This window comes from Eumetopias jubatus, unplaced genomic scaffold (genome assembly GCF_037043125.1).
Source record: "Eumetopias jubatus isolate StellerSeaLion01/CBP00866 unplaced genomic scaffold, mEumJub1_p1.0 scaffold_6, whole genome shotgun sequence".
Lineage (NCBI taxonomy): Eukaryota > Metazoa > Chordata > Mammalia > Carnivora > Otariidae > Eumetopias > Eumetopias jubatus.
Window position 1 is genome coordinate 105,113,516 of NW_028274812.1, and position 1,153,012 is coordinate 106,266,527.

The window sequence follows — 1,153,012 nt, forward strand, 5'->3', positions numbered from 1 at the left end:
CAAAACTCTTTCCGGCTCCCTGAGACTGAGTGTGCTCCCGTGGTGTTCCTTTTTATGAGGGACAATGAATTCACACAAACCAAAATTGAGAAACAAAGATACAGAAACCCAGTCAAAAGCAGAGACCAATTTTGGAGTGTACTGGACTTGCAGGCCAAGCTGGGTGTGATCCCAGAGCCTGCCACCCAATGGGATTCCAGAGAAACATCTTGCCTCCCACATCTTGGCGCCGGGTCAAAACCTCTTTCTCAAAGGAGGCGCTGAAAAGGCGTCTGAGAATTAATTTGTCTGTTGTGAGAGGTTTTAGTGCTGCCATAAATCACTCCAGATCACAAACGGGGCTTCCGTGGAGGTGTCCCTAAGCTACTTGAACTTGGTAAGACCTGAAAAGAACAAACTTCCACCAAAGCCAGGAGGAGGGGGAGTCCGACTACAGCCCATCTTTAATTACCTGAGGAGGATAAGAGGCAGTTGTCCTGGTCCCACTGAATCACCCGACAAAAGGGAAGTTGGCACGTGTGGGGTCCTGGTGGTTGAGAGATTTTTAAGGAAACGTTTTTCTAAAGCAGGGTAGGTTGAGACACCCTGAGGCTGTGGTTCAAAGTTCAAGGGTCCAGGTCAGGAAAAGGCGATATTCAGTGGTCTGTGAGAGGCTTCCTTTTACCGATCCGGGTGAGAAAGGTCTAAAATTGAGAGGGCCAGTGTGAGTGGTGATCTGGCAGGTCATGGATGTGACTCCAAAGTAGTTTGAACTTGAACTTTGAAGTTGCTTCACCCATGTCTCCAACAATACTCAGCCTGTGATGACTTGGTACACTGAACCCAACCCAGGGTCCAAACTATAAGTAACCACAGATGAAGAGAACAAAGGCAAGGCTATTGCTCATTTTCTAAGTGACCATATTATTATGATGTGCCTCTCTCTAGTGTGCATAATCACCAGGGATTCCTAGGGTGGTCCAGGAATCTGGGATGTGAACAAGCCTCCTTTTCCACCAACTGATCCTGATTTGGGTGGTTGAAGGATCTGTTGTGACCAAGACCCTCTCCCAGAGCTCCAAGCCTGGCTCCATTCATGGGCCCCATACATAACACTTTTGGCCAAGGTTGAGCAACTCTAAGATAAGCTCTATGCTCCTAGGGTGAAAAGGCCATGGTTTCTTGGCCCTTCTTTTGGAATGAATCACTGAAGGAGGACTGTGTATTTGTTCTTTGTGCATACAAGCCAATGACTCAATTCTGGCAGTGATGTTCTTGTAAAATGGCCCTTGCTGGGCCCCATAAGCAAAAGACTTAGTCAAATGTGCTAATTCAGCTAGCCGACTATAGCTGACTCATCCTCAGAGTGTCCCTTACAGATTGCATGATTGTTCCCAAATATTCATTCTCTCCTCCCCACTTCACCAGAGCTTCAGCCAAGTAATATAAGCAAGTCATAGACTATAAAGTAATATAAGCAAGAAATACATGTTTATTGTTTTAAGCCAATCAACTATTGAGGGTGTTTCTTACTGTAGCAAAAGCTGGCTAACACAGCCTGTCCCTTGACAGGTACAGGAATCTAGGCCATTCTTCTACCCAGCGTAGTTCTTTTAAGCATACTACAGGCTAGGCATTAATCAAGGATACACATGCAAACCTTACAAATACAGAATCTGGCTACACCCTACCATTCAGCCTTATCCCCTTTTGCTACAGAAACAAATCATATCACTCTTCTACTTATAACCTTTCCATGGTGTTCCAGCTAACTCAGAATTAAAGTCCTTGGGGAGCCTGGGTGGCTCGGTCGGTTTCAGCTCAGGTCATGACCTCAGGGTCCTGGGATCCAACCCCTCGTTGGGCTCCACACTCAGTGGGGAGTTGGCTTAAGGATTCTCTCCCTCTGCCCCTCCCCCTGCTCTCTCTCAGTCTCTCTCTCTCTCTCAATATCTCTCTTTCTCTCTCAAATAAATAAATAAATAGATCTTTTAAGGAAAAAAAAAAACTCAAGTCCTTATGATGGCCTAGAGGACCCCACAGAGTCTGGCTCTTGTTTCCTCTTTGATCTCCTTTTCTACTACCCCTTGTCACCCACTCCTCAGCTACCCTGGCTTCCTTGCTGTTCCTTGAATGAGCCGAGTGTGCTTCTGCCTCAGAGCCTTTGCTCATGCTGTCCTTTCTTCCTTGACTCCTGTTGCCCAAGATACCCCAGACTCACTCCCTCCATTCCATAAGCCTTTGCCTAAATGCCACCTCCTCACTGAAGCCTGCCTTGACTACCCATTTTGAATTGCAACCCTCCCGTTACTCCCCCTGCACCCCTTCCCTGTTATAATTCTCTCCATTGTACTTCTCACCAGTCCATGTGGTAAATACTCAATACCAGCAGTTCTCAGAATATGGTGCACAAAACCCTGAGGGTCTCTGAGCCACAGCTAAACGATTTTCATAATAATACTAAGATGTAGTTGCCCTTCTTGCCATGTTGGTGTTCACACGGATTGTGGGTAAACTGCTGGCACATGAATCAAATCAGTGGCACCAAACCTCACCTCTGGTCACCGTGTCCCTCACCGCCACACACAATAAAAACGGTACTAGTTTCACTGAAGAAGGGCCCCGAGGAAACCGCATAAATGATTAATTTTATTAAATCTTGACCCCTAAGTGCCCATCTTTTTCACAGTCTGAGAACTCTGCATCAAGCCCTCTTGTCACCTACCAAAGTATGAGTTACCTCAAGGCAAAGTAGCTGTGTGATTGCTGGAGTTTCACGTGAACGAGCTGCTTTTCTTCTGGAATATATTTTTACTTGAAGGAATGACTGGCAGATAAAATGATGGTCAGTCAGACCTGGGTCTTTGACTGACATTTTCTGGAAGACAACTAACTGGTAGTATTTGCTGCCAAAAATAAAATACAGGCTTTCAAGCAAAGTTAAAATTTTTGCGAACTGCCACTTCCCAGCACTGGAAGAGTTGTCTAAGATTGGCGATGCTATTCATGAATGTGATTTTGGAAACAGATAATGAAATGTATTACTATTTGGAAGATCTGCATAATTTGGTGAACCCATTCTTTCCAAGTGACAAATCCATGATGCATGGGTAGGAAGGCCGTTCAAAGTTACATTCAAGACAAATTCAAAATAGACCAATGGATTTTAATGAAATGGATTATTGACATAGTTTCAGATTTGACATGGCAACTGATCTTTAACAAACTATGACTTGTTGAGTTCTGGTGTAGAATCAAAGAATAGCCACAATTAAAAGGCCATTAAAATACTCTCCTCTTTCCAACTATATACCCACGTGAGGCCAGATTTTCTTCATATGCTTCAGCCAAAATAACACATCAACACAGATTGAAGGCTGATATGAGAATCCAGCTGTCCTCTACTTTTGTCAGAAAATGCAAAAATGTAAAAAATACTACTCTCCTCTAAATTTTTTGGGGGGGAAAAACAGTAATTTTTCACTAAATAGATGTTATTCATACTAAAATGTCATGAGTAGATTGTTATTTTTAAATTTTCCTATATATTTTAAATTTCTCAGTTTTAATTTCTAGTACTGTCATTACCAGCAGCTATAACCTGCCTAAACAAAAGTTCTCTGAGGTCTTCAATAATTTTTGAGAACACATAGGGTTTTCTGAGACCAAACATTTGAGCACTACTGCTATATATAACTTATTAGTTATTTTTTGTCTTCCTCTTTTAGAATGCAAACTACATAAGATAGAGGTTGTTTTCTGTCTTGTTCACTGCTGAGTCCCCAGTTTAGAAAAGTGTCTAGCAATAGTAGGGACTCGGTAAAGATCCACTGAATGAATGAATAAATGAATGAATGAGCAAATGCCACCAACCACACCTTCCACTAGCCAGGGCGTTTCTGCTCACCTTCCTGAGAACGTCCCCGAGGCACAGACACGGAGGCCTAGCTAAGGCCCCGTATCCATCCACCTGCTCTAGGGCATTTGCCAGCATCCTGCCCTCTCCAAACCAGACCTTTCACTCATTCTGAACTCCCACTGCACTGACCCTTCTGAGTCACTCATCCCAGCCCTTAAGCCTACCACTTACCTTGTTTACCTGTATTTCCTTTTCTCCCTGCCAGACTATAAGACCTGGCCTACCATGTACATGATTCCTTAGTCTCTTCTTCAGCTCTAAACACAGGGCCTCGCACAGAATAAGTGCTTTTAAAATGAATACAGTAGTCCCTGCTCATTCATGGGGGATACTTTTCAAGACCCCAGTGGATGCCTGAAACCACGGATAGTGCCAAACCCTACATATATATTTTTCCTATACATATATAACTCTACTAAAGTTTAATTTATACATTAGGCACAGTAAAAGATTAACAACAATAACTAGTAACAAAACAAAACAATTATAACAAACTATAATAAAGGTTATGTGAATGGGGCCTCTCTCTTTCTCTCTCTCAAAATATCTTACAGTATCTCGCCTTTCTTCTTGTGATGATGTGAGATGATAAATGCCCACATGACAAGATGAGTGAGGGGAAGGACATGGACATCGTGACACACTGACCTTCTGACCATACAGCAGAAGGAGGTTCATCTGTTTTTGGACCTCTGGTGACCAAAACCATGGAGGGCGAAGCCATGGAGAAGGGGGACTATTTCACATGCTTTTAAAATAAGTGAATGATATACAAAATAAACATTTATTGGCATGAATAGCATATAAACAAACATTCGGAAGAATAGTTTCCAGCAACTGATTAAAACCTTTGTCCAAGAACAGCCTGAATCCCACGCATTTTTTTTTTTTTTTTTACCCATAGCTAAGCTTTTTACTCACTCCTGAAGGTTCTCTAGTTAAGCTTCACTGGCCAGTGCAGCTGACCTAGTATCCAGGTGTCTGCCTTGTGGCTGCAGGTCCAGCAACCGGGCCCCGCCACTGCCCCCTTGCAGGAGTCCTTGCCTTGGTGACAACAGTAGCATTTCTTGAGCGTCTACTATAGGTCAGTCGGCACGGTCGTTGATATATTTAATCCCTAGACCTTTCAGCAACCTCAGAAGGAAGAACCCTAAGAAATGAGAGGTCATGTGTAATTAATTTGTTGTGTCTCCAACCCCGGCACCGTGCTTGGCACATGGTATGCGCTCAGTCAATGCTTAGAGAAGAAATGGATAAATAAAAGAATTCCATAAGATGGGTGTTCCTATTCCATTTTATAGATGAGCGAACTGAGCCTCATAGAGGTCAGGCAGACCAACTATCATAGTACCACCCCCTGTGCATATTCAGGGCCACTGATGATACACACGGTTTTGCCTCCACAAGCCTTTCCACCCAGTTGGGGGAATAAAAAAAACAGTTTTCAGGTCACAGACCCTTCTGGTCTCAGTTCATCCTACTGTTCATTAAGCAATAATCTCTCAGTTGCAGCCACTGAGACAAATCACCTTGGCCCTTCCAACCTAGCCATCCTCTGCAGAATGGGCATGTGCATTTTCAAAGTATTAAACCTCTTGCATTAAACTTCTTCTCAGCTGGTTGGTCCAGACCCGGGACCAATACCACCAGGGCAAGCTAACCACCCAGAGAACAGTACCGCCAGGCCAAAGGAAGCCAACTTGCTTTCAGAGAGTGTGAGGCCAAGAGCATGTCTTTCAGTACTCCCAGCTTCTGTTTCTGGGGGAAGAAAAGCGAGGAAGGAAGTCAGGGAAAGGCAGGCCACCCTACAGTCTCAAATTGCACCCCACCTCCGCACCCTGTGGCTATAGTTTTTGCCGGAAGGGAATAGACTGATGGCCTGGGTGTCTACGGTGGCTAATGCCTTGCTTTAATGCTTCTAAGAGTTGCACTTAACCCGAGGAAGCAGCTGGGAAAGAGCTAGGAAGGCCCAGATTTGCTTTCTTCCCCACTGCCCAGGCCCTCGAGGCCTGGCCACAACCATCCGTTGCTAATTTATTGCCACTTATAGCACAAGGAGCGAGTGGCCTCTTATGCAGGCTAACCATGCAGCAGAGAAGGAGCACCAGGGCCCCAGGCAGGATGGGAAGGCCCCAGGGACAGGCCTTCTCAAGCTCTCTGCAACCTGTGGTGCTCAAGACAGAGTACCTGCTTGGCAATGGGAGGGGAGACCAGAGGGCCGGGCCCTCCCCTGTAGCCTCCGCACAAAACAGAGTGCCCCCCCAAAATTATTTTATTCCTTCAGGAAAGGGATACGTTTTAAAAGTAGAAAATGTGATGAACAATTGGAATAATTCAAAAAAAGAAAATTAAAATGATTCTTGTGGATATTTTGTACAAAGCCTCCAGTCTTTCTCCTGCACACGTCTTCGATCTGCAACATATTGATCTTGACCTCATAATGTTCATACTGTTTTATAAATGGGTTTTCCACCAAACACAACAAGGTAAACATCTCCTTCATCACAGTAAATAAGATAGTGATCATATTAAAAACATACACAGTATTCCGTCATCATCTGGAATTTATTTAAGCATTAATTTTTTTAACTACACCCTCTCATTGAACTTTTTCGCTCTTCTAAACAATGTGCTGAAGATCTTGAACATAAATTGGGCACTTCAATTATTTCCTTAGGAGGGTGACGAGAAATGGAATTATTGGGTCAAAGTGTTCACATATTTAAAAATTGTTTAAACAGCCTTATTAAGGTATAATTGACATACAATAAATTGCACATATTTAAAGTGCTCAATTTCGTAATTTTTGACATATGTACACACCCCTGAAACCGCTGCCACAATCAAGATAATGAATGTATCCATCACCCTTGTAACTTTCTCTGTGCCCCTTGTAATCTCTCTGTCCCTCCACTCTCCCTCCCTCTGCTCTGCTTTCTGTCACTATAGATTAGTTAGCATTTTCTAGGGTTTTATATAAATGGAATCATACAGTGTGTAGTCTTTTTCCCCCGGCTCCTTTACTTGGCATAATTACTTTGAGAGTCATTCACGTTATTGCATTTATCGATAGCTCATTCCTTCTTCCTACGGAGGAGTATTCCACTGAATGGATAGGAAGGTGCACACATTTTTAACACTCTTGGTGCACACTACCAAATTGTCTGTGGGGGCTTCTTGAGACTCTTTACCATAAAAGTGGGTGATTTGGAGTTGACCACCCCTGAAAGGTGAGGATTGAAATTCCATTTGTTCCAAGTGTATCATTCTACTTTCTGAATTACATAGTCTCCAACATGGATTACCAGGAAGAAATGAAGATTTCCAAGGAGAAAGGCAGGAGAAGGGGGTCAGTGAGGGCAGCATTGTGGTTAGGGGTACCTGGGGGTTCATGCATCAGCCCTCCAAGCCCAGAAGGGACCTGTTTCCTAGATGCTGTGCTGCGGCAAAGGAACCTGCACTAAGCCAGTTTCACTCACTGGTAGTAACGGGCGTTGATGAGCAAGGTAATTGGGATAGTACGGGTCCTCAGACCACACAGACAAGCGTGTGTGAGGCTCTGCTCCCCTAGAGCCATGCACGAACATTGCATTGATACAGACGAACATAACTGTAAATTAGGAAGAACAACAAAACAAAAAACACTGTATTTGCTTTGCTACCAGACTGTAAAACCACTTGAGGGTAGAATCTGGGGCTGACTCATCTTTCTACCTAGCCTCTCGCTCTGGTAAATTCTTGATACATTCTTCTTGAATGCTGTTGACTACATTTTCTTTGAAATGTAGCTCATTGCCTGCCCAGCACCAGGAAGACAGAAATCAGGTGACCTCAGGGAAGATGGGCTGGGGTCTGGGCCTGCTACAGTCAGGGAAGGATATGTCCTTCTGAGGAAGACAACCGTAAAAGTAGGTGGTGAGTTGATTTTTACATGTCACACACAAACATTTTTACAGGTCAACAAAATAAGGAGGAATTCTCATGATAATTACAGTCCTTGGTTCTGTTGCTGGTCACATAGTAATAGCTGGTATTTGTAACTACCTTCTTCCACTACTCATTCTGCATTTCCTTTGCCTTCAGCAAGCAGCTCAGCTGGTCAGGACACTTTACCTGGTGGGCTGACCTAAACCTTCATTCCTGAAGGGTTTGTCTGGGCCATTAGTCATCCTGCCTGGATTGGGTTCGTTGTAGTTTTCCACTGACTACCATCAGCCCATAGGTTAGGAGCAATGAGGGAGATGTGCAAGGGATACTGTGGGCCCACTAAGGACTGGTGCTTGTCACGGAGTGGTCAAGGAAGTAACAAAGGTTTCCTGAAGGGTTTGGGCCTTCAGATAAGCCTTGAAGAATGAAGAGGACTCATCCTGATGCAGGAGTTACAAAGGAGGCAGGAGCAAAGGCAGAGAAGCAGTGGGTGGGGGAAGAGATGTGCAGAAGGGAGAGTTAGCACACTCAGCCCCAGAGGATGAGAAGACCGCCAACACAACATGGCTGAAGAATCACTCTGGTGGTCAAGAGCCTCACAAAGGGGCGGAGCTGAAGAGGCGGGTACAAGCCAGGGCACCATGGACTTTGTACACTATGTTAGGTGAGCCAAAGGGAGCCATTTAAAAGTTTGATCAAGGGACTTAGACATATATTTTAGGCAAGGCTTTGTTGCTGCCACATGGAAGAGCAAATAAGGAGGATGAGACCAAATCAGACAGACTAGTTTTGAGGGAACCGCAGTGTCAACAAAAGGGTTGTGAAAGACCTAAAGTAGGGGAGTGTTGGCTGGAAAGCAGAAGTAGAGGTGAGTATGACGAATATTTCAAAGGCAGAATTGGGAAGAGTTGGTGTTTGATTGCAATGTGGTAGCTAAGGGGGAGGAAGCGTCAACAGCAACTCTCAGGTTTTCAAAGAGGCCCAACGTGGACAGCAGGTCACTAGGACAGACTGGGCTTCCCCCCCCCATCCTCAGAGATCAGCAGAGTTCCTAAGCTATAGCCAGTGCTTAATAATATTTCTGAATGAACGAATGAGTCAAAAATAGGGCCACAGTCTTGCTTGAATGCCCAGCTCTGTACCCACAGAGGATACAAAGTGAATGGTGCTCTGGAGTCAGGCAGCTGGAGGTCCTGCAGGGACACTTCAGTTTGAGGATGGGCCCCTGTCGCAGCAGCCTGAGTTCTGCAGGGGAGAGTGCTAAATGCACCCTCAGCCACAGTAAGGAACAGAGAATGCCAAAGGACCACAGGCAGAGGTGACTTGGATCCTTGCCACATTCAGGCTATCGAGAGCTTGTCAGGTCTCACAAGAGAAGAATCCCAGGAGTTTGACCTAGAAAGAGAAAGAAAGATTTGGAGACTTTGGTTAGCAAAAGAGACTGAACACGGACAAGGTCAGTGTTTACAGAGTCATGAAGTGAATACCAAAACAAAGAGATTCCAGTCCTCTTCTTAGTGTAAGAATGTTATCAGAGGTCAGCTAAATAGAAACTCTACTTCCTGGAGAAGAGATCACATTGAATTTGGATCCCTGTCTGTTGAGAGGAGGTAATATCAAAGACTATAACAAATGTTTAAGGTGTTAAATTGATTATGGCAAATAAAGTTCCTAGAAGTTACGTGGGTGTTTGTGGCACATCCCATGTATAGGACGGGATAATTGACTACTTTTCTCCTCCATCCCTCTCCTTTTTTGTTTTGGTTGAGAAGTTCTCCATGGGCTTTATAGATCCCTACTGGGATCCCTTCTTAGCTGAATGCCTTGAGCAAGTTTTTAGACTCTCATTCTTCAGATTTGTCCCCATAGAACAGGCAAAGTAGCCCTGAGGTCTGAGGGCCCATGGAAATAGGATGGAGAAGATCATAAATATGACCCTAATTCTTCATCCCTGCTGTATCCATGCCCCTTGCCATGTAACTTTGCATTGCCCTCCAAGGCTGTGTCTGGGCTTAGTCATGAACTTGTTTTGGCCAACAAGATAAAGTGGAATTGATGTGTATTGGTTCTGAACCCAGACCTCATGAGGTCTTGTATGTTTCTTCTTGCTCTCTTTTGCAGCTATCATCACCATGACCTTGGAGGGCTGCTGTAGGGCTGAATGAGATACTACACATAGTATGTGCTCAATAAAAGTCAGATTTTGTTCTCAGAGGCAGAACCCTGTCACTATCTTAGAACAAGTCAACCTTTTAGAGTTCCCAACAGAAAAAGCATGACCCCGTTTTGTGAGAATTAAGTGGGATAAAGAGGGTGAAGTGTTTTGCACACTGTGGAGAATTCTTTACAGAATAAAAGGATGATTGCTGTGTGAGGATGACAAAGGAGAATCAGACCGCTTATTCTCTGGAGATGCTGAGAATTTTCACCCAGTTTCACCCATTTTTCTTTAATTCAAGGCCTGTGGTTCAGATTGGGTATCTGTGCACCAGATTGCTCAAGAACAAGCCTTGGGGTTCCCCTCCAGGACCACCCAGGAGTCTGAGCAGCCACAGGATGCCCACAGCTTGTTGACTTAAGAATATGAGCCATTGGAATGTACTACACCTGTCTGTACTAGCTACCTAGGCTTGTAGTCCTTCAAGGTGTTTAATTTAATCTGCAGAACTCTATACAGTGGGACCCTCATTCCCTCTGAGCTTATTGCTTGCTTTTACAACATTGAGCTAGGAAACTGTAAAATTACACTGTGGGAAAAAGACCCAGAGCCTAATCTTGGTTTGACCACCTACCAACTATGTGGTCTTCAGCAAATCATTTCACTTCTCTAGGCCTCAGTTTCCTGGCCTATAAAATGGGGCTTATAACTCCTGCCTATCTCTCAAGGTTATGAGAATCAAGAAAAAATTTATATATGCAGTATAAACAATGATATAAAATAAGTATATAAAATTATCTGTATCATGTCTGCTATATTAGTTGAGTTAGGCTATACTCTGCTCCAAGAACACAACAAAGAATCATTTCTTATTCACATAAAGCCAAATGTGGATTGGGTGGTTCTTGAGGGCAATTCTCCTCCATACAGTGACTCAGGGATCCAGGCTCTCTCCCTTTTGAGATGTTGACATCTCAACATCTGAGTTGCCCTGGGTTGTGGACAAAGAAGAGAAGGAGAGCGATTCATCCAGGATGTGGTTAAAAGTCACACCTGGGGTGGTCATAGATCACTTCTGCCTACATCCCACTGGCAGAACCCAATCATGTGGCCCCAGCTTAACTGCAAGTGAGAGTGAGAAGTTTAGGGGAGCCCATGGACCATTTGGTGAATACCACTGTCTCTGCTATGCTTGCACTAATGACAAGGAATTCACGTGTTTTGGAAACTGCAGGATGAAGTAAAAAGACCTTAGAATCAGACAAGCCTAGGTTCGAATCCAAGCTTTGTTGTGTACTAGCTATATGACATTGAGCAGTACATAACTTTTCAGAGCCTCGGTTTCTTCATCTCTAAAATGGGACAGTTAATGGGGTTCCTGGGTGGCTCATTCAGTTAAGCATCTGACTCTTGGTTTTGCCTCAAGTCATGATCTCAGGGTCGTGGGATCAAGCTCCAAGTTGGGCTCTGTGCTCAGCAGGGAGTCTGCTTGAGATTCCCTCTCTCTCTTTCTGTCCCCCTGCTCCTCCTCACCCTCTCTCTAGAGTGAATAAATGAATCTTTAAAAAGAAAAAAAAATGGGAGTGTTAATAGAACCTACCTCACAGTTTTGCTGTAAGGACTATATGAGGTAATGGATGTAAAGTGCTTTTTATCTGACACATAATAAATGCTTCATAAATGGTGGATTTTTATTTTTATTCTAGCCTCTGAACCTTGAAACTGCTACTTCACTTCTGTGATTATGTATGACAACTTGAGAAAGAAAGATCTTAACACTGACCAACTCCCATCTTAGAAACACTTTATTGCTAGTAGAACATGATCAAAATGACCTTCAGAAAGAAGTAATCATCTGAGGGTTATTCATTTTTCAAATAAGCAGCTTGTACTGTGGTCCAGGTGCCAATGACCAGAGTATCTATGTGCAAATTAGAAAAAAGGACTTCTTGGTGTATCACAATCCCTGGGGCCCACTGCCTGCTGAATGTGGATTTTACTTACTCCTCAGCCAAGCACACTCGTGCAGTGACCTACCTGCACAATTGTAACCAGAAGCCCTGTCAGCAATATAAAAATAAAGAATATATAGTCCTACTCTTGAGGAGCTCACAGGGAAGCTCTGCGAAGATAGATCCACAACCAATCGGCTCCACTTCCCAGTGGAACAGAGAAGAGGGAGCAAATACTTTTGTGGATACAAAAGGCAAAAAGTTGCCCTTTCTTCCTTCTCTTTTTTCCTACAAACTAACCTGTCTCAGAGTGTACTGACTTTCAGTCTTGGATGGTCTCTGCAGAGTTAAAAATATTTGGTTGCCTTCGGTCTCCCTGATTGGGGCCAATCACAGCCCAAGATACAGAAGTTAAATCACTCTAGTTTGGTCTAGTTGAGAAGCGCATTAGATTCTTTCTCAGGAAGCCTGGGGAACCAGTCCCTCCCCAACTCTCTAACAGGTTGTTTACTTTGGAGAACTCATTTAAACTCCCATGCCTCAGTTTCCCCTACCATAGAATGAATATGGGATACTAACCACAAGTGTACTGAGGAGGACAAGTAAGAACATCGTGAGCTTTGAAAATTATTGACAAATATTATATATAAACACAAATGCATAGAGATTATTGTTATGTGTGTAATTGGTGAACCTCTACAGTAATTAGCAGTCATATTTTCTCTGAAATATCTTTACAAAGCAACTTTATTTATTTGTTCTAAGCACTTTCTCCAAAAGAGGACAAAGTGGCCCCTAGAATGCAATATTAAGAATTACAGTAAGCAACAAATAAGGGAAGCCTGGAAAATAGTAACATAAATGATTTAGAAGTTTTATTTTTTCTCATATAACAAGATGTCCATAAGGAAGGCCTTCTAGTACTAGTACAGTGCTAGCCCTGCTACCACACTATCTGAGACCCAAGCTCTTTATGTCTTTCCTCCCAGCCATTCTTAGCTTAGCTATGCTCAGGTCCAGTATTACATTCTCATTTCAGGCAGGAAAAAGGACGGGGACAAAAGGAGTCTCCATCCCCTTTTGGGAATTCTACTGGATACCTGTTTGCTTCTCATTGGCCAAAGAAGTGTCACATGACAACTCCTTGCTGCAAAGGAAGCTGGGAAATGTAGGTTTTTAGCTGGCTACATGGTTTTTTTTTTTTTTTAAGATTTGATTTATTTATTTGAGAGAGAGAGATCTTGAGCAGGGGGAGGGACAGAGGGAGAGAGAGAAAAGCAGGCTCCCTGCAGGGACTTCATCCCAGGACCCTGGAATCGTGACCTGAGCCGAAGGCAAATGTTTAACCAACTCAGCCACCCAGGTGCTCCTGGCTACATGGTTCTGATAGCAGTGAAGAAGAAAATTATGGATATTAGGTAGACACCTAATAGAGTAGACCAGATGATTTAGGTGACCATTTGATTGAAACAAGGAATTAAAATGTGGTAATAAAAGTATATAAAATAAATATACTTTATTTATATATATTTATATATAATAAATATAAATAATATATAATATAAATAAATATAAATATATACATATATTTATATAAATTTATATAAATAAATTTATATAAATATAAATAAAAGCCCATATCAATCATCTACTTCCACAATGATGCCTTACCATCGTGAAACCTCAGTGACACACAACAATAAACCTCAAGGGATAGCCGCGGGTCAGCTAAGTGGCTCTGCCAATCTTGACTGGGTTTATTCACATGTCTGGGGATTGGCTGGTTGTTGGTCAATCTAGACTGGCATTGGCTGGGACAACTGGTGTGACTTGGCTCTGAACCTCAATGTAACCCCTCTCCAACAGGCTAGCTCACACAAGTTGTCATGGTGATGATAGCTGCAAAAGAGAGCAAGAAGAAACATATAAGGCCTCATGAGGTCTGGGTTCAGAACCAATACACGTCAATTCCACTGTATCTTTTTGGCCAAAACAAGTTCATGACTAAACCCAGACACAGCCTTGGAGGGCAATGCAAAGTTACATGGCAAGGGGCATGGATACAGCAGGGATGAAGAATTAGGGACATATTTCTAATCTTCCCCATCCTCTTTGCATGGGCGCTCCAACCTCAGGGCTAAAAGAGGGATTAAGTGTCTAAAAAGGACTCTCCAGGCAGTAAGGTTCATCACATTCACACTACTCCCAGGTCTGCTGATAGAAGAGTTATGCCCAAGCAGTGTGATCACTTTATTTCTTACAACTCACTTTGGGAGTTGAATGTCTTCCCAGAAAGTAGAGAGATAATGTCGGGATTTTTAAACGGTGGAAGAGCCCAGACGACAAAGGGCCGCATCAGGGTTAGGAGGAGGAATACAAATCCTTCAGCTGCAGAAATGGCCCTTCACCTGAACTTGGCTCTTCACCTAAACTTGAAACTAACATAAAACTGAACCTGTTTCAAAGCCACCTTTTCTGCACAGTGCTGCTATTGTGCAGTGGGTGGTACGAATTTAGCTAACCCTACAAAATCCATTTCCCTGGACACGTCCTGCAAGGTTTCTCTGACTGCTGGTGGCAAAACACCTACATGGAGCTCATTCGTCAAATAGTGCTGCCATTCAGCCCCATTCCTCCTAGAGGCATACATTGGAGGGGAGAATTTCTCCTCTGGGGTCTTGGGCTTGTCTGTTCGTGGTCTTGTAAGTCCCAGCAAGGAGAGAGGAAAACGTGGGGGTAAATATAAGTGTCCAAAGGAAACAGCCAACTGTATAGAAATGGTGCCTGAAGACCAGTTTCAGGAGAACCTGACAAGAACCTTCTTTTTCTGCAGAGGAGAACAAGAATGCAGTCAGCGTAGGGCTTTGCACTAGGGTAAAGTGGAATGGGTTGTAAGAGGCCTGATTTTCAGATAAGTGAGAACCCCTCTCTAGGCCTCTGTTTCCCCAAACGAGCAGCAGGAACTGGATGAAACCGAGGCCCCTCCCAGCCCTTGGGAGTCTGTGTCTGGGAGAAACCAGGAGGCCAACAGCTCAAGGAATTTGTACAGGATCGTGTATGTGTCCCCCCCACCAAGGGGTAGAAGATGGCAGGCGAGCTTGGCATTGGGATGATCAGGAAGGAAGAGCTCCCAGCCCAGGGAAGCAGGTGCTTAATAATAAGCCCTTAGAAGGGGCGGGGAGGGGGTGTCTGCTGTTGCAAAGAGAGGGGGAAAGGACCCTGGGAGAAGCGGAATTCAGAAAACAAACTTTTCTTTGGAACTCCAGAGGAACTGGGACACAGAACGCTCTCTGATAAGTGTGGTCAGGGTTCTCAACAGACAACCTCATCTCCCAGATCCCAAAAGGGTGACTACGTCCAACAGGGACAGCCACACAGCATTTCTGAACCTGATGTGCAGTTCCAAGAGGAGAACAGATTATTATATTTAGGAATTCCATGTGGGGGTTCACAGCCCTTAAATTAATTGGATCTAAATATCCATTCATTGATCAAACAGGAATCAATCACTCACTGTGTGCCAGTGGGGTATTTGGTTCTCTTCCTGGCTCCATGATGTGGATGACAAATGCCATCACCTCTCAGCCGCAGGTGGAGCCCCCAGCCAGGGAGGCACAGCAGAGCCAAAGAGCAGTCCTGACGGGAAATGCAGCAGGTCAGCCTCCTATTTCCCCACCCTCACTTCTAGACCAAATTTCCTGCCCTGAAACACTGTCCACGGCCAGACCCAGGAGCGGGGGAAAAAAAAGGAAAGAAGAAGAAGAAAGAAGAAGAAGAAGAAGAAGAAGAAGAAGAAGAAAGAAGAAGAAGAAGGAAGAAGAAGAAGAAGAAGAAGAAGAAGAAGAAGAAGAAGAAGAAGAAGAAGAAGAAGAAGAAGAAGAAGAAGAAGAAGAAGGGCTTTTAAAATTAGTGTAGTAGGATATGGGGCTGGTGGGAGGAGGGATGAGAAGAAGGATCTTGGAAGTACTCCAGCTATTTTATTCCAGCATTTTCATTCCGGTTTGGAGGTCTGGGACACATTGATTCACAACTTTATAGCTCTCATTCAGTGTTGATTTATGGGTTGACCAATCTGGGCCTAATCAGTTGGAGAAGGATTGGTTTTTTGGTCCAATAATGTTATATTTATGAGCCCATGAAGTGCACCATGGCTGTGGCCCTGCCTGGAGTCAATAGAACAGAACTTCTAAGATCCCAGAGAGGGGAGTTCACAGACTATTTTCTGCTCCCAGATCAGGCTTAAAGCTCCTCTTTACATTAAAGGCTTCTTGTGTCATTTCGTATTTAAACTCCAAACTGCCTGACCGTAAATCTTTCACAACCGTGAACAGCTCTGACGGGTTTGAATGTTCCGGGTTCTGTCTGCCTGTCACTTTCCCCCCTCCCCCCCGTCTTTCTTTTGACTCTGGCAATAACGAGCCGGAGACCAGAGCCTCAGACGCTGCTGGGCGCTCGCTGGATACCCTACAGCTGCAGAGAGGCAGGCCGGCCGTCGGATGTGCTCGGGGAGAAGCCCAGCCAAGGCCACGCAGAGTTCAGCGGGTTATCGCGCGCTTCCGGCTCGATTTGTGGTTACTCTGGTTCAGTAACTCTAAAGAAATGAGCAGCCTGAATACACAGGAACTAGTTGAGAAGCCTGTCTTGGTGGGGAGGAAACAGAGGTAGTCAGATCGCAAGCATCTTTGTGTTTCTCTTTGAGGGGAAAGACATTTTCCTTGTCACTCTTGGGAGTCTGTTCTCTGGCCCCACCTCGGTCCGCCCGGGGCCACGCATTTGCAAGGCAACCTCCCCACAAGGGCAGCCCACGGTGGGTACCAACAGGAAATGCCTTGACCCCCTAAGTCACCTCTGGAAGTCTCCTGATAATAGGTTCTCCCCCATGGTTCATCCTGGGAAGCCACAGAAAGACCACTCAGAAAAATCACAAGCATCTGACAGGGAAAGGGAGAATGCTGCAAATTGTAAATTTCACAGTTGGAGCCCTGTAGAGATGACCAGATAGATGGACCTATAAAAGAGAAGTCTTCAGTCTCCTGGGCAGATTGTTTGCCATCACTGGGGGAAACATCAAATGCATTGTCCAGACCGGGGATCAGCAAACATTGTCTGCAAAGAGTTAGACAGTAAATACTTTCGGCTTTGCAGGACACATCCAGTCTCTGTCACCTATGCTGCTGTTACTGCTGCTTTTTCCACAATTTAAAAACCTAAAAATCACCCTTCGCTCCCAGACTGAATGAAAACAGGTTATGGGCCACAATTAGCCTGACCCCTGGTTTAAAAACACGAAGACAGTATTTTTTTCATTGAAAATTCTGGATACATCCTACGTGTGTGTACATGTGTGTGTTGAGTGTGTGTCCAGTCCCAGGGGCAAAGAACAGGACCGTTCCAGGCTGATCCATCCCACCACTGGGAAGAGTCCCTCCAGGGCAGCCAGGAAGTGCTATCTATGGCTGAAAGGACACAGGACTCAAGGGACGGTAGCTTCCAGCCCAGCCCAGCTCCTCATCGATGGGCAACCCCGAGCCAGTCCCCGACCTCTGTAACCCTTCCTAGAAGATGGCACAGTGAAGGGGGTCAGGCCGGATGCTGTCCAAGCGCCCCCCCGGAACGTGGTATTCCGTGGAGCCATCGCAAACGCTTTGGGGAACAAGGGGAGATGTAAGAGGAAGAAACGAATAAAATCGGTTAGATCTGTTCACTGCGGCTCAAAGCCCAGCCAAGTTTGCGATGACCACCGCCCTGCCCCCCGTCGGAAACCCCGCTCCGGGAGCAGTCGCCTGGCACGCGCCCTGCCCGGGGAGGCCAGCAGGAAGACGGGGCCCGGGAACGCTGGCCATCTCTGCCATGCTCACCACGGAAACAGCCTATGCGGCCCGCGTGCAGCGCCAAGAATCCGGGCAGCTGAATGAGCCATGCCATTGTGGGCAGACACCGAGGCTCCCAGAAAACAAGCAAAGGCGAGGCCTGGAAGCTGCAGCGGAGGCAGGTCGTCATGACCTTCCCTCCTGGGCCAGCACCAGACTGGCCACCGGACAGGTCTTCGTCTCTATCCAGGCAGCTCAGGCAGTGCTCAGGGAGCAAGATGTGGAGCCCCGAGCTGCCAGACTGGACCCCGGCGTCTGCTCTCCGCCCCCGCCCCCCGCCCCCAGCACCGGAGCCCTCCATCAACATTTACTGAGGAGCGGCTCCGGGTCTGAGTGGTGCTGGGCATAGCGGGGATGGGGCGGGGGGTGGGGAGCGGGATACAGTTTTGGCTCCAGAAGGGACGGCTGGGCCAGCGGAGTGCCCTCCGGAGAGTACGTGGGCAGTAGAAACAGCACCTGGGGCGTTCTGGAGGAAGACACTGGAGCCAAGAGCCTTAAAAGATGCTCCCGGTGGCCTCTCATTAGAGGCTTTGCACATTTGCTTTGTGGAAATGGTTTGAGCCCACTGGGTACTGGCCGGCCTCAGGCATGAGAGCCAAGGTTAGAGGCAGCCTGTGTGCTGCTTGCTAGGGTCCTGGCTTTATAGGAAGCTTCGAAAATGCCCCTGGGACTCGAGATGCTAATACTCGCACCTGAGAGACTTGCAGAAATCCTTCCATTTCCTCCAAGCAGAGTTGGTTGTTTAAGTCAGGTGGCCCAAGGGGGTAAGGAGTGAGGGAAACAAAATACAACTGAAGCTAAGTCACCTTGTACGTGAAATGTGGTTAATGACATTGACCTTAAATGTACTTCAGAGCCACCAAGTTGGCATAATCCTTCTGGCCTCTCTCCTCATCCATTCTTCCCTGTGCCTTGTCTAGTCCTCTAGCATCTCCTCTCCCTCCCAAGCCCAACATGTATGACACCATCAGTGCTGTGGGGTGCGGGGGGCGTCCCCTGCTTTCCGGTTTATTATTCCAGTGCTGGAATTTTCTCACTTTTTCAAAGACCTATAACTTCTAGAGAGCAACTCAGCTGTCGCTCTCGGGGAGATTCACCAGCCACAGGCAATTCAACAGCCCTGTAAACAGAGCACCCAGCCCAGAGCCGATGCCTGCTAGGAGCCCATCAGTGTTAGAGCCTATGTCCTTTAGATGAAGGAATATGTCCAAGGGCAAGTCCCAGGGCTGGCTTCCTGTCTCCCAGAGCAGCAACACACATCGGTAACCTACTATTATCCAAGACCCAGCGGCCCCCCACAAAGGCTCCAAAACCCAGCCTGTCTGCCCTCGGCCGCAGAGCCTTCTCTCGGGGACAGTCTCTCGTTGGCACCCTCTAGACTGTTGAGTGGTATCCGATGAGCGAGCCAGGGTGCATGTGTCCACCTGTGGCTGGGTCCTGAGGGTCAAGTAGGCCCTCCTCTGCCGGCACGGGCACTGCCCACGTGGGTCTCCATAGTGCCTGCTCCCTGGTGCTCCCACGGCTCACGGCGCTTACTGTCGTGCGGCAGCTGCTTTCTTTAGATAGACCACCGCTTTGACCCAAGTTACTGCTGGCACGGGTCATTGGCCTATCTGCCGTTCGCTGTGCTCTGTCCTGTGTCATCGGCGTGGAGGGCCCACAAACTGCATTTCCCAGACTCCCTCCAACGGGGGGCTTCCAGCTAGGTTCTGGGAGAGGGGGGCACCGGAGGAGAGCTGCAAGGTGAGAGGAGGGGAGGAGCAACTCTCTCCTTCCGTCCCACTGCTCTCTGGTGGGGGGGCGGTCTCAGGCAGAAGTGATAGCACGAGTGATATCCAAGGGGGATGGTGGCAGTGGCTGCGGGGACAAGGGCTGTGGCCTGGCGGTGTCGCTCCTGAGCTCCCTTTATTGCGGGGACTTCGGGATCACTGGGGTCCTGCACTCCCTTGGCCGCCCCAGCCCAGCGCTGGTGGTGCTTTCCTGCAGTTACTCATCTTGGGCAACCTGAGCTTCCCCTCCATGCTCCTCCAGCCCTTCCAACACCCTTGTTTCCAATCCCTGAATGAGAGCCACCCCTGTGTGCGAAACTTAGATGGCTTCTGTTTCCTGATCAGACCCAGACTCATGCACCATCTGAGGGACCATGTGAGATTCATCCCTCCCAGGTGGGCTTTGCACAACTCTGTTCTGGCCCACTGTGCTCCAATTTCAATCTACAGAAGGCAGTCTTGTTTTCATTTCCTCCTTTTTACAGGTTCTTGAATGGAACCACCCCAAGGCCCCCGAATTCCTCCTACCATTCACTCACTTCCCCTTTTTGAACCTCAAGGAAGCCACAACAGCAACCTAAAACAAGAAGTAGGAATGTGTGCCCTTTGACCCAGAAATCACGCCTCTAGGAACTTACCTTAACACACAGAAGAGCAAAAACAGGTCGCCCCAGATAGAGTCATTACAGCCCTGCTTATGATGAGAAAAATTAGAAACCCAGGCACAGGATTGGTTAAGTAAATGGAACTTCATATACAACATCTATTTTTTTAAGGGGAAAAATTTCCATCCATTATCAAGTTAAAAAAAAAAAAAAACAAGCCGCAGAACAGCAGGCCTAGGGTGATCACAGTTAAGTACAAGTACACACATGTGTATGCATTTTGTACAGGCACAGATGTTTCAAATAGTAGTTGCCAAAAAACTGACAGTAGTTATCTCTTGGGGGTAGATTTTGGGGTGGGTTTCACATTCTTCTTTGTTCTCCTCTGTATGGTCTGAATTATTACCATTGATGTGTCCCTTTTACAAAAACTTTTATTTTTTCAAAGGCAGTATGCTGAGATAACAGAGCAGACAAAAAAATCCTCCCCTCATGGAGCTAATATTCCAATGACAAAAAATAAAGTAAGCATATAGTGTGTGTGGTGGTGGTTTTTTCCAAGTAAAAAACAAAAAACAAACAAACAAAAAACAACCACACACACAAAAACAACAACAACAACAAAACAAGAAAGGAGAATAAGAAATGCATCTGGGGAGTGGAGGGTTAAGGTTAGGGAGGGGGGTTACAACTTTTCAAAGGGGGTTTGAGCAAAGACCTGAAGTTATGAGGGAGCAAGTCATGTGACCTATCTGGGGACGAGTGGTCCAGACTCAAGAAATAGCCAGTGCAAAGGCGGAGGTAGAACGTGCCTGGTGTATGGGAGAGGCAGCAAGGAGGCTGGTGGGACTAGAATGGAGGACAGTGATAAGAGATGAGAGCAGGCAGATAATGGGAGACCAAATTATGTAAAACTTTGGCTCTTACTCTGCGTGAGATGGAAACCACTGGAGTCTGTGCAGAGGAGTAACCTGGTTAGAAATGTTTTTAAGAGACCACTCTGCTTTACCTCAAAGATACAGATGCGGTGAAAAGAAGGGGCACCTGCACCCTGATGTTCATAGCAGCAATGTCCACAATGGCCAAACTGTGGAAAGAGCCAAGATGTCCATCAACAGATGAATGGATAAAGAAGATGCCGTTCATATATACAATGGAATATTACTCAGCCATCAGGAAAGATGAATACCTCCCATTTGCATCAACATGGATGAAACTGGAGGGGATTATGCTAAGTGAAATAAGTCAATCAGAGAAGGACAGTTATCAGATGGTTTCACTCGTATGGAACGTAAGGAATTGTGCAGAGGACAATTGGGGAAGGGAGGGAAAACTGAAGAGGAAGAAATCAGAGAAGGAGAAAAACCATATGAAACTCTTGGCTCTGGAAACAAACTGAGGGTTGCGGAAGAGGAGGGGCATGGGGGGATGGGGTAACTGGGTGATGGGCATTAAGGAGGGCACGGGATGTGATGAGCACAGGGTGTTATATGCAACTGATGAATCACTGAACATTAAAAAAAAAAAAAAAAAAAAGACCACTCTGGCTTCCCTGTGAGAATAGGGAGGGAGGCAGGGAGGACAGTTAGGAGGCTATTGTGGTAACTCCGGTGGGAGAGGACAGTGGCTTTGGTCAGCTGGTAGCAGTGAGAAGTGGTTGGATAATGGAACTCTTGAGAAGGTAGAGCCCACGTGACTGGACGTTGGATTGGGTATGGGCCTGAGAGAGGAGCCAAGGCTTACTTCAGTGCTAGAGTGACAGGGTCTTTAAATCACTGCTCCACCCAGTGTAGAACCCCCCGTTTGCTTCAGCATCAGTAGCTCCCCATCCGGTCTCTGCTGGAATGTCCTCCAAAACAGGCCCCTCGTTACCTCACAAAGAGGAGCTGCCGTAACTGCTGGTACGTGCCACCCTAGCTTAAGCCTGCTATCTCGGCCATAGGTCTCAGGCTGATTTTCAGCTTGCCACCTTGAACCATCACGTGCTTGTCTTATGTCGTGCCAACCCCAAGGACACCTAAGCCTTGGGGCGAAGAGGTATCAGGACAGTTTGGTGTCATTCAGAGGGAAATTCCAACCTGCAATCCACATGACGAGATTTCTTTTTTTCTGCCCAGCCCCTGCAGACTGATATTTTGTTGGAACTCAATTCCATGGCCTTGGCTGTACCTTCTGCAAAGTCATGCCCCTCCTATTCCCCTTCAGCCCCATCCCAGACCCAGTTTCTGAGGCCCTCCGCGCCCAGGACAGGCGCTCACACTTTTCTCCACTCTCCCTGGATCGACGGAGTGTTACAGTAGCCTCTTCTGATCTCCCCAACCTCAATCTCACAGATGCAGGCGGGCACTCTGACCAAAGGATCCAGTCGCTGTTATCTGAATTTAGGATTTATATGCCAGTCCCTTTGTCCTCGAAGGATTTAGTTTTTTGTTGCTTTTAATCTAATGCCAAAGAAGTCCCTCAAAATGAGAATAAAAGACTGTTTGAATGAGCATCTGAGCAAGAACCCAATACTGATGTTCCCGGCCCATGTGGTTGAACGCCATCTTAGCTGTTTCTTCAGCCGAAGAGCAGAACAAAGGATGGCGGTCACTTTGGGCCATGGATCCAAAAGGAAGGGGGAGGGCTTAGTCAGTCAGAGATGGAGGGGCAGCTCTGATGTGAGGGTGTGACTCCCCCATTCCAGGGTGCCTCTCGCCACAGGACCCAGGAGAGAGGAGGTAATGATACCCACTCGCCATACAAGGGTATCTGACAGCACTTTCTGGAATGTAAAGCCCCGGGAACATCCAAGTCAGCTTCTGTTGGGCCATGACGAAGCAGATGCCATCATCCCCATCTGACACAGATTAAGAGACTGAGGCCAGAGGCTAACCCTCCCAAAGCCAAAGCCAGAAGCCTGGCCTCAGTGATTGCCATTCTCACCACTCCCTGCTACTTCTCCCCACCCCCTCTTCAGGTTGTTTACTCGCGGGAACTGCTGATCCCTCTCCGTGTGGGACACTAGGCTGGGAGCCCCTGGAGGGCAGGGCCCTTACTCTATTCATCTTTGTGTCCCCCGGGCACCAACATCGTAGACGCCCAATAAATGTTGAATTGGTTTGAACTCCAGTGAAGCTTCTTTAGAAGTGGGTGGCTGGACCTAATACACTCTGGCTTTTACTTAAATTTTTTGAGGATTTTATTTATTAATTTGACAGAGAGAGAGAAGCAGGCTCCCCGCTGAGCAAGAGAGCCCAACGTGGGGCTCGATCCCAGGACCCCAGGATCATGACCTGAACTGAAGGCGCCCCACACCCTGGCTCAGTCGGTTAAGCATCTGCCTTCAGCGTAGGTCATGATCCCGGGGTCCCTGGATCTAGTCTGGCATCAGGCTTCCTGCTCAGCGGGGAGTCTCCTCCTCCCTCTCCCTCTGCCACTTCCCCAGCTTCGGCTCTCTCTCTCTCTCAATTAAATAAATAAAAAAAAATCTTTAAAAATAAAAAAAATAAAACAGAAAGTCCCCCATAGCTGCAGTGGAAGTTTTGGTAAGAGCTTGGGGGCATCTAGGCCACTGCAGGGTGCAAAGACAAGCAGCCCAAACCAGCAGGAATCCCAAAATGGAAACCCTTGCTACTCACTTACTACTCAGAATGTGTCTTGGGCCAGTAGCATCAACATCCCCCTGGAGCTCATTAGAAATGCAGAGTCTCGGGCCCCACCCCAGAACCACTAAAGCGGAATCAGCATCCTCACAAGCTCTCCAGGTGTGTCATGCCTGCCAAAGTCAGAGATGCTCTGGGTAGGCCAAGGACTGCCGAGCCCAGGCAGCCCCTGGCCTCAGCCCATCATCTGCATGCCCTGCAAATGCTCAAGGATGGGCCTTTTACTCTGTGCAATGTGGTCTCTGACTCTTGGTTTGTTTCCAGGAAAAGAGCAGTACATCTGCTTCTGACAAATGAATTCTAATTCAAATAGGAAAGTGGAAAGAGCCCTGCCTCCTTATGGGAAGTCAGATCCTGGAGGGCGTAGATTATTCCAGATTTCTGAAATTCCATCTAGGTCTCAAATCAGGGGACATTGGCAAAGTCTGGAGATATTTTCGGTTGTCACAATGGGGGAAGGTGGTGTCACTGGTACCTCATAAGTAGAGGCCAAAGGTGCTGGCTTCCTTCATGTTGTCCAGTGACTCTGTGACTCAGCATCTGCTCCAGTCCAGAGGAAAGGGGTGGATTTACCAAATTTAGGGAGATCTGGGAGTTTTAGAAAAGAATCACGAGAATTTTAGAAGCTTATTCTTCACAAGCATGAGAAACGTTGAAATAAGATCCAAAGGAGTACAGGGGGGCCGGAACAAGTAACCAGGAACAGGGGCCCGTGCAAAGGAAAAACATGGAGCTGAGTGAGGCCAATATCCCGAAAGTACATATAAAAATTTTGTTATGCACATACTTTCTTATTCATAAGACTTAAATACCCCCATCTCCAAATACATCAGATTTTTTCACGTCTCTATTTTCCAAACTTCTTGCAATGTGGTTATAATGAGAAAAAAAAATTTAATTATCCAAAAATATATTTTTTTTAAAAGAAATATGTAAACATCACCAGAGATCAGATACACCATCAACAAGTCCGAGAGGAAAGCTGGGGCTGGCTTGCCTTCCCTCCACACTACTCAGGAGTCACAGATGTGGGCCTTGCCCAAGGTCCCATCACCTTCTGGGGGCACTTTTCCTGCCGGGAGTTCAAGGCCTTTTCCAAAACAAGGAGAAGGACATCTGAAGGTCCAGGAGAGCCCACGGGCGTGGGGCAGCCGTTACTCCCGAGAAAGGGCCTGGCCCGAGGGTGTCAGAAGCACACATCATTTCAGACTGAGCGGCCAGGGAAGGTCCGTTCCGGCAGGCCGAGCAGAGGGCTCGTCTCTTCTGCTGGCTTTGCTGGGCCCGTGTGCGTGACAGGTGACAGGTGACAGGCGGGGATGCCCAGTGCCCTGGGGATCCCTCCGCTGAGCGCCGCGAAGGTGCCCAGCCAGGCGGCCGCTCCTGGGTTAGTTGGCATCCCGGGCCTCGGGCAGGGGCTGCGGCGGAGGCCCCAGGGACGAGGCCAGTTTGGTGAGGGCCCTCGCTATGATGTCCAGGTGGCCGTTCATGGTCCGCAGCTCCACCAGGATGTCCCCGACGCTGGCTTCCAGACTGGCAGGCCGGGCGCAGGGCGGCGGGGAGGCTCCCGGGGCCTCGGCTCCCTCCTCCCTGCCCGCTGCACCGGGGCGCGGGGCGGGAGCCGGCCGCTCGCGCTCATCCCCGCGGACGCCGGGAGGGGTGGCCGCGGGGCCTCCGGGCAGCCAGTCGCCGAGGCGCGGGGCCGCGTCCGGGGAGGAAGCGACCACGGAGTAGAGGCCAGTGCGTCCGGGGGCAACGGGGCCGGGAGGCGCGGCGGCGGCCGCGGCGGGGGGCGGCGGCAGCAGCGGGGGCAGCACCGAGGCCCCTGGGGAGAAGGCCTGGGGCTCGCAGGAGGAGGAAGGAGAGGGCGGCGCGGCGGTGGAGGGGCCCGGCTCCTCCGAAGACAGGAACAGGGTGGTCGAAGACTGGGAGTCCGAGGTACTGGGCTCTGAATCTGTGGAGGGAGGAAGGAAGGAGAAAAGGTCACCCGGGCGTGGATGGAGTGTCACTGTATGTCCAGGGCCGTGCCAGGCACTAAAGGAACTGAGAAGATGGACATGCATTTCCTACCCGCAGACTTGCAATCTAGGAACGAAGAGTGTGGGTTGTAGGAGCAGTTAATGTACCCAGAACAGAGTGGGAAGGGGGTGGGCCTGAGCATAGGAATTCTGAGGCAGGAAGATCACCGAGGCCAACAAGGCATCCAGGCGGGTCAGGCTGTCCCCCGCGGTCTAGAGAGGTGGCCCTCCCCCCGGAGACAGTGAGGGCATGGGGGCAGAGTCTGGTTCTCCTCTGAGGAGAACTCGCCAAGGACAGAGGGTGAAGATGGAAAGGAAGGCCCTTCCCCACTGTTCCAAGAAGCAGAAGTGTGTTAAACAAATGGCCTCCTTCACTGTCCCAGCAAAGCCAGGCTCTCACCAGGCAGTTGAAAGAGTCTGGGGCCAGGAGCCTGATGACCTTAGCGCTGATTGTCACTCTGCCAGAAAATGCCATGGAACTTTGGGCCAGTCCCATCCTCCCCACCCTCCTCCCTGGGGACTTGGTTTCATTTCCCCATCTGTACAAGAAGGTTGGGCCCAGTGACCCATCCCCCCCCCATTCCCCCCCCCCCCCCCCCCCCCGACCCTTCCAAGGCTGATCAGCCTGCTTTCAAAAATCTTCAACTTGAACCATTGATCCGGGTTCCCAGTGGGCTGCACTCAAGGCCCTGGAGGCACTTGACAAGCTACCTTTGTTAGTTCGCTCCTAAATCCCTTGCGCCTCCAGGTAGAAAGTGGGCGGCAGCTCTTTGTGATGGACTATGGTAACGAGGTTTACCAAGTTCACATCAAAGGATCCACATCAATGCAAAAGCCCTTAACTCAGCTGTCTCAGCCACCCTGTTTGCTGCCTTTGGGGGAGATGGTCTGTGCTCACCCTGGAAGCTGTTCTGAGTTTTACTGGAACCAAGTCTCTGAGGCCTCGCTCCCGGTTCCAGCTGGAGTGTGTCTTGCTCTTGGCTTTCTGCATTGTCTGTTTGAGGGCCCACCTTTATGCCCTGCCCTTCAGGGGTTCCAAGCCTTTCAGAGGCAGAACTTGCTCTATTCCCTCAGCTTGTTATCTTGGGAAGGAGGCTAGGATGAAAGAGCCCGTGAGTAAACCGATCTCCCCTGGAATGTGAAAGCGTGCACTCTCACCACGGGTCTCGGGTGAGCTGTCCCTTCACCTGCGCCTGGCTGGGACTCAGAGAAGCCTGGGGGGAGCTTGTTCCCTCCTGCATCCTGGCTCTGGCTCCCCACAGGGTTCTCACAGGGCTCTCCAGGCCCCAGACGTTCTGCTGGCCAGTTTGTGTGGTTGGGAATTCGTCTGAGGGGCCTAGAGGCACTTGCTCCTTGGGGGAACAGAATTTGGCTGAGAAGCCACCAGAATGCCTAAAAGCTTCTCTGGTGGAAATCTCCTGGGCACCTTCTGCTCTTAGTTTTCACGGAACTGCCTCCTCTCCACCAAAACTTCGTTTCCTCAGGTTTCCATGAGGATCTTCCTTTGGAATCCAAGAATCTACGGACACGTGTAAGCGCATTAACTCCTGTGAGCTGAAAATGATAAGAAGACCTCTACAAACTGAGCTGGTCTTGCTTGAGGAAGACGTTAATGAGCCCCACACATCCAAGGCTCATATATGTTCAGTCAAATACAAGTCTAATGTGTGAAATGCAATGGACACAAGCACACAAAATGTTCTAGCACAGTCTTTCCTAAATGCTAACGTGCGTGCCATTCCCTGGGACACTGAGAAAGGACAGGCTGCGACTTGGCAGGTCAGGGGTGGGGCCTGAGACTCTGCATTTCTAGCCAGCTCCCAGATGATGTGGATGCTGCTGGCCTGGGAACCATACCTTGCCTAGCAAAGCTGTAGACCAAATATATACCTTCGCAATGAAACATAGGATTCATGACCGTAGAAACTCGGGTAACCAGGGGTAGAGGAACCACCTGCAAGTCTGATATGGTCATGAATATAGTAAGAGTGGTGATGCTGATGATGGACCTCTCTTGGCTGGTAGGAGAATAAGACAGGGGGCCTCTTCAGCAGTGAGTCTGATGGTCCCCAGCCCAGCCTTGCACCTCAAAGCACTGGCTCCAGGAGGCATAAAGGGTTCTTTTTTTTTTTTTTTTTAAGATTTTATTTATTTGAGAGAGAGAGAGAGAGAGTGAGACAGGGCACAAACGGGGAGGAGAGGGAGAAGCAGGCTTCCCACAAGGGGCTTGATCCCAGAACCCTGGGATCAGGACTTAAGCAGAAGGCAGACCCTTAACCAACTGAGCCACCCAGATGCCCCGGCATGGAGACTTCTTAAGAGGAAAACCCTTCCTTGTTGTTCCAGCTAAAACTTCAAAAACACATCAAGTTGTCAGGACTCGATCCACCCTGACTGGCACACAGAAATTGAAAACAGAAACATCTTTTTAATATGTACATGACCTTCCTGAACTTTCTCCCAGCTGTCAGGGAACTTGGTTGCAGCCCCAGCTCAGCTAAAATCTGCTCCAAATGATTTATAGGTCTCTTCCATCCCTGCAACTGATCATTTTATCCCTGATTTGGACAGGTGCCTTTGAATCAATGACATCATTTTTATGCAGCTTCATTGATTGCTATAAAATAATGTCAGGGTCCTGTTGTTACAAACACAGCTCTTGGTGGGGGTGGGGGGCTCTCAGGTACAGAAGGTCAAGTTCATCAGACTGCTTGATTCCCTCCTTCACCCCCCTCACATGGTCTCTAACCTTTATCCTGCTTTATTAGTCTTCTGAGCTTTATGACCACCTGATATTTTATGGGTTTTTTTTTTTTTTTTTTGTCTACAGGGATGAAAGTCATATGAAAACAGAGACACAGCTTTATTTTATTCTCTGCTGTGTCACCAGGCTCAAACAATATCTGGCACCTAATAGATGCTCAATAAATACTTGTTGAATGAATGTAATAAACTGATCCAGCTAGATGTTGTTTAATCATTCAGTTCTTCAATTATTTTCAGAGTCATGTACTATCTGAGACATACTTATACTAAAAAAGGTATCCCCTTATCTGATATTCAGGTGTAACTGAGTGTCCCATATTTTATCTGGCAACCTTGTGGGAGGTCAATATTTTCATCTTGTTTCATAGATGAGGACACTTTTTAAAAAGAAAAGCAAAACAGCTTAGGTGTTTTCATAGAATTTCAGAGTTAGAAGGAATGTTTGCTATTGTTTGGATTAACTTCCGAAGGTATAGAAATGGAGGTCTGTTCGAGAGAGGGACTTGCTGTTTAGCGACCTAGCAGAGAACAGAGAACACAGAAGGACACAGTCTCCCGTCTCCTAACAACTATTCAGGCTTTCCATCATTCAGTCACAGAACAAATCCGTACCGAGGGAGGACCACATGCCAGGTGCCCTACTGGGCTCTGGAGACACAACCACATGAGACACAGTCCCTCCCCTGGGCCATTGGCTCCCAGTTTGCCTCTCAGGGGATATCAAAACCCATCAGGTGGATCAGACTGGGGAGGCAACCCAAAAAAGCTGCACAGCAAACATCCGCCATCTATTTAGTTAGCGCTGGTTTGCTCAGGAAGCTTGGAGCCTCCCGCTTCCAAAGGTGTACGGGAGGCTGGTGTGGGAACCAGGGTCCCCCAACCATTGAGTCCATGGCACTCCTTCCTCTCCCCATTGCTACCCCCATCTTCCTCACACATACAACCATTTGGGGGAGATGCTACTTCTGGAGGTGGGAAAGGTGACTTTTAACCAAATTTTGGCGACGCTGGTTTCTATTTACCATCCTAGAAATAACTTTGCAAAAGTCGGTTTTGGAAAAAATATGTATAACTAATAAGCATTTGAAAAGTTTTTGTTCTCTCTAGAAATGAAAGAAGTGCAAATTAAGATAATGAATTATGAATTGAAATATATAGATTGAAAAATATACATATTGAATATATATTATCAAAAACGTACATAACTAAGAAGCATTTGAGAAGTGTTCATTCTCTCTAGACATGAAAGAACCGCGAATTAAAATAATAGTGAGTTATGAACTGAAATAATTAGGAATTAGGAATAATAAATTGTTATTTTCAACTGGTAAAATTGGCAAAAACTGTGAGGAGAGAGGCAGTCTAACACATTGTAGTAGAGTAGATCAGTACACCCTCTCCGGAAAGCAGTTTAGAAACACGTGCTCTCCTGTTCAGTGAGAGAGGAAATTGTCAAATCATGTTTTGTGGATGAGTTCAACTGCTTATAGAAAAATGTGTCAAATAAAGATTGGGAGGAAGTGCATGAAGTTGGCAGGCATGTGATGGGATTATTGTTTTCCGCATTTGCAAAGATGTCGGCAGTGACCGTGCATGGAGCTGCCTTCCCTCTCGCTGGTCACTGACCTTTGGCCGAAAGTGACCGCTTCCTATCCAGGGTCAAGGTCCTCTGATCACTTTCTTTTCAATCTTATTGCTGAGTCAGACTGAATCATTTCTTCGCTGGCAACTAGCCACCTTCAACTAGCCACCTTTTTTAAATCTGTTTTACACCCATTTGGCATTCCCAGTCACCAGCACCACCACCACGTACACCCACCAACCTGCGGCTACCCTTGCTCTGGCGCCCCTGGCGGAGAGAGGAAGCCTGGGGCTGTCTGGGGGAACCTGCCATTCATTTGCAAATAAACCCTGCTCCTCTCACTGGCTTCCCCTTCCTCAGGGAAGTCCTCTCATTTAGGATTCTCCCCGGCCCTCCTGGTCACCCACCACCACTCCCACTCGCCTAGGAAAATCTTTTGCTGAGTCTTAGCCTCTTTTATTTTGTATGAGATAACAGTGAAATTTATTCATTAATTCATTCAACAAATATTTGTTGAGTACCTACAGTATGCCCCGCAGAATGCTCTATGCTGTGCAAAGCCAGACCTAAACTCTGACCTCATTGTGGGGGCAGAAAATAATCAAATGATTGCATAAAATAAATGTGTAATTGCAACGATGACACCATCGACATGCTAGAAGCATCTAAATAGGAGGGTTGACCTAACCAAGGAAGACTCCCTGAGGAAATGCTGCTTGAGCAGAGTTTTGGAGGATGAGAAGTCAAATCAGAAGAGGGGACAATGTTGAAGTCTGAGCAAGGGCCTGTGGCAGGAGGGAAGTGTTGCAAATATGTGGGACTCCTAGAGAAAGCCGGTTGTGACAGGAATGGAGATAGCTAGGGGAAGGAAGCATGAGGTGAGACGATGCTCAAGGAGAGTAGGTGTCAGGAGAAGATGGAGTGTATGATATATACTGCCAGTGTTGCCCAACATCCATTTTTCTCTTCCTCTTTTTTAGGTGCATGACCACTTGAAATAAAGATTACGTTTTCCAGCCTCTCTTCCAATTAGCTGCAGCTAGTAACTAAACTCTGGGCAGAAAGATGCCAGTAGAAGTGCTGTGTGCAATTCTTCCTTCCTCTGCCTGGCCTTTGGTTGCAATGGCTGCTGCCCAAGCAGCCCTCTTGGACCACGAGGTGGAAACCATCTGCTAAGGATGATAGAGCAGAGCACGGAGTCCTTGATAACTTTGGGGAATTGCTATGCCAATCCTAGCTGGTTCGACTGCAGACTTTTTGTATAAGAGAATAAAATCTTATCTATTCAAACCCCTTTAAAGTGGGTTTTCCATCACTCACAACCACACCAAATCCTGATACACATGGTCTTGCTGAACTTGTTAAGGAGTTTTGCCATTATCCTAAGAGCAATGGAAAAGTTTGGGAAAGTTTTAAGCATGAGTGTGTGTGTGTGTGTGTGTGTGTGTGTGTGTGTGATATAATTAGTTTTGTATTTTGGAAAGTTCACCTGGCTGTTTGCACAGGGAGTAGATAGAGTAGGAGCAGACGACCGGTTAGGAGTTTGCAGCAGCGGGTGAGAAATTACAAAATGACAGTGGCTCTTGCTAAAGCAGCAGCTCTAGAGATGCAGAGAGGTAGACAGTTTCTAGAGACAGCCGGAATGTGGAAATGTTAGGATTTACTATCTTCAGAGATACAGGAGGCATCTGAGAAATGGGTGCCCTGCCTGGTTGTTGCTTCAGTGTTAAGTTTCCAGAACTTCTCACTCCAGAAGGAGAACGTCCGCTTTCTTGCTCTCTGGAGTCCAGATGGCCCTTCCCAGCCCACACCCAGCCCTCCAGCATAGCTCAGTTCTGACACACCTCACCAGAGAGGCAGCCCTTGGGAACATTTTCCCAGGAACCTAGAGGGAGGAGAATCGGGGTAGCCCTGGGGAGCCAGAGAAGCAGAAGTCTGTGGGAAGAGGCTGAAACCTGTCTGCAGAAGAAACAACATCTCTCAGCACTGCAGCCGGGCCCTTTCCTTTGATGGCTCAGACTTGGCTGGCTTGCTGCTTGCTCCTTTCAGAGCGCCCAACACACAAAAGGGAGGGTGAGTGTCTGATGAACTCAACCCAATAATATTCACCTCTTTTATTTTCCAGGAACGTCATAAGACCCACAGGGCAGTCTTCTGGTTTTAAGACCTGGTGAGTCAAGTCTGCAAATACCTCTGACTCAGTCTGAGCCCAAGTTCTCACCAGGCATCTCCCAGGAACGTGGCTCAGCAGGAGAGCTGAAGCTGGACAGCCCGGCCAGGCAGGCAGGCGGGAGGGAGGAGGGTCAGCTGCTCTGGGGGGCGTGGGGAGGGCTGGCCCAGTGCAGATGACACTGTCATTCTCCCCACGTTCGCAAGAAGAGCCAGCCTTTACAGGGTGCTTCCTAGCATCAGGCCATGTGCTAAGTTACCTCTTCTGATGGTTGGTTGTGGAACACTGAGGCAGACTCTGTTCTGAACCCCATTTTACTGTTCGGGGGAAACTAAAGCTCTGATATGTTCAGTGTCCGGCTCACTGTCATAGGGCTGGGGTACGCATCAAGGCCGCTGATGCCAAGGCCATTCCGTGTGAAGGAGGGAACGTGTTTTATGGGGTTTTTGCCGGCATGATAGGAAGGCTGAGATGGAGGGCCCACATTCACAGAGAGTCTCCTACACCCGAGGCCAGTGATTTGCCATCTTGACTACATATTAAGGTCACCTGGGGAGCTTTGTAAACACTACTGATGCCCCCAACCAATTAAATTGGGATCCCTGGGGATGGCGCCCAGGCAGCCTACGTTTTTAAAAGCATCCCAGGTGAGGGGCGCCTGGGTGGTGCAGTTGGTGGAGTGTCCAATCCTTGGTTTTGGCTCAGGTCGTGATCTCAGGGTCGTGAGATCGAGCCCCGCAATGGGCTCCACACTCAGTGCAGAGTCTCTCTTGAGACTCTGCCTCTCCCCTCCTCACATGCTCTGCAGCTCCCTCTCTCTCAAATAAATAAATCTTTTAAAAAAGAGCATCCCAGGTGATTATAATGCTAATATGCAGATAGGTTATTCATATTCATTAATTTCTCATTTACTCCCAACAATGACGCTCTGCCCATTTGCCAATAGGAAAACTGAGGCTCGCAGAATTTGGATAGATTGGCCAAAGCCCACGGCTAACAAGACCCTCATCCCCACCTGTCTCTGGCTGACTCCCACGTGAGTGCTCATTCCTATTGATTCCATTCTCCCTCCTATCTGGGCCTCCTCTCTTTTGAAAGTGAACTTTTAAAATGTAAATTTATTTTGCAGTTTGCATCTTTTTGGTTCAAGATCAAGTGCTATTTAGGCCAGCTACCCAAGTAATAGTAACAGGTGCAGTCTATAGCCACTGAATGAATTGGGCTGGCTCAGGGCACCCTGAAACCACGGCCTTGTCTTCATCCAGGTTCTGCCACAGCCAACACACGAGGCCCTCCACAAACAGATGCCCAGTAAGCCCTGGCCAAGATGTGGCACGGACTCTCGCAGGAAAAACACTGCCCGTCTGCTCTAGTCTGCAGCCTCTGAGGGGCCGCCCTCTCAGGATCAGAAGACCCAGCCTCGGGGAAATCCTTGTCTCTGTTTCCTGCAGTGTTAGTAACTTCCTGGGGAGTGATATGAGAAAAGTCATCACCCTTTTACTTCTGTGTGAATTATTCAGCCTCTAATTTCCTAGTGGCTGAGGGTTGAGCTAAAGAGGCGTGTTCATCATCAATCAAGTTAATAAAGCAAAGTAGGTGACAAGGGAGAAGGGCAGCCATAGAGACTGATTCAGGCAGCCAAGATGTGTTCCTGTTCAAAAAAGTACCTTTAAAGAAGAGGAGAAAAAGCCGTGAAAGCAGGTATCTGTATGCCCATGTGCACAGCAGCATTATTCACCCAAAGGTCCATAAATGAATGCATAGGTAAACAACAGGCTGTGTGTGCGTGTGTGTATGTACATATATGTACATACATATATATTATATATGGATATTATTCAGCCTTAAAAAGGAAGGAAAGTTTGACGCATGCCGAGGGGATGAACCTTGAAGATGTTACATACGCTAAGGGAAATAAGCCAGCCGCAAAAGCCCATCCACAAAATCTTGTACGACTTCCCCTGTGTGAGAGGTCCCTGGGGTAGCCCAACTCACGGAGACAGAGGGGAGAATGGTGGACAGTTAGTGTTTAACCAGGCAGCCCTCTGGCTGGGGAGGGTGAAGCCGTTCTGGAGAGGGACGGTGGGGAAGACTAACCGACATCGTGAAGGTACTTAATGCCCCAGAACCGTACACTTCGCAACGGTTAAAATGGTATTTTGCCACAGTAAAAACAGGTGGGGGAAGGCGTGACACCTTAATTCACAGTTTTACCCAAATGCTTGAGAGAAGATCTACATATGACATCTCTGGGACTGTTTGTAAAGGAAGAATGGGGAAGGACTGATCAGATAAATTGCCGTTGGGACTAATGTAGGTCGGACGTGGGTTAAACACCCCACAGAGGGGCCTGAGGACAAGCATCACTTATTCAGGCCTGGACATAAGCAAGACTGCAGCATCGGAGACGGTGCCTTTTTCAATCACCAGTGTGAACGACTCTAAAATGGCTTTGTTGAGACTGTGTACACATAGGTTGGGAGAAAATAAAGTCCAGAGCCTGACATTTCTGTCTACTTTTAGATCCATAAACAAAGTGATTTCAACCCTCCCAGCACTTCCCAGCCAAGCCTCTGGCTTCTCAGGGCCACGCATTCTCACTAGGGCCATGGGCCGCTGGAAAAAAGGTGGGAATTGTTTCAGTTCAAGAGCCCCATGGGGGCACCTGGGTGGCTCAGTCAGTTAAGCACCTGACTTTCGGTTTCAACTCGGGTCGTGATCTTGGGGTCATGGGATCGAGCCCCGTGTCGGGTTTTGCGCTCAGTAGGAGTCCACTTGACATTCTCCCCTCTCCCTCTCCCTCTGCCCCTCCTGCTCATGCTCTCTCTCTCTCTCTCCAAAAGAAATAAATAAATCTTTGGGAAAAAAAAAAAAGATCCCCATGGTCCTCAGCCAGGCTACTAGCTGCCCCACGCCGTCCTCATTCACTCTGCCCCAACTATGCCTTGAAGGTACTAGGCACATTCCCACCTCAGGACCTTTGCACTTGCCGTTTGCTCTTGCACTTGCTGAATGCTCCTTCCTTGGGTATCTGCACGACTCACTCCCTCATCTCCTTCCACCTTTGTTCAGTCCCCTTCTCAAGAGGCCTTTTCCGAATACCTTAGCTGGAAGTGCTACCTGCATTCCCCCCACATCAGCCTTCTGTCCCCCCTTGCTCTGTGCGGCGGATGCTGTCACTGATCCACTCATGTCCCCAGGCACTCCCAGTGGAGGGAATGATGTGTGCAAATACATGAGGCCTGGAGATTACGGCCTGACAGTTTGAAATAGCCGGAGTGTAGGGTGCGCAGGGATGGGAGACTTTGAGTGACATGACTTAAAAGTTAACACGGACAGATGGCTGAGGAGCTTGTCTGCGAAGCTAAGGAATTTGAACTTTAGCAGGCAATGGGGAGCCACTGAAGGCTTTTAAGTAGAAGAGTGATAGATTTGATTTGCATTTTTAAAAGATTCCTCTGGCAGCCAGCCTTGTGGAGGCTGAACTGGAGGGGGAGAGGCTGGAGGCAAGAAGTCCAAATGCAAAAGACATTGTATTCTTGAACATGAAAGGAACTTAAATGATATCACAGCAGAAAGAAGCGCAAGAGTGAAGCCCAGCCAACCAGTATTAGAAGCATTTTTTTTTTCTAGGAATAGATTGAATTTCAGCAAAAAGAAACTTTGCTGCCACCCTTTATGGACAATACTATGAATGTTGGCTCCTGTCCTCGCTCAAGCTGGCCACCCTGGGTCTCTCATGCATCACCATTCAATAAAAGCAAGTGTGGGTTTTATGGGATTGTTTGTTAAGCCCCAAGCCAAGCTTTTCTACTCACTCGGGCCGGGCTGCTCTGCCAAATTCTAAATTGGCTGTTTCTTCACATACAGGGTATGAAGCATATCTCTATCTGTCTCTGCGAACATCCCCATTTGGAAGGAGACACATGTTGACTATACATAATCCCTATATGTGCTTTTTTGAAGGGACATTTACACAACCTATATATTCCCTGCCATGAATATTTTTGTGGCACGGAGAAAGGGAGAGACAAAATGAAAAAGTTATTCCCACACTATAACCAACTTAGAGTCGTGAAGAAAAATTCAAAATAGATTATGTTCCTTAGCAATGCCTCCAGGGTTGAACAGTTCCCAAATCAACCCATTTAATCTTTCCTCTTGGAGGGTCATTCACCTTTGAACTTCATTTTTTTTTTTTAACTGTCATTAAAGAATATAGCACAGACCAGACCCTGCTGAAGCCCAGGCTCCCTGCCCACGCCCACCAGCCCCCCATCCCCCCACCCCCCCGCCAGGAAGAGCTCACCAAAGGGGCCATCTCGCTTGTAAAAGAGCAAGTGCTTGATGAACTTGATGGAAAGAACCGGGTTGTAAAAGACGGCATTTTGCTTTTAACAAGGTCAGGAAGCCCGGAGCAGAGCCAGCTGGGTAGTCTGAATGAACCCAAGATTAGAGCCTGGGGTCACACAGAACTGGGACGCCACCAGGAATGCAGGGAGCAGAGACAGTCTGGCGAGGGGCTGCCAGCTTCCCCCATGTGAGTCCAAAAGGGGAGCTCGAGGTGGCCGGGACCTGGACCAGAGCAGTGCTGGGCCCATTACCTGGGCCCTTTGGGTCCTCTTCACACAGCAAGGCCCCAGGACCCCAGCACAGTGGGGACAGCACCTCAGAGAGGAAGCCTCCTTGGCTGGCTTCATGGTGCCCCCTTGACCCACACTGAGTAAGGAAGCAGTGGGCTCCCCAAGTGACGGTCCCATCTCCCCAGGCAATGAACAGCCAGGTTCTAGACAAAGGAGTTCCCTAAGTCAATGACTGAGCAAAGGGCTCAGGATCCCCCAGGACCCTCTATTGTGATATGGTCCAAAGTGACGGTGCCCAGCTCTGGACACACTTGGCAAACATCTATTAAGCAGATTACCCTGTTTCTCCAGTGTTCTCTGAAGCCCTGGGAGCAGTCCCTGGCTCTTAACAATGGATGCTTCTGGTGTCTGTCGCCACCTATTACGACAGTTCCCCCCGCATCTGCCTAGCTTAGAAGCAAATGATCCTAAGAGATGGCCGTATTAGCTTCTCTAACTGCCCCATCCGGGCGTTTTTAATGCTCTGTCCTTTCTCCTAAGGACTCCACCGAGATTAGCCCTTCCAGCCTTAGCACTGTGTCTCTCCTCAGAAGATCTTTTCTAATTTGGGTACCAGCTTTCCTTTTTTTTTTTTCATTTCATGCCATTCCTTCTAATGATAACCCTTTGTGCCAGTCTCAATTATATACAAAGCTCAAATGAGCAACCCCAACTCTAAATTTGGCTTTATCCATTGGAAGGGGAGGTCATGGGCATCTTGATTTGCCCAGAGGGAAAGATGCTGGTCCCCGGAGAGAAACAAAGCCAGGTGGTTTATTATTTATAATAAATAAAATTATTTATTTGCAAAAATAAAAGTCTAGAATGAAGGAACAGACCAGTGCTGGCTGCCCCCAGGTCACCGGGGCTCAAGGCTGACCCCGCATTTTCAGCCAGGCCGGGAAGGACTCTTCCCCACCACAGGCATGCAGAAGCAACAGAAGTGCTTTGATTTTTTCCTGTTTCAAGATGTCCTCCAGCCTCACCCTACTACCTATGCTCTCTCACTGCAGGGTCAGCAGAGGGTGAAATGAGAGCATTCTCTGGGAATTTCCTGACTTCTGTGACTTTTTCTCAAGATCTGGCCATGAGTCAATGTGATGCATCGTGACACATGGTATGACTTGTGGTGGAACACCATGAGAAGCATTCCCCTGCTGAGTAATGGAGGATGAAAACCCATAAGGCCCCTCGCCATCCCCAACTTTCCCTCCACGTTGTCTCCAGAATAGAGCAGATAAGTGAATTGTATTTATACCATGTTTCGTCGGGTTATTAATATTCTCCAGAAGGACAGAAAGATCTCCATTGAGGCCGTTCACCTCCGTTCAAAATGAAGCTCGCTTGTAGGATTTTTGCTGACCTTGGTATTTTGGGATTTAAAGACTGTGAGTGGGGATGAGAAGAGGAATGGAGAATTGAGAATTGCTCAGATCTACAATGCCCTGACAAGATCTGAGAACCTGGAACACTCCCTGAAAGGCCCAAGGACACTGGACTAGGGAGGGAGGGAGGAGGGAGAATTATTGGGTAATTTTATTGATGTTGATGACCAATCTGAAATAGTCAAACAAAGCAGACTAATACCAGTTTCATGTGTGAATTGTCAGACTCCCAGGACTGGGTACCACGTGTTCCTGGAGACCAGCCTGACCAGTCTCTTTTACAGATGGTTTATAATTACCTTAAGAGTCTGGGGGCAAGCACTCAGATCAATGACAGCCTTCAAGAGATCCCAGAATTAAAATGGGAGTGTTCAAATAAGACTGGTAACTTGTCTGTAGAGCCTGGCTTCCCCCGAGGTTTTGGGGAGCATATGCGGAAGCATTTTGCAAACTGCCAGACACAATGCAAACAGCAAGGAAGTGTTGATGTTACCATCATTAGGGTGCATGACACACCACTGTGGAACCAAAGATGAAAGCCGTTTATAAATACAGCACAGAGCATCTAATATGCTTGTGAGTTTCGGGGCAAATATCTTTATTCCTCGCTTTCAAACGCAGAAAATGAAGGGCAAGACACCAACTGAGTTGGGTGGGCATTGAGGAACCTGAGACACTTCTTGCCCTAAAGTCACAGCCGCTCTGGCCCCATTCGCCCCCTTCTAGCCCAGGTCCCCGAGGGAGAACGGAGTGTCCTCCATTGTAGGAAGCCTAAGCTGGGAAGGAAAATCCCAAATGCAAGTGAAAGCTCGCAATGCTCTTAAAACTTCCTGCCCTTCGGAGGTAAACTAAGATAAATATTTTCTGGGGCACTTTCAAACAAGATGAACAAGGTTCTCTACCCCCTTCTTCCCCTCCCCCAACCCTCCTCCCCTCCAGTCATCTTACCGCATTTCATCTAAACAGGCAACTCTTCAGTTTCCTTCTCCTTCTGGAAAAGAAAAACCTCTTTCTGAACCGCTGCCTTTTCACTGACTTGTGAAGGCAAAACAAGAGAATAAAATGAGGCCACTGGGTAAAAAGGAACCCAATCTTAGCAAAGTATGATTTTTTTTAATTTTTGTTCAAAAATTTTTATTACACATTATGTATTCTCCTATATATATTATTTTGAAATGATCTTTATTGTAACTTTTAAGTATAGACATATTTTTTAAACTAACAGGAAAGGAGGTGACAATTGGCCAACGGCTATTTGCTTGTTGAGGGGCGGGCCCCTGGGGCAGGCCTGCCAGGAGGGAGGGGGTCTCCTCGGGGCCCCGGGAAGTCTCTGAGCCCCGGGCAGGCCTCTCTCCCTGGCGGGTTCTGGACGCTCTCCATGCTGGAGTCCACCTATCTATAAAATGAGCAACACAACATTTTGCCCTCCTTCAGGTTTGATTATTGTAAATTTGTGAACTGTTTTAAGGTCCTCGGATTAAAGCGGTTACATGAGAAAATGCACATATGCTTGCAGTGTGGAAGTCCGCTGAATTGTCACGTTTCCTGTCACTGCCCTCCCCTGTTTGTTACATTACTTGGAACGAGGACCTTGAGCTATGAGGTCATCAGAAAGCCTTTAAGTAATCTCTTGGCCTATTTTTCTTTACCTAAAACAAAACAAAACAAACACACCTCTTCTTCTACTTCTGGTTTTTTGGGTTTTTTTCCTTCTTAATGCAGCCAAAAGCTTTTGCCTCCTAGTGTATAGTATCAGAATAGGAGCCAGTCGGTTGGAAATGGACAGACCCTTTCCATCTTGGTGTTTTCTCTTGGACTCTCATCTCTGCCTCCAGTTGTCTTTGCTCCCTACCTCCAGATTTTAGTAAGTCGTACGTTTTAATCTGAGCCCTTGGCTGTGAACTTGGCTTCTGCTTCTCAGACTGGCGGCCAAGATAGAGAACTGGATCCGCCCACTGGCACTGCCTCGGGGGTGTGGGTCACTGCCACGGGGACGGAGCGGAGCCCTGCGGCCCGAGGACGCTCTGGCCCACTCAGGGCTTGGCGACAGTGGCGTCACACGTGGAATGTGGGGCCACACCCAGGCAGCTGCCAGGACGGTCGTGAGGCAGGGGCCAGGAATGCCCCTCGCCCTGACCGCAGCTGGGTCCCTCAACCGGTGCTGCCTGGCGGCGGGTGCACCCACATCTGTCACATCCTCCTCCGGGCACAGAAACGCGTCCCAGATCGGGGTGTCATCGTGGGCTCTGTCCTACTCCCCCTGCCAGGCCCAAGGCCACAGAGATTTTTGAGCACAAGACAGTCCGCGGTGACCAAAAGCACCCAGAGTCAGGTTCCTCTGCCCTCCGCCCTCAGCATGTGGCTAACTGGACAAGTTAAAGCTGCCCTTCAAGTTAGAGGCAGGGAAGGAAGTTCCTCCAGAGAAAGCCACGGCTGACCTTTCCCTGACAGGCTCTGAGTTCGGTACCAGAGAGCTGCCGCCACCCCCACATGGCCCACCACCCCCCTCCAAATTCTGTCAAGGCCCAACTCCTCTGCTCTCCTCAGACTGGAAGAACCACATGAGGGAGAGCGAAAGCAGGCCTGAGCTTGGGACAGGACAGAACCGGACACCTTCCTTCCTGGCCCTCCTTCACCGGCTCCTCCCCAGCCCCACCAACATTCATTCCTTCCTCTTCTGCCCGGCACCATTTCCACTCCAGTCTGCCCTAGCTTCTCCCCTCAGGGATAGATAGTTATCTTGAATGTGTGTGTACATGCGTACGTGTGTTGCCTCCTCAACAATACGAGAGTAGGGACTGTGTCTTACACAGCTATACGGCAACCCCCAACAGTGTGTTACACATCTCTGCAGACGTGAAAACCAAATCAGAAAAACATCTCATGTTAAATTTTCTCTGTATCTATGTGTACAATCCAAAATCTCCTATCCCAGTCCTTTGTGCATTGGGAAGAAACTTACTGTGTCCTCCTTACCTATATTTTAGTTTATTTTACTGTGTTTTACTTTACTTTTCCCATGGGCTATGAAATGGAGCTCCATGAAAATTCGGTTCCATGAATTTCCAGGTAATGCCAACCCATTCTGAGCTGAACAAAGTTAACTGGTTTCCCCACTGTAGGACTTCTGTAGGACTTCTCAGGACCTTAACATAACATCCTTGAGAGGGATGTAGAATTCAGAATTTTCCAAATTTACTCCACCTCAAAGCCCCCTTTGTGGAGGAATATTCTGAGGTTCTGATACTCTTTGGTCAGTGCTGCAGCAGACATTGGTTTCTCTCTTGGATTATATATAGTGCCCAGCCCGGGATCGGGAAAACCTGACACTTCATACCAATACCTCTGCCTTGCTTCAAGCCAGAGAACAGAACGGGCCGCATCTTCCAGAACCTTGGGCTGTCTCAGGTGGAAGAAGCTGTTTGGCAAATGAGGGACTTGCTCAAATTTTTGCTCCGGGGCATGTTTCAGGATAATAAGGGGATATCCAAAGTTATTCTTTCCACAATAAGACCTTCGGAAAAAGCCACACCCCTCAGTTGTTCACCACCAGCAACATGCATCAGGACAACAAAAGCACTGCAGAGCCAAAAAAAAAGCACAGATCCAACACTGGGCTGTGATGACTCTTAATTACAACTCTTAACTCTCCTGCTGCTCGCCTTCTGGGACCTGGCCTAACTTCCTTTGAATCCCTCACTAATCAAATCTCCCCTCCTGGCCCTCCAGGGGCTTACTTTGGTAGTCCAGATGACAAGGATCTAGCCCTTGTTCTGGAAGCCTCTGACCTGCCCTATGGCCTGGACATACATCCAGGGGCCCAATTTTATTTTCTCAGATCAGGGGGAAGAGTGGAATGCTCTTTTAGCTTCCTGGAGATGTTGGTGATCTCAGTCTTAGAGACTGGGCACCGGGTGGGTAGGGGGCACGGTCAGGACCAAGCCAAGGACGGGACCAGGTGTGTGGAGAAGCCAGGCCAGTTTCCACAGTGGGCATGGAAACGTTGAAAACCAGAGCGCCCTTGGCAAAGGATCTTTACACCTCCTGCCATTCACAGCAGCATCACTCTTGTGAGAGTTGACTCCCATCATTTCCTCATTGCCCCCTGACATTATCCCTACGAAGAGGGCTGGGGATTATGGGAGAATCAGGCAGATGACATCCTCTGAACAACCATCAGGGCTTCTAAGACTCACAGCAAGCATCTTCAGGCCAATTCATGTTTCTTCCTCTTCCTCTCCACCGGCACGAGTACAGGGTAGGGCAGGGGTGAAAGCTGTGTGTTTATCGGTAATGTGAGCATGACGATTCCCTCCTGGCTTGTCTCATAGGGGCTTCTGAGACTCATGGCGGGGAGAGGGGGCACGGAGAGAACTAAGGGCGAGTCTCTCCTCCATTTTTCCACAGGTTACCATTCCTGCGACTCAGTGTCTCTTCCCCACGCAGATCAAATTCAGACTCCCTCTCTGACAATACATGAGGGCACAGGAGACCCAAAAATCCCACTTCATTAGATTCCAATTAAAGAATTACATGGTGAGAGTCCCCTGAGCTGCTTTACCTGGGACAAGCTGTATAATAGAAAAGACAGCCTCCAAACTCCCTTCCCTGACCACCTACCTTGCTCTAACTATGCCTGAGTGTCTCCTCACCTCTGCAAGGCCTTTCCTGGGAAGCTCTCAAAGATGGTGGCAGAGTAAGGATGACTTGGAGCCTGTCAAGACTTAACCCGAGGTAGCCATACCTCCATCTTCCGGACAGATCCATATGGTGGGGACAGGACCAGAGGGGAGGAGGCAGGAGAGAGAGGATGCGTTCATTTCTGCCTCCTCCCCACAAACCAGGCCAACTGCCAGGTCTGTGCTTCTAGTTACGGACACCCCAAAGCTGCTTCCCAGCATTTTGCCCAGCATGAGTCAAATGGAAGCCCAAGATTAGCAGATGGCTTTCCCCGGACGGAAGAGCCCTCAGAGCACCAACGTGTTGACAAAGCTCAACACGCTTCCTGTTGCTGTGCCTTGATCCTCTGACTGTAACTCGAAGCTTTCATCAGCCCAGTCTCAGACTTTAGGACTGATAGACAAGGCCCCAGCCCTTCGTGCACCCTCGCTGTCTGCAGGGACCTGACCATGGTCATTGCTGCTTGGCCTGCTGCTTCCCTGAAGCCCCCGCAAAACCATCAGAGCACAGAGCTTGAGGTGGCCCAGGAAAGACTCCAGGAGCGCCCCTGCCTGTAACGTGGGAGAATCAGGGCACACTATCCAAGGACAAGGGGGAAGGGGGCCATGGAAAAAGGAAGGAAAGAAGGGGAGAGGCTAGAGGGGGCGGAGAAGTGGAAAGGAGAAGAGAAAGGAAAGAACATCAGGCCAGGAAATCTTTACAAATGAACTTTCTCTTCCCAAACAGAGGGATGTGACCAGGGGAAGAAGTCCACAAAAGGGAACACATACACATAATTATAAATACAGTAATTTAGGACTTGGAGGAGAATTGATGCTGGTGGTCTCCCCCTTCTTCCTGGTGGGTCGGCGTTCATCCCAGGGAGGAAAACGGGGCCATCACAAGCCTGGCCCTGAGGCCCGACGAGGCGGCCAGCAGGGAACCGCAGAGGGCAGCCACACGGGCGGCAGCCCAGGGCCGCACCTCCGTGCGGTCGATCGGTCTGTGTGAGCAGCACTTTGATATCTGGCCACGAAAGGGCAAGTTCTCAAAGACCCCATTCATGGACCCTACAAACAGGAGCAGCAAACAGGAAAAAAAAACTGTTTCTCCGTCAGTCTAGAAAGGTGGGTTCCTGTTTATTAATCGAAGACCACATAAAGAATGCATGGTTACAAATGTTCTTTCTGAGGACCTCAGAAGGCGGGGGCTGGATGTAAAAAATAAATAAATAAATAAGAATTCCATCCGGTCATTACCTGGAACAAAAAGTTACTGCTGTGGCCCCCGCATTAGTTTTAAAAGGAAAATCCTACAAAAGTGCAGGGGTGGGGGCCTATTTTCAGTAGGCCGCCCCTCACTTAAGGGGACGTGGCTTTTCCATAGGCCCTGCTGAAAACAGGCCTGCTGCTAGGAGCTCTCAGGTAGTGGGGTCAGCAGCAGCTGGCCGCAAACTCTCCCTTCTTCCTGCTGGCACCCCCTCTCTCTTCCGTCTGGGTCTGTAGCAATGACAAACATTGGCAATTAGCTCCCTGTGGAAATTCATTCATCGGGGGAGGCCGTCCCAGACCATGAGGGTCGGGCCTCCATCGGAGAGCGCGGGCCAGACTTCTCATCCTCAGCAGGGACTGCGGAAGAGGAAGGAAGAAGCAAACTGGAGATAAGATGGAGGCTCGGGCTGTCCTTTGAAGCTTAATGAAAGCAAACTGATCAGCCGCACCTGGTGCATGCCGTAGACCTACCCCAATGGCAAAGATGATCGTGAACAGGGAGCCATGTTATTCCAGAGCAGGAGGTGAAGAGGCCGCTGGTTCAGGCTTCCAGTGCAGGGCAGAAAAATCTGGAGTGTAATAATTAAATGCAAATCGTGCCTGGGGGCCACAACAACAACAAGCAATCCTTGCTCTCTGCAGATGAGGAGGGAAGGGGGCAGCGGGAGGATCAGTGAGGTCAGGGCCATCTACATTATTTTATTTCTCTGGCAGATCCTAAGTGATTTCTAGGTGAAGGAAATCACACGGGCCTGTCCCCAAATCCCAAGGTCATCTCAAATACCTGCAGAGTGTGTTCCCCGTCCAGCTCCCAGACCACTAGCACATTTTATAATTTCTTTAGACTACAGATATTTGCCCATGCTGAAATTGCCCCATAAAACCACCTCGGGGCTTCGTCTGCAGTTCTGAGGTGTTCTCCAAGTGCCTGCTGTAGCTCAGCCCCAAATAACCACTGCTCATCTTATTCTAATGTCACAGGCACATACGCCTTCCTTCCCATGTCTGCCCACCACAGCTGTGAGCGAAGGGAAGGTCTCCATTTGGTTGAGGTGGCCACTGTTGTTTTCCGCACACCCAGACGCACATGCAGTCAGGATGAATTGCCCCTGGGTGACAGCTAGGTCCCGTGAGCAGGCTATAAGTCTGGTTCTGACCCTCGGTAGAAAAAGAAAGTCCAGGTCAGGCACTGGGACAGAGTCTATGCCTGCACTTTGGGCAGCCACAGGGTGGCCTAGTGGCCTGAGTCAGAAGACCAAGATGCAGAGACCTTCCCCTTGAGCCCTTCAGCCTCAGGCCCTCCACCCTCTTACCTAGAGAAGGGGACCAGGGCCGAGTTCAGACAGGAGAGCCACAGGCACAGGGGAAAGGCAGGTCTGAGACAGGGGTGGAAGCCAAGGCTCAAGGGGGTCTGCTTGAAAGAGGCACCATGCAGGGTGGACAAGGGAAGGGAAGGAAAGCAGGAGGCAGCCACCAACAGAACTCATCAGGGTACCCAGGGGCAGCAGGCAAGGATGCACCATCCTTGGTGAGCGCACTGTTTGCTTCTGGCCACAGACGATCCCACTCCATGTGAAGATATTGACATTTGTCTACATCACCTTTTTCTTTGAAGCCAGTTCTCAGAGAATACAATGTGGGTTCTACTCAAAGTCATCCTGTCCTTATTCAGAGAAGTCGGTATAATTTTTCCCTCTTTGCAAGTGAGAAAACAAGTATGGAGATAAAGAAGTGAACCTGGAGGAATATTCCAAGTAGGGTTTCTTAGGCCAGGCCTAAAACCCCACAGTCCAGCATTACCCAGAGTCTACAAAGAGGGCAAGACCTTTCAGGAGGCTGGAGGAATCTGTACTTGCTTGTTAAGCACCTGTCTCCAAAAGCCTCCATGTCGGGGGGTGAAGGACTTAACCCACGGACCTCGATGAGCAGTCTTTTCCACAAGCTTCTGAGGCCCGCACAATGCCATGGAGGATGAAGTCCCATACAGTAGCCAAAGCACGGTGCATTCCATCCTCACCCACCTAAGCCAGGCCTGTGGACAGAGCTGGCTCCATCAGACCCCCACCCCCGAGCACCCCTCTCCAGGAATGACAGCTAGCTCTGGACCCCAGGGAATGAGACCATGAAAACCAGCCCTGCACATCATCAAACGGAGACAGGCCCCGGGGCAAGGCCAACAAAAATCTGTGTTTCCCCCAAGGCTACGCCATGCTGTAAAGTGACTACCAACCCCCTCCCCATTTTTAGTGATCGCCTTGCCAGTGCCTTCCCCAGCTCTCCTTCTTTCCTCCTGCCTATCACTAAGATACCCAACTTCTAAATGGCCCCTACTTCATGTTGGCATGCAATCCAGAGTAGACCTCATTTTCCCAGGCCCCTCCTCATAATCATTCAGTATGAGTCCAAATCATAAAAAGGCCTTCCCCATTCCTTCCATCTGAGACGCCCACGTTTGGAATATGTTCTCCCTTGCTGCAGCAAGTTAATCAACCTGATTTCATTTGACCACATGTGCATTCTTGGTGGTGGTTATCTGTTGGAAAGAGGAATATGGGGGGAAGTAACTAAGGCTGAGCCTTGCTTCTGGAACCATAGAGGCCTCTGCAGCCTCTACAGGGATGTTACTGATGCTCTGCTGACATAATCACCTTGGAATCAACACCTGGTTTTCCAGAGAGCGATCTGAGGCCCCCACCATAAAGTACATGACCCGCATCCTGCATCTTCTTCCCATTTCTCCCAGCATTTCATGGGCCTTCATGGAGCCAGGGCTCCATGAAGAGAGAGGAGCAGAGGGACACCCTGAGCCCTGAAATGCATGCCTTTGTTGTTGTTATTGTCTTATTGTTGCTATTCTTTATTTTTACATTGAAAACAGTCTGCTTTCTGATTTAAAAATAATAGCGCAGAACATTCAAACTCTAGAAAAATATAAGCAACTAAAACTAACCTGAAATCCACTAGTCTGTTCATCACCATTCCTGTTTTGGTGACCCATCTCTTTATAGCTGTGTACACGAGCAGAGACATACTTTCTGCATCCCTGGGAGACTGCGCATACTGTGTTCTGCATGGTGCGTTCCTCCCTCTCTTTCACGGTCTTGGTTCTCATCTCCCATCTCCCCCTCCCCCATATTCCCCCTGCCAGGAAACCAATGCTACCTCATGGGCCCCCTTCCACACTGCTCTTCCCTCTTTGAGTTCCACATGCTGTGGAACATGAGAAGAGCCCTGCTGCCCCTGAGGAAAGCCCGGCGTTTGATAATGGACCCTGGGGACAGACAAAGAAGGAGATCCACTTATGCAATTAAGGAAGCTCTGATTAGAAGTCAGAAGTCTTCTGCCCCGTAGAGGCTGCATGTGATGTTATCATTTTCAGGACTGTTGGAGTCAGTTGCATAACCGAGTTCTACTCAAAATATACTGGCAGGACCAACAGACCAGCCTCAGTGTCGTCCTCTCGTCCTCCTTCCAAAACTAAGTTGCATAAGATAAAGGGGGTTCTATGTGGATTTCAACACCCCCAAAGCCCCTTTAGGCAGAACTTCCAGTTGGTCCTCTGTGTGTGGCCGTGATTTGTGCAGGATCATACCAACCAGGTTGTTGCTTTCTCGGTGGCTACGCTCCCCGCCCAACAAGCCTGTCCCCAGTTGGAAAGCACTCCTCAATCGTACTTGAACAGAATTCCTCTTTCCTTCCACAGAGCAGCTTCTTCCTTTCTCTCTTTCTCTCATCTGATTATTTCAGACCTTGGTTTTCCTGCCCTTCACTTGATTGGATTTGCCATATTCTGCATTGAGCTCTTCATGCCTGTTCATACATGGCACTTGTTTACCATCTTGCATGGCGTCTTCGAGACCCCACACATGACAAATGACCGCTTCATAAGGGGCTGCATTCTACAGCCCGTGCTAAGGATGGACGCCATTTTAATCAAACCTATCTTTTGAAAATTCAAATGTACTCTAAAGATGAATTGCACGGTAGCTATTTGTTTTAAAAACAGTTGGCTGTGTGGCCCCTGGGTGGCTCAGTCGGTTAAGCATCTGCCTTCCGCTCAGGTCATGATCTCAGAGTCCTGGGATCGAGCCCCACATCGGGCTCCTGGTTCAGTGGGGAGCCTGCTTCTCCCTCTCCCTCTGCCCCTCCCCCAGCTCATGCTCTCTCTCTCTCTCTCTCTTAAATAAATAAATAAAGTCTTTAAAAAAACAACTGGCTGCATAGGAAAGGAAAATGCTATTTGGGACTACAAAAATAAGTGACTTGTACCCAAAATTTCAGAAGCAGATTTATTGCATTAAAAGAGGGGGGCACATCCTGGTGCCTGTTTGTGGGTGGGTCTCTGCATCCTTAAGCCTGGGCCTCTGGTGTCTGGCTGTTTAAATCAGGACCAGGTTGCCTGGCACGTTCTGCTCCCCTTCCTGTCACTCACCAGAAGCAGCTTCTTGCAGGCCACAGCTCTGCTGTGCAAACAGGTGCTGCAGAGTTCACCCAAAAGATTAAAAAAAAAAAAAAAAAAACCCAAAAACAAAACTTTCCACTCAGGGCAGGCAAGGTTTACTTTTTTAAAGTAAGTGTTACTTAACAGAAGGCCTTGTAAAGCTCGTAAAACCCTGGAACATCTGGTAAACGGTGTCAGTTTTACACATTCTCCAGCACAGGGTACATGACTCTTGTTTCCACTGGCGGAACTCAAGGATGCTGGTGCGTCTCCGGGCACCCTGCCCACCCTGATTTTCATGGGACAATCCCAAGCCAATAGACCTGTTGGCTTCCACAGACCTCTACCTTCCACCAACCCAGCAACAGACAACAGACAACCTCACGGCCCCAGTCCAGGAAGCTAGGAAGGTGGTGGGGAGAGTGGAATGGGCCAAGGACATCTCTCCTGCTGTGACTGGCATGCACAGCATGCTGGGAGGCTGGGGGAGGGGTGTGGAGTAGGGCGGTCCATGTGACTAGCAGACCCATTTTTCGGGGTGTCTTTAAAATACCACGAGAATCTGTGGTTTTAATCTTCATTCATGTATCCTAGATGTTAAACACACCACTTTTTGCCAGGGTTAGGTGCCAGGGGTTGGGAAAGGTTACTCAAAAATATTTAAAAGCAACATTTCCAAAGTTGTCTGGAAATGAGGTCACAGGCCCATCCATGGATGCTATTCTCTATACCTGCTTTTATATCCTGGCGAGTCAGGACCCCAAAGGCTCCACTGCGAGATTCTGACTTTGCTATCAGAAGGCTTCTTTCTTCCCAGTTGGCCTGCCTTCCCACTGTGTGACTTTCAATCTTGGGGGTGGTCATAGGAAAACATTAGAGGGAAAATCTGAATTTGGGGCCCCCAAGCAAACACCTCAGAAAGCTAACCCTCACCCTTTTGCAAATTCTCACATGCCTGCATGTCTCTTTGGGAAGTGCTGCATTTAGGGCTCAGGATTATCCCACTCTCCAAAACCCAGTAGACACAGGGCAGTGCCAGGATCCAGGAAGGATCCAGGACCCCTGGCCAAAGGAGGCCTGACGATGAGTTCTTGAGCAAGCCCCTCATTTGAGCCCCAATGTCTTCATCTGAGAAACTGCTCCTTGTCATAAAATTGATGGGAGAATCAAACAACTTAATACACATGAATGTGGTCTGTACAACATGCCACAAATGTGACCTACAGTTATACATACATAATTGCTGACTGACTACTTTGTCTTTTCTATCATCTTCTCTAAAAACCCAGTCCTGGCTAATGACTTAGCAGAAAGTCTGCTGAAAGGTTTCTGGAAAAGAAATTTTGCTGCTGCTAAAATATACTTGTGTTAGAGAAAAGAGCTCTCTGGTATACCCCCTTCCCTGTGTTCCCATCTTTGGAAGTAGAGCCATGGCAACACTTCTGTCACCATGAGGCCACAAGCCCAAGAGTGAAAAGCTTATATGTCAAAGATGGCGGCGGGGAGGGAGGCGCTTGGAAGAGCCTGGATCTTTGATGACGTCACTGAATCAATGCTAGAAAATGCCTGCGTTTGAACTCCTTGTCACAGGGGAAGGAATAAGCTCAGTTTACATGAGCCACTGTCGACTGGGTTTTCTGTTACTTAGAGCTGAAGGCATTCTAGTGGATTTAGTCCCTCTGTTATGTTTTCATAAGACCTTATATTTTCCTCTGAAGAACTTATCACAGCTATAATGACTTAATAAATTATTTAATATTAGTGTAAGTATCTGTTTCATGTCTCTATCCCCACCTAGATTTGAAGTACTATGAGGGCAGGAACAACATCTGTCTGGCTCACCATTGAATCACCAGCTCCTAGCTCAGTGCCCAGCAGATAGTAGTGTTCAGTAAATATTGGCTGGTTAAATAAATAGTTCTGGTTCCAAATGGACACTGATCACTTTGCTTCTTGTTCCCAGTAGCACTAGTGTGGTGATCGCTCAAATTAGTGCTTAGGCGCTGGCCACACAGAGTGGCCTCCCTACCATTTCACTTCCAACACTAGCTTGAGTCAGATTTTCCATGCCAGTCAAGCCACCTCCCTTAATGGAGAACAACGCCCAACACCAACCCCTTAGAGGACCCTCAGTAAATACTTGTTGAACAGAATTTATAGCCTCCAAGAGTTGCTTCCAATAAGATACATGCATTCTGCTTTGTAATGGTAATTTGAATCCTTTCTTTGGAACTTTGAGGCTCGACCTCCACTCTGAAAGCAGGAGATCACCTCAATAAATACTATCCCCCATACGGTTTCCTGATTTTGCTTGCAGAAGAAGGAAGAACATTTTCTTAATGAAAAACGTGCTTCCTTTTCTTGCTTCTCCCCGGGCTGTGTATTACCACCTCTGGTCTCAGCTGGAACGAGCAACCCGAAAGCAGTCCCAGAAAAGAGAAGGAAAAAGAATTAAATCACACCACCCACAAGGGATCAGGAGTTTACAAAATAGTTTCCCCGAGGTTGGCTGTGAACACAGTGTGGAGGGTGGTCTTCCCTCCACCGCTTGTCCCTCGTCCTCCCTGTGAGAAAGGGGTGTATATTACCTTTCCCTCCTGTTAAATGCCAACACACAAACTGCTGGAAAGTGTCCATCAGCAATTCCAAGGCAGGCTCTCCCACATAAGGCAGGAGAATCCTGAGTTTCGGCTTCCTGTCTTCAGCCAATGTACCTTCCAAACGGAGGGAGACTGGTTCCCTTGGGGCCATAAAGCATCATGGTCAAGAACCAGGATTCCAGACCTGGGAACTCCGCCACTTCCCGGTTATATAATCCTGGCATTTTATCCAATCTCCATAAAGCTCACTCTGCATTGCTAAACTTGGGACATAAGGGCGATAACCCAGGTAGAGTGCAAGCTGGCCACACAGCACCGCTCTGAACCTCACTCTCTAAAGGAGCTACTCCAATTTGAGAGACGTCTCCTACTGCATTTAGACTGTAGGGCCCAGCAACGGGCTATCTCAACTATGACCTTAGCTACCCTGAACTCTGCTATCTGGTTCTCTGCCAGGCAAGCTGCTCCCCCACCCTCACCCCTGCTGATTTCCACCCTCTGAAAATCGGGGCGAATAATTGCTACTTTGCAGGACGGCTGAAATTTTAAATAATATTTGGAAAGTGCCAGACACATCTGGGCACTTAACGCTGTACTTCATACTGTTGTTATAAATAATGATAATACCACTATTATTATCATTATTCAAGATCCAAATTAGCATATGCCTAAGTTAACCAAAACAAACAAACACACCAGAAGCAAGGGCAAAAAAAAAAAAAAAACAAAAAACTTTTCTTAAAGCTGAGATGCAGCTTGGCAATCTGCTGGGGTCTGGAAAGGGAGCCGGCCAGCCACCCAACGTGCTAGCTGCCACTTCCCGGGAAGATCCTGCTTTATAGCCAAAGCCCAACTGGGCAGGATCCAGAGATGCCTGGCACATTACTGGCACCACCACACAAATAAAGAGGAACGTGTGGTCACAAATACATACATATATTTGGATTAAAAATAAAATCCCCAGATGGACCCACCAATCTTATATTTTAGAAGGATTGCTTTCTCTCGCTGTCCCTCCCTGTGTCTCTCTCTCTCTCTCTCTCTCTCTCTCTCTCTCTCTGGCAATATTCTGGACTCCTGAAAATAGAGGTTTATTATGGAAATGCTGACAGACCCTTAAATAGAGCACTGTATTTGCAACACTGTAATTATGCCTCCATTGAAAAGCTCCAAAGAAAACATGATTTCCTTGTGCAAATAAATCATGCGTGGCTTTAAAGGCCCGGATTTAAATCATTCAAACCATAAAGAACCGTCGTCTTCCATATATAAATGGATTATAAATAATAATGACCTAAAAAAATACAACTAGGCCCACACCAGGGAAATGTAGATGGACTTTTATGGTATTCATAATATTGGGCCCGTATCTCACTTCCATCCTCCTGTATAAGTAGGCACAAGACTAGCCTTATTACAGTGTTAATTTGATTGGCTAGAAATTGCCCCCAGAAAAATAAGAGATTCCTATCATCTCCCGTGCGCACCTAGCATAGGACTCAGATGTCTCTCTCTCGATCCTTCTCTTCTGCCAACACCCGCGCCCCCCCCACCCAGCCCCTCAATCCCAGCCCCACCTTTAACATATTGGTTCTGTGGCATCACTCAGCCAGATGGTCTAAGGTCAGGTCCCAAAAACAACTGTCTCAAGGTGATGCAGTAGCTCAGATGTGTCTAGTGACTACAGACATGCTCTCACTCCGCACGGAGCATGACTCGTGCACTTCTCCATGCTCTCAACACGCATCTCCTTGAAGACAGGAGGCCACCAATCCTTTAGAACTGCACCTTGACAAGCATCGTGTGTTTGACATAGTACATGTGTCTGCAGCCTCCGCAAAATTTGCTCCAGATTTCTCAGCCACTGCACGGAGCGCTGGATAAGGGGCCTTTCTGTGTAAGCTCCCAGCAGTAATCAGAGAAGCAGAACATGGTATTGGAGGACAGGCTTTTTTTTTTTTTTTTTTTCCCATCCAGATTGTGGTTTGCTTATTTTCAAACAGTTATTGATAGTTCCAAATGGCAGTCACTAAATGACAGGCTTTATTTAGATGATTGTCAAAATGAAACTAGCAGACTTGAAGCTATAATTCTTTTTCATAATAGCGAAAGAAAATCTGCATTGCAACTACAGAGACCTACATGTAGTTACAAATACTTATTTATAACTACCAAAGCTAAAAGTTTGATATGGCATTGGTTTGTTCAACAATATAACCATTTCTCAGCTTTCTTCACAGATGGTAATTGTCCTTGCTGAGGGTAAGTTCACTCTGACAAAGACTTTCAACTTAATGAGAGATTCAATTAGGTGCCTTCTAATTTTCTTACCAAGACTGTTTTATTACATTCTAGTTTCTTGAAAATTGGGTAACAGAGAGTTGCCTACGTCGATGTACAACCCTTATAAATCCGGGACGCCTGGGACCCAGGCTTGTCGCATGCTGTCTCAAAACCAATTCAAAAAGCAAGCGTGGTTTTGGACATGTTAATTTCAAATTGCTTATTAAACTTCCAAGGCTGAGGTGTAGCAGGAGACAGTAAATTATATAACTCTGAAAGACAGTAGAAGGCCTGAACTGAGTATATAAATTTGGGAGTTATCAATGTAGAAATGACATTTAAATCCATATGATCCAATGATTTCATCAAGGGAGATAAGAAAAAGTTTTGAGGTCTGTGCCTCATTTTCAACAAGTTAGCAAACAAAGAGGAACAGCTAAGGAGAAGGAGGAGGAGTCAGGGAACATTCACAGGGGTGTTTGGTCTAATCAGGGTTATATATAGAAAGAGAGAGATTTAATTGTATTATTATTTATTGCTTTCTTTATGGTTTTGAAAAATTAAAAACAATTGCAATGTCCAACAACAATAAATTCTGGTGGATCTGTTTCATGGAAAAAAAAAAAAACCAATTCAACAGAAAACATAAATATAATAGAAAGCAATTTAAAATTTTCTGTATTTTTTTTTTTTTTTTTTTTTTAGAAAACACCAATTTGGGGTTGCCGGGGGGTGGGGAGACATATATTTAATACAATAAAATAACCTTAAAACCCTTGTTATGTATGGAATGGTGTTCCCTGCCTCAAATTCACATGTTGAAGCTCTAACCCGCAATGTGACTATATTTAGAGGCAGGGCCTTTAAAGAGGTGATGAAGATGAAATGAGGTCATGAGGGTGGGCCCTGATCCAGTAAGGCTGGTGTCATTGTAAGAGAGGAATAGTCACCAGGGGTGCACGCGCACAGAGAACAGGCCACGTGAGGACACAGGGAGAAGGCAGCCATCCGCAGGCCAGGGAGACAGGCCTCGGGAAAACCTTACCTGCCTACACCTTGATCTTGGACTTCTAGCCTCCAGAACAGGGAGAAAATTGACTTCGGTTGTTTCAGTCACCCAGGCTGTGGCATTTGGTGGTGGCAGCCCCAACAAACACAGACAAGCCTCTTAGATCGCTTTCACCCTGATTCTCTCTCTTATACCTTTCAGTGGCTCCCCCAAAACACCTATTTACCCCCCCCTCTCTCAGATGCTCCCTAATGCCCCCATTCTGCCTGCTTCATTTTCTCTCTCGGCTTGGCTCTGGGCTCCACTCTTTATTACGTATATACCGACTGCACTCCCAGGCCACTTCAGCCTTTCCTCATCTCTGCAGGGCTTCCAGAAAATGAAAAGCCTTCCTCCGAGAACTGGATGGGGGGAAAGGCCATGAGCATGCTGATAACCTTTGTCCTCATGGCATACTTGAAGATTCTAATGGAGTAACTGAGACAAGAAAGGGATGAAGGTCAGAGAGGCAAACAGCAGCTCTGCCTTCATGATCTCAACAGTTTAGAAGAAAAGACCAATTATTTCTTGTCATGAGAAAAAAAAAAAAAAAGAGGAATCCACATGTCTGACGAATATGTTTGCCATGCTGACGAAATTGACTAAAACCTTTGACATCCTGTCCACCTGGTCAGAAATGAGTGTGAAGGCAAACTGGCTGAGATGGCACGTTGGGGTCTCATCACCGAGCTCTTCTCTAGGTGAAGGCAGAAGCGAGGTAGACCTCATTTGGCCATCTTTAACCAGAGAGAAATGAGAGAGAGAGAGAAAGTAACCAGAAATGCTCAAAGGAACAGGGACAATTTTTAAAGCACCAATAGCGAGTCTTTTGTTTCCAAATGGACTTGTTTATAATTGACAACCAAAATATTTAGAAATGTAATGGGGAGAAAAGGTCACCACAGACTCCAAGGAGTTCTACAATTAGTCAGCAAAGTGCCTGCGAGTTTGGATCCGGGCATGTAGGTGCCATTATGACAGCATTTATAATGCTGTCACCTTCACGCTTTCCCCGGCATTCATTAATGAACCTCAAAACACCCTTGTCAGGGAGATGTGATTGTATCTGTGCTGGAGAGAGGAATGGGATGGCCCGAAGAGGGCTCCACCTTTCCTCGGTCTGAGAGAGAGGCCTCTGGAGATACAACTCCTTGGCAGACTCTGGTCAGTCAGGGCTCCCCAAGCTCAACAACCACTTCCAACTTCCTGGTTTCTATCCCCTGGGTGCAAGAGCTCTCCAGACTGGAGGCCACCAGCTTATGGCTACCACTCCCCCGGAACTGAAAGACATAGTGTCTCTCTCTCTCTGCGGTGATAAAAGTTTATTTCTGTATCCAAACAAAGATCTCTTCTCCAATCATCTCTCTTCAGTATTCTTGCAACATGCATTGGCTTTGTCCAGTGTCCACTTGCCCAAGCTGTAACTGGGACTCTCAGGATCCCCTTCCCTCTGCGGTTCCAGGTGAAGCTTGGCCACAAGAGTGGGATCTAGGAGGTGGAAGTGAAGCAGCTTCCATTAGGCCGGGAAGGTGGTATCAGGGCTCCCAAAGCCTCTGGGGATAGTATCTGCTGCCAGCAGTCCACAAACCCACTTGTTGGAGGAGAGCAGAACTGGGCCTGAAGCTCTTACAGATCCTGCAGGATCTCCTTCAGCTTTTCTGAGTCTCAGGCCAGTCATGCATGTGGTTCCAAGGAGGAGGCCTTCTGCAGGTCATCCGTCTTGCTCAGATTAGAGGTGATGGGTGACTCACCCAGGCTCCAATTTACCTTCCTGGGCTTCTCAAATGTGTGTTCCAGTGTGTCTTTGGTTCTTCGCCACTTCACTTATCCAGGAGTTTCCTCCCAGTCGCCAGCGCTGACCTGCAGTGATTTTGGGCCCACCACCAGACACAGAGGCAACAGCCACTCATAGACTTCTTCACCAACAACTGTGAGAGGGATAATCCCTACAGAAAATCTCTGATTTACCATATTAGTCATAGTGGTTTGACTTCCTTGATCAAACCCTGACACAGAGCACCTGACCACTTACGGGATCGTAGAGCCTCCAAACAAAATGGGGCCCCATCCAAGAGTCTCATCCCCTGGAAACCTACAACGTATGTAGGATGACACCCACAGTCAGGATGGGCCTCCCGGTGTCCCCCGTTTCACTCTTGTAGGTCTGTTTGGCCTCCTTCCCTGGGAACCAGGACTCAGAAGACCTGTAAATGTGAATTCTAACCCAAGAGCACATTTCCAGTCCTCTCTCCTGCCTCCTACGCACTCCATTCCCTCTGGTAGGGTAAATGAAGAAACAAAGACCAGGCAACACAGTGCACTCAGCCTGTGTTCTTACAGGTCAAGTGCTTATATAATAAGGAAGCGTTGTCTCAAAGGTACTCCACCCACGTAAATCTCGGTTTCCAGTGCAAAGCTAGTTAGGGGAGTGCAGCAGCTTCACTAAAGTGTCTACATATTTTCCCAAAAAGGCTAAATATGGAAGAAAGAGAAATCGGTCGGTATAGCCCTCCCAAGGGGCCACCATTTATCTAAGATGAGCTCAGCCATATTCCCTCAAACACCAGGAAGAGTGTTGGGGGAGTCTATGGATGGATGGATGCTATACTGGTCATTGCCTGTTTTCCCTCAGATCCAGTCCCCACAATTTCCTTGCTCTTCTCTGTACTCAAAAGGGATGACCCCAGGAAACTACCAAGGCTCCCTTGCCCACTGCTTCCTGCTTGGTGTGGCCAGTGAGAAGCATAGGCAGGAGATTGGAGAATGGGTGAGAAAGAGAAGCTAAATGTTCACCTCCACTCCACCCCATACTTGGGGCTGAGTCTTCCCCATTCAGCACACTGCCAGTTGGGCATCCTCTAGAACCAGATTCCAACAGGTAACCCAGGTGCTTGGGCTCAGGTAACACCCCTGTTCTTCCAGCCCTAGGGGGAGCAATGGCTTTCTGCAATTGTTAATCTTGGGGTTGCCTTGCTTTTCATGGGTGTTCTTTTAACTCTTCTGAAAACCTTTGTAACTAATTTCCGCATTAAATTTCTTCTATTAAATTGATCCACATGGGTTTTGTTTTTTCTTGATAGACCCCGGCTGATACAGATGCTTTCAACCCTGGGGATTAGAATTTGCCAAAACTGACTTCCCGATTTCTAAACTTCCTGGCCTAGCATCATTTTTTTTAAAAAAATTACTTCTAGGCAACAAGACACCAAGTGTTGCAGAAAAGGAAAATTGAATGGTAACCTGCACCCAGCCTTTGGAGTGGAGGTGGGGGTGCAGAATTGATTCAAGTCTTCCTACTCATCCAGCAAGAGCAGACATGTACTAGAGGAGATTCTCAAGGGATGGCAGTGGGTTTCTCCTTATGGTAATGGATTTTTACACTTATCCAAATTTCACATCTTTCATATATTCATCCGCATGGGACATGCTAGGCATTGGAGATATATGATGGACAAAGATGCTGCTGACATCAAGGAAATTCAGGTCTAGTAGACAATTGTGTGGTCATGTGCAAGCCTGTTCTAGGATAACTTCTTGTCATTAGAACAAAGGGAAATTAACTGGCCCCACAGGACTAAGTCTGGGGTATTGTCTTAGAATGACCTGCTCTAATCAAACCAGCCAGATGAATGCACCATAGACTAAAATCTTTGAAGTCACTTGGGTAAAGGTATTCAAACCAAAGGAAGGACGCTTCAAGCTCATCCTCACAGCAATACCCACCACTGAGGTCATTCAGATCAGGACAACAGTGATATGCACTCCCAGGGAGGAAACCAAGTTCTTCCTCTCACAGTCCAGAGCCCAGTTTTTTCTGGGGTTGGACATTCTGGTCATTCGTTTCGTTACCCTGTGTGTTCTGACAATTATCAGCCTAACCTCCTAAGCCTTCAAGGGTTGTCTAACCCTATCTATTCAAAAGATCTCTTTAGCTTCCCTCTTCCTCCTTCTCCAAGACAGACACTGACCCTGACACTCTTCCAGTCCCTTCAGACCACACCTCCAGCTCTTCCTTCTTTAATCAGCTGTGTGTCTTTCCTCAGCACCAGGATTCTGACAAATTTAAGGCCTTGAATAAGTGTCTGCTGGTTGAATGAGTGATTGCATGGATGCACAGTTTAGTTTGGAGTGGGAAACAACTACCGATGTGTTAACTAGGAGTTATCTACAAAGCACTGATTGTCTACAAAGCACTGGTTAACTAGGAGTTGTCTACAAAGCACTGATTGTCTACAAAGCATTGGTTAACTACGAGTTGTCTACAAAGCATCTTGCTTTAAATGCAGTAACACATCCACCCTAGATCATCACTGGAGTTGTATGCCAGAAATAAGACTTACAAGGAATAAGGCTGAAACCCCATCCCCTAGGCACAGACCAGAACCAGGGTGTGCAGAGGCAGGCTGGCTGCTGTGACCAGACCTGCAAAATGAGTTTTGGCCTAAGATTCAGGCTGTTCTAGAAAATCAAAATTTCTAAGGAAATGTTTGAAACATTCATTTCGCAGAGTCCCCCATAAAGCTGGTTTGGTGTGGATCCAATATTTTAAAATCTTCCACTGGCATTTCCAGTTGCAGACAATGTAGATCACAGCGGGCCATGGGCAGAAGGCTCTGTTTTCCTCTACCAAAGTGGCCTGCACACCCAAACGCCCTCTGAATAGTGTAAATTAGAGACCACAGGAAGGTGTCTGTTAGTAGCTGTACAACTCTCCCTTTTCCCAGACCTCAAACCTTGGTCTCTAGCTCATTAAAAAAAGGTAGATTCCCCTGTGGCCCAGACTTGTACCCAGCCTACTAGAAATAATCAGGAAGCCAGAGGTGACTCAGCTCCTACTTTGGGCCCAGGATGACTTTTCTACCAGCCGGTGCTGTTTTTATGAAGTACCCGACCATCTGGGTTCCTGACCCTGCTTGCTTGACCTCCAAGACACGTTTGTCCTGTCCTGCCATGAATAATGCCCTGGCTGGGCCTCAGGCTTGCTCCTGACCTCTGAGAGCATTAAGCTCATCACTCTTAGCCTGCAGACCCCTCATCTCAATTCCTATTCCATCTCTGCATGTCCAGTCCTGACAGGAGCCACCCACACCAGAGCCTGAGAGTAGTTCTCCCCCAGGAGAAAAGCAAAACAAAGCATAAACCAATAAAAACCCGGGCTGAAGATTAGATAGGTTTGCAGGGACTTGGGCATCGTGCAGAATTAACACGGAATGCCTTGTGCCATAAGACGAAATCACAGCACCCAAAGATGAACCGAAGGATGGCCTCCAACCATCCCCCCACCTTGCTGAGACAGGGTGGCAAGGGTTTGCCCTTTCTCTGCCTTCTAGGCAGGAAGTCTTATATGGCTCTTACATTCCATCCAAAAGACAAAAGAGGGGGTGGATTTCTCTGAACCCTCGCCAGGTCACATTGAGGTGGGTGTTGGGTCTTTTGAAACCGTCAGAATGAGTATGCTTCTGATTATGGGGTTCCCAAGACTCTGAGCCAGCTTTTTTTTTTTTTTTTTTTTTTTTTGAGCACATACATTTTCTTTCTGGACGAGAGCCATGTTGCTCTGGCTATGCTAATCCTCCCGGTAGTCACAGTGCTTCCCAGGGCATCCAGGGAGTTGCTTGTTTTAGGGAAATCCTGTTAGTTTGAACTCTGTTCAAGAATGTGCCCAGTGTGTTTCAGCCCAGGAGCAAAGTGAATTTCTCCTGGAGAGTTAAAAGCACTTGGGTAGTTGGGGGTGGGGGGCAGAGAGGACGGTACAGGGATCTGAGGGGTCGGTTAGCTCAGCTCCGCAGCATTCTGACCTATTATCTTGGCGCTGAACTGGCTATTGGAAGATTCTCAGGATGACCCAACTAGTGAAAGCGTCAGTTAATATTGATGTAGTGTGGGCAACTGTGGAGTGGACTTACTTTGGCTCTTGTTCTAAGACCTTCCTCTCTCACGAGGTTCTCTGGGTCCTCTCTGCGTCTGAGAAGCCCAGGCATTCCCAAAGCATTATCTTTGCTGATAGGGAACTATGTTGCCCATTTCCAGAATTTTACCTCGTATTTTTCTGACCCATCAAAACGTGCACATTTTTCCGACCCATCGAAACTGATAATAGGAGATGATCATGAAACACCGTCAATGCGTTTTCCAGGGAAACCCTTAAAAATAACTGAAGTGAGCCACCTCCTGCACAATGGGGATTGAAAAACAGCAGTTGTTGGCCCCCCTCATCCAAAGAACTCTCCACCTCTGAGTCAAGGCCGCTTAGATGTTCGCCGTGATGTACATGAAACAGCAAATGGAAGAGGCAGTATAATATAGTGGAGAGGGCCATGCCACTGAGAATCAGGGGCTTCTATCTCCCTCTTGGCTCTGCCATTAGCTAGTTATGTGATCCTAGGCAGTTCCTTTACCCCTCTGGTCCCCTGTGGAGTCCATGAAGGCCCTGGGGAATAATGGCAATTTACTGATTCAGGAACATGACACAGCCCTGAGGACTGCCTGTAGGGGGTGCCCTCCAAATATTTGATGAACAGATGTGTTCCTGCCACCCACTAGCCTGCTGGTGAGTTAAGTTAAGACCTTATGATAGCTTATTCTTCTACATTCACCAGATTCTTTTCCAATATTGGGTTTTATTCACTGGGGGGGAGGGAGAGGGAGAAAATGAGAGAAAGGAGAGAGGGACATGGAGCAAATGAGCCCAAATATAAAACATGCCATCAAGAAAAGAGAAAAAAAGCAGAAAGGGAAAGGAAGGGTAGCAGTGCTGAGGAGAAAATGAGCCTCCTTCACAGTTTTGCTCAACTGGTCTTCCCTTTGTCTTAACCCAGTTAAGTATACCTCAGGGCATGTGGCCCAGTAGTTAATCGAGCAGAAAGAGAATGTTCTGAACTTGAATCTAGACTCGACCTCTCAGAAAAGTGATTTAGCTTTTCTATGCCTTGATTTCCTCCTCTATAAAAGGCTAACATTAGCACCCACCTCCGTGGGTTGTTTTGAGGACTAAAAGCAATAATGCATGTTGTTTCGAGGATTAAAAGCAAGGACTCACATTAATAACGCCTGTTAAACCTTCCTGACTAAATACTCATGGAGGTAGGCTCCTGTCCGTGTGAGGGAGGAATTCGACCTGAACCGGAGGCAGGCATCTAGAGGAGGAAGTGTTCTTTAAGTTGGACAAGTGCAGTAAGGCTTGCAAGGCCTCTGGAGTCACAGCATGTAAAATGGGAAAGCGAGTTCTGCTTAGTGAACGACATTAGGGACATGCATAGATTCTATTTATAAACCCCAAGTAACCCACAGGTGCCAAGTTACCAGTGCCCTGACTACATCCCCTGCCAAATGTCAGGTTGAGACTTATCATAGCATGAGACTCACCACTGCGTGTGAGATGTGATCCTTATGCTGCCTTCTGAAATTTGCTGGTTCTTGACCATTGTGTTATTTTTTTAGCTAAGAATAAACAGTTAGACCAAAGCTCTTCACAAGTTAAATCATCCCCGAGAGGACAGGTCAGCTAAAGCCTGGGGATCCCACCCTGCTCAGAGGGAATGGGGTAGAATGGGTGGGGTGTTTTCTTCTCAAGCTACAACTTGGGATTTTATGGGCAATGACAATGATGTGGGCTCAGCACGATAGCAACTTAGTGAGCTACTAGAGTGTAAAGACATTTGAGTATGAAAGAAAAATTACCTAACAAAATATTTTTTTTTTTTTTTTTTTTTTAATATTGTGTACAGTTCTTTTCTGAAGAACTAGTTAAATGAAATCTGAAGGCCTGGTCATGGCCTCAGTGTTCTACATGATCATGCCCCTTCTCTGACTTCCTCTTCCTCTTCCCCTGGTTCCTCCCCAGTCCCCACCAAGCCCAATCCCTAACTGGCTGTACCCTGGTTTTGGAAAATTCTCCTCAGATACCCACTTAGCTTGCTCCCTCACTTCATTTAGGTCACAGCTCAAAGGTAACCTTATCGGCAAACCCTCCCTGATCGTGCTATTGACAAGGCCACCCCCAGCCATATTTTCTCCTCACTCTGCTCTATTTCTCCTTCATTGCACTTAGCACCACCTTACATGTTGATACAAGAGAGGGAACTTTAAAAAAAATTGTTATGCTCATTGTAGGCACTCAGTAGGCACTCAATAACTATTCCCTGAATGAACATACAAATGAATTGGTTGAGTGGGTGAATGAATGAAGGAAGGAATGGACATACAGTAAGGTGGCAGGACCACTAAGTGACTCTCTTATGGAAAGCTGCATAATCATCATCCTACACATTTTTTTTTTAATCAAAGAGAGCATACAGTAAAAGATTTGGCCATAACCATAATCCATTTGTGTTCTTACTTAGTCTTAAAAACTTGAATTCCTCTTTCAACTCACTGTGTGTAAAAAAGCCCCTGGATTGGGCTGAGGAGGATGGGATTCGATCTTGATTCAGTCACTTCCAGGGACGTGATCTTGGACAAGACATGTGACTGCCTGGAATCTGAATGTCTTCATTTGTGAAGTGAAGCTGGAGCTCACATCTTCAGAGGGGGGTAGGTGGTGAGAATTAAGTGAGATGTTGTACACAGAAGTGCATGGATCTGTATGGTGTGATTCAGTGGGGGCTGTGGGTGCTGGTGTTATATTGTAAAACATAGAAAGTGGCCTCCTCTTGAGAATTTGCTATTCCATGAGCAGAAGGGAAGGAGGGACTTTAGTCAGGACTATCCCTAGAGCAGTGTTTTTTAAAACTACGGGTCTTCACTCATTGGTGGGCCATAAAATCAGTGTAATAGATTAGAACAAAATTGTGTATGCAATAGATGAGAAAAGAATAAAACATATCAAAATATTTTATAAAACTCTTCATTTTGTAGATGCGTTTGTGATGTCAGGATATAAAATAAATTTTTCGCTGTGGGTCACAGTTAAAAGGGTCAAAAATTACTGACTTAAAAGCATCTATTAAAGTCCTGATTTGAGGTGGTCAAGGCCTGAATTGAAGTGGGAGCTCTGAGAAAAAGAACGATAGCAACAATAACTATTATTTTCTTGTATAATTTTTGCAATGAGCCTATGGGGTAAGGTTTATTGCATTATCCTGAGGTTTCAGAGACTGAACAACAGATCTTAAAACTCGCGGCAAATAAGTGAAAGAACCTGGTTCCAACCCAGTTTGTGTTCTCGGTTTCTCTGCCAACTCCAGATCCCATGGTCCTATGACTAGGCTACCTGCTTCATCTGTACGGGGACTGAGGGAGGTGGAAAGCTCAGGAAATGAGTCAGTATTGACACAAAGGCCCCAGTCCTGAGAGGCTGAGAACACTGGTACAAATGTCCAAAATGGACACATCAGCAGAGTAGCTTGGTTTAGGCAAGGCAGTGGGGGAAACTCTGAATTTGAAGTGATGGAGGGACACCCAACTGTGTCTAATTTTCTTTTTTTTTTTAAGATTTTATTTATTTATTTGAGAGAGAGAGAGAGCGAGCATGCACAAGCAGGGGGAGTGGCAGAGAGAGAGAGAGGGAGAAGCAGGCTCCCTGCTGAGCAGGGAGTCGGATGTGGGGCTCGATCCCAGGACCCTGGGATCATGACCTGAGCCAAAGGCAGACTGACTGAGTCACCCAGGCGCCCCTAATTTTCAAGTCAAAAGAGAACTTCAAGCCCTTGGTAGAGATGCCTAGCATTCGGGTTCACACATCTCTGGGTCAGAGGCAGTACCTGTCCTCCCCGAGCAAAGGAGCGCTTCCTGTGCCCGAGCTGGGCTAGCTGCACCTATGAGCCTGAATGTGCCACATCATGGCACCCATGTTCTATTGACATGGGAGGATTGTGAGGGGTCATCAACCCTTCCTTGTGTGTATACCTCCACGCCCCGCCCCGATTGTAGTCCCCCATGCAGAGGTCACAGAATATGTGAAAAAGTCCTATCTGGTTCCACAGCTTCAGTCTCTGAAAACCTCTCAAAGCTCCTCTAGCTGCACCCCCTTCGGGTTGAGAAGCATTCGTCAGCCTCTCACTCACCCCTGTGGTCTGCTCTTCTGCACACCTTACCCACCTCTCTCGGCTTCAGGGTGAGCCTGGTGCTTTCTGAAGCTGTGGGCACCAGCAACCGGGCAGGTTGCACCCTTCTGAAAACACCCCGACTTTTGGGCAGCCATAGGTCAGGTATCAAAAACTGAAAGTCAACGTCATGCCAAGACTAAAACTGAAGGTTCGTATCAATTGCAGTGAAAAGAGGGGCTGAGAGAAATTTGACACACAGAAGAGGAGAAGGCACAGATCGGAGGGATGTGGTTAAAGCCAAGGAATGTTGGCAGCCACCAGAAGCTGGAAGTGGCGAGAAACAAGTCCTCCCCCTAGAGCCTCCACAGAGAGTGTGGCTCTGCTGACACCTTGACTTTGGCCGGGCTGAGGCTAATTTCAGACTTCTGCCCTCCAGAACCATGAAGGACTAAATTCCTACCGTTGAAGCCACTACGTTTGTGATCATTCGTGACAGCAGGCTGCTAACACAGTCTGGAACACCAAAGGATGTGAAAACGCCTACTGTAATAAATGGTACATAATAGACACTCAATGAATATTTGCTTCTTGCTTGCATGCCTTTCTCTGCCCCTTCCTGCCTTCCTTCATGTGCCTTCTATTTTTCTCACCCTCCTTTTAAAAAATGTCCAGTCTGAAAGGTATAGAGAAAGAGCACAGGCTTTGGAGCCTTAGCTGAAATTCCACAACCACTCATTAGCTGAACATGGGCTGGTCATGTCACCTCCCTCAGTTTTCACACCTGCAAAATGGGCTGTCACCACTTACTCTGCAGGGTTCTTGTGAAACGCAAAGGAGATAACACACATCAATCTTCATACAGTTTGTTTGCATCAGGTACCCATTTATCTTGCCAAGTCAACTTTCCATTTGTGGGGAAAAAAGAAAACGAGAGAAAGATGGTACTAGCAAAAAATAACTATTTAAGTCATGCGGGGAATTAAGTCTGATGTTTTTCTCCACAGTCATCTGCCACAGGGAGAGTAGGAGATGAAGGATATGAAGCTACTCTTTCCCCTGTGGTCTCCAGCCTCAGGTGCTTTGGGAAGTGCGTGTTCGGAGTGCAAGTCCAACTTTTAAAGACAATTTTTTTTAATAGAACATGGTCCCTAAACACAAGCCCACTTCTTCATCGGTGTCTCACCCAAAAACAGCAGTATGATCCAACATAAAGGGGAAGATCATCTGAATGCAGGCCAGTCTCCAACATGGTGCCTTTGGATGGGGTTTTCGCCAATAATTTTAAGCACGCATGGTGTGTACCTTAGAGCTGACTTCAGGACGCGGACCCAGGTAAGATGTGACTCCATGGTACTGACCGTCATTATCCTCTCACAAGGCTGCGCACTGGGCCTGCCACCCCTTTCCTTCCATTGCTCCACTGAACCAACCCCCCACTGAGCTCAAATACCTGCCGGAGGCTACTGGACTCCAGCAACACAACACTGTCATTCTGGAAGAGTTATCCTACTTGTATCTTACCCGTACTACATAATTTTCATGCAGAGTTGCAAAGAAGCCATCAAGAGGCATAAAGATTCTCAAAAATTGGGGAAATGTAGCAAGCACTAAAAATTCATGAGACTCGCCAAATACCAAGTTAGTGCTCCTTGTCCTCAGCCAGTCTCTCAGCAAAGACATACATATTTAGGGAAGGTTGGTCTTCCTACAGCATCTCCCACTTCCACAGTGATTCTTTAAATTGTGGCAGAATTCATTGCTAAACAACCACGTTTGCATTCAATAGTTTTGGGAGAGGTTATAACACAGATAAGCAGCTCTACTGGAGTCATAACAGCAAAAACCTAGTCACACCACTGTGGGGCGGGGGGAGGAAACCCTGAAATTTACCCTACCCACTTTAAAAAGGGAGTCTCTCAGGGAAAGGGAGGGGGGAAGAATGGTCTCTGGCTTCCTTAAATATCTCCCTGTATTTAATTTCCCTGAAAACCACGCTTCTGGCCCCACTGTGCCTGCAACCCTTCTCATTACCCCCAGCAATTTACATTGCATCTTTTTTGAACTCTGGATTCCCGGACAGAGTTGAGTGTGGTGGGGCAAATTAGTGAATCATAAAAATTAGAACTGGAAAAGGTCTCTGGGGTCACAGGGTTATCCTCTGCCAATTCTAGACGGTTCTCTGTGGTTTATTCCTGAGTGCTTTGTTCAAACTGCTTTTAAGTCCACAATATATCCCACAGGGAGGGGGGAGAAAGAACAACAGCAACAAAAATGTCTCTTGCCCATCCACTTCCCTCACCGGCCCAACCCAGGAGAGAGAAAAGCCTGGGGCCACTGGGAAAGGGGGGATGAATCATGGGATATGAGGGCTGGAAGGCCCTTCAGAGGGCATCTAGGCCAACATCAAATTGCACAAATAAGGAAAATGAAGTTCAGGGAGTTTAATGCGCAAGCCCACAAGGATTATGTGAGGGCCGTGACAAAAAATGCAGGGCCTGGCACATCAAAAGTACTCAACAAATATTGGTTCTATTTCTTTCTTCAGATCATCTTCCACCTTATATTAGAGTTTGTGGTGGACACACATTAAACTGTGCCTCGTGAACTCCTTGGGGGTGGGCCCTCCATTTTATTTATTTTTATATCCCCACAGTGCCTAGATCAGGGCCTCGTACACAGAGGATGGCTCGGTTAGTGCTGGTCATGTTGAATTAACTTACTATAGAAATGGTCTTTCTTCCTTATACAAATCTCACTAGCTTGTGCCTGTGTGTGTCCCTGCCCACACCTTCCAGACCTTGGAACAATGGGTGTACACTACAGGAAGGTGGGTTTAGGGTCCACGTGAGCAGAGCTCTCTATGGATTACACCGGAAATGGACAGGATTGCCACGGGAGGCTGTCGGGCCAAGTTAGAAACTGGGCAGAGACATAAATGAGGGGATGCGGGCATCCGATTTAGGTTTAGAGTGTTGACCTCTGAGGTCCCGCCCCACCTTCAAGCTTTTAGACTCTATGATATGAAAGAGCTTTATTTCCAAATGCACATAAGGTTTCAACTAGTTGAATCCCTTAAAAGTCAAAACTCTCTTAAGACAGATCCCCACAGTCTCTCACCCTTATAAATCAAAGACATCAAAATATGGCTCCAACCGTGGACACGAGGAAAGCGTTGTCCCCAAAGTTTTCTCCCAAATGCACCTCTTGATCTAGCTTAGAGACTTCAAAAGTTATCCCCTAATACACTTTTTAAAACCTCATTTAACATAGTCTAAAGTGGAATTAGTTCTGTGAGTTAGTTTGGCAGAGAGATGAAATCACATCAAATCCATATTCATTATAGACATCCCGTATGTCATCTACGAGGATGGATGGTGGCTCTGGTGTGGGAGAAAGGGTGCAGCAACAGAAAAACTCCAGGATTTACAGAGACCTGTCTGCTGCCTTCCTGTTTCACCTCCTTTTAATTGATTCATCCCCAAACGCTGGGCAGCCAGGGAGACTCATCCATTCCAGCTGAAACCCTTCCATGCTCAATTCCATCCTGCCCACTCTTTGCATGAGCCAGTTATGCCCAGATAGGCCTTTCAAAACATTTCACAATTCTTATGCGCTGCTTTGAAAATTAACTTATTTAAAACTGGGAATGACACTATAGAAAAATTATGAAATGTAGATAAGTAACAGAAAAACTCCTAGCTCCTGGAGAGAATTGCTATGACTCTCTAGCATGTAAGCTTTAAAGCCTTTTCTTCTCCCTCTTGGTCCTTCAGAGCAATGCGAAAGAGAGTAGTTAGAGAATAACTTTATTACCAAGACTCCACGGAGAGTCAGCTGTACCTTCTAGGTCTTAACCACAATCTTGAACACAGAAAAACCGAGAGTAGGGGTGTGTGGAAAAAACTTACAGAAATGATACATGCTGTTTCAAACAAAACATCCTCCCCTGTGCTGGGAGTGGGGGAAGGAAGAAGGGACAGGCACAGCCTTTTAACCTAAATTGTTCAGACTTCCAATCATGATCATCACAGCTACCATTTACTGAACACTTACAATGTGCCAGGCATCCTTCATCTCATTGAGTTGACGTCTTCTTTTTTGTTTTTTAAGATTTTATTTACTTATTTGTCAGAGCAGAGAGAGAGAACACAAGCAGGGGAGCAGCAGAGAGAGAGGGAGAAATGGGCTCCCCACTGAGCAGGGAGTCCTAGGTGGGGCTCAATCCCAGGAACCTGGGGTCATGACCTGACCCAAAGGCAGATGCTTAACTGACTGAGCCACCCAGGCATCCCAAGTTGACGTCTTCTAAAAGCCTTCTCGGGGACTGGCAAGTTTGAGGGTAAATCTCTGACTCGTAGTATCTGCCATTTTCTGTGGTATAAATACTATCAATTCAAGCTATGACTCAGAGCTGGAAAGAGGGGCTCAGGAGCACAGCATCATGTAATGTTTCTACCATTCAGATGTAATAGTCATAAGTTACCTCAAGAACACGGATGATAGTGAAATGCAGTGACATAATTAGGAGTTGGGAGCTTTGTGTACTTGTTACTTATGTTTTAAATATAAATATTCAATGGAAAGTTTGTGAGCTTAATTTTTATTCATGGTTGTGTTTAACAACTAGCTTGCAAAATTCCCGAAAAGTAATCGATGAGTTCTCGTGAGCCATTGTGGGCTAGCTCCCATACACCGCAGGACTTTCCTCACTCGCTCTTCCTCCTGTGTCATGTAAGTGGAACCTGATTCCTGAGCTTCTGTTCGACCTGGATTTGGGTTTTGTTTTTATATCTTCCACCTTGAAGACATTCTTCCACTCCTCCTCCTCTGATCTTGGCTTCCCAACAATAGGAGAGGCTGGGGTGGGGAATGGAAGCTAGCAATGTAAGGCAGGTTCAAAGGCCATGCTGTCCAACATGGTGGCTACTCACCACATGTGGCTGCTGAGCATTTGAACTGTGGGTAGTCTGAATTGAGATGTTCTAAAATTGTAAAATATACACAGGATTTTGAAGACATAGTTCAAAAAAATATGAAACATCTCATCAATAATTTCATCTTGATGACATGTTGGATGATTATATTTTGTTTATGTTGGGTTCAATAAAATATATTATACAATTAATTATACCTGTTCTTTTTCATTTTTTTTTAAATACACCTCCTAGAAAATCTGGTAGTACAGATGTGGCTTGGATTATCTCTCTATTGGATACCACTGCTCTGGAGAGTGACCCAGAATCAAGGAAAACCTTTGCTGGAGAAGGCATTTTGGAGGCATGGTCTCTGAAACCTACAGGCTGGAAAGGTTGTTTCCCTTAGAATGTTTCAGGAACTCAGGCTGACCCCGACTTACTTAGTGCTGACTGTAAGGGACAGCATGTGCTAGGACAAGGCCAACAGCACACTGCTGTGACTTCACACCATCCGAATTCCTATTGCATTACTGTTCCTCAGCCCAGCAACATTCAGCTAGGTCTAAGGAGAAAACTCGGAAGACAGCTGGACTCAAGTGATATCCCCAAGTAGTTATTAAACACTTGCCGTGTGCTGGCCCTGAGCTGGGTCTATGACAGACGGAGGTGCAGGAGTATAAAAGAAACACACCCACAGTTACATGGCGGTTGCTTTCTGATGTAGGTGCAAAGGCTTTCAGGGGAGAAAGGAAACTCTGCCCAACGATTGTAGCTAGAATAATTAGATAGTCATATGCCCAAAAAAGAAACTTTATCCCTACCTTCACACCACAAACAAAAATTAATTCAACATGGATCACAGACCTAAAACCTAAAACAACCAAACTTCTGAAGAAAACATGAGGGAATGTATTTGGAACCTTGGGTTAGGCAGAGATTTCTTATGTATGACACTAAAAGTACACCCACAAACAAACAAAAATTACAGATTGGACTTCATCAAAATTAAGAACTGCTGCACTTTCAAAGGCGTCATTCAAGAAACAGAAAAGACAGGCTCCAGACTGGGAGAAAATATTTGCAAATCATATATCTCAGTAAGGACTTGTATCTACAATATATAAAGCACTCTCCAAACTTAATAGTAATAAAGGAAACGACCCAATACAAAAATGGGCAAGTGATTTAAACAGATACTTCAGCAAAAAGGATAAATAGATGAAAAGGTGGCTCAACATCATTAGTTATTAGGAAAATGCTAATTAAAACCCTAATGAGATACCACTAACCACTGCAAACCTATTAGAATGTCTAAAATATAAGGACTGACCGTAGCAGGTGTTGTCAAGAATATGGAAGGACTGGGACTCTCATGCAATGCGGATGGGAAAGCAAAACGATACAACCACTTTGGAAAACAATTTGGCCCTCTCTCAAAAAGTTAAACATACACCTACTACATAATCCATCCCACTCGTAGGCATTTACCCAAGAAAAATGAAAGTATATGTCCGTACAAAGACTTATACATGAATGTTCCTTGCAGCTTTATTTGTAATAGCCAAAAACTAAAACAACCTAAATGATCATCAACTGACTAAGGCAACAGAGGTCTAATATCCATATGATGGAATACTACTACTTAGCAATAAAAAGGAATTAACTAAATATATATAACTATATGTATATAAAACTAGATAGGTAACTGTACACCCATACACATAACCGTGTGGTTGAATCCCTGAATAATTATACTAAATTAAAGAAGCCAGACAAGAAATCGAGTACATATTTTATGATTCCATTTATATAAAATTCTAGAAAATGCTAACTAATCTATAGTGACAGAAAGCAGATCAGTGCTTGCTTGGGAATGAGGGGGATGGGGAGGGCCATGAGAAAGGAATGATAAAAGGGCACAAGGAGACCTTTTGGGGTGGTGGATATATTCATTAGCTTGATTGTGGTGATGTTTCCATCAATGTATACATATGTCAAAATTTATCAAATCATACATTAAACATGCGGTTTATTGTCAATTATATCTAAAAACAAGAAGTGGGGGTGGAGAAGGGAAGGAGAAGGAGAAGAGGAAGAATAGAAGGAGGAAGGAGGTACAAGGAATGGTGTCTGCTCTTAGGGAGCTAGCAATAGAAACCGTATCATCAAGATTCACCGTGGCTTTCCCCGTAAACCAATGGACAGACAGTGGCTCCAGAGTTTCTATAGAACAGGAGCTGAAGGATGATACCAATGGATGAAAATGGTACAGTGTACTTCCAGACACTTATCTTGAAACCGAGTCTGTATAGAAAACTGTTAGGGTTTTTTGTTTGCTTGAATGTTTTGTGGGTGCTCATGGGGATTACGGGGAGTGTTTTGTGGGTACTCATGGGAGGGAGGCTAATGGCGCTCTGCTGGGGCTGTTAACTCTGCTAAGAATCCTAACGAGTAAACAAGATGGATTCCTTTTAGGATCTGGTCCCATACCGCCCAAACCCAGGGCCAGCCCTCGGCAGCCTTCCCACCTCCGTCTAACCTCCTCCTGCCCTGTCCTATCTTCACTCCCTCCTGGCTACCTTGTCTGAGTGCCCCGTGATGAGCTCTGTTCTCAGCTACTCTCACTGAGGAATTAGTGCCTGGAAAATGCATGACTTATTTCTCTCAACAGGACCTACATTTTTATAGATCTATAGAACAAAAAGACCCAAAAGGATTCATGTCTAGAGAGGAGAGTTCAGATTCTATTAGGGCTTGTGGGACATTTCTACCACATGGAGCAATCGCCTGCCATCACCTATCACCTTCTGCAATTACAAGTCAGGAGCCCTCTACCCTCTGGTTATCGGGCTGCTGGTAGAAGGAAGCCGAGCTAATCTCTGACCTCCCTTCAAATTAAACACTCAAGAAAGAGCAGATGGTGGGAATGCCCTGCAGCGTTGCTGCCTGTTGGAAACCCAGTCGTGCTGGCCACCACAAAGTTCCACCTGAGATGGTGAGTTCCAGGCTGAGAAGCGGGGAACACACCCAATGTCTTATGAAGGACACATTCCAGGCAGACCATGCCTGCCAATCTTCCCCGTAGGGAATAATGCTGGGAACATGTTAGCTCTACAGGGGGCTAGAAGATGAGCCAGGACCTCAACTCAGGGCTCCCTGCATTTTGAGATGGCACAGGTAAGCCCCTCAAGACAACCCCTCTGGAGTCTGACCCAGGGCTGGCTGAGTCCCAAGTCAGAACCCGGTCAGAGACACAAAACAACGTTGTTGTCTAGAGTGATTTTACCTGTTCTTTAATTCTTTGCAAAACTTAACACAGGATTGGGTAATCTCAGCTGGAGGAACACTAAAAGTATGCTCGCCCAACTACATCCCCAACACATCAGTCTCTGCTGCAACATCCCTGAGAGGCGACTGTCTGATCTTCACCTGAATGCTCCCAGTGACAGCTTTCTTTTCAAACAAGCTCTGATTGTTAGAAAGTCCTTCCTTGTATGTGCAGCTGTGAAAAAGAATGAGGAAATTCTCTTTGTACTGATGTGGAAAAATCTCCAAGATATACTATCAAGTAAAAACAAAAAAACATAAAAAAACAAAACAAAACAAAACTGGTGCTCAACCATGTGTACAATACACTAACTTGGAGATTTTTTTAAATGAGAAAAATAAGAATTGATATTTCTGTGTGCTTGTATGTGTACGAAGAAACTCTGAAAGAACACATAAGAAACTTGTTAAAATAATGTTGTTTATTGGGGGAAACGGGAGAATGAAGCAGAAGGTAATGAGAGCTAACACGTACGTGAAGTCACCACATACCGGGAACTATTCTATGTACTTTACATGGAGGAGCTCATTGAATCCTCACAACAACCCTACACCGTTATCCTCAGTTTTTCAGATGAAGAAACTGAGGCTCAGAGAGGGTAAAGAACTTGCCTGAGGTCACACAGCTAGTAAGCAGCAGGGCTGAGATCCAAACCCAAACCGAACAGTTTCAGAGATAATGTTCTTAAGGACCATGCCACACTATGCCTACCAGAGCACAGGAGTGGAAGGGAGGCTTTTTCCTGTATTCATATTTGTGTTTATACTTTTTATTTGGTTGTTTGTTTGCTTATTTATTTACTTATTTAGTTGGTTGGTTGGTTATTTAGTTAGTTAGTTGGTTATTTATTTATTTATTTAGTTGGTTGGTTGGTTGGTTGGCTGGTTTGTTTCTGAACCATGTAAATACATTACATAATAAACACAGGTTTGTCTGGTTACTGTGAGGAGACAATGTTTGAAGCAGTGGGGAAGAGGAGGCAGTTTGAGATAAAAAAGAAATGTAATTTCTTCCTGAAGCTGAGCAAAAACTCTGCTTCCCTGAAGCTTTTTTGCTTTTTGGTCCCAAGTCTCTGGGCAACTATCTATCAGGTCCTGCTAACTGGACCCTTTCCCAGAAATGGACAAAGACATTCCCCATTCTTTCTGTGGATCCCTGGCTGTCCTGGGCTTCCGTACCATTTGCCATGCTGGTCAGTCTTCCCCAAACATCTCCTAGGATATCACTGTCCTCTTCAGTGTGAGGTCCCGCACAGAACGCAGTTTTCCAGCTCTGGTCTGGCCGATATGATGATCACCTCCCTTGTTTTGAGAACTGTATTTCTACTCCTGCAGCCAATGTTTCCACTTGTCCTTTTGGAATCCTCATTTCTCCATTGCAATTAACTAAAATGTCCAACATTTATTTCTGCCTATTCAGCTCTTCCTGATTCCTGACCAGTATAGTTGTTTTCTGAGTCCATGTCTGGGATGGTAAGTCTCTTCCTATTAAACTTTGTTTTGTTTAGTTTGTTTGACCTATCAGTCCAGCCTGCCTCAATTGGATCCTGTCTCCGTTTCCCAACATAGTCAAGATCCCTCCCAGCCTCACACATAAGACAGGTTTCCATCTGGCAGATATGGAAACTCACTCCCAGAAAGGGATCTTCCTCCCTAGGTTCTCACAAACATTGGTGCCAGGAAGATGACTGAATTAAAGGCTCTTGACCTCCCCTCAGTGCCCATTCCAGGACGGTCTGGTGTCACAGCCCAGTGCCTTCCAGAACTCCATCCTACAGGCATTACCTAGGCCCCTGGCTGGGTGCTGCCTCCCCAGTGTCCAGCTCTAGCGCCTCCCACCGGAACAGGGAAAGAACACACTTAGATAGTACCACAATCGAGTGTTGTCCTTGAGAAGAGAAGGCCGTCATGTGCACGGCACATGTTCAAAGTTTGGCTGGTGATTATAGCAGCTTAAAACATCATGTTCTAGATTAGCTGCTTGGGGTTTTCTGAAGCTTGTGCCGAAATCAGAGATGCCGTGGGGATGACATCTTCCTTATCTGTGAAGTGATGTGATGTGAAGCTATTCAACAAGCAATCCCCAGAGACCACAAACCAAGGAAGCGATCCAGGAATTCCATTCTCGCCCGCCCGCTTGCCCGCCCGCCTGCCAGATGTGCAGGTTGAAGTGTGTTTCTCGACGCTCCACATGTTTTCTCTTCAAGAGACAAGAGCAGGCAGCTATTTCAAAGATGAGTCCAAAAGTGTGTGTGTGTGTTGGGGGTGGGGGGTGCCTACTTAATCCTTATGCTGGTAGCATGTCTGATTTGGCGAGGTGGGTGGAAAAAGTGAAAACAGGGAAATTCTCCAGGATACATTAATCTGTGGTCATGAAGACCTCAGAAAACACAGCAGAGAAGATAGAAACCACAACTGGGTGGATCCAAGTGCTCTAGGACCCCGGCCATGGGACAAGTCAGGACAGCACAAGCAGCACTGAGTGACACCTCAAGAACTAAAAATGCCTTTGCATTGGGGGGACACCAACCAGCCCTCTGTCAAGGTGGGTTTGTTTGATGTGTGGGACATCTAAGTCTTAGATGTCACCCGGAACCTGGACTTTACTGGATGCGGTAGAAGTTATAACAAAGCTCACTAATCTAGACCCCAGGATGGTGGCCTCCAACTCTGAGCAAGCCTTACTGGAGGGGCTTCTGAACATTATGTAGCCAATCTGTACCTCTGTTTCCCCATTTTGGTGGTGGCTCTCGGGGGGGCAGGAGGCAGCATAAAAGAGATGATCAATAATCTCCCCCCTGCCTGCCTGCCTGATGTCCTACAAATACAAAGATGATAACATCAGGACATTCTTCTGAATTACTTCAAGAAAGAGAATTAAGAGGAAACTTTGTTATTGCAATTATGATGAAATTTATAAAACTGCCTATGTTTTCTGAAATCCTGAAACAATATTTTTCCAACCATGTAACAGCCTTCACCTTGTCAAAACACTTAACAGAAAGTCCCCAGGAAATGTAGAGAGGCCTCTAAAATATGCCCTTCTGACCCCAAACCAGAAGCAGGTTAGTGCGGGAAGGTATCTCAGGGATGTTCAGTTGTGAACTGGGTGCAGCTGGCGTCTCTTCACGGATGACACTGGTTCCAAGAATGAGTCATACTGATTATACCCTTGGGACATCATTCCTAAATATCATCTGTCCCCAAAGACTTCCAAAACACAGGAGTCATGGCAAAACACACACACACATATACATGTAAGCAAGGTGTCTAACAATCAGGCCATTGTTCACAGCAGAAAAACCAGGCACACCCTCCATCTAAGATAAAAAGAAAATGCAAAAAGCAATCAAATGAAATCTATCTTGCCTAACCTGAAAAACAACAGTTGGATTAAAACATTGTCTATGATCCCTTTCCGGCAAGCCACCTTTCCGGGGAACATTTCAGCAAGCAGGACATCTCAGGCCAGCCATCCCTTAAGTGAGAAGAAAGTGCTCCCTGTTCTCTGACCCATGTCCCCTTTTGTGGCCATCCTCCCAGTCAGTCCCATCCTCACTCAAGGAGCCCAACACCTGGTTCATTAAACGTCCTTGTCTCCTATAAAACATATCCTCAGAAAAGTAGATCTCTTTTTTTTTTCTCCCAATAAGTAATAGAACTTCAGAAATGTTCATTTCAGCATTTGGGGCACGTGCAAGCCCACAGAGACTGGGTAAGGTAGGGCAAAGGGGACATGTATATTATTATCTCCAACTCCCCAGGCAAGAGACTGCAGTCCCCCCGTTCAAGGGATTCCCTCCCACTTCCCCCTCCATTTCAGCATGGAACAGAAAGTCTCTAAAGGCCTAGCCCCACACAATGGATACTTGGTCCCCCTGTGGCATCGTATCCCCCCAAAAAACTCCCCCAAGGATGCCTTTCTACAGAAAGACTTGAGAAGAGTCAGTAGGCCACACAATGTAAGGCCAGGTGCAGCATATATTAATCCTAAACTGAGCCTGCAGCATGGGGTAGAAGTTGAGAGGTTTCAGACTCGGGACTCAAACGCTTGGGGTCTTTGGTAGGCTCAGGAGCCATCTTGTGTGTGCCCTAGAGAGATGCACATAAAGCTCTGGCCCCACAGCCCCTCTGCACTCCTCCTCTCTCCACTGCATTTTAAGACCTAGGGACTAACTGGAGCCCGACCCCCTCCTATGAAAACCCACGTGTGGCCATGCCCCACGCCCTGCTAGAGCACCAATCCTAAGAGACAAATGATGCCCCCCACACTCACTCTTTAGAGGGCATTAGTCAAACAACTTCCCATTGGACACACATCTTCTAATTTGCCCACCCAGAGGTTGTCACCCCATATGACTTCTACCATTGATTCTTCATGTTCAAAACATTCTTGTAAAGAGAAAGATGGAGAAAGGGACGTGAAGAGAAAGGAGGGGAGGGGAGATGGAGGAAAAGAGGGACAGAGATAGAGGTGGAAGAAGAGGGGAAAGGAGAGAAGAAGGAAGGGAGGGCACCAGGGCTGGAAGTCACCTCCTAAAATGAGCCCGGCCAAGCCACTAATCTTTTTTTTTTTTTTTTTTAATTTCTTCAATGGTTATAGATCTGTTCTGTTTTGTATTTATTCTGAGTGAATTTTGGTAATATGACAGGAAATTGTCCATTTAAAATTTCAAATTTTTGCCATAAAGTTATTCAAGGTAGACCTATATTTATCGTTCTATCCCTTTTTTCCTGGTTTATTCGTGCCTTCTGTTCTTCTTGCTTAAATTTGCCACAGATTTGTCTTTCCAAAAGACCAGCTTTTGACTCTTAACAATCCCCTCTAGAATCTTTGTTTCTGTTTCTTGAATTCATGTGCATACTATTGTCTTCCTTCCGCTTTCTTAACATTTACTCTTGCATTACTCCCAACTTCCTAGGATGAACACTTCCTTCTCTGATGTAAAGATTTTTTTCTTTTCTAGTTGTAATGTCCACTCTCATCCAGATGATCACAGACCACATTAAGTCTCTCTTGGATCAGTTTCACTTACAAGCATATGGGGAAATACAACATGCCAGCAGGCCAGGATCAGACATGTGTCTCCTGTGTGGGTCCTCATGATAATTCAAGGCCTAGTCTTTCATTTTTTAAATGAGGGTATTTAGGCCAGAGAGAGAAGTAGTTTGATAAGGATCAACAGCAAGTCAGCAACAGTATCAGACCTAGACCCTAGGTCCTCTGTCTCCTTGCTATGCTGCCTTAAATAGAAAACCAAGTGGCAAGTGTTTAAGCATGAACTTTACCTCCATAGTATTATTTTATCTTTGACTCTACTTTAGTTTCTTCATCTATCAACTGGAAATAAAACCCTTCTTTTGATCATCCCAGATCCCAGTCATAAGAAGAAAAGAGCCATTCATATTTAAGTTGTCTGTGTGTGCATGTGTGTGTATGTGTGTGTGTGTGTGTGTGTGTGTGATATTGTTGGTGATCATCATTAAAGACTATCCTTGCTCATGATGGGGTCTGACTGAGGTCAAGATGTCTTGGTTAGCCCCATCTGTGATCTCAGCATTTATTACCCAAAATGAATCCAAAGATGAGTCTCTCACTGATGAGAGACTTCTAGATCTTCAAATCATGTCAGTGGATACAGCAGGTCTCCATAGAATTTAACGGAAGAAAGAAGAAATTTTGCTAGGTTTTGATACCTTGTTGTTGGAAGGGCCAAAGGGAATGGACTCACATTTATTTGGGGCCAACTCTATGTCAGATACTTCCATGGCCTTTTTTCATAGTATATATCTTTATGGGAAGATTTTTAGTTACCAGCTTAAATTTCTTTACTTGTTATGGATTTATTCAGATTTTCTATTTCTTCTTCAGTTGGTTTTGATATGTTTCTAAGAATTTATCTCTTTCATTGAAGTTGTCTAATTTGTTGGCAGAACAGTATTCATAGTATCCCCCTTAATTCTTCTAGTTTCTGTGTAGTCATTACTAATTTTGCTGATTTGTGTTTTCTCCCTTCATTCCTTGGTCAGTCTAGCTACAGGTTTGTCAATTTTATTGATCTTTTCAAAGAATCAACTTTTGTTTCATTGAATTTTTCTATTATTTTGCTGTTTTTTATTTTGTTCATTAATATTCAGTCTTTATTAGTTCTTTCCCTCTGCTTGTTTGGAGCTTAGTTTCCTCTTCATTTTCCAGTTTTTTAAAGTCTAAGCTAAGGTTAGTATTTGAGGTCTTTCTTCTTTTCAAATATAGATACTTAAAGCTATAAATTTCCCTCTGGCAGCACTATGGGTTGGTGGAGCAAGGACGTGTGAAAATCAGCTTCTCCGTAAAAGCAATAAGAACACTGGCAAAAATGCCAAAACAGATTTTTTTTTTTTTTGGAATTCGTTAACAATCCAAGAAATATTAATGACTTTTAGGATAAGCTTTCCCACACTTGCAAGAGAGGAAGTTAGAATTTTGATAGGGATTGCACTGAATCTGTAGATCAGATAAAGGAATATTACCATCTTAACAACATTAAGTTTTCTGATCCATGAACATAGGCTATCTTTCCATTTTTTGGATCTTCTTTAATTTCCTTCAACAATTTTTTTTTTTAGTTTTCAATATATAAGTCTTGTATTTCCTGTGTTAAATTTATTCCTAAGTACTTCCTTGTCTTTGATTCTATTATAAATGGAATTATTTTCTTAGTTTCATTTTGGATTGTTCATGGCTAGTATATAGAAATACAACTGATTTTTGTATATTGATACTGTATCCTGAAATCTTGATGGATTCGTTTATTAGGTTTAAAAAGTTTTCTGTGGATTCCTTAGGATTTTCTAAATACAACAGCATGTCATCTGAAAATAGAGAGAGTTCTATTTTTTTTTTCCCAGCTGGGTGACCTTTTTTTTTTCTTTTTTCTTTTTTCCCTTGCCTAATTGTCCTGGCTATAACCTCTGGTACAATATTGAATAGAAGTGGTGAGTACAGATAACCTTGTCTTGTTCCTTGACTTGAGGGATAAAGCTTTCAGTCTTTCACAATTAAGTTTTATTTTAACTCTGGGTTTTCCATAGATGCCCTTTATCACTGGTAAGGATGTAAAATGGTGAAGCTCCTTTGAAAACTGTTTGATAGTTCTTTAAAAAGTTAAACATAGAATTACTATATACCCCAGCAATTCCACTCTTAGGTATATACCCAAAATAATTGAAAACCTGTGCCCACACAAAAACCTGAATATTCATAGCAGCCTTACTCATAATAGCCAAAAAGTGGACACCAATTTGGACATCCCAAATGTCCATCAATTGATGAATGAATAAACAAAATGTGGTGTATCCATACAACACATTATTCAGCCACAAAAAGAAATGAAATACTAACACATGGAACAACATGGATGAATCTTGAAGACACGCAAAGTGAAAGAAGACAGACATGGAAGGCCACATGTCATATGATTGCATTTCATGTGAAATGTAAAAAGCAGGCAGTTCATAGAGATGGAAATTACATCAGTGTTGTCAAGAGAATGGGGAAAGGGGACAATATGGAATAGCTGGAAATGGGTATGAGATTTCTTTCTGGAATGATGAAATGTTCTAAAATTCGTGGTGGGGTTTGCACAACTATGATATATACTAAAAACCACTGAATTGTACACTTTGAAAGGGTAAATTTCATGGTATGTGAAGTATATCTCAATAAAGCTGTTATAAACAAATTTCCTTCTAAGTACTTCAGCTGCATCATATAAATTTTAATGATGTGTTTTCGTTTTCATTCAGTTAACAATATTTTCTAATTTCCCTTTTGATTTCTTGTTTGACCCATGGGTTATCTAGACATGCACTGTTTAATTTTCAAATATTTGGAGGTTACCCATACTTATTTATGTTGTTAATTTCTAATGTAACCCCATCATGTTCAGAGAAATACTTTATATTATTTAAATATTTTTTTATCTTATTGGCACTTTGCTTTATGACCTAGCATATGGTCTGTCCTGTAGAATGTTCCACGTATGCTTGAAAAGAATGTATATTCTTCTGATATTGAGGGGAATGTTCTATAAAATGCGCCAAGTTGGCTGGTAGTGTTATTCAAGCCTTCTGATATTCTTGCCAATTTCCTGTCTAGTTATCTATCAATTCTTGAGAGTGGGGTATTAACGCCTCCAACTATTTTTGTTAAATTTGTTTAATTATCCATTTCTCCCTTCAATTCTGTTCTGTTTGTTTTTTTCTACATATATTTGGGATGCTGTTTTTAGGTGTGCATAAGTTCATAACTTTTATATCTCCCTGATAAACTGATCCAACTATCAGTATGAAATATTCCTCCATGTCTCTAATTTTTTTTTTTTTTTGCTTTAAAGTCTATTTTGTTTTTGAGTATAGCTCTCCTATGGTTACTGTGTCTAAGTCATATATATTTTTCCATCCTTTTATTTTCAACTTATTTGTGTCTTTGACTCTAAAGTGCATCTCTTGTAGATAGCACATAGTTGGATCTTGTTTTGTATCCAACAATCTTAGCCTTTTGATTGGAGCTTTTAGCCCACTTACCTTCAGTGCAATTACTGACATGCTTAAATTTATGTCTGCCATGCTTTTTTCTATAGGTCTCGTGCTCCTTTTATCTTTTCCTCCATTACCCTATCCTTTTGTGTTGAATAGATATTTTCTAGTGTGCCATTTTAATTCATTTTTTTGGATATTTAAATTATATTTTAGTGGCTACTCTAGGGATTAGAGTTTAAATCTTAATTAGTCATGATCTACTTTGGATTAATACTAACTCAATTCCAGTACAATATTGAAAGTTTACTCCAACACAACTCCCTTAACATCCTTTCTCCTTTCTGCTATTCTTGTCATATATATATTTCATCTTTATATGCTGTATGACCCCAAAGTACAACTTTATGAGTGTTGTTTCATGCAATTGTTCTTTAGATCTGATATGAGAAAAGTAAGTAATACAGTCTTTTATATTTACCTACATAACTGCCTTTCCAGTGTTCTTTATTTCTTCATTTGAGTCCCTCTTTTCATTTTTTTTTTCAGCCCAAAGGATTTTCATTAATGTATCTTGTGAGGCAAATCTGCTAGCAATGAGCTCTTTCAGTATTGACCTGGGAAGGTGTTTAATTCACCTTCACTTTTGAAGGACAGTTTTGTTGAATATAGTATTCTTGGTTGACTTTTTTTTTCTTCCAGTGCTTTGAATATGTGATCTATTGCTGCCTAACTTTCAATGTTTCTGATGGAAATTTCAACTTTAATCATATTGTTGTTCCTTGTATGTGATATGCTGCTGTTTTCTCTTGCTGCTTTCAAGTTTTTCACTTTGTCTCTGTCTTTCAATAGTTGCACCATGATGTGTCTATGTAAAACTCCCTTTTTTCTTATACTGCTTGAGTTTGTTGAGCTTCTTAGGTGTTTAAATTAGTATTTTTAAAATAATTTTTTGAACTTTACAACCATTATTTCTTTAAATGATTTTTCTGCCTTTTTTCTCTTGCTTCATCTGGGACTCACATTACCCATATGTTGGTATGCTTAATGAGGTCCCACAGATCTCTGAGGCTCTGTTCATTTTTTGTCATGCTATTTTCTTTCCATCCTTCAGATTGGATTATTTCTGTTGATCTATCTTCAAGTTTGCTGATTCTTTCTACCATCATCTCACACCTGCTTTTGAGGGACTCTAGTAAATTTTCATCTCATGTTTTGTGCTTTTCGATTCTAGAATTTCAATTTGGTTCTTGTATATAATTTATCTCTTTATTGATATTCTCTATTTGATATGCCATCACCATAATTTTCTTTAATTCTTTAAACATGGTTGCTTTTGGTTCTTCTGAGTGTTTATAATATCTGTTTTGAAATCTTTGTCTGCCAAAATCTAGGTTTCCTCAAAGACAGCTTATTTTAGCTGTCTTTTTTTTTTTCTATGTAGGGGTCATACTTTCCTATTTCTTTTGCATCTCTTATAATTTTTTGTTGAAAACTGAACATTTCATTTAATATATTATAGCAGCTCTGAATTCTGATTTCCCCTCCCCAAGGGTTGTTGCTGCTGCATTGTTTGTTTGCTTGCTTGCTTGGTTAGTGATTTCCTCATACTAATTCTGTGAAGTCTATCTCCCTGTAGTATGTGGCCACTGATATATCTGCTCAGGTATTTGGGTTTTTTTTTTTTCTTCCTTTTATAAAGTCTGGTTCCCTACACCTTATGTTCAGCCAGAGTTGTATGGTTAGTTGGTCACTCCTGAGTATGTGCACAGCCTTGTATCTCTATGCAACCTTCCAGACCTCTAAGGATGTTTTCAATGCCCACCATGGCTATCTTACTCCTTGTATCTCCCTTGTTCATTTTTTGGGAAAACTGCCTGCCTATGGCTTGCCCCAGTCAGGATTGCAATCTCAGGACAGCTGCAATGTTGGCCTTCCCTACTCATTTGCCCACAAAGATGGTTACTGTTTCCATAAAGTTTGCCTGCACTCCACTCCAAAACAATTACGCCTGCTCCAGCAGCAAACCTTCTGGCTTTCGTGACACTTTTTGCCTGGAAGAGCTATTAGGCTGATGAAATTGATTGGGGAGTGGGGGATGGTAGCAGCCTCAGTCTAAAATGCCATAGGTCCCTTTGTTCTTAACCAGGGTTCAGTAGTTTGTATTGAATAAATACTTCTCAATTTGCTGTATGTTTTACTTTATTTTTCAGAGTCTTAAATGGTGTTAGTGATCATTTCCCCCCAGTTTTATCCTAGCATTTGGAGACAATGTTTGACAAGCTTCTCATTCCACCATTCCAAAAGTTCCATGAGTCTCCATATTATAGCTTATTTCAACTCCACAATATTATCAGGTAATGTTGTTATTATTTCCAGTTTATTGATGAGGAAACTGAGTTTCAGAAAAGTTAAATAACTTGCTGAAAGTCATGACTCATATTTCTCAAAGGTAGTGCAATGTTTAGAGGGCTCTCCACCTAGATCTAAATCTTCCCTGATTGTTTAAAGACACGAGATGCCAGCAGTTTGAAGAACCTCGTACATCTTGAAAAATAAGATTAGGAGTCAGCACTATCCTCTGGATAGCTCAGGTGACATTGTCTATTTTGGTCATGATAAAGATACAAATTGTATCTCTTATGTACAACCCATGTTCCAGGAGCTAAGAAATTTTCTACCACATTTCAAATTTAATCCTAGTAGCAAGTTGGGAAGGAGAGAAGCCTAGACATGCCCATTCTGAAGATGTGGAAATGAGGCTCAGAAACATTTCAGTTTTTAAGAGGTGGAGGTAGTATTCAAAGACAGACTTCAGACTCTTAGGCCCATATCAGACACAGTGCAATGTCCTCCTTCAATGGGGATGTCACCTAGCTAAAATAAAGTGGGGAATGTGGAAAGAACCCTGAGATAATTCATAAGAATAATGAAAGATTTAGAAATATAAATAGAGAGAACTTTAATATTTGGGATTTTTTGATGTAGAAAGGAGATAAAATAACAACATTTAATATATGAAGTGATATCAGTGATTGCTAGTAAGCACTAGACTATTATTATCACTGAAGGACAAAAGCAAAACAAAACAATAGGAAGAACATTTCTATTTCATCAGGAAAACCTTGCATCTTTCAAGGATTCATGAGATGTTAAAGTTTGTTGCCCAAAAGTTACATGATCTCATTCTGCAGTAACTAATTGTTTTTCAAGTCTCCCTTCAAGTCTAAGGGCAAGGGGTGACCTCCCAAGGCTCTTGCAGCCCTGCTTGCACCTCCCAAATTAGAAGGACAGACTCTCCATCCAACCACTCAGGTGCCTGGGTTCCATATGCTGCTTGCCTCTGGTGCTTCTACATCTCTCTCTGGTTCACGTAACTAGTTAAAGCAAGACTCTTGCATGCTACACTCTCCGGGCAGGGCCAGATCCCTATCTGGAAAAAATAGGCCACTATCATGCAAGTTCTAACACAGAAATGTGTAAAAGACACACTTGCTCCAGCGTATCTTTCTGACCACCTGACATGAAAATCCTCCACTTGATTTAATACACTGAAGGAAGGCATAAGCTCCAAAATGTGATGGATAGGACACATGCATCATCTTGGACACATCTACTTAAATGGATGTGCACATCCGATAGGACAATCATTCCTCTAAAAGAAGGGATGACTCTGAGACATACGAACTTAAATCAGGGAGAGCTCCATTTGTGGACAAAAGCGGGGAGAGGTTGAGATTTCTGTCTTGGTGGAGAAGTGAGTCAGTGGGTGCTGAGAAAGGAAAAGCCGGTGGGGAGGGAGGGCAAGTTCACATTCAGAAAACACCGGTACAGGCCAGTGGCATGAAACATTTGTCCTTCACATTTGTCCTTCAACCCAGCCTTGACTCAGACCATTCATAATTTATTCCTTGGGGCTGAGAGCCTGGAGTGAGGACCTCACCCCTGTGCAACCCTGCCTGCCCCTCCAGCAGCCAGCTGGAACCATAAGCATATGTTTTTACGTTCACTTTTATATTAACTTCATTTTGCTAGAAATTTCATTAAAACCCACTTCCAGTGTTGATACATGCAAACATAAAATCCTCCAGATGAATTGGTTCTGTAGATGGTGACAACAGTCTTGCCACACTCCATGGATCAAATTGCTCTTTATCCACTTGACTTGGCCGGAATGTAGAGGCAAACACTAAGCAAATGCTATGAAACCAAGTGCTACAGAGTGTTGGGTTTTTGTGTTTTTTTTTTTTTTTTCCTGTAGAGGCCCCAAAGGAGACTGACATGCAGATTAGACAAATCGCTTTTCATAATCCCAAGGACTGCTGCATGATGTATCCAGAGTATTAATCAAAGGCTAAGACTGGGTAAAATGTGAATTAAATTTCTTAATGGAGAGAGACATGAACTTTCTATCCTTAGATCTCTGGCTGTGGATGTCTCTAAGGCAATGAAAAATTCAGCTACCCAGTTTATAATATTCTGGGAGATATATCACCAAAGTGACACAATTTATCTTGGTTACATTTTCAGTTTAGAGAACTCAGCTTCCAATGTGGTTGAAAGCAGCTCGGCAAGCTGCTGGCAGACACTTGGACAGTAGCCCATGAAACCCAAAGTCCTGTAGGTTTGGGGTCAGTTAGAGGGTCCCTTCCACCAGTGTCTGGAGGCCTGTCCTCAGTCTCAACCAGACTCCAGGGCCTTAGCATTTTTTATTTAGTCCATGGCATTGCAATGAAGTGAAATTTTTGCTTCCTATGCCAGTAAAGCCAAGACGAGCCTAAAAAAAATTAGGTTGCAAGCAAAAGAGATTTAAGACTAAAATTCAAAATAAACCCGCACGGTGGTCTTTTTTCAAAAAATTCCAACTCACAACATCTGAAATCACTGCTATGACCCTGGTGAAGGGAGGAATAAAGGACATAAAAAATGAAAACAAAAAGGAAAAGTCAGTCAAAGTGTGAAACAGAGAGATTTTTTTCTTGGTCCCTACAAAGATATTTTGGGTGACATGGCAGTGCCCAGTCAACCCAACGCAACTGTCTTCCTCAGGAGGAATGGATGCAGTGGCAGCTGGGCTTTGACTCCTCCCCATCTGGGACACTCAGGTTCCTAGGGATGGATGAGGCAACAAACACACACGGAAGTTTAATAGGACCGAGTGTTTGTGTGTGGACAACTTTCCCCCGAGGGATAAAAAGCCTTTTTATGGGCCTTATCTGACTTATCTCCCCAACTTTCTGGTAGCTGGAGGGGAGTGAGGGGAAGCAGGCAAAACAGATTGGACAATCAGGCAGAAATCCACAATGCCTGTTTGAGGCTCAAGAGAGAGCAAGCTGGTGGAAAAAGAAATCAGAGGCATTCAGCTTCCCCAAAGAGTCAGGGCTATAGGATTGCATGCCTACACACACACACACACACACACACACACACACACACACACACACACACAATCTGAGCTTCCCTCTGACTGTTTGCTTCACTCTTAAAATAGGGATTACAGTGTATACCTCACAGGATTTTAATGAGGATTCAGGGACATGTCATAAAAAAAAAAGTCCATAATAAAAGGCAATTCCCTCCCAAACCCTTCCTTTTCCCCTCCTCACTGCCGTATCCATGCAGAAAATGGGCCAGCCACAGAAGGAGGTAGAAAGTCCAAGGCAGCTAGATCGGCAGTAGGAGGGGTGAAGCTGCTAACACCCCCTCCAACAAACTGATTACAAATACTGTGTATTCTGCGCTCTACATTGCCCGTGCACGTTAAAACCCCATACCGAAATGCATTTGGCATTTTGTCAGGCTGTTAGGAGTGCACTGAAACCCTAGCTGAACCTTCAGCTGCTTCTGCCATGCCCGTCTGCTTCTCTTGACCTCTAATGGTGTTCTCGGTAATTGGGAGGAAGCACATGCAACCCACACCCCTGCCCAGCTTAGAGACCCAATGGGACTATGGGCGTAGGTGCAGTAAATCTTGAAGATCTATCCCCACTCGAACACAGGGTGCTAGAGTACACCAGGTTACGAGATGCATAATTAGAGCTCATTCGGTTGACAGATTAATGGGGGTGTAGCAGAGGCCAGATAGCAGTAAATTAGGCAGCTAAACACAGCAATCTCTGGTGTAACGTCAGCACTAAATTTGCACATCCTTTGCAGTGCCTTGGCCACTTCTCATAGCTTTTTAAAAGTGTGTCTGTTTTATGAGGTGTTTTCTTTTTAAGGAACCTCGGCATAAATACTTTGGTGGAGAGTTTAGCCTCCTGGTATTCACCACTCCACGGGCCCAACTACTTCAGAATCACCTACTTAATTATATGTCATATATCGTCATGGTCTATTATTGGATGACCAGCCAGATACATCTGTAACAGCAACGACTTTTTAGTAGGATTTAGATATACTCTCGCTAGGGGCGCCAAGGTGGTTCAGTCAGTCAGGCATCTAACTCTAGGTTTCGGCTCAGGTCATGATCTCAGGGTCGTGGGATCGAGCCCTGCATTGGGCTCCGAGCTCAGCAGGGATTCTGCTTGAGAGTCTCTCTCTCCCTCTCCCTTTCCCCCTCCCCTCTTGTGCTCTCTCTCTCTTCAAAAAAAAAAAAATAATAATAATAAACTAATGATGTACTATATGTTGGATAATTGAAATTAAATTCAAAAAAATAATAAATACTTTTACTAACTAGCTAAAAACAAACAAAAAGCAAGCAAGCTCATGATATTTGTACATATGTTCTGATTCCCTGGTTCTCTTAAAGTAAAATTTGGTGGAAAAGAAGTGAAATTCCAGAGTGTTCTGATGGATAAGACAAATAAACCTGAGTGGTACGGGCATGTCTTTCTCTAGAAAAAAAACAGACAGCTCGCCAAGATCACACAAATGTCAGACAAATTCATCCCCAAGCCCACGCAGCTCTATCTTCTCTCTCACGGCCTCCTAATTCTTAATACCTCTCTTTCCACCACTTCTTAGATTTCTGCAATTTTGACAGCATTTTTCTAATCCCAGGCTCCTTGTTTCGACAGATTTAGGTTATTCCACTTAAGGGAAATGTCTGCCTTAAAACCTAAATGACAAAGCAGTTCTCATTGCCAGTCTCTAACTTCATTTTTCAATTTTAATAAGTGTGTTAATATGTGTCCCTGTGGCAACTAATTCATTTCTGAATTGTCATTCAAATAAATAGTGGGTGGATAGATAATTACGGCAGATACATACATAAGTACATGGACATTTGCCATGAGTTTGTCATGGGATGAAATAGCGCTCTGTCCCCTTCCAGTATTTCTCCCCAAAGCTCTCTTTCCTCTGTTCTCCTGGGACTCTTCTTTGGGCAAAATGCCTTCTCAAAGTATTTCATTACTCAGAGACCCAGAGGATATTTAGACATTGGGGCAATGCTCTACAGAGAGATTGGGGTGAGTGAGAGGATGCCTTTTATTTTAAAAGTGTTAGGGGGCAATTATAAAGGGATGAAGGGAAAGGAAAACCAGAGGTGTGTTCTCAGACTGGTGAGTTCTAGAAAAGAGGGCAGAGGAGGTCGAGAATCTGAAAATCAATGGTGTTAAAGCCATACACATCTGCATAGCCCCTCAAAAATCTCCAGGTACCCCCAGAAGGATGCAAACCACAGTGTGAAGGTGGCTGTTCATGATCGAGCACCCAAGATGGGGATCATTCTGGGGCAAGCAGAAACACCTATTGTACCACCATCTGCCCCTGCTACTCTAGCCATCACAAGCAAGAGGTACCACCTCTATACTTATTCATTTATTCATTCAACAAGCATCTTCTTTGTGTGAGACACAGTTCTTTGTATGTCCCCTTGGCACTGTGTCCCAGGGATCCTCTTGAATAATCATCATCAACGAAATACGGAGATCCTACCAGCCCACGACTGAGATAACTTTGTATCATAACAAAACCAGGCTGTGTGTCGAGAGCAACCAGTTCCTTGGTTAGAAAAATCTGTGCCTACGGTATTTCCAGACACTCGAGCCCACTAGGTTCCAGATCCCAAATAAAATAAAATAAAATAAAATAAAATAAAATAAAATAAAATAAAATAAAAAAGAGGTAGGGGGGGCGCCTGAGGGAAGAAGTCATATTCTAAACTCATTGTTAACTTTCTGGGAAGTGTGAGTGATGAAAATGGCCAGAAAATATGATCCTTCGGTGAATTGGGATCTCACTAATGTTTAATTGGGCCTCCTGTGAGACATTTAAATCTATGGCCAGCTATCAAGGGTGAGAATTCTACTCTAGTGGCCCCCAAATGATTTCACCTTCACTTTCATTTTAGTGGTGGAGGGAAGCCAGGACATTTGCCAAAATATTTGCACTGTGGGTGTGTGCGTTAGCCTGTATGTGTGTGGCAGTCACCACTGAAGAAACTCAGGGCTCCAAAATCTCTTTCAGCGTGTCGCCTACCAAACACAGGGTGGCCACTCTGGAGGTCCGGTTGCCTCGGACGGGGCCCTGGGTTGCTCAGTTTCCCCTAACAGAGTTTTGTTCAAGAAGTACGGCTTAAAAATGACCATATTCAAATGTTCACCAAATTTTTTCAAACCTCCTGAAGGTTGAAACCTAGGTGTCTCCAAATAAACAAAAACCGTTTGCAAAGCACTCCTTAGTTTCTTCACCCCAAACCCATTCAAAATAAACACAAAGGTGGGCACCTGGGTGGCTCAGATGGTTAAGCATCTGCCTTCGGCTCAGGTCATGATCCCAGGGTCCTGGGATTGGGCTCCCTGCTCCTTGGGAGCCTGCTTCTCCCTCTGCCTCTCTCTCTCTCTCTGTCTCTCGTGAATAAATAAATAAAATCTTTTAAAAAAATCAAAATAAACACAAAGGTGAAATGGGGTGCGCGCGCGCGTGCGCGCGTGCGTGCGTGCGTGTGTGTGTTTCCTTTTAAAATCCCACCTCGGCATCACAGGCATGGGGGTTGGACACAAGTGGGAAGACGTGGACCAAGGGGCAGGAGAGAGGAAGTTCCAGGCTCAGCTCTGCAGAGGGGCTCCGGGAGCCTGGGGGTCCCAGGCCCACCCTGCCTTGCCATGTGCTCTTGGCTCCCGACGGGAACTGCCCTCTGCCTTGGTTTCCTCCTCTGTAGAAGGAGGAGCCTCACGGTGGGGGGTGGGGGTCGAGGGTACAAGGAGATGGGCACAGGGTGTGTGTGGCCAAGTGCCCAGCACGGGACAGGAGATCAACCATGTTTGTAATTACTGTTGGTGGCACAGGGCAAGTCACGGAGTTTCTGTAGGGCCCCCTTGCTCTCTTCTTCTGCCAACATGGCAAAAATAAAGCACTTTTGATGGCTTTGTCTAAGGGTAAATTTTACTGAAAGGCAAATGCATCAAAGATGAAGTTCTCCCTCCATTCGACTGCAAATGTCTTGAAGTCTAGGAGCAGGGTCTTGTTTTTATATTCTACCCAAGCTCCCAAGCCCCCTCGATTGCCCAACACAACCTTATACATGGTAGGCATCAATAAATGTTTATTGAGTCGAATTATCTCGAAGTTTAACTTTATGATAAGGGAGTAAATGAGAGAAGCCGTTTTTGTGGGGGTGTTAAAGAGAGCCTGGGAGAGCCTGTCTGAGGGAGAGTAGGTGTGTTCATTAGTGATTTAGAGAGGGAAGGGGGACGACTATGCCTGAGTGGAAACACTTCTGTAATTACCGAGCCTGCTTTAACTGACCCAAAGACTTCACCGGAACATAAATCCCCATCTGGCAGTTAGAGACGCCGTTATTAAAACCTAAAAATAATAAAGAGGGGCATTTTAGCCCTCAAATGAATCAGACTTTGCCAATGATCTTCCAAAGATAAGTTTGTGTGGGGAGAAAATGAGTTGCATGTTTTCCATCTTTGCCCTTTCCTGCCTTTATCAAAAATATCACCTAGAAGAGGGCTTTTTCACTTCAGAAAACAATGAACATCAGCCCTCCCCCTCCGCCAGGGACTCCATCCATCTTCCCTGTAAATAATACCAAGTACAGAGGACGCCCTTTGAGACAAGCCTGGGTATCCAATACTCTACTTAAGAAACTTGAAATTAAAAATATATCTAAACAGTGGATATTAATTTATTTTTATTTTTAAATAAAGGAAGGGGGAAAAAAAAAACCACCCAGCATTTCATCACCTCATATGTGCATTTGTGATGACTCACTTCAAGAAAATTCTGGAGGGGGGAAAAAACCCACCTGACTTTTACCTCTAGGAAATTCCCTTTTCATGGGAATGAAAATCTTGGCTCCCACGCCCTCAGATCTGGGGACCTTGGCGTGGGGAAGTGGGTCTGTCTTTCTGCCCCGAAGCTACAAGCCCAGGGCAAGTCAGTGCTTTCTCTCGAACCAGATCATATTTTTTGATCTGAACGATTTTATGGTGGGGGCTTAAGCAACTTCCTACATTCCCATTGTTGCTCTTAATTTCTTCTACCGGGAGTGAAACCCCTACAGGGAAGCTCTAAGGAAAATAAAACAAAGAAAGGTGGAAGAAAATGTTCTTCTCTTAGGTCCCTAAACCCCCCTCATAAACATCCCACCCCATGTCACAAAATGTATGGCGAGCGTTAAGCTTTGGCAGTATTTTGACACGGAGTGCAGTCCCTTTCTCCTCCCCTATTCCTTTGAGGTTCATCTTGCAGCCCAGGGCTCTGTTCCCCTGCCAACTTGGTGGGAGTGTTTAGTGACTGGAAGGCTGTGGCCTGCTCTCCCCAGAACTTCACACTTCATTTTTCCATATCCCTGGGAGCAGCGGCAAATATCTCACCAGCCTGGTTTGCTGGCTACTGCCATAAATCAGACTTAGGCCTCAAAAAAATATCCAGGCCTGTCAAGGCATTAAGCTTTTATTTTCTGACTCGATCCAGTGGTAAATGAGAGCTTGTATTTTCCTTTAAAATTGTAAAGGGATTTTTAAGGATTGTTGCTGGATGGCTGCCAGCTCTGAAAGATACAATACAGAGGGGTAACTAGTTAGGAGAGATTTGGAAAAGTCTTAAGTATGAAAAATGGCTTTTCTTAAAGGTTTTTCAATGAAATGAGAAACGGAGCTTACATTTCATAAAGGTTTTTTTTTTTCTTTCTTTCTTTCTTTTTTTTTTTTTCGCCTGAAAGACCTGAACTATTCAGGAGAAAAGCATTAGGAAATGAAGAGTGGCTCTGCTAGAGAAATAGGCGTTCTATTTGTTGTGCATGCCCCCTGGCCTCCTCTCTCTTTCTCTATGTACACAGATACTTGGGCCGGTTCATTAGTCAGTTCCTGCCATCATTACTGACGATACGACAGCAAGAACAAACAGACTGGACAGTTTTATGTGCTGTATATTAACTGCTTCATCATTTAGGCCTGCAAACCAAGACAGTGAGGCAAGTCCATTCAAATAAAAAAGAAAGAAGAAAGAAAGAAAGAAAGAAAGGAAAGAAAGAAAGAAAGAAAGAAAGGAAGGAAGGAAGGAAGGAAGGAAGGAAGGAAGGAAGGAAGGAAGGAAGGAAGAAAGAAAGAAAGAAAGAAAGAAAGAAAGAAAGAAAGAAAGAAAGAAAGAAAGAAAGAAAGAAAGAAAGAAAACCCTGCTCAAAATTCTAAGCAAGTTTGCAAGGTGCAAATCTTGCCCATGAGATCACTTCTTAATGTCTGCCCTGGTTGAGCAACCACATCTCAAACTCCAAACGCTGAAAGCCTTCTTGCAGTTGGGAGGGCAACGAAGTGAGAGCACGCAGGTGTGGCCCCCAAACACCACGTCCAGGAAATCTGGAAAAAGGTGCAAGGAATCGGGCTGAGACTGGGCACTCCATAGGAAAACAATCTGCTTAGATTTTGTGATGTGTCATGTTTCATTGAGGTACACATTTAATTTCAGTGAAGTGTAATGAAATGAGAATAAACATCATCTTTTCTCTGCCTGGTGCAGGTCATTGTGTATGCTCACAGCCTGGGGTCACCAGGGGCTGTGGGAAGGCAGGGGAGAAATAACCAAGGGAGGAGGGAAGCTCCATTGAGGAGGGTTGCAAAGGAACACTTAAATCAGGATGAGACTGATCAAGAAGGGAACAAGGCCATACAGACAATGAGATCTGGCTTTATAATCAGGGAAGGTAGGAATGAGGTGGCTGGGGCGGATGGGAACCCAGGAGCGGTGGGCCTGGGATGTAGAAATGATAGGTGTGTGCCAGGGAGTGTCAGAATAAGAACAGTGAGGAAGATACACCCTGGGCTGATTTTGTAAGGATCCCACAGACCATCCGCCCTGCCTGTATAGTGATTTATGGACACCAACCCCAGGGTCGGCTAGTTGCATTAAATCTTGGGTGTTCCCAAGGTGGGGCATTGTCTTCTTGGGTGTTGCTTTTTTTCTTCTTGAGAGAGTGCAGAAAAACCTGGAAGCAGACTTTCTGGCCTCAGGCAGTTTGAGCACTGGGTCAAGTCTCCATGGGATCCCTGGATGGGTCCTCTGCTCAAGCTCTTTCCAGCCGATCTCCCTCCACTACTTCCAAGGCTTTGGGGGCACATGGAACCCAGCCGTCCGTGGCTGAAGCTTCTGCAGCCGCATCCCTCACCTCCACTCCTGCTTGGTGATCTCTAAGAACCTCTGTCAGTTCTCTGGATTTCCTGAGTTTTCTCTTTTCCCTCTGAATACTGAGGAAGTTGTACAAAATTCAGACTTCAGGGCCCATAAATAAAGTTTTACTGGGACCCAGCCACGTTCATTTGTGTACAGATTGTCTATGGCTGTTTTCACGGTATAACAGCACCAGTGAGTAGTTGGCAAAGAGATCATATGACCCACAAATAGTTGCCATCTGGGCCTTGACAGAGAAAGTTGGCTGATCTCTGCACTATTTGCCTCATCAGCCACACACACACCACGTTGGCCAGTCCCTCTTCTTCCTTCAGATCATTCTAAGGACTCATTGTTCCTTTCTTATTCACTCCGCGCTTCTCCTTGCAGAGCAAATATTTTGTACATTGAATTCATTTCTAAATGCTTTTTCATTCAAACTACAAAATGGCAAAACTATTAGATGTAAAAACTAAAAAGCCATCAGCAATCATAAAAAAAATACTCCAGTTGAAATCTGGAATAATATAACCACAATGTTCACGTTGGTTATCCCTAAGTCGTAGAACTATGGGTGAGCTTAAGATACATTTGATTATCTGCATTTTCTAAATTTTCAAAATATAGATTTTTCTAAATTTTCTCTATAATGCACACGTTCTAAATGTTCGACAATGTATAAATGTTATTTTTCATGGAAATTTTACAAAAATGTGTATATAGCGTCTTCTACACGAAAGGCCCTGCATTAAGCACCATGGAAGATATAAAGAAATACAAGAAATAATCCTTGCCCTCCAGAATATCTAAAATTGGTAGTTTAAAAATAAGGACATGCATAATGACGGTGACAATATGCACATTTGGCCTATTTTGGTAGTGTATTCAAGAGAGGAGCTATTCTTCGCTGATGAAATGTGTTGAAGTGTTGTTGGGTAATATACATGTGTCTATGTCTGTGACCTCCTAGCTCTCTCTCTATGGGCACCCACTTATTTGCTAATAGACCTTGAATATGTCTATGTGCTTTAAAAAAAATGGAGTATGTGTGTTTTAGTTCACATTAAAGATATTCTGGTATCATACCACTCTTTAATTTGTACTCTTTCAAAGAGTAATTAAAATTTCCCTAAAAAGGTTTTGGGCAATCCTCTGTTAGGTTAATTCCCAGATGTGCTGTGGGCTTAGCTGCCATGGTGAATAGGATCTCGTTTTCTATTACCTTGGTTGTTGCTGGTGGATGATGAATCTTAACTATGGCAACCTGGCTGGGGAAGGGGAAAGTAAGTGAAACAATAGAGGAACTTCTTGCAGGCCACTGAGCCACTGTGCCACCAAGCATGGAGTTCACGTCTGCACCTGAGGTTGAAAAGCCTGGGGCGGGGCGGGGTGGGGCGGGCGAGGGCGGGGGGTAGCCGTCTCTCATCTGTGCCACTGATCAGTGTGTTTCATGCTCTTCATCACCAAGACCCCTGCAGGCCTGCTTCCCATGCACCTGGCATTTCCTGACCCCATACCACAGCCACATTCATGACCCAATCTCGCCACACAATCATACCTGCCAAGGAAACATTTCTTTCCTTAAAACTCGCCTGCAGAGTCTTGCTGAGGCCCTAAGCCTATGATCTCTACTATAAATCCGTTGGAAGGAGCAGTGCGGGCAGCCTCCTCTCTCTCTGTGAGTGGCATGGGTGACCTCCAGGTTATCCTGGCAGGCTGAAGATGGCCTCCAGCATACGGCCGATCCAGCTGGGTGGGGCTCATTATTTTAGGGCATACCTACTGGTTCAGTCTGGAGGGATCTGGAATGATCTGAGCACTAGAGGTTTCAGATCTTGGCGGGTCCCACTTACCACCACCACCACCAGGACCTGAGCTAAATCACATCATTGATGTTATGATCCCTCGTTCTCCCAGAGGTTTGTGGAGAGGACCGTTTATTGGTTGGAGTCAAGTGAGCTGTTTGTCCACATCCATGAAATGTAGGGAATAAGCTTTTGAGAGGCGTGTCAAAAGTCTGTAGATAATCAAACCATCCTTAGCTAACGTTTATGCAGGAATCAGCAATACTACCTCTCAGGATGGCCAGGCCCAGCTCCTCCCCCGAGACTTGACTTCTCAAGTACAGTCGTCATCTGGTTCTTTCCATCACTAGACCAGTGGCTCTCAATTACAATCACCTGGGAGCTTTTAACAAATGCCAATCCTTGGGCCCCACCCCAGAGAAACTGAATCAGAACGTCCCCATCTGCTCTGCCAAGAATACCAGGTTGGGTCTCTGAGACCAAGGAGGGCACCTCTGTATGTGAGGGGGAGGGGAAGCAGTGGGGTGGAGAGCTCGTCCTCTGCCCCACCCCTCTCCAACCACATCTAAGTCAAAACCACAAAACCAAGTAAACAGGCGAGTGAGGGTTGGTGCAGTGATTGGAAGGAAGGGGGCGTGGTGGGGTAGGGGAGGATGGATGAGGAAGAGAGGCCATGTTTTACTGACAGAGTCTTCCTCCAGGGCAGACCTCTCAGGGCCATGATGGACGGGATCCTCCGGGGCCCAGGAGAAGGACGGGCCTGCCAGCAGCCCAGCTAGAAAAGGAGCCCCCGGCTCAGGCCAGGCCTCAGTCCCTCTTCCTCCCTGCAGCTCAAGCCCGCTCCTTCATGTGCCCGGCTCACACTCACTTCATCATCGCCGCTGCCCCCGCCCTGGGCTTCTTGGGTGTTCTCCCGGCTCTGGTTGCCCTGTGAGGGAATTAATTTACTAAAATGCCACCGCCTCAGCAGGCTGTTTCGGGACCGGGAGGCAGGGACGGCCACGTGGCTCAGGAGGATGTGTAGCCAACAGCTAGGGGTGCTGAAGATGCATTCTGGGGGCGCTCGGGCGGGACCATTTGCTCAGCAGGGCTGTTTGGAAGAAAAGGAGGAAACCAGCCCTTCGAAGCCTCCTCTAACACTCCCACCAAAGTCACAAAGAAACAGAAGTAACTTTGCTTCCATCTCTGTATTCCTCTTAAAATGACCTCTTTTTCCCAGCCCAGGCCCTCTTTGCTTCCTCTCTGTAGTAATAAATACATTTTACTCCATGCTAGCTAGTGCTAAGAGCACTGTGCTGAGTACTACCTTCTGCGGTATTCTGTTCAGAGAAGAAGAAATCGGGGCCCAGGGAAATTAGGTGGCTTGCCTCAAATCTCTTGGCCTGTAGTTGGCCGAAGACAATTTGGATGCAGGCCTGTCTGAGACCAAAGTCAGCGCCTCTGACCACCATACCACACTGAGAGCTTTATAGGCCAGGGTGGTCAGTAAAGTCAGAGTTGGTGCTCAAAGGCCTGGCTATCATCCACCAAATTCACCAGAACTCAGAGCCACTTGGACAGCTCCGGTGGGAGCAGTTTCCACTCGTGTTGGAAGTCCCCACAGGCTTTGGAATCAAACAATTACTTGACTATCCAAGCTTCAGTGTCCTCATCTGTAAAATAGGACAAGAGTATGTCCTTCATAGGGTTATGGAGCAAAATCAAATAATAGAAGGGAAACATTTACTATAGGGTCAGGCATAGCATAAGAGCTCCATAACATAGCCATTTTATCATGAATAGTATTAGTATCAGAAATATAAGCACCAGACATTTACTCACTCAGTGAATATTTAGAGTGCCCTGCACCAGTCACTGAGGTACATGGGTGAACCAAACCGAGAGCACTGCTATCAGTTGACTGGCTCATTCTTTTCCCAGGTAGAAGGTCTGCTGTGGAAAGCAAGTCACCATTGGAAGGCTGCCTGAAGTTATGGCATCATCAGAGAGTAATGGCAAGTGCCTTTAAGTTGTGACAGCTTAAAGTGGTCATTTCTCTTCAAGCAGCTTTGAACACTGGAACAGAGCTTGGGACTGCCTGTCCCATGGACAGGAGAAATGGGGGAGAGAAGGGAGCAGCTTACTGAGCTCTTTCTAGGTGTCAGGCACAATGCTCCTTGCTGTCAATGCAGGGCAATGTCTCCTCATGTATAAGGTGTCTCTAACTCACGATGCAGGAAACACTTTTAGACAGCACCTAAGATGTTCTTGGACATCATGAAGCCATAGCATTAAATAACACTGGCTCACCATGTCAGGGAAGAAATAGCCCTATGGTAAGAGACTCTAGTTTTAGAAACAAATCACTCTGGTTCCCATTGTGTCCATACACCCAACTAGCTGTGTGCTTTCAGCAAGTGATTTATTCTTTCTCAGCCCTAGTGCCTTTGGCTAGAAAAGGGATGTAAATAATAGGAGAACCCGTCTCATCTGATTGTGGAGGTGTTGGTGACAATACACAAAAAAGGGAACCCAATAAATTTCACCCATTACTGCTGTCCTTTGACAGTCTTCTTCATTACACCAAGAAGAAAGTCTTAGTAGGGTGTACTGGTAAATCTAATAATGGCTAGTCTGCCCTTTAGCAAAGAGAGAGAAACCTTGGGGCCAGAGAATTCCACAGGTAGTAGTACCTAGCTAGGACTTAACAACATTGTTTTGTTTTCACGGTGGGGTGTGCATGTGTGATTAACTTGTAATTGTGACACGTGATACTGGTTTTCCATTTCTGATAGTAGCAGAAAGCTTCCCTGTAAAACGAACACTTCAATAAAAAAGAAACTCAACTTCAGTGCAAATATGAGGAAATACTAAGACAGGAGGCAGGTGAATACAGCAACCATCCTGATGTGGCCTTCCAGTGACTGAAGTTTGGGAAATGATGACTGGGCAGCCCTATGTCATGGCTTCCAGGCTCCCGTGAGAGATGAGGCTCCCAAAGCCAAAGAGCAGTAGAGGCAAGTTCTGAACCTAGTTCTACCTCCCTCCAGTACCTCTGCTTTTTGCCAGTATGTGCTAGCCACACCCGTTCCAACCACCCATTTTTCAGACTTCCAAGACACCACTGTGCTTCAGCCACCCTCATTCTAGCAGGTCATGCACCACTGCTGTGGTGGTGACATCTAGGCTTAGGGAGAAGTCCCAGTCCCCTGGGCAGAATCAAGCTGTTGTTTGAGTCTTCTAAAAACACAGCTACAGACCGTCTCTAGGTGTGGTCTACTTTTGCACATGGCTAACCTCACTCACAGGGCATCCGTTCCAACTACTTCCTTCCTTAGATGGCAATTGTGGCACCTTGCTGTAGCTCCTCGTGTTCCAACCACACATCCGAAACAGATGAGCATCTCATGAAGTGGGAGAGGCCAAAGCCACATGAAGGATTCTGTTTCTTCTGTGGCTCTCATTTCTGTGTCTCACATCAGAGAAAGGGGGCTCCGGGCAGACATTGTCGGATAAGCAGTATTCTTTAGCACAGCCATGGTGGTGGGTCTAAGAAGTTGGTGAACTAAGGAGCCCAGGGGATATGGGTTGGGAAGAGATGAGAATCACAGAATTTGAGGTGTAGAAGCTCCCTAAAACTACACAGCCCCACTATTCTGCTTCACACACAAGGGGAATGGAGGCTAAGAGGTTGCTTGACCTGCCCAAGGTCACATGCATCCCTGTCAGAGCACTACTGTGTTTCCTTTGGGGCTTCTGAACCCAATTTGACCTTGGGCCTCATTAAAAATTCTTGCCATGTCTTCTTTCTTCAATGGATAATTTAAAATAGAAATAATAATAAATATAACACCTCGTTGTATATGTGTAGCACCTTTCTTCGAATAAATGGTGTTCTTTCAGCTTGCCCACCCATGCTGCACAGAGCGGAAGTGTTTCCACTGTGGACTCTGACACTGGTTATTGACTGGAGCCTAGCTTCTAGCCCACACACGTACCCCTATCAAAGGTATAGCTCAGGGGACAGGGCTCAAGTCCTACAGGGAGATCTGTTATTAGCTACTTCAGGGAAGTGTTAAAGAAAAAAAAAAAAGCCCTCACACGTAATATAAATGAGAAATATGTTTAGGAAGCTAAATTTCTCACTGTTTTGAAAATCAACTATTTTTCTTTCAACCATCTAATTCTTTGATTCTCCATGGAATAACAGGCCTTTTTGTGTTTTTAATAGTAATTGTTGTTGTACCACTAGTAGTAATAGAATAGTGGCAGTAACAGTAATGACTGTCATTTATTAAACTGCTGCATAGAATATAGGCAGTTATCTATTTAATCTTCACAAAAATCTTAATGATGGAGGTATTACTACTTCACTGATGAAACAAACTAAAACTCAGGGCCTCTTCTTTCTGACAATAGGACAGACTAGATTTTCAGAGAATTCCTAAGGGCACTAAGTAAAATATAAAAACATTTTTCTAATGTATAACAGATTTGGCTAGAAAGTAAAGTAATTCCTTGGGCCCCGGAAATGACCAGAAAGCCCAAATCCAGAGGAGTCATTAAGTGTTTGAATCAGCATTTCCCACACACAAGGGACAAAACCTGAAGCCCACAGTGAATGAAAGGTCTAAGCAGGGACCCATAAGTGAAGCCAAGAATAATGAAGGGCAACACTCTCAGTGAGTGAACTAAGAAACATCTATGCCACAGAACAAGAAGATGAGATACAAACCCAGCTTTGCCTTGGCTATGAGTGGAACAACAAAAGAAAAAGAAAAAATTACCTCCACTCCATTTCTAATTTCAGATCTGGACTTTCATGGGTTTGGAGCCTGAATATACACAACTGTTATGGCTGAAAGAAAACTCTGAAGATTTGGTTTAAATTGATTCTACTTGACAGTATCATCAGGCACCTGGCAGAAGCAAATTCCAGTCTTCTCTGGCAGAAGATATGTTTAAATGGGGACTCAAAATGAATTCTTACACATTAAGTTACAAGGAAACTTGAACTCTTTTTTTTTTAAATCACTAGACACACAAGGAAATTAGCCACCCTGAGTGAGAATCAACTGAAACAAGAAATTCTAGAATCAGATCTACAGAGACCACAGATACTAGGACTAATCAAACATAGAATATGAAATTAGTATAATTAATATGTTTTTAAAAATCAGACAAGGTTGAAAGTACATCAAAGAAGAAAAGAGACTATCATAACTGGCCAGATATGAGAAATGACTAACTAGAAACGAAAAACTACGATCAATGAAATTCGAATCTCAATGATAAGGCTAAAAGAGAAAACCGATGAACTGGGATACTGAAGCGATTACACAGACTTATAGTAGAGAAGTAAACAGCATGGAAAATGTGAAAATGCTTAAGAAACCCAAAAAATAGGATGAGAGAATTCTATAGGAAACAATAAAGAAAATGGAAGGTAGCAATATTAAAAGAAATAATGGCTGGGCATTCTCCAGAATTAAAGACACCAGTGCATGAATTAAAGAATGCCCAGGGAATCCCAAACGGAATGAGTAAAAAGGAAGCCACTCCTAAACATATCATAGTGAAACTGTAGAACAACAGAAACAAGAGGACATCTTAAAAGCAATCAGAGAGAATGAGCAGCAAGGAAAATCAAATGCATTAATATCAACCAACTACTATCAAATAACTAGCAATCTAGAATTCTAAACAAGGAAAGCTATCTTTCAAAAATGGGTGAAGGTGGTGGCAAAGTAGCAATCTCAAACCCTCACAGAGAATTTACTACTAGAACACTCTCATTGTAGGGACTCCTAAAAGGCATGTATTTTAGGAAAAAGAAAATGATTTCAGAAGGTAGGTCTGAAATGTAAGAGGATTAGTGCACAAATATTTAAAGTAAACATGATTAAATCGAAATAGAAATTGATAGTATAAATCAAAATCAAGAGAGTTTTGAAAAATCAGGATTCTTTGTGTTTTTAAAAATCAATAGAAGGGGCACTGGGTGACACAGTCGGTTGGGCATCCAACTCTTGGTTTCAGCTCAGGTGGTGATCTTGGGGTTATGAGATCAAGTCCTGTATCAGGCTCCACACTCAGCATGGAGTCTGCTTGAGATTCTCACTCTCCCTCTGCCACTCCCCCCACCCCTGCACGTGCTCTCTCTCTCACAAACAAATAAATAAATCTATTTAAAAAATCAAGAGAAGATTAAAACCTGGACAAATGCATATAAAATTTGGAAGTGAATAATCAAAATTCAAGTGTTCCTTGTTTTTTTAGTATTCAGAAAGAGCTTAAATATCTTGATGAACTTTTAATTCTATTATGTTAACTATGTATATAAAAATTTCCAGGATGACCCCTAAAAGAGCTGGAATGAGAGAAAATCCTGGAATTGGGGCTGGGGGAACAGAACCAATCAATTCAAAACAAGGAAGCAAAGAAGAAAAAAAGCAAAGAAAACAGAAAAATCAGGATGAATATTACTAGAAAGTGCAAGTTAAGACGGTAAAAAAATGAATCCAAATAGTTCAGTTATTACAAATAGTGTAAATGGGTAAAACTCTGCAGTTAAAAGGTAAACTATCAGAGTAGAGCCTGACCTGGAAGGAACAGTTGGTCTGAATTGAAGAGGAGTGGAAATAAGGTTTGGAAGGTAACCCCAGCAGCACCATGTCACATAGAACTTTGAAATCTTAGCTGAGGCATTTTAATGATTTGACAGGCTGTGCTAGTGAGAAGTGTGGGGCAGGAGTCTGCTATTTTTCAATGTAAGCGTTCTATTACGATTTGAATAAATTTTTGCTTAGCATATGCATGGATTATATTGAGAAACATTTTAAAGTTAAGAAGAAACAATTTCAAAATAAATATCAATCCTCTAGTTTGAAGATAAATAGAAAAATAAATAGATAGATGGTTATTTTCTTTTATACACTCCTGTATTGTTTGAATCTGGGACCATGGGTATAATTCTTGTGATTAAAAAACTCAAAAATAGGCAATGGGGTACTGCAGAATTTTGGATCAGAAGGGACTTGAGAATAGAATATTGTTTGGAGAGTAGACTGCAAGGTGAGTTGAGGGATCAGGAGACAAAGACTAGAATCAGAGAAGTAAGTTGGAACAACTAAAATGATTGTCTGAGCCAATGTAGTAAGTGTGGGATGGAAGGAAAGGATAAACCCAAAAGGAAAGAAGTGATAGAATTTGTTGACTGTTCTTATTCCTGCAGGTCCAGAGTAGTAAGAGCAATTGAGTGCTTAAAGATGAAGGAAGAGGCAAAAATTACTTAATGAATGGTGATGATAATGCCTGTTCTAGTCTGTTCCTGCAGGAGGATTCATTTTCAGCCTGAGTCAGCTTCAGAGAATCTCTGATTCAGAGAGAAAAAGACTCATTGGACATTCAGGAGGGTTATACAGAACAGTGACCCCTCCTTGATATCTTTCCTTGAAGTGAGTTGACACAAGATGAAATACCACTATGGTCTTCAGAGCCTCAAAAACAGAAGCCAATTTGCTTAGAATGCAAAAAATAAACAAAACCCCTCGTTTGCATGTTCTCTCAAGAGAATCCTCCCTAATCCCAGTCCACAACACTGGATGATCTGGAATGACTACAGCATTTCAAATATAATGTTGGAAGGGAGAGGGCAGTATATTGACCATACCACAGTCCCTTGCATGGGGCTGGCAGGTGCACCCTCTGTGCCCTGGACTAGGGTGCTTCAGGAGCCATGTTTCCAGTGCTTAGGGATGAGATCTGAAGCCCCAAAAGGCAAGGAACCAAGTTCCTGGAAATCGAGGCACCTTTCTCATCAATGGTGGTGCCTCCAGATGATTTCCAAGCTGGCCATTTCCCAGGCCTTCTAGAACTCCAGCTGTGTGACCTGGGCACATTAGCTCACGTCTCTGAGCCCTAGCTTCCTCATTTATAAACTGGTGATGCTAACAACAGACTTCTAAAGGGTTGTTATGAGGGCTGAATGAGATGATGATACAGAAAATTACTTGACACAGTGCTTGGCCCCATGTACGTACTTAATGCTTATTTTTTTTTAATTAATTTTTTTAAACAGAACATACAGGGAGGGAAGAAGGAAGGGAGGGAGGGAAGGAGAAAGGACAAACCATAATCATGCAAGGCAGGTGCCCTCTCCTGAGGCTGGGACAGCAGCACTGGTATGCGGAGGAGGGTGCCACTGTGACAATCCCTCACCAACATTTCAGATCCTGAGCCTTGTGCCCCTTTGCACGTTACCCCAAATCCTTTCTGAGTAGCTACCATTGCCCTTGAGCTTCATCCTCTGCTTCCTGTGAGCATTTCCTGAAGTCTGAGCCCTGGAAATGACCCAAGGGCTAGTGGTGTGCACAGAGAAACGTGGCCTTCATTGGCTTTGCTGGTCGTAGGTACAATGGCGCATCCTAGCCTGAAGCTTGGGTGTCAGCCCTCGCTTCGGCCACAAAGCCCTTCCGCTCCAGTGGTGTTAGCCTACTCACGCCCTGGCTCTCATCACTGGTAAGTAAAGTGGTTTTAGAGAACTTTGTACTTGGAGGCAAGACATGGAAGGAGTTATTTCCTTTCCCTGAAGACGGTTTGTTCTTTTGATAAACTACAGTTTTATTTTATTTTATTAATGCAATAGTGGTTTGTGTTTTCTCATGATGAAGCTTCTCCCCGCCACCCTCCCTCCCCCACCGTCCCCCACTTTAGACTTTGGCTATAAATAGGAGTTTCTTTGTTCTGTCTCCTTTGGGCAATAATTGGAAACATAAACTGGGAGACACCCTCATGTCTTTCCATGTCTCTTGGTTGTTTCTCCACAAGCAGACAGTTGCACAAACAAACCGTCTGCTTTGTTTGTGTTTTCTCTGCAGTCACAGTTTCTTCCACTAAATGTTTATGCATCCCAGCATCTCAAGAACTTCAGGACCAAGATTGATGGTATGTTAATATTCGTTTGAACATGTGCACTTAATGTGCTTGGTTAATTGGAGTAATTAGTAGTCTTTTCATTCCAAGGCCGTTGCTGAAATTAAAACAGGGCGGTTATTTCTTTTAATGGACTAACTGAAGAATTTTTATTTTGAAAGTGAATCAGGATGCACAGACATGAAATTCTGCTCTGCAACAGAGGAGGAAGGGACACACATTCTGAGGACCTGGGGGTCTTTTGGGGAGAGTTCCCAGTCCCATTTAGACCCTCCGTATTTCCATCTATCAGTAATTACAATGCCCAGGGTGATACAATTTCTGACCCAGACCATGGCACTTTCAAGAATGAAATGGGGTCCCATTACTGATGTCATCAGGACAACAGTCCTAAACAGGGACTGTCCCAGGCAAACCAGGAGTATGATTACCCAACCTCACCTATGTATAGCTCTTTACATGGGACATTCACTGTTTGATTCCATCTGCTCCTCACCCTCAACCACGAGGGAACGGATCATTCCCATTGAACAGATCAAGAGACTGAGGCTGAAAAGCTAAGTGACTTGCCCCAGGCCTGCCAGGCAGTGAATAAAGCCATGTTCAACCCCAGATCTTCTCCAGAGCCATATTATTCATCCACCACACTGACCCACATTCCTCTGGCCAGCCAGGAATGACCACAGGGGTAAGTGGTAGCAAGTGAGCATGCATGGCAGCACCAGAAGATGGATGGGAACAGAAGAGTGGCAGAGGAAAGAACTGCATGAAGGAGCAGGCGGGCTGTCCTGGCCAGGAAGGCTCCCAGGCAGTGGCTTGGGTTTCTGAAAGAGGCTGACCTTCTTGAGGAGCCTCAAAGAAGGCTGCTCTGACGTTCTGGCCCGGCTTCCTGCTCCTCAGGCATGGATGTGGCTCAAACGAGCTCCAGGGCTCCCGTGTGGCCAAGGGAGCTCTAATTATAAAGGCAACGGCTGTTGTGACAGTATTTTCCAGAAGATAACTTTTGACAAATTCCTGGACTGAAAAGTGCTGGCCATACGGCAGCGTGGTCTGTGGGCTGTCACGGTCACACTGTGTGTCACTCTCATCTGTGACTCCTCTACCAAGCAGCACTGATTCTCTCCTTCCTCCCTGCTGCTTCTCTCCCCCTCCCATCACTCCTTCACCCCTCCTCGTCCTTGCTCGGTGAAGGCAAACGTACCCTGCTCTGCTTAACTAATTCCTTCGGATATTGGCATTTCTATCTTTACAATTTGGCGTCCCTGTGAAGTTTCCCTTTGTACGCACAGTTCCCTGTTCCCGTGTTCCCAATATTCAGGTATCATCACTCAATAACCATTCGACAGCAGTAATGCTTTTCATATGGAAAGAATTGGTTTTTTATTGATGGCAAATGTTGTGATGAACTTTCATGCCCACTTGGAGCCAGAGGGGCTTTTTATTGGGTGAACCACACTAAGATGTGGTTCCAAGAAATGTCTTTGGAGTGTGGACTGAGATGTACTTTTGGGAACAGGTCTTGAGGACGGGGGTGGAGGAGGGAGGGCAGAGAGCTTTTCCCTTTATCAAAATCTCATCAATCAAAACGTATAATAGCAACATTATTAATAATCCTACAGTTGCTTCGCACTTGGTATTTTTCCAAGCACTTCCCTGGAACCCTAAAATGAAGGCAAGGCAGATATTATTATTTCCATGTTACGAGTTAAGCAACATTGTAACAGGACTGACTCACTGGTCCCATGAGCAAGGAGTCAGTTGATAAACAGCTAAGTGTCCCAGGAGAAGGATGCTTTTAGCAGGTGGGAAAGCTGTCCTTGAGCGTCATAGATGCTCTCAGAGGATCAGGAGTCCTCCCCAGGCTAAGTTCTTCTCAAAGTCCTCTTTGCCTAGTCCAAATGTAAGAGCGTGGCCACCACGTCCAGGTATGGTGCTCCTCATCTCAACGCCACCTGCAATGCAGTTAAGCATCTTGACATCTAACCCAGATGTAGTGGGGAACCATGGGTTATTTGCCGTTAGCATATGATGGGGCAGACAGAATGTGAGTGCCATGTATTGACCATCCCAGGCAAGAGCCAGTCCCCACTGGACCTACCAAGAGAAGGGCAAACCTTGGAATACGGACGGTGGTGGTGATGCTAGTAGATCTGGTCCACATTAGCCAGTTGGCTACTCTGGACCACAGCCTAACCCTGCACTCCTCAGAAGCCAGCCTTGGCACTGGCCTTGATAAAATAAGAGAATTAGAGGACTAGACAGGAACTTGGAAACCATCTGGGCCTACCGCCATCGCCATTTTATTAATATGGACGCTAAAGCCTCAAGACTGAAGGGACTTGCCCCTGTTAGCACAGTTAGCCAGGGCTGAGCAGCACTAAGAACCCAGGCCCTCAGAGAGAAGGTGGCTCTTCACTTGGCCTCCCACAGTGAACCAGGGGATTTTGTGGCTCACCTTGCCTGACTTTTCCTCTTCCTCCTTAACCTGTTGGCTCTCCCTTATTACTTGTCTGCAGCTGGTGCTCAGGGACCCACCAGTCTATCTGAGTTAAGAAGAGGACATTTTTATATACATTTGGTTTCTCCACGCCCCCTTCACCCTCATGTCCACATCCTTCACTCCGAGGGAGCAAAGCTCCCTGAGCAGCAGGTTGTGCAGGGAGCATTGGAGGGGGTGCGAACAGCAGCAGGATGCTGTAGCTCAGTGGGAAGGCACATGCTCAGGGTCCAGCCAGCACTCTTTGAGGGCTGTGCTATGAGATGTGTCCTGATAGCTCAGCTTCAAGTCTGTCCCTCTCCCAGACACACTAGATTCCCGAGGACTGCATTGGGAGGAACGGTGTTTTTCTGTCTTGAGGCCACCAGCTTCCATTATTCCTGGATGTCGCTCCCCAGGTCCACAGCCTCACTGCTTGTGTTACTCATTGGCTCATAGTGCAACATTTGGATTCTGGGGAGCTCCGATCTCTTGTCCTTTATGAGCTAATGCTCTCTGGCTCATGTTTCAAGGGATGTTTTCCTGCTCACCCTTTTGTCTTTCTCTACTTCTTCGTCTGCTCCTTCTCTGTTGCTTGGCTTATGAAATGTCATATTTCTAAGCCAAATGCAACTCCTCTATCAACTCAACTTCAGTCACAGAATATCAACGAGAGGGCCTAGACCATGATTAGTGTCTATAGACTCTAAGATTGTGGGAAATTTCAGCCAATGACTCTCCAGCAAATTACTCACACCATTGGCATCGTTCTTAATTCATATTTCACTTCACAAACAAAGCAACTTAGAGGGACTTTTCTTCCCCAACTTCCCCAGCAATACTGGGGAAATCAACCACCCAGCACTACCACTGTCACTTCCATGAGGAAGCCAGAGCCACCAGTGGCTAATAAGGCCCTGGTTTCATAGCTGTTAGGGTCTCAGCTGCTGGGCTGGAGGCACAGGTCCACCCATTCCTCTGTCCTTCCATCACCTGTCACATGGGTCTTCCCCAATCCACCTTTTCCAGTCTGGATCCTCCCTAGTCCCCTCATTTCAACACCTCTCCACTACGCTCCCACGTTTTCTCAGGGAAAAGATTTCTGCAAGTGGCCTGCACCAAGCACAAGAACTTTTACCATAAGCCAGGTTTTCTCCTTTACCACTGTATTAGCTCATTCTTTTTCATCATGCTGCTAAAGCTAACAATCAGGCCTCTCCCTTCAGGAACACAGACCTCATGACCATTTGCAATGGCAACCCAGCACACGCACTTCAATGAACAGAGATAGCGTGTGGTGGAATTATCAATCGTGAAACAACAAAGCCTCCAACTCCAGCAAAATAGCCCCAAAGCACCAGCTGTTCCCAGAAGTAGCCGAGAAAAAGCATTTGTGGTTTCTACTTGCACTCATAAGCATGAGGGGATCGGGATCTCCAGAGATTCCCTAAGAAAAGTGCCCAGGCACTTTGCAGAGGTGGAAAGAAAAAGTAAGCTGGAGACAGCCCACCCCAGCCCATGAGAGCCCACTGTGGGCGCCACGTCTCAACTCTGGCTTTAGTGATGTCATATCGTTAGCTCGAAGTTGGCCATGGCGGGAGTGTTTATACCCAAACTAAAACAGTATCCCCACCTACTCCATCACTTTCTATCCCCTTTCTTTGTTTTTTTTGTGTACACAAAACTCTTATCACACCTGGACTTAATGTTACCTATTTTATTTCAGGTTTGCTGGTCATCTGTCTTGGTTATTACCTCCAGCGTCTAGAATAGTGGATGGTACATATTTTAAATTCTATTTAAAAACGAGTGAAAAACGAATTGCTTTTCATATGTTAATTTGACACACATCATGCTTGACCAGGTATTGTTGGTTACCTTTTTCTTTCTTTAAAGATTTTATTTATTTTAGAGAGGGAGGGGGGCAGAGGGAAAGAATCTCAAGTGGACTCGCCACTGAGCACGGAGCCCAACAAGGGACTTGATCTCACAACCCTGAGATCATAACCTGAGCCAAAACCAAGAGTCAGATGCTCAACCGACTGAACTCCCCAGCACCCCCGTTGGTTACCTTCCTGTGTATATGTATCTTCCATTGCACCTAGTTCTGGAAAGTCACTTTTTCAAATTGATTCTCTTTTATTTACCACTTGTCTAAGTGACAGTAAACATAATCATTCTCATTATAAACTAATTTAAAAAGGTAATTTTCCAATTAATAAATATACACCAAGGTAAACTGTGTTCACAAGGTAAATTAATTATAGAAGCTGCCAACAACTCTGGAAAGAAAACAAAGGTATTTGTTAGTGGCAAGACCTAATGAAAAATCTGATGGTCTAAACAAGAAAAACTGACAAGCACAATTCTCCCCACAAGAACACTGGTAAATTACTTTTGACTTAATAATTTTGCCTAAGGATAATTTCAGGCGTCATACACACGAATTCTCCCTGTGGAAAGCACACAGTGAGAAAATCTGTGTTGAAATTTTGGCTCTACCATCTACTGTTTATAGAACCTTCGCCAAGTTGCTTGACCTTTCTGAACCTTTGTTACTTTACCTGTAACGTCATTATCTACCATGCTTCGCAAGGCTGCTGTGTTAAACGAGATGAAGGACAGGAACACAGTTTGTAAACTATAAAGTACTATAAAAACATGGCCTATTATTTTACCTCTGAGAAATATTCGGAAAAAATCAACACCTCGAGTACCACTGAAAGTATTAATAAAACTGGCGATGGTGTCAGGTATAAAAATGTGGTTCTTCCTCTACTTAGTCTCTAAAGCAGCACTGTGCAGAACTGTCCACAACAATACAAATATTCTACCCCTTTGCCATCTAATACAGAAGCCATTAGCCACCTGTGGCTGTTGAGCCTTTGAAATGTGGCTAGCGTGACCGGGGAACTGCATTTTACATTTATTTAATTGTATTAATTTTGTTTAGCTTTATTTAAACAATCATATGTGGCTGGAGGCTACTGTATTGGACAGCACAGTTCTAAAGCATTTCTTCGAATCCGTTTTGCAGAAAACTCCCTCTTGGCCCTAACCATGAAGGGATTCGGTTTTGCAAGCATTAAGGAGCCTGATGATGGAAATCTTGTGGTTTCAAGCAAAGGAGAAAGTGTGGAATGGAGTGAAGACTGGAGGACAGGGAGAGAAGAGGGTGGCCTCCTTGCCCCATGGTCATGCTGATTTTGAAAAAGCAAACAGACCCTGCCCTTTTGGGGATTCCAGTGTCCCTTCTTATTTGCTGTGTGACCTTAGAAAAGATATTTAACTTCTCTGAGCATCAGTCTTTTAACTGTAAAACCGGAACCATAATGCCTACTTCATAGGAGTACTGTGAGGCTGAAATGAAACAGGTTCATGATCCAAAGTGCCTAACACAGTGCCAACCCAGAGCAAAGCTCTGAACTCTCCGGAGCACAAGCAAATGGGGAGGGGAGGGGGAAGGTCAGCACGCTGATTCGCGTTCCTGGCCTCAGACCACACCACTGTTGGGCTGCCCAGCCATGAGTGGGGCATCACCGGAGCCGTGTTCAGCCTCAAGCAGCCCGGGGTTGGCGTACACCCAGCCTCCCTCCCTTCATTCAGCCCTCCTGAATGCCCGACCTCACCCGGCACTTTGCTCTGAAGATCTCTGAGGGCTTCAAAGACTCCTCTTTGGACTCAATACAAACGATGTTCCTTCTGGGTATGTACACAGGTGGGGGGAAGGCTGGAGGGTGAGGCCCAACCACCTCTCAAAGTAGGGCTACAACTCCCTCTGCTTGGCTCTGGGGGGAGATTTTCCCTGCACCCGCGTTTCCTCTGCTGTTGGTGGAAGAAAAAAAAAAAAAAAAACACCTAAGTCTAGTTCATCCCCACATGGGCCTCAGGGTGAAGGCCTCAGTGTCCGCTGGGGCAGTCCTACTCCAGCTAAAACGCAGGTGATGTGGTTCCACTTCTCCAGTGTGGCAAATGAAAAAGTTAAGCAAACTGCTTAAAAACATACTTTCCCCAGGATTAGCCAAAACAGTCCCATGTTTCATCAAGTCTCCCAGTCTCAAACTCTTAGACTGCCTCTCTCTTCTAGAAGTGGCATCAAAATCCTTTAGACGGCAGGCTGTCAGCCTTCAGAAGGCACCATCACTGGATGTGAGGGTTTAACAACATGGCTGCCGATTCTTTGACCTTCCTCCCCTGAGCAAAAGGCCCCCTCCTTGAATCTGGGTGGGCTCGTGACCTCTTTGACCAGTAGAATATGATGAAGGTGACACCATGTGACCTCTGAGGCTCTGTCACCAGAGGTCATGCAGCCTCCACCAGGTTGGCTGGGACACTTGTCCTCTGAGCCCAGCACCCATGCTAGAAGCCTAACTACCCCGAGGCCACCGCGCTAGAGACCCACACAGATGCCTCCCAGGAGACAGTCCCAGCGAAGACCATCCAGACACCCGACCTGTAAACTGAGGCACCCCCAGCCTTTCGAGTCTTCCCAGCCAAGGCCACACACCTTTGCAATGGAGACCAGCCATCCCTGCTGTGCCTGCCTCACACGATCTGTGAGCGTAATAAAATATCGCTCTCTTGCACCACTGAGTTTGGGGGTGATTTGTTGCTCAGTAACAGATGATGGGGCTCCAGTTCCATGTCTCACAGAACTCCGAGCCTCCTGATTCCCAGCTCCAGGAAACTGAACTCCACAGACTGCAATGTCCCGACTATGGGCGGACCTGTGCAGTTCTCACTGCTCCCATTGATGAGAAGGGAGGTGAAGTTGGACAGGCAAAGAAGTTGTCTGGAGTAGAACCAGTGGAGGAGGGGAGGCAGGCAGGGAGGAGAACATTTTATTTTTCACATTATTGTCATTCTGAACTCTGATCTTAACAATAACTTTTTTAAGTGGAAAAGAAATTGATAGAGGAGCAAGGACTTATTAATGTGATTTCAGGGGATGGCTTTAGTCAAAGAAATTTGCACTGAATTTGCGTGCAGTGGGTTGGTGTGTGTGTGTGTGTGTGTGTGTGTGTGTGTGTGTGTGTGTGTGTTTGGTCTTGTTTCGTTGTAATGTGCTGCTCGAATTTTCTTTTCTGATCACCCCCATGTTCTTCAAGGTCATGTGCACTTTACCCAAGAATAAAGGCAAACGGTGGCCATTTTTAGCTGCAATGTGGCTGTGAAGAAAAGTTCTCTATGGTCTTGCAGGGACTTAAACGTCAGTGGGACAGAAGGAAGAGCCCTGAGCCAAGAGGAGGACATAGGGACTCACAGACATGTTGCTTACACTTAGATAAATCACTTTAACATTTCCAGGCCTCAGTTGGGTCATGCACAAATGAGATTCTATGACGTCTAAGGTTGGTTTTCTAACATTTTAGAGAGAAAGAAGTTCATATTTGTTAAGTGCTTACCCTATGGCAAGCAGCATGCTAGGCCTTCTATTTATTTTTTTTAATCCTCAAAAAAATTTTTTTCCTGAGAACGAGCATCCCCATTTTGTACATGAGGAAACCATGTACATGGAGTTTTCAGGAGCTGGGATGTGGAGGGGTGCAATTCCAGAATCCACATGGCTCCCCCTCCAGAGAACGTTCACCCCCCTCTCTGCCCCCACATTGCTTCCCACACCTTGTGCCCAGAGGCTGTGAGTCTGGTTCTTCAGTCTCTAATCCTCCACAGTGAGGAGGGAGGGTCCTCACTGCATTCCTTTGTGCTGTCATCAGCTGCTTCAAGTGGCAGGAAACAATAGCGTCTTTCTCTGCTTTCCTGGAAGGGTGGCTCTTGGACCCTGCTGAGTCTCAGTGGCAACCACGGCAGCCCTCCGAGCCCAGCTGCCCCCAGGTGCCCTGGGCAAGTCTGGAGGAAACCTGCCACCCAGCTCTCTCGTGCAGATCTCGGAACTGTTGAGTGGTGTGAGCTTCTATTTTCCCCTTAACAAGAGTCCCTCAACTCCTGCGTATTTGACATACACTCGACCCATCCCAGGACTCAAGGAAGCCTATGCCAACCCCTTCTACAAAAGACTGGGGACTCATCTTTCCCTGCCAGACATGCACTTCTCCATCCCAGGATGCCTCTCACCGTTGTGTTTGGATGAAGAGGGGTCTGTCTGTATGCAGATGCCTCGTGCCCCCAGATCTCCTCTCACACACCTGTTACTGATGCCAAGGGTTGACTAAGGCCCACTGCAATGGGAACTTCAAGGGATCATCGAGAACTATGAAATCTAAGAGGAAGGACTGCAGAGCAGATAAGATCACAAGATTCAAAGCCAGACAGGTTGCGTGTCAACTACATGTGGTCATTTGAAAACAACTGTAAATCCTTTGCCGCTTCTCCTGTGAAGAGTTGGGGGTCTATTTCCACTCCCTTTGACTCTGGGCTGGCTCCTGTGACTGGCTTTGACCCACAGAACACAGTGGAAGCGACCCTGCCATCTCCTCTTCCAAGGTAGACCTTCAGCAACGTACAGTTTCCACTTGCGTGCCTCTTCTAAGAGCTTGGGGGAGGACTCTGACTACCCTGGGACTACCATGCTGTGAGGAAGCCCAAGCTACCCTGCAGAACTGCTCCGCTGAGCCCCACCTGCTTTCCTGACCCACAGGACCATGAGCAATAAAATAGCTGTTGTCTAAACCACCAAGCTGGGGTGTACTTCATTAGGCAGAGACAGACAGTTGAAAGAGTATGGGAGTTAGAGCACCAGCCTCATGGTGCACACAGCAGATGCCACCCCAGTGCAGCTGGGTCAGGATGATGGTAAAGAAGTCTAATAAGGGAGGGGGCCCTGGGGTTTGTTAGAGACTATGGAGTTGCATGAGTGAAAGGGCATGGTGTGGGCAGAGAAAATTCTACAAGATCCAGCTACTCCACAGGCCTCTGGAAAAATGCCCTGAATGCTGACAAGACTTCTCAATTATTCTCACTATAGTTACTTGACTACAGAGGGCAAACCCTAAATTTGGCCCAGAGTAACCTACTACAAGTAGATTTCTCTGAAGTCTTGTTTTATCTTTAGAACTCCTATGAATTTTGTATTGCATTCCATAATCTATCCATCTGCATTTTGATCTCAAAAAATGGCAGCGCCGTGTGGCTCAGTCAGTTAAATGTCTGCCTTCAGCTCAGGTCATGATCCCAGGGTGCTGGGATCGAGTCCAGCATCGGGCTCCCTGCTCAGCAGGGAGTCTGCTTCTCCCTCTCTCTCTGGCCCTCCCCCTGCTTGTGCTCTCTTTCCCTCTCTCTTTTTCTCTCTCTCTCAAATAAATAAATAAAATCTTTTAAAAAAGGTTGAAATTACCAGTTAAATGACTTCACTTCACCCTACCCCAAACTCTTCAAGAAAATGAGGCCTGAGATTCTGTGTAGCCCCAGAACACACAGGCACCCTGAGGGGATATCAGCCTCCCCCACCTGCTGAGGTTGAAGACTTGGGACTTTTTTTCAGGATCTAGTCACACATCTTCAGCAGGCAGATCTGGCCCCTGGGTTCCCCTCACCTATCCCTTTCTCTGCTGTGAGCTGCCTCTACGGTCCCAAGGGACCCAACTCAGGAGAGACCCCACAGACTCCTTCCAGATGCAGGCTGAAACCTTAAGTCACCTGACAATCTAGTTTTTCTGTCTCTGACCCACGCTCCGGGTTGGCCTCCCACAGTGTTTGGAAAGCCACCAGAGGCAATTCCCAGCCTTGCCCAACATCCTCAAATGCTCCCCAAACTTCCTTTTATTTCTTAGACAGACAATTCACATGCACACATACACACACACACATCTATACAGCCTGTGTAGATACGTTGACACTTGGAAGCAAAATAGAGGAAAGCTTTTATTATTGTTTGCCATTTGAAAATGATTATCCCGCAGGATGATGTGGATTGAAGGAGACAGCTTGCAGTTAGCATCCCGGCGAGAGCTCCCTTTCTAGACCTGGGTGAGCCTCCACCACCTCCCGGCTTCCCGAGTGGGGACTGCCTGGTGCCAGACTTGGATGCCTACCAACACAAATTAAAGGAAGAACATGCCTCCTAGACTGAGGCGGGCTGGGGGGAGTGAGAATGCTGAGAATTTTAAAGGGATCATCACCTCAGCAGGAGACCAACACTCAGCCTCAGAGAGAGCAGCTCCCCCACCAGATGCTCCAGTTCAGCAAGTCTCTAGTTCTGGGTGACCCCGTGCTCCCAGACGCCCCGTCTCTCCTGTTCCCTGCCCCTCCCCACCAGAAACGCTCTCTGTCCTCGCCTCTCCGCAAACACAGCCAAACCTTATTTAAAACCGTGAAGCCCTAAAATGACACTCTGTGGGAACCGAGCTAACCAGCTTGTACTCAAACATGAACCCGGAGGTGGGGATCGGGAGCAAGCGCTTAATGGGTACAAGGCTTCCATCTGGGGTGATGACATGTAGCATCGTACAACACTGAAAGTGTTGTACACAAAATGCCACTGGATGGTGCCCTTTCGAATGGTTAATTTTGTGTTACGTGAATTTCACCTCAATTCAAAGGAGAAAAAAAAAGGTTTCCCGAAAAAGAGGCAACCCTTCTAGAATCCTATCAACCAACCCATGTTTGACTCTGGACCTTGGTCCCCTCATTCGCTAGCGGGAGGCTGTGGGGGAAGAAGGGGTTCTGACATGGGATGACTGTTCTAGCTCGCAGCAGGACGAGGACCTCTGATGGTCCAAGGACGGAGAGAAAGTACGATCAGCAAGCTGCCTGGTAGGTTAAGATTAACTGACCTTCCATGATCTGGATTTGGCAAGTGACTGAACTTCTCTTATGTGCCTCCTCTGTGAGCTCAAACATTGTCTTATGAGACTCCTGAGCAGAGCCTATAAAAAGTGATTCTAATACTCAGGCCAAATCCGGGGAGCCATATATTTGAATCCTATAACTTCATTTCTTTCTCAGCCACCAGCTGGCAGTCTCCAGCAAGTCCCGACGTCAGGCAATGCAGGGTTTTCCTAATAAACGATTTTAATCTTCAACAGCCCTTGCCAATTCGAAATAAAGAGAAGAGAGCATTCTGGGAGCATGTGCCCTACAAATTTCAAAAGAAAATGAAAGTGATCCCATCTTGTACTTCAACAAGTTGATTCGATACTTAGAAAATGATCCTTTGGGCCAAAAAATATTTTTACTTTGTGTGTCTCTATAAATACCCCCCCCTTTTTTTTTAATAGAAAGCACATCGCTGGTGTCTAAAACCAAACGTGGTTTTGATTGAACCAGACTTACATTTCTATCTGAAGCTCATTTGCTCACAATGGAACTGGCTTTCCCATTTGCCAACATCAATGTTGACCTGTTTTCACCTAAATTTTATAGATGTCAGAAAAAGAAACTGTTTGCTGCTCAGTGGCCTACCCTGGCCTTTTTCAGCCACACTTGCTTGCATTTTTGCAGCTCCTTTAAATTCCCCTTGTCACAAAAACTAACAACAAGGTCAAGTATTTCAGTAAGAAATATTGAATTATTATCCAACTTTGTCAAACAGCCAAGAGCCTACGAAAGCTAACCACGAACTGGAGAAGAGAGAGGCTTAACCTCAGGCCTCCCGGCCCTGCCTCCATTGCACAGGGAAGGATTTTTGGCACTGGGGGGCACCAGGAGGGCTGGGGAGGAAGGGGGGAGGGCGGACGGGTGGATTGTGATCACGTCCAATCTCCCGTCCCTCAGGAGGGTCTCGTTGCGCTTGCTTGCTGCTGCAGAGAGCCAGCTTTGATTTTTCTTGGAGAGGGCTCCAGGCACCCTAACATCTCAGCCATGCCAACACCACGAGGCTGCTGACCTCTCCTGATCCCCTGGCCATATTCCTGTCCATCAAGGCTAATTTCTATGACAACATAAACTCCACTGTGTAGCCAATAAACTCAAACCCGATGGAAGCTGATGTGGCCAGGATGGAGAATGACAAACTGGCAAGATGTCAGGGCTGAAAATAGAACTCGTTTTGCCAGCCAGGGGCTTGGGAGGGGTAGAGGTGGATTTATGTGCGTGTGCATATGTTTTATGTGTCCTAATAACCCTAATAAAGCTTCCATTAATCAATAAACTGTCTCTTGCAGAGACAGAAATAAATGCAAGGCCCCTAAAGTGAGCTTCAGGTAGAACCAGAACACTTCATTTCACTCTAACCTGTGGTGGTTGAGGGCAGGAGGAACTCTCTGTTACCTCAAAGAATCTGTCTGGGCAAGGTACTTGGCCGAGAGAGAGAGAGAGAGAGAGATTGAGAAAAGGAGGATTGGCTTTTAGCTGGTCAATGAAGAGCAGCCTACAAGAAGGCAGCAGTGCCCCCCAGGATGGGATGTGAGGGATGCAGAAAAAGCTTCCCAAGGAAGGTTCCTGCCCTTGGAGCAGAGTATGTGGCTTTGGAAGTGAGGTTTTTTGGTTCCAGAAAACCTCCCTTGAAATGCAAATACACTGACTGCTCAAAGGTGAGGGTCAGGGCAAGTTCACTTATAAAAGGGGAGGTCTACAGTACAGGGTTAGTTGGTGTGGACTTGGCGGGAGAGGCAGAGCCCAGGGCCGGCCTCCGGAGGAGACGCCTGCAGGTGTGGGTGGAGAAGACCCCAAGATCCTGCTTTAAAGTTTTATGTGGGGTCAGTCACAGGCATAGCTCTCACTTGGTTCTTTGAGTATGTGACCATCCAGAGCATAAACTTCATCCCACCCGTTTATATTTGTCACCCTTCCCTATTGAATGCCAAAGGGTCCTATGTACCAAAGTCGCCCTCACTGTCTCATCCAGACTCCAGTGCACATGGTAGTAGGTGGTGAGCAAGCAATTAGATAAAATGTACCTACACTCTGAAAGTTTGATATTTTATGCTGTCACTTCTCAACATTTTTTTAAATTTTTTTTAGTGGGGGGCAGGCAAAAGGAGAGGGAGAGAGAAAATCCCAAGCAGGCTCCACGCCCAGCATGGAGCTGACGCGGGGCTTGATCTCACGACTTTGAGATCATGACCTGCGCCGAAACCAAGAGTCGGACGCTCAACCAACTGAGCCACCCAGGCTGCCCTCTCAACATTTTTTATGGCTCATACCCCACAGAGAGGCTCTGACACTGCTTACACTTCCCCCCCACCCCACTCTAACCTCTTTGAGAATCCCTCTTGCTCATCTTACCAGCGGAAGTGTGATTTGGCGTGCTAAGGAACACCCCAGAGCCCGGGGTCACTGTCTCACTATTTGTCTTTCTGAAGAGCTGTACATAGGATCTCCATGGTGGGGTGGTCTGCCTACTCCCAGGGCCTGCACTGCAGGGCGAATGTGGGGCTGACCCCAGCTCAGCTGCAGATCCAGAATGGCCAGAGATTACTCATTCTTCTAGATCAGCTCAAGTGTCATCTTCCTGCCTTGGCCAGGCATTGCTGCCTCCTTATGGGGGGCGGAGAGAAGGTGGGGAGCCAGCCCTCGGTTCACATCTCTGCAATGGCACCGCTCCACTATATCGTCACTTAAGAGTTTATCTTTCTGTCTGCCCGAGCAGATGGTGAGCTTCTTGAGGGTAAGGATATGTCTCATTCATTTTCATTTCCATCATTTCTAGTCATTATTGCCTGAATAAAAATGCAGCCCCTCCCTGAAGATCAGACAAGAGTTGCGGATGGTGAAGAGAGGCAACAATTCTCTCACACTACCTCCCCAACAAGGGGTAGGGTGAGGCCACCAATTCTCCCTCCTTCAGCCCTCCATCTCCTTCTGCCCTGTCCATGGCTTGTGTGATCATCACCCGGTACCATACGGTTACGTCTATCATGAGTCAGGGGTCGGATGATGAACCATGTTGTAAGTTTTGTCTGCTAACACGACACCGAGGCCTGTGTGTGCCATCATTGCCCCATTAGCATGGGGTCTCCTTCTGCAGCTTGCAAAGAGAAGACACACTGGTCGTAGGGAACTCAATAAGCAAATAAAAGGTAAAATTGAGATGAACAGTGTCTCTTTATTCAAGATTAGCTGCCACGTTTTCATTTGTTTAGGGGGCTCATATACCATGTTAAAGAAGTCAAGAGTGTGGCCTCATCCCTACAGCCGGACCATGAACAGCAAATAGAAAGACCTTGACCACAACAAGGCCATGACCTCCAGCCTTCACCGTGAGGGCAAGGGGGCCTCTTGTCCACCTAAAGGGACAGGTCATCTTTGTCCAGGAAGGAATGGCATGGATGCTCTTAGCCTAAATGTCCCACTCACTAAGTCAGGCCCCGTATACAACTTTATCGTTTTTTTTTTTTTTAATGAAGAAATATATAACAGGTCTTTTTCAATATGGTTAGCAGGAGCATGGTATGGAATCAGTATGCTGGAAGTTCATTTACATGAGTATACGAAGTTTTTAACAGAATCAGCTTGCCTGAGTTTCTATCAAATGAAAATCGGTTCATAAACACTAGAAAAGTAATGAAGCGTCAGTGCTTCATGAAGAGAATAGGGAAGATGCTACCATTATAAAGGAAAGAAGAGTCTTCCAGAGAATGAGGATGGGAGCTGCTTGGAAGTAGATGTCCAACCCTCGGCTTTCCCTCATCAATTTCAGGGTGACCCTGCATAAGTGATCTGACCTCTCTGGGATTCCGTCTCTTCACCCTCTACAAAATGGCCATTTTTGCCAATTCTGTGAGAAACAATGGACCACATTCTCTCTCTTAATGCTAGGCAGACTCTAGCTGCACCTCTTAAAACTGCTCATAATTTCTCCGTTCTCAAAACCACTACAAATCTACAGGTAAGAGTTACTACACGGTCCCTTAACATGCCATCTAGCAGGTAATATATTATTGTCCACTATTAAGGAGGAGGTCAAGAGAGGTTAAGTGGATTGTTCAAGGTCACACATTTAGTTAGTAGGGGTTAAGGATCTGGAACCTGGATCTTTTTGCCACTCTCTCCTTCCCCCTTTCAAAACACCCTTCAACCCCTCAATGCACGGTTAGATGCATGGCTGTTACCACAGGGAAGAGAAAATGGAAGAGCTGCCCCTTCCTCTTTGTATGAAAATTACCCACTCTTTAAAAGACACACCAAGCCTCCCATATATTGTGGTGGAAATGAAAGGCTTATACCACTAAATATAGATGCCAAGTACCTTATAAATACGTTGAGTATTTTCGGAAATGAGAAATGGCAAATGAAATTGGCTATAAGCAGAAATCAAAACTATCTAAATTCTCTCTAGAAACCCATTGCTTTTTGATCTCTGTTGCTGGCAATCTGAAGCTCTCATGAATTTGCTTAAATAAAGAACGCCCTGACAAACATCTCTTATTGGGAGGCATTAAATTAAACAGAGATGGAGAGCACCTGGGTGGCTCAGTCGGTTGGGCGTCTGCCTTCAGCTCAGGTCATGATCCCGGGGTCCTGGGATCGAGCCCCGCATCGGGCTCCCTGCTCAGCAGGAAGCCCGCTTCTCCCTCTCCCACTCCCCCTGCTTGTGTTCCCTCTCTCGCTGTCTCGCTCTGTCAAATAAATAAAATCCTTTAAAAAAATTAAAAATTAAATAAATTAAACAGAGATGTCTTCCAATATGCTTTTTAGTGGTGGTAAGCCTGCCAGCCTATTGCTCTGGCCATAGTAAGGGTTTGATAAATATTGGCAAAAAGGAGGCAGAGTGGGTGAAAGGGAGAGAATTCACTTCTGTTCTCTGGGATTTCAGTAAAATGGGATATTAATTCCATATCGGGTGGACTTAAGGAAATCGTCTGTAAAATGCTTTAAGAAAGTTGGAGAGAAGCCCTACCTGTTCAGTTAAAAAGATTTAAATAATCTAGGGCCGGGAACATGGATGCCCCCTTCCGAGGCTCCTCCAGGCTAGACGTGCATGTGCAAAGCTTGGCACACACCAGTGTCCCATCTCAGGCTGCAGCTAGGTTTCCTCAAGCCTTGGGCCTCCGATCAGCTGTCTCCTCTACACAGCATTGCCTCTTAGTGATGACAGTTCAGATATAGGGACCCTGGGTGCTGCCCCTTTGTCAGGTGGTAAGATGGACCCCAAAGCCACCCCTGGAAAGGTAAGAGTTGAAGTTGACAGAAATTTCTTCACTTGGGTCTTTCTCCCATTAGGTGAGGCCAGTGCTGCAGAATTAAGTTCAATAACACCTTTTATCAGTAGCAACATTCACCCGAAACTCAACACACCTAAATGGGAAATCTTGAAAGAGATTAGAGATTAAGGACTGAGGTGCCGGTAGGGTCAACATTTCTGTTCTGGATGTGTTGATGTATTTTATATTTATGGTTTATGTGATGTAATGTCTCTGAGTTCCTTCAGGGAAGGAGCCCATGGTAAGCCTACTGACAAACTTAGCCATGAAGTTCAGTAGAAAAAGTTTATAAAATATATATGAAAAATATTACTTTCAAAGAGTGACATTTTGGGGGTGGGGTGCCTGGGTGGCTCAGTCAGTTAAGTGTCCAACTCTTGATTTTGGCTCAGGTCATGACCTCTGGGTTGTGAGATCAAGCCCCATGTCAAGCTCCATGCTGAGTGTGGAGCCTGCTTAAGACTCTCTCTCTCTCCCCTTGCCTCCCCCACTCACACTCCCTTGTGCTCGCTCTCTCTCTTAAAAAAATTTACTCTCTCAAAGAGTGACATTTTTTTAAACTGTTAAAATAACAGTTCTTTTTAAAAGATTTTTATTTATTTATTTGAGAGAGAGAGAACATGAACCAGCAGGGGGCTGGGCAGAGGGAGAGGGAGAAGCAGACTCCCCTGCTGAGCATGGAGCCTGAGGTGGGGTCCGATCCCAGGACCCCGAGATTATGACCCAAGCCAAAGGCAGATGTGTAACCGACTGAGCCACCTAAAATAATCGTTTTTAAAAAGTTGTTCCACTTGGTGCTCTAGCTCTATTGTGATTCAAACTATTTGAAAATTTTACTTATGCTTTTTAAAATAATAGTCTTAATTATTATGAGTAATAATAATGGGTACCATCTATCTATTACGTGCTAGGCATTTTCTTATCTCATTAACTCATTTAGTTCTCATTATGTGGATGATAAAGGAGATTGCATCTAAAGTTTTAGCTTAGGAACATAGACTTTGGAATTGGGCAGATTGAGGCTTGAGTCTTAATAGTTGCATAACCTTGGGCAAGTCTGATCCTCAGTTTCCTCATCAGAAACATAGGGATAAAAACAGTACTACTTTCTTCACAGGCTGCTGGGAAGTCTGACATAAGGCATGTGAAGTATCAAGCAAAGCAGCAGGCTCGTAGTCAAGTGTGCAGCGAAAAGTAAATGTTAAGTCTTACTGTTATTACTTGATCCTGCCACCAGTACCAAATAGAACTTTTCCCCCAAAAGGAAATGAAAACGATGACCTTCAGTGCCATCCTAAGGGGGAAGGAAGTAAATCATCTTCCGCCTCCACTCCTTTCTCCCCAGGGTGTTCGTCTCAGGGAGACCCGGGCCGAGTGAACCTCGAGGACAGCTAGGGAAGAAGAAAATAGTGAGGAACGGGTGGCTAGCGTGCCCTCTGTGTATGGTAGGGGAGGGCCCAGGAGGATGATGTCAAGAGGAAAGGTGAGCAAAGTGACTTTCTGGAACTACAATGAGCCTCTCCACCTGCTCCCCACAGCCCTTCCTTCTCTCTCCCTCACTCTCCCGCGGGCCTGGGAGCAAAGTCCCAGGGAGAGACGGTCAGAGGGCTCTGTGTGGACCCCTCACACAGGGCACCCCTGCTCTCGGGGAAGCCACCTCGGGGCTGCATCCTGAGGTGGCCCGAGCAGCAGCAGAGTGCGGCCTGGTCGCTGTCTGCTTTGGTCAGCGGGCTCCCCCTGCCCCGGAGCCCCCACAGCGCCTCTGGCTCTGGCAGCTCCCTGGGAGAGAAGAAAGCAGCATCTTACATGTGTGGCATATTCTAAAACAAAATAATAACCGAGAGGTTTTATAGACTCTGACAGGGGGAAGAAGGGAGTGAAAAAGATGGAACAAAGATGCCATTTTAAAGTTATTGGCTCCTGTTCAGGATTTCCCTATTTTCTATGGCAAGGAGCAAGTAAAAAATTCCTCCTATTGATGAGTATTTTTCTACAGTCACTGAAAGCCAAAGGGCTCGGGGCTTCCGACTTCCCCTCTGGGGGAACCTGCAAGCCAGTCCTCTGGCTCACTCCGGCAAGGGCTGGCTGGCGAAGGCAGGAGGCGCGGAGGCCCCCAGCGAGCGCCCCGATGAGGACCGGGTGCAGGAGGACACACTGTTTTCAGCCCGGGCTTCTGTGATCTTTCTGCCAAACAGGGGTTTACAAAGCAAAAACCTCCAGAGACTTCTCATACTTTCTGGCTTATTCTCCTGGTGTTCATCTTAACAGGAATCAGCTGTTTGCCTTCTCACTTATACAGCACGTTGCCGGGGAGAATTTAGCATCTGGTCTGGCTATTATTAAAAACAAGAACATCCTGCTCTGCTGGGAGAACAGCACCACTGGCAATAAAAGGACAGAGATCATTTGCATCCAGGATTCCAGAGATGTATCGCAGCTCAATATCTGCTCTCCCTCCTCCCCCGACGGCCTGCGTTTCCAAACCACCCCCCCCCCCCTCCGCCGACGCATCCATCATTTGCATCGAGGTTCTCTCCTCTTTTCTGAACCGGAGACCCAGAGCGGACTTTTCCCCTTGCCTGGGAGGCAGGGAGCCCGGGAGTCGTTCAAACACCGATCCGCTCCTGCCATGTGATAAAATTGAACAACCAGAGGAATTTTTTTTTTTTTTTTACAACTGCGGAAATGAAAAAGTAAACAAGACTGGGACGGCCCTGGTATTCAGGCTCCAGCTTTTTGTTGTTGTTTTCGCCTTTTTCTTTTTTTAAGCATCGGGCTGGGAGCCTGAAGGAACCATATAATATGAAAAACCCTGGGAGGTTTTATTAGCCAATAAAAAAACTGAGTTCCTATTAACCACTTAACTCCTTGAGAAAGTTCCGCACTTGCCTCCCTCCCGGGTCCTTTTCTCTCTCGGTCTTGCGCCCACGAGGCGGGCAAGTGGGCCCAGCAGTCCTGCCCGGCGCAACCCGAGTGCACAGCGAAGGTTCCAGAAGCCATGGCGGAGGCTTACACTCAGTGATAATCTCTGCCCTTCTCATCTGTGAAACCACTAATAAGAAGATCTTGATAAGGAGTCAAACTTCCTATGCCCCCAAATCCGCAAACAAAAAGGCTCTTGAAGAACATGGCTGATGAGAAAGGTCACTGTGACTTCCAAGATTTAAATATGAAATGAGTGTTAGAGAAGACAGAATTGGGCTGAGGCGTTTCCCCAGCCCACCGCCCGGGAAGATGTAAGGATGCCACAGAAGGCTCCTCCGCTTGGGGCGGGGGGTCGGGAGGGGGTGCAGAAGAATTCAGAGAAACTCAGAAACAGAAAGTGAAACTCGCCTGAGCTGTTGCTCTGTCAGAAGGGTGGATGGAATTATAAAAAAAAAAATAAATAAAATAAAAATAAATGACCTCATTTAGGAAGGAAATGATGTCGAAGGAGATTTAAAACATAAAACCGTTGTATTAATTCTCCCACGATGATGCATGTCGCGCGGTTTTGTTGCCTGCTTTTTTGTTTCTTTTCAAGGAATAAATTCACACGTTTACATCAGTCCATCACCCAGCTGGGAGTTGCTGGTTACTCCTGCCTCTCAAAGCCACCAGGTCCTGTACCACCTCATTTCACGCAGCCTGCTGTGTCCTACTTCAGTTTTGCACGAGCCAGCTCGCTCTGGTACTTTGGGTTCTCCAGGAGAAACGTCTAAGGCCTACAGAGTACAGGCTGCCTGAGACCTGGTTACAATTTTGGGTTCTGGTCTCATTTAATGTTGTGCAGACAAAACTACTTCTTGCGGGGCTTGGGTGGAAGAATTTTTGCCTGCCCCCCATATTCCCACCTCGGTTTTTTTCCCCCCTTTTACCATTTTGCTGTATGGTCTTGATTTCTTTTTAAGAATGACAGGTATGGGCGGGGGAGAATTCTTCCCCTTCTATTGGCTACAGAGTGGCACAGAATGACCTTGGGTGAAGAAAAAAAGAGTCATCAAGCTGTGAGCTGCGTTGGCCATGCTAAAAACAGAAAGCAGGTTTTCCAGAAAACCCCACTAAGTGGCCAGACATCATTGCAACAAAATAAGAAAACAAAATAAAATAAGTTTTAGTAAAAGTTAAGTGGGTTTCCAGAAACTTGATCTTTCTGCTTTCCAGCTAGTTGTGCGTGTCTCAACAGCAAAGCCAGTTGAGTCACAAAAAGCTCTTAAATAAAAGCTTCACAAAAATAATAACCCCTTCTTAAATGTCAGCTTCACCGTGCTCCTGACATTTCAGGGGGCATCCAGTGTCCCTGGTCCCCTCTAAATAACCTTATGAAGAAGAAGAATTACTTCTTCACCACTGTGGAATGAAGGCAGTACTCTTTTGTAGGATTTGCAAGAAAAACAAACACCTGAGACAAATGCTGTGTCAAGGAGTGTGTGTGTGTGTGTGTGCGTGCGTGCGCACGCGTATGTGTGTGCCCGCGCATGTCTGTGTGCGCGCGCGTATGTGTGTGTGTGCATGCGCGCACGTGCGTGCTTCAATTTTCCCTGAATGGTTGCTCAGGCATCCCTTTCCATCCCTCTGCCTCCTCGCTCCATCCCTTTAGGCATGCACACACACACACATACAAACACACACACACACACCCCTCAGTGTGGTTCCCTTTGCCTCTGCAGTGGATCCTTTCCTTTGTTAAATTCATAACTAAATTCATAGCTTTTTAAAAACTTCACTTCCAAGGCCTCCCAATTGAATACCCGCTTCTGGGAAGTCACAGAGAAGCTTCTCAGGGTACACAGGAATGGAGACAAGGAAGGGAGAGATTCCCTTGCCTTGGCTCAGAGCTCAGAATTCAAATATAGAGCATCCGCTGTCCCTGTATTGGTTCCTACCTGGCCTTGCTTAACACGTTCTGCAGGCCTGAGGGGAGAGCCAAGGAAGGGAGCGTGGAGGTGGGTAGAGAAGGAATTGGAGTAACCAGTGTACCCAGCTGTCTCACCACCTGCACGTTCTCTGCACCAACACCCGACACCTCTGGCAAGAAGGCATCCTTCCTGGCCCCTGAGGAGTTTGCCTGCGATCCCACAGGCGAGCTGGCCCGGGCTCACTAAAACTGTGGCAGGCAGTTGAGTTGTCCCAGAAAAACGTAGAGACTATAACCTGATCATCTTCTCCTAAGCCTCCTAACCTTTGTAGACGCCCCCAAACCAGTGTTTCCTAGAACTGGTCTCTAAGATAATTTCCAAATAACTGGGGCCGGGAAGCCAGCTGACTGGATTGTCCTGATGCTCACGGTAGGGTTGTTTGCTTAAATCAGTCAAGCCAGTGCCTCCATTTGTGCTGTGGCTTTTGGCTGGGACATGATTGTTACCCACCCATTTCCAGAGGGAACGAGAAATCTGCCTATGAAGATCTGTAGGCCCTGCTCTCACTGATTGTGAACGAGGCCTTCCCCTACCTCCTCCCTTGCCTTTTCAGACTGTTTTCAAATCCCATAAATATAAACATGTGGCTCTTCAACCGCATCTGTAGATAATAACTTCAGGGGGCTTCCTGTTTACATGGCAATACCCATCTCCCAGCCAAATAAACTCTGCAACAGAGAGCTGAGGTGTTTATTGGGCCAGTGTCGGCCGGGACTGAGTTAACAGGAAACACCCACTCTCAAAGCAATGCCTGATGATGAGATATTTGGGGGGCAGGGGGCACAAGGGGTCAGACACACTGGAGAAACGTCTCTCTTCCTCCGCCTGTCATTTCCAGTGAGAACAGAAGCAGCCATGATACACATGGCCAAGCCGTCCAGGCCTCACAAAGCCCCACAGCTGTGCACATTCCCTGGGACATAAGGAGGAGGAGGAGGGGATGTGCAGACGGGAAAGCCAGGAGCCCGCCTCACAACACGTCCCAACCTCAGGGTGAAAGCAGGTGAAGGGATGGAAAAGGGTGATGCACGTCCGTCTCCCGGAAGGTCCGCAGTCTTCCGCCCAGCTCTCCTCTGTTTTAATGAGCAATGTATTCTCACAAGAAAGCCTGACCGAAGAATTTAGAGAGAGCCTCCAGCCCACTGGTGCTTGATCGGGGATGAGTTTTCCTCCCAGGGGACATTCTGGAGACATGTTTCGTTGTCATGAGTGGGACAGTGCTATTGGCATCTAGTGGGTAGAAGCCAGAGATGCTGCTAAACCTCCTACAATGTGTAGGACTGCACTCCCTACACACACACACACACACACACACACACACACACACACCAAAGAACTATCCAGACTGAAATGTCAACAGTGCCAAGGTACTGGCACTCCAATGCCTCTCCATTAAGCCAAAAAACTGAGACCCAGAGGAGTAAAGTCATTTGCCCCAAACCATGCTGCTGGACAAAGCTGGAGAGAGAGAAAAAGCCACTCTGCCCACCTCCCATGCAATGTCTTTGAAAGCCACACAGATGTCTAATATAAAAGGATAAATAAATATACATCTTCAAAGAGTTGCAAACAAGTTCACTGGCCTAGGTCTCACCCGTGTGCTTTCAGGATGTCTCCTAGTCTTAGAAATTAGCTGTCTCCAAGATTTCTCAGAACACAATGCCAAAGGGGTAAGAATGAGCAGATCTCAAAGGAGGCCTCTCCCTCTTAGCGTCATGTGGGCCACGGGCCGGCGCCTGAGCATCTCTGCTGCACGGTTTCTGCTCCTTCTTTTAGAACTGTGGTAAGCCAAGGCGGAGCGACAGCACAGGACATAAAGAGAGCAACCACTCTACCCCAGGCCCTCAACCTTATCGAAGGGGAGGGACTTACAAAAATACACAATGGCCCATTAAAAAAAAAAAAAAAAAAAAATCTCCAGACTAGAGTTCTGCTCCCTAGTGGAATTTTTCTGAGGCTACAGCTCTCCAGGCCAAGGTCCATTTTTACTTACCCTTGAGCTTTGATTGACTTTCTTTTTAAGAACCCAAAAGAGATGTGGGAAGGAAAAATGACTACCCCCTAGGGCAGGGTTGCCTGAGATCTTCTGACCCCAGCCAGGATTCACTTGCTGGCTCCGGCTCACGTGCCCAGAGATTAGAACCCTGGGACCGCAGAGCCTGCTATCTTTGTATCGGGGCTGGTGTCTTTATCAGAATAAAGGGGCTTTACTCAAGGATGGGGTGGGCACTCTTTCCTTCGGACACAGGCTGATAAGGAAGTGAGTTCACTGCTAGATCCTTCGCCCACGCCTCTGCAGAAGTAGGACGAACCAAGAAGGCAGCGCTCAGCGGAATGTTTTAACCTCTCTCCAGTAATAGAGACCCCCTCTCTCCTCTGGCCCTGGCAAGTCCTATAGCCAAGAAGGGCCCAGGTGTAGGCAGAAGTAGGCGTCAGACTAGAGAAGAAACCGCGGCTGAGAAAAGACCCAAAGTACACACGTAACAAAACCAAAAAAGCCATTTTATTGAAAATTAAATTCAAACTTCAAATTAATATTACAATCATGAGAAAAATGCCAAATAATTCCATTTACAGTTGCAACATACAATACAAATAGTCCCTTTGAAGTTGAAAGTCAACTCATCCACAATCATGGCCTGTGGCACGAAGCAGAATTTGTACAATATGTGCAGGGAAAGCAGATCTTGGGCAACAGCAATTGGAAAAAATAAAAATGAAAAGCTTGTATTTACACAAAATGCTACAAACATTTTTGTTCCACAGAAATCTAAGAATGGTAAAGCATATCCAAAAAAAATGGAATTTTATTCAGAATACCTAAGAAATTACTGTAACTTATGGTTTTGGCTGATATATTTCAAAGTACTGCATTAAAAAGCAAACAGTTATTTGTAAACATGAAGTAAACAAACATCTAAAAAATTCTCACACAGAAAATATTTTTAAAATGCATTCTCCTTTTAAGAACAACAAATTCAAGGTTTGGAAGAGTCGTCTTTATTTTATTTATTATTGTTCTTTCGAATGTCATAGAAGTCATTATTGTCTTCACTCATGCTTTGTGTTTCCATGTATTAACCTAGACTCTGAGTCAGTCCCTTTCCTGGGAATGGAAGGAACTTTAAGCCAGCACACGCATCTCCTCCCCTCTGTGTTTGCAATGGATGATCCCTATTGGTGTGGGTTTCTCTGCTCATTTTTTTAAAAGGCCCCCCTCCGGTGGGGGGTGCAGTGAGACTGTCTGCTCTGAAGAGCAAACCATAGCTCATCGGTTGAGTCTCTTGGTTCCAGACTGGAAGTCATTTCACTCATCTAAACCCAACGCTGTGGTACCTGTTCTGGAACCCTGACACCGGTCACACTTTGTGAGACAACTAAGACAGAAAGCGGCTCTGTGGGTCATGCTGTAAACTCCAGCAACGTCTATGCTACAAAAAGAACCGTGCTCTTTGAACCTGAAGGAAATACAGAGTGTTGGCTAGTACATGGTTCCATGGTAGTAGTAGTGAGGCTTTGCTTTGGTCTTGAAATCACAGATCATATACATGACCCAGTGCAAATTAAGGGTTCAGTTAAAAAAAAGCGCGGGGGGGGGGGAGAATATTTAACCCCCAGGCTGAAAAAGGGCAGAATTTAATCCAAGAAATGTGACTTACCCCTTTGGAGTGGTTGGAGTGAGGGTGGAAGGAAGAAGTGCTTGAATTTTTCCCAAGGAAAAAAAAAAAAAACTTTTAAAGTGTTTCTGGGTTGCTGCCTGCAGCCACTATAATAACCTTTCAACACAAAAGCATCCCTAAAGTCACTTAGTATGTGTACTGTAAACTTAAAAAAGCCCTTTTAACATTAAAAAATAATGTACAAATATAGTACCTTTTCTATTAAATAGGGTACAGCTGGCACTGGCAGTAACATTTCCATGTCAATTAATTAAAATTGAAATGTGTAACCAGACACTGGCTTTTTTAAGTGCTGCTGAAACAAACACACATATTTTACATTTAACAAATAAATGGACAGTGGCGTGCTTCAAGCTACCACACACAAACAATAAATAGTATCAGTTACTACTTCCATCTTAGTTAAGGAATAGGAAAGTGGCTTATTTATCTAAGCATACTTGGTATACAACCTTTAGAAGGCAAAGTGTTTTGTTTTGTTTTTTGTTTTGCCCTCGATTTTTGTTGGGAGGAGTCAGGGTGGTTGCAAGGGAGGCCCCCGGCCAGTAGCACAGCGCCAGGTGCCCCCACGCTGTCCCGCCAGGCTTGGTGGCCTATGAAGTGGGCCTGGGAATGACTACGGGGAAAGGGTCTCGAGGAGCTGGGGGCAAATCTCTACAAAGTACTGCTCAGCGGGGGCACAGAATTGAAGCGAAGGGGCCCCGGACCTGTGAGGGAGCAGGCAGGGATTTGCCCGGTGGTGTCATGGAGTGAGCCTGGCTTGGTTTAAGGATTCACGCTCAAGAATTTGCCATGTGGTCACCAGGAGTGTTCAAAGTGCATCCTACAGGAGGGCTTCTGCTCAAATTCGTACACAGTAGTAGACACCAAACTCCACATGGCCTTGCCTTCCCTTGACCCCACAGGGTTGGATATGGGCCCCCGCAGCCTGGATGTTCCCTCAGCTCAGCTATTTGCTGGAACTCGCCTGCTTCTTCAGATGACCCGGCGCCCATTAAGACAATGACTTCACCTGCTCCTTTAAATGCAGATTCCATGGAGAGACGCCATTAGGGCCTCGGGTAAGGCAGATCTGGGTTCTCCTGACTTACTGTTTGGTAAGGCGGGTTGGTTAAGAATCCCTGGTGCAACTTGGCGTTACTGTCCTACGCGTATCATGATCCATCCTTTAGCCACATGGGTGGCTTTAAGCTATGTCTACACTATAAAGCCTGGCGATTTAGAGTTTTGCTTTAACTAGGAAACCACAGAACATTTTTCTGCAGTTCAATGATTCACTTGTGCTTGTCTTTTTAATATGACAAGAGTCATCGTTACTCAAAAGAAATTGGGAAACCACATCACTCCAGCATTTCATGCTGATAAAGGGCAACATGAGTGATACGGGGCTAAGACTTGGTTTTTAAATCCCTAATTATTGCTTTAGAAGGCAAAGCTGTGTTAGAGGCAATCCAAGGTCTGAAAGAACGAAGCATAACATTTCCTTCATACATCACAAAAACAAGCTACATCTAAGATATTTGGAGATGGACGTATTTTTTGAAAATCACATTGTGCCTGGATGAACTGAAATTGCTTAGCAATATTTCAGATATGGCTCCAGCCCACTGAAGAATTTTGTTATTTAATAAAGAGCACTTTTAGAGACCGAAGTCAGCATATCAGTACACTAAGAAATGTTTCAAGGGTCCAAATGTCATTAAATAATTATAAATATATCTTTAAAGTTATATGACCATTCACGTTAGCAAGTTACCTCAGATTTTACACATATCATAATTTAAAAAAAAAAAAGAAAACAACACACAGCCAAACGCAAACACTATCTATACCATTATGGCTATAATAAGGTATTGCCATTTTGAGTTTTTCATAAAAGGAGAAAGGTGGGGAGGGTGACTGAGGGATGGGATTTCTTTTTGGTTAAATGGGAAAAGGAAACAAAAAAAGTATAAAAAAGTAAAATAAAGTCATCTATCCCGATCAGTATTTTTTGAAGTCACTTTCTTAAAGTAGGAAAGAAAAAAACAAAAACAAAAACTGAACCAAACAGTTCAAATGAGAACTTGCGGCAAGCCTGAAAGCAAAGTTTGGGACAGTTACTCGGAATGGATGGTACTGTAAAGGAAGCATCCATTCTCCCTCTTTGCCCTTTACATGCACCTCGACCGGCTTTGGAAGCTGGTCTGCAGAGTGCACTGGTCCAAACACAGCTGCTACCGCGAGGGTGTGTGGTTTCAAAGCACAGAGAGGAAGCGGCTCTGCTCTTCTTCCTCCTGAACCTGGAGTCCACCTCTCTGACTTGGCATAGGAACAGGTGATTTGTGATAACAGGCCAAACAACAACACAACAAAAAAATACCTTTTTCCTTGGTTTGTAAAAGTACATTTTAAGTAGAAAACAACCTGAAACCTAGATAGGATGGTCACTCTCGGGCCTTTTGCTTCTCAGTATCTCTACCCTCCTGTGGTTGCAAGATCATGAGTGAGTGAGTGAATGAAAAATCTTCTAAAAAATAGGCACTTTGTAGATAGCTAATTGATATACATATATATGCACTCTCTCTATATATGTATATATTGATACATTTGGGATGCGGCTCCCAGATACCGCTGGGCCACTGCTGAGGAATTTCAATATGGTCGCCAAACAGATTCATCCATTCTGCCACTAGAATTCAAAACAGTTGGGGAACTGCTGTGGCTTCCATCAGCGTCAACACCATCATTCTGGTTAGGCAAATTTGGATTTAATAGCGTGCTGCCATTCGAGGTGGTGGTGCACGGCGGAAGCATTCTGGAAGGAGACCGATCTCCCCCCGGCACCATGGGGAACTGATAGGATCCTGACGAAGTGCCATAGTAGAGATATGGCGTGCTGCTGGTCTGGAAGGGTCCACTCTGGCTTTGGGAAGAGCCGGGGTAGGGTGGTGGCAGGTAGGTGTGGTAGTGGGTGGTGGCGGACATACCGAGGGACATGCCTGAGGTGACTGGCGGGGTGTAAGTAAAGGTGGCTGGATAGTGCATTCGTGGGTTGGAGAAGCGGCTCTCAGTGAGGGATGAAATGCTTGGGAACTGCCTGGGGTCTGAAAAAGGGCCCAGTTCTGAAGCACCTAAAAATTATAACAGAAGATGGGGGGAAAAATCTGTAAATATCAATTAAAATAATGAGAGAATTTTTACATGAAAAAAAAAAAAAAAAACTTTAGCTTCCCAAAAAGGAATAGCAAGCCACAAATAGACCTTCAAACGCACCGGTCACTACCCAGTCTTTTTTTTTTTTTTTTTTTTTTTCCACTTTACAGTCCTGAAGTTCTTCACCCGCCCCCCAAGAGAATCCCAAAGGGCTTTAAAAACCCCAGCGTGTGCTAGGTCTTATGTGTAAACCAACCCAACACCGATCACATAGATTCACTCACCAGACTTTTAAGACTGAATCCTCATTGATTTTTTTTTTCTTTTTCTGTTTCTCGTAGCACCTCAGATATTTGAAAGTGATGTTTTTACTAAGCAGGACATGTTTCTTTTCCTCAACCCAACATAAAGAAATCCCATAGTGATCTGTTTTGTTTTTGGTACTCTTGGCAGGGTCCCTTCATCAATGAAAGAACTTCAAAAAGATACCCTTACATGTTCCTACCGCTTCTTTTCAACTCTTAAAATCATCTATAGTCTTGTTTTATTCTCCATCTTAGTAATGGATGTCAAAAAAATCCAACCAGATTTCAATGTGTTCTGGAACTATCTTACTTTTCTGGGGGCAGAGAGGGAGAGTCTAGCCCTTAGAAATTCTCCCAAGGGTCATAAACTAAATAAGTAGGTTTTAAAAGTGGGGGTGGGGGGAAGGCTTAGTACCTAGGAATTGTTGCATTTCGAGCCTCACTGGGTGACCTGGGACTCATTCAGGCCAGGTACCAACAGTAGTTTTTGTGAGAGGCTCCATGCCCGGGGGGAGACAAGTAAGAGGTCGCCTCAGCATCCATTCACCAGGCCCCTGTGCCACATCCTACAGATTTAGCTTCAGGCTAATTCCAAGTGGTACCTGGAGGCAAAGCTGGTTTTGCCCTGAAATGTAAAGGCCTCTAACTTCTAAAGCTAAGAGTATGCCTCCTTAACAGCTATTTTTGGTGCTTAAACTTATAAAACCATAGTCATAAACCACTCTACGTGGAAATCAGTTTTCTGAAATGCCTAAAAGCTTAAGAATGGTGATCTTTAAAGACTGGGTTATGATTTTCTAAAATTGACAGAATTAGGACAAGAACTTTTATGATCCCAGCATTCTTCAGATTTTGTCACATCTAAAACCTTCCAATTCTTTGCATCTCACATGTTTGCCTTTCCTACAGCTTTTATCTGTAAGGGAAAGCACTTAGTGCTTCTTCAGGCCTTAGTCAGGAGGTACTTCTTCAGCCCTGTTTTTATTTAACCCTTCTTCTTGGATGCTACAGGATTTATTAAAGGAATAATCCTAATACTTTTCCTTAAATACTCAGCTGACTGAGAGTTGTTGATTTTTGTTAAAACGCACATTCCTGGGATCTTCGTAAGGGCCATGACGTGCACGTGTCATCAAAAGCGACTCTTTAAAAGCGATACGTAGTTAACAAAAGTTTTTCTCAAAAATCGGACAGTACCAATCAGACAGCCCCGCCCCGCCCAGCCCAGCAATTGTTAAAAGTCTCACCTGCCTGGCTCTTCTTACTGAGAGGGGAAGGCCAGAGGCAGAAGTCAGAGGTGGCTGTGTCATCATCTGTAAAATGAGGGGGACGATCTCTAAGTTCCCTTCCAGCTCTAACCACTCTAGCACCTCCCTGAACTCTGAGACAGGAGGAGAAGCGACAACCTTAGGGGAAAGGGGAGGCAGAGAAGGTCCCACCCCTCACGAGCGCTTTCCCGGAATCCGCAGGCCCATAAGCCCATAAGCAGAGGGTAAAAAGCTTCGAGTACCAGAAGCAAACACTTTCAAGATGACAAACCAAAACTGACACACTCTGGGCAGTTACTCTCTGCTTTCTATAAAGTCTCCCATCTTCGACCGGCCTCTACCTCGCCCCTCCCGGCTACAAAATTCTAACCAGCTCGAATGTTCAAATGTGGAAGGAGTGATTAGGACAGATGGCAAACGGGAGCCGATGAGGCTTAAGGTCTCTCTTTGGCCTGTGCTTATTTATGCCCTCCGCCGAAGGAGCCGCACGCACGACACGCGGGCCCCACAGGTCCCTGGGCCGGCCTTTCCCTTGCAGAGCAGCTAGGTGAACTGGAGTTGGCAGAGCTAATAGCTGCAGGCAGGCCACTTCTGTACAGGTTAAGTTCAATGTGCAGATCAAGTGAGAGAAACCAGAATAATGTGAACAATTGCAAACAGAAAGAAGTCATACTAAAAACATCACCGTTTGCCGCCCCCCCCCCCAGAAGCACAGAGCTCACACAGATAGGTTTGTCAACGTAAAAAGAAAAAAAAAAAAGAAAGAAAGAAATGCTTCTCATGGGTATCTGTACTTAAAATATGCTGTAGTCATAATTAACATTCCATGTGGTTTCCCTTATTTTGATGCAGAAGCCTCATTAAAACCCTTGGTGTGGGGCCCTGCCAGTAAACTCCAATATGGTTTTGAATTTATTCCTCCACCCCCACACCTTCTCTTATTTTACCTGAGACATTTTGCTGATGTTTTTATTACCCATCCCATGCCAGGGTCACTGTACCTTTTTGGTTTATAGATGCCAGCTAATGGAAATTGACATTCATTTTTCAATTAATGAGCTCTGGCTGTGGTTTATAGAAAACAATGCAACGAATTTCTGCTAGGCTTACAGAATTTTGACCAATCGCTTCTAGTCATTTGAGACTGTAATGTCTTGAGGATTAACTCCTTCCGGGCAAAGAGAGCTAATGTGGACTTTAAAGGGATTATACAGTCATTTTTATAACCAACAAAAAATAGAATTTTCTAGAATTCCCTTAATCCTTTTGTGTTACCAAGAAATGTTTCTGAAACATACTGCAATGTGTTCTGTAAGGAGAAATATTAACAACTCGTTACAGTTTCACAGGAGATCCCTTATATAATAATCTAAGATGAGGAGATGGAACTCTCAACTTAAAAAGAAAAAAAAAAGTAAAGCCCTTCCTAATCTTCAGTTTATTTATAATAATTGTTGCAGAAGCAAATGATATAATTAAATTTTCTTTCACTGAATAAGGTTGCATCTATAGTTTTAATCTCTGTTTTGTACATGAACTCACGTATCTCTGTAGATGGCCTTCTTGGGTAATCTTGACATTGTATACTAACTATGCACACCTGCATAACTAGCCACATTACAACTACAAACTTAAAAAAAAAGACCTAGATATCATATCAACTACAGTAAAGAAAATGTATTATCTACTTAATAAAGGGTCAAGATAAAAGCCTGGAGAGTCCTAAAAGTACTATCACCTCAATCTAACTTTATAAATGTAAAAACAAAACTCAGTGACTGCCCCAGGGATGTGCCTTGTAGCACAGAGTTCCCCCGAGCCAGTTTCAAACTCCTGCCTACAACTTACTGATTAAATAAAGCCAGTACTACCAGGAGTTACTTGAAGCCCAAGATAAACATGGTGCACCTTCCCAATCGGCTGGTTTTACTCAACTTGGAGACAGGGTATATGGGACAGTAATATGATATATATGGGATAGAATACAACACTTGGGTGAATTTTTAGGTAAACAGACAAAAAGGGACTTGAACAAAATTTTGTACTTATAAAATTGTAGACTACGTCCCCCTTTAAGGCAAGAAATATATGTACCTGTGACTGTGTCCCCCAGATTCCCTATAGCACCCATTTTCCCTCCTCTGCTGGTTGGGGTATCTGGTGGAAAGGTCCAAATTCCTCATCTACTGCTTAATCAATGCTAATCTCACCCATTAACAAATAGGGAAGCTGAGATCCCGAGAAGGGGAGCCATGTACCCTACAAAATCCGGCAGCCTGAGAGATGCAGAGCCATGACCTCTTTGCAATCTTAGTTACCCTTAAGGAATCTGGTTGACACAGTCACAGGTACATATATTTCTTGCCTTAAAAACCTAACTTTATCTAAAAGTATTTAAGTAGGCTCTCTGGTACCTACATGTTGCCCCAGTGAGAGTTACTATCTTTGGGATATACTGACAACTCTTTGAGGTCTTGTTGGATCTAATCTGCTAAATCGTGGGCAATTAGTTCAGTTGCTCATGGCATAATGTGAATGATACCTAGGTCAAGGGTTTGATTCCCTTAGGACCTGCTGGCTTCCTACAGACGTGTTTCATTCCGGATTGCTATCTGCACCTCTGGCCACAGTCAGATAGCCTGCAAAGGAATGCAACTCTCATAAAGAGAGCTGCAAGAAACTTGCTCATTAACACAGCAGCAGCAAAACCTAATATACACGGGGAGACTATATTAATAAAATGCCCAGGAAGCCCAAATAGAAATAACATCAATATTAAAAGTAAAAAAAAAAAAATCTTGCCTTTCCCCCCACCCCCCAAGGCCTACAGGGAAAAAGGAAATAGCCTTTCTTTACCCACTGGGGAGAATATATTAATAAAATGCCCAGGAAGCTCAAATAGAAATAACATCAATATTAGAAGTAAAAAAAAAAAAAAATCTTGCCTCTTCTTCACCATCCGCCACCCCCCCCCCCCACAAACAAGGTCTACAGGCAGAAAGGAAATAGCCTCTCTTTACCCACTGGGGTTTCTTGGGTCTTCAGAGCAAGCAGAAAGTGTGGTGGAAGGAGTAAAACCAAAAAGAGAAGGGGGGATAAAAGAACCCCTGATCTTCGGGTCCGAGGCCTGCAATCCCCCATCAGCATCTTTCACACACCACTTTCTAGTGCTAGTGATCTTGGGTCATTCCTGACTCCTCACAGACCCACATGACATCTCTAGACATTTACCTAGCACTTTGACACACATCTCACTGAGTAGGCCCTCAGTAAATCGGGGTTGGCTGAGAATGGGCAAGGTGATCTCTAGAATGGAAAAAAAACAGGAGTCTGGGAACAGTAACAGACTGGCGACTTGCCATTTGGGGCTATCAGCTGGGAAACCCTGGGAGCGCATCGTGCCCTCCAAACAGCAGGATTTACACACCCCAGCTGAGGCAGCAGGTCGGGCACAGGAAAGGAAGAGGGGTCCCGAAGCCAGGTGGAACAGAGCTGGTACAGGCAGTGTCCCCTGTCCTGCTCTGTAATGCGAGGGTATACATGTACAGAATGAAAAGCCATCATACTTCCCCGCAATGAGGTGTTAACTTCAAAGCTTCATTGGGGCCTTTTAAAGGGTAGGAGTTACTGCTTTGACAAATCTCAAATAAAGCCCAAGAATTTTTTATTGACCCCTTCACAGCATTGTTCCTCTGGGAACATATAATACTCAAGGTTGCCACAGAGCTGCTTTTCTCGAAGAATCTTCTTCCCCTTCCACCACGTTTTTGGCTGCCGCACCCCAACTGCTCTATTCTATAATTTCTTATTTCCCTCCTGTGCCAATAGCATTTACTTTCCATCTCTCTCTTTTGGGCCCTTAAGAGTCACTACTTTACTGAGTTATTAGCTGTTTCTTAGCCTGTTTCCTCCCAACTATAAAGCTTTGGATGGTAAAGGTCATGATTTCTTTTCCTCTTACATCCCTTCTACACTCTAGGAGCTTAAGTTTTTTGGTTTTTGGTTTTTAGTGTACGTATATGGACGAATGGATAAAATGAATGAATACGTAGTCTAGGGGTCAGGAACTCTGTACAATAGTACAGATAGTACAATACAACTCTGTACATTTTTGACACATTAAAAAAGTAGAAATAATAAGCGTTAAAGCAATGCTGACATCAAACCTAGTATGCATTCCAATACCACTCCAAACTATATACATCCTTGCAAAACTCTTTAAAGGGTGTTCAAAGCTCTTCCCAAGCATCGTTACATCACTGGACCTCCCATTTCAGACAATCCAGCACGACTAGTGAACAGATACTTCTGTTTTGCCGCCGGTGTTCCCAGTATCCTTACAGCCAGGATGTGTGTACTAGTCCACGCCATGGGCCACGCAGAGAAGAGATGAGGGAGCAAGAGGGCCAGGCCACAAACGTGTGGCCTGAGGGAGGGGGAGTGAGCACACTCGTCTCCTGCGGGATCCCAGGGCAACCGCCGCCACTAAGGCGGAGTTATTTACTTAGAGTAGGTAGTAAAGGTAACAGAGGGTAAAACTCGCGCTCTGTCTGAATTTCTGGACCAGTAGAGAGAGCAAGTACATGAGAGTCATCAAGAATCAGAGATGACCTTTACAGAAGAAGAAATGGAAGCCTGGAGACAAGGTAGATCTGAGTGACATCATGCAATTAAAACGCGGGGCTTCTGGCTCCACTGCCAGTGGGAAAACGTGGAGGATCTGCCTTGAGTTGCCTTAAATCTGCATTCTGTAGAAACGCACAAGGACAGGGAGAAATCTCCCATTTACGCACCTTCTTAGGCCCACACGTGGCTGAGCCTGAAAACCAGGGGGTGCCGCGCCCCCCAAGGCACAGGTCAGCCACCTTCCACGAGGCATGACGGAGCACCTCCTCCAGGGAGGGGGGAAATGAGGAGGAGGCTACTGGCATATTTTCAGAGTCGTCTGTTCTACTTTTCCAAGGTCATGTCTCACTGCTCCTCAGTATGAGCCGTCCTCTTTGTGGCAGGACATACACTCAGGACCCTCACTGGAGCTTTGCTCATGTTCTCCCCAGACTCATGGCCCCCGCTCTTCTCTCTGCCAGATCGAGGCTGGGCAGGCACCATCTTTAAAGCTCACCCATACACAAGAACTTCCCAGATACAAAGTCTCATCATCTTTTCTTTATCATGTACCTCCTGAACATTTTTGTATGTAAATTTTGCTCCATGCATTTTAGAGAAGTATTTTCATTTTCCACCTAAGGGGAAAGCAAATTAAGGATAAGAACCATGTATCCTTTTAGATCCTACTGACATAGTACGATGCTAAGACGGGTACTTCCAAAAAATGTGCTACACAGATGAATGACTAGCATAGTCTCAAACAGGCAATAGGACAGAAGCAGAAATGCTATGTAAATATTACCCAAAAATCAATTTTAGACTACATGCAGACCAACAGTACTTTGCATTTTCCACATTGAGGTTTTAAGGGATTTTTACATCAATTTTCTTAATTTCCCTGAATTTGTCTCTTCACACTAAAATGACCAAGTACCTATCCCTAAATTAGTTTTACTTGTAATTACAATAATTGGAAATAATACAATAATAATTGGAAAAATATACCCTATGTGGAAGAAATGTAATGGCTCATACCAATGGAGAAGAAACCAGCAAAAAACAGAATGTGAAACCAAATTTTTTAAGATAATGAAAGGTCAGACTAGCAAACTCCATAGTTTTGCAAAAGAGAGGAAAAGTGCCTCAACTATCCAGGATAAATATTTATTTTCCGTGTTGTAATGAATTGTACTTTTCCACTGCATGCTCACAAATTCTGAAAGACCAGCTGATCCTAAGGCTAAGAAAGTATGCTATGCTGAAGGAAAGAGAGAGAGAAGAAAAAACAAAAAACAAAAAACAAAGGAACAACAACCTGACAGGTTCCAGAAACTTCAACCATTCCTTAAACCCACCCAAATTTTGAGGATATTGTTGGAATAATATATTTCCTCTTTTGAGGGGGTAGGAGGCCGGCGGTAGGAGATGTGGAAATGTGTGTCTATGCACATAGGGAGGGAGAGGAGGAGAGAAGGAAGGAATGGGGCTGGGGGTGGGGGGAAGACAGAGAAACGGAGGAAAAATGAGAGAGATTTTCTTGCTAGGCCTTGATTAAGAACTTTTTAAAGGCTAGGAAGGGTGGGTAGTCTTTGAAACCAGATCTGCTGCAGGAAGGAGGCCAGCACCCAGGACACCGTGTCTTTCAGAAGGGGCCACCCACGGTGCCGTGGCGGTCATATGACTGCTCTGTCACATCCTGAAGCCATTTCCAGCCCATGCACACGTCTGCGCTCCCATTTAGAGAGGATGGGATATATTGGGAACACACATATGGAAACACTTTCAGAGAATCAGTTTCCATGAAATTCATAATGAGCCAAGTGGCTTCAGATGTGGTTGCGTTCCTCCGATTAGCCAGAAAAAAAAAGGAAAAAAAAAAAGAGGAGAAAAAAAGGGACAAATCTACTCTTTCAAACCTTATTTCAGTTTCAGAGAAATTAAAAACCACTAATGACTTATGGCTACCAAAACATGGAGCCACAATTAAGAGAGGACACCCTAGGAAAAAGACGGAAAGAGGTTTAAAAGCAGTAGTCTTCCCCTCCTAAAAATAACAGCTTCAGTATCAGTAATCTTATCTCCAATCAGGGGGAGGCTTTCCTGTGATGGTAATCTGCCTCGAGTGGCAGGATTCGTTCTCAGCCGGGCAGAAGGCAGTGCGCGTGCGCACGTGGGGGCCCAGGAAGGAGGGGCGGAGATGCGGAGGGAGGCGGAGGCTCCAAGACCCGCTCTTATTTGATAACATATGTGGCCAATTAAGATTATTTTAAAAATTGCAACTAAATGATAAATTGTTACTAAGTAAATCTTTAAAAAAAAAAAAAAAGCCTGAATGCAGAGGGGACGGCCTGGTATTTTCCTGTGGCCTGTGCGAGTGGTAACTCAGACTATATTAAAAGCAGAAATTTATGAACTGGTTGACATGTTATATATTAGACACCAAAGCCTGGCTGATAGGACGGCATGAAATACAAGAAGGGAACAAATGGGGGAGGGTTTTTTAAAGAGGGATATATAACTGACATTAGTAGGTTAAAACATGATTTTTGTATTGATACAAAAAAGCAGGCATATTATGGAGTAAAAATCACATGAATTTTAAGATAAAACAAGAAACCTGGAAATGCTCTCCTTGCAGGAGCTGGGGTTGTTTGGGGTTATGTCAACAGATTGGGGAGAGAAGGAGCCGTGAAGGAGCCCTCAAGTTTCCTCTGCCCTTTGGGGTACTTCAGTGGAAAAATCTGAGGAGTGTTTCTCTTGAGTTGGTAGCAAGCCTGAACCCATTGTGTAGGAATGCTCTGACTCCAGGTTGCTTGATGACGGGCTGGGAATCAGCACCGGCTGTTGCTTCACAGAGCAGTCTTAGCTCTGCTCCAACCATAGGAATCCTATAAGTGATTTAATAGTCACGGTATCCCATGCTGCTGCCAGTTTTACTTAGAGGAAGGACTGGCTAACCAGACAACTGATGGGGGATGCCTCTGACTTGCAGAGGATGTTTCCTGAAGCACTTCTGCCTGTGTGATGGCACCAAATCCTCCCCACAGCCCTGTGAGGTAGACCGTGTCACTGACCCCACACTGTGGATGACCAGCTGAAGCTCAGAGAAGTGAAGTGATTTCCTCAAAGTTACTGACTGCTAATGGGTGGCCGGGACCTGGTCCCAGACCGGTGGGGCTCAGCTGCCCCAGTCTCCTCCACGTTGCAGGGAATCAGTGTCATTTTCATACCAATTCTAACTGTGTGGCCACGCCCACCTGAAGGGCAGTGGTGGCAAGGGGCCTGATCAAAGATCAAAGACAGCCCTGGGGATGGGGATGCGGATGGGGATGGGGATGGGGATAGAGATGGGGATGGGGATGGGGATAGAGATGGGGATGGGGATGGGGATGGGGATAGAGATAGGGATGGGGATGCGGATAGAGATGGGGATGGGGATGGGGATAGAGATGGGGATGGGGATGGGGATAGAGATGGGGATGGGGATGGGGATAGAGACAGGGATGGGGATGGGGATGGGGATGGGGATAGAGATGGGGATGGGGATAGAGATGGGGATGGGGATGGGGATATAGAGATGGGGATGGGGATGGGGATGGGGATATAGAGATAGAGATGGGGATGGGGATGGGGATAGAGATGGGGATAGAGATGGGGACAGAGATGGGGATGGGGATGGGGATGGGGATGGGGATAGAGATGGGGATGGGGATGGGGATAGAGACAGGGATGGGGATGGGGATGGGGATGGGGATAGAGATGGGGATGGGGATAGAGATGGGGATGGGGATGGGGATATAGAGATGGGGATAGAGATGGGGACAGAGATGGGGATGGGGATGGGGACGGGGATAGAGATAGAGATGGGGATGGGGATGGGGATAGAGATGGGGATGGGGATGGGGATAGAGATGGGGATGGGGATAGAGATGGGGATAGAGATGGGGATGGGGATAGAGATGGGGATGGGGATGGGGATGGGGATAGAGATGGGGATAGAGATGGGGATAGAGATGGGGATGGGGATGGGGATGGGGATGGGGATATAGAGATGGGGATGGGGATGGGGATGGGGATAGAGATGGGGATGGGGATAGAGATGGGGATGGGGATGGGGATAGAGATGGGGATGGGGATAGAGATGGGGATAGAGATGGGGATGGGGATAGAGATGGGGATGGGGATGGGGATGGGGATAGAGATGGGGATAGAGATGGGGATAGAGATGGGGATGGGGATGGGGACGGGGATAGAGATAGAGATGGGGATGGGGATGGGGATGGGGATAGAGATGGGGATGGGGATGGGGATAGAGATGGAGATAGGGATGGGGATGGGGATGGGGATAGAGATGGGGATAGAGATGGGGATGGGGATGGGGACGGGGATAGAGATAGAGATGGGGATGGGGATGGGGATAGAGATGGGGATGGGGATGGGGATAGAGATGGGGATGGGGATAGAGATGGGGATAGAGATGGGGATGGGGATAGAGATGGGGATGGGGATGGGGATAGAGATGGGGATAGAGATGGGGATAGAGATGGGGATGGGGATAGAGATGGGGATGGGGATAGAGATGGGGATGGGGATGGGGATAGAGATGGGGATAGAGATGGGGATAGAGATGGGGATGGGGATAGAGATGGGGATAGAGATGGGGATGGGGATGGGGATAGAGATGGGGATGGGGATGGGGATGGGGATGGGGATAGAGATGGGGATAGAGATGGGGATAGAGATGGGGATGGGGATGGGGATGCAATATGAAATGGGGAGGCTGATGCATGCCATCAATTTCCCACGCTTGACTCAGCCCTGATTCTCATGTCTTTGCCACTGATGTCCTAAGACATTTTGGGCAAATCATGTTTTCTATTCGTCAAGTTCTCTCATTGGGTAAGACCCTTGTAAGTGAAACCTGGCACAAGGACAGAGCAAGTAGCAAACATCTCCATCTCGAAAGGACATTCCTTCCTACCAGTACCACTTGAACTAGTGGAGCCAGAGAAAAAGAAAACGGAAAAGATTGGGTACAGACTAGAAAAGACATGAGTTGAGAATCATTATCCTGAAAGTCCCCATTTACCCCAACCTTAACATCCAGCTCCAGGCCTGACCAAACTCTTTTGTAAATAAAAGGACAGCAAATCACCACCACAGGGACCATTCCACCACCCCCTGAATGCACACATGGTGCTTTCAGCTTGCGCTTCAATTCTCCGCCTCTTAAAGTAGGAAGAGCTCCGCCCCCCTCGATCTACCCCGATCCAGCCTCAGACTCCGCCTCCGAGTCCAGGGCTGAGCCGAAGAGGCCCAGGGGAAGAGGAGTCAGCTCCAGGCAGAAGTACCACTCAAAACCCGAGAGGCTTGGAGCTCAGCTTTTACAAATATCATTCCTTTCTAAAGGCTTAGCACCCTGGTCTGTTCCAAGAGCCCCGAGGCCACCCTGGACCTTAAAGGCCCTGACTCAAACCACCCTATGTTTGCCATCTCTCCCTCGACAGTCAGGTGAACAGGCTGACCTGCTTCCCGGTGCAGGCCTGGGCTGCTCATGCCCTGGGATTGGTTCCTGCCCCAGGAGGAAAATACAAGGGGCTTCCTGGTCGGGACAGAAGGTTGCCTTAGAATCAAGACCCACTTTTGTGTGTGTGTCGGATCTTCTGCCCATGTGGCTGAACCACGTGGTTCCTGAATCCTTGTCTTGTCCAACTTAGTGGTTCCTCAGGATTTCCTTGCTCGTTGCTGCCTACCTGTTCTGTGACTTCACGTCATGCTTTTTACTCAAGTATGGGTACGTTTCTAGATCTCTTAGACACACGACAAACATCTGCTGCAATGACAGTCTTCTCCCAACGTACCTTTCCGGTCTTGTGTCTCACTCCACTTCTTCACCAACTCTACAATCCAGCCAAGCTGGACCCTCTTCCATTTACTGTACTCCCCACCCCCCGCTATCCCCCCCCTGCTCTGGTTTACATGGTTCCCCCAGGCCTCAGCTTCCCCATCCCCCACCCTATCTCAGTTCCTTGGAATTCTAAGCAGCCTTTAAAGTCCACCTCACAATCCCCGTCTGCCTCAAAGATTCTGCTCCTGCTCTTGCTTTAGCCCACGGGGACCTCTCCTTCTGCACTCACGTCTCCATTCGTATCTCTCATAAGGCACGCACAAGCAAGGGGGGCTACCATTGCCTTATCACTGCCATTAGCCCCTAAATTCCTTGAGAACAGGCTCTGTCCACCTTATCTTTACATGCACTGTGGCTCCTCTCAGAGTGATACATAGAAAGTGTTTAAGTGTGTGTGTGTGAGGAAAAAGACATGGTGACCAGTTCTCCAACTGTGGTCTGTGTCCGGGCCTTTCTGATTTCTGCCTGTCCATCTTCAGCCAACTGCTTTTCCCGACCTACTATCCCCGTGCCTACCAGGACCTCACGGGCTTAGGTTAGTTCCAGACCCACAACTCTGCTCTGACCACCAGTTTTGGGGCGCATCTCTTGTTCTATAATCTGCTCCCTGGTTTGCTCCCTTCTCCTAAAAACAAAAACTTTTTCTCGATTTCTTCGGCCCAAGCAAAGTATCTTATGCCACATCAACACTGACTCTCAAAAATAATAATAATAAACAACGTCTCAAATTCACACATTGCTTTTAAGTTGTCCCGCTTTTATGTACATCTGGTTTTACCTTCACAAAAAGGTCCTGTGAGGTAGGCATGACGGATACCAGCTGATAATGAAGCTCAGTCAAAGAACGTATCATCTCAAGGATGTGGCCAATTAGCGGCAGAACCAAAATGAAGTTGTTGGGCTTCCTAATTTGTGTCCCTTTTCCTGAGCTTGTCTCATTAACATTTCCCACTTTTCATCCTAATAGAAATCCTGATAGGGGAAAGGATGGCATTTCTTTAACAACAGGGGAACACTTCAACTGAATTTTTTTATAAAGTGATGACAGACACGCCTCCTCACATTAGATCCAGTAACATCAGAAAACAAACCACTAACTTTTATTTAACTTATCTGATTCACTTGACAAAGAATTTCTTTTGCTTTGTTTCTAGAGTTTAGCCTAAAACCACGTCTGAGAGTCTTCATGCTATCCTGAAACAATGCTCCTCATATAACTTCCGAATCCAAATTCAGTGTTATAGTAACTCATTCCTCTGACTGTCTCAGAATTTTTCCACTCAAGCCTTGCACACGGAATTAACTCAAAACTTCTGCAAGAAAAACGTCCCTTTTAGAGTTTGATTTGGCATCAGTTTCAAAGAGCTGTTTGTATATTTTAGAATATGTAGAATTTCCCTTTGATTGAAACCTCTCTTTTAACAATGGACAAGAGATGATTTCTCTTCTGAGTGATTTAAACAAAAACAAACACATCTTAGTTACATAGAGCCTTGTTCTCAAAGTGGTTTCTTTGAGAGAAATCAAACCCTACAGATTGTTAAGCATTTGGCAAAAGCCTTCAAACAGCCAATGCCAAATAGTGATCTTTTCCTTGTTGTAGGAGATAAACAAATACTAGAGCAAATCGGAAAAAAAATAATAAAAATAGGACCTCCTTTCACTTTCTCCTGTGCTTGATAACACTCCCCTCTCAATACACATACCCACCCCTTCAGAGGGGTTTCATCCTCAATGTTTACTTCTGGTGCTATAGCAATAAACTCACCACAAATGGACATTTCCAACATCTGTTTGTGGCTGGCTCCCAGATTCCCTGTATTGCTTTAGGACATGAAGCCCTCTGTCTCCCAAGTGTAAACAGACACACCTAATTATGTATTAAGGTGTCTGAGAAGAGCTACTTGTTTTGATGACCAAAAAAAAAAAAAAAAAATAGCGCACGCGAGCCTGGTCTGAGCGGTGTGCTGTGGGACAACCAGTCGTCCAGTGGGAGCTCCTCCTCAAACAGTGGAAGGTCTCTGCCTGCCACAGACAGAACCCCAGCCCTATTTTTCCCAGCCTGAGCATACAGTCTACTGAGTCTGGTCCAGATGTGGACCAAAGCAGCCGATGACTGGTCAAGAGAAGATGGTGCTGTCACAGATCCAGGGCAAAATCTATTCCGTTTCTTCATAAGGATTTAATTTTAGGGTAAAAGAGGAAAGAGCAAAGGAGGAGGAGGTAATTTGAGGGTAGCATTTTTCTTCTTCAGATAACAAGGGCCGTGTACAGCAATAACAGAAAAAACGTCAGAGCCCTATTGGAAATATAGCAGGAGAAAACAATTCTAGAGTGCTGGGCTAGCAGCCGGGGGAGTGGGTTCTGGTCACAGCGCTGTCCCTGCCACGCAGGGTCCCTTCCCCTCCCTGACCCACACGTTCCTCGTCAGTAAAATGACAGAATTTAACTTAGTTGTCCCCATGGGTTTCCAGCTCCAAAATTCTGATTGTTGCACGTGAGGCGAACTTGAGAATCCCAAAAACATCTTTAAAAATTCTATTGGAAATACTGTTCCTCTAAAAAAAGGTGCCCATTCATTAAAATATAGTATTACAGTTGTTTTTTTTTTTTTTTAATGAGGTAGATGCACTTGCGTGAAATACCCAGGTTTTCTCTCCAGATATGGTTGTCAATTAGAAAATCTAGAATATTTTTCCACAAACTAAAGAAAATGTAATTAACAGTTTGCAACAGAGGCCAAAAGAAAATGGGAACCCTATTACCTTGTACAAAAGCTTTTCATCATTAAATTGAGCAGTAAAGAGGGTTAAAATTAGCTTTAGGCTCACACTTTCGATAAGAAATATGATGTGAGCTATTTCTCTTTCCTCCTTGTTCTGGGTTCTTCAAGTAAATGGTATTGATCTGAACTAGCGGAAGATAAAATAAGTAATATTTTACACCAACCTTTCCAACTTTTGCAAGATAGGATGTATTGTTATGCATCATTCAAGTAGCCTCGGTTTCCCTGCCCCACATATAAAAATATGTACTTTGAGGTTTTAAGATTTCATTGATATGTACACTTGTAATCTCTAAAATAAAATTTCGATTTACAAAAGTAGGAGGTAGATTGTTTCCACTGTTATTTCTGGCAGGAACTTGGTGACTTTTACTTATTCTGGGTACTCTGACCTTTATAAAGCATGAGCATTGGCTATTTAGCAAGGATTGCTGGTGTTCCCTCCCCCACGTGTCGCCTGGAAAGACCAGTGTGATAAAACTCCCTCTGAGGATGATACCCAGCAGGCTCTGTAGCGAAGTCTGGTTCTGATACGGGGAGACTCCCATGACGAAAGCATAGTGAGGAAAGCACATGTGGAACCGAAGACTTGGGGTTGGGGGTTGACTCTCCTGCTCTTTCACTGTGTGACTTAGGTCAAGTCTCCGAATGTCTCCGAGCCCAAATTTCCTACTGGCAAAATAGAGGCTATCGGAATACCTATACTCCAATGAGCTGTCGCGGAGATTAAATGAGACAATGTCTGTGGAAGTGCTTTCTGTATACTTAACATTCTACCTAGTGGCACCGGGATGGCTCAGTGGCTTAAGCGTCCCACTCTTGATTTCAGCTCAGGTCATGGTCTCAGGCTTGTGGGACTGAGCCCCGCATCAGGCTCTGTGCTCAGTGGGGAGTCTGCTCGAGATTCTTTCTCTCCCTCTCCTCTGTCCCTCCCCCACTCACGCTCTCTCTCTAAAATAAATAAAACTGAAAGAAATACTACCTAAATATTATTATAATTATTAATGCTAAGTTCTTATTATCACCTCCGGACTTAGTTGCTATAATTCTCCCCATTTTCCTCAGCACCTACTTTGTCTTAGAACACAAAGTGTTATTTATCCGGAAGCTTTCATTTCTGCCATCAGAAAAGCCACTGTTATAGATGACCTAGATGTCCTGAGTCTTTTCAACTTCCTCGCTGTCTGGAGTTCCCAAATTAGAGCAGTAGAAGAATTCAAGCTTCCCCACGAGGAGGCCTCCTCCTTCCTGGTAGTGTCTTCAGTTTTCCTTCACATGCTCCGTGGCACCTGCCCGAGTCTCCACCTCTCCTGGCTGACCCAGCCTTCAGGCCAGCATCCTCTGAGACGGCAGCCTGACCTGCTGCTGGAGTCCACCTGTCCCCTAGCTGCACCGGGCCGTGGACCTCCTCACATCCAGTACGATGCTGCGGCGGGGAGGGGGGATCCACAGTCCTAACTCTCAGAGCCTATTTGTACAGATCTCTTTATTCATCCCATTTCCCTCCACACTATCCTGTTTGTTATCTGTGTTAGAGCTCACCTGCCACATCTGTGGGTCGCTGAAGAGTTTTACCTCAATGTGAAAGGCTCTGATAACCTTCTACATAACCTAAGTGGTACTGCTTACTGGATCTTTATGAACTTTTAGAAAGATCTGTTTTGAACATTTAACTACAAGTTCTACTATTTATAGTTTGAGATGTTACTTTTTTATTAAAATGTTGGCAGGCAGACCCTTGGGTGGGGTTCACTTTGGTGAAATAGTTTTTCTCTTTCAGGCACCAGGCAACATGGCAAAGGAGAGTGGGACAGACTCCGGGTTTCGAGTCCTAAGGTCCTAGTTTTATCCGGTTACCACTTCTGTGATGATTTTCAATATTATACTGCAGTGTGGGAGCGAAAAAGAACAGTACCCAAGGCTTAAGGATGAGCATGATCAAGACCACCCCTCATGTGAAGAGGAAGGAAATTAATTGCACACATTTGTATCACTGAGATTTGAAACTCCTAGCTCCTGGGGAGAAAATACCCCTCTTTCTAGTAGAGCACACTGTCCTTCAATTTTATTCCTTTCACAAGTGGCTTCCCCCCGCCCCCCCCGTGGCTTGTTACCTATTGTTCCTCAATCTAGTTTTGTCTCTTCCTTACATTGAATCTTTGACTTCTATTCTCCTTTACTGTTCTATTCTAAAGGACAAAGCCAGGGAGAAAGGTTAAAAACTAGGTTTGACAGCCAAAGAAACAGCCAACCCATTATCCAGAATTCTAATCTGTAAAGTTTTTAGAGCCCTTGGAATTATTCGAGAATTCCCATCCTAGGAGAGGATGATACTCTGAATTCTATCTTATTTTGCGTCCTTTGGGCTTCTAAAATTCAAAATAGATCCATCAAATAAATTTTAAGTAGATTAGGTCACTGCTCCCAAGGCCCTGATTTTACTGCTTTCCTTCTTTCCTTTAAAAATGGTTATACCAGTTTTCAGCAAGCATACCTCTGCACCTTGGGATGCCAGGAAGAAGAGGAAGCTTCTGCCCACGGAGAGTAGGACTTTTGTTACCTTTCAAACAGGAAATGTTAAGAACTGCTCATATCTTCACAAGATCTTCAAGCTAATTTCTAGAGCCACTAATTGAAGGTTGGGGGAGGGGGACAGTGGAGGGGTTCTCTTTTTAAGGGACAGGGTATGGAAAGAATCTGAGAAATGAGTGATAGCTGACTACACACTTATACTAATCATCTCAGCTGTTTAAAGCTTCCTCCTTGACCTTAGTTTGTGCTTATGACATTCAACTTAGAACAAGCTCCTCCTCCCTTATCCCTGTAAGTTCTTTCCAATTTCAGACATGCCCCCATTTCTCAGTCCTCTGAGAAGAAGCTGTTCTGGATGGTTCCTACATTCACACGGGGGACAAGCCTCATCTAGCTTTACTTTGTTCAAATGCAAAATATTAGCGTGCAAGCCTGAGGTAACTAACCACCAGCCCCTTGCTCAGGGGTCTCCTCACCTCAGGGCTGTTGCCACACGCTTCCCGGGATGAGCACCTGCAGAACCAGCCTGCTCACACCAGTGTGGCCATGTTCATGTCATTCTGTCTTAAAAGCAGTAAAGGGAATTGGTGTGTCTCAAGGCTACAAGAGATCTAAAAGTGTGCTACCTATACTTCAAGAGGGTGAGGAGAACATACAATGCAGGTCAGTCCCCCAAATTAATCTCATCATTGTGCTTCACTGCACTGAAATCTGTCTTGGCACAGTGCCAAGGAAGGGGAGCTCCTGGAAATAATCAGATTAATGGTGTCAATGAAAACAACCAAACCAAGCACTTCAGCTCTCAAAATGGATTTCTGGCCTGAATTTTCCAGGTTGGTGGTTCTGTATTCACCCAATAAATCAAGCGATTCCTGAATTACCACTTCACTCTGGGATGTATGAACAATGTCTAACAAGGTTAACTAACATTTTATAAAACGTAATATTATTCTTTTTGAAGTAGACTAACAATTGGGGGAAAGCACTGCTAAAACATTTTGATGATGGAGGCAAAAGCCGCGCTCCAGTACCGAGTGTCTCCATCCCCATCATCCCCACCGCTTCCAGGCAAGCAGGAGTCCCCATCCTCCCAGACACACTCTTGCTTCCTCCCTCATCCTCTTACACAATTCTCCCCCAAACAGCCAGAGTGTCCTTCAGAAACTAGAAGTCCATTTATATCATGACCCTGCCTAAAATCTGCCCGTGGCTTCCCACTACACGGACCAGCAAACCCAAACTTCTGGTCCTGACCGGCAGAGGCCCCGCAGGCTCCGGAGCAGCAATGTCTCTGCCTCCAGCTCATCTTCTCCACGCTCCAGCCACCGGGCATTCTTCTTCCCACCCCAGGGCCCTTGCACCCACCTTCCCTGATGCCTGCAATGAGCTTCACAGGGCCTCCTTCTTGTAAATTTAGATCTTGGCTTCCTCATAATATCACTCCATTTTACTTTCTTCACAGTACATTCCCCTGGATAATATTTTCTCATTTTCAATTAACTGCCCTTCCCCAGTAGTTGCTAACATTTATTACCAGGCATTATTCTAAGAGTTTTACATGCTTTATCCTTTCATCCTCATCACTACCTATTGAGGTTGGTGGTATTATTATTATTATTAGCCCATTTCACAGATGAAGAAATTGTGGTACAGACAAGTTCAGTAATATTCCCAAGATCACACAGCAAATGAGTCAAAAAGCCTGGATTTAAACCCAGAGAGTCTGGCTCCAAAGGCTGAGTGTTTAATCACTATATCATATGCTAGTAGAAAAAGCTTCCTGAGCTTTTCTGTCTTACTCATCTCTCCCATGACTAGAACAGTCTCAGTAAATGAAAAAATTTAATGTTGACAATAATTTGTATTAATGAAGATTTTTATCACGTGGTCATAAAATACTATGATAGCAAGGAACACCTGGGTGGCCCAGTCGTTAAGCGTCTGCCTTCGGCTCAGGTCATGACCCCAGGGTCCTGGGATCGAGCCCCACATCGGGCTCCCTGCGCCCTCTCCCTCTGCCCCTCCCCCTACTTGCGCACTCACTCACTCTCTCTCTGACAAATAAATAAATAAAATCTTTTAAAATAATACTATGATAGCAATGTTTCACACTAAAAGGAACTTTGTTATAATTCTAATAATATTTTCTCTAAATATATAATCTCTTTAATATAGAGAATCTGGTCCTCTCATCCCATTTATTCTTTTATTAATAGAATTCACCTGTTCTTTTGTTTTCATAAACTTTAGCTTATAACATTCTTAATTCTCCAGTAAGATAAATTATACTTCATTATAACCATTCTCAGGTACAGAGGGTCTAAAATAGATAAGTTACATAAAACCATGCAAGGGTATGTAAAATGTCAATAAAATAAAGTTCTTTAATTTTAATGAAGCCATGGTTTCAAATCCTGTCTGCAGCCTCGGACACACATGCCCATATACAAGGCTTCACCCTGAACAGAGTCAGCTGTGGTCAAGTGTCAAGGTCTGAATGTGTAGTTCCTTGGCAGTAATTAGCCTGATCCTAGATTGCTCCTCATCAGAATCAACTGAAGCACAAGACAAAGCTTTTCTTGCATCTATAGTAGTTCTTCCTACGAATTTAGTTCATAAGTCAAATACTATACTAGCTTTTATTTTTATTATGGGTGGCAGTATTTAGATTTCTGATGTGCTGATCGTTAAATGTTTTTGAGAGGAAACCTACCCTTGCAGCCCTTATTTTAGAATCCTAGACATTGAAAATGATGGACCTTGGGGAATAGCTAGCCCAACTAACTTATTTCACGCACAAGGAACCTAAGACCCATAGAAGTTAAGTGAGCTGCTCAAGAACGCAGAGGCTCATCTAAAAATAGATCTCAGGTTCCTCAATTCCCAGCCAAGTGCTGCTTCCACAAGCTGTCAATGAGGCTGAGTGTTTAATCACTGTGCTGCATGCCTTATTAGAAAAAAGGCACATTTTTCTAATAAACCAAACCAATACAATACAATTTTATTGAGCAACTGCTATTTTATCGGTGTTAGGTTCAATCCTCTTTGGTGGATGCATGTCCCAATTTAAATGCTTCAATCATTTGCTCGATTAAACGGTCATCTGAGATTTTAATAAGCTTTCAAAGGTCAATCCAACCATATTAGTTAATCCAACCATATCAATCATCACTTGAACATCAATGATCTAAATGCACCACTTAGGACAGAGACTGTTAGAATGGATCCAGAAACAAGACCCAACTGTATGTTATCTACAGGAAACCCACTTTAAATATAAATGCACACAGAGATCACATAAAGCAACAGGAACTCACATTCACTGCTGGTCGGAATGCAACATGGTACAGCCACTTTGGGAAACAGTTTGGCAGTTTCTCCCAAAAGTAAATATACTCTTACCACGTGATCCAGCAATTGCACTCCTTGGCATTTACCCAAAGAAGTTGAAAAGTTATGTCCACATAAAACGTACACACAGCTGTTCATAGGTTATAAGTTACTCACTATCCATGATGTGTTACGGTGTTATTGAAGGTAGACTTGGGAGTAGTGGTAAATATATATTGCAAACTTGGGGTCACCACTAAAAGAGGGTAGGTAGAAAGAGAAGCATAACTGATAGGCTAAGAAACAGGAGGGAAAATGGACTCATGTAAAACGCTCAGCGAAAACCATGAAAGGCAGAAAAAGAGTGGAAGACAAAAAAATAGGATCAAGAACATATAAAAAACAGTAACAAATATGGTAGATATTACTCCAACTAGATCGATAATCACTTTGAATATCAATGGTCTAAATGTACCAGCTGAAAGACAGAGATCGTCAGAGTGGACCAAAAACCAAGACCCTATGAATGCTTCAAAGGTATAGTACCTGTGACACCTACCAACTTCTAAGGTCAAAGAAAACCACGAAACCCTTAACTTTCTCTGTGAACCGTCCAGGGGGCCAGACTCTTTCCTTTTTGGGATCTTTTAGGTCAACGCACCACTGTACCTTTAAGCAACGCTGAGAATGGGGTTTTGTTCTCCTCAGGTGTAGTTGGTGAGCTTCCGGGTTTGTTTTGTTGTTGTTTTTTTTTTAATGATGAGTACACCACAACACTATTATCAGACTTTTTCCTCTTTTCCAAGCCTGTTTTTATTTCCTTGGTGGTTCTTATTTAGAAAGGGTTCTTCTTAATTAGGTACGGATTTATTGTGACCACATCAATGGGTTTATTATTGATTTATCATGAATCACTGCTCTCCTTGGCCCAGGGCGGAGTGTTTATAACCATCATTATATTTGTTATTATTATTCCATTAACTATAGCATTATTACTAATTACAACAGGGAGCTGGAAAGGTGGCCATTTTGATTAGTGAGAGAGCGGTGAACTTTGGATATAGGAACATCGGTCTTATTCCAGTCTACCATGCTGGACTACATTTCTAAGTTTATTACTTAAGGCCAAAGTCTCTCGGGAAAAGATGACACCTTCCTGCTTAAGAAATCCTCTGAGATATTTAGGGACACTGGTGCCTGAGCAGCATTTTATTTATTTATGAATTTGAGATTCGTGAATTTCTGGAGCGTCACACACAAAAAATTTAGAAGGTAGTGTAGTCAAATGGGATCCTAGATTTGCTTCAAACCAAGTCTCTTAAATTCTGACCCAATTTAATAATATAATGACTTTGAATGATTCAAATTAAAGTGCTGTCATTTGTATTTTATCGTATGGGATTTAGTTATATGGAAGCTTTTAACTTGTTTAGTTATCTCTTTCAATTATATCTTTCTGGTATTTCTACATATTAACAAATCTAAAAACAAACTTAAAATAATCATGCAGTGTCTCTTTCCCCTTTCTACCAGCAGTGATCAATTAATATTTCCTGAGAAATCAACACTCATCGAAGTAACAAAATAATACAAAGACTTGGAGGATTTCGATGGGTCCTGTTTTTCCTGAAAAAAGTTCAAGTAGTAGCTTGGCTGATATTTACTAACATCCCAAACAATAGACCTGTCGAGAATATTTTTATGTATACTCATTCTAAATGTAATGAACAGGCAAATACAAGCATATGTGCATATATATGTAATGGCATGAGCTAACAGTGTTGCTTGACTTTAAAAGAGATACTAAAAAATTCTATCGTATAAATACATGCTAGGAACGTATTTGTGCATATGAAATGTGAAATTAAGTAAATAGCAATTGTCATTAGTCTCTATACAGCCCCACTTCTAGATGTATTAGCAACTCCTAACAATGGTTACAGCATAAGGGACCGCAAAGCAGGCAGCATTATTGGATAGACCTTTCTGCAGTGAGCAAGTACTTCCAGGAGCATCTACACACAGAGCATAAAACTAGGACTCAGAAAGAGAGAGACCGCAAAGGGTTAGTAGGCCAGGTCCTTGGCCGAAGGGAACTTTCAGTCTAGTTGGGGAAAGACAAGATTTTCTATATGTTCTTGTCCTATCTTAAGAAACATTATGTACCACACATGCCAACAAGTGGAATTTTTTTTTCCAGCTGAAGTAACTCAGAGTAAAAGTATAATCTAGCAGAATGGCATTGATTTTTTTGATTTCCTAAGGAGAAGGTTTTAAGTTGCTTGGGCAGTGGGGCAAGAGATCACCTTTCACTAAAATCCTGAGCATTTGTTGCACATTCTGGCTTCTACATGAGCCGGCATCACAGTGTCATCTTTGCACATGTCATCTCCTAAATAAGACCGAAAGCTTCCTGAAGCCTCAGACGATGTCTTTGATTTTGTTTTTTGTTTGTTGCCTGCCTAAGCACTTTATAATTAGGTACCAAGTATTTGCTGAGCTGACTTGAAATGGCTGAAATAAACTGAAGAAAGATATCCCAGGTAGGAAGGAATGCAAGAAGCTACTACTGTATTGGATGAAGTGATAAAAATCCAAAAAGTTCTTGACAGGCAGGAACTATTGCCTGAATTGAATAAGATAAAAACCAAACAGGAATAACTGTAAATTATCCTACTTGGATCTGAAAAAAAACAACGGTAAAAGTAAAAAAAAAAAAAAAAAAATATGTGGGAGCAATCCGGTTTGCCAGAAAATGGCAAGCATGAGGGGACAGAGTATAGCATTGTCCCCAAAGCACTAAGGCCACCTTAGCCTATGCTAACAGAGGCCAAGAATAAGGGGGTTTGGTCTGGGTGCCAGGCATGAAGAGGGACACTGACAAAGCACGGTGTGCCCAGAGACCACAGACCTGGACAGTGAGTGACTCAGGAAACCCCATCATACAGCAAGGGGAGAACAGGAAAAGTACCGTCTGGAGAAGGTAAGACTTCGTCAAAAATGTTGTCCAAACCAGACCTTTGCTTTGTTTTAGGGGAGTCGTTTTGTTTCAATTAACAGCTTAGTGAATATAATTTCTATTATTTTCTCAAAAAAGACTTTGACACTTTATTACATGATGGCTATAATTAATGTCAGACTCTAAATTAGAAATCAAAAATTCTATTTGATCATTTGGTTTCAAGCTGGAACTAAAGTATGTTTTGGCATTATTACCAACTGTTAGCAGCAAGTTCTGGAAACAGATGCAGTCTTGCTATGTGTTCTAAATATGAAACACATTGCAGAAAGGCTTGGAGATAAAAATATATACTGCTTATGCACACTCATACTGTGCTATTTCCTGTCCTTATCAGCAATAAAAAGTTCCTCTTGTTTTGTCCTTTCTTTGTTGTTCCAGGTGAACAAAATCTTTCATTGTTTTTTCCCTTTCTTCTTCCCTTATTTCTTCTACATGCCTATCTTCCTGTATTTTTCTATCTTCTTTCCCACTAATATTTGTTTCCTTAAAGATTTACTGAGCACATACTATGTGCTCAAAACTGTGCTCAGTTATAAGGATTCAAGGCTTCATGCACAACAGTCCCCATGCTTGAGAAGCTCACCTCCTATAGAAGGCAGAAGGCATTTAAACAAATGATGTTACTAAAGGAAGGTATGTACCACGTTAGAGGTGTGTCCAAAGCACAGAGATGAGAAATGGATGGGTGCAGACAGAGGAATAAACTCTGAGGAAAGTGGTGGTCAGGGAAGGGATTCCTTTGGGGAAAGAGGTGGCTGAGAAGGATGAACAGAGCCCCGGCCAGCCCTGCGGAGGAAAGTGGGAAACTGGCGCAGCTTACTTAAGGAATGCCAGGCATTCTTAGAGAAAAGGAGCATCCTATACCTAGGAGAGCAGTGAAGTCATCAGAGAAATGGGTTGTTAGCTGGAGCTGTCCTGTACTTGAATTGATAAGAATCATCACCTCAATGCAAATGTTTAGTAAGCGGTCTGTGGACAGAGCTAAAGAAAAATATTAAGAAATGGACCAAAGGTATGGAAAACCATAATCTGGACCATTTGGGGACAACTGCTATGACAGAGGAAGTGTTTCCCCAGGAAGGAATGCATGAGATGCTTTCTAAAAAAGAAGCACCACTGATAAAGTCAGTGACAAAAGGAAATGGGGTGGGGGTATTCCCAGGAGCAGGGAGAGCAGCCTTGATGTTTTAAAAAACAGACTAACATCCCTACAATAGAATAGTATCCAGTGGTAAAGAGAAGTGAGCTATCAAGTCATGGGAAGATAGAGAGGGACCTTAAATGCACATGGCGAAGTAAGGGAAAGAAGCCAGGCTGTATGATTCCAATTATACAACATTCTGGAAAAGGCAAAACTATTGAGACAGGTAAAAGATCACAGCCAGGGGCTGTGGGGGCAGGTGGGGAGGGACAGACAGGTGGAGCCCAGGGCGTTTTTAGGGCAATGAAATCATTCTGAAGGACTCCCTCGTGGTGGATACATGGCATTATGTATTTGACAAAACCCAGAGACGTGCACAACACTGACAGTGAACTTCCTAACATCCACTATAGACTTCAGTTAAGAATAATGTATCAGGGGCGCCTGGGTGGCTCAGTTGGTTGGGCGACTGCCTTCGGCTCAGGTCATGATCCTGGAGTCCCTGGATGGAGTCCCGAATCGGGCTCCCTGCTCGGCAGGGAGTCTGCTTCTCCCTCTGACCCTCCCCCCTCTCATGTGCGCGCTCTCTCTCTCTCTCTCTCATTCTCTCTGTCTCAAATAAATAAATAAAATCTTTGAAAAAAAAAGAATAATGTATCAATATTGGTTCATCAATTGTAACAAATACGCCACACAAATGCAAGCTGTGAAGAATAAGACAAAATGGCAGGGGGGCAGGACGGGGGTAGGGGATAGATCCCAGCTCTACTTTATGCTCAATGTTTCTATAAATCTAAAACTGCTCTAAAAAATAAAGTATCAATTTAAAAACATACTATATATAGTATGTTTCTACCATTTTGAAGCTCACAACACAACTTAGTTTCTCCATTGGCATTTATTAGGTAAGGCAAGCTTTCTTTGCTAGAAGTCCTAAGAACAACAAATCCCTGGGCAGACATCATCTCACTCCTTGCACAAAATTCTTAGACATGTGGACGGGCAGTTCTGAGTAATTTGTTCACACGGGCCCACGGAGGCACCAGGAATTGATAGACATATCTGAGAACGGCAGAAAGAATCTTCAGTGACAATGAAACCAAAACTCAGGTTCCCTCAGTCACATTACCTCCATCCTGTTCTCGGATCCCAGGGAACCACAGAAACCACCGCGTCCCTAAAAAATTAACTTTAATACCTTTAGTGAAGCAAGGTTCAATCTCCCAAGTTTTGTCCTATGAAGAGAAAGGGACTGCAGTGAATCTTTCAGTAGAATCTGCAGCCATGTCTTTGCCATCCCTGCATACGCATGAGCCCCTTCATTACTACATCTTTTCTTCATGTGTGGGTAGTTTGCGCATGTACCAAAAACCAATCCTCATGAAAACAACTGACAAGTACCATGTGTGAAATCAGAGTCAGGCCACGTACACAGGTTTCATGCTGAGCTTCCGTACCTCCGTCTAACTCCAGTAATAGTAAATATCATACCACCGAGTTCCTTCAGTTCTGTGAGCCGGGCCAACTCTCCCCACTGATCTAGTCGGAATGGAAACCAGTTCTTGGGTCCTCAGCACCCCGTCACTCAGAACCCCTAGTAAACTCAGGTCTAGGGATGCCCTGAACCTGCTGCCCCCCGCCCCGCCCCACCCCCCTCCCCTGGCAATAAGATAAAAACTTCATCTGCTCGTGTCAGAAGAGAGCCTACCTTTAGAGAAAGCAAGATAATTTCAACTTCTAGAATGCAAAAAATTACCCACCCAATCGCCGTCGATAACCCAGAGAAGAATACTGAACAACATTCCACTGGTAACACAGGGCTTGCCTTTGTTTAGGGTCTATTAAATTTAATAACTTCCCCCTCTGTGGCTTTAAACAGAGAACTTCTTCAAAATAAGAGTGGCTCCTATTAAACTTAACTACTTGCCCGTGGCTGTTGTGGCAGAGGCGTGTCTACCAAACAGGTGGCTCTTAATAAAGGAATGGTTCTGTAGTAAAAAAGTAGACGTTCTAGTGTTTTATTATAGTTGCTTTAACTTTCTGGTTTATTAGTATTAATTGCTGGAGTTTTCCTTTTAACCTCTCTTAAGGCGTCACTCCCTCCTGTGAGTTAAGAGTGGCCCTGTGAAAATAAATGTCCACATATACTTGGCACATTACCGAAGCGGCTCATTTCAAAACTGGACTCAGGGGACTTGACAGAAACTCGGTTATAAGGGACATTTAAAACTGAACTGCATCAACCACCGCCCGGTTTGAAATCATATGAGACAACCCCTACCGATAGGCCTTGAATGATCAAATGGGGTTTTTCCACTGGCAATTTCTCGATTTTGTGGTAGTAATAAAATAATTTTTAGTAACTTTATTTATTAGACTAACGCCTATTCTGCTGACCTTTGGAAATACTATACTTTAGCGACTAAGAGTCATAAAACAGACATCCTGAATAGTCCTGGGCAGCTGATTAAGTGGAATGTTTTGATATTTAAATATTTTGAAAGAAGAAATTCAAGACCATTTGCTGAAACAAACAAAAAATATGTTAACCTTCAAAAAGATTGCAGTTCTTTACTGCCTCATGTAAAAAAAAAAAAAAAAATCCTACAACTGTAGAAAAAGATCGTCCACACAACCTGCATTGGCCTCTCCCCGAGTAATGGAGGTGGACATCACATATGACCCTACCCTTGTGTCTCTAATTCGCGTATCCTAACTCTCTAAGAGACCTCCCGAAAACAGAGAGGTCCATGGGCACAATGACCAAGACCACAGAAAAATGTCTGTATGAGTCCCTTCTACTTCACATATGCCGAAGAGTGGTAGACTTCGGTCAATCTGAGCTTTACTCAGCTCAGACTTACGTCCAGCTTTACTCGGACATGTGGGGCAGGGGACGCGTTATCTGCAGAGAATAAACTTACGGAGGGTCTCCTTCCTTCTGGAGACTGGCAATAGCTCACACTCTGACCCACAAGTCAAAGAAACAGTTGTGTTTCTTTTCGTATTGGGTAATTACATAAAATACATTTTCAAAGTCTGTAATTATTTACTTACATAGTATTTTGTAATGACCTGCAGAAAAGTAATTATCATCTTTGTGCCAAGCCTCACAAGTGCTTTGAACATCAAAGATGCACAGGTGATAACATTATGACAATGATAAAGACACACAGTGGTCGGGGTTGTTGTCAGGCTTACTTGTCCTCACCTTGCCACACCTTGCTCTTTGATAGAATCAGTGAGAAACAATTTTGGCTACCTCTGTATAGTGAATATTCTTTTAGGATCCTATAAAATGAAATGAGATAGGGACGCCTAGGTGGCTCAGTTGGTTAGGTGGCTGCTTTCAGCTCAGGTCATGATCCCAGGGTCCTGGGATCGAGCCCCGCATCGGCCTCCCTGCTCGGTGGGGGACCTGCTTCTCCCTCTGCCTGCCACTCCCCCTGCTTGTGCTCTCTCCCTCTCTCTCTCTCAAATCAGTAAATAAAATCTTAAAAAAAAAAATTCCTCCCTGAAAAAAAAAAAAGATGAAATGAGATAATGTATAAAATCCCTCAGGGGTGGAGGATGCTACTTAAACACAGACTGTTCGGTGATAAGGCCGTGCTTATCGTCGTGAGTATGGGAGGGGAGGGGAACCTACCCCGCCTCCTGCTCCCTCATGTCTCCAGACCGGTTTCTGGTAAGAAGCGTTTGATTTCTCTAATTCAGCTGAACATGAATTAAACTCATTACAGTAAGGGAAGCCCTACTGATCAATTACATGACAGAAATTTATTGTTTAGTCATAAACCTATGACTGCTGCTATTGTTTTTGTTACAATATTGAAGGCTATTCCAGGTTAAGGAAATATGTCCTGAGTGTTTGTTTTGCGCCGATGAACTCCAAGACATCTGGCTTTGCATCTTTTCTGGTGGTCAAGTAGGGACTGTGGGTAACATAGGTTTATCATCTTGTTCTATCTATACCTTGCTTCCATGAGGGCCACGGCGGGGACAACACAATACAGCATCCATCACTGTCATTATTGTAATTCATTAAGGTCTAACATTTGTAGCTACACTTGAAAAATTACTCAGGGGAAGGGCGCCTGGGTGGCAGAGTTGGTTGGGCGACTGCCTTCGGCTCAGGTCATGATCCTGGAGTCCCGGGATCGAGTCCCGCATCGGGCTCCCTGCTCAGCGGGGAGTCTGCTTCTCCCTCTGACCCTCCCCCCTCTCATGCTCTCTCTATCTCATTCCCTCTCTCAAATAAATAAATAAAATCTTTAAAAAAAAAAAAAAAGAAAAATTACTCAGGGGAGATACCCAGAAAGGAAGTTGTAAAATTGGATTCTCTGAAGATCTTTAAGTATATTAAGTGATGGCCTTTCTTCGGAATGGTCTTTCAGGATGAAATGGAATTTCTTTAGGAACGGTACTTTCTGAAAGATCTTTCTGGTTGCTGTTATTCCTATGATCCCTCAGAGAAGAACATGATCCTGCTATTTTTCCAACATTATAATGAAATAGTTATTTTCTCCTAGTGTGTCATTGACCTTTTGTGAATGGCTCCCAACTGCTTTTAGCTCTATACACATTCATTCTAAATCTATACAGTAATAATGATAGCGAACATTGAGCGCTTCTATGTGCTAGGTACTGTGTGCAGTGCTTTATGAATGCCATCTGGGTATTCATTCATTTAAATATTTAAATTTTGTTTGTTTGTTTTAACTATGCTCTGTGGTGGATCCATTTTACAAAGCAAATAATCCCCTTTAAGAGTTCAGATTTTTACCCACTTGACTCATTTAAGCTAGGACTTGCCTGCAAATTATATACAGGTAAGCAATTATTACAAAACAACTTTTGCTTCGTAATATCAGCTACAATCTGTTGAGCCCATAGTGCGTATGCAGTGTGCAGACAGCACTTTACATAAAGCATTTCACTGGATCCTCATGGTAACCCTAGCAGATTAATATTATATCTTTATTTTACAAATAAGAAAGCTAAGTTTCAGAGAAGTAAGGAACTTGCCTGCTATGTGCATGAGCTGGGTGGGACTCAAACCTGAGTCTGAACCTCCAGTCCTACCCTACAAGTAAGGACTTCTTTCTCACCCATGATCCTATGAGAGTATTTTTGTGTCCCCTTCATATAAGGAGATGAGAACTGAGTTCTCTACACAAAAGCATGAACTGCTCTGGAAAGCATCACAAAAAGGGAACACAGGACTGCCTAGAGATGGAGATGAAGTTTAGTATTTTAGCTTTCCATGTTATAGAGAGAAAGCATCCTAGACCTTAGGGACAGCTTTAGATATCGGGGGGCATAAGACAGAAACTCTGCAAGGTGACACCTTGGAACCCACGAGATGGGCTCCATTCTCGGGAGGTCCCTGGGACCAGCCCCCAGGGAGGCGAAAATGGCGCTCACGCCGACTGACGTGGTCCCCAAGCCCACCGGGCAGTACTGTGGGGTGCGGGCACAGCCCTGCACCCAAGAGCAAGGTCAGGTAAATCACGGTTCCTTCAGTTTCCTGACAGTCCCTATCTAGTTCTTTCTTCCTGTTTCCCAACATGCTGACAAGAGGGATTTTCTGTTCTCCTCCCTTTAATGTTTACACAGAACCTCCCACCCTGGCACCACGTTACTTGGCCAGGAACGACTCAGAAAGATGTTTGGGGCGGGAGGAAAAAACTGGACTAAACTCAGTTTGAAACTAGTTTAGAGCAGAGGTTTGTCCCTACCCTTGGCCTCAGATCAATATGCGGCTGGATAATTCACCCGTTTCTGCCCCTACTGCCTCTTCTGTGAAATGGGCAGAGTTGTGTGGTATGGGCCTATGGAAATGTTTTAAATAGGCATCAGTGGACTCAAAGTAATCTCGCTGTTCTATAGGACACATGTAAATGACGAACCACAGCAACTACGCATTTATGCGGCGTGTTTCCAGTGTTCTTTCCAATGGTTTTCCCACTGAATCTGATGCGAATGCACCTGGGTGAGAAAACGCTCTAGAGCAGTGTCTCTAAAGCTGCAATCGCTCCCTGAGGTTTTTTCCTCTAGGTACAGCCAGAGGACAAACAGCAAAATCTGCTTCAGCCACAGAGGGTTGGACAGATGGAGGCCCCAGAGGACCCGAAACAGAAGCAAGTTTGCACAAATCTGTCCTGGCCCAGCGTCATTTTGGCCCAACGTGAAACAAAACAGCCTCGGTAGAAAATACAGAAGGAATGACCAGAACTCATTCAACACCGTCCAGCCCTGTGCCTCTGATCCCACAGCGGCCCTTGTTCTCCCCTTACTGCACCTTACTCATCCCTTCTCGTGTCTTTAACTGGCGTTTGCCTAAAGGAGGTAGTCATTCCTGTCAAGGGAAATGATAACTAAAATTCTATACTCTGCACAATTCCCCCAAGATATACCACATGATTCATAAAAATAGTAACAGCAGTCATAATGAAAAGGGGTAACATGGTTTTCCAAAGACTCTCGTGGTTCTCCCTCCGCCCCTCTTCTTACCCTACTCACCCCTCCGGGAGTCCATCTGCTGTAGAAAATGTGCAGGCACTAGGACCAGAGAGCCCTTTCCTGCCATTCGCTCGAGAAACAAAGCCTTCCCTCCTCCCAAGTGGAAAGAAATAAAGGAGTCTGAACTAATCAAAACCTGCAAGCCTGCTGGTGGAGCTTCAGCTTGTCAGTGATGCAACTCAGCGGAGTGAGTAGCGGCTTCGAGCTTTGCAGAAAATGAGAGAGGGAGAGAAACAGAGACAGAAACACAAAGAGAAAGAAAGAGAGGCATTAACCTGGCCAGGAGTCAAACAGGTGCACGGAGCGCGAACGCTGAGCAGAGTGTCTGACGCATAGAGGATCCACCTGTGTGTGCCTCAGTGGGTCTACTCCTGTATTTGGGGGGGGGGCGTGCTCTAGTCCGCGTGTCAGGGCTGTACTGGGAGACTTTTTTTTTTCTTATTCACGGGACTCATACGGTTGGCCGAGAGCCGTTAACTTTTCTCTACTTGCCAGTGTGAAGGCTGTGTACACTTTCTGGCTCTCTAGGGTGAATTCTCTCCGTGATAGTGAGAGAAGAGGCCAGAATGCTCGCCTCATGCACTTCCGCCATGAGCCACACGTTTCTGCGGTGCCTCTGGAATAATGGATGTGTGAGCACCGGGCCGCCATGTCGAGAGCGACCGTGGCGTGCTAGACGGTTCGTGGAGAGGCTACCTCAGTCTGGACTTGGCCCTCAGAGGCCACACATGGCCTTTTAAGATTCTTCCAGGCCTCGCCACACTTCAAATGACTAGCTTCTGATAAGGATCTTAAGTTTGCAGGTGCTCGCTCTCAGAACGAGCCAGCTTGGACTTCTGGGGGTTAAGAGGCTCTAGAGATGGAAGGCTGTGCCACTGGTCTGTAATCTGGTTTACAGGCGGATGCTGAGAAGAGAAAGGAACGCAAGCAGAGGAAGGCCTGGCATAAGACCCTCAGGAGAAGGCCCCAGTTGAGACAGCGCCCACCAAAGGGGCCACAATTCAGCAGGACCAAAACTGGGCGGCATTCAAAGTCATCTTAAGAGAATGATGCCAGCTCTGGTGGGCTTTGAGTCTTTTAATTTAAAATGTTCAAGGACTTGATAACCCCGTCATTCAGAGGACCCGGTTTTACCAACTGTCGTACCCTTGCCCACACACCTCTAATAAAGAGTTCCTGGAGCTTCAGCCCATCCTACACCCCAGCCCCACCCCTGCACGGGAGTGGGCTTGTAGTTAAAGTGTGGTCTTTACCTGAAATGCGCCTGGGCACGTCGGTGATGGCGGGAAGCCCCGTGCCCCGCGTGGAAGACAGCGGGGTGGTGGAGTGAATGGACGGGGACGTCATCTGGCTCAGGTAGGAGGGGTAAGACTGGTCGTAGGACCACGGTGGGGAAGACTGTGCCTGCCTGGGGTCTGGGAAAAAGAAGAAAAGTCTTTAGTGCACCGGCCACTGTGGACTTCGAACAGGCACGCCCAAACTGAGAAAGGATAAAGCAAGAGAAAAATGAGACTCTATAAGGAGTGTTTATTTCCTATGACCCCACCCTTTCAGGCCCTGCATGGCACACAACTTTCTGGACTCCCAGGCTCGATGAGTGTGACAAAATGGGACCATGCCTCTTCTCTCTCACACATCAGTATTTCTATTTGGAAAGGCTAACGGCCATCTAAAAAACAATCTGCTTCAGTTATCTTTACAAAGTTGAATTCTACTTTATTTATTTTCTGTATCTTCTCATATTACTTCAAGGAAGACATATTATTCTTGTCTTTTTTTCTTAAGATAGAATTGCTTTGAACCACCAACTTGGTTAAAGAACAGGTAGACTGCTCCATTTCCGGCTATTATCTTTCAGATGTGCTCTTTGGTTTACAAAGTGTAGGATTCCACGATTTTCGCTTTCTTTCCAGGCAGGTCAATGAATGGCACTTTCTAGCTGGGGGTGGGGGAGCGTTAGGAGGTTGGGGGTAGAGAGGAGAACAGAGGGAGCAGCATGTGAGAAGAACACAAAGGAGGGCAGCCCGTTATAGGATTCTCATGCTAAAGCTACCCCAGAAAATAACCTTTAAGAAAGAGACAAACTTAATTTCAAAGTCAACTGCCATTAGAAACTGAAAAGCTTCAGGGGCACCTGGGTGGCTCAGATGGTTAAGCATCTGCCTTCGGCTCAGGTTATGATCCCAGGATGCTGGGATCGAGTCCCGCATCAGGCTCCCTGCTCCTTGGGGAGCCTGCTTCTCCCTCTGCCTCTGCCTCATTCTCTCTGTCTATCATGAATAAATAAATAAAATCCTTAAAAAAAAAAAAGAGCTGAAAAGCTTCAGGGCTCCTGGGTGGCTCAGTTGGTTAAGGGTCCGCCTCTTGATTTCAGCTCAGGTCATGATCTCAGGGTCCTGATCTCAGGGCGGTGAGATGGAGCCCTGTGTCAGGCTCTGTGCTGAGTGTGCAGTCTGCTTATGATTCTCCCTCTCCCTCTCCCTCTGCCCCTCCCCCACCCCCTCTCTCTTTAAAAAAAAACAAAACTGAAAAGCTTCAAGACCATCCAGTTTCAATGTTAAGCATAGGAGTTTCTGACAGTAAGAAAATGACCCAAAACAGAAGAGCAGAGACACGGCTTTCATCCTACTGGAATCTGTTTTAAAGATGCCACATGTTTGGAATATAGCCTAGTGTTACCTACAGTCACTGTAATAATAAAAATAATGGGCAGCCAACTTGTTAGGGTTAACTGCTGAGCATTAACAGTATCTTTTGATGTATCTCCATGGGGTTTCCGGGAGGCACAAGCTCAAGGCCAAGTACATTTATCAAAGGAGCTTCAGTCTACATAAGTAAAAAAGGTAAATTTGCTGTATATTTACAGTGTGTATTTCAAACTGTTTTGTTCTTACTGGAGGGCTAATCAAACAGATTCATAAGCAAACTTCTCTTTACTTTTTTTTTTGCTAATTTTAAAATGTTTTGCTAATTTTAAAAATTCTAATACACAAGGCTGTTCACAAGACAGCACTGTGTATTAGAATATTCAGGGACTTCGGAATGTGCAGAATTAGGTTCAAGTCTGAGACTTCTACTTTCTAGCTGTGTGATCTTCGGTTAATTACTCAGCAACTCTGAGCCTCGGTTCCCTTATCTATAAAAGAGGTTGGGGGGGTAAATTATGTCTGAATCACAGGGATATGAGAATTACATGAGAAAACCACGAAGAGATGACTAGCACAAAGAGGCACTCAGTAAGTATTGATTCTTGTCTTTTTTCAAAAAGGACTCTTGGTGACACAAGGATAGTCCCACCGTTAAAACAATGTGAATTGGCACTAATACATTTGGAACAGGTTTAAAATTATTCCCCTAACACCTATCAGCCTCTGAAAATGAAAAGCTTAATTTTTTTAAAACTATTAATATGTTTGAATAGTCAATGCAAACTTATCTCTAAAACTAAAAATGAGTATAACAAGACTTGGGTATTTCTGAAATGATCCCTCTTTTAAAGCCTCTCGGTTTTTCCATACAATCAAAGCCAGTTAGTTTCAGCCACTTCTTGTTTATTTGTTCAATTCAGAAACAATTTATTTAAAGCCTGTCTAAATAGGACATACTGAGTCAAAATAATTAAATACATCTGGATATTTATCTGATGTTTACTATATCAACAGATACACAGAAAAATTTCATCCAGCTCAATTTTAGGGAACATTTACTGGAGTTCGTAATTTGGATAAAAGTATAGTACTGTAAATGGTTAACATAAACTTTTCCTTCAGAAAGTGGACTTGGTCATTAAAGTAATGAACTTTCGTGCTTTAAAAAGTTCAAGGCTGAGATTGTATAGATTGGCAACATTTCAAATCAGAGTGAGTGGTCCTTGTTATGTATCTGATACTGACATGCTTCCTTGTTTTAACCATTAATGTAATTCATTACATTTCTGAGAAATGTAAATGACCTTCAGATGGAAAAGGATGCACTCCTTACAGCACCAGAAGGCAATCCCGTAAGAGCCAGGCCTTCTCTCAGGCCACAGTTTCAACAGACGAGAGGGACAAGAGTCATGGAGATAACCGGGCTGGGCGCAGAGGACTCCGGTTTGGGTTTGAGTTCTGACCTAACTTGGCCGGGTGACTTCCGGAGCAAGTAGTTTAACCTGCACGTGATGCCGTTAGCGGAAGTACAGGGCTCCCTGCCTAAAAATGGGGGAAAATACAAAGAAGTGTAAAGAATGACTAAAATGATTAACCTTTAAAACATATCACAGAGGAATCGGGGAACTTACTCTGGGCAGCCTTTCAGTTCTCCTTGCACAGAGGGGCAGCCCAGTCTATAGGGAGAACCAGTAGGCTTTCTGGCGAAAGGATAGGAGTTGGAAGCCCGACTCTGCTATTTATAAGCTGTGTGGCCTCAGCTGTGGTAGGGAATTCTCTGAATCTTAGTCTCCTCCTCTGGAAATAAGGGAGCACAACATGGTAAAGTGAATATAACAAAATGGTCCTGTGCCCTCACTGGGCAGACAAGCTCCCCACTGTGCTGGAGTGAGCCACTTAAACTTCGGGGGCCTCAACAGCTCATCTGTAAAATGGGAATAATGATGCTTCTTAGGGTTGCTGGGAGCATTCCATGAACTGGCCTTATCTGATGAGTTATCTGGCATTCCTGGTACATATGAAGTATGTCATAAATACAAGTTATTATTGTTATCTGTAAAATGAGTATCATAACAACGACTACCATATTTGTCACAAAAGTAAATGAGATAATTTAACTAAAAGCATTCGGTAACTGTCAAGTGCTATATTAAAATTATTACTATTCTCTTTAGGAGCTCACATGGTCAAGGCCCTGTTGTGTGACAAGAGTTATTATGTTTCTTAATGTTGCTGAGCTTTAATCACTTCACCTGTAAAATGGGTATGATAATACTATCTCAGAGTTGTTGTAAGGATTAAATAATATACAGGGAGTGGCAAATCATCGTTATCATTCAAAATAATTAAAAATCTGACTCTAAATGATCCAGGGGGGCTGGGTTGTCTAGTGTTATTCTTCAAGTTTTCTAAGATCAGACTCAACACAATTTGGTGTGATGCCTGGCACATAGTAAGTGCTCAATAAACAAACATTCAAGGAACCTCCCAGGGTGGCTTGAGTGAATAATGAAATTTTATAATGAAGTAGTAATTACTCATTCTCTAACTCCCCCTTAGGTAATAAAAGAAGTTGTATCAGTGAGGTTTTAGTTTCTGCATCAAGTCCCTGACTTCCAGATTATACACTAGAACAGTCTACCAAAGGATAGTTTTGGTTTTTAGTGGCGGTCCTTCCTGAAGATATCCAACATTAGGGAAAATAACTTCTCACTATCTTTAACAAGTGAGGTCTCTCTTTGGTTTTTTTGTCCCAGAGGACAGATTGCAGAACCCAGCCAATCTTTTTCAGGGTGACTATCCTAAGATTCTATGATAATGACCTACTTAAGGAGAGAGAGTTACTATAGAAAAATAAGACACAAGAACTGCCATATTGGGGTTCACTAGGTCACATAGAAATAATATAAAAAGGAGACAGTAATCTCTTAAAAAAAAGGTGGGGCGCCTGGGTGGCTCAGTCGTTAAGCGTCTGCCTTCAGCTCAGGTCATGATCCCGGGGTCCTGGGATGGAGCCCCGCATCGGGCTCCCTGCTCGGCCGGGAGCCTGCTTCTCCCTCTCTCACTCCCCCTGCTCGTGTTCCCTCTCTAGCTTTCTCTTTCTCTGTCAAATAAATAAATATTAAAAAAAAAAAAGGTAACAGTCTCCAACACCCCAAGGCCTTCTCTAATATGCTGTGAATGATATCATCAATCTCAGCTCCACCGTTTCTGGCCTGTGTGATCGTGGACAAATCATATAATCTATCCAATCTTCAAGCATCCTAGTCAGTATAATGGGGATAAATAAGAAGACCTTCCTCCTCAGGTTGTTATGAAGGTCAAACCAGATAAAGTAGTAAAGAGTGAGCTCATGGGAAGAACCCAACAAATGTTCACCATTGTTAAAACCTCTGCCTTTCCTGAACCTTCATTCTACATTTATGTTTCCAGCCCATAATCTCTTATCCTAGCAAAGGACAATTTTTAGAAAGCTTCCTGTAGTTTTGAAGTCCACTATTTGGGGACTATATCCATGTTGGTCACGTCAATACCCTAATTTATGATCATTAAACTTTAATGGTGTTCTTTCTTAGTCTTGGTTTCTCCCCGACCAAGAAATCCTAATCTGTCTAGCATATTTTTTAATATGTACACCTTAACTTTTTTCAAACCTGTAATGGAGGGCGCCTGGGTGGCTCAGTTGGTTAAGCGACTGCCTTCGGCTCAGGTCATGATTCTGGAGTCCCGGGATCGAGTCCCGCATTGAGCTCCCTGCTCAGCAGGGAGTCTGCTTCTCCCTCTGACCCTCACCCCTCTCATGTGCTCTCTCTCTCTCTCTCTCTCTCTCATTCTCTCTCTCAAATAAATAAACAAAATCTTTAAAAAAAAACCTGTAACGGAAAAAAGAGCTATAAAATATCTTGATTCCCTAAATGCCCCATCACCAAGAAAACATAATCCTATCATAAATACACAATTACAGCATATTTGCTTTGTTATGGACAATTATTAATGCTTACAATAGAGAAAAGTCACCTTAACCTGATCTCATAAACAGTTTTGGAACTCAACTTCCTGAAGAAACTTGAGACTTCTGGGATTCTCTGTGAACTTGGGTGAGTCAGAGCAGGTGACTGGTGGTTTTTAGGCATCACTGGTCAATTCTAAGGTTGCTACCAGGGAAAGGTGTAGGGCCTTGTTCTGAGACAAACCTACTAATTAGCCATTCACAAACAAGAAACTGTCTTCACCCTGATTTCAGGTCCCACGGGGCTGATAGAACCCACTCCTCCAGTCCACCCCACCCAGATGGTTTGTCTCTTTGACTGGAGGAACACAGAGGGAGGCACCGTGTCTTCCACTCCAACATAAATGAGAATATTCTTGATTTTCGTGTCTCAGAGGATAGAAGCAACTCTCTATAAGCAACTACTCCTAAGCACCCACAAGCTTTCAGAGGATAAGTGAACTTCCTTTCTCAGAAATTGTTCAAAAGAAATGAAAACTACTGTTGAGCTTTAAATATTTTATGGTGTTTTTAAAACTATCATTCACTATTTTTACATGACAATCCTCAGAAACAGTATCAATATTATTTTTATGACCATATTATAGAAATTCAAAGTATCGACATATGTTTTTATATAGATATGACAATTTAAAAACAAAACTTTTGGTGCTGCTTTTTTTTTTTTTTTATGTGCACATACTCCTTAGTGCTTGGGAAATCTGAAATCCTAAAGAGCACATGAGCATTTAAATAGGACTGTACCCTATTTCTCCCCCAAACTTCTCTGCTCTCACCTAAAATGGGGGTTTTAAAAAGGGAACTTGTGATCGAATTTGACCTGTAAGATAAACTTGAGAGAAAATCAGGTCTTCCCTCTATGAGGGGCCTGCCGTACTCACAGCCAGGAAGTGACAAGCAAGATGGTTAATGAGAGAGGGGAGAAAGCAGCAGAGGGCCTAGGGCAAGAGAGAGCTCCCAGAACCTGGTTGAAACCAGTGAGAAAATGGGCCCCAGATTGACCTGTGCAAATCTACCAAGAACCACCACCAGGCACATAAGGTCAGGCTACCCAGTAGACACCTCGGGTCTATAACTACACCCTTCCAGAAGAAATCGTGGTTTCCTCTGTGAGAACAGACCAAATCTAGCTACTTAGGGTTCAGGCTGAATAAAAAGGAACCAGTCATTTGACATAAAGAATCCTTCAGAACAGACAGAGGGGTAAACCATAAGAGACTCTTAAAGGTAGAGAACAAACTGAGGGCTGCTGGAGGGAGGGAGGTGGGGGATGGGCTACATGGGTGATGCACCTTAAGGAGGGCACTTGTTGTGATGAGCACTGGGTGTTGTATGTAGGTGATGAACCACTGAATTCTACTCTGGAAACCAATACTGCACTATATGTTAACTAACTGGAATTTAAATAAAAACTTGGGGAAAAAAAAAAAAGAATCCTTCAGCATTGGTTCTAACTGAGGCAGAGTTTGTCAGAGACACCACTACTACCAACACTGTGTGGTGACACTAGGAGCCCAGAGGTCTGCGAACACTTTACAGTCTCTCTCCCAACTCACTAAGTCAAGGGCAAGACTCACATTAGCCGTCCCTTTTCCATCTGCAAAGTACAAACGGTCGTTACTGCCACCTTAACAGGGATTTTGAGGGGCAGGGGGAAAGGAGTTTTTGCATGCTGTTCTGGTGAAGCAGCAAATTATCAATTCCTATTGTGATCAACAGCTTCTGTATGCCCATGTGGCAGTGGAATGGCCTAAGGGGCAGACAGGACACAAAAGACCTTTCCTGCCTTTAAAAAGCTTAGGCAAGCAGTTAGGGAAGTTAAAACAGACAGATATAAACAATTCAAAAATGGTCAAAGCATGTACTTGTGTCTTTAAAAACTGCTCTAAAGATAGAAATGAACCATGGAGCATCAATGTCAGAGGGGATTTCATAAGTTCTCTTTCTAGAGTGCTGTTCCTTCTGCTTGGGCTACATGGAGGTTGTGCCATAAACCCCCAAAACAAAAACTACAGAAGGCAACATACCCAGGAGATGCTCCCAGATGCTAGTTGGGGAAGAGTGGTTCCCATGTCTCAAGGTGTCTTAGCATCTGGCAAAAATGGAGACAACCATTTATTTAAACCTGTGGACGTAAGAAGAGCAAGCTCTCTTCTTTGAGTTGGACCATAGCTTCTGAAGTTCAGTCACCAGTATGGGGAAAAGGAAGGAGTGGCCATTCATCTCCTACAACGGTATAGAAAGGGTCACGGCTCTGAGAGGATCCATACTGTCAAGTGACTGGAAGGTAATTCCATGTCTGCATAATTGGACTCCAAACACTTGGGGGGTCAAAAAAAGAGAGGAAGGAGGCAGATCGTTAGGAAAAAGACACCCTAGGAAAATGAAGAGACTCTAGGAAAACAGGTAGAAATCTTTTCTTAAGTTTGAATAAGTTTGAGTGGGGGCGGGGAGAGAGCAGAGTGGGAGGGAGCTGTGTGAAAGCCCAGTGAGAGGTAAGCGAAACACAGTGGTTGTGCTTAGCGGGCCTCCTTTTGTAAACACTTTGGTTAAATGTGCGTGGGTGTGAAGAAGGGCCTGCTTGCCTAAGAATCACTCACAACAAGGCACACCATGCACATGGTGTTGAACTTCATGCAGAGACGGGAGCAAACAAGTTAACAGGGGCAAAGCCTGAACCAGCGCACAAAAGGCTCCTTCCTGCTTGTGGTGCCTGGAGGCTCCTGTGTAATGTGACCTGACGGGAGCCAATGGTTTCTGCCAAAGCTCCGTGTGTCTACCGGGAGCACCTGCTCTATTTGGGGAGCAGGGTACAATTAGAAAGCTCCACGTTCCCACCCCTTAGCCTCCACCCATTTTTTTTACCCTAATCAGTACTCACATCAGCCTGTGTAAACCTCAAATATTTCTTAAGAAAACTGGGGTATTTAAAATGAACTGTGTGGGGCGCCTGGGTGGCTCAGTCGTTATGCGTCTGCCTTCGGCTCAGGTCATGATCCCAGGGTCCTGGGATCGAACCCCACATCGGGCTCCCTGCTCCACGGGAAGCCTGCTTCTCCCTCTCCCACTCCCCCTGCTTGTGTTCCCTCTCTCGCTATCTCTCTCTCTCGGGGTCAAATAAATAAATAAAATCTTTAAAATAAATAAATAAAACAAAATGAACTGTGTATAGAGTCTACTAGTTTACGATTTATACCCTCCCAGCTGCTACCAGGGTCAAATAAAGCCAGTCATCTCAACAGAGAGGCAGGTTTACAATTTCCTATCCTAAACTATTCCTGTCATATTACTATCATTCACAATACAAATACCCTCACATCATATGTACATTAACTCCCATTTCAAAACAATTTACACTAAATGCTAAATGTTTAAATTCTGTCTTCTCTAATAACCTTGTTGGCTAGACTGGATTTTTAGAATGAGCTCTCCCACTCACTTCTGTGTCTCTTGACTAGTAGGAAACATGGTTCTTAAAACAAACAGGCCTCTCTCTCCCAGCACAGGAAAGCCCTGGACTGGAGGCTTTGGCACCAACGGTGCAGCCATGCACCACTGATTTACCTTCTCAGAGTCTCACTGTTTGCACCTGGAAGAGGAGATGAGAACGGATGAGTTATGGCTAAGATGTTTTTTCAACTAGGAAACACCACAATTCTAACTACTCAGGAAAGCGGGCTCCCTACCCTCAGTCCCTTCTGGAGACAGGAGTTGTCACTGAAATTACTGAAGGTGTGTTGAGCAGACTTGGGCTGGCTGTGAAAGGTGGCTGAGAGCCGGCCCTCACAGCACCCCCCATTACAGAGTAGAGAAGACCCCAAGAGCTGGGTGCTGACTCCCCCTCTTGGCCCAACCCGGGGCTTCCTCAAATGGACCAAGATGGCTACCAGATTCACTTGGCAGAAGACCAACCCAACTGATTCACAAAGCTATAGACTGAAATCTGAGGAGAACAGAGCAGCACACTGTTTGAATAAAACTGGATGCTACGTAGGAACACCGGGCATGATGAGTGGTGTCACAAGCAAACAAGGGGAGAAGAGGGACTTAGTCACTCGTAGGAGACAACAGCAGGGAAGAGAACAAGAACTGATATGTACAGTCTAAGAGGTCACATGCCACAACAAAAGGTTTAAAAAAAACAGAAGGAAGTTGAATTAAGACAAGGTAATGAGCAGTGCCTTCAAAGCATCACCAACTTTTGGATGAATGGGACTCGTAACTGTCTCATAAAAAATGAGGCGATTGTCTTATTTAGAAAAAAAAAAACTGAATAGAAGAAACAAGAGTCTCTACCACATGTCACACCTAATCTGGCCTCAGCATTGGCAGACCCTGGACCTCAATGGTAAAGCCAGAAGAAAGATGGGAATAAGCTACACACAGAACCAGAACTGGTTGAGATATAACTGGGATGTAGGGCTGGCCAGGGGAAGTGAACTTCTGTTCAAAGCCCCATACTGAATGAAGTGGGTGTAGTCAGTTCAGGTCAAATCAGGTGGATGTCAACATCCAGGGGGGTCAGCTATAGCAGCTAGGGCATTAGAGAGGGTCCCCAGACATGGTGATTCCTGCTGTCAGACGTGTGATGGTATCCGTGGGGCTAAGAATAATCTCCTGCTCATTCATTCGCCCTTCCAGCAATTCACTCATTCATTCGAAAAATATGAACTGAGTGGCCTCCTGTGGTATGGGGCTAGGCACTAGGGATATTAATGGTGAATAAAGACAGACCTAATCCCTACTCTCAAAGACTGACATGCATCAACTAATCATGTAACTGTGATAAGTACTAGAAAGGAGAGTCCTTGGCACCATGGCAACACACAGCGGGGGACCCCCCACCACACCTGGGGGGCCTATGATGTGATGTGATGCGATGTGATAATTAAGGCAAGAACTCAGTGGCAAGCAAGAGTCTGGTAGATCAGTAGGTCAGAGTAAGAGAGCTTTAGGCAAAGTGAACAGTGTGTATCAGGTTCCTGGGACGGAGGCAGTACGGTTTTTGGAGGAGGTGAGAAAGCCAGTGTGGGTGGATTACCAACAAAAGGTTCAAAATCGTATGAGAGGAGAACAGGGGAGGAGTCAGAGCAGGCAGAACCTGCTGGGCCACACTAGAGGTTTGGGGCTTTATCCTAAGTGCAATGGAAGGTCACCGAGGTGTTCTAAGTATGAGGTGACATAATCAGATATGCCTTTTTAAAATCTCCGTCTGACAGCATCATAATAGAAACAGGGCACAAGTCCAGTCTAGGACTGGGCAAACAGGGAAGGGCGTATAGGGCAAACAGCAGCTGAAATGGACAAGGGGCGGAGCCCGGGAATGCCAGCAAGCAGCCTGGGGCACTTAGCTGCTTCCACACACCATGGGCCACCACAGGGCTGAGGCTCCTGAGACGCCTGAGGCTGGATCAGATCAGCTCTGGCTGAGCAGGGGAGCCTGCGGTGACCGGCCTTGGGGCTGCCACTGTGATCTGGGCAGGCTCCGCCTCATACCTTCTGGTTCAGGGGTAAAGCCTGGGCACCTGCCCTTTTAACAAGCTCCCCAGGTGATGCCTAATATGCGCCAACGTTTGAAAACAATGGGCATAATTTTTATGCTGACAGTCAGAAAGGAAAATTACCCAATGCTATTCTGATTTAATCTTCCCTATCAAGAAGAATGATCTTCAAATAGAAGGAGCAAAACAAACATGCTTCAGAGGACACTGAGGCCCAGGGGAGGAAGAAGACAGAGGAGAGGAGAGAGACTTGTGCTTTAAACGAATTCCCAAGGTGCTGCTCCAAGATGAGTTATACTGCACAATATTGCAAGAGTTGTGGAGACTCGTAGGCAGAGGGCTTCTATTTGACAGAGCAGGGCTACAAAGTTTTATTAAGTAAAGTCTGTTTCCCCATAACTCCACTCACTACTAATCTTAGCTTTGCTCTCTGGCTTTCCTCTTCCATGGGAGAGTCATTATTTGAAGGTAATGCATCTGAAGGTAAATTATTTGAAGGTAATGCCTTTACTAGACAATCGCTAGACATTCGCTTACTCCATTCACCTTATTCTGAGAAAAGCACTACTGTTGGTCAGATCTAAATGTCAACTAGGTTTTTTGGAGCCTCTGTTGGTGATGACTTGCTTGCAGTCCACTGAAAACACTACGTCACCTTCAGCAGCCTGCAAACAACAAGCTTTTCACACCTGAGCTCCACAGTGATGACCAGAAGAAAGCAGAACAGGTTCACTAAAAACCTGTCTCCTAGGGTTACCACAGCCCTACATGAGAAGAGAGCTCACCTGTCCATTGCGCATCCTGACCTCAGCAAGATATATACCTTATCTCTAATGTGATTTATAGCCAGTTAAAAGGCCTACCAGAAAGTGGTTGTTGAGATGACTCATGGTCGGCTTTGAGAGAGATGCATAGTGGCAGGTTCAAGGGCATTATAATCCTAGTTATGTCCAGCACGTTCATGAAAGTCTTTAAAGAATTAGAAACGACCTTTCTAAGCCACAAGATGAGACAAAGTTGTGAGGAAGAGCCAACACACTGGGTGAAGCATCAGAACTACAAAATAACCCTCAAGGAGGGAAAAAAGAGGTACAAGGGTGCACAGCACTGCATTTGGTCAAGTCCAAGACAGGATGGAGGAAGGTTGCCCTAAGAGCAGAGCTTTCCTTGGACTACAAGCCACAGTGTGATGGGATGACAAAAGTTAACACAATCTTTGGATGCATGAACAGAGTACCAGAAGACCCCTACTGCCCTGGTCACACATAGCTAGAGGACTGTGTTTTATCAAGGCAGCATCAGATGGAACCTCTAGCCATCATGTGAGGAATGGTGGAAGGAGCAGCCAAGAGCTCCCATCTACCCTCAAGCTTTCCATGGGACACTCCTACCTCCTGCCTGACCTGAAACTTGGATTTCCCCAAATAACCTTTCCACTTGGCTCATTCTCCAAGGTCACAAGATGAGCCAACTCCTCTTCAGAAGTTCTTCCACGTTTACCATGACCTATGGACCTCCAGAACGTTCCTCCTTATTGGTAATTGGCTCAACATCTTGCTTCTTGAGATGACTCATGGTCGGCTTTGACTTGTACCGAGTCCTACCAAATCCTAGGAGAGACTGTCATTCTCACTGATGATCCACCACACCAGAGCCCACCCCTATTACCAAACCACAGCCAGTGCAGGGGAGAAGCACATAACTGTGCTGGTTGGCTCTTCCAATTATCTCCATCCTTAGCCGGCTCCTCAGCGATGCTCAGCCAAAGTCATTTTCCTTTCCCATCATTCACCTTGATGACTGTTCCAAACATTTACCATTCTTCTTAACCCTTTCCCCTCTCCCCTCACCTCCTCTCTACCTAAAACTACCTTGTCAGATTTCACCTTCCTGGGACACTGATTTTAGCTCTGAGAGTTTCTGAAATCTCCTGGTGCCTAAGTTTTCTTATTCATTAAACAGACTTCACAATATGGATTCTTCAGTGATATCCATCTTTTAAAGACTGCTACCACTAACTGTTTTGAAACAGTCAAAAAGCAAGTCTTTAGCCAAATAAACAAAGCCCTAGGAAAATATCTGATGGTCTTACATGAGAGGAGGGACATACAATTTTATTCCTGGAGTATTTCTGCACATATTAAAATGAGAAAATGGAATCAAAACACTTTCTAAACTGATAACATTTGTAATATACTGTTGTTACTTTTAATACTGCACAGTACAATATACGCCAACTCTCAGTTTGAAACCCTGGTGCCCATCAATGATTAAACATCAAAATGTACCACAAGAGCATCTGCTATATCAAATTGCATGCCTGATATGCCCCTCTCCTGGGCTGGCCTTGTAGGATGAATATTTCATTCAAAGCTAGATTCCTATTCTGGTTATTTTGCCTACAGTCCATTGCAAAGGGTAAAAAGGGCCAAGAAAGTCCCCCAGGCAACTAGTGAAGAGGAAAGACATGCATATGTCCGTGTACACATACACATATGTACGTGTCTCTGTAGGTCTGTATTACATGCGCACATATACGTGTGTATGTAAAGCTAAAACCAAACAGAGAAAGAAAATGCTCTAGAAATGAATGAAAGAAAGAAATCTAGACTTCTTCTGAGCAAATACCCAAAGACAGGCTAGAAACAGTCTTGGGGAAGGATAAAGCGAGGCATTATGTAGATGGATTCTTCTTATCACAATTAGGTATTAACTATGCATCTTCTAGTCCAGATAGGAGGAAATTACAAAGGCTAGTTTTTGGAACTCAAGAAATTAATTTTTCTTGGAACATTGCCCCTCTCCATTTTTCTAAAAGCATAATAAAGCTACAGCATCTTCAGTTAATAAGGGAATTCCTACTGACAGATGAAGCTGATCTAAGGACACTGCTAACAGGCTAAGAAACAGCATGACATACTGACCACCAGCTTTCCACAGAGTCTTCCTGAGCCTTATTCTTCAAAGCCAGCACAGGATGAACATGAATTCTGCTCTTCTTCATAAGGTGCCTTCCAGAGCTGAATGGATGGGCAATTACACATAATTTGTACTATTTTCTCACAAGGACGGTAACCAGTGACCTCCTCTAAAGAGATTTCCAGCTCACAGATGTGCACGGCAGCAGCAAATTTACTTGGCTATCCTGCTCAAACCATCTCAAAGGAAGAAGATGGGACAGGACTTTCTGGTAACGTCAGAAATTAAACAAGAGCACCACCAAAGTAAAAGAACGGTACTTTCAATCAGCCTTTCAACTGAATGTGGTGATTGCAGTTCTTTCAGATGCAAGATGCCTACAGGTGAGTAAGACCATGGTGGTCATAAAGCGTGAGACCTCGCTTACCTCCCCCACTCTCTGCACCCCACCACCCTCTCACACTGATGGCACCTGTGGTCACTCTTCCTGCTAACGGTCCCCGGGCCTTGCTCTCCCTCACACTCACAGCCACTGCCCACCACCTCCCAACCCCATGCCCATGTCACCTCCCACCTTGTTTCACATTAAAAGGAAAGTATTATCCCAGTCAATGTTTCAGTGTGAGCACAGTGGACTCAGGCCTAGGACAGCCAAACATACACGGCCCAAGCTCAGCTGGCCCAATTGGCTGAGATCCTCTTTGCATTTAAATGCGCATTGTTGGCCAAGGGAATAGGGAATCAGACCAAAGTTGACTTCATTCAATATAACTGCTGATAAGATTATTCTTCTACATGATGCCTGGCCAAGCTGCTTTTTGAGATATTTCTAAAAGTGTTACCCTGAATATATACTCACATAACTGTAATTTAATCATTAAAAACAATTTTATTGCACTTTAGAGCATAATTCAGATGCTCCTAACACATCCCTTTTATGAAAATATCATTCTCTGGGGATTCTAAATACTACCCAATGGGGAGAAAGGAAAGAAATTAGTCCCTTAGGACACATATCACTGAGATTGTCAGCAATATGGCCAACTTGATAGGGATGAGGGTAACTGCCTACTAAGAATGTGGAGCTCACATTCGACTATAATGGCTAAAGAAGCTTTCAGTGAGTCGTGTCTCAAAGAATCAACTTCTTCCACCTGTAAGATATGTCCTTTTCAGAATTGTTTTAAAGCTTTAATAAGAACTTCAACCAAAACTAGTTTGTTAGTGGGGAAGAACGACATAAATGAAAGTCGGCAGGTACAGAAATGGGAGGAAACACCCATGACAGAAGCATGCTTCAGCCTCCCAAGAGTGCACAGTGGTTAAGGAGCAGGGGACCCCGAAGCAATGCACATCTGGCTTCCATTCCTGTATTCATCACTTCCTAGCTGTACATGGGACCTTGGGCAAGGTATCTAAGGCGTCTGGCCTCTCAGAACCTCAGCTTTGCCTAATAATGCCGCCTACCTCACAGAGCTGTGGTAAGGAGCATATGAACTGACCTCATTACAGCAATGCCTGGCACACAATATGCATTCAGTAAAGGGTAGCTAATAATAGTTCAATCAAATAGGTACTAGGGCAAGGATAATAATGGGTCACACTTCCTGAAGAAGTCAATGACCCATTCATTCATTCATCACCAAACCAAACTCACAAAGCAATAGGCACTGAGCAAGACAATGGAGACACAGAGGTAAATAAAACATGGCCCTAAACTTTAAAAGCTCAAAGTCTGATGAAGGAGACAGATGTGTAAACAGATAATTGTCACCAAGGGGACCAGGAATATGGGAGCCTTAGGCTCAGCGTGGGTAGGCTGGAAGAAGCCTGACAGAGAGGCTGGCATTTGATCTGAGTCATGAAGAAATAAGAGAAATGCTATCATCCTTAACTCTCTCCCAGGCTATAGCAGTAGCTTCCCAAATGATGACCCTGTTTCTACCACTGCCCCTTACAATCCACTCTTCACACAGCAACCAAAGTGATTTTTAAAAAGCATGTAAATTAGATAATGTCATTCTCTTGCTTCACATCCTTTAAGAGCGCCCCACTGCAATCAGAACAAAACCCAAGCTCCTTACCAGGTCCTCAAAGACTCTCCGTAATCCATTCCCTGCCTGCCTTTCTGTATCATTTCCACCTACACGGACCTTCCTGCCCCCTGAGCCCACCACGGTCACTGCTTCCTGAGAGCCTTTGCATGACTTTTCCATGGCCCAAAATGCCGTTCCTCATGATCTTCCAAGTTCTTCAAAGAACACTATCCCAACTTTCTAATCAAAATTACCTTCTTCTTTCCCTAAGTTGCTCTCTAATGCATTACTCTATTTAATTTCTCAATGCATGGTGTTATCTGAAATTATCTTGTATGTACGCTTATTTATCCATTTATAGACTGTATCTAGCACAAAAATGTAAGTTCCTTGTCAGCAGAAATTGGGTCTCTCTTTTTCACCTGAATGCCTGACAGACAGTAAGCACCCGAATATTTTTTGAATGAATGAATAACAGAACAGCAGAATGCCCACCCCAAAGGTTAGATGAATGTTCCAATCCACCAAACCCTAGGGGCTAAGTCTGCTTTTTATCGTTTGTTTTAGGTGTAGCTCACCCACCCACAAAGTACTGAGTTTGAAATAGTGATTACCTCGAGTAATATCTCCTAACATAATATCCCTCCTCCACTGCTAACACCACATTCTGAATCCAAAGAAGTAGACATTTGTGAGACTAGGTGTTTCCTAGCACCCAGAGACAGGCACCAGATGTCTGAAAGATTAAAAAAAAAAAAATGTACAGAGGAAGGAAGCAACTTCCTCAGGAAGCCATAGGAGGCCCTGGGCCCTCAGATAGAACATCAGCCATTCATGACTATGACAGAATGACACCATGAGACCAGCACTGCGAAGAAGTAAGCCTACTGCATGGCTGGGGCCGTTAGCCCTGCAAGAGACAATGGAGAACACGAATATGAAACACTAAATGCCTATCACTTCCTCAGTTCATGACTTCTAACTTCACGTCACCCCTTTTCTGTTGGCAAGTGGGAGAACAGCGGCGACCGTACAACCATGATCATCATCTACAGTCTTGAGGGAAGAGCTTGAGATATCAAGGGGGCCAAGCCAATGAGAGGTGACAAACATCTTTATCCAAAGGATTCCATGAACTAAAATGCTGAGGTGACATCCTGCAAAGAAGTTACAAAATCCATTATAGGTAAGGCTCGTAAGTAGAATTTAAAATTAATAATGCAATTATGTAGATCCTACACTGGAATAAAACCAAATGGTTTAACTGCGTAAGTATTATACTGAAATGTGATTTCTGCGATTATTGTTCATCAGCAGGGAATAATGGCACCCTGGGACAGGAAATTAGAAACAGTTACTGCCAATAAGGCATGACATCCCAGCCCTTCTTGTACAGATTTCTTCTCACCTAAACTTTAATTTAGGGGCACCTGGGTGGCTCAGTCAGTTAAGCATCTGCCTTCGGCTCAGGTCATGATCCCAGGGTCCTGGGATCGAGTCCCTCATTGGGCTCCCTGCTCAGTGGGGAGTCCGCTTCCTTCTCTCCTTCTGCTCTTCCCCCCAACTCATGCTTTCTCTCTCATGCTCTCTCTCTTTCAAATAAATAAATAAAATCTTAAAAAAATATAAAAATAAAAAAATAAACTTTCATTCACTCAACATTTCATGAGATGCTACCACTGTGCTAGGCACAAACCAAAATAAATCCCCCTGATATATCCCTCAAAGAATTTTCAGTCTAGCAGGGTAGGAAAAAATGTGGAAGCTGTAAAATAAGGCAATATCAACTAAAGCTTAGAGGATGGCTAGGCAGCCTGTAGACAGAGGTGCCAAGACTCTTTCCTAAAGAAGCTTAACAGTGACCTTGAAGGATAGATGGCACCTTTCAGCAAACAGTAACCACCAGAGGATGAACAGCCTAAGTAAGGGGGTACAGAGAGAAGAACATGTCCTCAGAGAACAACTACCTTATCATCTGGGGAGAGGATGTGGCTGTGCAAGAGCTGGGAAGGATAGCTCTGTCTTCAATTAGACTTTAACCCAAGGACAGAGCACTTTGCTTCTCCCCCCATCCCATATTACCTAAGACCCAATTCTCTACATGTGGTAGGCTCTAATTCACACTTACTAAATAAATAAGACAATTAACCCAGAGAGAAAAAAAATGAAATTGACTCAACTCACTTGGAAGTTGCTGCTGCTATGGATGTTCTTGGTTCTCTTACTCATCTGAGTCATGGTAGAACCGTGCACACTCTTGGTTACAGGTAGAACCTTGTATTACGTCACTGACAATACAGGAGCATGGAGAGAAATTCCATATGGCTGGGAGTGGGTAGGCGTGGCGTGTGTGTGTGTGTGCGCGCACGCCAACGTGCAAATCGGGAAGGCTGGAGAAAGTTGTTGGGCCCAATACCTTGTGAATGTTAGAAAAACGAGAAGACCGATCTAGAAATCAATTATACTGGTGCTGTCATCCCAAATGCAGAGCTAATTCTCTCGTGGTTTAATTCCAGAAAGCTATTGGTACCCAGAAATACAACTGTTTTATATTTTCATTTTTAGAAATACATCCAGTGAATATATAAATATTATTTGTAATTGATGACGATGGTGTTGCAGCATGGTATTGTATAAAAAAAAACATACTGTATCAGGAGTCGAGAGACCTAATTCTGCTCTGTCACTAACTTGATGTAGAACTACAGACAAGAAGCTTGACTTTCCTGAGCCTCCCTACAGGGAGGAGGATGACGAGGAGCACTGAGCCCAGTCTACGGAGGCAGTCACGACCTGATCTGCCCAAGCCCTCTCCACGTGTCCTACACCTCCTCAGAGCCTTACTCTCTGCACTTATATCGGCTGCTAAACGGGAGATCCTCTTGGCCACTCTTACCAGCCCTTTGGTCAATTGGATCTAAGATACCTTCAGTTTCTAAAATGTCCTCTGGTTCTTTTTTTATGATGTCATCTTTAGGTCTGAGGGCAAAGCCTTGAGAAAAGCATCTTCTTAAATGGATCTAGCAACACCCGGTTTTCAAAGGTCATTTTGAAAGCATTCGTCATTCGCCAAATGTAATTGGCAGTTAAGGATGAGATTATAGGAATCAAACATTTAAAGAACCCAGGGATTGCCAAATCATAGAACATGTATTTTTCTCATATATATTTTATTAGCCACCATAAGTCCCTTACAAATCATATATAAACACTTTTATATATGTATCCAAATGTTTCCATACACACATATGGTCTAAAGATTACTATAAAAGGAGAGCTATTTATGGACCTCAGTCAAAGATCTAAAGCCCACTACTTTAAATGCAGTAGCACCTTAGCTGCAAGCTTCAAATTCACAAGTTAGTGTGAATTTCAGCCCTGCATTTTTATCAAGGACATATGTCTAGTAAAGGCACTAACCTTTTGATTCCTACATATCAACATTTAGAGACTTATTTAGACTAATACATGGCTATTCTTCACAGAGTTCTAATGTTCTTCTCTGATGCAGAACTCTGGTTCTCTTTAGTGTTTATTTTTATAATTCTGCATTATTTTTTAAATATATACTCAGGTATACCCTTATATTCAGACTAATATACATATACCTACAGAATCCTACTGTAAGTAAACATCCAAGAAGATACATACCTAATATGGGCAGGAGAGATAGAGAGGTAGGTCATTCCATTTATAAATGATTATGTTTATAAACCATTAAGGACACTCAATACCTAACCACTATTGACCAAAACCTAACCATTAGAACAGATCCACGTTGAGAGTTTACTGTGCATTTTGCTTTGAGTTGTTTTCCTTCCATTCTAGTCCACCCCTGCCAACAACAGAAACTAGATGACATGACTAGGTGACATCAGCTCTCACTACTTGTGATCGGCAAATTAAAGATCTATGATGATTGACACACTCTTCTGTCACCATTACCTAAAAGCCATCACACTAAAAGCAAGATCTGTTTTTGCACAAGTGGGGCAGAAAAGAGAGAGAGAGAGAGAGAGAGAGAGAGTTGGGAGTCTCACTGCACCAAATGTGAATGATTAGTTTGCAATGCAACACTGAAGTTAATTTTTAAGAAGAAAGGTAGTAAGCAGCTTACTAGAATGTAGTATCAAGAGAAATGCCGCATTGGGACCCAGAGCTAAATGTGAATCAGCAGCAAAATCTGTCTGCCTGATGAGCCGCTCATTGACCTGGCCTTATACCCACCCATCAAGGCTTCCTGTTAGCCCTGGGCAATCGTCAAGCACACTTAATGAAATGGTTATCTGTGTAAGACATTTAAGCCCAAATCTGAGACAGTAACACTAATTTCCTAATAGTGAGGGTGTGATGCTCTCCCCTGCACCACCTGGGGCACGGTCCAGAAACTTGTAACAAACATTCTCCCAGAGAGCATAGTCATTACCATCTGCCCATGTGCAGCACAACAGTGCTCCAGAGCGCAGCATCAGCAGCGACTTCCCCCAAAGTTCATCCCAAAGTTACTGCACACTGGAATTTGTTTTTTATTAAACAAAAAAAAAAAAAAAAAGAAGAAGGTCCATAAGATCCTTCACGTCTTGATTCCTTCATAATAATAAAGCCATTTCACAGCCCAGGAGTATTGCCGTGAGTCCGTCTCACGCGGCAGCCCCTCACCCCCAGCCTGCCGGAGCATGTGCAGGTGAAACCTAGGAGTCTGTCTTACCTGTAATCTGACTCTGTCCTTGTGGATTAAAAGGACTTGGTGCAGAGTTCAGGGAGGGCCGTGGGTTCTGAGGCGGGACACCTACTCTCATACTGGGATGAGGAATGCGCCCTAAATCACTGAGGCGGTCAGAGAACAAACTAGGTTTAGAGTCATCAAGCTTCTGTCTGTGCCCTGGAAACAGCAAATCATAAAATAAAAGCATATTAATTAGCTGAACAATCGACCATACTAAATAGATATGTGAACATACATACTGGGGGGTTTGAGCCAAGGAATCATCAATACTGATATTTATACTGAAATGTCTCTATAATGCCTTCCATTTCAAGCAGCTTTATAAGCATCATCTGGCGGCAAGCGTTCCTACCCCTCGTCTACAAATGGAGAGCTGAGGGTCCCAGAGGGTGACTCGGAGTCAAGCATCAGTAGCGAGGCCAGGACGCTGGAACTCTGGAGAGACTCTCTGGGTGCCTCCTCTCTCGGTGACAGTGGGAAAGGTGGTTGTGTGCTGGGGTGTGTTTGCTTGTTTCATGAAGGAGGAAACTTCCCCATAGTTCAGAGAGTCTGTGCATGTCACACTTATTATCCCAAAATTGGGGCAGAAACAGAGACAAACACATTTGTCAAAGGGAAATTTCCAAGATGACCACAAGTGACTTTTCTTTTTTTATGTTACAACTACACCTTACTGTGACTCTTTTCTGAAAAATTGAAACTCAAACCTAGAACCCCTTTAAGAGGAAAAAATAGAAATATAGTCAAGGAAACTCAAATTCTCCAGGGGAATCTGGATATTTTGTGAGACCCTGAAACCTAAAAGCATGTGATAAACTATGTTAAATCAGAGCGAATGTTTTTTGATTCTGTATAAGAAATTGAAAAATACCCTTTGGGTTACCATGTGAATGTGAGAATCCATTATTTAAAAACAAAACAAAACAAAAAACAACTTTGTCTCTCTTCTAGTTTATTCAAGCCTAAAATCTAAGGACATTCTAGATATTAAAGAAATATGCAAATTAAAATATAACTAAGGTCCTAAGGCTTTTTGAAAATCATGAAAGCATTCTCAGCAAGTCTTGGTGCAAGTATAACAGAAAAACCTTTGAATCTTGGTGCTACATAAGTTAAGTGCACATCTGTGGAGTGGCACAGCGGTGGGCAAACATGATAATGCCTCATACATGAATGGAAATATACTATGGATTCCTTCTTCCATATTCTGTACCAGAATGAGGCCCTAATATGTTACCCCAACATAACGTAACTGAAACTGAAGCTTATTCAAAGAAGAGCCATTAAGCGGCAACTGGGTGGCTCAGTCGGTTAACTTCCGACTCTTGACTTCATCTCAGGTCATGATCTCAGGGTCATGAGATCAAGCCCCACATCGGGCTCCGTGCAGGGAAGGGAACCTACTTGAGATTCTCTCCCTCTCCCTCTGCCCCTCCCCCCACACACATGCTCTCTCTCTCTCTAAAAAAAAAAAAAAGAAGAGCCATTAAGATGATGACTGGAATCAGAATTTGCCCTCTGAAGAAAAACTGAGGGAATCAGGATTATTATCCATAAAAGAAAAAAAAAAAAAAGCCCAGAAGGAGGATTGTTAAGAGCCTTTGAGAATAAAGAGGTATATTCTATGGGTAGTGAGAACACTTCATCTTCCTCTTGGTATAGAACAAGAGGAATCTATGAGGAGAGGGTTAAGGTGAACATTAGAATTTCCCAGCTATAAGCTGTCTTCATAAGACAAATTCCTTATTTTATTTGCCCCAAAATGTATTTTCCTGTCTCCTTTTTCATTGCCTACCCAGCCCAAAGAAAACAGACAGGAAGCCAAGTCTTGGTAATATGAGTGTAGCTGTCTCCGCAGCCAAACATGTTCCAAATAGGCCCATTAACTGAAATGCACCCACCACCCTATTTCCTGCCAGCATCAGTCCGGGGCATCTGCTGGAATGAGGGATGGGGAGACCAGGAGAAAAAGTGATCAGGGAAAGTCATTGTTTTTTATGCTGCTTTCCCTGTTGTTTAGGACTTCTTATCCGGATTACGAATAGATTTTAGAACTCAACAGGGCCTTTTTAGAGATGACTCCAACAGCCCCCAGACCCCCAGCAAGCAAGGTGCTCATAGACAAAGCAACTAAGTAAGGCCTGCGGAAGTCAAACAAGGAGACTGTGGTCTTCAGCCATTGGCCAGCTCAGCCTGGACGGCACACGGTTCCCGTCCTAGCTGACCAGCTTCCCACTCATCGTGTGGCACCACCAGAGCTGAGGTTCTCGCTCGATCTTCCCTCCCTCTCACGGCTGCCATGGAGGACTGAAAGTCTCCCAGTCGACACACAAAGACACCTAAGAGCTAAGCCCTGTGCGGTGCCAAGGCTGGTTTTCAACGCAAGCAGAAGCAGCTGTGAAGATTCGATTACAAAGTTAAAGCTCCCCCATTACCCCACACAAACTTCCATCAGCGCATCTTGCTGGGTCTAACTAGTTTCACAACTGGGGAATTATATAGCACTTGTCCTAGTCAGATCCATGGATTCTGTTCCTCACACGCATACAAAAAAAAAAAAAAAAAGTATTGGTGTGGTGTTGATATAGCTGTAAACATTAACAAGAGAGCTTATGGAATTGTCCCTGGAAGTTATTTTTTTTAATAGGCCATATTTTTGGAATGGCAGATTCCCTGAGGGCTAAGAAGAGGGCTACATGATTTTGCATGGCTCCTTTAAACACTGGGACTTTATGTGGGCTCTGGGTCAAAAGTAAACTTCATAAAGCCTTGCCTCTGCTTTCTACAGCCTTTTCCCTGGGTTTTCCTGGAGACCGTACGAGATGTGAGCTCAGCATATGGATGGGTGAGTACGCTTTTTATTTCCTCTTAGCCCAAGGCTTCAGGGAAGCCACAGGAGGTTGTAGGCGAGAATAAAGGACCTGAAGCACCACTGCTAAGTACGAAAAATGTAAGAGCAGGTGAAATTTTAAAAGCCTCAGTGATCTTCTGGAAATTACCTTCAAACACAAGCTACCAAGTATCTACAGACACCTAGCATAATTCAAGGAATATCCGTCTGTGGCTGCGTACATACAAACAAAAGTATGCATTTTTCCTTGTAGATGTCGGCCCCTTCATAGCCACCACCACAACCACAACAATATTCTTACAGCACAAGGAAGAACAAAAGCTGAACAGGTTCTTCATCTTTCAACCATGACAAACACCGGCTACCACTAAACCACATCAGGGTTAGCATGCGAATGATGGGCTGAAAGAAGGCGTTCTTTAGTCCTCCACACTCAAGAAGGAGTCGCTTCAGAAATCGAGAGCACAGAAGACAAGGGCACATTGAGTTAAATCAAAGATAGGGGACTCTGCCACGGTACAGGGAGAAATGAACGTCAGCCGAAGGGCCGAAGAGTGTGTCTTCCAAACAGGAGGAAGGTATAAAGAATCGGAAACTTTCTCCCTTGGGCAGTGGCTCTTCCACTCCAGCTGGATAAGAAAATCCTCTGGGGAGCTTTGAAAAATATAGATGTCCAGACCCCACATAAGCTCAATTAAATCAGAATCACTGGGAAGTGGGTCCTGGGGAGTTATTTTGTACAAGCTTCGAGCATGATCTGGCGTGTAGCCAAAGCAGGGGATCACTGCCCAAGATGACCTTACAGTCCCACCTACTCGATGTCACCTGTTTGCACCAGTGACACCCTCATTTCTGAAGTTCTGACCTCTGTCCTGAGTTCCAGGTCTGTAGGTCCCACGGCCTACTGGACTCTCCCCTGGGAAGTCTAAAAGATACCTTAAATGCACTATATTTAAGACACAATTCTTGACTCTTCCTGCCAAAGAACCCTATTCCTCTCTAGGACTACCCTCACCTCAGTAAGTGGCACCAGCCAAAAACTTAGACATGGAAGCCAAAACTTAGACATTTTCCTTGATTTCCCCTTATCCTTCACTCCTCACATTCAATCTATTACCAAGTCTTGTCATTTCCATCTTGAAAGTATATCTCAAAGCCATTTAGTGCTCTCACTTCTACTGGTACAACCCTAGTCCAGGACCCCATCATCTCTCTCTGGGCATCTGACATGGTCTACTTGCAGTTTCCCATCCCAGAACCTCTCCATACTCCCAAAATGCTCTACCTCCTATTTCTCTGTAGGGCCCCCTCCTTCTCACCCCTGGAACCTCACAGTGAACACCACTTCCTATGAGAGGTCTTGCCTGCCTACTATACCCAGAGCAGGCTTCCTCCGCCTTGAACACACCCTCCCTTTATATCCTTTATGGCTATTACCACAATCTGTATTTATCTTGTATATTTGTCTCCCCTGCAGGATAGAAGCCCCATGAGGATGAGTGCTCTGTCTTGTTTAAAGTTGTACCCTTACTTAGTGCCTGCCATATAGTAGATGATCAACAAATATTTATTCAATGAATGAACGTTCTCCTCTTCTAGATAAATGTCCTGGTGGAGAGAAAATTTTCTGGCCCAGGATATCATAGTATAATGCTATCTTTCCTCCCCCCCACAAAAAAAAACCCTTCTTTTATTTGGCTATCTAGTGAATCCAGTGGGCAAAGCCTTTCTTTAGAGACCAGAGCTTATTGGTGTTTGCTAAGAAATTTCCCTAAAGGACATTCATTTAAGTGAATGGTTAATTGCTTGCTTGCTTTCTGAAAAAGCCCTCACTTACAATTCTTCAGCACTGTTCAAGTCATTTGGAATCAGAGCACTGAAAGGGACAAAAGAAATCATTCTGACTCTACATTTCAGAGCACTGTACTTCTTTTATGAATAAAGACCCCGAATCCCTGAGCAGAGAAGTGACTTGCCCGAAATCACATAGTTAGTGGCAGGACTAGAACTCAGGGTTTCTGACTGCTGGTCCCAGGCTCTTTTCCCTCCCACTGTCAACCAGCTTATTTTAGAGTATAACACTACAGAACCAGGGGAAATCATGGTCAAAGTGGATTTAAAATGGGAAAAAAAAGTAATTTTCAGAAACAATTTCTTTCAAAAAGTTGAGTGTATTTGGCTGAATATGACTTTTGTTGCAATAAACTCAGGGGCAGGAGAAGAAAGCATGATCCAAAGGTCACAGCATTCACACATCCTTAGAGCAAAGACGCATGAGGAACAGTTAGGTCCCTAAGCAAAAGTGCAGCTGATTGTCCCATCCCTCCCCGCCCAGCTCTGGTAGCGCAAGGGGCCGGCACTCACAGAGGCCAGTTGGGAATGCTGCCATTAGGGTTTCTGCTTAAAAGATCATGCATCTGAAAGGGGTATGTGAAGACCTGGAAACTGTGCTGCGTAAACTGTGAAAACAAACTAGCCTCTCTGATTTTGCCCATTTTTATAAAAGTCTACTAAGAACTGCATAACAACAGTGGAAAGCAGTGTGGGCCCCTGGCCAGACTGTCATACTCTATGCCCTGTACTCACAGCGTGCAGTACATCAGGTATTTTTCCCCCAAAGGGAAAGACGGACTCCTGAAGGATGCCCAAAAGCCCCTTCAGAAGAGTGCACCTTCCAAAAACAAGGCAACTTCACCAAGAGGGCACCACCACGTCATGGCAGGCCTGCTCTCATGTGGCGCAGGAAGGTCATTTCGTGGATCACTAGGGCATGATGTATGGCAGCTCGCCTTTTTAACATCAATATTCTAAATCGATTTTAAGTGCTCCCTTCTCTTACTGGGTATCTACTTCCATCCTGGGTATCATGATAATACCATTTTCAAATAAAATAAATAAAGCAAAAAGGCAGATCTGCAAGGGACCCTCAATCAGGAACCAGTACGACGTCCACGTCCATATCGGTTAGTCCAGCTAGCGTGTGTGTGTGCAGGGCATCTGCCCACAGGCGAGTCTCCCCAGGCATAGCAAGGAGGAGGAGAGAGACATTCTTCAAGATAATGCCCTTGTCCTCCAGCTGTTCACAGTTTGAGAGGAAAGAAAGACGTGCCATTAAGTGTAACTGAAGAAGGCTGTGATGAGGGCAATGACTAAAATGCTTAGGTTTGGGGATCAATTGAGGAAATATGAATAGACTATTTTACAATATTAAGGAAGTGGTGCGTTTTGCGATTATGTAAGAATCTACCCTTATTGTTTAGAAGAGCCAACCAATATATTCGGGGATAAGTGTCATGATGTTTGGTATTTGCTTTAAAACCTTTCAGCAAAATATTAGATGAAGCAAATATGGCAAAATGTTATTAAATAAGGTGATGGGTATATGGGATTTTATTAAATATAACCTCTTTTCGTGTGTTTGAAGTTTTTCATAATAAAAGAAAAACTTAAAAAGAAAACCAATAAACTGCTCTGGGAAGAAAAGGAAAGCAACTGATATTTGACTGAAAGGAAAGAGGAAGTTCTCACTGATGAGATCATCATGTCCTAGAAGGTCGAGTAGGATTTTGATAAGCAGAGAAGAAAGGAGGAAAGCTAGCTGGAGGACAAATGACAGAAACATGATAAGAAGGGTCTTGTGAGACAAGATAAGTGTTGAGCACGTATGGGATGCGAATCTCAACACAGAAGCGCGCTATACTTCAAATCACTTGATGCCTCTAGTTTCTCAACCACACAGTAGTTCTTTTAAACTCTGAAATCAATATGGGAACCTGCCCTTTTAAGACAGATCTTTTGATCCCCTGACTAATGAAACGATCCTTTGGCAGCCCAGGAGCCTCCTCTGTCGGGCACTCAGGCTTCCCCGGAGGACGGGGTGATCTCCAGAGATAGTAGCTAATTTTGCTGTCAAGCAAGTATGCGAGAGGAGACCTGGTCCAGTACTTGAGGGCTCAAGACCCAGGATATTCAGAACATTCAGATGTTCTGACAATGATCCTTGGAGTAAAAAAGCAAGAGTTGCCATTTTTCAGAGTAAACTGGATATACAGCAACGAAGCTGCTACTCCACAGCAGGTCTGGAAAAACAACAAAAATGGAGCCTTGGTTCCAATCTCTCTACCCTGAAAGTGACACATGAAGGAGTGTTTGCAGGGAGGGGCCCAGGAACAGGCCGACGAATTTTAAAGTCCTAATTCTATTCCAAACGAAATTACTTAGAATTCTACTACTAAGGATGAGCCTTAGTTCATCTCAGAGAGTTCGGTTTAGATGGTTTGCAGCAAAAGCAACGTAACAGGGTCGAGATTACACAGACTCAAGGGAGTTCTTAGGGGAGCCACGCAAAGTTGGGACCCAAATACCTTGTAACTCTGAGGCTCCAGATGGAAAACCCTGATTTTCTGCATTCCTATGTACCGGTGAAAATGGAAATACTACTAAGAAAAGTGAAACTCCTGTCTACATTCAGATGACTACAATTCACTGGTGGTTTGTGAAAATCTAAAAAGCAAAGACCTATACTCTTGCAATGCTTGTAATGTTTAGTTAAGCCCTTTGCCTCCCCCGACACACCCACGCCCCCACTACAAACAGTCCCAACCAGCTTCTCCTCGAATTTCCTTATTTCCCTTAATATCACCATTTTCTAGTCTCCGAGGCTCAAAATCTGGCCCAGGTATACCTTTGCCACCTCCCTTTCCTGGACCCCAGCATCCAGGTAAGGCCATTCCTAATTTCTGCAGGGAGGGGCCCTGACTTTCCAGTCCCACCAGAATCACTCCTAACGGCTCACTTGTGTCTAATCCACCAGAGAAGCAGCCTGGAGGAAACGAAAGGACACCAGCGAGTTGTACGGCCAACCGCAGGAAGGGATTTAATGGAACTCTCTGGGCCTGCCGAAAATGAAGGGTTCATTTCTAAAGTCTTGTCAGTCCCTAAATCCTTACATGACTCACCTGCTCAAAACCTCTCAACTGTCTAACACCGTCTTTTGAATTAAACAGAGCTCCCTGAGCCCAGCAGGGAAAACAAAGACTTGGAAAGACCTGGAAAATAAGGTCTGACTGTACGCTGTCAACTCTCATTTTGAATGGCTACAACTGTACCGCTCCCCACCAATGCTCTACTCACACTGGACTATCCACGGTTCTTCACAGAGCCCCCGTGCCTTTGCACAAGCTGTCCTCCCCCACTTAGAGTACCCTTGCCCCATCATCTCCATTTGGCCATCACACCTTTCTGGTCTTTTCTGTCTCTAGAGCCTCCATGATCCCTCTGGTTTCCACCTCAGCAAGCTGAAAGCATCTACAACTGTTTTTTGTCTACTACATGTGGATATACTTAGGTGTAGTAGGCATTCAGTAAGCAGTAACTGACTCTGAATTGATATAAAATATTTACACAAAATTTCAAACCATATTATCTTAGATTCTCCTGGACTTGACTAGGAACCCCTTGAGGATGGGTGTCATGTCTCATGTCTAGCACCTGACTCGGAGCCTAGGTACAAAGGAGGCCCACAACAAATGTTTACTGAATTAAAAAATAAGAACACTGATAAATTTAGAATTATCTTTCCTTTTATCCAGCAAAAGAAAGGAGAAGAAAATGAAAAAAAAAAAAAAAAGAGCGCTAGTCATTGGGAAACATTTCCCACAGTAAAATTGATGAGTCTATAATCTTTGCTGGGAAAGGCTGCTGAGTCATCTTTTTTCCTGAGTATGCTGTCTGGTTCAGGTCAAAAACTATTTCTGGACTAGAACAGTAAAGTGGACTAAGAAATTGCCTGCATGCTTCAGAAACCTCTAGGCCCTCTGAGCCACTAGAAGTCAGCAGCCACGCAACAGGTCATGTGCACGGGGCCCCAGCGCTCACAAAAGATAGCTCATGAGAGGAGACAGCTCTAGAGCCATGTTAGTGTGTGGCTTCAGACAGAGGACCACAGATCATAAACAAATCTCCTTCCAGGAGATTCTTCTCTGATGGCATTTCAAAAATGAACTAACAGAGCTTCTCTCTAAGGGCCCTTCTTAATATATAAACCAATTTCTAAAGGAAAAAAAATCATAATCACTTCCACATAGCTTCAAGAGCCCCCTTTCAGCCCTTGAACAGAGTCAGGCATGTAGCATTCAAAGTTTATCAAGGAAGAAGAGAGGAAGAACAATTTCACCCAAGAGACGACTGAAGCCTTCCAGTCTCTTGGGTAAAAACATAATTATGGGAAGAAAAAACATAATCTACTCAAGAGACATAATTACATAGTTAAGCCATAGACTCCATAGAAATATTCTAGGAACTCCAGTTCATAGAAAAAAATGTTAAAAACTGAATTTGCTTTCTTTTAATAATGAAAGGCGCCAGTTTAGATCAGTGAGTAAAAAGTTCACTCTCCCAAACTCATTTTTTAAACGCAATTGGATGCATGAGAGAGATCACTGAAGGACAGCCTCTTCCAAAATCTAGGCTTCTAAAGACTCAAGAATTCAAGACCTTTCAATAAATATACTAATGAAAGAATTGTGAAATATTAACATACATGTATAGTAACTGCGAGTTCCTTTATAACTTTTGGATTTCAGGCTGTGGCAAATCACAACCATCAAAGACTTAAGGGGCGATCAGGCTATGCCAGTATCAGTCACACATCAGGGAATAGCTTCTAAAAAACATATGCTTAGAGTGTAATCCTTTTTCTTGAAATAATGGACTCAAAAACTTGAGACATCTAAAGAAAAAGAAACTCACGGGAGGCAAGAAGAAAATAAAAGGCTTAAAAAAAATTTAAAGAAAGACCAGATGAAAGTATAATGGAAACACACAAGGGGAGACGTAATACTTTTTGCAAGCAGGGGGAAAAAAGAGCTCCCAGAGAACCTGGCTGACTTCACCGTAGCCCTGCTCCCAGGTCCTAAAACATCCCTCATCTCCTCGGCCCCTTTACCTCCAGATTCTCTGGCCCTGAACAGCTCCAAATCTGCTATCTTTGACTTCTTCCCCCTGTCATTTCCAAGGGATGCTCTTTCCTCTTTCCTCCCATTTCAAAGCAAGATTACATGAATGAGAATTTTTCAGAGCTGGAAGAGAATAGGGATTTCCAGACCATGTTCCTCACTTTAGAAAAGTAACCGATGCCCCCCAAAAATCCTATGATTTGTTTGAAATCGTGGAGGTAGGCAGTGACACCGGAAGCCAGTCCCCTGACCTGCCTCAACCCTCCTTTTCATACAAGGAAAGAAAAGGGGAGGGGGGGAGGTGAAGGCTGAGAAAAAGATGCCCAGAAAGAACAGAATAAGAAAAAGCAGAGAAGGGGCATCTGGGTGGCTCAGTCGGTTAAACGTCTGCCTTTGGTTCCGGTCATGATCCCCGGGTCCTGGGGTCAAGCCCTGCATCAGGCTTCCCTGCTCAGCGGAGAGCCTGCTTCTCCCTCTCCCTCTGCCTGCCACTCCGGCTGCTTGTGTTCCCTCTCTCGTTCGCTCTCTCTGTCAAATAAATAAATAAAAATTTAAAAAAAGAAAGAAAGAAAAAGCAGAGAAGCTTACGTCTGAGAATTCCTTACATTATACCCGGTCTTCCCAACTCCGTTTTATCACCATAGCTCTTGTCCTCCGACTAATCACAACCCAACATCCACAACCATCCTGGGCCATCCGAAACTCCATCTCTCCCTTCAGTTTCTGGGAAATAAACAAAAGATCTCTTTCTCTATGTTTATACTTACCCCCCCAAAAAACTTAGTAAAACTTGAATGTTTTACTTCTGAAAATATTTCCTTTGCCTTCTTTTACTCTAAGATACTTCACACACCCCCGTTTTGTGCCACTACCATTTGTAGACCCCACTGAGAGATGTAAAGATTTTTTTTAATGGTAACGTTTTAAGCAATGGAAATGGTAGTTTCCATAGCCGAACAAAAAGCATCACTGTTTATTTGCCAATAATCCGGCTAAACATGGATGGCATTATTCTTCAAAGAGGCCAGTGACAACCAGCCCACAGACTGTCACGCAATTCCTGGATCCTGACGGACTGTCCTTAGCATGCGATCGTCCCTGTTTCTCTTTCATTATTATGGTTTGGGACATACGTTATGTAACCGTATGTGTGCCCGAAGCAGAGAAAGAAAACAGGACATAAAAGTAACGACAAAGTGTGAAGGGCTCCTCTCTTGACACACGCCGCGACCGAAGCAGAACATCATTTTCCATTTTCCCAGCTCCGGAACAGGAAGAAAACGTTAAAAAGTAATAACCAAGGAAAAATTCAGCCAGCTCCCGCAGCCCCATCTTGCTGTGTTGAATGGCAGTGAAGATCATAGAGGAAATAAAAAGAAAAAGACAGAAAAAGGAAAGGGCGGGGGGGAGAAATTTCTTGTTTCAACTGGACCTAGTCCAACTGGCAAGAAGAGGTGGTTTTCTTAACGCTTGCAAAACCTGATTACTTTTTTAAAGGAATGAAGGAGATGTAAACACAGCCATTAAACCAGATTTAAGGTACTTAGCTTTAATCTAGTCTAAGACTTCTCTGATCGTCTGCTGCCCTGCAGTTTTCGGCTCGCCAGACATTAATAGGGGCAAGTCAGGGTCTTCTGAGCAGCAATGGTTGGCAGCTGAGCTCTGTGGTTACCCTCTCAGGTCAGGCATGGAAGGAACAGTGGCTTAAGCAATAATGGATGGATGTCTGTTGTGTGCCGTGTCTGTCAGAAGTCTGTTTTACTACATTAAAGGGCTATTGTGTTTATATCTACACAACAGGTCTTAAACAGATTGTTTAAACATGATTAAACAGGAGATGTCTTTGAAATAAGCCCCCTAATAAAATTCAGATGGATAAGGAACTGAAAAATGCCATCGACAATATATATATTAAAAAAAAAAAGATCATTTCTCTCTAAGCTGCAAGGGTAACATGATATAAACTCCAAAATAAAACAGTTAACAAGTTAAACGCAAAGGACACCCCTCCTACCTCAGCACCATTTTCCACTGGAATAGCGCTCGTCCACCTGTCCACCCACCCCTCCTTAAAGCTCTTGCCCCATTTACTAGAGGCTTGATAGACAGATAATTGCTTTCCTCAGTCGCGTGAAATGAAAGGAGTCTATTGTGTTAATCCCAGTATTCTTATCTGCTGTGAACTCTGAATAAGGAACTGAGAACTCTACCTCTTCATTCCAAAACTCCTGGAGTTCACTCACACTCAGGTCTGCTAAAGTGTTCTTACATTCCAGGCTGTCACGGAAGGTGCCAAGTATTTTGAGTAGGATCAAGTTATTGTTATATAAAAGGGAATCGAAAGGACTGCTAAATGGAGTCTAGAGATAGCAAGTTTTAACCTTTTTTCTCAGGGACAGATGAGAAAAATGCATTCTTTTCAATCCAAAGGAAGTGGGTTGGTGCTCGTTTTCAGGCTTTCTCGGCACCCCTACTTCAAGGGAAGAACACTTTGGAGACGCTAGCTTAATAGTCCATTTTTTTTTTGAATATTCAAAAAAAAGGTGATGAAAATTAAAACTTCTGTTTTTCAAAAGCAAGTGCAGTGTTATGTTTGAAGGATCTCTGTCTCACAGCTTCAGGCTGAATTATTTAATCAATGACAGCTTGGTGAATGTTTTTGTCCACGTGAAATATATAAAGTGTTGGCTTTTCCACATATACATGCACACAGGTATCTCTAACATATATCTCTATCTATGTACAGAGAAGGAGAGGAGCACCAGTGGGGGGTAAGGATGACTGATACGACCGAGTTCCGGGTCGCTTTCAGGTAATTGGGGATGCCATCCTCCAGAAACCCAACATGCTTTACATTCTGTTTACACCATGACACCACAACCCCTCTGACTACGGAACACATCTTTCCTTGCAACGTGGTGTTCTTATGTATCAGCCTAATTAGATGCCTTTATTGTTGGCTGTCTGTTTTGTTTTTTCAAAATGGCACACGCTCAAGAATCTATATGACACTCACTGGAAAAGAAGTAATGCAATCTGAAAAGTGGTATAACCAATAAAAGCACATCATCTTTGCTCCTTTCTCATTTGGATCCTATCTCTTTAATGGGCCTTTCACTGAGAATATTCACAGAAAGTGAATATTCTCACAGAATATTTCTGCTCCCAGGATAGGCTCTTCCCAAGAGTTAACTGGCCTAATGGCTCAAAACATCCTACTGACAACCTGGGACACTGAACACCAAAACTCTGTCAAATAGAACTGATGATTGCCCAATAGGGACTAAGAAAAAATACCGCATGCCTGCGTCAGGAGATGTGGGTGCTGCCACTAATGGTTAAGCTGTGAACTTCTCAGGTACAGAATCTTCTTATCTGTAAAAGAACAGACTACCTAACTTCCAGTTCTAAGAATCAATGATGCCATGGATGCCTCACCTGTCACTATGGGCTACAAACACACACATACACACACACACACACACACACACAATTAGTGAACTTAATAAAAAAAAAGTTCACTAAAAGACCCAGCCACTGTGTGACTAAATAGGAGAATCCCGTTATCTAAATCTGGGCTTGACTACACAAGGAGCAGAAACCCTGCAGTCTGTTCCTAGCTTTGCTGCTAATTTGGTTGAGGAGCTGTGGGCAAATAATCTATCATCTCTGTGACTCAACTTCCTCCAATGACTCAACTTCTTCATCTGTCAAGTGAGGATCAAAGTATGTGCATCACAGGAATATCACCAGGATGACATGTAATTAATAGAGGTGAAAACATCCCATACAGGTAAAGCCACTGTGCAAATACGCTATCGATTTATCAATTAAAATTTCCTATGCACCACGAACTGGGCTAAACTAGGAGGCTCACAAGCTCACAACATCCTGGGAGAGGCATCGTATAAGCAAATCATTACAGCAACGGGATAAACACCATATTCAAAGTCTGAACAGGCAAAGGGGAACCAAAGAATAAATACTTAGCTTCCCAGGGTGGTCAGAAAGGGCTTATAGAAGAGATGGCATTTCAGGATAAGTAGAATTCAGTCAAGCAAATGCAGAAGAAAAAGACATTCCAAGCAGAAGGAACAGGAAGTGCAAAGACAAAAAGATTAAAAAAGTGTGGAGTGAAACAATTTGGCTCGGCTGGAGCTCAGCCATGGGGGCACGGGGCAGGGGAAGGCAGGTGGGCAGGTCAGATGCTGAAAGGGCTTGCCCACCAGCCCACACAATCTGAACGTCATCCTGTAAGTCACAGGGGACCCCGAGGTATTTGAAGCACGGATGTGCCATGAGCTGATTTCCAGTTTCAGAGGACCACTCTGCTTGCAGGGAAAACAGATCTAGAAGGGAGTGCAATTAGAGGCATGAAGCCGGTGAGGAAATGACGTTGCATTATAGGCCAGGAGATGACATGGAAAGCGGGAACCAAGCAAAAGCCGGAACCAAGCAAAAGCGGTGCTAACGGGTGTGAGCACACACCCTGTGTGTGTGTGTGCTCTGTGAGACACAGAGTGTGAGACACCCTGAGAGACACACGGCAGAGACACAGGGCAGTACAACAGAACAATCAGGCGGAGAGAGGATGAGTCTCAGGTCTCTGGCTTGGACACCTGGGTGAACTGTGGGGCCCTCAAAAGGGGTAAAACCCAAGGGGGTCCCTATTTGAGTAGAGAAGGTTGGTTGAAGTGGAGATGGGGAGCCCCAGGTATTGAGTGGGACATCAGTGTGAAGTGCCCCTGGGACGTACTGAGCCCTTTCTGGGCCAAGCCCCTAGTCAGACTGTGGCCCTGTACTTACCACTTGCAGAGGTCAGAGAATAAGCAAAATTTGTTGTGGTCTAAATATTACACTGGGGATGCCCAAATCGGAGCCAACCTCAAAGATGCAGGGGAGCAGAGGAAAACAATGGATCAAGAGCAAAACTCTCTACCATTAACGGTCTTTCCCAGCGTATCTTCTGGGAAAGACTCCTTCCTGATCCCCAGGGAGCAGCATATGCGAGCGCTTCTCATCGTGCCACTGGCACTCCGGAGAGGTAGGGAAACAAAATAAAATAAACGTAGTCCCTCACCTCCGCCCTCCCCCTTTCTGTGCTCACTGCCGTTGTCCATCAGAAAGTAACAAGCCCTGAAGAATCCATACAGGGATGGAAGAAAAGACTCCATCTGTTATGGATGGGGATACGGCAGGGATCCAATGCAAACAGCACGAGTGATACCATTTACAGAAGAGCAACCTGACTAATAAACACACATAAAAGGACTTTGGGGAAAAAAAAAGTCTGAGCCACCACGTTGGCCTGAAGATTTTTAGACCTTTTCCTTTACCCTCTATGAAAGGTGAACTGCAGAAGTTGCTAAAATCTAAAACAATTTAGAATTTCCCTTGAAGAAACACGGTTATCACCTCCACTGGTTTTGTAATGGGCTTCTTTTCTATTCATTCAAAAATTAGGCCCTTAGCTATTTTGTTCATTTTACGTACCAATTCACGGTATAAATTTTTATTCCTTGATCCTAATCTGAAAACAAGCTTCAATATGCATTTAAGAAGTTAATTCAATTAACCTAATCTACTTTGTTCGACTGAATTATATTCAACCGAGTATCTACCATGTGCAAAAATATTGTCACATTGGTACTAGCACAACTCCAGCAGAAGTCAACAACTACAGAACTAAAAAAACAAAATGACAGAATGGTTAGAGTACCGGAGAAAGCAGCATGGGAACTTGGCCCCTAATGCGGCATAGGCCCCAGATTAACAGAGAAGAGAGCAAACGACAGTTGAAGCTGAAGGGCCAGGCTGAAACTTCCATCAACAGACTAACAAAGGGAGCCAGGGTCAAGGTGGAGGGCTGGGAGGGTTTTTTTATGACAAAAATAAATGTAGTGTTAGTCTCCTGGAAGTGACCATCTGTCTGCCTAGAATTTAATATTCAAGAATTTCTGCCAATAAGTTGAATTACTGATACTCGAGATTCAGCTCAGGTACTTTCACTTCAATAAAATCTTCCTTCCGAACCCCCAGACAGAAGTAAAATTAGTTCTAAACTTCCATGTCACTTTGGCTCTGCCACCTTCTTATGCCCTCTCTCATTTTCTGTCACTTTCTGTCACACAGTCCCAGTCATCAATAACCACGCTTTACCCTCTTCCAAGACTGGGCCTCTCCCTGAGCCAGACACGTGACTAAGTCCTCTCTGAATTCTTACAGCCCCTTTTGAACATACATGTATGGTAGGTGCCCGGTAAGTGTTCGTGGATAAATAGATGAGTATTTCCAGAATGCGGGTCAGTGGCTGATTAACCAATACACGAGCAGCCTGTCCACCTGGTAAAAAACAGTTCTCATGATCAAAACACCTAAGGCAACCGAAAAGCCTTCTAAGCCTTCAGTCACAGCTCTCTTACTCTCTTCCTATAGAGACTGAAATGAAAAGCGAGACTGAATACCCGGGAAGTACTCGCTGGGAGTCTGGCACTCAAGGAGACATTTGAACTTCCTAGCTTTAGGCACAGCCAGAGGAAGCTTTACAGAGTCTGATAATTTTCCAGGCTTATTAAAGGATATGAACAAAATCAACTTTTGCTTGTAGTCTTTCTACAGCAAAGACTAAAACAGACCGCCCCCCCCAAAAAAGTGAAATATGTAATGTATCATTGCAATGTACACATTGTACTGTTTACTTAAGTCCTTAAACACATAGAAATACTTAAGTATATATGTAAATATACATATTATATATAAACACAAAACTATTGTGGGTGTTATTTAATATATTTACCTAGTTTAGCTCTTCCCAAGATGTTCCCCGGCGACTGGTATGCAAACTGCATCCCCTTACTTTACCTCTCACTCTGACACAGCTAACTCTGGGACACACGAGTACCATGACAAGTAGTTAGGAAAATTTTCTAGCCACTGAATCTGCATTAAGGGCCTGGGCAGACAGAATATAATTATCCTAACCTCAAGATGGGTTTTCAGTGTTGACAAATCACATGTTTCACTGAATTAAGAGTACTTTTTCTTTTAAGAACCAAATCCCTTGGCCCAGATAATAACTCACCACGTGTATACCGGAGGTGGCCAGCCTCTTCCCAAGCACCTTGTACCTGTTGACCACGGTGGCATCCGTGAAAAAGGCAAGAAAACATCTGACTTTCATAACGACACTGGAGGAAGAAAACTTGAAATTCATTCTCAAACATATGTGACTCCTTTCAAGAACTCCTGACTCAAAATTTCAGAGGGAAGTGGCCCTGTAATAACATCTCTTCTGAGAATAGTGCCATATGGTTTTAACAGAGGTTTATTTCCTGAACCCAACGAGGGCTGCTGATTCTCAATCCAACGAAAATAATTATGCAGACAATTTCACTCTATTACTTGCAGTGAAACCCATTCTGTGTGGTCCACACATGCCCACTGACACCTTCAAAGAGACATTAAGCCATTTTTATGTACCATACCCTTAATGGGTGGAATGCAAGGTAAATTTCCTTGAAGATTAGCACCTGTCGTCATGTATAAGGCACCCCCACTTTGACTACCACATGTTAATTCTCGGAGTGGGTCAAGAGGAGAGAGATGAACAGAACTTCCACGTTGAGTAATAACTAATTACCAGCCAGATATTAGGAAACACACACACACACACACACACACACACACATACACACACTAAGAACCAGAAATACTGCATCTCCCAAAGTCAACAGCACTGCTGGGAAATTATTTCAGACACAATTGGCAGGTAGAAGGACTGGGGGAGGGTAGAATTGGGGGAGGGTAATGGAGAACCACTCCCTTGTGTAAATTTTAGCAACATTCAACTGCTAACCTTAAAATAATCAAGAGAATAGGAAAATAAAATCCCTTCAGTGCAAAAGCTGAACAACACAAATGCTGTAAAAATAAAGATTTAAACCAAACAATACAACCATTAAATAGTGCTTTCAAAGAAGACCACCCTTTAAGCCTAAGAATATTCCCTAAGAACAGAATACACTGACCCACGCCAGGTTGCCCCTGAACCTGAATTTTATTACAGCAGTTGGCTATGAATTGAACTAACTCTCCTTTTTCAGACTATTAAAGATCACGGAGTTTGAAAATAAACCCACAAAAACTACTTTTTGTTTTGCCAGCGCACTTGGCGCATTGCAGAAAGATCCTTTCCCTCCCATAAGACCTGTGCCTTCCAATACCTACCCACTTCTCTTTAAATCAGTGAGAGAAACAACCCCCAAAAAGAGCCAAGCCTCTCTAGCTGTCCAAGGGAATGTCGCGAAATCGAAGTAAAATCACAAATATTCTTTAAGAGAGACAGACAGACAGACGTCAGGGAAAGCAGCATCCAGGCCTGCAAGGTCAGGGCAGGAACCAGATACACAGCGGCACAGCATTAACCACAAGGCAGGCCCAAAGGCTGTTCCAGGACTGTTTTCTTTAGACTGCCTCAAAGTCTTGCCAAGAAACAGACGGATGCTGCTGAAAGAATCTCTTCCACAGCTGGGCATCTGGGTTCTATGACAGACAGCCCAGCTCCTGTGTGTGTGGCCCGTAGAACATATCGAAAGCTTGGGAGGGAGTACTTGGCGGAACAGGAGAAAACCCAAGGATGGTCTTTTACTTGGGTGGGGGGGGGGGAATCTAATTCCAACATCATGCACATTTGATTAAAACTTTGCCTTTGTTGCTGATACCCTGGACCTAAATTCTGTCTCTCACTTTTCCTATCTGTTTCTGAATATGTACTTACTGATTGGGCAGAGAAATTTCTCTGCTCACTTTCATTTCCAGGAATACTTTTACATCTCATTTTTGCACAGCCAACACTAAGGCATTTTTGTTTCTAACAATCCGGGGAGAATGTTTGAATAAAAAACAAACTGGAAATCTTGAAATTTCTTAAAAACAGAAACAACTGGGAACTGCTTAGCCATGCATGAGAACTATGTTGCCAAGCAGGTTCTGGTTGAACTTTGCTTAATTAAAAAATAATTCTACTTCCCATCATTTATCAGATTTATCCTCTTAAAACATTATTAGCAAGTACCAAAGTTTTACTTCGATAGTGTACTACTAAAACAGTAAAACAGGAACAGAGCTCTATTAAAGAAAGAAAACCAGCCTCTACTGTGTGCCGTTCAAAGTAGAAAGTCAGAGCTCAACAGAGAAAAGGAGGGCTAACCTGAAAAATTAACTGTCAACAGATCTAGCTTCCGTTCTCGACAGAATAATAGGATACCGTCTTCTCAACTATTCTATTCAATTTAAAAAGCTTTGAAGATGCCTGCAGTGAGGGGTATGAGTATTGCTTGATTTCTGCAGAGAAAAAAAAAAAGGCACAAAACACAAACTCCACTTTTTAGGAATTTAAAAACAGAATAATTCCCTGATTTATATACCTAAACATCACCTGAACACTTAGCATTTTGTACCTAAGCCATCCATACCCCTTACGGTCAGGAATTCCTCTAGTGTGGACCTGCTTTTTGATGTTACAAACCTGGTGAAGCCCATGAGTGGGAATCACTCCACCAGATTTTTAGAAGTTGAGACATTTTTGCTCAAAAGAATGGGAAGACCTGGTAATCTCCTACCCCCAATCCCCACCCCACAGTGTCCCTGCATATTAACATGGCTCCTGGCTCGGTTTTCCATTATCCTTGGCTTCAACGGGCAAAACTAAATAGCTATACCATTTTAATTATCACAATACCATTATTATGGGGTGTTGGGTTAAATCTCATTTGCGGGACCTGAATTCACAAAGCCTATAAAAATTTCCCTAGGACAAGGTAGTGGAAGGAGTGAGTTAAAATGAATCTGTTTAATTTTTATGGAAACATTTTGCCTTCTCCAAAGCCGCAGTACCTGCCAGAGTCTCGGGCTAACAGAGCTGGGGTATGTCTTCAAAGAGGTATATTACAAAGGGAAACTGGCCTGGAAGTGAGACATTTTAATGCCCAGCCTCGGTGCTAGAGAAGGCACGGTTTCTGAGCCTCAAGGGAAACTCCCAGTGACCAAGAGAAGTATTCTGGGTACCAAAGAAGAAGAACAGGCTGATCAAAGGGCAATCTTGGACTGAGAAGGAGGGCCAGGGTCCATGATGATCTCATCCCCAAAACCTGCGGCCCTCTGTCAGTTATCACTCACCTGACACTTATCATATACTTCTCTGTAATCTCCTCTGGAAGGTATTTCTAACTCCCCAGCTCTAGGTAAAATCTCTGAAGGCAGAGCCCATCTTTGTACTCCATTACATGTCTCTCAGACTACAAGAAAAGCTGGTTTTTAATTGACTGATCTGTCCCAAAGTCTGGGCTTTTTTCTATCAAGTTGGGGTCTGGGCAAGGCTCAAATGCATCTGAAGAAAGAGATGGAAAGGGAATGAAAATTAATCATGTCATTTGGCCAGATCGCTTTCTTGGATCACTTTACACGATCTCCACATTCAAAGACAAATACTTCTACTTCAAAAAATACATAAACCCAGAGCTGCTAGGTGTCTCATCATCCTTAACAGTAACAATACCTTTGTTGATTAGCACCCATGGCTTGACTAATTATTGAATGCATTAAAACGTGACCATCAAAACTAGACATTGCCACCGTGCCGCAGTTGGATTGACAGAAAAAGTAATACCTACTTTTCCAGTGGCAATGGTGGTGTGCAGTAGCTTCAATGTGTTTTTCATTGTGGAAGGGGTCTGATTTCATTCATACGGATGTCGTTAGGAGGCTGAGGACTGGTGATGGAGTTAAGATGACAGAAAATGAAGCCATGGAAGAAAAGACTGCACAAATGCTTCATGCTACTCTAGTTAGAGATGAAAGTGGGTGGAGGTAGCACTGTGCTTTCCCAGCTCGTGTCACTGGGGAGAGATGCTCGCGAATGGAGTATAAAGAGTAAATGTAGCAAGTACTCAGTTCTTGGAAACCTTGCTCACTCTTTAGACTGTACGTGTTAGAAGCCAATCTTGAGGGAATTACCCATAGTGGTTTTGAGGTTTTTGAATAAAGGAGGAAAACAGGGAAATTGCACGGGCATCCTGATTGACTTCAAAAGTTGATTTTATCTCTACATTATAGAATGATAAAAAGGCACTTTAGCCACATTGATCCACATGTGCTCTACAATGTTTGAAGGCTAGCTTAATTTTGCTCCAAACTCCTGCTATGGATAGAGAATATACAGAATAAAGAGAGAGAGAAAGAGAGAGAGAGACCAAACCTAGAGACCCATAGACTTTTTATGTGCTTTTCTGATATGAATTTGTACTATTAGAAGTTTACAACTAGAAAATAAACTGTAAATGTCACTTTACAAGCTAAAATCAATCTTCCCTTTTGTTTTTCTCTATAAATATTCTTTAAGAGCTATCCATTTGTTCACAAATAAACATTCAGTGAGCACATACTATGTGCAAGGCACTTTGCGAGAAACACTGGGGAATGTAACCTCCCGTTATATATGGTCTATATCCTCGAGGATCTTACAAGCTGATAACTAACATAAAGCAGTATGTTTCAAGCATCGTCAAGTATTGCAGCCAGAGTGCTCCAAGATTTTAGACTGGCAGACATCCCTCCTGAAGGAAAGCGTCATGGAATAAGTACCATTTGAGCTAGAGAGGTGGGTAAGATTTCAAGAGATGGAAACAGAAGACACATTTTCCAAGCCAAAGCACAGCATGAAAAGATGTATGCAATTCGGGAAAGGCAAGGCACATTCAGGGAACAGTGAGAACAGTCTGGCCAGAGCAGTGGTTCTCAAGACAGATAGTACCAGCTGCTGGGGAGGTTTCAGAAATTCACAGAGGGGGTTTTAACTGTCACGTGACTGTAGGTACAGGACTGTCACTAGGTGGGCAGAGTTGGGGATGCTAGGTGCCCTGCAATGCATGGGACAGTTCCACACAATGAAAAGTTTCTCCACATCCCTCATGACTTCTAGAAAACCCATCAGACAGTCAAGTAGATGAAAAAAAATCTGGTTATAATTACCGGAGCCTAGAACGAAAGTTCTATCTAAATATAAACATAAAGGTTTTTCTCTACAGTTTTAAAATGTTGGATCTTCTAGGAATAAAACTACCTAGAAATCAAGAGAAGAGCCTACTTTGCTCTACTAAGAATTTTACCAAGAGCTTTTCAAGAGTTCTGAAAATTTTCACCAACCCTAATAATGTCACTTTTGGTATCTGAGCCACTAATACATACCTGCATCAAGCTCAATTTATCATCACCACATTCTACACGTATCCACACAGCTGGCTAGTTCATTATGTTTTCTAGCACATTCTTCTCTGAGTATTAAGACATTAAAATGTATCAGTACAATTTTATTTTCAATTAAGTTCTTTCATTTTCCTTTACGCTACTATCATGGCATTATATTGATCTTTTGGAAGTTAAGTGGACAGATATAGAAAACCAATTATTTCACTTCAGGGTAGTAAAGGGACAATTATTGAGTATTTGTTATAAAAAGGGGGAGGGTGTTGGCTCCAATACATCTGAGAACCACTGGACTACCATGTGTGTAGGGAAGTGGTAGGAGATGTAAAGATAACATGGGGCCAAGTGACTGTGGGCTTACAGAAGCCACCTGAGGAGCCTGTAACTGATTGGGTAGCATGCGGGGATGTGGTACCCTGCAATGTGATGCCCGCATATTAACATGATCAAAGCTGAGCCTCAGGGAGACTGAATAGCAGCATTGTGCAAAGAGAACTGTAAGGAGAAAGACACTGGTGGCTGGAAGAATAGTTAGTAATCCTGGCTCGTTGCTAGTTCCCTATACTAAGGTAAGAAAGGGATAGCTTTTACAGAGATACATTATTTAAAGATCAAAGATCGAAAGGGTTTTGTGATACCAGTTTTAGGGTTAAGGAAGATGGGGAAATTGAAGATGGTTGGGATGAAAGATAAAGACCTGGGAGCTGTTCATAAAATCAGGGTGATTGTTCATGTGATGGCGCCTTATGTAAGCAAGCAAGGAAACAGAGAGAGAGGAAATCCAAGTTCAGAACCTGCGGCGATGTCCACTTGTAGGAGCTAAGTGGGAGTTTAGAAGAAAAAGCAAAAGAGAAAGAGAAGCAGTCAGATAGACAGGAGGAGATTGGACTACGATATGGTGGAAGCCAAGGGTGGAGGGAGAGGAGGTCATCAACAGGTTACTTGCTGCAGAGGGGTCGAGTCCACCCAAGGGAGACGACAAGCAAACTTCAAGACAGCAGACTCGGTCCGGCTGGGGAGCGGAAGCCAGACTGCGAGGAGCTAGGAGTGAGTGGGTGTGAGGAAGTGGAGGCGACACATCTAAGTGACTCTTTAAAGAAGTTTGGTGGTTAGAAAGAAGAGAAATAAGATATCAGCTCAAAGGAGTAGTAAAGAAAAAAGAACGTCTTAGGACGGTAAGTCTGAAAAAACAACAAAATGTGCCAGGGACTGGTGGCCAGTTTTCTTATCTGTCTAACAAATGAACAGAGCCTCAGTGGCCTCTGGGACAACTTGAAGATTCTATGATGAGCCACTTGGACGTACAAATTATACTGGTTAGGAAATAAAGCACCCTAAGGAACATCTGTTTCATGAAAACAGGCTTTATCTCTCCAGGGGACTTAATGAGGGAAAAAAATAAACTGTCCAGTCCTACTAGGGCTCCTACTATAAACTACAAAGTTTCACTCGGGGAGTGGGGGAGCTCACCAAGCCCCTCTGTGAAGAGGTGCCAGAGCCAGACCGGCCACCCTGCCTGGGGACCTAGACAGCCATGCTGCACAACCACCTGGAAGATGCTACAGACTGGCAAGAGCTGGGGCTCCCACATCAATGCCTTTTTCCTTCACATTTAAATTGAGAGCATCCCAGCACCTACATCATAGGGCTGTCATGCATATTCTATAACGTGAGGTATTATTACTGATATTCTTGGTATCTCAAGATTAGAGTTACTGCTGCAACATCAGAGCTACGGAACTGAGGCGTGGAGAGATGACGTGCCTTTACTGCATTGCTACAGATACAGAAGAGAAGACAAATGTCACAGCTAACAATATTGTGACCACATCAACTAGGCCAGGCTGATTCGTTATTAACTAAGTAGTCTATACCAGCTCAGATCAAATTAGTACTGATGCTCATTATACAAGGTAAGTGTGGTTCTAAAATTGGAGTCCTTTAAGAGTAAGACTCTTGTGACCAGTACTATTTATCTGCTGCTGAATACATCATGCAAAACCTGAAATATATCATACAATTAACAACCAAAAACTAGTATTTCAGAAGAACGGATTAAACGTTGTCATGTTTCCACGCCACTGCCTCCTTCGGGTCCCTGAAGCCTTACCCACCTGACCCCCCAGACAGGCTCAGGGAGTGGGCAGAGAAGGGCATACTGGGTCTGGTGCCAGAGAGGAGCCTAACGGGCTGGCAGTGGGCCCACTGGAAGGTGTCGTGGACATTGTCCTCAGGGCTGGGGAACACTGCTGAACAGTATTTCTGAAAGATCCCCTGAGATCGTAATAGGACCTTGAAGTCTTCGGAGTATCTATGGAATGCCCACAAGAAATCGCTTGGCCAAGGCTTATACATATGTCGCAACACAGGTGACCACATCTCAGAAGCATGCTACTCTCCCCAGAGTCACTGGGTGAATTAATAGGAACTACAGTAGAGACAAAAGAAAGAGACACGAAATTCTAAAACACCGTGTCCAACGTATAAACATTTTATCTTGCGCGGCACAAAAAGATGGCAAATCTTGTATACTCAGTACCAATGCCCCTCCCCTCAGAGCTCTCCTGTGTGGAAGCAATGATGCAGCCGTGTTATACACAAAGGTCCCAGATACCGAAGAGGCTGCCACGGTCCCACTGAGCAATGAGACACACTGTGATTCACACCCAACAGAGGTTTTGTCCAGACAACTTAAAAAACCGTAAACCCAACTAAGACACAGTTAGGTGCCTACAGCTATCAAAATGATGTCTTCTGATGTAACCAATGATATAAGGCTATTCATTAGGGTCAAGTGAGAGACATTAGTGATCAGGCGAGCTATCTGCTCAATCATATCCAGATTCTGAAGGAGGAAACCCTGTAGGTATTGGATCATGCTCTGACACAGGTCTCGGCTATGTTTTTCCAGCTCTGTAAAGAACAAAGTAAAAGATGCAATGATCTGGTTTGAGGCAGCGGATGCCACCCAAGCCCCAGTGGAGATACAGCTTTACAATGCTGACACTTCTCAAAATGAAACAAAGGTTCATATTTCATTTCATATTATTCTCACATCACCATCCTAGACCATGAAAGGGGGAAAATTCTATTTAGGGCACTTCTTGGATTTAGCAATCACTTAGCAGTTCATGTACTCATTCTAAGACTTGACTGGTCACTAGTACCTGACAGGTAGTATGCTGGGAACTTGAACATGAGTGGGGAAAGACATCCCTGATGGAGAACCTAGGGATGTTCATCCAGGAGCCCAGCTATATCCATTGCTGCAAACATTTTTAAAATTTTGAACACAATCCACAATGAGTCCAACTCTTTGTCTAGTTGGTCTTGTCCCACAAATTAATAAAAATAGAAACATCCCCATAAAGTGAAGACCGGATGCAAATATTTCACTGTATTGTTTCACAGCAATATGATCTGGCTAAAGAAAACTAACAAATAAACTGAGCTACCCCATTCTTGCCAGGAGAAACTAAACTGAAGGAAAAAAGGAGCAAAACTAAGAAGAGGAAAAATTAATATTTTTTAAAAAGAGTATTACATAAACGTGAGCATCACTGTATGAATTTCTTTGGCTTACTACCATGACACTTAAGTGCTGAGGGAATCCATCAGTTTCAACTCTACTGACAAGATAAAAGGGAAAAAAATTTACCAAATGAAATAAAGAGTAATGTGGGAAAGATTTGTTTTCTCCCCAGCTAGAAAGGAAATCTCTCCACCCTTCTGGAAAAATAAGGGAATGAACAATGTCTTACTATCAGCCTATTTAGTGCACAGCCCATCCTACAGCCTTACTTTACTAGTTTATGTCTTTATCATCTCATTTTTTAATATACCTGAGGATGATATACATGCTTCCTTATACAGACTCTTCCTCTTGTTTCTCTGTGGAAAGATTTTATTTCTACTGGAAAGCAACAAAGCAACAAAACAAATTTATTTCCTCGAGAAACTATCAGCGCGCATTTTGCTTCCTGTGCTCCTAAGACTGGACAGAAAGACAACGAACCGACCCAGGAACCAAGCCATTTGGTGAAGACACCTTCGCTTTAGAAGTCACTGGTGGGTATTTGGTGAAAAGAGATTGGCTGTGGCAGGAGCCTGTTTCAGTTCAGACACAAGCTGCTGGCCCCCCTGCGAAGCTGCCTCTGCCAGTGCTGGCACCCTCATGCAGGTCCAAAAGCGGATGACTTCAGCCTCAGGTTCTGGCCAGCCAGTACACGTCTGGGCTTCAACAAGTAACGTGTTTCTTTCCTTCCATGAGCACAGAGAGACAATATACTACACGGTGGCTCTCGTGAAAAATATGCTAACTGGTGATGCTTTCCAGACATCTGCGTCAAAATTAACTTGGAGCTGGTGCCTACTTGCTGACGTTTCATTCGATTTCAAATTATCTGCTCTGCAAGGGAAATGTTTACTTTCGTACGCATCTTGGTTTCAACCTCCAAAACCATTGCTAGAAATTAATCCGAACCACGGAACATCTGCTTTAGAACTCAAACCCAAGTCCACCATTTTAATGCCATCAATTACAAATATGCTGTTTTTTACAATTCTGTTGTGACTAGTTGAATAGTCTCACTACACAAACCATTAAAACCAGAGTCCTAGTCCTGATGAATTACACAAAGCTATAGTTCAAAATTAGTTAGCACTCATGATCTCGGGCTTCAAGTTAGTTTTTAGCCAACTGGAGAGCTCATTTATCCATGCATTTGTCTACTCTCTTCACCTAAATGCCCAGCCGTGCAGTTCATTGATTCTAAACCCTTAATACACTAAACCAATTTCCTTAAGATAGTCAGAAATGAAGCCCTTTTCCCCTTTATTTTAAATCAATGTTTCTCTGTATGCTTTCTCTTATTTATCTTAGTATCTTCTATTTTGATTATTTATTTATATGAGTATCACATGAATGGCTGGGGGGAACTGATTTTGATGGTGTTCTTCTGCAGTTGGACAAGCCAAATCTGGTCATGAGTTCTAACCACAGCTGCCCTAAGAGCATTTTTAAGGCTTAATGTGTATCGACGAATCACATTTTTTTTTTTTAAAACTGCAGCAACAGATTAATGCTGCTAACTCAAAAAATATTACAAATTCACCTAGCAAACTATGCAATAGGCACAAGATGATACAGAAAATGCTTTAAGATGTAAGCTCTTACAAAACAAAAAGAAAAGAAAAAGAAATGTAAGCCTAGTTTTGTCACAGTTTGGCTTCCTCCCACACATTTCCTGCCATTAAGGGTGTTGTGGTCCACGCTTAGAACAGAGCTTGAAAGAGTGCCCAGAAGAAGGCCAAGAACAGCAATGGCACATAGTAGGTACGCAATATATTAATACCTGATGACTGACTGACCTAAGACTCCTTTCATCAATGTTTACCCTCTTGAGACACTCCTTCCTTTTGCACTTTCCTTCTCCAGGATGTTAATACTGACTTTCATGTCACATAACCCCCAAACAATAAAGTTCAATTCTGATTCTCACCACACGTGGGTTGGAGAAGTACCTTTCCGGTTGGCTTCCTTGCCTTCATATTTCTCCTTCCTGTTTCTTCTTGTCTTTTATTCCTCCTGCTTCCTCCACCAAACTAAAATATCCTAGTTCACTGAAACACTGAGATCTTCTACAGACAAAGGTAGAATTTGCTCTAATTCCTATAATTCCATGCTATATAGAAATGCAACACCTTCCACTTTCAACTATCCTGCTGGAGAACCCACAGCCCCCCCCCCCCCGCCGTCTGCCCCAGACCCCTCTGAATGGCCTCTACAGTCCTGCCTTCGCAGCCCAGTTCTCCCGATCCAACTTGATTTTCCTCTTCTCTCCAATATTCACCTTCTGTTCCAGTACAGCTTTTCTCTGTCCTTCCCCTACACATCCTATGGTCTTCCACTTCCCAGAGCTTTTAATAAAGGTCTTCAGTTCACCCAGGCATTCATATCTATTTTTTCTGGATTCAGCTTCCTCCGAGTGATCAGATGTTTCTTTGAGAATGTCTATTACACGCTAAAGAGGATGAGATTTTTACATTGATTTTGCCGCTTACAAATGAAAAACTATTATTATACATAATCTTCTAAAATCATCATAGGTAGGTTTCATTATCCCCATTTTTCTATTGAAGACACCAAGGTCCTGAGAGACAAAGTGATTTGTCAGGGATGCTCATTCACGAAGGGTCAGCACTGTGGCCTTCAGTTTTGTGACTCAAAGTCCCAATGGTCTCCCCACTCTGCCACATCCCCTTCCAGTTACTGATCCACTTCTCTAACGCCCTTTCAGAGAACACTCTAAAAGTGTGTTCACTTTCTAAATTCCTTTTCCCCACTTCCTAACCTCCATTTTCTCTTAAACTTTCACCAAATGATCTCTTGAACCTATCCTTCTACTGACGTTTCTTTTTGCCAAGATCATCGATGGCTTCTACCATGCCAAATCCAATGGCAGTTATCACAGTTGGCTCCCTAATAACCCAGTATTTCCTTCTGATTTGTCAATGTCACAACAGTGAAACGTGACCTCTAGGTAGTTTCATCAAGACTTTAGGATGCTTAACAAATACTCTGCATTGCTTTTAAGTTCACACTGTTGCCATTTTTAATTTCTTACCCAGAACGCACCATTGCATTTGTTTAGCTTCACATGATCAGAGCATTCCCATTCATCCCAGTCTATGCCAATATGCCTCCTGCCTTATTAACAGGGAAAAATGCACTTCAGAACCGCCTCGGCAAACCTGCCACAGAGCTTTTGACCTTGATAGCTGACTGAGCCTCTGATTTTTCCCCTCAGTCCCAGACCCTCCTTGGCCAAGTCACCACTGCCTTGGCTTAGTTCTTCCGCCTTGTTCTGTGGGGCAGACTCCTCCACAGAGATGCTGCTGCTTTTCTCTACTTCACTTAGCCCCTTGGACATTAGAAGTCAGACACTAGAAAAGCTGGTTTCATTTTCACAAGTTTTGAATAAAAAATAATAATATTCAAATTACATTTCCAGGTAGACTAAGTGGCTTAAAATAAAGTATCTGCCAAACAGGATGTTTCTGATCTTCCAGATATCCTTATGAATTGAGGATGTTTTACATTTAAGGATTTCCTAAGAATCTTGAATCTGTATTCTATTACCTTTCGTAATAGGTCTTTGCTAGACCTCCAGAAACTGGAAAAGCTTTTGTCTGGCATTGGATCTTCCTTCCACTTGCCCTTCACCAGACACCTTATCTCCTATAGATCAGGAGAGAATTACTCTACCCTTGATTCAGCTATCTCTGATCCACAGCCTTTTTCTGTTGGGAGAAGTGAAGCACTATTTTCCCCTTCCCTTCCCAGTAATCAGTGAGCAGCTATGTTGAAGACAATCTTTTTTTCCTACATACATTTCTTTTCTCCATTAATTGATTTAAATTGTTTTTTTTTTTCTTCACTTGTACTTGATCCCTACTTACTTTTGTTTCTCTCTCTCTCTCTCTCTCTCTCTTTTAAGTAAGCTCTACACCCAATGTGGAGCTTGAACTCAGGACTCTGAGATCAAGAGTCGCAAGCCCTACCGACTGAGTCAACCAGGTGCCCCCACTACTTACTTTTGCAAAACAAAAAACAAACAAACAAAAAAGCACATAAAAATCGGTAAGCTTCCAGTTACAGTAACCTGAAATAATTTTGGCTGCAGTAATATTTTCTGTACTTTCTTTAAATTCTCAGCTGGAACCTTTTCTCTTCTTGAATTTGGTTTGAGTCATACTAATCCATTTTTAATACATGAAATGTTTAATAGAGATGTGTGACCCCGGGCAAGTCCCTTAACTTCTCAAGGCTTCTTTCTCACTTGTAAAACAATCTCTTCTCTGCCCACTTCACATAGTTATTGTGAAGTCAAAAGAATAACATAAACTTTGTAAACTATACAAATATAGAATATTTTCTGAAAGGTCTGAGAATCCTAAGCAAAGGCACACAGTACCACTCCAAATGAGGGAATATGGAGATGGAACCTCAAGGAGGTGTGAGGAAGAGCCACAGGAGCCCCTCAAAGCCTGATTATGGCCCCCGGCACAGTATACACTTGACCATTTCACATGCCAGACATCACATGAGCACCTGTCAAACGGAATAAAAGGAAAGGAAAAAAGAGACAAGAAGAACAGCAAGGAGGAAGATGTACAATTACTGTAAGTTATATTGTGAGGTAGGCAACTATATCAGGAAGTAAATAAGCCCATGGGCTAGAATATTCTTAAAGGAACTAGAATAAGAAATTTCAGGGCGCCTGGGTGGCTCAGTTGGTTAAGCGATTGCCTTCGGCTCAGGTCATGATCCTGGAGTCCCGGGATCGACTCCCACATCGGGCTTCCTGCTCGGCGGGGAGTCTGCTTCTCCCTCTGACCCTCTTCCCTCTCATGCTTTCTATCTCTCATTCTCTCTCTCTCTCAAATAAATAAATAAAATCTTTAAAAAAGAAAAAAAGAAATTTCATACCAATTTTTATGAACTAATTTTCAAAATGTTTATCTTTACTTAACAGAAGATTTACCATCTAGAGATTTGCCCACTTCCTTCTAAAAATTAAAAAAAGGAGGGTGCATGGGTGGTTCAGTCTTGACTTCAGCTCAGGTCATGATCTCAGGGTTATGAGATCAAGCCCTCTGTTGGGCTCCATGCTGGGTGTGGAGTCTGCTTGAGATTCTCTCTCTCTGCCCCTCCCTCCCAAAAACAAATGAAATCAGCTTAGAAGATATAAGCAAAATTGTATAAAATAAAAAGGATGCGTTAATATTTATGCATACACACAAATATACACTCGAGAAAAACACTGGAAGGAAATGCATCAAAATACTAGCTAGGGTTATCTTTGGTGTTGAGTTTCAAGTGACTTTTACTTTCTTCTTTATTTATACTTTCTGAATTTTCTGAACTTTTTACAACCAATGTTTTTCTTATGTAGTAATTAAATGAAAACAAATGTTCTTGTGAATGGATAGACTGTGGTATATCTAAGCAACAGAATATTATTCAGTATTAAAAAGAAATGAGCTCGCTGTTGAATCACAATCCTGTACCTCTGAAACAAATAATACATTATATGTTAAAAAAGAAGAAGAAGAAGAAGAAGATAGCAGGGGGGAAAGAATGAAGAGGGGGAAATTGGAGGGGGGACAAACCATGAGAGACTACGGTCTCTGAGAAACAAACTGAGGGTTCTAGAGGGGAGGAAGGTGGGGGTTGGGTTAGCCTGGTGATGGGTATTAAGGAGGGCACGTTCTGCATGGAGCACTGGGTGTTATATGCAAACAATGAATCATGGAACGCTACATCAAAAACTAATGATGTATGGTGATTAACATAACATAATAATTAATTAATTAATTAATTAATTTTAAAAAGGTCAAAAAAAAAAGAAATGAGCTCTCAAACCATGAAAAGACATAGAGGAAACTTAAATGCATATTACTAAGTGAAAGAAGCCAATCTGGAAAGGCTGCATAATGATTCCAACTATACGACATTCTAGAAAAGGGAATACAATGGAGACGTGAAAAAGATCACAGGTTTTCGGGGGCTTTGTCCAGGGAGGGATAAACAGAGTTGGAATCTTTAGGGCAATGAAACTACTCCATACGATATATGTCATTATACATTTGTCCAAACCCATATTGCGTATAACAAGAGCGAACTCTAATGCAAAGTAAGGACTTGGGGTGATCATGATATGTTAATGTGCTTTCATTGGTTGTAACCAATGTACCACTGGTGGGAGCTGCTGATGAGGGGGAGGCTGTACTCATGTGGGGGCAAGGGACACGGGAGATGTCCATACCTTCCTCTCAATTATGCTGTAAACCTACAACTGCTCTAAAAAAATTACATCTTAAAAATAAATGTTACTCAAAATGTAAAAAGAAATAATGGGTAGCACTGAATGAACATCATATATGCTTTTGTTACTAGTCCCACACATGTTATATGTTCACCAACACAGTGTATTTTCCACATAATCTAAACTACCAAAAAAGAGAAGTATTACTACTTCTCGACAATGGTTGAGCACTTACACACAGTGGCATTAAAGGCTAACAGGAAAAAACAAATCCCATATAGTAGGTAAGAATTCCTTCCTTGTGACTGATAGTAATTTCAATTTCTCTAAGAAGAAAAGGTGACCTAGTAAAGATAAGCCAGAGCCAGAGGAGTCCAAAGCTGGATTGCTAATTATCACATGAGACCTTCTCTCTATGGGGCTTCCTCACCTTGTGCCCTAGTCCTTCCCACTTCCCATTGCACCAAGGACAGATAAAGAACTACAAATAGTATCTGAGACTTAACTTACTTTAGATTTGCCTTAACCTCTGAGATAAAATTCTGTAAAGTTTCTCCCCACAAATTACACGCATTCAAAGCCCCTGGCATCAAACGGCAGCAAAAGTAAGGACTTGAAGCCAAAAAACAAAGTTGGCTTTGCTATGGCAAAGGAACTGGGTTGGCAAACACAACTTCTTGAGGTCTCAGTGTCCTCATTTGTAAAAGAGGAGAAAATGGACGTAAAGCATCCAGCACAGAGCCCCACGAACCAACGGACCATTAATTTTCATGCTCCTCTCCTGCCGTGCACACACACTATTTACACTGGATGAGTTTTGTTACACTCTCCTTAGCTTTGGACACCCTTCTTCGAATCAAAAATGTACCCGGAAGCCCATTCTGTAAGGCAAAGAAGTGCCCCCCTACTCTGGGCAAAGGGAGTAGTGAGAGAGCAAGAGAGCTTGCAGGGTGCTGGTGAGGAGGGAGACCTGGTGACCGAAAGACAAAGAAGAGAAGAGAATGGTGTCATGATCATTGGAGATGAGGTGGGAGACCGTGGGACTGAATTCTCAGTAAGGGCTTAGAGCAGATGTGGCAGGGACAGGGGACGGAAAGCTGTCAGAAGATGTGGGTGTGGCCAGAGAGTGGACAACTGACAATAAAGTAGGACTGACTAGTCATAAACTTTCGTAAGTTATTAAAATAAAAGCGGAGACCCTGCCCATTTTCCCTACAAATTAAGCCCTCTGTGTCCTGATATGTTCAGCATAATACTGATTACTGAACTTGGCTTTATTCTCGATTTTGCTGTGTCTCTTCCAAGTTAGCTTCTCAAAGTTCTTTCATCAGTACCCAACATTCAGAGGCTCCGACAAAAAGCAGGCTTGCTAGAAGCGTTTGCCCAATTAATGAAGAAAGAGAGGACATAGATATCTTATTAAAACTGACTTTTCTTCCTGAGGTTAACTTACTTTAATGCGCAGAGTCACCCAGGACAAAAAGATCTAAGTATCAACATCAGAATTTTGTAGAATTGCTTACAGGTACTTTGTAAGTGTGTAAAGGTCTTGGGATTTAATATCCTAATGCATAAATAATAATCTTTTTAAAGCAATTATTTTAAATAATTTATAACCATGAGTCTTCCAACTGCCTGGCAATTGAGACCAATAGTAAGATAACAGATCAATGTGACCATATTTTCCTGATGTGAAAACTACCAAGAACTAGCCAAATAGCACCAGGGCTAGAACTAAGATTATAATTCAGCCATGGCTCAGTTTCAGGAGCTCTTTGCAGTAGCAAAAAAATAATAAAATGAAGTAAAATAATAAAAAAAATTTTTAATGGTTTTCTTCCAATAAACTTTTAGTGCAACTTATTCCAACTTTGAAAAGAATGAAAGGAGACATTTATAAATGAGCCAGAAAAGCCACCTATTCCTTCAACCACAAGGATCTTCCGTTCCCCGTGAAGTTTTTATTTACAGCGATATTTGACTCATCCTGTTCAGTTTCTAGCACAGGGGCACACAGCAAAAGCGGTAATAACCAGAGGCATCTATCTAGATCATCAGATTTCCTTCCTCTGGTCAGTTTGTGCCACAAATCTCATGCTGCAAAAGCTACATTTCATCTTTCCGTGTCAGATTTTTTCCAACTCCGTTGCAAACTTTCATTATATTTCAGTTCTCCTAACAAAAGAGGATGAAGTGGTCACTCTGCTCCCCTCAGGGCTTCTCCTGAGCTATGACTGATGATGGAAAGTCAACCTTCAGCAAAAATGGAGGACCGGTGCTATTATATCCCATCAAGTCCCTTCCTTATGAACTAACTTCTACTCCTATGCCACTGCTGGGCTAGTATTGTGACAAGTTAACTACAATCAAACCACATCCTTAGCACAGCTCCTAGACAGCCTGGATGAGAGCAAAGAAGAAAGACACCTCTCCTGCTTGGCTCTACCAAGGAAATGCTGCATCAGGTCTCACAGTATATGGAACCAATATAATAATATATTAAAGAGGGGCAAAAATATGCTCTGCAAATAATAAAATGGGCACGTAGCCTACATTTTGGTCTACCTATGATCTCCTAATGATGGAATCCAAAAACTCCTACAGCCCCAGCCCCAGCATGCTTCCTTGCGATGTCTGATCTGTGTCGCAAATGTAGACTTCTAAAAAAAACCCAGGGGAGTCCATGTGGGAATCCCCTGAGAAGGGATCAAGGCACAGGGCCTTCCACTGGCACACTATCCGAACCATCCACTCTTGCTCCCTCTGAACCTCAAGGCCTTTATGAAAACCTCTGTCCTTCTTGATTACCCTGTAGACATTCTCACAGCCACGTGTCCAACCTTCCCTAAAGCCCTTGCTGCTGGCTGCTCTCACTGGATCCCTATCACAGTTTCTCTAAAGGAAAGGCAGGTTGGTTTTTAAGTCTTAAGTAAAGCCCTCAAGGTTAAAAAAAAAAAAAAAAGGAGCTCAGGAAGAAGAGACAGCAAAACCATTTAGGGGGGTGGGGTACACTGATGGGTCTTGTGTTGCTTCAGAGAATACGCCGTCTGTTTCACAGCTAATTCCTTGGTTCACAGGACTTAGAAGGCAGACAGAAGATAAGGAATAAATACCCTTCCACTGTCCACACATGGGCCATGAAGAGACGTTTCCTGTAACGAAGGCTTCAGAAGAGAGCTCCTTTTTGTAGTGGGAGTAAACCACACCTCTTTTCACTTGCTTTTCCTTCCCACTCAATCTCCTGACCTCAAGAGCAAAAAAGAGGAGCCACCAATCTCCTTCAGGCCGACTTTTGCCACAGAAAAGGTAGCTGTCGTTTTTAAGAATCCTTCGAAGGGGGTCTTAAAAATAAATTATCGGTGGGTGGGGGAGACCCAAGCGTAGAAATCACGAAAATAATGTCCCAAAGTGCCAAGGCCACAAAGAAAATATGACAGACGAGGAAGAAAGGAGGCCAGTAAGAGGAAGCGGGTGTGACTTCTGAGCCAACGGTGGGCTGCAGGGGGCTCGCCAGCAGCGATGATGCTTTGGAAAGGTCAAGTGTAGTGGCTCCAGGGCCTACTAAGTGTGCTTAATGGACCAAAGAGCCCAAGTTATTGTGGAAGGAAAGAAAAAATGTTTTCTTAGTATTTTTCCTTTCCCCTCGCTTAGCACCACACCCGCTTAGCCTTCTTCCCAGTTGGGTCACCTGTTTTCAAAGTCTGCTTCTTTAGTCGCTTTGATTATTTTTTTTCCTTTAGGGAAAATTATACCCACTTAGCTCAAAACAAAGAACTCATCTGAGAACGCTACATATGTGTACTTTGTCTTTCATAGTCTCATCAGAGAGCTGTCATGAGTGCTCCGAGCAAACCATCTGCAGGCATGCTAATTTGTTATTACACAATTTGCTCAGACAGGTATTTAAGAAGCAAAAGAGTGGACTCAAGAATAAATCTAAAAATAAAAATAGACGTTTGGCTCCACTGAGCAAGGCGAACCCAGGAAACAAGGCTCTTGGCTTCCCTGCGCTCCAGCTGCAAAGTGGACGAGGGACGGCGCGTTCAGTAAGTCTTTCTCCGGTTCATTCTGCTCGGCTTTGCCACTGCTCTGCCAGCTCTTAAATGCATGAAGGTTTCTGTTTTCCAAAATAAATCCTGCCTATTTCCTCTCTCCTTCTTCCTCTGTGCCGATACATTCCTCGAGGGTGACCTGCGGATCGCATCTCTCAGGCTCCAGGTCACGTGAACCTTGCTGTCACCTGGAAGTGTGACATTTCTCCCAGGAGGAAGGGACCAGAGGGAAAATAAAAGGAGCCAACTTCATAAAACCCCACCTTCTGTATCTGGCATATTCAAGTCAAATACACCTGAGTTTTTCCGAAAATAAAACCTCACTCAGTCCCCACATTCTTGATAATGCTTCTGTTCTAATTATCAATAACAATTTTTGATCACGTGGCAGATCTAGTCCTCTTATTGGTCATATTTTTCTTAATTAAAGATTCTAATGGCCATTGAAGCAAGACAAATTACCCTCATCATTTGTGTCTACAAACCTCTGCAACTCTTGAGCTTCAGAATTATAATGGGAAACAGAAATCATGCCTTTGACTTTAAAATCAGAAAGGTGTCGCTTTGTTGCACATCATAAATAAATACACAGAAAATCAATAACATGGAAGGGATTCAAATGAAAAGCTGTCTGGTCCAACCCTCAGCCTTCCGTAACCTGTCCTCTGTCACAATTCTTATAGTCCAGAAGTTCTTCTTTAAATCTAACCTAAATCTAGCCTGCTTCAGTTAAAACTTGTTCTTTCTCTGACCGAGCCAGAAACAAAACAGCTGGTCACCATACACAACTTAATAACTCCTCATAATTTTGAAGTCTGTTATTAAGTCATTTTTCAGTCTCCTCTTCTTGAAGCTAAATAATCCCACGTCTTTCAACTTATCCTTGTAGGTTCAATTTTACAATCCTTTAATCATCATCAATGCTCTGCGCTAAACATTCTGAAGTTCTCCATGTTGCTCTTATGTTTTGAAACCCAGCTCACCTTTGGAATTGCTTCTCGCTGTCCATAAAAGCCCAAAGACTCTACTTGAATGGGTAACCTGCTGCTTGGTTTGGGTTATTTTGGGTACAAACCTGCTTCCTAGGGCTCCTTCTAGCAGAAAAACATGTTCTTCGGGACCCGTTGTTCTTACTGTGTGCCGGCCACAGAGGAGCCGTTCCCCTCCACTGACTCCCACTCAGTCTCCCTCACCAGACAGAACTCTTCCAGGTCTTTCTCAACTTACTCTCCCTAAATGGTCCTATTATAAAATGAGTATCTAGCTAATCTGATCTGATCCACTTATGTAAACCAAGTTATTAACCCAAAATGCCTTCAAATGTGTTCTCCATTGCAGATAACATCTCTGAAGGTCCTGTCCTCAAAGCCTTAACTCAAAGAAGAATCTCAGACACCTGGGCGAGAATCCCATGAGAGAGGTTCAGGTCCTGTGGGGGGAGGACACGGAGAATCCTTCTGCACTCCTCAAATTATGCTACAGAGGCCATGGGTAGAATCATAAAACAAGCAGCTCTGAGGTGTGTTGATGCTGAGCACCTCTTTTTGCAAACCCTTCCCCAACTACACAGCCATTCCCCTAGTGCTCTCTCTTCTATCAAAATTAGCCAGTAGATTTCTGACACTGATCATGTCCGAGGCCTGATGTGCCCTTTACCGTGAAGCCTCTTCCCCACCCCTCCCAGAGCTGGCTCATTCTCACCCTCAGGTTTCGGATCTAATGTTATCTCCTCCAAGAAGCCTTCCCTGCACACTCTAGAATAGGTTCCTATCCGTCCCCTGATACCCCATTACTCTTTATTGCTACATCAGTTCCCTTTACAGCACTTAGCACAATTTACAATTAGATGTGGTTATACATACATGTTCGTTTACTCATTTCTTATCCATCTCCCCCGCAGAATGCAGGCTCCTCAAAGGTGGGGATCGTGCCTGCTTTGCTTCGTGAGCCTGGCACCTGGCTGACAGTACCCACTCAAAAATAATTTTTGAATGAATGCATGCCCCCATGGCCAGAGATATTTACATTTTAAAGCATATCTCTAATTATCATTGAAAAGGGGCTCTGTTAGCTATTATACAGGGAGCAGGTGCTTCTAGTGGTGGGATGGGTAGTGGGAGGAAGGGGTAGGGGTCCTCCTCCTCGGACCCATCCGCTCTTACTCAGTCGGGCGAGGACCGCTCACCCCGTCATAGAGACAGCTGTTGCCTCTTCCAAGACCTTAACTAGAAACTTCTGTCCGTCCCGTTGTCTCACTCCTGCTCCTTCATGCAATGGATCTCCTTTCCAGTTACTCTCTCTCTGCTCAGCTTCGGCAAAGGCATGCCACTTAACAGCATCCCATCATTGTCCTGATGCTATTTCCTCGCAGCCGTCACCTCCACGAAAGGACGAGCATTACCACAGAAAAACATGCAGGCGATTACTATCAGAACACTAGCAGTGGCAATCTTTGGAGACGTGATTATGGACACGTTTTATTCTCTTCTTTTCACTAATTTTTCCTTTCTACTCTTTCTACCATGTACTTGCCTCCATTTTCTTCTCATGCAACTTTTTTAAAGGTTTACTTATTGGAGAGAAAGGGCATGTGCACGCGCAGGCACGCGTCGGGGGAGGGGCAGAGGGAGAGACTCCTCAGGCCGACTCCCTGCTGAGCACCGAGCCCCACGCGGGGCTCAAGGCCACGACCCATGAGAGCACGACCTGAGCTGAAACCAAGAGTCCCCTGCCTAACCGACTGAGCCACCCAGGCGCCCCTCATACAACTTTTTTAAAGTTAACTTTTTGGGGTCATGGGATTGAGCCCTGCATGGGGCTCCTCACTCAGCGTGGAGTGTGCTTGCCCCTCTCCCTCTGTTCCTCCCCTCCCTTCTCTCTCTCTAAAGAAAAAAAAAAAACTTAGTAATTAAATAAATAAAATCTTAAAGTTAACTTTTTGTTCAAGTGCTAACTCTATTTCACTGGTATTTGAAGTGAGATTCTATGGAGGGTTAACTCACACACCTTATTTTCATCTCACAAAATTCAGTGTTTCCAGCTCAGTTAAACTTTAATCTGAGTGAATTCGATTCATTCAACACATACACATACATATATGCCTTCTGTGTGTGAGGCCTTACACCTTGAGACTTATTTACTATAGAGCAATGCAAATACATCACCAGGCTTTCTTCTTCTTAAGTAACGCTACTTCATAACATCAACCCTAGGCCCGACACCAGGAGCTTCCACAACTTTAATGACAAAGCATCCAGGAGGCTTAGTCGTGAATAACTGAGCAGGATGGGACCAGGGTTCCATGCCCACCTCCACAAATCATCTGCTGACTTGCAGAGTGACATAGAGCAAATGAGTTTTCAAATGGCCATGCCTCAGTTTACCCACCTATAAAAGGTACAATACATCCCTCAAAGGGATGTAAAGAGAATCAAGTGAGGTAATGTCTAAGTGTTTGGAACTCCTTGGCAGAAAGGCGCTACATAATTACTATTTGGTATTTAAGTTGCCCTTCATGTGCGCCAAGTACTTTATGATCATTCCTTAGGAGTTACTCCCAACTACTCTGAAGTTGTCTTCACGCCTAGTTCTGCTTGCAGGATGAAGAAACTGAACTGGACAGAAGGTGAGTGATTTGCCGAGGGTCACTAACATGCCACTGAGGCCTCACCAGAGGAATTTCCAGGTCCTCTGCTTCTTTTAACCATAACTGAAGCCACATCTTAAATACAAACTGCCTGTACAAACTGCCGCCAACTCCCCATGAAGCTACTCTGAAATAGCCCTCACAGTATGGAAAACGTTGTAACTTGTTTTTGCAGGGTTGTGTGAAGGGTGAGAGGGTGAAACAGAAACCAAAGTTCTAGAATTAGTAACCTTGACTTCACAGTCACCCCCCCTTTTTACACATCCATGTTTCTCCTCATTTCCGGTAAGTACAACAGCCTACGTTCGGGTACCTTCCTCATCTCCTTGAAGGGCCTGTATTTTTCTACCAATAATTTCCAGGGCCCAACCTAAAGGGGCACAGAGCCCCGGTCAAATCTTCCTGAGCACTGCCCAGCCAAAACGCACGCTAGCACTTTTTACCTTTTTCATGAGTTGTAGCTCATGAAAATCAGTGTCAAGAAGGTGAAGAGGAAGAAGATGCATGTCATAAAGTGTGCGTATGTAGTCTGAGGGCTAACGGAAAGGCAGAAGGTATGAGCTTGCTTTGGTGTGAGCTGACCTCTTCCCCAGCAGCCCCTTCCTGCAGAACGCCAGTGAGAGGTGCATAGAGTGAACCCTGGAGTCACCCTGCCCACTGTGCCCAGAGAGTTCCACCCCAGGTTATGGTCTCCTGGCTCTCTTAAACCATGCGCCTCCATCCACACGCCTACTTTCCTGCCTCTGCTTCATTCAGCAATTCACTTACCGTAAAAAAGGAGCCTCTTTTGGTTTAGAGACCTGTACTCTCATAAAAGGACAGGAAATGCGTGGACAACAACATCTAAAAAATGCTGCTCTGGTTTTGCAATGAGCAACAGCCAAATGGCCTCTGAGGATCATATAGAACAGCAGAGCTCTTTAACATAAATTTGGGTCGAGAGTTCCAAAGCAACTTAGGCCCTGCCCAAGCCAAAACGGTGAAGTAAGGGATTTAATTTCCTCTCCCTATATGCCTCTTTCTTTAACTTCTCCCCCTCTGCCGGAACATTCCCTCCCACCTCTCCACCATTGGCCGGGACTCTTCAGAGCTCCCCATGGTGAAAGACACTTAGGTCCATTTCCCTTCATCCATCTTCCATGAAAATCTAGTTGTACTGTACTCTAGTCTCTGAAATCCTATTGTAACAAGCCTAGTAATAATGGCCTGAAAGTCTTAGCACAAAGCAAGACTAGTACAGCAGCCGCTTATCTACAGTTTCACTTTGTGCAGTTTCAGTTACCGGTGGTCAGCCATGGTCCAGAAGCAGATGATCCTCAGAAGGTCAAGACAGCAGCCGAACGCTACGTCACCACGCCTACCTCATTCCCCTCACTTTACCTCACCACGTGGGCCTGTGACCCACTCACATCATCACGAGGAGAAGACGGGTGAGTACAGAAGAGTAAGTTTGAGAAACAGAGAGAGGATGGGACCACAGTCACGTAAGTTTTATTAGGGCATACTGTTATAATTGCTTTATTTATTATTAATTGTTGTTAATCTCTTACTGTACCTAATTTATAAATTGAACTTTATCCTAGGTATACATGTATAGGAAAAAACATTAAAAAAGAAAAACACAGTATCTGTAGGGTTCAGTACTCTCCGTGGTTTCAGGCGTGGATACGTGGATATATATTCACGAATCCGCCATGCATAAGAGCAGACAGACTTTCAGCGGGGTGCCCTGCATATCACAACAGCCAGTGTACACAACCACGGCCATTTTCAGGAACAAAAACTGAGAGTTTACCACTGACAGGTTCTCTCGAAGGAACTACAAAGGGGTCTGTATCATGAAAAAGGAAACTGAATCCAGAAGGAAGAACTGAGGTGCAGGAAGGAATGGTGAGCAGTTTAAGGAAGAACTGAGGTGCAGGAGGGAATGGTGAGCAAATAAACTGATAAATGTACAGTTTAAACACTGATAATGACTCCTCTGGGGAGGATAAAATGAGGATAAAAAATATCAGACGACCGATGAGAAGAGAGGAAGTGACAGCAGTTTAAAGAATGCTAAAGTTCTTATATTATCCAAGAGGCAGACAGAGATCATGATTAATTTTATTAAGACAAATATATGGGTTAAAACGGTGAGGATAACTACTAAAAGAAAGAAAGAAATTAAATGCTAAATTTCAAACCAGTAGAGGAGGAAAGCCAGCACATATCTAGAACAAAACTGAATAAGAAATATTCTGTAAAAAGGAAATACTTGCAAAAGGAGGAAATACGGAAATATAAAAACCAAAAATGCACACCTTAAAATTATAAAATCCTGCACTTGTTAAGAGCAGGTCAGGGCGCCTGGGTGGCTCAGTTGGTTAAGCGACTGCCTTCGGCTCAAGTCATGATCCTGGAGTCCAGGGATCGAGTCCCGCATCGGGCTCCCTGCTCAGCAGGGAGTCTGCTTCTCCCTCTGACTTTCCTCTCTCTCATGCTGTCTACCATTCTCTCTCTCTCAATAAATAAATAAAAAAAAATCTTAAAAAAAAAAAAGAGCAGGTCAGACCTGAAAAGCATCGGAAATCCACACTGCAAGTGCTGACCTGCAGCAAGTTTGCAAGGGTTCAAGTTGGCAGTGACCACCTCTGAGGCTGGCAGAGACCCTGCCTGCACCCTTGAGTCACTGTTTACTTTCTGGTGCCCAGGATTTCATTAACCCACTCTCCCTTTATCTCCCAAAACCTGCTCCCAAAACAGGATTCCAGATCACTTCTGCTGACTTAATATGAACTTAAGTCGAAGTTACCGTTTCTGGACATATTTGGATTTAAGCCTTAGTCCTGAATTTGAATAAGTGCTCTTGTCTATTAGCAGATAGAGTTTAGCCACCAAGGCACAGCAGCAGAGATACTTGGAGAGGAACAGGGAGTCCTTCCTTTGCTACTAAAGTACCACACCCCAAATACAGTCTCCTACTTGAACTGTTGCATATGTCCTTGAATTAATTTAGACCTAAATGGCTTTTATGCCCTCTCAATTTCCCAAAGTTACTTGAAAAACATGAGCAATTATTTTCCAAATCTGCTTAGATTAAAACTTTTGAGATTTTACCTTTGGACTACAGATGTGCTTTCATGGACATCATCCATGCATCCTACAAATACACTACATAGGGATGAGTATGAATCTAAAGAGCAGCAACACAATCTTTTTCCTCTGTTATCTTTAAGTATACTATTCTCCTCTGGTCCAGTCCCCCTTGAAGAAAATGTTATAGCACAAACAAAATAAAAGTAAGGTAGTTCAGTGATCTATCAGGAATTTTCTTCCTTGGGAAGGAAAAAAAAATTTTATAAATTAATAATAAATTATTCAATATAACAAAAATTTTTTTCTCTCTCTCTCATACCCCTAACACTCTTTTAAGAATGAATGATTGCTGACTTGCACCAAAACACAAACTATGGATGCATGGGATCGAGTACAGGTGTGTTTTTAGGACACACATCACTTGGAAACCTGCCAGGCTATATTTAGTTAGTAGTAAATATATCAACTGGAACATATGCATGCGGAAAACGTGCTCTTATTGTGAGAGCCACAGCTCCTTGTTAGCCCAAGTCCAAGACGATGAGAAAGCACCGTCAGAGCTGGGCAGCTGGGGAAAAGTGCAGAAGAGGGACATGAGCACGTTTTAACGGCTGTGATAATTTGCCATGAAGGATGTGAAGGCCATAGCTCCCTGCTGCAGCATGCCATGTACCGCTGAAGTCAATTCCTAGCGAAGGAATGTGTAAACAGGCCATATATCCTTGCATCAGTTCCACAGAATGTTGCACAACACAAAATGCCTCTCGATGTGTCATTTCCTTCTTGGCCACCTTCCCAGCTCCTGACAGTCAGTCAACAAAAAAAAGTACTGAAAGGGATTTAAAACTGCTCTTCTCAAGAGCACATTCCACCAACCACCAGACATGACCTCTACCAGTGCTTCTGACCGCCCCCCTGCCCCATCCTTCTTCAAGGAAGGGAAAAAGGGAACAGTTTTTTTTTTTTTACCTGTTATTATTCCCTTCAGTCAAAGATTTTCAACAATGCTTTATATACTAGTGACTGAATGATTAATACTAATGACAATCGAACCCCGGCTTATATTTGCTAACTTGTAAATATCAAAACACGGCATTTGCCCATAATTTCCATTCCTTGGGCACTCAGAGACAATGAAGAACCAGGGAAAGTCTGCAAGGCAAGAAGTAACTGGCTTTTCTACTAATGCTTTACACTAAGGACTAAAATTCAGGCCTGTGGCCATCAGGAGTAGGGTACAAAACCTATCAAGATTTTCTCAAATTATCTGCACAGACAGAAAGATTATTAATGCAAGAACTGTGTCCAGAGATGTTGGATGGCCTTAAAAAAATTCTTCTGCTAGCTCTCCATCAAACACATTTTACATTTTTCCCACCTTTCACATATGGCCAAGCTCTACACAAGCATCCACCATCTATAAATGAGCAGAGGGCATGGGCCAACCACCATAAAAAAAAAAAAAAAAAAAAAAAAAAAACCTATTCTTTCACCCAACTGGGATGAAGAGTAGCAGAGGAGAAAGGCAAGCTGCCACTGACACCAATGGGAATGAGGAAGAGAAAAGGCCAAGCCCTCCGTTCTCTCCACCCTCCACAGGGCTGGCAAACAGGCCTAGGTAGAACAGAATTCGAGAAAAATTAGATGATGCTGTGCCCAGACCACCCTGTTCTGTTTAAGTCCGTTACCTTAAGTTCATAAGGTAAAATGTCTGCAGCCAGAAGTGACTTAAGAACATGGAATAATAAAACGATCTCTGAAGAATTATAAATTTGTGCTGCCCAGGTGAGAACGCGCAAGCAGGAAAAGAAACCAGTTTGGCTGAGGACCTCAGCCCAACAAGCTGAGTGAGCCAGGGTGCTGAGGCAGTCCTAGGAATACAAACATTACCTTGCACTTCCAGATAGATCTTCCTCACCTAAGTGCCAGCCCCTACTCAAGTCAAAACATAGCCAAGCAGGGGTGCACCTGGGTGGCTCAGTCAGTTAAGCATCTGACTCTTGATTTTGGCTCGAGTCATGATCTCAGGGTCGCGCAATCAAGCCCCAAGTCAGGCTCCATGCTCAGTGCAGAGTCTGCTTGGGTTTCTCTCCCTTTCCCTCTGCCCCTCCCCCCGCTGATGCGTGTACTCCTATACGAGAGTGTGCTCTCTCTCTCTCCCCCTCTCTGTCTCTCTCTCAATCTCTCAAATAAATAAATAACATCTTTTTTAAAAAAAATGCAGCCAAGCAGGGCAGTGTTGTAGGAAAGGAGTTCGGTCAACAGGAAAGAAGAGACCATGCTTCTTCCTTCTCCCACCAGGTCAGGACAGGTAGCTAGCTGGTGGACAGTGAACAGCAGCGTCCCAGCAGTAAGTACACAGACGGCAGTTTTGGCCTCTCCTTAAAAGAGTAGCTATGATTTACTTCCCTAGGGCACAGCACGCAAAAATTCTTAGACACTCATGTGTGTTGGGTTATCAGGTTCACAGATGTGCTGGCAAGTGAGAACTTCCAAAGCTGGGTGATAGAAACTATAAAACCTCCACACTCGTCCATTTGAGGGTTCATAAAATACTTCTGCTACAGACTTGCCATGTTGCCAGGAAAAGCTAATAACCTCTTTCTGTGCAAACAGCAAATGTTCTTCTTTCCTATAAGTATTGATCCAGCGCACCTTGATTTGGCCTGCTAATACCAAGCACCCCAAGGTAACACTCACCCTTAATTCATCTGATAATTACCAAATATCTTCAATTCAGAAGGAAGCTACTATAATTAAAACTTGGAGTCACCTTGCAGAATTTTTTTTTTTTAAGAAACTGGGGTGGGTGGGAAAGTAGGGTGACGCCTTTGTGATTTTGATGGTTGGGTTCTTGAATGGATTTTAGTGGGGAAGAAGGCCTCTGTGACTGTGACTTAATATAACTAGAGGGCATTGGTTGGAGACTCAGCTTTCTCCTTAAGACTCTGGTAAGAAGCTGCCAGGACTTGAACTACCTCCTCTCTTGATAATAAAGCATCACAGTACCACGGCCAAGCCTCACCCCTAGCCTCGTTTGTCCTGCCCTCTTTGAGTGTTGCACACATCCTATAAACTTTGGATAGAAAACCTTGCGGAATTTTAAATGTCCTCCAGATTAGAAAGTCGGGAGACCTTTCAGAAGAAGATACCTCAAAAATATCATTGTGTCTTGTGGCATCAATGACATTTGCCATCTAAGCACTTGTGGAAGTTGATGGTATTGGCGAGTCAATGAACCACTGTCCCCATCGCTCATGTCTTTATGGGTTTTTTCCCCTTCGATCTAGGCTGCAACTCTATCTTGCTTTAACCAGCAGTAGATGGAGGAATTTTAACCTTGCTTTAACCAGCAGTAGATGGCAGTTCTGAGCCTTAAGAAGACTTAAGAAGGCCTAAGAGCTCCCACTCTTGCACCTTTGGGAGCCCTGATGTACCATGTAAGAAGTCAGACTGTGCTGGAGAGACCGTGTGGAGAGGCCATGTGGAGGGGGAAAGGTTCTGGGACCACAGGGAGAGGGAGAAAGGCTGTCCCATCGTTCCAGCCAAGCCCAACCTTCTTGCCATCTCACCAAGGCAGCAGACATAAGAACACACCCATCATGGATGTTCCAGCACCAGCCACCAACTTCCTTGCGGCCACACGAAAGACCCCCATCCAGATGAACCCCAGGCAGCCCATCCAATCCTGAGGAATAATAAACTGGTTGTTGTTTGAAGCCATGATGTTTTGGCACAGCGTGTTATTTAGCAACAGATAACTGAAAAAAACAGCAAGAGAATTCAAAGGATCCTGACTGTGTCGGGTGATGTATTTTTTCCATCCTCTGCACGGCCAGTAATACCTTTTCCATCAGCCCTCTTCCCTAACTCAGAACCACGATTCCGACATTGCTAAGCAAGTTTTCCCCTTCCCGTAGAAATCCTTTAAATCAGATTGCAGCGGGAACCGAGGGCACACACGGAACAAAGGATCCTAATAGAAACTCATGTTGGAAAGAGCTGGGCATCCACATGCATTATTGTCGCTGCTGCTCCCCACCGACTTCTCCCGCTGGGGGGCACACGGCAATCGCTCGAGCTCACTTGCCAACAGGAGGTCAAAACGCCTTGCTTAAACACAAGACTTACAAATTTGGGATCTTAGGTATGATGTCATGTCTTAAAATGATAAGCTGGCAAAGAAAACAAATGGCATTTTGTAAAGATGTGCACCGTTTTCATGTTTACGCTACTTAAGATGAAGGTTCTAATAAGTCATCGGCTGTGTTCCTTTAAAGGGAAGTTTTATAACTGAGATGAATCACAACTGCAAAAGATCAAAGTGAAAAAACATCAATGATGCCATGGGGTACTTTTTAATCTTGTAATGAGTGATGATCATGTGCTCTTATGAAGTCCGTCCAACTGCCAACGCCAGATGTGTATATTAAGGAGAGAAGTTGTTTGTGCTGTGACAGCACCGGTTCGGCTGCCAGACAGAGAACACAGAAGGATGAAACCTCTCCGATTTTTGAGTGAAAAGCAAGTCTTGGCAGATGTGCTGATAAGCGGGGCCTCAGCATAGTGCCATAGCATCCTCTTTTGGACTCTCCTTCACTGCAAACAAATTATGTTTATCATCACCTCTGCACAGCTGTCCCCAGGCAGCATGACTACCTGCTCAAGGCACAGTTTATAACACTTACTGGTGTCACTTACTAATGAGCAGAAATTAGTAAAACCATCCGCAAGAAAAAAAAAAATAACAATACGCGAGGGAGCAGAGTCTAGATGGTATCTATTTCCTGGAAGCGTACTATAAGCAAAGTTCTACAGCAAACTCCTGACTCTGAAGGGAATTTATATGGTAATAGCTCACACTTAATGAGCACTTACTACATGACAGTCGCTGTGTTACATAGTTTATGTACATGACATCATTTAACAGCTTTGCAGCAACCGATGAAGAAGATACTGTTGTCACTCTCACTCTGGCAAAGGAAAGTCAGGTGACTGGCCTACCACCATACAGCTAGAACTAGTCAGTGGGGGAGCTGGGATTTCAATCCAGACAGTCTGACACCAAAGCCCACACCTTTATAATCACTATGTGAGGCTGAATGAAGACCCAACCAGTTAACCCAGAACTCGTCCTTGTCCAAATAGCCAATCTCCCAAAAGTAGCCTTTTCAATATATATTCTGATCTCTGAAGGAAGGAGTGAAATTTCATTAACGGGAATCAATGGTATAAAATCCTCAACTCCATCAAACCATTACAACGATAAACAAATGGATACTATTTCTATGACAACCAGTATTTGAAGATACATCATTTCGCTGGAGAAAAGGCTAAAAACAATTGCATTGTCTTTTTCTCTCCCGTCAGGAAAGCCTTTTTCTAAAGCCCTACTCTGTCAAGGGTTAATAACATAAGCCACTTTGAAATCTAGAGCAAGAGTTGACAAATTGCAACTTGTATGCCAGATCAGACCCACCACCTGTTCTTGTAAATAAAGATTTATTGAAACACAGCCACAACCATTCATTTATGTATTGGCTGAGGCTGCTTTCGAGCTCCATTGCCAGAGTAGAGTCCTTGTGACAGGAGAGATATGGCACACAAAGCAGAAATTATTTCCTACTTGGCACTTCATAGAAAAAGTTTGCCAACCCACATTCTGGAGGATTCTCCATTTAACATTATATATGCACCAATCAATCCAAATCCTATAATAGTTGAAGGAAATGGAAAATCCCGGGCATTTTTCATAACTGGGATGTGAAAATTTAAAGAACAATGCTGAGAAGAGTGCTATGCCCAGGATGGCCAAGAGCAGAGCTGAAGGAAATAATCCAGTATACAGACTCAACGTTATAGGATTAAAATGTTACTGACACCATACGCATCCTTGTATCCAGGCACTGAGTTTGGCACACCACCTCATGATGTCAGAGAAATGACATCACATTGTCACACACATTTCTGGTCCTTGAAAAATGTTACTCAGTGGTCTACGACTCAAGGTCTGCATCTGCTCCCCTCCCACACTCAGCACCCAGAGCCTGAACTCAGGTCATATATACACCATCTGCCCCTCTACCCTGAACCCTCCTTGCTTTCAGAGCACCTCTCTGCCTTTATAGGGCAGCAAGCCTATCCACTGATTAATTCTGCCAATAACCTCTTGGGAATGAGGTAATGGTATCCTCACCCGAGAGCAAAGCAACCTTCCCAAAGCTACTCCGTTTCCTCACCTTCTGTCACCCCTTTCAGGACTGGGCAGCACCCACCCACCCTTCCCTGTTTCCTCTCCCAACGATCAACTTTTGAACATCAACTCTTGAGTGTATGGACACATACACAAACAGAGGCACACACACACACACACACACACACACACACACAAATGGTTTTTCCAAGAAGTGAGAAAAGCTGCTGAGATCAGCAGGAAACATCTTTAAGAGATAAGTATTAGTAGTGCTAAATGTTAAAAGACTACTGTCCTGCTTTATGCATGACTGAAATGGACGTCCCTGCCTTTTCAGGAACTCAAGTGCTAATTAGATAACATGTGGCTTCCATCACAAGGCATCTTCCCCCATTCACAGCAGTCCAGGAACGTCAGCCAAAGCCCCAAACCAGACAAGACAGCCCTGTTCTGTTCTAGTCACCTGCACTGCATAACCACTGGCTCTTATGACCAGAGACTCGGGGCGACAGGAGACACTTGTGTGGCAACCGCCTAACAGAACATTCTCAACCTGAACGGAGCCAGCACTAACCCAACATTGTGAACCTAGAAGAAGCTATACACATGAAAGGAGGTGAAAAGAAAAACTTCAAAGACTGGCTTTTGAGGCAGGAAACCTCCCTAGTTCAGACAAGTAGTGCGCCTTGGCGAAAAGAGACAACGGCAAGAGGAGTTCCTACTGCTAAAAGACATGCTACTTGGGGAGGGAAAGACTTGATCAGTCCTTTTCTCTTAGTTTTAGGGGAAGATAGGTCACTCTCTCTGTCCAGGCAGGTGTATCATTATATAACAAGTACTTCAGCCAGCTGTACCTCCACCACAAACCAAATTAAACTCTAAACTCGCCGGCTGGGACTCCGACGCATTCACTCATCAAAGGCAGAGTTCAGTATGTTTCCACTGGCACGTCAGTTTTCATGTCATACATATCAAATAATCTTTAATTCCTAAATGCAGTTAAATGCTGCTGTACCCAGTTGGATCAAATCGGTTTTGGAGGTGGGGGGTGGGAAGAAAACCTGCCTCAATTTAGATTTAGGAGGAAAATGCATATTGGCCCAAATGGATTATGTGTACTTCCTTAAACGAAAGCCCAATCAACCTTCTGGATGTCCAGACAGACAAACACACCAAGGCGGATTTAGAGCTGGTTTGACTCTATCTGTTAAAAGAAACTATCTATAACAATTACCAGAACATGACCAAACAACCGTGTTGTAACAATCAAGCAAGTTATCATTTGCAAATAAATTCTTTGTAATTAAGCAGTGTGCTCTTTATAAAGGGAATTGAGTGGGCGAGCTAAAAAGTTAAAACACATTCTTAGACCATGGGAAACACACGCAAATGCTTTTTGACTAAGCTCAAGATTTTTCAGTCTGTTGTTTTCCTCCTCAGCTCTCATGGGTCTGTTCGGCCCTGTCTATTGTGTACAGCGGATGAGCAGAATGCTTTAGCACGTACTTACAGTGACTGAATGCTTATCCACTCATGTCCCCCAAGTTAGGTAAGCCTTAGCAATTTTGTGGCAAAGTTACAAGTGTAATTTGATCGTCTACTAACTGTGAAGTTCTGCTAACTGTCCCTCGTCAAAATACATGCAGATAGCAAACCTGGCAAAGAAACCGTTTATGTGAAAGTAGCCCTAACTGCTCTGGGACCCTTTCCTCATAGGGTCTCCACACACCCCCTGTTACCATTTCCAATAGGAAGGCAAGTACTTACTTCTGGGTTCCCGGGGTCCATCCACTGTAACTTTAATAGCTCTGTGATAGGTGGCTACTTGGGGAGGATTTGTGAAGACAGTTATGGTCAAGGTGAAACTCTTGCCTGCAGATGTAAAAGGGGAAAATCCACAGTGAATATAAAAAGACAGTCCCGGGGATAACAGAGCAATACAGCTGTCCAGATGGCTCCCGAGCATCTCTGAGGAGGTAATGAAACAAACACAAGAGACGGGACTCCTTGTTCTCAATAAGAGAGCCTCTGACGGCCACTTTACGGAGTGATTAAACTCGTTGAGCCCACAGATCATCTTCATTGCAGTGCTATACAAGAGGGCTCCAACTCCCAAAAAAAAGCCGCTGGGTAGCAACAGTGGTAATGAAAACAAAAACGCTGGTCCACTTGAGGAGGATTCTCTGCCTTCCAGTTCTCTCCAACATCAGGAACACATCCAAACACAGACAATTTTAGAAGTCTTTATTTAGGATTAGGTCGTGACCCCATGAGAGAACAATAGTAAATCACTGTTGATTGTGTTATTTACTTCACATGGCTTTAGCATTTCATTTGCTTAACTGCACTGCAATAAGAAGATGAAAGAGGAAGGTTCTTATGGGAATCATTTTAACAGGAGCCGGTGTCTCCCGTCCTGCCTTAATGTGCCCGAGGTATGATGATTTCATCATTGCTGGAACAAAGTTTTTCCCCTCCCTGCCCACCTCTGCCCTAGCATACATCCTTGCTGTCAAATCCTGAACCAACTCCCTGACAGTGACTTCTTTTTCGCTAAACGTACATGACGTCTCCCAACATAAATAGGAATTGGTGCTTTTAGCCAAGGTTGCGCTTCATTGAAATACGACATCTGATGTTTCAAATTAATGAGCTGAAGGTGATGAATAGAGGTGGGGGAAAGAAGACAGGGAGAAGTTTGGGAGCAGACACGGATGTTGGCCTTCTCCAGAAGAAGATCCCAGAGTCTGTTACACAGACTCACTGACAGTTGTAATCAGTTAGATTTGCAACGGTTAGTCATGTCAGATAGTCAAAACTGCAAACTGTTACAAGACAGGAAAAGGTGGGCGTGAAACAGTGACTCAATAAAACCTTCGTGGCAATCTCAGGCCAGAGCGTGCACTTGGCCTGCTCCTATACCAGACCTTGAAACAGCTCGTTTTGTTTTGCTTTGTTTTTTTGGTCAGAAACTGTTTTTTCCCTTTACTGAAAGCTTAAGGGTATTAAATCAAAACACAAATCTTAAACAATATGTAGCAATGCAGAGTTTAATGCAATCTTTTCAAAGCTTAATGTGGAACAGGTTCTACGCAAGGCTTAATGTAGAACAGGTCTTTGGCTGTCAAATCTAGTGAATGGGTTTTCTTTTCAACCCTGATCATGTAAGTTCCTAAAATATGTTTAAGACACACATCATTTGTTACTCAGTATATACAGTTTTAAGTCTCTTTGGCTATACTTTTCCATGGCCAATATTAAAAAAAAAGAGAAGAGGAGAGGAGAGGGGAGGAAAGGGACAAAACAGAAGTGGGGGAGGGGAGCAGACAGGGAAAGATGAATATTGATTAGAAAACTACTAACTGCCAGCCACTTCATACACATTATCTCATCTAATCCTCTCCAGTTAGGTTCATCACCTGCAGTTCACAAATGAAGAAACTGAAGCCCAGAGAGGCTTAGTAATTTAACCACACAACTAATAAGAGGAAAAAATCAGGGTCTGAATCCGGGTCTTCCAGGCCTTAAAATGAGTGCTCTTCTTTTAAACTTTGTCAGAGAACATTTAAAAAAAATTAATAGATAATTTATTTCCACACGTGTCCCCATCAGCTCTGTAAGACGAAGGAAGAGTAAATATATATCCACTAATGTAGTATCTCGGCCAGGATGATGAAAGCATCTATTCTTAAAGTGTCACTGATAGATCATATTTCATCCATTATAAACTGAATGTTACATGGGTTTAAAGAAATGCAATTGTCTGGTCAGGAACCAGAGGATTTATTATAAACATTAGGGCTAACTGGAAGAAAAAGGCAGCTGACAGTGTGAACGAGTTACAGAAAACTCCAAGTGTACAGAATTGGAGAATAGAAAGCTGCATAGGAAGCCACCGGATCCAGATCAAGACCTCAAAACAATGTAGAGATCTGGAGGAGTGAATAGGCTGAGCCCCGAGACTGAAGGTTAAGTGAGATTAAACCATACAAGATGCCGTTCTGGGTCAGATCAGTGGTCTGTGCGCCAGGACTGCATTTCTCCAAGGGTGGTTCTTGCAAGGCAGCTGTCATCCATGGCACAAACCTTAATAAAGCAAGGATGTGTATGTCTTACTTGTCCTAATGAGCCTAAATAACCTGCTAACGTTATCCTGACTCATGAACTTATCTAAACCGGTTCTGAGAATACTTTTATTTGAGATTTTCACATCTTTCTTCAGATATTAAAAGTCATCAATGCTTCTCCCAAATTCAAATTTTGTTTTATAAAAACAAAAGTCAGTATAAAATTTACCCTATAAGTATAAAGCACCTGAATGTTCAAAGCAGAACCGGTAAAAATTTCTTTTTAAAAGAGGTAGGTTTGGGGGAGAGGAAATTAGTACTTAAAGCATGACTACAGTCTTCTAAAATCAAATCCTGAGGATCAAGATGTACTTTGACAACTAAAATAAAAATTAAGGAGTTTCCCTCTACCTCTTACTGCCCCTTCAGAAGGAACATGAACATATGTTCAAGAAACTTCCAGAAACTACTACCCAACTAAGTAATTGGTTTTTCACCTCATAAATAATAATACATCTCCTAAGTCAAATGTTTCTGTGAGTACTCATGATTTACTTAAATTTTTTTAAAAAACTTTTTCTCAATTCCATTGTTTATTACTTTTCATAAGTGATAAAAATGCTGGCTCCTACTGAGGGAGCTAGCTAGCACTAATGACAACTAATTACACCATCCTTGACTTCATCTAGGAACTAGTTCCAAACTATGTCCTCAAGTCATATATTCTCCCAGATAAATATAGGAACTGTCATTGAAAGACAATCCTAACCTAGCTCGAGAGGCTATCAGGAACCGTCTAATAGGGTGAGACTGCAAGCAAGGATTGTATCTTAGATTGATACAGTACCATGCTCTGTACCCTGTAGGTGCTTAAAACTGCTTGTAGACCACAAGCAGCTTGTTTGATATAAAAAATAAAGAAGCACAGCAAGGAAACTTAAGGACCAAATATTTCTGCTGAAATAGCAAGGAAATACTGTTTAAAATATAAAGGAGAAAAAAGGAAAAAACTAAAAAACTAAAAAACGTAAGCCACTCCTAACTTGATGCAAGTTTCACAGATGCTCTACTTTTAACTCAAAGCACTTTCAAAAGTCATCAGATAACCCATAATGACCAAGTAGTGAAGTGACTCCTTTATACATCTAAAATTGTTTTTCAATTTCTGAGAATTTATCTTTCTACCCCTGAAAAGAAAAAGTGTTAACATTTGAGAAACTTGGTACTCTTTATTGTTTCATGCTTCTCAAAATAGAAAATTATAAATAGCTGGGGGAAAAAAAATACTATGGTAGCGACGTGATGATCCAGACTTCATAAGAGAAATGTAGAAGTGTAAAAATCAGAGAGGAAGCTGGAAGGAGTTTTTTTGTTTTTTTTGTTTTTTTTTTAGAAAACAGGTCAGGTACCCAGGCAGGTTAAAGGGTTTCCTGCCCCTGAAAACCTGACCTTTTTTTTTCCCCCCAAAGAACGGCATCTCTTATCAGTGTTCTCCGTCCCTTTGTCCTCTTCATTTCAGTTTGATATTAGTTTCCTTTCATATCACGTTAATGTCATGATATAAAAATCTATTATTAGTGATAAATCAATTTTTCTTTCTCTCTCCACCCACTCCCCCCCACCCCCAATCTGAGTCTCGAAGACAAGTCTGGACCAATTTCTCCATCCTGCCTCTGGCAGCCGACTAGCATTTCAGATCCTCCACCAAGTCCCGGCTGCTTCAAAGGAAAAATCCTACTTTCTTCAGTTAAGATCATAAGAAATATAGGGGGAGGGGGTCAGCTCTGTTTGGACATAATTACACTTCATCAAAAGAAGCTTTCTTCATCTTCCATGCGTGAAAAGTCTGCAAGCAGTTAAGTCTGTCTTTTTTTTTTTAAATATAAAAATTGCTATTTGGGAAACCAGCCAAAACTCAGAAAGCCAATATAGTAAAACAGTGCACACCCTTTGTTTCTCTTTGAAGTTTCTTAAATAAATATGTTGAGGGTTTACAAAGTACACTATCACTTTGCCATAGTTTCTACTCATATTGATCAGAGAAAAGTTATGCAGCATCTACATAATACAAAAGCAAGGTAAATGGAAACACTAGCTTGACTCTGGAAGGCATAGTGTCCAGTCTTCTAAACACTGAAATTCATTACTCCAATTAAAAACAAAATAACGTTACATAAGAAGAAAAGATGCAATTCAGAGCATGCAGGTAAATCATCATGTTCAAATGTTTCTTGATTCCTACTAGAAAAAAGAGAAACTTTAGTTGTACTGTGGATCTGCACCAGTAAGAGAAAAAAAAAAAAAAAGAATGCACACACTTCACACCTAATCAGTCAACAGTGAGATAGGATGTGTCTTTTTTCCTTTTAATGAAAGTAAACTAAATCTGATGCAGTGATAACCCCTTTAGTTTTGAGTCTACCAGAGGCTCTGAGCCTCATTTTATTTCAGCCTTTCAGTGACAGTATCTCATTAGCATGCATCATTTTTTTTTTTAAGTTAAAAAGTACAGCTTCTTGGCCCTGTTCCTAGAAAGTAAACTAAAACTACTCATCGGAAACAGCCTTGCTTGAATTTCCCTTATCAAGTTTTTACAATGGTAATAATATGACATCTGATCCAAACTAAAGAGCAATTATCGGACATAGTTTAAAAATTGATGCTTCTCATTTCCTAATTCGAACCTGGGTAGAAGTCGTTCCATAGGTCATTCTAACTTATTTCACCTCTGTCCTAAAGTGGTCTATTTTCTCTCTTCTTATCGAGACACTTAAACTGGAAATACTAGATTCAATAAATGCATAAATGAGAATACTTCTTGTGATGGACCATTAAAAGTCTCTCCACAGGAAGGTAAATAAAAGCCAAAATATTGGTTTCCTTAAAGACTATTTTTTTAAAACATTAATCCCCTTTATGAAACAGCTATGAAAACCCTAAAAGAAATTATTTTCTATTTTATGATCTTTTTAAGGACCCCCAATATGTGAATCTGGATGCAGACAGGGGAGACCCTCAAATAATGTGGAAATTATTTAGAGTCTTAATCACTCATCTGTCTAGACTACTCTAGATAGTCATTGTACATACGTAACACATCATTCACTGATTCAAATGAGAAGCCTTTTGTAAAAAACTATGACTTTTTAAAAATAGGTTCTTATTACAAAAGTAAGTTAATTCATACAGAAGTAACCTATGTGCTAAGTGAAGAACTTTGGGCTACGTATTCAGCCTTTAATCACACTGGCTGTCCTTGCTACAACTTAGAGCAAAATTGATATTATCAGGAAATTGATCCAATACATTCCTTTTTCTTTCTTCATTGTCACTCAATTTACTCCATTATTTGGCTCCTCATTATTCAGAACTTGAACCTCCAACTGTTCTCTCGACCTTATGTGCTCACACCCAGTGAAATTAGGGACTAGTTCTCCTGAAAACACTGTTTGAATTTTCAATATCATAAAACAAATGAAAAAAGCCTGAGCACTCAGAAAAACACTCAGCTTCATCTGGACATATTTAAATAAAACCTTCAGCAATTCTGTTCAGTGGAAGAAGGTGCTGATTTGTATACAGACTAGCCTACATTTCATCAGGAGATCCTGATGTGTTTATTCCACTACCAATATTAAAAACCAGAGACCTACCTCTTCCACTCCGGCCCACAAATCTCAGATCGTTGAACCTTGCTACTTGGTTTTTCATAACAGCAGAGGCATTTCGGAGCTCAGCAGAATAATTTTCATCGTTCCCCGCCATGACAGTAACCACAGTTCCATCTGGTACCTCTCCGAGGGCTACCACCTACATAAAACAGGAAACACAGCAGCAATAATGGCACATCAGAAAAGCTTAAAAACTGAGAATATATTCCCATTGCAAACGATGTGTCTTATCAGTATTTAGTGCTCTAGTCCAGTCATGGCAGATAGGAATGAAGCATCTGCATATGGGTCAGGATGCCACTTCAAACAGACCCATGTTTCAGGGTCCACCCATTGCAAAGGCAGGCAAAAGTTTCCTTCATTTGTTGTTGGACCCCTCACAGAATACATGTACATTTTTATTAAATCCCCATGTTAGGTTGTCCACAGGAATTATGCCACAGAAGGAAGGCTGATGCTCCATCTGCAGATTGCATCGTACATATTAAGGCACCGCCTGTCTGCAGCCTGGAGAGCCCCTGAGGTGTGGTCTCATCCAGATCCCAGGCTGAAAAAAAAAAAAAGTCTGGTCTGCTCTACGGGAGAAGACACTGAGGTGAAATCTTAGAGTTCCTGACTATATGGAAGCTTAAATATGGTGTGGTATCCAGCACTACATTTCATCCCCTTACTTTGGGCTACATATTCAGCCTTTAATCACACTGCAAATAATTACTGAAGGCCCACCGGCGGTGGGATAGAGACAAAGCCATCAAGAAACTTCAAGTCTAGGTGCAGAATCAAGGTATATAACGGGCTGAAAATGGTCACTGACGAATGAGTAGTAGAGATAAAAAGTACGCCCTTGGCCAAACTTTAGATTCTGTCTTGTCCCATCTGCCATTTTGAAATGACACAGTTTCCTCCTTCATCTTCAACAGCTAACCTGCAGCAGATTAACTCAGTCAAGTAAGGATCCGGATAATCAGTCTCTGAGGTCCACAAATATTTTCACTGCTCCAAGGCTAGGCGGTCACACTTTTAACCAAGGGCAGCTGACCTGCAAATGGGTGCCTCTTTTTAACAAGAAGGTTGGTAAGGAAATGTTGGTGCAGAGGCTGCACTGTCACACAGACACACTATTCTTGATCCATTACCAAAACTCTGCCCCTTGATCATAGCCTTTTTCTCCACTAACTTCCAGGATCCTATATTCAGATTATTTCCTTTTCTTCCTCATTCCGCTTCCAGATGCCCTTGAGGTGACAAAGCAATGGTTCCAGCTAGAGTAGCCCACTGCTCTCTGAGAATAACGCCCACGTGCACTTGCCCATCTGGCAAATATCTCACTGATCCTTCCTCTAGGCCTGGTGCTGTTCTCTCCTTTGTCGAGATTTCCACAAGGCAAACCTGATCACCCGATTCCAGGCTCCCAGTACAATTTGTACATAATTTCTCATTAAAGCAAGTTTTTTTAGTGTGATAAAACAGACACTATAACTGTGCTTCAGGGCTGAGTTTTCCTCACTCATGAACCCCACCCCTGCCCTCCTCTACAACATACCCTCTGTTCCATGCAGGCAGAACCACCAGCCACACAAAAAACTCATCGCTTGTGGTGGTTGTTGTTGTTGTTTTTGCCCTTGCTTTTCTCTTAGGCTGTTTCTCAATGCCACGCCCGCTTTAGCACTTTGTTACTCGGCTTAAAACCCTATAGCCTTCCTTATAGAACCCACTTCCCCAGCACCCCACTGTACTCAAATGATCCTCATTTCCATGTACATATTTTAGTGATCCATCTACTCCTTTTGATACACTAGTCCAAGGTCACGAGACTCACTCCTAGGAGACTAGATTATATTAGACTGGAAACTACATGAGGGAGGGGCCTTCACTGGTCTTGCTCAACACCATATGCCCAGTGCCCAAACAGTACCTAGCACATAGTAAGTGTTTGATAAATATTTTTTAAATAAATTGAGGCAAGAGCTCCATAAAGAGTGCCGCCTCCCACAGCCAGTAGTCTGTGAGTCTACAGCTAAAACTCCAAGAGAGAGAAACACTTAAAGGCTGAGTCAGCATCCCTCCGTAACAGCAACATGCTGTTGCACCAAACTAGTTTTCTGACAACTTTTTCAGTCGCAGAGAAGAGGGATTCGCCGACTATCCTACTGGTGACTCTATGCAATCTGAGAAGTCTCCCAGGCCAAGCGCAAATCCCTGGAGAACATGATTTCCTCCCTGCATGCTTGATTTGGTGCCTCGAGGGGCTACTGAATAGAGGTAATGTTGTACTCCTACTGGAGACAATATGCTTTTCAATTTTTTGAATTCACAAGGCTAAAAATGTGAACAATTGAAATAATTGACCGTGTTTGGCCAGTACACATCTGCAAGTCTGACATTTTTGTTTTTTACACTCAGCATACTGTGTTTTAGCACCTGGCGTGTGCCTTTTAATATCAAAGTAAAGATGGAACCAGTAAGCACATTAATGAAGGCAGAGAAGTTTGTACTGCTCAAAAGAAAATGAATGTACCAAAAATCAAGAGGCCCCTCTTTTTTCCCACCTTTCTTTTACATCTGCTATGTCACACAAGTAACTTCATCTCCAGAAACCAGGTTTCCAATATAAATTGGAAATATTTTTTGAAGTCTGTATAATGTAGAAGATACTGTACAAGTAGAGTGTAATTACAATGATGTACTTTTTGTTAGATGAGGAGGCTAGCTTCGGTTCTAAGGCTGCTGTGTGCTAAACATGGGCTTTAACTTATAAGCATCCTGAAAGGGTTCAGTTGAACATGTAATTCTTTACTTCATGTCTTGCGATGTTTTTTGGTGTTGTTGAGAGATAAAGGATGACTGCTGATGGGTTTCACTTCTGTTTGGCTAAATTAAAAAAAATAAAGAAATCTGCCCCAATATAAAGATTTTCAAGAGCTCTGGGACATTATTATTTTACTGCATATTTTTAACATAATGGATTTTTTTTTTAGTTAGAAGAAAAGGAAAATTGATTCAATATGGGAAAATATGAAAGAAAAGATCCCTAAGAGTGAAATACACAAATCCACTTTTCTTTGCTTGAGCAGCAGAATAATGACCATGTTAAATATTGGTATGCTTTATGTATTACACTTAATAACAAAACAAATAGGTAATCACAAATTGTGTGTGAGTCTTCTAGGAGGCTTAGAACTTGGCCTAAAAATGAAATGCTCACAGAATGTGGTAACAACTTTTCCTGTTATGGCTGAACTCTATTTTAATGGCTAAATATATTGGTTTTTTTCTACTATTCACGCTACCAAATCAAATGCCTAATGTTTTTCTGAGGAAAAGAAAAGAAGGAGGGAGTACTATATTTGACTTTATATCAATCAGAAGTATAATCATATGTCAGAGGGTTTTAAAAAAGTAGATCTCTGAAGCTAAAAAGTTTCCCTTGGAGATTCTCAACTGTGTTTATCTAAAAGAAAACCAAAAGAATCAAGAAATTTTTACACATTTCATCTGTACCAAACCCAAGCAATGGAAAACATTTTAAGGGGTAGAGAGCAGTCAAAAATCATTCTTTTAACTAGTTAGGAGTAAGTACGCATTAAAAGTTGTTTCCATACTACCCAACACGAAAGTTGCATTCTGCAAAGGATAGTTTGTGATGAAACCTTAACAATTACATTTCTAGGTGTTTTTAAAATACAAAGTCTACCAATTCAAGAAATTTCAGGGAGAAGAAGGAAGTAATTTTGTGTCCTAACATTTCAGAACAGAGAAAGAAGTTCCTTTATTTAGCACACCTCACTAGAACTAGCACCTAAATCACATGATACATAGCTTGTAACAGAATAAAGTAAAAGGATACTTAACCCTACAAACTACTCAAATTTTGTATGAGATTCCTTATGACCAAATCTATGAATTACTCTAAAAGAGCAGCAATACAGAATTAGCTCAGACCCTTAAAATTGTTTTTGTGGTCTTATTGTACAGAAATTAAAATTGCCTTTGACATTTCCATGGACAGAAGTCTAATTTTAACCCATCAATTACTCTTACAGACCAATATCACTTGGCACATTGTACTTGCAGCAAAATTGAAATATAATCTTTTTCAAGATAAAATCTGATCTTTCTTTGGAATAAAAAGATGTAAGGGAGCAATTGCAAAAAGGGAAAATTGTATTCCTATGGTAATTATTTAAATAACTTCAAATAAACTATTAAAAAGTTTAACAAATGCTACAGTTAATTTTTAGAATTTATCCTCGAATTTAGGAAAACCCAACTAAATTGTAGAGAAAAAAATAAATGCAATATAAAATACCATTTCACAATTTTAAAAATATATGTCAAAGAATAATTTGATGGAAATTATTTCAATACAAGCCAGGAATTTATGTACCATGTATCAAGCTGGTTTAGATCATCTAACAATGGATGTTCTGGAATTTTGAAAGGAGACAAACAGCAATGCCAAGTGGAAGAATATAATGAAAGATATCTTAACCATGTCTTTTTCCAAATATAAGTTTTTCTTAAAATTTTTAAATATTTATTTTCTACCTAAAATTGTGTTTCAATTACCTTTTATATATTCAGCCCTAAAATTTTTAACTTTAATTTTTATTGCATTTAACGACATAACAAAAATGTATCTGTCCTCACACAACCTGAAATCTATTGTGATTTACGTAATTTTGCTTAACAATTCATAGTACGCTTAATAAGGTTTTAATAGGTTTAATAATCTGTTTTCCTTTGTTTGGGTGTAATTACATTCAAAAAGACACAAACATAAAACCTGATCATTATATACATTAGGAAAAGACATCTCACTAATGTCAAATATTTATTAGTTGCATACTTGTTTTTGAAGAGGAAAATGGCCAGTGATGTTGAAAAAATTATTTTCAAATAGAAATTGCTCCATCATTTTGAAACCCTACTTATGACAAATACTGAAAGGTATCATCAAACATACAGAATTAACTATGAGTAATAGATCATATATCTAAAAATGTGTTTTCTTTCTTTAACATTGCCAGAAAAACATATGATACTGGTAAATATATAGTCCAGTGTTCCCTAACTTAAAACAGCACAATAGCCTTGCACCACTTTTAGTTTTAAAACATACATCTGGACTTAGAATTTCTGCATAGTGTTTCAGCTTGAAGCTATTTAAAGCAACTGAGTTATAAACCCTGAACACCAGGCTTCATGGTGGAAATACTGACAGACCCTAACTATAAGGGTGCTACTGGATGCAAGGTTGACATGTTCTCTCCCTATTTCTACCAGACCATTAACTAATGAACTGGATTTGCAAACTGCTTTTTGGGTTTGTTTGTTTTGTTTTGTTTTTTGTCATGAGAATTATCTAAGACAGAAAGGGCATGGGGAATCCTCTAATAGTATCCCTTAACTATTTTAAGCTTTCAGTGAGATACACCTGAAAGAAATGTTAAAAATATTTATTTCCATTTCCTTGACACCTGGAAGAACTGAACATTACAAAACTGTAGACCTTTGTTAAAAATATAATACTAATAAACAACTTTGCATATTTTAAAACATACTAGTTGTTTTTGCATTTTTACATGCCGAGTATAAACAAATTATAAGTATTCTTGAATAATCCCTGAACAAGAGCAGATGAACAACACTAATACGTTACTTATGTCTTAATATAACACATTGTCAATATCATCTTGAAGCATTATTTTAAAATAACACATCAAAACACCATATATTAAATTCAGTTCTGATGCTCTAGAGTGCTGAGTTCAGGGTCACAGACATAAAATATGGGCTCAATAAATACTGTATTGATTTGAATCCCAGATTTCTCAACAATTAAATTCTGTGTGTTTGTGTTTTTAAATACATTTACCTATTATCTACCCAACAACCCTATAACTTACTTTGTACATGGCTTTAAACATGATAGCCAAATTGTGGTCACCACTTCTAAAACTGAGACTTCTTCATATTATTTCTTCATTGCATATGTATTTGATTATGTTACAAGGGTGTAGAAAGTCTACTGATCTCAGGCTTTTATCTCAAAAGAAAGGTAAAGAGAGATTGTTTTTACTAACATTCAGATGAAAACAATAAAAAATGTTGTCAAAATCTGAATGTTCCAAATCTCTACACATCTTTTTCAGCAGAGACAAAATTTATACACTGAGTGGATCTCAGCAATCACCATCTGTCTGAATTTTCTTAAATACAGGTATGGGGGTAGAAGGACACAGCGAATCAAGTCTTAAATTAACTCAATTTATTTTTTGATTAATATGAATTAAAATACTTAATTTAATATGGCCATGTATAATCTATGGTTTTGTTTACTGGTTAAAAGTAAAATTGCTCTGTAATTGACAATAAAGGGTGATTAATAGCAAAGAAAACAATTTATTTTCAAAATAATTTTAAAACGGTGGTAATGAGAAAACCTAAAGATTACCAAAATATCTGAGAATAGCTCAAACGAAACTGCATTCTATCTTTACGACAAAAAGATCATTTCTATCCAAAATACCAAGGCTCAAAATCAATACACCACCATAAACGTAGGAGAATATTTCAAGACAGTTATACCTTAAACATGATTAGCAGAAGAAAAAGAATGTAGAATACCAAACATCCAAATGATATCTTTTAAAACGTAGGCAACTACTCTTTTATTTTCATATATCCTGACTTGGAATGCCTAACGTGGCATTTTTTAAACAAAATACCTTCGTATTTGTATTTGCTGTTTTCATCCAGGTTTTTTGTTTGGTTTTGAGGGGTTTTGGGTGGGGGGGAGGGAAACAAATTTCCACCCTTCGCTTAAGGCGAATTAGAATGTTCTGGGCCCAGGGACAATGACCATCGTAAAAGATATCTCGTGTGGAAATTCACATTTCTAGAATTCACATACATTCTGAGCTTTTCGTATTTCAAGGAGGAAAACCTTAACCTACAAAATCGGTGGTTTATAAAAGGAGAAATGGGACGGTTAAAACACACACACACACACACACACACACACACATATACACACACACACTTCTTGAACCTACTGCAAAATGAAACCTGCCCCAGAATGCAACATCCCCTTTCCTGAACAATTCATTCTGATTTCTGTTCTGATACAAGACCCAGCTAGATAACCAGCTCTAATTGACCTGGACTCCTCTTTCTTTCCACCCCACCCACACACGGAATCTGAATTGGTGTGTGGGGTGGAGGGTGATCCACAACTGGGAACTGCCAGTGGCCTGTAGGAGCTTGGCCCCAGGGTTCACAGTGGAGGAACTGGCACGATTCCTCCCTCCTCTCCCCACCTCGCCAGGCCTCGCTTACCCTGCTCTCCACAGATCCCAGAACCCAGAGGACCCAGGCCCACCTTCAGAAGTCCAGAGGCCAGACAGGGCCGGAAGCGTCTTCCCGGGAGTGCTCTTCTCCCTGTCTGGCTCACCGCCCCCTCCATCCCCGGGCGTCCAGTCCCGCGAGTAGGGACTGCCCGGGAGCCCGTTTCCCCATCAAGCCAGTGCCTGCCGGGCCCTGGGGGCTCCCCGTCTCCCCCTGGCGAGGGCCGCCCCGGGAAACCTAGACCGCTCTATGGAGACCCGCCGTGCTACTGCGAGAGGCTGCAGACCCTGCACTCTCAACCTGCCAAGCCGCTGCCTGCGGCTCCGGCTGCCGACACCCGCCCTCCAACTAACGGGCCGGCCGGGCGGGCGGGCGGAGGCCGCGGTGTGCGGGGAGCGCTCTCAGGCCTCGGGGGTCGCTCCTCCGCGCCCAGGCCACCGGCCGGAGCCTCCCACGACCTTTCAGAAGCAGGAGGCCCCTTAGTGACTCAAGTCCTTTAAAAGTACCAATAAGAGAAATCCGCAAACTTTCACCTCCTTTTTCAAAGCGAGCGAGCCAAAGACATTTCACAGGTTCCCCTTATCCCTCCCAGGTGGGGTGAGGCGGGGAGCTGGGTCCCGGCTCCCAGAGGCGTCCCGAGCCCCCGCCCCCTCCACTGGCCACCTCCCCGCACGCGAGGGTCCAGCGCCCGGGACTCCGGGGCTCCCCCGCCTCGGGGCGCGCGGCGACCCTGGCGGCCCCGCCTTCCTCGCGGTAACGGGAACTGGCGCGGGTCTGCGAGCCGAGCAGACGCCCCCGTCCTGTCTCCCCCTCACTAGCTCCCAGAGTCCCTAGGTTTGCCCGGGACCCTCTCGGACACCGGTTATGCGGCCCGCGCGCCGCAGCCGGCACCCGGCGCCCCGCCCCGGACGCTAACGCCCGGCGCCGGCACCCCACGAACACCGGCCCCCGAGCCCGGGAGGGGCCGGGACCGCCGAGGCTCAGGCGGGTTAGAGAAGGGGGCGCCAAGCCGGGCGGAGGGGCGTCCGCCTGGGAGGGGAGAGGGTAGTAGCGCGCGGGACCCCAGGGAGGGGCGGTGCCGGCAGCCCGCGCTGCAGGGCGGGTGCGTCTGCCCAGCCCGGAGAACGCGGGACTCCGGGGGGAGAAGGCCGGGGCTCCTCATCCTGGGGAAATGGGGGCAGGGTGGAATAAGCCCGGGTGGCGGCGCCCAGAGTGGGCACCGAGGGGCTCCTAGGGGGAGGGGAGACCGCTCAGAGGAGTGGGTGAGAACGCTGGCCGGGAGGCTTGAGGGGTAATGAAAGGATAAAGGGGTAAGGGGCTGAGGCGGAGGCTGCGGGCACAGGTGGGAGAGGGAAGGATCTGCGCGGGGTCACCGCGTCCCGAGCCCGCCGAGGGATCCGGAGGAAGAGGGCCAGTGGGGGGGGGGGGCACGGGGGATCCCTCGGGTCAGAGCCACCAAGGTAGGAGGCCTCAAAGGCCGTCGGGGCCCCGGCCCCCGCGGGCATGGAGACGCCGGCGGGCAGGTCCCGCGGCGCCCGGCCGGGGGCGGGGGGCGGCCGCAGCTTCTTACCTTGAAGGCCACGGGCAGGGTCTTGTTGCAGCGCCAGTGCGAGGGCAGCACAGAGCACAGGAAGTTGGGGCTGTCGGTGCGGACGAGCTCGGCCGGGTGGTCAGCGATGATCTCCACCATGGTGCGGTTGTCGTGCGGCGGCCGCAACCGGGGCACGGCGGCCGCCGCTGCCGCCGCCGCCGCCGCCGCCGCCGCCGCCGCCTCCTGCTGCTGCTGCTGCTGCTGCTGCTGTTGCTGCTGCTGTTGCTGCTGCTGTTGCTGCTGCTGTTGCGCAGCCACCACCGGGCTCACGTCGCTCATCTTGCCGGGCTGCAGGCTGCTGGAGGGAGGGCTGAAGCGCCGGCTGGTGCTCGGATCTACGGGAATACGCATCACAACAGCCACAAGTTAGCGAAGTGGCCGGGGGAGGGGGAGGAGGGTGGAAATGAGGGGCGAGGAGGAGGAAATTGGGGGGGTGGAGGCGAGACGGGGGGAAAGGGGATGGAGGTGATGGGGCCGAGGAGGTGAGAAATCAAGTTCGGTGAAGCCGACTGCCGGGAGGAGTCTGACGGGGGCCGGCGGTGACGATGCGGAGCGGTCGGGTTGGCGGGTTGGGAGACCCGGGAGGCACAGATCTGGCCGGAGCCTTTGGAACGCCCGCGGTGGCCGCTGAGAACCGGCGCGGGGATGTGTGTGGCCTGGGGAGGCAGGGGGCTTCAGTTTGCAGCTTGGAGTGGGGTCCCTTGGGGCACCGCGTCCTGGGTGCGCTGGCGCCCCCTCCCAGGTCGAGTCCAGCGATGGATCGGAGTGGGTTCAGCAGTCCAGCCCCGCGGCCAGCATAGCCGCGCGCTGCCCGCCACCACCGCGCCGCGCGCGCAGCTACCCAGCTGCCCGCGTCCGCGCCGCCGCCCGCCCTCCCGCGCTGCTGCCGCCGCCTCCTCCGCGGCGGCCTCCGCTCCCCCCGCGCCGGCGGCACGCTCAGATTGCTCCCGCGGCGGCTGCCAGCCCGGCTCCTCGGCTCCGCTCCTTCCTTTCCTTTCTCCTCTTCTGGCCTTCTCACGGCCACCACTTCGCATCCAGTCCCTCCTGCTATTTGCAAAGCTCCCCTGACCCTCGCGCGTCGAGGTGCCAGGAGGCAAGTCGCGGGCAGCGGATCTCGAGGCAACGGATCTCGAGCCTGCGAATCGCAGCCGCTGCCGCCGCCCGCCGGCCGAGAGCAGGAGACCCCGGACGCAGCGCGCAGCTTCCGAAGCCGGAGAGGCGGCTCGGGTCAAGGGGAATCTCGCCTGATCGCGTCCTCTCGCTTCTCCCCCCGACCCAGGACAAGGAACCCCGTCTTGGTCGCACGAGGTTGAAGCTGAGACGCTAGAGAGGCGCGGGCTGAACTGACTGTCGTTATTTTTCGTTGTAACTTCAGGAGAGGAGGAAGGAAAATTCTTGAGCGTCTGTGCTGACTTCTCGACACTCTTCACCCTTCCCCCACCCCACCCCCCCACCTCTGCCGGAGCGGCTCCCAGGGAAAAAATGACTTTGCAGGGTTTGGGTGCTTTTTTGTCTTAAGTGACACAAAAAAATGGGGTGGAGGGGACACTTGTCAAATAGTTTTTAGAAACTCAAGTGGGTGGCTGGACACTTTTTCCTTCTATATTCAAACTTGTTCCTAGAGAACAAGGATGAGCTTTTTTTTTTTTTAGAAACTGGAAAACTGTCAGTTGGATGATTAAAATAAGTTGCAAAAACCTTGCTGGGGAAAAACCCCAGCAGTTTTCCATGAATTTCAATCTTTTATTAAGTCTATTCTGCATCTAAAACTACGTCTAATGCCTTAACTTTCTTCCCCACCACTCCCGGGGGAAAAAAATAAAAATACAAAATAAAATAACCAAAATGCTTCATTGGCTATTTATTTATGTATTTATTTCCCAATGTGGGTTAAGAAAGCGACTTTGGATCCCCCAAAAAGTTGTGGTCGAGAGGATGAAGGAGCGCGGAAAAAAAGCGGCAGTTTTACCTAAAATGTGGTTTTTGGAGGCTGGGATTTCTAATGATTAGGTTTTTGTGGTTTATATAGACACGACTCTGGCTAAGGCGATCATTACGCTGATGAGAGTCAGAAGCACGTGGGTGTCTCTGACCAGCCTCAAACTCCGAACCTTCAAAACAAAACAATGTGCGGCGCCCGCAGAAGCCGGGAAATCCGCTTGAGGCCATTGCACCCCCAAAAGGGGGACACGGGGCCCTTTCCCCTCCTTGTTGGGTACTGCTACGTTCCTTGCTTACTGTCAAACTCCTTTAAATCTCTCAAAGCTTGAAAACGTGTTTGCAAAAACAATCAGTTGCCAAAGTCTCAAAGATTCGTAATAGGGTAGCTGACACTATAAGTGATTTTATAAAAATAAATGAAAAAATTATAACGCTTCGCCCTCGGAGTATTAAGGAATAAAGATGAGTCATCACTCATCCCCCCCCCATTTTATTTAAAACAATTCACGTGCCCGTTTATTGGCGTTTTTTACTGCTCACTCAGCGCAAATGCCTCTGTCACCCTGGTAGCGACCTGCCACGACCCTCCCCTGCCAGTTTTTAAAGCCTTGCTCCCAGTCGCTGAGTCTGCGCACGGGGTCTGCGCCTTTGAAGGAGCTTGGAAAGGCTTCGAGGGCGTGGGGGCGCGGAAGAGGGAACCTGGTACCAGTTACGGACTCCGGAGCCCATTTCCAGCGCACAGTGAACGTGGAGGGCTGTAGTATGTGACTGGGACAAGAGGATTGCCCTTTAAAGAGAGGCGCGGGCGACAGAGGGTCCTCCAACCGCAGGAGCGGACGTGGGGGGCCGAGGTGCTTAGGCGTGCGCCCTCGCGGGGGTCACCACGGGGCTCGGGGGGGGGGGGGGAAACACCGCTCTGTCCTTCCTCTTAGGGGCTTCATTTTTACCCTCTCTTTATCCATTCGCTACTCCCCGCCTCCCTCGTGCGTCTTACCCTTTCCCAGTTTTCGCTCCACGTTCCCGCCTCTCCCCAAAATCCCCCCACAGACGCACGCCGCCTTGCCGCGCCCCTCCCGCCTCCTCGGCCTCCGCACGGCCGCTGGCCACCCGGGGTGACCCATTCTGCAACCCCCGCGACGGTACCCGCTCCCCAGCCTACTCCTCGCCCCTGGCCTCCTGGCCTCTGGACCCGGGCGCCGAGGGTTTGCGAGAGAACCCACTTATCGCGACGAACTGGCGGCGCAGCGAGGAACTGAGCTGTCCCGTGCGCGTGCGATTTTTAATTATCTTTTCCGTCACAGGGGAGAGCTCTAACCCCGGGCACCGCCGCGCCGCCTGCGCGCACAGGGTCGAGTCTTCCCCAGCCGCAAGCGGCCGTAAGCCCTCCAAAAAAAAGAGCGAGACCACACTCCATCCATTACTCTACCTTACACACCCGCGCACACACACTCGGACACACACTCTCGCACAGCCACACGCTGACACTCAGGTACACCACACACACACACACACACACACACACACACACACACACACAGGCTTGCTTGCTTTATGTTGGTTTGGTTTGATTTGGTTTGGTTGTCTTTTCGCGGGGCGGTTCTATTTTGGGCATGTTGTACCACTGTCTAACAAAAATCTCTCACTTGTTTTGTTTGGGTTTTAAATGTGTAGGGGCTACAAAGGAGGGGAAAAGCGTCAGGAACTGGATCATTTCTGTGTTCAAAGGGAGAGAGGAGTTCAGTGACTACCATATAGTAGGTGATGTGCCACCTTCTCTGGGGCTGTCCTCCTCCTCCCAGGAAGTCCACCGAACAGGGAATTCCCAGAAAATTTGAAGACCCTAAGTCAATATTTCAAATATAGGCGACCAGATGGGCTTTCTCAAAGACGAAATTCTAGGGCACTTTGAATTTAAGTAATCATGTTGGGGAATTTTCCTTTCTTTCTCCATCTCTGTCCTGCCCTGTCTTTGTTTTCCCGGGAGGATAGTGAAATATGCAGTCCTCAGTGGTTGGGTGCCCTCACTGGGGATTTTAAGGACGGTTTAATCAATGGTGAATTCTTTATTTTAATTAATCATGTCCAGTGATTTAGCTTTTATAGACTTCCTTGGGTATCTTCCCTCCATTTTACATTTCAGTTGAACTAATATAAGCAGCTCTTGGAAGTTCCTGGTCTTGGATCCCTTAAAATATCCTACAGTTATTTATAATGTGGAAATGAAATTTTCCACTGAATACCCTAACATTGGTTCAGGTATCTGGCACAGCAGATTTTCAGTCTTTCAAAAATATCCTCTTGCTGAACATTCACACTTTCAGCTGGAACCCACTGAGCCTGGAACTGATGATGTCTTGGCTCAGAGCGTTTTACTTAAAGGAAGAAAACATTTTTACAGACCCCTAAACCAAACCTCTCCTGGTAATAGTAGGCACATAGGAAAACCATGAGATTTTTCATCTGTGTATTTTCTGCTATAGTTTGCATGATCTCACTCTTGGGTTTAGATTTTCTTCTACGCCAAAATGTTCAGAACAAATCATTCACTAGATTTCTATTCCTACTTAGAAGTATCCATCTTTTCTGTTGTATGTTATGGCATACAAAAGAACGTTCCTTTTTTTTCTGAAAACATGGCTACTCTGGAAGATACAGGCATATTTTCCCCTCCATCTCTTTTAATATTTAATATAACTGTTTAGTAACAACACCTGCCAATTTCGACTTTTCAGACAAAGAAAGTGAGATGTAAAACAGTCAAGTTATTTATCTAGTCAAAGAACGGAATCCCCCAAACCAGGAACATAACCGATACTTCTTTCATTCAGGTTTCATCTTATAACCTCTATATGTTATTTTATATATACTTTTTCGTGATGAAAAGTAAAAAATCATTGTAAAATCTTAAAATGGTTTTCAATGGACCATCTAATGAAGTGAGACAAACTTTCAGATGTGTATTAGAAAATCATGGACATATTGTTGATCCACAAATTTTTAACTGTCTTGTATGGGAAAACTTTATAAACAGAACCATCTTTAGAGAGTTTTCCTTTGGACTGTGATTGAGTGAACACTCCCCAGCCCTTGAAGAAGCAGCACTGCGCTGGACCAGGAATGGGCCTTACTACAGCCCATGGGCCAAATCTGGCCAGACGCCTATTTTTGTATAACCCACAAGTTATGAACAATTTTTGCATTTTTAAATAGTTGGAAAAAAATTAAAAGAATAACAAAGTTGTATTGGAACACAGCTATATTCATCTGATTTTGTCTTTATCTGTAGCTGCCCTCACTGAAAGTAACAGAATTATGTAGTTGTGATGAAGGTTATATGGCCTGCAAAGCCTAAAATATTTAATGTCTGGTTTTTTGCAGAAAAAGTTCACCAATCCTAAAATGAAAGGGATGCAGGACCCTGGTGGGATGAAACAGCAGAAGGGGGTAGATACTAAAATAAGGCAATGGGATGGAGCATGTATAAGGCCCAGATTGGTGGTGGTTTTTTTAAGTGAAAAATGTTTCATTTCATTTATTCTTTTCTGTATAAAATATTAATCAATTAGACTATTTTTTCTACTTAATAATTTTGCATGTACCAAAACAGAGAAAAGAATGAGGAGTTAGTGCTTTTCCATGAGCTCCTTAAGAAACATTGTCATGCACATGTCTATATACAAGAATCTTCCGTTGCTCTTCAGCGTGGAAGCCCATTAACTGAATAGATAAGAACAGAATAAAGGAACTTTCATGGAATGTGAACAGGAAAAATTAGTGAAGACTTTAATAGCTTTATGTCATCTGTTTTACAGATGATTACACAAGAAACATAAATGAGCTTACCAAGAATTTTCTGGTATATAATATTTTCACAAGTCCTATATATACTTTTAAGACAGTTAACTTAATAATTTAAGTGATCCCAAAGCTTTTGGACATATTTTTTCCATTTTAATTTTTTATAGTTAAATTCTATATGACCTCTCTTAAGCTCACTAAATTATTGCCTTTGTCAGTGGACCTCTAATAATTTGAATGGCTGTAACAACCGATGAAATGTTTGTAGTGGAGGGCTTAGCATCAGAAGCCTTTCCTGGTTGTTTTAGTTAGCCTTCCTAGAGGTCATTTTCATATATTGTCACAAAAAAATACTGGTACTTGCTACATGATCTTTCAGAAACACATTTATTGAGCATCTAATTGCTTTTCAGGAATGACACTGAGTAAAGGAGCATACATTGTGTTTGATTAAAATACCAACCTACTAAATTGCACCCTGTTTACTTGAAGAGACCAATGTAATTTCTAAAAAGTGTCTGATTTAGTACCTCAGAGTCAAGAAAAATAAGACTAATTTTCCCAAGTCGGCCCTTTGGTATTTTGGGGTTGGCGATTGTCCTGTGACAGTAGCAGAAGTAATGGAATATTATATGTGAAAGTTTACAGAGGTCTGTGATGAAACACCTAAGAACACCCTAAAATTAAAGGTTCCATAGTAATGGAGACATTCTTTTTTGGTGTGTGTGCATATTACCTTCAAGGCACCAAGAAAGTTGCTGTCTAATTTTATTCCCACTGCCCAGATGCCTAAAATTTCACTTTAGACTTTGGGTTAGTGGCCTGAACCATCTGTCCCCTCTCCATACCCTGCCATCAGGGTGAGAAATGCAAATCGTAATATTCACAGTCCATCTCACAAAGTAAAAAAATCATTTGTGCAGTGTGAGAAATTCAAATTAAAAACTAGAGAGGTACTGGGCCACATGGGTGGCTCAGTCCGTTAAGCGTCTGACTCGATTTCAGCTCAGGTCATGATCTCAGGGTCATGAGATCGAGCCCCTCATTGGGCTCTGTGCTGGGCGTGGAGCCTGCTTAAGATTCTCTCCCTCTCTCTCTCTACCTCTCCCCCCACCCCCCGCTCATGCTCTCTCCCCCTCTCTCTCTGTCTGTCTAGAAAACAAAAAACAAAAAGCAAAAAGGTAGGAAAAATAGAAGAGAAAAAAAAAAAAAGGGAAGAGTCCTGCTCGGTTCCATTAGCTGCAGTCCTTAGGTGGGACTGGGTTTAGGTTACCATCCCAAGTGAGTTGCTCCTCAGGATTTCATATTCAAAAAGTACTTTCTTCTTACCCTCTAGCCATGACCAAGTTCTATACACAATGATTCTTTTATCTTTTTTGACTTCAAATGATTCCCCTGAATTATCTTTTTAAGGGGGTGGGATCTGTTCTTCAATCACATTCCTGTACGTCACTATTTTTCTTAAGGATCATTTTTCTTCCCTAGATGTGCCATTATCAACTTATTGCCTCTCAGGTCCAAATTCATCCTTGTTTTACTCTCTCTGTGAAAATTGATCAGGACCTTTTAACTGTTTCTCCTTACCCCCTTCCAATTCCATTTTAGAGGAACTATCTCCAATTTTATTTAAATAAAATATGTTGCAAACTTAATGCACTTAGAGCCGTATTATCTTTTATTTCTGTAAGTATATGTCTGGTGTTAAGTTACTTAGATTCTTGTAATAAATTAAATGGATTCCATTATCAAATCTTTCCAGGAGTTTTATACTACAATCTCTATCTGTGCCACTATAAAAGTAAACTTATACCAAAGTAGAAAAAAAGTAAGACCTCCCCTCCAAAGAAAACCTTCTTTGGCCAGCATTCTTTCCTCTGTTGATACAGTTCTTTTTCTGTTAATTAACATCTTTTCCCAAAGAATATATTTATTTCTACACCCTAAGTAATACCTCTATAGTTTTTGATGACCAGGTGTGAGACTTAACCATGACATGTTGATTCTTAAGTGTTCTGAAATAGGGATTTTTCACATGCCTTAAAATCAAATGCCTTAGTTGACTCTTCCTAGCAAGTCTTAATTAGGATTTTGACCTCAACATTTAGTCCAGGTTTATATGTACATGGCTATTCAACAAATCTAAAATCCTATTGGGTGACACTATTTTCATTATCATCAAATAAGAAACTGATTAAATGTTCCAGACCTTCATCTGATTTGTTTAGTTTAAAGCTTAGTCTCCTCCAAGATTGCTGAACATGTGGGTTGCATCTAGTTGTTTCATTGAATATAGACTTTTCCCCATTTTTAACTTGCAGCAAAGCAAGTTTATCCTTATTGAAGGGTATTATTATGGTGTGCCCATAACTGCAGAAATGGAAACTACTTGAGGTGTTACAACTTATTATATATCATCATTCAAGATTTAATCATGGCTTCTTTAATGCTGGTAGTATTGGTTGGTTCATACAAAAATAAATGTCTTTTCACATGAAAAGATGCTCAACATCACTCATCAGGGAAATACAAATCAAAACCACAATGAGATACCACTTCACACCTGTAGAATGGCAAAAATTAACAACACAGCAAACAACAGATGTCGGCAAGGATGTGGAGAAAGGGGAACCCTCTTGCACTGTTGGTGGGAATGCAAACTGGTGCAGCCACTCTGGAAAACAGTATGGCGCTTCCTCAAAAAGTTAAAAATAGAACTACCTTATGACTCAGCAATTGCAAAACTATGTATTTACCCAAAAGATGCAAAAATAGTGATTTGAAGGGACACGTGCACCCCAATGTTTATAGCAGCATTATCAACAATAGCCAAATTATTGAAAGAGCCCAAATGTCCATCGACTGATGAATGGATAAAGAAGATGTGGTATATACATACAATAGAATATTACTCATCCATAAAAAAGAATGAAATCTTGCCATTTGGAACAATGTGGATGGAGCTAGAGTGTATTATACTAAGTAAAATAAGTCAGAGAAAGACAAATACCATATGATTACATTCATATGTGGAATTTAAGAAACAAAACAGGTGAACATAAGGGAAAGAAAGAGAGAGAGAGAGAGAGTGAGAGAGGCAAACCATAAAACAGACTCTTAACTACAGAGATTAAACTGAAGGTTGCTGGAGGGGTCGTGGGGGGGGATGGGCTAAATGGGTCATGGGTATTGTATGAGCACTGGGTTTCGTATGTAAGTGCTGAATCACTAAATTCTGCTCCTGAAACTAATATTACATTATATGTTCACTGACTGGAATTTAAATAAAAACTTTAAATAAATGAATAAATAAATGCCCTTGTTCAAAAGTATCTGTGATAAAGCTTGAACTATAGAAAATATAGTAATAAGGAGAGAATTACCAGAAATATGATACATAAGAAGCACAACTCATCTTACAGTTAATCTTGAATTTTGAAAGTCTTAAGTCTTTCGATTTTTAACTTTGTTTTGCAAGCATTTACAAACTCAATCATAACAATTCCTTCCAGGCAGAGATCTAGCAAAAACATTTCAGTTCAAAGCCAAACATTCTATAGAATATTTCTTACTGTCAGTGTTGAAAATTATAAAACTGGAAGAAAAATAGTTAGAAAGTAGCTTTGCACTTATAAAAGGGGGGAGGCATATATCTGAATAAATTAAAGTCTAAACAACTCATCAGTCATAGCCATTAGACATATATGAAAAGAAAAACTAGTTTTAATTCATTCACTTTATCCTTGAAATTGTTGTATTATGTGAAAAACCTACATGGTTCTGATTGTTGTAATCAGAGGTGCTCAATTTTCTGACAAACTTTTCAGTTGGAGAGTATGCAATTTGGAGCTACCAAAAGAAAAAACTTCCAGAAGGTTTATATTGGGTTGGAGATTGGTTTCTTCCCTTTGAACTCCCTTCCAGGAGCAGAGCAACAGGACCATATTTGAACTATATTTCTTCTGGGCACATCTTAGAAGAAAGGGTAGAGCTGCAAAATGGGAAGGGCATTGGGACATCTTTTTAACTAACTCCCTATAAAACTTTGAACAAGAGCTCCAGACCAACATGTCTTATGGCCTCACAGAAATTTCCACCTGAGGATTTATTCCATAAATCCCTCACGGTCAAAATGTCCAATATACTCAGCTCATTGTTTCAAGCAGAAAAGGAGACAAAGGACAACATTTATGTTCCCCAGGCCCACAGTCCACAGCACTTATTTTTTCTCTATCTTAGGTAATAGTATCACTATACACAGGATTGTGAGTTCCGTAAATGTAGGCACTATGCTTGTAGGGTTCATGATTAATGTGGAGCCATACTACTGAAGAAGTCCAGGAAACCCCATCCCTACTATATTCCATGTGTACACGATGTGAACAGAGTCTCCTGGAGTGGTATAGTATGGTAGCTCTAGATAGCCCCCACAGCTAGCATAAGGCCTAACATATGGTATGGGCTATATATATATATAATATATATATTATATATAATGTATATATAATATATATATCAGTTATATATATATATAATTATATATATAATATATATATCAGTTGATTGAATGAGTGGATATTCCCCCTTGAGCAGAAACTTGGGTATTATGATAAACTAATCTTCCCCATCATTTTCCACTCTTAGGCTATCACCTCATTCTATTAATGCTACTTCCTGAATATCATCCCTACCTATTTGCTCTCCATCTCCAACACCACTGCCTTGATTCAGACCTCTACCATCTTGAAGCTCAACTGCAATAGACTTCGAACTCCTCTCCTTGCCTCCATTCATGCTCATCCCAATCCTGGTCCATCAGAGCTCTTTCTTTAGAATACGACTTCAATCATGTCATCGCAATGCTTACAACACTTCAGTGGTTCGTATCACCTCTTATACAAGACAAACCCCTTCATGATCTGGCCTTCTCAAATTATCATCACTGAACCACAAGCACAAGGTTTAAAGGTGAAACCCAAATCTGAAAACAAACATATCTTATGAAAAAACCCAACCCACACATCTACTATCCATTGCCTCAAACTCAGCCACATTTTCCTCTTTCTCCCTCATGAGTATTATAGCAATTTTCTATAGCTATAAAACACAAAGAAAGAGATAATATTGTGTATGTTATACTGGAATAAAGAAATGAGAGACTTGTGCTTGGAGGCAAGGGAGAGTAGCTCTAGCCACCTGAACCTACACTGTGTCCTGAGTGCTCCAGGATCAAAATCTCAGTGCTTGTGCTTTAGCGGTGGTCTTCAAACCTGGTGTGATGTGGTCTGCTGTATTATTTAAGAATATTTATTCTGTTCTAGAAAATAAGAGAAACAAATAAGGATGATAAACAAAACTAAATATAGAAGCTAGTAACTTATGAGACATGTTAGACATAAAGAAGGAAAGCATGTCACAGTGCTTAACATCCATTGGAAGGAACAGAAGGATGAAGAGCATATTGGAGCATATTCATGATGCACTAAATATACATGAGGTTCTCAATATTCATTAAGTCTGAAACTGGTATCCCATAATAATGGGATTCTGGCCCATGCTTCCTCTGCCCAGTAAACTCTATGGCTGCTCTTCAATCGAATTGGCAAGCTACAACTGTAGCCAGATGTATCATAAAATGGATGGGTATTTGTTCTAGGCACCTTCCTTCTGCAGAGCACTCTTGCACAAACCTCAGCTATGGCTTATATCCACATCATCTCCAGGGCAAGTTTGATACATCAGAGAAAGAGACAAGACATATGAGCTTTGCATTATTCAGAATTTAAGTAGTATACTCCTTCAACCCTGTTTGCACTCTATCCTAAGTGTATTAATCTATACCATCTCTATTCCCTTGCTTCCTCTTCTGTTTTCAATTAATTCAATAAACTGCTTGATTCAAGAATCTCAATGTGGTCTGTAAACCTTTTGTTCAGTGGCAAATAGCTTGTCTTAGTGTTCTTACAGGCTACTATGGCATCAAGATAATTTCCCACATAATGCTGAGTTACATGTACCCCTACAGGATATGAAAACTTTCCAAGGGTACATACAGTTTTAAGAATTTCCAAACCCTCCAAGTCATATACACTCCTTCCTAAAAGTGACCTCCCTGGGATCCCACTTCCTTTCTTCACATTTCCCTTTTCCCCTTCGCAAAAAAAAAAAAAAAAAAAAAAAAAAAAAAGAATACCTCCTAGCCACTTCCCTTTCCTATTGTCCTTTGTCCCATGGCATAAAAAAATCTGGCTGCAACACAGAACCTCCATTATCAAGAAGCCAAAAGCACTACTTCACTCAATTCCTTAAGAGATATATTTCCCAAAAAAGTTTAACTTTCATGTTCAACAATTATTTATAAAAAATTATAATGTATTTATGTTGTTTTCAGCAAGTGTACACTATGGTGATAATATTACAATAAGTCAAACTAGAAGAAGTATTTTAACAGAAATTGTGGACCCAGAAAGCTTAACAACTTGCAATTTCAATTAATGCACCTATTTTTGCTTCTGAGAAATAGCCTAGCATGACTAATAGAAGAATTTAAAGCACAAAAATATATTACATTGAGACACTTTCTGTGGAGGGGGTGGAATAGAAGAGAAATGAATGGAGACAATGTAAAACTTTTGACTGATGAGGTCTTATTCATGTATTTTGTAATGGATGTAGGTGGTCTCAAATTATTATGGTTTTAGCTTCCACTAAATACATCAGGAAGAGTGATATATAGGTTTTATTTTTACATGCCAATAATTACAATATGCTGGAAATGGCATCTTTGGCAACTATTTAAAGATAGAATGAAAAATGTTAGACATTTATTAACCAAGTCCAATAAAAGAAAACAGAAACATTTCCAGGTATTGTTTTTTTAATAGGAGGAATTTAATAAAGGTATTTACAGATATGGAAGAGTTGAGAAGTCAACAGGGAATACTTAAGAGTCCAGAGGTTAGCAACAGGTGGAGTAGCGCTCAACCCAGGACTATGGAAATGAAAAGAGTGGGTTTTATTACCAGAACACAGAAAGCAGGACCGTTTAGGAGCCAGAAGCATGGTGGGACCACCCTGAAGATCTAGAAACCACAGAGGGAAGAGTCATTTGGTGTAATATGGAGGCACAGAGGCCATACAGCTACTGTTAAGAGTCTATGCCTGAGGCTGAAGGGGGAAAGAAATTCCATGGCTTCTCCCCTCCATCTGTCCTCTGATCCTCTACTAAGGTGTCTCCATCGACTGACCCTACCTGAGAGTCGATTGGTAAGGGAGCCTGGGAAAAACATTTCCCTGAAATATACAGCAGAATGGTGGCAGGGGAGGGGTAGAGGCAGGGAGGGAGATAGACACGTGACCACCATAAATGTGAACCTAAAATTGGGTGAGTGACATACAAAAGAATGACGTTAGATCCTTCCCTCACATTATATATAAAAAGTAACTCAAAATGGATCAAAGACCCAAATGTAAAACTAAAACTATAAATTTCTTAGAAGAAAACATAGATATAAATCTTTGTGACCTTTGTGATTACAGTGGTTTCTGAGGCAGTGGTTTCTTCAATATAACACCGAAAAGACAAGCAACAAAAGAAAAAATAGATAAATTGGACTTCACCAAAATGAAAAACTTGTGCTTTGAACAATACTATCAAGAAAATGGAAAGGTAACTCACAAAATGGAAGCAAATATTTGCAAATCCTATATCTGATAAGGGTCTAGAATTCAGAATGTATAAAGAATCCTTATAACTTAAAAAAGGGCAAACAACCCGATTTAAAAATGGGCAAAGATCTGCATAGCATTTCTCCAAAGAAGAAATGCAAATGGCCAAGAAACACATGAAAAGATGCTCAAAGTCATTAGTCATTAGAGAAATGCAAATCAAAACTATGATTTTCATACCCACTGGGATGAATGGCTATCATTTTTAAAAATGGACAATAACAAGTGTTGGTGATGAAATGGAGAGATTGGAACTTTCATACCTTACTGGTGGGAATGTAAAATGGCATAGTCACCATGGGAAACAATTTTGCAGTTTCTTCAAAAAGTTAAACATAATACCGTAGAGCATAGTAATGACACCCAAGGGAAGAGAAAACATATGTTCACATAAAAGCCTGTATACAGATATTCCTAGCAGCATCGTTCATAATAGCCAAAATGGGAAACCACTCAAGTATCTATTGACTGGCGAGTGGATAAATAAATGTGATATATCCATTCAATGAAATATCATTCAGCCATCAAAAGGAATGAAGTACTGATACATGCTACATTGAAATACTATGCGAAGTGAAAGAAGCCAGACACAAAAGACTGTATATTATATACTTCCATTTATATGAAAGTCCGGAATATAGACAGAAAGTAGGTTAGTGGTTGCCAGGGACTGGTTGGGGGGGGGAGTGACTGCTAATGAGTATGGGTTTTCTTTTCTTTTCTTTTCTTTGTTTTTAGCCAGTCAATGCTGTGTTTTTTTTTTTTTTTATGTTCAGTTAACCAAAATGATAGTACATCATTAGTTTTTGATTAGTTCAATGATTCATTAGTTGCGTATAACACCCAGTGCTCATCACAACACATGAAGGGTTTTCTTTACAGAATAATGCAAATGTTCTGAAATTAGGTAGTGGTGATCATTCCACAATCTTGAATTGTGCACGTCACAAAAAAACCCACGGAATTGTACACTTTCAAAGGGAAAATTATATGGTATGGGAATTATATCTCAATTTTTTACAATTAATTTTTTTAAATGGATGAATGAGCCCTTTTTCTTTTTTCGGGACTCTACTTGGGGGAAAGAAGCTACAGCACTTTAGTTAGGAAATTATTCCCTAGAAAAACCTGTGCATATGTACTCTGGGAGAATTTATGAATATTCACAGCTACACTGGAAACATCAAAAGTAAAAGATAAATTATGGAATATTTATGCAATGGCATACAATCAGCAGTGAAAATGAGTTAACAGCTACACATAATATCATGGAGAAATCTCAGAAACCTAATATTGAGCTGAAACAACAAATTTCTTGAATATAAAAAGACATGTAGAATGATCATAGCAGTGTTCTTAATAACTGAAAAATAAACCACACAACAAGCATCAAGAGTAGAAAGGATAAATTACAATATACTGACACAGTGGGATACTATGAGCAACAAGAATGAATGAAGCACATTTACGTGTAACAGTAAGAATGACTGGGACACCTGGGTGGCTCAGTTGGTTAAGCATCTGCCTTTGGCTCAGGACATGATCCCAGTGTCCTGGGATCAAGCCCAGCATCAGGCTCCTTGCTCAGCGGGGAGTTTGTTTCTCCCTCTCCTTCTCCCTCTGCCTCCCTCCCCTGCTCCTGTGCACGCAGGAGCACTCTTTCTCTCTTTCTTTCTCTCTGTCAAATAAATAAATAAAATCTTAAAAAAAAACCCAATAAGAATGACTGTCATAAAAATATTGACTGGAAAAGCCAGAAGTGAGAGACTCTTGTTGTCTGATTCTCTTTATATAAAATTCAAAACCAGGCAAAACTAATGTACAAGGTTAGCAGTCAGGATAGTAGTTACCCCAGGAAGGAGGGTAGTGATTGTAAGGTGGTCAACAGGGGGCTTCTAGGATGCAGGTAATGCTCTGTTTCTCTATCTTGCAGGTTAAATGGATATGTTTGTCAGGCAGCACACTTAGGAAGTGTACATTTTTCCGTGTGTATGTCATGTATCAAATATAAGTTCAAAAAGAAAAAACAACCAGTTGCTAAAGAGTTAGTGAAGTATGATATCATTTATGTGAAATTCAATAACATACAAAATTAAAGAATGTATTGAAGAACCTAATAATTGATAATATTATAAAGAATGATAAACCCCAAATTCAAGCTTGTGGTTACCTCTGAGGTGCATCAGAGATGGGATCAGGGCTTTATAAGTAACGATAAATCTTCTTTCACATATGGGGTAGTGAATATACAAGTATTTATTGTATTATAATTGTTATTCTTTGCACCCACCAATATTTTATGAATATTATTTTAATATTCAATATTTAGTAAAAGCAATGTTTAAAAACTCTATGGTTTTGATACTAAAATCTATAACCTAAAACACATATATTTCCCAGTGGTGGGTTGAGCTGGAGCTTGGTCTAGAAAATCTATGTCATTATTTTTAGTATCTTTAAATACCATTAATTATTCTAGGGGTGCCTGGGTGGCTCAGTTGTTAAGCGTCTGTCTTCAGCTCAGGTCATGATCTCAGGGTCCTGGGATAGAGCACCTCATCGGGCTCTCTGCTCAGCGGGCAGCCTGCTTCTCCCTCTTCCACTCCCCCTGCTTGTGTTCCCTCTCTCACTGTCTCTCTCTGTCAAATAAATAAATAAAATCTTTAAGAAAATAATTATTATTCTATTGGTTGAGTTAAATGTTAGGGAAACAAAAGTTTCTGGTTAAATCATTTGTGAACCAGTTAACAAAGAAAAATCCATCAATCTATTAATTTTGGAGTATAAATGATTAGCAATTCAGAATTGTTTTCCTAAATTTTGTTTGCAAAAGGATTTTTGGGGTTTGGAAATACTTTTTCCCACAAGGCAATATTATAAATTTTGGTCAAATTCCCATCTGGCCCAGGAAAGCATATTAAACTGTAATATAACTAAATATAATACTGAGAGTCTTATATTCTTACACTGATTCTGTGGAAAATGAGGCCCAACTTCTACATGAGAGGTCAGGATGCCAGCACATAGCAGCTATAACTTCAGCCCCAGCCTCTCAGTCAGCAATCCTGCTGTAGTGTCTAGAGAGATTTCCTCCCACAGTCAGGTTCCCTGATCATAGAGGCAAGTGATGAGGAATCCACTGAGGCTGCAAGGATGTGTACTCCTCTGTATAGCAAAGGAATTATGGGAAATAATGTTGTATACATCAAGCATGGTCATATTGTGGACTTCCGTGAAAGCCTCACAGAGCAGTTGAGATTATGAAATAAGTAGAGGGATAATTTAATAAAAATTGAATTCTCAATTATTGAATATTTACTACACACCAAGGATTTTTCTAAGTAGTTGACATGCATAAACATATCTACTCCCCACAATGCTTTTATGAGGTAGATAATTTAATATCCATGTCTTCAGGTGAAGAAACTGTGAGGCATAGTATGTCACCAAGTGTCACACAACTAGTAGATAGATGGTCAAGCCAGATATAAACCCAGGCTACTAATTTTTAGCTTCTGCCAATTTCTATGGTGTAAACATTCCCATCACAATTGACTTTAAGCTACCAACATGATGTCATCAAACACTGGGTTGGAAGAAAATATGCATGGTTGGCTCTAGCAAGCTGATAGGAGTCAACTCTAGTGCAAAACTGAACAAAGATTTATCTAGTGCTTCTTGTATACAAGAAGCACTATGCTAAAACAAAACAAAAAAATTGTCCAAGCTCCAGTTCTTGCCCTTATGATAGTGATAGTATGAGAGATAATATTTACAGTCATGAAATATTGAATAACACATATATGTAACTCTATAAGAGGAATGATAATTCACATTTAATTGCCAAGTAAATGTTATACATATTTGTTTAGAGGTGTAAAAAATAGCACTGGCCTCTATGGACAAGTAAGATTTTATGGAGAAGTAATAAGTTATGAAATCATTGAAGAATTTGCATAGGTAGAGAAGAAACAGGGGTAAGAACATGAACAAAAAGTGCTATTTACATGAGTTAACATTCTTTGAAATCAGTTCAGTTCACTAAATCAGACTACAAAGAGAAATTATAGAACCTTTCTCAATGGAAATTTTTTCAGCAACCTGGATCAGTTTCAACATTGATCTGCTAAGAGACAGGAGGGTGAAACAGATGACCTTTTAAAATCTTTTCCAAATTCTTAGTTCTTATAGTTATAACTCATAGCCTTTCTGATCTTATATCTCTATCACTGTCTTTCTAGAAATGCATTAATTGAAGAGAGCATTGAAATCTAATCTTTCAAAATGTGATGTTCAGGTTCTGGAATGCTTAGAATCTTCCTCTGGCTAGAATATGAATTTCATATCCTTTTTTTGTTAAACTGCGAGTAATCAATCAGCTGGGTCTGTTTTATTGATGTCTAATCTGTCATTGGCAGACATCCTGAGAATTGTAAATTCTGTTCAATTGCATGGATACTTTGAAGAATCAATGAATAAATGTCGATCGACCACAACACCATCAAGAAGAATCAATGAATAATTAGAGGGAGGGGAGCAGAAAGCAGTTTCCATGCAGCTTTTTCTCTAGGGAGAAGGTGGAGAAAACCACAAAGGGACATAGAGGAGGGGGTACTGGAGAGGCAGGGATTGAGGATGGAGACATCTTAGAGTGGGAGAGAGTTTCAAGAAGGTGAGTCCTTTGCACTTGCAATTTCTTGTGACTGGAACACTGTCCTCCTTCGTATCTACATGGTTCACCCCCTTATCCTTTCGTGTCACTTTCTTAGTGAGGCCTTCCCAGACTGTGTATGTGAAATAAAAACTCTTCCCCCACTGCTCCACCTGACTCCCTGATGCCCCTTACCCTGCTTTATTTTTCTCCGTTTTTCTAGCAGTTCATCATTTGGTATATATTTACTGGTTCATTTGCTTTAAGCTGTCTTTCCTCTTCCCCCAACTCACATGTATGTTAGAATGTCAGCTCCATGAGAGTTTGTCTATTTTGCTTGTGGGTAAACCCCCAGTGCCTAGAACAGTGCCTTATACACCATAGGAACTCGATAAATGCAGTTTGAATACAAAGAAATGAAGAAGAGGTGATCAAATGTAGCAGAGATGTTCTGCACCTTCAATAGACTACATCTCCAACACCGGCAGGCTACATTAAACATGCCTCTATTGATGGCAAGGAAAATCAAAATGATTACATAGGAAGAAAATAGCTTAAGCCACTGCTTAAGAAGAACAATATCCTTGCAAGTGTTTTACAGTCCTAAGAAGAAAAATGTCCCGTGAGTGTGGGTTACTTTTTAAAACTGCAAAGGTCTGCCAAAATGTTTTTCAGACATTGTGGTAAAAGTATTTTTAAAAAAATCATCTACATTCATGCCTTTCCCCAAAAGGACTATTAAATAAATATTTAAGTATTGATTGTTATGTCCAAGATTTTTAATACTTGCTTTAAATAACGGATTATTATCTTTTGGCATTTTATAAGAAGCTCTATAAAAGTTCCCAAAATATTCACTTGGAAATATATAAAATATTAATATGTATTTAATAAACTTCAGTGGAGCCATTTCAGGGCTCTTTAGAATCTTTTGTATTCTTCAGTTTAAATGTTGGCTTCAAAATATCAGGAAGACATCCTGACGTCGACTGATCTTTCATAATTCAGCTTGTGGTATATGATTTTTGCAACTCCAAGTGCAGTATGAGCCAACCTACAAAATTTGCCAGTTGCTAAGGGAACAATGACTGCTAAATTCCCGTTTATATTAGCTTCAGCTAAGGAAGTAGACAAGTTGAAAGAGGATAAGGAATACTTAAATGGTTTTCAAGAAAGTGAAGTGGTAAAGAAACTTTAAAATGGTTAAAGAAAATTTGTGGAGAAGAAGGTGAACATTCACAGTGAGGTACTATTATATGCCTTATGAGCGTAACTAACCAACACCTCTCCCCCCTTGCATTATCTAATTTATGCTTTCTCATAGTTAACAGAATGCTGAATGGGACATTTCTTGATGCTCAAGAAGTAACTACTGAACCCAAGGCACTAGGACTCAAAGCTGAAGACAAAGAGAAGTTGAGTACCCACAATACCATAGGTTTGTTTGGTGTCAAACGGGAGTTGCGGGAAGTCGCAGTAGAGGGACCGGCCTGACAGTGGCTTATTTAAGAGGGCTGCCACTAGGGTTGGAACAGGGAGTGGAAGGACAGAGACAATTGGAGGAGGGTGAGCTTCCACATTAGGAAAATGTACTGGCTTTCGAATGCCTGTTGCTCATTAGCCAGAAAGGCAGGGACCCCCAACAGTCAATCACATAAACAGGTTTTGCCCTCTTTTCATTATCCAATTGTTCAATTACTGGTTAGAGTTTTTAAAAGCCCACATTATCCAATTTAAAACTCATGACCATCCTGTGAGGTGGGCATTTTTAAAAATTATGCCTTTTTTTCAGATTAGGAAACTTGGAAATCAACTCTGAGAAGTCATTTAGCAAGTCCAAGGTCACACAGTTACTGGGAGAGCCGGGACTTAAATCAACTTTTTCAGTTCTGTATGCCCTTATACACATATATTATTATATATATGTAATTATATTATTAATTAACTATCATTAATTATACATATACTATATAATTATATACAGTATATATATAAATTGTCTCTCTTATGGACAAGACATTGTTAAATGCATTAAGGAACATAGACATATGTATAAGGTCGTTCTTGCTCTTGAATTCCTAGGAGGTCATTGGGAGAAGATCTTAAGCAGCTTGGGTGTGAAAACAACAAAGGTATAATCAGTAGGAGATAATGCAATGAAGAAAGCTAAACTGTGCTCATAAGAAACGAACAGAAGTTTTGTCAGGGTTTCCTCACAGTACAGACGATCCAGAATCTAGGAGAGAGTAGGACGGATGGCTGAATGACTTAGCAGAGGGACTGAAGGGATTTTTTTTTTGTTTTTCCCAATATTTTATTATGAAAAACTTGAAATAGCAGTTGAAATAATCTTTACAGTGAACACCCATTACCACCTAGATTCTACATGGTTATTTTATTACACTTGCTTTCTCACACATCTGTATATCTATCATCCCTCTATCTCTCCAGCAATTCATCTTTCTAAGAAATGAATTTCAAAGTAAATTGCAGGCATGAGTACCAGTGCCAGAATTTTAAAACAAGGATGTGTTGTATTCCATCTTAACTTGTTTCTGTTTGCACTGTAAATTTGCATTTCCCCTTACCTTCAGTAAACCTCACTATACATAAGGAAGCTTTGTGAGAATGGTGTTTTTAAATAATAAAAATCAAGCATGGTGGGGGTGCCTGGGTGGTTCCGTCAGTTAAGCTTCCAATTCTTGATTTGGGCTTAGGTCAAGATCTCAGGGTTGTGAGATTAAGCCCTGCATTGGACTCTGCCCTCAGCACAGAGTCTGCTTGTCCCTCCCCACTCCCAAATAAATAAATAAATAAAATTTTAAAAATAATAGAAATCAAGAAAAATGGCTGAGTTTCAAGTGTAAATAGATGGAGAAATTGAGATAAAAGAATGTATAAGACAGAGTGAAGAATCCAAACTTAATGGGATCGGGAAGTCAGAACTAGAGGTGACCACAAAACTATCAACTCCCTAGAATTTAGAGAAGTCTTGGGAAGAGCACTGGATTTCACACTAGGTGGGAGTAGGGATTTGAGCCTATCCTATCTAGATCATTTAAGGACCAGGCAAACACCAGTTGACCGGTAGATTACCACCTCTTTCTCAGTTTTCATTTATGGGAGCTAACGGTGTTCTACCCCTGGACGCAACACTTGTGGTGGGAAGGAGAGGCATACAAGAGAGGAAGGAAAACCATAAGACCCAGCCATTGCCAATGGTTCCCTCTTTTCTCCAACCCGCATGCCTCTATAATTCTTCTTTCTTCCATCTTCCCTCCCTCCTTTCCTCCTGCCCTCCTTCCCTCTCTCTCCCTTCCTTCCTTCCCTTCCTTCCTTCCTTTCTTCCTTCCTTCCTTCCTTCCTTCCTTCCTTCCTTCCTTCCTTCCTTCCTTCCCTCCTTCCTTCCTCCCTCCCTCCCTTCTTTCCTTCCTCCCTCCCTTCCTTCCTTCCTCCCTCCCTTCCTCCCTCCCTTCCTCCCTCCCTCCCTCTCTCTCCTTTCCTTCATTCTTTGGAGGGTGAAAGAAAGAGAAAAACAGGAGAAGACAGGAAGAAAAAAGGAGAGATGGAAAGACGACAAAGGGAAAAGGAGAAAAGGGAGTCATTTTGGGATCTGGGCACTTCTCTCTACCTCCAATGCTAATCTTGCTAAATAAAGATATAGACAAAGAGTGGAGGAAATAAACAGTGGTGGAGGGGGTGTTGGTAGAAAAATTGGATGAAGATTTAAGGTGAGTTAGAAAAAAATGATTTATACAAGCCTGGGGATGATGCTAGAATGTGGTAAAGTAATTCTTGTTAATATTTAAAAATAAGTAATAAAGATACCATATTTTATCTAGTTGCCAATCTCTTTAAACCTTTGCTCTCTAAATATCATCTTTTGAATATTTAAAATGTTATGTGTATTGCTTTCAAAAGAGAGTATATACATATAAACATATTTTGGGCAAAATTGAGGGAAAAAAGCAACTAACCTACCACTTTGTTAATCAAACCTATAGCTGAAGTCTGGCTTTTCAGACTTTAACAACCATAATAGCTAAGGGAGCTATGGAGCACTTAATAGTGACGCAGCAGAACAGATCAACGAAACTAGGAGCTGGTTCTTTGAAAGAATTAACAAGATTGATAAACCCCTGGCCAGACTGATCAAAAAGAAAAGAGAAATGACCCAAATCAACAAAATCATGAATGAAAGAGGAGAGATCACAACCAACACCAAAGAAATACAAACAATTATAAGAACATATTATGAGCAACTCTATGCCAGCAAATTAGATAACCTGGAAAAAATGGGTGCATTCCTAGAGATGTATCAACTACCAAAACTGAACCAGGAAGAAATAGAAAACCTGAACAGACCTATAACCACTAAGGAAATTGAAGCAGTCATCAAAAATCTCCCAAGAAACAAAAGCCCAGGGCCAGATGGCTTCCCAGGGGAATTCTATCAGACATTTAAAGAAGAATTAATACCTATTCTCCTGAAACTGTTCCAAAAAATAGAAATGGAAGGAAAACTTCCAAATTCATTTTATGAGGCCACCATTACCTTGATCCCAAAACCAGACAAAGATCCCATCAAAAAGGAGAATTACAGACCAATATCCTTGATGAACATGGATGCAAAAATTCTCACCAAAATACTAGCCAATAGGATCCAACAGTACATTAAAAGGATTATTCACCACGACCAAGTGGGATTTATCCCTGGGCTGCAAGGCTGGTTCAACATCCGCAAATCAGTCAACGTGATACAATACATTAACAAAAGAAAGAACAAGAATCATATGATCCTCTCAATAGATGCAGAAAAAGCATTTGACAAAGTACAGCATCCTTTCTTGATCAAAACTCTTCAGAGTATAGGGATAGAGGGTACATACCTCAATATCGTAAAAGCCATCTACGAAAAACCTACAGCGAATATCATTCTCGATGGGGAAAAGCTGAGAGCTTTCCCCCTAAGGTCAGGAACGCGGCAGGGATGTCCACTCTCACCACTGCTATTCAACATAGTATTAGAAGTCCTAGCCACAGCAATCAGACAACAAAAAGAAATCAAAGGCATCCAAATCGGCAAAGAGGAAGTCAAACTCTCACTCTTTGCAGATGATATGATACTTTATGTGGAAAACCCAAAAGACTCCACCCCAAAACTCCTAGAACTCATACAGGAATTCAGTCAAGTAGCAGGCTATAAAATCAATGCACAGAAATCAGTGGCATTCCTATACACCAACAACAAGACAGAAGAGAGACAAATCAAGGAGTCGATCCCATTCACAATTGCACCCAAAACCATAAGACACCTAGGAATAAATTTAACCAAAGAGGCAAAGGATCTGTACTCAGAAAACTATAAAATACTCAGGAAAGAAATTGAAGAAGACACAAAGAAATGGAAAAACGTTCCATGCTCATGGATTGGGAGAACCAACATTATGAAGATGTCAATGCTACCTAGAGCAATCTACACATTCAATGCAATCCCCATAAAAATACCAACCACTTTTTTCAAAGAAATGGAACAAATAATCCTAAAATTTGTATGGAACCAGAAGAGACCCCGAATAGCCAGAGGAATATTGAAAAAGAAAAGCAAAGCTGGCGGCATCACAATTCCGGACTTCCAGCTCTATTACAAAGCTGTCATCATCAAGACAGTATGGTACTGGCACAAAAACAGACCCATAGATCAATGGAACAGAATCGAGAGCCCAGAAATGGACCCTCAACTCTATGGTCAACTTATCTTTGACAAAGCAGGAAAGAATGTCCAATGGAAAAAAGACAGTCTCTTCAACAAATGGTGTTGGGAAAATTGGACAGCCACATGCAGAAGAATGAAACTGGACCATTTCCTTACACCACACACAAAAATAGACTCCAAATGGTTGAAAGATCTAAACGTGAGACAGGAGTCCATCAAAATCCTAACGGAGAACACAGGTAGCAACCTCTTCGACCTCAGCCGCAGCAACTTCTTCCTAGAAACATCACCAAAGGCACAGGAAGCCAGGGCAAAAATGAACTATTGGGATTTCATCAAGATAAAAAGCTTTTGCACAGCCAAAGAAACAGTCAACAAAACCAAAAGACAACCGACAGAATGGGAGAAAATATTTGCAAATGACATATCAGATAAAGGGCTAGTATCCAAAATCTATAAAGAACTTATCAAACTCAACACCCAAAGAACAAATAATCCAATCAAGGAATGGGCAGAAGACATGAACAGACATTTTTCCAAAGAAGACATCCAAATGGCCAACAGGCACATGAAAAAGTGCTCAACATCGCTCGGCATCAGGGAAATCCAAATCAAAACCTCAATGAGATACCACCTCACACCCATCAGAATGGCTAAAATTAACAAGTCAGGGAACGACAGATGTTGGCGGGGATGTGGAGAAAGGGGAACCCTCCTACACTGTTGGTGGGAATGCAAGCTGGTGCAACCCCTCTGGAAAACAGTATGGAGGTTCCTCAAACAGTTGAAATTAGAGCTACCATTCAATCCAGCAATTGCACTACTGGGTATTTACCGCAAAGATACAAATGTAGGGACCCGAAGGGGTACGTGCACCCCAATGTTTATAGCAGCAATGTCCACAATAGCCAAACTGTGGAAAGAACCAAGATGTCCATCGACAGATGAATGGATAAAGAAGAAGTGGTATATATACACAATGGAATATTATGCAGCCATCAAAAGGAATGAGATCTTGCCATTTGCAACGATGTGGATGGAACTGGAGGGTGTTATGCTGAGTGAAATAAGTCAATCAGAGAAAGACATGTATCATATGACCTCACTGATATGAGGAATTCTTAGTCTCAGGAACAAACTGAGGGTTGCTGGAGTGGTCGGGGGTGGGAGGGTGATGGACATTGGGGAAGATATGTGCTACAGTGAGCGCTGTGAATTGTGTAAGACTGTTGAATCACAGATCTGTACTTCTGAAACAAATAACGCAACATATTTTAAGAAAAAAAAAAAGAAGAAGATAGCAGGAGAGGAAGAATGAAGGGGAGTAAGTCAGAGGGGGAGACGAACCAGGAGAGATGATGGACTCTGAAAAACAAACTGAGGTTTCTGGAGGGGAGGAGGGTGGGGGGATGGTTTAGCCTGGTGATGGGTATTGAGGAGGGCACATTCTGCATGGAGCACTGGGTGTTATGAACAAACAATGAATCATGGAACACTACACCAAAACAAATTATGTAATATATGGTGATTAACATAACAATAAAAAATTAAAAAAAAATAGTGACGCAGCGCCGTGCTAAGAGATGTGCATGGATAGCCTTACCTGCTCTTCACTACAATTCTGTGCAGCAAGCATAGCTAACAGATGAGGAACCTAGGACCTTGTAAAAGAGGTTAAGTAACGTTCTCAGGTGCTCACAGTTAGAAAGCAGTGAGGCTAGGCAATCTGACTCCAGTTTGCACCCTTAGCTGCTACTGACGGTGCCCGACAGGATTTTTCGACTTTAGGATGGTATGGACTCAATATGCACTCAGTAGAAACCTTACCTCAAATCTTTCCCTGGGGCTAGCACTATGCTGCATGATACTCTCTTGTGATGCTGGGCAGGGGCAGCCAGCCACAGCTCCCAGTCAGCCAAGTGATCACAAGGGTAAACAGTTGATACACTTATGGCCATTCTGTCCCCATACAACCATTCTGTCCCCATACAACCATTTTGTTTTCCACTTTCAGTACAGCACTGCATTCAATAAATTACATGAGCGATTCAATAGTTTATTATAAAATAGGCTTTATGTTATAGTTTTGCCAATTGTAGGCTAATGTAAGGGTTGTTAGCATGATTAAGGTAGGCAAGGCTAAGCTAGATGTTCTGTAGGTTAAGGGTCTTAAATGCATTTTCGATTTACCATATTTTCAACTTACGATGGGTTTATTGGGATGTAACCCCATCCTAAGTAGAAGAAGACCTATACATCCATTATATGGCTGTGTGTCCCAGAGCCAAGGAGGAAGCTCAGTAGAACACCCAACAAAGTTCTAAGGAGAAAAATAACATCACACGGTATGGATTTCCAAAACTGACACCATTCGATAACAATCCATTGAATTCTCAAATGTTTTAGGCACAACATTAAATGGAGGGAATCAGGTTTCACCGTGAGATGCAGGGAATGCTAAGGTGAGATAGCATCCCTGCCTTTGAGGGCTTCAGTAGGTCAATACTGATATTCTTTTGCTTTCTTCTTATTTTTTTAAAAGATTTTATTTATTTGAAAGAGAGATATAGAATGAGCAGGGAAGAGGGGCAGAAGGAGAGGGAGAAGCAGACTCCCCACTGAGCAGGGAGCCCCAGGCGGGGCTCAGTCTCAGGACCTTGATATCATGACCTGAGCCAAAGGCAGACACTTAACTGACTGAGCACCCAGGTGTCCCTGCTTTCTTTTTATTTAATGTTGTAAGTTTAAAGATAACTAATTGTACTACACCTATATTTAATGTATATGTGCAATTTTTGAATAAAAAAATCAGGTGACTTTCTCTGCTTGACTTATTTCACTTAGCATAATCTCCTCTAGTTCTATCCATGTTGATGCAAAAAGTTGGGTATTCATCATTTCTGATGGCTGAGTAATATTCTATTGTATATATGGACTACATCTTCTTTATCCATTCATCTATTGAAGGGCATCTTGGCTCTTTCCAGAGTTTGGTTTTTGTGGAAATTGCTACTATGAACAATGGGGTGCATGTGGCCCTTTTTTTTCACTACATCTGTATCTTTGGGGTAAATGCCCCGTAGTGCAGTTGCTAGGTCATAGGATAGCTCTATTTTTAACTTTTTGAGGAATTTCCACACTGTTTTCCAAAGTGGCTGTATCAACTGTATGGTGACTAACATAACATAATAAAAAAAAAATCAGGTTGGGCGCCTGGGTGGCTCAGTTGGTTAAGCGACTGCCTTCGGCTCAGGTCATGATCCCAGAGTCCTGGGATCGAGTCCCACATCGGGCTCCTGGCTCAGCGGGGAGGCTGCTTCTCCCTCTGACCCTCTCCCCTCTCATGCTGTTTCTCTCTCTCTCTCTCAAATAAATAAATAAAATCTTTAAAAAAAAATCAGGTTGAACCTAATTGTATCTGTAATTCTTTAATTTTGATTTCTTAGACTATTATAGGACTAGCAAAATAATTGAATACACATTTCACCAAAAAAGGTATACAAATGGCTAATATGCTATTCCTGAAATGTTAACAAGTATCACAACTCTGGCATCATTAGTCATTGGGGAAATGCAAATTAAATCCACTATGAGATACCATTTCACACCTACTAGAATGGCTATAATCAGACAGACAATAACAAATGTTGGCAAGGATATGGACAAACCGGAAGCCTTAAATACTGCTGGTAGGAATTTTAAATGGTACAGCCACTTAGGAAAACAGTTTGATCATTTCTTAAAAAGTTAAATACAAATTTACTGTATGACCCAGAAATTCTACTCCTAGGTTTATCCCAGGAGAAACGAAAACATATATCTACACAAAAAAAGATGGTACACAGGTATGTGTAAGTATTATTCATAGCATCATTATTCATAATAGCCCAAAAGTGAAAATGACCCAAGTGACCATCAACTGGTGGGTGGATTAAAAAAAAATGTGATATATTCACTCAGTGGATACTGTTATTCAACAATAAAAAGGAATGAAATACTGCAACATGCTATAAGATAAATGAACCTCTGAAAACATGCTAAATGAAAAAAGTCAGATGCAAAGGCTATGTATATGATTCTATTTATATCAAATGTCCAGGATAAGCAAATCCAGAGACAGTAAATAAATTAGTGCTCATTTAGGGCTGGGAATGGAAGCAGGGATTAATAGCAAATATATATAAAGGATTTTACTGGGGTGAGAAAAATGTTCTAAAACTGGATTATGGTGATAGTTGTGCAACTCAGTAAACTTACTGAGTGATATGCAAATTATACCTCAATAAAGCTTTAAAAAAATCCTAGACAATCGTGTGACCAAAAATCCCAGATATTTTAGTTATTATTATTAATATGGAATCAATTTCTGTTCTATATAATATTTATTTTAACAAATGCACTCAGTAATATCTAATAGGGGAGTTTCTACAATAAAGCTTTATAATTACCTGTCACTAGATCATACCTACTCAGATTTAAACTGTCTTAATTTTAAAGCAATTACTCAATTGAGAAATATTTTCATAGAGCAAGGAATCTTTTTGTAATGAATATGGTGATTTAAAAATATTTTAGGTTAAATAATGCATACTCATTTGAAATGTTTACTTTCATACATCATAGTATAAGGTAAAGAACCATAGAAATTATCTCATTTTTCACTGAATTTTTGTGACACTTCTTGTCCAAGTGTTTTCTTATATATTCTTAATTTATCTCAGTAAGCCTATAATTTAGAGAGTATGGATATTACCCTCATTTTATGAATAAGTAAGCATAAGCTCAGATGGGTTGGGTGATTGAGCTAAAATAACCTAGCACCCAGGGGTTTTAACAACTAAATCTGAGCATAAAAGAGTATGTCATTCTATCATCGAACAGTAGAGTAGCCTCAACTGATAGATATTACGATTCTAATATTTATAGATTATTTTTCTATATGAAATTGAAATGGGCTTCCAGTTTTTCAGTAGGGCATGTAAAGAGCTAAAAAGTCATCACTTCCATCCTCACAAGAAAATAGCTGAATGAAATGAAAATCAACCATTCTTAAGATCTATCAGAGAATCAAGGTTACAGGGCAAACCACTGCCCCAACAGTGGAGAGACAGATGAATACAGATAATCACAGCTTACTAGGAGTGGAAGCCACTGTTGGAACCTGGTAGGAACACTTCAAAGGGAATTGATTAACTGCTGGAGACTAAGCTGGTGGGCTAGCTTGAGAGAGAAAAGTTCCTTGGGGCCCAGCCTTAAGAGGCCCCCCTACATCCCTGAGTTTTATCTCCAGGAGCTCCACTAAGTTCTTAGGATGAAGAGCAGAGGAGAATACCCTGGAACATCTCAGGAGGATGGGAAAAATAGTTATTTTGAATATGCCCAGAGTACTCTGTTCTGCTTAACTCTGTTCTGCCTTTGCCCTCAAGAAATTATTTTACCAGAGCCTAACTGACCTGGGGCAAGGTACATACCCAATCCCAACCTGCTCTAGCCTTCCACATGGGGGAAGAGAAATATCCAACTTTGGCACCCTCTAGCCTTCCAATCCAACCTAATAGAGGGTAGAGGGGAGTAGGTAGGAAAAGATGAGAAGCACTTGTGAAGGTCACAGGCCAGGGACACAGGCTCACTGAAAAGTGGAGACTTAATCATAGGATTCCCCTGGCCTATAGTTTACTACCACATCAATCAGGCAGCTGTATAATAACAATACAGCTGAAAGACCTGCAAGCCTCAGACTCCACTTAAGAAGGAATCTCAAGGGGAGACAAAAATAAGGACATCAGAGGAAATTTTCGCTTCTGGAACTATGGCTACAGCAACAGTAAACAGTCTAAACCTCTGGCCGGATACACCTAAAACCTCACACTGAAGGAAGGTTGTCTTCCTCAGTTACTTTCACCCAGTACATGATGTCCAACTTTCAACAAAAATTACAAGACACGTTAAATGGCAAAAAACACAATCCAAAGAGACAAAGCAAGCATCAGAACCAGACTTGTTAATATATGGCAGAGTTTGGGGAATGATCAGATTGGGAATTAAAATAACTGCAACTACTATGGTAAGGGTTCTAATGGAAAAAGTGGACTACAATGCAAGAAAGATGGATAATGTGAGCAGAGAGATGGAAATGCCAAGAGAGAATCCTAAAGAAATCTTAGAAATAAAAAACAGTGTAACAGAAATTAAAAATGCCTTTGAGGGGCTCATCAGTAGAAATGACACAGACAAACTTGAAAACACGTCAATAGAACCCTCAAAAGCCAAAATATAAAGAGAAAAGAAGAATGAAAGGATTAGGACAGAAAAACCAAGAACTGTGGGACAATTAGAAAAGGTGTAACACCAGGGTAATGGGAACACCAGCAGGAGGAGAAAGAGAAAGAGAGAGAGAGCGAGAGAAGGAATATTTGAAGTAATGATGGCAGAGACGTTTCCAAAATTAACAACAGAACCCAAACCACAGACCAGGAGGCTCAGAGAACACCAAACAGAATAAATACCACCAAAATCAACACCCTAAGCATATCATGGCATATCCAAAATCAGAAAATCAAGGAGCTACTGGAACATGCACCCAAAGTGTAAAGGGGTTTTTGTGTTTTGATTTTTTTTTCCCAAACTAATATTACAACTTCTTGGTCTTCCTTCTTTCTCTTCTGACTCTCCCTACCTAAAGTCTCTCCTGTCTGGGACTTAGTAGAATTGTTACAGGGGGTTGTACACCTAATTATTTCCCCTTTTAACAAGGAAAATATTATATTTTAAAGTATAAATAGCAAAAAATAAGATGTACTCTTAGCTTTATGTACCCAAATGGACTGCAAATTTCTTGAAGGCAGAGATTATATATAATATGATTCTGAATTCAGAATTCCGTCGAGTGTCTAGTACTGTTTATATTGTATAATCTAATGAAATGCAAGTTGTTTTAACTGATTGGGAGCAAGCGTAAAAAGCCTAAGTATACCAGAATTTGCAGGTTAAAACTAGTACCTGGTGAAGAGATAAGACATCAATCAAATGGATTAAACAGTTTTAAAGTATCATTTAAATACTTTAAAAAGTTAAATTAAAAAAACACAAAATAGATATTTAAAGAAGTAAAACTCATCCCCTCTATATCCCCATAGCATGTGGTACATATATAAGACCCACAATGATTTGTTTATAGGTCCATTTTTCCTGTCAGATGGTAAGCACCTCTAGGACACAGATCACATCTTCCTTCCTCTTTTAATTGTGAGAGGCACTTAATTTATATTTGGTAAATGAAAAGTTGAGGGATACCTGATCAGAGGAAGGAGAGTCTGAAGCCCTTCTGCAGTTAACAAAGCTATGCATTTGAGAGAAGGGCCTACATGTTGTATTTCAGAGTAGGTTTTGAAGGCGTTTTCCCCATAAGAAGAGATGAACTCCTTTGCCCCACAAACCCAATCTTCTTAGGGAGGATACTCACTCAAACCCCTTCTACCCAAGGACTTGCAGTGGAAGGATCCCCACTGGATCCCCTCTACCCAAGGAGGATCCCCCCACTCAACTCAAGCCCCTTCTAACAAGGACTATTCAGTGGGAGGATCCCCACTCAACCCCCTTCTACCCAAGGACTTTCTTATCTGTTTCCATTGTTTCCTTCTCTTTTTTCCCCCTAGTGTCCTTTTCCGGTGTGAGGGGGTACTCAACAACAAAACAACTGGACCTCTTTCCAGTTACCCAACTACCCCTTCTACCTTCTGCCTCTTTCCTTCCTTCCTTTAACTGCTAAGCTTTTCAAATGTGTGATTGTTCAATACGTTCACATTTACAGCCCTGCCACACCATCAAGATGAGTTACGTTAAAGAATTTCTGACTGAATTCAAAAATCATTTCTCAGTCTCTCATCCACTTTAAGCTCCCTGTGTTTTAAAATCTCTTCATAAAGAAATGATTCTTTTATGAAGTGAATAAGCACATGCTAATTGATCTGTTTCCTGTAGTTGTTCAGAAAAAAGGCAGGTTTCCAGGTTGGGGGGCTGCCAAGGAGAGCTGTCTAAGCCTCCTCAGAGTTGGAGTTGAAGTTAGGGGTTTGGCTTCCTGATCCTCAACAGGCAACATTATCACTGTTCCAGAGCTGACTCACTCTAACTCAGAAGAGACCCAGCATAAAAACCAAAATGCTGAGTTATTGATTGGCAATGAGGAAATATAATTGTTGGGTGGAATGAACCTCCTATCAGCCTGGTCATCGTATTATTTGGGAAGCTTCATGGAAGCCAAAATATGTAAAGATTGCCCATCACAACAGAATCAGGATAATGGGACTTAGCTACCTAACTTGAATCCTTGAATGATATTAGGACACTGATAGCTTGACCCATTTATCTTTTCCCTACTCATCAACACAGCATAGGAATATACTGAGCCAATTTGTTCTAATTTTGCTATTTCTATGCTTTGTGATTAACTAACCTCTCCTCTTATTTACATGGTATTTTAACCAGGCTATAATTAAGGTTTGTTGGCTTGGATCTATATCCCTCTGTGATTCATCATTTGCTTATTGCACAATTAACTTCCAGAGGTTAGTCTTATCTGTAAATAATTGGGGAGTGTTTCATATGTGCACTTATGGATTTGTCAATATGATTTCCACATATTATGTCATATTTCTTAAAGCAAGGCACACCTGGATAAATCAACCTGATCACCCACCCACCTATCTGGCTGAAAAATAAATCTTTAAGATCCTTCTAGACCATGACTGTTGGCTTTTCCATTGTTTAGGGTATTCAAAAGAATATCCTCCAGGTCCTGAAAATAGTTCCAAATTATTTGAGCAAAGGCAACATTGTTGGAACAATGGTAGTAGAAAATATCTGTATTATTGGTGTGTGATATAAAAATCAGTCATGAACATGTGTCCAATTACAGAGAAACTATTGAACTAACCATGTCTAGCTAACTTCAAGTTTCATTAATATTCATTGACTATTTGTTCACTTATTTTGTAATCTATTAGCTTTTGTTGCAAAATAAGCAGTTGTGAGGGCCAAAATTTCAGGAAAAATTTATTGGAGGATAACTTTTTTTTTAAGATTTTACTTATTTATTTGAGAGAGAGGGAGTGAGCAAGAGCTCAAGCTGCTGGAAGAGGCAGAGGGAGAGGGAGAAGCAGACCCCTGCTGAGCAGGGAGCCTGACACAGGGCTTGACCCCGGCACCCTGGGATCATGATCTGAGCTAACGGCAGATGCTTTCTTAGCCGACTGAGCCACCCAGGTGCTCCCTTATTGGAGAATAACTTAAAATGAAGAAGACTTAAGTCACTAACTTTCTTCATGTGAACTGAGAAATGACTACCATTATTTGTTTAGAATGGGATGATACTAGAGCAGGAGCATAATTTGAGAACTGCTGCTATATAGCTAGTTAGTGAATACTTTTGATGAAGTAAATTGCCATTTTATTATTTCTCTATTATAAATGTTTAAATTGAGTAGAACGGGAAAAAAGGTTTTATAGTATTTGCTTTGTAAAACTTGAAACAAAGGATTCTCTTTGTCAGACACCCATTTCCAAAGAGAAACCAGCAGAAATTTTAAATCCTTAAAGATTTTGTTCTGTATATATTTTACCGTAATACAGAAAATGACCAAAGATTACTAGAACGTGGTCAAATAGTGTAATTTTTGCCTTAATTGCTGGCTTACTAGGGGGAAGTCACAAGTTCTATAGAAGTTGTTTTCAAACATTAGAGAACCTTGAAATCACACCGGGAGGTGATTACCAGGAGGGCTTGTTAAAAAAGACTGATGTTGAACTCCACCTCCAGTTTCTGATTCTGCGGGTATGGAGTGGGACCCAAATTTGCATTTGTAACAAGAAGTAGGTACCGCAACCATGCTTTGAGGACCCTCCGCTCTGTACCTGGGGCTGTTTTCAACTTAGCAGGCCCTTGGCTGTTTCTCTCCTACTCCCCACAGCGGTTCAACAAAATTTCATCACCTCATATACCTATCTTATAGCATCATCCCCAATTTTCACCACCTCCATTTTCCTACATTACAGGGAAAATTCGGGTCATTGTGTATGAACTGCCTCAGGTTCTTATTCCTTTCTTCCATTCTATCCCTTTTCCATTTTCAGGTCTACTTCCTGGACTCTTGATCAAAAAGAAAAAGAAAAAACACCGTCCAGTCTTGTCCAGGATCGAATTTCATCTTTGCTTCCTAGAGATTTTGTAATTGGCCCTCTTCTATATCAAGTGTCCAACCTCTCCCTCTTTACCGGCTTCTTCTCCAAAGCTTGTAAACAAGCCCAAGTCCTTGATTTTTGAAAATCTATCCTGTGACCCTTAATATTTCTCTAGCCAATCTCTTTCTTCTTCATAGGACACATTCTTGGGAAGAATAACACACTTGATTTCTCAACTTCCTTATTTACTCTTCTCAAGTCACTACAACCAAGTTTCTAATCCTACCACCCTAGTGATGGTGCTTTGCCCAAGGTGACTTTGAACAGGCTAAGCACAGTTAACACCAATTCTCATTTTAGTGCCATTCATCTCCTTCTTCGAAGCTCCCTGCTCTCCTGGTTTCTGTGACACCACTACCTTCTCAGTGTCCTTTGTAGGTTCTTACTCTCCCTTTGCCATTGAATGTGGGTGTCTGGAATCCAATCTTTGACTCACTTCTCTCTTTCTATGCATGCTTTCTTGGGCATTTCATTGTCTTCCTTGGCTTCAGTTGTGCCCACGTAGATGTTTATGAAAATGTTCTTAGGCCAAATCTAGGAATAGGGCTAAATTCTACATCTGAGTGATGTGTCTGGAATGCTGTATGCTGTATGCTGCTGGTTCCCAAATCTAAAAGGCCATTTACTCTCTTGAGCTCCAGACTTTAGTCTAACTTCTATCTTTACCATTGTGTCTGAATAGTCTAGTTGACTGTTGATGGTAGCCACCTGTAACTTTATATGATCACTTTAAACTCAAAATGTTCAACCTGCCACTTAGTATGTTGAGAAAACTTGGAATCATCCTTGAGTTCCCTCTCTTTGCCTTCCTTCCATCCTCCTATGTTACCAGTCACTAAGTCCCGTAAATTCTACTCCTTTAGTATTTCTCCTACCTGTCATCTTCTATCCGCTGTCCCCACGCAAAGCTTTGTGAAAATGCTTTTGGGTGAAATCTAGGAAGAGGGCTAAGTTTTACATCTGAGTGGATGTTTGTGGAATAAGGACAGTTGGAAGCTCATCCATGGACTTCACTAATTTAGCATAAGTGGAAGTTTAGAGCAAGAGGGGATCATGAGAACATTAGCTCCCCAAAGACATGAAGAGACTCTGAGTTGGCTACTGGGCTTACAAATGAGGTGGAATCATTGCTCAATCCAGCTTTAACCTACAGCTTAAAAGTCAGGGAGATCTCAGCTAATATTTGTGTTACATATTATCACGGTGACTGTGCTCTTGTTTATACCACTTCGTCTCTCCAAAATTTATCAGTAAGAAGTCATTTTGAGGTCAGAAACTCTGTGTTATTTGTCACCATATCTCCAAGCAAGACCTAACAATGGCTGGTATACTTAAGGGTTCTCAATTAATGTTTGTTAAAAGAATAATTGTCATACTGACATATTTATTGAATTCAGAAAAAACAAAACACTAATACTTGAGATAGGATCTCCTGCTTAATTTATTCCCATGTCTAATACATCAAAAATATAAACATCACAAATATTACTCAATAGCTCATTAAAAACTGAAAAACAACAATAACTATAAATTAATGAATATTTTCAAAGTGTCAGCAACTTTTCATTTAAATCCTGATAACAACCTTACTGCATAGATATCCTTATTCCTATTTTATAGTGGAGGACACTCATTTTTTGGAAAGTTGAATAATTTGTCCAGGGCATCATGGCTTATAAGTGGCACCAAAGCCCATATATTTTGTACTACGCCTGACTGAGTTATTGAAGTTGTCTTAAATATATTCTGGAAAGAGAAAATATGGCCTAAGCTGCATCTATTAAAAAAACTAAAACTAAAACAACTTAATCAAATCTGCTGGCATAGTTTCTTGATCACTAAGAACTGTTCTGAGCATTCCTTAATCAAAATAAACTTATTGCATCCAGCTTTGGAGTGTGAACCAGGAATAGCAGTTTGCATTAGCCATACTGTGGTGTATTTCAGTCATGGCACTGATTAAGTTTTGGTACTGTTTCCATGCATAATAAAAAAAAAAAGAAAAAGAAATGCATATGTGTAATAGCAAATGGAGGCAGTTATCCAAATAATTCACTGAAATAGATCCATTTTAAATCTAAATATTTCAATGAAAATACTTTGGGGAACTGGATGTTCTGTATTTTTGTGTCAACTAAATTCCCCACCTTGCTGTCAGGTATTGATAGAACAACAGCAAAAGAAAGGGTTTTGTTTGTTTGTTTGTTGTTTTTGGTTTTTTTTAACAAGAGGATGTTGAGCTGGCTTCACATCTTAAAACAAAAGTCAGATATTCCTTGACTTATGTCATAGAGGTCTATATGGGCCTCTGTAATGTGAGCAGGATTAGAAATTAATTAAATAATTATTAAAGAAGTTTACAGGTACAATTTTTTTCATTTCCATAAGAATTTACTTATGATGGCAAAACAATAGATAATACAAACACTGTACTTAATTACTTATTTATGCTTAAAAGTGAATTCTTGATCTCTTACACCTACCCAACATATCCATCCCCACTTTTTCCTGTTTCAAGTATGGCAAATTCATTTTTCCAGTTTCCCAGAACACTTCAGTCATCCTTTACGCCTCTCTTTCTCTAGAACCCCCAATCCAATCTGTCAGGAAATCATATTGATTTCGAAATTATATCCAGAATTTAACCATGTCTTATGGAGTCTACCGTAATAACCCTAGTGCTAGCTCCCAGCACCTCTTGCCTGGGTTACTGCAATAAGACCTGTACTCCACAGACTATTTTTAACCTGGCAGCCAGAGTAATTATTTTAAAACCTAAGCTATATCATGTCAATCCTCTACTAACAGCCTCCCTGTCCTAGGCTTCTACCATCTGGACTCCTAGTCCCTCTGTGACCTCACATTATACTATTTCTTTTTTTTTCCTGGGTCATTTTTTTTTTTTTTTTCAGATAAAATGGCCTCTGGCCATTCCTACAACTTATTAGGTTTGTTCCCAACTCAGGGCCTTGGTGTGGGTTATTCTCACTCTCTGGAGATATCTGCAGATACCTCTTTCTTTAGATATTTGCAGCTACCTCCTTCACCTTCATCAAGTCATGATTCAAATGTCACTTTGTCAGTGAGGCCTACCCTGCTTGCCCAATTTAAAAATGAACAATTCTCCCATTCCTCCTATGTTTTTCTCATTCCTTATCCTTTCCCTGTTGTATAAATCCCCCCCCCCCCCCGGTTCTGTTACACCCATGGCTTTCTAACACATTATTTTATTTAGGTATACTTAATTTATTGCTCAACTACTCCTACTATGTTTGACAATGGCAGAGATTTTTGTCTGTTTTGTTCACTCCTATATCTGCAGCTCCTAGAATAATGTCAGGTACATGGTAGGCTTACAATAATTATTTGTTGAATGAGTGAACTAATAAGCACCCATCACTTATACTCAGTGAATAGACCTTATCTTCAAGGGGAGAAATGTAGAAGTTGCTTGTTTCCAGAACAAGAGAATTATATATCGGATTTCATGGGAATGAAAGCAGCTAAGTTTCCATGTGTCTAGAGAGTTTGGGGGCTTTATGAAACCCTGATGGTGTATGATTCCTTTCCCATTCTAAATCTCAAAACATGATCATTTTCTCAGTAGCCAAGGACTAATTTTAAAAGATCCTGGAGTGTTAAATCTGCAATGAGAGGTTCCTAAGAGAATGGATCATGATTACAGTTCTACAAACTGCTCAGAATTATTAACATTTCTTCTCTCATCACTGTAGTGCTCTTCTTAATTTGAAATCTATGAATGTAATTTGGAAGGCATGGGACGCTACTTTGATTACACCTTGAATAATTATGTGATACACCCCCCTCCTGTATTTCAATAGATTTGATTCATGTGTGTTTTTCATGTTGGTCTTCCTTTTTTAAGCACATAGTAGCAGTTGAATATCCATGTCAGCCTACAACGAGAGCCTTGAATATTCTGTACCTTTGGGTAGCACAAATACATCGAATGCTGAAATTATTTTGTACCACTTTAACCTCCATCCTTGGTCATTCCTATCTTATTGTATTTTTAATTTTTTAAGATTTTATTTATTTATTTGACAGAGGAGACACAGCGAGAGAGGGAACACAAGCAGGGGGAGTGGGAGAGGGAGAAGCAGGCTTCTCGCTAGGCAGGGAGCATGATGCGGGCTCCATCCCAGGACCCTGCCGGGATCACAACCTGAGCCAAAGGCAGATGCTTAACTACTGAGCCACCCAGGTGCCGGTCATTCCCATTTTAAAGGAGCATAGAATTTTAGGGCTACAAGGTTTTCGTTCATTTGGTTTGATCACCTTATTTTACAGAAAAGAAAATGGAGGCCCAACAATGCTAAGCAGCTTGCCCAGGTACCACAGAACTGAGTAATCTTTTTGGTCAGAACAACTTGTTCTAAATGTAAAGCAAGCTGGAATTGAAAAAAGCTCTTCCTATCAGAAAATTAATTGAATATAGCAACAATTGCAATCTGCAGTTCTAAACAATATGCCGTTCTACCCAGTTTACTTCCATGGTGACTTTATGAGCCACTACTTAGAAATCTAAGACAGAGAAAGCAAAGAACAAAATAATTGATAAATAAGAAAAGAAAGAGCTTCCTTCAGGCATCCTAATAAATAAGAGTCATGGATCACAAAAGAAAAAGAATTTGCAGCTCACCTGCAGTGAACTTATGAGTCCACATGAGAAGAGACCACTTCATCACAGAGATGTTTCCATATTAGGCATAGATTCTGCTATCTGGAGAATTAGGGTTTCTTTCATTATCTAACCTAATCATTTTTAGGATGCCAAGAGGCATGTTTACTTAGATGACTGCACTTTTTTTTTTTTGCACTAATGACTCTATAGGAAGGTTTTTATGCCAGAGGAATGTGAAAGTCTATGGTAACTATGCTTCATTTTCCTTTAACAGCTTTGTTTAAGGGACAGAGACATTTTTGTGGTGTGATGCATTCACTTGGTCTCCTGGCGTTTTCTCCACATGCTTTGGAAATCATGTATTTTTCTGAGAGATGGTAGTCGTGAATGTCTTAATTTCAGCAACAGCCTCATTGTTTTAACTTTGTTTTAATTAAGGTAACCTAGTAGCGTTGATAGTTTAGGATACTTGATAATAACCGAATGGAAGATATTTTGACCCTTTGTGTACAGCAGTGCTCTCAAACTACAAGCAAAATTATGGCTAAATCAAATTTTTAAAATGGATTTTAATAGATTCCAGGAGGTAGGAACGCTAGGATAACTCACGTGACTTCAAAGCTAAGATCTCTGCCAACAGCACAATTCGCAATTTCCTAAGAGTGAATTTTTGAGTTCCTTCTACCAGTGCCTGGTTTAATTCAGTTTCCGTTCTCCATGCCTCACTTTCATTAACTCCTGTTGCATGTGATTATATGTAGGTTAGACACCAGTAGCCTGAGAGTAAGAAGATCTGGGTTCTATTCTGAAAAGTTAGGTCAAATCTGGCCTCCACGTGATGCAGGTAAAACTCCCATGCAAATACTATGGCAACATTAACTGAATGTAATTTTAATTGAAACGATCTGCTTCGGGTTATATTTCCTTAGATGTAATATCAATTTTTGTCTTCATTTTCTCCTAATTATTTTCTTGGTAACATACTTGAAAGGGCTTTTCAACTACTGTATAAATTGGTTTTCTTTTGTAAGAAATGACAATTGTTACTTTCCCTTCCTTATTCTTTACACTTTGCCCAGCATTGCACTAAGCCCTGATTTACACATTATGATGAGATTTTTACATCCTAAATATATTTATTATTTTGGAACTTTTAAGTATTTGTCAAATTGTGAAGTGTTGGGGAGATTAAAGAGAACTAAACACAAAATTAACAGCAGACTCAACTATGACCCAGAGGAAATATTCAAATAAGTTGCTATTTTAAAAAACGGAAGCAATTAGGAAAAGATTTTGTCAGAACACAAATATTCATAGGCAAGAAAATAACTGAAGCTATAATGCTTTAAAAGACATGATGAAGGTTAGTAGTTGAATTTCTGTGAAATACTTTATAATATTGGACGTCACAGGAGTGGACGTAAGCATGGATGATAACTCAGTTTTCTTTCCTAAGCAGCTGAAAACAATGTTAAAAATATATATAACAAGACTTCATATACTGAAGTAATTGGCTATTGTATTAAAGAACTACATCTATAGCACTCAAATTGAGAGCACAGGACAGTCAGCTCAATAGTGGGGGTACAAGATTTAAAAATTAGGAACAGGACAAAATCCTAAGGAAAAATAAAAATAAGATCATCCAAAAACAACAACAAGCCACCCCTTGATATAGGAAAATATTTCAATTATAAAAACGCGGTCGTTAAATGCCTGAATTTGGTAAAATGAGTCTGGTGATGGGAGTGAGGGGTATTCATGGTGAACCATCATCATCTCACCGCCTCTCCAATGACTTTGCTGCAGAGGCAGGGTGGGGAGTGGTGGTGTTCGGGAGCCTGCAGAAGAGCTGGGAGTCTCACGGTCCCAGAAACACCCCCGTACTGCGGTCCCTTGGGGGAGCGGGTCTTTTTGGTCTCTCCGTTTCCCTTCCCCATCCTAAAAGCACAATCCGGTTAAGACTCCGATTCACCCCAGTTCCTAGACAGAAGCTCACACAGGACAATCTCTGCCCTGAAGCTGAAAACAAACTTCCAGTGTAGGTCACCCAACCGCTCGAAAACCCTAGCTCTGTCAGCTCCATTCTTAAAGAACGGCTTGGCCCTCGAACACCCTTCGATTCTCCGCTCAACTCCACTGCTCTCCCGGCAGGCCCCGCTTCGAGGCTAGCTGCCCGGATCAGGGTTTGCCGGCCGCAAGGAAAGAGACTGCGGGTGGCGCTCCACGACGCCCCGCCCCCGGCGAGCGTGGCGGAAGTGGCTTGCTCGGGAAAGGAGACCACGGCCACCTGGCCGAGCGCGCATGCGCCAGTGCCCGCGCAGCTAGTTGTGGGGGCATCTGCAGCGCTCCTTCCTCCGGCTCCGCAGCCTCCGCCCCACGGAGAGTCGGGCTCACGCCATTTTGTCCCCCCCCCCCCCCGCCCCGGCCGAGCCACCTTCTCCCTTTCTACACTCTCAGCCCTCCACCCGGCCCCTTTCCAAGCGTGTCCCGGGCCGCCGCAGCAGAAACCGCACCATCTCTCCCCACATTCTCCACGCGGGACGCGCCGCCGTGCCTACAAGTGTTCTTTAAATCAGAGGTTGTAGGGGGTGCGGGGGGCGGTGCGGGGCGGGCGGGGAGAGGTCTGCGATCCGGGAGGAACGGCGCGTGGCGAGCCCCGCGTCTCTGGGCCCCGGCCCCACCCTGGCCCCTGCCCGAGGGCGGCCGCGGGGGAGGAACGGGCGTTTGCGCTCAAGGGCTAAAGGGAGGACGGTCGTGTGAGGCGCTGGCCGGGCTCGGCACCCGGTCCTCCCGCCAAGCGTGGAGCTGGCTCTTGACTCCTCCCCGTCGGCGGGTGGGCGTGGGGCGAGGGGAGCTGGGCAGGCCAGCGGGAGCTGGCGTGGGGGTGTGTTAGGCACCTTTCGCGCGTCCTGTAGCTAGTGTTTTGCTGGGAAGAATCTTTACGGACGGAAATTGCTTTTTGGGCAGGGGGGAAGAAGCGTTAGGTAGCGTTAGGAAACGTGTAGCATCCAGGAAAACGAAAAGCCCCACTCTGTTCTCTGTGGGCTATGCCCACATCTGCGACCCCTGGGGAAATTATTTAGCCTGCTTTTGGCTGGGTGTTCCGTTCTGTAAATGGGGGTAGTAATAGCCTAGTTCAGCACCAGGCACTGATCAATTACATGTTAAGTGTAATTCATTTTAGTCTCTATGTTTTAAGAAATTCAGAATGACTGTGATCCTGTTTTCTAAATTAAAAATCAAGACGCTTGAAGGTCCTGTAAGCGAGAGTAGATTTATAGGAATAGTGGAATGTGATATCTGACACTCAGAGGCGACACTGACATGTGTTGTTAATGTACACGTGGATAAATTAGCATACCTTCCTGAGGCTGATACAAACTTTAAACTGTTTCGTTTGAAAGAAATTAGTATATATTTATCTGGGTGGAAAGGACTTAGGGTTTTAGCGTATGTTAGGAGTCAGAACTTTGGAAATGGAATTGAGCGAACCGTGCAGTGATTTACTTGAAGACCAAATTGAGGACGGAACTCCTGGAATTTCTGGTGGATGTTTCAGAGAGACAGGATTTGACGGACTATGAGAACAGTTTTTTGATGGTACTTTGCAAAAAGAGAATGCACTTCATTGCACTTCATTATGGCAAATTTCTTATCTCTGGGAATATTTAAGCAAACATCTAGAGCAGCCTAAGTCTAGAGCAGCAGTGTCCGATATTGTAGAACTTACTGCCATGATGGAAATAGTCTGTAATCTGTGCTGTACTAATATGGTATGCACTGGCCTCAGGTGGCTCTTGAGCACTTGAAATATGGCTAGTGCACTGAGGAATTTAATTTTAAATTTTGTTTTAATTAATTTAAATATAAGTAACCACAAGTGCCTGGTTGCTGCCTTATTGGACAGCCTAAGCTTGGAATTTAGACTTTGAGATCCCTTCCAATTCTTGATTTGGTTGAGTTCTAAGTCAAAGAAGACAACTCTTGGAACATTTATTGCCTTAGGGAATCATAATTATATTCAAATAATGCCTTTTGCTCAAATACTATAGTTCAAAGCATGGGTCTGTTAGTACTTATTTACAGCTTGACAAATTAAAGCAGATCATTCTTTTTACTCCTTAGGTTGTACAGCTAATGCCAGATTCATCTGGAGAGCCATAGCAATACTATCTGGCATTTCCTTTAATCATTTTTGTACCGTATGGTGGCCATGGATTTTCACTATCTTTTATCATTTTGGTTAGGTTTAGTGAAAACTTTTCAACTTTTTTATTCCTGAAGTTTTTTTTCCATTTGAAAGATGGTGTTTTTTTGTTTTATAACTTTTGTATAGTAAAGCAAATTGATAGTTTCTAGTAGTAACCTTTGAGCATTGGGCCATTTTATTTTATTTTTTAAAGATTTTACTTGAGAGAGAGCTCTAAGGGGATGGGGGAGGAGCAGAGGGACAGGGGAAGCAGTCTTCCCACTGAGCAGGGAGCCTGATGTGGGGCTTGATTCCAGGACCCTGAGATCACGACCTGAGTGGAAAGCCGACATTTAACTGAGCCTCCCAGGTGCCCCACATTGGGCCATTTTAGAAATAGTTTTGTGGTTATTGGTATTCAAAACTTTTGAAGAGATAGTCTGAAACTTGGTGATATTTGTAAGATTTCTTTCTTTGATATCTGTAGATTTTTTTTTTTAAGCAGATGTCTATAAAGTTAGGTTGGAGAATAAAACTTAAAAAAACCTTTTTTTATAGATAGCACCCTTAACTCTGGCCTGGTGTCTGTAAAATGGTGTCCTTGATCTCAAGGCTGAAGATACTCGGTAGATCTAGGCCAAAAATTTAAAGCTCATGGATTAAGCATATACAGAGAATAACCTATAACATACAAATCAAAATGGGTTGCTCTTATATAGGGTGATTGTATACCCCATCTTCTCTGCGACAGTCATTGTTTAGGGCCTGTTTGTCCTGGCATAATTATTAATAGAGCCCCTTTCTTATAAAAAATGTCCCAGTTGGTACCACATAAAAATATGATCACCCTACTTTTATTCTTGTTGAAATTTGTAATTTGTAATTTTAAGAGGATTAACCATATTGCAGTCGCACAAAAGTACGAAAGTATTGAGAGAATTATTGCTTGTGTGCTTAAATAATAGATAAGATATCTGGAATAAGGCCAGCAAGTGACATATCCATTTAAGCCACTCATAATTACAAATTTTTACTTCTCTCCGTATATTGAATGGAAATCTTGGGCAGGTTGATTTTTGTTTTTTTCTGCTTAAATGATCTTTTGGTATAGGAGGCTGCAAAGAAAGTCAGACCATGTCAATCAAATCAGAAGACTGAGTATTCTTGTTGAAAATAATACCCATTTTATTTTATGGTGAAGTTGAATAGTGAAGTCGGTCAGAAATCTGTTTATTATGCATTTAGAATGTTCAAGAAGGATTAGTTCACTTAAATAGTGAAGAAAAATACTTCAGCCAAATGCATTATTGTATTAATTTATACTGTGGTAGGTAAAATGTTTTATTGAGAGTCAAACACACTTGGTTTGAGTCCTTACTCTGCTGAGGATTAAAGGAGGTAATCCATGTAATGCATTGTGTACAGCAAAGCACATAAGTGAGTGCTCAATAAATATTAGCTGTTTTACCCTTAAGTTTATTAATTTTTTAAAAGATTTTGTTTATTTATTTGAGAAAGAGAGCACAAGCAGGGGGAGCGGCAGGCAGAGGGAGGGGGAGAAGCAGGCTCCCCGCTGAGCAGGGAGCCCGATGCGGGGCTCAATCCCAGGACCCTGGGATCACGACTTGAGCCGAAGGTAGTCGCTCAACAAATTGAGCCACCCAGGCACCCCTTAAGATTATTGGATAAAGGATCTGGAAGAGATATTGATGTTCTGAGATACATTGTGGATAGGTGCAAAGAAGTACTTAAAACTAATTCTGAAAACCTCAGGTTAGTCCTTCTCTGCCATATTCTCTCTTTGTTACTTCAGTTAAAGTATTTAACCTCTCTGAGCCTTAATTTCTTCTGTAAAATGGAATTAGTATCTCAACTCATCTTAGCCTTCTCACAGGATTGTTGAAGACTTCAGAAGAGAATTACACAAATTGTCTTGCTTTACAGACATTTTATTATTTAATTAGTTTTGTCTCAGCTTGTCAGCCTACTATCTCTAGTAAAGACTGACCTTAAATCTGCAAAAATTGTTGTGTATTTTTATTTGTAAAACACTATAGAGTATTATAGGCACTACCTAAGGTTGCTCTTTTTAACAGTACTGTAAATCATGGTATTAGTGCTTTACTGATCTGGTTGCAATATATTTTCTTTTTTTTTTTCCCCAAGATTTATTTATTTTAGGGGGGCGGGGGAGAGGGAGAGAGAATCCTAAGCAGGCTCCACAATGAGCATGTAACCTGACTCAGTCCCAGGACCCTGAGATCATGACCTGAGCTGAAACCAAGAGTGGATGCTTAACTGACTAAGCCACCCAAGTGCCTGTGATATATTTTCTGCACAAAACAACTACGTATTACTGCTAAGGGAGACCCAGCATTTTAATGGACATTTGATGTATTCCATCTACTGTGCAAAATGCTGTATCTCATTTGTTTATCCACATATGTGTCATTCCCACTTAATAGGTGATACCGATGAGGCTGTTACTTTCTGGAATGGTTATGTCAGTTTTTTGGCGTTATACTGCTGCCTCTGATAATATCTGGCTGATAGTGGATATTGAAGGTTAAATAAGGCAATGAATATGAAAATAGCATGCTATCTGGCATATGGTATGTAGTAGTTGCTGAAAAAAATCGTTGATCATTAAATTCATAGGGCAGTAAATTGAAAGAATTTATGTGAGTGTACTTTATAAATGCAAAATACTATACAAATATAAATTATTTTAAAATCTTGAAGTGTACTCTTGTTTTAAATGCTATGTCTTCAGTCTTATGACTGAAGATTGTATATTTCACTTCTTTCATATTATTTGCTTCTAGATCTTTAAAGGACTACTCCTATTCATAACATTCCTTCTTTGAGAATATAGATGTTTAATGATAATACTTTGTGATATGTTTTTAAGAAACTGTAATTTTGCTTGGATTCTTCTTTCTTTTTCTTCTTCTTCATCATCATCATGATAATAAACTGAGTGCTTTCTGTGTACCAGGCACTGTCCTGAGTGCTTTATATATATATATATATATATATAACTTCATGTAATCTACAAGAGGAGTATACTTTTAACCTGCATTTTAAAGATGAGGGAATTGAGGCAGGGAGGTGATGTGATTTGCCCAAGGTCACATGGTAAGTGTTTGAGCCTGTATTTGAACTCCAGAGCCCAGCTATTTACTGCTAAACTGTGAGTTGGCATAGGCAGATACTTCACAACAAAGTTCACTATGACAAACACATTGTGGAGGTCTTGTGAGTTAATTATGATCAACTTTTATTTGTATGTTTCTTGTGGGATAGTAGAAAGAACTCTGGACCAGAAGTCAGGGGACCTCAGTTTTAGTCCCAGCTGTATCACTAAATAGTGATGTGTCCTTGGGCAGTTCAAGAAACCCCTCTGGACTTCAGTTTCCTCACCTGAAAAACGAGGGATTTGGATGAAATTAGTTTTTTTTAAACTGTAGTTCTGAACCTCAGATGTCTTTGGTCCCCCTCCCGCCAATCTGTATAGTTATAGTTTTGTCTATTATAATTGTTTATCCATCTGCCTCAGATTTACTTTTAAGCAAAGACTTCCTGAACTTTTAAAGTCATCAGTCTCTAAGATAACTTAATGACAAGTCCCCTGACTACTTACTATGTGTACAACTTCTCAGTAATTTCACATTATTTTAGTGTGTTAAAGGAGATAGGCATTGTTTACAAATGAAAAAAACTAAGGCACTAAAATGGGAGATTTGTGAATTTTTGTAAAAATACATATGTACATGGGCAGAATATTTCAGGTTATCAGCTACCTGGGATCAAAGCCTGATTTTTGTTAGACTTGTGACCTTTAACCAGTTTTTACTCTCGCTTTCCTCATTGGTAGGGGCATCATAACATGCCTTGTAGGGTGAGTATGAGCAAATGTGAACTAATAATAGGTGAAAGTCCTTTATAAACTATGAAATGCTTATACAAATTTAGCGATTTTTTACATGGCAAAAGCAAATTTCTAATTCCTTTTTCTTTTTAATCACATGAACTGTGTTTTTAACCACATCAGATAGTTTATTGACTTGTTTATGTTTAAAAGAGACTACTCATAAGGTTAAATATTTCTAGAATGTGAATCTAGAGTGGTAGAGAATCTCGATGTTTAAGAGAGCTCCCTTTTTGACGTCTTTGTCAAATACGCATGCTATTAAAAATATAACTGGCTAAAAAATTTTGCATTTATTTTATCTGAAAAGTTAACCATTAAGTCACTTAATTGTATGATATTTTATGTAAAAACAGCAGTGTTTTAATATGAGAAAAGTAAGCTTGCCATTTTGTCAGGGTTCGAATGTGAGGTATTTGAGGATGATTGGTGCGCACATTTGCAGTGCTCCTCAAGACCTATTTTTGCAAAGAATAAATTTTTTTTTTGAAACTCAATATTTCCCTAAGAGAGTACTGGATATGAAAGCACTTGAAATAGAAACCTATATTAATCTGAGACTGAGGAAGAAAAACGTAATAATAAAACTGCACGGTTCTCTGAGCAGTCTGTTACTGGGCTCCTATGTCTGTAGGTTAAAAAGAGGTAGTTGCTCCTGTAGCCAACTAGGATATGTAAATGCACCATTTCTATCTGCCTATTGGGAATTTTCATAGTTTATAGATGTTTTGATATTCTTTTCAATTCAGATAGATTTTTTGGATGCCTGATATGTGGGAGCCACTGTTGTCTTTATAACACTTCTCTGAGAGAGGCAGAAATTATTCTTGACAGATGGGGAAACTGAACTTGAGAGACTAGTTGGGCCTTATTTTAAGATTCTACTGTATTGATTAATTATCCGTCTTAGCACAACCTTCAATTTTCTGCCTTACAACATCTGTCGTAAAACTCCTACAGGATTTCATATCCACTTGAATGTCTAATAGTTGTCTCAGACTCAGTAGGGCTCAAACTGAACTCCTGGTTTGTTTTTTCCTTTTCAGTTTTCCTGATCTCAGTAAATGGCACACCATCCAACCTGTTTGTTGCTCAGGCTCCAACTTCAGCGTCAACTTCAGTCATCCTTAACTGCTTTTGTTTCATACCGCCTGTCTAATCCATCAGCAATCAGCTCTGTCTTCAAAATATATTCCAGAAGACTCATCACTTCTCACCATCTCCACTTGTTCCACTAATTCAGGCCACTGTCCTCCCTTGTCTAAACAACTTCAGTAACTTTCTCACTGGTCTTGCTTGTACCTTTGCTTCTTCAGAGTATAATGTCACAGCAGTGAGAGTTAGCTTTTTAAAACCCAAAATATTTCAGGGGTGCCTGGATGGCTCAGTCAGTTGAGCCTCTGACTCTTGATTTTGGCTCAGGTCATGATCTCAGGGTATTGAGATGGAGCCCCGTGTTGGGCTCTGCACTCAGTCAAGAATCTGCTTGGGGTTCTGTCTCTGTCCCTGTGCCCCGCCCATCCCCTGTGCTTGTGCATGCACGCGCGCAAGCACTCTCGCTCTCTCTCTCGAAAATAAATAAATCTTAAAAGAAAACCTAAAATATTCCAAGTCTCTTCCTTTGTCACAATTCTGTAATAGTTTCACATTATAGTCAACTAAAATTTAATCTCCATGGCCTAGAGGGCTTTATATCATCTGCCTCTTGCTACCTACCAGACCTTATTTTCTACTGCTTATCCCCTTTGTTCTCTTCACTTGAGCCACGTTGGCCTCAGGTCTTGGTACTTTGCTATTCTTTTTGCCTGGAAGTTCTCCAGAGCTCCCTGCCGGGCTTCGTTCAGATCTTCTATTAAATGTCACCTCCTGGTTGAAAACAACTTGTTTAATTTGTTTTCAAAGTATTTGTCACTATCTGGTATTATATTTATATGCTCATCTCCAGCATTATATTTATATGCTTGTCTCCTGCATTATAACATCTTTTTGTCAACTCAGTCACGACCATATCCCAAGCTTTTACAACAGTGTTTGGCCTATAGTACATGCCCAGTAAATAGTTAGGAATGTATAAAGCCAATGAACAGGTGGTGCATTGGCTTTAAATAAGGAGGTGACTTGAATGTCCTAGGAGGGAATCAGGAGAAGGAACAGTGGCTTTGGAGAGCTGAGTGGAGAGAGTAAATAAAGGCTTTTCATTTCTTTGTGAAGGAGGAGGTACAGATGCAGTCATCTGCCAACAGTTGGGGAAGTTTATTTTATTAACAAACTAAAATAATGTGTGTGCACTGAAATATTTAATGTTAAACAAAAGGATTAGTAAATGAAAACATTAGATGAAAGGGAAAGGAGAATTCCTGATGATCACGAGTCTGGGAAGGCTTCTTGGAGATACTGAGCTTAGGTTGGGCTTTTCTAGGCAGCTAGGATTTGGAGAGGAAACGAAAGGTATTGTAAATAGGAAGAATTACAGGCTAAAGATTCAGAAGAACCTGGGATGGTTTGGGAGATAACTGGATATTTGCTTTGACTGCTATGGGAAAGGAGACTGCAGAGGTCCTGTGGGACTGATTTTAGACAAGTTTTGTCCTCCAGGTGAAAGAGAAATTTTGGATGCTTTGAGTAGAGGAGTAACAAATATTTAGAATGAGTACTCTGGAGATGGTGTGCAGAATTAATTAGAAAGGTGGGAGATGGGTTTAAGGTGAGATTGGAAAGGAAGAGATTGCATTAGAATTGCTTTATTAAAATAAATATGCCAGGAGCAGACTGCATGGATGTCGTCAGGAAAGGAGCTGGCGAATCAAAAATGCCTTGGATTTTTTTGGACTTCTGTGACTGAGGAGTAGTGTTGCTCTTAATAGAACTGGGAATGTTGGACAGGGAAGCAGGTTTGGTGGGGAAAATATACCAGGAAATAGTATAATATATTACAGAGAAGAGTTTTTCTGTCTATGAATATGAAGCCTTTGATAATTATATTAAAAAGGTGGTTCTCTATTTATAGTATAGCTAATAACTTGCCATTTTGATCATCGGGTGTTCCTTATGAAAATTTGTAGCTTCTTATCCATACTTACTAGAATCAAACTGATTTTGGTTAGGAGGTACTTATTCCTGTTCCAGTAGTTTTTAAGAAAAATAATTGCTCAATGAATGGTAAGGAAGAATGTTTACATTCCAATCTTACTGCTTTTTATGGTGCTTCATAATTTTCAACATACTTTCACTTCTGCACTTTGATTTTATAGTAATCCAGTGGCCTATGGATAGTTCAGATGTGCTATTCACTTATCTTTTTTGTTGTTGTTGTTTAATGCAGTTAAATATGCTTTATTTTCAGATTGTAACAAGTATTAAATCTCAGGACAGTTCCCATAATAATTGACTGGGTCTTAGCTGCTCCTCTTGTCTCGTAGTATCTTGGGCATTATCTCTAAACTCATTCCATTGAATATATCTGATCTGTTAACTTCAGTAGGCTATAAGCTACTAAATGGCATAAATATGTCTTATCTTTGTATTCCTTGTTACACCATACAGTAATTTGATCATTCACGCAACATTTACTGAGAATCGGCAGTGGTAGGCAGCATATTAGGTATTAAAGTTACAGAATAAACAGTGTCCTGTCATTAAGCAGTTAGCAGTTCGATGACAAAGAAATAGTTAACACTGTAGTGTGAGAAGTGCTATGATCGATGCATGTTAGTTTAGGTTCTGAACTCATTTAATATGGGGTAAGTGAATACAAATGATTTTTAGTTATGAAAATACAATTAGCAGTTTCAGAAAAATTGCTATTCATTTTGAAACAGTTATAAATTATGTGAGTATTCTGTTCTTGGGGTTGTTCATGGTATGTTGCTTCTTTTTTAGCAGGTAATTGTATGGACTCTTGAGCTTTATACCTTCTGAAGTCCACTTGAAATGGGGCATATATAAATATATTGGAATTATCATTGTGTCATCCCAAATATTTAACATTTTGTACACTTAATTTTTTTTATTTTTTACATTCTCAGTGATTGATCATTTGGCATTATTTTTCACAGCAGGAGAAATTTACATCATGATGTAACTTGAGTTTTTGTTTTTTTTTTAAACAACAGAACCAGAATGCAGTGTATAATAGTGTTGGCTTAACCATAATTGCTTCCTGCCTTTGGAGTTCTATGAAAATGAGAATGTCTGATTGTAACAGTTTTCTCTTAATTTATATGATGTAGGATGTTCAGCTTATGAGTGATTGGAATTGGAACTGTGTATGCTCAGAATCAGTACATAGGTCTGCTGAATTAATTTTCCTCAGCAGTGATGTAATAGAAGAAATGATAAAACTGGGTGCCTGGGTGGCTCAGTCGTTAAGCGTCTGCCTTTGGCTCAGGTCATGATCCCAGAGTCCTGGGATCGAGCGCCCCATCGGACTCCCTGCTCCGCAGGAAGCCTGCTTCTCCCTCTCCCACTCCCCCAGCTTGTGTTCCCTCTCTCGCTGTGTCTCTCTGTCAAGTAAATAAACAAACAAATAAATAAATAAGTGAAATGATAAAACATTCTGCTGTCTTAATAAATGGGTAGACTGATGGATTTCACAATCCAGATATTCATGTTTTGATGGTTCTATAACTAGTAATAAAGTTTTCAACTCTTTGAGCTATTTTAAGCCAAAGGTGTTTCATGGTATTTCTTCTTTGGTCATTTAGCACCAAAAATGTGAGCTATAATTAGAAACCCAGTAGCATGTTCATTAAATTTTTGTTTAATTCACATTTGTAACGTATAACTTTACTACAATTAAAAAAATTTTTTGTTATAGTATTTTCTGAGGGAAAGGGTATATCCTTAATGCCATCATTTTAAAATAAAAGATGTCACTTTTTCTACTCTGGAATAGGATTTTACAGGTGTGACATAGTATTGGACCTTGACTTAATAATCAGGTGTAAATGTAAGTATTAATCAGAGATGAACTTACTCTTTGGGTTCACATTTAAACTGTGGCATGTTGAAATCATCTAGGCCTCCATCTGCACATCTGAATTCATTTTGTAAAATATGGCAAACAGCTGCATTTCAATTGAAAGCTAAAACAACTGCAGGACATTAACCCATTGAGAAGATTACAGTAGGTTTTCAGTTCCATGTTAACTGTATTTATTAGAGAAAATTGACTTGAGTGCTTCTGCTTTTAACTGACTTTTTTTTTTTAATGTCTAGGAGAAAGGAAATAGAGCATTGGGTTGATAGGACTTTGATGTGTAAAGAAGTTATGTCTAAAGAAGTTAATTATCTAAATCAAACAAAATGCGGATATGGGAAATAATTATTTTAAAGATTCTAATGAGCTATCAGCTCATCATGTCAGAAAAATGTTATTCACCTGTTTGATTTAAAAATTAACTTGACTGTGAAAGGATGATCGTGGTTATAATAAACTAGGATTGGGACCTTTTACCTCTTACCAATAAATACTCTTGATACGAAACATTTGCAGTAGGGGGACAACTGAAGAGAGCTGTGGTTTTAATAAGAATTTACTTTTGGAAGTGTCTCCTCTTCAGAGCATTAAAACAGGGTAACTGGATTTGCAAAGTGAAAAAGGGACAGATTGCTCCAGCAGTGTCATGGAACATTAGGCCACAGGATCGTGCCATAGCCTGGCATGTCTTCCAGTCTGACGTGAGTCAACTTAAATCATAACTGTTTTTGGAGGCTGGGGTTAATACATAAACTTTGACTTTAACGTTTTCTCTGGGACATCATATCGTTGCCAGTGTTCTGGTGGGACAGGGAAACTGTTTCGAAGGTCCTTGAGAGAGCCAGGTTCCTTTTTTTATCACTGTCCTGATTCTGTAGGACTGTTCCTAGAAGTCACTGGGTTCCTGTCTGTCTTCCCCCAATCTTGGATTTGGTGATGTGATTTTTTTTTTTTTTTTTAACCTGAGTTCTAATGGTGATGTTTCTTTTCCTATATTATTTGTAGAAAAAAGTACTTATTTTAAAAGTCTGTGTAGAAGAAAACTGAGGCTTAAAAAAAGTCGATGGTCTTTCATAGCATTAGCTTCTTTATGTGTTTTAGAATTTTGGTTTTCAGGCTCAATTTGAGTAAAAGGTTTTTCCTTCTCTGCTCTTTCATTTGGCCTGGCCCTTAGGGACCTCATACTAGACCAGGGTTTATATTGGCAGATAGTTGGCCTTGCCACAGAAGGATATTGGGATATTCCAGATCTAGCCAGCCAGCTAGCATGCTGCTCATCTTAGACCTCTGTCTTGTTGCCTTCTCTCAAAAGCTTCGTATATTGCCTATCTCAGGCAGTGGTTTATAGTAGTGGTTTATAGTAGTTATAACAAATAAATAGTTTTGTTTTTTGTTTTTTCCAGTTGTCTTCATGGAGCCCAGTCCTTCCATCTCAGAGCTTGGTGAATAACCCTGGTTCAGGTTTCCTATATCAGTTTTAGCCTCCATTGCCCACAGGAGCTGTCAGGTTAGAGGATGTATTAAGAAGATAAATTTTGCAGCGAGGTGAAGAATGAACTGAGATGGAAAGAGAGAAGCTATAAGTAGTGCTTATAGAGAGGGCCATAACAGTAGAACAAGATGGGGAGGATGTAAGAACATAAAGTAGAATTTGTTTACAAATTATAGGATGCAGAAGAAGGAGTCAAAGATTTTGAGCTAGGATGACTGCTAGCAGTAGTGATGTCAGTACTAAAAAGTATTTTATAAGGAAACTAAGTATTTAATATTGAAGTGCGTTAAGGTCTTTTAGTGAAAATATTCAAGTTTCTTAGACTTGTGATTGTGAAAAAAGAGTAACCTAAATTTGTCATATAAAAAAGCTTTTAGCTGATCAATGGAGAATTCTTAAGGTCTGTGTACAATAATAAGATTAACATTGTATGCTTACTGTGTGCTAAGACCTGTTCTGAATGCTTTGTACATATTAGTTCATTGAATGTTCACAACAACCCTAAGAATGTGGGATTATCATTCCCATTTTAAAGATGAAGGAACTGAAGCACAAAGAAGTTAAGCCATTTGCCCAAAGTCCCGGTAAAGTAGCAGAACTGGGATTTGAACCTAGGCAGTCTGATTCCTGACTTCTCCTACTTTTCTACAGGATACCTAAAGTTTGCAGTACTGCTTTATTGTATCATATATTCAAATCTGCAGATCATTTTAAAGGAAAATTATATTGCAAAATTTATATGGACATAGGAAATAATAGCTAACATTTATTGAGTACTTACTGAGTAACAGTTGAGGCTTTTATCTGCTTTCATTATTTTAATGTTACTTTCACTAATTCTTGTTTATGGGACTGCCACATGCATTAAATAAAATAGCATATATTAGGATTGGCATCTACTTTTCCCCTTATGCATCAGCTTAATTGTATTGGGAAAAAAAGGTCACATTTTAAATTGATGATTTACTTAACCATGAGATTATAAAATATCACAGTGTTTACTTCTGATCTACTGATTGACTTTATTTTTATTATTTATATTTTAGGCTTTGGTTTGGTTAGATTATGCAGTGGTTTTCTAATTTTGTATCTTATAGCTGTGCAACTCTTTCTTTATATTAACTCTTACTTGGAACCCCAATACATGACGTAGAAAAATCAGAGTTGTTCTCTGATTCTGGATGGAACCGGGAGGGTATGCTTTGGGGCCACTGGGAGCTCCTCAATATATTGCCCGTGAACCTTAGGGCTCCCTGGAACACATTCTGAAAACCATGGAGTTCTAGTAAAGTATTTTAATGAGTCTTTTTCTTCTATTATTTATTAAAAATTTGTACTAAAATGTTTATCACTTAAGTGAGTACTTTTTTGATATCGTATTTGACTAAGCAGTTTTTTCCTCTTTACTGCTTCATTTTAAAGATTTATTTATTTGAGAGAGAGAGAGCGCATGTGAGTGTGGTGGGTGGGGGGAGGGGCAAAGGGAGAGGGAGAGAGAATCCCAAGTAGACCCCATGCTGAGAGCGGAGTCCTAGGCGGGGCTTGATCCCAGGACCCTGAGATCACGACTTAAGTGGAAACCAAGAGTTGGATGCTTAACTGCACCACCCAGGTGCCCCCTCTTTACTATTTCATTTTAATAAAGAACATTAAGTATGGACAAGTCAGATTTATGAACAAATTAGAAATTTAAAATTTTCTATACTTTTTGAAGTAATTTATAATTGCTTCCATTTTCCATGCATTTATTTATAGTTAAATACATTTTGTAAGCTTTATTTCTTTTTTATTTAGATGAATAATACTGCAGCCAGCCCAATGTCTACTGCTACTTCAAGTAGTGGAAGAAGTACAGGGAAGTCTATAAGCTTTGCAGCAGAGTTACAGAGTATGATGTAAGTATGTCTCTGCATTACATATTACTATTTTAGTTTATTCAGGTTGATAAAAGACAACAAAAATTATAAAATTTCTAAAACTTAACTTGGAAATGTGTAATCAAGTAAAAATGAAATAGTCTGATAATAGTTTAAATAGCCATATGCAAAAGGGGCAAAAAGGGGTTAAAAATGCTAGAATACAAAATGCAAAAGTTATTGTTGGCTACAGCTTTGTATTTGAAAAATAAATATTGGCTTATCTTTGTAAAAGAATGAACAATCACATGAATATTTTTGCTGTAGTTATTATCTGTTCAAATCTGTGTTACAGATTGTTTATTACTATTTTAGTTTTAGATTTAGAGAATTTTGAGATTGATTATATACTTAGTTCAGATGTTTTCACAGAGAGGTTCTCATTTTTTCACAAATATAATAATTCCATGAGCCTAATTTAAATTACTTTCTAGTTTTGATATAATTTGAAATCATTGTATTGCTGAACGTTGAGAAAAAATTTAGAACATTTAAAAAACACATTTATTAGCTTGATTTCTGGCTTCTTCCATTGAGTGACATGGCATATCTTGACTTGACAGGAGATAGCGCATTTATTAGAGATGTCTGCTGGCATATATTAGTTTTTCTTTATTATTGTTTCAGCAGACAGTTACCTGCATAAATGGGTCAACACATTAGAGCTCTTCTTTTCCTGTGGATACATTATTTATGACACACAGGGCAAGTTGAAAAGAATGTTTCTGTTGACGATTTAAGTATCTTCCTCTCGTGGGTGTATATTGATAGTCCTCATAGTGGATTAACTTTACTGTGTGATGATTATTTTTCAAATACATATGCTGTTCATACACGTGGTAAACATTAGATAACACTGAGAACATTTAGATCTTAGGTTCTCAAGCTTTTTGGTCTGAGGATCCTTTTACATTCTTAGTTGTTGAAGACCTTAAACAGCATTTATTTATGTAGGTTGTATCCATAAATACTTATTGCTTAAAGTTTAGAGCTGAGGAAAAAAACATTAATTTATTTGAAAAATAGTAAACCTATTATATGTTAACATAAATAACATGTGCCCTATAAAAATAATTATATTCTTAAACCAAAACTCAGTAACATTTTGTTAGATAAGATGAGAATAAATTTAATATATTAATTTAGGAGTTATATGAGGGGAGCCTGTGTTTTAAATTATGGAAAATGTTAAGGGTTCATGCTGGTATACACTTTTATGTAATAAGCTTTTTCATTTTAGTTTTGTTGCTTTACATTAAGAATTTTTTATGTTGCATAATGTTAATTATGTTTCAAAATAATAAATGTGCTTTAGAAGGTTTACAGTAAAGTGAAGAAATTTATTTTCCTGTAGAGCTGGTTCATTGATTTACTTTGCATTTTTAAAAGCTTTTAATTTCAAACTCAAGAAATTACAGAGAATAGGATAATGAACTCCATGCGTCCATCATCCAACCTTAACAATAATTGTGTTTTGCTAGTCTTATTTAACCTACTCTCCACTTTTCTTTTGTAAAATATTTTAAAGCAAATCCCAGACATCATATTTCAAAGTTGGTGGTATTTATTAAAACAATATATTTGTCATAGGTAAAAAAACAAGCTCTATAACATAGGTCAGCAAACTATGGTCATGGTCCCATGGACTGGCTGCCTGTTGTTGAAAATGAGGTTTTATCGGACTCCGCCCATACTCATTTATCTGTTACCTGTCACTGCTTTCATGCTACATGACAGAGCTGAGTATTTGTGACAGAGACCATATGGCCTGTAAAGCTGAAAATATTTACTATATGGCCCTTTACAGAAAAGGTTTACCTGATCTATGGAAACAGCTCTCTATAAGAAGAAAGCTTTATTTCCTTTGGTCATTTACACTTAGGAGAGGTTCTTCTTAGTGCATTTGATAGACTGCAGGCCACTTAAGAAAACAGAAAAAAAATAAAAGCTAAATTCAGCACTTTCTTATTAAATACTTTTGCAAACATCTTCTCAACTAATATGCTTAAGCTGGATTCAGAATGCAAAAGTTATTGTTGGCTACAGCTTTGGAAGAAATGTACATTTTCCTTCTATTTCAGACCTCTTAGAGAGGCCATTCCTAATAGTTACATTCATCATTTATGGTCTGAAGTTATTTTTTTCCCCTTATGGATTGTTTCATAGAACAGGAAAAAAGGGCCCAAATTGGGGGAATCCTTTTAAATTTACCAATATTTTCTATCAGTATAAGGTTTTCAGGCTTTTGATTATATAAGAAGCAATATACATTTATTCTTGCTTATTTCAAATGTGAAGTGCAGACTTAAATCTTCATGTTTATTTTGTGTTATAGAAATTCCATTCTGTATATCCCCCCACCCCCATTTCACAGTTCTATTAACCCTGTGTATATTGTATTACTATTTTTTAATCCTCTACTGTTACTGTCTTTCCCATCCATTCACCATTAATGAGCGCTTTTTCTCTTGGCTCCCTGCCCTCTAAATAAGTAACAATAGTGTAGTGCATTTCCAGGGAATAGTTTCACTGAAAGGTGTCTAGTTGTCAAGCACAAACAAAATTGTCATGATCTGCTGTTAAATATAGAGCTGGCAGCTGCTCTGTACTAGTGTATGGTCCATTCCATCAAGGAACGTCTTTTAAGTTTGGGTTGTAAGTAGTACAGTGAAGCATTCTTTAGAAGGTGTTTCTACACATTTTAAACTAAAGGATTAGCAGACAGACAGTTGCTGGTGCGTTGGGGATGATACAGCTTTTCCTTACCTAGTGCATATAACTCAGCACATTTGCTACATGCTTCTTATCACAGCTCTTTGAATAATGTGTGCTGGGAGAGTCCAGAGGCTTTTCATTTTTAAGTTATTGAACTCAAGTAGTCTGTAAATTACAAAGTGAAATCTCTTCAATCCACTTTGCAGGTATTTTAATAAACTTCTTAAGAATTTTGGTTAATTTAAATGCATATCAAGGAGTTCTTCATTGAGCTTTCTCTTCTTTATTTTACTGTACTTTTTCACGTTTTTGGCCAGGTGATGATTCCAGGTTTTACTGCTTGGTAGAATTTAGTAATTCTCATGTGACTAAATTAAAAAATAATTTTGTGTTTACATCTTATATTTTGTAAGAATTCTTCCAAATGAAAATTTCATCCTTATTTAAAATTCACAGATTGAAAAGAAATTGTTTTAATCAGGTTTTTTTTTAGTATACGATAAAATTCACTCTCTTAACTGTATAGTTCTGCAAGTTTTGCATTTTTAAAAATCAACATTTATTGACCCCTTATATGGCAGGACCTAGATGCCTTCAAAATAGTGTAGCGATAGAGAAGGTTTGTGGAGACACATAACTGTCATGTAGTAGGATGTGAAAAATTAATTTCATGGTAATATAAAGAGTGATGAACTTCTGAGAGTAAGCTTTGTGAGGTCTGTACTTCTGACTTCTTCCCGGAACACCTCTTAAGTATTCTGTGAGCACCTCAAACTTAGTATGTCCAAAACTGAAAATAATTTTTTCAGTGAGATTTGTTTCTTTCCTGGGAGCTTTTGGGGCACATAGCAACAACCATTCATTGCTGCATTAGATGAGGGCATAGATGTCTGTGAAATGGCATCATTTGGCTATTATTTAGCATTTTGAAGTTAGGAGCTGTGAAAGAATCATGTTCCCAGTTCTAGCCTCACGTTAATCTGACTTTAAAGAAATCTAATATGTAAACATATGTATTAGTAATCTTTATTCAACTGACACAGCGTTCCTTCAAATATTGTTTCCCTGGTGCATTTAAGTTTTTTAGGAAATTGGAGAAACATTCTTAAAAGGTAAATAGTGCAAACCACATATTACAACTTCAGAGATGCTTTAATAATGCTGATAATAGTGAATGCTTGTATAGAGCATAATGTGTACCAGGCACTACCTGAGTACTCCCATATACCATTTCATTTAACCTTCATACAACCTGGTAAGGTAGATCCCTGTTATTCCCCTTTTGTAGATTAGATGCGGAAATTGAAACACAAAAGTCAGTGACTCGCAAAAAATTGCCGTTAGAGTAAGCGGCAAAACCTATACTTAAGCCAGGAAGTCTAACTCCCTCAGAGTCCATGCTTTTGACATATTGTGCTAAATTACATTTCAGCCATTCAAACTTTGATTTTGATTTAGGAAATTTAGTTTACAAATCAATGTTTACTAATTTATGTGTGACTAGTGTACTGTAGTGAAGTAATGTGAAAGCTGAATAATTATTGTTAGTGTCATTAGCAATGAGGTCTAATTTTTATAAGTATTGGATGAAGTTGTTATTTTCATATTATCATAGCATTTATTTCCGTTTCCTATGCCTAATCACCAAATCTTTTTAAGCAAGGCCATGTCAATAACCAAGAGAAAGTATAATTTTTTGTTAAAATTGTATATTTGTTACTTATATGCTCCTTATTGGATGCTCATATTTGTGATATGTCACAATTTTGGATATAAACATAGCTACATTGTTGAATATTTAAATGTCTACTATATTTTATCACCATTAATATTTTCCTTTGATTCATGATAAATTTACACTAAGCTATGTGGATAAACTTACCCTTGTACTTTTTGTAGAATGCATGTATTTGGAATATTTTAAGATATACATTGGTTTATAAATATAACAATGATGAGGAAGATTTTCAAATTATTTAAAGTTGGTCACAGTCTTTCCTGAAAGTGAGAAAATGTGTGAAAGCTGATTGAGAATATAAAAAGTGCTATGTAACAACATTGGTTATACTTAGTTTCCTTTCAGAAATTAAATAAGGAAATGTTTAAGTTGCTAGATCCAACTGAGTTAAGTGCTTGCACTGAAAAAATCTGTCATCTTATAAATGGGACAAAATACAGTTTTGAATTTGTACTGAAATATCTCTATCAGTTATCTCATGAAAAGAAAGTAACAAGGCTTTTGAGTTTAGGGTAGTATGTCTGTAATTACCAGGGAGAAAAATATGTTGCTCAGTCTTAGAAATGAATCCCTCAAATTCAGGGGGATGGTCATTTTAGTAATTCTGTAATGAAAATCCTTAGTTATGTGGGGGAAAATAGGTAATAGTTCACAGATCCGTCATTCAAAAGTGCAATGTAGTTGCAAATTATTACACTGGAGAATGGGAATACCAGTTCTGAACTAGTTTGATGGCAGAACCAGGACATAGCTGATTCACAGGTACTTACAGAATTCACTTATCTTTAGTACATACATTCTACTGTGTTTCTGAGTGCTTGCCTAGACTCTGCCTATGGGTGTTATGTAGTGTGTGGTTTCTGTTCAGTATTAACTTTCCAAAACCTGACAACTTGTGAATTCTGAAATACGTTTCTCAGATAAGGGATTGTGGACCTGCATCTACCTTATAGGGTTTATATGAAGATGAAATGAGATACTGAGTCAAAGCACATAGTTACTGTTCCCGGCACATAGTAAGCACTGTCCTGTTAGTTGTTGGCATCATCTTTTAAAAAAGGTTATTGTCAACGTCTGATTAGGAGGCTTATAAAAATGTTTCAAGTGCAGGGGGAAATGTTTGCAGTTTTATGGGAAGAATTTTTATAAATACAGAGAAAAAAATGAATTGTCTACATTGTAGCCTGCAGTCCAGTAGAACTTTCTGCACTGATGGAAATTTCTATTTCTGTGTTTCCAGTATGATAGCCACTAACGATGTGTGCTTACTGAGTACATTTAAATGAGCTAGGCAACTGAGCAACTGAATTTTACATTTATTTTAATTAAATTTAAATAGCCACATGTAGCAAGTATTTGACAACACAGAAGAAATATGGAAAATATAAATTACACATGGGCTATTTCTTTTCTGGGTTGCTTATGTTTTTATTGAAATTGGAAAAATACATTTTACGTGTTATGTCATTTTTGAGATTTAATATTTACTTTTAAGTAAATAAATGCTGTCACCAGTTTACTTTTTGCTTCCTCTTTTCTTTTGGCTGCCATTGTCCCACAGTTCTTTAAAGATTTGGGGAATATTAATTTTGGTTACTTTGGCAGGTAAGATTTGATTGGGAGGTTTAATAGTACATTCATGTTCCATTTTTTGGAAAGCACAGATAATAGTGAAGTGTGTTAGTTTCTTAAAAATGTTCCTTTGTAAATTTACATAAAATATTTATGTTTAGTCTTACTCAAAGTCCCACGGCTATAGCTTTGAGTGTATTGTATTGTACTTGATTATTCTGCCAGTGTGCGTAATTGAATATGTAACAACATTGTGAGTTTTGGGTCCTCATTTTCATTTAGCTAGTTTTGTAGAATTTCTGGTAGCTACAGAGTTAGCAATATGTTATGCAGTATTTTGTTAATTGTTATTTTTAACATGCTGAGATTTTGAAAACTTGTTATTTTTAAATGTACCAAATTCAGAATTAATCTTTAAAAACGGTAGTGGATGGGGACACCTGGCTGGCTCAGTTGGTAGCGTGTGCGACCCTTGATCTCAGGGTTGTGGGGTTTGAGCCCCATGTTGGGTATAGAGATCACTTAAAAAAAAAATCTTAAAAACAGTAGTGGACAAAAATAGATTCTTCAGTACCAAAATACATCAGAAAGTGGTTAGTCATTTTGGATAGGAAATTAAAATTTGATCTCTACCATTATATATTGATTGCCTCCTTACAGTGAATGCTATTGATAGAGAATGTAAATGACTCTTCAAATTAAAACGATGTGTAATTTTATATAAAAGAATAGTGGGTTTATGTATGTATGTATTAAAAATAATCTCTACACCCAATATGGGGCTTGTACTCACAGCCTCGAGATCAAGAGTGCCATGCTAGCAGGAAGGGAAAAAGGAAGTGGGGGAAATCGGAGGGGGAGACGAACCATGAGAGACGATGGACTCTGAGAAAAAGCTGAGGGTTCTAGAGGGGAGGGGGTGGGGGATGGGTTAGCCTGGTGATGGGTATTAAGGAGGGCACGCACTGGGTGGAGCACTGGGTGTTATGCACAACGAATCATGGAACACTACACCAAAAACTAATGATGTACTATATGGTGATTAACATAACATAATAAAAAATAAATAAATATGTAAGTGGGGGAAAAAAAAAGAGTGCCATGCTTTACGGACTGAGCCAGCAGGGCACCCCAATAGTAGATTTTTAATATAGGGAATGAATCTTTTTTTTATTTTGACAGTTTGTGGGGTCCAAGCTTCATGACCATTTTTAAGTTTGCTGAAGAGAGTTCTGACTTCTGTAGGTGTGAGATTAATAGGCATTTTGTATTACATCCAAAGAAATGAGAATTGACTTACTCTGTGATGTATTTTAACATGTTAACATATATATTAATATGTGTAGATATGTTTTTAACATACTAAAATACATCACAAAAATATATATTGGTATGAGTGTGCTACCTTTTGCAAATGTATCTTTTTTGACATCTCTGCATAGATATTTTAAAAATCTTAAAATATCATATCCCTTTTAAAAAATACTGTAGTCATTAGGTTTTCTAACTGGCATAACATTTTTTCCTGGGACAGAATAAATAGAATTCACAAACCACTGTTCTAAGGAAGAGAAGATGAGAACTAATCCTTCATCTGTTATCTTTGACTGACTGCTTTCTTCCTCCCTTTTTTTCATGGATTTCTGTCTTGAAAGAACCATGTTTTTCCATGGCTGGTAGGGTGTTCCTAGCCTTTTGTGGCTTTCTCCCTTATTTCTATTTTATGTGGGTTGGTAATGTGTGTTTAATAGGGATAACAGTACACTGGTAATATATTTCTGCCAATTATGGGTTAAATTAAACTTTTTGGGCTGGCCTGACAATCAACTGATGATTATTTCTACAACAAAAATAACATTCTTTTTGTGTGGAATTACTCCCAAACAGTCAAACTTGGAGTACAACCCATTTTTGAGTCAAGTACTTTATTTTTTATTTTGCCTCTTCCAACCTAGAATTTGCGTTTAATAGTATCCTCTAATCCTTTGGAAGGATGTGAACAGAGATAATATTTGTTTTTAATATACAGTAAAACTTTAGTTCTCTGGAATTTATAATAAAATTAAATGTTTTAAAGGGTAAATTAATATAAAGGACAATAATGCCACATATGAATGATTTAGATAGCATGATACAGTGGAAAGGATTGTAGATTTGCAACCAGAAGATCTTGGTTCACTTCTGCATTGGTGAATTTTATATGTTAAGAACAAAATAACCTCCTCCCCCCCTAAGAAAACCCATAAAACCAAGGAAATGTTATGGGTAGGAGAACTGTTATATCAACATTTTATTTAAAATTAAATGTCTTTTATATTTCCTTATAGAAGCAGTTCATGTTATTTTCTGAAAAAAAAGTCAGGAGATGAAAGATCATAAAGAACACTTTAAACTCATTGACTTAAAGCAGTATTAATGCTTTGGTATTTATCTTTCTAGTTCCTTTCCAATGCAAATTAAAAAATAAATACTAAAAGCTCATATTATAACTATTGTAAAACTTGGGCTTTTACTTGTATAATACCATAAGCCCTTTTCATATTGATAAATATGGCATTATCTTTATAGCTGCGATAGTTTATATTCCATATCATGTCTTTAAGCAGTCTTGTTAAATACCCCCTGTTCTTTCTAATATTTCAGTGTTGCAGATAGGATCGTAATGAACTCCCTTTATATGTAGATCTGTTTCCTTCCTTCTTTCTTTTCTCTCCCCTCCCCCCTGCTTTCTCTCTGTCTCTACTGTGTGTGTGTGTATCTTTGAGCCTGTGACTGGATATTTCATTAGCACTAGTTCTTTTAAGATTTTTGTTGACCTTCCATAAAGGCTTTAGTGAACTGTAATCTCACCAATAGGGTGTGTGTGTATGTATACATATATACATTGAGTGTCAGTATTTGCCAGTATTGAGTAATGTGACATGTATTATTTATTTATAAATAAATTACATGTTTTCCTTTATTTATATGTAAATATGTAATTGAAGTAAATTGACAATGTTATATTAATTTCAGGTGTACAACAGAATGATTTAACAATTCTGTGTGTTACTCAGTGCTCACCAAAATAAGTGTAGATACCATCAGTCACCGTACAACATTATTACAGTATTATTAGCTATGATTCCTATGCTGTACTAATCATCTCCCTGACTGTTTTATAACTGGAAGTTTGTACCTCTCGATCCCCTTTATCTATTTGCTCATCCCCCAGCCCACCTCCCCTCTGGCCATCACTAGTTTGTTCTCTGTATTTAAAAGTCTATTTTTTGCTTGCTCATCTGTTTTGTTTTTTAGATTCCACATATAAGTGAAATTTTATGGTCTTTGATTTATTTCACTTATCAAAATACCTTTTAGGTCCAGCCATCTTGTTGCACATGGCAAGATCTCATTCTTTTTTTGACTGAGTACTCTTCCGTTGTATGTGTGTACTGTTTCTTTATCCATTCATCTGTTGGTGGACACTTGGGTTGCTTCCATTACCTTAGCCATTGTAAATAATGCTGCAGTAAACATAGGGGTGCATATATCTTTTCAAATTCGTGTTTCTGTTTTCTTTGGGTAAATACCCAGTAGTGGAATTACTGGACTGTATGATATTTCTATTTTTAAGTTTTTTGAGGAACCTCCATATTGTTTTTCACAGTGGGTGCATCAGTTTGAATTCCCACCAGCAACGCATGAGGGATCCTTTTTCTTCATATCCTAGTCAACACTTGTTTCTTGTCTTTTTGATACTAGCCATTCTGATGGGTGTGAGGTGATAGCTTGTGGTTTTGATTTGCATTTCCTTGATGCTTAGTGATGCTGAGCATCTTTTCATGTGTCTGTTGGCCATCTGTATAGATTCTTTGGAGAACCGTCTATTCAGGTCCTTTGCCCATTTTTTTAAATCAAATTTGTGTGTGTGTGTTGTAGATTATCTATCTGTCTCTGGGATATTAACCCCTTGTTGGGTATATTATTTGCAGATATCTTCTTCCATTCACTAGGTTGCCTTTTTGTTTTATTAATGGTTTCCTTTACTGTGCAAAAGTTCTTTATATCTTGTTATAGTCCTAATAGTTTATTTTTGCCTTTGTTTCCGTTGTGTGAGGAGACCTATCATAAATATGTTGCTGAGGGCAATGTCCAAGAAATGACTGCCTATGTTTTCTCACATTGAGGTTTTTAATTCATTTTGAATTTATTTTTGTATATGATGTAAGAAAGTGGTCCAATTTCATTCTTTTGCATGTAGCTGTCCACTTTTCCCTACACCATTTATTGAAAAGACTGTCTTTTTCCCATTGCATATTCTTGCCTCCTTTGTCATAGATTAATTGACCATATAGGTGTGGGTTTATTTCTGGGCTCTCTATCCTTTTGCATTGGTCTGTGTATCAGTTTTTTTTGACGGCACCATACTGTTTTGGTTACTATAGCTTTACAGTATAGCTGGAAATCTGGGACTGTGATACCTCCAGCTTTGTTCTTTCTCTATTGCTTTGGCTATTTGAGGACTTTTGTGGTTGTATTTATACATGCTCACATTTATGTATATTTTTATTCATATATATTTTAAATATATATTGTCATGAAAAAATTATTTCAGCTTAGTTTTTAATTGGTAATGCATTTACACATTTAAAGATAGTTCAGTTATTCAATGAAAAGTTCTCCTATCTCTTTTGCCTGTTTTTTTTCCCTTTGAGTGACAACTTTTATTTTTGTGTATTTCTTCCAGAGTTTAGCCACATGTAACACATGAATGTATTCTTATTTTTTCCTTTTTACACGTGGAGTACCATGTTATAGACATTCTTTTGCATTTGAGAAAAAATTTAAAAGATGCATCGGGAGATCTCTGCATAGCAACATAAATAGAAAAGAGAGAATGTGTCTAAAGTCTTTCTAGTATTCTGTATTTGAGTTACTGTTTGATGAACTCTTAATAAAAACAAGGGAGCCCCTTATTATTCAAGGAAACTGAGACAACTTCTAAATGACTTACTTAATTTGGAAGAGCCAATAAGATCTTCATACAGATAAGCAAAAAAATAAAAAATAAAAGCAATCTGTAATCCCTTACCAAGACAGAGTCTTACACTTTGTGGTGTGTGTTTTTGTGTCCGATATAATTAAGTTTTTAGTAATTTTTAGTTATTGCTGTTCTGTTTGGTACCCTTCCTTCCTCCCTGCCCCAACTTAATATATACGTAAACAGTTTTCTGTTATTAGACAATTGTTTTATTGTATGGATTTCTTTTATGCTATTATTCCCTTGTTATTGAACCATTAGTTATTTCCAGTTTTTCCACTATTATTAAAAATGATGTAATGAAATCTTAATATCTATTACCTTAAGTCTTAGAAGAATTTTTAATTAAAAGCTTTTTTGATAGCAACTTCCTCATTTTTCTTCGAGGAAAGTTGGACTGACTTATATTTCTTATATTTCCATTAGCAGTTATAAGAGTATCCCCCTCCATTTCTCTCTGGTATTTAATAGTTGTGCTGTTTTACAGCTTTTTTTTTTTTTTTTTTTTTTACTACTGAGTTTGAAAATATCTTGGTCATTTATATTTCTTTATTTGTGGGAATTTGTTCATATTCTTAGCACAATTTCACTAGGTTCTTGTTTTTCCCTATTGTTTACCATTAAAGCCGTTAACCCTTTGCTGATCATATATGGAAGTCTCCCACCCCACCTCCCATCTTTTGGTTTCCTTAAGGTTTGTTTATAGTGAATGATTTCATTATGCAAGTTTTCATTTTTAATGTGGTTAAATCAGTCTTTTTTTTTTTAAAGATTTTATTTATTTATTTGAGAGAGAATGAGAGCCAGAGAACACGAGAGGGAAGAGCGTCAGAGGGAGAAGCAGACTCCCTGCTGAGCAGGGAGCCCGATATGGGACTCGATCCCGGGACTCCAGGATCATGACCTGAGCCAAAGGCTGTTGCTTAACCAACTGAGCCACCCAGGCGCCCAGTCTTACACTTCTTTATTGCTTCTGCCTTTGACTGAAAGTCCTACCCTTGATTTTTGAATATATCATCTGGTATTTATATTTCAGGTTTTTAGTTTCTAATGTTTAATATTTAATCCATTATTTTGTTGTATAGTGTCAAGGAGGGTTCTAAGTTAGAACAGTTTTTAAATTGGTTTGCCAGTGGTCTAACCACCACAAATTATATAAGCCTTCCTTTTCCCTCAGAATTGAAATGCTACCTTTATCAGATAATAAATTATTATTTTTGAGTTTCCTGCTTTGTTCCATTGAATTGTCTTTTCCTTTGCCAGTACTGCATTACTTTAGTTATTATAGCTTCTTAATATGTTTTAAAATTTGGTATTATAGTTCAGGGTCATCCGCATAACTTTTCTTTTTAAAATATTTCTTGTCTCTTTTCCTATTTTCTTCCAGATGAATTTTTAGGAATCATTTTATCACGTTCCAAAACAAATTCTAAGTGCAAATTTTAAGCAGTTTCATTTTTCTTCTTTTTATGCTTTTTGCTGTATACTCAGATTTCAGACATTGGTCTTTGCAGTTCATTTTACTTTTAAAGATGACTAATGAAATAATTTTATAGTTAGAAAGTTTCTTTGAAACAACACTGGATGGAAACTAATGAATGAGTTGGTTAACTAGTGCATGATTAGAGACTCTGAAAAACTCTGTTTTCTTTAATATTTGTTTTTCTTGCTTGAATGTAGAATTGTGCTGTGCCTGCAGTATGTTAAAATCAGCCAAACTATCACCTCAGTTTTTAAATTATGCAGTTATTGTCTTATTTTTGAATGGTGAGCATGATTAGAAACAAAAGACTAGTTTAAGTTTTTATAGGTATGTAAATCTGTATTGTAATGGAATTATTTATATATAAGGGCTCTATGCAATATAAATTATAGAAAATAAAGGTATTTAATATATTCATCATATAAATATATGAGCTAATTTAAGCCATCAAATATATTTTATTTTGACCATTTTAATGAACATTTTATAGTATATCTATGCACATTTATTACTGTGTATAAACAGAATACCAGGTACAGTTTAATCTTTTTTACACTGAAATTTCATTGTTAATATCATGTGTTGCAATCCACTTGTACTGTAGTGATGCCCTAGGGCACCACAGAGGTACTTTGCTCCTATAATAAATGGTCCTACTTTGCTATGCTGTTTGATTTTATATATTTTTACAGAGTTTTATGCCCCCCCTCTTCCCCCCCCCCCCCCGCAGCTGCTCATTTTGCTGCCATCAGTGTGCCACACTCTGGCAGTGTTTCACTTCCCCCTTGTTTTGAATGCTGCTTCTGGTCTACGATAGACTAGTAGTCAAATTTATTAGATTTGTGTATAAAATAAGAGTTCATAAGCCAGGAAAGCCTGAGGCACTCTTTGGAGAAAAATCATATGACCATTGCTGCATAAACTTAATATCAATTTTGAGAGTTGAGTTTACTTACTTCTTAGTCCTGGTTTTGGCTGTATTTTTAATAGCTGAAATTGTCAGATGGCAGGTCAAAGTTTATTTGTAAGTCCTATGTTTGGGACTAAATCTGTTTTCTCAATGAAACTTTTTAGGAATTTTAGTTAGGTTGCTGGGTTAGTTCAGTACACACAACCTTTTTTATTTTTTTATCCATAAAAAATGTCTAAGGTAATCAGCTATGCCTAATTATCATTCATACCATTTTGAAGAAGTAGGCAAGGCCCCTGGCTGAGGTTGGCGAGGGCAGGAGGCAGGGAAGCTGGAGGGGAGGGGTAAAGGTTTGTAATGGTATCGGGAGTTAGGGAGTGAAAGCTAATTAGGAATATGCTTAGTCTTGCCTAAGTTGTCCCGGACTCAGCTGAGCTTAGTCAGCAATTATGGGGGCTCTAACAGTGAGGTTGTATAATTTCTGTAGCAGTGCTTAGCTGCTGGGCATAGGACTGGAAAAGAGGGATGATTGGACTGCTTTAGGGATTTGAAGGGCAGATGTAGCAGAATATTGAAATTTAAGATGTTGGAGGTTCTGATCCCTGAGCCTCAGCTGGTGGGGAGGATGGAATAGAAAGTATGAAGGAGTTGATCAATTTGTAGAAAAATGGGAGAAAAAGAGGGGGTTGGAGATTTCAGTGAAGTTTTAAAATAAGTAGATTAGAAGCAGTAGTTACGAGAGCTGAAGGTATAGAAAATGTAACAAAATAGAAGCATCCGCTTGGACATCTCATCCTCTAGGAAGACCTGCCTTGCCTGTTCGGTCTTGTTAATTGCCTTCCTGTGTGCTCTGGCCCCTCGTACTGTACTCTTAGAGAAGTCCTCATTATAGGGCAGGGATCTTGTCTGTTGCTGTTCCCCACTGTAAGCTTCATGACTACAAAGATTGCTTTAATTTGCCTGTTTTACAGTGCCCTGGGACCTATGAGGAGCTTAGTAGGTGTTAAATAGAATAAAGAGGAAGTCGTGTTCATAGTGGGTAGTTTAGGAAGACCGTCTTCACTGGGAGTTGCTAATGTTGAGAAGAGGTCAGAAGTCTTCAAAAATAGAACAGACAGGAAATAGGGGTATGAGTACTCTATCTTCATACTCTGTGTTCATATTAGAAATTCAAATTAGTGCTTTAGTTTGGTTGTCCCCTTATTTTTTTACGGTTTTGAACATTTGTATGTCATGCATCAGGTATTTATTTTGCTTCCTTACTAACTTTGGAATTGAAGTTTTACCATTCCCATTATTCTCTTAGTACATTAACTTTAGTTTCTTCTTCGTCTTTACCTCATGAAAAACATTTTTAGGTGTAACACTCTATATTTAGAAGATCTCTGATTTACTTGAAACCTCTGCTGTGTCCTTAGAAAATTGTAAGATCAATGTAGTGTTTGGTTTGTAGAAGGAAGTATGGTCTGGTGGCGTCATACAAATATGAGTGAATCCCTTTTAGTTTTCTTTTTTCTTTTTTTACATTGCTGTGAGATTTTTACTATTTATAAAATTTGCATGATAACATCCATCTCTCAGTTTTCTCCTATGAATTAGATCGTGTATGTAAGCCATTTACATAGGCGATTGATAGGCGTTCAATGCAAATCTCTCTATAAGTGTCTGCCTTTTAAATTAGTTTGACTTTATAGGATTATAGTTCGCATTGAACCTCAGCATATCTTTGTAGAACCACCTGTCTGCCTTCATTCAGAAACAAAGCAATCTGGTAGTATCAATTACTTAGACTGAAGGGAAAATTTGAGAGTCTTTAGAAATTGTTTAAGGCGGTCTTTTTATTTACTGATAAAGAAGCTGAAGGGCAGAGAGATGAGGTGATTTGCCCTAGGATGTGTAGTTGGTTAGTTTTGGGTTTCAGGATCTTCTACCATTAACGGCTCTGAAAGTATAAAGACTTCATTCATTTAGATACTACTGGGATGTCTAAATTTCCTGGTTAGAACCTGACTTTTAACTGACAAAAAGAGCTTATCCTTAACATTTTTTGTTGCTTTTATGTGTGTTATAAGCTTCCTTTAAAAGATGCAGTGAAGGGGTGGCTCAGTAGGTTAAACGTCTGCCTTCTGCTCAGGTCATGATCTAGGGGGTCCTGGGCTGCTCAACGGGGAGTCTGCTTCTTCCTCTCCCTCTGCCCCTCCCCACCACTCATACTGTCTCTCAAATAAATAAAAATCTTTAAAAAAAAATACAGTGACCTAATTATGACCACATTTCAGCAGCCGGATGTTATTTTTACAAATTATTCTTTGGTTTGAAGTTAATTTTGTTTTTTTTTTTCTCTATCAACTCCCAACATTTAGTTTAAAGCAGAGCTACCCAGTGTAGCCAGTATGTGAACTGTTTATCATTGGTCTTTTATGAGATAAGTAGCTTGAGCCAGATTATTACCAGTCCTCTGCTTCCTTCACTGAGATGGTTTTCCCGCGAGAAAAGCTGAGTTAAACGGTGTGCATAGGATGCAGTTGGTTCACATTTCTGGTGCAGACATTGTGGACTTGTAATAAGTCATTCTTAGACTATCACTAAAGTAAACATCTTTATTCATAAATTCCTTCAGTGATCATTTACTAAGTACCTATGGTATGCTATGCATTGTGCATACATTTGTATAAGTAAATAATTATAAATTGTGATAAGGACTGTGAAAGAAAATGTAAAAGGTACTAAGAAATAGTAGAATGTGTGAACTTAATTTAGGGAAAGCCTCTCTTAGGAAGTTCATTTAAGCTGAAACCTGAAGGATCGGTAGGCTTCACAGGAGTTATGGGAAGAGGAGATATACCACCATCACTACATAGGCATTGTGTGCTGACATCTTTCCATATATTATTACATTTAATAGCTCTGTTAGTTGGATAATATGATTCCCAAATTTTAGATGAAGAAAACTGAGGATTGAAGAAATTCAGTAACTTTTCTCAAGTTACCCAGGTGTTAAGTGGTGGCGCTGGGATTTCATCATGTCTTTCTGACTCCACAGCCAAGGCTTTAACCACCATGTTATACTAGGGAGATTTGAGAATATTTTCTTTCTTTCTTTTTTTTTTTTTTAAAGATTTATTTATTTATTTGACAGAGACAGCGAGAGCAGGAACACAAGCAGGGGGAGTGGGAGAGGGAGAAGCAGGCTTCCCACTGAGCAGGGAGCCCGATGTGGGACTCGATCCCAGGACCCTGGGATCATAACCTGAGCCGAAGGCAGCCGCTTAACAACTGAGCCACCCAGGGGCCCTTGAGAATATTTTCTTAATTATTAAATAACCTAAGTTATACCTTCCTATTTTACTTTTTCTCATTTTTACACCAGAGCCCTGTGTTCTGTTTCTATAATTAGAGTTAAGTAGGCCACGTAGGGGGATACACACATAAATATTAGATACACAAATGTGTACCCATGCATATGTACCTGTATATTTATGTTTATATAACTTTAGCTTTTTCTGATTTTAAAATTAACACATTTGAGAGATTTTGGAATCTCTAGAAGAACAAAAGAAGGAAATAATCTCATGATTCAGAGATAAGCACATTGACATTTTATTATGCTTCATTATTTCAGTATTTAGGCATTTATTATTTTTTAAATTGTAATCAAACTGTATATACAAAATTATTTACTGATAGACATGCAGCATTCAAATGAAATATACATCTATCTGTTTTTGGAATACTAGTAATTTTTCTAATAGTTTCATTTCTTAATATATTGATTTTGGCCTTCATATAGGTAGTGAGAAGAAAGAGGCTTCACAGTTTTTATGAAGTTAATTAAAAGACATTCTGTTACAGTCCTCTTTGGGAGTCAAATTTGGTAAATCATTCTTTAACCTTGTTGATCTGATGGAGTGATGTTTTTATAAGAGATATTTATAATCTAATTTCTGTTTTGTTTTTCTCATTTTTAAGGACTATATATAACTTCAAAGAATAAGACCTAATCTTGACTTGTAGTTTACCATTCAAGAGTATTGTGCTAATAGTGTCACTATTTTTTTTTATGCCATTACTTTTCATTAACTGATTTTCATCTAGCGCATGAAGTCAGTTTTGTGTGTACAGAAAAATAAGCCATTTGGATTTCAGCCTTCTATTTAAATGACAGTTCCACAGGATTATGTTTCTTTCATTTGAGTTTTTTAGTCTCTACCATGTGCATACTCCTTTGCTTTTGTAGACAGACCCCAAGGATGCCAGAAGAGTTTAAAAATATGTGGGATATAAGCCTTGCTGCATTTTATGTTTATCAACCAATTTTAAAAAATATTAAAGGTCAGATTTTGTTTTTATCAAACTTAACATCTTGCCTTAAATGATATATGCCTATTCCTTTTGGGTTCATTATGTGTCATAGTGATTTGTGTTGAGGTATTTCTTTTGTGCACATCTACCTCCAAAAGATTTTTAAATACAATTGCAGAACTTTACATTTGTAACTTGAGAAACAAGGAAACATGTTTTAAAAAGAAAATCAGAACGCCATTCCATAACAGTCATACATAAATCAGTGAAATAAAACTCATTTTAAAAAGCATGATAATCGTTCACTGTAGTTTAATTTACTATAACTCTTATTTCTAAGCTGGTGAATATAAATTGAGTTTAGATATTAGCCAGATATCATATTATTCACATGTAAGCCTTAAAATGGTGTGTGTAAATAATTCTTTCGTCTTAGCTTCTTTCTATGGTAGTAAATTTTTATTGAAAATGTCTCCAGTTTTTAAATATATAAAGTACAACCTTTTTTCCTTTTCCAGCCATAAAGGTTATTTTAAAGTATTTTTCCTTTTTTCTTTATGTAGTATTTCTTTAGCATGTCTCTTTTCTGTACCTGTTATCAAATCCCTTTTCTGTCCTTTTATTTTTTTGTTTAGATGATTGTTCACCTCTCAATCCAATCATTCATTAATTGGTTCAATAAATGTTTATTTAATTCCTATTATATATAGGCATTTGGCTAGATGATGTGGAAATAAAGGGGAGGAAAGAAGGAATGGGAATTCCTTTGTATCTATGCTAGCAACATTATGAAGTATGACTCTTATGTACCTTTTCTTGTGGGGTCATCACATGGAAATAGATTTTACCATTTCCATTTTACAAATGAAGATTTGGATTCAGAGAGATTTAAGGATTTGCATAGAGAACAAAGTTTATAAGTGACAGAACTATGATTTTGACTCCAAGAATATCTGATTTTGCGGTCTTGCTTGCCTTCCTACACGGGAGACAGGTAAATAAAGTATACTTCCTGGGGTGTATAGTTGAGTGTTCTCTGTGCTTTGTGAAGATGTGTACAGGGCTGCTCAGGAGAGGGTGTGAGGTTCAAGCTATCTTCTCAGTCCTCCCATGCAACCGGAGAGTCTCCTTTAAAAATCCATTTCACTTATTGGGCTTTCTCATAGCATTTCAAGTGAAAAATTGATTTTGCAGTTAAAAAGAAAAAAGCTTCAAAAGAAAAAAAGAAAAAAGTTTCAGATTCGCTGGTCTAGAATTTTTATACATTTACATATATGTGTGAGTAGAGAGATGGTCTCATACACAGAAACTGAGACAGAATGATAGGAGATGAATATGAGGGAATGATGAAGACAAATATGTGAAAAGAGTTATAAATATACTACTGTGGGAATACAGAGGTGGGTAAGAGGATTTTCAATTTGGAGGATGAAAGCTTGTGAAAATAATGCCATTTGAGTCAGGGCTAAGGTAATATTTGGCACTGTAGAAATTTGGGGGAGGGTAGCAGGGAGGATGGGTTGGGAACACTGCAGGTAAGGGGAACAGCATGTTCAAAGACCTAGAAGAAAAGATGAGGCATATGGGCAAATAGTTTAATGTATCTGGAGAGAAACTTGATTATAGGAAATACAGACAAAAACAGTTGATTGATATCAGAATATGGAAAGAGTTGAATGCCTGGCTAAGGAGTTTAGACTTTTCCATAGGTAGTGGCAAACCTTTAAAAGGTGTTTGGAAAGATAAAGGTATGAAATGTGTTGATACTGATTAAGAAGGATTGATTATAAGCAGCACATAAGATGGATTACCTATTGTAGCAGTCCAGGTAATGGCAGGGGAATGGAGACTAGGAACCAAGTATAAGTGGTAATGCGAAGTCTGGGTTGTTAGGTATTAGGGACTGATAGAATTAGTGAATTAGTTACCAAAGATGATTCCAAGGTTTCTGTCCTGGAAGAATGGGAAACTGATGGTGCCAACACTCAATTTTGAGTGTTGAGTTTTATCATTTGTATCTTAGGTGATTCCAAAAAGATATGAGGAGTTTATCATAAGTGTTTATAGTAGCATACAAAAGACAAATCAAGATGAAGCCTAAAAGGAGTAGGGATACAAAATTAATCCAGGAGGTAAAAATGCACAGTGATGCATATAATAAAGGTACTGTCTGGTTGCTGAGGTGGGGCAAAAGCGTAACTGTCAAGCTTCTTAGCAACTAGGAAAGCATAAGACTGTATACTGTCTCAGCAAAGCAGATTCACAGTTTGTGCATAGTTAGGAGTATAACATTTTTTGGTGATAAGGCCTGTGAGAATTTTCCTTCATAAAAGGCTGTTGGGCCACTTAATTATGTAGTCAGCAGTGTCTCTAGTAAATATAATATTGAGTATTCAGTTGAATCTTGCAAAATCTTTGACTTCAAGCTTAGGAAACAGCACTTTAGGTAAAAGCACATTTTATTTATTTATTTATTTATTTATTTGATTAATTTAATTAATTTATTATTTTTTAAAGAGACTAATGGAAAGTCTGATCTCAAGATCAGTAGTTTCAAATTGTGCTTTCTGGGGCCATAGAAGTTTCATCATGGAACTCCAGCTTCCTGTTCTCTCATTCCCATTTTAATCAGAGCAGCTCTACATTTATTTCTTTTATAGAGTGGATTTGCATTTTAAAACTTGGTGTTTGAACTGAGTTTGAACAGAGCTTTAAAAGAGTTTGAAACCATTAACTTATAGCAGTGGTCTCCAAAGTGGAGTTCAGGGAAAAATATAAAGACTTTTATTTATATATTTTTATGCCTTATAATTTCAACTTTCATGAATAATTTATAAGGCAAATAATATGTTAGAAAGGTAACAGATATATATAATTTATAAACAAATAACAGTTGTCATCAAATGTATATTTTACTGATGGGTTACATTAAAAAGTGAGCTGAGCTAGAGGAATGAAAAGACTAACTTTTGAGATAATTTTTAATGAATATTATTTCACAGAGTTTAGCCTTCAAAACTACTTGGTTTGCTGAAGATTTTAAAGTTTTATTCTCTGGTAAAAAACCTGGCTAGCTTCTATTTTGCGTTGCCATCTAAAGGCACCAAGCACATTCTTTTAGTCAAGTGAATGGAAGTTTAAACTTTGTTTTTGTAGTACTAAATTGTAATGATGTATATTGGATGTTCTTGAGATTTTTCTTAGTGTCTTGACATACTTTATCTCCTTTGAATCTCAAAACATCCTTGTGAGGCAGGGCAAGCAGGTGTGTAGTTTTTCTCTTATTTCACAGATGAGGAAAGCCATGCAGGAGAGTAAAAGGGCTCTAGAACAAAGTTCTTCCACTTTTCTGCCTTTTTCATTACCTTTTGTGCCTCTTATCACTGCCCTGTAAAAATGCCTTCTTAAAACATGGATCTAGGGCTGCAGATGCAAAGACCCGAAGTAAAAGATAGATGTCAAAGATTCAGTAGAAATAAGCATGGTTAGTTGAAAGTCAGGAAGAAGACATTGAATTTTGAATGGAAATGTTAAATACTCAGGCATCAGATGGTAAAAACTTTTCTTCTTGTTCACAAATTCCTGTTGGTTGTCAGTGGCTCCCTGAAGACCTGAACTGAGAAGAATTATGGTTATACAGAGTCTCAGTGGGAAAAAAATGCCTTCAAGTCTGCTCTGGGTGACCTTATGCTGACCAGGAAATACTATTGAAAGTAGTCTTCTACCCAGAATATAGTAAATATGGCAGAATCATAGTATTTGGAAAAGCCTTAGAGAGCATTATGTAGTTCAGTACTGGTAAGTGAAAGTCAGAAAAGTGTTTTGTCTTTTTATAACATGATAACTCTGCAAATGGATCTCAGTCTCTTGACTTGAAGCTCAGTCCTTTGAAAGTCCTTTAAAAGTCTAATATGGTGATACTCGAAAGAATTGGGGTGAGGTGGGAAGCTTGGAGAAAACCCAGCAAACTAAATGTGAAAAAATCCAGAGGAATAATTTATTAAGACTATGTTCTGTGACTAAAACTAATCTTTCTTTTTTTTCCCTCCTTCTTACCATGTAGGCAAGGATTTATTAAACAGGAAACAAACCATCAAACATCAGGAATTAAAAGGTTAACCTTAAAATTAAAAAATCCTGTTCATCAAATTTTTTTTTTAACACTCAAGAAAGAAGGTTTGATTTTTGTTTGATAAGGCAACACATCTCCCTCAGAATAATAATGTACTGAGGTCTCAATAAATGCACATTCATGTGGTACCCAGAGAACAAGGAGAAGATAAGACCGTATTCATCTTTAGGAATTGGAATAGTGATTTGGGGATTGAGCATTTTTCATAGGATTAGTCTTTCGTTTAGACTTTCTGATTTCCTGGCTATCATACTTTTTCTTTTTAATTTTGTTTCCTTCATAGAGCTACCTACTAAATACTTAGGTGCTCTGAGCAAGTAGACAGTGGTCATGAGGAATATTTTAATATTAATACAGCCCTTTTGTTCACATAAATCAGTTTGCTAGATTTTGATTTCCTTATGTGTAGTGGAGACATTCCTAAACTCATAAGAATGAAGCCTGCTTTGAAGAATAGTAGATGGCAGCTCTTAAACCACTCTTCTTATAAATAGTCCCTTATACTTAAGAGATTTAAAAATTCTGTAACTACCATTTGTTTTATTGTCTCCCTGTCCTAGTCCTGAGTCTTGGCTTATCATATTCTTTATTTTTTAAATGGCCTTCCTTTCTCCATCCACTAGGTATATTCCTCTTTTTGTCTTTAAGGCCAGTTCACCTTTCATATTCAGGTGTTTTTTTCTCCAGGTCTTTCTAGCTAAGAATAAAGTGCTGGTTCATACACAGCTTCCTTGCAGAAAAAAGTTGATATGCTTTTCTCTGTTCTTAATTTTCGATGGATTTAAAATTTGTGATAAGCTTATCTTTCTGTGGGCTCTTAATTATTATTGATGTGCCTATCATAAAGCAATTGCAGCTTAATTGATTATGTTACTGTTCTAGATGATGTTCAAATCTACAGCTGTGGGCTCTCCACTGGAAGTTTGGAATCTAAGGCAGTGCTCATATGGACACGAATGAAAAGATGGGAGTAGGGCCTGAGTGGGCAAGTAAGGGCATGTCCTTGGTATACACAGGTAAGAGGAAAGGAGGCTAAATAAATGAGGGACTTCTCAGCTGTGTAAGAACTAAGAGGAAGTTGAAAGTTCTGCAGTCTAAGAAATCCCTTCAGAGGAGATAAACTTAATTGGAGCTCTGATAATCAAACTCTTAGTATACTGTAGAATCCAGCAGATTTTTTTTCTTTGTCTTATCTACTTCATACCATCTTTTATTTCTCTAAATTAGGAAATTTGATTTATTGTTTGGTCTGACAGTTTTTCATATAGACAGTTGTCTTCTGTTTATTCAGTACAGTAATCATGGAATGGAAAAGAGACAGGACTAGGCATCTGTGATTATAAAGTACTTAGGAGTAAAAAAATTAGTGTAAAATGTCAAAGAGGGGAATTAGTTGGAAAATCAAAGTCTGAAAGTCCTGTCTGCTTGAGGCCTCTGCTGGCTAAGATTCTAGAATGGGTTATTAAAGGCATGATTTGTGAGCCATCTAGAAGGTGAGCACCAGAGGCCGATGGTTTTACTCAGTGGTAACCATGCCTCACAAACTCTGTGCTCTGTCAGGGCTCTACCAGATCTGCATCTCAAGAACATAGGACAAATACAGTGTTTTTAAATTTCAGGAAAGCATTTGACAAGTTTGTGGTGAGACACCATTGACAACATGGATAAACAGACTGGTACCTAGTTAATACAGTTGTGCAGCTTAATAATTTACAAAATGTCTCAAATTATTGAAGACATTGTTTTATAAGAGAGAGGCACCACAGGCCCCTGTTTCTTGTTCAGAGTGGATAGACTGAGGAGTGAACATGGGAGTTCTCTTTAGTTTTGAAAAGTTGTCTTTTGGAAGTGGTAGTAGATTAGACTTTGTGTCAGCCTCTTAAAAGTGTCTCGGAATTAGGAGTAAACTACCAGCTGCTCTTCACTCAGCATCAGAAGGAACTCTGGAACAGAGATGAAGTGGACAATTTCAGGGAGCTTGTCATATATGGACAAGCCGGACATCCCCTTAATTGAATGTTGTTTTGAACAAGGTGTGTCAAACTTTGTTGGGGACCTTGTGAAAACGCAGATTCTGATTCTGAAGGTGGGGCTGGGGCCTGAGGTTCTGAATTTCTGTGCAAGCTTTCAGGTGCTGCTGGTCTGTGGACCACACTATGAGTAGTCAAATTTAGACTCTTAAGAGGATTTCAGGACTGGAAAGTTGACAATATGTATGTAGTAACTGCAGTGATTTTTTCCTGATTGGGTTGTAGACACTTTACATGTGTTTATCTTAGTTTTCACAGAAAATTTTCAAGGTAGGTGGTACATATCTTTACAGATGAAGAAATTGAGACACAGGGAGCTTAAGTAGCTTGCTCAAGGTTTTAAAATTGATGTAACTGGGATTTATTTTTTAATTTTTTATATATTTTTCACCTTTTTATTTTAATTCCACTTAGTTAACAGTGTTATATTAGTTTCAGGTGTAGCATATAGTGATTCAGCACTTCCATATATCACCTGGCCTCTCACAACAAGAATTAATGGTGTAACTGGAATTTCAGCTTAACACTAAAACCCTTGCTAGGTCTATCATATTTACGAGATTCTATGATTTTTGTAAAATTGATTTTCCCCCATAAAAATCGTTTCTAATTGTAGGAATTTGCGCTATTCAACTTGAGCATGGGGATAAAACACCGACATCATTACCCAACCAAATTTGTTGTATGGGTTTGATTAAACATTAAAACATATTGTCCAATAAATTTTTAAAATTGTAATATATATATACACATATATATATTAGTTGAAAAATACTGGCAAGTATAAAAAAGTCCTTTATAATTCTACTGTTATCCAAACGTAATGATTATTACCGTTTTGAGTTTCTCTGATAACATGCTCACCCCTCTACAACTAAACAAAAAATTGACATTGTGTTGTTTATAATTAGGATCTTTTTTTCCTCCACTGAGCACAACTTTAATAATGACAGAGACAAAACTCTTCCTCCTTTACCCTCCCCTGATTTTCTCCTAACCACCAGCAACACTACCATCCTCTCCTAGGCTGCAATCTCCTTTTCCTGTTCCTTGCTTCTCCCAGCGACAGCTGCCAAATTCTGCGGCTGGTTTCTTCGTAACCTCTCTTCAGTTAAGTCGTGTTTTTTCATATTTGGGCCCAGCTTTTTCTTACTAAATTAATGACTAGTAAATCACTGTGTCATTCTTAAATTTATTCTCTCGGTTTCATTGGTTGATTGTTCTGGCTGCACATAAAACCTTTTGTCTTTCTCTTCTCACATCTTTTCAGTGATTTCTGATGAAATAAGCATGAACATTTGGGGAGTTTAAGCTAAAGCCAGTGAAGCATCTTCCCCTCTCAGCTTTTAACCAGATCTTTTTGTGTCTTCTTGTCCATTGCCAGATAGGGTACAAGTTTGCATACTTCCTTTTCTAAAATGTGGTATCTAGGATTTCATACCTGCATATGTACTTATTTCATTTTAATAAATGATTCTGTCTTACTCTACCTTATTAAAGTTGTTGGTGTGATCATTAAAACATTATGTACCGAATTAAAAATGATTGGAGAGGTTTGTTGACATTTGCAGATGTTTAAACAGCTTTCTCCTCTCCCCAGTTTTTTATTGAGTACATGTCTCATCTACCTACCATCATCACCTGTGGCTCCTAGCCGGGGCATCTTTTCTCGGTGGATGCATACAGACTGAGTAATATAATCTCACAACTTTATTCCTCTCCTCTGCCAGAAAAAAAGGAGCTAGAACTCTTTTGTGGCTTCTCTAAGAATTTTTGTTTTTATTAATAGTGGAGAAAATGGTTGTAGATGAAATTGAATAGTAGAGGAATAGTACATGTCAAAGAGTTACTTCCTAGAATTATGTACATCATCTCTGGTAGGCAAAAAACTACCTTTATCAGTGGATCTTTGGGAACATCAAAGATTTAAGTAAGAATTTGAGCAATTATAATTAGAAATTAAGATTTAGGAATTAAGGCTGCCTTGTTCACTTAGCATGAGTGTGGGTGTATAACCCTTTTTAGGTAGGACAATGAGACCATGGTAAAGGGAATGTTATAGATTATTACAGAAACTAGGATTTGACTCCAGATCTGACTGACAGAGGCCATGACTCAAATCATTTTTGTTTTAAAAATTTTACAAATAAGGAGGATTATAAATTCCTTGTGTTTAATGTAACAGTATAATTTTTAACTCCTAAAATGGTATTTTCATGTCACATGAAGTATATGTACTGTGTGGTGTGGACATTGAAGAAGATTATTGATTATGATGACTGGCTAAGAATTATTTAATTCCTTGGAACCTTCATTTTCTGACCAAACCTATCTAAATCTTATCCCTTGGTATACTCTTCAGTTTTATTTTTTCTTAATATCTTTGGTTCTCACTGACCAGTATTACTTAAAGCTATACTTTGGGAGAATTTGGAGTCTCAGAGATTCTCTCTCTTTTTGTATTTTGTCAGTTTAATAACTTTAAATTAATGATGTTTCTGAGAATTGATACCTTTATAAATGAAATTGGGGGGTGGGAAGTAACTTCATGAAGGTTGTATATGCCACTATATGGTGGTGATTGAGAGTGAGAAAGCTTGGGTTTGAATCTTTGCTCTTCAACTGTGTGACCTTGGGCAGGTTTTATTACCTCATTTTCAGTTTCCTCATCTGCAAATAATTATAACTCCCATTTCATATAAGGGAGTTCTGAGAATTAAAGGAAATAATGTGTATAAAGGGTTTAGCACAGTGCCTGGCACAATAAACAGTCAACAAAGAAAAGCTAACAGACAAAATACAGCTTCAGTTAAGGTGTACTCTAAAAATCTTGGGAGGTATGTTAGGCACGTATCTTTTCTTAAAATACATTAAAATGAGCTTAATTAAATATATTTAAAGTTTGAAGTATTAAGTTTTTAGAATAGATTGGTTATATACTTGAAATAGCTATTTGAACCTAAAAGAAAAATATTAATATTTTTGGCTGTATTCATCTTATTGAATTAACTATGCTTCTGACCTTCGTTTTCTTATTAGTATTGCTTGTTGGACACATCTTCATTGACTAACATCTCTACTAGAAGAAACGGAAGGAAAGAAACTGAAATTTTAGTGTTTTCTTTCTTGTGAATAGCTTTACAAATGTTTAGGGGAGAAACAATTTGGAAATGTACATATTTTGTATATACATCTTGTCTTTAGTTTATTTCTGGGTGTATTAAAAGTTGGTTCTCTATTGGCCCCCAAACTTGGCTAATTTACTTGTAGAGCTGTGTTTAAAAAAAAAAAAAGCAAACAAATTCCCAAGCCCCTCTTATCTCCCCTTCCTCCCCAAGACCTATTCCTCAGGTGATTCTGTTGATCAGTCTAATATGGATGTCCCTGGGCTGTAGCAAGTCATGTGTAGCCCTGTAAGCCCTTTAATGGAACATACTTGCTCAATCCTTTTTTTTTTTTTAAACATCATGGTCAAGTAAAATAAGACCACTGAGTTTACTTTGAAAGATATGTATGGCAAATAAAAGTCTCCTTTTAAGAAAATTTGTCAGCTATGCCATTTCTGAACTCAAATTTCTCATTATAATGTGATTGTTTTTTAAATGTTTATTTACATTTCAGTTCGAGTGGGTTCTTTTTTTAAGAAAAATATAAATCAGGGCTGTTAAACATATAAATATTCTTATTTTTAATTTTCTTCTTATATTGTCATATTTCTGTGTTTTATGATTCTTAGAATATGTCTCATGAAATAGTTGATACTAGTGTGCCTTCAGAGCAGGACCTGGGCCTAAGGTGAGGCAAGCAAAGTGTCTAGGGTACAACATTTAAGGAGGCGCTCATTTTCAGGGTTGTACACAAGTGAGTACCTCCTTAAGTGTTGTGCCTTAGACGCCTGCTTGGCCTCACTCTAGTCCCAGCCCTGCTCCAGAGAGTAGGCTGCATATAAATTATTTTAATTTTGGTTTAGCATAATCACATGCATGCTTGGATGTTTTATAAAAAATTAATGACAAAATGAAAATAATGTAGCCAAACCCAAATTTATGTTACCCAGAAGAAAAGTTAGCTATTTGAAAAAGATAACATTATCATTCTATTCTTGCATGTTCAGTAATTGTCAGCTTCAGAAATTTCAGTTCAGTAGAATCTTGTCTCACTCTGAAATGTGCTTGGTTGTTTTATCTCTTGGCAGCTACCTGAAATCTATCATAAGCTTCTTCATTTGATATATAGTACATTCAGCTCTTAAACTTACGGATATCATTGAAGTAATAAGTAGTGACTCGAGTTTTACTACATTTTTATTAATAATTTTAGAATTCTTTGAGAATTTGCCTATGATTTTTCTTTTTTTTTTGAGTGCTACATCTGGAAATGCTCAAAAGTTGTTTGCCTTTTTAAGAGAACAGTTTGCAGTGAAAGTATAACTTCTTTAGAGGTGAGGTTCAAGTTAACGAATGATGAACCATAATATGAGGAAGCATAATATTGTGAATTATTATTTGGCAAACATAACTAATGCAGGCATTAGCTGCTGAAGCCATTAATAAAGTACCATGTGTAGAAAGCTGGAGAGATAGGTAACAGAACTTTCTCTGTAAACTCTCACAATGTAAACTGGAGTACAACTTAGTTTATTCAATAAGGACGGAATTCTTTAAGTGTGATATGTTTGTAGGTTCCATGATTAATGTGTAACTAGAATATGAAAATGAGTATTTAGGGTCCGCTGAAATTTGTAGATGTGACATCATTGTCAAGTCAGGCATTTTATTTCTTAAAGTTAGAATTTATTTAAATGCACGTTTTTTTTTCCAAAATAAATTTTTATTTCTACTTAACAGTGGTGCCAAAGTAAGTTTTCCTACATAGAATTATTTAATATTTAGGTCTGTTGATACTGTTTAAAAAAAAAAACATAAACCCATAACAACCAAGGGTGGAGGAGTATCTAGATTTGTTTTTAGCTTTCTTTTTCATGGTTTCTCAGAAGTGTGTCATATTATAAATACGTTCAAAATGTTTTGCTCTGAGGATATGTAGCATTCCTATAAAGGTTAAATCAATAAAAATGATTTGGACACATTCCTAAGCATGGCTAGAACAGGTAGTCCGTTGTTTTAGGTACCCTTGAGTTCCTGGAGCAGATCATTATGGCGTAGCAAAAGAACTTACTAAAAGTTGCTTTCTATGTGTAGATGCATCAGCTTAAAAAAAGTAAGATTTTCTGACCTTCTAGAAATGAATATTTTTAAAGTAGCCCTGTGTATATTGATTTATCGATGTGTTTTAAACTCAGTTAAAGTTTTGAAGACTTTTTTTTTCTTCGAATGCTGAAGATACACCATAATTGATAAGGAAGAGGTACGTACAGGAAAAATGCAATGGGCAAGCCTTTCCAGCCAGTTAGAATAAATGGTACTCTTATGATTAAAGAAAGTGTCACACATTATAATTGCAAAATTAAGAATTAGACTTTTTTTTATTTTATTTTATTTTTTTTGGTTTTGCCAGTTTAGAAGAAAATTCTGTAGTCACTGGGATGTTATCTGTTCATTTGAGCAGTTCAAAAGACGAGCATGTATTTAAAAGCATTTAACTTAAGCATGTATTTAAAACATGTATTTCTGTTGTGATTAGGGTTGGCTTTTTAGTTTGGTACTGTTGCTAGGTGGAGTTTTATTTCATCCGTGTGTTCGTTCTTGTTCATTTAATATGTTTGAGTATGTAAGTGTATTTAGGTTTATATGTAAGTTTTCAGATCACGTTATTTTCACAGCTACTTTAAAAAAAATATCTGTCAGCTTATAATAGTAATATGATGATTTTTCTTAAAGTTTCCTTTAAAACAGCTTTGAGGGTATTGGATTTTTTTTGGATAATGGAAACGCAATGAATTGATCATGTATTTGGCTGATTAAGGTTTAAATCAAGGTGGCAAATTTGAGTTACATATATTAATGTAGTTTCATTATAGAAAATCTCTTCTTATCATTTTGTACATGTAATATATAATTACTTTGTAAATAAATACCTTATGAAAAATATTTTGTTACATTATTTGTTGGAGCACGTGATGATATTTCATAGCCAAGAAGATGGTTTGAACATGCCTTAGTAAAATTTTTTTACATATATAAATGTACAAATATAGAGTGGTTTAACCATTTAGTAATTAATTTGGCAATTTAAGCCAAATATTTCACTCTTATAAAAAAAAGTTATTTGTTTCTTGATATATTCTGATTTATCATTATATTTTTGAAAATAAGAATATTTATGAAAATAAAAATAAGCCTAATCTGCATATGGCTCAGTTTTTTTTCTGGATCCTGTGAATGGTAATTAAAAAAAAATCTCTCTATTTCTGTGTTCCTATTGGTGCACTAAAATATTCTGCAATATGCTTATGCATATTATAAAGGAAATGCATTGTTAAATTTTTATTACTAAATCAAGAATGGTGTTCTGACAATACCAGTTGTCACTATCTAGCTTAAATAATGACATTTTTAAAACAAGGTGGATACTAGTGGTAAAATGTTTTGAAAATGTTACAAGTTTTCCTTCTAAGATAAAGGGACTGAAAGAGACAGGGAGGGAGGAATGGGGGTGTGGAGAGAGGGAGAGCAAGAACATACTGTATGTGTTTAGTTTTAACAACTTGGGGAATGTAAAGAATTCTGTGTGAACACTCAAGTTTTAATAATATGAGAAAAAAGTTTCTCTTATGGAGAGGAGGTTGAATTAATGATCAAAAGTTTGGATTACATTAACTTTTATGTTTATATTGTTTTAGAAAGGTACTGTACTACCTTGTTTTCCTGAGTACTGTCTGCTTTATGGATTATCTTCTTAAATATTTTCATTTTTGTATTGAACTATTTGAAGGAGTGGTAGCAGTTTTTTCTGCATTTTGTCAAAAGCTGAATTACTTTAAAAGCTTTACAGATTTCATGAGAGGTTAATAAAAATTAATCTTACTAGATTATCTTTTATAACCAGTTATCTTGCCTAATGTTAGTATGTTATTGTCTTCGAGGAAGTTTTCTCAGCTATTTTCTTATATTGTCCTAATATTTCAAATTGAGAGATAAAGTCCTTAGTATGAAATGCTTATATACTTTTACAGTTATGCATGTTATGGAAAACATACTGATCGATAATAATGTAGGTTATTGAAGTTTTTCTATGCTATATATAATATAGTAATATAATATGTCTAATGTTGCAGATTTCTCTAATGTGGTAGAATTTTATGAAATTGAGATTCACTTTTCTTAAATAGGTTATCTTTGAGCTATATTTACAAAAATATCTTATAAAATTATTGATTAAAGGGAATCTGCGCCCTGTATCTATGTATGTAGATATATATGTCTATTTTCTAGGATCAAGTTACACCAATACAGTAAAACCAATGGATTAAAATATTAATTGTAAAACATAGCACTTTATTATCTTTTCAGCTTCACAGTTAATTCACTTTGCTTAGATTCACTTAAATAATTTTTAATCATTTGATAGAAATGATACCTTTTCACTTAAAGATTATCCTGGGAATTTGAAGTTTAAATTGAGAAGTTCAGTAGAGAAGTTTAAAAGTAGAATTAATTATAATGATCACTGCCAAAACAAAGTAAGTAAATTAAAAATCACAATGCCTAATTTAAATTATTATCCAGGTTATATTTTTAATGAGTAAACATAGAGAAAATACACCTGTTTACCTCCAAGCCAGACTTGTTCTTTGAGAGAATGTCTATAAATAGGTATCTGTTAACAGATTACATTCATATTTACTTTTGTGAACTAATAATTTGTTTAACTGATAATCAGTGTTTAATTATTTTAAGTTTATAACTGGTAAATAATGTCCTTAGGTCTTGCAAGCATAGTTTTTGATTATCTTTATCTTGAATTTCCCAATAGATTGGGATGTCTACTTGATGTCTGTTAATGGTTTTACAGTTTGACATTTCTTTGTTAGTATACATGCAAAAAGGAACTGGTTATCTCTCACAAAAGAACTATAAAGGATACCTCAGTTAAATAATTTACAATTGTTTTTTTCTTTGTTTACAATCTTTATCTTAAGTTCCGTAGTCACTTATGTATATGCATTTGTATGCACATGCAAATGCATAGACTATGTATTAAAATTTTGAGCGGGCTAATAGTTGAAAGAGATATAAGTTGTATTTATGTATTTTGTTTCTGTATAAAAATATGTCCATGTTCATACAAAGTTCTGTGGAATACCACAACATCATTATTCTCATTTTTCCAAAGAGACTGTGCGTATATAGGTTCTTAAAACCTTACTGATGATCGTTAATTGTGATTTGGCTAGCATTTTTCCTTTATTATTATTACTATTATTTTTTGCTTATACTAAACCACAAAATGGATTTAATTGTAAGACATCTGCCTATAAGGAATATGTAAACAATGGTTTGGCACACTCATGGTTCATTTAAATTTTAGAGGAACCTCTAAATGCATAAATTTTTGAGTTTTAAACTTAGTCATTTATGTAATTGTAGTTGATGGCATAATGATTTTAGTAGCTACTATAGATGTAAAAAAATAAAAAGCCAGTTTAAATGAAAAGTAAAAAATTTCATTTATTTGATTTTGTGGTAAAAATTACTTGCCTTGCACAGGATATTTAGCTGTACCTTGTTAAGAATGTCACTTCTCTACTGTTAACTCATGTTTTAAGGGACGGCAGTAGAAATATTGCAGATAACAGCGTTTAAGCTAATTGCTACAATAATCTTAAATACATGTCTGAGAATAATGTTAATTTGGCAAATTTTCTGTCATCAATATAATAATTTTAAAATACCTTAAATACTATTAAAAGTTGCATTCACTTACTATGTCTATATGGTGCAGAATTCCTTGTGGACACCTGATTTAAAAAATGAAAAGCACTTAATCAAGATGAACCAACACTTATCCTCTTTTTAATAGAACCCAAATCACATATGATATGATTTTTGGTCCTAGAATATATATTTGATGTTTGATTTATGAATATTAACAAGAATAAAGGGTACTTATAGGAGATGTATTAATAAATGAATTTTTTTCACTGCAATATTAAATGCTTATATAGCAATTGGTCTTTAAAGGACTCTTATTTCTACACCTAATTTTATTTGGGAATTGTTTTATATATCCTGGTAAATAATGGGGTTTTTATTTTCTAGTCAAAGCATATTTATGAAAAAAATGTTTTAAAGTTAACATCCTGTTCAATAATAACAACAAGCACCTGAAATGTTTGATACGGTGTTAATTACATCCATCTAATACTGTTCCAAGCCTTGACTGAAGTTCTTAAAAAGTAGTATAAAGGGGAGAAAATTCCTAAGAAGTCAACATAAGATTAAGATATTACATACATTGTAATAAAAGAAAATTTAATGTCAGTTTTTATACGGATCTTTTAAAGTTATGTGGGAATGTATAGCCTGTTTTATGTTTGCTGTTGAATGGACAAAAGCTTGTGGTCAACTGTGGTGACAATTATAAGGAAACTCCCTTTGAAATAAGGTATAGAATTTCCCCATTATTTTTTTGAATTGTAACACATTAATCAAAACACATATCCACTGAACTCATAATCTTTGAAATGGCAGTATATTGTATTAAGGTGTATATTTTCATTGTGTGAGACTTCCTTTTCTAAATATTTGTTTTAATACAGTAAACATTTTAGATTTCATGAGGAATTTCCTTATACTTGAGACAGCCTAGAATATTTTGCTCTTTAGAAAATACTGATTATTGAGGTTTATTGTTACCCTTATTATTGGAGTTCAGGGATAGATTTTTTTGGGGGGGTAGTTTTTTTCAGTGGAATTCATTGGCATAAGAGAAAAAATAATGCATTCAGATAACCTATTGGGATGTCTCTGCCTAAATTAGCATTGGTTTTACTAGCACCCCTCTAATAAGTCTTGAATAGTAAATGACTAGAAAAAACAGTCATGCTTTGTCACATTTACAATTTTATTATTTGCAGGAAGGATTTTTTCATATTGAAAGTATTTGTCTATTTGACCATATGTGTGATGTTTTTAAAGAGACACTGTAGAAGTAGGCTGTTCCAGTGTACCCTCTGTGTTAAAGTCTTGTTAGGTAATAGCAGTTGCGATCTTAATGCTTTTGAGGAGCTTTTGCATGACTTCACTATTGACTTAGAGTTGTCACATTTTAGTCTCTTGGAACAAGGGTTAGAACAGCATGGAAGGTTGATATTTGTGTGCTTTGGACAGGAATTTGAGATGTTACCCTGTTTTGCCATCAGTTTTCAAGTAGGTACGGGTGCATCATTAATCATAGGAAATGCAAAAATAAATAATCCAGTCCCATTGGATTTTTTTATATGAATACTTACCTTTTCCCTTTTTTGTATATACAGTTGAGGTATTTAGGTAACCCCTAACCTTCAGCTTCAACAAAGAAGTACAGTATAAAAATATTACCACAGTTTTCATGTGAGCAGCTCTAGAGAGGAAAAAAAATCCCTCTAGATGGATATTTGTTGAAAAAAAAGTTGTGATACAGAATGTCTTAACTCAGCCCCAATACAGTACTTGAAGACCACCAGTGTATAAAATTGAAAGCACATGAGTTTTGAAGCACTAGAAAAGGTTTGTAATTGATTAGCGCTGCTTGAAAGTATTGAAGTACAGTGAGTTTTGATTTGTGAATGGTTCTATTCAATAAAGATTAATTCTGTGTGTTTGATAAAATCTTAGTGCCTTCAATGAGTTAGTTTTTTCCTCCCTCTGCAGTTTATTTAACCATCAAATATTTCAGTGTTCTTTTAACAAACTGGAACATTTCTATCTTACTGAAGTTAACTTTAGCATGACTGATTTAAACAAGTCAAACTATCAGTGATTAGTTTGAAGGGTGTAATTGAATAGATTAATTTTTTGTTCTTTTAAAATAACTAAAATGTACCATAATGTTATCATGTATATTTCATGCCTTCCTTGTGACTTGGAGACTATTGGGAAGTTCATACAGACTAAGAAAATATTTTTCTGTGATTTCTTTTAAATCTTTTGCATTTTAAAATATTTTTAAAATTTAAAAGTGAAATCCTTAACAGTTATTCATGTAAAATTAGGATTACTTATTAGAATTTAAAATAATTTATATTGTGAGTCTTTGGGAATTACATTGACATTTTTAACTTTTAATATATGTTGGAGTGTCCTTCTGTTTATATTCTTGACTTTTTAAATCATCTCCCTGGATTTTGGAAGTTAGCTGTTAGAAGCAAGTTATAACACCTCAACATTATTAGATCTTGAAATTATAAAGTTACTGATATGGATCGCAGCTATTATTTTGGAAATCAGTGTTTACACATCATGTTCAGTTACTATGGTCAGTTACAAAGGCTTTATTTAGAAATTTAATCAGCTTGATATATTGTCATAATTAAGTTCTTAATTGTAAGATACTCCATGAGTCAGATCTGTCATTTTCAACAAACTTTATTTATCATAAACAATGGGTAGATTTTGAATAATGCAGATTGAAAAATTCTTGTTTAATTCAAGGTAAATGGTTTGCTGAGAGAGCAGAGACACTGAAAATCTTTCTGTCTCTGTCTCTTTGTCTCTCTCTCTCACACACACACTTTTCACTCATATTGAGGTGAGCCAATTGGTCAGTGTGTGTTTTGTCCTTCATCTAGGATAAACCTAAACTTCAAAAAAATTATTTTACAGTGTTGGTGCACATACCTTTGATTTTTCATTAGGTTGTTTTGATAATCGTTTATGAGAATTTAAGGCCTGAAGTGAGGTTTTAGACTTCAGGTAGATTATGGGCTGGGGAAACGTTTGCAGGGTGATGACAACCTATACATAATGTTCACTACGTACCTATAATTAGTTTGGTGTAGTGGGTTCATCTTAAATTGTCCTCCAGGTGCTAAAGTACTATTTGGGGGTGGGAGAGACTAAATCCCAGTTTTTAGGAGAGGAAGAATTAGTTAGGATGTCTAAAAATATATGACATGTGATAGATGATCTTTATCTCTTTAGCTCACTATTATGCCTTGTTTAGAAACTTGGTCAGGTTTTAGAAATTTTACTGTAGAAATAGTTATTAAGGTTGTCACAGAAATATAAGACCCCTCATAAGACAGGACAAAGAGCATTTTAACATATATTTTATATTACAAGACATTGTATTAATGTCTTTGCTTCTAATGCTGATCTGTCTTTGAAATTTGTGTTATTCTTCATCTGGTTAGAAAAATATATTGCTTTTCAAACAGTAATATTGTGAGAGAATAAGTTAACTGCTTGAGATGCCTGTTTCAAGTTATTCCTTCATATAACAATAGTTTTAACCATTTTTTTCCCTTATCTCTTATGTAGGAACTGCCAAATTACCATGTGTAAGCTGTAATTGTAATAAGGGCTCTAATGCAGCCTAGTTGTATATATGTTCAGCTTCTTTAATGCAGAAAATTTTAGAGTAATGTTTATTACCTACCATTACATTTCAAAAAAATAATCTGTGATTATTATATCATGTGTGTTGTAACTAAGGGGGCCCACTTCCAACTATGGAGGGAGTCACTACAGCAATTTTACATTTTTTTGATAAAATACAAACTGCATTTCCTTACCTTTTTAAGAGAAACCTTTTTTCTCCTTCAGGTTTAATTATTTCTCTTTGACCTAAACTAAGATTGATCCTCTGGTAGCCAGTTAAAATGTGTGAAGTAGGAGGAGTAAAGGAAACTCCAATCGTTAGTTGTAAGTTATAAAGCAAAGTTAATACAGGTATACTCAGCAAAAGGATTTATTTTAAAGGATAAAGGAAAATTTTATAAACTTGCCTTGTAGTTGGGACATGTTGGACATCATAAAGAAAATCTTGTAAGTGTTTAGATATTTTACTATGATATTGTGTCAGCTGATGAATATTGAAGTAGTTTACTTTTGTATATCAACACTAATTTGAAATTGAATATTAAGGGACTATATTATGCCTGTTTTCTTTCAAAGTTCAGCATGATTTAATAGGTATGGCTTTTTAAAATCATGCAGGGTATCCTTACGGAGTTTTATTTTTCATGAGACTAAACGGTATTCGTTTTGGTAGGTCCAAGAATATGATTAAAAGAATCCTAGACATGTCAGTGTTTGCCGTGTGTTTATAAAAAGTTTTCCATATGGATAATAGTGCGTACATGTAAAATTAAAATTACATAGAAAAATATAATTGCGTATAAGTTTTTAAAGACTTCTGTGAACTTTATAATATCCTGGATGTCCTGGGTAACTATAAAGATCTTTTTAAAAATGGCTCCTACATGCTTATAATTTTACATATGAATATATACTTCAATTATATAAAGTTGTTTAGAAACAAGCCTGTGTACTTATCTTATGATGCAGTTTAAACTTACAAATAGATTTCTTTTAGTTGAGCTGGGTAAAATGTTAACTGTACTGTAGGTTTATTTCTGCAGTAGAGCATAATGGTAGAGCATAATGTCGAGATAATTCTGTGGTCTGTTATTTTGTAAAATTGCTTCCTTTTTGAAGTTTGCTCAAATATTGGGAGCTGCCAGGGTGGATACTTCGTAATACTTTGATTAATTTAGTGTCTCATTTTATTGCAGTGAGGGTTAATGAGAATATTAAATTTTCTTTTACTGTTTTTAACTACCTCATTTCTACAGCTCTAGAAAACATTTTGACTAATGTGAGATAATGTAATTTTTTCTATTTCAAGTCATTACTCCGAGAAGTAGATAAGTTACAGATGCCAAATGCAAATATGTACAGCAATTTCATTTTTCAGTTTTTAGTGCAACAAAATAGCATTATCATCATCATATTTAGTATACTACAGCATTACCCGGAAAAGCTAGCAGTTTATCCAAGAAACATACCTTTTTGTTTAACAGGTTCATCTCTTATAGGATTTTTAAAATATGATAACACTTACCCCAGAAGAAGTTTTGCTGACATGGTGCCACTGTGCTGAAGAGGCTGTTTGATGCCATAGTCCCTCCTTTTTTTTTCAGATAGAACTTGTACCCTCTGTTGTAAATTCTGCTTGCAGCCTTAAACTGAAAATACAAACCATACCCAAACCTTGTTTTAGTTTTACAGTATGCCTGGAGTACATAGACTTTATATTTATTTTTTTCTGTCAAGAAATTATGTAGCTGGTAACATGTGAAAAGCAAGGAAACAAAACAAAAAGAGAATGAGCAAATATTTGAAGGACCTACTATTACTGCATAGACTGTGGTTAGAGAGCACTCACTGACTCTGTTGGTCTCGGTGGCTGGTAGTGACCTGCGGAGATTAACCATTTAAAAACCAGAGACTTCTTGCTGTCCTCCTGGAGAAAGTTTGCACCGCACTTGTGGTTCTGTGGTTGTTTGTGAGGCGAATGAAGCATTCACACAATCCAAAAAAGCAAAAGCTTTAAAACTCCTTTTTTTTGCAAGCACTATTACTGGAGAGACAGAATCATGTGGTTTGTGACCTCACAGTACTCAAAGTAAAGTGGGACTGCCTACCACTGTGGCTTTTCCCCCCTTGCTCTTGCTCTCTCTCTTTCACTGTCTCTCTCTCTCTCTCTCTCTGACAAAAGGCTTGTGGTAAGGCCCTTCCTGGCATCCAGAAGGATATAGCTTTTTAATTTTTGTGACTCATGAGGATTTGGATAGAATACAAATGCTGAAGGAGCCCAAACTCCTGTAAGGTTAAGCATTTGTAGAGCAGAACTCTGCAGTTAAGGTTTTCCTTTCTATTCCCTGACTCCCACTTTTTTTTTTTTTTGCCTCCTTTTATTTAGTTCATTATTGTGTCTGTGGAAAAGAACAAAATTGGCTCAAGAGGCTGTGTGAAATTCTGAACAACAGTGATGATTTACAATAATTTACATCTTTGGATTGTATCACATTCTGGGGTCTGCTTCATATTTGCTGGGTGATTGGAGTCCTTCTGTTTTTCTTTTTCTTGTCTTCTTAAACTTGTGAATCTGTAACTCATTGTAAAAAAAGTTTACCGTTCTTAAGGTCTGGTTGCAAACTGCTTGCTGGGCTTGACTGTAATTGGCTGTCATGAAAGTGTTAGTCTGGAGATTCCTTTACAAATACTAAATCATGTCTGTCTAGTTAATGTATGATCAATATTAGATTCCGGCTCCTACAATAAAGATTTAATGTAATTAGTATCTTTTGTATTATGCATACGTTTGCCTCATGACCATTTGAGGATCTTATAAAAGCGAATGGCAAGAATTTTGACATACTTTATTGATGAATCTTAGTTTTTTTTAATGCTTGTAATTTTTATTTTTCAAGGGAATGTATTCATTTTATATAATTCTTTAAATCATTTATTTGAATATTAACTTTAACAGCCTTTGATAGCAAATCTCATACATCTGTAAAGTAAAATTCTTATGTTGTAACTTAGATTGTTCGGTGTTACTGACTTTATAAGCTCAGAATGGAGTGGGTTAACAGAAGCTGTATTTTTTGTTTATAATGGAAGCTTTGAAATAAATTACAAAATGCTGTGTGTAGTAAGGAATAATGCACACAGACAGAGTATGTTAGTCGTCTCGATTTGCTAATTCTGATTCAGAAGAAAATTGGAAACATCTTTGGGAAACTATCTCCTTTTTTGCCCCTTTGGACATGTATGTATAGAACTCATTTTCTTATTAGGATGATTATATATCATAGGCAGAGAATTTCATATTTATGAATAGAGCTTCCTGTTTTCATCAGTTGGGAGCAATGGGGTATTTTTCAACAAAAATTATAAAGCTGAACAGACCAATTTTCTAGGCATTTTTTTTGCCATTTATCCACGCCACTCTGAATTTGCATGTTAGACTTCTTCCTAGTGTGATAGTAACTAGGAGTGGCGTGAAGTAAATCACTGGGAGGGTGGGTGGAGACAGTGAATTACAAAATATTATTTGGGGTGTATAACGGGTTTGGGGCTGGAAAACAATAAGAACGGTGTCACAGCCAAAGTATTCCTGCTTCTGATCTTCCTAGCAGAGTTCATTATCTGCTTTTGGTTTTTATTAGATAAAGATAAATGTACAAACACGTTCATAAGTGTCTTTACAAAAACTTCATGTGCCCAAAATATACTGGGAAGGCATGAGAATGGTTTCAATCCTTTATTATTCAAACACTCAGAACTTTTTCATAATAAACTCTTAGTGATAGAAAACCAAAAATACATTTTAGTGTTTTATTTTAAATATAGATTTATTATGCCTCATGGTGTGTGTAAACAGCTTTTACATTGGAAAGTAAAAACTTTCATTTAATGTGTAAGCTATTCAGTTATTCTCTGTCATAAATAAGGTGTACCAGTGTGATCTATATTTTGAATTAATTTCCAGAGTAAATTAAAGGAGGGATTTGTCTATATAATTTGTGGAATTTCCAGACATAGTGCCACATGCACGTACAATAGCAGAATCAGGTAATTGAAAAAATTTAGGTAGTTGTTGTAGTGTGTGTGGTAAGTAAATGCTTTTCTTCTTTTAGAACAAACTTTTAGTTTCTGCAGAAGGATTCTTTGACATCTTACAACCCCAGCTTTTTGCTAAAAATTTGCCCCTTAAATTTTTTTTTTTATTAAGCGTACTTTGGCCCTCCAAATTGACTTATACGTATTTGAATAATTTTTAACATCTGTGTGTCTTTTAACTGCTTGTTCTCTTTTTGCAGGTAACAGTCCTGTACATAATTTTTTGGTCAGGATGATTACTCTTATTACATAAGAGTTCAATAGATATTGTTGATTATGCCCTTTCTTTCCCTGTGAGGTCCATCAAATTCTGGCAGGGGAAAGGGAAGTCATGTGCTTTAAAGTTGGTATACTTATTATCCACACATTTTTCCCCTAAATTTAAAATATATCCTCTTTAGAGCAAATATTACTTTGTGGTAAAAATTTTAAAACAACAGGGATAACTGGTATAGATTTGATAACTGACAGTTTGTTTCATTAGAAATAATACTACATGTGATGAAGAGACTGACTCAGATAAGTTACTGCAAGTAAAGCTCTTGATTATGGATTTATACCATGCTTAAAATTAGAAATGGAAACTATAGATCCTCAAAACTCCCTCCTTTTGGGGGATATGTTAGTATTTGCTATGTTGAAGTAAGTAACAAGTTTAAGTTGGCTGTATAAATTATGTACGTTAATGCCATGGAAATGAAATATAGCTTTGAACTTGAAATCTCAGTTTCAGAAAGTAAAGCAGTTATCTTGCTTCCCCATTACCTTGTATTTAATAAATTTGTCAACATAAGTTGAACTTTTTATATTATATACTGTAAAATTGTTTTAAATGCTACGTATACCCTCATTGTTACTTTTTAATTATTTTTTATTTTCTGAACTAATTATCCTATTTGAATACATTAGTTTTATTAGTATCAATCTTGTGCTCATTTCTATGTGTGTGCAGTGTTTTGGGGGGAGGGATTGTTTTAAACTTCTATTTGCTACTCTTCTATTTTTCTTTTAATTGAAAACAATAGGAGCAAATGGTTTGATGTAGGAATTTTGTAAATTGTAGAAATCCTGATTTGGCTTAAAATGTTCTCACTGATTGTGTGGTTTTAGTAAGGAACTTTCTTAATCTCTTGTTTCAGCTTGGTTTGTGATCATTTTTTTTTTTGACAGTTTTTTTTGGATCTGATGTATAGCTGTTTAACTTTACATAACATTTATTGGGCCTTATGTTGATAATTTGAAAAATTTTTGTATTAGTAAGGTATGTATAATTTTACTAATGTTTTAAATTATGCTTATGAGAGATTAATTTCACTTCCTCATTTTAATGGGGTATGTGTTCGTGTATACAACTGCATGCACGTGTATGGTTTTGTGTGTTTGTACAGGGTGTTATTTTGTGGTACTTTTTGTAATAAGAGTATTTTTTCTGTTTTTTTTTTCTCCTCAGTTTGTTTTAATTAAATTATGTAAAAACCCAAAGCAGCACCATGTCCATAATTGTTTGAACAACTTCATTTGGTTAGTATTAGCAGCTATCTGTCTAAATGTGAAATTATGTGGAAATTGGATGCCAAAACAGAAAATACTAAACTCCCCCCCCCCCACCCCCGCTTCTTTCCCCTTTCTTTCCTTCCTTGCTCCTCCAGGCTTTTTTTTTTTTTTTTTTTTTTGGTTTCTCTTTCTCTGTTTTTACATTTCTATAAAGTCTCAAAGTAGATTCTTAAGGTTCTAGTAGGGGATACTAACATTAATCTTCACTAATGAAGACCTGGTGGCTTTGAAGCCTCTAGCATTCAAGGCAGATCATTATTCTATCCTGATATAGTACACCTCATTTGTTGGATGATATTGGCTTCTGATTAGAGATTTTCTTTCTTTTAATAGTTTTTAATTCCTTCCTCTGTGTTAATTTACTTGTGACACATTGTTTCACATGACTTTAACACTTTAATTATGAGTATTCCGTTTCCCCCCCCTTGTTCTTTGAAGTACAGAGTGATCCATACTACATTTAATGTAGTTGTATAAATAATTCATATTTCTTATAATTATTAGAACAATTCATCTTCTAATGCTGTCATTTTTCTAAGAAGAAAAAAAGGTGAGAACTTGCAGAAAATATGGGAAATATGCTCGTATGACAGCTGAGGATGTGGCTAGGCTAAAGCAGGAAACTACTACCCACAATGCAATGTTACATATACTACCACTTAATAAAATTTATATCAAACATGCTACTGACAAAACCAAAGAAAAATAATATCCCAACTATACTAGTTAATGTTCTAAATATATCTAGGGAAAAGTGAAACTAATCTCTTTGGAACCTTTGTACTTGGGGAATATAGTAAATGAAACCGTGGGACATCATATAATACATTGGAGCCCTGTGGTAACTTGGCCTTTGTGCAGTGAGACTTGGTTGTAGGTGAAACTGTCTTATAATGAGAACCTTTTGAGTATTAACTTCCCTGAAAAAGGCACAAAAGGACACCCGCTTTCTTTTTCAGTTGAGTTATTGCAGTATTAAAAAGGGTTAAAGGACATTATGATCTAGTAGGAAAAATAAGTTAATTATGAGATATATTTGTCATGATTATTTAAACTTTTTACCTCACCAGGTGTATTTCTTTACATTTTGTTTTAAGTTGTTTTTTATTGCCAGGTTTGAATTGGGGCTTAGGTTGGGACTTGGCCACTGAGGAATATTTCTTTTCAGAGTAGTTGTTTTTTCTTGCTGTTTCTTTTTATGTTTGTTAACCTACCTATAGATAGCTTACCTGACCAGTCCATATGCTATACTGTAGGGAGGTTAGTTTAAAGCAAAAATGTAAACTGCTTTTATAATGTGGTTGATAAAGATATTAGGATATCTTCTTAAAAAGTCAGGCTTCAATATACTTAAGGTTTCCGTTTATAAATCTTAATCTTCTCTGCTCTGAGCTGTCAGACTTTAACAATTTTGATGGATTTAGGACCTTAGTAATTTAGATGAATTTTGATGTTTTATAAGGGAGGTTTTGCAAGATTTAAATAAGGGAACGTAATAGAGGTTTTGAATTGATAATGTATAGAAATTTTATCATAGAGATAATAGAAGAGACTGTCAAGTTAATGTTACTTATGAAAGATCTCCTCTTAGTATTCCAGTGTATGAAATTGTCTCTGTTTCATACCGGGCATGGTATTTGTCATCTCATCATTTAAACATTAATCAATTGTCTGTCTGTTTGTATCTCTATTAAGGATGATTTGCTTAATTGTTTGAAGTATTTTCTCCTTTAGAGACTGCTTATCAATAACAGCTGTAGTACTGTGGCTTTTCTCCATGGATGCATGGTGGTCTTTGGAACAACGTTCTTCAACTTTGACAGGTGAGACAGAGGCTCTCCAGTGCCACTGCTTTTGGATGAATCTAGCTGCGGTTGGAGAAAGTGCATCTTGCCAAAATATATGGGTGAGACCACACACAGTCTTTAAAATACTTATTGTAGGCTTATTTTTAGGGATACATGTCTTGACAGTTCTTTTATTTGCATGCCAATTTCATTGCTATGTATAGATTTTTCATTGGTTTCAGTAAAGGCGATTGTAGATGTAGATCTATCTTTGTTAAGCCTTGTGTGTAATTTACACTGGAAAATACTCTGCGTTCAACCATAATTAACAGTATAGAAAATATATTGAAAATGGATCATTTAGAATACTGATTTTTTTGTTTTTATAAATTTGACAGTATTCCCATTGGAAATCTCAATTTCCCAGAAAGTTTGGTAATCAAAAATTGCCCTAGTTTGAATTTAAATAAATTCCAAAAGAAAGTTAAAATATTCATATACTTTAATTACATTAATAGTAAGAAAAAATTTATGGTTCTTGTTCAGAAGTACATATTTTTATAATATTGATATAATAAGGCATTGTTCAAAATGTGTTACACTTTAGTAAGAGCTTGAAAGCATTGAAACAAATTGCTAAGAAGTCAACTTCTAAATGTATAGGCATAATATGCAAGCTTCCTAGTCTTTATGGAATGATTAAAACTTTATTCATTTTAGTAAACTATATAAAATTGACTATACATTTACAAAAGAGTATGTTTAGTCTTCTGCAGCTGGCAACAAAGTGACCAGTAAAAGCACTCTTTTAGACTTTTATAAAATATTTCTTTTTATAAAATGGTGATTTGGATAATTATTCATAATTCTTATTATTAGGGACAATATTAAAATTCTTGAGTCCTGGCAGGTAATTGGTCATAAGACTTTTAATGATCACTGAATGTTGGTTAGGTATATATATTTAAAAATTGTAACCAACTAAGATAAGATTACAGTTTCTTTCTAGATATTTTCATAGGGAAAAACAGAATCTACCAAGATAATTGGAAATTCAATTTCCTCCCCACTATTATCGCTATACCCTTTCATTGCTGAATGGTTCTGCCAAGAAAGCACTGGGGAAATTGTGTTCCTACAGCTTTTCCAGAGAACAAGTTTATAGAACCAAGAGAGAACATAGTATACACAAAAAGATTGTTTAAAGAAAAATTTGGCCCTTTCCTCTCAGAAATTGGTTATGTATGTGGATCCTGATTGGTTGCTAGATTTTAAAAAAGAGCTTTATAAATCATTTGTAGGATATTTGGGGAAACTTGAATATGGCCTGGATATTGATGATACTATGGAATATTTATTAAGTTGTGATAATGCTATTGCACATATAAAGGAAAATACCCCTATTCTTAAAAGAGGTGCATGATGAGTTATTTTCATGAAGTGAAACACAAATAATTACATGGAACAAATGTGGCAAAACATTAACAATTGGTGAATCCAGGCAAAGGGTATACAGGCATTCATTTTACTATTTTTCACCTAAAATAGTGAGTTCTGAAAGGTGAAACATTTTGTGGAAAAGATGTATAGGGATTTGAAATAGCTGGGGAAATTTTATTTATTCGTATAGTCAGTTTTAAAAAATGAGTCCGTATGAATAGCCTGGGCTATACATAGCAATTTTAGATTTTAGCTTATAGTTTTATTTTTTACGTTTAAATGCTATTCACAGTAAAACAACTAATTTTCACAAGTTTATACATGGAAAACATGAATTGGAAATGGTATTTAGGAAAGTACCGACTTTTGAAATTTCATATTGTATTACAATAATGCAAGTCTAGACTAATAAGCTAGAGATTTTTAGAGGATTAAAACAAGCATCTGTTATTACTATGTCATTTGTTTATTCTTAACTGGATGCTTCTAAAATGTATTAAAGTACCTTAAAAAATTCATTCACATTAAAAAACTATTACTGAATTGTACCACTGCTATTAACTTTTTTATACTATTAAATTATACTTTGTCAAGAAGTATTTTAATGAGCAGAAGCCTATTATCTCTATATGCAAATTATTTATCCTGAATCTGTGTTATACTAGTTAATACCCTGTCAGGGGTCTGTATGTTTTTTTCTGTAGAGGGCCAGGTAGAATATATTTTTGGCTTTGTAGGCCATAGGGTTACTGTCTATTACTCAACTCTGCCTTGTAGTCTACAAGCAGACAATAAGTAAATTAGACAACAAGTAATGAATTGGCATGGCTGTGCTCCAGTGAAACTTTGTGTACGTCAACAGGCAGCTGGCCTGCCAAAATTTGCTCACTCCTGCCACCTCTACCTTAGGTACAGAAATCTGTGGCCAGTGGAGAGCCTCTTAGGAAACAGGCAAAACAAGAGTTTGAAATAATGATTAAACTTTTAATTTACATGTCATGATGGAATTCTTTCTTAAAGTATTTATAAAAATCTGCTTTTGTGTTCTGTTTTTAGTTTTTTATGTTAAAGCTCACATGTATGGCGCTTGGGAACTGTGTTGAATTGAACAGTGCATTTTCATCTTGGTAATGTAATCATTATATATTGTTAATAGTTTTATAAGGCACCCTGAGATCTTTTTAGGGATAAGGTTGGAATCCAAATAAATCTTGATTATAGACTATTCCCACGTTATCATCAATTTCAGTATTTAATTTATCTAGTTCATTACTAATAAGATGTGAAGAAATTTTATTAGTGATTGTGCAGTCAAATGCTCTACCACTGAGCTATACCCCCTTATTAGTGATTGTGATGCGCTATTTTCCATTTTCGATTTATACTCGAATTTAAATCTGAGTAGAAAAGGGAATTATTTTTGGTATTAAACTCCAGGACATTCATTGCATCCATCATTGGACATAATATCCAAAGTAAATGAGTTTTCTGAAGAATTCATCTACCTTAGGTAGACTGAGTATTATTTATTGGTTGCTGCTGCTGATTACAACTGAACAGGAAAAGGACTTTTTTTTAAAACCGATAAAGAACAAATGAATCCATATTCTGATCTGAATTTGAGACCTGTAGTGTATTAGTGTTTTAAGTTTTAAATAAATGAGCTATATAGAAATGAGATAGCTTTAAGCAAAAGTTTATGATTCAATTATTGAGCACCTTATTTTATCCATTAGCATTTTAAGCAATTCTAGTTATTACACACGTAGCTAAGGATCAGACAGTTGAAAAATTATTATTACATAAATCTCATATAATTTCATCACAAAGGAGCAACCTTCCACCCTTCTTTCTCCTTAAAAGCTCTGAATCTGTGTTATACTAGTTCATAAACAGGAATTCTGCCTCTTTGCCCCATTTATGATAAAGTTTTAACATGATTGCTTTTACACTTTTCCCCTTTCTCCAATAAAGAATACACACAAATCATTGTAAGTAATAAGAATAGCCTTTCTGGGAATGAAACATAAAAATCTAACATACAGAGACTCAAAAAGCATCATCCAGGGTCATTAATGTGAGTTGAGACTGTCCTATTTACCTTAATAGATTTTATTTATTTATTTATTTACTTATTTATTATTATTTTTTAATAAAGCTTACCTTAATAGATTTTAAAAGGTATCACTGTGTTATAGCAATTTAATAAACTAATAGACAGGAGGAACATTTTATTAAGTATACTTTATTTAAAAAGATAAATATTTAAAATTTACATAGGTGAGATTTTCATCTAAAATTAATAAAAAATAGTTTTGGCATTTAAAATTATAATATGCATTTATTAGGAAAATTAACCTTTGAAGAATAAAACCTGGCCTAAAGATTAGTGATTAAATAAAGAGTTACTCACTATATTTTGCTATCTTTTTGTACTATTTTAAATCTCTAGGACTCTTGTTTGTTTTTTAGCTATCCATTTTTTTTCCAATTAAGTATCCTAAAGATTGCATATTTCTGAAATAACTTCTAGATTATTCAGTATAACTGATGCATGTGGCAGCATTTCTGTGTAATCATTTACTGCATGAAATCTTTATGAAGTTTAATACTGAAAAATGTCAAAAAACTATTTTTAAAAAATTAATAGGTATTTTAGAGCAGTTTTAATTTCACAGAAAAATTGAGCAGTAAGCACAGAGTTTCCATTTACCTGGTCTTCCTCCCCCAAAGCCCCGTTTCCCCTATTATCAACATTTTGTGTTGGCATCCTGTGTTTGTTACAGTTAACTGATAATGGTACATTTTTGTTAAGTAAAGTCAGTAGTTTACATTAGGGGTTATTCTTTATGTTGTGCAGTTCTGTAGGTTTTATCAATCGCAGAATTTTATGTATATTACATTATACATATAGTATCCTACAGAATAGTTTTCCCTAAAAATCTCCATAAAATTTTGATAAAATACCCATAACATAAAATTTAGCATGGTAGCCATTTTAGATACTGGCCTTTTTACTATCTCTGTAGTATAGTCTTTTTCAAAATATTATATAGTTGGAATCATACGAAATATAGTCTTTTCAGACAGGATTCTTTCACTTAGCAATATTTATTTAAGGTGCCATGTCTTTTTTGTGGCTTCATTGCTAATTTCTTTTTGCTGCTGAATAATACTTCATTGTATGAATGTACCATGGTTTATCCATTGAACTATAGAAGGACATCTTGGTTGCTTCCAATTTCTGTGAATTATGTATGAAGCTGTTGTCAATGCGAGTACAGGTTTTTGGTTAGACATAAGTTTTCAGCTCATTTGGGTAAATACTTAGGAATGTGATTGCTGGATTGTTTGGTAAGACTTACCCAAACCAAAGGTTTAACTTTGTAAGAAATTGTCAAACTGTTGTCCAAAGTGGCTGTGTCATTTTGCATTCCTACCCGTAATGGGTGAGAGCTCCTGTTGTTCCACATTGTTGTCAGCATTTCCTATTCTCATTTTTTGGATTTTAGCCATTCTAATAAATGTATAATGCTACCTCCTTGTTGTTTTAATTTTGCAATTCCTCAATGACAAATGATGTTCAGCACCTTTTCATATACTTATTTGCATGTATATATCTTATTTGGAAGGTATCTGTTGAGATATTTGTTCTATTTTTAATTTATTATTTTGTGTTCTGTTCTTTAAGAGTTCTTTGTATATGCCACATTTTGTTTATATGGATATTTGTTGATGGACACTTGAGTTGTTAATTTCTGTTACATTTACTGGTTAGTTATTCCAGCAGTTGTTAAGCCTTTGACAAAGATCATTTGACTATATTTATGTGGGTCTTTTTCTAGGCTCTCTGTTCTGTTCCATTGACTTAGATGTCTGCTCTTTTGCCAGTACCACATGGCTTGAATAGTATAGCTTTATTATGTTACAGTGATAGAATATTGGTTCTCCATAAAGTAACTTGTTGGGATTTTCATTGGGATTCCATTGAATCTGTAGATCCAGCTGCAGAAAACTGACATCTTAACAATGTTTTCTTCTGGTTAGTGAAAACATTTATCTAGATCTTCTAGGTCTTCTTTGATTGCACTCATCAGTTTTGTGGTTTACCTCCTATGAATCTTTTATGTATTTTGTTAGATTAATACCTAAATATTCATTTTTTATGCCAATATAATTTTTTTTTTTAGTTTCAAATTCCAGTTATTGATTGCTGGTATTTAGCAAAGTAATTGGTTTTCATATATTGACCTTGTAGCCTAAACCCTACTATTAATTACCTATTATTTCTGGGAGAATTTTGTTGATTCTTTCTGATTTTCTGCATAGATGCTCATGTCATGTGTGAGCAGACTGTTTTATTTCTTTCTTTCCAATCTTCATTCCCTTTATTTTCTTTCCTTGGCTTATTGTATCAGCCAGAACTTCCAGTATGATGTTGAATAAGAATGGTCAAAGAGATATTCTTGCCTTGTTACTGATCTTACTAGGAAAGCATGTAGTTTGTCATCATTACATATGACATTAGCCATAGGTTTTTTGCCAGTGTTCTTTATCAAGTTGAGGAAGTTCCCCTCTATTTCTAGTTTGCTGATAATTTTTATCATGAATGTTGAATTTTGTCAGATGCTTTTTCCTTACCTATTGAAAGGAACATATGCTCTTTCTTCTTTAGCCTGTTGATGTTATGGATTATATTAGTTGATTTTCAAATGTTGAATGAGCCTTTCATACCTAGAATAAATCCTATTTCATCATGGCTTGTAATTCTTTTTTATACATTATTGGATTGGACTTGCTAATATTTTTCAGAGGATTGTTTTTGCATCCCTTTTCATGGAAGATACTATTTTATATTTTTCCTTACTTGTAATGTCTTTGTCTGCTTTTTGGTATTAGGGTGATGCTAGCTTCATAGAATGAGTTAGGAAGTGTTCTCTCTGGATGAGACTGTAGAGAATTATGGAGAATTGTTTGCTAGAATTTACCAGTGAAGCCGTCTTGGCCTGGTGCTTTCTGTTTTGGAAGGTTATTAGTTAATTGTTCAATTCTGAAAATAGATAATAGACTTAATCAGGTTGTCTGCTTCTCTTTGTTTAAGTTTTGGTAGCTGTGTCTTTCAAAGAATTGGTCTGTTTTATCTGCATTTTCAAATTTTGGGCATGGAGTTGTTACAGTGTTCCTTTGTTATCCTTTTAAATGTCCACGGGATAAGTAGTGATGTACCCTCTTTCATTTCCCATGTAATTTGTATCTTCTTTTGTTCTTAATCTGGCTAGAGGTTTATAAATTTATTTTTTTTCAAAAAACCAGGTTTTGGTTTCATCAGTTCTCTTGATTTCCCATTTTCAATTGCTTTAATTTTGGTTTGAAATTTTATTATTTCTTTTTCCAATTTTGAGTTTAATTTGTCCCTTACTTTCCTAAGGTGGAAGCTTAGATTATTGATTTTAGATCTTTCTTCATTTCTAATATATGTATACAATGCGATCAGTCTCTCTAAACACTTCTTTTTCTCCATCCACAAATTTTGATGGGTTTTATTTTCATCATTTTTAAACTGATTTTGAGACTTTGTCTTTGACCCATGTGTTTATTGATACAGTTGGATTAGTATTACCGTATTTATAGCTATTGTCTATTATTGCCCTCGTTTTTGTTTCTTTTGGGGGGAAGGGTTTCCCACTTTAAAATTTTTTTCCTGGTGTTAATTAAGCATTTTATATGATTACATTTTCTTTCCTCCCTTAACATATCAATTAAACTTTTCTTTCCTTTTTGTAAAAATTTTTTTTAGTGTTTACTGTAGAGTTTGGAATATGCACTTAAAACTATTCCAACTCCAATTTGAAATAACAATATATGGTTTTATACATAGTGCAAGTACCTTATAAAAGAGTATTTCCTCCTTTATAAAGCTTTGCTGTCATTCATTTCATTTATCTATAAGCTATAATCATTGAGTACATTGTTGCTGTTATTATTTTGACCAAGCTGTTACTTGTTAGATCAATTAATAATTAATAATTATTTATTCCTTGTCTGATACTGCCCCTTTCTTTATATAGATCTGTGTTTCTGACATATCATTTTCTTCCTCTTTGAAGAATTTCTTTTAACATTTTTTCAAGGCAGGTTTACTGGTAGTGAATTGCCGAGAGAGAGAGAGAGAGAGAGAGAGAGTGTGTGTGTGTGTGTGTGAGAGAGAGAGAGAGAGAGAGAGAAAGAGAGAGTTTTAGTTTGCCACTTTTGAAAAATAATTTTACTGGACACAGAATTCTAAGTTGGTTTTTTTTTTTCTTTCAGCACTTTAAATATTTAATTCATCTCTTTTCTTGCTTGCTTAGTTTCTGAAGAGAAGTACAGTGTGATTCTTACTTTGACCTATGGGTAAGGTTTTTGGGTTTTTTTTGGTGTTTGTGTTTATTTTTCTGGATTCTTTCAAGATTTTCTATTTGATTTCCTATAGTGTGAATATGATATGCCTAGGTGTCAGTATTTCAGTATTTATCCTGCTTCGTGTTGTCTGAACTTCCTGGATTTGTGGTTCGGTGTCTGTCCTTAATTTTGGAAAATTCGCAACCATTTTACTTCAGCAGTTTCTTTTTTCCATTTCCTCTTTCTTCTCCTTTTGGTAGTACCTTTAGATGTATGTTACTTTTTGGGTGATTTTCTCACAGTTCTTGAATGTTCTTTTCTGTCTTTTTTATTCTTTATGTTTTCACCTTTCAATTTTGGAAGTTTATTGACATATCTTCAAGCTCTGTGATTCTTCTACCATGTTCAATCTACTGGTGAGCCCATTCATTTTATTTTTTACAGTGGTGTGATTTGATTCTTTTAGCTTTCTTTTAAAATTATTTATTTATTTATTTATTTATTTAGTGTTTTCTTCTCTTTGCTTACATTACCCACATTCTCACTTGATGTCCACTTGTTCCATTATAGCCTTTAGCATACTAGTCATAATTAATGTACATTTTAGTATGATTTTTGAATTTCCACTACATCTGAGTCTAGTTCTGATTCTTGCTTTAACTCTTCAGATTGGTGTTTTGCCTAATTAGAATGTCTTGTAATCGTTTGTCAAAAGTCAGATGTGATATATTTAATAAAAGAAACAGGTAGGTAGGCCTTCAGTGTGAAGTTTCTGTGTTTATCTGGCTAGGAGTTAGGCTGTGTTTTCTGTTGCTGTAGCCATAATGTCAAAGACAAAAGTTTTCTTGAATGTCCCTGTTTTTGTTTCTCCTGTTGTTGTTGGGGTTCCCTTGAGACTCCTTCTTAAGTAGAGTCTGAGACTTTTGGGTCTTTCAGTTCTACTCTTACTGTGAAAGAAGCTGATTGATGTGGTAGTAGGGGTGGCAGAAGAGGAAGTGTAGTATAATCCTGTGCTTAGTTTTTAGTCTTTTTGGTGAGCCTGTGACTTTCATAAGTGCTTCTCTTGTTCTCCTCCCCTCTCTCCTCACCTCACGCTGGGTTAAATAGGAAGGCTAGAGGAGCAGGGGTTGAGTATTTTTGTTTCCCTATATGCAAGGGGTGCTGGAGTTGAGTGTTTTCCTTTCTCTAGGGTAGTCAGTTTTTGGTGTAATGCAAGTTGGTTAGATTTTGATAAATAGTTCCCTCTAAGGGCATTTGTTCAGCAGAACAAAGTACCCTGGAGCTTTTCAAAATGATTATTTTCCCCTTTCCCCTGCTGGAGGGGATTTTCCTTGATATTCACCATGGGAACATGGTGGGTCTCTGGAAGGTAAAACACAGGAGTGTTTACCCCCTTTCCTTCCCCCCACCCCCAACCACGGCTGGGCTACCTTGAGTTTCTGTCTTTCTTGCTAGTCCATGCTTAATCTTTAGCAGTTAATGAATACTTACCCTTTAAGTGTTCCTACCTGGTTCCAGTTATGGGTTCTGCTTCTGGGAAGCTATAACTCTTTGTATTCATTTGTCTGTCTGCTCCAGTGTTTACCACACTGGTTTGCCCTGTGACCTCAATTCTCTGATGGATTTAAGAAGAGTGGTTGATTTTCAGTTTGTTTCACTTTTTTCTTATCTTCGGGAAGGGAGTGACACCTTCCAACATGTTTCCATGTCAGACTGGAAACCAGAAGTCAGAACCTTTTATATAACAATTTTATATAGAGCATTATCTTAAAATGTGGAATTTAAAAGTTTAGTATCATTCACTCATTTGTTCATCCTATCAGCATTTATTAAACACTATGTATTAAACTCTGTGTTAGTGCTGGGACTACAGAGTTAAATAAGGCATAGTTTGTAAGTGAAATAAGTTTATATTGAAGGAACTATTTGGAGCACACAAGTCTATGAATGTAATACTGTGTGTTGAATACTATGACAACATAAACATGAAGTATAAACATGGTACTAGGTAGTGGTGGAAAAGTCATTTCAATCAGACTGAGAGATTCAGTGAAAGTTACTCAGAATCAGTGAAAATTAGCTGAATTTGAAGGACTGTTAGGAGTTGACTCAGCACCTGTAGGTAAGAAAGGCAGGAGGAGGGAAATACAGGAAGGAACGGTAAGGACCAACACCACATGGAACAACATGCAGCATTTTGTGAGTTGCACTCAATTTTAAGATGTTGGGGCAAAAGTTGGGTGAAAGATGGCTAAAGAAGAGTCCGGAAAGGTAGAGCAGAGGTTAATCAGGAAAGACCTTATTTGTTAAACTATTTAAGTTGATTGAACTTTATGTTCAAAATCAAGGGGGGGAACCATTATTAGATTTTCTTGAGAAAGGAAGTGACATTATATGGGTATACAATGATCTGATAGCAGTGTGTAGCATGTATTATTAGAGGATTAGTTGAAAGAGAGCCTGAATCAGTTAAAATGATAGGAGGAAATTGAACTCTTTGATGGAAGTTGATCGTTTATGTAGCATGCAGTTCTGTTCATAAACTAATTGACAGAGTAGACATTTTGTTAAGCATTGTGAAAATAGACTTAATCTAACTGAATTTAGGTGAATATATTTGTGAAAAGGTTTTTGTTACTCAATAAATTCAAAATATGACAAATCATATATATTTTCTGACTGTCATAGCACTAAATCATGAAGTGCAGTAAATAATGCATGGGAACATCAAATATTGCAGTTATATTGGAGCTGGTATGAAAAGACCATGATATTTTTGTTTTTTAAAAAAAGATTATTTATAAATGCAGGTGGTGAGATAAAATGAATTATGTTCCAGTAATGTGAATGCTTTTGGTTCTTATTTATAGCTAAAAGCTGGTATTTCTTACTTTAAATAATGGAGGTAGCCTTGAATCTTAGTTTGGAAATATCTATGATCCATGATTAGCCACATTACTTTCTAGGCTTTATACTTGAAGATAAATATTGCTTCCATAATTCTTGGACTTTTTCTTGAAAAGCAAACAAACAAGCAAACACAAAAACCTGAAGAAGAAGCCTCTCAGTAGTGATTTCTGTTGAAACGTGTTGAGAGTCGAAAGATCAGGCCATGAATTTAGTAGCAATGGAGTCCACACTGCCTTTGCTCTCAGTGTTTCAGTTGGATTTTTTTAAGTGTTTCTAGGAATAAGAATTTCAGCTTGTTGACTTCCTCTGTCATTTGTGTTCTTTTAGCGCTCAAGTACATTTTAATGGTAAGTATATTATAGACTGGTGACGGTTTTGTACCATTGGTTGCATTAAAAAAATAAGTAAAAGGAAAACTAGGTGTAGTGGCTTTGTTCATTCACTTTCTAAAATCTTTTTGACATTCTTACCCATTAAAATGATTTGGTTAGTAGACTCAACAACTGAAAACAAACATCTGGGAAGCTTTTCTCTTTATGTTTTTCTGCTTTCAGTTTGAATGTTGTTTCTTTTATTTTCTCACTCCTAATTGCCTTCCTCCTTGGCCTTTCTTGTTAGGAACTTTTTTTAAAAAACTTTTTGAGGTCTGTTGGTATAGCTTTGAAATAGCTCCTGCTAATTAATAGTCTTATTTAGTTTTGGGAAAATGATACTAGCCTTTTAGAGCAATGGATTACTTGCAATAGCAAATGGTATCATTAATGCCAAACATAATGATAAAATAGTGGAAAAATTGAATATAAGGTTAGTTTTTTTGGATTTAATTACATTGAAATGTTTTTCTTTTTCAGCATAATTATTGACTAATTATTGTGATAATTTATCTTTCCTTTAAATTATTTAAAATAAATAAAATTCCTCACAGTGCTAAATTGTTTTTCAAAATTAGAGCTCTTTAATTTGGATGAGTGGGTAGAGAGAAGTTACTTTTATCTGTAACATTTTCCTGTAGAAAGCAGTATTAAATGTCTTTTAATCTATTCTAAGTGAAATGTAATTATTAGATGTTGGCATTTATACATTTAAATGGATAAAAGTATGCATTATTTTTCCATTTACATAGCATCCAGTTCATGTGAGTGACTCTAGTCTGTCATTGATCCTGACCTGTGGTGTATGGGCGGTCAGTTGCCTTGTAGCAGGAGATTTATGCAACTCTTCTATGATAAATAATGAAATCCACTGACTAAAAGGCATTTAAAATACAAAGTTAAAGAAAACTGTCTATACTTTAGGTTCCTTTTTAGTTATATTAAAACAAAGTACAGGTGTATGGGGATACTGCGGGTTTGGTTCCAGACCACTGCAACAGAGTGAATATCACAATAAAGTGGATCAAGTGATTATTTTGGTTTCCCAGTCCTTATAAAAGTTGTGTTTACATTATACTGTAGTCCGTTAAGTGTGCAGTAGCATTATGTCTAAAAATACATACCTTGGGGTGCCTGGGTGGCTCAGTCGGTTAAGCGTCTGTCTTTGGCTCAGGTCCGTGTCATGCTCCCTGCTCAGTGGGGAGCCTGCTTCTCCTTCTCACTCTCCCTCTGTGTGTGCTCTCCCTCTCTTAAATAAATAAATAAATAACATCTTTAAAAAAACTAAAAATACAGGGTGCCTGGGTGGCTCAGATGGTTAAGCGTCTGCCTTCGGCTCAGGTCATGATCCCAGGGTCCTGGGATCGAGTTCCACATCGGGCTTCCTGCTCCTTGGGAGCCTGCTTCTCTCTCTCTCTCTCTCTCTCTCTCTGTCTCTCATGAATAAATAGATTAAAAAAATCTAAAAAAAAATAAAAATACATACCTTAATTAAAAAATACTTGATTGCTAAAAAATGCTAACCATCATCTGAGCTTTCAGTGAGTTGTAATCATGGATCACAAATCACCATAACAAATGTAATAATAATGAGAAAGTTTGAAATCTTACAAGAATTACCAAAGTATGACAGAGAAACACAAAGTGGGCAAATGCTTTTCTAAAAATGGCGCCGGCAGACTTGGTCAACACAGGGTTGCCACAAACATTCGAATTGTAAAGACTGTAGTGCCAAGTGCAATAAGGTGAAGCACAATAAAATGAGGTATGCCTGTAGAGTTTAATTGAACAAACTTTTATCAGCTTCTTAGCAGGTGCCATATGTCAGTAATATAAAGATGGGTAAACCCAGTTGATTCTTGCTGTCAGGCACAAGATAATTTAAAAAGGTCTTGCAAACATAATTCAGAATCTAGCTCTGAACAGGGTGTTGAGGGAGACCTATTAGGAGCAAGCACTTCTACCAGGTGCTGTGATGTGAATTAGGAGTTTGCTAGGTAGGGACCAGAGCTAACGCAAAGGCTGCTTCAGCAGAGCTTAAGGAACCATCTCCTCACCCTCTCTGAGCAAAACAAAGCAGAGCACAGTGTATCAATGAAACAAAAAACTCAAAATAAGAAGAAAAACGAAGGGATAAGCAACAGACAAAATGAATTCACCATTGTGTTTTAAAGGGTTGAAATTACACAAAGCTAGATTGGAAAAGAGCATGAATTACAAGATGAAGAGAGTCAGTTCCAAGCTGCAGTTATATTTGCCATGTGATCCTAGATAAGTCACTCAAGTTTCTTAGCCTCAGTTTTCCTTCTCATAGTAGGTGCTGTTGGTGCCATACCCAGATCCTTTTATCCATTTGGGGGTTTTTGCCTATCCCATACCTGTAGACTCTTAGCAGTAAATACCTCCACAGAATTCTTCAGAGCTGCCTTACCCAGAGATGCCTGGGACATTATGTTCCCCCACTTACCCAGGGCACGGGTAGGTGACCTGTAGCCAGTGACTGACACTTATGGGGTATGAGTGCATGGTCATTTAGATTCCATGGTTCACTGTGGGATCAGGATGAGGTTATGCTTCAACTGCACCCATGGCTTTCTTGCTTTATCTACCTTCTTGAACTTTTTTTTTTTTTAAGATTTTTATTTATTCATGAGAGACAGAGAGAGAGAGAGGCAGAGGCAGAGGGAGAAGCAGGCTCCCTGAAGAGCAGGGAGCCTGATGCGGGACTCAATCCCAGGGTCGAGCCAAGGCAGCCGAGCCAAAGGCAGATGCTTAACCGACTGAGCCACCCAGGCATCCTCCTTGAACTTTTTATTAAAAGCACTCCCTCAGGGAGTAAGTCAGAGGGGGAGACGAACCATGAGAGACGATGGATTCTGAAAAACAAACTGAGGGTTCTAGAGGGGAGGAGGGTGGGGGGATGGGTTAGCCTGGTGATGGGTATTCAAGGGGGCACGTTCTGCATGGAGCACTGGGTGTTATGCACAAACAATGAATCATGGAACACTACATCAAAAACTAATGATGTAATATATGGTGATTAACATAACAATAAAAAATTAAAAAAAACTAATGATGTAATATATGGTGATTAACATAACAATAAAAATTTTTTAAAAAAGCACTCCCTCAATCCCACTTCCAAAGAATTCTCATCTTAGCCTTTGCTTCTCAGGAACTCCACTGAAGATGCTTCTTCCCCCATTTGAAAGTATGGTCAAATACACATAAGTTTTGACATTTTAACTATTCTAAAGTGTACAATTCAGTGGCATTATGTACATTCACAGTGCTATGCAGCTGTCTAGTTACTAAAAGTTCCAAAACTTTTCCATCACCCTGAAGGGCAACCCCATACTCATTAAGCAGTTGCTTCCTACTCCTCACTGCATCACCCTCCTACCCCCACAAAAACCCCCAGTCATTGGCAATACCTAGGAGTGGAATTCCTGGCTCATACTGTAATTATGGGTTTAACTTATTGAGGAACCGCCATTTGTTTTCCATAGAGGCTGCCTCATTTTTCATTCCCACCAGCAGTGTACAAAGGGCCCAATTTCTCCACCTTCTCGTCAACACTTGTTCTTTTTTTTTTTTTTTTTTTTTATGTCCAGCCTAGTGGGTGTAGACGTTTATCTTTAAACTTGAGCTGACATTCATCCTAAGTTACTGTGAGGATCAAATAACTTGGTACACAAAATATTTAGCATATTACAAAGCACCATAGAGATGCCTTTACTTTTCGTATCATGACTTACAGTTTGAACTGAAATAGGATTTAAACGATAGACTTGCATAGAAAGAAAATCATAAAAAATTGTGAAATTACCCATCTGTTTTGCCAATAATAAGAGAAATAGAAGACAAGCCTAAGTCTAACATCTAGAATCTTTCTTATCTTGGGACATTATAATTTTCCAATTTGTTTGCTTGTTTCCTTTTATATCTATTTTATACTCCATCTTATTTTTATTGGAATTAGCAGTATTTTTTAAAATATGAAGTATTTCAAATACATAGCAGTGTGCAAAGAATTACATAACAGACACCCATGGCCTTATCACCTAGTTCTGTTGAAGCCCCCAGGTTGTAATATGTACTCTTAAAAAAAGGGAGTGCTTTCTGCTCAAAAAAAAAAAAAAAAAATTGTGAAAGACCATGGGGAAGGCTAATTTAAGTCTATAGAATGAAGCTTTTAGTTATCTCTTTTTATATTTAAAAGATGTTGTTCTTTATACAGTTTCACTGTAAGAAAAAATGGTTGGAGCTCTTTCATTTTTAGTGCCTGTTTATTAGCAAAAGAGCCAATTTCACTAAGACTTGTCATTGTTCTGCTTTGTTATAAACCCTATTTGTATGCTCAGTTAGAAAAATGACAAATGTTGGATGATGTGAAGAACATAAAACTACTTATATTTTTTCCCTAGAGATAAAAATTTTATTTTATTTTAAGATTTTATTTCTTTATTCAAGAGAGAGAGAAAGAGAGAGAGCACGAGAGGGAAGAGGGTCAGGGCGAGAAGCAGACTCCTTGCTAAGCAGGGAGCCCGATGTGGGACTCGATCCCAGGACTCTAGGATCATGACCTGAGCCAAAGGCAGTCGCTTAACCAACTGAGCCACCCAGGCGCCCTAGAGATAAAAATTTTAAATTAGTTTTTTTTTCTTTTTGTATGTATTTGAGATGTATCTATTTGTATATATGTACAGGATTTTATTTAATATTTTTATTTAACATAATGATTTGTTTCTAAATATATTAAAAATCTCTGTAAAATCATTTTTAGTGACTGTACAGTGTTCCTTTTTGTGGGTATTCTAGCCTTTTCATATGGTTGAACTTTTACTTCTCTATTTTTTGGGGGATGTATATACATTTAAAGTCTGTTTTGTATTTGGAATCTTCAGTGATTCTAAGATTTGTTTTGGAGGCTACTTATTTTAGAGCCTGTTACTGCTTTTGTTTTTGAATAGTCATCAGTTTAATATCATTGCTTCATGTATTCCTATAAAACATTTTTATTTATTTGTAAGCTTTTTAAACTTTGTCCTTCTGTGGTTTTTATGGCTTTCTGCCAGGGAAAATCAAAAGCCACAAGATCAAAATGACCCATATTTTTTAAGCATCAGTTTTAATCTCTGGTAAGTCATTTTTAATTACAAACATGGATATATTGAGATATTGAGGTAAAGTTAACAGGAAATTTAAAGATAAAACTAGAGATACCAAAATATTTGATAAATTCCAGTATTTGGTGCAGAGGTTTGATAAGTATTGGTTTAGTTTGCAATATGTGATATTTTCAAATTTTACCATCTGGTTCATAAAATAATGATGTTGGTAACCTTCAGTCATTTATTTTTCTCATTTGAGCAGACTTAGTAGGTGCATATGTTTTATAGTGTATTGTTATGGACTTTTGAGTTGTCATTAAGCATTAAATAACATTTTAATAAATAATCTTTACACGTGTTACACACGGAAGGCTCCTTTCTGATTTTTGTAAATGATTTTTTTAATATGTTACAGGTGGATCAAGGCACAGATGTCTGGGAATTAACTGTGAAACATCTCCACTTCTCTTGATTTCCTATTTTTCTTAATTTAAGTAACCAAAAATTAAAAAGAATTATTTTTTTTCTGATTATTAACTTGTCACACACATTGCTGAAATGTAGAAAACAAAATTTCTTAATGGCATCATCTTTCTTCCAATCATCATATTGGCAGTTCTTTTGTTTTATTCCTTTATTTTAGTTGATTCTTGTCGGTTCTTTGTTTCCCTATATCCTTTCTTTATTTTTCATTTCTCTATCATGATTTATGCCCTAAACTTCACTACTCCTTGATTTATGAATTATTCTGTGTCTCAAATTTATCCATTCTAGTACTTTTTTATTTTTGCTACTGCATTAATCAGTCCAAATCTCTTATGTACCTATATCCCTTCTCTTATGTTAAATGCTTGTTTTAGGTAAAGGATACTAAACAGCATTTCCCAAACTTGTTCCTTGCTGCCTGTCTTCTGTATTTTGTTTCTGTTCATTCCTTTGGGTTAATAGTGTCCTTATTTCCACTTTCTAAAACCTGGTCATCCTTCAAGGTATCACAAGTCCTACCTTTTCATAAAACTTTTTTGTGAACTTCAGAGTGGGAACATCATGAGGCTGTAGAAAAGTAACGACTTTTGAGTTTGTCATAATTGCATTCCAGCTCTGGCTCTGCAAATAATCAACTCTCTGTAACCCAAGCTGTTCAACCTTTATGATTGTTTTGTTTCTTCATTTCTAAAATGGGAATGATAGTCATTTTATGGATATTGTAAGCATTAAATTAGATAGTATTTGTAAAGTACCTATTAGGAGCAGGGGAACAATTTATGTTGAATCATTCATTCAGTAAATACATATTAGATGTCTATTCTGTGCTGGGTTTTCTCAGGTGATGAGCTGTATACAGAAGGAAATATTGATGTTTTATTTTACATACCATTAGTAATTTGAGGCGGGGAGGAAGTATGAAAGTGAGAGGAAGTAGGCTTGTCTTTTATATTTTTAATAAGAAGAGCAAAAGTCCCTATGCTTGAGTGGCAGGAGGGCCTAATCATAGGTATCATACTGTGACTTAAGAGACTATACACAAAATATGTATGAACACTTCTTTACATCTTTTGGACTCAGGGCAGCTTTAGGATGGTGTTATATGGGTAAACCTCACACTCAGTGTCTTTATCTTTGAGATAGGATTAAGAGTATACCCTCCACCCTGGACTTTTGTAAGAATCAGATTAGATAATATATGTAAACAACTAGCACAGTGCTATCTTCTGTTGCCAGTCCTTACAGTAATACTATGTAGTACATACTTTTATTTTTCCATTAAGAGATAAGGAAATGGAGGGGCACCTGGGTGGCTCAGGCAGTTAAGCGTCTGTCTTCAGCTCAGGTCATGATCCTAGGGTCCTAGGATTGAGCCCCGCGTCAGGCTCCCTGCTTGGCGGGAAGCCTGCTTCTCCCTCTGCCCCTGCCCCCACTCATGCACGCTCTCTCCCCCCCCTCAAATAAATAAGTAAAATCTTTAAAAAAAAAGAAAGAGATAAGGAAATGGAGGCACACAAAGCTTAAATGACTTGCAGTTATTAGTAATGGCAGTAAAAGCAGTTGCCACTGCCACCTACCCCTCTCACTACCTGCTGTGACTTTGTGGTTTCTGGTCTCATCAAAATTTTGACACTGTTGTTTTTAACACACATCTTTGTCACACATGGGAATAAGCAAGGGGTGAGAATACAATGGATTTTCCTTGGCTGTTATGGTGGAGAAGTTGTGTATCAGTGATATTTGTGGATGGCCTAGAGAATCTGGAGGAATGGTACAAGTCTAGAATTGCTGTTAGATTGCAGAAAGCTCATGTGAACTGATAATTTCATTGCAGTTCAGATTAACTTCTAAGAGAATAAGTACAATTTTTGAGAACTCTATACATTTGGTAATATCATTGGTGTAAGAGTAGGATGCATTATCTTTGAATTTCGAAGAACATAATTTAAATTTTTGTTCTATCACTTAGTAACTGTGACTTTGGGTAAACCATATAACCTTGAGAATCTCTCCTGAATCATTGAAAGTGATGATAACATATCTTGAAAGATTATTGTAAGGCTAAAATGAGGTAAATTTAATTCCCTCTATCATAATGCTTAGCTCAAAGTAGGTATGACATTCATGCATTATCTCACTTAGTCATCCACTGTTGAGGTTCTCTTTTATCTCCATTTTGCAAATGCAAAAACAGCTCAGAGAAGGGTTACTTGAATTGACTAACTTCACACAGCTAAGAAGTAGTGGACCTACGTTTTGAACCATTATCTGTCTGTCCCTCATTGCTAACTAGAATTCTGTATAGTAATGTCTTAGGTGGGGTGTAGACTGGAAAACGGTTGTTATATCACTGTTGGATGTTATCTTCTCAAGGCCAGACTTCTCACTTTCTCTGTTTTGCTTATAGTGTAATAGTTGAGTCAGACTTCGTGGGTTTGAAACTTGGCTTCACCGTTTATTTGCTGTGTGACTGGTGACAAAGTACTTTACTTTATGGCCTTCAGATTTCTCATTTGCAAAATGGAGGTAGCAAGGCAACTATCTCAACAGGACTTTGTGATGCAATACTGTGGGATGGTGTAGCCTATAGAGTAAGTCCTTGATTGGTGTTTGTTGCTGTTTTTGTATATTAGAAACAGTAGTGTGGAAAGAGTTTGGAATTGTATAGACCTGACATGTGGTCTAGGTCTTTGTACTTTTTAGCTTTGAGTGAGACTTTATTGAGCAGTTTTAACTTTCTAGAAGCTTAAGTTTTTTTTCTTATATTTAAAAAAGAGATCATAAGACCTACCTTACAGGATTTTTGTTGCTGTTTGAAGGAGAGCATATTTAAAACTGCGTGGAAGAGTGAATAGGAAATGAACGTTAGCTTTCTCTCCCATTCTATTCCCCACTCCTGCCTTTTACTTGAAATCTTCACTGTCCTCTTTTGTTTGAAGAGATTCATTTGGTCCTATGATAGTACAGTTCAGAACTCACTGCAGTGCTACAAATGTACAGCCTGTGCCTGGTAGACAATCCCAATCTCACTTCTTCCCAGGTACTTACATATTGTATTAGCTCAGTAGTTGTCTTCCTTTTGCCCACAAGTGAAAACAAGAGTTACTTCCCAAATAATTTGTAAGTTTAGATTGGATTTGCCCAAAGGAAGACAACTGTATTTTAATATTCACATAAGAAATTGTAGCTGTTAAAAAAAAATCATACTTTAGTCTTCTCTCTACTGGTGTTAACAGCTGACTGATATGATTTTTCTTTAAAATGTTTCATTCAGCAAGAATATTTAGTAACTATCTCACCCTTAGGTATGAGACTTACCACAAACGACATACTACAGGTATGACTGATGATTGATTCTTATATTTAGCTCTTTTAGGAACTGAGGAGAAGATAGGTGATTATGCCTAAGTGTTTTCCAAAAAGTCTGTTAAGTATTAGCTGACTTCTCAATAAATTACTGTTCTGCTGATACCCTTTAAATATAATACCACTGAGGATCATATAGTATTCATAGTTTACTTTCTTAAAATTTACATGATAGTTGTGAAAGCAAAATATTATACACCCCTCTTCTCCATTTTATGAGATCCTTGAGGCTCACCAAGACACCATGATTGACTTCAAGTCCCATTGTATATGTAATTCCCACATGCAGAACTGGATCTGAGATTTTGGTTGATATTTTCAGAGAAACACATTATTTATAACCTTCCTTATTCTGCAAAGAACTGAAAATAACTTAACTTAAAAGTGGAAACAGCGCTGCAAGATGTAATAAATTAAGAATGAGTAATAAAGGGCGCCTGGGTGACTCATTTGGTTAAACGACTGCCTTCGGCTCAGGTCATGATCCTGGAGTCCTGGGATCGAGTCCCGCATCGGGCTCCCTGCTCAGCAGGGAGTCTGCTTCTCCCTCTGACCCTCCCCCCTCTCATGCTCTCTCTTATCTCATTCTCTCTCTCAAATAAATAAATAACATCTTTAAAAAAAAAAAGAATGAGTAATAAAAGGAGGCAAATGGAATATAAAGTTAGGAAAACAGGATGGTGTTTAGGAGTCAGGTTTGTGTGTAAATGTACTGCAGTGTTTACTACTCTCAGTAAAGCTTGGATGCAAATTTGGGTTGTCAGTTTCTAAATCCCCACCCCACCCCACCCCACCCCAAAATAATTAATATACCTGAGAAGGTCTCACATAGGACAAGGAAACTGGGCCCAAAGAAATATGCCTAAAGCATTGCAGCATTGCTTATATAAAAAATGAAAAGCAATCCAAATATCAAAGAGGGCAGTGGATAGTAGAAACAAATACATAGAATTGTTGCTATTGGGCAGGTAAAATGAAGGAAGTCAGTGTTTATGAATATGGATGGGTAAAGCAGTGACATTACTGATGGCAGATTTTTAAAAACAAAACTATAATATTTTACTTTGCATAACAAAAGTATTCCAGAACACAAATGAGAAGGATACACACCAACTATGGAATAGTGGTTATTTCTGAGAAGGGAAAGACAGAGCATGAGGGAAGTTAGTGGAAAAGGGATTTCAGCTGTATCACATAACATATTTGAAAAAAAGAAAGTGATGGTGACTTTATATTACATTCTCAGTAATGGACCAGCTTAAAGTAATTCGTAATTAAAACTACATGAGAACTTTTAACAAAAAGCAAGTAGCAATATACTGCTAAAATTGAATACCATTTTTATTTTTACAGTTCTCTTATTTATAGTAAATGATTCTGATTTTTATTTATAATAGTAATTAAAAAGATTCCCTTTAAAATTTATTTAAGTAAAACAAGGGTTGATATTGAAGAGAATATTAAGTATATAGGAGTGTGATAGTATGTTGGTATGTAAAATTTTTGAAGATGGGATATGGAAAACAAATTAATTAGGAAGCACCAAGTTTTATTAACACATTATTTATTGAATTGACAAATTATATATGCTTAAGTCTCTTCTTAAAAAATACTGTCATTGTCTGGTCTCAGTGATAATTCTTGAAAGAGACATAGATTTCAGCTCTTCTTGGTTGCCAGTTAAGTAGTGACTTATGCTTTGAGGTTGAATTGGAATAGATTTTTTTTAAGATTTATTTATTTTAGAGAGCGAGCGAGCAGGGGGAAAGGCAGAGGGAGAAGAGAGAGATAAGCTCAAGCAGATTCCCTGATGAGTGTGGAGCCTCTCGTGGGGCTTGATCCCACAGCCCTGAGATCAAGACCTGAGCCAAAACCAAGAGTTGGACTCTTAACCAACTGAGCCACCCAGGTGCCCCTGAGTTGGAATAGATTTGACATCATATTGTGAAAGTTGAAAATCTGGAAGTGAGATGTACCAGATCGAGGAGATAAGCTCAGAAATTACCTGTATTCTCTTTAGAAAATACAAGATATTCAGTATTCTCTTTAGAAAATTTTATTAGGTAAATTCTAGTAGGAAAAGGGTATACGAGGCCCCATAATATTGTATAATAAAAGCATAGCTAGAGTCCTGTTAACCTGGAAACTTTTTAAAGCAGATGTAAATATTAGCTGTTCTCAGCCATGAAAAATGTTAAAATTTTAGGAAAGTAGTGGGCAGCATATATAACTGAATAATGTATTATTTTAGTATACAAAAGTAATGTTTAACATTTTTTAAAAAAGTTTACAAGATACACAATTAAGTGTGATAACTTGCCACAAGTAATTATTAGGAGAAATCATGTAAAGCTGCATTTGTTTCTGGAAATAAGAAAAAATTGATCTAAATTTGTTTATAAACAGAAAATTTGCCATTTTAACCATTTTTAAAGGTACGGTTCAGTGGTATAAGTACATTCACACTGTTGTCTACTAACCATCTCTACCATCCATCTTCAGAACTTCTTCATCTTCTCAAACTGAAACTTAGCAGCCATTAAATGATAACTTCCAATTCCTCCCTCTCCCTGGCCCCTGGAAACCACCATTCTGTTTCTCTCTCTCTCTCTCTCTCTCTCTCTCTCTCTCTCTCTCTCTCTCTCTCTCAGTTTGTTTTAGGTATGAGTACAATTACAAAATATTTGTCCTTTTGTGACTGGCTTATTTCACTTAGCATAATGTCTTCAGGGTCCATCCATCCATGTTGTAGTGTGTTTCCAAATTTTCCCTTCCTGTTTAAGGCTGAATTCCATTGTATGTATGTACTACCTTTTGTAGTATGTATATATTACATTTGATTCATCCTTTCTGGGGAGATTAATTAGAAAAAGACTCCCTCAGGGGCACCTGGGTGGTGCAGTCGGTTAAACTTCCAACTCTTGGTTTAGGCTCAGGTCATGATCTCAGGGTTGTGAGATCAAGCCCTGCATCATCAGGCCATGCGCTGAGTGCGGAGTTTGAGATTCTCTCTTTCCTCTCCCTCTGCTCCTAACCTCCGTTTGCATTCGTGCACGCACACACGCTCTCACTCTCTCTCTCTCAAATAAATCTTTAAAAAAAAAAAAAAAGACTCCCTCTTTGGGCTAGAACCCCTTAACTATACATGTGGTGAGAAGCTGGCACCTTTGGATTAAAAAAAGCAAAAACAGCCACTTCCTTTTTCTGGTGTACTTTGCCTTGTACCAAGATGCATCACTGGGTAGTTCAGTCTTTCCCTGCTTTCTCAGCCAGGTGCTTTTGTGCAGTGTATAAATCCCCTAACCATGCTTGATAGTCCTGCTTGTTTATATCCTGGGGTTAAAATCATGTGCCTTGGAATCACTGTATCCTGTATTTATTTTTTTCATTCATTCATGGTATTAGGTATTCTGGATATACTGTATGTGGTGGTAATTGTGCTTAGTGCTGGGGATATAGAACGGATAAAGAACATGAGAGCATATTTATTAAGTGGTAAGTGGATGAACAAAACATAAAGATGACAGAGGACATATACCTAACTTAATCTGAGGGAATAATAGTTGGGCTCGATATGTACTTAAGCTGAATCTTAAGATAGTAGTTACAGTTAACACTTAAAGTATATGTTGTATGGGTGATACACTTTTAGGGCTTTCCATACATTAGCTCATTTACATCTCAACAACCTTATATAATAACTATGATTACTATCACAGTTTATAGATAAAGAAGCTATGGCACAGAGAGATAGGGATTTTACAAAGATGATACAGAATTTAGTTCAGTTTGGAGTAATGATTGGAATTCAGTCAGTTTGGCCCCCAAATCTATGCTTTTAACCATTTGCTCCATTATATCTCAGGACTCATGGAGTCCCATGGTTGGGATAGGAAAGAAGGTTGTGGTACAGGTGGTGGTAGTTGTGGGGACACTAAAGGAGGTAAGTTTCGGAATTCCAAAGAGATGGGACATCTTATGTAACACTGTAGATGTGTGAGAGATCATAGCCCCCTGAGGGGACTGCAGGTTTTATACTTGGCACTTGGCTGGCATATGAGAAAGATTGGTGGGCAATGAGGCTAGAAAAGTAGATGGATTTAGAGAATCAAAGATCTTGTATACCATGCTTATATTATCCCGAAATCCTCCACTGCTTTGAGGGTGATAGTTTGTGTATCAGTTTTCTTCATCTGTGTTTAAGTCAGAATTACTCTCTACTCCGTCAACCTTTGTTTACATCTCTCTGAATGAACTGAGTTGCGGTGGGGCAGGGAATGTAGTAGAAGACGGAGTCAAAGACATAGTAGGTGCTCCATCACATAAGGCGTTTTAATCATGAAAGTGATAATAAACTGGAGAAACAGAATTCCAGAAGAATTTTAATAGTGACAGTTTTTCCATTGTACTTGGGATCTGAAAGTTTTAAATTTCATGAATTTTTTGAATATTTTTTCCAGAAAGATTATTCATATATTCATGTTTCTTTTGAAAGAAGCTAGTTATCAAAAATTTATATCCTACCTTCTCTATCAAATGATTTTTATATTGCTTAAAGGTCAAAGTAAGCACTTTATGTATTTATTGTCTTATTCATGAATGATGAACAGTTCTCCTAAGTATGTCTGCTTGTTGTTCAAGAATGCCACAATGAAGTGTTTTTTAAGTGTTCTGTCATTCTTTATAATCATCTTTACTGAACAAGTCACAGACTTATCATTGTGCTCTACTCAATGTAATTCTTGCTCATAAATTGTAGTACTTTGAAGAAATCATTCAGTTCTTTTGAAATGACATTTAAAATGAAATCAACTTTTAGTTGTTAGAAAAAGTAACAGCTGTGACTTTGTAAGCTACTGTTAGTGGCTTTGGAAGCTTGTTGGTTAGCTAGTTGTCATAATGAGGTCATTTTCCAAAAGAAGATGAAGTCATTTGCCATCTTGTTTTAGTCAGAGTGGGCTTTTTCTTTGGCCAAATATTTTCAAATTACACATTCTCACTCACTTATTTTCATAGTTGGTAATATTTTCATGGAATAAGATAATGATGGAACTTTTGAAAGGCAGCAGTTTATATTTAACATGGCCCATATGTGATTTGTTTTATATTATAGTTAGAAAAAGACCTCTATAGATTTGAAATATTAATTTATATTTTATAGTAAGGGAGCCAAGTAGTGTGTAGTATTTGGTGTGTAAATCTAGCATATACAGTATGGATCTTGCCGAGAGTTGTGTCTCCTGAGTCCCTGTAGGTGGGTGATGTAATCAGAGCCATCTGATCTGTACCTGCTTGAATTCTTGTTGTTTCATCATATATCACTCTGTTTCTTCTGGTGCCTGGCCCACCAGATCCACTTGTGATGGAAAATTTATGGGTAGTAGAGATAAGGAGTAATTATCCCAATCATTTTTGTCTATTTTTACTGGTACCTGAATTATATTTTCCTCTGGGTTGTAGCCCATATAAACCTGTTTGTTTCTCTTTGTTTATTTGAGCCTTGGGATTCCATATGTATTAGAAGACATTGAAATGATGATCTGATCTAAGTGTCTTTTTCTTTGTAAAGGAAAAATAATTAGTATCATGTTATACAGTAATATAGAAATAGTTATATATAATTTAGGAAGGAACTTCTGATAGTAAAAACTATTTCTATGAGGCATTAGAATTTATCTTTAAAATAATTAATTTGAGGGGCACCTGGGCAGCTCACTTGGTTAAGCGTCTGCCTTCGGCTCAGGTCATGATCCCACGGTACTGGGATTGAGCCCCGCACTGGGAGAGAGCTCATGCTCTCTCTTGCTATCTCTGTCTCTCACTCCCAAATAAATAAATAAAATCTTAAAAGAAAAAGGAGGGGGGCGCCTGGGTGGCTCAGATGGTTAAGCGTCTGCCTTCGGCTCAGGTCATGATCCCAGAGTCCTGGGATCGAGTCCCGCATCGGGCTCCCTGCTCAGTGGGGAGCCTGCTTCTCCCTCTGCCTCTCTCTCTCTCTCTCTCTCTCTCTCATGATTAAATAAATAAAATCTTTAAAAAAAATTCATTTGAGGTCAGTGGGTTAAAATGGGGAGCCCCAAATTAGATTCAGTTTCACATTAAGAATTTAATGTAAGGGGGTGCCTGGGTGGCTCAGATGGTGAAGCGTCTGCCTTTGGCTCAGATCATGATCCCAGAGTCCTGGGATCAAGTCCCTCATTGGGCTCCCTGCTCCTTGGGAGCCTGCTTCTCCCTCTGCTTCTCTCTCTCTCTGTCTTTCATGAATAAATAAATAAAATCTTTAAAAAAAAAGAATTTAAGAATCACAAAACAAACATAAGCAGTTGTTAAATAATTTCACATTGGATTGAAGAATTTAATATAAAGACAAAACCATAAGAAAATCTTATGGGAAACAGAAATGTGTTCTATCTTCAGAGGTATTGTAATTAAAATATAGTTTTCTGACACCCAAAGTACTGATGTTAAAGTAGTAAATAGTTAAGTATCTTGTATAAGTTATCTGTTGCCACAATGATGCTGTATCACAGACACCCCCCCAAATTTCTGTGGTATATGACAATAAATGTTTGTTGCTCATGTGTTTAGGATGGTTACTTAAGCAGCTCTGGTGCTCTAGGATGGCCTTGGCTCTCAGTGACTCTGTTTAATTTTATTATGTCGTTCAACGGGCTAGCCCTAGGTGTGTTCTCATGACGATGGCAGAAGTGTAATAAAGAGCAACAAGTGCAGTGCATTATGAAGCTGATATTGTTGTGGGTTTAGCATCACTGCCATTTTAATCTGTTGGCCAAAGGAATTCACAAGGGCAGCTAAGGGTCAAGAAATGGGAAATAGATGTGATCTCTTTAGGGGGAAGAACAGCAAAGTCACATGGGAAAGGGTTCAGATATGGGGAGGGGTGAACAATTGGGCCCTCATTGCAGTCTACTTCACATACCCTCAAACATCAAAAACTAAAACAAATGAACAATTGTTTCAGTGAACAGCTTTCTTCTCTCTATATTGGTTATATTATAGATGTTTTTATAGTTGTTTTTTTAACTCTATGAATTTATTTTCAGTTCTAGGAAATACATTTCTGTGTTATAATTTTGAAAAACTGCAGTTTTTTATTAGTGATCTTTGAATGTTAAATGATCCTTGCATTTCTGGAATAAACCCTCAGTTTTGCTATATCACCCTGTTTACATGTCTGGATAGTATTTTGATGTATGTTTATTCAAACTGGTTAAATTCAAGTTTTCAGCTGTTTTATATATGTAAGTTTGTTTGAATTTTTGCTATAGTGAACAGTGATGCAGCTAATGTCCACGTAGCAGAATCTTTCAGCCCAGTGTTTGCACAAATTCTGTAATGGAATTGCTATATAAAAAAGCTATTCCTGAGGAAAATAGTATGCATATTTATTCATGTATGTTTTTGATCGCATATGCATGAAAAATGTCTGAAAATAAACTGGGACTACACCAAAATGAAAAGCTTTTGCACAACAAAGCAAACCATCAATAAAATGAAAACAGTAAAATGAGTGGAAGAATATATTTGCAAATGATTAATATGATGAGTTTAATATTCAAAATATATGAAGAAGTTATATAACTCAACACCCAAAAATCCCATAAATAATCTGATTAAAAATGGGCAGAGGATCTGAACAGACATTTTTCCAAAGAAAACAGATGGCCAACAGACACCTACAAAGATACTCAGTCAGCATCACCAATCATCAGGGAAATGTAAATCAAAACTATAATGAGATACCACTAATCAGAATGGCTAGTATCAAAACGTCAAGAAATAACACGTGTTGGCGAAGATGTGAAGAAAAGGGAACCCCCACGTGCTGTTGGTGGGATTGTCAATTGATGAAACCATTGTGGGAAACAGTATGCAGGTTCCTCAAAAAATTAAAGATAGAAATAACCATATGGTCATAGTAATCCCACTTCTGGGTATTTACCCAAAGAAAACAAAAACACTAATTTGAAAAGATATATGCACCACTGTGTTTATTGCATCGTTATTTACAATAGCTAAGTTATGGAAGCAACCTAAGAGTCCACTGGTAGATGAATGGATAAAGGAGATTTGGTATGTATATACATACAGTAGAGCATTACTTGGTCTAAAAAAGAATGAGGTCTTGCCATTCGTGACAACAGGATGGACCTGGAGGGTATTCTGCTAAGTGAAAAAAGTCAGAGAGACAAATAGCATATGATTTCACGTATATCTGGAATCTAAACAAAAAGGAACAAAGAAAAAAACAAATGGACTTAAAAACACAGAGGACGAACTGATTGTTTCCAGAGTGGGGGATGGGAGAAATGGGCAAAATAGGTGAAGGGGTTAAGAGGTATACACTTTCAGTTATAAAATATGTCATGGGGATGTACAGTATAAGGAATATAGTCAACAATATAATAATGTATGGTGACAGATGGTAGCTACACATGTAGTGAGTATTGGATATGGAATTGTCAAGTCACTATGTTGTACACCTGAAATTAACATTATATGTCAACTGTACTTAATAAAAAAGAAAAAAACCTCTGGAAGGATGTACAAAATACAGAGGATGTTCATTGCTTCTTGGTTAGGAAACTAGATAGATGGTAGATGATAATAGGAGGGAGATTTTTCAGTTTGTATTCCTTTTTATTTTTAACTCATTGAATAAAACTTACATAAATGTATGTAGTCACAAAATAATTTTTTGGTAACTTTTTATTTTGAAATAGCCTATCAGAAAATTAGCAGATATAGTATGATGAGTCCATATATGCTCTTCACCCACTTAACCCTAATGTAACAACTTACCTATCCATAGTACAAAGATCAAACCAGGAAATGACAGTTTTGGTGAAACTATTAACTAAACTACAAACTTTATTTAAATCCTACCAGTTTTTCCCTAATGGCCTTTTTTACTTCAGTTATCAGTCTAGTATCTCACATTGCATTTACAGGTTCTGTCTTTATTATCCTAGTCTCTTCCAATCTGTGACAGTTCTCAACTTTCTGTGCCTTTTATGATCATGATGCCTTTGATGACTCCTGGCAGCTCTTTTTTAGAATGTCATAGATAATTTCTAAAAGGATTCTTGATAACAGCAAATTTAGAAATATGTCATAATGATTTTTTTTCCTTTCTTTAAAAAATGGGTTAAATGTATATAGAAAAGAACACAAATTTTAAGTGTATAGCTTAGTGAATTTTCACAAGCTGAACCCACCCATGAAGCCAGCATGCAGATCAGGAAACTGAAGATTGCTTCATCTCAGAAGCCTCTTCCTCAGGCTTCCTTACCACTCACTGATCTCTTCAGTAACCTACATCCCACTTCATTTTATGAAGCAAGTATTGTACTGATAACAAAGGCAAAAACCACAAGAAAACTACAGACTGTTATCTCTAATGAATAAAGGCACAAAAGTCCTCAACAAAATACTAGCTTGCCGAATCCAGCAACATACAGAAAAGATTACACACCAAGACCAAGAGGGATTTATCCCAGAAATGTAAGGTTGGTTCAACATCCAAAAATCAATTAATGTAATGCACTTTATCAATAAAGGACAAAAACTACATGGTCATCTTAAACAAAAAAACCATTTGACAAAATTCAACATCTTTTCAAAATAAAAACATAATAAAGTAGGAATAGAAGGGAACTTCCTCAGCCTAAGAGCATCTATAGCAAACTCACATCTATATCATACTTGCTGAAAGACTGAAAGGTTTCTCTTTAAGATCAGGAAAAAGAATAAGATGTCTTTTCTCACCATTTCTATTGATCATTGTACTAGAGGTTCTAGCCAGGATGATGAGGCCAAAAAAACCCCCAAAAAACAAAAAAAACATTCAGATATACAAGGCATCCAGATTAGAAAGAAGTAAAACTCTGTTTGCAGATAACATGACCTTGTATAAAGAACATTCTAAGGAGTCCACAGAACAACTATTAGGTCTATTAGACAACTGTTAGATGAATGAGTTCTGTAAGGTTTCAAGATATAAGAGTAATAGATAAAAAGAAATTGTATTTTTGTGCACTAGAATGAACAATCTGAAGATGAAATTAAGAAAATAATATCATTCACAATAACATCAGAAAGAATAAAATACCAAGAAATAAATTTAATGAAAGACTTGTATGTTAAAAAACCACAAAACAGTGGAAGAAGACCCAGATAAATGGAAAGACACCCTGTGCTCATAGATTGGAAGACTAGTTAAGGTAGTGTACTCTCCAACTTGATCTATAGATTCAATGCAATAGCTATCAAAATTTTGTCTGCTTTTTTATAGGAATGACAGGCTAATTTAAAAATTCTTCTATAAATGCAAGATTTTGGCATAGAAAAAATGGCCCATATTCTGGTTCATAAGGGGTCCTATTAATAGCCAAGACAGTCTCGACAAGAACAGAGTTGGGGGGCTCATCCTTACTGATTTCAGAACTTAGTGTAAAGCTATAGTAAGACAGGGTGTTAGTGGCATAAGGACAGACATTTAAGTCAGTGGAATAGAATTGAGAGTCCAAATAAAAGTCTTCACATTTATGATTGATTATTGACAAGAGTTCTGAAACAATGCCGAAAGAATATTTCAACAAACAATACTGGGACAGTATGCAAAGGGAAGAACTTAGATATCTTACTCTGACCATACACAAAAGTTATCTCAGAATGGACTATAGATATAGTAAGAGCTCAAACTGTAAAGTTCTTTGAAATCAATATAGGAGTAAATGTTCTTGACCTTGAGGCAGATGAAGCATTTGTAAACATACCAAAAGCACAAGAGACCCCCAAAATTGGATTTCATCAAAATTAAAGCATTTTGTGCTCTAACGGACCCCATCAAAAAATGGAAAGTACAACCTACAGAATGGGAGAAATTTTCTGCAAATCATATATCTGATAAAATACTTGTATCTAGAATATATAGACAACCCAACTTTGGCACTTCCTCAAAAGGTTAAACAGTCTTACCATATGATCCATCAATTTCATTCCTAGTGAAGAGAAAGGAAAATATTTGTTTACCCCATAATTTGTATATAGCATTGTTCATAATAGTAAAAAAAAGGGGGAGAATAGCCAAAGTGTCGATAAACTGATGATAGATAAATGTGGATTATTCGTATGATGGAATAGTATTTGTCAAAAAACAGTTATCCATATATGCTAAAACGTGGGTGATCCTTGAAAACATTAAAGCTAAGTGAAAGAAGCTAATCACAAAAGACCATATATTGTTTGATCCCAATTATGGCAAATGTCTAGAATAGGCAAATTAATAGAAACAATATCTTGGTGGTTGCCTAGGGCTGTGGACAAAGGGCAGATTGGGTTGGGTTGGAGGAATAGCTATGAATAAGTATAGGGTTTGTTTTTGGGGTAATGAAAATGTTCTAAATTGAGATTGTGATGATTGTACAACACTAATACTAAAAATCATTGAGTGGTATAAAATTCAGATGTGTGAATTGTGCGGCATGTGAAGTATCCCTCTATAAAATTGTTAAGAATGATCAATAACGCTTGCCTTTTAAACATCTGTGTTTTATGGGAAACAAATGTCTAAAGCAAACAGTTGTAACATGATGGGAGGAATAAAGTGCAGATATTGCCAAGCTTGAAGGTTGGGATTTTTTGAAAGACGGAATTGTCTTTGCTAAGCATACAGGTGTGAGAGGGGACAATGCTGTGAGGGGTTGATAAAGAGTTCTCCTTAAAGTAGAAATAAAGTATGTGCATTACTCAGGATTTAGTAGAGTCTCACTCAAACTGGCTGTCATAATTACAATGGGACTACCCTAATAACTTCAATGATTAAAATGGTATAGTCAGGGGAACTAGTTATTCCTGGATATTAGCATTTTCTGAAAGGTGGTCTGAGTCTGGCTTCAGATGCTTCTTGACAAAAAGGTGCTGAAGTTAAATAAGTTTGAGGAAAGTGGAATTTTTGGTTCTTAACAGCTAATGGGCTATATTAAAGGCTCAGGGTAGTCCCACAATAAAGAAACTGGTTTTGTGTAACCCTTGGTTTCTCAAAGCTAGTTGTCCAACGTTCTGTTGTCAGTACAGCTACTAACATGTTTTGCAGTTCATGTTCCCTGAAACACATATCTCTGCCGCTCCGATTACTGCATCTTTTTACCAGCTATTTTGATGATAGCACGATACACCCGGACTTTACTTATTTGGGTCCGTAGATGAGTGGCTTTGCAGAATGGTACCTTCAGTTACAGTGTTCACTTTTCTCTTTCAAAAAGCCCAGCAGGACACTGTCCTTTTGAAGATAGAAAAAAAGCTATATTTTCCTGACAAATTGTTGTGCCTCATTTTATGAAGACAATGAGAACCATATAACCAGTATATTGTTTTCTTTTAATTTTGGTTGACATGAGGTTCAAAACAGATCTGTGTTCAGTGAATCAACCCAGCCTAGGTTATTTGAAATAATTTTCTTTTTGAAACTGTCATAACTACCTTCTTAATTATTTAATAAACTTTTTAGTTTTGTTGGATAGTTTTGGATTTGTTTTTATCTGGGCCTTTCTTGTAGTTTAAGTCCTTTTTTGAAAGTAGGTGAACTATACATTTGTAGAATTGCTTAGAATGAGAAGAAAATTTGTGTATGTCAGTTGACTTATATAAGACTATGTTGTGGTTATGTTTGGGAGATTGTATTTAAATCACCTCCAGTTTACCTTAATCATTCACTTAAAGGTATACTAAGGATTTTCTCTTGTGCTTTTACATTGAATAAAGTGTTTTTTCTTTACTTTGGTAGGCAGATTACAAACCATGTATTTAAATGCTAAACAATGGAAAAAACATCATTTATTAAAATTTGATTGAATCTTTAATATTCTGAATGATTTACAATTATCCTCATGCTTCTCTGACTTTAATTTCTTACAGTGTACATTGAAGTTCTAAAATAGAAATTATTTGGGTCTCTGAGTCTGTCATTGGTCACAGTAGCAGGATTATGACTGCATGTAATTATGAGAAATAGAGGAAAAGTCTAATTTTTTAATGGTGTGCTTAATGGTTATATTCTTGTTTGGTTATAAGTTTGGAAATCATGGCATTTGACTATGTAAAGAGAATTATTTTTATATTGTTGATATTTCAGAATTGGTGCCAAGGAGAATAATCTACCTATAACTCATTTTGCAACTGTGACAGTGCTCCAAAACTCAGTGACAACAATTATTTATTGTTGCCTGTGGCTGGGTGGCTCTATTTCACTTGACTTTTCTCTTCATTTTATGGGACTACCTAGGGAATGTTCTTTTTTGGTGATGGCAGAGTCTTAAGAAAGACTCTTAAGGTTTTGGTTTGTAACTGTAACAGTTTACCATTTATTGTTGGCAAAAAAGCTTCCATGGCCAATTTGCAGTCAAGAGGCAGAGAAGTACAAACCACACACAGTGGGGCCATGGCAATGTCATGGATGAAGACATGGAGCCCATTATGTAACCTACCACTATTTGAGAGCTCAAAGAAGATAGATAACTACATACTTCACAGTTACATTAAATATACAGCTGATTAAATATTAAGTAAATTTCCAAATCATCATCCTCAAATATCTGTTTTTTTCAAAACTATTTTTTAATTGAAAAATATCAGTTAACTACCCTGGCATACAACAAATTAATGTTAGAATTGTTTTGAAGCTTGAAATAAAAACACTGCATTTGTATGCATGTACAAGAATGTGTGCATATATATATTTATGTATGAATGTGGTTGGAGAATTAAAAAAATACTATGTTTTCATTCTATGTACATAAAAGGAATAGATTGAAGAAATAAGGTATTAGAGATATCATTGTTTTTTAATAACCATGAATTTTAGGTCTTAAAATACATACTCTCTAGGGCTTTTATAAATTAGAATCTGAGATATGTGTGGCATAGTCGGCTTTTTCATTAATACTAAAGTATCAAATGTGTCAGCAGTTTTAGTAAAGAAGGTTTTCCGTAAAGCCGGCTTTGTTAATATTTTTCTCTCAAGCTTTTAAGTTGCTACGTATGCCTGAATACAGTGCCCCTGAATATAAAGCAAATTCCCAGGTACTGGATGAAGAGATTGAAAAGAATTTTTTACCTACATGAACATGAAAACTATGGGATATAAATGTCATAAAATGTCTATATGCACAATAGTTAACTAATTTCATACTTAAATCATTATATAAATAATATTTAGTAATCTGTTTTTCCCATTTAAATTTCATGAATCTTTCAAATTGTTCACATGAACCTTTAGTGTCTTCGTCATGTTAGAGCTGTTTTGAAGATAATCAGTTTTCTAGGGTATATGATCTTTATTCATTTTTGATTGTGTGAGTTACATCATAATTTAATAAAATAATTAGAAAACTACCTATTTGTTATTTATGATATCTACATGATAAGTAGTTCGACTTACTATGTTTACCTCTTACCTGCAGTTTTGCTCTCCATGGTTTTGCTTTCCATGTTTTCAGTTACCCTTGGTCAGCTTGGTCTGGAGGCAGACAACCCTCTTTCTGACCTATCAGAAGGTCTTAGTAACCAACGCTATGTCACAACGCCTATCTCATTCACCTACTTCATCTCCTGCAGGCATTTTGTCATCTCACATCCTCACAAGAAGAAGGGTGAATACAGTACAACAGATTTTTTGAGGGAGAGAGAGTACATTCATATGACTTTTATTACAGTATATTTTTATAATTGTTCTTTAAGATTTTATTTATTTGACAGAGCATGCGCACGAGCGCACAAGCAGGGGGAGTGGGAGAGGGAGAAGCAGACTCCCCACTGAGCAGGGAGCCTGACCTGGGCTCAATCCCAGGACCCTGGGAATTCATGAGCTGAGCTGAAGGCAGATGCTTAACCGACTGAGCCACCCAGGGACCCCTAATTGTTCTATTTTATTATTAGTTATTGTTGTAAATCTCTTACTGTGCCTAATTTATAAATTTATCATAGGTTTATAAACTTTATCATAGGTATGTACGTGTAGGAAAAAACATAATATTTATAGGATTCGGTACTGTCTGGTGTCAGGCATCCACTGGGAGTGTTGGAATGTATACCCCATAGATAAGGGGGTCCTAGTGTATTTCTTTTTTAACATTAAAATTTTTTCTTACAGTAACCTCTGGCATTTTGAATTGTAAAGTAATTCCCCCAGGAATAACTCCTAAGTCTGTATTGTATATATTGTGATCATTTAAAATAAACTGATAAAGTTAGGTGTTCTGTCACAAGCTCTTCTGTATTGTATGTATTTAATTTGCTTCAACAAATATTGCATTAATCAGAAGAAATGCAAATTCTCTTGGGGAAATGTTCTGGTCTTGAAGTATTACGTATATGCCAAGAGAAACTTTAATTATAGCTGATGTTCTTCTCAGTCAAACACTTCATAGGGGAAATTCAATTTAATCTAATTAATGAAGATCATTTTTTTCTTTCAATAGACAAATTTATCCTATTTACATTTATTGTTCTGATATGTTCGGTCTTCTCTCACAGTTGTTTCTCCTCCTCCTCTTCCCCCCATCCCCTCCCCATTCTTCTTTTTCTTCGTTCCTGTGTTACCTAAAGTTTTCCCTCTCTTTCTTTCCTTTTTTTAAATTTTGCCTGAAGAACATTTTTTGCAGGGTGGATCTGCTAGTGATGAATTTCCTTACTTTTTGTCTGAGAAAAGTCTTTCGTTTTTACTTTTGAAGGATAATTTCTCTGGATATAGAATCTGGTTGTGGATTTTTTTTCTTTCGACGCTTTAAATATTTCACTTTTTTCTTCTTGGTTTCTGATGAGAAAACTGTAATTCTTATCCTTGTACCTCTGTAGGTAAGGTATTTTTTCCCTCTTGCTGCTTTCATGATTTTACCTTTTTGTTTTTTGATTTTTTTTTTTTAAAGGTAGGTTTTTTTAGCCATTTCCTGGACACTGTGAGGCCATACACCTTTGTTTTTTTATTTTTGTTTTCTGGTTTCAGTGTGATATGTCTTTGTGTGTGTATGCGCACATGCACGTGTGCATGTGTGTTATTTTTCTTGATATTCTCTGAGCTTTCTGGATTTATGGCTGTTGCCTGCCATTCATTTTTGAACATTTTGACTATAATTCAGTGATTTTTCCCATTGTCTCTCCACCTCTGGTGTTCAGATCATGTACATGTTCTGCCTGTTGGTATTATTTTATATTTCTTGGATGTACTGTTCTGTTCTTGTTTTCATGCTTTTTTTCCTCTGAATATCAGTTTGGGAAGGTCCTATAGACCAATGTTCAAGTTCATGGTTTCTTTCTTTTTTTTTTTTTTTTTTTGGCTCTGCTGAATCTACTGCTGAGTCTCTCACAGGATTCTTCATTTCCTTAACAATGATTTCACTTTCCTTTTTTATCATTTCATTTAGATTCTTTCTTAGAATTTCCAGCTCTGCTTACATTACCCATATATTCTTGCAAGTTATCGTTTTCCATTAGAGTCCTTAATATCAGTCATAGTTATTTTAAATTCCCTGTCTGGTAATTCCAAAATCTGTCATATACAAGTTTGTTTCTGATGATTACTTTTTTTCTTCTGTATTCGTTTTTGTCTTCTGGCATGCCTTGTAATTTGTTGACAGCCAGACATGTCATATTTGGTAATGATTACTCAGATAAATAGATGTTTACTGTAAGGATTTGTATCAGTCTGGTTGAGAGCTGGCCTTTGTTTAATTTTGCTTTATCAGTTGGTGCCAGAGACTTCAAATTCTTCTACTCTTCTTATTTTTGTATTATTTTGAATTTGGGCTTCACCAACTACTACTCCTAAAGAGTAAGTCTGTTTCTTAGAGCTCCCTCCGCTCTAATCCACTGTTGTGATACTGGTTATAGATTTGAGATCTTTCTTCTTTTTTAATGTTAAGTATTTATAGCTGTAAATTTCTTTCTGAGTACGGCTTTTGCTCCATTCCGTAAGTTTTGGTATTGAGTGTTCATTTTTGTTCATCTCAAAGTATGTTTAGACATACTATAGTTTATTCCTTTACCTATGGAAGGATTCTTGGTTGCTTCCAAGTTTTGGCAGTTAGGAATAAAGCTGCTATAAACATCTCTGTACAGGTTTTTGCATGAACATAAATTTTTAACTTCTTTGGGTACATACCAAGGTAAACAATTGCTGGATCTTATGGTAAAAAATATATTTAGTTTTGTGAGGAGCCATCAAACTGCCTTCTGAATCGTCTCTACCATTTTGCATTCTTACCAGCAATGAATGTGAGTTTCTGTAGCTCCATATCCTTGTCAGCATTTGGTGGTGTCACTGTTCTGGATTTGGCCATTCTAATAGGCGTGTAGCAATATTTCATTGTTTTAATTTGCATTTCTCTGGTGACATGATGTGGAACATGTTTTCAAATACTTATTTGCCATCTGTATATCTTCTTTGGTGAGGTGTCTGTTTAGATCTTTTGCCCACTTTTAAATAAGATTGTTTACTTTCTTATTGTTGAGTTTTAAGAGTTCCTTGTGTATTTTGAATACTGGTCTTTTATCAGATGTGACTTGCAAATATTTTCTCCCAGTCTGTGGCTTGTTTTTTCATTCTATTGACATCGTTTTTCCCAGAGCAGAAAATTTTAATTTTAATGAAGTCTAGTTTTCAGTTATTTCCTTTATGGATAATGCCTTCAGTGTTTCTTTCTCAAAGGACATCACTATACCCAAGGTCATCTGGGCTTTTTCTTAAATTTTCTTAATTTTTACAGTTCTCCATTTAACATTTAGGTCTGTGATCCATTTTGAGTTCATTTTTGTGAAGGATATAAGGTCTGTGTTTAGAATCATTTTTTTTCCATGTGGATGTTCAGTTGTTCGAGTGCCATGTGTTCCATTGTATTGCTTTTGCTTTTTTATCAAAGATCAGTTGGGTATATTTATGTGGGTCTATTTCTGCATTCTTGTACTGAACCATTGATCTCTTTATCTATTATTTCACAGTGCCACACTGTCTTGATTAATGTAGATTTATACTTGTCTTTATTTTTTCATTTGGGTTCCAGTTACTGCCTTGTGTTTTTTCATTTCAGCATGAAGGATGCCCTTTAGTATTTCTTGGAGGGTAGATCTACTAGCAACAAAGGTTTTTGTTTTTCCTAGGAATATCTTGATTTCTCCTTCATTTTAGAGGATAATTTGCCAGATACAGAATTCTTAATTATATTTTTCTTTAAAAGCATTTTTATTGTTATCCCACTGCCTTTTCTTTCTGTGGTTTCTGATGAGAAAGCTCTTTGAAGATCTTTATACATGATGATTTGACTCTGTGTTGCTCTTCTCAAGATTCTTAGTCTTGTAATAGTCTGATTAGCGTATGTGCAGGTGTGGATCTTTTTAGGTTTATCTTTCTAGAAGTTTGTTGAACTTCTTGGATGTGTAATTTTTTTCATGAAATCTGTGACCATCCATTATTTCTTGAGATATTTTTTTCTGTCTCCTTTTCTTTCTCTTTTCCTTTTGGCATTTCCATTATGTTAATGTTGGTAGTGTGATGGTGCTTCGTATGTCTCTAAGGCTCTGTTTTCTTCATTTTCTTCTGTTACTCATGCTGGGTAATCTCAATTAACCTGTTTTCAAGTGTGCTGATTTTTTCTTCTTCCCGTTCAGATATCTTTTTGAGCCCTTCTGGTGAATTTTTCACTTTAGTTCTTAAACTTTCCAACTCCCGAATTTATATTTGTTTTATATATTTTCTTTCTCTTTATTAATATTTCCTAGTTGTTGAGATACAGTTCTCATAGTTCTGTCCTTTTATTCTTTAGGGTTTGTTTTTTTTTTTTAAGGCTTTTGAACATGTAAAGTCTTTGTCATGTAAGTCAATTATTTGGGCTTCTTCAGGGATAGTTTCTGTTCTTTGCTTTTTTTCTTTTGCGTGGGTCTTGTTTCTTTGAATTCCTCATTTTTTTTTGGATGTTTTGAAAAGTGTATATTTAAATATTATAATGTGGCAAGTATGGAAATCAGCTTATTTTTCCTTCCCTCCAGTTTACTGGTACTGTGTCTTAGTTGTTTGTTTTGTGACTTTCATGAGTTAAACAAAAGTCTCTATTTGTCATATGTGGTCACAGAATTCTCAGTTATAAGCTTAGTGATTGGACAGAGATTTTCTTAAATGCCCAGAACAAAAAAATCTCTAACGACCTTTTGCCAGAGTTGTCTGTGTGTGTTGTTATATGTATTCAACACTCAGCAAGGCAGGTTACAACTCAGCCTTAACCTTTACTTCCCACTCGTACAGACACTCAAGTTCAGCCAGAGGTGAGAGCTTTAGGCCGTAGGTTTTTCCTGAGCGTGTGCACAGCCCCTCACGTATGTATGAGTTTTTAGATTACCAGGAGTAATGGAGTTTTTTGAAGCCCCTATGGACAATCTCATTCCTCAAGTTTCCTTTCAGTCTTTTTGGTTAGTTTATGGTTTGCCCCAACTGTTACCATCTCAATAGGGGTGTTAAAACACTTGCTTGTAAAATATGTTTTCTACAAATACCTACTCTTCTGCTGGGAGAGGCTTTTGTTCTATATGAGTTTTGAGTCATTTGATGTAAACATAAGCCTTTCAAGTGAAGAAGGTCTTCTGGAATGCTACTAGATAGGTCAAATAGTTACTAGTCCTAGGATTGAGGTTGGAATGAATTTAAGCTTTATTCTGCATCTTTCATTACTGGGAATGCCTCCTTTCATTACTGGGAACATTTTCCAATGTTACCTTTGAGTTTGGGTGAGGGACATGGTACTAGCATAAGTTCAAACACTATAAAGATCCCAATTTTTACTGAGATACAGCCATTTTTCTTGCATATATGCTCCCCCATCGCTGCATTTAGTTAATCTCTAGAATTATGAAAAAATTGACTGTGACAGTTTTTACCAGTGTTTTCTTTCATTGCTTTTATGGAAGGTCAGAATTTTGAAGATACTGTCTTTACCTTTTTCACTGATGTCACTCCAGTTTGCTAATTTTTTTTTAAGGAATTCTTTTCAATAGGTATATGGGTTTTTAATTTTCATTTCTAATGATGTCGTTCTTTGGCATCAGAGTAATAAGTCTGACCTCAGATAATGAATTCTGAAAAATATTCTTTCATTCTCTATATTCTGAGTTTGTGAAATATTATTACTTTTATAAATGTATGTTAATCAAGTTGGTTAATTTTTGTTTTTCATTGTTTCACATATTTGTCATTTTGCTAAGTGTTATGTCCATTACTGAGAATTAATTGACTTAAAATCTGCTATTGCTGTCGAATTGTGTTTTTCTCCTTTTGATCCTGTCATTTTTTTTGCCTCATCTATTTTGTATATACACTTATACTTTTATTGTATATCCTATTATCAATATAAAATGTTGCTTTTTGTTTCTAATAACATTTCTTTTTCTTAAGTCTGTTTTGTTTGGTATTAATACAGGCACTCTAGCTCCCTTGTTTTTGTTTTTTTTTTTTAAGATTTTATTTATTTATTTGACAGAGAGAGACACAGCAAGAGAGGGAACACAAGCAGGGGGAGTACGAGAGGGAGAAGCAGACTTCCCACCGAACAGGGAGCCTGATGCGGGGCCCGATGCGGGGCTCGATCCCAGGACCCTGGGATCGTGACCTGAGCCGAAGGCAGCCACTTAACGACTGAGCCACCCAGGCGCCCCTCTAGCTCCCTTGTTACTTCTGTTTTTATATGGTATCGAATTCCGTCCTCTTACTTTCAGTGCATTTGTCTCTCAATCTGAGGTTTGTCTCTTGTTAGCAGAATATTCTTGGATCTTATTTATTTTTCTAGCTTGATGTTTCTGCATTTTGGATGGGTTGCTTATTGCATTTATATTTAATATTATTTTTAATAGTGGGTTGATTTACACATTTTTGTTTTCTATTTGTCTCATGTCTTTTTATGTCTTGTGTCTTTATGCTGTCTTTTGTGTTAACTATTTTTACTGTTCTATTTTGAATCTTCTGTTGATTTCTCTGTTACTCTGTTTTTAATAATTGTTTTCTTAGTGGTTGTTTTAGGGATTTCAGTACATTCTAACCCACCACAGTGTACTTTAAAATGATATTTACTCAGTTCTGATAAATAGAAACTTTCCATGACTTTACCTTTACTATCCTTTGTTCTATTATTGTTAGATATGTAACATCTATTTGTTAATAAGCCCAGCAATTTATTGTTGTAATTATTGCATATCCATTCTTATGTCTTTTACAGAGGTTAGGAATTTGGGATAAGAATTTTTATAGAATTTTGAATTTATCCATATTTTTACCATATCTAGCACTTTTTTTACCCTGTGTATTTGAGTTTTTGTCTGGTATCTACTCCATTTAGATAGAACTACTTCCTTTAGTATTTCTTTCAAGATTGATCTGCTAGCAAGGAATTTTCTGTATTTTAACTTCATTTTGAATGCATGGTTTTGTTGAATATAGAATTCTTGATCAACAGTTTTTTTTGTCTTGTTCTGTTTTTTGAGCATTTTGAATATGTTATCCCACTGCCTTCTGGCCTGTGTTGGTTTTATTAATAAGTTAGCTTTTAATCTAATTGATGTTCCCATGTAATGTGAAAATTCACTTTTCTCTTAGTGATTTTAAGAGTTCCTCTCTCTTTCTATGTCTTTTTTTTTTTTTTGGCCTCCAGCACCTTGGCTATGATGTAGCCTACCTATGTGTGTCTTTTGTACGTATCTTACTTTGCATTCATTGATATTCTTGGGTTTGTTTATTGTCTTAAGAAGTTTTAGCCATTCCTTCAAATCTATTCTTCCCTTTTTTCTCTTCACTCTTATCACCTGCACTTTGTACATTTGATTTTGTTCCACAGATCTCTGGGGCTGTGTTCAGTTTTCTTTTTTCTCTTCTTCAGAGTGAGTATTCCTCATTTCCACTATCTTCAACTTCAGTAATTCTTTATTTGCCATCTCAAATCTGCTTTTGATTGCCTCTAGTGAATTTTTCATTAGTCAGGTATTTCCATTTTCCCCTCTTGTATGATTTCTGTCTCTTTATTGAGATTCTGTTTTCATTGAATTATTGATATCATACCTTTCTATAACTTTAAATATGGTTTCCTTTACTTTTTTGAACATATTTATAATTGCTGCTTTGAAGTTATTTGCTGCTAAACTTAATATCTGACACTCTGAGAGATAATTTTCTATCAAATGCTTTTGTTTCCTTTTTTTTGTATTGTGAAGTCTGTTTCCTTCAAAATGTGAGAATGCTTCTATCTTTTCTCATCCTTTCTTCTTATTTTTATGTGATAGCCTAGGGGTCATCCCTTTATCTATATTGTTTATTGCTCAGTCATTGTTTTGTTAGAGGTCATGATGGGACATTTTAAGGACGTGAGGCTCATTGCTTTGGATATGTTTGTAGGCCGGCTCATTTAAAGTCTGCCCCCTTTTTACTTCTTGATTCATATCTAGTGTCTCTTCTCTGCATTTATGTAGACACTGTAAGTCATGGAGGTGTGGGTGACTTGGGTCTACTCCAGTCTCTTCTATGTATGTACACAGCCTTTGGCCAACTTGGCATATGTGAAGAGCCTGTCAGCCCCTGTTTGCCTGTCTCACCTTTAACTTTGTTATGTTCCTGGCAAGCCCCTGTGCCTATTGCTTGTTTTAAACACAGTCATAACTTGTGTGCTGAGCTTTTGGTCATCCTTGTTCTAGTGACACTTTGCCTGACAGTGCTCCCCATTAAGTGAACCCACTTTAGCAACAGCAGAAAAGCTGCTGGTTTTCACAGCCTCTTTTGCCCTGTTTGAGCTACTGTGTTCATAGGGCTTTGGTGAATGGAAGTATACCTGGGTAAAATACCACAGAATCATAATATTTCCCACCAAAGTTCTTTATTTTTCACAAATACATGCTTATCAGTTTGTTGTACCTTTCCTTTGATTTCCACAGTGCTGATATCGTTGTTTTTGACAGTTTTGTATAGTTTGTAAGAGGATTTTGTGACCTCCTCCCTCTCCTGCTGTTGTGAATTTCTGATCTCATTATCTCTTGCTTTGTTATTTTTTAAATAGATCTTCTAACTTTTCCCGCAGTTTTTATCTTTGCTGTCCCTGTGTTCTTGTACGCAAGCAGCAACCATGCCTTAAATGTTCTGAATGTTTAAATGTTTTAAAACATAGGTGAGGGCATGGAGTTTTGCTTAAAGCCCTCAGTGTCTTCATATTCTCACAGTAGAAGGTAAAAAGTGAGTGGTAGGCCTTCCATGATACTTCTCCTGTTACCTTTTCAAACTTTTCTCACCTCATGCAGCTGCTCTTATGATAGTTTCTTTGCAGTTCCTCTAAAATGCCAGGTATATTCCTATGCCAGATCCCTTGCATTTACTCTGCTTTTTCTAGAGGAATGCTTTTTCTAGAGGAATGCTTTTCCTTAGATTCTCATAGTTCACAGAAACGTTACCTTCTTAGTGAAGCTTTCCCTCACCATCTTGTAAAATCACAAATTTCCAACCAACATTTTCCTTCATGTACACCAAATGTCACTATGTAATTTTTCTCCATAGCACTTTACCATCTGTTATATGATAAATTGAGTCTCTTATTCATTGCCTGTCTACTCCACTATAATAGAAGCTTCAATAATGTAGAGATTTTGCTTATTTTGTTCTGTGTATTTCCAGGGTCAAAACTGTTTTCCACAAACACAGTTTAGGCAATCATTAAATATTTATTGAATGAATGGGCACAAGGTATCTGCATTTGAGCTTTTCATTCCAGGTAGAAAGATCTGAAAGATAATGTGTAAGACCTGGCCTTTTTGTAATTTACATACAGACTCAGTGAGAGATAACTATAATGTGGCAAGTACAGTATTTGAGGTACATGCCGAATGTTGTGTTTTCAAGATGGATTTGGCATAATTTTGCATGCAGAAATCTAGAAATGTTTCATTCACGAAGAGACCTTTGATCTAGGCAAAGGAAGAGGAGAAATCTGGTGAGGGGTTAAGGGAGATAAGGTAAGAATTGTGAAAGTGTCCGTGTCCAAGAAATGTTGATTTTATTGTGGGCGTCCTTGAGTGTGATGTAGGGGGCTATAAGAAGATCTAGATGGCTGAGTAGATTGAGGTCATGGAGTTCAGGATTGTGGGTATTGTATTGAAGACCTTAGGCTTAGGTGAGCCAGTATGGGTCTTAAGCAGGTGACTGACTTTTTTATGTTTTTGGAAGGAAACTGTTTGGGCAGATGGAGGTTAAACCAGACTAAGGATAGTTGCATGGCAATGCATTTTCGAAGGCTCTTGGAGTAGTTGAAATGAGAGATGATGTCATTTTGATCTTCCACCATTAGCAATGTGCATGAAAAAGAGAGAGAAAACATTGATGAAAAAGAGAAGAAGGATACATGTTATACATGCACGTGTGAAACTGAGATGGAACCAGTAGGATTTGGAAGTTAGAAGAGTGAGTGAAAGATTTAGTTATGCAACAAAACACATATGTTTTGGGTGCTAGGTATACACTAGGGAAGGAAACCGTCATCCCTGCCCTCTTGGACCTTGTATCCTAGGAGAGACAAACCAATTAAGATTTGTAAATAATTGTAGAATATGTTGTGTTTTATTAAGTATTGTGAAGAAAAACAGAATAATAGATAAAAATGTTTTGTGGAAGGCTTTGCTAGTTGTGATAGGCTGGCCATCCCCTGCAAGGCCTCACTGATAAGGAGACATTTGCACAGAGGCCTGAAGGAGGAATGGGAGTGGACCTTGTGGAGATTGAGATTTTATAATGACAGAGTAAGAAAACAAAGTAGAAAGAGAGCCAAATGAGATGATGGCTCTGTCATGGCAGAATAAAAATCTATTTGGGAAGATTCAACTGTTAAAGACATTTTCTATCCAGGAGCATCAAATGCTGGCCTTTGAAAGACAAAACGTTGGGAGTGTGCTTGAAGGTCTCAGAATTTCTGCCTTTGAAAATGGCATTAGTTATAGTGCCATTAACTGACAGGAAATCCTCAGGAAGATGCCTATTTGTGGGAAGAGAATCTTCTCAGTTATCTCATTCTTGGGTTAAAGCTTGTGTAAAGCTTGACATTGCTCACTTTTCCTTTATTTTTTTCCCCTTCACATTTTTCATAATGATGGTGACTTTATTTCTCTGTGATGTTAAACATCCAGCAGGGCTTCTTTACTGTTTCTGGCAGTTTTCAGTGCAGTGGTTGGTAATCCAAAAGTGTGATTCTGTGCCTTACTCACTCATGCAAAGTAGAAACTCCTGACAGGATTTTGTGTGTGTGTGTGTGTGTATGTGTGTGTGTGTGTGTGTGTGTGTGTGTGTGGAACATGAGTGAGGATAGTAAGATAGCTGGAGTCTGCCTTGATGTTGTGAAAGACTTTGAACTTTGTGCTCCCAGTGGAGCCCAGATTGTCACCTCTTTTGCCACACTGATATCGTTATTCATTTCACTAGGGAGAATAGGATTAGTTGACAGAGGGTAATAAGTTGGTTATTTTGTTTAATCTGGAGTGTGGAAGAGCAGGAACTCCACAGGTATCCTTCTGGAGAATTACAGTTTATAATTGCAAAGTCTGTTGCAGTTCATGAACTAAGTGTTAATGTGCATGTCTAACATGATTCTTCATTTGAACCTTATCAAAACCCCATGAGACTCACATTAGATGATAATAAATACATTTTATAAAATAAACAAAATTGAAGTTCAAAAGAGATTTAGTATTTTGTCCAGTGTGTTTCTGCTGTTATGTAAGAAACCCTGAATCCACACATAGGTCTTCTGATTCTCAAGTTTAGGGGAGAACAGTTATAGTGGTTTTAGATCCAATCTCAAAAGCAAGAATGGAAAGAACAAATAAGCGATAAGTATGCTGAAAAGTACGTTTCCTTCTGGTTACTTTTCAGTGAAAAGTATTACTGATAGGTTTTATTTTAAGAAATATCTTTTAATTAAAAATTGTGCTTCTTTGAGGACAGGAAAGGATCAGAGATACAAAGATAAATACTGCATGGATCACCTTACTACCAATTACACTTTTTAACTCACTGTCTAGTTCAGGAAGCAGATATATAGGTCTATCTTTGTAATATGGCATGAGTCATGATTTAGTTGAGATATAATAATACCTTATATCTGTATAAGATACTTTTTATGATAGCTTGCAAAGCATGTTCATATTTTTCTTCCCTCATGCCCCCTTTGGCTTTATCTTCTGCTACTCCTCAGTGTATTCTTTGGTCTGGCTATCAGAGTTATTTTGCTCTTTTAAGAATTCACCTCTTCTAGGGCACCTGGGTGGCTCAGTTGGTTAAGCGACTGCCTTCGGCTCAGGTCATGATCCTGGAGTCCCGGGATCGAGTCCCACATCGGGCTTCCTGCTCAGCGGGGAGTCTGCTTCTCCCTCTGACCCTCTTCCCTCTCGTGCTTTCTATCTCTCATTCTCTCTCTCTCTCAAATAAATAAATAAAATCTTTAAAAAAAAAAAAAAGAATTCACCTCTTCTTTACTTTCAGAACTTTAGTCAGTCATCATCTCTTTCCAGATGTCTTCCCCACCCTTAATTCTGGGGCTCTGTTGTTCTCCTTGTAATTCTATCCTTTGGTTACCGGTGTGGTTTCTGCTCTATTGTATTGTGACGATTCGAAGGTGTCTTTGTGATGTTTAGTCCTGAGTGCCTAGTTCAGTGCTTGGCAGTTGGTAGATCCTTAGTACGTTCACTGAGTGAATTGAATTATTTAACTGTTGCTTTACCATATTCCTCTGAGGTTATATCACTGTCCCTGTATTACAATAGGCAATAGCTCTGGTGTGGAGTTACTTATTCCAAGTCTCACGGTTGGTAAGAGTCCAGAGCTTGGATACCAAATGAATTTTGTGCTCTACCTGAGATGGTGGTCTCTAGAAGAGTATACAGTCAACTGGAGGTGATAGGGAGGACTTCCCCACCAGACTGTTCCAGTTTAGCCTTCCCTTTGAGTATGTTAGACTTACATAGGAGAGAAATGGAAAAAATAGAAATGTTTTGGTATCATTACAAGTTTGCAGCAGTTAGATTTAATTTTTTTCCATTTGAAATTTAGACATTTCCAGGCCCCTAATTTAGACTTAATAACATCTTAATAATTTGGGCTGCATAATAAAATTTTAGTTATTAAAAATAGCAGTACTGTAGTGGGAAAGTTTTCCAGTAAAAGGATCAGTGCAAGAATTTTGAAGGAACTGTTTAGCCCCACTTGTTACTCTTCTTTTATGATTTAATGAAATGGTAATTTATTTTTCTTTCCTCACCATATGCTTAATTTTCTTGGGAAAGCTAGCAAAGGAAAAGAAAAACGTTGGCTGGTGAACTTTTTCCTATTTTCCTTTATGACAACAATTGAAAAAAAGTATATAAGAAAACTTTTTATAGAGGCCGGCTATATAGTGATGCAGGTAATATTCTCATCTGTTGAGGTAGGGAATTTATTGCAAGGAACGGGACTAGGACCGTGACACAGCTGGATCAAGTCCTTGCCACTAATTCTCACCTTGACACTTCGATGTATGTAGCTCAGTTAAAGCTTTCATGTATTTCTTACTGCAAGACTAGGTATCTGAGTGTGGTATTTTATTTGGCTATCTAGTCACCTTGGTACAAAATTCCTCTATTGTTTAGATGATTTTTAAATAGGTAATCCTTGTAAGGATTTTCAGGAGTTCTTGTTTTTCATAAAGTAGTGAGGATTCTGTGAACATCTTTGAATCGCTTCTCCCCAAGAAATTGGCAAAAGCTATTAAATATTCTTGGGGCACCTGGTTGTATCCAACTCCTGATTTCAGTCCAGGTCATGATCAGAGGGTTGTGAGATGGAGCACCTTGTGGGGCTCCACGCTGGGCGTGTAGCCTGCTTGAGATTCTCTCTCTCCCTTCCTCTCTGCCTGTGCCCACTGTGTGCTCTCTCTCCTTTTCTCTCTCTCTCTCAAATAAATAAATATTTTTAAAAAGCTATTAAATATTCTTATGCATGTAATGTTAATTCATTGTTTCATCGGTTCATTTAAAATGTAGGCATAAATGATAATGATCTGCATTAGGAAAGACCTAAATATAAATAAAAATGTTGACTAATCATTAAATATACTTTTATGTTTTAAAGTGATATGTTATGATTGCCACTCAATCAGTAATGCTACTGGAAAGCTGTCACTTAGCTCACTTTGCTTGATTTTTTTTTTCTAAATCTGTTAAAAAAACTTTAAGGCACACTGATTTCTGATAGGAATAAATTGAACATGCAGTGACCGTAGCTGCTTTGGCCATGATTTTATAGGTAAACCACAACTAATTCATAAAGTGCTGCGGACCCTTTAATACCTACCCAAAATGGGCAGGCTGTCAATTTGGAAGATTCCATCTAAAACATATCCCTTCACTTAGCCCTTGAAAAACTCTACCACAGTACCCTGCATAGAAGTTAGTTTATTTACTGTGAAAAAGGAATGGTTGAGTCAACTCACAGGAGATCAGTCTGTGCTAGGTGTCATAGGGCTGATTTTTAAACCACATGCCATCTCTTTCTTTTAGTTTATTTAACTTGCTAATATGTAAATTTTATTAATGAAACCAGGAGGGCTCATTCAGAGATATTTTAGACTTGTGCTTTAATAGGAGTGCCAAATTAGTTTTGTCGTTGAATAAGCTCAGAGCTCTTAGAAAGTGAATACATTCTTTATTTAATCTGTATTAAGACATGAGGAAAGTAGCTATCCAATGTTAATTCATATTTTTAAAGATTAATTTAAATCCTCCAGTGTTACTTTTAATTGGATTAACTGATAGAAATGAACCTGTTATTTATAACATCGGTTTTTTGAACATTAACATATGCTGCCTTTGATGGAGGGGATCAGTGTATACAACATCCAAGTTTTAACCAAGGTCCAGGCTAGGCATTGGAGTTACTAGTTTTTACATGGTTTGATTAAAAAAGAGGAGGCTCCTATGCACTGAAATTTTCCTTCTAAAATGGGCACATTTCCCAGCATAAATATGATACTTCTATACTAATCAGGATGGAGTCTTATCCTGCAATGGGACTTACATTTTGGGCTTTCCACCACATCATTGCTGTTTTCTACATGGTCAAAAATAGATATAGAGTAAACCAACCCCAAAAGTCAATTATAGGGTTTATAGTGATGTACTGTGAAAAATTTGGCTGTGTTTTTCATTATACAGAGTGTTCTTTCCAAAGACATAAACAGAAAAGGCACATATGTTTGATTTTAAAAAATAACTCGCATAGCTCTTTAAAATGCTGGAGACATTTGGATGCTTTGAAATGATCAGCATTATAATTACATGATAAACCCTCTATCTAAAGTCAGGCCTGGTTTGTAATTATTTATTCAATTGCCCCCCACCTTAATATATATATATTATATATGTATATATATAATATATATTTTAAATTTAAAAAAATTTTTTATGAGAGACCAAAGTAGATACTTTGAAAGTATTTCAAATGCATGTTTGATTGATCTGGTAAACTCATCTTGTTTTCTAATCTCTTCCCAAGAAGCAAATGCTAATATGCATTATATCACTTTTGGAGCACACATGCTAATTTACAAGTAATATATTATAGAAAGTATGGAAAATTAGAACCATTTGTCCATTATGAATTATTGCTATGCTTAAAATATGGTTTGTGAAATCTAATTGCAAGTACACTTTCTAAAGTAGTATAAACTAGCACTTAGAGTGATTTTAAATTAAACTTTACATTCCTAAGGAGAGCTAGATAAGCTTAGATAAAGTCCCACAAAACTTGAAGTAGATAAAAAATTTTGTTATAATGATATTATATTGAATGGTATACTTTTAAGCCTTATATCATAACTTAAATGCTGTTTTTTTAATGATTTCTTGTCATTTTCCAGCTTTAAACTCCAGTTAATTTATAGTTTGGCTGTTTGAAAATATACAAATAAATGTTCCTTTTTAATGCTTTTCTCCTATAGTCAAGGCTTAATTTTCCATAGCCAGATTTCAGCCTAATGCAAGTCTTGGTTTCTTTGCTTTACTGAAATGATTGCTTTCTGTAAGTTTTTACTGACTGATTGACATTATAATTACTCATTTACTCATACGGACAGCACTAGCACAGTAGTACCTGGATGATAACTCTTTTTAAACCTAGTAACTTCTCTCATTTCTGAGATGGTAGAAGCAAGAAAATCAGAAGTTTTATTTTTTTTCAAAATACACCTGTAGCAAAAATTTTTGATGTGACCAATTACGAGCCAGCCATTCTTACTTACCTTCTTTCTTTCTGTAAGAGCCCTGAATGTGCGTTGAAATCCTGCATAATATTAGCCCATTCTGGTGACCCTATTCTTCCCAGTAATTGGCTTAGGAAGAGTCATGTGACCCAAATCTAGTCTGTGAGGTATGATAAGTCCGAATGGCTTCTGGGAAGTTTCCTCACTGATAAATCAAATTACTTGGAGAAGGCTGCCCCTCTTCTGGGTGAGATGCATGGAAGTGCTGCAGCATTATAATAGAAGCTTTTGGGCCAGGTTGCATATGTTAGACTCCCAGTGCTTCTCTGTGTTAGACTCCCAGTGCTTCCCTTCCTAGCTTTGTGACCATGGCAGTTTATTTAATCGCTCTGTACCTCAGTTTTTCTGACTGTACAAAAATGGGGCTAATATACACATGGAACAGTAGTCATTTGAGAAAATGTGATAAGTATAAATCAAAGCCACTAGGCTGACTAGAATCAAAAAGTCAGATAACAAATATTGGTGAAGATTTGGAGGAATCAGTATCCTCATACACTCCTGGTGGGAACGTAAAATGGTCCAGTTGCTTTGGGAAATAGTATAGCAGTTCCTCAAATGATTAAACATAGAGTTACCCATATGACCCAGCAATTCCACTCCTAGGTGTGTGTGTGTGTGAATATATATATATATCCAAGAGAACTGAAAACATACATCAGCACAAAGACTTGTACACAAATGTTTATATCTGCATTATTCATAATAGCCAAAAGATGGAAACAACTTGAATGTCCATCAGTGGATAAATAGATAAACAAAATATAATTAATCAGTATGAAGTATTATTTGGCCACAAAAAAGAATGAAGTGTACTGATACATGTCACAACATGGTGAACCTTGAAAACATCATGGTAGGTGAAAGAAGCCAGTCACAAAAGACAACATACACATATATTCTTCTACTCATATGAAGATCTAGAATAGGGAAATTTATAGACAGAAGATAGATTACTGGTTGCTTACAGTTGTGGCTGGTAGTTGCGAGGCGGATGGGGAGTGACAGCTAAAGGTTACTGTTTCTTTTTCATGTAACAAAAGTATTCTAAAATTGACTAATTATGCTCACACATATCTGTGACTATACTACAAACCATTGAATTGTGCACTTTGAATGAATTATGTGGTATGTGAGTTACATTCCAATAAAGCTGTTAAAAAATGGGGCTAATAGTATCTTCCTTATAGACTGTTGTAAGAAATTAATGAATGAGCATAAAGTTCTTAAAACAGTGCTTGGCTTAGAGCAAGCACTCAAATAATGATAAGTAGGCTAAAAATTAATTATAGCCTTGAGGGGAGCTAGTCAGGAAACAGTATACAGGAGAAGAAAGGTCCTCGCATGTGAAGGACTCCAATAGACTGCCTTGCTTTGGGACTACTGTGTGATTTGGGAGTTTGTTCCTTGCAGCTGAAGGCATCTTGCTGATAGGCACCTTTCTTCTGGGGTTTCATTTATTCTTTTTCAATGCATATAAGGTGTCCCCTTCTCCTAACTTTTGTATTCAGAGGCTCTATCACCTTTGTCCTTTGTATATATTAATGCCTATATGTTTTTTTTTAGTCTGTTATCACTGGATTAAAACTTTGAGGGCTTGGGCTATGTTTTAAATTTGAAGGCTCTTTATCTTGCTGAGCACAGAATTGTGCCTGCTAATCTTAGGTGGTTAATCATTTATTAATAAGAGGGAAAGGTTGTGACTTAGGTTTTGTTGGCAAAATTTGCTTGCTGTTTGATACTCATTTCTTCTGCGTCTGGTCTTGTTTTTCTCAATGTTTTATGATTGAAGTCTCTCTTTGCAAGTTTAATACAACCTGGGTTCCTATTTCAGTTTTGGTTGGAGTAGAAGAATGTTTAAAATGCTAGTAGCTACCTGCCTAGGCCTTCATCTCAGTTGCTGAAGAGTGGGACTCATTGTTTTTGCCTTTCTGATGATAAATGTAGTACATGCTCACTTAGAGAAAAAAAGCAGATGTCAAACATTTTTAAAAAGTACAAAATACCAGTAAACCCAACATTTCAAAAAAATTCCTGTTGTATATTGCTCTAATATTGACATAAGTATAGATATAAATGTATGTGTGTATATTTTTTGTTTTCAGTGCTTATACTTAGTTTTGATTGTGAGTTGGGGATGGCATGGGGGTAGATGGAGAAATAGATTAACTAAAATTTAAAAATTGTCCACTTATGTTGTTTTCTGGGAGTGCACTTCAAACTCCCAGTAGATCTTGATAATTAGGTCATCAGTAAATTATCTCTGAGCACAGAATATGTTGTGACTTCTAGAGCCTCACTCCTGCTTCACACAGACTAATTCTTGGTGAATTATCCATTATTTCTTACTCATTTTAAAAGATAGACATATTTGTATTTTCCTATTGAGTGATAAGAACTCTGTATATTAAGGCAAAGTCTTTAAACCTTTGTTTTTTGTATTGCGAGATTTTCTTAGTTTACTATTTGAAATAAATTTACGTATTTATCATATTATTTTCATCCAGAAGTTTTAAAATCAATATTGGCCACGTATAGCAGTCTTATTTGTGGTTTTCTAGCTTTGGTGTCATGTTTGGTAAATACTTTTGGTAGGAGTGGTATTAAATCACCCTGTCATAGCGGTAAGAAGAGCTCATTGAAGATGGCAGGCTCAGTGTTGCATTTTCGGTCTGCTTTAATGCTGAGTAGACCTTGAACCCAGTTCTCTCAGGAATAATCCATAGGATTGAGAATGTTTTCTTTTTTTGGATTGTTTCCTGTGTTCTAATTTTATTTTCTTTTTCACATCTCCAACCCCATCATGTCCATCTTCCTACTTACTACTAAGTAATATATATTATATATATATATACGAATGATAGAAAGGACTGTAGAAAATACTTTTGAATGAATAAACTTCATGAACCGGTGTAGGAGTCACCTATTCTGTTACACCTTTTGTGTGATAGTATCCCTTTCTTTTTTGCACGCTTATTTGTATTATACCTTAGAGCTCAGTCCTTTCTAATTTACGTGTTTGGGTGTTTAATCCACTGTTTTCTGGGTGTGAATTTTTTTTTTTAATTTATTTGACAGAGAGAGACACAGCGAGAGAGGGAACACAAACAGGGGGAGTGGGAGAGGGAGAAGCAGGCTTCCCGCGGAGCAGGGAGCCCGATGCGGGGCTCCATCCCAGGACCCTGGGACCATGACCTGAGCCGAAGGCAGATGCTTAATGACAGCCACCCAGGCTGCCTGGGTGTGAATTTCTATTGAAGAGAACTATGAGCACTGGAACAGTGCTTATCATATGGTAGGAAATGAGTAAATACTGAACAAACCTGATAAGCAGATTGAGCAAAAGGACAGTATAGAGGCAATTGGTAAATACTTTTTTCCTTGAATCTACTTTTTCATTATTTTGGTAGAAATTTTATGGGCTTCACATCATGAGAAATGTATATTCAAGTTAATGTATAAAATTTCTTTTTATGATTGTGTATAAATCAGTTTTGACTAGAACAGCATCAACTACAGAATTAAATCAGGAGCTTCCTCTCCCTATTAACTGTGATCTTGGGCAAATTACTTAACCTTTCTCAGCACAATTTCCTGTTTATAAAATGGAACTAATGCTTTTTATTGATGTTGATTGAAGGAAATGTCTGTAGTACAATATATGGTAAATAGTTGAGAATCAATAAATGTTTACATGTTTTCAGTCTCTTTTTAATTTGGGACATAGAGCTAGCTTTGAGCATGCTTTTTCATTTCCCAGTCAGCTGGGTTTCCTCCTTCTTTCCACTTCCTACCCTCCCCCCCTTTATAATCGTTTATTTAAACATAATTTATAAAATAGAATATTTGATATAGTGGCCCGATTATGGTTTTTCCTAGATTATCTTTATTATCTCGGGGCCCTTTTTTTTAATATAACTTTTTTTTAATTAAGTATTAAGATTTTAATTTCTGCATAGTTAACATACAGTGTTATGTAGGTTTCAGGTGTACAATATAGTGATTCAACAATTCTATACATTACTCATTGCTTATCAAGGTAAATGTACTCTTGGGGCCCTGTTCTTTTACCTGGAAGAATACTTACTGTCCAAACCTTTGGAGACTGTATAACCTAGTTGAAAAAACATGAAAGTTTATCATCAGGACAATTCATGCAATTAGCCTGGCTTTTGTCCATGGTAAAATGAAGCCAAAATTGGCTTCATTTTAGCAGTGAACTGGCTTCATCTTACCAGTATGTGAGGTATGACCTTTTTAGAGAAATAATTAAGTTTTACAAATATGAGATAGTGATATTTTATTGAAGCATGTCCTTCTTTGAAAATTCATCTTTTCTGTCACATCTGTCTTTTCATTTTCATTTCCCAATTTTAGTTTATTCTTTATTAAAAGAGGTTTTTTTAGGACTTTAAAATTCTGTCACTAGCTTGTTCTGATTGAAACTGACAGGCCTAAGTCTCTTTATAGTGCACTGTACATGGGGATTACCCACAGCAAATTTTTAATCTTACTCTGGCTTTCTGCTGGCATTGAACATTTCTCTAGGCAGCTTTTTTTTTTTCTTCACAGTCATTTAGTGAATGCACTTAAAGAAGAGATTATTTTCAGTGTTGGTTTTAGAAAAACATAATTTAAATTTTTATTTATTGTTGAAAGATAAACATGAATTCTAAACATAATGAATGGAATACATACACATACATTTCAGATAATTTGTATATAAATTTTTTATCATTTGACAATATATTTGTGTTGCAAATCATTTTCTCTTAACATCCTGAAGCCTTTCTCCTACCATTCTGTAGCTACCATTGTTGCTTTTGACAAGTCCTGTGCCATCTGATCAGTGAGCCTTTGTATGTGACCATTTTCCCTCCTTCCTCTTGACATTTTTAGCATCATTTATTTATCAGTTGTGTCCTCATATTTTATGATATCATGGTATGATACGGGTCTTTTTCATCTGCTGGGGACTTTTATCTTTTAGCTCTCAGCAATTTTCTTGAATTATTTCTTTGGTAATTTCTTTTCTGTCTGTCCCTCCCACTCCTATCTCCCTCTCTCTCTGTCTCTGTCTTCTTCCTTCCCTCTGTCCATTTCTATTTCTGTCTGTCCATCTCCCTTTCCCCCCTTTTCTCTTGAATTGATGTTACTCAGTTGTTATGTCTCTTGAACCGGTCCTACAACTTTCTTACCTTTTATATCCATTTCCCATTCTTTTATCCTTTCCGTCTTTTTCCTAGGAGATTATCCTTAACTTTCTCTTCCAAACTTTTCATTTTTTAGTTTCTCTAGTTGTGATTTTAATTTCCAAGAGCTTTTTTGTTGTTGTTGTTTTCTGAACGTTTCTTTTACTTATTTGTTTAAAAAAAAAAAAAAGCCCTCTTGTGTCTTTTTTGTGGATGTAATATCTCCACAAGAATATTTGTGATTATGTGAAGCTTTTTTTTTACTCCCTTTATGTTCTTTTTTTCATTTTATTTCCTTTTTATTCTCTTTGTTCTGGTTAACATCTTTTATGTTAGAGTCTTTTCTTATCATCTGGTGATTTTTGGCTGCCTAGTTATATTTAAGACCAAGGCACCAAAATGTATGTGAAGTAGAACTTTATTGTAGGGTAATTAGATGTTGGTCTGGCCATTTTGGTGGGACATCCCTCAAGAATACTATTTTTTTTCTTTAAAGATTTTATTTATTTGACAGAGAGAGACACAGCGAGAAAGGGAACACAAGCGGGGGGAGTGGGAGAGGGAGAAGCAGGCCTCCCGCGGAGCAGGGAGCCCGATGCGGGGCTCGATCCCAGGACACTGGGATCATGACCTGAGCCGAAGGCAGACGCTTAACGACTGAGCCACCCAGGCGCCCCCCTCAGAATACTATTATTAACTGTAGATTTCTATTCTCTTAGACTAAAAATTTCTCCAAGGAAGAACCTGTCAGTCCTTTGCCTAGGGTTTCTAAGCCTGGCTGTGAGGATTTTGGTAGCTCATCAGAAGAAGGAGCCTGGGGTGGGGTGGGGGTGTGTGTCTCTCATAATTGAGTATGTAGATTTTTCCTTAGTATTTCTTTTTTCAGAATGATGTATCAGACACTTCCCCCACCCTTCCTTCTTCCTCAACATGCTTGGTGTTCACAAGCACAGAATTTTTCTGGTATAATCTCCCCAAAGATGAAACTTTCATTCTTTGAAAGAGTGGTGACAGAATTGTGGCATGACTTGAATGAGGTTAGAAAAGAGATTTGGGGTTCTAATTGCTCCCTGTGGAAACTACAATACATTCTGGTTTTCAGTCCTACCGTGCATTCCTGTATTCAGTTCTCAAACTTCATCTTGGTTCTGGAGCACAAAACTGCTTGGGGCGCCTGGGTGGCTCAGATGGTAAAGCATCTGCCTTCGGCTCAGGTCATGATCCCGGGGTCCTGGGATCGAGTCCCGCATCGGGCTCCCTGCTCCTTGGGAGCCTGCTTCTTTCTCCCTCTGCTTCTCTCTCTCTCTCTCTCCCTCTGTCTCTCATGAATAAATAAATAAAATCTTAAAAAAATATATTAAAAAAAAAACTGCTTGATTTTTGCTGACTTATTCACCCTAGGCTTAGGATTCTGCTTCATTGTTTCCTTGGTAGCTTCCAAAGTGTTATTAACATTCTGGTCTGTTGTCATCTCCTTTCCCTTTTCCATTTTGTATTACGTCAGTAAAAATACTAAGGTAAAACTAGTATTTTTACCTCTTTTGTTTTGAGGATAGAGCAGAGGTAAATCATATTTAAATAGACATATCTGGGGCACCTGGGTTGCTCAGTTCTTAAGCGTCTGCCTTTGGCTCAGGTCATGATCCCAGGGTCCTGGGATCGAGCCCCGCATCGGGCTTCCTGCTCAGTGGGAAGCCTCCCTCTCCTCCCACTCCCCCTGCTTGTGTTCCCTCTCTTGCTGTGTCTCTCTCTTTCAAATAAATAAATAAAATCTTAAAAAAATTTTTTTTAAATAGACATACCACTTCCTTCTTATGATGGAGCATGTAATATTTATATAGTTTCATATACATGGTACAGAAAAATGAAATAGGAAGAAATTTAAAAGCAAAATGAAAGAATAATGAGTAAAGATAAATATCTCTAAAGATTGAGTTAATAAAATCAGAGAATGAGGAAAGAATATTTGAATGTTAGTCTATACACCAGTTATTTAAATAAAATATCCCTACACCTGGGAAAGAATAACTACTATTGCTCAATTACTTTCTTGTTGCCATAGGTTATTAGAAAGAATAGTGTATGAATTCTAAGTGGCAAATACCTAAGAGTAGAATTGCCAGATCATATGGTAAGTGTATGCTTAGTTTTATTACAAACTGCCAAGTTGTTTTCTAGAGTGGCTGTCTGCTATTTAAATTCCCATCAACAATGTATGAGAGTTCTAGTTCCTATGCACCCTTATTAGTACTTGGCATTGCCAGCTTTTTGTTTTGTTTTAATTTTGTCATTCTCATAGATGTGAAGTGGTATCTCATTGTGATTTTACTTTGCATTTCCCTAATGATTAGTGACGTTGAGCATCTTTTCATGTACTTATTTGCTATCCATAAAAGTTATGTCTCCTCAAACTTTTCCTCATTGTTTATTGTCTTCTTATTTTTGAGTTCTTTGGGTTAATTATATATTTTGGATACCAGTCCTTCAGAAGTCTTTTGTCTGATATGTGATTTGAAATTAATGTCTCCACATGTATAACTTGTCTTTTTATTCTTTCAACAACATCTTTTGTAGAGCAAAAATTTTTAATTTTGATGAAGTCCAATTTATCAAATTTTTTTCCTTTTGTGTATTATGCTTTTGATAATTAGCATATCTTAGTGTATCTAAGGACCCTTTGCCTATCTGAAGGTCACAAGGATTTTTTTTCTGTTCTAAGGGTTTGATAGTTTTCTTGTTTTACAGTTAAGTCTACTTTGAATTTTATGTAAGTTGCGAAGTATAGATTAAGATACACGTTTTTTCTGTATATGTATGTCCAGTTGTTCTAATGCTGTTTGTTGACAAGTCTGTCATTTCTCCATTGAATTGTCTTTGCATGTTTGTGAACAGTCAGTTGACTGTACTTATGTGGTTCTATTTCTGGACCCATTTTTCTGTTTCATTGGTCTTTGAGTCTGGTCTTTATTACCATATTGTCTTGATTACTGTGGCTTTATAATAAGTCTGAAAATCTCTTAAAATGAGTTAACTTTTTTTTTTTTACAAAATTGCTTTGGCTATTCTAGTTCTTATCTTTCTGTGTGCAATTTAGAATTGTCTTGTTTATAAGAAATCCTGCTGAGATTTTGCTTGAATTTGTCTTAAATCTGTAGATCAATTTGAGGAGAATTAACATCTTAACTATATTGAGTCTTCCAACCCATGAAAATGGTCTTTTCATTTTTTTAGGGTTTTTTTTTTTTTTGTCATCAGAATTTTGTAGTTCTCAGTGTCTTGATTGTTCACATACTTTGTTAGATTTATTCCTGTGTATTTTAGTTTTTGTGAACACATTACAGATAGTACTGTTTTAAAAATTTTAGTTTCCTATTGCTCAGTGCTACTATGTAGAAATCTGATTTATATTTGTATGGTGAACTGATCCTGTGACTTTGGTAAACTTAACATATTATTTCTAGGAGCTTTATTATAGATACTTTGGGATTTTCTTTATAGACAATTGTCTGCATATAGGAACAGTTTTAATTCTTCTTTTTCAATTGTATGCCCTTCCTCTCCCTCTCCTCCCCTCCCTTTTAGTCTTATAGCATTGGCCAGGATGTCTTGTACAGTGTTGAAAATGAGTAGTGAGAGGAAATATTTTGCCTTGTTCACGTATTATGTGGAAAGTGTTTTCTTTTGCCGTGAAATGTGATGGCAGCTATAGGTCTTTTGTAGATGTGCTTCATTGCATTGATGATTTTCCTCTTCATTTCTAGATTGCTGAGAGTTTTTATTATGAAATGGTGTTGAATTATGTTAAATTATTTTTCTCTATCAGTTGATGAAGACCATGTGATAATTGTCTTTGTAGTTAATATGCTGTATTATATCCTCTGATATATAAATATTGAACTAGCCTTGCATTCTTCGGATAAATTGTGCTTGGTTGTGATGTACTATCCTTTTTATATACTGCTGAGTTCAATTTGCTCATATTTTGTTGAGGATTTTTAATCTGTGTTTATGAGGGATATTGATTTGTGATTTTCATTTTTGTACTATCCTTTTCTGGTGTTAGTATCAGTGTAATGCTGGCCACATAAATGAATTTATTCTGTTACTTGGGATAAATTTTGTAGATTTGGTGTTATGTCTTACATGTTGGGTAGAATTGCCCAGTGAAGCCATTTGAATCCGGGAATTTTGTTTTTTTTTTTTTCAGAAAGATTTTGAAGTACATATGTAATTTCTTTAATTGCTGTGTATTCCAGGGTTTCAGTGACCATGTACACGTTCAGTGAATTGCTAGCACTCACAGCACTCATCATATTTGTACTCATAACTATGATTTATTGTAGATCAGCAAGGGAAAATGACTTAAGGAGAGTCTGGAGGCATCCAGACTGAACCTTTAAAGTTCTCCCTTCTGAGAGCACAGGGCATAAAGAACATACTCTTCCAGCAATGAATTGCAGTGACACATAGGCTGTGTTTCTGGCCAGGGAAGGCTTCTTAAGACTCAAAATCTAGGATTTTTATTGAGAACTGGTCATGTAGCCATGCCATGTGTGGTCGTGTAGCCACAGCTTCCCAATTTTCAGACTCCAAGAAAGAAAGCAGATATTTACTCTAACTCATGATATTTGGGCAAACAGTCAGTGCAAGCTGGTACAGCAGGGCTCAATGCTCCGAGCAGGCAAAACAGCCTTGCTATAGAGAGAATATCCCCAAACCAAAAGTTTGATATGCTAACCAAACAGCAGCTCTGCAATCAGGCCCTTCTCATGATAGCAGCATCAGGCCTGCTATGTTAACTCTTTTCTGCACAATATAGGACTATTCTGTTGTCTGTTTCTATTGAGTGAGTTTGTGTATTTTAAGGAAATGGTCCATTTCTTCTAATTTGTCAAAATTGTGTTCATAGATACGATTGTAGTATTCTCTCATTATCCTTTTATTATCTATGAGTTCTATTATGATAGTTCTTCCTGCATTTCTTGTTTAAACTGGCAAGGGCATTATCAATTTCATTGATCTTTCCAAAGAAATAGTTTTTGGTTTCATTGATTTTTCTCTGTTGCTGTTTTGTTTTCAATTTCATTGATTTCTGCTCTTTATTATATCTTTCATTTTGCTTGCTTTCAGTTTACTTCTCATCTCTTCTGATGGAATCCTTAGATTATTGATTTAAGACCTTCTTTTCAAATATATGCATTTAATGCTATACATTTCCTGCTTAGCACCGCTTTAGGTATATCCCACAAATTTTGGTTTGTTGTATTTACATTTTCATTTAGTTAAAAATATTTTTTAATTCCCTTAAGACATCCTCTTTGACTTGTGGATTGTTTAGAAATTTGTTTTATTTCTCATTATTTGAGAATATTTTCTAGTTATGTTTCTTTTATTTTCTACTTACAGAGAAAATATTTTGTAAGATTTCAATATTTTGTAAAATTTGTTTAATGACCTTGACTGTGGTTTGTATATGTGATTTTCCATTTGCTCTTGAAAAAATGTGTATTTTGTTGTTGAGTATATAATAAATGTGTTATAAATGTCTTTTAGGTCAAGTTGTTTCATGGTGGTGTTCAGGTCTTACATTGATCTTACAAGCTGATTTTCTATCAACTTGTTCTATTAATTACTTGATAAAAGTGTGTTAAATTGTCCATATTTAATTCTTTCTCCTATCAGTTCAATCAGTATTTGCTTTATGTGTTTTGATGCTCTGTTGTTAGGTGCATACACATTTAAGATTGTTACATCTTCATGATGAGGTAATGTTTTTCTTTATTCCTTGTGATTTTCCTTGTGTTGATACTCATTTACTCACTCCTTCTGATTAGTGTTTGAATGTTATATCTTTGTTTCATCTGTTTACTTTTAATCTATCTATATCACTTTAGTTAAAGTGGGTTGTCTTTCTTTTTGATGCCTTTACTTAAATAGACTAGGAAGAAACTTGTATTTTTGTATTCATAATTGAAGTAAAAAGAATGTTTGGGGATTAATCAGGAATTGAGGTTGTTACTGGATTTTTATTTTAAGGTGTGGTTGTAATTGTATTGTACCACTGGACCACAGTGCCCAGGAAAGTAATAAAAAGAATCAGAAAACTCTAAGAGAAATTACCAGGTTGTCTTTTCTGAGGCTTGGTTACAGACTTTGGGTAAAACTTCTTTTAGCACGCTCCATCCCTAGGGTTCCTAATCACAATAAGCATTGTCACTGCTCAGGTTCAGGACTGTTTTGATCACTGACAATTTGAATTGCAGGCAGAAGGCTAACAGCATTCATGGATACTATGTAGATATTTTGGGGGGTATGATTTTTTAGTAGTAAATAAAAGTCATGTGAAATCCACAACCTTTTCTTTTTCTGTTGGTGCTCTGTAACCTCTTTTATGTTACCATTAAAACAATCACATTAGGTCCAGCTCAGAGCCTGTGTCTGCCTTTATATCTTTTCTCTTTCATTTGTACTCCCATACATTCCTTACAGTTTTGCGGAACTAATTTTTCTGGCAACATGCACACAATCACAAATATTCATCTGTGTGTTTGTGGAAATGGAACTTTAGACTTTCAAATGCAAATCTCAGGCTTGTGCGCTAATTGTATAGGGAAATAATTATTCTGGTCTTTGTCTAGAATTTTTATCAAGGCTGTGTACAAAGTAAATTATCTGTAATCTTTCTTTAGATTATTTTGTCCTTTCAAATGGCTTTAAATACGATTGATACACTGAGGATAAATTTATATTTTTAGACCACACCTCTTTCCTGATTTCCAGGCTGTGATATGGGTTGGCTGCCTACTTGACATCTTCATTTGGATGTTTAGTAGTTTAAAATAACATCCATGATTCCATCTACTAAACATTCTTCTTTTCTACTTTTTTCATCTCAGTTTGTTGTCAAACTCCTTAGCATAATTCTTAATTGTTTTCTTTCCCTTATATTCTATATGTACTTTATCAGCAAGTCCTTTCACCCATATCTTCATAATATGCTTAAGTCACGGTACTGTTTTCTAACTTGAGAAGTTTCTATTTATAAATATTTACTTCTTGTAAGATTCAACAGAAGGTAGTGGTTAAGAGCATAGACAAAGTAGCCAGAGTACATGGGTTAAAATTCTAGTTTTGCAGTATTCTAATTGTGTGATCTTGGTCATGTTTTTTTAACCTCTGTGTGTCTCAGTTTCCTCACCTCAAAATAGGGATGCAATACTTATCTTAAACAGTTGCCATGAGAATTAAAGAATTAATATTTATAATATTCTTAGAAGAGTGCTACCTATTTGTTAGTTAAAAATATATTTATCCCCTTCAGTCTCTTTTCTGAGGAGTAACCCTGTTTTACTTTAAAAACATAAACTAATTTTTTTTTCATTCCTATACTCAAAAACATTTTAGTGGCTTCCTATTCTACAAGTAAAAATCAAACTTCTTACAATAGCCTTCATGAGCTGGTCCTATTTACTTCTCATATCTACCTCCTGCTTCTCATATCTACCTTGCCTGCTCTCATACCATTTTAGCCACACTGTCCTTTTTACTGTTTTTAAACACAGGAATCACATTCCTATCTCAGACCATTGAAAACATTCTCCCTCCCCCTCACAACTCTTTATTCTCATACACCTTTATTTTCCTTTACAGCAGTTATCATTATATGGAATGATATTTAGCAACATACGTTTTTTGTCCTCTGATTTATTTCCTATCTTCTCCACTAATGTGTAAGCTCCCTGAGAGCAGAGACTTTGTATATGTTTGTATGTAATTCCTAGTGCTTCAAAGAGTGCTTGGCATATGCTGAAAGTTCCTTGTTTATTGCATGAGGGAGTTAATGAGTGAATGAAATAAAATTATATTGTCTACATTCATTCCCTTGGATATCTGGAAGTTTTTGCTCAGTGTCTGTTTAAAATAATCATAGATGTTTAGAGTTGGGACATTTGAGATAATCACATTTCATTACTTTTTTAAAAATTAAAGACAATGAGTAGAGGCAGAGTTAGGAAAAATATCCATCTTATAACTGTTTGTCCTTTTTGCTATAACACATTTCCTTCCTAAACTATGTGGTGATAGTGGTGGTCCAGGCTGAGATCTAAATTCACTGTTGGGTTTCATAGCAAATAATAGCATCATATTTTCCTATTTTAAATCCACATTACTTTTGTGATGCCTGGGTGGCTCAGTTGGTTAAGTGTCTGTCTTTGGCTCTGGTCATGATCCCAGGGTCCTGGGATCTAGTCCCACATCTGGCTCCTTGGTTGGCGGGGAGCCTGCTTCTCCCTCTGTCTGCCACTCATCCTGTGCTCTTTCTCTCTCTCTCTCTCTCTCTTTGACAAATAAATAAATAAAATCTTGAAAAAAATAAATCCACGTTGTTTTTTATATACTGGTAGAAGTCAGTATGTTTTCTTTATTCTTAAGAGTAAATGCATTTCATAATTTGGAGAAAATTAACAGTGTAGCTGGTTAACTTAGTTGCAAGGTTACAGTCTGTTTCCTGTTCTGATCTTAGATATGTGTAAGAAAAAATATTTAGGTAATATTTTCATGTCAACTTATCAGTTTAACATATTTCCCTTTGGTGATGAAATAGTCTTTTTGAGAAAATTATTTGAAATTTGTCGAACAGAAAAGTTTACATTTTTGTTGAATGTTACATCTTGAATATCTATTTTACCCTTAGTTGTCATGCTTTATAATCAAAAGAAGTTGTGATGGGAGCACCACGCTTCCAGACCTTCCACATAGGAAGGTGATTTGGAGCCATTGTACTATATGGATTGATAGTTGATGAGCAGTGTAAATCTTGCTGTGATCTGTATTCTTGCCCAGAACTTTACTTATCTTTATTGTATTTGGAAAGGTTGGTATCTTTTTTCCAGCATGACCTCACAATGAAATACTTTATGTGATAGCAAAGTCCATTGTAATGGGGTCCCAGTTTAAATCACTTTATAGTTTAGATTAATATAATATTCGTTGGCTTGGAAGTTAATGATGCTTTCCTACTTGTGAATGATTATGTTTCAGAAGTTCACTTGTATTGATCGAAAACCTAAATGTAAGAGCTAAAATTATGTAACTCTTAGAAGAAAACATAGGAAAAAATGTTTATGACATTGAATTTGGCAGTGATTTCTTGCATATGACACCAAAAGCAGAGGAAACAAAAGAAAAAATAGATAAATTGGACTTTATCAAATTTTAAAACTTTTGCATGCCAAGGAACACTATCAAAAGAATGAGTGGAAGAAAATATTTGCAAGTCATATGATAAGGAGTTAATATCCAGACTGTATCAAGAATTCGTGCAACTCAACAACACAGAAGAAAGCAATCCATTTGAAAAATGGCCAAACGACTTGAATAGACCTTTCTCCCAAGAAGATGTACAAATGGACAATAAGACTATGAAAAGATGCTTAACATCATTAATCATCAGAGAAATGCAAGTCAAAACCACAATTAGGTACCACTTCGTACCCATTAGGATGGCTGTTATCCAAACAACAACAACAACAACAAAACAATGCCCCAAAACAGAAAATAAAAAGCCATGGCCAGGATGTGGAGAAATTGGAATGTTTGTGCATTGGTGGTAGGAATGTAAAATGGTGCAGTTGCTGTGGAAAATGGTGTGGTGGTTCCTCAAAAATTAAAAATGTATTACTGTTTCTAAGAAGTTACTCCTTTCCCCTAATAATATTTGGATTAGTATTTACAGACTTGTTTCTCAGTAATGCTACTTGAGCATTCAGGGTTTCATAAGAGAATTTATTTTGGTTTTTGGTACTTTTGGTGGAAAGGAAGACATATTTATAGAGAATGTAATACAGTTTGTTCTTTACCAATAATTTAAATTCTAAGATATTACAACTATTCATAAGTATTTTTAAACAGGAGTTTTTAGTTTTCAATTTAAGATATTGGCTCATTAAAATTCCTTTATTGACTGAGGAAAATCTGTTTCAGGCGTGTGTGTGTGTAATTTTATCCCTTTAACAGCAGTATAAAATATTTATTTGTAATTATATGTAAAGCATTTGATGATCTTCGTTACAGGCTTTTTTCCTTGTCTTAATTTTAATTTCTTTCCCTTCTCTCTTTTTTTTTAAAGATTTTATTTATTTATTTGAGAGAATGAGATGGAGAGAGAGAGCATGAGAGGGGGGAGGGTCCGAGGGAGAAGCAGATTCCCCGCTGAGCAGGGAGCCCGATGCGGGACTCGATCCCGGGACTCGATCCCGGGACTCCAGGAGCATGACCTGAGCCGAAGGCAGTCGCTTAACCAACTGAGCCACCCAGGCACCCTCCCTTCTCTCTTTCTAATCTAAGATAATTTCTGTGTCCTTTTTTTAAAATCTGAAAAAAATTCCAAAGAGAGTTATTTTGGGGCAGTTAGGGCAAATTTTGCATGATGTTTGGTTTATTTGGCTGTCTTATTTTATTAAGAAAGGGTTTGTATCATATTGAAGTATTTCTAGGGGTTTTAAGAGCATGAAACTATTTAGTTCTCTACCAACCTGTTGTACCTTAAAGGAGCCTCCAATCAACAGAGATCTCTTTGGAGTACTTACTTAACTGAAGAAAATTATAAATTGGATATAAAGGTGTAGTAACTTGATATCTAGCTATAATTTGTTTACACTTTCAAAGTCTTCAAGTATAATAATTTTAAGTTGTAATGCTGTAGGAATAGTGATTAAATTAGGTAAAGAAAGAAAACCTATTGCATTTCCACCAAAGACTTGAAAAAACTCAATAATTGTTTAACTTGAAAATAAGTATTCAACCTAATAAAACATTAGAAATTGAAGTCTTCTGCTTTTCTTCAACAACATTGATGTGGCTTACCAAAGGATTAAATAATTTTAAATAACTGAACAAGTAATCATTATTTACTCATGAATGTATTTTATCCAAGAGTTGAAGATACATAGGTAACAGTTTAAAAGAAGATATTTGGGGTTTTTATAGGTTTAAAAAGAGAATACTTGTTACACCATCATAGCTGATTTAGAACTGGGTATATATGTAGTGAATATCTTCCAAGGACTGGTCAACATTTTTTTTTTTTTAATAATAGACTGAGATTGAGTCCACTTACTTTATTTTTTTTAGGAATATGTCTGAGCCTGACACTTCAGGGAAGCTATTTTGAATGTAATTTATAGTTTTAGCCATACTATTCTAGAAGATGTACAGAAGGGTAAACCATTTTCCTGTAGGGTGGCTGTCGCTACAGTGCAGTGGGGCACGATGCGGGCTTACAGTCAGTCTGGGATTCGGTGGAGGGTAAGCCACTTACTGGTTGGGTGTTCTTGGAATAGTTGAGGCCTCAGGAACTCCGTTTTCTCATATTCAAAATGTGACTTACAATTCTCTCAATGATAAAGACTGTTTGGAAGGAGTAAATGACATAATACATGCAAAAGTATTTAGAATGCCATTTCTGGATCATAGTACTCAGTACGTGTCAAATAGTATTTTTGGTGTGCAGAATGCATGGCTCGTATCTTATTCTGTGTATCACATGCTAAGGTGGCAGTATTCCCTCTCAGAATGGAAACCCAGCTAAATCAGAAAACTGCTCTGTCAGTGTAAGCTGATTTATACTTCTCCTGGGAAAAAGAATGAGTTGAAAGGCTTTTAGCTGCTGCATTGATACACAGAATCCCAAGAAGTTCATTTAAAAAAAAAGTTGCTTCAGTGAAAATGATTACTGCAATAATAAATAAAAGTAATAAACTGAAAACAGTAATATTTAAAAAAGCTTTTTTCTTTTAAAAATTCACAATTTATATAACAGGAGGCCATGATTTTGATTTTACAGATCATTTTTTTAAATGTTAGTATTCATCCTAGCACATTTTAGAGGATTAATTCATTAATGTAAATGCATTTGTGCAGGATTATTCTCATCACAGTGTTACAATCTCAATGAACCTATTGGTAAATTGATTATAAAGAATCTATAAGAAGTAATAGGGGCGTGTGTGTGTGTTACACACACACACACATATGGGTGAAGAGATGTAAGGAATTGACTCGTGTGATTATGGAGGTTGGCAAGTAAGGCTGGAAGCTGCTGTAGAACCAGGAACAGCTGTTTCAGTTTGAAGGCTGTCAGGCAGGAAGGGCCTATAATCTAGTCAAAGCCTCTCAAGTGGGAGAATTCTGTATTCCTTGCAAGGTCAGCCTTTTGGGCCTTCACCTGATTGCCACTGTAGAGGGCAGTCTGCTTTTTTCAGTCTACCAATTTAAATGTTATCCAACAACACCTTCAGAGAAACATCCAGAATTATATTTAACTAAGTATTTGGGCATTCCCTGGCACAGTCAAGGTGACATGTAAAATTAACCATCACGGAAGGTGAGCAGAAAATAATGAAATCAAACTCTCTTCACTTACGCTTTCACTTGAATCCAGCTTTGAGATGATTTAATTGTAGAGGTTACTCCCTCATTCATATATGCTATTGCCATCTCATTGCTGTTACTGTGTGTTTTCAAATTGTCAAAAGTTTATTATGTACTTTGAGTGTATAGATATTTTGTTTTGCTTTAGTTTTATTTATTTTTTTTATTTTTTGGAATATTGTCCTCACTCCCACCAACTCCCACCATCCCATTTGAAAATGTTAGCTGTATTACCCTCAGTGCTTTATAACTTTTCTGTGTTTTCTTTCTTTGCTGGGCAGACAAAATGTTAGATTGAAGAATAGTTAGTGTTGAGTTGCTCAGTGAAATAGCCAGTAACCATGTTTTTGTCCTTTTAAAATTTCCTACCTTTGTCTCTCATTGTTCAGAGCATAAAGCCGCCAGGTGGCTCTGGGTATCCTATCTCTCTGGAAAACCAGTGTTTGGGAATGCAGTGGGTGTGTCCAGTTCATCTATATCTTAACATATAAGTTTCACATCTGAAACATAAAATGGGAAATGAAACTGAAGTATAAATTTTTTTTTTTGTGGATGGGGGTAAGCTTGAAACCTAAAACTAACAGGAAAAGCTAATTGACAGTGCATGAATTTTATTTTTTTATGAGCATTATCTTGTTATATTATAATCATGCATTTTTAAGGCTGGGATCTAGAATTGAAATAAATAAATTAAACACAGTCATGAAGGGATAAGCACACAAACTTCATAGGGTTAAGGAATTCATCAGATTAATTAATTTATTACAAATACTGAGTTTCTGAGAGTAGAGTTTTTTATATATGATATCTAATATAAATTTTTTTATAATTATTTTAATTCTAGAAATTCTTCTGCTATAAAGACATCATTGTTGTCCCCTTTAATTATTGAATACCTTTTTAATGTAATTACAGTATGAACCTATTTTTATGATGTACGAACTTTGGCTTCTGGGAGTAACTCTGTGAATAGAGAAAGTTGAACTGTCCTTGGTTCTCAGATTGCTGTATTTTTAATGGTAATTTTCTTTCACTGTTTCCTTTTCAGTTAACTGGATAGGTTTGAATAGTAGTGTAAGTGGAGAGTATTTGCAGTATTCTTTCATTTCATAAACTAAAAGTCATTAAAGAAGTTACAAATCTGAAAATTTAATAAGGCTGTTTTACTAATATATTCAGTCATTATGCAGACTTAAACTTAATTTTTTCCTGTATTTGAGTAAACAAGCTTATATATGTATAAATAATACAGATTCATAGTGTGTACCCAAAGGTGGCAGAAAACTATTTAAAACCATTTAGCTGTGTTAAAATAGAAATATTTTTCTGAAACAAAACTTACAGTTGTAGTACATTCAAAGATACCCTTATTTGCTTGGATATGTTATGTCTGTTGTAAAATTGTAGAAGTAATGTGTAGGATTATTGAGAGGATAAATTTAATTAATACATGGAAGGGGCATACTCAATAAATCTAGTACTTACTTTTACACATCTGAAGATCACCTTGGTATATTGAAGTCTTGTAGGGATGACAGTGTTTGGGTTGATTATTTTATCCGTAATGACTTTATGCCCCTTTCCCAATTGTCCTAAACAATTTGCTTCATGCTAGTCACCTGTTATGTAGACTAGAAACGGTTTGGTTGTGTATTTTAGTTTTACTGATAAACCACCATGAGCATAGGAAAAGAGGGAGGGGAAGGCTGTATGTCTGCGTGTCTTTTGCGAATGTGTCTGACATACGGGTATAGTGAACTTTTCGTACATATTCAAAAGTGTGATGAGAATGAAATTTACTGAAATTGAATTCCAATGCGATTTCTGTTAAAAAGAGGATTTTTATTATGCATTCTTAATGAAGGACTTGAGACAAACATTTTCAGGTTTGAAAAAAATTACAGTAGTTAACCAACTATTCAGTGATGAGGAAGAGGGAGATAGAAGAAAGAGAGCAGTAAATTCCAACCAGCTTATTTCTCCATATGTGAAATGGATAGAAACATTTCTAAGTCTGAATTGTAATCAGTGGTAAGAAATTTAGTATAGGTCACAGCTGGGGTCAATTCTGACAGTATGATGTAATAGCTATCTATATGCTTTGGTGTTGAACCTGAACCTTGAAAATAAAGGCATATAAGAAATTCCATAAAATGTAGATTAAATGGGATTGCTATTTTTGCCGGAATGTTATTTTGGCCTTGGTAAAGGCCATAAAAATCCCATTTCACAGTGTAGATTGGTAAAAAATGTTTAATAATAAACTAAATAGGTAGGAAGTTGTATATGTTCAAAAAGGTACGTAATTACAAGAATTCTTTTGCTGTTTCCTCATTTAAAATTTATTGTTAATGTTAATAATGATGTAATAAATTCTGTTGCCTCTATTAATGTATAAAATCTGTTTGGTACAGTTTTAAATTAACTGCTGCATCCCTCTGTGTCCTTTTATCAAAAGATGATAACATATAAGAAATAATTTTTTTGAGATTAATTGGTACTAAGATGATATATAGTGTCAAGTGCCAGGACTTTTTTTCTTTTATAAATAATAAACTCAGTGTGTGGGTGGTGGCAGAACCACACAGAGAGAAACATTCTTTTAGCATGTCATAGTTTGTTCTGCTCAAACCATGAAGTACTGTAGATCCTTTAATAATCCCATTGAGAGAATTTCATGCTACTTAGGAGGAGTACTTACATATGGGTAACGACATCTTTAAGTAGACTATACAATGGAGACAGGAAGCTTCAGAAACAGTGGATGGTAAGAATGTTGTTAATTTTAAGATGACATGTTTACATATTATGGGCATACCTCGGAGATACTGGTGGTTTTGTCCCATACCACCACAATAAAGCAAATATCGCAATAAAGCGAGGCAAATGAATTTTTTTGGTTTCCCAGTGCATATAAAAGTTATGTTTACATTATACTATAGCATATTAAAGGTGCAATAGCATTATCTCTAAAAAGTATGTACCTTAATGAAAAAACACTTTATTGCTATGAACCGTATTTATTACTTTATTGCTAAAATCAGTTGAGCTTTTAGCGAGTTGTTATCATTGATCACAGATCACCATAACAAATTTAATAATAATGAAAAAGTTTGAGATATTGTTAGAATTACCGAAATGTGACACAGAGACACAAAGTGAGCAAATGCTTTAAGAAAAATGGTGCCAATAGACTTCTTGATGCAGTCTTGCAACAAATCTTCAGTTTGTGGAAAATGTGGTTATCTGTGAAGTACAGTAAAGCTATGTGCAATAAAATGAGATATGCCGGTATATGGCAGTGCATTATGTTTGATTTTGGATTCTATAAATAAATTTCTAAGGGAAAAAATACCACCTTTGCTTCTTCATGGAATTGGATTCAGTAATTTGCTTTTGCTAGATTATCAGTTATAAAACCTAAATTTAAAATGTATATATATTTCAAAAATATATATATTTCATCTCAGATACTTAGGCATATTTTATTATGATTTATGTAATTTAATTTCAGTAAGTATGTATAGGATTATAACTTGTAATTTAACATCATTTAATTAATGTTATAGTCATGTTTTTGATTAAAAATTTAAAATAAACCTGAATTTTGAGCTTAATAGTAAGTTTTTAAATAGAATTCTAACTGTGATTACATTAATATATTTGTGCAATAATTCCAATAAATGCATCCTTAAAGTTACATTTAAAATATTTGTTAGACTCCACTTATTCAGAATTTGCTGGAATTTGAGATAGCCTACAACTTAGCTTTATTTATGTTGTAAGAGGGAAAGATAAATTGAAAAGATAAATTAAGAAAAAGTTGGATTGTTATAAGTAATTTATTTAATGTAAATTATAGATTTATATGGAACACCTGGGTGGCTCAGTCAGTTAAGGTCTGCCTTCGGCTTGGGTCATGATCCCAGGGTTCTGGGATCCAGTCCCAGGTGGTGCTCCTTGCTCAGCAGGGAGCCTGCTTCTCCCTCTGCCTGCCGCTCCCCCTGCTTGTGCGTACTCTCTCTCTTTCTGACAAATAAATAAAATCTTTAAAAAAAATTAGAGCTTTATAGGGGCATGATTTATCTAATTAAGAAAAAATTAAGTACTATAATATTCTAATTCTATGATTCTGATATTCTGATTGGAATTGTTATATATGAATTCAGTGAATCATTACTTTATTAGGCCTTTATAATACTATATTGTATCATTTCTGGTTTGTTCTTTAAAAGTAAACTTTTTATTTTGGTATAATTGCAGAGTCATGTGCAGTTATAAAAAATAGTACAGAGAGATGCTGTTTATACTTTTTCTAGTTTCCTTCGGTGGCTACATCTTACAAAACTGTAGTACACAAAGAAGTGTAGTACACAGTCATGATCAGGATATTGACATTGATAAAATCCATTGATCTTGTTTAGATTTCTACAGTTTTACTTGTACACACTTGTATGCTTGTGTGTTTGTATTTTTATCACATATAGTACACTTGTGTGTGCATTTATATTACATGTAGTTCCATACACCAATTATTATAGTCAAGATATAGAACGATTCCACTACCACATGATTCCTTGTATTGCTTTTTTGTAGCCTCCTCCCATGTTGGCCACCCCATCCTTATCTCCTGGCAACAACAAATCTCTTTTTTATTTCTATAATTCTTCCATTTTAAGGAAGTTAAGTGGATTTTTATAGTTTGTAATCTTTTTGGTATTGGTTTTTTATGCAGCATAATTCCATGGAGAGTCATTCAAGTTGTTGCATATATATTAATAATTCATTGCTCCCGGGACGCCTGGGTGGCTCAGTGGGTTAAGCATCTGCCTTTGGCTCAGGTCATGGTCCCTGGGTTCTGGGCTCAAGTCCCATGTCTGGCTCCTTGCTCAGCGGGGAGCCTGCTTCTCCCTCTGCCTGCCTCTCCCTCTGCCTGCCACTCCCCCTGCTTGTGCTCTCTGTCTCTCTCTTTCTCTCTCTCTCTCTGGCAAATACATAAATAAAATATTTTTAAAAATATTCATTGCTCCTTATAGCAGAATAGTATTCCATGGTGTGGCTGTACCACAGTTTAATATTCACTATCAAAAGACATCTGGTTTTTTTTAGTTCTTGGCTCTTTTGAATAAAGCCTCGGTGACTGTACACAGGATTTTATGTGCATTTTAGTTTTAATTTCTTTGAAATAAATGCCCAACAGCATAATTGCTAGGTCATATGGTAATTGCTTGTTAATTTTTAAAGAAATTTGTAAACATTTTCCAGAGTTATCTATACTGTTTTAAATTGTCACCAATAAATCATGAGTGACTTATTTTCTCTGTTTTCCAAGAATTACTTTAATATGTTTTTATCCACTCTGCCAAACTGTGCTATTTTGAATTCTAATGACATTAATTATTAATGTGCTATAGCTTGTCTCCCATTTTATTTTTTGTTTTCTGTTATTTTCCTCTCATTTCTCAGTTGTTGTTGTTGTTTTCTTGCCTTCCTGTGGGTACTGGAACTTTTTTTTAGGAATATATCTTACTTTTTTATGGTATTTTTCAGTGTATGTTATATAACTTTGTATAATTATCATAGTGATTACTCCGAGTATTACAACATACATATGTGAGCTGTCTTAAACTACTGGTATCAGTCTTTTTTCACTTCAAGTGACGTATAAAAGTCTTATTTCTATATAGGTCCCTTTACCTTTCTCTTTTTAAAATATCATTAACTTTAGTACCAGATGATGTTATAGATTTTATTCTAATTATGAAATATGATTCATAAAACTTGGGGGAGTGATAGTCTGTTGTATGTACCCATATTTCTGCTTTTTGTTTCTTATGCTTTTAAAAAAAGTTTTTTAGTTTTTCATTATCTTGTTTTATTTTTAGAGAGCATGGGAGTGGGGGGGAGGGGCAGAATGAGAGGGAGGGAAAATCTTAAGCGGGCGGAGCCCAACATGGGGCTCGATCTCACGGCCCTGAGATGATGACCTGAGCTGAAATCAAGAGCTGGACTCTTAACTGACTGAACCACCCAGGCACCCCTTCATTACATTTATTTTTGACAAAGTTTCTTTAGCCAGTTTTCAAGGACAAATTCATTTATTCATAAGATTAAGTTTCTAAAGTAAATGTAAATGTACTATATACTAAAGACATTATATATTTTAGTGGTATAAGGAACATTAAAACATTTTCTTATACAAATGAGATATTTTGTGCTTTGTGAGAATGAATAAAAATATTTTTGGACTATAAAAAAATGTTATAAGAACATACCTGATTAGACTGTCGGTGCTTTGAAATAATAACAGTTAAGTAGAGCTGTTTGCCATACATTCCTTTAACCTTAAGGGAATATCAAAGTGTTGTAATTAATCATCAGATTAGTATATTTATCTGTGCTGATATCCATATTAGTAATAGTATCTTAATAACAATACAGACATTTTTTACTTAATCTGTAACGTCCCCCACTGATTCATATCATAAAAGAAGGAAAGTGATAGTTTCAAGTTGAGATGTCAAAAAATTGTGCTTAGATTAACTGGAGCTCTGCTACTTTGACATTATACCTGTGTAAGTTATTGGCTGTTAACTTTGTAAATAGTTACATATGCATTTTGGTACCTTGAAATAAATTGGGAATATATAAGTTGTTGATACGCAACTTTTATGTGTAAGCATTTGACTTCTGTTCAGTTTTATAAACAGATACTATTGGCTACCACTCATGTTCTTACGAATGTGTTTTTCTGTATATTCGCAAATGTCTGGAATGGCATAACATTTAACCTTTATTTTGAAATAGTGCTTATGATCCAAATTTAAACGCTTATGCAATTTTAGTGTTTTAATAATAGAGTGAACTAATCATTAGACAGAACTTTCTGTAGTTCTTTCAGCTAATGCCGATTTCCTTTCACTAGCTTTTGCTATTGTTTCTTTGAACGCTGTCAATCAAATCACTTTTCCATATGGCACAACTTATACTTTCTCTTCATTTTTATATTATTTTTTTCTGTTACTCCGCTCCTCTGTAACTACAGGGATTGGGAATGTGTGTGGTCAGATATTTGAATTTGTTTCATAAGGTGTCGTAGAAAACCCATTTCTTCCTTCTGAGCTGCTATGTACTTGGGTGGCCACCGAATCATTTGATAGTGTAGCTCTGAGCTGTGCTTGTTCATTTATACATTGCTTTATTGTTTATAATCTCTTCCTGGAGTTAATTGCTTTCAGTCTATTGACCTTTTTTTTTCCTTTTTTTCTAGTTTTACAATCTTGAAAGGCTTTTGAATCCTATTGTATCGGCATAGTTGTGTACTAAATTGGTTTGAATTTTAACTTTGAGTAGTAAATTATGTAAATTTAAGTGAATTTTAGGACTTTGAAATAAATCCTCTTTAAATAGACTTTGAACTATACAGAACAAACCGATGGTTACCAGAGGGAAAGTGGGTAGGGGGATGAAAGACTGCACTTCTTATGAAGAGGGCTGGGCGTTCTGTGGAAGTGTTGAATCACTGTCTTGTACATCAGAAACTAATATTACACTGTATGTTAATTATCTGGAATTTAAATAAAAACTTAAAAAAATAATTTAGAGAATGATAATAAAATTAATATTTGAAAAAATAAAAACCAACTTGGAGCCAAACCAAACTAAAAAAAAAAAAAAAAAGAACCAACTTCAGTGTTCTCCATAGTATATTGATGACTGTATGAGCATTTAAAAGATCTTAGGTTACAATGATAGGGATTTTGTACTAAAGAGTATTATCTTAATTCTGAGTTTGGAGTAATTTTTGTATGATTTATAAAAGTCCTAGTGACCTGGGACGATGTTTTGCTAAAAGGATTCAGGATACTTTTTTTTTCGTTTTTAAGCTTTTCAGTATTATACACGTATTCAATATGAGTTCAGAATTCTTTTTGTAATAAGAAAGATGAATAAAACTATTTTTATTTTGAAAATAAAGGCATAAAACCTTTTTAAACCTTGTTATATGTTGTGGATATATTTCTGTGTCAATACATTTAAGTCTCTTTCTTTTTTTAAGAGAGTGTGCCTGCGTGATGGGGGGAGAGGCAGAGGGAGAGGGAGAGAGAATCCAAGGGGGCTCCATTCCCAGTGCAGAGCCCCGCACAGGGCTCAATCTCATGACCCCGAGATCATGACCTGAGCTGAAATCAAGTGTCATTCACTCAACCATCTGAGCCACCCAAGCATCCCTCCTTTGTTATTCTTATATCAGCATATTTCTTTTATTTATTATAAATAGTCTCTATTGGTAGACATTTGGATTGTTTTCAGCTTTTAAATATTTAGCCAGCTGTTAGTGTACATCTTTGTTCCTAATTTAATTTATTATCATAGGATGTATGCCTAAAAGGGAACCATTTTTTCAATGGGGTTGGTCATTTAAAGTTGTGAGTAATATTACTAAATCATTTTATGAATGTATTAGCTTATATTCTTATTAAAACAATGGGTATGAATATTTGTTTTCCAACAGTTTTACCAACACTTGTATTTGCCTGTTTGTTCATTACCAAGGTAGAATGATAGTTTATTTAATATTTACATTTATCTTAGTGAACTTAAACACTTTTTGAAAGGTTTTGGCCATTTATATTTATTGTTCTGTGAATTACAAACATTTCATTCTTTGGAGGCATTGATTTTTTTCATATTAAATTAAAAAAAATTTTTTTATTTATTCGACAGAGAGTATAAACAGGGGAAGCAGCAGGCAGAGGGAGTGGGAGAAGCAGGCTCCCTGCTGAGCAGAGAGCCGGACGCCGGGCTCCATCCAAGGATGCTGGGATCATGACCTGAGCCCAAGACTGAGCCACCCAGGCATCCCTTTCATACTAAATTTAAGTAACTTTTTATATGTTACAGATATTAACCCATTTTGTTATATATGTTGTATTCTTTATAGAGCAGTTTACTATAGATTCCAGTGAGTACCTGAATGCTTGTTTTTAGGGACCCTGTTTGAAAAATGATACTCAAAGTCTCAAATCATTAAGTGTGATGAGATTGCTCAAGCTAAATGAAACACAAGGGAACTGAGTCATACTGCAACAACAGTAGATTCATTTCTTTCTTCGGGGCATGTACTAACTGAGTTGTGTGGCAAGCAGGATTGTTTTCTCATTCTGACTCTTTGCAATACTGGGGAGAGAGTACTTGTATTAGCTAAACTGGCATACATTTGGATTGTTTTCAGCTTTTAAATAGAAAACACTGAGTGTTAACATATTTTAATCTTTTTCAGCTTTTAAATAGAAAACATTTTCAGCTTTTAAATAGAAAACATTGAGTGTAAAACCTATTTTAATCCCCCCCCTTTTTTTGCTTTGATAGAATCCACAAAGCATAAAATTCACCATCTTACTCATGTTTAAGTGTATAGTTTAGTGGTACTAAATGCATTCATAATGTACAGCTATCTTCATTGTCCATTTTCATATCTCTTTAAATCTTATGAACCTAAAATTCTATACCGGTTAAATGGTAATCCCCAATTCCCCTCTCCTCCCAGCATCTGGCAACCACCATTCTTTTTTCTGTGTCTGTGATTTTGACTCTTTTCTGTGACTTCACATAAGTGAGTCATAACACTATTTGTCTTTTTATGACTGGCTTATTTCATTTAGCATGATGGCTTCAAAGTTCATTCCTGTTATAGCCTATGTCAGAATTTCCTTCCTTTTTAAGGCTGAATAATATTCCAGTGTACGTATATTCCACATTTTGCGTATCTCTATCTTTAGATGGATACTTGAGTTGCTTCCTCATTTTAGCTGTTATGAATAATGCAGCTATGAACATCAGTGTACAGATATCTCTTTGAGACCCACTTTCAGTTATTTTCAGTATATGCTCACAAGTGGAATTGCTGGGTCAGATGATAATTTTTTGATGAACTGTCATATACTGTTTTCCACAGCACTGTTCCATAGGCAGCTTTAGAATCTGTAAAAGGCAACTTGACCTTCTTAGAAGACTGCAGCCCTCTTGACACCTTGATCTTAGCCCAGTGAAACCAATTTTAAACTTATGTTCCCTGGAGCTATAAGCTAATACAACTGTGTTGTTTTAAGCCTCTCAGTTTGTGGTAATTTGTTGTAGTAGCAATAGAAAACTAATATAGACATTAAAACCAATACCAGCAATTACCTACCTCTCATAGGAAGGCAAACCAACCAAAACTCTTACGTATTTAAGTTTCTCTTGTTGGGTCTCTGTTAATAAACAGCCATTTACAATTCTTACCAGATAAGAGTAATTTTCCCCTTAATTTCCACTCTAGAACCGTTGATATTAGATCAGGATCATCTGATTGTAGGTTGTATTATATAACGTAGCTGTATAATTGTGTGTGTGTGTGTAGAGGAATGAGAGGGTTTTTTTTAACAGCCATGGGTGTATTTACAGTTACTATTTCTTTTTGATTCATTTTATTAAGTTACAGTTTTTTAGGAAACTATCCAGTTCATCTTTCAAATTTCTTGCAGTAAAGGTATTTATGTAGTATTTTCTCTCTGTGGTTATGTTGTCCTTTTCATTCCCATTTTATATCTTTCTTTCTTGATTAATCTTGGGTAAACTCTTTAAAAAGAAGTAGTTTTTAGTTTTATGATACTTTTTTTTTTCAATGTTTTCTATTTGTTTTTTGGCCTCAGAAGCACGGTTTCTTTTCTTTGCCTCTCTCTGGACTCATTCTACCTCTGCAACATTAAACAGCAAACACGTTGATGTTTTGTCTTCTAAAGTATGCTTTTTTTTTTTTTTCTGCTATAGCTTTAGCTGTATCCCACGTGTCTTGGTATTCTGACAGCAATTCCGATGTTTGATTTTTTTTCCCCACACTACCAAATCATATACCACAGATTAAAGGCTCAGTCCTACAAGACTTGCACCCAGCATACACAGTTCACATGCCAATGGCAAATCTAGGTCATTAACCATGGTTCTAATGGTTCCCACAGCCCCCCACCTTGGGGTCAATTACTTTGCTAGAGTAGCTCACAGAATTCAGAGAATCCTTTTACTTACTAGATTACTAGTTTATTATAGAGTTTATAACTCAGGAACAGCCAGGCACATAGGGCAAAGTATGTGGGAGGGGTGCAAGCTTCCATGACCTTTGAGTGCACCGCTTGCCCTGAATCTCTCTTTACCAGACTAGAAGCTCTCTGAACCTGGTCCTTTGAATTTTTATGGAGTCTTCACTACATAGGTATGATTGATTAAATCATTAGCTATCGGTGATCGAACTCAATCTCTAGGCTCTCTTCCTTATCCAGAGGAGGTGGGGGAATTAAGGGAGTGGGAGTGAAAGTTCTAACCCTCTAATCCTGTGGTTAGTTCCCCTGGCAAAAGCCCCTATCTTTAGGTTACCTAGGGGCTTTCCAAATGTCATCTTATTAACATAACAAATGACTTCTTTATTGCTCTAATCACTTCAGATATTCTGTGAGTTTTAGGAGTTTCTTGTTGGGAACTGGGATGAAGATTGTGTGTGTGTGTGTGTGTGTGTGTGTGTGTGTGTGTGTGTGTGTGTGTGTGTTTTCAGTATCATCCAGTTCTAAATATTTTCTGATAACTCTTATGATTTCTTCTTTGAAACATTTATTTGGCATTGTATTTTTAAATTTCCCAAGATTTGAAAGTTTGGGTTTTTATTTCAAATTTAATTGCATTTTAATTGGAGAATGAGGTTGTTATGTTATCCACTTAGTCATATATGTGAACTTGTCAAATCACCTAACTTTCCTTTCCCCAGTCATAAAATAATAATTATTCCCTTTGTCTTTTAAAGTCTTGTGAGGTTATGGGGTACCTGGGTGGCTTAGTTGGTTAAGTGTCCACCTTGGGCTCAGGTCATGATCCCACGGTCCTGGGATCCAGCCCTGCGACAGGCTCCCTGCTCAGTGGGGAGTCTGCTTCTCCCTCTGTGTCTGCCCACTCCCTTCTGTTCTCACTTCCAATCATGAGGGGCCTTGCTTGCACAGATATGGATACTATAGTTTACATGTTCAAACTCCACCCACCCCTGTATTTCCTCTTGGGCTTCACTCAGATTAAAGGGTGCATGAACTGGCAGTATAGCCAGCACTCAGGAAGGAGGACCTGAGGAAGAAGTGAACATAGGTTCTCAACCTGGAGTTTGGACATTGGACCAGAGAATTCGAGGGTCCTGGGACCTGAACAAAGTCTTTCTAAAGAAAGGGGGATGCAGGCTTGGATCAAGCAAGTCCTCTTTGCTCCCATGGACTTCTTCCCCAGCAGGATGGGCCTGGCCAGAAGAGGGCCAGAGTGGGACTTTTACAAACACATGGTCCAGGCAGAATTCCTGGTTGCGTAGGTTTACAGGGCATTGTTAGAGGTGTGAAAATTTGGTTAGGAATTTGAGATTGCAAATGGATACTTCTTGGATCTAAACATCTAGTCCCTCACCTTACCTTAGCTACTGATTACTGATTACACTCTTACCTGACTATCATCAATACCAGCAACCATTTTATAATCTCAGTTTGAAGACTCCCACTCTTTTTGATCAGCACTGTTTCTCTTTACATCATACCTCTCTACTATCCCAACAGCAAATCCATTGACTTGGCCATTTTTTTATTCTCTTGGCATTCTTGAATTCTCACCTTCTTTTACCCACCTGTAGTCTAGAATTCGTCGGTATGATCGTCACAATGCAAATACACTAAACTCTAGCTTCTTTTTCTTTCTCCTTTCTGTTTCCTCAGTTCTTTTGCTTCTCTCTCCTTCCTTCCATGGATTAACTTTCTGCCTATGCTGTGTGGCAGAGGCACAAGTCAGTGTGTCTGAAGAAACACACAGTACTGATTTTTCTAATTTAATCCATGACCACGACCTTAAAATTTTACTTCTTTGCCAACTTTTATTCTTCTGGTCCATTCACTCATTATGTTGGACAGCCATTTCATACATTTTCCTTTCTTATTAAGCCTTCAGCACCTTCTCCCTTATCTTCACTCTCAGTTGCTGACTTTGCTCCCTATATCATTTAGAGGATATAACTAGTCAGTAGAAAATTTACAGAAGTTCCCGTCACCAGATACATACTTGCATCTGTCTGTGCCCACTTCTTGACTAATCCTATAGATAGATGTCTACACTCCTATCAAAGGCCAACCCATCCACACGTGCATTTGATTCCACTTCCTCTCACCTCCTCAAGGCCATTACCCCAGAATTTCTTTGTGTTTTCTATTTCTGCTGGATCAACAGCATACAGAGTTGCACAGATTTCTCCTATCATAAGCAACAAACAGCAGCAATAACCACAACTCTTGATCCCACATCACTCTCCACTTACCATTCATTACTCTGCTCCCTTTTTAGCAGAACTTCTCAAAAGAGTTGTCTGTTCTGTCTCCAGTTGTCTTTCCATTATCTCTTGAATTTACTTGATTTCAGATTTGTGCTTCCATCACTCACCCAAAGCTTTTTCTCAGGGTCACCAGTGACGTCTGTATTACTAAATCTAGTGGTCATCTTTCGGTGCTCATCTTCCTTGATCTATCAGTAGCATTCGACACAGTTGCTTACCTTCCTTCTTAAAACACTTTATTCACTTGCCTTTCCAAACCTCACTCTTCTCATTTTTCCTCTTTTCTCATCTCTTGGATATTGGTTGCTTCTCATCCCCTGGATCTCTATGAACAATGGGGTATACTCTGCCCTACAGTATCTTTCTCTAAAGACCTTATCACTTCCTAACAGTATAAGTATTTAACTTACTTATTCAATAATTTATTCATTCATATATTAGCAGTTTCCTCTCCTAATGTGTATTCTTCCCAGAGATGGATATTTTAGTCAGTTTTGTTCACTGCTATATTCCCGGCACATGGTAAGCACTCAATAAATATTTGTTAAATGAACGAGTCTTAGCATTTTGTGCAGCTGGAAAGACAAGTAGCTAAAAATTAATATTATGAAGAATCACAATTTTTTTTCAAGTACACACTGTGACCTTTAACTCTAGCAGTCCCGAGTCTAGTCCTTTCTCATGATTGTTAAAATATAAGAAGTTGGAATAGAGCTGGACTATCAGAAATAGAGGAGCTGAGCTCAACTCGTAGTCTAGTTCCTGGCCTACCATTAACTTAGCTGTGTGACCTTGAACAAGGCATTTCACTTCCTCATCTATAAAATGCAGGTTGTGGGCTATATTATCTAAGGTCTTTCATAACCTCAGTTATTTAATATTGTGTAATCGTGGGAGTTGATGCCAAGACTTAATGCACTGAAGAAGGACAGAGAGTGCAGCAGATATAAAGATGGTTCTCACAGTTTAAACTTGTCAAACTGGGAACACAGAGTTCTATTTTACCATATCTGATGTGCCTCAGTAGCTTAGGCCACTCAGCTTTGGCTTTGTGGTCTGGATAGACACAGAGGAGAGGTGTAGAGCATCCTGCTTGAATGATTATGATGTAGTTTGAAGAAAACTGATCAAAGAAGGAAGCCTAATAAGCTGAATAGGTGGTTTGGGCAGCTTGTAGAAAGAGGGTTTTAAAAGCCAGAGAGGGGCGGTTGGTTTTGTTATGATATTACACTGGAATCTGCCAAAGATTTTTATTAGAGATACAAGGAAGGCACTGTATGAGAAAGAGAAGTCCAACATGGGTGTTATTAAGGAAGGAGAGATTGGAGCTAAGTAAGCCACGGAAGAAGCTGCCGTAGTAATTCCAAGAACAAAAAGGATTTGAATCTGTTTGTGCCTGGCAGCAGAGGAAATGGAGAAAAGAGGACAGAAGTGAAAAGGGAAGAATACCAGGATCTGGCAACTGATTAGATGTGGAGGAGTCAAGGAATCAGAAAATTAAGATGATTTTGGGTGTAGCAGAGTTACTAGGGTGGTTTCTATCCATATGTTAGGATGCTAGCAGGAGGAAGGGATCTTACGGGAATGGATGGACTGCCAATCAGGATTTGAAAATTATTCAGCATAGAGCTTTTCAAACCTCTTTTCCTTTTTTCAGTGAACTGTCGTGTGAAGCCCCAGTATGTAAAAACACACCGAAAAATGAAGCTGATCTGGTTGGAGCAAGGGCAGAGGTGTGTAGTAGATGGGTCCAACATCTTGCTTTCCTGGTCTGTTCTCCAAGGGCCCTGATGAATATAGTCAGAAACCACTGAACTCACAGATCATCTGTGAGTGCTCTCCTAGATTGAATATTTGGTGACCTGAGAGTCTTTTATATCCTGTGACTCTTCTGGGTGGCACCGTATTCTTGTGTCTTCTTGCCTTAGCAGTTAGCCCATATTTATTATTTCAGACTCTTGTCTAGGTTCTGGGGAATGGTTCTGGAGAATGGAATACAAAAAAGATATAGTCCTTCCTCTGTGGAACGTACAGTTTATAATAGCCATCATTTAAAAGATAATAAAAGATTGTCAAATAATCATAAGTATATATAAAAGTGCTGCCATAGAGCAGTACCTGTTTGAGTTTCTAAGACCTAGTCTTGTGTGAGGGGGTTGAGGAGAGAGGGAGGGTCAAAGGAGGACTTCCTTGGGAAAGTTGTATTTGAGCTTGCCTGGAGATGAAGAGAGAGACACAGAGAGGAGGTTGTATCCGAGGAACAGAAAGAAGTTCTTCATGGGTAGGGCAGAAGGCTCCACATGAGGTTGAAGGAGTGCAAGGTGAAACTGGAACTAAAGGTAAGGACCAAATCAATAACGTCATGTTAAAGATTCTAGGCTTTATTTTGAGAACATTGGTGATCCACTGACAAGTTTTTTAATGAGGGGTAACCTGACCTGATTTACATTTCAAACAGACCAACCTGGCAGCGAATTGGTTTCACGTTAGGCTGAGATGGAGATGGGGACGAGGGGATTCAGGGAGACTACCTATGAGACCAGAAAAGGGGTTCAGGTGAGGGGTAGTGAATCTGAATTCTGGGGGTGTTACTGAGGGAGCTGGAGATGAAACTGACTCCAGATGTGGTTAGGAGGCAGAATTAAGAGGAATTGGTGATTCTTCAGCTACAGAGTATAAAGGAGAGAACATATATCAGAAATGACACCTCAGATTTTGATCTCAATAGTTGGTAAATGTAAATGCCACTTATCAACTTCATGGCCTGTGTCTCCTTTATTTCAGTTGTTTTTATGTTACCTTTACTTGTCATTTTCTGTTCTGCCCCCTCCGTGCCTGTGTTCATCACCATCTCTTCCATGACTTAAAATAACTATCTGTTTCTGTGTTTTAAATGAAACTGAAACCTTCCTCCAAAACCATGGTACAAAACCTCCTCCCTAGAGTCTGCCATCAGTAATCTCATATTTGATAAACGTTATCTTTTATAATTTATCAGTATTTGTGTATAATCTGTATCTTAACTGTCTCGTGTTTGATGTTGCTTTGTAATTGTTCTCTAGCTATTTTTATATGCAGGTACATACATGTATAGAATGGACCCAATTTATGTTGTAATACCCTTCTATGTTTTGAATGTTTGCACGTGAAAAATCAGAGTAAAAAGTACAAGTACCCCTTTGTTGTATTAATTCATTCTTCAGTACATTAAATGGAATATTATATTTGCAAATATTGCATTCTTTTGTTGAGAACCATTGATTGCCTGTTCTAGGTAAATACTCTAAATTGAATAGCAAAGATACTTTAAAATAGGGATTTTGATGGGAAGAGTGGCGATAGTATACAAGATTTTTTGAAGTTACCTGTTAAGAGAGGCATGTGGATAAAATTATTTAGGCAGTCTTCCTGAACTGGACATTTGACTACTTTATGCAAAAGATCATTGGGAGAAACCAATCTGATTAAGTTTTCATGAACTCTATAAGTGCTTCTGAATTTATTGTTAGATAACTACTAATCTTAAATATTTTCTGTTGTAGATTTTTGCATTTTTTAGTTCATTTTTTTTTAAAGATTTTATTTATTCATGAGAGACAGAGAGAGAGAGAGAGAAGAGAGGCAGAGGGAGAGGCAGAGGGAGAAGCAGGCTCCCAAGGAGCAGGGAGCCCGATGCAGGACCCGATCCCAGGACCCTGGGATCATGACCCGAGCCGAAGGCAGACGCCCAACCATCTGAGCCACCCAGGCGCCCTAGATTTTTGCATTTTAAATGTGTTTCATCAAGAGGTACATAAGGCCTTTACTAATTTACTTTCTTCTTTTTTTCCTCTCTTTATCATTTTGCTTATAATTATTTTTAATATACCCTAGATCTGAAATTTCTTTTAACTCATCTCATAATTATATGAAATCTTAAAATTTTATAAAAGCTTCAAGGAGTATCATCGTTAAGTCAGAGATTTTTATAATTTGTCATATTAATAATTCATTTTATTTTTAATTTATTGAGTAGGTCAAAAGTAAAGTGCAGTATTGAAAATTAATAGTATTTATTTTGATGTCTGATCTTGGAAACGTTGACTATTTTGGAAGATATATTCAAAGTGAAATTAAAAATTCACATTAAAAATATGAATTCACATTAATCTTAAAATGATGAAATATTTTCTTTATTCCATTTTAATGACTTGCATGAAGGTCAGTTAAAAGTAAGTGAAGTTTCAGAAACTTTGGAAATCACTGATGTAAAATATTGATTAGGTATGCATACTATACTGTTTTCTTTAACATGTTAGCATAATTTGAAAATTTAAATGATTTTATGAGCATAACTAGTTGTAAATTAAAGTAAAACAAAATAAAACTGCAATATTTTAAAAAGTAAGCATAAGAGTTTGGTAAAGTTTAAGAACATGAATGTTTTAGTTGGAACAGATGTGAAAGACATGTGATTTTAAAGGAAAATGAAGTCCACAGCTATCTGTTTGGAAATGTCTTTCAATTACAGTGGCGTCCATGAAGGTTGGATTTGAATGAAGATTTGGCTAGAACTGTTTTATATCCTATTCTGTATTTCCTTTTGAATAAGAAATAGCATGTGTGAAATACATTTACTCTAATCCATCCCATACTGCATAATAAAAATGCTGTGAAGAATGATTATGCACGGTATGAAATTATCCCGATTATATGTTCTGTTCACTTTAGGCTAGCTACTATTTTAAAGTTTATATAAATGTTATAGGGTGTGTTGGTATATTCATTTATTTTTCAAAATGGGAATATGGAATAACTTACTTTCATTATAGATAATTACATTCCATTGATGGTATAACTTTTCCTGTATTTAACCAAACATTATTCACTGGAAAAGAAATAGACTTACCTGGGTGAACAACCCAAGCAGTTAGAAGTGAGTTCTTACATTTTAAGTTGGAAAGTTGCTGAATGAGATTATTTACATTTATCAATTCTTACATTAAACTCTAGACTGGCCTTCGGTTTTTTATGTTATTTATTTATTTATTTTTTATGGAGGTGCAGTTGACATACAGTATTAGTTTCAGGTGTTCAACATAGTGATTTGGGGACTTTGGTTTTTTAAAATGAGGGTAACTAAAATTAAAGGTAACTTTTAGTTCACATTAAAAGTAAAATGAGTGACATGTTATTACTTATCTAAACTTAAATATTAAAATTTCAATAAATAAAATACAGTTTAATATGTGTTTGTTTTATTTTATAGGTTACTAATTATCAGAAAATATTTTTATGCTTCGTTTTAATATTAATTGTATTGAAATTCTCATACTGTTCCCTTAAGGAAGTAGTATTCGTGTGATTATGTGTCACTGTGCACATGTGACTGTTTAATTCACATCAAGAGTATTCAGACTTTAGGTAACCACTAATTTGATTAATTCCTTTGAATGTAGAAGATAACAAGGTAGAAACAGAACGATCATTTGTTGTAAGTACAAAAATTTTACATAAGGCTTAAGATATTTATGTATGCTCATATAATAATCTTTTACATATTTGATCCAGACATTATGTCTGTGAATGTCACATTTTTTTCAAATTTTAAAAAGTAATATTTTACTATGATGCTTATAAGGGTAGACAAGAGCGTGGACTTTAGAGCCAGATTGTTGACCACTTAATAACTGTGTGACTTTACATGAGTTACTTAACCCTCTGAGTGTCATTTTCATCATCTATAAAGTGAAAGGCATTTTGAGCATTAAGTAAGTTAAAAAAAAATAGAGTACTTACCAATAGTAGCTTTCGTGTAATAAGTGCTATTAGCATATTGTACATGTGAGATTTATTATACTTACTGCCCTTCAGTATGTGATTTTAGGATCTTGAAAGTTTGTTAAGTTAAAAAAAAACTTAAAAAATGAGTCAAAATGGGATCTGCTTTAACGATTTTACCAGACACTTTGATTGTGGGTTCATTTTTCATTAATGCATTAATTCATACTAATTTTTACATAACATTGGCAGTTTGTCATTTAATATTGGTAACTTTTAGAAATGGACAATAAAATATACATAGTAATTACACAGACAATATTTTGTACAATATGATTAGAGAACAAATTTCTAGATGCTTTTATGGAGGTTTGTGGCATCTGACTAAAATAGCACTCACTGTGTTCACATGTTGGGGTTTTATTAAATATTTGAATTGAATAGAAAACATTACATAAATGTACTGTTATATAAATGATAAATGTGTTGTTGCTTATTAATTTTTAAAATTACAAATGTTATATTTTCTCCCATCATTTTGCTTTTTGGTTTTGTCTTGTCCGTTGTGTAGAGAAATTATTCTTACAGTCTATGATTTGGTTGCTGGGGGATGTAACATTTGACTGAGTGCCTTCCCTTGCAGATGTCTATATGGATTGAAACTAGATTATGGTATTTAAGATACAAACTGACTGACTTTCCCTGGAACAGAAAAATTCTTGTTAGTTAAGCCACAGACTCACATAAATAAGGCTCTGGTCTTAAAGAAACATAATGTTTAACTGATCTTTGAAAAATCTTGAGTTCAAAGTCATGCATTGCAAAAAAGGAAAACATTTCTGAATTATGAATGCTTTTTGTACTGCAAACAGATAAAAGATATTCCTTTTAGGGTTAAAGATAGAAAAAATACCCATGGCGAAACAGAAAATGTGTTATAGGTTTAACAGTGGTTTCAAGTAATGTGAAAAATTGTGCCACTGTGAAACTACTGAAGAATCATCATCTAACTATTGAATTACCTACAAATGTCAATCTTCAGTATTTGGTGGGGTCTGTTGCCTGACCATAATGTAGAAAAAATAGTCTATTGGATTACCAAGTATTTTTGATATATACTGTGCTCCAAAACAAGGGACTTTTTTCACTGTAAGAAGCCCAGGAAATGAATTTCGTGTGGTAAAGGAATAAATGTGTAAAAAAATAATTTTTTTCATAAATTTATTTAAAATGCTGCTGGACTATGAAGATTCATGCTTTAATTCGTAACCGCTCAGATGACCAGAGTAGGTCTCAGGTTACATTATTTGTACATAACTTATGTTTGTAATGGTATGACAGAATAGTCTACAATTAAGCTGTTTTTGTTTTTAGTTTTCTGGCAAGGAAAAACAGACTTAACTCTGTATTAGAGGTATTCATGAACTGTGTACACAATTTAATCCAACATAACAGTAGCATTCAAAATAGTTCTTTTTTTAAACAGATACATCTTCTTATCTTTCGGTTAATAAATTTTAAAATATAAAATTGTATGTACTTCTAATTTTAAGGAACCTGTATCTCTGGAGATAACAGAGTAGAGATGTAATTATTTCTTTTCTTAAGAGTTTAAAATGTCATAAAATTACACAAATATTTGTAAAGGAAGTAACAGTACAGGAAATGAAGTGTTATAATCGGTCTGTTTGTAGCTATTTTCTTACATTTTTCAGTACCCTTAATCACATGATTTAGTCCCATGTTATTCAGAGCTTAAAATAGCAGATATGATTAGAAGTTAATGTGTCTACTACAAAGAATAGGTAACTGTTTCTATAACTGACATTAGTGTTCCAAATGTTACAATGTCAGGTAGTGTGACTTAACCCAGAGAAACTCAAGGACTGTGTATATAGAATTAAAAAGCTATATAGCTCTCTACATGGTCAAAAACCAGTCATGGCAGCTATTATAATTAACTTAGACTCAAACTAATTTTCTTTAAAAGTTATTTCATAACAAAATGGAAATTCTTTTAAGTATGTCAGTGTTACCGTAAATGACAATATTGATTCATTGTTGTGGCGATTCCCAAATTCTGAAACTTTGTTTTCACATGTGAAAATTTCAGCAAATTATTGTAATATATTTGAGATGAATATTTTTCTTCTCCATATTTTATAGTTAATTATTTTTTAAAAAGTGTTTGAACCAGAAGCTATTTAAATTATTAGGAGGAAATGTTCTAGTTTTAAATTGCGAGCTTTGTATGTTCCCAGAACTGCTAATGTTTAATTGTTCTTTCCATCTTAGAACTTATGATTCTAGAAGACAAGATAGACATTTATACCTCTATTCTCTATTTTCCTCCTCTTGCTCAATACAGAATGCCACTTAATTTTTGTAAAAGTGATCCAAATCAGAAAACTGCATCACTAGAATATATATTCCTCATTTTAAAAGCTGTTTTAAAAATGTTACTTTATTTCTAGCTTTCATATTGATTAGACTACCTCTTATTTTAGTAAAATATGATTCAGTATCATTTTTATAATGGGCAGTTCAAAGCAGCGGACCTTTCAAATGATACCTTGTTCAGCAAACAAGATAAAAGATGAGTTGAGAACTTTGAGAGATTTTTAGATAATTTCTAGAAATGCAGTAGTGCAGTGGTATCAAGTTTGTATTATTTAAACAGGATTCAAAGTAGGAAGAAATTAAATCTGAATGCTTTTATAAGTTCACATTCTGAATAGATGCTAACTGTAGATGAGAAAAATGTCTTTGTTTCTTAACATATGATTAAATTGGTGTTTTTTGAGATTTTGCTTAACAGGTTCGCTTTCTAGTTTGTAAATTCAAAGGAAAGCAATTATCTGGCAAAAATCAGGTGCCTGTTACAAGATATGGGAAAAGAGCACTGTTTATGTTACATAAATAGGGCCTTAAAAATACAAAGCATAATAGTTTGATAGTGTTGACTCTCTTATTCTTTTCAGTAAACTAAAAAATATAACATAGCTGGGAGCTCCTGGGTGGCTCAGATGGTTGAGCATCTGCCTTTGGCTCAGGTCGTGGTCCCGGGGTCCCGGGATTGAGTCCCACATCAGGCTGCTGACTCAGCAGGGAGCCTGCTTCTCCTTCTCCCTCTGCCTTCCCCCTGCTCATGCACTTCTCTCTGTCTCAAATAAATAAATAAAATCTTAAAAAAAAATAACATAGCCAGTTAATTTTTCTGCAGGTACCACAGAACTTTTGTCTGTTTCATTTAGTTTACCTTCATTTTGTTACATTGCGTATTTGAATCTGAATCCTTCCTTATGTTATTTTTATTACTTTATAAAAGCATATGTTATAAGATTCTTACAAACTTTTCATCCAATCCAATAAGTATATATTTAGTGAATCTCTGAAAATGCTTATTAGTTAAGCATGCTTGGTAAAAATGCATATAAAGAAGAACCACCACGAAAAGCAGGAGCCATGAAAAATTCCTCGGTAGTTTTATTCTCCTTTCAATTCATTTAAGTATTTAGGACATAATATGAATTAATAGTTCATCAATTTTTGAATCATCCAGTTAAAAAATGTCATTAAAAGCATCTGAAATGACCAAATGCCATTTTCTCCTCCATTTATCTAATCATTTATTCAGTGTTGATTCAAGAACGTTATTGATTGCACCAAAAGATTAACAAGTAATCTTTCAATCTTGCTAGCACTGGTACTTAAAAACCAGTTTAAATATATAGCAGTAGTAATTTTAATGCAGTCGTGAGAAACAGAGTGTTGAAGAATTATTCCTAATGGCAAAACTTGTTTCTCCATTGTTGAGTTTAACGGTAAAAATTATTTCAACCTCTGTGCCAGGATGTTTTTCTTTTCTTTCTCCTCCTCAGAAGCTGAGGATGTGTTATTTTAGAAAAACTGCATCAGGGAAGAGACACTAAATCCATGTTGTTCCTTTTTACATATTTTAAAAAACAGGGGTTTTTTTTCTCTCAATTTATAGCATCACAGTAAATCAGTCTTCTCTCTGTTTCCCTGAATCACTTTTCTATTCTCATCTTTTAGCAGTAGTTTTCACAATATTTTTATGGAACCAAATGCCTAATAATTGTAACACACACGTAACCTTTTGAGAAGTTATGAAAATACAATTCTTGTGCTTAATGATATCCAGAAAGCATAATATTCTGTAAAAAGAAATTCCCCTTAGTCAATTTAAAATTAAACACTCTAATGCAAAAGGATATCTAAGGTGAAAGATGTTTGTGTAATGCTAAACATAACCAAAGAAACTGTGGTTTTAGCAAAGGTACTATTGCTCTATTTTATCAAGTGCCAGAAGTTGCATAATGAAAGTCTTTCAGTTAGTGAAAATATAAGTAAAAAAACATAAAAATACCACCCAGCTGGTAGAGATCTTCCTAATTTTTACCTGATTGTATTTCTGAAGAAATATGGCAGGGCTGTCATAAATTTTCAACATGAACTGCATTTTTGTTGCCAATTTCCATATCCTTTAAAAAGTGCTGAAGCGTGCATTTGCTATTTATGTTTGCAGTAGACTGAGTACACTTTTACTATTTGTGGTTTAGAAATTGGAAACAACCAAACAGTGGTGCTATGGTCTAAAAAAATAAATTTTAAACAGCTGCGGGACAGTATTTTTAGAATGGTAGGAGTCCTCCTAAAGCAATATAACTATCCTCCACCCCCTTTAAAGATGGATTATGGTCACATATATAAAGTCAGGTTTCCAGTATCTTTTATCTAAGATGGATTAAATAAGTGAAATTAAAAGTATGCTTTTGTTAGACATGAGATATGCTTTTAGCCTCTTACAGTCAGCTCCCTTTGCTTATCTGCGCATGTTCCTATATACCAGGTACTGGGCTTAATCACTTTGTAGACCCTTCCATAGATCCTTATCTTACAAGTGAGGAAGTGGAGGCTTAAAGAGAAGGGAGGTAACTGACCCAGGGTCGCAAAATTTCTAAGGGGGAGACCTGAGCTTCAAGTGAATACTCTAACCCACTAATCTAGGTGTTTTTTCAGCGTTTTGCACACGTCCCATTAAAAGGGGGAAGGAATTCCTCGGAGACCCCATTTTAATGTAAAGCATTTTTTTTCAAGATTTTATTTATTTATTTGAGAGAGAGAGAATGAGAGAGAGCACAAGAGGGAAGAGGGTCAGAGGGAGAAGCAGACTCCCTGCCGAGCAGGGAGCCCGATGTGGGACTCGATCGCGGGACTCCAGGATCATGACCTGAGCCGAAGGCAGTTGCTTAACCAACTGAGCCACCCAGGTGCCCTAATGTAAAACATTTTTGTGCTAAGGTTACTGAATTATGTACAAACATAAAAATCTAGATAGCAACTTATTATTTAATCTGATGAATTTAAATCTAATGAAACTATGAAATCAAAACAGGTTTAGAAATGAAAAACAAATCCATAATACCAGTAACAATCGAATTAATGATCTTAATTTAATGTGACAGACTTTTCACTCCTGAAAATAAATGCCCTTCTTCAGTGTGACTGCTGCGGTACAAGAGTTTGTTATGTCTTTCCAGTGGTTTGCAGCCTTTTGTCACAATGGCACAAGTAAAAATGATCGTGTTCAGTAGGCCATGGGATATGAAAGCACAGGGTTGTTCCTGACAGGAGACAGCAGGCCAGGGAGATCCTGAATTCCCCCAACCATAGTCAGCCACTTCACAGGCTGAGGGGACTGAAATCTATTCACCTGTACCCACTTGGTGGCTTTTTTGACGGGACTTGGGCTGGAAAGCGCTCATCATAGCTAGTTTTTCCTTATGATAACTCAATTTCCTGTGACTTTCCTCTCTTCTAGTTATTATGAAATCTGTGTATGGCATAGTCTGGCATTATTCAGCCATTTATTTGTGTATTAAGTTAGCATCATTCCATGTTCCCTCTCCCTGACTTTCCATTATCTTGCCAACAATTAGAGAAGCTCTGGCTGCCGAGTCATTATTTTTTATTGACACAAAAATTTAAGGCAAGAAATATTACAGAAAACTTGCAAATTCCCAGGAACTAGGCCCACAGTCTTCAATTTAGAGAAACTACTCTGGTATTTACAGGTCTTTTTACAGTAGTTTAAACATTTTAATACTATATGTCTTTTATGACTTGGTATCCTGGAAACATACATTTGCTGAATGAGTAGTAAACCTCTTTTGGAGTAAAAATTGTTAAGCAGTGTGAGATTAGATGACTACTACTCAGGATGAGATTACGTTTATTTTTGGTTGATATAAGTCACTGTAGTAAAAAATCACAGCATATTCAATTTAATGAACTTTCTACTGCAACTGCATTCTTTTTGTTGCATACAACCATAGTATATTTTCTCTAGAACCAAATATGTGTTCATAATAGCTTTGATGCCAGTTTGGCGAACAGATTTTCATTGTGTATATATGTGTGTTTTTGCTCCATGTACTTAGAAAATAAACATTTCACTTTAATAATTTAGTTACACAATTATGAGTGACAATTTTACTCAGCTTTTTTTTTTTTTTTTTTTTTGGTGGAAAACAGTTATCACCAATACAGTAAATACTTGGGTAATTTTCTTTAAAGTTATGACTTTGGGATTTCATTTTAAATAAACAATTGGTTTATTAAAACAGGATATTTACATATAAAGGTGAATAAATAATAGAGGTGTTTTCTTCCCCCATACTGCTGACAGGACTTTGAAATACCATTTGGAGTGCCGATTTTTTTTTTCTAGTCAAATAAGGGCCGTAAAGCATGATTCTCCTGGAGAGAAGGGATATATGTGTAGTGTATACAGTGGAAAATATGGCTAATATCAGAATGTGGTTTACTTATTTGGAAGATGGAAAAATTGTGTTTATTATATTTGTAATAAAAGCTACCAAATGTAAACTTTGACAGAATCTTTTTGGTTGTCGGGTCATGTCAGTTGTGAAATAGCAACACAGGCTGTATAAAGACCTGCGAATAATCACCAGGGATTGGTTCTTCGTTCCTAATTCACGGGTGAACCGGTAAAAGGAAGGTGAAAATCCTGATGCATAACCTGGTGTTCTAAATTCCTAATGTGGAACTGTTATATGATCTTTTCAGTGTTTTTTAAACAAAGACATTTTACATATATAGATAAAATAATTAAAATTTCAAAAGCTATATGTTAGCTTAAGGAACTAAAAATTTTCTTTGATGTTTGTCCGGGTCTTTTAGTCTATCTGAGGGCTCGTGTCAAGAATTCTGTGTGATAATCCTGAATTGAAGTTCACGTACAGATTATGACCTCCTGTGACCTATTGATATAGCCTTTCTATGAAAGCTTAATAGGAATATACTGTCTTATTCAGTTTTGTTCAACAAGCAAGTATTTATTGAGCTCTTACTCTTTGCCAGGCCCTGGAAATATAAATTTGAATTTGATGCAGTGTCTTAATATTTAATCTGATATTTTAGGTCTTGTTTCTCATGACATAATCTTGAAGTATTAAGATATCTTTGATAAGAATACTAAAGGTTCTTAGTGAAAAAAATCCATCTTAAACTTTAGAACTGCATTTTAAAACATCTTTATTTAGTACTTAAGTTTTTCTGATCATGGCCTGTTTACAAACAATATATATTAAGGGCTAATGTGTGTGCGTCATGTGAATTCCAAGAATTATTTACTCAGTTAAAAAGTCTGATTTCTATTTGTTACAAAATGATGAGATTTTTATCTCTTTTGCAAATCTTATAAATTGTAATTTAGACATTAACTTCTTAATGTCATTCTTGGTAAATATACTGTGTGTGTGTGTGTGTGTGTGTGTGTGTGTGTGTGTTTAGAAAGAGGCAGAGACAGATGAGGGAGAAAAGAAAGAATCTAGCAACCATGCTGTCATAGTTCTCATACTTCATTTAGCATAATGCCTTCAAGGTCCATCCATGTCATTGCAAATGGCAAGATTTTATTCTTTATTATGACTGAATAATATTCCATTGAATATATATATAGCACAAATTCTTTATCCATTCATTTATTGGTAGCTACTTAGGTTTTTTTCCATATCTTGGCTATTGTAAATAGTGCTACACAGTGAGCATGGGGGTGTATATATATATATATATATTTTTTTTTTTTGGATGTAGTCTTTTCACTTTCTTCAGATAACTATCCAGAAATGGAATTGCTGGATCATATTTCTATTTTTTATTTTTTGAGGAACCTCCAAACTATCTTCCATAGTAGTTATACCAGTATACATTCCCATTAGCAGTGCACAAGGATTTTTCTCTTCTCTACATCCTTGCCATCATTTGTTATTTCTTATCTTTTTGATACTAGCCATTCTGATATCTTATTGTAGATATGATTTGCATTTACCTGATGATTAATGATGTTGAACATTTTTAATGTACTTGTTGACCATCTATCTGTATGTTTTTGAAAAAATGTCTATTCAGATGTGTTCTTTCTCTTGGGGAGTTTTGCTACTGAGAATATAAGTTCTTTATATATTTTGGATATTAACCCTTTAAGAGATATATGATTTGCAAATATTTTCTCCCTTTTGGAAGGTTACCTTTTCATTTTGTTGATGGTTTCCTTTGCTGTGCGGAAGATTTATAGTTTGATGTAACCCCACTTGTTTATTTTTGTTTTTGTTGTTTTTACTTTTGGTGTCCTATATAGCCTATGTCAAGGAATTTACTGCCTTTGTTTTTATCTAGGAGTTTTATAATTTCAGGTCTTACATTCAGTTCTTTAATCTATTTTAAGTTAATTTTTGTGTATGGTGTAAAATAGTGGTTGAATTTCATTCTTTTGCATATAACTGTCCAGTTTTCCTAACACCATTTATTGAAGAGACTGGAATTTCCTCATTGTATATTCTGGCTCCTTTGTTTTGAGTTCATTGACCATGTATACATGGGTTTCTTTCTGGGCTATTTTGTTCCACTGATCTATGTGTCTGTTTTTATGCCAATACCATACTGTGTTAATTATTTTAGCTTTATAATACAGTTAGAAATCAGGGAGCATGATGCTTCCAGCTCTGTTCTTCTTTTTCAAGATTGCTTTGGCTATTTGGAGTCTTTTTTTGGTTCCATACAAATTTCAAGATTGCTTGTTCTCTTTCTGTGAAAAATGCCATTGGAATTTTGATAGGGATTGCATTGAATCTGTAGATTGCTTTGGTAGTATGGACATTTTAACAATATTTTTCAGTCCCTGAGCATGGAATGTCTTTTCATTTATTTGTATTTTCTTCCATTTCCTTCCTTAATGTTTGCAGTTTTCAGTATATAGGTCTTTCATTTCCTTGGTTAAATTTATTTCTAGGTGTTTTTTTTTATTCAATTGTAAATGAGATTGTTTTTCTTAATTTCTCTTTCTAATAGTTTGTTATTCATAGAACAAATTTTTGTGTATTGATTTTGTATTCTACAACATTACTGAATTTGTTTATTCTAATAGTGTTTTGATGGAGTCATTTTAGGGTTTTTATATATAAATCATATGCATATAGAAGTTTTACTTCCTCCTTTCCAATTTGGATGCATTTTTTTTTCTTTATTTCTGCTTGGTCTGGCTAGAATTTCCAGTACTGTGTTGAATAAAGGTGGCAAGAATGGGCATCCTTGTCTTGTTCCTGATCTTAGAGGAAAAGCTTTGAGCTTTTCACAACTGAGTATGATGTTAGTTGTGGGCTTGGCCTATGTGGCCTTTATTATGTTCAGGTAATTTCCTCCATATAGCTTTGTTGAGAGTTTTTATCGTAAATCAGTGTTGAATTTTGTCAGATGCTTTTTGTGCATCTGTTAGGATGATCAGATGATTTTTATCCTTCATTTTATTAATGTGGTATATCACACTGATTTACTGATGTAGACCCATTCTTGTATCCCTGGAAAAAATCCCACTCAATCATGGTGTGTAATTCTTTTAATGTACTGTTGAATTAAGTTTGTTGTTGTTTGGTTGAGTTGTTTTTTGTTTTTTTTTTTCTTTTTTTGCATCCATGTTCATCAGGGATATTGACCTGTAATTTTCCTTTTTTGTCGTGTCCTTGTCTGGCTTTGGTACTGGTAATGCTGTTTTTGTATAATGACTTTGAAAGATTTCCTTCTGTTTTTTGGAAGACTTTGTGAAAGACTGGTATTAATTCTTCTTTGAATATTTGGTAGAATTCACCAGTGAAGCCATCTGGTGGAGAGCTTTTGTGTGTTTGGAGGTTTTTGATGACCGATTTGACCTCCTTACTAATTATTTGTTTGCTTAGATTTTCCATTTCTTCCTGATTTAGACTTGGTAAGATATATATTTCTACGAATTTATTCATTTCTCTGTATTGTCCAATTTGTTGTCATATAATTGTTCATAGCAGTCTCTTACGATCCTTTGTATTTCTGATCAGTTGTAACATCTCTTTCATTTTTTATTTTATTTATTTTAGTCCTCTTTTTTTACTTGGTGGGTCTAGCTAAAGTTTTCAATATTGTTTATCTTTTCAACGAACTATCTTTTAGTTGCGTTGATCTTTCGTATTGTCTTTTTAGACTTCTAATTTCTTTCTGCTCCGAAGTTTATTTCCTTCCTCCTACTAACTTTGGCTTTGTTTGTTTGTTCTTTTTTAGATCCTTGAGTTGTAGAGTTAGCTTGTTTTTGTTTTAAGATAGATTTATTTATTTATTTATTTATTTGCCAGAGAGAAACAGTGAGAGAGGGAAACAAGCAGGGGGAGTGGGAGAGGGAGAAGCAGGCTTCCCGCCGAGCAAGGAGCCCGATGCGGGGCTCGATCCCAGGACCGTGTGATCATGACCTGAGCCGAAGGCAGACGCTTAACGACTGAGCCACCCAGGCGCCCCGAGTTAGCTTGTTTATTTGAGACTTTCTTGTTTCTTGTAATAGGTACTTAGTGCTGTGAACTTCCTCCTTAGGACTGCTTTTGTTGAATTGCATAAATTTGATATGTTCCATTTCCATTTTCATGTCTCAAGATACTTTTTAAATTTCTCTCATAATTTCTTTTTGACCCACTGATTTTTAATCTCCACATATTTGTAAATTTTTTAGTTTTCTTCATGTAATTGATATCTAGTTTATACCATTGTGGCCAGGAATGATGTGATAATATTTCAGCCCTCTTAAATTTACTTAGCCTTGTTTTGTGTCCTAATGTATGATTTATCCTGGAGAATGTTCCATGTGCAATTAAGAATATGTATTATGTTGCTTTTGGATGGAATGTTCTGTATAAATCTGTTAAGCCCTTCTGGTCTTATGTGTCATTTAAGGTTGATGTTCCCTTATTGATTTTCTTTCTGGATGATCTATCCATTAATTATGTGGAGTATTAAAGTTCTCTACTATTATTATATTGCTATCAATTTCTCCCTTGAAGCTTGTTAATATTTGTTTTATATATTTAGGTGCATAATTACTTATAAATGGTATATCCTACTGTAGGATTGACTCCTTTATCATTATGTAGTGCCCTTCTTTGTTTCTAATTACAGTCTTTGTTTTTTTTTAATTTTTTATTGTTATGTTAATCACTATACATTACATCATTAGCTCTTGATGTAGGGTTCCATGATTCATTGTTTGTGCATAACACCCAGTGCTCCACGCAGAATGTGCCCTCTTTAATACCCATCACCAGGATAACCCATCCCCCCACCCCCCTCCCCTCTAGAACCCTCAGTTGGTTTTTCAGAGTCCATCGTCTCTCATGGTTTGTCTCCCCCTCCAACTTACTCTCCTTCATTCTTCCCCTATGCTATCTTCTTTTTTTTTTTCTTAACATATATTGCATTATTTGTTTCAGAGGTACAGAGCTGTGATTCAGCAGTCTTGCACAATTCACAGCGCTCACCATAGCACATACCCTCCCCAATGTCTATCACCCAGCCACCCCCTCCCTCCCAACCCCCACCACTCCAGCAGCCCTCAGTTTGTTTCCTGAGATTAAGAATTCCTCATATCATTGAGGTCATATGATACATGTCTTTCTCTGATTGACTTATTTCACTCAGCATAAGACCCTCCAGTTCCATCCATGTCGTTGCAAATGGCAAGATTTCATTCCTTTTATGGCTGCATAATATTTCATTCTGTATATATACCACATCTTCTTTATCCATTCATCTGTCGATGGACATCTTGACTCTTTCCACAGTTTGGTTATTGTGGACATTGCTGCTATAAACATTGGGGTGCACGTACCCCTTCGGATCCCTACATTTGTTATCTTTGTGGTAAATACCCAGTAGTGCAATTGCTGGATCGTATGGTAGCTCTATTTTCAACTGTTTGAGGAACCTCCATACTGTTTTCCAGAGTGGCTGCACCAGCTTGCATTCCCACCAACAGTGTAGGAGGGTTCCCCTGTCTCCGCATCCCTGCCACCATCTGTTCTTTCCTGACTTGTTAATTTTAGCCATTCTGACTGGTGTGAGGTGGTATCTCATGGAGGTTTTGATTTGGATTTCCCTGATGCCAAGCGGTGTTGAGCACTTTTTCATGTGTCTGTTGGCCATTTGGATGTCTTCTTTGGAAAAACGTCTGTTCATGTCTTCTGCCCATTTCTTGATTGGATTATTTGTTCTTTGGGTGTTGAGTTTGATAAGTTCTTTATAGATTTTGGATACTAGCCCTTTATCTGATATGTCATTTACAAATATTTTCTCCCATTCTGTCGGTTGTCTTTTGGTTTTGTTGACTGTTTCTTTTGCTGTGCAAAAGCTTTTTATTTTGATGAAATCCCAATAGTTCATTTTTGCCCTTGCTTCCCTTGCCTTTGGCGATGTTTCTAGGAAGAAGTTGCTGCGGCTGAGGTCGACGAGGTTGCTGCCTGTGTCCTCCTTTAGGATTCTGATGGACTCCTGTCTCACGTTTAGGTCTTTCAACCATTTGGAGGCTATTTTTGTGTGTGGTGTAAGGAAATGGTCCAGTTTCATTCTTCTCCATGTGGCTGTCCAATTTTCCCAACCCCATTTGTGGAAGAGACTGTCTTTTTTCCATTGGACGTTCTTTCCTGCTTTGTCAAAGATGAGTTGACCATAGAGTTGAGCGTCCCTTTCTGGGCTCTCGATTCTGTTCCGTTGATCTATGTGTCTGTTTTTGTGCCAGTACCATACTGTCTTGATGATGACAGCTTTGTAATAGAGCTGGAAGTCCGGAATTGTGATGCCGCCAGCTTTGCTTTTCTTTTTTAAGATTCCTCTGGCTATTCGGGGTCTCTTCTGGTTCCATACAAATTTTAGGATTATTTTTTCCATTTTTTTTTTTTAAATTGGATGGTATTTTGATGGGGATTGCATTGAATGTGTAGATTGCTCTAGGTACCATTGACATCTTCACAATGTTTGTTCTTCCAATCCATGAGCATGGAACGTTTTTCCATTTCTTTGTGTCTTCTTCAATTTCTTTCATGAGTATTTTATAGTTTTCTGAGTCCAGATCCTTTGCCTCTTTGGTTAAATTTATTCCTAGGTATCTTATGGTTTTGGGAGCAATTGTAAATGGGATCGACTCGTTAATTTCTTTCTTCTGTCTTGTTGGTGCATAAGAATGCCACTGATTTCTGTGCATTGATTTTATATCCTGCTACTTGACTGAATTCCTGTGTAAGTTCTAGCAGTTTTGGGGTGGAGTCTTTTGGGTTTTCCACATACAGTATCATATCATCTGCAAAGAGTGAGAGTTTGACTTCCTCTTTGCCGATTTGGATGCCTTTGATTTCTTTTTGTTGTCTGATTGCTGTGGGTAGGACTTCTAATACTATGTTGAATAGCAGTGGTGAGAGTGGACATCCCTGCCGTGTTCCTGACCTTAGGGGGAAAGCTCTCAGTTTTTCCCCATTGAGAATGATAATTCGCTGTAGGTTTTTCATAGATGGCTTTTATGATATTGAGGTATGTACCCTCTGTCCCTATACTCTGAAGAGCTTTGATAAAGAAAGGATGCTATACTTTGTCAAATGCTTTTTCTGCATCTATTGAGAGGATCATATGATTCTTGTTCTTTCTTTTGTTAATGTATTGTATTACGTTGATTGATTTGCGGATGTTGAACCAACCTTGCAGCCCAGGGATAAATCCCACTTGGTCGTGGTGAATAATCCTTTTAATGTACTGTTGGATCCTATTGGCTAGTATTTTGGTGAGAATTTTTGCATTCATGTTCATCAAGGATATTGGTCTGTAATTCTCCTTTTTGATGGGGTCTTTCGTTTTGGGATCAAGGTAATGGTGGCCTCATAAAATGAGTTTGGAAGTTTTTCTTCCATTTCTCTTTTTTGGAACAGTTTCAGGAGAATAGGTATTAATTCTTCTTTAAATGTTTGGTAGCATTCCCCGGGAAGCCATCTGGCCCTGGGCTTTTGTTTCTTGGGAGATTTTGGATGACTGCTTCAATTTCCTTAGTGGTTATAGGTCTGTTCAGGTTTTCTGTTTCTTCCTGGTTCAATTTTGGTAGTTGATACATTTCTAGGAATGCATCCATTTCTTCCAGGTTATCTAATTTGCTGGCATAGAGTTGCCCATAATATGTTCTTATAATTGTTTGTATTTCTTTGGTGTTGGTTCTGATCTCTCCTCTTTCATTCATAACTTTGTTGATTTGGGTCATTTCTCTTTTCTTTTTGATAAGTCTGGCCAGCGGTTTATCAATCTTGTTAATTCTTTCAAAGAACCAGCTCCTAGTTTCATTGATCTGTTCTACTGTTCTTGTGGTTTCTATTTCATTGATTTCTGCTCTGATCTTTATTATTTCTCTTCTCCTGCTGGGTTTAGGCTTTATTTGCTGTTCTTTCTCCAGCTCCTTTAGGTGTAGGGTTAGGTTGTGCATTTGAGACCTTTCTTGTTTCTTGAGAAAGGCTTGTATTGCTATATACTTTCCTCTCAGGACTGCCTTTGCTGTATCCCAAAGATTTTGAACAGTTGTGTTTTCATTTTCATTGGTTTCCATGAATTTTTTTAATTCTTCTTTTATTTCCTGGTTGACCCATTCATTCTTTAGTAGGATGCTCTTTAGCCTCCATGTATTTGAGTTCTTTCCAATTTTCCTCTTGTGATTGAGTTCTAGTTTCAAAACATTGTGGTCTGAAAATATGCAGGGAATGATCCCAATCTTTTGGTACCGGTTGAGACCTGATTTGTGACCTAGGATGTAATCACTTCTGGAGAATGTTCCATGGGCACTAGAGAAGAATGTGTATTCCGTTGCTTTGGGATGGAATGTTCTGAATATGTCTGTGAAGTCCATTTGGTCCAGTGTTTCATTTAAAGTCTTTATTTCCTTGTTGATCTTTTGCTTAGATGATCTGTCCATTTCAGTGAGGGAGGTGTTAAAGTCCCCCACTATTATTGTATTGTTGTCAATGTGTTTCTTTGCTTTTGTTATTAATTTCCTTATAAAATTGGCTGCTCCCATGTTAGGGGCATAGATATTTACAATTGTTAGATCTTCTTGTTGGATAGACCCTTTAAGTAGGATATAGTGTCCTTCTTCATCTCTTATTACAGTCTGTGTTTTAAAGTCTAATTTGTCTGATACAAGGATTGCCACCCCAGCTTTCTTTTGGTGTCCATTAGCATGGTAAATGGTTTTCCACCCCCTCACTTTCAATGTGGGGGTGTCTTTGGGTCTAAAATGAGTCTCTTGCAGACAGCATATTGATGGGTCTTGTTTTTTAATCCAATCTGATAGCCTGTGTCTTTTGTTTGGGGCATTTAGCCCATTTACACTCAGGGTAACTATTGAAAGATATGAATTTAGTGCCATTGTATTGCGTGTAAGGTGACTGTTACTGTGTATTGTCTGTTTTCCTTTCTGATCTATGCTGCTTTTAGGCTCTCTCTTTGCTTAGAGGACCCCTTTCAATATTTCTTGGAGGGCTGGTTTCGTGTTTGCAAATTCCTTTAGTTTTTGTTTGTCCTGGAAGCTTTTTATCTCTCCTTCTTTTCAATGACAGCCTAGCTGGATATAGTATTCTTGGCTCTATATTTTTCTCATTTAGTGCTCTGAAGATCTCATGCCAGTCCTTTCTGGCCTGCCAGGTCTCTGTGGATAGGTCTGTTGCCAATCTAAAGTTTCTACCATTATAGGTTACATATCTCTTCTCCCGAGCAGCTTTTAGGATTTTCTCTTTGTCTCTGAGACTCCTAAATTTTACTCTTAGATGTTGGGGTGTTGACCTATTTTTATTGATTTTGAGAGGGGTTCTCTGTGCCTCCTGGATTTTGATGCCTGTTTCCTTCCCCACATTAGGGAAGTTCTCTGCTATAATTTGCTCCAATATACCTTCTGCCCCTCTCTCTCTTTCTTCTTCTTCTTCTGGGATCCCAATTATTCTAATGTTGTTTCGTCTTATTGTATTGCTTATCTTTCAAATTCTGCCCTCGTGATCCTGTAGTTGTTTCTCTCTCTTTTTCTCAGCCTCTTTATTTTCCATCATTTGGTCTTCTATATTGCTGATTCTCTCTTCTGCCTCATTTATCCTAGCAGTTAGTGCCCCCATTTTTGATTGCACCTCATTAATAGCCTTTTTGATTTTGACTTGGTTAGATTTTAGTTCTTTTATTTCTCCAGGAAGGGTGTCTCTAATAACTTCCACGGTTTCTTCAAGCCCAGCTAGTATCTAAAGTCATGATTCTGAACTCTAGGTCCGACATCGTACTAATATCCGTATTGAGTAGGTCCCTGGCAGACGGTACTACCTCTTATTCTTTTTGCTGAGGTGATTTTTTTCGTCTTGTCAATTTGTCCAGAGGAGAATAGATGAATGAGAGAACAAAATGCTAACAGGTTGACAACGTCCCCAGGAAATATACTCTATACAAATCAGAAAAGACCTGAAACCAGGGGAAAAGAAGGGGAAAGAAAGAAAAAAGAGAGAGAGAAAAAAAAACCCAGAACAAAACAAAACAAAAAAAAAAACAGAATATGATCAAATATGATCAGGCTAGTGCATAGATCAGTGCCACACACTAAATTTTGGGTGTATTTTGGTCTGTTAGAAGAAAGTGCGTCCTAAAATTTTAAAGGAAGAGAGACTTATATATGTACAAAATAAGGGTTGATATAATGAACGGTTGGAAGATGACTGTAAAGATGAAAATTATAAACGAATTTATAGAAGGAATTGATAAGAAGTTTGAAAAAAGTAAGAAGAAGATTAAAAGAAAGAAAAAGGAGAGAATGTGATCAGGCAGGAGACTAGAACAAAGCCATACACTTGTGATTTAGGGTATATTTTGATCTGTTAGAAGAAACTGTATCTCAAAATTTTAAAGAGAGAACAATATATGTATATGCCATAAATAAGGGTAACTACTATGAAGGGATAAAATATGACCCTAGAAATAAAAAATAAAAAATGTTTTTTTTAAAAAAGGGATTGATAAGATGTTGGTTGAAAAAGGGAAAAAAAATTAAAAGAAAAAAGTTAAAAAATTAACTTTGAAAAACTAATGAATCATGGTCAAAAAGCCATGAATTCTCTGTGCCTTATTCCCCTAGCGCTGGAGTTCTCCTGTTCTCCTTGATCGGTAAACTTGGTCTTGTCTTGCTGGCTGTTCGTGCTGATCTTCTGGGGGAAGGGCCTGTTGCCCTGGTTCCCAAATGTCTTTGCTGGAGGTGGAATTGCCCCGCCCTTGTCAGTCCGGGCTAAACAAGCTGCTCGGGTTTGCTCTCAGGAACTTTTGTTCCCTGCAAGCTCTCGGTACAGCTTTGGAGGACCAGAGTGAAAATGGAGGCCTCCAAAACTCCACCTGGAGGAACCGAGAACTCGGGGCCCCGCTCCTCAGTGCGCCCCCAGAGAAACGCAGTCACTCCCATCTCCCGGTCTCCGGCCGCACTCCGTGCTCACCCGGCCTGTGACCGAGTGTTTCTCTCTCTGGCTCCCGACCCCGTGTGGAGTCTCCAAACCCAGCAGATCCTTGCAGTGCGCTCCCGCGCTGCTCCTCCTGGGGGAGGAAGGGGAGTCTCCCTGGATCTGCCACTTGTTGGGTCCCTGCTGGAGGAGCAGTGGCCCGACTGGGCCGCGGATCACAGTTTACGGCAACCCCGAGCTGAGAGCCCGCGCCTCAGCTCCGTCTCTGCAGCCGGCTTCCCCGCTCCGATACCTGGGAGCTCTGTTGCACTCAGGCACCCCCGGTCTTTCTTGACCCTGAGGGTCCTGAGACCACACTGTCCCACAAGGGTTCCACCCCCGCTTAGCCACTGGAGCAACGTCCCTCAGCCGAGCCGACTTCTAAAAGGTCCGATTTTGTGCTCCGCGGCTCTATCACTTGCCAGAAGCGGCCGACGGAGGCCCCCTCCCCCGCCATCTATCCTCCCGAATATCACCTCGGATTCACTTCTCCGCAGGTCCTACCTTCCAGTAAGTGGTCGCTTCTCTGTTCAGAGAGTTGTTGCTACTCTCTTCTTCCGTCTCCTGTTGAGTTCGTAGGTGTTCAGAATGGTTTGATCCCTATTCAGCTGAATTCCTGAGACCAGACGAAATCCAGGTCTCCTACTCCTCCGCCATCTTGCTCCGCCCCCTACAGTCTTTGTTTTTAAAGTCAATTTTGTCTGATAGAAGTATAGCTTTCTTTTGGTTTCCATTTGCATGGGACATTTTTTCCATCCCTTCACTTTCAGTCTCTATGTCTTTATATATCTAAAGTAGGTCTCTTGTCAGAAGCATATAGATGAGTCTTGTTATTTTATCCATTCTGCCATATTAGGGATCAATGTAAAATATGTTTATACATAAATGTATGTTTGTGATTTTGGGGGGTGTGTGTCTCTCAATTGGCATCAGAACTTTTAAAGAGCCATACTTGTTTCTAGCTACACGTAGATTTTGATATTTCATTTTTTAAAACTGATAATTATAGTCCCCTAGTGAATCATAATGTGCAGTGTTTGAAAACACCATCAGAGCAGGAATCCTTTCGGTATTATATTTGTCCTGGTTTCTTTCTGTAGTAAGTACTCTCATCAAATCGAGAATGTTTGAGCTGGTCACAACAAAACCTTTTTATATGGTTTAAAGAATGAAAGAGTGGGATACATTTTCCTAAATACTTGCATTGCTCATATCTGCCTTTATTCTAGGATACTAAAATTCTGAGGGTTTTTTTTTTTTTAAACCTTAAGCCTTACAGAATTTTATGTTTCTGACTTACCACATATGTTGTCACTAAATTTCTGCAGTAGAGATCCAACTTATGTGATGTGATGGGTCATAACAACTTATTAAGTTAATTATACCTTTCGTTCTCAGGGCTCACCATTTTGCTCTGATTAGAAATATTAGGTCACAAAAATAATGAATGAGTTTTGCTTTTTTGTATGATAAAAACTCATAAAATGTGCAAAATATTTCTTTCCTGAGACCTAAGATTAAGAATACTTATTTAAGGAGTTTTAGTTTATTAATAAACTAAATGAGAAACTAAAAATATTACCTAATTATTCACTATTGTTAGTTTGACTTATTTGAAATATAAATATACCCCTTTAAAAAACAAAATTAAATCTCAAATAAATTTAAAAATTATTCTTTAAGTAACCAAAGTTCATAGGAGCTCAAGTCTCCTTTCTCATTTCAAAGCACATAATTCTTATGTTTAGCCAGATTTTTGCTTTTCAGTTTTGTTTTAATGTTATATAAGTGGGAGATATTTTTATTATTTTATTTTCTATTAATTTGTTCTAAACCTTGATTTTTTTCCCACAAAGTTAGTATCAGAACCAGGATTTGTAATGCCAGAACGAGAATCTGGACTTCTCCTTTCATCAGAAGACTAATGGAATTTAAATTGGCTGAGAGTTCAAATGACTGCCTACAAACATCATTAGAAATATCTTGGGAATAGCAATTACTAAGAAATCTACAGGTATATAGAGACTGGGAGTACTGAAGTAAGAGATAAGGAATTTATTTTTGTGTCATAGCTTTCCTGTGAATTAATGCCACCCTCTTGGACACAGCAGTCTCTCCATCAGGTTATTTGGTAATAATTGAATATGAGGTAACTGCAGTAAAATATGTCAAACACATGTAGCAGGTGCCATAATATACTAGGTATATTAATATTTTTTGGTGCCATAATATACTAGGTATATTAATATTTTTTACTTTCATGACCTGAATTGTTTTCAGCCAGGGACACTTGGAAGTCCTGAGATAATAGCCCCTTCTTTTCTTCTAGAGTACATGACATAAATATTTTAATATTGGTCTCACTCTGGAATTTGTGATTCAGTAAAAACAATATATTCATAAAATTTGAATGTAGATAACTTTTCCTCTTAAGATACCTAATTTTTAAAAAGATTTTATTTATTTGAGAGAGAGAGCAAGCTTGAGCATGCACATGAGTGAGTGGAGGGGCAGAGAGTGAGGGTGGGGGTCAAACAGATTCCCTGCTGAACCTGGAGTCAGAGCCCCCCTCGGTGCTTTATCTCTGGACCCTGAGATCATGACCTGAACCAAAACCAAGAGTCAGATGCCTAACCAACTGAGCCACCCAGACGCCCCTTCCTAATTTTTAAATTAAATTCTCTTGTTTTAAAATGTATTGTGTTTAGGGGCACCTGGGTGGCACAGTGGTTAAGCATCCGACTCTTGATTTTGGCTCAGGTCATGATCTGGGGTCCTGGGATCGAGCCCTGCATCTGGCTCTGCACTCAGCGAGGAGTCTCCTTAGGCTTCTGTCTCTTCCTCTCCCTCTGCCCCTCCTGTTGCTTGCTCTATCTGTTTCTCTAAAATAAATAAATAGATTTTTTAAAAGCATAAAATTTATAATCTTTATTTTTTTAATTTAAATTCAGTTAGCCAACATATCATCATTAGTTTTTGATGTAATGTTCAATGATTTATTAGTTGTGTATAACAGTCTTTATTTTTAAGAGCAGTTTTAGGCTTAATGAAAAGTTGAGCTGAAAGTACAGAGGGTTCTTCTGTATGCCTTCTACCACCACTCCTCCACCTTCCCGTTTCAATTACAATTGATGAGTCAATATTGACACATTATTATTAACAGTATTGTACATTGGGGGTTCACTGTTGGTGTTGTAAATTGTTTGGGTTTGGAGAAATGTGTAATGACACGTACCTACCATTTTGGTATTACAGAGTAGTTTCACTGCCCTAAAAATCTGTGCTCCTCCTATTCATACCTTCTCTCCCCCTGATCCTCTGGCAATCACTGACCTTTTTACTATTTCTATGGTTTTATCTTTTCCAAAATGTCATATAGTTGGAATTTTCCAGTAGGTAGTCTTTTCAGATTGGCTTTTTTCACTTAATAATATGCATCAAAGGTTCTTCCATGTCTTTTTATGGCTTGATAGCTCATGTGGTTTTATTGTTGAATCATATTCCACTATGTGGATATACCACAGTTTGTTTAATCACTTCTTATTGAACCTCAGTTGCTTTCAAGTTTGGGCAGTTTTGAATAAAGCTTCTATAAAGATTTGTGTGCAGCTTTTTGTGTATGTATAAGTATTCAGCTCATTGTTTTAAATAACAAGAAATGTGATTGCTAGATCATATGGTAGGAGTATGTTTAGTTTTGTGAGAAAATGGTCAAATTGTCTTCCAGAATGGCTGTTTCATTTTGCATCCCCACCAACGATGATTAAGAATTGTCATAGCTCTACATCTGCACCAGCATTTGGCATTGTCAGGTATATTGGATTTTGGCCATTCTAATGGGTGTATAGTGGTATCCTATTCTTTTAATTTGCAGTTACTTGATGAGATACAATGTGGAGCATCTTCTCATATGCTTATTTGCCGTCTGAATGTCTTCTTTGGTGAGGTGTCTGTTCAGATTCTTTTGCCCGTTTTTTAATTGAGTTGTTTATTTCCTTATTGTTGAATTTTGGGAGTTCTTTGTATATTTTATTTTACTTAGCAATCCTTTATTAGGTATGTGTTTTGCAGAGATTTTCATCCAGTCTATGGCTTCTTTCTTCATTGTCTTAGAACATTCATTTTAAAAAAAAAATCTTCCCTCAAAAAAACAAAAAACAAAAACAAAAACCCTACCCTTATAGACTACAAATTTTTCAAATCTCTGTTTTCATTTTGACCTAAAGGATCTACTCTTAATATTGAGAATGACCCAAGAAAGTCTTCCACTACTTAGTAAAATGGTGGAGTATTTTTTCACAAAGTTTCAGCACAAAGAATTGGCCTGTTTAGGGAGTTTAAATATGTAAAAGCATTCATAAAAGTTTAATGTCAGGTTTGAAAGTACAGGGCTTTTGTTGTGTCTTGCTTTGCATTGAACCCATTGATTTCTGTGAGCTGATTAGATTCATTCATCCATCTTAGTTTGCACTTCTAATAGTATCTCTCAAACTTTATCCATGGAATCTGAATATTTTTCAAGATGTATATAGATTTTTATGCACTAAATTTTTATTTCTTAGTCACTTAGTCACAGTAATTTGGAAATATTTCATACTTTTTCCTCATCCCTTGGAGATTTGCAATGCATATTAAAGCTTTAAAAACAAATTTTTATCGTAAAGAAACTTACATTACTTGTTTAATACAGTGGTCCCAGAAATCTTTGACAATGGAACCTTTTCTTCTGGAACATCTATTACAGGTTTTACAGTGCCATGGTGTAGAACACTAGTGAAGATGATGCCCTAAAGCTGCACGCCCTGGGGAATTTCCTTGGCCTACTGCCACAGGGAAGATGCAAAGTTAAAATGTTTAATTTTCACTATGAATATAAAGGGATTTTTCTGTGATAACTTTTTTTAATTTAATTTAATTTTATTATGTTAGTCACCATAAAATACATCATTAGTTTTTGATGTAGTGGTTCACGATTCATTGTTTTCGTATAACACCCAGTGCTTTTTAAATGTGTTTCCACTTAAAAAGTGGCCAATTGTGTTACCTAGAGCTTGTGACATCAAGGAACAAGGTTATTACTTAATGGCTTTCCAATCAAAATAAAACTATTTTGCTCTTGTGTATAAAAGGGGTCTCAATCTTAAGGGTTTTGATTTCTTCTTCTGGAAGGAGTATTGCTTTCGTTGGTGGTGAGGACTTCCTCTTTGAGTTTTATAAGATTTGACCAGTGGAAATGTCTTTGGGTGGTCTCTTCGCCTGGGGGATTGATACAGAAATCTTGGTTTACCTTTTCTGATAAATAGCCACTGCAGTTCTCTTATTTAAATCTCATCCAGTGATTTCCTCTGTGATCTGACCAAATGAGTAGGATTGGCATATGAACTTTTCTGAGGCTTGCTTTTTTAAAAGGGAACCATGTTTCCTTGAAATCTTGGGTTATGAGAACCTTAACATTTTTTATTAGTTGAACTGAAATGAACCTGAAATATATTCACATAAAAAATTTTGATTTTAGAGACTGATATTTCAAAGATTTTGTTTCTGATTGAAGACCCTGAACCTTTAATTTCAAGTTATGATTTATGAAATGGCAAGAAATGAGTATCTTCCTTTGTCTTATTACTATTTCTTAAAATGTTTTGAGCTTTTGAAACTTTCAGATTAAATTTCTACCTAGTGTTCTTTGCATTCCCTTAGTATACTTATTCTCTTTCTTTGAATATTTTGTTTTTGGTGTGTAAAACACATATGTGTATACACACATATATATATATAGTCCTTCATTATTTTCAAATTATAGGAGATAGTTAAGGATGGTTTGTAACTGATGGCTTTTTAAAATTGTCATTTCTTAAAATTAAAGAAAGGAGGAAATGGAGGAAACTGTTTATTTCAACCTCTTTTATAACAAAGAATGGGTATTACTGTCTAAGAGCTTTCAGTGATAGAGTAATTATCTGGAGGATTTTATTTTCCATCTCACTGCATTTAACATAGAAAATTTGCTTTTGCCTAATATAATTTTACTTGTTTAGGAAATAAGACAAATGATCCCTGACATTTATTTTTTTAAAGTCCTCTCTAAGTGCCAATAATATTAGCCACCGTAAAGAGAGCTTCATATAAAGTGAACAGTTTTCCATCAATATAACAGAATAAAAAAAGACTGCTATAGAGTGAATTCAAAATATTTCTAAGAATGAACAACATGGTTTAATGGTGCTCAGCACTGAAGTGTATAGTGCGCTACAATGAAAAGGTGTCTGAACCAGAATGCAAGAAAGTTGGATTTTAGGTGCTCAAATACATCTAGCAAACTTCCCTAAAGGACCTTTGCACTTGCTGATTCCTTCTCCTGGAATTTTCTTCCTGTCCCACTCCTTCCAGTATTTGCCTCATTTTACTCAGGTATCTCTTATTCTGAGATTCTGAGATTACTATTATCCTGGCCCCACCTTATCAAAAGTAACACTCATCTCTCTTTCTTTGCTTCTTTGCTCTTTTTATTTTACTTCACTGCCCTTATTCCTGCCTGTAATTATATCATACATCTATTTGCTTTCCACTGTTTTTGTTTTGTTTTGTTTTGTTTTCTTTGTTAGAATGTGAGCTAAGAGTACAGAGCCACTGCTTTGTTCTTTGCTTTGTTGCTAAGGCCTTAGACAGTTGTCTAGCTCATAAATAGTTCTTGAATGATTGAACAGAGGAGTTTTGATAAATCTTAGGCTGAAGTTTTCTTCTCTCTAAAATATGTGATGTCGTTCTTTTGTTTGCTTCCGTTTCATATATGAAATCTTTTGTTCTTCTCTGTTCACTAATTTGAATTTGTTAATATTATGGTACTAAGCAGTATTTTATTTTATTGTGGTTATATTTGCATGTAGTTTGCTCTGACACACTGTAAGCTGCTCTAATGTGTCTTACTCATCTTATTGTTTTCTTTGGCATCCAGTATCCAACCTTGCATATTGTGTACACATTTTGTATCTTATGGATCTGGTAAGATAAAGAAATTAAATATTCTGGTTAATAAAGACTTATATATTGAATATCAAATATTCAAAGAACTGCAGTACAGTATTTTTTGCAGTACAGGACATTTTTTGTTAACCTTTAAACACACACACTTGTGCACAATATTTTTTTAAGAAAGCATTTTAGAAGGTTTGCTTTTCTTCATTATTTTGGTTTAGAATGTCAAAAGTGTTTTCTGGGTGGTTATTTCATGGATAAAGCAAGGACTTTGGTGTCAGATATACCTGGCTTAAATCTTGTTGTTTGTTGTATGACTGTGGACAAGTTGCTTTTTTCCCCTTAATCCTTAGTTTCCTCATCTATAAATTGGAGAAAATACTGAATTAAGCATGATCATTTTATTGACTTATTAATATTTCCATGTATGAAGATATATTCTAAGTACTTTATATTAATCCATTTAATTTTCATAATAATTTTATGAGGTATAGTGATATATTTCATTATGCAAATGAGAAAATTGACACATTAAGAGGGAAATGCTTTGTGCAAAGTCACATAATGCTCATAAATGATCGAACCAGATTGGTACTAAGATGTTTTAACATTTTCACTACAGGCTTTTTATATTGATATGAAGAAGAAGAAGAAATTTTTCAACTACTGAGTTTCATGATTTGCACATAATAGTATCTCAGAATATGTTGATGCCCTTTCTTCTCTTTCTTTTGTAGGGATTTTTGCTTGAATAACATTTATATGTTATCTTTTTCAGTCTAGAGGTTACCCTTTCCTTTTTGGTAGGGAATCACATGACGATGTAGCTTTCCTATTACCCAGTGCAAATTATCTAAAAATACATATGTTCAGTTATACTTCTATTTACAAAATATTTCTGTAAGTACTGTATATAGGTGGATCTGAAAATTATGGCAGTAGAGAATGGATTTTATGTTACATTTTCTTACCTTTTACTAGGGTGAAAAAGCTTGATGTAGCTGATAACACAGAAAAACAGTAGATCTGGGAATTTTTTTCTAGGTTTTTCATAATTGGGTGGTGACTTTGAAGTCTTCTGAAGTTTTTATTGCTTATTAAATAAATGGGTAGATGTACATAATTTCTAACATGATCTTATCCTGCTCCTTTTACTTTTATGTTTCATATTGTTACCTTTTCATTTATTATATGTAGGAGGCTTGCCAAAGGAAATCCATTAATTCAACTTTTTTAGAAAAATATGTTAAGTATTCTTTCTATTCTTTTCTTTTGAAGTGTATTTAATTGACAACTATAGTATAGTCTTACAGAGGGTTTTTTTCTCTTTGTTCATATATGAATTGCTGTCTATAAGTAAAAGCTATATGTCATATTAAATTAAAAAAACTCACCCTGGGAAGTAGCAAAGTTGCTGGCATTAGAATCCTGAGATTTTCCAAAAGTCTCTCATGCTCCAACAGCTGAGAGATGAGTGCCAGGTCATGCTAATGACACCTCTCCCATCATTCTACTGGGTCCTTTCTTCCCAGTTATGATTGAGAAGATAAGGAGATTTTGCAATGAGCAAATGTCTTTATATTTTTGCCTAGATATATGTGTGAATTTTTGTCAATTTTATATGGCCTACCATTTTAGGCTCATTCCATTTTATAACTTGTAATTCCCTATTTCTGAGACTGCTGTTACTACAGATTTAAATCTTTCACTTGAGAAGAAAAATTAGGACAGTGGCTACAAAAAATGGCAACACAGAAGGATACTGAAATACCTCCCTCCCACAGACTCACTGAATATACAGCTACACACAGAGCAATTACCTTTCTGAAAGAAATCCAGAAACTAGCTGCATAACTCCTACACTTTGGATGAATGAGAAAATACCCATGTTGAAATGGCACTCATCTAAAGCTGACTGTGATCATCCCCAGGGAACAAGATAGCCAGCAGAGACCTCCCCTGCCCTCTCCCTGTAGCCTTCTCTAAGTCACTGGCATGTTTCTGGAAGGATCTTGTAGACACATTTGACACTCAAGCTTTTACCAGTGATGCCAAAGGGATGTGCCTCCAGATTACCTGGATCTGATATCCAGTGGGGCATGCATTCAGGGGTCTTACAGGACTGTAGCAACAAATAATTTTTTTTAAAGATTTTATTTAGTTATTTGAGAACAAGAGAACATGAGCTGAAGGGAGGGGCAGAGGGAGAAGCAGACTCCCTGCTGCGGAAGGAGTCCAACGCAGGGCTCGATCTCAGGACCCTGTATTCATGACCTGAGCCGAAGGCAGCCAGTTAACTGAATGAGCCACCCAGGTGCCCCATAAGAAATAAATTCTTAAGAGGCTCAGGAATGCAAACTCCTCTCCTCCCCCAACAAATACACCCAATCTTGTGGCTATATACCTAGGCTCAGTACAGAGGTAAAATTGAAGACAGAGCAGTGGAAATCATCCAGTCAGAGGGGCAAAAAGGAAAAAAAGAATTGAAAGCAATAGAAATAGTTTAAGAGACTTATGGAATCCCCTGAAACAGCAGCAAATACATTATAGGGGTCCCAGGAGGAGAACAATGAGAGAAGGGGGTAGAAGTTTATTCTAAGAAATCATGGCTGAAAACCTAGCCTGCTCAAAGAAATAGACATCTAGATCCTGAAAGCATAAGGAGTACCAAAAAAGGTAAATATAAAGAGATTCACCCTGAGACATATAATTAACTTGTCAGAAGTTAAAGACAAAGAATCTTAAAACATCAAGGAAAAAACAAAAAAACTTACGTACAAAGGAATCCTCATATGATGAAGAGATTTTTTCATTAGAAAGTTTAAAGGCCCAAAGGAAGTGGTACAATATATTCCAAGTGCTAGAAGAAAAAACTGGCAACCAAGAATGATCTATCCAGCAAAGTTATCCTTCACAGTTGAAGGAGAGAGAGAGTTTTCCAGACTAGCAAAGGCTGAAGGGGTCCATCATTACTAAACTGACCTTACAAGAAATGTTATTTTTTTTTTTTTATTATGTTATGTTAGTCACTATACAGTACATCATTAGTTTTTGGTGTAGTTATCCATGATTCATTGTTTGCATATAACAAGAAATGTTAAAGGGAGGTCTTCTGTCTGGAATGAAAGAATGCTAATTAGTAATAGGAAAACCTCTGAAACTATAAAAGTACTAATAAAGGTAAATATATAGTTTAATTCAGAATATTTTAATGTTGTAATGGTGGTGATAAAGTTCTCTATCCCTAGCGTGAAGGTTAAGATAATATAAAAAATAACCATAACTACAACAATTTATTAATGAATACACCAAGTAAATTATGACATCAAAAACATAAATTGAGATGGGGAGAATATAAAAATATAGAGATTTTGTATGCATTTGAAATTAAGTAGTTATGAGCTTAAAATAATACTGTTAGAACTATGTTTTATGTAAACCTTGTGGCAACTAGAAGCAAAAACCTATAGTAGGTTCAGAAAAGATAGAGAAATGTATCATGCATACCACAAATGTCATAAAATTACAAACAGAAAACAGGAAAATGACATGAGTAAATCCGGCTCTCTCAATAAGTACTTTAAATGTAAATGGACTAAATTCTCCAATCAAAAGCCATGGACTGGCTGAATGAATTAAGAAAACAAGACCCAACTATATGTTACCTATAACAGACACACATCAAAGGTAAGGATGCATGTAGACCCAAAGTGAAAGGATGCAGAAAGATATTCCATGCAAATAGAAATGAAAAGAAAGCTGGGTAGTTACATTAGATAAAATAGGTAGAGAAACGAAGACTGTAACAAGAGACAAAGAAGTTCATTATATAATGATAAAAGGATCAATTTATGGAAAAGGTATAACATTTTTATTTATTTATGCATCTAACATAGGATCACCTAAATATATAAGGCAAATATTACAGATCTGACCAGAGAAATAAGCAGTACAGTATAGGGGACTTTAGTACCCCATTTCAAAAATTGAACATCCAGACAGAAAATCTATAAGGAAACTTTGGATATAAAATATACATTAGACCAGATGGAATTAAACACTTACAGCATATTCCACTCAACAGCTGAATATACATTCTTCTCTTTCTCAATGGAACATTCTCCTGGATAGATCATATGTTTGGCCACAAAACATGTCTTTATAAATTTGAGAAGATTGATATCCTATCAAGTATCTTTTGACCACAGTGGTATGAGACTAGAAATCACTTACAAGAAGAATATTGGAGAATTTAAAAATATGTGGACACTGTCATCCTCCTGACCAACCAATTGGTCCAAAAAGAAATCAAAGAGAAATAAGAAAATATCTTGAGACAAAGGAAGATGGAAACACAACATACCACAATTTATGGGATGCTGCAAAAGCAGTTCTAATAGAGAAGTTTATAGTAATAAACACCCACATTAAGAAACAGCAAAGATCTTTGAAAAAATGAAACAAAGATTTTAAATAAATAACCTATGTTTACACCTCAAGGAAGTAGAAAAAAACAAAGTAAGCCCAAAGAACAAAATTAGTAGAAGAGGGAAAATGGCAAAGATCAGAGCAGATAATATATATAAATATTGAATCACTATGATGTACACCTGAAAGTAATACAGATTTGTATTTTAGTTCTTCAAAAAATTTAGAGAAAAAAACAAATGATTAGAGACTAAAAAGATAATAGAAATGATCAGTGAAATTGAGAGCAATAGATAAACAAAATAGACATAAGAGACCTCTATGTAGACTATTCAAAAAAAAATAGAATTCAAATATTAATTTAAAAGAAAATCGTATTACAATTTGTGATATCACACAAATAGAAAGGATCATAAGAGGGGCTCCTGGGTGGCTTAGTTAAGCATCTGTCTTCCGCCCAGGTCATGATCCCAGGGGCCTGAAATTGAGGTCACATAGGGCCATGCTCAGCAGGGAGTCTGCTTCTTCCTCTGCCCCTCCCCCTGCTCATGCTCCCTCTCCCTCTGTCTCTCTCTCTCTCAAATAAATAAGTGAAATCTTAAAAAAAAAAAAAAAAACAGAAAGGTTCATAAGGGATTACCCTGACAGTTTTTTGGAGCCAGCTGCACAGACTAGAAGTGGATAAATTACTAGAAACATGCAATATCTCAAGACTGAATCAAGAAGAAATAGAATTCCTTAACCAATAACAAATAAGGTGATTTAGTCAATAATCAAAAACCTTTTATCAAATAAAAATCCAGTTCAGACAGCTTCATTGGTGAATTCTACCAAATATTGAAAGAAGGATTTATACCAGTACTTCCTAAACTCTTTCAAAAAATACTCTAGAGGGAAACTCTTCTTAAACTCATTTTATGGGGCTAGCAATACCCTGAAAAGAAAACTAGACAAGGACAGTATAAGAAAAGAAAATTACAGGCCAATATCTTTGATGCAAAGAAAAAAACACAACCAGGTACTAGCAGACTGAATTCAACAGTACATTAAAAGAATCATGCACTATGATCAAGTGGGATTTATTTCAGGTATGCAAAGATGGTTGAACACCTGCAAATCAGTCAGTATGATATGTCACATTAAATGAAGCCTAATTCATATGATCATCTCTCTAGATGTGGCAGAATTATTTGACCTAATTCTATGTCATCTCATGATGAAAACTCCAGGAAACTGTGTGTAGAGTAAACGTATGTCAGTATACTAATTTCCACATATGAAAAGCTCACAGCTAACATACTCAGTGGTGAAAAGCTGAATGCTTATTTTATAAGATTAGAAGAAGGTAAGGATGCCTACTCTTGCCACTTTTTTTAAAAAAGATTTATTTATTTGACAGAGAGAGACACAGCGAGAGAGGGAACACAAGCAGGGAGAGTGGGAGAGGGAGAAACAGGCTTCCCTGCTGAGCAGGGAGCCTAATGTGGGGCTTGATCCCAGGACCCTCGGACCATGACCTGAGGCAAAGGCAGACGCTTAACGACTGAGCCACCCAGGCACCCTACTCATACCACTTTTATACACAATACTGGAATTCCTAGCCAGAGCAGTTAAGCAAGAAAACAAAACAAAACAGAAATCTTCCCAACAAGAAAGGAAGAAGTAAAATTGTCTTTATTTTCGTATGATACAATATGGTATATAGAAAACCCTAAAGACTCCACCAGAAGTCTTTGAATTCAATGAATTCACTGAAGTTGCAGGATACAAAAATAATGTACAAAAATCAGTTGCAGTCTGTACACTAACAACAAACAGCAACAGGAATTAAGAAAACAGTCCCATTTAGAATAGCATCACAGAGAATTAAATACTTGGGAATAAAGTTAACCTGGGAGGTAGTAGATCTGTACACTGAAAACTATAGGAAAATATTGATGAAAAAAATTGTAAAAGATATAAATGGAAAGATATTCTGTTCTCATTGATTTGGAAGAATTGATTTAAAAATTTTCCTAGTACCCAAAGCCATCTACAGACTCAATGAAATCCCTATCAAACTTCCAGTAGCAGTTTTTACAGAAATAGAAAAGCTAAATCTTAAAATTTGAAGGAACTACAAAAGAGCCTGAATACCCAAAGCAATCTTGAGAAGGAAGAACAAAACTGGGGACATAACACTTCCTGAATTCAAATTATATTATAGAGGTATAGTAATCAAAACAGTATGATATTGGCATAAAAAACAGACACATAGATTAATGGAACAGAATAGAGACTAATTTATAAGTGGGACAAGACTATACAATGGAGAAATGCCAGTCTCTTCAGTAAATGGTGTTAGGAAAACTGGATAGTCACATGCAAAAGAATGAAACTAGACCCCTATCTTACACTGTACACAAAAAGTAACTCAAAATGGATTAAAAACATGAGATTTGAAACCATAAAACTCCTAGAAGAAAACAGGTGGTAAGCTCCTTTACATCATTCTTGGTCATGATTTTTCAGATTTGACACCAAAATTATAGGCAACAAAAGCCAAGTATAGAAGTGGAACTGCATAAAACCAAAAAGGCTGTGCACAGCAAAGGAAACAAACTGAAAAGGCAACCTGTGGAATGGGAGGAAATATTTGGCAGTGATATGTTTGATGATGGATTAATATCCAAGATATATAAAGAACTTAAGAACATAACAAATTCAATTAAAAATAGGCAGAGAAGTTGAATAGACAGCTTTTCACAGAAGACATCCTGTGGCCAGTATGAACATAAAAAGGTGCTTAGCATCAATCCCTTAAACCTGTTAAAATGGTTACCATCAAAAAGACAAGAGATAACCAGTGTTGGCAAGGATGTAGAGAAATGGGAACCCTAGTATACCATTTGTAGGAATGTGAATGGTGTAACCACAGTGAAAAACTATGGAAGTTCCTTAAATAATTAAAAATAGAACCACCATATGATCCACCATTTTTACTTCTGGGTGTATATCCAAAGGAAGTAAAAATGATCTTGAAGAGATCATTTGCACTTTCATGTTCATTGCGTTATTCACAGTAGCCTTGACACTGTGAAAACCTTGGTGTCTGTCAGTAAGTGAATGGATAAAAGTGTAGTGTGTGTATATATATATATATATATATATATATATATATATATATATTTGTACATATATTTATATATGTATATATAAATATGTACACTATTCTGTTGCTGCAGTGGAGTATTATACAGCCATGAGAAAAATGTTTATCCTGTTGTTTTTGACAAAATGGATTGACCTTGAGGGTATTATGCTATGTGAAATAAGTCAGACAGATAAAGATAAATACCATACATCACTTATATGTGGAATCTAAAATAGCTAAACTGAAACAGACAGAAATGGTGGTTTTCAGGGACTGGGGAGTAGGAGGATATGGGAGGTATTTGATACAGTATGTTTCCGTTTTAAGATGAATAAATTCTGGCAATGTAATATATAGCATGGTGATTATAATTAAAACTGTATTATATATTTGGAAGTTGCCATGAGAGTAAATAATAAGTGTTCTTATCACCAAAAAGAAGTGATAATTGTGTGACATGGAAGTTTTAGTTAATACAATGGTGGTAACAGTTTCGCACTTATATGTGTATCAAATCACATGTTATACAACTTAAATTTATGCAACATTTTATGTTAGTTATATTTCAATAAAGATTGGGGTAAAAATCTTTCATTTGAAGACAGTTAAAAAAAAAACAAAAACAAAAAACTTCAAGCCTGGGCTCAAGTGTGGACTTAAGCAGTCTGTTAAAAAAAACAAGAGAAAATACCTTAGGGCATTTATTATAACTTAGTCACTACAAATATATTCTGGAATGTACTTCAAGATCACATGTTCTACTGTTTTAAAAATATAACTTCAGAAGTATTTGTTTCATACAAAAATTTTTCCATTGGACTCTGGGTTATGATTTTTAATTTTTTCCTCTTTTTTGTTTTATTTTAACTTGAAGTATAGTTGACATATAATATTATATAGTTTCAGGTGTACAATATAGTAATTTGAAAATTACATAAATTATAAAATGCTTACCACAATAAGTATAGTTAGCATCTGTCACCATACAAAGCAATACGGTATTATTGACTATATTCCCTATGCTATAAGTACCATCTCCATGATATTTATTTTATAACTGGAAATTTGTACCTCAGAATCCCCTTCACCTGTTTTGTCCAGCCCTCTCCTCTCTGGCAACCATCAGTTTGCTCTCTGTATTTTTAAGTCTGCTTTTGTTTGTTTTGTTTTTTGATTCCATGTATAAGTAAAATCACACAATATTTATCTTTCTATGACTTATTTTACTTAGCCTAATACCCTTAGGTCTGTACATGTCACGAATGGCAAGATATCCTTTTATATTGCTGAGTAATATTTCATTGTGTATATATAACACATCGTTAAAATTTTTATTATTGAATTATTGTTGACATATAATATTAGTTTCAGATGTACAACATACTGATTCAACTATTCTATACATTACTCAATGCTTACATCAAAGTCAGTGTAGTCACCATCTATCACCATACAACATTATTAAAATGTTATTGACTATAATCCCCTATGGTATACTTTTCATCTCAGTGAGTTATTTATTTTATAACTAGAAGCTTGTGTCTCTTAATCCCCTTTATATACTTAGTTCACCCTCACCCCCACCTCTGCTTTGGTAACCATTAGATTGTTCTCTGTATTTAAAAGATTGTTTTGTTTTGTTTTTTATATTCCACATATAAGTGAAAACATATGGTATTTGTCTTTCTTTGACTTATTTCACTTAGCATAAAGCCCTCTAGGTCCGTTCAGTTTATTGAAGATGGCAAGATCCTTTTCTTTTCTATACCTGAGTAATATTCCACACATCTTTATCCATTCATATATTGATTTATATTTGGGTTACTGCGTATCTTGGCTCTTGTAAACAATGTTGCAAAAAACCTAAGTGTGCATATATCTTTTCAAATTAGTGTTTTCGTTTGTTTGTTTAAGATTTCATTTATTTGACACAGAGAGAGAGTACAAGCAGCGGGGGAGACAGAGGGAGAGGGAGAGGGAGAAGCAGGCTCCCGCTGAGCAGAGAGCCCAACATGGGGCTTGATCTGACCTGAGCCGAAGGCAGACGCTTAACCGACTGAGCCACCCAGGTGCCCGAGTGTTTTTGTTTTCTTTGGGTAAATACCCAGTAGTGGAATTACTGGATCATCTGGTATTTTTATGTTTAATTTTCCACCCATTTTCCACCATGGTTGCACCAATTTATGTTCCCACCAGCAGTCACAAGGGTTCTCTTTGGTGTACATCCTTGACAACACTGGATGTTTCTTGTATCTTTTATTTTAGCCATTCTGACTGGTATGACGTGTTATCTCATTGTGGTTTTGGTTTACATTTCCCTGATGAGTAGTGATGTTATGTGTCTTTTCATTTGTTAGCCATCTGTATGCCTTCTTTGTAAAATGTCTATTCAGGTTTTCTCATTTTTGATCAGATTATTTTTTGCTGTTGAGTTACATGAGTTCTTTTTGTATTTTGGAAATTAGCCCTTTATTGGACTTATCATTTGCAAATATCTTCTCTCATTCAGTAGGCTGCCCTTTCATTTTGTTGATGGTTTTCTTCTCTGTGCAAAGCTTTTTAGTTTGATACGGTTCCAGTCGTTTATTCTTGCTTTTCTAGTCCTTGCCTGAGCAGACAGATCCAGAAAAATATTGCTAAGATTAATATCCAAGAATTTACTGCCCATGTTTTCTTTTAGGAGTTCCATGGTTTCAGATTTTACGTTTAGGTTTTTAATCTATTTTGAGTTTATTTTTGTGTATGGTTTAAGAAAATTAGTTCAGTCTCATATTTTTGTATGTGGCTCTTCAGTTTTTCCAGCATTATTTATTGAAGAGACTGTCTTTCCCATTGTATATTCTTCCCTCCTCTGTCATAGATTAATTTGACCATATAAGTGTGGGTTTATTCCTGGACTCTATTCTCTTCTGTTGATCTGTTTGTCTATTTTGTGTGTGTGTGTGTCAGTGCCATATTGTTTTGATTACTATAGCTTTGTAGTATAATATGGAATCTAGGATTGTGATACATCCAGTTTGTTCTTTTTTTCTCGAGATTGCTTTGACTTTTCAGGATCTTTTCTGGTTGCATACAAATTTTAGGATTATTCTAGTTTTGTGAAAAATACTGCTTGTGTTTTCATAGGATCATATTGAGTCTGTAGGTTGCTTTTCATACTGTAAACATGTTAATGATATTTTTCTCCCCAGAATTCATAAGCATGGAGTATGTCTCCATTTATTTGTGTTGTCTTCAATTTCCTTGATCAGTATCTTAAAGTTTTCAGAGTACAGGCCTTTCACCTCCTTGGTTATATTTATTCCTAGTCATTTAATTAATTTATGTTGATGCATTTGTAAATAGGCTTGTTTCTTTAATTTCTTTTTCTGATAGTTGTGGTTCTACCACAACAGACTTATGCATATTGATTTTGTATCCAGCAATTTTACTGATTTAATTTATTAGTTCTAATAGTTTTTTGGTGGAGTTTTAGGGTTTTCTATATATAATATCATGCCATCTGTAAATAGTGATAGTTTTACTTCTTCCTTGCCAATTTGGATGCATTTTATTTCTCTTTCTTGACTGCTTGCTGTGACTAGGACTTCTAATGCTATGTTGAATAAATGTGGTAAGAGTGGGCATCCTTTTCTTGTTCCTGATCATAGAAGAATAAGTTCCAGCTTTTCATTATTGAGTATGATGTTAGTTATGGGTTTGTCATACATGACCTTTATGATGTTGAGATATCTTTACACCATTTGTTGATAGTTTTTATAATGAACGGTTGTTGAATTTGTCATATGCTTTTTCTGTATCTGTTGAGTTGATCATATGGTTTTATCTTTCATTTTGTTAACGTGACATATCACACTGAACCATCCTCATATCCCTTAAATCAGTCTCACTTGTTTGTGGTGAATAATCCTTTTAATGTAGTTTTGAATTTGGTTTGCTAATATTTTGTTGAGGATTTTTGCCTCTGTGTTGATTAGGGATATCAGAATTATCCTGATATCATGTTTTGATATCAGGATAATTCTGTCATCATAGAATGAATTTGGAAGCATTTGTTCCTCTCCAATTTTTTTGGAATAGTTTGAGAAAGATAGGTATTAACTTTCTTTTTAATTTTTTGTAGAATTTACCTTTGAAGCTATCTGGTCTTGGAGTTTTGTGGTTTGGGAGTGTTTGATTTCTGACTCCATTTCGTTACTATTAATTGATCTGTTTAGATTTTCTATTTCTTCCTCATTCAGTCTTAGAAGAATGTATGTTTATAAGAATTAATCCATTTCTTCTTGATTTTACAGTTTGTTGACATAATCTTTTTTAGTAATCTCTTATAGTCCTTTCTATTTTTGAGATGTCAGTGGTAATCTCTTCACTTTCATTTCTGATTTTGAGTCTTCTCCCTTTTTCTTGGTGAGTCTTGTTAAAGGTTTATCAGTGTTGTTTATCCTTTCAGAGAACCAGGTTTTAGTTTCACTAATCTTTTCTATTTTATTTTTTAGTTTGTATGTAATTTGCTTCTGCTCTACTCTTTATTTTTTCCTTCTACTAACTTTGGGCTTTGTTTGTTCTTCTTTTTCTAGTTCTTTTAAGGTTTGACTGTTTATTTGAGATTTTTTGTTTGTTTCTTAAAGTGGGCCTGTATTGCTATAAACAACTTTCTTAGACCTGCTTTTGTTGTTTTTCAAATATTTTGAACCATTGTGTTTTCATTTTCATATGTCTTTGGGTATTTTTTGATTTGCTCTTTCACTTTTTTCATTGTCCCATTGGTTTTTTAATAGCATGTTGATTAGTCTCACATGTTTGTGGGGTTTTTTTCAGTATTTTTCTTGAAATTGATGTCTAGAAATCAGAAAAGATATTTGATATGATTTCCATTTTTAAAAATTTATTAAGACTTGTTATCTAACGTGTAATTTATCCTAGAAAATGTTTCATATGCACTTGAAAGGAATGTGCATTCTACTTATTTTGGATGGAAAGTTTCAAATATATATTTATATTAATAATTATATATAAATATATAATTTTTCTGGTCTAATGTGTTGTTCAAAGCCACTTTTTTCCTTATCGCTTTTCCGTCTCGATGATCTATTTGTTGATGCTAAGTTCACTACTCTTATTGTGTTACTGTTAGTTTCTCCCTTTACGTCTATTAATATTTGCTTTACATATTTAGGTGCTCCTCTATAGGGCGGATAGTTACCATTCTTCTATCTTTTTGCTATACTGATCCCTTTGTCATTATATTATGTCCTACATTGTTTCTTTTTTTTTTTTAAAGATTTTTATTTATTTGACAGAGAGAGATACAGCGAGAGAGGGAACACAAGCAGGGGGAGTAGGAGAGGAAGAAGCAGGCTTCTTGTCGAGCAGGGAGCCCGATGTGGGACTCGATCCCAGGACCCCAGGATCATGACCTGAGCCGAAGGCAGACACTTAACGACTGAGCCACCCAGGCCCCCCTGTCTTGTTACCATCCTTTTTTAAAGTCTATTTTGTCTGATTATAAATATTGTTAACCCAGCTATTTTTTATTTCCATATTAATGGAATGTGGTTTTCCATTTCTTTTGGTCTGTATGTGTCTTTAGGTCTGAAGTGAGTCTTTTTTGGCAGCATATGGATAGCCCTTGTGTTTTTATCCATCCAGTCACTCTCTGTCTTTTGATTGGAGTATTTATTTTATTTATAGTTAAAGTAACTACTGGTAAGCATGTCATTATTGTCACTTTGTTAATTGTTTTCTAGTTGTTTTTGTACAACAAAACAAAGTTGTCTGTTTCTTCTTCTCTTGCTTTCTTCCCTTGTGATTTGATGACTTTATTTTATATCATTTTTTGATTAATTTCTTTTTGTTTTTTTGTGCATATATTCAAGGTTTTTGGTTTTGGGTTACAGTGAGGGTCATATATATCATCTAATATAGATAGCAGTTTATATTAAGTTGATGTTTGCTGAATTTCGAACATATTTGTAAAGTGCTCTATCATTACTCCCCCTTCACATTTTATGCATGTGATATATTTTACATCTTTTTATTTTATATTGTTCCTCGTATAATTATAGATATAATTTATTTTGCTCCTTTTGTTTTTTAATCCTTGTATTAGCTTTATAAGGAATGAATAAGATTTGTGGCTTTCCATACCCTGTCTTTGAAATTGCTGATCTGTTCTTCTACATCCTCTAATCTACTATTGATTTCCCCTAGCATATTTTTCCATTTGTTTATTGCATTCTTTTACACCGACTTTTTTTTTCTTCTGTCTTTTGTTGAAGTTCTCACTGGATTCATGCCTTGTTCTCTCAAGTCTCTTGAGTACCTTTATGATCATTAATTCGAACCCTATTAGGTAGGTTGTTTATCTGCTATCTTTCTGAGGTTTTGTCTTTCATTTGGAACTTATTCCTCTGTTTCACATTATGTCTGACTCTTTGTGTTTGTTACTGTGTAATAGGCTGGTCACCTATCTCCTGGTTTTGAAAGTAGTGGCTTTATGGAGAAGACATCTTGTGGTGGCCCGTTGCTCAGTCTTTCCTGGTCACCAGGACAGGTGCTCTAGGGGTGCTACCTGTATGGGCTATGTGCCACTTCCTATTTTGGCTGGACTGTTACTGCTGCCTGCATCCTGGTGGTCAGGGATGGCCATTAACCCAACAGTCTACAATGACTGGCCGTGACTGCTGTGGACATGCTGGTGGGCAAGGGTTGTCCCTCGTGTGCTGTCTGTGAGGTGGGGCTTCAGTTGCTGTGTACATGCTGGTAGGTGGGGCTGGCTGCTTTTTCTCCCCAGGGCAGAAATCAGTCTGGAGGGTACTGCTGCAGCTGCCCACTAGGTGTGGTGAAACTGGTGGTCACTCTGGAGGGACACTGGGTCCCACTGAGGATGCTTGCTCGGTGTGGTCATGCAGGAGGGCTGCTTTGGAGGGGCATCTGCTAGAGCAGGCATGTTGGGTGGGGCAGATCTGCAAGGGAACACTGGTGTGGTGAAAGCAGTGCTAGCAAGGCAGATGGAAGGTTTCAAAACTGGCTCCCCTAGAACTCTTGCTGACTAGGCTAAAGAGCGCAACAAAAGTGGTACCTGCTAGTACTTCCATTCCTGTAGAAAGTTTCTGAGGATCCTTGTCTCTCTGGCACATGCCCTAAAATTACTCATAAATCTCCTTTATGTATAACCCAGGTGTTTTCAAAATGAAGCTTCTGTGCTGCATTTCTGATCAAGTGACATAGTGAGCTGGCCCGTTAAGACCAGAGACTAAGTTTCCTATATCCCTCCATCCATCCTGGAGTTAAGCCTTGCTAATTTTCAAAGTTCCTGGAGTTAAGCCCCACTGATTGTCAAAGCCACACCTCACTGGGGCTGAGCTCCCCAGTGCAGATACCTAGGGCAGGGTGCCTGGTGTGGGGCTTGATCTTCTCTCTCCTCTGAGCCTGTGATATCCATCTTTCTTGTTGTTAACCGCGGTAGGGGTTTAATTTCCTACCATGTTTCTGCTCTTCCTACCCTTCTTGATGTGGTTTTCTCATTATGTCTTCAGCTGTGGAAGATTTGTTCTTCCAGTCTTCATGTTATTTTAGAGTTGCAATACATATATCTGTTGCCTTGGTATGTCTATGGGAGGAGATGAGCTCAGGACCCTCCTAATCCACTATCTTCCTCTGCTCCCTCTAATTGATTTTTGTTTGTTTTTGGGCAGATGGCTTAACCTATTGGAGACTTCAGTTTCAAATTTGGCTGGAGTAGAGAACAGCATAGTTTTTTTCAGTCCCATGATTGTAGCATTTTGTGAAATAGCAGATGTCCTTGATTCTAATATATGTGTTTTAGCCTTTCTGAAGGTAGGATGCCTCTTAAATTGATTAAGTATATTGAAAGTTATAGTCTCTTGTTTTTCTTGTGTGTGTGTTTTTTAAGATTTTATTTGCGAGTGAGTGAGAGAGAGAGCACAAGCAGGGGGAGCAGCAGGCAGAGGGAGAGGGGGAAGCAGACTCCCCTGCTGAGCAGGGAGCCCAACGCGGGGCTCAATCCCAGGAACTGGGATCATGACCCAACCAACTGAGCCACCCAGGAACCCCTTTCTTGTTTTTCTTAAGTAGCTTTTACTAATCTGATTTCTTGTAATCAGTAGTGTCTCAGATTAAAGGAGAAATGGCCATTATTGGGCGCCTGGGTTGCTCAGTAGGTTAAGCATCTGCCTTCGCCCTAAGTCCTGCATCAGGCTCCCTGCCCAGCGGGGAGCCTGCTTCTCCCTCTGCCTCTTCCCTCTGCTCATGCTCTCTCTCAAATAAATAATAAATAAAATCTTAAAACGAAAGGCTATTTTCTATTTCAGTGGCATGTATTAAAAGTAACAAGTCTCAGATTAAAATATAACTGGAGATTTTCACATTTTGCACACACCTAAATATTTTCTGTAATATTTATATCAAACACTTAAAAAAAAACACTTAACTATTAACAAAATATAAACTTGAAATGTGTATTTCATGGAACTGTATTGCACCTGAATTATGACTTACAAATTAATGTGGTAGAAAAAAATACTAGAAATAGACTTGCTTGTAAATGTTAAATCTGATTTTAGATTTACAACTAGCTTGTTATGTCAGCTAACTTGATTAGCTTTTCTGTTAATTATTTCTTTTTTAAGATTTTATTTATTTATTTGAGAGAGAGAGAGAATGAGAAATAGAAAGCACGAGAAGGAAGAGGGTCGGAGGGAGAAGCAGACTCCCCACTGAGCAGGGAGCCCGATGCGGGACTCGATCCCGGGACTCCAGGATCATGACCTGAGCCGAAGGCAGTCGCTCAACCAACTGAGCCACCCAGGCGCCCCTCTGTTAATTATTTCTATGAGAATTAAAATATTTGCCCTTGAATTTTAAGACCCAAATATTATTATAAAGCTCTTCACAGACCATGTGTTTCAAGGCCTTGGAAAAGTTTAAAGTCTTACACAAATGCATGATTTTGGTTCCCTTTGTGACTTTTTTTCCCCTTAAAAAATGTTTAAGTTTTTTGTGTTTTCTATTTTCTTAGTGAAAAAAGATAAAAAATAAGAATACTGCCATATCTGAAATGACACTGAGTTTCCTTTTTCATGAACATCTTTTAGGAAAGCTAAGGAAAGAAAATAATGAATTATTACATGTTATTGTCTTAATTATTTTCAAAGTTATATATATCAGATTTTTAAAATTAAACTTTTAATTTTGAGATAATAATAGCTTCATATCCAGTTTTAAGATATAGAGAGATCCTTTACCCATTTAGTCTTAATGGTAGTATATTGCAAAATTGTAGCTCAGTATCATAATCAGGATATTGACAAATACAATCACAGTCCAAAACATTTCTTTTACCACGAAGAACCTTCTAGCAACCGTTTTATAGGCACACGCATTGTCCCTCCTCCTCCCTCATACCCCTGGCAAATATTAGTATCTTCTCCATTTCTGTAATTTTACTAACTCAAGAATTTTATATAAATAGAAGTGTACAGTATGTGACCTTTATGATGATTCTTTTTCACTCATCATCATTTTCGGGAGCTGTTGCATGTGTCAGTTTTTTCCCTTTTTAGTTTACCTAAGTTAGTTTACCTAAGTTAATTTAATCATTAATCTGTTGAAAAATATCTGGGATGTTTCCAGTTTGGGGCTATTATATATAAGTTCCTATGAAATTTTTGTACAGAATTTTTTTGTGAACATAAGTTTTCATTTTCACTTCGATAAATACTCAAAAGTGTGAATGCTGGGTCACATGCTAATTGCATGATTAGTTTTTTTTTTTTGGTCTTTTTTTATTTAAAAACAATTTAACTTACTTTAATTATAGTTAATGTAGTGTTATATTAGTTTCAGGTATACAATATAGTGATTCAGTAATTCTACATATCACCCAGTGCTCATAATGACAAGTGCATTCCTTAATCCCCATCACCTGTTTAACCTATCCTCCCACCCACCTCCCCTCTGGTAACCACCAATTTGTTCTCTATATTTAAGAGTCTATTTTTTGGCTTGTCTCTTTTTTTTCTTTGTTCATTTGTTTTGTTTCTTAAATTCTGCATATGAGTAAAATCATGGTATTTGTTTTTCTCTGACCGACTTCTTTCACTCAGCATTATACTCTCTAGATCCATCCATGTTGTTGTAAATGGCAAGATTGCATTCTTTTTTATGGCTAATAATCCACCATATATATATATATATATACACACACACACACACTATACTAAACACTGTACACACCCACACACACATCTTCTTTATTCATTTATGTATCAATGGACACTTGGATTGCTTCTATAACTTGGCTATTATAAATAAAGTTGAAATAAGCATAGGGATGCATATATCCCTTTGAATTAGTGTTTTTATATTCTTTGGGCAAATAGTAGTTCAGTTGCTGGATTATATGGTAATTCTATTTTTAATTTTTGAGGAACCTCCACACTGCCTTCCACAGTGGCAGCAACAGTTGGAATTCCCTCCAACAGTTCACAAAAGTTCCTTTTTCTCCATATCCTTGCCAATACTTGTTTCTTATGTTTTTGATTTTAGCCATTTTGACAGTGTGAGGTGACAGGGTGGTTTTGTTTTGCATTTCCCTGATGATGAGTGATGTAGAGCATCTTTTCATGTGTCTGTTGGCCATCTATATGTCTTTTTTGGAGAAAGGTCAGTTCATGTCTTCTCCCCATTTTTTAACTGGATTACTTGTTTTTTAGGTATTGAGTTGTATCAGTTTTTTATATATTTTGGATACTAACCCTTTATTGGATATGTCATTTGCAGATATCTTCTTTTATTCAGTAGGTTGCCTTTTCACTTCATTGTTTCCTTTGCTGTCCAGAAGCTTTTTATTTTGATGTAATCCCAGTAGTTTATTTTTGCTTTCATTTCCCTTACCTCAGGAGACATATCTAGAAAAATGTTTCTATGGTCAATGCCAGAGAAATAACTGCCTTTGCTCTCTTCTAGGATTTTTCTGGTTTTGGATCTCACATTTATGTCCTTAATCCATTTTGAGTGTATTTTTGTGGGTGGTTTAAGAAAGTGGTTCATTTTCATTTTTTTGCATGTTGCTGTCCAGTTTTCCCAGCACCATTTTTTGAAGAGACTTTTTCCCAGTGTATATTCTTGCCTTTGTCAAAGATTAATTGGCAGTATAATTGTGGGTTTATATTTGGGATCTCTATTCAGTTGATCTACGTGTCTGTTTTTGTGCTATTATCACACTGTTTTTATTACTAGAACTTTGTAGTATATCTTGAAATATGGGATTAATTTGAAAATATTGAACCACTCTTATATCCTGAGGATAAATCACACTTGGTGGTGAATGATTTTTAATATATTGTTTGATTCTGTTTAAGTATTTTCTTGAAAATTTTTATACCTATGTTCATCAGATGGTTCTTTTTTTGTGGTGTCCTTATCTGGTTTTGGTATCAGGGTAATGCTGACCTCATAGAATGAATTTGGAAGCTTTCCTTCTTCTATTTTTTGGATTAGTTTGAAAAGAATATGTACTAACTTTTCCTTTAATGTTTGGTAGAATTCACCTGTGAAGCCATCTGATCCTGGGCTTTTGTTTGTAGAGTTTTAAAATTAGTGATTTGATTTAATTTCCAGTAATGCATCTGTTCACATTTTTATTTCTTCCTGGTTCAGTTTTGGGAGGTAATATTTTCTTAGGAATTTATCCATTTTTTTCGAGGTTGTCCAGTGTGTTGGTGTATAATTTTTAATAATATTCTATTGCAATTCTTTATATTTCTGTGGTGTCAGTTGTTACTTGTCCTCTTTCATTTCTCATATTGAGTCCTCTTCCGTCCCCCCCCTTTCTTTTGTTGAGTTGGACTAAAGTTTACCAATTTTGTTGATAATTTCAAAGAACCCATCTCCTGGCTTCATTTATCTCTTCTTTTTCCTTTTTTTTTAGTTACTGTTTTGTTTATTTCTGCTTTAATCTTTATTATTTTCTTCCTTCTACTGGATTTGGGTGTTTCTTGTTCTTTTTCTAGTTCCTTTAGATGTAAGGTCAGGTTGTTTATTTGAACTATTTCTTGCTTCTTGATGTAGGCCTGTATTGCTATAAACTTCCCTCTTTTTTTTTTTAAGATTTTATTTATTTGTTTGACAGACAGACAGAGAGAGAGAGAGAACACAGTAGGCAGAGTGGCAGGCAGAGGAAGAGGGAGAAGCAGGCTGCGCTCTGAGCAGAGAGCCTGACATGGGACTCGACTGGGATCATTCCTGAGCCGAAGGCAGATCCTTAACTGAGCCACCCAGGTGCCCCTATAAACTTCCCTCTTAGAACAGCTTTTGCTGCATTGTAAAGATTTTGGTCCATTGTGTTTTCATTTTCATTTGTTCCCATGTATTTTTTGATTTTGTCTGATTTCTTGGTGGAACCATTCATTGTTTAATATCCTGTTATTTAGCTTTCATGTTTTTGTGCTCTTTCCAGATTTTTTCTTGTTTTTGATATCTAGTTGCATAGCATTGTGGTTAGAAAAGAGCATGGTTTGACTTCAGTCGTTTTGAGTTTTTTGAGACTTTTTGAGTATGTAATATATTCTGGAGAATGTTCCATGTGCACCTGAAAAGATTGTGTATTCTGCCATTTTAGGATGGGATGTTCTGAATATATCTGTTAGATACATCTGCATCTGGTTAATATGTCATTCTAAGGCACTGTTTCCTTGTTGATTTTTTTGTTTGGACCTTCAATCTATCGATGTAAGCTGGGTGTTAAAGTCTCCTACTATCATTGTATTATTACCAGTTATTTCCTTTTTGTTTGTTGTTAGCTGGTTTATATATTCAGGTGCTCCCATGTTGGGTGCATAATTATTTACAATTGTCCTATCTTCTTGTTGGATTAGTCCCTTTATGATTATATAGTGTCCTCATGTTGTAGTCTGTGTTTTAAAGTTTGTTTTGTCTGATATAAGTATTGCTAGGCTGGCTTTCTTTTCACTTCCATTTGCATGATAAATGCTTTTCCATCTCTTCACTTTTTTCTTTTTTTTTTAAGCTTTTATTTTATTTATTTAACAGAAAGAAAAAGCACGAGCAGGGGACAGTGGCAGAAGGAGAGGGAGAGGCAGACTCCCTGCTGAGCAGGGAGCCCCACTTGTGACTCGATCCCAGGATGCTCAGATCATGACCTGAGGCGAAGGCAGACACTTAACCATCTGAGTCACACAGGCATCCCATTCCTTCACTTTCAATCTGCATGTGTCTTTAGGTCTGAAATGAGTCTCTTGTAGGCAGCATATAGATGGGTCTTGTTTTTTTATCTATTCTGTCACCTTATGTCTTGATTTGAATTACATTCAAAGTAATTATTGATAGGTGTGTACTTATTGTCATTTTTTAGCTTGTTTTATGGTTGTGTTTGTAGTTCTCTGTTCCTTTCTTCCCTTGCTGTCTCCTTTCATGGTTTGCTGGCTTCTTTCACGATATAGTTGAATTCCTTTCTCTTTATTTTTTGCATATCTGTTGCTGGTTTTAATTTGTGGTTACCAGTAGATTTGTATACAGTATCTTATGCATATAGCCATCTATATAAGTAGGTTGTTGCTTAAGTTTGAACTTATTCTTTACTCCTTTCCCCCATGTTTTAGGTATATGGTATCACATGTTAAATTCTTATATTTTGTGAATCCCTTGACTTCTTTTTATAGATATTCTTAATTTTACTGCTTTTGTGCCTCCTGCTTTTCTTAATCATGCTTATGGTCTGTCCTTTTCCCTGAAAGAGTCCCCTTTTCAACATTTTATGCTGTGCCGGTTTAGTGGTCATGAATTCCTTTAACTTTTGTTTTTCTGGGAAACTCTTTATCTCTCTATTCTGAATGACAGTCTTGCTGGGTAGAGTATTCTCAGCTGCAGTTCTCTTTCTTCTGGCAGTTTGAATATATCATGGCACTCCCTTCTGGCTTGTAAAATTTCTGCTGAAAAATCAGTTGATAGCGTTATGGGGTTTCCCTTGTATGTAACTGTTTTCTTTTCTCTTGGTGCTTTAACATTTTTCTCTTTCTCACTACTTCTATCATTTTAATTACTATTTGTCTTGTAGTGGACTTCCTTGAGTTGATTTTGTTGGAATATTGCTGTCCCCCCCCGGATCTGGATTTTTGTTTTCTTCTCCACATTTGGGAAGTTTTCAGCTGCTCTTCTTCAAAGAAATTTTTTGCCCCCTTTTTGCTCTCTTCTCTCTCTGGGACCCCTATAATGCAAATGCTATGCTTGATGGTGTTGCTGAGTTCTTCAATTCTATTTTAGTTTTTTATTATTTTTCACTCCTTTTCAGCTTGTTTGCTTTCCATTATTTTGTCCTGCTTGATTGCTTTCCATTACTTTGTGCTCTTGGCTGCTTATCTTGTCTCCTGCTTTTTCTAATCTATTTATCCTATCTTCTGTGTTTTTAATTACATTTATTGTGTTCTTCATCTCTGATTGGTTCTTTTTTTATGTTTTCCATGTCGTTTTTAAAGATCTCAATGCAGTCCTCCTCTCTTTTCTCAAGTCCAGTTAGTATCTTTTTGACCATTACTTTAAGTAGGCTCCGAACACAGTGTGGAGCCCAGTGAGAGGCTTGAACTCTTGACCCTTAGATCAAGACCTGATCTGTGATGAAGAGTCGGATGCTTAACTGACTGAGCCACCTAGGTGCCCCTTGACCATTACTTTAAATTCTCTATCAGGCATATTACTTACCTCCATGTGTTTGGTTTTCTTGCTAAACAGAGCTCTGATTTTGTCCTGTTCTTTCATTTAGGACAAATTCCTCTCTCTGTCTCCTCATTTTTTTTTTTTTAAACTCTGTATCTATTTCTGTGTTGGAAAAGCTAACTACATCTTCTACTCTTGAAAGGAGTCGCCTTATGAAGAAGTCCAGTAGTGTTCTGTAATGCAGTGTCCCCTGTTCACTAGAAGCTGGCACTTCACATGTGTCTCTTATGTGTGTTGGGTGTTCCTTGTGGCTGAGTCACTTTTGCCTTTAGTCTAATTGTTTGTAATGGCTGTCTTTGCCTGTTGTGGGCAAGGTTCACCCCCTGTATCATTAATGTGCCCATATGATGCTGCTTTGGGTTTGAGTTGAGGCAGACCAGGTGTTTGCCAGAGTTGCAATAGCAGCAAACTTCAGGGTGCTTTCTCTGTGCTGTCGCCTGAGAAGCTTTTGTTGTTGGGCAGGGCCTGCTATCAGACCAGATGTGTGCCCCCAGCCCACTGCTTTGGCTGCAGTGGGACTGATTTGTTTGGTTATTTTCGCCTCTCCTCAGGAGTCACTTTGGAGTAGAGCTGTTCCCTGCCAAGGCTGCTTTCATCCTGCTGGGCTTGTGGCACTGCTTTGGAGGGTCTCCAGCCAAGGGTTTATTGGAAGGGAAAGGTCCATAGGACAATAGGGTTGGGGAACACAGTTTTAGCAAGGATTTCCCTGATGTGCTGTGGAAAGGGACCTGGAGCCAGTCCTGGCTGAAGGAGATGTGTCCACAGGAGAATGCAGGCTGGGTGTGGCTGTTAATCAAAGTAGGTAGCGATTGCTGGTGCTGGGCTGGTTCCCTCACATATCCCTGTGTACAGGCTGGGGGTGGGGCAGGGAAATGGTGCCCACTGGCTCTTCTGTTCTTGGGGAAGTCTCACAGGGATCCCTGCTCCTCTGGCACATGATCTGAGAATAGTAAATTAATCTCCGTCCCTTATACCCCAGGGTTTTTCAGACTGCTGCTTCTATGCGATATCTTTGTGAAGCTGTTTGTGTGCTGTGTCTTTAAGGGCAAGGACTCAGTTTCCTCTCATCCTCCCTGCTCTCTCAGAGCAGAGGCCACTGATTTTTAAACTTCTAGGTGTTAAGCCCCAATGTTTGTAAGAACTTGCAAAATTATGTTCCTCTGGTTTTCAGAGCCAAATGTTTTGGGGATTTTTCTTATCTGTAAGGGTTACCTCTGCCTAGGGCACCTGTTGTGATGGTCTCTTTCTTTCCCTTCTTCACACCCGTGGTATCCCTCCCTTCCATGGACAGCCCCCAGGTCTGTTCAGCTCCTACCACATTCCCATCCTACTTACCATTTTTAATGTGACCTCACTCTATTTTTAGCTGTGGGAGAGTTTGTTCTTTCAGTGTTTGGGTTGTCTTCTACGTATTTACACTGGTGTGGGTGTTATCTAGGTGTATCCTTGGGAGGAGGTGAGATTAGGGTCCTCCTACTCTGCCATCTTTCCTGGAACTTAGATACATGAATAGTCTTATAAAATACTACCCAACTGTTTTCCAGAATGGCTGTACCTTTATACATTCCAATCAGCAACGTGCGAGTTATCCAGTTTCTTTGCATCCTTGCCTGCATTTGGTGCTGTCATTGTGGGCTTTTTTTCTTTTTTTGGGCATTTTGCTAGGTGTACAATGACTTTTATTTGCCTTTCACTAATGATGTAGGACATTTTTTCATGTTCTTCTTTCCCATGTATTTCCTCTTTTGTAAAATGCTTCTTCACATCTTTTGTCCATTTTGTAATCAGATTTATTGTTTTACTGTTCAGTTTTAAAGAGTTCTTTATGGAGGGCGCCTGGGTGGCTCAGTTGGTTAAGCGACTGCCTTCGGCTCAGGTCATGATCCTGGAGTCCTGGGATCGAGTCCCGCATCGGGCTCCCTGCTTGGTGAGGAGCCTGCTTCTCCCTCTGACCCTCTCCCCTCTCATGTACTCTCTCTCTCTCATTCTCGCTCTCTCAAATAAATAAATCTTAAAAAAAAAAAAAAAGAGTTCTTTATGGATACTTGTCCTTTGTTAGATATGTGATTCACAAATATTGTTGTCAGAGTTCTATAGAGTTTTTTCATCCTCTTAATAGGGTCATTTGCAGAGAAAAGTTACGAATTTTGAATAAGGTCCAGTTTATCAATTTTTACTTTTATGGATTAATTATGCTTTTGGTGTGAAGTTTACAAATTCTCTGACTAGCCCTAGTTTCTTTTATACCTATTTTTGTAAATGTTTAATATTTTTAGTTTGACATTAAGATCCATGACCCATTTTGAGTTCATTTTTGTATAGGTTTAAAGTTTAGTTTCAAGGTGGTTTATTTGTTTGTTTGTTTTGCCGGTGGATCCCCAATTGCTCTAGCATTATTTGTTGGAAAAGCTGCTCCTCCATTGGATTGTGCTTGCAAATATGTCAAAAATTTGTTAGGCATATTTTTGTGTGTATATTCCTGGGTTTGTATTCTGTTCTGTTGATTTATACATGTATTTCTTTGCCAATATACTATTGTTTTGATTAATATAGATCTTAAGATCAGTGAAATTGATTTTTTTCACTTTATTATTTTTTAATATTATTCTAGGCCTTATTCCTTTCTATATAAATTTGAGAATTAGTTTATATGTCTACAGATAACGTTGGTGGGAGTTAGTTAGAAATTGCATTGAATCTATAGATCAGTTGGGGAGAATTGAAATCTTTACTATGCTGAGTCTTATAATCTCTGAAAATGTGGTGTTTCTCCATTTCATTTGAGTAGTCTTCAATTTCTTTTATTAACATTTTCTAATTTTAAGCATGTAGATCCTGTACAAGTTTTGTTAACTTTATAATTAAATAGTTCATTTTCTTTGTGTGATTGTAAATATATTTTGTTTTAATTTCAGTTTCTTTATGTTCCTTGTTGGTATGTAGAAATATAATTATTGTGTCTTTGTTTTGTATTCTGTGACCTTGCTGAACTGACTGAATAGTTCTACGAGGTTTTTTTTTTAAATTTTTTGTTTTTTGGGTTTTTTTGTAGATTTGTTGGGATTTTCTATATAGAGAATCATTTATCTGCAAAAAAGGGATACTTTTATTTCTTCCTTTCTTGTTTGTGTTTCATTGCAGTGGCTAAAACTTTTAGTACCGTGTTAAGTAGGAGTGGTGAGAGTAGACCTCTTTGCCCTATTTATGATCTTAGGAGGAAAGAATTTCCTGAGAATTTTGTCATGAAATGATGTTGGATTATGTCAAATGCTTTGTCTACATCAAATTACATGATTGTATGATTTCTGTAGTTATTGATGTATTGGATTACATTTATAAATATTGAACGAGCCTTGTGTACATGGAATTAATTCTAGTGGTCATTGTGTATAATTCTGTATATTTCTGGATTTCATTTCCTAGTATCTTGTGGAAGAATTTTGCATTTAAATTTATGAGAGATATTGGTCTGTAGTTTCCCCTTTTTTTGTACTGTACTTTTGTTATACTTTGTTCTCCTTGTACTATTCTGTGTTTTGGTATCAGAGTAACACTAGTCATAAAATCATTTGGCAAGTTTTTCCTTCTCTTCAATATGCTGGAACAGATTGTATAAAATTGGTGCTCATTTGCAGTAAATGTTTGGTAGAAATCTCCTGTGAAACCATCTGGGCCAGACAATTTCCTCTATCATTTTCACTCTACCATTGAGTTCATCTAAGTGAGTTTATTTTGGTTATTATATTTTTCAGTTATATAATTTCTATTTGGTTGTTTTTAAACTTATTAATTTGTTTTTAAAAGAATCTTTAATAGCCTATGGAAGCATGTGTGATAGATGCTTTAAAATCCTTGTGAGACAATTCTAGCATCTGATTCATCTTGGATTTGATCTTTGGTGGTTGTTTTTTCTCATGTTCTGCTTTCTTGGTTCTTGGTATGGCAGCGTTTTTTTTTATTATTATATTCTGGGTATTACGAGACTCTAGATCCTATTAAAAATTTTTTAAAATCAACCAGCCCCCACCTATTGAAGTGTAACGTGAGGCCTGGGTGAGTATGCTTGCTCAAAAACCCACTAGGTCCCCTCCCCACGTCCAGTAATACTCCAGAACAATTACAGCAAAAGGAGGACACTCACTCCTACTGCTTTGATGCATATGGGAAGGTTGGATATTCACCATCCTTTCTTGGGGATTTGAGTCGTAGTTTCAATTTCCTGCTGAGCCTGGTGCCACCAGGGGAGTGATAATGGGAAGGGAGTGACATCTAGCTCTGTATCATACCACCTCTTTTGGCCTCATTAAGGCAGAGTAGGGTTGGTACTCTGCTTCCCCCCTGGGCCCTGCTGACACCAGGGATGTGGGGAATTGGGAGTGTTGATTAGCCCTGCTTGGCACTGCTGTGTAGGTATGGAGATTCAGGTCCCCGCTTGGCCTCAGTGATGCTAAAGGAAGGGGGATAGTGGAGTGGGGACTAGTTCCCACTTCTGTTATCTTGGTCAGTCTCATTGATTTTACGTGAGTGGTGACTAGCACTGTTTCAGACTATGTTTTTTTTTTTTAATTCAATTTAATTAACATATATTATTAGTTTCAGAGGTAGAATTTAGTGATTCATCAGTTGCGTATAACACCCAGTGCGCATTCCATCAAGTGCCCTCCTTAATGCCCATCACCCAGTTACCCCATCCCCCCACCCACCTCCCCTCCAGCAACCCTCAGTTTGTTTCCTAGAGTTAAGAGTCTATTACGGGTTGTCTCCCTGTCTGTTTTCATGTTATTTTTCGTTTCCTTACCCTATGTTCATCTGTTTTGTCTCTTAAATTCCACATATGAGTGAAATCATACGGTATTTGTCTTTCTCTGACTGACTTATTTCACTTAGCATTACCTTCTAGTTTCATCCATGTCATTGCAGTGGCAGGATTTCATTCTTTTTGATAACTGAGTAATATTCCATTGTATATATATACCACAAGGGGCACATGCACCCCAATGTTTATAGCAGCAATGTCCACAATAGCCAAACTACGGTAAGAGCCCAGATGTCCATCAACAGATGAACAGACTGCTTAAGATTCTTAGTAAATCTTATTACTGTTGAGTAGAGGTGGTGGCTCAACTTTTTGCTATATTCTGCAGATGCTGCTTTGTGGGGGAATTGTAGCAACAAAGGAGAATGAGCAACAGAGGGGAATGTAAAATGATCTCCTCCTTTTGCCCACTGACAATAATCCCATCAGAGGAATTCTGCTAGTTGTCCCTGGTGGGGAATGGAAGGTCAGCCTGCCAAACTGCCTGGTTTGCTACCTGTGGGGGAATTAGGTTGTCTTTTTATGTGTGTGCAGGGATAAAGTAGGGTAGGGATTTGGGGGGCAGAAATGTAACTCCTCATTTGGCCTGCTTGAAGGGGAGAATGAGATTTTTCCATGGATGATTGCCTGAGGTGGGGTGATTATTGCCAAAAATATTTTCTGTTTCACTCTTTTCCTTGCCCTTCATTAGAAGGGAACAAGGTTTTCTTGGAGCTTTTTCTACCTCTGAAACTAATAATATATGTTAATTAAATTGAATTTAAATTAAAGAAATAGTAGTCTGGGGGCACCTGGGTGGCTCAGTCGTTAAGCGTCTGCCTTCTGCTCAGGTCATGATCCCAGGGTCCTGGGATCGAGCCCCACATCAGGCTCCCTGCTCCGGGGGAAGCCTGCTTCTCCCTCTCCCTCTGCTGCTCCCCCTGCTTGTGTTCCCGCTCTCACTGTGTCTCCTCTGTCAAATAAATAAATAAGATCTTTAAAAAAAAAAAAAGTAGTCTGAAACAGTGCTAGTTACCACTCGTGCAAAATCAATGAGACTGCCCATTGGTGATTCCACAGAGAGTCTTCTGCAGTACCCTGGCTGGTGTCTATTTGGAGGCAGTAAGGAGGTCCTGGGCCCTCGCTGCCATGCTGTCCCTCAGGTTGTGTTTCCTAGGTATCCAGCCTTCTTTGTCCATCTTTCAGAAACTTCCTATGTTTCTTTGTTGTGTTATAGCTAGGGATTTTTAGTCTTGGGAGAAAAAGACCTGGGAGCTGCAGGGCTTTCTGTCTGCCAAAACCACATGTCTCTCAAGATACTGTTTTTGTTAACATGAAAGCACTTAGAAATAAAATTAAATGTTCTTGCTACAATGGAATATTATTTAGTGAAAACTTTTTCCATGAAGATTTTCATTGATTTCTACATTGGATTGATTCATTATCAGCCTCTTTTGTTTCTAGAATCACAGAATTATTTTCTTATAAAACAAGGAGCATCTACAACCCTTCTTATTGGAGCAAAATATATAGAAGATAAAATTTGCCATTTTAACCATTTTTAAGTATACAGTTGGGTGGTATTAATTATATTCACAGTGTTCTGTAACTATCATTTCCAAAACTTCTTTATTGTCATTGTGGGAAGTACAGAAAGTTCACATGTACCTCTTCCTTCTCTTTCTCCTTTTGTTGTCATTTTACATCACTGTGTTACGCTTGTTATATTGATGAGCCATATATACATTCTATGGGTTTTGACAAATAGACAACTTGAGTCCACCATTAGAGTGTTATTTGGAATAGTTCCACAGTCCTAAAAATCCCTGTGATCTACCTATTCATCTCATACTTCCTTCTTCCCTCTTTCAGAGTTCCTAGCAACCACTTACCTTTTTACTGTGCCTAATTCAGTATTTTAGAGCCTGATATTGTAAACTATTCATATGTTCTTCTTCTATTTCTCAAAGGTGCTGTTTTGATTTATAGCTCTTAAAAGTGAAAGCCAACTTAAGGAGTTATCATTTCTCACTGTGCTGGCAGTTGATGTCCATGCTTGCTCAGTTTTCTGCTTATTTGTCTCACTTTTATGTCAAGTGATTAATCTTAAAATGCTAATGGTCTATATCTTCTTCGATTTTGAGCATACATCATAGATTAGCAAGAAAGGGGTCAGACTTTTCGAGATAATATGCTTACATACCCATATTATATAGGATGAACTAAGTTCCAGAGATGTAAAAAGTTAATTTCTTATTCTATTTGTTTAGAGAAAAGCAAAACCTAACATATATTAAACTCTACTTTGTAACTATAATATGTCCTCATATATTTTGTGTATTGATAAATCTGTGGATAGAAAAATGGGTAATCTTGCCCACAGTCACTCAGGAAGTTCGTGGCAGAATCCAGATTAAAACTCTCAATCACTCTGCGGAGAAAGAGGAACCCTCCTACACTGTTGGTGGGAGTGCAAGCTGGTGGAGCCACTCTGGAAAACAGGATGGAGGTTCCTCAAAAAGTTGAAAATAAAGCTACCCTACAACCCAGCAATTGCACTACTGGGTATTTACCCCAAAGAGACAAATGTAGGGATCCTAAGGGGCACGTGCCCCCCAATGTTTATAGCAGCAATGTCCACAATAGCCAAAATATAGAAAAAGCCTAGATGTACATCAACAAATGAATGGATAAAGAAGATGTGGCATATATACAATGGAATATTATACAGCCATGAAAAAAATGAAATCTTGCCATTTGCAATGACGTGAATGAACTAGAGGGTATTATGCTAAGCGAAATAAGTCAGAGAAAGACAAGCATCATATGATCTCACTGATAAGAGGAATTTGAGAAACAAGACAGAGGATCATAGGGTAAGAGAGGAAAAAATGAAACAAGACGAAACCAGAGAGGGAGACAAACCATAAGAGACTCTTAATCTCAGGAAACAAACTGAGGGTTGCAGGAGTGGTGGGGGGTGGGAGGGATGGAGTGGCTGGGTGATGGACATTGGGTAGGGTATGTACTATGGTGAGCGCTGTGAATTGTGTAAGACTGATGAATCACAGACCTGTACCCCTGAAACAAATAATACATTAATATGTTAAATAAACAAAAAACTCAATCACTCTCCAGTACTCGAGCAAGGAAGGACTGCACCCTGAAGCTCTTCCAGACTTCTTCATTCACTTTTTGACACTGAAGCCAAGTTGCTGATCTAGAATGAAGGATCAGAATCTAATGGGCACAGTTTATCCCTTGATACAAGAATTATCCAGTCACATCCCCATTCTAACCTTTGCAGTCACAATATGTTAACATGTTCTATTATCCAGTAAATGGTACGGGTATTCGGGGCACAAAGATAAAAGAGTGGAAGGCAGCGGGAGAGGTAAAACGGTGAAACAGATAGTGGCAGGGCAGCATGATGAATGCTGTGATTGAAGTCATTTTGGGTATGTCTTCCCCCCAAAAAAAGAGTATGTCTTCCCCCCCAAAAAAGACAGCGAAGCTGAATTTTGCTCAGGGCTGTTAATGTTTCTGAAGCATCTATCTCTAGGACCTTTGAATCACATTTTTGGTCCTTTTGTGCTCTATACTGATAGAGGTTTTTCCAGCCTATTAAGATTCCAAGCCCAATTGAGGGAGTATGTTTTACGGTTGTTGGAAGCCTTAAAAAGAGTAAAAATTCTACGTGGACTATAGGTAAGAGATAGCCACGATAGTGACATTTAATGAAAAATAGGTTTTTTATGGTGGTAGGAGCTCAGCTCTGAAATCAGGTAGAACTGACTCGATTGAATCTGGATCCTACAGTTCTGTGGTTATGAATAAGAGATAACTTCTGTAAAACAGGGTACTGTACTATACTGTTTCATATATTAAATGATATTGTGCTTATAAAGATTTTAGCATAGTGCCTGGGGAAGTACTGAGTACTGCATTAGCTGTTTTATTAGTGAGTCTTACCTTAACTGTGTTTGTAATTGTAAAAATGTAATGTTAATACATCTGACTTTGTCGCTAAATTTGTGCTGAAAATAGTTGAAAAAATGTTTTATTTAAGTTTATGTAGACTTAAAATAATATTTCCCATAGTAACCATAAATTTAAACACATGTGAAAAAATAAGAATTAAGAACAGTCCTATTTTTGTAAATAGATATTAAACAATGTTTTTCCAAGAAAGCCACAAAGAATTTACCCATAGAAGTCTTCATTATGTGGCCTCAGGATGTTTTAGTATTTGTTTATGTTTACCGGAAATCTGTATGCTTTGTGTACATCTTTCTTTCATCACATCATTGGGCCAAGAAGTTTTTGATAAAGAAATTTCTTGTTTCATTAATAATTTTAGATTGCTTCTTCTATCTTTGTTGAACATTGCCAGTACATTTGCTTAACTGCTCAGTTTTTTTTATGCCTTCAGATTTTTTTTTTTTTTTTCTTTCTTGGACTATGTTGGATCCATTGTCAATCATAAGAAAGTTCTGATCCCGGGTTTCAAGAAGTTTAAAATATGAGATGAAGAAGAATGATACAAATATATACAGGGTAACTTAAAGATAATATTTTAAATACAACAAATAAGAAAATAAACCATTTCTATTAGAATCCCATCTCAACACTTTAAAAAGCAAGTGGAAGTTTTGTGAATGCCTTACACAGGAGGGGTTGATTTCAAAGAGTTGTCTACATTTTTAACAGCTAGGTATTGGTCGTACATCAGATTGTGATCTTACTTTTATCAGTCTTGAAGTGATTCACTGTTCAAGTTGGGGGCACTGGTTTGAAAGGTCCTCTTCAGTTATAAGCTGTAAAAATGCCATGGTGGTTTGGGGTTTTGATTAAAAATAGAGTGTGCTGATTTCTGTGTAGGCGTGCTTACCGTATTTGTTTACATTTATTCAATGTTGGTATTACTTTTATTTCTAGCAAATATTTCTTAAGTGTATTTTTGTCCTGTTTGTGTTATAAAACAGAAAAAGCAAAACTAAAGGTGTAAATTCATGCACATTTTATAACATGTTAAATAAGGTATTCATTTTAGCAAATAACATCAGAGAAGTTGTCTTTTTTCCTTTGCCTCTTTCTGTACCTTTCTCCTAATAAATTAGAGCCCTAAGATTAATTGAAATTTGTTAGTTTTCATTATCTTAAAGCTGATATTTAAAACTAATGTAGGTACAGAAAATGAATACTTTTTTAGAAATTTAAACAGTTATTATGTGCATAAACTGTTCTGCTGGAGATCACAGTAGTCAGGATTCATAATCAGTCCATTCACATGTGAGTGGAGTGGGCTTATTTGGGTACCTTTGAGATTTGAAGCAAATCTGTAAGAGCCTATTATTGATAGTCTTTATTGGCCAGAGACAGAGGCTTTTATAGATTTACCTCGAACCATAAGTTTAAAACACCAGCAGCTAATGTGTATACAGTATTTAACTATTTATAGAGCCATGTAGGTACAGGATGTCCTCTTGATCGTACCACCAACTTGCTGAAGGGCTGTTACTATGTTGGAGAACTTCATTGACTTCCCCAAGATCCTAGCACCTAGTAAGTCACACCACCAAGATGTAAGATTCTAGATTCCATATTCTTTTCTATATTCCCCAAAGACTCTAAAATTAATCTTAATGAATATTGGACTCATGAGATCTTAGGATTATTTTATATGATCTTCCATTGCATCTTGGGGAAGAAAATTTAGCAGAAGTTAAGGCAGCATTCTTATGTTACCAGTCAGAAATGACAACTGTGGAGATGCTGTGAATTGTTAGGCCCTATGAAAATGAAAGTAATTGTAGGACCCAAGTTAAGTAAAAGAAAATTATATTCACATTCTGAATGCAGAACCAAGTGAGAAGTCCAGATCAAGTTTTAAAGAAAAATAAAATAAAAACAAATGAAAACTTACCAAAACACCAGTTTTCCTTGTAGTGATGCTGTTTAAATATACCTTTTCAAGGTAGTGATGATGTATTAAAATCTATATTAAAGATTATGATAAACTGCACACATGCACTTTAGTTTCCTTATAGATAGTTTCCCTGAACTCATTTCGCCTACAAGGGATTTATGGACTTAGTCAACAGTCAGCGAACGTAAACATTTCATTTGGCTGGAAAGGGCAGAAAGGTTTTTCTGTAGAAAAGAGAAGGGAAATGCTCTACATATGGAGACTGAGGAAAATTTCATATGCTAAGATCTTGTTCTAATCCTGAAAAATTTAAGGAAACACAAAGTACTATCTAAAGTCCTCCATTGCCATTAATTCAACCAGGCTCACATTTGTACCCAGGGTAGGACTACTTCTAAAAAGTACTAGTTTCCTTCTTCCATCAATCCCAGGAACAATAATGATGTCTCTAGAGGTAACTAATACAAGTATTGCTGGTATGTCCTTTAAAAAAGTAAATTTCCTACCTAGAAGTCTACCAAGAGTTGTTTTCCAAACCATAGCCTTTCCTAAGTGAAAGTGAAGCAACTGTTAACTTCCCATGTTGAAAGATACGAGAGAGAAAGCAAGCTGCAGGGTTTGGCTTCCTATTCCCACCTCCTGGGGTTGTGCCCTATGGATCTATTTTGAGTGGCCAGACTCAAAGTCAGTAATTTCATTTTCACATCTTCTTTATATACTGGCTTGAAGTTTAACTTTGTAAATTAAAAACAAATTCCATTGCAAGCAGCTTATCCTTTTTAACTGATTTTTGTTGCTTTTCATGTACTGTGACTACAGTTCTTGATATACTGGTAAGAGTCTTCTTTCCTATAATAGGGGGAAAGAGATTTTAAATATATTCTTGTTCTGACTAGAAAATATTAAAACTACATTTCACAGAATGAGCTTGTTAGAAAGAACCTTAGACCACTGAGATCACTGATGAGGTAGCCATAGCAGAACAATCTGAAGAACTTGTCCATACATTTCCTCAGATCATTTGATTGGATGGTTTTGGGTTGGCTCCCATGCATGATGCAGTTCTAAAAAGTCGCTGATCAACATTCACAGTGAAGAACTACTGAAGCCCAACATCTTACTGTTTCAAGGAAGGTTTGCCCAGAGATTGCTGATGGTACAGCGCAGAACAGATTCTGGTCTCCCACCTCAAATTCTATGGGTTTTTCCCCCCACTTTATCTAAAGCACCGTCTAATTTGGATGTTTACACTACCAGTAGAAAACCCTCTTTTCTCATTTGTTTCAAACATGTGAGAGTGTGGTTGTGTGAAATGCTTAAAGTCTCTGGCTCCAATATTAAATTGTAAGTGATTTCAAGACAGGGACAGAACATAGTAATTTTTTTTAACCTCTGAGCCTTATTTGACATAGTTCTTTTAGTATAAGCACTCAGTAAGTGTTTATTTATTTTTAAAGATTATATTTATTTATTTGAGAGAGAGACAGCACAAGCTGGAGGAGGGGCAGAGGGACAACCCAACCCCACGCTGAACGTGGAGCCTGATGTGGGGCTCTATCCCAGGATCCTGAGATCATGACCTGTGCTGAAGTCAGACGCTTAACCAGCTGAGCCACCCAGGTGCCCCAATAAGTATTTAATGAGTAGTTCTGATTTGGAATAATGTAGCATTTAGTGCCACCTACATTTGGTTCATGGCCAATATTGTTGGTTCAACAATATTTATTGATTAAGTCAGTCTTCAGGGAATCTTTTTACAATTTTAAGTATAAATTCCATTTTCCACATAATTTCTGCATAATTTAGAATAAATTTTATAATTTAGAATGGTTTTTATTTTTCTCGATAATCATTTTGTTTGTTTTATGTATAACAGTAGTATAATAGTTGCTTCTGGCAATAGATCATGTTTGAATAATAAGGAGTAATGGACTTAATACCTCAAATCCTGTGGGTTTTTTCCCCTACTTTATCTAAAGTAATTGTGAATTGTTAGTGATTACATCACTATCTTGGCTTAATTTTCCTCCATCTATAAATGAATGAGTCAGTCTAGATTTCAGCTCTAAAATTATGTAACTATATCCTATTCACTCTGTCTCTTTAGATGCATATAAAGATATATCTTACTGTCTCTCTGGAGAACCCTAATGCAATCTCTATATATCTCTCTTTTAAAAATGTGTAATGTAAATGAAGGTAATACTAAAGCACTTTGAAGAAACAGGAGTTGGGGGCCTGGAGAATGGTGGAAAGTGCCATTTCAAATGGAGTAGGCAGAGAAGGGTTTTCTGATTAGATGACATTTAGAACAGAGTCCCAAAGAATGTTAAGCGAGTGAGACATAGCAGCAGAGGGAAGTGTGTGTTTAAAACAGCTTCATCACAGTAACTCAAACCTGAAAATAATCTGAATGTTCATCAACTGGTAAATGAATAAACAACTTATGGCACATGTATACAGTGGAATCCTAGCCAGTAATAAATAGCAACAAATTATTGATACACACAGCAACATGAATATATCTCAAACCATTATGCCACATGACAAAATTCAGCCGTAAAAGAATGCACAGTGTAGGATTCCATTGTTATGATGGTATTCTGGAAAAGGCAAAACTGGGAATAGAAAAAAATCAGTGGCTGGCAGAGTTGGGGGCAGGAGTGTCTGTAAAGGGCTTGAAGAGGGGCGCTTGGGTGGCTTAGTCGGTTAAGCGGCTGACTCAGGTTCGGCTCAGGTTATGATCTCAGGGTTGTGGGATTGAGCCCGTGTCAGGCTCTATGCTCAGTGGGGAGTCTGCTTGAGATTCTCTCTCATTCCCTCTGCCCCTCCCCTCTGCTTATGCTCTCTCTCTCTCAAATAAATCTTTTAAAAAGGGGGGCTCAAAGAAACTTTGGGAGTGATGGAGATGATCTCTATTTTGATTGTGGTTATGTTTACACATCTGTATTCATTTGTCAAACCTCAAAACAATACATTCAAAAAGGGTGGATTTTACTGTATGAGAATTATACCTCACTAAATCTGGCTTAAAACAATTCTTTGTAAGTAACATAATATGAAGTAAACCTGATACCCATTGAAAATATGCTACTTTTATCTTATGGCTTTCTGCCATTTTTGGGGATAGAAGTACCTCTGTTGCAGTTTGAGAAACATGGGGCTAAGAAAATTTTCAGATAGTTAATTATGCTAATTGTGGTTAATTTATTAGTAATTTCAGCTGTAAAGAATTGTTCCCAGGCATAAATTATAGAAGCTTTAGAAGGCAGTAGTTTCTTGAGGAACACAAAAAAGTATTCTAATTACACACTAAAATCAAAAGATGTTAATACTGTGATCACAGATGCGGTTTCATATGATGTGAGAAGTGAACTATAACTGCCAGTATCAGAGTCAAAACCTGAGTCAGGCTACTGCCATGTTTCATCAGAAGTTCAGTAAATATTTCTCTCAGTGTTTTCATCATCTTCTTAGTTTTCCTTATTCCAGCCAGAAAGGAAAAAAATCAGCCAAAATCACCAGTTTCTTCCTTCCTCGGATTTTTAATTGAATGCCAAAATCCCTCAAGTAATAAATGTTGAGTCTAACCAAAAGATGCAAATGGGATCAAGACTTTAAAAATATAAAGCAGCTAATTTAGCACATGAGCAAAGACAGAAAAGGTCAGAAAAAATAATCCACCAAGCCTCCCCTCCACCCCTTTTATTGGCCTCAATGCTGAAACTGACCCTTAAATAGTTTCTTAACATAACTGCATCCTAATCACTTCAACGAAGTTAAAGGATTCTAGCAGCTTCACAAGAAAGACAAATCTTTAGTTATCATTTAGTAAGCTCATTGAGACCAATAGAGTGAGAGGTAAAGTTCTAAGAGAAATTCTAAGAGAGTATCAGACTTTGGAATACCTGCAGCATACACTTTTTTGTTGTCATCCCTCCTTGTTCTTTCCATAACATTAGGTTCAGGTAAAAGGAAAGTAATGACTTTGGCTAGCTAGGTTTTATATTGCCTATAACTCCTAGCCATTCAAAGCTTTTAACCTTTTTGGAGAATCCTGTCCAGGAGTAATCTTAAACTACATGGTTGTATATTTTCAGGGATCCTAATGTGTTCCTGGCAATTCAAATTTAAGGCTATTTTTTAACCATTTGGTTACCTGATTGGGTAAATACCTAAGAGTGGAATTGCTTGGTCATATAGTGCACATAACTGTACAAGAAAAATTGCCCCAACATATTTTCCAAAGTGCTTATACAACTTTACTTCTCCACCAGCAATGAGTAAGTGTTCTGGTTACTCCACATCCTTGGCAGTGCTTATTATTGTGCCTTTTAAGTTTTAGCTATTCTAGTGGGTATATAACAGTACGTAAGTGTGGTTTTATTTTGTTTTTCCCTAGTCACGAATGAGGATGCACATCATTTCATGTGCTTTCAGCCATTTGATATATCCTTTGGTGAAGTATCTGTTCAAATCCTTCGCTCAGTTTTTATTACTTTTTGTTTTGGTTTTTGCTTTTTGGTCTTTTTAGCATTGAGTTATGAAATTCCTTTATATATTCAAATACAAGTCTTTAGTGGTATGTTACAAGTATTTTCCCTCAGTATGTGACTTATTTTTTCTTCTCCTTCTGGCATTCCAATTTTATATGTGTTAGGCCATATTTTTTAATTGAGGTAAAATTGGTATTTAACGTTACATTAATTTCAAGTATAAACATTATAATTATTGTATATATTATAGATATTTGTTTACACAACAAAATGATCACCTCAGTAAGTCTAGTTACCATCTGTCCAAGTGGCCCCTTTCACCTTTTTGCCCACTCCTCAATGACCTTCCCCTCTAATAACCACCAGTCTGTTCTCTGTATCTATAAGTTTTATTTTTTAGATTTCACATGTAAGTGAAATCACATGGTATTTGCCTTTCTCTGTCTGATTTATTTCACTTAGCATAATGCCCTCAAGGTCCATCCATGCTGACACAAATGGCAAGATTTCCTTTATTTTTATGGCTGAATAGTACTCTATCCATTCATCCATTGATGGACACTAAGTTGTTTCCATATCTTGGCTAGTGTAAATAATGCTACAGTTCACATAGGGGAGCATGTATCTTTTCAAATTAGTATTTTCATTTTCTTTGGATAAATATCCAGAAGTAGAATAGCTGGATCATATGGTAGATGTATTTTTAATTTTTTTTTGAAGAACCTCCATACTCTTTTCCATAGTGGCTACACCAATTTATATTCCCACCAACACTGTAATAGGGTCCACTTTCCTCCACATCCTCTCCAACACTTGTTACTTCTTGTCTTTTTGATAATAACCATTCTAACAGGTGTGAGCTGGTATGTCATTGTGATTCTGATTTGCATTTCCCTGATAATTCATGATGTTGCACATCTTTACATATACCTATTGGCCATCTTTAAGTCTTCTTCGGGAAAAATGTCTCTATTTTTTTAAAGATTTATTTATTTATTTTAGACTAAAGAGAGAGCACAAGCGGGAGAGGCAGAGAGAATCTCAAGCAGACTCTGTGCTGAGCGTGGAGCCTGATGTGGGACTTGATCTCACGACCCTGATCCCGACCTGAGTAGAAGCCAAGAGTCAGACACGTAACCAACTGCACCACCCAGGCACCCCAAAAAATACCTCTTTAGATCCTTTGCCCATATTTTAATTGGATTGCTTGGTTTTTTGCTCTTGAGTTGTTGGAGTTCTTTGTATGTTTTGGATATTAACCCCTTATCTAATATATGATTTGCAAATATTTTCTCAGTAGGTTTTTCATTAGGTTTCCTTTTTATTTTTTTGCTAGTTTCTTTTGCTATGCTGAAGCTTTTTAGTTTGATGTAGTCCCAGTTGTTTATGTTTGCTTTTGTTGTCTTTGTAACATCATAGTTGAGATTCAAACCACATACAGCTGGCCCTAGAGTAGGAACTTCTTGCACTGCATTGCTGTGCTCCCTACAGTCTTCATCTTCTGGTCACCTCTGTAGGAGAGCTGAATCAAGAAGGCAGACTGTCACCCTGTTACAGCTTAGCTGGGAATTCATGTATCTCCAACTCTTATTTTTTGCCCCTCTGCACGTGTTTATGAATAATCATGAAAATGGGGCGCCTTGATGGCTCAGTTGGTTAAGCGACTGCCTTCGGCTCAGGTCATGATCCTGGAGTCCCGGGATCGAGTTCCACATTGGGCTCCCTGCTCAGCAGGGAATCTGCTTCTCCCTCTGACCCTCTCCCTCTCGTGCTCTCTATCTCTCATTCTCTCTCAAATAAATAAATAAAATCTTTAAAAAAATCATGAAAATGCTGCAAATATTGATTTTGGGATTACAAATAAATTTTAGTAGATAAATTTAGAAATGTGAAATTCATGAATTATGAGGATCAACCGTATTTACTTTTCCAATCTCCCTAGTAGTTAGAGATGGGTAGGCAATTGCATTCTAGCTAATGAAAAGTAAGTGGAAGTCTGCTATATAAGGCTTTTGCTTTTCTTGGTAAGAGTGACAAAGTGACTGGTGCTGCAACACCCTTTTCTTTGATTTGAATTTTGGTTCAGATTCAGAAAATATGGCAATCGTCCCCTGACTGCTAGGTGATAAGCATGAGGATGAAAAGCAGCACCATGAAGGCGGAAAAATCATGTTCCTTGGTTGTGCCTGATGAGCAGCTAAACCCATCCTAACAGCCGCTTATCTATAGTCCTTTTAAGTGAGAACAATTACCCCCCACATATTTAAGCCACTGTTAGTTAAGCTTTCTGTTACTTGGAACCAAATGCATTCTTAATTGACATAGCCAATAATTCAGTTTTTATAGTTTTTATATTCAGTAGGTCTTTTTTTCTTTTTTGAAACATAGGAACTTAACATACTTCTTGGTGGTTGATTATGCTCATCACTTTATGTATATGATATTTATGTACTATATTAGATAAAAGTTTATTTTAAATGGCTCTATTCATGGCCAGGTTTAGGTAATGCATGCTAAGTCAGGTGTGGTATTTTAGTGAATGTTCTTTGATGATTACCAACAACAAAGCAATAAAGAGTGAAATGAATTATACCAACCTGAGCTTTGGCTTTGGTGACATTTTTACTTTGAATCATTAGTAATGCAGTACAGAGCTTATTGTTTTCACTTAATGTCTGTAGTTCACCCAGAAGGATTGGAAATACAGGGACTAGTGCTCAAGAGTTCTATGTTGATCACTATCTAAGATACATAATCACCTCATCTCTCCCACTTCTCCTCCAACATAATTCTGTAATTTCATAGGTCAGCAGAAGACCTTGAACATCACTTGCTCTATATTCCACTTTCAGGTAAGTATCAAAATAAGAGAGGAGTTGTCAGTTTACAACCTAAAGATCTTGAATGAAGATAGTCTTTTGAAAACACCCTACCCTTTTACTGCCTAGGTTGTCAAGTTAATCTGATGGTTAAGTGAAATCTCTTCTTCTACCCACAGTTTCCCCTTATTTGATCATTATAAGCAGATCATTATTCTTGTCATAAAAATAATTTACATATCATTTACTGCTATGAACAAGTCTCCTCATTCTCAGAGAATGAGCATCCAGGGACTGGGGTTGGGGTCGGTTGCTAGATTTGTGCTTTGAACTACTTGGGCAAGTCCTCAGATAGATCCTCATGTAGTTTGTGAACACCTTCTGGTTAGGAACTGTTTCTTACTCATCTTTATATCCATAGCCTGTAGCACAGGGCTTTATAATAGGTAGCTATATCCACTTACTTTATTGAATTGTCTTTTATTTAGATATAATAATTTCATTTTAAAAAATGGGTCTCATTAAATTATAGGCAAGTCACATAATATGGAGTTATTTTGGTGGATTACATGATCATTTATAAATCTGTAGAACAAAGATCCTGCCTGTTTTTGTGTTGTTCAGAAAATGAAAAGTATCCATCCCCTTTAAAAGCAAACTATAGCATTCCGTTTGTCAGTTTCATGGTTTTTTTAAAGCAAGTTCTGGAAGGTTACATGCAGTCTATATATTTTCATGGGATATTGTGGTTGTTATACTTGAAACTAATGTAATATTGTGTGTCAACTATACTCAAATAAAATAAATAAGTAAATAAATAAATCTTTATTTAGTACTTGCTGTGTTTAAGGGGCTATCTGACATAGAAAAAAAACAAAAGACATAATCCTTAACCTTCCTGGTCTTGTAGTCTTATTGAGTGATAAAGACATTTGAATTAAATTGTTCAGAAATAGTGCTGGAATAAAGTAGTATAAAATAAAGTGTCTACTTGTGTGATGCTGAAAAAAAAAAACCCAAGAGTTTGATACTATAGTAGGCCTTCATTAATTGCTTCTTGATTGCCAACTGTGATCAAGGTACCAAGATAGGCTTTGTGTGCACTGAGAGTTAGCAGCTTTGGGGTAGAGAGGGGAGCCAGCCACAACTCTTGCCTTCATGGAGCTCTGTCAATCAGGGATAGTGGCTTTTAGCAGAAATGGTACTTCCAAATGTGCTTTAAAAAATGTGGCTGGGGAGGATCCCACCCATAGTTCATTGTAGAGAAAGAAGGGAGAAAGTAATAAGAATTCAGACAATGGAGAGATTTCTCTGCTGTCTGTCCTTTTAGAGACTTTTGTTCTTGAAAAATACTGCCTTGCATAGCGGTCAGGTATCCTGAGGTAGGAAGAGTCAACCCAGAACTTAAAACGTGGCTGTGAATTAGAGTTCCTTTTTCTGTGGCCCAAGAGTCACTTTTATAGCCAGCCCCAGGTAATGCTTCCTTCTGGCCACTATCGTTTGTCAGTTAAACATTACCCTATTTCAGAGACAGGAAAATTTGTGGATTGGTTAAAAGATTTCATAGAAGGAGCTTCTATCAAGACCTAGAATAGAATTTCTGAGTATCCAGATTTTTCCCTGTATAACAGAAGTGTTATTCTCTTACAAATTATACTTCCTTTGCTTCTATGAGTAGTTTTACTGTATTCATTATTTTTTTCATTGTACTTTTATTTCTTATTCTACTCTTCTCATTTAAACATACAAATTTTACAGATTTTTTTTTGTTTCAATTCAGTATTCATTTCAGGCAGTTAGGAAACTCACCATAATTCACTTACATATAAAAAATGTTTTTACCAGCTAAAACAATATTTTTAGTTTCAGATTTTGCTATGCTTGCAGAATCTATATGTGTTGTGATTCATTTTTATGGAAAATCTTTACATCTCTAGACTGTAGACATAGTACTTATACTTTTGGTCATCTAAGTTTAGACTAATTTTCAAGAAAACATTTGGTCATGCATTTAAAATGTTTTCTCTTCTACTAAGCCCTACTGTTTTGCTACTCCTTTGAGTACTTGTCATAGACCTATCTTTTTGTAAAGCTCCTTTTAACATTCCGGAAACTTTTAACTGCTCTGTTTGGAGACTGTCTCATTCTAACAATTTTTCAAAATAAATAATATGATGCGTTTGTATCTTAATTGACAAGAACATAAATGAGTTATATCTCAGATATAAGTGATTGTTTAAGAAAAACACATTGTTGATGTGTTGATGATCTTGGTTTTAACCATTTGAGAAGTACATGCCATGCTTTATGATAGCCCTTATGATACTTGCATTTCAAATGATATTTTAAAGTTCTATTTCATTTTTCTGGTGACTATAACATAAGCTAATCATTTGGACCCAATGTAATTTTATAACCTCGAACTAATTTTTGAGATGTTGGACTAACCATCTTGGTGGTGGTCGTGCGTGTGTGTGTGTTTAAACTGTGGCTTCTAATTTCTACTTTCAAGAAAAAAGCTGAGACTAATAATTGTCTCCTGAAAATTGCTGACATAACTGAACTGACATGGCTTAATATTTTACTCTTACATTTCTGAAACAAACAAAACATGAAGTAATTCAAGACAAACCAACAAAAAATATAATAAAAACTAAGTAAATATAAATTTTACTGTTAATAGCTAAACAAATAAAAGAATTAAAATACTTTAAAATTATCAAAATTATCAAATTTTGGGGCACCTGGGTGGCTCAGTCAGTTGAGTGGTCTGACTCTTGATTTTGGCCCAGGTTGTGATCTCAGGGTCATGGGATCGGGCCCCACCTGGGCTCCATGCTCAGTGTAAAGTCTGCTTGGAATTCTCTCTCTCTAAAATAAATAAATAAAATCTTTAAAAAAATAATAAAAAATAAAAATTCTAAAATTTATGATGGAGTTGTGTAGAAACTAAAAATTTATAGTCTATTTAAAATGCAGAAGTGTTGACTTCAGAAACTATGTAGATAAATTGTGGGTTATGGATAAATCTGCATGTTTCTAGCTAGTCTCCATGATACTCCTTTCTGAAGAAAGTTTAGGTGAGGCTAATGATGCCAGCCAATTTAATAATGGTAACCTCTAGCACGGGGCTTTATGAGAGGTCTATTCCTTACCAGTTGGATTTGATCCCCTTTGGTCTCTCTTGTTTCTTTGATCTTGTAACCACTTTCCCAGTGAGAGAGCCCCACTCACTAGCAGGGACCATCTACCTGAGGGCATCCAGTAGTGGTAGGGTATCTGTTATTGTTTTCTCATTATCTACATATTCTTAATGCCAGGACCTGTACAATGTGTTTATATCAGGATAAGACCTGTCTCTGCGTCTTCATAATGTAAAACATGTAAGTCAGTACAATGGGAAATAGGAATATTTTTGGAAGCTATTCCTGTACCATGACAACTGGCAATAACCATATAAGGAAGTGACCGTTAACAACTAAATCTATCACATGAACCCCAAACTAAAAGTATCTCCAGCTCTTCCTCCCCTTAGCAGGATTCTGAAACAGAATGCTGGGCAGTCACTCCAAAGTTACCCAACAAGAGGGAACTGTGATGGAAGAAAGTCCATATGGAGGGAAGACAGCTTTCTTAACAGACTAATGAAAATACTTAATTTTTTTTATTTTTCTAGATTTTATTTATTCATTTGAGACACAGAGATACAGAGAGAGAGAGCATGAGCAGGGGGAGAGGCAGAGGTAGAGGGAGAAGAAGGCTCCCCGCTGAGCCAGGACCCCGATGTGGAGCTCGATTCCAGGACCCTGAGATCATGACCTGAGCCGAAGGCAGATGCTTAACCATCTGAGCCACCCAGGCACCCGAAAATATTTCTGTTGACTTTTTAAAATAGAACCATATGGCCATGTATCTTAGACCTCTCCAGGACCATGCCAAGATCTGATACAAGTGAGGAGACCTGAAGCTTAACTTCATTAACTTCATGGTAAATCCACTTGTGTGTTTGTTCAGTGTGTGTGTTGTTTAAAATAAACTTGGAAGTTATTACAGGATCAAGAAAACACAATATAAATAGACAAACAATATGAGTCTATCAATGTAGTATCGTAAAATAGTAAAAGCTGCTTCCCACTATAGATAGGCAGATAGATAGAGGATAGATAGATAGATAGATATAGTTTTCTGGATAAGCTATATGTAAAGCTCTAAATTAATTTTTAATTTAAATCAAATATTTTACATCTTATCTTTCCTCAGCCTTATGGGTTCTGTGGGGATTACAAATGTAATTCTTATCTTTAGGGAATTTATAAGTATTGGAATAATATACTCACATGGAATAAGAGTAATTTACAACATTATGATAATTATATCTAATAACTGTGTGCATTGTGTGTAAGAATCTTACTATCTTCACAACAACTCTGAGTTACCCAGAGAGAAGTCATTTTACAACTACAATCAGCAAGTAAATCTTGGAGCTAGGACCAGGATCCATGTCATTTGCCTCATTATCTTTTTTATCCTTAAGTTTTTAAAGATCATTTCCCTCTTTTATAAATAATGAAACACTTTTTATAGTTTCATGAAGTATAATTATACTGTATTAGTTTCATAGGGTTGCTGGCAACAAAGTACCACAAGCCCAAGAGCTTAAAACAAATATACTGTCTTGTCTCATATAGTTCTGGAGGCTAGAGGTTCTAAATCAGGGTGTCTACAGGCTTGGTTCATTCTGAGGGCGCCGAGGAAGAATCTCTTCCCTCTTTCCCTCCTAGCTTCTGGTGATTACTGGCAATCTTTGGGATTGGTGGGTTTAGATGGACCCTATCACTTCTGCTTCCATCTTTACATGGCATTCTCCCTATATCTTTGTGCCTCACATGGTCATCTTTTTATTAGGATACTGGTTACATTGGATTTGGGGTTCACCCTACTGCAGTGTGACCTTGTCTTAACTAATTACATCTACAAACCTTATTTCCAGATAAGATTACGTTCTGAGTTAGTGGGGTTTAGGACTTCATATCTTTTTGGGGAGACACATAGTTCAATCCATAACATATACTTAGGCAGATTATTATTGTTTGGTAAATCTCATTTTTCTCTTTGAAATTCTGTCAGTAGAGAGTTTAAAGGAAAACAGTTCCTAATTTGGCCACAGAAACCACATTACTTTAAGCGAGCCATTTAACCTCTTGCAATGAAGAAAAGATAATGCGGTCTTATCTATATCATAGTGTGCCTTTGAGAATCTAGTGAGGTGATACTCTAAAAATGCTACTGCTTGTTTTATTCCAGTGGAACATTAATTTCAGATAATTGCATTTTCATTGAAAATTATTGACATTGGCATTCCTTTTACTTATTAATGTTCTCTCATCAGATCAGTAGAGGTCAATATAAGTGGTGGATCTGTTAAATTTTCTACACATGTATCATGACTTTAACTAGATTATTAGAATCCCACATCCTTTTTCACTAGTACTATAAAAATTGTGGTATTAAAAAGCCCTAGAATTAACTCTTACGTTTTTTAACTAAAAATATTATAACTTATCCTTCAAGTTAGTTATTCCAAAAATCTTCATGATAAAAAGTGAAAAAAACAATATTTTATTATTCTAAAATACATGTATTTTAAGAGAAGGCCTATGTACTTTTTTATGTGACGGGTTTTTTTCTCATACTTGTTTGTAATTACTGTCATGGAATTGGAGCATTAAAAAAACTTGTTTCTTGTGCTCATAAAATTGTTCCTATTTTCTCTAGATTGACAGATGAATAGTGCAAAGCTGACATTGACTTAAACATTTTTAGAAGGAGAGATCCCAGAAACTTTTTTGAAATCATATTTAATCATGTGAGTAGCACAACAGAAAAGGGAAAGAAAAAGGAAGAAAGAATTTGAAATTTATGCCAGTCTGTGCCTTTAAATGTGGCAGCAAAAGTTATCTGAAGAAATGTTTGCACTGAACCTTTTGACCATTCTACAACTCAGGAAGGATGCAACAGTTTTGTTAGTTAAAAAACACTATACAAATGTTGAGGATGTCTGCATGATATTAGGGGATTGAAATCATTTTGTCATCCTGTGATAAGAACAAGGCCAGGTGGCTCCATTCTGTGGCTTAGGATGTGGGTTTCTTTGGTTTTGCTAGTCTCTGATGCTGAGGGAAACAAGGTATATATGCAAAATGAGCTAATTTTTTAAGGGGCATGTAGCATGATAGCATAATTATTGGCCACGGAATCTGTTCTATTGGGCATTTTGTGACATGCTGTTTTCTTTTTTGTTTGTTTTTATTTTTATTTTTTATTTATTTTTTTTACCCAGAGTTTTATGTGGGTCATGCTGAGCAATTACAAATACATTGTTTACTCTAAGATAGAAGTGTTTGGCGTTACTCTTATTGTATTTGATGGTCAGATGATTATTTGCTGTAGTATGTATTTCAGAAATGAAAATTGCCAATTTCTAGGCCGAATGGCCTATGATGCATATATAAAGGAACTTTTTTCTTCTTCAGCAGAATGCCTCATACTAGGGTCTAGCACCGTTGCCCTAACACATGGGGTTCATTTCCTTAACACAGTCACCCTGAAATCTCAGTCTTGCCCCTTAGTCTTTTGGTTTGTCCTTACTTTGCTTTTATTCATTATAAAACAGCTTTCTCATTCACTTGTTTATATATGAGAAAACTTACGGTTCAACCTACATACCATAGGAAGTTCCAACTTAGTCAAGATTCTTATCACCCCAGTAAGTTTAGTTTCCACTCGTTTCACACTTATTTTAGTGTGCTATCCTTCTCAGACCTGCCTGCCTTCTTTCTAAGATAGTCAGGGTTACACTCTCGAAACTGCAGGTCAGAAATTGCCTTCATATATTCAGCATCCTCATACAGGCATTTTGGCTTAAATTATCCTTAATCCCGATGACGGTTTTGTAAACTTTCTTTTTTATTTTTCCATTGTTTCGTCATTCCTTCAGAGGTCATCCTCCAATCTTTTTTCTTTTTTTTAATAATGGCTTCACACATACAGGAAGATGAGTTTGCACAATATAAGCTGTCAAGTAGTCACATACCTAAGATGAAATTTTGCTTGTGGTGAAAAGGTCGTCTTCACAGTTCTCATAACTTTGGAGGTCAGTTGTCACTCTGCAAATGGCAAGGTGGGAATGTGCCCAAATGCAGAAAAGAAGAACTTAAAAATCATTTTTACTGTGAGCTCATTATGATGATGTCCATGCAAGACATTGTTTCTAACAATTCCTGAATCATACCTATATATAATGGATGTAAGGTAAATCTTTGAATGAATGAATGATACAGATATCAAACTACCTGTCATTTGTAACCAAGAAGGCAACACACAAGGTGTTCACCTTGAGGATTCTTCTTCATCTGCAATTAGCTCAAAGTTAGGAAAGAAGCTGCTTCCTCAGGTTAGACTCCATCTCTCTCAGGATTTTGAGTAGGCTGTAATTCTGCTGCCGCTTGTGTCTTTACATGGCTTGCATCCCAGAAGGGACAGATTGTCAACAACATAATTATTCTGATGTAAATATACCTATTTCAGTGATGTAAGCATTGATGATTAAGAATTTTAAAACTAATTTAGGTCTTTTGCTTTTAGACATGCTATTGAATTACTAACCATAGATCTTTTGACACATTTTGAACCAAATTATGCTGAAAAACACAGCAGTTCCCTCAACTTTTAAGCCATTTAATGGTAAACTTCAGCTTAAAGCCTTTACTTTAAAAATAAATTGAGGTAAAGTTCCTAAGGCCAGATGTGCCCAAAAATGTTAAAAGAAAAGGTTTATCTTTTTGAAAATATTTTATTTGTTTATTTGAGATGGAGAGAGAGAGAGAGCACAGAAGCAGGGGGAGCAGCAGAGGGAGAGGGAGAAGCAGGCTTCCCGCTGAGCAGGGAGCCTGATGCGGGGCTCGATCCCAGGACCCTGGGATCATGACCTGAGCCGAAGGCAAGATGCTTAACTGACAGAGCCACCCAGGCGCCCCAAAGAAAAGGTTTAAGTGAAAACATTAGACATGTGTCTAAAAACAGATCTTGGCAAGAGCAAAATGATTTGCTTTACAGTGATCACATTTGTGATTATTTGAGACAACTTTTTTCTTTTAAAATCCTGTGTAGCTCAATTAAATTTAAGTGAGTTCTTGATAAAGCTAGTAAACATAATCTATAATCTTTTATGTATCCCTTTCCATTACTCATGTATTTATACATAACGTTTACCCTAATTTGATTTCTAAGTATGGTTTTGCACTTCTCTCTGTTTTGTGTTTGGGCAGAGAGGATATCACACAGAGATCTCTCATATAATACAATACGACTAGCAAACCTGGTTATGAGGTTAATTGACTTATGTTTATTTAAAACTAATTTCTTAGAACTAGAGGAGGGATGGATAACACATTAGGTATCATTTTCAAACATGTTACAGATAAAGTGATCATTTTTACAGAATGAATGCCAGGACATAATTGACAAGTACAAATGTACATAGAGAAAGAGGGATATCTTGCCACTAAAATGTATTACCATGGTGAATTTGTCTCCAGCAATGCGAAGTAAAACCTCACATTTAATTTTTCTGTAAATAAGTAACCAAAAATTACTTCTCATCCCAGAAAATGGTTTTGTTCAGGAAGTAGGATTTGTTTCACAAACTGCACACAATGCTTTCATCCAATTGACTATACTAAATTTCATCTTCACTATCAACTGAAGACCATCAGCTCCTACAGTCCTATTTGAACTTCCATTCTCTTGTCTACTGTAAAGTAGCACTTTGACTAGAAGGGAAATTTTCCTCTTTGGAGTTTCCTAGAGACAGTCATAGTAAAAGGGATGGGTATTGAAATCTTAGAGAAATAAACCGTCAAGGTTTCCAGATCCCTCCTTCTTTGCAGACCCACCATTTTTTTCTCCCCACCTCCATGCCTAAAATAAATCAATTTAAGTTTTACATAGTGGGCTTTCATGTAAGATTTTAAGGACAAAATTACAGCTGCTTAAACAAAGAAAAGAATACTAGTGTTAAATCACTGGGCTGGATAATCTTTAAAGTCTCTTTTTTCTCCCTTCTTCACTGTTTCTCAAAATAGAAAGTCTGCTTTCCTGAGATGCTTCTAAATATGAAGATGTGTAAGTGAATTTTTCTAGAAATTTAAATTATATGACAGATACACTTTTCCATATTTTGTCAACAAAGAACAAATAGATGAACTATATAAAGGATTTTTATGTTTATAAGTAATTGTATGAGTACATTTTGTATGGTGGAGGGTGATTCATGGAAATAATGGTTAGACAGGGTGGGGTTGTAGAAAAATCCCCATCTTACATTAGTAAGAAAAAACTAAACCTAATGGGGTGAGTGAACTTTTAAAATCTGTTTTAATTATGGAACTATTGACTTGGCAACTCAAACAATATAGTACTTTGTGAGTGTTGAGCAATAACTTTTGACCTGTCTTTAGTAACACAAATATGCACAGTCATTTTCCATTTAATATTTAATAATATATTATAGTTTCTCTGTAGGTTTAGTCACCGGTTTTTTTTTTCATTGTCTCATTATTCATTTTACTTTACTATTGAAAGTTATTTAATGAACATGAGAAATATAGCCTAATGTCTGATGTCCTTACTAAGTGACTAATTCCTATTTTTTCATTAATGTTTCTGTTAAGAGCTAACGGCTACTGGGGGTGCAGTAGTGAACAAGAGGAAATTTCTGTCTTCATGAAGCTTACATTCTAATGGCAGAGGCAGACAGGAAACAAGTACATACACGATGTCTGATAGTGGTAAGTCCTAGGATGAAAAGTAAAGTAGGTTTAGGGGACACAGTGTAATGGAAGCTGATATTTTCAATACGGTGGCCAAGGAAAGCCAATCCGACAGGTGATGCTTGAGCAGAGATTTGAGTCAAATTATGCCAGTATCTGGGAAAAGAATTTCCCATCTGAGAGAATAGTGAATGTTAAAACCTTTAGTTGGGAACATACTAGGTGTGTTCAAGGAAGAGTGCAAAGACTGTTTGTTAAGGATACGGTGAATATGGTAGTTAAGGTCAAAGAAGCCAGACCTTGCAGGCTGTGGTCAGAAGTTAGGATTTTATTTAAATATATGTATATATGTTAATTGGAGGACTTTGATAAAGAGAGGGACATGATTAGATTTAAAGGGCTTACTGTAGCTGCTGTATAGAGGAAGGACATTCCATGAGACAAAGGGTGTAAGATTTGAGCAGAAAGATCAGCATGGAGGCTACTGTAATAGCTTGCTAGGGATGATGGCAACTTGGATTAGGACAGTAGCAGTTGGAGATGTGCAAAGTGATCAAATTGTAGAAATATTTTGAAGGTAGTTGGCAAGATTTTCTAATAGACCAGATGTGGAACAAAAGAAAAAGAAAGGAATCAGAGTTGATTCTAAGGCCTTTGGGCTAAAGAATTGGGTGAATGAATATATATAGTCACACTAGTTCACGTAAAAGAGAACTGGAAGTTGAAGATGTTCAAAAAACACATTGTGTGCAAATAGTTGGGGATGAGTACATACATAAAGTTGGGAGACCCTATAACTTATTGGCTCTGAAATGAGCAAACTTGGATATCACTCCACAACTGAGCTCTGCTATTAATGAAAGCATTTGTTGCTCAAAAATAATCATGCTTTGCAAAAATACACAACGAAAACATAGGACTTATGGGAAAATGATATTCGGCATAATACTCAAAAACTTGTTAGTAACATATTTTTTTAAAAGATCATAAATGTTAAGTGGTTAACAAATACTGCAATATATTTGGTACTTTAGATTTCAAAATATATTATTCCCTGGTGGAAGTGGCTATGGAAAGCGTTGCAAGATTATGAGTTTCTGTGGAGTGATGCAAGGAGGCTTACTGAAATCTGAAGGAAAATTGTAACACCAGATGTGAATGGGTGTGAGTCACACCTCACACAGTGAACCGAGGTAGCTGGTAGATGTTTGTTTTGAAGTGTGTGCTTTTCATGTATTCCTAGTTCAGCTGGGTGCAGTTTTTTGCATTCACCTTGTTTCTTGTGGAGGAAATCTCTCATAAATGAGCAAATGTGAAATTTTAGTTATACCATTATTCCCTAATTTATCGATTGCACTGGAATAAATTTACATTTTCAAAAGAAGTTGTACAGCAGAACTAACATCTAGTGACTTTGGGCACATTACTTATCCTCTTGGAGCCTTGATTACCTCATATGTAAAATAGGGTTAATAGTATTCGCCTTCTAGGGCTTGAGGGAGGGTGAAGTGAATGTAGGCATGCTTGTTGGGAAGAGAATATTTGTTAAAAATTGAAGACTTTCCTATAACCTCTCTGCTCTGCGGGAAGCCCGCTTCTCCTCTCCCACTCCCCCTGCTTGTGTTCCTTCTCTTGCTGTGTCTCTCTTTGTCAAATAAATAAGTAAAATCTTTAAAAATAAATAAATAAATTGAATAAAGAAAATCTGGCCCAATTAAGGTGTCAGTCATTGATGCAAGTTAATCAAGGCTATTTTTAGTTCACCCAGTCTTGAAGCTCTCAAGGCAAACCCTCTTTTATACTGCTCATTAGGCACTGTATTATTGCTCCCCATCCTGTACATCCCAACTGTTCAGCCAGCTATTAGAGGTGAGTAAAGGAAACAGTCAACAAAACAAAGAGGCAACCCACAGAATGGGAGAAGATATTTGCAAATGACACTACAGACAAAGCACTGATTTCCAAGATCTATAAAGAACTTCTCAAACTCAACACCCAAAAAACAAATAAGTCAAAAAATGGGCAGAAGACATGAATAGACACTTCTCCAAAGAAGACATACAAATGGCTAACAGACGCATGAAAAAATGTTCATCATCATTAGCCATCAGGGAAATTCAAATCAACACCACACTGAGATACCACCTTACACCAGTTAGAATGGCAAAAATTGACAAGGCAAGAAACAGCAAATGTTGGAGAGGTTGTGGAAGGGGAACCCTCTTTGGAAAACAGTGTGGACGTGCCTCAAAAAATTAAAAATAGAGCTACCCTATGACCCAGCAATTGCACTACTGGGTATTTACCCCAAGGACACAGATGTAGTGAAAAGAAGGGCCATATGCACCCCAATGTTCATTGCAGCAATGTCCACAATAGCCAAACTGTGGAAAGAGCTGAGATGCCCTTCGACAAATGAATGGCTAAAGAAGATGTGGTCCATATGGTTCATATTGTATATTCCATATACAATGGAATATTAGCCGTCAGAAAGGATGAATACCCAACTTTTACATCAACATGGTTGGGACTGGAGGAGATTGTGCTAAGTGAAATAAGTCAAGCAGAGAAAGTCAATTATATGGTTTCACTTATTTGTGGAACATAAGGAACAGCATGGAGGACACTAGGAGAAGGAAGGGAAAAATGAAGTGGGGGGGAATCGGAGTGGGAGACATGAACCATGAGAGACTATGGACTCTGAGAAGCAAACTGAGGATTTTGGGGGTGGGATGGGGGGATGGGGGGATGGGTTAGCCCAGTGATGGGTATTAAGGAGGGCACGTACTGCATGGAGCACTGGGTGTTATACAAAAACAATGAATTGTGGATCACTACATCAAAAACTAATGATGTAGAGTCCAGGGTGGACCTGCGACGAGCAGAGGAAGCAGCTCAAAGGGGCTGTCCCAGACATTCGGGAGGACTAGGCTAAGAACTGGAGGTGTCGTGAAAACCACCGCTCAACCTAAACCAAAATGGGAAAGGAAAAGACTCATATCAACATCGTCATCATTGGACACATAGATTTGGGTAAGTCTACCACTACTGGTCATCTGATCTATAAATGTAGGGGGATTGACAAAAGAACTATCAAAAAATTTGAGAAGGAGGCTGCTGAGATGGGAAAGGGCTCCTTCAAGTATGCCTGGGTCTTGGATAAACTGAAAGCTGAACGTGAACGTAGTATCATCATATCTCCCTGTGGGAATTTGAGACCAGCAAGTATTATGTGACCATCATTGATGCAGGACGCAGAGACTTTATCAAAAACATGATTACAGGCACATCTCAGGCTGACTGTGCTGTCCTGATTGTTGCTGCTGGTGTTGGTGAATTTGAAGCCGGTTTCTCCAAGAATGGGCAGACCTGTGAGCATGCCCTTCTGGCTTACACACTGGGTGTAAAACAACTAATTGTTGGTGTTAACAAGATGGATTCCACTGAGCCACCCTACAGCCAGAAGAGATACAAGGAAATCATTAGAGAAATCAGCACCTACATTAAGAAAATCGGCTACAACCCTGACACAGTAGCATTTGTGCCAGTTTCTGGTTGGAATGGTGACAACATGCTGGAGCCAAGTGCTAACATGCCTTGGTTCAAGGGATGGAAAGTCACCCATAAAGATGGGAATGCCAGTGGAACCACACTGCTTGAAGCTCTGGATTGCATCCTGCCACCAACTTGTCCAACTGACAAGTCTTGCGTCTGCCTCTCCAGGACGTCTACAAAACTGATGGTATTGGTACTGTCTCTGTGGGCCAAGTGGAGACTGGTGTTCTTAAACCTGACATGGTGGTCACCTTTACTCCAGTCAGTGTTACAACTGAAGTAAAGTCTGTTGAAATGCACCATGAAGCTTTGAGTGAGGTCCTTCCTGGGGACAAGGTGGGCTTCAATGTCAAGAACATATCTGTCAAAGATATTCGTCGTGGCAGTGTGGCTGGTGACAGCAAAAATGACCCACCCATGGAAGCAGCTGGCCTCACGGCTCAGGTGATTATCCTGAACCATCCAGGCCAAATCAGTGCTGGATATGCACCTGTGCTGGATTGTCACACAGCTCACATTGCTTGCAAGTTTGTTGAACTGAAGGAGAAGATAGATCGTTGTTCTGGAAAAAAGCTGGAAAATGGTCCCAAGTTCTTGAAATCTGGTGATGCTGCCATTGTTGATATGGTTCCTTGGCAAGCCTGTGGGTGTTGAGAGCTTCTCTGACTCTCCTCCTCTGGGCCGTTTTGCTGTTCGTGACATGAGTCAGACGGTTGCTGTGGGCATCATCAAAGCAGTGGACAAGAAGGCCATTGGAGCTGGCAAGGTCACCTAGTCTGCCCAGAAAGCTCAGGGGGGCTAAATGAATATTATCCCCAATACCTGCCACCGCAGTCTTTTTTTTTTTTTTTTGACAGAGACAGCGAGAGAGGGAACACATGCAGGGGGAGTGGGAGAGGGAGAAGCCGGCCTCCAGCAGAGCGGGGAGCCCCATGCGGGGCTCGATCCCAGGACCCTGGGATCATGACCTGAGCCGAAGGCAGACGCTTAACGACTGAGCCACCCAGGCGCCCCCTTGGCACCACAGTCTTAATCAGTGGTGGAAGAACCGTCTCAGAACTGTTTGTGTCAATTGGCCATTTAAGTTTAATAGTAAAAGACTGGTTAATGATAACAATGCATCATAGAACCTTCAGAAGGAAAGGAGAATGTTTTGTGGACATTTGCTTTGTTGTGTGTGTGTGTGGCAGTTTTAAGTTACTAGTTTTTAAAATCAGTACTTTTTCATGGAAACAACTTGACCAAAAATCTGTCACAGAATTTTGAGACCCATTAAAACAAAAGTTTAATGAGAAAAAAAAAAAACAACTAATGATGTATTGTATGGTGACTAACATAACATAATAAAATAAAATAAAATAAAATAATAAAGTTGAGTAAGAAACAAGAAAAAAATACTTTTTAGACAGAATACGACTCCATATTGTTTCACCAAAATTCTTAATACACAATAATTGGTAAATGTAAAAGAAGTTACTTTATAAAGTTAGAAAAATTTTGATTTGTATTTTTATTGCTAATTACTTACATGTTATTTCCCCAAATAATGTTTTAAATCATTAAATTTTACCTTTGATCTTTAGTTTATAATAATAATTATATAATAAAAATAGGGGCCTTCATCTTGATTGGATATGGATTTAAAAACAATCTGGTCAAAAATGGGAAGACATTTAACCAGCATTGGGTTTAAATGCTGTAGGTAGTGAGTTTTTTTCTTCTAAAATTTCAGAAGATGGTAATGATGCCCAGATATATCAATCATTAGGTGGAGTGTTACTCTCTGACACTAGAGTTGAACTTAATGTTGCAGTAAAAATACACCTGACAATATTTTTTACTTAGTTGTTAATGCTGCTTTATTGAAGTATATTTTGCATAGTGTAAAAGTCACTATTTTAAGTGTTTAGTCCTTTTTTACATAAATTTATGGGTATATATATCCATCACTATAGTTCAGTTTTAGCCATTTCCCATCCCCCCCAAACTTATTTTATCTTGTTTGCAGCCTGATTCCCAGGATTATTGATCTCCTTTCTATCTCTGTAATTTTGCCTTTTCTTGATATTTCATGTAATTGAATCACATTCATGGAGTATTTTCCATGTGGCTGCTTTCATATAGCATGAATTTGAGGTTCATTCACATTGTAGCATGGATCAGTATTTCCTTCATTTTCATTACTAAAGAGTATTCCCCTGTATGGACATACCACATTTTTCCCCATTTACTAACTGATGCACATTTGGATTATGTTTACTTTTAAGAACAGTGCTGATATGAGCATATGCATACAGTTCTTTGAGTAGACATATGTCTTCTACTCTCCTGGATGGATTCCTTGGAGGGGAATGCTGGGTTGTATGGTAAGATCATGTTTAAATTCTTAAGAAAATGTCAAACTGTTTTTCTAAAGTGGTTGTATTGTTTTATATTCACACCAGCAATATATAAGGATTCCATTTTTTCCACATCCTTACCAACACTTGTCATTTGTCTGTCTTTTTGATTATGGCTATGCTAGTAGGTATAAAGTGATATCTCCTTTTGGGTTTGTTTTGGATTTCTTTAATGACTAACTATATTGAACATCATTTCATTATCTTATTGTCCATTAATATATCTTCTTTGGAGAAATGTCTATTCAGATCCTGTGCCCATTTATTAATTGGATTGTTCATCATCTTACTCAGTTTTAAGAATACATCTTTATGTATTCTGAACTCAAGTCCATCAGATATATATTTGTAGATATTTCCCATCTGTGAATTGTCTTTTCATTTCCTTAAAATTGTCTTTTGAAGTGCAAACATTTTCCATTTTAATCAAGTCTAATTTATCCATTTTGTCTTTTATTGCTGGTGTCCTGTGAGTTGAATGTTTAATATTCGCACACTTAATGTAAGTATAGTAGTTATCGTGGGATTTACACCTTCTATTTTGCAGTTTGTTCTCTGTCTCATGTCTTTATTTCTTGCTCCATGCCTCCTTACTGTCTCCCTTCTGTGAAATATTTTTTAGTTCACCATTTTAGCTTCTTTGTTCATTTTGTAGACTATTTTTTAAAAATACTTTTTGTGGTGGTTCCAGGAACTGCAATATGCATCTTTACTTATTACCATTTATTTCAGAAATACTACCTTAATTCTAGTAAAATATAGAAACTTTATTCTAATACACAGACATACCTCATTTTATTGCACTTTGTGCTTTATACATAATGCATTTTTAACAAATTGACGGTTTGTGGCCACAGGTCTATCAGGGCCATTTTTTCCAACGTTTGCTCCCTTCATATCTCTGTGTCACATTTTGGCAATTCTCACAATATTTCAAACTTTTTCATTATTATTATATTTGTTATGATGATCTGTGATCAGTGATGACTCATTGAAAGCTCAGATGGTTAGCGTTTTTTAGCAATAAAATATTTTTAAATTAAGGTACTGACATTTTTTAAGACATAATACTATTGCACACCTACTAGACTACAGTATGGTGTAAACATAACTTTTATATGTACTGGGAAGCTAAAATATTCATTTAACTAACTTTATTGCGATATTCACTTAATTACAGTGGGCTGAAACTGAACCCACAATATCTCTGAGGTAAGTTTGTGTATCCTTTTTTCTCCCCTCCTTTGTTCTCTTGTCATATAAATTATATTGCTATAAACTTAGTGCACAGTGTTATAATTATTACTTTTTCATAATCTTATGTCTTTTAAAGAAGAGAAGAAATGAGAGCTTGTATATTTGTAGGATCTTTTGTATTTACCCACATATTTGTCATTTTTAGCATTCTTTTGCTAGATTTGAGTTACTGTCTTATGTCACTTCCCATCTTTTTTCTTCCTGTTAAATAAAATTATATCATTAAATATATTACAGTCCTTATATGTTAATATAATTATATTCTTTATAATGTATAAGTTAAAATTAAATTAAAATATATTTTTATTGAGCTATAATTAACACATAACATTGTATATGCTTAAGGCATACAATGTGTTGGTTTAATACATTTGTATATTAGAATATGATTACCACTGCAGCATTAACTAATGGAATATGATTGCCACTGTAGCGTTAACTAATGCCTTTATCACTTCACACTATTACTATTTCTTTTTTGTGGTTAGAACAATTAAAATCTAGTTTCTTAGCAGCTTTGAAGTCTATGATACAGTATTGTTGCCTACAATCACTATGCTGTGCATTTAATCTCTAGGACGTACCTTATCTACTAGTGACAAGTTTGTATTATTAAACATCTCCCCAGTTCCCATTCCCCCAAGTCCCTGGTAACCACCATTCTGCTGTTTTCACAAGTTTGGCTTTTATAGATTCCACATATTAATAGTACCATCTAGTATTTGTCTTTATGTGTCTGACTTACCTCAGCATAATGCCTTGGAGGTTCATCCATGTTGTCGCAAATGACAGAATTTCCTTCCTTCCTTATTGCTGAATAATATTCCATTGTATATATGTACCACATCTTTTTTATTCATCCATTGATGGACACTTAGTTTTTGTCCGTATCTTTGGCTATTATGAATAATGTTGCAATAAACATGGGAGTGCAGACATCTCTTCGAGACCCTGTTTTCATTTCCTTTGGTTGTATGCCTAGAAGTGGAATGGCTGGTAGTTCTATTTTTAATTTTTTGAGGAATCTGTCCACTGTTTCCCATAGTGCTGCACCAGTTTACATTCCCACCAACAGTGTACTTATGGGTTTTCTATTCTTCACACCCTCACCAACACTTCTCTTGTGTTCTTGTTAATAGTCATTACAACAGGTGTGAGGTGATACCTCATTATGCTTCTGATTTGCATTTCCTTAAGGATTACTGATATTGAACATCTTTTTGTATGCCTGTTGGCCATTCAGATGTCCTCTTCTGAAAAATATCTATTTAGTTCCTTTGCCCATTTTTTTAATCAGATTGTTTTTATGTTATTGAGTTGTATGAGTTCTTTATATGTTTTGGATATTAACCCTTTATCTGTTTGCAAATATCTTCTCTCCTTCCATAGGTTGCCTTTTCATTGTGTTGATTGTTTCTTTTGTTGTGCAGAAGCTTTTGAATTTGACGTAGGCCCACTTGGTCATGTCACTTTCCTTTCAATCTGAAAGATTTGCTTTAGTATTTCTTATAAGGTAAGTCTGCTAGCAACATCTTCTCTCAATCTTTGTTTATCTGGGCATGTCTTTATGAAAAATGGTGTTGCTGGATATAGATTTCTTGATTGGCAATTTTTTTCCTTTAGCACTTTGAACATGGTATTCCATTGCTTCTTGCCTTTTTTTTTTTTTAATGTAAAGTTATCTTTTAGTGTTATTGTGATTCTCTATATGGCACCAGTCATTTTTCTTCTGGCAGTTTTATAATTTTCTCTTTTTGGGGGGCATATAACATGTCTAGGTATGAATGTCTTTGAGTTTATTCTACTTGGGGTTTGTAGAGATTGGATGTGTTGATTAATGTTGCTTTTTGTTTTTAAATCAAATTTGGTTTTCAGCCATAATTACTTTGAATATTGTCTTCTTCTTTCCCCTCATTTTTTCTGGGACTCTGTTTACACTTATATTGGTGTACTTGATATTATATGAGGTTCTGTTGATTTATTTTATTGTCATTGTTTTTCTTTTTTAGAATGGATAGTAGATTTAAGTTCAAATTTACTGATTCTGTATTTTGACAGGTCAGATTTGCTATTGAACCACTCTAGTGAATCATTCATTTCAGTTATTGTAGTTTTCAACTTCAGAATTTTGATTGTTTTTTAATAATATTTCTTTATGATATTCCATTCAGTAGATCATTGATGTCATGCTTGAATTCTCTGAACGTGGTGGAACATGTATATAATTAATTTATAATTGGTGCTTTGTAGTCTTTATCTGTTAAATCCCACATAAAAGGACATTCAGAAGTTGTTTCAATTGACCTCTCTTTTCCCGAGTCAGTAGGTTACACTTTTGTGTTTCTTTATGTCTCATAATTTCTTTATGTTGAACACTGGATGTTTTAGATAATATTTTATAGCAATTCTAGATTCTAATATTTTTTCCCCTGAGGGTTGTTGTTGTGGTTCTTTTTGTGTGGTTAGTAATTATTTAGACTAAACACCAAACTGTGTGGCCCCTGATGTCTCTGTTTAGTGTCTTCTGATTTGTTTCTTTAACCATCTTTATTTTTAAACCTCGCCTATTAGGTGTTTTCCTCTGTTTTCTGCTTAGCTTCATCTTTAATCAGTTATTGGTCAGAGATTATGCTCAAATAGTTGGAACCAGTATGGCTTCCTCTCTCTGGTTATAGATCTGTGCTGATTTAGGAAGGATATTCAGTGTTTAGGCTATTTTAAGTTTTTCCTGGCTCTTATTTTCCACTGTGCTCTGTTCTATCTCCTCTGTGTGTTAGCTCAGGTTCTGTTTTCTAAGAATGTATGAGTGGCTTGCACCATTCCAGTCTCTGCTACACATAAATCAACCTCAGTCAGTGCAGGATCTTTGGCGATCTCACCTGGCCCCGTGTGGCTGTCTCACCTCCCAGAATTACCTATTAAGTTTCTCACTTGCCTGCCAGGCTGTTGCTTGCCTGAAAAAGACCCAATACTTCAAACAGATGGAAACAGTGGCTTCCCCTTCTTCCATGTGCCACTAAGATCACCATTTTAACTGACAACACTTTAAATCAAGTGACCCCCTCTTTGACAGCAGCAGCTAAACTTGCAGTTATCACATTATGCCTTGCCCTAATTGAACTGCTGCACATGCAGAGCTGGGGTTCATGAGAAGCCCCAGGAAAAATCGTCACCAACTGATGCCGTTCTTACTCCAAGTTCAGTGGTTTTTATTAATAACCGTTTGTCATTTTGTTGTAAGCCTCGGGTTGATTTTCTGAGGGCTGAAATGGTTGTTTTTGACAGTTGTGTTAAGCTTTATGGTGTTTTGGGGAATGGGGAGGGACTTGTTGCCCTCCTATCATGCAGGAGTGAATCTGCATTTATGTTTAAGTATGTGGTGCTGTTTATTTTCCAAACTAAAATGGTTCAAATATGACAGATCATCAGTAATTCACGTTTTCATGGTTATCTTCTCTCCTTGTCTGAAATTCTGTATTTGAGGGGGAAAAAATCCCACTGTGGAAGAAAATGACTCCCTTAATTCATATTTCAAAACACTTTTTGAGGTTAGGACTGCAGGAGACTAAATATGTGGGTTGAATATCTGAACAAGTGGTATATAGGGTATTAGCAAGAAAAAAAGCACTTTGTGTCAAATCATTCATTGTTCAATTTCATAACTTTGATATTGCCTGCTCAAGATAAGCCTGTCCTAACCAGGCTGAGCATTTAAGTAGAATTGGGCTGAAAGTAAGCAGATGAAGATTAGAACTGTTAAGTATATGTGTTTATGTTCACTCTCAAGAGATTACTCTTCTCTCTCACTCCTTTATTATCCATGGGATGTGATGTTTGTACTGGTCAAGAGCCCCTCGGGATGTGGAGTTAGACAGACATAGATTCTAACACCACCTTTGTGTTCCTGTATAAGTTACATGACTAGTGTAAGTCTCAGTTTTCCTTTTGTAAAGAGATAAGAGTAGTATCATTTTTGTGTTTTGAACTATATCATTTCTATTATTGTTAGGGTTCTATTAATGTCTAGACCAACACTTCTCTAAGCAGGAGTGTTGAATCGTTTTTGCAAAGTAGATTTCTGTAAGAATAGAATCATGTGTCTGTTGGCCATTTGTATGTCTTCTTTGCAAAAATGTCTATTCAGGTCTTCTGCCTATTTTTTTTTTTTTTGGTGTTGAGTTGACAAGTTCTTTTTATATTTTGGATATTAACCCCTTATCAGATATACCATTCATTAATATCTGCTCTCATTCATAGGTTGCCTTTTTGTTTTGTTGATGATTTCCTTTGTTGTGCAAAATCTTTTTGTTTTGATGTAGTCCCACTAGTTTATTTTTGCTCTTGTTTCCGTTGCCACAAGAGATCTATCTAGAAAAATGTTCAGTATCAGAGAAATTACTGCCTGTGTTCTCTTTTAGGATTGTTACAGTTTTAGGTCTCATATTTCGGCCTTTAATCCATTTTGAGCTTATTTTTGTGTGTGGTGTTAGACAGTGATCCAGTTTCATTCTTTTGCATGTAGTGTTCCCAGCACCATTTATTGAAGAGGCAATCTTTTTCCCATTGTATATTTTTGCCTTCTTTGTCATAGGTTAATTGGCCATATAAGCATGTGTTTATTTCTGGGCTCTCTCTTCCGTCCTATTGATCTGTGTCTGTTTTTGCACTAGTACCATACTGTTTTGTTTACTACAGCTTTGTGGTATATCTTGAAATCTGGGATTGTGATACCTCCAGCTTTGTTTTACTTTCTCAACACACACATAAAAAGATGGCTCAACCTCAATAATCAGGGAAATGCAAATCAACACCTCAATGAGATATCACCTTACTCCTGTCAGAGTGGCTTGTATGAAAAAGACAAGAAATTACAAGTGTTTGCGAGGATATGGAGAAAGAGGAATCCTCATGAACTATTGGCAGGAGTGTAAATTGGTGCAACCACTATGGAACCCAGTATGGAGGTTTCTCAAAGAATTAAAAATAGAAATACCATATGATCCAGTAATTCTACCACTGGATATTTATCCAAAAAAAACTTTTGAGAAGCTATATTGCAGCCCTCTGTTTATTGCAACATTATTTACAGTAGCCAAGATATGGAAACAACCCAAGTGCCTATCAGTAGATATGAGTGGATAAGAAGATGTGATACATATGTATACACACACACATATACATACATATACCACATACATACTTACAAACATACATAAAGTGGAATATTACTCAGCCATAAAAAGAATGAGATCTTGCCATTTGCAATGTGGATGGACCTGGAGGGCAATATATTAAGTGAAGTAAGTCAGACTCGAAAAGACAAATACTGTATTTCACTTATATGTGGAATTAAAAAAAAACAAATGAATAAACAAAGAAATGCAGAATCACTTCCATAAATACAGAGAACAAACTGATGGTTGCCAGAGAGGAGGGAAATGAGGGGGTAGGCAAAATGGGTGAAGGGGAATGGGAAATCAGGTCTCCAATCATGGAATAAATAAGTCATGGAAATAAAAGGCACAGCATAAGGAATATAGTCAGTAATATTACAGTAGTGTTGTATGGTGACAGTTGGTAGCTCTGCTTGTGGTGAGCATAGCACATTGTTGAATCAGTGTTTTGTACACCTGAAACTAATGTAACATGGTGTGTCAACTCTACTCACATAAACCAAGTTTTAAAAAACTAATCAATGATCATTTAAATCAGCTTGCAGTAATATATAATAATAAAATAAGGCATGTAATCATTTGAAAAATAAAATTACTTCCTATATTTACTTTTATGAATCCGGGTGGACTCTTTTACATACCACCTGAAAATTTATTTTTATGAATTCAGAGGGGTCATTTTCCATTGGGTTGTTCTAAAGCATAGCATACTGGTGTTTTTGGATTTTTTCCCCCCATGAACAATCACTTAATAAAAAATAAATGCTGATCTGCTAAATCTTTTATAGAATTATTAGTAAAAATTGCAATCAAAACTTAACACACTGTATTTCAGATAATTTAATATGTAAGATGATTGGTTTCAGGAAAGGTCCAGTAGTCAAAGAGAAATATAAGAAATGAAAAAAGAGATCTCTTTTTCTATGCTATCCTGTCATTCATTTCCTTGGCTGGGTTTTGGACTAGACTATCAGGTATTATGTAAAACATATAAAGTAGGTGAAATCTGTGACATTGTTATGCTTTTGTTTCAGTGTAATAGATTCAGACATGGAGACATTTTGAAGTCTTATTTTGCAACAATCTTCAGTGGGAAAATGGAATTGAAAAAAGCTTTACTATTGTCTTTCAGTCTGTGTATCAAAGTTAATGAGAGGTTTGCAAACAATCTAAAGAGGCAAAACTTCCTACCTCTCAGTTTGGACTGCTTCCATAGAATATAGAGATCCAATTTTAGAGGATATTTGGAATTGCCAGTATCTGGGGTGGAAAATAAAGACAACATTGTTCCCACCATCCTAAAATGTCTGGTCACATAATTACAATGAAATAATACTTAACTAAAGCTATAATTTACTTGTTCTTCTCTATTTCACATTGGTTCTTGGGAATAATATTTATTCTGTATGTTTAGCTAGACTGAAGTAGTTGAAAAGTGAAGAGTTAAGAAGAATACTAGATTTTGTTCTTTTACCCATAATTTTACATTGACATTATCTTCCAACAATCTGAAGATATTTTTATATATGATGTAAGATTGGGGGCTAACATTTGTATCCCAAATTGCTCTTCAGTTTATTAGTATCAATAATGGAATAGTCCATTCTTTCCTCATTGATTTGAAAACACATGTATTATTTGTATATATAAATGATGATGTTGCTGTATTCTATTTCATTTGTTTGTTTATTCATTGAGCAAATTGGTCTTGAATACCTACTGTGTAGCTGGCATTATCTTACAAAGTAGGAATACCTTAGTAGTTGAAACGGCCACTAAATAAATGTTTTACATGTAAAATTGCTAGTATTATAAGTACCACAAAGGAGAGGTTTTTAATTCTGTGAAAACTTACTACAAAATATTTATCTTTTCTTGAATGTACTTTTTTGAGTATAGCGTAAGATAGTGCTCTCCTTGTTGTTCTATTGCAAAGTTTCTTAGCTAATTTCACACCTTTTCTTTTCCAGATTAGTTTAAACATTTTTATTAGTTCCTGTTGAATTTGTATTGAATTTTTGGGTTAACTTTCTGACAGTCAGCATCTTTGTAATAATAATACTTTGTATCAAAAAGTATATGTTTCTCATTTCTTATATTTTCTTCTATTCTTTAAAATATTTCTTCTATTCTTTAAAATTTTTATTGTGGGGCGCCTGGGTGGCTCAGTTGGTTAAGCGACTGCCTTCGGCTGAGGTCATGATCCTGGAGTCCTGGGATCGAGTCCCACATCGGGCTCCTGGCTCAGCGGGGAGCCTGCTTCTCCCTCTGACCTTCTCCCCTCTCATGCTGTTTCTCTCTCTCTCTCTCTCTCTCAATAAATAAATAAAATCTTTAAAAAATAATTTTATCGTGGCAAAATACATATAATGTAAAACCATCTTAACATTTTTAAGTGTACAGTTTGGTAGTATTAAATACATTCCCATTGTTGCACAACCACTTCCATCATCTATCCACCATAACTCTTCATTTTGTGAAAGTAAACTCTGTACCCGTTAACCAATAAGTTTTCATTTTCTCCTCCCCCAGCCCCTGGCAATCACTTTTACCTTTTCTGTCATTTTGATTTTGATGACTCTAGGTTCCTCATATCAGTAGAATCATACAATATTTGTCTTTTTATGACTGGCTAGTTTCATTAGCTTAATATCCTCAAGGTTCTTCCATGTTGTAGCATATATTGTAGAATTTCCCATCTTTTTAAAGCTGAATAATAATAATCCACTGTATGTATACAAGCACACCTCAGAGATAATGCAGGTTTGGTTCCAGACCACCATAATAAAGTGAATTTTGCAATAAAGTGAGTCAAATGAATTTTTTGGTTTCCCAGTGTATATAAAAGCTATGTTCACACCTTAATGTAGTCTGTTAAGTGTGAGTAGCATTATGTCTAAAAAACAATGTATAATATCTTAATTAAATACTTTATTGCTAAAAAATGCTAACTATCTCTGTGCTTTCAGTGAGTCAAATCACTTATCACAGATCACCATAAATATAATCATAATGAAAAAGTTTGAAATATTGTGAGAATTACCAAAATGTGATACAGAGACAGGAAGTAAGCAAATGCTGTTAGGAAACTGATAGACTTCTGGTTGACATAGAGTTGCCACAGACCTTAATTTCTTAAAAACTCAGTATCTGTGAAGCACAATGAAGCAAAGCGCAATAAAATAAAGTATGACTCTGTACCACATTTTGTTTATGCTTTCTTGCATAGATGGACACTTGGGTTCTTTCATGTTTTAGCCATTGTGAATAATGCTGTTGTAAATATGGGTGTACAAATATCTCTTTGAGACGCTCTTTCAGTTCTTTTGGGCTTATACTAAAAGTAGAGTTTGTGGATCACATAGCAATTCTCTTTTTAATTGTTGGGGAGCACAATACAATTTCCCATAGCAGCTGTATCTTTTAAAATCTTCAATAGTGCACATGGGTGCCAACTTTTTTATATCCTTTCCAACAGTTGTGTGCGTGTTTTGTTTACATTTTTTAATATTAGCTCTCCTAATGGCTGTAAGATGTAATGATTAATGATATTGAGCAGTTTTTCATGGCCATTCCATCTTCTTTGGAAAAATGTCTATTCAAGTCCTTCCCCATATCTGAATCAGCTTGTTTGCTTTTGTTTTTGAGTTTTAGGAGTTCTCTGTACATTCTGGATGTTAATCCCTTTTCAAATAAATGCTTTGCAAATATTTCATTTCATTCCGTAGGTGGCTTTAGTAAAAAAAAATATTGTCCTATTGATATTGTCCTCTGATGTGCAAAATTTTTGAATTTTCATGGAGTCCAATTTGTCTGTTTTTTGTTACTTGTGCTTTTCCTGGATATGTCCAAGAAATCATTGCCAAATTCAGTGTTGTGAATCTTTTGTCCCAAGTCTTCTTAAGAGTATAATTGTTAATTATGTCCTTGATCCATTTTGAGTTAATTTTTGTATAAGGATTATGGTTTGGGTCCAACTTCATGCTTTGCATGTAGATATCCCATTTTTCTAGCATCATTTGTTGAAAAGACTTTTCTTTCCCCACTGAATGGTCTTGGCATCCTTGTCAAATTAACCATATATGTGAGGATTTGTTTCCAGGCTTTCTTTAATTACTTTTAAGGAGGGATTTTTGTCATTGTGCTTTGCTTTCTAAATGTTTTACAGTTTGGGTAGGCCCTCATTTTGAGCATTATATCTCTTTTTTTTTTTTAAGATTTTATTTATTTTGAGAGAGAGAGAGACAGCGAGAGAGGGAACACAAGCTGGGCGGGGGGGGGGGGGGGAGTTGGGTGGGAGAGGGAGAATCAGGCTTCCTGCCAAGCAGGGAGCCCAATGCAGGGCTCGATCCCAGGACCCTGGGATTATGACCTGAGCCAAAGGCAGATGCCTAACAACTGAGCCACCCAGGTGCCCTGGGCATTATACATTCTTTTGTGTTTAGTAGATTTTTTTTTTGTAGTGAAATGTATAAATTTGTGTGTATGTTCTATAGCTATTTTCTTTGTGGTTACCCTGGGAAATGCATTTAAAATCCTAAAGTAAAAACATTTGTTATTGAATTTATACCACCTTAACTTCAGTAACACACAAAAACTCTGTTCCTTTACAGCTGCACCACACCCCTTTTGGTTGTTCATGTCTTCAAATTACATTTTTATACATTGTGTGCACAAAACCATAAACTAATAATTTTTAAAAATGCATTAGTCTCTTAAGTTATATAGAATAGAATATTTTGAGTTAAAAACTAAAGTTACAGTAGTATTGAGTTTACACTGATTGTTTCTTTTTCTTTAAATTAGTGTCTTAAATCATGTAGATAACAAAAATGGATAGCTACAATAATGCCAGTTTCATGATTTCCCATGTATTAACCCTTACTGGGATTTTTCATTCCTCCATATGGCTTTGAGTTACTGTCCATTGTCCTTTCATTTAAACTTGAAGGACTCCCTTGGGCATTTCTTGCAGAGCAAGTCTTTTGGTTATGAATTCCCTCAACCTTTGTTCATCTGGGAATATATTCATTTCTTCCTTACTTTTGCAGAGAGTTAAGCAGTATAATGGTTTCCTGGTTGACAGTTTTTTTTTTTTCTTTGAGCATTTTGAACATATTGACCTACTCTGATTTGGCCTCCAAAGTTTTTTTTTTCTTTTTTCTTTTTTTTAATGTTCAATTAGCCAGCATACAGTACATCATTAGTTTTTGATATAGTGTTCAACGATTCATTAGTTGTGTATAACATCCAGTGCTCAGTGCCAGTGCTCTAAAGTTTTTGATAAGAAATTTGCTGATAATCTTATTGAAGATCCCTTGTATATCATGATTTGCTTTGTTAAGATTCTCTTTTTGTCTTTGAAAGTTTTATTGTAATTGTGTGGGTCTCTGAAGTCATTTTACTTTGAGTTTGTTGAGCCTATTGGATGTTTATATTCATGTCAAATTTGGGAAGTTTTCAACCATTATTTCTTCAAAAGTTCCCTCTGCTCCTTTCTTTCACTGTTCTTCTCGGACTCTCTCAATATGTATATTATTGACTTTGTGATGTCCCTTTAGTTCCTTAGTTTCTGTTCATTTTTCTTCTTGTGTCTTTTCTAAAACTTTCCTTGGGCATTCATAGTCACTTTAAAATTTCCTCTACATATAGAATTGTTTTTGCATGTTCTAGTCCTTAAAGTTTGGCTCCTGAAAGGGAAAAAAAGAAAAAATGAAGGGTTGGGGAGAAGAAAAGGACCCCAGCTCTTTAAATCCCCTGGAAGTCACTTTAGCCAGAGGATGAGGTGCTTGCAACAATGGGGAAATAAGCTTTTTTTCCTTCTTTTTTTGTAAAATATTTATTCAGTATTGTTTATCCTCAAACAATGAATGCTTCATTATGAAGAAAGAAGTTTATGTTTGTAGAACCCATTGCAGGTTATGTAGCAGTTGGAACTTTATATGAGTTCTGTAGGATAGGCAGGATGGTGTTTGGTTTATTTTTTTAAAGGAGAAATCAGGGCTGAAGTAATATTTTTATTCATTTATTAATGGAATACACCTGAAAGTAGTCATTGAAAGACCAGTATTTTTGTTTCATCTCTCATGAGGCATATTATCTTGGCTAAGTCACTCCTTAGGACTTTGTGAAATTAACATTTGTTAAGTGGAGCACAGGATTCTAGATCATGAACCATGATTCAACAACACCACAAGAGAAACTGAAATAAAGACATTGATCACAGGTCTTGGAGGAAGTATCTGGTATACCTCAAGGTCCTACATGGGCAGGTAAAGGCAGAGTGCAGAACAAAGAGAGAGTTGGGACCTAGGACTCATGCTTTTATTAGGGTCCAAGAGTAGACTGTTTTGTGTTTCCTGGATTACGGCCAGATAGATCATTTCAAACCAAAAGAATGGGGTTTTGGCTACTCTCCTAGGGGTCTTACCTAAGGGGTGCATAAAGCATACAGGTGCTGGGAGGCAGGGGAGACTCTTGATCACAAGGATTGTTGGGGAATTTGTATCAGGAATTTATATTTGCTTGTGACTCTGCAGCTGCTGTGTGGGGCATGTGCTTGCATGAGGGGGCTAATGTTAGTTTAAGGTTTCTTCAGTATGCACAACATGGGTGCCTAGGCAGCAACATCATGAAGTAGCTTAGTTAAACTTTGAAATCATTTATACTTTTCTGAGATTTAATGACTTCATCTGAAAAATTAAAAGATAATATATAAGTTCTCCCTCATAAAAATTATTGAGGAAAACCACCTGCAGTCACAAACTGTTTTATAAGCTTAGTACTTTCTAAGAAATGAAATATATTATGAAAAAGTAAAATGTAAAGTTAATAGACAAAAGAAATAAATATTTAAGAAACCATGGAAATAATATCTGCTGGTTACCTAATGTAGGATCAGAATAAGCAGAAACGTGATCATACTTGGTGCTTAAGGAACAGCATTTTATATTTCAATGCAATTGAAATTTAGTATATTCATTAAGGAACTGCTTTATCTTAAATTTTTTGTGTTAAACTAATTCTTGTGACCAGTGTGTTGGTAATTTTATTACCCTATTCATTTTTTCTTGTTTTATGACTTGAATATCTAGATTGTTACTAGCTTTCAAGGATGACTTTTTGAAAAAACAAAAAGACTGAAACTTAATAGAACTATTTGTGGGTTTGGCTTATATGTATGTGGCTTATATGTATGTGTATGTATATGACTTTAATGGATTCCTTTATCAGAACTGATGTGTAGGATATTAATGTGTCTTTTTATTTTGACCATATCATTAAAAATCCACATGTATTTGAGGTGCAGTGGTTATGTATAAGCTTGAAAATGTATTAAGTTATGCTGATTTCTGGATAATAAGATATGTTATAAGAGAAAGAATAGATTCCTATTTTATTGTAGACTTTGTGCCATAAATCTGACAGAATATTGAGGGGAAAAAAACAAGTTTTTCTTTCTGTTACTTTAGTTCACTGTATCTGGAAGGATGAGACATTTAACTTTAAATCATAATACTTTAAAACATAATACAACTTTAATTATTAACTCAACAACTCTTATTCACAGATGAGGAAACTGAGATCCTTAGAGGGAGAGTGACTTAATCAGGATATGGAGCTGATAACAACAGATAGCGTTGCAAAGATAACTCAGATTCTTTGGACTCTTAGTCCACTGCTCTTTCTTGGTACTTAAACTTTTTTTTTTTTACCTTTCTTTGTCTCACATAATGTATATTCCCCTATTGAGTTTCTTTCAAGTTGAAAGGATATGGGGCTCCCTCAGATGACTTGAGTTTACAGTAAAAATTAAGAAGGAAGTACAGACACATAGACCCACTATCCCAGCAGCTACAGAGCAAGTCCTTTAAACTTGTACACAAACATTCATAACAACATTATTTATAATGGCCAAAATGTGGAGAAAAATGTCCATCAGGTGAGTTTTGTTATAGGTGAAATGATCCTGGGAAAATGGCAGCAGAGTAGAAGGACCCTAGGATCATTGTATTGTCCAATGAATATAACTAGATAACTTATCAAGTCATCCCAGATACCCCAGAAACTGACTTGAAGACTGTCAGAACAAACTCCACAACTAAAGGTAGAGAAGAGGACACATTGAAGAAGTTATGACATGCAGAGATGAGGTTTAGGAGTGAAACAGATTGTGGCCACTCTGGTGGAGAGGTATCTATTGTTGAAGAGAAGGGTGAGAGACAGACTAGCACACAGGGAAAACAAATCCCCATAGCATTTGGCTTGGAAAGTGAGAGGTCCCAAATTTTGTGAGTTCTTGAAATCAGCACGGCATAAAGCCTAGAGTTCTAAAAGTCAGCAGGCTTCACTTGGGGAGAGCCCAGAGGACATTGGGGCTGCTCTTGTAGAAAAGACAGGCAAACAGCTCATGGACATACAGCATGGAAAAGCGATCTGAAGAACACCTGGGGCACACAGTGTGGAGGCTAGTTGCTTCTCTTGGAATGCATCTCAGACTACATTAACAGAGAGAACTCTGGGAACAGAGGAATTGGCTGGTGCCATTTCCCTCCTCTGCCCTTCAGCATAAGCGCAGGCTGCCCACCAGAACCAGTGCAGTGCCAACATTCATTACCTAACTTGCTTACACCAACCCCACCCCCCACCCCCAGGAAGTTGGAACTACCCCTCCCATTCATGCTTCACTCAGTCCCAGCATGGTGGGCTCCCTCCCCCAAAGACTGCCCCAAACCCCTGCTCACACCCCATTCCCGATGTGGGAGTTTTGTGGAGCCTTGATTCTGGTGGTGGTGCCAACAGGTCTCATTTCACAAATAGACCAGAGCACACCTAGTTAAAATGTGCCCCTTTCAGGCCAGAGACCAAATACTGCCCACAACAGGCAAGGAGAGCTTCTGCAGATGGCTGGCCTTAAGGATAAATCGGCCAGGCTGAAATAGCAGAGCACATGCAGCACACCTTAGAGAAATTCCCAGAAGCACCAGGCCCTGGGGAACAGGGGACACTACACAGCAGGGCACTACAGGACTTCTTATTCATAAGTCTGCTACCCTCAAGAATAGGAGACACAACTGAATTTCCTTTTTTTTTTTTTTTAGAAGATTTATTTTATTTGAGAGAGAGAGAGAACCAAGTGGGAGGAAGGGCAGAGGGAGAGAGAGAGAATTCTTAAGCAGACTCCCTTCTGAGCATGGAGCCCAACATGGGGCTCGATCCCAGGACCCTGAGATCATCATCTGAGCCAAAATCAAGAGTGAGACTCTTAACTGACTGAGCCAACCAGGTGCCCCTGAATTTTCTAACATAGAAAAACAGGCAGAGAGACTTAGACAAAGTGAGAAGACTGAGAAATTTATCCCAAATGAAAGAATAGGACAAAGCCACAGCCAGAGATCTAAGCAAAACAGATAAAAGCAATATACCTGATAGAGAATTTAAAGTAATGGCCATAAGGATACCACTGGACTTGAGAAAAGAGTGGAAGACATGAGTGAGACATGTAACACAGAGATAAAGAATAATATAGCAGAGATATAAAGGGCTTAGTAAACAAAATGAAAAACATTCTTGATGGAATGAACAGCAGGCCAGAAGAAGCAGAGGAATGAATTAATGATATAGAAGACAGAGTAATGGAAAGTAATCAAGCTGTACAAATGAGAGAAAAAAGAATCATGCAAAAGAAGAAAAGATTCAGGGAAGTTCTTGACTCTATCAAAAGTAATAACATTCATTTTATAGGAGTCCAAGAAAAAGAGAGAGAAAAGGGGGCAGAAAATGTATTTGAAGAAATAATAGCTGAAAACTTCCATAATCTGAGGAGGGAAACAGGTATTCAGATCCAGAAGACACAGAAAATGCTCATCAAAGTGAACAAAAGCAGATCCACAGCAAGACGCTTTGTCATTAAATTGGCAAAATAGAGTGATAAAGAAAAAAATTTAAAAGCAACAAGACAAAAGAAGACAGTAACTTACAAGGGAAAACCCATAAGGCTAGAAGGGAATTTCTCAGCAGTAACTTTCCAAGCCAGAAGGAAGTGGCATGATATATTCAAAATGCTGAATGGGAAGAATCTGCAGCCAAGAATACACTATCCAGCAGGGCTGTCATTCAGAATAGGAGAGATGAAGAGTTACCCAGACAAACAAAAACCAAGAGAGTTCATGACTATTGAACCAGCCTTGCAAGAAATACTAAAGGGGACTCGTTGAGTGGAAAAGAGAGGCCAAAAGTGACAGTATAAAGGTAGTAAACACAAAAGCAGTAAAAGTGGATATTTCTGTAAAAAAAAAAAAAAAAAAAACCAGTCAAGGAACTAAAAAAATAAAAGGATATGAAATATGAGACCATAAATCTAAAATGTGGGAATAGAGGAGTAAAGAATTGGTTCAAACTTGTACAACCATCAACTTAATATAGAATGCTATATGTAGAGGAGGTTATATACAAACTCAATGGTAACCATATATCAAAAACCACTAATAAATATGCAAAGAATAAAGAGAAAGAAATCCAAATATATCACTAAAGAAAATTTAAAAAACCATGACAGAGAGAAAGACAATAAAGGATCAAAGGATATCTTCAGAAACAAACACAAAATGTCCAGAATAGGTAAATCTGTGGAGATAGAAGTTGATTAGTGGTAGCCTGGGGTAGAGTAAAGGTTAAGAGAGGAGACAGAAATGGAGAATGACTCTTAATAAATAAGGGAGGGGGTCTTTTTTAGGTGATGAAAATGTTTTAAAATTAGGTTGTGGTGATGGTTTCACAACTGTGAATATACTAAAAACCACTTAAATATACACTTTAATTAGGTGAATTTAATGGTGATGTTATTTGTATCTCAATACTGTTAAAAATAATTTTTGGAATAATCTGATGACTTAGTTGTCTTGTGATATGACACATTACTCATTACTCCAATCTTAACACTGTCAGTTTTGTGACTTAACTCCCTTCTGCTTGTTTCGCCTCATTTGTCTCCTACATTTCTCTCCATGTCTTCCTCACTTCCTCATTTAGAATTTCCCTGAAAGGGGTGATCAGACAGATTGTTTTGTTAATTGCCATCAAGAGTAGGCACCATTTCTTTCTGACATATGATATTGATTTTCCATGATGGAAATGTATTAAGTAGAAATATATATTAACTTAGAGAAAGTAATAAATGACAGCCTAACGAGAACAAAAAAACAACACAACTTGTGAAGGTGGTAGTTAAGTGGCTGACATTTGGTCCACACTGGTCAAGGACATAATAAGCTTTCAATAAGTTTTGTTTAATTTGTTTAATTTTTCCTTTAAAATAGGTATGTTTTGAAGATGAAATTAGTGCTTGAATATCTACACAGGGAAATGACGAATTTGAATTCTAGGGTCACATAAGTAGGATGTGCAGACAAGGACTTGATTCCAGATCTTCATTATCCTATACTAAGCCTTGTTTATTATTGAGTACCATTGTCCAGATGGCCAAACTAAAACTTCATTTTGCCCCAAAAAGCCTGTTTAGAACATATATCTGTAGCAAGTAATTCTGTTGTCTTTTACATAGCAGTTTTCATGACCACATGAGGAGATTGGATTTGAAGGGTTTTGCCTAGTAGAATACTAGATCACAGTGCTTGGGCAGAGGATTCCCCCATCCCAGTTTTGGGGATATACTTGACATACAGAACTGTGTTAAGTTTAAAGTGTACAGCATAATGATTTGATTTAAACTTACTGAGAAATGATGACCCTAAGAAAAGAAATTGCTGGATCATATGCTAGTTCAATGTTTAATTTTTTGAGGAACCTCCATAATGTTTGTTTTTTTTTAACTGTTCCAATTTGCAATCCCACCAACAGTGCACAATGTTCCTTCTTTCTGCATCCTCTCCAGCATTTTCATCTCTTGCCTTTTTGATGCTAGCCATCTCAGTGGGCTTGAGATGATATCTTATTATGGTTTTGATTTACATTTCCCTAATAGTTACTGGTGTTGAGCACCTTTTCATATATTTGTTGGCCATTCATATATCTTTGCCCATTTTTTAATTGGATTCTTTTTTTTTCTTTTTACTACTGAATTGTATAAGTTCTTAATATATTTTGGATATTAACCCCTTATCTAAATTATGGTTTGCAAATATTATTTCCTATCATACAGGTTGTCTTTTCATTTTGTTGATAATTTCTTTTGCTCTGCAGAAGCCTTTTAGTTTGATGTAGTCTCACTCATTTATTTTGTTGCTTGTATCCCTAAAATCCACATCCATAAAATCTGTCAAGCTTCCTTTTCTTCTAGCAGTTTTATGCTAGAAGATCTGTATGATCTTACATTTAAGCCTTTAATTTATTTCAACTTTATTTTTTTGAGTGTTGTAAGATGAAAGTCTAATTTCATTCTTCCACACGTGACTGTCCAATTTTTCCAGGACAATTTTTTTTGCCTTGGTTAGTCTAGCTAAAAATGTGTCAATTTTGTTCATCCTTTTAAAGATCCAATTCTTTGTTTTGTTCATCCTTCCAGTTGTTTTCCTGTTTTGTATTTCATTTATTTTAAGCAAAGTATAATTTAAGTTCTGCCTGTAAATATGTTTTGCTCTATAAAAGTTGATAATGCAACTTATACATGCATATATAAAAATTTTCTATCTTTTAAAAAATCTTTTGCTTACTAGGGAAGTCAGTGAAATGATAAATTGATAAGTTTGTTGTAAATCCATAGTGAAAAGTGGTGAAGAAACTTTTAATAGAAAACAATCATTAATTCTAGAGACTGGACTCATAATTTTCTAAGACTCTCATATTTTCTAAGACAGTTTATCATAGGTCACGAGATATTTTTATTTACTTATTCCTTAAGAAAGCTTATTTGATTTTCTTAAACATGGAAGGCCTAATCACAGTGATTAGTTAGGCAAGCTAATATGGCTATATAGTATCAGACAATGCAGATTTCATGATAAAAAACATGTCTAGTGATAAAAAAGGAGTATAATGATAAAAGTGTGAGTTTTTCAAGAAAAGAGAATAATCCTAAATATGTATGTACTAATAAGAAGGCTTCAAAATATACAAAACAAAACTGAAGAAACAGAAGGAATAAATAAAATTCACATAATGATAATAAACACAACATGTCAGGATTTATAAAACAGTGCCTCCAGGGAAATTTATAGCTCTAAATGGTTATATTAGAAAAGAAAAGAAGAAGATTGAACATCAATATTCTAAGCTTCCACCTTCAGGTAGAAAAAGAAGTGCACGTTGAACTGAAGTAAGTAGAAAAAGTTAATAATAAATATAAGTAGAAATCAGTAAAATAGAAAATAGACAATAGAGAAAAATCAATGAAAATAAAAGCCAGTTCTCTGCAAACATCAAGAAATTGATAAACCCCTAGCTAGGTCAAGAAAAAGAGAAACCAGAATTTACTAGCATCAGGAATGAAAGAGAAAACATCACTATAGATTCCACTATTATGAAAAGGACAGTAAAGGAATATTGATAACTTAGATGAAATGGACAAATTCCCTAAAAATACAAATTACCAAAATTTAGACAAGAAGAAATAGAAAAATCTCAGTAGTTCTATAATCAAAGACATTTAATTACTAATTAAAAATCTTTGTACCAAATAAATTCCAGTCTAGATAGCTTTATTAGACCACCATTATCCTGATACCCCAACCAAAATATTACAAGAAAACTGCAAATCACTATCTCATGAACATAAAATGCAAGAATATTTAGATAAATATCAGCAAATCTAACCCAGCAGTGTATATAAAGGATAATACATAAAGACTAAGAATTTATTTGGCAATGCATATGTGTTTTAGCATTTAAAAAAAAAAAACCATCAATATATTTCTCCACATTAACATATTAAAGTAAAATTCATAATCATCTGAGAGATACTATAAAAGCATGTGATGAAATTCAGTATCTGTTCATAATAAAAACTCTCAGAATACTATAAATGGAACTATGCCTAAACTGATTAGGATCACTTATGAAAACCTATATATAATATCATAATTAATGGAAAGACTGAACATTTTCCATATGAAGATCAAGAACAAGGTATGATGTTTGCTCTTACCATTTCTCTTCTGTATAGTACTTTAAGTCCTAAACAGTGCAGGAAGTCAAGCTATCACCTGGGTGGCTCAGCTGTTAAGCGTCTACCTTCGGCTCAGGTCATGATCCCCGAGTCCTGGGATCGAGCCCTGCGTCGGGCTCTCTGCTCAGCAGGAAGCCTACTTCTCCCTCTCCCACTCCCCCTGCTTGTGTTCCCTCTCTGACTGTGTCTCTCTCTGTCAAATAAATAAATAAAATCTTTAAAAATAAAATAAATTTTAAAAAAGTTAAGAAACATTCCAGTTGAAAAGGAAGAAGTAAAATTGTCTTTATTCGTAAATTACAAAATTTTGTATTGAGAAAATGCCTAAAGAATGATTATAATAATAATTTTAAAACTACCAGACCTAGTAAAAGAATTTATCAAGGTCATAGGATACAAAGTTAATAAACAAATTAATTTATTTCTATAAGTCAGCAGTGAAGAATTAGTAAATGAAATTTATTATTCACTATTACCAAGTCATGGAAGCAACTTTAAATGCCTATTTATGGGTGAATGGATAAAGAAAATGTGGTATATACATACAATGATATATTAAAGATTTTTTTATTTGTTTTAGAGAGAGAGAGAGCATGTGTGAACAAAGGGAGGGGAAGAGGGAGAGGGAGAGAAATCTCATGGAGACCGCACGGAGCCCAGCGCAGGGCTTGATCTCACGACCCTGAGATCATAACCTGAGCCGAAACCAAGAGTTGGATGCTTAACCAACTGTGCCACCCAGGTGTTAGCTTTAAAAATGAAAGAAATCCTGCCATTTGTGGCAACATGAATGAACCTGGAAGACATTATCCTAAGTGAGATAAACTAGACACAGAGGAAAAATACTACATGATACCACTTATATGAGAAATCTAAAACAGTCAAATTCCTAGAAGTAGAGAGTAGAATGGTGATTGTCAGGGTCTAAGTGGAAGGAAAAACAGGGAAGTATTAGTCAAAGGGTACAGAATTTCAGTTATCCAAAATAAATAATTTTATAGAACTACTGTACAGCATAATGCCTACAGTTAATTCTGTATTACATACTTCCGAGTTTGCTCAGAGGCTAGATCTTATGTTAAGTAATTTTATCACAAAAAATAATAAAGAGGGCCGGAGGAAATGTTTGGAGGTGATGGATATGTTTATGGCACAAATTGTGGTGATGGTTTCATGGATATGGATATGTACTTATTTCCAAATTCATCGAGTTGTATGCATTAAGTATGTATAGCTTTTTGTATATCAGTCATACATCATAAAAGTAGTTTAAAAAATGAAATTGAAAATAAAACCATTTCTAATAGAATTTAAAAGCATACAATAGGAGTAAATTGAAAATATAACAAGTTTGTACAGTGAAAATTAAAAAATACTACTGAGAGAAAAACATCAAAGTAAACCGAGATATATACTACTGTAATTTATTGTAAATTCTCTCCAAATTGATTTATAACAATGCAATCCCAATAAAAATCACAGCAGTGTCTTTTAAAAATAGAAATTGACATCCTTTTCTGAAATGTGTATGTGGACAGAAAATAGAACAGTTTTTCAAAAGAATAATGTTGGAGCCTTTTATACTATCTGAATTCAAGACTTAAAAAGTAAAATGCTACATTTTTCAAAATAGTGTGGTAGTGGCAGAAGGATAGACATACTTCAGTGGAACAGAATAGAGTCTACAAATAGACCCACAAAAATGGCCAATTTATTATCTACAAAAATGCCAGGTAATTCACTAATGAAAGGATATCCTTTTAACTATTTGTGCTGGATCTACTGAAAATTTATATTGAAGAAAATGGGTAAGCCACAGACAGAACATATTTGTTTTTTTTTTAAGATTTTATTTTATTTATTTATTTGAGAGAGAGAGAAGCAGAGGGAGAAGCAGGCTCCCAAGGAGCAGGGAGCCCGATGCGGGACTCAATCCTGGGACTCCAGGATCATGACCTGAGCCAAAGGCAGTCGCTTAACCAACTGAGCCACCCAGGCACCCCAGACAGAACATATTTGTAGTACCTATGTCTGACAAAGGAATTGTATCCAGAATATCTATATACCTATTATGCTTTAATTATATAAAGGTATGCTTCAATTATATAAAGTTTAGCAAACTAATAAAAAATTGGCAAAACCCTGGGCATTTTACAAAGGAAGGCATATGAAATGCCAATTAGCACATGAAGACTGCTGAACATCATTAGTCTTCAGGAAAATATAAATAACTATGAGATACAATTATACTCAGTAACAACTGCCTATTCTTGAGATTCTTATCTCTTCGATTCTCCCTGTATTTGCTGTGGCTTTATTCTGTTTTACTATATTCCCGTTTTCACTGTCCTTTTTTTCTGTCTTGCAGTTTTTGATTACTTGGGCTTCTGTTGCTCCATTGCTGGAGTTTATTGTTTGCCCTCTGTGTTTCTTTACTTCTGCCTGTCCTACTTCCTATTGACTTTGTCAGTTTTGTGAGAGAATAAAGATAATACTTTATTGTAGAGCAGAGCTATTATGTTGTTCCACCTCATTGTCTGCAGGCTTGTCCATAAATATACCTCTTTAGGTGAAGCACTGATCCCAATTACTTATGACCAGAGTCTTGAGATTGTCAGCATAAGGTAAAGTGCCTCTTTCGTTCATTGCTTTATGATCAGAGCCTAGACCAATACCTGTCACAATAAATGTGTTCAGTAAATATTTGTTGAATGAATGAGCTACCTCTGAGAATGAAGTTGAATGTGGCTGCTTCACTCGTAAGGGTGCTCATGTCGTGTTTAGCATAGGATCCTTACAACGATACTCTCAGGGAAACGTGATTTCTTCTTCTTTTTAAAGATCTAGATTAGACTAATACTTAAGAGCACTGACCCTGGAACCTGAATCTTGGCTTGAATCACAGTAGGCAGTTTTACTAAGTCTGTGACCTTGAGCACATTACTTCATCTCTTTAGTGTTTCATTTTCCTTACCTGTAAGTGGAAATAACATTACCAAACATATAGTATTGTTGTAGGGATTAAAAAATTTACTGATGCCAAGTTGCCAAAAGAGTAGTTGACACATAGTATGATGGGAGGGTTCATAGTTGTTACTGTTATGATTATTATTATTACTACTACTACTATTGTCTTTAGAGGGAAACAGCATTATTCATGTCAGGAACGCAATGGAAGTCAGAATCTTCAGAGCCCATAATGTCTTTAACAGTGTAATTGTTTTAGGCAAGCCTTTTCCCTCTTTTCTACCCCGTTATTTTTTTTACAGAAGAAACTAAATTACAGCAGTATTTAAACACTAGAAATCACTTTGGAATCTTACAAAAAGACTTTGAAGTCAGCAGAGAAAGAGATACACTATAAAGCTTTGCTCCATGTCTGTTTCATCCCAGTTTCCCTTTGTTGTAACCTCTGTGTATTTTTCGTTCTAAATTCTAGGCCCCTCCCTTAGAGGACAGGCCTGCTCAGTGCCCTTACCCCTCACATCTCTGATGCTGTCATTCATATCTTTTTTGGGGAACCTTTAATTATCAATCCCAGAACATCCTATAAATCTTCATTAGGAAATTCCTTCTGAACTTTTGCTGAAAAGTAGTTACTGTGCACTGTGTGTATAGCAGCTGTTTGCCTAAGTTAAAAAAAAGTTGACCGTTTTAATTTGCTTTAAAAATATCCACTGGCACTGGTTCTCATTACAGATGTGTGGTTGTAACATTTCATTTTTAAAATGTGTATCCATCTTTTTTCAGTTCTAAAGGAGTCCAAAGAAACCATCTAAAACCTTAAAAATAACCACTAAACCTACAGTGTTTTTGGTTTTTAAAAATTCTCAAGGGAGGACATTTTTTATCTTGGACTTAAGCTTCATACAGGGTGGCCCATTTAAAAGAGGCCCTGTACACAGCCACATTATTAAATGGGAACTGTTTTAAATGGGCCACCCTGTAAATCAGGGGTTTTTTTCCAATGGATATTTACTTCTTCGCACACTTGAGAGTTTAGTTCAAGTTTTCAGTTACTGTGCTTGATAAGCAGCCGTGAAATTTAAATTTGGGCACCCAGATGACATCGAAATGCACAAATCTGAGTTCAGAGACATTAAGAAACTTGTAGGTTCATATTTTGAGAGAGCATGTTTGGAACTCTTTGAAAATTGGGCCAACATTCTATGCGAATCTCGGTTTTCAAAACATTTTTTTAATGGATGAAATACAAATAAACTGAAAATGGAAACTTTAACATAAACAGTTGAATGCAACTTTGGACTTTCTTTTACTGGAAATCTTTAAAAACAGGAAAGATGTCCACTTTTTTTGGAGTAGGTTAGGGTCAATAGTTCTTAATATTTTTAATCCAAAAATTTCAATTGCATACTATTTTTTTCGATTACCAAAAAATAAATCTGTGCTAAAAATGAGAGAGAAATGATATGTTATTTGAATTATAATATGTCTGATTCAGGTTTTGTTCAAGCCCCACCCCCAAAATTTGTAAGGCAAAGAGCAAGAATTTAAATGATGACCCATGTACCATATGTCATCATAAATATCCCTGAAATCACACATCAGAAGAAGAGAAGCAAGGAAATGGATCTTTGGCACTATTTGAAAATGGTACTTTGTAATGCAGTAATCTTGTGCATTCATGCCGTCTGAGAGGAAGATTTGGGAACCTCAGCATTTCTACCACTTAATCCTTCCAACTCCCTAGAGCAGTGTGTATTTCCCATGTCAGTAGTAACATAACCCACAAACCTTCATGGCATTCTGATGCAGTAGCCTTTTGTTTTGAGAAATGTAGAGAATTCTCCCCCTAGGGCCTGAGTGGTGTTAAGTCACAAGAATGAAAGATTTGGGTTATGTGTCAGTGGTGAGTATTGATGTTGTTGTGTTTGTGACATTTAGGTTCTGAGTAGAGTTCTCTCTTACCACATCTTAAGGTAATATTGTTAAACCCAAGTATAAGTTTAATTGGTTGATTAGAGAAATCTCAACTTCTACTTTAAATATGAATAGGATCTGTGTCTCCAAATTTGTACCTAGTATGCCTCTACAATTTACTACCAAAGGGGTCTTTTAATACATTTCTCCAACTCTAAGTAATTTTTGCCCAAAGAAGTTTTTGTTATCTTAGGACATTATAGGTCATTATAATCTTGGGACTATGGTTAATGGCTTGAATTAGAACCTACCACCTTGTTTTAATTCTATACATTATAGAAAATAGTACATTGGGAAAAAAGATTAGAAAAGATTCCAGATAAAGTGTTTGTATAAATTGGAAGCCTGAGAAGGAAAAACAAAATAAGGAGTTGTAGCAGCTAAATATGGCCTAGATCAGTCAGTTTCCTCTAGGCAAATGTAAAGAAATTCAAATTAAGGGTAAGTTCTCTTTAACATTCTTACTAAACTCACATTTTCAGAGATGTTCTATTAAAACACAGAATGAAGATAACAAATATAATTTGAGGCTTTCTTTAATATCCTATATTATAGAAATTAAAATGAGTGATTGATGTATACTCAAAAAATGCAATCTAACAACTCTGTAGTAGTCTTAATGTTGATGACTTTATTTTTTCTGAGTGGCCTTCATCCAAGACAATGCCCCAGTTTTTCTTTTTTTTTTTTTTTTCCTCTAAAGAAGTGAGGCTGTGCTCACATTTTAAACCACTAATGGGCCATTTAATGAAAATGTTAGAGCATGACCTCTGTGAGAAAGAGCTCTTGGGTAAGGTACGTATGCCTTTATTTACTTTAAGAAAATATGGCTTCTTTTATTCTTTATAATTTGAAGCACCATCTTAAAAAAAAATTGACATGGAGGGCGCCTGGGTGGCTCAGTTGGTTAAGCGACTGCCTTTGGCTCAGGTCATGATCCTGGAGTTCCAGGATCGAGTCCCGCATCGGGCTCCCTGCTCAGCGGGGCGTCTGCTTCTCCCTCTGACCCTCTTTCCTCTTGTGCTCTCTGTTTCTCATTCTCTCTCTCTCAAATAAATAAATAAAGTCTTAAAAAAAAATTGACATGGATCCAAATGAATTTCCTGGATGCTTATGTTACCTCCGTTTGGAAAAAAGGTAGCCTTTAGTGATCTTTTCTTGGGTTACTCAGCAACACCTGAGGCTTAATGAGCAGAGATGTACCATATGATCGTTGAGGACACCAGGGCCCCTAATTGCAGCAAACTAATTATTAACCATCTGCTTCATTGAGGTAACTCACCTGACACCGAGAGACAGCAAGATAAATCAGTATGATTCTGTCTTTCCTTTTGCCTGTCAGCTGTCTTCCTTAGCCAAAGAACATGTACTTTGAGGTACTGAAGAAGAAAGACAAGGAATGACTTGCTTGGTAGCCATATCATGCAAAGAAAATCAATTTAATTTTAACATGACAGTTTTAGCACATGGTTTGTTTTATTTCAGACTTAATGTTTTAGTCTTAAATGATGTCATGTCATTTGCGTAATATAGCAACAGTCTTACAAAGTAAAAAAAAATTCTTAATCTTTGTTGTTTATGTATTAGTTTCTTAGGACTTTTGTAACAAAGTATCAAACAAACACTGGGTTGCTTAAAACCACAGAAACTTATTGTTCCACAGTTCTGGAGGCAAAAAGTCCAAAACCAGGATGTCGGCAGGGCCGTGCTCTCTCTCAGGTCTCTCTGGGAGAATCCTCCCTTGTCTCTTCTAGCTTCTGGTGTTTGCAGGCAATCCTTGACATTGCTTGGTTTCTAGATGCATCACTCCATTCACATTGCTATGTTTTTCCTTCATATGGTCTTCCTTCTGTGTGTGTCTGCGTCTGTGTCCAAATTTCTCCTTTCTATGTGAATACCAGTCATATTGAATTAGGCCCTACCCTGATGACCTTGTTTTAACTTTTTTTTTTTAAGATTTTATTTGTTTATTTGCTAGAGAGAGAGAGTGACAGTACAAGCAGGAGGAGTGGCAGGCAGAGGGAGAAGCAGGCTCCCCACTGAGCAAGGAGCCCGATGCGGGACTCGATCCTAGGACCCTGGGATCATGACCCGAGCCGAAGGCAGACACTTAATCAACTGAGCAACCGAGGCGTCCCTTGTTTTAACTTCTTTACCCCTCTAAAGACTCGATTTCCAAATACGGTCATATTCTGAGGTATGATGAGTTAGGACTTCCACTTGTCTTTTTCCATAACGCGTGACAGGTTTTTTTTTGTTATTTTAAATGTGAATATACAATATTTCAAAAATTAGTAAGCTGTACAGTACAGCTTAAACAACAGCATGATGTTTAATTGCTCATTGTTTGCTACATGTTTCAATAAAATAGAGTTTTCTTTTTTTTTTTTTCAGATTGTAGAATAATTTTCTTGCAAGTGCTAATTAGATAGTAGCTTCGTTGACTGAGTTCTCATCATCCTTGGATCAACTCAAGCCCTGGCTCAAGTACTTCTTATTCAAAGAAGTCTTTCTTGATTATTCTAACATATTCTCCCCTCTCCTCTCTGAATACCAATAGCAATCATGGGCGGTACATACTAGAGTCACTGTCAATCCGTGTATTATTTGGGACTGATGTTTGATTATACCAGGGGTTGGCCAACTATGGCCTGAGGGTCAAATCCTGATAGCCGACTGTTTCTATACATCATGTGTAACTAAGAATGGTTTTTACATTTTTTAATGATTGGAAAAAAAGCAAAAGAATATTTTGTGACATATAACAATTATGTGAATGCCAAATTTTAATGATCACTAATAAAGTTGTACTGTCCATATTCATTCATTTATGGATTGTCGGTTACTGCTTTGGGGTCTCCATAGCAGTTGCATAATTGCAACAGAGACCTAATGGCCCACAAGGATGAAAATATTAGTAAATATTCTGACCTTTTATAGGTTTTCTGACCCTGGGTTATACCAATAGTTTATTTCCAACCTGTTAGGATACCTCACATATATATATTTTTCCAGAGGTAGATAATATAACTTTGTGTTTGACTGATAGGGACAGTTATTTATTTGTATGCTCATCTACCACTATGCTATACATTATTTTTGGCATTCTCGAGGACTTGGTGATACTCATGTTTGTGTTTCTCAGCCTTTAATAGAGGCCTTCATTTTGGTTGATGTTAAATGAATATTATTAAGCTGAATTAAATTTGTATCTAAATTAAGAGGTGTGTGGGTGGGGTAGACATTAATAACCTCCACTTAGAATATTTAGCTGTTGTAGAGATTTACCCCAGGTCCTCCAACATATTAATGGTAAAGCTGAAAATAGAACATATATAGACTCTAAATTTTCACTTCTCATCTTCAATATACTGTACAGTCCAAAATAAAAAAAAATTAGCAATTTGCAAGTGATTATTATTCGTGTTAATTCGATCTGATTGTTTAGTATTCAATGTGATTTAAACTTAGAAAATACATGTGAGGAACTCCCCTTGTTTAATGTGAAAATATCTCCTGATGTGACTGACTCCTCTTCAACAATACTCCCAATTTGTTTCCTTTTCACAAAAATTAGAAACAGAACTATTTTCTGGGGGTAAGAGCAACCTTCTTTTGTGTCTTCACTGTTTTAATGATCTATGTGGCGATTTAGCCTTAAGGCTTAGCTTTGTTATGAAGACATTAGGATAAAAGTTAGTTACCAAATAAAAGTAATGATGGTCGATTTAGTACCCTTTCAAAGTCCATCGTTTTGTTTTCATAGCAAATAGATTAAAAAAACATTTTAAATATCAATATTTATAAATGTTTAAAATAAAAATATAATTTTTTTAGAAATATAAGTAAATATATTTTTCTTATTCCAAAGGTGCTGCCAAATTGTTCTTAAATTAAGTCTTTTGGAGAGAAAATCTGTAAGCACTTTAACCATAAAGGTGTGTGATTTTAAAATTGAGGTAGTCATACCGAATTGAACCAGGGTTTTTCTGTTATGTGTTACTGTTAAACCGACTACTAAAAGTGCTACAGACAGTCTTGTTAGTTTTCTACTCCCTCACCACTGCCTCATCCCACCCCACCCCACCCCATGTCTGGAATAGATTGTTGTAGACTCTTACATTATAACAGTATAAGAAAGATGACACCTAAGTGAAAATATAGTAAGGGTAAACAGAGTAATTTGGCATTTTCTTTTTTAAAGTCAAAGCTTATATATATAGAAAATAGTATTTCCTCACTCTGCCACTCTTTATGTTCCTTTTTCCTTTTTGAAAATGAAATCTCTTTCTCACTTAACTTTCTTCACTTAGGGTTTTTAAGAACACGTTCATAAGTAGAAACAAGCTCTCTGCATTTAATGAAGAATAGTACAATATGAACAATTTAATTTAAAATGTTAAATATTACTTCAAGTCATACAGCTGTGAAAGGTATATTTTAACAATCACTTAAGCATAATTTCATAGCTTTTTGAATTTTTGAAGTGAGGGGAGGGGGGGAGCTCCTTAAAGCTGAGACAAATCAGGTTGTGCATCTAACACATAGTACTTAACAATACTAAGAGAGACAAATTGTTTACACTTATTTGAATATTGTAAACCTCTGGATCCCAGGTATAGAGCATCCTGCTTTCCCTTTCCCCCTCAGAGTTGCCTAGGATTCTGTCTATAAAAGCTAAGTAGGAACCTAAAGTTACAGAAATTAGAGATCCTGGATTCCTGGAGTTATATGGGGAAGCCAGATTTTTTTGAGCTGAGATTTTTCTCTGTTTGTTAAACTCTCTGTGTATGTCATAGGAATGGTATTGGTATCTTTGAGCTGCAAAGAAAATTTCATACAATATAATAATTACATACCTAATTAATCAACCTATTCTCAAGTATCAATTTTAATCTCTTTATCATATCTGTATTATATGATGAAATTAACCCTACACTTATTGTTTTGGTATTTCTGCTAAAATGTTTTAGTACTTCTCTTAAATTAAAGCATATTTTTTTTTGCCAAGTTTTATCCTTGGTAATTTTAACGTTAATTAGTAGAGTGATTTTTGAACTTTGTTCCAGAACCCCAGTGATTTATGTATTTGCATATGTGATTTATGCATAAAGGTACCATGGATTTTCCCAGTTGTGCAGTTTTAATATTTACAATTAATTCTTGAGACTTAAAAGATGAATTTCTTGTGGTAAACTCAGCTATTTGAATGGCTGGAAAGGAAGCCATTTATTTCCATTTGACTTGGAAGATTATTTTCATTCATCTGGTAGAGTTTTTTTTTTTTTCTGGCTAGTGATATAAAAAGCATTTGATGTTCCAATTCTCCAGATTTTTCCTCTTAATTGTGTAAACTCAACTATTGTAACCTTTTTTATAGGCTTACTTTTCTTCATATTCTGCACTTAATTGTCAGGAAGTTTGTAATTTATCTAAGCATCATCTAGTACTCTACTACAATCACTCTAGTTGGATGTATGCTTGCTTATATGATCTGAAATTTTTTATTTTATTTTTTTAACTTAGTGGAAATTGAAATAAATTACATCTGAGGTCCCTTCAGCTTCTATGAAAGACAATATTATTGAATAGTCAGGGGATTGATTTTTAGAATTGGCAGTTAGATTGGTTGAGGATTGGAATTCCACTTCTGCCACTCTTTGAATATGAGCTCTTGGAAAATAGAAGTAATAGCAGCACCTACCTCATAGGGTTGTTTTGATATTTAAATCAGTTCAGTAGGATCTAGCAAATAGTCACCCTTTAGTATGCATTAAAAATATCATCCTCTGTCATTTTCCTCATAACTATTATTATACTGATTCTAAGTCTTAGGTCCTTTCAGATTCATTGATTTTTTTTCCTTTTTTACATGTCTGCTGCTGTTAAAAAAAAAAAAAAACATGTCATTCATCTGGTACCTTTTTTAATAATTTTACCCAAAAGCATACCAACTATAATAAAATTTTTGAGCATTTTTTTCCTTAAGCTTGTTTCATTCAGTAAAAATCTACTGAGCTCCCACTATGTGCTGTTTCATTTCATAAAGATGAAAAAGATCACGTCTTTACCATCCAGATACTGCCAATGCAGTATTCTTAAGCTCTAAATATGCATGTATTTCCAAGACTACGATCAGTTGTTCTTGGGATAGATTGGGATAGATACTAGAGATGATTTCATGGAAGGGGAAATATTTGATCAAGACCTTAAAAGATATAGTGGTATTAAACAGGTGATAGAAGCGGGTACAGACTGAGGGAGTACAGCAGAACCTTCTAGGTAGAGGCAAGGGTACAGAAGCAGTGAAGTATGGGAAATGTATATGGGATTATAACAGAAATGGGGCCCTTTTTCTTTTGCATCTTTGAGGTCTTGCCTATTCCTCTACATACTAAAATATTAAGATTTTTAGGAATACATCCTTCATTGTCTGCCCTGATATCTACTGCATAACCTAATGCCACTCAATGTTGTTGGCCAAAGTCTTGCAATTATTGGCTCTTTCTTGCTAATACTATATTGACAAGTCCCATGAATTGTTGGTATTTTTTCCCATTCAGCAGGCAGCTGCCTACATGCCTTGAGGTTTTAATCTGTGCTACCAGTATCCACTGTGTGTGCCCACTGAAATTGTACACCATGGGAGAGACTCCTTAGAATCTGAGATCCCAGGGGAATCAGATGGGAGGTGAATCCTATCCAAATATCAGTCCTTCTTCATCACCTGTATGTTTTTCCTTAACAGTGTTTTTCTTTTTAACATGATTCTCTTTTTGACCCTTGCCTGCCTCTCTCCCACCTTTTCTCCTTCTATCTTCCCTTCTTTTTGTCCTTCCCTCCTCCCCTCCTCCTGCCCCACACTCCTCCCTTCCCTTCTTTCTTTTTTCCAAAAACATGTATTTCATGCCCACATGCAACTGGCATTGTGTTAGGTGCTGAGAATACAAATTTTAATAAGACATGCTTTCTCCTCTAAAATCCAGGGAGAGGAGAAATAAGTGAGTCACTATAAAAGTATAATGTAACATATGTGATGGTAAGTGCTATGGAAGCATCTAGGAGGGTGGATATGTTATTTATTGCCACAATAACACTGCATAACAAAAAGCCATAAAACCTCAGTAGTAAAACCTCAGCATTTATGTGTATGTGTCTAGGATAGTAGATTAGGCAGCTCCACCAGTCTTGACTGGGTTTTGTCAACTGTCTGAGTATCAGCTGATTCAACTGATCTAGGAAGCCTCAACTGGGAGAACTGAGGTGACTCAGCTCTGCTCCCTCTGTCCTTAGTTTTCCAGCAGATTAGGCTGGGCTCATTTTCATGGCAATGGCAGAGTACAAGAGCACAAGTTGAAATGCTTCTATGTTCCTTAGCTTCTGCCTGCTAACATGTGCCAACAGCTATTGGCCAAAGCATATAACATAATTGATCTCGGTTATAGTGTGAAGGCACTCAAAATGACTTGGCAGTGGGAGTGGATATAGTGTGTGGTAAAGAGTATTAGGGCTATCAATGCAATATACCACAGAGACACATCTACATTAAACTGGGGATTAGGGAACAGTTGCTAAACATGTACCCTTTGAACTAAATTTTGAAGGAATTAGTTGAATGAAAGGAAAAACAAAAGCCATATTTGTCAGAGAGAACATCACATACAAAGGCCAGAAGATGGGAAACCTGTGTCGTCAGCTAGCTAGAGGTAGTTTGATATGTCAGGCAGGAACAAAGGATGCATGGCGGGAAATAAGGCTAGAATTTAAGCCAAAAGCCAGATTTCAACGACGTTTATGCAGTAAGCAAAGGAATTTGAACGCTGTAGGGGTCTGTGATGGTTTTAAGCTTAGGTGTTAACAACTATTTAATGTTAATTATTATTAATGTGTTTTATTTGCTACCACAGCTAGTCCTTATGAAGATGATAATATACGGGCTGATAGTTGGTAGGTACATAAATTATAGGCTTATTTAGTCAGTGTTTTTATTAATATTTTTGGTACACTTCGGAGGCTGCACATGTTATTCATTGTAAGTCACTAGAAATACAGACTAAGCTTTTCATAGTATAAAGATTAACATATGAGTTTCAGCGATAGTGTGGGTAAACATCTAGAAAAGATTCTTATTTATACATGCCAAAATTTTGAAGTTGTAGAGTATAATCTAAAGTAAAACCAAAAGATCATTCATTATATCCTATATGTTTATTCTCAGTAGAATTGTTATATATAATTAAGTCTTAACATCTTTCTCATGTTGTCACTTTTTTATCCATGTTCTTGAGAACAGACTTAAAATGCATTTCTTCTGGGCCTACTAAATTCCATTTTGATTTTAGGAACATTGTGGAGACTGGAGATAAACTTTTCAGAACAAAAGTGACTGATCATTGTCCAGTTTACATATTCTAGAAAGACAATTGTCTTGTACACTTCCTGATTGAAACTGAAGCCCTTTGTGAAAAAGCAAATGGAATGTATTATGTACTACAACTGGAATATATTATGTATTTTCCTGTTGGCAGTCACGAATATTTGCACAATTAATTTCCGAGTTGCTTAATTGGTAATATAACAACTTTGTACTGTTTTCCATATTTTTTAATTTATGGGCTTATTTAGTAGTATAGTATATGAGACTAAAACTATTGTTTGGGGTGACAAATTAAATTCTGGAAATACAAGTACATTAAGAGAGAGATTATTTATAACAGTGGTATTATTACCAGGTGGTTTTTCTAGAATGCTGTTTAAGGAAGCGTAATTAAGTTATAACTTTGGCATGAGTTTGCTTCATTTAAAAAATGATGGGGGAATGGAGATTCTAGTCATTATACCCTGGTGAACTTGACATCAATCTCAACAAAAATTCTGGGATCTGTAATTAGTAGGAACTTAAATGAATTCTCAGTTTATATCAGAGTAAAATAATTTCCCTTTCTGATAGGGTAGTGCCATGGAATAGAATACAAAATTGCAGCAAAATGTTCTTATGGATGAGATGGAGAATTGTAGTTCTGACAAAGGCAACATGATGGTTGGTTCACCCTTTCTGAGCCCACAAGTATTGATTAGTGGATCTGTTGTCTCAAGGATATCTCTTAGCTACAGGGCTTTGTATCTGGCATATGACTTGTTCAACACTTAGGTTAGAGGTTTTCATTCCTTTTTTTTTTTTTTTAATTTAAAAGTTTTAGAATCTTTCTCTTCAAATGAGATCTTGGGCAGGACTTCAATATCTAAACCAAATAAATGCTGAACTACTCTCATTCAAGTGAGGATTGAAAGTGGTGGTAATACTTGGAAAAGGTCTTTCCAGGGATATGCTGTTTAAGTAGAGACCTAAATGATAAGAAGTGGGGAATTTTTAACCTTGAAGAAGACTAGAGAGGGTACATGGTTTCTTCAGGTAGATTAATGGTCCCCCTGAGCTGGGGATAGGAATGGGCATGAAGCATCTTTTTGGAATAATGTAAATGTTCCAAAACTTGACTGTGGTAATGATGGTATAACTGTTTAAATTTACTAAAAATCATTGCATTGTACACCATAAACGTGAATTTTATGGAGTATAAATAATATCCCAGTAAAATTGTTTAAAAAGTTTTTAAGCAAGATTTCTTCATATTTTTGAAGACCTATCCTGTAAAAGGTAGATTTGATATTTCACCTAGGTCTAGGTGGCAAAACTAAGCCCAATGTGTGGGAGTTAACAGACAGAATTTCACTTACTTTAATGGAATAGCTCTCTAAGACGGGGAGGAACAGGTGTAGTAATACTGGGTTATGGGGTTTCTAAGAAGTTTAAATGATATAATTCATCTAAGTACACCAGACACATGTGAGACATTCAAAAAAATGTTTGCTGTTCAAAGAAAAATAGATACAGATAAACCTACAAGTATATATATATGTATGTGTTTATATGTATATAAATTGTGTGTGTGCACATGTATAATTTTGAGAGAATGCAAATGTGCCAAAATGTTAACAGGTGGTGATTCTAAGTGAAGGATATATAGGTGTCCCTTGTACTGTTAATTTCAGTATTTCTGTTGATTTTGAAATCTTTCAAAATAAAAAGTTAAGAGGAAAACAAGACAGGAGGAGGTTCGGGCTCACAGGCTTGTGAGAGCCAACTTCCTCAGATGCTGTGTGAAAGCATAGTGAGACCATCGTTTGGTGCCTGAAATAGAGAAAATTGTGTGTTGTTTCTTACCCTAAAGGAAAGGCATATGCTGGTCAAGCACAATCTCTCAGCGGGGGGACAGCTGATCTTATATAGACTTCTCAGGAAGCAGTGGTGTTCTGGAGCTTGCCATCATCTGTAGAAGAGAGGTTACTCAGATGGGACTGTTGTGGACTGGTTGGCAATCCGAGGCAAGTTTCTTGGAGTAAGTCTCTTCTTGATTTGGCTTTCACGAGTGAGGAGCTGCCACTGTTAGATGATCCCCTGACAAGCCTTAATACTTCTGGTGGCTGCTTACCATAGCTACAGAAAAATTCTTAATTTATGGGAACTTTAGAAATTCTCAGCTCGTGTAAAATTCAGTGCCTGACATGATATAGACCCACAGTAAATATTTGGTGAGTGAGTTGTTTAAAGCTGGAAAACTTGGATGTTCTAACACTTTAGGCTGCAGCTCATTTGGAATTCCATCACTAAAGTTCTTCAATCACACTGGAGATTTTTGTTTGTTTGTTTTGCTATGTCAGTGTTTCTTGAAATGATTTTCAGTGCTGTATAACTAAGTGGGCTTAGAAAAATGATTGCGTACACAGTAAATATATGGAAAACCAAATGTTTCTTTCCTGCAGAATTTCTCAGTATTTCATATAATGTGTTGCAAATCTAGAGAAGAATAAACTATCAGGCATTTCTTAAACGCCTGTAACTACAGAATACTTCTTTTTCTGGCCAACATCAATTCGGGAAGTGCTGATACACCCTTATCTGTTTTGCCAATTTGCTAAATATATGCATAGTGCAAATTCACCTATCTCTAAGTGACTGTCTCACATCACAGCATGTAATTCTGAAGCTTACTATTTGCTAATGCCATGGGCAAATCTCTTAACTTTCTTGAATCTCTGATTCCCAGTCCATGAAATATGCTTGAAAATTTGGGTGAAATTTGTGATTATAGTGTGTCTATATCCAATGTTATAGAATGTTAATTTTTGACTGTTAAATTTCAGCAATAATGAGATAAAGTCCTTGCATTATTAAATATTTTCAGGGCCAAAAGAACTTTCTTGAAGCTATGATGTATCTCTCTAAAAGCCTTAAAAATTATTTAGTTGTACAAAGTAATTGTACCAGGTTCCCTTTATAAAATTATTTTGTTAATCTTTGATAAATGGGCATTTAAAGTTAATTTGTCTAACTTGTTACAGTTTTTGCATGTTTAACAAGGTGTTGCATAAAAAGAGTTCTGGGTGGGCGCCTGGGTGGCTCAGTTGGTTGGGCGACTGCCTTCGGCTCAGGTCATGATCCTGGAGTCCCAGGATCGAGTCCCGCATCGGGCTCCCTGCTCGGCGGGGAGTCTGCTTCTCCTTCTGACCTTTCCCCCTCTCATGTATTCTCTCTCTCAAATAAATAAATAAAATCTTTAAAAAAAAAAAAAAGAGTTCTGGGTGAAATAAAAGGCCTACCTTTTGCCTGTAAGTGGATTTGTGACCCCGAGATGGTTATTTAACCTCTCTGACCTTTATTTTCCTTCTTTTTAAAACAAGATGAATGGATTAAATAATCTTTTAGGTCCTTCCCTGACCTAACCATTCAGTGATTGGTATACTTCTTATTTACTGTCTTCCCTGTTCCTCAAGTGAGGAGTGTTTATCATCATATGCTTTATGCTGCTATTCATTAGGGTTTGAACTTGAGATATTTCCTTCTCAAGAATATAAGATATATCAGTGGAAGATACAAGCTTCCAGTTATGGAATGAATAAGGCATGGGAATAAAAGATACAGCATGGGGAATATAGTCAATGGGATTGTAATGGTGTTATATGGTGACAGATGGTAGCTACATGTGTGGGGAGCATAGCATAATGTATATAGAGATATTGAATCACTGTGTTGTACTCCTGAAACTAAAGTAACATTGTGTGTCAGGTATAGTTAGATAAAAAAATTTTTAAAATATGTAAGATATATGAGAGAAATTGCTCTATGAATTGCTAGAAGAAATTTATAGGGATATTATGCTCTTTTTGTGAACTTCTCAGATGTACATTCCATGCCTTGTGCTCTGGTAATTCTTGATTAGTTTTCCTAGGTGAGTCTTTGATTTTTACAAAGTTTTCTAACTTATCTTTTCACTTTCCCATTTCTTAAGGCCATTTCTTTCAAGTCAAAAACTAAAAATTAATAAATGTCCATTTTACTATTTCACACTGCCTTCCTTCCCTTATCCTTCACTTCCCATTTCCCGATTCTGTGTTTTCTTTTTTCCTCTGTGGTCTTTTTAATATACAAATCTTTTATTTGGTAATTTCTTATTTACATTGTTTCCTGCATTCTTTCCTCATTGGAATACAAACCCCACTAATTTTTTTAATCTCTTTCATTCATTGATGTATTCTAAGCAACTAGAACAGTGCCTGACACATAATAGGTCCTTGGTAAAAAATTGTGGATTAATTAATTCATATAGATGATTTAAATGTTTGCTTTTTCTAAGTTTTAACTCTTGTTTTACTCTAAACAAAGATAGTTAACATTCCTGTATTTTTCACATTGGGATTGTAAATTTTACATCATAAGTAATTTTATAATCTTGCTTTTCTTATATCTCAGATATTTGTAGTTATTTCATTTAGTGTTATAAAGTTCTAACAATATTCTCAAGGTTCATTTAAATTATATATGAATATATACTGTAGTAAAGGGGATGGGGAAATTGATGATGGAAATTCAAGCAAGCAATGAGAAAAATCACTGCTAGAAAAACTGTCATGGTAGGTATTTATTTGATATTTTAATTTACTTATTAGTTTGGCTTTCTCAGAGCCATTGTTAAGTGAATTCATTTCTTTCTTTGAAAAACAGGTAGATAAAATTATAGAGTTAGGAAGGTTAGAGGTATTAAAAATTGAAGAGTAAGGATAATTTGCATGTATTTATGATTGTCTGATTGCCTTAAATGACTGCCCGTGGTCAAACATCTGCTCTCCCCCGCCCCCCGCCCTGCTTTGGACAGTGGGTAAATCAGTCTCAACAAATATTGGGTAAGAATGACCTAAACAGTATGATGTCTGTGTTTGCATGTGCTGTCTAGTGCCAGGTTAGCTGACTAGAGTGTATGTTAGGGTTGTAGCCTGCTATTCACTCTAATTCCAGTTAGGAGAAATTCCTGGGTATTATAGTAATACCTACCCTATAAAAGTATAATCAAATAAGTGGTTTGAAGGGAAAAAGGAAACTTTTTGGGGGGACAGAAAGTCACCCAGGGCCTTCTTACACCAAGCAGTAGTCACACAGTGTCCATTCCAAAGTAATGTCAATTACCTGAGTTAGAAAAACGTCCAAAAAACCAGAAGTAATAAAAAAAAAAAGTAACTAGCTCCCAAGACCACAGCAATTACTTAACCGCAGCATCCAGAATAATTTAACCACATTAGAGTTTGTAGCCAGTGGTAAGTACTGAAAGCAACTCAGCATCCAAGAAGACGCACACAGGGCAGTTAAGAAACGTCTCTTTGTCCTTTTCTTTTATGTTTGGTTCTGGATACTTTATGAGCTGATCTGCTTATGGGTCTCATGTTCTCCGGCCCTGGCCAGCGGGCTCTCTGTCACAGATTTTCACCAAAATTACCTCCTTGGTTTCTTTTTCACAATCTCTTCCCCACCACCCCACCCCCAGCTTTATTGAGGCATAATTGACAAGTAAGGTTGTAAGATATTTAAAGTGAACAGTGTGATGACTTGACATACATATATACATTGTGAAAGGATCTTTTTAATTAAACAATCCCTTTAATTAAAATTTAGTCAGTCCTGCCACTCTGTTCTTAATCGGGGCTTGAAAATTTGAAAATAAATATCTTAGACTCAAAAGCGGATCTTGTTAAGTATACTGAAAAAGAATAATATAAAATCTTGTGATAATATTCTTAAATACAAAGACTACTTAGGATTTTTGTCGTTGTTTTTCAATTTCTTTAGGAGGCATTGGAATGTTTCTTGGGAACTGTTACCATGTTTAGGAGCAGGAATAAGTTGTAGACTTATTGCCCTTCCTCCAGTTGGCTTCATTCTTTTAATTCATTCTATGCTACCCATTTAAAAAATGTATTTCTTCCTTCTTAATATCTAGATTTTTATCCAATTTATTCAATTTAGTAAGATTTCATTTTCTTATAAAAATTTTCTTATAAAAGTGATTTTCTTGAAACATTTTTTAATAATTCTTGAAGAAATAAGTTTGTGTGCTGTACGGGTTACAGCTGCTTTCATATACCAAAATCGAATATCTGAAAAGGCATCTTTATAATCAGTCTAATCCAGTCCCCTTCTTTCATTGTTGAGGAAGTGAGGCATCCAGAAAAGTTACTTGCCCAAGGTTATAGTACTCCTTAGTGGCAGAGTGTCAACTAGAACCAGGCCATCAGACTCCCAGGCTAATTTCTTTTCATCATAACTGACTTCCTCTTCTTTGTAGCTGATGGCCAGGACGTAGTGGGACTTCTGCAATTATTGTAATCTTCTTAGTTTGATAATGGACACATGAAGTGTGTTTTTCTGGGCTCACATCTCTGGCCCCTTACTCAGCAGACGCTGTTTCCTCTCTTGCATGTTGGCAGAGACTACAATGACATTCAGCTGGGTAGCTGTGCCTCATCCACTGTCATAAACTTTGTCCTTAACTTCATGAATGGAAAAGCATTATCTCCAAATGAAGGGATGTTTTGGGACCCGAGAACTGAAATAATTAGGGTAATTGAAAGTAAATATACAAGTTTTATTCATTATTCATTCATTCCCTTAAAAAAAGAAACTTCTGGCTTGTCCTTTTTTTTTTTTTTAATAAGAAACGTGTCATGACCTTTTAGTATTAATTAAGCTGATTTATTTGATAGAGAATAACTTGGAAAGCCCCTTAGTCCTAGGCAAATCAGAAGTGTTGGTAATGCTTATAATACATATATTTTAATCAAAGCAAAAAAGTTTTCCCTTGTCAATAAATAATATTTTTAAAATACCTTTTTTTAATTTTTACCTTCTTTGAATGTTTGTTTATACTAATGTATATATATATATATATATGTACTTGTATAACTTAAAAAGAGTATTTTATACTGTATGCTCACTCAAAAAGTTTGTTTTTCTCAGTTAAAACCCTTAAAAGAATTTGGTGTTGATTGCCTTTCACTGTTGGGGGTAAGTGGGTATATGGACCCTGGGTCTATGAGGACATCATCAAATATGTACATTTACATAGGATCTGGAGGTTAGCTAAAGATTTTAGTAAATGAATAATACTTTAGATTGTACAGAGACAGTGGAAGCATATACTTGGGAAGCTTCTTGGCATGAATTACTAACAAAAAATGTCAAGTAGAGGCTCAACCTAGAGTAAGATGGCAAATAACTGACATCTTTCTTCCCTCCTTTTGTTTTTATTTTTTATTCCTTTTTAAAACTGATGTCAAAAACTACTGACCTAGAGCATATTTTTTCCAAAACACATAGTGACTACAGTAATATTCAGTGTATAGTTTGAAAAAATGTATTTTCTGTGTTTTGGAAGTGTCTCTGCAACTAGTTCTTCTATTTTATCTTAGGTGCTTCTACTAATAGGATTTTTTTTTTTTTTACTTTAATAGATGTCTATTTAAAGGATAGCCCCCAATTGTAGACTGTGTTGGGCATACACATAACAAAAACACTGAAAGGCTGAGTGTTAAGCCCTGCTTCCTTTTGGAACAGTATCCCAAGGTTTTGTTCAGCACATACCCTCCTATATCTGAATATAAGTGTACATAATAAGGAATGTAACTTTACCTCATAAATAATCTTGCTTATTTCATACTTTCAATATGCACTTGACAAGGGAATTGCAGAGCTAGCTGCGCTAGTGGTCACTGAAGCATCTGATCCTGGAATTGAATCAAACCAATCTTGTTTGGGTGAAAAGGTAGGCGGTAAGTAACTCTGCCACTGTCATTATTAGGGGGAGTCCAGCAGGATTGCTCTGGACTTAAACTGCTTGCTGTGACCATAGTTTTCAAAGTTACAGTCCTTACTAAAATGGAGGCTCGCATGTTATAGCAGTGAAGTTACTGCATGGTGACTAGGGCAGGGACAGCCTTTTTAGGACCGTTTCCTGAAAGACGTTTAGTGGAGGCTGGGCCAGCAGTACTGGCGTTATTAGAGGCATCTAGGCAGTATATGAAGGAGTGGAGTATCAGGCTCTATTTGTTGGAACTAGACCCAGGAAAGTCAGTCAAGGCATCAGTAAATAGTAAGGTAGGTCTTGAATGGAAAAAAAATCTAAAGATTTTTATGTGTCACTTACTTGGATTTTGTCCTTAAGTGACTTAAAAATATTATATACATTACAGAGGAAAAAGGAAGTGACTGTGGCTAGATATAGCGGTTTTCATTTTGTTTTCCAAAACTCACTAGGACAGTGTCTAGCTTTCTGTGTGTGGGAAAAAAATTAGCAGAAGTAATGTGAGAAAAACTGTGGAATTAAAGCTGAGGTACTAACAATCTTGAAAATTAAAATAGTATACTCATCAAATCCCATCCTTGCTTTTAGATACTTGACAAGTTTTAGGTAGTTTACATGTTTATGCTAATGACGATTTTAAGTAGAAAAATTTTAACTTTTTTGAGGTAAAATTTGATAATTATTCGTATGTTTTTGTACAATAATACAAGAAGTATTTTTAAAGTGTTCTTTTTATTAGAGATGTGAATTGAATTTGTTTATCTTTGAGTCAATTATTTCACTTTGATAACTTTGTACTTTTTCTCTAGTGAGATTTAAATATTTTAAATAATGGAAGGGAAACTTTGTTCAGGCATTCCAAAGAATTTAATACTGAAGTGAACATAAGATTTTTGCCATTGTGGGGCTTACTCTCTAATGTGGGCTTTTTACTCCCTTTCTGTTTTGTTGGTTTGTTTGTCCTTGTACCAGTAACACACTATCTTAATTCTGTAGCTTTATAATTAGTCTGGTAGGACATATCCTTCCACTTTAAAAGTGTCTTGATTATTCTTGGCTCTTGGTGCTACTCTCACTGTTTGGGATGCGCCCTGCCTCTGTGACAACTTGTTGTAAACCAAATAAAAAGTTTAGAACTGATTTTTATTTCTTTTTAATTGCATTTTCTGCCTTTGCTTTTTTCTGTAGCTTTATTGAGATATAATTGACATACATTACTGTGTAAGTTTGAGGGACACAACGTGTTGATTTGATACACTAATTATTGCAAAATGATTACCACCATAGCTTTAGCTAACACCTCCATTACGTCACATAATTACCATTTCTTTTTTGTGGTGAGAACATTTAAAAATTACTCTTAGCAACTTTCAAGTGTAAAATACAATATCATTAACTATAATCACCATGGTGTACATTACATCCTTAGAACTTACTCATCTTATAACTAGAAGTTTGTACCCGTTAAGCAACATCTCCCCATTCCCCTCACTTTGACTCCTATAAACACCACTCTGCTGTCTGTTTTTATGAGTTCATTCTGCCTTTGTGTTGATGATGATATTTGTGGATTGATCTTATATTTGAAAAACATGCTAATAACTTCCTTTATTAACTCAAATAGTTTGTTTCCCAATTATTTTTGATTTTCTGTGTAGATACTCAGATTATATGTGAAGAAGAGTGGTGTTAGTTTATTCTTTTTCACTCTTTATGTAGTTTAAACCTTTTCTTGTCTTAATGTTCTGGCTACAATCTTAAGTGTTATAAGTACCCCCCTGCCATCCAAAAGTAGAGTGTTCCTCTGAAAACTTTCTAAGCCAAAGTGGCATAGAGTGAGACATAATTACCATTAATTTATATGGAAAACTTTTTAAGTGTTCCCAGACCCAAAAAATAACCTCACTTAGGCTTTTCTAATACCTTTGAACACATCTTACTAATGAATACACAAAATAAGTCAAAGTAAAGCACATATGCTCGTAGACACAGTTCTAAGCTATGGCAGCCTGATGCTGAGATGCTGAGTGTAGTTCCCAGGAAAGGAGCTTCATGGTGCTACTCTCACTGTTTGGGATGCGCCCTGCCTCTGTGACAACTTGTTGTAAACCAAATGCTGAACATGAGTTTTACTTTTGTCGTAAACTCAAATATCCTCTTTGGATTTCTCTAAATTAGCAAAAACAGATACTAATATAGATCTTTTGTACAAACAAAGTGGTGTAATGTGAAATTTGAAAAGCATGTGATACCTGTATGAAAGTGGGATAGTAGGAGTCCTTGTACTGGTGTGAATTTTGAAGAGTATGAATGTGTCTGAGTATATTGTTTCCTATATGGTTTTTGGCAGATTCTCTTAATCAGATGAAAGAAAATGCCTATAAGTCAAGTTCACTAAAATTTTCATCATGAGTGTTTGAGTGATTTTCCTATATCTGTTGAGATGATCATAAAATCTTTCTCTTTTCATATTTTAAGTAGTTAATTATTATCATTAATAGATATATGTTCCACTCTTGCTTTCCTGGGTATATTTTCCTGTTTCCAGAAAAATAGAACCAGTAGGGTAACTATGTGTGTTTACATATATGTGTATGAAAGTGATTTATTATAAGGAATTGGCGATACAATTATGGAAGCTGAGAAGTCCTAAGATCAGTCAACAAAGCTGGAGACTCAGGAATGCCAATGGTATATAGTTCCAGTCCAAGTCCAAATAGCTGAGGAGCAGGACAGCTGATGATATAAGTTACAGTCTGAGTCCAAAGGCATGAGATCCAGGAAAGCAAGTGGTATAAATTTTAGTTTCAGTAGAAAGCCTGAGAAGTACAAGATTCTAGTCCAGGGTGGTGGCATAGGAGCTTCCTGAACTTACCTCCTTCCATGAACACACCAAATCTGCAACTATACGCAGAAAAATTCCCTTTGAACAAAATCCAGAAGCTAGCTGAGCAACTCCTATATACCAAGCAAATGAGAAAAAAAAAAATCTATTTTAAACAGGCAGGAATGGGTGAGACATCCTTGCCATAAACCCCATCTTGGCACTGTGACATGCAATCAGGCAGGAACTCAGAACTAGCTTCTCCCTGAGGAGCACAGGATTTGGACCCAATATCCAGTGCCCCAACTTTTAATACTTCCACCTGAGGGATGGGCTCCCACAACTAACTCTGAAAGCCAGTGGGGTTTTGTCCACAAGATGATAGCAAAAAAGGAACAGTTCATAACTGGGTTGCCAGGACTCCCCAAGGACATGCCTTGGCTCTCCGTCCAGGGCTCAACTCAGCAGCAGAAGACAGAAATGACTGTCTCCCACCCTTTCCCTGAAAGGTGCCTATTTGTATTTTTTTACGGGGGGGGGGGGTCCTTTTATTAAAATTTAAATTCAATTAATTAACATATAGTGTATTATTAGTTTCAGAGGTAGTGTTCAGTGATTCATCAGTTGCTTATAACACCCAGTGCTCATTACATCACGTGCCCTCCTTAATGCCCATCACCCAGTTACCCCATCCCCCTACCCCCTACCCTCCAGCAACCCTGTTTGTTTCCTATGATTAAGAGTCTCTTATGGTTTTCTCCCTCTCTGATTTCGTCTTGTTTTATTTTTCCTGGGTTTGTTTCTTTTAGGAACCAGAATCATGCTGTATGTATTGTCCTTTGATGTGCTTGTTGGAGATGTTCTCAGCCTAGCACACTCCTTTTATCCATTATATATTCCACAGACTTGGTGTCACTGTTTGGGCTGCTTCATTCTGCTGTTACAATTATGCCCACTTTTGTGCACAAACTTGAGCACAGGGGCTGGAATTTGAGGGGAAGAGTGTCAGTTTGAGTCCTTGTCAATCTGAAGTGAAGGCGTGTTGACTTGGCATTGAGCAGGTGGCAGGCTGTGCATGCTGACTTGGGCAGCAGGGCGGGGTGGACTGTGAACTTGGGACCCATCTGCCGATGGCATCGTGTGTGACAGGGACATGGCTGGTTTTGTTTTTCTGGGAAACTCTATCTCTCCTTCTATTCTGAATGAAAGCCTTGCTGGATAGAATATTCTTGGCTGTAGATTTTTTCCTTTTAGCACTTTGATTTTATCATCCTGCTGTCTTCTGGCCTGCAAAGTTTCTGCTGAAAAACCCACTGATAGCCTTATAGGGTTTTCCTTGTATGTAACTGCTTTCCTTTCTCTTGCCACTTTTAAAATTCTCTCTTTCATCACTGCTTTTGGCCATCTTATTTACGTTGTGTCTTGGTGCAGACCTCTTTGGGTTGCTTTTGTTGGGGGCTCTCTGTGCCTTCTGGATCAGGATTTCTCTTTCCTTCCCCAGATTCAGGAGGTTTTCAGCTATTATTTCTTCAGAAAAATCTTCTGCCCCCTTTTCTCACTCTTCTCCTTCTGGGATCCCTATCATATGACTGGACTGTTATGTTTGACAGTGTCGCTGAGTTCCCTGGGTCTCTTCTCATTTGGGGTATTTTTTTCCACTCGCATCTGCTCAGCTTGATTACTTTACATTACTCTGTCCTCCAGGTTGCTGATCTATTCTTCTACTTCCTCTTGTTTGCTATTTATTCCATGTGGTCTATTTTTATTACCATTTAGTGGTCCAATATCTCTAATTGGTTCTTTTTTACGTCTCCTATCTCTTGGTGGAGGGTCTCATGGAGGTCCTGCACTCCTTTCTCAATTCTAGCAAGTATTTTTATGAGCATTACTTTAAATTCGCTATCAGACATATTACTTATCTCCATTTTGTTTAGGTCTCTTGCTCTGCTTTTGTTCCACTCTTTCATTTGGGACATATTCCTCTTTCTCCTCATTTTGTCTTTTGTTGTGTCTGTTTCTGAAAGTCAGCTACATCTCCCACACTTGAAAATAGTGGCTTTATGTAGAAGAGGTCCTGTAGTGCCCCGCAGTGCTGTGTCTCCTTTTCACCAGAAAATGGTGCTTCAGGGGTGTCTCCTATGTATGTTGCTACAGGGGTGTCCTTCCATTGTGGTAGAGCTGTGTTTGCCTTCAGTCCAGCCTGTGATGGCTCTCTGCCTGTTGTGGGCAGAGTCTGGTGCCTGTGGTGTTAGTGAGCCAGTCCAGGGCTGCCCTGGGCCTGAGTTGTGTCAGACCAGGTATTTACCAGAGATGAAGTAGTACCAAACTGTGGCACTTTCCCTGTGTTGTCCCCTGAGAAGCTTTTGTTGGTGGGTAGGGCCTGCAGTCAGACCAGCTGCCTGCCCCCAGCCCACTGCTGGGGTCACAGTCAGATTGGTGTGTGGTTATCTTCCCCTCTCCCTGGAGCAGGACTCACTTTGGAGTGGTGCTGACCCTTGTCTGGGTTGCACACACACTTCCAGGATTGTGGCACTACTTTGATGGGATCTTGCCAAAAGCAATTGGAGGGGGTGGATCTGCTTTTCTGTGGCGTCTTGTCTATGTTGGGCTGCGGAGAGTCTGTTCTGCTAGTTTTCGGGTTGCTTCCTGGGGTATTTATGCCAATGTAGGTGTTCTCTAGGTGGCCACACAGCAAGAGGTGAGCCCAGGGTCCTCCTACTCTGCCATCTTTCCAGCAGCCTCTCACCTATTTGCATTCTTAAAAGCTGTAGCCTGCAGCCAAGCATATATGGCCAACTACTATTTGACGAGGGAGCCAAGAATACTCAAAAAAAAGACAGTCTCCTCAATAAATTGTTCTGGGAAAATTGGATATACACATGTAAAACAATGAAACTTGACCCCTGTCTTACACCACTCACAAAAATTATGTCAAAATGGATTATGGACTTAAATGCAAGATCTGAAACTCCTAGAAGAAAACAGGAGAAGAGCTTTTTGACATGCATCTTGGTAATGATCTTTTGGAAATCACACCTAACCCAAAGACAGTTAAAGTAAAAAAATAAACAAATTGGACTATATCAAACTAAAAGGCCTCTGCACAGCAAAAGAAATGACAACCTGTGCAATGGGGAAAAATTTTTTTTTGCAAATCTTGTGTCTAATAAGGGGTTACTATCCAAAATATATAAAGAACTCATACAACTCAATATCCAGAAAACAAATATTACATTAAGTGGGCAAAGGATTTGAATAGACATTTATCTAAAGAAGATATACAGATGGCCCACAGGTGCATGAAAAGATGCTCCCAAGTCATCAGGGAAATGCAAATAAAAGCTATGAGATATCACCTCATGCCTGTTAGAATGGCTGTCATCAAAAAGACAGTGCTTGTGTGGATGTGGAGAAACATGAACCCTCATGCACTGTTGATGGGATTGCAAATTGTTACAGCCACTATGGAAAACAGTATGGATGTTCCTCAAAAAATTAAAAACAGAAATACTGTATGATTCAGCAGTTCCACTTATGGATATATATCCACAGGAAACAGAAACACTAACTTGAAAAAATATCTGCACCCCCATGTTCATAGCAGCATTATGTAAAATTGCTGAGATATGGAAACAACTGAACTGTCCATCAATGGGTGAATGAATAAAGATACACACACACACACACACACACACGTATGTATATGTATACACACAAACATAGGAATATTATTCAACCATAAAAAACAAGGAAGTCCTACCATTTCTGACAACATGAATGGACCTAGACTACATAATGCTAAGGGAAATAAGTCAGATAGAGAAAGACAAATATTATATGATCTCACTTATGTGGAATCTAAAGCAGAAACAAAAACAAACAAACAAAAAAACCCCACCAAACTCATAGAAACTCATAGAAAAAGGGTTCAGATTTATAGGTGCCAGAGGTTGGGGAGGGGGAATTGGAGGAAGACGGTCATATGGTACAGACTTCCGGTTATAAGATAAGTACTAGGGATGTAATGTACAACATGATGACTATAGTTAACACTGCTGTGTGTTACATAAGAAAGTTGTTAAGAGAGTAGATTCTAAAAGTTCTCACCACAAAGAAATTTTTATTTATTTTCTCTTTTGTATCTATATGAGATGATGGATGTTAACTTAAACCTACTGTGGTAATCATTTCACAATACATGTAAATCAAACCATCATGCTGTACAACCTTAAACTTACACAGTGATGTATGTCAGTTATTTCTCAATAAAAATGTGGGAACAAAACCTGCAGCCTGAAGGTCAGGCTTCTCATTTATCACATGTCTGCAGTATTCCCTCTGCCCCACTGTGGTTCATCAGTATCTTCATGAAAGGAGCTTATGCACAAATCTAGTGATCCAGCTTTTGTGACTGCCATCTAGAGGACACACTGGCTGTGGTGGCCAGTGGAGCTTTCATTTCTGTGTCCCCCAAAATAAAGTTTTATTTGAATTTTCTCCCAGGGCTCAGCACAGAGATAGCAGTTAGAAATGCCCATTTCCAGTCCTTCCTGGTAAGAGGCCTTATTTGCATATCATAAAAAACTACTGATTAAGCGTCAAGTTTCTAATTTGGCACATATCTAGGGACTGATTGTGAACCTCCCCACAGACCGGGGAGGCCTGTGCATTCTCCCTCTGACCAGATCTAATTCAAGAGTATCACCCTGAAAAGAGCTTTTGCACATGTTTGGTGACCTGGATTTTGTTGGCTGCCACCCAAGGGACACATCTCTTGATCTGGTAGTGGTGGCCAACAGATCTTGAGTTACAGATCCCATGGGAGTGTAGCAAGCAAAGAAACAGTTCTCAACCAACCATCACCCCAGGGCTCAGCACAGAGGGAACAGAGAGAAACACCCATCTACTAGTCATTCCCTCAGGGAAGCCTGTTTGAATATTTTAAAATATCCTGCCTTGGGGTCCAGCTTCCAATCAGCCTAAATCAGTGTGCTGACTGAGACCTTCTCCTTGTGGGACACTGATAGTTCTTGGCATACCTAAGTTACCTAGGAGTCTGTAAGAACAAAGAAGGTTAAATTTAGAGAGACAACCAAGAACTAGGGCTGAATGATAAGGTTCATCTCCTATATAAGACTATCAGTCCAGACTGAGGAGGTGGCCATTTTATGTAATGCACACAGGGAAATCAACACAGAGAATGAAGGGAAATGGGAAACGAGAAAGAGATGTTCTCACCAAAATTATAAGATAAAACTCAAGAAACTGAGGTAAGTGGTTTACCTGATAAATAATTCAAAGTAATGGTCATAAAGATGCTCACTGAAATCAAGAGAACAAAGCATTAATAAAGTGAGAATTTTAACAAAGAGATAGAAAATATTAAAAAATATGCCAAGCAGAGATCATAGAGTTGAAGAATATAATAACTGAACTGAAAATTTCAGTAGAGATGTTTAACAACAGACTAGATGAAGCCTAAGAAAGCATCAGTGAACTTGAAGACAGAACAGTGGAATTCATGCAATCAGAGGGGCAAAAAGAATAATAAAAAAAAAAGAGTAAAGATAGTTTAAATGAAGATACCATTAATCAGACCAATATTTGCATTATAAGGGTACCAGAGAAGAAGAAGAGAGAGAAAGGGGGTAGAAAGCTTATTTGAAGAAATAATGGCTGAAAATTTTCATAACCAATGGAAAGAAACAGATTCAGGATGCCCACAGAGTTCCAAATCAGATGAATCCAGACACCCACACTGAGACACATTATAATTAAATTGTCAAAGGTTAAAGACAAGGGAAGAATCTTAAAAGCCACAAATCAACTTGTTACATATGAAGGAACCCCCACAAGACTTGTTAGCAAATTTTTTCAGCAGAAACTTTGCAGGTCTAAAGAGAGTGGCATGATATAATCAAAGTGCTGAAAGGAAGCAATTGGCAACCAAGAATAGTCGACCTGGCAAAGTTGTCCTTAGCAATTGAAGGAGAATTAGAGTTTTTGAGACAAGTGAAGGAGTTCATAACCACTAGACTAGCCTTATAGGAAATGTTCAAGAGACTTCTTCAAACTGAAATGAAAGAATACTAATTAGTAACTAGAAAACATATAAAAGTACAAATTCCATCAGTTAAATTCATAGTACTCAAATGTTCAGTGGTGGTGAGTAAATCATTCATACATCTAGTATGAAGGCTAAAAGACAAAAGTAGTAAAATTACTGACAACTACAATAATTTGTTAATGATACACAAAGTAAAAAGATGTACATTGTGAAATTCAAAAACCAAAATGGAGACAGGGGAGTAAACAGTATGAAAACCTGAGAAGCAGTAGAGCTGATCGTGTAAGTCCCAGTCTGAGTTCAAAGACAGTGGAAGACTGATGTCCCAGTTTGAAGATAGGCAGAGGGAGTGTTTCTCCCTTACACTGCCTTTTGTTCTTTTCAGGCCTTCAAGAGGTTGGATGAAGCCCACACATGTTGGAGAGGGCAAGTTTGCCTCAGGCAATTAATCTCATTGAGAATTACTTTCACAGACATGTCCAGATTAATGTTTAACCAAATATTTGGGCACCCCTAGCCCAGTCAGGTTAAGACATAAGATTAACCACTACCCCATGTCACCTTGACACCCGTATACATCTCCTTAAACTATTCTTAATCTCCAAATAAAGACAATAACAGGGTCATATTTTGCCTAACTTGATACAATTATCCAGTGTACAACTGAAAATGTGTTAACACATTTCCCAGAAGATGAGGTTAATTCTTTGAGTGATGTTTACACTTCTTAATATCCCTAAGTTAAATACTATGATGTAAACATAATTAAATATTATGCTATTGATCCAATATATCTTATGTTACATGATAAGGGAATAAGGAAGGGAAGGAAACAATATTTGCCCAATAATCACACACACACAAACATATTTATAACAAAACAAGGAGGAAATATAATGATTACAGTCCTTGTTTTTCTTACTGGTAATGTGAATAGCTGGTATTAGTAACTACCTTTTTCTACTACACATTCTGTATTCCCTTTGCCTTCAGCAAGCACCTCAGCTGGTTGTGGCTTTTTGCCTGGTGGAATGACCCAAACCTTCATTCCTGAAGGATCTGGGTCATTAATAGCCTCTCCTGGTTTGGGTGGTTGTAATTTTCCATTGGTTTTAATAACAGGGCAGGGTAATACTAAGAGGTGGCCTCAGGGATCTCCTGTATTCCAGACATACTCTTCCTTACCTCCACTGTGGCGAACCAGTCCAGTCTCCACTTGGTAGTCAACATCACTCACCCCAGCTAGCACAGTAACTCCCTCTTTGCTTGTTGACTCAGAAGCATGAGGAATCCAAAGTGACTGAGCGGCAGTCTTAAAATTTCATTTCAATGGAATAATTGTTGTGTCAGTGGAGTAAATGTGAAAGCATTCCTCCCTCTGGAAAAGACTTCGAGGCCAGCAAATCATAAGGTCATGGGAACTGGAAGCAAAAATTTTGCTAGTGGGTCTTTAGAGGTAATAATGAGTGCTGCCACTACCATTCCACCCCTTGATTCCTGGATTTGTGAATCCTATTTGTGGGAGAAACAGCACCGTATACTGGATGTTAATTCACAGGTTGTGTAAGTGTTCTGGAAAACCTTGCCCCAGCTCTACAAGGTATTGCCACCTAGTTGGCATGTAACTGGATTTTCAAAAGCCATTCCCACCATTCTGTCAAATCAGCTACTTCATAATGTTGGGGAACATGTTAAGACTAGTGCTTGTGAATTCTTTGAGCATGGACCCAGTGCACCACTTCCTTTGCTATGAAGTGAGTTGTTTTTTTTTTTTTTTATCACAAACAATGCTGTATGGAGTACCATGACAACCGATAAGGCATTTTGTAAGTCCACAGATGTTAGTTTTGGCAGTGACATTGCATGTGGGGACAGCAAATGCATATCCAGAGTAAATATCTATTCTAGTAAGAACCATACCCTTTCATTTTCGTGATGGGAGTGGTCTAATGTAATCAACCTCTTGCAAGGAAGATGGCTGATCACCCTGGGGAATGGTGCCAGTTTAGAAACTCAGTGTTGATCTTTGCAGCTGACAGATGGGCACTCAGCAGGGGGCTGTAACAATGATGGCATTGATTAGTGGAATTCCATGTTACTGGGCCCTGCATATCCTCCATCCCTCTCACCATGACCACTTTGTTCATGAGCCCCATTGAATGATGACAGGATGATTGGATGAAAAAACCGTTAGTATCCACTTGATTATTAAAATTCTCCTTTGCTGAGGTTGCCCCTGAGTATTCACACGGGATCCAAATATCTTCACCTTTTTTTTTCTCGTTCAGAGAAATCTGTCCACCTACCTCTTCCCCAGATTTCCTTCTCATCAATTTTGTTCCTTACCACTTTTTCAGCCAACCATTGACCATAGCCCATGAATCAGTATGTAATTGCAAATCTGACCATTTGCCCTTTCGAATAAAATAAACAACTAGATGCACTGCTAAAAGTTCTTCCCATTGGGAGGATTTTCCTTCACCACTGACTTTGAGTGATGTTCCAGAAGGGGACTGCAGTGCTCCAGCCTGTTCACTTTTGGTTGGTGCCTGCATATCATGCCGGACCATATGTAAACCAGGGCCTGAGTCTTCTCTTTTTCTGTTAGTTGATCATAGGGAGCTCCCATGAGGTCATAGGAGAAGGGTAGGAAGGAAAGTAAATTCCCCCTCATTCTACCTTTTGTTTGATTCAAGCCTTTTAATTATGGTTTTTTTTTTCTGTTTATATACATGAGTAAAACTTATGTGTAATTTTACTTTCTTTCACTGTTTTTTTCTAGTTTTGAAACCCAGGTTATACTAGCCTAAATAAATGAGTTAGGGAGTATATATCTTTTTGTATTCTCTTTAAAAGTTGTATCAAATTAGAATAATCTATTCTTTGCATGTTTGATACAAAATTACAGATGAGAAACATTTGCTTGGGTTTTGTTTGGGCTTTGATTTTTTACTGCTGATTTAATTTCTTTAAAATTTATAAAACTTATTCAGGTTTTTTATTTCTTTTTGAGTCAGCTTTGGCCATTTGTTTTTTTGTTTTTTTAAGAAATTTATCCATTTCGCCACAGTACCAACATATTTGGCATAACATTGATCATGATATTTCGTTATTACCCATGATGTGTTATGGGTAATTTCCTCAGATCTGCTGTTCTGAACCCTAATTCCCTTTATAGCTGAATCTAGTCTGGTTAATTTTTTTTCATCCATATTGATTATTGTGGTATAACTTAAAATTTACCACTTACTTATTTTTAACTGTACAATTGCCTGGCATGAAATACATTCAAAATGCTGTGCTATCATCATCACTATTTATTTTAGAAGTTATTATCATCCCAGACAAACTCTCTACACATTAAGCAAAAACTTTCCAGTCCCCTTGTGTCCTTTTTTCTACTTCCTGTCTCTATGAATTTTCTTATTACGGATAACTCATAAGTGGCAACATACAATATTTGTCATTTTTGTCTGGCTTATTTTAGTTAGCATACTGTTTTTAAAATTCATTCATGTAGGGGCATGTATCAGAACTTCTTTCCTTTTTATTGCTGAATAATATTTAGTTATATGTATATAGTTTGTTTATTCATTCGTTAATGGAGATTTGGGTTGTTTTGACAATTCTTTTTGACAATTCTGAATGATGTAGCTATGATCATTGGTGTACACATACCTGTTTGAATCCCTGTTTTCAATTTTCATTTCTTTGGAGGTATATACCCTTGAGTGGAATTGCCAGGTCAAAAGCTCATTCTGTGTTTGACATTTTCCAGAACCACCCAACTGTTTTTCCACTGTGTCTGTACCATTTTGAATTTTCTCTAGCAATGTACAGTGTTTCCAGTTTCTCTGTATCCTAGCCAGCACTTTCCATTTGGTTGACAATAGCCATTCTTCTGGGTTTGAAGTAGCATCTCAGTGTGGTTTTGATTCGTATTTGTCTAATGACTGATGATATGAGGATCTTTTCATTTGCTGTTGGCTATTTGTATATTTTCATTGGAGACATATCTATTCAAGCCTATTGCCCATTTTAAAATTGTTTTTTTTCTTTATTGTTATAAGAGTTTATAAATATATTCTGGTGATTCATCTGATATATTATTTTCAAATATTTTCCTAGTAAGTGGGTTGTCTTTTCACTGTCTTGTCCTTTGATGTATAAAGGTTTGTAATTGTGATGAATTCCAATTTATTTATTTTTTCTTTTGTTGCCTGTTATTTTGGTGTCCTAGTTAAGAAACCCTTGCCAAATCCAAGGTCATGAAGATTTCCTGGTTTTATTTTAAGAGGTTTATAGTTTTAGCTTTTTAATTTAGGTCTTTGATCTATTTTGAGTTTATTTTTTTATATGGTACAAGGTAAGAATCCAACTTCATTCTTTTGCATGTGGATATCTTGTTTCCCTGCATCAGTTGTTGAAAAAACTGTCCCTTCCAAATTGGTTGTTCCTGGTACCCTTATTGAAAATCAGTCATACATAATGCAAAATTTTATTTCTGGGCTCTCTATTCTGTTCCATTTGTCCATCCTCATGCCAGCATTACATTTTTTGTTCTTTCACCCATAGCCTCCAGCAAGATAGCCAAAGTGCTTTCACACATACCAGATATCACTGACTTCATATTTGGTTCCTCAAACTGATCTCCTGCCTTGCTTGGGGTCCCAGCATTCTTTGCTACATCTTGAATACAATGCCAGATGAAATCCAGATTATTGGCTACTATGAATAATTAGATGCCTTCAGAATAAATTTTTGCTCCAGGGCTCTGTATCCAGTGGAACTGTATTTTCTCATCTTCTCAGCCTTCTGTTTTATCTCCTACACTGATGGTTAAAATAAACTTTAAATGTAATTTGTTAATATAGTATTGTGCATTTTCAAATGTCCTTTACCAGGAAGGGATTCTCTGCACATCTGGTCCACCATATGAAAGTTGAGAAAAGTACTTTTAAGTACTTTTAATAATCCATTCTTGACAATCTGTTGTATATAATTAGAAATGATAAATTATGGCATTTATGTAAATTTTTCTAAGCAACTTTTCATTTTAATTACATTACTTAATTACATTGCATGCTTTTATAATTTTCTAAATGGCTATTAGTATGTTACTTTATTAGTACTTTGGGTATGGTAACATGATTTTCTAGTGGCCAATATTATGAAGTAGTTGTTAATATTTTTCATTTGAAATGTAAATGCCCTTAAAAATGACTGCACAGATCAAGAAATAGCATAGCTAACACTGCATTTTCTTTGGAAGCTGTAGCTTGTGTGGGAGAGATGCAATTCTTTGTCCATAGAAAATTGTACATCCACTCTGGCTATTTGAGAGAACAATTTATACTTTATTAACAGATTATGATAATCAATAACTTTGACTCTTTGCCTTTGTTAGTTTTTAATATTGGTATGCTTAATTTTTTTTTTTTGGCAGGTTTTCTTTAGGTGATGCTAGGAGGCCTCTTCATGAAACAGCAGTTTTGGTAGAAGACGTGGTACACACACAGTTAATTAATCTGGTAAGAGCACATATAATCTTATTTGATGTTTCTCCATTCTGCTTGGGATTGTAACCCAATACTTGTTTTTAAAGATTGTATTTACATTTGAAATTCTTTATTTTGTCTGCTGGATTGAGGTGTAATTTACATAAAACAAAATTTTACCACTCAAAGTACATAATTCAGTGAGTTTTGACAACTGGATACTGTCCTGTGATTCTGAACACAATCACGGTATAGAACATTTTCATCATCCAAAAAAGTTCTCTTGTGCCTCCGGGCAGTTAGTACTTTCCCCCCTTCCCTGACCCCCTGGTAACCCTGAATTGTTTTCTATCACTATATAAGTACAATTTTTCTAAATTGCTTTTCAAAACTTTTCTGTATTTCATTTTAGACTTATAGAAGAACTGCACAAATAGTACGTAGAATTCTCAGATACCTTTCATCCTCCTCTGTTAATATCTTAAGTAACCACAGTACAATTATCAAAATCAGGAAATAACGTTGGTATAATATTTTTAATGAAATTACTGACCTTATTCAATTTCCATCAGTTTTCTTTTTAATGTTCCTTTCCTGTCCCAGTATCTAGTCTGGGGTAACAATTCATAATTAGCTATCTTGTCTTTGTAGTCGGCCCCTTTCTAGGATAATTCCTCCATCTTTCCTTGTTTCATGGCCTTGACACCTTTTTAAACATACTAGACAGTTGTTTTATAGGACGCTCTTCCTTTTTCAATCTGTCTGATGTTTTCTTATGATTAGAACGTGGCTGTGCATTTTTGCCAAGAATACCACAGAAGTAATGAGTCTTTCTCAGTGTGTTGCATCAACATGGTCATGTTCTTGATGTTTTATTTGTGATTTTAACCTTGATAAATTGATTAAGGTGGTATATACGCTGAATTTTTTCACTGTAATGAAGTTACAAGTTTCTTCATTTTGTAATAAATATCTTGGGGGAGGTATTTTGTGTCTCTGCAAATATTTTCCTTCTCTAAAAATTTGTGCCTATTTATTTTACCATTCATCAGTTGATCTTGTCTGAGACCATTATGACTGTTGGTATTTGCCTAATGGTGTTGTTCTGTTTCCTGCTTTCCTTTTATATTTTTTAATTGCAGTTATTCTTAAAGGAATATCTATCCTTTATCACCATTTATTCAATTTTTAATGTATATTTGTATGGACTAATGTATATTTAAATTTTATTCTTAAGATCACTATGCAGTAATATCATTATTTATTTTTATTGCTTACGTTGTTATAGTGTTGGCCATTAGGAACACTGTCATGTCCTTTTCCCATTTGTACATCAGGTTTTTGATCCTGTGTCCCATATATATTAGAGATATCAATCCTTTGTAGTATATGATACAAATACATTCTTTCAGTGTGTGAGTTATCTTTTGACTTTGATTTTATGACTTTTTTTAGACATACAAATATTTTAATTTCAACAGAGCCAAATATATCAACCTTTTATTGTCTTAGAATTTTGAAAGATAGTTAAGAAAGTCTTACCTTATGCTGAATTTGAAGAGGAATTCACCCATGTTGCCTTCTGAGACTTGTATGGTCTCCTTTTTAACATTTAGGTCCTTAATCCATTTGTAGCTTATTCTTGTTATCATGTGAGATGTGTATCTAATTTTATCTTTATCCAAATGACTACCCAGTTATGCCATCATCTTTTATTAAAAAGTGCACACTTTTCCTGATGATCTGAGATGCCTCCTTTATCATATATTAAATAAGCATATTTGGGATTTATTTATGATTTTATATTTATTGCCAGTGTCTTATTTTTCTATGCATGTGATAATACATTTTAAATTATATAGGTTTTATGGTGTATTTTAAAGATTATTACAACTAGACTCCTTGTAGTTTTTCTTTGTGTGTGTTCCTGGTTATTCTTGTATGTTTATTTTTTTATCTGAATGTTAGTATCAGATTTTCCTAGCTCCATAAAATAGCTTTTTGGTGTCTTTATTGAAATTTCATGAATCTATAAATCAGTTTAGAGAGAACTGCATCTTAAGAATGTTGACTCCCATCTAAGAATAGGGAATGTCTTTACCTTTTTTGAAAACCACTTTTGTGTCTTTCATGAGTGTTTTAGCATTTTTTTTCTATAGGCTTCACATATTTATTACATTTATTCCTATGTATTTGATCTTTGTTACTACTACAAATGGAACATCTGAAACTGAAATACATAAATCTACAGATTCAAGGAGCTGAGCCAACTCCAAGCAGGGTAAACCCAAAGAAATGCATGTTAAACTGCTGAATACAAAAGACATAAATCCTAAAAGCACCCAGATTCATTACCATAAGGAAACAATGACTTGAAAGACAGCAGAATTTTCATTAGAAAACATGGAGACTAGGTCTAAAATGAGCCTCTTGTAGTCAGCATATAGATGGATTGTGTTTTTTTATCCATTCTCATACCCTATATCTTTTGATTGGCGCATTTACATTCAGAGTGATTATTGAGAGATATGAATTTAGTGCCATTGTGTTACCTGTTGAGTTGGTATTTCTGGTTTTGTTTTCTGGCCCTTTCTAGTCTTTGTTGCTTTTGGTCATTTTTGTCTCCACTCACAGTCCCCATTAAAATTTCTTGCAGGGCTGGTTTAGTGGTCATGAACTCCTTTAGTTTATGTTTGGTAAACTCTTTATCTCTCTTTCTATTTTGAATGACAGCCTCGCTGAATAAAGAATTCTTGACTGCATATTTTTCCCATTCAGCACCTTGAATATTTCCTTCCACTCCTGTCTGGCTTGCCAAGTCTCTGTGGACAAATCTGCTGTGAACCTGTCTTCCCCTGTAAGTTAAGGACCTTTATTCCCTTGCTGCATTGGCAAGCGAAGTCAAACTTTCACTATTTGCAGATGACATGATACTGTATGTAGAAAACCTGAAAGACTCCACCAAAAAAATTGCTAGAACTCATACGTGAATTCAGCAAAGTCACAGGATATAAAATCAAGAAATCTGTTGCATTTCTATATAACAATAAACGAAGTATCAGAAGAAGAAATCAAGGAATTGATCTCATTTGCAGTTGCACCAAAACAATAAGATACCTAGGAATAAATCTAACTAAAGAAGTAAAAGATCTGTACTCTGAAAACTACGGAACACTTACGAAAGAAATTGAAGAGGACACAAAGAAATGGAAAAGCATTCCATGCTCAACGATTGGAAGAACAAACATTGGTAAAATGGGCTACCGAAAGCAATCTACATATTTACATCAAAATACCACCAGCATTTTTCACAGAGCTAGAACGAACAATCCTAAAATTTGTCTGGAACCACAAAAGACCCCAAATAGCCAAAGCAATTCTAAAAAAGAAAAACAAAACTGGAGGCATCACGATCCTGGATTTCAAGCTATACTACAAAGCTATAGTCATCAAGACAGTTATGGTACTGGCACAAAAACAGACACACAGATCAATAGACTAGACTACCAAGAAATGGACTCACAACTATATGGTCAACTAATCTTCGACAAAGCTGGAAAGAATATCCAATGGAAAAAAGACAGTCTCTTGAACAAATGGTGTTGGGAAAACTGTACAGCAACATGCAGGAAAATGAAACTGGATGACTTTCTTTCTTACACCATACACAAAAATAAACTCAAAATGGATTTAAGACCCAAATGTGAGACAGGAAACCATCAAAATCCTAGAGGAGAACACAGGCAGAAACCTCTTTGTACCTCATCCATAGGATCTTCTTATTAGGCATGTTACCCCAGGCAAGGGAAACAAAAGCAAAAATGAACTATTGGGACTTCATTAAGATAAAAAGCTTCTGCACACCAAAGGAAACAATCAACAAAACTAAAAGGCAGTCTACAGAATGGGAGAAGATATTTGCAAATGGCATAACTGATGAAGGGTTAGTATCCAAAATCTACCAAGAACTTATCAACTCAACACCCAAAAAAACCCAAATAACCCAGTTAAGAAATGGGCAGAAGACATGAATAGGCACTTTTCCAACAATGACATCCAGATGGCTAACAAACACATGAGATGGTGCTCAACATCACTCATCAGGGAAATACAAATCAAAACCATGATGAGATACCATCTTAACACTTGTCAGGATGGCTAAAATTAACACAAGAAACAACAGGTGTTGACAAGGATGCAGAGAAAGGGGAACACTCTTGCACTATTGTTGGGAATGCAAACTTGTCCAGCCACTCTGGAGAACAGCATGCAGGTTCCTCAAAATGTTAAAAATAGAACTACCCTATGATCCAGCAATTGCACTACTAGGTATTTACCCAAAGGATACAAAAAGACAGATTCAAAGCGATACATGCACTCTGATGTATTATCAGCATTATCAACAATAGCCTAACTATGGAGAGAGCCCAAATGTCCATTGACTGATGAATGGATAAAGAAGATGTGGTGTATATATATATACAATGAAATATTACTCAGCCATCAAAAATGGAAATTTTGCCTTTTGCAACGACGACATGAATGGAGCTACAATGTTTTACGCTAAGTGAAATAAGTCAGTCGAGAAAGACAAATACCATGGTAATATGATCTCTCACCCACATGTAAAATTTAAGAAAGAAAATAGATGAACATATGGGAAGGAGAAAAAGAAAAAAAGGAAAGCCATAAGAGACTCTGAACGATAGAGAAAAAACTGAGGGTAGATGGAGGCAGGTGGGTGGCAAATGGGCTAGATGGGTGATGGGTATTAAGGAGGGCACTTGTTATGAAGTGCACTGGGTGTTATATGTAAGTGAGGAATCACTGAATTCTACTTCAGAAACCAGTACTGTACTGTATGTTAACTACCTGAAATTTAAATTTAAAAAATAATTAAAAAAAAAAAAGAAAACATAGAGACTAGAAGGAAATACAAGTTTTAAATACTGGGTAAAGAATTTTCAGTTGGCAGTTATTTTTCTCTAACTCTATATTCACATGGCCTTCTCTCCTTTGTCCCTGTGTCTCTGTGTCCTTTTATCTTAAAAAAATGATCAGATATTTACTGTTTAGTGTATTAAATCTATACACGCTGTTATCTTCACATCACAGTGTTGTAGCTTTTCCTTTAAATGCAATTAAAATATAGTAGGAAGTATTATAATCTTTTACATTTACCCACATATTTACCATTTTCCATGCTCATCATTTGTTCTTATAGGTATAAATTGCCATTTAAATAATTTCCCTCAGCCTGCAAACACTAACATTTCTAATAGTACAGGTGTGCCAGTGATGAATTATCTTTAGTTTCTACATCTGAACGTATCTATTTTCACCTTTTTTCTTGAGGTGTATCTTTTCTATATGTGGAATTCTAGTTGCTAATCTTTTCATTTTAGCTATGCAAATGGGCCACTCCAGTGTTTCTCAGCATACATTAGTTTCTGATGACAGGTCAGCTCTTACTCATTTTTTTTTTAAAGATTTTATTTATTTATTTGAGAGAAAGAATGAGAGAGAGAGCACATGAGAGAGGGGAGGGTCAGAGGGAGAAGCAGACTCCGTGCCGAGCACGGAGCCCGATGCGGGACTCGATCCTGGGACTCTAGGATCATAACCTGAGCCGTAGGCAGTTGCTTAACCAACTGAGCCACCCAGGCGCCCCAGCTCTTACTCATTTGTTCCCATTTGTAACATGTCATTCTCTGGCTCATTTCAAGATTTTCTATTTATTGTTGGATCTTAGAAGTTTGATGTATGGAGGACTTTCTTCATGATTATCTTGCTTGCAAGTTTGCTGAACTTGTTGGATCTGGAAACTAATGTTTTCTGCCAATTTGCAGAAGTTTTTGGCCATTATTTTATGTTTATGTTTTTCATTCTTCGATTTCAATCACATGTGTGCTGAACCATTTGTTATTGTTTCACAAATCTCCGAGAGCCTCTGAATTAATTTTTTTTTCAAAAATTCTTCCTCTCTGTTTAGTTGTTACTTTGTTTGGCTTTGTAGTTTCTACTGATTTATCTTTTTTTTTTAATTTTTTTATTGTTATGTTAATCACCATATATTACATCATTAGTTCTTGATGTAGTGTTCCATGATTCATTGTTTGTGCATAATCTACTGATTTATCTTTAACTTCATGGATTCTTCTGTAATCTTTTTTTTGTGTGTGTGCCAAATCTCTAGCTGTATGGGGATTAAAAGCCCCTTTATTTGCCTTGAACCTAACAGTTTCCAAGGTACCCTCTTTTTTTTTATTTTTTTATTGTTATGTTAATCACCATACATTACACCATTAGTTCTTGATGTAGTGTTCCATGATTCATTGTTTGTGCATAACACCCAGTGCTCCACGCAGAACGTGCCCTCCTTAATACCCATCACCAGGCTAACCCATCCCCTCACCCCCCTCCCCTCTAGAACCCTCAGTTTGTTTTTCAGACTCCATCATCTCTCATGGTTCCTCTCCCCCTCCGACTTACTCCCCTTCATTCTTCCCCTCCTGCTATCTTCTTCTTTTTCTTTTTTCTTAACATATCTTGTATTATTTGTTTCAGAAGTACAGATCTGTGATTCAACAGTCTTGCACAATTCACAGCGCTCACCATAGCACATACCCTACCCAATGTCTATCACCCAGCCACCCCATCCCTCCCATGCCCCACCACTCACCAACACTCAGTTTGTTTCCTGAGATTAAGAATTCCTCATATCAGTGAGGTCATATGATACATATCTTTCTCTGATTGACTATTTTACTCAGCATAACACCCTCCAGTTCCATCCATGTCGTTGCAAATGGCAAGATTTCATTCTTTTGATGGCTGCATAATATTCCATTGTGTATATATACCACATCTTCTTTATCCATTCATCTGTCGATGGACATCTTGGCTCTTTCCACAGTTTGGTTATTGTGGACATTGCTGCTATAAACATTGGGGTGCACGTACCCCTTCGGACCCCTACATTTGTATCTTTGTGGTAAATACCCAGTAGTGCAATTACTGGATCGTATGGTAGCTCTATTTTCAACGTTTGAGGAACCTCCATACTGTTTTCCAGAGTGGCTGCACCAGCTTGCATTCCCACCAACAGTGTAGGAGGGTTCCCCTGTCTCCGCATCCCCACCAACATCTGTCGTTTCCTGACTTGTTAATTTTAGCCATTCTGACTGGTGTGAGGTGGTATCTCATGGAGGTTTTGATTTGGATTTCCCTGATGCCGAGCGATGTTGAGCACTTTTTCATGTGTCTGTTGGCCATTTGGATGTCTTCTTTGGAAAAATGTCTGTTCATGTCTTCTGCCCATTTCTTGATTGGAGTATTTGTTCTTTGGGTGTTGACTTTGATAAGTTCTTTATAGATTTTGGATAGCCCTTTATCTGATATGTCATTTGCAAATATTTTCTCCCATTCTGTCGGTTGTCTTTTGGTTTTGTGGACTGTTTCTTTTGCTGTGCAAAAGCTTTTTATCTTGATGAAATCCCAATAGTTCATTTTTGCCCTTGCTTCCCTTGCTTTTGGCAATGTTTCTAGGAAGAAGTTGCTGCGGCTGAGGTCGAAGAGGTTGCTGCCTGTGTTCTCCTTTAGGATTTTGATGGACTCCTGTCTCACGTTTAGGTCTTTCAACCATTTGGAGTCTATTTTTGTTTGTGCTGTAAGGAAATGGTCCAGTTTCATTCTTCTGCATGTGGCTGTCCAATTTTCCCAACACCATTTGTTGAAGAGACTGTCTTTTTTCCAGTGGACGTTCTTTCCTGCTTTGTCAAAGATGAGTTGACCATAGAGTTGAGGGTCCATTTCTGGGCTCTCGATTCTGTTCCATTGATCTATGTGTCTGTTTTTGTGCCAGTACCATACTGTCTTGATGATGACAGCTTTGTAATAGAGCTTAAAGTCCGGAATTGTGATGCCGCCCGCTTTGCTTTTCTTTTTCAATATTCCTCTGGCTATTCTAATCCTAATTTTAGGATTATTTGTTCCATTTTTTTGAAAAATTTGGATGGTATTTTGATGGGGATTGCATTGAATGTGTAGATTGCTCTAGGTAGCATTGACATCTTCACAATGTTGGTTCTCCCAATCCATGAGCATGGAACGTTTTTCCATTTCTTTGTGTCTTCTTCAATTTCTTTCATGAGTATTTTATAGTTTTCTGAGTATAGATCCTTTGCCTCTTTGGTTAAATTTATTCCTAGGTATCTTATGGTTTTGGGTCCAATTGTAAATGGGATCGACTCCTTAATTTGTCTCTCTTCTGTCTTGTTGTTGGTGTATAGGAATGGCACTGATTTATATTCATTGATTTTATATCCTGCTACTTGACTGAATTCCTGTATGAGTTCTAGGAGTTTTGGGGTGGAGTCTTTTGGGTTTTCCACATACAGTATCACATCATCTGCAAAGAGTGAGAGTTTGACTTCCTCTTTGCCGATTTGGATGCCTTTGATTTCTTTTTGTTGTCTGATTGCTGTGGGTAGGACTTCTAATACTATGTTGAATAGCAGTGGTGAGAGTGGACATCCCTGCCGTGTTCCTGACCTTAGGGGAAAAGCTCTCAGTTTTTCCCCATTGAGAATGATATTGGCTGTAGGTTTTTCATAGATGACTTTTATGATATTGAGGTATGTACCCTCTGTCCCTATACTCTGAAGAGTTTCGATCAAGAAAGGTTGCTGTACTTTGTCAAATGCTTTTTCGGCATCTATTGAGGGGATCATATGATTCTTGTTCTTTCTTTTGTTAATGTATTGTATCACATTGATTGATTTGTGGATGTTGAACCAGCCTTGCAGCCCAGGGATAAATCCCACTTGGTCATGGTGAATAATCCTTTTAATGTACTGTTGGACCCTATTGGCTAGTATTTTGGTGAGAATTTTTGCATCCATGTTCATCAAGGATCTTGGTCTGTAGTTCTCCTTTTTGATGGGGTCTTTGTCTGGTTTTGGGATCAAGGTAATGGTGGCCTCATAAAATGAGTTTGGAAGTTTTCCTTCCATTTCTATTTTTTGGAACAGTTTCAGGAGAATAGGTATTAATTCTTCTTTAAATGTCTGATAGAATTCCCCTGGGAAGCCATCTGGCCCTGGGCTTTTGTTGGGAGATTTTTGATGACTGCTTCAATTTCCTTAGTGGTTATAGGTCTGTTCAGGTTTTCTATTTCTTCCTGGTTCAATTTCGGTAGTTGATACATCTCTAGGAATGCACCCATTTCTTCCAGGTTATCTAATTTGCTGGCATAGAGTTGCTCATAATATGTTCTTATAATTGTATTCCTTTGGTGTTGGTTCTGATCTCTCCTCTTTCATTCATAATTTTGTTGATTTGGGTCATTTCTCTTTTCTTTTGGATAAGTCTGGCCAGGGGTTTATCAATCTTGTTAATTCTTTCAAAGAACCAGCTCCTAGTTTCGTTGATCTGTTCTACTGTTCTTGTGGTTTCTATTTCATTGATTTCTGCTCTGATCTTTATTATTTCTCTTCTCCTGCTGGGTTTAGGCTTTATTTGCTGTTCTTTCTCCAGCTCCTTTAGGTGTAGGGTTAGGTTGTGTATTTGAGACCTTTCTTGTTTCTTGAGAAAGGCTTGTATTGCTATATACTTTCCTCTCAGGACTGCCTTTGCTGTATCCCAAAGATTTTGAACAGTTGTGTTTTCATTTTCATTGGTTTCCATGAATTTTTTTAATTCTTCTTTAATTTCCTGGTTGACCCATTCATTCCTTAGTAGGATGCTCTTTAGCCTCCATGGATTTGAGTTCTTTCCGACTTTCCTCTTGTGATTGAGTTCTAGTTTCAAAGCATTGTGGTCTGAAAATATGCAGGGAATGATCCCAGTCTTTTGGTACCGGTTGAGACCTGATTTGTGACCTAGGATGTGATCAGTTCTGGAGAATGTTCCATGAGCACTAGAGAAGAATGTGTATTCTGTTGCTTTGGGATGGAATGTGAAGTCCATTTGGTCCAGTGTGTCATTTAAAGTCTTTATTTCCTTGTTGATATTTTGCTTAGATGATCTGTCCATTTCAGTCAGGGGGCTGTTAAAGTCCGCCAATATTATTGTATTGCTGTCAATGTGTTTCTTTGCTTTTGTTATTAATTGCCTTATATAATTGGCTGCTCCCATGTTCGGGGCATAGATATTTACAATTGTTAGATCTTCTTGTTGGATAGACCCTTTAAGTAGGATATAGTGTCCTTCCTCATCTCTTATTACAGTCTTTGGTTTAAAATGTAATTTGTCTGATATAAGGATTGCCACCCCAGCTTTCTTTTGGTGTCCATTAGCATGGTAAATGGTTTTCCAGCCCCTCACTTTCAATCTGGGGCTGTCTTTGGGTCTAAAATGAGTCTCTTGCAGACAGCATATCGATGGGTCTTGTTTTTTAATCCAGTCTGATAGCCTGTGTCTTTTGATTGGAGCATTTAGCCCATTTACAATAAGGGTAACTTTTGAAAGGTATGAATTTAGTGCCATTGTATTGCCTGTAAGGTGACTGTTACTGTATATTGTCTCTGTTCCTTTCTGATCTGCACTGCTTTTTGTCTCTCTCTTTGCTTAGAGGACCCGTTTCAATATTTCTTGGAGGGCTGGTTTTGTATTTGCAAATTCCTTTAGTTTTTGTTTGTCCTGGAAGCTTTTTATCTCTCCTTCTATTTTCAGTGAGAGTCTAGCTGGATATAGTATTCTTGGCTCTATATTTTTCTCGTTTAGTGCTCTGAAGATCTCATGCCAGTCCTTTCTGGCCTGCCAGGTCACTGTGGATAGGTCTGTTGCCAATCTAATATTTCTACCATTGTAGGTTACATATCTCTTCTCCTGAGCTGCTTTCAGGATTTTCTCTTTGTCTTTGAGACTCGTAAGTTTTACTATTAGATGTCGGGGTGTTGACCTATTTTTATTGATTTTGAGAGGGGTTCTGTGCCTCCTGGATTTTGATGCCTGTTTCCTTCCTCACATTAGGGAAGTTCTCTGCTATTATTTGCTCCAGTATACCTTCCGCCCCTCTCTCTCTTTCTTCTTCTTCTGGGATCCCAATTATTCTAATGTTGTTTCGTCTTATCGTATCGCTTATCTCTCGAATTCTGCCCTCGTGATCCTGTAGTTGTTTCTCTCTCTTTTTCTCAGCTTCTTTATTTTCCATCATTTGGTCTTCTATATCGCTGATTCTCTCTTCTGCCTCATTTATCCTAGCAGTTAGTGCCCCCATTTTTGATTGCACCTCATTAATAGCCTTTTTGATTTCAACTTGGTTAGATTTTAGTTTTTTTATTTCTCCAGAAAGGGTTTCTCTAATAACTTCCATGCTTTTTTCAAGCCCAGCTAGTATCTTTAAAGTCATGATTCTGAACTCTAGGTCTGACATCGTACTAATATCCGTATTGAGTAGGTCCCTGACTGACGGTACTATCTCTTGTTCTTTTTGCTGAGGTGATTTTTTTCGTCTTGTCATTTTGTCCAGAGGAGAATAGATGAATGAGAGAACAAAATGCTAACAGGTTAACAACGTCCCCAGCAAATATACTCTATACAAATCAGAAAAGGCCTTCCAGTAAGTGGTCGCTTCTCTGTTCAGAGAGTTGTTCTACTCTCCTTTTCGATCTCCTGTTGAGTTCATAGGTGTTCAGAATGGTTTGATCCCTATTCAACTGAATTCCTGAGACCAGACGAAATCCAGGTCTCCTACTCCTCCGCCATCTTGCCCCACTCTCGATTCTTCTGTAATCTTTAATCTATTTAGTCAATCTGATATATTTTTTTTTTAAGATTTTATTTATTTATTCATGAGAGACAGAGAGACAGAGAGAGAGAGGCAGAGGTAGAAGCAGGCTCCCAAGGAGCAGGGAGCCTGATGCGGGACTCGATCCCAGCACCCTGGGATCATGACCTGAGCCGAAGGCAGACACTTAACCACCTGAGCCACCCAGGCACCCAGTCTGATATATTTTTCATTGTAATAATAGTATTCTCTGTTATACTATGTGAAAATGTATCTTATTGGGCTATAATATCCCTTTTTGAATTATGGACACATTTTTTATATTGTTCTTTCATTTCAGATATAGAAGTTTCAAGTTTATAGAAGTTATTTGATGATGGTCATTGCAGTAGTATAAAGGAGAATTTGTTTGGGTCCTTCCTCATAATAAAGGAACTTCTTATTACGTATACATGTAATAATCCATGTATTATTTGGATAATAATTTTGATCTGTGTTTGTGAGGTTGACCCTGTCCAAATCTCAGTAATTGTAAAGTGGAATGAGATACCTCACTAGAGGAAGGTCTTGCTTTTTTCCCTTTGCCATATTAAGGCATGTATTAGAGTGAGTTCTTCAGATAAAAAGAATAATAGAGAAATGTTTTTAAAGTTAGTCCTTTCTTAGCATTGTATATTTGCAGGCATTACAAAATATATGTGTGTCTATGTGTGTATGTGTTTTATGCCCTGTCTTATAATTCTCTATACATTTAACTCTTAAGACTAGTTTTTTTCTTTAATTCTTTTATTTCCATGTTTTTTGAGATATAATTGACATGTAACATTGTGTAAGTTTAAGGTGTACAATAACATGATTTGCTATTTATATTGTGAAATAATTACCACATTAGGTTTAGTAAACACATTCATCACCTTACATATTTAACATTTTTTGCATGAGTGATGAAAATATTTAATATCTACACTCTTAGCAACTTTCATGTATACAATAAAGTATCATTAGCTATATTTATCATGCTGTGCATTAGGTCCTCAGAACTGATACATTGTATATTTGGAAATTTTACCCTTTGAACCACAGTGTTTCATTTCTTCCACCCCTAAGCCCCTGGCCCCCAATCTACTCTGTTTCTATGAATTTGGTGGTTTGTTTTTTTTTTTTAGATTCTGCGTATAATAAGATCATACAGTAGATGTCTTTTCTTTCTTACTTATTTCACTTAGCATAATGCTCTCAAGGTTTATTTTATGTTGCAAATGGGAGGAATTGCAGGGGTTTTTTTATGTAGCCAGATAATAGTCCATTACGTGTATACACGCACAGATGCATCATATTTTCTTTATCCATTCATCCATAATCCACATTTGGGTGGTTTCTGTGTCTTGGCTATTGTAAATAATGCTGCAATGTATATTGTGGTGCAGATCTTTTCAAAGATTTTATTTCTTTTGGATATACACCCAGAAGTAGGATTGGTGGGTCTTGTGTCAGGTTTTGGGGTTTTTTTGTTTTTGTTTTTGTTTTTGTCTTTTTTTGAGGAACTTTCATACTGTTTTCCATTGTGGCTATCTCAGTTTACTTTCCTGCCAACAATGTACAAGGAGTTGCTTTTCCCCACATCTTCAACAGCACCTGTAGTCTCATATCTTGTTGATAATAGTTCTTCTAGCATGGATAATATCTCGTTGTGGTTTTGATTTGCATTTCTCTGCAGACAAGTGATGTTGAACACTTTTTATATACCTTTTGGCCATTTGTTTATCTTCTTTGGAAAAATGTCTGTTCAGGTCCTTCCCCAATTTTAAATTTGCCAACATTTTCATGTTCATGTTTTATTTGATAATCATTAAATCTCAGAGGGAAAAACAGAGAGGATATTATATTTTCCAATTTGAATGTCCATGTATAGAGAAACAACTCATCCAAGACACAAGCTTATTAATTGCTGGTGTTGGAACCAGAATTGAGGCCTCCTGACCCTCATTCTGTGCAGTTTAAAAAAAAAAAAAATTCATTTTTTGCTATGGAGTTATATGATGTCCCTGAATATTTTGGATATTAACCTCTTACCAGATATATGGTTTGCAAATATATTCTCCCATTTCATAGGATGCTTTTTCATTTTATATTGATTGTGACTTACACTCTACAACAGCTTTTTTATTGATGTACTCTCAGTTGTTTATTTTTTGCTGTGCTTTTAGTGTCCTATCCAAAATATCATTGCCCAGACCAATATCAGGGAGCTTTTTATCAAAGTTTTCTTCTAAGAGTTTTATGGTTTCAGGTCTTACATTTAAGTATTTATTCCATTTTGAGTTAACTTTTGTGAGAGGTGTCTGATAGAGGTCCAGTTTCATTCTTTCACATGTAGTATCCAGTTTTCCAATACCATTTATTAAAGAGACTGTTTTCTCCACTGAATATTCTTAGCTCCCTTATGAAATATTAGTTCATCATGTGTGCATAGGTATATTTCTGGAATCTTAATTCTATATCATTCATCTTTGTATGCATTTTTATGCCAGTACCATGCTGTTTTCAATTATGATAGCTTTGTAGTATAGTCCAAAATCAGCCTGTGATGTTTTCTTCTTTTTTCTCAAGATTGCTTCAGTTATTCAGGGTCTTTTGTGGTACCATATAAATTTTAGCATTGTCTTTTCTATTTCTGTGAAAAATGCCATTGGAACTTTGGTAGGGATTGCATTGAGTCTGTAGATGGCTTTGAATAATATGGACATTTAAATAATATTGATTTTTCAATCCATGAGCACAAGATAGCTTTCCATTTTTTTGTGTGTGTTGTCTTTAATTGCTTTCATCAATATCATAATTTTTCAATGTAGTGACATTTCACCTTATTGGTGAACTTTAATTTTTTTTTTTTGACACTAGTGTAAATGTGATTCTTTTCTTTATTTCTCTTTCAGGTAGCTCATTGCTAGTGTATAGAAATGTAACTGATTTTTGCATATTGACTTTGTATTTTGCAACTTTACTGCATTTGTTGGTTTTAATGTTTTTTTTGTGGATTATTTATGTTTTCTACATGTAACATCATGTCATCTGCAAACAGTTTTATATCTTCCTTTCTAATTTGAATACTTTTTATTTATTTTTCTTGCCTAAATTTTCTGGGTAGGGCTTCCAATAGTATGTTGAATAAGAGTGGTGAGAAAGGACACCCTTGTCTTGTTCCTGATCTTAAAAGAAAAACTTTTAATCTTTCACTTGATACTAGCTGTTGGCTTGTCATATATGGCCTTTACCATATTGAGTTATATTCCTTCTTCATGTAATCTGTTGAGAATTGTTATCATAAAAGGTGTTGAATTTTTTGAAATTTTTTTCTGCATCTGTTACAAGGGTCATATGGTTTTTATCCTTCATTCTACTTCAGTAGCATATCACACTTATTGATTTGTATACATTGAACCAACCTTGGATCCCAGGGAGAAATTCCACTTGATTATAGTGTATGTTCTTTTTAATGTACTTTTGAATTTGGTTTGCTAGAATTTTATTGAGAATTTCGGAATCTGTATTCATCAGATATATTGGCCTGTAGTTTTCTTTTCTTGTAGTGTCCATATCTGACTTTGGTGTCAGTTTAATGCTGGCCTCACGAAATGAGTTTGGAAGTGTTCCCTCTTCTTCAGTTTTTTGGAAGAATTTGAGGATTGTCTTCTTTAAATATTTGGTAGAATTTACCAGTGAAACTGTCTGATCCTGGGCTTTTCTTTGTTGGGAGATTTTGATTACCATTTCGACTTCTTAGTCATTATTGGTCTTTTCAGATTTTCCATTTCTTTATGATTCAGTCTTGGTAGGCTGTATGTTTCTAGGGATTTATCCATTTCATCTAGGTTATACATTTTGTTTTCATTTAATTCCTCATAGCAGCCTTTTATGATATTCTGCATTTCTGGTGTACCAGTTATAATGTCTCCTACTTCTTTTATAATTTTACTTGAGTCTTCTTTTTCTTTCCTCATTAGTTTAGCTACAGATTTGTCAATCTGTTTATATTTTCAAAAAAACTCTTAGTTTCATTGATTTTTTTTTTCTATTGTGTCTCTAGTTTCTGTTTCATTTATTTTTGCTCTAATCTGTATTATTTCTTTCTGCTATCTTTGGGCTTAGTTTGCTCTTTTTTTTTTTTTTTAATCCTTGTGGCATAAAGTTGGGTTGTGTATTTGAGATCTTTCTTTATTCTTAATGTAGGCATTTATTGCTATAAACTTCCCTCTTAGAACTGGTTTTGCTGCATCCCAGAACAAAAAATTGTTCTGATTTTGTTTTTGTCTCAAGCTATTTTCTGTTTTCCCTTTTTATTTCTTCTTTGATCCAATGGTTATTCAGAAGAGTGCTATTTAATTTCTGCATATTTGAGAATTTTCCAGTTTTCCTCCTGTTATTGATTTCTAGTTCCATTGGGGTCAGAAAAAAAAATCCAATGGTTTGGATTTGAGAGATCAAATCCAAACAGAAAAGGAGAGTAGAACAACTCTCTGAACAGAAAAAAAAATCCAATGGAAGAGTGCTATTTAATTTCTGCATATTTGAGAATTTTCCAGTTTTCCTCCTGTTATTGATTTCTAGTTACCATTGGGGTCAGAAAAAAAAATCCTTGATTTGTGATTTTAGTCTGTGGACAGAAATGTTTCCTGCCTGGTTCTTGTGCCAGCAGGACTCCTTGAGACAGCAGCCAGGAGGGACTGGAGCCCACTTACAGGGCCCTTTCAGAATGTACAGAAAAGACCAAGTTTGTTGGGCTTACCTGCAGGGGCTTCTGGACAATGGCTAAGGGGGTTGGAATCAGTACACAGACCATTTCAAGTTCCGCAGCTGGGACTGAGCTTCTCTACTACCTGAGGCACAGGTGGGCATGACTCCTTCCAGGTCCTTCGGTATGTGGTGCAGGTGATGGTACAGTGGCCACACAGGGCTGTAGCCTGGGTCTGTAGCCAGTACTACGTTCAGTGAATCAGTTGCAAAACAGCTCTCGTCAGCCTCGGACTGCACTGGACTTTCACAGTCTCCTACCTGGGTTCTAAAGCACACACATGGCCCTTTTGTGCATGGGTGGTGGCCACATAATTGTTGCTGAGGGTGAATGTAAGCATGGGAGCTCTTAATTGGCCATTTTCCTGACATCGCTCCCCTCCTTTAATTCTTTGAATATATTTGTAATATATTCTTTAAAGTCTTTATGTTCTCAATTCAATATATGGATCACACTGGAATCCATTTCCATCAACACCTCTATTTACCGTTATCCTTTTGTTTCTTTGCACCCCTAGTAATTTTTGTTGGGAAAGTGGATATTGTAGACGATATACTCTCAGGACTCCTCTGAAAATTTTGGTTGTTTTTCTTTTAGCTGGCAGGTAACTTCCTGGACATAAAATGTAAACTCTGCCATGTTGTGAGCCAGTTCACATCTCTGCTAAATTCTTACAACTTCCTGCTACTACTTTTTGGCCTCATCTCTTTGGCATCTCCTGTGAGCTTGTGCATCTCAGCACATTTCAGCTCTTCAAAGAAAAGAAAACATAATGGGAAAAAAGTTGTTTAAATATTGATACTTCCTTAACCTAGAATACAGTGCAGCCACTACACATTGTAGTGTATTATGTTTTCTTCCTACTTTGATGTTTTGTATTTGAAGTGTATTGCTTGTATTACATATGACAAAATCCATGTTTTTTCTCTTGTTTTTTCAGCTCTATGTGTTTTGACAAATGCACAGTCTCATAACTACCACAACGGTCAAGATTCATAACTATTATGTCACTTCCCCCCAACTTCCCTTGTTTTACCCACTGATAGGGTATTCACACTCCTCTTCCTTGTCCCACCCTCCTGCCTCCTTGAGGTCTCCATTCACCTTTGTTGGAGCGGACTGATAGAGCTTCTCATAACTTTCTGTGTGTTCCTGGTAATCAGACCTAAATTTACATGGTTTTTGTGTCCAAGGTAGGAGTTATTAGTGCAAAATAAAACCCATGAAACTCACTGCCAGGTTTTTGTATTTCAGGTTCTCATTTCCTTCTCAGGTCTGCTTCCTACCATTTACTATTCAGAATTCTCAGATAGTTGTTGCATGCACTATATCCAGGACTTTTATTGTATTCATTGTGAGAAGCAGTGTGGAGTGTGCTTACTCCAACTTAACTGGCTGGATATTTGAATTTAATCATTTTTCTAAACATTGTTGTATTACCTGATTCAATGAATCTACTTTCTTTTTATTTAAAAACTATTTATTGAGGCATAATTGACCTATACTATTATATTAGTTTCAGATACATAACATAATGATTCAATATTTGTATATATTGCAAAATGATCACCACAATCATGAATTTCTCTAATTTTGTTTTTCTTTCTTCTCCTTTGCTCTCTTTGCATTAGAATCTTGGTACATTTTTATCATAGCACATTTGTTCCACAGGGTTACCTAAGAATTTCTATTTCTGATACTGAAGTAAGTAAAAGTACGTTGTTTCCAAATAGGGATTCATTTGCAATTAAGTGAAATAGTTTATCAATTTCAGATTTAAGCTTATCAATTAAAGAAGAGCTTCGTTGGTTAGTTATCTTTGATGGTAGTCTCCTGATATTCTTGAAGCTTATACATCTGTTTCTCTTAGTTTTAACCTGCATGTCAGAGACTTCTTTTGATAGTTTTTAAAACAATATTTATTTATTGTTTGAAAACTACCACATTATGTTTTGATGTCACTTGGTGATATCTGGAGGCAACCCAAACATGCATAGGGCTGTTATATATATAGATAAGTCTTTAGGAATTGCTATTCAGAAAGCTGTGGTGTTTTCAATGCTGCAGTGTCCTTTCAGATCCAATAGTCATAGTATCTTAAAATACTCTCTGTGTATTTACTGTTCAATATGCGGGAATCCCTATGGGACTAAATCTTTAGCCACACAATCTTAAATTATATATAAGTGGCTATCAGTTGTTCTTTGAACATGAGAGTTATATTTTTAACAATGTCCTAAAAACAAAAGTGTAAAGTAAGCCCCATTTTGTTTCTAGAGTGCTATATACTGTTTCAAACTGTTTCTTGCTTTAATAGATCATTAGGTATTCTCTATTTCATGTATTCATTTTATGTGTTCATTAATTCAGTAAACCCTTGAGTGACACTAATGTAGCTCTGATTCTACTGATACAAAGTGAACAAAAAATTGTCTTTGCCTTTGGGGAATTAATGGTTTTATAATGTATATGGACACATACAAATTAAATTTACAATCCAAAAGGAAGCGAATACACTTTTTCTCCAGTGCACATTCGACACTTTCCAGGACAGATAATATGTTAGGCCACAAAATAATTCTTACTAAATTCAAGAGGATTGAAATCCTATCAAGCATCTTTTCCAACCACAGTGGTATGAAACTAGGAATTAATTAGTTATGTGAAGAAAACTAGGAAAAATCACAAATATGTGAAGATTAAACAACATGCTATTGAACAACCAATTAATGCTAAATGCCTACCTGAAGAAATCAAAAAAGTCTCAAACAACCTAACTTTATACCTAATGGAACTAGAAAAAGAAGAACAGACAAAAACCAATGTTAATGAAAGGAAGAAAATAACAAAGATTAGAGCAGAAATAAATGAAACAGACTAAGAAGACAATAGAAAAGGTCAGTGAAACTAAGAGCTGGTTCTTTGAAAAGGTAAAATTGACAAACTTTAGACTCATAAAGAAGAAAAAGGAGGCCTCAAAATCAGAAATGAAAGAGATGTTACAACTGATACCACAGAAATATTAGGGATCATAAGAAACTACTATAAACAATTATATGCTAACAAATTGGACAACCTAGAGGAAATGGATAAATTCCTAGAAACACACAACCTTACCAAGACTGCGTCTGGGTGAAACAGAAAATCTGAACATTCCAATTACTGTTAAGGAGATTGAATCAGTAATCAAAAATCTCCCAATAAACAAAAGTCCAGGACCAGATAGCTCCACTGGTGAATTCTACCAAACATTCAAAGAAGGATTAATGGCAGTTCTTCTCTAAGTCTTCCAAAAAAAAAAAAAATAGAAGAGGAAGGAATTCTTCCAACTCATTTTACAAGGCCAGCATTACCCTGATACCAAACCCAGACAAGGAAGTCACAAGAAAATTCCAGGCCAATATCCCTGATTAATACAGGCACAAACATCCTCAACAAAACATTAGCAAACTAACTCAGCAATGCATAAAAGGGATCATGTACCATGATCAAGTGAGATTTATTCCAGGGATGCAAGGATGGTTCAACATGCACAAATCAATTAGTTTGATACACCACATTTACAGAAAGAAGGATAAAAATCATATGATTACCTCAATAGATGCAGGAAGGCATTTGACAAAATTCAACATCCGTTTGTGATAAAAACTCTCAACAAAGCACATACAGAGGGACTGTACTTCAATTAAGTAGTAAGGGCCATATATGACAAACCCAAGCTAACATCATACTCAACAGTGGAAAGGGGGAAGCTTTTCCTCTAAGATCAGGAAGAATACAAGAATGCCCACTTTCACCACTTTTATTCAACATAATATTGGAACTCTTAGAGTAATCAGGCAAGAAAAAGAAATAAAAAGCATCCAGATTGGAAATGAAAAAGTAAAATTTTTTGTAAAGGAAGAAGTAAAATTTCCACTATTTATATTACATATAAAAAAACCCTAAGATTCCATGAAAAAAGTGTTATGACTAATAAACAAATTCAGTAAAGTTGCAAGTCAGCAAATTCAATAAAGAATACAAAATCAAAAAACAAAAACCTGTTGTTTTTCTATACACTAATAATGAACTATCAAAAAGAGAAGTTAAGATAAAAACAATCTCATTTATAATTTGAATCAAAAAGAGTATAATTCCTAGGAATAAATTTAACCAAGGAGATGAAACACCTGTATAGTGAATACTACAGGACATTAAAGAAAAAAAATTGAAGATGATGCAAATAAATGGAAAGATATTCCATGCTTAGAGTTTGGAAGAAGTAATATTGTTAAAATGTCCTTAATATCCAAAGCAATCTACAGATTCAAGTCAATCCATATCAAAATTCCAATGTCATTTTAGTAGAAATAAAACAATCCTAAAATTTATATGGAACTACAAAAGACCTTGAATAGCCAAAGCAGCCTTAATAAAGAAATACAAAACTGGAGGTATCACACTCTCTCATTTCAAACTATATTAAAAAGGTATAATAAATAAAACAGTATGGTATTGGAATAAAAAGACACATAGATTAATAGAATGGAATTATTGGTATTAATAGAATGGAATTAATGGTATTATTATAAGAGATCCCAAAAATAAACCCATGCATATATAGTCAATTAATTTGCAACAAAGCAGGCATGAAATACAATGGGAAAAAAAGTCTGTTCAGAAATGGTGTTGGAACAGTTGGACAGGCACATACCAAAGAATGAGACTGGACCACTGTCTTATACCATACACAAAAATTAACTCAAAATGGATTTAAATACTTGAACATAACACCTGAAACCATGTAACTCCTAGAAGAAAACATAGGTAGTAATCTTCTTGACATAGGTTTTCATCATGATTTTTTGAATCTGATACTAAAAGCAAAAGCAAAATTGTTAACAAGTGTGGGACTATATCAAACTCTACAAAGCTTCTGCACAGCAAAGGAAACCATCAACAAACTGAAAAGACAATCTATTGAATGGGAGAAAATATTTGGAAATCATATATTTGCTAAGGCATTAATATCCCAAATACATTAAGAATTCACATAGTTCATAGGGAAAAAAAAAAACAGTTTGATTAAAAATAGGCAGGGGCGCCTGGGTGGCTCAGTCATTAAGCATCTGCCTTCGGCTCAGGTCATGATCCCAGGATCCTGGGATCGAGCCCCGCATCAGGCTCCCTGCTCCGCGGGAAGCCTGCTTCTCCCTCTCCCACTCCCCCTGCTTGTGTTCTCTCTCTCGCTGTGTCTCTCTCTGTCAAATAAATAAATAAAATCTTAAAAAAAAAAAAAGCCTGAAAATCTCAATAACGTTTTTCCAAAGAAGACATGCAGATGGCCAACAGGTATGCAAAAAGGTGTTCTACATCACTAATCATCAGGCAAATACAGATCAAAACCACAATGAGATATTAGTTCACACCTGTTAGAATGGCTGTTATCAAAAAGATGAGAACACATGTTGGCAAGGATGTGGAAAAGGGAACTCTTTTGCACTGTTAGCGGGATTACAAATCGGTACAGCCACTGTGGAAAACAGTGCGGAAATTTCTCACAAAAAAATTAAAATTAGAACTACCATATGATACAGCAATTCTACTTGGTATTATTATAAGAAAACAAAACACTAATTCAAAACGATGTATGTGCCTGTGTTCATTGCAGCACTATTTACAATAGCCAAGATATGGAAACAACAACCTGAGTGTCTGTCGATGGATGAATGGATAAACAAATTGTGCTATATATACACAATGTAATATGATTCAGCCGTAGAAAAGAATGAGATCTTGCCATTTGCAACTACATGGGTGGACCTAGAGGGTATTATGCTAGTTAAGTAACTCAGACAGAGAAAGACAAATACCATATGATCTTTCTTATGTATGGAATCTAAAAAATATAAAAGCCAGCTCATACATAGAGAGAACAGGATAGTGGTTGCCAGTAGTGTGGTGGCGGGGGGTGTACAGATGTGGAGAAACTGGTATGCTATTTTTTGTTTTTGTTTTTAGTTTAAGTAAATTGAGTAAAAAAAATAATTTTAAAACATGGTAGCTGGTAATGCTAATATGCATAAAAAGTGATGAGGGTTTTGACAAGTGGTATCCAACCTGGAGTTCTTCATGCATTTGTATATACATGTCTACATAAAAATATATGTTAAATCTTTTATAGGAAACAACATATATTTATTGTATTAAATTGAGGAAAGTAAGCATCAGAATAAACATTATAAACTGTTACCTATGCATAGATGTAGCACAGAAGCATGTTTTATTTCCCTTGGACTATATTCCTAAAGATGTGAAATTAATTGCCAACATTTAAAAATTGGACTTCTTTTACATAAAAACAGGATTTCTGGCTTCTCTTGAAACATTGAAATTGAAACCTTAAACAACATAGGCCTGAATTTAGCATGGAAATCTTTGCTCAGTGGCCGCTTCTACCTGTGGGCCGTAAACCAGCCCAGCTTCATTGACTTAACCAGGAAAGTATTCAGTGTTGATGCACTTATGCAGCATATTGTACCCATATTTTCCATATTTCTCCCCAGTTTCACTTTTCAAGAAACCGAATTTTGGAAGAAAATTTTGTCATTTTGAAAGAAATTTTACTTTTCCTCAAAAGCTGTGGGAACGGTTGTTATGTATGTCGCAGAAATTTACAGACAAAGATAATAAAGAAGGTTGTTTCCTATGCAACTTACTTTTTTCTTCACCCATGCAACTTGGCTCTGTTAATGGAAGAGTGATCTATCAGAGGTAATACAAAAATTATAGAAGCAACAGGAAGGATTTGGAGTCTTGCTACTGCCTATATAGAAGAGAGGAGAGGCATCCCATCATCACAACTTCTGTGGTGCTGAATCCTGTCAGAAAGCACCTTTACCCACTAGGACAGTGAGCTAGGACTTCAGCTAAATTGTTCTTCTTTCTGCAACTGAAAGCTAAAATTTAATAAAACTTATCTAAAACTTAAAGGGAAAGAGAAACGTAGACGTCCGATACTTTTGCCAGTATCCCTTGGCTTTTTAAAATCTCTCTTCTGAACTCTTACACATAAAAGAATAGGCATGCAGCTGATATTTATTCAGGCTACCTAGCAATTCTTCAGTTACACAAACATTCTAAGTTATGATAGGGGACTATAAAAATCCAGAGTCTCCTTAAGTACAGAATCAGTGTCAGTTGTCAAGTTGTCTAAAAATTATCCACAAAACATAAGTTCAGATTATTCATCCATACTCTCCAAAGGATTCTTTTTCAGGAGGGCTTGGGTGGGGCTGAAGAATTTGTATTTTTAATAAACACCCAAGATCTTTGTAATCCAAGTAGTCCAAGAACCAGACTTGAGAAACCAGTTTATAGGCTGGTGGTTTGTAACCAGATCTGGGCAACAAAATTGCAAGTGTTTTTTAAAAAAGTAAAAACATGATCTGAACTTTCAGACAGCTTTTAGGTGAACAAGATGAGGCTACTCCTTGAAATTGTTAAGAAACAATACAGAGTCTGACTGTAGCCTAATGAATTTGTTTTTGCTTTATACCTTAATACACCTAAATGTTTTTTTTCTCTTTCAAAACAGATCTTAAGATGCCATAAAATTGTTTCAGTAATGCTAGACATTACTCAAAGCATCATGTTTGTTTACCTAATTTTGGTAGATCTTGATTATTAAAGTCAATAAAACCATTCAAAAACAAGTCTAATGAATAAGGTAGTTGATTATATCATCTATCCCAAGGCATTTAGCAGTAGTTTTCAACTTGGAGTTCATATTAAAGCCATCTTCTTTAAAACAACAACAACAAAACCCCACAACTACCAGACCCTCTCCATATCTGCTCAATCAAAAATTGGGGGGGAAAAATTATTCTGGGGATGAGTGCCCCTAAAAAGAAAAAAAGCATATCCTATATGACTCTGTCGAGGAGCTCTGGGTATGAGGCACTGTATTTTAAAGTATTTGTGTATGAGTTGGCCTCTTTGATGGAGCTTCTTTTTTTTTTTTCCTGCTCTCTTCTTTTTTTTTTTTTTTTAATATATAGTGTATTATTTGTTTTAGAGGTACAGGTCTGTGATTCAACAGTCTTACACAATTCACAGTGTTCACCATAGCACATACCATCTCCAATGTCTATCACGCAGCACCCCATCCCTCCCACCCCCCCCACCACTCCAGCAACCCTCAGTTTGTTTCCTGAGATTAAGAATTCCTCGTATCAGTGAGGTCATATGATACCATGTATTTCTCTGATTGACTTATTTCGCTCAGCATAATACCCTCCAGTTCTGTCCACGTCATTGCAAATGGCAAGATTTCATTCCTTTTGATGGCTACATAATATTCCATTGTATATATATACCGCATCTTTATCCATTCATCTGTTGATGGACATCTTGGCTCTTTCCATAGTTAGGCTATTGTGGACATTGCTGCTATAAACATCGGGGTGCACGTACCCCTTCAGATCACTACATTTGTATCTTTGGGGTAAATACCCAGTAGTGCAATTGCTGGGTCATAGGGTAGCTCTATTTTCAGCTTTTTGAGGAACCTCCATACTGTTTTCCAGAGTGGCTGCACCAGCTTGCATTCCCACCAACAGTGTAAGAGGGTTCCCCTGTCTCCGCATCCCCGCCAACATCTGTCGTTTCCTGACTTGTTAATTTTAGCCATTCTGACTGGTGTGAGGTAGTATCTCATTGAGGTTTTGATTTGGATTTCTCTGATGCCAAGCGATGTTGAGCACTTTTTCATGTGTCTGTTGGCCATTTGGATGTCCTCTTAAAAATGTGTATTTGTAGGCATATGCCGCTTAGTGCTTAAAATGCTTGGTGACAATTAAATGGAATATAGACCTTGTATTAATAAAAGTGATTGGAATAGTTTAAATGAATAACACATGTATGTACACACATGGAATGCCATTTTCTTCATTTTAGAGACATAAGAGAAATAATAGAGGGCAATTATAGATATAAATACAATTTTAATCATCAAGTTTGTACTTAATATAAGAATATAAGCAAGAAATATTCATTTAATTCCATGTTTAATCTCTGTGAACCAAATATCTACCTCAAAATACCGACAGCTTCTTCCAATAGCCATTGCTTGTTTCAGTCAGGAATTTCTGAAATCCATCTTGGATCTGTTTGTATTTTCAGCATTTTACTCTGTGTAAAGTAATAAGATTGGCAAATCAGGAAGTTTTTCCTTAAATCTCTTCTTTTGTTGCCAGTTTCTTTGACCTGTTTTCTTAACTGAGGCCTTTACCCTCTCATCCTTTACCCCCAGTCCTACCCCTGATTTTTAGTCAGTAGTATTTCAGCCAGAAATACTACTTAGGCCCCACTTGACTATTTTTTACTGGAGTTCTGCAGGATTATAGGGTACGTTAAATAATGAAAGAAGAAAATACATAGTTTAAAATCTATATAAGGCTTTTGATGTTATTAAAGAACAAGTTATGATATTAAAATCATAGGATTTTAAAGTTGAATTACACTTCAGAAATTATTTTAAGTTATCTAGGTTTGAATCAAAATGAAATTGCCATTTTTATAGATCACGAATGATTGAATATTGGCAATTTTACATGATTCAGTCCAATACAAATTAGAAATTGTCACTAGAGAGAGAGGGTATTCAAAAGTCTTAATTTCCTTATTTTGTAAAATGACAATGCTAATAGTTACAGTGGTTATAGAGGGTCATAAAAATTAGGTAAAATGTATGTGAAGTACTTAGTGAATGAAGTTCCTGGGGCATAGCATCCTTTCTCCAAGTTATAGTAATGCTAGTACTAAGTGGTTATTGTTGTGATTAATCCTGATAAGATAACAGGACTATTTAATGGCATGATTTAGATTAGAAATGGATTGGAAAATGAATTGAAACGCTCTTTCACATCTACCAGAGAGATGCCAATGTTTTCATATCCTAAGCTTCCCTCTCCCTCAACTCCCCAGGTTGAGCTGCATCTCCTATTTGAGGGTAGGTAGAGATTTGTGCCAACTTGAAATTGTGTGACTAGTTGCTATTAAATGATGTTCTCAATAACAGTTCTCAATAATAATAATACTACCCTTTCAAGATTAAAACTATTATGACTTCTTCTGGTATATAGCTGCTTTCATTCTGTTCATTCAAGGTTAATGATCAGAAGAATCTCTTCATGCATAGAATATAATTATCATTCCCCTTCAAAATCATATTGGATTTTCACGGTATTAATCTACTAGGGAACTAGTAAGCTATTCAATCTCTTGTACTGCTTTCACATCAAAACCAGTTTACAGGGTTAGTCAAGTAATCTTTAATATGAAAATTGATTGGGGTTCCTGGGTGGCTCAGTCAGTTACACATCCGATTCTTGGTTTTGGCTCAGGTCACGATCTCATGGGTCATGAAATTGAGCCCATATCCAGCTCCACGCTCAGCAGGGAGTCTGCTTGAGATTCTCTCCCTCTGCCCCTCCCCCCCTAAAATAAATAAATCTTTAAAAAAATATATGCAAGTTGATAAGTTCATGTGTGTGAAGAGTGATTGCTTAACTCTCTCACATGGATTAGCATGCACTGAGTCGTCCGTCTCCTCCACACCCCTCCACCTGCCTTCTTACTTCTCATGCTTTTGAATTTGACTGTTAATCTCCCTGGTAGAAGGAGCTCACGTAAGGCATTGTTTGAGCCTCATTACCATTTCTGTGAGGCTGTCACTTATACCACCTCAGTAATGGTTTATGAGTATGTTTTTAAAGAGAGAGAGGCACACCAAGAAACAGACTCTTAACTATAGAGAACAAACTGGTGGTTACTGGAAGGGAGGCAGGTAGGGGGAGGAGTTAAATAGGAGATGGGGACTAAGGAGGGCACTTGTCGTGTTGAGCACTGGGTGATGTATGGAAGTGTTGAATCACTATATCGTACACCTGAAACTAATAGTACACTGTATGTTAACTAACTGGAATTTAAATAAAAACTTAAAATAGTAATAAAGTTTGCTGTGCAGAACTTCAATTGTAAGGGGTTATCAAAATAGGAAAAACTAATATAATTTGTGATTGCATAAAATAAAGGAAGTAGAGGTACCACGGGGACCTAATGAATCACAGAATGGAAACAGTCTTCTAGCTAACTAAACATTGAGACTTTGTACTAAGTCAAAGCATGTATATGTAACTCAGCAAACTGGAACACGCTCGGTGTTTACATCAGTGGGATAAAGGAGTTCACAAATACTATCTGGGAAAAAAATCTTGGCCTGTTTTGTCTGTTCCTACTGTGGAGTAAATCAAGTACTATTTATTACAAACAGCTTAAAAACACACCTGCTTTGTGGGAGACACAAGTGCACACATATACATACAGATCAAGATACAGAACATTGTATGTCCCACTCAAAAGCGATTACTTTTTTTGACTTTTACTTATAACTTTCTTATGCATGTGCTGTGGAAAATTTACTAGTTGTTTTGAACAGCACTTGTTTCTAATTGATCTTAATATTTTCTATTTAATTAGTCTTATTTTCTCTCAGATATTACCACCTCATGCCTCAAGAAATACTATTTTAATATCCTCTTTTTAAAAAATAGTAAGTTTGGGGGCGCCTGGGTGGCTCAGTCAGTTAAATGTATGCCTTCGGCTCAGGTCATGATCCCAGGGTCCTGGGATCGAGTCCCGCATCAGGCTCCTTGCTCAGCAGGGAGCCTGCTTCTCCCTCTGCCTGCCTCTCTCTCTCTCCCTCTCTTCCTGATAAATAAATAAATAAAATCTTTGAAAAAATAGTAAGTTTGTATTACAGTTGCCAGGTACTTAATTTTTAATCTGTGACAGAAAATGGGCATATCTAGGCAGAGTACCTCTTCAGCTGCATTTTCCCCACCAGTTGTCCTGGGTAGTTTGCTACCGCCATAACCTAAAGGGCCAACCAGGGAGGAATTTCCAGGCCTTTCCCCTCCCTTAACATGTCTTTTTTTTTTCCCTGCTGCACTACATCCCACTCAGTCAATTATTCAACTTTACAAGGTAAGACAGTCTCAGTATAAAGTGTTTACAGTTCTGGTAAGTTATAAGTAGTGTCTCGTGTTACTTGGTTTTCTTAGCATAGATGTAAAACAGCAACTCCCCACCTTTCCACGTGTGTCAAGGATTTTCCTTTAGGTTTCTTCACTTTCTTCCTGTTGGTCTGCTAGAATCCTGTCACTTGACTTAAGCTAAGCTCTACTAACAACTTGGTTCTTGTGCCAAGCTTGGATTTCTGACCTATGCTGAAAGTTTCAGTTCTGACTGAAACCTCTTAAAAATGCTTAATGCACTCTTTCCAGGAATTTCATATTTACCAAAGAGATGCAGACCTTCCATAAAATTCTCACTCTCCCGATTGAGTTGCATCACTTAATTAAAATAGGTAGAGATTTGTGTCAACTGGAAATTACATGGCTGAATTGATAATGCTGTCAATAGCCTTCTTTTGATAATATCCATTTTGAGTGAAGTTTAAAAACTATCATGATCTCTGATGCCTGTATAACTACTTTTATTTCTCTGTTCACTGAAACTTATCAAACACAACTTACCAAAACAATCTGTTTTATTATAGAATATAATTATCTATCATTCCTTTTGAAAATCATACTGGACTTTCACTATATGAATTCGTCAGGCAAGTAGAAAGCCAATCTTTTGCATTATGTTTTCATTATGTGCATGTATTTTCCGAATTATTCTAATAATCTCTAATTATGAAAATTAATAAAAAAATAAACACGCGGGGGTGCCTGGATGGCTCAGTTGGTTGGGCATCTGACTCTTGGTCTCAGCTCCGGTCTTGATCTCAGGGTTGAGTTTGGGCCCCATATTGGGCTCCACACTTGGCATGGAGCCTACATTAGAAAAATAAATAAATAAATAAATAAATAAATAAATAAATAAATAATAAACATATGTGTAAGGAGGGATTGCCCAGTCTCCTATCTGGATTAGCAGGTGTTGGGTTCTCCCTCCCTTTCTCTTTGTTCTTACCTTTAATGCCTTTTATGTGGCATATGTCTCCCAGGTTCTCATGCATCAGATTTCGTCTTCACTGTATTTGAACCAAGAGATTGTTTTCAAACTCCTATTCTCTAGTACCTTTTCTAAAATCTCTGGCACTCTTATATGTGCATAACTCAGCATCTTCTTGCCCCAATGTTGCTGTTACTCTTGATTCATGTGCAGATTATGCAGAAAAGAAGAAAATAAAAGTAAATGTCTGCTATATGCTAGTCTGCTAAAGATTTTACATATATTGTCTTATTGTACATATATAGACCATTTTCCAGGTTTAAAAAAATAACTGTTATTTCTATATAGCTTTTGAATGTATAAAAATTTAACCCAGTTTAACATTGCTTTGTTTGTTTTACATACATATAATATACTTATATATATTTTGTATATGCATTATATATATAGTTAGAAGCCTTTATTTCTCAGAGCTCAGCATATATTATTCTATATTCAAAGAATATAGAATAAGTCTTTTTAAAAATGTGTTTTAGCCTTTAGGTGTCTACTTCCATCCTGTTGTTTTATTAGGGGTATTATTTTACTAATTGTGATAGCATTTGTTATGCTGATGATCTCAAATACTTCTAGTCATTTTCCTGTCTTGAATTTACAGTCACATTCTTAGTTTACCAAGTATGTGTTAACTACCCTTAAATCCTTCTCTGGAATAAGTTATTTTGAAGTTCTAAGTGATGTATATAATCTGAAATTGAAAAGTTAATATTTATGTATTTGAAGCAATGATATAAAATTGACCTCAGATTTTTAAAGGGAAAGAGATAAAAGAACCCTTAAATAAATTTGTAAATTAGAAAAGGCTTAAAAAATATCTTAAGAATGTTTTGAGACTAATTTTTAAAATGTTTTATCAGTAAAATGTTACTGACTTTGCTCTTTCAATCCAGCTAAGAATCTGGCAGAAAGCAGTAAAAGGCAGTAGGTAGTAGAAAAATCATGCTCATTACCCAGAGTGTGTTTCATCTGAAAGTTTATTTATCTGTTTTTCTTTTTTGCAGTAGAGTAGAAGCAGCAGAACAGTGAGGAGCAAGGCAGTTAGTTACAAAGGCGGGTGCTGATAAGACGCAGCATGAAGTTGTAAGAGTGAAGGAACCAAGAGAAAATAATTGATTATAAAAACACAAACACAAAATTATAGGTATCTAGTTGGTCTAGGGGTAAAATTTATGAAGTATGTTCCAGAAAGTGTATATTGTAATATCTAAAGTCTGTTAATAAAATTCTTTGGTTGAAGAGACCGTCACACTTACATTAACAAAAAATGAGTGATATTCACAGTGAAGGTTTAAACCAATTAGAAAAGTTGTTACATTCACGGTACTCTTTTTTAAAGATTTTATTTATTTATTTGACAGAGAGAGACACAGCAAGAGAGGGAACACAAGCAGGGGGAGTGGGAGAGGGAGCAGCAGGCTTCCCGCGGAGCAGGGAGCCCGACGCAGGGCTCGATCCCAGGACCCTGGGACCATGACCTGAGCCGAAGGCAGACGCTTAACGACTGAGCCCCCCAGGCGCCCCCATTCAGGGTACTCTTTAGAAGATGAAGATAGTGTGTGATACACTTAGAAAAAAGTCTCAATAATAAACTTCAATCTTTTTTATCTAGAAATTTAGTTATGCTGTGTATACAGCATTGCATACTGTATATAAAAGACCAAAAACTTTATGTTTGGGCAGATGTGCTTAAGAAAATAAAAATATTTTATTTTTCAAACTTTGAATTTGTGGACAGTGACAGAATGAGTATCTCTAATAACAATCATTTTACTTAAATATTTATAATCTAGAGAGTTAGAAGATACTGTCATTTTATAGGTTTGAAAGCTGAAGAACATAAAGATTAAGCAAGTTGCCCAAAGTCACATACCTTATAAGTAGTAATTGTGGAATTTAAGTAATTTCTCCTCTAGAGAGTGTAGGGAATCTTTAGAATGAAAAATGATGATTCACTTATGGGTATGAATGGATACTTGTCTGGCTGAATTTACTCTGTATCTTTAAGGTTCCTTCTAATTTTGAGTGTTCTGAAGTTTTCTGAAGTGAAGAGTATTATTTTCAGAATAGGATTTATATTTTATAAAGGGTTTGTGAATAAAAAGAGATATTTGAAAAAGAGAAGCCCCAAGAAAATCTTCTTTTGGTATGGAACATACAATTTCAATATCAAGTCTCTAATAAGGGCTTCCTTCAACATGAGAAATTGTCTTAACAACCAGCAAAATATTTTAGGCACAATGGGTAATTTTATAAAATTAAAATAGGCATCATTTGATAGATCTCTGGACAAAGGTAAGTACATGTAAACGAAAGAAGAGATTTAAGCATACTTGAAATCAAGGTAGGTAAAGCATGAACTTTTCTAGGAAGTTACCTTCTTGCTGCTTGCATTGGTAATAGGCTTCAAGAAGAAAAGTTCTAGTGAAGACTTTGTCATTGAGACAAGTTGCTTCTTGAAGTTTCCCCTTGAAGTCTGATTTGTTAAGATCCCTAGACTTCAAATAAGATTTGATGATAATATGGAAATTAAAATACCTCACAGTATTCCTAACAAATTTCTTGTGGTCCACATGTAATAAAAAGAGTAATAATTTTATTCAGTCTCTTCTTGTATTGACTTTTACTCCCCTCATAGAAGCCTCAGCTTTATTCTGTGCAATCATATCGTCTATGGCAAGGTGAAAGAAATCAAATATTTTTCTTTTCCTAAATTGGCATGCATTTATTTTCATTGGTAAGAATAAGATTGCTATGGGTGCTTTAGGTTTACTAGGAACTCAATATTTTTATTTTTGTTTTTCCATTTAAAAGCAAAAGTATTAGCTCTTTTTTTTTTCAAAATAAGTTTTATATTTTCTAACATGTTGAGTATAAAATAAAGCCACTGCGTCTTCATATAAATCAGAGATCAGGTGGTGATATAGTTAATGTTTGCAAATGTCTCTCGTGGAACTAAAATACTGGAATTTAGAAGTTTTTTTTTTCTAACATATCTAATTTATTTGTTCTCTTTTTATGCTAGTCAGGAAATGAAAGTTTCTTGTAAGCAAGAAAAAAGTTATTTATCTCTGTCAGTACTAAAGACTGAATGGCTACTCTCCAAAAGAGGGAATGATAATTAATAAATTATCCTTTTATTTACACTTGAGTTCCAAAACCAATTGTTTCTGTTTTAACTAAGTCTTTATGCTTGGATAATAAGCCACTTAGTAACCATTAATAATGAAAACTATGTTTAGATTTTGGAATGGGTTTGAATGATGTTGTCAGGAGTAGAATTCCTATTTTTAAATGTCAGATAAATTACACAGAGTTTGCATTTTATGCCAAGAAACCAAATTTAGGCATTGGTTTATATGAAATCACCTCTGATCAAGACATGTGGATTTTCAATTGGAGTATAAACAACCCTTCCTAAATTTATATTACAGAAAGGGATGAAAAAGAAGCTTTGGACTGGATGTTCAAGGTCATTGAATTTCAAACTGAGGAATTTATTTGTTATTCTGTAGACTGCTGGGGTTTGGGGGGCAACTTCAGAAAGTGGTAACTCATGAAGGTGGATAGAATAACCTGGCTATTTTATATAGGATAGTGAAAGACTCAGGATGCCACTTCTATCCTTCTGTTAGAGGAAGGATACTGAAGTATTTAGGGCAAGAGATATTACCAGCTTTAAGTTAGATGGCAACAAGTTCTGAACTTTATTTGCTATGTGAATAATAGTCCATGATGGGTGTAAATTAAATCCTATATCAGCAAGAATAAATGAATTCAAAATGATATAACAATCATACCCACCATGTCAGCTTTCAGTGTTTATCTGATTGCAAAGCTGATGGAAGTACTAAGTTGTTATTAGGACATTTAGATATACCAACTTGGCATATTCTCACTTACTAATCATTGTTCAAACTGTGATGGTCCTGGTTACTTTTGCAAAACCCACAAGAGTTTTTTTAGGAAATGCCAGTACAGTAGAAGGTGTTTGCAGACAACATCCCCGGGTTTGAATCTCGGCATCATAACTTGCCAGTTAGGCAACGTGGAGCATATTTCTTCATCTCTCTGAGTCTTGGTTTACTCATCTGTAGGAATTTACCTATCTCATAGGCATTATATAAGAAAATGTATATAAATGACCTAGCTCTGATCCACACTATTTGCCAATGAAAATGTGATTTAATTAATAACAGCCAAAAATGTTAATCATTAATCTATACATTTGGAGTTACATAGTGTCAAGGGCAAAGACACTAAAGAGCCAGAAAGAAAGCTTGAAGAGACATATGCTGTATGTATTTCTGGAGCCCCTTTCCTGCCTTTGAATGTCAAATCATATATATAGTGCTATCTCAGTTTCTTTCATTTCTACTTCTCATTCCTGGTACACTAAGATATCTTAAAATTCACAGATATTAGTTTAAATAATGTATTGTATGTGAATTTCCCTGTTCATTCCTTGTCTGTTACCATCTGACTTTATGTGCCTGGGAAGAAACCTACACAAAGAGTGGTCTAAATTGCCTTTGTTAATTTGCTTCAATCCTCAAGCTTGGAAAGTTTTTCCATGAACTTCATACTTTCTCATTTTATGACTAGAATTTGAATAGAACTTAACTATCAGTGAAACAAGAGTGCAACATTAACTAAAAGCATTTATTTCTCTCCAGCAAATCCTTAAATATTTTTCTAAATGAATTTTGAATCAACATTTTGTATCTTAGTGATGAATAGCGTACTTAGTTTTGTTCCGTTTCTACAAATGAATGACTTCCAGAATATTGTATGAAAAGTTTCTCAACACGCTTGAAAAACATATGGAAAGATGAAATAAGTAAATAATGATGTGGAGTTTGAAAGCTGGAACATGGAAATGGCCAATTGGGTAGGTGGGAGAGTTCAGTAGACAGAACAGAGTTCAAGTCCCCAAAATGATGCTGTGCTAAAAAGAATACAGATTTATTAAGTTAGTATTATTGGACCTAAATTAGGTATTTCTTATGAATGCACTTTGTAAAATATGGGCACTATTTTGACGTTAACTTTTCCTTTTATTATTATTGCTAATAATTATCTTTTTAAAACTAAAGCCTGTTTTAAAAGTCTTTACTCTGAAGAGTCTATAAAGAAAGCTTTTTATCTGAAATATTGATACAGTTAGTAGATGCAATTCTTAGTATTAATTTTAGCATTCATAGTTTAAAAATTACCTCTAGGCACCAAAATTTGAGGGTAGAGTCAGTCATCCTTCCCAAGTTCGTGTGTTCTTTTGTGAATTGATCCTTTAAGCATTGTAATTTCTAATACCTTCAGGCTTCGTATTTCTGTTCAGGGCAAAACTGAACATTCAATATCCTTTATTAATCATCCAGCATTATTACTGTGAAAATAATTCTTTTCTACCAACTAAAAATATGCAACATAATACTTCCAGGCTTATACCTGTTTTTAACACCATCCTTCAAAACATCTATTCTTAAAAGTAAAATTAATTTGCTGCGTTTTATGTAGCTGAAGTTACAAAAGACTTGTAACTTCTAATAATCAGCTTAATCTGATTTTAAACTCTTGATGGTTTTGGAACAGGAATTTTTGTTTGAAAGAAAGATTGGCTTGTTAACTGAATTATGCAATTATAAGTAAATGTGGTCACAGCTGCTTTTGATTTCTTTGTTATACACCTGATTGGAAACAAATTTTTAAAAATATTTTTCCATTTCTTACACTGACACCTAGTGTTCACTATTCCTGATATCTTACATATTGAAATTTAGTTATTAATAGCTATGGAACTAGAATTTCATTGAACTTTTTTTTTTAGCGGTGTACCTGTTCACAGACCAGTTACTCCTCTTTTCAACAGCAAGTAAGCCACACTTTTTCTAGTTACATAATAACATTCACAATTCATTGTGAATCACTTGCTGAGGCTACTTTGAACACAGCAAAACTCAAAGAGGCATAGAGTTGTAGAGATGGAAGGAACTCGAGGGAGTTTTTAAAACCAAGAGTCTTAAAATCCCAGTGCCTTATTATGTATGTACATAGTTCCTTCAAGTCACAAGTCCAAGTGAATGTCTTGTTTGTGTGAGCTTGGTTCCTGGTGATAGAAGTAACAGGTCACATTTAGTCATGTAAGCATTGAAGATTTCCTATAACTAGTTGGTGGGGAATGAAGCAAGATTGAGTTCTCATTTTTTTGTTATTGAGGTATAATTGACATAAGACATTGTATTAGTTTCAGTGTATAACAGAGTGATTTGGTATTTGTATATATTGCAAAATGATCACCAGAGTAAGTCTAGTTAACATCCATCACCATATATAATTACAGATTTTTTTCATGTGATAAGGACTTTTAAGATCTACTCTCTTAACAAATTTCAAATATGCAATACAGTACTATTAACTATAGTCACCATGCTGAGAGTTCCTAATTTTTGAAAAGGGTGCCCTTATGATACTATGTTTCCTATTTCCTGTGAATTCTTAAGGATGATTTAAGTGCTCCAGTTTTTCTAGTAATAAAGTTTAAAGATCTAGATTAATAATCAGATTATCTACAATTAAGTGAAAATCTATATATAAATTGGAGAAAATTTATTTATGAAGTAAGCAGTTGTTAAACCAGAAATCCAGGTGGCCAATGCACAGAATGAAATTTAATCATTTCATTGTTTCTATCTTTCACTAAAGTGCGGAAAGATATTGTTAAGATGAAAATTTTTAACCAAGGTAGAACATTTGAGGATTTACAAAATCAATAACAAAGACTAATTTCCAAGTCTTCTCTAATAAAATTGCTGAAAACTTCAGAGTATTTGAATATCCAAATATATCTTTCAATGGAGTATGAGTTTTTTCAGACCTAAAAATCCAACATTTTAAATATAGGAGATAATCATTATTGAATTATATTTAATTTTAATAGTGGTAATGATGTTTTTAGTTAATCTGCAAACTTAGAAGGGGGAACTTTATCTCATAAGCTGTTGTTTCATAATTTATGTAATATCTTTTCCCAAGACAAGCAAAAATATTTGATCATCCTTCCTTTGACTCATTCATTATTTATTTATCATCTGTTATTTGATAAGCACTATTTTAGATGCAAAAGATAGATGTCTACTGAAGTCTTAATGCTGTTTTGGTTAACAGAAAAGATAAGACTAGAGAAATGTAGAAAAATAAGAGAATTTTGGGTTTTGTTTGTTTTTTTAAAGATTTTATTTATTTATTTGTCAGAGAGAGAGAGAGAGAGAGCACAAGCAGGGGGAGTGACAGGCAAGGGAGAAGCAGGCTCCTGGCTGAGCAAGGAGCCCGATGCGGGTCTTGATCCCAGGACCCTGAGATCATGACCTGAGCTGAAGACAGATGCTTAACTGACTGAGCCATCCAGGCATTCCTAGAGAATAATTTTGATTACCATTTCTTCATTTTTAATTTCTAGTATATTTCTCACATGATTCTTTTTTGGGTTGGATCTCAATATATTTCTGAATTAATGTTTTCAATATTATCAAGTTCACTCAAGAATCAACCAAGTTCTTAGAAGAGGGGTGCCCAATCTCTTTAGTTATACTCTAGCACATTTGACATAAAAGATCTGAAAAGAATTTATCAAAAATGAGTAATAAAGTAGGTAACAGTTATGGAGCACATAGTTTTTCTTTGGACTAAATGGGTTGAAACTTTTAATTTGGAACGTCAGCCAACATTTATATTCAGTAAAAATTGGAGCAGTAGTAAATGTACATAAATATTGTGATTCTGTGTGTATAGATGCTTCAGAATAATTAAATATTTAAGGCTTCCTATTACAAGACAGGACAGGAAAATTTCAGATTACATTGTTTTCTCATGCACTTAATGAAAATGCATAGATAATGCATTTTTTTATTTACAAGCTCATTTGTTTCCATTTTATTCAAATCCCTTATCTCATTTAAAGGCCCAAATAAAATTAAAGAAAAGCATCACACTTACATATAACTGAGTGAAAGTCTTCCTGTTTTATCTTTTTGTACTAGGTGTAAAAATTGGCCGAGGCAGGCAGTTACTTTAGAATAGTATCTGGTTTAATGTTTTATCAGGCCCAAGAGTGAAATATTCTACAACTATTGCAATTTTGTATTGTTACCCTTAAGGCAGAATCCTGCTAAAAATAGTATATAATTGTGTGAATTCTGATAAAAGTAAAATCCTGTGTCCTCAATTACACTGTATATACAAGAGGTAGAGTTAGGTCAGATGGGATCGTTAGCCACCCAGGGGTTCCCTCGTTCTGGTTCCATCCAGATTTACTTACACATGTGTCAAGAACTGTTTTAGGCATTGGGGATATAATGGTACATAAAGTGCCTGCCCTCGTGGAGCTTTTATTTTGGTAAATAAATGAATAATGCAAGATAAGGAAAGGGAAAGGTATAATTAGATTACTTCATAGGAGATGATATTTGAGCAAAATATTAAATAATGTGAATTGCCATTGCATAGCTCTTGGGGAAGAGCATTCCAGACTGAGGGAACAGGAAATATAAAGGCCCCCAGACTGGAATGAGCTTCAGAAACAGTGAAAAGTATCAGTGTTGGGAGTGGAATGAGTGAGGGGTCAAATGGTAGGAGATGAAGTATAAAAGTTACATGGGGCCTGGATTACGTGGGTATTGTATCTCTCTTTCTGTCACTTTCACTCTGTACAGGTAAGAAGCTTTTAAAAGGTTTGATTTACATTGACAGATAAATCATGTTAAGGAGTTGAATTTTGTTCTAAGTCTGATAGGAAATTACTAAAATATTTAATAGGGGACTGACTTGTGCTCTGATACAGGGTTTGTTTTAAATTTATCTTTTTTTACCATTCTAACTGGTGTAAGGTGGTATCTCAATGTGGTTTTGATTTGAATTTCCCTGATGGTTAATGATGATGAACATTTTTTCATGTGTCTGTTAGCCATTTGTATGTCTTCACTTTAAGATAACACCTTACACCAGTTAGAATGGCAAAAATTGACAAGGCAAGAATCAACAAATGTTGGAGAGGTCGTGGAGAAAGGGGAACTCTCTTACACTGTTGGTGGGAATGCAAGTTGGTACAGCCACTTTGGAAAACAGTGTGGAGTTTCCTCAAAAAATTAAAAATCGAGCTACCCTGTGACCCAGCAATTTCACTCCTGGGTATTTACCCCAAAGACACAGATACGGTGAAAAGAAGGGCCATATGCACCCCAATGTTCATAGCAACAATGTCCACAATAGCCAAACTATGGGAAGAGCCGAGATGCCCTTCAACAGACGAATGGATAAAGAAGATGTGGTCCATATATACAATGGAATATTACTCAGCCATCAGAAAGGGTGAATACCCAACTTTCACATCAAGACGGATGGGACTGGAGGAGATTGTGCTAAGTGAAATAAGTCAAACAGAGAAAGACAATGATCATATGGTTTCACTTATTTGTGGAACATAAGGAACAGCATGGAGGACATTAGGAGAAGGAAGGGAAAAATGAAGGGGGGGGAATCGGAGGGGGAGACGAACCATGAGAGACTATGGACTCTGAGAAACAAACTGAGGGTTTTAGAGGGGAGGGGGGTGGGGGGATGCATTAGCTCGGTGATGGGTATTGCATGGAGCACTGGGTGTTATACACAAACAATGAATCATGGAACACTACATCAAAAACTAATGATGTACTGTATGGTGACTAACATAACAATAAAAAAATAAAAATTAAAAAAATTTATCTTTTTAGAGTTTGACTTTGAGGCAAAGGCAAATGGGTTTCAGAAGTATATTTGTCCAAGCAAAGGAAAGGTACTAATTCTTTTTTTTTTAACCATTCCAACAATTTCTAAGTGTACAGTATCATGTTTTCAACTATATGCACATTACGTAACAGATCCCCAGAACCCCCTGTATGATTTAAAACTTTAAAAAAATTACTCTGGCTGCTTTGTGGTGATTAGACTGTAGGAGTTTCAGAATGTAAGCATGGAAACTAGCTAAGAGGCTTCTATCATGGTTTGTGGTAAGCTTGCACTGGTGTGGTAGTGCTGGTGGCCAGAAGCTCTGGCTTTATTTTGAAGGTGACACCAAACAGGACTTCTCATAGAGTTGATATTAGATGTGAAGGTGTGGAAGAAATCAAAGGTAACCTTTTAGAATTTTTATCTGAGCAACTTAGATGAATAGTAGTTTTATAGCAATAATAATAATAATAGCATTATTTGTGTTAAATTTGAGATGCCTGTGAGACATCTAAGTGGAGGAGTCAAGTCAGCAGTTAATATGTGACTTGAATCCATGAGAGAGGTTTGTGCTAAAGATAAAAATTTTGGAGTCATTGACATATAAATGGGATTTAAAGTCATAAGATAGTATGAGATCACTGAGGAAGAGAAAAGGAGAGTGGCCCCTGGAGGTATTCCAACGTTCACAAGTTGGAGAAAAGACACAGGCCCTTGCCATGGGTGATACTAGCAGAGTGTGGTATCCTGGTAGCCAGATAATGAATATGTTTCACATCCTGTTGGGAGGTTAAAATGGGGACAGAGAGTTGATTATTGCATTTGATAGTTTTGGCAAGAGTAGTTCCAATTCAGTGATGGGAGACAAAAATCTTTCTAGAATTAATCACAAAGAGAACTGGAGATGAGAAAGTGAAGGCAAAAATGATGTCAATCTATTAAGGAATTTTTGCTCTAAAAGTCCTGTGAACACATGTCCTAGCTTGCTCAAGAAGTCCTGGTTTATGGCCATTATCCCAGCGTAATTATTATCTGCATTTCTACAGTCAAAAATGTGAGAGAGGATGTGGCAGTAAGAGAGGATCTTACTGAACCTGATAAGTAGTGTTCTAATGAACGTAACAATATAGTTGTTATGCTTTAAATTCTGATAATATGAAGAATTCTAAAAGAACAAAGCAACTGTGCCCCAATTAAGTCACTTTTGTTGTGTATTTCCCATACCTGAACATGATTTACTCATTGTACTGTTTCAAGTGTTTATTTTTACTGTAACTTTCCTAGGAAATCTATAGGTTAATAAAGATTATACTTACTTATTCTTTAGTAAACTTCTGTAGTGTAACATGAACACAGAGACCTAGAGGAGTACATAAATCATAAGTATTTGCAGCTTGATGAGTTTTCACAGAGTGAGTGTACTCATTGAATGGCATACAGCATACAGTGCATGACCAGCACCCAGGGACCTCCATCATGACTCCTTCTAGATACTACTTCCCTTTCCAACGATAACCACTTTTATGACTTCTTTTTGTTGTTTACTTTTTAATTTGAAATAACTGTAGACACAAAATGTTGCAGAAATAATGCAGAGCTTCCCAGGAACCCTTCACCCAGCTGCTTTTTATGGTAACATATTAGCACAAAACTGGGAAATTGAGATTAGTACATTATCAACTAGGATTTCTCCAGTTTTTACATATATACATTCATGTGTGTATGTAGTTCTATGTTATTTTATCACATGTGAACATTTGTATAACCATCACCAAGGTCGAGATACACACTTGCTCCATCACCCCACAGAGACTCCCTCGTGCTGCTCCTTGATAATTGAGCAGCTGTTCCCCCAACCCTCTTCTTTCCTATACCCTGGCAACCAATAATCAGTTATCCGCCTGTGCAGTTTTTCAAGTTGAATCATACAGTGACTAATGTTTTGAGATTGCCTTTTAAAATCAGTTCAGCCTAAAGATTTTGAGATCATTCCAGATTTTTGCAGGAGTCAACAGTATGGTCTTTTTGTAGCTTCATAGTATTTCCTTTTCTGGATGTACCATGGTTTTTTTAATGTTTAATGGTTTTCCAGTTTTGAGCTATTACAAATAAAACTACTAACATTTGCATTCGAGTTTTTGTGTGGACATATAGTTTTCATTTCCCTAGGATAAATGCCATGGATTTGTGATTGCTGGGTTGTATGGGAAAGTTTTAGATTCAAGAGTTAAAATCATCCTGAAAAATTTTAAAAGAAACTGCCAAACTGTTCCCAGAGTAGCTCTGTCACTTTGCAATCCCATTAGCGGTGTATGAAAGATCGAGTTTTTCCTTATCCTCACCAGCATTTGATATTGCCAGTATTTCTTAGTCATTCTTATCAGTGTGTAGTAGTATCTCTTTGTGGTTTTCATCTGCACTTTCCAAGTAGCTAATGATGTTAAATATATTTTTGTCCTTTATTTACCATAAGTATATCCTGTTTGATGAAGTGTTCAAGTCTTTTACCCATTTTTAACTGAAGTGTTTGTTTTCTTACTGCTGAGTTTAGAGAGTTCCTTATTTGTTCTGGATACAAGTCCTTTGTTGGATTTGTCATCTGCAAATATTTTATCCCAGTCTGTGTCTGTTTTTTTTTTTTATTTCTTAACAGAATATTCTGACTTCTAACACCATAAATATAGTTTTGCTCACTTTGAACTTCATATAAATAAAATCTTACAGTGCATATTCTTAGTCTAGCTTCTTTGGTTCAATATCATATTTGCATGATTCATCATGTTGTTATGTGTAACAATAGTTTATCCTCATGCAAGGTAGCATTTCATTGTGTACATTCATAACAGTTGATCAGTTTTACTTTTATATACATTTGAATTATTCTGACTTAGAGCTATCATTTAATAATGCTTCCATGAATATATTCTCGAACAAGTATTTTGATTTTTGTTGGGTGTACTTAGGGGCAGAATTTCTGTGTTATGTAGTATGCAAAAGTTCAGCTTTAATAAATAATGACAAACAGTTTACCAGAGTGGTTATATCAGTTTATGCTCCTGCCAACAGTGTATGAGACTTTCAATTACTTCATATCCTTGCCATCACTTGGTACTGCCTTTCTTTATTTTAGTTGTTCTGGTGGGTATGTATATTGCAATATGTTTTTTTTTATTGTAGTAAAATACACGTAACACAAAATTTATCCTCTTAACTATTTTTCAATGTACAATTTAGTGTATCAATATTATTTAACTCCATTAACATTATTTAATATAGTGGGGTTTGTGTTTCTACTCTTTTAATGTGAGGTAGGTTAGTATTCTACAAAATGATTTTGAGATCATTAGGTGCCCCCTAATTCTGTTAAACAGTTGATTTCACTATAATTAAAATGTTTAAGATGCAAATGCAAAATTAAAGTTATGCCTTTTTACAATCCTATGCATATTGGAAATAATGGGTCTTCAGAGGCAGTTGGAGGTCTTACCATCTGCATGACACTCAGATCTGATCTCTCCTTTGCCAAAATAATGACTGTATTAAAATGGAAATCAATAGTTCATTTAGGTAATTGATAATTCGTTTAGAGAGAAGACTTGTTACATCAACTGTGAGGCTAAATGAAACAAAAATTCTCATGTCTTTCATGAGAATGCAGAACACTTTATGATTTTCTTTCTAAAGCCATATCTACTCCAGGACTACAATGAAGGGTGGATTTTAGAGATCCAGACTCACAGTTCTTGACATATCTGTTTAGACTCTTCAACTAGAGACTTTTTTTGGTAAACTTTGGAGGATTTAGACTTGGTATTACAATGTGGGAGGGCAATTTACCTTACAGCACATGTTATAAATAACTTCCCTGGCCTTATATTGAATAAAATCATGGATCTCTTCTACCTGTAAGGGTCTGTGACTTGGTTTCTTTTCTTCTGAGCTTAGATAAATGAAGCAGAAAACATCAATTTCTTCCCTTAGAGGTATTTTCTTTTCTTTTTCTTTTTTCTTTCCTTTTTGTGTTTAATGACCTGTATTTCCACTTCAAAAGTTTATGTCAAGGTAGATTTATCTTTTGTATAATCTTAATTGAAGTATAAAAGAGAGGGAGAAATGCCAGAAGTTGGCAGAACTTAGTATCTATCTGTCATGTGTAAAATATTCAATTTATGTTTTCACCTTTCTTTAGTATACAGTATTGTTTCTAAGAATATTTTTAAAGTAGCTGCTCAGTTTATTTTATAGCTGAAATTCAATAACAATTCTTGTTCTCCTAGAAATAGAACTAATCCAAAATGGCAGGCAACTCAAAAATCATTTGTCCTTAATTTTAGAATGCGGTTTTAGATATCTGTGACAATATGAATGCATCTGATGTTTTCTGCTATTTTTCTGAGAATAAAGTTATGAAAGCATAATAAAAAGGAGTGACCCAGGAAAAGCTAAAAATCTGTTTAGTTCTGTACCTCTAGACTATAACTTCATCTAGCCAAAGTCTTTTCTGCAAATTCATGAGCTAGAACTTAAAAAACAAATGTTATGGGACAATAGTCATTGTACTGAGAATCTGAAATCAAACCATTTGAATTTTATTTAATATATATTAGCCAATCAAGTTTCGAACTTAAATGTTCATTAATTTTTTCTCACTCACTTCTCTCGTTCAGTGATTTTTTTTTCTCACTCTCTGTCTTCTGAACTCCCCTGGCACCTATTCTTCATTTTGTTTTTTACACATGTTCACTGTAATATAAATATAAAACTGAGGGAGAAAGGAAAAATCAATTGAATTCGAATTGGTATCCATTCTGAGATAATTATTACCAACATTTTGATCACCATCCTATTGTACTTCTCTTTTTCTACATGTACACACATAAATATGTATAATTTAAAAGAAATATATGAACAGATTGTGACCACTTTTTCCTAAACTTTTTTTTTATCTCTTCCTATCAAGTGCCTACTGCAAACGACTTGGTGTATATAGCTTTCTACACTTTCTGCATAAATATTTAGAGAAAAGTTACAACTATAGTAGTGGTCTTTTGTCATTGTTTTACAAAACTGAGATCATATTACTTAAATTGCATTTAGGTTTCTGCTTGCTTTTCATACTTACCATGTTACTCCCTCATTCCCTTTCACTGTTTTATAATATTCTTAGAGAATGGGATTGCCCCATATTTTGTTCAGCTATTTGCATTATTGATGGACATTCACGTCTATTTTAATGTTTTGCTGCTTCAAACAAACTTTCCTTCATGTTATCCTTGTAATACGTCCTTTTGTGCCATCTTCCCCAGAGTGGAATTGCTGAACAAAACGTGTGTGTTAATAGGTATTACTAGATATCTCTTCAGAAATACTCTAACAATTTATATTTGCACCAGTATTATTTGCCCTTAGGAGTCGTGCCCATGGTGTAATGTTGCCTACCTGATGATTTACAGCCCTGCCCCACTGCTACATTTGATTTGCATTTTCCTTACTACTGATGCAGCAAAAGAACATTCCACTCATCTTCATCACTTTCATTTGTTGCTCTGTGCATAGTCTCTTTGTAGCCCTCATCCATTTTTCTATTAAATGTTTTTTGTATTTTTGTTACCCATTTGAATGATGATTCATTTGCAAATGCCTTTATCACATCTCTGTTTGGGATGGTGTTCACTATAGTTTTCATTAATCAGACTTTATTATATTAAGGTAGTTTGCTTTTATTTTGATATAACTTAGAGGTTTTATTAGCAAAGACGCCTAAATTTTTATCAATTTATATGATTCTTTTCCCCCTTTAATCTTGTTATGTTTCAGACTGATAAATTTTCTGAAATTTTCTTGAAATGTTTGAAGTTTTTAATTTTGAAAATTGAGATTTTCTTGCATTCCTGGAACTACTTGATCATAGCATATAATTCTTTTGGTATATTGTCAGATTCTGTTTGTTAATAGTTTATTTAGTGTTTTTATAATTTTTTCCTACTTACTATCTTTATCAGATATTAATTTTTAAGGTTTTTCTGATTTCACAAAATGAGCCATTATTCTTCAGTCTGTTCTTTTTAAAGTTTAGATCAAAATAAGGTGTAAGGTTTTTTGACACTGGGGTCATTTAAAGGTTGATCTTTATTAAAGTTCGCAGATTCTTCTCAGATAATTGGTCTGGTTATGATTTTTACTTCTGAGGTTAAATTTCTATTTTATGTCTTGCTAGGAAACTTTTATTTTTCTTGAGGTTTTCAAATTTTTACAGTGACAGCAATTAAAAGTAGCTTAAGCACACGTCCATTCTCATTTTCTTTCCTAGTAAGAACTCCTGTGTTTTTGGCACAGTGCTGTCCGAACAAAAGACTCCATCTGCTAGCCAGACTTCTGGCCCATATTATTGTGGGACAAGTCTTTGAGATTTGGGGAAAAGCTACTTAATTCAGAAGTGGTGGCTGGAGCTCTAGCAGCCACCTTCTTTTCAAAATGACTTGAACACAAATTCCATGCACCAGGATGGGGGAGCAGAATGTATGTTGTAGAAGACATTGCAGAGCCATCATAGCCGCCACACTAGCCTACCTTCTTCAGGACTTTTTTTTTTTTTTGCTTGATGGAAAATAATAAGCTTCCATTTTGGTGTGTGTGTGTGTTTTAAGATTTTATTTATTTGAGAGAGAGAGAGAAAATGGGCGAGAGCACGAGCAGGGAGGAGCGGAAGAAGCAGGCTCCCCAAGAGCAGGGAGCCTGATGCAGGGCTTGATCCCAAGACCCCGTGATCATGACCTGAGCCGAAGGCAGATGCTCAGCCAACTGAACCACCCAGGCACCCCCCATTTTGTTTAAAATGGTATTATTTTGGGGTGTTCTTTGATGTGCAGTTGAATCTAGTCCTGACTAATACAATAGCCACGGATTTGCATTTAGTACAAGAATATACCTTGATACCCAAATCTATTAGAAAGTTTATCCCAGTTGATTTTTTTTCTGCATTCAGATTATGAAGGTTTAAAGAAATAATTGCTTTCTTTCCGTACCTGTGGAATAGCCATTCCTTATATTGCCTGTTTATTCTTTTCCATTCCTTAATTAATCTCCAAGGGAGTTTATCAGTTTTAGCAGTTCTTCTGAAAGAATTAGCACTTAGATTGATTTGTTATGTCTACATTGTTTTTTCTATTTTCTTTTTGATTAATTTATTCTTTTATCTTTGTCCCTCTTTCTGGTTTATTATTTTTTTATTGTTCTTTGTTCCCTAATTTCTTAAAAGTTAGGACTAAGTTTACTAGTGTTTTATTTTTTTTTACCAATAACTAGATTTATGGCTATTAATTTTCTTGTAATTACAGTTTTAACTCTGACCCACAGCTTCCTGTTTTCATTTGCTATCCATGTAATTTTCAGTAAGAGGTTTGATTTATTCTTTGCTCCCTGGAGAGTGTGCCAGTTATTTGAGTACTTTAACAATCCTTTTTTATTTCTAATTTTGTTACAACATGACCAGAGAAAATATACTTTACGTTTTGTATATTTATGTTTTTTATATTTGTTCAAATTGTGTAGATATATAGCCAAATATGTGGCCATTTGTTATTTGTTTTGGGGACATAAAAAATTAAGGTTTTTTATTCAAGGGATGTAAGAACAGATGGAGGTGTGTGTGTGTGTGTACATGCACTTATATATATATATATATATATATATATATATATACATAAGATACACATACACACATGATTACAATATTCACTTCATCTATATCTGCTTTAGTAGATCTGGCCAAGTCTGAGAGAGATGTATTGAAAACTTAATAAAAAAAATTTTTTTCATTAAGTCTTGAATTTCTAGTATTTTATATTTTATGGTTAACTTCTATCTTATTTGAATATACAGTTTCATATATCTTTTATTTTCATAAATTGTGACATTGTTTTATAACTCTTGTATTTCCTATACTAATATTGTAACCTTTTTTAAAAAAGATTTTGTTTCTTTGTTTATTATTTAATTATTTAAGAGAGAGAGAGAGAGAGAGAAAGAGAGCACGAGCAGGGGGAGCGGCAGGCAGAGGGAGAAGGAGAAGCAGGCTTCCCGCTGAGCAGGGAGCCCGACGGGGGGCTCGATCCCAGGACCCTGGGATCCTGACCTGAGTGGAAGGCAGATGCTAAACCAACTGAGCCACCCAGGTGCCCTCTGCTATCTTTTTTATTCATGATTTCCTTATATTCCTTATTCATCCCTTAGTTTTCAGAATACTTGTTTTGGTTTTGGGGGGATTTTTTTTGTTTTTTTAATAGAATGTGTACACGAGCTGGAGGGGAGGGGCAGAGAGAGAAGGAGAGAGAGAATCTCAGGCATGCTCCACACTGAGCTAGATCTCATTACCCTGAGATCATGACCTGAGCCAAAATCAAGAGTCAGATGCTTAACGGACTGAACCACCCAGGTGCCCCAAGAATACTTGTTTTAAATAACATATACATTTATTTTTAAGGCAAATCTGATGATCTATTTTTTAACAAGAGGATTTACCTATTTCAAAATTTTAAGCTGTTTTTTCTAACATCTTATGATTATTGATTTTTCATGTTTTCTCTATGTTTCCTTATTTGTTAATTTTATCAGGTTACCATTTATCACTTTCTTTCTTCTTATTACTTTTTGGGTTTTTTTATTCTTTTACATGCCAGTAATAGTTACCTTTCCCCTCTTGTCACTCACCATTTCATTTCCTGCCATCACTTAAAAACAAAATACCCACAATTGCTCCCATTGAAATACTTTATTCCTCTACCTCTCTCCATAATCATTTTCTAAGAATGCTTTTATTTTTCTGTTCTAACTTGTCCCAAGTAACATTTAGAACACTTTTACTTCTCTATTTCTCTGAGTTCCTACATTTTACTGAAATAGTTAAGTATTTTTAATTCCACATTTTTACTGGCAGTGTGTTTCTTCCATTTCAAGAATCTATAATAGTATCTTTATCAATATCCGCTTAGCTTTAATCATATTTAATCAATTACAACAGTTCTTTTTTTAATTATTTTTTTCCTTTTTCAGTTTTATTAAGATCTAGTAAACGTACATCACTGTAGAAGTTAAAGGTGTACATATATTGTGAAATGCTTACTACAATAAGTTTAGTTAACCTCCATCATCTCATAAATACAAAAAAACAGAAAGAAAAAGAAGAAAAGTATTCATAAAATCTACTTTTGAATACTTTATTATTTAGAGCAGTTTTAGGTTCATAGCAAAATTGAGCAGAAAGGACAGCTTCCCGTATACCCCTTGCCCTCACACATTTATAGACTTTCCCATTATCATCACCACCCCTCAGAGTGGTACATTTGTTGCAACTAATGAACCTATATTGACACATCATTATCATCTGGATCCAGAATTTACTTTAGGGTTCATCCCTGGTATTGTACATTCCGTGGATTTGGACCAATGTATACTGACATGTATCTACCATTTATTTTCCCCCTTGTTGGGTTCATAAATATTTACAAAAGTTATATTTTCATGTTGGATTGATCCCTTATAATTTTATAATGATCTTTTTATGTCTCAGTACATTTTGGTTTAAAGTCTATTGTCTGACATAAGTATAGCTACCCTAGCTTTCTTTTGGTTTGCATTTGCATAGAATATCTTTTCCCATCCCTTCACTTTCATTCTGTGTATGTCCTTACTTCTGAACTGAGTCTCTTGTAGACAACAATATAGTTGGGTCTTGTTTTGTTTGTTCGTTTTGTTTTAAACCCATTCAGTCCCTCTCTGTCTTTTGATTGGAGAGTTTAGTCCATGTAAATTTAAAGTAATTATTGATTGATATGAATTTACAATTGTTATTTTGTTCATCGCTTTCTGGCTGTTTTTTTAGTTCGTTTGTTCCTTTGTTTTACTCTCTTCCTCTGTGATTTGATGCTTTTCTGTTGTAATATCCTTAGATTTTTTTCTGGTTATCTTTTATATATCCACTATAGGTTTTTGCTTTGTGGTTACCATGAGACTTAAATAAAATATAAAAGTTTATTGTAAGCTGATAACAACTTAAGTTCAAATGCATACTAAAGCACTACATTTCTACACTCCCCCACCAACATTTTCTATTTCTAATGTCCTAATTTACATTCTTTATTTGTATATCCATTAACAGGATAGTGTAGTAGTAGCTGTCATACTAGATTTACAAGTGATTTATCCACCACCATTAAAACATTTGAGAATTATGAATTTTTTTGAGAATTATGAATTTAACTGTATATTAACTTTGCTGGTAAAATTTATGCTTTCATGTGTTTTTGTTACTAATTAGTATCCTTTTGTTTCATCTCAAAGAAGCCCCTTGAACATTTCTTACAAGGCCACTCTAGTGGTTATAAACTCATCAGGCTTTCCTTGTCTGGAAAACTGTTTATCTCTCCTTCAATTCTGAAGGACAGCTTTGCCAGGTAGACTATTCTTGGATGCCTTTTTTTTTTTCTTTCAGCACTTTGAATACATCATGCCACTGTCTTCTGACCTGTAAAGTTTCTGCTGCAAAATCTGCTGACAGTCTTATGGGGGTTCATTTGTACATAAAAAGTTGATTTTCCCTTGTTGCTTTTAAGATTCTCTCCTCTCTTTAACCTTTGACAGTTTAATTATGTGTCCCAATGTGGGATTCATATTCTTTGAATTTGTGCATGTCCTGGATCTGGATGTCTGTTTCCCCAGGTTTTAGCCATTATTTCTACAAATAAGCTTCTGCTCCCTTTGCCTTTGTCTTCTGCTGAGACCCTTGTTATGCAAATATTGGTTCACTTGATGGCATCTCATAATGCCCCTTTTACTCTTTTTCATCCTTTTTTCTTTTTACCCCTTGTATTGAATGAATATTTCTACCTTGTCTTCAAGTTCATTAATCCTTTCTTCCATTTCATTTTGTCTGCTGGCAAATCCTTCTATTAAAACTTTCAGTTCAGTTATTGTATGCTTCAACTCTGATTTCTGGTCTTGTACTTTTTAATATTTTCTGTCTTTGTTAAAAGTCTCACTTTGTTCAAGCATTGTTCTCCAGACCTTGATGAACAGCTTTATGACTGTTAATGTGAACTCTTTATCAGGTTAATCATTTATCTGCATTTCTTTAAGATCTGTTTCTGGAGTTTTCTTCTTGTGTTCAAAACATTATCTTCTTTTTCTTTATTTTCCTTGACTCTGTTGACTTCTATGCTTTAGATAAAAGAGCCACTTCTCCTAGTCTTGATGGAATAGTCTTTTTTTTTAATTTTATTTATTTATTTGACAGAGAGAGAGACAGTGAGAGAGGGAACACAGGCAAGGGGAGTGGGAGAGGGAGAAGCAGGCTTCCCACTGAGCAGGGAGCCCGATGCGGGGCTCGATCCCAGGGCCCCGGGACCATGACACAAGCTGAAGGCAGATGCCCAATGACTGAGCCACCCAGGCGCCCCTTGATGGAATAGTCTTGTGTAAGAGATGAATTTTATCATTCAGCCTGGCCCTACATCTTGGTTGTGTCTCATACCTTTCTGATTTCCTAATCTGCCTTCTTTGTTCTTAGTGGCTCCTAGTAGTTGTGCCATTAACTTGTTTTGATAGATTTTATTTTTTTTTTAAGATTTTTTTATCTACTTATTTGACAGAGAGAGACACAGCGAGAGAGGGAACACAAGCAGGGGGAGTGGGAGAGGGAGAAGCAGGCTTCCCGCAGAGCAGGGAGCCCGATATGGGGCTCGATCCCAGGACCCTGGCATCATGACCTGAGCTGAAGGCAGATGCCCAAGGACTGAGCCTCCCAGGCGCCCCATGATATATTTTATTTTTCACCCAATGTGTAGGAGTCTCTCAGCTAGTCTCTAGATTTCCTTCAGAGAGTCTTCTTCCATGTGTAGCTATAGATTCTGTGTGTTCATAGGAGGAACTGAATTGAAGAGCCTCCTGTGTTGCTATTCTGGACTAGAACTCCCTGTATATCATCTTTGGTGAGGTATCTGTTAAGATCTTTGACCCATTTTTTTACTCAGGTTGTTTGTTCTCTTACTGTTGAGTTTTAAGAGTTCTTTGTATATTTCGTATGATAGTCCTTTATGAGTTGTGTCTTTTGCAACTGTTTTCTCCCAGTCTGTGGCTTGTCTTTTAATTTTAAGTGTCTTTCACAGGACAGAAATTTTTAATTTCAGTTAAGTACAGCTTATCAATTATTTCTTTAATGGATTGTGCCTTTGGTGTTACATCTAAAAAGTTATCTCCAAACCCAGTGTCCTCTAGATTTTCTCCTGTGTTATCTTAAATGAGTTTTATAATTTTACATTAATGTCTAAGATCCATTTTGAGTTAATTTGTGAAGAGTGTAAGATCTGTGTATAAATTCACATTGTAAAAATTTTCATTTTTGAGATTATCTTTGTTCCATTTTATTACCTTTCAGATAAGTATATTTTTTTTAAGATTTTATTTATTTATTTGAGAGAGAGAGAATGAGAGACAGAGAGCACGAGAGGGAAGAGGGTCAGAGGGAGAAGCACACTCCCCACTGAGCAGGGAGCCCAACGTGGGACTCGATCCTGGGACTCCAGGATCATGACCTGAGCCGAAGGCAGTTGCTTAACCAAATGAGCCACCCAGGCGCCCTCAGATGACTATATTTTGAGTCTATTTTTTGTTTCTCTATTCTCTTCTGTTGTTCTGTCTATTCTTTTGCCAGTACTACACTATCTTGATTACTGAAGCTTTATAGTAAGTCATGAAATCAGATAGTGTCAGCTCTCTGACATGCTTTCTCAATATTACATTGACATATTCTGGGTCTTTTTCCATATTAGCTTAGGAATCAGTTTGTTTGATAACCACAAAATAACTTTCTGAGATTTTGGTTGGAATCACATTGAGTTTATAAGTCAAGTTGAAAGAACTAAAATCTTGACAATAATGATAATTCTTCCTAATCATGAATGTGGAATATTTCTCCATTTGTTTGATTCTTACATGTTTTGTTCATCAGAATTTTCTGGGTTTTCTCATATAGAAATTGTACACACTTTGTAGCTTTAGACCTGAGTGTTTTAATTTTTGGGGTGATAATGTAAATAGTATTGTGTTTTTAATTTCAGATTCCACTTGTTCATTGTTGGTGTATAGAAAAGCATAAATTAACCTTGTATCTTAAATCTTCGCTGTAATTGCTTTTTAGTTTCAGGAGACTTTTTGTTGATTCTTTGGAATTTTCTACGTTATTTCATCTGTGAACAGTAATTGTTTTATTTCTTCCTTCCTGATATCTATCCCCTTTCTTTTTCTTGTCTTATTGCATTAGCAGGATTTCCAGTAGGATGTTGACAAGCAGTGGTGAGAGGTTACATTTGTGCCTTGCTCCTGGTCTTACTGAGAAAACTTCTAGTTTCTCACCATTAGGTGTGATGTTAGCTGCATGTATTTTGTAGATATTCTTTATCAGGTTGAGGACTCTCCTGTTTCTCATTTTTAAATCATGAATGGGTGTTAGATTTTGTCAAATCCTTTTTTTATCTATTTTTTTCTTTTTTTACATCTATTGAAATAATCATGATTTTTTTTACTTTATCTATGTGTGGATTACATTAATTGATTTTGTTTTTTTGTTTTCTGTGGGGATTTTTTTAGTGTAATTTTTTTTATTTCAAGTTTTTATTTAAGTTCTAGTTAGTTAACATACAGTGTAATATTAGTTTCAGGAGTAGAATTCAGTGATTCATTACTTACATACAACACTCAGTGCTCATCACAATAAGTGCCTTCCTTAGTACCCATCACCCATCTAAGCCATTCCCCTACCCCCCTCCTCCAGCAACCCTCAGTCTGTTCTCTATAGTTAAGAGTCTGTTTAAGGCTTGCCTCTCTCTTCCCCCTACCATGTTCATCTGCTTTGTTTCTTAAATTATAAATCAATCTTAATTTTTATATGAAATATATATCGCCTACCTTGACAAATATCTTTCTAACAACCTGGACTGCCAGGTTCAAATTTAGAAGTATCTGACTACATAGAGTTTCATACTGGAAAGTTGTGGCAGCCTGCAGTGTAACCCGCTTTCTTTTGAACCCTAGCTTCCTGATTCAGGGTCTCTCATACATGTGTATAAGTATCCCAGTGCTCATATCCAGCCACAGGCTTAGAGATGCACATATTCACAGAACTAGCTGACCTTAAGAAGACATACCCTGTGAAGAGCCCAGGCATATCTTGGAAGTAGTCGGTGTGAAACTGAATAGGAAATTGTAAGGTTCTAGGGTGTGGGACCTAGGGTGTGAGTATACCTGTCCGCCTAGGTTCTACTCTTCATGGAATGCATCTTAACCCAGCTAATGAAAATCCTCATTCTTTTTTTCTTGGTAAGTCTCTTGTTGCTCCTCCATTAATCACCCAGATTATTGTCTCAGGGTTCCCTCTTGCTTTTTTCTCTTGAGTTTGGAGTTTCCCAGGAATTGTTCCTACCTTCTGGAAAGTCCTCTCTTTCTTCTGTTTTAGATTTTGTTTGTTCTCAACCAATCTTCCATCTCATTCTGTTGAATTTTTATGTCTTGGGAATTTCTAAACGTTTTGGCCCACTAATGCCATTCTTTATTTTCCAGTGTTGTTTTTGGTGTATTCTTTTTCCCCCCACGATATACAGTTTTAAAATTTCATGAAATTGTAGGCAAAAAGAAAATTTGAAACATGCATATTTTTTATTATAATCTTTTTTTTAACATTTGTGTCCTTTGTGTTTTTGTGGTATTAGTACATTTGATGACATAAATGATTTTTTTAAGCATCTTCCATACCACCACTGTACTTGGCCCTGCAGAAATCCAGAGTTCATTTATTTATTCTCTGAACATTTCTTACATCCCAACCATAAGCAAAATCCTACACTAGGCATCATATAGGGTGATTTCTACCTTATGAGAAAGGTTATATTTTAATGGTATATATGATAAATTCTGAAATGAATACACTGCTAGTGAAGATATAATGCTATATGAGATATTATGGTGGTTCCTTAAGGGAAAAATTAGTTTTTCCTCAAAGAATCAAGGAAAGCACCATGAAGGAAATAATTTTTATCTGGACTAGGAAGTAGTGATGTCTGATCTCATAGAGATTGGAAATAATTTTGGAGTCAGATAGTAGAAGGTAAATATAGGAGAACAGTTTGAGAAAAACAGTTCATTTTGAGGGGAATATAGCATACATGAAGAGGAACAAAGGGTCATAAAAATTTAATAGCTACTAGACCACTTCTAATAGAAATTAAGAGTCTTGTAAAGTTTTAGGCTTATTTTGCACTTGCTGTTCTAGATAATAACCTAATATCAGTACAGTAATAGTTTGGGGCAGAGACAGTATTGCTGGGGGCCCTGCTAGGAAACTGGGCATTTTGACTCTCCCTGGGCTTACCAGTAGGTTGGATGGTTGTTGGACATAGAGTGGAAAGGGTGGCATATGTAATGGGGAGCAAACACTTTATTCTGAGCTGATTATGAACAAGAAGACATTACTATTACTCAGGATGCAGCTTAATCATTTTGATTAAAGGAGCTGATAATTTAAAATGTTGGTTTAAATTTTAAAAATGTTAGGCCATGTATGCTAAATATAACCATTTCAACTATTATGAAAGTGCAGAAGCATTTTGATGCTATAGAGTCTTTGACTTGGCTCACCCACATAAGTTGGGAAGAGTCTGTTTGTACCTCAGAAAACATCAGAATCACTGCCCAAGTTGTTTTTCTCTTCTTGCAGTATATTCTTCATGATATCAGACAGAATAACAGTAAGGACATCTCCATCTGGTAACCATTACCTGTAGCTTGTATGTGTCTTCTGGAAGTTAACTTTTAATGTTAAACAAAGGAAGCTGATCAAAACCAGCTGTAAAACCTTTGCATAGTTCATATTTTATACAGTCAGCATTAGGTTACCATTCATATAACTGCATGTCTGAAGTTTAAAAAAAAAATAAGGTAAATATTTTCCTTTTATTAAAATTAATGTAATCCTGATTTTATAGTTAACACAACTTCAAATGTTTCCCTGTTTGGCAGGAAAATTTAATGCAACTGGCATCACTATGTATGTATTTTACACACCTTGGAGAAATAATGGCTCATTTATTGACTATATGTGCCACAATTAATATATTTTGGATGCAGTCAAAATAAAAACAGTAGGTTGAAATATAATTTTCTAATTTAAAATTATGGGGTTAGTAAATGTAGAAACTTGCCAGCTAAACATGTAACAGGCCATTAAATATATTATATGAACTAATTCTATAGATATTGGAAATTACTCTAGTAATGCCCTCTTTGACACATGGCATTTGTTATAATCCTCAGTACATGCAAACATAGTAATTTTAGATAATTATTATTTATGATAAAAAATGACTCAATTTTAAATCAGGAAGACTTTTTTTTTTCTTTCCTTAACTGAATTGAGAAGAAGTATGGAATTTGGAAGAATCAGAACATTCTGGGCAGTGTTTTGCGTACTGTTGGTACATCGTGTATGTGAAATAATAATAGTTTCTTCTGCCTGGAACTTGCAGTTGTTATATAAATAGCAATTTTGAAGTCACAAAGAAGCACGTGAATTATAAGAGCACATACTTTTGAAAGATCTATAACAACAGCATTGAGGATTTGCTATCATGAGATGGAATTTCATAATGAGAAAATGCACCAGATAATGTAATGACTCAGGCATAACAATCTAGGCAGAAGACAGTCAGCATTTCTCTCCCAAAGAAATATTTTGAAATTCAGTGGTTGTTTTGCAAGTGATTAACACTGTTGTGTTGGAAATGTTCTAGACTAGAGAAGCCTGAGTGTTGCTCAGAAAGGCCATGTAGGCGGAAAAGCCAAGGACAGTTCTGACCATCCAAGTATAGCAAAACATCAACGTGACCATGTCTGGTATTAGTGCCCACTGTTATACAGGTACTTTTCTTAGGCTTAACTACAAGCTTTAGGAAGGTAGTCTAAAATATATAAGCACATAAATGGAAATTCGTTGATAACAAACATTAATAATTTTTCAAATACCATAATTTTAGTTTTTATTTCTGCAAACAGTGACATATTCTGTTTTTAAAAACTAAGCAATACTTTGTATGCCAAAAAGGCACTGAATTATATTATCATCAGAGAATTGACAAGTTACCATTCCTTAGGAGGGAGACTAAAGAGTGTGTTTTATTTTTATTTTTTAAAGATTTAATTTATTTATTTGACAGAGAGAGAGAAAGCACAAGTAGGCAGAGAGGGAGGCAGAGGGAGAGGGAGAAGCAGACTCCCCACTGAGCAGGGAGCCTGACATGGGGCTTGATCCCAGGACCCTGGGATCATGACCTGAGCCGAAGGCAGCCGCTTAACCGACTGAGCCACCCAGGCGCCCCAAGAGTGTGTTTTACTTTAATCACAATATTTGTATTGGAACATATAAGTCAATTTAAGATATGTTCACTTTTAACACAAAAACAAATAATTTAGAGCACCTAGCATATGCTAGGAACATAGTATATGTATGTTTATTAAATTACTCATTGTACAAAGAGAGCTTAATTAGATAAATTTTAATACTTCTTCTTCTACACCCAGTATGTATATGTAAGTATACATATTCATATATACAAAAGTAGCACAAGAAGTGCACAGATTTCAGTTGCTCAGTCCGGGGAGCTTTGACAATTCCACCCCAAACAAAGAATGACTTTTCTATTCCTTTAGAAAATTCCAGTCACAACCTCTCCCATGGCCCCCAAGTGATTTCTATCACCATAGATTATCTTGTCTCTTCTTGGTTTTCATATAAATGGAATCATATGGAGTGTATTCCTTTGTATCCAGCTTCCTTGGGTTTGTTAGTCTTTTTATTTTGTGCTCTTCTAGAACATACATAGTATTATCTCCCTGTATCTATGATAGCTTTTCAACAAGTTGGTATCATCATGCATTCTGGTTTTCTGTTCTCTTCTGTAGGTATGCTCACAGATGAATTACTTCTGTTTGTCAAAGTTGAGTGACCTTTGGTGAATTTGTATCTAACCTCTATCTTATACCCCTCCTCAGTATCTCACTTCATGTATTTTTCCTGGTCTTCCCAAAGCTAAAAGTAAAGACATGATCCCCAGTACTTCATAAAACAAGCCATAAGATGTTAAGTATTTTTAAAAACTATTTAGCTGGGTGTTTAGAACATGATGCCCCTACAGTGTTATAGGTGTGGTAGTGTAATGTAGTGGGTGAAGTCCAGTGGCTCTTCCACATAAGATTTCTTAGGGTTCTGTGTTCATCTTCATCTTTCTGTGTTCATATTTTAATTACCCAATCAGTGAAGTCATCCAAACATTAATTTGTAGTTTTTCAAATTAAATAATCTATTGAGTAGATAGACTTATAAACTTATAAACTGGAAAGGCCCATTTACTAATTTGTTTTTTGGATTATAAATTGACTTTTATTTTCATTATACTTCTTAATATTTTCCAAGCTTTCCATGGTAAACATGTATGCATTGCTTTTATAACCAGGAAAGAAAAAGTAGCCACTAATGATGTCCCAGAATAGAATACATTCTCTAAACTTTTGGCAAAGCCTAATTAATTAACAGGACAAATTTAGATATCAGGGCATTTTGGTTAAGGAATTTATGGGAAAATTGAGCTTCTAGAATGTTTTCAGTTGGTGTCTTTAATTAAATTGTTTGGGTTATATAGACCTGTATATTTAATACTGCTTGTGGACTAACCACACATCTTCTGCATAGATAATGAAGACTATCTGCCAAAATATCGGCCAAAATGTTGTATATGAGTATACGTACAGGACAAAAAACAGACTATATGGGAAAAAGTAATACCTTTCAAGTTTGTGTTTTGGACAAATAAACAGTAGAGAGCATCAAGAAATTTTAGAAATGACAGGGAAACAAATGCTACCCATTGTTTTATGGAATCAAACATGATTTTTTTTTTTAACTTTTTAACTTTCTGAAATTTGAATGTGTTGTGACACAGCTGTTATTGCCTGAGTCCTTCTGGTAATACAGAGAAAGGGTCAGTATCCAAGAGTTTGAAAGTGCTTATCCATGTCTCAGATTAAAACCCAGGAGCTGATTGTGGAGCAGCATTGCTAACATGGAGAAACAGGAATACTGATGAAGAAATTTAGAAGAGTCAAAATTCTAAGTCATTGTTTCTTAAACTATTTGAAGTAAAAGTCCAGTTTTGGGTTTTTGTTTTGTTGTATCTCCACCACTTTTATAAAATACAATTTAAAACAGCATTATCAAAATGTCATAAAAATTTCTAAACACTAATTTTCAGTTCTTATCTTGTTGACTGACAACAGTTTGTGGTCTGGCCCACACTTTGAGGACCACTGATAAGAAAGCATTGTGTCAGTTTAATTAGCAGGTATTGGGGGTTTTTTAGTGCTAAAATAATGGTGATCTTACAGAGTCACACTGCCAGTTAACTTTGGGGGCAAGTCCCATATCCTTTGTAATCCTCAGTCTCTTCTTTTTAAGGTGGAGATATATTAGTCTCTACCTCATAACATTGTTCTGATGACTGCAAAAATGCATGGAAATTGCTTGGTGTGACATAATAATAGGAATGTCATATATGTTAAAGCATATTGTCATTCTCACCCAGACTCTTTATCCTAGGAACTCAATGACAAGTCACTGTAGAGAGGTGATTAGCATGGCAGGTCTGGTTGTGGAAGGATTACCTCTCCTTATGGAGCTGGCTATCAAGGACCAATAAACTCAGGTTTAATTCAGGGAATACCTGTGTATTTCTTTTGGTAGGTCTGGGCATCAGGTATCTCTGTCAGATATAAGGAGCAATTCTGTATGGGTCGAGGTTGGTCTTTAATAAGCAACTGATAAAAAGTCAAGGTCTTCCTCCCCAGGGAAAAGGATCTAATAAAAGCTAAGTTGGGACATGAGGACTCAGTTTGAAAAGACTGATGTTTGACAGGACTCTAGCCCCCAAAGAAAACCGGGGCACAAGCTGATAACTGGGAGAGATGCCCAGGCAGAAGGTATGGCATACATGTCGGAATTCTGGGAAACCTCTGTCTTGGTTGACACGTAAACATGTAAGAACTTCCTGTGCACATTGGATATCAGACTAAAACTCCAGACTCTCTTTTGCCCTTTCTGGCTGCTGACTCATTCTTATTGGCTCCATGCCTAGGAAGAACTGAGTTTGCAGGTTAATCATCTTTCATGGATAAAGGGGCAAAGCAAAGACAGGAAAATAATGACGAGTGATTTGATTGGGTTGGTTCCTCACCTGTGACTTTTGCAGCTTTTTAAAAATGTTTCTGACAAATGATTTTAAAATGTAGATTTGATCTTCTTTATGTTGGCCTAGGAAATCCTTGGTTCACCATCCTATGGGATGAATAAAAATTTGGGTTTCCCAGATGTCTCTTAACCATGGCCTCATTGTTCCTATCTCTCAACAAACTTGAAACTCTTGCCAAACAGGAAATTGCCTGAAATTAAGATACATTTTTTTCTACTACTATATCCATTTTTCTTCATGTTACATTTTGCAAAGGGGGAGACAGAGACAAAATACTGAGAAACTTCTTTTTGGTTCTAGGGCTTATTATTCTTTATCATATTTATTTTCATTTAAGTAGAATGAAATATTGATTATGTTAGAACTAAATGGCAGAAGACTTACAAGGAATAGGAAATTTGTTTTGTGTCTCAGATGTTTGTCGCTTACACGTCTGCTTTATTTCCTGTGATTTCATTGGTGGTTTTAAACGCAGTGATATGGGCTACTTACTATATACTCATAGGAAGAGTTGCTTCCAGTTCAGCACTCCAATTCATAAAAAGAAATTCCTTCCACTTTCAGTTGAAGGGATTTCATTTTCCCAGCTGTTGTCCATGCATGCAGCCCTCCTTTTAGCAGAAACTTGTATCTCTGAACACTGAATAAGAATAGATTGAGTTCTATAATTTATAGACTGGCTTTTGGGTGATCTGAAAAAATTGGAAATCTACTTTTCTATCTGAAAGCTCTGTACCTTCTCATAAATGTCAGTGTGTTTTAATTCCAGTCTGATTAGAGAATGTTCTTTGGATAACATGGGTTTATTGGATAGCAGGGGTCTTTTTCCCATTAAATTTCCAGATTACATGAAGGTAATAAGGATATGATACTGGAGTCACAGCCAGTTAAAATGTCCAGATTTTCTTCTATGCATTGGGAAGCTTTTTTTTTGTTAGAAGCCCTTTTGGGGAACGACCGATCAATCGTGATATATTGACACGTGGCATTAATCTAATGGGTTTGCCACAGATGGCCACTTTGGTGCTGAAGTGAGCAGAGCCATTGTCCTCTCCCAGCACTTACAGATGCTACTGCCAGTGGTTCCTGGTTGTTTCCTCTCCAGGCTTAGTTACACCAGTGGAATGGAGTTAATGTGTTTTCCTTCGTGTCAGAGGAGTGACCTCAGAGCTGCAGAGGAGAAGGTACTCAAAATTACCATTCAAATATTTTTCAAAATATAAAACTTATTCAGTGACTTAAAAAAAAATAAGGGTTCCCTACAAAACATAATTTTGTTAAACGTGGATTTTTTGGTGGTTTCCTCCCACTCTGCTCATATATCTGAGATGCTTTCAGTAGTGTGCTGATGCAGTTAATCTTTAAAACTCTTAATAGGGACTTTCTAGGAAATACGGAGGCGTCTACGAATACCCTGTTTCCTTCCATTAGTTTACATATACTTCTATGAATCATACTTGCATTTTTTCCCTCCAGAACTCTCTAAACCAAGCCAAATGTGCTATGCCAATTTATAGGGGCCTATAAATCTGAGTAGCATTAAGACCACATATCCATCCTTTTTTCTCACTCTCTTTCTTTAACTATAACATTAATCCATGCGGTGATATCTGGATTTCAATACTAATTCCTCCTGTCTCCTCCCCTTCTAACACATACTGTTAATATCTAAAGACAACTTTTGTCATGTCACTCCCCTCCCCCCCAACGCCAGTTCAGAATCCTAGAATGCTGTTTAACACCTCTCTGCTTTGGTTCTTCTAATACCTCTTCTTTGAACTGTCATTATGCTATTCCTATTCGCTACCCTTGTTTTACTACCTTTATAATTTTTGTGGTGACAGGATCCATATTTCTCTTTATCCCCCATCTTCTAATTCAGTGTTTTATATTTACATATTCTACAAAGGTAGACCCTCTACTGTGCCGTAGGCACTCTAAAATACATGGAGGAATCACAGATGAAAGCAATAAAATACACTCCTAAGAAGCTTGAGCTGCTTTGATGCTCCATTTAATGTTTGCTGGTTATAATGTTGCCTTGTATCTCATATTATACTGCTGAGGAATTTGTCTAAGAATTATAATCTTATCATATTTACCATCATGCTCTGATTAATGCTTTTAAAAATAGGATTTATTGGGGCACCTGGGTGACTCAGTCGGTTAAACATCCAACTCTTGGTTTTAGCTCAGGTTGTGATCTTGGGGTCATGAGATTGAGCCCTGTGTCAGGGCTGCTTGAGATTCTCTGCCTCTCTCTCTCTCTCTTTCCCTCTGCCCATCCCCTCACTCGCAAGTGTTTTCTCTCTCTCTCTGTCTCTCCTAAATAAATATTTGATGAAATAGAATTTATTACAGTACAGAATCCATAATTTTATTTTAATATACAATGTTGTATTGTTACTTTACTTTGTATTTTGTAAGTTACTTTACAAGATATATACTTCAACTTTTCACAAACGTCTACAACCACTTTGAGTTTATCAGGAGTTGGATTGAATGATTAGCTTAAAAGAGACATTTGTATCCTTTACCCTATCAGATTCCAGTATAAATGGTAGGTAAGAGGCATATTCGTATAAAAAATTTCTTACTTTGTATTTGCAAGTGGATTGATTCTAGGTACTGTCCAAATTGTTTAAGAAAATTTGGATATGGGATAATATGTTAATTTTAACAGTGTGTGGATGGATGCCCATACAACACATTATTACCCAGTTGAATCCCCTTTAATTTAAATTTGGGTCCTTGCCAAAAAAACACCTCTTGGATAAAAAAGTTACTATACTACAATTGATGTTGGAACATAACTCTGAATTTAACAACTCAGAACATTGGTGCCTTTTTCAAAGATAGCATGGCTAAAATTCTTTTAAACATGAATACCATTTAAAATATTAGCCTGATGTTGATTTATATACTCATATATGATGAATTTTTTTAATTGCTATACACATAACATTGCAAAAGCTCAAAATAATAAAAATTATGGATCTACATTGTAATAAATTCTGGTTTTAAAAGTAGAAACAATCATTCATTTCTGAATAAGGTATGTTCCAATGTAGTATACCAAAAATTAATTCCATACTATGTAAAGAGCACTATGCTAAATGCTGAAGGGAAAGCAAAGCAAAGATGGGAAAACACAGATCCTACCCTCCTGATGTTTCCTGTCTTATATCTGTGACATGTCATCAATACAAGTAAGGTGTTTAGATGTTCAGCCAAGGGCAAAATAAGATCTACTTAAAAGATCAGAAATAGCTTTATAAAGCACTTGGAATTTTTGGGGTGAGTCTTGAAGGATAAACAGGATTTCAGGTGGGAAGATGGATAAGCACAGAGGACAGTCATTCAGGGCCAAAAGGAACAGATAACTGTGAACATGTGCATATGGGCAACTTTACAAACTAGTAAACAGTGAATAATGAATTTGGCTAGAGCTAAGAATGTTGGGGGAAAAAAGGTAATGAAACTGGAGAGGTAGCTGAAGTCATACTATAAAACAGTGTTTCTCAACGATAGTTATGCCTTCCTTTTAGTGGAAAAAAGAGAAAATAAAGGTGTATGTATGTGTGAGGTTTCAAAAAGTCCCACAGGTACTTCTAATATAGCCTTTCTAAAATGGAAAATCACACTGTAGAGTATAATACTTTATTGCAGACACTGTACTAAGTACATTATTCTAATCCTTACAAGTTTGTGTATAGCATATTAGCATAGAATACAGAAGAATTTCAGTAAATATTTATTGAGTGAATAAAGGAGTTTAAAAGGTGAGTGTGAATGGGGTGCCTGGGTGGTGCAGTTGGTTAAGTGTCCAACTCTTGATTTTGGCTCAGGTCATGATCTCGGGGTCCTGGGATCAAGCCCCACATCCAGCTCTGCTCCCAGCATGGAGTCTGACCGAGAGTCTCTCTCTCCTCCTCTCCCCCTCATGCTGTATGCGCTCTCTCTCTCTCTCTCTCTCTCTAATTTTAATTTAGATAACTAACTTAGATTACTTTCTAATTGGCATTATTTCACATAATAACTAAAATTAAGGACACATCAGGCTTTTCAGGCTATATTCAAGTGAAATATTTTTAAGAAGGAAATATCACAACGATACGTAAGTTCTATCTAGAACTGCCTCTACTATCAGTTAACTTAAACAATTTTTTCCTAGATTTTTTGTTTTCTTTGTTTTGTTTTTTTTTTATTCTGCTAATTAGCTAACTTCACATTTCTTTTTTCCACCTGGCTTTCCTAGCAGTTTGGGAGTCTTTCACAAATCAGGCTTTTAAAAGTGTTAACTGTATCTCTGTTCACAGATCTAATAATTAAACTTTGTATTCTAGGCATTGCTAGCTCTTTGATATCAGTTGTCTGAACATTCTTTTTTTTATTTCCAAATAAGAAATACATGACTATTGAAAAAACAAATGAGTTATACTGAGAAGGACAATACTGCCTCGCTCCCTCCCCTCACCTTCCCATCCCTCTCTTAACCATACCCATCTCTTCCTTCCTTCAATCCCTACTCCCTCAGGTAAAAGTTTAAAGCTTAAAGTTTTGGCATTTATTTTATTATCTTCCACTTTGGAAGGTTAGTTTTGTGGTATCACAAGACCTTTTATGATTCAATTTATTTTTTTTAAGAAAAAAATTTTGATTTTTCTAAATGAACATTCCTAAAAACTTAGCTGTATTTATTTTACTGGTTTTAAAATATGTCTAAAGAGTACATGGAAGACTAATATAAACATTGTCTTCAACTTACACAGTATGGTACAAATACCTGATCTCTAGGAGGAATTGGTCAAAGGTTGGGTCTGTAGTAAGAAGTATTTTACATGGAAAAAGCTTGTCAAAGGAAATGAATTAAACTTTGTTGTTTCTTCTCCTTATTTTCAATGCTAGGTAGCATTTTTTGGGCATTCCCATTTAATAATTTAAATAACAATATTTTGGGTGGCTCAATCGTTGGGTGTCTGCCTTTGGCTCGGGTCGTGATCCCAGGGTCCTGGGATTGAGCCCCACATTGGGCTCCCTGCTCCGAGGAGAGCCTGCTTCTCCCTCTCCTTCTGCCTGCTGCTCTGCCTACTTGTGTGTCTCTCTGTCAAATAAATAAATAAATCTTAATATAATAATATTAATATATTAATTAATTAATTATATATAATTAATTATATATAATTAATTAATTATATATAATTAATATATATAATCTTAATAAATAAATAAAATCTTAAATAAATAAAAAAACAAAAAAATAATAAATAACAATAGCCTTTTGAGGGCTAATTTCAGTGCTTCCCTAAGATGCCTCTTTTAAATCATTAATAAATTCTTTGGATTGTAGAGAGAGGAGAGTTCTTATTTTGGAGCTTTATAGAATACTTACAAATGCACCATTCAGTCTGTGTTATAATAGTTTATGTAAAGCTGTTTATCCTTGACTACTAAGTCCAACATCTGAGCCCCCTCAAGGACACTTTCTATTGACTGCTGTTTTTTTTTTTAACACACTGTAGTGTGACCACACTTCCTTCTTAATGGTCAGCCAGGGATTGGTCACTTTTCTTTAAAAGCTATGAATCATTGGGGTGCCTGGGTGGCTCAGTCATTAAGCGTCTGCCTTCAGCTCGGGTCATGATCCCAGGGTCCTGGAATCAAGCCCCACATCAGGCTCTCTGCTCCACAGGAAGCCTACTTCTCCCTCTTCCACTCCTCCTGCTTATGTTCCCTCTCCTGCTGTGTGTCTCTCTCCGTCAAATAAATAAATAAAATCTTTGGGGAAAAAAAAAAGCTATGAATCAGTATGGCTTCCACCTTTGCTGAGAGATTTGTGTGTAGTAATGTACACATTCTAAGGTTGGATGGTTTACAAGTCCGTCTTTTCTTTCCCTTCCTAATGGGTAGCTCCAGAGACACAGGGCCTCTTGGTGTACTATGGATAAGTAGATAACTGGAATCCTTCCTGGGCTTACTAAATGTGCATGTGTAAGCCTTCCAGATCCCCAGGAATGTACATGCTTTTCAAAACCCCCTGTGGCTGTCTTGTTCTACAGATCTCCATTTTAAATTTTTGGTTGATTTTTGCTTGCCACATTTGCAGCATTAGACAGCTCTGATGCTGGGATTCCTGATTATTTGCCACCAATTACTATTGTTTTTACTGTGCCCTGGGAGCAAAGCTTTTCCACAGAGCTCCAAGTCACGTGGAGCTTAACAGCCTGCTTAACCTGCCTTGGAACTGGTGGGAGTATGGAGAAGAGAGGGCGTTGATGGTTGCAACTCAGATTAGTGTGCCACATACCCCAGTGTTCTTACCACAATTCGGTCATCTTTCTTGGATAAATGCTTTTCAGCTTCTTATATATGTCTTTGGCTATTTTCCAGAGTTCAGAAGTGTTTGTTCTCAATGATTTTGCCAGTTTTTATTTTAGGGACAGTGTGTGTCATGATTCTCACTCCATCATTCCCCAAATCCCATGGGTTGTTTCTAATATTAGGAAATACTAAGGTTCCTTAGAATGACCTTGAAAAAAAGTGTTATGAAACTTTTTAGCCCCCTAGTTTCACTTTGTATTATAAAGGCTAAATTAAGAAAACATCTTGAGTAAAATAATAGCAAGGAAGTTAATTTGCAATACAAATTCTTACCAAATATTGCAATCAGAGATAGGTGTGGGAGAATGGCAGATTATTCTTTGTGAGTTTTTTTTTTAGTGAAGCTCTCATCAAGAATGTCATTATAATCTGAAGAATAACTAGGGACACCTGGGTGGTTCAGTCAGTTAAGCATCTGCCTTCAGCTCAGGTCATGATCCCAGGCTCCTGCGCGGTGGGGTGCCTGCTTCTCTCTGCCTTCCACTCCCCGCTGCTTGTGTGCACCCGCTTACTCTCTCTCTCTCTCTCTCTCTGACAAATAAAATCTCAAATAAAAAAGAGGATTAACTAATAGAATTGATTGTTGCATGCTGATTGCAGGAAGAATAGCATGAAGGACATTAGGAGAAAGAAGGGAAAAATGGAGGGGGGGAATCAGTGGGGGAGACGAACCATGAGAGACTCTAGACTCTGGGAAACAAACTGAGGGTTTCAGAGGGGAGGGGGCTGGAGGGTGGGGGGGGGATGGGTTAGCACGGTGATGGGTATTAAGGAGGGTACATATTGCATGGAGCACTGAGTGTAATACGCAAACAATAAATCAAGGAACTCTACATCAAAAACTAATGATGTACTGTATGGTGACTAACATAACATAATAAAATAAAAATATTTCTCAGTACTTTCTCAAGAAATGCATGAAGGGATAACAAACTACATCAGAAACTACCCTGTAGTCTGAATATATAATACATTTTCCCTCAAAGAATGAAATATATGATCTCTGAAATATTAAATAATGCACACCTAAATTTTTGAGATGCTAAGCTATGTACATATCTCTGGGTATCCAAGTGTAATATAAGAAAGGTTGCTTATTTTAATATCGATAGAGTAATTGCTATTCATTTATTTATTCACCTATCCATTCACCAAATATTTATTGAGAACCTACTATATGCCAAACACTGTTCCAGGGCTTGGGATATTTCACTGAAAACAAAACGAATAAAAATTCTCACCTTCATGGGATTTACATTCAGTGGAACAGCTAATGTTTTGAGTGCTTACTATGTGCCAGTGTTTTAGGCATTTTACATCTATTAATTCATTAATCCTCAGCATAATCCTCAGATAAATACTATCCCATTTTATAGGTGTAGAAACTGAAGGAAGGATATACCTAAATGCTTTGTTCAATGTCACACAGTTTGGGGAGTGGTAGAATTGAGATTTAAAGAACCCAGGCATGCACTGGCTTCAGCATCCATGTTTTTACTACTCTGTACATATTGTCACTCAAGGAAATTCAGATCATGAAGTAAACTCAGAAGCACATAGAATCCAGTCAGATAACTTAAATAAGTGTTGCAACAGGGGAGTGTAAAACACTGAATCGTAACGATTATGTCAAAAACTGCTATTCAGCAGCAGTGGTCTGTTGCCAGGTTAGATCTAGCATTATTTTTTGTTTTTTTAAAGAGAAGTTGGAAATATGGATCTTTATGTGCAATCTGATTTTTAAATAATTTAAAATTTCAACAACTCAAAACAGGTCAAATAAAACATATTCGGAGGCTGAGAATGCCATTTTGCATACCATGCTTGCATTTTTTTATACCATCTATATTATGGTGGGTCTGAGCCTGTCCACTTATTTTTGCCACTTATGGGCAGGCACTTCATATGTGTACATGAAACCAAACCCCTCAGCTTATCCCTCCAATTTTTGTTTTCCTGCAAATGTTTTATTTCTCATGTGGGGATACTGCCTTCTACTCAGTTAATAAAACTAAAAACCCATAAAGTCATCCTTGACTTCTTAATTTTTCTCCCACTCTCTCTCTCTCCTTCTCTTCTTCTCCCCACTCTGCCCCCACCTTACTCACTCACCCGTATACACACATACACCCTTTTCTTGCTTTCTGCCCTGCTTATGCTTTCTTCTGCCTGGAATGCTTTTTTTTCCTCTTTCATACTCTTCCCCCAACCCCTCCTTTCCTGGTCTGTCTTACCCATAAAATACAACCTTCCTAAGGGGGAGGACTTCATTTTAGTTATCTTTGCATTCCCAGCCTTTAGCGTAGTGCCCAGTACACTAGAGATCCTCTTGGGAATTTGGAGTAAGGTAAAGTCTATGAAATTTTTTTCTCCTGTCAGCAGGACTAAGGTAATGTCTGTTAGTAATAATGGGGCATTTTCTAAGAGTTGTATTTAGGTAGATGTTTTGTTTTGCTCTTGCTTTAAATTTGGTTAAATAAGAGCATCTGCACATCAAAGATGTTTAATTATACTGATAATGATGAGAAATGCAGTCTATACAAAATTCTACCATTTGTATAATTAGATTTTTTGCAAAGCTATTGAATGGCATTCATGCCATAATTTGGAAATTACATTCAGCACATTCCTAGAGAACCTTTCTAGTGAAACTTGATATGATTGTGTATCTGTTGAACGATCCTTCTTAGCTCTTATCACTTCTGATAAAGAAGTCTCATGCCCTTCTTTAATATTAACTTAAATTTCAGAATGAATTAAATATGACAACAAATTGTAACAGTCTTATTTTAAATATGCTTTTTCAAACTCATAACGCCCTCATGGCATAATTCTCCCACGCCATTAACTATACCATTTCAGGAAATATGATTTAAATCTTCTATCACTCACTCACCTCAAAAAAGCTTTTTGTTCACTTCCCTGTTATAACTAAAACTATCATTCCATCAGACAATGCCACCAAATACGTAGGTCATTCCCTTTGATTTCTCAAAAGATCTTACTGTTTTATTGTCTTTCTGGTCATCATACTCCTGCTATAATTCTTGGTCAATTCAATAGCTACATACATGATCCTTCCAATACCCTGGTCTTTCACTTTCTTCATTTTCTCTCTTCCAATGATACTGTCCTTTAGCTTGCTTCAGCCATTAATTCCCATGGTCACACCCAAGACCTCGTTGTGAACAATAACTGCACCCCTCTAGAACTTCAATTTAAAATAGTCAATACCTCCCCTAATTATAAATTTCACGGCCAATAACTATGATCATTTCCTTGCATATGTGTTTAATTCCCTTGGCCTTTTCCCCTTTGTCTAATTCACCTGGAAAACTCAGTGCTGGTTAAATTCTGACAAGCAGTCACCTGTATCTGCACAGCTATCAATGGAGAAAAAAATGTACTATTATGCTGATTGGTTTCACATTAAATACATAACCAGTAACTTCAAATAAGGTTTTTGCTGATGCCCTGTGAGATATTCATAATATATAATGTTATATGTATTTTTACATATATATCCTATATATGTTATATAGAAAATACGATACCTAATACATATTCCCCCATTATGTTGTCTCCCAGTCTCGTGGATGACATATTGTACCTTTATCTTTTTCTTTAAATCTCTGACAACTTCTTTCCCATCCTCATTCTCGACTTACAGCGTGCTTCTTACTTCTCTGAGAAAGTTGGAAAAAATAGATTAGGCCTTCCACATCTGCTCTTTTTCCTGCATGGCTGCCCACCTACATGCCTTCCATCCTGTTACTATGACTTGACTATCCATGCTCAGTCTAAAGCCAGCCTGACCACTTGTCCTGTAGATTCCATCCCTTCTCACTCACACAAAGACACCAGCATGTCTTTCTTCTCCATCATCACTTTGCCACTCTCTATTGGATTATTCTCTTTTTTTAAAGGTTTTATTTATTTATTTGGCAGAGAGAGGCACAGCGAGAGAGGAAACACAAGCAGGGAGAGTGGGAGAGGGAGAAGCAGGTTTCCCACGGAGCAGGGAGCCCAATGTGGGGCTCGATCCCAGGATCCTGGGATCATGACCTGAGCCGAAGGCAGATGCTTAACGACTGAGCCACCCAGGCACCCCTCTACTGGATTATTCTTATCAGCATAAAAATATGTTCTTATTTCTTTGGTCTGAACCCCCCCCCCTTTTCATTTGGACCTTCTTTCTCTAGCTGCTTTTCTTATCAGCAAAATTCCTCAAAAAAGTTGTTAATAGGGGCCATCTCTAGTTCCTGCTTCCCTGTTATCTTTTTCTAACAATCAAATTCTTGCTTTTTAGTCTCTATTTTATTTTCCTTTCTTTCATAAAAAAAAAACTGGCTTATCAACAGCCTCAATATATATACTTATTTGGTCGATCCTCTAATATATAAAATATGCATAGCAGAATTGCTATACCAGGATCTCTACCAAAACAAACCCACTTAGTGTAAAGCTCAAGACCAAATGCTTTTTCCTTAAGAATGAAGCCAAGGCAAGGATGCTCTTTGTATCACATATCTTGATCATGTTGTAGTGATGGATACCCTAACCATGCCATAAAATAAGATGAAAAACAAAAAGCATAACAAATGAAAAAAATGTAAAACTCAGGTTTCGAGAATTAATAACTGAATTTAGCAAGGTCAAGGACACAATGTCAATCCACAAAAATCAGTTGTATTTTTTTACTAGCTATGAAATTAGAATTTTAAAAACACCCTTTGAAATAGCATCAAAAACAAAGTACCTAGGGATAAATTGAAAGGTATGTGTGTAAGAACAATACACCCCAAACTACAAAACATTGCTTAGTTAAAAGACCTACAATATATTAAGAGAGATAATTCGTAGGTTGGAAAAATCAGTCCTGTTGGGTTTCCTTAACCTATAGATTTATTGCAACCCCAATTAAAAGTCCAGTAGGCTATTTTAGAGACATTGACAAGCTGATTATAAAATTTATATGGAAATGCACAGGATGTAGAATAGCCAAAACACTTCTGAGAAGGAACAAACGAGATGATTTATTTTGTCTCAAGGTTACAGTGATCAAAGCCAGTGGTATTGGCACAAGGATTAGACCTATAGATCAACAGAATAGAATAAGAAATGCAGATATAGAGCCACATATATGTTCCGTTGAATTTCAGTAAGTTGACAGGGTGAGTAATTTAAGGTGGAAAGAGTAGTATTTTTAACAGATAGTGCTGAAACAACTGGATATCCACAAACAATAATGAACTTGAACCTCTCGTTCATACCTGTATAAATATCATGAAAGCTAAAAGTGTAAAAATTATTAAAAAACCACCAGAAAAAAAAACCGTTGGAGAAAACCTTCATAACCTCAGGGTAGATAGAAACAATACATATGTCAGACAAAGGATTTTTATTTAGAATATATAAAGTACTGATCAATCCATAATAATGTGACAAACAACCCAATGAAAAGTGGACAAAAATTTGTAAAAACACTTCATTAAAGAACGTTTGTGAATGACCAGTAAACACATGCAAAGATGCTCAACGTCATTAGTCATTAGGGAAATGCAAAATAAAACCATGATGTGATATTTCTATATTTCCATTACAATGGCTAAAAATGAAAAGGTTGAAAGTATTGCTGGTGAGGATGAGGAGCTGATGGGAAGGTAAAATAGCACGAACACTTTGAAAATGAGTTTTGCATTTACTTAGGAGCATATTCTTACCATAGGGCCCTGCAGTTCTGTGTATTTACCTAAGAGAAATGAAGAATCAAGAGAAAGGAAAATGCCTGTACAATTACTTTTACGTGATGGTTTTAAACAGCTTTATTCATCATAGTCCCGAATTGGAAATAACTCAAGTATCTATCAAAAGTTCAATGGATAAATTGTGGAATAGTCATAAAATGAAATACTACTCAAGAATTTAAAAAAATGAACTAAAGATACCACAAATAACACAGATGACTCTCAACATTAGGCTGAATGGAAGACTCCAAACTAGACTATATGGTGTACGGTTCCGTTCATATGAAGCTCTAAAACAGAGAAATCTAATCCATAGTAACAGAAGACCTATCAGTGGTTGACTAGGGGCTTGGGGGTTATGGAAATGTCCTACACATCTTGGGGCATCTGGGTGGCTCAATTTGTTAAGCATCGGACTCTTGATTTTGGCTCAGATCATGACCTCAGGGTCCTGAGATCGAGCCCCATGTTGGGCTCTGAGCTGGGCATGGAGCCTGCTTAAGATTCTCTCTCTCTGTCTCCCTCTGTCCCCCCCACTCCTGTGCTCTCTCTCTCTCTCTCTCTTAAAAAAAAGAGAGAGAAAGAAACGTCCTACACATCTTGATTGTGGTGGTTAGTGCAGGAGTGTATACATTTGTCAATACTCATCAGATTTTACACTTTAAAATGGGGGTATTTTATTTATGTGTAAATTATATCTTGGTAAAGTTGATTCTTTTAAAATATATATGGGTATTTTTTCCTTCTGAATGTTGTGTTATCAATTAATATCTAGTTTGGTTCATTTCTGCCCCAACTACATACATTCTCTTTGATTCAGTGTGATTTCTTAAATGTATGAAACATTAAAATGATTCAGAAGTCAGCAATATATTAAAGATTTTCTCAGGAAAGTCCATTTCTTTTTTTTTTGTATTTATGTATATACATACATATATTCACAAACATGCATATGAATCTATATGTACATATATAATACCTATTATATAGAATGATATAGATATCTTCGCAAAGATAGTATTCTTTATATACTTTTGTATATAAAGTAAAATCCCCTTGATTTGGGGGATTTTTTTTTATCCTGGATAATAAAGTCAAGCTTTTGAATTTTTGTTGGTCTTATAGGTAAGAAGTGGTATCTCAGTGCAGTTTTGTTTTTCTCTGCTCTTGAGTAAGGTTGAAATCAATGTTTTGTATCTCTTTTCATGAGCTAGCAGTATATTTTATGTATTTTTTCATTACCTTTTTCCCCCTGATTTTTGATAGTTCTCCATAAATTAGGGATATTAGCCTCTTTTTTTGTATTGCATGTTTGCCAAGTATTTTTCCCAGTTTCCCATTTCTTTTGGATTTGCTAATAGTGATTTTTGCATGCAGAGGATTTTTGTTTTTATAGAGTCAAATATAGCCATCTTTTCCTCAATTGTAGCTGCATTTTAAAATCAGTTTGGAAACATTTTTCCATACACAGGTTGTATGAAAAGCACTCTTATTTTCTTGAAGTATTATATGGTTTTATATTTTTACACTTATATCTTGATCCATTTGGAATTTATCCTTTTATTTTAATTGAAAGGTTTATTCACAGAGTGGTTTCAATGAGGAAAGCATATAGCTATTCCCATATGTTTGTACCAATAGGTTTCCAAATACTTGTATCTTCTTTTTTTTTCAGTTTTTATTTAAATTCCAGTTAGTTAACATACAGTATAATACTAGCGTCAGGTGTGCAATATAGTGATTCAACACTTCATACGTCACCCAGTGCTCATCACCACGAGTCTCTTCAGCAGATGGTGTTGGGAAAACTGGACAGCCACCTGCAGAAGAATGAAACTGGACCACTTTCTTACACCATACACAAAAATAGATTTAAAATTGATTAAAGACCTATGTGTGAGATAGGAAACCATTAAAATCCTAGAGGAGAACACAGGCAGTAACCACTTTGACATCAGCCATAGAAAATTCTTACCAGATACGTCTCCTGAGGCAAGGGAAACAAAAGCAAAAATGAACTATTGGAATGTCATCAAAACAAAAAGCTTCTGCACAGCATAGGAGACAGTCACCAAAACTGAAAAGCAACCTACGGAATGGGAGAAGCTATTTGCAAATGACATATCTGATAAAGTATCAGTATTCAAAATCTATAAAGAATTTGTAAAATTCAACACCCAAAAATAAATCCAGTTATAAAAATTGAGTTTATTCTTAGTATGAGATGAAATATTGATCCAGTTTTATCATTTTTCAAAAATGGCTGTCTGTCCCAACTCCATCTATTAAATAGAGTTTAATAATTTCTACCTTTTCCCCGGTGGTTTAAAAAATGCCATTTGAAAAAAATAACATACTGAATTCCCATATATACTTGGATCCATTTCTGGACTTTGTTTTGTTTCACCAGTTCATCTGGCTGTTTGCATGTCATTACTACACTTTTTTAGTTATAGAGACTTTATATGATATTTTAATAATATTCTTTAATAATCTAGGTAGGACAGTTTTCCTTCATTGTTCTTCCCTTTCAAAGTTTTTTTTTTTTTTAATGTAGTGTTCCATGATTCATTGTTTGCGTATAACATCCAGTGCTCCATGCAGAACGTGCCCTCTTTAATACCCATCACCAGGCTAACCCATCCCCCCACCCCCCTCCCCTCTAGAACCCTCAGTTTGTCTTTCAGAGTCCATAGTCTTTCATGGTTTGTCTCCCCCTCCTATTTCCCCCCCTTCATTCTTCCCCTCCTGCTATCTTCTTCTTCTTCTTTTTTTTTAAACATATAACGTATTATTTGTTTCAGAGGTACAGGTCTGTGACTCAGCAGTCTTGCACAATTCACAGCACTCACCATAGCACATACCCTCCCCAATGTCTATCACCCGGCCAACCCATCCCTCCCACCCCCCCACCACTCCAGCAACCCTCAGTTTGTTTCCTGAGATTAAGAATTCCTCATATCAGTGAGGTCATATGATACATGTCTTTCTCTGACTGACTTATTTCGCTCAGCATAACACCCTCCAGTTCTATCCACGTCGTTGCAAATGGCAAGATTTCATTCCTTTTGATGGCTGCATAATATTCCATTGTGTATATATTACCATATCTTCTTTATCCATTCATCTGTCAATGGACATCTTGGCTCTTTCCACAGTTTGGCTATTGTGGACATTGCTGCTATAAACATCGGGGTGCACGTACCCCTTCAAGTCCCTACATTTGTATCTTTGGGGTAAATACCAGTAGTGCAATTGCTGGATCGTATGGTAGCTCTATTTTCAACGGTTTGAGGAACCTCCATACTGTTTTCCAGAGTGGCTGCAACAGCCTGCATTCCCACCAACAGTGTAGGAGGGTTCCCCTGTCTCCGCATCTCCGCCAACATCTGTCATTTCCTGACTTGTTAATTTTAGCCATTCTGACTGGTGTGAGGTGGTATCTCATTGAGGTTTTGATTTGGATTTCCCTGATGCTGAGCGATGTTGAGCACTTTTTCATGTGTCTGTTGGCCATTTGGATGTCTTCTTTGGAAAAATGTCTGTTCATGTCTTCTGCCCATTTCTTGATTGGATCATTTGTTCTTTGGGTGTTGAGTTTAAGAAGTTCTTTTTAGATTTTGGATACTAGCCCTTTATCTGATATGTCATTTGCAAATATTTTCTCCCATTCTGTTGTCTTTTGGTTTTGTTGACTGTTTCTTTGGCTGTGCAAAAGCTTTTTATCTTGATGAAATCCCAATAGTTCATTTTTGCCCTTGCTTCCCTTGCCTTTGGCGATGTTACTAGGAAGAAGTTGCTGCAGCTGAGGTCGAAGAGGTTGCTGCCTGTGTTCTCCTTTAGGATTTTGATGGACTCCTGTCTCATATTTAGGTCTTTCAACCATTTTGAGTCTATTTTTGTGCATGGTGTAAGGAAATAGTCCAGTTTCATTCTTCTGCATGTGGCTATCCAGTTTTCCCAACACCATTTGTTGAAGAGACTGTCTTTTTTCCATTGGACGTTCTTTCCTGCTTTGTCAAAGATGAGTTGACCATAGAGTTGAGGGTCCATTACTGGGCTCTCTATTCTGTTCCATTGATCTGTGTGTCTGTTTTTGTGCCAGTACCATACTGTCTTGATGATGACAGCTTTGTAATAGAGCTGGAAGTTCGGAATTGTGATGCCACCAGCTTTGCTTTTCTTTTTCAAAATTCCTCTGGCTATTCAGGGTCTTTTCTGGTTCCATACAAATTTTAGGATTATTTGTTCCATTTCTTTGAAAAAAGTGGATGGTATTTTGATGGGGAGTGCATTGAAGGTGTAGATTGCTCTAGGTAGCGTTGACATCTTCACGAAATTTGTTCTTCCGATCCATGAGCATGTAAGGTTTTTCCATTTCTTTGTGTCTTCCTCAATTTCTTTCATGACTATTTTATGGTTTTCTGAGTACAGATTCTTTGCCTCTTTGGTTAGATTCATTCCTAGGTATCTTATGGTTTTGGGAGCAATTGTAAATGGGATCGACTCCTTAATTTCTTTCTTCTGTCTTGTTGGTGTATAGGAATGCCACTGATTTCTGTGCATTGATTTTATATCCTACCACTTTACTGAATTCCTGTATGAGTTCTAGCAGTTTTGGGGTGGAATCTTTTGGGTTTTCCACATAAAGTATCATATCATCTGCGAACAGTGAGAGTTTGACTTCTTCTTTGCCGATTTGGATGCCTTTGATTCCTTTTTGTTGTCTGATTGCTGTGGCTAGGACTTCTAATACTATGTTGAATAGCAGTGGTGAGAGTGGACATCCTGCCGTGTTCCTGACCTTAGGGGGAAAGCTCTCAGTTTTTCCCCATTGAGAATGATAGTTGCTGTGGGTTTTTCATAGATGGCTTTTATGCTATTGAAGTATGTACCCTCTATGCCTATACTCTCAAGAGTTTTGATAAAGAAAGGATGCTGTACTTTGTCAAATGCTTTTTGTGCATCTATTGAGAGGATCATATGGTTCTTGTTCTTTCTTTTATTAATGTATTGTGTCACATAGATTGATTTGTGGATGTTGAACCAACCTTGCAGCACAGGGATAAATCCCACTTGGTCGTGGTGAATAATCCTTTTAATGTACTGTTGGACCCTATTGGCTAGTATTTTGGTGAGAATTTTTGCATCCGTGTTCATCAAGGATATTGGTCTGTAATTCTTTTTGATGGGGTCTTTGTCTGGTTTGGGGATCAAGGTAATGGTGGCCTCATAAAATGAGTTTGGAAGTTTTCCTTCCATTTCTATTTTTTGGAACAGTTTCAGGAGAATAGGTATTAATTCTTCTTTAAATGTTTGGTAGAATGCCCCTGGGAAGCCATCTGACCCTGGGCTTTTGTTTGTTGGGAGATTTTTGATTACTGATTCAATTTCCTTAGTGGTTATAGGTCTGTTCAGTTTTCTATTTCTTCCTGTTTCAGTTTTGGTAGTTGATACATCTCTAGTAATGCATCCATTTCTTCCAGATTATGTAATTTGCTGGCATATAGTTGCTCATAATATGTTCTTATAATTGTTTGTATTTCTTTGGTGTTGGTTGTGATCTCTCCTCTTTCATTCATGATTTTCTTGATTTGGGTCATTTCTCTTTTCTTTTGGATAAGGCTGGCCAGGGGTTTATCAATCTTGTTAATTCTTTCAAAGAACCAGCTCCTAGTTTCATTGATCTGTTCTACTGTTCTTGTGGTTTCTATTTCATTGATTTCTGCTCTGATCTTTATGATTTCTCTTCTCCTGCTGGGTTTAGGCTTTATTTTCTATTCTTTCTCCAGCTCCTTTAGGTGTAGGGTTAGGTTGTGTGTTTGAGACATTTCTTGTTTCTTGAGAAAGGCTTGTATTGCTATATACTTTTCTCTTAGGACTGCCTTTGCTGTATCCCAAAGATTTTGAACAGTTGTGTTTTTATTTTCATTGGTTTCCATGAATTTTTTTAATTCTTCTTTAATTTCCTGGTTGACCCATTCATTCTTTAGTAGGATGCTCTTTAGCCTCCATGTATTTGAGTTCTTTCCGACTCTCCTCTTGTGATTGTGTTCTAGTTTCAAAGCATTGTGGTCTGAAAATATGCAGGGAATGATCCCAATCTTTTGGTAACCGGTTGAGACCTGATTTGTGACCTAGGATGTGATCAATTCTGGAGAGTGTTCCATGGGCACTAGAGAAGAATGTGTATTCTGTTGCTTTGGGATGGAATGTTCTGAATATGTCTGTGAAGTCCATTTGGCCCAGTGTGTCATTTAAAGTCTTTATTTCCTTGTTGATCTTTTGCTTAGATGATCTGTCCATTTCAGTGAGGGGGTGTTAAAGTCCCCCACTATTATTGTATTGTTGTTGATGTGTTTCTTTGCTTTTGTTATTAATTGCCTTATATAACTGGCTGCTCCCATGTTCGGGGCATAGATATTTACCATTGTTAGATCTTCTTGTTGGATAGACCCTTTAAATAAGATATAGTGTCCTTCCTTATCTCTTATTACAATCTTTGGTTTAAAATCTAATTTGTCTGATACAAGGATTGCCACCCCAGCTTTCTTTTGGTGTCCATTAGCATGGTAAATGGTTTTCCACCCCTTCACTTTCAATCTGGGGGTGTCTTTGGGTCTAAAATGAATCTCTTGCAGACAGCATATCGATGGGTCTTGTTTTTTTATCCAATCTGATAGCCTGTCTTTTGATTGGGGCATTTAGCCTATTTATATTCAAGGTAACTATTGAAAGATGAATTTAGTGCCATTGTATTGCCTTAAGGTGATTGTTACTGTATATTGTCTCTGTTCCTTTCTGGGCTATGTTGCTTTTAGGCTCTCTCTTTAATTAGAGGACCCCTTTCAATATTTCTTGTAGGGCTGGTTTTGTGTTTGCAAATTCCTTTAGTTTTTTTTTTTTATCCTGGAAGCTTTTTATCTCTCCCTCTATTTTCAATGACAGCCTAGCTAGATATAGTATTCTTGGCTGCGTATTTTTCTCATTTAGTGCTCTGAAGATATCATGCCAGTCCTTTCTGGCCTGCCAGGTCTCTGTGGATAAGTCTGTTGCCAGTCTAATGTTTCTACCATTGTAGGTTACATATCTCTTCTCCCGAGCTGCTTTCAGGATTTTCTCTTTGTCTCTGAGACTCGTAAGTTTTACTATTAGATGGTAGGATGTTCACCTATTTTTACTGATTTTGAGAGGGGTTCTCTGTGCCTCCTGGATTTTGATGCCTGTTTCTTTCCCCAAATTAGGGAAGTTCTCTGCTATAATTTGCTCCAATATACCTTATGTCCCTCTCTCTCTTCTTTTTCTGGGATCCCAATTATTCTAATGTTGTTTCATCTTATGGTATCGTTTATCTCTCGAATTCTGCCCTCGTGATCCAGTAGTTGTTTATCTCTCTTTTTCTCAGCTTCTTTATTTTCCATCATTTGGTCTTCTATATCACTATTTTTTTCTTCTGCCTCATTTATCCTAGCAGTTAGAGCCTCCATTTTTTATTGCACCTCATTAATAGCCTTTTTGATTTTGACTTGGTTAGATTTTAATTCTTTTATTTCTCCAGAAAGAGTTTCTGTCATAACTTCCATGCTCAAAGCCCAGCTAGTATCTTTAAAATCATCATTCTGAACTCTAGTTCCAACATCGTACTAATGTCCATATTGATTAGGTCCCTGGCAGTTGGTACTACCTCTTATTCTTTTTGTTGAGGTGATTTTTTTCTGTCTTGTCACTTTGTCCAGAGGAGAATAGATGAATGAGAGAACAGAATGGTAACAGGGTAACAACATCCCCAGAAAATATACACTAAACAAATCAGAAAAGACCTGAAGCCGGGGGGAAAGAAAGGGAAAGAAAGAAAAAAGAAAAAGATAAAAACAAGCAAAAAAACAGAATATGATCAAATATGATCAGGCTGGTGCATAGATCAGTGCCACACACTAGATTTTGGGTGTATTTTGGTCTGTTAGAAGAAAGTGTCTCCCAAAATTTTAAAGAAAGAAAAACTTATATATGTACATAAATAAGGGTTAATACGATGAAGGGATGGAATGTGATTGTAAGGATGAAAATTATAAAAGATTTTATAAAAGGAAATGATAAGTTGGTTGAAAAAAGAAAGAAGAGGATTTAAAAAAAAGGGGAGAGAATGTGATCAGGCAGGAGACTTGAACAAAGCCATACACTAGAGATTTAGGGTATATTTTGATCTGTTAGAAGAAACTGTATCTCAAAATTTTAAAGAGAGAACAACTTACATATATATATTCCAAAAATAAGGGTAACTACTATGAAGGGATAGAATATATCTCTAAAAATGAAAAATAAAAAAGATTTTTTAAAAAAGGGACTGATACGTCGCTCCCGTAGCTGCAGCCACCACCGCCGCCGCCGCCACCAAATCCACAGTCATGCCGAAGCACGAGTTCTCCGTGGACATGACCTGTGAAGGCTGCTCAAATGCCGTCAGCCGGGTGCGAACAAACTGGGAGGAGTTGAGTTTGACATTGACCTGCCCAACAAGAAGGTTTGCATCAACTCTGAGCACAGCGTGGACATTCTGCTGGAGATCCTGGAGAAAACAGGAAAGGCTGTTTCCTACCTTGGCCCCAAGTAGCGAGGGCCCGGACCCCTGGGCCCAAGATGGACCAAAGGGAGCAGGACACTGATCTCCTGCCTTCCCGACAGACCAGGGGCCTGGCAGTCCTGCTCAGCGATGGTAGTGATCCTCACTTGCCCTGCTTCTCCCTAGCTTCCCTGCAATAAAGTTGAGCCGCTTTTGTTGGAAAAAAAAAAAAGGGGGGGGATTGATAAGATGTTGGTTGAAAAGGGAAAAAGAAAAATTAAAAAGAAAAAAAATTAACTTTGAAAGACTAAAGAATCATGGTAAAACCATGAATTCTATGTGCGGTATTCCCCTAGCGCTGGAGTTCTTCCGTTCTCATTGATCGGTCAACTTGTTCTTGTCTTGCTGATCTTCTGGGGGAGGGGACTGTTGCCCTGGTTCCCAAATGTCTTTGCCGGAGGCGGAAGTGCCCCACCCTTGCCAGGTCCAGGCCAAGTAATCTGCTTGGGTTTGCTCTCAGGAGCTTTTGTTCCCTGTAAGCTTTCCATACGGCTTTGGAGTACGAGAGTGAAAATGGCAGCCTCCCAGTCTCAGCCCTGGAGGAGCCAAGAACTTGGGCCCCGCTCCTCAGTGAGCCCCCAGAGAAAAGCAGTCAATCGCTCCCGTCTCCCCAGTCTCCGGCCGCACTCCGTGCTCACCCGGCCTGTGACTGAGCATTTCTATCTCTGGCACACGACCCCATCTGGAGTCTCCAAACCCAGATCCCTGCGGTGCGCTCCCGTACTGCTCCTCCCCGGGGAGGAAGGGGGGTCTCCCCAGATCTGCCACTTGTTGGGTCCCCGCTGGAGGAGCAGTGGCCCAACTGGGCCGCGGATAACGGTTTATGGCAACCCCAAGCTGAGAGCCCGCACCTTGGCTCGGTCTCTGCAGCTAGCTTCCCCGCTCCGATACCTGGGAGCTCTGCTGCACTCAGGCACCCCCGGTCTTTCTGTGACCCCGAAGGTCCTGAGCCACACTGTCTCAGCGAGGGTTCCACGCCCCGCTTAGCCACTGGAGCGATGTCACTCAGCAGAGCCTACTTCTAAAAGTTCCGATTTTGTGCTCCGCGGCTCTATCACTTGCCAGAAGCGGCTGATGGAGGCCCCCTCCCCCGCCGTCTATCCTCCCGTATATCACCTCAGATTCACTTCTCCGCACGTCCTACCTTCCAGAAAGTGGTCACTTTTCTGTTCAGAGAGTTGTTGCTATTCTTTCCTTCGATCTCTTGTTGAGTTCGTAGGTGTTCAGAATGGTTTGATCCCTATCCATCTGAATTCCTGGGACCAGACGAAATCCAGGTCTCCTACTCCTCCGCCATCTTACTCCTATTCCCCTTTCAAAGTTTTTAACTGCTACTTTTTGCATGCTATTTTTCTACCTGAGTTTTAGAATAAACTTGTCTGGCTCTAGAGAAGAATGTATTGGTGTTCTTAGAGGGATCTCCTTGACTTGATAAATTATGTAAAGTAAACTGACATCTATATGCTATTGAGTCTTCCTGTCTACAAATCAGTGATGTGTTTTTTCATATGTTCAAGTCTATAATGGTTTTCAGCAGTTTTTTTTGTTTTGTGTTGTTTTACAAATTTTCCTCATATAAGCTTTGCACATTTTTGTGATATTTATTCCTGAAGTGTTTTCCTTTTTTCACTGAAAGGGGATATTTTCTTCTAGTATCTTTTTCAGTTATTGTGTGTAGAGAAAAGATGTTGGTATTTTAATTTTATATATTTATGCTCTTATTAAATTATTGTTTGAGTCCAGTTTTCATTATACTCTTTCAGTCAGATCTCGCCCTCCCTGCTTCTCTGAAACTGCTCTTATTGAGGTACAAGAGACCTCCATGTTGCTGAGGCTGGTCGTGATTTTCAGTCTTCATCTTACTTGACTGCTCAGCAGTATTTGACAGTCACACATTCCCTCCTCTGTGAAATGTTTTCACTGGGCTTCTTGGGGCACTAAACTCTGTTATTGTCCTTTGCCTCACTTTCCTGAGCCTCCTTTGCTGGCTGTTCTTCTCAGTCTGGAGTTAATCAGACATCAGTCCCTGGCACTCTTTGGCTTTGTCTCTCCTCCTTCCTGGGATCTTTTCTAGGATCTGACTTCAAGTCCCAGATACATGCCAATAAGTCCCAAATTTATAGCTCTAACCCAGACCTCTTAACTGGCCTCCAGACCTGTATCTCCAATGTACAGTAGGCTCTCTGCTTTTGATGTGTCCTGATGTGACGAGTTTAATCTCAACAGAGCAGAATGATCATTTTAGGTGTAAGTCAGATAATGTCACTATTCTGCTCAAAACTCCTCACTGTCCTCTCATCTCACTCAGCGTCAAAGCCTGAATTTTCAGTCCCCTGCCAGACCATGCAAGATCTAGTCTTCCACCACATTTCCTCATCTGCATTTCTGCTTCATGGGCCTCCTTGCTGTGACTTGGCTCTGGGCCTTTGAGTTTGCCACTTCCTTTGCCTAGAACATTTTTTCCCTAGATACCTGCCTGTCTTGCTCCCCTACTTCCTACAGATCACCTTCTCTGACTACTCTATTAAAAGTATCGGTGTTTTTCTTCCTTCCCACTGACAGTTCTTATGATTACCTATCATACTTCTGTCCTCCTTTCCTTATTTTTGTCCTTCTCCTTAGTAGAGTATAAATTCTAAGGTGATAAAGATGATTTTAGACTGTTTTCCTTTCCTTTCTCTTCCACTGTTGTATCCTCAGCTCCTCAAATATTTCCTGGCACAAAGACAGAGACCAATAAGTGTGTTCTTACTGCAAAGTATGAAGACTGTTCTCTTTTGTGGTTCCTAAACTGATTGAGAAGGCAGCTGCAAACTACACCAGTGATGATAGCATTATAGACCAAGACTGTAACTAGACAGACTAGATCATGCTTGAAATGACACAGTGGTCTGGTTTAGTTTAGATACTAATATTAGGTATCTCTGATAATACTCATTCATTTAATGTAAAATCTTAAAGAAGAAAAACAGCAAGTTCTATTTTTCCAGAATGACTGGTGGTTCCACAGTTTAAAAAAAAGAAGAAATGAAAAAAACTAAATAAGAGCTGTGTTTATGTGTATATAGTCTATACATATATACTTACATATATGTAGAAGTTCACTGTCCACATGACTACATCCCATAAACAAGGTAGTTTGGGGTTATGACAGTGTTTTAGAAGAATTTAGAGGTCTTACTGCTTTGATTATTTTTGGCTTACAAGGGTAGTGTGTTCCCCTAGAAAAAAACAAAAACCATGAGTCCCTGAATTACTGAGGAGGAAGCCGTTTCATTTCTTATAGCAGTGGTTCTCAAAGTGTGGTCCCCACAGACCACTGATGGGCTCCTAGGAGTCTCTGGGTGGTCTGCCAGCTGGTTTCTTCTAAAGTTTATAATACGACAGCGTCTGTAGTCTGTTTTACGGTGTGGATTAATAATTTACTTAATGACATTTCTAAAGTATTTTCTCAGATGCCATTTTTCCCATGAGTAATGGTGAGGTTTCTTTTCAATGGCAACTGGGTATAGGTGGAGTTGGTGGTCCCCTCATTCTTTTTCCCTCTCATGAAATAATCCACCGTGTGAAACTGAGAACTGCTACCTTAGAGATATCTGTTCATATGGCTGCGAAAGCTTTGAGAAGTCCTTCAGTGGCAATTTGAAACACTAAATTTTTTAACTGAAATCCCAGTTTGCACACTTTAAAATGACTCTTCATTTGGCCAGAGGGTGGTAGCTCGATTTTCAATACTGGAAGAGATCACATCCAGGAATCTAAGACCTGGGAACCTAGGATAATATTTTGAGTTGACAGCATAGAGTTACCTGGGCCGCAACCCAACAGGCCTGGATTTATTTCTGACTCCATCACTTGGTAATTCTGAGACCTTGATCAAGTTATTTTCCACCTCTGAAGCTGTTCCTATTGCTAAAATATTAAAGTAGTTCTTATACCTATATAATTCTTATATAGAAATATAAATTCCTAGAATAGTACCCAACACATTCATTCATTTAATGGAATATATTTTCAGCATCTACTATAATGCTGGGTGCTCTGGATACATAATAAGGAAAGATGTGGTTTCTGACTTCAAATATGGTATATGGTATTTGGTATATGGTATATGGTAAAGATAGAAAAGGAAATCTGCCCTTCTGGTGCCAGGTATACCAGATGTACCAGATATATGCCAGCACTTATTCAGTAGTGCTCTGGGCACTTTGGGAACAGGGAATTAGGCCCGGTTTCCTAGAGGATATGAGGTTGAGCTGAGTTTTAAAAATTGACTAGGAGTTAGAAACAAGGGGCACCTGGGGGGCTCAGTTGGTTAAAGGTCCGGCTCTTAATTTCGGCTCAGGTCATGATCTCAGGATCATGAGATCAAGCTCCACGCTCAGCGTAGAGTCTGCTCGAGATGCTCTCTCTCTCCCTCTCCTTCTGCCCCTCCTCGTGCTCGCTTGCTCTCTCAAAATGAATAAATAAAATCTTAAAAAAATTGAGTAGGAATTAGATAGAATTTGGAAGATTATTGCAGCCTACTAGAACAATAGATTCAAACACAATACCAGTAGGACCTAGTGTGGAGAGCTTTTAGCTGGCAGCAGTGGGGGTGGGAGATGAAGATAGAGGTTTGATTTGGACGGGGGCTTAAGCATTTAATAAATGGATATTACTGCCGCTACTAGTACTGTTAGTATTAGAATTATCATTTTAGATGGCTAGGTGAATTGAGGGGAAACTGTAGTAGCTCTGCTTGAATAAAATAAGTTAGCACACTTGGTTGTAAATACAAGTGGAGTAAAACATGTCTTTCTTGACTCATAGACCTGATATGAAGAAATTCTGTTTCTAAGTTGCATATTTCTGAGTTTCTCATTTTTTAGAAAGGGAGTGAATAGTTCTTGAAAGCCTTTCCATTTGTTTGCAGCTTCAATACATTTAGTCGGTTTTCATGAGTCAAAGCTGAATTCCCATGTCCAGCATATCCCAACAATTACAAATTTGAAATAAGTGAAAGCTGAAGTGATGCAATTTTATCCAGTAGTAGTTATGCACAGCTTTAATCAGGTCATACTTATTTATGAATTTCCATATGTTTGTTTTCAGCCTTCGAGATACATGTATGGTCTCCCATATGGGGATAGGCTCCTTAAATGCTGGGTGGGACTTTCTTTTTTTTTTATTTTTTATTGTTATGTTAATCACCATACATTACATCATTCGTTCTTGGTGTAGTGTTCCATGATTCATTGTTTGTGCATAACACCCAGTGCTCCACGCAGAACGTGTCCTCTTTAATACCCATCACCAGGCTAACCCATCCCCCCACCCCCTCCCCTCTAGAACCCTCAGTTTGTTTTTCAGAGTCTGTCATCTCTCATGGTTCGTCTCCTCGTCCGACTTACTCTCCTTCATTCTTCCCCTCCTGCTATCTTCTTCTTTTTCTTTTTTCTTAACATATGTTGCGTTATTTGTTTCAGAAGTACAGATCCGTGATTCAACAGTCTTGCACAATTCACAGCGCTCACCATAGCACATACCCTCCCCAATGTCTATCACCCAGCCACCCCATCCCTCCCACCCCCCGACCACTCCAGCAACCCTCAGTTTGTTCCTGAGATTAAGAATTCCTCATATCAGTGAGGTCATATGATACATGTCTTTCTCTGATTGACTTATTTCACTCAGCATAACACCCTCCAGTTCCATCCACGTCGTTGCAAATGGCAAGATCTCATTCCTTTTGATGGCTGCATAATATTCCATTGTGTATATATACCACCTCTTCTTTATCCATTCATCTGTCGATGGGCATCTTGGCTCTTTCCACAGTTTGGCTATTGTGGACATTGCTGCTATAAACATTGGGGTGCACGTACCCCTTCGGATCGCTACATTTGTATCTTTGGGGTAAATACCCAGTAGTGCAATTGCTGGATCGAATGGTAGCTCTATTTTCAACTGTTTGAGGAACCTCCATACTGTTTTCCAGAGGGATTGCACCAGCTTGCATTCTGGGTGGGACTTTCTGCTCTCCATTTTTCTACTCTTCTATTCTTGTTTTATTTGCAACTCTAAACAGTACGTAATACAGTGTTCTGCACAGAGAACAGAGCAAATGTTGAGTTGTCAGAAAGGGTTTTTTAACTTACATTTAAGTCTGATTATTGTTCTGTGTGGGAATTTTGGTGAGGAGAAGGACTGGGGTAAGGAACTTACAGTATTTAAGCTCCTTATCTCTGTCTGTGTGTATGTATTGTTGCCTCTCTCCTTTATATGATTGGAGAATCAAAGCAAATTCAGTTGGAATTAATTGAGTTAAAATTTTTACATTCTCTTTGTAATCTTCCTTGCTTTTGTTTGTCTTTAGCTGTGAGGTTCCCAGAAGAGTGTGCGTTTTATGGGATAGTCCAAATCACCAATGAGACCGAAAAGATCCTTTTTACATGGGCTGAATGCCACACTGTTTTATTAAATATTTGGAAAAGGAGGACAAGTTCTTTTTTTGAACAAAATGTTGAGAAAGGGATGATTCTTTCATAAAAGTAATTATATGTATATAACTTAGTACCAGCCATTTCATAAGCACTAAAACTAGTTTTCCCTATGAATACCATATATAGAGTGTCTGCCCTGTTCCAGGTGTACAGTGAATAGCCTTACTGTGTCCTCAGTACTTGTGTACATTTACTCCTTTAAGGGTAGATTAGACTAAATGGATTTTTAAGTAAGTGTGACTTTTAAGAAATTTTTTTAAAAATGAAATTTAATTAAAATTTTGTATTCTATACCATAATGTATCTGTGTCTATTTCAATGTAAATACACTATTTTAATTACTATCTAATTCAGTCAATGCCTCTGGAAAATGTGCTGCATGTTTCTTCTTTAGCTTATCTTACCTTAATACACAGGTCTGCATACAGTGGTGTCTGTGTATCCTTGTAGAAGAGACCATATTCATCTTAACGCTAATCCTAAGAAATTCTGACTATCTCCCATTTTACATGAGGATAGTGGGGCCCAGAAAGACAAAATCACTGCATCCTGAGAATGTACAAATATATTTGTAATGTTCTGTTGGCACAAGACAATTTTACTGGGTTAGAGGACTTGTGACTAGTGAGGAAGAAACGATTTTTTATGAGGTGATGGATATGAATGAGGGCATGTTCTCTTTGTATGTTGTGTTCTCCTGGGGAATTTCCATTTCTTAAGCAATTTTCTAATTTGGCAAATTTGACATTAACCATTCGTTAATTTTGAAAATTTTTAAAGAAATGCATGCGAGCTGAACTTTTAGACTTGTAAAATAATGAAATATTTAAAATCTATTAAAACCTTATCTGTTATTGATTATATCGGTCTGTGTAAATTAAGGAACTCTATATATCCCAGATACCTGAGTTTAACTTTACATAAGGATACCACTTTTTTTTAAATAATTGAATAAAATCAACATTTACTAGCACTTTTCATAAATGTTCATTACTTTTGATGAGTACACAAAGGATTAGTTAAAACTGTTGAAGATGGTATGCACGTATTTATGAATTTTTTAAACTTTTTTTAACTTAATTTTTTTCTTGAGAGAGAGAGAAAGAGAAGTGGAGGATCAGAAGGAGAAGGAGAGAATCTTAAGCAGGCTCCATGCTGGGCATGACCTGAGCCAAAATCAAGAGTTGGACATTCAACCAAGTGAACCACCCAGGCGCCCGTTTATGGTTCTGTAGTAGTTTGTGGAGTCGATCTTCTTCTTCTTCTTTTTTTTTTTTTTTTATTTGAGTATAGTTGACACAGTGTTACATTAGTCTCAGGTCTACAGCTTAGTATCTTAAGTATTGTATAGTGAGTCAATATATCCCATACGTTACTTCATTATTAGTACTTTACTTGCCAATTTACCAATCTTATCCTTGAATAAACTTATGGATGGGTATCAAGGAGTTCTGTTGAGTCTACCTCCAAAGTATCTCAGTTCCATCTACTGCTTCCCATTACCAGTACCATCAAGCACTACTTTCTGTTTTAGAGAACCGCAATAGTAAACTCCCTGGTCTTCCTGCATCTGGTCTTGCCCTATTTCAGTCCATTCTCCTCACAACAGCAGAAGGTTCTCAGAATGCAGTTAGACCTTGCCACTCTTCTGTTTAGGTCTCCATTTACCCAGGACATTCTGGTTTAAGCCAGTTATCCAGGTGTAATTACTGATAATGCACTCTTTCACACTCACAGAGTCCTAATTTAGATAAATCATGTGGTCCACCAACTTAAAGCTCTTTAGTGGTTTTCAGTGCACTTAGAATAAATTCAGACTTCTTATGGTGGCCAACACTGCACTGTATGAACTGACTGCTGTCCTTTTCTCTGTCCTCATTTGTTCATTTTTATTTCTTTAACTCACTATTGTCATCTCTCAATATCTCATTCAAGCCAAGTTCTTTGCTGTCCAAGAGTCTTTGCACATGTTCTTCCTTCTACCTGGTATGCATCTCTCTACCCTTTTTCCCCACCAGTGAGTGGACTTTGAATGACTACAGCCCTATATTCCTTGAGGTCTTAAATCTCAGCTAAAATGCCACCAGTTTGAAAGGCCTCCCTTGACACCCTGACTAATGTAGATGCCTTTTCTATTATAGGTTATTTCAGCAACTTGGGCTTTTTTTTATATATCATTTATTATGACTTGTAAAACTTTCGTTCATTGATATATTTCTTTGCTGTCATAAGATCCTTGAAGGCAGAGATCATGGCTGTTTTTTCCAATATGGTACCCTAACTCGTAGCTTCGTGCCGAGTATTTATTCAGTAAATATTTGTTGAATACATGAATGAAGACAGATTAAAAGCCAAAACTTGCTTTAGTCTTGCTTCTATAAAACAATACAAAAAATAGTGACCTGTTCTCTGTTGAGATATCTTCGCTAAAATCAATACTAACTCACTTTTGAAATGGAAGAAATTAATTGCTTATCAAGAGTTTCAGGTCCAGTTGTTTTACCACACATATATAAAAGGGAAAAATCCCTTAAAAGAAGAGAGGGAGAGTAAGTGTAACAAGTTTAAAGTTTGGAGCTTATTAGGGGTTTGTATTCTAGATTTCCTTATCACTGTCAACATTTAATTAATTATACATCTTAAAGTTACGGGTCTTCTCTATCATTCAACAAAATTATCAGTAATCAGGATCATCTTGTTCACTATTTGAGAGTAAATGAGAACACAGTAGAAATACAATATTTAGTGTATTATTTAAAAGTATGAATTATTTGAAAAAGTTTAGTTTTGGTTTTTGTGAGGAGCCTGTAGCCTGGTTGTAAAGCATTAGGATAAAATAGGACTTTGCAAGGATATACTTTGCAAATAAATGTCAAAAGTTCTAAATGCTATTTTAACAAAGTAGTTTATAAGGTCAGATCAAAACCTTTGAACAGCTAATATAACTAATCCTATGTTTTTCCAGCTATTCTTTAGCTACAGGTATATAATGGCTACACATTTAAACTCAAGTTTATGTAGTTTTGAGTGCTGTTTTTTTGTTTGCTTATTTGTTTTACTTTATAGCATAGCATTTTCTTCTGATACAATATAGTTTTCATATTTTCTCTACAATACTTTAGACCAAGGACTAGCAAATAATGGCCCATGGGCCAAATCTGGCCCTTTGCCTATTTTTGTAAATAGAATTTTATTGGAACACAGCCATTCTCATTCTTTGATATATTGTGTATGGCTCTTTTCACGCTACGATGGTAGAGTTGAGTAGAGGTGACAAAGTGTATGGCCTGCAATGCTGAAAATATTTACTGTTTGGCCCTTTACACAAGTTTGTTGACTTCTGCTGCAAAGCATATGAAGGCAGTGACTGTCTGATCTAATCATCAGTGTTCATCCTCTTAGTGCCCTGCTGGAGTCTGACCAACTCCAGAATCCTACTGCAGGTTTAAAAAGCTGAAAACCTTTACTCTTATTTCTATAACCATTGTACTAAATTTGGAACATCTTGTAAATTTTATTCAAGCATGGCAAAGATAAATCCTACTTGTCTAATAAAATTTTCTTAGCTGTGCATGTCAAAATTGTATGTGTGTGTGTGATGTTTAGTAGACTGATAGAAACAGATTTCAGAGCAAAAACTAAATTTGATATTACAGAAATACCCATAAATTAGTCCTAACAAACATGTTTTTTATTCCTTCAATTTTGATACTTGCCATTTTATTGTTGATTTTTATTTGAAGGCTTTTACACCTTAGCAAAGTAGATTTGAAATGTTTAGACAATGCTCATCCACATATTAAAACACTTTTCTTCCAAGAGGAAGCATAATAATTTATTCTTTTATAGCTGTTGTGACTTAAGTGCATCTTTTTCTTCCTGTTTCTTGATCCAATGTAATTAAATAATAGATTTTATTTCATAATTTTTCAAAAAGAATAAATGGGAAATTATGTTTGGCCAACTTGTTTATATTTTTCCATGGCCTTCTAAAGCTTAAATGGGATCCTTTCTCTCTGCAGTAAAGGAAAATGAAATAGCCCTTTCAAATCAATGTTCTTGGGAAATGAATGTTAATTAAAAAATACACTTTAACAGAAACATTTTTCCCCAGAAAGATCTGATAGTTAAATCTAAGTTAGATGCTCCTTGAAAATAATGCTAAAATTTTTAATAACTATTCAATCATTTAAAAACCAGTGCCATAAAATATATATACATAGCAAAGTATAATTAAACTAGTTGCCAACTTAGTCCTTATTGAATAAGTTTTAGTTTTTATACGAAGAGAACCTTTTAAAAATCATACCTTCTCTTCAAATTATATTTGTATGTCTTATATGCTATATTCATTTATCTTGTTTATGTTGAGAAATAGTTTTCTTTTAGCATTATAAAAATAACGGCAGATTGGGAATAAAGAAGTCCTGGGTGCCTCAGACAAAATAACAACTAGAGGATTCTTTCATATTTGCATAGACTGTGATAGCTATTTTGTGTATATTTAAAGCCAAAAGTAAACTCAGGCACTTCTCACGCAGCGTCATTCAGTGTTTGTAAGTACAGTGGAGTAGAAATTATTAACTGGTTTGACTGTTTTTATCCTGGTGAAATATTCATTCCTGACTATTATGCAAAGTGACATAAAAACAAAAACAAAGCAGTTTTATAATATAAAGAGCTGCTCTAATCATTGGGCATTTCATTTTCTTTAATGGTTTCTATACCTGTCTATGTATGAGCTATTGGTGGGTATTACACATTCAGCTCTTTTCATTTTGGTTTTACAACCTGTCATACATGTTTTTTAATGCTACTAAAACCTGTATATACAAGAAAGTATTTAGATTAGTGTGTGCGGGGAGGGGAGGCGAGGAAAGGTGGGGGTGGGGTGGGGCTGGTTTGAAGAATTAGTTTGAACATCTGAACAAGCCAGCTAGCAGTGTCTCTGTTAGGCCCAGGAAGACAAATTTTAGACTGTTTACACTGTAAGTAAAACTCAAGTAGTTTTGGAAAGTAACTTTTGGATATTTTTATCAGGATTTTTATATATAAATTTTTAAAAATTTTATCTTTTAGTGGTTTGTCCTGGTTGTCTTTGGGAATCTGATGAAATTGTAGATTGCCTCCCATCTAAACATTTTATATGCAGTTTTAGAAAGTTCGTAAGCCCCAGGATAAATTTCCTCAGCCACAAAATATTTACCTGATTAAACAATCCCTTACCTTTTAAAGCTAAAGACACAATTTGAATTGTGTATCTCTTTAACTGTATCAGTTTAAAAGAGATAAAGTTAATTGTAGCAAATTTGAAAAATATTGAAATAGAAACTAAATAAAAATCACTTACAACTTTATTATCTAGATAAAACTACTCAGTGTCTTCATGTATTTTCTTATTATCTCTTTCTATTAATGAAATTTTACTTCAAAAAAATTTTTATCATTACTGTACTTCTGATTTGCATTCTTCTGTTTAAATTTAACATTTTATCATTAGACTCTCTCCTGCTGGTGAATATCCATAAAAACATTTCCTATGGCAGAGTAACATGCCATTGTGAGGAAGCTATTTCTTGTCAGTAGAAGTGTATGCCCTTTCCAGGATTTTGCTGTTTTAAATAATGTGCAAAATAACATCCATGTTCATAAATTCTTGTCAATATCTGATTATTTTCTAAGATAGATACCTAGATATAAAATTATAGGGTCAGAGGGTATTATCTTCGTTAGCACACAAGCTGAAACTGCCCTCCAGAAGATTCTGTCTCTCTAGCAGTGAATTAGCTTGTTTTCTGAATTCTGTCCTGCAAAGAGCATTAGCATTTTTAAAAATCTGCTAGTTTAAGAGGTGTGAAGTAATAATTTATAGTTTTTTTAATTTGTATTTATGATCGCATTAGCCACCTGTATTCTAATGTGACTTTTTTATTCATATCATTTGCTCATTTTTACTTTAGGGTTTGAATGTTTTCCATGAGCTTTTTATGTATTTAGGATAGTAACATTTTATGAACTCCTTTAGAAATCTTTTTCCCAGGGTGCCTGGGTGGCTCAGTCATTAGGCATCTGCCTTTGCTCGGGTCGTGGTCCCAGGGTCCTGGGATCAAGCCCCGCATCGGGCTCCCTGCTCAGCGGGAGGCCTGCTTCTCCCTCTCCCACTCCCCCTGCTTGTGTTCCCTCTCTAGCTGTGTCTCTCTCTGTCAAATAAAATCTTTAAAAAAAAGAAAAATATTTTTCCAGCATGTACCTTTTCATTAAGTCTTTTTTTTATGCCAGAAGTTTTCATTGTAGGTGTAATCCAGTTCACTGATTTTCCCCCCTTCAACAGTAACGCTTTTATGATTAGAAAGTTCTTGAGAACTGATTAATATTCCCATGCATTATCTTAAGCTACATTTATTTATTACATTTAAAATTGCACCGTTGTAATTTATTTGGATATACAGAATGAGACAAAGATTTAACTTTGTTATGTCTCAATATACAGGGATACATATAAATAATTGTAACTGAATGTGTCACTGTGTTCATATCATAAGTGCCTTTTTTAAGGGATTTTTTTTTCTATTTCGCTGGTATTTGTGCATCCCTAAATCCATGATGCCCATTTAGTTACCCTTTTTCTCCATGCCTTAATATTCGTGTATAGATATATGTGTATGTACATAGAAACATCAGCATGCATAGGGTTTTTTCACTTTGTTACTTATTTTATAAAAATGGGATTATATCATACGTACTTTTCTGCATCTTGTTTTTCTTGCTAAAAAATACATCATTGAATTTTCTTTAAGTCAATTAGTGAAACTCTGTTACGTTGTTTTTCAGAATTTCTTTTGGGGTTTTTGTTGTTTTCTTTTTTTTAGTTTTTGACAGTTTTTAGACCTAACATTTTATTTATTTTTATTTTTTAAAGTTTTTATTTAAATTCCAGTTAGTTAACTTACAGTTAATGTAAGTTTCAGGTGGGGGCACCTGGGTGGCTTAGTCGTTAAGCGTCTGCCTTCGGCTCAGGTCATGATCTCAGGGTCCTGGGATCGAGCCCCACATCAGGGAGCCTGCTTCTCTCTCTCCCACTCCCCCTGCTTGTGTTCCCTCTCTCGCTGTGTCTCTGTCAAATAAATAAATAAAATCTTAAAAAAATATATTAGTTTCAGGTGTACAATATGGTGATTCAGCACTTCCATACAACACCAGGTGCTCATCACAGCAGGTGCACTCCTTCATCCCTGTCACCTATTTCCCCTACCTCTCACCCACCTTCCTTCTGATAACCATCAGTTTGTTCTCTATAGTTAAGAGTTTGTTTCTTGGTTTGTCTTTCTCTTTTTTTTTCCTTACTTGTTTGTTTTGTTTCTTCAATTCCACATATGAGTGAAATCATACGGTATTTGTCTTTTTCTGACTTATTTCGCTTAGCATAATACTCTAGCTCCATCCACGTCATTGCAAATGGCAAGACTTCATTCTTTTAATGGCTGAGCAATATTCCATTTTACACACATATATATATATATATATATATACACACCACCTCTTCTTTATCCATTTATCAGTCGATGGACATTTGGTGGCTGCAGAATATAATTTACCTTTTCTCTATTGATAGCATTCTTTTTTCATCATATTTGATTAATCTTAATATATATTGTCAGATTCTTTTCCTCCTATTCCTGCTGGCAATAGAAGTTGTAGCTCCTTTCAACTTCAGTTCAGATACTGAATGTGAAGAAATATATCATTTTAATTTGCCGTCTGACTACTAGTGACTATGAGCATCTTTATGTTGGTTGACATTTGGATTTGCTCCTCTTGAATTGCCTGTTCATGCATTTTTTTAAAGATTTTTTTTAAGATATTTATTTATTTGACAGAGAGAGACAAAGCGAGAGAAGGAACACAAGCAGGGGAGTGGGAGAGGGAGAAGCCAGCCTCCAGCAGAGCAGGGAGCCCGATGCGGGGCTCCATCCCAGGACTCTGGGATCATGACCTGAGCGGAAGGCTTAATGACTGATTAAGCCTAATTATTGATTAAGCCGAAGCCACCCAGGTGCCCCTCTTCATACATTTTTCTAATGGATTTCTTTCTTATAAATTTCTAAAAACATTAAGTCATTACATCTCTTAAAATTGCATTGCAGAATTTTTTCAAATAATCCATGAAAATGTTTTAAAATTTTACATATTCATGTGTTTTTACTTTCCTTTTTGGACTTTCAGCTTTTAATAAGGATGTCTCTCCAATACTTTATTGTATATATTGTGTCCTAGACCATCTTATAAGATTTTTATTGTTTTGTTTCTTGCCGTTTAATAAACCACCTCAAAGCATAGTGGGTTTAAAAGCAAAAATCACTTGGGGCTCCTGGGTGATTCATTTGGTTGAGTGTTCAACTCTTGATTTCAGCTCAGGTCATGATCTCAGGATTGTAAGATCGAGCCTCACTTTGGGATCCACACTTGGTGTGGAGCCTCCTTGAGATTCTCTCTCTCCCTCTCCCTCTGCCCCTCCCTCCCTCTAAAAGGATCATTTTATTATTTCTTGTAGTCCGATGATTTGGCTCAACGAGGTATTCTTTTCATCTTGCTTGTAGCCTCTCACTTAGTTGCAGTCAGATGGTACCTGGAGCCATGTCATCCGGAGTCTTGACTAGTATGCTTAGGAAGGCTGGAGCTCCCTCCTTCCCTATGTAGACTCAGTGCCTCTCCTCTCCGTCTAGTCTCTTTATATGGTCTATCCAGTAGAGTCTACTTGATGGTACCATACTCTAAAAATGTCAAAAGTGGAAGCTGCAGCAGCTTTTTATTGTCAAGGCAGGAAAGTCCTGGAACATCACCTCCTCTATGACTATTGAGGAGAACAAGTCACAGCCCAGCCTAGGTTCACTGTGGGAGAGAACTTTCTAAGGGCATGAATACAGGAGCCATTCACGGGGGTCTTCTTTAGAAATTAGCTCCCACAAGGCCTAGGTTTTCTTCACAGACTACTAGCTGTGCATGAAAAGGTCTCCTGCACCCTTGGATGTAGGCCCTGGATCTTCTTTCATGATTTGTATCATTTTGTATTTTACATTTTAAGTTTTTAATTTACCTGGAATTTATTTTGACATATGGCATAAGATGAAATCTTTTTTCTCTTTAGTTAGCTGTTTGTCAAACCATTGATTCAATAATTCTGTTTTCCCACCGAAATAAACTGACCCTTTCCGTCGAATTTTCATCTATTTCTCATTCTATTCAATTCTATCCCATGTAATCTTTCTTCCTTTTTATTCCTTAATCCTTCCTTTTCTCCCTGCACCCACCACTCCCTTTCCAGTGCAGCCACTACTGCTCCAATGTCCTAATACAGTTATATCCTAATTTTCACTTAATTCGTTAGTCACTGTTTACCTTGTTTTGACTCTGAGATCACCTGAATCCATAACCAAGCTGTACAGTATCGTATTTGCATTTTATTGTAATTTTTGTTTTATTTTCCTTGCAGCAATTGTCTTACCCCTTTGCTTAGTTCTGTATTTATCTGCCAGTAATTCATACCCAGCTCTCAATCAAGTGTGAATCTCCTTTCATTATAAATAAGAAAAGGTATTTCCTGTGATTTCATCTTTCTCGGGAATACCTTTCCTAGACCCCCTCTGTCTGCTTATTCCAGTCTGGAGAGATTGCTCTTTACCATCCTGGGTATCTACTGTCATGTCTTGGGGATTTTATTTCATGCTCTGTAGCATATTTATGTCCTACACCACTTCCTACAAGGAAGTAAACCAAGGAAAATTCTTCCTTTTTCCTTATTCTGTTATTTTGCTGGAATATCTTGTCCATTAGCTTTCTGAGAAAGAGTTCATGATTGTGTGTCAGCCATACCCAGAAATAAATAAATAAGTCAAAAATAAGAAAAAGAAAGCATCTATGGAGGTAAATTTTTACATAATTTGCATGTCTTAAATTAGCTTACTCTACCTTTAGAGATTTTTGACAGTTTGCCTATATGCAAAAACTTTTAGGTTAGAAATTATTTTACCTCAGGATTTTGAAGCCATTTCTCCGTTACTTTCTGGTGTTAAAGGTTGTTGTGGAGATGAAATTCTAATTATTTAACCTTTACATGTGAACTGTTTTTTTCCTTTATTTCTGTAAGTTTCTAGTATCTACTATTTGTCCTCAGAATTCCAAAACTTCAGAGTAATATATCTAGAATGTTTTACATATCATGCACCCCACCCCACCTTGGCTGCCTTTCTGATCTTATCCATAACCACTCTTTTCTATAGCCAGATTAGCCTCCTTTCTTTTCCTCTCTCTTGTCCAAGAATGGTCTCGCCTCAGAGCCTTCATCCTTCCTATTCCCCCTGCGTGGAATGTTCTCCCAGATATCCAGGTGGCTCACCGCCTTCTTGCTGGTTTCTGCTCAGGTGTTACTTTAATGAGTACTTCCCTGATTACCCTTATAAAATAACAACCCACACGTATCTCTCCAGCACACCTAATCCTACTTACTCTTTTTTCCCCTTCTTAAATTTTTTTTTACTCTTTTTGTGGTAGCATAGGAATTAGTATGACATGTTAAATTGTTTATTATGTGTCACCTGACCCTTAAAATATAAGCTCCATGACAGTGTGGACTTTGTCTATTTTGTTTAATGTTCTATCCCTGCCATCAAGAGTAGTGCCTGATCCCAGAGTCCTGGGATCGAGCCCCGCGTCGGGCTCCCTGCTCAGCGGGAAGCCTGCTTCTCCCTCTCCCACTCCCCCTGCTTGTGTTCCTGCTCTCGCTGTGTCTCTCTCTATCAAATACATAAATAAAATCTTTAAAAAAAAAAAGAGTAGTGCCTGGTTCTCAATAAATATTTGTGAATGAATGAGTGTATGGTGACTTGGTAGGCCCTTTTTCATCCATTGTGTTGAACAATTAGTAGATACAGTCTGGAATCTTATGTTTTTCAGGGCTATGAATTTTCTTGAATTATTTCTTCAAATGTTCCTTTCCCTCCATAGTATTCTCTTCTAGAACTTCTGTTCGGGGATTTTAGACCTGGATTAATCATCCAACTTACTTTATTCTTTCTTATTTTTAATTTATTGTCTTAATTACTTGTACTACATACTAGGTTAGGTGCTTTAGAGAAGTAAAAATGCAAAGTGAGTTTTCTGCCTACAGTTATTTATGTATTTGTAGTACTTATTTACATATTCACCAATTGCCATTATCACAAAAGTAAATCATGTGGGAGAGTTTTTCCCTTCTAATCCATAGCTATGACTGTGATACTACATTACTAAATAGAGCACAGATATTGATGGGGATGGGATGACACCAGAATCTGTAAACATATGACACTTGAATAAAATTAGTTGGTGAAAATTCCCCTTCCCAAATCCACCCTTCCCTACAAGGAGGCAGAGAGGACTTCTCATCAGGCCCTGGGCTCCAACTTTTCACATGAACTCCGACACACATCCTTTGGGACAGAGAATGGTGAAGGTACAACAGGAATGAATATTTCTTGAGAATCTGTGCCAGACACTTTGCATGTATAATTTTTTTAAAGATTTTATTTATTTATTTGACAGAGAGAGACACAGCAAGAGAAGGAACACAAGCAGGGGGAGTGGGAGAGGGAAGCAGGCTTCTACTGAGCAAGGAACCCAATGTGGGGCTCGATCCCAGGACCCTGGGATCATGACCTAAGCCGAAGGCAGACGCTTAACAACTGAGCCACCCAGGCGCCCCTTGCATGTATAATTTAACATGGTCCTTGCACAATCCTGAAATGCAAGTGTCATGACATCCATATTAAAAATGGGGACTTGAAAATAAGACACATTAGTCATTTGGCACAAGATCATACACCCAGGGTTAGAGCGGAAACATTAGCTGCTAACTTTGAATTTAAAGTCTTTTTTTTTTTTTTTTAACATTTTATTTATTTATTTGAGAGAGGGAGAGAGAGCGTGCGCTTGCAAGTGCAGGAGCAGGGGGAAGAGGAAGAGGGAGAAGCAGTCTCCCCACTGAGCAGGGAGCCTGACTCAGGGCTCTGGGATCATGGACCCTGGGATCATGACCTGAACCTCAGGCAGACACTTAACCGACTGAGCCACCCAGGCACCCCTTAATTAAAGTCTTAATAGCACATTCAGACTTCTAAACTAATTGCTGTGTGTCTAAGAGTAGATCTGTTATGGACCGTATGAAAAAGATTTTTCTACTTCAAAAACCAAACTATGTTTACCCAAAAATATTTACAGAAATTTGTCAGAGACTTTTAAAACTCCATGAAAACTATATTAAGCTGTTAATTCTGTCTAAATTCTGTAAAGTACTCAATGTTGATTGGTCAAGTTACTGAATTTTACATATTTAAATATTAGTTTATATGAGGGAACTATTAAATATTAGTTTACATGAAGAAAATGGAAAAGTTAGCTATCTACTAGCTATGGGATACAATGGAAACAGGAAGTTATTGTCCAACAGACTTGTTCCAATCCCATCTTAGTCATATAAATGCTCTGAGCTGCTATTCCCTTATCTATAAAAAAACTATAAAATATTAATATCCCTTAATTCATAGGATTTTTGCAAAGATTTGAAAAACTAACAATTTTAAAAATATGTCAGATATGGCAAGCATCTTTTTTTTTTTTTTTTTTTTGACAGAGAGACACAGCAAGAGAGGGAACACAAGCAGGGGGAGTGGGAGAGGGAGAAGCAGGCCTCCCACGGAGCAGGGAGCCCGATGTGGGGCTCGATCCCAGGACCCTGGGATCATGACCTGAGCCGAAGGCAGATGCTTAACCGACTGAGCCACCCAGGCGCCCCCAGTTATGTCAAGCATCTTATAGTGTATTCGATAAATGCTAGTTTATGTTCTTGTTCTTCATATTATTGGTGCTACTCTTCCTTAAATTAAGTCTCAGAATCTAGAATTATAATTTCCATCACTGGATCACATTGTTTATTTGGAGGAGGACACTTCCCACCCATTTCTGTTTTTAAATTGTCTGAACAGAAGCATTTTTAAAAGGAAATGAAAATATTCTACTTCTGGTATTTAAGGAAGGAAGTAGCCTTAGTTAAGTCTGAAGACTCATGTGATAATGGGCATCTAATGTCCCTCCAGACTCACTTTTCACCCTTCTGCCTTTTCTGCACCCTGGGAGGCTCATCTCTTTAGATCTCTCTTGCCCTCTGACTTCTGGTTGAGTTTGGCCAGTGGGAGGCACCAGCAGGACTGCTGAGTGGGATGAATGAATGTAAGGCCGAAGGTGGCTATCTATGGCAGGGTGGACTTGTCCAGCTCCTGGGCTCAGGTGGTGGCTGCCTTCCCCTTACCCCTCTAAGCCTAGGGTTCATAATGGCCTCCTGTTGCTCAGAGAGCCAGGAGGGTGCCACACTACCCGTTGTGGTTTCCCTAAACCTTCCCCACATCTTCATAAATAGTTTCTGTTCAAACTGTCCTCCAAGTTCCGGGTTTAACTATGCCATCTTTTTTTTTTTTTTTCCGCCCAAGCCCCTGACTGATATATTCAAGTAAATATCAGTGATCCCACATGGGTCATCCCCAAAGATACCCCAGACACACATATATTAGCTGAGAGTCAGCCAGATAAATTATATAAATTGAAGTTTTCTACAAATCCTGATTAGAGTTGGAGGCACAACTTGATTTGCCTTTAGGCTGGAAATTCATCATGGCTAGTATCTAACTGAGCTAACTCCAGATGAGTCACAATATTTTCTTTAGACATTTCAGATAATCTGTAGCAATGTCTTTGAGACTCTTTTAAGATTAATAACCTCTGTGTGGTCTGTGGAGACTACATTAATGGAGTTTGCATTCTGGAAGGGAAGCCTTCTTCTTGTAAAGAGATCTTTACACAATAGGGCGATAAGTGGTAAGCTGGCTGAAGTCCTACAATGTCCCCAGAAACACAATGGAAAGGGGGTGATTAGGTCTATGCTTGAGTTAGAGGAGACCTCAGAGAGGCTGTGGCCCCTCGCTTGCAATTTTTGAAGGATGTGGGACTCTGTCTTCTCTATGTTGTCTGCTTTCTCAGAATGTGACCGAGGGAGTGTTGTTGGACGGTTGTATCATTTTAGCTTGATGTGAAGGAATCTCTTAATATCCTGGTTTGGGTTTAAGTAACAATCCTAAAACATTTTCTCTGCTTACCAAATTATCAGTAGACCTTTTTTTTTCCCCCCTTTTCTTATACAGATTACTTTTTTCATCTTCTAACCAAGAATGAGTCATTCCTAAGCAATATGTTATGCTCTTATGGTGCTTTTTAGTCCTCCAAATGCCTCTACCACATTATTTCATTTTATCTTCACAATGACCTGGTAGTGTAACAAGATCTGTACTATATCACCTTTTGAGCCCTTTTTAGTAACCTTTTTAATTCTTGAGTAGAGGATGGGACTGACATCTGAGCTCAGGAAACCTGACTTTTCGTTTAGTTTTACATATATGTCTTCTAATTTGATAAATACTGTATACAACATTGATTGGTTTTCCTATGCAAGCAGTGTTTGAATACAAAATTTGAATAAGGGCTACTTTCTCTGACAGACTGAGGGGGAAGTATATACAAATTATCTCTGTTCATCATATGATAAAAGCAGAGAGCAGATTAGAATCAGATACAGACCAGTCTTTCTTATGCATTAGTAATTGCATTGCTTTAATCCCATTTTGCAACTGACTTTGGCTTTCAAATGTATCTGGAACTACTGGGTAGGATACTGGAATAATTAACTCTATCACCTGCTGATTTGAGTACCATGGTGAACATTATTGTAAAATAAGTCATTAATGCTAGATGACGATCCAACCTCATACTTCCTTCCACACTTACACAATTCATTGGATTGGTTGCTATTTCTACTGGTTAAACTAAGTAGTTTTTTTGTTTGTTTGTTTGTTTGTTTGGGAAAACTGACTCCCTCCTGCACCTCACCTCTTTAAACTTTTCTTTTTTATTTCTTCTCTCATTGATGCAAGCATTTAATTATGAAGCCAAAAGTAAACTATACCTAAGGTTAAAAACTAGAACCAGAAGGTAAAAGCCAAAAGCATCTTTGGAGCTCATTTGTTGTTCACCTTTCTTTAGTTCCTGTTTGAAGAACCCGAGGACCAGAAAGAGCCACTCTTCTGTTTAAAACTATAGCTTCAAGAATGTATGTACATTAAGACATGCATTATATTTCATGTTGGGGTGATTCGACATGAGAAGGGATTATGGAAGCTGTTAGTTCCCTATCAAAAGAACTCTATATAGTTTTTTCCTTTAACTTTAGATGAGAGTTGTTTTTTAAAAACTTGTTAAGAAAGGGATTTTAGTGATAGATACACTGTATGCATAGAAATATGTATATATGTATATATATGGTATATATGTATTGTGTGTATATATGTATATGTATATATCCAAACAAATTATTTACATCCTAAATTTGTTTATGGTAAAATAAGTTGCTAGTGCTAAGCAGTAGTCCAATAATAGCCTTTAATCTTTGTGAATACTGGAAATGACAAACTGGCCCTGAAATTTAAATTTTCATTTCTGAATAAATGTAGATAGCAATTTTTCAAGGATTGCTATATGTTGCATGACAATGCCTCACGTAAACATCAAACCATAGGCATCTTTAAAAATTTTATGAAAGGGAAAACAATGGTTTTGGAAACTTTTTTAAAGTTAATGATTTTTTAAAGCTTCTTGATTAAACTGTGAATTCAGTTTATGTAGTAGTCCACATGGAGATAATCTGCTGAGTTAGACCATAAAAGGAGGTAATAATCTAATTGCTCTGGACCACTCTTCAAGATACACAGTACTGACACAGTAACCACACCTAAACTGAGTTTCATAGCAGACCCTTGCCCTCCTCATGCATCGAACGGGTTATAACACCCAGCATCAGAAGCTATAACTCTAAAATTATAAAGTTGGCACTTTCTCCATGTATTTTCTCAACAGAAGGACCAAATTATAAAATTGCTTTTGCTGAAACAAGGGTAATATTAATAGAGATAAAATTAGAAATCAGTTTTCCTTATTCCTCATGATTATTCTTTAGGATTACTTTATTCTTTCCATTTGGTAATTTTTCTAATCATTACATTGGTCTTTGTGTGGTCTGTTGTAATTCACTGCTTTTAATAACCCGATCTAACCATGAAGATTTAGTACGAGACCTGTGTTTATTCCTAAACATTCTGGGGTGAAATGAAATCAGGTTATCATGTGAAAAATTAGGCAAAGTTCCAAAGAAAAGTAATTAACTCAGTCTTTTACCTGTTAGATTTTTGTCCTTTGGAGAAATAACTAATGGCCACAACTCTTTGAGTGGACACCTTTATAGAAGACTGGGAACAGAAGGAAATATGGAAGGAAGCACAGAGATGCCATGAAAGAAGCAGAGAAAAAAAGAGTTATTTTTAATTGTAGACAAGAAAAGTACACATTTTGTAATCTACCAAAATGTTTATGCTTTTAAATTTTTAAATGCAAATAAAATGTACACCCTTAGATCTTTACACCATATCATTTTCAGTTATTGAGTAACTAAACGATAGCTATGTAGAATGTTGAGCAAAGTCAAGATCTACCATCTTTCTACAATTGTAATATATTTTAGTTTATTTTTGAAATTTTTATATTTAAATTCAAGTTAGTTAACATATAGTATATTATTAGTTTCAGGGATAGAATTTAGTGATTCATCAGTTGCATGTAACACCCAGTGCTCATTACATCAAGCCCTCCTTGATGCCCATCACCCAGTTACTGCATATCCCTACCCACCTCCCCTCCAGCAACCCTCAGTTTGTTCCCTATAGTTAAAAGGTTCATGGTTTGCCTCCTCTGTTTCTGTATACTGGTTGAGGCAGTTAAATAGTAGTCTAGTTTTAATGGTTAAATAGTAAATAATTAAATTTTAAATACTAACTATAGTTAGTTAATAGTATAGTATTTAAACTATAATCCAATTTAGTATGGTAGTTAAGGTATAATCCAGAATAGTATACTATTTAAACTATAACCTAGTTTATTACTTTAACTTCAACTTAAAAAAATTTCCAACATATCCTTTTGCTTACTTGCAAACCTTGATGTGTTTAGACTTTAAAGTTGCTTATGAATAACTTCTATGCAAAATAGTTTAAAAGAAAACTTTCAAATGGTTGTTCTCCTGATTTCATTTTTAAATAAGAGTAACCAAAGAACTAGTTCCTTGTCAAGTTTGCTGTTCTTATACAATAAATGCAGTCATTGTTTATTGGATATTTTTAAAACTTTGAGGCTTATATTGAGGGTGGCTTGGTAATTCTTTAATGATTAAAGAATTAAAGGTAATATTTTATGTATATAAATAAAAATGAATTCTTTGAGTTATGAGATACTGATAATTATAGCTTTATCATATTTTTTAAAACTTGACTTAACTGTGTTTGACTTACCATTCTTAAAAGAAGAGTTAAAATGAAACTCTAAAAAGTTAGGCACATCTTTTATCAATTTATATACTTGTTTATATTTCAGATGTCTAAGATAGTGGAAGACCAATCACCAACAAAGAATAAGGAGATCATATGATAGGAAAATACGAAGTCATATATCTTACATTTATAGTGTCCTGAATGTTAACTGTATTTAGTTACAAATCCATTTCCTTTCAAACATTTGCTTAGTCCTCAGTCCTTAAGCTGTGTCTGCATGAAGCAACTGGCTTGTATGTTTTGATCCAAACCATTTTTATTTTGGCAACCATTTCATTGCCAGCAATGAAAATGTTTTGAAAGGCAAATAAATGTTTTTGTGGGTAGACTTCTCTATGCAATGTAAGGCTTGATTTAATGATCAGAACTTCCTGTATTCTGAATAAGAAATTAAACTTGGAGAGAAAGATAAATGGCTTGATGTTAAGCATTTATTATTTAGTACCAGTTTTTTGTACTTGACTATCTCTCATAGGTTTTTTTATAAGGGTTAAATGAGATAATATATAGAAGACAAGAAGCATAGGATAGTACATTCAATAAATGTTAACATTAAAAAAAAGTTTAAAAAAATTAAAAATAAATAAATAATTAAAGAGTATTAGTTTCTTTGCTTAAACATGCATGATACATGTGCTTATCTCCAACCATTCTGAAACCACACTAAAGAACAGCAAAATAATTTAAAGAGGCATAAACCTGTAAAGACAAAATGGGTAAAGATTAAATAACAGCTGAGATATGTTAAAAAAAATTATGGAAGCTTAAAGGTGGATAGAAATGCCAAAAGTTTAAAAATTCTGAGAAAAATGAAACCTTAGAACCTTGAAAAAATCAGGATTGAAGGTACCTCTGAAGAAAGAAGGATTGGATGAAAACCAGAAAGATTTGTGGAAAGTATAAAGAAGCAATTTTATCGCAGTCCCTGTCAAAACCATATAGGCAGTCAACTATCCTTTATCCATTTGGCAGAATACCATAGGTTTACTCTCTGGAGAGGTTGAATAAAACAAACTCTGCTATTAGAGATTCTAGGCAGAGAGACCACCAACATTCAATTAATAGACATTCTAAAAAGAATCCAGAAAACCGAAAGAAAGAAATTTTCAGAGTGATGCAAGAATATTTACCAGACATGAAGGACAGAAATATATGGGTTACAGTATCCTTGTGAGTACCAAGAAAATATGTGAAGAAAGATGCTCACCAAGGCACAGCAGCATGAAATTTCAGAATTTCAGGTATGAAAAGAACAACACTAAAAGTTTTTCAGAGGAGGAAAAAAAGTCACATAAAGGCTTAAGAATAACAACAACTAACTTCTCAACAGCAACATTTTAAGCTGGAAGACAGTGGAGCAACGCCTTTAAAATTCTGAGGGAAATGGTTTTTAATCTCAAATTCCATACTCAGTTTACCAACTGAATATGAAGGTGGCTTAAATGAATTTTCAGAATAGATCTTTAAAATTTTATTTCCCATAAACCCCTTCTCAGGAAACTAGCAGGGGTATTTTTCAGCTACAGCCCCACCACTGGGGGAGGAAGAAAGGTGTTGCAGTTTGAGCTCATTTTAGTTTTCTAGTTTTCATTCTGCCTATTAAAAAAAAAAAAAATCAATATTCTTTAAAGGAACATAACAGAATCCAGAGTCCTTATAAGGCATCATTCACAATATCTCAGATAAAATTCCAGATTCCTTAAAATATGAAGTAACAGGCAACCATGACTTATACCCCAGAGAAAAAACAAAATGAAAGCTGACTGCAAGATGACCCAGTGTTGATATTAGCAGATAGGGGTTTTTAAAGCAGCTATTACATCTATACTCGAGAATAAAAAATCTACCAAAATAAGGACGTAAACTAAGAAAGAGCAAGAAATAGAATCAAGAAATTAAGAATCCAAAAGGAATAGTTGAAAAATTGGAGGACTCCAGATGAGATGTCTCTAAGGGAAAACAAAAACAATGAAACTGAAAGAAATCCTTACATGTTTCAAATCTCTCAAAGAGTTTGAGATCAGTGTTAGAGTCACAAAAAAACTAAATAAATAAATAAATAAGCAAAGAAACAACTCAAAGAAATTATTAACTACAAGAAAAATGTTTTTAAAAATTATAAAAAGAAATTTGTTCATAGTAGCCAAGCTGTAATAGTGTTTACACAGTCTAAAAATATAAACACTGGGTATTAATTTTTTTAAATTATATTTTATAGATAAGATCAAGAGGGGAGGAAGGAGGTGGTTAAATAAGAGGCATCTGAGAACACTAAGTCTTCTTTATCTTCCATAGTAAGAATTGACACTCTTTCAAGCTGAAGAATAAAGAAAACAAACATATTATAAGCATATTTCCAATATGGAGGTAAATAACAGCAGGACAAGCTGAACAAGTTGAAAGTAGTTGCCTCTTGAAGCAGAATCACTGAAAAGAAGTGTGGTAAGGTAGTCCTGTCTGTCATTATAAAACTTAAGAGTATTGCTTGACTTTTAATGTTATATACATTTTAACTTAAATTTTAAAACTGTTTAATTGAATTCTGTATAACACACAGTACAGTGCCTGGTACAAATTAGGTACTCAATAAATGGTAGCTATTGTTACTGCTAAGATTATTAACTCTCCTAATAGTCATTAAAATCATGGGGTACCCATTTCAAATGGAAAAACTATATTTATAAACTGACAAATCTAGGGAAGTTATTGATGTATCTGATTTCACAGTTATGTGAATATGTGAGTAGTAGAGCTAGACCTGGAATCCAGATTTCTGAACTCTTTCAGTCACAACATGGAGGCTCAGAGAGGATCGATGGCTGAGAAGTACAGTTGTAAGCAGAGCTGTCCTTTCATCGTCTGACCTAGAATCTGGCCTGGTAAATAGTGAGTGATGGCCCAATGGATAGAAAGACAGACAAATAAATCTTGGGCCAGGGGACAATCTAGCTTTTCATAACATAGCTTTTCATAACATAGCTTTCAACAACTCTTGCCTTTTACTATTTATTTATTTACTATGTATCCTCAAAAGGTAAGATCTAGGGATTTAGTCAAAACCCAAAGGAAAGAGGTGCAACAGAAGTGTGGTTAAAATGGAATATTTTCAGGATGTTAATAATTGTGAAATTAATTTGCTGTACTTTTAAGACCTTTTGGAACTTTAGAGGAATCTTTCTGCTGAATTTATGTGGGTCCCAGACAAATGCAGAGTTTATTGACTTCATCTAACCCAATTCATTTATATCAAAGATGAGGAAACTGACAACTGTCAATGGGAAATGGATTGCCAACATTTGACAAACATTTATAAATTGCCTGTCGGGGAATGGTGGTCTTGGACCAAGAGATATTATTCAAAATGTAGTTGGGAAGTGAGAGTATTAAGTAACTGGTTGAGGAAGATAAAGAAGAAACTCATTGATGAGTATAATTAACATGTTGTTACCTGAGCATATGAGTTTCATACCGAGGTTAGATAACAGACACTATTGTATGAAGATAATCATAGGTCTTTTTTCTTTGATAAAATTATTTTGAAACCTATATTTTAAAGGAGAAAGTGCTGCATCCCATAAAGAATCAAGAATTTCTCATAATTTGAGTATAGTTCTATATTAGGACTCTCCAGAAAAACAGAACCAATAAGGGATCTGGGGGAAGGGGTGTGTGGGGGGGTGTGGATGGATGGATGGATAGATAGAAAGATGGTAGGTAGGTAGGTAGGTAGGTAGGTAGGTAGGTAGGTAGGCAGGCAGGCTGAGGAGTCCCAAGTTCTGTAGTTGGCAAGCTGGAGACCCAGGAGAGGTGAAATGTAATTCCAGCCTGAGTCCAGCCTGAAAAACAGGAGCTGTTTTAGTCCAAGTGAGAAGGCTAGAAAAGACCAATGTTCCATTTCAAGGTAGACAGAAAGGGTCCCATTCCCTTTTATTTGGCCTTTATGGTTTTTTTAAGTTTTTATTTAAGTTCCAGTTAGTTAACATACAGTGTAATATTAGTTTCTGGTGTACAGTATAGTGATTCAACACTCCCATACAACACCCAGTGCTCATCACAAGTGCCCTCCTTAATCCCCATCTCCTATTTCACCCATCCCCCCACTCACCTCCCTTCTGGTAACCATCAGTTTTCTTCTCTGTAGTTAAGAGTCTATTTCCTGATTTGCCTCTCTCTCTTTTTTCCCTTTGCTTGTTTGTTTTCTTTATTAAGTTCAGCATATGAGTGAAATCATGTGGTATTTGTCTTTCTCTGACTGACTCATTTTGCTTAGCATAATACTCTCTAGCTCTATCCATGTCATTGCAAATGGCAAGATTTCATTCTTATTTATGGCTGAGTAATGTTCTATTTTATATATATACCTCATCTTCTTTATCCATCAGTCGATGGATACTTGGGCTGTTTCCATAATTTGGCTATTGTAGATAATGATGCTATAAACATCGGGGTGCAGGTATCCCTTTGAATTGGTATTTTTGTATTATTTGGTTAAATACGTAGTAGTGGAATTGCTGGATCATAGAGTAGTTCTATTTTTAACTTTTTGAAGAACCTCCTTACTGTTTTCCAGAGTAACCACACCAACTTGCATTCCCACCAACAGTGCAAGAGGATTCCCCTTTCTCTACACCCTGGCCAACACCTGTTGTTTCTTGTGTTGCTGATTTTAGCTCTTCTGATAGGTGTGAGGTAATAATGTTCTATTCAGTTCTTCAGTTGATAGGTTGAGGTCCACCCACATTAGGGAGGGCAGTCTGCTTATTTTACCTATTCACATGTTAATTTCATCCAGAAATACCCTCACAGTCACACCCAGAGTAACGTTTGACCAAGTGTCTGAGCACCTTGTGGCCCAATCAAGTTGACACACTAAATTAATCATTACAAATGCACGAAAGTGTGAAAATAGAATTGAAATTATTGGAGTTTAAATGTAGAATAGTATCAGAAAAAAACCAAGAAATATAATGAGAATGAGGATATAGTGAAAAATCTGTGAGCCACAGGCTTTAAAGACCACATTGAAGTTAGATAATAGTGACTTCTCATAGATCCTGGAACAAGAATTACGGGCATTGTATTTGAGCAAGATCGTTCTAGCACTTAAATCTAGATTGCATCACAATTTGGAGACACTGAAATTTTGAAACCAGTAAGCAAATAGCCCCACAAGCGTAGATTAGGATGAATTCTGTGGAAGTAGAAAGCAAATTCAACACCATGAGCCAAGTAAAACAAAACAAAATCAACAGAGGTTAGTGAAAAGGTAGTAGAGTGAGGAAAATAAAATGAGTTTGAATGTTAGTGTCATTGAGAGCAATGAGAAATTAAGAGGAGATTTATTTGCAGGATCAAAGATTAGGCATTTAAGATGACATGTAAAATTTAAAGGACGTTTATGCTCAAATTCCAAATAAAGTGTCATAAAATACTTCAAAATGCAGACATGATGGGTGTTAATATGCAAGGGGAACTTTTGTCTTTTAAACAGTTACAGGGGCGCCTGGGTGGCTCAGTCATTAAGTGTCTGCCTTCGGCTCAGGTCATGATCCCAGGGTCCTGGGATCGAGCCCTGCATTGGGTTCCCTGCTCAGCAGGAAGCTGCCTCCTCCCTCTCCCACTCCCCCTGCTTGTGTTCCTTCTCTGCTGTTCTTTTTTTTGTCAAATAAATAAATAAACAATCTTTAAACAGTTGTTACAAGTATATTATTTTTTGTTTACTTTGAAAAACAAATAATATTTATCAGAAAAAAACATGCTGTACCTGAGTTGCTATTGTGGTAAAATAATAATGTCTTGTAGCACGATATTGTACTAAGTTGCTGTTACCATACCTTTATCCATATAGTTAAGAAAATTAAGTTTGTATACTCATTCTACTAGTGATTGGTCTTAAGGTATTTTTGTGTTCCGTTCTTTCTTGCATATTTTATATCACAATTAAATATATACTACTTTCATTATAATAAAAAATTGTGAAATGCACCATTATTTCATGTTATTCTAATTACTACCAGAAATATTTAGCTTGCAACAGTGAGTAGTGAAGTAATTACAACTTCCATTTAGTTTCAAAGATTAAGAGATCGAGGGATTTCTTAGAATATAGAATCAATTTTTTTAACACTGAAGGTATTAGGAATATATTGTGATTTTGGTTTCCTGGCTCTAGAATTGCTTTCACGTTAAAGGCACCAATTCTGAGCTCAGCATTCTGTGGAACTGGACTGACAAGCTGCTAACCTGTTTTTTAAGCTTTTTAAGCTTTATATTGTTAAAGAGGTGTTTCTTTATTCTTTTCTGGTGGGCATGAACAAAAATTTCTAGAAGGAAGCCAATGTGTAATACACAGTTCTACTGTGTGATCACTGTAATTAGCTGATAAGATTGCTCACCTCACTTTATAGAGAAGAGGTCAGAGTTTGGGAGAGGTAATTTTGGAGCATGAGGCACATCAAGGCAGATAGGTTTGAAGTAGCACAGTGATCATGTTCAGTCCTGAGGAGTCACTTCTTGAAAGTCCGGGGCGTATTAGGAGAATTCTAGCAGCGCCCGTGCTAGTAAGGGCACAAAGTTAGGTGAAGGAAATTAGTGCATCGGATAGATGAAAACTAAAGTTAAATTTTCCTGCTAATTATGACCACATACCATGACATAAATTCCAGATCCCTATGGTAGTCATCTACTGGTTTTCAAAGGTGTTTTAAAATGTCCAAGTGTCCTATGCCTTTATTTTCCATTTTCTATTTTTTCCTGGTTAATGTGTTTGTAAACTGACATTTTGAAGAGGATTATAAATACAGATGATTTATTGATATGTAGTATGGATAAGTGATTAATTGGGGAAACTTTTGGGATATATATACTTCTCCTGATCCTTTCTTAACATAGGTGAAATTACTTCCGTCTGTATAGTACTTTGTCAAATCCTCACCATCCTTTGTGAAAGAAAACAAAAGTTACTTGACAGGGCTGCCTCCTGGTTCCCTGTACGTTCCCTATATACGTCCACACATTTAAATGGATACTGAGCCCATATTCTTCTCCACACTGATTGTGTGTATTTTATACTGTGATAGAAATGTTTTTATTTGAAAAAAAACATGTACACTTATTTCCCTGACACTCTGCCAGTTTTTAGAAAAATATGTTCAAATTTTTCCTGCTGAAAACTTTTGGTTTCTGAGTAGATACATCATCTTTTTAAAACCTTTCCCCCAAGATTTCTTTTTAAATGGCTCACAGTTAAATTTAAATTTCTATATTTAGGTAGAATTATGTTTATATACCAACCACCAGTATCCAGGAAATTCAGTGGTAAGGCTGACACATAGGGAGTTTATAGTCTATTTTGTAGTCTGTGTATTTAGACAAGGTTTGAAGCTTACTTAGCAAAATCGCTTAAACATTCGAGCAGAATTTCTCTAGTACAAATGCACTATTTGATTCCTTATTATTGTTAAGATAACAGTGTGTCACTTTTTAAAGATTAGTTCTCAGGAATATGTTAGATTTATTCCCTTCAAAGAAGAATGCATTTAGGAACAGCCTTTATATGTAAATATTTTTATAATATTGGATAGAGATGGTGTGGTGCAATCACCGTGGTTTGATCAAATTTGGAAGAAGTTACAGGCACATATTTGTAGTGTTTTCTCCAGCATCTTTATTTTTTTCATCTGGACATATTTTATGTTCCTTCCAACTAATCAAAATAAGAAACCGATTTTGCCTTTGCCAAAAAATAGAACTATCATTTTTCACATTCTTTTATTTTCCAGGTCATTTTCAAGTAAGATTGTGTTTCTAGGACTTCTGAACTCCAGAAAACTCTCAACTTTGTAGATATAAGGGCCCAGATGAACATTTCAGGGGGAATCTAACTTTTCATGCAGTATGTTTTGTGTTGTACATTCCAGATACAGTTAACTTTTTGTATGCATGTGATTAGTGTGGAAAGAAATTAATGCAGTCCAGTATTATGATTTATGGACTGAATCCTTTGCCCACTGAAGACTTGCCAAAACTAAAACTATTTTTTTTCCTTTGGATATTAGAAACAGCTACTGTTTTTGTTGATCTTTTAAAGTTCTGAATGGGCCTATTTCAAATCATACCAGCATGGGAGCTCAGATTAATAATATACTTATTCAACTAGTGATACTGAGTGAAACCATTGCTCACATGGATATGAGGATAAAATTTCATAAAATTATTTTCAGGTGCATTAATGCATTTCTGGAAGCTGCACATGATTTTTCTTTTGCATGAAAGAAATCAGGGATTTCTGTTTATTGTATCAGTTACAGGTGGGCTTATAAGTTAATTTAATGGCATTTTTTTACTTTAAAACATAAGACATTTCACTTTCAAAAGCAGTAATGTGATTGCCAGATTATTCCCAAAGGTTTTTAACTCTTAGAATATTTATCTCTCTTGAGACATCATGACTGTAGTATACTTAATTTAGATTATGGAGAGAAAAAAATCCTAAGTTCTCTTTGTTATTAGTTACAGCAAGCCGCTGAAGTTTCTCAGCTTCGGGGAGCAAGGGTAATCTCTGCTGAAGACCTTCTGTTTTTGATGCGCAAAGATAAGGTAATATAAAACAATTTCCTTGTATTAACATGCCATGTTTGGTGCTTAATTACACTTATATAAGGAACTGTATCATTCTTATACAGCTTTCAAATTGGAATACAACTATTAAACTGATGTTTTAGTCTTCATAGTTTGCACAAAATGGTTTATTGTAAGAGAATTGATTGTTCACCAAGGGCCAGGGCACTGATGTAGATCTAGGCTGCCAACTAATTCTCACTTATCCTTCCCTATCTCTTTCAACACTTTCATTGCTACATAATATTCACTATGTATCAATTATGTGCTTTGTTGGAATACGTGAGATAGAACTGAGTGGCATATTTATTTTTCTTCTAATTTTACACAAGATTACAGGCTTTCCCAGGGTTTGTTTCAAGGTTTATTCTGTGACACTGATTTATAGGAAAACAATCAATCAGTCAAGATGAGTCTTTCAGTGGCATCAATATAATAATGTCTAGAGTTTTTATGGTAAAGGTCTACCTTTCTTACTCTTTGAACTCTGGTAATTAAAATATTTAAGCTGGGCACCTGGGTGGCTCAGCTGGTTAAGCGACTGCCTTCAGCTCAGGTCATGATCCTGGAGTCCCGGGATCAAGTCCCACATCGGGCTCCCTGCTCAGCGGGGAGTCTGCTTCTCCCTGACCTTCTTCCCTCTTGCGCTCTCTATCTCTCACTCTCTCTCTCAAATAAATAAATAAAATCTTTAAAAAAATAAATAAAAAAAATAAAATAAAATATTTAAGCTGATATTTACCTGTCTAGTTTTGTCCTATCTCCCACGAGTAGCTAGTTGAAAATATTTTATAATGTTTTACATGTTTTTAATAACGGTGTCATCTAAAAGTTACATGTACAAAAACTAGTGGAGTAACTACCATGTGTTATGTATGGTAGCTGCTATCCCCAGTGAGCAGGCAGTGTTTTGTTTCTGATGGTCCATCTTTCACTTCTTCATTGTTTTTCCCTGGCCTTTTCATTACACGTACCCATTCCTCTTCCACCATTTTTGTATGCTCGTGGCTGTTTTGTTTTGGTTTTTTTTGTAGTTTTTTGTTTGTTTGTTTGTTTTTTATCAGAAGACATTCCATTAACATTTTGGAGAACCTTGTTAACACCCTTTCCAATATCCAGTTACTTTATATCTGTGAAATCTTTTAATTCTGTTTGACTGAAGGTTGACTAAACTTAGATCAAGTATTTTCTGTCTTCCTCATAGAGTAAGATTCAGAAACCTACAAACCACACCATGACTCGTCTACCATTAAATTGTATAAATTCTTATTAACAATTTGATCTTATGAGGAATATGAAGGAAGAGAAAAGAAATGTCTTCACTATCAAGAAGCTATAATCTGGTTTAGGAAATCTGTATGATTTAGTTAAAGAAGCAGGATTTCCAAAGTTGTGTGATTAGACGAGAGGCAGAAGGATTTGTTGAAGTGGAGGTGTCTGAGACTCATGCAGTTGTACATAGAATGGACCAAATGCAAAGGAACTAGCCAAGATGCTGGTTCAGTAATCAAGGCAAAATGTGGTGAGCATGATGGCTCTGGAAGTGGATAGGAAAGCAGATTTCAGGGAGACAGTAAAGAGTACAGGATTTGGTGACTTCATTATACTTAGAGGACCAAGAAGTAATAGACACTGGGCAGCAGTGCTGCTGTGTGGAAGGAGCTTGCCTTTGACAGAAATGAGGACCTGGAGCCAAGGTCCTTCATGAAGGCCCCTGGAGAACAGTGGAGTTAGTATTAGTACTTTACAGAATATGTCCAATCAACTTTTCTTTTTCATGACAGAGGTAAAGAGGCTAGCACAAAAAACAGTCCACATTGACACTTTCTCCTGCCTTTTGGGAAAATCAACATTTAAAATCATGGTGATACTATAGGAACATACACTAACTGACAGGGCCCCTCTAGTGCCCAGAAGGACTCTTAACCAGAATCCTTTCATCAACTGAGAACATAGCTGTAATATAGCTGCCAGAGTTCTCATCTTTCTTTTCAAAATAATAATTATATTTATCTGCTGACATGTTCCAAACAAAAGTAAAGTAGTTTACGTAGGTTTAACATAAGACAAAATAAAATCTAAAGTATTGAATACAATCAGAGCAAAGAGAAAAGAAGGGGAGCAGAAGAACTATTTATAGGTGTATGTTTTTTCTCTTCCTAATTCCATTTTATATTCAAGCAGTATTTATTTACTGTCTACTATCTTGCTCTAGGTACCTTCACTCATTCTTTCGTTTATTCATCCCAGTGGTCCTATATGGTAGGCACTTTACTTAAAATTGTAAATAAAGAAACTGAAGTCCAAAGCTTATGTTCTACTTCTGGCCCTACTAACCTCTAGTTGTAACCTGTTTCCCTGTATATAAAAAGGAGATGATTATATTTGTCTGTATTTCAAGGTTGATCAAATAAGATGCATGTAAAAGAACTTTGTGAAATGCACTATATTTCAGCCATAATTTGGAATCTTAAACCTGAAGGTCAGGAACCAAGCACATAACATATTACAAAGTATTATCAGTTAGTTACCTTTTAAGTTAAGCAGTATTATGGTCTTCTAATAAACTTAAAGAAAACCATCAAGACCCAACTATCATTCATCAGCTTTGAGTCTCATTAAAACATATTTCTCAGATTATAGAATGTTTTTCAGAAATATAAAACATAAACCAACTCTTCTAAATAAAAAAAAAAAATTTTTCCAGAGAATAAAAAACAATGAAAAGGAGAGTTGCTTGGCTTTTTAAAGCAGTTGTTACAAAATCCTTGTCTAGATGTTTATAAATCACTATAACTATCTTAGTATGGAGAGTGTGATAGAGTGTGATACTTGTGACAATCTTCAGGAAGAATTTAAGACTTTTTATAAGACCAAAAAAAAAGCAACGACTGTAATTCTGGAGCATTTTGGATACTTACAAATGAAAAGTGCTTTTTAAAATGCTTGTATTTTATCTTTTATGTTTAATATGATGACATCTTTTATTCCATAGTATTAAGCTAAGAATTGCTGTATTTTTCACAGTGATCCTAGAATACAATTTTATTAAATTTAGTTATCATAGTATTCTATAATCAGTAAAGTGAATGTAATGTATAAGATTTTTTATTTCATATTTTTAACAGAAAAAGCTTAGAAGACTGCTAAAGTACATGTTTTTCCGAGACTACAAATCCAAGATTGTCAAGGGCATAGATGAGGATGACCTTCTGGAAGGTAACCTAAAAAAAAACAAAACACTAAACTGAGAGCAATGTGACATGTGCGTGCTGGGTGACACACTGATACAATGTCATTGTGGACTTTCCCATCACAGAAGAATATGTGTGCTTCTGTTAAATAATGTAGCTTAGAAATTATCCAAATATCTATTTAGTTGGCAGTTAAATCTTATGATTTTCTATTTACATGGCTTCATAGTAATCTATGTCAGTTCTTTTAATCATATGGCCTGTTTTATATCAGAATGTCGTGAAACTGAGAAAATCATGTGGATTCAAAACATAATTAATCTTAGCAAGCATAATTTTTCTGTTGTGGGTGTAGGAAGCCAGAACTGTTATTATATATCTCTGAAATTGACATATGGGTTTTTCTTAATTTATTATAAAAAGTACCTGATATGCAGTGTTATGTAAAGTCACCTCATTTTGGTGTGTTATTACTGTGCTGTTTGAAATCTTACCAACAGCCCAACACAGAGTAGAAAATTTTCTTTATCTGATTTTCCAACTCAATTCCCCGTTTCAGAATATTTAGAAAAAAATATTAATGTTGCAGAATCAAGCAGTGCTAAGGTGAAAGCAGAAACATACTAAACAATACGTCAAAATAAATATGTGTGTTTTAGAATAACTCAAATATTTTGCATTGAATATAGTCACTGCATAGTGGGTATCCATTGCTAATAAAGACATTGATAAATAAACAAACTCTACTGGATTAAGAACTTCAGAAAACTGCTCAAAACCAACTGAAGAGTTAACAAATTTTAGAAGTAAATTTTGATTTACCTTCAGCAAATAAGCAAGTTTAATAACCATGCAAAAAAGAGAGAAAGAAAGAAAGAAAGAAAGAAGAAAGAAAGAAAGAAAGAAAGGATATTCATATCAAATGTTTAATCAGTGTTGCCTATTTAATATTCCTGCAATTCTCATAGAATTTAATTTCTGAAAAATAGTTCTCCAGATGAATTTAAATGCTTCCTTTTTTGAAGAGCATAAAGAATACAGACCTGGATTCCAGTCAGTCCCAATTGTCTGCTTTCTCTCTATGTGAACTTGAGGATCAGTTTTCTCATAAGTCAAAAATTATACCACTCATGGTGGAGTTCTTATGAGAGTTTAACATAATGTATGAAAATAACCTGATACATCACAGTTCTGTACTTCTGAAACAAATAACGCAACATATTTTAAGAAAAAAGAAAAAGAAGAAGATAACAGGAGAGGAAGAAAAGGGGAGTATGTCAGAGGGGGAGACGAACCATGAGAGATGATGGACTCTGAAAAACAAACTGAGGGTTCTAGAGGGGAGGGGGGTAGGGGGATGGGTTAGCCTGGTGATGGGTATTGAGGAGGGCACGTTCTGCATGGAGCACTGGGTGTTATGAACAAACAATGAATCATGGAACACTGCACCAAAAACTAATGATGTAATATATGGTGATCAACATAACAATAAAAAAAATTAAAAAAAAAAAAATAACCTGATACATCCCTGACATTGAATAAATGATAGCTTTTAATACCAAACTCAGAACACCAAGAAGCTCAGAGTGGTGAGATTAGCATTCACTTGTACAAACACTATCCTATCAGTCTGATACCTTCTCCTTATTTATTTCAGATCTCATCTCTTTATTTTCATTTAAACTATCTAGTTTTTTGTGTCATATAAAGTTTTAAAATAGTTGATATAACTTACACGATAAAGTAACCAGTAAAATATATCTAATACTGAGGTGGGACTTTGGAGAATGGCCATATGAGGATAGACTCTTTCCCTAGTGAAACACATTTTACTGGTGAAAACTTTAAAAAGTAATGGCTTAAAGTCTCTAGAAGTTCTCCTAAGCATATATAGCAAATGGAGAAGTACATATTTAAGAAAATCCAAATCTCATTAATAACAGTGAGAGTCTGTTTGATTTGAGCCATGACCTGCTCCCATTATCCTTCTTCTTCCCTCCTGGCACCTCAGCTCAGTATGGTAGAAGCTTTACTCTGGGCAAGTGTTTCCAAGAACATTGGACAGCTGATTCTTCAGCTACCAGTCCAGGGCAACAGTTTCCCCCCAGGAGGTTGGCATCTCTCATCTCCTCTGGCTCCATGTTGCAGAAGCTGTATTCCATGCAGGCACAGTTAAAAGGACTGGAGCTTCCACTCGTTCTCTGTTCACAGGAAAGCTCTACCCCAGACATGGTAGGCTAAGAATACTGGGCCCCTGATTGCCCCACCCTAGCTTGCTCATGGGGAATAAAGCTCCACACCAGAAGGGACAAGCCTAGAAGACAGTGGACTACCATCCCTGCCTGGCTATCCACTCACAGATCTAGGAGTCTTTCTAGGAAAAGCCAATTGCTATTTCTACCCCCAGCTCCAGTACAGTGATGCAGAGGTTTAGCCCAGAGGGAGAGGCAGACTTTGATAACAGAGAGTTCTGCAGCTTTCTCTGTGAGGACTGACTTTTTAGAACCGAGCATGTGGAAGTTCATACCTAAGGGTGGTATAGAAAACTGTGGAAATCCTAATGGTTAGTAATTAAGAGGAAGCTGGAAGCTATGTGATATGAGTAACAACAAACAAAATAGTGTGTCAGCTAAAGGTTTAACAGAGGAAACAAATGGAAGAGACAGCTAAGAAGAGTCTTTCTGGGGTCAGAGCAAAATGTAAAGGCCGGCAATATCTGGACTCTGCAAAGGGGCCTGACATTATTCAGACCAATCTGTGGAAAATGCCCAAGAGTATTATCAAAAACAGTAGAGCAATCAGCCAGAAGTCAGTGGAAGCTAAAAGCTGTATGTGATACCCATAGAATTAAACCAGCCAGAAACTTAGTAGAGATCAGGGAAAGTGACAGCCAAAGAGAACCTAACACCACAGTCATCCCTGGTGAATGAGGAGACCAGTTGCATGCTCACAGTTATGCTGTCTGGGGAACAACTTCTGAGGCCACATGCTGTGAGAAAAAAAGATTTTATTGAACCAGTCAAGCCAAATCACTAAACAGACAACCAAACAAGCAAACAATGACAACAGGCCCCAGGAAGAAGAGGGAATTATTATTTAGAGTTGCTATAAGATAAAATGTCCATTTTCAACAACAATAACCACTAAATACTAGACAAGCAAAAAAACAGGAATGTGTAATCCATAAAAAGGGAACAAAAAAGCAGACAACACAAACTGCCTTTGAGGGAGCCCAGATGTTGGACTTAGCACACAAAAACTTCAAAGTAGCTATCATAAATGTGTTCAAAGAACAAAGGAAACCATTTTTAAGGAACAAAAGGAAGGTGTGATTAAAGTGTCTCACAAAATAGAAAATATCAATTAAGAGAAATTAAGGCATACACTTGTCATGATGAGCACTGGGTGTTGTGTGGAAGTGTTGAATCACTATATTGTATACCTGAAACTAATATTATACTGAATGTTAACTAACTGAAATTTAAATAAAAATTTTAAAAATGATTAAAGATACAAATCATAAAAAAGAAACAAATGCAAATTCTGGAGTTGGAAAGCACAATGACTAAGATGAAAAATTCAGTAAAGAGGCTCAAAAGTAGCTTTAAAGTGAGAAGAAGGAATCAGTGAACTTGAAGACAGACTGTTAATGATTATGCAGTATGAAAAACAAAGAGAAAAAAGAATGAAGAAAAATTAACAGAGAAATTTGAGGCATCCTGATATGAGCCAACATGTACATAATGGGACTACCAGAAGGAAAGAAAAAGATAAAAAGGAGCAGAAAAAATCTTCAAACAGATCGTGATTGAAACTTCTCAACTTTGATGACAATCATTACATCCAAGCAGCTTAAGGGGTTCCAATTAGGATAATCACATAGAGATCCACATTCACACATATTCTTCTAGAAATGTAGGAAGACTAAGACAAAGAGAAACTCACAAAAGCTGCAAGGGAAAAGCACCTCATCACATACAATCGAACTCCACAAGTATTAACAGCTGATTTCTCATTAACACTATAGATCAAAAAAAAAAAAAGAAAAGAAAACCACCAATATAGGTCAGATAGCAGTGAAACAACATATTCAAATTGCTGAAAGAAAAAACTGTTAACCAAGAAACATACCCAGCAAAACTATCTTTTAAAAGTGAAGGCAAAATAAAATATATTCCCAGATAAACAAAAACTGGGTGAATTTCTTGGTAGCAAATCCACATAAAAAAATATGAAAGTAAGTTCTTCAGGCTCAAGCAAGTGGCACCAGACAATAATTTGATTACACACACACACACACACACACACACACACAAAAGTACCTGTAAAGGTAATTATGTAAGTAAAACATAAGAGACAATATAATTGCACATGTTTTCCTTTCTTCCTCTTAACTGATTTAAAAAAACGATGTATGAAACAATATATATAATTGTAATGTCAAGTCTATAACATGTAGATATATATATACATGTAGATATATATTACAATATATTTGACAGTAACAACATAAGTGAGGCGAGTGGTAACAAAGCTGTATTGGAGGAAGGAGTGACACAAGATGGCTGCTCAAATTACAGAAAGAAATGAAAAGAAGCAGAAATGGTAAATACAATGGTTAATATAACCAATTCTATAAATACCTACTTTATATCCTATGAAAACACAAGCTACTGAAACTGAATCTAGAAGAAACAGAAAATGTGAGTACACCTATGGCAAGTAAATTATTTGAATTAGTACTTTTAAGACTTCCCCAAGGAAAAACCCAGGCCTAATGACCTTATGATGAATTCTACCAAATGTTTAAAGAACAATTAAGACCAGTCCTTTCCCAGCTCATTCTACAAGGCCAGTATTATTCTGATATGAAAACCAGACAAAGATATCACACAAAATGAAAACTAAAGACTAATACATTGCTTTTCTCTATTCCCGATGCTGTACTTTCCATCTCCGTGACTTATTTGTTTTGTAACTGGAAGTTTCTACCTCTTAAACTCCTTTATTTATTTTACCCATTTCCTCACCCCATCTCCCCCTTGGCCACCACCTGTTTGTTCTCTGTATTTAAGAGTCTATTTTTTCATTTGTCTTTTTTTCTTTGTTTCTTAAATTCTACATATGAGTAAAATCATGAGATTGTCTTTCTCTTTCTGAAGTACTTCAGTTAGCATTATACCCTCTGGGTCTATACATTTTGTTACAAATTGCAAGATCTCATTTTTTGTGTGTATGGCTGAGTAATATTACAGTGTGTGTGTGTGTGTGTGTGTGTGTGTGTGTGTGTGGTGTGTGTGTTTACATCTTCTTTATCCAGTCATCTATTGATGGACACTTTGGTTGTTTCCATAGTTTAATTATTATAAATAATGCTGCAATAAACATACAGGTGTATTTATCTTTTTGAATTAGTGTTTTTATTTTCTTTGGGTAAATACCTAGTAGTAGAACTACTGGATCATATGGTAATTCTACTTTCAGTTTTTTGAAGAACCACCATACCATCTTCCCTAGTGGCTATATCAATTTACATTCCTACCAACAATGCATGAGGGTTATTTTTTTCTCCACATCTCACCAACACTGTTATTTCTTGCCCTTTTTTAATCTAGCCATTCTCACAGGTGTAACGTGATCTCTCATTGTGGTTTTGATTTGCATTTTCCTGATTTGTGATGTTGAGCATCTTTTCACATGTCTGTTGGCCACCTGTATATCTTCTTTGAAAAATATCTGTTCAGCTCCTTTGCCCATTTTTGATCAGATTATTTGGGGTTTTTTGTTATTGAATTGTATAAGTTCTTTGTATATTTTGGATATTAACCCCTTAGCAGATACATCATTTACAAATATCTTTTCCGATTCAGTAGGATGCTGTAATGTCTTTTTAAATATAGATGTGAAAATCCCTAACAGAATACTTAGCAAACCAAATCCAGCAACATTTAAAAAGGATTATACACCATGACCAAATGGGATTTATCCCAGGAATGGCAGATTGGTTTAAATTTAGAAAACAATTCATGTAATACATCATATGGTGGAATAAAGGTCATAAATCACATGATCATCTCAATAAATGTAGAAAAATCATTAGAAAAAAATTCAAAAGTCTTTCATGAGAGGAACACTCAAAAAACTGAGAAAGGAACTTTCTCAACTTGATTAAGTTCATTGCTATGAATGGAATGTTTGTGTCCCTCCAGAATTGATTGGTATGTTGCATTCCAATCCTCAATGTGATGGTATTTTGAGGTAGAGCCTTTGGAAAGCAATTAAGCCATGAGGGAGGGGCCTTCATGAATGGGATTAGTGCCCTTCTAAAGAAGAGACACAGAAGAGTTTGTTTTAGCTCTCGGCCATGTGAGGATAGGAGAAGACAGTCCATCTGCAAACCAGGAAGCAGTCATCAGGTACCAGGTCTGCCAGCACCTGATCTTGGACTTTCCAGCCTGTAGAACTGTGAGAAATAAATACTTGTTTTTAAGCCATCCAGTCTGTGATATATTTATATATTTATTATGGTCTGTGCTATAAACAGACCAAGACAGATATCTATGGAAAACCCACAGCTAACATCATACTTAATGGTGAAAGATTGGATGCTTTCACCCTAAGATATTTGGGTTTTCTTTCTTTGGTATCTGCCCATGTATTTTATCACTTTAAAAAATAATCTAGTTCTTGGGCACCTGGGTGGCTCAGTTGGTTAAGCAACGGCCATCGGCTAAGGTCATGATCCTGGAGTCCCAGGATCGAGTCCCTCACGGGCTCCCTGCTCAGCAGGAGTCTCCTTCTCCCTCTGACCCAACCCCCCTCATGCTCTCTCTCTCTCTCTCTCTCTCCTTCTTTCTCTCAAATAAATCATTAAAGAAAATAAAAAAATAAAAAATAATCTAGTTTTTTTCTCCCTAATCCACACTGATATTAATGCATTAAACTATTAATTACCTATTGCAATATTAAACACCTTCTTGACCTTTTGCAATAACTTTTTAAAAGTTATGTTTTGCTTTTAGATAAGCATGATAGTTTTACCTCTTAAGAGAAAAAGTGTGAGATCTTGTCCCTTTACTCTTCAGATATATTCTCTTCAAATATATTGCCACAATAAAATACATAATATTCTCTCCTTTTAATATCACATCTCAATCTTGATGCTATTTATTTATGTCTTTGTTTTTCTTTATTAGCCTTGCTATAGCAGGATTCTTTTTCTAAATCTGAAAGGACTCTTTTTTTTTTGTAAGGAATTTTAACAGTCCATTCAAACTTACTATGTTAATTGACAATTTGGTTTTTTATCCTCTCAACCTTACTCATGACATGAATAAATGATTTAATTCTGCATGGCTTATGCTTTTGTTTTGGATGCAAAGATTCTTCCTTTAAAGATTATTTCGAGAGAACTCCAATTCTGAATTTCATATGCAGTATTCAATACATGTAGTGATTGGTGTTGATGTAAACCTATTAAGCACATTTTTTTCTTTCCCTTATGTTCACAAAGACAAACTGAGTGGCAGCAATAATGCAAACAAAAGACAGAAAATCGCCCAAGACTTTCTCAACTCTATTGACCAAACAGGGGAACTCCTGGCAATGTTTGAAGATGATGAGATTGATGAAGTTAAACAAGAAAGAATGGAGGTACAGTACACTCTTCCCTTCTTACAGTAATAGAATACCCATTGCAGTGCTTATGCTATTGGGTTCTATTCTTATGTTCTTTAATTGTTACCCGATTTGCCCAGAACAGTGTGTTTGCATGTCTGAAAGTAGCGTGGTTCAGCGGAGTCTCCCTCTAAGGGTATTGGACTCTGCCTTCAGACAAGACTTTGGAAGACAACTTCAGTGCTCTGTTTCTCTCTTTCCTCCTCTAAATATGAGTAGATTTCCCTAAGCTTCTTGCTAGACCTAACTTTTACTGGTATTATTTTATTCCAAACTTATTTTTTGTTCCAAACCATCCAGTTATCTTTGTGGGCAAAGGCAATATTCCCACTTTCGTGTTGGCATATAGCATGAAGAGCTATCTTTCAGGCTATGAATAGACTCGCTAGCTAAGGTAGTATCCAGGGCAATTATGTGCTTATAGCCCCGTAACACAAAGTTAGTCCTGTGTGTTTGGGTTCCCTGGATATGTTTTCACAACACATATGAAAATTGTGCTCCTTCTATTTGCCTAAGCTATCTATTCATAAAATTATTGTTTCCTTAAATACTTATTCAAAAATAAAAATGACTGATTTTATTTGAGTGCCTTCCAAAATACAAAGCATTATTCCTATCACCCTTCTTCTTATACTTCTACATGTAAAAAAAAAAAAAAAAATCTCCATTTTTCCCCTTCTCTTTAAATTGGGCAAGAGAAGGAATTCCAAAACTCCAAAAGACCATGCTAATAATCTCTATGCATGCTAAAAATATAATTATTTCATGTTAAATTCTGGAGGAAGTCCAATAGACATACATGCTTAATAAGCTTTAACAACCTTCTTTAAAGAATTAGTATGCTTAGATCATGAACTGTGATCTGAAGGCAATGTTCTCTTTAGGTATCAATTACCTTAAAAATGTGTGGTTATCTTGGTTTGGGGCAACTGCAAATGGTTTTAGTTCAACTTCGCCGTGGGCCAAAATCATGCTCAGTTGTCCAAAGCAGATGATAAACATATATTTCTGATGTCATTTTGGCCTAAACAGGATATGATTGTTTAGTGGAATGGTTTCACTTACAATGCATTATACAGAGAGCAAATATTGTTTATGCTTTTTTAAAAAAACATTTTTATATTACACTAATGGGCATTAAGAAAGATTCACTAAGGAAGGACTCTGCGTGAAACATTAATAAAATAGAACAAGTAGCTTCTCAGTTTTGATGGGAAAATCTCTGTCAACCAAGCCCACTGCCTGGAAGGGCATTCCATAATCAAGGAGAAGAGAAGAAATGGAGCATGTTGTTAACACTAAGCTCATAATAGCAGGCTACTGTAGGCTTGAAAAAATGTTGAGTCAATAAGGTACAAGTTAAAGTCAATAAAGTAACAGGAAAGGCAGAAGAGGAAAAGCGTGGGAACTGACGTAGTTTATCTACCTCTTCCCTGTAGTTATCTATTACATAGTGGTAACCAGGATAATAAAATATCAATAGTTGGTGAAAATGGTTACAACGCAAGTCAGCTTCATCTATGTAATAAAAATCAGATTGGCAGATCTTTAAGCTTTCTATCATAACTAAAATCTTCTCTAACCAAGATAACAAAGAGCAGTTTTGAGATTCTACTCATCCAAATAACAGAGTTTAACTGAATAAAAAGTGCTGAACTTATAGACATAACTACAGAGAGTAGAAAGTGGAACCGTTAAGAGCATCGGCCTTGCCTGCTTCTAATTTGACAGGTTATAGTTTCAAGCATAAACCACAACTGCAGCAGTCCATATGAAACCACTTTGGACTCACAGACTGCAATCTCTGCTTTTCAAGTGCAGTGAAATAATCAGTCCTGGCATCACTCTGTGATTTCATTTTTCTCTAAGCATCACTTACTGTTGCAGAAATTTTGTTTGCTACCTTCTTCCCAAGAATGTATGAAAATAGTATAGACCTACCAACAAAGCTTATTATTGTTTTGCTTTTCTTTCCTTTTTTTTTCATTTAAACATACTTTAGAAGAGAAAAAAATTTTATAGACATAAAAACCCACCTGGGATCCTAGCTTTTACTCAAGACATTGAGCGAGTATACAAAAAAAAAAAAAAAATGAGTTCTTTCCTGTTGTTTTAGGTGATTTCTATGTGTGCCTGGCTTTGTGTTTCGGTCATAATTTACTTCAGCACTATTAAAGATTATATGACTTGAAATATAAAAACTCTGGATTTTTACTTCCATTTCTAATTGCTTGTCCTTCATCATGACAGTTATCTAACTCTTACCCTATTTTAGTTTTCCTCCAACACCAAGTTTTTAACACTTAGGTATATGTATAGTAGAGATCTATGATCCATTGTCTCTGAAGATCCTTACAAATTCTCAAATAAAGATTAAATAATGTTCAGAATTGCTTTCGAGGGGCTAGGAAACAGAAGCAGGGATTTGGTAAGCATAATAATACATTTGAATGCTCACAGCTCCTCTCAGCTCCTCCACTTAACCTCCACCCCAGAATGACACAGGTGTGTTTTACTGTTGATCCTGTTTCTTACGTTCTAATCTTTTGAGTGTTAATCAATTAAATGTGGTTGTGTCAACCAAAGGCCAAGAAGGTGGGCACAAAAAACTGCAAATAGCTTTGGGTTTTTTTGTTTTTTAAAGATTTTATTTATTTATTTGGTGGGGGGAGAGCATGAGCAGGGACAGAAGCAGAGGGAGAAGGAGAAGTAGACTCCCCAGTGAGCGCAGAGCCCAAAGCAGGGCTTGATCCCAGGACCCTGAGGCCATGACCCGAGCCGAAGTCAGACACTTAACCTACTGAGCCTCCCAGGCACCCCATCTTTGGGTTTTCTTAATGGAGTGATTGTGGTCACTCACAGAAGAGCCTTGCCTAAGACCCAGCTGCTCTACTGTGAAGGAACCTGAGAAGCTCAAGTTTATCATCAATCAAGTAAAATATCTGGTCTAATAAACTACTAGGTTTGGGAAAGGGATATAAACAATGAATCTTTAAAAAGTTGAGTGAACTCTACCTTCTGACTAATCTTCAAATTGATAAAAGTAAACAAGAAAGCAAAGATTAAAGCCCATCAGAGAGACCAGACTTTAATTAAGGTGCTAAAACCTCAGAGGCCTGACACTGGAATCCAGAAATAAAGCAGAGTAGAATACATAAAATTTAAGATCACTTAAAAATGTTTTTAATTGGCTTAAAATTGAATAACACTCCAGGTGGCCATCTGAATTTAACCTAAAGTGATTGGCCATAGATTTTAAAACACAAAATTTCTCATAAAATCTGAATGATCAGAGAAATCAGGTTCACCATTCAGTTATGCCCCAAGAATAATGAGGTTATGATCCCTGGGGAGGTTGAAATCCAGTGTTGTCCTTTGTGGAGCTAAGTATATTGGAAAACTCACTGAAGAAGCCAGAGAGGTGGGTTGCTATAGACGTTCTCCATCTTCTCCTGGTTTTGCAGTCTGTTCTTTCTACCATTCCCCTTCTCTATCTATTATTATTATTTTTTAATTACAATGGAAAGTGAAATAAAATGCCTATAAGACTAGGAGTTCAAAAATATCGTAGATAAGATTCATCATAAAAGAAAAAAGGCTAACCCTAGTAAGGTAAATGATATTTACAAATATGAAAAAAATTAAAAACATTAAGTTTCAAAATGAAACCCAGAAAAAAGTTTGAAATTTAAGTGTACATGAGATTAAGAAATACAGAATTGATATACTGGAAAGATATAGTTTATGTGCCTACGTAGAGATGATATATATAGGAACACATATACTTTTACATACATACTGTTATGCCTGCATGTGTGTATTCTATAAGAATAGAAATATAGTTTTAGTAGATTTTTTTAATGTAAAAGTAAAAGAACAATCAAAGGTATATCAGACAAACTCAGATGCTAATAGTAGCAATTATTAGTTCAGAGAAAAGATTCCAGGGGAAAAGCTTTAAAAGAGAACAATGTCAGTAATTTTATGTTACTAAGTGATGCTACCTGTGGTGAAGAGAGTAAATACAAAATGTTAATCATCAATCATCAAATTCCAGAGAATTGAAATATACAAAAGTACAAGCTTCCAGTAATTCAGGAAGAGGTCAGAGAAATGCATTTGTTAAGACTGAAACACACTATTTCAGTCGTTAACAGATTGACTGTGGGGAAAATTTTTAATAATAAAAATTTAACTTTATCTATAGATGCATATAAAACATTTTATAAATGAGCAGCGGTTTTAAAATCTTATCCAGGTAACTCCAAGGACTCCAAGCTGCTCTTTAGGGAAGGTAAGGAGAAGTTTGGTGGTTCTCTAGCCTCTCTCCTCTCCCCACACTTTCCTCAATCAGAAGAACTTCTTTGATTTTACATAAGGGATCTGTATATCATCAGTAAAGAAGGGGTTTCATTATCTTTTTCATGGAAAAATCATTTCAGAACATCACAGGAGTCTTTCTCTCACGGTCAACAGATTTCAAAAATGTACAAATTTATAGAGCACATTACCCTACCAGAGCGAAAAAAGAAAACCTGAAAATAGTAAGAGAAGTTAAACATATAAAACCCTAATCGAAAATTTAAAAAGAAGAAACCAACAACTAATAGGAGCAACTAGTGGACCCACAACAGATTAAAAATCACTACCATTGGCTAGTTGGGCAATAACAGCACTGAGAATAGTCCATGTAAAATTTACAAAATTTAGACAAAACTTTATTTAAAACACAGGCAACTTTTTAGCTTTTAAGCCTTTGTTAAATTGGGGAAAATTAAAATAAATGATTCAACTAAAATTAGAAATTTTACATCAAGGGGCACCTAGATGGCTCAGTAACTGACTGAGTTAACTTAACACTTAACTAAGTGTCCAACTGTTGATTTCAGCTCAAATCATGATATCAGGGTCATGAGATTGAGCCCCGCATGGGGCTCCATGATGAACGTAGAGTCTGCTAAAGATTTTCTCTCTTCCTCTGCCCTTCCCCCACCACTCCTGCACATATTCTCTCTCTCTAAAAAAAAAAAGAAATTTTACATTGAAAAGAGAAAACAGGAAAAATGAAAATATAAAAATAAACGCATAAACTTAGAAAACAAATAATTAAATTTACCAATTTAAGGAACTCTTTGCAAAAATAAGAACAAAATGGCGGAATGAATCTGTAACAAGTCTCAATAAGAAAAATGAAAAGAAAAGATAGCTGCTAAAATTATCAAGGAGTGTGGATCTAGCCATAGACTGGAGAAATCAGTTCACATATAATTCTGTTACTAACATTTGAAAAGCCTGAGGGAATGAGTATCTTCCTAAGAAAACATAAATGATTAGTTTTACTCAACGGGTCATAGAAAACTTGGATAGATCAGTAAACTTGGAAGAAATGCTAAACGTTTTTAAAGAATTATGTCCTCAAAAGCCTATGAATCCAAAATGATTTATGGAAAAGCTCTTTTAAATATTCATAAAACAGTTCATTACCATGCTATATAAGCTATCTCAGAGTAAAGAAAATAAGGAAAACGCATTAAATTTTACAAAGTATCATAATATAATCTCATTTATGAAAATGGATGCAGGAATCTTAAAATATTAGCAATTTTAATTTACCAGTATATATAATAAGAAATGTGCCATGACCGAATGAGATTATTTTCATGAATTCAAGCATGCTTAATATTAGAAAATACATTAGTGTTATATACCCAATAACTAGGTCAGAGGAAAACAATCATATGGATAAGGAGGTGATAAAAAAGACTGGACAAAATTCACTTCCTATTCCTTTTAGAAATTCTCAATGAACTAGAAATAGAAAAGTACCTCCATATCAATGTAAAGAATATCTCACTCTATTGAACAGACATCATTATAGTTTGAAAAATTTTAACAGAATTCCATTAAATTCTAGAATGCCCATATAATCATTTTTATTTGCCAGAGTTCAGGAAGCATTAACCAGTGCAATAAAGGCACAGCTATTGATAAGAGACAAAATTTATCATTATGTATAGATAATATAGTTTTTATTAGATAATCCTTGAGAATCAATCTAAAAACTATTAGAACCAATTAAAGTCTTCATTAAATCATATAGATACTTTAAAAATCAGTAGTTTCCTCCATATTTCAGTAAGAGTTAGTAAAAATGAGGAGAAAGACAATCTCAATCAAAATAAAAGGACAAAGTTTATTTGGAGGGGAACTTCATATTAACAAGAAATATAAGAGAAATATGAAAGTAATATTTTGTAATGTACTGAGATATGAGGAGTATGTAAGTGAAGAAATAATCTGGTCATGGATACAAAGATGGACTATTATAAATGTATCAGTTGTTCCCAAATTATTAGCTTAATGTAACTTTAACAAAAATCTCAGCAGAATTTTTTTTAAGACTCTCAAATGATATTAGAGGTTATTTTAAGTGATAAAAAAGATAAGCAAAGAAATTTTCATTAAAGAAGAGTAGAGGGCAGAGTTCAGTTTATCCTACCAGATACAACATTTCATAAAATTACTATCATCAAAATAGTGTGGTACTGGTGTAGAACCCAATAAGCATACCAACAAAAAGAATATTGCCAATGACATAAGTATAGAGAGCAATTCAATCACAATAAAGGTAGCTTTGGAAATCAATCGGAGAAAGATACCACACAGTTGAATAACATTTGGAAAGAAAAAAAAAGAGATAGTTCCCAACCTTATACTTGTATCAGAATAAATTCAGGTGGATTAAAGCACTAGGTATGAAAAGTAAAGCCATTAAAAAAAAGTGTAAATAAACACAGGTAACTATCAATTGGGGGATGTGGAAGGACTTTCCAGGCTTTTGTTTTCTAAACAAGCATTTAAAGAACTACTCAAGATGTTAACAGGTGCACTGTTGGGGGTGGGGACGGGGGCGTGGTCTATTTTCAAATAAATTTGTGAAAATCCTAAACTAAGAAATTGAGATTTCTTTTGGGACCTTTCAGAGGCTTTTATATGCAAATATATATTGTGAATTTTTCAATAGTGGAAACAGAATCTATATTAAAGTCTTCTGAAAAGAAAGCCCAGTTTGGAGACAAAAAAAACCACAAAGGAAATGACTGTTAAATTTGATGACATAAAAATTATATAACTTGTAGATATCAGAAAAAGAAAGACAAAATTGAAAAGCAAACTCATGTAAAAACGTGACAAAATAATCTTTTAGTCAATAAGAAAACATTCCAGTAGAAAAGTAATAGACAAATCACAGACAGAGAAATAAAAATAACTAATAAGCATGCAAAATATCTGGTTGCTTTTAATAAACCAATGCCATTTTCACTTATAAAATGGTCAGTAGTAAGGTGGAATTGGGTACACATTAACTGTTGGTGTAAATGAAGTTTAATAGAAATCAGAAACTATTAAATATCATTTAGAAGCATTCATCTACTTCAACCCAGTAAACCCACATTTGGTAATTTCTCTTTAAGATGTAATCAGAAATTTTGATCATATGCACATTCTTATACTCAAGGCTGTTCATCCACTACTTCTAATAGTGGAAGTGGGACAGGAGAACATTGTTAACCAATAAAAAGGGAATGTGTATATTCCCTCACACATTGAAATGAAGACTGGAAGGTTATATACCCACATGCTAACTAACAGTGGCTGTCATCGGGTGACGAGATTGTAAGTGAATTGCGTATGTAAATGTATGCTGTTTTGATTTTATATATTTATCATTTATGTGGTTTCTTTTAATCTCCAGTTGAGATTCTACAGTTTACCCTTTCATTTTTTTCACCCATCAGAAGTATTTAGTCTATACATGGTGCTGCCAGGATATGCTTTGTGAGCAAATTAAATAGGTTCATATTATGTAATTGAGGAGTAGGAGAATATAACCACACGGTGTGACACAGACTATATTCAGAGCTATAAAAATGATCTAAGAAGTTTAAAACAGTTAACATTTTCGCATGATTGCAATGAACAAAAAGACCATTTCAAATGAATTAAACAGGGAAATGGTTCAGGTAAACAACCTGAGGTAGATTTGGCTTCAAGCAAGGTTTGATATTGAGGTTCACAATATGTCACTGGATTTGTAGCTCCATTTCTCTGTAATTCTCTCTTTTCTGCCCTTTTCTGTTTTTGTTGGCCTAATCTTTTGGCTGACTGACCTCACAGGAGCACCAGTTCTCTAGGTTATGATAGAGAAAATGCCTTTGTCCAAGATTAACTCTGAAAATGCTTACATCACAAGATCTTCTGAAACCCCTAGCACCCACAGTAGCTAGTAGGATGACATGTTCTTATTGGCTTAGCCTAAGTCATGGGCTGCCATCCCTAAAGCTGAAGGTGTACTCGGCTCCTCACAAAGGCATGGATCCCTGGAGCCTTAGGAAGAAGGAATGAATTCAGAGAGGCAGCCACAACGGCGCATAAGTATAGAGTATCATACGTTATGACAGCAAGATTGATAGAGTGATGCATTACAACCTTGAGTCTCCTCGGATCTCTAGGAAGTTTTCCCTAAAAGACAGCATGTATAATGAGTAGAAATCATTTTCTTTGGATTCAAGCTGATCACCCATCCTTCCTTCCACTCTTGAACTCGTTTGGCATTTATTCTTTGAGACTCTTTTTAAGTCACTGTACTACCTACTCTGTGAGGTTATGTCTATAAAAAAGACAAATTATGGCTTCTGCCTTCACGGTCCTGTAGTAATAAGTGGCAAATCAAAAGATAACTGTATACCCTGTTAAGGGGAATACAGGCTCAATAAATGGTTGTTATTATCATTCTGTTATTTGATCTTGAATTTTGAACCTTCTTGGTGGATTATTGGTTGTGTGATGGAGCCATGTATTTTCTGTTTTGCTTGCTATTTTATTTGAAATTGAGTTTCTTCTGAGGTAAAGCACATTACTTCTTTAAGAAATTGTTATGGCTAGCCTCAGACAGGGCCATAGAATTAGCCTCAGTATGGTTTGTGAAGAGGGCACGAAACAGAACAGAACTAGGGTACATCTTAAAACATGAAACTAGAGTATGTCAGGGTTAGACTCTGACAGAGACTCATCAGGAGAACACACTCGTATGTCTGTTTGTTCTTTTGAAGGTAATTTTTGATCACATAATTGAAAAATACTCTATGAAATCATTCTGCAGGAAGTATTAATAAAAATACCTCCAAAAAAAACCTTTGGTAATTTCAACTACATGGAGCAGAATTAATGTAATTTAGTATGTGTTTTTCTGGCCTAGAAATGGCAGAACAGGGAATATTACATGACTTCAGGAGAACCCAAAGGTTGATACAATGCGTTGTTCTGAGACTGATTTCCATTCGTGTCTTTATAGACTCTATCAGATTGTTTTGTAGCCATAGCTAGAGCTATGTTCTGAGTATGTAATGGTAAAGATCTGTATATTCATTGCCATAAAAGCTTTGCTAAACCTGAGAAAGGCATCTTCTGGAGAAGAGATTTTTTAATTAATGACATGAAAAGTTACAGATCTTATAAAAATAGAACATTCCCTACCTTACCCAGGTCCTTATCATTCTGTGGCTTAATACAGCACATTTGACTGATGGTTCTTCAAGGATTCTTCTAGGCTTTCCTTAACCACTAGTGAACTATGGGCGTCTAGCTGAGGGTAGAGGCCGACTTCTGCTCGGATGAGAGCACTCCATGTATCGGGTGTGAAACTAGAAGTGGTTGGGTTTTGTTGTTTTAATTGTGCTCTGTCATTATAGGATGCTTCATCTCTTGGCTTATACTTTGCTATAGAAAAAATTCAGAGCAAGATTAGCCAAATGATTACCGTCTTTATGATAAAAATTTTAGTATCCTTCCCATTTTGTCAGACCTATTTAGAATTTTTAACTGTTAGTCTCTGGGTGAAATTTAAAAAGATTTCTCACTAATCTTTCCCTCGACTCCTGGGGGCTAACTACACAGTGACAGCATTGAAACAATCCTCATAGTAATCCTGCTTTCCCTAATCCAAACCAAGATTTCGGATTGGATGTCCACAAGTATCTTTTATGACAGGGATAGAATATTTTAAATCAGAACTTGGTAGTAAAATATAGGAACAATGATTACCATTCACTTCCACCTTCCCCACATCAAGGAGTTTCAATTTTAGTAAACTAGAGAACCATTTTTGAGGGTAACGATACACACCGGCCCTGCAAACTAAACATTTGTGCCTACCAGTGGCAATGCATGTGTGCAGGCCTCTCTGCACTGCTGTGTCTGGTCTTGCACAAATGGGATATTTGACTAACACATCTGATTATACTGTTCAGTTAGGTTTTTATGGAATCAATCAATATTTTCTTTCTCAAATAATTTGTTCTTTTTTTTAAAATGATATCCTTCGCTTTTAAAAGATACATTACAGGGGTTTTCTTAGAGATCAGTCCACCAACTTGTTTATAAAACACCTTGGCAGAGAAGAGTTTTAAAATATCATCGACTTTAAGAACACCACAAGATTTACCACTAATTTACATTTAATGTTTATAGTTCTCAAACTGTGGTTGTTGTAATAACCAAAATATTTTTGCCCTGAATATTTTGTGGATTATATTTCCCTATTCTTTCTCCTTCACCCACATTCCCCACAGTAGGTGGGCAGATTGTTGTTGCATAGTCTGGCTTTTATTTATCTGTATTGGTTTAATCTCAACAAGTTAGTAATTCTAAATATGAAAATAAATGTATTCTGTGGCAAGATTTTTGTCTTTTTAATGCTGTAGTTTATGTAGTGAAATTAACAGATCGTTGCTTGTTTGGTATAGATGATTTCCCTCTGTTCCTTTTTGCATCCATGCTGAGGAGCTGTCTTCAGTTCAGTTCTTACTGTTGCTGCCACTTCATGACATCATGCCAGTCAGGCTGTTTAATGCAGTTACTGTCCATCTGAGATCATTGCATTCCTCATTTAGACATAAATATAGCTAATTAGTGATCAATGTAATCTGCGGTGTTCGCATATCTTTGCAAACTGTGCTTTTCATAAAGGGCTGGTCGCAAAGGCAGATCGGATCTTGCCAGCCTTCTGCTTTTCATGACTCTCCATTTTCCCCAGAAGAGTCTTAACTTCTAAGCATAATATGAATACATTTTTTTTTAATCTGGCCTCAAATAGCCTTTTCATCTTCATCTCTCACCATTCCTCCACTTTTCCAATATTCCCTCCCAAAACATGCATGTGCACACACATAAAACACACACACACACACACACACACACACACACACACACACACGCTGCTTAAGGAACCCCGTTGAACTTGTAGTTCCCTAAACAGGCGTTTACTTTTCTTCCCTTTACTGAGCCTTCTCCATCCAGCAATTAAATGTTGCCTTAAATGGTTCGGGTATTTTAGAATGTGATTGATTATAACTCACTGTGTTTCCTTAGTTTAACTTATTTTTTTTTTAAGATTTTATTTTTTGACAGAGAGACAGCAAGAAAGGGAACACAAGCAGGGGGAGTGGGAAAAGGTGAAGCAGGCTTCCCACAGATGAGGGAGCCCCCTGCAGAGCTCGATCCCAGGACCCTGGGATCATGACCTGAGCCAAAGGCAGACATTTAACTGAGCCACGCAGGCACCCCCATGGTTTAGCTTATTAAATAATGTCCTTGAGAGCATGGACTTATTTTACTTTCAGATCCTTTGTACCTAGTACAGTGCTTTGTACATTACAAACTTTCAGTAAATATTTGTCCAAGTAAGGTAACTAAAATAGGTGTGTTCTTGTAGACAATATATGTGAATATTATTAATATCTCCTTTGGATGATCTGAATATTTTTTTGTTTTATTTAAATAATGCAGTTTCCAGGTACATAAAGCCAGTCATTTCTTCTGACTCACATAGGATTGCAAAAAGGATATTGCAGTTAGTTATGTACCTATATGAACTTTTCGTATGAGGAGTTGTCCAGTAAATCTTTTTCAGGTACTTTTCAGTTGCTAATAGTTTTCATTGCTCAGATAACTTCCTGTTCAAATTATAATAAAAGTGGCTTTTCCAGTTTTAATTATAGAATTTCTTCCAACCCTACTGCTTCAGCGTTGACTTTTACTGTGTCCCAAATGTGTCTACAGGCTGACACCGAGCATCAGTTACAGCTTCAGTCAGCAGATTTTGTTTCAAAAGGACCAATACCATCTGTGACTATTGGTCCATTCTACCTAGTTCGTCAATTCACATTTGGTAATACATATTACATGCCTTTTCTCATATATTTGCTATTATAAGGTTTTATAATTTATCATCTTCAAATAATAACATTACTCACTTCTCTGATCTATTAAATACCTCTTTTGAAAAATCTTTTAGTTATTGACTGATGTATAGTTAGAAATTAGTTTGAATGTGCAGCTGCCTTAAGTTACTGTTGAATTTTTTGTGGCATGAAAATTTTGCCTCTCCATTCATTGTACTTCATACAGTTGGAAAGTGTTTCACTCAGTCCTTCTAACGCCAAGGAACAGTTTACCAACAAATCACCAGATTCGCAAAAGTTACTTCTGAATTTATCTGCCCCATGTACTATATTGATAAACTATGGGATTTTTGATTTAATAATTCATTAATTATTACCACCACTACTCTGGCTCTTATAGTCAGGAAAGATAATGTTTAGCCATACCCCCACAATTAATATAGCCAGGTAGTAAACTGTTTTAGCATGATATTTAATTTTTAAAATAAGTAATAAATATTAACAGTTTGGACATTTTACCTTTTTCTTTTAAAGTGTTTATTAAATCTTTTAAAAGTTCTTGAAGAAAAGACATTTCGTTTTTGTAGTTATTCTGCACCTTAAATAGAAGACAGTCATTGATAATGGGTCTATTGATCTGCTCTGAAATAATGGAAAAGCTGTAAGTACAGAAGTGACCACCTTTGGGAAAGCACACTACAGAAAAATCTAAAATCGCTGAAGTCATTCTTTGTATTTTGAAAAAGTACCTTATTATATAGAAGCTCTAGCAGAGCTTTTTTTTTAAGTTTTATATATTTTTTATTCAACATTTGTATACAAATACTTAGACTACTGGTCTAGTGAATTTATTTATTTCAGCTAACTTCTTTTTTTTATTTTAATTCAATTAGCCAACATATAATACATCGTTAGTTTCATATTAGAGTTCGGTAATTCAACAGTTGCCTTGCTCTAGCCACGCTTTTAAATAATTTAAAATTAGACTCTATTTACCAGAATTTAGTACATACACAAATATCTCCAAAAAATACTGCTGCATTCCTTTGCTGTATCTGTGGAAATTATCCCAGTGAAGGAGAGACTGAAAGGGGGGGAGAGAGAGGGAGAGAGGTGGGGAGGGAGAGAGGTGGGGAGGGAGGGAAGAGGAAAGAGAGAAAGAGATGAGGGAAAAGGGAAAAAATGAGGAAAAACTTGCAATCTTTTTTCCTAGGGAGTAGCTCTGTGTGGAGTTCCTGTTATCCATCTGGGCTTAGTGGGGAGGATATTTGAGTCTTGGAAGGCTTGTTCCTTGTGGCCATACAATGAGTTCATTACGATGAATAGAATAAAATAAAATAGCCTAATAAGGCAGGTATCACTCTCTGTTAAAACAAAAATGCTTCAAGTGAAATTTGGGGGAATTTTTCTCACTGTTTTAAGCAGTTCTTATTGATAACCCACTATATGGTTTTGAAGTAGAAAACAGTACATTATTTGTATAATTAAACATTGCTTAAACTTTTCCTGTGAATCATAGAAACTCCTGGTGAAGGTTTTTTAATTTAATTTAATTTAATTTAATTTAATTTAATTTATTGTAACCAAAGAGTGATGTTGGTTGCCTGGATATTATTTCTTTGGGATATCAGTCATCTCAAACTCATAAATTCTTGCAAAAAATTCTCTTCTTGATATTCTTTTAAATCATTCCATCCATTTGTGTTGGACTTGGGTACTTTTAAATATGATGACTATAGGCCAGCTGGTTATATTGGGGAGTTATTCAAAGAATTGTTGATTCTCTGGGGCAAGAGACAGCTAAGAGAAAATTTATAAATCATTTGTAATACATTTTAATAATATTGAATCTCATCTCCACACCTCCCCCTACTTCCACTGCCCCCCAACCCCAAGAAAAAAAACCAAACCAAAGCTACGGGGGAAAAAAATCACATTTCATTTCAGCTCGAAAATGTATTTTGTTTAAGTTGTACCAAGAATTATTCAGTATTTACTTGGTTGTGGAGAATTGACTATCTCATATATTAATAGGAACATAAATTGATACAACTTTTTGGAGAAAAGCGTGGCACTGTCAAACTCATGAAAAGAAAAAACAAACCTTTATGTCCTTTGATCCAGAAATTGCATTTCTAGGTACTATCCTAAGGAAATAATTGAACAAAGACTTTTTTAAAAACTCAGATATGTTCATTGCTATTTTTATTAGCAAAACTTTTGTCTAAGAATGGAAATATTACATTTGTAATGTTTCTTAGCGTAGCTTTTGATATAGCCCATAGAGTTTAAAAATATCTATTACTTCTATTACTTAAATATTATTTGTAAATATTTTAATATTAACATTTATTAATAATATATTATTGTATATTTATATAATTAATACTTGATTTTGAACTTTCAAATCACTTTTTGGCCTAATTCATATAGGAGAATATTTAAAATATATATGTTCCAAGTGGCTGGGTATTTTGTTTGTGACCCTCTTAGGTGTTTTAGTTGCTTTATTGCATAGTAGTCAGATGTATTTAGATATATTATTTTAACATTTAGTTAGATATATTGTTTTAGTCTTAGGAATTTACTAGAATTTACTTGGTATTTTAATATGTGATGACTTTTTATAAATGATCCATGGACAGGGTAGGGAGATTTTTATGTGTCTGTTATATCATCATTATTAATAATATTCACTTCCTTTTTTTTTTTAAGTAACAAATGTGCTTTTAATAGATCTATGGATAAAAACTACTCAGCGCAGGTCTGTAACCATGGCAGGCCCTACTCTGTTGGAGCCATGTCCTGTGCGGTCTTCAGGACCTAGGTTAACAGGCTATTTGCATTATTTCATGTCATCCACAGTATTAGAAAAGCAAGGCATTAGATCAGTTTAGATGAAATGCAGTGTTGGCAGCCAAATCCAGTCTGTTATATTCCATATTTTTTCTTCAGTTCTTCTACTTTGTTGACATAAGCTTTCATGGCGTCTTCCTTGGAAGTCCCTTTCAGATGGTTCCAGGCATCCCACTTGGCCTTGCCTTTGAGATCCAACAGCCCAGGCCTTTCTGTCTTTATGTCACCCACAGTTGCTTGTTTGTAGTGGCTGTAGATGAACAACATCTCATCATCTGCTGGCTTGGTCTTGAGGTGCTTAACATCCTCAGCAGCTTTGTCAAACTCAGCCTGAGACATGCTGGCGGGCTTGCGAAGATCCAGAGAACCTATTCACTTCCTTTTTATCATTAGTTTGCAAACTCTTTTTGATCACAGAACCCTGGTCCGCAAAAATTTGAGATTTAGTTAGATATATTAATAGATTATTTTAGCTCTAGGAATTTATTCATACTTGGAGCTCACACTTACACATGCCCTTAGCAAAACCCCAATCCTGGTTAAATCCAATTCTTTGCTTATTTTATACCTACGTTATGCCTAAGTCCCAGCAGCAGAACATGAGTAGAGGGAAACCCAATCAATCTAACTAGTCTCCCTTCCAGTTTATAACTAAGAGCCTCAAATTGGCCTTAGTGCTGCCCAGCAATTTTAGAACATCCTATTCTCCCACTGCCCTTAATAACTGTTTAAACTTCTCTCTCATTGGACCTCTAGGGCTTGACTTGTCCTTGCTCAGCTGGTACCTTGCTTCCTGTTTCACTGAGAAAAGAGAATCAATGAGAGGAGTACTTCCAAAGTTCCTACCACAACACTGGTACACTTTATTAATTCTTATCTGCACAGAAAAGTGCTGTAATCTCCCTGCCTTCACACAAAAACACTTGCAGTCACTCTCTCTGCTCTCCTTTAGAGTAGGACTTCTCAAAAGAGTTTGCATTTGTTCTCCTTCCATTCTCTTTAGAACCCTCATGAATCCCATTTTCATCCCCACCATCCTATAGAAATTCTCTTGTTAAGGTCACAATAACCTCCACTGTTGCAGGGTACATTGGTCAGTTGTCCATCTTTCTCCAGATGTCCACTTTCAGTGGCTCTCAACTGGACAGACACATTGCCACTTGCAGACTTTGTCACGTACTCTTCTCCCACCCTCTTATTTCCCTCAGAACTCTGCTCAAACAGCACATCACCACAGAGACCTGCCCCAAAGCCCTCTAATGTGATGGTATTTGGAAATGGGGCCTTTGGGAAATAATTAGGTTTGTGAGGTCAGAGGCAAGACCCTTATGATGGGATTAGTGCACTTACCAGAAGAAGAATGGACACCAGAACTCTGTCTATCATGTGAGGACACAGGAGACAGTGGGCTGTCTGCAAGCCCGGAAGAGAGTCCTTACCAGAATGTGACCATGCTAGCATCTTGATCTAGGACTTAAAGCCTCCAGAACTGTGAGAAGTAAATTTCTGTTGTTTAAGCCACCATACATTTGTTAACACAGCCTGAGCAATTAAGACAAAAATAATGCTTCTCCTACCCAATCATTCTCTGTCCACTTTCCCCACTATATTTGGTTCATAGCACTTATCATCTTCAGTCTTTTATATGTTTGTTTATTGTCTTCCCCCACTAGAATATAAGCTCCAGAAGGTTAAGAGCTTTGTCTGATTTGTTCACTATAATATCTCCAGTGCCCACAATAGCATATAATGATAGTAGGTGCTCAATAAATGTATAAACAAAGAAATTAATAATAATGAAAATGTTTCCAAATATCTGTAAATCAGAGATATTCCATCATTTGGAACATCCAAATGAAAGCATTTATAGTATAACTACTCTTCCCTTTAAAGGGATATATAAGTTATGTTTATTTACTCTAAGTATCTATTGGTAGCATCCAATGGTCATCGGAAAAGTTCAGCAAATTTGTAACACTTGTATTCTTTTTTTTATTATTATTATTATGTTATGTTAATCACCATACATTACATCATTAGTTTTTGATGTAGTGTTCCATGATTCATTGTTTGCGTATAACACCCAGTGCTCCATGCAGTACGTGCCGTTTTTAATACCCATCACTAGGCTAACCCATTCCCCCTACCCTTCTCCCCTCTAGAACCCTCGGTTTGTTTCTCAGAGTCTGTATCCTTTCATGGTTCATCTCCCCCTCCGATTCCCCCCCCTTCATTCTTCCCTTCCTGCTATCTTCTTCTTTTTTTTTTTTAAACATATAATGTATTAATTGTTTCAGAGGTACAGGTCTGTGATTCAACAGTCTTACACAATTCACAGTGCTCACCATAGCACATACCCTTCCCAGTGTCTGTCACCCAGCCACCCCATCCCTCCCACCCCCCACCACAGCAGCAACCCTGTTTGTTTCCTGAGATTAAGAATTCCTCATATCAGTGAGGTCATATGATACATGTCTTTCTCTGATTGACTTATTACACTCAGCATAATACCCTCCAGTTCTATCCACATTGTTGCAAATGGCAAGATTTCATTCCTTTTGATGACTGCATAATATTCCGTGTGTGTGTGTGTGTGTGTGTGTGTGTGTGTGTGTGTGTGTGTGTGTGTGTATACCACATCTTCTTTATCCATTCATCTGTCGATGGACATCTTGGCTCTTTCCATAGTTTGGCTATTGTGGACATTGCTGCTATAAACATCGGGGTGCACGTACCCCTTCAGATCCCTACATTTGTATCTTTGGGGTAAATACTCAGTAGTGCAATTGCTGGGTCATACGGTAGCTCTATTTTCAATTTTTTGAGGAACCTCCATACTGTTTTCCAGAGTGGCTGCACCAGCTTGCATTCCCACCAACAGTGTAGGAGGGTTCCCCTGTCTCCGCATCCCCGCCAACATCTGTCGTTTCCTGACTTGTTAATTTTAGCCATTCTGACTGGTGTGAGGTGGTATCTCATGGAGGTTTCGATTTGGATTTCCCTGATGCCAAGCGATGTTGAGCACTTTTTCATGTGTCTGTTAGCCATTGGATGCCTTCTTTGGAAAAATGTCTATTCATGTCCTCTGCCCATTTCTTGATTGGATTATTTGTTCTTTGGGTGTTGAGTTTAAGAAGTTCTTCATAGATTTTGGATACTAGCCCTTTATCTGAAATGTCATTTGCAAATATCTTCTCCCATTCTGTCAGTTGTCTTTTGGTTTTGTGGACTGTTTCTTTTGCTGTGCAAAAGCTTTTTATCTTGATGAGGTCCCAATAGTTCATTTTTGCCCTTGCTTCCCTTGCCTTTGGCGATGTTTCTAGGAAGAAGTTGCTACGGCTGGGGTCGAAGAGGTTGCTGCCTGTGTTCTCCTTTAGGATTTTGATGGACTCCTGTCTCACATTTAGGTCTTCCAACCATTTTCAGTCTATTTTTGTGTGTGGTGTAAGGAAATGATCCAGTTTCATTCTTCTGCATGTGGCTATCCAATTTTCCCAACCATTTGTTGAGGAGACTTTTTTCCATTGGACATTCTTTCCTGCTTTGTCGAAGATGAGTTGACCATAGAGTTGAGGGTCCATTTCTGGGCTCTCGATTCTGTTCCATTGATCTATGTGTCTGTTTTTGTGCCAGTACCATACTGTCTTGATGATGACAGCTTTGTAATAGAGCTTAAAGTCCAGAATAGTGATGCCACCAGCTTTGCTTTTCTTTTTCAACATCCCTCTGGTTATTCGGGGTCTTTTCTGGTTCCATACAAATTTTAGGATTATTTGTTCCATTTCTTTGAAAAAAGTGGATGGTATTTGGATAGGGATTGCATTGAATGTGTAGATTGCTCTAGGTAGCACTGACATCTTCACAAAATTTGTTCTTCCAATCCATGAGCATGGAAGGTTTTTCCATTTCTTTGTGTCTTCCTCAATTTCTTTCATGAGTATTTTATGGTTTTCTGAGTACAGATTCTTTGCCTCTTTGGTTAGATTTATTCCTAGATATCTTATGGTTTTGGGTACAATTGTAAATGGGATCAACTCCTTAATTTCTCTTTTTCTGTCTCATTGTTGGTGTATAGGAATGCCACTGATTTCTGTGCATTGATTTTATATCCTACCACTTTACTGAATTCCAGTATGAGTTCTAGCAGTTTTGGGGTGGAGTCTTTTGGGTTTTCCACATAAAGTATCATATCATCTGAAAAGAGTGAGAGTTTGACTTCTTCTTTGCCGATTTGGATGCCTTTGATTTCTTTTTGTTGTCTGATTGCTGTGGCTAGGACTTCTAATACTGTGTTGAATAGCAGTGGTGATAGTGGACATCCCTGCCGTGTTCCTGACCTTAGGGGGAAAGCTCTCAGTTTTTCCCCATTGAGAATGATAGTCGCTATGGGTTTTTCATAGATGGCTTTTATGATATTGAGGTATGTACCCTCTATCCCTATACTCTGAAGAGTTTTGATCAAGAAAGGATGCTGTACTTTGTCAAATGCTTTTTCTGCATCTATTGAGAGGATCATATGGTTCTTGTTCTTTCTTTTATTAATGTATTGTATCACATTGATTGATTTGTGGTTGTTGAACCAGCCTTGCAGCCCAGGGATAAATCCCACTTGGTCGTGGTGAATAATCCTTTTAATGTACTATTGGATCCTATTGGCTAGTATTTTGGTGAGAATTTTTGCATCCGTGTTCATCAAGGATATTGGTCTGTAATTCTCCTTTTTGATGGGGTCTTTGTCTGGTTTGGGGATCAAGGTAATGGTGGCCTCATAAAATGAGTTTGGAAGTTTTCCTTCCATTTCTATTTTTTGGAATAGAATTTTTGGTATTTGGTATTTGGTATTAGGTATTTTGGTGAGAATTTTTGCATCCGTGTTCATCAGGGATATTGGTCTTGTATTCTAAACAGAAAAAAACATTCATTTGTCTTCAAGTTCTTTTTTTTATTTTATTATGTTATGTTAATCACCATACATTACATCATTAGTTTTTTGATGTAGTGTTCCATGATTCATTGTTTGCGTATAACACCCAATACTCCATTCAATACATGCCCTCTTTAATACCCATCACCAGGCTAACCCATCCCTTCACCCCCTCCCTTCTAAAACCCTCAATTTGTTTCTCTGAGTCCATAGTCTCTCACGGTTCATCTCCCCCTCCGATTTCCCCACCTTCAATTTTTCCCTTCCTACTATCATCTTCTTTTCTTTTTAACATATAATGTATTATTTGTTTCAGAGGTACAGGTCTGTGATTCAACAGTCTTACACAATTCACAGCACTCACCATAGCATATACCCTCCCCAATGTCCATCACCCTGCCGCCCCATACCTCCCACCCCCCACCACTCCAAATATCGCCAAAGGCAAGGGAAGCAAGGGCGAAAATGAACTACTGGGGCTTCATCAAGATAAAAAGCTTTTGCACAGCAAAAGAAACAGTCAACAAGACCAAAAGACAACTGACAGAATGGGAGAATATATTTGCAAATGACATATCAGATAAAGGGCTAGTATCCAAAATCTATAAAGAACTTGTTTTGAAGTTCTATAACACTTTTATTTACTTTGTTCGGAATTAACCTGTGAGACTTTGGGTGATATAAAAGATTTTTATATCCATTCTGCATCTCAATTCAAAATGTTGCAGAGATCCTACTGTTGGTGGTCATATTTTTTTTTAATTAACACAATGAAGACATCCACCTATGCCAAGTAAGGTGAAACAAATTGCACTATCCTCACACTGAACAGACTCATGAGTGTGCCACAGTTAGCCCGTCCAGGTGCAAGCACTACCTACCCTCTTTCAGGATGTTTTAACCACCACATGCAATTCTTGGGCCTATGGACTGACTGAGGGTAGCAATAGCAGTCCATGTAAAATGTGTTCAATTTTTTAAAATTACAAATAAATATAAATAGGTGTTTCACTGTTTGTTTCACATCCCAATTGGTCATTTTGGGCACCCCACATTTTTTCCCTACTTAATCAAATAGAAACCAAGAGGTATATTAAAAGTAAGTCTTTCAGTGCTGTGATAAATATGTCTTTTAACTTCCAGCTATTTTTGCTGTATACAATCCAGTTCTCCCATATTAGGACGGAGAAGTGCAAGCATTTTTCTTCACTGTCGATGGACCCTTCATCAGGAGAAACTGGCCCTCTTGTTTAGATTAATACCTATGGTTGTTATAGCTTTGCTGATCTTTACTTTCAATCTTTCTGAGCCAGTTGGTTTGGATGTAACTGTTACTAACAGCATATATAGTGGAATTTTGACTTTTGCCCCAAATCTTAAGATTTTTTTCTTTAATTTCTATCAATTAATGAGATTACTTAATTTTATTGACATAGCAGAGATGTTTTTATCTTATTTTATTATTCTTTTATGCTTCTCTGCCCATTTTCTTTAATTGTCTTTTATTTGTAATTTCAGAGTCTCCCTGCATTTAAGTCTTTTGGTGGTAATTTTTAAATTCTGAGGAAACTTAAACCTATATGTTGCAATTTATCAACATGAAAATAATAAACCTCTATGTTGCAATTCATCAACCTTAAAATAAATTACTATTTTTTTCATTTGATAAATATGCTTTGATTACCCACTTGGTGCCTACTACTGTACTTGATCCTTGGGATATAGAGTAGTATTCATAATATGGCTATTTCCTTGACAGAATGTTTACTATAGCAGAGAAATAAACGTAATAGTAATGACAGCAGACTTACTACTTGCCAGACACTGTTCTAAACCCTAACGTATGTATTAGCTCATATCACAGTCTACCCATGTGGTAGATTCTATTATTATCCCCACTCTGCAGACAAGAACCCTGAAGTACAGAGATTACACCTTGCCTAGGATCATAGTTAAAAAATGTAAGTGCTAGTGAGGAAAATGGGTGCGTGGACTGTCTGGAAAAGGAAAGTAGAAGAAAAGTAGTAATTTTTATCTGGAAGAAATTCCTTGAGTTTGATTGTGTGTAGTTGCAAGCCTCCCTAATTTCAAGGCTGATTAAAGATATTTTGCTTTATTTTTGCTTTTCTTTGGCCATTTCAGGTAATTTCTGAGCAGAATGACACATTTGAAAAGATAATGGATTTATCATATTTGTTTTTCAAATGTGAATCATTGTTATCTTAAATCCACAAATTTTCAAAATAGTTGATAAGAGATTACTGTATCTTCTTTCAAAATTTTTGAAAACATATGAAGGGCCAAGGACACTTGGTTATTTATATATTGATGTGAATCACATTGCTCATCTCAATCATTAGCTGAAAGGGACTTTCTCTAAACAGTTTTGGTCAGTAAGGAGGAAGGAGGTTTTGAACCTTAGGGAAATTTAAAGAGTAAAGAACATTAAGCGATATGTTACATTGTGTGCTTGTGGGAAAGAAAATTCAAGAGGGCGATGTTAGGAAGTTGAGATTTCAGAAATGTGAGAAGGTATCAAACACCAACTTCATGTCTTCAGAATTTTGCATAGTATTGGTCCATATGGAAAGGGGACAAAATTCTCTTAATTATGTCCCTTCAGATCCCTACATAAACTGAGTATAATCCAGCTTCATATGGATTAAAGAGTTTTTTTTTTTAGATTACATGGGAAATAACCATTTAAGACAGTATTTCTATGAGAAGATATATTATTAAAGCAAACTTTTTTAAAGGGACTTTTTAAATTTTTTTTAAATTTTATTTTATTATGTTAGTCACCATCATTAGTTTTTGATGTAGTGATCCACGATTCACTGTTTTCGTATATCACCCAGCGCTCCATGCAGAACGTGCCCTCCTTAATACCCATCACTGAGCTAACCCATCCCCCCACCCCCCTCCCCTCTAAAACCCTCAGTTTGTTTCTCAGAGTCCATAATTAACATATAGCATATTAGTTTCAGAGGTAGAATTTAGTGATTCATCAGTTGCATATAATACCCAGTGCTCATTCCATCAAGTGCCCTCCTTAGTGCCCATCACCCAGTTACCCATTTCCCCATCTACCTCCCATCCAGCAACCCTCAGTTTGTTTCCTAATAGTTAAGAGTCTCTTGGTTTCTCTCCTTCTCTGTTTTCATCTAAATTTATTTTTCTAAAGGGACTTCTTTTTTTTTAAAGTTTTAAGTTATATTTATGAGTTGGAGGATTCTGTAATTTAGTTTTAAATGTGAACCTTTACATGTTCACTAATTTTCAATGATGCAGAACTGCTTGTCATCTCTAGAAATTCTCTTATCAAGCTTGTTTTCTCTGGAAACAGAAAACTACTGGTTTTAGAAATCAGTATTGAATAGAAATTTGGTACCTCCACCTGCTTTCTTGTAACGTTATTTAGGAAGATATTTCTGCCCGAGTAAAGGACTTGATTGTGTTAAGGCCTTTATGTAATGTATGTCCAAGCTACTGGCAATGTCCTAATGGTGAATTAATGGGATGTAGATATAATACAGTGTGCTATTGAGTAAAAGAAGTGTTGGTTACAAATAGGAAAGAGGTCAGTTTTTTCAGGATGATGAAGCAAAGTTGTCATAGGGGTTATACTTCAGCTCTTCTTTCTGTGACTGTACGGACAGTACAAAGATCATGAATTCATGGGGCGCCTGGGGGGCTCAGTCAGTTAAGCGTCTGCCTTTGGCTCAGGTCATGATCCCAGGGTCCTGGGATCCAGCCCTGCGTCAGGCTCCCTGCTCAGCGGCGAACCTGCTTCTCCCTCTCCCCCCTGCTCCTGCTTGCTCGCTCTCTCTCTCTCTCTCAAGTAAATAAAATATTTTTTAAAAAAAGATCATGGATTCATGTAGAGACTAGGGAGGACAAATTTATAAAACACTGACTTGTAATTTGTTTGATATGTTGTTTAGAAAATTAGTGAATTCTACAAATAGACAAATTTCTCATGTTGTAAAGATGTGTCTCTTCTAAGCAGCCCAAGGGTAGACATACAGTTGGGTCTCAGGAACTACAACTCAGTCACCAATGAAGTCACTTTTTTCTTCTCTCTCACTCTATGTGGTAGGTGATATACTGCCAGCAGATGCTCCCAAATTAGCTTCATCACCTAGAGAGAGACAGACCCAGTTCTCTGGGTTACCAGTTTCAGGCATCAAGGAGGTGGCCTCTGATTGACCCAGCTTCTGTTGGGTGTCCAGGCCTGGACCTGGCAATGTGGCTGGAAGGCAGGGCCATGCGGCCCCACTCTCATGAGGAGGCTTGTAGGGTTAGCCTTGCAGCAATGGGGGCAGTGAGAGTAGGCAGACAGTGCCTGAGCTGCTTCCTGCACCAGACCATTCATCCATTCATTCCCTCATGTAGAGCATGCCCACAAACACGCTGGAGTTGATCTTGAGCCCTTCAGTATTTTACTTCAAAACTTATTTTCATAATCTAAATCTAGTTTCTTTTTAAAAGCTACAGGGGATATTATACAGTTATCTAAGACTTAAAGGAAAATGGCTCATGAAAGAGTAAATGTAGAAATCCCACTGAAGTTCACAGAATGACAAAGAGAGAAAGTAAAATGTGCTTCAGTCAAGCTTTTTCTCTCAAAAATATCCTCACTAAAACTGTAAAACATTTCAACAAAAACATGTCTTCGAATATGTTATTTTAAATACTGCGTTACTTAAGCAAATATTTAAATGCTATATTAGTTTCTCTGCATACTTGACTTGAATTTAATTCTACCTGTCTGCCAAATAGGTTGAAACTCCAAATCCATTTTCATTTGCCAGGTCAAATGTTTATTTTGTTTTCCCACATAATATGCTCTTTAAAGTGTCACAAGCATACCAAATCTGATTTCTTTTTCATAGGGACATGGTAGGGGTTTTTTTCCTCTCTTCAGTTAATGGCAAAGGATGTGCTTCTCTTGAGGAATATGCAAATTTATGTTCCCATTCCTGCCTACTGAAGGTACCCCCTACCTTTGTTATTGGAAAATAGACATTAACTTTCTTAAAGGAATTTTAATATGTGTCTCCTAAATTTACCTACATTTTTGAAGCCTCACTATTATTTCCTTATAATCAGAATACCAAAGACTTTTCTTGTACTGGAGAATGTTTTGTTTTACTTAATAAGTAGATCTGTGTGTGTAGGCCAGTACAATCGTCTACAGTAGACCAGTACAATGAAAACGTATTGGGCTATGATGATTTACAAATAACTAACCTTATTCGATTATAAGGTTTCTCTTTTCTTCCGTGCATCTGTGTTTATCTGACTCAGACAATCATTTGAAAATGTGCTCTTAATTTCAAAGAACATTTACATGCCTTTGAATATTAGTCTCTTAGATACTCTTCTCTAAAAAAAAAAAAAACTGTTTGCTAATAGCTTTCAGCATATTCCTTATTCTTAAAAGAGATATTCAGCTTCCACATGAGCTGCATAGTTGTTTGTACTTTTTGCAGAGTTCATTAGTGGGTCTTACTCGGTTTCTTCTATCAGACCTAATTCCCTCCCGAAAGGAGCATGTTGAGGGGGAGGTGTTGGAAGCCACAGTGATGGTGATTTTCTTGTCCTTTAACTTCCGAGGAAAAAAAAAGTACCTGGAATTCTTTGTTCTCTCTCCCTCTGTTATGAAAGTGCAGATTCTTATGAATGCTACAGTATCTCTTCTGTTCAGTATCCCAGGGCCTCCTAATTTTCTAAATCCAGTGCCCTTCTTTGTGAGCAGTGGGAGTCAATGGGAGTCATGAGGAAAGCTCATGCAGCGGATGACATGGCCGCATCATTGCTGTGGTTAAAATGGTTCACACACGTTTTTACGGTTTTGAAATATCTGGCTGTTTCCCAGAGGTTAGGAACCTGTTGGCTTCTCCCAGTGATATTTCTTCTAGATCAGAATCATTACAAACAAACTGAGACTGTTTTCCATCATTGACTTGGAACAGGTTGTCTCATCTCCTAAATCTTAGGACCCATGACTCTGAAGTATTTCTAAACATTTTAAGACCTCCCTAAGATACAGAATACACACAGAACATCAGAGCTGGATTCAAGAAGAGAGGAGTCAGCCACAGAGGAAGCAACCCAGCCTAATGGTTCCCTTCCTGTGTTAGAGGCAAAACCAAGACCTCAAGTGCAGGTCTTCCGAGTCCCAGGTCAGCATGCTCTTCGCTGGGCGCTCCAGCCTTCGTCTGATGATATAGAATGGCCCTCGGAATTATGTAAGAATATTTCACAGCTTTAGATTAGGATTAAAACTCCACTGTTACTGTTTAGCGATGTTTGAATATAGAGAGATTGAGGTGAAATTGTATTAATCCTATAATGTACCCTATCCATTCCTTTTCAGATATATCTTGAATGGCATCTCATTTGCTTTTTGCTTGTCTTTCTCACTAAAATAAAACAGTGCATCAATGTAGAACCTCTTGAAAAGCTTGCAATATTTGCACTTTTTGCAATTTTAGGTGTTTCATTAAAATATGAAAAAGTATTTTTCAGATATTGTGGCCTTCCTCTTTATTAAAATTCACCCTGCACTGATTTATATCCAGTGCTAAAGATATTCTGTTGCTTTCAAGTTCCTTGTTCTTGGGATTACTTCAGCCCTCCCCACTCCAGTCTGCTTCAATCATCTTTTCTTTCTTTGATGAAGTTTGAGATTGGTAGCTTTTCATTGGCTAGATCTAGGATTCCAGTAAAAGGTAAGAAGAGAACAGGTCAAGAGTAACATCCCCAAGCTGCCAGCCAGCATTGATGCAAAGTGCATAGACTAAAAATGGCAAGGCATTTAGCCCCCATTGGAGTGACTTATTTGTCAAGCCCCTATTCATATGACTCACCTTCACTGAGTAGTTGTGCTCACCCTGATGATGTGTGAAGAGATTAAATACAACTAAATCAATTTCTTCCTAGACTAGAGCATCTCAATCATTTTGGAATTGGCTTAATGTTATTGGTTATTTGTTTGACTTAGTGTTGTCCTCTCCTTATCTTCTGAGAACGCTCCATGACGTTAAAAAATATATATATAATGTACTTTTTTAAAATGTTGGTGACTGATGTGATGGGAGAGAATCCTTACTCTTAAGCCTCTGCACTTATGACTGGTAAAAATCAGGTCTGGAAATCAGTATGCTAGATCACATAAATGTAATGACTCCTACCTCAACCCTATGCCAACATGATAGAGGCAGCTACTTACCGCCCAGTAGCTGTTCTCTTCTTCCTTTGTGACAAAACTGATTTGTAGCTGGTGATATTGCCATCCAGACACAATGCCAGCTTCCTTTTCTTGCCTCGCAGCTAGGTTTGATCATACTCAGATACGGCCAGTAACGTGTAAGCATGAATATTTTATCTCACTACCCTGTTAGTTTTCATGAAACAGAAGTACGTTCACTTTTTCTTCTTACCTTCCTACATTTGATTGCTTTATGCAGATGTAATATCTGGAGCTTGAGAAGCCATTCTGAATCATGAAGACAAAGCCATAGCCTACACATTGTTAGATGTCAATTATATCTCAATAAAAGGAATAACTGACTTTTAAAATGGGAAAGAAAAAAAAGCCACAGCTTAGAAAAATGTCAGAGCAGATGCTTTAGGAGACTGAGGTCCTCGTGACTTCAGCAAGTGGTTACATCAAGCCTGAACTCCTCATCTCCAGAATTCATTTGCGTGAAGAAAAATAAACTTCTATCTTGCTTAAGTAACTGTAATTCTGAATCAGATTGCATGCAGCCAAAAATTTTTTTTAATTTTTTTTTAAGATTGTATTTATTTACTTGACAGAGAGTGAGACAGTGAGAGAGGGAACACAAGCAGGGGGAGCGGGAGAGGAAGAAACAGGCATCCCGCTGAGCAGGGAGCCCCGATGTGGGGCTCAATCCCAGGACCCTGGGATCATGACCTGAGCCGAAGGCAGACTCCCTATCAACTGAGCCACCCAGGCGCCCAGCCAAAAGTATTTTAACTAGGAAAACCTGGGAATGAGCCCCCCAGGTTGATAAAATTGAGAATAAACTTTGAGAAAGTCATTAGTGTCTTAGGATAGGCCTGGTCTGGTATAAAACTTGTTTTACTTACAAGTCATAAATGGAAATCATTTGACAGTTCCAATCCATTTGGCAGCGACTGGACTCTGTTTTGCCTGATGCTAGTAGAAATTCAGGTTCTCTCAGACAGGGCCTAGTTTGTGCCAGTGAAATGAACTCATAAATTGTGAAACAAAATTTCTTTGTGCCTCATCATGAGAGCAGATAATTCTCAGCTGTCCTGTGAACTCATCACTTTTGATGTGTCAAGGAAGCTGTAAAACGGTGGCTTGTCCTGGCCCCTCTCCCACAGGCTTCTGTATGGGCTCTCACTGTCCGCTCCAAAGCTCCACTTTGGACGAAGTTAAGGTCTTTTACATAGGACATTAATTTTTTTCCTTCTTGTTAATTCTTTCTCAGATTATTGACAAATTAAGTCTAATTTATTTGCATCAAAGGAATATTTTGTCATGTGCCTGTGATGGTCAAGGAACTATCCTACTTGCAGGACAAGTGTTAATGTCTTAATGAGTTTCAGCCTAAGTCTTGTATTATTTAAAGAGTTTTGTTTATCCAGGCTTCCCAACACTGAAAGATTGAAGAAATCATTCAGGATTTATTAGGAGATTTCTTGTCTCTTAAATTCCAGAGGAAAATAGGAAAACGGCTTTGATTTTAGGTTTTGTAGTTTTTGTTGATCAAAATACCCATCCTGGGACTTAAGAAATTAAAAATCTGTGTATAGAAAATAAGTCCCATCTGGGCTGTGTCTTTTTCTATCCTCTAAAGAGTATTACGCAAAGGAGGGTCTGCAAAGTACCAGGGCATGCTTCTTTTTACTGTACTTATGGGATACCTGATGTGGTACAGTAGGAGTCTCACTTAAAAGTTGTGTACAAATCAGGTTGTAGTTTATTTCATCATATCATAAATGCACCAGGAAAGCACCACTATTAAAGAATTCTAAGGGGATGGCTTTTGAGGGTGGCTTTTGCACTATGAAGAATTTTAATTTGTTATTTTAACAAGATCACATTTTCACTGTTCATTTCAGTGTTGCCTATGTGGTGTGGTGTTTTGTTTTGTTTTGTTTTGTTTTCAATTCACCTACATGCAGGCAATCTGATTATGAAACGTGTTGCTCCAGTGACCATCAGGGTTATTGGACGGCTCTGACCAGCTCTCTTCTCCCCATTCTCACCTCACCCAGCCCTCCCTCCTTATTTCTTACTCCTTCAAAGAGGGTGACCTTCCCAGACAGATGAGACCATGCTTATGTCACAGTAATGTGCTCCCTCCTAAAAGCTACAACCTGACAACACATATGTGCGTGCATGCACATGCACGCACGCGTACACACACACACACACACACACACACACACACACACACACACACCGCATTATACATATCCTCTCAGGTGTTGAGCCAATGTCTTTTTTCTCCTGGCATCATTTTCCTAATCAAAGATGGCAGTCATCACAAAAGATGATAAACCCTTTATTCTAGAATGACAGATTATTTTTATCTTTTACCAAACTATGGTATGCCTGTCTTCTTTATGATGTTCTCTTTAGATGGCATGGTGTTCTAACCAGAGCATTGGCTTTGGGGTCAGACAAATTTCAGTGTTCAAATCACAGTTCCATCCCTTATCTTGCACCAGGGTATCCTTGTTACCCTAGACAATTAATGTTTCCGAGTCTCAGATTCTTCCACAGGAACCGTTCCTCTTAGAACGGTTGAGAAGGGGGGGTGGCGCCTGGGTGGCTCAGTCATTAAGCGTCTGCCTTCGGCTCAGGTCATGATCCCAGGGTCTTAGGATAGAGCCCCGCATCAGGCTTCCTGCTCAGCCAGGAGCCTGCTTCTCCCTCTCCCACTCACCCTGCTTGTGTTCCCTCTCTAGCTGTCTCTCTCTCTCTCTCTGTCAAATAAATAAATAAAATCTTTAAAAAAAAAACTGTTGGGAAGGATTTGTGGTAACAAATGTAATGTACCTAGCTCAGTGCCAAGCACCCACAAGTAGTAGCTATCTTGGACAACATCTCTATAAAAATGTGCAATATGGCTAGATTTCCAGAGGCATACATACAAATGGAATTGAGTTTAGATACAACCTTCCTCTCATAATGACTACAACCAGAAGCAGTGAAGGAATTTATAGCATCTATGAAAGATCAAATTATTGTAGCTATCTACCTAACACTGATTGCTTTCCTCCAGTAAAATGACTGTGAAAACTTGGTGTGTTTCTTAAGTCACTATGTAAAGTAATTTTGTGACATTTGTCCACTTATATCTTATTAAATAATTTATTCATGTTAGAATGTATCTCTAGATCTTGTCAAACTGCACATAGTTCAAGTTGTAGGGTTTCAGTTCTGTAAAAACTAAACCAGTTTCTTACTAGAGCCACTAAAGAGCATTTCAGGTAGAATATTCTAGATCATTGCACACTTTGTAGGTGTGTAGAACTGTAACATACAGTAGTAATATACAGTTGTACCCTTTGGGTAATTTTACTCAGGTAAACCTTACTTGGACAATCCTGTCTATATTCAGAAAGAAAATTCCATATATTTAGATAAAGAGTTCCGTTATAGGAGTCAGTGATATAGTGAAAAGAGCACAGGTTTGGAGTAGGAATCTTAAATCTTTCTAGCAATATGTCCTGAAAAGCCACAGAAACTCTCATCCAAGTACTAAACACATAGCTCGGCTTGGCTTCTCAGATCAGAAGGGTTAAGGAGAGATTGGGGTGGTGAGGCTGGCTGAAGAGGACACAGAATTCTCTGTACTAAATTTTGCAAATTTTCTGTAAATTAAAATTATTTCAAAATAAGTTTTTTAAAAAACTCCACAGAGAGTCAGCAAGCTTTAGATTCTTTGTCTCTAAAATGGAGACGTCGCTAGCAGCTGATCTTCCTATGTCTCACAGTTGTTGAGAGGACCAGCAAGTGAGACAATATATGTGAAACTCAGAAATGCTGTTCTTCTGGGCTGTGATTCTTTCTTACTTGACTTCCCGCATTTTACCACCTCTGAGCTTCCCTTCTGCCAGCTGCCAAAGTTCCCCTTTGCTTCTTTCAGGTTTTTGTGGTTGCTTTAAGGTGAAACACTGCCTCACATCACCAAGTTACTAAAACAATTCTCCTTTCTTCATCTTTCCTCATAATCCATTCCACACCCTCTCTGTGGCATGCCTGCTGTAAGCCTTCTTACTTAAGAACTGGGCCTAATGGCCACTGACGTTTAATCAAATAACAGTTAGAATACATTTACTTATGAGTAAAGGCTGATTAAAATTTGGGCACTGACATCTGAGGATGGGAATTTCATCATCAAATATCTTAACAGAAACGATTTTGTTAAATAACCATAATTATAGGTTTTACATTTATGATTCCAGGGGATTTTGCTGTTCTGCATTCTTTGAAGCCCAAGAGGCTGTCATAGTGTTCAGGCTGCTGGAAATACCGAATCTAAGTACAACCCGGGCTTCTTCAGGAGATAAATCGCTCCAGTATTTTATCTTTCAAAGATCTTGAAAACACAATCATTTTAAAGATGATATCTGGTTTTGTTTATTTTCTAAATTCAGTAGGTAGACTTTTTAAAGCTAAGAATTGAAAATAGACATTAATTTTCTGAATGTGTAGACATTTCTGCTTTTTCCTGTTAAATATTTAGGAATTTTCATGTATTACATTGGAAACAAAAGCAGTTTCGATAGCTATGATTATTACTGTTGTATTCTCATAGCCATATTTGGTCAAGTCTATTGCTGGTTTTTTTCAGTGATTAAAACTTGGCATACTCTGGAAGTCATTTTCTTCCTTTGTTTTATGTTAACTCATGCTTTCGGCTACATCAGTCTCTGTGGCCGATTTCTATTGATGAACTTGTTCATTTCTGACTCACGAAAACAACTCAGCCAGTTATGAGAAAAGAAACTTCAGCTGTAAAATGATTAAGAGCATTCTCGGTAGGGAATAAACAATTTAATTTGGTTTGGTTTGTTGCTAATCTTAACTCAGATGGTACTCAGTTGTAAAAGCCTATTTTTTTTCCTCTATAATATGTTCCCTCGAGAATTTTCCATAGACTGGTGACTTCATTTCTTCACTGGGTCATAATGTAATAGACTTCTTTATTCATCTTTTCATCACTTCATCTTTCTTTATGAATTTTTAAAGCATGTGTGATTCAGAGTTACTGTTAAAATGTGTTTTTTTGATATCCCCGTTTATATCAAAGTTGGTCTACAGCAGCATTTTCCTTCAGTTGAAAATTCCTAAATGAATCATTTGGCCATCTTACTAAGCTCCTTTCTTAGATAGAACACTTCAGGTTTACTCTGGGAATAGCCAATTTTTTCGGTGTTGTATAAACCGAGAGGTTGCAACTATGAACATAAATTCTAGACAGTGGAGACTTTAAACTGACCATTCTGATCCGTCATCGAGCCCAGTAGTTAGGCTGCCGCTGAGCGTTTCTGGTAGCAGTAGTGTGGCTTGCGGATAGGGAGGAGGGTTCTGGTAGGACGGCGGGACAGGCTCTATTGCACTGACTCAGGAGGGTTAGAAGTAACAGCATGTGTTCCGGTCCTGATTTTAGGAGCCCTCTTTCGTATATATGCCCCACAGATAAACCTGTCATTCTGCAACAGACCATGATGTCAGAACCAAAGCGGGATTAGATTGAAGTGACACAACGTGATTACATTTTTAAAAGATCCCTCTGACTGATGCATGGAGGTTTGTTGGTCCTTCAATTTCGTGGTCATCTTGTGAATCTCATGTCTGAAATGGCCTCAGTTCTGAAACCACATATAGAAGCATAATGTTTGTTCCTTGAAGGGCAGGCAGCATAGGAGAGCACAGTGGTTTTCACATTTTGTCCTGCAAATTTTGGTGTTTCACTGACGAATACCTTTCAGAGGAAGAGGATAATTGGAGGACTCCAAGGCTGCTTCCCTCACCTCTATCAAAGGATCTCTGTTTTTAGTCATTTCATTTATGAGGGTTCGTAGTAAAAAAAAAAAAAAAAAAAAAGGAAAGAGCATAGACTTTGGATAAGACAGACTCAGTTTGAGATTGCAGCAGCCTTATTTGTTTAGCAGCCTTAGACAAGCTACCTAACATCTGAGCTATAGCTTCTTCATTTTAAAAAAATAAGAACCATATGTGCACATTGAGATTCTTAGAAGACTTAAAAGAGATAATGTAAAGGACCAACCATGGCACCTGACACATAGTAGTGAGTCAGCCAATGGTCGTACCCTTCCCCTGAGAGTAGTGGTTCTCAGTTGGGTATGATTTTGCCCTCTAGGGGACATTTGGCAATATTTGGAGACATTTCGGTAGTGGGCAGAAGCTGTTAGCATCTGGTAGGTAAAGGTCACGAATTCACTAAACATCCTACAGTGCACAGGACAGTCCCCACAACACAGATGTCGGTAGTGCCAAGGCTGAGAAACCCTGCCTTAGAGGTATTAGCTTTCCCACATACAGAATGTAGAATGAATATAAATATGAATATATATTTAATTCCACCAATGTTTCTGAAACACCTACTATGTGTCCAGCTCTTTGGGGATTTAGCAGTGAATAAAATAGACATGGTCTCTGCCATCAAGTAGCTTTGCATTCTAGTTGGGAAGAAATGGACAATAAACAAATACGTTATTGTGGCAGATGATAGCAAGAGCTATGAAGAAAAAGGAGGCAGAGTAATAGAGAATGACCAGCAAGAAGCTACTGTTCGTTTTTTTTTTTTTTTTAAGATTTTATTTATTTGTTTGACAGAGAGAAAATAAGCAGGAGGAGCAACAGAGGTATAGGGAGAAGCAGGCTCCCCATCCAAGCAGGGAGGCCTGTGCGGGGCTGGATCCCAGGACCCTGGGATCTTGACCTGAGCCGAAGGCACCCCAAGAAGCTGCTGTTTTATATAAAGTTGCTCATATACAGCTTCTCTGATAAGGTGACCTTTGAACAGAGACCTGAAGGAAGTGAGTGAGCCAGCCAGACAGTGACGGGGTGGGAAGATCGTCAGGACAGGGCTGTGCAAACGCAAAGGCTCTGGGATGGGAATGTGTTTGGCGTTTTCGAGAAACCTCAGGATAGGCCAGTGTGGCTGAAGTGGGGAGTAAGTGGGGACAGTACTAGGAAATGAGACCAAAGAGGTAACAGGGAACGAGACTATGTAGGGATTTATGGGCCATTCTGAGAATTTTTACTTTTATGCGTGATGTGACACCATTGGAAGTTTGGATCATAAATGGCATGACCCGGTTTTCATCTTTTAAAGGATCACTCTGGCTGTCGTGTGGCGAATGGACTGGCAGGGGTCGGGGAGGAAGAGTGGAAGCAGGAAGACCCATGAGGAGATTATTGCCATAATCTAGGGAGAGATGATCATGACGGCTTGAACCAGAGTAGTAGCAGCGAAGGTAGAAGGTGATGAAAAGTGGTTTATTCCAGATATATTTTAAAGGTAGGGCTGATGAACCTTAGAGGGAATTAACTGATGAAGTAATATAAGATAAAAATTTTATTTTTACATGCAAAAATAAAATCCTTATAGGAAAAACTTAGATGTAACACGTAGTAGCAACAAAGGGAGATTCCAAGCAGGCACTCTCTTGTTTTGTTAGAGAGTTCCATCGATCCTTGAAGAGGATAATGAGAGCCATGTTGCACTGACAAGCTTCCTCCTCCATAGGATTTTATTTTAAAGGTGCCAGACTTTCCCACTATGTAAGTGAAGCCAGCCTCCATTTGATATGTGTGTGAAACTGCTTGAGAATTTGATCTTGCTAAATGAAAATGGAAAGGTCTACAGCTCTAACTCAAGGTTGAAGAGAAAATATGGACTACATTTTGTGCAATAGTGGCTTTATATGCATATTTTCCAAGGCAGCTTTATAAAATTTTATCCCAAATAACTAAAATATTTAACTATATCCTTCTATATTTGCTAGACTCTAAAGCCATGTCGACTCATCTGGATATTACATAAACCAATAAGAATGTTTAGGAATGTTATTCGGAATATCTAAAGAGCTTACATGTATTAATTTAGTACGTTCACTTTTGGATATGCAGCCAAATAAAAGCCACAAAAAAGGGTTACAGCATCCTCAATCAGGAAAATAAAAAAGAGGTCAGTCTTCTTCTATTACTTTAAAGAACTGGTTTGGGCAGAAGCTCACATAGCTTTTTATATTATTTGCCAACTTAGTTATTACAGAGCATGTTTACAGTTTCAGGGAAATGTTAGTAAAAATTAGTGCTAACACTGTGCTAGGATTTACAACTAAACATGGAATTGTGTGGTTGTGTGGTACTAGATTACAAGGGAAAAAATTATACTTTTCTTAGAGAGCACACGTTTTATCCGAGGATAGGAAATAATTTATTGTGTGTAATTTTCCCCATTACTAGCTTAATAAATTCATAGTTGAAAATTTTTAATAGACATTGAACCAATTTTATTTTTCTTAAGATTTTATTTATTTATTTGACAGAGAGAGATAGTAAGAACAGGAACACAAGCAGGGGGAGCGGGAGAGGGAGAAGCAGGCTTCCCGCCAAGCAGGGGAGCCCGATGTGGGACTCGATCCCAGGACCCTGGGATCATGACCTGAGCCGAAGGCAGACGCTTAATGACTGAGCCACCCAGGCGCCCCGACATTGAACCAATTTTAAATGTACTATTTAAGTAACAACTATATTTTTCTTAGGTAACCAATTCATGCTCTTTCTTGATAGTTGAAATATAATAGAAAAACTCCTGTAGTCACATTAATTAACATATCTAGACCCATAGAGTATAGACCCCCAAAAATTCAATATTTTGAAACAACTCTATTATGAACTACTATCACAAATATCCTTTTGTGTATTTCTCAATCACTGTTGCTTTGTACTTGCTGGGAATTACTCACTTGTTTTTAGCACAAAATTCCCTTTAAATCCCTTGAATGTTCTCCTAGAGTCTGTAACTGCTTCTTTAGGGAACTTCCTATGATTACTGTAATATATTCTTAAAACCCTGGACACATAAAATTGATGTATTTTGAAAATCATGCGGTGGAGGGGGGGGAGAAAAATTAACATCAGTGGAAAGTTTTATTTTTTAGGCTGTGAAATAGAAAATATACTGTATTTTTATTCAGTTGTATGATTCAGAGACAGTGAGGATTGCATTGGCTCCCTAAATAATGCAGTAACATTCTCTTTCCTCCCTCTCTCGCCCGCACTCTCTCACTCTGTGAGAACATATATCCAAACTTGTGCTGTTTCTCTGTGATTTTCTGCCTCTTGAATAACAGCTTTGATTATTTTTGTGTGTGTAGACATTTATTTAATGACCTCCTGTAGGTCAAGCAAAGTTAACTCAAGAGGAATTTCTTTACTTTTAAATTCTCTTTTTTTTAATTAAGATTTTATGTATTTATTCGAGAGAGAGAACTCAAGGGGAGGAGCAGGGGGAGGAGCAGACTCCCCGCTGAGTGGGGAGCCAGACACGGCTCAGCTGGATCCCAGGACCCCGAGATCATGAGACCTGAGCCGAAGGCAGCCACTTAACCAACTGAGCCACCCAGGTGCCCCTTGGTTCTCTTTATTTTTAAAAATATTTTCTCTTAATTGTAATTCACCTAAGAACAAGTTAAAACATCACTGAAACGTGTAACTGAAAAACTAAAAGCTCCCTGGAATGCTAATCCCAGAGATAAATACTATTAAAATATACCCTATATGCTTCTAGACATTTGCACACAGACTCGCACACACACGTGTGTGTGTTCTAATCATAAATGAGATCAAGATACAAATATTCCAGCTCTCAACTTGCCTTTTTCAGTTAATAATACATTCTTGCAACTACAGCTTTTGAGGGGAAACAAAAGTAGAACACGTGGAAAAGTGCAGGGGTATAATCTATCAAGAAGAACAAATGTTCCAGAAGAGAAAACAGGGTGAACTGAGAGCTTCAGAGAAAACTTCCTAGAGGAGGTGGTACCTATGCTGAAGGGGAAGGAGTTCAATACGGTGTCGAAGAGGGGGAGATGGCCAGCACAGTCTTGGGGGAGGGACACGGGACAGGAACATAGCAGATGTGACAAAGGGTGTCCTGAGGAAAGCACAGGAGATGTTAGGTTTTAGTGAGAACAATGCTTACCTATAGAGAATGAGCCAGATTATGGCTGCATTTGGAAGCCAAGCATTTGAGCTTGAATTTGATGCAGTGATCGGCCGAGAGCCATTTGTTTAAGTTTATGAGGCAGAGGAATGAAAGTGGGGTGGGGATGGAGGAGACCCTGCTATGGGAAGGTCTTGCTATGTGCCACGGCCTTTTCTCTCTGTTTTTATTTAAAGTTGTTGTACCCAGATGGGTTGGGAGAGTTAAAATATTTGGAAGGAATCACCCAGGAACCAGTTGCAGGATTCCAGGCCCAAATTGATGAGCCTTACAGTTGGGTGTAAAGGCAAGGAAAATGTACCAGATGGTTTGAGGGAGACTCACTTGACTCTTGGGTAGGAGAATCCACTAAATTACAGACCAATCCGCAAGCAGAATGAGCACTCACCTGGGTACCGAGTTGACTCTGCAACAATCCAGGTAAACCCTTTAACCTTTCTGAACCTCAGCTTCTTTATCTGCAGTGAGTTGGGAATATGGTTTCTAAGTTTCTTGAGCATTCTATGGTGTTTACTGATCTATTGGTATCATTCTGCAGATGAACCACAACATACATGAACATGTATAAACATTCCAATAAGTTGCATGTTTTCACATTGCTGGACACCACTGCCAGGCACTCCATCTGAGGTTTTCAACTTAAGCAACCAATTCCTGTTTAACATGAGGTAGTTGGTAGGTTACTGTTGGCATTTTGCCTTTTCCATGCAGAAAGGACTTTGCATTTCAATCATAAGACTTCTAAGAGTAATCAAAGTAAGATTTTTTTAAAAATCCAAGGTGGAAGTGAGACAGATAAACTTTCATCTTGGTTTAAAAGTTATGTTCTGTGATTCGGTATTGCTGTAGAAAGATAAATGTCATGTGTCTTGAGAAGCCGCCAAGAGATATGCCAGCACATAGTTTCTCTAACCTTTACGTATGCTTCAGTGAAAGCATGTGGAGAATTTAAATGAAACTGTATGCTGCATAAGTAATCCAGCCTCATACCTCAAACTGGTAGAGACAGGGGCAAATGGTGATTGTCACTACTGAAAGTATTTTTCCAAGACACAAGCAGTTTCATGTTAATTGAAATGAAAACTTTGCACTGAACATTTAAATTAACAAATCTATACTAAGAGTCTCTTGTGTTCAAGGTACCGAACAAACAAATGAATTATACTAGGTACTGCATCTGTCGGGACATTTCCTTCCCTGTTTTCATTTAGGTAGGACCCAAAAAAATGAGTTCATCTGGCATGGAATTCTGCCTTCTGAGTTTGTTTTACAATAACCAGAGAAAGCTGTAACTTCTTGGTAATGAGATGAAGGACTATTAGCATAACTATTCTCCCTTACCTTTTTAACAAGCCATTCCAATGAAATTTTGAAATATTGTTAGGTGCTTGGAAAATCTTAGGAATAATTCTTCCAAAAGTGATTTTTCCATGTACGCCCCTATATGATAATACTTTGCTATATCATAATACTAGTACAGTTTAATTTTTTAAAAAGCCTCTGAGTATGGACCATATTTTTATGAGTTTTCAAGAGCAGTGTTAATACCTAAAGAAACCAAAGAGTGGGCAGAATCGACAGATTAAGCAGAAAACAAATTGGACTTGCAGATACAAAAGCATGACTAATCCAGAGATGACCTTTCATTCATGTGGCAGTCTGAGATCAGGAGAACATTGTGTAATTTGAGAATATCCAGTATGAATGAAGCTATGATTTAACCTGCCATGATTAATCAGTGATATACCTCAGAGTAGATCATTTAGGATCCAAGTTTTACTTATTAGTTTGGCCGCTTTATTAACTATATGTTTTTTAAAACATTTTTTTACTTCTTTTAAATCTCAGTGTCCTCAACTGTAAAATGGAGCTGTTAAAACTGTTTATGTTAAAGGTTATTGTGTTGCTCTCTGGAAAGAATAGATAAGCATTGTCACTCTGACCATGCTGCTCTGCGAGGCTTATGATTTTCCCCCTTGCATCTTGTCCAGAGATTTCCTACAGTACTGGGAATAGAAAAGGACTGTCAGTGCTCACTTCAGTGTGGATTGGAATGGGTGGTCTGAATCGAGGCAGAAGAGAAAGTGGAATCAGGACAACACAGAAAATAGGAACCAAGCTTATTTGATAGTTGGCCAATGTCTTGACTTCTTTTTAATGGGACTTTATCTTTAAAAAGCTGCCTACTGTCTCTGGAATTTGGACAACTTGATTACAAATATAACAGTTCCTGATTTTAGATAAGACAACAAGGATTTATATGCATTTCTTTTGCCCTCTGCCCATTCAGCTAGCCAGCAACGTTTACTGGGGCCCGGGTAAACCAAGCTAAGCATTGGCCAATGCTGAGATGAGAGAAGGAAAACACAGTTACTGTCTTTAAAGAACACATAGCCTGTAACGGTTAGATATTTCCTGCCTTTCCCATTTTAAGGTGATAGTGTACAGACTGGAGATAATATAATCAGATGCTGAGTGATTTGGATCCTTTCACAAGGCCACATTTGGCCCTTTCCTTTGGTTATTTGAAATAATTCATGGAGAAAAAAGAGAAGTAAACAGAAATTAGCATGATGAGCATATCTGTATCATCCTCAGCATCCTTGACTGCCGGTCAGTGTCTCTGATTTCATTTTGAGCGCACTTGACCCTGCTGTGAATAGCACGTATGTGCTGTGTCATGTAATATTAAGGACATTGGTATTAGTACAACTGCTTCCCAACCTCTTTCATGTCATGGCACATATAGAAAATGGTATTTTTATGCCACACTGAGGTAAATGGACAAGGCAACTTATAGCAAGATACCAGCCCTGGGATTCTGCTGCCCCAACCTTGTGCAGCATTGAAAAGGTCGGGTAGGGTGGGAGTGGTGGGGGTTCCGGGGGGGACAGTATGTTTGCACACCTGTGATGTGTTTGCAGCACACCTGTGCACTGTCAGGTACATTACAGTTGGAACACTCTGCACTTAATTATCCCCAGGTTGTGCCTTCTTTGCTGACCCCCAGGGCCTTACTTAATTTTGTTTGGTCATGAACACTTTGAGCACGTTAATTATGGTGGCCATGTGATACAGTTTAGTAAGGGAATGTAGAGACTTTAGAGGATTCCAAAGAAAAATATAAAACATTACTGTAGGTCGAAGACAGCTTCTCATAATGAAAATAGGCTGGCTTGGGAATTGAGAGTCCTGGCCTTCAGTGCTAACTTGATCACCTTTAGCAAATCACTTCTCTCTGAACCTCAATTTCCTTATCTTTAAAATAAGGGGGTTTGAACAAGATGAGCTTTAAGTCTCCCTCTAGTTGTGATAGGCTGTGGTTTTTATTTTTATTTTTTTATTTTTTTAGAGCGAGCATGCATATGCACACGCAGTGGGAGGGGCAGAGGGAGAGAGAGAGAGAATCTTAAGTAGGCTCCACACTCAGCACAGAGCCCGACGCAGGAATCGATCGATCTCACAACCCTGAGAGCCAGACGCTCAACTGATGGAGCCACCTGGGTGCCCCAACATGCCGTGGTTCTATAGATGCTTGTGCATCTTTGCTGTTACGTCAGCTGCTCTTCCCGGAGCATTTGCTGTATGGACACTTGGTCAGTGGCTTCCTGCACAGGTCCTAGGGCCAGCTTCATGAGACTCCACTGCTTCGATGCTAGAGGAATTGAAACCAGACTACGATGCTTGATGAAGAAAAGATGATAGACATTGAATTAGGTGTCTGAAAGGAATGAAGCTAGCTATAATAATTTAAAGTCCTTCCGTGTCTTTTAAATGTGGTTCAGGATTTCCCATCTAGCTAAACGCCTTGCTTGATTAAAACTGGCAACCCTGGCAGCCTGAATCTCCTAGGATAGGTTTTCCTAACTTTCATTTCCAGACATACTTATTCAGATACATCGACTATGTAAGCATGTATACAGAGACCAAATCTCGGTTGTCCAACATGGTGGAAGAAAAATTAGTGTTAAGGATCCCATTAGGAATTTTCGTTTTCCATATTTATCGAAGTCCTTTCTGTTTCGCGTGTGTTGGGTGGGGTGAGGCTGCCTGGCTGGAGAGCAGCAGAGAAGACTTATAGGAATGCATGGATAATCAAGGACTAGCCACATCATGGTGATGATGGTCATTTGCCATGATTGTAGACTAAAATGGTAGCATTTGTTCAATCCATGGAGGTTTCACTGTTCATGTTTCATGTGTCAGAAATTCTCTAGGAGCTAGAAAATAAATCTGAGAGATTCCTTTTATATAGTCAAAGACAGACATTAATGATACATTGTTAGCCTTAGAACTTTTTTTTAATAAACACATCAGTAACTGATTTGTTCAGAATTCTCCCTTACTTCCTACTGTCCATTAGCATATACTTACAGAGTCATGTATCAGATACACCAAAAAGAAGGACAAGACTAAATAATGCATTCACGTATCAAAAAATACTTCTAAGTAGGGGCGCCTGGGTGGTGCAGTCAGTTAAGCATCTGACTCTTGGTTTCGGCTCAGGTCATGATCTCAGGGTTCTGAGATGGAGCCCCACGTCAGGCTCCACGCTCAGCGGGGAGTCTGCTTGGGATTCTCTCTCCCTCTCCCTCTGCCCCTCCCCCCTAAAATAAATAAATAAATCTTTTTAAAAAAAATATTTCTAAGTATATAAATATTCACCCAATAATATACCCTTAAGGAAACCTAATGTTTCAGATATATGCACAAGAGGATCCTTATGCACACGTATGTATGTGTGTGTGTGTCTGTTATGTAATGTACATATGTAATACATGTTCAAAAAGGATTCTTGAACCTAGAGGGTGAATGAAGAAGTCTGGGTTTATGTCTGCACATATGCATGTTTGTATGTATGGGGTGAGGGGGAGATTAGGAAGGAAAGAAGGGAGGGATGGAGTAGAAGAAGAGAAGCAAGGGTAAAAATAGTCAGTGGTCTTAGAAGGAACCACAGGAGTTAGTATAACTCCCACCACCCCATCTATCTTTCCTGTATCGAGCAGCAGTTAGTATACCATTATTCATCCCATCAACAGATATATCATCAGAATTAAGTTGACTACTACCCAAATCAAACAAGATGAAGAAAGGATAATTTCAGTTTAAAAAAATATAAAAACATCCAGACGTTAGTGGTACTTGTGTACTCCAACTGTGATAAAGAAAACTTCCCAGAAGTCCTTCAAAGCAGAAAAAAAATTAACGTCTCAGGGAATTTTTTCCTTTACTGGCCAGAATCTCATTCCAAGAAGTACCATCCTGTCTCATTTCAAAATGCTTCCCTTGCCAAGGAAGCGGAAGTGGTCATATTCTTTCCCACTGAACTATGGGTGAATTATAATTATCCTACCTCTTGTGGGACAATGAAGCAGCAAACATCTGCTATACTGAATCAAAAACCCACGAATGAAACTATACCAAACTGTGAATCATACCTGGACTCAGATGAAAGGTTTTGTGTTGTGTTTACCTTTTTCTTTATTTTCTTTGCAATTTAAAATATGGATTTGTTAGCTCTGGCTCCATGTTCTAACGGAGGGAAAATATATGGGGTCCATTCATTGACTCCGATTTTAACATTGAAAATCCCCAGCTTTAGGGCAGTACATGGTCAATAACGATTAGCGTTTTTTTCTGTTTGATTTGTTATTACCCACTCACAGTTTTTCTTTAAAAGGATGGTACAATTAAGAAAATTTAGTACACAATCTAAGTAGTAAGATCCTTTAGCTTTGTCAGTATAGTGACAATAACAGAGGAGAAGAAAATGGCATTTTAAACTTCGCTTCCAAAAGACACAAGTTGCAAAACTACTGTTACTTATCATAATTTCAAGTTTCATGATATTTATGGTAGTACGAAACTGTTTACTTAAAGTCAGGGAAGGAAAATGGAATTTCAATTCTGCATTTTAGCCAAGAGGAAGACATAGATAATGGTCTCCTTGCTCTGAAACATTGTTTGTGTGTCTTTTTATCTGTCAGAGAGCAGAAAGACAAACTCGAATTATGGATTCAGCCCAATATGCAGAATTCTGTGAAAGTCGACAATTAAGTTTCTGTAAGTAAATGTTTAATTTTGCTTCATTATATGTTTAAGAGATCATGTGTTATAGATACACGAAAGTATGACACAATCTCCATTCCTTAGAAATGGGTGAATTTAACATATGCATAGTTATAACTTAGAAACAGCCCCTGCATTGTAGGGGACTCTATAAAAGATTTTACCCCACTCTACCGTTTTGTAATTAATAGTCTAAAGAGGTTTTAAAGGGTGCTAGTAAGACACAGAGAACCATGTTAATTATTCACATACTTTTAGTCCAAAAAATTCCATTTTCTTTAACATTCTCATTTTATTTTCCAGTTTCTTCATCCTACTAACACTAGTATTGCTGATTGTACTTGACCTGTAATGGACTCTTAGTAGCACAGTCATGACATTTAAAAGCCCCCAATATTAATAAATACCAAGCTTTCCATTTATTTATGCCTACTCATATTACCACAAGGAAACGTATCAATAGTCCCTTCCATTTTTGTCTGTAACCTCTTACTGTGACAAGCATTCAGTGTTAGCCGAATTCATCAGTCTGTGCTCTTGTAACACTAATAACCTAGTGATAAAATTAGTACCGTCCCATCATTGCACACAGGCTTACTAAAAGTACATAAAGGCTCATGATAAATAGTGGGCTCAATTGTGTAGCAAACATCCTTACCGCAACAGTTCAATGATGACTAAGCCTCTCAGGGGAAAGGTCAAAGAGTAAGTGTGATGAAAAGTCCAGTTAAAAATCTGACAAGAGAAGCACATGACCCTGGTCTGAGGGATTATAGACACAATGGTGTCTTTAAACGGAAAAACTGTTCTGTGGCCATAATAACAATGTATTTGATTTGAAAACAGAAAATGAGAGCTTCATTTATAGATCATAAAGTGCAAATAAATGACACATTTCACATAGTGCCCCATGTAAATGTCAGTAAAATATAGGAAAACATGTTTTGGAAGCTTTTTTTCCTAACTAAATATACTTTGCAGTCTGACTAACAATTTGGCATCGTACATCTGTGAAGCATTAAGTAAATGACACTTCAGATCATGGCAATTTCAGCAAATGAGAGGTTTTTGTATTGTAATTTTTAGGTTTAAAAATGGCATTCAAGTCTTTTATAAGTATAAATCTCCAGTTTATAAAGTAACATTTAGTGCTATTGAACTATTTTTTAAAATCATATTTTAAATTTAATTCACTTAAAGGAACAGAAGCGCTCTTTTCACGCTAAAATGTATAGCTACTGAAGGGTCCTAATACATCTTGTGTTTGAAAATCACATTTTTAACAACTCAGTTTTTTGTTTATAACTCAGTAATAAAGTATAGTAAATTACAAATTAATGCTTTCCCTTTCTATATAAAATAATTATAGTTTAAACAGTATATTATGCTTACTTTTTTTAAAAAGAAAAGGAATTTGGGCATTTAAAAATATTTCTTTGTATGATGCCCATAGGTGCTTCATTATGAAACCCTAGTGGAAGAATCTGTTTTATATGCCAAAACACTGTGGTTGGGAATGCTTAATCCAAGTGGGTCCGCAAATTCAGAACTAATACCCACAACTGGTCGGAATGTTAGGCTCTTTTCATTTCTCCCCTTCTGATAAATTACGAGGATATAGGAATTGCGATCCAGCTGTTTGTATCTTCTTAAATATTGGATCATAGCATTCACTGATTGGGACTACTGGTGCATTTTAAAAGTTACAAGTCTATGACTTTGTAGACTGAAGGTAAGTTGTAGAATTGGGATCAAATTCACCAGTCTTTTGTTTTTATATTTATGTAAGTTAGATAATCATTTCCCTGAAAGTCTTTTAAAATCTGATATTCATATTAAGTCACAAAGATTAAATTTAGTTATAAATTGGCAAATCATTTTCCAAGCCTTTTCTTTCAGCCTTTTGTTTTGTATGTGGATTTTGTAAACAAATATATAGATTTTCTTTTTAGTCAAATCTGAGAGTCTTTTTGTATTTTAATTGATAAATTTAGTTTGTGTGTGTTTAATTACTTATACATTGGGTTTATATGTGCTGTCTTTGTGTTTTAAATTTACTGTGCCTTTTTTATTTGCTTTTCCTCCTCCTTTTCATTGTTTTGTTGGATTAATTGGATTTTCCTCATTCCATTTTTTCTCAACCAGTTTGTATAGTGTATATTCTAGTTCTATTATTTTAGTTGCTATCCTTAATTTTTTACAATGCGTCCTTGACTTAAATTTTTTAAAGTTGGTAATTAGTAAACATGCCTTGTCAGCCTAATTTTGTTTTTCCCAAGGCTCTGTAAGTGCTTAAAGCACTCATTTTTGTCTTAAAAATGCTTTATTTTGCCCTCATACTTAAATGGTAGTTTAGTTGGGTAGGAAGTTGTGGGCTAGTAGTTATTTATTAAAACAGGATCCCATTTTTTTTTTTTTTAGCCTCTGTTGTTGGTAAGAAGTCTCTGTCCATTTGTCCTGTATTTTCCCTGTGGGAGAAACTAAGAGAATGAAGACGTGACCCCCCACCCCTCTGGTGTATGGGGAAATGAACAGGTTGGCAGTCAATGACTGATCAATAAATATGTACAGAAGGAAAGAAATAAGGAACCTCTACTATAAAAGACTCCAGGGAAAGCGTGCCCTCTGAGAAAGGCTATTTGCAATTAATCCAAATAGCAGTCATTTTGAAGAGACTGAAGTTGTGGAAGAATTTCTTCAGAGAGGAATGAGCATTACAGAAGGGCCCTAAGGAAAGGGGAATGGAAAGACTGGTGAGAGGGATGAGGTAGAAATAGTGAGATAGTATGCAGGGATGTGAGAATGGGATATTGAGAGAAACTTAGATTTTACTAGCGGTCAGTAATGAGAAAGAAAAAAAGACTTGTATGAGGATTAACTAACCTTAAATTTCCCATATGAAGTTATTATAAAAAGTTGTTTTAATTCCAGCACAAGCTAAAAAAAACCAGATAGTGTCAGAAGGCTGATAATCTTGGGAACTTCTGACCTTTGTTAAGGATTCTGTTTAAATTGTTGATCGATGTCCACAATTACCCTTTTCTCCTGATATATTGAGAAGAGCGGTAAAGGTGAAGGACTTAACAGTCACTCACCCCTCGCCAAATAGAAACAAACTGTCATGACTAGGAGTATCTGTGCCTCTTTTGCTGGAACCAGCAATACCATGGGAAGGTCTGTCTCTGAAGCAGTCCTTCTGCAGGGGACAAGGCATTATCTCAGGGAATGTTCACCTGTTGCTGGAATAGCTGTAACTCACAGTGGTTTTATGGGACCCTCTGTGCGCCTTTTCTGCTACAGAACAGAGACCCTACCCTTTTATTAAAGAAGTATCTTCCATTTGTCCATTCATTCATTTTTTTTTCTGGAAATATTTATTGTGAGACTGCTGATGCCAGGAAGTATTCTAGGTGCTGGGGATACAGTGGTGGACACAGGGTCCTCATCCCTGCATTCTTAGTACTTAACATCTAGTGAGAAAGCCACCAATTCTGTTGCTTAGGTGGACAGATCCTACGGAATACTAAGAACCATCTATCCTTTCCCTCTCTTTTAAAACAAATCGTTTAGAGCATAGTCACAAAATACCTTGTTTCTGCGTTCTTAACAGACTGTCAGAGGGAGAAGTGAACAAGGTACGTTTTATTGATCCTGCCAAATTGCCGCCTGTTAACTTTGACTTCAGAAGTATTCCACAGATGTTAAACAAGTGTTTGTGAGCTAATGCAGCTGACTAGTTAGATGGAATGTTGCATGTCAGAGAGTATGTGGAAGATTGGTTACTTTAGGGAGATAGCTTTAAGAGGATTATCATAATTCTGCCACAGTTGACAGCTTTGGACATGCACTTCCATAGCAAGACTTCAAGTCTTCTGTGATTTATTGGGGGGAAAAAAAAAAAACCTCTTCTGTACTTGGAATCCATGAAGACCACATCTATAAGGATAGAAACATCATGCTTTGAGTGACTGTTAAGTGTTTTAATAGACCCATGGGACCAGATTAACCAAAAGAATAATCAGTGGATTTTTTTACAAGATTGCTATGTTATAGATATGATAAAATCTTTACCATCAATCTCCTCCCTGTAGATTACTAGTTAGATTAGTAATATCTAATAAAGGCTCTACATCAGGTTAGACTCTGCTTAGCATTGTGGCATTTTGGAGATTTGAACCGGAAGTTTCCACGTGCGCTTGGCACTGTTAGGTATGCAGAGAGACATGATGCATGGTGTTTCTAATATGGTTTGAGAAATTATAAGCAGACATGAAAGGACATCTGATGATACAAGAGTTCAGGAAATGAGTAGTGTGGGGAACTACACAGTACAGGCGGGATTCATGTGAAGGAGGAAGAGAGGCGGGATGGCATTCCATGGAGGGAAAGGAGCAGGGTGAACAAAGAGAGGGCTAGACTCAAGGCCAGGTCGCATTTCAGGAGGCAATCATAGAAAGACAGGTTGAAATCAGTTTGGAGGGTTTTGAGAGTCAGGCTTAGGAATTCGGACGTCTTTGTAGTCAGAAAAACGTAACTGCAGGCCTAAGTTTTTTCTACTGTATTCTAAATATGTGACTTTGAACCTATTCTGGTAATAGACACATTTGGAAATGTATCGCAAATACAATTTCTGTATGTTCTTTCTCCATCCCGGGTTCTTTCTTGCAGGAATTTCTTTCCACAAGAATAGGTTAAAGTTGCATCAAGGAACCCCTCTGACTTTTGTTAAAACATAAGCTATGGCCAATGGTAACTTATTCTGACACTGTGAGAAATGCTGAATATTAAGTCATTTAGTATACCGTGTTATGTAGCACAGGTACAAAATCAAAGACCCAAATGCATAAGGCATTTCTTGGGGCTTGAAGATCTTGACACTAATAAAACTTCAAAAACATGGTGTTTTATATGCATTATTTTTCAAATGCAATTTTCAAGAGACATATTTTTCATTTTGTGATAGCAATATGCAAGTATTAAAACACTTCAAAAACTAAATTTTCCATATTTTTTTTTGATGCCTAGCCAAAAAGGCCTCCAAATTTCGAGACTGGTTGGACTGCAGCAGTATGGAGATAAAACCCAATGTTGTTGCAATGGAAATTTTAGCATATCTAGCATATGAAACAGTGGCACAGGTAAGAATGCTAATATCTGTCATAGCAGGCCTTACAGGATTGCTTTCTTCTTCTTTTTTTTTTTTTTAAGATTTTATTTATCAGAGAAGGGGAGAGGGAGCACAAGCCAGGGGAGTGGCAGGCAGAGGGAGAAGCAGGCTCCCCGCTGAGCAGGGAGCCCGATGAGGGACTCTATCCCAGGACCCTGGGATCATGACCTAAACCAAAGGCAGACGCTTTAACCCACTGAGCCAACCCAGGCATCCCTTTCTTCTTACCTCTGTCCATGACCAAAGTTCCTCCACCTGCTACTCTACCAGGAATGAGAACAGCCTTGAGTTTTATCCTATGACAATCTTATCATTTTCTGGAATTCAGTTCAATTATGTTTCTTTGTATCCTCAGCCCTGGCAGATGTTAGGGTAAAAGTGACTGTTGCTTGCAACTCAATCCTAACCAGAAATGGAATCCCTACATACTTTTTCTCAACATTGAATTCTCAGTACACATCTGCCCTGTTTAGAGATTATTTTCGAGCTTTGAAACATATCTTTCTGGCTATGTACAGTCTCCTGAGTGCTTGCCAAAACCTGAGTCTAGAATCACTGCTCTCTGACAGCTTCTCAAAGCATGGTCCTCTGACCACAAGCATCAGCTTCTCCTTGCTTCTTGTTGAAATGTAACCCAGAGCATACGAACCGAATTAGAATCTTGGTGTCCAGAGCACAGAAATCTGTATTTTAAAATACTTCCCTAGTGATTATTAAATAAAATTTGAGAAGTGCTCCCCTGGAAAGTCAGAATATATTGTTTATACTCATGGGTAGGTCTACTTCTCAATGAAAGCATCTGCTCACGTCCACAATACAGATTTTTAAGCAGACCGTGTTATCAATAACAGGTGGAATGTATTGCTTTTAGTTTTGCCACTTCGGTGACATTGGTGACTGATTATTTCCAGCTATGTGACTTTATTTTCATTACTCTGATCTTCTAGTTAGTGGACCTGGCTCTTCTTGTGAGGCAGGACATGGTAACCAAGGCGGGAGACCCCTTCAGCCATGCCATTTCTGCAACCTTCATTCAGTATCACAACTCTGCTGAGGTAAGTAGCAAAAAATCTGTCTTTGACACCTCTGTGGATTTTTCATGTGTCTGGTGTTTACATTACTAGTTCTTTGAAAAAGGTAATGTAGGAATGTATAGCCTTCAATCAGGAATCTTAACATATTCAACGTTCAAACAAACATTCACTGAGCACGGACTGTTGTAGGCCTTAATCATCCATTTAATACAATTGTCTTTTCACCTATTCCTGACCTTATTTAGCTTCCCTAGCCCTCCAGTGAAAGAGGAATAGTTGGAGAGCACACCTCATTTCCATGGGAGGTGAACAACTGATTTGGGCAAATGAACAATGTTGAGAATAGTTCTTTATTTCTTTGTGCCTCAAAGACAAGAGAATCATTATTATTCATGTCCTAATAACTCCTGACATTTATTAATCATTTTATTTCCCAATTATTGACCCATCTCTAAACATGATTTAAAGGAGCATGGCTCCGTTTATTCTCCGTGTCCACACTGGCCCTATCATGTGAGGATCACATCCTTTCTGATCGAGTTTATGTTGCCGGGACCTCCACCTAGGGGGGCGATGAAGTGGTCTTGCCAACTTTAAGGCATTGTGCAATAACTGTGTACCATGTTGTAGTATAAGAAAGACTCTCTGTGAGCGTCATGTGCTTACAAACTAGAAATGTAGTATCATCTATTGAATGCATTTGCTGATATTTGACCCTTTTTCCTGGCATATACAGCAATTTCATGTAATTCAATCTAATAACCAGAGAGAAGGCAGCAAGGAGGTTAGCTTAACATCTCCATGTGTAATTATGAAGTGAGCTTTGGACAAAGCTGGGTGAAATGTATAACCTGAAAATGTCTAAGCCCCTTCGAGAATCTGACAAAAACTATAATTTCTGTCTCCATAAGCACATTCACAAATTTTGCATACAATTTCAGGGTGTTCAGAGACCCTCTGAAATCATTCTATGGATCTAAGTGATCTGTGATGGACCCCAAGTTTAAGTACGTCTGCTCTAGGATACTTGGAAACTACATAAAGATATAAACCAATATATTTTATTTCAAGCCAAAAGTTTGACATCTTTTTGTGCCCCTTGGAGAATCAGATTGGCTTGGAATCCAAGTAGAAATTAAAATGTTTATGCCCGTTAAAAATCCATTTTTTTCTTAGAAAAGATCATACATCATTATCAGTCATCACACTTTAAAAGTCCCTAAAGCTTACCCAGTTGATTAAACACTTTGTTTTCTTTATGTTACAAACCCAAATTACGATGTCAAAGAACACCCTTTAAAGATATCTTTGGTACATGTTCACTTTATGAATATGTGTATAAGTATGCTTTTCATTAACATCAGACAAATTTGTTGTAACATTTCTAATTGAAGAAATTTACAGTGAACATAACAAGCCTAGTTTTCCCTTAACATTCAAGGGATTGCTTGCATGGCTAGGAAAACTCTTTATTTCCCTTCTCTCTTGGTTCTCCAGGGTGGCCAAGCTGCCCTGGGCAACTGCTCAGCAACCACAGCTGCTGCTCCCAGCTACCCAGCAGTTAAGAAAAATGGCCTGTGTGTGCTGGGTTTCCCGGGCTCTCTGGGAGGCGGGAGCAGGAGTGTCGGAAAGCATCCCGCCTAAATATGTTAGCAAAGCCTCAAGCGTTTCCCTGGCCTTCCAGACACCCCTCCTCCTGTAACTAGTGGTCAAAATGAACATTCAGAGAGACTGGAAATCTTCCTGCCCTTTATTACCTGACGAAACACAGAGAATGGCCACTCTAAAGTAGGAATCTTACTCATCAACGTTACAAACCAGCAACCAACGTCAAGGGCCTGCTTTGAGGGCTTTACCAAATTGGGTACAAAAGGGGGACTCCGAAGACTGGTATGATCTGTATTCAGGGTGATAGGACTTTCTGTAAAACAAACAAGGAAATAAAGAACAAACAAAAAAGACAATTCAAGATAGCATATATGCTAATTTCCAAATGAGTGGCGTAGACCGGAAGTGCAGAGGTAAAAAGAAGCCCCGAATGCAAAGAACTTGAGAGAGGACACTGGCATTGAGGGAAGATAGGACTTTGATGAGATAGTAAAAGTGGGGAGAATGCTCTAGGCCTCAGAGGCGGCATAGGCATAACTGTACAAGGGAGAAACAAAACTCTGATTAAAATATTCAAGCAAAGGATTCATTGAGGAGCAGAAGGAGGAATCAGGTTAGAAAACTGAGCCCTAGGCTCTTAGAGTTAAGGAAGAGTTGAAGGTTTCGTGGCTGCTAAAGGTAATGAGTTCAAATGGGTGTTTTGGAAGATCCAAAGGGAGGTGCTATGTACAATGGATTGAAATCAAGCTCTCAAGGCATGATGTTAATACACAATACATTCTCTTTTAATGACTATCATTTTTGAGTGTTAAACATATGAGGAACCAAGCTAGTTAAGCTTGGGTTCTCAGATTGGCAGGTGTAATATTAATTGAAGTTAATTTTTGTTAAAGATTTATTTATTTATTTGAGAGAGAGAGTGAGAGCACCGGGTGGGGGGGGGGGGGGGTGGAGGGAAAGGGAAAGAGAGAATCCCAAGCAGACTCCACACTAGGCATGGAGCCCAGTGCGGGGCTCGATCCCAGGTGTCTGAGCCAAAACCAAGAGTTGGATGCTTAACCGACTATGCCACCAAGGCACCCCAATTGAAGTTAATTTTTAAAATTTTTTTTCTAATATATGGTTTATGCACAGGAAGCAGTGATCTCTAGGAATTGTCTTGTTTTTTCTAAAAATAACTCATGCCAAATTAGGCTTATTCCTTCTTGTTTGATAAGGTTCCTAGGCAGGCAAATCAAAGAAATACTTTTTTTTTTCTTTAAAAATCTTTTTATTTTAGAATAATTTTTAGATTTACAGAGCCCATTGCAAAGATAATACGGAGTTCCAGTATATTCTTTACTAGCTTCCCTTTAAACTTGCTCATTTTTAACTTTAAATAAATAACACAGTTCTCAGAACAATAGACAGATATACTTTTGAAACCAATATGTGCATTTCAGCCAAACACTTTACAAAATTTAGCGTAGTTTTTTAAATACAAATACACTATAGAGAAGTGTAGGCCAGCAGGTAGTATGGTTTAGTATAGTTGGTAGGATAAGGAAGATGTAGATTAATAATACCATATATGAAAAAGACTTATAGAGTTTTATTGGCCTGTAAATTCCTTAGGAGCCAATATTGTGATGTCACTGATAAGAAAACTTTTTTTGTCTCGTTTAGTGTTGAGGCACCATCCTAGAGGATGGACCTTGACACAGTAGAGAATGTCTAAAGGAGAGTAGTGAGAGGGTGAAGGAACCTGAAAACCTGTCTCATAATAAATGGTTGAAGGAATTCGAGGCAGTTTGACCTATAAAAGGAAAGAAGCTGAGAAAGGTAATAGTCCTCAAATATTTGAAGTGCATCCACATGAAAGAAAACAGACTTGCAGTCGTAGCCGAAGAAACCAGGTCGAAATGAGGGATATTATGAAAGAAGGAAGGAACTAGAAATAAAAGGAGCCGGAAATATCCACAGTGACCCTCAGACACTGAGTTGGAGTCACTGGTAGAAGGCTGGACATACTGATAACAAATACTGTCTGTACCATCCAGTTTGGGGCGGGGGGGGGTGGATTCAGAGGTGCCTTTTGAGACATGTAAGTCTGACATGCTAACAAAACTTGCAAGTAGAGATCTCTGTATCTGGCAAAATCAGCAGAAATTTTGGAGGCTGCGTCTTGAGAAATCCTGATTTTATCTAAATGGCTAGACAGATTAAAAATTAACATATTTAGACCAACAGGGACAAATGAGGCATCATTTCTGTGAACTGGATAATAAATCGTGTTTTGATATTTGTAAGCTTCAAGAAGTATTGAATTCAGGAGATATTAAACACAAATGAATGTTAGAAGTCCTGGTCACTTGATTTCAAAGGCACATCTCTTTGGGCAGGGGTCTTGCATGAAGTCCTACCCAGAGTCCCCTGAGAACACACCTCCTCCTACACCCACTGCTCCATCATCTGGATCACAGCACTCAGGGAAAACCACATCAGGATCCCTAGGGAATGGGAGTGCTGGACAAGACTCAGCTAAAACCAAGCAAAGGAAAAGAAAAAAGGTCAGTGATAAGTTTTTTTGGTTTTTTTTTTTTCTTTTTTCCGGTGCAGAGGGGATAAAGTTGTTGAGTTTGCTTCAGAGATATGGAAAACGTGCTCTGTTTTTCTCATAATTCAAATTTTTAGAAACAGCCAATTTATGCTTAACCATACTTAATGACTTCTACTCAAACTTTTTTAATAGCTTTCTTCTGGATAAAGCAAGATATTGATTTTATTATAAAAATTTTCAAACATACAAAAATATTAAGAGAATTATAGACTTAACGCCATGCATCTGCCATCTGGATTCTACAATGAACATTATACTATGTTTGCTGTATTATCTACATACTTATGTATTTACATTTATTATATCAACGCATCTAATTATTCTTTTGTCCATCTGTCAGTCCATCTTTTTTTTTTTTTTTTTGCTGCACTGCAAAGTAAGCTACAGATATTAGTACACTTCTTGGCTTAATACTTCATTATGTATAATTTGTTTATGGTTCTTTTTTTTAAGCTAAAATTTATACACAGTAAACCATTCAGTTGTTAAATATACCATTTGATGTGTATTGACAGAGGTATAAACCTGATGTTTTCTAAACACTTCTCAAGATATAAAACATTATCATCAGTACAGAGTGTTGCTGCATGCCTCTTCCCAGTCATTTCCTGCCACCACAGAGAGGCAATCATTGTCCTGATTTTTTCATCATAGATTAGTTTTTTTCTGTCCTGGAAATGATATAAAGAAAATGTAGTACGTATGCTCTTTTGAGTGAAATTTCTTTCACTCAGGATGTTTTTGAAATTTGTTTTTCAGTATAAGTGTAATTTATTCCTCTTTACTGCTGAGTAATGTGCTGTTGTATGAATATATCAGTGTATTTATTCTCATTTTGTGGACACCCAGGCTGTTTCCAGTTTTTGAGGTATTATGAGTAAACCTGTTGTGAGCATTATTATACAAGTCTTCATGGGCAAATGCCTTTCATTTCTCTTAGGTAAATAGCTAGGAATGAAATTACTGAGTCACAGAATATATATGTGTTTAGTTTTTAAAGAAACTCCAAGACTTTTTTTCCCCCAAAAAAATGTTTGTATCATTTTATACTTCCACCTGCAGTATGTGAGAGTTCCAGTTGCTTCACATGTTCATCAGCTCTTGCTGTTATTGTTTTTATTTTTAACCATTCTAATGGATATTCAACAGTGACTCGTTATACTTTGAGTTTGCATTTCCTTGAAATTTATTGTATTTATTGACATGGTTAGATATAGTTCAACTATTTTGCTATTTGTTTTCTGCTTGTTCTGTTTTTGATTCTCAGTTTTTCTTGTCTTATTTTGGGTTGTGTACTCTTTAAGAAATTCATTTTAATTCATCTACTCATTTCTTAGTGATACCTCTTTGCATCATTTTTTCAGTGGCTATGCTAAGGATTACAACATATCCTTAAATTTTCAGCGTACTTGGAGTTATTGCACTACTTACATAAAATGTGAGACTCTTATAAGACTGGTGTACTTTACTCTTACCCTTCCTTTATGCTATAGTTGTTATACATCTTATATCTTCACATGTTATAAACCATAATACTACTTATGCCTTAAACAAGCAAATGTATCTCAATGAAAAAAAGAGAAAAAATAAACTAACATTTACCATCCCCACTGTTGTTCATTTCTCTCTCTCTCTCTCTCTTTCTCTTTCTGTGTCTCTCTCTTTTTTATGCTCAGACTTCCTTCTGGTATTACTTTCCTATTTTGCTCTACTAAATTTTGTTTTAGCGTTTGTTACAATGCATGTTGGCTGGTGATGGTTTCTCCTAGTTTTCATATTTCTGAAAATATCCTTTCTTTTATTTTTAGAAGATATGTTCACTGGATATAGAATTCTGAGTTAGTAGTTTTGTTTCAGTACTTTAATGATATCACTCCCCTGTTTTCTGGCATCCATTGTTTTAATCATATGTCAGGAGTTTGTATTACTGTTTCTGTGTTTGTAATGTGTTATTTTTCTCTGGGTGTTTTCAGGATTTTATCTTTATTTTTGGTTTTCAGCAGTTTGACCATGCTGTCCACAGACATGGCTTTCTTTGTATTTGTCCTGCTTAGGGTTCATTGAGGTTCTTAAATATTGGTTTATGTCTTTTGGGGGAAATTTTCAGCAATTACTTCCTCAGATATTTTTTCTGCTTCATTCACTGTCTCTCCTCCACTTCAAAGACTCCAAGGCATATTTGTTAGTTACTTTGATGTTGTTCCACAGGTACTTATTTAATTTCTCTTTCAGTCTTTTCTCTCTGTTCTTCAGGATGGATAAATTCTATTGATATTTCTTCATGTTCCAGACTCCTCTGTCAGTTCCAATCTGTTACACCCATCCAATAATTTTTTCTTTGTTATATTTTATTTTATAGTTTCATAATTTCCATTTGATTTCTTTTTAGTTTTTGTTTGTCTGGTTTTTTTATTTGTCACTTATTACAGGTTTATTTTCTTTGATCTTCTTGAGCATAGTTGTAATAGCTACTTTAAAAATCCTTCTTTGATCAGTTAATATCTGGATTATTTTAGTCTCCATTGAGTATAAGTCATGCTTTCTTTGAGACTTCGTTAGGCTCAGTGGAGACCAAAATAATGCCTCCTCTCTCAGTTAGTTCTTCCCAGTCAATTTTTTATATTGTTGCATGCCTAGTAATTTTGAATTATATCTTGGACATCATGGGTAATATATGGTAGAGATTGTGTGTTCTGTTATATTTCTGTGAAGAACTGTTGGTGTTAATAGTTGTTGGGATGTGGGCATGTGTGTTAAGCAGACAGTTTACTATTCTGCACTCAGCTCTAAACATCAAACCCAAACTCCTCTTCATTGACAGCAGCTTAGAATCTCTCCTCAGTTCATTTAGCTTTAACTGGGTTTCTTGGATTCAGTACCACAGAGAAATAGATTTGGGTAAAGTTTGTATGGTGAATTGGGGCTCTCCTTCTTTGATTTTGTCCTTTCTTGGTATTTCCTTCCTCACTTTATACCTACTGTGGGTGCCCTGAACTCTGGCCTATATTTCTTAGAGTCTCTAAGGTCATGTGCCCCCTATCCTGACTGGGGCCTGCCCGTCTGCTAAAAGAGTAAAAACAGGAAACTCAAGCCACTGCCATTCTCTTCTAAATATAGGCATTCCCCTTTCCAGTTTCTGCGTGGTTTTGATCAATCTCTATCACTTTCATGTTCTTGTTTTTTAATAATTTATCTAAAGTGATACTATTATCTAAAACTTAGTTGCTTCAATAAGAACCATTTGCCATGACAAGTAGCGGAGCCATGCCAAGGTATAATTTTATAATGATAGTAAGCAGATTTAAGTTTTAGCCTCATATCTGGTTTCCTCTTCCATTTACAAAACAACAGAGCTCAGTGTTTATTTATTAAGGGGAATTTTGAACTATAAGGAACTTCTGTACTGTAAAGTAGTTTTAAAGAATTTTAGCTATAGTGCTCCAGCTCACTCAGTAAGTAAAACTAGGGTAACAAAGTGTTACCTAAAAGACCTCTTCAGTGGACTTGCTTACTAAGTATGTAATTAACCTGATACAGTTATGCATACATACCTAAAAATTTCAAGGATTCTCAAAGACGTATAAAGAGTTATTTTTCCTCTTCAATATTTAAACATTTCTCTCCTAATCTTGTTGAACACTATTACATTAAAGTTGTTTTATAGCGAAGATTTCCTAAGTAAGTATTAGCTTAGTTCATATCTGAATTTTTGTAAATTCAAAATCAGTGACATCAGAATAACATCCCACTTTAAAGCTATTATTCCTTTATTTATTCATCCACATCTTTCTACAGACTCTTGCTGTGTTTTTATTTACTCCCTGGAAACTTCCACTATGGTGGTAACACAGTACAATTCATTCTACATAAAATAATAAAGCCTCTATATATCAACTATGTGTCCTAGAAGCCAAGAGATCTAATGTATAGCCATATTCCAATATTGTCACTGTAATCTTGGGCAAGTCCTTTGTCTTCATTTTCTCAGGGGATGGGGTTGGAACAGTTTAGAAATCTTGCATTCTTTCCAGATTTATTAATGTATGAATCCTTAAATTTAGTGATTCTCTTGTCTTCACCTGAAGTACTTTTTCTAGTTTTAATTTCCTTAAAGAAAAGAGTTACAGAGTTCTCTAGTTATATAGAACTACAGTTGTAACAACTAACATCTCAGTTAAACTTTGAAATGAGAAAATTAACTGCTAAAATTGACTATACTGTATAGTGTAACCTTTGGCCAAAGAATGGCCCACCTTCATCTGAAAAGACATTCTCCATAAAAAAGGAAACTCTGGGAAAGCAATGTGTACAGCAGTAAGTAGAAGGAAGACACTTGCCTTGCCAGCCAGATTATGTATCAGCCTTTGTGGTCAGTGAGTAATAGAAGTACTAGTAATAGTAGTACTAGCCCTTCATTTGCTCTAATCTGAGGTATGTGTTACTCTGTAAGAACGAATGTTTCGAGTTTAACAAAAGATCTAGTCCACCATTATGTGGAAAGAATAAGTGGCAATTATCCAATATTCCAGGTCCTTCTTAAATTTGGATTTCACTGGCAAGAGAAAGGCTGAGAAAGGATAGGACAATTTAACTTGCCAACAATTAAAAAAAAAAAAAAAAAAAAAGTCCGGACAGGTATGAACGTTTGTAAGAGATTCAGCAGCGACAGAAGTTTCAGTATAGCTTCCCCGGACCCCAGTTTTATTTACCATCTTTCCCATTCTGAGTGTGCCTGTACTTTAGGATACTCTTTATTTTTAAATTTTCAAAAATGAAACCTACATATTTGACAAAATACTGAGTGCTGTTGTCCAAAGAGTGCTGAAATCTCTGCCGAACTAGACTATTTCCGTGAGTGAAGTACAGGCTGCCTTGTAAAGTTCTTCCTCAGATGTTAGGTCCTTTGACACCAATCTGGTGTTCTTTGACGTTCTTATGTTCATCTTTACTTATGTCTCTTCATCCAAAAGCTGGCGCTGCGTTCTGGAAGGTGAAATATCTTATGGAATCCTCCATATTCCTAGATTTGAGCACCATGCCTCTGCTTATCCTTGCCGGCTTATACTGAATAAAATCTCTCAGCAGTTTGAACTCTCAGCTGTGGTCCAAGGAAGCTATATTGAAACTTCTGTTTAAAATGCTAGAGTCACTGCTAAATTAAAAATTCTCAACTTGGTATGAATTTTGAGTTTGAATGGCTTAAGAGTACCTTGGTGAAGGCCTGAATGTTGACAGAAGTGTGAAGAGATTGGTTGAGGTGGCAGCAACACTGGAAATACATCATTTCAGATTTAAGGGTTCCCTTCCAAAGAACTCAGTGGGCAAGTCAAGAAAGTATAGAAATGCATATGGTAACTGTATGCTGTTTGCAGTTGCTTAATTCTAGCACATAAACCTGAAGTTAGCAAAATAGAAAATCTAATAACATTTTTCACAAAATTGAGTATTTCCATATAAGTTAACTTCATCTTTTTGGCAAAGATCCCAATTCCACCATAAGTTTCTAGCTTATGCTTCCTTCAGTGTTCTGAAATCCTATTTGATTGCCATGCCAGAGGTTCTGAGAGATTTTGACCAAACGTTCTACGGTTTTGACAAAAAACAAATTTATCTGGGAAAGTAAGGAAGAGTAGAATCTTACATTGACCATGGAGGAAAGAAATGAAAAACAAACCCAAGTTGCAGAGAGAGAGGAAACGCCATAGAGGAACTTCCCACCCAATGTAATATGCAGGATATTGACCCTCTTGACGTCTCTCTTTTGTATTTCCACTTGAGTTTCCACTGGAAAACTTAACTCTAGATCCAGCTAAATATTTGTGTTCATTTCCACAAGTGGATAAAATGCTGCAACCATTAATGAGTCTCTATTAGTCATATTCATCTTTTGGGGCCAAATGGACTCAGAGAAGAGCCTTTACCCTTATCAGGTACCTGGTAATTCATTTCCAACTGACACAAAGTATTTGGAATAAGAACTGAGAAAGCACTCAAAAAAAAAAAAAAATCCTGTATACTTTCATATGAGTGCCAAGTGAAGGGTTAAGATAACAAGTTGTGTTGTTGTGGGCATAGCAGATCTGTTATTTAGGGTATTGTGGAATGAAATTGAGAAAGATACTCTAGAGTAACTTCCTATTTGGCTTATTTCATATCTTGTTAAAATAATAAAAATAATCAAGATCTGCTTTGTTTTATATTTTACATCTTATTTCAGGTTCAGCTTGGATAATTAACTGATGCTTTCATTTAATGGGAATTTTTAAAATTTTTTTTTACTAGTTATAGGAAAAGTATGCACAAGTATGCATGGAAAATACATTTGAACAGTACAAAAGGATATGCAGTGAAAAATGTCTCTTCTAATCCCAGTCCTTCAGACACCCACTTAGCCTCACAGAGATAAGGACTATTACTGATTTTTGGTATACCCTTGCAAAAAATAGTCTATGCTTGAATGAGTATATAATGTTCAGGCTTTTTAAAAAATAAATGGTAACATAGTACCACCCAGTTGGACACCTTGCGTTTTTTCACACAGTACATCTTAGAGATAGTTCCATAGGAGTATGTATGGAACTCCCTTGTTCTTTTTGGTGGTTGCTGTAGTTTCTGTTTCATTACATGGATGTATCAATTTATCTTAGTGTTCCCTCACTGATGAACATTTAGCTCATCAATCCTAATAGTTCTGCAGTGACTGTGTATATGTGTGTGTGTGTGTGTGCACACGCTTATGATAGATATAGATGTATAGGTATATAAAATTTTGTACCTGTTTCATATATCTGTAGGATAAATTCTTAGATATGAAATTGGGTTCAAAATGGTTGTGCATTTTCATCTAATAAGATTTTGCCAAATTACTCTTCATAGAGGTCATACTAGTTATATTCCTACAAGGAATTATGTAAGTGGTAATTATAGTAATTATCAGAAAAACAAATAATCCTTATGTGACTATGACTGACTTCTAGAATACAGTTATAGTAATACACAAACTACTGTTTCTTTCTCTTGATTCTTTAATGCTAATGACTGGCATCTGGTATCCACTGCAGTAGAAAGCAATTATAATTATTACCCCAATTTTACAGATAAGGAAACCAAAGTGCAGAGATATTACATAACTTGACAGGACTGGTAACTGATAGGATCTAGATCAGGTATTTGGGAAACCAGAGTCTGCAAATGAACCATGAGACTATCTTATTCCTATTGAACATTTTAATTTTTTTTTTAAATCATGTTACACACCTTTCTTAAGCTGGTATCCATACTCTCTTTACAAATAGTTTTTCTCTTTCTTGGGTCTTTTTGTACTTTCAAACCTGCCTTTTACACATGAGGCAGATTAAAATAGAAAGGTTTTGTTTTATTTTCTTTTTGCCCTGAGGACACCTAGAAAATTGGGAACCACGTTAAAATGATCGTCTGTGACAGCTCCGGCAGTATAAATAAATATATAGCAATTTTATATTTTTCATTTTAAAATTGATGACCCTCCAGTTATTTCAGAAATATGCTCAACAAGCTCCCAAGAAACATTTATAATAATAAATGTTTAAGTGTTTTTTTAAAAACAAATCTTCCTGTGGTTCTGTCTGCAATCCCCCACGACACTTCTCATCTGCACATGGGTGGCTGTATTCTCTTGTACCTTGACATACAGGCCTAGGTGAAATATTGTGGGCATGAAAATTGCATTTGGTAGGTCTGCTAGAAAGGGGTCACGGAAAAGTCATCTTTGATTTGTTAACGGAGTCTTTTTTTAAATGTCATGTAGGGCAGCAGGGACATGCATCCTAAAGGGGGGGAACATCCATTTTATAAAAGTTTATTTTCATATTTTATACACTGTAGTTCTGTTGTGTGTTTTTGATTTAGTAACAATTTATGTGTTTTTCTGTCGCAGAGCACTGCGGCCTGTGGTGTTGAGGCTCACAGCGATGCCATCCAGCCCTGCCACATCAGAGAGGCCGTTCGACGCTACGGCCACAAGATTGGCCCCCTTTCCCCATTCACAGTACGTAATAACAGAGTTATAAAAAGTTATATTTATAATCTGAAAGAATTTTGATTTTCAAGTGGTCAAATGAAGAAGCAGTGGAATTGTTGAAAGCAATTTGTGGTGACTGTAATTTTGTTGTATAAAAGTGGCATAATTCCCTTGGGAAATAAAAGTTAGTCATTTTTGTCTCTTTTTGGAAGGATGATTTTTTTTCTACAAAATATTATTTTCTTTCAATTACCAATGATGCGCTTTTTTTTTTTGCTGGGGCTTATATTTTCTATTTTTCAAAGCTTAGGTTTATAAAACTTTTTTGTCAAATTATATGTCTCCAAATATTGCTAGAAGCACTTTATATTTTAAAATTGGTTAGATTGGCAATACCACTTCTATCAGATGTCCTGCTCCTAAACATACTCTGAGTTGGAAGAAGAAGAAATGATTTCTTTACCGGCTTTGAAGTAGGCTGAAATGCAGATAGTCTTTCACATCTTCAAATGGTTTTAAAGCTTATAATCAGGGTTTGTTGTTGTTTTTTTTTTAATGGAGAATTAAAGACTTTATATTTCAACAGCCTAAAGAAAGTGTGTGTTTTAATTAAGTGCTCATCTTGTGGCCCTTTTTAAAAAATCTTCATTCATGTTAATAGAACTTTCTCCAAGTCTTTCTCTGTTTATGAGGCATTGGTTTGATTTTCAGAAAGTGAGGTTGGATTTAAGACTGAGGAACAGCAGAATTTACTGTTTAGTTTCTTCATATTCACTTGTGCTTTACTACACTAAAGCAGAGTAGATATGTATAACATCACACACATATATACATACATCAGTGCAAAAAGTTATGTGTTTTCTCCTGAGAGTGGATTTTACTGTGATCTCTTGATAGAAATCATGATTTTTCTTCTACATTAGATCATCTGTTTTTCTTTCCTGTTTTTTAGTTAAAGGGAATGCTTTCTTTCCATTCTTTATTTTCAGCAGTTAATTGTATGGATTCTCATTGTGACAGCAAGCGTGTATCAGGAGCTTTTTATATATGTCTCCAGAAGCTTTTTGTAATGATAACTATTATTCTCACTTTTGTTTAGTATTTAAAATCTGTCTTCTATATTGTGAGAACATGATTTCAATACTGCTGATGAAAACAATATATCCTTCTGCATAACTGTTTTTAGATTATTACAATTGAAAAGGCAGAATGAAATCAAGAATCTCTTGTTTTATTTTTTTCTGCATGATAGGCGAGACTACTTTTAGTGATGAGCCAAAAGAAAGATGAAATTTAGAAAAATAGGAGATGATTGGAAGAATTTAAAAACCGAAATTGAAAGAACCGTCTTCTAGCAAAGGATTAAATATATCAAGTCCATATTTAAGAGCCAACTAATGACTAAAAGGTTGAGGCAATGGAGTGGAGAGGGAAGGAAAAGGAGGCAGTGTTGATAATAATCTAGAAGTAATTAAAGAGTAGCAAGGGGAAGCTGGATTTTTGAGAAAGAACCTAAAATGGTAACTAAAATAATAGATAAAATTACATAAAGGAACATGTATCTAATTTAAGGGGAAAATCTCCCAATTATAAAGTCTTTGATATTTCCTCAAAAGGAGGTGGTGGCTCCTTCATATTTCCATGTTTTTTATACTTAACTACACTGGACAGATCACTTCACCATCTTGGTCGAGGACGTTGTTTATATGTGCGTGTTATGTGTATTCACACCCTCATATCTAACTGGTACTCTGCATTCATGTAAGCTTGCTTTGATAATCTAAGATTGTGGTATATGGTCAGAAAATGCACTTGAAACTAAAGTTCAGATACAATTTAAGCTAATTTTTATCTAATAAACATATAATCAATATGATTTTTTAAGATAATGATAAAATTTTTAAATGTTTAATTTAAATAGATCTGGAAAAATAGAACAAATAAACCATGACCCAGAATGTTCACTTAGCCACTACCAGAACACAGCCCATGGTAAAAAAATCATCAGAGAGGGGCACCCACATTTTTATCACTCCTCAGAAAGGACCCACCTTGACAGGTCTGCTTCATTACCTAGAGCTATACTAATTTGCCCAGCCTGCAGGACTGAATGTGCCTACTCTATTTTATATCATGATTAATATGATCAGGGAGATACAGTTTCATGGTATACATTACAATACATGAATCTGCCCCTTTTTTTTATTGAAGTATCATTGACACACATTAGTTTCAGGCATACAGCATAGTGATTCAACCTCCCTATATATCATGCTCTGCTCACCACAAGTGTAGCTCCCGTCTGTCACCGTACGACACCATGATAGTATCATTGACTATATTCCCTATGCTGTACCTTTCATAAATCTGCCTTTTAAATTAGTTAAAAATTCTTTTTAAAGTGGGAGAGATTTGCAGACTGTATATCTAACAATATGGCCACCCTTCCCTGGCTCCGATATACCTTCAACTTTCTCTAAGGAGGTGCTTCTGATGTTGGGGGATGCTGATGTCCAGTTCCCTGATACCCACTCTCGGAGATAATACTTCATGCTGCACTAGGGACTCTTTGCTACCTAGGCTTTGAGCTGCAACTTGTAAGAAGAGAGGAGGCATGTGGACTGCCTCATAGATTGAGACCTAAATTTTCATACAGAAAGGCTGAACTCAGTTACCTCCAGAATAACATTTCCTGTGTTAACTAAAATACTCATGAATGACTGGTTTATCTATATGAAGCAGAGATTGTCTATGTACCTTGTCATTCCAAATGTAGAGTGCTTGTCTGGTGTAGATATAGATGTGACATCTAATTTAGAATATCCAAACTTGATTTGTATGTAGCAATTCCCAGTAACTGGAAATTGATTTGGAGAATTAAAATAACGAGTAGGTTACACAATATTGTCTATATTACTTATCGACAATAAACCAGTAAAAATCGGCTTTTAGTGAGTCATCCTTTTGTCTTCTACCATATTATGACTTTTGGGATAATTTTATACAAAAGCACAACTTGATCAATTTCAGAACTGCAATTCATGGCATAAAGAATTGTGAGTTCTTCACCTTGGGAATTAGTTGAAATGATAGAAGAAAAGAATGACTGAAGCCTTGTTAGGTGGAGGTGAGAAGAAGAGCACAGGCTCTTTGCACAGAGTAGCTGGGGGTACAGAGAGGAAAGGGGTGGAGAGCTGAAACATCAGCTCACTGCCTGTGAGGACGAGCGTGTGGTGGAGACACTTGTAAACCACCATCTCCACTCAACCAGTTAGAGCAGGGCTATGTTTAGCATAATGCTTTTAGTTGGTGATTGCCTTCTTTTCTGTGTTCTCATTCATTCTCAGCCCTATGCAGAAGATCAGAGAAAGTATCATATCTAAAGGATTGAAGTAATTTTTCTGATGTTAAGCTATTAATTAGACTAAATGATGGAACCAAGGCTAAAACTCCCAGCTCCAGAATCTGCTCCCTAAAACACACTTTTGCAGTTGTCCCCAACCCTATATACCTGACTTTCTGTATACACATACTGAAAAACATTTTTAAAAACTAATCTTACTTTTTTGCCTATTGTTTATTTTTCCTATAATTCTGAAAATCACTTCAGAATCTGTGATTTGTAGTCATTATTGTAGAGTACATATGCATCCTCAGATGTCTTAAGTGACTTTGACACTCATCATCTTATGTTGTCCTTGCACTCAGAGTAGCTGGTATTTACAGAAGGTATATTGTGTGGTGATTGACTGTTGATCCTAGAGCTAAATGACCACGGTTTAGATCCCAACTCTGCCACCTACTAGCTAAGTAGCCTTAAGGAAGTTTCTTAACCTCTCTATGGTTCAGTTTCATCTGTAAAATGGGGGTAATAATAGAACATACCTTATGATAGAATTTAAGGTGTACTGTGAACTTGACATGTGATAAGCTCTTTTTGCTTATTTTTGTTTCAAATTTTTATTTAAAATCTAGTTAGTTAACATACTGTGTAATATTGGTTTCAGGAATAGAATTTAATGATTCATCACTTATGTATAACACCCAGTGCTCATCCCAACAAGTGCCCTCCTTAATTCCCATCACCCAGTTAACCCATTCCCCCAGCCACCACCCCTCCAGCAACCCTCAGTTTGTTCTCTATCGTTAACTCTGTTTCCTGGTTTGCCTCTCTCTTTTTTTTTTTTTTTTTTTTTTGGTCTGTTTTGTTTCTTAAATTCTACACATGAGTGAAATTATATGATATTTGGCTTTCTCTGACTGACTTGTTTCACTTAGCATAATACACTCTGGCGCTATCCACGTTGTTGCAAATGGCAAGATCTCATTCTTTTTGATGTCTGAGTAATATTCCATTGTGTATATAGACCACATCTTCTTTATCCATTCATCAGTCCATCAACATTTGGGCTCTTTCTATAATTTAACTGTTATTGATGATGCTGCTATAAACATCGCAGTGCATGTGTCCCTTGAGAATCAGTATTTTTTTATCTTTTGGGTAAATACCTAGTAGTGCAATTGCTGGATCATAGGGTAGTTCTATTTTTAACTCTCTGAGGAACCTCCATGATGTTTTCCAGAGTGGCTGCACCAGCTTGCATGCCCACCATCAGTCTAAGAAGGTTCCCCTTTCTCTGCAGCCTTGCCAGCATCTGTTTCCTGTGGTGCTGATTTTAGCCATTCTGACCTGGTATCTCATTGTGGTTTTGATTTGTATTTCCCTGACGATGAGTGATGTTGAGCATCTTTTCATGTGTCTGTTGGCCGTCTGGATATCTTCTTTGGAAAGATGCCTATTCGTGTCTTCTGCCCATTTCTTAACTGGATAATTTGTCTTTTTGGGTGACATGTGATAAGCACTTAATAAATTATACTAATAATATTGGAAGTAGTAGTAGCTGCAGTATATTTTCTAAAAGGTCTCAAATAGGAACACAAACAGACTGAAATAGAAGCCGCCGCCCACCACCCAGCCACACAGACACACACACAAAAACACAGAGGCTTTACTTCGTAATCCCAGAGGAAACTAAAACTTGAATAACAATGTGATTTCTTATCAGACTCATGGTTTTTACCATTAACATTTAAATATCATTTAAAGATGATTGTTCCTGAGAATAAATGTGTTCATTTTTACTTTGGGGATTGGTGATGGTTGAAGAACATTAATGGATTTTTATCACATTATCACCTTAAAAATAAGGTCTCAGTAACTGAATGTACGTAGTTGCCACTCCATTTTTGCATACGAGCTAGATTTTGCATACTAGCTCTTATGAAACAGAAATCTGAAGGGGAAAAAATGGCATGGTCTCAAATTTATAACGCCTCATCAAATTCAACTTATATAAGTTTATATGTTTGTGTAAGTTATTGAAAAAATCTCAGACTGATGAGTATATCAAAGTTGGTGATAATTTTTTAAATAAATTACTGCCTCAACTTACTTTTTTTCTTGCTCACATCCTTTGAAAAAATGCCTCTATCTTCATAAAGGAAGACCTTGGGCAAAAGTCGCTCTCTACCTAGACTTGTTTCTCAGAGTTGAGTATCTGGTGTTTTCCTTATGCATCCACACATACATTAGAAAACAGTTCTATCTTCATGAAGAAAGATGTTGTTTGATAGAAGCTTTCTTTTTTTAACATATTATTATGTTCAGTTAGCCAACATATAAGTGCATCATTAGTTTTTTGATGTAGTGTTCAGCAGTTCATTAGTTGCATATACCACCCGGTGCTCATCACAGTACGTGTCCTCCTTAATACCCATCACATGGTTACCCCATCCCCTCACCCCTCTCCCTTTTGTCACCGTCAGTTTGTTTCCCAGAGTCCAGAGTGTCTCATGGTTTGTTTCCCTCTCTGATTTCTTCCCATTCAGTTTTCCCTCCCTTCCTCTGTGGTCCTCCACGCTATTCCTTATGTTCCACATATGAGTGAAACCATATAATTGCTTTCTCTGCTTGATTTATTTCACTTAGCATAATCTCCTCCAATCCCATCCATGTTGATGTAAAAGTTGGGTATTCGTCCTTTCTGATGGCTGAGTAATATTCCATTGTATATATGGACCACATCTTCTTTATCCATTTCTCTGTTGAAGGGCATCTCGGCTCCTTCCACAGATATGGACATTGCTACTATTGTGGACATTGCTGCTATGAACATTGGGGTGAATGTGTCCCTTCTTTTCACTACATCTGTATCTTTGCGGTAAATACCTAGTAGTGCAGTTGCTGGGTCGTAGGATAGCTCTATTTTTAACATATTGAGGAACCTCCATACTGTTTTCCAGAATGGCTGCACCAGCTTGCATTCCCACCAACAGTGTAAGAGGGTTCCCCTGTCTCCACATCCTCACCAATACTTGTTTCCTGTCTCATTAATTTTTGCCATTCTAACTGGTGTAAGGTGGTATCTCATTGTGGTTTTGATTTGCATTTCCCTGATGGCTAGTGATGTTGAACATTTTTTCATGTGTCAGCCATTTGTATGTCTTCTTTGAGAAGTGTCTGTTCATGCCTCAATTTTTAAATTTTTTTTCATTTTACTGACTTCTTAATTTCTTTAGTAATTTTTTCATTTACTGAAAGTGGTGCTGGTATGTTAGAAAATTAAGAAAATATAGAATAGTGAAGGGTAAATAGAACTTAATTTAAGAAGGATATCAGGGCCCCTCAATAAAAGGTATAGCAAAAGATTTAAATGAATTGTCCTATCAGAAAATGAATTGGTATTTAATTGTTTGAAGAGTATTTTCTTCTCTCAGCCTAAAAATTGAAATGCCTTGGTAATGGTTTTTTAAAAAATATTCTTAGAATTTACTTGTGCATGTTTAGAAGGAAAAAGCATTTAAAATTTTTGTGAATGAAATGTTTTTTAGGGAAAATACTCCAAAGAGTAACCCAGTGTACTGATGGTTTATCATACAGAAGAAGGTCAGACATGTGTTTTATCTAGATCCTCACTATTTACAAGCAGTGGGTGGTGCCCATGGTTACTTACTCTGAAGCTCAATCCCAGCTTTCAATGGGAAGTGCTCCAGATGGCTGATATAAAATCAGGTGTATAATTTTGAAAGCCAGAAAAAGGAAACTGTTCACTGGGTGAGATGATATAATCCAGTGTGTAATGCCTAAATCTATTTTAGTTTCTCCTGAGTGATACTCACCTAGAAAACTGTGTTAACCCCTGTGAGCTTGCATGTTATCAGGTGATTTTCTATTGAACTAGAATAGTGAGACAATAAAGTTGCTTATTTAAACATGGTCATTAACCTATATAATACCTTCAGTGCATCCCTAGAAGCGAGTTGTGCTTCAGTATCCATTCAGCTACCTTAAATTGTCAGACAGAATCACAGTATTTTTTTTCTCTTAATACATTTTATTTTTTTTAATTTATTAATTTATTTATTTTTTGATGTAGTGTTCCATGATTCACTGTTTGCCTTTAACCAGTGCTCCATTCAGTATGTGCCCTCTTTAATACCCATCACCAGGCTAACCCATCCCCACTCACCCCTCCCCTCTAAACCCCTCAGTTTGTTTCTCAGAGTCCACAGTCTCTCATGGTTCATCTCTCCCTCCGATTTCCCCCACTTCATTTTGCCCTTCCTAATATCTTCTTCTTTTTTTTTTTAACATATAATGTATTATTTGTTTCAGAGGTACAGGTCTGTGATTCATCAGTCTTACACAGTATTTTAAAGCTGGCTAAGACTTGTGAAAGCCAGTGAGTCTCAGCCTCAGAGAAACTTTGCAGTCACCCAAAGGTACCTTGTGAGTGAGCAACAGGGCTGACCCTGGAATCTAACCTCTCCCTCTCAGTTGACTGCCCCTCCACTCTGGCCACTGACTTCGATGTGGGGAGATCTCTTGTGGGTGCTAGGGATGCTCTCATATCCTTGGTTCTTGAAGACTGTTGGAAACAGACACAGAGCTATGGAAAATGTGAACCTGCCTTTAGGAATTCCTCACATTAAGCTTTGAAAAAACAAAAGCGGCATAGCAGATTTCTTTGACTATTTTGATTGAGACGTTCGTGAATAATTCTTACATCATGATTATATTAGATTTGTCGGCATTTTATTTGTTCAAACTGGAAAATGAAATGTCACAAAATACTAGAATAATTTCCAAATGTAAATATCAAGGATAAATTGGGTAAGAAGTCTTAAATATTTGTGTTTTTGACTGGAAGCAAAAGTCTTCTCAATAAATTTTTTGGAAGTTAAATCTATCCTTGGAGCCACATACCTTTTTATAGTTGTGGGCTAGTGATTCGCAGAAATAAATTAACATATTTATCATATTTATCATATAAGAATAACCTAAAAGTCCATGTTCTCTAGAATACACTGTGAAACTTCTAATGTAGTGGTTTTTAATTTTGAAATAGGGCAGGGGGATTCCAGTGACGAAATTCATTATGTCAAATTATATGAAATTACAGTTTCTCTAGGTGAAAAACAGTTGACTATCAGAAATTTTGTATGATTCAACTAACACAATGTTCAGTTTAGGATTAGTTAGGGAGAGAATGTTTGAAATGTAAGAATAAAGTCGTTGGAAGAGTTTGGCAGAGAAAATCATTAGAATCTGAAACAAGTGTTGGTTGATCAGATAATAATTTATGTACTATTGTAGAAGAAACTTTTCACTTGCTTTTCACTTGCTCAAGACACAGCAAGATGAGTGTTAATTATCCCTGCTAGATAGGAAAACTGAGATTTAGAGAAAAGTGAAGTAGCTAGCTTAAAGTTACATAGTAAGTACTAGAACTCTATCTGTGGACAGGAATATTCTGTGGTTCCTTGGGACCATGACAATGGTCTTCAGTGAATTCTCACTAATCCTACTCATTAAACTTCCTCTTTGCGGAATGGTCTCTGTTCTTAACTCCTTAAGTGGTCTTATCCTGAAAACATGAGATCATATTTTCCAAACTACATTGTGTAGAAGACAAGTGTTCCAAGAGGTATTAAAAGATGTTCCAGTAGAAAAGGGCTTCTTCATAAGATATTTCAAAAAAATCTGTATATCTAGAAGATCCACTCTTAAAATCTCATTCATTAAGTGAAGGGTGTTTCAAAAACAAAGTTACAGGGCGCCTGGGTGGCTCAGTTGGTTAGGCGACTGCCTTCGGCTCAGGTCATGATCCTGGAGTCCCGGGATCGAGGCCCGCATCGGGCTCCCTGCTCAGCAAGGAGCCTGCTTCTCCCTCTAACCCTTCCCCCCCTTCTCATGTGCTCTCTCTCTCTCTCTCTCTCATTCTCACTCTCTCAAAATAAATAAATAAATCTTTAAAAAAAAAAAAAGTTACAGGTGACATTCTAATATTATATCCTAGCAATTTTTACTAATGTTCTACACAGGCCTGTAATAGTCTTGGCCCAAAAGAAAAATAGTTAGAATTTTTTGCTTAAAAGTTATTTCATTACATCAAAAACTAATGATGTATGGTGGCTAACATAACATAATAAAATAAAAAGTTATTTCATTAACAATACCTAACAAGTACTCACACTTTTAAATTGGTAATGTTTAAAGAAGATTAATATATGGATTTCTAAGCCAGGGTAATTCTTCACGGATTTCTGGAAAATATTTTTTAAGGTTTCTTAAAACATGATAAGCAACTCAATGTCATAAAGAAAATCTCGGTCACCTGACGACCCTTCTCTGACAAATATTTACTTGAAGTTTCAGGGTCACATTTATTTTGCTTTGCCCATTGAATCCGCATCTGGTGAACTTCATTAATGAAACTATTTCTGCTATTGTAAGCATAGCATCATAATTCTGTATTGCCAGATAGAGGTGGCACAGTCCCATTATATTGTAAAAGCTGTTCAGTTAATTTTTTTAATCATTAGGCAGAAAGGGAGGAGAAGTAAAACAAGATCTCTCATTTGAACCCCTCCATCTACAGCAATACCTTAAGTTGGGGCAGCCAGCGAATTTGTTTATAAGGACTTGTCCAGTTCCAATTTGAAAATTCTGCTGTCATTAACAACTAGTTTGTCTCTACAGTAAATAGTTATCATTCAAACACATTTTGCTTTTTTTCTGCCTTTATTTCTATGTCAGCAGTAAAGACCTTGAATTTGGTTCAGCATGCGGTATAGATTCTAAAGTGATGTACTCAAACTTGCACAGCTGTATATGGGATATTTATCTGATCTGCTTTAAATATCAAAAAATAAAACTAACAAGCCCAAATTCCAAGACATGACAAGCTAATCAACAAAGCATTTACAAGAAGTTCAAATATAAAACATGAGATGACAGAACTTTATTTTGAGTAGCACAGAAATCATAAATGGACGTTCAAATCAAACATTATGAGGCCCCTGGAAATCCTTCAAAGAATCCTACTAGAGTTTTCAGGAACACAGCTTGAAAAGGAGAAAACCAGTATTCTCTAACGGGGGGTAGCCAGGGGGTGGGGGGCATGTTCAAAGTAGAAATGAAAGGTGAGAGCCCTAACCAGCCCTGTGTATTTTCTCCAAGTTCGTGTCCTTCAAAGACTTTTAAAAATTGAAGTAGTTCAAGAAGTTAATTCATCTCTATTTATTGTAAAAGGCAGGCTGTATCTTGGATAATAGGGGAAGAATTCAAACATGAATGCAAGAAAAGAGGAATAATTGACAACAAAGAGAAACTCTTTGAGCAGAATATTCTAAAAGGACCAGATCTTGAGATTTGAATGTGTTATTGTAGTTTCTACGTTTTTGCAGTCTTCTGAGGGAGTGGAGAGAGAGTGGGAAAATATTTAGCGTGACTCCCAAAAGGAAATTATTCTTTCTTTTAAAAAAAAAAATCACAGGATTCTTTTAACTCATAAATTCATGAAAGCAGCAAAAGGATTAGTTGGGAGGAACTAACCTCAGCTCAGATATTTCTAAACTTAAAAAATTATACTCTAAAAATGGCAAGAATCTTCTTTTAAGTCTGTGAATACATAAGAAGATTCTATATATTGAGTTAGACATACAGCTTCAGTAAATTAAGTTGTTCCTGTTCACCTAGCAAAAATGCCATTTAAATTTTCAATTAATATTTTATATCTGACTGGGTGTGAATATTAGAAAAGAGCACATTGGTTTTATTAAAATACATTGCTTATTGACCATTGCCAGAAACGTCTAACATTCATACGTGTGTTTTGTTTAAGTGAAACATTTGTGTTCTGTTTTATTGATAGTGTGACAAAAATCCCCTACCACAGCCATGATGAGAGCCTGTTGAACTGGAGATGATTTACTTTTTGATGATTTCCTAAATAGTATTACAGACTTTAGTCTCACAAATATAATCATTGAACTGTCATTTAATTTACTGATGTAGTTGCAGTGTTAATCCCACAACATAATAAGTGGATTGTTTTAAGTGGAAAATTTACACCTTCCCAAAACGAAACTGATACCTAGCTTTTATTGTACCCAACATGTATTTAAGGTAATATCCAAGGTAGAAAAAATATGCAGGAAAAAAATAATTATGCCTTGTTTTCCTAACTGGTATTTTAATTATAATTTGATTTAAACCAAATCCCCTAGGCTATGTATGCACAGATCAAATATTCCACCCCCACACACTGCCTCTGCATGACCCCAAGCTGTGAGAAGAGAAAATTCACGGCCCATATGTCAGTCAGATGTTAATGCTTGCCCTGGCACCTGGATAGGCTCTCCCACCTGATTGGAGTGCACTTGCAGTTCTGGGCATATACCCAAAATGTGGAGTAGGCTCTCCAGATCTGGAAATATTTTGGCTGATTAGTTGGCAGAGGTCATGAGGGCAGAGCCCAGTGTCAGGCTCTGGATTTGCCCAGGTGCATTCAAGGTGACAGTTGGGCAGCTGTGCCCCTGATGGAAATACCAGGGAGGGAGCATTTTGAGTTGACTCTCTGGCTCCAGAAGCTCACAGCCTGGCCTACAGGTTCCTGTCAATTCCAATTCAAACACTTGTGCAGATTTTATAGTTTCCAGTAGAGAAGTTAGAAACTACATTTTTGGCTCTGATTTAATTATTCATTCCTGATCTAACCTAAAACACCTATTCCTGTATTCTAGACTAATTAGATAAGAGCCTAATAAGTAAGTTATAGCTGACAAGCACTTCTCATCCAAGCAAGCCTTTAGTGTTTTAAAGAGAGGGAGAGGAGAAGAGAAAAGCAGCCTAGGCTCTACTGTGCTTTTCTCTGAATCACTGTCTGAAGAAGACAGTATAATAGGGGTTGATCCTCATGTGGGTAAAATACCCTCAGTTTTCGATGGCAAGCAGTATCTTTCACTCACAACCAGCTCACAAATGGTTAAAGGTAAAAAAAAAAAAAGAATAAGGAGGTAAGGCAAGACTCTGTACTAGTACGAGTCCATCTGTCACCCACCACTGCTGGAAAACCAATTCAAAGCACGTACCTTCCTGCTAGGGTGACAGCATACTTCACATACAAAGGACAGCACTTGCCTTCTGAGTTTGGACAAAGTAAAAAGAGTCCGTTTGGCAAAATCCATATTTGTACAATTGAACTACTCACCATTGAGAAGGAGAAGAACCAGTGTTAACATGTCCTCAGACCCCTAAAGCTCTGATAGCTCCAATTATTAATTCAGTAAATACTTCCCAAGTTTTGTGTTAGAAATCTGTTGAAGTGGGGGTATGGAACATGGAGGTAACTGGGTGTTCCAACACCGCAAAGGAGATGTGCATGTGACTGGTGTTGCAACTGGAAGTTTGGAGAAAGTGCTTCAGGTACAGAGAAGGAGAGCACAATCTGCCTGAGGAAGTTAGGGAAGCTTTGTGGGGCCATTAACCTTTGAACCAAGCTTATGAAACAGAGCTAAGAGAAATTAGTAAGAATTTTGAAAAGATAATTCAGGCAGAAAAAAGAGCAGGGGGGCGCCTGGATGGCTCGGTCAGTTAAGTGTCTGCCTTCAGCTCAGGTCATGATCTCGGGGTCCTGGGATCGAGCCCCGCATTGGGCTCCCTGCTCAGTGGGAAGCCTGCTTCTCCCTCTCCCTTGGCCACCGCCCCCCCCCCCCGCTTGTGCTGTCTCTCAAATGAATAAATAAAACCTTTTTTTTTTTTTTTAAGCAGGAATTAAATAGGGTATGGGGGGAGGCTAGATGTATGAAAGCAGTCTGACTGTTCAGGCAGAATTGAGGAACCGAGTCTGGAATACCTTGAAGGGAGATGAAGCCTCAAAGATGGGGTGATGACAGTTTGAGGACTTCGAAATTCCAAGCCAGTTTAGCTAGACTTTATGATATAGGCCAACACTTACCTAACCGTGCTCTGCAGAAATCCCAGATTATTGTGCAGGCATTGTGCGAGGAAGAAGGCATTTTCTCTAAGTAATACAGGTGAATTTTTATCTCTGATATACATTGGGTTCTGAGGAAGATTTTGTTTGGAAAATTTCTTTTTAACAACTGATACAGTCACCAAGGGACTATTTGAGAGTTTGGGAGCAAGGGGTTGATATGACCAGATCCATATAGTAGAAAAATAACTCAGTAGAGGAGGGACTAGGGTTGGGGGGTAGAATAGGCACAGAGGCCAACTAGGTATTGTAAACAAGAAGCCCGAGAAGTCTCTGCTAAGGCAGAACATTAGCACCAGAGAAGATAGAATCTATTCAAGAGGTATTTGGCATCAAGAATAAATAGAACAAGACCCCAAATGAAAGAAGAATAAAAGATGGCACATTTATAACTTAGGTCAGTGCATAAAACAGACAAAAATATTCTCAGGAATAAGTGCTCAGTTGCTTACAAAGAATTTGCATTAAGTTTAAAGATTCAACAAAGAAACTAATTTCAAGGGGCTTTCTGGAGGGTGGGTGGGGCGCTCAATGCATAGATCACCTGAACTTAAAAAATAAAGTAAAATAAAAAAGACATTCTAGCTTTCTGTTTGAACTTCTGGGAGTGTTATAACCAGGAAGTCCCACACATTATTATGCCTTTTTTATGAACAAATTGACTTTCTAAGCCATTAATGAATTTGGTCATGCATTCCTGAAGGATGACTATAACCAGATTTCAAAAATGTTTTCATCATGAAAGCCATGCCTGCAATAGCTTTGTGCTAGTGTAAGTTGCAAAGCATCATTTTTCTAAACTTCGATTAGCGGTTTTCATCTCTGTGTGAACCCATCATCTCTACCACCACACACACCCCCCAAAAAAAGAAATTATAAGGAAGGAGAGCAACACTGACTCTGACACCAGATTTTTGAGGACTGATGGAGTGATACGCTGTTCGCGTGCTTTCCCTGGTTTCACAGAAATCGCGGGGCTGCTTCTCGGTGGAGGCCCGCTGTGTGCAGCCAAGCCTTGCCTACACAACTGCTCCACCTCAGCAAGCACTTCCAGGCTATAAGCAGCTCAGTCTCAATTTCAGACTTTCTGCCCTTCCACACTAAGAGCCCCTCCTCACTAAGAGCCCCTCCTTCAGATTTATGAAAGAAAACATTTCTTTCTGTGAAAGGTTTTTGTACACCGCATCTGGAAGTGTTTATTTCAGTGGCATGTAAGCTATCTGTGGATTTAGTTAGCACCAGACCCCCTTTTGTGTACTCCTGCCTTGAAAATGTTATAAATGATCTTATTGAATCTGTGCCAGTGTGCACATGGTTTGGCTGATGGCTGCATATATCCCTTACCTGCCAGTCACCTTTGATTTATGTTCCTTCTGCTAAGCTTTTACCTTCCAAAAATGGTGCCACTGCACTGTCCTCTAAATCATTCTATTGGTTAAATTACTCCAAGATGAGTTGGTATGTTTTTGGTTGCCTATGGACAGATGAATTTATATTTGTCTGCCCTTACCCACTTCGAGTAAAGCCACTTATAGAGGAGGACTGGACATGTTATGTCATCGATCTCTCTATTCCAAATGAATACCACCTGAAACACTATGCCAAGTCAAGACCAAAGTGACAAAGAAGTGTTCTTTGGCATCCACTTCTGTTATGAGGTTTTTTTTTTGTTTTTTTTTTTTTTTTTTGCAAATAAGTCTGTGCCTTGAACTGAATCTGTGGTGGGGACTTTTCATTTCTCAGAAAAGGAGAAATAGAGTCTCAAACAAAACAGTAAACCTCATCATAAAGATAGAGACTTCGTAGGCTTTACATAGTTTTACTAATTTGTGAGGCTTATGGTGTTTTCTGGAGAAAAGCAGGTGGCTTGGTGGCTATTTAAAATGTGGGTTATTTGTGGTAGTGGTTTTGAGGGGTTTCATATTTCTAAAGAGAGATCCTAAAGAGCTAAGTTTTAAGAGTGTGGGACAAAATGATGCGTCGTTTTGAACTCATTTTCTAGGAGTTCATTGGCCATGGAACAGGCTAGCAGCTATCACCACCGAGGGTAACCTTAATACTCAGAGTGAATTTGCTAATAAGGAAGTCAGTGTTGTGCTAAGAGAGCATGACATGATTGATACAGTTTTTAAAGAAGGTTTTAAACGCTCAAATTATCTCACTTAAGCAAGCTTTGCAAAGAACTGCTCTTCTTCTGTTCTATACAGTGGTAGAGGAGTATTTTTCGATTTCATGATTGTGCTTGCAATGATGTGGAAGCATTTAAAACAACTTACGATCATACAGATCTCAGTACCGTAGTTCACAAACTATGGTAAGCAAAGGAAAGAACTTCTAAGCTGCTTGGCCGTGGTCCTCCCAAGCCTGGAGGTATGTATTCCAACAGACTCGGGCGGCTTCATTTATACTCCTAAAAATTTATTTGGAACTCCTTGTGTTCCATCAAGGTGAAAGGTGTCTCAGGGGTGTGTCAGACATATTCGCATGATTTAGTCAGTCATGGTACTGACATGCTTTTCAGGGAAGCATTACAGGTGGGACTGCTGTTAGAAAGTCAGCACCAGAGATGTGGGTGCGGTATTTGCATTAAGTTCGCACTTTATTAAAAGGAGAAAAAATACACACACACACACACACATACAGTCTTTTAGATAGTTATAACTTATTTGTGTGTGTGCATGTATGTGCGTGTACATGCAAACACACATGTATATAGGGCCCCTTTTAAAGATTTCTAAGGGTTTTAAATGTGTATCATTACAACAACCTAGAAGGTGGTACCATTATTAGTATCCTAAATAAATAATATACAAAGATTGTCTTAAATGAACCAAAAATTTCACTGATACTCTTTGCATTATTTAACATTCTACTGTCTTTGATGGCTTCTCAAGAGTTTTGAGTCTGATGACTTGCCGGAGCCTACAGTTTAATCGCTTGTAAAAATTAGCAATTTTTAGTAAATATTTAGCAATAACACTTGAAAGCTCCTAGCACAGTGCTAAAATATAAAACATGCTCCAAAAAAAATGCAAAGAATGCTATCTTTTAAAATCATTATTATCCTAATAGAATTCAAAAGTAAAGAAGAAGGCCTGTTTACTAAGAATTGGAAAAGGGGTCTCAACCTGACCTCTGAGTATGGGATGGAGACCCAAACTCATTGATTGGCCGTCTTCGTAGCCTTTAGAGAATCCCCTAATGTCTCATGTATACATGTATAAAATGTGTAACTTTATAATTTCACAATATCTTGAGATCCATGAATGCTTGGCTCCTTTCCTGCCCCACATTTCTGCCCTTGTGTGGGCAAACAGGCCCACGCTGAGGACTGTCTTACTTCCGGTGGTGGTGGCATCACTGACCACATATGGGCAGTGAGGCTTAGATGCCGAAAGAGTATACAGTGAAAAGATGAAAAGCCACAGAAATTGTGGGTTGCAAAAGTGACTGCCAAAAGCTTTTCCAGGAACGGGAGTTTCGAGAAGTTTGAAGCTTTAGGTTGTAAGGAAAGAATGAAAGATGTAGTACATTGCAAATGGACTTTAATTATAAGTTTCCAGCTTGTGGGCCAGGGAAGGACCCTTCCCCACAGATGTTTCCTACTCCAACTTTTACTGATTCCTAAACTTCTGTTAGTGGACAGTCATTGTCCTCTTATTTTGTACGCATGAGACAATTTAATATTTCAACTACCTAGGTAAGAGGATTCATAATTCAACAAAATTGTTTGGTGATGATACTTTAAGGTAGTCAGTAGTATGATCTTTGGTCCATTCTCTTGGTCCATTTTAGCAGGATCTTTCTTAAGTTATTCAAGACAAATGAGAATTTATGGTTTCCAAAAATCTCCTAAGAATTTAACTTGACATCTCTATTCTCAGGTTATTCCAGCATCCCATAGTTACACATTTTTCTTCCAATCTAAATTGAATATTTTTCTTTATTTCTCCTTTCTTCCAACCTAAATTGAATATTTTTCTTTATTTCTCCTCAATGGAAAGAAAAATATAATGTCATATGAACAAACTTTCTGAGGTCCTTCCTAATTTTAGTAACAGTGTTTCTTACATACTTGCTTGGGAAAATTTTGTCACTGTCCCCACTTTAACCTTGAGACAGCTTTGGAGTGCCCATCCTCCTCTTAGAGGCAAAGTCTAGATGAAAAAATCCTTTCTCTAGAAAAGAAACAGGTAAATGTAGGCCCAGGGAGTTCCTGGTGATGCAGGGCACTCTGGGAGTCCAGATCCCATCTCTTTCTTATTTCCTTGACTTTTCTCAGAACTGTTTTCTCCTTTTGAGTCAAGTCCTAAACTTTGACCCACTTCCTCTAAGATACTTTGTATTTCCTGGTCTGATCCAAACCTAATGAGGACCTATCCTCAGGTAGACCAGTAACCCATGTTTTAACCATCTTAGCATCTCCCTTAGCGAAGTACAGTGTTTTTTGGCTTATTTGGAGTTCAACATAAAAGATGGAAGAATGGTTGATCAGATGGACAGAATGATGGTCTTAAGAGAGAACAAGTTTCCAGTGGACAAAGTTTCCAATTTTAATCTCCTTGATCAGCTTTAGGTCCCCTGAACTTGGTGTGCCCTGTATAAATGGACACTCCACTCCTATGATTAAACAGCTTATAGATCACTGCAGGTCAGCAAAAAAGAATGATGTGGTTGGTTCAATATTACCATCCAGCATTTATCATTGATTCCTCTATAATCTAAGGCAAAATAAGCTACGTCATGAGCAGTATCTGTTTTAAAATGGATATGTTCAGTGGGGAGTTATATACCAAACATACTGCTGAATCTTAGCATATTGAGAAATGAAGCTCAGCTCCTAGCATCATGCTGAAACCATAATTGGCGCTAACATGCACCTGTTGCCTTGATTGACCTTTGCTTACACTCAGCATTTCAGCACCGAGAACAAAGCTCCACATACTCAACCAGTAGAAGGAAATTTGCTATCGGTTGCAAGGCTCCAAAGCTGATCTCTTATCATCACTCTTCGATCATTTTGCAGAGTGGTATTTAGGAAATTAGATAATATTTATAAAACATTCAATTCACACAGTTTTATTTTATCACAGAAACCAATCTTGTTTTCATAATTCCTCTTGATAGCAAGTTATTTTTTTTGCATATGTTTTTGTTTTTGTTTTATCTGGGAGAGCAATAGCCAACTGTTGGGCTCTGGAAGTAACCTTGTAACAGAAAATTACTGTTTGTAATGGTACTTGACGAAGTCAGGTTTTAGTCAATGTGGCTATTTTATGAGCTATCAAACTGAAAACTTTAAATGAGGACTAAAGTTGATAGTTAATAGATGTTTTTAAATGACAACAGTTATAAATATGAAACCACACTATGGTAGAGGTGGCACTGAATCATCACTATCCATTCAGAAAGCTTTCATCTGAAAGACTTTAGGCACCAGAAATAACCACTTGGACAACAAGATTTGAGGAACCCAAGATAACAGAATTATTTGGATATTAAGACATGTCTATTTGTTTAGATGCTTATGTGTTCTCCAAGACACAAAGTAGTTTTTCTGCTAGAAGTATCTTTCTTAGTGATGTGCTCCTGTGTAGTTTCAGACACATTTTTATGCATGGCCTTCAGTGAGGAAGAGTCTAGACATCTTGTTTTCCAGTTTGGAAGAACTGTTTTCTCCTTAGGTAACAACTTCATGCACTGCCATGAAATACGTCACTTCCAGTACAGATGGTAGTTGTCTGCATTCTCAGTGAGGAGCTTTTCTCTCACGTCATTAAGAAATACATTTCCCAGCATAGAGTATTTTGTGCTATATGGCCAAGTAAAATCACTGGACAGCTGCAGTTTGAAGATAGCGCTTTACATGTTTTCTAGCTGTAGGAGAATTCAAGCAGACATCACAGAGAGGCTGATTCTGCTTTCCTTTGGAAAAACAGAAGAATTCTCAGGATGGTAACAAAGGGAAATTAGTGCCCAGACATGTGTCCTGATGTACACTGTCAGCTGGAAGGATGGTGGTGACTCTGCTCCACAGGCAGATGGAAATAAGGAAAGGGAAAGAAAAAGAGAAGAAAGCCCCTGCCCCATGTATCATCAGGAAACCAGATTCTCTGAGGCCTCTCTCTTGTTCCTGAGGGTTCACTTCTTCTCACTGGCCAACGAAGTCCATTCCCCTGATGGGCAAGGAAGAACGAAGGTCATGAGCATTTCACCTATTTTTTGGGAAGAAGTCGTTCTCCAACGAATTAATCAGCAGTTATTTTGAATTCCTGGTGTGTGGTTAGTGCCATGTGAGACACTGGAGAGAAGAGGAAGGAAAACCATGGCCCTTCCTGAGCCCCCCACCACCTGACCCAGTCACTGGCACCCTGAGAGCCGCTCCTTATTTCCTTCCCTGGAACCCCCAGCACAGACACCTGAAGACAGGAAGGGAGCTCGGAGTTTAATTGTGGGGAGGGCAACAGGAACTCACTGGAGATAAATGTTAAAGTTCACTGACTGCAGGTGCTTCAGGAATTCAGGGACAAAGGGAAACACAACAGCTGGAGTAATCGAGAATCTCCGGTGGCAGTACATTTCATGGGGCAGCACACTGTACAGGGAACGTCCCCTATAACAACCACCACTCAGACCCCACTTCTCCACACTGCGCCTTCAGCAAAAGTCAAGGGCTAATGAACTGATAAATAAATTGTGGTCTCTACATACAGCCATATAAAGGAATGAAGTTCTGCCCCCACGCTACAATATGGATGAACCTTGAAGACATTATGCTAAGTGATATGAGCCAGTCACAAAAGGACAAATACTGTATGGTTTCTCTTATGTGAAATATCTAGAACAGCCAAATTCATAGAGACAGCAAGTAAGAAGTTTCCAGGGGCAGGGGAGAGGGAGAATTATTGTTTAACAAGTATAGAGCATTTGTTTGAAAAGCTCAAAAATTATTTGGGAAGATAGTTGCACAATATTGTGGATGCAATTAATACCTCTGAATTATACATTTAAAAATGGTTAGAATTGCAAAATTTTGTATAAATTTTATATGTAAATTTCATATATATTCTACACTCCTCCCAACCCCCAAAGAAGGCACTTGCTGTTGAATGCTATAAAGGTCTGAGGATTATGCTGCCACCAGAGTCTTAGATGGACACTGCTTGAGTAGAAGAAAGGGGAGGGTTTGAGCTAGAGAAGCTCTTAAGTAAGACAAAGGGCAGAGTAACTCATCCAGCCCTTTTCTTCATGTACTAAGTGAAGGTTCTGGATATACTCACAAATTAATACAGTACCCACAATAGTTGCACATGGTAGCTGAAATACGAGTAGCCAACTCCTATGATTTGTCAAGTTGTATATGTATTTGTCAAGTGTAGGTCTAGATGGAAAGTGCACATCATTCTTTATATTGGCAACTAGATGGGCATTAGACATTAGAATAGTGAATATTTTTATAAAAATATTTAATAGGAGTATATTAAATTTTCAAAAAATTAAAATAAAAATTTTAGCCTTATTTAAATCATTTAAAAGTATCTCAACGGCAAAACCATCATCATAGTATTCACACAGTTGGCAAAGGAAAAGGTATACATGCTGGAATTTTGGCAAAAATTCCAGAGGTATTTTTTGTGCTTTGAGCAATGCATCATCTTTTGAGTTTGTTACCAGAAGTTGTGGTCACAACTCTGCCAATAGTGATGACATCCTTTGGAACAATTTGAAGGTTATTTATGATATTTTTCTGGATCCACCCAAAGAAAGACCATCTTGCTGAAATAGATAGCAAATTTGCCCTTGCAACCACTGTCACACACATGGTGGGAATGCTGGCTAGGCACAGTTAAAGTGATTAGATTTAATTTTGAGAAAATATAAGATGAACTAAAAAGAATAGGAACAACAGAAATTTCTCAAATAAAGAATAAACCAAGCTCATTGGAGGAAATGAAATCAATTTTAAATTGTCCTCCCTAGTTACTTGATATGAAGTATTGTTTGTTACCAATAATGTTAGCAAAAACTTACCCAAAAAATTATATCTAAGCTTGTTATTTCACCTGGGAAAGAAGTGAACACTTTTTTTTAAAATTTAAGAGAAGAAAATAGTTTTTCTAAATCATAGGAAGATTCAAACAAGAAATGAGAACTTTGCCTAATTGTGGAGAAGTTTCACAGTCTTAAAACTAATTTCTATAGAGTATATTTTCTGGTCATTCTAAATCAAGGTGTATTATTATTCTAAGAGAACTGTTTCCAAGAATCTCTTATTTTTGTTGTTGTTTCTGGAAAAGTTACTTAAATTCCATGGGATGAGTGAGGGGATATGATTTGTTTGAAAAAGTTTCCATTTTTAGCAGTATTTATTAATTTTGAAATGTAACCTAGAAGAAGGAATCCATGTCTCCCGCAGGGTATGTGGCAGAGAAGGTAGGAGAAGCTACCAGACTGAGAAGGGAGGAGTTGCATGTGGGGACTGGAAGCTGATGCAGAAGGCTGGGAAATGGGGGAGGGGGTGGGGGGGGCCTTCAGTGAGTCCTTGTCAGCCCAAGGTTCAGGGTCTAGTTGGGGGGGAGGGAGAAGGGAGGAGAAGGGAGGTGTGGACAGGCCCTCAGAAGACAGTGAGGAAATGGGCCCAGCCCAAGCAAAGGATGGACGTTCGTGAGTGGAAGGAAGCGAAGGTTTTCCAGAAATCCCAGTAGCAGTTTTCTTCTTCCTCTAAAGCACTTGAAGACCCTCAGTATGTGTTGCTCAAAATGCTTTCTAAAGGGGCTGTGCCAGTTTACCCCCCCTGCCACCCCCACCCGCCAGCAATTTGTGAGAGTTCAGATTTCACTGTATCCTTGCTGGTATTACTGTAAGTTTTGAAATTCATTAAAAGTATAATAATTTGATAGTTTGCCAGCATCCCTGAAATGTAGCATTGTGATAAAACGAAAACCATCTTTGTTTTTAAAATATTTCTTGGACACTCACAGTGCTCTCTGCCTTTGGTATGGTGGGGAGAGCCCTGAGCTGAGTGTCCGGGCCCTTCCCTCCTGGTCCCAGTCTCAAGGACACGTCCATAAGCCTCTCTCTCTCTCCATCTGAAATGTGAGAGCCCTGATAAATGTCCTGCTCAGTCCCGATGTGGTCAGGAATATTAAAGGACATGATAAAAGTGAACATTCATACATAGTAAAAATTCTAATAAATGTAAAGTTTAAGCTAATTGGTATATATTATATGAATATAGTATATGGGGAGACTGAACCTGAGTACCTACTGTGTGGGATTTGTGAAACTAAAACCAAGACACATCACTTCTGACTCCCAATTTTTTAAAAGTTGAAATTTGAGGTAGGGGTAAGGACTTAACTAGGCAATCTTTATGTTCATATAGAAAATCAAATATGTAAGAAGAGCCAGGAAAATTCTCAAAAAGTATAAACAGGGGGAGGGAGTATTAATTAGCCAGGCCAGATATTAAAACATACTACAGAGCTATAGTAATTCAAAGTTTGATGTTGGCACATAATTAGATTAATTGAACAATGTAGAAGGATCAGAATTATACCCAAATATAAATGGTGAATGTAATATATGATAAAGATGAAGTAATCTCCAAAATACATTGGTTACCAAAAGAAACAAACACTAAGAGAGAGAACAACAGAAAGTTATATTGTGTTATCATTTATATTAAGAGGGGTAATCGAGGAGACTATCAGTACCTGTATGTCTGTACACATATATGTGTATATGATTGCATGTGCTTGTATGTGCGTGGGATTATGTGGCAGGACCATAGGAGACTGGTAAAAGTCGTTGTCGATGAACTAGTTCAGCCATGAGAGGGAGGTTTACTAGTTAATATACTCTTTGCTATAGTTTGGAGTTTTTAAACCAATTTCAAGTACTTACTACCTATTTAAATATTTTTTAAAAAATATTAGCTCAGAGTAAGAGAGAACCAGGGGAAATTCAATTCACCAAATATCTGGGTGGTTGTTTTAACTTTTCACTCAGGTATGTTAGTGTCTTGGTCTCTAACATATCAGGAGTTATATAAATACACCTTTCTGCAATTCCTTGCACAGTCCTAGGCCCAGAGTTGGCTTGTCTTAAAAACTTTCTGGAGTGTGAGGTAACTTTCCTTTTCTGTAGAATGGGTCTAATTTAAGAAGCAGGATCGCATGGTTGGCAGTCCCCTTAAATACTTTCCCCCATAGTACCAGTGTGGGTAAATCAAACTTTTGGCAGCAGGCAAATTCCATGAATTCATGTGTAGCATTCCTTCTCTGTTTAGAATTGAGATCCAGTGCCCAGTGCCCTAGCTTTTAAAACTTATCTTTTTGAAAATCTTGCTACATTTTTGCACTGGTGGAAATGAAGCCTTTTGGGCCCTTGGGGAGTTGTTAAATAGCTTCCTTTGGAAAATCACTGCAGTGGATGTCAGTGGAGAGATTGGTCTCTTGCAGCTCTTTCAGATTCTCCTTATTCTTTGGGTCCTCCACAGTTCCTTTCTCCACCACAGTCAGAGCCACGTCAAAATGTGCCTTTCAAAAGTAAACCAAGTGCTCACCATAGCACCCAGCCACCCCATCCCTCCCACCCCCCACCACTCCGGCAACCCTCAACTTGTTTCCTGAGATTAAAAATTCCTCATATCAGTGAGATCATATGATACATGTCTTTCTCTGATTGACTTATTTCGCTCAGCATAATACCCTCCAGTTCCATCCACATCGTTGCAAATGGCAAGATCTCATTCCTTTTGATGGCTGCATAATATTCCATTGTGAAGGGGGGGAAATCAGAGGGGGAGGCGAACCATGAGAGACTATGGACTCTAAGAAACAAACTGAGGGTTCTAGAGGGGAGGGGGGTGGGGGGATGGGTTAGCCTGGTGATGGGTATTAAAGAGGGCACTTATTGAATGGAGCACTGGGTGTTATGCACAAACAATGAATCATGGAACACTACATCAAAAACTAATGATGTAATGTATGGTGATTAACATAACATAATAAAATTTTAAAAAAGTAAACTAAGCAAGTATTTTTTTAACTTAACATTGGAGAAATGTATTAAATATATGTTGCCAATAATTTCATCAAATCTGAAATTCTGCAAGTCCATAAAATCAGTATAATGAAATGGAGACAGCCTGGTTGTATTTATCATCAGCTTGGAAAAATCACCTCTCAGAACAACCAAGTGTAAGTCAGGATACAGTGATTTAACTGCTGGCCTTTGGGCCAACTGTGATCATTAGTAATAGTACATACTCTGTAGCAAGTGATGGAATGACGATGGTTTATGGATTATAAGAGAATCACAGTAAGCTGTTTCATGCTCTCAAGGTTGGCAGCAGTATTCTTGATCTACTGTATCATATCTGTAACAAATAACCCCAGAGCGTAGTGTCTTAAAACAACCGTAATCATTTATTATCTCAGGATTGCAGTGGGCCAGGAATTTGGGAGCAGCATGATTGAGCAGTTTGGGTTTATACTTTCCCATGAGGGTTGCAGTCACGTGTCAGCCAGGTGTTCGCTGAGCCTGAACGGTGCAGTTCTAAGGTGGTTTACTACCGTGGCTGGCAGATTAGTGCGAGCCATTGGCTGGAGACCCCAGTTCTCCATGGGACTGCAGATGTATTCTCATGGCACGGCAGCTGGCTTGTTCCAGAGCAAGCCATTCAAGAGAGCAAGGTGGGAACCACAGTGCCTTCTGTGCCCCAGCCCCATAGGTCATATACTGTCACTTTCACCAACCCCAATTCAGTGTGGGAGGGAGCTGCACAGGGCATGAGTACCAGGAGGCAAGAATTATCAAGGACCAGCTTAGAAACTGGCTACCACAGCAGCTCAAGCAGGATATTGTCTTTAGGAAAAGAGCGATTTGGGCTCAGTTAAAAAACATGGTGCAAAGTCAGGAGCTTCATCTATCCTCCATAAGTACAAACGCTGAAGATTAAGCCATATTACATTCAATAACTGATGATTTTGAAGGAGGAAATTTCTGTTGAGTAAAGGACCACAGCCAAGAACTGCTGAACATAGTTCAGTCTTTTCCCGCACTAAATCTTAAGCGAACATTTTTCTAACATTAGATTTCTGTAGGATGACTAATGGACTGTAGGGTAATTCAGCCATTGTTTTTAAAAATCCATTTTGGCAAATAAACCTGAGACTCTGCTGAAAGAGTTGAGGTTAACCCCCGCTCTCTCAGAAAATATTGAGGGGCCGGTGTGTGTCCTCTTGGTAGAGAGAAGGCCTCCGTTCTCGATGTCTAGCCCAACCCCACACTAACTAATCCGCCTGGCCTTCACATTATCCTTTTAGTAGGACCTTGGGCTGACTCAACACAACTGGGATTTGGAATCTTGACTCCAGAAAGTCTGTGTTTTTTAAACCTCAGACTCAGCCATTCTCGATTTTAAAACTAATAACATTTTAAGTTATATACTCAAAGGTAGAGTTAGCATTAAATGTGATAATGTGCATAAGAATCTTTTGCAAAGGAGCGTCTGGGTGGTTAAGCATCCAACTCTTGATTTCGGCTCAGGTCAGGATCTATGCGCCACACTCAGCGCGGAGTCTGCTTCAGATTCTCTCTCCCTCTGGCCCTCCCCCTGCTTGTGCATGCATGTGCACACACTCTCTCTCTTTGCTTTTCTCTCATAAATAAATAAATAAATAAAATCATGGGGGGGGGAGATGCTTTGACACTGTGCTCTAAAGAGGATCAGGATGGGATGAGATGGTTTTATAGCATTCCTAATCCTGCCATCATTACCGCTGTCCTGCAATTGACCTTGACTTTCTGTCCAGCTGTACTACATGCTGACTCTGAGGTATCCTGAGTTTTCTAACCTGTTTTTTAAAAAGTAGGAAAGACCATTCTTTCCCACTTTTCTACCCTACAGGAATTTTATACATATAAGTGAAAGAATATATGAAACTTAAAGAAAAGCAGAATAGGAAAGAGGTTCTTTTAAAAGACCCCTAGAATAAGATCTGAAGAGTTCACTGAACTCTTCAGTTAACCTGATCCTTCACAAACCCTGGATGCCTCATATTTGCAGTCAGAGTTTAAGACTAGATGATCTTAAAGATCCCTTCCATCACAAGTCATCCCATTGATTTTTGTATTTGATCTCACAACAACCCTGAGGAGTAAGCTTTATTGTTGGGCGAGTTACTTAACCTTTCTGGGATTCAGCTTCCTCGGGTAGAAAATGTGACTCATCATAGTGCCTTCTCATGGGCTTGTTAAGGATTAAATGAGTTCAAATACATAAAGCCCTTTGAACAGTGCCTGGAATATGGTAAGCACTCTGTAAGTGTTAGCAATGCGGATGATGACTTTGCAGATGAGGAGGCTGAGACTCATGAGAGCTGATCGTTTTCTGAGGTAGTAGAGCTGGAACTTGAATTCCTGTCTTCTATTAAACCACATTATTGGCACGTATACTTTTCAAACCTTGTCACTCACCTATTTTCGAAATACACAGTTGATTATCACAGCATCTAAACAGCTAGACCCCCAATCACACTCTGCCGAGGTTGTTTTACAGAAAAGGAAAGAAATGAGAAGATGGGATGTTACTTGTCCCCAGGATTCTGAAGGTCCATGGGACATATGGCAGTGCCTCCTTCAACACCAAGTCCCACCAGGGTATCACCACCTAGGAGGGTGGAAGAGAATTCTACTTAGTTCCCAAGCACTGTCATGGCTGCCGCAGTTCTGCTGGTAACCACTCATTTTACCCTGCTTTAGCCATGTCTCCATGCTTCTCTTATTTAGAGAAAGAGAACAAATTTCATTGTACCCGGCACAGCCTATTAAAGCAGTAAATAATGGTTTGGATTTAAAATAGATTCTCCGGGGACCCCTGGGTGGCTCCATCGGTTAAGTGTCCAACTCTTCATTTGGGCTCAGGTCATGATCTCAGGGTCCTGAGATTGAGCCCTGCATCTGCCTCCGTGCTCAGCAGGGAGTCTGCTTGAGATTCTCTCTCTCTCCCTCTGCACACATTCTCTCTCTTTCTCTCCCTCTCTCTCAAATAAATAAATCTTTAAAAAATAAATAAAATAAAATAAGATAGATTCTCTGTTCTCCAATTCTCCAGTCTTTTCCACTAATTGTGATTCCGCTTTGGGTGACCACCCAAGTACAATCTCATTGTCGCCAATGCAGTTATTACATTGGGATGCTCCATGGCCACAGACAGTGCAAACATCATTGGAGCCATTTTAAAAAGCGAGGTGAAACCAGAAATCTTGATTACTTTTACTGTTCTTATTGTTTGTTTTGTTTTCAAATATAACCAGACGTTATTTCTCAGAGGTTGTGTGTTTCAAAACAAAATGTCCTTGAATGTCTGTACAATTCCCAAACAGTGCTTTACTCAAAATATTTTTAAAATTCCTCTCGAGTAATTATCTTTAGAGCTTGCAACACATTCTGTCAAAAAGCCTCAGTTGTGACAAACTGATCACATTATTTTTACTAACACACCATATAGTTGTAGATTCAAACTACTACTGACAGAAAAAGAAAAATTATGGAATAGATTGTCTTGTGACTCCTCAGCGGCTATGTATAGTGAAACTAAATTGATGCAGAAAATTGAAGAAACGTTAAAGAAAACTGTCTTAAGTATTGACTGGTAATAATAGATTATTACCATTTCTGGATGTCACTGGCACATTTCCACTGTATCAACATCAGTAAGAATATTTACGTTCGTATACTCTAAGTTTACCTAGTGGAAAAGTTAAATAAAATGTTCTATAAGAACACTTTTTTAACAAAATAATGTTCAGTTATTACATTCAATTTTTATATTTTATATTATTTTTAAGTGTTATAAAAATGTATTATTTTATTGCCCTATAAAACACACAAGCTTATTAACCCGGTTTTCTTGGTCTATTTATGAGAATGTTTTATCAAAATGGATATTTTAAATGTTATAAAGATGTAATGCTGTGCTAAATTAGACTATAAATGATTAATTTGGAAAACAAATACATTTTTATTATTTTTCTAGAATGCCTTTATGTTATAATAGGCAACTATTAGGAAGAAAGATGCCTTCTGTGTGCATATATGCTATCTTTAGGCGTGCCACGCCGAAATGAATAATTGAGTTAACGCTTGTCCAAATTTAAGTGTAGGTTTTTGTGTTTATACTTACCCTTTTATATATTTACACACATTGTGTATTTGATCAGAAGACTCTGGTTTAGTTTTTATCCTGTATGGGTAAATTGATTTGTGATTTAAAAAAAAAAAAAAATGAGTAGAGAGAAAAGTACAGAGTCAGAAAACTGGAGCTGAATTCTTCAGAGATTTCAGTAAAGGGAAAGAAATTAGATTTTTGGCTGCTAACACTTAGCTCAAGGGGTTTGATTTAATGACGCTGCGTGGCGTGGCTTTGAAAAGAGCAGAAATCAAGAGGCTTGGGCTTAAAAGTCCTTGGACTTTGCCACTAATCTCTCTGAAGGACCTCAGACAAATCACTTGACCTCTGTGAGCTTCTGTTTGCTCATCTGTAAAGTGAGAGTTTTGACGACATGGTTGCTAAAACCCCTTCGAGCTATAACATTCCTCATCATTCTAACTCTGAATGTACTAATTCACATCTTCTTTTCCCTGTGTGTTATTTGCATGCAGACTACCCAAATACCCACAGATGTTTAACTTCCAGACTTTGTGTTAGTCAGCTTGGGCTGCCATCACGAAATACCATAGACTAGGGGGCTTAAACGACAGACATTTATTTTCTCACAGTTCTGGAGGCTGGGACGTCCAAGACCAAGGTGCTGGCCAGCTCGGTTCCTGGTGAGAGTGCTCTTCCTGGCTTGCAAATGGCCACTTTCTTGCTCTCTCCTCATGTGGTCTGTTCTCGGTGTGAGGGCATGGGGAGAGAGAGAGAGAGAGAGAGAGGTCTTTCTCTCCCTCTTAGAAAGTTACCAGTCCTATCACATTAGGACCTTATCCTTGTGATTTCATTTAAGCTTAATTCCCTCCTAAAAACTCTGTCTCCAAATACAGTCACATTGGGCATTGGGGCTTCAACAGATGAACTTTGGGAGAACAGAGCAGCTCTTCTAGATATTTCGCTCTAGAAATATCTAGATCCTCTCTTCATTCCAGGTGGTTTGTACTGACTTTCCTCCTTTTTAGGTTAAGAAGCAAAAACCTAAAGTTTCATGAGCTTCCAAAATCAGTCAGAGAAAATACACTATCAACAAATGTGTAAAAGGAATAGGGGTAGCTTGATGAAACTTTTAAGCAATATTTTATTATGGAAACTTTGTAACATAAAGCACACAGGCATATAGAAAAGTTGGTAGGAGTTTATAACGAATACCCATATATCCGCCAACTGTATCCACACTTAATATTTTATTCTTGTTTTCTTGCACAGCTGTCCATCCTCCATTCATCCATCAACTATCTTTTTTTTATGCCTTTCAAAGTAAATTGCAGACATCAACACTTAAGCATTGAGCTAAAGTTCAGTCTTCTTTTTTTTTTTAAAGATTTTATTTATTCATTTAACTGACAGGGAGAGAGAGAGACAGCGTGAGAGGGAACACAAGCAGGGGGAGTGGAAGAGGGAGAAGCAGGCCTCCGGCTGAGCAGGGAGCCCGGTGCAGGGCTCGATCCCAGGACCCCAGGATCATGACCCGAGCTGAAGGCAGTCGCCCAAGCACCTGAGCCACCCAGGCGCCCCCAGTCTTTCTTCTTTTAAGATAAAATTTTCATACAATGAAATGCCAAATCTTAAGTGTACCATTCTGATGAAATTCTTTTAGATCACCATTTTAAATCTTGCTGTGTTCTATATGCATAGTTAAGGAAAGAGTTATGAGAAAAGGACATAGTTCCATTAGTAGAAGCTATTTATAAGTTAATTCTAGTTGTTAAAATCACCATTATTTAAATCAGTAAAAAGGACAGAGCTGGGAAGTGGGAGGGAGAAATGAAGAGAAATACTGGAATCTTTAAAAAGAAGAAGAAGAAGAAGAAGGGACGCCTGAGTGGCTCAGTTGGTTGAGCATTTGATTCTTGATTTTGCCTCAGGTCATGATATGAGGTCCTGAGATCCAGCCCTACGTCAGGCTCCACACTGCTGAGCATGGAGCCTGCTTGAGTTTCTCTCTCTCCCTCTGCCCCCACCCCCCATGCTTGCTCACTCCTCTCTCTCAAAAACATAAATAAATAAAAAAATTTTTAAAAGGCAAATTTGGCAGATGATTAGGAAAAGACTTGTGATAGGCATTTGGGTACAATGTACCTACACACATGAATGATTTGCTTTCTACCTTTGCCTTGCAAGTTTGAGGGCAGGGAAATGGAAAAAAAAAAGATGTCGTTTCTGCTTTTTGCTGTCATCCCCAGAAATTCTTTCTCAGCTAACTGAAGAGAATTTTCACTTGGTTCCTGACACATGGTTTGTTACCTTGTTAAACATTCCTAGGTGAGTGAAAATGAATCACTATCCTTAGCAGTCAGAGGTCCTTTTCTAGGGACACCTTAAGTGGTGGTTATGAGATAATTATGCTAGATCTTCTAATGGGTCGTGTGCAGCTCTCTCTAAAGGAGGTAGAAGATTGCAGGCAGGTCAGAAAAGGGCTTTCTCATGCGTTGGTGTGCATAACTGGTTTAGATTTCTTTGTATATATAATATATAAAAATATCATTGTATAATACAGCTATATGTGTGTGTGTGTGTGTGTGTGTGTGTATTTGTATTTATTGTCTGAGTCTGTTAGGCACACTTGTCAATGTACCTCTTTTGCTAGTCCCTGAATTTGTTGTAGATTTCTCAGAACAGTTGCAATTTAAAGTCAGTCTGAATCCACTGGAGCCTTCGTTGCTCTTAGTGGTTTCCATCTCAGCCCTTTGCTCTCCGCTCAGAGTTTACCACTGTCTTCAGGAGTCCTGCCGGCATTCACAGCATCCATGGCTATTTTTCTCCAAAGTCACTTGAAGCGAACATCCAGGCATTGGAAGGTGTTGTTTGTGTAGGCAGCAGTTGGTAAAGAAGGGCTTTTTGGGTATTGCCATAGTCCTTGGGGTGTGATACGCTATCTGTCTTTCCAAGCAGGCACTCTGGGCGTCGGCGGGGGTGGGGGGCGGGGGGGGGGGGACAAAGCAGTGTATTCTCAGTGCTGAGAGTTGCTGACTTTTGGCGTTGGGACAAGAGCTGGTGCTGCTAGAGATGGCCTGCCTTTCTCAGCACCGTTCCTGCCGTCCACAAGGACACAGAGTCTCATCGGCACTCCCATCCTCCTGCTGACCACCTCGCACGGTGGCAGTGGGTCATCAAAATGTCAGGGAGATTGGCCCCTTTTCCTCAGAGCAATCCAGAGTGACAGAGGGCAGCCAGAATCAGCAGTGGGTCCATCATCTGGGCCACCATAGGTTCCCAAGAAATCATCATCACAGAAGCGCAACCTGAAGGAAGAAGCATGAGGGTCAAAGATTGCAGCCATTGGTGTGCAGCTGTGGACCCCCGCTGGAAAGCAGCACTGGGAATCTATGACTAGGTAACCAAGAGTCCATCTTCTCTGGAGGTTGGAGCAAACACCGGGATGTGCAGGAAGTGGTTACCGGGGCAAAGTGCCGCCCCACAGGCAGCACTAAGGAGCTCCAAAGAAGGGGAGACAGGCACAAGTCAGTCAGTGGGTGTGGGACCAGCGGCGGACAGAAATGACACCTGAAAGAATCCCAACAGTAGAGCCCTGGCGGGAATGGTGGGTGGCCCGGCAGCTGAACAGGATCTGTGGAATGACAGATGGACAGGGCAGGGGCCAAGCAGACAAAGAAAGCCTCCTCTCATGGATGATTTTCTTGTCACTCTGCAAGACAAAAGTACATGAGACGCAGCCTCATCCAGGCAGGGCGGGTGGGTGACATCATCCTTAAAGGGCTGAAGTGGATGGTTTCATGCTTAGAGTTTTTTTCTTTAAAAAGTATAATTGTGGGGGCAAGGAAAACTGTTTTAAACTTGGTTTTTAAGTTTTACTTTACATTTTCCTGGGGTTTAGTTCTATTTGCTTCCAGCACGGTCCAAATACCTACTTCAAAGCAAATATTCTAACAAGAACTTGTTAAAAGGCAGGGAAACCAGCTCCTGTGGCTTCTTGTACACCAGCTCTGGAGGCACTCACAGAACCCCGTTTGTGACTTGAGTGTAAATGAATCCGAAACCTACAAATTAGATTTCCCTTGAAATACACATGGGTTTAAAACCTTAACGGGAAAAGAACTTGGCAAATCAAATCTGACCATATTCAGTAAAACCTCACTAATTTGCACTAATGACCAAGAGACCCATTGAGAATTACTGAATTTTTGTGAATATGTTAGCATGGGAACAAATACCAAAACAGGGGTTAGGGGGTGAGGAGGTACGGAGAGAGAATGGGGGGGCTGGAATCAAAGTTCTAGCATCAAACAAACATACTTTCTGGTACAATGAAGAATGTATTTGAACGGTTACTGGAATGAAACTCTATAGCTTAATGAGTGCCTTGCTGTGGTATGCCTGACCACTGGGGAGGCAGCCATGTCATACAGCCCGCCTAAGCCAGCAGCTAATGTGCACTTAGGTAAAGAGGCCTTCGCTTTATTGAAAGCGGGGGGGGGGGGTGGTTTTTGCAGGGGTGTGAACCAATGAGATTCTACCATGTGTCATGCACGTTTGTTATGGGCTCACACATGCAGGCTGTGATTGTAAATCAGCATTTTGGGTGGGATTGCTTATTACTGCCTTAAAAAAAAAAAGGAGAACTTGCTGGAAGGGACAGCAAGGGAAGTTGGAATTCCAACTAGTTGATGAGACGTTAGCGAATCATACCTGTAGTAGAAGATCTTTAAATTATTCCGAATTGAAGACTGACGATTTAGTGGCCCTCTATTATGACATGAATTTCATTAATTAAGTTGCATCTTCCTGTATAAGCAACTATCTGAAAAGTTCTTTGAAGATTTAATGATCTATGACCCAAATTTCAGGAATTACAGTGCTTGTTTTTAGTTCATTTCATTGGAGAAATAGGATACTTTTTTCTAGTTGTTATTAATTTAACAACTGCAATTAAAGTACCGTGCTGATGCTTCCTTTCACTTTCCTCTCTGTAGTAGCTAAGAATATCTAGGGCTTGGGTATCCTTTATAATTCCAGAATGGCTCTTAACCAAATGTGCTGTTCCTCTGATTTAAGAACAGCCCCTAGTAATGATTTGTGTTTATACTGATTTTGGTCACTCCTTCTTGCTTGTCTCACTGCGAGCTACTATTTTACCAGCTGAAGAATAATTTAGAACTTCCACTCAAGCAGCCATTGAAGGCTGTGGGGAATAATAAATATGTGTAGCCAGAGCTTTCTCTAGGACATACATCGAGTGAATGGTTTCAGGTCTTAATGGTGCGGCCCCTGGACCAGAAAAGAAGTTGTCACCCTGGCTGATGCAGAAAAAGACTGAGGCTCATTTGAGTCATACGAGAGCCTTCTGCTTTCATCATTTTTAATCTCTTCATTCTTCCCAACTCCCCAGTTGAACAATAAAACACAATTCATGCAGACCTTTTTTGTCATCTCCCCTTCAAGCCAGGGAGTGGGGAAGTAAGACAGTTTGAGGGGTTTGTTCATTAGCATCCCCGTAGGAACTATAGCAAAACAGTTAACTCTTCCCGAGCCCCTAGTTACGCTCCGTGACTCTCAGCTAGACGGTCTGCTTTGCTTACAAAAAAAAAAAAAAAAAAAAAAAAATCCAAGGCCAATGTAGGCTTTCTGAATTCTTTTCTTCTCCACCTCAAAAATACCTCTTGTTTACTTCTCTCTTTCTGGGACCTGTTTCTGAAGAAGCCTTTGTGGCTTCATCAGGCAGATGTCTGCCCCCACTTCTCCCCCTGCTCTCCCCCTCCTCTCCGTATGTGAACAGATTCCAGTCTCCCCGACCCGGGTCCTGTCCTAGACAGCTCAGCTTACTGTTACTGTTACTGCCCTTTGACAGCAGAATTCCTCAGAAGGTTGGAGAACATACTACTTCGCATGGATGACGTACTCCAAGTCTTTACGTCTAATGTTCTGCTTGGTCTTGCCCCTGACAACGTCTCAGAACTCATCCCTCAGCCCCCACCCTCTTGCTCATTCTGCAGTAGCCAGGCTGGCCTTTCTCCTGTGCCTCAAATACTCCCTCAGGGCCTTTCCACTCTAAGGTCTCTCTACCTTGTTTGCTGTTTTGCATCTACCTGCATGGCCTACTTCCTCATTTCCTCGAGGTCTCTCTGGTCCTGTGGTGCCTCAGCAGACAGGCCCTCCCTGACAGCTTACTTGTGCCGCTAGTTCCACCCCCTCTCCACGGTCCCCACTGCCTTCTCCCAAAGCACTTGCCACCCCTACCACACTGTGTATTTATCTGTGTGTGTGCTGTGTATTTGTGTAAGATACCGCAAGAGGGCACGAACTTTGCCTCTTTTGCTCACAGATGCGTTCCCAGCACCTCTGAGAGTGGCTGGTAAGTAGTGGGCACTTGAGGAATAATTAGTGAACGGAAGAAAGATAGACTACAGATACATATAAATATACATATAAATATTCTGCAAGTGTGTACTGACCCTTTCTCTGGTTAACTTTGTTCTTTTGTTGCTTTCGGGTATTTCTTTTTTTTTTAATCAATGATTTTTCAGTTTTTTTCCTCTGCAGGAAAGTTTTAAAGCAGTGTTTAAATGGAGCATTGCTCTTTCTGGCTATACGTTCCTTCTGCTTCATAATAAACAGATATCAAATGATACAGGCAAATCCTTGTTGAGAAGAATCACTTCTTAATTCAGCTTAGAATTAAGATTTGCACGATAAGAGACTAAACTTCAAAGAAATAAGCTGTGCATCAAGGCCTTTTTCAGGATTTTTTTTAAAATCAATTTTTTAGGTCAAGTTTTGCTTTTTTTATTTATTGATTCCCTCTTTCAAGACATGTTTATTGAACTTTCGGGCACTAATATTTTAACAAATATGGAAGACAAAGGCACATTGCCCACAAGACACTTACCGCGCCATTGAAAGAGATAGTAGAAAACTCTATAATCTCGTTATACTGTTTAATTACTGTGGTAATCCTTCACAGGATGAAATGGGAGCAAGTGGAGGTTACTTCACCTATACTCCCGGGGTTCCTGAGGGCTTCACAGGAGAGGGACTGCCCAAGCAGAATTGTGAAGGATAAGAAGTTAGCCAAGCAGGGAAGGAAGAGATGCAGAGGGAACATGAGCAAAAGTAGAATTCCAAAGAGGAGCAGCATTGCCTGGTCAGGAGATTGCCAACAACTCGAGATTATTAAAGCATGAAGTACATGGTGCAGAATTCCTGGAGACACAAGGAAAAGGAAAGCTGGGGGCTAAGGCATGGAGAATGTCATGTTTAGGAGCTTATTCTTTGACAGGCTGTTGACTGAGGGCCTCTAAGCTGGCAAGTGAATATCAGATTTAGAAGGAATAATCCAGCACTTTCAACTTTTTGGTGGTTTTGAAACTTTACCACATAGCTTGTTCTTCACACAAAATCTTACAGGTTAGCCTGATGTCAAAGTCAAGTCAAAGCAGAGTTAAGGCTGGGGTAGAAACCCCAGTTAACCTGCCCAGTTAAGGTTGGGGTAGAAAATTCAGAACCTCCTAGCCTGGCCTCCCCCTGCTCTTCTCCTGGCCCCTTTTGTCAGCTCCTAGGACACCTTCACAGAACCTTTCAGGATACAGACTAGGAGACTAACTCAGAAAGCTCGAGCATCCCACTGAATTAATGGCAAAGCCCAGAACAGAACCAGGCTTCTTGATTCCCAGTTTAGTGCTTTTTTTCCCCTCAGGATAACATACTGTCATTGGAGAAAAATTTGGCTATTGCACACAACAGAAATTCTTCGTTCCTATGACACGGGTACAATATGAGATGAAGAAAGAAAATGCCCAAGTTAGAGTAAATTTTTTACATTTAGTACATGCTAAATCCTTATGCAATTTTTTTAACAGATTCATTAGAATTGGATCCTAGTTCATACAGTTCTGTTTGCCTTTTCATGCTGAGAGAGTACCAAGTTATCCCTCAACTCGAATTTTTAGGAATTAGATGCAGGGTGTTTTCTGTTAAGGCCCCCTACTAATGGAATCCCTCCCCATCAAGTCTTGATAGCGCCTGAGTTTACTGACCTTGTCTAAACAGCATATCATGGCTGAAGCCTGTTATAATGGCAAAAGCAGTGGAATAAGAGTCAGGAGACCCGGTTCTACTCCCAGGCCAGCCATTAAGTGGCTGAATAACATTTGGAAAAGTCACTCAAGCTCAACTGTACAAGGAGAAGTTTGAACTAAATTACGTCAAAGGCCCATTCCAGCTCCTACAATCTGTGATTCTAATTACAGCGCATGTGGTCTCTTATCACTGAGAGTGTTGATGTTTTATAGACTGCCATCAGTTCTCAGTTCTGGTGGTCCTGACTCAAGATAGTTGGTTATATGAAGCAGTTGTTTGTGAGCCTCTCCAAAGAGAAGTGGGCATTTGCTCGTTTACTCATCGGGCCAAAGGATGTATGCTAAGAAAATGTAGCATATGAATTAGCGTACGCTAGTGAAATTTATTTGCAGCTAAACCCCCAGTCTGGGAGTTTGAATGGATTCACTGAAATTCTGGTAGTACATTACCCGTGACCTTGTCAGTGGACAGTCCGGTCTTAGACAGCCTGATTCGGGAACAGGAGGATGTTTATGAGGAGTGCTGCTTAGCTTGGTGAAAATCATGGTATATGAACTCTTCCAGGACTCTCAGAACTGGAGAAGCCCTTCAGAGTCCTTTTCTGAACTCCCCGTTCTCTACTTGATTCTCCCTTCTCCTATTTCTGCAGAAGCCCTTCCTCACTGTGCTATTTAAAGTCCTTCACATCAAGCCCTATGACTTTAAGAATAAGTGTGATATAACAAACAATGACATTATTATATTGTAAGGACAAGAAATAGGGGGTGAGTTATAAAGCAGAACATTTGTATTTACACAGCAGTGTTTTAATAACCAGTAAAATTTTGGAAGAGAACTAGAAAAATAGTTAAAAGATAAATGGACTTATGTTTCAATGTTATGATTTTTCACATACACTAAAGTTCATTTTTACTTTTTTTTTTTTTTCGTAAATCCTTGAATTTCGGACAGGACCCTAGGAGAGTTGTTGGCATCCTTTGGTCAACACATTTGTCAGGGTATTTTCTTTTTTCAATGCCCTTCTATGGTTCTAGTAAGCTATAACCTCATTAGCAACACATTCTGAGGGGTATATTATGATAGCTTTACTACAAAGGGCTTCTGTATTTCAGTTGCCAGGATATAACACTCTTATGACAGGGGAGAAAAAGAAAACTTGCTGGGAAGGGGAAGCTTAGACATTATTTACTCTAAATATTGGAGCTTTCCATCTGAAAGTTTACAGAGGCTAAAGAATTGTTGAATTTGGAGATTTCAAAATAAAAATCTCCAGCGAATGCTAAAAATGTTTCCAGCCTGCAAACAAGTCCTGTTCCCTCCTGTGAGCATTTGCCTTCCGTAGCTCTGGATGAGCCTATAAGTTATTCTCATCACAAATACCTTTCACTAAGAGACACAGTATCACCCTCTTCTGGAATGAAACAAATAGAACATTCTGATGTGGGGCTAGGCAACCTGAGAACAGACTATCAGTTGTGTTGAGTTAGGTGGACTTTTTTTTTTTTTACCTCTTTATATCAAGTATGTTTTTTAGGCTACATCAGGTTAGAGCAGTGCAGACTTTGAAAGGCCCAATCCAAATTAACCTTGGCAATGTTCCAGAAGTGCTGGGAACTGGCAAATTTAAATCATTTTCAACTCCAAATTCTTTTTTCCTTTTACCTTTGGCTTTATGTCATCATATATGAGTTAAAACTATGGAAAAACATGTTATTACTGATTTTACCTCTTCTGGGGCCCTAGACGTGGTCTACATAGGCAGAACGCATTACAATCAATGTCATTGTTCACAAAAGTGTTATATATGGCAAAGAGATCATTAAGTCTTAGCCAACCATAGAAACAAGGCTCTGTTGACACAGTTTAAAAGAATTCTATGCATAAATGCTTTCTCTGGTCCCTATCCATGTACCTGTCACTCTTTAGCATGACAATATGTAGGAGTGTGGTATATTTTCCAGCTGTGGGCGAAGGGTAGGCAACAAGGATAAAGACTGAGCTATAGCTGAACTCAGTACACGAGGTCAAAATGGATGAAATTGCCGCATCTGTAAGTCAAGACCAATTGAATATCAGTAGTTTCATATGATTCAACCTAACAATTATTTGGATCTGTTACCAATTAGTAGTTATCCTTCAATTCACTTTAGTTCCCAGCATATAAACTAAGTTCGCCTAAATTGACAAGCCATTTTCAAAACGAAGCAACTCCAAAAAAGTACTGAAGGTTCTCTGTGCCTCAGTTTCTTTTTTTATTAAGTTTTAGTTTTATTAAGTTTATTCATTTTATTAAGTTCTTAATATATATAATTATCTTCTGTAACATGTTTTTACTTCTCAGTTCCTTCATCTATAAAATGGGGATGGTAATGGCACCTGCCTCATAGGGCTATTGTGAAGGGTAAATGCAAAGGCTTAAAACAGTGCTTGGCACACAAGCAGCACTCAGCAAATTTAGCCGTCATTAACATTGTCATCATTATCAACATCTTACTGATTTGTTCAACAGACAGTTGTGGGCCTGTGACTACATGGCAGGCTAAATGCCACGTGCTCTGACCAAATTTCTGAACAAGCTATGCTGTCGACCCAAAGGAGCTTACAAGCAAGTATATGGCAATTATAATGAAGTGTAGTCATTGCTGGTGTGAGGTCAACAGAGCTGTGGACACACATAGGTGAAGCCTAACTTTAGCCTAACGATAAAAGACAAGGCTTCTTGGAGGATGCATTATCTAAACTGAAACCTAAAGGGGGCACCTGGGTGGCTCAGTCGGTTAAGCATCTGCCTTTGGCGCAGGTCATGATCCCAGGGTCCTGGGATGGAGCCCCGCATCGGGCTCCCTGCTTAGCAGGGAGCTGCTTCTCCCTCTCCCTCTGTGTGCTCGCCAATCTCTCTCTCTCTCTCAAATAAATAAATAAATCTCTAAAAATAAAATAAAAAATAAATAGAAACCTAAAGGACTAGTGAAATCAGTCAAGCAGAAAGGTCCAGAAAGATCAGTCTCATCAGCATGAGTATGAAGTATAGGGGCCTGAGGAAGGGAGAGCGTGATGTGTTCCAAGACCTGCACGTAGTTAAATGTGATGGGAGTGGGGAACAAAATATGAAATCATTACTTCCCTCCTGCTCTGCACTTGTTACCCCGTAACGTTGGCAGGTTTCATCTGTTGCCACTAAAGCAGAAATGTATATGATTTCCACCAGTATGATCAAGAGAGTAATGCCAGTTGCTGATTCGGATAGCTTGACAGCTGCTGACCAAGGGGTTGTAACTATAATGTTTCTGTCCTGTACAGAAGTAGCTACTTTATAAAGGGATTTTTATATGACAGAGGTTCTAGGTAGGAAAAAATGGACTCAAAAAATCTGGACTCTGGAATAAAAAAAGGATATAAAGGAAATGTGTTCATAATGCCACACGCTGGTATCAATCGTAACATGGCTGTAGAAGCTGGATTCCCTGTATATCTGAATTTATCTTAAAAACAAAGTCAGTTAGTGCTGAGCTAACCATGAACACTAAAAATCAGTCTGATTGATGAGGATTGTTTTGGTCCAGAGCAGAGTAAACCAGGAAATGCAAAGGATTGCCGCACACACATTCCTTCCGGCGAGGCTGTTCCTGCAAATAGAACAACCCTTTCCTTCATCAAACCCCTGCACAGTCAGATGATATGCTTTTCTTTCTGCTTTTGTCCTCTTACCACAGTGGAATTTGTATGTCCTTTACAGTACTTTATGTTTGATAAGGGGGTTATAAGTCGTGTCTTACATTTCTATTGTATCTTCAGAATATCTGCCAAAAGAAAAACAAAAAACAGGGTAAAAGGGTAAACCTGTGAAAGAAGCAAAACATAGACAATAACCTGAAACAGAAATGAAAAAGATAATTTACCACTTACTATCCCATTCAGAATCTGCATATTTAATTAAAGGGTATATTTTCTTCGAATTTCTAAAAAGCCTGCTTACTCTTCAGCCTAAATGACTTGGGTTAGTTTATGACAGAGAAAATTGATTGGATTGAAATGTATATCTTTCTCCCATATAATAACATACCGAATTCTGTACTCATAAATGGTAAAGTCCCCACGATTTCTTTATTACAGATTTTATTCCCATTTATGAGTTCCATGTTAAACTGTTAAATCAACAGAATCATCACCTTAGCCTTAAATTAGCATAGCACATCATTAGAGAAAGCAGTACTATACATTTAATTGCTGTTTTTAAAAGTTATGTCATGTTGTCATGCCCTACCTTTGTGTTCATATGTTACCATGTTTAATTTATAAGGAGTTTGTTTAATTTACAACAAGCTTCTGGGCTGCTTCCTGTGGGTCATTCACTCCTGAAAGCCCAACTATTTGGGAATCACTGTGGCTACTGCTCTGCGAATATTTGGAATGTAGTAAAACTAAAGCGAGATCAGATAAGAGGACACATGTTAGAGAATTGGAAAGATAGAAAAACAGTGCAGCATGAAACATCAAACCACATTTTAGGGCACTTTTACTGTATTTCCATAAATACATGTGGGCATTATGTTGCAAATACTTGAAACTGTTTGTTTTCATTTTTTGGCCTGATTTTTTAGCATTGAAGAAACCATGTCTAATGATCTTGAGTCTTCTTAAAGAAAAAGAAATTATATTTTCCCTAATGGGTTGCATGTGTGAGTTCTCTCTGGCAGAAGCACTCTAATTAGTGCGTCGTGTCTCACAGAAGGAATGATCTGTCTTAAAGATGCAGGGGCCACATCTGACTGCCGGAGCTGAGTGCAGAACATTGTGATTTTTTTCAGAGATAAACACCATCTCTTTTCACTTATTCATTCCCTCTCCTTCCTGCTTCTTTGGCTCAAGCAGAAGCAGCAAAGGACAGCTGAGTACAGTTTTCTCCCTTCCTCATCCAGCAAACCATGGAGAAAGATCTTGGCTCCCTGACATTAATAACTTTGCTTCAGCTCTACTTGGAACTATTTGGATGGCTTTTCAAAAATGAGAAAGGTACAATAAAAGAGGCCCAAGCTTCCTGTTTTACTCATAAAGCAGCAGATTCAGCAAAGGCTCGCTCTCCTCTGGGAATGACCATATCCTTCCCTAGAGACCCGAGATTGTACGATATCATGTCCTTGCACAACTTTCATTGAAACTATTAAAAGATGATCAGCTTGAGTAGGCATAGTGGCAGACAATACGAAGCTTTTTGGTCTTGCTACTAAGTAAGAGTAATGGTAGTGTAAATGCTTGGCCGCCTCTGAGACAGAAATGTCCCTCTTCAGAGGAAGGGGGGAAAGCCTAACGGCTGTCCCTGAACCAAAATAGAAAAAAAAAAAAAAAATGTGAACACCTATCTACCAGGCGTGTATAATGCATGAGTGTATCTGTTACGTGTCTGCATTTCACACACATGCTCACAAAACCATGCACACGCCACCTCTTTCATAGTAGCCTTGGCAGTATATTAACTTTTGATTCCCTGCTGTATTCAAGAAACTGGAATTGACCAGGGGTCAAATACTGCGCATTTCATGTTGGTCCCTGTGACTGCACAGCAAGAGTAGTGTGGCAAGATAGAAACAGACCACTCTGTGAATGAAGATGACCGTTTCATTAGGAGAGCAAAATCAGAAAAACCGTGCCTTCTGATTCTGGTTTGCATTAGTTTTCATTTGTTTCTGGGTGCACTAGAGACAGGATGTCTGCTACCCCTTATCTGTTACAGTGCGGGCCAGAAAGCCAGGGAGATGAGAAACTGCTGCCTCAGTAGAAGCGTCTGCCAATCAAAGGTGGCCAGCCCGAGAGATGGATCTCACCTCCTCCTCCACGGCCGAGACCTGGGCGGAGGGGGGCAGAGTTAAGTGCGCAGTGCTCTGTGACCCTCTCTAGAAAGTGCAACGTGCTTACGTACAGTTCCGTGTGATGGAATTTCTTTCTCTCCGGAAGGATCTTGACAAGCTTTGAAATCAGAAAATGTGGTCTCCTCATTGGAGTCTGTCTGGTGTTGGAGAACCAAGAAACTGAAAATTGCAGAACTGAATGGAAAAGAATGAACTCTCCGGTGGCGTCCATTCTCACAGGGACCCCATCGAGAACATATATTGTGCTTCCTCCTTTTTGTTTTTATCTATTAGATAAGAAAATACTATGTTTTATCTCAAGGGGTTTTCTTGGAACTTCAGGCATAGAGCTAATCCTGTTTCATGAGATAGACCTTCGCGTATTTGAAGACAGCTATCGTGTTTCCAGATTCTGTTAGAAAATTTTTAGAAGGTAAAAGAATTATCTAAATGATAAGTTTCTGTTTATCTGTTATATGGATAATATTTTTATGAAGATTTTATTTATGCATCAGAGAGAGTGTCAAAGCAGGGGGATTGACCGGCAGAGGGAGGAACAGAGGGAGAAACAAGCAGGACTCGATCCCAGGACCCTGAGCTCATGACCTGAGCCAGAGGCAGACGCTTAACGACCGAGCCACCCAGGCGCCCCATGAATAATATTTTTAAATCACATTTTAGATATATTAAAAATGCTTGCATTTCTGCTTCAGTGCATTTTTGGTCACGAGCAGGGACTAGAACACAGCACCAAGAGAGTCCAGCAGAAGCTGATCAGAGCTGGGTCCACAGAGGCATAAGGAAAAGAAAGGACTATGGCTGGAGGAAGCAGCAAATGGGGACAGGGAGAGAGGAACCTCCACAGAGGGAGGCCATTCAGCAACGTTGACCCCACTAAGCTGTCCCACTCCAGAACTAAGTCCAACAGAGGAACAGACTGATTCACGGTGTCTACTGCTCAGTATTAGTTTTTCCTGATTCACTGATTGCTTCTTTTCGGAGTAGGTAAAGGATCATTCTGTCTACTGTGACAAGAATGTCTTACAAACCAGAATAGAAGTAAGACCAGTCAGGTGATTGCAAAAGTCCACAGAGAGATGATGGTGTGGTGTATTTTGCTTTGGGGAAAATTGAGTTCAGCCAGTTCTTTTTTGCCTGTTACCACCATCCCTGTATTCATTTTTATTCCACTCAGTACGGGGGGGGGGGGGGGCGGGGGGGGCACCTCTGTTTTACATTCGTAATTTGTTCCTTTTTTTTTAAGATTTATTTATTTACTTGGAGAGAGAGAGAACCCAAGTGGGGAGGGGGGGTGGGGGGGCAGAAAGAGAGGGAGAGAGAGAGAGAGAATCCCCAGCAGACTCTGCACTGAGCACAGAGCCTGATGCAGGGCTCGATCTCATGACCTGAGCCCAAATCAAGAGTTGGACATTCAACTAACTGAGCCACCCAGGCGCCCCACCTTTGTAATTTGTTCTATGTGCATTTCCAAGACCCAAACATAATGCAATTATTCATTTGTCTAAAATACTGCAAGCCATTATGGTGATGTCTGTGCCTTGTTCATATTTCTGTCTCCAGTGCACAGCCCAATGTTAGGTAGCATATATTTATTACATGCATACATTTATTGAGTGCATGTTTCCTATGATGATATTAGAGCTTCCCAAGGGGATCAGTGATTCCAAGGCCAGGATGATATACAGCTTGAGAACATGGGCTCTGGAGCAACCGCCTAAGTTCACATCACGACTGCACTGCTTAGTAGTTACATGACCCTGGGCAAATTACACAGCCTTTCTAATAGCACCCACTTCATAGATTGTTGTAAGAATCGAAAGTGTTAATACACATAAAGTGTTTAGAATAGTGCCCGGCACAGACTCAATACCGTATGTTAGCCTTTATAATTATCATAAAGAAACAAAACCTTATTTCTCTTAATCTCCAGAAGAACAAGGCAGTCATTAGGCAAAATGCTTTCTACAGCCACTAGGACATCATTTAGAAATGCATTGATTTGAAAGGTTCAGTTTATAATTGTTTTGAACCAGGTGGTAGAATGGAACCTCCTGAAGACAAAGCGTGAAAGCAAATTGTTGCATCGTCAGATACTGTTTTAATACATCTTCCTTCTGCCCTCGCTGGAAGGTTAGCTCACAAAGACAAATATGTAAGAAGTAGCATTCATTTTATGCAAATTCACTGCTGATTTTATGGGGAGAACAAGACTATTCGTGTGCTGATGGTCTTTTTGTTAAAAAAAAAAACACTAAAAGGTACAAAATACAGAGAATTTATGAAAATAGTCTGTTCTCCAAAGTGAAGAATGGGCAAATAGAGCATAAATTTTTTAGACGTTGTCACTGCCTTCTAATGCCTGTGACTACTCTTTCTTGGGGGGGGGTGCTGGAAGGGGAGTAGGGAAAGGAAGAAGAGGCATGGGAGCAGAGATAGCTCCTTCTCCACTCAGTTTTCCAAAGGATGAAATCCTTCAATGGCCCTACAATCAGAAGTTAACTAAAAATGTAAAACTGAAGACTTACTGAAATTTGCCCTTAACCATTTTTAGGTAGGTGCCACATTAAATGTTCACAGCTCCATGGCGGAGCTTTTCAGTATAGTTAATGAAATTTGGCAAGGTCTGAGCCTGTCACAGCCTTGCGCAGTGCATAATTAGGGGAAAAATAGAAAAGTGGAATTAGTTGAAAGGTAGAAGAAAGCAAAATGGAAAAGGTGACTAGAGTGGGGATTTTGTCTAGTGTCACCAATAATGACTTGTTCTTAGGTGCCCATTTTCCTAATTCTGGCATAAATATTTTTAAGTACTTGATTCTGAGCCTCTTCCTTCCTTACTAGAATATAATAAAAATTAGCAGCACAAGTCTTTTAAGTTTCCCAAAACTGGAAAATGGAAGATATGGTATCATTACCATGAATTGGTCTTCGAATGTCTGAGGATGCTGGATTTTCCATTTCCTTTGGCACCCAAATTGATAGGAAATACCTTTGGGGCCCCTCTTCTTTAAACAAGGAGTCAATCTTCATCCCTTTGGCAGGGTTAAGTTCCTGGGGAAGGCCTGACAAGTCAAAATGATGTGAGTCAGTTTTGGATTTTCCCATAGAAACTGTGTTAAGGAGTTTATATTTGTGACCAAGGGTTTGATGCCCCCCAGCTTTTTATAGACATAACTCCAGATACCAAGATCTCATCAATGAAATCAATAAAAGAAGGTACACTCGTGTTTCATAACTTAAGACACATTCATGTATTTTTACTGTAAGGCCATAGTTAACCCTATAGGATCGTCTTAAAAATTTTTTTCTATCACATTTTTATTTTAAGAAACTAGAAGGCAACAGTGTGTCTACATTAGTATGGAAATGTAAAAGGCTGTTTAGAGAACATTTTGACACATTTTTTCAAGGAGATGTAGGGCCACTCAGTGATGGCTCTTTGATAAAGAAACCACACTTTTTCTCGTTGCTAATTCCACTGTAGCCAACACAAGCTTTAGAGAATGAGTATTTTGGTGGATCAGTTTGAGGTTGGATTCCTTTCCTTGTAATTACCTTATAAGTCTATCTGTGCTGCCGGCCATAACTGCATTGGTCACCAACCCAAGCATGCTCATTGCTGTGGGTCACATCTGTGTCCTAACAAGACTATCTGTTTACCATTGAAAAAGAAATCTTTTGTATACCCACGTTCTGTTCATTCCACCAGTTTGGAAAACTCTTTTTATCCCTTCCATACTGGTGTGGCTTTATCCTACTCCTGTATTTAGGTAAATTTTGTATACTAATAGTTCAAGAAATATACCTAAAAAGCCTCATGGAAAGGTATTATTCAAAATTATTGAAACCATTCCAGTGAGGAAAGCTAAAAGCTATTCACTTTCTCCGGTCTCTACACATGAAAAGTTCCTCAAGTTCTTAATGCTTATATCTAGAATTCCATCCTATGGACTAAATTCAGTGTCCACGTACACCATCTCTCAGTGGTTACAGACTCATTACATCTTGAGCTCCCAGAAAAGAGAAGACTTAATCTATGAGTGTGATGCCTGCACTGGCAAATCTTGAACATAATCTAAATCTGTGCTTCTAGATGAATCAGGAGCTTCTCATAAATATAAATGTGACTATGCAGGAGGTGACTGCGAGCCATGATAAGTGGTGGTCTCAAAACATCTGTATGTGTTTTGTACATACACACAGATACACTTAGATATATACATACATATGTACATATCATATATAGAAACTATCACAAAGGAAGCCCAACTTCCCCAGACTCTGACTGACAAAGAGCCAAATAATTGAAAAAAAAAAAAAAGAGTTCAGCATTTCAGTCATAAATTTCCAAGACTCATTTCTGTTTGAGAGTGTTTTTGTCTTGCTAACCACAGAGAACAGTTGGAGCAAGTGGATCATTTTATTTTGATTGTTTCTCCGGCACTGGCCCTGAAGGACAGACTTGATGATCTAATAGGCCTTTTCCATCCTTAATATCTATAATTTTGGCTATTCTGTGGCAGCTTCTTATTGCTTTAAATAAGCCATCTTAATTCAAAAAACATACATCTGGATTTGACCTGCCTAATATATGTCAAGAAGTGTGTGTCCCTTCAAAGCCCCCCCAGGGAATCATTAAGAGACTCGAGAACCTGAAAGGAAGCAGGAAAAAAGAGTGTGGAGACTATGAGTCCATTTTTTGTTTATTTAAGTTTTTATTTTTCAATCATGAGATCATCCCTTAGGACTCTTTAAATCTTGTTTAGTTTTGTTTCATTAAAATCTCATCTGAACATTAGTACCTTCTTTCAGTTTTTGGAACTTGTTGATTCGGTTTCTTGGAAGTCATCTTACCATTAAGTAGCATTTTTGTCTCTCAGAATTTGGTCATCGTGTCTGACCAATTCTTGGCCTCAGGACCACTTTACAGCTACGCAGACTTGAATATCTAAAGAGGAAGTGGTGTCTATGCATTGCTCCGAATGTCAGCCAGTGGTGGTCCTCACCAGGTGTGTTGGGAGCATGATTACAAATATAGAGTAACTGGCTTCTTCCCAGCTAAATACATCACCAACACTATGAATTTGCTTTTCTAAATGTATAAATTTGTAGCCTCGACAGTTAGACTTCAGGTCATACATCTGGTTCATCTGCTGGAATTGCTGTCTTTTATTTTTCCTGCACAGTGATTTTCATCTAATATGTAGGTCTTAAAAGCTGTTGTCAGTTAATATTTTCTCCTGCACACATTTAGTGACTTCCTGAGATTATTCTTCCAGACAGGAAGAATCTAGGATTGTGTTTATGTTTATGCTTATTGTCCGTCTGCCTCTGTACTCTTCCAAGAATCATTCAGCCTCAATACTGAATTTCTATTTCTGACCCTTTTTCTGGGTCCTTACCATTATAAGCAGATCAAACCAGGATGGAAATTGGGGTTCATGTGGAGTGCTAATCTCTCCAGCTCTCCTCTGTAGAAGGGTCATATACGTTGCCACAAGAATATAGGATTTTGCATATTGATTCGTTCAACAAATAATTGTTGACCACATATTATCTTCCAGGAACGTCACTGAATTGCATTAATCTGGTTCCATATAGGGTACCTAGTGCTTTAGCTAGAGTTTAGCCTTTAATATCACATTTGAATTGAAAGCGTCACAAGGTAACAAGAAAACCATCTCTCACCTCTGTTCTTCAGAGGAGAGTTGGGTAGAAAGGAGTGGAAAGTGCACTGGGTGTTAGATGTTCTGGTTCCTCATCTGGCCTCTGTCACTGAATTCTGGGAGATGTCGACAAGTCATTTAACCTCCCTGCGCCACATTTTTCTCCTCTAAAATGGGCATAGTAATCCCACCTGCTTTCCAGAACTATGGTGAGGTTCACATGAGATAGTGCTTACAGAAGTACCTTGTCAACCATAAACCGCCACCGTGCAAACATGCACACAAAATACATTGTTACTGATGTCAACCAACTGAAGCTAAATGATGAAGATAAATCAAGGGAAATGTCTCACCAGCAAGCAGTTTGGACTTCTTTAATATCTACCAGTCTCTGATAGGAAAGGTTCACATATAAGCTGGCTGACCAGAAAGCCCTGAGTCCAGTTGCAGAGACCCACACAGCACATGTACACAGAACAGAACTGTAATATGTTTCCTATCACAGGGGTGAAGGCAGTGGGGTATTAAAACTCAGAATAAACCTGAAAAACAAATGTGGGCTTGATTTTTTTCCCCTACATCAGTGCTCCTCCATTCTGACCAAACATTGGGATAGAGATGCCTAGTCCCCACTTTCAGAAATTAATTACCTGAGGGTGCCATCTGGGTCTCAGGATTTTTTAAGATTCCCAGGTACTTCTAATGGACAGTCAGCTGTTGTTGGGAAAAATCACTGTGCTAGAAAGATCAAAAAAGGGGCACCTGGGTGGCTCAAGTCAGTTAAGCATCTACCTTCAGCTCAGGTCTTGATCTTGATCAAGCCCTGCATCGGGCTCCCTGCTCAGCGGGGAGTCTGCTTCTCCCCATGCCCCTTCCCCCTGCTCATGCTCTCTCTCACTCGCATGCTCTCTCTCTCAAATAAATAAAATCTTAAAAAAAAAAGACCTCCAAAAGTCTCTTTATAAAGATAGAATTTATGGACGCAAAGAGATAACTGGCAACAGTAGAAGAATGTATGTGTGTCATGAATGTAGAGAAAATTGGTGGCACCCATAGGCCTCCAGTAGTCTTACAGTAGCTTGGGCTGACATCTCACCAGGTGAAAAAGAAAAGCAGAAGAAAAGACAGAGGGAGTTACAAAAATCTTCTTATAACTGTTAAGAGTTTACATTTGAAAATGACTTTCCACCCAGTAATCTGATAGCTGTAGAGTGAGTCAAGTGGCAATGGGTATACATAAACATGAGCATTAAGTGTTATTTTCACAATTCTTGTTCCCTGTAGTAAATATTTATGTAACGGCTAATCTGAGTTGTTATAACTAATCATGGCTGGTTCCCTTTAATGTGCAGACACTTTGATTGTGACCAGACTTGTAGTCTCAGGTCATTTACAGAAATGCCCAAAAAAAATCTTTCCGCAAGAAAGACAGTGGCATTTTTATGCTTAGCAAAATAACTGTATCAGCAACTGGAAAAGTATATAGTACTTAGCACAGTCCCAAAATAAAATGCAAGAAACGAAGTATTAACCTTTCATTGTGGTGCTCAGGGTCCAGTTGCCAGAGCATTGTCCTGATTTATGCCCAAGGGTTCAATCCGATCCTTAATGTCAGTTACCAAGAAAAAGTCACATTTATGTGTTTTCAAGTTCTGTTTTTAAACACAGGAAAAAAAAAACTGTAATGCTAAAAACTCCATTCCTGATGTGGAAAGTTATTCTTTACTCTTTAAAAAGTATTTTCAATTGGGAGAAAGACAAAAATGTTCAGAAAGGTCAGGCCTCCCATGTTCTCTCCAAAGACTCTTCTCAGTTTCCCTGCAATATACACGTCTATCTCTGTCTTACCTCCTTTCCCCACATTTTCCCTTCTAAAAGCTCTCTTTGTTTCTTTGATCGTCTGCTCCACATGGTTTAGTGAAGGGCTCTGAAGTTCCTCCACAAGGCTTTCTGGTGTCTGTACTACTGTCAAGCTTCTTGTCGCTATCTCTGTGGCTAACTTGTTGGAATATCTAGAAGGCCAGCTCTTGAAGAGATGAGTGAACCCTGCCACTTCTGTCCTTAATGAGACCTTTGCATTAAGTTGAAAAGAAGTTCATGATTGTCAAATTTTCTAAAGTTATAGTGCAGAAGAGGAGCAACGTTGGAAAGCAAGTGATGAAAGGCACCAAGGGTCAGAGATGGTCCCAGAACAATTTTCAAAGCCTGCTACTGCATGCACTCTTATCAAAGGACAGGTCTCCAGAATTAGGTTGCAGGCATTGACAGGCAAATGCCACTTCCCATCTTTTTACTGATTGCTAGTCATTTGCAGTGATGGCATATGACAGGATGGCTTGCATCCACTACATCCTGAGTCCCTGGAGATGCTGTTGCATGCCTCAGGGATCTGTCTTCCTGTCTTCCTGTGGTTCCTCGTCCAATGCCTGGCACATAGTGGGCATTCAGTACATGTCTGACGAATTGATTTTATAGATATACACACTTTTAACTTTGGTTTTAACAGAATCTTCCTAGCCATATAGTTTTTCTATTCAACTGGGTCTTTCTAATAAAAACTAGTATGCTGCCATACTAGTTCCAAGTTAGTTTCTCAACTTGAAAACTAGGTGTTGTTTTCATTTCCTAGCGCTGTTCATGTCCAAATATTCTTCCTGTCTGTGATGTACAAATCCTGACCATCCCCAGAAAAGCATAATTATTTTTTGTTTTGTTTTACTGACGTATAATTTATATACGATAAAATTCACTCTTTTTAAGTGTGTAGTTTGATGTGTTTTGACGGATATAAAGAGTCCTATAACCACCATTACAATTTAGATATAGAGCATTTCCATTACTGCAAAAAAAAAAAAAGTCTTCATGCCCCTTTATAGTTTTCTTCCCTCAGCCGCAGGCCTGTCAACCACTGATCTGTTTTCTGACCTCATAGTTTTTCCTTTAGAATATCATATAACTGGAATCATACACATGTACCACTTAGAATCTGACTTCTTCTTTCAGCATAATGCATTTGAAATTCATCTGTGTTGTTACATGTATCAACAGTTCATTCTCTAGCTATGTTAATGGACATTTCGGGTTATTTCCAGTTTGGGGCAATTATGAATAAAGTTGAAGATATATAAACATTCACATATTAGTCTTTATGGGGCATGTCTTCATGAGTTTGTAACTTTGAAGAAGTCCAATTTGTCAGTTTTTTTCTTTGGGTATAAGTGTGTTAGCTCAGAAATCTTTGCTTATCATGAGGTTGCAAAGATTTTCTCCTGTTTGTTCTTATAGAAGTTTAATAGTTTCTAATGTTTCAGTCTGTGATTCATGTCTGCATGTTTGTATAAGGTGTGAGGTAAGGATCAAGGGGTTTTTCTTTTTGCATATGAATATTCAGTTGCTCCAGCTTCATCTCTTGAAAAGACTGTCTTTTCCTCCACTGAATTATCTTGGCACCTTTGCTGAAAATAAATGCACCACATACATGTGAGTCTCTTTTGGTGCTTTTGCATCTGTTCCATTGATCTCCATCTCTGTGTGTATGCTGTTACCACACTGACTTGATTACTTTAGCTTTATACTTAATTTTGAGGTCAGGTAGTATATGTCCTCCAACTTCATTCTTTTCCAAAAGTTTTTGGTTATTCAAGCCCTTTGCATTTTCATTTAGAATCTGCTTGTCTCTTTTCTATGGAAAAGCCTGGTGGGATTTAGAAAGGAATTGCAATGAATCTATAGACAAGTTTATGGAGAATATCTTAACAATATTTTCTTCTAATCCATTAACACAATATACCTGCCTATTCATTTAGGTCTTTTTAAATTTTTCTCAACATTTGGTAATCTTCATTGTACAGGTCTTGCATATATTTTGTTAAAATTGTCCCTAAGTATATCATGTTTTTTCATGTTTTTATAGTTTCTTCATTTCAGTTGCTACTTACTCATTACTAGAATATATAAATAAAATGGATTTTTATGTCATCCTCATATTCTGAAACCTTGATAAAGTCATTAGTTCTAGGAACTATTTTTAGATTTTTTTGTTGTTTTCTAGGTAGACAATTGCATTGTCTGAATTGAGGCAGCTTTATTTCAACATTTCTAATTTGTATGCCTTTTTTTTCTGTTTTCTTGACTGATTTCACTGGTATTAATGGTGAATAGAAATGGTGAGAGTGGATATCTTGCTTTATTTGTGATCATATGGGGAAAGTGTTGAGCCCTGCACAATTAAGAGTGATATTAGCTGTGGGTTTTTTATACATGTTCTTTATCAGATTGAGGAACACCATTGTTTTTAGCCTTTTTCTATGCATGTGTATGCCTCATTTTGGAATTTCTAATGCTTTCGCACGTATACCACTAGGTATACTTATAATAATTTCTGCCACCAAGAAGGTCTTTGGTTAGCACACCAAAGTATATCTGTCCTGAAACTAGACTTTTATTTCTTAAAATTTCTAAAATTTCTAGCAATATTGGAAACTTTCTTACCTAATATACCTTGTCATCTAGGTGGCCACTGTGCCCAGTAAAAATTCCCTTCCACATAACAATACATTTCTTTTCAAATGTCAGTGGACTTGAGTCTTTTTCATCGAGCAGTGTCTCTTAGTGCCCACCAAGAGCAAGTGACATCACTGAATGTTTGATATGATTCATTCTGATGTAAGTGTTTGTTCGTCACCTTGTGCTGCTGCTGTATGGTAAAGTGATAAATGGCCCCTCCTGCCTTACAGGAAACTGGCTAAATGGCCTGGCTGTCACTACATGGCAGTCATGCTCCCTTTTTGTCGAAGCGCAGACCATCAAACTGCCCTTTTCCCTGGCATTTAAAAAACTAATTTTTCTTATCCTTATATATCATCTAAGTGTTTGTTGATATGTATTTAAGAGTTCCATGAAAGCATGAAAAGCATTTGAATGATTTATGGCTGGTAATGTCTCTCCCTCTCTTTCCATTCATTCTCTTATATTGAAATAATCCCAAAGCAAGTGGGCAGCCCTGACCAGCCTCATGATCTCATGTCCTGATAGGTTTGTTATTAAACTGATACTGCTTTTTAGAGAAAGCAGAACTTTTACATTTATTTATTACTAAACCCAAGGGGCTTTAGATAGGACTTTATCCATGGCCTAGCATTCTCAGCAGCTACTAAAACCCCCAAGTGTCTCTTGAAAGAGTTGGTATTTGTGGCTGTCAATGAGTGAGCTCTCTATAGGACCTCAGAACTAAAGAAGGGGCAAGTTATGTATAATGTGTGATGTACTTTGAGATCCTCCTAAAAGTAGTGTTTGTATGCTGCAGTATTTAAGTTTGTATGCTGCTGTATTGCAAATACGTGCCCCAAATACACACCATCTCTTCCTCCCAGATGACTTCACAGTAGGGAAGGCTCAGTGCACTTTCTCCCTTTCGGCACACAGATGTTCACATGCTGTGGGGTGCTGGTTGCTTTAAAGGAAACGTGTCACTGAGATCTAACCTCTGAGGAAAGATATTTTAACTGCTTGAATTGAATTTAGAGATGAAAAAAGAAAAACGAAAAATTGATTAGGAGATGATTTGTGGGTTTTTTGCAAATATTTTAGTAAAGAGCTCACACTCTGCGCTTGCCAATGAGTGGTAGAACAGACTTCTGAAAATCAGCTAATTTTCCTTTTTTGATTTGAAACTATGGCTCTGTCACTCCCATAGGACTGAGCAGTGCTGTGACCCTCATTCTTGGAAAGGTTCTTTGATAGCTTTATGTGTGCGTGTGTGTATGTGCTCTCTCTCTCTCTCTCTCACACACACACACACACACACACACACACACACGAATACACATATACACGCAAGTAACTTCCTCCCTTTCCCTACCCCCCTGACCATTATGTAAGATTCCTAGTAACAAGAACCACAACTGTTTCACTGACTCCTCAGAGCACACTGTGTGCCTTTCACACAGGATATACAGAAGAAAATGTTGGAAGGAAGATAGGATGTTGTCAGTATTACGATGATCTTACCAGGGTTTTCCTTTAAGTGTGATTTCAGTTATGCCTCACACCCTGCTGTTAGGATTCATAGGCCGCCCACACTTAGGTGTTTGCATGGCTGTCTCCCTCACTTTATTCTGAATGTTACCTTGTCAAAGAGGCGGCACTCCCACCCCATCTCTCTTTGTCCCTTCACACAGCCTTATTAGTTTTTATACCACTTATCACCACTGTCATATTGTAGATTGTGTGTTTATTTAGTGACTGTCTCACCCCACTAGAAAGTCAGATTCAGTGTATCCATGATGCATCCCCAGCACTTAGAACAGTGCATGGCCCATAACAAGCATTCAATAAATACTTGTGAATGAATGAATATACAAATGCAGGCCAGGGGCCATTTTCAGACCTGCAAACCTGCGTTCCCCAAGAGCCTTAGAGTTAAATGGGACATCCCCAGACCCAACGGCACATTAAGCATTGTGTGTAGAGAGGATAACTGATACATCTTGGTATGTTTTCAACACTATGTAGATACTGTTATGATTGATAAAATTCGTTTAAACACATCACCGAAGGATTAGATCATTAACATTTTCTCAGTTGGCGGCTACCAGAAATACAACTCCCATGTGAGTGTCCTTAAATTTGTTTCATATTTCCCCATACACAAATTTTTTCACCCTACTATATTTTTAATATTCCCTTATACATTATAAAGATGGGAATTACTGATCCTAAGGTTTGCTAGGCCAAAAATAAAGTAACTTGATCTTAGTTACTTAGGTTAACCTTAAAGCAAGGGACTGTGGTGTGATGGCCATTAGCAACAACTTGGCTTTTAAAATATCTCAGATTTCTTCCTTTAGAGGCCAATCCTTAATATTCTTTTTTTCTTCTACTTTACACAGTGCTTAAGAGGAAAATGCCAGTCTTGAGAATATTACCCTAAGTTTCCCACCTCCTAGATTTATCATTTAGGAAAAAGCCTTGCTTAAAAGTATACTTGGGGCCAGTCTTTGTTTCAAGTGACTTTGGCTCCCCTGGACCTGCTATAAAACCCAGAAAGAAAAAATTTCCTGGGCAGGTAGAAGCAGAACTGATCTCATTTGACCCTCTTGGCCCAGAAAATGAGTGATTACAGAAGTAGCTATTTCTACTTCCTAGACTGCTTTTGGTTTGTAAGGACGTCATCAGCGGCCTTAGTTTCCAGACTGTCTGGTTAGAGCCTGGCTTCTTCCACGCCATACAGATCTAGAGGAGAAAATAATAAAAGGAGGTGGGTTGCCAACCTTACTAGTTTCCTAAGACTGCTATAACAAAGTCCCACAAATTGGGTGGCTTAAAACAACAGAAATGTATTATCTCACAGTACTAGAGGCTAGAAGTCTGAAATTAAGGTGTCAGCAGGGCTGGGTCCCTCCGAGGGCTCTGAGCTTCTGGTGATGACCAGTAATCCTTGATGTTCTCTGGTTTGTAGATGCGTCACTCCAGTCTCTTGCTTCTGTCTTCATGTGGTTTTCTCACTGTGTGTCTCTATCTCTTCTTCAAAGAACACCAGTCATATTGGATTGGGGCCCATCTTAATGACCTCATCTTAACCTGATTATATCTGCAGAAGCCCTATTTCCAAGTAAGGTCACAGTCACAGATTCCAGGAGTTAGGACTTCAGCTTATCTTTTTGGAGGACACAATTTAACCATTAACACTGTCTAGTTGCCATTATGTCAAGATAGTAATTGTAAATAAAATCAGCTCCAGCGTTAGACCCATAGAAATGGCCTTGCTAATTTTATTGTGATGAAACAAATGATCAAAGAAAGAAAGAGAGGAACAAAAGAAATTCACCATGGTACTTTAAGGGGTAAAAAAAAAAATTACCATCATTACCTTTCCATTATTAATAAATAAGGATTTTTAACATTTTTTAAAAATATAATTACAACCTAACTTTAGAACAACGAAGTGATAGAATACCTTCCCTCCACCTACTCATTTATAGTAGAGGTTGCTCTTTGATACCCTCCCATCTTAGCTTTCAGCACCCAGCACAGAGAGCTCTCAGGTAGCCTAGACTGAGACTCCAGACTGGAGATTTTTGTAGCTTATCACTCAGACTACTCAGTGGACCAACCCTCCCAAGTTACCTCTGCCTTTAATGCCAAGACCCTGCCATACTCTACCTGGATAGACCACCCATGCTCTGGAACAAGGCCAGTGATTCCCAGCTATTTTGAGGATGAGGACTCTATTTCATATAAATATATTTTATGGATACTCACCCCCTCCCCATGATAGTACTTCTGTAATCCTTTAAGAAAAGGTACTCTGCATTTTGTTTCCTTAGTTATAAATATATTTGAAAATAATATATGTTTGAGAAATAAAAATTATCAATTTGTGAAATAAGTTATTTTGCAAACGTAAGTATTCATCTGTATTGGTTTTCTTCCATGAGGACTAGCCAAAGTTGAATAGCCTTTGCTCATTTACCAAATATTTATTGAGCATATAATTGTAAGGCAAGGGAGCCCTAATAATGGCTGAAACAGAGTTTAAAAGGTAGAAGTTATTTATTAACTAATTAATATAATGAATTATACCAACATTTGTAAATAGAAATACGTGTTACTAGATAATTATAATCGAAGTGCTTCCAGAGTTGAGAATATGCATTTAAATGAACATACATTTGTTAATGTTAAAATTCTACAAGGATATGATTTGATTGTATATTGTTATAATTATAACTGAAGGAAACAAACTGAGGGTTGCTGGAGGAGACGTGGGTAGGGGGATGGGGTAACTGGATGACGGCCATTAAGGAGGGCACGTGATGTGATGCGCACTAGGTGTTACATGCAACTGATGGATTACTGAACTCCACATCTGAAACTAATGATGTACTGTATGTTGGCTAATTGAATTTAAATTTTAAAAAATACTGAATACAAATACAAACACCTTACCCTTATACATGGGTTTGCATTTTATTGAATACTTCTGTGTACATTATCAGAGCCAAAACTCAAAAATCGCTCTTCTCCAAAGTTAGACTATAACATCGTGTTTTAAGGTACTACAACCTTACTTGACTTTCTGTCATTAATGGTTTGACTCTTTAATATCACCATATAATTATATTTACATGAAGCATTGGAAAGAAGGCAGAGTCTCCATATGTTCATTTCAGCCTGGGTGGCTACATGGCTTATAAGAGTCAGTGCATGAAAATGGCCTAGATTGAATAAATTAGCAAAATCACAAAAGGAAACCACTGTAGGAAATAGTTTTACACATGTAATTGCTGAAATCCTCTAGTGAATGTGTCAATCTGTGCTAACTAAATAAATTTGTTTATAGACATGTTCTGTATTAGCTCCTACTCTTTCACAGCCCTTTGCCAAACAAAATCCCACTAGAAGTAGGATGTTCACACCCGAGTAGGAGTTTCTTGGATAAATATTTTTACTATATGGAGACCAAAACCACTTCTACAAATTTCAGACTTTGATTGAAATACTATATTTCTTTAGCTTTTTTTTCCCCTCCCATCTTTTCTCCTGGTAGCTACTCACGCATTACGTTACCTTCTCTCACCTCCCTTGGCTGTGGGAAGCAAGAGGCTGGCTACATGCACGGGGGGGCCAGTGGCCCCTGCGGGTGATGGGACCTGCCTGCTCAAATCACTACCACCACCACATGGACGACACAGGCAGAGAGAGGTTCATTTGCAAAATGGCTTTCCTTTCTTTCTCCTAAAGCCTCGTTGAAATGATTCATTGAATTAATTTCAGTGCAGAAATTATACATCCTGAAGCTATACTTTATAGATTGCCTTGCTTGCCTTTCATTTGAGTGTTACATGAATAGCATACATAAAGGTAGAATTCATTCAGCCCTTCCTCAAGAAGTCCTGGTAGGAGTTACTGAAATATAACTGCCACATTTTTTCATAAGGATGACTCTGATCTCAACTTTGGCCAACCAGTTTGACACAATAATGTTACCTAACTTCTTAGTTCTGTAGTCCAGAATTGGTGCTGAATTTTTCACAGGCCTTCAAAAGATCTGTTTTTTTTTAATTTGGCTGGTGACTAATAAAATATTTTTTCTAAATATTTTAATAGTAATGACTTCTGTTAAGCATGAAACTAAGAACTATTTTTTTTAATTTGAGTATAGTTGCCACACAATGTTACATTGGTTTGGGGTAATAACAGATTCAGCTACTCTATGTTACTCTATGTTACTACACTCGTGAGTGTAGCTCCCGTCTGTCACCATGCAACACTGTTACAATACCATTGACCATATTCCCCATGCTGTGCCTTTTATTCTTGTGAATTCTTTTTAATGTGCTAAATCTAAACCTTCTCACTGGTTTTGAGAGACAATATAACCAGTGAACGGTAGATTCGAACAATAGTGTGTGATACGGATGATCTGGGCCAGTGCGGTATCCTAATTACCATGACCCAAATAGCCTGTCTTTTAAGCTTGATTAGAATAATATGCAATAAAACGAACACTGTCACTGCTGTATCAATAATATATCTGACTTGGGATAGTCCCATACCTTTGGGAGTTTAGTCACTTAATATGATACCTGTATTCAAATTAATCTTTCACACTGGAGAACACACTTCGGTTATTCAGGATATTTTGGAGGTAAATTTTTGAAATGACTGAGGCAGATTGCAAATGTCTGTGGCAAATTCCATTAATACAATACTGGTAGAGAGATAGAGGTGTATAATATGTACAAGGTAAAAGAATATGTCCATAGCGCCTCAAGAACACCTAATTAGGGAAAGGCATGGAGGAGGCATGCCTGTCATTGTCAGTATATGGTAGTTCAGTTTTGAAATAAATGTCAAGAGAAAGTATCCCAATTTTTAAAAATACATTCTTTTTTTAGAACAGGTTCAGTTTCACAGCAAAATTGAGCAGAAGGTACACATATACCCCTGGCTCCACTCGTGCGTAAGCCTCCCCCTTGATCCACATCCCCCACTAGGATGGAGCATGGGTTACATTTCGTGAGCCTACGGTGATGCATCATTGTCACCCAAAGTCCACAGTTTGCGCTAGGGTTCACTCTAATGTTCTAGTAGGAAAGCTTCCGTTGAACATTCTAAGGGTTTGGACAAATGTATAATGACATACGTCTATCACTGTACTGTCTCGTACAGAACAGTTTCACTACCCTAAAAATCCTGTCTTCTGCTGATTCACCCCTGTCACCTGGCAGCCACTGATCTTTTACTGTCCTCATAGTTTTGCCTTTTCCTAGATGTCATATATTTGGAATCCTACAGCATGGAGCCTTTGCAGATTGTCTTATTTTACTCAGTAGTATGTATTTAAGCTTCCTCCGTGTCTTTTTGTGGCTTAATTTCTCATTTCTTTTTGTACTGATTAATAATCCATGGTCTGAAAGTACCACAGTTTATTTATCCATTCACCTGCTGAAGAACATCTTAGTTGCTTCCAAGTTTGGGCAAGTATGAATAAAGCTGCTGTAAATATCCATGTGCAGGTTTTGTGTAGATCTAAGTTTTCAACTCCTGTAGGTAAATGCCAGGTAGTGCAATTACTGGATCATATGGTAAGAGTACGTTTAGTTCTATAAGAAACTGCCAAACTGCCTTCCAAAATGGCTGTACCATTTTGCATTCCCACCAGCAATGAATGAGAGTTCCTGTTGCTCCACATCTTCACTAGCATGTATTGTTTTCAGGGTTTGGGATTATGGCCATTCTAATGGGTGTGTAGTGATATCTCATTGCTGTTTTAATTTACATTTCCCTGAGGACGTATAATGTGGCGCATCTTTTCAGAATCTTATTTGCCATCCATAGACCTTCTTTGGTGATCTGCCTCTTAAGGTCATTGGCCCCTTTTTTAGTCAGATTGTTTTCTTACTGCTGAATTTTAAGAGTTCTTTGTATATTTTGGATAATAGTCTTAATATTTTACAAATATTTTCTCCCAGTCTGTGGCTTGTCTTCTCATTCTCTTGACAGTATCTCTTGCAGAGCAGACATTTTTAATTTCAATGAAATCCAGCTTCCTAATTTTTTCTTTCATGGTTCATGACTTTGGTGTATCTAAAGAGTCATCACCAAACCCAAAGTTGTCGAGATTTTCTCCTGCTATCTTATTGGAGTTTTCGAGTTTGGCATTCTACATTTAGGTCTATGATCCATTTTCAGTTAGTTTTTGTGAATGGCTAAAGATCTGTAACTAGATTCATTTTTTGCATGTGTATGCCTCGTTATTCCAGCACCAAGTGTTGAAATACTCTTTGTTCCATTTTATTGACTTTGCTCCTTTGTCTAGAATCAGTTGATGACTGTATTTATGTGGATCTATTTCTGAGCTCTCTATTCCATTCCATTGATCTGTCTATTCTTTTGCCAGTACCACACTGTCTTGATTATTGTAACTTCGTAAGTCTTGGGGTTGGGTAGTGTCAGTGATCCAACTTTGTTTTTCTCCTTCTATATTATACTGGCTCTTCTGAGTCTCTTGCCTCTCCATATAAACTTTAGAATCAGCTTGTTGATATCCACAAAATAACTTCCTGGGATTTTTATTGAAATTGCTTTGAAACTGTAGATCAGGTTAGAAAGAACTGACACGTTGACAATATTGAGTCTTCCTATCCATGAATATGGATTATCTCTCCATTTATTTAGTTCTTGTTTGATTTCTTTCATCAGAGGTTTGTAGTTTTCCTCACATAGATCTTGTATGTGTTTTGTTAGCTTTATACCTAAGTGTTTTATTTTGGGGGGGTGCTAATGTAAATGATAGTGTGTTTTTAATAGTGTGTTTTTTATTTCAAATTCCATTTGTTCATCGCTGGCATTAAGAAAATGGTTTATGTCTATATATTAACTTTGCACCCTGCAACTCTGCTGTATTCACTGATTAGTTCCAGGAATATTTTTGTTGATTCTTTTCAAATTTTATTCATAGATGATCATGTCATCTGCAAACAAAAACAGTTTGATTTCTTCCTTCCTAATTTGTGTCACTTTTATCTCCTTTTCTTGTCTTATTGAATTAGTTAAGACTACCAGTACAATGTTGAAAAGCAGTGGTGAGAGGGAACGTTCTTGCCATGTTCCTGATCATGAGGGAAAGCTTCTAGTTTGATACTAGCTTAGGACTTCTGTAGATATTCTTGGCCAAGTTGAGGAAACTCCCCTCTATTTCTAGTTTACTGAGAGTTTTTATTATGAATCGTTTTGGGGTTTTGTCAAATGCTTTTTCTGCACCCATTGATATAATCATGTGACTTTTCTTCTTTAGCCTTTTGATGTGATAGATTACATTAATTGATTTCTAAATGTTGAACCAGCCTTGCATACCTGGTCTATATCCTACTTGATCATGGCATATAATTTTTTCTATACACTGCCAGATTCAACTTACTAATATTTTGTTGAGGATTTTTGCATCTGTGTTTTTGAGAGATATTAGCCCATAGTTTTCTTGTAATGTTTTTGTCTCTTTTTGGTATTAAGATAATGCTGACCTTATAGAATAAGTTAAGACATCACTCCCTCTGCCTGTATCTTCTGAAAGAGATTGTAGAGAACTGGTATAATTTCTTCCATAAGTGTTTGGCAGAATTCACCAGTGAACCCACCTGGACCTGGTGCTTTCTTTAGGTTTAGGTTTTTAGGTTATTAACTATTTTAAGTTAGGTTATTAACTATTAGTTCAACTTCTTTAATAGATACAGGTTTATTCAGATTTTCAATTTCTTCTTGTGTGAGTTTTTAGCAGATTGTGTCTTTCAAGGAATTGGTCCATTTCACCTAGGTTATCAGATTTCTGAGCTTAAGTTTTTCATAATATTCCTTTTTTTTTTCCTTTTAATGTCCATAGGATAGTGATTTCTACTCTTTCATTTCTGATATTGGTAATTTGAGTCCCCTCTGTTTTTTTCTTAGCCAGGTTAGAGGCTTACCAATCATACTGATCTTTTCAAAGAACTGGTTGTGGGGTTTTTTTTTCTAATGATTTTTCTGTTTTTAATTTCATTGATTTCTGCTCTAATTTTTATTATTTCTATTCGTCTGCTTACTTTCAACTTTAATTTGCTCTTATTTTCTAGTTTCCTCATGTGGAAGCTTAGATGAATGGTTTTGCATCTGTCTTATTTTCTAATATAGGCATTCACTGCTATGTATTTCCTTATAAATTGCTTTTGCCACATCCCACAAATTTTAATAAGTTGTGTTTTCATTCCTATTTAGTTCAAAATATTTTTTAATTTCTTTGAGATCTCTTCTTTATCCCATGTATTATTTAGAAATAGGCTGTTTTATTTACAAGTATTTTAGAGTTTTCCAACTATCTTTCCATTATCAATGTCAGTTTACCTTCCTTGCGGTCTGAGAGCAGACATTGTATAATTCCTATTCTTTCAAATTTGTTAGGATATGTTTTGTGGCCCCAAATGTGGTCTATTTTGGTGAGTGTTCCATGTGAGCATAAAAAGAATTTGTAATCTGTTGTTGGATGAAGTAATCTATAGATGCTCATTATGTCCAGTTGTTTGATGGTGTTATTGAGTTCCACCATGTGCATACTGATTTTCTGAGTGCTGAATCTGTGCATTTCTGATGGAGGGATGTTGAAGTCTCCAACTGTAATAGTGGATTCATCTCTTTCTTCTTGCAGTTCTGTAAGTTTCTGCCTCCTGTATTTTGATGCTCTGTTAGGTGTACTCCTGTTAAGGATTATTATAACTTTTCTTGCTCTAAAGTTTGCCATGTCTGAAATTGATACAGCTGCTCCTCTTTCTTTTGATTACTGTTAGCATGGTATATCTGTCTCCATCCAGTTACTTTTAGTCTATCTGTGTCTTTATATTTAAAGTGGGTTTCTTAGAGACAATGTATAGTTGGGTCTTGTTTTTTGATCCACCCTGATAATCTCTCACTTTTGATTGGTGCATTTAGACTATTGGCATTTAAAGTGACTATTGATATAGTTGGAGTAATATCTACTGTATTTGTTACTGTTTCTATTAGTTGCCCTCATTCTTTGTTCCTATTTTTGTCTTCTAATCTTTTTCTGCCTTTTGCAGTATTAACTGAGCATTTTATATGATTCCACCTTCTCTCTTTTCTTAGCGTATCAATTATATTCCTTTTTTTAAACTTGTTTTAGTTGTTGACCTAGAATTCACAATATACATTTACAGCTAATCAAAATCCACTTTCCAATAACACTACCACTTGATGGATAGTGTGAGTACCTTATAAGAACAAAATAACCTAAATTCCTCCCTCCTTTTATCATTGCTTCGTTTCATTTATACATAAGTATACATAAGCATATGTATATATACAACATAATCAATTATACTCTTGCTTTAATTTTGAACAAACTGTTAGCTATTAGATCAATTAAGCATAAAAGTAAAAGTTTTTATTTTACCTTCAGTTATTCCTTCTCCATTGTTCTTCCTTTCTTTATGTAGATCCAAGCTTCTGACCTGTATCATTTTCCTTCTCGCTAAAGAATTTTTTTGTTTCCTGCAAGGCAGAGCTACTGGCAAAAAAAAAAAAAAAAAAAAAACCCTCAATTTTTGTTATCTGAGAAAGTCTATATCTCCTTTACTTATAAGAGATTATATCTCACAGGGTATAGAATTCTAGCTTGGTGGTTTTATTCTCTCAACACTTTAAGTATTTCTCTCCACTCTTTTCTTGATTGCATGGCTTTTGAAGAGAAGTCAAATGTAGCTCTTATCTTTGCCCCTCTCTAGGTAAGGTGTTTTTCTCCTCTGGCATCTTTAAATATTTTTTGTTTTCTATAGTTTATATATGATATGCCTAGGCTTGGGTTTTGGGGTTTTTTTTGGGGGGGTGGGTTTTTTGGAGGCATAGGTATTATCCAGCTTGGTGTTCTCTGAGCTCCCTGGATCTGTGGTTTTGTGCCTGTCTTTAATTTGGGGCAATTCTTAGTCATTATTTTTTCAGGTATTTCTTCTATTCCTTTTCTTCTTCTGGTATTCCCATTATGCCTATGTTACACTATTTGTAGCTGTCCCACAGTTGGATATTCTTCTCTGTTTTTTATAGTTTTTTTAGTCATCGCTATTCAGTTTTAGAGGTTTCTAATAAGATATCCTCAAGCTCAGAGTTTCTTTAGCTGATCCTGTCTAGTAATAAGCCCATCAAAGGCATTCTTCATTTCTTTTATAGTGGTTTTTATCTCTAGCATTTCTTTTTTGATTCTTTCTTAGAATTTCCATCTCTTTGCTTACATTGCCGATCTGTTCTTACATGCTATCTACTTGTCCATTAAAGCCCTTAGCATATTAATCATTGTCACTTTAAATCCCTGGTCTCTTCATTCCAACATGTCTATCATAGATGGGTCTGGTTCTGATGCTTGTTCTGTCCCTTCATACTGTTTTTTGCCTTTCAGTATGCCTTGCCATTTTGTCTTAATAGCCAGGCATGATGTACTGGGTAAAAGGAACTATTATAAAAAGGCATTTACTAATGTGGTAGTAAGATGGGGCGCAGGGAAGCATTCTATACTAGTATGATTGGGTCTCAGTCTTTTAGCAAGTGTGTGCCTCTGGACTATGAACTTCACAAGTACGCCACAAGTACGAACTTCACAAGTACGCCTTAGTCTTCCCCTTTCCAACCACTGCCCTGTTAGGTGAACAGGATGGCCACAGTGGGCACAAGTTGGGTATTTCCCTTTTCCCAGGTCAGTTAGACTCTGATAAAATCTAAGCAGTTAGGCTGTGGTTAAATAGTTTCCCTCAGGGTAAGTCTTGTTGAGAAGAACAGAATGCTCTGGCATATTTCAAAATGTTTTTTCCTCTCTCCCTGCCCAAAACATGAGAAGATTTTTCAGTGATATCCACTGTGAGAACCTGGTAGGGCTCCAGGAGGTAAAACTCACAAAAGTGTGGGCCCTCTTCCCTGTTCCCCCATGACTGCGTCCCCCTAGAGTGTCATCTCCCAGACTTGTCCACGTGAGCTTCTAGCAATTTCTCCATTACATACGGTTCAGGTTTCTCTACTCTGGCACCAGTTCCCATGGAGGTTTGTGATTCAGTCTGTATTCTCAGTAAGTTGTGATTCTCTGTATTCTCCTGTCTGTCTTTCTGATCTTAGGAGAAGTGGTTTGCCCTATGACCGACCACACTTCTCTTTGGATCTAAGAAGAGTTGTTGATTTTCCAGTTCGTTCAGCTTTTAGTTATTGTAGGGACAGAGTGGCAGCTTCCAAGCTTCTTACTACATGCCAGACCAGAGCTAGAAGTCCTCAGATTATTCCAATTTAATATGGCAAGTTTGTATCAGGCCCTAAAGCAGAGATTCAAAAGAATTGGTTGAATACTTATGTAACATGAGCATTTCTTACCAGAAATTTGAGAAACCCTTCAGTAGTAGGTAGTGTGGGTTGGATTTAATATTTATTGTGACAAGCCTAGCTTATAGACTGGCACTGGGGATTAAGGTAAGTCAAGCTCTCTCTCCTCTGGGTCTTACCCACCTACTACCTAACCCCTCCCATCTCCAACTCAGGTCTCAGTTGAATATCTTTTCCTTCAAGAAGTCTCCTTCATCACCACCACCCACCCCTACCACCTTCTCATATGGTCCCATTACACCCTATTCTCATTCTGTAACTCCCATCGCTTCTTTCATTTCTCATTCAATATGTCTCGCCCCATTAAACTGTTCAACATGAAGGGGAGGAACCACATCTGTGATCACTGTTGTATCCACTGCACTTTGCACTCTGTATTGTTGAATAAATAAATAAATGATAGTAGATTCATACGGAAATATGCCTCCTCAGGTGGCTACCATATGTGGTTGATATTATTAACTACTGTATCCTGATTATTCTGTCATAATTTTATTACTCATTATCTTCAAAATATTCTTAAGAACCTTAATTATAATGTACTTACTATTCTAAATTGGTATCTTGATTATTGATAAATAGTTCTTGTCATCCTTGCTCTTACTCTTTGTGTTATATTTTTTGATGTGGCAAAGGCCATTGAGGCAGTATTTTCTTTTTATTTTTAGCTTGTATCATTGTTGAAGACTTGGAAAAAGCAATTAAGTAACATTGCCACACAACCAGGATTGTAAAGAAAAAATTATTTTATACTATCTACTATAAACTTGCTATTAATTGTAATTTTCAGTAACAGAATATTTGGACTTAAAATGTTTAGACACAGCAAAACAATTTAGCAATATTGTTTTAGATGACTTGGATTCTTTTTTTTCTGGCAAACAAGGCAGTTGGCTTCATCAGTGCAAAAGGTTTTACTCCTGGCAGATAACAATAATGAGAAGCCCAGAAATGCTCCCGTGGGTACTAAGAACTAATATCAGAATAACCATTTACTTTGCAGTATGCCTTATGGTTGAATTAGTGAGGTCACTAATTTCTTTTTTCTTAACAACTGCTGCTGATGGTTATCTTGTGAAATGATAAGTGTGTGGTTTAAGCCTAATATTTAGGAGCTGAGCATAGCCCAGCCCCTGCTCTGATGGTGAACACATGTTAACATTGCTCATTGTTGTCCAGAGGAAAGTAAGCTATTTGCTAGTCAAATGCATTCATTCAATAGATGATTCTTTATTGAGCACCTACTTATTGGCCATTCATTGGGTTATACCCTAGACATATAAAGATAAATAAAATAGCAAGTTCTCTGCCTTCCAGAGGCTATGAGTCAATCAAGAGAAATGAGAATTAAATGTTGTTAGATCTGAGAATCTGAGACCCCCCCCCCATAATGGAGATTTTGGTTACTAACTCCTGCCAATGTGACACTTTACACATATTCTTATGTGTGTTTGCAACTTGGAATAATTTCAGGCATCTGTGTTTTGATTGTTTGCAATATAAAGTAGGTGAAGAATAACTTATTATTGGCATTAAACTATTAACTATAGATGTATTTGAGTGCACACAGTATCATAGGAAGAATAATTTATATGTGGAAATGGTATGCTTTTAGTCTCATATAAAATTGCCAAAGATAACATTCACGAAAAACCTTTTCTCTGAAATACAATGTTGTATGTATCAGCCACTTAATTATTTTGCTCAACAACAACAAAAATTAACACATCACTCATATAATTTGATCGAGATGACTTAGACAGTTAGAAATTATAATTTTAATAACTAAATTTTAATTTAGAAATGTTTGTGTTCAGAATGGTGAGATAACTTGGTAATAAGAAGAATCTGACACACACGTAGAGAAAACCATGCATAAAATGACAAGTTCCTCAAGATTTATAGGCACCCAGTTACTTGGAATAGAATGAGAGTTAATGCTATGTCTTTTTTCCCATTCTGCCAGCCAGACAAGACCTCTTATTTAAAGGGCAGGGCTCCCTCCACTGTTCTTAAATCAAGGCTCTGCTGTCTGACAAACTGCCCTCCATGATATTCACAGGATATTTATAACATTGGGAAGTACACAAAAAAAGGAAGCTGTTTAATGAAGAGCTTTGCATGTTGTAGTGCTATACATCATGTGTTTCAATTTAGATTCTCTGAAATATCAGAGTTAGAATGAAATTATCAAAAGGGGAAAAGTCACATGGCATTGGTACAAACAAGATGTGCCTATTTGTATTTATGTTTGCTAATGAAATTCAGCCATGGTTACCACTTTGATTTTAAGAGTCTTAGACCACCATTCAGTTTTATTCATTGTAATTAAATCTCTTGCCCACACGCAGACACAAGGGCAGCAAGAAAAGGGGGCCTATTTTATCTTTTAAAAAACTACTACATAGCTTTGATATGAAGTTCCAGAGCTTCAAAGCTTTGTAGCATTAAAACAAAACAGCATGTCTCTCGGGGCACAGTCACCTCCTAAGGCGAAAGGAGGGGTTGGGAGAGGGCTTGGACTCTGAATCCAGAGACCCCACAGAGGGCAGGGCTGAACTGGGGCATCTGGGGGCAGTCGAATTTGAGACAACTTGATATAGTCCCCAGTGTTGCTGCCAGAAGAGTGGTAGCAAAAGGCCAGATAGAAGCACAACTGGTTTTTACTGGTAAAACTTGGGAGTCAGGTGGGGCAGAAGGGAGGGCTAACTTAGCAGTCTTGTGAGACAGCATTTATACAAGAAATTCGGACAAGTACCTACCTTCCCACCCCAGCTCAACTGGCTATTTTAATAAAGCAAACACTTGAGTTAACTTAGTAAGTAAGGACTAAAGAAAGCCTGTTGCTTCTCTTTTGCCCCACTCCCTCCCCACGTTTTCCCTCCAGCAAAGCCAAGCTAGTGGCTGTAGGACCCCTTCCCTCTGTGCTTCTTCCTCCCTGTAGGGTGCAGGAGAACACTTGGGAAACCACCAGGCCCCTGATAACCGGGGCAGCTCCTGGGGCCCACAAATCAACTAAAATGCAAAGAGTTTCCCGTACACTTTGTTAATTGGGAGTTCGGGGGAGCTTGGGAAAGGGAGAGTATATGCTCCAAATCCTTTTATTGTCCTTTTTACTACTCGGTGTAACTCAAATTGGCCAACTCCAAACAGATCCAGGCAGGCCACCTTATTTGCTCAGCCTTAGTAAAACTTCTGTGGGAACATGTGGTATGTCACCCCCTGAAGGTCCCAAAGATGCATACTTTTGCCATAGAACCTTTCAGCCACGTTTCTCTTACTAATTTTGATATTTCATCCATTTATCAAAATTATTCTTTTGGGCACTTAGGGAAATTAAGTGATTCTCCAAGGAAGAGCTAATCATATAGCAGAAGACTCAGAAGTAGAACAAAAAGCTCATAATGGCCTGCCTTGTTCTAACTACTCAGCTGTCCTGTTTCAGACATCATTAAGCCCCACCCCCCCCACACACATACTTCAGTCCCTTCACTTTTGTGCTGCTCCCAAGGGCTCTTAATCCGGAAAAACAATTTCTTTCCCTACATCTGTTTTCCCCATCAGGGTCAGAGAAGCTAAACACATAGCTTTGGGCAGAATGAGAACCATCCATAAAGAGCCCTAGACTGAGTCAGGAATCCTGGGCTGACCAGTGATGGGTCTCTCTCTTTCTCTCTCTTTCTCTCTCTCTCTCTCTATCTCTCTCTCTCGGCATTGGTTTTTTCATCTGTTAAATTAGGAATTGGAAGAGAGGAGTTCACAAGATACTTTCCCATCCCAGAATTCTATTGTTCTTTGATTCTAGATAGAAGCAAAGGGTTTTGTTCTGCTTGGTTTAGTCAGTTTTACAAACCGCATTTTCTTTATGGAATTAAACATGGTGTGGCAGTCTGAAGGACTGTGTTCCTCTACAACGGCAGCCCAGCATCAGGGAGGGTAAAACAATAATGACCCTCCAGTGAGAAACATGAGAGGTAGAGGTATCCCATCTGCCGTCTAGGTAAAAGGCATGACCAGAAAACCTTAATATCTATTTCTCCTATATTAAATTATATGCCAACATTAGGATTTCCATTAAGAAACATGATTTACTGTATAATCATGACAGATTCTGAAAAGGAGCCATTTATTGACAAAACCATTTTGGGGGTCTGTTAGTGGTGTATTCATCCTCTCTCCCTCCATTTTCAGCCCTCACCATGCATCCAAACCACCTGGATTGCTCAAACTCCACTCAGGCCAGTTGACTTGAAGGAGAGCTGGAGTATCTGTTATTTTTCTAAGTTCTCCAGTGATTTGGACATACGGTGGTTTTTTTGTTTGTTTGGTTTTTGTTTCTATTTTTGTTTTTTACTATATACTGTTCTCAAAATTGGTTTGGAAAATAAGGACCAGTTGCAAATGCCTCCAAACTGAAGATGATTTAGAGTCAAGCCCCATCTCTGTCCTCTGAAGTATTATACCAGTCTGCTCTACTTTAAATTAGAATTCAAATTTTAATTTACCCTTTAAGTGATGTTGAGCAAGAATTGAGTTTGTTAGGACTAGGAGAATATGTATGTCAATAGTAATCTGGGTAGAATAAATTATGTGAGATTTCAGGGATTTTGTTTTCTTTTGCTTAGTGTAAGACAGTGTGGTATAATGAAAAGCGTACAGACCCTGGGTTTGAAATCCTAAATCTACCACTCACTAGTCATGTCACTTTAAAAGCGGGAATAATAACTTTTTTTTTTTACTAGTTGTGGTAAGACTAAATTAGATATGGGCATGAAAGTGCTTCGTAAACTGTAAACCATGTATCTCAGCGTTTTTAAATCTTTGCCCCTCCCTGCTTTAAAAAAGCTACAAAACTCATGTCCTTTTAAATGTTATTTGAAATAAAATTGTGATAAAAAGCAAAAAATATAAACAAAAGGGATGTTTTGTTTTGTCCCTCCTTCCCACTCTTGAGAATGACCTCTTAGTGCATTTTACTTGATAGTTAAACCTTTAACATTAAATTAGAAGCTTGCTGAGAGCCAGGACTGTGTTACTTCTCTATGTATCCTTTGTACCACCAAGCACATAGTGGCTTACGTAAAGTAAGAACTCAATAAAGATTTGCTAAAATCAGATTATTCAAGTTTATAGGAATTCAAGCAATAGAACCAAAATTGTCTGTCTTTGGCCTTTAGAAATGAAGTATATGTGAGTGAATTTGGGACCCACTACAATGAAATTCTTTTTTTTTTCTTTTCTTCCTTTATTGAAGAATAATTGACAAATATAATCATCTATATTTAAAGTGTACAACATGGTAATTTGATATACATATACATAGTGGAGTGATTACCAAGGTCAAGATACAGTAATTAGCATACCTATCACCTCATGTAGTTAACTCTTGCTCGTGTGTGTGTAGTGACATTGCTTAAGATCTACTCTCAGCAGCTTTCAAGTACACAATACCATCTTACAGCTCTAGCCATACATTAGATCCTCAGAACGCATTCCTCTGTAACTGAAAGTCTGTACCTTTTGACCTACATCTCCCTATTTCCCTCTCCCCGCAGCCCCTGGCAACCGCCATTTTACTCATTCTGTTCTGTTTCTGTGAAATCAGCATTTAGTGATACCATACAGTATTTGTCTTTTTCTGGCTGGCTTATTTCACTTAGCGTAATGCCCTTCAGGTTCATCCATGTTGGCAGACATGGCAGGATTTCCTTCTATTTTATGACTGAATAATATTCGGTTGTGTGTGTGTGTATACATACACACACACACACACACACACACACATTCTTAAAAGAATATGTGATATATACATATAATATATATACATATTATATATATATATACATATATCCATCAGAGAACATTGAGGTTGTTTCCATAGCTTAGCTATTGTGAAGAATGCTGCAGTGAACACAGAGCTGCCGATATCTCTTTAAGATACTGATTTCATTTCCCTTAGGATATATACCAGGAAGTGGAATTGCTGAGTCATTATGGTAATTTTATTTTTAATATTTTGAACAAGCGCCATACTGTTCTGTGACTATAGCAGATTACATCCCCGCCAACAGTGTGTAAGGGTTCCCTTTTCTCCACATCCTTGCCATTGGTTATCCCTTATCTTTTTGTTAATAGCCATCCTAACAGGTGTCAGGGAATATCTCATTGTGGCTTTGATTTGCATTTTTCTGATGATTAGTGATGTTGGGCACCTTTTCATGTATTCCTTGGCCATTGGTATGTCTTCCTTGAGCAAATGTCTATTCAGGTCCTTTGCCCATTTTTAATTGGATTATTTGCCTTTTTGCCATTAAATAATGAGTTCTTTTTATATTTTGGGTATTAACTCCTAATAAGATATATATTTGCAAGTATTTTCTTCCATTCTGTAGTAGGTTGCCTTTACAATTTATTGTTTCCTTTACTATGCAAAAGCTTTTTCTTTTGATGTAGTCCACTTATTTTAGTTTTTGTTGCCTTTGCTTTTGGTGTCTGATTCAAGAAATCATTTCCAACACCAGTGTCAAGGAGCTTACTCCCTGTGTTTACTTCTAGAAGCTTTGCAGTTTCAGGTCTTACATTCAAATTTTTAATCCATGTTGAATTGATTTTTGTGTCTGATTTTGTGTATGGTGTAAAATATGGGTCTAGTTGTATTCTTTTGCATGTGGCTGTCCATTTATTTGAAAGACCGTCCTTTCCCCTAGTATATTCCTGGCTCCTTTGTCAAAAATTAATTGACCATATACATGTAGGTTTATTTCTGGGCTCTCTATTCTTTTCCATTTATCTGTGTCTGTTTTTATACCAGTACCATACTGTTCTGATTACTACAGCTTTGTAACATAGTTTGAAATCAGTAAATGTGATACATACAGTTTTGTTCTTCTGTCTCACGATTGCTTTGGCTATTCAAGGTCTTTTGTGGTTCCATATGAACCTTGGGTTTATATTTTTTATTTCTGTAAAAAAAAAAAATAACCATTGGAATTTTGACAGGATTGAATTGAATCTGTAGATTGCTTGGGGTAATATAGACATTTTAACAATATTAATTCTCCCAGCCCACAAATTCAGGTTATCTTTCCATTTCTTTGTGTCTTCTTCAATTTCTTTACCAGTGTTTTATAGTTTTAAGATCTTTCATCTCCTTGGTAATTTTTTCCCAATGACTTTATTGTGTTTGATCCTATTGTAAATGGGATTGCTTTCTTAATTTCCCTTTGAGATAGTTCATGGTTTGTGTACAGAAACACAACAGATTTTTGTATGTTGATTTTGTGTCCTGCATTAATGAATTAATTTATAGTTCTAAAACTTTTTTGCTGGCATCATTAGGGCTTTCTATGTATAAGATCATGTCATCTGCAAATAAAGATAATTTTACTTTTTCCTTTCTGAATTAGATGCCATTTATTTTTTTTTTTCTTGCCTAAATGCTATGGTTAGGACTTTCACTACTTCCACTACTGTCTTGTTCCTGATCTTAGAGGAAAGGCTTTTAACTTTTCACCATTAAGCATGATGTTAGCTTTGGGTTTGTCATATATGGCCTTTATTATGTTGAGGTACATTCTTAGTACACCTAATTTGTTGAGAGTTTTTATTACGAATGGATGTTGACTTTGGTCAAATGCTTTTTCCTGCATCTATTGAAATGATCATAAAGTTTTTACAGTTTGTTCTATTAATGTGGTGTATCATGTTTATTGCTTTGTGTATATTTCATCACCCTTGCATCCCAGAGATAATGTCACTTGATCATGGTGTATAATCCTTCTAGTGTGCTACTGAATTTGGTTTGCTAGGAGTTTGTTGAGGATTTTTGCATCTGTGTTTAGCAGGGATACGGCCTGTGTGATATTGTGATTTATAATAAGAAATATACATTTGAAATTCATCCCTATTTCCGGAACAGAGCTCCTAAAGCCTTTGGAATTTCTCATGGGCTATAAAGGTGTCTCTTGTTATGTCAGTGAGGTGACTTCTGGAATGCACCTAAGGATGGAGCCTGGTTGCCAGTGGAGCCAATCATGTGATTAGAGGGTTGGAACTTTCCATCCCACCCCCCAACCTCCAGGGAGGGAAGAGGGCCTGGAGATTGAGTTCAGTCACCAATGGCCATAGATTTAATCAATCTTGTTTATGTAACAAAGTCCATTAAAAAAAAAGATGGGATTCAGAGAGCTTTCATGTTGGTGAACACATGGAGATTCAGGTTGAATGGCATACTCAGAGAAGGCATGGAAGCTCCATGCCCTAACCTCATACCTTGCCCTATGCTTGTTCTTCATCTGACTGTTCCTGAATTATATACTTTTGTAATAAACCAGTAATCTTATAAGTAAAATGTTTTTCTGAGTTCTGTGAGCCACTCTGGCAAATTAATCAAACCCTCCAGTCTACAACTGGTCATTCAGAAGCACAGGTGGTAACCTGGACTTGTGATTGACATCTACAGTGCGGGGGGCTGGGGCGGGTGGCGGGGAGGCAGCAGTTTTATAGGACTGAGTCCTTAACCTGTGGGATATGATACTCTACAGGCAGATGTGTCAGAATTAAGTTGAATTGTAGGACACTGAACTGGTGTCCAAGAATTGCTTGTTGGTATGGAAAAAAAACCCACATCAGAATTGGTGACCAAAGTCTTAGACTGTAATTTTCTTTTCTTATAGTGTCCTTGTTTGGCTTTGGTATCAAGATAAGGCTTGCCTTGTAAAGTGAGTTTTAAAATGTTTCCTTCTCTTCAATTTTTGAGAGTTGAGAAGGATTGGTATTAATTCTTCTTTAAATGTTTGGTAGAATTCATCAGTGAAGCCTTCTGGTCCTGGGATTTTATTTGTTGGAAGATTTTATATTACTGATTCAGTCTCTTCGCTCATTATTGGTCTGTCCAGATTTTCTATTCATATTTTTTTGTATTTATTTACATTCAATTAATTAACATATAATGTATTATTAGTTTCAGAGGTAGAGGTCAGTGATTCATCAGTCTTATATAATACCCAGTGCTCATTAAATCATGTACCCTCCTTAATGTCCATCACCCAGTTACCCCATCCCCCCACCTCCCTCCCCTCCAGCAATCCTCAGTTTGTTTCCTATGCTTAAGAGTCTCTTATGGTTTGTCTCCCTCTCTGATTTTGTCTTGTTTTATTTTTTCCTCTCTTCCCCTTTGATCCTCTGTTTTGTTTCTTAAGTTCCACATCTGAGTGAGATCATATGATAATTGTCTCTGATTGACTTATTTTGCTTAGCATAATACCCTCTAGTTCCATCCACGTTGTTGCAAATGGCAAGATTTCATTTTTTGATGGCTAAGTAGTATTCCATTATATATACCATATCTTCTTTATCCATTCATCTGTCGATGGATATCTAGGCTCTTTCCATAGTTTGGCTATTGTGGACATTGCTTCTATTCAATCTTGGTAAGTAGCAGGTTTCTAAGAATTTATCCATGTCTTCTAAGTTATCTGATTTGTTTGCATATTCTTGTTCATATTGGTCTCTGATGAGCCTTTGAATTGTTGTGATATCACAATGTCTCTTCTTTTATCTATAATTTTATTTATTTGAATCATCTCTCTTTTTTTTAGTCTAGCTAAAGGTCTATCAATTTTCTTTATTTTTTCAGAAAACCATCTCTTAGTTGTTGATCTTAACTACTGTCTTCCTATGCATTTATTTCTGCTATCATTTTTATTATTTCCTTCCTTCTGCTATCTTTGGGCTTAGTTTGTTCTTCTTTCCCAGAAGTATAAGGTTAGATTGTTTATTTTAAATCTTTCTTTTTTTCTTAATGCAGACATTTATTGCTATGAACTTCTCTATCAGAACTGCATTTGCTACATCCCATAAGTTTTGGTATGTTATGTTTCCTTTTTGGTTTGTCTCAAGATACTTTCTTTATTTCCCTTTTGATTTCTTCTTTGACCCATTGACTATTCAGAAATGCATTGTTTAATTTCTACATATTTGTGAATTTTCCAGATTTCCTTTTGTTACTGATATCTGGTTTCATACCATTGTGCCCAGAAAAGATACTTGAAAAGAAGACCGAAGTCTTCTTAAGTTTTTTAAGCCTGGTTTTATAACATAACATATGGTCTATCCTGGAGAATGTTCTGTGTGCACTTGAGAATATTTTGTATTCTTCTGCTTTTGGATCGACTGTTCTATATATGTCTGTTAGATCCATTTGGTCTAAAGTGTAGGTCAAGTCCACTATTTCCTTAATGATATTAAGTCTGGATGATCTGCCCATTGTTGAAATGGGGTATTGAAGTCCATCCACTACTATTTTTGCATCGATATGTTTTTGCCTACAGATCTGTTAATCATTTAATATATTTAGGTGATATTGGGTGCATATATATTTATGATTATTACAGCCTTTTGATGAATTGACCCCTTTATCATTATATAATGATCTTTTTTATCTCTTGTTACAGCTTTTGACCTAAAGTTCATTTTTTTCTATTATAAAAATAGCTACCCCTATTGTCTTTTGCTTTCCATTTACATTTCTTTCATTTTCAGCCTATGAGTGTCTTTAAAGCTTAAGTGAGTCTCTTGTAGGCACCATATAGTTGGGTCTTTTCTTTTTTAATCCATTCAAGCACTCTGTGTCTTTTGATTGGAAAATTTAAACCATTTACATTTAAAGTAATTATTGGTAGGTAAGGACTTACTATTGCCATTTTGTTAAATGTTTTCTGATTGTTTTGTAGTTCTTTTGTTCCTTCCTTCCTCTCTCACTTTCTTTGAAAATTGATTATTTTTAAGGTGATATGCTTTGATTCTTTTCTCATCATTTGTATATTTTAATAGGGTTTTTTTTTGTGATTACCATGAGGCTTTCATAGTAAATTTTGTAACAGTCTGTTTTAAGTTGAAAACAACTCAGTATTTGAGCCCTGCAGGGTTCCTGCTGCTTCTTTGTTGTAGTCTCGAGCTTTCCCAGAGCTGTTTGGTCTGTTTATAGTTGTTTATTCATTGTTTTTGTGGGGAGACAACCTTTGGGACCTCCTAGCCAGCCATCTTGCCAATGTCAGTCCCTACAGTGAAATTTTTGTTGTATTTAATTTGAAGTTTTGAGAAAGTGGAAGAGAACCAGGAAAGCTAGTAGTGGAGAATAAGTATAAATCCAAACTGGTGGAAGGGGTAGTTTTGTCTGTAGGTAAAGCCTTACTAATCAAGTTAATGGTGCAAATAACATACATACAGTTGTTTTCGACTAGGAGCTACAGGTTATGTTTTGTAGCATATTTACCTTTTGTTTAAATATTAATCCTTTGCTTTTTAATATTAATTTATATTCCTTGAAATGTACAATTTATGATGGCCCATAAAAAAGAAGCAACAAACCCGTTTAAGATTTAAATTTTTGCTCTAGCTGGTCTATATGTAGATAAGAAAAAAATTGTACTTCAAAAGTGAAAACTTATGAGTTAATTTCTACCCATCAATGCCTAATGCAATAGGCAGAATATGTGTCAGCTCATCCAGTTAGATTGGGACTCTGGTAGTAGGCCGTAATTTGGAGCCAAATGAATATATGAATGTCAAAAATTGGGAGCTAACTTGATTCTCAATTTAAGAAAAATGAAGAGCCTATGAACTTAGGCAGTTGGTCTTCAAAAAAAAAAAAAAAAGAAGAAGTATCTTTGCTGGTAACTTGAGAGATGCTAGCATGTCTAAGGGTTTCAACAAATCCACATAGGAGCAACTAGTAGTTGAGAACAGAGCTTTATTAAATAAGAAAGTTTAAGTGGTATATAGCATGTAGAAGCTGGGTTGTTGGGTTGAAGTTGGCTGCATTATTGATTAATTTATACTTTTTTTTTTTTTTTAAAGATTTCATTTATTTATTTGAGAGAGAGAGAATGAGAGATAGAGAGCACGAGAGGGAAGAGGGTCAGAGGGAGAAGCAGATTCCCCGCCGAGCAGGGAGCCCGATGCGGGACTCGATCCCGGGACTCCGGGATCATGACCTGAGCCGAAGGCAGTCGCCTAACCAACTGAGCCACCCAGGCACCCTAATTTATACTTTTTAATAGTGGGAGACCCGATCAAGGCCTGGGTTTTACTGAGTAGGAGTATCTGTAAAGATATAGAAGCAGGGAGTCCTTCATAGGCTCTGACAGTAGAGAGTAAGTAGGAGACGAAGTAGTTCATGAGAATGTGGCTTCTGGAAGGCCCTCACACCAAGCAGTGTTTAAATTTAGTTTCAGCATGCACAACACAAACAGAGAGAAATTCATAGTTGACACAAAGATGAGTTGTCCTCATCCATCTTCCTTTAAAGTTGCTTTCTCTGGAAAGGATGCCAAATTTAGGATGTTCCCATAATCACCCTCCACAGACAACATACATCCTTTGTACATCAAAAGGGAAAAGCTGTGACTCAGGGTGGAGGACCCTAGGGGATCGGTTTGCTGAAATTGCTCTTCACTAATCACACATGCTTGTTTGTCCCTTCTCTATTTTAAAATTGGAGTAGGAAGAACTTATTCCAGCAATCTGGGACAGCTCTAAACTCTGGCTTTCTCATTAAATTCAGCTACTCAAAGTCTCTGCTACTGAATGTCTCTAGTCTTACAGTCATTTGCAAACAATAGTGATAAATCATCTGTGATTGTGAATTGATCTTTGAAAAGTAACCTTTTCAATACTAGACAGAACCATTTCATATTGCCCACCCTGGAAAGATGAAACTTGGTAATTTCTCAGGTGTGCTCAGCCAAGACTCCGTCTTCTCCTGAGCCAAAACTTCTTTTTCAAGCAAGACTCACTTCAACCATTTACCTTTATGAGGAATCCAGCTTTACTCCCAGGTCCATTTATCTCCATGTAAACCAGCCCCGTGCTTTAAATATTATGTTATGTTAAAGGTTGTCACTGTGGTTGTAAAATTTCAAACATCAAGGTCAAGAACCTGAAAGCATTACTTTGGCATAAGCCTCTCTAAGGCAACTGTGGTAGTAGGGGCTGTTTCAAGGCCTGAGGCTCCCCTGTCTGTGGTTGTGGGAAGACACTCTATCCATTCCTGCAAGTTATTTGCGGCTCTCTGAGGAACTCATTTAACACTATTTTCCAGGGCACGCTCTTAGGAGGTAAAGCTGGACTTTTCTAGTCCTTGTTAAAATGTTTGCTTCAATCCAAGCATCCAGTGGCACAAAAAGTCTGATGGTAAAGGGCAAGCTCCCAGAGAGAGCCCTGAGGAATGAAAGGTGGAATGTGCCACTGTTCTCTCATTCTTGAAATGCTGATCTGCAGAGCCACATAACCAATCTATGAAACTTCAGCCCGCGTCCCAAAGCCTGACAACCATACTAAATCCTGAATAAGCTGGATATTTGGAGGAGAGGTTTTGAAGTTAATTGAATTTTATGATGAACAGAAAGTTATGCAGAAAAGCTGTTTGGTTTCACCTCACGTAGGTGGAGGTCTTTCTGAAAAGCTTGGTTCCACTTTTCTCTCTTTGGGTGTAATTATAAATGTAATCTAACCATTTCTAGATGTAAACTCTTCGGCACCTCCATAGCGTTACCTTACTCATAAAAACTTACTGTATATTTCCTGTAACATGGCTGTTGAAGGTAAATGTATTGGATTGGAAGTATACAAACTCTAGCATCAAAGTTATTAGCCTAAAGGAAAAAAAAATCCTTGATATGAGATTTTGTCATTTTTCTGTTTTTCTGAAAACAGATTGTAGAAAAAATCCATCTAATTGAGGGTTATGGATTCTCTGAGTATGACTAGTCCTGGTTTAAATAATGAAAAATGTGGTGAAAAGGGTAATTTTCTTCCTAAGTCCTGGATTTTAGTTCTGTTTCATTCTGGGTTTCATTATGAGACTCAAGACAAGTCACAAGAGGCCCTGTATAGTCCAGCTCTTGCAGTTCTGAGCTGTAGAATATATCTTGCAGGAAGAAAACTCATGCAGTTTTACTTGACTTACTGGAATACATCATATTCTTGCCATTAGTATCTATTTTCCCATTTTCTTTTATGGAATATTTTATTCCACTATGAATATTCGTATGTACATCTATATGTACATGTGTATGTATGTAAAATTATGTAAGATTCGAGCTTTCTATAACATCAGTAATGTACAGAATTCCTTAGAGATCACTGTATTTTAGCAAGGAGAAAAGGCCTCTGCTAGTGTCTGTTTCCAAGCTTTTCACGGAGGCTATAAATTAGGCCTAGGAAGGCTATAACAAGTCAGTAATTTATAGACTATTAAGATAGTTAATTAGAAGTGATTCCTGAGCATATCCAATCGAGAACACATGTTTATAAAGGACAAACAGATTCAACACAACATGTCTGTGACCTAACCAAACCCAATTAACAAAATGGGATATCTTATTTTGCATATCTCCCACTCCCCCCAAAATAGAATCACTAACCACTTGTTAACCACACTGACTTTCTAGCAGACAGAGTGGTGGCCCCAGAAATGTTCAGATGGAGCACCCTATTAGAGTGTAGGCGGCAGAGTCTACAAGACGGGAAGAAAGCCCTGCTTGCTTTTTGCCTCCTTTCCTAGTTTGACTTGATGTGATAATTCATTGCAGATTTCTTTTTCTTTGACAGAGTGCCTACCGCAGGAATGGGATGGCTTTTCTGGCCTGCTGATGGGACTGTGACTGTAACAACAGGAAAGGCACTGTTATAGTAAGGTGATTTCTGTTCCCCTCTTTGGACAAAATAAAATACAAGTTTACCTTCTCTGTATCCTCAGGAGTGGGTTGGTTTGTTGTGACTATCAGCTGGCTGACTCCAGCTCTTTTTCCAGTCCCCTCAGTGCTTCGTCTTGTTTACTGGCTGGGCCGTTTAGCTAATTAATGGCAGGATGTTTGGGATAGTGTGTAGGTGGACAAGAATGCAGATCACACAATTTTGAAATTTTAATTTGGAATGGATTTACTGCCCTCAGCTCACATATCTTAAAAGCAGTGTCTTTTCTCCTTCCCCCCCCCCCCCCCCGCTGCCCCACAGTGTTTAGTCTATGTTTTATTTGATGCATTTTGTAATCCAGGTTTGGGACAAAGGAAACAAAATTAAAAGGACAGTCACTTCTCCCCTTGTGCTGTCCCACCAACTTCGCTGCAACATCTGCTGATTATGTATATCCTACACATCTTTTAGAGACACATACTCATTTTATAAACTCACACTAATCAGAGACCTAATTGATCTGATGAACTGGCTCTCCCCAGCTTCGCATCCCTTCCCCCCACTTACAGAGTCCATGTTATTTTTTCATGCCTTCTTCCCGAACTTCCTGCAGATCTGCCTGTCATGTGTGTTCTCCCTCTTATAGGCCCTCCTCCCCTGTCTTCATGTCTCTCTGTCCCCTGTCCCTCCTCTGGCCTGGGCCACCACACACACACACACACACACACACACACACACACACACACACACACACACACACACACACACACAGCCATTTTAGGAGCACAATAATCAGAATCAGTTGACAAAGGGGAGTTGAACGATTTGCTTTCTCCCTTCAAAGCGCGCCCACAGCTACACGGGAATTGTGGACTGGGTCATTTCTTGCTGGGAGCGGCTGAGCTACCCTTCTGGCATCTATACTTTCTCCATTAAATGAGGAACTCGAACTTTGGAGAACCAATCAAAATGTAGCAGATGTAATTGTACAGTTCCTGATTCAACTTGAATTACAAAAAAGGAAGTTATTTCTTTAATTCGGTAAGACTTCTGTGCAATTTTATTTTTATCATGGTTTTTGCACACACCGAAAGAGCCTTTGTAAAGCATTAATAAAAACAGAAATAAGAAGCATGAAAGATTTTCTGCCTGTGACCAAATCATCATGAGGCTCCGTTAATATGATTGTGCCATATTATTCACATTTGTTAACTATCATTTACCTGTTCTGTGTTAGTCCTTCCTTCTGGAAAAAATCTTCATGTCAAGAACAAAAAAACGCAGATATATAATATCAAAAAATTGCCAAGGGGTTTTGATGTTCCATCTGTGCTTGTTGAAATGTATGATTAAACTTTTCTTTTTATCATCATTCTTATTTTTCTTGGCATCCCTAATCATGGAAAATTATAAGCTTGCAGTAAACATCCTAACTTTTAAAACGACAGCATTTATTGTATTTGGTTTCGATCTGCCAGGCTTATAGATGTATAAAATTTTCAGGGCTAATTTTTCACATCAAAATTCCTTCTCTCCCACATTTTACATTTTAAACTATGCACAAGGCAAAAAATACAGGGTTTAGGTTTTTTCCCTTCATTTTATTCTACCTGATCTCCTTATAGTCCCAGAGAAGGAAGACTCAACGTACATTTCTCTCAGAAATATGACAGGTCTGTGTTTTTGTTGGTCTGGCGTATGTTTGTCTATCTTGAACAGTCTGACAGGTAATTATTTATAAAATCTGGTTTTGCCCAGTAAGTCCATATAATAACCTTTCACTTTTCATCATAAGCCAGTGAGCTGAATTTAGAATAAAACAAGGTCATTTATGTCTGTCCCAAACCAGCCTAGATGTCCCCATAATTGCTCAATATTAATATTTTTAATTCTTTTTTTTTCTTTTCTACACTTAGCTCCTTTCTCTGACTCTTTCAACAACATTGAATTTGAAGTGAAATAAAATTTTCTTAAGCAGCGGTTATAGAAAAAAAATTATAGAAGGAAAATCTCAGAAAATGCAACTTCAGTAAATTGCTCTCTCAAGATTAAAATGTTAGGTAAAATCATAAAATGTTAGAGCAGAGATGGTCTTCGAGATCACTGTAAACAACCATTCATTTTCCCAGTGCAAGTATGTAGCCTGGCGAGGGAAGTTAACTTTCCCAAGGTCACTCCGTAATGGCAGTGACAGACCAGAGACCAGATCCATGGCCCCTCATTCTCAGGCCACCATTTTGCTCCAGCATACTGGATTTGCGTAAAATACTACCAAGACACATTTGGGATTTTATGGCATGTTTATCCTAGACAATAACCTACATTTATTTTTTAAATGATACTAATCCTAAACATTCTAAAGCATACGTGTTACATTAAAATCTTCCTCAAAGGACCCATGGTATACTTAAGTAATCTGTATTATATGTCAGTTTACATCAGTCTTAAAAAAAGAGGTCTGCAAGCAGCGGGGAGGGGACTAACACACTTTGAGCACCGACTCTGTGTCAGGAACCTCACCTCTGGGATTTCATTGATCTTCACAATGACTTCATGAGGTAGAGGCTATCAAAAACAAAAACAGCCACATCAGGCTCATTTCTAAATCAAATGTGAATACACAAAATAATCTGTATTTTTGTAGCCTTGTGTTTTGGAGCTCAAATCTGAAAAAAATAAATAAAACCTACAAATCAATAAAAATAGCCTCTCTTATGGGAAATTGACACGGCCTCATAGATCTGAGGGTAAAGGAAATAGAAATATTTCTCCCTTCACCTAAGTTTGGAATGTGATGTTCCGAACATGCCGTCTTGAGGCTATGTCATTAACCTTCCTGCCTTCACATATTGCAATAGTTAAGATTCAAAAATAATGTTCCAATTTTAGAACCAAGGGTTTTTATTTAAATACCATCAGAAGCGCAAATATTTTTTAAATAGTGTATATAATTCCTGTACCTGGGGAAAATTCTTCATTTATTACTGTTTGTCCTTTGTTTCTTATAAAATAATAAACAATCCACATTTCATGCTTTTACCACGTAGAAGACAAATAAACATAAGTGGCGATTCTTGGTCTGAAAGAAAACAAGTTTACTTGTCTAGAAATTATAAAGTTTAATTTTATGAAAAAAATGTTATATAGTTCCCAAATCAGGTATTTCTTTCCAGTTCATATAACCCCTTGTGTAAAACTGAATCACTACAGAGAAAGTATTCCCTCCTCTACCCTCCTGGAATTTAGATAGAACCTTCCCAGGTTGCATTTAAAATTCTACCTTCAGCCATGTATACATCTCATAAACTATTTTACAGTTTCCAGTATGCTCTGGCTGAACATTTCATAGTACATAAACACTTCTGCAAATAATAGGAGGGCATCAAGTTGAATGAATATGTCAAGGCAGTGGCTCCCACAGAAAGCTGATTCTCCAGCAATGTATTTTTCTTATTTTTATCTCCTTATTTGAAATCCAAGATGAAACTTTCCATGCTCTTAGAGTAAAGGGAGAGGGTGGTGGTAGGCAGGGGACTCTAGCAGTTTTCATGGAGTTGTGTTCATTAAAGCAGAGGGTTTCTGCAGAGGGCATCAAGCCAAACTTAAACAACAAAACCATGCCTGCAGGGATTGGATATGAATATGATGGTCAAATAAGGGCCAGATGCCTTTAAAAACTCAAATATTAAAAAAGTCATATCTCTTAAAGTAAGTCTCCAGTGTTGGGAGTCATACTGTAGTGCTTAAAAAAAAAAAAAAAAAAGCCAACACGAGGAAAGAGACTTGACATTTGTTTTCTGGAACAAAATATCAGATATTCAGGCCATCATAAGTCATGGGAGTTTTGGCAATTGAAGCATATTTTAAAATAATCAATTCCTAGAAAGTCACATAAAACCTACATACAATATTTCATTGTTGGAAACCACTGTAATTCTGTATAGAGCATTATATTCACATTCCTCCTTCTGCTCATCACCACCCAATATTCCTTATTCCCATTTTTTTCCAAAGGAAAAAATAGAAAAAAAATATTGGGAAAAATCAAGAATCAAGAAGATTGCCTGTGTAATTTTACTTAAACCAGGTAACACTTTGCTTGCTTTCAAAAATGAGTCTATATTTTACCAGCATTTTAAGAATAAGTTTGACATAATAATTACAGCACTCCATGTGTCATCCTGTGTACCAAACAGTTCGTGCAAGTTGTCCCATTAGATACTCACAGCCCCTCTATGGAATGCGCCCCATTATTCCCTCCATCGCCCATACGTAGTAGAGAGGAGGCTGATGGAGCTAACTTGGTTACAAGAAAATTTCATTTTAACTGAATATTCCTTCTCTAAGGCCAAGTATTAAGTATATAATGGACTATCACATCATGTGTAATAGACTATAGTTACACATGAATGATGCCAAGTCCTCTATAATGTCTTAAACCTTAATATAAATACATATGATCAATGCACATACTCAGAGTCCCTATACAAATTGTGAGAAAAATTTCCTCAAAGATCCAAGATCCATGTTTATAAAGCCTCTCCTGTATGAAGATCACATTTCTCCAGAAGGCTCTAATTACTTACGCTATTTTATGCTTTCATACAAGGTATGTACATCCTGTTATAAAATAATCCCCGTCTTGTTTACATGTGTTTGCATTGGCAGATACACAGGTACCTATGACAATCCCTTGAAACTTTGTACAAATGCCCTTTTTTTTAATTTTATTATATTTTGTTATGTTAATCACCATACATTTCATCATTAGTTTCTGATGTAGTGTTCCATGATTCATTGTTTTTGTATAACACCCAGTGCTCCATGCAGTATGTGCCCTCTTTAATACCCATCACCGGGGGATGCCTGGGTGGCTCAGTCGGTTAAGCGTCTGCCTTCGGCTCAGGTCATGATCGAGGGTCCTGGGATCGAGTCCCACATCAGGCTCCTTGCTCAGTGGGGAGCCTGTTTCTCTGCCTGCCACTCTCCCTGCCTGTGCTCTCTCCCTCTCTCTCTCTCTCTGAAAAGTAAATAAACAAAATCTTAAAAAAAAAAAAAACTTAAAAAATACACATCACCGGGCTAACCCATCCCCCCACCCCCTCCCATCTAGAACCCTCAGTTTGTTTCTCCGAGTCCCATGAGAAACTATGGACTCCAAATGCCCTTTTTAGATGTTTGCTCCTTAATGATGACATAGTCATTGTTTCTCCTGGCCCAGGATTTCTGTGCATGTGCTTGGGGGGAATGGCAGACAAGGAGAGAAAATAAAGTGGAAAGAAAGTTGCTGAGCATGATATGAATCAGAAATGATGATTTTCCTCTCTCATCAGTAGTTAGCAGCTTCCCTAATTCAACCCTAGGTCTGCTCTGCCTCAGCTCAAGTCACTTGCTGACTTAGGTCCCTTAGGATTCCCAAATAGCAGCACACCAGCCTATGGCCCAGCATACCTGCAGTGTTGTTTTCTGAATCGCATGGATTGACTTCTTCCAACCACTTTACTTATAAGACGTTAGTTCACCTGCCAGTGCCTTGGCCACTTCTTGTCACTTAGCCAAGTCGTCCCTAAGCAGCAGTGAGTGTGCTGTGGGTGAGTTGGCTTGCCACACTTCCATAGATCTGTCCTGTGAAGAGACAGTGCGTCCAGATGGGCTTAGGCAGTTTGTTAGTTAATGCAGCAAAATAGGTGGGATCAGCATGGTGTCAACATCCTGTGTTCTGGGGCGGGGGGGCTGCGCCAGATGACAGCAGACATGAGGGGTGGGGTACTCCACCATGGAGATGCCAACCCTAAACTACAAGCAAGCAGTTCCTTAGCTTGCACTCATACCTGAAAGGAGGTGTTTCCCCTACGATATGTAGGACGTCCTGTGTTTCTGTTCCCAGCATGAAAAATAAATCTGCCTCCCCTTTCCTAGGTTTTCATGGTGGCCTCCTTCCCTAGCTCTTTCCCATAAAGGTTGCCTCAGTGCATGCTACCTTCTGCTTCCTCTGAGCTAATTATGCCCCTCTTGTTCTTTATACTTCCTATTTTGTGTTGCTAATTGTCTCTCTGTGTGCCTTGTAGCCTGCACCAGATTACGAATTTCTTGAGGGCAAGTCTTGGATGTATACCCTCTTGTAATCACCACATGCACATATTAGGTATTCAATAAACATGTTGGTTGGTTGGTGGAAAAGAAATTCTTCATTTAAACATAAGCACAGAATTTTTTTTTTTGGTTGTTTGGTTAAATCTGTTTAATCTTTTATTGATGCTTGTTTGGCTGCAAATCTCATGAACTGTAGAGGATCACAGCCTTTTTCTTAAAGACAAATGCAGTGTCTCAGAGAAACCAGAGCACTCTAAGCATCAGGCTTCTTGTAGCCTTTATGAGTAGATCACTGTAACTTCAGTCTTGCTTGAAGGGGTTAGTGACCTCAGTGTCCCACCTGCATCTGTACAAACCTGAAAAAGAATTATAGACATACTTGCTATTTCTATATATAGCACCATCTTTGAAAATGTGCCAGTTCTCCTACTGGTTTATTTAAAGAGAGTGAGCCATTTTAGGTTGAGATTTCCCTAAAGGTAATGCAGTAATATGTCCACTGAACATAAAGCAAATATGAAGATCTAGTTAGCTTGAAAATAATGAGGTTTTGTGAACTGGAAGCAACAGTTTATCACCCAAGAGTAGTTTACAATTAAAATGTCTGGGTTCTTTGTCTCTGTTATTCATTCATTCATTCACTCATTCATTCATTCATTCATGTAAAAAAGAGAATAGCACCCTTGGAAGCCAAGCAATCAACATGGAGTCTACAATTCCCAAACAGTGAGTCAGGGACCTGTGTGAGAGTGGAATTCGTGAAAGGGGCCCAGGAGGCCACCTACATTAAATTACCTGTAGATTAAATAAACATGTTTTGCCCATGTAGGTGCCACTCTAGTTTTAAATATATACATATGTGCCCATGTGATTTATAAAATTCAATTCATTTAAAAGTGATCCTGAAATCCTGGTAGTTTTTGACATTACATATGATTTTTCATTCAAGAGTTAACAAAAGTACAAGTTACAGAACGCATGGGTCCGGGTATTTCTTCATGTTAAAAAAAAAAAAAAAAAGATACCTCTTGCTTTCTGTGCTCTCACAGTAACTTTCATCAGGCTCTTCTGGCTTTTGTGGTGATAGATTGTGCCTTCTGAAGATTTTTGAGCTGCTATAACTTAGATTTAAGTGTATATTTTTCCTGTGACATAAAGTATCACCTGAACTTTTTTTTATATGTCTTATTTTGGGAAAAATTTATGATCTTTTTAACATTAGGAAGTTTTGCTTTTCCTGACATTTTATTGCTTTGCGTATTTGAAACATTTCAATCCCAGACAATAAATACTATGTGATTATTGTTTTCATATGGATAGGCTATTTCCTCCTGGTTTTTCCCAACCCCTTTTCCCAGCTAATAATACTCAGAAATTTATTAATACTAAACTGTGCCATTCAGCTTTTCCAGAATTGCGTATAATGAATGTTAAAAGAGGGACAGGTCTCAAAGAGGGGGAGTAGCGCTTAAAAAGAAATTGAGGTGTGCAGTTTTCTTTCAGTTGGATTTCAAATGTTTCCTGTTCAGGCAAAATGAAGATTATATGTATTCCATAAATCATTTTTATAAACTATCATAACCAGTGATTGCATTAAATGGCATCTTTTTATATCCTTACTATGGAAACGAAACAGATCTCGGCAAAGTAGGTGGATGTGAGTCGAGTAGGCCACGAACGCTCGGTGTTGGAAAGCACCCATTTTTAGAGCTCTCCTCACGCTCCCTCCCCCTTCTTCAGGTCTTTTTTCAAACATCACTTTCCCAAGAAGGCCTTCTCTGCACACCCTTTCAGATACTGAAACCCCAGCCTCTGCCCTAGCATCTCATACCGCCTTTCCCTGGCTTCGTCACCCTAACACCTGCCTCCCATTTGTTATACTCATGTGTTTTGTTCATTCCCTCCTCCCTCTAGAATGCAGACTGTCCACTGCCGTACCCCCAGCGCTTAGACCAGGGCCCGACACCTAGCACATGCTCAGTCAGTGCTTTACTAGATGGACGAGTCATTGATCGGTCTTTAGTTTTGCAAAGTCTTGCAACGCCATACCCACGGGGTTGCACTCCAGCCTTGCACCGTTCCTTCTCACTTCTGGCCTGGCTTGTCCTTTACTCCCCACCTTCGCCCTGATTTTCCAAAGTCCTCTGAACCTCCTCAGCTGTGTTCCTCAGCACAACTTTTTAAAAAGGTTTTTATGTTTTAGGACTTCCAAACCCCTGGGCATTTTCAACAGAATGAGAAGTTTGGCCACTACAAGCAAGAGTTGAATTACTACATAGTTAGGTTTTCATTTAATGTCTTGTAAAACTTTTTGATACATTTATTTCACTACTTATTCAAATTTTCTTTTTCCCACAACTCCAGGTTAGCAAATGTCTTGGCGTATTCATTTATTACCTCATAGAGTACAATAGTTTTTTTAGACAGGACACATAGAATATATTTCTTCTAAAAAAAATTAGTTGCGGTATTGTTTACGTACAGTAATAACTCCTTTTTAGATATACAGTACAATTCAGTGACTTTTAACAAATAAACACAGTCATGTAACCACCACCACAATCAAGATGCATTAATGCCAAAAAGTTTTCTCATGTTCCTTTGTAATCAATCCCCACCCATCATTCCTGGCAACCACTGATCTGATTTCTATTTTTTTTTAACTTTTCCAGAATAGCAAATAAAATGAAATAATTCTAAATGAGTTTGGATTTAAGGGTTTTTTGTGTCTGACTTCTTTCATTTCGCGTAATGCTTTTGGGATTCACCCATGTTGTCGTGTGGACCAGTAGTTCACTTCCTTTTTTGCTCGGTAATATTCCATTGTATGGATGCACCACAATTTGCTTATCTGTGTAACTGAGTGAACATTTTGATTATTTCCAAATTCCGGCTATTAAGAATAAATCTGCTATGAACATGGATGGACAGAGCTTTTTGTGGATTTACATGTTCATTTATATTGGATATAAATGGTGGATATATCCCACCTAGGAGTGGGATTACTGGATCATATGGTAAGTAAATATTTAATTTTCTAAGAAAGTGTTTTCCAAAGCAGCTGAACCAATGGGCCCTCCCACCAGAAATGTGAGATTTCTAGTTGCTCCATAATTTTGCCAGCATTTGTTATGATTCATTCCGTTGTTTGTTTGTTTGTTTTGTTTTAATTTTAGCCATTCTGATAGGTAGGTAATAATATTTCATTGCGCTTTTACTTTCTTTTCTCTGATGATTAATGATATTAAGCTTTTTTCATATGTTCATTTGCTATCTGTAGCTTTTCTTTATTAAAGTATTCAAATCTTTTGAACAATTGGTTGTTTTCTCTTATTAAAATGTAAGAGTTCTTTTTATAGCCTTTATACAGAAATATGTTTTCCACATATTTTCTCCTGAGTCTGGGGCTTGACTTTTCTTAAAGTATATTTGGAAGAGCTGAAATTTTTAATTTTGAAGTCCAATTTTTGGTTTTTATTCTTTTATGGCTCGTACTTTTTGTCTTATCTAATCTTGATCTAACCCAGGCATACAAAGGGTTTCTCCTATGTTTTCTTCTTCATATTTTAAATTTTAACTTTTACATTTAGTTCTTCGATTCATTTTGAGTTTGTTTTTGTATATGATGCAAAGTGAGGGTTGAAGTTCTTTTTTTTTTCTTTCTGCATATGGATGTCTGATTGTTCCAATGCTATTTTTTGAGATTTATCCTTTCTTCGTTGATTTATCTTGACATATTTATCTAAAACCATATATACATGGGTCTATTTTGGATTCTCTTTTGTTCCGTTGATCTGTATGCTTATCTTCAGGCCAGTACCTGACCGTCTTGATTACTAAGTCATGAAATCAGGTCTTATGAATCCTTGAGCTTTTTCTTTTTCGAACCTTTTTTTTTTTCATTGTAGGTTCTTTGCTTTTCAGTATTTCTACAAAACATGTGCTGGGATTTTTTTTAAGGGGGGAGGGGCAAAGAGAGAGGGAGAGAGCGAATCTTAAGCAGGCTCCATGCCCAGCATGCAAACCCTATGCAGGGCTCAATCTCATGACTATGAGATCATGACTTGAGCCAAAATCAAGAGTCAGACACTCAACTGAGCCACCCAGGTTCCCCTCGTGTGCTGAGATTTTGATTGGAACTGCTTTGAATCTGGAACTCAGTTTGGGAAAAATTGACAGTGGTGTTAAGCCTTCTAATCAGCAAATATGGTATAGCTCTTCATTTATGTAGGTCTTTCCTAGTTTCCCTCATCAGTGTTTTATAATTTTCAGAATATAAATCTAGTACATATTTTGCTAGACTTATCTATGGATTTTCATGTTTGATGCTCTAAGATTTTTTTTAAATTTTAATTTCTGGTTCATTGCTAATATATAGCAATAAAATCTATTTTTGTATATGAACTTTTTATCCTGCAATGTTGTTGATCTCATTTATTAACTAAAATAGGTTGTTTTGTATTGTATATTATTTGGAATTTTCTACATTGATAATCATGTTATTTACAAATAAAAAGTTTTATTTCTTTCTAATTTGTATGCTTTTTATTTCTTCTTGTCTTACTGCAGTGACTAGGATCTCAAGTACAGTGTTGTGTACAAGTGGTGAAAATAGACATCCTTGCCTTTTTCCTGATTTTATGGGGGAAACATTGAGTTTTTCACCATTAAATATGATGTTAACCTCTTTGGGGAAAACGTTGGCAGTTTCCTTTCCTTTTTCCTGATTTTATGGGTATTCGGTCTTTCACCATTAAAACATCTGTAAGATTTTCTTAGATGTTCTTTATCACATTGAGGGAAACTTCTTTCTATTCCTAGTTTGCTGAGAATAATGAATGGATGTTGAATTTTATATTATTTTTCTACATCTTTGGAGATCTTACAGTTTTTCTTTTTATGACGGTACATCATACATTACATGGATTGATTTTTGAAAGTTTCATTACTAGGATGAATGCCACTAGGTCATGATGTCTTAATCTCATTTCTTGCTGGACTTGATTTCGTAGTATTTTGTTATAAGTATTTTTCATCTGTGTTCGTGAAACATATTGATGTGGAATTTTCTTATAATGTCTTTTTTCTGGTTGTTAGATCAGATGATGCTGTCCTTATAAAATGAGTAGGGAATTACTTTCATTTTTTATTTTCTGGAAGAGTTTCTGTAGAATCAGTATCTTTTTTTCTTTTTTTTTTTTTTTAAGTTCAGAGGAACTCAACAGTGAGGCTATTGGGACTGAAGTTTTCTTTGTGGGAAAGTCTTTAGCTATGAGTAACCTTAGATGTAAAGCTATTGGGGTTATCCTTTTTTTTTTTTTTTTTGAGAAAATTTGGTAGTTTATGTCTTTCAAGGTTCTCTTTCATCTAACTTAACAAATTTATTGGCAGAAAGTTATTTATGAAATTCCCTTATTATTCTTAAATATGTATGGAATCTGTGGTGATGCTTCTCTTTTTAATTCCTGATATTGGCAATTTGTTTCTCCTTTCTTTTCTCAACTAGTCTGAGTAGAGTTATCCATTGTACTTATTTTTCAAAACAGCCTTTGGTTTCATTGATTTTTCCTCTTTTTTTTTTTCCTGTTTTCAGTATCAGTCTTCTTTTATCTTCACTATTTTCTTCCTTCTGCTGCTTTGAATTTAATTCACACTTTTTTTTTCATTTGAGATCTTTCTTTTCTATAAGCATTTTGATGCTATCTGCTTCCCCCTAAGCACTGCTTTAGCTATATCTCAAAAGCTTTGATGTGTTTTGTTTTCATTTTCATCCAACTCAGAATATTTCCTAATTTCCTTTCTGATTTTGTCTTTGACCCATGGCTTATTCAGAAATGTGTTCGTTAGTTTCCAAATATTTGAGAATATTTCAGGTATCTTCCTGTTTTTAAATTTTAGTTTAATTTTATAATGAAGAACATACTTTATATGATTATAGTTCTTTTAGTTTTGTGTTTATTTTATGGCCCAGAATATGGACATGTGCACTTGAAAACATGTATTCTGCTCTTGTTGGGTAATGTCAGTTAGGTCAAGTTGATTGATAGTGTTCAGTTTCTCTAGCTTTTTGCCTTTTAAAAAAATCAATTACTGAGAGAGGAATGTTAAGGTTGTCGACTAACATTGTGGCTTTGTCTATTTCTCTTTCAAGTCTTATTAGTTTTTGCTCTGTATATGTTGAAGTTCTGTTCTTAGTTGCATATACAGTTTGGAATGATATGTCCTGATTAATTGTTCCCTTTGGCATCATATAATGTCCTCTTTATCCCTAGCGATTTTTCATCTTCCAAAGTCTACTAGGTCTGATATTAGTAAATCTACTTCATTTTTGTTATTAGTGTTTATATGGTATATATTTTAACATCCTCTTACTTTTAATTTATCTATTTCTCTATATTTAAAATGTCTCTCTCATTGACAGTCTATAATTAGGTCTTGGTTTTTCACCCAGTTTTATAATCCTGGCCTTTTCATTGAGGTGTTTAGACTGTTTACATTTAATTATTGATATGCTTGCATTTAAATTTACAGTGTTATCCTCATCATAACTGTTGAGCTTACTAATTTGTGTTCCTTGATTTTAACTTATTTTTACCATTGGAACTCTTTAACGTGTTCTTTATAATTCTCTTTAATTACCTAAAAAATACACATTTTGCAAACAAAAACCTTAAAGACTCAGGAAAGCATAAAGAATACAATTAGAATTATCCACAGCCCTTTAACATTGAGATTAAACGTTGACATTTTAATATACCCACACACAAAATATGTTCATACAATAAATACTTCTTTGTAACCTATTATAACGCTTTCATATGCCATTTTTTTTTACTGCTGAATATTTCATACCATGGCTGATTTACTGTTAATTGATTGTATCTTGTTATTGGATATTCTGATTTTCCCAAAGTTTTGCCATTATAGAATGTACATTATTTTCTGTATATATCCTATTTCCTTTGTCTTTTGGCTTCTGTCATTTTGTTTGTCAGCATTATTGTTGCCCCCTGTGAAAGTAATGTGTCTACTTTTCTCTGGCTACTTTTGAGATTTTATTTTATTTTCCAGCCTTTGCAGTATGACATGCTTACATGTAGCCTTCTTTGTAAGTATCTTTTTTGGAGTTCGTATAATTTGTTGAATCTGTGGCTTGATATCTTTCATCAATTTTTTAACATTCTCGGCTACTTTTCTTCAGATATTTCTTTTTGTCTTCTAGGACTTTAATTACATGTATGTCAGACTTTTCACCATGTACAGTATGTCTTCTATGGCCTTTTTTTATTTCCCATGTCTCTTTTATCTCTGCTTCAATCTGGATGTTTACTGACCCATTTTATCTTTATTAATCTTCTCTTTTGCTGCATCTGAAATTCTGTTAAACAAACAAAGACTCTTAAATACAGGGAACAAACTGGTGGTTGCCAGAAAGGAAGTGGGTGGGGAAATGAGTAAAAGAGATAAAGGGGATTAATTAAAAAGTATAGACTTCTAGTTATAAAATAAGTAAGTCATGAAGATGATAAGCCCATGTATTAAATTTTTAACTTCAGTTCTTTTTTATTTTTCCATTATATAATCACCATTTGATTCTTGAAAAGAAAAGAAAAAGTTCAAATCCCTTTTTCATTACACCAGTGTGTGGGTTGTTTATGGATCTGCTTCTGTTGTCTGGATTTTTTTACTCTTGGTTTTCAGTCATTTGGTTCTGTATCCTAGGAGTTTTTTATTGAGTGGCAGACATTGTATGTGAAAAAATACAGAAGCTCTGGATGATGATTTCTTCCAGAGAGGATTTCATTTCTGATAGGTAGAAGGGAGTGTAGTCAAATCAAGGTTGATCTATTTCTGCTTTGCCCCTATTCATGGAAAGTATCCCTAGGGCCTCCGCTGAAGGTTTGTATTGTTTACCAGACCCCTTCAACCCTGGTAAGCTCTGAAATCCAGCTTCTGGCCCCAATTACCCACAGGATGGATGAAATTTCTGCTCACCTCCTTAGCCTCCCAGCTCCTGCTCTCAACCTACACATGTGCAACTTTGGGGTTAACATATATTTCAAGGAGAAACTGCATGCAGAATTATAGGTTTACTTCTCTGAGTTTCGTCCTCTCTGAGATCTCAGTCCCTTGGCTACTGGCAACCTCATGTTCCAACCTTTGGCTCAGTGAGACTATCACAGGCCCTAGACCTCTGCTTCCTGCATGGCTTTTCTTCCTCTCACATTTAAGTGGCAGATTCCCTGAGGGGGGAGAAAAGTGAATTTTCCTCTTCTTCAGTTTCACGTCCTTTCAAATCCTGACCAGTTTCATCTTTTTCTGTTGCCACAAATAAAGTGTGGCCTCTCAAAGATATCCAGACACAAATCCCCAGAACGTGTGAATGTGTTATTATTGAATAACAAAAGGGAATTAAAGTTGGAGATAGAATTAAGATTTCTAATCAACAGACTTTAACATAGGAAAATTATCATAGGTTATCCAGGTAGGCCCAACCTAATCACATGAGCTTTTAAAAACAGAAGAGAGGGGCACCTGGGTGGTGCAGTTGGTTGAGTGTCTGATGCTTGGTTTTGGCTCAGGTTGTGATCTCAGGGTCATGAGATCAAGCCCCAAGTAGGGCTCTACACTCAGCAGGGAGTCTGCTTGGGATTTCTCCCTCCCTCTCCCTCTGCCCCTCCCACTCATGCCCTCTCTCTCTCTGTCTCTCTCTAAAATAAATAAATCTTTTAAAAAATAAATAAATAAAAATAGAAACAGAAGATGGAGGCAAAAAAGTGGGTAAGAGAGATGCAACATGAGAAAGATGACATGCAACATGACAAAGAGAGATGCAACATGACAAAGAAGGTGGAGTAAGGGTGCAATGAGCCAAGGAATGTGGTAGCCTGGGAAACGCCCCTTTGTTTACAGCCAGCGGGAAAAGTGGCACCTCAGTCCTACAGCCAAGGAATTGAATACTCCAGTCAATCTGAATGAGCAGGAAACTGGTTCTCTCCTACAACGTCCAGGAAAGAGTGCAGCCTGCCAACATCTTGACTTTTTTTTTTTTAATTTATTTATTTTAGAGAGAGAGGGAGAGAGGGTGGGGTGGGGGAGGGGCAGAGAGAGTCTAAAGCAGACTCAGCTCTGAGCATGGAGCACAATGCACCGCCTGATCCCATTACCCTGAGATCATGACCTGAGCCAAAACCAAGAGTTGGTCGCCCAACCGACTGTACCACTCAGGCACCCCAACACCTTGATTTTAATCCATGAGGCCTATACCAGACTTCTGACTTAGAGAACTGTAAGATTATACATTTGTGTTCTTTAAGCCACTAGCTTTGTGGCAATTTGTAATGACAGCATATGAGACGATTACACAGTTTGTTTTCTATTTTCTTCCTAGCTTTTATAATTGTTCTCAGGTCAAGGATTAGTCACCCATAGCTTGATGTATCCATCAGAGTTTAGTCACAGAATCAGAACTTGTGTGCATTATGGGATAAAGATTTTGTTATAGGAATCAGATGTGACATAGTTGTGGAAGTAAAAGCCAGTAAAGCTGGGAAAGTAAAAGCCTAGGAAGGAAGTTGGAGGATCAGAGAAAAAGTCACCAACCCCTCAATTTGAGAAGCAAAGCACAACCACCTGCCAAAAATGGCTGCAGAGTGATGGCTTATGGGAAGGCCTGGAGGAAGCCAGGCTTCTGTGTAACTACCACCTCTGTGGGTTCACCACCAAGTGTCTGGTAGTGACATTGGAGCCACTGTTGGTAAACAGGGTCTTCCGTCAAGAAGAAGAGCTGCATCCCAAACAGAGGAAAGGGAGAACATGCTAGAGCTATCAGCACTTCTCTGTTTGTCTGTAACTACATCTAACCACAAGGAACTTCAAAGGTTAAAAACTGCTTCACTTCTATATTCCAAATCTCACATAAAAATTTTTTTTTGTCCAACTCTAACTCAGAATCATAGAGGGAAGGGGATTCTGGAAAAGGGGTTTCAGTTTCACCAAGTTGACACAGTACTGGTGACCACAGTCTACAACTTTGTCAATTTGGCACCCATACGTATCGCTTTTAACCATATTTTAAAATCCTCCAAATAAAAACAATAGCAAAATGCTTCCACTTAACATGCTGCAGGCTAACCTTTGTGGGCTTCCTCCCCAAAACCAAGTATCTCAATCTAATTATAAGAAAAGCATCAAATAAATCTCAGTTGAAGACATTCTACAAAATACCTGACCAGTACTCCTCAAAACTGTCAAGGCCATCAAAAACAAGGAAAGTCCAAGGAACTATCAGAGCCAAGAGGAACCTAAGGAGACACGACATATATGTAATCTCCTACATGCGATTCTGAAACAGAAAAGGACATTAAGTAAAAACAAAGGAAATTTGAATAAAGTATGGGCTTAGGTGAATGGTAATGTATCAAAACTGGTTCTTTCATTATGATCAATATGCCATGCCAGTGTAAAATATTAATAATAGGAGAAACTCAGTGTGGAGTACAGCATTCTCCAGAGATGGGTTGTGTTCCAGACCACTACAATAAAGTGATTTATCACAATTAAGCAGGTCAAATGAATTTTTTGGTTTCCCAGTGCATATAAAAGTTATGAGTATACTATTCTTTAGTCTATTAAATGTGCAATAACATTATATCTAAAAAGCAATATACATACGTTAATTTAAAAATACTTTATTACTAAAAAATTCAATTAGCAAGTAGTTATGTTTTTGCTGGTGGAGGGTCTTAACTCCATGTTGTTAGCCACTGACTGATCAGGGTGGTGGTGGCTGAGGGCTGGGGTGGCTGTGGCAGTTTCTTAAAAGAAGACAATGAAGTTTGCCGCATCAAGTGACTCTTCCTTTCACGAATGCTTTCTCTGCAGCAGGCGATGCTGTTTGATAGCATTTTACCCACAGTGGAACTTCTTTCAAAATTGGAGTCAGTCCCTCCAAAACCTGCCAGTGCTTTATCAACTAAGTTTATGGAATATTCTAAATCCTTTGTGTCATTTCAACCATCTTCACAGCATCTTCACCAGGAGTAGATTCTATCTCGAGGAACCACCTTCTTTGTTCCTCCATAAGAAGCAACTCTTCAGCCATTCAAGTTTGGTCATGAGATGGCAGCAATGCGGTCCCATCTTCAGGCACCATGTCTGATTCTAGTTCTCTTGCTGTTTCCACCCCATCTGCTGTTACTTCCTCCACTCAAGTCTTGATCCCCTCAAAGTCCTCCATGAGGGTTACAATCAACTTCTTCCAAACTCCTGTTCATGTTGATATTCTGACCTCTTACCCTGAATTGTGAATGTCCTTACTGGCACCTAGAAGGTTGAATTTTTTGAGAATTGTTTCCATTTACTTTGCCCAGATCCATCAGAGGAATCACTGTGTATGGCAGCTCTAGCTTTATGAAATGTGTTTCTTAAATAACAAGATTTGAAAGTCTTAATTACTCCTTGATCCATGAGCTGCAGAATGGTTGTTGTGTTAGCAGGCATGAGAACAAGGTGAATCTTGTACATCTCCATCAGAGCTCTTGGGTGCATTGGCAATGAGCAGTACTATTTTGAAAAAGAATCTTCTTCTCTGAGAAGTAGGTTGCAGCAGTGGGCTTAAAATATTCAGTAAACCAGGTTGTAAACAGATGTGCTGTCATCCAGGCTTTATTCCATTTACAGAACACAGGCAGAGTAGATTTAGCATAATTTTGAAGGGCCCTAGAATTTTCAGAATGGTAAATGAGCATTGGCTCCAGCTTAAGGTCACCAGCTGCATTAGCCCCTAACGAGAGAGTCAGCCTGTCCTTGGAAGTTTTGAAGCCAGGCACTGACTTCTCCTCTCTATCTGTGAAAGTCCTAGATGGCATCTTCTTCCAAAAGAAGGCTGTTTTGTTTACACAGAAAATCTGTTGTTTAGCATAGCCACCATCTTGGATAATTTTAGCTAGATCTTTTGGAGAACTCGTTGCAGCTTCTCCACCAGCACTGGCTACTTCCCCTTGCACTTTGATGTTATGGAGATGACTCCTCTCCCTAGACTTCACCTCTGCTAGCTTCAGACTTTTCTTCCCCAGCTTCCCCACATCTCTCAGCCTTCACGGAATTGAAGAGAATTGGGATCTTGCTCTGGATCAGGCTTTGGCTTAAGGGAATGTTGTGGCTGGTTTGATCTTCTATCCAGACCACTCAGACTTTCTCCATCTCAGCTGTTTCATTTTTTACCAGGCTTATGTTCACCGGAGCAGCACTTAATTTCCTTCACGAACTTTTCCTTTGCATTCACAGCTTGGCTAACTGGTTGGCACAAGAGGTGCAGCTTTCTGCCAATCTGAGCTTTCAACATGCCTTCCTCACTAAGTGTAATCATTTCTAACTTTTGACTTGAAGTTGACCATGCAACTCCTCCCTTTCACTTGAACACTTTGAAGCCATTGCAGGATTATTAATTGGCCTAATTTCAATATCACTGTGTCCCAGGGAACAGGAAGGCCCGAGGAAAAGGAGATAGATGGGGGAACGGGTGCTCGGTGAAGTAATCATAACATCAGAACACATGCAACATTTAAGGATTAAGTTTGTCATCTTATATGAATGGGGTTCATGATGTCCCAAAACAATTACAATAGTAACATCAAAGATCACTGATCACAGATCACCATCACCAATATAATAGTAATGAAAAAGTTTGAAATATTGCGAGAATTACCAAAATGTGACATGGAGACATGAAGTGAACAAATGCTGTTGGAAAAGTAGCACGGATAGACTTTCTCAATGAAAAGTTGCCACAGACCTGCAATTTGTAAAATCTGCAATATCTGCAAAGCACAATAAAACGAAATGCAATCAAATGAGGTATGCCCATGTGTGGGAACTTTGTATTATCTTTGCAATTTTTCTATAAATGTAAAACTATTCTAAAATAAAACTTTATTTTAAAAATAGAATATAAAGATCTATTCATTTGGGGGTGATGTTCTTTTCTCTAAATGATAATTCCCCTTTGATATCCTGTAACTTAAATACAAAGATCCATGGCTAACCACTATTAATACCTCTTATGTTAGCTAACAGTGGAAGGGGAAGGCAGGCAGGGGGTGGAGATGAAGAAAAAGAAGTCTTTAATACCTAAATAAATATGCTGTATCATACAAAAGATTTTTTTTATTTATTTTGAGAGGAAAGAGGGAAGGGCAGAGGCAGAGGGAGAAAATCTTTTTTTTTTTTAAGATTTTATTGTATGTATTTGTCAGAGAGAGAGAGCACAAGTAGGGGGAGCAGCAGAGGGAGAGGGAGAAGCAGGCTCCCCACTGAGCAGGGAGCCCGATGCAGGACTCAATTCCAGGACCCTGGGATTATGACCTGAGCTGAAGGCAGACATTCACTGACTAAGCCACCCAGGCGTCCCGGGAGAGAGAGAATCTTAAGCAGACTCCATGCCCAGTGCATGAGCCCGACGCAGGACTCCCATCTCATGACCCCGAGATCATGACCTGAGCTGAAATCAAGAGTCAGACGCTCAACTGACTGAGCCACCCAGGTGGCCCTGTTATTCATACTAAAGTGAGGAAGAAACACTCATAACTGTCCAGTGGTCATAGCTGGTATTTATGACTTCCTTCTTCCACAAGCCAGTCTCCATTCCTATTGCTCTCATCAGTAAACACTTCAGCTGGGATGTTTCACCTGAGGGGATGACCCTTCCTGTTTCTGTTTCAGTGCTCTTTTGCTGTGCAACGAACCACCCCAAAACCCAGTGGCTTAAAACAACAGTGATTTATTATTTCTGATGATTTGGGGGGGCCAAGGGTTCACACAGGTCTTCACTAGGTGGTCCTACTGCATGTGGCATCATCTAGCCATTACTCGGCCACATGCAGAGGGCCCCTGAGCTGCACCAGAAGGATCAAAAAGGCTTTGCTTGTAGATTTGGAGTTTTTTTTAATTTTATTTTATTATGTTATGTTAATCACTGTACATTACATCATTAGTTTTCGATGTAGTGTTCCATGATTCGTTGTTTGCATATAATACCCAGTGCTCCATTCAATACGTGCCCTCCTTGATACCCATCACCGGGCTAACCCATCCCCCAACCCCTCTCCCCTCTAGAACCCTCAGTTTGTTTCTCAGAGTCCCTAGTCTCTCATGGTTCATCTCCCCCTCCGATTCCCCCCCCTTCATTTTTCCCTTCCTGCTATCTTCTTCTTCTTTGTTTTTTAACATGTAATGTATTATTTGTTTCAGAGGTACAGGTCTGTGATTCAACAGTCTTACACAATTCACAGCGCTCACCATAGCACATAATTTGGAGATTTTGAGCCTCAGTGATCTCTCCTTTCGCTTGTGACGAGCTTTGGCTTCCTCACAGCATGGTAGTTTCAGGGTAGTTGAACTTAAAAGACAACTGGCATTTAAAAGAGATGAAACAGAAACCACCAAACCTCTTAAGGCATGGCTCAGAAGTCCCACAATGCCACTTCTGCTATATTTGGCGCTCAAAGCTAGTCACAAGGCCAGCCCAGATGAAAGGGGAAGGGAAGTACACTCTCCCTCTTGCTAAGAGGAACAGCAAAGAATGTGTGCCCATCTGCGATCCACTAAACTGGTCGTGGAAATTTCCTCTAAAGTAAATTCCCAGAATTGGCACTGTGACCTCAAGGGTGTTCATTTTAAAAAATTTGACACATGTCCAAATGGCCCTCCATTCAGTTTTACCAGTCTGCATTCTCATTAGTGGTGTTTTCCAATCAACTTCTCTGTGCCTTCACCAACACTGGGTGTCATTACCCTTTTGAGCCTTTACGAGTTTAAAGAAGGGTAAAGTCTGATTGTTGTAGGGTTTTGTGTTTTGTTTTTTTTCCACATGTGTGAATACCATTGATGCTGAACATTTTGCATGTGTTTATTGGCCATGTCTAGATGTTCTTTTTTTGAATTGCCTAATCTTGTACTTTGCCCATTCTTTTCTTCAGCTATTCTTGGTTTGAGTGTTGATGTTGGTCTGAAATCTGGGTTATTAAAGTTTAACCGACCTCAGTCAACCCTACTTGGTTTTTAAATATTATGAATTACTCTTGCCCAAAATAATCTATCTTCATTTCCATTCGTTTATTCATTTCCCTGGATCATCACCTTTTTCAGTCCTTTTCTTTTCTTAGATTCACATTAGAACTGCAGATCACCTCGGTTTTCAGTTGAGGCTATTGACACAAACAAAGAAAGGGTCTTGTCCAGAGATTCTGAATGTGGGTGGGGGGGGCCTCCTCAGTTTGGACCCATAGGACCAGCCTTTCAGCTTCTGGCCAAGATGACACCAACAATGCATTTAGCCCCTTTACCACAAGGTTTGTGTCCTTAGGTCTGGCACTAAGAAATTCAGTCTATCTATAACTTTTGCCTGGATCCTAAATTCTCCCTGCCTCTGACTGGCTCTACCTCTTGCTATGTGGCATTTGATAAATTAGGTTCACTTTGGGGCCTTGGATTCTCCAATTAAGCAAGAGCATTGAATTTTTCTTTTAAGTTTTTATTTATTTTGAGAGAAAGCACAAGCAGAGACAGCGGGAGAGGGAGAATCTCAAGCAGCCTCCACACCTAGCTCAGAGCCTGATGCGGGGCTCGATCTTATGACCCTGAGATCATGACCTGAGCTGAAACCAAGAGTTGGATGCTTAACCAACTGAGCCGCCCAGGCGCCCCAGGAGCATTGAACTTCTGCTAGATGACCTCAGACATACTTTTTCCATTGAAGTCTTATTTAAGAGGGGCATTTACAGAGTATGCATTAGGGGAAAGCAGCATAGATGGAAGGCAAACCCTTTAAGAAATTGGCTTCAGCCTAAGAGGTCTATTTTTGAAGGGAACTTAATCAAAACTTTTTTAAAATAGTTTTTAATTATAGGTTTGAAACTTTGTGTTATTTGTAATACCTTTTTAGAAACATGAAAATAGCATTGCTCTCTGTACCAACTTTGTGCTTTTCCATTTGGTAAACACTGATTTTATTTCTCTCCGTGCCTGTAGGAGTAAACCAAGCCAACTCAGCACTTCCTGTTTACCTCCTGGTTATACGTATCATAGACAGCGACAAACCTGATTCCTGAAATAAGCTCCCTTGGTTGACTTCTGCATTTTCTGGTGAGGCAACCAGCCTGTCAATACTTGAACAATGAGTTTGGCTATCAAAGGCCTGTTCTGACATTACCCCTCCAAACTGTGGGTGGAAAGGAGAATCACTTCATGTAATGGTAGGGATAACATAATAGTACGATTTACAGTTAAATGGGGGCATCACACAGTACCTTTCACTGGAGAATATCAAAACAGTTTCAACTTTTAAGCTTGGAACGTGTGACACGAGTGAACACAAAGATAGCAAATAAGCGGGTTTCCTCTGGAAAGTCTCAGTGCTCAAAATATCTATTTTTTAAGGAAGAAAATTGAGTTTTATGTGTATTGAGTGACTAAAGTGTAAGCTTAGAAATATTTTATGTTTCCATCACAGTTCATTCTGCTTCGCATAAATCAGCAGAGCCAACCATAATTTACCATTTACTAGGGCTTTCTCCGTTGTTCTACACTCATGTCAGACACACCTTCGTACAAGTCCCTCCGGGTCAATAGTCTAGAAATTCTGCCTCTTCCATCCCCTTCTCCTCTCAACACTTATGGAAATATATGCTAATTGGAACAGAAGCAGCCTACCCAGCTAATAGGGTTAGACCACTCTTAACACAAGATTAATGAGATAGAAGTTTAAGGGAAAAATAACATTTCTCAAGCAGTAAGGGTGTAGATGCCAAGTAAAAGCCAACACCCCTTCCAGATCAGTCAGACCCCAAGCTTTGTTTTCCCTTGACTTCACTTAAAGGAGTCGAAGAGGAAATCTTGTCCATCCGGCCCTGCCGTGCCCTCTGTTGCCACCCTCTGACTCAGCATAGCTGGCTCTCCCACCTTCCCTGAGGCCTCGGCTCGGCCAGTCACCATGGTGGAAGACAAGACCACAGACTCAAGATGTAGAGTGAGACCCCACACACTGCTTACTAGGCAGACACGCCAAAAGGAATGGGGAGGCACAAACACACTGCAGGCGGTCCCCTGTATTCGTGGCAGCTTTTGCAGGGGTGTGATCGACGTGCATAAAGGAGGGCATTCAGAGACAACGGGTATTTAAAATCACAGATACTGGCAAGAAGTTCAGTTTGTAAAATATTCTACATCCCCACTGTGTGACTGAACCATGGGTCAGCAGACATTGAAAGGTATCAGGGGCTTAGAGAACAGTATTTGCTAAGAGGAAGAAAAGCCCAAGTATCTTATCAATTTGCCAAGACTGTAATTGACATAGTGTGGGATGAATCTATGTTACTGGGGACGAGGGGCTGGTTTCCTCCAGATTTCCACCTCTTTCAGGGTCCAAAGGCAGCCTGTACCCGTGGCACATGCACAGCTCTTTCTACATGCCCTAAATTCTTCCACTACTTACCAATCACACTGGAAATAAATTTTGCACATTTAAAAAGTGATGTTCTTTCACTTTAGTTTCTAAATATTCTCCACCAGCATTCAGGCTCCTTGGAGAAATAGAGGATTCAGGACTGTGGCAGGGAAAGGTGCGTGGGACATCTCTCAGCCTGGAACATCCTAATTCGACAGAAAATGAGAAATTGCTCCTGAACTATGGGAACATGTCAGAAATGGGAGCTTGAAGAGGCTCTCACTTGCCAGATCTGGGACAATTTGTCCAAATAAATAATGATAGTAAGGGGTTATCACCCATAGAATAAAATAAATATCCTTGAGTCCATACAATATAAACAAGTAAAACAAAAAATACAGGAGAAAGCAAAAGCTCTTCTGCTATAGAATGCCAACTAATAAATATAGATGGAATCATCAACAAGGGAGAAAGACTGATAAGGGGTGGATATTGACATAGTCTCAAATTATCTCCCCACAAATTACTCATTACTTACAAATGAAAGCTAATAACAAGGAAAAACCCGATGTCCTTTCAATTATTCATTGCAGTTACTGGAGTTTTTTTAAAGATTTTATTTATTTATCTGACAGAGAGAGAGAGAGCACACGTGCACACACACAAGCAGGGGGAGTGGCAGAGGGAGAAGCAGGCTCCCTGGCCGAGCGGAGAGCCCGACGTGGGGCTCGATCCCAGGACCCCGGGATCATGACCTGAGCCGAAGGCAGCCACTTAACTATCTGAGCCACCCAGGTGCCCAATTGCAGATATCGTTAATTAAAATCTGTTTTTAGGGGCACCGGGGTGGCTCAGTCAGTTAAGGGGCTGCCTTTGGCTCAGGTCATGATCCCAGGGTCCTGGGATCGAGCCCCACGTCAGGCTCCCCACTCAGCCAGGGAGCCTGCTTCTTCTTCTGCCCCTTCCCCCTGCTCCTTCTCTCTCGCTCTCTCTCTCTCTCAAATAAATAATCTTTTAAAAAATATAATAAAATATGTTTCTATCGGGGCACCTGGATGGCTCAGCCGGTTGGGCATCCAACTCTTGATTTCCAATCAGGTCGTGATGTCAGGGTCCCAGGATTGAGCCCCATGTCAGGCTCCCTGCTAGGCACTGAGCCTGCTTGAAGATTCTCTCTCTCCCTCTCCCTTTGCCCCTCACCCTGCTCATGTGCGCTCTCTCGCTCTCTCTAAAATAAATGAATAAATCTTAAAAAAAAAAGGAAAAAATATGTATTGTTTTGGTTCACAAATGGTTAAGTGCTTCTTTTGCTTTAATTCTGTCATCAGGCCACGCCATTAAATAAGAAACACAGAAATTCATTTATAACAGTTGAAAGAATATGTCCAATGATGACAAATCCTTTGATAAAACATACTTTGGGTAAATGCCTAATTCAGCTCTTTTTGTTTAGACTCAACCTGGAAACCGTTCTCCCCTCCAAAAGCCAGAAGAGGCTAACTCTGTGGCACAGCAGAGACAGGAGCAGAACTCCGAGCCCTGGGGTCAGAGGGAGTAGAGGGAGACTGGGAGCTACAGGGCAGTGGGGCAGAGGGGTCTGTTCCCAGATGGCACCTGACTTCCATCTGGTCCCTTCCCTAGTGAGGAGTCTGGCCCTCTTTATTTCCCCTTTTGTGGTCGCTGGGAGACCAGCAACACTGTTTTCGGTTACAGTGTTGGTTAGGGATCAGCAGCAGGCGGGATGCTGGGGTCCAGAGAGGGCAGCCCGAGTAAGCAGGCCGCCTAGATAATGCTGGCTAAGCTGGGCTCCCAGCCACCTGGTTATGTGACGGACTGTACTCACATTCCAGGGGGACGCTACCGGCACCTCAGAGACTGCATTCAGACGTTAAAATACACACCCACAAAACAGCCATCCCAGACCCCTAATCTTACTTTATGACCAAACTGTAATTACATTACAGCAATTACTTGAATATTACATTTTTATTACTGTTATGTCATTATGTCTACTAGGAAAAAAATATGCCTACTTTAACCAATAAAATTCTTAATGACTCATTTAAGCTGTGTCTACATGAAACCCCTGACTTAAACATTTTGGTCAAAATAATTTTTCAGGCCTGGGGGAAGAAGAGGGTTAATCTTCACCTCCATGATTGACCAAAAAGCAGGAAGACTTCCATTTGTAGATGTACTTCTAGAGATGGAAAAGTCCTAGCCCAGGATAGTCAGAAAGTTACGATGGTTACGCTTAAGAGCTGTATTTATAAAGCCATCAATTCTTTATCATCTGTTGATCAGTTTTAACTACTGACAAAAAGTAGAGCTGAGATCTCAGGAAACATCCGCCTCTCCATCCTCAAATGCATGGAGGCACATTTGATATACTTCGAAAATGTCGAGTCGGTCCAACTGTGGAAGGATTCTTTACAGGCCGAGTAGGCCAGTTTTGCAGCCCTTTCTCTCTGGGAGCCAGTGATTTATTTAGAACTCACTCAGGACACTCCCCAAATAAAGTTACTCATGTGAGGTACATAGGTTTTTTAATCATTATAATTATATTTTACTTCATTACCTCTTTTTAGGTAGCGTCTCATTTTCTGAATGCCTTATCTTATCTTGCTTAAGATATCAGGCTGTCAAACTGAGTACATTTTCTCAGTGGGGGGGACCCTCTGACCCAAACCGCTTCCAGCTTAACCCAAACTGTGTCCTTTCCTAAGCAGTGCAGGCCTAGACAAGCATAACGTGCTGTTTTTCTCAGAAATAATTCTACACTTTGAGAGCCAGAATTTAGACCCTTGAATTTGGAGAATTGACCATATGAGCTGACTAAGTCAAAATATCCAGATTTAACTGCTTTTGAATTTTATCCACACGTATTTACCCCCAAATAGTCTACGTATTGAACAAACACCTTCCTTCGAGAAAATGAAGTTGGCTAACAGGTTTTGCTTCCCCTCGGTAAACCAAGCCCAAGGTTTGTTCTTTGCCTCATTTTTCTTAATCCTTTTGGCAAATATATGTCCTATATAATTCAGTGCCTAATTCTAAAGTTATGTGCATCTGCTGGACATATACACTGTTAAACATTCATGACTGCCTACAAATGTGAAAAGTATTACCAGGTCTATTTTTAACATTGTTTTGGCAAGGCTGTTGCTGTGGAGAAAAAAAAAATCCTATAGAATCTTAATGAGAAAACTGAATGAATCTTTGAAATGTGGTTGTGATTCTCTCACTTATTAAGTGGCGATGTCCCTGAAAAGCAAGAAACTGTAGCCTCCCTCATTTGCCGGCCTGCTCTAGGGCTACACCAGAAGGGAAATGAAACTGATCTTGAGTACGGTTTGTGCTGAACTGTGCCTTCTCCCACTGCTCTGGGGGCCACATACATCCCTGCACAGGACACGTCTCGCACACTTGGTCTCTCATCTCTGCAGGCATGCGTCAATGGAAGGGTGCACTGTCTGCATGTGTTTTTTTATGGAACATGATCTGCCCGCTGGCTCTTTCTCTGTTCATTACCCACATTCGTGTGAGAGAAAATAACCACCTTGTTGCAGCTGTTGGAGCAAGACAGGAGTTCCCTCCAGCTCACCTGAGTCCCCGGGGTCACTTTATTAGTGAGTGGCAAGAAGCCCAAAGAAGTCTGGCAGGAGGGGAGAATGTGAGCCTATGAAGGAGGCCTTTCCTCCTGTCCTCGCTCCCAACCCCCACCTCTCTCCAGACCTCCTTGCCACCCAACATTTGATTCCTACCTGTCCAGTCCCAAGGGGGGCATGAGACCTAGCAGAACAAGGTGTCAGGCTGTTTGGTTCTGGGCAGCAAGTGGGCTGGCTGGGGCACCAGGCCAGGGGGCCCACAGGGACACGCACTTCTGGCTCGGGCTTCACTTGCCAAGCCTTATGTCCCTGCACTGACTTGTGTCAGCCAAGAGCAAGGTCCCCTCAGAGGGAGCATCGTTTCTCGTTTCTCTACTTTGGGGAGGCACTTCTTGTCATCCTTCTGCCCTGACAGGACACGTTTTTCTGGTTTGTATCAACTTTCTGTGTGTGCTTACAGGAGCCCTGGGACTGGTCCTGCAGGAATGACGCCACAGCACACAGAGGGGGCAGAGTTCTGCTGCTTAAATGTTGGCTGGGTCAGCAGTCCATATTAATGGTGTCATTACTTCTAGGGGAAAAGTGCTACAGAAGAAGTTATTTTGTCCCAGACAAAATGGCTCATTGCTCCAAAGCCCCAGGATCACCCCTAGCTTCAGGAGGAGGCATTTTCATTGTTGTTCAGCCTAAAGCCTACAGAACCAGTCTCTACAGAGAGAACCATGTTCTGTTCAGATTCGAGACCAGTTTGGTTCTGGCATTAGGGGAAATGGAATGTAAGGGGTGGCCTACCTGTTCTCCATAAATCTGCCATAAAACCATGGCATCACTGGAGCTTAGAGCAGGAAGAAGCCTTGAGCCCTGTAAGGTTCAGTAGCCACTTTCCAAGATGGGCCCACAGACTTGAGGCACTGGCCCTCACTGGCCTCAGCCCCCAAGCCTGCTTCTCCCCCCACATCCATTCTTCTCCCATCCTGGTGCTCTAGCTCTTGGAGCGGGAGGAGAGGATTCTGATTCTTGGGCACGAACCCACTGGTGTTCCACTTCCTTCCGCAAGTCCTTTGGGAAAGGCTTCTCTGACATCAATAACCCAGTGATGTCTACCATTCACATAAAAGGATGTGATGGCTCAAATCCTCTCCACTGGCCATCCATGATTTCCAGAGGCTTCCAAAGGAACTAGTCCAGTCCTTGACCCAGTCCCAACCAAGCCAGCATGACACCCATTCTCACCAATGCTAGAGGACTCTGCATTTTTGCCTTGGCTTCCGGGGATCCTTTCCAGTCCACTGAGATGAGAGAAGAACTCATTCTATCAGTCCTCACCCCCCACCCCACCCCCAGGACACTCTTGTTTCCACCCCCTTCACCCTCTGACTGAGATCCAGCTTCAGCTTGGTGTAAGAAGTCCCCCGGAGCCAGCCTCCTGAATGTTTCCTCTTCAGAGAGACTCCTGCTAGGTCCCACCCAGCAGCTCAGACTTGTGCACAGATACCCCAGCCCAGAGCCCTGTCTGGACAGAGATCTGGACTAGTGCCCATCTTCTGTGGAGACAGCCCTACTCTCTTTTTAGTTTTGCTAACTCCGGCACCGTGCATTTATTTATTCCTTTCTTCTGCCCTTCACCCCCACTGAAGTCCCACATGCCTCGCAGCAAAAGCTACGCTAGAGACGACACATGGCATTTGAACCCACCCGTGGAAGTCTCTTTGTCTTTGCAAGAAGGGTATTAATTTGGCAGGTTAATTTGGTAAATCTATAAATCAAGCATGGGGATTCTGACTTCAAACTATTATATTTATGATGCTGCATATTAGTTTAACAGATTCCACAGAAAGAATTCATTTGTTACAATAATGTTTTTATAAACCTCAAATAAATATTGGCTTTCCTTTTGGAGACTGCCTCTGACACACTAATATATTATTCTTATATTACAAACTCACCTAAGATCTGAACAAGACACCATTTGATGTGACATTCCGTCCTCCCGCTCAAGAGTGTGGCTGGGGAAGAGCCCCTCAGGGCTGGCCACCATATTGTTCTTCTCGGTGACCAGTTGCATATGCTTCTGCCATTGACTGAGATATCGAGCTCAGCCTTGATGATTAGTTCTACCTGATTAATTTTTGGCTAAGTAATCTACAAGCTCTGTTATCTGTTAGCTACTGTCACATAACATACACTCCCAAACTCAGCTTAATCCAGTAAAGCTCTTTTTGTTGATGGGTCCAGAGTTTGTCTACTCTCAGCTGGCTTCATCATGCATCTGTGATCTGTTGTGGGTTGGTAAGCAGCTGTGTTCTTCTTGGCTGGACACTTGGGAGTCAGGTGACTGCGTCTGGCATAGGGCGGCCATGGCTGAGACAACTGGTCTCTTCTCCATGGCCTTACCCTCCAGCAGTTAGCAAGAATCCATGAGAGAGAGGAAGCTCACCAGGTCTCCTGAGTCCTAGGCTCAGAACTGGTATGGTGTCACTTCTGCCATTTTCTATTGACCAAAACAAACCAAAGACCTGCCCAGATTCAAGGGGTGGGGAAAAAAAGTTCTTCTTTAACTGCAAAGTGACCTTGCAAAGGGTGTGGACAGGGAAGAGTGACAAAGTGTGGATATTTTTTAAGTCAATCTACCAAAGCTTTGTTAATAGCTTTTATTTTCTTAAATCTAAATGTAGGTGATTGACTGAATGTCTTTATAGTGCTAAATCTCTTTCAGTTGTATTTTTTTACATAATGTGCCAGCTAAGGAAACTAGAGGCTCTTGCAGGTTAAATTGCTTGCCGGGAGCTAGTAAGTGGCAGCACAGGACTAGAATCCAGGTTTTCCAATGGCAAGTTCAGAGCCATTTCCAATATTCCACTCAGATGACCCCCTTTGGCCTGTGGCATGCATTTGTAAAAATAGTTTCTTGCCTGGGGCGGGGAGCAGTGTGTGGCCATGTGGTGAGGTGGGGGTGAGGCTCACTGCTCCAAATCAAGCCTGACCCCATGGTCCTGGTCTCTGTACCCCCTTAGCACAGTACTGGAACCCCCAAGCCAAATAATCCCGGAAAGATACTGTACTCTAACACACCACCCTTGGACACTACATCAAAGACTGATTCTGTGACTCTTGCTCACTTGAATTCTCTTATGTCTTGCTAAAGCCGGGTCTTCCAGCTATGCCCCGCCTTAGCACTTTTGTCTCTTTCTACTGTCACGCTTCAACTTCTGGCTGCATATCCCAAGCTCAGACCCGCTGCTTGCACCCTCAACCCCCTGCCCTCCTTTTCTGGAGGTCTTCTTGGCATCTAAGGGTTATTGATTTCTTTCCCAGGACCCTGGCCCTCGTCCAGTTTCTATGGGATCAGCTGGTGACCTCACATGCTGCTCAGGTGTGCTGGAAACCATTTAAATGCAACCACTGGCCTTGGAGTTTTAATAAGAAACTTGACCTGGAACTCCGGGCTCTGTAGCAACTTGGTGGCAGCTCAGTGCCGGCTGGTGTGTTGCTTCCCCCCTGGCCCAATCCTACGGAAGGACTGTAGAAGGTCGGGGTTCTGAGGGTTTGGGCACAGGCTGTGGCACAGCAGCTCCTGGGTCCGGAGGGGACAGCTTTGCTCAAGCCAGCCTCCCTTCTTTTCCTCCCTGGCAGGTGTTTGTTCTCCTGACATCTTCACTAGGGACCGTATGCTCGAGATGCAACAGGGGAGGCCAGGTCTGGGGCGAAGAGAAAAAGGTGCGAGGCACTTAGAGGTCGCGCCGGACACTGCCCTTCGCCTCACACAGACACCACCCGCCTGCCCGACGCTGCTCGCAAGACCAGAAGGGGTGGAGTGTCTGCTTGTAACAGCTGAGTGAAAGGGTGTCCCCTTATAGAAGGAAGAAAAAGACTCTTCAAGGTTTGCTCGAGAATGATTGAGATGTGGCAGGTCTGAAAGAATTCTTGGCCTCTCCCTCACCACTCCCAGATCTGATAGCGAAGTGGCGGTGTGCGCAAGACAAGGGGGTGAGAGAACTGCTTGCTTATTTGCAGTGTCCTTGGGGGAAAGGGGTGGATTCTCAAAAACAAACAAACAAAAACATACAAAAAAGCCTGACACTCAATAAATAGACCATTTCCAGTAACCGAAGACGACACGTTCCTGGGAGCTCCCGAGCCCCTTCTGTTTGTTGCTGTTCTCCAATTAGCCGAGAATGCCCACAGATTGTGCTAACGCAGCACTAAGCCCCCGTGCCAAACACCTTCTCAGGTTTTTTTCCCCTCTGCATTTTGCTAATCCCTGGATGAAACATAATCTCCGAGAAATGTTCAAGGTTGGATACAACGGGGAGGAACTCAGTGCTGGCTCCCACCCAGTGGAAATAATATGCCACTGGACTCGACAAGGCAGGAATAAGGATGTTGAACAAATATGCTCTCTGCAGCCCTCCTTAGCAACCACTGGTTGCTTTCCGCAGCAGCCCTAGATCCCCTCGAGTTGTGCCTTCTGCTCCCAGCTTGCAGCACCTGAGAGAGGTTTTAGAAGAGGTAAACAGGCAGGGAAGTCAACGAGCACAAAAGTCCAATCAGGAAAAGAATGGAAAGAGAACGAAGTCCTTTATTCCCCTCGAGAGCAAAATGGAAGTAATAAAAACATGTATATGTCATGAATACATCATTCTATTTAATAATTAAACTCCAGCAACATGCAGGCATAATTCTTGTTTGCTTTCTCTGGAACCAGAGGAAAACCTTTCTCCCTGTTGTGGTTTCGAGGTGGGATTTCTGAACGAGAAGTTCAGGTCTCGACTGATCCCTGTCATCTGTGTTCTGAGGATGGTAAGAGAAAGGAGATCGGAGAATGGGACAGAACTTTCTGCAGTGAAGAGAGAGGAAGAGAAAGTCATCTAAGAGTACTTACGATATTACACATACCATTATCTGACATATACACACATATGCAAATGTTTATCTCTCTTTCAATCCTTACAGCAAAACAAACCCTTCTTTTTTACAGATGAGAATCTGAGGTGCAGAGGGGTTTGAGGACACACAGATTGAACCAAGGGGAGAATTGGAGATCCTCATATGATTCTAGACAGAAAACGGAGCTCCGAGCGGTTAGAGAGGCAAAACTCGAGGTTAAAAACTAATCGTAGCAAATCTGTCTACTTTCAGATAGCCAAAAGACAAGTAAATCATAAAACCTGGCCAAGGTTCTAGACCTTTTCCTGAGGGCTTAGAAACACTCAGCTGAGATCTTGCGTCTCCATCAGTTATGGTGAAGAAAACCGAGGCCTTATGATATACGTTTGCCTTAAATTTGTGCCGAAACTAAACCTAGAACGGGTATCCCTACTCCTGTGGGTCCAGCTCTTGTGAAATCAGGGTGGATCTAAGTGGCCTCTAAGTGACTTGCTCTGGGCCTCTTCCCTTTCCTCTGAAACCATGAACTGCTCTCTGGCCCCCAGGCCACGAAGCCAAACATGGCCACTGGCCCCAGCCCCGGCTCGTAGGGCTGCTGTGAATGTGTGCAAACCTGGCAACCGCTCCGGCTTCCTGAGGACCATCCAAGACCCTCTGAAACAGCCTTTCTTCTTCCATCCATTGAGCCTTTGACGTGCCAAGCCCAGGACCACACAGCGGCACACAGAGGATGCAACTTCTACAGTGTTTCCTCAGTCAAGCCGAGTGAAGCTCAGCTCAGGGCAGATTTCCAGTTAACTGTGGGAGTCTCTCACCCCACCACCTCATACAGTTTGCCGAACTTTCCTGGACGTGGAGGCACTATGAATTAGTAAGAACCTCCTGGGCTTTTAGTTCTGGTTCTGGTCCTGGTCCGCTGTCTGCTCTGGGGCATGACATTGACCTCTTTGGGCTTCGGTCTCTCACCCACATAAAATGGAGGTGAGAATTCCTCCCCAGCAGGATTGGAGGCAATGCTGAGAGCACAGCCAGTGAGTGGGTCCCCTTCCGACAGCACCTTCCATTGTCATCAGCATTATCTCTAACTCTCTCATGGATTCGGAGGATTTCTTTTTCCTGCCACAGTAAGCAATCACCAAAAGCCAAATGTTCCATTCACTCCCTGTCTTTCGGTTCTTTTTTGTTTTTCCTCTGATGATTTCCTCCAGAGAAGTATTTTGCCTGTCTCCTGGGTGAGTGTATTCCTGGCCAAATTTTTTTTTTTTAAAACCTTTGGCAGAGGGGAGCACACTTCTGCTAAAATGCCATCAGAGAAGAGAATGGAAGGGAGAGACAATAAACCCCTTCTATCTAGGGAAACTTTTACAGACCACAGTGCTTCTGAATCCCACAGCAACCCTGAGAAGTGATCAGAGCCCAGACCGTCAGCCCATTTTGCAAATGAGAAAACTGAGGTTCACAGAGATTGTGTGGCTTTCCTGGGGCACATAGCCAAGACATGATGAAGCCAGATCTCTAAAATAGGTCTCTGATTGCACATCAAGGCTCCTTCCACCGTAGGGAACTTCTGGGAGAGGTCCTTTTTCTTTTTCTAAACCAAAGGAAGGGGAGGTTTTCGACTATGGCCTAAGGGTGTGGGAGTTGGGTCCTAGAGTGGCCCAGGCCTGCCTCGCACCCAGCATTTGGCAAACGGCTCTTGCTATAGCTTCCTTTCCCAGAACACAGGGAGTTAGGGCTCCTGCTTCTGAACTGGGCAGTAGGAGTACTCCAAATCTAGATTTGTTGAGTCCAGGATCTTATCCGCCAGCCCAACCTCACTCAAGTCTCCACTCGCTACTCCATGTGAAAGTGATTATCCTGCTTGGGCCTTAGTCTCCTCATCTGGTCCCTGGGAATAATAATGCCTACTTGTCACTGTTGCAGTGATGTATTCTCATATATCAGCAATGGCCACATTATGGGCATCCTGGGCAGGTATATTATATACCAGGGATTATTCTTGGTATTGTGGGTAAGCAGTGAACAAGACAGAAGGGAACCTTCCTCTTATGGAACTTAATTGCTAACGGGGGAAGATCAATAATAAAAGAACTGACAATGAACAAGGTACGTTCCCAGCAGTAATAACTGCATTAGGGATATATAATTGAACATATAAATTAAAATTTAAAAATTATTCAAACTGAAAGAAATAATTTTAATTTTACATAAATTTGGTTGATACAGCCACACAGAAAAAGAATTCCTACAAGGTTATTTTTAAAACACAGTATTTTGATTATATATTCCTAGTAAGATACATTTTCAGGACAATGAGAACCAGAAAGAAATCTTAAACACCATTTAGTAGCCTTAGTGGTTTTTAGTTCACATTGGAAAATTGAGGAGTTCATAATTCTTTTATTTTCTTAAAAAATGACATATTTCTAGTCCTAGCCATTGAAAAGGTTTGGTAGCAATAAGCTCCCAGTTTCACAGTCTCTAAATGTGATTTTATATCAGAAGGGACCAAAGATTTGTGAAGAAATGGTTGATTCTGTTTATACAAGATAAGCCTTGGATATCTTGTACCAGAAAGCAAGAAAACTATCAAAGACTAATTCTAATGAATCTACTCAATAGGACATAGGACTTAGGAGAGTCTAATTGAAGGGGCTCCTGTTGGCCTAAGGATAATTTGAACATCAAAAAAATTGAAACACACACACACACACATACACATATATATAAAAGCTTAAACAATTCTAAAAGAAAAATTCCCATGTCACCATTTTGTAGGTTACTGAGCCACCAACTCATTATTCCGAAAATTGCTTTTAAAAATTGGAAGGACTCAAGCATTTGGCCCATCTCTCTGTATGAACAGTATTTTGGAGTAACCAAATTGTTGTTAGGGAAAGTTTTTCTTTGAAGAAGAATTCCAGATAATAAATGCAAGAAAGAATTATAGAAGTATAAAAATCACTGTTTTGCAACTCCTAATGCAATAATGTATCTAGCAACAATAACCAAGGTTGCCAAAATCATTGAGTAAAAAGATTGATGGGGAGCTTCCCAGTGGAAGGGTGAGGATGGCACCACCTGCACTTCAATCTTAGCACCCCCGCAGGCTGGGGGGAGCTGAACATTGTATGTTTCATGGTGTGATGGACCCCAATGAACGGTCGCCAAACAAACTTGAATCTGATCCTACCTGAGCCTGTAGCTCTAACCATCAGGGAGCAAGAAATCCAGGGGACAGAGGAAGAAATCAAGCAATACCATGAGGAAGCAATCAACCAAATAAAAAATGTAGGATCTCCTCCAGGTCAAATACGTTGATTTCTCCACCAAATCAATGGCATTTAAAAGATATGGGGTGGTAGATGGGAGAGTTTTTATAAAGAGTAAGACTTGGGAAATATAACGACCAAATGCAATGTATAAACATGCTTGGATTTGAACAAACAAATGTAGCGAATCAGGACGACAAAATCAGAAAGCTTTGAGTAGGGACTGGCTATTGCTGATTTTAAAGAATTTTAAACTTTTAAGAGATGATAATGTCATGGAGATATGCTTTAATAGTTAGAGATGCATACTGAATTATTCTGGGTAAAATTACTTTTCATTTTAATTCCAATGTAGTTAACATAGAGTGTTTTATTAATTTCAGGTGTACAATATAGCAATTCAACATTTCCATATATGACCCAGTGCTCATCACGACAAGTGCCCTCCTTTATCCCCGTTACCTATTTCACCCAACCCCACCTACCTCCCCTCTGGTAACCATCCATTTGTTCTCTATAATTAAAAGTCTGTTTTTTGGTTTCTCTCTCTCTCTCTCTCTCTCTGTCTCCTTCCTTTTGCTTAATTGTTTTGTTTCTAAAATTCCACATGAGTGAATTTGGTAATTTATGTGGTAATTGTCTTTCTCTGACTGACTTATTTCACTTAACATTATACTCTCTAGCTCTATCCATGTCCTTGCAAATGGCAAGATTTCATTCTTTTTATGGCTGAATAATATTCCATTGCATTTATATATCACGTGTTCTTCATCCACTCATCTATCAGTGGACACTTGGGCTGCTTCTATAATTTGGCTATGGTAGATAGTGCTGCAATAAACATAGGGGTGCATGTATCCCTTTGAATAGTGTTTTTGTATTTTAGGGGTACCCAGTAGTGTTCATAGGGTAGTTATATTTTTAATTTTTTGAGGAACCTCCATACTGTTTTCCACAGTGGCTGCACCAGCTTGCTTTCCCACCAACAGTGCAAAAGGGTTCCTTTTTCTCCACATCCTTGACAACACTTGTTGTTTCTTGTGTTTTTGATTTTGGCCAGTCTGACGTGTGTGAGATGTTATCTCATTGTGGTTTTGATTTGTATTTCCCTGATGATGAGTAATGTTGAGCATCTTTTCGTGTGTCTATTGGCCATCTGGATGTCTTCTTTGGAGAAGTGTCTGTTCATGTTTTCTGCCCATTTTTAATCAGATTATTTGCTTTTTGGGTATTGAGTTTGATAAGTTCTTTATATATTTTGGATACTAACTCTACCAGATATGTCATTTGCAAATATCTTCTCCCATTCTGTAGGTTGCTTTTTAGTTTTGTTGATCATTTCCTTCAGTGTGCAGGTTTTTATTTTGATGTAATCCCCATAGTTTATTTTTGCTTTTGTTTCCCTTGCCTCAGGAGACATATCTAGCAAGAAGTTGCTATGGCTGATGTCAGACATATCACTGCCTGCGCTCTCTTCTAGGATTTTTATGGTTTCAGTTCTCCCATTTAGGTATTTAATCCATTTTGAGTTTATTTTTGTGTATGGTGTAAGAAAGTGGTCCAGTTTCATTCTTTTGCATGTAGCTGGCCGGTTTTCCCAACACCATTTGTTGAAGAGACTGTCTTTTTCCCATTGGATATTCCTCCCTGCTTTGTCAAAGGTGAATGGACCATATAACCATGGTTTTATTTCTGGGCTTTCTATTTCATTCCATTGATCTATGTCTATTTTTGTACAGGTACCATACTGTCTTGATAACTACAGCTTTGTAATATGACTTGAAGTCTGAAATTGTGATGCCTCCAGCTTTGCTTTTCTTTTTCAAGGTTGCCTTGGCTCTTTGGGGTCTTTTGTGGTTCCATATAAATTTTAGGATTATTTGTTTTAGTTCTGTGAAAAATGCTGTTGGTATTTTGATAGGGATTGCATGAAGTCTGTAGAGTGTTTTGGGTAGTATAGACATTTTAGCAATATTTGTCCTTTGAATCCATGAACATGAAATATCTTTCCATTTTTTTGTGTCATCTTCAATTTCTTACATCAATGTTTTATAGTTTTCAGAATACAAGTCTTTCACCTCTTTAGTTAGGTTTATTCCTAGGTATCTTATTATTTTTGGTGTAATTGTAAATGGGATTGATTTCTCTTTCTGTTGCTTCATTATTAGTGTATAGATGTGCAACAAATTTCTGCACATTGATTTTGTATCCTGTGACTTTACTGAATTCTTTATCAGTTCTAGTATCTTTTTTTTTTCTGGTGGTGGAGTCTTTAGGGTTTCCTATATGTAGTATCATGTCATCCAAAAATAGAAAGTTTTACTTTTTCCTTACCAATTTGGATCCCTTTTATTTCTTTTTGTTGTCTAATTGCCATGGCTAGGACTTCCAGTACTAGATTGAATAAAAGCGGTAAGAGTGGACATTCTTGTCTTCTTCCTGACCTTAGAGGGAAACCTCTGATTTTCTCCATTGAGGATGATGTTCACTGTGGGTTTTTCATAGATGGCCTTTATTACATGGAGGTGGATTCCCTCTAAAACTACTTTGTTGAGGGTATTGAGGGTGAAATTAAATAATATGCCTGTGTGATGGGCAAATGAGTGACACCCAAAGATGTCTACATTCTAATCCCTGGAAGCTGTGACTATGTTACTTTACATACAAAAAGGACCTTGCAGATGTGGTTAAGTTAGGATCCTCAGCTGGAGGGATAGCCTGGAATACCTGGGTGAGCCAATCTAATCACATAAGTGATAGAGGAAGGAGGCCAGACCCCAAAGAGTGTGGGCAGCCTCTTGAAGCTGGAAAAGGCAAGGAAACGGATTCTCCCCTAGAACCTCCAGAAAGGAGTCCAGCCCTGAAGACACCTAAAAAATAACCAATTTATGTTGCTTTAAGTCACTAGGTTTTGGTAATTTGTTACAACAAAAAACAGAAAACTAATACATATGGTATCTGTTTTAAAATGCTTCTGAAAAAAATGGTAGAGAATGGATGAAATATTGGGAAAATACCAGTAACTACCGAAATTGGGAGATGGGTACTTTGAGATTCATTACACTATTCTGTCAACTTTTATGTTTGAAATTTTCCACAATAAAAGCATCTTTAAAAACAACTGGGGGGAGGGTGGGGAGAAAGAGAGGGTTTGAAGGAAATGGGAGGGTGGTTTGTGTTACGGCATGACACTGGAGGTCTCAGACCAGAGACCAGCAAGAGTGACACATCACGTGGGCTAGTGAGGTGGCTCCTAGTCACCAATCAGATGCTGAATGATCTTTGTGGGGACTGAACCAGAAGTAAAGGACTCTCTCTAGAAAAACAAAACAAAAACAAAAACAAAAACAAAATCCACTTACTGAACATTTCTTGAGCATCTACTGTGGCATTGATCACTAGCCCTAGACCCATGCTCTAAAGGCTTGACATTTATGAAAGAAACAAAAACAAAAACCAGAAAGATGGCAGGACTCAAGGCCTAGTCACTGAAATTTCTGTGAAATCCCACTCATTTAGTGGCAGAAGTGACTGTAGGGTCTGACTTATCTCTGAGAGTGAGGATAATTTGTGTCCATCCAGCATTTGCCTCACCCCATCCCCATGAAAAGTATTTGTGTTGTCAACAGCTTCATTGAGCTCCCAGATGGGCTCCCTGGACCCTTCCCACTGCCTCAGGTGGGAAAATAATAAGTGTCCTCTCAAACTGGCTCAAGGAAAGGGGCTTTGGTATAAGGAGTCAGGGCAGTAAATGGGGCAGATCTAATAAGGGACAACAACTGGAAGCTAGCTAGCTAGAGGAAACACAGCCACTTCTCTCTCTGTTGCTTCCACTCACTAGCATTGTCTCCCTTATGCAGTGGGATAACATCTTGAACAATTTGCTTTCCTTGGGCCTGATCTTATTTGGTCAGTGGCATCCATTCTTTCAGGGAATATTGCGTTGTTAATCTGAAAGGAAGGGGAACAGACTGTTGGATTCAAAAAGCCAGATTATGGAAACCCAAAAGACAAAATCCTGAAGAGCTCTAACACCCTAATCCATCGATTGATGGCACTGATGATTGCGAGAAGAAAGACACCACCGGATCCCAGAGACTGGCTATTGCACAGTATGGGAAATGGATGGGACAAACAAAGGGGATGTGACAAAGGAAGATTGGCAAGATCCAGTGCAGCAAGAGAGAAGTAGGCTCACTATCTAGAGACTGCCAAATCAGCACCCTCAGACTCCTGGGTCACCATTCACAGCCCTACCCAGAAGCCCGGTACGGAGTCTCATGGCTAACCAACAAGTATCTCCCATTGGTAGCAGTCTGCACAGGGCCTGGTGATTGTTCTGGCATTAGTACTAAGACACTGCTCAGCCCCATCCTAAATGCATCTGTGGTAATGGCACAAAGCTCCCCAAACAGCAGTGACACACTGAAGGGGGTAGAGTACGGAGCACCTTCCTCTGTGTGGGACCGAATGGCCTAGGGTCTTTCCCTAAGCAAGGAGGCTGGTGACATCCTGCCCACTTATACTTAGCTCAAAAAAAAGCCATTCCAGACCCAGAGGCACTGGTCAATCAACGGGAGTCCCTGCATCTCGAGTCCCCAGTCCAGGGACAGACAATCTAATCAGCTCAGCTTGAGGAAAGAGTCTACTCTTGTGTCCCTCATCTGTGGCCAAGGAGCTGGAATTACATGGCTTGCAGCCTCCACCCCAAAGGTTATGAGGACATGTGCTCTGATTCCTCCCCACTCAAACCTGTTCTTCTCCAAGTCTCCCCCTTTCTGGCTGAGGCCATCAGTGTGACCCCACACTGCCAAATCTGGTCGTCACCTCTCTCCTTTCTTACTGAGCCTTTCAGCAGCACTTGGCACAGATAATAACTCTCCATTTTCATCCTCTTCTCTGGACATCAGTAACACCATCCTTGCCTGGTTTCCCCTCCCTCAGTTACCATTTCTTCCTGGCCTGCTTTGCTGGCTTTTCCTCCTCCGTGGAAGATCTCATCTAGTCTTAGGACTTTGAACACCATCTCTTCGCCAGGAACTCCCATATGAATATCCCTAGCCTTGACTCCTCCAATGAGCCTCAAACTGATAGATCCAGCTGTTTACAGGACATCTTCATTTGGATATCTAATTCAAGCTCCACAATACTTAATAAATGAATCCAGAAGCTTATATGTAGCTGGGGCCAGTCTTTCTGTTCCAAAAGAAAGTGTGGCTTAGAGGTAGAACACAAGAGTGGGTAGACCAGAGAAAATCCTTAGCCTAGGCTGGGTGTTTATGGAAGAAGAAGCAGACTTGAGGATCAGGGAGAGATGACAAAGTAACAGTGCCTTCCGTTCTATAGCACTGTCTAGGGCATTGTCTTATTTGGTCAACGCAAACACCCCTCCTTAGGGAGAACAAGAGTGATCCCTCATATTTCTCATTTTTTTCACCCATGAGGGCACCAGGAGTGGGGACATGATTTCCCAAGGTAACACAGCCAGTTAATGGGATTTGGGTCTCTGGAGTCTGGATATCCAGACTCCCAGTTCAGTGCTCCTTCATGACCACATACTATACGCTGTCCTACTCTTGGTCTTGGGAAAGTGGAGCAGTAAACCATCTGAATGGTGACACTTCTTCCTCCATACTTGGGTCGCAACCCAGTTTGAGGACTCGGGCAGGCTAAGAAGGTGCCACCCAGCCCCCTCCCACAGGAGACCCTGTGTACTGACTTTCCTTCCTTCGATCCCACTGGATCTCATTGCATAATTACTTCTCAACTTCCTATCAGACCTTTGAGCCATGAAAGAGACGTTAGAAGTGGTGAATTCGTGGCAGAGCTGGGGTATAACCAGGACCCCTGCAAACCGAAAAGCACAGTGAATAATATACTCACGCCCCAACACTGCTGAATTTTTACAGTTTGCAAAGATGGCCTAGTTTTCATTTCTAAATAAAACGTTATGACCAGCTGAAGGTCCCTCCCCCAATTCCATTCCCCTCTTCTTCTCCTCCCCAGAGGTTGTGCCCATCCTGACATTGGCATTCACCATTCCCACTGGTTGCTATACTTACACAGCAGATGTACATGTCTATAAACAGTACACAGGATCAGTCTGTATGTTTTTAAACTTGACATAAACAGCATTATATGGTACAAGCCTTTCTGCAACTTGCTATTATGTTCTTGAGCTTTAACCGTGATGGTAAATGCAAGGCTCGTTCATCCATTTTAGCTACTCAGATACTGTAATTTCTTTATTTATCATCATTTCTTTACATTCATCATGATGAATGTCTCGGCTCTGTCTGGGGGATGCAACTTTTCCACCATCCTGTTGAGAGACCCTTTTTGCCCGGTGTGTCACTGTCCCGGCCTGAGCTGCTGGATCTCCGAGACACGTGGCCCAGGGTTTCTCTAGGGACTTCCCTGGAGAGGGATCGCCAGGCCGCCGGACAGGCATGGCTTCAGCTTTACTAGATATTTGCCGATTTGTTCTCCAAAAGTGGTTGTACCAATTTACACCCCCACCCAGTTCAGTAATCTTTCCATTATGCCAAGCTGCTGCCTTATTCTGCTTTCAATTCCTTATAATTTATGAAAGGAAAATATAAAAGAGGTGCTATTACCTTATTAAAAAATCCAGCTTCCTTTCCCTGCAGAAAGGAGAGGAGAAAGAAGGGCAATTGCATATTGGATTAGGGCCTGGCATGCATTCATCAACTTTATAGTAGCGCCGGCTTGGAATTCAGGTCTCCTGAGGGGGGAGAGTGGGGCCACTGGAAACAAGAGACACTTTCACCACGGCCTTCTCCAGGAACGCAGATATAATTTACTCTAAGGTACAAAAACGTTTGCACTTACAGCCTCCCTGGTTCCAATCAGGACATGAAGGGAAAGTGCCAAGACACCAGAGAATAAGCCAGTTCTCATAAACTTTCCAGCCAAGCTCTGCAAACTCTAGAAGGAGGAATCAAGACTGGTAATGAACTTGAGCACTCAAGCCAGGTCAGCTCTGAGCTCTTTTGAACAGTGACTGGCAGCCCCCCTTCCCTACTCGTGGGGGGGAGCCTCACTGTCCCCCCCCTCCCCGCTCTGCCACCCTGACGCTCTGCCCAACCTCAAGGATCTGCACTGTGTGTCTACCCCAGGCCAGCACCCTCTTGCCCTCGGGCTTGCTTCAAGGGGAATACATTGCCCCCCAAAGGCCTGTGGGATTCCCAGCTTCTAGTCTCCTCTGAACCCTTCCCTCCCTAGTCAAGACTCCTCTCTCCCTCTCCTCAGCCTCCGTGACACTGTGCTTAGCACTGTCATGGTACTGGGTACTTAGTCTTGGTCTGCCTGCCTCGGTCCAGACTAGAGAGTGAATCTGTTGTCCCAAGCCTGCGGGCTCCAGAAAGCAGGGCTGAAGTCTTCTTTATCCCAGTACCCTGCCCGGTGTGCACCCCCTGGTTCGCTCTAGAAGGAGCCAAGAAAAAGAGAAACAAAGGACAATTGCTCCAGCCCTTCTTTGTGCCCCTCTGTTCCTTTCCACCATGTGCTGTCCCTCTTATCAGTGCATGTTGTGATTATCGGCCACAGTCCGTGTAGCAGAGGAGAAAAGCCGAGCGTGTGTTCTTGGCTATCTTCCCTCCGAGGCTGCGGGCTCCCTGCGAGCAGGGTCCGGGCCGTGGCCCAGTGTCCAGTGGGGAGTGAACCATACAAGGTAGGTGTGCGCTCAAGTCTAAGGCTCACTCCCCTGTTCGGCCCAGTGTCTCCTGTCTCATTAGCCACAGGTACCTCCTTAGACTTCGGGGCAGAATGCAGAAACAAGAGCCCCTCTGTGGCCCCGGCGCCGAAGGAAGCCAGAGACAAGAGAATGCCCGAGGGGAGGAAGAGAGAGACCATTTTAATTGGAAGGCTTTTTGTATTTTCCTTTTCTTCTTGTTTTTAAGTCCCAGTCTTGGATCCTAGAAATTACAGGCTCCTTCAGCATCGCCCCTGCGGTTGGAAAAAATGCTCATTTCACTTTTAAAACAAACAATGGAAAGTTCCTTTTAAAGGAAAAATCTTATTAGCCCAAGTCCAAGCAAATCTGCCCAGAGTTTCAGTCAGCTCTGCAGGCACTGCCCACAGGGCCGAGGTGGCCCCCCAGGAGGCAGCCCCGAGGGAGGCTCTGTCTGACCTCCCTACCCCAAAGGCTTCCCTTCTCAGGAGAAGCACCCACCCCTCCCTGTGGGGCCGAGGCGTGCAGAAGACCTCACAGTGAACACACACAGGAGGAAACCGCTCAGACATGAAAGGGAGGAGAATATCCTTTACCCAAATAAACAGCCAGAGGAAGATGCCGAAGGAAGCGAATCCCATCAGACAAAGCCACAAATTAAGATCACAAGAGACTGGGGTTGGGCGTCAGGCTCTGTCTTTAAAATGTCTTCCAGGAAGCTGCCCCTGGGGCCACCCTGTCCTCGTGGCGGTCCCCCTGCTCCCGCTGGGTCTCCAGCAGCCCCGCAGTGGGCACCTGGGCAAGAGCCGAGTCCTCGGTGACATGGCAGAGCAGGAGGGAGGCAGAAGGGGATGGGGGTGGGGCCGAGAGGGACCACGATTCAGGGTCACGGATGTGTAAGGGAGACCATGAGCCCTTCACAAAACCCTGGGTGGCACCCGGCGAGGGAGAAGTGGCTTCTTGCTGGGGCTGCCTCCCCGTCCCTGACAGAGCCCTCTCCACCCACAAGCAAGGCTTTAGGCCTTCCACAAAGAATCCCATGAGGCTACACCCCAGGATTCAAAGGTTGTAACCTGGCTCTGGTTCCAGCTGTTCCTCCCTTTTCCCATCGCGTGGCCTAGCCATCCAGACCGTCGTGCGGCCCCACCCAGGAGGAGGCCATTTCCTCTGAGACACAACGCAACTTGCGTTGTGACAGCTGCACGCAGCATTCCGATGCCACCTGAAGGCTCCCTTGGTCTTGCTTGAATGTGCCGGTGCTAGGATGTGAGGACACACGACCTGCTGGAGAGACACAAATGGGTACAGCCATCCGGGACAGCCACCTGGCAGCATTTAAGAAAACTAAGCATGTGTTTCCCCAAGTTCTAGCAATCGTTTAGTAAGGGGGTATGTACAAAAAGGTTCGTGTGGCATCACTTCAGTGCTGGAGAGGTGAGGGGAATCCTAAATGTTTATCCCTAGGGGAATGGACAAATAAAATGAGGTGGATGCCTCCGATGGACACCATGTAGATACTCTGTATCAGAAGTTGGGCGCTGTAGGCTCAGTCAGTCAAGCGTCCACTCTTCATTTAGGCTCAGGGCACGGTGTCAGAGTTGTGAGATGGAGCCCTGTGTCAGGCTCCGTGCTGGGCGTGGAGTGGCGTGGAGTCTGCTTAAGGTTCTCTCTCTCTCCCTCTCCCACTCTCTGTCTCCTTCTCTAAAAAAGAGAAGAAGAAGGAGAAGAAGTGGGGAGCTGCAGCCAAAGAGCAATTAGGACATTACAGCGTTCTATGTTTACATCAGAAAATAAGAAAGCATCAAAATGAGGGAGATAGCCACGCAACTTAAGAAATTAGGACAAGAACATAATAACCCAAAGGAAGTAGAAGGAAGGAAATAATAAAGCCTAAGGCGGAAATTTATGAAACAGAAAGTAATGAAATCAGCAAAGTCAAAAGTTGTTTCTTTGAAAAGACAACCCTCTTTCAAGATTAATTAAGAAAGAGGCACACGAAAGTGCACCATTTTAGGAACGAGAAAAGGAACATGTCTACACATAGTGTAGAGATGCCACAGAAAACAAGAGGACATTATGAAGTCTAGAATCTCATCATCTCAGTCAGATCTAGGGGCAAACGAGGCTCCTCAAGTATAGCCCCTTAGGTAAGCTCCTTGAATGCAGCACCTTTCTAATATAAGAACTTCAAACAAGACAGACGAGTTAGCCCCTGACATCCAATGTTGGGACATGGCTAACTGCTATAGTCATTCCTGTTCAAAAAGAGGGAAAATGCAAGACACAAAGGAGTCACTGGTCCATAAGATTTCTGAAATTCAGCAGGGAAAATGGTGGAAGTTCAGTGATAAGGGCTCAGTCCGATTTCTGCCAGGAAATAATTCTCCATGGCTCTTAAGGCTACCTTCTGGGCTCTTCATGCTCCCCTCTGCAGCTCTTGCTTTCATCTCCTGAGTCATCCTTTACGTTTTTTTTCCTCAGTCTGCTTCCTGCCAGTCGAGTTTTGGAGGTCCAAACGTCTATTTATCTTGTACTGTCTCTGTGCCTTTCAATACAGTCTGGAGATTGTGTGTGTGTGTGTGTGTGTGTGTGTAATTATCTTTAACATTTTTTGGTTTTCCTTTGAATTTTATTGGGGTTTTCTCCATGAGACATAGGCCACACACACACACATGCCCCTGAGATAAGCCTTTCTCCACCTTAGGATTCTACTGCAATGCCTATGAAAGCGCACCATTGACTTTAAGTTTCTCAGAAGCCCTACTGTTTATGAAGATCTGTGGGACACATCCTTAAGCACTTTATTTTATTTATTTATTTGTGAGTGAGTGAGCACATGAAGGGAGGGACAGAGGAGAGAGACAAGCAGACTCCCCACTGAGCAGGGAGCCCGATGCGGGGCTCGATCTTACCACCCTGAGCCAAAATCAAGAGTCGGGTGCTTAACCGACTGAGCCACCCACAGGCGCCCCCATCCTTCAGCACTATAGAGCACCTTTCATTTAGCCGAATGAAAGCCTGAGGCGCCCCTATATCTTTCTGACGCCTTTAAACAAAGAATTTTGACAGCCACCATCAGCTTTATTTGGGGATCATTCTTTCCTGGCAGTGCCCTTGATTTGAACTTCAGTTGAAAGATATTTCTTAATTTTATCATTTGGTATCTGAAGTGGCTGGGAAGCTTCTAAATCAGCAAAATCTTGTTTCCCTTTTGTTTGGCAGTCTCTTCTTTACCTTATCTCCCTCCTGTTGCATTTTAGTTCAAGCAGCAAGACTTTTAGCGCTCTGGCTGGAAACATCTTTAGCTAGCTCACCCCATTCGCTGGGGACATCGCCTATGTCCATTACCTATAGGTGATGCAATTGCTAAGCTGGTTGCCACTGCACACCAGGCATTCCCCTTCATCCAGTTTCTAACAACATGCTCCTGATTTCCCTTAAACCCATGCCAGCCACCTCCTCCACGTCCAGACTATTCAAAGCACTCCGGGCTTTCATTGACACTCTTGTCAATGTCCTTCGAGCTTCTGCTCACTTCCTGGTTCCAAAGACAGATTTGTACGTATGTGCTGTGGTCGCGCCCCTCTTCCAGATACCAAAATGTATACGAGTGCTTGAGCGTTGTGTCACAAATCGCTCCAAACATGTATGATTGCACAGAGCAGTTTAGATGAGAGGTTCTGGAGCAGGGCCTCTCATGTAATTATTGTCAGGACTTGGGCAGGGGTTGTCGTCGTTAGAAGGCTCTCCTGGGACCGGAGAACCTGTTTCCAAGGTGGTCCCTTCCCACAGGGGTGGGTGGGAGTTCTCTGTTCCTCACCACTGGCCGCTAAGTGTCGTCAGGACATGGCTGTTGAGAAAGCAATAGGAGAGGGAGTCCACCCATACGTTTTCACAAGGATTCTGGTTGCCATGTGGAGAACAGACTGCAGGAAGCCAAGGGTAGAAGTGGGAAACCTACTAAGAAGCTAATAAAATGATGCAAGCAAGAGATGACGTGGCTTGCACCAGCAAGGAAGCAGTGGAGATGGTGAGAGATGCTCAGATCCTGCATATATTTTGATATTTTGCAGGCAGAGCTAAGACTTGCTGAGAGGTTGGATGAGGAGTCTGAGAGAAGGATCAAGAAGACCATCAGAGTTTTAATCTAAGCAAACTAGAGGCGCGGAATTGTCACTCACTGAGATGACCAACTTCCATAAGATTCAGGAATCTTGATTATTCATATTTTGCAAGTGAGCAAAGTGGGGGGCAGGCTTAGTCAGTTAAGCGTCTGCCTTTGGCTTAGGTCATGGTCCCAGGGTCCTGGGATCGAGCCCCGCGTCGGGCTCCTTGCTCCGAGGGAAGCCTGCTTCTCCCTCTCCCACTCCCCTTGCTTGTGTTCCCTCTCTCACTGTGTCTCTTTCAAATAAATAAATAAAATCTTTTTTTAAAAAAAGTGAGCAAAGTGGGAATTTGAGTGTTTTAGTAACTTGAGGAGATTTCCCAACTAGTAAATGATGTAGCTGGTTCTTAACTACTGTACACTATTATCCACTGAGCCGGGAATATTACTGGATAGCATCACTCGTCAACTCACTGCACTAAAAGCAACTGTCAGATCCTGTGTTGCTTCAGACAGCTGGCTTAGTAGTGGGGCAGGTGCCTAGAGGGGGATTTACCCCGGCATTAACACACGTGAGGCCATGGAGCTCGCCGCCTGCGCCCCTGCTATCCTGGGACCCTGGCCAGGATCTAGTGCTGCATGTGAGTCATGCTGGTGTGGAAGCTTCCAACCACACACTGAACACTCCAGGGAGAAGGCAAAGGTCAGGGGGAAACCTGTCCCCCCAGTGCCACCAGGGCTCCTGCTTTCCAGCTGGAGGATATTAATGCCACTTTAGGAATTTGCCACCAGAGCCAGCTCTGGAATGCAAACCTGCCTCTGGTATCACCCTGGATGATGCCAAGGGCGGGAGCCTGAAACATCCGGCCAGTACCCAAGGGACGGTCATTTCTGTAGCTGTCCACATCTGGACTGCCAAAGGAGGCAGAGTTCAGCATTTCCTGTAGCCTGGAAACCTTTAGAGACAACTTGGCTCCATCTCCACCCTCACCTCCTAAGCTCTGTTTCACTTCCCACAGAAGAGGAAGAAAATTTTGAGTGGCTCTCCCAGGGACAAGGGGGACCGATTTCCAAACTGGTTCCCATGCATTCTGTCCTGGTTTGAGAGTCCCCTTAGAGTTTGGGGGAGCAGGAATGTTTTCCTCTTTCTTTTTTCTTTTCCTTCTTCTTTTCTGCAGGAGAGCGTGTAATGGATGCTTTCTATACCTGGTGAAACTTGGGGATAAGTTCCAAAAGAAACGGTAAATGTGTTTCATCTTGTATTAAAGGGGAAAAAAAATTCTCTAAGGTGAGAAAGAAAAAAAGGTTCAATAGTTTCATTTGGAGCCTAGTTGGAGAGAGTTTTCTTGGGGAGGTGTGGAGTTGGGGAGCCTTGGAGTCTCCTGCTGACCCGGGGAAGGGGTCTGGTGTCATCCCTTTTTCATTATAAATAGAAAATACAGAGATCCAAAGGGAGTTTCAAAGTGGGGGCCACAGGTCTATGGGACACTGAGGGACAAATCCAGCCTTACTCAGAATAGGAAAAAAAAATGCAAATTAAAACAAGTCCCCGCTTTTCATCTATCAGATCAGTGAGAATGTTTTGGAATGATAAATCCAGCATCAGTATGTAGTAAGACAGTTGTCCCTAAGGCAGGTGGGAAGATAAATCGTCACAAACTCTTGGTGAGCAGTTTGGCAGTTTGTATCGAAAGCAGTTAAAACACCCCCACCGTTCAAGCCTACAATTCGTAAACTAGAGGTGTACCATAAAGAGATAGTCCTGGATGGGCGCGAGGCTTTGGCTAAAAGAATGCTCATGGCAGCTTTGCTTATTTAAGAAAAAAAAAATTGGAAAACAGGTACAGGAAGTTAGTTAATAAATTCTGCATCAAAATGCTCACATTAAAACTGGTGTGGTAGAAGAATATTTACTGATCTAGGAAATCGGCCGTCTTGTATTGCCAAAGGAGAAGCTAAGTTATGACAAAGGGGGATATACAAGATGACAGCCTAGCAAACTGACTAAGAACTCAACCTCCATATTCATATAACCCGGACAACCTTACTCAGTTTCCCCACCAATGACATGGGGATAAAAGGCCCTTGCTCCCGCCGGGTGGTCAGAAGGGTGCCCTCCAGAAGGCTTCAGGCCAGCCCTGCCCCTAGCTCTAGCTCCGCTCAGCACTGAGCAGGGGGCGGGGGGGGGGTCATACCCCCTTCGTTCTTATTCTAATTCTGCAGCATCCAGGCCCAGCCCCTTCTACACAGCATTAATTCGGGCAGTGCAAGAATGCTTCCAGCCTGAGTTCCCGTGCGTAGGTGCCACGCCTGTCACTGCAGAGGTAGAGATGGGGAGTGCCCACCTGAGCCAGAAGGATCCCAACCGTGCCGGGACCACCACGTCCCTTTGTTCCGGTGGGCTCACCTGCCTGCAGTGCCGCTCTCCTTCGTTGCCTGCCCCACTGCCCTGACTCTTCTCAGCCTTCCAGGCCCCGCTCTAGCCTCGCCTCCTTCTTCAAGAGGTCTCCCTGGGCTGCCTTGGGCTCCACAGTTTCTGCCTCTGCTGTGTCCTGCAGAGCTGCCTAAGCGCAGCTGCACCCCTATCTTGAACCCTCTTCAAGGGCTCCACCTTCACCCCAATAAACAAACTGGGCTCCAGACTTACTACACTGTGCCCTGCAACAAGTGACCTGCTCTGTTTCTCCTCCGTAAAATGGGGATCGTCACCCTGAGTTGCCAGTTGTTGTAGGCATTAGAAAGAAAACCTGGCAAGTCGGTGCCACTCAAGGGTATGGTGCATGGCAGCTATCATGATTCAAAGCCAAATGCTTCACTCCCCCATCTATGGCAGAGGGGGCAGGCTGTGAATGGAGGCCGGGGAGGCTCAACCTGGTAAGGAAAGAGCAAGGTCTTCGGTACAGGGACCTTCTGGGACATTCGAGGATTTTCTGCTTCCTTCCTGGTTCTCAGCTGAGAGTAGCTGAGGGGTTTCCCAACTTGTTGCATGATTTAACCATTTTATGCAGGTTTCTGTTCCCCTTTGGAAAGTGCGTTTCACATCCAAGGCCGCATACCCTGAATCTGAGTAAAAACTCTCCAGTACTTTCCAGGTTTTAAAAAAAAACTGTCCTATGACAGAATTTCCCACTTTGCATGAGTCAGTTGAGGAAGTGGCATTGGCAAAGACCACCTGGATTTTGGGCACAAATAAGGATCTGGCATGGGTCTCCAGAAGGGCTCACCATGGAGACCACAGATGTGCAAACACCGTCCAAGCCACAGTCCAAGGTGGCCAGAGGTGGCTTCCAAGGTCAGGGCCTGAGTGACACAAGGAGTATAGGCTTGAGCTAAGAGAATGTGCTGTGAGGGTCCCTGAAGGCCCCATGATCTCCCAAGCTGGGTTTCGCCATGTCTGAAACTACCCCACACAAGCTTCATTCCACTGGGATCCCCGCCCCCAACATGAACATTCTCTGCGTAGGGGAATCATTCAGCTAAGTGTGCTTATTGGACTAAGATGTTACCAAGAAAGACCAACAGCTCAACTGAAAAATGGCCAAAGGGTATGAACAGTGAACTCACAGAAAGAACATATAAATGGCATCTACGCACATGCAGAAATGGTCAGTTGCACTCATAATAAAAGAAATGCACGTGAAAACTCCAGTGGGATGTCATTTCTCACCTCTCAGCATGGAAAAAATGCAAACATTTGACAACACATCTTGCGGTGTGCCAGTTATTAAGTAATTCATTCTGAGCTCCAAACTCACTCTTCTCCCTTCTGTGCTGTGCCCCTGGGGCTGGGACTCTCCTTTACCAGGGGCTCCCTTTGAGACTCTGCCATTAGGGGGCGCTACAAGGGGCCTGCAAGGTCGGAGGCATGAGAAGGAACTGACTCCTTCCTATTTTGCTGCCTATCTGCTTCCTGCCTGTTCCCTGTTCTTGAGAGGATCACCCTGGCCCTTGACTGATAAAATGGGTGAAGTTGGTAAAAGCCCCAAAATTATGGTTCTACCTTATGTAGAACAATTTAACAATATCTAACTAAATTGCAAATTCCATTACCATTGGGCCCAGTGATCAATCCCTCTTCATTCCAATTTGGCACATGTTCCAGATGGAGATCATCTATTGCAGCATTCTTTGAAATAGTAAAAAGTGTCCATTTTCTGTAGGGGACGAGCTAAAGAAACAGCATATCCACACAATGGAAATTGCAGCAGTAAAAAAAAAAAAAAAAAGTGAGAATCTTACGTTGTTAAATAAAAAAAGGGAAGTGCATAATGATGAACATAGTGCTTTGCGTTTGTGCAACTAATCGGTAAGTTTAGAAATTGTGTGTATATCTGCTTCCAGCTGTATGTAGAAAGTCTGAGAGGTTGCCTACGAAACCAGTAGGAGTAACTAGCTACCTGCATGGTTACAGCTGGGAGGCAATTTTCTGTGCAGAGGCCTGACCTTGTTTGCTGGAGATCATCCTTCCCAGGGTGTTTTATAGCAATACCCCTAGAAGATAGAGATAGTGCGTACTCCAGAGCAGAAAACAAACTTGTTTGTTATCTGGTAAAATAAAGATAAGTTCTCCCTTCAGGGCAGAGGTTGGTCAGGTTTGTTCTCAGCCCAGTAGAAAAGATTGCGGGTTGTTAAGTTCCTGGGTCCTCCGAGGTGAGGCAACCCACCCCGCTCTGTGCATGCTCGGCACCCGCCTGGGCCAGTCCATGGCCCCCATCCCCATGGAAATCAGGGACGTGGAAAACTCATGTGAGCATCAAGCTCACGCTGCTAGCAAGCAGCCATGAATAACAAAGTCCTTTGTCTCTGCTGACAGTATCCATGACAATGTGGCCGACTTACTCCTTAGCTTGCAGGTAGGGTAAGCTCTTACTTAGACCCTTCCCAGTTTCTAATGGGGAAGACGTACATGGAGATGGGATAGGATGAGACTTCTTGTTGTATATTTTTTCATAGTATTATGTTCTCAACCATAGGATTGTTTTACCTATTCAATCATACATAATATTTCATTTGAAATAAAAATGTTACTCCTGTATGTGTGTCACAGAACTTTAGCGCTCTGGACATGGCCAGGGCATGGGAGGGCACCAGTTGTGACCCTGGACTCTTACAGAGAAGACCAAGGCTGAGGGACGTGCGGTGACTTGCCCAGCTGGTTCCTGGTGGATCACGGATGAGCTCAGACATCCTGACCTCCAGTCTGGTGTTCTTTCCAGTACCCAGGCTGGGTCAGGGGAGACCACAAGACATAAATCAGATAAGGATGTCAAAAACAGAGATGAAGACCATGATTTTGACTTCACAATTTAGCCGAGAACCAGCCCTATCGGACATTATCCTACCAGGGTCCCAAGGAGCTCTCAACATTTGTTCTTGGTCTAACATCTACTGCAGAACATACTCTTTGAGTAAACAGCCTCAAATTATGCTCAGAAGCAAAAGAAACATTTAAAAATGCATGCTGACATGCTAGTCCAACCTGAAAGACTGACCCATCCTATTCTAAGCAACTATGGAGAGAAGACCGATTCAAGGCTTCCTGGAATTGCCCTGAATTTCTAATAAATCAGTCACAGCATGAAATGGAAAAGAGAAATATGGGTTACAGGGGTTTGGGTGGTGGGGGCTCTTCCAGGAAGATGTTCAGAAGCCAAAACTGAGGTCCATCTGTTCAAGAATTACATCTGGCCCTTTGAAAGCAGGGTGGCTATAGAATGTGCCTAATAAAGGTGCATCAAAAAGATGTAAGTATTGTTATCACTCAGGCAAATTTTTAGAATCAACAATATCAGGCTTGCTAATAACTGAGAGCCAGAGAAGGACCATACCATGTCCCTATTGTTGTGAGCTTCATATGGTGTGGAGAAAGGGTACAGGATGGGCCCTGGAGGGTGCCTCTTCAATCAGACCAGCTCCACTTGACCCCATCCATCCATTCATTCTTCTCTCCATGTATCCATCCATCCATCCATCACCCATCATCTATCTATCCATCCTCTCACCAACCCCTCAAACCAGGGGCTTTGAGCTTGGCTGGAGGGCAGACATGCAGAAACTACTAGAATAGAGTCAGAAAAGTGCCAAAGAATGCAGGTATGAGGTGGAAGGGTAAAGGAAAATGTTGTTTGACTCTTGCCCTGTCTCCTTTACCAAATGGTGAGTTCCTTAAAGGCAGTGACCTGAGCTTTATTAATTTCTGTATCCTTGGGGCTCAGGCTGGCACAAAGTAAACATTTGTTCAATAAACAAATGAGTGTGCATGTTAGAGAGTACGCGTCAGAATGAACTGGATTATGCTTTGATGACCAATAAAACCAAAACCTCAGGGCCCCAGAACAAAAAAAGTTGATTCCTTGCTCATGAAACATGTCCTTCAGTTGGCCCAGAGCTCTATATTGTCGTCACTCTGGACGCAGACTGATAGAGCAGCCAGCATCTGGAACAGTGCCTGACACAGATGGAGACTGGCAAATTGTGCACTGCCCAGAAGTACCCCACATCACCTCTATTCATGTTTCATGGACCAGAGCAAGTCAACAGGCGGCCCTATCACCTGAGAACACTCGCCCTATGTGCTCAGAAGGAGATCGGGAAATATTTGTTGTGGAATAGTGCTAATGTGCACCACAGCTATGAGCCCTGCCGCTCACAAAATATTTGCTTCCTGTCCTCATCCCTAGAAAGCTCAAGGCCCCTCCTCCCCAAGGGAGACAATCAGAAAGTCCTCTGGTGGAGGTCCAGCACCACTGGCTGATGCTCTGTTGTCCATCACCGGGTCTATTTGTGGTTTTTCCTGATCTGGGCTGCCCCCACACCCTCAAAGCACAAGGGGGCACAGGGGTAGAATTGTACTCCGACTCAGTTGGAACAAAGGGACACGTGAGCAGACACCAATGTCCCACCTGAGGGGACGTCTCCTCAGAAGGGACTGTTTCCTGTATAGGCCCTGATCTCACTGTCCATCATCTGTGGCTCTCTGTGACCTCTGGATCAGCCCTCGGGAATATTCTTTGTCTTTTGTTATCCTCTTTGACCAAGTCAGAAGTGAGCTATGGAGACTATGTGCCCCTTGGGTCTGAGTGGGTCTTTCTCCGAGCCTCCGCTCTCTGCTACAGTGGCCGTCAACATGGAGGCAGGAAAGCTCAGGCTTGGAAAAATCATGTGCCAGCTCTTAATGCTCCCAACCAGAAATGACACATGCCTCTTTGGCTCATGTTGTTTTGGCCAGAGCATGTCACATGGTCCTGCCTCGCTCCAAGGGGGCAGGAAAATGGAATCCTCTCACGTGCCTGGAAGGAGAATGGGAAATCCCAGTGAGTGACACTTGCGTCGAGTGAGTTTCATCTGGCTCCGGAGGCCTGGCCAGCCCTCCAAAATATGGCATTTGGTTCATTTAGAGAAGGTGCAGGAGAAGGGCAGCTTTGACTAGCAGGTTGTAGGAGAAGAGAAAAGGAAGCCTGAGCATGGGGCCTGTTCCTTCAGCCCACAAGACATAAAGCTGAGGTGAGGGAGTGTGAGCCAGGATGTGCACCCACCCCCTGCGAGTCTATTCCGAAAGGTTCTGCTGGGTAAGGCTGCAGGAAGTGTGGCCCGTGGTCTTCCAGCCGAGTTGCTCCTGGAAAACCCACGCCACTTTTTAGGTGACACCTTGGAGGCCCTTGAGTCAGGAACCCACAGATGCTCAGAAGTGTCCCCGACCTCTTGAGGGTAATGTCACCACGTCTCCCAGCCCTGTTCCCCCTCACCCTGCCCCGGGCACTGGAAATCAGGGGGCACCTGGAGGGATTGGGATGGCAATTCGGATGGGCCTACTGCGTACGAGCTAACTAGAACCGCGTACGAGCTAACTAGAGCCGCGTACGAGCTAACTAGAGCCGCGTACGAGCTAACTAGAATGGCGTACGAGCTAACTAGAGCCGCGTACGAGCTAACTAGAGCCGCGTACCAGCTAACTAGAGCCGCGTACCAGCTAACTAGAACTAAATGCAATGTATCAAAACTCTGGATTACATACTGTTCCTAAAGAAATCAAGCAATGTCTGAAGAAATACAGTTTATTCCTTCTGAGGACAGGGGATAACCTGACACAGGCTACTGGCCAGAAGAATGCTTTAGTGCTTCGGTTGGTGCAACAGTGAAGAATGGAGTGGAATTAGCACATCATTTGGTTACATGTAGTACTTAAAAGCGATTTGTTCTCTTAAGTGGCTAAAACACTCCCCTGTCCTTTATTCCCCCTACTTCTGTCTGCAGTGAGTGAAACAGGTGAGCTCCGGGCTGGCCGCAGGCCCGACTATGGCCACTGGCACCCCCCCACCCCCTCACCGCCTGTGGGTTCTCACCCTGCTAACAAGCATCACCATCTGTAGGCTGGCTTTTGCACCTTGTGCAGAACGGTCTTAAATCATGGACTCTTTCTGGTACCAGCAGCCAACACCGAAGTCTGAGGCTGCTGGTCTTGATTTTCAGAAAATTTAAAGTATCATGTCCCCTGAGAGGAAACTTCCCATCGGGAAAGATGTCAGGGAGTGGAAGGCTTTCTGGAGTGAGCAAGCACCGTTTGCAGGGGAAAATGCTGAGGGTGGAGGCTGGGGCCCCCTGGGGTTACATGTTTACAGCTTAAAGTGCTTGTCTAAGCCCTGGATTCCAGGAGCTGTGCTCCTGAAGGTCCCAGAAAAAGCCTTCTTGGGACAACACAGACTTGCCGTAACTCCCCGACCTGTGAGCCATGTGAAGTGATTTATACAGACTGGTGCGGGGAAAGTCACCAAGATATTAGCGTGTGCTGGGTTTGTCCCTCTGTTGCAGGTCGGAAGCTTCTGTGTTCTGGCACTTCGGTGGAGGCTCGTGGTGCAGGCTGCGAGTACAGGCTGCTCTGACCAATCCATCTTCCGGGCCTTTGCCTTCCCAAAGCTCGAGAAGCCAAAGGAGGTCATGCAGTGGGAGGGAGGGCCAAGACAGGGAGGCGGGACCCCATACAGAGGAGCCTGTGGGAGGGGACAGGACTTCCCAGGGAAATGGCCACCAAGGCACCTGAGTGATGGGAAGTGGGAAGCGTTACCGTAAGCCCCCATCCCAGTTTGCCCAGAACTGAAGGCGTTCCTGGGACAAAGGATTTTCAGTGCTTAGCTTAGGAAAGCCTTGGGCAAACTGGGACAAGCTGGTCACCGTAGGTGAGGCAGAGGTCCCAGCTGACCCCGGTGTGAGAGGCTCCTGCTCTGAGCCACCACCAAGAGGAGCTGAAGGTGAACCTCCCCCTGTTTTCTGCCCCATAAACTCCCTGGCTCTTGCGTTATCCCAGAAGTGGGGCCCCACAAGTGGCTATGAGAGCTCAGGGCCAGACTTAATTTGATTGAAAGCAAATAATGTGGTTTGATGTCTCTTCTATGCCAAGAGCGGTCTGCTTATCTCTTTCTGTCTCTGGGTCAAGACTTTCCTCTTTTCTCCCCTCTCCTGCGTCCGCCTCCCCCCTCCCCGCCCCCCCGCACTGGGTTAGATCACATAGGAGATCTCCTGGTGGCTCAGTGGCCACCAGGATGACCAAGGACAGGCCTGAGCATCTGGCTTTCCTCTTAGCCCCAGGCCTAGAACCTGGATTTTTGTGTTAAAGAGGTGCTGCACTCCAACCTTCCTACCTCAAGGTAGAGGGGGAGACCCACACAGGCGTTAGTGGGTGGGGTGACTCGACTCACTCTCCGAAGCTGGCTTTATTCCCCTCCCCCCCGCCAAGGACCCTGCCTCACAAACCCTTGGACAGGAGGGAATTCCTTGGCAGCTTTTGCTCACTCAGATAACTGGCCAGTCGGCAGAGCGTGCCAGCACTCAGAGCAGAAATGAGCAGAAATCGCTTCCGTGTGTGCTGTTTGTTTTCTGAGGCTTGCTCTGACAGTCACAGGCTGCAGCGGGGGCACGGGCCTGTCAGAGGCCATTAAGGCACCAGCCAGGCATCACCACACTCTGAGGAAGCTGCCCCTGCAGCTCTCCCTTGCAGAAATCACCAGAACCCCACAGTCTGGCCCAGGCCAGGTGAGGGAGACCACGATGGAGGGGTGCCTCTGCCCAGTCATAGCACCAGAAGGACCAGTCCTGGGAGGCCCAGGAAAACAGATGCACACTTAACAGGCTTGCACCCCCTCCCATGGCATGTCTAGCGCCCACCCCAAGACTTCTGGGAATTCTTGGAGATTCACATCCATTCTGGCCTCCTCTGGCCCTGCTTCTGGGCCAGATTAGCAGATAACTTCTGCTAAGTTATTCTCTTCTCTGGATTTTGTTGCTCTTTTTATGATGCCTCCCTCGCGCTGACCCAGAAGTGGGATGACCCTTTTCCCTGACTCCCCAAGCCTCTGCATACAATCAGGCATAGAAATTGGGTGTCGAGAATTCTCTGAAGACTCAGGGGCAATAGCAGGAAGCATCCATCTCACTCCACGCTGCTGAGACTGGGCTTTGAAGTTCTTAAGAGGTCCTTGGGCTGTTTCCTTCCCCTCAGCTTCGGGTCCACATTGCTCCAGCCCTCTCTCTGCTATAATCCCCCTGCCCTACGCCCACGGCCCACGGCCAACTCCCCGTCCCTTCTTATGCGGACTGGGATGGTTCTCTATTCCCCCTCTTCCTCCAGCCTCCCCCAAGGGCTCCCTCCCCCCTCCAAGTGTCCTTCCTGCATTTCCTAAACTAAGGTTCGTCCTTTCCTAAGTGAAACGGATAAGGTTGTGGTGATAATACCTTCCTTTCTCTGAAAGTACCCTTCTTTACGGATGAGAACATTTGAGCTCAGACAGGCTAAGTAACTTAGTCAAGGTCCCACAGCTAGAAGAAGCAGAGCTGAGATCCCACTCAGATCTGTCTTCAGAGCTCCATTTCCTCCTGGGTTGACTCCAGGCTTGGTTGAGACCTTGGCCTGCAGAAGGGGTCAGCCGCTGGAGGAACAGGTGGTTCTGGGAGAGGGTCTGCATGGGAGGGTATCTGGAAAGGGTGCCTCTGCCTAGTCATAGTTCTAGAAGCAACAGTGCTTGCAGTCCCAAGAAAACAGGCAATCTTGAGATCTCGAGAATTATGGTCAGTAGCTGGGCCAAGACCACCAGGCCAGGGTGTGGGGTGAGGGGCTGATACAGAAGGCAGGGCCGTGGCCCCCAAACAACAAGATGCAAGGTGGAGGGAGACAGGAGAGTGAAAAGGAGGCAGGCCTGGGAGTGTTGGGGAGACCCTAAAACAGAGCTACCAATCCTCAGGCACCGGGAGCTGTGCTAAAGCACTTATATATGTCATTCCTAATCCACACAGCAAGTCTGAGAGTAGTTATCCCCCGAACTCACAGATGGAGAAACCAAGATTCACCAAGGTAAAATGACTTGCTCAGTGCCCCAGGCAGCCGGGACTCAAATTGGGCATGGCTACCTCCAAGTTCTATGATTGTTCCTCTTCTCCACATTGCCTGAGCCAAACAAAGATGAGGGGCCCTGGGCTTCCCACCTGTCCTGGGCCCTTGGCTCCTTAGGTGGGTAAACCCAAGTTAGGTCTTGGTTACTAATTCCCAGCCTGAGGTAGGCATCTTTGGCTGACCAGTGTCCAGGGTCTGCCAAGGTGGCTCTGGGAAAATATTCAGCTGCTGGGGGTTGCTGTAAATTGGGTCTTCCATTCCCACCTGGGGACTCTGCCTTGCTCTGGAATACTCCCCCAGATTTCAACATGGCAGGCCCCATCTCATCTTTGGGATCCAGTTCAAGTGACTTTTCTACCTTGGAGAGGCTTCTCTGACCTCCCAATCCAAAGAAGCGCCCCCCCCACCCCGCCAACCCTCTCCACTGCCTCACCCTACCATATTTTCTTCTAGGCACTTCAACCATTTATTCACTTATTATTAATCTTCTGCCCCTCCCCCAGCACGAGAGGGTGGGCCATGTCTGTCCTGTTCTTCCCAAATCCCCAGCACCCACATCACTGCTCACACATAGCAGGTGCTCACCAAACATTTGGTGAAGGATCAAATGAAGGGAGCAGACTCTGAACACCAGCAAAGGCCATCTTTGTCCATCCCAACATCCCTCTCTCTCTATAGCCACAACCACCTCAATCCCATTTCCCTGTGAAAAAGTGTTGCAGGGGAGAAATCACATCTCAAAGGGATGTCGCCCAACCGACGTCGTAGACAGAGTGGGCAGCCCTACCTGGTGGGCCTCCGCGCAGGTGGACCAGGCTTGGGCCCCAGCCCTGTGAAGCCCCTCCTACTGAATCGGCCTGGAAATTCCTCCCAGCCCTGCCGCCTCCTCTTCTGTGCACCCACCTCGAGGCTTCAGGGAAACAAAAATAACTCTGCCCCATAACAACATCTTAGAAATGGTTCCACATGGCCAAACCCTGCCGTGAGACAGAAGGAAGTCATGGCCCAGCATCAGAGCCGCCCCGAGGGGTCCTGGTCCTGTGGGCAACACGCTTGCCACCGCTGGGCCACAGTTAAATTCATCTTCTATCAAACAGATCCAGCCACTCATTGCCTTGAACTGCCCGGCAGGGAAACCGGGGCAGCAATGAAATATGAAACCAGAAGCAGGCTGTGCTTCTCAGACAAGAAGCGTCACGGTCAGAGAGAGATTCTCGGCCATCTTGCTCACCCATTAAGGTCACATGGCTTTGTCTGGGAGATTTTTATGTGGGTGTGAGGTGTAGGGTTTGAAGAAAAAAACGGCTCGTTTCATAGAGCTATTATGGGATTTTCTCTGTAGAAGCAGACAGTCTCCGCACAGCCCTGAAATGTTTTGATAGCTCAGGAAAAATCCTCAGGAAAACCTGAGGCCAGGGCATGCCAAGGAGATGCTTATCACTCCCCACACCCCCACCGGTCGTCCTGGGAGCTTCCCGTGCTGGCTTCTCAGCAGGCCCAGCCACCACCCTGCCCGTGGGGACCAGCCACACATGGTCCAGTTATGAATCAAGCTTGTCCTCCTAGTTGATGCGGGAAAATGGGATGATGAATTCATTTCCATCACCACAATGCCCATAAGTCACGGCTTGAAGGGCCTTTTTTTTTTTTTTCCCCTTTTGGAGTTTCCAATGACAAAGATTTCATTATCCGAAGCAATAATTTTTACCCAGAGCAATGCAAGATTTCACTCTACCTGAATTAGGCCCATATGTGAGAGTGAAGCCCGGAGAACGTCAGTGTCTGGAGGGGGAGGGAGAGGGGGAGGCCTCCTTCTGGGTTCCCCCCCCATCGCCCCCCCAACCTTTTCCTTTTTCTCCCCATGTGGGTATTCACTTTTCTTTGTTCTCAGTCTCCCTCCTCTTGAGCCCACCCATCTCCTGTGCTCTGCACCCTCATGGTCTTCTCCCCCGCCCACCCCGATGCCTGACTGATAGCCGCCAGGCCTGGGCTGAGAGTCTCTGTCCCTTCTGCCTGCCTATTCTCCCCGCTCCTGCCGCAAACCCCCTTTGCCCCAACATTGGAGCCAAAGAGGGGCAGAGTTGCCTATCTTAACCCTTCTCCTGATGAGATGAATCCTCAACATTATTCAAATGAAAACAAAGACTTTCCTTCTAAATAGAGAAACCATTTCAAAACCACTGCAAGAGACAAGATACCCAGGGGATTGTTTTATTTGATTGGTCTGGATATGCCATCTTCTGCCAGGCCCCACATGCCTCCCTGCTTGTTTTCATGCTGGGGCCTTATTTCTGTAAACCCAAAGCCTTAAAGTCATGAGACAGATAAGTAAGAATCTGAAGAGAGAAACCAGGGGACCTGCCACAGCAGCTCAGGAGAAGCCAGGACAGGACCCTCTACCCTCAGCCCTCCTGGAAAACAGTATTTTTCTTCCAGGGTTTCTTTTGGGAGCAGGCCTGGCCTGGAAGACTGGGAGCCCTGCCCAGAAGGGCTTATCCCGGGCTAGGATTGGGGTGCCTCTGGCATCCCCCCACTGTCCACATCCCTCACCCCCAGAGCCTCCCTGCTCCACCTTCTTTGTCATCACAGCCCTGCAGGCAAATGCTTTCCTGCTGAAGACACTGCCTCCATCAGTCCCGGGGCAGGCCCAGGTCAGATCACCCATCTGACAAGCCCAAGGGGAAGCCATTGTGTTAGATTGGAGGGAGCTTTGCAACAATCTATATTCAAATGGCAACTGTTATTTATGAAATACTGACCAAGCACAAAAGATAAAATAAGTGCAGAGGATGCCATTAATTTTATCAAAGGGCAAAGGCAAAGTATGGCTGATACTGGAGTTTTGGAACTACCAAAACGGCTGTTCCATGGGATCGACCTGCATCCATCCCCAGGTACAGTGAATACAAAGTAAGAGGCCCAGACGGCTACTTCAGGAGTTTGGGGAGGGGGTGTCCCCGGAGGCCAGAGTCGTGGGGTGGTCTTCCAGGAAGATGTGGTGCTCCATAAAGGAGAGCAGAGGAAAGGACCCTGCTGGGGGGGGGGGGCCATAGGGTGTGGAGGTAAGAGTAGCTCTGGAGAGAGGGGGCGTCAAGAGTGACTCACAAAGGGCTGGAAGTGATGCTAGGGCGTTATGGGGCCAAGCCTCACAACAGTCCCCAGTGAGCCACAAAGGATTCTCAGCCGTCACTGTCACACATTGTGAATCCTCCCTTGGCCTGCAGTCACTTCATGCCTGGGGACCAGGAGAGAGAAGAGAGTCTGGAAGGTGAGGTGCCTGCCCTGGGTGGCCTCTAGTGCAGCCCCAGCTAAGAGCCGGTCCTTGTGGCCCCAGCCCCAGCCCCACAACAAGCCAATCCCAAATTTCCTGCCTTGACAACCTCACTAACCACCTCATGTCCTGAATCTGGAGTTCTGGGCGAGCAGTTGCAGGTATGAACACCTTATGTGTGTGCTAGGGCACTTGTGAGATTTGTAGGCAGTGGGGAAAAGATTTTATTAAAAAGTTTTTTATTTTAATTTTTAAATTTTGAATTTTTTAAATTAAAAAAAAGTTTAAAGGTATGATTCACATAACACAAACTTAACCATTTGGAAGTATACAGTTCAGTGTCATTTACTATGTTACTACGTTCACAGTGTTACGCATCTACAGCTCCTAGCCAGTTCCAAAACACTTCTATCACCCCAGAATGAAACCCTGTACTCATTAAGCAGGCCCCCCTCACTTCCCCTGCCCCCAGCAATCACTGATACACTTTCTGTCTCTATAGATTTACCTATTCTGGACATTTCATATAAATGTCATACATTTAGTGCCTGGCCTCCTTCACTTAGCACGTTTTCAAGGTTCACCCATGCGGTAGCATCTAGTGGTACTTCATTCATTTTTATGACTGAATAATATCCCAGTGTATGGTTATTTGTTTATCCATTCCTCTGTTGATGGACACTTTTCTCTGGCTATTGTAAATAACACTGCTATGAACATGTGTATATGAGTATTTGTTGAGTCCCTGCTTTCAATTCTTGTACACGTAGGAGTGGAATTACTGGGCCAGATAATAGTTATTTGTTTAACTTTTTGAAGACCCACAACTGTTTTCCACAGGGGCTGTGTCCTTTCCATTCCTGCCAGTTGAAAGGTTCTGGGAATCCTCAAACAGCAAGTGGTAGAGGATTCATCTGGGGGCTTTGTGTGATGTGCAGGAGGCCAAGAAGAGGGCTCCTACCTGGGGCTCCTGCCCAACCCCCAGCCCAGAACGGTGTGGTTTCAGACAAGACCCTAAGAGGCTGGGGTGTTGAGGAAGCGGGGAGGGAGGGAGGACTAGCAAGGGCTTCATGACAAAGGTTCTGGGATGCAGAGTTTGGAGATGTGACAGAACCACGGTGAAAATCAAGGCCAAGTGGCTGGGACTGGGCCGGCTTCCCCACTCGGGCCCCTCCTCCGGGCAGCCGTGTGGGGAGCCACCGCCTCTGCAGATCCCATTACTGGAGATTGGGCTGCAACATGAAAAGATGAGAATGTAACACAGGAGGGAACATGCTATAAATCACTTATTGGCAGCCACACACCTCCCCGCCACACCCAATCCAAGCACGGCAAAGCTGCAGCCACTGAGGCTTTCCCCGCAGCCTGGACCGGGCTTTCCCCTCAGGCGCCAAGATCCTGACCTGAGAACCGAAACCATGTGAGGAAAACACCTCAGGGCCTGACTCATCCTGTCCTCCAGCCGGGAGCCTCGCCGGGAGTCTCCTACTGGCTTGGCACCTGCAGCCCCAGGCCTTGAGAAACCCCCTCCCCCGAGAGCCTGCATTCCCGCTTTGTGCAATGATGACTCCTGGGCTGGGCTAGCCTTCCAGGCTCTCCTGCATATTCCAGATGTATCTCTGAGTCATAGAATTGCCCACAGTCTTGGCTCTCCTCACTTGGTCCCAGGGAGGAAATTGGGAAGCAAAGAAAGAAGTGACCTCCTTTTAGGCCAGGTGGGGGAACGGGACACCTTGGAATCCTTTCCAAGGACAGTTGTCGTTCCCTCTAGTGTGCAAGGCATGCTATGGCTCCCTGCAAGCAGCACCCAGAAAAAAATCACAAAAGACAGCAAAATGATGGGCTGTCTGCTTCCTAAAAGGACTCACTTCAGAACATCTTTCAAGGATTTGTTTTAAGCAGGATGGTCTCTCCACACATGTGCAATTTCATGTATATTGTCTGAAAGTGGAGGTTAATGTGTCTAGCTTTGCTTCAGCTGGGTAGACTTTCTCAGGCCCTGTTTGAAGCTGTCCCCTGCAGCCTAGCTCGGCTTGGCCACCAAAGCCAGATCTGGGTGGGGGTGGGATGGCACATGGGGAGCTGGGCAGGAAGAGGGAGCACACACGGGAGCTGGGTAGCTGAGCTCTGGTTAGCAGGAAGGCCAGTGATGGAGGAGTTAAAACATCCTGTGTGCCCTCCAGTGAGCCTTTCCCATTTCTGGGCCTCAGTTTCCTCCTGTCTACAGTGAGGACATTGGGTCAGGTGATGCCCGAGTCTCTCCAGCTCTGATGGTATAGGCTGTGGGTCTTTCTGCATGTCCCTGAAGCTCTGGGCAGGTCAGTCGCAGGCAGAGCTCAGAAGAAGCACAAACATATCCCCCCGGGCCCCCTAAAGAGCCATGATGGACCCATGGTCCACATACAAATGAGCATACCACTCAATTCCCCATCTCATCTCTCCTCTTTGTTCCCAGGGCCCATGCAAATGGTTCACGGAGAATCATTTGATCTGCCAACACAGGGATCCAGAGGAATCAAAAGACTATTTTATAATGAAGTAAAAGGTCAATGTAGCCCATCCCTGTTTACCAAATAGATCAGCTACAACAACTTCCCTGTTGGTGAACCAGTGGTGAAATCAGCTGTCCTTCCTCATCGTGCAGCAAGTTTAGCTGGGGATGCTTCTTCAGTCTTACTGCATCTAACAGTCTCATCTCCCCAGGTTCAGGATTCTTAATCAGAGTCCTTTCATTATTAGCCCCATAGTGCTGGGCACATAGTGGGTGCTCAATAAAGCTGTGTGGATTTGTTTCCAAGAGCCGTCCAGAACAGGAAGATCAGTATTTTAGTTATCTATGGCTGCAAAACAAACCACGCACAACTTAGTGGCTTAAAACAACAACTATGTATTCTTTCTCCTGAATCTGTGGGTTGAGTGGTCTCAGCTGGGAGGTTGGCTGGACTCACTCAACAGATGCATTCGCCTGGGAGCTTGGTTGGGGCTGGAATGTCCAAGATGGCCTCTTCCCCTCAGAGCCACGGCCTCATATTACTCAGTGATCTAGCCTGGACTTCCTTACAGCATGGTGGCTGGGCTCCAAGAGAGACATCCTGAGAAGATAAGCCTGATGTGCAAACAATTACGAAGCCTTTGCTTGCTTCACACTTGCTAATGTACTTTCGGCCAAAGCAGGCCACTCAGCTAACCCCAGAACCAATGTGGGAGGAACCCATGAAGTGTGAAATTCTGGGCGGTCCACTGGAGACCACCAAGGCAATAGCTGGTGAACCCCCATGGTGGGGACAGAGCCATGAAGCCCTAAGCCACCTTCCATTCTCCCAGGACGCTGGCAGACAGGGCAGGTTTCTCAGCAATCGGAGACATTTCCTAGACGAAGTGAGGAAGACAAGTTACCCACTCTCAGGCTGGGGCGGGACGGTTCCTCCAGTCCCGTCATGGTCATGCTCAAATCTAGCAAAAAGCATGTGAGGATTTATTTTCAGATCCTGGAGGATAGGTGGAGCCTGTCATTTGCATGTGTGCATTCATTCTTTATTTCATTCATTCATTCACTGAACACAGTGCCTGAGCGTTGCCATTACAGGGCACTTGACGACCCTTGCTACCAACAGCAGCACGTGCATGTCCTCCACATCCCTGTGGGCATTGGCGACCACCTCTGTCTCACGGGGGAGTGATAGTGTCAGGCAGTGGTTAAGAGCATGGACCCTGCTGCCTGATGGCTTGGCCTCAGGTCCCAGCTCTGCCACACACCAGCTCTGTGAGCCTGGGCAACTATTCTGGTCTTCCTGAACCACTGTTCCCTCACCTGAATCCTCCTGGGAGTTCAATTTTGTAATCCCTGCAAAGTACTCAGAACAGTGCCTGGCATGAAATAAGTACCAGGCAAGCTTTTGTTTATATTACTTTTTTCAAAAAGATTTTATTTATTTGAGAAAGAGTGAGCACGAGTGGGGAGGAGGGGCAGAGAGAGAAGCAGACTCCCTGCTGAGCAAGGAGCCCAACGTGGGGCTTGATCCCAGGACCCTGGGATCATGACCTGAGCTAAAGACGGATGCTTAACTGACTGAGCCACCACTCAGTGGCTTAGTCACTTAGGCCTAGGCTTAACCTAGGCACCCTGCTAATATTACTTATGATGAATCCTTACAGTAAGAACTTTTTTCAAAAATACAAAAAATATATATACTCCATGTAAACAGAAACAAAACAATCTTGCAATATCTGAGAAAGAGAGAACTCACCCCCACAATCTCCCCATCCAAAGAGAAGCCTACGAACTACAAGGCATGGGTGCTGAAATATGTATATGTGTCCATTCTTTATAAGAAATTGTCTTGAGCTAGTCATACTGTTCATAGCCTGACCACTTAAAATTTAACAATATGTCAAAATTGTTGGTTATAAATATTATTCGAAAATTTGATCTTATTGGCTACATGTATTTCATTGTCTTTGATCCCTTATGGTGAGACATTTATGATTTGTGATTTTTTTACAAATAAAAATAATGCCGTGATGCACATCCTCATGCATGTCCCTGATTATGTCCTCAGAATCAATTCCTAAAAGAGAAAGTGCTGGGCCCAAGAAGCATGCTCCATTTTAGGGTTATTTGATTCTGATACTGCTGGATTGGTCTAGAAAGAATGAGTCCCTCTAGAAGGCACAAAGGCAGAGGGACATGTGTGCGCCCTCCCATGTCCTTGTTGGTCATGGGGAAACCTTTTTCTCAATGGAGAACAATAGTGTCAACCTCAAGAGCCATGACCCTCTGAGCGGTGACAGCCCGCTCTGGTGTGGCCTCTGCTCAGCAGCAAGCGAGTCCAGACCCACTGTCAGTGCCCTGGGAGCTCCTGCCTGCCATAAACCACTACTGTGTTCCAGCTTTTCACCTGACCCTCCAGCACCCCTCTCTACACACCAGAGCTCCCTGGCTTTAATATCTACCCTCCAGGACATGACCCCCAAATCCACATGCCCCCCCACACACACGTATGCCCATCTCCTGCCTGACAGTCCCGTGGGGTCTTCACACTCACCTGACCTACACCTGTTCTTGCCTTTCCCATGACCTGCTGCTGCAAGCTGTTTGAGCAGGTGTACAACGTCGGGGGGCAGGGGCCCGGGGGTCAGGCAGCCTGGGTCTGACTCCCAGCTCTGCCATTTCCCAGCCAGGCAACTGTGGGAAAGTGGCTTGCAGTGTTCCTCAGCTGCAGAATAGAGATGGTAGTCCTGGCCTCTCAGAGCTAGAAGGATTCAGTGGGGTGACTTCAGATCCTGGCACAGAGTAAATGCTTAACAAATAGTAGCAAGAGCGATGCTTATTATTATTTTTATTGTTACTACCCAGTGCTCCAACTGGAAACCTTCTAGTCACTCACCCTCCTCCCAGAGTCTCTGCTCCTCAACAAACCCAGGAAGTAAACCTCAGAAATGGCCCTAAAAGCCCTCCCTGCCACCTGCTTCATGCAGCACGCACCGCGTAGGCTCCCTGCTCCGCCCCCCCCCCACTCCCCAGCCAGCACACGGCAGATGCCTGAGAGCCATTTGAGTGAAAGTACCCTGGTCCCCTGCTCTAATGAGCTGTGTGACCCGGCATCACTTCCTCCACTTTCTCTCTCTGGACCCTGCTTCCACATCTGGAAAGCGATCTCCAAGGGCCCTCCAGCAGCAGGGAAACGCCTACCCCAGAGAAACGCCTACCCCAGGGAACTCAGGAGGCTGGCCGCGTCACTCAGGTGGGCACATTCTGAGCAGCATGACAGCTGCAAAGGTAACTCCTCTTTTTATCTTCTAAACCATCAAAGCCTCCCCGAGATTTCTGGAAGACTGTCCCTTGGCTGGCTCAGAAATTTATTAGCTCTACCAATATTTTCTTTCGTCGTTCCGTAAAGCAAGCTCGAACTCTGTGAGCACTGCCTATGCAAAGACCTTAAACCACATGTTTATTTTCCTAAGCTATAAAAAGTTTATAGGGGGAGCCGGACTCCTTGTCCAACACCACGCTCAGGATTTGCTACTGCATTCCACGGGAAGACAGAGGGCTCTGTGTCAGCCCAGGGGGGCAGGCGGGAAGTAGGTGGAGTAAGGCTGTCCAGCCCCCAGTGGAAAGGGCACAGGGCATAAGATGGGACAAGGGAGTTGCAAGCTCATGAGGTAGAGAGGACAGCAGGGAGGAAGGATGGGGGTGAGGATGGAATGTGGTAGCAGCGTACAGCAAGCAACTGGGTCAAAATGCAGAAGGCGGGTTTTATCCCAGCGTTCTGTTCTTCCCGTCTCTCTTTGTCGAGGCAGCTTTGAGGACACTCAGCAGAAACACGGGCTGGCTCTGGCTAAAGCACACCTTCTGACAGTCCCTTTATCCTAGAACATGGAGCCATAGACCCTGGGCTCCTGAATAAACTACCAAGAGTAGGCATCTTCGCCCAGGTGCTCTCGAGTTTCATGCTGACCATGGCGCATCTCTTTATTGATTTCCAACTAGCCCCGTGCTTCATGACAATCAGATGCCCACAGTGTCATTCAGAACTCCAACGCCGGGACATGTTCTGAGAGGCAGTGTGTTTGTTTACTAGCTTGGTGGATCCTAGATTTCCGGGATCCCTGATACAGACTGATCCTTTGCGAGTAGAGTATTTCTACTTGGAATGCACTGTTTTCCCACTATTTTCCCACTGAGCTAGTGCCCAGAGCTTTAAGTGGACTTTTGAAGTGGCTCTTGGACCCCAGCATCTACAACGCCTCATGCCAAGACCCATAAGTCTCACTGAGTCTGGGTCCTTCATCCTCCAGGCCCATCTCCTGCTCTGCCCCACCCCGGGACTCTACAGGGGTCACACCACAGAAGGAAGAAAGCAGGCAGAGGTGTGTGAAGGCCCTGAGTCCTCACTCCAACTGCACGGATTTGAGCACTGGATGGAGGCAGGGGTGGGACTGGGTGACCTTCAAGGTCTCTTCAAACCCTGAAATACTATGATTCTTAGCAAAAGAAGGAAACTGCTATTTGCTCAGAGCAGGGATTCTCAACCTTCTCAAATGCAGCGCCTCCTCTCTATTTCAAATATTTCATCATGCTCCTTTACTATTCTGAAATGAAAGGAAAAGGTACTATGCATGTACACACAAAATTTTTTTAAAGGTCGACAACTTAACTCCAACAAAAAGGAAGTCATTGATGATCATTTAGTAGGTATTGTCATATGCAAATACCCAGGCGTGACTATCCTGAAAACCCTGATGAAGCAGAGCTGCACCTGTGAATGGACCCCTGTGCTAGTTACATCAGTAAGGAAGAGGGATGCAGGTGGGTGGTACTGGGATTCCAAAGCCACCCGCAGCATTTCTAGTGGGGACAAATTTTAACTAAATCATGAACCTTGTTGAAGTACCATCTTAATTTATGTATTGGTTGCATTCTTGGGAAAATTTAATGTACTATAAAACCATGCAAAAATAATTTTATTGGGTTCTAATAAAAGCAGGATTTTCACCTCCAGGAATGACTGTAGAAGCTGGACATTTGACAATTGTGCAGGCTGTGGGACAACTCATTTTATAAGACCATCTCCTACAATCTAATGCAGAATGTCAGGGTGCCAGGCACCCTTTGGCTCACTTACTAAGTGCCAGTTGTAGTCCTCCACACACCCCCACAGCACCCTGTTCAGAATGGCTGAATTGGAGTCTCCTCTCTGCCCAGGGCTCCGGGAGGCAGGAGGTGGGGGATATTGGGCATCACAGGGTCAAGGACACCACTGCAGAATTTGCTGGGACATCACTCAGGTTTGCTGAAGCAGACATAGTGGTACCTTTGTGGGGCCACGAAGGACTTCCTCTGACCATGCCCCTGACCCCCAGCCTCATCTCTCACAGGGTCCTTGGCCTCCATACCAGCCCCAACATTTCAGGTCTTGTTTAGCTTTAGACCCATTTATCAGCGATGCTTTTGGAAGAACCTGAACACCCTCACTTTTGAACCAGACACTGTCTATGGGTGATTTTCACAGCTGTTGTTCTTTTACAACCTACCCCCATCTAACCACAGAGGCTCTTATAATCAGGAGCCTGAACAGGAAAAAAGAAATCCGGTAACCTGGATAAGTAGCTTAACCTTTCCATGCCTCAGTTTCTACATCGGTAAATGGGAATAATACTATAGGGATAATACTAGCCCCATAAGGTTGCTGTGAGAAGTAATACTGATGAAAAGGCCTTTCAAACTTGAAAGCACAAATGCAGGGTGTTACACTCTTATTCTGCACTATTAATAACATGAGGTCACTGAGCCTGTCTGAGAAACATCCAACATGGGTTAACCACAGCCCATCCTTTGACCTCGGTGGAAGAGGAGCCTGAGCCTCCCACTTCATGGACTGGTGCGCTGTACGAGTTGCTCCCCACCTGTGGGGAACCTGGGGGGACTGCCAATCGAAGGTCCAAGGCAGTCAATGAAGCCACTGTGGGGAACTGGCTGTTCTGGCTCATGACAGGCTCCCCAGAAGGTGGCATGGTGGAAATGGCAACCAAACACCAAACAACAATGGCTTTTACACAGCTTTGCAGGGCACAAAGACCTGGATTCTATTCCCTCTTTCAATTCTCACTACCACAAGGCAGATATAAAATCAGACCCATTTTCCTGGGCAGGAAACTGTGGAGTTAAAGATCCATGACAGCCCAGGAAGGGGCAAAGCCAGGAGAGAACCAAGACCTGGACTCCCTGTCCAGGGCGCTCTCTCCCCTGAAGCACAATACTTTCCTAGAGGAATTCTAGACTGCTGCCATGGCTGAAGAAAGCAGCTGAGAGCAAAGTGGGAATCCCAGCGGGTGCTGCCGATGACCAGGCAGCTATTCCCAGTTGCCAAGGTCGCTTAGCCCTGTCCAGAGGGCAGGACCAGGCTCGGGGCATTCATTCCAGGGTACACCGGATGGGTCTGTCCCAATCCAAGGGAAAGGTCTACGGCTGAGAGTATGATGGAGGAACAGTGAGAAACGAGAAGACACGAGCTGGGACCATATAATGCAGGCCTTGAGAGGCGAGGAGACTAAGCTCTTCCATTTGCTCTACTGTCCTCCAGTGCTCCTACCCGGCCCAATTCCCCGGCCTGACCCAACCACTGCCCCAGGCACGCAGCTGCCTCAAGACCTGCTCAGGCTGCTGGTTTCCTTTCCACCATCCGAACCTTCCTCCTGAGACCTGTCAAAAATATCCCGGGGCCTCCCGCCTCTCCCGGGTCCCCGACCCCCCCATCTCCCGGGCAAGCCTCCTGGAAAGCCAGGAGTACGCAGGAGAGCCTACCCCATGCCTGTCCCCTGCGTGCCTGTGCCTAGCACCGGCGGGCCTCGCGTATGCACCGCATGTGTCCCCTGCGTGCCTGTGCGTACTCCCTGCGTCCCTCGGGCATGCGCCGTGCATGCCTCATGCGTGTCCCTGCCTGCCTGTGCGGCCCCTTGTGTGCCTTGCGCATGCGCTGTGTGTGCCTCATACGCGCCAGGCGGGAAACAGGCAGGACCACGCCTGCGCGCTTTTCTGGGCCTCTGTGGCAGCCTCCCCTTTGGCCTTGTGTCGCAGCCGGTTTAGGGTGCTGAGATCCCGGCGTGCTGGTGGAAGCCAGGGGATTGCTGGCCTCCCGAGGTGCCGATGGGGTGACCCAGGCCCAGCTCAGCAACCTTTGCACGGGCTCGCCGGCCTGTTGTCAGCCCGCTCAGATTTGTGGGCCAAGTGGAAGCATTTGAGGCAGCTAGAAAAGACTGAAGACGCCCAGGCACAGACTGAGAAAGAGGAGAAGGGCTGCTTCGCCTAAGCCTCTCTCCTAGATCCGTCCCTCCGGACAGGGCTGAGGTGCAGGAGGTAGGATGAAAATTGGGGCCTGGGGCCACGAAATCCCTAGGAGAGTGGGTCCACAGGCTGAAAAGAACTTGGATGCCCTTTTCTGAAACTCGATTGTATGGAGCCCCTTGTAGGGACCGGGTGTTTTATATACGTGGTGAGGTAGATACTGCTGTTTCGGTTTTACAGGTAGGGAAACGCAGACCCAGGGGCAGAGTATTGTGTCCTGAGTCACACAGCTAATGAGTGGCAGAGCTCAGATTTGAACCCAAGTTTACCTCCTGTGAAAAGTTTTATTCTTTCAACCACTCTGTGCATCTTCCCAAATTTAAAGGCACCTGAGCCAAAGAGGGACCTGAGGTATTCCTCCTCCACATTACTCAACTGGCATGTTCAGGCTATAGTGGGGCCAACTTCTGGCCAGCACCTCTCAAATTTTCAAAGGACATATCTGTCCCTAACACGGGGGAAGACACTGTCAATCCCGGAATTGCTGAAGTCCTATTCAAACAACCAGCCACATATACACAAAATGTATTCAACATTTCATGTTTTAGCCCAAAAATTCCTGGAAAGTTTGCTTTCTACTCCCTAACATATCCATATTTCGCTTTGTATAAAAATGTTTGAAAAGTGTGACCCTTGAGTCCTGATTCTGCAGGGGCCGTCCTTATTTATCTAGGAACTGGTGCTGTGTCCTCAAGCAAGTTTGTTGTTGTTGTGTTTTGGGGTTTGGTTTGGTTTGGTTTTTTGATAGGAGCCATCCTTATGTTTATGAGGTATGCTATGATATAGTTTTATATGTGCTTCTTTAAGACCTTAAATAACAAGTTTTAGTAGTAGGTATGACTGCCATAATACTGAACTAGTGATGCGCTTAAGTAATATTTTCTTATGTATGCAACTATAATATGAAAATATCTGATTTCCTGGGGGATCTGGGTGGCTCAGTAGGTAAAGCACTTGAAAAGTGCTTCGGTTCAGGTCATGATCCCAGGGTTCTGGGATCCAGCCCAGCGTCCAGCTCCCTGCTCAGCAGGGAGCCTGCTTCTCCCTCTCCCTCTGTTTGCGCCCCCCTCCCATGCTAACTCTCTCTCTCTCAAATAAATAATTTTTTTAAAAAGTATGTGATTTCTGCTGATGATAAAGCTTTTGTTTAAAGGGGAAGGAGGGGTGGGTGAAACAGGTGAAGGTGGTCAAAAGGTACAAACCTCCAGTTGTAAAATAAATAAGTCACAGGAATGTAATGTACAGCATGGTCACTATAGTTGTTAATATGCTGTATTGTTCACTGAAAGTTACTAAAAGAGTAGATCCTAAAAGTTCTTATCATTAGAGGGGCATCTGGGTGGCTCAGTCGGTTAAGCATCTGACTTGGTTTCGGCTCAGGTCATGATCTCAGGGTCATGGGACCAAGCCCCACATGGGGCTCTACGCTCAGCAGGGAGTCTGCTGGAGATTCTCTCTCCCTGTCCCTCTCCCTCTGCCCCTCCCCCCACCTCCTACCCTGCTTGTGCACGCTGTCTCTCTAAAATAACTAAGTAGACAAACCACGAGAGACGATGGACTCTGAAAAACAAACTGAGGGTTCTAGAGGGGAGGGGGGAGGGGGATGGGTTAGCCTGGTGATGGGTATTAAAGAGGGCACATTCTGCGTGGAGTACTGGGTGTTATGCACAAACAATGAATCATGGAACACTACATCAAAAACTAATGATGTAATGTATGGTGATTAACATAGCAATAAAAAAATTTTTTAAATGGAAAAAAATAAATAAAATAAAATAACTAAGTAAATCTTTAAATCAAAATTCTTATCATAAGAAAAAAGATTTTGTAAACTGTGGTAATGGATATTAGCTAGACTCATTGTGGCAATCATTTCACCATATGTACAAATAGGAAATTATGAGGCGCCTGGGTGGCTCAGTTGTTAAGTGTCTGCCTTCCGCTGGGGTCATGATCCCAGGGTCCTGGGATCGAGCCCCTCATTGGGCTCCCTGCTCAGCGGCGAGTCTGCTTCTCCCTCTCCCACTCCCCCTGCTTGTGTTCCCTCTCTCTGTGTGTCTCTCTCTGTCAAATAAATAAATCTCTAAAAAAAATAAGAAATTATGTTGTACACCTGAAACTGGTATGTTAAGTGCCAGTTATATCTCAATAAAAAACGAATGCTAGATTTCAATTTGAGGTGAATAAAAATAAAAATGTACCTTTTTTTCCTCACCCTAACTCATGGAGAGACTGAAATATCACTCTAGGTTAAGAAAACCCATGCTAGAGCAACATGCCTGATGGAAGAATCCTAGAAACCTGGCAAGTTGAAGCTAAAGGAAAAGGTCTGACAGATCTGCAGGCCTAGCTTCCAACCATCCCAGTGATGTGGCAGAGTGACCTGGTGGGTGAACTTTCTTCCCTTCACCCCAAGTCCAGCCTTGGTCATTGGATGAACTCAAGCCATGATGAGAGTCACTGAACAGGATTCGCAAAACTACCGTGTTCGCACACCCTGGCTTCTGCAGTCCCTTACTGCCCATCCCCACCTCTCTGAGCCTTGACCTCCAAATGCTCCAAAGAACATCACTCTCTGGGTCACATGGTCTCCTCTGGGAACCCCTTGTTGCAGAGGAGGTGAGGAGTCCCTCTGTCTGGAGCACTGACTGTTGGTACACTCCACCATGAGGCTGAGACCAGGAAGGGCCTTTCAAAGCCCAGAAGTCATCCACCCAGCCCTCCCAGCCACATCTTGAAGCATTTTTACTATCAAGAAGGATCTGCATGCAAATTTCAGAATCTGTCCACCGGCTCTCTTTGCAAAGAGTGTTGGAACCGTGGCATGAAAGGAAATCCAGAGAGACAGGGTAATGGGTGTGGACGACTGTTAATGGGACCCTCAAGTCCCTGGGCTGTCAGGCCTGTCTCCCTTAAGCACACGTTTGGAGTTCAAGTTCAGCGAGGTGGAGGTGTATTCCGATTTGTTGATTTTGGGGGGTGGGAACGGAAGAAACCCAAATCTCTCACCTTTTGGAGCCTTTGTTTAAAAAAAGAAATCAATATTTTAACCATTCATATATTCAATGAAGGCAAGAGCATATTTTCAAACACTAGGTTGTGGGAATGTTATGAACAATTTTCCTCTTATGCTAAAAATTACTTCTTGGTGTTCTCTACACACAATATGTATTTGGAAGGAAAGACTGACACTGAGTATGAATGGGAGGGTATTTCTTCTGTTAACTGTTTTTTTTTTCCCAACAATTTTTCCTCCTCAAAATTTCAAGATGGAAAATTAAGCAGGAAATTATAATAGTAATACACCTGGGGTGTCAGTCTTTACAGTTTGGGAGTCAAAATATAACCCCTCCCTCATTATTATCTCAGAGGATGATGCTTGAGGCCCCACCTTCCCTTCACCTCCCCTTCCCTAGGTGTCGAGGAAACTCCAGTATGTAAGTCTGGCTGTTCTCAGTGGAAACTAGCTATGTAGAGGATTAGAGTCTCTCTCTGCCTCTGGCTACTGTCTTAGTACAGGAAGCACTGTGGCCACTAATGAGTGTGCTGAGCTCTGATCACTGCCACTCTACCGGTTTTATTTCAGAAGGCTGTTGTACTCTCATGTTACTGGATTATAGTCTGGGCTTTAGATCCATTCTGACTAATGTCCACAACCTGAGATCTCTGGGAAGAGAGAATGAAGTTTTATTCTATTTTCTCCCTTAATTTAGTGGCTTAAAACAAGAACCATCTACTTGCTCATGATTCTACAGTCTGGAGGCTACACTGAGGCTGGATGGCCCTTCAGTTGCTCTTGCTGGAATAGCCCAGAGCCGATGGAACCTTCCTCTCTGGAGGAGCGTCTGACTTACGTGGGGTAGCTGATGAGTCTCAGGATAGCAGAAGCTGCAAGCTGTCTTAATGCCTGAGCTCAGAAGTTCTAGACTGTCACTTCCACAAAGTCCACCCCGATTCAAGGGGTGGAAGAATAGATTCTACCTTCAGTGCCTCTAAGGGGTGTGAAAAACTGTTACTGGTTGAATTTGCAGACAACCTACGCTGGTTAGAATAAATCTTGTCCCTGGAACTTTCCAGAAACGACAGTTGCACTCCAAGCTGGCAGGTTCAGATGGTGTGAGAGCGGGTGTCGAGGACTTGCTCCCAGGGGTTTATGAGGACAGGACCCAGGGGCAACTGTCGGACAAGGTGAAGGACAGGGGAGGATACCACTATTGCTCTGAAAGCAGGGTCCCTGGAGCCCTGTTAAGCCAGCTCAGGGATTGGCTTTAGAAAGCCTGAGCAAAACTAGAACTAAAAACAAGAAAAAACCCTCAAAGGCTGTGGAAACTGCTTCATGCAGTGTGAATTATTGTCAACATTATAAGTAGTTAATAGAAACGCGATTTTGGTTAGTAGGTAATTCAGCCTGATCAAAGGCAGGAGTGGGCCACAGGTCCTCCGACCCCTTCCAAATAAGGACTGCAGTGAAGTGGGAGACACCAGCAAGCAGGTTATGTGGCCAACTGATTTTTGGCAAATCAGTCTGTTATCTGCAGAGCGCTTATACTTTACAGTGTGCTTTCTCATTACTTATTTAACGTGGCTGATTTAACTCCATCTCATAAACTGATAAGTTCATGATATCTTCGTTTACCCACAGCCACTATTTATCTTAATCAAGACAAGCAGAGGAGGCCTCAGTTGGAATTTGCACTCCTTGGGGTGTGTTTGGGAAGCTTGTGGGCAGGGTCTCCAGAAACATATACAACCAGAGGGGCGAGGAACACCTGGAAGAACACAACTCCATAGACAAGGCAGCCCCATGGGACCAGCTTGGCCCAGTTTGGGGAGGGGGTACCCCATCGGGGTCAGAGGGAAGCCCTGGTTCTGAAGAGGGTTTGAGCTTGAAATCTGTGACTCTGATTTCAGGTGCCTCTGAAACCCACAAGGATTCATATGTGGGACCTAAGAAGAGAGAAGGCTGAAGGCAAACAGAAGATGGCTTGCTAACAAAATCTCGAAGCAGCACAGCAGTAAGAGGCTTTTATAGCTCCAACAAGAGGGAGCTCTTTCTCCACACTCCATGGGCTGTGTCTCTGGGGATGACCCCCACAAATCCTTGGGGGACCAAGATCCTCCCTGAACAAACAGAAGCAAGAGCCACCGAGTTGTGGGTTCTTACTGTTAATGGGCCTCCCTCTGTACTTAGAGCTTGTGGAAACTTGGATCCCAGGGGAAAATAATTATCCCTGAAGAGGCTATGTAAATAAAATCATAGCACATTCATTTACGAGTTGTTGTTCTGTGTTACAGACCTGAATCTCTGTTCAGTTCTTGAGATACCCAAAGGAAAATGAGAAAACACACTATTCACTTGAGTGATGGATTACTATGGACTTATCAGAGAACCAAAGGATCCCATTCAGATACATAGGCACCCTCTTAAAGATAAGGAAATTCTGGAGGCTAAAGCAGGACACCCGATGTCAGGAGTCTCGCTGGTATTTCTTGTGCCCTCATGTGCTGTCAGGTGACTTGGAAATTCACTTCATCTCTCTGGTTCAGGGTAGTTGGGAAAATAGATCTAAAAGAAATTTTTCAGTGGATGACTTCAACATTTTCTACAAATTCAGTGATGCTCGAATGGTGTGAGGCCGGAAGTTAGAATTCATTGGTGGACCTGAACTTTGAGCAAAATCTGCTGAACTTTCAGGTTGAGACCTGGTTCTGCTGCAGACCCTTCCAAGTGCCTGTGGGTTTTTTGGGTAAAGCTCTTACAGTGCTTATTAAACAGAAACAGAACTGTCTCTGTGAGGGTCCTGCAATGTGAGGTGCATGGTTCTAAGACCTCTAAAACTGTCACATTGCAAAATGCTTGTGAGCCACTCTTTTCAAGGAACTTTTTGATGCAGAGCTAAAGGCACAGCAGCTTGCAGGATGGGCAGACGTGCTGATCCTTAGGGCACTGCAGGTCTCCCTGGCGCAGGCCCCGGTGAGCAACAGAGAATCAGAATTCCAGGGGCAGCCTTTGAACTGAGCCAAACTGTGCACCCAAATCAGCCCAAGCTGCTCTCTCCAACTAAAAGCCAAACCAAACCCAAATGCTAGTTTTCAAAGTTTGTCACTAACCAAACCAGAGATTTTCCCAAAGAGCATCAAAAAAGCCCAAGTTTGAAAAAAATAATTGGACCTGTATGAGTTTTTTAAAATGAAAATAAAAACCCTGAAATGGAATAAAAATTAGGTCATAGTCTATGTTACACTGTCGAATTCAGCCAGAGAAACCCCTGCATCTTATAATAATAGTATCTTCCAGCATATGTGACTTAGGCTATAATCCATTCAGTCTTCCCAGTACCTCTGAGACAGGTTCCACTTTTGTCCCCATCTTACGGAGAAGGACTCGAAGGCCCAGGAAGGTGAGGAATTTGCCCTAGGCTGCAGACTATGGAGCTATGCAGGTGGGACCATCACAGAGCAAGAGGCTCCTTAGCAAGTACAGTGGCACGGAGGAAGTTTTCATCATACGTGGAATATGAAATGACATTTTTATGACCCAGTCATTGATGTGGGTTTGTTTTTTTTTTTTTTAATTAGGAAGCTCGGGAAATAGCTCCTTATAATTTTGTAGCACATATTTAAACAGATTTGGCCCTTAGGCCCCCATGGGCAGGGCCATAGTCCCTACTCTCGAGCTCCTGGACGTTCAAGATGTGCTGCTTCACCTCTGCGCCACCCTGCTCCCTCTGCCTGCTGTCTCTGGCTGTTGTTGCCTCTCCAAAAAGAGGCTTGAGGAGAACTGTCTTTTGGTTATCCTTGCATTTGCCTTAGGCAATGCCCTTCAGAACATCCTAGCTCCATCTAGCTGCCTCTGGGTTCTACCTGAGCCCAGGGAGCCCCTCCCAGAGGACAGCTCAGGTGAGGTGCCTCAACCATTTGGCCAGGTGGAGCCTTTGATAGTACCTAGCCCTGAGGAATTCAGAGCATGTCCCCAACTGTGAACTCTAAGGCCACACCCCTGGGGAGCCAATAACTATTACACTGTACTCACCTTGGAAAAGGAGAGAGGATTCCTTGGTGAGGCAGGTAGATAGCGGTGAGCAGAACTTTTCTGTGCACACATGAGCCCAGGACCTCCAGAAATACCTGGGTGAGGGGGATGAGGTCCTACACTCATACTATTAGGGACTTGGATATTAATATCGGTGGGGCTGTATTTGCACCCTGTATTTGTGGGTGTGGAGTAAACTGTTGTAACAAATAGACCCAATACAAGTTTATTTCTTACATAAATAATTCTGGGAAGCTGTTCAGAAAGGCAGGGTCTCTTCCATGTCATTTGGGGACCCAGATTTTTAAAATGAAAATAAAAACCCTGAAATGGAATAAAAATTAGGTCACCCATCTCATGGCTCTGTCATCCTCAAAAGCATGTTCACCCAGTTGCTGGAAGGACAAAACTATGGTGGATCATACATGGGAGACCATGACCTGGCCTGGAAGTAGGATGCCTCACTTCATCTCACATTCCAATGGCTAAAACTTAATCATGTGACACAGCTTCCCAACAAGGGAAACCGGGAAATGGATTCGGTTGTCTGCCTAGGAAGATGAGAGAAAAGATTTTGCTGAGCAGCTATCCCACTTACAGATTGGTGAGAACTCCTACAACCATTTGAAGTTGCTTTACAAAGAATCGGAGGGAAAACAAAAGGAGATCAAGAGAGAAAAATTTAAAAATTATTACTGACCACAATGAACTAAATTAAAGTTATAAGTTAAAGTAACTAGCCCATCTTAAAGAATCCATCTAAACCTGAGAAAGTTGTCCTAAATCTTTCATACAAAATTGTGAACTACTGCTTTGTGTGTAATAATTGACTATTACAGATAAATTCCCACTCATAGGGGAAAGACAAACTGAATCTTGGGTATATCCGTTCCTCTAATAACAATATTCTCAGTGAGTAGGTAATAACCTGAAAATGCTTAAATTAAATGGAAAAAGCAGGACAGAAAGTTATAAATACAGTATGATGACTACTGTGTAACAGTACACCGCCACCAACAACAAAAACCTGCGCAAAGAAAAGACCAGAATAAATGCATCAAAACAGCAGTAGTTTGGGCATCTGGGTGCTAAGTCAGTTGAGTGTCCAACTCTTGACTTCGGCCCAGGTCATAACCTCAGGGTCATGAGATCAAGCCCTGCCTCAGGCTCCGTGCTCAGTGGGGAGGCTGCTCGAGATTCTCTCTCTCCCTCTGCCCCTCCCCTGCTCATGTGCGTGCGCACTCTCTCTCTAAAATAAATAAATCTTTTTTAAAAAATAGCAATAGTTGTCTTTACATTAGGGAACTCTAGGAGATTTGTTCTTCCTAGATCTAAATTTTCTATAATGTTTAAAAGTTTCCAGGAGAGCAGGCATTGTTGTGTAATGGGGATAGCTTATGGAAGAGAGACTCAAATGCCTTAAGAGTCCCACTCCGCCCTCCTGTGTCCTAAATCAGACCTTCCTCTTCTTTTACTCCTCTTCATGCTCCAGAGGATCAGTCTGGATTAGATATCACTGTGCTGTCTGCCGGGTGCAATGGAATGTTCATGCTCACCAGTTTACTTACCACCAGCCCGGTAGGTGTCCCAGGATCCTCATCTTCCTGCCAAGAAAGAGGGGAGAGGCCCTTGCTCACAGGACCACCCTGGCAGGGTTTCCTGGGCTAGGAGGGTCCAGAGTTATAGTTGGTTTTTTCATTGTGAGGATTTGTGCATGAGCTCCAGCCTTGCTCCTATCAGCCCCTCTTCACCAGCAAAGTCCTTGCCAGGATCAGGTGTTAACTCGTGTTGTGTGTTAATGTATGTGTGTACACATAGTCTTTATCCTTGTGTTAACAAGGGTCAAAGACTGAACATCAGAGCTATGGCCAGAAAACTTTTCTATTTTCTGCGCTAATTGATGGCTGACTTACATTAAGCTCTTGGGGTTTTGGATCATTATCTATGAATCAAATAGGAGAAGACATTTAAGCTGCAAGATTCAAAGGCAGCAGGAGAAGGGACCAGTGGTGTGTGTCTGTGAAGGGCTTGAAATGGGTGCAGGTATCTGGGAGGAGGAGGAGGCGTAGCTGGACTCCAGGGAAGATGGAGTGGAGTGCAGAGGGGAAAATGAGAGGGAGCTGAGGGAAGCAAGAGTTGGCTTGTGCAGGGTCTTAAAGGTCACAGTGAGAAGTTGGGATTTAATTTTAATAACAGTGGGAAGCTACTAATTTTTATGCAGAGTAAAGTACATAAAATGCATCATGATCTGAATTCCATTTTGAGAATAAAAATGGTCCCTGGGGCAGCTGTGTGGAGGATGGATCGGTGGAAGCACCGGAAGAACAGTGGGTGGAAATCACCTCCATCTTGGAGGTGATTAAGGTTGTCCACACAGAAGATGCTGGTGGCCTGGAGGGGGACATTGACAGTATATGGATTCTACTTAAACTTCCAGGGCTTCCGTTGGACCAGATCCAAGGAATGAGCAAGAAGGAATGATCAAGGAGGAACCTGAGATTTCCAGCTTGAATAGATGCCATGCCCCTGGCCGAACTAAGGATATCAAGATGGAAACAAAAACAGAGTCTCATTTCAGAAGTGTTAAGCATGAACTAATAAGTTAATTAATGCTTTTGATTTTCTGGGAAGGACCATAGTTGGGTTCTGTGATCGAATTATCTAAAATTTTTGGTTGAACATTAAATTCAGGAGTCTGATCCCCAGTCACTTTTCATGTTGGTGTCATTTTTAGAACACCATGTCCTAAAACTGGAAAGCACGTTCCTCCTTTGAACGATGAAGATAGCTACGTGGCAGTGGTACTCACAGGCTCAGATCGGTTATGGAAAGACTAACAACCCCACAGGGCAGACTGGAGAACAAGGGACAGCAACTTCTCTTGAGAATCCTGCAAAGCCAGCCTGCAGATGTGCGACTAGCATGGCCATGTGTGTGGGAAGGGTGAGGACTGGCCCCGGGGGCAACTGCTGGGACCAGTAGTTGTCTCCAGCTCTGCTCCCATTTTTGAGCTCAGCAAAACCCCAAATGCATTTCGTCCCCAAATTGCATGGAAGTCCCAACATATTTTAGGGAAATCTGTAACTGATTTGTGAACAATCTGCTACCCTGGAGCAACTTTGTCACAAAATATAGTATTTTCGCATTCTTGTTGAAACCACCGATGTGTGCCCCTGCCCCACTCCCCCCACCGCCCCACTCAGCACACTCCCACCCCACCAATCAGGGCCTCTTTCCACACATGTAACTGTTGCAGAATGGATGCCAAACCCAGCAACTGGTTATCTCCAAAGTAATTTCCATCTTCCATGGGGCCATGTGCTCCAGGGGAGTAGTTAGGAGAAGGTATACTGTAAATTAGAACAGCTTATTTTCGGAAGCCACGTTTTAGAAACCTGATAGCAGCTCTGTGTTCTTGATAACCATGCTCCTTGGAGGGCTGCACACACGTCTCTGTTGATGGCTGGACTGGATGCTCCCAGATTAGCTAGTTGGATCAGTCAAATGGCTCAAGCCCCATTCCTTGTATTTTGGGATCATGGAAACCCCAAAGGCTACCCCCCCACCCCTTCCCTCTGGGTTGAAATTCTGTGTATTGCAGATAAATTTTATCCATCTGTTTCTAATTCATTTAACCTAACTCATCATGATATTTGTTTTGCAAGAGATACTCAGCAACGAAGTTATTTTCAAATTCTTCATAGAGAAAGGCTTATGTCTTCTCATGTACGAATAGAATGTCTGCTCTTGTAAAAAAAAAAAAAAAAAAAAATACCAGAGTCCCTCAAATATAGTCAGTAGAGAAGCCAAGGTGGTGAGAATAGAGGTTCAGAATCTAGCTACATGTCCCGCCCCCATTTTTGCTAAATTCTAGTTGTCGAATCAGGAGGGGACCCACTCATATGGCATTCTGGGTGGGGGAGGGGGAAGGCGAGGGAAGACGCTTCCCGAGCGATCACCCCGGAGTCACATGCTAAGGGAAGCAGAGAGGCAGAGGTGCTGAAGTGGCAGCGCGGGGTGAAGGGGCTCCTGCCGGCTGAGACAGCAATGCCAGCCGAGGGCGGTCCATGGAGACCCCATCCCCAACCCCACAGAAACAAAGATGCCACGAGTTGGTTGCTGTAACTGTGACAAACACCCTGCCTCATTTCAGAAAGGGTTGGAGACTGCTCACAAGAGCTGTTCCCCATGCCACAGTACTGGCGGGGCATCGGAAGGGCCAACTCTCCCACGGTAGGAGACACTCTCTGCCCAGCCGGGCCTTCTCCTCGGTGGCGGGACCTTAAGAGAAAGGACGCCCACCAGTCCCTCAGGCCGGACGCAGGCACCGGCTCTGGCGGCATGTCATTTCCACGGTGGCAACGAGGTTTCTGTGACCCTGACTTTCTATTGCCCGTCTGCATCTGGCTGCAGCCACAGCCGGGGGACAAGTGTCCAGCTCCCACTACCACCAGCACGTCTGGCAGGCCTGGACTGAGGCACGGGGAAACACTGAAGCCGGGGCAGAGGCAGGCGCCATCTGGGACCAATTAGAGGCCGACTTCTATCCTGAGGCCTCTATAAACCATCCATCAGGGAGGCAAAGAGAAAAAAGCACAACCTTCTTTCCCTTTTTATTTATTTATTCTCTGCTTTGTTTATAGTGACAGTGGTCAGTTTCCCTGAAAGGAAATCACTGAAAATTACAGGGTGTTTGGCTGGGCTTTTTAAAAATTAATTTCCTCTATTTTTGTATGAATTTGATTTGCTCTCATTCCCTTCCACTAACTCATGCTTAGTGAAAAATCTCTTTTGATTTGTTCTTAATGTGGAAAATGTTGGCAGTTCCACATGGCAATTGGAAACAATCCGAGGAGCACAAACCAGGTAGAGCTTTCCGCTGGCTTCCCAGAGTGAAGAGATAGTCTCTCAGAGGGGAGGCCATGGACAGAGCCCTTCACCCGGCCTTTGCCCCAGGGCCAGGAAGCCTCCTCTAGCTCCTCCTCAAGCCTCTCCAGCGCACCCCCCCCCCGCCCCACCCCACTACGCCAGTCAACACCTTGCCCAGAGGCTTGCTCTGGTTCTCCCCCTCGCAGCTCCCTTCTCTTTCTAGTAAAATTATCCTTTCTGAGGAATATCTCCCATTAACCCAATTCTCTTGCAAGGTGTCCTACTGTTGTCCCTCAACTGGAAATTCACTCTTCTGAAACTACGTCAAGATGCCGCCTCCTGAGCTGGGATGAGTTCTACAGGCTAAAGGTGAAAGGTCTTCAGGATTCCAAACAGGTCCTTGCATCTTACTTCCTCGCAAAAACTAAGCTCTCAGTCTGCGCTGGACATGAAAGGAGATAGGGGCTTCCAAGGCAGGTGGCAGCTGGGCAAGATCTCCTAAGGGAGATTCAGAAAACCTGGTTCAAGACCCAGTTCTGCCATTTACTGGCCGAGGGTGACCTTGGACAGGTTACTTTACCTCCCAAATCTTCAGTTTCCTTAAGGACCACGATCATCGTTGTTATTGTACCCTCTATGTACAGAGGCTGTCCTGTGCCAAGTTGGTGCTAAGCTCTTTACTCACCTTGCCTTACTTCATCCTCATAACAAGCTCAAGGGGGTAAGCATTTTTATCCCCATTCGACAGATGAGGAAACTGAGGCACTGGGAAATTAGTTTTTGTGTTTTTTTTTTTTTTTGAGAATTAAAAGCTGGGATTCAAATGCAGACTGCCTGACTCTAAATCAAGAGCTCATAACCACCATTGCTTTATTCTGCCCATCTCCCAATAATAAGAGCTGTTAGTTCTGGAGCATGTGCATGTTTTTATGTGTTTTATGGGGCTTATATCCTGTATCCCTCACAAAGCCCTTTGAGACAGTCTACCGGGGGCGGGGGGGGACCAGGATTTGAGTGTGGTCAGTGAGCCCAGAGTGCCAAGTGGTGAGGTGTGAATGAAAATGTTTCACTCAGAGTGTTACTTGTAAACCAAGGGTGGTCAACCCTGAGCAGCACCCAAGGAGCCCAGAGTTCAATTCTGGAGGCACCAGTGGCCCTTGTTGAAGGCTCTTCTGCAATGGGTACTTTAAACAAACCGTGTCTTTGGCGCCCATGCCTCAAAGCATGTCTGAGCAATGCCCTCATGTACCTTGCTCATTTGCTCATGCTGCTTTGGCAGTAGTTGAGTTCCTATGGAAATGAGGGGAGATCCACAGCTGTGCTTCCAGGCCCCGGGAGATGCTCAGGGTAGTGGTCACTACCCCCTCTCCAGGTGGGCAACCTGCTCCGGGACTCCAGCCAAACCGATGGTCTCATTGCTGGGCTGGCTGCTGCCGGTCACAGGGCACACCCCCTGCCCACTGAATTTTACATTCATCTGGACATCTCTCTCGTCCCGTTTCTCACACAGAGCATTCCAGTCTGGTATGAGCACTTCTGTCCAGTTTTTCTGCTGTTTCATTGCGGTGGCTCAGCCCACGCTTGTTCTCAAAGCCAAACATGGTCAGTTACCAGGGACATGATACAGATAACCCCAATAAAATCTGGGACCTGGAACAAGACCCCCTCCTAGGCTGGGGCAATGCTGGGGCAATGCCCCATTTGTGAGTGCTGGAGTCTGCTCTGGCCTCAGTGAGCATGATAACGTTTGGGCAGAGGGAACCAGAGGTACCGTGCCCGTCACTGCAGAGGAGGAGGGATGCACACAGGCCTTAGCCACTAAGAGTGCCAGGCCATATCCGCTCACTGTGTGGCCTTGGGCAAGGTACTGAGCCTCTTTAGGCCTTGGTTTCCTCACTTGTAACATGGGACTAATAAGAACTAACTCCTGTTGGGGCGCCTGGGTGGGTCAGACATTAAGCATCTGCCTTCAGCCCAGGTCATGATCCCAGGGTCCTGGGATCGAGCCCCGCATCAGGCTCCCTGCTTGGCGGGAAGCCTACTTCTCCCTCTCCCACTCCCCCTGCTTGTGTTCCCTCTCTCGCTGTCTCTCTCTCTGTCAAATAAATAAATAAATAAAATCTTTAAAAAAATAAAAAAGAAAGAACTAACTCTTGTTTAACCAACACTTAAGTTGTGCTTGCTTTGTGCGAGGCACCATTCTATGAGCTGTACATATAATAACTCATTTAGCCACATGTCAACACTAGAAGTTAGGTGCTATTGTTAGCCCCATTTACAGCTGAGAACATTAAGGTCCAAGAGGTTCAGTAACTTGCCCAAAGATGTCTAGCATGAGGATGATTCACAGATGCTCGGGAAGTGGTAGTTCTTGCCACGTGAAGATATGGTCTGGACACAGCCGGACACAGCAGGCAGCCTGTGGCAAGGCAGGGGTAGGTCTTGTTCCCAGAGCTGAGCAGGAGGCAGGGACAAGCTCAAAGTTCTGGGACTGGGAAAGGTCCCAGAAAGAGCAAGGCAGAGCCAGAGCTAGGATGCAGATGGGCGGGGCGATGAGAGCCACAGCCCCAGCTCAGGGAGCCAACAGAGGCTAGAGCTGAGTTGGCAGCCAGGGCCCAGAGGAGGAGGGCTGCGGAGGTGGGAGCAGCCAGGCAGAGGGCAGAGTTCAGGGCTCTACCTGCTCTGTGACTCTTTCCACCTGCTGAGTAACACCAAACAAAGGCTGGGTTAGCAAATCTCCAGCAAGGAAAACTGTCCATTTCCTCCTTGTTTCTCCCATAGACTTAGGCCTAAAAGAGAAAAGTATTTATTTTTAAATTGTACAACTTGGGCGCCTGGGTGGCTCAGTTGGTTAAGCAACTGCCTTCGGCTCAGGTCATGATCCTGGAGTCCCGGGATCGAGTCCCATGTTGGGCTCCCTGCTCAGCAGGGAGTCTGCTTCTCCCTCTGACCCTCTTCCCTCTCGTGCTCTCTATCTCTCATTCTCTCTCTCTCAAATAAATAAATAAAATCTTTAAAAAAAATAAAAATAAAATGTACAACTTGTCCTCCACACTGAAGTGAAGACTGCAGCAAGAACCCTTCTTCGTCCTCTCTCCCTTTCTTGGGGACAAGTGATGAGGAGTCCTTGGTTTTCCTGGTTATACATTTATTTCTGCCTTTTAAAAAGCTACCCTAACCTACAAACCACACATCCTGACCTAACCAAGTCTGAAGTTAATCAGTATCCCTTCCCTCCTTCCTAACAAAACAAGGGCCTTGAAAGGTTTTAACTCTGATTACCACCCCCATCTTCTTGGTTACTATTTTTTTAGCATGTTTTTTTTTTTAATTCCCCCTACTTCAAATCAGTTGTTATTATTGCTGTTTTAAAAATCAATCCTTATTTAGAATTAATCAATATTTACCAGTTTCCCTGTGTACCATTTTTTCTTGCATCTCCTCCTCTCCTTAATAGACTCAGTTTCCGGCTTCCTGGAGTCTGTCCTTTAGATCTTTGAGTGAGGGTCTGTGAGTTTTAAATGCTCTTAGTCTCTGCGTTCATGGAAAAATCTGTGTTTTACTTCCTTTAAAAAATGGTAATTTATGCATAGAGTTTTAGGTGTAGTTATTTCCCTTCAACACAGGATATTATTGCATCTTTTCTGGCCTTCATTGTTGCTCATGAGACGTCTACCATGAATCCGTTACTCCTTTAAAGGTGATTTACTTTTCCTTTCCAGTTGCTTTTGTTATATTAGCTTTGTCTTTGGTGTCCTGGAGAGTGGATTTATTTTTATCTAGCTAACTTGGACATGCATATCTTTAATATATTCTAGAAATAATTTGGCAATTCCCTCCAAATATTTTCCCCAATCCTCTGAGTTGACTTCTCTGCAGCTCCTATGTGTAGCATCTAGCTTCCATGACCCTTTACCTCTTTTTCATATTTTCCATCTCCATGTGTCTCTGGACTCCAATCTGAGTAATTTCTTCAACCTGTTTCCCAGTGCACCAATTCTTTCTTCAACTATATCTAATCTGCTGTTTAACCAGTCATTGAGGTTTTTGGATTTTTGGTTCTTTTTTTTTTTTTTAATGACTTTTTTATATCTAGAAGTTCCACTTGGATCAACACTGAGGATGACTTTTTCTTAGTTACTGTTTTATTTTATTTGATAAAGTCTATTTTATTTGATATGTTGCTAGCAGGTGATAATAGATGATGATGGTTATACAGGATTCAGGCAGGGAGTACATTCTTCAGTTAGTCAGAAGCTAGTTCATTGACTTTCTTACTTTTAGTGGCATGACCTTAGAGTTTCAAATAAAATTATGCCTGTGCTGGACTCACCCTCCATAACACAACTTTCTAGTGTGTGTCCCATACTACAAACTCTGGGAGACTAAAAACTACACTTCCGAGATTCCCTTTCAGGCAGAGTTTTAGATGACAGTTAAGCTCTGCCAATTGGGTACAGAAATGAGACAGAAGCCTCCGTCCAGATGCTTTTGGCTGTTTTCTGCTAGTAAGCAAGGTTATGAAGATACAGGGTCCAATTCCATTTACGTGGCTTTGGAAAATCAGTTGAAGAACTGTACCAGCTAAAGACAGCTTTCCAGTGTCCAATAACCAGATTCTTGGGTGTTTACAAGGAACATTGGTGATGATAACAGCTTCCTGGTCTGGTTTCCTGATTTCTGGTTCAGTTATTGAGGTGGTTTCTGATCTCCCGATTTACCTTTTCCCATCTTCCTGATTGGCAGGTCATTTCTACAGTGTTCTGGGAGTCCCTTCTGGTGGTCCAGCTGAGAGCCTGCCACTTCAACTCTTACAAAGATTTCCTAAGCAACAACTTCATGGTATTAAATCCGATTCCACTTAAAAATACAGAGTAGTTTCTGTTTTCCTGCACTGAACCCTGCATACCATACTATAATGTCAAAAGTAAGTCTCTTTACAAGCATAGTTAAGTACACATACTTTTTAGGATATAGCATTGGAAAGAGCTAGCCACGTCTGGGTTGAATCCTTCTCTATTTTCTGCCTTCATGGCTTAGGGAAAGTAACTGAACCTCTCTGTGCTTCAGGTTTTTTCTTCTGTAAAGTTGGACCCAAGCTGAAGGGTTGTTAGAGAATGAAATGAATTAGTGTATGGATCATTCCTTGTACAGAAAAGGAACTTAACAAGATGTAGAAAGAAATGTTGAGATAATATTTCTCCAGCGCAAAATTTTATGATCAGTAAAACTTTAACAATATAAATTTCCATCAGTCCTAACCTCATATCTCTCATTATTGTTCTTTTATCATTTTTTTCCTTTACAGCAGTCTTTCAAGTGAGGCCTTCTACTTCTTTCTCCAATTCACCTGTTTGGTGTTAACACCTCCCAAAATGACCAACGTTTGCTATAAATTTTATGCCTAACAAAGCACTGTTTTCCAACTACCAACTCTCAAACTACCTTAGGCCTCAGTTCTTTCTAAAACATAATGGAAACAGGCAAGATGCTGGAGACGTAGTTAATCATAGCCAGAATCTGTCAAATCTAATGTGCCAAATCCTACTAGACTCACTAACATCTCTTTGGGAGAATAAATCACTCCAAATTTTCATCTGTACAATGTCAAAATAGATGCCAAGCTTAGAACTTTCTTTTAAATGCAGTGAATTCTCTTACTCTTACACCTTTATATGGACCACAAATGCAGAGCATGATGCCTCACTCAAAGCACTCAGTCATTGGTCAGTCTGCAGTGTCTAGCCCTTGTTCCATGGATTCCCCACTTCTTGCCGCCATTCCTCTCTCTGCATTGGCAACCACTCTCATGTGTTTCATGTATATCCTTGAATTTGCATACATATTTCTAAGTACTCGTGTGATATTTAAGGATGCAAATATTTACTTTGTATGAATGATATGGTCCTATGAACCTCATTCTGTTTCTTATTCCACCCCCTCCCCCCACTAAACACCATGTTCTTAAGCTATATCCACATCACACCATGCTTCTCAGCTACACAGTACTCCGCAGTGAGCTTTTACCCCATTGTCTATACAGGGGTTTCCTCTACCTCCCACAAACAATGTGTGGTGAGCATGCTCCTACATACGCCCATATGGACCCAGAGGATGAATTCCTGGGCTATAGGTGGAGGAGGGGGACAGCTGAGACATAGGGCATAAACACACTTCATTGACTGAGTATTACCAAGTAGCTTTTGCGTGTGGGTGCACCTATCTGTACTTCCCCCAAATTTCCTATTTCCCCAGATCTATGCCACTTTGGCATTATCCAACTCTTCAATGTTAGCATCCCAGTGTGTGTGAAGTGATACATTACTGTTGATTTGATTTGAATTTCTCTGGTTTCTGTTGAATTTGAGCATCTTTCCACGTGGACAGATGGCTTCTTCAGCCGTTTGGGTCCCCTCTTCTGTAAATTGCCCATTCACATCCTTTGCCCATTTTTTTCTATCCGGGTTTCAAGTTTATTAATGTATATTAATGTTTGGTAAGACAGATCTCTCCTTTTTGCTCATGTTGTGTTGACATAATTATTTGTTGACCTCTATGTTTCCATAAAAATTTTTAAATAAATATATTGAGTTTCTCAAAATATGCAGTGGATTTTTATATTAGGATTGTATTGAATTCACAGATTATTTAGGGAAGATATTTCAATCTTATAATGTTACACAATCCCATCTAAATGTATGGACTATCTTTCCCAGTTATTTAGATTTTCTGTGGCATCTCTTAAAAGAACTTTAATTTTCTTCCATGGTGTATTCTTTATTTTTTTTTAATTTTTTAAAGATTTTATTTATTTGAGAGAGAGAGATTGAGAGAACGAGTGGGAGGAGGGGCAGAGGGAGAAGCAGACTCCCTGCTGAGCAGGGAGCCTGATTCCAAACTTGATCCCAGGACCCTGGGATCATGACCCAAGCTGAAGGCAAATGCTTAACCAACTGAGCCACCCAGGCACTGGCTTTTTTTTTTCTTTTTAAGATTTTATTTATTTATTTTGAGAGAGAAAGCACGCACGAGGAGGGGAAAGGGCAGAGACAATCCCAAGCAGACTCTGGTGCTGAGCATGGAGTCCTACTCGAGGCTCAATCTCACTACCCTGAGATCATGACCTGACCCAAAATCAAGAGTCAGAAGCTTAACTGACTGAGCCACCCAGGCACCTCTTTCATGGTGTATTTTTTAAATTAAATTCTGGATACTTCAGTTTTTCTGTTATTAACAATAATGTTTTTTCTTATATCCCTAGTTGCCTATTGCCAGCCTAGAAAGAATGCCATTAGTTGATATATTTATAAGTTAAACTTTGTATTTAGCCACCTTACTAAATTTCCTTATCAGTTCTATGAGTTTGCTGATTTGTTTTTCCTTATTTGCAGGTAAGGACAGCTATTTCTTCTCCGCTAATTTTCATGCCTTTTCTTATTGTTGTCTTGTTCCATTGTGGATTTTGGGGGGTGGGGGAAGGAGAGGGTACTTAGAGTTTTTGCCAGGACCAATACTTCACTAAGTAATAGCAACAATAATGAGATCCTTGTTTTGTTCCAGTATTAAAGGGGATCCCTAAAGTTTAAACATGATGTTTACTCTTGCTTTTTGATGTATTTGACCTTTATTGAGTGGAGGAAATACCCATCTAATTCTGGTTTGTAAAGAGGTTGTCTTAGTTCTTTTAGGCTGTTCTAACAAATGACCATTGACTGGGTGGCTTATAAACAACAAAAATTTCTTTCTTATAGTTTTGGAGAGTGGTAGTCCAAGATCAGGATGCCAGCGTGGTCAGGTTCTGGTGAAAGCCTTCTTCAGATTGCAGACTACCAACTTCTCACTTTCTCCTCTAGTGGTGAAAGAGGCAAGGAATGATTCTGAAGCCTTTCTATAAAGGCATTAATCCCATTAATGAGGATGGAGCCCTGTGGCCTAATCACCTCCCAAAGGCCCCGCCCCCTAATACCATCCCCTTGGGGGTTAGGATTTCAACATATGAATTTGGGGCTTGAGGGAGTGGACTCAATTCAGCCTATAGCATAGGTTTTATTTTCTGAACACATGTAAGTGTTGACATTTAGAAAGTGCTTCTTTTGCAACTAGGATGAGGTGATAATGTGATTCCTTTTGTCCTTTATCCATGAATATGAGGAATTATATTGATGGATTTTCTGGTTTTGAACCATCCTTTTCTTCATGAATAACTTCTACATAATTAGGATTATGTGATGTTATTTTTAAAGTAAGATGGTGATTTGGGTTGGCTGATATTTAGAATTTTAAAAATTTAACCTCTATGCTGAACATATTCTTTGAAAGAATCTATACCAGAAGTAGAGTTTCAAGTCACAGAACTGCACATCATGGTTCTTGTTCATCTTTAATAAATCATAGATGAGGATCTGGCAGAGAATTAAGACTAATAAAGGACATAAGCATTATAGTAAAATAAAGACGTTTGCTGTATTACCTGGACTTAATGTTCTCTTTGAAAGAGAAACCCTGCTGTGGTCTGAATGTTTATGGCCCCCCTCTACTCCAGATTCACACGTTGAAATCTTAATCGCCCGAGGGGATGGTATTAGAAGGTGGGGCCTTTGGGAGTGATTAGGTCATGAGGGTAGAGCCCTCATAAATGAGATTAGTGCTCTTATAAAAGAGGCCCAAGAGATATGAGGTTAGAGCAAAAAGATGACTATCTGTGACCCAGGAAGTAGGGCCTCACCAGACAACCAATCTGCTAGTGCCTTGGGCTTGGACTTCCCACCCTCCAGAACTCTGAGAAACAAATATTTGGTGTTTATAAGGCACCCAAACTATGGTATTTGTTATAGCAGACTGAATGGACTAAGACAAAGTTAATGAGAGAAAAAGAGAGAAAAATCTTTGAAGTCATCAAATTTTCTTTTTTCCAACTCTGACTCTAAATCAGTCTCATGATTTTCTGTCAGTTCTCATTTCTTTTCATGTGGTGCTTCATTTTTTTTAATCTTCCTCAAAGATCTCTGTGGCAAAATTGCCACAAAGTTCCAACTTTTCCCACGTATCCTAGAAGGCAGGTTTCTGCTTGGGCAAAGGGATAAACTCTTCATTCCCAACATCTCCAGGTCAGTGGAAAAGGATGGAGCAAGCAAGGGTTGAGCCTGTCCTTTCTTCTCTCACGAAAGCAACACGTTTCCCTGGAGGAAGGAAGAAAGACCTGGCTGGCCCTTGCTGGATGCTCGGTGCAGCATCTCCTCAGGGTGGGTGGTAGAGACACATGAACCACTTTTTTGTTGAGCACATTGTCTTGCACTATCACTCTATTCTAAAGAAAAGGGAGAACCATAATTTCAAGTTCTTCTTTTCACTGGACTATAAGACCTTTATAATCTCTTGATGGAAAAGAACAGATCTCTTTCTCCTGAATTTCTCTGATCCCCTTATGTCCCCAGCTTTCTCAGGACTGTGTCCCACTAACCCTGGGGAGACCACTTCTCAGAAATGCCAGGAAGCACTTAGGAAGCTGGAGGGGCTCACTGCATGAAAATCAGCTTCCAGTGCAGCTCCTCCCAGGTGGAGAATCTGCAGGATCTCCCTCAGTGAAAGGAGCCACGCGTTAATTAGGAACAGGTCCATCGAGCAGTGTCAAGGGGACACTTACAAAGTGCCGGGCACTGTGCTGAGACCGTTAAATAATGCTCTCATTTAATTAATTGACCGATCTGATAGGCTGGCCTTATGATCCCTACTTTACAGAGAGCGCAGCTGCAGCTCACCCCAGGTCATACTGCTATGTGTCAGAAAGTAGGGAAAGGGGAGCTGGATTGAAACCTGGCCTGAAGCCTGTTTTAGTGCCTCCTTTAAGCTTAAGCAACACGATGGAGTTGTACAGACATCTCAGAAGTCAGAGCACCAGGAAGGAAGTCTGGACACCCAGAGTCTCATCCCATCTCTGCCTCTCTGGCCAAGGGACTCTCTGAACTGCAGTTTCTTCATCTGTTCAGCAAGCAGGCCAACTAGATGACTTTTCAAGGCCCTTCTAGCCACGCTTTTAGGGCCAAGAAAACATCACATGCTTTTTCACACTAAATCCCACCAAATTTCTCACCCCTAGAACCAAGTGGCCTACATGGAAGAGCCTCCAATTAACAGCTTTGCAGGTCCGGGGTGTAGATGAGCCACTTCACAGGGCAAACAAGCCAAAACCATCCCCACAAGCAAAGCCCACCAACGTGCTCTCCAAACCTGTGTTCTGAGTGGCTGGCCCTGATGGAAATCTGCAATTAGCTGTTTTAATCCCTAAAATAGTTTTGCTACTGTTGTATACAGTCACATAGGAAAAGAAAAAACCAGGGGCCACCACAGTAAGGTCAGGGAGGAGTTGGAGACTCGGGGTTCCCAGTGCCAACCTTCTATTTGAGTTGTGTGTGGTTGCAGATAATGTTCTGATTTCCAGAGAGCTGACAGCTGGGATGAACGGCTGTTTAACGTGATTAGATATGCCCCAGCCACAGACTCTGGGGCCACAGACAACTGCTTATTTGAAATGCATGCCACTGGCACCCGACTGAAAGAATAAAGGCCAGCCTCAAACAGACAACACATTCTTGGATGCAAACCTTATGGTTTCTACACAGCAAGAAAAGGTTTATAACCGCCTGGGGTTCCTTTTCACAGAATATTCTTTGTTGAAGAGTGTTTAGAACAACTTGTAACTTTAGCACTTTACTGTAATTGCAGCTTGTCATTTAGAACCAAGTGGTATGTGAGGAACCTGGCGGGGGCGGGTGGTGGGGGGACCCCAGAGCTACTGAGTTCCTGTGTTCAATCCACTCTGTGCTCCCGAGATCCTGGGGGTAGCTCCCCACCGTTCCCATCAGGATCCCCACGTAGCCAAGAAGCCCTGCTGTCTTCCTGCTGGTTGTGAGGACTATACAGCCTCTATTTTACCACGGAAGGGAGTGTCCTCGCTCAGGCACGGGGCCCTCTGCTCTGCTGCAGTTTGAGCCGCAGTTCTCAGTAGCACAAGGCCTCATGAGGCATCTCTAGGAGCTGTGTCAGCACTGGAGCACGACCTGGCCCCTCGGGAGGATGGTAGGAGGGCTCAGAAGGACTTCTCTCAGTATTTTTATCGTGCATTTAAATGTCAGTACAAAATATTATGGTATGAGCACACACTATTGGCCTGGTATTGAGAACAACGCCTCTTTAGTGTTCCCTCCTAGAAGGACAAGCTTTTCCTCTCTGCCCATCTCTCAAAGGAAGCACTGTGGCCCATGGTCCATTTGTGAAATGGAGGTAGACGTCCAACTCATAGGAACAGCAGGGAATCCATTCTTTCACAAGCCACACATCAGAGCCGAGTACACTTACTGAGGCATAACAGTTACCCTTCTACACTATGAAATTTTTTTCAAAAATTAGAACCTACTCAAATACTAACCTATATACCATGAATCCTGAATCTTCCTGTTTGCTTCTGTCCAAATGATAGAATTTTGCAAATGTCTATTAAGAGACCTCCCTGCCTCCCCTGTCAGCATAGGGGTAAAGAGTGTGGATGGGAGACTCTAACTTGGATATATAGAATATGGTGTATCTAATTTGGATGTACGGAATACGGCAGAATCTAACGGGTTTGAACCCTGTTCAGTCTTAGCCTCCCTTCCCTTATCTCCTCACAGGATTGTTATGGGATTAAATGAGATTAAATGTGTGTAAAGCACCTAGCAGAGGACCTGACTCATACTCCAGACTGAGTGAATCTGAACCATCTTTATTATCAATAATCTATCCTCCACCCTTTCATCAGCTTTAACTTTGCTTGAACCTCTCTTTGATCACTTTACTGGTTTAAGTTTCCCCCGTGGAAGCATTATTCTGCCTTGTACTGTAATTGTTGGGGTACTTGTCTTATTCCCTTTATTAGAGTCATGGGTTCCTTGATGGCAGGAATTGGGTCTGACTCATCTGTGCATTCCATGCAGTGCCTCTCACATAGAATGTGCTAGTTATGTGTCACCTCCTGCTCAAAAACCATCCAGGATGCTCCAGAGCCCTCTGATTGAGGTCCAGGCTCCTATCTTGATGTCTGAGGGTCTTCACTTAGAGCCCGAACTGTGTCTTCAGTTCCTACCACCTCACACACTGCTCATGCTGTTGATGTTGCTTAGAACCCCCCACCTCTACCTCTTGAACTCTTATTCATCCCTCAAAGCTCAGCTTAAATCACAAGTTCTCAGTGACATCCCAGAAGATAACAGTCAGGTGAGCTCCTTCCTGCCTCTCATCTCCTATAAAATTTGACTTTAGTTCGGGAGTCAGTAAAATTTTTCTATAAAGGGTCGGATGGTAAACATCTTTGGCTTTGTAGGCCATATGATCTATGTCACAATTACACAATTCTGCAAAAGCAGAAATAAGTAATACATTAGTAAATGGCATGCTGTGTTTCAATAAAACTTTATAAAAACAGGTATTTGCCCAGATTTGGGCTGTGCGCTATAGCTTTCCAACCTCTGCTCTAGTCTTCTATGGTATTCATCACAGGCTGCCTTTATATATAGTTATGTGAGGTCAGATCTCGTCTCAACTTCTAGAATAAAAATGCCTTAAAGGCAGGGACAGCATTTTTCTGTTGCCATCATTTATAACAGGCACATAGAAATTACATATTAGATGTTTGGAGAAAGACTAAAAGAATGGGGTGGGTGAGAGGGCTTGGGGTGATGGTGGGAGGCAGATACCCAGACAGGGACTTGGGATGCACAGAGGAACCATGAATACAGAGGGTCAGAAAGACAAAGAGATACAGAGGTGGAAGCAAAGACAGACTGAGCTAAAAAAAAAAAAAAAAAAAAAAAAAAAAAAAAAAAAAAACAAGAGAATCTTCCCAGGGCAAAGGTAGAGAAAGCTTGAGAACAGTTTTATGGGCTAAACTGTGCCCGCACCCCCCCACCCAATCCTAGGTTGAAGTCCTACCTCCCAGTGCCTCAGAATGGGACTATATTTGGGGCCTTTAGAGAAGTAATTAAGTTAAAGTAGGGTGGGCGCCAGTCCAATCTGACCGGTGTCATTATGAGGAGAGGAGATTTGGGCACACAGAGGAATACCTGGGATGTGTACGCCCAGAAAGGCGACCATGTGTAGACACAGAAGGCGGCCATCCACAAGCCGAGGAGAGAGGCCTCGGGAGAAACGAGGCCTGCCAACACCTTGATCTTGGACTTCCAGCCTCCAGAATTGTGAGGAAATAAATTTCTGTTGTTTCAGCCACCCAGTCGGTCATATTTTGTTATGACAGCCCGAGCAAACTACACAGAGAAAAGCCAATTAGAAAAGCAGAAGGAAGGCCCCAGTAAATGTTAATGATTTCAAATATTTTGCCTGTTATTTCTCCACAACTATAGCTTTTAGAATTATTAAGGTTTTATTCTGTTGGGAAGTTAACATGGGGGGGGAGTTAAGTATGGATTCAGTTTCCAAGTCCCGGGTTTCAAGTTTGTAGCTCCAGGCTTGCATTTCTAATACTGTCAAATCCTGATGATTCTGACAAGTGCTGCCCCGGCCAGTTGCCCCACAGTGTTCCAGAAACATTTCTTGCATGTCCACTCAAAGTTAATCACCTAAATACCTGCCATTTCTCATGGACTTTTGAAGGGTTTTGTTTGCTTTGTAGAGTTTAAGGAAAGTATTTGATTTTTTTCCCCCCTTGTAAAAACTCCAGTTGGAAGAAATACTTTTATTTTCCCCTCTAGGTTTATTTTGTTTAGCAAAAGCCATTAGAACTAGCTTTAGTCTTACATTTTTCTTGTCTGCTCGCAAAGTGTGTTGACATGGTGCTTGGATTTCAATGGTTTGTTTTGAATGACTCCTGGTGTTTTTGTTCCCCATTCCTCAAATACTGGTTGTTATCTAGGTGACCAGGTGAATGAGTTTATTAATAGGTATTTTCACTAAGTTGAAGTATAATTTTGTGTACTGACGTTGAAAACCTGATGTTCCCACAGATACAAGACAGCTGTGTACCTAGAGACCCAGAGGCTCCCATTTCCTCTGTGCCACGGTTGACTCTGAGACCTCATGAGCCCAAGTCTTTGGGGTACATCTGTGGCCTCCATCCCTGGAGAACATGTCCTCTGCTAGGTGGTAACCAAAACCACCTGGAGGGATCTAACAGCAGAGTTGCACTTGCCTAGATCCCATCTTCTGGCAAACAGCACAGTGGGGAGTTTTCACATGACTAGTATAATTTGGAGGTGCTCATACAGATGTCTGGACTTCATTACATTTTCTTAACAATCCTCTGGAGTCAGGTGCTGTTTTTATCATCACTCCCGTTATTTATACAGATAAGAAACTGAGGCTCGAAGAGGTTGTCAAAAGCTGCCTCACGTCAAGTTCTTTTTTGTGCCTCCACCTTGCCAGTCAGGAGTTTGCTGGTAGAGTCACTGGGGGCAGGACCTGTGTTCTCTCACTTCTCGATGTTTCCTCTTGATACCTTGTCATATTGGAAACAACATTATGCATTGTGACTCTCAACAGTACTTGTAATTTAACAAGATGTTTACTAAAATTAGCAACTTCCTCAGCTGAGGGATTTCAGGGATCGGTGACAGAAAGGCAGTATGGGAGAAATGTTTTGACCTCAGACTTTCCCAAAAGCACTCCTAAAATCACACTGTGATGGTGGCAGCTAATCCTGCCCCTGCGCATAAACCCGTTCCTCTGTCAGGCAAACATGCCCTGAGGTGCCCTCACTTCCCCCATAAAACTCTGAGATGGAAGAGGAGGGAGAGCTCCCCAGGGGAGGCCCTCCTCCCCACAGAGAGACGCTCTCCATGACCAAATTGGGAAAGCCTGGCACGGTGGCACTGGTGGGGTCATGTGGCATGCTCCGGCTGCTGAGGAGGGCTGTGTCCTGCAGTTGGTGTGCAGGAAACAGCAGTTAGGATGGATCCCTAAGAGGAAGATCAGTTTTGAGGGACAAGAGTCAGGACCAGGAGAGGGACACATTCCCGAACCACCAGGAGATTCTCCCCCTTTTGCCAGTTTTGGGCTATCTGGAGCTTAATTTTGTTGAGGAAACCAAGCATTTATACACACACGTCAAATGAAGAGAACAGCCTCTGACTTCTTGCCATGAAAAGAGACTTCTGCCTTAAGCATTCATTCTGAATTGGCACTGTTCCCTTATCAACTTGGAAAGCTGCCCTATCCTGACAAGGTCCCTCAACCAACAGAGCTCCAGTCCTCTGGCCCAGATTATAGCCCCCACCCCCAGCGGCCTTCACACCTGCAGCTCCCTGATTAAATGAGGGCTGTCAGGGATTATCAAGTCATGAACTCGCTTGCATCCGCCAGACTCTCATGAATGGGGCATTTTGTTCAGCTACCTCTCACTTCGTGTTTCTTGGAGCCAACACAGAGGGAAAAGGCGGTAAGTGAGCAGCTATTTGGGGCCAGGGTCTAATATTCGAATACTGCATGATGAAATTGTAGGCCTATCAAGTCCATTGTTTTGTAACTTTCTTGTCTCTCCCTCTGCCCCGCCACCTCAGCTCACCTCCCCACCCCCACCCCCCAGCCTGGCCTTCTAAGCCCTGTGGTGCCCTAGCTGGTGGGCTTGTAACTGTGCAGCGGGTGACTCACAGCTCCAGAACTGAGACGGGAAATTGCTGGGGCTGCAAATCCCCTGACGGGCAGTCACCGGAAGCCGGACCTGTGAAGGAGGGGCAGGGGGCCAACATTTGAGCTCCCTGAGCCGGGCAGATTTAGAGGCCGACCCACACTGAATCCTTCTTGATCCAAGTTAATTTTCTGAGGGAAATCCAATGGGAAAAGGCTTATAATTTAGTGTTTTGAGGCCTAAAAAACTGGTCAGTAACAGAAGGAGAAAATGGTAGTTTGGACATTCAGTTGCTTTCAGCTGACAACATTTTGATCACAAGGAGTCAGAAAGTTTCATTGCGAAGTCCTCCTTCCAGGAGAAGGCTGAGAGGACCTTTCGCCTGCAGACAGGATTCTTTCCATTACAGCAATAATAATTGCCATTATTAACAAGAGTTATAAGACATTTTTCGTTGCCTATTTTCTAGCTGTCACCCCAGAGAAACCCAGAGCCCTTGGCTGCTGCTGGAGGAGAGAACACGGTGGTCATTTGTATTTCCCTTCAACAGCCTCCTCAGAGCCGACCTGAGCAAGCCTGCAGTGGGGCTTCACAGTTCACAGGCTTTGTCATGTGGATACTGGGCAGAAGAAAATCCTGTCTTGGTATAAAGTATTTCTCCAGCATTGACATTATTTATCTATCTACACCATGAGGAAGTATTTCCTTCTTCAAATACACCAGCATCCGAGCCCCTGAAAGAAGGCTGTAGACTGAAAGACACATGGAAGACAGCAAGCAAAAGATAATTCTGCCAGGAGGCTCATAGGTGAGGGGTTCAGAGGGGAAGGAGAGAGACCATGGTCAAGTTGGTGACCACTGAAACAGGGTCAGAGCAAGACGGCTCTCCACACGGTAGCTCTCTGTGGCTGTAAAGAACTATTCTGAACTAGGTCCACCACAAACCGCAGGAACATTCAACTTAGAGGCCCTTCAAAGGATTCAAACATGAACCCTGAACTTGGGTGCCCTCTTCCAATGGGCCAGAGGCTGTTGGCCGCGACGTGCATCACATCACATCTGATCCTTGGACAGCCAGAGGGAGCTGCCCCCTCGCCGTCCAGCGTAGGCCTTGGCATTTGACTCTGGAGTTGGGGCCCATGTGTCTGGGGTACGGATGAGTGTGGCCGTGCACAGCTGCGCATTGTGGCTTAGACTTCTTGTGATTGCTGTGGACGGAGCTGAGTTTACTGTGGTGTCCTGTAACCAGGATTGGTAGACAATTCCGGAAATCTGAGGGTAAAAATAGCTGCAGAGCCGCCAACCCCTGGCCGGTGCCACCACGGTGGAGAGGAATGGCGAGCTGGAAAGTGCTGAGTTTCATGATCTTTTCTTCCTTCCGGTGGTGGGAGGTTCTCAGAATAAGATCTGGGCTTTGGATTTCCCCCAAAGGGTTTCTCGGTGCTTCCCGGGCCTGCTGAGTCAGTGTAGTCGGACTTGGGTGAGTTTTCAAGGAGGGCTGTTGGTTTTTGAGAGAGGGGGCGTGTGATCGAGCCAACTTGGGCTCTGCAGCCAGGGGAGGTAACCACTGAGGGCGCCCACTGTTTGTTGTCGACCTCCCATGGCTCCGACGTCCTGCCAGGGAGGGTCACAGCCTCCCAAGCACCTTCCAGAGCAGACCGCTCAGGCCCAAAGCCTCCCGCTTCATTGTTCTTGCCTCTTGCCAGTTCTGCCTCTGAACGTTGCCATTTCTTAACTAACACCTTCCCCGCATTCTTCCTCTCCCGTCTCTCCAAGAAATCTGCTTAAATGCCAAGTCTGTGGTCCAGGTCCCATCCCCTTGGTACCATCCTATGTGCTTTCCATTTGCTCTTGGCCCTGAGTCCCACCCTGCCATATTCTCCACATTTTTCTGGAAAATGCTCATTGCAAAAACACTCTGAGGCCCCCTGAGAAATGGAAAACACAATCTGCTCACACACGGCCCACTGGACCAAGAAACTGGACTGAGAGGAACATGCATTTGAACTAAATGTACAACTAAATTACAGAATATCTCTAGAAGGGGAGAGATTTTATTATTTGAAAACTCATTCAGTAGTTTCAATTAGGCTAACCAAAGTTTGAGGTGGGATCAGCCCTTTGATATCCTGCTTTAACAACTTGATGGGAATAACTCTAATTACTAAATTAATCTTTCCAATTAAAGGTTATTTTTAAAGGGGAGAGAGTTTCCAAAATAGTTGATTAGGTCTTAAGCTTTCTTCGACCTTGCCAAACCCAATTCCTCCCTCTTTGTGCTCATGCAGAACCTTATTTTTTTTAGTTTTTAATTTTTAAATTTTATTGTTTGTTGTATAAGCACTTAGATGCTTCCTTCTAGGCTGGCCTATGAGCTCCCTTTGAAAAGGAAAGATTCATTCGGTTTTGTATCTTCAACACCCTTATGAAATGTTTATTGAATTAGACAGGATTACATGGATTGAAGAGTCTTCTGGGAAATCTTGTTTACATTATTAATTTGCTTGGTGAGTTCTTTCTTCCTAGATAGCAATGAGACACAATCATTGCCAGTTCTTGTTCTACCTCGGGGGGGCGCCTGGGGGCTCAGTCGGTTAAGCATCCGACTCCTGATTTCGGCTCAGGTCATGATCTCAGCGTCGTGAGATCAAGCCCCATGTTGGGCTCGTGCTCAGTGGGGAGTCTGCTTGGGATTCTCTCTCTCCCTCTCCCCCCCCACCGCCCTGCCACTCGCATGTGTGTGCACTCTATCAAATAAATAAATCTTTTAATTAAAATAAAATTCTGCCTCAGTGAGTTTCCATTATCTTTCTGTGAGTCTGTGGCTGGATATCTCCAATCAGAACTTTATTTCTTCCACAAGTTTTCCCTGGGAGGGGAGCTCCAGCCTGCAGTCTGGCTTCATTGGCTCGAGTGTGATGCCCATGTGGCCAGAATCAAGTGTTTGACCTACTGTGTACACTCAAACCCATAGCCGCCTTCCTGCTCACGTGGTCCAGGTCAGCCACATCAGAGGACAAGGTGAAGTTGGAAGGGCCCATCTGATACCCATGGCAGGGATAGTGTTTCGTGGGCTTTCGCACCAGACCCAACTGGTACAATACTGGCTCCAGCACTTTCTAAGTGTGTGACCTTGGTCAATTATTACTCTCCCAGAGACTCAGTCTTTTCTGTAAATGAAGAAAACCATGCCTTACCTGTAAGAATGCTGAAAGAATTGGGAATGAGTATGCAAAATGGGTATTGTGGTGCCTGGTAGCTGTTGGTTGGCGGAAAATCTTTTAAGGGTGTGCTTTTCTCACCATGGGTGAGTCAAACCGTCTTTACCCAGGTCAACCCTTTGTGCTTCAGAGTCTGAGGCCAAGGAGATACTGAAGAATTCAGAGGTCAAGTCTAGTTTGCAGCAGGGAGGTCCTGGCCCAAGAAGTCAGAAAATAATAGTAGTAGCAGTAAATATGAAATGCACACTCACTTTGAACCCAGCGCTATGCAAAGCATTTTACATGGAACATTTGATTTAGCCTTCACAGCTCCCTTTTTGGTTCAGGTTTATTGAGGTTTAATTGACAAATAACATTGTAAGATATTTATAATGTACATCATGGTACTTAATGTATGTATACTTTGTGAAAGGGTTCCTCCCATCTTGTTAATTAGCACATCCATCACCTTACATATTTGTGTGTGTGTGTGTGTGTGTGTGTATCTACACATATTTTGTGAGAATATTTAGGTTCTACTCTCTCAGCAGATTTCAAGTATACAGTGCAGCGTTATCAACTATCATCACCATGTTATTCATTAGATCCTCAGACCTTATTCATCTTACAGCTGGAAGTTTGTCCCTTTTTACCAACCTTTCTCTATCTCCCCCAGCCCTTGCCCATGGTGACCACTTATTTACTATTTCTGTGAGTTTGGCCTCTTCTTTTTTAATATTCTACATGTAAGTGAAACCATGTAGTATTTGTCTTTGTCTGGTTTATCTACCTAGCACCATGTCTGCCACAACTCCCATTTGACAGATTAAAAAACTAAAGCTCAGAGAAGCTCAGTAACATGTCCAAGTTCATCCAGCTAACTGAAGCCAGATCAGCTCCAGATAAGTGGACTTCTTTTCAGCTTCATGACCTCAGCAGGAACCTTGGCCTTTTGAGGTCTCCCCTTCCCCGGACCCCATGGCTGGGGCCCAGCACAAGGGATGGGCACACAGGTAAAGGGAAGAACAGGCTGACAGAGGTGGTGAGAGGTGCATGGAACCACACCTCCAGTGAGGAGACAGAGGCCTAGAGAGGTGAAAAGAAGCTTTGTCCCTTCATGTGACCTGTTAGGGCAGAGCTGGGGCCGACCCAGCCCTTCCGAGTGGGGATCCACTAAATTGGAGGGAACCAGCCACTTCCCTAGGTACTCAGCCTCCTCTTCCTGACTCATGCTTAACAAGCCTGCAGGGCAGGGAAAGGAGGAGGAAAACTGACAAAACCAGTGATAGAAAAAACCCAGATTGGAACATTTAGCTTCATTCAGGACCAACTATAAACCGCACCTCTGCCTGCCAAGCCCTAATCGTCATCCCATGGCGGAGTCCCTTCTTAGTCACTGTCTGCCCCTCCAGAGGGGCTTGTAAGACAATTACAAGAATTCAGCGATAATCTCTCCCTATTTACATCTTTCAGTTTTTATTTCCCGGGTTTTCCAGAATTTGCTCTCATTAAACATCCAACCCAAAGCCAGCCGAAAAGGCTTTGCAGCATAGGCTGTTGTCTCTCCCTCTGCCTGATTCTGTTACTCCGCTCAAAGTCCTATTGCAGTCCTGGGGTTTTGTGTCAGCTTCAGAGAGATCAAAAGAGACAAAGACAAGGCCCTTGGAAGTGAACAGCCATGAGCAACTGTGAGTGAGATGAGCTGCTAGCTCCATGGCATTTTCTGTAGTCAGAGATGGAAGGCCTAGGCCGAGAAGGGGCTGCTTGCTGGGCTGGGGGATCTGTACCCCACAGGGAATAAGCCAGCGATGGCTGTACCCTAGGGTCTAGGGAAAAGGCCAAGCCTGCCATGACAGTCACCATCCATCCCAGTTGGACACTTGGCACAACACACAGGATGGAAGTTAGAGCATGTTTTCCAGATGGGGGTCTTATTTAAATTCTCACTCCCAACCCTCTCTAGCCCTCACAGAACACATGCATGCACATGCGTGCGTGCGCGCGCACACACACACACACACACACACACACTCCACATAAAAAGGGGAAAGGTTAGAAGTTCTTGGTCAGACGGGAGGCCTGAGATGATGAGGACTAGGACTGCTTTTTTGAAAGGCTGCTCTTACCCTTCTGAAGTCAAAACTTGGTTTGGACTGAGGAGGAGTGGTCAGAGCTATGGGGTAGGGAAGATAGCCTTGGTGTCTTGCCTCAACATCTCTAAGAACCTCTCCCTTTTCTGCTGCTGTCTCACCACATTGGTCCCTTCTACACCTGTCCTTGAAAAGGTGAGAGGATTCTCATACATACAACATGCTGACCTTGGACCTTTTATAGTTTTAGCAAAATACACCCTCTGCAAAAAGTGATTATAATTGAGGAGTAAATCCCAGACTGGTGTAGTGGTTAGGATGTAGGCTGTATAAGCAGTGGAATGGAGACCCCAAGCAGGCTGACGGATATTTCTCTGTCCCGTGATAGCCTGGAGGTAAGTGTCCCCAAGCAACAGGGAAGTTCTCCACTCGGTCCCTTGGCACCTGGGATCCTTCCATCTTGTTTCTCTGTTGGCCCTCTAGAGAGTTGTCCTCTCTAGAGACCTGGGTCACTACCATATGAGCATCCCTACTCATAGGGAGCAAAGGTAGAGGAGAAATGGAGGGCAATCTATTTTCATGTATTGTTTGTAAGTGATGCAGAAGTTCCAGACTTTGGCTCTGCTTATGTTCCACCAGTGAGAACTTAATTACATAGCCAAACCCAGCTGCTATGGGCGCTGAGCAATGTGGTTATTAGCAAGGTGAATGTCTGCCACCACAGGAATTAAGTTTTTTTGTATGAAAATATAAATGTGGGGGGTTCCTGGGTGGCTCAGTTGGTTAGCTTAAGTGTCCCACTCTTGATCTTAGCTCAGGTCTTGATCTCAGGGTTGTGAGTTCAAGCCCATGTTGGGCTCCACGCTGGGCATGGACCCTATTTAAAAAAAAAAGATATAGAGAGAGAGATAAAGGTGTATAGGCTATCCACCCAGAGAACTGTACGATGAGATTTCATTCTTCATAAGATTACTCTGAGACATTCCTAGATCCCTATCTATCGATCTATCCATCCATCCATCCATCCATCCATCCATCCACCTTCACTGAGAATATGGTAGAGGGTTGGCAGGAAGACAGACTCAAGATTAAAACATTAAGTAAACTGACCATTTGTTCATTTATTCAACAAACATTTATCAAGTTCTTATTATGAGCTAAAGGTTGTGCTGGGCCCTGAGGTACACAGATGTGGAAGCCATGTTCCGTGACACTGACTAACCTTGTCTGTGGTTTCTAAACTTGCTAATGCACCCTAACTCCCAGAAAGAGAGAGGCAGGTGAGCTTGTTTTTAAACAGACCTCAAGTGATGTTTCTTAGCCATCTCTGTTTAATTAAAGTGTTTCCCAAAGATTGCAAGCTAATTAAAAAGGATTACCATTTGCAGCTATTTATCTTCTTAATGACCCACAATAACAAATGCAGAAATAAATTGCCGATGTTAATGTGATTATAACTGTCACCCCTAATTCTGAATTTTCAATTTTGAGGTCCATCTAAACGCATCACTGTGCACTATTATTGGCTCTATTGTAAGACAATGTTTTAAAACTGAACTTTAAAAAGCACCACTTTGGGTGATTTCATTTTCTCTTGACAAAACTACTCGAAAGATTTGAGGACAGTGGTAACAAATTTCTCTAGATTCTTCCAATACAGAGGCTCTGTGGCTCCCAAATTCTTCCCTTATCGGGTTGGAATATTATGTGGGACTACTGAGAGGAGAGGCAAAACAGCACAAAACAGTGGGGAGAGGTCTGAAAGATGTGCTCGGCTTGGCAGTGTGTCAAGAGCCCCGATCGAGGACTGCCGGGCCTGGGAGTGGGCGAATCCAAAGGTTGCCCTCTCTGCGTATGGGATAGAAGTACACTAGGTGGGAGTCAGAAGTCTGACGGGGCTTGGAAAACCCCAGGGTCAGGGATCCACACCTCCTACAGCTGCCCAATTTACTATTGAGGGAAAATTATTTTCCTCTCAAATATGTGCTCACAACCCCACAGCTGCCTTACACGTGGGCTGTGGCGATGGCCTGGGCCGCCCCGTACTGCTCCCCAGACACCCCCCAGGATGACCGCCAAGAGAGTCTGGCCTCAAGCAGCCAACTAGTGCATTGTCAACAGATGGTCACTCTCCAAAGCACGGAGAGCTGGAGGGGGGCTGCTACTTTTCAAAGTCATTAGTGTCTGTTCATAGTATTCAACCTTCAAATCCTGGAGGGATATAACAGATGACCTCACCCAGACTCTGGGTGTTCTGAGTGGGCAATGAGATGCTCAAGGTCACACAGCGAGTTAGTAGCTAAGTCCAAATTTAAAACCTAAATTCCAACAATCCCATCAACTGTTCTTTCCAACATGACAGTAATTTCACTTAACACAATTGTATATGTGGTTTAACGAGCAATAACAGTGATAGCCCCTATTGCCAAATTTCTGTTCATCCTCCATATCATTTTAATCATGCCTATCTGAGGCTCTAGTCCCTGCCAGCAACCTTACAGAGTAAATGGGGCAGGGATGAGCCACATGACTTTGGAGGAGGCAGGGTTGAACATTGAGAGTGTTAAAAGCCTTAGCACCAGCACACATGTGGTTCATGACATATCTGTGATTTGAACCAGATCTCTTGGCCCCATCCAGCATGCTCCCCCACTCCACTGCTCAGCTTTCCTATTGGCAAGGTGCCACCTCTCGCATCTTCATTCGTTCATTTGCTAACAAAAGAGAAAATAATAAAATGAAACGGTAGTGATAGTGTCTCCAAGACAACTACAGCCATAAGGCTTGTAACCAGAGCTGAAGGGCACAGCTGGATTGTCCAGTACAAGGCACATGGATGATTCTCCTGTCCCAGCTTACCCCCAGACAGCATGTGGAGTCTCTCACCCAATCTCTCCGGAGTGATCACTGTGTGCTAGGTGCTACTGGGCATTTGGGGAAGCACCAAGCAAGACTTCTACCTTCGAGGAAGGGAAGGAGAACTAAGAAGAGTTAAGGTACTTGCTACTGTGCTCAGCACCTTACATTTAATTCTGGCTATTGCAGTCCAAGGCATGTGGGATTGTCCCCCTTTTACAAGATCTGAGGCTCAGGAAGGTTAAGTGACACCTGAGGTCATACAACTAATAAGTGGCCAAACTGGAATCTGGACCTACCTCTTTCTGAATTCATGAGATTTCCAGGGTTAGCACTGGGTGTGGTATATAGTGGATGCTCATAAATGTGTTGAGTAAATAGAATGGGCAGAGTGAGATTGGACCAGGCAGTGGAGAAAAACATGAATTGGTGGCTCATGGTGCAGTGGGTGGAAATTGTGGTCATCACTAAGATGGCGGCTTATACTGTGGGAAAGGATACGATGGTCCTGGGGAGAACATACAGATGACTTATCACAGCCACCAAGAGGAAGGCCAGCCTTCCTGGCTGGGGAGGACACAGCTAGAGAAGGTGTTTCTATTTCTCTGCTCCGGGCTTGTCCTCTACACCCACTAGACAAGGCACCTGTGTTCATTTTCATGGCGTCCCTCAGAAGTGGAGGTGGCTGCCTGCCTTGTCCACCCCCCAACTCCCTTCCCCTGAGCAAGTGGAGGCCTGGTGGGGCCAGCAGAGTCACGCCCAGGAGCCTGCCCCATGCACCGCCCTGTTCGGCTGCCTGTGCCTGTCTCTCTTTCCAGAGATGGCGGCGTAAGGATTAGCAACCTGAGAAGAGCCTCCCAAGTGGCCCCGGTCCCACCTTCGAGGCGGTTTGATGCTCAGGGCTGGGTGCCGACAGCTGGCTTAGCTGAGACACATCTCCAAACCGCGGGCTTCAGCCGCCACGGTGTGAACTGTCTCTGAGCCTCCTCTTGGGGCAGCCGCAGCCTGACACTGTGGTTCCTAAATGGCTGACAGATTCTTCTGTGCACTTTGGAGAGTCACAGGAGGATTATAACTGTCTGCCCCATCCCATTACCCCCTCCAGCTGCCTCTGCCTCTGGAGAATCCCTTTCCAGTGTGTAAGGATGCCATCATCACAGCCACACTAAAAAAAAAAAATGTGTGACATTCTCAAAACTGGAGCGTGACTGGTGTGTGTGTGTGTGTGTGTGTGTGTGTGTGTGTGTGTGTGACCCTAAGCCAAGAATATATCAAATATATCCCTCCTGCCTCCCAGGATGGGTTTCCGGGGGAGAGGGAGAAAGGGTTGAAGCAATGAATGAAATCTCCTTGAGGGTCCTACCCACTTCTTGGGCCTGGCCCGGGTGCACTTTTTCTCTCTCGAAATCGCCTGTCCCTGGTCCCCCAGCATGAAAGGAATCCATAGTCCAAGAGAGACCATTAGAAAGGGCACATCTGGAGACCAGCCTCGCAGGCCCACCATGGCCTGAAGGCCAGCACAGCTGGGACAAGCTGGCAGGGCTGTGCCCACCTCCCCTCCTGTCCGGCAGGCCCCAGAATCCACTTTTCCTGCCCCGGTGTCTCTCCCCCGCCGCCCCCAGCGCACTCCTCCCAGGCGGGACATGTGTCAGAAGCCTCCACGTGTCAGAAGCCCTCTCTCGCTCAGGAACTGCCTTAGCCCCGGCAGGGCTAGCTGAGCCTCGTGAGCTCACCGCAGACTAGTGTGCACCGTCCCCAGGGAGGCTGGTGCAGACCCGCCTCCATGTTGGTCTCACTCCAGGCCGGCGGGGGGCCCCCCGCCCGTGAGTCTGGCGGGGCTGCCATCCAGAGCTCGGGAGCTGCAGAGAAATCGCTGTCTCAAGAGAGCCGGCCACCTCTCCACGGCTGGGTGCCGGCCTGCCCCCAACTGCGCACAGCCCCCATCCCTGGAGACAGAACCCCTCAGGAAGAGCCTGCACCCCCCGCCCCAAGACCAGCAGCCTGGGTCTCTCGGGAGCAGTGAGGTGGGGAAGCGGTTAATACTGACTGCGGAGCGGTTTTCTTTCCCAGAGGCCCGGGGAGCAGGCTGCAAGCGCCTTCCCCGGGTCCTCTCTCTCGGGGCCATCCAGTGACGCCTGCCGTCGTCACTAGGGCGCGCACAGCCCTCTGGGAGGGACGGCCGGGCCTGCCCCGTTCCCAGCCGAGGTGTGGGGCCCGTTTCTGTCTCCTCTCGCCTCTGCCCAGGGAAGCTGGCAAGAAACCACGGGTCCTATTCCTTTGACTGTTTTCTAAGTTTTATGAAAAACTGTGGTTATGATTCAACCTCTAACAATGACCAAAAGAAATCGCAGTATTGCTTTGTTAATAATAATAATAAAGTCTGGATTGTGTTATTTTAAGTTCTCCTTAGTTAAATTGGTTTCCACCATCTATTGTTCATTATTCACGTTAGTAGCGCCCTCTGTTATGCTAGATGTCACGGCCACCTTTAAAAATACACAACTATTCATTATTACAAATTAAAATACTGCCTTTTATATATCCCACATCTCCATTATTGAAGGAGTCATACAAAATCATTTATAGGAATGTCATATTTAATTAATTGGCCCGATTTTATTTTGTTTACCTTTAACCCAAATGTCGTTTAGTCACACTGAAGGACTCAATAGATTGAAAGAACATAAACATTTATTATATTTTTCATTTATGCGTTGTCAAACAATAAACATTTTTCTTCTTTTTTTTTTTTTTTTTTTTTAGCTAGTAGGGTTTTGTTTTTTTTCCCCCTTGGAGTAGATCCTATTTTTTGTTCTTTCAAATGGTATATGAATCAGTCAAGGTCTCAGCAGGAAACAGATGGACACTCAAACTGGGTAATTTGAGGAGAGGAAAGATGGCCAGGGACAGCGCAGCACCCAAGGGCTGGGAGCAGTAGGGAGTCCTCGCTCAGCCCAGGCTGAGAAGAAGCGAATTCTACCAAGTCTGCAGAGAGAACTGCGGGCAAGGCAGCCGGGCAGGCCCTGGGTCAGGACGCAGATGGAGGTGGGCAGCAACTCCCAGCAGGGAATTATAGCCTGGCTATAATCACCTTGACCTCAGAGTCCCTCCCTTCTGGGACCTCTTGCTGATGCTCCAAGTTGCCAAAACCACTTGGCAGACCAAGTACACGGGAGCACTGTGATGAGCCCACACAGGCCAGCCTCGACAGGACAGACAGCAGAACAGAGAAGAGGAGAGAGGGTCCACAGGGGCAAACAGAAGACGCAGCCTATTTCTTTGTCTCTATAACATCTCCTGCTTCTCTTCCATCGTTTCCCAGATCTAGTCTTATACGTCGCCCCCCAAATTAACTCCCATAGAATGTTTTTTCTTACAAGAAAAAAATTGATATTTTTGTTGGGACATCATTTATTAAAGCCGAATCTCTAAAAAAAGTTATTTTTCAAAATGTTCAACTATTACTATTCATCATTTCTGTTAAAACAAATATCCAAATCTTGACACAATTTCCAGCCTGCTTTTGTAGCTCTCTCACTGCAGGCTGCCTCCTGAGGTCTCAATATTCTTCCAGTTTTTATTATTTAAATTCTAATCTCTTCAACTTATTATTTAATCCCTAAGAGTGTTTTATTTGAAGAACGGTGGTAAATATAAAATTGATGGAAGAAAGATTTAAAGTGATTTTCTTTGTTTACATTTCCCATTGCATCTTTCAAAGACAACTGAACATAGTGACTTAGACTATATCAAATTAAAACAGCTGGAGGATTTTCTAAAATTTTGGTTGAAATCTCAGATATTGTCCATAGCATTATCCTGGTACTCTGTACAATGAGATTTTCATGTAAATGTTCCTCAGTGAAAAATTATTTGTCTTAGGCATTGATGATAAACTAAAATATATTACATCAAATGTTACTACTTCCACAAGGCAAACAGAAATCTATTAAACTATCTTCAAAGTCTTGAATTTTACATATAAGTAAATTATTAACAACACTTCAATGTGAAACAGTTGAAGCTTTGTTATTAATGGTTCACATTTTATTGCCCAGATGTATAAGTTTTCCAAAAAGCAGTTTTCACGTTGTAGTAAATAAATGTCTTATAACAAAATCTAGACTATAATAATATGCCCATATTGAAATTATTGTTTTTTTGAAGTTTATTAAGTATCTCATATCTGAAAATACTGTTATTTTTAACTAACCACTTGATATTGTTACAAAGTCTAATAGTACTTTCTGTTTTTTAATTTCTTGACTGACATTAATAAACTATATTTTCAGAAATTCCGATGATTTCAAATGCTGGTTTATATATAAAGTTAACTCATGGTCATCTTTTAGTCACTGATGATGGCAAACTTTCTTTCTTTGGACCATGTGCTTCACCAAAACAGGCTCGCCGTTTGGATAACGTATTTAAGTATTTAGCCTTTCAACTCTCAATGACAGAGTTTTTGAGCACTGTTGGCATCCCACACGTCCATTACTAGCAAAATAAGCTGGTCATGTTTTTGTTGAAATGGTCAATCTATAAATTGTTTCTCGTTCCAGAAATAGACATTTGGGGCTTTATTTTGTACCAATACTTCTACCGAATCATAAGACATTCTGTTTGGGTTTGTTGCATATGGTGTCGGAAGATGTTGCAGGCTACCGTTGATGATTAATATCATATCTCTTTGTTTTCCTGCAAAGTCAGAAGATTAACATTCATGATATTTTAAAAGGAACATTAAGAAACTGATCTCAACAACGATGTTCTTTTCATTCTGAGTGTTCAGGGCTTTGTTTTTAAGTGAGCACGTATCATTAGTGGAAGGAGCATCATGGTAAGACTGATTCAAAGAAACCTGGAATGAGCCAACTATACTGATTAAATAAATGGCAAACTATTTATAGGATTGTTAATTTAGATACAGAATCGGTTAATATCCCACAGAGCAAAAACACTGTAACCTTTGGAGTTATCTTTCCTACTAGACAAACGTAGTTGACCCTTGAACAACACGGGTTTCAATGGCACAGATCCACTTAGACGCGGACGTCTTTCAATAAATCCAGGAGAGTACTGTGAAAGTATTCTTTATGATTTTCTTACTATTTTCTTTTCTCTGGCCTACTTTATTGTAAGAATACAATATATAATACATATAACATGCAAAATATATATATATATATATATATATATACACACACACTGTTTATGTTATCAGTGAGGCTTCCCATCAACAGTGGGCTATTAGTAGTTAAGTTTTGGGGGAGTCACAAGTTATATGCAGATTTTCAACTATGTAGCGTGGGGGTGGGGAGGTCAGCACCCCAAACCCCCTTGTTCAAGGGTCAGCTGTAGTTATATCTCCTCTGAACAAAATGCATTTACATTGTTACTGGACAGAAGCCATTACTGTTTCCTACTAGTTATGCCTATCTTTATAGATCTATAAAATATCTTAAATTAATAATCTTTTTCCTGCTGTCTTGCTCTATACCCCTTTTCTGAGTATAAACCTTGGCTGCAATTACAACCTGCTTTAGGTTTTGTTGCAAACTCAAAGATGGTCTCGAGACCCCGGAAACAACTCTCTTACAGAACCTCAGCCTTTCTAAAAGTAAGAAAGTTTTGTAGTTTTCTATGTTAAAAAAGATGGCACAAAGCACAGAAAGACATTCTGAGGGGTGCCTGGGTGCCTCAGTCGTTAAGCATCTGCCTTCAGCTCAGGTCATGATCCCAGGGTCCTGGGATCGAGCCCCACATCGGGCTCCCTGCTCAGCGGGAAGCCTGCTTCTCCCTCTCCCAGCCCCCTGCTTGTGTTCCCTCTCTCGCTGTCTCTCTCTCTCTGTGTCAAATAAATAAATAAAATCTTTAAAAAAGAAAAAAGAAAGAAAGGAAGACATTCTGAAATATAGAATCTCTGCTATCTAGTAAAAAAAATCTTTTACTACCACTTGTTAAGAGCAGACTGAATAATTTGTCCCTTCGGTAGAGAGAAAACAAACTTCTGACTTTTGCATTAACATAGTATTTGGCAGTAAATGTTAAATAAGTTTCTTTTTTAAGAATCTTATTAATAAACCCATAAAACCTTAGCCAGGTTTGGCAAAATTTTACATTTGACATTCCACTGCCTTTTTTGAGACTCATTATTTATGAGTATTATAATTCAAGGCAAATAAATTTCTCTTTCCACAAAGCTTCTACTGCTTCCTATCTTCATAGAGGTTTTAGCCCTCACCATCTTCTTTCAAAATCTGAAACAATCAAACTCTTTATTTTAGGACAGAATCACTTTTTTTTCCCTTAATAAGCAAAAACACCACCCACTAACTTCGCATAAGCAGACGTCCTTCTCTGTCACTGTTACTCCTGGCATGGCCTCAGTCACTTACAACTTTTTCCAAAGTAGGCCAGTTGTGAGATCTGAGAGGTTCTTTTTTGTTTGTTTGTTTTTAAGAGGGAAGGTGGGGGGGTGCCTGGGTGGCTCAGATGGTTAAGTGTCTGCCTTAGGCTCAGGTCATGATCCCAGGGTCCTCGGATCAAGTCCCGCATCGGGGTCCCTGCTCCTTGGGGAGCCTGCTTCTCCCTCTGCCTCTTTCTCTCTGTCTCTTATGAATAAATAAATAAAGTCTTTCAAAAAAAAAAAAAAACAGAGGAGGGAGACTGTGTGAAGCTGTAACCCTCATTTACATATAACATTGTGATTGCTAGGGAGGCTTTATAGAGATGAGAGAGATAATTTATGTTTTAGAACTGAGTTTGTTTGATTAAGAGATTCTAGATAAATTCCATACATGCTTGAATGCTGGAAGGTTTGCCTAAGATGTTGAAATCTTGTGGATGCAGACATGCCTGGACAGGTTTGGGAGCTATTGAAGCAGCTGGAGTGGGCTATATTCTCATGAGAGGCCAAGGAGCCTCTGGAAGGAATCCTCCATGCAGAAGTCTACAACCAGTTTTCTATCTTAACGCACCTGAAGTAATGTGGCTCGGTACGACAGAGATCCCCAAAGAGGTGAGATAGATGGGCACCTATACTGAATTAGGTAGGACTGCTCTTGGCTAAAAATAACATAAATCATGTCCAAACAGTACTTAACACAAATTAAGGAGAATTTTTTTCCCTCATAAAGCAAGAAGTCCAGGAGAGGCAGTTCCTACTATTACTTCAGGGGTTTAAGAATTCCAAGGCCGAGATCTCTGCAATTTCCTTGGCCTTTCCCTCATGGTCACAATATGGCTGCTTCATTTCCATCCACTTAATTCCAAATTCCAGCCAGAAAGTAGAAGAGAGGAATAAAGAGCAAGGAAGAAGGGGCAATGCTGGTATCAGAAAAGCAAAACGTTTCCTCCAAGTCCCTGGTAGACGTTTGCTGTGGTTTATCAGTCACAGTGACAACATCTGGACATTTTAGCTGGGCCAATGGCCAGCTTACTGAAACCAAGATCCTCTTCATAAGGAAGAAAGAATGAAGGATATTCAACGTGTGTATCTGTCAGAAAAACAGAACCTGATTCATGTAGTTTCAGTAGGAAGGGGGTTGGAAGCGGAACTTGAGTCTTCACTTTAGTGCTGTAGGAAGCACTAAAAGAGGGAACGGAAGGGAAGGCTGGTGCTAGCTCTGAGAAACACTGCTAGATTTCAGGGCATCGGGAACTTACTACCGCAGGAAACCACCATTAATTCTAGAGCCCCTAGCTCCTAGTACTACCTAACTACCTATAGTGCTGAGGCAGGTTACTCACAGAGGAAAAACCAGAGGTGGCTGCGAAATCCCACATCTGCCAAAACCAACGTGTTTCCTCCATGGCTGGAGGAAAGATATGGCCTGTGGTTCTCTTCTTCCTCCCGGTTCTCACTGCAGAGTCTAAACCAGAGCCTGCTGGCAATGGATTCTGGGAAATGTAGTTGTGTGAAGTTGTAACCCTCATTTACATATAACATTGTGATTTACATATAACAATGTAGTTCCCGGGGTTTCAGCCCCTGCATTACAGAAGGGATGGGGGCCTCAATCGGGAGGAAGGGGGTAGCTACCATCAATATGGCACAGTGGGCAACCAGCACTGTTTACTACACCCATGCAGTGTGGAGGTGTCAGAATCTGTGTGTGTGTGTGTGTGTGTGTGTGTGTGTGTAGAGGGGTTGGAAACCCCCCAGGTGCTCCTACTACCTGACACCTTTGAGAGCCACTTCTTGAAGGAAAGAGAGGTTGCAAATGCATCTACTTGATATAAGGACAATGGGTTATCTCCAGAAGAGCAGGGGACTTCTCCAAATAACTTGAATGTGTGCAACACAGATCATCTTCTCCTTTTGCATTCTCCTTTAGCCAAAGCACTCTGACACAGGTTACCTGGGCCTGGGCTAGAGTTCCAAAGAAAGGAGACTGGGAGTGAAAGATGATTGTGTCACAGGATCAAGACTGATCACCTTGGGGCTGTCAAAAGGGGTTGGTAAGGATGTTCACTTGCTCTGGGCCATGAGCACTCAGAGACAGGGCTGAGAGTGTGCTGGAAACTGAGGCAATCTGGGAGTGACTGGCCAATGTCAGGAGGAGAAGCCTTAGTGAAAGAGCCACTGAGTCACCACTGTCTAGATCTGGAGCAGCAGCTTGGAGAGACCCACACGGCCAAGACCCCAGAAGATGTCGCAGCGTATCCGGGATGACTGTAATGCAGGAGCTAGGGGAGGGATCTAGGGCAGGGTTGTCCCAGTTCTGAGCTACAGGAATACTGTTTTGTTCCTATTCCGGTGGCCTTACCAGGCCCCTCCCCAAAGACAAGGATCAAACCTCAGTATCCAAGAACCCCATGGCGTGAAACTTATTACTTAAGGAGTGATGAGCTGCTCCTGGCTAAAAACCAGGTCCCGCTGCCAGGAGGGATGTAAGTGGCAGGGTGTGGGTTCTGCCTCTTTCCTCCTGACGTGGCCCGACAGCAGCCAAATGCCACCGTTGCTTTCTTATGTTTTGAAAATATGAACATGTTTAAAGGGGATTTGAGAAACACTCTGTCGGGGGCTGCAGGGATTTCTGCAGAAGGGCTCCAAGGAGCCAAAAGCATCACAGGCCCCTGTCCTTTCCCTCAGAACAGTGGGATGGTCATTACCCGAACCCCTGTCGATCTCAGCGGCTGGGGAGCTCTGCGGAGCATGAGTGGCTCCTCTTAGGTAGGACGGAGTAAGGAAGACCAGTGGCTTTGGAGCCAAACCCTAACGTGGATATGAACCTGTCAAAGGAGCCAAGGAGCGGTTTTTAGAACAAAGGTGATGTCAAACTGCCCTCAGCTACACAATCATCAGGTCCCCACTCTGAGGTATGGCTGGAGGACAGCCTTGAAGCCTAGGGGAACGAAGGAGCGAGGGAGGGCAGGAGAGAGAGGGGCAAGGAGCAACAAGCAAGCAAAGGAGGTGTAGGGAGTGACACACGGGAGCCTGGGTGGAGCCTGGGATTGGTGCCCTGGCTTCTCTCCCTGGGGCCAGCTGTGTCTGGGCTTAGAGGGGTAACAACTGTCCTGTGGAAAGGGAAGCCGAGATCCACAGTGAATCCTGCGGCTGGGGGTGGGAGGTCACTGGCTTCTGGCCAAGGAGCTCCTGGCAGGCATATCCTCAGGGCGGACAGAGCAGCACTCACCACCCAGGATGTTGCCACGGAGTTTGTGAGGAAGGGGTCCCCCTCTGCTGATGGCCCCCCTTTCCCTTCTGGGGAAACGAGGAGGTGTGGGGGACCTCAAATGGATCCAAGTCTACTGGCCCGCCCCAATCTGGATACCGGCTGATACACACCTGAGCTGAAGCAAAAAATAAAAGGAGAAGGGGGGTGCTTTTGACCCTACATGCCTATGAGTCTGTCTGAGGGCTGAGGGGGAGCCCCAGCTGGAGGAAGGAGCCAGAGCTCTGAGTGGGATCCACCGGCCACTGTCTTCATGAGCCCCCTCAGCTGATGGTGTTTGGATTCCACTTGAGAAAATGTGGAGTTGTCCAGGGTTGACCTTCAGCAACCACAGAGCTGGGGTTAAAGAGCAGGGTCAGAGGATTGGCATAGACTTAGAAGAGCCTGTAGCAGTGGGGGTTGCACAAGGAGTCAGTGGGGTTGGGGTCTCTCGGCTAGTGGGGAGACAGAGCAAACCGGCAGGAGCAGGATGGATGATGGGACCCAGCCGGATAGGCTACCGCAGGCAGAGGGAGGGAGTGGGGGAAGCTACAGGAAAACCTCCCCATACGTGTGAAAACAAACGCATCCCTGACAGTTGCTGTGGAAACACCACAACTGGTCTTTCTATTCAACAGACATTACGTGCAAACCCGTGCAGAGCCTGGTCTAGAGTCTGGGAAAATAACAATAAGCAAAACAGATGGAAGTCCAAGAATAAACAATATAGCATCCTACGGGTTCAAGGAAACAGACCCCTTCTGACCCATCTGTCAGGGCCAAAGTCACAGCCAGTTGGCCGCGCTGTGTGCCCCGCCATGTGCAGCTCCCGAGTGCTTTCTGATTTAACTGTCGCACCCCGCCCAGAGGTGGGTGTGTTGTCCTCGGTTTGGGGATGAAGAAAGCAAGACTCGGAGGGAGACCGGAATAATGCGCCCAAGGTCACACAGCTGTCACTGGAGGCGCTGGGAAGCCTGTGCTTGACCTCAGTTTAACAGCCCTGTCCCGAGTGTCCTGTCTCACTCTGGACTAGAAGGTAAAAAGCAGGCTTGCACCACCCATCATTGCACCTCCTTTTTAGAACTCACTGTTACATCTTTACAGTAATTGACCAGCAAGTTGGGCCATTTCTCCAAGTGCCCAGCCTCCTTTTAGCTTTTTTTAGGGTTACAAATAATAATAATAATAACAGTAACCCTGAGACTTACTCTCTGACCTTGAGGAGTTTATTCTCTATTGGCAAGGCTGATGGCACATCTGCGAATTAACCTGAAGCTGGTTACAAAGCAACCAACCCCACAGATGGAAAATGAAAGCGCAGCGGCTAAGGCACACCAAACAATAGGGCATCAAGATGGAGTTGGGGCAATCAAGGAAGGTTTCCTGGAGGAAGTGGTTTTTCAAGGGAATGTTAGAGGATGCAATATACCCAGTTATCAGAGACGTGAGAAGCCTATATTCTGAGAAGACGTGAACTAGTCACAAAAGGAGGAAGGACCCGGGGAGCAGGGGAACAGGAGTGGGGATGAGGGTCGAGTAGGGAAGGAATTGGGTTTGCTTTACTTTGAGCAGATGGTCTAAAGAAGAGAATGTCCTGGGATATGCTTGGAGAGACTGTGGTTGCATTCAGGTTAATTCACAGATGTGCCATCAGACTTGCCAATAGAGAATAAACTCCTCAAGGTCAGAGAGTAGGCCTCAGGGTTACTGTTATTATTATTTGTAACCCTAAAAAAGGCTAAAAAGAGGCTGGGCACTTGGAGAAATGGCCCAACCTGCTGGTCAATTACTGTAAAGATGTAACAGTGAGTTCTAGAAAGGAGGTGCAAGGGCGGGTGGTGCAAGCCTGCTTTTTACCTTCTCAATCACTAGGCCACTACACCCTGGGACTGCCTATCTGGGCTTCTTGTTCTGTAAGATAACTAAGTGTCTTTGTGGGTTAAGCTTTTTTAAATTCAGATTTACTATAATATATAGCCAAGATCATTCATAACCGACAGATCCCATTAAGCGGAATCAAATGACTCCATCACTTAAGAGAGCCTTCCCTTTGATGCCTGGTTTGCATCGAGGGCCACTCTGGATAGGCAGGGGCTGGAATTGGATGCTTCACCTCTGCTTAGGGGGATGGAGGCAAAAGGAGAAGCCTGGGGGAAGCTGGGCACAAGGCAGCTCCGCCAGCTCCCAGGACACTGCTGGCATCTGTCTTACCCCTTCTCTCTGAAACAGTGATTCATGTGTGGTGCAGAGCAGGGGTGGCTGGCCCAGTGAAGAAATGGACAGGAAAGAAGAGATGGGAGTGGAGATCTTGGTGATCTCTATCTCTTGCAGAAATAGATGGCATCCGGCCCCCACTTTGGAAGTGGAGACATGGCCAGGCACACAGGGGAGGAGGGGACAGCACAGCTCCCATGAGACGCCTGCCAGGGAAAGGTGCTTGTAAAGAGGGTTGCTGGAGCCCCGGACAGCCACCAGGAACAGGTGCACGCCACTGAGAGACCCTGCAGCAGTCCAGAGGGACTTGAGGGTGCTCCTCAGTTCTCTGGGCGGGGGGTGGAGGTGGGGGGCAAACACCTTCTTCGGACTCCTGCTCTGCTCCTCCTTGAGAGCTTCTGTCTGTGTCTCTGCCACATGTGGAGTCGGCCCCTCAGGAGCAAAGACATAGTCACAGTTACTGCATTGATGAAGGCATGCTCTTTTGTCACCATTCGGGGGACCATTACACCACTGGACTGCTGTTACTTGGGATGGTAACCGTGGCAACTATGCAGCTTGTGTTCTATTCCAAGAATAGTGCCACGTAGGCCCCTAGCGTACGCACGTGTCGAAGTGCACGTGTGTATAGATTTGTGCCTGAGCACATGTGTGCATATGTGTACAAAAATGTATGTGCATTTGCGTATTTGTGCATGCATGTGTGTATGTAGGATAGGGAATGATGCTATGATCAGTTACTACCTCTTCTCTATCCTTTATCTTTGGGGATCTTTTTTTAGCCAATGCATGGAATTCCAGCTGTCGGTCAACAAATACGATCAAAAAAACGAAAAAAAATAAAACTAAATGCTTGCCATTGGTTACATGAAAATACACTGATACTTTATATTTTCCAGTGGGGCAGTCATTTGTGTGAGCCTATGTGTGGGTAAACCAATATATTGGCCCTGCCACATATATTATTTGAGGTGGAAATGACAATGCATTTGAGCAACGTCAATTGACAAAAGGGAACCACGTGTTTACGGCACGTAACATCCCCAGTCTGGATTGGGACACTCGGCAGGGCAGGCCCCGGGGCCAGCTGTGAAGCAGGTCGGGCTTTATTTAGATGGAAGGCAGGGCGATTTGAAGCAGGAAAGACACTTGACCCACTTTCGCCGCTGGAAGGTGGAGGGGCACAGTGATGCAGAATGTGAGTGGCTTTAAGAAGCTGAGAGAGACTCCTTGGCTAACGTCCAGCAAGGAACTGGATTCTGCCAGTTCTGCCAATTCTGCCAATTCTGCCAACCTGAACGACCTTGGAGGGGAAACTTCCCCAGAGCGTCCTGATAAGAAACTAGACCGCTGGACACCTCAACTTCGGCCTTGTGAGGTCCAAGCTGAGCCACGCTGGGCCAAACTTCTGACCTCCAGAACTGGAGATAATGAACAGAGTTGTTTCAGGCCACAGAGTCAGCCGTGGTTTGTTACAGCAGCAACAGGAACTGATACATCCTCCCACCTCGCTTTGCAGGGCCCTGCGTGGCTGCCAGTGTCCTGGCTGGTTCCTTATCCTCTCCCCCTTAGGAAAAAAAATGCTATCTGATCTCCGTTCTATTCCCCTTGGTCCTTGGCTTGGGAACCTAGAAACTAATTCCTGCTCATCTGTGAGTGGCAGTGACGGGAATGTCTTCTAGCTGAGGTCCTGGAGAGGACTGAAGAGGAGACTCCAGACATTCACAGGATCTTGGGGTGACAGTGCAGGCCAGGCCAAGAGACCTGACTCCTGTCCCTTACTCTGCCTCCGCTTGCACCTTTCACACCTGACGTCACTTCTGAGGGACCCAGTCCCAGGAAACTGCCAGCAGGCTGAGCGAGGAACCCCTTTGGGCTGACTCAGCCAGGGCTTTATGGGATTTGAAACTAAGGCTCCAGGGTGTGTAGCACAGGGACAGGAGACCACAAACCAGCATCTCTACCCCATCCAGCCTGGGCCTCCCTGCCAGAAAGCCCTCCTTCTGCTAGGTTTTGATTGCTTTTGTTTCCTGGAAGTCGTCCCATCAGAGCCTCTAACCTCCTCCCCTCCTCCTCCTCTGGGGAGACCACCACCCTGAAAGACAGAGCTCCACTCGGCCAGCCCACCTCTGCCAGCTTGTAGACACAGCTGCTCACCATCCATCCGAGTCACCCACAAAAACGCTCAACAGGACGAGCTCGAGGGCAGCCTTGTCAGAACGTTTGATTCCAACATTCTGCGAATGTGGTTCTCTAGAAAGCACCCTCCTGGATAACACCCACCCAGCCCGTCAGTGCACCCCTGGGATACAGCTGTGCAACCAGCCACTCTCCCGCCCAACTGTGTCGGCACGTGGGCAGAGTCCTCAGTTTCCCCTGACTTTCCCTCATGTGCTCGTCCTGGAACCCAGTCAAGGCAACATGGACGGACCGACGTCCTTGCTCCTGGTGACTCAGGCTCCTCTCCAGGACGCGCTCTGTGAAAAGGTGTGTGGTGCGGGGGTAGGGCCCGGGCTCTGGAGCTGGGCCCTCAGGTACTGCTGGCCATGTGGCCTTCACTAGGCAAACTGCTTACCTGCTGCTCTCTGTCTCAATACCCTCATCTGTAGGGTAGAAATAATCATGGTGCCCATTTCGTGAGATGGTTATGATGACTGAAGGAACAAGTAAAGCTCAACTGCTGGCTCTTTTTATTACTACTTGCTTCTCCAGGTATTGGCAAAGCCCTCACCTTAAGAATCCTTCTAGAATCCTGGCCACGAGGGCTTGAGTTCATGGTTGTTATCTTCTTTGCCTGGTATCATGAGAATATCCATGTTCCCGCTGGGTGGCTGTCATCATACTCTGGGGCTGTACTGGTTATTTAAAACATAGAAATGCAACTTTCTCATGGGTGGGAACAGCGTTAGGCATATCCAGACAGCAGGCACACGTTCTCAGACCTTGAGCAGAGAGGAGCTGCTTGGTTCCAGCATACTAGAACATAAACTCCCTGTGGGTGGCTATCCTGCTCTCTTAGATACCCCCCACCCCCCCACCCCATCCAGTACACTGCCTGGCACATACTTGGTGCCCAGTTCACACTTTCTGAATGAATGCACTGCAAAACTACACACAATGAAAGACAAGTGCTCTGCAATCTTTCAATGGAAAGCTTACATCTTTACTGTCATTCTTTTTGAGAGCTCGAACTTTGTAAAACTTGGCTTTGACCTGTTGGAGCTGTTTTTGACTTGTTTTTCCAGATGATATTTCCTTTTAGAAATATCATCCTTTGGGTTATCTAACCCCCAGCGGGTACCCCACCACTGAGCACAACCTCTTAGCCCTGGGTCTGGGTCGTCATAATCAAGCTTTGGAAAGACAGGGTCTCTGAAGCCCGGCAGTCCTCCAGAAGAAGGTGGCCCATCCGCCTGGGTCCAGGGCAGTGGTCAGCGTCAAACCTTGTGGTGGAGAAGCAGAACCGTTGGGGCTGTGTGGGACCTTTGCCTGAGGAGGCACCAAGGAAACCCTGGTAATTTCTGCACAGCAGGACTACAGTTGGGAGCCAGGAGACATGGGTGACTAATGGCTCCAGTGGGAAGGGGGGGGAAGGAGATGTGCATACAGGTAGGGTGCACCTCTGTGGGTTGGATTAAGGCAGTTGAGAAGTCAAATAATAGGTGTTCCAACAGGTACACTTCTGAGGGCTGGTTCAATCTGTCCAGACTCCCGGTGCCTGGACTTGACTCATCTTTCCAGTGTCTCTGGCAGGTTTCCATAAATGCTCCTTCCTTTGGGGAATTCAGATGCTGGGTTCGCTCTCCCCTGCGGGTGAGGATCGCTGCTCTGTTTGAGGCTCCCAGCACAGCTCACGACAAAGGCATGGCTCTGATCTCACTGAGATCATAGCAGCTTTCTGAGCAGGACTGTTGAGCTGGGGTTCTGCGCCCGAACCTCTTTCTCCACCTCACCTTGTCTGCTTGCCCTTTAGAGCTCAACTCTTGCGCTGCTGCGGAAACTCTACAAGTCCAAATGCATGGAGATAGAAGGACCACCGTAAAGACCTTCACAGATTTCATTACGAAGTCTGAGCAAACATGAGCTTTCTCCCCTCAGAAAACTCACAAGTGGCCATTCTGACCTTCCTCTCTCCACTCCAGCACGTGTTAACTCTTGAATTTGTTCCTTCTTTGGTTTTTCCTGCCACCCTAGTCCAAGCCATGACCATTCCTTTCCCATAAAAGCCGCAAGGAGGATGCCCTGCTTCCACACTGGCCCTTGTAATCTATTCTCTACAGAGTAGCCAGAGGATATATTTTAAAAATGCAAATCTGATCGTGTTGCTCCCCTTTGAAAGTCCTCCAATGGTTTCGCATTGCTTCAAGAATAAAAACCCAAATCTTCAGCCCAGCCAATAAGGTCCTGTATGGTTTGGCTCTTGCCCCAGCCTCTCCTTTGATTAAAAAAAAAAAACAAAAACAAAAACTCACCATACTACTTTCTACATCACACAAATCCAAGTTTTCAATTATATAATGGTGGAATGGTTTGAGTGGAGAGCAGGTAGAGCACTTTGTGTGGTCATGCAGGATGTGTGCCATATAATTCCAGGGCAGGGGGGTCATTTTCATAGGTTAGGATGTTACAGGACACCTGGAATTGTGCAGTGCACAACCTATACAATCACACACCACAGCCCATTTGCAGCTCCTGGCACTTGGGAGGTGCTCAGTAAATATTGGTTGAATTATGTTGATGCAACTTTAACTAAAAGGATAACATGAGCATCCTATTAATCTTAGTGAACCCCTGGGGCACTCAAAAGATCCTAGAATATTAGAAATGAAATAAAAAGAGATTCTTCAAATACAAATGTTTTGTTGGCATTTGATCATAATAACAGTAACATTTGTTGATAAGCTTCTACTCCCTGACACAGTCTTAGGTGGAGTACACGCTTTATTATACAATAAACCCTTGAAGTCAGTCCCATTATCATTTTCTTATTACAAATGAGGAAATCATTCCTCAGAGGGGCAAACCGCACAGCTCCTAAGTGGGAGCACTCCGAACCAGAGCTGCCTGACTCCAAAGCCCATCTCATCCCCTGAAGCTCCACACCGATGTCCAGGGTCAAGACTGTTGTATTTCTTCCCAGAATCTTGCTTGGTACTCAGGAGGCAAATAAGAAGGTTTCAAAGCCTGGTGCCTGCCAGTCCTGAATATGTCATCCGGAACAATCTTTCCCAGGATGCCCTGGGGCAGTGGATGAAGTAATGAGCTGCATCTCCATGGACCCTGACTCACCTACTGCCAGAGAGTCTGGGAAGAGGCCCATCGGGTCATCTGAGACCTTTGTATTGGCCTCTGGCTCAGATGCAACACAAAGGGCTTCTCCCTCCCAGTAGGGGGCACTGGTGAGTGGGCGGGGGACAAACAGCCTGCTCCTGCGCTGGGGATTTAAAATTTCTCACATCATAGTTATTGCTGCCATCTATCAGTTGCCTGGGGTGTCCAGGCATCATGCAGACTCTTCTGCATATATTACTCCTCTGGAAGGCAGGTAGAATTATGCTCATTTTACAGCTGAGAAAACTAAGGCTCATTGAGGTTAAGTAATTTGTTCAAGCTTCCATAACTTGAGAGTGGCAGACCACGGGTCCAAATTGGGTCTGTCAGGACCTGAAGCCCATCCTCTTACTAGGATGCCCCATGGCTCAGACTGTATCCAAGACCAAAGACTAGCTCCCTGGGGAGGTGGACAACGTGGCAGCCTCCCAGGCCCCCTTCCAGTCCTGTCCCACAGTGGGGCACCAACGTTGGTTTAGGGAAATTAATCCCTCCCCCAGATCCACAAACCAATCAGCACAGTCTCATCCTCCTCACCGCCGTGATTTGCTCTGGGACGGGAAGGAACCTGGCCAGCCAATCAGTGAGCAACCTTCTCCTGGCCGTGGTGATTGGCTCAGGCTAGCCCAATCAGAGTGAAGTGGAGAGCTCCTGTAGAACACGGTGCCTGTGGCACTGGGTAGTGAGGCCGGAGAGCTCCCTCTCTTGCTCTCAGTGCTGTGGTATGTGGATGTGAGGCCCAAAACTGCTGCTGCTGTGTCTGGGAATTGGGGCTGCAATGAAGCTAAGCCACCAACCCAAACCGCCAGAGCTGAGAGCAGCACAAAGAACTGAAGACATAGCCCTGATCAAACCACTCCTGACGGTTGAAGCAGTCCTAGAATTTCAATTCCATGTCCTAATGTATTACTTCTTTACTGTCCAAGTCATTTTTGAGCTGGATTTTCTATGAGTGGCCCTAGAAATTATCACACCCGGAATCTCCCACGAAGTTGGCCTGGGTTTGTTTCCTCCAAACCCAGCTGCTTCTAATAGAAGATTGTAGCTGGAGTAAAGAAGTAGCTGTATGGGGGGGGGGGGGCAGGGGCAGGGTAGCATAGGGAGCAGGCTGTGAGCAGGTGAAGAGTGAGGGGTGAGGGGGGTGAGGGGGTGAAGTGTCCAAAGAATAAGGAGATGGGAGACATGAAGAGAGTAGGATGGGGGAGGGGCAGAGGACAAAAGAAGGGTAAAGCAATGAGGAAGGGGATGAGAGAGTGCAGGGTTAGGGAGGTGAAGGGGCAAGGGAGTGAAGGGGCTGAGGAACCGAAACAGGTAAGGAAGTGAGGGAGCTGAGGAATGAGGGAGGCGGCCTCCAAAGGGCTGTCCCAGACCAGCTGGCTGCCAGAAGCGCCCCTCTGGCTGCTGGCCAACCCTTGCCTGCTCTGGGGTGAGGGTCCCAGGGTGAGAACACTGCTCCTGTTGACGTAAATCTTTGCCTTCCATGTTTTCACTTCCTTGTCGGTTAATTAGAGGAAGCAAGCCCTGGGTTTTCTAGATCCTGGTTCCAGAAAACTACACCGAAGAATTCACCTGCTTCAAGGAAAGGGCAAGTTGGGGGATTAAAATGCTCCCACTCCTCTTGAATGAGGCTTTTGTCCAAAAGAGTGCGGGGAAGAGCTTGGGTGAGACTCCAGGGGAGGGACACGACCCCACCTTCCCTAGACTCCGTCTATAAAAATCTGGAATTCCCAACAGTGGGGGAACGGTGCAATTGCAAAAGGCATTCTCCTGTGACAAAAAGAAGCTCCAAACCAGGTGTCAGTTTACAGGACTCTGGTCCCCATTTTACAGAAGCCATCACTGCTGGAAAGCAAGGCACAGCAAGGACAGGGCACACTCAGGATTCCTCGGGAGAACGAACTGAATCAGCCTGTCTCCGGTGCCTCGCTCAGCGCCTCGGCATCGAATCCTTCTAAACTGCCACCATCAGAGCTCTGGCTGCCGGGGGTCAGCCCTCAGGAAAGGTGGCCAGGGCATGTGTTTAGTGAGCCAGCCAGCAGGGTCGGCATCCAGGTCCAGAGAAAGAGTATCGCCATTAGCTACAGCATCTGTCTCTGCCATACTCCTTCATCTGCTCCAAAGGCTGCCCAACCTACTCGTTCAGCTGGCCCTTCCCCTGTCTTCCAAACAGCCCAGTGACTGGCTTCTACCTCCTGAAATACTGTGGGACACAGGAGGACCCAGGTGCACAATGCCTTGACTTCAAGTCCCAACTCTGTTAAAGAATGACAGAGACACCATGATTTTCTCCCGGGCTTTAAAGTCTTCCTCTACAATCTGGTGGTCATCATCATGCCTGCCCTGTTGGGAGACTCCAAAGACAGAACAGGTGGGAGAAGCACTTGGGAGAGTGTAGGTTGTTCGTTATCATCGGTCCGAGCTTTCCTGTCCTTCAAGGCTCCGCTCAACACTGACCTCACCCACCAACGCTGCCTGGATCTCAAGTCTTTGTTATTGCTCCCAGAGCCTGCTCAGCATTCTTGGAAATGTTCTTCGAAGGTTGCTAGTTCTCATCATTTACGGGTTGATCTGATACGTAGAAGCATTTGAAAGCCATTTGAGGCCAACCCCAAGGAATTAGGTGAGTAATCAAACTGGGTAATCGGATTTTTCGGTCAATAACGAGGTGGGGTGGAGTGGTTTATTTTTTTTCCATGTGGCCCACACAAATGGACTCTGAAGGCAATTCCAAAAGAGTTGCCACAAGGTACTTGAGCAATGGCAGCTTCCCTGGAATAGGATGGAGCTTTCCAGTGGAATGTCTTTGGAGTCCTAGTCTGTTTGCTGAAAAAACACAGTCATTATTTTATAATCACATTTTTTGCATAAACATCAGCTTTTCTCTCCTGGCTCTGAAACTAGCATATATAAACAGTGTTCCCTCAATTTATTTTGAGCAAATGACCATACTCAACAAGCAAAAACCTATAAAAACAGAACATATGTATGTAGAATTTTAGCGTTGTAATTAAATCAAACTTACAGGGAAGTGAATCTGATACATATTTAATCATTTATATAGTTGTTGCCATGTGGCTTGGTAACAAGGCACGCGTGTTCCTCACCTAATTTTGGCACGACAACTTCAAACATGTTGGACATCGGCTAGGATAGGGAGAGAGGGAGGAATGGGTGAGGGTTTGGGGCCCCATTCCTCCCCCCTGACGTCCCTCCCCAACAGGTCTGGGCACAGGAGGCTGCCTGGCCGTAAGCTAAGATGCACTCCCAATGCCAAGCCGGGGATCTGAGGACAGTGGGCTGTGGATGCTGCCAGTTCCATCGTCTGGCAGGAGAAAAATGAGTCCGAGCTTGGAAAGATGCTTCTGAGGCCCCGGCAGGCAGGTGGCTCCTGCGTAGAGGCTGACGAGTCCAGGTGTGGACCCCGCCTGGGACCTTGGGCCGATTATTAACCTCTGCCAGTCTCAGCAGCCTCCGTGAGGCAGCCACAGGGTCTGTGGGGCAGAGAGATGTACCACTCCAGGCGCGCTGTAGGTGCTCCGTAAGACAAGTCTGTGGTCCCCCGGGAAGCTGAGAAGCCATCAAAGCCCATAAGCAAGGTCAGGGGCACCAGACAGGATGGCAGGTCCAGGCTGTCATTTCTCCACCGGAGAGCAGTAACTGCCCAGGGCTTTGGGGAAGCTCCACTGGAGTGTCCTCTATGGAGTAGTTCAAGTGCAGGCCCTCCTTCTCCTCCTTCCCGTCCTTCTGCTACCAGAGTAATTCCTAATAACAGCATTAAAGGAAGAGGTGTTTTTTCGGGGGTAGAAGAAAGAAAGTGTTCCCTCAAGAGATATTGTGGAATGTGGGCCACTTCTGAAATTCCTGGTGGCGAGGTGATGATGCCTGCGAGCCAGGAGTCAGGCTTGGAAAGGGGACTGGATGGTGAGTCCAGATGGGGTGGGTCATCAAATATTGGAGGGAAGGCACCAGAAGGAAAATGGGGGTCTTCTGTGCTTTCTAGAAGCTAAAGGATTATTCTTTAACCCTCTGCTGGTTGGGCTAGTTCTCCTCACCCCGAGGATGGGCCGTAGGCTGGGAGCTGACCCAAGGCAGACACTGCTGGGGTCTGCACCTGAGGCAAGAAGACAGAGCCCCGACAAGACCTGCTCCAGGCAGGTGTGGGGTCGGGCCGGCCTCCCAGGTCCAGTACCGCATGAAGGTCCGGGGCAACTGGCCTGCATATCCCCCTAATTGGGCTGGATTTTATTCAAGGTGGGCAGCCTCTGCCTTCTGGTGGGAGGAGGGAGGAAGGAGAAAGGGGACTCAAGCTGTGGTCCTTATTGATACGAAAGAGCCTTTCTCTGGAGACAGAAAGAGGAAGAGAAAAACAGCAACAAGTCTGAACAGTACAAAGAGCCAGAGAAAATGAGATTGTCAGATTCCCCAACCCTCCCTGACTCCCCTTCTGGAGCATTTTTACAGGCCTAAAGACGACCGTGACTCATTCATTAATGTGAAGAGAAAACAGGGGACGAAAACAACAGAATCGTCCAGACATGAGCATTCTTCTAATGCCTTCCATTCCCCAAACACATTTTCAACCAGATTCCTTTGGCTTCCCAGAATGTCTTAATTTTATGCTTTCATGAGTCATTAGAGAGGAGAATTCTGACCCCTATGGAAGGGGCAGCAGGTCAACACAGCTATTGATACTTGGGGGCCGAGACAAGAGGCCTGCCCGGGAGGATACCAGCAGGGCCCTGAGCTCCGACGGCCAGAGCCTTGAGTGAGGAGCCCTGCCCCACACTTGCCTTCCCCTTCCTCCTTTGTCTTCCCTTCCCCGCCCTCCCTCCCTACCCTCCCCTCCCATCTTTTCTTGTCACTTCTGCTCTCCCCCTGGGTGTCCCTTAAGGGACAGGTCACTTAGGGTCACCAGACACAGCCCCTTCGCTCACCCCACCAAGCTCTGTTCCCCAAAATCCAGCCTATGCCAAGAACGGCCTCTGCCCAGGCTCCTTTGCAATGCAGAACAGACTTACCTGGCTTGACGCACGGGTTTTTAACCAATTATTTGAAAATGAAACAGCCAACTTGGAACACCATGTGAAAGAACTTTTCTTACTGCTTCTGCTTTTGCCTTTTTTTTAACCAGCATCTTCTTCTCCCTCGCCCCTTCTGGACCTCTCCTCCCCGCCAAATGCTTGCTTTGGCTCGGGGGAGAGGTTTTCGATATCTGACACCTCTTGAAAGTGTAGTTTGGCACAGGAGAATTGAAATCCACTCCAGCAGGCCAGGCCCCGCACGAGGGGCTGCAGAAAAACACCTGGGTATCTCTCCATGCCGGACAAAAACCAGGCCTCCTGTCTACAAAAACAACACCCCGGTCTTTCTACCGTTCCCTGCCCTGCTCCCTGCTCCGCTGCCCCCTGATCCGTGGAAACTGAAATGAATTGAAAGTCCTGGTACTCAAAACAGGTGGTAGAAGCAGGCAGGAGCAGGCCTGGGCAGACTGCGGGCATCTTGCAACAGGGAGCTTTGCAGGTTGGGGCTCTGGGCCTTGTTCCCCACCCCTGTCTCTCCTCGCCCCCTCCCTCACCTCTGACAGGCTCCCCTGGACTCCGCCTGGATCGTCCTCAGAGCCCTGCAGATGTTCAATCTGATGTAAGATGTTCCTGGAAATGACGGGGGTGGGGGGGCCTGTCCGTAAAGGTGTCTTTAGCAGGCCTCACCGAGAGCCTCCTTTTTCCTCCAGCCGCAGGGAGAGCTGTTGCAGTTGGACCACCTTCCTCTCCCCGGGAACCGAAATTATTTTCCGAGGTCTAGACGTGGGCTGGTGTCCATTGCCCCGAATAGAACAGCAAACACCCTGTCTAAAGAAAGCAGTTGTGAGGTTCGGCAGAGCATTACGGCGATGAGAGCCCTGTGCGCATGTGCAAACCACGATGGGGCAGATGGAGCAACGCGCTCCCAGAGTGACTGTGGAACCAACAGAGCGGTTAGCACGTTGTGCTGCGCCGGAGAGGGACCCCTGCCCCAGAGCTGGTCCCCATCACACTCCCGTGTGCAAACACACGCGCATACACACACGAGCGCACACCCGCATGTGCACCCCCACACTGGCGACAAAGGAATTTTGCATCACGTAATCTGTACTTTGATTGCACACAGTATAGACCCCATATTTTAAAAGTGCTTTTTTCCCCCCTCAAGGTGTAAACTATTAGGGAAAAAGAGAAAATGAATTCCTTTTTCTCTTCTAAAACTGTATTCTCAGGGAAGAGTTCTGTGGCCGAAGATCCTTTCCTTCACCAGCCTGGTTATGAGGGCAGCGCTGGCCCTTTGGAGGGCCCTGTGCTGGGCCACAGTGCCTGGGTTCTGTCTTAGCTTCCCTGTAAGCCACCCTTAGCAAGTCCCTTCTCCCTGGGCCTCAGTTTCCCGCTCTGCTGTCAAGTGGACCTGTAAAGCCCTTTCAGTGTTGGCCAGTGGTTTAGAACCATAAAATGCAAGCTTCAGTTCTTTGGTCATTTCCACTTTTGCCCCCTTGTCCTCCCCAGCCCAGCCTCCTGCCTTTGCTTATGAGGCTTGAAGCAGTTGCATTTGGGCCAACTTGTGAACATTCCTCCAGAGAACGCCATCCTAGCTGCTTGGGGCAGGAGCAGGAGCAGGGTGGCTGCGCACACCCCAGGGGCTGCGGTCAGGCCTGGACACCTGGCAGAGCCCCTCGGTGTCCCCTGGCTCACTGGGCAGGCACAGACCCTAGATGGGCACGGTCCCAGCACCATACCGTCCATCTGGACAGCTTCAAAGCAGGACCATCTAGTCTGTACCTGGGATTTCTTATTTATCTAACTCAAGGATCTACACACACACAGGGCTAGGGGGAAAAGAATCTGTGAGCTCAGTCCCTCTCTGGCTAAGTGCTTAACTTTTCTTTGGCTCCAGATGCATGTTCCAAATACGAGGGTTTACATATAGACATATCTATTTGCAGATAATTTGTCTGAGCCCTTATTATCCTGTAATTGGGTTAAATACTGCTGGGTAGGCAGCAGCATACCAGAGCCATGGTCGAATCCTTGCAGGCCATCAGAACTGCATTCCCCCCGCCCCCTGCACCACCACCCCCCATTTCCTTCTGCAGGCTTATTGGAAGAAAAAGGTAGAAACATAAATTAAGGCAAGGAGAACATATTTCTTCCTTGGAATGAGCTATTTAAAGAACAAGCCAGATGGTACAAATAGACTTTTTTCCCCTTGCTCTTTACATTTTAAAAGATTGTGTGTGAGAGTGCAAGCAAGCAAAAGGGGGGGGGGGGGACTGAAATATTCCATTCTTCTCTTCCCCTGTAGACCATAGGTGGGTCTGATGTGAGTAGGTGCCCTTTGCCCAAGGGAACAGGTTCTGGGTCTGTGCTCTCCACAAAGGCCACCCACACTGTCCTCGATCAAAGTCTCTTCAACTTTCCATGAGTCTCTAAGTCAGCCATGGGCCTTGTGGGGGGCCAATCCACCGCCCTGGTGTCCCCCGGGAAGGAAGGGGCCTCTCTGGGAGCCCATGGTCCCAGTGGCTGACACTGGGCTTTTTACAGTCCCCACTTAGCATAGGAACACCGGCTTCTTGAGTTACTAGGTTGTCCCCAGACAATGCACTCTTCGATGTTATAACTGTTTTATGGAAATCCTTCCAAAACATACTGGGCTTTCCCGCCCTATTTCCTGCATATTGTGTTGAACATCATTTAACTGAAAGACAGAAACAGAAGGATGACGCTGGTGGCCTGGAACAGGCTCTGAGTTGGAAGTCAGAGCGGGGTTCAAATCCAGACGGCATTACTTACTATGACCTTGACAGTGCCAGGAGTCGGCCTCGTCACAAAGAGAGATGATTCTGACCTCCGGGGGTGCGGGGAGGATTAAATGAGGTAATCCTGTCCCCCCTTACTGTCTCCACTGCCTTCATGCACATGCTCCCTTGCTTGCCTGGGTTACTGCCAACCACTAGGGAAACCTGGTTTTGCCCCCTCTCTTTTCCTCTCCCTGACACTTTCGGCCAGAATAACCTTTCCAAAATGTCCATCACACTATGTCTCTCCCCGGCTTGCTCTGAGAACAATTGTGAACGCACAGAGCATGTCGGCCGGCCCTGCCTCCCCCGCGCACCCCTGATCTGCCCTGGGTTCCCTCATTCGTGGAATCCACCTCACCCCACCCGAACCCTGTCTGTGTGTCCCCGTGAACCTCTGGAGCTCCAGGTACCTTCTCCCTCTTGCTCCCCAGCACCCAGAGAAGCTGCCAATGAGCAGTCAGCCCCTCATCACAGAGGCTCCATCTTCCTTCCTTTCTTGATATTATGCCTTCGCGTCCTCAAGACTGAGGATGGCGGTGGTAATTACAACCCTAGGGCTACATGAGTAAAGCTATTTATCTCCACCCTAAATAGGCCCAGACCATTGGGGGTTCTTAATAGTCCTTCTGTTTGTTCTTCTGTTGTCAATTCTCACCTCTCGCTGTTGACTGCGCATCTCACTTTACGCACAATTATTGGGCAAGGGCTCGTCCGTCTTACAGATTAAATTGCAGAGCCCTGAGCTGTTTTCCTCACCACGCAGGAGTCCTGTTCCTTACCTTTGTCTGTGGCTTTGTCTTGAACCATGGGGGAGGCAGGAATCTGGCTTTCGGACAAGTGAGGGGGGACACTGCATGGGGTGTGTGTGAACTACCTCGTGCAGATTTGGGAATGTGGACGGACCACATACCAGCTGCTAGGAACCAGAGCTTCCGGATCCTTTCAAGGGCTAATTTAATTAAGAATAACTTTAATTCCTGGAACCTGCTTTGAAAGCTTGCATCTGTGTAAATGTCAAGTTTCTTCATGTCAACTTCAAAACCACAGAAAGATAGATGCTTTGCTTAAGCTGGAGGATGACTAGCCCTCTTGGGAGAAGGTGGCCCAGGGAGGCCAAATGGGGCCACCAGGAGAGTCCATGCCCTCCAGAAATGCCTCTTCTGTGACAGTAGGGCTCACGCTGCATTTCCTGCAGGCATGCACTGTCTATGGGGGAGGTCGACCAGCGAGCGACACAAGGACCTGGCTAAAGGCAGAGGGCGTGCCCACTGAGCAAAATGCCCGTGCGCGCGGGACGCCCAGGCACAGGAGAGACCTTGAGGAAATGTGGGCAGATGGAACCGCCAAATTGCAGGCAGTTCAGTACGCAGAGGGCCGCATTGAATGCACCATAAAGGTACAAAGAGCGCGGTCCAGAGCAGGGGACCTCTGTGGCGCCGTCGAAACTCTGGTTGCTTCAACATAGAACCTGCAAGAAAAACAGAGAGAGGTGGCACCTCTAGGTCTTGGTTTCTCAATGTCAATCTTCTTTTTTTTTTTTTATTTACTTTTGAGAGAGAGAGAGAGAATGACAGAGAGCATGAGAGAGGGGAGGGTCAGAGGGAGAAGCAGACTCCCCGCTGAGCAGGGAGCCCGATGCGGGACTCGATCCTGGGACTCCGGGATCATGACCTGAGCCGAAGGCAGTTGCTTAGCCAACTGAGCCACCCAGGCGCCCCTCAATGTCAATCTTCTTGATATTAAGGCTGGATTAGTCTTTGTCGTGGGGACAGTCCTGAGCACTGTGGGATGTTTAGCAGCATCCCTGGCCTCTGTCTGCTCCCTCGACACCAGCAGCACCCGCCCCCACATTGCAACAACCGCAAAAATGTCTCCAGACGTTGCCAAGTGCTCCTGGGAACAAGATTGTCCCTAGATAAGAACTACCACTATAAATTCAAAGAGGCTTCAGAAGCATAGTGACCAGGCACAATGCATGGACTTTATTTGGATACTGAATCAAACAAGTAAATTTTTAACTGTTCAAAAACAGAAAAGGAACATTCATGAGACAATCACAGAGCTGTATATTGGATGTTATTAAGGAGTTGTTCATTTTTAGATGTATAATGGCATTATGAGTATCTTTTGAAAAATTCCTTATCTTTGGGCTGAAAGATATTCATATGTTTCATTCATATGTTGAGACATATGAATGAAACGATACAATTCTGGGCTTCACTTCAAAATAATCCAGCATCAGGGACAGGGAGTAAACAAAGATGGAACAAGACGGGGCCTGAGTTAAAGATAATCGATGTGTGATGGGGTCACAGATTTCATTATGCCCTTCTGCCTCTGTTTGAAATTTTTCACATAAAAAAAATATGTAAAAGGAAAGATAAAGAATAAAAGAAGGGAGATAGTAGGTAAGATTCTGAAGCTGGAGATATTTTTATCTCCTCGGGGGACTGCTGTCAGCTTCTCCCCAGCTCTTCCAAGCCTGCCCTTTCATCAGACCCCTCTGGAACCCTGTGTCAGTGTGTTCACCACCCTAGAAGCCATCAAGCCACGCAAAGAAAAGTCACATTGGGATGGGTCCTTGTTCCATGAGTTTTAATAGTCAAGACTGCATGACCCGGCTTGCCTAAGCAGTTCCTTCCGTAATGAGTTCCGGAAAGACACATGGTTTTCATGTGTGGGCATACAAGAATGAATGAACTAGTGAGTGGGCAGAGTTCAAGGTAGTCTGCTAGGCTGGAGGGGGGTGGGGTGCATGGTGATATTAAGTCATTGTCCCTGCCCTTGAGAAGTTCACACTGTCTACGGGGGTTAGAGACATTAAACAACTGACAGGAAACTAATCCAGAATGAAGTCAATGCTAAGTCTACTCTAAGCAACGCGACAGGGCATGGCCAATTTCAAGGAATGAAGAGAGCAAAGTCCCAGCTGAAACCTTGGGGCTTGATCTCAGAAAAAGCAGCACAAATTCTTATGACATCCAGTTGCTTTTTCCAACTCTCTTAGTCGTGAAGTCATAAAAGCCACCATACTCTAACAGATTCACCAGGGGGGACTTGGCTGGCTACAGAGGGGAAAGTCTGTTTACATTAAAAGAAAAAAAAAATCAGTTCAACTACTGTAAGAAACCGAAAATCAGAAAAAGCTGTCGATGGCTTAATATGCTCTTTAGTGGCTTCAGAAGATCTGACTCATGCCTTTCCCTAATATGTCTTCCCGTGTCAAAATCCACCACCTCAAAGGAAGCGGAAGATGGTCTTATGGAGACCGTGTTCAAGACAACCGCATGCGAGCGGTGCCAATGCGTTAGCTCATCGCCTGGAGCGCAGAGTCCTTTTAGGAAATTGATTTTCCTTGGATAAAGTCACTTCCCCTCTCCGCACCTCAGTCTCCTCCACCGTAAGATGAAGCAGTTGGATGAGATCAGGCGTGGCAAATTTGTGGCACACTTGCTACTCCTTGCCTCTCTCTGCCCACAGCAGACATTGCTAATTGATCCGAGCACCCTTCCACACCGAGCCCAGCCGCCCTTGGTACACTCCACAGGGGATTCCGGGCACCCCCAGTCCATCAGAGGGAGCCGATGCTCGTCTCAGATCTGCTTATCATCTCTCACTTTCAATTTCCTGGAATTCTGAGTTAAAGCCCCAGAATACAACAGAATTCTGTTGAGAATACAACAGAGAAAAATGCCAGGTACACAAGCACTTCGTACCGCTGTTATTAGCATCCGAACATGCTGGAGATCCTGCCACTTGCCGAGTGCTGGTGGGAGGTGGGGTAGAGGCAGAAGGCGTGGGCCACACCACCCTCTCTTCCCACGGCGTAAGGGGCTGGTGGTTTGGGAGGGAGGAAGGACGGACCACAGTGCCACACCTGGGCCAGGTCGGTGTCAACAGACAGCTGGGCTGCAGGAGCTGGAGAAGGAGGAGACAGAGAGGGAGGGGGCAGGTCGGGACAGGTTTCCTCAGCAAGGGGAGGCTTGAGTTGAACCTTGAAGGATGAGCAGAGTAGACAAAGCAGCAAGAAGAGCCAAAGGCACCCAGAAATCAGGGCCCCGTTCTGGACTCTCTCTCTGCTCACAGAGGTGATAAGTGAGCCCCTTTCTCCCTCTCCATCGCTTTCTTTGCCAAGACCCGCCCCCCCCACCGCCATTCCTAAACCAGCTCCCCAGTGATGGAAGGTCCACAGGGAGGTTAGGCAATGAGGATTCTCACAGCATCCACGAGGGGAAAGGAAATGAAGCTGGAGAAATCTACATTCGATGTCATCTTTTCTCCCTGCACAGGGGATATCTGGAAGTTTCCTGGTGGGGGAGCGTTTCATCCATTTCCCCACACAGGTTGTACGTAACACAGAGGATGGAAACGAAAGCATCGGGAATGCCCTGAGCTTAACTGCATAAAAACAAAGAGTAAGATGGTAAGTAAGATCTGGATGTCTGCATGATTGCATTTCTTCTACGTGGATATTTTGTTTTCGAAGTAGCCGCCCCAGATTTTCATTTCGGAAATGTATGGGGCCAGCCAAGGCCGAATCTATGGATGACGAAGCCTGCTTCAGCTTTGTGGAGAGGGGTATAGACAGTGTAGCAGGAATTCAACATATGGAAAGGGAAATACATTTTAATGTGTTACTGATTTTTAAGAGGGGTAATTGGAGAATTTGCCTCAGCCAAACTGTAAAGCTGTGTATTGGAGGTTTCCTATGTCTTTCTCCTCCGTCTGGCCAAGGTCAATTGGACACCAGCCTCAAGGCATGTGGTCTCTCTGGAGTGGCCATGTTGTGGGGCAAGCTGGAGCTTACCAGGTTCCAGGACTCTGAGCCCTGGGTGAGCCTAGATTCCTAACGAACCGGCTGGGGCAGCCCCCAGGCAGCCGATTCTCCAGACAGAACTTCTCCCTTTGCACAACACAGATTATGGAGGAAGGGACAGTCAGGTTGGCCTTGAGGCATGTCCTTGTGGGCAGAGGAAGCAGCTGTCCATTTGGGGTCCAACACTGGGGACAAAGGACAGGTGACTCTGGATCTTAGAAACTGTCCAGGGCTTTTCTGAGTCCATGAACCTTTTCCCAGGAAGGTCCCCAGTTTATTCAGGAAGAGTATACTCAGAGATGCTTAGCTTTCCGTCTGCCCTGCCTTCCGTCACCGTGCCTCAAGTCATAGCACAGCAGTGTCTGAGCCATGAAAACCTCCAGGGCCATTCAGTCCAACCCCTTCACCCAATAGGAGCCATTTCTTCTATTTTCATACTTTTAATCTACTATTGTCTGAGAAATCCACAGAATACATTTGTTGGACTTGAGTGTCAATTAAAAATACATAGCTCAGAAGCTGGCAACTTTTCAAATGTCCCTCGACAGTCGAATGGACACATAAATTGTGGTAGTCACACAAGGGAATAGTACACAGCAGTGAAGATGGACAAACTACAACCACACACGACAGGATGAAAACAAGTAAAAGGAATCCACTACACAGAAGTCAGAAGAGTGGCTCTCTCTGAGCAGCAGGATTGGGAGGTAGCATGAGGGGCTTCTGGAAGCTAACCACGTTCTGTGGCTTGATTTGGGTGGTGGTTACTTGGGTGTGGTCTGTTTATGAAAACTTGTCAGGCCCTACAGTTCAAATCGGTACACTGTATGCATATGGATATCAATGAAAGGTTTTAAAGTCTCTGTCTTACATAAAGAGCTGCTTAGCATAGGACTCCATTTGTATGAAACACCAAGAATAGGTAAATCCAAAGAGACAGAAAGTGGACTGGAAATTGCCAGGAACTGGGGGCGGTGGGGCGGGGCTGGTGGAAGGCAGAGAGTGACCACTTAATGGGAAAGAAGTCTCCTTTCTGGGTGAGGAACAAGTTTCAGAACTAGACAGAGGTGGTGGTTGCCCAACATTGTGGATGTGCTAAATGCCTCTGAATCGTACACTTTAAAATGGTTAATGGAAAAAAAAATTTTTTTAATTAAAAAAAAATGGTTAATGGTTCGTTTTATGCTATGTGAACTTTACCTCGAAAAGAGCTCCTGAGAACTGAGGGTTTCAGAGAACTTGAGGCCAGTCAGCGGTTACAACGAAGGGGTTCACGGGACTTAAATGTCCACAGCACCTTGCGGGGGACCTCGCAGAGGGCCAGGCCCTGCCCCACTGCCTCGTCTGAGCCATTCCAGAGCTTGCCACTTCCCGGGCCTCTGGCTGCATCCGCGCCCTGGGCAGAGCTGGGTCTGGGGGAGACTCACATGCGGTGGTGTGTGAGCCGGGGCTGGAGACCCATGGCTGCTTGCTCTGCTATCCCTTTCTTAGCAATAATGTTTCGGTTCGGGAAAGAGTTCCAAGATATATACAATTCCTCATGCTGAGTCAGGGCCCCAGCCCTGACTCTGCCACTGCTCAGGCTACTGCTCTCTCCAGGAATGTTATTACACCAGCCGCTGGCCCGGCTCTGAGGATGGGGGTCTCTCAATGTCCTCATTATGTACTCCGTATTTTTCAGGTCATGTAATTCAGCTGTAAAAATTTGCCCCTGGCTGCACCTGGCACAAGAGTGGCACAGAGGGGTATGTTTATTTTTTTAAGGTGCTGTTAAAAATAAATTTAATAAGAGAAAGAGAGAGAGCAAGAGACTGAGACTGTGTTTAATTTGAACTATGGAGGAAACGACACGAACAGAAGGTCTGAGATCTTGGTGCTTTGGGTGTGTGTGTGTGTGCGTGCATGTGCGTGTGTCTGTGGGCATAGGCGAATGTACGTTTCTCCTGAGTAACTCAAAGCCAGCTTTGTTTATTACACCAAAATTTTCCAGATCGTTAGGTTGTGATGTGGCTTGGTTTATACTGCGCAACATCCCATTTTAAAACACAGCACAGGTACATAAGTGCAAACCAACTGAGCTACTTCAATTAGTGAGACTATGGGCAGCAATTAACTTTGAATGAACAATTTTTGTCAGCTTTTTCTTCCTTCCCTTCCCTTGGCATGTAATTAATGAATCGCTGAGTGAGCTCAGTCTCTATGAAACTAGCAGATTTTGGCTCTGGAACCAACACACAGACGGAGAGGAGTGCAAGGGTCTCCACGCTGGAAGCAGACTCCCTGCTGAGCAGGGAGCCCGAAGCAGGGCTCAATCTCAGGACCCTGGGATCATGACCTGAGTCGAAGGCAGATGCCTAACCGACTGAGCCACCCAGGTGCCCCAGAAGGGCCTCACTTCTGAGGGACAGCCACTGCATCAGAGAGTCTTCTCCTTCCCTCTCTCAACGGCGATTAGAAGCTTGGGGTTTGAGGAGGACTCCTCCGATGTAACTAGGGACTTCAGCTGGTGTCCACCCAGGGTACCCACGGAGGGCCTCCCAGAGCTGGGGAGGGGCTGGGGATGCCTCTTTAAAGGGACACTGGGAAGAGAACCTCTCAGATAAACAGAAGGAGTCCTCCCACCCACATCTTCCAAGTTCTGTCCCTCCAGCCTTCCTGGCGGGCCCTGCGGCCACAGCCTCTGCCCATCACTCTGCCTGGACCACAGCAGGAGCTCGGCCACGGTGGCTCACTACTGAGACGGGGCGTCCTCATATAGTCTCTCACCAGAATGCCACCCTACCAGAGCCGGAGCCGGGACACCTCTCTTTCTCTGGCAGTCCCCTTTACACACTCTATCTGACAGTTTGTGGACGCTGTTCCCCTCGGAAATGGGCCCAGCCCGACACTCCCCATTTGGCCTTACTCGGGCGCCACCTGGTGTCCGAGAGGGTCACTGCCGGTGGATTCTGGCCCAATGGAAAGAGCGCAAGTTTTCGCTTTTGACTTTGTTTTCCCTGCTCTTTTTTGGGCCCAGAAAGGCTCTGTGGTGAAAGGTGGGGTCTGTCTCCATTACAGCAGCTGAGCGGGCACAAGCGAACTTGGGACATTTCCTGGTCTGAAGGACATGCTGTGTTCTGGGCTGGTTTTCACATGTCACAAGGAGCACTCAGTTGGTATTTTGGTTTTAATACCTATATATAGATAGAGAAAGAGAGGAGATTTGGGGATAATGGATAGGTTAGGAGTCTTAGCTACTTACTAGCTGTGTGATCACGGGCAAGTTACTTTCATTTCTCTGAACCTCAGTTTCTTTATCTGTAAAAGAGAGAACAATACCCACCTCAGAGGGTGATGTGAGATTGGCAAAGAGAGACGTCCTGCCACCATCTTGACAACTCAAGGTGTTAAATACCTGTTAGTGCCTTGTTTTCTTAGCAGACTAGGGAGATGTAGATAATGATACGGGAAGTAATTAAGGTGTAATGACACAGTGAAAATGGCATTTGTTTTTCCTGGTGTGTGTAGGGATGGGCAGAGCAGCTGAGGGGGTGGAGGGACCTTCCTTGTTCTCACTTTCCTCCCAACCCCTCCAGAGTCTTTGCGTGACTGGGAGGAGGAGCCCGGGGGTGACCACTACTTTGTGCAGAGACCCTGATCACACCACCGTTGAAGAGACCAGTGGCACACTTCCATCCAAACTTTCCGTGAAACTGGTTCATAAGCAATAAGGAAAAGTCACTGTTGACTGAAGTTCGTTTGGAAGGTTCTCCAGAGCCCAGCGTGCCCCCAAACAGATCTGTTTACATGCTGTGATCTCTATCCCCGTTTACCGAGTACCTCTCCGAGGAGGTACAGCCAGGTAGGTGACAAATGTTGCTTCATGTACTCTTGAAACAACCCTTTGAGGTCAGTATTACTATCCCCATTGCATAGATGAGGAAATTGGGGTTCAGGGGGATCAAGTCACTTGCCTAAGGTCATGCATCTAGAAAGTGGTCAGGTCCACACAGTCCTAGATCCACTTTGTCTTCTTCCTGCTTCTCCCAACTGCCCCTCACAGCCTAGCTGGCCTCTTAGGGCTCGTGGGGAGCGACAGCCCATCCCCGAACCAATCAGAAGTGGTTTTCTCCGCCAGCCCCAGTCCCCGGCATAAATCAAGTCTCAGTTCCTGCCCATGGGTCATTGGTTGGGCTCCCAGCTGTCTTCCTCGTAGTTCCTGGCGTGTGGCTATATTAAGAATGTGAACCATAACATTAACACTTTAAAAAAAAAAAAATCCCAAAAAGAAAGGAAGAAAGAAAGAAATACCCCTAAAGAGTCTAAAGTCAGGTCCAGCCAAGGGTCATAAATCAACGTCGGTAAATTTATAAACAGTTCATAAATGTAAGTGCTTTTTACAGGGCTGTTTGTTATTGTGTCGGCTGAGATGGGGGCGGGGCGGGGGGCAGAGAGGAGCTCTGCATCCATCTGTCTTCTGTCGGGAGCTGCTCAGATGGCTCCAGCAGCCACAGCAACACAAGGAACAAGGAGAGGACATTTTAGTCAACACGGCCCCGGTACTGATATGCAGGTGGTCTGGCACGCTGGAACCTCGCGGGAGGGTAGGAGAACCAGGCTGGAAGACAAGTGAACCGAGCCCTGGACCTGCACTGAGGCTTGAGGACACTTAGAGCAGCAACATCACAAGGATGGATTTCTTTCCTGGTTCTCTACTTTGCTTTTCTCAGTGTTCTGCTCTTGGGGCCTCTTCTGTGCTGGGCTGAGGTCAGTGGCCAAAAGGGAATACTAGAAAGCCAAGAACCGAACTCTGCAAGCACAGCGCCCCTCACACACTCTACTGACACACCACCCCCTCAACTCGGCCCCTTCCAGGACCTCAAACCCCGAGGCTGAGGGTCAAGACAGGCTCTGCTGTACACATACCCTTTACAATGGCAGGAAGGTGACTCTGGCTAGAAGAAATGAAAGGGGAGAACGGCCGACCCTGCCCCTACCCTCCCTGTCCCTGTGTTGAAAAGCAGCAGTGCTTGGACCCTGGAAGCTCCCAGAACAGGTCTTGAACAGAGCTTCTCAGCTTCTCTCCATCAAGACGAAGAAACACACATCATCCCCTCCATTATCTTGTTTTTCTCTCCACTTGGATACCCCTTGACTTGTACACATGTCACTTTCCCCATCAGCCCCCAACCAAGAGACCTTATGCCAATGAACTCTTGCCAAAGGGTCCTTGGGGTGGGGGTAGGGGGTGGGGTTGCCTCGCTCTTCTCCCCAGAAGCTCCAGTTTCTGGAGCGCCAGGGCAGGCCCAGCCCAGATACCCTGTGGTGTGTCTGTCTTGGCAGCTGTTGGCCAGGCAGCCAGTTGGTAAGGGCAGAGTGTAGGTGGGTGTTGACATCTAGCCTCAGCTGCCCACTTCCCAGTCCCCTGAGCTAAGTCACTGATGGTCAGCTCAGAGCATTTGTGAGCACCTAAAGGATCAGTCAAAACTGGATCAACTTGTCACTCCACTATCACGCTTTACAAACTCAGAACCCATGAACCTCTCTGGAATGGCACACAATAAAGGTAGGTACATAGATATCGTGCCTTCTGGAAGCTTCTCTCACCCCAATTCTGAGGCATACATTCCTAAGTGTAAGTGTTTGTAATTCTGACATAAAGCAGCTCTTCTTTTAGAGAGACTTGTAAAAAACACATTTGCCTATTTCTTATAAATGTTGTTTCATTATTCGATTACTTTGTCCCCCAATTTCTGGGAGACTCGGGGCACTGCACACTCTTCAAGAGGCTGCTGGGTCTGACGGAACCACCTCGTACAGACAGAACTGCCCGTGAAAAATCCCTTAACCAGCTGCACCTTTCCCAGCCAGCACTAAACAGGGATTTCATTTATTTGAAAAGTAGGTATTAAATATGTCAGATATAGGAAGTTAAATGTAATGGGCCCGATTCCACACTCGGTTCCATATGCGTAAATCCCACTGATGGAGAACAGAGTGCAGCTAGAACAGCAAAAAGCGAGGTCCCGGTCTGTGGGAGGAAATTGCACTCTTGATGGGTCTTAGCTGACATTCTAATGGACGTTGAGTCTGGACTGTTAAAACTGGAAGAGGCCCTGAAGCTCCTGGTGGAGTTGCTTTGGGTTTGGGTTGGACTTTTGTTGTTGTTGTTGTTGCTGTTGTTGCTGTTGTTGCTGTTGTTGCTACTGTTGTTTTGTTGTTGCTGCTGCTGTTGTTTTGTTGCTGCTGCTGTTGTTTTGTTGTTGTTGCTGCTGCTGTTGTTACTGTTGTTGCTGTTGTTGCTGTTTTTGTTGTTGCTGTTGCTGCTGTTGTTGTGTGTTGTTGTTGCTGTTGCTGTTTTGTTGTTTTGTTGCTGTTGCTGTTGTTGTTACCGTTGCTGCTGTTGTTTTGTTGTTGTTGTTGTTGTTGTTGTAAGCTTTAGGAGTTGTCACAGTCCTGCTTTATTCCTTGGTTTTATTTTCTAACCCCCAATAAACATCTGCCATTTCTCTTCAGAGCTTTTGTTTCTGTTCAACTGGGCTTGAGGTGAGTTTTCCAAGAGGGTGACTGGGTGACTGGCCAAGGAACAAGCAAAGGTTTCAGAACCTAAGTTTGGGGGGCAGCCTGAAGACCCCTAGCTGCTGAAACTACATGCAAAGTCTCGCTACTCAAAGTGTGGTCCCTGGATTAGCGGCATCAGCATCCCCTGGGAACTAGAAATGCAGGGTCTTAGGCCCTACCCCAGACCTTCCAAATCCAAGGCGGCACTTAACACGATCCCAGGTGATTCATGTGCACAAAACAATTTGCAAAGCCCTGGATTAGAGAACAGAAACTTGATGAGACCCCTTCTTTGACACGAATTTATCACCAGGCGTTATCTCAAGAACTGCAAGAATCCGGGTCAGATGTTGGTGATAAGTCCGCAGTGGTCATTCACCAGCCCAGGAGCCCTCCCCCTAGGCTGTACATTAGAATCCCTGAGAAAACTTTTCAAAAATGCGGATGTGGAGGGGACCATCCCAAGACACTGTGATTCAGCTGGTATCGGGGAAGGGGCTGGACATTTGTATTGACTTAGAGCTCCCAGGTAATTCTACCTTGTCGTCGGGGCTGGGAGGCCGTGGGATGAAATATCACCTTGAAGAGTTAGACTTCTTTAGGAACGGGAGAGACATAACTGTCTGATTCTCCCTTCCACACAATGAGCACTGGGCCCCGTGGATGATACAGAAGTGGACCCCATCACTGCTCTGTCAGAGCTGGCAATTCTGTTGAGGAAAAAGTGAGGTGCCTCGCGAAAGCTGCCATGCAGAGTGGCTTTGAGAAGTGCCCACATTCTGTGAGGAGAGCTGAGAGGTGAGCCCATGCAGAAAGGGACAGTCCAGGCCCAAGCAGAGAGAGCTGGGAAGTGCTGGACCTGACAGTAGTCCCTCCATGGGAGCTAGGGGAGCTGTAGGATCTTCTGGTTTTGCCACAGAATATCATACAGCTGGGTTTTTCAACCTCAGCACCATTGATATTTGGGGCCAGATAGTTCTGGACCAGAAGAATAATAATTTTGGGCTGTCTTACATATTGCAGGATGTTTAACGGCATCCCTGGCCTCTACCCACCATCTGCCAGGAGCACCCACAGCCATTTGCAACAACTTAAAAATGTCAGCTGACTTTGCCAGATGCCCCCCAGGGGCAAAATTGCCCCCAGTTGAAAACCACCAGAGCAGAGCAATTAGGGAAGGTGGTGATGGGCCTGAAACTGACATGGAAGGCACACTGAAGCTGTTTAGGAAAAAAAGTAAGTTGCTGACAACATGGGTGTTAGTCCCAACAAGAGGGGTGCTTGTGTGTGTACGTACGCACATGTGCATACAAGGGTTGTGTGCACATAGTGGGAGTGGCGTCTCCCCTCTAAGTGGCTCCAGGGTGGATGCTGGCACTTGCTTCCCTGGCTCTAACCCCTCTCACCTACCCTGGCCCAACATCTTTCATCACCATGTGCCTCAGTTTCTCTGTCTTTCAAGCGGGACTAGCAGGGCCTACCTCAATGGATCATTATGAAGATTAAGTTCAATGGCTCGGTAAAGACAGAGCGTTGCGGGCAGGGCCTGGCCCCGGGTGAACAGTTCCCAGGTTTGAGCCCTCACTGACACCATGGGCTGAGAGCAGGTGATCGAAGGCAGCAATATGGACCAGAACGGAGGCTTTCAGGTTTTGTTCTGTAAGCTTCTGCCTGAAAGAATTCTGTATAATGAGATTGCATTTATATATTAATTGTGAATTAAAGCACAGATGTACAAAGAAAGAAGCCTCTAGTTTTGCCCACCTCATCTTTTTAAAGAAGCTTTTTATTTTGGAATAGTTTTAGATTTACCCAAAAAAGTTGAAAAACAGTAGAGTGTTTTCTTATACCTCCTGCCCAGTGCATTTTTCCTAATGTTATCATCTTACATTTCCATGGGACGATGGTCAAGACCAAGAAACACCAGTACCTTCGGATTAACTAAACTCCAGACTTCGCTGAGATTTCACCAGATTTTTTTTTCCTGATGTCCTTTTTTCCGTTCCAAGATCCCAGCCGAGATACCATAGCACATTTACTTAGTCGTTCTTTCTCCGTAGGCTCCTCCTGGCTGTGACAGTCCCTTAGCCTTTTGTCCTTCATGACCTTCACATTTGTGAAGGATGCTGGCCAGGTATTTTATAGAATGCCCCTTAATATGGGTCTGTCTGACGTTTTTCCATGACTAGACTGGGGCTCTGGGTTTGGAAGAAAACCACAGAGGTCAAGTCCTCCGTGCACCATGCCAGGGGCACTTGCTGCCACCACAACCCATTACTGGTGGCCGACCTCGATCACCTGGCCAAGGTTTCTCTGGGGTAAAGTGCTCCCCCCCTTCCACGCCCCACTCCCTGGAAGCAAGTCACTGTGCGCAGTCCCTACCCCCAGAGGGGAGAGATTGAGCTCCTCTTCCTGGAGGACGGAGTACCTACATATAATTTGGAGTCTTTTCTGTAGGAAGATTTGTCTCTTCTCCCTCATGGATTTATTTATTTCTTCAGTCATTTATTTATACAAGTATGGACTCCTGGATATTTATTTTAGAGTTTGGTTTATAATCCAATACCATGTTATTTATTTTGTTGCTCAAATACTCTGTTCATTTTCATCAGTGGAGACGCCCTGGAATGGGGAGTTGGGGGCTGCTAATTGTGGATCAGGGGCGCCAACAGGGAGATGGACCATGAGTTACACATCCAGCTTTGGGTCTTTGGTTTCGGTTGGTCTCTGCAAAGGCCATGGCCCATGGGAAGCAGAAAGAACAGAGGCTGTGTGATTGTGTCAGGGGCTGCTGCCTGTGTGGAAGCTGGGCATTGGGGGAGGACTTCTAGGGTGAAGGAGGCAGACAAGGAGACCTAGATGCATGTAAAATCTTAGGGAGACCAAAGCTGTGATGTGGTTGAGAAAGTGATGCTGTGGAGACCCAGGACTTTCTCAAGGGTCTTTGAACAAAGACTGTCAGGGCTGTAGATTTTGTGTAATTTGGGGGGAGAGGGACACAGGCATGTTGAAACCCCCCATGTAGGGGGTAGAGAATAAAATGTGGTATGAGAAAAATATACTCACAGGCTCTGACGTAAAGTAGGGGTGTATCAGCCTTGTTCCTGTTAGTCAGGCTTGAACAGGGAGTCCCAAAATGTACCCAAGTCTTGACTTCAAGGTTGAGCCTTATCTGCTTTCTCAGAAGTCCACTGGGCTGTGGAAGACCTTCTTTTCTCCGTCTGCAGCTTCCTGCTGCCTTTAGCCTTTAGCTCCCTCACCCAGGGTCCTGCCTCTTCCTTCTCTTGGCCTCCTCGCAGGGTCTCAGGTCCTCCTCTGCTCATTCGGGCCCCATGAGTCCCAGAACGGGAGAGGGGAAAGGAGGCTAGCAGGCTCAGAGCCTATGAGCCAACATCCTGGGACAGCTAGGTCTTTCACAGCCAAGCTGGCCTCTCCCAGCATAGCTCCTGGGAGCATAAGCTTCTGGGGCTCTTCTCTGCCTGGACTCACATCTCCCAGGGCCCTTTCCATTCCCCTGGCCTCCTTCTGCGTATTTCTCCAGGAAGCTGGGCCCAGGGTAGGGGGGGCACCTGTCCTTTCACCCATACTTGTTAGACATCCTATTGGAAGAATGAAAGATTCTCTATTGTTTTCACAAATTAAAAGACAGAAAGACCAGCTCTCCAAAATCTTGGCTAGTGGGCCTGTGCCTAGATAGACTTTATCTACAGAATTAAATGAAGCAATGTATGTAAAATAAGTATCATTCTTAAGTGAAGCCATTCAGAGTATCCTTTGATGGCAGAAGTCATGGGATTTCAATACTTATCAGAAGGCAAAATGGTTTACAAATCCAGTGTGGAAGCTGAGACCTGGTCCAACCCTCAGGTTTGGGCAGGTGAGGGGACAGGCCTGGTATGGAGGGAGTCTTGACCAAGGTCACATCCAAGTTCTCTTGAGGAGTCATTCCAGCCAAATGGAAGCTGTGGGCTTCTCCAGAACTTCTATCCATGTGGTCTGGCTGGTCAAGGCAAGAATAACTCACAATGGAAGAAGAGGTGAGTCAAAGAGAAACAGCCTCCAGGAAGAGGGAGTGCAGACAGCCTGACCACAGTCAGGCCCCCTGGATCAGCTTCCGACTCCCACATGCTATGGGAGAGCCTTCCTGGAAGCCAGAACCCTCCAGCCAGGAAAGTTCTTTTTTTTTAAATACCAAAATGAACCATATGTGGATCCTGGGACTCAGACCATCAAAGAGGAAGACGAAGAGGGATGAGCAAGGCCAAGAAGAGGCTGTGATACACGCTGTCCACACATCAGCTCCTGGAAACCACCAAGGTGGTGACATGTAAAGGGAAGATGCTCCTGAGCACAGGAGGGGCCTTAGCTTGACTCAGCCAGGCATGGCTCCCTCTCCTGAGCAGTGCACCTCAGGAGGGAACCCGACCTGGCCACCCCCAGCCAAAGGGGCTTCCTCTGCCCAGCAGCGTTATTGTGAGAAGGAGCAGAGGGAACCTTGGGCTTCTGTGAATGTGGGAGGGGCTGAACTCGTCCTCTCTTGGCAGGATGCCATGAGCAGGCTCATAGGAAACATCCGTGGCTGATTCTGTTTCCAACACGAGGTTGAGCCAGGGTTGCACAGGACACGGGAGACAGTCTCTGCCCTCAAGGAGCTGGCCATCTTTTTAAGAGACAAGTCTGGCCTGGGTAGAGCACAGTCGAGGGGTCCATCAATGTGGATTGGAGCCCCAACTAGTCTGTTAATGGGGTGTGTGTTAGCATCTGCATAGGGGTCGTCTTCCTCCTGTTACAGATTAAGCAACAGACCAAGGGACAGGCAAAAGATGTATCAGGAGGATAACTGAGGGTCTTAGAGATTGGAGGGACATGAGGGATGGAAAGAGGACAATGACAACCCCATGAATAACCTTCTCAATGGGCTTCCGAGGGCCAGCCCAAAACTGACACCAATCTAATTGTGATGGGAGAATCCTTCTGCAGACATTGCTCCCTTGGGACACACCCCACTAGTCCCTTCAGGCTCAGGGCAGGTGTCCTGGTGTTCACGCTCACCTCTACTTTTCAGGCTATCATCACCCTAAGGACACTTCCGGTCAGCGTCTGGGTGGGAGACCTGCTTGCCGGGGAAGCGGGCAGGCCCTGCCATTCCTCAGGAAGTTGCCCTACAGCTCAGTCTGTCAGCAGGCCTAGAGCAGGGGCTCTGCTGTGTCTCTTTCCTTCTGTCATGTCCCGGGGAAGAACAGGGAAGACCCTGTTCAGGGTCTGCAGCTCCTGCCCAGCTTCTCATGCATCCTCTCCTGACCCTGAGAAGCCTGGCTTGGAAGACCCAAGGTGACTCTGGGATGGGCCCACAGTCCCCAGACTCAGACCAGGGATTCCTGCAGTGTCTTTGAAACAGGAGCAATGCCAGAACCTTGGAGGCCCCAGGAGGAGCCAGAAGCAGCAGGTGTGGGCAGAAATGGCTGCACCAATACTTCCCAGTGGGGTTTGATTTGATGTTGCTGCACCAGTTCTGGAACCCACAAAGGCCCTCAAGACAGACACACAGGACAATCTATGACTGACACCTGAGGAGACCATATCCCATGTTTCTGCCCGATTCCATCCATCTTTTGCTCCTTCAGTCTTAATTTTTTGGCTCTGGGCCTGGTGGTGGTTTGGGTAGAATTCTCTAACAATGGTAACCACATCAATGATCATGGCTACTACTTATTAAGGAACTATATATAGTTCCTTAGGAACCTGCCTATAGGAACCGACTCCGGGTCTAAGTGCTTTGCAGGCATTATTTCTAATCCATATAAGAACCAGGAAAAGTAGGTAGTATTTCCACTTTACAGATGTGAAAAGTGAAGTCAAAAAGGCAAAATAACTTGTTGAAGCTCACACAGTAAGTCAGTGGCTGAGCAGGAATACGAACCTCAATTTATCTGACCCTGAATCCTTGATTTTTTTCACTAAATCACACTGCCAATTCCCACCAAATCCTATGGTACAGATATTCCACTTCAGGATCTCCCTCCCCCCTCCTTTCCCACATTATGGCAAACATGGGAAGTATCATGTTCCTATGGCCCAGGCAGCAGACAGATGAGGCTGCTTGTCAGGGTGGGAACATGCCTGGCGGCCTTGGCTGCCCCACACCTGGGCAGCAAGGAGGAATGAGTGGACCAAGACCCCTGCACTGTGTGACCCAGCCTCAGAACCCCTTTTTTGGAAATTCCATCTTAAATTATTCATTGAATCAGTAGTTTCCAACTTTGGCTAGTCATTAGAATCACCTGGGAGCTTTAAAAAAAAAAAAAAAGACAAACATGGGGCACCTGAGTGGCTCAGTCAGTTAAGTGTCTGCCTTCCACTCAGGTCATGGTCCCAGGGTCCTGGGATTGACTCCCACATTGGGCTCCGTGCTCTGCGGGAATCTGTTTCTCTCTTTCCCTCTGCCTGCTGCTCTCCCTGCTTGTGCTCTCTCTCTCTCTCTGTCAAATAAATAAATAAAGTAAAAAAAAAAAAAAAAAAAAAAAAAAAAAACCTCTGCCCAGGCCATCCATCCTGTCTGGGAGTGGGCCTGGGGGTAGAAAGCATTAGCTGCCTACCGTTCTTGCTGATGACTCATCCACAGTACGCTCCAGCCCACCGCCCACCAGCCCACATCCATCCTCATGTTCCCTCATGGGGGCATGAGCTGCGTGCCCTACAAATGGGAAGACCCTGCAAAGACCACTGGACGCTGTGCCTCGCAGAGGGTCTGGCATATAGGAACTGCATGATGGATTTTTTTTTAATAAATACTTGTTGAATATCTTGGAAAGATCTCAGGCAAGTCTTATACTTTCCTAATCAAATGGCAACTTTTTACATAGACAGTGATTCATGTCTCATAGACTGATATTTGTCGAATTAACTTTTCTTTGCATTTACAACTTGAAACATCAGTTGTACTTTAACACAGAGGTCTCCACACTATGTGTTATAATCATGTGAGTATCTAAATATACTATCCCAGACTGACTGTTTCCTACAGTTCAGAAAAATGAGCTTTCCTCTCCTCAGATTCATGAGAAAGTATTTCATTGAGACCCAAATAGAGTAGAGGGTGACAGTCATTGTGTTGTTCACTTCCTTAGGAGGAGAGGAAACAGGGAGAAACCACAGGGGCAGGGAATTGTAAAATACAGTGCACGAGGGGGAGAGGGAGAGCGAGAGGCCTGCCATACCGTTCAACCGGTCAGTTCTGAGTCTCCAATGGGATAGAGAGTAAAAAAAACCCAGGCTCCAATGGGCTCCCAGCTGTTGAGGAGGAGTCTGCTGTTTCCAATGGCAAGTGACTAACTTGGTTACATTGTGTTGAGGCTTTGAGGAGGAAGAAGTTCTGTCTGCTGAAGAGGCTGCGGAAATGGTAGGATTCAAACTGAGGTGTCTACCTCTAGCAATGTGGTAGATTAGATGTCCACACTCGCCAGCCTGCTTAAAACAACTAAAAGTGCAGGGAAAATATTTTTATTATCTTTAAATGTCTCCATGAGTTAGCAAGAAAGTAAGGAAAATACCAGCCAAAGAAATAAATGAAAGCAGAACTCTAGTGAGGAGAGCACTCAAGCCGGCATGTGAAGGAATTCCCTGAAGGAATTTTCGGGATCTTGTGCACCTGAGAATGGATGTGTTTGGAGCCTTATGAGGGTTTGTGGGCAGCAGACCAAACTCAGGTCTGCCCAAGGTGCACAGTCCCACAGGAGAGGTCCCATAAAATTAGAACCTCCAAGGGTCGCACCCTAAGTGTAAGGAAGGACTGAAAATAAAGCCAACCTCCTTCCCAGATTTGGGGAGCCAGTAACACTTGCAAGAAAAATTGCTTATTTTGAATCTTGGCACTGGGGAAGAGAGGGGAATATCTCTCCTGAGAACTATAAGCCAGACTTCTTGTGTGTTTATAGCCTAAATTCACTCTACGTGGGTCATCTGAAAAACCAGGCAGGAACCTTAAAGTGATCCCAGACTAGAGGACTAACAGGCACCCCAAGATGCAAACAGAAATCTTCTCTGAAGGAATTCACCTTTCCCAAGGCCTTGAAGAATTTCCAGCAATTTCTAAGAAAGATGAGAAGCTCACAGCTAAAAATCACCACAAATATAAGGAAACAAGTCACTAAGAGCAAGAGCCTGCCGAAATGACAGCAGAATCAACGAATGGAAGGGTATCTTTAAAATATGAGTAAAGGACAAGCAGATTTGTAAAAGAATAAAACAGAACCTCTAGAAAATAAGGAAATAAAATAGAAATTAAAAAACTCAATGGATACATTTGACAGAGACCATACACCACGCCAAGAGAGACTTTGGGAACTGAAGGAAAGAACTGGAGAAATTACCCGGGATGTAGCCCAGAGAGATAAAAAGGTAGAAAATACAAAAGAGATTAAAAGCCATACAGGATAGAGTGAAAGGGTCAAAGAGCTATCTAATCTGAGTTTCAAAAGCTGAGGAAAGAGGAAATGGGGCAGAAGTATCATAGCTGAGACTGTCCCAGAACTTGTGACTGACACCAAGCCACGGATTCAGAATTTGAGCTGAGTCGTGATCGCAGAAAGGATGGAATTTGCCTGCTCAGAGATGAGGCATATGAGAAGCACCGAGCTGTGCCCATCCTCCTGGTCAAGGTCAATGGGAACACATGGGATCGGAGGTCTTACTGTTGACCGAGGTCGGGGGGCCGGTATCTCTGGGTAACTGACACGGACACTCTGGTTCACTGGGGGTTTGGCGCATCAGCCTCAGCGATGGCTGGAGTCACTGGCATCACATCAGCCCTGATGAGCCTTTCAAAAGTAAAAGCAAACCACAAAAGGACAATGCTGTGCAACAGCCTCTCCTGGGCCTGAAGGCCTTCCCCTCGAGCACGGTCCTAATTACCCACGACCGTCTATACCTGATGACTTAGACCCCGCTGATGCAGTGTCGTGACAGCTGTGTGAGTGGCACGCACACGAGCAGATCCGGCCTAGCCGTGGTCGTCCCTGGGAGCTGCAAATGGGTCTGACACATAATGTTCCATGCGTGATGAGGAACAGTAGATAGAAGCTCCTTGGTGCCAAATTGGGGGTGTGTGTGTGTCCGGTTCTCAGGCCCTCCACCTCTGCCTTCTCCCCAGTCATTCCAAGATGAGTTCGTTTGGAGAGTGGAAGGCAGTGTCGGAAGTGGGTACGCGCTCCAGCTCATCTGAACTGCGATTCCAGGCCTGTGACGGACACAAGTTAATTAAAGTCTCTATGCCTCCGTTTTCTCGCCCGTACGATGGGCTCTGTGCCACCTCGTGGACTGCAAGGAGATGGCCTCTGTGTGGGTGCATTTATCAATAACTGGTGAATATTACTATCAGACTTATTTCTGGCATTCCCAGATTATGACTGAATTAAACAGCCAGAGGATTCTATTTGCCTGTAATTAGACATGGTTGCTTTCAGCTTAAGGCTTTGAAAAAAGACTTCGGAAATTGTAGAAATTTCAAATTCAAGTAGCAAGAATGTCGTAAGAAAGAGTAAAAATGCCTAAGGGGGAAAAGAAGGCGGGTTAGAGTTTCACTTTCTTTAGATTCCTATTTGCCAGGGATCCTCAGCTGGGGCACGCTAACCTTTTTCTGGGTCTCAAAGTTACTTTTCCTATTTTGCCACATCCTGGATTTTCTTGCTTCACTGTGCTAAATTTGACTCAGGAGGTTGCGCGCAGAGATGCTGGGACCCTGGCACAAAGAGGTGATGCTTGTATGTGTACATAATAGAGAATCAACAGTGTGGTTAGCCAGGCGGCTAGACCCACAGTGTGTCTGAATCTAAGGGATGGGACGCCGGTACCACAGCCGTGACTGCTGACAATTCAAAAATGTGTCATAGAGCAAATAATGATGGGAAATTCCAGTCCACACGTTTGAAGAGCAGGCACAGTGGGTGGTCCAAAGGGATCCAGCAAGAACATGACAGTAGGAAAACAAGGGAAGGAAAAATTAGATCCAATAAAAGGGGAAAAATTCCAAATGGTGAATTCGTTCTATTTGGCTGCAGTATCCCCCCTCCAGGGAACATGGTGGAACTTGAGTCATTTAAGCCTTGGCTGGGAAAAGTCGTGGAGGATGTACAATAGACAAAGCTGGAGTTTGGATTAGTCTGGTGGTGGGAGTAGGAGGCCCAATGGGCGATTTCAATCAGCATTGCTCTGATCCACCGGACATGCCCCCCGCTGTCCGAGCCTGCTGAGGGCCTGTGCTCGGACATAGTGAATGGCCGTGTGTGTGTGTGTGTGTGTGTGTGTGTGCGTGCGTGCGCGCGCATGTGCGTGTGCGTGTCTGTGTGTTGTGTGTGTGTGAAGGAAGGCGTCTTCCAAGTCATCGTTGCCTTGTTTCCTCGGACTGACTGGGATGTTTGGAAAGCGAGCGTGTTCCCTCTCATAATAAATTTCACATTGCTCGCAGAGAGCTTGTTTTATGGGAAAAAAAATAGAAGCAGGGGAAGGATATTCCATCTGAGTTTGCAGGAAATAATCTTTTTAATTAGAAGGCCGCCACACATTTCAGATTTTCCAATAGTGCTTAAGTTCTCTGCCGTCATATGTATGTGTGTGTGTTTTATAAAATGCACTACTATTAATTATTTGTTTTTCCTAGAAAGTACTGGTTAGGGCGTGATTTCTGTGAAATCAGACCGTTTTGTGTCATCTAGGTGATCGATATTTGATTAAATGGTAAGTTCTGTGCGGGTTTGGTTCATAAAGTTATTTGATGCCAGGGACCACCACCGTAAACTTGGTATACACCGAGATTTTACATTGAGTGTCATTGATACCTAGCACAATGCTGGGTAAACAGAGTCTTCAATAATTGCACGTTGACTGATTTGGTAAGCTGGGTATCTGCAAGGAGCACCCCAATGGGGAAATAAGCCCAGGCAACTTTTTCAAAACCCATTTGCTTTTCATTTCAGAAACACACAGGAACCCAAGGTGGGGGGAAAAAACAAACTAGATTTTACATTAAGAGACCTGGATGTGAATGGCAGCCTTCTCACGACTGATTAAAGGACTTAAGCAATATTCCACCCACGTGCCCGTCTTAGTTTCTGGGTCTGTGAGATTGGGGACTACCTCCAGCGCCTTCTGCACCTTTGCTAACCATGCAAAGCCTTGCCCTGCCCAGCAAAAGCCAGAGCCATGCTGCCCCTTTGTTAGCCTTCCCGCAGCAGTCCACGAGTCAATGATGGGTACCGTCCCTGCTATTCTGAGGAAAGGCGAAATGAAAATATTCTCATCAAGTAGTAGACAGGTTATCCAGGGAGTTCTGCCAATGCCACAGAGCAAAGAGAAAACAAGAACACCTGAGTTCTGCTTCTGCTTCTGCTTCTGCTTCTGCTTCTGATCTGACTTGTTATCTGACCTTCGACAAGTCATTCAATGTGGATCTGGACCAAGTGTTATGCAAACATAAGAGAGGCATTATGAATTGTTACTAGTAGTGATTCAGTAAGGGTGTGTTTGTCTGTCTGCTTGTTTGTTTGTTTAGCTACTCTCGGGTATTTTTTTCCCCAAAGGATTCACAGCAGCTTAAAAATGAGGTAGCACCCTGAAGAAAGCCTCCCAAATCAGACCGCCTAATCTGGCTCTTCCTCAATATTTGAACACTGGTCATTAAGAAGACAATGAGCTGCTAGATCTCTTCTTCCAATCCTGGTCCTTCTAACCCATTAGCCAGGTAAGTTGGGGTGGTTTTAAAATATGTGCACAAATTCTTTACACTCTTCCCATAAAGAGATGATGCCTAGTTCCCCTCCCTTTGAATACAGCCAGCTCAACAACCCACTTCTAACTCACTGAAACACAAAGTGTGGTGGAGGTGATGTTGCATGACTTCTGAGGCTAAGCCTGGTGCTCTCTCTTAGGACATGCATTTTGGGAGCCCCGAACCACCCTGAAGCCACCTTGCTGGAGAGACCACATAGAAACAGAGAGAGAGAGAGATGCCTGGGGGCCCCAGTCATTCCAGTTTCCCAGCCCAGTAGCAGACAGGTTAGTGAAGGAGCCTTCAGGAGGACCCTGGTCACAGACATCCCATGATTGCAACCTCATGAGGGGCACTGAGCTACAACTGCCCAGCTGAGCCACTCCCAAATTCCTGATGCACAGAAACTGTGAGAGGTAATAAATGACCGGTGTCACTTTAAGCCACTACAATTTGGGACAAAATGTTAAGAGCAATAGATACCTAATACAGGGACCTTCCAGCCCCTCCTCTCCAAGGAGCCCCTGAAGACTCAGCATCAGTCAGGGGGCAGCCCCAAATGCATTTTGGGAAGTGTTTCCATTACCGGAACCCACGTGCTATGGTTTTCCCGAAAACAGACTTCGGAATCCAAGAAGCTAGGGGCTCCTAATTTTGATACTGATCCTGGACAAATGACTTGATTTCCTTGGGACCTCGATTTTGCCTCCTTGGGACCTTGGTTTTACCTCCTGTAAATAGAATAGCCTTTCTCCTATCTGTGGACTTCTCAGGAGTATAAATTATACAAGCTGGAGGTTGGTGAAGCCTTTTGAACTCCTCAGAAGGCTCTGTTTAAATCCTACTGTCACAATGCATCTTCCACATAAACAAACCCACGTGGCGGGAGTGATGTGGTTCTGCACCTGCCCCCTCCGGTGCTTGGCCAATCACCTGACCGGTCATTGACATGAGGACCACCTTGTGCAGAAAATGGGTGGATTGGCCAACATGCTCCCAATCCTTTTCCAGCTATGGGATGCTGCAAGCAAGACAAAAAGAAGAAAAGGTAGGTTCACTGCTTGCAGATGTTTCCAACCCAGTGAGAAAGGAGACCCCACCACTGCCAAAGCTAGAGGACAACAGGCAATTCAGTGTTAAAGGGGTGGTGCACTTAAAGACAGGCACATCTACAGAATCTAAGGGCCGAGAGAGGATGGTAGAGAAGTCATTTCTTCAGCTGCTCTTGCAGGACAGTGCTATGGATGGAATGCTTGTGTCCACCCCACCCAAAGCCTTGTGTTGAAGCCTAATCCCCAGTGTGATGGTGTTAGGAGTTGGGGCCTCTGATTATGCCATGAAGATAGAACCATCATGAATGGGACTGGTGCCCTGGTAAGAAGAGAGATGATCTCTCTGTCCAACATGGGAGGATATATGAAGAAGATGGCCATCTGCAAACCGGGAGGAGGGTGCTTCCCAAGACTGGACGTGCCAGCACCCTGCTCTTGGACTGCAGCCTCCAGAACTGAGAAGTAAGGGCCTGTTGGTTAAGCCACCAGCTGATGGTATCCTCTTACAGCAGCCCCAGATGACTAAGACAGGTAGTGTGATAGTTGCAATTCTTTTTGTTTTTAATTTAAATTCAATTAGCCAACATACAGTGGTACATCATTAGTTTTTGATGTACTGTTCAATGATTCATCAGTTGCATATAACACCCAGTGCTCAGTGCTCATCACATCACGTGCCCTCCTTAATGCCCATCACTCAGTTGCAATTCTTAGTTGCAAACAACAGAACCCATTCTTGTTCACTTAAGAGGGGAGGGAGGGAGTTTAGTCAAGACTATTAGAGAGTACACAAATGTCCAGGACAGCCACATTCTGACGCCATTAGCCATAAAGGGCCCAACCACACAAAGGAGTTTCTTAGAGAAGACCCCACAGCCACTTGGCACATAAGACCCTCTGCACTGGAAACCAGAAGCTCAATCCCTTCTATAACCTCAGGAACCAAGTCTCTGTTACTCCCTTTTTGGTCCCCTGATGGGGGTGCTGCCTCCAACCAAGTCTCATGTGGACACCTCACATACAGAACAGGGCACAGGAGGCTAGAGATGCGAGTTTCCTAGCTTCTCCCTTCATGATGCAGAATTTTTAATTCGGGAGTTACCCTGGATGTGCGGAGATGTGCCCCGAGGTGACAATTGCCCCCCAAAGATGGGAAGAGTGTGAATAAGCAGAAGATGGAGGAGGGAGCAGTCTGAGGGAGGTTACTGAGGCCAGAAAGAATGTGGGCATGGGACGCATCCCCGCTGGTGCAGAAAAGCCGGCTGAGTGGCCCAGGGCACTGCTCGGGGGAGCCAGGCTGACGAGCCGTGAGCCCTGCCTCTCCAGATGCCTGTCGCCTGGCTGTCTGCGCCCCTTCCCCCTCGCTTGCTCCAGTCCTGCTCAGTTGTTTGGAAGCCGTGGTTCTTCCCCGAGCTGACGTTTCGCAGTTGGCAAGGAGCACCTGCTTTCTCTCAACGGCCGTCCGTCTTCTTGTCTTCCCCTTTCCAACAGGGTGAATACATTTCTCTTCTGCTGTGCGTGCCAACATACCTCGAATTTGCTGGCAGCAGGGGCTTCTCTTGTGTTGGTTTTGGCACCTTTCGCAGTTGTCCTATTTCTCTTCCATCTGGGCTAGAAACATGCCAACCAAGATTTCTCCAGATTTTTTTAACCCTGGGCTGTGACCCAAGGGAGTAGGTACCCAGATCCCCTGGGTCTCAAACCCCATCACCGCCTCATGCTTGCCTCCCCCCCAACACACACACACACACACACACCTCTCACTGGGCAGCACTGGTCCCTGAGGCGTAGTCCCAACTTGTAGTGACCCCTCAAACTTAGTGCTCAGAGGCCAGGTTATTACAAAAGGACGTTTGAGCTTCCACTGAAAAATTGGTAATATACATTCTTGGCAGCAGTAAGGACAGGCTGTGAAAATTCTTTCAGTTGGACTTCATTTAAGAAGTGTTCAGATTTAGCACACTCACAGATGACAGAAGTCGGGGGGCACTGTGAAATAGGAAAGCCAGGCTGGAGCTGGAGATGTGTGAGGGTGGCAGGTGGAACCCATAGCCATGCGTCCGGAGGACATCCTTGACCAGTGCCAGGTAGGTGCTCAGGGATTATCTGCTGCATAGGTGACTGGACAAAATGTAGGAGCAAGCAATACCTAGTACCATTCCACTTCACTCTCTTAGAGGGAGTCATCAGCAAGTGTGAATCCTGAGTCCCACTGAGTCTACCCCCCCCTTAGCCACCCCTTCCACCTGCCACAGCTGGAATTCCTGACCTCATCACCTCCCACCAGGCTCCCTCAGATCTCCTGGTCTCCAGACCCCGCCTCTCCAGTCCACTCTGCATACCACAGCCACAGTCTAGCTTTCTAAACACAAACCTGCTAAATGTGGGATCCCAGATAGAACCTGGGACACAGAAAGGACATGAGTAGAAAACCTGCAGAAATCCAAAGAGGCTGAAATCCAGTGAATGGTAATGTATCAATGTTAATCTCACAGTGTCGACAAATGTTACCATATGTATGTAAAATGTTCACAACAGGGGAAGCTGGGTGAGGGTTATACTGAACTCACTCCACTATCTTGGCAATTTTTCTCTGAATCTAAAAATATTCTTACAACAAAAAAGATACAAATATTTTTCAAAGCAAATCTGACCATATCACTCTCCTGCTCAAAATTAGAGTGACCAGTTATCCCAGTCTGCCCAGGATGGGAGCAGTTTCTGGAATGCAGGATTTCACTGTTGTGAGAAAGACCCCGGGCAGACTGGGACTGCTGGTCCCCCTGAACCCTCTAGTGGCTCCTCATTAGGTAAAGATAAACTCCACATCCCCTAGGCTGGCTAAACAAGGCCTTCCATGGCCTGCAGCCCACCTGCACCTTTAACCACAGAGTTCACTTTGACCCTGTACCCCGCCGGCCACCCTGCACTCCGCTGTGTGCGCTCCAAATGGGCGCCCAGCTGCCTCTCCAACTGTGCCTTGGCTCACACCATCTCCTTGGCCTGGAGGGCTTTCCCATCCCCCTCATCCCACCGGACCAACCCACAGTGCTCCTGTTTCAGGTGCAGTTGCCGATAAAACCTTTCTTTATCCAAAGGATTTGAACACTTACGTCCACATAAAAACCACGCAAAAAAAAAAAAAAAAAACTGTTTATAGCAGCTTTATTCTTAATTGCCAGGACTTGGAAGCAACCAAGATGTCCTCCAATATGTGAATGAATAAATAAATAGTGATACATCCAGACAGTGGAATATTACTCAGTACTTTATTTTTTTTTTAAGATTTTATTTATTTATTTGACAAAGAGAGACACAGCGAGAGAGGGAACACAAGCAGGGGGAGTGGGAGAGGGAGAAGCAGGCCTCCTGCTGAGCAGGAAGCCCGATGAGGGGCTCGATGCGGGGCTCGATGCGGGGCTCGATGCGGGGCTCAATGCGGGGCTCCATCCCAAGACCCTGGAATCATGACCCAAGCCGAAGGCAGACGCTTAACGACTGAGCCACCCAGGCACCCCTATTACTCAGTACTTTAAAAATGAACTATCAAGGGGTGCCTGGATGGCTCAGTGGGGTAAGTGTCTGCTTTTGGCTCAATTCATGATCCTAGGGTCCTGGGATTGAGCCCCGTGTCCTTCGGGCTCCCTGCTCAGTAGGGAGTCTGCTTCTCCTTCTCCCTCAGCCCCTTAACCCCACTAGTGCTCTCTCTCTCTCTCTTAAATAAATAAAATCTTTGGAAAAAAAAAACCGGATCTGCTCAGTCATCCCTAGAGCCCTGACAGAGGGTCCCAAAGCCAGCATGTGAATCCTGCATTGGGCTCCTTGCTCAGTGGGGAGTCTGCTTCTCCCTCTGCCTGCTCGTGCTCTCTCACTCTCGTTCTCTCAAATAAATACATAATCTTTAAAAAAAATAAAATAAATAAATTAAAAATGAGCTATCAAGCCATGAAAAGATTGGGAGGAAACTTAATTGCATGTTACCAAGTGAAAGAAACCAATCTGGAAAAGGCTACAGACTATAGGATTCCAACTATTATGACATTCTGGCAAAGGCAAAACTGTGGAGCCAGTAAAAAGATCAGTGGTTGTCAGGGATTGGAGGGAGGAGAGGGATGAATAGATGGAGCACAGAGGATTTTCAGGGCACTGAAGCTATTGTGTATGGCAAACTAAAGGCGGAAACGTGTCATTATACCTTTGTCAAAACCCATAGAATATACAACACCGAGAATGACCTCTCATGTGAACTTTGGACTTCGGGAGATACTGATGTATCAGTGTAGCTTCATCCATTGTAACCACTGTGCCCTTCTGTGCAGGAAGATAGAAGAGGCTGTGCATACGTAGGGCTGGTGATCTATGCAAAATCTCTGTATCTTCCCCTCAATTTTGCTGTGAAGTAAACCGGTCTAGAAAATAGCCTATTTAAAAAAAAAAAAAAAAAGAACAAAAACAACAAACCTTTCCCCACACATCTGTCCCACTTCCTCCCAGAGAACTGGCCCTGCCCTTGTCTGCTTCCCCTGCCCCTACACTCTTCTGTGGAGCCTCTGGTTCCTGTGTCCGGCTGCCCCCACTCCACGAGAAGCCCAGACACTGGGGATCACATCATATTCAATCCTACATTCCCAGAGCCCAGCACACTCTTTGGCTCCTGGTACCTTCATGTGTTTGTTGGATGAGTCAGTGTTATCGACGATCTCCCTCCTGGATATTTATATTCTCCAGCTCTGGTGCTTTGTTCCCTTCAGCCCATACACAAGTTAAAAGAGATCTCTTGCTCTGGTGTCCTACGTCGTTATTGCTGTATTTCCTTGCCATTACACAGGTGATGTTCTCACGGGGATGCCCCTATATTCGGTGTGCTTTCTCTCATGGCCCATTCATGAGTGTCTGCCTTCTGGCTTGTGTTCATCTGCAGCCCTGTTGGGCATGGCTTACACCGTCCTGCCTTGGTTCCCGGCCTCGGTCCTGACTTCCTAGTTTACTTCCCATCTCCTCGGCTTCGCTGGCTGAGCTGTCTTGCCACTTAGGGCCTCACCTTACCCTTGAACCTGGGCAAGAATTCCTTTTTTTTTTTTTTTAAGATTTTATTTATTTGACACAGAGAGACACAGCAAGAGAGGGAACACAAGCAGGGGGAGTGGGAGAGGGAGAAGCAGACCTCCCGCTGAGCAGGGAGCCCGATGCAGGGCTCGATCCCAGAACGCCGGGACCATGACCTGAGCCGAAGGTAGATGCTTAACGACTGAGCCACCCAGGCTGGGCAAGAATTCCTGATGCAGGTCTCTCCTTTTCTCCCTGATCACAGCACAGTCCTCCTCTGCCTTCCACTGCCCTGCAGTAAACACCCACCCACCCCCCTGGGAGGCTGACAGTTGGTGAGGCCTCGGACGCAGGCTCCCTGAGAGCGGCCCCGTGGCTTCTCCCACCAAGGACTCCTCAGATCCTACTTTAGCAAAGCAGGCCCATTTCCAGGCTTCTTACTCATCTCCACAGGATTAGACGCTGTGGTCGCTCTTCTGGCCTGGCTCTGTGATGAGGGAACCATGGAGCTGTATGTGAAAGGGACTTCTTGGAATGGTACTTAGGAGTCTCTGGGACACAGCAAAGACCACTTTCTTCTCACAAGGCAGCCCAGCTCTATGACAGAAAGCAGACTGAGAAAAAAGGCCCCAGCCTGCCCCAGAAATCCTCCCTCATTATTCATTTGCCTTCTCAGAACACATCAACATTCAAAGTGCTTATAGTCTTGAGCCCTTTCACCCAGCAATTCCAATTCTAGAATTCTACTCCCTAGAAATACTCATACACATGCCTCAAGATGTATATACAAGGATATTCTGTGATATAGGTAATATTATTATATTGGAAATAATCTACAAGTCCACCAATAAAGAAATAGTTTTATAAATTGAGGTAAATTCACGCAATAGAATACTGAGCGGCCATTAAAACAATGAGGTCGATCTACATGTATTAACAGGAAGAGCTCTCCAACATATAATCTATGTCAGGCTTTGGCAAACTGAATCCCGTAAGCCAAAAACAACCTCCTGCCTGTGTTTGTCATGCCCCCAAGCTAAGAATGGCTTTTACATTTTTAAATGGTTGAAATAAAAACAAAAGAAGAGTAATATTTTGGGATGCATGAAAATTATAGGAAATTTAAATTTCAGTGTTTATAAATAAAGTTTTATTGGAACACAGCCACACCCACTCATTTACATATTGCCCATGGCTTATTTCTTGATACAATGGTCACAGAGACCATATGGTTCACAGAGCCAAAACTATTATCTGGCCTTTGACAGACAAAGTTTGCTGACCCTGGGCAAGAGGAGCAGGACTAGAGAAGGGGGGATGGATAAAGAGAGATTATATGTTTTATTACATATATTCTTGTTATTTGCAGCAGTTTTGTTCTATAAAGTCTATAAAGTCACCACAAACACTGAATTAGTGACCACTGTACCATTGCTTCTAGGGGGAAACACAAGGTTAGGTTCCTGTGAGCCTTTGGTCACATTTTCATCAAGCCAGCAATACCTAGCCTCGGTTTATGCGTCTTTCTGTTTAAAGACATCTCATTTAATATGTATCGTTGATTTGTAACATTGGCCTCACAGCCAACAGCCCTACAACTCATACTGGAATGAAGCTCATGTAACACATGTACTTTCTCTGCAAGGCATAGCGCAGCCTCCTTTTGGCTTAGGAACACTACACATTTTTTCAGCACTACCCCTGGGGGACATTTTAAACAACAAAATCACCAACAACAACAACAAAAAAAGCAAAACACATGGTGCTAAATAGATTGGGATAAGGATATTTGTTTATAGTCCAAGAGCTGAAACAAGCATCACCTTGGTTGACCTCAGTAGGGAATGTGCCCATTGGGTGATCCCAAATTTTTGTCACTCTGCCCATGTCCACAAATGGCTGTGAAAGCACCAAGTGTGTTGATTTGCGGGTTACAAATAAATGTTCGTGAGTAGGCAAATTCACAAAGATGGAATTGGGGGGCGCCTGGGTGGCTCAGTCAGTTGGGCGTCTGCCTTCGGCTCAGGTCATCTAAGATCGAGCACCGCATCGGGCTCCCTACTCAGTGCTTCTCCCTTCCCTCTGCTCCTCCCCCCCGCTGCTCGTGCTCACGCACTCTCTCTCTCAAAAATAATTAATTAATTAATTAATTAATTAATTAAAAAAACAAATATGGAATTGGTGAATAATGAGGATCAAAGATATATACACAAATGTATTGTTTTTGTACTTAATAAAAAATATGTTTGCCCTTGATCACAGAGTTGCCCCCAAGGCTATCTTTCAGGCAGCAAGCAGAGGGTCTCGAATCATGCCTCTGATGGGTAGAGATGCTCATTTTTACATCAGTAAACCAAGCTTTCTCCAGGATCCCCAACTGAGCAGAGGCAGCACAAAACAGAGAATAAGTTTGCTGTTTCATAGCTATTTCCTTTTGCTGAAGGACTGACTCCTTAGGGATCCACAAACAGCTTTCTGGGGACCATTAGGCCATCTGTGAGGCTCAGGAACACTGGCAACACACAGAAAGGCTGCCAGAGGCCTGTGGTGAAGAGTTTGCCTCTTCTCACCTTGACTTCCATTTTGCCACTCACTCATTTATTTACCCCATTCATTAATTCACCCCATTCATGCATGCAGTCGACACATCCCTGCCCTCGCAGCATTCACTCCGTACACCTTTATCCAGGGCAGAGCTGAACAGCACAACTTCTTGTCCTGTTTTGTTCTTTCCTCCCTGGGCAACCCAGCCTTCCAGGGCTGAGTTGGGGTGTGAATAACCACTATTTGACCAGCATGCCAGGAATGAGTGCCTCCACAGACATCTCGGTTGGCCACCTCATGAGAGTCCCCTAGTAGTGAAGGGAGTATGATCAGGATCCTGGGTGGTGTGTTGTGAGCCCCCACTCTCCCATACCAGCCTCCCAACCTCCTCCCAGAGCCACCACCCCAGTGGGCCCACTGCAGCCAGACACAGCCCAATAGGAAGGAGCACTTAAGGAGTGCAGAGGCAAAAGGAAGCCTGGGGACACTACTGGAAAGAGGGTGCATGATTCAAACATTATGGCTTCCAGATGGAAGAGCCACTTGAAACTCCTCTCCTAGAATGAAAAATGTAAATTCAGCCCCACATATGGCACTAAATTACGCATATTTGCCTAGTGTCTAATGGGTTTTCAGTCTTTGACTAGTCTTCCCACTAGTCTTCTTAGAGTCCTGTGAGTAGAATTGAGTCCTGCCAGCCACACCGCCACAGAGCTTATAGAAGAGCTGAAAGGGACAGGGGATCAGAACGCGTCAAAGGATGCCGGCCAGAATGGAGTTCAAGGCCATAAAACAGGAAGGCTCACATTAAACGAACTCTCAGCCTGACCTGAAGATATCAAAGGAATACTCAAGACCATCCGGGTTAGAGATGAGAGGTCCAGTCCTCAGAGAATGCTGGACACCACCCCAACGCTGGGGCTGGCATAAAGCTCTGTTGCCATCTTGTGGTGAACAGAGGTGGACCTTGGAGGCCTCCCTGACATCTCCAGACTTTTCTCAACTTACAAGCTCCCGGGGGAGCTTACACATGTTTCTGGAAATGCAGTCCCTCTTTCGGGCTTCAGCTGCCCAACACGTCCTGCAGAGCACGGGCCCTGGACCAGGCTCCACTGGAGACCAGCAGTGTGGCTGGAGGAAGCTCCTCTCTGAGGCCCGAGATCCCCCTCTGTAAAACCTCGGAGTGTCCTGGATCACAAGCCCCTGTGATGCCACTTAGGCAGTCACTGTTTGTGCAAGGCACTGTGGGAAACCCGGAAAGCTGCAGGAGCGGCTTCTCCCCTCAAAGCACCTCCTGAGGGTTGCTGAAACTTCACCCCACATGGGCATGGGGTGGTCATGGCCTGCTGCTCTTCCTTTGAGACGTTCCCATAGGCAGTGTCTCTCGGTAAGGAAGGAAGAGGTCTTTCCTGTGATTGCCCTCCATGTCCAAAGATGGAACACAATCTCTTGATGTGTGGTGGCCAAAGGTACAGAACAGACAAGACCTGAGAGGACCTGGAGGGAGTGTGTGCATTCATGCATGCATGTCTGTGTGTGCATGCGTGCATATCTGTGCGTGTCTGTGTGCACATGCCTGCGTGTCTGTGCATGCCCGTGTGCGCATGCCTGCGTGTCTGTGCGTGTCTGCGCATGCATGCATGTCTGTGTGCGCATGCGTGCATATCTGTGCGTGTCTGTGTACGCATGCCTGCGTGTCTGTGCGTGTCTGTGTGCACATGTGTGCGTGTCTGCGCATGCATGCATGTCTGTGTTTGCATGCGTGTCTGCGTGCACATGCCTGCCTGTCTACGTATGCGTCTGATACATGTTTCAGTGTCTGTCCCCATGTGAGAAGACAAGACCTGGAGGAAGAGGGAGGGGCGCAGAGGAGCATCCCGATCTGCTGCCATCTGGGGCAAGAGAAATGCTGGCTTCTGTTCCATGAAAATCAAGGCTGGGCCGGCAGAGAGGATCAAATCCTACTTGCCAGGGGCTGCCCCAAGAGTAGAAGCCACAGCCTTCCCATCCATGACTTCAGCTCTGGGTGAGACTTGAACTGCCTATGACAACAGTGGCAGAGTGTCCTGCTCTGGGCGTGGAAGACCACCTGTGTCTTCGGGTGCCTCACAGCAGACCCCACTCCTCACTCCCACCCTGGAATAGCCCTCTTTGTTCCCTGTCGCCAGTGTGGCTGTGTGTGTGTGTGTGTGTGTGTGTGTGTGTGTGTGTGTGTGGGACCCAGCCAGCAGGTTCCATTCCCTGTCCCTGTCCACACCGACAGGCTCACAGCCAGGCTTAATCCCCGGGACTGGCTCTGACCAGCCATGCCTGGGTTCCTAGAAAGAGGTGGGCTCCCACTTGCGATCCAATACCATCATGCTTTCTATCCAGGAGGGCCAGCCCCCAATTGGGTAAGCAGGACAGTGACTGACAGTTCTGGGGAAATTTCTTTTTTATGCTTTCCAGACAGAATGTTGCCAAGACCAGCCAGGGCTGGGGTAACGGGGAGAGACTACCAGGGACTGGGTTGTCACCATTCCACTATGGGGGAAATCAAGCCCCAATCTGGGCCACCAAGCAGGTCTCTAAGAACACTGGAATTAATACTTGTAACTTCTGTACCCTTTGCAAAGGATGATAAGGCAGTATTACTGTATCCGTTTTATAGGAGAGAAAACTGAGCTAGAAGGTTGTTCATCTGTGAGGTAGCCATCTGTGGCTCGAGTAGGAATAGCACTCATATACATATGTTTTATACTTTACATTATAGTTATACTTTTTATATCTGTTTCATGATTTTACTTTCCCATTATCTTTCTTGATCCCCAAAGACTCTGTGAAGCAGAAAAGCCAGACTGACAGTCTCTCAGCCCACAGTAGAGCTCTGCCAAAACAGGGCTTCTGCGCTTCTGGCCGTGAACACTCTTGGTTGCTGAACTGCTTTCATATCTAACCCATTCTCATTCTCCCCCTGTCTCCCCCCTGCCTTCCTTGCAAAGTCTGCCCCCCACTCAGCAATACCTGTGTCTCAGGGGAACCTGATCGCAGGATTTAGGGTGACTCAAATCTCTTTGCTTGTGTTGAGTTCAGAAATCTGGGTCAGGACAATCAGCCCAGGATGTCAGCCTCGTGGGTCCTATTAATCCAGGTGGTGGCTTAAATTGACCAGTTCAGACGGAAGGGGGAAAGGTCCCCTCTCTTTCTCCCTGGACATGACCAAAGAAGCAAGTGCCAGAGCTGCTACTGGCAGCCATCTTTTAGCCACAAGGAAGTCAGCCTAAGGAAAAGAATTAGAAGAGGGCAGAGCAGGCAGGATTACAGGAAAACGGTTATCGCCCTGATCATACCCTACCTGAATCCCCTGACTCTGGGCTACTTGTTAGCTCATAAAGTAAACTCTTTATTGTTTTAGTCAGTTTGCATTGCCTTTTCTCTTCTTTATATCCAAAAGCATCCTCATGGGCATGTCTGGACAGACACACTTTCCCCCACTTTAGCCGTTAGATTTCTCCTTGCCTTCCTCTGGTCCCTGTCAGAGCCAAGTCAGCACACATTGAAAGGGCCAGGGCAGACTAAATGCATCTTCTGGACACCACAAATGTCTTTGTGGTATCTTAAGACTCTAAAAACTGTGCAGGGAGCTGTGGCCTAGCTCAGTCCTGCTTCCCATTAGGATAAACACATCCCTCAGTGTAGCAACTCATGCACAGCTCCAGAAATAGCCTGCCCACCAGAGAAAATGCACTTTATTTGACAGACTTCCACAGCCATATCATTATCACATAATCTCTTTTATCCACCCCTTTCCCCTGCCTGGAACTCAAATTGCATCTTTAAAATGTCTAAACAGCAGTTTGGTGATCTTCAGTGATGGCTATACTTGATACTGAGCTGGGAAAATCAATGTCAAAAGCCCAACTTCAGAGAAGTCTGGGTGAAGGGTGGGAGGGATGTTTTATATTCAATTATCTTCGTGTCGAAAAAGATGGATTTTTAAAAAATTGACAATAGACTAAAATTTCAATGTCTGGAAGTCCAGTTTTCTGCTTCCACATCAATGACATCAACCCCCACAGACCTCCCCTGAATACCTGTGTGTGACTCTCCCCCTCATTCCTGGGTGGTGACTCTTACTGCTGGCTTCCTTCTCACAGGGCTGGTACAACGGTGCATGGGTGTGGATGCTCCAGGGGCTCCAGGAGAACTCAGGCAAGGAGCAAAGACACCCCAGCAACAAACAATGACCCCGTCTAAAAAATGCCAACTGGTGGGGTGCCTGGGTGGCGCAGTTGGTTAAGCATCTGACTTTTGGTTTCAGCTCAGGCCATGATCTCAGGGTCGTAGGATCGAACCCCACGTCAGGCTCCATACTAAGTGCGGAGTCTGCTTGAGATTCTCTCTGCCCCCTGTGCTCTCTCTCGCTCTCTCTCTCTCTCAAAATAAATAAATAAGTCTTAAAAAAAAAAAAAAAGCCAACTGGTAAAGGACAGCATCAGAACTGTTCCCATGGGGGCTGCTCAGGGTGGTCAAAGATAGTCTCAGACTAAACCGGACAAATTCTTTCCAGAAGAATGTGAAGACATCTGGGCCAGCTGTTTTGGAGACAGGCAAGAGTTTGTCTCCCGTGCCAGGCCCGCCTCCTCCTGTCTCAATGCCCCGCCTGGATGGAGCTATCGCTCTTCCCTCTTCCCCTTCCTGAAAACCTTCTCCAGATCCTTCCAGGACCTGAGTGACGAGCTCCAGCTCCAAGTGCTGAGGGGAAAGCCAGGGAGGCAGCCAGGGTGTAGGAGAGTGGGGCAGCTTCCTAAAAGGGGGTACAGCCTTCCTTCCACCAAGTCCATTACAACAGCAGCCTGGAAGACTTGGTAGGAGAGGGGAGCATGGGCCTCTCAGCCTTGAGCACCTACTTCAGGCCAGCCACTGCTCTCACACGATCTCACAGCCTCACAAGAATTGCACATCATGGAGATCATTGGCCCCCATGTATAGATGTGGAAACTGAGGCTGAGAGAGGTCAAGGAATGGTCCCGGGATCACATTGCTCCTGAAGTGGCCAGTGGGATTTAAGTCTAGGTCTTCTTGCCACTCAAGGCCTGGTTGTTCCCTACCCTGCTCGGCTGTTTAGGTAAGGTGGGCTCTGAACTCCTTTACTGCTCTGAACTCTGAACTGACTCGGGAAAGCACAAAACCACTCCCTTTGTTGGAGCGCACACTCCACAGGCTTGGGCAGGGGCTGGTAGTTGCAGGACTAAACATCAATCTTTTCCCTTGTTGCACGTTGCTCCCAATCAATGCTGGACAGCATTGGCCATCCCAGGAGAAAGGGCAAGGTGGAACTTTCAGGAAGTCCACAAAGTGGTCAGTTCGCAGGCCATGCCAGATTTTCACATTTCCCTCGTGTCATTGCTCCTTCAAGTGCGGTAACCAGTAATTCCTCACGCCTTCTGTCAGACTCGCCATATTTCTCCTTGTCTCTGCAGAGCTCTTCCCACCCTCTTCTTCCCGGACCCCCACCCTCCCAAGACAGACATATGCACACACACACACACACACACACACACACACACACACACATACACACAACAACCCCTTCTCTCAAGATCAAAAAATATGAGCTTATATAATCATATTATCTTCTAGATTTCTGGAGTACTGAAAAAAAGTGGGGGCACCTGGGGGGCTCAGTCAGTTAAGTGTCCACTCTTGGTTTCAGCTCAGGTCATGATCTCAGGGCCATGAGATCGAGCCCCAGCCTCTGCGCCCAGCAGGGAGTCTGTTTGGGATTCTCTCTCTCTCTCTCTCCCTCTGCCACACCCCCCCCACTCTCTCTCTCTCAAATAAATAAATAATCTTTTTTTTTAAAAAAAAAAAAGGGTCATTATCCCTACACTTTTAGTTGAGAAAAATTTTAATTATCAAGATGAAGCAACAGAAAGAGGGCAGATCTGGTTTGGAGAAAGGCAGCTTTTGCACGGGCAAGTGTGTGTCAGGGTGGTTTCCGTCTCTGTGTGCGGTGGGCAGGCTGCAGTCCTGCTTGAGCGTGTGCCCTCATGCAGCTCTGTGTGCCTGAGCGTGTGTGCCAAGAGATCCAGAAGGACCGAGACCCTTGGCCGGTCAGATTCAGGCTGCAGAAAATCTGCATTTAATTGCAAATGTTGTAAAAATAATCACATAGAAGAGCAGGCCAGCATTGCAACGATGTGCCCTTGACTTAGTGCCTGAGTGTGGGACATCTTTCTACCAAAAGCTTATAAACTTGTAAACTAGAAATCAAAATGTCTTCAAGAACATGTCTTCTCTCGTTAAGATGATTTTTTGTTTCTGAGGGTGTTCCCAGGCTTTTCCGGGAAAAGGAGATGGTGGGGGTGAACATGGGGGATTTGTAGGGTGAAGGAGCCGGCCAGGGAGGCCAACTTAGATCTGCCTTAAAGATGTCTTTGTTTTTAATTATGCGTGTCTTGGGCTGCAGCGAAATCAACTTCTCTCCTTCTCTCTACCTCCCAGACGGTGGCCTTTCCTCATTTGAAGATTATTTATTGCTTCTCAACCACGTTTCATGCTGTTAAATGATTCTCCATGCTCCGTGAGGAAAACAGCCCAGCAGGATTTTATTTTATGTCCCTGAATGCCGACCTGTCCTCCTACCTCCTCCCAGAGAGCATTTTGGGCTGGATGTCTGCACTGCCCTCTCCTCTCCTGGGATGGCTCCATGTTCTCAGCCTGGCCAGGGACAGGCCCCCAAGTCCACTAGTCACAGGGCTGCCTCTGGGCCTACGCAGCTGTATTTTCAAAAGATGGAAGAAAGCAAACTGCTTCTAGAAGCTTGCTGAGAAGGAGCTCAGTCTGAAATGCTTCTCGTCCAACTCCTCCACCCCCCAGGATATCCAGTATATGGGCACCTCTCCTGGACTCTAAAACACAGATTTAGCCTAAGTGGGTTGATGCCAACCCCCCTGGCTCCCCACCTGGGTCCAAAATAAATTCACACCTCCTCATTTCTGTCCTATTAATCAGTCAGTCTGAGGGAAAACAAGCCAGCCAAACTCAGCCAGTTGGACAAGCCACAGAATACATGTTTTCAGATATTTTTAAATTAATTTTATTTCCTGCTCATATTTTTAATTTCACTTCCGTTACCAGAATGCAACTGTGTTGTAGCCCTTGTAAGGAAAACTGCAGACTCTATAGTTAGACTTTCCCCCCTCCCCCCAGACTCCAGGCTCTATCTGCAGACTCTGCACTGCCCTCCCTCCGGCGCTGTGACCCTGGGGAGGGCAAGACCCCAGTCCCTTTCCTCCTTTAGGTTCTAATTTTCAGCTCCTGACCCCTCCCTTGCTGGGCCCCTCGCACTTCCTGGCCCAGTTCGGGCAATGCCCTGGGGGCCCTGAGACCAGGGCCCACTCCCCAGCCTTAGAGGCAGAGGCACCCAGGTGTCAGCCTCTGCACCCTGCACCCCGGGTCTCCTCCTCCTTGCTCTTCCTCACTCCAGGCCTTGCCCTCCCATCTGCCTCCTCTTTCCACCCCTGAGCCTCTTTAAAAAACAAAAAGTCTCCCCGCTTAAGTGAAATCACATGGTATTTGTCTTTGTCGAACTCATTTCACTTAGCATAATACCCTCTAGGTCCATCCATGTTATGGCAAATGGCAAGAGCTCCTTCTTTTTTGTGGCTGTGTAATATTCCGTAGTGTATGTGTATCACATCTTCTTTATCCATTCATCACGAACAAACAAACAAAAACAGACTCTTACATATGTAGAGCAAACTGGTGGTCGCCAGAGGGGAGGTGGGGGAGGGGGGACGGATGAAACAGAAGAAAGGGACGAACTTCCGGTTATAAAGTAAATAAATCACAAAGATGGGAAGTGCAACATAAGGCATATAGTCGGTAATAGTGTGGTAACATTGTATGGTGGCAGGTGGTAACTACATCGTGATGAACACCGAGTAACGTGTAGAATCGTCAAATTAGTATGTTGTACTCCCGAAACTAATCTAACATTTTATGTTGTGCTTCAGTTGAAAAAAAAAAAGCCTAGGGCGCCTGGGTGGCTCAGTCGGTTAAGCGTCTGCCTTCGGCTCAGATCACGATCCCAGGGTCCTGGGATCGAGTCCCACATCGGGCTCCCTGCTCGTCGGGGAGTCTGCTTCTCCCTCTCCCACTGCCATTCCCCCGGCTTGGGCTCTCTGGCTTTCTCTATCTCTCTGTCAAATAGATAAATAAAAAATCTAAAAAAAAAAAAAAAAAAAAAAGCCTAAAGAGCAGTCAAAATGTTTGAGAAATTTTAAAATGCTCTGTACATACGTAGACCACGACAGCAAACACTCACTAGAGCTTACAAAATGCCAGCCGCTGTCCTGAGTCCCTTACATGGATTCACTCATTTACTGTTCGCAACAACCCCGTGAGGCGGGGACCATCGTCATCCCATTATGTGGGAGACTGAAGCACAGAGAGGCTGCCTGATGTTACCCAGCCAGGATGGGGGAGGGCTGGGATTTAGACACAGGCAGCTCCTAACAAGTACATTATTCTACCTCTTTAATATGAAATTGTCTCCAATGGGAGAAGAGTAGATTTTATCATTTCTACTAGTACATTAGTATTTCATTTATAAAAAGGTCAGGGGGCGCCTGGGTGGCTCAGTCAGTTAAGCGTCCAACTCTTGATTTTGGCTCAGGTCATGATCTCAGGGTCCTGGGATCAAGCCCAGCATCAGGCTCCAGGCTCAGCAAAGAGCCTACTTAAGATTCTCTCTCTCTCCCTCTCTTTCTGCCTCTCCCACCCACACACATGCACTCTCCCTCTCTCTCAAAAAAAAAAAATAATAATAATAATACTAATAATAATAAATAAAAATAGAAAGGTCAATTATTTGACAATCTCAACCATTGGGGCCTCAATCAAGAACTGAAAATGTAAGTAAAGGAAGTCTTTGAGAGACTAAAGAATATGTTACAAAATTCAAACCCAAAGGCTCCTGAGGAAAGCCCCTCAGGCCCTCCCATAAGATCACAAGACCAAGTAACTTCTACTTTCCTCACAGTTCTAACAGGCTTGGTGGGTGGTTTCCCAGCCACGGTGTATTAGGAACAATAAATTGGAAAGAAGGGAATATCAACCCTATAAGGAGCATCCCGTACAACCGTATTACCGCAGCCAGTGTAGATGAGGTTTGCGATGAATTTTAAATTAACATCGGGAAATGCTTGTTATAATTACAGCTAAAAATAAGCAAGGCGCAAAATTCTATCTACAGTATGACTTCCACATGTAAAACAAGCAAAGGAAACTCAAAACTATGAAAAAAGAGAGAGAGAGAGAGAGAAAGTAGGAATAGACCAAAACGCGGTTTTCTCTGATGCCAGGGGACATGTTCTTTCTTTCTACATTTGTGGTGTTTCTTGCTTTTTTCCAATTTTTCTCTAACGAGAGTGCAGTCCTTCTGAACTTTAAGAGAGAGAAACAAGGGAAGAGGAAGGGGGAGAGAAAGAAAAGGAAGGCTGGGGGGTGGGGAGAGAAGGCGCCCCCAGGCAGGTGCAAGCCCCTCAACTGGAAATGAGGGAGAGGAAGAGAAACGATTTCATTCACATCCAAGAATCCAAAGCGCCAGGACAGTTTAAGAGCCACTTCCTAGAGGGGCAAACTGCTCTACAGAAATCGCTTGCCTTGACTCTATCATCACCTAATCATTGGCCGCTAGAATAATAGTTACTGTGAACTAAAGCACTTACCTGTCTCCCGGCAAGCCCTTTACTTACAAATTCACTGGGCCTCACATGGGCGGTGGGAGGGAGGTATGTTTTGCTCAATGTCCTGTGAAAATCCACAGGAGGTCAATGGATATCCATTAGAATGAAGGTTTGACTGTGTTCGTGACACCCAGCTAGAAAGGCCAAAAAGCAAGAAACTAAAAGCAGACATATTGCCATGGAGTATCTAACACGAATGAGAGCCTTTGACTATTTAAAGGTGAGTTTCAGGTGTGGCAAAGGGTGACATGGACACCTTGTAACGCTGAGTGGTGGAGACATGAGGAACTCCGTGCTCAGTTTGCTAGGAGACCCATGAGCACCCCGAAGAGGTGCATTCCCGTCCACGTGGATGGTGCCCCGAATTACCCCAACACAGTGCTTGGTGCAAAGGAAGCACTCCACACCAGGTCTACCACAAGGCAAGAAGGGGCGAGGCGGAGAGGGAAGGCCTGTGACCTGTGGGCCCCCGGGACTGCTACACAGCCCCAGCTACCGAGGGAGCCTCACATGACGACATCCAAGGCCTCTGTGAACATGTAAATGGTGTCAGGAAGGCTGCTTAAGCTATTAGATGAGCTCTCCCACGAGCACAGCATTAAGGAAGTGGGACCTGGGAGGGTACACGGTGATGGAGGCAGAAGTGGGCGAGCCACAGAGGAAGGGACACGTCATGTCTTTTCCTTTGAGACAAAGTTAATTTAAAATAAAGGTGATGGATATTAAGGCGGGCACGCGTTGCATGGAGCACTGGGTGTTATACGCAAACAATGAATTACGGAACACTACGTCAAAAACTAATGATGTACTGTATGGTAACTAACATAATGTAATAAAACAAAAATAAAAATAAAATAAAATTAAGGTGTTTTTACAGCAGTGGTGTTTGTGGTGTTTCTTGCTTTTTTCTGTAACAAGAGTGCAGTCCTTCAATAATGAAATAACATTTCATTTGAGCTTTGAGAGGTACTTTAACCCTCATCTAGTTTCTAGTCCAACTTCCTTATTTTACCCATTAGGAGAGCGAGTCCCAGAGAGGGGAATGGACTGACCTGGGCTCACATTGCCAGTTCGTGCCCAAGCCCGAACAAGAAATCACTTTCCTAACTTCTTGCTACGGCAGATGCGTTCTGACGGCGGGAACTTAAAGCTTCTCTTCAAAGCCCACACGCAGAGGGCAACATGCTGTGTTCTCCTCAGAGCAGTTCGAGAACCCTCTCTGTGAAGTGGGTTCCAGGGCCACAGGCCCCAGCCCTCTCCAGCTGGGACAGCTTGAGTTAAGAGTCTCGCAAACGACCACCCCGCAAAACCCCAACCGGAGCGAGCCTCAGCACTGGCCCAGCCCTAACCTGCACCCAACCCAAATACCAGTCTTTTCACTGAACTTTAAAAGGAACTGAAGTCTTGCAGAAAAATTCCTAGTGAAGCATTATGAACCAGAACCAAATGGATACGCTTTCAAGGCAGCTGAAGCAGAACAGAACCTGGCATCTCAGAATGTTCTCTGACCTCAAGAAGCTTCAGCTCTTGGCCATCAGTGTGAAGTGGACAACGAAGAGAGGGAGTACGGGTAGAAAGAAATTCTCTCCTGGTAAAGAGAAAGTGGAAGTTAGCCACCAATTACCCCTGGATGTGCCCTTCCCTCTTGGAAGCCCCATCAGGCATCTGAGACCCATGTGTATGGGGCGGGACAGAAACCTGAGCCATGTCCTCCCCAGCCTCAACGACAGTGACCCCTTGAGGGCCAGAGACCCCGTGACAAAGGTGAAGATTGAAAACAGGCAGAATGTCCATGTCTTGTGTGTTTTGTACAAGTGGCAAAGTGGGCTTTGTGTTATGGAGGTGATAGTGAGTTAGGAAGACCATATCTGAAGAGCACAACATGAATTCTTATGTGGCTTCTTAACAGAGAGGCAGCATTTTAGGAATCAACCCACCGGCTCCATTCAGTGAAGGCAAACACCCACAGACTGACATCTCTGCACTTGTGTGGACTGACGGGGAGGGCCCCTTGACCAACCAACATATAACATGAAGCCAGATTTCCATTCATCTTTCATTTTCCAACTCCCATGTCCTGCCTTCCACTGAACCACTGGATTGTTCTGCACTCCCCCAGAGTGGAAACAATATCCCTCCTCTGAACTCTCACGTAAGTACTGCTGCATTTCTCCTATAAGATTGAGTCATTTCTGCTTCTGATTATGGTTCTCCATGCCTGTGAGCAACTTGGGGCAGGGTCTCCCATCTTACTTTCCCTTACTCCCTGGCCCCCTCTTGCAGGACCCAGAGTGTGGCAGCCACACAATCAGTGTCTATGAATGAACAGATGACTTTCTGAGGTTGCTCCCTCTTATGGGAAGATTCTCAGCCTCCTGATGGGCTGGAGAGGAGCCATATACCATCTGAAATCACAAGCAGATCTGTGCAGACAGTCCATGTACACGTGCTGTGTGGGGCAGAGAGTGCCCAGCTTTAATCAGAGTCTCAGAGGGATCCAGGTCCCAAAAGAGTTAAGAACCACAGTTCTAAGATTGTTGTGAGGACAAATCAGATGAGGGGGTGTCTGCTACAGGGCTTGGGAATCCACCTGGGGGAATGTCTTATGTTGAGCTCCTGGAAACTGGGGTCCATCCTTCTACTCTCTCTCCTCACAAAAGTAATAACGTTAATTGCCACCACCATTTTTCCAGGACCTACTGGACACCAGGCTCTGCTCCAGGGTTTGCTGCATAACAGATGAACCCAAGGCTCAAAGAGGAAGAGGTCACTGAGATCACAGAGCTGGTTCAGTACAGGGCTGGGCTCTGAACCTAGGCCTTACTCCTCTGAGGTAGCTCATAGGACACATGCAAATAGGACTCCAAGTATCACCCCTGGCATGGCAGGGACCTTCATTATAAAATCCCAAAGTCCCAGCTGTATAAAGTGTGTGTGTATGTGTGTGTGTGTGAACAATGGATGGACGGATCACTTTATGGAGACCGAGAGGAAGAAACCCATCCCTAGCTTCTTCCAGATGTTTATCATCCAAACTCATAAGTGTGGCACAGACTGAATCAAATTGGTAAACCCAGATTTCGAGAACAATCAATTCAAACAGGAAGAATATGTTCTCTGTTATGAGTTAAATTGTGTCCCCCGCCCCCCAACAACAAAAAATCATATGTGAAGTCCAAACCTCCAGTACCTCAGAATGCTGCCTTATTTGGAAATAGGGTTGCTGCAGATATGATAAGTGAAAACAAGGTCATCTATTCCTCAGAGCAGGTTGGGCCCTTAATCTAATGACTGGTGTCCTTATACAAAGGGGAAATTTGGACAAAGACACACATACGGGGAGAACACCATGTGAGGATGAAGGCAGAGCTGGTTAAGACAGGAAACACCAAAGACGACAGAGCACCAGAGGCTAGGAGAGAGGCCCGGGATGGTTTTCCCCTCACAGCCTTCAGAAGAACCAATACTGTCAACACCTTGATCAGACTGGCCTCCGGAACTGGGAGACAATACATTTCTGTGGTTGAAGCCACCCAGTTTGTGGTATTTTGTTGGCAGCCCTTGGAAACCAATAACGCCTCTTTCTGCAAAAAGAAGAGAGAAGGTGTGAAAAGATGCATGTGATCTGAACTCTCGTTCTGCCCCATGTGCCAAATTCTAACATTTTACTCCTTTACTCCCCCAACAAAATGGAGACAGACAAGTCTGGGAGTAGCCACATGGCAGGAGTGAGGGAAAGCTATTCGCAATGGATTGAATTTTGCCACGTAGCATGGCTTGGTTTTCACCAAACTTTTCTTTAATTGTGCAAACTTCTGAATTCAAACCACTATTCTCCAGAGGCATGCACTGCTTATTTACTTGTTCACTTTCAACGAATAATTAACCAAATCAGAAAGCCAAGGTTCTGGAAATCTGGTTGGAACTCACCTTCTCCCGGTTTCTATCTTTACGACTGAGCAGCCCTCAAGCCTCAAATGGGACTGGCGACAGGCTGGACCCTGTGCAAATTTCACTGAGGGGGAAGGAAAGAGGCCTGAGCACAGCCCCAGGCCACAAGGGGTCTACAATCTGACCAAGGAGACAAGACCACACCAAGATGTGCAGTACATGTCTGAGTCATGGTGACGGACAACAGTGCAGGAAAAGCCAGGGCCTGCAATGGCCAAAGGAAAGATATGACCGCCAGATGAGTTGGGAAAAGGGAGGAAGTTTGTGGAAGTCAACATGAGAACGGATGAATTCAAATGTGCAGTAGTTTGAAATTCAGGCTTTGGCCCAAGTCAAGGGGAACTTGAAACTCAAGTTTCCAGATCACATCTAAATTTAAAGCTGGAGTTTTCAGTGGGTTTGAAACCTGGCCAAATTGCCTATCTTTCAGGTTCAATTCTCTTGATGTATCTGAAGCCACAAACATGGCATTTCTAAACTGAGGAACCAAAATTCAAGGGAAGTCAGCTGGGTTGGGTCCCTTAATTATGGTTGGTGTCCCCAAGTCCCGAAGGAACAAGTCCTAGCCCTGTTATAAGTGCAAGACAGGCCTATTGTGCTTCACATGTTCTCACCGCCCTGGACTGGGGGTTTTGAGCACTTACTGTGTGCCTGGCACAATCAGGAGAGCTGCCTGCCAGGCCTGCGCTGGTAACCTGCCCCAGCCTCCGCACTGGTGACTTAGCCCAGGGACTCCATAATGCACAGGTGCAAAGTAAAGGAGCCCACCCAGCGGGGCAGAGCGACAGGTAGGTCACATGGATACAGCAACAGAAGGGGCCAAAGGCAACAATTTCCACACATTGTCTTCATTCCTGTCGACTTACCCCCAAAATGCTTAAAACTTCAGCAGTTAAAAGTGAAATCCCAGCAATGGAGGACATGCTCTTTGAAGGGTTCTCTACCTCTGACATTCTAATTCTCAGTCCTGGTGAGGTTGACGTGTCATCGAGGAACCCACAGGCACGCCAACTAAATTGCGGTGCTGGTGTGAGGAAGGGAGGAACATGATTACAGCCCTGGCTCTGGGGAGATCATTCAGACATTTCAGAGGGTGGCTGTGCCTGTGTGTGCTTGTGTGAGGTGGGTGAAGTCTTCCACCAGGCCCTCCCTGACCCACAGAAGGGATGTCTCTGCAATATGAGATCTGGGCGGGGTCCTCCAGAAAATCCACCTAGGTGGGCCTGGGTCTCAGCTTCTCTCACGCCAGCATCCTTATGGGAAGCACACCAAACATTCAAGGGAAATAAAACAGAGAAACTGGAAGATCAGACATAATGGAGCCAAACGGATTAAGGACCATGACCCGTTCCTCCTGGTGTGTTGCAAGCTACTTCCTGGGGAAACCCCAAGCTTAGCTTAGGGTGCAGGCTGGGTCACACCTCAATTTTGTGGGACACTCAGGGGCACACAGAACCTGGGGAATCAAGGCATAATCACTAACTTACAGGAGGGATAAAAGAGAATACCATGTGCCCTTTAGATGGCAGGGTAACTGGTATAGTCATCTCTTCCCAGGAGGAATGTTCACTCTAGAAATTAAACCCCCAATTCTCTGAGTGAGCAGAGGGTAAAGAAGAGTAAATGGATTGCCTCAACTCTCTGAATCCTGATTTCCTCATCTGTAAAGGGGTTGGATTTGATGGCTTCTAGAGTCTTTTCCATCCCCAAATTCCTATTCTAAGAAAACTAGTGCCTTTCTCTAGAACCAGGTACCTGTTCTTGGGTACCACAGCTGCCTTAACAGCTCCTCATCTTCTGTCAGGAAGGAGAGCCATATAAAATAAAGTAACAGACTTACAAAATGGGCCAACATTGTCAGGGTACCAACAGGCAAGGGCTCCATTCTTGTCACCACTATTGCCTTCAATCGCAGGCTCTTGGGTCTGACTTCTCCAAGACTGGATGACAGCTTTTCTTGTCCCCTTTAGCAAGTGTAACAGTCTCCTTTTCTTTTGGTTTCATTGAAGAATAATTGACATACAATATTGTATTCATTTCAGGTGAACAATATCATCAATTGCTATTTATATACATTATGAAATGGTCACCACAATGTTTAGTTACCATCTGTCACCATACAAAGTTGTTACGTGCTTGACCATATTCCCTACTTTATTTTACAGTCCCATGTCTTATTTATTTTACAATGGGAAGTTTGTGCCTCTTCATCCCCTTTACCTATTTTGTCCATCCCTCCACCCCCTCGGTCTCCTTTGAAAATGACTCAGTTGAAATTGTTAGGAAGTCCAGTGCAATCTAAATCAAAGTTTCAGTGTCTTGTTAGTTCAAACTTCCATTCCTCCCCTCTGCTTTAACGTCCCAGCAGAAACTCAGACAACAGGGACAGCACCATCTAGCACCCTCTTGCATGTAAAGAAAGCACAGTTGGTTTAAGATTATGTTTTGTCACTTTTCACTAAGTTATGTGTAGTTGAAACAACCCCAAATCTCAGTGGCTTAAAGCAACAAGTGTTACTTCTCTCACATTTTATGTACCTGCAGGTGTAGCTCTGCTCCACATGTCTTTATCCTGGGCCCAGACTGAAGGGGAACCCCCCATCCCGAACATGCCATTCTTGTGGCAGAAGGAAAGTCACAATGGCTTTTAAAGCTTCCAAGCAGATATGGTATACACTACTTCCTAACCACGTTCCATTGACCAAAGCAAGTCGCCTGGCCATGCCCAGCAGGAGCCAGGAAGTATATTCTTGGGGGCACTGTGAATCCCATGGCAAAAGGCAGGGATATATGGTCCTCTTTCAGGCAAGCAGCAGATAACAGAAAATGATAAGATCATCTATCACAAGTAATTTTTCATAATTTCCAAAAAAGTCATCATTTTATTTGAGCCTATTTAATATGAGATCAATTATAGTTTATCTTATAATAATCATATTTTAGATTGTGTTTTCCTTCACGATTTGAAGGTTGTCCCAATCCTCAGTTTACATCTATGGTAGGCTGTTCTCAAGATAGACAATTGCATACATTTTATTGTAGTTTCTATTTCCACCAAAAGATACATTTTCTCATGCATCAAAAGATACATTTCTCTACAGATCTCTCCAAATTCTTGGACCTCAACTCTGACCGACATTAGTTTAGGAAGGAAGAAGGGGTTAAAAGTCAGTGCTTTACTCATGCCTGGCACATAGCATGTTCTCAACTAGTTGTTGAGTGAGTGAATGAGCAAATGAATGGGCTATGGTGATTATTGACCCTGTCCTTGGAGGGTCTGATGATTTCGGCAGGAAGAAAGGGTGTTCAGTATTTGAACAAACTTCCTGGTTTGAAGGGGTTTAGGAGCTATGGCAGTGTCCTATGTGATTCTGGCTTCCTGGTGTTCATGTCCTTGTGTGAGCTGCAGTCCCTGAGCTTGAGACCTGCGACTTGTTTCTAACCAGTAGAATATGAAAAATGTGACAGAGAGTATGAAATTACATGTATGTGATAATATGATTTTATATGATCATAACACCTATCTTGGTGGAATATCTCACTTCCTTGCTGGGTTGGAAGAAGCAAGCTGCCATGTCATGGGCTGCCTTTGTTGGAAGGCCCATGTGGCAACGAACTGACAGTAGTCCCTAGGAGTCAATGATGGACTCCAGGAAGAAAGTGAAGCCTTCGGTCCTCCAGCTGCAAGGACCTGAATTCTGCTAACAAAAATGATCCTTCCTCAGACGAACCTCTCATGAGACTGAGCCCCAACTGACACCTTCCTTGTAACCTTGTGAGACCCTAAGCAGAGGACCCAGCTAAGACATACCCCAACTCCTGACCCACAGAAACGGAGATAAGGAAAAGATTTTTCTAAGCCACTGAGTGTGGGGTGATTTGTTATGCAGTAATAGAAAACTATTAAACTATTAAACTTTAGCTCTATGAGATCCTCCCCAGAGTTGTGAGGAAGATGCTGTCCACATTGTACACCAGAAAACTGGGCTCGTGAGGCAGAATGACTTGCCCAAACTTAAGACCACTGTAAGGAGTTCTTTCCCTGGGATGGTGTGGGTCCATTTCTTTGCTAAGGATTCTGGGATTTTCTGATCAAGGACGGGTCATCCCACAGGCAAAGAATCTTAGCTGTAGTGTTTAGTTGACCATGCTCTAGAAGAGAAGACTCCACCTAACTACCTCTGTCCAAAGCCCTGCTCCTCTCAGGCCCAGAAGAATAAGTGGAAAACTACTAACTAACCATTCCCCAGAGCACAGGCTAATTGCCTAGTAGCGCTTAATAGCCAGTACCAAGGAGCTTTGCTCTCCTACAATCTTCTTAATCACCCCAACAGGTAAACCACAAATCACTCTGGATGACACAATCACTTCATTCAAAGCTCCCTTCTAGAAAATTGTGAGTTGGTGTTCATATCAAAAGGGCTTATGGAAGCATCTGATAAAAGGCACATGCCACAGAGCAAAGTACCCAGGATAACCAGAACAACTTTTCTGAACAGCTACTGGCCATGGGGGGAGAGGTGAATTTACATGACTCCCTTTCAAGTAGGAGGGCCCCTTTTTAATGTAGAAGTTTTGATGGGAGTGATTTCTTCTACATCTGTGATAGAGAACATTCCTAAAGATAAAAATCTACTAAAAATTCAGTAACATTTTTCAACTGATTTGCATTCGTTGCCTTTACAACATGACCTACGTCTGTTGTGTGCATATGTACAATATCAATATTTTTCTCGAGCGCCTGGGTGGCTCAGTCGTTAAGCGTCTGCCTTCGGCTCAGGTCATGATCCCAGGGTCCTGGGATCAAGTCCCACTTCGGGCTCCCTGCTCCGCGGGAAGCCTGCTTCTCCCTCTCCCACTCCCCCTGCTTGTGTTCCTGCTCTCGCTATCTCTCTCTCTGTCAAATAAATAAAGTCTTTAAAAAAAAATCAATAGTTTTCTCACCTAGATCAAGACATTGGCTTGCTTACTACATGGACTCATTTGATGAGCTCGCAGGAACAGCTTTATAGCTTTTGTCACCTTGAAGTTTGGTTGAAACAACAAGTTTCTACTTTAAACCTGGTCATACATCCAGCTTATTTCAGAATTTAAATTTTGGTGCTATGATGTTCAAAACCAGGGCATCACTTTACAATGGGAAGCCCAGCAGAAGCTTGGAAATGCCCAAATGGTATAGAACAAGTGAGGTATCTCATTGCAGATAAAAGTCATAATTTCATTTCCAAAAACTAGAAAGGGAATTGTTTTCCTATCAGGCACAAATGAAGTACTAACAATAAAATATAACACCAAATCTGTTATTTATGCTTGTCAGTTGGAAAGCAGTAGTGGTTAAAAATTCAGATTTGGAGATAGACCTTAGTTTGATTACCAGCTCTGCCCCTTATTAGCTCTTTGACCTTGGCAGTTTTCTTACATTTTCTGAGGTTCAGTCTCTCACATTGAGATGTATTTGTTTTATTGCTGCCTAAACAAACACAGGTCTTAAACGAACCCAGTCATTGTCTCACGGTTTCTGTAGGTCAGACTCTAGGCAGGGTCTTCTGTTTAGGGATTCCCAAGGTGTCCGCCAGTCTGTCTTCTCATCTGGAGGCTCTGAGGAAGATTCTGCTTCCAAGCTCATTCAAGTGTTGGCAGAATTCAGCTCCTAGCAGCTGTATGACTGAGGTCCCCATTTTTTGCTGGCTGTTGGACAGGACTGCTCTTGGCTCCTAGAGGCTGCCCTTGGCTCCTTGCCATGTGGCCCCCTCCATTGGCAGTTCAACACATGGCAGCTGACTTCGTCAAGGCCAACAGGAGAATCTCTCTCCCTGTCTGCTACAATGAAGTCTTATATAACTTAATCATGTGATTAATGATTTCATAATCTTTGCCATATTATGTAACTTTATCATAGGAGTGACATTCATCATATTCACAGGTCCTGCCCACACTCATGAGGAGGGGATTATTTAGGATGTGCCTACCAGGGCCAGAACTCTTAGGAGCTATCTTAGAATTTTGCCACCAAAATTTAATACGGGGTTAAATAAGACACTGTCTATAAAGTACGAACTTTAGCGCCTGGCCCACAGGAAGCATCAATCAGTGGTAGTCAGAGTTCCCACCATCAATATGTGTGGTACACAGAATAATGGCTCCCTGAAGAAGTCTCTGGAATCTCTGAATATGTTATGGTACCTGGCAAAAAGAATGAAGACTGAAGGTGGAATCAAAGTTGTTAATCAGCTGACCTTATAACAGGGAAATTATCCTGGATTAGCTCCTTATGTAATCACGAGTGTCCTTCAAGGTGGAGGAGGAAGGCAGAAGAGTCAGAACCAGAAAGATGGCAGCATGAAAAGACTTGGCCCCACACTGTTGGCCTTTGAAGACGGAAGAAGAGGACCATGAGCCAAGGAATGTGGACAGCAAGGAATGTGGGCAAGCCGGAAGGGGCAAGGAATAGATTTACCCCCAGAGCCTCCAGAAGGGAACACAGCCCTGTGTCACCTTGCCTTTAGCCCATTGAGACCCATTCCAAACTTCAGACCTCCAGAACTTTAAGATAATAAATGTGTGTTCTTTTAAATTTGTGTTTGTAGCAATTTGTTACAGCATCCACAAAAAACTAATACAATAAATTGCATAATTCACTGGGGCTAAATAAAAAGATTAAAATGGCAGCATTCAGGGTGCATATTGATTCACTGGCCATTTATAAAAGCTGGCTGAGAAATTGTGGCGTGGAGAATCTAAAATGGAGTAGAAGACAGTCTTTCTGTATCCACCTGCTTGGCCTGAGCCTTTATGGTGTGAGGTGTTTTGGATGCAAACAGGACACTTTCAAAGGACACTGACATGTCCCACAGAGAACAGGGTAGAAACTAGAGCTGAAAAGGTAGTGGTGATGTGGAGATTGGATGGGGTTGGGGGAAATATTTGATGGACTGTCTTTTGGACGAGACCTCAGAAGTGTTGTGTACAGTCCCAAGGGCAGATCTACTTAGTGGAAGCTTGCTGGAACTCAGCTCAGTATGAGTAATTGCTTCCTGGAAGTTGGTGACTATATCAGTTAGGAATAACAGAGACCAAAACAGTGGCTTAAATAAGAGAGAAGTACCTGGCCTTTCTCAGATCACTTCTCAAACCTTTCATGGTCTGTCCAAAACTTTCCTTTCCCCTTTGATCACTTACAGGGAGTTTCTGTTGCTTGCAGCCTAGGACCCCTCACAGATACACCCTTCCCTGAGTCTTCCAGCAGAAGTTTGCAACATCTTGGCAGAACCAAAAGCAATAATATTATAGGGCAATACAAGCTTTGGTATTGCATCAGAGAGTCAGAAAGCAAAACATCCACTAAATTAAATGATTTACACAAAGATTTATACTACCATCGCTAAGACATTTGGGGATGAGCACTCCAGAGTTGGTACAGGACACACCAATCTCATTAAGCAGGGGTTGTCAAGCTTCTTCTGAAAAAGCCAGATCAAAAATAGTTTAGGCTTTGAGGGACACATAGTCTCTGTCACAACTACTCCATTCTTCCACTGTAGTATGAAAACAGCCACAGACAATACATAAAGGAATGGACATGATTGTGTTCCAATAAAACTTTATTGGCAAAAATAGATAGACTGCGTTTAACCTACGGTTCCTACTTTGCTGACTGTGCCATTAAGGACTTAATTCCTTCTCTCTCTTCCTGCTCTGCTCTATCCAGTGTGTGACTTTTGCCATCATACTTGCCCCATCACTGTCATGGGTGGCTACTCCACATCTAACATCATCTCCTTTTAAATAATCTGTTAGGTCCCACCAGTGACTCTCACCTACACCTCATTGGCTCAGATCATATCACATGACCACCTCTTATCAGCCAAAAGAAAAAATAATCGGGACACAGTATTTTTTAGAGGGACACTTTGCGATCCTGAATAAGTCAGGGTTCATCATGGAAGGAAGGGAGGGAGGGAGGGAAGGAAAGGAAACAGATTGGATGAAGAGCCGACAACGAGCAGTTCTACCCCAGGCTGGGCCTACAACTTGTTCACCCTGGTGTCCCCACATCTAGCACATTACCAGGCACATGAGGAGGAGTAGCAGGAGGATGGTGACCACCATTGAGCCACTGCTGGACTAATCAATTCCATTCGTTTGTTTGTTTCACTCTAAAAACAACCCTGTGGCATAGGTGCCATTATTCTTCCAGGTTTACAAACTAGAGATTGAAGTTAAGCTTCTTGCCCAAGGTCACAATGAGGAAGTGGCACAGCCAGGATTCAAACCTGCATCTATCTGACTTTGAGCCAACACTCAACACTGCCAGGCCATGTTTAGGGAAAGACTGAGGCTGAACCAGACAACCTTGACGCTGAGGGCCCCTCCACCCTGATAGGCTATGATAGCTACTGTTGCTTAAGCAAACTGAAATGGAGCCTCTCTGTGGTTTCCACCTCATGCCCAGGACCAGGCTCCAATTACTGTTCTTTCCAATGTCTCTCTCCCCACTTATGCTGACCATATTTTCTGAAACAAAAATCAGGACACATTCATCTGGCATTGGCCTGACATGTGGTCTCCTAACATGGCAGGCTAATGGAAATCAAGACTTTCTTAGAAATTCTGGGACACAGAACCCCAGGGTCTCTTTGAATTGGGAGCACAGGCCTCATCCAACTGAGATACAAGGACCAGGGTCGCAGCCTCTGACTCTCATGTCCACTCAAGACTGGGAAGATAGAGGGTGGCTGTGGACATTTTGGAAAGTGTGGAACCTATAGATTTTTCTGCCTCAGAGCAGAGGATTGGCAATCAGAAATCTGGAAAATTTGGGTCTGTGAACCACAATTCTAGAGTATGGGACTGACCCTGCTTCACTAAGGCAAAGATTCTCAGAGAATCGGAAGGTAAGAGCGTCACCATGACTACACAGGTCCTCACTGGAGAGCCAGGTAGGAAACCCACAGAGAGAAGTTCAAACAGAAGCTGAGTGGGATGAACTGGCTGGTTTGGATTCACTCAGTGTGTTGACCCAGGAACAGAAGTGAGGAGGGCACTGTGACCACCCCATTTTCTCTGTCAGTGTTCTACTCCTCCCCTCAGAAACAAACCTTCTTCTGCCCCGGCGTGTCTCCGGGAGCCTCCGTGTTGCCCCAAGGAAGCCCAGCCTCCTCCCTCCCAAGAAGCCTCTTCCCATGACCTCAGCTGCCCTTCTCACCAAGCAGAGGGACATCCACCCTTGCACCTACACCTATTTGATAGCCGAGGACACAGCATCACTTGAGGTTGAGAGATCCCACTGTAGGCCACAGGAGGGGCTGGAAAACAAGGCCTAGGGTCCCCCATCACCACTCATGGGACTGCTGGTCTCCCCGAGCCTTCTCTCAATGCAGACCCAGAGGTAAATGGGAAGGCTTTGTAATCAGGGCAGATGCGTGAGGTACGACTGGGTAGGTGGTGTGAGGACTAATGGGTCACTACAGCCCTCCAGGCTCAGGCTGAGCAAAGAGCACAGTTCGGGCCTTGTCTCCCCACTGATCCGCCTCTTACCATGCACCAGCCACGTAGACATGTGCCGACTCCCCAAAGGGCCATGGTGCCTCAGCACTCACCCTGCTCCCTTACCTGGAATATTCAGCCTGGAAAACAGGACCCTTGAGGAAGGGAGAGCCATGTTGGTTGAGCCAAGGAGCACCATTTCCCATCTATAAATTGGGAGTTTCATAGAGCTTCCAGAGGATTTGATGAGAAGATGTAATCAGAGTGCCTCAAACCATACCAGCCACACAAAAGCCTAGTGGTGGAAACATGGGAAAGTTGAAGGGCTCTGAGTACCTGGGCCATCACAAAAGGGAAGGGACAGTCCAGGGAGAGAGGACAGGGACTCCATGCGAACTGTGTCAATGTCACAAGTTTTACTGGGGCAAGGAAGGATAGGGTTTCTCTCTGGGCTTGATATGGACCAAGGCAGTAGAACAAGCCTGAACTCTGAAACCTGCCTGCCTGGGTTCAAATCCCAGCTCTACCACACTAGCCAGAGATCAAACCTCTGTGTGCCCTGGTGGGTATGTCATTTCTTCACCTAGGAAGTAGGCTGAAGGGATGCATGGGCTGTGGTGTGCAAACTGCTTAGTGGGACTCTTGACACTCAGTGGTACTGGGTAAGAACTTACTTCCATTACGCACGCAGACCAGCACTAACAGCCATCATTTCTTTTCTTTTCTTTTTTTTTTTTTTTTAATAGCCATCATTTCTTGAGCACAAATGACGTGGCTGGCACAGAGCCCCATACATACGTCATTTTCGATCTTCACACTGCTCATCATGCTGAGAAGAACAAGGCTCGGGGAAGTGGGGCCATCCAGGTAAAAAGTGACTGGACTGGGACTGGACTGTTGATTATCTGGCTCAAGAGCAGAAGCCAGGCCACAAGACTTTAGGGCCACTTTTGGGGAGCAGGTTTCAGGGAACTGAAATCCCTCTATCCAAGTTCATCTGTTTTCACACTCTGTTTCTTGCCTCCCCATCTGAGAAACGATACAGTGCAAATAGAAACAACTCCCAGGGTGCTTTGAGAGCAATCCATTTTTTAAAAGTTGATTGAAACTTCAGAACTGGTTCTCAGATTCTCCCTCTTGCCCCGCCACATCATGCCTCCCTGGGGCTCCCCGAGAGCTGTGTGCACACGGCCGGCTGGGGAGAACTCTGGTGTTCTGGACACATCTCTGCCATCAGCAGGAGTCTGGGCCTGCCACCAGGCACCTTTGTGCTGTCCCCTGCCTGCTCTCTGCCCTGCTCCATCCCTATCTGGTGAACCCTGACACCTTGGGCAGAAGGCTGGGGACGAAGAAGCCACTTTATCAAATTCCACTTGTCCTTATATGAGGAACCTCCCTTTATTCATGTCCCCAAGACCTTTCATGGGATTAGATATGCTTATCTTTATCTCCCCTTCTTTCTTCTTTTACTATCCCTGCCCCAGCTAACTAATCAGTGACCCCTGCCAGTCATGAAGTTAACCTTCTGCAACCAAGCCTCAGAAGGCCAGGTAGGAGGCCATGTCTGGGGACCTACACTCCCTGACCTCTTCCCTCCGGGCTGCCCTTGGCCCTGCTGGAGAGGTCCACGGTGGGGACATTTTAAATAGGTGATGGTGGCCTTCAGTGACCATTACAGCCATTCCCTGCCCCCTTCCTGCTCCCAGCCACCCCTTCTCCTGATCAGAGACCAGACCCCTCTCCTCTCATCAACAGCTTCCAGAATTGTAACCTGCCCCCAGCAGAAGGCCCTTAGCCCTGGATTTATTCTCTATACCAGAGTCAGCACCTCTGATGGGAACCCAGCAAATGGGCATCATAAAACCACAGGCTGTGAGAGTCACCCAATGTGGAACTGGCCTTTTAGGAGATTCTGCCCTCCAATCACCACACAGACTCAAGATCCAAGAGAGGAGAGTCCAGAAATTCTAATCCCAACCCCACAACAGAACCCCACACATATCAGGCCCCACCACCAAGATGTCAATGCCATACCCTTGTGAAGGGCTCAGGCGCATGAGTCATCTTAGTGCTGAAGATCACTGTGTCAGACCATCTTCATGAGGGTCTTTGAGGAGCTTTTGTTAGGGGTTGATGGCTAAAGCTAACTCTGTTCAGCCCACATGTTCGGAGAACCGCTCTGTTGCACATATTTGTACCAAGGCATGTGAAGATGAACAAAGCCTGACCATTGCTCTTAGGGTGCTGGCAGGCTTCCAGACAAGAGTGAATAACTGGAATAAGACAATAATCCCTCAGCCCTTTCCAAACCCAAGACCCACGGAGCTGTGACACACAACTGTAAGGGGAACCCTTCACATTGTAGACCTTAGGGATGTCTCCAGAATGTGCTACCGACATGGGATGGGTGCATTGATGCCCCACAGCCATGCCACCTGGAGCTACTACAAGAACCGAAGTAGCAAATGGAAGTGAACTGTGGGGCTCACTTTTGACTATGCATGGACTCCCATAAGCTGCTCCAGCCTTATCTCATGCCACTCATTCCAAAAACGTGAGCTGCTTAATTTTTCTAACTCAATTGGGAGCTCCCTGGGAGCATTTTTATACTGAAGATAAATACAGAATGTATTGTCCAAAGTAGGACCCTCCTGAGATTAAAAAGGGAGCTGATAAGAATTACATCAGAACGAGCCAGGACTGCCCCAGGAAACAGGAAGTGTGGTCCCCCAAGTTACATTCCTGCTGTCTCCCCCTCAGTAGCTAGCACAGAACTTGGCACATCAGAAATATTAAGAACATTAAATATTTTATTTGTTTGATGGATTTACTTCCCTCTTATTAGAGCTGAACTAAGTACAGAAACAAGCCTCATTTTTAGAGTGTCCTACTTTATAGCACCTAAATTTCTTTGGGCTCTTTGCATTGAGTTCATTTTCCTGGTAGACAGAGCAAAACCAGGTTGCAAGTTCCTTCATCAACCACAGAGCATAACAAAATGGCATGCATCTGACTCACCCCCACCCCTTAAGGGGCATTCAAGTAGCAAAGCCACGGCCCTGCCCTCCAACTTGGAGGCTCCTAGAAGATTGTTAGGGCTTTCCCTGATGTTTGGGTTGAATTGGGGTAGGTAGGAGTAGGGTCTTCACTTCCCTTGTAAAACATAGTAGAATAAGAGGCGAGCACTGGCAGATTCATAAATGAACTGTTAGTTCCATGAACTTTTGGACCCAGTGCATGGCCCTGAATCGGCCAAGTCGGCCAAGACAGTGAAGTCAGTAAAATCAGAGCTGATGGCCTCTGTTTTTCTCACAATAATTTCCCTAGATGCCAGGTCCCCAAGCTGCTCTGCTCCTTCCACTAGAGACTTCCTCCCCTGGCAACAGATATTTTCTGGCACCTGCCTCCCTATCAAAAGTGCCTATCCTATGTTACATGCCCTTTACCATGGACCCTCCCTCTCCAAAAAAAACAGAAGCCTGCTCTAGTATTGATGCATGCTAATGGGTAAAGCAGGCTGCCCCTCTCGGATTAACTATTTCTTTTTTGACAGGAGCCTTTTTGACCTGAAGGCACGCTCCTAGGAGGAGCATTTCTATTTCAGGCCAAAGGGTAGTTGGGCATCTTGGAGCTCTTAAAATTACATCCTATGTAAGTGGACACTTCTCGACTTACCCACAGAAACAGGGAGGACAGAGGCCAAACCCATCAGGAACTGAAAAGTGGTGCTCTGGGGCGATGGGTTGTGTTCTTTGGTTTTGTCTGTGACTTGCTCACAGCCCAGTCTCTTGAAAATAGACCCTCTGGCATCCCTGTGGCTCATATCTGTGTGACTGGTCCTGCCACAGAGCCCAACTGAAATGACAGACACCCATGCAGAGACACAGGGCCAGCCCTAATCAGGAAACTGGGCAGTTTCTTTGCGGGTCAGGGTATCGAAGCATACGCCCGTTGGCAGATATCATGTTCCCTGTAAAGTCTAAAAGAGAAGGCGGAGAGGAAAAGCAATTGAAATGGCCAAGTGTGTCCCAAAGCTGGAGAGCTGAAAGGCAAGGATGAGGGCTCTTGTCTTTTTCATTGGCTTTCTTCACAGCTGTTTTTATTTTGCCAAATGTACTGGAATTAAAATGCTGATTAGAATTAGAGTCTCAGTTTGAGGCTTCAAGCAGGACTCTCTCTCTCTAATTATGGGACTGCATCTCATCAGCTGCTCAGCAAGGAACACATGGTTTCCACTTGCAGGGACAGAGGTGCCCCTCATCCACTACAAATGTACCCAGGGCTTCCACCTCTCCGTCCAAAGGGGATGCTTCCAGGGACCAGGCAATAACCCAACAGCCCTAACTCCCTGACATTGGAGATCACCCTGCCGCTCCTGGCACAAGACATCCTTAGCCCCTCTTTCAGCACCATATGCCCACTTCAGTGCCCTTCCTTCACATGCCAAGGACCCTCCTGGACACTGTCCCCTGGACATTGCCCTCTCCCTCAGAACTTTAAGGGGAAGGAGCAGTGGTTGAGCATCCAGATGTCCCAGGTACTGCACTAAGTACCTGGCATCGCCATTCCATTTCCTCTCCGTGGCCCAAAGGCAACAAGACACGTAACTTTCTGGTCACCCGGATGTTCCTGGTCAGAGCACAAATTGGAAATTTTCTCATAGCTCCAAAGCCCATGCTCATCTTAAGTCCCTTCTTTCCTACTCTGCCCAACTCAAAACTTAGCTGTCAGCCTTTCCAAACCTTTTGAGTCTACCTCTCAAATAACTAAAAAGCCTATAAACTAATAAGTGCTCAGTTGTCCATATTGCTAACAGTTTTAAATGGTTTAAATGCCCACCCCTTTCTATCTTTGTCCAAGACTGCTGACTTTCAGTTCTGGATATCCAGATGGTGGTATACCCAGCTCCAGCGTCTCCTCCCTTGTCTCTCTTTCTATCTGTTGGTGGCAGATCCTCCCCTCTCCCCCCAAACCCCAACCCGAACACCAGGGCAAGGGCAGGGTGAGTGAGCTTTGGCCCAGAGGGAGATGTATGGAGACCAAGCTGTCTCCGTAGCTGTCTTCGTTGTTGCTGTCATTATTCAAACACTTTCCATCTGTAAACAGGAGTCTAACCTGTGGGCTACAGGCCCTGGTGTCCTCAGAGCTATTGCAAACAGTTTGTGAATCCATATGTGTGTCAGGCAATGTTAGGATAGTGCATAGATGGATATAGATAGCATCACATACTGTTTCTCAAATGTATATAGATTAATAAAGTACAAATTCATTTTCAAGGACAAATTCAAAACACTTCATACTTTCCAAGTCTAGCAATCATCATATACGTCTTCATGAAATGTTTTGAGCTTAAAAGAGGACTTCTCACTGAAAAAGTCTGGGAATCCTAGATTAAAATATTATATAGCCCCCCACCCCCATCTTAACATCCTGGGGTTATAGACATTCGGTTCATTCAACAGTTGTGTGCTGGGTGCCCACTGTATGCCAGACACTTTTCTAGGCAGTGGGGTTGTATTCCTGAATATAACAGACAAAAACCTCTGCCCTCCTGGAGCATACATCCTGGTAGAAGGAGACAGAAAATAATAAAAAGTGTATTATAGGGGCGGCTGGGTGGCTCAGTGGGTTAAGTGGCTGCCTTCAGCCCAGGTCATAATCCTGGGGTCCTGTGATCGAGCCCCACATCGGGCTCCCTGCTCAGCAGAGAGCCTGCTTCTCCCTCTCCCTCCCTCTCTGCCTACTTGTGCTCTCTATCTCTCTGTCAAATGAATAAATAAAATCTTTAAAAAAAAGTGTATTATATGTTAGGTCAAAAGTGCCATAAAAATAAAATACTGCCGGATAAGGGGAACTGGAAGGTTCTGGAGGTGGGAATGTGATTTTAAAGATGGTGGTCAAACAGAACAGAGAACCCAGAAATGGACCCACAACTATATGGTCAACTCATCTTCAACAAAGCAGGAAAGAATATCCAATGGAGAAAAGACAGTCTCTTCAACAAATGGTGTTGGCAAAACTGGAAGCAAATTGTAGAATAATGAAACTGGACCACTTTCTTACATCATACACAAAAATAAATTCAAAATGGATGAAAGACCTAAATGTGTGACAGGAATCCATCAAAATCCTAGAGGAGAATAGAGGCAGCAACCTCTTTGAACTTGGCTGTAGCAGCTTCTTACTAGACACATTGCCAAAGGCAAGGGAAACAAAAGCAAAAATTAACTATTGGGACTTCATCAAGATAAAAACTTCTGCACAGCAAAGGAAACAATCAGCAAAACTAAAAGGCACCCTACGGAATGGGAGAAGATATTTGCAAATGGCTTAACTGATAAAGGGTTAATATCTAAAATCTGCAAAGAACTTATCAAATTCAACACCCAAAAAACAAATAATCCAGTTAAGAAATGGACAGAAGACATGAATAGACACTTTTCCAAAAAAGACATCCAGATGGATAACAGACACATGAAAAGATGCTCAACATCACTCATCGTCAGGGAAATACAAATCAAAACCACAATAAGATACCCCCTCACACCTGTTGGAATGCCTAAAATTAACAACACAGGAAATGACAGATGTTGGCGAGGATGTAGAGAAAGGGGAACCCTCCTACACTGTTGGTGGGAATGCAAACTGGTGCAGCCACTCTGGAAAACAGTATGGAAGTTCCTCAAAAAGTTAAAAACAGAGCTACCCTACAACCCAGCAATCGCACTACTAGGTATTTGCCCCAAGGATACAAAAATACAGATTTGAAGGGGTACATGCACCCCGATGTTTATAGCAGCATTATCGACAATAGCCAAACTATAGAGAGAGCCCTGATGTCCATTGACTGATTGAATGGATAAAGAAGATGTGGTATATATAAACAATGGAATATTACTGAGCCATCAAAGAGAATGAATGATACTTTGCCATCTGCTCCGATGTGGATGGAGCTAGAGTCAGCCAGAGAAAGACATATACCATTTGATTTCACTCATATGTGGAATTTAAGAAAGGAAACAGATGGGGGGGCGGTAAGGAGAGAGGGAATAAACGATAAGACAGTCTTAACAACAGAGAACAAACAGTGTTGATGGAGGGAAGTGAGTGGGGGGAATGGGCTAGATGAGCATTAAGGAGGGCACTTGTGATGAACACTTGTATTATATGTAAATGATGAATCACTGAATTCTACTCCAGAAACCAATATTGCACTGTATGTTAACTAACTAGAATTTAAATTAAAAAATGAATGAATAAATAAATAAATAAATAAAGTTGGTCAAGATGGACCTCACTGAGGTATGCTTTGAACATGGGAATGATCTGTTATGGGCTTTCCAGCAACATTCTCAAGCCAAAGACTTCCCTTTGGGTAGGCATTTCCAGATCTTAAAAGGGCAAGGGGGACATGTTAGGGGGCTTCGGGGGTCCCACAAAGATTCCTCATAGGCCCTCTCTGCCCATGGTGCCTCGCCTTATGGAAACGTGAAGGAACTGAATGACTTTGATCCTTCCCTTTCCTAAAAATATACAACAGAGTTGCTTCCTAAATGCCCATGTGTGGAGAGCATAGGCCCCTGTCTTGTCCTTCCAGGTCTCTTTAGGCCAAGAGGCCAGATCCCTCAGCATGGAGCCAGCCACACACAAGCAGACGGCCCACCCCAAGCACACACTTATTCCAGAACTATCTGCCCTGCCCCACTTCACACGCAGCATCCTCAGTCATCTGTCTGTGTTACAGTGACCTTTGATCTGGCCTGACACACTTCCAAGTTCATTCTCCCCTGTGACAGAAACTAAGGTGGGCCATGCCCTTTTTGCTCCTGACTAGTCCCAGATAACCTTGACTTTTAAGAGTTGCCCAAATACTCCAACTCCAAAAAGCAAAAGTGTCTTTATAGGCCCAAGACATTAAGAATCCTGAGTTTTCTGGGGCACCTGGGTGGCTCAGTCGTTAGGCATCTGCCTTCAGCTCAGGTCATGATCCCAGGGTCCTGGGATCAAGCCCCACGTCGGGCTCCGTGCTCCACGGGAAACCTGCTTCTCCCTCTGCCGCTCCCCCTGCTTGTTTTCCCTCTCTCACTGTGTCTCTCTCTGTCAAATAAATAAATAAAATCTTAAAAAAAAAAAAAGAATCCTGAGTTTTCTGAATCTATTTTTCCACTCTAAGAAAATCACCTTTTATTTATTTTTTTTAAAGATTTTATTTATTTATTTGAGAGAGAGAGAGAATGAGAGATAGAGAGCACGAGAGGGAAGAGGGTCAGAGAGAGAAGCAGACTCCCTACTGAGCAAGGAGCCCGATGTGGGACTCGATCCCGGGACTCCAGGATCATGACCTGAGCCGAAGGCAGTCGCTTAACCAACTGAGCCACCCAGGCGCCCAGAAAATCATCTTTTAGATCACCAGGAACTTTTTCTTGTGAAGGTCTCTTGGCACCAAGAAACAAAGTCCTGAGATGCACCCTTGATGGGTGAAGGGGGTGCTGGCTGCTCATGTGACACATGTCCCCATGACTCAGGTCTCAGCAACTTGCCTGATTACCTCTCAAGGATGAATCAAACCTCAAAACTACAGTTGCTAGATCCACAAACACCAAGGGCCGGCCACATGGAGGCGTCTTGCCCATGCCCTTCTTGGTAGACAATTTGCAGAAAGCCCTACTCACGGTGTTCTCCTCAGAAATGAGGTGGACTGTCTGGGCCCACGGCACCACCTATTGGCCCAGGGTGGGACCCATGTATGGGGAGCAATCAGACTTCTTCCTTTGAGGAAGGAAGCTAGGCATGGGAAGCAGGAACTGAAAAATGTTTTGGTATAGAAAGAAGGGTTCTCTTGGGCCTTGGACAAGAGGAGAAAGTACCCTGAGAAAGCAAGGTGGGGGGTGGGGAGAAGAAGCCAAGAGAAGCATGGAAGAGGGAGACCAGTAGCCCACAGAGAGTTCAAGAAATCAACATTCTTCATTTCCCCAATGGAGTCTTTGGACAAGCTGGCCTCAGTGCTGGGAAGTGCCCAAGCTCCCCCCTGCTTACTTGGGCTAGTTGAAGTCAGGTTCTGCTCCTTAAAACCAAGAAAATCTTGGGGCTCAGTCAGATAAGCATACAATTCTTGATTTTGGCTCAGGTCATGGTCTCAGGGTGGTGGGATCGAGCTCTGCGTCTGGCTCAGTGCAGAGTCAGCTTGAGATTCTCTCTCTCCCTCTCTCTCTCTGCCCCTCCCCTCCACTCTCTCTCTCAAATAAATAAGTAAATAAATAAATTTTTTTAAAGTAAAATAACCTTGCACTATACCACTCCCCAGGCCCTGAATGTATGTGCACTTAGCCGCTGCCCCAGCTATTGGGCCAGCCGGAGCAGCATGCTTTGAGCCAGGCAGCCAGGGGGCCATGCAGATGCCGAGGGTCCACATCCCCATGGAGTAGTGGCCTTGCTCCCAAACCTCTGCTCCAGGGCTGCACCTTCATCTCAGTTTCCTGATTTGTTCTTTAGGTTTCTCTCCTTAGCCTGGGTTCCAATCTCCTTTCTAGAGCATTTCAGCCCTGGTCTTGAATTTGTCAACATTTTTTTCTTTATTATAATAACCATTGTCTTCTGATCATAAACTATCAGGATGATAGTTAGGTCTAGGAGGCACATGATGGGGAGCTTCTGGAGTGCTGATAACCATTCTGTTTCTTGACATGGTGGTGGCTAAAAGGGAGTTGACTTCATAGCCATTCAGTAAGCTGGGAACATATGTTTTATACACTTTTATATGTAAGTTATTTATTACATATTTAAAAAGATGTTGACACTGAAGACATTGTCCCAGCCCTTGAAGAGGTTGCAATCTCTTTAGAGCCTCACTGGAACTGGGCTCCACCCAGATGCCTCCCCCGCCCCCCGCCCTCCTGCCCTCACCTCCTCTTCCCTTCCTCCCACTCCTCCTTCTCCTCCCCCTCCTCCTCCCCCACCCTTTGTTCTTGCCCACCCTCTGGTTTCTCTTCCTCCCCACCTTCCTGCAGACCTACCGGTAACCCGCAGTCCTCCACCCCTGCCCTTTCTATCTTTGTCCAAGATTGCTGACTTTCAGTTCTGGATACCCAGATGGTGTCTCCCCCCCCCCACCCAGTTCCAACGCCCCCTCTCTTGTCTTTCTTTCTATCTGTTGGTGGCAGATCCTCCCTTCTTTCCCCAAATCCCAACCCAAACAGCAGGGTGAGGGCAGGGCGAGTGAGCTTTGGCCCAGAAGGAGATGCAAGGAGACCAAGCAGGGCCCTAAGTTGTTGATGTATTATGGACAGCTAATGCTTGTGGATTTGGAAGTGTTTGCATCTCCCCAAGGTCTTCCATCTGGAAAAAGGACTAGAACTGATGGAGAGGCAAAAAGACTCAAACAAATGAAAGTTGCACCACAGTCTTGGATAAGAAGACTCAATGTCCAAGGAGACCGTCAATCATTCTTCAGTTACTGTTTTGATTCAATGAAATTCCAGTAAAAATACTAACATGTATTTTTTAACCAGATTATATTATTTTAAATTTCATATGGAAAAGACAACCAACCAAACAAAAAATAGCCCAGATAACTCTGAAAAAGAAGAGAAATGAGAAGGTCATATCCTACCCGATATAAAACATGTTGAATATTTTTAAAAATGGTAACGTTGGCACATACATAGACAAACCAATGGAACATAATAGAAAGACCAGAAATGAGTCTAAATAATATAGGATTTTGTTATGATAAAAGTATCATTTCACATCATTGGTGAAAAAATTGATTGTTGAATAAGCAGTATTGGAGTATCTTGCTAATAAGATAGATAAAAGTAAACTTGGACTCAACTAGAAAATTCAAAATTGGAGCACCTGGGTGGCTCAGTCGGTTAAGCTTCTGAGTCTTGATTTCAGCTCACATCATGATCTCAGGGTCGTGAGATCGAGCCCCCCTTCAGTCTCCACACTGGGTGTAGAGCCTGCTTAAGATTCTTTCTCTCTCCCTCTCCCTCTGCTTCCCCATCACCTCACTGCCCCTCCCCCGACACACACTCACGCGTGCACTCTCTCTCTCTTTAAAAAAAAAAAAAAAGAAAACTCAAAATTGATCAAAGACTTAGACAAGAGGTAAATAAAACTATAAAAGTGCTAGAAAAATACTTGGAAGAATTCCCTAAAGACCTGCGGTAGAGAAGGGTTGCCTAACTATAACAGATTATCCATATTATATAAGCAGAGGCTGATTTGATTACATGAAAATCAAAAACTTCTGCATGGTGGAACAGAAAAAACAACAAACACCCTAAGCAAAAAAAAAAAAAAAAAAAAATTTAGAAGTCAAACTAGGAAGAAACATTTGCAACCTATTCTCAGTAAGAAAGGGTTGATCTCTACAATAAATGAAGAACTCCTACAAATTAATACAAAAAAGATCAACAACACAGCACAGAAATAGGCCAGGGATAGGAACAGATAATTTCTAAAAAAAGAGCTACAAATATCTCTTAAGCACTTGAAAATACATACAACCTCACTCATGATAATATAATACAAAACTATTCCTCTTTTCTCATCAAAATGATAAAATTCTGAAAGTTTGAACACACATTCTGCTAGTGAAATTGTTCAGAAAATGGCACTCTCATACCTTGCTGAGAGGAATAAAAATTGGCACGACCAACCCCCACAGAGGGCAGTTTGGCATCTATCAAAATGCAAAATACACCTTAACCTTTGACCCAGCAGTTCCACTTCTAGGAACTCATCCTTCAGGTAAACTGGGATATATGCAAAATGACATACGTGAAGGATGTTGTTGCATTATTGTTTGTAATAGCAATGGGGGAACTGGTCAAATCATTCACAGTACCTCCTGTAATGGAATACTACATATGTATTGAAAAGACAGAGGATTCTTTATGCTCTTTATTATGGTATGGAAATACTTCCAGGATGTATTAAGTGAGAAAAGCAAAATGCACTAAAATGTGACACCATTCATGAGAAAAGCAAGGATCAAAATAATACAATTATTGGGGCACCTGGGTGGCTCAAAGGGTCAAGCATCTGCCTTCGGCTCAGGTCATGATCCCAGGGTCTTGGGATCGAGCCCCACATCGGGCTCCCTGCTCAACGGGGAGTCTGCTTCTCCCTCTCCCACTGCCCCTCCCCCTCCTCTCTCTCTCCTCTCTGTCTCAAATAAATAAATAAAATCTTTCTTAAAAATTAAAAAAATACAATTATCTTGCAAATTTACAAAACAAAATCTGAATGGAATAATGAGCCAGCAACAGTGTCTACCCGTCAGATGGGCTAGGAACTGAGGATAGAGAGGACAAACGTGGGTGTGCATCTTTTTACTCTAGGCCTTTAAACGTTGCTAAGTATTGGAACCCTGTATACGTTATCTATTCAAAAAATAAATTTAAAATGATCCAGAAAGAGAAAAACAGAACCAGCACTTCAGTGGCTTAGTTATAAAGGATGTGGCTAGCAAACAGGCACACCCCAAAGAGGGGCCCCAAAGCACATTGAGCAATGACAGCCCGGTCAGAGCGAGGGGTGGCTTTGAGGCAGAGCGCTCATTGGACATCTCCGTCCCGCTCGTTTCGTTCTTGCCAAGTCTCTGTGGTCTCATTGCCGCTGGTGCTCCCATCCAGAGCACACCTGCATCCAGGCACTGGAGTCCCCAGAGACACATTTTCACGGTTCTGCCTCCCTGGTGCTGGGGGCCTCACACAGGGCACCCCCTTGCCTGCAACTGCGCCAGCCATGAGGCTAAGGGGGTGCATTCTCCTGGAAGCTTTCCCTTTTTCCTTCCTTCTACCCTCTTCTCGGCCTGGCCTCCTACCTGGCTCTGTAAACCAAGAAAGGGGTAGCCTCTTCCTTTCACTCTGACTGCCCCCTCTGTGCTTTGCTTCACTCCCAACTGTCCCATCGGCTTCTTTTCTAGCTGCGTGACCTTGGGCAAGTCAGTGCTCCAGTTTGCTCATAAGGCGAGACACTGTTTCCTAGGGAAAGCTTGTGATATATGACTGAAGGGGCTATGTTGATGTAAGGGGTTGTATTCATCAAAGTAATTAATGCGAGCAGTCCCACAGTCAGCCCCCAAAATGCAGTGGCTTAGCACACTAGAAGCTTATTTCCCACTCCGGAAGATTCCAGGGCAGGTTGGGCAGCTTTGCTCCATCCAACAGTTGAGGCCTCGGGACCACGTGGTCTCCAGGGTTGCTGCAACAAGGGAAGCGGGTGGTAGAAGAGGTACACCAGCTTTAGCCGCCTCGGCCTAGAAGTGACCCCCATCATTCTGCGCATCGTCCCCTGGCCAGAAAGAGTCCCCGGACTCCACCTCAGCCGCACAAGAGGTTGGGAGGCATGCACAGGAGCACCTGGAATATTTGGGGAGCATGTGTCTGCCCTACGTTTTCACCACCACCTCATCGCCTCACCCCGCCCCCCGCCCCCCAGGCCTTGTGCTTTGCCACCTTTTCTGTCCTGAGCCCCAGGCGGCAGTCATGAGAAAATGCAATGCTAATAATGGAGAAATCCAAAGAAATCTCCTATTTGCCCCGTTCGCAAACCCTTCACACATGAACTCCTCGCCTCCAGCCAGGGCAGCCTTGCTGAGGTAGGGGCGCAAGGGGCAGCAGCAGAGACTCACACCTTAGTGTGGGGCCCGGACGAGCCCCTTAATTTGGCCCAGTTGGGGGAAGGTCCCGCCAGGGAGGAACACTGTGTGGAGGTGCGTGGCACCAAGAACCAGCTCCGCAGGGACAACACCGTGGGGACCAGAGTGAGAAGAGGCAGCTGGGTCTCTCTGACCTTTGACTTCTGATTACCTCAGCCCCAGCCCACGCTAGCTGGCTGGGTGCCTGCCCCGTGCGTCCAGCTGTTGGAGGTGCCTCGACACTTGGCATTTGTACAGGACCATGTGTTCCGCAAGGGGCTCATACATCTCGCCTCATTTTCTCTTCCCCACAAAATTCCAAGGGACTCTCATGAGGGACGGCCTCTTGCAGCCTTCGGTGAGCACCCAGCCAGAAGAGCCAGGAGAGGTTTGGGAGGAGGCATTTCTTTGCCCCGGGGGGGGGGGGGTGGTGGTCCCTGCCCTGCTCTGTGAAGGTCACTTTTCCATGTTGAGGCTACCATGGCAGTGAGGGTGAAAAACAGGAAAACAGCAAGTCAGAGAGCTGCAGAAGAGAAAACCAAGGCAAATTCTGCCCTCCCGACTCCAGTCCTCACGTCCCTTCCCTCCCAGAATAGCACAGGGGAGGAAGAAAGATGGGTGGAGAAAGGCATCCTCCTGTCCTCCCTGGGGCTCCCTGCAGCTGCTCCCCGCCCTCAGCATGGCCAGCTGTGAGGGACTGCTTCCTCTCCTGTGGGCACATCTTCCCCATGCTTCCCAGGGCGGGGGGTGCCTTCTGTTAGCCATGGGGGCAGACAGGCCCTCCCTCCATGTCCCGGGGACCCTCTCCAGCCTCCTGGAGTGCACACCACCCCCGGGCCTCCTCTAACAGCCAAGTGAAGTGGTTCCAGACTCATCCCCCACAAACGTGGGGAAGTAGCTTTGACCCCAAGATCCAGAGACTCCTGGGACATGTCTATCCTCTAGGTCTCTGCTCCTGTGGCTGTTGTCCTCTTTCCCCACTCCTATGTGACCCCATGGCTCCTCCTCCCTTCCCCAAGCTTCCATGAATCCACACCTGCTATGTGTGGTAGATGAAGGGAAGACAACCTAACCCAGGAACCCACACAACATCTCACTGCTCCAGAGGACCTTGGCACCCATCCAGCCACCACACACACACACACACACACACACACACACACACACACACACACAAAGAGTCTTGTGGGCTGTCTTCCTTCTATCTGACTACATCTGTTCTCCTACTTGTCAGAGCCCTGTCTCATTGGCCACACCTTATCTTCTCCTTTTAAACATCGTTTACCCACCTTCCCCCTTCCTGCCACGGAAGGGTTCCAAATTCCTGGTGTCTTGAGCTGTGAGGGTGATGTCTCTCTCAAATATCACAAAGAGGCAGAATAACATGACAGGAATACACACAGCCCTGAGCCAGACCGCTGGGGTTCATATCCCAGCTCTGCCACTTACTGGCCTTGACTTTGAGCAAGCTACTCAACCTCTCTGAGCCTCAGTTTCTTCATCTATAAAGCCAGGGTAATGATATTGCCTACCTCACAGGGTAACCACTCTTTGAGAATGAAATGACATAAAGCATGGTTTGAATGCTGGCCCCCAAAAAGATATGTCCATGCACTAATCTCCAGAATCTGTGAACATGAGTTTATTTGGAAAATGGGTCTTTGCAGATGAAATTAAGTGAAGGGTCTCCAGATGAGATCATCCTGGACTACCTGAGTGGACCGTAAATTTAATGACAGTTGTCTTTATAAGAGACACGCAGAGGAGAAGCCCAGGGGAAGATAGAGGCAGAGACTGGAATGAGGTAGCCATAGTCCAAGGAACACCTGGAGCCATAGAACCTGGAAGAAGCAGAAGAGGATTCTCCCCTAAAGCCGTAGGAGGAAGTGGGGCCCTGCAAACACCTCGAGTTTGGATTTCTAGCCTCCAGAACTATGACAGAATAAATTTCTCTTGTTTTAAGCCACTCACTTGGTGGTACTTGCTACGGTAGACCTAGGAAATTAACACAACTACTCAAACAGTGCCTGGCACATGGAAAATGTTCTATAAATATTAGCAACCAATATTATTGGATCTAACTATCATTGGACATAATTATTATTGAACCTAATCATTAAAAGTAATGATTATAGGGGAAAACCCACCCACCTGTTTTGCTAAACCAGATGGATGTCTTCCCAGTTTTCACCCTTAGCAGAGAGATGCCTTCTAAAGCTCTGATCTGGGTTCCCGTCCCACACCCACAAGGGATTGAGTGGAATCTTCTTCCCGTCACACTCCAGAACCTTCCAGTACATTCTCTTGGTGGTCTAGAGGCTGGACTCTTGGTCTGGGCACTTTCTGATCAATTCTATTTTCCCCAATCCTTTGCTCCTGCCAAATGAGAAGACTTACTATCTCTCCTGCATTAGCCATGACTTCCCATCTCCCTGCCTATACCCAAATGGTGTTACTGGAGCCTGATATTGCCCTCTGCTATTTCCATGTTCCCCAGTCTTACCCACCTGTCCAGACTCAACACGGACATTGCCATTCTGTGAGCCCTCTCTGACAGGGAGAATATGAAGTCTCTCGCCTCCTTGTGCCTCTCTTTGGGCACTTATCCATAATGTCAGGCTTCCATGTCCGACCCCATTTCTACATTCTGTGCTGATACCAGTGACTCTGGTCAAAGAGTCACTGGTATCACAGGCAAAGTGACTCTGCCTGCAAAACAGGGCTAATCAGACCCTCTGGTTTTGAGAAGGGCATGAGAAAAAGCCAATGCATGCCTAGATCGTACTTGTAAAGGGACATCAGCAACTTCCACACAGTTATAAACTAATAAAGTTCTCATAATTGCAACACAGTTTAACATTATTTCTGAAAGTTTTCTTATATCCACAATCTCATCTGGATACTCAGTGACCCTATGAAGAAGGCAGGCAGAGATTACTATCCCTCTTTTACTGATAAGAAAACTAAATCTTAGAGGGATTCCAATTTAGCTAATATTTTATTATTGAGCACATTCTATGTGACAAACATTGAATTTGGTACACAAAAAAAAATTTGGTACACAATCACATTATATTTGCTCAGAAATCTTTTGAAGTGGGTACTATTTCCCCCTATTTTATAAATGAGTACAGTAAGTGGCTTAGAGGAAAGAAAGTAGCTTGCCCAAGGTCACTCAGCTAGCTAGCACCAACCGCAGGACTTGAACCCAGTCGCCTGACTCTCAAAGCAAGGATCTTTTCATGAACTATGTTTCTACGAGGAGAGTCACGTGGCATAATATGTGGGTGATTTAGAGTGACAAGCGAGCAACTCTACTTCTGGGTCAAGTTTTCTGTGACTCCATTTCTCCATCTGTGAAGTGAGAGAGCTTGTAGAAATACCCAGGGAATACCAGCTTCCATGGTGATGAGCAACATCCTGGTTAATTGCCACGGTTGGCACTGGGGTTTCTGGACCAAATAAGGCAGAGGATATGAAAGTACTTTGTAGAATGGAGAGAGTTCAGTGACTGAAAGCTCTAGTTTCACTGCTAAATAACAGTTGACCCTTGAACAATACAGGGGTTAGGGGCGCCAACCCCCTGCACAGTTGAAAATTCACATATAACTTGTGATTCCCCCCCAAATTTAGCTAATACCTACTGTTGACTGGAAGCCTTACTGATAACATCAAAGTGGATTAACACATATATTGGATGTTATATGTATTATATGCTGTATTCTTACAATAAAGTAAGCTAGAGAATAAGAAATGTTATTAAGAAACTCATAAGGAAGAGGGTACCATACAGTAAAAAATCCACATGTAAGTAGACCCACACTGTTCAAACACATGTGGTTCAAGGGTCAACTGTAATTCCTCTAGTTAAGAGAAACACCAAATATAGATTTCCACTTTTTAAAAGAATCAGAATCCATAACACTAAATCCATTTTGAGTGTGGAACAAAATTCACAAAACCCAGGTTTGAAAATGCACCCCTGTGTGTAGGTTCACGGGTAAGTGGGTCTTAGTGTTCTCACTGATGAAAGAGAAGCTGGCTTCTGTAACAGGTATTTTTTTTTTTTAACTGCTGGCAAGCCCCTGGGGTCCTGGGATCCTGGGATCATTTCTGATGTGTGGTGGTGCTGTCACTAGCCCAGCCCCGCACAGTCCTGGGAGAATAATGGAAGCCTGAGCTGTCATTCCATATCAGCCATTTAAAAGCCCCATGACTTGGAGCAAGTCTCAGTTTTCTCATTTATAAGATGGGAATTTGGTCTCTCCTATTCATCTCACAGAGCACTGGGTGGTTGAGAAGAAATGACCCATGTCTGTAACAATGACTTATTAAGAAGAAGGAGGAGGAGGAGGAAGAAGAAGAAGATGACAAGGGACATCCACTGTAGTGACATCCCTCTATCTTGCTGCCACAAGAGTGTCCAAGGATGAAGTTGCTTCTTACAAAGGTTTCAAGATTCCAGGGTCCCCGGGTCCCAGAGAGGGCAGGAACCGGCATGCAGAGCTGGAGGGAGGTCACAGGGTGGAGTGTGAGGCTCACATGTGGCTTTGATTTCCAGCGGTTTGCAACAGAGAAGAGGATCCTTGCAAAGCAGTGGCCTCTCCAAAGCCTTGTGGGGCAGGATGCTGGAATGCGATGGGATTCAGCATTCTTGAAGTTCTGAAGCCTGACACTTTTTACGTTTTAAATCCTCTCCCTTATTTCCTGTTACCGTCTCCTTCCTGGCTGTAATCTTACCTATTAACTCGGGAGCAACGTGATTTAAAGGGGACACAGGGTTTCAAATAGGTTCAAGATGCTCAGAGTTTTAAATAAACCACTCAATTCCCTCTTTAAATTATTTTTTATTTTGCAGTCCAGAAAAAAATCTGGGTTTTTTTTTTTCCTTTCAGCACTTTCTCATTGAAGTCAGATCGGTAAAGTTTTTTTTTAATAATCTTTTAAAAGACAGAATAATATAGTTTAACTTCATTTTTCCAAAACTAATACATAGATTTTTTCTGTTTCCTGTCTAATGGTCATAGCCATCATTTAACATTGTTTTGCAGACAATAACTACGCCAACATTTGGAAAGCACTTTCACATTCATTATCTCAAATTTTTTTACCACATCATTCCCATCTTATAGGTAAATAAACTAAGGCTCAGAGTGTAGGGCCACACAGCCAGTGGAGGCAGATTTCAAACTCTAAATTGCTGTTTAGAAGTAGCACTCATTCCCAGATATTTTCAAGGTCTGCCCCTGAAACTGTATTTCTAGACTGTGGGTAACTGACAAACAGGGATGGCATGAAAAGACCAGATAGAGAAGAAAGACAAATGAGTTCCAATGATGCAGGTGAGTCCCCTGGGCTGAAGGAGGTAAAAGGTACTATCCAAGGAAGTCAGCTGAGGCCAGTGGAACAAAGCACTACACCCTGCAAGGGCTTATAGAGGAAGAATGGGTGTGCCCTGGTCCAGGGCACTCATCAGGCTCCTAAGAGGTCATATGTGTAATCTTCAGGGTAGGATGTAGTTTGGGAGCATGAAATAATGGGCCTGTATGATGAAATATTTATTGAGCACTTACTACGTCAGGCACTGAGCCAAGTGTCATGGGACTACAAGTAGCACATGAAACAGGTGCACTCTCCTCAAGGGGCTTCCAGTCTAGTTAGGGAGACAGAACTAAAACAAGGAATGGCAGAAGAAACAATGTCTGCATTCAATGTCATAGCATAAACTAGAGGTATAGGAGTGTAGAGCAGAGGAAGACCAATGGGGACCAGAGGCATTTAGAGATGTGGAAGATAGAATGAGAAGCGCTAACATTTCTAATCAGACTTCCGGAAGGAAAGAGAAAAGGAGATGGAGAAGAGGCAATTCTCAAAGAAAAAGTGGCTTCTCTTTCTTAGAACTGGTGAAAAATCAGGTAGAAGCACAAAATGTATCAGAAGTATTTAAACACACACACACACACATATACACCTGGATATATGATAGTAAACTAAAGGACACCAACAATAAAGGAAAGATATTAAAGCAGCCTGAGAAAAGACCAACCATCAAAAAAAGGGCATAAAAATTAAAAAACATAATTCTCAAGGGCAAATACGGAAATCATCTTCAAATGCTTGGAGCAAATCTTTGTCTACCTACATTTGTGTACCTGGAAAAATTTATCTTTTAGAACTTGGGTGAAATAAAGACATTTTCTAAAATAAAAATAAAGAGCATCCAAACAAGCCAGTAGTAAAAAAATAATAATAATGATAACTTCAAGAGAACGTACTTGAAGAAGAAAAATGATCCCAGATAGAAGGTCTAAGATGCAAATGGATTGATGATTTTTTATTGTTATGTTAATCACCATATATTACATCATTTGTTTTGGTGTACTGTTCCATGATTCATTGTTTGTTCATAACACCCAGTGCTCCGTGCAGAATGTGCCCTCTTTAATACCCATCACCAGGCTAACCCATCCCCCTACCCTCCTCCCCTCCAGAACCCTCAGTTTGTTTTTCAGAGTCCATCATCTCTCCTGGTTCGTCTCCCCCTCTGACTTACTCCCCTTCATTCTTCCTCTCCTGCTATCTTCTTCTTTTTCTTTTTTCTTAAAATATGTTGCGTTATTTGTTTCAGAAGTACAGATCTGTGATTCAACAGTCTTGCACAATTCACAGCGCTCACCGTAGCACATACCCTCCCCAATGTCTATCACCCAGCCACCCCATCCCTCCCACCCCCAACCACTCCAGTAACACTCAGTTTGTTCCTGAGATTAAGAATTCTTCATATCAGTGAGGTCATATGCAAATGGATTGATGAATAAAGAGATTAGTAAGTATTTATGTAAATCTAACCAAACATTTTATATACATAAATTATGATAATATCTATTTTGGGGTTAAAAAAAGATAAAACTGAAAACCAAACATAAAAACATATTAGTCTAGAAGGTGTGCACATAAAGTTAATGTCTTGCAAGTTTCTTGTATTATCTGGGAAGAAGGTTAAAATATTAATTTAGAATTGTTTAATTCCATATAAATTTTAGGATTGTTTGTTCCAGCACTTTGAAAAATGTCATTAGAATTTTGATTGGGATGGCATTGAAGATATAGATTGCTCTGGGTAGCATAGACATTTTAACAATGTTTATTCTTCTGATCCATGAGCATGGAATATTTTTCCATCTTTTTGTGTCTTCTTCAATTTCTTTCCTGAGTGTTCTGCAGTTCCTAGAGTATAGGTCCTTTACCTCTTTGGTTAGGTTTATGCCGAGGTATCTTATGGTTTTTGGTGCTATTGTAAATGGAATCGTTTTTCTAATTTCTCTTTCTACAGTTGCGTTGTTAGTGTATAAGAAAGCAACTGATTTCTGTGCATTGATTTTGTATCCTGCCACATTACTGAATTGCTGTATGAGTTCTAGTAATTGGCGGGTGGAGTCTTTTGGGTTTTCCACATAAAGTATCATGTCGTCTGTGAAAAGAGAGAGTTTGACTTCTTCTTTGCCAATTTGAATACATTTTATTTCTTTTTATTGTCTGATTGCTGTTGCTAGGACTTCTAGTACTATGTTGAACAAGAGTTGCAAGAGTGGGCATCCTTGACATGTTCCTGATCTTAAGGGAAAGGCTCTCAACTTTTCCCCATTGAGGATGATAATCGCTGTGGGTTTTTCATAGACGGATTTTATGAACTTGAGGAATGTTCTCTCTATCCCTATACTCTGAAGAGTTTTAATCAGGAAAGGATGTTGTATTTTGTCAAATGCTTTTTCTGCATCAATTGAGAGGACCATATGGTTCTTCTCCCTCCTCACATTAATGTGTTCTATCACATTGATTGATTTGCAAATGTTGAACCACTCTTGCATCCCAGGGATAAATCCCACTTGGTCGTGGTAGATGATCCTTTTAATGTATTGTTGGATCCTATTAGCTAGGATTTTGTTGAGGATTTTGGAATCCATATTCATCAGGGATATTGGTCTGAAATTCTCCTTTTTGATGGGGTCTTTGCCTGGTTTGGGGATTAAGGTAATGCTGGCCTCATAGAATGAGTTTGGAAGTTTTCTTTCTGTTTCTATTTTTTTAAACAGCTTCAGTAGAATAGGTATTATTTCTTCTTTGAATGTTTGGTAGAATTCCCCAGGGAATCCATCAGGTCCTGGACTCTTGTTTTTTGGGAGGTTTTTGATCACTGCTTCAATCTCGTTACTGGTTATTGGCCTATTCAGGTTGTCAATTTCTTCCTGTTTCAGTCTTGGCAGCTTATAGGTTTCCAGGAAGGCATCCATTTCATCCAGATTGCTCAGTTTATTGGCATATAGTTATTGATAATAATTTCTAATAATTGTTTCTATTTCCTTGGTGTTAGTCGTGATCTCTCCCCTTTCATTCAATAAATGATGCTGGGAAAATTGGACAGCCACATGCAGAAGAATGAAACTCGACCATTCTCTAACACCATACACAAAGATAAATTCAAAATGGATGAAAGACCTCAATGTGAGACAGGAATCCATCAAAATCCTAGAGGAGAACATAGGCAGTAACCTCTTTGACATCGGCCACAGCAACTTCGTTCAAGATACATCTCCAAAAGCTAGTGAAACAAAAGCAAAAATGAACTTTTGGGGCTTCATCAAGATAAAAACCTTCTGCACAGCAAAGGAAACAGTCAATAAAACAAAGAGGCCACCCACAGAATGGGAGAAGATATTTGCAAATGACACTACAGATAAAGGGCTGGTATCCAAGATCTATAAAGAACTTCTCAAACTCAACACCCAAAACACAAATAATCAAGTCAAAAAAATGGGCAGAAGATGTGAAAAGACACTTCTCTGAAGAAGACATACAAATGGCTAACAGACACATGAAAAAATGTCCATCATCATTAGTCATCAGGGAAATTCAAATCAAAACCACATTGAGATACCACCTTACACCAGTTAGAATGGCAAAAATGGACAGGGAAAGAAACAACAAATGTTGGAGAGGTTGTGGAGAAAGAGAAACCCTCTTACACTGTTGGTGGGAATGCAAGTTGGTACAGCCACTTTGGAAAATAGTGTGGAGATTCCTCAAAAATTTAAAAATAGAGTTACCCTATGACCCAGCAATTGCACTCCTGGGTATTTACCCCAAAGACACAGAGGTAGTGAAATGAAGGGCCATATGCACCCCAATGTTCATAGCAGCAATGTCTTCAATAACCAAACTGTGGAAAGAGCCGAGATGCCCTTCAACAGATGAATGGATAAAGAAGATGTGGTCCATATAGACAATGGAATCAGAAAGGAATGGAATCTCAGCCATCAGAAAGGATGAATACCCAACTTTTACATCAACATGGATGGGACTGGAGGAGATTGTGCTAAGTGAAATAAGTCAAGCAGTGAAAGTCAATTATATGGTTTCACTTATTTGTGGAACATGAGGAACAGCATGGAGGACATCAGGAGAAGGAAGGGAAAAATGAAGGGGGTGGAAATCGGAGGGGGAGACGGACCATGAGAGACTATGGACTCAGAAACAAACCGGGTTTTAGAGGGGAGGGGGGAGTGGGGATTGGTTAGCCTGGTGATGGGTATTAAGGAGGGCACGTACTGCATGGAGCACTGGGTGTTATACAAAAACAATGGATCGTGGATCACCACATCAAAAACTAATGATGTATTGTATGGTGACTAACATAACATAATAAAAAAATTTTTAATTAAAAAAAGAATTTGTTTAATATGCATCATGAAATTTTAATGAAAGAATAGACGGCATGTATCACATACAAATTAGTGAGAAGATGGGGAGAATAAAATAAGAAAACAAACTTAATCCAAAAAGGAAGAGTAAGAAAGGAGAAAAAAGAAAAAGCAAGACAAACAGAAGGACAGAGTAAAATGACAGAAATAAGCCCAAATATGTCTGCAATCACAATAAGTGTAAAAAAACTAAACTCATCATTTAAAAAACAGGGATATCAGATAAGAATTTTTAAAATGTCAACTATAGGCTGCTTATAAAAGATACATCTAAAATATGAGGGCACAGAAAGGTTGAAAGTAAAAAAAGGGTAGAAAAAAACTACATCAGTCAAATACTAACCGGAAGAATCTGGAAGTGCAAACAGTATCAGACAAAATAGACATAAGGAGCTGAGAAGTCCCGGAAAGCTCCATAGTGGAGCCTTACTATTATTTATGTTCTGCTTAGTATTCAGATGAACAGAGAGGAGGTCAGTCTGGATGGGAAGAACTCAACAGGTCTGTGTAGTGGGAAGACATCTGGAAGGGGGGTGGCTCATTAGATGTCCTCCAGCTATATATGACCATGCAAGGTGGCCCTCTCCTCCCAAAACAGCACAGCAAATTAATGTACCATGTTCCACAAAACACATGGAGCTGAGCTTGCACACATGAGGCCATCTCCCCTCTGCCTGGTGGAGAAATGAAAGCCTAGCTTTGTTTATGTCTGGTCCTGGGGCAACAAGCTCCCCCTGATTCGTGACAGTGCTGTAACTAGGGCCTAGATGGCCTTGAGTGAGATGTGAGGACCACTCTCTATTTGATTTTTCTAAAGGAAGTTCTTTTCAGTGGGTATTTGGGCTTCAGATGGACAGTGTAGTATATTCAGCTGGCATATTGCAAAATGCAACATCCCCCAAGGCAACCAAGAGTAGGCTGTCAGCAGAGGGCCATGCCCAAGGAGTCTGAGATTGTCAAGCCATCTCTACTGCTGGTCTTAGTCATGTCTATACCAGCTTGTGCCTATGCATCTAGCTCTACAACAACCCACTCCAAATTCTCTCCTCCCCTACCCATTCCAACACTTCAATATAGCAAAACCACAGGAACTCGAGATCATACAATGTCCACACTCTCAGAGAGAAATCTGCACTTTCTTTAAAAGCTCAGCTTCCAGAATAAACCCTAGGATCAGCTTGCATTCAGCCCAGATTCAACAATTCCTTTAAGTGATTATTTATGTTCATAATTCTATCTCTGAGTAACTCTTATTAAACAAAGAATTGATTGTGCTCACTATCAGAGGCCACACCTTCTGCAAAGTGAACAAGGCAAGTGGGTGAGCGGAGCCTCCCCCACCCCCCAAAACTCCGACCTCCGTAAACCCAGTCCCAGGTCTCCCAGAATGGGGACGGGGACCACCCAGCCATCACACCCAGCATCTTCCACATCATTCACAAAGGGTGGTTTGCATGGACCACACCGTGTAGATATCCTTCACATTTTTGTCTTCTCTCAAGGAGATATGTTGTGTTTGGGGGAAAGTCCAAGCGCAGAATCTATTGAACCAGATATTTTTTTGGCTATTTGAGGAGAAAAATGAAAAACTTCTCTATACTCTGGAAAAGATCAACTAAACACAACTCTGCTTCCCCTCTGGAGCCGTTGCCCCACAATGCACCGTCTTGAATGTGTGAAGACGACTGTCTGACATGACATCGGGTCACCGCCAGATTTCAGCAAATCGGGATTCAGCTGAGTCCTGCCCTTGGCTCTTCACACGCAGGGACAGTTGCTCCTCTGTTAGACAGCCATGGAAACAGATCTAGAACAAAGCTAGAGCCACAGCAGGTGCAGCATTTTAGAAGCAGCGTAGAGCCACCGAGAGAGAGAGAACTCCTCATGGCTAGTCACTCATATGGTAATAAAGTTCTACCTTCTACAAAAAAGTCAAGAAGTCGTAGAGAAGATGACAGAGGCAGAGTTGGATCAGATTATAAAGAAAATAGACAAAAGATGAATTTCAGAGTGAGCCAATGGCTTTATACTTGACTTCTGACTTGCTGCTTCCGGAGCTGCCTCCCTTCATAGGGACAAGGGCTGATATCTTCTAGCGGGATTTTCATCCCTAAAAATTTCAAATAAAAATGTTGCCTTGTAAGTCAGTGAGCTATTCAGAAGATTCAATCAAACAAAGCCCTTTCCTTAAACCTGAAAGGTACTCAGTGATTAGGTCTACAGGAATGCAGCAAAATCACTTCGGGGCCCTGCCCCTATGTGTTCATTAGCAAGCTTTAAATAACAACAATAATAATAACAACAAGACTTTTGGGCCAAGGTCTGATGCTCACAGTCTAGACAACAATGCTATTGTTTCCTTAAAGAGGCTGTCATCAAATCAGAATGTATGATTTAATGAGTTTGAGCTTCAAGGACCAGAAAGTGGATTTGGGTTTTGGTATTGCTGGCAGGAGAAAATGCAGTCTTGTGGCCCACTGCTCTGCCTTGTCCAAAGACTACCACTCCAACTTCTTATCCCACCATAAAAATGACCAGTCCTGTGTCTCATTCCCTCAGAATCCTGCTTTCACAGGTGACAAGTATGAATGGGCTTGTATCCATTGGACCACTGGGCGTTAACATGTTCTTCTTCCTAGGAAACATGTATAAGGGAATCTCTCTTCAAGCAAATTCTGTTTGTTCCACTTTAAGCCTGTTTTCCTTCCATAGTACCACACAGAGGGATGAGAAGAGCAAATGTGGAGAGAGAGAGTAGAGGCCACACAAATCATGGTGCTGGATGGCCCACAGTGACCTTCTATGGTCATGCCTGTGCACCCCATCAGCTTCTTCAGAGGACCTGCATTTCCTTTCTCTCCCTTCATATCTGTGGGACTCCATGACCCTGGACATGGTTGTTTGTCAAACTCAGTCAATCAACTGTCAATCACAGTTGGCTGGATTCTATGATTGGTCCAAAGGTGGATCACATGACCAAAGACCTTTCCTGAGATTTTATAAGCTAGGGCTTAAGAGAGAAGCCCTTTCCTTTTCAGTGATAAATCTGGGAAATGTGAGTCAAGAGCAGCCAGCAGCCATGGCCCCACTGTGTGGAGAAATCCCATCTGAGGTAGGAGAAAGTAGAGAAAAGCCACAGAGAGACTGTGCCTGACTCCAAGTCCCAACCCACCATTGCATTTCCAGAGTACATGAACAATTAAAGTTCCTTTTGGCCAAGGTTGGTTTCAGTTGAGTTTCTGTCACTTACAGCCTGAAGTCCTGACTAAAACAGGAAGTGCACGGTCAAGGGTTCTCACCTTGTGTTAGTGGTTGGGCCAAAATAAGAATCCAAAGGCCCTGATTTTACTTCCTCAGGTCACAAGGGGCTTCGGCTGGATCTCAGATGAGCCACAGCCCCACTCTGGGCTATATATGGGGTTGGACTCCACGATCTCAAAGGTTTCTCAAAAAATAAGTGTGATTTTGTTTGGTTTTAAAGCAATGAAGAAGAAGACAGAAAAACAAAGAGTGAGAAATAGAAGACCCGGGGGGAGGCAGGGGGAGAGAGAGGCTGCTTGGAAAGAAAAAAAAAAAGAAAGCCCAAATGGCACAATTAATCCTTGTTCCCTACTAGAGGCTAGAAAAAGTAAGAAGGTTATTAGGAGTTCTGAGACAGACTGACATCAATCAGTTGTACAGAAAAATAGATTTTTTTTTTTTTTGGTCAGAGAATGCGCCACCCCAAACTAAGCTTGTGTAGAATCAGATGACCCAGCATGAAAACAGAAAACAGTGTAGCTCAAGTTTGTGTGGCTAGAAACAGCAGGGGGTCTCTAGGCCTTTCTTGCTCAGTGAGCAGAATAAATGGGTCACCAAGCAAGTACCAGAAACTCCAGTGGCTCAGGGATTTCCATTCTTCCCGGTATGAGTCATGGCAGATGTGGAGTGATTCCAGGTCATCTGTGAGGGAAGCAGCTTCCAGACAGGGTTAGTTCTGCAGCATGGTCAGGGAGTGTTCTTGGAACCTCAGTCCTGAGTGTGTTTCTGCAACTCTTCCAACAAGTCTGGGAGTTCATCACTATATCTTAATACAATCCTTTTCTGCTTCAACTAGCCAGAGTAGATTCTGTTGCTTGCAACTGAGAACCATAGTATGTAGGTGTCCTTATGGTAGAATGGAGCGTGGTAAAGGGAGTAGCTACCATGTGCCAGGACCTGTAAATAGTGCAAGCATAACATTATGTATTATTTCCTGTGAAGCCTGTGAGATAGGTACTGCTGCCTTCATTGAGAGAAACCCAAGTCAGACAAGTTAGATAGCCTGCCCCCGGTCACCCAGCAATCATCAGAGCCCAGATTCAAATTCAAGTCTGAATCTAAAGGCTACACTCTGTTCTCTGCTCCAGATATTTCTCATGTATGCTCAATAATTCACTTCATGAAAAAGCTAATTTTCATTGTGTTTAAAAATAACTTAAGAATTCAATCTGATAGATTTGAGAAATGTCATGGGTTACCCCAAATCTACATGGCCTCCTTCAACCATGTCTCTCTGTGTGCTGCTTCTCTCAAGACTATGGATGAACAAATTGACCTCTCAAGTCATCTAGACCCTGCACGACTGGATCCCTGCCTACCTTTCCTGTCTTGTCCTACGTCATTCTCCCCCCTCACTTACCTTGCTCCTTGCCGTGACTTGAATGTTGGTGTCCCCCCAAATTCATATGTTGAAGTCCTAATGCCCAAAGTGATGGTATTTGGACATGGGGCCTTTGGAGGTGCTTGGGTCATCATGAGGGTGAGCCCTCAGGAATGGGATTTAGTGCTCTTACCAAAGAGACCCCACAGAGCTCCCTAGCTTTTCCACCATGTGAGGATACAACAAGAAGTCTGTGACCCAAAAGAGGGCCCTGATCCAATCATGCTGACACCCTGATCTTGGACTTCAGCCTCTACAATTCTCAGAAATAAATGTTGTCTATAAGCCACCCAGTCTGTGGTATTTCATTATAGCAGCCTGAATGAGTGGACCAAATCCCTCCTCACACTGGCCTTCTTTCATCTCCTAGAACATTCTAAGCTCTTTCCTCTCTGTTGGTTCAGCACTGTATCTCCAGAGCTAGTGCCAAAACTGACCCTTAGTAAGTGCTCAATAAATATTTGTTGAATGAATGCATACATGATTCTTCAAGGGGTTTGCTGTGTTGAGTCTTATAATATGGCAGGAAATCCTTGGAATAATTCAAGTTCTACTCTGGGCCATTTCTCCTTGGGAATGGGGGGAAGCAAAGATCATCTGGGACTTTTCTAAAGGATCTCAATGCTGCCTTTCCCATCTCCAGTGATCTCACACTGGGAGCATATTTGGAGAATTTGGAATGGATGGGGAAGGGATCCCAAGACATCTGCACTGGAGTTCATTAGAATACCACTCAACTCCACCCAACAATTACTTACACACATGTGTACATGTGCATATATGTAAGTGTATATGTTGAGTAGTTGATTCACAAACCTCATGAATAGAGGACAAATCTTCAGAAAAGGGGGGAAAGATGAACAGGTGAAGAACTTAACTGCTAGAAAGATGAGTAAAAGCTGCATAGCATTTCCCATGGGGGACTCTGATGGAGTCTTGTCCTCAACCAGCAAACATTTATGTCTAGTCGCAGCAACATAGTTTGGGTTCCAGGGATGGCCTCTCTGGATCCAGCTTCATGCCTTTTCCCCTCCTGTGCTCTCTGGTGGTAGTGATGTAAGTCAAGCATCATTATAACTGTATAACCTATCATGGTTCTTTTGTGGTTGTTTCACCTAAAAATCACAAATTCTTTGGAGATTAGTGAATGATGTATCTGCATTCTTCTCAAGTAATAGAACAAATCAGTCTAAAATTCACAAAATACCTCAGAGACCACCAACTGTGGTCCCTCCTTATTCTAAAGGGTGGGGAAATTGTATCCCGGAGAAAGGAAAGAGCTTGCCCTGAGTCACACTGCAGGCAGAAACAAGCCCCAAGCCCCCGGTCTCCCAACACCCAAGATCCAACACCAGGCTAGGTCTCTTGTCACAGCACCACATATCCAGCCACCCAGCACCACAGGCTTGATTTACATCACAACACGTGGGCTCTTGCAGCCTCCAGCCGGGGCTCCCCACCATGCCGTGGGGCTCTGGATGTGCCCCTTACCTCACACGTTGACTTCAGCAACGCCACCCGATTGGTTGCTCTGCCATGGAGCCAAGTCTCCCATTGTTAATCATCTTTTAAAAGAGTTTAACATCTGCTGCAGGGAAATTTACTGGCCTCAGGTTACCAGCTATAATTTTGGTCATTTGGGGGAAATAATGATGCTATAGTCGTCACTTTCCAAATGTTGCAGGAACCTGACCCAAATCAAGAAACCTCTCAATAAATCAGCCTCAAAAACGGCATCAATTTCTAGCCTTACCATTTAGAATGTTGCAGCTCTGAATCAGTGTCTGGGCTAGAGAAAGCATCCAACTCAAAGTCTCTAGATTTTAATAATAGCTGCCATTGTTCAAAGAGGGATTCATAACTCTCAATGGACTCAGGCCAAAAATCTTGAGCCAGACTCTATATTTATGTATGTTTGGATGTACGAAGTGCTCTGCAAGTTTTGTGAGTGGTTCTTTCAATGTGGGAGCTACCCAGTTCTCCAAGCCATGGTCCTGCTTGTGGACATCACCCCAGACCCTCCCTGCTGAGAAGCCTTCTTTGGTCCTTGATTTAGGTATAGATGGCTGAATCATTGTACATAATGACATAGGTCACCAATAATTTTTTTTTAAAGGTAACTCTTATGGAGTCCTTGCTCTGTGCCAGAAGCCATTCCTAATTCATGTAATCCTCACACCATGAGACTACAATTATCTTCATTTTACACATGGGGAAACTGAGGCACAGAGTGGGTAAATGACTAGCCTAAGATCATACATGTAACCAGAAGAGCTGGGGTTTGAACTCAGTCTGGATCCAGAGACTGACCTCCTTCTATTTTTTAAACAGCTTTATTGAGGGACACCTGGGTGGCTCAGATGGTTGAGCATCTGCCTTCGGCTCCAGTCATGATCCCAGGGTCCTGGGATCGAGCCCAACATCAGGCTCCTGTCTCAGGAGGGAGCCTACTTCTCCTTCTCCCTCTGCTTCTCCCCCTGCTCATGCTCTCTCTCCCTCTCTGTATCTCTGTGTCTCAAATAAATAAAATCCTTTTCAAAAATTAAAAAAAATAAATTAATTTTAAAAAATAAAATAAAATAAACAGCTTTATTGAAATATAATTCTCATACCATACAACTAACTCTCTTAAAGCATATAGTTCAATGAGTTTTTAGTGTATTCACTAAAAGTTGTGCAATTATCATCACTAATTCCAAAACATTTTAATCACCTCAAAAAGAAGCCCTATAGGGAAGCCCGGGTGGGAGATGAATGCCTCTGTGTGTGTGTTATAAAAAGCAGCTGAAGCTAACCGAAGCAGTGACCCACAATGCCAGCCCCTGGTGAACTTAAGTCATCAGGTGTCTGAAGGTCTAAAGAGTAACAATGATGAAATAAGACCAAGGCCAGAATATCTACCTGATCTCCAAAGGCTGAAAAACCATTGGAAAGGAGATGGAATCTTAATAAAGGTTGAGAAACAAAAGTCTCCCAAGGAAGAAGGAAGGAAGAAAACTCCATGAGGAGAAAATGCTGCCTAAACTAGCAGACATTCTCTGGTCACCTCTTAGATGAGATCTAGTGTTCTCTGCCCAAGACACATCTGGATGAACGTATAGAGTCAGATGGAGTCAGCTGATGTCGAGATTGAAGTTTCAGATCTGTGATGATTTCTATCAGTCCTTCCTCTGAAATCTTAGGGTTATTCCTTTCTTTGCACAACTGTTAATACAATAGCTTCTTCCCATTATTTGGGCCAGATTCTGCCCCATTGGTGACTCAGGGTCCCCATCTTCTTGCTGCTCCTAGAGTGGAGAGGCCATGATTTTATTGCCTGCCCTTTGCACAAACATCTCTTCAACCTCAAAAGGAGCTCTGGCACTACCCAATTAGTGATTCATTACCTCTTCTCCAAAAACAGCACCCCACACACAAGGGGTACTCAGGTAACTCGGATAGCCACAACTTTCAGAAATAATTCCTTTGGGTTAGAGGTGATACCACGTTGAGTAAGGCATCATACTACATGGAACTTACTTAGAAGTGATCAAGTTCCAATTATTTTGCCTTAATTTCTTCAGGGTTTGCTTTCCTTTCCTCTACTTTCATCATGAGCCACTTCCTCACTCTCCAAAGGGTTTGTATAAGCCAGGGCAAATAACACTAGTTGCTATATCAACCCCCTAAATTAAAACAGTTTAATTCAATAAAAATTCATTACTGTCTCCCACAAAGTCCAACACACATGTTCCAATCCAGTGGGCAGACTCCCATGTGGTCTTTCAGTGCCCTAGGGTTTTTCCATCTTGTGTGTCTGCCATACTCTTAACACTCTAAGTCCTCTGCTGGACCCTATCCATCCAGCCTCAAGATGGGAGAGAAAGGATATGGAATCACTCAGTGTTTGTTAATGGGCTAGGCCTGAGTGATATATTTAGCTACATTCCATTGGCCAGAACTCAGTCACATGGACACATCTTACTCAGAAGAGGGGACAAAAGCCTCCTGTGGCTAGGAGACAAAGGAAATGTTTTTGGTGAACAACTTGGCAGTCTCTTCAGCAACTATGAAGATGCAGAATTCAGGTTCCATGACAAAATCTTTATGATGCTTCCAAGCTGTCCTGTTGTCATCCTTCCTCCGAGCTCAGAAAGGTCTTCCTGGCCATTTATTACAACTATATCTGTATGAAAAGGGCCCATGGGCAGATGTGAAAGCCAAGCAGTGAGATGAGTCTGAGTAGGAACCTTCCTTTCCATAACAGCTCAAGGTGGTCACACAAGAATTCTGCAAATACCCATATTTGGTAAAAAATCAAGAAGATGTTCTGAGAGCCTGAGCTGGGTACAGGAGACTGAGGCTGATGTGTAGGCTGAAAGGATAGGACCCAGGGAAATCAGAAAAACAGTCATGTCTCTCCAGAGATCGGACCACAGAGGCAAAGCAAGATGCAAGGCATTGAAGCAGAGACTGGAGATATCAGAACAAAACATGGATTAATTAATCAATCTAGGCATTGGGGATCAACAGCTACTAACATCACAAAAGAAGAGACAATCAGACCTTATGTTGCTCCTGATGAATCAGCACACTACTACCTATCACCTAGGGAGAAAAATCAAACCTGAATGTGATCAAGCCTCAAGGTCTAACTATTAATTTATTAAAAATGCACAGGGTGGAAGAACATGCTAAACAACACCATGAGGATGCAATCAGCAAGATCCAGTCTGTGTGAAGCCATATAGGTCAAATGACCCTGGTTCTTCAACAAATACATGGCAAGGAACAAAAAGGGGATGGGAAAGGAAAGTTTATATAAAAAGAGACTTAAAAAGATATGTCAAAGATGTGGGCAACACTAAAGTGCAGTGCTTAGGAATGCATGCTTATAAACTATAAAAAAAAAAATGTCTGCCACAAAAGTCAGCCATCTTCACATAGGAGGACAGCCCTGGTGTCCCAGGTAGCTAACGAAATGACATGAACTCAAGAGAGTTGGGTTCAGTTTCCTGTCCTGTTTCTGGTTTTCAAAATGAATTTAGGCAAGCTTCTGCCTCTCTCTGGACCTCACCTCTTCAGTGGCAAAAATAAGGGCAACTATACCAATTCTGCCAAACTTCTAGGATTCTCCTGGGAATCACATGAGCTTGTGCCTATGCCACCCACCTTACTCCTTGTCCCCCTGATGAGCTCATCACCTTCTGTATTGAACCTCACCTGATCCAAGAGATGCAAACCCTCCCTTCCTGCTTACCCCACAGTCATGAACACAACACTATGATGTTCCAGCTAGTTTCTTATGACACTTTCTCAAGCTGCAGTGTTGCCAGTACCCAGTAAGGAATGTGGGCACAATAGGTAAAGTCTGTTGTAGACATTCAATAAAGTCTACTGAATGAATAATATGTAGAAAAATCTATAATGATTAAGATGTGCTCATGAGTGTAAATTATTATAATTATTTGTTATCTTCACTGAGCTATAGGATTAGGACACTGGGGGAAAATGTCATCTTTATTAAGACTGGATGATTTGACAATCTGTTGCCTTTCGGGTAGAGGGGACATTTTGATCAAAGAAGGGGAAACAAAGTCCATAATCTGGTCCATTGCTTTGTCTTGGTAGGGTAGGCAGATGGTAGCACCAGAGAAGGCAGCCAGAGGAAGTGGTAAAAAGAGGAGAATGGAGGGGATGTCTAAAGCCAAACCTATATACAACTTTAATTTTGCTAGGGTCTGAGTGGATGGTAGAAACACTCCTCCACCTGAAAACAGCTTGGAGCAGAGGCTTAACTGTCCAGACTCCAGGGCTCTGCTGCTGGCCCTAATAGTGAGCCCAAACTATCCTGTGCTCTCCTCAAAGTCCAGGGGGCCTCACTGGGAGGCCATGTGGGCATGAATGAAAATGTCACAGGGCCCTGGACTGAATGATTTCTAGAAGCTTATCCTCCAGACCTGTGTTTCCCAGTAGACTATATGTGCCAGGCTTCATATACCAGGGAATGGTTTTCAGGAAAGGCTGCTCTGAACAGATGCTAGAGGGGAGACTGGAAATGTCACTGAGCCTTAACTATGGTCTTGGAGGGATAAACTACATGCAATTATAAAACTGATATTCACATGAGCTACCGGCTTTTTTCTCTGAGGCTGGTGTCCATTCACCCTCACTTCCCTGACCAGTGCCTTGGATAGGAGAGGCTGGAGAATCTGCACTCTCAGTTCTGGCTTTACCTCCAGGTGCCAGAGGAAGGCTCTTTAAAGGACAGGTTTCAGGACATCAGTTATTGCCTCTTCCTAAATAAGGAACAGGAGTATACACATAACTCAGAGACTCCCAAACAGCCACTCAGTGTAGTTAGGCCTGCCTACTCCAAGGCCAGAACTCAGGGGTATCTCAGACCAGCTTGGTGCAAAGGTTTATCATCCCATACACATGGCAGAAGTCACAGTTCAGGAGTTCTGAGAACAGTTTTGTATAATTTCTCAACAAGCCAATGTCCTGTCTTTCCAAAAACCAGAAGGCACAAATAACATTAGTAACATGTCAAATGCATCCCAAGCAGCAATGTCTCTTGTCTGTGATGTAGGCTGTCTACAGAAGGGTCTACAAGATGGTATCACAATTTTCTACCTGAGAATTCTCTGCTATGTCCCTATGGCTTAAGAATAACATCCTGGCCCTCTTTCTGTGACAAGCTTTGGAAAAACTGAACTGAGACTGGGCTGGAAGAAGGTCCATGAGCCACGTCCCAAGTCCAGGTCTGTGAGGAAGTGAGAGAGAGAACAGCCAGTACCAGCTTTTCTTCCTCCTGCTGCTGCTGCTGGGCTCCTGTTTTCTCAGCCACCTCCATCAGCTCCTCCTTTCGGCGGCAGCTCAGATGAGAACTATGGAATTGCTATTATTACCCCAGCCCAGTGTCCAGGGCTTGATGGCTGCTACCCTGGCAGCTCCTGCCTATGGGGGAGCCAACTACAGTGACAATAAAACAAAGTCCTTGGCAGCTGAAGGCTTCTCCTCTGTGTGCTGGGGCTGACGAACGGGATGTGAAGCCAGCCCTGACTCCAGCTCCTTGGGAAGTCTTGGAGCTGGCCCATTGCCTCCCTGGCATCTGATTCCAAAGGCATTTTTCAGCCCAGCTGGGAAGGCCGTGTCAGTCTCAACAAGGCTCATTCTATCAACCTCAAGAAATGAGAGTCTCCAAGCCTGGGCTATCTGTCCAGGGCCTCTTCTAGAAGAGAAGGAGATTGGTTTGCCCTAATGTGGTTGGCCTTCTCAAGCAACCAAACAAACAAATAGCACTTAGAGAGCACCACTGCCTACAAGGGCATTACTCAAGATTCATGCATCTAACACATCTTTCTGTAGCACCTACTTTGTGTCAGGCATTGTGTTAGGTGCTGAGGATATATCCATGGACGGGGCAGGCAGGGGGAGGGGGTGGGAAGCCCTGTTCTTCTAGAAGCCATATTCTATTGTCAGGAGAATGATGAGAAAAAAGAATAAATAAGTAATTTAGTGAATTAGAAAGTAATAGATGCTATGGGGGGATTTGAGCAGTCAGAGAGATTGGGTGTGGAGGAAGCAAGAATGAGGTTTCAATGGGTGGTCAGGGAAGGCCTCACTAAGAACGTGATATCTGAACAAGACTTGAAGGAGATAAAGGGTCAAAACCTAAACCCCACACTGATCGCCTTCCAGGAGTTTGCCAGGCCTGTTTACAGACGTCTGTGACAGCAGATGTCTCATGAAGTGCCAGACTGGAGGGTGGTGGGGATTCAGAAGAGGAAGCCAGTGCAGCCCACTGTGGCCCAGCAGGAGAGCACGCCATCTTGGAACTGTTCCCAGAGAGCGCTTTATTACCTGAAACTTGGGCAAGACACCGAAGGCAGGTCAGGTTTCAGCTGAGGTGTGACCAGAAATATGAGGAAATGGTGTGACTGGGGCTCAGGGGAGCAGTGTAGGGACCATGCAGGGAATAAGGCAGAGCCAAAGGCCCATTCCGAGGTGGGGGCAGTCCAGGGAATAGAAATACCTGTGGAGTTCTCACAGGCTGAGCTAATGGGAAATCCCCCTTCTTCCGAGTTGGATACTTCCAGATCTGAGTGTTCTCCTAAGACCAAGCCCACTAGACCAGAGGGGCTCAAACCTGGGCCAATCAGTGTCACTTGGTTTTTAATAATACAGCTTCCTGGGTCCTGTTTGGGACGCATAAATCAGAGTCTGTGTTTTTTAAAAGCTCTCTAGATGGTTCCACAGATCCATCAGGTTTGGGGTCCACTGTTCTGGCCTTACATTGTCACATTTTTACTACCTCAATCATTTTAGAGGCAGCTCATGTGGTAGGAAATTCATATTAGGGTCTCTGTTAAATGTCAGTCCATGATGAGCCTGTGAGCCCCTTGAGGACAGGAACTATATCTTACTTTTCCATATGAAAACTTGGGCATTTTCTTTTTTTTTTTTTAAAGATTTTATTTATTTGAGAGAGAGAGAATACACGAGAGGGGTAGGGTCAGAGGGCGAAGCAGACTCCCTGCTGAGCAGGGAGCCTGATGCGGGACTCGATCCAGGGACTCCAGGATCATGACCTGAGCCGAAGGCAGTCGCTTAACCAACTGAGCCACCCAGGCGCCAAAACTTGGGCATTTTCTGTATGAAACATAACAGGCATTGATAAATATGTTCTGAACTGAACCAAACCAGGGACTAGCCATCCAGCTGTGGTCATGATACTTAGCATCCCTAAGCCTCAGTCTGCCTCTATAAAATGGGTACAATAATTGCCGCCCTTCTTGTCTCACGAGATTTGTGAGAGGCCCAAAGTGAGGTCACTCAGATACTTGCAGGAACAGTTGAATAGGTTTTTTTAGGAATTCCCAATGGAGAGGAAGCTAGACACAAATGATCCAAAACAGATCATCTTACAGATCTTTTAACCTTGGAATCCATCCTGTGAGTAAGCCTACCTTCCTGAATTTTTTCTTTTGCTTTAACTAAAAAATCACTCATTCATACTGAACAAAGAGTTAAGTATCTACTATGTGCTATATACCATATTTGGCAATAAGAACCCAAAAATGAATAAGACACAGTCCTGTCCCAGAGCATAGATATGAACATGGACTACAATAGCTGGCATAAGCAAGTTGTGGGGAGGGATTATGGCCAAAGGTGTTACTTCTGGGGCTGAAATAATGAGAAGGAAAAAAATCTCTAAAAGTTCAAGGCAAAAAGTGCACAGTGGCCAAAGGCAATGACACAGAAAACGGAGAAAAACAGATTATCTCTTTCAGGACCAGCAAGTCGGGTGACATGATCAGAGTGAGGGGTGGGTACAGAAGAAGCAGGAAAGGGGCTAGGAGTAGTAAGCAACCTTGAACATGGCAGCCAAAGATCCCTGCCTCCTGGCATTCCTGCCTTTGTATAAATCCCTCCCTTTAAGTGTGGACTGGACCTAGCAACCCACTTCTAACAAGGAGAGTACGGCAAAGTGATGAGATGTCACTTCCAAAATCAGTTACAAGAAAGACTACAGCTGGGATGCCTGGGTGGCTCAGTCAGTTAAGCATCTGCCTTCAGCTCAGGTCATGATCCCAGTGTCATGAGATCAAGTCCCACACTGGACTCCCTGCTCAGCAGGGAGCCTGATTCTCCCTCTGCCTGCCACTCCCCTGCTTATGCTGTCTCTCTCTCTCTCTCTCTCTCTCTCTCTGACCAATAAATAAATAAAATCTGGAAAGGAAGGAAGGAAGGAAGGGAGAAAGAAAGAAAGAAAGAAAGAAAGAAAGAAAGAAAGAAAGAAAGAAAGAAAGAAAGAAAGAAAGAAAGAAAGAAAGAAAGAAAGAAAGGAGGGAGGGAGGGAGGGAGGAAGGAAGGAAGGAAGGAAGGAAGGAAGGAAGGAAGGAAGGAAGGAAGGAAGGAAGGAAGGAAAGAAAGAAAGAAAGAAAGAAAGAAAGAAAGAAAGAAAGAAAGAAAGAAAGAAAGAAAGAAAGAAAGAAAGGAAGGAAGGAAAGAAAGAGACTACAGCTTCCTTCTTGGATTCCCTCTCTTGCTCTCTCACTGGCTCTCTCTGAGGAAGCCAGTGCCATGTTGGGAGCTGCCCTGGGGAGAGATCCATATGTCAAGAAATTGATGTCTCTGGCCAACAGCCAGCAAGGAGCTGACATACTCAATCCAGCTGCCTATGAGGAACAGAATCCTGCCAACAGGCACATGAGTGAGCTCAGAAGTGTGTCCTCCTCCAGCTGAACCTTCAGATGAGACCACAGCCTGGCTGCTATCTTGACTGGCTTGTTGTGACCCTAAGGAGGACCCAGTTAAGATGCACCCAGATTCCTGCGAGACAATAAATGTTGTTTGAAGCTGCCAGGCAACTTGTTACATAGTAACAGATCCAGGTGGCCCTCAGAGTTTTCAGGCATGAAAGTGAAATAATTAAACCTGATCAACAATTGTGTTGATTGGCAGTGAGGGGCCTCTGTAGGAAGCCCTGTGAGGAGTGATGGGAGTTTGAATGAGGCAGCAGGAGAGGGAACAGAAAGGAATGAACAAGAGATCCTGCAAGGTACAGTGGGTGGGACGTGGCTTCCAAGAGGCCAGACTGCCCATTCTTCTGGTTACTCAGACCAACAGCCTTGAAGTTGTCATTGATTGCTCCTTTACTCACACCCACACTCAGTCCACCAGTAAATTCCATCTTCACCTTTCTCTCCCTCCCAGATCATGCCACTTCCCTGCTCAAAACCCACCAATGACTTCTAACTGCCCTTACAACTAAATCCCAAGTCCTCCCTATGGTCTGCAAGATCCGATGCACCCTGGCCTCTGGCCATTCTCTGAGCTGTCTCCCTGCCTGCCCTGCTCACGTAATCCAGCCAAACTCCCTTACTAGCCCCTCTGTCTGGAATTCTCTTCCTGCGGAGGCTGTTTGCTCCACTTGACCCTTTAGTCTTTTCAGAAAAGGATTCTGATTCAGAAAAGGATGAGGAAGCATTTAAGCTGAGGTCCTGAAGAAAACCCACGGAACTCGCCGTCTTGGATGGCTTAGGGAAAATGGCCTCATTCGTTCACACTCACATCACCTGCAGCATGATCAGTAGTATTAGGTGGGGTGATTCCCAGATGATGCCAGGAATGTGGGGTCTGGGACCCAATGACCAGAGAGAATGGGGGACATTCTTCTTCGGGGTTATTGCACATGACAGCCCCTCCCACCTGTCACGGCCACTGTACCTGTCCCCTCCGCCAGTGGGCTTGATCCCCCAGTGAGGCAACAGATGCTGTTTTCACCACTGCCTGTGCAGTCCAATGACAGAGGCACAGGGAGGTGGAGAGATTTGTCCCAGGCTTTCTTGTTCCCAGTTCAAATGCACCTCATCATCCTTGGGTCTTCAAAACAATGAGCACTGGACAAGAAAAACTAAATAAATCCTAATAAGAAAATAAGTGACATGTAAAAGGTCCTTTGTCTATTGTGTAACTATTTTAGCTTAATGTGGTGTGGGTGTGAAGCAGTCAGTCATTAAGTTGACCTTAACTGGCTACCTACCAGCCATGCAGTCAGGCGCCATACTAAGCAGCAGCTGCTCACTCTTTGTGCCCTGTACATGCCAGGATGGGGCATGGAGCTCAGTCTGCAGGGCCAGGTGTAGTGGGCCAGGGGAAGGAGGGCTGGGGAGAGCCACAGCCCCCAGGGGGCTCTCTGTCATCTGCCTGATGAAGGGTCTTCACAGCCCTTGGCCAAGTGGCTATCCCCCTTCCACTCACTCGGGGCTCCCGGGAGGCCTCCCAGTGGCCCTGGCAGCAAGCCCACCACAAGCATGGTGATGGTCTCTTGGCAGTGAGCAGGGCCATGATGGTGTGAATTGGCTCCATGGGGTGACCGGTGAGTCAACAGTGCACTCCTCCCCCCAGCCCTCTACCTCATCGTCCCCCTTATAGACCACCCACAATGTCCTAGAAATGCCAGCTCTCCTATTTTCACTTTTTCCTTAAAGACAGAAGAAAAAAAGACAAGGAGTCGAAAAAGAAAGGGGCCAGGTAGTGAGCAGGGAGGTGCCTTTGAGAGGAGTCAGACAAGGTGGGAGCAGAGAGTTTCAAGGACAGGGGACCTTCAGTTTGTGAGGGCAATGGGCCCCACTCCAGTGGTGGCAGGAGTCCCTGGGACCCTGGAAAGACCCGGAAGGGGCTCTAAACACCGTCTCACTCAACCTTGGTTTCAAGTCAACTGATGTTCAAAGAGGTTAGATGCATTGCCCGAGTTCGTAAGTAAGCCAGATTTGTTCTGGCCTTAGAGAATGGAAGAGAATGTTGGAAAAATAGTTACCTTGGACAGAAAGACTGCGTTTTAAGGTGCTCAACCACATAATGACACCTAATCATTTACCTACAATGGGTCTCTGCCTGGTTTCCTCTAAGCTAGCCTAAGCTCCTCAAGGGCGGGTGTTTCTGAGAGTCTCTTGTGTCATGGACACCCAGGAAGTTCTGGCTGAAATTGACACACAGGAAAAAACAACAGCAGGTGAGACCGAAGTAATGAACGGAATAAATGATGAGCAAAGAGATAACCTCTAAGTTGCCCACAGCTCACTCCTGCGGAGAAGTTGAAGCCAAAATTCAAAGGCAGCGCGGTCCAGCGGACAAGTACAGCATCATAAATAATTATAGGCACATTATTGATGATAGCAAGAATGTACGGTGCATGGCACTCTATTTTGTCACAGAGCCTTGTCACCGTGGTCAAGGACTGCTGGCTGGGGCAGGTCAAGGCCACACTTACAGTACCCAATCCTGAAAACCTCACAGTGAGAGGAGTTGCGAAGAGAGGAGTGTTCTTTCTTACCTCAAACCCGGGCAGTGCCCGATAAATTCAATTTCCACACCTGCCTGGAATGAAAAATGGCATATTTCAGTGCCTGCCTCGTGTTTATCAGACTCTCCAGGGGTCCTGAGAAGTTTGGGAAAAAAGCATGCTCTAAAACTATCATTGATTTTTCTAAAGTCACTATTTCATTTATTTTGAAATTTCAAAAAGCATCAAGAGAGGGCACGAGATTTTTTTAATGCTCATCAGAAGGCGGTCCAGGTTTGAAAGACTGAGAAACCCCAGATGTGTCTGCCTCTGCCGGGGGCACCCTCCCCACTCCCATGTGTCCTCACAAAGACCACAGAGGGGGGTGAGTCGGGCTCTCCCGGGTCCTCACCATTCTCCTTCTGACGGAGACAAATAGCCCTCCAGCTGTGTGCGGGAATCACTTTCATCCTCCCCAGTTTATCTAACTGGGCTAGGGTGTAACATCTCTGTGAGCCGGGCAGGAGCCTAACTCAATGCAACAAATACTCATTGAAGCCTGCAGCGAGCGAGGCCCAGTGCTCCACGGTCGAGGACACTGGCCCTTCAGGCTTCAACGACCCCTAACCGAGGGCCTGGAAGCGGAGCTAGAGAGGCCCAGAGAGGAAAAGGAGTTGCTCTCTGTCGCCCCAGTCAATGTTAGAGTCAGGACTCGAACCTAGGCCCGCCAAATCTTCACAATCCAGTGTTCCATCACCACAGCACATAGCCCCTTCGGTTGTCCCCTGCCCTAGAGAAGGAGAGACAAGGGATGGTACTGACACAGATCGGGCACATGGGTCTGCCCACAGCGTGCTAGGCCACTTAGTGGGGACGGTTTATAACCGTGGTCTTCAGCACTTCTTTACTTGGCGCAGCACTTCCCTGTCTGTGTCATTTCACACCCACCGTCCAAGCACTGTGAGTCTCCGAGGCCCTCAGTGTCTGGCTCGTTCATCTGTAAACGGCCATAAGCACACGAACTGCCCAGGGGTGCGGTGAGGATCGGGGACAGCGGGGTCGTACCACGCCCACCTCCCCATATACATTGCAGTATGGCTCCCTGCCCTTATTTTGCATCCAAATCAGAGAGATGTGATGAACCACTGCTGGCCTGTGACATCCACTCCCAACTGATGGCCCTTCCCCAGTCCTGCTATGGAACCAGCCTGCAATGTTTTTTTGAGAGTGAATTGGAATGTTTGATTTTCTGAGTGACACTGGGGGCTGTGAATGACATTCAGCCTATTCTGAGCTCTGCTTAAAGTATAACCCGTCCTCCATGGCAATTGTGGGTCAGAACTTAAAGGGACATTCACAGTAATCCCCCGGTTACAAACGAGGTAGCTGAAGCAAACACCACCACCAACAACAACAGGGACCGAGAGACAACCCAGGGCGGTGAAAGACTGCAGTTCACACCCAGATCTACTTTTCCCCAAATCCATCGCGTCCAAATTCAGATTTTATCCATGAGGTTTGCTTAACCATGAGGTCTGTCTCAGGCACTAGGCGATTGCCTTTAGGGTTGGGAGTTCCAACGGGGTCACCAGAATCATCTCATGATTGAGTCTCTGATGGACACGGCCGTTTAGGCTCTGACGCCAAGCTGACCGCTCTCAGGCCATTTCTCCCCTGTGCACCAGCGTCTGCCTGTTCCGGACGCTCACACAGGGTGTCCTATTCCAGGCAATCATGCCACAGCTGCAAGTCTCCGTGGGAAAATTGGTAAACTCTATATGGGAAGTTTCTACACATGGGAAATGTCTAGTCACTAAAATGTCCATCTTTAACTTTCAAAACTCATTCACCACCCCACTGATATCAGAACATTCCCCAGCCTGTGGGTTTGGAGTTCCTATCCTTTCCTTAACCAACCTTCCTCATGATTCCTTCCAGGTCTGTTGGGTGGGTCTTCAGCATAGTTCACTGCAAACAGGAAGTTTCCAGACATCAGAAAAGTGTTCTCACTTCACTGTCTTCTCAGAATATGCACGAGGGAGATCAGATGGCCAAAGGCCTGCTGGCAGGACAGTGGCAAGAGCTCTGGCCACGGGGTCCAGCCGTAAGGCTCTAGTCCCAGCCTTGCCACCTTGCTGTGTGACCTTGGGTAAGTTACTTCTCCTTTCTGGGCCTCAGGGTCCTAGTTTGTAGAATAACCTGCTTCTTGGGGATGAAGTCTAGGGGGCCTGCCTGCTTGGCGCTCATGATTCCAGGGGTCCCTGAGAGCCTGGACTCAGGAACCAGAAAGATCTTGGGCAAGCCACTCAACCCTAAGGAACACAGAAGTGGTAATAATAAAATGCATACGTGTTTTGGTTTTGTGAGGAGTAAATGAACTGATACATACATGTAAAGGGCTTGGAACAGTGCCTGGTACACCGTAAGCACTCACTAAGTACTAGCTCCGACTTCTGTTACCTCCACAAGGGTTGTATCTATCCATCTTTGTGTCCCCGGCCACCACCACTACCCCCCTCCCCACCTCCCCACCATGTGGGACCTGGCAGGCTCTGGCTGAACGGAAGATTGAATTAAAATAATGAGTGAAGAAATATCTAAACCGAATGTATGAGAGGGAAGGGGAGGCTCAAGGGGGTAGGGACAAATATTTCTTCTGTCCTAGCCCTTTGAAGTGTCTGTGTTGCCACGGGGTGGGGGTGGGATGTGAATACCTTCAGCCCCTCCCAGCCCCCCTCACCCCTCCCCCGCCCCATTTCTGGAGCCGGAGGAAACCCTGCCCCCCCATTCCTGGTCTGTGATGACCCTGCACAACCCCACCCCCAACTCATCCCATCTCAATTGCCCCTCCGTCTTCTTTCATCCCATAGTTCATCTTCCAACTCAAGGGAAACAGTAGTCAAAAAAGAAACAGCCCTCTGCCGCCCCTCAGCCCCTGGCCAGTAATCTGAGCTGCAGAAGGAAAGGGGCAATTATGGTTTGGGGTTTCTCCTCCTCCTTTTCCAGCTCCTTGACTCACTTTTCATCTTTCTCCTGCCTTTTGAGAGCTCGGCATTCTAGAGGTGGCTGGAGGTGGGGGGCGCAGCCAAGCCCCCCATTTCCTTCGGAGCAAGATTGGGGCGAATAGCAGCCCTTGGGGGGGCCCTGGTGCCCCTCTGCTAATCCACAGCCCGATGACTGCCAAGTGCCTAGCAGGCTCACCCCTCTCCCAGAAGGAAATTTATTAGCAGAGGCTTCGGGGAGGGCTGGGGTTACTGAGACTTCATTACTCTTACAAAATACACTATGGGACGTTTACTAGTGTCCCGTGAAGTGTGGCCATAAATCAGGGGCTCTGCAGCGCTTGTCAGAAGAAATGAGGAAAGTGCGTTTGCTCGCACCCACTGTGGCCTTGCTATTGACCCCAACCCCAAAGCAAGGCCACGGGGCTTGATAAAGCTGCACCACTAGCGGCCCTTGGGGCACCCTCCCCGCCCCACGGCTGGGCACAGGTTTGTCCCAGCTTGCACGGTCAGAACGAAAATGCCGTCCAGTTTCAAATCTACACATATCACGCCTTGAATCTCTCCTGGAAATAATATTTCCTCTGCCAATTTTATTCTCCTGGCCCCAGGGACCTACAAAACTTCTGTGCAGCATGATCCTGTTTCTAATATATATATACATATATATATGTATATATATGAAGGAAATACATTCAAAAGTTAACAATGATTCTCTCTGGGCACAACAATTATGGGTGATTTTTATTAACTTCTTCATACTTTCCCAGATTTTCCACACTTTAAAAAAAATAAATATGGATGATGTTTATAATCAGAAAAATGTTAACTTTAAAAAAAAAAAGAAATTCAAGACTCGGTCCCAGGGGAAATATGCCGATGTTCCTGTTATTTATAAAAATGTAAAACTATAAACAACCTCAATATATAATAATTATTCCACATTCCAGGACAGAATATCACACAGCCACTTAAAATACTGGCTTTGAAGAGGTGGGGGGAAATGCTTATGATTTAATGCTTAGAGGGAAAAAAGGGGGGGGTAAAAAACCCAGGTCATTTTATATGCATATGCTGACTTGTAGTATATAAAAAATTATACATACCAAAAATGCCTAGAAGAAATATTATTATTGTATTAAGTTGTGGGCTTCTGGAATATTTTCTTTTGCTCTTCTCTGTTTTCCAAATCTTGGGTAATGCGGTTATAGTTCTTTTGTAAGTTTTAAGTGTTTGAAAGGAGAAAAAAATGCAAGCCGGGCTGGGGGTTCCAGCTCCCTCCCCTCCCCGCCGTGACCCAGTACCACACACGTGTTCTCGCCCCACATTAAAACATGAAGCCTGGGGTGCTGTGGTGGGTTCAGTTCCGTTGGGACAATCTGGAACAATCAGCTCCACCAATGAACTTTTTATGGAGTTTCTGACTTTGAAGTGAAGTAATGAGACTTGGCCCCTGACCAGGCCTTGAAATGTTCAAAGTAGCCCCCCCGCCCCACAACCCATCAATTAGCTAATCCAAGGCATCCGAAGTAGGTAGACGGGCAGGCGGGCATCGAGGCCCTGGTTTCTAGAAGAGAGCAGGAGAGGTAGGTGCCCCTGTCTGAGGCCAGCTGGGAGTGTGAGGGACCCCTCTAGCCTCCGGCCAGACCCAGGGGGTGGGGATCCTTCTGGAGAAACACCCTCCCCCAGCTCAGCAGCCTGAGCGCACAGGTCCCTTCCTTCTTTACATTGAGGGGCACTCCAGAAAGAGAGATTGGGTGGAGGGCTCTAAGCTGATCTCTGTGGGGCAGAGGAATGCTTCATCTGGAAATGAGAGGTCTGTTTGAATTAAACAGGCTGGTCTCGAGCACCCCCTGGCTGACCAGGATGTCCACTGCTACAAACCACCACCCCACACCTCAGCACAGGCAAGAAGTACCGCTGGTCTCTCTTCAACAAAAAGTCCCTGGGAATTTTCTAGATGCTGGGTAAAAAGGTACGATCCCTCACTCCCTCTGTCCCTCCATTTATTTATTTTAAAAATAAATCCCAATCAAGGGACCCCTCAATCCCAGGAGAGGGGTGTGTCTTGCGAGGTTTGGCTTGGGTTGGGGGTTGGGGGGGCAGTTGGCAGGCTCCCTGCCCTGCCTTTATTTTTGATAAGAAGTCACTCTCTCCTGATGTGGTGGGGTGGGGGCAGGCGAACCTCTGGCCTACCTCGGATCATCACCCATCACTCCACATTTTGAATGGGTCTCACAGCATTTGGAATTTCAGTGGCCTTTGGTTTTGATTTTTAAAAAGGGTTGGGGGGGGGCAGGACCTTTGCCTTAAAGCAGTGAGTTCTCTTGGCAGCTCTAGGGAGCCTGGCAATGTTGAGACCTTTCCTGGCAGGGCTAAGAAGATGAGCTGGTTGGTTGTGGTGTGTTTAGAAGTTTAAAACAGCAAAAAGAGAGATGGTTTGTGGGAGGGGGACTTGGGCCTGGAAAGTGAAGGGGGCGGGGGGGGACAAGACCTCCAGATCTGCTCTCCTCTCTACTGTAAATTACAAGCCTGCTTTTTTAAATTTCCTTTCCCAGAACAATGTTATTCATTCAATTCCAAAGTAAACATTGGGCTTAGATACTCAACAGTTTGGGAGAACAAACTGTCCTCGTTGTTAGGGTCTTTACCTGTCAGGGGCCTGATTAAACCCATATATCTTCATGGCAGCCATCAGCAGCCATAGTGGGCTGTGAGGAAGAACCAGGTACCAGCCCCCCTGTCCCCACACAGGTTAGGGCAACCCCCCCACCCCGGTGCCAGCCCTGGGCTTGGGGCTTTCCCCTCTCTCCCCGGGTTGGTTATCCTAGGGTGTCTGATCGGGACTCCAGCCTGACCCCAAGACCCCAGACCTTTACTCTGAGGCAAGAGGGCAGAGGAGAGGAAATGCTGAGGCCTGGAGGGTACCAGGGAAGGGGGAGGGGAAGGTGACGCTTGAACCGCCTTCAAAGTGATAGATGTTTGTAGTACAGAGGAGTTGATTTGGGGAGAAGCACAAGCCGTGGGTAGTAAATCATGCAATCTGATGTTGGTGCTAAGAATATGGAAGCCCATTTCCTTTCTCCTAGGGGAAGGCCGCTTAATTAAGAGATCTCTGGGTACTCAACTTTCCTCATAAATTTTAGAGAGCTATAAAACTCAGCGTGTGTGTGTGTGTGTGTGTGTGTGTGTGTGTGTCTACGTGCACCCGCAGGGTGGGCAAAGAAGAGCACATTCGGAGCTCTGTTCAGAGCGGCACTCACACTTCAGCTCTTTTGTTCTTTGGGCTCCTGCTCAATCTTTTGTGCCTCAGTTTCCCCACATAGGGAATGGCAGTAACAGGTTGCTGCTCGTATCCCCGCTTAAAGTGAACATCAAGAAACTGAAATTGGAAAGCACGAGATGCAATGTTGAGTGAGCAGAGGGGGGCCGGGGTTCCCACAGGGGGAGGTGGGAAGAGGGGTTGGGGCCCGTCGCCTGTGTTGGGTGGGGGTGGACGCCAAGCCCAGCCCCCGGCCCCAGATGACAGTTGCAGATGTGGGGAGCAACGCTTCTCAGCCCTCACCCCGGGGATGGCGCAGTCGTTCTGCTGAGCCGTCCTCAGAAACCCGTGGCTGGAATCTTAAGTTTCCGGTGCTCCTCTAAGGAATATTTAATTTCCAAAGTGCAGTCTGTTTCTCTTCCCGAAGAACTCGTTTCCCCTCCTGGCTTATCTGATTGTGGGTATCTCAGGGAGCAACCTGTCACCTATCATTTTCCGCAAAGTGAACATTAGCAGTTGGGGGGCCGCGATGGGGGCCCCTGAGGAGCCAGAGATGCTGGACCGGGGCAGGAAGAAACACAAGCAAGATACAGAAGGCCAAGGACGGAGAGAAAAAGCCATCTACCCTAGAATGGCCCGAGCTAAGTCAAATTTTCACTGTGAGATTGTGAGGTTGTGAGGCTGTGAGGAAGAACCAGGCACCAGCCCCCCTGTCCCCACACAGGTTAGGGCAGCCCCCTCACCCTGGTGCCAGCCCTGGGCTTGGGGCTTTCCCCTCTCTCCCAGGGCTGGTTATCCTAGGGTGTCTGATCGGGACTCCAGCCTGACCCTAAGACCCCAGACCCTTACTCTGAGGTAAGGGGGCAGAGGAGAGGAAATGCTGAGGCCTGGAGGGTACCAGAGAAGGAAAGAAAATGCTCTCGCATGCTGTTCTCCCTCCATAGCTCACTTCATCTCTCATTACCTTGGGTCGCACTGTGTCCCAGAGAACGGACAGGTAAGGCCAGGGGCCTGCCCCGAGTTGCTGAAGGAGAGCTCAGCTGAGGAGAGGAAAAGTGGCCCGTGGTAGGTCACACTGCCGGAAATGGGTAAATCCAGTTCCCCAACCCACTTCTGCCAGGCTTTCATCACATGCTGGGTCAGCTGGTGTTGGTACAGCACGTAGAGTTAAGCTTACAAGGTTTAGGTGATGAGGTTTTTTGTTGCTGTTGTTTGTTTTTTGTTTTTCATTTCAGGGCTGCTTGTTAATGGTACTACAAGACAGCAGGGGACAAATGTATGGAACTTGCTCTGAGCCCTGTGGCTCGATGCCCTTGACGTAGGACAGATCCAAGGTGGTGTCTGGGATGGCTTGGGCACACTCCCGACTCACAGCCAACCTGCTTGAGTTCTTTTACGCCCCCGATTCCATTGGGTGGGCAGTGCTGGTGAGGACCGAATCAGGCGATGACCCGTGAGCATGCCAGCCATGAAGGGGTCTCCCATGACACATTAGTTACACTCTTCCAGAAAACAGGAACATGCGTTTGAGCTAAAGAGCTGGCATTTGGCAACCCTACACTGAGCTGTGCTTGAGGAAACAAGATTAAATGCTGGGAACTGGTTTGTTCATGGGGCTCCCTCCTTCAAAGATGATGATGCCAAGGACCAGGGAATGGGGATCAGAACACAGAAGTGAGGTCTGATGCTACAGGAAGAGAGCTGAGAGCTCCAGAACATTCCAGCTCTGCTTAGCTCCATGGTTCCATGACATCCTTGTTGAAATGTTCTCTCTCTCTCTCTTTTTTTTTTTGCTTATTTTTTCTACAGCAAATATTCATCACTTGTATAATGCATGAAATAATAAAATGTTTTTAAAAGAAGATCCACATATAGGACACATAAGACACCTATTTCTCTTCCTTTCCTTGCTGTCAGGTACATTATAAGGTAGGTTGAAGTTATGAACATGTCATTAAGACAATCCTTTTGGAAGCGTCGCTGTCACATGGTTCAGCTAACAAACATGTGGCGTGCTGACCAGCTCGAAGGTGTCAGGCACCACGCCATCTCGTGGTGACAGAGATGATGAAATCACTCTCTCCGACCAACACCACACAGCTGAAAACAGAGCCACATATATTCTCACACCCTCTACCTGTAGAATGTGTGGAAGACCCGGAGACCCACCAAGCCACAGACTCGAGGCCTCCGGGCCAGACAGGACATGAAGCAAGTCCCTGGCCCTAGCCATGTAGGGTGGGGCAAGAAGGCCCAGAGACCCAGGCAAGTCCAGGGCATCCTTCCTAAAGGGAGCCGCCTCTACTCAGCTCCAGACAGTCGTTCCGCCTGGGAATGTGGACATAAGGTTGGCATGGCTTCCGCTTGTTTGTGAAAAGCTGAATATCTGTCTTTTTTATGTGAAATCCCCAGATTTTCGAAAACAGCATTTCAATTTGAAACTCTTGGTAGAGAGGGACCCGAAAATAACTCAGTAACTAAATATCCACTCACACAATCTTGCAAAATGCATAATATGGCTACCCCAATTCTATGCTGCGGAAATTGAGGCTCAGAAAGAGTAAATAATGGGCCTAAGGCGACAGAGTTAGAAGTGGGTCGGGGGGGAGGGAGCCTGGCACAGGAGGACTAAAGGGAGGGACTATAGGCCCCTGTGTTGAATCAAAGGAGACAGGGCCCATTTTTCTACCATAACAGTAAATTGGCCCCAAATTAAGCCAATACCCAGTTCTTATTGCTTCTGCAAGGAATTAATAAACCATGACATCTTCTGAAAGGGGGGAAGGTCAGCTGCTCAGAGAGATGTCAGAAAGCCCTTTACAGGGCTGGAGTGGTTCTGCCTTAGTGAGTAAAATGATTATGCCACAAACACACAGAGAGGGAAAAGCAGCAGGGATTGCCAATGCCCGTGCCCGCTCCTGGCTCGGCTCCGATGTGTGCCCACCACTGGGAGACAAGGCCCTGCAGTAGCCGGCTCTCAGGCAGCAATGGCTGTGGCCTCTCAGAGAACACTCTGGAATATTTTAGGTTTATATTTTGCAGATGGCATGCCAAGTCATTCCCTCTTTCTGCCTATTAGATGGTTAGTTTCCTTTTCCTAGTTAAAGGATTAACTAGAATTATCAGTAATCATGAGCTCCCCCCAAGGACAGGTCAAAGGAAATTAATGGAAACTGCAGCAACAGGGACATGGGTTAGCTCCGCAAGAGGAATTCCTGACTGGGAGAATTACCCTGGCGTGGGTAACTAGAGAGTGGAATTAGAACCCATCATGGAATCCAGGCAAAGCTGGAAATCCCTTCAGGCTCTGGCTCAGAGAGGAGGTTACAGGCAAACAAGAAGGAGAGGGAAGGCTGGTTAAATACTTTACCGTGGAAAGTTCTAGAAACTCAAAGCTGAAGGGGGACCTTTGAAAGATTCCGGCCTGACCCTTTAATTTACAGAGGAGAAAACTGGTCCAGAGTTGGACAGGGACTTGGTAAGGATCACACAGAGCTAAGTAACAGCAAAGCTGGAGCTCAAGGCCCCAGTCTGGCCACCACTTCCCCCCTTTGAGCTCATGAGGTTCACTAGAGATGAGACCGCAGACTTCTCAGGTTCTCAGTTTGTCACTCTCTAAAATGGAGCATTATACTTAGCATGTCATCATGCAATATCTGTGTACATGTCTATGCCCTCTCTAGACTCTGGGTGAATGCCTCAAGGCTGGGGACCATGACTTCCTCATCTAAAAAGATGAGGTCACTGTGTGCCCTCCACATGGCCTTACACAGGGTGGGCCCTCAGTAACTGGGGCGGAACTGGGTGAACAGTCAACTTGGAGGGTCCTGAGGCTTAATTCCTGTGTGTGCAATCTCTGTGAAGTACTGGACAAGATGTCCTTGTGCAAGACTGTGTCATTATTGCAATTGGAGCAGATAAGAGACCTGGCTTCCTGGGAACTACATCAAATATGGTAAATGCTATTCATTAAATCTAGGTGATGTGCATAGAGGCATTCATTACACTATTCATTATGTTCAAAAGTATTCATTACACTGTTCTGATAGTTGGACCATTTTCATAAAAAAAAACAGTCAAAAAAATTTAATAGCAATCAAAAGCTTATTCCTTGAAGATACGTGCTCATGAAGCTCGATTCTAGAAAACAGTCATGCCGTTCATTCAGCAGATGTCTATTGTTGCTAATGGAATATTCCAGATTCTTTGATGGCACAGAAGTCAAATAGACCTAGCTCCTGTCCTCAAGGAACCTGAGGGGAAATGAGACTTGGGTGACAGTGCCACAAAACAAGGTGGATGTGACGGCAGGAGAGACGTGTAGAGAGCTAGCTCAGCCAACGTACAGCCGTTGAGCCCACCTCCTGACCAGCAGAGCCAACATTAACCCACTGCATACCCACAGTCACACCCCAGGCACAGCTGGAGGCAACCAAAGGCTGGCTAATGACCAAGGCCCCCCCTGAGGAGAGCTTGGGACACCTCACCTCCAGCCCTCCTCATTTCCTGCTATGGAATATTTGCATACAGGACCCATGAGGTTTAATTGAAACAGAGAGGAAAATGGGGCCCTGAAAGGGCAGCCTGGGGCATGTCTGCACGAAAGGGAGAGTTCAGGGTCACTGCTGTGGGGGCTTGTTTTGGAATGGGGAGGGGGCAGTGTTTATGGGCTGAGAATATGGTTAAGAATGCCACTGCGAGCAGCAAGGCATCCCAAGTCCAGGGTCATGGCTGATGGGCATAGTTGTAAGCTCTAGGCTACAGCATGAGAGCTTGGGAAAGGACCATATTTAGAGTCAGATAGCACTGGATTCAAATGTGAGTACCACTTAGTGACAGTGTCCAGCAAGTTGCTTGGCCTCACTTTTCCCATCTGTAAAATGGGATCAAATGAGTATCTACCTCACAGGGCTCGGGCATACGGCAGCCTAACACAGCCTGGCATACAGTGGGTGCTCAGTAAACGCTTCTTTACCACCCACTCCCGCCCCCTTGCAAGACAAGGTCATCTACACAAAGGAGTGTGGGCATATGCCCAGTTTCTTATGGCTCAGAGTAGATACACAAATCATCTTCTATAGGTTTTCACTTTGAGTCCTGTGTGTTAACAACCATTTCTCCTGTGGAGGCACAGTCTTGGGCAAACACTCAGGGAGGCCGGTGGGTGATGATAACTCCTGAGTTATTTTGGGTTCCTTAAGAGGCCGACCCAGAGCAAGGTTCAAGTGTGAAGAGTTTATTTGGAAGGTGATCCCAGTAAACACTGGTAAGGGAGTGAGGAAGAGAGACAGAAGGGAATAAAGCCAATGAAGAGAGTGTGAATGTACATGTTACTACAGGGGGCAACTGGTAACAACTTTCAATCCCACAAGGAAATTTGAGGAGGCTGTAGAACACACCTCGATCACCCACCTTAGGAGGGAGCGAGCTGGGGTATCTATCCTATCATTGGCTAAGGGATGTTCCTGGGCATGTGACCTCCTAGGAATTTCCCATCTGCTGTGCAGGCAGGCTAAGAAAAAGCCTTCAGGCCCTCAGGAGCTGATGCTTGTAGAAGAAAGTGGTAGCATATTCTTGGTGCTGATTGAAGTGACAACCAAAGGGTATGAATGGGGTACTGCTAGCACAGTATATCCCCTCACATGGGATTCTTTCTCATCACAGTATAGCGTGGGTTTCTGGTGGCTTTGGGCCTCTATTTACATGAAGTTCCTACCTACATTTCCTCGTAGCCTTCTAAAATCTTCCAGCTTCCAATAAGTATGTAGTATAACCTACTGAGACATGCATAATATATATTTAGATGGCAAAATCTCTTAGGGCAGTCATTATATTTACTTATATTTCTTTTACTGTGACTTCTAGCTAGTGATGTGCCCTCTCTGGCCTTGGCTTCTTTATCTATAATATCAAGAGGGTTGTTACGACAGCCTCCGAGTTCCCTACTCGGATTTTTATGCTGTCCACTACCATCCCAAGCCCCTGGAGCCATGTAGAGCACATGGCAGGCATTTCCAAAAGTTGGTGTACCAAACAGACACAAGCTGCTCCGAGTCAGAGGCTCCATCCACTCCTCCAACCGGTGGAGTAAGAGACTCAGCCCTCCTGCCGAGAGCTGGCGAGGACCAGCGGGCAAGAGGGCAGCCAGCAGAAGCTGAACAGAGGAGAACTGAATTCTGGGAAAGGAAGCTGACAGCAGAAATGGCAAAGTCCAATCTGTGTGAACAGAACCCCCAGAGGTCACAAAATCTACCCCACTTAAGACTGCAGATGACGACACAGGCTACTTTGAAAGAACCGGGCAACCCCCGGCCCTCCCACAATAAACCACGAACCATGCTGTCCTGAAAAGTCAGAGACAGAGACACAGGGAAAGCAAGTAATTGTTCTATAGTTTCAAGCCCAAATATCCAAGCCCCAATAGCTGGGCACTCAGGTGACACAGGGAATAAATAGGTTTCGGCCCCGACCCTCCAGGAACTAACTTCTGCCCTCCCTGCGCTGGGCCAGAAGTTGCCCAGAGCCCCAACCACTCAGTCTCCTTCTTCTGGCTCCAGGCTCACTGGACATGGTGAACAGCTGTTTGCTATTCTGAGTGGAAGAGCCTTTTATATACTTGATGACATATTAAATCATATCTTAATGATGACGGGGAAAGACTTCTTGTTACAGCTACCGCATGGATAAAAAGTGATGGACCATACGGTACTGGTGTTAATTTCATCTGGGTTATGGCCGGGCAGGCGCACAGAAGAAACTGGACGAGTAGAATAGTTGTAGTTTAACACTTCGCCTTCAGGCGGAAAGACCGTTAAAAAGTACATTGCTTTAAAAGAGTAAAACACTAGCAGCAGTCTAGTTCTCGGTGGTGGGAAGATGTGTGGGTTTTATGTCTACGTATTTTCTAGATTATCTACCAGGAACATGAATAACTTTTATAACCAGGAAAAAAAATAAAGGAGGTATGTTTCAAACATATGTGGGGTTTTTTTTAAGCATGTTGTAAGTGTGTACCCTCGGAGACTTTAATTCAGGGCTGTTTTTGAGATGGTGGTGGGGCAGAAGTAGCAGAGGCTAAGAGAGAGAAGGTAACAGATTTCCCCAGCCAGTGCCTAACACATAGTAGGCAGGCAACAATGAATTGGGGGAAATGCTATTACTAGTCCAGTGTGTCTTAATCTCAAAGAGCTTCCCTTTACCTCGAGAAAAGAGCAGTTGGCAGATAGGCACAGCATCTCCTAAGGAAACTTTAGACAAAGTAGTGTGTGTTTGAGCTCTAATTATTCTTACCACTGAGTTAAAGACTATCTTTGGCTTTTGGAGTGTGATTGGGGTCTAAAAGGGATACCCGCATTTGCATGGGATAGAAGGAACTCCCCAAACATGCATGTACTCACCAAAACACACGAATTCTGGAGAAATGTCGATAATAAACTATTAAATGAAAAAGCAAGCTATAAAATACTATATACACTACAACCACATCTATGAAAACACTATGCATAGATATAAGAGCTGGAAAAAAATCAAAATAGTTGTGTTGGGGTAGCTTTTTACAAAGTTCTTAATGTAACTGTTGACCATTCAGAGTTTTTAGCCAACATTTTATTATGAAAATTTTCGAACAGTACAGCAAATTGAGAGAATTTCAGGGTAACCCCCTATTTACTCGCTACACTGATTCTGCCTTTAATGCTGCTGAGTTTCTAAACTATTTTAGAGTGTTTTAAACTTTTCTATTATGTCATATTTTGCATCTGCATTAACATGTATAAATTATAAAGTTTAATTATAAAATGCACACCGGTGAACCCCTCACCCAACTTACACACTAGAACATCACTTTCACATGTGCATCTCCCTGTGTGCTCTATCCCGTTCCCAACCCATTCGCTCCCTCCAGAAGCAGCCACATCCTGAACTGTGTGTTGATCATTATCCCCCTCACCTGTCACACGGCTTTCATGTGCGTCTGCACGCGCCAGGGCCGGCTAAGTCACACTGCAGTAACAAAGCAGCCTAAAATCTCAGCTGCTTAGCACGTCATCGGAGGTTTGCTTCCTGCTCAGGCAAAACCTACTGCAGGTCCCACTGGCTCTCCAGGACACCTGTCCTGCGTGTGGCAACTCCAGTCCAAGATGCTTTGACTTTTGGGGGTAGCACCATCGAGGTATGAGGTCTCCCCCAAATCACCTCCCCAGCAATGAAATGCTTCAGCCCAAGAGTGGCACACACCCATTTCAGTCCTCTGCAGCCTGCTTTCTTCATTCACTGCCATGTCTCTACGATTTCTCCACACTGTTACAGGCAACTGGGTTTTCATTCGTTTTTCACGATTGTGTAATCCTCCATCATGTGAATGGTATAGCTCAATGTTTTGTCCATTTTCCTCCTGAGCGACACTGGCATTTCCAGTCTTGTGATTACTAACAGTACCACCAGGTACGGGCTTCCCAGGCCACATGCTCAGGAGTTACTCTGGAGCACAGGTTGTTGCGGGGGCGGGGGAGGTTCTTACAGCTAAATTTTTTAAGAAGAGGGAAAAGAAAAAAAAGGAGCAGAAGGTAGAAGGTGTTAGGTTGGCATTTTTCCATTTTGCAAAGGAAGGTTGGGGACACAGGATTTTTTCTAAGATTATTTATTTATGGGGGGAAGAGCAGAGGAAGAGGGACAAGCAGACTCCCCACTGAGTGCAGAGCCTGATGCGGGGCTCCATCTCAGGACCCTGAGATCATAATCTGAGCCAAAACCAAAAATCAGACGCTTAACCGACTGAGCCACCCAGGCACCCTGGGGACACAGGATTAAAAAAAAAAAAAAAAAGGAAAGCAAGCAGATGGCAGGGCGGCAGAAAGATCACAGCTTTTTATGCTCATCTTCAGTAAGACACAGGTTGGACTGAGGAAGAAAAAGAGATTAAATGAACGTTTTGCACAAAACTGCAAATTTATGAAGAAGAAACAAATGATGAACCTAAGCAGCTGTTTCTCTCACATAATTTGGAGTTTCTAAAGTGGTGCTTCTCAATGTCAAGATGTCATCCTTTCAAGAGACAACCTGACATCTCAGGAGATTCCAGTGCAAAGTTAATTTTCATTTGCTTCCTTTTTAAAAATAAATGACACACTGTGATCTTTTTTCCTTTTTTGCTGGAGGGACGCATGCCTTGGAATCAAAGAAATAATGACAAGGTATTTCAACTCCCCAAAGATTGGTAATCACCAGCACATGGCCCTGGAAGGAAATAAATGGAACAGGGGAAGCAAGGCTATTCATGACAGATTTTGACATGAGCTAACCAGGAATAACGGTAATCACATAACTTACCCTACTGGCTTCCTAGGAGGGCCTATCATGTTAGCTTTGACCATAAGCAAGGAACTATGGCTTTGATGAAATTCATTTATTTTACGTTCAATTTGGGGGGATAATAGAGGGAATCTGGTAACCCACGTCTTGATAGATCAAGAAAGAAATTGAGAGGTAGACCTAAACAGCTTTGGAGTAGATGGCACATGAGCAAAAATGGATAAAGCCATGGGAGAAGTCTGAGACCTGTCCCCCTTGGTTTTGTTGATAAGAAGAACGAGCTGGATCTTAGCTCTGACCTTAGAGGACCAGGACACATTGTTAGCCTCTGACCAACGGCAGAGGAAGAGCATTGAGGGAACAGGGCTCCTTTCCATGGGAAGGTACAGATGACCATCTGCCCATGAATTAATAGGAGCCACAGCTTGTAATTCAGTGATTAAAGGATGGGGCTCTATCAAGTTGAAACAAAAGTAGATGCACTGTTTATTCTTGCTGTCACTAACAAGGCATTTCCAAGTGCCATCTACTATGTCTTGTCTCCTTATTTCTCAGCAAGCCAGTAAGATGGGTAGAGTTATCACTCAGGCTTCTAGGTGGCCAGTGACAGAAACAAACTAGGGCGATTTCATCAGAAAAAGAGTTTACCAAGAGGATATTGGGCATCTCGGAGAATTATAGGGAATGTTCAGAAAACGGGCAAGAGCCAAGGGAAGCCAGGACCTGAGTTCAATCACGACCAGCTAATGTCATCACGGAATGGACTACCGCAGCTATATCTGCTAAATCAACCTCCACCATCCCTTATCTCTGTGTCTCTGCATCACGTGTCCCAGATTCAAACTCCTGGAGGGACAGGTGAGTTTAGTTGAGCCTGAGCCAGCGTGTGCCAGTGTCCTGGGCCAGCAGGTGGAGGTGGAGATTGGCAGCCCAACAAGGAGAGGCAAGAGTCTGTCCTAATTTAGGCTTTCTTACTTTGAAACAGCCCTACTTCCCACCAAGACCCATATGGGACAAAATTCCCCAGTTGTAGGAAGGACTTTCAGAGGCTGGTCAAAGGCAAAAAAAAAACTGGCGGGTGTCCCCTAAAGCAGGAGTTACTATGGTCCCCATCTACGGATGAAGTGTTCTGATACGTCTTGTCCTGGTGCATCATGACTGGTGGTGACTCCTCACTATCCATACCTGTATTAGGCAGACTCTAACAAAGAAAGCGCTAAGATTCCCCGCAATTAAAATGAGGCATTGTGCACAATGTAACAGCTAACATTTTATGGTGCTTTACAAAGTGCATTGACCCATTTGTTTCACTTAATCTTTACCCAGAAACTTACACCGGCCCTGACAGGTGCAGAGGGCAGGAGGGTATTCTCGTCATCCCATCTGGCACATCGAAACTGAGGCCAGGTCAATTCAATGGCTTCTCTGTGAGCAGAGGTTAAAAGGAGATATTCTGGCCACAGTCTTCGTGCTGTATCATGTGACTATTTAAGTATTTGGTTGATTTTTGTTTGGTATAATGGGTCATTTAATGTTTTTAAGGGTTATTAAAGCAGGACTTTTTGAATGCTAATGGGCACAGGAATCACCTGGGGATCTTTTTAAAATGCAGATTCTAAGGGGCGACTGGGTGGCTCAGTCAGTTGGGCAACAGACTCTTGATTTCATGATCTCAGGATCCTGGGATGGAGCCCTGTGTCAGGCTCCATGATCAGTGGAGAGTCTGTTTCGAGATTCCCTCGTTCTCTCCCTCCCTCTGCCCCTCCCCCCACTCACATGTTCTCTCTCTCTCAAATAAATAAATTTTTTAAAAAAAAATCAAATTCTGGTTCAGTAAGTCTGGAGCGTGAGGCTGGAATCCTCACTTCTAACCAGCTCCCAGGAGATGCTGATGCGGCTGGTCCAGGAACCACATTGTGAAAGCAAAGATTTAGAGGGTTAGTAATCAATCAGTTTTAAGAGCAATACATGTTTTTAATCTGTATTACACAACTGCAATATTTTAATCACTTGGTGAAAAATTGTTTGTGACACAATTGAGAATTTTTATTGCTTCCATGTTCTGATCATTTGTAGTATCCCTTTATTAAGTTCAAAGGAAGAGTTTTGGGGGCACCTGGCTGGCTTAGTTGGTAGAACATGTGACTCTTGATCTCAGAGTTGTGGGTTTGAGCCCCACATTAGGCATAGAGATTACTTAAAAATAAAAAAAAAAAATCTTAAAAAAAAAGGAGGAGGTTTGAGGGAGTAATGTGTTGCACAGATGAAGTAGTTGTTGAATTTGCTTTCTGCTCCAGAAGGTGACCCAACAGGGCAAGGAGGGAGAGAAAATGCAGCCCTACTGCTCATGGGAGCAGGCCTTTCAAGACAGTCTTATCTCAGCCTGCGGCCCCAGAAATTCAGAAGCAACCCTCTCATTTCAAAAGTAAGCTCTCCTGAGAAGTTTATATCCTGCATGGAGAAACACAAATAGAAAAGAGGAAAAACAACACAAAAGAAATGAAAAACCTCCCCCTTTGAGAAATGGCAGCCACATATCTCTGAGGGCCTGAGTCAAGCTTGAAGCAGCAGCTGGCCCTGTTGGGAGCAGGTCATGGAGAGCCCAGCGGAATGAAGGTAAGCGAGAGGCAGAGGACAGCTGAAGCAGAACAAAAAACAATTGTGGGGGGGCGGGCAGGAAGGGGGTCATAAAAACTACCATCTCCTCCTAAAAGCAAACAAAGACAAAGGGGGAGAAAGAAGCAAAGAGAAACCAGATGCAAGGCTGGCCTGAAAGCCCAGCATCAGAGGCAGAGCCGGGGCGGCGTGGGGATGGTGGAGCAGATGAGGGGTTCAGAGGAGCAGAGTTGGGGAGCAAACACAGCACCTGTAGGGAAGGGTGGTCAGCGGGGCAGGTGGGCAGGAGCCAGCGCCAGAGTGGTCATTAGCAAGTGAAGGGGAGCGGGCGCCAACCAGCCCTCAACGGTGTTTAGGAACAATGATTAGAAAGAAGGTTATTTGGGGGTTTCCTTGGTCTCCCTGAACCACCAGCTGAAGCTGCGCACATGCTCATCTGTTCTGGAACCTGAGACAGCAATACTGGTTTCACCAAAACCCTTGCTTGGGCTTTGAAAAATAAGGAAAGAAAAGGGGTACCTGCCTGGCTCAGTCGGTAGAGCATCCAACTCTTGATTCCAGGGTCCCATGTTGGGTGTGGGACTTACTTTAAAAATAAAAATAAAGAAGAAAAGAAAACACCCTTTGAAAGCTTCTACAAGTTGTTGCAGTTCTTTTTCAAAGTCCATATTTCTTTTCAAAAGGATGTTACTCAGCAGTTTGGTTTATGTTTTTCCTCTCTCCAACTAGATCACTTCGTGTTCACACATCAAAGTGAGAAAACATTGGTGGGAGTATTTTTAAGTCTCTAAATTGTAGCCTTGGAGGGTGGGGAGCATGTGGGCTCTCCCTGGCCCCTACATTTCAGAAAGGTTCTCCTTCCCCTGCAAACTCCAGCCTCCTCCCCTAACCCCTTCCCTCCCCGTGAGCTACCTGCTCCCTGTACCCCCTGGAGTGTGGACCAGGCTCTCTGGATGGCCTAGAACTCAGTCCTAAAGAATCACCACCCTCCCTCTCTCCCTGGGCCTCTCTTCCTTTCTGCTCCCTATGCCCATACCGGTCACCACTCATACCCATGCTCGGGGTCACCCTTAGTAGGCAGTGCTCTCGGCCCACCATCATGGCCCAGGTTCTCCAAGAAACTGCCCACCACCCCCCACGTAGGTGAGTCCCAGGAGCCTCTGACTTTGGGACAGTCCAGATTTCACTTCACATGAGTCACATGAGACTCACAAGTGTACCTGGACCCTGTGGTCTCAACGCTCTGCTTTGAAGAGTCTCACATCTATACTACTTGAATTGTTTTCTATAAGCTTCTATGTGCCTAGACCTACCATGGGCTCTCCAGGTAGGAGGCAGACCTGGGTGGGGCATCTTTCTATGTGTGGCCCTCTGATATTTGGGCTTTTCATGACTGATCACTGAGGACTGGGGAGTGGGCACTGCAGAATTGGTTTAATCTACAAGGATACTGTCAGGTGTGCCCTTGATACGCATTCTAACTTTCCCTTTCCACAATCACATCAGACAATAGAAGGGCATGGTCTTTAAAGGTGCACACGCAGAAATGTGGCTGACTCATGTCCTCTCTATCTATCCAGCACCCACATCCTCCAGGAATCCTCTCATGACCCCGGTCCCTACGGATGTCTCCTTTCTATAAACCTCCAGAGCAGTGGCCAGGAAACTAAAGCTCATAGACCAAACCTGGACTGCCATCTGTTCTTTTAAATAAAGTTTTATTGTAACACAGCCATGCTCATTCATATACTTCCTGTTTATGATGCTTTTATGCTACAATGGTGGACTTGAGTAGCCACAGTAGAGACCATCTGGTCTGCAAAGACCACGGCGTGTTCTATCTGGCCCCTTACGGGAAGGATTGCCCAAATCCTGCCATAGAGTATCTTTCTTTAAAATTTTACACTTCTTTCTTTGTGCTTTTCCTCTCTTCAATCAACATTTGAGAACTCTGAGGAACAGGAACTGTGGACAAATGCTTTCCCTTTCAGGTAACAGAAATTCTCTCCCAGCTTTGCTTGAACAATCATGGCTTCTATTGTTTCACAGAACAGGAAGTCCAGAGGTAGGGCAGGGCTCAGCCACAGAACCCATGTTCTGCACTTTTCTGCTCTGTCAGCAGCTGTGCTGGCTTCATCCTAATACCATTCCCCCACCGCCCATGGTCTTACAATGGCTGCCAACAGCACTCGGAGCCACATCCTGCCTTGTTCACAGCCAGAAAGGTGGGAGGAGAACTAGCTGCTCTTTCCCAAAAGCTCTGAGCAGGGCCCCCCCCCCACCTTGAATCTCATTGGCCCAAATTGGCTCACACCTGCTGGGGGCTGAGCCAATCCCTGGCAAGTGGCATGGGAATAGCATGACTAACTTCTGCTGCTTAACCATCTGGGGTGTAATGGGTGCTGGGGAGTCAACCACAGCATCCCTACAACCAAAACTTTAAAAAATAATTTTGTCACAGGGCACCTGGGTGGCTTAGTCGGTTGAGCGTCCAACTCTTGATTTTTGACTCAGGTCATGATCTTGGGTTTATGGGATCGAGCCCTGCGTCCTTGCTCAGCTGAGAGTCTGCTTGTCCCTCTTCCCTCCTCCCACTCGCTTTCTCTCTCTCTCTCATAAATAAATAAAATCTTAAAAAACAATCATCTTGTCATATCTTCACTTCTCAGCCTACTATGCTTTGAAATATTTCAAAGCAAAAGCCAAATTGGAATTCAATCCCTCAGAATGGTAGTGTATTTTGTGAGTCACCTGTTCCTCATGGCATCATTGAAACCATAGTGAGCATCCCTTTAGTGCTGCAATCCCAAATATACACAAGCTCTGCCCTCCAAAAGTACACCCAAAATGACCCAAAAATATATTCTCCGTATATATTTATATTCCAAACCAAAAATATCTAATTCCAACGTGTTCTAGAACTTTTAATTACTAAACCACAGACATTCCCCCCACCCAAAGACCTTCATTTCTAGAATGCCGAAACAGGAGCCTTCGTCACCAACCCCCATGCCCCAGCTAATTGGAATTCCAACCATTTAAGAGCATAGGAAAATACCTGATATCTCTACAAATGAGATGTTCAGTCTGCTTTAACACTCTGCTAACCAGCTCAGATTTCTTTTCCCAGAGGTTGCTGAAATGCTATTTCGTTCCTAGAGGAAAAAAAGAAAAGAAACAAAAATAAATAAATAAAATAAAATAAAACCAAAAATTCCTTCCAGAAAAGAGCCAAAAGGGCAACCCCACTGTCACTTTGCCCATTGTATAATGACGTGAAGAAACAAGGGGAAATGGCTTTCATTGAACAGGTGCCAGGACTTGGACACATGCCAGGAAAATTGTGGACAGCTATGAGAACTCTGCCCACCCAAAGGTGGGCAAGGCCTTGACCAAGTGCTCCCCTCCAGGAACAGCAAGGACCCACAGATAGCAAGCCTGAGGTAAATCAATGGGCAGCCCTTGCCAGAATGTGTTACATGGGTGCAAAACATCTACCTCCAGGCAGCCATGACCCATCTCATCACCTTTAAGGTGGGGGCCACCCTGACACAGGCCCAGGCAGAGCCGTATTTCCTCCTTAAAATCAGGGGGAATGGGCATGTGGAGGAAGAGGGGAGCAGATGTGCTCTCATTACATAGAGTAACACCATGTCAGTGGCCGGGCTGGGTAAGTTATAGGCTGGGGACCCGACAGTGGTCTTCTCACAGGGAAAGGGCATGGGCCTGCCTCTGAGTCATTCCCCCTTCTCCCAGGGAAGCTATATGTCTACCATCCTCAGTGAGGCCCCACTCCAGTGAGGGAGAAGTGTGCTATTAAATGTCACTTTGATATAAGGGCCTCTGTCTAGAAATTCAGTGTTGAATCATGGTGTGCTTGGCTTGAACAATATTGAGGGGGGCCGCCTGTGTCCCCTGGGCAGGTCAGCCCAGGTCTAGACCCCGATGCAATGATGACATTGCTGCTGACGTGAATCATAAGTGTGATTTATTTGTTCAAGCTCCATATTCCAGGCAGGAGTGGTTTGTGGGGCTGACAACTGCAAATTGCAAAGCGGAAAGTTTACGAGGCTGATTTATGGACAAAGTGAAGGGCCACTTCTCTACACAGAAGACAACCAAATGCCTCCTGAAGCAAGGTCTTATTCTCATCAGGCTGGGTGGCATCTCACAAAGTCTGACCTGCCCATAAAGAAAGGAGGCAAGAGGACACAGAGTCACTTAGACTCTTACTGGTGCACAGTGCTACCATGATTCCCCCAACGCTCACCATTACCACAGCTCAGAGTGTCCTCATCACTGCCTCCATAGCCTACTGTAGCCCTACCGTCATGGCCTCTGTCATGCCCATTACCATTCTCATCACCACCAGGATGGTCCTCACCTTCACCATGACCTCACCACCACATTATCATTCTTACCGTCAGCCCACCATTGTCAATAACCCCACTGCCATGGTCAAAAACTCCTGTAGCCACTTCACAGCTGCCTTCATGATTCCCTCGGCTCTCCTGGGGGGTCATAAGTCATCTTGTAGTCTCCAGTAAGACTGAGCTACAAATGGGCCATTCCAAAGAGACAAAGCCTACAAGGAGCAAACACACTTTTTTCAGCATCATCACTTAGTGGGGTCATAAACCTTCACAGGTTTCCCCACCACTCACCATGCTAAGAATCCTGTGGTCACACAAATCATATTCTTTTTATTTCATTCATGTCAACAGAGGTTCCAGGAAACAAAGGTGTACACCCTCAGTGGGCTTCCCATGTTGCTAAGTGCTTTATTAGCTCTGGGCCCTTTGACTCTCCCTGGGTTACACATTCCTGGTCTTCTGGGGGCACCATCTCCTTGCTACTAGCCTGGATCATTAACTCCGTAAAGCCTAATAGTGTCATCAATACATAGAAAGTCTGAGTTGGGAGTTCCTTCTCCATAGGGGATTACTAAAGTTACACCAAGTTACCTGCGTTCATTACCAACATTCTTAACATAAATGTCACCACCAGAACCATGACCACTAACCTCATCTTTACCATTGTCAGCATCGTTGACATCACCTGACCACTAGCATCAGGAGGCCAGGTTAAGTATGAAGTTGTGCAACACATTCTGCTAGCTACTGAATAGAGAAATTCAGAATCCTAGTTTCTAGAAGAACAGTCCCCAAGGAGTACTCTTCAGAAAATAGTCTCAGGGAATACACCGTGTATAAGAGGAAGAACGTTCCACTGCCAGTTGAAATTGGGAAATGCTGCATGCTAACAATGCCCAATGTCCTTTAGCATATTGAAGGCCCTGAGATGACCTGCAGGAGAGCAATCTGTGTAAGGTTGTGGGACCCAATGTTTCTCAGGAATATTTTACCACTAAATCATTGTCCCCCCCCCAACCTCTATTAACATCACAATGAACCCAAGTTCCATAGAACACACTCTGAGAAGCACAGCTCTAAAAGCTTAAAATTGCAAAGGCAACAATGACATCAACAGAGATGCACTGGTGGGCCACCAGTTTGAATGCTTCTCAGGCGCACACACTTTAGCACCCAATCACAAAGACAAAATGGTAACCTTCCCTGGGCCCTGGAAGACAGGGTGGACATTGTCTCAGCCTGTACAATATTCACTGTGTCCTCTGAGTATCCTATGAAGACAAGCATTATTCATGCTGTCCTCAGTACCTCCAGTTTCCCCCTCCCAGGTCTGGGGACATCCCATAGCTTTGGATGTGCATTTTCCAAGCCATTAAGTAACTAAGGAACATTTTACGGACACCTGAGCCTCCAGACAGCCATCCCTAAGGGCAGATCACCCAGCCTCAGAGGCAGGAGGGACCAACCCCCAAGGACACGGAGGCCGGAGGAGGGGAGGGGGACCCCCCGAGGCCACAGTGGCTGCCAGCCTGACCCATTTCCTCCACACAGCAGAAGCCCACAAGCATCAGTCCAGGATGGGAGCTAGTCTAAGTCCTAACACTGGTCCAAGATGAAGGGAAAGAACTATATCCTCAGAGTAGATTTTGCATAAAGCTAAATGCATTCAACTCAGAGGGTATCCTGAAATTGTCAGTTCTGCTCTGGGAGTTAGAATATCCTAAACATGGGTGATATTAGATGGTGGGTGTGTTTGTTTCCTGGGGTGGCCATAACGAAGGACCACAGACTGTGTGGCTTAAAACCACAGAAATTGACCGTCTCACAGTTCTGGAGGCTCAGGGTCTAAAATCAAGGCACCCGCAGGGCTCCACTCCCTCTGAGACTCTGCATAGAATACTTCCTCGCCTCTTCCCAGCTTCCGGTGGGGGCTGGCAATCCTTGGCCTTCCTTGGCTTAAAGCTGCCTCTCTGCCCCTGCCTTCACATGTCCTTCCCCCCATGTCTTTGCCTTCACCTTTCCTCTGGGTCCAAATTTCATCTTTTTATAAGAGCACCAGTCATATTGGATTAGGGGCCGATTCTACTCTGGGCCGACCTCATCTTAACCAATTCAATCTGCAACAACCCTATTTCCAAATAAGGTCATATTCACAAGTACCAGCGAATAAGACTTCAACATATTTTTTCAGGAGACACAGTTCAATTCCTAACACTGGTTTTTCTCCTGGTGTCCTCACTGGGCAACAGACAAAGCTGGCAACCCTTAAGTTGAATCAAGACGTTGTTTGTTTTTTGTCTATTTGGGGGGTTTTTTGTTGTTGTTTTACAGGTGAGCAAAATCCCACCAACCTGGAAGCCATAGGTAAGGGCATTTCCCACAGTACCCACAGTACCCACTCTCCCACCTCCTGACCCCACCTTGGCCGGCCCCCTCCCCACCAGGCCTCACCCTGAGGGCACCTTGCAGGAGGGAGGGCTGGTTTCAGCCTCACCGTTGTCCTCCTGGGGGACCTGAAGGGCATTAGTGGCCCCTCAACCTCCCCAGGCAGGTAAAGAGTGTAGAGCAGGCCTCCTCCCTCATCTCCTGCCAGGACCCCTCACCCGAAGGAGAATGCTCGGCGGCCTGGCCCAACCCCAGGGCAAGGGGGTACCCTCGAGCAGGGCTGACCTCCTCATCCTTCCTGCAATGGGCCCGCAGTCAGGACACGTCCACTGCTGGCTTGGCCTCCTGGCTCCAGTTGCAAAACACAGAAGACAGGCTGATGCTTGAGGCCTTGTCAGCCAGGCAAGGGGGAGGGCCCTCTTGTTCACTCTGAGCATGTCTGGCCTGACAGTTGCTTTGGCATATCATCGGTACTCAAGAGAAGCCTGTGGAATGGAAGAGAATCAGCTGAATTTCATATTCTCCATTTCCATTTCATTTACTTGGCTCCTTCTGTTCCCCTCAAACCCAGCCAATTGGCTCACTTTCCCTATACAGGCCCTGTCAATTCCGACTTCCATCTCCTATATCCCACTATACCTGCTCCCTAGAGTACCTTTCCCTCTCCTCTATTTAGACAAATTTCAAGCACGTTTCAAAGATCAGCAGAGTCCCTACTCCTCCGTGACCATGCCAGCCTCCAGAATCACGAACCTCTGTGCCAGGCATTTGGGGTCCAGACATTGTCTAGTGCTGCATGTTATCTGCTTATCAAAAACACATTTTCTCTCCCTAGTTGCATAGGAAATACGTCAATGAGCCACTCTAGCAACAAATGTTATACATCACTATACTCTCCTAACTCGCAGCTCAACATCTTCCTACACACATCCTGCCTCCTCCCCATCCCCCTTCCCAAGGTATTCACCCCTAATAAACATCTTGTGCCCCAAACTCCATCTCAGCATCTGCTCCTGACAAACCAACCCGTTACAGAGATGGTGACAATTTTAACTTATGATCTAAAAGAACTCGGCATCATGCATGACACATAGTAGGCACTCAGGGACATCGCTTCCATCCCTGCTCCCCAGTGAGGCATAAATGGAAGGCAGTGTGCAGGCAGGTGTGAGTTAAATCCCTCCAAGCGGGTAGGAGAGCCTCAAAAACACCACACGCCAAGTTCCTGGAAAGGCCAGGCAGGAGGGCCCAAAGACTCACAGCGACCTGTGATTAAAGAGACAGAAGTGGATTCAGATGGCCAGGAAATATCGAGACTCAGCACGGCAAGCAGTAGCGAGGGATGGGTGGAAATCTATATGCAGAGGTAATGTTTTCCAGCTCCTCGGGCACCGCTGCCCTGCAGACTTCTGCTGTCTGCCCAGGAGTGGAGGCTGCTCAGCTTTGAGTTTTTCCTATAAAAAGAGCCCCCTGGCTATTATTCTTTGCAGTGTGAAGTGGAAAATTACCTGGATGAGGTTTCACATGAAGCAGCAAGTTGTTGGAAACGGCTGGAGGGACTTCTGAGCTGAGAACAAGCTATGAAACTAGTTCTGGGGGGGCGGTGACAGACTAATGGGAAGAGGAAAGGGAAGGGAAGGGAAGGGAAGGGAAGGAAAGGGGAGAGGGGTCTGTCCTCAGGGGCCTGGTGCCCAAGTACCTTGGCGTGAGAAACTGAGGTTTGATCAGTAACAAGACCCTCTGCCTACCTTTTAATACCCCTTCAATCTTCCTCACACCAACTCCCCAACCTCAGCAACCTGGAGGGCACTTTCTGCTAAGTCTTTAGAACCAGGCAGCTCCAACTCGGCCTCAGCTCTGCCACTTTGCAGCTGTGTGACTTTAGGCAAGTTATGTAGCCTCTCTGGGCCTCATTTAGCTATTGTCTCTATGATCATGCTCTTCTTGCCATCAAGAGTTACAGTCGTTGGAGGAACAGAAGAACACGCCTTGAAACAAAAGCAAATTGTGTGTTCCTCCTTGCTGGAGTTCCCCAGAACCAGTACCAGCAGGGCTTGAGCTTCTAGGTGGACTTCATGCATTTGAGAGGGGCCTTGAAGGACAGACTTTGGATGGGCCTGGGAAAGAGAGAGGAACAGGGAGCATAAAATATTGAGATGAAACCGCGAAGGCAGGAATGGGCATGGGGTGCTTGTGGGACAGAGAGGAGCCTAGGGCACCCCATGGATGCAGCATCTGCTTGCTGGTGCTGAGGATAACAAGGTGAGGGACACACAGTCTGGAGGGGGCAAGAGAAGTGAACATTCCAGGTAAATCAGGGTCTGGTCAGGGAAAGAGAGACCCACAGAGGATAGTAAGGCATCCCAGTTAGCAACAGCCAGGAACCCGACCCAGCCCGTGGGGGCTGAGGCCATGGAGGCACGGTGGACCCTGCCAAAGTCTCCATCAGAAGAAGCTAAGAAATACCCCCTCTGCTCCCACCCTCCTGCCATTGCTTCCCGGTGATGGGACTTAACCGGAAGCCATTACTGGCAAAGAACCTGGGAAACATGGTTTATAGCCGTCAGCACCCATTCCTACCCCGCAGGAGGAGGCAGAGCAGACAAAGGCTCACAGTTAGCAGTGACCGTGACAGAAACACTCACAGATGCCACAAGAGGCCTTGGCAGGATGACTACCTGGGGCTGGGGGTCAGTGAGGGCTTCCCCAGAGGAGCCGACACCTGAGCTGAAGCCGGAGGAGGGGTTACCAAGGAGAAGGGAGGAAGGCTCTGTGCTGAGCCAGGGAGCAGCAAGCGGAGATCCTGGAGGTGAGGGGGCACGGTGCCATTGCACCCAACAGGACAGGCGGGTGTAGCCCACAGGAGGCACGGAGCGCGTGGAGGCCAGAGGGCAGAGAATCTTCCCGTGGCATCTGGGCCCAACCCTGAAACCGCCTGGGAGCCCTGGAAGGTCTTGAAGCGAGAGTGGCCCAGCGGTACCTGTGTGAGCATCCCACTCTGGCCGCATGGAGAGTTCTGGATTTGAAGGGGGCAGACTGAAGTCTGGGGGCCCGGGGCTGCCCGTAGCTGCTGCAGTGGGAATGGAAAGGGAGTTTGCAGAGACAGTGCCAAGGTGGGGGTAACAGCGTTTGGGGAGCTGTAGTGGGAGGGGGGAGGAGGGAGCCCAGGGGCCACCCAGGGTGACAGCCAGGTTTCTGACTTGAGCATCCAGAAGCTGTGCCTCTTCAAACAGCATCTCATTTGGCCTTCACATAAGTCTGAGTTGGTCAGTGCAGCCATCCCCACATTACGGGTGAGAAAACAAGGCTCTGAAAGGTGACTTATACCTGTTCAGTCCCCAGCCAGTAACAAGCGCACGAGGGACTAGGCAGAGGCTCGTAAGCTGGGCTCAGCGTGTGGCCAGAAGCACGCTTCCTCCTCCCCCACCTCTGCCTGAAGTCTAGCATTTCTTTCCATTGCGAATGTGGGCCCCCAGCACTGCGGCCAGCCCCCCGGGACTCTGTGTGCTGCAGCAAAATTTCCACGGGAGCCTTCTGAACTGTTCCCTCAAAATACTGTCCACACTCCTCACGTCTGCCAAATGGCATCACCAGGACCGGCTGCTCAATCTCCCGGCCTAATGAGTGAGGAACGGCACACACATACTGCTCCAGCACGGTGTTTATAACTAAGTCAGTGTCATTGGTTTACTTGGTAATCCTTGGGTTGTTTTTTTTTTTATCTTAGGCTTTTGAAAACATTGTTCTGAAAAGGGTCCGTAGGCTCCAGCTCGCCCAGAAAAATCAAAGATCTAAGAAAGAATTCTCCTCCCCCAGCCCCCACGCCACAGTTCTTAGCTCACTTGGCCCATCCATGTCCCTGGGGGGCTTAATGAACTGGGGGTTGGGGGGGAAGGCGTCCTAATGCCTGGAAGACTCTCAGGAAAGAATGGAGGACTTCATGTTTTTCCTCAATTAACACCACATGGATACGTCAGCTTCAGCCCCTGATTTTTCAGCATGGCTCCTAATTAAATCGTATTTGTCTCTGTCAGGCCGTGGGTCCCAGACTGGGGCTCAGACACCACAGCTACAGAACACAGGAACTCCTCGAGTGCATGACTAACCCTTGCACAGCCAGGTGGGCAGGGAAGGCGGAGGAAACGGAAGGCTGGAGAGGCTCTGAGGTTTGGGCCGGGGACTCCCACCCCACCCAGGGCTTAGCTGGGATGTGAGGAGCACTCAGTCTGGGCTCCTTTGACCTGGGGCACGCCTGGCACCACCCAGTGCTTCCACAGCTTCCCCCACAAGGACCAGTGTCTCTCTGGACGCCGGCCCTGAGAGACCCGCACTGCCATGGCTCTTGCTGTGCCTTCTCAGGACTAAATGCATTCCACATGGTCTCCAGCCCCAGCTCTCCCCTGGAGGAGGCCAAGGGACCCTCTGCCTTGCATCTGACCCCCTGCCAACCCCAGCCAAAACCATACATCTTTGTCTGCAGCATATTCCCTGCAGAGGGAAACTCTGATGAAGGCCAAGCCTCCCACCCCCTCACTACCAGTCCAGCCCCCTGTCATCTGGGGCCAACCAGCCCGAGTGCACGTAGCAACCCCTCCATCCCCTTCTTAATATCATCCCTGGAACCCAGGAGGGGTTCCCTGGGATCCAAGACCCAGCAGAAGAGCTCAGAAAGGATGATAACCTTGAAATTGCAGGGTTCGTGGCTAAAACAAAGGCAGGCAAAATGTGAGTGCCCCAAGGGCTGAGTGGGGAGTGGCCCACCTGGCACTGGGCAGGCCTGGGGAAGGAGCTGGGCTCGTGGATAGAAGGATGCAGCTCAGGGGCTTCAGGAGGGCAGGTGCTCTGCACACACTGCAGGGCTGAAGGCACCTGGATAAACCATGCATGCACCTATTGACCCTCTTCTGGGCTGGGTGAAGAAGATACTCCTATCACCGTGTCCTCACGCTCTCTGTCCTAGTGATGGCTGGTGGGCCCAACACCCCATGCGGTAGATGCTTTAATTCAAGCATATACAGAGTATGGAGGAACAGAGGAGAGATAGTTCATGCCCCTGGGGGTGCTGGGGTCCCTCTGTGGGTGGACACTGTCAGGCACCATCCCGATCCCCCTTCAAGGAAGGACTTGCTTCTGCAGCTGCTAGGGCTGCAGCAGTTAGCTGTTAGCCCCTCATGCTTCGGCTGCAGAGGGCTGCCTTGCTCAGGGTCTGTCGTCTCCCAGCCACCCACCTCCAGGACCAATCTATCAGTCTCGGGTACTGGGAAGACCGACCTCAGCCCATGCCAGGTGGATTCTGACTAGGCCACACTTGCTGCAGAGCCTCCCGTAGGGTCCTCCAAGGCTGTCATGGGGCCTGCATGGCAGCTTGCCCTCTCCCTCTGCCCACGCCTGCTCCCTCACCCCCCCCAACCCCCGGGGCCCTCCCCACTAAACATCCTGTGCACAAACCCCTTCTCGGAGTCTGCTCTCCAGGGAGCCCAAGCTGCAACCACGTCCCTCAAAGGAAGTGGCAGCATTTTCCAGGGTCCGAGGCAGAAAGCACACGCCGTGGCGGCTGAACCAGACATAGTCTCGCTTCCACAGAGCTGTGTCTGGTGGGCGGGCAGTGTATACCAGGCAGCCACAGATCTGCTCTGGGGGGCCCCAGGGGAGGTCTTTGCCTGAAGGAGTGAGGGGTGGCTTCCACAGGAGCTGATGTGGTGCTCGGCGTTGAAGGAGAAGAAAGAGTCCACAGGCAGAGGAGAGAGAGGTATGGGGTGGGGGCCCTCACCCCGGTATCTGCATCCTCACAGATGCACGGAGAAAGGAGGCCTGTTGGAAGCCTGTAGAGGGGATCATGAGGTGACTGGGGAGACGTTTCCAGGAAGGCAGGCAGGGGGCCAGACCACGAGGGCCTTCTCTGGACTTCAGTTCTCGAACAATAGAGAGGCTTTAAGGGATTTTCAGCAGAGGAACATCCACATGGGGGTGTTTTCTGGGGAAGTAACTCAGGTGGCAGAGAAAGATGAGGGGGAGTGGAGTGGGCATAGGGGCTGCCACTGCCTATCACCAAGTCCGGGAGTCAAGGAATTCGAGGGATCCAGGATGAGAAAGAACAGGGGGACATTAGAGGCAAAATGTGAAGTTAATAAAAATACTTTATTCAATCAAACCCTGAAAGCAGCTGCACCCCTGCAATGGCGGCCCAAGCTGGCTTTCTGATTTTTCACTTTGGTTAATTATCTAATGGCTTGCAGGGCTCCCTGCTGCTTGATGACTTGCACATTTTTCGGTTTCTTCTCTCACCCACCCTGCCTTCCCGCGCAACTCTGGTCTTCCTTCTCTGGAGTCTGCCTCCCCTCGAAATCAGCTTCACCCCGTTTCCTCTTTGTCAAGAGGGCGCTGAGTCACAGACAGGAATTTTCTGGACCTTCATCTGCCCTGATTGAGCAGGTGCTTCCAGGAAGCACAAAGAATTAGGGATCTGGACCCCTGTCTCTCAAAAATTGATGGTCAAGGCAAGGCAAATATTTTTGCATTCACACACCCGGTACAGGGTGAGTGGGGGCCAGGACTAATTATCAGGCTGGAGGCCAGAGCAAAACGATTTTTAGCCAGTTTGCCCTTTTGCAAAAGGACCCAAACTCTCAGGCTGGAATTGAGATGTGGTAGGCAAAGGATTTGGGTTTTGATCCTATAGGCAATGAGAAAAAGATATTCCTTGGGCTGGATTCTCCTACAAACAGAGCCTGAGACAAGGATTTTGTCCAAGTGGTTTACTTGGGAGGTGATCCCAGGAAGCATCGGCAAGAGAATAGGGAAGGGAGACAGGGAAGAGAAGGGGGCCCATCTGGGGTGTAGTAATGAGCAGGTTACCACGAGGGTATCTGGGGCTAAATGCCCCTGGGACCTCTGAGAGTCTGAGTAGGATATGCCTCAAAGTTGTCCCACCAGAGGAGCAAGGGAGCTGGGGAATTTATACCCCACTGGCATCAATGGAGGATTGCTCCTTGGAGTGTAAATGCCCCAGTGTTTCTAGCCAAACTGTCAGGCACAAGCCACAGGGCCTGCATCAGGTCACCACCAGTATATAAGAATGGTCAGTGCCAGGGGCTGTGGGCAAGACATCAGCCAAATCCCCTACAGGTGCGACCAAATGGAAATTCCGCTCTCCTTACTTCCTCAGAGACCCATGGGTCCGGTGAGCACTGAGGTGAGAGGGGCAGGGGTGGGGGGGTGGGAATCTGAGCTGATTAGAGAAATGTGTAGAATTCGGAGATGCAGGACAAAAAATAGGAAATTCTAGACAAGAGTGAAAGCCATTTCAAAAAAGGACCTGGACCAGTGGGGGAAGGTGCAAGATTGTCATGGAAAAGACCATCATCCATACTCCATTCAAGGAGCCTGGTAAGAGCACAATGAGAGTAGAGGTGGGTGAGCAGGATGCGGCTAAGATGCGCTCAGGCTCTGCCCTGTAGACCGAGAGCCAGGCTCAGACCCCAAGACTCTCTCTTTCATGGAGAGCCCAGCCCTGCCCACTCTGGGTTGCCTTCAGAACCAACAGCCCGGGGATAAGGGGCTTTCTCTCTCCCACCCTGCCAGGCCCTTCAGTGAGGCCTGTACTCGATATAATGCCTATACAAGCCTTAAATTAAGATGGTCCAGGGGTGCCTGGGTGGCTCAATCGTTGGGTGTCTGCCTTCGGCTCAGGTCATGATCTCAGGGTCCTGGGATCGAGTCCCACATCGGGCTCCCTGCTCAGCAGGGATTCTGCTTCTCCCTCTCCCTCTGAGCTTTCCCCCTGCTTGTGCTCTCTCTCTCTCAAATAAATAAATAAAATCTTTAAAAAAAAAAATTAAGATGGTCCAAGGAACAAAATCTGACCATAGTTGCTTAAATTATAGGATTCGTAATCTCTGCTAACAAAAAGTCTAGAGGTGGGTGGCTCCTGTCTGGGTTCTTTCAGCCCCCCAGTGATGTCAAGGCTTTTCTATGTAAGTCCCTTGGCTCTTCTCGGTGGTCACAGATGGTCATCACGATCCAAACATTACACCTTCACATGATGACGTGTGAGGCAGGTGGAGGGAGGAAGGAATTTTCTCCTCTCTTATCAGGGAGAAATGGGGTGTGAGCCCAGCCAGAGCTATCTTACACACCCACACGCATTCTTGAGTAAATTGGGGTTCTGTAGTAGGAAGGGAAGATGGCTGCTGGGTGTGACCAACAGAGTCTGCCAATCTCTGACTTCAGAATCCCCTCCCCCTGTGGTTTGAGTGTGTGGACCCAGTCAAGGCCAGTTAGGGGTACGAGGAAAGCTCTCCAAATACCTGTCTTCCTGGGCTGCCCAGTTTCCCCACATTGTCCGCATATTGTCCTGAGGGCGCGCGCGTGCACACACACACACACACACACACACACACACACACACACACACTTCCCCTATCAAAACCTTCTCTTGAAGGTACCTGGGTGGCTCAATCATTTGAGTGTCAGACTCTTGATTTCAGCTCAGGTCCTGAGCTCAGGGTCGTTAGGTCAAGCCGCATGTCGGACTCCGTGTTCAGTGGGGAGTCTGCTTGAGATTCTCTCCTTCTGCCCCTCCCCCTGCTCTCTCTCTCTCTCTCTCTCTCTCTCAAAATAAATAAATAAATCTTTAAACACACACACACACACACACACACACACACACACACGCAAAACCTGCTCTTGGTAAGACCCAAGAAACCCATTCACTAAGGTGCAGGTAAGAACCGTTACTCCAACCAGGGGATTTGCATTGTAACGGAAAACAAGGAACTTTACACCAGACATTTCCAAGTGAGCTTTCAGGAAGGCAATGAGGGGGCCCTTCATTTCATTATTTCTGGAACCCTGAAGACAGCCCGTGTTTTTCTGTGATGAAGTCAGGGAAACTGAAAGCGTGGAGCTCCCCTCCCCTAGCTGTGAGTGTATCCCAGCGGCTCGGGTCAGCTCGTCCGGTCAGAAGCTCTAAGGGGCAGCTACGTGGGCCTCAGAATGATAAAGATCGGAAAATAAATTAGTGAATAAATGCAGTTCGTTTGGCAGATAAAATATTCCCAAACCTACAGTCTATGGAGGAGAAAATTTAATAATGACACTTTCTGTCATGGCCATGACACGTGGCCATGGGAACTGTTGCTTACATACTCTAGTGATGGGACACACAGTGGAAAAACAGAACCACAGTGTGGGGGGGCCAAGAGACCCCTCAGAGTTCCCCGAAACTTCATCGTATACTTGGTCTCTTTCTCCCACCACTCCAAGGCCAGACCTGCTGTTCCCCTTCCCATTTCCTCTCAGTGGATAAATTCAGATTCCCCCTTCTATGCACCAGGCGTCATGGGGAGGACAGAGATGCTGGTCCTGCCCTCCAGGATGCAGACTAGGAGAGGAGACAGGAGGAGCTGCAAGCAGGGCAGGCACCAAGAAGCTTCCGGCAGTGTGGCCTTAGCTCCTTCTTGGCTGGGAGGGTGGCCGCTCAGACAGCGGGAGCAGTGGGAAGGACAGCCTGGGGCGAGGGTGCGGCCACACTCAGGGGTCTGCGGGGTGGGAAGGGGGGGTAATGGAGGCGGGAGGAAGCTGACAAAGTAGATTGGGACCAGATTGCAAAGGGTCTGGAATTCGAAACTGAGAGGTGTGCGTTTAATTCATCAGAAAACAGGGAGATGGTGAGGGCCTATTTCTGGGGGTTTTCTTTAAATAGAGGAGAAACAGGCTCTGAGCCATGGATCTGTGCTGTTGTTGTGAAAGACACCTTAGAGTTCAAGATCTCAAATGGCTTCACCTCCAACTCATTAATCCGTGTGAGTTAGGACGCATGAGGCACTCCGTGACCCTGTCGTTTCATTTCCCGCAGAAGCTGGGCCAGGGCAGGGAAGGAAGGGTCGAGCCAAGCTGCAGATGGCCACACTCTGGGGCTACAGGCCGGGGTGGGGGGGTGTCAGCCCATGGGGGAAGGTGGGAGAGGACACAGTGGTGCCAATGGAGATGGGGGTGGCATCCGGGGGGAGAGCTCATCATGCCCACGGAGTAAGGAAGTCAAAGCGTGCAAGACCCAGCCAGGGTCGCCAGACTCGGGGGGAAGGATGGATCAAACCATCTGTGAGAGATGAGTGAGTGGCACCCGCCCCCCATCTCTGGAGGGAACCATTTCTCCAGATACAGCCAAGAGCCCAAGTAACAGCCCCTTGCAGCCTCTCCCCACCATGCATCTCTGGGCAGAGCCTGTCCCAGGGGCCCTGGCTGGGCCAACAGCCAGGCTCCAACCAACACATCAAAAACCCACCAGAGATGATTAGAATCTCGATTTCAGATGACATTCCTCCCCTTTTACTCCTTCAGGTAACCCTAAACCTTATGATGTCTAAATTATTATGCTGAAAGCGAAATCGAGTCTTTTCTAGCAGCAGGCGGAGGCTTCCCAGAGAGCGCGTAACCCCGCGAGCCGAGGTAATGGTTACCAGATGCAGATACAAACCCCGGGCCTGCGCAGGTCGGGGCATCCGGGGTCTTTGGGCTCTGATGTCCACCTGCACTCACACGGGGGCTCTGAACTCCCACGAGGACAGCGGGGGCCTGAGGAGCACCCCAATTAAGACATGGTGAAGTCGTGTAGTTCTTGCCACTGTCCTCGAGGCCCCGACATGGTCAGAGAATCCACAAATGTGAGCGCTGGAAGAACTTTGAAGTATATAGTCTCCTCCACTGGTTTAAAGAAACTTGTTTTTTAAAAAAGGAAAGAAAAAGAAAGAAATGTTATTTGCAGACCCCGGGGTATCCGACAGAAGGGAAAGCCTGTGGAAGAGGGGTAAGGGAGGGCCCCAGGCCCACTCAGCAGGTGGGTGGCCGCACCAGGAAGAGGGCGAAGCTGCTCTTGCACAGGCCGGGGGGGGGGGGGGGGGGGAGCGGGGGGGGGGGCGGTGCAAGGAGCTGTCTGTGTCCGCACAGCCGGCTACCAGCGCCTCCGGAGCACGGACCCAGGACTCAGCTCTCCTACGGCCAGATTCCGCTGGTCCCACCACCCAGCCCCCAGACACCAGGCTGCTGAAAAGTCAAAGGCATTTGGTTTTGTTCCTTGGGATCTGCAGGGACGACAGAGCATCTGGAGAGAACTGGCCGTGGATGTAGATGATGTGACAAATGGCACGTGCGAGAAGGAGACGCACACCATGCCTCCAAAGTCAGAAGTGATGATCATTTCTTAACCATGCCGGTAACTGATATTTTGTTTTGATAGTTTGTTTTTTTCTTTCTCTCTTCCCTTTTAACAGTAGGAAAATTCATTAATCCTCCTCAGTCTTTCACGGAAACAACCTTATCTCAAAGCTGACGTTACCCCACTAACTCTCACTTTCTTTCACCTCTTGTATCCAGTTGGCCACCAAGTCCAGACAGATCTTTAAAAGAACTCTCATCCTCCCCACCCCCACCCCCCGTGGCTACCCCAGTTCAGCTCCTCATCTTCCCTAGGGACTAGCTCCTGCCTCCTCCCTGGCTCCCCACCCCACCTGCCCTGTACCCAAGCTCAGTGGCTGTCCCTTGAGGCCTAAGGCAGCATCGAAGTACCAAGGGGAATTGAATGTATATACTTCCCTCCCTCCTGCTGTGGGCAGGACTCCTAAGAACCCACTGTGCTCTCTAGGAGAGCTAAGGATTCCATCCGCTGAGGGAAGGAGTGTCTCCTCCAGGATGTTAAAGCTCAAAAGGTGGGGGCGCCTGGGTGGCTCAGTCGTTAAGCGTCTGCCTTCAGCTTGGGTTGTTATCCCAGGGTCCTGGGATCGAGCCCCTCATCGGGCTCCCTGCTTGGCGGGGAGCCTACTTCTCCCTCTCCCTCTACTGTTCCCCCTGTTTGTGCAGTCTCGCTCTCTCTGTCAGATAAATAAATAAAACCTTTAAAAAAAAAAAAAGGCTCAAAAGTCGTGCCTGCCCCAGCTCTCCTGTTCATGGTTACCTCAGCCAAGCCTTCTTGGAACTATCTCTGCTTCCAGCCTAAACCTCTTGTCAAGGTAGTAAATTCTCAACACTGGCCTTCACACCCGTGTTTCAGTGGTTCCAAACCCACCTCCTCTGAGGTTTAGACAATGCAGGGTTTGGATGGGGCTGGAGGGCCTTACCTCCAGTGAACAAGCACATAGCCCAGATCCATTCCCTTCACCATTGTTTCCTCATCTGTAAAATGGAGATAAACAGGAGCCACCATGGGGCTAAAGGAGATTATGTGTTCTAGGGACCAGGGATATTGTCTGGCTCAGAGTAAGGGCTCCATAAACATTAGCTTTAAAAAAATAGTACCCTACCTGCCTGTAAGGCCAAAAAGGAAAGAAAAGAATATTTCTTGAGCTCCCCTACTGGCAAGGCCTGGTGCCAGGTGTTCTCCTAAATTCTGTCAGTTAATCCGCGTGGCTAGCCCTGCAGCTATACTATATATTTTATCCCAGTTTTTACCATTTTCTAATTCAGGAAGCTGAGGAATTGTGATGTCACTTGCCCAGGATTCCTAAATGAGTCATCCCTCTTTTGGTTGCAAATGATTAAAGCCAACTTGGCCAATCTTACCAAGAAGAGACTCCGGGGTTCCCAAGATGCAGCAGTGTTTAAGAAGTATGCGTGGGAAAGGCGAGAAGCAGCCAGGCCTCAGAGGAACCAGCGGCCGGGGCTCGGATCCCACCAGATCTCTCGTCCCACCTCCACTGGCACTAAGGACTGACCACGGGGACGTCATCCACAGCCTTCCCCCAGCAGAGAAGGACCGTCGCCATTCCTCAGTTCCAGTTTCAGAAATCCCAGGGAAAGACTCTGATTGGCTCAGCTTGGGCTAGACACCCACCCCTTAGCCAATCAACTGTGGGCAGGGGTCGGGATCGTGTGAGTTATGCCACTTCCCACAGAACCACGTGGAGAGAGCAGGGATATGGGCAGAAAGTGAGTGTGCATCTCCCAAAAGACAGGGCTGTGGGCGGGCCACAAAATAGTAGCACACTCTAGTTTCATCGCCAGTAAGTGGAAGAAGCTGGATTGGTGCCCGGGGCTGTTGGGCTCTAAAGCCCACATTCATGCTCTGAAGCATACTGCCTCTCTGAGGCTCTAAGTGTCTACTCCTGCATTCGGAAATCAGTTGGTCAGTCAGCCTCTCCAGAAAGTTCAAACAAATTGACTGCCTTAGGCAACATAATACCCATGGATACTTCTGGCGTCCAAAGCCAGATGAAACACATCACTGGCTGGAGGCCACATCTTTCATCTTCTATTCCATGGTCATTGTCATCACTGCCTCTATCACTCCCTGCCTTTTTTTCATCTTTTTTTTTTTTTTTTTTTTTACCAAACTCTGTCCCCAGCCTGGCTGGAAAGTAGGGTTTTCTGGCGAATTGAAAATTTCTTTAAGTGTGATATTATTAGGGTTCCCAATTTTCTCAGTATGGAGATCATAGATTGTTAGAGCTACAAAGGGATCTCCAAACTATTAAATAGCTCCTTCTTTCTCATTTTGCAGATGAGGAAATGCTGAGCAGGGAGGGAAAGCAATGTTCCCATGGGACCATCCACGGCTCCCCATTCCTGGTCCAGTGGCCCTCCCCCACTGAGTCTTTTCTGGATCACACTGCAACACAATGTCGTATTGCATTATGATATACCACACATAATTCTGGTACAAAATTTTTTTCAAAAAAAATTTTTTAATGATGCAATAAGCACTTCTGTTTTCACTGGGTAGGAAGAAATGCTGTAAATTCCTGACTTCCTCAAAGAAGTTCATAACATCCTTCACCTCCTAGCCTTAGCTATAATCCTGCCAGCCACTGAGAACTCTTCTTTGGAATCCTCTTAAGTAAAAACCATTCATCCTCACACCCAGTGGATCTGGAGCTTAAAAGTGTTGACAGTTCTCCAAGGGTCTTTCACATTTCAGTATATGTTGCCAGCAGATGCATTGACTACTTTCATTCTGGACTTTCCTTTCAAAGTATTTGTAGAGTGACCAGGCTTGGACAATAGAGATGGTGTCTCTCTCCAGAGCAGAGGGCAGGCCACCTTACTGTCCATTATAAAAGATTCAGAGTCTCTAAACTCAGGGTTCCTGTCTTGAAACATAACCTACCTCATGTACATATATCACTGGAACCTCTTTGCATCACTCTGGAGGAATTGAGGCTCAAAGAATCCACGCAAGTGATGTGAGTAATAAACTGTCCCTTGTCTCTGACTCAGGACTTTCTTCTGGCAGCATGCATGAGACTATGTCAGGCTGACTTATTAGAAATTACCAGACCCTGCACGGTTCTTTTTTTTTTTTAAGATTTTATTAATTTGTGACAGAGAGAGAGAGAGCGAGAGAGGGAACACAAGCAGGGGGAGTGGGAGAGGAAGAAGCAGGCTCCCCGCTGAGCAGAAAGCCCAATGCAGGGCTCCATCCCAGGATGCTGGGATCATGACCTGAGAAGAAGGCAGATGCTTAACGACTGAGCCACCCAGGCGCCCCCCTGCACAGTTCTTGAAAGAGAGGTGAACTCCATCTCTGCAGTCCTCAGTGCCACTTCCAGATCACTTCTTCTAACTCCTGTTAGAATCCCTTGTGCCATGATGCTTTGATCTCATCTGGCAAGACCACTCTAACTCTCTTCATCTCTGTCATCTACTAACCTTCTTCTTATCCAGTAATACCTTTGACACTTAGCCTCCCCCACCCCAAGTCCTGCCATAATTTTGGATGACTTTGCAGGTCACATGAATGACCCACCCAACCCCCTCCTTCTCAGGTCCTCCATCATGTCAACTCCTCTGAAGAACTCCTCCCCTCTCCTCAGCCACAGGCTCCTCATGGCCAGACTCTAGACAATGTCAACACAAGTAATTGCTCTACCTCAGAAGGTAGAACATTCTCTATTTTGATTATTATATTTTTCAGTTTTAGGAATTCTGTTTGATTTTCCAACCTCTGTCATTGTTTATAGTTTCCTATTCCCTGCAGATATTTTTAAGCTAATTTGTATTTCTTTGAACAGAATAAACATAATGTTTTCATAATCTGTATCTGATAATAAAAGTATCTGAAGTCAATGGGTCTGTTACACCTACAAGTTACTCATGTTCTCTTATTTCCGTGCTATAGTTATCTTTGACACTGTACTAGTCATCATACTTGAAAAATTATTGTCTGGTAACCTTAGTCTAGAACCCACCTTTAATCCAAAATTGAGGTTTGAGTTTTCCTGAATCACCCAGATGGTACAAATCAGCTATAAGACCATGTAACAGTTGGTTTAATTTAGCTCATCCTGGGGCACCTGGGTGATTGGTTAAGCGTCTGACTTCAGCTCAGGTCATGATCCCAGGGTTCTGGGATCAAGCCCCACATCAGGGAGCCTGCTTCTCCCTCTCCCTCTGCCTGCCACTCCCCCTGCTTGTGCTCTCTCTGTGTGTCAAATAAATAAATAAAATCTTTAAAAAATAAAATAATTTAGCTCATCTTGCTTTAAGGCTTCTTAGGAAGCCCAACTTATAGTGAGGAAAGCTTCCTATTAGACATTACACTTTGTGCTGGTCTTTGACTTCGATTTTGGTAGACAAAAGTTCAAATTCACTAAAATGTGAAATTCCCTCAAAACAAAAACAGATCCTGTGCTCACCTACCTCTCTGACTTCTTTTTTCCCTTAAATGCTGGCCTAATAATTCCTTACAATCTTGTCAGTTCTTGTCAATTTTAAGATTTTTTTTGGTATTTTATCCAGAATTTTTGGTTGTTTTCAGCATGCAGGATAGCCTAATTAACCTAACTCACCATTACCTGGAAGCAAAGTTCTCATAGTCCATTCTCTATCAACAATCACCTGTATCTTCCAACATTTTTCCTCCACTAATCTCACAACATCCAGTTTTAAACTTTTGAGACCCCCCCCCCAGACCTTTGGCTTCTTCATTTCTCACAATGTATTAACCCCTTCTGTCTCCACTCCCTTCTTTATGCCCCATGATCAATTATTTCAGCCTGTCTTACAAAAATTCTTAATCCTTTTGCCCTATTTTCCTTCCCCTCGATCTACCTGGGGAAAAAGAAAAAAAAAAAAAGAAACTAATCCTAGACTGGGCCCTGCCTTCTCTGCTCCTATATTCATAATGCTGAGTACTTCTGGGGAAATTTACCCAACCACTCATTTTGGTACTAATCTTCCCCCATGGTCCTTGACAACTGCTGGGCCCCCACCACCACCCATTAGACATCCTCTATAACACAGTAGGCCACGATGCTGTTCTGCCAAGCAGCTTTGTTAAACTTCCCCCTCTCATGAAGCCCTTTACCTTCCCACCAACCCCCACGTACTCATAAGATGCTTATACCTCCTGGTTCAGCCAAAGCAGCTGCATCTTCCTATTTCCCCACCGCTAGTCTCTTGTCTGCTCACCTACATCTGTGTCCACCCTTGTCTCTTCCTCATCTGCTTCACAAGGAGGATTCTCCTTCCTCCTAAGGCTCATCCTCCCGCCTGGCTCCATCCCCTTCCACCTTCTTAGGAACCTCGGGCCAATAACTGAGCTCAATCCTTTCTCTTTCTAGTGGCTCCTTCTCATCATCTTGTAAACACACTCAAGTTCTTTGTATTTTACAAAGGAGCTCTTTCCTTCAACTCTCCAGTCCATCCAAGGAAGTGTTCCTGGCTCTGTTCCCTCAATACAGAGTAGTTACTCCTTCTACAAGTTCCCATTGCACCCCAAGATTATAGTCTGTTTCCTTGTACTGCAATTCCTCCCAAAAAAACAACGAGTTTCTTGAGGGCTGAAACTTTGTCTTAATCACTATTGAATCCCCAACATCTAGCATAGAATTTGCAAGAGGAATGAAAGAGTAAGGCCTGGGGTCATTGTTAGGCTCAGCAGCCCCCATTAATCTCTGTGTACTGGTTACCAAGGAATTCTGCTTTGATGGGAGGCCAATTGGCAGAGTGCTAACTTTACAGTATTACTGATGCTATGCAATTCTTTTCAGTCTATGGAAATTCTGGCTCTATTTAGTTAGTATCTAATTTGCGGGTTAATAAGTCTTTGTCTGAAGGTCTTGGTGCACAGTGCAGGGCTAGGATCACCTTTCTCAGACTCCCCTGGGGCTTGGGGTGGGGAGATGAGTGTGTTTTGAGCCACTGGCTCTTTGTACAGCTTACAGGATCTCAGACTGGGCGTATTACTCATTAGGGTTTATTTACCTTTTGTGGTGGCCAAGAAAAAGCCAAGCTTAATGAAGTGGTTACCAAAAGTCTTTAACATCATATTTTCCACAGAGTTCATAAAAATGTTGACCGTGGACGTTACTGCCACATTGCATCTTTCAAGGAGATGAACAAAAATGATATTAAGTATATTGATTTGGTTTTTTATAAAGCCTTCCCAGCAAGAAGCCCGATGTGTTCTCATTCTCCATGGTAACAATAGGACCTTCCAATGGTTAATGAGTAAGTTGACCACATGGCCTTGGGCATGCCAATATCCTTCCCTGGGTCTTGGTTTCAACACCATAAAACAAGAAGCTTGGATGAAATGAGCTTTAAGGTTGTGTCTGTTTCTGAATAGAATGATGCTATTCTTTCTAAATTCACTCCCAGGACAATCCACTGCCTTTGCTTTAAAGGAAAGAACAAGGAATATTATTTTTCTCCCAAAGACGTGATAGAAACCTGGGGGTGATAATAATAACATTGATCTCATAAAGCAGTGGTAAAAATTAACTGAGATATGGGCACAAATGACACACAGCAAGTATGCAATATGCATTCTCAGGTCACCCAAGCAGGTGCTAAGGGCCTGTGTTAGGGCAGAAAGATGCCGTCCCTACCATGTCCCACTCACCCCATGTATATATACTGTCTGTCGGTGAAGTCTGAAATCCCAGGACGGCACATGCAGCAGGGCCAGAAGGGAAGGAAGAAGAACATGCTGGGCTCCTTTTCTACCACCAGCCATGGTCCCCTGCCTGGCCCCTGGACCCCCTCTCATGTATACACACACACCCACAAACACATGCACACATCTCTGGAATAACACTGGACTAGCTTGGGGATTAATATTCAAAGGAAATTGGGGTCCTTGAATGCCACCCAAGGGTCAAGCCCTGCCTCATGGGTTTCTGATCCTGAACACCTTTCTCATTTCCCTCGATAAAGCATACATGCTGGACTAGGCCTGGTGGGGTCTACCCACCATCCATCCCCCACTTCTTCCAGCTAACAGAACCAATTTTATTCTGGTGGCAGCATATTTAGTCCTCAGAGATGAAAACTGGTTCAACTGAAACCAGCCATTCATGGCCACCCCATTTCCCTTTGCCAGGGTTGGTGTGGGGATGCCATGAGACCCTGCTCTGGTTAATGAGATGCAAAAGGAACTCTCCAGGTGCTTCTGGAAGAGACTTTCCTCCCTGGTAACAGGTGAGGGTAGCACGAGAGAAAGTACTTGTGTCCCCTGGCCCCAGCCTCCTGCTCTAGAAGCTGTTGTATAATGGAGAAAAGCACAGAGCTATAGTAACCACGACAGGACACCCAAGGGAATCACAGAGACACTGACTCAGCACGCTGATGTCCCTGAGCTCCTGCATAATACAGACTGCTACCTCAAGACCTGCCAGGACAAAGCAGCAGAAAAATGTCAACCCCGGGGCCACACCAACTGAGAAACAGCTGGTATATATACAGAAACAGAGTCCTAGCTCTATCACTCACTTGAACTTGGGCAAGGTGGCTCGGTTTTCTCACATGTGGCATTTCCCTCCTAGGAAAGATATTAGGACTAAGTATATGAAGAAAGCACATGGAACAAAGGCTGACAGTCATAAGGGTTCGCTATGATGATGTGAGATCATTAAGTATCTTTATTATTTAAACCACCAAAAGTTAAGACTTCTATTACTTGCAGCTAAATGTATCCTAATCAATCTACATATCTAACAGCTATGACTTTTTACTGCATTTCCTAGTGGTTAGCTGGGCAGAAGCAGATGATTCTTGCTTGGAAACAGAGTTCTTTTAATTAATCAATCAATAACTCTTTATTAAGATGACAGCAGAGGCAGGAGACTTGGAGGGGCATAAAGCCATATCAAACCTGGTCACTGCCTCCAAGGACCTCAGGGATCAGTTCAGGTGATTGCTCCTGTAAAAGGAGCAATCTCAGATGAGTGGCCCCAAGAAAGCTGACCAAGCAGGCAGGATTTCACTCATTGATCAACCAGCTCTGACCCAGAGCCCATGGAGCTCTGCCCTGCAGATACCATGGTGAATATGCTGGTAAGATCCTGCCCTTGGTCAAGTATACCCAGAAATAGGCACAATAATGGCAAACTGTGTTGAGTGCTATGGAAGACTCAAACAGGATGGTGTGGTATGTACTTAAAGGAGGGGTCTCATTTGGAAAAGTTAAGGTGGTCACTGTGAAGAAGTCACATATAAACCAAGACGTGGAAGGTAAAAAGGAATTGTCCAATGACCAAGTGGGGAGCATGTTCCAGGCACAAGGGACAGCATGTGTGAAGGTTCTGAAGCAGAAAAAAAGATTTACTTATTTAAGGAATCCAAAGAAAGCCAGTGTGCCTGGAATAAAGGGAGGAAGGGAGAAGGCTGAGGGCAGAGCTGGCTGGGCCCTGTGAGCCATGGTGAGAAGTTTAGCTTTTATCCCAAGAGAAGCAGGGATCTACTAATGGGCTTATGCGGTGGTGATAGTCCCCTGGGTAGAAAGGAGAAGAAGTAGCCTTTCAGGAGAAGTCAAAGATGTCATGGAAGAAAATAAAGGCTGAAAGCTAACCAAAGAATTATCCATAAAGTGCTTAAACCTTCCAAAGTGCACAGAAACAATAACGATGGGCTATTTTAAAGTTTTCTCTCTCTCTGTTCTGAAAAATCCTTGAGAATTTTAAGCACTAATTTTTTAAAAAGGATGCGGAGGAATTTTAGGAGATTTTAAACAGCTTGCACAATTAAAAACCACCCTCAGATCCAACACCCACAGGCCTCCTGATAAATGTCAGCTGGAAAGCATTTCACATTGAAGCCATACAGGGTAGGAATGGGAAGGGTCAGTTTAGCTTGGGATGGCCATCCACAGACATCTCAACATGGCAAGTGACAGGGGCTGGCCGCCTGGAGAGTATTCCAGGAAGGCAAATGCCTGTCCCCATCAAACAAGAACACAAAATCCTCCACCCCATTGCACATGAAAAGTTCAGTGAGAGTTTGAAGATATTAGGCCAGGATTTCTGGAAGCCGAGTAAAAACGACCTTGAAAATAAACCACATACTGCTGCTAATTAATCTTAGTTCCTAGTTCTTTCCAATCAGACCCCGAACTATAATCCATCTTCATTACACTTCTTTTAAAGCGAAAATGGTGCATTTCCGCAAGTCTAATTAAGGAAGGAACATTATAAGGCCTTGGGTCATAACTCTCTTTCTGTCACATACATGTGCATAAGTCTGCTACACACACACACACACACACACACACACACACACACAGAAACAAATTATTTTTAAAACCGTCCATGGCCTATTTACTTGTAACTACAGGTGGGTCACTCAAGAGCCCAAATATAGATGAGATGGCCAAGCTGGGTGCCATCAGAGTTATGTCAGACAGTGGTTCTCCTCACTCCAGTGTCCCCACCTCACACACATCTACCCACTACATTGCTGTACACACACCTAGTAGGCAGCCATGGGCTCAGAGAAGGGCTGCCCCCCGCAACCCCCAGCCCCAGGGGATGAATCAGGATTAGTCTGAACAGGTAGTGGCAATTGAATGGCTCTTTGACAGTGATTGAATTTAGGGTGACATTTGACCCACTTCTTCTGACCAATTAGACAAAAGGAAAATTCTGCTGGGGACTTCTGGGAAAGATTCTCTTCCATGATAAAAGCGATGAGCCTTGAATGTGATTGGGTGTGTGAGAGTGAGATGCTTGTCTCCTCAGCAGCCAACTTTTTCCACAGTGGAAAAACTAGTGACCCCAGAGAGGAAAATTACCTACCAGTGTGGACTTGCCAAAGACGTGACTTTGGGAGTTTGGGAGAACTTGGGAAGAAAGTATTGGGATCAAGCTGTGTTATCTCTGAGGGCTTGTCTGGTCATAATTGTCTAACTCCAAGATTTTGACTTGGGGTCCCAAGAAAAGGTTGGAATGGTTCAGGACCCATCTTTGAGTCGGACTTCATGTTGTGGGTGGAGACCAAGTTGGGGTTTGAGGGGTCTGGTGATAGGTGTTCCCCAGCTGTGGATGGATCCTTTCCATTGGCACATTCCTCGCTCCCATTTCCATCACCACCCCCACAACCCTGGATGAACCATAAAGTTGATTTGAGTTTTCCCAATTGTTGAAGATTGGAGGGTTCCTACAGGCTTGTCAAAGATTATTCATCAAAGTTCAAGAACCTATTAACCCTTAAGTGACCTCTGAGACTTACTGAAGTCTCTCTCTCTCTCTACCCACAGCCTCTACCCCAAACCCACTTACCTCTTCCCATCCCCCACTGATTGTTGCACTTTCTATCAGTCAAGCCCTGGATGAACTTCCAATTCCAGTTCTAGCCTAAATTATACCAACAATTACAGATTGTAAAGAGAGATACATGAGCCCTTAAATTTCTTGCTTGGAAAATTTAACAATCCATCCAGGTGATTCCCCCTTGTCACATGATCATTTCAACCCAGAGCTGATCCATTCTCATTAAGAGACTATACACCAGTGTAGTTTAGAAAGTACGTAAGTACAAAGGTGTGGGTGATACCCTGTTAGAGACCGAATTCACACACATAGATTTGTACATAATCACATGTGCACTGTGAACCCCAACCAGAGAATCTCCAACAGCAGGGCAGAAGAAGAGGGGTGCTGAGTGGTATAGCCAACAGGTTGTATTAGAACTTGAAGGGACAAACCCCTCACTATACAGATGAAAAGCTAAATCCCAAGAAGGAAAGGGTATTGGCCTAAGTCCCAAAGCTCCAAGCTTAAAATAAGTGAAAACAAGTGAGTTAATAGTGCTATTAAGGATGCTGGTTTCCTGCATAGTAAAATGGTAGGAATGACTTTGTACACTATTCAAGGTCAAGCCCTGCTAGCATGGCAGAATTTCACAGAATACCATAGACACCTCTTACGTAGGCCCCCTGGAACTCCCCCTTCAGTGGTGGACAGAGCCAGGTATTTCAAGGTGGGCCCCAAAGGCCATGTCTATGCTACCTGATCCTGGCCACTGGCCACAGCTGACTGATCAAGGACGCATGACACAAAGGGGGTCAGAGACGTTCTGCTTCCCAGGATTTTGACGTCCATATCAGCACACATGGACTGGAAATCTTTGGGGCTGGATTGTGTCAATGGGAAACAATGGAGAAGAGGATCTGGGCTATAAGCCATCAGGGGCTGCCCCATTTTGTTCCAAATCTTAGTTGTTTGGGGCTTCCTTTGATTTGTGAGGCACCCCATAGTCTCTCTAACAAATTAACTTTTTTCTTTGCCTGAGCTAGTCAGTGAGGTTTCTGTTGCATGCAACTAAAAAACAAAACAAACAAAAAAGCTTAAGAGAACCACAAGTCTGGTGTTCACGGGTGCCCCAGTTTGCTGTTTCATGGACAGCATGTCTCAGAGATCCATGAAGCTAACTAAATAAAACTGTATGGCTTTAAATTCCCTAACACTGTTCACTGGGGCAAAACAAATTAAATGAAGAAGGCTATACAAAGCATCAGCAACCCAATGTTTTAAAGGGCATGTTGAGTTTTATTGAGAATATTTGACACTGTCCATAAACATTGTCCCAAACGGATGACATTTTTGTTTAGACAATGACCAAGCTCAGGGGGCAGAGTCTGGACAAGGGATCACCCATGCAGAGACCTTGGGCCAGATGTCTGGACTCCAAATGTAAGGTTCCTTCACTGTCCCAAGCAGTGCAGATCCAGGAGTTAAGAGCTTGGGTCTTTCATCTTTATCTAGCTGCAAATTCACCCTCTAGCCTGAAACAGGCCATTTTGCCTCTCTGGAAATAATTTCCTCCTCTGTAAAATGGGAGTATAGAAATACATCACTTCTAAGTTCCCTCTTAACTACAAAATCCCCGAATCCTAGTCAGCTAGTCATCAGAAATCTTTCTGTTTATTCATATTTAGGCACTGATTCCAAAACTGGTCCTTCTAAGGCTCATTGAAAGGGTTATGTCTCAAAGAGATCACTGTAAAGAACTTAGCTTAAGCCTCTGTGGTCACCAGCCTCCAGGATGGCCCACAGTGGTCTTTGCCTCCTACTCTGCACCCCATTCTGTAATCCCCCTTCACTGAATCAGGGTGATTCATGTGAGTACAGCATACCATGGAGGGGATGGTGTGTGCCTTCTGAAGCTAGGTTATAAAAGGCATCGTGGTTTTCTCTTTGTCCTCTTGGGCGACTCACTCTGAAGAAAGCCAGCTGCCACCTTATGAAGGTGCTTAAGTAGCTCTAGGGAAAGGCTTGTGTGCAGAATTAAGACCTACTGCCAACAACCAGCACCGGCTTGTCAACTACGTGAGTCGGCCATCTAGAAGCAGATTTTTCATTTGACCGTAGCCCTCATTGCATCCTAAGAGCATCCTCATGAGAGACTCCAAATCAGAGCCACCCAGCCCAGCCACTCCTGGGTTCCTGACCCACAGAAAGTCTGAGAGATAATAAATGTTTATGGTCAATTTAAGCCACTTAGCTTTGAGGTAACTTGTGGCACAGTAAAAATAGGTAATTCCACCTTTAAAATTTTATAGCTGATTCATTTGATATAAAAATTAAAAATTCTGATAAAGGTAACAATAATGATTGGATCATTATGGTATTTTTTTTCTTCCAAAGGTCCAAAATGCTTCCAAATATCTGTCAGAATTTTCCCTGAGAGACTGTGTGAGGTAAGTAGGGAACTGTGAGGGACTTACCCCTCTTCTTGATGCCTGAGAAATTTGTATACTGTTTTTAAATTATAGTAGGTTTGGCCAAACGTTGATAAGCTAATGGGTCCCTGGAGGTCCATTAAGCGATTCTCCTTACTTTTGTGTACACTGGAAGAATGCTATGCTCAAAAAGATTGTAATTTTTAAAGCTTCACTAAAGCGAGCAGGTGAGGGAGAATACCTTGGCAGTAGGCCTTGCCTGCGTCTCCATCTTTATCGGCTACCCTCTCTCCTCCCATCTCACTACTTTAGCCACACGGCCTTCCTTGCTGTTCCCCGAATACACCAAACTCACTCCCTGATCTGAGCCTTTGCACTTGCTGCTTCCCCTGCCTCTGGCAGAGACCACTGGCCATCCCTCAAAATCCATCTTCTCCTGGTTCCTGAGCACATGACTGGACTACATTTCCCAGGCTTCTTTGCAATGGAGATGACTACGTGACCAGCTTTGCTTTTGTGGTAATGAGCCTAAGTAATGTTGGTCCCATTCAGACTGACCCTAGAAAACTCCCATCACACTTCCCTAAGCTCTTTGACCTTCTATCCAAGTGGGATGGTGATGCCAGGAAGACCTTGGAAGTCAAAATTTGAAGACAATAGAGCAGTCATTAGCCTTAGTCCCCAGATGACTGTATAAAGGAACACCATCCCATCAGCCTGAACACCAACACTGAAGGATTATGTGAAAAACAAAGAAATGTCTTACTCTTTAAATTGTTTGATTTTGAAAGTCTATTTGCTATGCCAGCTCAGCTTATAACTAACATTATATAATTATAAATATACAGTTACAATTATAACATTATATAACTAACTTTATAACTGTCCATATTGCTTACCCCCTCATATCATTCAGACCTGCTCAAACGGCGCTTGCTCAGAGAAGCCTTCCCTCTCAGCCAATCTAGATCAGCTTGTCCCCACCCTCTACCATATTACCCTGTTTTCTTCGGCTTCATAGCAGGTACTCCTACCTGAAATTATACGTGAATGTGTTTAGCTGTTCTTTGTCTGTCTCCCATACTAGAAGGTGAGCTCCATGATAGTGCCCAGCATATAATAGGAACGTGCTCAGTAAATACTTGTTGAATAAATATAGCGGGCCAGGCCATGTTGGGAACCCAGGCTAGGAGGTCCTGAAGCATACATAAACTTAACCAATCAGTGTCCAAATCTTGGGACCATGTCACCTTGGGGAGCTTATTAAATGCACAGTTTCTGGATCTCAGGCCCAGAAATTCTAACCTGTCAGGTTTCGGCATGGGATAGGAACCAAACCTCTGTGTGTTCATGCATGACCAGGTTTGAGAGTCACTGCTCTGACTCTGCTCAGGATCTGGACATGCCCCTCAGATACAAACTCAGAGTGTCCACACAGTGAAAAGGAGGAAGCCTTCATTTAACCTCCAAAGGCTTGGGGAGATTGAAGAAGACTGGCTCCCAGGGAAAGACAGTGCTCCTCGTGGGCAAGTGGACCTATTACTTAGGATAGAGACTTGGCTGCAATGGACAGAGACCTCACCTAGCAGTGGCCTAAACATCAAGGTAGATGTCTGTTTCTCTCTGAAGTAGAAGATTGAGCTGGGATGGCAGCTGTGCTCACCAGGGCCCAGCCCCTCCCATCCACTGTTTTGCCATCTATAGAGTGTGGCCACCAATCATATGGTCAAGAAGGCTCCCCATCATTTCCATGATGCAGCCAGCAAGGAGGAGGAGGGCATGCCCTCCATTCCCTCTAAGGGAATGATACTAATGAGCCCACAGGGCATACAAATCCCTACCAATTGCCACGGAGTGCCAGCTCCAGCACTTTCCAGAAAGACCTCCTGCTTGCTCCAGGGTGGGCAAGGGCGCAGCCCCCTGAATGACTCATAACCACCCTGTTGCACTCCATTACCAAGTTTTATGGCAAGCCAGGGAACAGGCCTTCCACGTGTATGCTCTCCCCTCTGAGTAATAAAAAACGCCCAAACATAAGAGTCAGATGTGCTGTATGTTAGGAGTTTTCTGTCCTCCCTCGGCTTCTGAGTGTCTGCCAAGTCCCATAAATTAGGCAAACGTCTCCGGGCTCTGGAGCCGCAGGAGAATGACCAGCAGCCAGAGCAGCAAATCCAGAGAACAGGAAGAATAGATCAACAGGGGGAGGGAAGTGGCTCATCCCTGACTTTCCCAAGCAGCCCTCAAGAGAGTTTTGTGCCACTTTGCAATTCCCTAGGGTGGTGATTCTCAAAGTGTGGTCCCTGGACCAGCAGCCTCAGTGTCACCTGGGAACTTGCTAGAAATGCACATTCTGGGGCCTCACTACAGACCTCCTGCATCAGTAATTCTGGGGCTCAGACTGGCAAAAAAGCCCCTTTAACCAACCTTCCGGGTGGCTTGAGTGCTCACTGAAGTTTGAGCACTCCTGCATTAGAGGCTTCTTGTCTACCCCAGACCAGCCACACATCAGCTGGACAGATCAGGAGGAGGGGGAGGCCAGAGGGACACAACGTGTAAGGAGGTGCTCCTTTTTCAGGCTGTGTCCTTGCATGACCCTGAGAGTGAGCACCTCATAGTCCCAGCCCTGTGTGGCAATGATATATGAATGGTGAAGTGTTGTAGGGGGTGGTAGCTGGAGCCAAGGTGGGGCGTTTGGGGCCTGGGAGAAGTGGTGATCTACAGGAACCAAATTCCACGGAGGCCGCCCTGGGGGAGGGCAGGGACCGGACAGGGTCTGGACTTGTCACTGGTGAGTGCCCACGGTGGATTATGCCTGGGCCAGGTACTTTGTGCCCACTCTCCCACCTGATACCCTGGACCAGTGGGGAGGAAGGTACCATGGCCCCATTTAGCCAAGAAGGAATCTGAGGCCCTCAGAGCCCATCATTTACTCAAACTCATCTGGCAAGTGAGTGGTGGTGGTGGCTTGGGGAAGGGAAGTGGGGACAATGCCCGTGCAGGGCAAAAAGGAGGTGAAGGAAGGAAAGAGAGAGCTTCTCTACTTGTCATTCAGGACTTCCCCTTGAGAATTTTCAAGAACCTTTCCTTCTCTCCTCAAAGTTCTGCCAGCAAATCTCTAGTTATGGCTTTTACAACTATTATTTTTGGAAGTCAGCAGCCTGAACAACAAATATTTCCTTCCCTTTGTTCAATCAGTCTTCATCCCCATGAGGCAACATGGACCCCCTGACACACAAAGGGATGGTCCAGAGCCAGTCAGCGGGAGGAAGCACAGACCAAGATGTCAGGAAATCCACTCGCTAGATCTGTTCTAAAACACAGAATTTTAGAGCTGGAATGAACCTCAGAGATGATCCTGTCTGACCCCATCATTTTATACACAAGGCACAGAGAGGGAAAGTGGCACTCTCAGGGTCACCGAGCAGATTGGTGGTTGAGCTAGGACTATAGTCCAGACTGAGCGCTGTCCAGCTATGAGAAACACATCTGACCTAGCCTTGCTGCCCAGGGCTACTCTGTGGACTGGGTGGGGTCCATCACTCCTGCCTCCACGTTTTCATTATTCTGTCATCCCATAATTCTATCACATTACTAGAAACGTCTTTCTCTCTTCTTCTAAAACATGAGCTATGTATCAGTTGATGTGGCTTATTCTGTGGTACCAAGCAGCCCCACAATCTAAGCCTTAACACATACAAGGTTGTTCCTCCCTTCTACGTCCCTCCTCACTGGGAAGTGAGTCTTCCATGAGGAGATGAACTGGCTATATTTGGTACTAGCAATGTTGCCATAATCAGTGACTGAGCCTGCGTGTGACACATAGCAATCACCCACTAGCTCCTAGAAAGTGTGAATGGATGAACAAATGAGACAAAACAAGGAAGGAACAGAGAGGACAAGGGAAAGATGGGCCTGGCTGTCCTCTGCCTATCTGATGGCATTCAATCCCCAGGCAACAGGGGAAAGTAGAAAGAGCCACAGACAAGGGGTCAGGAGGGCTGCAGCAAAGTCCTAACTCTGCCACCAGTCTGGCTGTGTGGCTTTGCACAGGTGTGCAATCGTAGCAAAAATATAACTGGTCTCTCCCCCCAGTTCCTGGCACAGAGCTCCTAAAACCCTTGTGATTCCCCGAGTGATAGGACCATCTTTTGTTCTTGGTAGGCTCCTGGGTAGGGGGCTGGTCACAAGAAAGACCAAACCATGATCCAAAGGCTGAAACTTCCAGACCTGCTCCTCATTCTCTGGGGTGCAGAGAGGGTCTAGAAACGGAGTCAATTATCCATCATGCCTGTGTGATGAAACCTCCATAAACATCCCAAAAGAACAGGGTTCAAAATGCTTCCGGGTTGCTGTACGCATGGAGGTCCTGGGAGGGTGGCACACCCAGAGAGGGCACAGGAGCTCTGCACCCCCTCGCCAGAGCTCACACTTTGTGTCTCTTCATCTGGCTGTTCCTCTGGATCCTTTATCACATCCTTTATTACATAATAAACTGACAAACAGAAGTGTTTCCCTGAGTTCCATGAGCTGTTGTGGCAAATTACTGAACCCAAGGAGGGGGTCATGGGATCCCTGATTTACAGCTGGTCTACCAGAAGCACAGCTGACAGCCTGGGACTCGTGATAGGCGTCTGCAGCGGGGTCAGTTTGTGGGACGGAGCCCTTGTGGGACCTGATGCTGACACCAGGTAAACAGCATCAGAACTGACTAGAATCGTCGCACACCCAAGCGGGTGTCCGAGAATCGATGGGTGTGGGGAAACATCCACACATGGGGTGACCGGCAGTGTGAGTGTGGTAAGTAGTTTTTCCTGACAGCAGGTCACTTCCTTGCTCTGGGCTCTGGTTTTCTTACAAGGAGAATGACACCATTGGGCTATCAGGAAATCAGCTCTAAGGTCTCTGTTGGCAACAATATTCTGTCAGCCTACAACTGCACATGACCGGGACAGCACCACAGAAGGGGTCCTGAGGCATGCGTGTGTAGCTGGAGTTTAGTGGGCCAAGTATAAGGATATGCTTAGGGAAAAAATGACCCAAACTCTATGCATTGTAGACTGAATTAATCATCAGTTATGACTCAGGAATTCCTAAAGATAACGGCAAATGTGTTCTTTGCCCCAAAGGGTGGATGTTATCTGAAGGAGTACTAGAGATTGTATCTCTCCTGGGCAGGCCCCTGGACAGCCAGGCCCACAACAGTGAGTACAAGGAAGGACTTGGACTTGGAGACAGCTGGAGAAAGAACAGAGGGAAGTGCCTGGGCCTTCCTTTATTGCAACCCATCCATCCTCCACCCTTCTCTCTGCTCTAGGCCCCAGGGAACCAAACATGGGCTACATCAGTGATCTACTTGTCCTCTGGATTCAAACAATGAGGAGCCTGGCAGGAGCCAGAGGAGAGGAGAGAGTGAGGCTTGGGTGCCCATGCACCTCTTTCCCTCCCTGCGTCTCCACCTCGGGCTGGTTGCATCCCTCTGCTTCTCTAGATGGCTCTCCTTCCAGGTACCAGTAACCACCCCACCTGGCTCCCTTGGGCCTAAGAGTGGTAACAGCTCGGCCTATACCAGCCCCGGGCAAGGCACAATCCCTTATGGCTCCCCTACACCCACACCTTTGCCCATAAACCCTCCTTTAAATGCCCCGCCGTTAGTGAGTCACCAGTCTCCAGGAGGAATGTAGGGAAAGGCCTCTAATGGGAAAGGCAGACCAAAGAGATGAACTTCCCAGACTGGAGGGAGAAGGCGGAAGGAGACAGGACGTGGCCTACAAAAGGCAGATCTTGGGGGACACAGACTTGCTCCCAGACCTTAGAATATGAGATCAGGGGACATGCCCCCATCAGCAGGACCCAGGCCTGTGACAATTATAGGAAAGTAGGGTGTAGATGACACATCGTAAGGTATCTGCCCCACCCAAGCCCTCTTCTCTGGGTACTGCCCCCGCCCATAACATTTGCTGAAGGTGGGCCTAAGTGGGACCAGCTGTGCGTGTAACCCTGCTTTCCCACCCCTCGCTGCCCCTGATTGGACCAGGCTCAGACAACTGACACAAGCTGGACCAATCATATTTGCTCTACCCAGAACCGCAAACAAGAGACCCAGCCACTGAGTCAATGACTGACAGATCCCAGAGAACACAATCTATCACATAGTTACTAACTTATAGAAGGGATCACTCTAGAAGGTGGTAAAGACTAAAAACATAATACAAGACGAAACAAGCTAAATATATCCACGGACCATTTACTATAAATAGATTTGGATTTTCCCCATACCTTTTTATATATATAATATAGATCTTAAATATATTTTAGTATATTAATATTTTACAAATTAATATATTTTTATTAATGTATACAAGTTTACACACATGTAATTTCTTCCCAGCCTTTCTAGAATAGAATCTTAAAGCAGCTGGTTATTGGGAGTAAGTAGGAATGTGGGAAAAAGGACCTGAGGTTTACTGAGCACTGTTCTGCACCAGGCTCAATGCCATGCACCACTGTGCTTAAACCTCACTTGTCCTCAATACCCTTTAAAGCGCCTGTAATTTTCCTCATTTTGGAGTTAAGCTCAGGCTCAGAAAAGTTTGGCTCATGCATTGGGCAAATGGTTTTCAAGCTCCTACGATGTGCCCAGCAGGGTTCTAGGCTCTAAGGAATGTCTGTGAACAAAACAGACCAAAGATCTGCCCCCATGGGGTAACGTCTCACATCCCATGGAGAAGAGAGACAAGAACTGAACAGCTTGGGGGCACCTGGGTGGCTCAGTAGGTTAAGCAACTGCCTTCGGCTCAGGTCATGATCCTGGAGTCCCGGGATCGAGTCCCACATCGGGCTCCCTGCTCAGCGGGGTGTCTGCTTCTCCCTCTGACCCTCTTCCCTCTCGTGCTCTCTGTCTCTCATTCTCTCTCTCTCAAATAAATAAATAAAATCTTTTAAAAAAAAAAGAACTGAACAGCTGGAGTGTGCAGCCATCAGTTGACAAATGTCATAGAGAAAAGAGCAGCAGGGAAGGGGCAGCGGAGGGTATATGGAGGGATAGGGGGACAGAGAAGGGGATCCCTAAGTGCCAGCTGGTGTGGAATTTTATAGAGGTGGCAGCATGAGCCACACAGCCATCTGGACTAGAGTATTCCAGTAAAAAAGAGCAGCAAATGCAGGCTTGAGGCTAGACAGAGGGGCAACAAGGAGGCCAGTGCTTCTGGAACAGAGTGAGCAATGGGGAGGGAAATAGGAAATGTTGGTAGAGAGGTAGCCAGAGGGAGCAGGGCCCAAGTGCAGTGGGAGGCTTTGAGGGATCCTGAGCAGAGGAGGGACATGGTCTAAGTTCAGCTTCACGGGCTCCTTCCAGGCTGCGGTGCAGAGAGGAGACTGAAGAGGGGTGACAGGAGGCTGCTGTAATCATCCGGGGGGAAACGAGGTGACAGCTTGGCCTGGAGACACAGCAAAGGAGTCATGAAAAGTGGTCAGATTCTGGGTATAGACTGAAGATAAATCCCACAGAATTTGCATCCAGGTGGGATGTGTGTCTGAGAGAGAGAGAGAGGTCAAGAATGGCTCTGGGAAGTTTTGGGTCTGGTGACTGGGAAGATGGTGTTTCAGCTACCCACTGCTGTGGAACAAACCTCCCCAGAACTTAGTGGTTTGAAGAAACCATCTGTTTTGCCCATGTTTTTGTGGGTCAAAACTTAGGAAAACCTGGCTGGGGAGTTTGTTTCTGTTCCATGTGGTAGCAGTTGGGGAGACCAGGGTAGCAGGTCTACCCCCAAGGTGGCGGCTGCAGCTACTTCTCTTCGTCTTTTTCTTCTTCTTTTTCTTCTTTCTTCTTTCTTCTTTCTTCTTTCTTCTTTCTTCTTTCTTCTTTCTTCTTTCTTCTTTCTTCTTTCTTCTTTCTTCTTCTTCTTCTTCTTCTTCTTCTTCTTCTTCTTCTTCTTCTTCTTCTTCTTCTCTCTCTCTCTCTCTCTCTCTCTCTCTCTCTCTCTCTCTCTCTCTCCTTCTCTTCTCACAGCATGGTGGTCCCTGGGCAGCTGCACCTCTTACATGATGGCAGGAGGCAGGAAGAAGAAGCTGCCAGACTACTTAAGGGCTATGCCCCAAACTGGGGCAGCGTCACTTCTACCATATTCTATTAGTCAAAACAGCTGCAGAACCTCACCTATTTCAAGGGGGTGGAAAATGAACTTTACCTCTCAATGAAGGAGCAGCAATGTCTTATCACAGAAAAGCATGGCAGGGGCATCAGGTACATTTTCAAAGCCATCTTTGGCAAATGCAATCTGGCCCAGAGGAAGGGAGCATTTTCGAAGATGGGGAGGACAGCATGGGTTGGGGGGAGATCAGAACTCGGTTTCAGGTATGTTAAGTTTGAGCTACCCATTGATCATCTAGGCAGAGACGGAGGATAAGACCCCAAATCTGCCTTCATCCATCCATCCACCCACCTATCCATCTGCCTGGCCTTTATGGAATAAGCAGGACCTCTGTGGTTGGCCTTTTAGTGTCTGAAGCGTTTCAGAGACCTTTTATAGCTTTCTGCTGGGGAGGACAGGAGAGTGGAGATAAGATGAAAGCTCAACACAGCCTCTTCCCAGGCAATGTCAGGCCATTTGTAGTTATAATAAACCCTTCTGCTGGCTCCATCCAAGGCCCCAGCACTAAGGTGTTGTAAAAAAGGCTGTGAGTCAATGAGAGGCAGCTGGTTGAAGCATTTCCCAGTTTTTCATATGACTCATAAATTTGTTACACGGTGAGGAAATTCCCTGAAAGCTTTTTGGCAGTCTCATCCAGTCTGACCAGTAGCTAAGAAACACATAACCTTCCAGTTAAGAAAAGGAAAGAAAACACACAAGGCTTTGACTCCAGGCTTAAATGGAGGGTCACTTTGAAAGCTTTCCTTACATGAAGTTCACAACAGCTTTCCAGGGGAAATCAGACATTTATCAGGAAGGTTTGCAGTTGAAAGCGGACTTCACGCTATAGATAGATCACCAGGAAATGTGTGTGTGTGTGTGTGTGTGTGTGTGTGTGTGTGACCCCATGCACATGCCTAAAAGACAAGCCCCTGGATGTGATAGAGAAAAAGTGAGTTGCTCCCCTGACAGGCCCTTCTCGGATTGCTAGAAATGCATGGCCTTCTCCCTAGACACACAGATGCCTGCACCTCCACCCAGCAAAGTCAGGGCCAGGACAGAGCAGAACTGTGGGTCAGGCCTAGCCCTCCTATCACTGCCCCTGTGGGAATGTTGTGCACTTCAGGGGCTCATGTTATGGGTAGTAGAAAGACACTGGTCCCTTCACTCAGGGAGTAACCAGGCAAACAGCTTCACCTGTGCATTAGAAGCCACATGATGGCTATCTTTGGGAAGGAGAGCAGGGTTCGAGGAAGGGGGAGCATTTCTGGGGCACTGGTGGTGTTCTATGTCTTGTTCTGGGTGGTGGTCAATGGATGTGTTCACTTTGTGCTAAGCTGTCAAGGTGTTCAATCACCAGACCTAATTATTCTTTTTTTTTTTTTTGGCAAGTTACCTGCTACTTGACATCTTGGAGGCATATGATTCTTCAACAAATCTCTTCTCTCATGACAGCTTTCTCTGTAGAAGATGTGTGTACTCCTCCATATGTATATTTCCATAAAAAAGTTTATTTTCCAAAATTACTTTGTCAGATCATTATGCTGTACCCCTTAAGTTTATGCTGTACGTCAATTACATCTCAGTAAAACGGTGGGGAATTACCTTTCCTGGCTGAACCTTAACTTCTTCATCTGTAACATGGTGATAGTAAGCAACACCTCACACCTCCAGGGGGTGTGGTAAGGATTAGTGATATTGACTCGAAGTGCTCAGCAAGACACCATCACAAGGTAAATGTTAGACACCTGCTGAAGCTACACGTGACAAAATGTTTTTACATGTGGATATCCTGTGATATGACATGATTCTCATGATAGGCCATGGCTTCTATTTCCCATCCTTCTCATCTACTCCCAGCCATCCACCTCAAGGTGTCTGTTGGTTGTTTGGCACTGGTATTATTTCCATGGGTTAGATTTTCAGAATTAAAATACTAGGCCAAAGGATAAAGAAAAAAATTAAGAGTTGGAATATATTGGTAACCTCACTTATATTTAAAAACAGGACCCTTTGAAGACCTAAGAGATGTTGCTAATGCTGAATAAAAACCACTAAGGGCATGCTAGTGGAAGGAATTTCTTGAGAAAGGCTTGGAGGTATGGAGGTAAGGAAGGGCCTGGAATGCACCCAGATAATAGGAGGACGTTAGTAAGAGCAGAAGGTAGATAATGGACATGAGAGCAGACAGGGAACCTTCCATTTCCTAGTGCAGATTTGGATTTTATCCTGAAGGCAGAAGGGGAGACGCTGGGTTTTAAAGTAAGTGTCAGGGCTGGAGCCACATCTCAGGAAGAAAGCAGCATGGAAAGTAGGGATTGAGAAGAGGGGCAGACCAGAAGATGCTTAAATCACTTTTTTAAATTATGGTAAAATATATACATATAAAGTTTACCATCTTAACCATTTTCAAGTGTACAGTTCAGTAGAATTAAGCATATTCACATAGTTTCATAAGCCATCTCCAGAACTTTTTCATCTTGCAAAACTAAAACGCTGTACTCATTGAACAACTCCCACCCCCCACTCAGATCACTTTTATAGGGCTTATTGACCTATTGGATGTGGAGTTGAGGAAGATGGAGGTGACAGGATGACCCCCAGGTTTTGAGGCTAGAAGGCTGGTTAGGTGGCAGTGCCACTAACCAATCTGGGCGATATGGGATACTACACTTATCTATTGCTCATAACACACCCCAAAACTTAGGAACTTAAAACAACAAAGATTTATGGTTGCTTGTGGTTTGGGGGTTAGCTGGACGCCTCCTCTGCCAGCTTTGTCTGAGCTCACTCATTCAGCGGTACTGAGCTGGAAGATGTGCTAGGTTGGAAAGTCCAAGCTGGCCTCACTCCTGAGCCTGGCGGTTGGCACTGGCTGTCAGCTGGGGCACTTTGATTCTCCCCCACCTCTCACCCTCCATCAGGCTAGACTGGCTTCCTCACATGGCAGCTGGCTTTTCCCAGGCCTAGGCTTCAGACTCTCACAGAGTCACAGGGCCAGCCCAGATTCAAGGGGAGGAGAAGTAGATTTCACTTCTTGATAGGAGGGGCTACAAAGAAGGTGCGGCCATATTTGATCTGCCACAGAAGAGGAGGACCAAGTTTAGCAGGGAAAACGAGTTTATGGCCACAGAGATAGAAGAGGAAGTTGACATCAACTCAAAGGAAGAGACTTCCCAACCCAAAGGGAACATAACACTATGAGGAATATAAAAGATAGGGGAAGAGATGGGCCCAGAGAGACCGAGATGAGGTGGCCAGAGGCATAGGAAGAACCAGGAGAAAACTCATCGAGAAGCTGAGAGGAGAGTGGTTGACAGAAGCATATGTTGCCAGCACACAATTTCTCTAAAAAAGAGAAAAAAGAATCGCTATGTGTGATAATGATCATGGTGAGGGAATTTTGGTAGAATGCTAAGAATGGACGTGAAACTACTCCAGATAAGTCTGAGGGTGCTGAATTTTTCCCGGTATACCCAGGACACATCACCCCCATAAATGGAGGTGCTTGTGGTAGCCCTCCCTCCTGAGAGGAAGTCTTCCTCCCCACTCCCCTGACTTCAGGCTTGGTCACATGACCTGCTTTGGCCAATAGGAGGCAAACAGAAGTCACGTATGCCATATCTGAGCATAAGTATTAAGAGCCACCCAAGTTTGCTCTCTTTTTCCCTCTTGGTGCTGCTCCTTCAGCCTGGATCCCAGAATGAACCACTGAGAAGTTGGGGTTATTGGTTGACACAGAATAATCTAGCAAAAGCTGACTCATCTGGTACTCAGTAAACATTCATGTAGTTCCATCAACTAAAGACAAAATGGTAAGAGCCCAGAATTGGAAGAGCTCAATTGTGACTGAGGTGACAGTCAGAGAGGGACCCCAGAGAAGGGAACATTTGTGCTAGACCTTGAAATCTGGCCAGGACTTAAAGAGGAAGCAACGGGAGAAGTGGTACATTGGTGTCCCAATAACCAAGACCACGTATGCTCTTGGGAGATTTTTTATGTTATAAATTCTGTAGAAAAACTTTCTAGTTCCTATGAATTACTCATTTAAGAGTATGCTTTGGTTCTCTTTTGAAATATGCTTCAAAAACCTGTAACAGCAAACAGGGGCTGCATATTAATGGCTTGGCCCAGCTTATGCATAGGAAGGAGGTCCAAATAAAATTGGAGCTGCAGAGTAGAGAAAATAAAGAAGGATCTGAAAAGAGCCCCAGATTCTTGCCTGGAAAAAAATTACTCTCCTTTTAAGAGACAGACATCTGACACCCAGGAGAAGCTCACCCAGAGAAACCGAGCCCCTTTCAGAATGTGGGCAGTTGGGGCCTTGCTGTAATGATATGGCCCCACTAATTCTCCCCTCTCCCTCCTCGGAGCCTCGCTGTCTTCAAACTGTAGCAGGAGAAGGCAAGCTGTGAACAGGTTGGGAGTGGGAAGCCTCTGGAATTCAGAGGCTGTACCTACCCTGTTCCAAGGCTCTGGGTGAGCATCTCTAACTGGGGAGACTCTGTGAGTGTGTGTATGTGTGTGTGTGAGCATGTGTGTGTGCACTTGTGCACGTTCAATTTAGCAGAGGAAGTCAAGGCAAATAGTTTAATCACAACCATCCCTCGAGGCAATCTGGAATAATTTTCTCATTAGAGAATGTAACGTGCAGCATGACTAATGTTCAATCAGACAGTAGCTTGCAGTCCCCGTGCTCACCGCCATTACACGGGCCTCAGCTCTGATTAATGGGGGAGGGCGTCTGTCCTACCTTTCTGGGCCTGGGATGGTGGCTGGAGTCTGGTGATGGGGAGGAGAAAGGCAGGGGAGGGAAAATCTCTTTTCAAATATAAACATGAGAAATAAAATAATGGGACCCCTCAGTGCTTCGAGCTGCTGTGATTAGATCTGAAGGCGGTGTCACCCCCCAGGGGACCAGGAGGTTGGGGCAGCACACTCCACCACTGAAGGAGGCAGAACTGGGACCCTCCACTTCTCCCCATGCCCCCCGCCATTTCCCTCCGCTCTCCATCTGTGCTCTCGGAAGCTGTCCTCCTTCCCTGTGTCTCCCTGTCTCTGTCTTTGCCCGAGTCTCTCCTCCTCTGTTCTTACTATGCTCTGCATCCCTCGCCTTGTCTGCTCCCGGCCACATGGTGTCCACTGCCCAGTTTTCCATCCTTTCTGCCTTTGTCTCTCTGCTCCTGTGATGTGTGTGTGTGACGTCTGGGTCCAGTGCTGTGTGCTTGAGAAACCTCTGAAATGGGACGACCCCAGCTCTGCTTGCCCACTTCAAAACCGTAGTTCGGGATATTCACGTGGAAAGGACTCTTGGGGCGCCCGGGTGGCTCAGTAGGTTAAGAATCAAGCATCTGACTCTTGATTTTGGTTCAGGTCATGATCTCGGTGTCATGAGATAGAGCCCCAAGTCAGGCCTGCTTGAGATTTTCCTCTCCCTCTGCCCCTCGCTGCCTAAAAAAAAAAAAAGAAGAAGAAGAAGAAGAAGAAGAAAGAAAGAAAGGACTCTTGGCGACTTTCTAGAGCTTTGTCATTCCAAGCATAGCCTGTGGAGCAGCAGGATCAGCTTCACTTGGCACTGGTTAGAAATGCTCTCAAGGGGCGCCTGGGTGGCTCAGTTGGTTGAGCGACTGCCTTCGGCTCAGGTCATGATCCTGGAGTTCCAGGATCAAGTCCCGCATCGGGCTCCCTGCTCAGCAGGGAGTCTGCTTCTCCCTCTGACCCTCCCTCCTCTCATGTGCTCTCTCTCTCTCATTCTCTCTCTCAAACAAATAAATAAAATCTTTAAAAAAAAAAAAAAAGAAATGCTCTCAAGCCCCTCAGATCTACTGAACCAGAGCCTGCATTTCCTCAAGATCCCCAGGGAATTGATGTGCACAGTAAAATCTGGGAAGTGCGGGCTTCCTTGCCTCACTTCCGAGGACATGCTGGCCCCGAGGCCCAGAGTGACACAACTCACCCTGAGTTACAGATTGTCGCAGCCCCAAACCCAGGACCCCTGCCTCACCATAGTCCATACCCCGCCTGTAATGATAAGAAGCGCTGTTATTGTCAAGCTGCCTCTCATTTTAGGATGTCCAGTTGTCAAGTGTTTCCTTCAGAGATCACTGTACAGAAGGTTTAGCCCCAAATACAAAAACGATCCCTCTCTTTGCAGGGGAACCATCCCCATCCCTTTTCTCCTAGTGCATTAAGTTATGGGCATTCAGGAAACCTAATAACACACACATGTTTTAGACGCACATCTGGGGTACAGCAAATGCACCCATTGTCAGGCCATGATAAGGAGCTATAGAAAACTCAGAGCTCAGTTCTTGCCTCCAAGAAACCTTCATTCCCAAGGATTCCCACCTGCCCCAAGATACATCAATAGCTCAAGTCCTCAGGTGCCATACACACTTGTATACTAATTATGCCCATGTCAACACACACACGCACATGCACATACGGGTTAAATAAATCAAATAACTGAGCCAGCACAGAATGACTGAGGCCAGATACACAGTTATCAGGCAACACTACTCCCCTGAAGCTAGAACTTCTTGCAACCCTCCTGAAAGTAGCTTTGGGGCAAACCACCTCCTCCCACACCCCAGTTTTCCCTGTGTGAAAAAGCAACAGCACCAGGGCAACAGGAGGGAGTCACCCATGGTTAATATCCTCTTTTCTCCTTCTCAGGAGTCCAAGGTTCAGTGAAGCCAGAAACGGAGAGACAGGAGCGGATGCAGAACCAGAGGACCCCAACTCCACATTTCCTTCCCCCATCCCCGGCCTAGGGACAATGAGCATCGGGCAACAGAATCTCAACATACACCAAACAGGAAGCTGCCACGGCCAGGCATGTCACAGTGAGCACATTCCCCCATGATCTAGCCTAAATGCTAGAAATCTGACCGACATGGAAGAAGCATCAGCTGCAAGTCAGGCAGACCTTCGCAATCCCCAGCTGCCTCTTGCAGTCGTGTGGCCCACCCATGGCCCTCAGCCTCCCTCAGCCTTGCCTTCCTCGTTGTGAAACAGGAGTATCCAATGAGGGGCGATACGTGAGGGCCTTAGAACGTGGCTTGTGAGCAGATGGCAGAAGGTGCTCCCAGGGGTGCTGGCAAAGTGTAAATATTGAAGAGACCCTCGGCAACTCCAGACCCCTAAGGCACAAGGACAGAGGCCTGGGGCAAACACTGGGATCTGCTGAGTGTTGGTTTTCATTACAGGGCCCATGAGAACTCAAAGGTCTGCCAGGCCTCCCCTGACCCCGAGCCCCACTTAGCAGCTCACGGAGTCGGGGGCACAGGAGCACAGCTGGAACCCATCAGCACCACAGGTGGGGACCCCTCTCAGCACCACCCCCAGCTTCCAGAGGCTGGAGTGGGAGGTGGGGTGTCAACACCAACGAAACCACTTCTCCCCCGACCACCTCCCACTGAAACCACTGGACAAGCCCCCACCTGCAAGCCTGAATGCAGAGGAGGTGCGGAGTGCCTATGAGGAGAGCAGGACTTGCTCTGGGGGCCCCCCATTCTCTCCACCTCACCCACATCTTTGAGGCAGGCACCAGCCACTGCCAACACCTCACACCCACCATTTAAGCAGCTGCCCTCCCCTCAGCATGCCCAGCCAGCATCTTCACACCCCCAGTTGCCCAGACATCCATGTGAACCTTAATGGGGCATTCAGTAGCCCACCCCCAAAACCCTCGGTTACTTTACTGGAGTAGCCACTTAGTGAGGGGCTGATCTTTAACCTGACTCATTCAAGGTTATTAACCCAAAGTCATGACGTTAAAAAAGCAATTTAACTCTAAATTGAGAGGAGGAGGTGCAGAAGGATACCAGCCAGAAGAGGCACGCAGGGCAACCAGGGTCTGACCTTCAGGTTCCACGGCTGGAAGAACTGGACAGGGACGGGGCAGGGAGAAGTGGACCTGCCTCAGCTCTGCCCCGGATGCAGCATGACTGTAGGCAAATATCTTCCCCAGTCCCACTTGCCCAGGGAAGGACAGACAGATCTCTACGTTCCCAGAATCCTCTTCCCATGTTGAACCTGAACCCTCTGCAGGAGCTTTGACATCAGCTGTCTTGTCCCCTCATCCCTCCTCCCCCCGAGGGCCCCCATCACTTAGGGCCTTCAGCAACTCCCCACACAGAACCAGCCCCCAGGAGGTGTTGGGGGTATGACCACTGGTGGCACGTGGCTTGACTCAGCCACCCTCTCTCGCAAGGACCCAAACTCTGATTTTAAAGACTAAATGAGATGGAGGATGTGAGTATGATTTGGAAACTGGGACAGTGAGAGCAATGTTCTTAGAGTTATTTGTATCTTGACTTCTCTCCCTCGTCTTGAGGGCAAGGACCTGATTCATTCACCTTTGAATATCCCTATGGCATATAGGGCCATTCCTGGCTCATGGTAGGAAAGCGAAAGACATTTTGGATAGATGGATAGATGGCTGGTTCCATGGTCAGGAGGGTGCAGCCAGCATGCTGGCAGACAGAGGATGAAGGAGTGTTGACTGCCAAACCCAGGAAATGGCCAGCCCTCCCGTGAACAGGCCCAGAAGTTGGGCACAGTCATAAGCATTTAGACAGCATTCTAGTGTTCAGCGATCAATATGGAATATTTGTCATTAAATTCAAATCAGTCTTTAAAAAAAAAAAGCCCAGGGGAGTACCTCTCTGCATAGAAGGGCCATGCCCAACACCTTCACTGTCTAAACCATCTTCCCTGGTCAATTCTCCAAACCGAGCTTTGCCATGATGGCAAGACACAGGGAGAGGGAACTCAGACAGGGGATGCGTGCTGGGATCCAGCAGCCACCAGCTGCCAGTAGCCAGTCCCCGGCATCCCCAGGTGGAAAAGACCCACGTGATCCAGAGTCCTGGCCTCTGGCTCAGCCCTGGCTCCCCGACCCCAACCTCAGTCTTCTGAACTAGCTGGTCTCCTGGGTGCTTCTGGCTCTAACATCATGTGTGCAGTGGGTACTTCTGATCTCTGGCACTTACAGTGATTGTGGTCCAAGTGCCCACCAGACTGGAGGTCAGCCAAGGCCCCCACACTGCAAACGTCTTCTAGACACTAGTGATACTACCTACAGGAAAACCTAGTCGCTCCAAGTGTGGTCCAGACCGGTAGCGCGAGCACCACGTGGGAGCTTAGGGGAAGGGTGCCCTCCCCGGACCGGCTAGATCGGAATGCGCATTGTCACACCATCCCCAGGGCACGCGTGTGCACACTGAAGCGTGAGAAGCGGGTTCCAAGCAAGAGGGCCTGGGGCCGGGGACCCAAATGCCAGCAGACTGTGCCTTACTGGCTTCGAAGCCACACGACTTTCGCGCATCTGTGCTCTGGCTTTCCGTCGGTAAAGAAGAGGGATGATGCTTGACCTACGCCCATCAGATTCCAGACGGGGATGAGTTTCTGTAGGTCAGCTCATGACCAGTTAGGTGCCAGCCAACACAGGGGTATTCGCAGCTGGTGCCCAACAGCAGCAGAGCTGGGCGCACCCTCAGTGTCAGGCGGGAGGGGAAGGCTGCCGGAACAAAGCTTCGGCCACACGGGGCGGGACAGACCACGGGCAAGGATAAAAGAGGACTGTGGGCTCACCGTCTATTTGCTAAGCGAGGAAAGCGGGATCAGGATATGGGTAGTGTGAGGCCAGCCAGGTCCAAAACAAAACACTCACACAGACATACTTATGTACAGATGGAAAGGTCTAGATTATAACCCACACTGCTCAGCGTGGACAACTGAGAAATATAGGGAACGGAACTGGGGGCAGAAAAGAGGCTTCTGCTTTCTCAGTGTTGTTTCAAATATCAAAATGATCAAAAAAGGGCGCCGGGGTGGCTCCGTCGGTTAAGCGCCTGCCTTCGGCTCAGGTCATGTTCCCGGGGTCCTGGGATCGAGACCCGCATCGGGCTCCCTGCTCCACGGGAAGCCTGCTTCTCCCTCGCTCTCCCTTCTTCTCCCTCCCTCCCTCTCTCTCTCAAATAAATGAATAAAATCTTTAAAAATAAATAAATAAAACGGATCAGAAAAAAATACCATGCTGTATAAATCTGAGGTATTATTACCATCCTTACTGATGGGACAGAAGTAATGCAGTGACTTTATTTATCCAGGAGAGAGAACACATCCCAAGAGTTGTGCTTCACTCATTGGCATTACTAACCTCCATGGGATGGAGACACTGAGGCCACAGGGACAGTGTGAGTCTCCAGGACGTTCTCGGACTCAGTTCCTGGAATCAGGTGTGTTGCCCTTGAGTGAAATAACTCTCGGAGGGTAGAACGTTTCCAAATGTAAGTGTTCCCCTCCCTGTGCATTTGTTTCTACTAAAATACCCTCAGGGGGCGCCTGGGTAGCTCAGTTAGTTAAGCATCTGCCTTCGGCTCAGGTCATGATCCCAGGGTCCTGGAATTGAGCCCCGCATCGGGCTCCCTGCTCCGCGGGAAGCCTGCTTCTCCCTCTCCCACTCCCCCTGCTTGTGTTCCCTCTCTCACTGTGTCTCTCTCTGTCAAATAAATAAAATTTTTTAAAAATAAATAAAATAAAATACTCTCGGTCTATAATAGTATACAGGTTAAAATGGCATCCAATTTAGAGCAGAGTTATATCATACTCAGTCATTCTGACTTGAATATATCTGTATCTCATGGGGTTCCACAAAGTCCTGAGCCCTGCAGCTGTGGCTAGCAGGTGGGGGAGGTCTGTGGGGTGTTCGGGGGATGCCAGGAGGGCTACTGAGGGGTCAGAAGGCACTGCAGGAGAGTGCCATGCCCCGGCAGCCTGGGAGGGGGCCCCAGGAGAGGAAGGGTGCAGACCCCTGCCTCTGCCCAGAGATGCCCAGGAAAATCAGCCCTCTGTGAGTCACCCAAGAAGGAAAGATAAAGATTGGGGTCCGGGGGCTTCTCAAATGGCAGCCCCAGTGCCGTCCACTCACACCTGCATAAAAGATTGAGCCTTGGTGGGATCCGAGGAGCCCCAGGGGAGGCTAGATAGGTAGGGACTTTGGGGAAAACCACTCCTGACCCAGGGCCTACCTGAAGACAAGTATAGAAAGCCAACGGCTGAAGCCCCAGAATTATTTTCACATATACTGCCTGACGAGGCAAGAATTGCACACGGGTGCTGAGAGGTGAGGTCTGGGAGGGCAAGGGAGTCAGGAGCAGGGTTAGCACCTACAAGCAGGGGGTAAACATGGAGACTGGAGTGTTTACCACCTGCCAGGCGCACAGTAGGTGCTCAGTAAACAGCAGTGCACTCTCCCTGCCCCTGCTGCTCCAGGGCCTCTGCCCTCCTCCACTTGTCGAGGATGGATGAGCCCTGATCTCCCTGAGAGAAAGGAGCCCTCTCTACCCAAAGGGACAGGGCCAGCTGGGGCCCTGAGAAATCATCCTGCCAGGGCCCATCTCCAACTCACTTCCACGTGCTCCATCCCAGGTAGGGTTGCCGGAGAAAATAAAATGAAATAACTGCATGGGACATATCTATACTGAATAATTACTCACGGTTTATTTGAAATTCAAATGTAACTAGAAATCTTGTTTGGTTTTATGTTGTTTTGTTGTTTTGTTTGCTTGTTTGCTTGCTCAATGGGGCTAAATCCAATCCCAGAACAGCCTTTGGGCAGGCAGGCATCAAGGATGTCATCATCCCTACACTGCAAAGGAGGTGAGGTCCAGGATTTCTCACCATGCTCGCATTCCCAGGGCTGGTTGGTGAGTGGTGGGGCCGGGACAGAACCTCAGATTTCGGATTCCCAGCCTACTCTGTCCCCCGCGATATCTCCCCATCTTTCCATGCCGCAGAACCAGCTGAGGAACTTAGTAACACTAAAAATGAGAGGTGCATCCCTAACGCAGGAGTCCTCAGGGGGACGTGCTCAGCGGGGGAAACCCAAGGACTGGCTGTTTTGTTTCACACACCTTCACACTGTTTGACTGGTTCTCCTTGAGCATGAGCTTTTTTGTCATTTTAAAACTAAGAAAATAAATGAGCAAAATGCTCCCCATTGGAAGAGGCAGGAGGTGGGTGTATTAGGGGAGTGGAACCCGGCACAAGGGAACGTGCAAAGCTAAGTATTTCGAAGTCTACTCTAGAGCTTTGTCACACACCCGAGAACCCAGCCCACGGAAGTAATCAGACTTGCAGACAAAGATTCCCTTATGTGTGGCCTGCACAAAACATGCCTTCAGAAAATACTGACTGTCACGGGAAAATACTCATGATGCGCAAAAGGAAAAAGACACCAAAGTGGGCGTGTGTAACTTCTCCAGATATAAAGGTATGGACAATAATAAAGACTGGAAAGTTTGCAAAAATGCTCAATGTGACTGTTGGAGGGGCGGAAACGTTTTGGTTTATACTTTCTTAATTCTCTGAAGGTTTGAAATGAACATGGACACTTAAATAAAAATGCTTGAGTCCCACACGAGATAGACTAAACCAGAATCTCTAAAGGCTGTGAATCCTAGAAATCCGTACTTGTTGAGTGTTTGGGACCCTGTACCTAAGTCGCCACTAGGAACCAAAGGCCAGAAGAGGGCTTGCCTGTGCAAGTCTCTGCCCGCCCCCCCCCCATTCATTCTGCCCCACCAGGGGGTTCTAAGGAAGGAATGGCTTTAGGGTAGAGGGGGGCCCATCAGGGAGGAAGGGCACCTCCCAGGCAAATGCTCACCAGCCTGTGACTTCCTCTAACTTGAAGAAAATAGAGCTCTGTGGCTCTATGGAAATCACTTTGCAAACAAAATGGAAAACAGGGCCTTTGAGACAGCCAGCCCCAGAGCACACACCCAGAGTCCCTCCCTTGGAAACACAGTTATCACCAGACAGGAGGCACCACCCAGTGTAACTCAGTCAGAGTCTTACCTATGAGCTAAGTAACAAAAATGTTTCACACATCACTCTCCCATGGGAGCCGCCATTTTGGCCTTTGGAGTCCAGGAGGCCCTTGGGCTTCACAAGAAGAAATCTCACACAATCAGACCAAGTCAATGAGTAGGTGGTCTGAAATCATCTTAGCCAGGGGTCTGGTGGCGCCTGGACAGAATGGAAGACAGAACAGGCCAGCTTGGATAGCTGAGAATAGGTGGACCCCTGAGGTCTACCCCCTACCCTTGGCATCTCTTCCCCCCCGGCCACATACCAAAGTGCCCAAAATGCCCTCCCACAGGTGCCACCACCTGGGCCCCCCTACAGGTCTGTTTAGCCAAAATTCCTTCTCTCTCAATCCATTCTTTCTCCCAAACTTCTAGCCCCTCAATGGGCAGGGATTGACTATGTATTAAGCAGAAAGAAAAATGATCCAATTAATTCACATGAAGGTGTGATGGACCCGCAAACGGACCCCTGTGAGCCACAGGAAATGGGCAAGCCGTGAAGAACACCTTGATTCCCGCCCCACTCTGGGCTCGGGGCCCCTGCACCCCCTGAGAGGCTCGGAATAGAGGTTCTTTTAGATAACTGCCACCATCTAGAAAGGAAGCTTCTTCCTGGGCCGCCTCAGTGACCATCAGCAAGCCTGGAGCCCTGAGGAGAGACTCACGGGGCAATTACATCAGCACAGGACGCCTTTGTTTTGAGCTGAGGCTGGTTTTCCCACAAGCGACTGAAATAAATTAGAGCATTTTCAACGAGGGCGGTTGAAAGCAGCACTCTTGGAAAAATCTCAGCAGCTGCTCTTTATTGGATTATAACTAGGAGCAAAACACCCCAAACCACACAATCGCCTGCAAAGGGGGGAGAAAAATCAAATCAAATGCAACATTGTTGTAGGCTCTGGAAAATGTTTCCCCAGGAAAACCAGCCTGGGAACCTGGTCAATGTTCTCTAGCTCGACTGCTTGAGGAGACAGACACTGCTCCTCGGGGGTCAGATACAGTTTGTCTACACACAGGCAGCCAGAGACACCGACAGACAGCCACACACAGGCAGGCTGGAGACAGGGAACAGGCACCCCAGTGCAGGCCACCACCACAGGGGTGTGCAGAGGCCCCGCGAGTAGGTCCTATCTGCAGGGGCAGCCCAGCGCCGGACCAAGACAGGCAGGGCCCTCTTTGCCAAGAGATCTTTAAAAATAGGTGAAACCACTGTTTGTGAGGCAAGCAAGTCCCACTGTGCCCTGAAAGCCAGAGGTGGGCTACATTCCCTAGGAAGCCCACGGAGGTACTAAAGCCGCTTCTCCGTCCAGCAGCTGGCTGGAAATGGAAAGAGGGGGCACTTAGCTGGGAAACCGGAAAACTGGGTCATTCGAACTCTTGCCACCACCTAGCTCCGTGAGCTCAAGCACGACGTCTGCATTTCTCTGAGCCTCAGTTCTCTTATCCATAAAATGGGCATTATTTTATTTGTTTTTCCTCTCTCCAGGGTGGTGGGGGCGGCGGGTAGGTGTTTCTAAGCCTCAAATGAAAAGCAGAAGGAGACAGAAATGAGAACAGTGGTTGTTTGTTGGGGGTGGGATGGAGCGGGACGGGGCAAACTCTCCGGGCTGACGCAAACGCTCTAGATCTCGACCGGGTACCAGGTCCTCGAGGATACACATCTGTCAGGGCCAATCAGGCTGCACATTTAAGATCTGTGCGTTCCACTATATTTAAAGATGAGGAGGAAGGTCAAAATGCTGAACAAATGAGAGTTACTCCTGCCATAAGTGAAACTCTGCCAGCCTGCTGGGAATAGGACACTCTCAAGCAAATAAAGTCTCACTTCACCCTCGGATAGGAGATTATTTGGAAGTTCAGGTTCAATAGTTTCAGAAAACACATATGTTTGTGTCTAGTTCAAACTGGCTTGGTAGGTATTTAGGAAAAAAAACAGTTCAATTCAGAGTTCAGTCGAAAAATAATAATATTTGGATTCGGTTTTGGGTTCAGTGAATCAGGGCAGTGTTTTCCAATTTGGGGGTCATGGTTCGGTTCAGTTCAAGTTCTTGTTAGAGCAGCCCAGCGTGGGGCTCAGCCCCTGGGACACAGCCAGCCTGGCCTACCAACCATTGTCTGCACACTTTCAGCCCTTCCAGATCAGCTTCACTCAAGGGGGCCCTTTCCAGCCTCTTTCCTGTGCCTTCCAAAAGAGAAACCGGAACACAAGAGAAAAAAGAAAATTGCTAAATTCTCTGGCTACGGAAAGCCAAACCTGGGCCCACACTGGTACGCACATGGGTGAGAGGCAGGACCACTCCTCGAGATGTGGCCACCCACCAGGAGGAGGGTAAATAATCATAACATCCCGGCAACTAATGCCTTGGCCATGGGGTGAGTGGGAGCTGCTGGGCCCTTCTGCAGGTTGGCGGGGGGGGGAACCCGGTGCCCTCGTCAGGGGTGGACACAGTGCCCACAGCCAGGTCTACGCAAGCAGGAGGCAGGTGTGAGGAGTATCTTTCAGACCAGCCCAAGCACAGGGCTGGCTCCTTCCAAGCACCGCCCCCCACCCCTCAGTCTCTGTCCCCCATTACTCCCAGCAGACACACAGGTGGCATCAGACCTCTCTTCCTCAGATGCGGCATTTCTGTTGAGAGTCAGGTTCCCAAGTTTTAGTCCCAAGACTCCCAGCGGGGGCAGGCACGATGGGCAGGAGACAGAGCTCAGAGCTACGGAGGAAGGTCTCTGGGCAGAGCATTCATGTGGGATGGGACTAAATATGAAGGGAGCCTACAAAAAGAAGTGTTTCCTCCCCACCGTGCCTCCCCCACCTTACTGCCCCTTTCTCTCCAGGCCGGCTCATCCCATCCTCAACTACAGAGCAACGCACAGACGCCCGGGCCTCTGCCCTCCGGCCTCTGCTCATCTCGTCCCCACCATCCCCATCTTGCACCCCACCCTCCAGATGGCCTAGAGATTTCATGCCTCTGTGCCTCCCCGCATGTTATTCCTTTTGCCCAAGAGGCCCCTACTCCTCCTTGTCTTCCTGAATAACTTCTCCTGGGTGCTTCCCAGGCAGAGTTGACCATTCTGAGCACACTCCAGCTTCACTCCTGAACACACTCCTGTCTGTCACTCTCCTCCCTCCTGACAGATTCTCTCCCAAAGGGCTTCTCAGTCCCTGACACAAACAGGCTTCCGTCCACAGGACCGCCATGCACAGCTGTGCAGTTTATGCACTGCACAAAGGCACCCAGCTGAGGGGGCTTTCGGGGTCTGAACTTGCAAAGCTGTGCTGCCGAAAGCTGTGCACATCTGGGGGGGGTGGTATTTTCCTTCATTGTCACCTGTGAAGGCTAGTAGCAACCCTGCTCGGCAGACGCATGCAGATCCCAGGAGGGGACAGTTGCCTTAATAAGCTTGTCACTCATCCTGGTCTCAGTGCCTTGCTGGGGAGTCTGTCAGCAGCTGGACTGGGAGCTCTTGCAGGCAGAGATAGGAAAGCTGGGACTGCGCTCTGTAACCCCGGTCCTGAGCACAGCACTCAGCCTGGGTTGACAAGAGTTGCTTTTACAGGACGGATCCAGGACCCTGTGGATCATTTCATTTGGGTTTTCATGCGAGCTCAAGTGTGTTCCCAGCTTCTCTGCCAGAACCTGACATCATTTCATGACAAGCGGTCATGATCCTTCAGGATCTGCTTCTTCCTGCCCACCCGGTCCTGCCCGGCTCAGCATACATGAGTCCTGAGCCCACCAGGCTTAGGCTTTTGTTCTTGTACTAAAGGATATTTCCAAAAACTGTCCTGACTACTGAGGAAGTAGATGAAGTTATCAGGGCCTTCTTGGTGGTATGGTCTGCCTCCTCTCCAGCTGACATAACCTGGTGTTATCTCCCCCCAAGCCCAGGCAGCCCCAGCAGTGCCCCCTTGGCCTGGCCCACTGCACACCTTTCTGCCGCCTGCACACTCGCTGACACGTCCCCATCTGCCCCCACTTTCCAGCACGCTGCTTCCCTCACAACTCCAAGCCCTTGAGGAGCTCCTGGGTTGCTGCCCCAGCTCAGGCAACCACCGCAGCGCACGTTATAATTATCTATGCCCACGACCCACAGCTGCCTACTGTTTGGGCCTCCCAGATTTGCCTTTGAAAGTCACTTCTCAACTCCCAACTTCAGAGGCATCCAGGAGACCATGGAGTGCCATGGAAAGACCACCAGTTAAGGGGACTTTCATTCAAATGTCAGCTCTTCCCTCCCCATTCTGAGACTTTGGGCAGCTTGTTGAGCCTCTCTGACCCTCAGTGACTTCTTCTGAACAATGGAGATGACAGTGCTACCACCGATGTGAATTAAATGAGATAAAGCCTGAACAGTGGCTGGTACCCGGTTAGGATGACCCAAGGTGTTCCCGGCTGCCCTGTGCTCTCCAGGGTTTAGCACCAAAGTCGTGCATCCCAGCAACTGCTCAAGTGCTGAGGGAACGGGACCCTCGGTCACCCTCTAACCCCATTCGGGTGAGCTACTTCCTTTTTTCCTATTATTCAGAGGAATAACTGAAAACCTAGAACAGGACCCTTAGTACAGCCTCTGGAGTAAAGAAAAACCGGCTGGGAAGGAGATGGACTCGGCTTGCCAGACCCAGGCCGGGCCCCTCTTTGTTACACTTGCAAATTCCCCTCCAAGTTGTCCCATCCCCCTGCTGGATTCTGCGGTCCATAACGGCCCTTCATCCCAGCACAGAGCACCCGGACTGCTCCAGCGGCGCCCTGGGGCCCCGCGTGCTGAGCCACGCCGCCTGCCCTGGCCTGGGGGCGAGGGAGGACACAGCACGGCCACCCTGCATGGAATTCTCTTCCGACAGCACCTTCCCAGCCTCCTCGGAGGAGGAGGAAGAAGGCTGTCGCTCCTTTTCTTAGGCAGCAGTAGGGGCGTAGGGGAGAACAGGTTTCTGACCCGGTGATTGCGGACCGTAGACCCTGCGGGGCGGGAACCGAGCTGTCGGGGCGTGTGCGCGGCCGTCCGCTGGGGCAGCAGCGACACCTGCTGGTCGGGGCCGCGGGGGCCGCGCTCGGCTGGGGTCCGGGGCCGCCTTTCGCCGCGGCAGCGGGCCTCCCCGCGCCCTCATCCGCCGCCAGGCCCCTGGGATGGGCAGGCGCGGCCTCCCCCAGCCTGGAAGGACAGGGACCGCGGGCCTGGAAAGAGCCGCGGGGCCTTGCAGCCGCCCACGCCCCCTCTCCGATGGCCCCATCGCCCCTCGGAGCTTCCCAGATACCCCAGGAACACATTGTTTCTCCCGTAACACTTCTGAATTGTAATAAGAATCATCCCGTTCTCTTATCATCTTCATTTTGTCTCTGTTTCAGTTCTAGAGCTAATAGCTTGTTCTCACTTCAAGGCTTCTTCCAGAAATTAATATTTTCGCAGTGAATGAGCATGATGGGGAGCAGCTACCGCCTGCCCTTCAGCCTCACAACAGCAGCGATGCAAAGATGCAGCCTCCGCAAGATCTCCGGCCATCACCTGCCTCCAGGGTCAATGGTCCATACAGTAGGCTGTCCCCATTGGACAGATGGGGAAACCGAGGCTCAGAGAAATGGAGTGCCTTACCCAGGCTCTCCCAGGTACCCCTCCACTGCTCTATGTCACGCTTTAGGCTCTTGGAAGAAGTCATATACATATTTGGGGATGTCATGATACCAAAGAGAGAAACTGAACACAACCCTAAATGTTTATCAGTAGAGGGACTGATGATGTAAACAGTGCCCATCCACTCAATGGAATACTGTGGAATACTATGCTCACCTTAAAAAGCAGGAGAGCTACATACACATAGACATATACACACTGCTATGTGTGCCCCCCACATCCATATACATCTGTATATGCAGACTACAAAACAATAAATAGCCTTACTGTCAGTCAAGGTCCTACAAAACCTGCAGTGGGGTGACCTGAGGAGAGTTTAATAAAAAGGGTTCTTTAGGGCGTCTGGGTGGCTCAGTCGGTGAAGCGTCTGCCTTCGGCTCAGGTCATGATCCCAGGGTCTTGGGATCGAGCACCGCATGGGGCTCCCTGCTTGACGGGAAGCCTGCTTCTCACTCTGCCACTCCCCCTGCTTGTGTTCCCTCTCTCGCTGTCTCTCTCTGTCAAATAAATAAATAAAATCTTTTAAAAAAATAAAATAAAATAAAAAGGGTTCTTTATAGTGCTGAGGGAATCGGCAAGGCATAATGAAGCACCCAGGGGTGAGCGCATGCACATGCGCGCGCACGCGCACACACACACACACACACACACACACACAGGCGTGCATGTTCTAAGGTAAAGGGAAGAGGCGGTTGTGGGAATGCAGAGAGTTCGGGAAGCCGCCGACAGGAGCTGTGAGCCAGGACAGAGACACCTGGCAGAAAGGTAGCTAGCCAGGGAGTGAATACCACTCACGGTGCCCTGCAGGGGCAGAGAGAGGCAGAGCAGCGTGGAGGATCGGGACACACCTGGAGGAGTGTCCAAGGAAAAGACCATGCGGGTTGCATACAGATGAAAACGTCCAAAAGGATACACAGCAACGTGCTGAAGTGTTGAGAATGTTCATCTTGGGGGCAGGGGACCAGAACTGCAGGCACTAGGGGAAATGACACTTTGCCCTTTTACTTCCTATGCCTCTGCATTTGAGTTGATAGCAACTAGCATATATGAAATGTACAATCGCCGACAAGAACGAAAATATTCAATTTTGGAACAGTCCTAGACTTCAGTGAGCTCTGATGGAAAGAGCCCTGCGGGGGAAGGAAGGTCACCTCCTACAAGAGGTTCTGCCAGTCTTCCCACTCCAACCACCCTCAGCCCCCCCTTCTCAGAACACCACGTGGGCTCCCGCCCACCTGGGGCTGCTCTGAACTGTTCCACTTAAATGAGGCGTGTGTATCCACGGCTCGACAGCAGCCACCTCACCGTCCTTGCCAGCCGCCCAGCTCGGGGCATAGAGGAGGTGGCCGGTAAACAGGTGGTCATGACAGACTGACGGAAGGCGCAGGGTGACCTGCATGGTGAGTCATGAACACGGTGGCCTCATCTCTCAAGTGCAGAGAAAGATGGAGGCCTTGCTCATTTCCCAAGCTGCTGTGAATGGGAAGCATTCCAGAGAGGCAAAAGCACACGCAAACCCAGTGTGTCAGGAGTAACACGCTTGGATTCATGCACCTTTGCAAATGCTTTTCTTTTCATTCTTCTTTTTTTTTTTTTTTTAAGTGTGTATAAGAAGAGTGATCACTTCTCTTCATTTCCGGCCCTCTCCCCTTCACGGGGGCAAGAGACATTTCATTCAGGGTCACAGATTCTGTTTCCGTCTGGGGGAGGCGGGCCTCCGGGGAATGGCCCCCTTTAGGAATTCATACCGGCTGGGAAATATAATCCAGTGTTTTCCAGCCATCATTTAGCAGAGAGTTGTCATCAGAGTGGTTTCCTCCCGCCCAATGCTGCCTCCCACCGGACTCCCTCCCGGGCCCCGAAGGACCGACTCGGTGACTCTCTTCGTAGTTATGAACAAGCAAATCTGCGAAAACTTAGGAGGCCTCGGCTGAACTGAAACGTTTTTCAAAGAAACACTTTCCAGCCCAAGAAAGGTAATATCCTGGAGGGCTGCCCGCCTTCCTGCAATTAACTAGAATACCACCCAACGGCGCTTTTGTTGGCTACCATTTCCCGTGGAAATACCTCAAATGCTTTTCCTCCTGGTGGCTCAGCAGCTAGAGACATGGAAACAGACAGCAGCCCTCAAATGGGACCTTTGTCTCTTTCCTGTTCAGGCCGCAGATGGGCAGCCGGGACCAGCGAGCCCTTCCTCTGCCGCTCGCCGCAGCCCGGGCACAGTGGGCAAGGGACGAGGGGCCTGGCTCCCAGGTGGGCTCTGGAGGCCAGGGCCCAAGGGAGGGAGGGGTTGGGAGGGGAGAGGAAGGGGCACAGTCTTGAGGACGGGCCAGGAGTTGAGACTCTAGCAGTGCCGCTAGAGAGTCACCAGCTCTGTGCCCTTGACGGAGTAACTGTACCTTCTCAAGCCCCCAAACCTCCACTTCCCTATCTGTTAAATGGGGAAGTAAACCTGTCTGTTGCGGCGATGAAATGAGGTGATGCTTGTGCCCCCAACACCCAGTAGGTGCTCATTACACCCTAGTCCTCATTGTGTTCTTTGGGTTGGAGCATTGTCCTCTCCAGGTGCCCCGCTGTCTCCTTTGATAATATAAATACTCCAGGAAGGGATCACGTTGGAGGGTCCCAGGAGCCTATCAGGAAGAGGAAAGGAGTGTTGGCATCAGGTCGAGGGGGCCAAAGCAGGCAGTCAGAGGGGCCAAACCACAGAGCAGCCGGTCTAGGAGGTAAAATGAAGAGTGAAAGGAAAAAAAGAGGTGGGAGAAAGGGAGATTTGCTGTGTGATTCACAGGCAGCATGGAGACAGAGAGGAGAAATCATTTTATTTGTGACTCTAGCTTGCCTTTTATTTTGCTCACTGAATCCTCTGATCAGTTTTGGACTCGAGCAATGTATAAATTAGTTATTTCATGTAAGTTGGATGTAGTCAATTTCAACAAACAATTTGGTCAGAAAATAACAAATACGCTCCTTGAATTTCATTTTTTACTTCTTGGTGTGTTAAAAACAGGGCTACAAGCTGCTGATCCTTTATAAGGTAGCGTGTTGACTTTTGTCAATTTCTGAAAAGCCATTAAATTCATATTAAAAGAAGAAATCTTTGCTATTACAGAGCAAAACTTTGGGTATTTGTGTCCTTCAGACATCTTCAAGGAAAATTATTCCTTCAAGGAACAATTCAAAGCAAAAATAAAAGAGCCAAAGCCTGGGTGTAAGAGGAAGGGATGGAGGGGCGCCTGGTGGCTCAGTCGGTTGAGTGTCTGCCTTCGGCTCAGGTCATGGTCCCAGCGTCCCGGAATCGAGCCCCGCATCGGGCTCCCTGCTCTGCGGGAAGCCTGCTTCTCCCTCTCCCACTCCCCCTGCTTGTGTTCCCTCTCTCGCTGTGTCTCTCTCCAGCAAATAAATAAAATCTTTAAAAAAAAAAAAAAAAAGAGGAACAGATGGAGCACACCCGTCGATCACCTGCCATGTTGTACAGAAGGACAAGGGTGGTCAAGTGTGGACCGTGGGGAGCAGAAGCGGCCACAGGGACAGTGGTAACAGGGGCAGGAAACTGGAATGAGGAATTTCAAAGATAAAATTTACCTAATTTGCAATTTTACTTAAAAATGCCAATGGTGCCAAATAACCCCTTAGCAGATGTATTTGGTTTTGCTGACAGTTTTTTAAAAAGATGTCACACAATTGAATCTTCCAGAAGTGTTTTAGACGATCTTTTTCTGAGAACTTTTTTCACTGAATACAAAAGATTATAGAGAACAATACCAAGCACTCATATTCACACCACACTGAAATGTGTTGTTCATTTTCTAGGGAACCATAACCACAAGGTATGAACCACGATGATCATGCCTGTTTGGCTTTTCTTAGAGATTTGTGTGACCAGGGATCTGTATTTGGGTAGTGCCCAGCCGTACTGGTTGGCAAAAAGTTGAAGTTCTTGTATAGTGGTTGGCAAATATCCCTCGCCCTGGGCCCTTCCCTGGGACTCCTGCACCTGTCCACAACCCAGCGCCTGAAGAGTCAGCACTTGGCCAAAGCCAAGGCCCTGGGAATCGAGGTTCCTGCCCCACCAGCCCTCTGGAGCTCCCCAGTGCACGATGCCATACCTGCTTCCTCGACCACAGCAGCCTGAACTCCATGTCAGTGGGGCACACGTTTCCAGTCCCCAGCCCCACTCCCAGAGGCTGTGGCTGCCCTTGCCTGCGGCCACCGATCTGGAGTTGCCCTCCCATGGCCCACATGGAGGAACTGCAGGCTCTGAGGGACTGACAGTGAGAGGCAGGAGAAGTGGGCACCCATGTGAAAGGAGGAGATGATATAGGGCGGCCCAGATCTGTGGGGTGTAGGTCCCTCCTTCCATAGTCTCTGCTGAATTTCACCTCCCTTGAATGGAACACACACTACAACTCCTTAAGCCCCAGCCCATCACCGGCATGAATAATCTTAATTGAATTACTAGAAAGGAGAGTTGACATTTAGCAATCTGGCAACAGAGCCCACACGCTCAGCCAAGCGTGCTGCCCTACCTCTCACCTGCCTGAAACATTCGACTTGACCTAACTAAACATGACATTCCCAGGAACAATTTTCAATAATGTTGTCAATAATTAGAGATACGGAATATATAGAAAGCTCAGATAATTTCATAAGGCCTAGAAAATGGTTAATTGCTGTTAGGTTAGCAGAATCTGAGAAGAGATCAGCATCATTTATAATATCATCAACATTCAGAAAGATTTTCCACTTATGGAAGCTGCAAGTTACCTAATTTAGGGAATTTAATAGGGAAATTGCTGGAAGAGCTTGATACTATTTCCTGCATCAAATCATGGCCCGGACAGGGGCATCACTTCAAGAGGGTCAGCCACATCAAACCAGAGCCTGCGCCAACAGTTCCTAAACGTGAACAACTAATTTGGAAACTCTCAGGTGTGTTTGATGAACCATTTGTGCTACAACAGGGAGAATAAAAGAGAGTATATGTTTTAATTTATTCTGTCATTCTGAAGAATGACAGACTTAAAGTAACTCAAGTTCTGCTTCTTCATCTTTATAATCATTGCGCCGTCATTGTCCATTTCAAGTCTATTGTTTAAAAGCAGGAGGACTCACCCAAGGGTTGGAGACATGAATTGCTCACCAAGCCTGAATGATTTTGGGTAGTTGTGAACTTCTTCTCCAAATGAATGTAGACACGGAGTCCCCGTGGGTTGGGGGCCAACCTTAGAACTGGGTGCTCTCAAAATAACTTCCAGGTAGAATGTAATATTCATTTCTTAAAGGATAAGAAATTAGGGTGCCTGAGTGGCCCAGTCGGTTGGCATCTGCCTTGGACTCAGGTCATGATCCAGGGGTCCTGGGATGGAGCCCCTGGGCTCCCTGCTCAGCTGGGAGTCTGCTTCCCCCTCTGCCCCTCATGCTGGCTCTCTCTCTCTCTCTCAAATAAATAAATAAAATCTTTAAAAAAATAAAGGATAAGAAATTAAAACAAGCTAATTTGACGTTTACATGTATGTTACAACAGTAACCTAGCGATTGTTTATGACTTAAGCCAACAAAACATTTTGTCAAGGAGTACGTTATCACTGCCATGGTTCGGAATTGCTTATTGCTGATGCACAGTGATCGTGAAAAGTCTGTTTTTATTCGGTTTTGTTGTTGCTGTTGACACCTCATACCTGAGTCAGTGTACCCCCTTGCCAACTGTGCTCACCACTCACCACTGCCCTGCTCAGAAGTGTTCCAGCTTAGATGATACTTTATTTGGCCAATAATTTATTTGCATCTTTGTTTTTGCTTAGATAGGGACTGGGGGGAAAGGAAATGGCCCTCAGGTACCAGCGGGAGAGGAGGGAAGCATGGAGCTGCACGGAGAACCACCAAAGGCCCAGAACCCTTGAGGCACAGCCCTGCGCCTTTGGTCATCTGTCTCCATGGAACTGCCACCCTGGCCCTGCTTCTCGCCCTTGAGATCATGGGGGAGAAAATTAAGCCTCTTTCACGTGACAACCCTCCAAGTATTAGAAGAGGGCTTGTTATGGGTTGAATTGTATCCCCCCTCCAAAAAAAGATGCTGAAATCTTAACCCCCAGTACCTGTGAGTATCTTATTTGGGAATAGGGTCTTAGCAGATGAGCAAGTAAAATGAGGTCATTGTGGAGTGGGCCCTAATTTAATATGACCGTGTCCTCATCAAGGGGGGCGATTAGGACATAGTGAGAACACCATGTGAAGATAAAAACACAGAGAGGTCTGATGTGTCTACAAGCCAAGGAAGGCCGAAGATCGCCAGTAGATCACCAGAGGCGAGGAGAGAGGCACAGAAGAAGGAGCCAAACCTCCCAACACCTTGATCTTGGCTTTCTAGCCTCCGGAACCGTGCAACAGTACATTTCCATTGCGCCAGAAGTTGGCTATGGCAGCCCTAGGAAACTAACACAGGGCTCTTGCCTCATTTCCCCCCATCCAACCAGCTCTTTCCTCAAGCCTCACCTGGCCCTCCCATCTCCCTGTGTTTGAGTCTCTTCCGGCTGATGGCCAGTTGCCCCCAAATTCACAACTCAACACAATTCCCGCAGTGGGAATTATACTGAGGCCATTGGTGTCTGGGCCCCACATCAGGTGAATTCTACCGTCCGGCCTCATCTCGTGGACCATATTGTTACACTCGGCCCATAAGGCTGGCGTATTTCCTCTTCCTGTTTCTCTCGCTCATCCACAGCTGACCGACCCTCACTAGGCGCTGAAGCCTGGTTACCCCGACTGAAGTCTCCAGTAGGGAATTGGAAGAAACCATCAGCCTCTTTAGGGATATTTTTGCATGTTCAGGAAGTCCAGAGATGGTCAAGCTGGGGCTAGCATAGCCTTCCTTGGTGTCGGGGACCTAGGAACCTCTTACAGAGAGAACAATAGTTCTCTCCCAGCCAGGCTGCCCTGCTCAGCATCACCCGGTGGTACAGCGGCGACTGTGTCCTGTCCTCACTTCCTGGCACAAGGCTCCTAATACCTCTTAGGACTTCCTGAGTGGTAGGGGTGATGGGAGCGTCTCTTGTTATTCATAACAAGCCCCTTTAGACCATACATGAGTCTACGCTAATGAGGTGACTCTTGGTGGCCCCCTAGATAGCTTCGGGATGGACACCTAGCTGCCAGAGGAACCAGCCATGTGATTAGAGGAGTGGACCTTTCTGCCCCCCCCCCCACTCCAGCGAGGGGCAGGGGCTGGAGGTGGAGTGCAGTCACCAGTTGATTATGATTTAATCAATCATGCCAACGTAATGGAATGTCCATTAAAAGTCCTCAATGACAGGATTCGGAGTGCTTCCAGATCGTGGGCACATCCACATGCTGGGAGGGTGGGATGCCCCGACGTCTTGGAGGCAGAGCTCCTGGGCTTGGGACCCTTCCAAATTTCACCCTGTGTACCTCTTCTCCTGGCCATCCACTAGTACCCTTTATCATACCCTTTATAATAAACCAGTAACAGTAAGTGAAGTGCTTTCTTGAGTTCTGTGAGCCATTCTAGCAAATTGCCAAAACCGAGGGGGTCACGGGAACCCCCGATTTGTAGCCAGTTGGTCAGAAGCGCAGGTGACAGCCTGGGACGTGTGACTGGCATCTGAGGTGGGGGCAGCCTCGTGGGACGGAGCCCTTACCCCGTGGGATCTGACACCGACCCCAGGTCAGTAACGTCAGAGCTGAACTGAATTGCAGGACACCCAGTTGGTGTCCAGAGAACCGGAGAATTGGTTGGTGTGGGAAACCAAACCCATACGTTTGGTGTCATAAGTGCTGTGAGTAAAAACAGTGCAGAAAGTGGGAAGAGGGGCACACAGCGTCTTTTTAAGAACACATCTCTCACCTCCATTTCTGCTTGCGTCCCACCGGCCCAAACCGAGACAGATAGCTCTTTTATTCGTGGATTTGAAAACTTACCACTGGAAATGTTAACTGAGAAAGTGGGAATTATTTTGGAAAAATACAAAACAGGCTTAAAGGCTAGGCCGTGTGGAGGCAGTCTGGGGCTTGTAACTTTGGATGCCTCTCCTAAGAGATGTGGGGAATTTATTTGTAAAGTAAGTGTATTAGTCAGGATTAAGTTCCACTGTAACAGAAAACCCCAAAGTAACAGTGGTTTGGTCCTGTTTCCCATTTCTGGGCGTATTAAGTAACAGTAATACTACCGTGGACTGGAGGCCTGCTGTGTGCCGGGTGGGGGCCTCGACACTTTACATTTCCTCTTCACAAGACCCTGTAAAGGAGGCCCCCACTTTACAAGAGAAGGGACTCAAGCCCAGAGAAGTTAGGTCACTTGCCCAAGGTCACACAGCTCCTTCGTGGTAGTGGCTGCATGAATCCAAAGCTCTCCCCACTCTGCTGCCTGCCCTTCGGGGGACAGATGCCACCCTCACTGCTCCCCCATCAGCATAAGGGAGGAAGGTCATCACCCAGCTAACTGTACAGTTGACAGAAGCATGTTTTTACAGAGTGGCTTTCAGAACATATGTGTTAAGG

At 40.9% G+C, this 1,153,012-nt stretch overlaps 3 protein-coding genes, 1 long non-coding RNA gene and 2 pseudogenes across 11 annotated transcripts; 4 read left to right on the forward strand and 2 right to left on the reverse strand.

Annotated features, from left to right (window-relative positions):
* Positions 1-24,716: 24,716 nt before the first annotated feature.
* Positions 24,717-252,596, reverse strand: RUNX2 (RUNX family transcription factor 2). Of its 5 annotated transcripts, none has more exons than XM_088023952.1 (7): positions 251,710-252,589; positions 242,772-242,928; positions 236,819-236,923; positions 186,167-186,340; positions 165,599-165,760; positions 134,477-134,542; positions 128,591-132,902 (listed from the first exon to the last, which is right to left on the reverse strand). In XM_088023952.1, exons 1-7 carry the CDS (start codon positions 252,079-252,081, stop codon positions 132,424-132,426), a joined length of 1,515 nt encoding a protein of 504 aa, XP_087880078.1. In that variant the 5' UTR covers positions 252,082-252,589; the 3' UTR covers positions 128,591-132,423. The 5 variants fall into 5 exon arrangements, with proteins under 5 accessions (XP_087880077.1, XP_087880078.1, XP_087880081.1 ...); XM_088023955.1 differs by lacking the exon at positions 251,710-252,589 and adding an exon at positions 250,174-250,530; XM_088023951.1 differs by lacking the exons at positions 128,591-132,902; positions 134,477-134,542 and adding an exon at positions 24,717-25,774 and having other exon boundaries at positions 251,710-252,596.
* On the forward strand, positions 182,319-236,316 carry LOC148164119 (uncharacterized). 2 transcript variants are annotated; one of them, XR_015768350.1, is made up of 7 exons: positions 182,319-182,644; positions 188,973-189,029; positions 221,160-221,388; positions 221,978-222,128; positions 223,473-223,653; positions 227,053-227,210; positions 235,389-236,316. It is a non-coding gene; the product is annotated as an uncharacterized LOC148164119 (long non-coding RNA). The 2 variants fall into 2 exon arrangements; XR_015768351.1 differs by lacking the exons at positions 221,160-221,388; positions 221,978-222,128; positions 223,473-223,653; positions 227,053-227,210; positions 235,389-236,316 and adding an exon at positions 189,289-190,944.
* Positions 252,597-292,874: 40,278 nt separating the features above from the next.
* Positions 292,875-841,014, forward strand: SUPT3H (SPT3 homolog, SAGA and STAGA complex component). Of its 3 annotated transcripts, none has more exons than XM_088023956.1 (13): positions 306,849-306,930; positions 350,808-350,890; positions 353,268-353,338; positions 574,971-575,055; positions 687,969-688,055; positions 691,205-691,295; positions 698,784-698,923; positions 742,233-742,308; positions 747,340-747,452; positions 748,429-748,536; positions 752,505-752,672; positions 760,638-760,748; positions 840,849-841,014. In XM_088023956.1, the coding sequence occupies exons 2-13, from the start codon at positions 350,843-350,845 to the stop codon at positions 840,918-840,920; spliced, it is 1,170 nt and encodes a 389-aa protein (XP_087880082.1). In that variant the 5' UTR covers positions 306,849-306,930; positions 350,808-350,842; the 3' UTR covers positions 840,921-841,014. The 3 variants fall into 3 exon arrangements, with proteins under 3 accessions (XP_027953661.2, XP_087880082.1, XP_027953657.1); XM_028097856.2 differs by having other exon boundaries at positions 840,868-841,014; XM_028097860.2 differs by lacking the exons at positions 350,808-350,890; positions 353,268-353,338 and adding an exon at positions 292,875-293,023 and having other exon boundaries at positions 306,830-306,930; positions 840,868-841,014.
* LOC114204640 (elongation factor 1-alpha 1 pseudogene) lies at positions 515,948-517,328 on the forward strand (annotated as a pseudogene).
* LOC114204644 (copper transport protein ATOX1 pseudogene) lies at positions 655,219-655,625 on the forward strand (annotated as a pseudogene).
* LOC114204643 (acyl-CoA-binding protein) lies at positions 713,926-714,384 on the reverse strand. Its single transcript, XM_028097865.2, has one exon. It carries the CDS (start codon positions 714,382-714,384, stop codon positions 714,121-714,123), a length of 264 nt encoding a protein of 87 aa, XP_027953666.1. The 3' UTR covers positions 713,926-714,120.
* Positions 841,015-1,153,012: the final 311,998 nt, after the last annotated feature.

Excerpts from the sequence above, each read along its gene's own strand:
- RUNX2 (XM_088023951.1), bottom strand. The coding sequence starts at position 252,081 with ATGCGTATTCCCGTAGATCCGAGCACCAGCCGGCGCTTCAGCCCTCCC. Across the intron at positions 236,924-242,771 it reads TGTGGGCCGGAGTGGAAGAG|GCAAGAGTTTCACCTTGACC; the intron begins GTAGGTCTCTGG and ends TTACATCTGCAG. Across the intron at positions 186,341-236,818 it reads TGGACCCCGGGAACCCAGAA|GGCACAGACAGAAGCTTGAT; the intron begins GTAAGTACTTGC and ends TGCTGTTTCCAG.
- SUPT3H (XM_088023956.1), top strand. The coding sequence starts at position 350,843 with ATGAATCTAGCTGCGGTTGGAGAAAGTGCATCTTGCCAAAATATATGG. Across the intron at positions 353,339-574,970 it reads AACAGTGCATTTTCATCTTG|GTTTTCTTTAGGTGATGCTA; the intron begins GTAATGTAATCA and ends TTTTTTTGGCAG. Across the intron at positions 691,296-698,783 it reads TGAGGATGACCTTCTGGAAG|ACAAACTGAGTGGCAGCAAT; the intron begins GTAACCTAAAAA and ends ATGTTCACAAAG.
- LOC114204643 (XM_028097865.2), bottom strand. The coding sequence starts at position 714,384 with ATGTCTCAGGCTGAGTTTGACAAAGCTGCTGAGGATGTTAAGCACCTC.